Genomic DNA, 943647 nt, shown 5'->3' on the forward strand with positions numbered 1-943647 from the left:
AGTTCATGACGCCACCCGTGGTATGTGGTAATTAGGAGTACCACCGCTGCAGTTGGGAGTACCTGGGGCTGATGGAATGGGGCAGCCAGGTGTTAGGACCCTCCACGGGTAGGGGGAATACCCCGGGACTCAGTAAGGGGGGTGCCGTGGGATGCAGGGGGGTCACTTTGGTACTCACTCAGTTCATTAAGCAGACACAGACAACTGGTAAAACAAGTCTCTGGACACCGCTGTCCCTGAGAGGAGCTAGTTCAGGTCCCGTCCCCAATGGTGCTGCCTGGTGATCCGTGACCTGCCTCCTGGCACTAAGTTTACTTCTTTGGTGGTCCCGGTAGTGTGAAACTTGCCGGGTCCCGCTCCCCAGTATGGCTAAGTGTGGGAGCTTTCTCTCAGGGGTCACGCTTGGGATTTTCTGGACCGTTTTGGATTGGAAAGTCCTATCCCCCTCGTTGCGCTAGTAGCCAGATTTTGGAGCGGTTGGGAACGAATATTGAAAGCTCCGATCTCCACGGGTAAATAATCAGGTTGCCTGAAGCTACTCCCCGACCTAGGGTCCACGTACCACGTTGTGCCTTGGTCCAAGCCCGGTGATGGTGCAAGGCCGCCGGCTGTCCTCCTTGACAGATCCGTGCCCCTTGCCATGATCCCCTGCGACCGGGGGTCCAGCTCCTCTAGGCCCAGACCACAGTCTGCCACCTAGATCGCTTCCTAGGAGCCCGGCTTCTGACCTCCTCTCACTTTCACTTCCAGACTACTCTCCCACTCTTGACACCCCTCACCTTCCCTCTCCAACCCCCCAGGTGGGCGACTCTATTCCACTCAAGCCGTCCACTGGTGTGTTTGGTGGGTGTGGTGCAGGGTGTATCTAGGATTTGATTAGATGATGTAGGCAACACCATATGGTTAGGACCCAAAACCAAGAAGGAGGTGGATACTGCACGGGAGGGCAGATTGTGCAATACCCTGTGACGACCCGATAGTCCAGAGGCATCACACTTAGCACTTGTTGGCCCTTTTGCCTTCACTCTGCGGTCCAGCTCACCCCAAACAATCTCGATTGGGTTCAGGTCTGGTGACTGTGGAGGCCAGGTCATCTGGCGTAGCACCCATCACTCTCCTTCTTAGTCAGATAGCCCTTACACAGCCTGGAGGTGTGTTTGGGGTCATTGTCCTGTTGAAAAATAAATGATGGTCCAACTAAATGCAAACCAGATGGAATAGCACGCCGCTGCAAGATGCTGTGGTAGCCATGCTGGTTCTGTATGCCTTCAATTAAGAATAAATCCCCAACAGTGTCACCAGCAAAGCCTATCCACACCATCACACCTCCTCCTCCATGCTTCACGGTGGGAACCAGCCATGTAGAGTCCATCCGTTCACCTTTTCTGCGTCACATAAAGACACGGTGGTTGAATCCAAAGATCTCAAATTTGGACTCATCAGACCAAAGCACAGATTTCCACTGGTCTAATGTCCATTCCTTGTGTTCTTTAGCCCAAACAAGTCTCTTCTGCTTGTTGCCTGTCCTTAGCAGTGGTTTGCTATCAGCTATTTTACCATGAAGGCTGCTGCACAAAGTCTCCTCCTAACAGTTGTTCTAGAGATGTGTCTGCTGCTAGACCTCTGTGTGGCATTGACCTGGTCTCTAATCTGAGCTACTGTTAACCTGCGATTTCTGAGGCTGGTGACTCGGATAAACTTATCCTCCGCAGCAGAGGTGACTCTTGGTCTTCCTTTCCTGGGGCGGTCCTCATGTGAGCCAGTTTCTTTGTAGCGTTTGATGGTTTTTGCCACTGCACTTGGGGACACTTTCAAAGTTTTCCCAATTTTTCAGACTGACTGATCTTCATTTCTTACAGTAATGATGGCCACTCATTTTTCTTTACTTAGCTACTTTGTTCTTGCCATAATACAAATTCTAACAGTCTATTCAGTAGGACTATCAGCTGTGTATCCACCAGACTTCTTCTCAACACAACTGATGGCCCCAACTCCATTTATAAGGCAAGAAATCCCACTTATTAAACCTGACAGGGCGCACCTGTGAAGTGAGAACCATTTCCGGTGACTGCCTCTTGAAGCTCATCAAGAGAATGCCAAGAGTGTGCAAAGCAGTAATGAAAGCAAAAGGTGGCTACTCTGAAGAACCTAAAATCTAAGACATATTTTCAGTTGTGTCACACTTTTTTGTTAAGTATTTCATTCCACATGTGTTAATTCATAGTTTTGAGGCCTTCAATGTGAATCTACAATTTTCAGAGTCATGAAAATAAAGAAAAAACTCTTTGAATGAGAAAGTGTGTCCAAACTTTTGGTCTGTACTGTATAATATACAAAAGTACAAAAAAAACATCAAAGAGAGGCAAAAGGTGAAGAAAGAAAGGGGGGGGAAAGAGTTCTCCAGACCAAAAATTGTACCCTTTAGTAAAATATCATCATGCAGGATAAATATGGGCAGAGTAGCTGGAGATAATTACTTGCAGATCTTAACAATGTGAGCAATGGGGTCTTTTAAACGTCCAAGTACAAAATTCCATCAATAAGTTTGTTTATATGAATCGGCCAAAATGGCTCAGTTTCTGGTCTCCAGCGCCCACACAGTTATAAAAGCCGCAATCAATACTGTCCTAGGATCATAGTAGATTTAGAAAAATTACCCATGTTAACGTAATGTCAGAGAACCAGCCCGTCATCGCTGATGCACGTTTCATAATAGCTTTGTTGACGACGCTACTGCAAAACGTGCGTCAGGGATTCACGGGGCTGGTTCTCTGACATTACGTTATCATGGGTAATTTTTCTAAATCTACTATGATCCTAAGAAAGTATTGATTGCGGCTCTTATAACTGTGTGGGCGCTGGAGACCAGAAACGGAGCCATTTTGGCCGATCCATATAAATAAACTTATTGATGGAATTTTGTACATGGGAGCTTTCTAAGATTTTTGGTGAAAATAACTAAAGGGTAGAATTTTTGGTTTGGAGAACCCTCCCCCCTTTCTTTCCTCACCTTTTGCCTCTATTTGATGTTTTTTTTGTACTTTTGTATAGTATACATATTTATGTGCTTAATGTAATTTTATAATGATTGAATAAGGAACAATTTTATTACAAATTTTCTGTGGCAATTTTTGCCTCTCTTAGAATTTACGATTTGCAAAACTGTCGTGTGAACCTGTCCGCAGCCGTCCGTCATGTAACCGACCCTGTAATGACACGTGGTCTTGTTTTTCCAGCAACTGCACAGTATAATCTGAATGGTGTAAAGACGTCCTATATATTCAGAACAATACTAGTAAAAGGGGCATTGCAGAAGTACTCACACCCCACCCTGCACTACAGGTGCAGGTCATCTCTTTGGATGGGGCGTCTCACCTGATTGGGGTTGGGCTCCACCTCGTCCCAGTTGTGTGTCAGGTGCTTTTGCTCGTAGGGCTGGAAGGGTTTATGTCGGACGGAAGGAAGAACGCGGTAAAGCCAACTGAAAAATATGAGACACGCCGCCCGTCACCCCATGTAGCAGGTTTATATACAGTGCATTATAATCACTGTGGCTGGTTTACCATTCAGGACTGTAGGAAAGCTGGGTGTCATCCTCTGTGGGGTAACAGCCACCATACTGGTTGTACCCGGCTTTCCCTGGAGCAGATATATCTAGCACTGAGTATAACATAGAAATGATGCCATGTTCTTACCTTCTTTTATTGGAGCTTCTGGGACAGGTGAAGGCAGATCCGGAGAGCTGCTCGGCGTACAGACCGTACGGACACAGCTGCGGGTTATTCTGAAGAGCACAGATCAGTAATCACACTCTGACAACACCTCTGCTTGCTGTCAGTGAATAGGAACATTCAATGCTGTATACAGGGCTGGATCCTTCTGGTGAGGAGGACTGACAGAGACTATTTCCATTCACTGACAGCAAAGATCTTCCAAAATGCAAAGTGTCCAATTTCTCAGTCTATGGAAAGCTTTAATAATAAACAATACCTACTGCAGAATACTATATAAGCTGCTCACCTGTCCCTCCGGTAAAGAGCCTGGACATCGAGGGTCCTCCGAGGAGAATTCATTGCCAAATCCCGGCATATACTGGAAAGCAGAGGCAGAAACGTATACAGGTGGGACCGAAAACGCTCCAGATCCCCTGCAACCATTCACACTCTCAAAAAATTGCATAACAATAATGTCTGCCTGTAGCCACCACTAGGGGGAGCTCACTACATACAGATGTATACAGCCACCACTAGAGGGAGCTCACTACATACAGATGTATACAGCCACCACTAGAGGGAGCTCACTACATACAGATTTATACAGCCACCACTAGAGGGAGCTCACTACATACAGATTTATACAGCCACCACTAGAGGGAGCTCACTACATACAGATGTATACAGCCACCACTAGAGGGAGCTCACTACATACAGATGTATACAGCCACCACTAGAGGGAGCTCACTACATACAGATGTATACAGCCACCACTAGAGGGAGCTCACTACATACAGATTTATACAGCCACCACTAGAGGGAGCTCACTACATACAGATTTATACAGCCACCACTAGAGGAAGCTCACTACATACAGATTTATACAGCCACCACTAGAGGAAGCTCACTACATACAGATTTATACAGCCACCACTAGAGGGAGCTCACTACATACAGATGTATACAGCCATCACTAGAGGGAGCTTACTACATACAGATTTATACAGCCACCACTAGAGGGAGCTCACTACATACAGATTATACAGCCACCACTAGAGGGAGCTCACTACATACAGATTTATACAGTCACCACTAGAGGGAGGTCACTACATACAGATTTATACAGCCACCACTAGAGGGAGCTCACTACATACAGATTTATACAGGTACCACTAGAGGAAGCTCACTACATACAGATTTATACAGTCACCACTAGAGGGAGCTCACTACATACAGATTTATACAGCCACCACTAGAGGGAGCTCACTACATACAGATTTATACAGCCACCACTAGAGGGAGCTCACTACATACACATTTATACAGCCACCACTAGAGGGAGCTCACTACATACACATTTATACAGCCACCACGAGAGGGAGCTCACTACATACACATTTATACAGCCACCACTAGAGGGAGCTCACTACATACAGATTATACATCCACCACTAGAGGGAGGTCACTACATACAGATTTATACAGTCACCACTAGAGGGAGCTCACTACATACAGATTTATACAGCCACCACTAGGGGGAGCTCACTACATACAGATTTATACAGCCACCACTAGAGGGAGATCACTACATACAGATATATACAGTCACCACTAGAGGGAGCTCACTACATACAGATTTATACAGTCACCACTAGAGGGAGCTCACTACATACAGATTTATACAGCCACCACTAGAGGAAGCTCACTACATACAGATTTATACAGCCACCACTAGAGGAAGCTCACTACATACAGATTTATACAGCCACCACTAGAGGGAGCTCACTACATACAGATGTATACAGCCATCACTAGAGGGAGCTTACTACATACAGATTTATACAGCCACCACTAGAGGGAGCTCACTACATACAGATTATACAGCCACCACTAGAGGGAGCTCACTACATACAGATTTATACAGTCACCACTAGAGGGAGGTCACTACATACAGATTTATACAGCCACCACTAGAGGGAGCTCACTACATACAGATTTATACAGGTACCACTAGAGGAAGCTCACTACATACAGATTTATACAGTCACCACTAGAGGGAGCTCACTACATACAGATTTATACAGCCACCACTAGAGGGAGCTCACTACATACAGATTTATACAGCCACCACTAGAGGGAGCTCACTACATACACATTTATACAGCCACCACTAGAGGGAGCTCACTACATACACATTTATACAGCCACCACGAGAGGGAGCTCACTACATACACATTTATACAGCCACCACTAGAGGGAGCTCACTACATACACATTTATACAGCCACCACTAGAGGGAGCTCACTACATACAGATTTATACAGCCACCACTAGAGGGAGCTCACTACATACAGATTTATACAGCCACCACTAGAGGGAGCTCACTACATACAGATTTATACAGCCACCACTAGAGGGAGCTCACTACATACACATTTATACAGCCACCACTAGAGGGAGCTCACTACATACAGATTTATACAGTCACCACTAGAGGAGCTCACTACATACAGATTTATACAGCCACCACTAGAGGGAGCTCACTGCATACAGATTTATACAGCCACCACTAGAGGGAGCTCACTACATACAGATTTATACAGCCACCACTAGAGGGAGCTCACTACATACAGATTTATACAGTCACCACTAGAGGGAGCTCACTACATACAGATTTATACAGCCACCACTAGAGGGAGCTCACTACATACACATTTATACAGCCACCACTAGAGGGAGCTCACTACATACAGATTTATACAGTCACCACTAGAGGGAGCTCACTACATATAGATTTATACAGTCATCACTAGAGGGAGCTCACTAAATACACATTTATTCAGTCACCACTAGAGGGAGCTCACTACATACAGATATATACAGTTTCCACTAGGAAGCGGACTACACTTGGGTTTATAAACCCACCACACTGGTGACCTCGAGTGATGAGGACATTGCAGGAACAGTGGCGTTGTGGGAGCTGTAGCTGTTTTTACTTTAATTGTGATCCTGAATGGATTTAACAGGGAAGCTATTAGATTCGGCAGGTCACATTCCAGATTTTTTTTTTTTTTTAAAAAGGGGCGTTCAGAAATAAACGTCCCCCATTGTAACCAGTGCTGTGTGCAGCGTCTGCCAGACAAAGTTGCTGAGTCACAATGTGTCAGGATCCTGTACATGTGGGAGAAATTACTGAAACTGCAGAATCTGACAACAGGGGGTACAGGAAACCTAGAGGGAGATCAGGCGGGGAGGGGGGGGGGGGGGTCGGTGATATACACAGGTCTACTATGGGGTATACAATGCAGATTTTCATCTGCATAGTAATCTTCTCTACCCGGACCCAGCAGTGTTAATCACCCTGGTGTCCCTAAAACTGAAATACTAAATGCCGGAAAATTATATATTGACTGACAACAGGGAGGAATAGATTGCATGCACTTGTACCGAAAATGGAGAGTAGACATGAATAGTGATGGGCGGATCCCACGACAATTCCAGCTCTGCTACATTTGAAGGCACAGTGTGCAGCCATAGAACATGACCGCCAGGCGTGGATGTCAGGCAGAGACTGAGCAACAAGGACCGGTGATGTCACTGAGGTTAGTTGTGGGCACAGCTAGAGGTTCCCACTGTCCTCCACTTGTGACCGCAGGTAACCTGGCCTTAGGTGACCTCAGTAAAGTCAGTGACCACACCTCAGTGATGTCACCGCTCATCGCTGCTCAGTCTTTACCTGAAGCCCACAACAGGCGGTCATGTTTTAAGGCTGAGAGCTGTGCCTTTAGATATAACAGATCTGTTATCGTAGTGGGACCTTGTGTGAATTATGTTGAACTGTGTGTTTTGGGGGTTAATAAAGTGGTGAAAGAGGTTTTTTTTTTTTGTATTTTATTTGAAATAAAGGATTTTTTCGGTGTTTGTGTTTATCTTTTTTCACTTACAGATTAGTGATGGGGGATCTCAGATGCCTTCCATTACTAATCGAGGGCTTTAGAGGCAGCTGTGAGCTGTGATTAACCCCTTATTAGCCCAATTGCCACCGCACCAGGTCTATCGGGGAGAGCTGGGTAAAGTGCTGGGAATGTCACATCTAATGGATGCAACAATCCTGGGAGGCTACATGTTGCTATTTTTAGGCTGGAGGGGCCCAATAAGTATGGGTCTCCCCAGCCTGAGAATATCAGCCCCCAGCTATCGGGCATTATCATGGCTGGGTATTAAAATTGGAAGGGGGCGCCGCACGCCGTTTTAAAAAAATATTTAAATAATTAAAAAATTTTTTTTAAAAAAAAAAAGCTGCTTTTGGTTCCTCCTATTTTGATACACAGCTGAGTTAAGTGCACGGCTGGGGCTGCAGCTGTAGACTTTATCTGTGCTGGCTGGGTATCATAACATAGGGGGACCTTATGGCAAATTTTTTGTTTATTTTTATACCACGATAGAGACCTGCAGACAGGATTGGTGATTGGAAGCGTCACACAGGCTGTTATACAGGCTGGGGTCCAGTCTGACTGCAACCAATCACAGATGCTGGTGGGTGGGGGAAGCGGTGAATATGCAATGAAGTTAATGAGCGGGCTCAGAAGTGAATGAGCGGCCGCGGGAGCAGTTACTGAGGCTCCGGCGCGGCTGTAAGTACAGCGGACCTGCTCCTATCCCCCTATACATTCTAACACCATTTTTAGTTGCCGGATTACGGTCCCCATAGACTTATATTGGGACCGACGTTCGGCCACATATCCAGGATCCATTCCGGTCCGGAACCAGATTTTTAAAAAAAAAAAAAAGTTTGGTAGGTCCACTGGTGCCAGTTATCTGTGAGACCGCCCATGTCCTCCATACTCATCGGTTGTCCTTTTATGCAGTACATGATATAGTATTAGTTTTGTCTTAGTCGGTGGGACTCTTTAAGTTAACCCTTAATAAGGACCACCACTTGCTCTTTATGTGGTGATTGCCATTGCTTTGAGTTTCCGGCCCCTTTAATGCCCCCCGGACGGTGCACTTTTTCTGCCGTCCTTTGTGGCAGGCAGCGGTGACAGCTGCCTCTCACACAATGGGTGCTGTGAAATATTTAGCAGCGTTCTCCCTTCCCCCGCAGGCGCACACCAGTGTCCACCACCCATGACCTTTCCACGCCTCGCACCAATGAAGGTTCTGGAGCCGGTGCTGGAGAATCGGGCTCCGTGCAGACCCATCATTTATTTATAAAGGGCAGCTGCCGGCGGTGGTCGCGCTCCTGCCGCTTGCTGAAAATTCAGTAATTAATCTGCTCGTTAATCCTGTCTTTACGGAAGGAAGAGATGATGCACAGTTAGGCACGGTGCCAGCGGTGCCAATGACCGATAGATGGCAGAGAGTCCATGGCAAATCATCCAGGAATAGTGCCGTGCTGCAGAGATGTAGAGGAGCCGGGAATGTTGGGTGTATCCTCAGCCGGGCCGGGCCCACATTCTGAGCAGATGTCTGCTGCTGCTCTTCCTCCCCTCTCACAGCGTGCAGTCTCAGACACGCAGGAAGGGGGATGTCATCTTTTGCTGCTGCAGGAGAAAAGTTGCACATGTTGTGCATCGTAATCCACCAGGCTGCAGCGAGATGAGATACAATCCCCCCCCACCGCTATGGTCGCATAAATACAAAAAAGCTGCAGTTGCCGCCCCCCCCCCCCCCCCCAATAAATAACAAGTGGGGTGTAAGGATCTCTCTCTGTGGGGAGAACCAGGTTGGGGCAGGAAGTCTTATAGGAACGGCACCTCTAGCGCCACCTGCTGGAGGCAACAATCCCGAGAGTCAATAACAAAGCTTTAATGGACTTCTGCACAGGACTTGGGATACGACGCCGAACAAGAAAGGCCACGGACCGCGCCCCACCCGATCCATTGTAGATAGAAATAGACGACCCCCATCCTGCAGGGACAGCTGCACGGCTCACACAGCATGCTCCATAGAAGTCATAGGGGATAGACACGGCTCACAGAGCACGCTCCATAGATGTCAGAGGATAGACACGGCTCACAGAGCACGCTCCATAGACGTCATAGAGGATAGTCACGGCTCACACAGCACGGTCACAGCACCCTCCATAGAAGTCATAGAGGATAGACACGGCTCACAGAGCACGCTCACAGCAGTCTCCATAGAAGTCATAGAGGATAGACACGGCTCACAGAGCACGCTCACAGCACCCTCCATAGAAGTCATAGAGGATAGACCCGGCTCACAGCACGCTCACAGCACGCTCCATAGAAGTCATAGAGGATAGTCACGGCTCACAGAGCACGGTCACAGCACGCTCCATAGAAGTCATAGAGGATAGTCACGGCTCACAGAGCACACTCACAGCATTCTCCATAGAGGATAGACACGACTCAGAGCACGCTCACAGCACTCTCCATAGAGGATAGACACGACTCAGAGCACACTCACAGCACCCTCCATAGAAGTCATAGAGGATAGACAAGACTCACACAGCACGCTCACAGCACTCTCCATAGAAGTCATAGCGGATAGACACGGCTCACAGAGCACGGTCACAGCACCCTCCATAGAAGTCATAGAGGATAGACACGGCTCACAGAGCACGCTCACAGCACCCTCCATAGAGGATAGACACGACTCAGAGCACGCTCACAGCACTCTCCATAGAAGTCATAGCGGATAGACACGGCTCACAGAGCACGGTCACAGCACCCTCCATAGAAGTCATAGCGGATAGACACGGCTCACAGAGCACGGTCACAGCACCCTCCATAGAAGTCAGAGGATAGACACGACTCACAGAGCACGCTCACAGCACCCTCCATAGAAGTCATAGCGGATAGACACGGCTCACAGAGCACGCTCACAGCACCCTCCATAGAGGATAGACACGGCTCACAGAGCACACTCACAGCACCCTCCATAGAGGATAGACACGGCTCACAGAGCACGCTCACAGCACCCTCCATAGAGGATAGACACAGCTCACAGAGCACGCTCACAGCACCCTCCATAGAGGATAGACACGGCTCACAGAGCACGCTCACAGCACCCTCCATAGAGGATAGACACAGCTCACAGAGCACGCTCACAGCACCCTCCATAGAGGATAGACACGGCTCACAGAGCACGCTCACAGCACCCTCCATAGAGGATAGACACTGCTCACAGAGCACGCTCACAGCACCCTCCATAGAGGATAGACACGGCTCACAGAGCACGCTCACAACACTCCGTACAGAAATCATAGAGTATACACACGGCTCACAGAGCACGCTCACACCACCCTGCATAGAAGTCATAGAGGATAGACACGGCTCACAGAGCACGCTCACAGCACCCTGCATAGAAGTCATAGAGGATAGACACGGCTCACAGAGCACGGTCACAGCACCCTCCATAGAGGATAGACACGGCTCACAGAGCACGCTCACAACACTCCGTACAGAAATCATAGAGTATACACACGGCTCACAGAGCACGCTCACACCACCCTGCATAGAAGTCATAGAGGATAGACACGGCTCACAGAGCACGCTCACAGCACCCTCCATAGAGGATAGACACGGCTCACAGAGCACGCTCACAGCACCCTCCATAGAGGATAGACACGGCTCACAGAGCACGCTCACAGCACCCACCATAGAGGTAGACACAGCTCACAGAGCACACTCACAGCACCTGTGGCGCCCCTGAGGCTTCCGTCGCCACAGGTCATTGCACCCCACCTGCGGTGTGATGCCCATTCTGGGAGAGGAAGGGAGCGAACTCCGGTCCCCTGGTAAATCCACACTACACCCATTGCTAGGGACACACAGGACCAGGGAAAGTGGCAGGCAACCCTCCCATGCTGCGTGCTGGGAGGGGCCGTAAGACCCATCCCTGCTCCTATAGGTCACTGCTTAGCAACTGGGGAGGTGGGAGGAGCCAAGGAGAGCAGACAGAGATAGGAAGGTCAAGTTTAGTCAGATCGCTCAGGGAGTGAGAGAGTGAGGAGTGAGCATGTAGTTGGAGAAGGAGAACGGGAGCAAGGAGGGAGGAGGAGGCCTGCTGGAGGCAGGCAAGGAGGAGAAAGAAGAGAAGGAAAGAAAGGGTCGCAGGGCCGCGGGTAGTCCTGTAGGTACCACGAGCAGTCCTTGTTGGGTACCGAAGCCGAGGGCCCAGAGGCGCTACGAGTAGCTGCAGGCTGCGGTGGCCTGGTCCACATTGACATCGGTGGAGTGATTAGCTGCGACAGGGGACGGTCCCTAGAGACTGGAGGAGTGCAAAGACAATCTCCAAACAGTAAAAACCGAGGCCCAGGGACGTTGTAAGCTCCCAGGGCCAGAACCCATAGCAGACGTCCAGAAAAGGGGTAATCAGCCGACAGGTGACCCCCCAGCCTGGAGGCTGTAGTGGAGGCCAAGCCAGGGCCATCCAAACTCGGGCAAGGCTAGTGAAGACAGCAGAGAAGGAGACACTAAGAGAGAGGGTACCGGATTTCACACTCTGAATCACCCAGAAGACGGAGGTCCCTGACAGCGGTCCCAGCAGTCCAAGGGTCCTTCTGCCCTGACGAGAACTGTGAGTAAAGAACTGGAACTGCACCTCTGAAGTTGCCTCAGTTATTTCATCTGCATAGACATTCACAAGCACCAACTGTGCCCCGGGCATTGCTCCACCTGTGGGGAGCAGTACCACCATTGCTGCCATATCATCATCCCGGAGGCCACACACAGCAGCGGCGGCTTATTAGCGGCATACCACAGGTGGCGTCACGAACACAAACTTTATTCACTAAGCCACATATTCTACTGACACCCACCAGGGCCACGGAGCCGGGCCCAGCCACCACTGACTACCACCGGACTAGTCCGGCCCGGCACCGGGTGTCCCATAGCCCTGGGGTGGGCGAGTCAACTTTGGCGTCACGAACAGGATTCCGTGCCCGGTCTAACCGGGTACTGTGCGCCTGAAGAACCGTGTGACAGACTGTGTACTTTACTGAGAAACCGCCGCCATTAGCGCTGCTGAGAGCGGGAAGAAGGGGGGCGTGTAAGAAGAAAGGGCGCGAAGAGAAGCCCCGCCCCCTTGTCCAAGAAAAGCGCGCGAAGCGGTGCCCGCCATAGAAAGCGGAAGAAGAAGAAATGGCGACCAAATAAGCTGGCCGGCTGGCAGACAGAGTTTAAAAAAGCCAGACCAGCAGACAACGAAAATGTACCTTATCGCAAGCGGAGTGTTGCCGGCCATGATGGGCTGGGCGCCAGTCTGGCGCCAGCTACTCGTACAGCCCCCGGCCCCGCCTCCAAGAAGGGAAAGGGTGCAGCCGAGTGGCGTGGTCGAGCACCCGAGCAGTGTTCCAGGCAGCATTCCCCAGGTCGGAAGCATGGCGGAGGAGCTGCAGAGAAGTGCACCAGGGACCGGCAGAGAGGATTGCAAGCTGGACCTGCTCCAGGAGGAAGTGAGAGTTCTGGCCCGGAGGCTGAGCAGCATGGAGGTGGAGGCAGACAGGCGGAGAGAGACACCGAGGGTGCCGGAGGATCTGGAACGGTGGATGGATGCCGCGGAGCAAGCGCAGGGTGAGCAACCAGAAACCCCGTTCAGTCCGGACCCAGGGCCCCGCCATGAACCCCCGCTTAGCCCCTTCACTGATCCCCTGGCTTTCCCGGCCTACCCCGCGGACGCCCGGTGGGGCACCGGAGGCCTGCCCGAGACCCCCGCAGACGGAGCCTGGGGAGGGGTGGACCCTGAACCACTAGTGGGCCCCCTGCCGAGTCCCCCGGTGAGCCTCCTGGGAATGGCATCCCCGGGAGTGAATTGGGACGCGGCGCCCATAGAAACCAAGGGACTGCAGCGGCCGCTGCGCCCCAAGGAAACTCCCCTGGCCAACGAGCTGACGTGCCGGAGGCTGGTGGTCGAGTACCAGCGGGAGCGGGAACTCCGGGAAGAGAAAAGAAGGGCCCGAGAAGTCGCCAATCTGGCCTCCAAGGAAGAGGTCAGGAAGGCCCTGAAGGGAACCGAGTGCCCAGTAAGACGGGGCACCGTAGTTGATTTCCGGCAGAAAGGTGGCTGGGGCTTCATCCGGGAGCCCGGTCTGGGCAAGGATGTGTTTGTGGCCTGGAGAGACATTGAGGAGCACCTGCCCAGAGGCCACCCAGGGCGCGATGCCAAGCCGGGCGATGAGGTGGAATATACCCGGCTGATGGGGGACCGCGGGTGGTATGCGCTGCATGTGCACATTGTGCAGGAAGAAGCGGCCCCAGAAGAGCCAGAGTGGTGCCGCACAGCACAAGAGCGCAGCATCTCTCCAAGCAGCAGCGCCACCTCAAGACAGACCCAGGCCGCAGAACATTGCAGCCGGCCTGCAACAGTTACCCAGGAGACGCAGACCAGGATCTCCATGGCGCGTGTGATGCAGGGTGCCCGGCCAAAGCAAGGCCCTAGAGACCACAGCAATAGCCCCCTGCAGACGAGCAGCCCTCTGCAGCAGCGCCGTGCAACGCCTACAGGCAGCCCCACTCCAACCCAGGCTGCAGGACAGCGCAGAAGGTCAGGGACCAGTGTGCAAGGGACCCAGACGATGATCTCGTCAGCGTACCTGCTGCCAGGAGCTATGCCGGAGTGGGATCCTGAAATCTATCCTCGAGAGTAAGGAAGATGAAGAGCTGCCAAACTGTACATAGCCCCTCATTCTTTTTGAAGATGTCCCTTGTGTTTTGCCCCTTATTCTTTTCGAAGATGACACCTTTCCTACTGTACTGCCCCTGATTCTTTTTGAAGACGTCACCCCCATGTTATGTGTTACCGGGCCACTGAACTGGAATGTGGGCCCCGGTAGAAGTGTATGTGTTGTGTCCTACCAGGCCACTGGACTTAGTGGCTGGTATGTTGTTGATATGTCTTATGTAACCAGGCCATTGGACTTAATGGCTGGTTGATTATGTCATCTTGTTTGATTGAAAGAAACGAACTGCCGGGCTACTGGACTTGTAGTAGCCAAAAATGTAATTAGTTGCACCCGTTGTGCCCCCTACCAGAATTATGGGGGATTTGTTGAACCGTGCAATGGACTGGAAGTGCACACTTAGAGTTTTCTTTATAAGAAGTTCGCAACGTTCATGATATGTGCCTCCCATAAAGGGAAGAAATGTTTTACTGTTTTATGTTATTGCATACAAAAATGTTTTTGCAGTTTCTCCACATGTTTTTGTTGTTTTTCAGCCCGAGGACGTGCTGGGATTTGCTGTGGGGGAGTGTGGCGCCCCTGAGGCTTCCGTCGCCACAGGTCATTGCACCCCACCTGCGGTGTGATGCCCATTCTGGGAGAGGAAGGGAGCGAACTCCGGTCCCCTGGTAAATCCACACTACACCCATTGCTAGGGACACACAGGACCAGGGAAAGTGGCAGGCAACCCTCCCATGCTGCATGCTGGGAGGGGCCGTAAGACCCATCCCTGCTCCCATAGGTTACAGCTTAGCAACTGGGGAGGTGGGAGGAGCCAAGGAGAGCAGACAGAGATAGGAAGGTCAAGTTTAGTCAGTGAGCTCGGGGAGTGAGAGAGTGAGGAGTGAGCATGTAGTTGGAGAAGAAGAACGAGAGACAGGAGGGAGGAGGAGGCCTGCTGGAGGCAGGCAAGGAGGAGAAAGAAGAGAAGGAAAGAAAGGGTCGCAGGGCCGCGGGTAGTCCGTAGGTACCACGAGCAGTCCTTGTTGGGTACCGAAGCCGAGGGCCCAGAGGCGCTACGAGTAGCTGCAGGCTGCGGTGGCCTGGTCCACATTGACATCGGTGGAGTGATTAAGCTGCGACAGGGGACGGTCCCTAGAGACTGGAGGAGTGCAAAGACAATCTCCAAACAGTAAAAACCGAGGCCCAGGGAATTGCAAGCTCCCAGGGCCAGAACCCAGAGCAGATCTTCAGAAAAGGGGTAATCAGCCGACAGGTGACCCCCCAGCCTGGAGGCTGTAGTGGAGGCCAAGCCAGGGCCATCCAAACTCGGGCAAGGCTAGTGAAGACAGCAGAGAAGGAGACACTAAGAGAGAGGGTACCGGATTTCACACTCTGAATCACCCAGAAGGCGGAGGTCCCTGACAGCGGTCCCAGCAGTCCAAGGGTCCTGCCTGCCCTGACAAGAACTGTGAGTAAAGAACTTGAACTGCACCTCTGAAGTTGCCTCAGTTATTTCATCTGCATAGACATTTACAAGCACCAACTGTGCCCCGGGCATTGCTCCACCTGTGGGGAGCAGTACTACCATTGCTGCCATAATATCATCCCGGAGGCCTCACACAGCAGCGGCGGCTTATTAGCCGCATACCACAGGTGGCGTCACGAACACAACCATTAACAAGCAAGCCACATATTCTACTGACACCCACCAGGGCCACGGAGCCGGGCCCAGCCACCACTGACTACCACCGGACTAGTCCGGCCCGGCACCGGGTGTCCCATAGCCCTGGGGTGGGCGAGTCACACCCTCCATAGACGTCATAGAGGATAGACACGGCTCACACAGCACCCTCCATAGATGTCATAGAGGATAAACACGGTTCACAGAGCATGTTCACAGCACTCTCCATAGATGTCACAGAGGATAGACACGGCTCACACAGCACGGTCACAACACCCTCCATAGAAGTCATAGAGGATAGACACGGCTCACACAGCACGGTCACAACACCCTCCATAGAAGTCATAGAGGATAGACACGGCTCACACAGCACGGTCACAACACCCTCCATAGAAGTCATAGAGGATAGACACAGCTCACAGAGCACGCTCACAGCACCCACCATAGAAGTCATAGAGGATAGACACGGCTCACACAGCACGCTCACAGCACCCTCCATAGAAGTCATAGAGGATAGACACGGCTCACAGAGCACGCTCACAGCACCCACCATAGAGGATAGACACGGCTCACAGAGCACACTCACAGCACCCTCCATAGAAGTCATAGAGGATAGACACGGCTCATAGAGCACGCTCACAGCACCCACCATAGAGGATAGACACGGCTCACAGAGCACGCTCACAGCACCCACCATAGAGGATAGACACGGCTCACAGAGCACGCTCACAGCACCCTCCATAGAAGTCAGAGGATAGACACGGCTCACAGAGCACGGTCACAGCAATGAGAGGTCTTCTGACTTTTGTACGTGTCTTCTGTAGCACAAATCTCGGCCCGCTGTTACAGAGGCTCAGTATCAGCTTTAACCCTTTAAAGGATGAATAGACTTGAGAATTTTTGTTGTTGCAGTTTTTGAAAAAACAAAAACAATAAAAATAAGAAACACCAGAAACCGCCATCACCAAAACGTTATTAGTCAGTGACGCCCCCGTCCTGCAGTTACTGACATTTACTAACATCTACATCCCATGATGCATCTGCTCTAACAGACGCCCTGGGTGGAGCTTAGTTATCACATGACCTTCTGACAGCTGGTGATATCGCTCCTGGTTTGGAGATAGATATCAGCAGAATAGTCAGGAGCTGCGCGTCCCTACGTCAGACGCCATTACACCGGGGCGTCCCTACGTCACACGCAATTACACCGGGGCGTCCCTACGTCACACGCCATTACACCGGGGCGTCCCTACGTCACACGCCATTACACCGGGGCGTCCCTAGGTCACACGCCATTACACCGGGGCGTCCCTACGTCACACGCCATTACACCGGGGCGTCCCTACGTCACACGCCATTACACCGGGGCGTCCCTACGTCACACGCCATTACACCGGGGCGTCCCTACGTCACACGCCATTACACCGGGGCGTCCCTACGTCACACGCCATTACACCGGGGCGTCCCTAGGTCACACGCCATTACACCGGGGCGTCCCTACGTCAGACGCCATTACACCGGGGCGTCCCTACGTCACACGCCATTACACCGGGGCGTCCCTACATCACACGCCATTACACCGGGGCGTCCCTACGTCACACGCCATTACACCGGGGCGTCCCTACGTCACACGCCATTACACCGGGGCGTCGCTACGTCAGACGCCATTACACCGGGGCGTCGCTACGTCAGACGCCATTACACCGGGGCGTCCCTACGTCACATGCCATTACACCGGGGCGTCGCTACGTCAGAGGCCATTACACCGGGGCGTCCCTACGTCACACGCCATTACATCGGAGCGTCGCTACGTCACACGCCATTACACCGGGGCGTCCCTACGTCAGCCGCCATTACACCGGAGCGTCACTACGTCAGCCGCCATTACACCGGGGCATCGCTACGTCACACGCCATTACACCGGGGCGTCCCTACGTCACACGCCATTACACCGGGGCGTCACTACGTCACACGCCCTTACACCGGGGCGTCCCTACGTCACACGCCATTACACCGGGGCGTCCCTACGTCACACGCCATTACACCGGGGCGTCCCTACGTCACACGCCATTACACCGGGGCGACCCTACGTCACACGCCATTACACCGGGGCGTCCCTACGTCACACGCCATTACACCGGGGCGTCCCTACGTCACACGCCATTACACCGGGGCGTCGCTACGTCACACGGCATTACACCGGGGCGTCCCTACGTCACACGCCATTACACCGGGGCGTCGCTACGTCACACGCCATTACACCGGGGCGTCGCTACGTCACACGCCATTACACCGGGGCGTCCCTACGTCACACGCCATTACACCGGGGCGTCCCTACGTCACACGCCATTACACCGGGGCGTCGCTACGTCACACGCCATTACACCGGGGCGTCCCTACGTCACACGCCCTTACACCGGAGCGTCACTAAGGGAGATTAATTGGGGTGTTACTAGAGGAGATATATTGGGGTGTTACTAGGACAGATATTTGGTGTGTAACAAGGCGAGATATATCAGGGTGTAACTTTGTGAGATATAATATCAGGGTGTTACTACATCAGACACTATTATATCGGGGTGTAACTAGGTCAGATTATATTGGGGTGTTACTATGGGAGATATATCAAGATGCTACTAGGTGAGATATTACATCGAGGTGTTACTAGGGGAGATATATTGGGGTGCAACTTGGTGAGATATTATATCAGGGTGTTACTAGGTGAGATATTATATTGGGGTGCTCCGAGGATCTCTGCTCCGCAGATCGGCTCCCTCTGCTTTTCCGTCCTGTCAGGGCTGAGAAGGGTTAATGGTGACAGCGGCGGGGACGTGCCTGGAGTTTGGAGCATTGAACGCTTCCATGTGCACAAACATCTGGGCAGATGTCAGCACCGGCTGTGATTGGTTGAGCCAGGAACGCCCCAGCCCCGCCGCCCCCGCCCCTTCCAGAGACGCCCCATCAGGAGGCATCAAAGGTCACAGACCGCGAGAAGCCTGACCCGGGCACACTGGGGACTGCGGAGGAACTGCAACTCCCAGCATAGCCCGAGAACCACAGCTCCCAGCATAGCCCAAGAGTTCCCAGCATAGCCCGAGAACCGCAGCTCCCAGCATAGCCCGAGAACCGCAGCTCCCAGCATAGCCCGAGAACCGCAGCTCCCAGCATAGCCCGAGAACCGCAGCTCCCAGCATAGCCCCAGAACCGCAGCTCCCAGCATAGCCCCAGAACCGCAGCTCCCAACATAGCCCCAGAACAGCAGCTCCCAGCATAGCCCGAGAACCGCAGCTCCCAGCATATCCCGAGAGCTCCCAGCATAGCCCGAGAACCGCAGCTCCCAGCATAGCCCGAGAACTGCAGCTCCCAGCATAGCCCGAGAACCGCAGCTCCTAGCATAGCCCCGCAGCTCCCAGCATAGCCCAAGAACCACAGCTCCCAGCATAGCCCGAGAACCGCACCTCCCAGCATAGCCCCAAACCCGCAGCTCCCAGCATAGCCCCAGAACCGCAGCTCCCAGCATAGCCCCAGAACCGCAGCTCCCAGCATAGCCCCAGAACCGCAGCTCCCAGCATAGACCCAGAACAGCAGCTCCCAGCATAGCCCGAGAACCGCAGCTCCCAGCATAGCCCCAGAACCGCAGCTCCCAGCATTGCCCCAGAACAGCAGCTCCCAGCATTGCCCCAGAACAGCAGCTCCCAGCATAGCCCGAGAACCACAGCTCCCAGCATAGCCCGACAACCGCAGCTCCCAGCATAGCCCGAGAGCCGCAGCTCCCAGCATAGCCCGAGAGCCGCAGCTCCCAGCATAGCCCCAGAACCACAGCTCCCAGCATAGCTCCAGAACCGCAGGTACCAGCATAGCCCGAGAGCCGCAGCTCCCAGCATAGCTCCAGAACCGCAGCTCCTAGCATAGCCCGAGAACCGCAGCTCCCAGCATAGCCCGAGAGCTCCCAGCATAGCCCGAGAGCTCCCAGCATAGCCCGAGAACCGCAGCTCCCAGCATAGCCCGAGAACCGCAGCTCCCAGCATAGCCCGAGAACCGCAGCTCCCAGCATAGCCCGAGAACCGCAGCTCCCAGCATAGCCCCAGAACCGCAGCTCCCAGCATAGCCCCAGAACCGCAGCTCCCAACATAGCCCCAGAACAGCAGCTCCCAGCATAGCCCGAGAACCGCAGCTCCCAGCATATCCCGAGAGCTCCCAGCATAGCCCGAGAACCGCAGCTCCCAGCATAGCCCGAGAACTGCAGCTCCCAGCATAGCCCGAGAACCGCAGCTCCTAGCATAGCCCCGCAGCTCCCAGCATAGCCCAAGAACCACAGCTCCCAGCATAGCCCGAGAACCGCACCTCCCAGCATAGCCCCAAACCCGCAGCTCCCAGCATAGCCCCAGAACCGCAGCTCCCAGCATAGCCCCAGAACCGCAGCTCCCAGCATAGACCCAGAACAGCAGCTCCCAGCATAGCCCGAGAACCGCAGCTCCCAGCATAGCCCCAGAACCGCAGCTCCCAGCATTGCCCCAGAACAGCAGCTCCCAGCATTGCCCCAGAACAGCAGCTCCCAGCATAGCCCGAGAACCACAGCTCCCAGCATAGCCCGACAACCGCAGCTCCCAGCATAGCCCGAGAGCCGCAGCTCCCAGCATAGCCCGAGAGCCGCAGCTCCCAGCATAGCCCCAGAACCACAGCTCCCAGCATAGCTCCAGAACCGCAGGTACCAGCATAGCCCGAGAGCCGCAGCTCCCAGCATAGCTCCAGAACCGCAGCTCCTAGCATAGCCCGAGAACCGCAGCTCCCAGCATAGCCCGAGAGCTCCCAGCATAGCCCGAGAGCTCCCAGCATAGCCCGAGAACCGCAGCTCCCAGCATATCCCGAGAACCGCATCTCCCAGCATAGCCCGAGAACCGCAGCTCCCAGCATATCCCGAGAGCTCCCAGCATAGCCCGAGAACCGCAGCTCCCAGCATATCCCGAGAGCTCCCAGCATAGCCCGAGAACCGCAGCTCCCAGCATATCCCGAGAACCGCAGCTCCCAGCATAGCCCCGCAGCTCCCAGCATAGCCCAAGAACCACAGCTCCCAGCATAGCCCAAGAACCGCAGCTCCCAGCATAGCCCAAGAACCGCAGCTCCCAGCATAGCCCAAGAACCGCAGCTCCCAGCATAGCCCCAGAACAGCAGCTCCCAGCATAGCCCGAGAACCGCAGCTCCCAGCATAGCCCGAGAACCGCAGCTCCCAGCATAGCCCGAGAACCGCAGCTCCCAGCATAGCCCGAGAACCGCAGCTCCCAGCATAGCCCCAGAACAGCAGCTCCCAGCATAGCCCGAGAACCGCAGCTCCCAGCATAGCCCGAGAACCGCAGCTCCCAGCATAGCCCCAGAACAGCAGCTCCCAGCATGTTTATAAAAGTGTAATTATAATCTCTCACTATGAGGATATAGCACCACCTACAGATGTGGTCTGACCCAGTACGGATACATAAACTGACCGTTATCTGTGGTGTTACATGGGACTGCAGAATTTATAGAATGTTCTCAGTGAAAGGAACAAAATTATAATCTTGTGATACCTTTTAATGGCGACTAAAATACAATAAATAATGTTACAGAGAAGCTTCCAGACATCTCCGGTCCCTTCATCAGGCAGGGACTGCAGGTGACATCTACTACACGAGCTCTATTCAGCATCATCACTGTGATATACGAGATGTTACATGGGACTGCAGGTGACATCTACTACACGAGCTCTATTCAGCATCATCACTGTCATATCTGAGATGTTACATAGGACTGCAGGTGACCTCTACTACATTCACGGGTATTTTTGAGCCCATATCACACACACGCATCACCGGTACATCCGAGCCCATATCACACACGCATCACCGGTACATCCGAGCCCATATCACACGCATCACCGGTACAGCCGAGCCCATATCACACGCATCACCGGTACAGCCGAGCCCATATCACACGCATCACCGGTACATCCGAGCCCATATCACACACGCATCACCGGTACATCCGAGCCCATATCACACACGCATCACCGGTACATCCGAGCCCATATCACACACGCATCACCGGTACATCCGAGCCCATATCACACACGCATCACCGGTACATCCGAGCCCATATCACACACGCATCACCGGTACATCCGAGCCCATATCACACACGCATCACCGGTACATCCGAGCCCATATCACACACGCATCACCGGTACATCCGAGCCCATATCACACACGCATCACCGGTACATCCGAGCCCATATCACACACGCATCAGCGGTACATCCGAGCCCATATCACACACGCATCAGCGGTACATCCGAGCCCATATCACACACGCATCACCGGTACAGCCGAGCCCATATCACACACGCATCACCGGTACATCCGAGCCCATATCACACACGCATCAGCGGTACATCCGAGCCCATATCACACACGCATCAGCGGTACATCCGAGCCCATATCACACACGCATCAGCGGTACATCCGAGCCCATATCACACACGCATCACCGGTACATCCGAGCCCATATCACACACGCATCACCGGTACATCCGAGCCCATATCACACACGCATCACCGGTACATCCGAGCCCATATCACACACGCATCACCGGTACATCCGAGCCCATATCACACACGCATCACCGGTACATCCGAGACCATATCACACACGCATCACCGGTACATCCGAGCCCATATCACACACGCATCACAGGTACATCCGAGCCCATATCACACACGCATCACCGGTACAGCCGAGCCCATATCACACACGCATCACCGGTACATCCGAGCCCATATCACACACGCATCACCGGTACATCCGAGCCCATATCACACACGCATCACCGGTACATCCGAGCCCATATCACACACGCATCACCGGTACATCCGAGCCCATATCACACACGCATCACCGGTACATCCGAGCCCATATCACACACGCATCACCGGTACATCCGAGCCCATATCACACACGCATCACCGGTACATCCGAGCCCATATCACACACGCATCAGCGGTACATCCGAGCCCATATCACACACGCATCACCGGTACATCCGAGCCCATATCACACACGCATCACCGGTATATCCGAGCCCATATCACACACGCATCACCGGTATATCCGAGCCCATATCACACACGCATCACTGGTATATCCGAGCCCATATCACACACGCATCACCGGTATATCTGAGCCCATATCACACACGCATCACCGGTATATCCGAGCCCCTATCACACACGCATCACCGGTATATCCGAGCCCATATCACACACGCATCACCGGTATATCCGAGCCCCTATCACACACGCATCACCGGTATATCCGAGCCCATATCACACACGCATCACCGGTATATCTGAGCCCATATCACACACGCATCACCGGTATATCTGAGCCCATATCACACACGCATCACCAGTATATGAGCGCATATCACACACATCACTGATAGAACAGGCCATATCACACACATATCCGCAGTCTCTTACACAACTATCAGCTGCGTATCAGTCTATACCACACAAATGGTTGTGTCAGCAGTATATTAGAGCCCATATCATAGCAATGTCACACATACAAGCGCTCCTCACCTGGGTATCAGAGCTCATAATCGCTCACGTATCAGTCCATATCACACATATGGCTCATGCATCAGCTGTATATCAGAGCCCATATCACGGAGAGGTCACACACGGAGGCAAGCTCATATCACATGCATCATCCATATATCAGAGCTCATATGCTCATGTACCAGTCCATATCACACCTGTGTCACCCGTGTATATCGCTCATGTACCAGTCCATATCACACCTGTGTCACCCGTGTATATCGCTCATGTATCCGCACACATTGTCAAATGTATCACGAGTTTGCACTAATCTTTTCTCCACCTCAAATTACAAAGATGTTGCAGATTGTGTAAGTGTCGATGGCGGCGAGTTACGGATTCTCTTGTAGGCTATGCTTCTCCTCCCGTCCCCGCTGCTCTGCACAGCACTTACTTTCAGCTCTGCCATGTCTGCTCCCGGCTGCTCCGCCGCTGCGCTCTGCTCTGTGCTGCGGATCTGCGCTCTGCAGAGATTTAACCCATACCTCAATGTGGATTTGATTAACACAGAAAGGCCGATTGCATAATTCTACAGTGACTGGTGGAGGGCTGGGGGGGGATGGGCTGCACGGGTCACTGAAACCACAGCGCTGCATTACAGGTGTCTCCTCTTGCAGTGATGCCGACCTCCCCTCCGTCCACCACTGAGCACCAAATACACCAAACATCATGTTGGAAAAGTTTACAAAAACGTTACTTATTTTGTATTGTAGTATCCAACTCACAGCCGGAGCTTCAATCACAATGCTGTTGTCTCATGTCTCACACACCAGCTCCCTCCAGAGCTGCAATCAGAGTTCTGAATAACCTAAAATGCTGCAACCTGACATCTGCCAGCACTAAAGCCCCCTGAGCTGGAAGAAATAAATTATATATAGCATTACTGGACAAAGTATGGAAAAATATCTCCCATGATGCTCCCACCTAGGGATAAGGAATATCCATAGATTTATACAGTCACCACTAGAGGGAGCTCACTACATACAGATTTATACAGCCACCACTAGAGGGAGCTCACTACATACAGATTTATACAGCCATCACTAGAGAGAGCTCACTACATACAGATTTATACAGTCACCACTAGAGGGAGCTCACTACATACAGATTTATACAGCCACCACTAGAGGGAGCTCACTACATACAGATATATACAGCCACCACTAGAGGGAGCTCACCACATACAGATTTATACAGCCACCACTAGAGAGAGCTCACTACATACAGATTTATACAGCCATCACTAGAGAGAGCTCACTACATACAGATTTATACAGCCACCACTAGAGGAAGCTCACTACATACAGATTTATACAGCCATCACTAGAGAGAGCTCACTACATACAGATTTATACAGTCACCACTAGAGGAGCTCACTACATACAGATTTATACAGCCACCACTAGAGGGAGCTCACTACATACAGATTTATACAGCCACCGCTAGAGGGAGCTCACTACATACAGATTTATACAGCCACCACTAGAGGGAGCTCACTACATACAGATTTATACATCCACCACTAGAGGAAGCTCACTACATACAGATTTATACATCCACCACTAGAGGGAGCTCACTACATACAGATTTATACAGCCACCGCTAGAGGGAGCTCACTACATGCAGATTTATACAGCCACCGCTAGAGGGAGCTCACTACATACAGATTTATACAGCCACCGCTAGAGGGAGCTCACTACATACAGATTTATACAGTCACCACTAGAGGGGAGCTCACTACATACAGATTTATACAGTCACCACTAGAGGAGCTCACTACATACAGATTTATACAGCCACCACTAGAGGGAGCTCACTACATACAGATTTATACAGCCACCACTAGAGGGAGCTCACTACATACAGATTTATACAGCCACCGCTAGAGGGAGCTCACTACATACAGATTTATACAGCCACCGGTAGAGGGAGCTCACTACATGCAGATTTATACAGCCACCGGTAGAGGGAGCTCACTACATGCAGATTTATACAGCCACCGCTAGAGGGAGCTCACTACATGCAGATTTATACAGCCACCGCTAGAGGGAGCTCACTACATGCAGATTTATACAGCCACCGCTAGAGGGAGCTCACTACATGCAGATTTATACAGCCACCGCTAGAGGGAGCTCACTACATGCAGATTTATACAGCCACCGCTAGAGGGAGCTCACTACATGCAGATTTATACAGCCACCGCTAGAGGGAGCTCACTACATGCAGATTTATACAGCCACCGCTAGAGGGAGCTCACTACATGCAGATTTATACAGCCACCGCTAGAGGGAGCTCACTACATGCAGATTTATACAGCCACCGCTAGAGGGAGCTCACTACATGCAGATTTATACAGCCACCGCTAGAGGGAGCTCACTACATGCAGATTTATACAGCCACCGCTAGAGGGAGCTCACTACATGCAGATTTATACAGCCACCGCTAGAGGGAGCTCACTACATGCAGATTTATACAGCCACCGCTAGAGGGAGCTCACTACATGCAGATTTATACAGCCACCGCTAGAGGGAGCTCACTACATGCAGATTTATACAGCCACCGCTAGAGGGAGCTCACTACATGCAGATTTATACAGCCACCGCTAGAGGGAGCTCACTACATGCAGATTTATACAGCCACCACTAGAGGGAGCTCACTACATACAGATTTATACAGCCACCACTAGAGGGAGCTCACTACATACAGATTTATACAGCCACCACTAGAGGGAGCTCCCTACATACAGATTTATACAGCCACCACTAGGGGGAGCTCACTACATACAGATTTATACAGCCACCACTAGAGGGAGCTCACTACATACAGATTTATGTACAATGACACATGTAGAAGTGGCTGATGAGAGTTGGACTTCACACATGAGCATATTACATGGATTTCACACGAGACATTAATAATCTGGTACTTCGGCAGTGTCATATGCTGGATTAGAAGACGTTTACTGAATGAATATCAGCATTAACTCTCAAAATCATCATCATCATCATCATCCGGGGCTGAAATGTCCTGAACAGTCACAGATGTAGGACACACAGTAAACAGTGTGGGGTGTTAGGGTCAGGCGGCTGCTGGGAAAGCGCAGATGACACCTGTAAGAACCAGTGTACAGGAGTTACGGCCCATCTCCATGTGCGGACCTTTGGCCATAAATACGCACGGCTTTAGTATATACACGTCGATCACCCTTGTTTCTGGCTCCATACACACAAGACGTCAGAGTCCACTTCTGTAGCATTAAACTTTACTAATCCCGAGGTCCTAAGACCCAGTTATATTTAATTTCCTATTTAGAGATAAAAGTGAACTGTCCATTACAACGATGCAGCGAGGCGCGCGTGGTCCGGCCACGTGGACTTCCCTGACTTCTCACTGGCTGATCCATGCGAGGTGGTTATTGTTTAGGTCTGTATTGGTCCGTGCCGCAGACAGGCAGCGCCTCAGTCATAATGTAAAGTCTTCATGGAACCAAACCGCTTGCGGTCAGAGAATCCCGGCATCTGAGGAGGAGAAGAGAACAGATTAGAAAACTGGAGGGGACGGGGTTAATATGGACAGAAAACCACTCGAAAGGCATAATCTGCTGCCACCTGTGCGCCCCCAGGACTCTCCACCCGAGGTGCTGAGCGCTGCAGAGTGGATCCCGGATCACTCCCAGGAGTACATAGAGATGGCGGTGCAGTGTGCAGGAACGTGGCATAATCTGCTGCCACCTGTGCGCCCCCAGGACTCTCCACCCGAGGTGCTGAGCGCTGCAGAGTGGATCCCGGATCACTCCCAGGAGTACATAGAGATGGCGGTGCAGTGTGCAGGAACGTGGCATAATCTGCCGGATTACCCGAAATACAGATACAGAAGATAAATGTACATGTCATCCATATATACTGCATCTGGGAGCGAGCCGGGGCCCTGAGGGGCCACTTCACAGTCACTGTGCCGAGCTCTGCAGATTCCGGGAGCAGCAGATGGCAGCGGACTGTGTGCGCACACACGCACGGACGCACACAGTGCTGCAGCCGCTCATCCTAACTGCTACCTCAGGCAGACCTTCTTTTCCTGTAGTAAGCTGTTGATCATCCAGCAGTATACGATGATTTGGCTCCACATAAACAGCTGCCAGAAGAATCAGGTTTCCTAATAGCTGTGTGTCTCCATTTCATTGGAGCAGAAATGCCATCTGCGATTAAACCTCCTCTATGGGACAGGCAAAACAGCAAGTTCTTCCACTCCCTTATGAAAATGTCGAGAGTTAAATACTCAGCTTGTAAATGTTTAGTCACTGTAAATGGGCGATGAAGCAATTCCTTCAGCTCAAACGCCTGTGTCCATTCATCTTTCATTTAGTATTAACTGAGGGTCGGCCATGTCTACAAGAAAGTGTTTCAGCCAGTGGCGTAACTATATATTGATGGGCCCAGGTGCAACATTTGTCATCAATTTCCCGCTTGCACCACGTCCAGAGAGGTCAGCTACAGCCCCATACATCTTACACTTCTAGATAATATCTGCAGCTGTAACTAGTAACACGAACATCCGGCTGTGGAGACATCTTATCGCCTTTACCTGTAACACAATTGCCTATAATCTTCTTTCTAGTCTCCTGAGACAACTCTCTCCTGAGCTTTCTTTGCTCCATGTTTAGTGCAGTACACACACCATGATAAACAGCACAATGACTACTTTTCACCCTGTAATTAGGAGAACAATTTCAAATCTGTAGGTGCACATCTGCTTGAGGTCAGATTATTTTCAGTCATTACAGGGGAACCATTACTTATATGCCGGCCATTTTCATTGATTTGTTCTTTTATATTTTCCCGTTTAATTGTGATTCAGTAAATTTAAAACTGAAAATTACTTTGGTCAGTTCCAAGTTATTTCAGTCACAAATTTGGGTTTTCTTACTTTATTAGAAGGGAACAATATTGCTCCTACGTGTATATTCAGTGCTTTGAAAAAGTATTCATACCCCCATGAACTTTTCCAGATTTTTTTCATGTTCCACTCACAAACTTAAAATGTATATTATTGGGATTTTTTTTGTTATAGCAACACTGAGTTAAAGAAATTGTGAAATGCAAAGGATACCAGGTTTTCTAATTATTATAAAAATACAAATTTGAAAATAAATAGTGATGTGCATTTGTATTCAGCCCCTGGAGTCAGTACTTTGTAGGACCACCTTTCTCTGTCTTGCATTTGTATTCACCCCCCGGGGTCAGTACTTTGTAGGGCCACCTTTCTCTGTCTTGCATTAGTATTCAGCCCCCGGAGTCAGTACTTTGTAGGAGCACCTTTCTTTGTCTTGCATTAGTATTCAGCCCCCGGAGTCAGTACTTTACAGGACCACCTTCCGCTCTCTTTTGGGGTCTCTCCAGCTTTGCTCATCTAGAGGTGACATTTCCTCTTCTCTCGCTCGGTGAGGTTGGATGGAGACGTCTGTGGTCGGTAATTTTCTCGTCTTGTCACATATTCTGGGTGGATTTGGGTCTGGACTGTGACTCGGCCACTCACACACAGGAATATGCTCTCATCTGAACCCTCCATTGTGGCTCTGCAGGATGATGAGGGTGGTTGTGCTGCTGGAAGGTGAAGCTACGCCCCAGTATCAGGTCTTCTGCAGCCTCTAACAGGTTTTCCTCCAGGATTGTCCTGTATTTAGCTCCATCCATCTTCCATCACCTCTGACAGCTTCCCTGCCCCTGCTGAAGAAAAGCCTCCCCACAGCATTATGCAGCCACCACCATGAGTAACGGTGGGGATGGCGTTTTCAGAGTAATGTGCAGGGTTAGTTCTCTGCCACACACAGCGTTTCACATTTATCTCAGTTCCTCTTTGGTCCCCTCTGATCAGAGCCCCCTCCTCCACTGCTCGCTGTGGCCCCTATATGTCTGTCTTCTTATTGCTTGTCCAAAATGGGCAGATTTATACAGTCTATAACTAATCATCCTGTGGACAGATTCCCCCTGAGTATTGACTCCTCCAGGGACCTCTCCATTGCTCCTCTCATTATCACTCTCCTTCTTGGGGTGTCAGTCTCGGTGGATGAAAAGTCTCTGTAGTTTGCAGTTGTGCCGTACTCCAGGGTCAGGTTGTGGCGATTTTACACCACACCATCCGACGCTCGGCCCCCGCGCTCGGTGACGTACGGCTCTCGGCCCCGCGCTCGGTGACGTACGGCTCTCGGCCCCGCGCTCGGTGACGTACGGCTCTCGGCCCCGCGCTCGGTGACGTACGGCTCTCGGCCCCGCGCTCGGTGACGTACGGCTCTCGGCCCCGCGCTCGGTGACGTACGGCTCTCGGCCCCGCGCTCGGTGACGTACGGCTCTCGGCCCCGCGCTCGGTGACGTACGGCTCTCGGCCCCGCGCTCGGTGACGTACGGCTCTCGGCCCCGCGCTCGGTGACGTACGGCTCTCGGCCCCGCGCTCGGTGACGTACGGCTCTCGGCCCCGCGCTCGGTGACGTACGGCTCTCGGCCCCGCGCTCGGTGACGTACGGCTCTCGGCCCCGCGCTCGGTGACGTACGGCTCTCGGCCCCGCGCTCGGTGACGTACGGCTCTGCTATGAAGCTCCCAGTGGGCGCAGTGTTTGAGCTGATGTTACCAGAGGAGGTCTCTGCAGTTATGGGGTCAACAGGGACTTTTCTGCCCTCGGCCCCCCACTCTAACGTTACGGTGTCTCCACTTCAGAGCTGAGCTGCTGCAGTTCCTTCCACTTCCCGATAATATCACTCACAGGAAACGTTTAGGGGGAAGAAATGTCATGGACGGACTTGTTACCCCGGTGGTTCCTATTACAGGAGGCGCTGGCATCAGTGAGCTCTGCAAAACCGGCCCCTTTGTAGTAATGGCAGACGGCTTTGGCAAGGGTAAGGTCATACACTGGGGAGGTGGCGGATATTCAATGATTAAGCACATTGCCCCATACTTCTCTGTACACAGTGGGAGGACGCAGACACTCTGCGGTTTCATCCAAGCACAACAACGTGGAGATTTTCTGGTTTTCTTTCATCTCTTACATTTGGTTTTAACATAAGAAAACATTCAGTGTGAGAATCAATAGAATACTATGGGTGTGAATGTATCGGCTCCCTGTGGTCACTGCCATCCTTACACTGCACCCCCTCGATGTGCAGGAGCAGGAGACTGAGCTGTGCACTTACCGCACTCCCGTCCCGGGAGAAGTATCTCTTCTCTATCACCTGAAACACAAAAGAACTTCCTGTGAGAGGACAGGACAGAAACAAAGCGGTGTGATGGTGTGGATACACGCCAACTATTCAACTATTCCTGTGTCCTCCCTCACCATGGGTGACAATAGCTGCTTACAAACTATTCACCGCTCCCTGATGAAGTGAAGTACGAAACGTGCGTCGGAGCGAGAGGCACGCAGAAACACCGGCATACACAGGTATTAAGAAGTCATTAGTTATTATCTACCTAGTAGGTTTATTTGGACACTGGTCCACTTAGCCATATGTAGATACCTCTCTCTATAAATAATATATATATTATATTGTAAAAAGTGTAATATTGATTCCTGTGTCATTTATCCCCTAAATTATATGTGCATTCATATGAATTTGTTATATTGAACTTTTAAAAATATATTAAGTTATTGTATTTAGTACAGTCACACAATGGAAATTTATTCTTCTTAATCTGAGAATTTCAAAAGTGCAGTATATTGTGCTTAATTTGTTATCGATAATATAATCATTTTATATTCATTTAATTGAATTCTAGTAGCGTTTTATACATTGAATGAAGGGAATTTTGTTTACTTACCGTAAATTCCTTTTCTTCTAGCTCCATTGGGAGACCCAGACAATTGGGTGTATAGCTCATGCCTCCGGAGGCCACACAAAGTATTACACTAAAAGTGTAAAGCCCCTCCCCTTCTGCCTATACACCCCCCGTGCATCACGGGTTCCTCAGTTTTAGTGCAAAAGCAAGAAGGAGGAAAGCAAATAAATTGGTTTAAAGTAACTTCAATCCGAAGAATCTCGGAGAACTGAAACCATTCAACATGAACAACATGTGTACACGAAAAAACAGGGGCGGGCGCTGGGTCTCCCAATTGGAGCTAGAAGAAAAGGAATTTACGGTAAGTAAACAAAATTCCCTTCTTCTTTGTCGCTCCATTGGGAGACCCAGACAATTGGGACGTCCAAAAGCAGTCCCTGGGTGGGTAAAATAATACCTCATAATAGAGCCGTAACGGCTCCGTCCTACAGGTGGGCCACTGCCGCCTGAAGGACTCGCCTACCTAGACTGGCATCTGCCGAAGCATAGGTATGCACCTGATAGTGTTTGGTGAAAGTGTGCAGGCTCGACCAGGTAGCCGCCTGGCACACCTGCTGAGCCGTCGCCTGGTGCCGTAAAGCCCAGGACGCACCGACGGCTCTGGTAGAATGGGCCTTTAGCCCTGAGGGAACCGGAAGCCCAGAAGAACGGTAGGCTTCAAGAATTGGTTCCTTGATCCACCGAGCCAGGGTGGATTTGGAAGCCTGTAACCCCTTACGCTGACCCGCGACAAGGACAAAGAGTGCATCCGAGCGGCGCAGAGGCGCCGTACGGGAAATGTAGAGTCTGAGTGCTCTCACCAGATCTAACAAATGCAAATCCCTTTCACATTGATGAACTGGATGAGGACAAAAAGAAGGCAAGGAGATATCCTGATTGAGATGACAGGTGGATACCACCTTAGGAAGGAATTCCGGAACCGGGCGCAGAACCACCTTGTCCTGGTGAAACACCAGGAAAGGGGCTTTGCATGACAGCGCTGCTAGCTCAGACACTCTCCGAAGTGAGGTGACTGCTACTAGGAAGACCACTTGCTGCGAAAGGCGAGAAAGAGAAATATCTTTCAAAGGTTCAAAGGGTGCCTTCTGAAGGGCCAGCAGAACCCTGTTCAGATCCCAGGGTTCTAACGGCCACCTGTAAGGAGGAACAATGTGACAAACCCCCTGCAGGAACGTGCATACCTGAGAAAGCCTGGCAAGACGCTTCTGAAAGAACACAGAGAGCGCTGAGACTTGTCCCTTAAGGGAGCCGAGCGACAAACCTTTTTCCAATCCTGATTGAAGAAAGGAAAGAAAAGTGGGCAAGGTAAAAGGCCAGGGAGAAAAACCCTGAGCAGAGCACCAAGAAAGGAATATCTTCCACGTCCTGTGGTAGATCTTGGCAGACGTTGGTTTCCTAGCCTGTCTCATAGTGGCAATGACCTCTTGAGACAACCCTGAAGACGCTAGGATCCAGGACTCAATGGCCACACAGTCAGGTTGAGGGCCGCAGAATTCAGTGCTGTAAGCCACCGCTGTGGAGTTGTCCGACTGAATTCGGATCTGCCTGCCTTCCAGCCACTGCTGGAACGCTTTTAGGGCAAGATACACTGCCCTGATCTCCAGAACATTGATCTGAAGGGAGGACTCCTGCTGAGTCCCCGTACCCTGAGTCGTGTGGTGGAGAAAGACCGCTCCCCACCCTGACAGACTCGCGTCCGTCGTGACCACCTCCCAGGATGGGGGTAGGAAGGATTTCCCTTTCGACAATGAAGTGGGAAGAAGCCACCACCGAAGGGAAGCTTTGGCTGCTTGGGAGAGGGAGACGTTCCTGTCGAGGGACGTCGACTTCCTGTCCCATTTGCGGAGAATGTCCCATTGAAGTGGGCGCAGATGAAACTGCGCAAAAGGAACTGCCTCCATTGCTGCTACCATCTTCCCTAGGAAGTGCATGAGGCGTCTCAGGGGGTGTGACTGACCTTGAAGGAGAGATTGCACCCCTGTCTGCAGTGAACGCTGTTTGTCCAGCGGAAGCTTCACTATCGCTGAGAGGGTATGAAACTCCATGCCAAGATATGTCAGTGATTGGGCCGGAGTCAGATTTGACTTTGGAAAATTGATGATCCACCCGAAACTCTGGAGAGTCTCTAGAGTAACGTTCAGGCTGTGTTGGCATGCCTCTTGAGAGGGTGCCTTGACTAGGAGATCGTCTAAGTAAGGAATCACCGAGTGTCCCTGAGAGTGAAGGACCGCCACTACTGTAGCCATGACCTTGGTGAAAACCCGTGGAGCTGTCGCCAGGCCGAACGGCAGTGCCACGAACTGAAGGTGTTCGTCTGCTATGGCGAAGCGCAAGAAGCGCTGATGCTCTGGAGCAATCGGTACGTGAAGATACGCATCTTTGATATCGACCGATGCAAGGAAGTCTCCCTGGGACATTGAGGCGATGACGGAGCGGAGGGATTCCATCCGGAACCGCCTGGTCTTTACGTGTTTGTTGAGCAGTTTTAGGTCCAGGACAGGACGGAAGGACCCGTCTTTCTTTGGAACCACAAACAGGTTTGAGTAAAAACCGTGACCCTGTTGCTGAAGAGGAACCGGGATCACCACTCCTTCCGCCTTTAGAGTGTCCACCGCCTGCAGAAGAGCATCGGCTCGCTCGGGGGGCGGAGATGTTCTGAAGAACCGAGTCGGAGGACGAGAGCTGAGCTCTATCCTGTAACCGTGAGACAGAATGTCTCTCACCCAACGGTCTTTTACCTGTGGCAGCCAGGTGTCGCAAAAGCGGGAGAGCCTGCCACCGACCGAGGATGCGGTGTGAGGAGACTGAAAGTCATGAGGAGGCCGCTTTGGTAGCGGCACCTCCAGCGGTCTTTTTAGGACGTGACTTAGACCGCCATGAATCGGAGTGTGTCTGATCCTTCTGAGGCCTTTTGGACGAGGAGAATTGGGACCTGCCCGCGCCCCGAAAGGACCGAAACCTCGACTGTCCCCTCCTCTGTTGGGGTATGTTTGGTTTGGCCTTGGGTAAGGATGTATCCTTTCCCGTGGATTGCTTGATTATTTCATCCAATCGCTCACCAAACAAACGGTCACCAGAAAATGGCAAACCGGTTAAGCGCTTTTTGGAAGCCGAATCTGCCTTCCATTCCCGTAGCCACAATGCCCTGCGTATTGCCACCGAATTGTCGGCTGCAACCGCCGTACGGCTCGCAGAGTCCAGGATGGCATTAATAGCGTAGGACGCAAATGCCGTCGTCTGAGTGGTTATGGACGCCACTTGCGGCGCAGACGTACGTGTGATTGCGTCAATCTGCGCTTGACCCGCTGAGATAGCTTGGAGTGCCCATACTGCTGCAAATGCTGGGGCAAAAGATGCGCCGATGGCTTCAAAGATGGATTTCAACCAGAGCTCCATCTGTCTGTCAGTGGCATCCTTGAGTGAAGCCCCATCTTCAACTGTGACTATGGATCTAGCCGCCAGTCTGGAGATTGGGGGATCCACCTTGGGACACTGAGTCCAGCCCTTGACCACGTCAGGGGGAAATGGATAACGTGTATCCTTAAGGCGCTTGGAAAAAACGCTTATCAGGACAAGCTCGGTGTTTCTGGACTGCCTCTCTGAAGTCAGAGTGGTCCAGAACATACTCGTGGTACGCTTGGGAAACCTAAAACGGAATTTCTCCTGCTGAGAAACTGACTCCTCTGCTGGAGGAGCTGAGGGAGAAATATCCAACACCTGATTGATGGACGCGATAAGATCATTCACTATGGCGTCCCCATCAGGTGTATCTAGGTTGAGAGCGGCTTCAGGATCAGAATCCTGATCAGCTACCTCCGCTTCATCATACAGAGAGTCCTCTCGCTGAGACCGTGAACAATGTGATGATGTCGAGGGAATTTCATAGCGAGCTCGCTTAGGTGGTCTGGGGCTGCGGTCCATGTCAGAGACCTCACCCTGGGATCTATGAGACACCCCGGGAGAACATTGTTGTTCCAACTGAGGTGGACCATGGTGCAATGATTCCACAGTGCCCATGGTCTGAGATACCGGTCTGGACTGCAAGGCTTCTAATATCTTAGCCATAGTCTCAGAAAGTCTATCAGTAAAAACTGCAAACTCTGTCCCTGTCACATGGACAGTGTTAGCTGGTGGTTCTCCCTGGGCCCCCCTTCGCAGAGGCTCCGGCTGAGCAAGTGCCACAGGGGCCGAGCATTGCACACAATGAGGGTCAGTGGAACCTGCCGGCAGTATAGCCGTACATGCAGCGCAGGCAGCATAGTAAGTCTGTGCTTTGGCACCATTGCTTCTTGTGGACGACATGCTGTTGTGTCCTCTGAGCAATCCCGGAGGGTATATAGCCAAAAATCAATCGTGCACCATACAGTGTAAAGTATAGCATATAAGGATATAATCTATATGTACACTACTGCACTAGTGGGGCCAGCACCATAGGTGCTGCTTACCGACCGGTCAAGCGGTTGTGTGGGCACCAGAAACGCTGCCTGGGCCTCCCAGAGCTTGTCTCCCCTCTCCAGCGTCGGAAGAGCTGACAGGAATGGCTGCCGGCGTCCTGAGGAGAGGGGGAGGCCGTGGGCGTGCCCGAAAAAGTGCGGGAGTCTGGTGCCCCACTGTGCAGAGTGAGAGGGGTGGAGTATGCAAAGCACGCTCCAGCCCTCAGTGCTGCCGTCCTGTACAGCATCCCGCCCTTCCCCTGACTGACAGGCCTGGGGGCGGGAAGAAAAAGAGACTAGGCCGCAAAAGCCGGGGACTCAAGTTATAAGCGCGGCCGGCGTATAAGCTCGGTCTGCGCGGAAGTCCCCGGCGTACAAAGAATCCCAGGCGCGCTGCCGTGTTGCAATGGCAGCGCGCGGTCAGGCGGTAGTCTCTAGTAAACCAAGCACACCAGCACGCTGTAGTGTGTGATGACACAAACGCGGTCAGCGCCGCGGTCCCCGGTGCACTAACACACCCAGCAATGCTGGAGTGATTCTGTGCGCGGTCCCCACGGGGACACAGAGTACCGCAAAGCAGCAGTGTCCCTGACGATACTCGGCTCCTTGTCCAGCAGATATCCCAGGTGCTGTGGATGGAGCACGGTCTCCGTGTCTGGAGACCGAATTAGGATCCCACTTCCCCAGAACCCATCAAGGGATGGGGAAGGAAAGCAGCATGTGGGCTCCAGCCTCCGGACCCGCAATGGATACCTCAACCTTAACAACACCGCCGACAAGAGTGGGGTGAGAAGGGAGCATGCTGGGGGCCCTAGTATGGGCCCACTTTTCTTCCATCCGATATAGTCAGCAGCTGCTGCTAACTAAACAGTGGAGCTATGCGTGCATGTCTGACCTCCTTCGCACAAAGCATAAAAACTGATGAGCCCGTGGCAGCACGGGGGGTGTATAGGCTGAAGGGGAGGGGCTTTACACTTTTAGTGTAATACTTTGTGTGGCCTCCGGAGGCATGAGCTATACACCCAATTGTCTGGGTCTCCCAATGGAGCGACAAAGAAAGTAACTTTTGCATCTATTTCAGCCACTTGTCATTTACAGTTTTAGGGGTCACTTACTGATTCTTACTGGGGTTTTGCGCCCCTGTACGCACATGTAGGCACGGTGTCAAAAGGAATTAGTAAATGAGTATTTCGTATGTAGGATTTTTGTTATGTAAATAAAAATTTAGTTTTAATCAGTGAAGTTGTGGGGTATTAACTCCTTTGTTCAGCAGGTATTATTGTGATTGTATTGGTCAGTTTTAGTCACAACAAAAAAAAAAGTAAGATTTCTGATGATTATAAAAATCTATTCTCCCTGTTATCAGCCATTTCACACTATGAAGAGGATGACAATGGTGTTCATCAACAGGACTGGTGCCACTATATTCTGTCCAGCACTGATATCAGCCTCTCTTATAACGCTCCAGTGCTGATATGTAATGTCTGGAGGGTATATCAGCACTGGAGCATTATAAGAGGGGCTGATATCAGTCACATATGTAATGTCTGGGGTTATATCAGCACTGGAGCGTTATAAGAGGGGCTGATATCAGTCACATATGTAATGTCTGGGGGTTATATCAGCACTGGAGCATTATAAGAGAGGCTGATATCAGTCACATATGTAATGTCTGAGGTTATATCAGCACTGGAGCATTATAAGAGGAGCTGATATCAGTCACATATGTAATGTCTGGGGTTATATCAGCACTGGAGCATTATAAGAGGGGCTGATATCAGTCACATATGTAATGTCTGGGGTTATATCAGCACTGGAGCATTATAAGAGGGGGCTGATATCAGTCACATATGTAATGTCTGGGGTTATATCAGCACTGGAGCGTTATATGTGACTGATATCAGCCCCTGTTATTACGCTCCAGTGCTGATATAAGCTCTGGATTTTGGGAGATATATTTGTTACCTTATCGAAGAACCTGCTGAGTTTCACAGCGTTGGAGGAGCCGGCGGCGAGGTACCGTGTATTGGTGCAGTCCTGTGTGGAGGGAGGACATCACATTATTATACTGCCCCCTGCTGGGCAAATACTGAATTATTTGTGTTACACTATGGCCTTTGTATTCTGCAGAAGCAATAATTAGCCGGCTCCATCCTCGGGGGAGGAAGAAGAAGGGAGGATGGAGGAAGAAGAAGGGAGGATGAGGGAGGATGGAGGAAGAAGAAGGAAGGGAGGATGAGGGAGGATGGAGGAAGAAGAAAGAAGGGAGGATGAGGGAGGATGGAGGAAGAAGAAGGAAGGGAGGATGAGGGAGGATGGAGGAAGAAGAAGGAAGGGAGGATGAGGGAGGATGGAGGAAGAAGAAGGAAGGGAGGATGAGGGAGGATGGAGAAAGAAGAAGGAAGGGAGGATGAGGGAGGATGGAGAAAGAAGAAGGAAGGGAGGATGAGGGAGGATGGAGGAAGAAGAAGGAAGGGAGGATGAGGGAGGATGGAGGAAGAAGAAAGAAGGGAGGATGAGGGATGATGGAGGAAGAAGAAGGAAGGGAGGATGAGGGAGGATGGAGGAAGAAGAAGGAAGGGAGGATGAGGGAGGATGGAGGAAGAAGGAGGGAGGATGAGGGAGGATGGAGGAAGAAGAAGGGAGGGAGGATGGAGGAAGAAGAAAGAAGGGAGGATGAGGGAGGATGGAGGAAGAAGAAGGAAGGGAGGATGAGGGAGGATGGGAGGAAGAAGAAGGAAGGGAGGATGAGGGAGGATGGAGGAAGAAGAAAGAAGGGAGGATGAGGGATGATGGAGGAAGAAGAAGGAAGGGAGGATGAGGGAGGATGGAGGAAGAAGAAGGAAGGGAGGATGAGGGAGGATGAGAGAAGAAGGAGAAGGAAGGATGGAGAGGAGAGGAGGGAGGTGGAGGAAGAAGGAGGGAGGATGAGGGAGGATGGAGGAAGAAGAAGGGAGGGAGGATGGAGGAAGAAGAAAGAAGGGAGGATGAGAGGATGGAGGAAGAAGAAGGAAGGAGGATGAGGGAGGATGGAGGAAGGAAGGAGAAGGAAGGGAGGATGAGGGAGGATGGAGGAAGAAGAAGGAAGGGAGGATGAGGGAGGATGGAGAAGAAGAAGGAAGGGGAGGATGAGGGAGGATGGAGAAGAAGAAGGGAAGGGTGGATGAGGGAGGATGGAGGATGAGGGAGGATGGAGGAAGAAGAAGGGAGGGGAGGATGAGGGAGGATGGAGAAAGAAGAAGGAAGGGAGGATGAGGGAGGATGGGAGACGAAGGAAGGGATGAGGGAGGATGGAGGAGAAGAAGGAGGGAGGATGAGGAGGATGGAGGAAGAAGAAGGAAGGGAGGATGAGGGAGGATGGAGGAGAAGAAGAAGGAAGGGAGGGTTGAGGGAGGATGGAGGAAGAGAAGGAAGGGAGGATGAGGGAGGATGGAGAAGAAGAAGGAAGGGAGGATGAGGGAGGATGGAGGAAGAAGAAGGAAGGGAGGATGAGGGAGGATGGAGGAAGAAGAAGGAAGGGAGGATGAGGGAGGATGGAGGAAGAAGAAGGAAGGGAGGATGAGGGAAGATGGTGGATGAAGGAGGGAGGGGAGGTTGGGATGATGGAGGAAGAAGGAGGGAGGATGAGGGGATGGAGGAGAAGGAGGGAGGATGAGGGAGGATGGAGGAAGAAGGAAGAAGGTGGGGAGGATGGAGGAGAAGGAGGGAGGGGAGGGAGGATGGAGGAAGAAGGAGAAGGAGGGGAGGATGGAGGAAGATGGAGGAGGGAGGGAGGATGGAGGAAGAAGGAGAAGGAGGGGAGGATGGAGGAAGAAGGAGGGAGGGAGGGAGGGAGGATGAGGAAGAAGGAGAAGGAGGGGAGGATGGAGGAAGAAGGAGGGAGGGAGGGAGGGAGGATGGAGGAAGAAGGAAGAAGGAGGGGAGGATGGAGGAAGAAGGAGGGTGGGAGGGAGGATGAGGAGGAGGGAGGATGGAGGAGGGAGGGAGGGAGGAGGGAGGGAGGAGGGAGGAGGGAGGGAGGAGGGCAAGAAAAGACCGTGACGAGAGAGGGATCAACAGAAGAATACAGCGTTGCATTCAATTACATAGAGCCAGCAAAACTCACATGATAAAAAAAAAAAAAAAAAATATACACAACCCCCAACAACATGCAGACAGTATATAGCGCCCGATGTGCTGCTCACCACGGTACAGAAAGACACCAAAAAAAAATACAGAAAAAGAAAAATAAGGCTGCGAGTACCACCAAGAGTGGAAGATGGAGCAATATAACAATATCACCAGGATAATATAAAAAAAACATAATATATCCCTAATCTAGCAGCACACAAGAAGACGAAGGACGGTGCGAGAAACCAACACAGCCGAGACCATAAGACAGCAAAAGGGACAACGGTGACCATGTGCTAAGAAAGATGGAGAAACAGGCCCTATTATATATCACCACCGTATGCCGCAGCGCTGTACACACATCACTACTGTCCCCATCAGGGTCACAATCTACAGCCCCCATCAGTCTATAGAGTGGGGGGGACTGGAGACCCCGGTGCCAAGATGGGGAGAACAAACTCAAATAAAAAAACAAAAAAAGAGAATTTTGTTACTTACCGTAAATTCTTTTTCTTATAGTTCCGTATTGGGAGACCCAGACCATGGGTGTATAGCTTCTGCCTCCGGAGGACACACAAAGTACTACACTCAAACGTGTAGCTCCTCCCTCCTAGCATATACACCCCCTGCTAGCCAGTCCTAGCCAGTTTAGTGCAAAAGCTGAAGGAGGACATCCACCCACAAGTAGAGAGAGTAAAACCCGGAACAACCGGAACCTCTGTCTGCAACAACAACAGCCGGTGAAGACACACGGAACAAGAAACCTGCCAACAGGCAATAGGGAGGGAGCTGGGTCTCCCATGACGGAACTATAAGAAAAAGAATTTACGGTAAGTAACAAAATTCTCTTTTTCTTTATCGTTCCTATGGGAGACCCAGACCATGGGACGTTCTAAAGCAGTCCATGGGTGGGAATAAACAGACAAACTGAGAAGTAGGCGAAACCTAACTTCACAAATGGGCGACAGCCGCCTGAAAAAAGCGTCTGCCCAAGCCCGCGTCTGCCAAAGCATGAGCATGCATTGGGTAGTGCTTCGAAAAGGTATGCAGGCTAATCCAAGTGGCAGTCTGACAGACCTGGTGAGCCGTAGCCTGGTGCTTGAAAGCCCAAGAGGCACCGACAGCTCTGGTCAAGTGTGCCCTGATCCCAGGTGGGGAAGGCACTTGAGTACACTGGTAGGCATCAGAAATGGCCGACCTAAGACGAACCAGGGTCGGCGTAGATGCCGAGAGACCGCTACGCTGACTAGTGGTCAGCACCAGAGAGAGGTGCACCGCCTAATAACAGCGGTGCGAGACACAAAGATCCGGAGCGCCCGCACCAGATCCAGGATATGCAACGCTTTTTCAAAGCGATGAACAGGAGCCGGACAAAAGGAAGGCAGGGAAAATGCCCCGGTTAAGGTGGAAGCAGCAACCACCTTAGGGAGAAAGTCCGGAGTCGGACGGAGACCACCTTGTCTTGATGAAAAAACAAAAAAGGGGGTGACTCAGAAGAGAGTTTAGCCAAAACAGAGACTCTCTTGAGGGAAATTATGGCCACTAGAAAGACCACTTTCTGTGAAAAACGAAACAAAGAAACCTCCCTGAGAGGCTCAAAGGGGGGTTTCCGGAAACCGTGAGGACCGGATTAAGGTCCCAGGGCTCCATAGGCCGCCGGTAAGGCGGAATAATGTGAGATGCGCCCTTGAAGGAGCGCACCTGAGCCAGCCGGATAATACGCCGCTGGCACACACTGACAGAGCCAAGAGCTGTCCCTTAAAGAGGGATAGTCCTAAGCTGTAGACCGGACTGTAGAAGGGACAGGAGGGTCGGCAAGGCCAAAAGGCCAAGGACACTTCGGAGCTCGAGTCATAGTGGAGATGACTTCAGGAGGGATACCAGAAGTCGTCAAAATCCAGGACTCAAGAGCCACGCCGTCAATCTGAGAATCCAGAATTCTGGCGGAAAAAAACGGACCCTTTGAGAGAAGGTCTGGACGGTCCGGAAGATGCCATGGCAACACTACGGACAGATGGAGCAGGTCAGGGTACTAAGCTTGCCTAGGCCAGTCTGGAGTATGAGAATGACCCGACGGCCCTCCTTACTGATCTTGCGCAGGATTCTGGGCAAGAGCTAGAGGGTGAAACACGTAAGACAGACAAAGCTGGGACCAAACATGCACCAGTGCGTCTGCCGCAAAAACCTGAGGATCGTGGACCGCGGATGGACAGCTGAGATAATCTGCCTCGCAGTCTTCACGTCTGGGATATGGGCTGCGGATATGGTGGACTAGGAGTCCTTTGTCCACTGAAGAATGCGTTGAGCCTCCAACATTACCAGGCGGCTGAGTGTGCCGCCCTGGAGGTTGATGTAGGTAAACGCTGTCACGTCGTCTGACTGGACTCGAATGTGCCCAGCCGCCAACAGATGGTGAAAGGCTTAGAGAGCTAGAAACACAGCTCTGACTTCCAGCACATTGATCCAGAGGGCTGATTCGGACAGAGTCCAAGCGCCCTGCGCTCCGTGGTGGAGAAACACTGCTCCCCAGTCGGATGGACTAGTATCCTGGTGAGGATCACCCGGGACGGGGCCAGGAAGGAGCGTCCCTGAGACAGAGTGGCCGAAGCCACCACTGAAACGAGCCCCTGGTCTGTGGCGAAGCCACCACCCCGTGGAAGGAGGAAGTTCGCTTGTTCCAACAGCGGAAAATGTCCAGCCTCCGAGGAGGAGAAACTGGGCAAGGGAATCGCTTCCCTTGACGCCACCATATGATCCAGTACCTGTATTTGGTGCCTGATAGAACGACGTCGACCGCCAGCAGAGGGACTACTGTTTGACTAAGGGCAGCTTCACAAGTGCCGACAGTCTCGAATTGCGTCCCTGGGTACGTGAACTTCTGGTTCGAAGTCAGAGTGGTCTTGGACAGAATGACAAGCCACCCGAATTGGTTAGCGTGGCGAGAGTGAGCGAGGCACTCTGCTAAGAGTCTGCACTGGATGAAGCCCCGACAAGAAGGCCGTTCAGGGCAAAAGATCACTGCCAACCTCTAGGGGTGCAGGACCCTAATCACAGCTGCCCCAACCTTGAGAGTACTCGAGGGGCCGTGGCTAACTCCAAGGGAAGAGCCACGAATTGGACCACTCCGATTGCAAAACGTAGCCAACGCTGGTGAGAAGCTGCGATTGGCACATGCAGATAGACCTCTCTGATGTCGATGGATGCTAGGTAGTGTTGAGCGAGTATGCTTGTCACTACTCGGTACTCGCACGAGTATCACTGTACTCGGGCTACTCGGCGGGTACCGAGTAATTTCGCGATACTCGTGCTGTACTCGTGGTCTTCATGTTGGCGCTCTTTTGAGAGCCAGCCCTCATGCAGGGATTGGCTGGCAGACCGCAATGCCACAGCCTGTTGTGGAATTGCAGTGATTGGCCGGCCCTCACAGCATGACCGTGCCTTTAGCCCGACACTTCCCCGCTCGGCTACGGCCCCTCCCGCACTCCACTCCGCGTGTATATATATAGATGCACGCTTACACACACACGCACGTTTTTTTTTTTAATTTACAGTTTTATGGTTTCTCCATGCTGCCGGTGGTCATTTCACAAAAATACTCGGGTCTCCCATAGGATAACATTGGGCTCGGTGCTCGGGCCGAGTACACGAGTATCTTGGGATGCTCGGCCCGAGCCTCAAGCACCCGAGCTTTTTAGTACTCGCTCATCACTAATGCTAGGGAATGTCCTTGGGTTATCAATTGATCCGGTGAAAATACCCGGAACAAGACCGAGACTCCATGTGAAAACGCCGCACCTGAACATGCTTGAAAAGCTTGAGATCCAGGTCGGAAGTACCTGCCCTCTACGGGGACTAGGAATATATTTAAGCAGAATCTCAGAACCGTTCCCAATTGGGAACCGGTACAATTACTCCATTGGCCTGCAAGAATGCCACGGCCTGTGAGAAGGCGGCGGCCTTGGAACAGGGGGGAGTTGACAGAAAAAATCAGTTTGGCGGGTGGATAGAAATCTATCCCGTAGCCATGGAGAAGTAATCCCGCCCCCACTGATCGGAGACGTGTTAAAATCATACGTCGCCAAAGTGGAAGAGCCTGCCACCGACCAAGGACGTTGCTGGCGTGGCCAGATAGCCCGGAGGAAGCTGACTTAGTGGCAGCACCTCCTGCGGTTTCTGAAGACGCGGCTTCGAGCGCCATTTGGGTTTTACGATCCTTGGCCGAACTAGTGGACGAGGCCGAGGGCTTAGAAAACGCTCAGATGGAGGAACGCAAGAACGAAAACCTCCGCTGATTCCTGCCCTGGACAGGTTTCCTGATTTGGGATTGTGGCATGGAAGAACTTTTCCCGCCAAAAGCTTCCTTAACAATTTCATCCAGTTGTTTTCGAAAGACTGGTCCCAACAAAAGGGAGCCCAGCAAGGAACTTCTATAGAAGCATCTGCCTTCCACTTCCGAAGCCACAGGAGCCTGCGGATAGCGAGGAAAGTAGCCGAGGCCACCGCGGTGCGGTGAGAGTCTCCAGCCATGGCAGACATGGCATAGGATGAAAAGGCTGAATCTGGAAGTTCAGGCAACCATTTCGGGCATAGAGTCCCTGTGAGGGAACGCATCTCCTCTAGAGAAGCCGAGGAGGCTACGAAAGCCCGCACTGCTATAAAGCTGAGGAGAACGAAGCTCCTGCCGCCCCTAAACAGATTTGGCCAGAAGGACAACCTGGTGGACAGCAAAACTATAAATGAGGAGCCATCAGCCACTGATATAACGGCCCGGGCTGAGCCACCCTTGGTGAATGAGCCCACTCCTTAACCCCACTGGTGGAAAGGGAAACAGTCATCAGAACCACGCTTCATGGGAAGCGTCTGTCAGAGCAGACTCTGGGCTTGGTCACAGAGGCCTGAAAAAACTGGAGTGGTTACGGAACACACTCCTTGTTCTCTTAGGCAAGGTAACACCGGCGGATTAAGGTCCAGTACAAAAGTAATGTGCAGTGGGATCCCTATAGAGGTGCCGTCAGCCACTGAAACAACTATCCGGGCTGAAAGTCTAGACACCGGAGGGACCACCCTTGGCAAATTAGCTCACTCCTTGACCACCACTGGTGGGAGGGAGAAACAGTCATCAGAACTCCGCTTTGGGGTCTGACAGGACAGGCTGTGGGCCTGGACACAGTGGGCTGAAAACTAGAGTGGTAAGGAACACACTCCTTGTTCTGTTTAAGGTATACTGATGCCTTTCTGCCAGCGGGGAGTGCTCCCCTGATACAGGCGGATGGAGGTCCAGTACAAGTGTAATGGACGCAATCCCATCATTAGCATCTGCGTCACCTTCGGACAGATCAATGGTACATAAAGAAGCGTCCGAGCCCCTGGTAGGGACATCCTCCTCGTCCAGTGAGTCAGCTCGTGAATCAGAGCTGCGGAACGGGGAAGGACAGGGGACCCTGCGTCTCCATTTTAGGAGGACGGGGTCTGAGACCAGAAGGAGAGTCCACCGTGAGCTTTGCTGAGCGAGTAGCAGCAGAAACACCCTGAGAAGGGGGGCTAATGCATGCTCCGCAGAGTCCGGGACGGTCATCCCCTGGAAAGAGCGGATTCTGCCCAAACCGGGGGTTCAGCCACCGAAGCCGGAGCAGCTGGAGGGACCACTGATGAGCCTCCAGGCTGACTCTGCGTCTCATGTGTTTATGTGCTCGGTACCGGGCCGTACGAGTCCTCATACAGTGCAAATTAAAAACAGCCCTGCAGCCTTGCTCTGATGTGAGACATGCTGCAGAGGTGGGGGCTCTGACCAGAGCGGCCCCCAGCAGAGTATATAACAGATAAAATAAGCAGCTGCACAAACCGAAGGTTGTGGCTGCTAGGCCGTTTAATAGACATTTTCCTGCCCCCAGTCCCTCAGCCCAGGCCCCCACTTGTCACAATGTGGAATCTCTGTGCCTATGCAGGCACAGAGAACGCTGAGAAAATGGCGACCAGAGCGAGGAGAGGGGGCGGGGCCTACTCTGAGAGCGGCAAATGAGGTAGACAGGGGAGGGAATCCTTCCTCAGTGAGGAGTGTCCCTTCCCTGTGCTGCACAGCCGCTGGGCGGAGCCATCCTGTCTCTCTGCGTGACTGACAAGCAGAGGCAGTGGAAACCGAAACTAGGCCTCAGGCGAAGCCGGGGCCTAGATTTAAACATGCGGCCGGCGTGCAGGCACCATCGGCGCGGTTCTCCAGTGAAAACTGGAGAACCGGCCAGAAATGTTAACACAAACATAAAACACACTCTCCCCACAAAATAAAGTATAAAGGACCCCTGGAAAGACCACTTTCTGTGGTAATAACGTCTCATGTACTTAGCTTGTGAGACGCAGGTGCCAGGTCCCTGGGGGATGAGCGCTCCGTCCGACAGGATCCTGAACAGGGCTGTGGATGGAGACCGGTCTCCTGCAAAGCAGTGAGAACCGTGTTGGCTCCCACTTCAAACCAGAGCCTCTCAGAGGATGTGAAGGAGCGCGGCATGAGAAGGCTCCAGCCTTGTAAAGTCAACCTTAACAGCACCGCCGACACAGTGGGGTGAGAAGGGACATGCCGGGAGTCCAGACTGGACCCGCTTTTCTTCCAAATCTTTGATCCAAAGAAAAAAATCAAAAATCAAAAATCAGAGAATGCATGTGTGTGTGACCTCCTGCAACACAAAGCATTGAACTGGCTAGGACTGGCTAGCAGGGGGTGTATATGCTAGGAGGGAGGAGCTACACGTTTGAGTGTAGTACTTTGTGTGTCCTCCGGAGGCAGAAGCTATACACCCATGGTTTGGGTCTCCCATAGGAACGATAAAGAAACTTCATCAGATCCCACCACTTCCTCAGCACTTCTAACTTACAAGATCTCTGCTTGCTGCCAGGATGCTGCACGCTGCCTGACAGTAACACTCCATCTTCCACACAGGCCCAGACAATACGCCAGCAGGGGGCAGCAGAGTAAACAGAGCAGCAGAATAGTGATTGCAGCTCTGGGTGTGACTGGGGTATAATGCGGCCATCCTGCCTTACTCACCAGATTAATCTCCTCTGCATTGAAATCCTCGGCCAGGAACGCCGTGCGGGTGAGAACCTCGTTCCGCTTTGCCTCGGGGATCTGATCCAGTTTGGTGCCGATCACCAGAAGAGGGATCTGGTTATCTGCGAAGTTCTCCCGGTCGTAGTCCCTACAGGAGCAGGAAAGTCGGGTGACAGTGAGTGATACATCGCTGAGCAGACACCGCACGCAGAATAATCACACGCCGTGCGCAGAATCATTAGGTCATTTGCATTTATGATATTTTCTCGTTGATCTCCAGTGCTGTCATCCATCCAATGACCGCGCTAAACAGTGACCGAGGGGCGGGCGCACCAGCACAGAGGTGGAGGAGGGGGGGCAGCGCACCAGTACAGAGGCGGAGGAGGGGGGGGCAGCGCACCAGCACAGAGGGGGAGGAGGTGGCACACCAGCACAGAGGCGGAGGAGGGGGGGGCAGCGCACCAGCACAGAGGCGGAGGAGGCGGCACACCAGCACAGAGGCGGAGGAGGCGGCACACCAGCACAGAGGCGGAGGAGGGTGGGCAGCGCACCAGCACAGAGGCGGCGCACCAGCACAGAGGTGGAGGAGGGTGGGCAGCGCACCAGCACAGAGGTGGAGGAGGATGGGCAGCGCACCAGCACAGAGGCAGCGCACCAGCACAGAGGCGGAGGGCTGGCACAGCAGCACAGAGGCAGCGGCGCACCAGAACATCTTCACCATTAGAAGTATCTCTGGAATTAGGGACAGCTAGGGCCCCCTAACCTGAGGGCCAGTTCAGGAGCCCTGTCCCCATTTATCCCCTCACACCCTGTGACAACTTTCCCCGGCCGTGCCCCTGAGCATTGATCACCTTGTTTTTTCTGTATCTTGCTCAGTGGTGGTCAGGCTCAACCTCCTCACCTCGGCCGTGTCTCTGAGTACTGAACACCTTGTTTTTCGGTGTCTTGCTCAGTGGTGGTCGGGGGCTCAGCCTCCTCACCTCGGCCGTGTCTCTGAGCACTGAACACCTTGCACTTTTGTATCTTGCTCAGTGGTTTTCGGGCTCACTTTTATCACCTTTTGCTGGTTCTGTGAGGCCCCAATATCTGAGCAGTGTCAGGAGCGGTGTCCTCTGTATAAAATTCTGTGACTTCTCAGAGTCATGGAAATCTCTTTCCTGAAGTAAACAAGCTCGTAATAATGGGGCTTAGGGGCCACGCGGACTCACCCGTTGGTCACCAGCACACCGGTTGGCGGCAGATCTCGGTTCAGGGCCTCCAGGGACCAGCGGTACAGATTCTGAGACGACTTCTTGTTTGTGAGGTCGTGAATGAGGACGATACCTAAAAAATACAAAGAAAAGTGACAACAGCCGAAATAAGCGATCACATGATGTACAGGCCTCAGAGCGAGAGGAAACAGTGACACGTGCTCAGTCACATCCAGAGCTGAAATCACAATTCAGTATCTGTGAAAAACACAAAGAGCTGTAGAGCACTGCAGCACCGTCAGATGTGTGCTCACCAGACAATGCAGACAGACAGCAGGCACAAACTCAATGTAAGGCAGCAGAATAGTGAGTGCAGCTCTGGAGGAGAAGACACTATTAATGGCAGAAAAGTGACTGCAGCTCTGGAGGGGACCAGAAGATAATACACACTGTGACAACAGCTCTGGAGGAGAAGACCTAATGTAACAGCAGAATAATGAGTACAGCTCTGGAGGATTTATGATCAGCTGTTCATCACTTCTCACCATTCACACCGTTGTAGAATACAGCTCTGGTGCGCTTCACACTGCTGGCGCTGCCCACGGATCCGCCAACGTCCCACAGCTCGATGTAGAAAGTCTTCTCCTCCGGGGTGCCTTCCCGATACTCATGGAGCTGATGATAAAAAGAAAATAACTACGGTAATAGGACCCCGGGACGTGGCCCGCCCCCTCCCCCCCTCCCCAGACCCCGGGACGTGGCCCCCCCCCCTCCCCAGACCCCGGGACGTGGCCCCCACAGTACTACAGCCCCCAGCACTCACCCTGACGTCCACCGAGCAGCCCACGGTCCAGGACGGGTTCCCCAGCACTTGGTTCTGACACAGCAGATGGACCAGGGAGGACTTCCCGACACCTGCAGGCAGAGAGCAGTGAGGACGGACACCACACCTGACGCTCAGGACCGGGGAAAGCTGCCCGACAACCCCGCTCCGCCGCCACTCTGGTTGTCAGACAGCCTTCCCACGGCTGACACGAGAGGACGCCGCACTGAGAAGGTTTCGCACGGCAGCCGCCATACTGCTCCTCACCAGAGTCTCCCAGCACCAGCACCTTCACCCGGTCCAGCGCCGCCATGTCACCCGGACTCTCCCCTGCCCTTCTCACTATGACAACCAGCGACGGCCTGATTGGTCAAATCGCAGCCAACTCCACCAATCAGATAACAAAATATCAGGAAGTAAGGCGGAAGAGAGCGGAAGTACGTCATGATTCGTTCGGGAACCTTTTGAAGCAATGCAGCGGCCATTGTTATTACTGGCAAGAAATTGTAGAAGGAAAAGAAAGAGCATATCTTCTATCTCCAGGCCTGCGGTGCTGAGGAGTCACTCTCTGGGGGGTGGAGGCAGGACGCCGGGCTCAGCGCCTATTCCAACCAAGCTTAGCTCTTACTGCAGGGCTCCCTCACTAAACATGGCGGCTGGAGAGTAGGGCGTCAGGAAACGGCGCCTGGTGATGACGTAACCAGAGTGGCCGGCGAGGCGGCGTGAGGTGAGTGTGTCTGTGACGGGCTCGGTAACGTCCTGCCAGGCTGATGGTTTCTCACCCACGACCCCGCCCGCGGAACATAGTGACGTTTTCTCAGCTCTGCCTGCGCCCCCCCTCACTCTGCCTCCGCGCTCCCCCCCACCCCCCCCTCACTCTGCCTCCGCGCTCCCCCCCTCACTCTGCCTCCGCGCTCCCCCCTCCGCGCTCCCCCTCCGCGCTCTCCCCCCGCTCTCTGCCTCCGCGCTCCCCCCCCCGCTCTCTGCCTCCGCGCTCCCCCCCTCACTCTGCCTCCGCGCTCCCCCCCACCCCCCCCTCACTCTGCCTCCGCGCTCCCCCCCTCACTCTGCCTCCGCGCTCCCCCTCCGCGCTCTCCCCCCGCTCTCTGCCTCCGCGCTCCCCCTCCGCTCTCTGCCTCCGCGCTCCCCCCCTCACTCTGCCTCCGCGCTCCCCCTCCGCGCTCTCCCCCCGCTCTCTGCCTCCGCGCTCCCCCCCGCTCTCTGCCTCCGCGCTCCCCCCCGCTCTCTGCCTCCGCGCTCCCCCCCGCTCTCTGCCTCCGCGCTCCCCCCCGCTCTCTGCCTCCGCGCTCCCCCCTCCGCTCTCTGCCTCCGCGCTCCCCCCCCCTCACTCTGCCTCCGCGCTCTCCCCCCGCTCTCTGCCTCCGCGCTCTCCCCCCGCTCTCTGCTTCCGCGCTCTCCCCCCGCTCTCTGCCTCCGCGCTCTCCCCCCCGCTCTCTGCCTCCGCGCTCTCCCCCCGCTCTCTGCCTCCGCGCTCTCCCCCCGCTCTCTGCCTCCGCGCTCTCCCCCCGCTCTCTGCCTCCGCGCTCTCCCCACCGCTCTCTGCCTCCGCGCTCTCCCCCCGCTCTCTGCCTCCGCGCTCTCCCCCCGCTCTCTGCCTCCGCGCTCTCTCCCCCGCTCTCTGCCTCCGCGCTCTTCCCCCCGCTCTCTGCCTCCGCGCTCTCCCCCCGCTCTCTGCCTCCGCGCTCTCCCCCCGCTCTCTGCCTCCGCGCTCCCCCCCGCTCTCTGCCTCCGCGCTCCCCCCCCGCTCTCTGCCTCCGCGCTCTCCCCCGCTCTCTGCCTCCGCGCTCTCCCCCCGCTCTCTGCCTCCGCGCTCTCCCCCCCGCTCTCTGCCTCCGCGCTCTCCCCCCCGCTCTCTGCCTCCGCGCTCTCCCCCCGCTCTCTGCCTCCGCGCTCTCCCCCCCGCTCTCTGCCTCCGCGCTCTCCCCCCCGCTCTCTGCCTCCGCGCTCTCCCCCCGCTCTCTGCCTCCGCGCTCTCCCCCCCGCTCTCTGCCTCCGCGCTCTCCCCCCGCGCTCCCCCCCGCTCTCTGCCTCCGCGCTCCCCCCCGCTCTCTGCCTCCGCGCTCCCCCCCGCTCTCTGCCTCCGCGCTCCCCCCCCCGCTCTCTGCCTCCGCGCTCCCCCCCCGCTCTCTGCCTCCGCGCTCCCCCCCCCCGCTCTCTGCCTCCGCGCTCCCCCCCTGCTCTCTGCCTCCGCGCTCCCCCCTCCGCTCTCTGCCTCCGCGCTCCCCCCTCCGCTCTCTGCCTCCGCGCTCCCCCCTCCGCTCTCTGCCTCCGCGCTCCCCCCCGCTCTCTGCCTCCGCGCTCCCCCCCCCGCTCTCTGCTCCTGCGCTCTCTTCATTCTCTGTTCCTTATTTGCGCGCTCTCTCTGCCTGTGCGTGCTCTGCCCTGTGCACTTTGCTGCTTGTCTGCGCTCCTCCCCGCTCTCTGTCTGCGCTCCCCACGCTCTCTGCCTGCGCGCTCCCCCCTCCGCTCTTTGCCTGCGCTCTCTTCATTCTCTGTTCCTTATTTGCGCGCTCTCTCTGCCTGTGTGTGCTTTGCCCTGTGCACTTTGCTGCTTGTCTGCGCTCCTCCCCGCTCTCTGTCTGCGCTCCCCACGCTCTCTGCCTCCGCACTCCCCCCCCGCTCTCTGCCTGCGTTCTCTTTATTCTCTGTTCCTCACTTGCGTGCTCTCTCTGCATGTGCGTGCTCGGCCCTGTGCACTTTGCTGCTTGCCTGCGCTCCCTGCCTGCGCCGTTCTGCTGTCTCACAGCTGAGGGTCTGTTACAGTTGCATCACCCGGATACAGGGTGGAGGATGCCTGTGACGTCCCTCGGCTGCGGCAGCGGTTCAGGCTCTGTTCACACTCTCGGGTCTCTCTGCTCAGGTGGATGACGTCCCCGCTGCTCCTCCTGTGACCGGTAACATGACGTCCCCCGGTGTAATGAGCGAGGTCCCCGCCGTGCTGAAGCGACTGGCCAAGTACGTGGTGCGCGGCTTCTATGGCCTGGAGCACGCGCTGGCGCTGGACATCCTGATCCGCAACCCGTGCGTGAAGGAGGAGGACATGCTGGAGCTGCTGAAGTTCGACCGCAAGCAACTGCGCGCCGTGCTCAACACCCTGAAGGGGGACAAGTTCATCAAGTGCCGCATGCGGGTGGAGACCGCCTTCGACGGGAAGACCACCAGGCACAACTACTACTTCATCAACTACCGCCTGCTGGTAAATGTGGTGAAATACAAGCTGGACCACATGAGGCGGAGGATCGAGACCGACGAGAGGGACTCCACGAACCGCGCCTCGTTCAGGTGCCCCAACTGCTGCAGCACCTTCACCGACCTGGAGGCCAACCAGCTGTTTGATCCGATGACAGGTAAGAGAGCGGCCATCTCAGTCACCTCCGACCACCAGAGTACCCCAGAGCTGCACTCACTATTCTGCTGGTGCAGTCACTGTGTACATACATTACTGATCCTGAGTTACCTCCTGTATTATACTCCAGAGCTGCACTCACTATTCTGCTGGTGCAGTCACTGTGTACATACATTACATTACTGATCCTGAGTTACGTCCTGTATTATACTCCAGAGCTGCACTCACTATTCTGCTGGGGCAGTCACTGTGTACATACATTACTGATCCTGAGTTACCTCCTGTATTATACTCCAGAGCTGCACTCACTATTCTGCTGCTGCAGTCACTGTGTACATACATTACATTACTGATCCTGAGTTACCTCCTGTATTATACTCCAGAGCTGCACTCACTATTCTACTGGTGCAGTCACTGTGTACATACATTACATTACTGACCCTGAGTTACCTCCTGTATTATACCCCAGAGCTGCACTCCCAGGGGGCATTGCTCTAGAATCACTGCGTTGAGAAACACGTGATGGTGTCTCTGCAGTGGTGGATGTTGATCTCCCTAAGGTCAACCATCCTTGCTCACATAGTCTTTTACTAGGCAATGTCCCACTAGCCAGATTCCTACTCCACACTGATGAGGGGCAAATACCCCGAAACGGGTGTCTGTGGATGGATACCATGTTTGGCATAGGTGGTCTCCTTGACTGGAGACTGCTCTTCCCGTGGTTGTTCCTTCCCGGTGAAAGACCTGGCTAGTTTCTTGCCAGCGTTGAGAAACACGTGATGGTGTCTCCGCAGTGGTGGATGTTGATCTCCCTAAGGTCAACCATCCTTGCTCACATTACTGATCCTGAGTTACCTCCTGTATTATACTCCAGAGCTGCACTCACTATTCTGCTGCTGCACTCACTGTGTACATACATTACTGATCCTGAGTTACCTCCTGTATTATACTCCAGAGCTGCACTCACTATTCTGCTGCTGCAGTCACTGTGTACATACATTACATTACTGATCCTGAGTTACCTCCTGTATTATACTCCAGAGCTGCACTCACTATTCTACTGGTGCAGTCACTGTGTACATACATTACATTACTGATCCTGAGTTACCTCCTGTATTATACTCCAGAGCTGCACTCACTATTCTGCTGGAGCAGTCACTGTGTACATACATTACTGATCCTGAGTTACCTCCTCTATTATACTCCAGAGCTGCACTCACTATTCTGCTGCTGCACTCACTGTGTACATACATTACATTACTGATCCTGAGTTACCTCCTGTATTATACTCCAGAGCTGCACTCACTATTCTGCTGGTGCAGTCACTGTGTACATACATTACTGATCCTGAGTTACCTCCTGTATTATACTCCAGAGCTGCGCTCACTATTCTGCTGGTGCAGTCACTGTGTACATACATTACTGATCCTGAGTTACCTCCTGTATTATACTCCAGAGCTGCACTCACTATTCTGCTGCTGCACTCACTGTGTACATGCATTACATTACTGATCCTGAGTTACCTCCTGTATTATACTCCAGAGCTGCACTCACTATTCTGCTGGTGCAGTCACTGTGTACATACATTACATTACTGATCCTGAGTTACCTCCTGTATTATACTCCAGAGCTGCACTCACTATTCTGCTGGTGCAGTCCCTGTATACACGTTTTTATATATCCGCTCATCTCTCCATTCTGATAGGCTGTAGATTGTGAGCCCCTGTGACGATAGCAATGATAATAATACCTGTACAGCACTGCAGAATATGATGGTGGGGTGGGAGCTGCACTGTGAGGTGTTGGCCAGCAGGGGGAGATGTCGTCCTACTGTTCACAGCCAGCATCTGTCCTGTTATTCCATCTTTTCAGTTAAAGGGGTTATCCGGCTTCTTTGACATTTTTTTTTTATTTACCTATTGGGCTACATTGGGGCAGGTAAGTAGATAGAGACCACTTACCTGCCCCGCTGTCAGCCCCTCTCCCCCGGCTCAGAGCGGTCATGTGACCGCTCCTGCCGCGATTTTGCTGCTTCCGGTCATTGCACGTCTACATGGGCAGGGCCATGTTGACATGCAAATGTGGAACAGCATGTCGCCTCCCTGCTGGGTGTCTACAGTGCGAGGAGTCACCGCCCCCTTCCCTGCACCCACCCACACATTCCCCCCGCACCTCCAGTAACCTCCCCCTGCACTGCTGTGGGGTTCGTCACCTGGGGGCGGGGCCTGGCGGCAGCTGCCGTGGTGTTAGCGCCAGTACCGGGCCCCCTGCCCAGGATCGCACATTCAAATGTACTGGCATCACAGATCACCGATGCCGGTACATTTGAAAGTGCTGATGAGAAGCAGCGCAGCGCAGCTTCTCATCACTGTCCCTCCCGCTGTCTGTGCTCTCTGCAGCACAGCGGTGACGTCACTACTGTGCTGAAGAGAGCACAGACAGCGCACGAACGTGCAGGAGCGGCGGGGACCGAGGACAGGTGAGTATGTACTCCACATGTGTTCCCTATGGGGATGGGGGGGTTGCAGAGCCATATGTGTGCGTGTGCAGAGCCATGTGTGTGCGTGTACGGTGCAGAGCCATGTGTGTGCGTGTGCAGAGCCATATGTGTGTGTGTGCGTGTGCAGAGCCATATGTGTGCGTGTGCAGAGCCATATGTGTGCGTGTGCAGAGCCATATGTGTGCGTGTGCAGAGCCATATGTGTGCGTGTGCAGAGCCATATGTGTGCGTGTGCAGAGCCATATGTGTGCGTGTGCAGAGCCATATGTGTGCGTGTGCAGAGCCATGTGTGTGCGTGTGCAGAGCCATGTGTGTGCGTGTGCAGAGCCATGTGTGTGCGTGTGCAGAGCCATGTGTGTGCAGAGCCATGTGTGTGCGTGTGCAGAGCCATGTGTGTGCGTGTGCAGAGCCATGTGTGTGCGTGTACGGTGCAGAGCCATGTGTGTGCGTGTACGGTGCAGAGCCATGTGTGTGCGTGTACGGTGCAGAGCCATGTGTGTGCGTGTACGGTGCAGAGCCCGATGTGGGGCTGTTATTTGCAATGCTGTAGTGATACCAGGTCAGGTGCTGGGGAAGAATACTGACAGGCAATGTGTGTGCAGGGGGCGGGCAGGGGGCGAGGCTGGACACTGGGGCCGGGCGGTGCCAGCTCTGAATGAGGTTTTGCACAGGAAGTGGTCAGTTTGCTGGATCTGAATGTAAACAAGAAGCTGCAGAGAATAAAAGGATAATTCAAGAGGAACAAAAGTTAGAAAACAAAAAATAACAATGCAGGTGTGATTTATGACAATACAGCACAGATAAACTCAAACATTTTTGTTAAGCTAATGTCGGACAACTCCTTTAAAAGATAAAGGTTTTGGCACTGTGTGTTAGCCGGTTGTAAAATGATTGATCGCTCTCACTGAGAGAAACAAAATGAAAATGTTGTAGTTGTGACACCTTTTAATGGCGACTAAAATAAAATCTGAGGTTATAAAGCAGCTTCCGGACATCTCCGGTCTCTTCCTCAGGCATGGTGTGACACAATATCTGAAGAAGCCCTGAGGAGGAGACCGGAGGAGGAGACCGGAGGAAGGAGACCGGAGGAAGGAGACCGGAGGAAGGAGACCGGAGGAAGGAGACCGGAGGAAGGAGACCGGAGGAAGGAGACCGGAGGAAGGAGACCGGAGATGTCCGGAAGCTGCTTTATAACCTCAGATTTTATTTTTATTTTAGTCGCCATTAGAAGGTGTCACAACTACAACATTTTCATTTTGTTTCTCTCAGTGAGAGCAATCATCTTCCATCTTTTCAGACTCATTACATTCTTCTTCTGAGACCCCCCCCTCCCTCCGGTGGAGGACCCTTCCGTCCCCCCTCCCGCCGGTGGTGGCTGCGCTCTGTGCTGCTGGCCGGCGATAGACATCCATAGTGCGTGACATCTGCACTGCTTCACAGCTACAATTATACTTCTGCTTGTTCTGTCTGAAATATTTCAGCATTTCCATAATTTTCCACAAAGCTAAGGATCAGTAATGTAATGTATGTACACATTGACTGCACCAGCAGAATAGTGAGTGCAGCTCTGGGGTATAATACAGGAGGTAACTCAGGATCAGTTATGTAATGTATGTACACATTGACTGCACCAGCAGAATAGTGAGTGCAGCTCTGGGGTATAATACAGGAGGTAACTCAGGATCAGTAATGTAATGTATGTACACATTGACTGCACCAGCAGAATAGTGAGTGCAGCTCTGGAGTATAATACAGGATGTAACTCAGGATCAGTAATGTAATGTATGTACACATTGACTGCACCAGCAGAATAGTGAGTGCAGCTCTGGGGTATAATACAGGAGGTAACTCAGGATCAGTAATGTAATGTATGTACACATTGACTGCACCAGCAGAATAGTGAGTGCAGCTCTGGGGTATAATACAGGAGGTAACTCAGGATCAGTAATGTAATGTATGTACACATTGACTGCACCAGCAGAATAGTGAGTGCAGCTCTGGAGTATAATACAGGATGTAACTCAGGATCAGTAATGTAATGTATGTACACAGTGACTGCACCAGCAGAATAGTGAGTGCAGCTCTGGAGTATAATACAGGAGGTAACTCAGGATCAGTAATGTAATGTATGTACACAGTGACTGCACCAGCAGAATAGTGAGTGCAGCTCTGGAGTATAATACAGGAGGTAACTCAGGATCAGTAATGTAATGTATGTACACAGTGACTGCACCAGTAGAATAGTGAGTGCAGCTCTGGAGTATAATACAGGAGGTAACTCAGGATCAGTAATGTAATGTATGTACACAGTGACTGCACCAGCAGAATAGTGAGCACAGCTCTGGAGTATAATACAGGAGGTAACTCAGGATCAGTAATGTAATGTACACAGTGACTGCACCAGCAGAATAGTGAGTGCAGCTCTGGAGTATAATACAGGAGGTAACTCAGGATCAGTAATGTAATGTATGTACACAGTGACTGCACCAGCAGAATAGTGAGCACAGCTCTGGAGTATAATACAGGAGGTAACTCAGGATCAGTAATGTAATGTACACAGTGACTGCACCAGCAGAATAGTGAGTGCAGCTCTGGAGTATAATACAGGATGTAACTCAGGATCAGTAATGTAATGTATGTACACAGTGACTGCCCCAACAGAATAGTGAGTGCAGCTCTGGAGTATAATACAGGAGGTAACTCAGGATCAGTAATGTATGTACACAGTGACTGCCCCAGCAGAATAGTGAGTGCAGCTCTGGAGTATAATACAGGATGTAACTCAGGATCAGTAATGTAATGTATGTACACAGTGACTGCACCAGCAGAATAGTGAGTGCAGCTCTGGAGTATAATACTGGAGGTAACTCGGGATCAGTAATGTAATGTCTGCACACAGTGACTGCACCAGCAGAATAGTGAGTGCAGCTCTGGAGTATAATACAGGAGGTAACTCAGGGTCAGTAATGTAATGTATGTGCACAGTGACTGCACCAGCAGAATAGTGAGTGCAGCTCTGGAGTATAATACAGGAGGTAACTCAGGATCAGTAATGTATGTACACAGTGACTGCCCCAGCAGAATAGTGAGTGCAGCTCTGGAGTATAATACAGGATGTAACTCAGGATCAGTAATGTAATGTATGTACACAGTGACTGCACCAGCAGAATAGTGAGTGCAGCTCTGGAGTATAATACTGGAGGTAACTCGGGATCAGTAATGTAATGTCTGCACACAGTGACTGCACCAGCAGAATAGTGAGTGCAGCTCTGGAGTATAATACAGGAGGTAACTCAGGGTCAGTAATGTAATGTATGTGCACAGTGACTGCACCAGCAGAATAGTGAGTGCAGCTCTGGAGTATAATACAGGAGGTAACTCAGGATCAGTAATGTAATGTATGTGCACAGTGACTGCACCAGCAGAATAGTGAGTGCAGCTCTGGAGTATAGTGCAGGATAGGTGATGCATGGATTAGTGGTGGTCTTGCTGGTCCTCTTGTGGGCTCGGGCTGGAGGTGTAGACTTGGCTCCTGTGGGTTTATAGTCTTGTCTGGGATGTTACTGTCCCTTTAATAGTCTTGTGATGTCGCTTCTTCGTGGTGTCTGTATGAGATCTGCGCTCGGCGCGGTGACCTTGGAGCGGGCAGGTTAACCCTTCTCCTGCTGGACGTGCTGCTATTCTGGGAGTGGATTGTTCCCCTGCAGGGTCTGGGATCGGCCGTCCTCGCTGCACTCAGGAGGGCCCGATCCCGGCGGTCCCGGCCCTGTCCATTCCTCTGCCGGCTGGATGCGCTGTATTCCTGACCGCAGGCTGCGATAAAGCCCCACACTCCCCCGGGGCTTCACTGATGAGAATCCTGCTCCGGCTCCAACATCCATAATCCCCTCCCCCGCCAGCTCACAGATCGGAAAATGGCGCATATATCCACAGCGTCTGCACCGCAGTTATCAGCCACTTACACCGTGATCCTGCACCGTTATGTCATCACCACAGTCTGAACCGCAGCCACATCTGCCGGACGTCATATTCTGCATCTGGGAGTGAGATTTACCGTATTCTAGTGATAAATATAATACCGCAAATGTCGTGTCTGGAATTCACAATGCAGACTGAGTTATCTTCACTCACCTCCAGAGCTGCACTCACCATTCTGCTGTTACATTGTGTCTTATCCTCCAGTCACCTCCAGAGCTGCAGGCACTATTCTGCTGTTACATTGTGTCTTATCCTCCAGTCACCTCCAGAGCTGCAGTCATAATTCAGCTGTTACATCAGGTCTTATTCTTCAGTCTCCTCCAGAGCTGCAGTCACTATTCTGAACTTGCATCATGTTTTATCCTCCAGAGCTGTAATCGCTGTTTTTTTTCCTTTTCTGGAGCCACAGAGCAGTGCACCATGGGAGTGCAGAATGCTGGGACTTGTTGTTTTTGAGCTTTTCGGTAACTGACCGTCAGCAGAATAGAGATGCTCTGAGGTCTGGCAGTGGTGATTACAGCTTTGGATGTGAGTGGAGTATAGGGATCTAAATCAAATGTCAGACAATACGTTGATGAGGATGTGACGCTGCCGGTGAGGAGGAGCGCGGCGTGAAGTAACAATAGCAGGATGATAATGGGGTGACCGGACCCTGCACTGATCCCGGGGGCCACGACTACCATTAATAAAGCTGCACTTCTCTGTCCGGTCCTGTGAGAGCCCATAGGGCTGTACAGCGGGCGGAGCAGCCATTCAGGAGTCTGAGAAAGTTCCTGGGAGCCTCCATGCTGACGGTTTCCAGCCTTCCTACAGTTGCACACACTCTCTGTGGACATTGTGTTGCTCGTCTCCCTCCTTGCTGTCCTCGCTGGATGGAGTGACCCCGCTCCTCTCTCCGTGTGACGCCAACCTTGGTTTTCTGTCCCGCCGGGCGCTGCTCTGCGCCATTGCGCGATCTGATTGCAGAGGAGAAACAAAGAGCAGCCGGAGGCGGAGAACAGCGGCTCCAGACGAGAATGGGAGACCTTGAAATGCGCTTCTGTCTGTGCAGGCGCTGCTGCGGTCCGACACTTAACTGCTGCAGTGCTGGATCCGCACTGTGTACGTCATACACTGAGCAGAGAAAGCGGCCTGAAGAAGGAAGAACGAGGGCGGCAGCAGCCGACGTGACGCCTGGGCACTGTGTACATACAATACATCACTGATCCTGAGTTACCTCCTGTATTATACTCCAGAGCTGCACTCACTATTCTGCTGGTGCAGTCACTGTGTACATACAATACATCACTGATCCTCAGTTACCTCCTGTATTATACTCCAGAGCTGCACTCACTATTCTGCTGGTGCAGTCACTGTGTACATACATTACATTACTGATCCTGAGTTACCTCCTGTATTATACTCCAGAGCTGCACTCACTATTCTGCTGGTGCAGTCACTGTGTACATACAATACATCACTGATCCTGAGTTACCTCCTGTATTATACTCCAGAGCTGCACTCACTATTCTGCTGGTGCAGTCACTGTGTACATACATCACTGATCCTGAGTTACCTCCTGTATTATACTCCAGAGCTGCACTCACTATTCTGCTGGTGCAGTCACTGTGTACATACATTACATTACTGACCCTGAGTTACCTCCTGTATTATACTCCAGAGCTGCACTCACTATTCTGCTGGTGCAGTCACTGTGTACATACATTACATTACTGACCCTGAGTTACCTCCTGTATTATACTCCAGAGCTGCACTCACTATTCTGCTGGTGCAGTCACTGTGTACATACATTACATTACTGATCCTGAGTTACCTCCTGTATTATACTCCAGAGCTACACTCACTATTCTGCTGGTGCAGTCACTGTGTACATACATTACATTACTGACCCTGAGTTACCTCCTGTATTATACTCCAGAGCTGCACTCACTATTCTGCTGGTGCAGTCACTGTGTACATACAATACATCACTGATCCTGAGTTACCTCCTGTATTATACTCCAGAGCTGCACTCACTATTCTGCTGGTGCAGTCACTGTGTACATACATTACATTACTGATCCTGAGTTACCTCCTGTATTATACTCCAGAGCTGCACTCACTATTCTGCTGGTGCAGTCACTGTGTACATACAATACATCACTGATCCTGAGTTACCTCCTGTATTATACTCCAGAGCTGCACTCACTATTCTGCTGGTGCAGTCACTGTGTACATACATTACATTACTGATCCTGAGTTACCTCCTGTATTATATTCCAGAGCTGCACTCACTATTCTGCTGGTGCAGTCACTGTGTACATACATTAATTACTGATCCTGAGTTACCTCCTGTATTATACTCCAGAGCTACACTCACTATTCTGCTTGTGCAGTCACTGTGTACATACATTAATTACTGATCCTGAGTTACCTCCTGTATTATACTCCAGAGCTGCACTCACTATTCTGCTGCTGCAGTCACTGTGTACATACATTACATCACTGATCCTGAGTTACCTCCTGTATTATACTCCAGAGCTGCACTCACTATTCTGCTGGTGCAGTCACTGTGTACATACATTACATTACTGATCCTGAGTTACCTCCTGTATTATACTCCAGAGCTGCACTCACTATTCTGCTGGTGCAGTCACTGTGTACATACATTACATTACTGATCCTGAGTTACCTCCTGTATTACACTCCAGAGCTTCACTCAGTATTCTGCTGGTGCAGTCACTGTGCACATACATTACTGATCCTGAGTTACCTCCTGTATTATCCTCCAGAGCTGCACTCCTCATTGAGCACCTATATTTCCAGATGTTAGTTTCTCCTGTACAGCAGCTGAATTCTTCTCACCAGGACCAGCTTTGTGCAGACCCTTTTCAAGCTTTGAAGCGATCAGGCTGCAGAATGTGATTGCAGCTCTGGAGTGTGATACAGGCAGGCTCTGGTGTATAGATCTCATTATTCCGGGCAGATCTTTCCCCGGAGCCGCCTGTACCCTGCACTCTGTCCGCGGTGAGACTCCCTGACTGTGTCCTTGTATTTCAGGTACTTTCCGCTGCACGTTCTGCCAGACTGAGGTGGAGGAGGACGAGTCTGCGATGCCCAAGAAGGACGCCCGCACCCTGGTCGCCCGATTCAATGATCAGATAGAACCAATCTATGCCCTGCTCCGACAGACCGAAGATATCAACCTGGCCTACGAGATCCTGGAGCCAGAGCCCACCGAGATCCCATCCCTCCGACAAAGGTGCCGGAGCCTCAGACGCTGCACAGCAACACGTTATATCCCGTCATGTATGCTGTGTATTGTCTGTCTGTGACAGCTGATAACCGAGAGCGCAGCTCTGGAGTATAGTGCAGGAGGTAACTCAGGATCAGTAATGTAATGTATGTACATAGTGACTGCACCAGCAGAATAGTGAGTGCAGCTCTGGAGTATAATACAGGAGGTAACTCAGGATCAGTAATGTATGTACACAGTGACTGCACCAGCAGAATAGTGAGTGCAGCTCTGGAGTATAATACAGGAGGTAACTCAGGATCAGTAATGTATGTACACAGTGACTGCACCAGCAGAATAGTGAGTGCAGCTCTGGAGTATAATACAGGAGGTAACTCAGGATCAGTAATGTATGTACACAGTGACTGCACCAGCAGAATAGTGAGTGCAGCTCTGGAGTATAATCCAGGAGGTAACTCAGGATCAGTAATGTATGTACACAGTGACTGCACCAGCAGAATAGTGAGTGCAGCTCTGGAGTATAATACAGGAGGTAACTCAGGATCAGTAATGTATGTACACAGTGACTGCACCAGCAGAATAGTGAGTGCAGCTCTGGAGTATAATACAGGAGGTAACTCAGGATCAGCAATGTATGTACACAGTGACTGCACCAGCAGAATAGTGAGTGCAGCTCTGGAGTATAATACAGGAGGTAACTCAGGATCAGTGATGTATGTACACAGTGACTGCACCAGCAGAATAGTGAGTGCAGCTCTGGAGTATAATACAGGAGGTAACTCAGGATCAGTAATGTAATGTATGTACACAGTGACTGCACCAGCAGAATAGTGAGTGCAGCTCTGGAGTATAATACAGGAGGTAACTCAGGATCAGTAATGTATGTACACAGTGACTGCACTAGCAGAATAGTGAGTGCAGCTCTGGAGTATAATACAGGAGGTAACTCCGGATCAGTAATGTAATGTATGTGCACAGTGACTGCACCAGCAGAATAGTGAGCACAGCTCTGGAGTATAATACAGGAGGTAACTCAGGATCAGTAATGTAATGTATGTACACAGTGACTGCACCAGCAGAATAGTGAGTGCAGCTCTGGAGTATAATACAGGAGGTAACTCAGGATCAGTAATGTAATGTATGTGCACAGTGACTGCACCAGCAGAATAGTGAGCACAGCTCTGGAGTATAATACAGGAGGTAACTCAGGATCAGTAATGTAATGTATGTACACAGTGACTGCACCAGCAGAATAGTGAGTGCAGCTCTGGAGTATAATACAGGAGGTAACTCAGGATCAGTAATGTAATGTATGAACACAGTGACTGCACCAGCAGAATAGTGAGTGCAGCTCTGGAGTATAATACAGGAGGTAACTCAGGATCAGTAATGTAATGTATGAACACAGTGACTGCACCAGCAGAATAGTGAGTGCAGCTCTGGAGTATAATACAGGAGGTAACTCAGGATCAGTAATGTAATGTATGTACACAGTGACTGCACCAGCAGAATAGTGAGCACAGCTCTGGAGTATAATACAGGAGGTAATTCAGGATCAGTAATGTAATGTATGAACACAGTGACTGCACCAGCAGAATAGTGAGCACAGCTCTGGAGTATAATACAGGAGGTAATTCAGGATCAGTAATGTAATGTATGTACACAGTGACTGCACCAGCAGAATAGTGAGCACAGCTCTCGAGTATAATACAGGAGGTAATTCAGGATCAGTAATGTAATGTATGAACACAGTGACTGCACCAGCAGAATAGTGAGCACAGCTCTGGAGTATAATACAGGAGGTAATTCAGGATCAGTAATGTAATGTATGTACACAGTGACTGCACCAGCAGAATAGTGAGCACAGCTCTGGAGTATAATACAGGAGGTAACTCAGGATCAGTGATGTATTGTATGTACACAGTGACTGCACCAGCAGAATAGTGAGTGCAGCTCTGGAGTATAATACAGGAGGTAACTCAGGATCAGTAATGTATGTACACAGTGACTGCACCAGCAGAATAGTGAGCACAGCTCTGGAGTATAATACAGGAGGTAACTCAGGATCAGTAATGTATGTAAATGACCTGCCCGCCCCAGGGCCGGGGGACTCAGAACCGGGCCGGACTAGTCTGGGGAAGTCAGCGGTGGCGGGGCCTGGCTCTGTGACCCTGGCGGTGTCTTTTAATAAATAAAGGAGGATGATGATGGTAGTTGTATTTTTAGAGATTATTAAAGTTGGTGACGCCACCTGTGGTTTTGTGGCTGGGAGCCGCTGCTGAGGGCGCAGCTGAGGTGTTTTACTCCCCACATTGGAGTGAGGCCTGAGATCACCATTGATAATATGAAAAGTCTATGAGAGCAGGTTGTGACGCAGGAAAAATGGTGCTTTGCAATAAGTCATTTACTCACTGTACTGGTTCTCTGTTATCAGCCAGATTAGTCCACCAAGGTGTGCTGGGATCCCTGGTGATGGGCAACCACCGAGCCCGAGTAAGTCCGAGGCCAGCACCGGTTCTCCCTTGTGTTTGCCTTTCCTGGCCGTCTGTCTGCGCTGACTTTCACCCTCCGGTCCTGCGCCTCCACACACAGTGCCCTGAGCCAGGGACCGCAGACCTGTAATGGGGACTTGTGCCTGCCGGGCTCCCTCCGGGGACCTTCGTAGGGACTTCTGCCTGCCGGGCTCCCTCCGGGGACCTTCGTGGGGACTTGTGCCTGCCGGGCTCCCTCCGGGGACCTTCGTGGGGACTTGTGCCTGCCGGGCTCCCTCCGGGGACCTTCGTGGGGACTTGTGCCTGCCGGGCTCCCTCCGGGGACCTTCGTGGGGACTTGTGCCTGCCGGGCTCCCTCCGGGGACCTTCGTGGGGACTTGTGCCTGCTGGGCTCCCTCCGGGGACCTTCGTGGGGACTTGTGCCTGCCGGGCTCCCTCCGGGGACCTTCGTGGGGACTTGTGCCTGCCGGGCTCCCTCCGGGGACCTTCGTGGGGACTTCTCCCTGCCGGGCTCCCTGGTCCCCTGTGGCCCCCTTCCAGTGGATTCTTGTGCTGCTTGTGGCCCATGCTGTGTACAGCCCCCGGCCTCCGGTGTTACTAGGAAGTCCTGAAGTATCGTCCTAATCTAGGGACCGGGACCCCGTTTGCGACCAAATCCCTCCACTTTGAGCTCCTGTCTGTGGAAACGTGACTCTAGGGGGGTCTGACACTTCCGCTAAGTCCCTGGGATCCTTTCCTCCATCTCCTCAGAGCAGAGCAGGACCCCGGGGCCCTCACCCCTCGTCCGTCTCCTCCCTCTGACTGACTGCAAACCACCAATTTTCAAAACTTAGCTCCGCCCCTTTTACCTCAGACACCTCAGCCACTAAGCTCCACCCCCTGCATGGTTCTAGAGACAGAGCCATCACCAGGTTACTGGTCGCAGCATTAATGGCCCCGGCCCCGATCTAATGTGTGACCGAATAATTGGGGGTCTGCAGGTTTTTTGGTGCGTGAACCGATAGATGGCCTCTTTCCTACCCAGGATGGGGCACCACACCTCTGACTGACGTGCAGTACCTCTGTGGTGATCGCAAACTCAGGGGTGCCACATACACAGTGACTGCACCAGCAGAATAGTGAGTGCAGCTCTGGAGTATAATACAGGAGGTAACTCAGGATCAGTAATGTAATGTATGTACACAGTGACTGCACCAGCAGAATAGTGAGTGCAGCTCTGGAGTATAATATAGGAGGTAACTCAGGATCAGTAATGTATGTACACAGTGACTGCACCAGCAGAATAGTGAGTGCAGCTCTGGAGTATAATACAGGAGGTAACTCAGGATCAGTAATGTATGTACACAGTGACTGCACCAGCAGAATAGTGAGTGCAGCTCTGGAGTATAATATAGGAGGTAACTCAGGATCAGTAATGTAATGTATGTACACAGTGACTGCACCAGCAGAATAGTGAGTGCAGCTCTGGAGTATAATACAGGAGGTAACTCAGGATCAGTAATGTAATGTGTGTACACAGTGACTGCACTAGCAGAATAGTGAGTGCAGCTCTGGGGTATAATACAGGAGGTAACTCAGGATCAGTAATGTAATGTATGTACACAGTGACTGCACCAGCAGAATAGTGAGTGCAGCTCTGGAGTATAATATAGGAGGTAACTCAGGATCAGTAATGTAATGTATGTACACAGTGACTGCACCAGCAGAATAGTGAGTGCAGCTCTGGAGTATAATACAGGAGGTAACTCAGGATCAGTAATGTAATGTATGTACACAGTGACTGCACCAGCAGAATAGTGAGTGCAGCTCTGGAGTATAATATAGGAGGTAACTCAGGATCAGTAATGTAATGTATGTACACAGTGACTGCACCAGCAGAATAGTGAGTGCAGCTCTGGAGTATAATATAGGAGGTAACTCAGGATCAGTAATGTAATGTATGTACACAGTGACTGCACCAGCAGAATAGTGAGTGCAGCTCTGGAGTATAATACAGGAGGTAACTCAGGATCAGTAATGTAATGTATGTACACAGTGACTGCACCAGCAGAATAGTGAGTGCAGCTCTGGAGTATAATATAGGAGGTAACTCAGGATCAGTAATGTAATGTATGTACACAGTGACTGCACCAGCAGAATAGTGAGTGCAGCTCTGGAGTATAATACAGGGGGTAACTCAGGATCAGTAATGTATGTACACAGTGACTGCACCAGCAGAATAGTGAGTGCAGCTCTGGAGTATAATACAGGAGGTAACTCAGGATCAGTAATGTATGTACACAGTGACTGCACCAGCAGAATAGTGAGTGCAGCTCGGGAGTATAATACAGGAGGTAACTCAGGATCAGTAATGTAATGTATGTACACAGTGACTGCACCAGCAGAATAGTGAGTGCAGCTCTGGAGTATAATACAGGAGGTAACTCAGGATCAGTAATGTATGTACACAGTGACTGCACCAGCAGAATAGTGAGTGCAGCTCTGGAGTATAATATAGGAGGTAACTCAGGATCAGTAATGTAATGTATGTACACAGTGACTGCACCAGCAGAATAGTGAGTGCAGCTCTGGAGGATAATACAGGAGGTAACTCAGGATCAGTAATGTAATGTATGTACACAGTGACTGCACCAGCAGAATAGTGAGTGCAGCTCTGGAGGATAATACAGGAGGTAACTCAGGATCAGTAATGTAATGTATGTACACAGTGACTGCACCAGCAGAATAGTGAGTGCAGCTCTGGAGTATAATACAGGAGGTAACTCAGGATCAGTAATGTATGTACACAGTGACTGCACCAGCAGAATAGTGAGTGCAGCTCTGGAGTATAATATAGGAGGTAACTCAGGATCAGTAATGTAATGTATGTACACAGTGACTGCACCAGCAGAATAGTGAGTGCAGCTCTGGAGGATAATACAGGAGGTAACTCAGGATCAGTAATGTAATGTATGTACACAGTGACTGCACCAGCAGAATAGTGAGTGCAGCTCTGGAGTATAATACAGGAGGTAACTCAGGATCAGTAATGTATATACATAGTGACTGCACCAGCAGAATAGTGAGTGCAGCTGTGGAGTGTCATTTTTCCTGTGTCGGTGTGTTGTGTGTCTTGTGTTTCTTTATGTCTGTGCTTTGCTCGGTTTCTGTCTTCCTCCTCCTCTTCGCTGTTTTTTCTCTTCCTTCCTTTATTCTCTTCCTCTCTCATCTGTTGCTCCAAAAGCTGTCAGATCCTAAAAACTTTGCACTTAGCGGCACGCCTGTGATTGCTGTGCGTGGAGCGTCTGTGATTGCTGTGCGTGGAGCGTCTGTGATTGCTGTGCGTGGAGCGGCGGTGATTGCTGTGCGTGGAGCGGCGGTGATTGCTGTGCGTGGAGCGGCGGTGATTGCTGTGCGTGGAGCGGCGGTGATTGCTGTGCGTGGAGCGGCGGTGATTGCTGTGCGTGGAGCGCCTGTGATTGCTGTGCGTGGAGCGGCGGTGATTGCTGTGCGTGGAGCGGCGGTGATTGCTGTGCGTGGAGCGGCGGTGATTGCTGTGCGTGGAGCGTCTGTGATTGCTGTGCGTGGAGCGTCTGTGATTGCTGTGCGTGGAGCGGCGGTGATTGCTGTGCGTGGAGCGGCGGTGATTGCTGTGCGTGGAGCGCCTGTGATTGCTGTGCGTGGAGCGGCGGTGATTGCTGTGCGTGGAGCGGCGGTGATTGCTGTGCGTGGAGCGCCTGTGATTGCTGTGCGTGGAGCGCCTGTGATTGCTGTGCGTGGAGCGCCTGTGATTGCTGTGCGTGGAGCGCCTGTGATTGCTGTGCGTGGAGCGCCTGTGATTGCTGTGCGTGGAGCGCCTGTGATTGCTGTGCGTGGAGCGCCTGTGATTGCTGTGCGTGGAGCGTCTGTGATTGCTGTGCGTGGAGCGCCTGTGATTGCTGTGCGTGGAGCGGCGGTGATTGCTGTGCGTGGAGCGGCGGTGATTGCTGTGCGTGGAGCGCCTGTGATTGCTGTGCGTGGAGCGCCTGTGATTGCTGTGCGTGGAGCGCCTGTGATTGCTGTGCGTGGAGCGGCGGTGATTGCTGTGCGTGGAGCGCCTGTGATTGCTGTGCGTGGAGCGGCGGTGATTGCTGTGCGTGGAGCGGCGGTGATTCTGTGCGTGGAGCGGCGGTGATTGCTGTGCGTGGAGTGGCGGTGATTGCTGTGCGTGGAGCACCTGTGATTGCTGTGCATGGAGTGGTGTGGAGCGGCGGTGATTGCTGTGCGTGGAGCGCCTGTGATTGCTGTGCGTGGAGCGCCTGTGATTGCTGTGCGTGGAGCGCCTGTGATTGCTGTGCGTGGAGCGCCTGTGATTGCTGTGCGTGGAGCGGCGGTGATTGCTGTGCGTGGAGCGGCGGTGATTGCTGTGCGTGGAGCGGCGGTGATTGCTGTGCGTGGAGCGGCGGTGATTGCTGTGCGTGGAGCGCCTGTGATTGCTGTGCGTGGAGCGCCTGTGATTGCTGTGCGTGGAGCGGCGGTGATTGCTGTGCGTGGAGCGGCGGTGATTGCTGTGCGTGGAGCGGCGGTGATTGCTGGGCGTGGAGCGGCGGTGATTGCTGGGCGTGGAGCGGCGGTGATTGCTGGGCGTGGAGCGGCGGTGATTGCTGGGCGTGGAGCGGCGGTGATTGCTGCGCGTGGAGCGGCGGTGATTGCTGCGCGTGGAGCGGCGGTGATTGCTGCGCGTGGAGCGGCGGTGATTGCTGCGCGTGGAGCGGCGGTTCTCTGTATTGTGCAGGCGGAGGGCGCGGTAATTGTCTCATCCCCCGGAGACTCCATCTTTCCCGGAGTCTATGGTGGCCTCCGCTGACGGCTCCGGTCTATATCATCGTGTCTCTTTGTGTGTTGCAGCAAGGACAAGGCGGCGGCCTCGAGGGATGGAGCCTCCGGTCCTCATAAGGAGGCCTGGACCAAGGGTCCGTCGTATGAGGATCTGTACACGCAGGACGTGGTGATCAGCATGGAGGAGCAGGAGGACCTGCAGAGAGCCGCCACCGAGGGCAAACCCGCCAAGGAGAGGCCCATCTGGCTGCGGGAGAGCACCGTGCAGGGCGGCACCTACAGCGAATCCAGCGACGCCAAAGATGGTGAGCGGTGGGGGAGGGGAGCGCCGGGCACCCAACTGCGGCAAGGGTCCCTCATCTCAGGGTCTCCCTCAGTCTTAAAGGGGTATTCCACTCAGAAGCTGTTATCACGTATACGCTGCGGTACCCCGCTGATGGATCGGGGGGCTGAGATCACCCCAAATCAGCTCCTGTTGGGGGCACCTGCGGACTTAAATGGAGATTTCTTTGTCGCTCCTAATTGGGAGACCCAGACAATTGGGTGTATAGCTACTGCCTCCGGAGGCCACACAAAGCATTACACTTAAAAGTGTAAGGCCCCTCCCCTTCTGGCTATACACCCCCCGTTGGATCACAGGTGCCTCAGTTTTCAAGCTTTGTGCGAAGGAGGTCAGACATCCACGCATAGCTCCACTGTTTAGTTAGCAGCAGCTGCTGACTATGTCGGATGGAAGAAAAGAGGGCCCATAACAGGGCCCCCAGCATGCTCCCTTCTCACCCCACTCTTTGTCAGCGGTGTTTGTTAAGGTTGAGGTACCCATTGCGGGTACGGAGGCTGGAGCCCACATGCTGCATCCTTCCCCATCCCCCTTAGGGCTCTGGGTGAAGTGGGATTTTACCGGTCTCCAGGCACTGAGGCCGTGCTCCATCCACAGCCCCTGGGATCTGCTGGACATGGAGCTGAGTATTGTCAGGGACATGGCCCTGCTACATTAAGGTACTCTGTGTCCCCGTGCAAATCGCGCACACACACACCAGCATTGCTGGGTGTGTTAGTGCGCCCGGGACAATAGCGCTGTGCGCGTGTGCCACACTATCTTCAGCTAGCTGAAGGAGTTAATGGTTTGGAAACGGTCGCGCCGGCCGCTGCTGTCAGTTTTAACTGCGGCGCGGCTGGGACTTGTGGTTCGCCGGGGACTTCCGCGCTCGCCGTGCATATTTGACGGCCGCGCTTACTACTACAGTCCCCGGCTTTTTCCGGCCTAGTTCGCTTCGTTCCCGCCCCCAGGCCTGCCAGTCAGAGTGGGGGCGGGACGCTGTGCAGAACGTCAGCGCCGAGGGCTGGAGTTTACTTTACATACTCCAGCCCTCACACTGAACACAGTGAGACGCTGGTTTCCCGCTCTTCGTCTGAGGCACGCCCACGGTCCGCCCCTCTTCACTGAACGCCGGCAGCCATTCCTGACGTGCTGTTTGAGCTGGAAAGGGGAGACAAGTTATGGGAGACCCAGGCACGGGATTCTAGCGACCACACACCCGCTTTCAGCGGGCGGTAAGCGACACCTCTGGTGCCTACCCCACTTGTGCTGCAGTGTTCATTTGTATTTTTATGCTATACATTGCACTGTACTGGCGCTGGTAATTCTTCACTATATACCCTCTTAGATTGCTCTGAGACAACAGCATGTCGTCCGCAAAACCAAGGGTGCCAAGGCACAGGCTTTCTATGCTGCCTGTACCGCATGTGGGGCTACTCTACCGGCAGGTTCCACTGACCCCCATTGTGTGCAGTGCTCAGCCCCTGTGGCACTTGTTCGGCCGGGGCCTCTGCTAGAGGTGACCCAGGGAGAACCACCTGTGAATACTGGCCAGGTGACGGGGACAGAGTTTGCAGCTTTGCTGATAGATTATCCGTGACTATGACTAAAATCCTAGAAACTTTGCAGTCTAGACCAGTAACGCAGACCATGGGCACGGTTGAATCACTGTCCCCTGGTCCCCCTCATTTGGAACAGCTCCGGAGGTGTCCCATGCATTCCAGGGTGACGGCTCTGACACGGACGACAGTCCCAGACAGCCTAAGAGAGCTCGCTATGAGCGGCCCCCTACATCATATCACTGGTCAGGCTCTCAGCAGGAGGACTCTCTGTATGATGAGGCGGAGGTAGCTGATCAGGATTCTGATCCCGAGATACCCCGGATGGGGACGCCATAGTGAACAATCTTATCGCGTCCATCAATAAAATGTTGGATATTTCTCCCCCAGCTCCTCAAGTGGAGGAGTCAGCTTCACAGGAGAAATTCCATTTCAGATTTCCCAAGCGGAAATTAAGTATTTTTCTGGACCATTCTGTCTTTAGAGAGGCAGTCCAGAAACACCACGCTTATCCAGATAAGCGTTCTCCAATCGTATTAAGGATACACGTTATCCCTTTCCCCCTGACGTGGTCAAGAGCTGGACCCGGTGTCCCAAGGTGGATCCCCCAATCTCCAGGCTTGCGGCTAGATCCATAGTTGCAGTGGAAGATGGGGCTGCACTTAAAGATGCCACTGACAGACAGATGGAGCTCTGGTTGAAATCCATCTATGAAGCTATCGGCGCGTCGTTTGCTCCAGCATTCGCAGCCGTATGGGCACTCCAAGCTATTTCAGCTGGTCTTGCACAGATTGACACGGTCACACGTACATCTGTTCCGCAGGTGGCACCCTTAACCTCTCAAATGTCTGCATTTGCGTCTTACGCGATTAATGCTGTCCTGGACTCTACGGGCCGTACGGCAGTGGCATCTGCCTACTCCGTGGTTTTACGCAGAGCCTTGTGGTTAAGGGAATGGAAGGCAGATTCTGCTTCCAAAAAATGTTTAACCAGTTTGCCATTTTCTGGTGACCGGCTGTTTGGTGAGCGCTTGGATGAAATCATAAAACAGTCCAAGGGTAAGGATTCATCCTTACCTCAGCCCAGACAAGACAAACCCCAACAGAGGATGGGACAGTCGGGGTTTCGGTCCTTTCGAGGTTCGGGCAGGTCCCAATTATCCTCGTCCAAAAGGACTCAAAAGGATCAGAGGAGTTCAGATTCTTGGCGGGCTCAGTCACGCCCAAAAAAGACAGCCGGAAGACCCGCTACCAAGGCGGCTTCCTCATGACTTCCGGTCTCCTCCCTCCGCATCCTCGGTCGGTGGCAGGCTCTCCCGCTTTGGCGACATTTGGCTGCCACAGGTCCAAGACCGTTGGGTGCGAGACATTCTGTCTCACGGGTACAGGATAGAGTTCAGTTCTCGTCCTCCACCTCGATTCTTCAGAACGTCTCCGCCTCCCGACCGAGCCGATGCTCTGCTGCAGGCGGTGTGCACTCTAAGGGCGGAAGGAGTAGTGATCCCTGTTCCTCTTCAAGAGCAAGGTCACGGTTTTTACTCCAATTTGTTTGTGGTACCAAAAAAGGACGGGTCTTTCCGTCCCGTTCGGGACCTAATGCTTCTCAACAACCACGTGGGAACCAGACGGTTCCGGATGGAATCCATCCGATCCGTCATCGCCGCAATGTCTCAAGGAGATTTCCTAGCATCGATAGACAGCAAGGATGCTTATCTCCACGTACCGATTGCTCCAGAGCACCAGCGTTTTCTACGCTTCGTTATAGGAGACGAACACCTTCAGTTCGTAGCCCTGCCTTTTGGTCTGGCGACAGCCCCACGGGTCTTCACCAAGGTCATGGCAGCTGTAGTTGCAGTCCTACACTCTCAGGGACACTCCGTGATCCCTTACTTAGACGATCTGCTGGTCGAGGCGCCTTCTCAAGAGACATGCCAACACAGCCTGAACGTGGCGCTGGAGACCCTCCAGGGTTTCGGGGGGATCATCAACTTTTCCAAGTCGAATCTAACCCCGACCCAGTCGATAACATATCTTGGCATGGGGTTTCATACTCTCTCAGCGGTAGTGAAGCTTCCGCTTGTCAAATAGCGTTCATTGCAGACAGGGGTGCAATCTCTCCTTTACGGTCAGTCACACCCCTTGAGACGCCTCATGCACTTCCTAGGGAAGATGGTGGCAGCAATAGGGGCACTCCCTTTCGCGCAGTTTCATCTGCGTCCACTACAATGGGACATTCTCCGCCAATGGGACGGGAGGTCGAGGTCCCTCGACAGCAACGTCTCTCTCTCTCAGGCGGCCAAGGATTCTCTTCGATGGTGACTTCTTCCCACCTCATTGTCGAAAGGGAAAGTCGTTCCTACCCCCCTCCTGGGCGGTAGTGACGACAGATGCGAATCTGTCAGGGTGGGGAGCAGTCTTTCTCCACCACAGGGCTCAAGGTATGTGGACTCAGCAAGAGTCCACTCTTCAGATCAACGTTCTGGAGATCAGAGCACTGTATCTTGCTTCTACAAGCCTTCCAGCAGTGGCTGGAAGGCAAGCAGATCCGTATTCAGTCGGACAACTCCACAGCGGTGGCATACATCAACCACCAAGGAGGAATTCGCAGTCGGCAAGCCTTCCAGGAAGTCCGGCGGATTCTGACGTGGTGGAAGACACGGCTTCCACCATATCCGCAGTTCACATCCCAGGCGTGGATAACTGGGAAGCAGACTTCCTCAGTCGCCAGGGTATGGACGCAGGGGAATGGTCTCTTCACCCGGACGTGTTTCAAGAGATCTGTCGCCGCTGGGGGATGCCGGACGTCCACCTAATGGCGTCTCGGCACAACAACAAGGTCCCAGTTTTCATGGCATGGTCTCACGATCACCGAGCTCTGGCGGCAGACGCCTTAGTTCAAGATTGGTCGCAGTTCCGGCTTCCTTATGTGTTTCCACCTCTGGCTCTGTTGCCCAGAGTGCTGCGCAAGATCAGGTCCGACTGCCGCCGCGCCATCCTCGTCGCACCAGACTGGCCAAGGAGGTCGTGGTACCCGGATCTGTGGCACCTCGCGGTAGGCCAACCGTGGGCACTACCAGACCGACCAGACTTGCTGTCTCAAGGGCCATTTTTCCATCAGAATTCTGCGGCCCTGAACCTGACTGTGTGGCCATTGAGTCCTGGATCCTAGCGGGTTCAGGATTGTCTCAAGAGGTCATTGCCACCATGAGACAGGCCAGAAAACCTACCTCCACCAAGATATACCACAGGACGTGGAAAATATTCTTGTCTTGGTGCTCTGCTCAGGGAGTCTCTCCCTGGCCATTTAGTTTGCCTACTTTTCTTTCCTTCCTGCAATCCGGGTTGGAAAAAGGTTTGTCGCTCAGCTCCCTCAAGGGGCAAGTCTCAGCGCTATCTGTATTTTTTCAGAAGCGCCTAGCACGACTTCCTCAGGTACGCACGTTCCTGCAAGGGGTCTGTCATATCGTCCCTCCTTACAAGCGGCCGTTAGAGCCCTGGGATCTGAACAGGGTTCTAATTGCTCTCCAGAAGCCGCCTTTCGAGCCTATGAGGGATGTTTCCCTTTCTCGCCTTTCACAGAAAGTGGCCTTTCTAGTAGCGGTCACGTCTCTCCGGAGAGTGTCCGAGCTAGCAGCGCTGTCATGTAAATCTCCCTTCCTGGTGATTCACCAGGACAAGGTGGTCTTGCGACCTATTCCGGAGTTTCTCCCTAAGGTGGTATCCCCGTTTCATCTTAATCAGGATATCTCCTTACCTTCTTTGTGTCCTCATCCAGTTCATCAATGTGAAAAGGATTTGCATTGTTGGATCTCGTGAGAGCGCTCAGGATCTACATTTCCCGCACGGCGCCCCTGCGCCGCTCGGATGCACTCTTTGTCCTTGTCGCTGGTAAGCGCAAAGGGTCGCAGGCTTCCAAATCCACCCTAGCTCGGTGGATCAAGGAACCAATTCTTGAAGCCTACCGTTCTGCTCGGCTTCCGGTTCCCTCAGGGCTGAAGGCCCAGTCTACCAGAGCCGTGGGTGCGTCCTAGGCATTACGACACCAGGCTACGGCTCAGCAGGTGTGCCAGGCGACTACCTGGTCGAGTCTGCACACTTTTACCAAACACTATCAAGTGCATACCTACGCTTCGGCGGACGCCAGCCTAGGTAGACAAGTCCTTCAGGCGGCGACGGCCCACCTGTAGGGTAGGGCTGTTTTTACGGCCCTATCACGAGGGGTTATTATACCCACCCAGGGACTGCTTTTGGACGTCCCAATTGTCTGGGTCTCCCAATTAGGAGCGACAAAGAAGAAGGGAATTTTGTTTACTTACCGTAAATTCCTTTTCTTCTAGCTCCAATTGGGAGACCCAGCGCCCGCCCTGTTTGCTTAGGGATTTTTGTTGGTTCGGGTGCACATGTTGTTCATGTTGACTGGTTTCGGTTCTCCGATGTTCCTTCGGATTGAATTTGTTCTTAAACCGGTTATTGGCTTTCCTCCTTCTTGCTTTGGCACTAAAACTGAGGAACCCGTGATCCCACGGGGGGTGTATAGGCAGAAGGGGAGGGGCCTTACACTTTTAAGTGTAATGCTTTGTGTGGCCTCCGGAGGCAGTAGCTATACACCCAATTGTCTGGGTCTCCCAATAGGAGCTAGAAGAAAAGGAATTTACGGTAAGTAACAAAATTCCCTTCTTCCCTTTCCTCAAAATGTATAGGCTGGGAAATCTCTGCGGTGTTCTGCCCCCCTTATGTCCGGGGTGAGGTGGGGACCCCTTTTAGCGCCCCCCTGTATCTCATCACCTTGCGTCTTCCCGCAGGTCTGGACTCCGAGTCTTTCCATGAAGATAACCGCACCATGGCGGATGAGAATGAGGAGGTGATGCAAGCGCTGCTCATTCACGAGAAGAAGAGCGCGGCGGGCGGCGCGGCGGGAATCTCGTCCACGGCGGGCGCTAACGCGGGGGCCGGCAGCGATTCAGACAGCGACACCAGCGAATCCGACCAAGACAGTCCAGTGAGCCGGCACCCGGTGAGCGCACTGTCCCGCCTGATGGAGGATGACGAGGATGAGGAGGAGTTTGAGGAGGTGTCTGCGGACCCCACGCTGACCGTGGGGGGCCGGCCGTACCTGTACAGCGAGGTCAGCCAGCGCCCAGAACTGGTGGCGCAGATGACCCCCCAGGAGAAGGAGGCCTACATCGAGATGGGCCAGCGCATGTTCGAAGACATGTACGACTGAGCCGCCGCCGCCGTTACATGACCACACGGGGGCGCCACCAGTGCTTGTTACACGGACACTTCTTCTTTTTATTTCATCTTTTAATTAACGGGGCAATTAATTTATTGTGCAGCCGAGGCCGGCACATCGCGGTATGGGGGTGACACCAGGGGCCGTGCCCCCTCCTCCCAGCGCTGGTTACAGGGGTTCATCTGCTTTTATTTGATTTTTACTACTTATTACTATAGGACGACCCCCTCCAGCGAGGCTGATAAAGGAGAGAATAGCTGGCGGAGCGCCGTAACCCTGGTGGCAGTGTTACCTCCCATCCCGCTGCCATGATCAGTGCTCGAAGGGACATGACATTGAGACGACGTTCGCGGGGATTTCAGTTAAAGGGCCAGTGCCCCGTCTTCTGTAAATAAAGCTGCGTGCTGCCAGAGCAATGAAGCCTGCCGCTTTCTGGCAGACACGAGATCTCTGCTTGCTGTCACTGCCGCTTTCTGGCAGACACGAGATCTCAGCTTGCTGTCACTGCCGCTTTGTAGTAGACACGAGATCTCTGCTTGCTGTCACTGCCGCTTTCTGGCAGACACGAGACCTCTGCTTGCTGTCACTGCCGCTTTCTAGTAGACACGAGATCTCTGCTTGCTGTCACTGCCGCTTTCTAGTAGACACGAGATCTCTGCTTGCTGTCACTGCCGCTTTCTAGTAGACACGAGATCTCTGCTTGCTGTCACTGCCGCTTTCTAGTAGACACGAGATCTCTGCTTGCTGTCACTGCCGCTTTCTGGCAGACACGAGATCTCCGCTTGCTGTCACTGCCGCTTTCTAGTAGACACGAGATCTCCGCTTGCTGTCACTGCGGTCACTGCTGCTTTCTCCAGGATCAGACATATACTTGCACTGTTGCATTGTAGGTCTTGTTCTTTTCCGGCTCGCCTTCACTGACACATTGTAACAAGCGCCTCAGCTGTGCCCGGCTCAGACGGATTGTCGGCATTGTGTGACATCAAGCAGAGATCTTGAACAGCTGAACTGAACAGTGACAGAAAGCGTCAGAACTTTCATTTTCTGTTAATCTTTGCTGACGTAGAAGGGGATTAGTCCCTTTAACTCTTAAAGGGATATCCCTCCATTTTATGACGTCAGTGTCACATCTGATCTGTTATACTGTAGCAGAGCGTCGCGTTATACCGTAATGATGCTGCGCTGACAGAATCTGACGCAGCGTGTCATCCTAAAGGGGGCGGCCAATCAAATTGACGTGATTTCCCTTTAAGTGAACCTGTATCCTTCACTTATTGAGCCAGTGAACGCTGCCACCAATCAGTGTCCACGTTTCACTCTGGTGGATGCCGGTGAATGGACGTCTCTTTCCTCGGCGCTGCCCGTTGGCGCCAGCGTCTGACGTCATGTAGCGGTTTTATTCCCATCTGTGGATTTCACGAGATTTTTGTGAATTGTTTTTAGATTTTTTTTTTTTTTACTTTTTTTTTTTCTGGAATAAAATGTTTGCATTTGTTACATTTGTGAGGTTTATTTGTGCGGGAGAAACTCCCGGGTAATAGAAGCCCCCCACAGCTCCTGTCCTGGCGTCTGCCTTCCGGGGAAAGCTGGGTGACTTTCCACGTGGCGGCTTGTGGGTCAGGAATAAGTGCCGCCATATAATGCATATTACCGCCATATCACGGCAGCCGCGCGGCCTGTGACCCGCGAGCCCGGCGGTCACATCTCTGCTGATAGCCACAGATCTGCAAAATCTCCACGGAGCAAATATAAGGATAATGTATACAGAGCGGGAACTGCTGCAGAATTTAAAGGGGAAGTGCACCGGAAACTCAAAGCAAAGGGAAAAGTGCAGCAGGACCTTCAGTGACTTCATGGGACCAAAGGTCCTGTACTGGATGGAGCTGACGGGCCGCTGCGTCCTCTATAGTGGTATATACTCTGTCTGTATACAGCTTGCACATTATAAATCCCAGCAGCGCAGACGAGAGACCATAGATGGAAACGGGTCGTCAGTCACTGAATCCAGGAGGAAAATGCGGCTAATCAATGGGGATGGGATGTTTATGGCGGAACAGAAATCCTTGTTCTCGGCAGCACATTGCCCGGTGCAGACTGCAGAAGTGCTGCCGATAGCATGAGCCTGGAGCGGGCAGATTAATCTGTGGTGATCGCTCTGTGCCATCATTCCTCACCTTCCTGTGTACAGAGGCCGGAAACAAGGACGTGAATATCCTCAAGATTATTGGGAAGTGGAAGGAGCCGCAGCAACTCAGCCACGAAGTGGAGCCCCCGTACGTTACAGAGCGGGGGGCCGAGTGCTGAGGAGCGGAAAAGTCACCACCGCTCTGCTGACCCCCATAACTGCAGAGACCTCTGGTAACAGCACAAACACTGCACCCGCCGGGGGCTTCATTACTGAGCAGCAGCAGCCGTACATCACCGAGCACAATGCCGAGCCGTACATCACCAAGCACAATGCCGAGCCATACATCAATCACCAAGCACAATGCCGAGCCGTACATCACCAAGCACAATGCTGAGCCGTACATCACCAAGCGCAATGCCAAGCCGTACATCACCAAGCACAATGCCGAGCCGTACATCACCAAGCACAATACTGAGCCGTACATCACCAAGCACAATGCCGAGCCGTACATCACCAAGCACAATGCCGAGCCGTACATCACCAAGCGCAATGCCAAGCCGTACATCACCAAGCACAATGCCGAGCCGTACATCACCAAGCACAATGCTGAGCCGTACATCACCAAGCGCAATGCCGAGCCGTACATCACCAAGCGCAATGCCGAGCCGTACATCACCAAGCACAATGCCGAGCCGTACATCACCAAGCGCAATGCCGAGCCGTACATCACCAAGCGCAATGCCGAGCCGTACATCACCAAGCACAATGCCGAGCCGTACATCATCAAGCACAATGCCGAGCCGTACATCACCGAGCACAATGCGGAGTCGTACATCACCGAGCACAATGCGGAGCCGTACATCACCGAGCACAATGCGGAGCCGTACATCACCGAGCACAATGCGGAGCCGTACATCACCAAGCACAATGCCGAGCCGTACATCACCAAGCACAATGCCGAGCCGTACATCACCAAGCACAATGCCGAGCCGTACATCACCAAGCACAATGCCGAGCCGTACATCACCAAGCACAATGCCGAGCCGTACATCACCAAGCACAATGCCGAGCCGTACATCACCAAGCACAATGCCGAGCCGTACATCACCAAGCACAATGCCGAGCCGTACATCACCAAGCATAATGCCGAGCCGTACATCACCAAGCACAATGCCGAGCCGTACATCACCAAGCACAATGCCGAGTCGTACATCACCAAGCACAATGCTGAGCCATACATCACCAAGCACAATGCCGAGCCATACATCACCAAGCACAATGCCGAGCCATACATCACCAAGCACAATGCCGAGCCATATATCACCAAGCACAATACTGAGCCGTACATCACAATGCCGAGCCATACATCACCGAGCACAATGCGGAGCCGTACATCACCAAGCACAATGCTGAGCCGTACATCACCAATCACAATGCTGAGCCGTACATCACCGAGCACAATGCCGAGCCATACATCACCAAGCACAATGCTGAGCCGTACATCACCAATCACAATGCCGAGCCATACATCACCGAGCACAATGCCGAGCCATACATCACCAAGCACAATGCCGAGTCATATATCACCAAGCACAATACTGAGCCGTACATCACCAAGCACAATGCCGAGCCATACATCACCAAGCACAATGCCGAGCCATACATCACCAAGCACAATGCCGAGTCATATATCACCAAGCACAATACTGAGCCGTACATCACCAAGCACAATGCTGAGCCATACATCACCAAGCACAATGCCGAGCCATACATCACCAAGCACAATGCCGAGCCGTACATCACCAAGCACAATGCCGAGCCGTACATCACCAAGCACAATACCGAGCCGTACATCACCAAGCACAATACCGAGCCGTACATCACCAAGCACAATGCCGAGCCGTACATCACCAAGCACAATGCCGAGTCGTACATCACCAAGCACAATGCTGAGCCATACATCACCAAGCACAATGCCGAGCCATACATCACCAAGCACAATGCCGAGCCATACATCACCAAGCACAATGCCGAGCCATATATCACCAAGCACAATACTGAGCCGTACATCACAATGCCGAGCCATACATCACCGAGCACAATGCGGAGCCGTACATCACCAAGCACAATGCTGAGCCGTACATCACCAATCACAATGCTGAGCCGTACATCACCGAGCACAATGCCGAGCCATACATCACCAAGCACAATGCTGAGCCGTACATCACCAATCACAATGCCGAGCCATACATCACCGAGCACAATGCCGAGCCATACATCACCAAGCACAATGCCGAGTCATATATCACCAAGCACAATACTGAGCCGTACATCACCAAGCACAATGCCGAGCCATACATCACCAAGCACAATGCCGAGCCATACATCACCAAGCACAATGCCGAGTCATATATCACCAAGCACAATACTGAGCCGTACATCACCAAGCACAATGCTGAGCCATACATCACCAAGCACAATGCCGAGCCATACATCACCAAGCACAATGCCGAGCCATACATCACCAAGCACAATGCCGAGCCATATATCACCAAGCACAATACTGAGCCGTACATCACCAAGCACAATGCCGAGCCATATATCACCAAGCACAATACTGAGCCGTACATCACCAAGCACAATGCCAAGCCGTGCATCACCAAGCACAATGCCGAGCCATACATCACCAAGCACAATGCTGAGCCATATATCACCAAGCACAATACTGAGCCGTACATCACAATGCCGAGCCATACATCACCGAGCACAATGCGGAGCCGTACATCACCAAGCACAATGCCGAGCCATACATCACCGAGCACAATGCGGAGCCATACATCACCAAGCACAATGCTGAGCCGTACATCACCAATCACAATGCTGAGCCATACATCACCAAGCACAATGCCGAGCCATACATCACCGAGCACAATGCTGAGCCATATATCACCAAGCACAATACTGAGCCGTACATCACAATGCCGAGCCATACATCACCGAGCACAATGCGGAGCCGTACATCACCAAGCACAATGCCGAGCCATACATCACCGAGCACAATGCGGAGCCATACATCACCAAGCACAATGCTGAGCCGTACATCACCAATCACAATGCTGAGCCGTACATCACCGAGCACAATGCCGAGCCGTACATCACCAAGCACAATGCTGAGCCGCACATCACCAAGCACAATGCTGAGCCGTACATCACCAAGCACAATGCGGAGCCGCACATCACCAAGCACAATGCAGAGCCGTACATCACCAAGCACAATGCGGAGCCGTACATCACCAAGCACAATGCAGAGCCGTACATCACCAAGCACAATGCGGAGCCGTACATCACCGAGCACAATGCCGAGCCGTACATCACCAAGCACAATGCTGAGCCGCACATCACCAAGCACAATGCTGAGCCGTACATCACCAAGCACAATGCGGAGCCGCACATCACCAAGCACAATGCAGAGCCGTACATCACCAAGCACAATGCGGAGCCGTACATCACCAAGCACAATGCAGAGCCGTACATCACCAAGCACAATGCGGAGCCGTACATCACCAAGCACAATGCCGAGCCGTACATCACCAAGCACAATGCCGAGCCATACATCACCAAGCACAATGCAGAGCCGTACATCACCAAGCACAATGCCGAGCCGTACATCACCAAGCACAATGCCGAGCCATACATCACCAAGCACAATGCAGAGCCGTACATCACCAAGCACAATGCCGAGCCGTACATCACCAAGCACAATGCAGAGCCGTACATCACCAAGCACAATGCCGAGCCATACATCACCAAGCACAATGCCGAGCCATACATCACCAAGCACAATGCAGAGCCGTACATCACCAAGCACAATGCTGAGCCGTACATCACCAAGCACAATGCCGAGCCATACATCACCAAGCACAATGCCGAGCCATACATCACCAAGCACAATGCGGAGCCGCACATCACCAAGCACAATGCAGAGCCGTACATCACCAAGCACAATGCGGAGCCGTACATCACCAAGCACAATGCCGAGCCGTACATCACCAAGCACAATGCCGAGCCATACATCACCAAGCACAATGCCGAGCCATACATCACCAAGCACAATGCCGAGCCATACATCACCAAGCACAATGCCGAGCCGTACATCACCAAGCACAATGCCGAGCCGTACATCACCAAGCACAATGCCGAGCCATACATCACCAAGCACAATGCTGAGCCGTACATCACCAAGCACAATGCCGAGCCGTACATCACCAAGCACAATGCCGAGCCCGTACATCACCAAGCACAATGCTGAGCCGTACATCACCAAGAACAATGCTGAGCCGTACATCACCAAGCACAATGCTGAGCCGTACATCACCAAGCACAATGCTGAGCCGTACATCACCAAGCACAATGCTGAGCCGTACATCACCAAGCACAATGCAGAGCCGTACATCACCAAGCACAATGCCGAGCCGTACATCACCAAGCACAATGCCGAGCCATACATCACCAAGCACAATGCAGAGCCGTACATCACCAAGCACAATGCCAAGCCGTGCATCACCAAGCACAATGCCGAGCCATACATCACCAAGCACAATGCTGAGCCATACATCACCAAGCACAATGCCGAGCCATACATCACCAAGCACAATGCCGAGCCATATATCACCAAGCACAATACTGAGCCGTACATCACCAAGCACAATGCCGAGCCATATATCACCAAGCACAATACTGAGCCGTACATCACCAAGCACAATGCCAAGCCGTGCATCACCAAGCACAATGCTGAGCCATACATCACCAAGCACAATGCCGAGCCGTACATCACCAAGCACAATGCAGAGCCATACATCACCAAGCACAATGCCGAGCCATATATCACCAAGCACAATACTGAGCCGTACATCACCAAGCACAATGCCAAGCCGTGCATCACCAAGCACAATGCTGAGCCATACATCACCAAGCACAATGCCGAGCCGTACATCACCAAGCACAATGCAGAGCCATACATCACCAAGCACAATGCCGAGCCATACATCACCAAGCACAATGCTGAGCCATATATCACCAAGCACAATACTGAGCCGTACATCACAATGCCGAGCCATACATCACCGAGCACAATGCGGAGCCGTACATCACCAAGCACAATGCCGAGCCATACATCACCGAGCACAATGCGGAGCCATACATCACCAAGCACAATGCTGAGCCGTACATCACCAATCACAATGCTGAGCCATACATCACCAAGCACAATGCCGAGCCATACATCACCGAGCACAATGCTGAGCCATATATCACCAAGCACAATACTGAGCCGTACATCACAATGCCGAGCCATACATCACCGAGCACAATGCGGAGCCGTACATCACCAAGCACAATGCCGAGCCATACATCACCGAGCACAATGCGGAGCCATACATCACCAAGCACAATGCTGAGCCGTACATCACCAATCACAATGCTGAGCCGTACATCACCGAGCACAATGCCGAGCCGTACATCACCAAGCACAATGCTGAGCCGCACATCACCAAGCACAATGCTGAGCCGTACATCACCAAGCACAATGCGGAGCCGCACATCACCAAGCACAATGCAGAGCCGTACATCACCAAGCACAATGCGGAGCCGTACATCACCAAGCACAATGCAGAGCCGTACATCACCAAGCACAATGCGGAGCCGTACATCACCAAGCACAATGCCGAGCCATACATCACCAAGCACAATGCCGAGCCGTACATCACCAAGCACAATGCCGAGCCATACATCACCAAGCACAATGCAGAGCCGTACATCACCAAGCACAATGCCGAGCCGTACATCACCAAGCACAATGCAGAGCCGTACATCACCAAGCACAATGCCGAGCCATACATCACCAAGCACAATGCCGAGCCATACATCACCAAGCACAATGCAGAGCCGTACATCACCAAGCACAATGCTGAGCCGTACATCACCAAGCACAATGCCGAGCCATACATCACCAAGCACAATGCCGAGCCATACATCACCAAGCACAATGCGGAGCCGCACATCACCAAGCACAATGCAGAGCCGTACATCACCAAGCACAATGTGGAGCCGTACATCACCAAGCACAATGCCGAGCCGTACATCACCAAGCACAATGCCGAGCCATACATCACCAAGCACAATGCCGAGCCATACATCACCAAGCACAATGCCGAGCCATACATCACCAAGCACAATGCCGAGCCGTACATCACCAAGCACAATGCCGAGCCGTACATCACCAAGCACAATGCCGAGCCATACATCACCAAGCACAATGCTGAGCCGTACATCACCAAGCACAATGCCGAGCCGTACATCACCAAGCACAATGCAGAGCCGTACATCACCAAGCACAATGCAGAGCCGTACATCACCAAGCACAATGCCGAGCCATACATCACCAAGCACAATGCCGAGCCATACATCACCAAGCACAATGCAGAGCCGTACATCACCAAGCACAATGCCGAGCCATACATCACCAAGCACAATGCCGAGCCATACATCACCAAGCACAATGCAGAGCCGTACATCACCAAGCACAATGCCGAGCCATACATCACCAAGCACAATGCCGAGCCGTACATCACCAAGCACAATGCGGAGCCGCACATCACCAAGCACAATGCTGAGCCGTACATCACCAAGCACAATGCCGAGCCGTACATCACCAAGCACAATGCTGAGCTGTCCATCACCAAGCACAATGCTGAGCCGTACATCACCAGGCACAATGCTGAGCCATACATCACCAAGCACAACGCCGAGCCGTACATCACCAAGCACAATGCTCAGATTCTTATACTTTTGTCTACATAGCATATCTTAAAGGACCTCTGCAATGAGGATATAAATTCATCGGGTCTGTGCAGTATTTCCTTGCACTGGGTGTCGGCTCTACTTCCCTTCACACTGCCTACAAAAAAGCTCAACACAGTTAAAAAGTTAAGAAAAAAATGATGCATCATGGGAGGTGAATGTAAAGCTGGTATATTCTGACTGATATGGCCTTAGTGGAAATGGAGCCTATTCTCGGGAATGATTGCAGAGGAGGACCACTCGTGGTGGTGGGGTCTCGTGCAAATTCATTCAAGTTGTTAGAAGTATTACAATATGCCCATACAGTGGTTCAGATGGCCAGTCTTGGGGTCGGCACCTCCCAAACCTTATCTGGCCATGGTCATCTGTAAATGTGTCAGTGGCTGTGGAGGAAGTCCACTGGTGGCTCCTGTATGAGGTACATTGGCTTTATGCCTGTAGATGCCACAGTTATGGTTAATGATCGTGGAATGGTCATCTCTCAGGATGGGCGTTGGTGGTGTCCATCTAGGGTCAACCGTCTTTTCGACGTCTGGCCTGCGCTGATTGAGCTTTGACCCTCAGGGTCGGACAGTAATGAGCGGTGATTTCCTGGAAAGCAGCGACTCCAGAGAATTCATTACTCGGTGCCTGGAGCCGCTTCCTTCTTCTGTAATGAAAATGGTTTCCTTGTATCCGGAGATATCAGGATGAGATGTAGCCCCCTCCCCCGCCTCGTGCTGCTGTATTCTCCAAGCTGAGCACAATCACATTACACTCTCATTAGTGGCAGTGCTGTCCGATTATTAGGATGATGAATGGTCGGTGCAGGTGGAGGAGGAGATGTGGACAGTGCTGCGGACTCACAGACCGGTGACCTTACTCATGGGTCAGCTCTGTGCCATCGACAGAACTTCGGATAATAACCACGTGTCATTACTGAATGTAGACCCGAGGACTCGTGACAGCACGGATATGACTATTCCTCTACCGCCACCTGGTCTACTGGCTAGTACTCATCATAAGAAATGCTACAGGTTACCCAAAGCACAATAGGCCCCATCTAAGGATGATGACACCAGGCATGAAACCACCAGCTGGACTAAAGAGTCAAAGCATCTCCAAAGCATCTCCCCATCAGCTCTCGGCCATCAGCTCTCGGCCATCAGCCAACCGTCACATAACTGGCTCTGGCTTTTGGACGATCCTAGGTTTCTGGTGCTTTTCTCTTGTGCGCAGTCTCTGTTGTTTCTCCCTCGAGCATCTTTTCATGCTTCTTTCTTGCACGCTAGCTCTTGTGTTTCTCCCTTGGGCACCATCTCTAGTGCTTCTTCCTTGGGTCCTATCACTGGCACGTCTTCCTTCCTTAGGGTGCCATCTCTTGAGCTTCTCCCTTAGGTGCCATCACTGGCACTTCTTCCTTCCTTAGGTGCCATCACCGGCACTTCTTCCTTCCTTAGGTGCCATCACTGGCACTTCTTCCTTCCTTAGGTGCCATCACCGGCACTTTTTCCTTCCTTAGGTGCCATCACTGGCACTTCTTCCTTCCTTAGGGTGCATCTCTTGAGCTTCTCCCTTAGGTGCCATCACTGGCACTTCTTCCTTCCTTAGGGTACCAATTCAGGAGCTTCTCCCTCAGACATCATCTCTGGTGCTTTTACCTTGGATGCCATCTCTGCTGCCTCTCCCTTGGGCATCATCTCTGGTGCTTTATCCTTGGGCACCACCTCTTATGCTTCTCACTTGGGCACCACCTCTTGTGCTTCTTCCTTTGTCACCAACTCTTGTGCTTCTCCCTTGGGCACCATCTTTTCTGCTTCTTCCTTGGTTGCCATATCTTCTGCTTCTCAGTTGGACATCACTTCTTCTGCTTTTCTCTTGGTTGCCATCTCTTCTGCATCTCCCTTGGTTGCCATCTCTTCAGCTTCTCCCTTAAACATCACCTCTTGCTTCTCTCTTGGGCCCCACCTCGTCTGTTTCTCCCTTAGTCACTATGTCTTCTGTTTCTCACTTGAACATCACCTCTTGTGCTTTTCCCTGAGATGCCAACTGTGATTCTTCTCCTTTGGAGGCAACCACTTTTGCTTCTCCCTTTGGCACCATCTCTTCAGCTTCTCCCTTGAACATCAACTCTTGTGCTTCTCCCTTTGGCACTGTCTCTTCTGCTTCTTTCTTGGTTGCCATCTCTTCTGTTTCTCAATTAGACATCAGCTCTTGTGTTTTTCCATTGGTTGCCACCTCTCCTGCTTCTTACTTGGGCCCCAGCTCCTCTGCTTCTCTCTGTTTCTAACTCTGATGCTTCTCCTTTGGACACAACTGCTTTTGCTTCTCCTATGGGCGCCATCTCTTCTGCTTCTCCTTTGGACATTACCTTTTGTGCGTCTCCCTTGGGCACCACCTCTTCGGCTTCTCCCTTGGGTACCACCTCTTGTGCATCGTTCTTCTGCTTCTTCCATGGTTTCCATCTTTTCTACCTCTCAGTTCGACATCACCTCTTGTTCTTTTCCTTTGGTTGCCATCTCTTCTGCTTTCCCTTGGTTGCCATCTCTTCTGCTTCTGCCTTGGACATAACCTCTTTTGCTTCTCCCTTGGGTGCCATCTCTTCTGGTTTTCTCTTGGACATCGCCTCTGGTGCTTATCCTGTGGACGGACCGCATTTGCTCCTCCCTTGGGAGCCACCTCTTGTGCTTCTCCCTTGTGCGCCATTTCCTCTTCTTTTCTCTTGCACGTCACCTCTTGTGCTTCTCCCATTTTCTGTTCTTTTCTCTTGCGTGCCAGCTCTTGTGCTCTGCTGCGTCTCCCTTGGATGCTGTCTCTCCTGCGTCTATCAGCCAGTATGTTCAGAAGACCAGGCTCAGGTCGAACCAACAATTTAAAGTGTAGATATTACAGATTTAGTTTCCTAGAGCCTGATCTGGCTCAGAGCCAGATGATGGGTTATTATTCTAGTGCAACGCAACCATCTTATTTGGAAAAAAAAAAATCATCCTGTTTGTAGACTCATCCTCCAGAAGTGTAGTGCTACTTGTTATGTGGAAGATTTTGAGTAATGCAGCTTCTTGAGACGGTGTAAGCCCTCGTAGTCTGTGATCACATTCCTGGCACCACTTTTGCCCAACAGATCTCCAATACCCCTGCTTGTCTGGTGGGTCAGTCTGCAATCCTAGCTCTAAAGATGCAACTATCCCTGAAAGTCAGTGAACCCATCTGTTAGGAGCTGGTTGCGGCCTAAAGACTTGGACCATTAGACGTAAAGCACAGTCCACGGCCCTAAGGGATATGGCCTGTTTCCAGCGCGGAGTGCCGTCTATGTCAGTTGCTTGTCAGTTTAAGGCTAAGTTCACATTTCCGCTAAAATCTATCAGTCACAATCCGCTGCTCTTGTAAACAGCGGAATCCGTTTAGCGGATTCCGCTACTCCCATAGACTTGTATGAGCAGCGGATTGTGACTGATGATGCTGCGTTGCACCCTCCGCCCGACTGATCAGTCGTGGAACGACTGACCGCCGGGCGGGAGGAACGCAGCATGTAACGTTTTTTGAGCAGCGAGATCCGTCGGATTACGCTGCGCATGCTCTCTGGCTCCCTGCACACGTCACCAGCTTTGGTTGGTTACCCGATATTTACCCTGGTTACGGTGCAAGGAGCCAGCGCTAAGCGGTGTAGGCCCGTAACCAAGGTAAATATCGGGTAACCAAGGTAAACATCGGGTGCTTTGCTGTTACCCGATATTTAGGCTGGTTACGTGTGCAGGGAGGCCGACACTTCCCCGCTCGGCCCCGCCCCCTCCCGCACTCCGCACATGTATGTACACACACACACACACACCTGTCCCCAGCCATGCAGACAAGCACTGACACCCTCGTCTGGCCCCGCCCCCTGCTCGGCTCCGCCCCCTCCCACACTCCGCACATGTATGTACACACACACACACACACACACACACCTGTCCCCAGCCATGCAGACAAGCACTGACACCTTCGTCTGGCCCCGCCCCCTGCTCGGCTCCGCCCCCTCCCGCACTTTGCATGTGCACACACATACATACATACATACATACATACATACATACATGCACATACACACACTCACTCACACATACACTCACCTGTCCCCAGCCATGCAGACCGCAGCACTTCCACTGACATCCTCAGCGTCTGGCCCCGCCCCCCGCTCGGCTCCGCCCCCTCCCGCACTTTGCATGTGCACACACATACATACATACATACATACATACATGCACATACACACACTCACTCACTCACAGATACACTCACCTGTCCCCAGCCATGCAGACCGCAGCACTTCCACTGACATCCTCAGCACCTGGCCCCGCCCCCCGCTCGGCTCTGCCCCCGAACTCCGCCCCCCGCACACAACGGAATCCGACAAAGAATTCTGTTCTTTGTCATCCGTTGTACAGCGTTGAACAGCGCATCAGTCACATGCGTCAAGCGACGCATGTGACTGATACAAAACAACGGAAATGTGAACTTAGCCTAAGGCACATAGAAGGCCAGGCACAAGATTGGTAATTAGAGTAAAGCAATCACTCCATTACTCTCGTTAGTGTCACAGGAACCTCATCAATTTAGCCATTGTTCTCCCAGGTACTAGTCCCATTATGTGGATGGTGATAGTAGACCCAATGGAGCAGTCACCACAGGGCGTCTCACATACAGTCCCAGGTGAGGGGCTCGGCTTCAGGAACATACCTCCACCGATGCACAGTTATCATTGGGGGGAGGTTTTGGGGGGCTTGAAACAGGGAGGCAGCTTGGGGTACTTAGGACGCTTTAGAGGGGATGTGGGGTTGTTGTTGGAGTTGAACACACAGCCTACAGTCATGGTATTCGTCATGTGGAGGAGTATAGACTGTTACTGCAGACCATACTGGCGGCAGATACAAAAGCTGTGGGCAAACCAAAAGTTGGGAGACCGTGTGTATTGCCTGGTATGGGGGTAGTGGAACTACTGTTCCCAGTTTGGGATCTCGTACCTCAGATCTTCACATCATCTAAGGTCCGTTTCTCATGTTTGAGAAACACGGACCTTGCTTGGACCATAAGAACGGGCCCGCCTGCTGGGTCTCCAGGCCGGAGCTAAATGCCTCGTAGATACACAGTACATAATGCAGTATTTCAGGTCAGGAGACCCATGATCGGGCCGGCTATTGCAATCAGAGCATGGTCGGGACATGAGATCCTCACTCCAGGATCCTCCAGGTGGCCCTTCTAGTCAGGTCTTTTTCCCCAGCTGTAATCATACCAGGCCTCGGCCTATGGCTAAAACCCTAAATCTTATGTTTAGCCTGCCCACTTGTGCCTGAAGCTCCTGCTGGGTGACCATAGATGGCGGTCTACCAAACTCCACAGGGAGACACCAAAGCCCCATGAGCTGACCTCCAAGACCCTAACATGAGGGCCACAACCTGATCCCTGCTCTTTTGACCCGTCGCCCGCTCTGAGGCTTTGTTCCGGCTTTGATAAATTACCATCACTTTGGTACTCGCCTGCTGATCTAAGCCATGGTGCCACCATATTGCTAGGCCCAGACAAGGAACCTTCATCATGGCTAGAGGACATGGATGGAGGCCAAGAAGCATCACCAGTGATCACTGACGGGTCGGCAAATCTTCCATGTTCAGATCCAAAAAACATGCGGAGCCTGAACATCACGGATGTTAAATATATCCTAAAAGTCCATGCAGAACATTATGCTCTGGAGCTGCCCATCACAAGGGTTGCCATGGGCCTCACCCGGCTTATATTGCGCCTGTCTATCCGTTGCGATGTCTGACATGTCCCCATGCCGCGATTACATAGCGGGGATCTATGATCTATTGATGTGACCGACCCTTGAGCTCCATGTCTTTTATCCCCATGTGTGGAAATGTGCAGAGTTCTGGGAGAGAAGGGTATAAAATGGCCGCTCAGCCACATGCGGTTACTATGGCGATGACGTCCAAGTCTGATAAATCAATTGTGACACGGTGATAAGACTGAGGATGTCCGACATTTACAGATAATATCCACGAGTCCTGAGGCCCCAAGAACGAGCGACGGCTACTATATAATCATCCACAACTGCGACCAAAAGTATCTAAGTCTATTACATAATACTGTCTGCTGAGCTGTGTATCTAATCCTCTCCTGTGTGATACTGTCTGCTGAGATGTGTATCTAATCCTCTCCTGTGTGATACTGTCTGCTGAGATGTGTATCTAATCCTCTCCTGTGTGATACTGTCTGCTGAGATGTGTATCTAATCCTCTCCTGTGTGATACTGTCTGCTGAGCCGTGTATCTAATCCTCTCCTGTGTGATACTGTCTGCTGAGCCGTGTATCTAATCCTCTCCTGTGTGATACTGTCTGCTGAGATGTGTATCTAATCCTCTCCTGTGTGATACTGTCTGCTGAGATGTGTATCTAATCCTCTCCTGTGTGATACTGTCTGCTGAGCTGTGTATCTAATCCTCTCCTGTGTGATACTGTCTGCTGAGCTGTGTATCTAATCCTATCCTGTGTGATACTGTCTGCTGAGCTGTGTATCTAATCCTCTTCTGTGTGATACTGTCTGCTGAGCTGTGTGTCTAATCCTCTCCTGTGTGATACTGTCTGCTGAGCTGTGTATCTAATCCTATCCTGTGTGATACTGTCTGCTGAGCTGTGTATCTAATCCTCTTCTGTGTGATACTGTCTGCTGAGCTGTGTGTCTAATCCTCTCCTGTGTGATACTGTCTGCTGAGCCGTGTATCTAATCCTCTCCTGTGTGATACTGTCTGCTGAGCTGTGTATGTAATCCTCTCCTGTGTGATACTGTCTGCTGAGCTGCGTATCTAATCCTATCCTGTGTGATACTGTCTGCTGAGCTGTGTATCTAATCCTCTCCTGTGTGATACTGTCTGCTGAGCTGTGTATCTAATCCTCTCCTGTGTGATACTGTCTGCTGAGATGTGTATCTAATCCTATCCTGTGTGATACTGTCTGCTGAGCTGTGTATCTAATCCTATCCTGTGTGATACTGTCTGCTGAGCTGTGTATCTAATCCTCTCCTGTGTGATACTGTCTGCTGAGCTGTGTATCTAATCCTCTCCTGTGTGATACTGTCTGCTGAGATGTGTATCTAATCCTATCCTGTGTGATACTGTCTGCTGAGATGTGTATCTAATCCTATCCTGTGTGATACTGTCTGCTGAGATGTGTATCTAATCCTCTCCTGTGTGATACTGTCTGCTGAGATGTGTATCGAATCCTATCCTGTGTGATACTGTCTGCTGAGCTGTGTATCTAATCCTCTCCTGTGTGATACTGTCTGCTGAGCTGTGTATCTAATCCTGTGTGGTTGGGGTGGTGCAGGCTCCCGTGTGTCGCCGGCTGCAGTTTGACCTTCTCATTAGCGGGAAGCTGCGGCCGCTGCTCTCCGGGGAATCCGCCGTCTGCGCTGCGCGGCCCCGGGATCCGCACAATCACCTCATTAACATTTCACCTTCTCTATTAATTGCTGTAAATGCAGAAGTGAAATATCTGAGACAATGACTATATCACAGAGCGACGGGTTACCGGGGAAACGGGAGCCGCGGATACGGGATATTGTACATCACTGGATGATGTGATCATATAATAAGGAAGAGCACACGACCCGCTAACGACTGATTATATCACCTCATTAACCCCTTATATCACAGCCAATCCCCATTATATGGGTCACAGAATCAATCAACATAAACAGCGCAGTCACCGTGTACATACATTACATTACTGATCCTGAGTTACCTCCTGTATTATACTCCAGAGCTGCACTCACTATTCTGCTGGTGCAGTCACTGTGTACATACATTACATTACTGATCCTGAGTTACCTCCTGTATTATCCTCCAGAGCTGCACTCACTATTCTGCTGGTGCAGTCACTGTGTACATACATTACATTACTGATCCTGAGTTACCTCCTGTATTATCCTCCAGAGCTGCACTCACTATTCTGCTGGTGCAGTCACTGTGTACATACATTACATTACTGATCCTGAGTTACCTCCTGTATTATACTCCAGAGCTGCACTCACTATTCTGCTGCTGCAGTCACTGTGTACATACATTACACTCACTATTCTGCTGCTGCACTCACTGTACACAAGGAGCTCCCCCTAGTGGTGGCTGCAGACAGGATCTTATATATCTCTGTACACAGGGAGCTCCCCCTAGTGGTGGCTGCAGACAGGATCTTATATATCTCTACACAGGGAGCTCCCCCTAGTGGTGGCTGCAGACAGGATCTTATATATCTCTGTACACAGGGAGCTCCCCCTAGTGGTGGCTGCAGACAGGATATTATCATGTATCTCTGTATACAGGGAGCTCCCCCTAGTGGTGGCTGCAGACAGGATATTATCATGTATCTCTGTATACAGGGAGCTCCCCCTAGTGGTGGCTGCAGACAGGATATTATCATGTATCTCTGTATACAGAGAGCTCCCCCTAGTGGTGACTGCAGACAGGATCTTATCATGTATCTCTGTATACAGGGAGCTCCCCCTAGTGGTGGCTGCAGACAGAATCTTATCATGTATCTCTGTACACAGGGAGCTCCCCCTAGTGGTGGCTGCAGACAGGATCTTATCATGTATCTCTGTATACAGGGAGCTCCCCCTACTGGTGGCTGCAGACAGGAGCTTATCATGTATCTCTGTATACAGGGAGCTCCCTCTAGTGGTGGCTGCAGACAGGATCTTATCATGTATCTCTGTACACAGGGAGCTCCCCCTAGTGGTGGCTGCAGACAGGATCTTATCATGTATCTCTGTATACAGGGAGCTCCCCCTACTGGTGGCTGCAGACAGGAGCTTATCATGTATCTCTGTATACAGGGAGCTCCCTCTAGTGGTGGCTGCAGACAGGATCTTATCATGTATCTCTGTATACAGGGAGCTCCCCCTAGTGGTGACTGCAGACAGGATCTTATCATGTATCTCTGTATACAGGGAGCTCCCCCTAGTGGTGGCTGCAGACAGGAGCTTATCATGTATCTCTGTATACAGGGAGCTCCCTCTAGTGGTGGCTGCAGACAGGATCTTATCATGTATCTCTGTATACAGGGAGCTCCCTCTAGTGGTGGCTGCAGACAGGATCTTATCATGTATCTGTGTATACAGGGAGCTCCCCCTAGTGGTGGCTGCAGACAGGATCTTATCATGTATCTCTGTATACAGGGAGCTCCCCCTAGTGGTGGCTGCAGACAGGATCTTATCATGTATCTCTATATACAGGGAGCTCCCCCTAGTGGTGGCTGCAGACAGGATCTTATCATGTATCTGTATACAGGAAGCTCCCTCTAGTGGTGGCTGCAGGCAGGATCTTATCATGTATCTCTGTATACAGGGAGCTCCCCCTAGTGGTGACTGCAGACAGAATCTTATCATGTATCTCTGTATACAGGGAGCTCCCCCTAGTGGTGGCTGCAGACAGGATTTTATCATGTATCTCTGTATACAGGGAGCTCCCTCTAGTGGTGACTGCAGACAGGATCTTATCATGTATCTCTGTATACAGGGAGCTCCCCCTAGTGGTGGCTGCAGACAGGATCTTATCATGTATCTCTGTATACAGGGAGCTCCCCCTAGTGGTGGCTGCAGACAGGATCTTATCATGTATCTCTGTATACAGGGAGCTCCCCCTAGTGGCGGCTGCAGACAGGATGTTATCATGTATCTGTATACAGGGAGCTCCCCCTAGTGGTGACTGCAGACAGGATCTTATCTATCTCTGTATACAGGGAGCTCCCCCTAGTGGTGGCTGCAGACAGGTTCTTATCATGTATCTCTGTATACAGGGAGCTCCTACTAGTGGTGGCTGCAGACAGGATCTTATCATGTATCTCTGTATACAGGGAGCTCCCTCTAGTGGTGACTGCAGACAGGATCTTATCATGTATCTCTGTATACAGGGAGCTCCCCCTAGTGGTGGCTGCAGACAGGCTCTTATCATGTATCTCTGTATACAGGGAGCTCCCCCTAGTGGTGGCTGCAGACAGGATCTTATCATGTATCTCTGTATACAGGGAGCTCCCCCTAGTGGCGGCTGCAGACAGGATCTTATCATGTATCTCTGTATACAGGGAGCTCCCCCTAGTGGTGACTGCAGACAGGATCTTATCATGTATCTCTGTATACAGGGAGCTCCCCCTAGTGGTGACTGCAGACAGGATCTTATCATGTATCTCTGTATACAGGGGGCTCCCCCTAGTGGTGGCTGCAGACAGGATCTTATCATGTATCTCTGTATACAGGGAGCTCCCTCTAGTGGTGGCTGCAGACAGGATCTTATCATGTATCTCTGTATACAGGGAGCTCCCTCTAGTGGTGGCTGCAGACAGAATCTTATCATGTATCTCTGTATACAGGGAGCTCCCCCTAGTGGTGGCTGCAGACAGGGTCTTATCATGTATCTCTGTATACAGGGAGCTCCCCCTAGTGGTGGCTGCAGACAGGATCTTATCATGTATCTCTGTATACAGGGAGCTCCCCCTAGTGGTGGCTGCAGACAGGACCTTATCATGTATCTCTGTATACAGGCAGCTCCCCCTAGTGGTGGCTGCAGACAGGATCTTATCATGTATCTCTGTATACAGGGAGCTCCCCCTAGTGGTGGCTGCAGACAGGATCTTATCATGTATCTCTGTATACAGGGAGCTCCCCCTAGTGGTGGCTGCAGACAGGATCTTATCATGTATCTCTGTATACAGGGAGCTCCCCCTAGTGGTGGTTGCAGACAGGATCTTATCATGTATCTCTGTATACAGGGAGCTCCCCCTAGTGGTGGCTGCAGACAGGACCTTATCATGTATCTCTGTATACAGGCAGCTCCCCCTAGTGGTGGCTGCAGACAGGATCTTATCATGTATCTCTGTATACAGGCAGCTCCCCCTAGTGGTGACTGCAGACAGGATCTTATCATGCATCTCTGTATACAGGGAGCTCCCCCTAGTGGTGGCTGCAGACAGGATCTTATCATGTATCTCTGTATACAGGGAGCTCCCCCTAGTGGTGGCTGCAGACAGGATCTTATCATGTATCTCTGTATACAGGGAGCTCCCCCTAGTGGTGGCTGCAGACAGGATCTTATCATGTATCTCTGTATACAGGGAGCTCCCCCTAGTGGTGGTTGCAGACAGGATCTTATCATGTATCTCTGTATACAGGGAGCTCCCCCTAGTGGTGGCTGCAGACAGGACCTTATCATGTATCTCTGTATACAGGCAGCTCCCCCTAGTGGTGGCTGCAGACAGGATCTTATCATGTATCTCTGTATACAGGCAGCTCCCCCTAGTGGTGACTGCAGACAGGATCTTATCATGCATCTCTGTATACAGGGAGCTCCCTCTAGTGGTGGCTGCAGACAGGATCTTATCATATATCTCTGTATACAGGGAGCTCCCCCTAGTGGTGACTGCAGACAGGATCTTATCATGTATCTCTGTATACAGGGAGCTCCCTCTAGTGGTGGCTGCAGACAGGATCTTATCATGTATCTCTGTATATAGGGAGCTCCCCCTAGTGGTGACTGCAGACAGGATCTTATCATGTATCTCTGTATACAGGGAGCTCCCTCTAGTGGTGGCTGCAGACAGGATCTTATCATGTATCTCTGTATACAGGGAGCTCCCCCTAGTGGTGGCTGCAGACAGGATCTCATCATGTATCTCTGTATACAGGGAGCTCCCCCTAGTGGTGGCTATAGACAGGATCTTATCATGTATCTCTGTATACAGAGAGCTCCCCCTGGTGGTGGCTGGAGACAGGATCTTATCATGTATCTCTGTATACAGGGAGCTCCCCCTAGTGGAGGCTGCAGACAGGATCTTATCATGTATCTCTGTATACAGGGAGCTCTCCCCTAGTGGAGGCTGCAGACAGGATCTTATCATGTATCTCTGTATACAGGGAGCTCCCCCTAGTGGTGGCTGCAGACAGGATCTTATCTATCTCTGTATACAGGGAGCTCGACCTAGTGGTGGCTGCAGACAGGATCTTATCATGTATCTCTGTATACAGGGAGCTCCCCCTAGTGGTGGCTGCAGACAGGATCTTATCATGTATCTCTGTATACAGGGAGCTCCCCCTAGTGGTGGCTGCAGACAGGATCTTATCATGTATCTCTGTATACAGGGAGCTCCCCCTAGTGGTGGCTGCAGACAGGATCTTATCATGTATCTCTGTATACAGGAGCTCCCCCTAGTGGTGACTGCAGACAGGATCTTATCATGTATCTCTGTATACAGGGAGCTCCCCCTAGTGGTGACTGCAGACAGGATCTTATCTATCTCTGTATACAGGGAGCTCCCCCTGGTGGTGGCTGCAGACAGGATCTTATCATGTATCTCTGTATACAGGGAGCTCCCCCTAGTGGTGGCTGCAGACAGGATCTTATCATGTATCTCTGTATACAGGGAGCTCCCCCTAGTGGTGACTGCAGACAGGATCTTATCATGTATCTCTGTATACAGGGAGCTCCCCCTAGTGGTGACTGCAGACAGGATCTTATCTATCTCTGTATACAGGGAGCTCCCCCTGGTGGTGGCTGCAGGCAGGATGATCCCTGTGCTGTGGACAGTTATATATACGCTTCTTGCTTTGCGTCCTTCATGTATAGATGGATCTTGTACATGATATGATGGAGCTGGTGATGAAATCTTCGCAGTGCAGTTTGGAGGGATTGGCTCTATTAACCCCTGTCATTCCTGTAGCATGGGAGCGAGTCGCTGGCAGATTGCGGGCCATGTGCGGCGTCCCCGGTTTTCCGGTTTCTGGGCACGATGCGTTGGCTTCTCTGCTGGGAGGAAATCTGCCGCGGATCCTGTGCTGTGAGATCGGCTCCTGGCATTGCTCAGTAGTTAGTTCTCCTCCATGGCTGCGGTCCTGGGATCCAGCTCTGAGGAAATGGCGCTGGAGTGACAGATGGAGGACGGCTCCGTATCTCTGCTCTGCCCATGATGCCAACTTTAATTAACCCCCGCACTGCCAGCTCAGGACATGGCCTCCGCACATGATGGAGACCTCTCTCGTCACACGGGGCCGGCTGAGCGACCGCAACATGGAGCAGAGGCAGGAACAAAGCAACCAAGGTTCTGCTGGGCAAAGCCGATGATGAGCCCCTCTGGTGGGACTTATGTCACTGAGGGGGGACAGATGGATGTTGGGGTCTCCACAGCCTCTGGTGGGATCTATGGCTTTCTCGCTTCAGCAGAGCAGACACAGCTGACAGCTCCTGTTCTCTGCTCCGCACCTGTCAGCTTTGCTGTGTAGACTTGGTCAGAATTAGATGAGCAGAGTCATTTCATTATCACCAGTGTTTGTGGTAACCATCTATGACATACTCCCATTCCTTGCAGCTGCCATATAGTGCACAAGTGCTACACTGGCAGCCACTGGGCGAATCCAATATGGCTGCCGCCAGCAATGTATCAATGAGGTAGAAAATGGAGGGATGTACGAGATGCCTGAGCCCAAGAACCGCCGGCAGATCTTATGAGTCTGGTGGGACCGACTCAGGGCAAGATACTACAACGTCCATCATCCACACGACCCTGGGACAAGCATCGCTCCTTCCCCAGGAGGTGCCGCAGTCTGGATGTGTGGGGTCGGCGGGGGGGGATTGTCAGCATCTTTTCCATCGGTTGTATTCTTGGATGGCAGTGATGAGCGGAGTCTGTGTAATCGAGGGTCCGGTGCCCTACAATCCCCACTTCAAGCTGGTGACTTATGGAATTGTAATGTATATGTGTGTGTTTTATATCACTGCATTGCATAGTATCATTGTATTAATGTAAGGTGTTCTCCTGTAATACGGCCGGCTGCCACTGGGTGTCACTAGTTCCCAGGTCCCTTAGTGAGGCGGTGTGGATAGGGAGTGACAGGGCAGCAGCGGTTAAGTGGGGAGGGATGGTCCCCAATACTGGATGGCATATAGGGCAGAGCCTTGCAGGACCGAGATATGGAAGTAAGACCGAGTGAGCAAAACAAGAAAGAGAGGGTCTATAGAGTCAGACGAAGCGGATTGGAGAGAATAGTGCGGAGGTGACATGCGCAGGATTGGAGAGAATAGTGCGGAGGTGACATGCGCAGGATTGGAGAGAATAGTGCGGAGGTGACATGCGCAGGATTGGAGAGAATAGTGCGGAGGTGACATGGGCAGGATTGGAGAGAATAGTGCGGAGGTGACATGCGCAGGATTGGAGAGAATAGTGCGGAGGTGACATGGGCAGGATTGGAGAGAATAGTGCGGAGGTGACATGCGCAGGATTGGAGAGAATAGTGCGGAGGTGACATGGGCAGGATTGGAGAGAATAGTGCGGAGGTGACATACGCAGGATTGGAGAGAATAGTGCGGAGGTGACATGCGCAGGATTGGAGAGAATAGTGCGGAGGTGACATGCGCAGGATTGGAGAGAATAGTGCGGAGGTGACATGCGCAGGATTGGAGAGAATAGTGCGGAGGTGACATGCGCAGGATTGGAGAGAATAGTGCGGAGGTGACATGCGCAGGATTGGAGAGAATAGTGCGGAGGTGACATGCGCAGGATTGGAGAGAATAGTGCGGAGGTGACATGCGCAGGATTGGAGAGAATAGTGCGGAGGTGACATGCGCAGGATTGGAGAGAATAGTGCGGAGGTGACATGCGCAGGATTGGAGAGAATAGTGCGGAGGTGACATGCGCAGGATTGGAGAGAATAGTGCGGAGGTGACATGCGCAGGATTGGAAAAGAGAGAAGAACGCCAAAACAAGGGAGCAGAGTAAGTCCAGGGAGCAAAGAAAGGAGAGGTTTGCGCCCCTACCTTAGGCCTGCACATGTCTGTACCTGAGGGAACGCAGTCGCAGCGGGAGGGCAGCTTGGTCCATCCGTTTGTGCACCGAGCAGAACAATCCGCCATCAAGTTGAGGGATTGGGTCAGAAGCAGGAGGATAAGTTGCCCCATAGTGGCCGTCTATGGTGATGATGATGATGATGATAAAAAGTGCAAGCAGGCTGTTAAACTTTTTTTAGTAAAGTTATAGAAGTTTTACCTGGTGGACGTCTCCTTACTGATGCCCATGGAAGTGAACGGGACTCTGAAGGACAGCACCAGAAAGGTACCACCTCCACACTCACTCCTTGCACCACTCTGCCCCCCGTGTCTGTACTGTGCCGGGATGGGTTGGGGTCCACAGCCCTCGCCCATGTCTGCCCATCTCCGGCACTTTACATCAGTGTGCACAGACACTTATCACAGGCGGTCGATGATCTGATGCCGAAGCCTCATCCAGAGAAGCACCTAGGACCCAGCGCCTCCCTCCACCACCATGACATCTTCAGCCTGTAACTATTCACACTGATCAGTCAGTCGCCCTGGATTATTCACGATCTCACAGCCACACGTCGTATAGTCCAAGGGGACAGCGTCATCTTAGCAGAGGAGCCGTGACGGCATCAGTGGGTCACCCCCCCCCCCGATATAATAGCACCGAACATGTCTGGGACTGGTTTCATCAGCAGCAGCATTATGTGAGCAATGTACCGTACAGTGGTGAGATACAAGTGCTCTATACAACTGTCATTAATGGGCAGCGGTATTTATCAACCAGTGGTGCCACTATAGTGCTATGGGCCCCATGCAAAATGTGGACAGGGGCCCCCACCAGCATGGTGGTCAGATCTATAAGACCTTGCAGTAATGTTCTTCGTCCTGTAGTGCTGTCCCCCAACCTGTAATAAAGTCCCTCCCTGTTATAATGGTCCCAGTCCTATAATAATAATGGCTTTATTCTGGCCTCTATATTTAATAATGTCATCCTCCATCTTAGAAAAATGTTCCCCATCCTGTAATAATATTCCACCATCCTGTAACAATGTCCTCCATCCTGTAATAATGTTCCACCATCCTGTAATAATGTCCTCCATCTTGTAATAATGTTCCACCATCCTGTAATAATGTCCTCCATCTTGTAATAATGTTCCACCATCCTGTAATAATGTCCTCCATCCTGTAATAATGTTCCACCATCCTGTAATAATGTCCTCCATCTTGTAATAATGTTCCACCATCCTGTAATAATGTCCTCCATCTTGTAATAATGTTCCACCATCCTGTAATAATGTCCTCCATCTTGTAATAATGTTCCACCATCCTGTAATAATGTCCTCCATCTTGTAATAATGTTCCACCATCCTGTAACAATGTCCACCATCCTGGCCTCATCCTGTAATAATGTCCCCCATCTTGTAATAATGTTCCCCCATCCTGTAACAATGTCCACCATCCTGGCCTCATCCTGTAATAATGTCCTGCATCCTGTAATAATGTCTTCCATCTTGTAATAATGTTCCCCCATTCTGTAATAATGTCCTCCATCCTGGCCTCATCCTGTAATAATGTCTCCCATCCTATAATAATGTCTCCCATCCTAACTCATCCTGTAATAATGTCCCCCATCTTGTAAAAATGTTCCCCCATTCTGTAATAATGTCCTCCATCCAGGCCCCATCCTGTAACAATGTCCACCAAACTAACTCATCCTGTAATAATGTCCCTCATCGTGTAATATTGTCCCCCATCCTGGTCCCATCCTGTAATAAGGTCCCCATCCTGTAATAATGTCTCCATCCTGGTCCCATCCTGTAATAATGTCTCCTGTAATAATGTCCCCCATTCTGTAATAATGTCCCCCATCCTGGTCCCATCCTGTAATAATGTCCCCCATCCTGTAATGATGTCCCCCATCCTGTAATAATGTCCCCCATCCTGGTCCCATCCTGTAATAATGTCCCCCATCCTGTAATGATGTCCCCCATCCTGTAATGATGTCCCCCATCCTGGGTCCTTCATTTAAAAATGGCCCCTATCTATGTGTTCTCCTCAAACACAAAAAACCCTGATTCTTCCTAGCTGTCCACGCTCCCGCGGTGATCAGCGTCCTTTTCCTCCTCTGTAGCTGGGGCGGGCGGGGTATGGCAGTGACATCATGCAACACGCACGCTGAGATCAGCTGCCGACCTCTGATAGGCCGGAGGTTAGTATGGCTACTGCTGTGCATTTGCTGGTGGACCTCTGCAGTGCAATACATGACTTACACTCAGCTGAAAATGGAGCTGTCATTAGAGGCTCCATGTTGAACGGGCCAAGTTTTGATCACATCCGCAATTGTTACACCCCCACATTATTATAGTAGTTATATTCCGTATATAGAGGCAGTATTATAGTAGTTATATTCTTGTACATAGGGGCAGTATTATAGTAGTTATATTCCTGTATATAGGGAGCAGTATTATAGTAGTTATATTCTTGTATATAGGGGGCAGTATTATAGTAGTTATATTCTTGTACATAGGAGCAGTACTATAGTAGTTATATTCTTGTACGTAGGGGGCAGTATTATAGTAGTTATATTCTTGTACGTAGGGGGCAGTATTATAGTAGTTATATTCTTGTATATAGGGGCAGTATTATAGTAGTTATATTCTTGTACATAGGGGCAGTATTATAGTAGTTATATTCTTGTACATAGGGGGCAGTATTATAGTAGTTATATTCTTGTATATAGGGGGCAGTATTATAGTAGTTATATTCTTGTATATAGGGGGCAGTATTATAGTAGTTATATTCTTGTACATAGGGGCAGTATTATAGTAGTTATATTCTTGTATATAGGGGGCAGTATTATAGTAGTTATATTCTTGTACATAGGGGCAGTATTATAGTAGTTATATTCTTGTATATAGGGGGCAGTATTATAGTAGTTATATTCTTTTACATAGGGGCAGTATTATAGTAGTTATATTCTTGTACATAGGGGGCAGTATTATAGTAGTTATATTCTTGTATATAGGAGCAGTATTATAGTAGTTATATTCTTGTATATAGGGAGCAGTATTATAGTAGTTATATTCTTGTATATAGGGGGCAGTATTATAGTAGTTATATTCTTGTACATAGGGGGCAGTATTATAGTAGTTATATTCTTGTATATAGGGGCAGTATTATAGTAGTTATATTCTTGCACATAGGGGGCAGTATTATAGTAGTTATATTCTTGTACATAGGGGGCAGTATTATAGTAGTTATATTCTTGTACATAGGGGCAGTATTATAGTAGTTATATTCTTGTACATAGGGGCAGTATTATAGTAGTTATATTCTTGTATATAGGGGCAGTATTATAGTAGTTATATTCTTGTACATAGGGGGCAGTATTATAGTAGTTATATTCTTGTACATAGGGGGCAGTATTATAGTAGTTATATTCTTGTACATAGGGGCAGTATTATAGTAGTTATATTCTTGTACATAGAGACAGTATTATAGTAGTTATATTCTTGTACATAGAAGGCAGTATTATAGTAGTTATATTCTTGTACATAGAGGGCAGTATTATAGTAGTTATATTCTTGTATATAGTGGGCAGTATTATAGTAGTTTTATTTTTGTATATAGGGGCAGTATTATAGTAGTTTTATTTTTGTATATAGGGGCAGTATTATAGTAGTTATATTCTTGTACATAGGGGGCAGTATTATAGTAGTTATATTCTTGTACATAGAGACAGTATTATAGTAGTTATATTCTTGTACATAGAAGGCAGTATTATAGTAGTTATATTCTTGTACATAGGGGCAGTATTATAGTAGTTATATTCTTGTATATAGGGAGCAGTATTATAGTAGTTATATTCCTGTACATAGAGGCAGTATTATAGTAGTTATATTCTTGTACATAGGGAGCAGTATTATAGTAGTTATATTCCTGTACATAGGAGCAGTATTATAGTAGTTATATTCCTGTACATAGAGGCAGTATTATAGTAGTTATATTCTTGTACATAGAGGGCAGTATTATAGTAGTTATATTCTTGTATATAGTGGGCAGCATTATAGTAGTTTTATTTTTGTATATAGGGGCAGTATTATAGTAGTTTTATTTTTGTATATAGGGGGCAGTATTATAGTAGTTATATTCTTGTACATAGGGGGCAGTATTATAGTAGTTATATTCCTGTACATAGAGGCAGTATTATAGTAGTTATATTCTTGTACATAGGGGCAGTATTATAGTAGTTATATTCTTGTATATAGGGACAGTATTATAGTAGTTATATTCTTGTACATAGAGGGCAGTATTATAGTAGTTATATTCTTGTATATAGGGGGCAGTATTATAGTAGTAATATTCCTGTACATAGAGGCAGTATTATAGTAGTTATATTCTTGTACATAGAGGGCAGTATTATAGTAGTTATATTCTTGTATATAGGGGCAGTATTATAGTAGTTATATTCTTGTACATAGAGGGCAGTATTATAGTAGTTATATTCTTGTATATAGGGGCAGTATTATAGTAGTTTTATTTTTGTATATAGGGGCAGTATTATAGTAGTTATATTCTTGTATATAGGGGCAGTATGATAGTAGTTATATTCTTGTATATAGGGGCAGTATTATAGTAGTTATATTCTTGTACATTGGGGCAGTATTATAGTAGTTATATTCTTGTATATAGGGGGCAGTATTATAGTAGTTATATTCTTGTACATAGGAGCAGTATTATAGTAGTTATATTCTTGTACATAGGGTCAGTATTATAGTAGTTATATTCTTGTATATAGGGTCAGTATTATAGTAGTTATATTCTTGTATATAGGGGCAGTATTATAGTAGTTATATTCTTGTATATAGGGGCAGTATTATAGTAGTTTTATTTTTGTATATAGGGGCAGTATTATAGTAGTTTTATTTTTGTATATAGGGGCAGTATTATAGTAGTTTTATTTTTGTATATAGGGGCAGTATTATAGTAGTTATATTCTTGTATATAGGGGCAGTATTATAGTAGTTTTATTTTTGTATATAGGGGCAGTATTATAGCAGTTTTATTTTTGTACATAGGGGCAGTATTATAGTAGTTATATTTTTGTATATAGGGGCAGTATTATAGCAGTTTTATTTTTGTATATAGGGGCAGTATTATAGTAGTTTTATTTTTGTATATAGGGGGCAGTATTATAGCAGCTATTATCTTCTCTTTGGGGTGTTTTATCTTTACGTTTTCCCTCTATATGTCACGTGTCTTTCTTCCAGTGTTGTAGGATCTTGCTTCTCCTCCTTGTAATGGCCGTCTATATGTGTCCTCCGGATTTGTGACCTTGTGGTGCAGTTTTCGGGCTCCTTTACCCTGTAGTTTCTGTCCAGCAGAGCGATATGCGGAGCCGTCGCTGGAAGCTGCTGGGGGTGATTTGTTCTGAGGCGTCTGACACTTGGGATTTTTTACATAATAATTTTCTTCTACAAGGAATTGCTGAGAAATCATCAGTGGATGAGGTCAGAAAATGAATCCCGATCCATGAAGACGCTCAGGAAGGAATCGCTCATTACCTCAATGTATTTACTGTAACACCAGGAGGATTCGGGGGAGCGCAGACCCCTGAGCTCGGCGGATGGACAGTGACCGGGGGGTGGATCTGTCCTGTGGCACCGACCGTTAATTAGTGACCGCAAGGGAGAAACTCTCATACTGGAATATCTCCTCCCATAGAGATGTGAGGAATCGTCCGTGGCTGCGCTCGTGCTGCCGCTCCGCAGGGGGGGGGGGGTAATGTGATGCGTGCATGCACCGGCAGTGATAGTTCTCAGGTTTGCACCATTTATCAACCTCACACTGCTGCAAAAAAATGCAAAAATATGTTGGATTGTTCTCCGATTTCTACAGGTATCTTTACACATAACTGATAAATTCAGGATCATTTATGACAGAAACTGGCAAAAATTACAACATAAATCTATGTCACCGGGAGGAGAACAAAGGAGAATTTTGCCAAATGTAAAACACTATGTGTGGTGGAAACTAATCCTACACATCACCCTGAAAACACCCTCCCCACCATCACTCATGGTGGTGGCTGCATAATGCTGTGGGGAGGCTTTTCTTCAGCAGGGGCAGGGGCCGGTCAGAGGTGATGGAAGATGGATGGAGCTAAATACAGGACAATCCTGGAGGAAAACCTGTTAGAGGCTGCAGAAGACCTGATACTGGGGCGTAGCTTCACCTTCCAGCAGGACAATGACCCTCATCATCCTGCAGAGCCACAATGGAGGGTCAGATGAGAGCATATTCCTGTGTGTGAGCGGCCGAGTCACAGTCCAGACCCAAATCCCCCGAGAATCTGTGACAAGACGAGAAGATCACCGATCACAGACGTCTCCCTCCAACCTCACTGAGCGAGAAGAGGAAAATGTCACCTCTAGATGCGCAAAGCTGGAGAGACCCCAAAAGAGAGCGGAAGGTGGTCCTACAAAGTGCTGACTCCAGGGGCTGAATACTAATGCAAGATAGAGAAAGGTGGCCCTACAAAGTACTGACTCCGGGGGCTGAATACTAATGCAAGACAACAGGTGGTCCTATAAAGTGCTAACTTTGGGTCTGAATACAAATGCAACACACAGAAAGGTGGTCCTACAAAGTACTGACTCCGGGGGGGGGCTGAATACTAATGCAACACACAGGAAGGTGGTCCTAGATAGTACTGACTCCGGGGGCTGAATGCTAATGCAAGACAACAGGTGGTCCTATAAAGTGCTAACTTTGGGTCTGAATACAAATGCAACACACAGGAAGGTGGTCCTACAAAGTACTGACTCCGGGGGGCTGAATACTAATGCAAGCCAGAGAAAGGTGGTCCTAGAAAGTACTGACTCAGGGGACTGAATACCAATGCCATTCAGAAAAATGTAGTCCTACAAAGTGCTGATTCTGGGGTTGAATACTAATGCACAGCACAATTTTCAGATATATATGTATAAAATATTTATAAAACCTGGTTTTATTTCCTCTACACGTCACAGATACTTAGTGTTGGTGTCTCATAAAATCCATTTAAGTTTATGGGTGTAACATGAAAAAGTGTGGAAAAGTTCATAGGGTGTGAATACTTTTTGAAGGCCGTGTACAGTGTTGCTCAGTGTTATGTGTATGGCTTTATGTTTTCTCAGCGTCCAGATCTGGATGAGGAGACGGTGAGGCCGCTCCTATGATACAATATTAATTGATGGCGTGGACGTGTATCTTTCACGTAGGATACGTCGTAATCATCTCGCAGAGTTCACTCATTGGGGTCTGCAGAACAGAGACACGTGTGAGATATAATATATTCTGCAGTGTCCGGGGGCCGGATCCGCTCCCTCCCTGGTGGGATTCAATCACAGCCGGACAAACATCAAAGCCGGCAGATCCAGCGGAATATTAATGAAGACTGGAAACATCACAATGCGGCAGGAAAATCCCGAACTGGAAATCTCCGCTCAATAGGGAGCAACAAGAAAAGAAAGCGAAAACAAAGGTAAAACCTTCAGAATAGACATATCCGATGCGGCTACGGAATCAGGAAATGCAGATACCGCTTACACCATTCAGGCGCAACTGGCACAAAAAGAAGAGAAGAGCGCGACAAGCCAGAAACAAGTGAGAAAACGTAACTGATACAGGAACCTGCGAGATACAGGAACCTGCGAGATACAGGAGCCGGCGAGATACAGGAGCCGGCAAGATACAGGAGCCGACGAGGTACAGGAGCCGGCGAGATACAGGAGCCGGCGAGATACAGGAACCTGCGAGATACAGGAACCTGCGAGATACAGGAACCGGCGAGATACAGGAACCGGCGAGATACAGGAGCCGGCGAGATACAGGAGCCGACGAGGTACAGGAGCCGGCGAGATACAGGAGCCGGCGAGATACAGGAACCTGCGAGATACAGGAGCCGGCGAGATACAGGAGCCGACGAGGTACAGGAGCCGGCGAGATACAGGAGCCGGCGAGATACAGGAACCGGCGAGATACAGGAACCTGCGAGATACAGGAACCTGCGAGATACAGGAACCGGCGAGATACAGGAACCTGCGAGATACAGGAACCGGCGAGATACAGGAACCTGCGAGATACAGGAGCCGGCGAGATACAGGAGCCGACGAGGTACAGGAGCCGGCGAGATACAGGAGCCTGCGAGATACAGGAGCCGACGAGGTACAGGAGCCGGCGAGATACAGGAGCCGACGAGGTACAGGAGCCGACGAGGTACAGGAGCCGACGAGGTACAGGAGCCGGCGAGATACAGGAACCTGCGAGATACAGGAGCCGGCGAGATACAGGAGCCGACGAGGTACAGGAGCCGACGAGGTACAGGAGCCGACGAGGTACAGGAGCCGACGAGGTACAGGAGCCGGCGAGATACAGGAACCTGCGAGATACAGGAGCCGGCGAGATACAGGAGCCGGCGAGATACAGGAACCTGCGAGATACAGGAGCCGGCGAGATACAGGAGCCGGCGAGATACAGGAACCTGCGAGATACAGGAACCTGCGAGATACAGGAACCGGCGAGATACAGGAACCGGCGAGATACAGGAGCCGGCGAGATACAGGAGCCGACGAGGTACAGGAGCCGGCGAGATACAGGAGCCGGCGAGATACAGGAACCTGCGAGATACAGGAACCTGCGAGATACAGGAACCGGCGAGATACAGGAACCTGCGAGATACAGGAGCCGGCGAGATACAGGAGCCGACGAGGTACAGGAGCCGGCGAGATACAGGAGCCTGCGAGATACAGGAGCCGACGAGGTACAGGAGCCGGCGAGATACAGGAACCTGCGAGATACAGGAGCCGGCGAGATACAGGAGCCGACGAGGTGCAGGAGCCGACGAGGTACAGGAGCCGACGAGGTACAGGAGCCGGCGAGATACAGGAACCTGCGAGATACAGGAACCTGCGAGATACAGGAGCCGACGAGGTACAGGACCCGGCGAGATACAGGAGCCGACGAGGTACAGGAGCCGACGAGATACAGGAGCCGGCGAGATACAGGAACCTGCGAGATACAGGAGCCGGCGAGATACAGGAGCCGGCGAGATACAGGAGCCGGCGAGATACAGGGGCAGGCGAGATACAGGAACCTGCGAGATACAGGAGCCGACGAGGTACAGGAGCCGGCGAGATACAGGAGCCGACGAGGTACAGGAGCCGGCGAGATACAGGAGCCGGCGAGATACAGGAACCTGCGAGATACAGGGACCTGCGAGATACAGGAACCTGCAAGATACAGGAGCCTGTGAGATACAGGAGCCGGCGAGATACAGGAGCCGGCGAGATACAGGAGCCGGCGAGATACAGGGGCAGGCGAGATACAGGAACCTGCGAGATACAGGAGCCGGCGAGATACAGGAGCCGGCGAGATACAGGAGCCGGCGAGATACAGGGGCAGGCGAGATACAGGAACCTGCGAGATACAGGAGCCGGCGAGATACAGGAGCCGGCGAGATACAGGAGCCGGCGAGATACAGGGGCAGGCGAGATACAGGAACCTGCGAGATACAGGAGCCGGCGAGATACAGGAACCTGCAAGATACAGGAGCCTGTGAGATACAGGAGCCGGCGAGATACAGGAGCCGGCGAGATACAGGAGCCGGCGAGATACAGGAGCCGGCGAGATACAGGGGCAGGCGAGATACAGGAACCTGCGAGATACAGGAGCCGGCGAGATACAGGAGCCGGCGAGATACAGGAGCCGGCGAGATACAGGGGCAGGCGAGATACAGGAACCTGCGAGATACAGGAGCCGGCGAGATACAGGAGCCGGCGAGATACAGGAGCCGGCGAGATACAGGGGCAGGCGAGATACAGGAACCTGCGAGATACAGGAGCCGGCGAGATACAGGAGCCGGCGAGATACAGGAACCTGCGAGACACAGGAAACTGCGCGACACAGGAGCTGGCAAAATACAGGAACCTACGAGATAGAGTAGCTGGCAAGATACAGGTACCTGTAAGATACAGGAACCAGTGAGATATAAGAAAGCTCCAAAATCTGAACACCTGTGAGATACAGAAGCCAGCAAGACACAGAAACCTGAGAGATACAGTAACTGCAAGAGACAAGAATCTGAGCAATACAGGAGTCGATGAGATACAAGAACCTGCGAGATACAGGAGCTGGCAAGATACAGGAGCCGGCGAGATACAGGAGCCGGCGAGATACAGGAGCCGGCGAGATACAGGAGCCGGCGAGATACAGGAGCCGGCGAGATACAGGGGCAGGCGAGATACAGGAACCTGCGAGATACAGGAGCCGGCGAGATACAGGAGCCGGCGAGATACAGGAGCCGGCGAGATACAGGGGCAGGCGAGATACAGGAACCTGCGAGATACAGGAGCCGGCGAGATACAGGAGCCGGCGAGATACAGGAGCCGGCGAGATACAGGGGCAGGCGAGATACAGGAACCTGCGAGATACAGGAGCCGGCGAGATACAGGAGCCGGCGAGATACAGGAACCTGCGAGACACAGGAAACTGCGCGACACAGGAGCTGGCAAAATACAGGAACCTACGAGATAGAGTAGCTGGCAAGATACAGGTACCTGTAAGATACAGGAACCAGTGAGATATAAGAAAGCTCCAAAATCTGAACACCTGTGAGATACAGAAGCCAGCAAGACACAGAAACCTGAGAGATACAGTAACTGCAAGAGACAAGAATCTGAGCAATACAGGAGTCGATGAGATACAAGAACCTGCGAGATACAGGAGCTGGCAAGATACAGGAACAGGTGAGATACAGTAAAGCTTCAAAATATAGGAACCTGCGAGGTACAGGAGCCGGTGAGATACAGGAGCCAGCGGGATATATGAACCTCCGAGATACAGTACCTGCGAGACACAGGAACTTGCACGATACAGGAGCTGATGAGATACAGTACCTGCAAGATACAGGAACCTGCGAGATGCAAGAGCCAACAAGATACAGGAACCTGCAAAATGCAGGGGCAGGCGAGATACAGGAACCTGCAAGATACAGTACCTGCGAGATACAGGAGCCGGCGAGGTACAGGAACCTGGGAGATACAGGACCCAGAAAAATACAGGAACCTGCGAGATACAGGAACCTACGAGATAGAGGAGCCTGCAAGATACAGGAGCCTGTGAGATACAGGAACCTCCGAGATACAGGAGCCTGCAAGATACAGGAGCCTGTGAGATACAGGAACCTGCGAGACACAGTACCTGCGAGATACAGGAGAGGTGAGACACAGGAACCTGTGAGATGAAGGAGCAGGCGAGCTACAGGAACCTGCGAGATACAGGAGCTGCGAGACACAAGAAACTGCGAGATACAGGAGCAGGCAAGATACAGGAACTTTCGAGATACAGGAGCTTGCGAGATACAGGAGCTGGAGATACAGGAACCTGTGAAATGCAGGAGCAGGCAAGATACAGGAACGTGCGCGAAACAATACCTGCGAGACACAGGAAACTGTGAGAGATACAGGAGCCGGCGACATACAGGAACCTATGAGATAGAGTAGCTGGCAAGATTCAAGAACTGGCAAGATAGAGGTACCTGCGAGATACAGGAACCAGTGAGATACAAGAAAGCTCCAAAATCTGAACACCTGCGAGATACAGAAGCCAGCGAGACACAGAAACCTGAGAGATACAGTAACTGCAAGACACAGGAATCTGCGCAATACAGGAGTCGATGAGATACAAGAACCTGCGAGATACAGGAGCTGGCAAGATACAGGAACAGGTGAGATACAGGAAAGCTCCAAAATACGTGAACCTGTCAGTTACAGGAGACGGCGAGATACAGGAACCTACGAGATACAGTACCTGTGAGACACAAGAACTTGCACGATACAGGAGCTGATGAGATACAGTACCTGCGAGATACAGTACCTGTGAGTCACAGGAACTTGTGAGATACAATACCCAGCAGTGAGATACAGTACCTGTGAGACACAAGAACCTGCGTGATACAGTACAGGAGCTGGTGAGACACATGAACCTGCGAGATACAGGAGCTGGTGAGATACAGGAACCTGTGAGATACAGGAAAGATCCAAATATAGGAACCTGTAAGATACAGGACCCTGTGAGATAAAGGAGCAGGTGAGATACAGGATTCTTTGAGATACAGGAGCAGGTGAGATATCGGAACTGGTGAGATACAGGAAGCTCCAAAATAAAGGACTTCACTGCACTAGAATCTAATCTGAAATGTGTGTGCTGCACGCCTCTTTGCATAAGAAGATGTGAATTCTGGTCTATAACCTCAATATTCCAAGTATCCTGAGATGAAAAATCATAATATTGTCTTATAATTTCATCAAGTGAAATAAAACTTTCCCATCTCACATCAGATGAACTATGGTACATTGTAAGTACTACAAGTGGAAGAGTGATTTACACTCACATCATAAAAGGAAGCCTGGAAATATCGGTATTAACATACAGCAGCTAAGAAGTAAACATGGTTATTTTCACCCTCTGATATTTAGAGAGATTAGATTATACACAGTTTCAAATATTGAAATATTTCTGTAATTTTGAACAATGTAACTTAAAAAATGGAATAAATATTTCAGTTCATTTTTTCTGCCACAAAAATTGTAACATACTGACTGACCCATACACGAAACAACCACATGATATTGATCCCACATCACCTTTAATGCACAAAAAGCAAGAAAATAAATCACAATTGTGCATTTTGTAACATAAACCTGCAAGAAAACATCAATTTAAGGAGGCTTTCCTTTATGAAAAGTCCTTTCCATATAGAGGGCTAGGTCATGATAAGATATATATATATTTAATCAAATGAATCCCCTCAAAATGTAAAAATAGAGGCGCCTATAGGCTAGAACTGAGGACATGATACAAAAAGAGTCATGTAAAGCTTTGTGATATGTAGTAAGCAGCCATTTTCAACAGCTAAGATTAGGTGGAGGGTAAAGGCCCCTATACACTTCTAAGACACATGTTCAAAGAAAGAAAACATATTCTCATCTATACATACCACATACAGACTGCTATCAAGTATCTCTGTATACAGGGAGCTCCCCTTAAGCTGGGTTCACACATAGCGACAGCGACAACATCGCTGTTACGTCACCATTTTCTGTGACGTAGCAGCGACCTTGAAAGTCGCTGTTATGATCGCTGCTTAGCTGTCAGACACAGCGACGCAGCAGCGATCATAACGTCGCTACATGTGCAGAGAGCAGGGAGCCGCGCACACTGCTTAGCGCTGGCTCCTTGCTCTCCTAGCTACAGTACACATTGGGTTAATTACCCGATGCGTACTGCAGCTACATGTGCACAGAGCAGGAGCCGGCGCTGGCAGCGTGAGAGCGGCGGAGGCTGGTAACTAAGGTAAATATCGGGTAACCAGGGAAAGGTCTTTCCTTGGTTACCCGATGTTTACAGTGGTTACAGCTTTCCGCAGCTGCCAGACGCCGGCTCCTGCTCTCTGCTCGCTTCATTTCGTCGCTCTCTCGCTGTCACACACAGCGATCTGTGCGTCACAGCGGGAGAGCGACGACGAAAAAATGAAACAGGACATTCAGCAACGACCGGCGACCTCACAGCAGGGGCCAGCTCGTTGCTGGATGTCACACACAGCGACAGCGACAGGACGTCGCTGCAACGTCACAGAAAATGGTGACGTAACAGCGACGTCGTTGTCGTCGTCGCTGTGTGTGACACAACCTTTAGTGTTGGCTGCAGACAGGATCTTATCATGTATCTCTGTATACAGGGAGCTCCCCCTAGTGGTGACTGCAGACAAGATCTTATCATGTATCTCTGTATACAGGGAGCTCCCCCTAGTGGTGGCTGCAGACAGGATCTTATCATGTATCTCTGTATACAGGGAGCTCCCCCTAGTGGCGACTGCAGACAGGATCTTATCATGTATCTCTATATACAGGGAGCTCCCTCTAGTGGTGGCTGCAGACAGCATCTTATCATGTATCTCTGTATACAGGGAGCTCCCCCTAGTGGTGGCTGCAGACAGAATCTTATCATGTATCTCTGTATACAGGGAGCTCCCCCTAGTGGTGGCTGCAGACAGGATCTTATCATGTATCTCTGTATACAGGGAGCTCCCCCTAGTGGTGGCTGCAGACAGGATCTTATCATGTATCTCTGTATACAGGGAGCTCCCCTTAGTGGCGACTGCAGACAGGATCTTATCATGTATCTCTATATACAGGGAGCTCCCTCTAGTGGTGGCTGCAGACAGCATCTTATCATGTATCTCTGTATACAGGGAGCTCCCCCTAGTGGTGGCTGCAGACAGAATCTTATCATGTATCTCTGTATACAGGGAGCTCCCCCTAGTGGTGGCTGCAGACAGGATCTTATCATGTATCTCTGTATACAGGGAGCTCCCCCTAGTGGTGGCTGCAGACAGGATCTTATCATGTATCTCTGTATACAGGGAGCTCCCCCTAGTGGTGACTGCAGACAGGATCTTATCATGTATCTCTGTATACAGGGAGCTCCCCCTAGTGGTGGCTGCAGACAGGATCTTATCATGTATCTCTGTATACAGGGAGCTCCCTCTAGTGGTGGCTGCAGACAGGATCTTATCATGTATCTCTGTATACAGGGAGCTCCCCCTAGTGGTGGCTGCAGACAGGATCTTATCATGTATCTCTGTATACAGGGAGCTCCCCCTAGTGGTGGCTGCAGACAGGATCTTATCATGTATCTCTGTATACAGGGAGCTCCCCCTAGTGGTGGATGCAGACAGGATCTTATCATGTATCTCTGTATACAGGGATCTCCCCCTAGTGGTGGCTGCAGACAGGATCTTATCATGTATCTCTGTATACAGGGAGCTCCCCCTAGTGGAGGCTGCAGACAGGATCTTATCATGTATCTCTGTATACAGGGAGCTCCCCCTAGTGGTGGCTGCAGACAGGATCTTATCATGCATCTCTGTATACAGGGAGCTCCCCCTAGTGGTGGCTGCAGACAGGCTCTTATCATGTATCTCTGTATACAGGGAGCTCCCCCTAGTGGTGGCTGCAGACATGATCTTATCATGCATCTCTGTATACAGGGAGCTCCCCCTAGTGGTGGCTGCAGACAGGCTCTTATCATGTATCTCTGTATACAGGGAGCTCCCCCTAGTGATGGCTGCAGACAGGCTCTTATCATGTATCTCTGTATACAGGGAGCTCCCCCTAGTGGTGACTGAAGACAGGATCTTATCATGTATCTCTGTATACAGGGAGCTCCCCCTAGTGGTGGCTGCAGACAGGATCTTATCATGTATCTCTGTATACAGGGAGCTCCCCCTAGTGGTGACTGCAGACAGAATCTTATCATGTATCACTGTATACAGGGAGCTCCCCCTAGTGGTGGCTGCAGACAGGATCTTATCATGTATCTCTGTATACAGGGAGCTCCCCCTACTGGTGGCTGCAGACAGGATCTTATCATGTATCTCTGTATACAGGGAGCTCCCCCTAGTGATGGCTGCAGACAGGATCTTATCATGTATCTCTGTATACAGGGAGCTCCCTCTAGTGGTGGCTGCAGACAGGATCTTATCATGTATCTCTGTATACAGGGAGCTCCCCCTAGTGGTGACTGCAGACAGGATCTTATCATGTATCGCTGTATATAGAGAGCTCCCCCTAATGGTGACTGCAGACAGGATCTTATCATGTATCTCTGTATACAGGGAGCTCCCCCTAGTGGTGGCTGCAGACAGGATCTTATCATGTATCTCTGTATACAGGGAGCTCCCCCTAGTGGTGACTGCAGACAGGATCTTATCATGTATCTCTGTATACAGGGAGCTCCCCCTAGTGGTGGCTGCAGACAGAATCTTATCATGTGTCTCTGTATACAGGGAGCTCCCCCTAGTGGTGACTGCAGACAGGATCTTATCATGTATCTCTGTATACAGGGAGCTCCCCCTAGTGGTGACTGCAGACAGGATCTTATCATGTATCTCTGTATACAGGGAGCTCCCCCTAGTGGTGGCTGCAGACAGCATCTTATCATGTATCTGTGTATACAGGGAGCTCCCCCTAGTGGTGGCTGCAGACAGGATCTTATCATGTATCTCTGTATACAGGGAGCTCCCCCTAGTGGTGGCTGCAGACAGGATCTTATCATGTATCTCTGTATACAGGGAGCTCCCCCTAGTGGTGGCTGCAGACAGGATCTTATCATGTATCTCTGTATACAGGGAGCTCCCCCTAGTGGTGACTGCAGACAGGATCTTATCATGTATCTCTGTATACAGGGAGCTCCCCCTAGTGGTGGCTGCAGACAGGATCTTATCATGTATCTGTGTATACAGGGAGCTCCCCCTAGTGGTGGCTGCAGACAGGATCTTATCATGTATCTGTGTATACAGGGAGCTCCCCCTAGTGGTGGCTGCAGACAGGATCTTATCATGTATCTCTGTATACAGGGAGCTCCCCCTAGTGGTGGCTGCAGACAGGATCTTATCATGTATCTCTGTATACAGGGAGCTCCCCCTAGTGGTGACTGCAGACAGGATCTTATCATGTATCTCTGTATACAGGGAGCTCCCCCTAGTGGTGACTGCAGACAGGATCTTATCATGTATCTCTGTATACAGGGAGCTCCCCCTAGTGGTGGCTGCAGACAGGATCTTATCATGTATCTGTGTATACAGGGAGCTCCCCCTAGTGGTGGCTGCAGACAGGATCTTATCATGTATCTCTGTATACAGGGAGCTCCCCCTAGTGGTGGCTGCAGACAGGATCTTATCATGTATCTCTGTATACAGGGAGCTCCCCCTAGTGGTGGCTGCAGACAGGGTCTTATCATGTATCTCTGTATACAGGGAGCTCCCCCTAGTGGTGGCTGCAGACAGAATCTTATCATGTATCTCTGTATACAGGGAGCTCCACCTAGTGGTGACAGTCAGGATTTTATTTAGTAATTCTTTGTCAATGCTGGAGATTTTGTGCTGTGTATCAGAAGAATATTTAGTGCAGTAAACTCTGAGTTGTTGGCGGCAATTACAAATACTGAATAGTTTTATGTCCTCTTTATATTGGCGTTTAGATTAGATACATGCAGCGGTTTTTCGCCTTCATCCTCCGGGTGCACACAGGGCAGGGTACAGACGTTGCTGTTACATTTATTCCTTCCTGGCACATTGTATCAGGGAAGCTTCTTATTCTGTTGTTCCCCAGGGGAATGAAATCCTTGATTTGTCTCTTTGTTTGCAGAGATGTCTTCAGAGCAGAAGGACAAGCGCGGAGATAACACTTCACATCTCCCAGTAATTGCATTAACCTCTTCTTAACACAAAGTGCATCACGTTATTAAGATGATCTCTAAAACATGAGACTGTCCCCACAATGTCCCCTGTGTGATCCGCAGCAGTGACGGCGGGTGCCTCTATGGGACCGGCTCAGGGAGCGGAGGTGGAACGTCTTTACTTCTGGGTCTCCTTGGAACGTCTTTACTTCTGGGTCTCCTTTGCCTTTAGGAGCCTCAGGTGAAAGGTGGTGGGATTCGGCAGCTCCTCTGCATTTTCTTCCCACACTTGTTTCTTTGTGACATCATTGACCATGACACATGATCCAGGCCCCTTCAGTCACAGGATACAGGGGCCCCAAGGCTGTAATAGGGTTACAGCCATTTGGCCTTTTCACGTGCTGTAACTGAAGAGATAACCTTCCCTTTTCCGTTGACCTAGTGGATTTAATCTGCGCTTTCTGGCTCCTCCAGTCAGTCATGCTGGGAGCTGTAGCTCGAGGGCCGCAGGCGGGCGCCTTCTGATTCCAAACACAGAAAAATCTGTTATAGATATACAGATTTTTAAAAAAGCTCAAGGAAGTCAGAAGTAAAAATACTTTTTCTTTATTGAAATATTTTCTCTATTAAAAAATACATAGATACAAAACTCCACTGTATAATTCCCATGGACTGGTCAAAACAGGTCAAAAATTAAATCATAATCCCGCATTAACATATGGATTTAAGGATTCATGATGCCCTATAATTGAATTAAACATATATATAAGGCTCTAATGAAAATTCAAACTTCCTTTTTTCCGAATGCAGGGTTACTTAGTAAACAATAGACATAGCTACATCTCATGTGGTAAGTGATAATTAAGTGCAAAATACCATATAACAATTCCCTATGCCACTATGGGATTCTCAATCTATTTAATACATTCCCAATTTTGTGAATATGCAAACGGATTGTAATACTATTAGGGTTGCACCATAATGCGCCACCCAGCTTTCAATGAGAGTAGTGACCCCACTGAACCACCACAGAGACCACTAATGTCCGTTACCTATTAGGAGACCTGAATTCCACGTCCTGCGACCCCAACACGTGTTTCGCCTTTTCTTCTTCACGCCCCCTGAAGAAGAAAAGGCGAAACACGTGTTGGGGTCGCAGGACGTGGAATTCAGGTCTCCTAATAGGTAACGGACATTAGTGGTCTCTGTGGTGGTTCAGTGGGGTCACTACTCTCATTGAAAGCTGGGTGGCGCATTATGGTGCAACCCTAATAGTATTACAATCCGTTTGCATATTCACAAAATTGGGAATGTATTAAATAGATTGAGAATCCCATAGTGGCATAGGGAATTGTTATATGGTATTTTGCACTTAATTATCACTTACCACATGAGATGTAGCTATGTCTATTGTTTACTAAGTAACCCTGCATTCGGAAAAAAGGAAGTTTGAATTTTCATTAGAGCCTTATATATGTTTAATTCAATTATAGGGCATCATGAATCCTTAAATCCATATGTTAATGCGGGATTATGATTTAATTTTTGACCTGTTTTGACCAGTTCATGGGTATTATACAGTGGAGTTTTGTATCTATGTATTTTTTAATAGAGAAAATATTTCAATAAAGAAAAAGTATTTTTACTTCTGACTTCCTTGAGCTTTTTTAAAAATCTGTATATCTATAACAGATTTTTGTGTGTTTGAATTTGTAATAGAAGCTTTACCACAGTTGTGGTGGAAGTATGTTACAATAGGCAAAATTTGTGAGTTATTGCCTTCTGATTCCAGCAGGTCATCTTCAAGAAAGTGTCCTTCCAACTTCAAACCCAGGTTTATACTTTGCATTTGCAATTCCGAAGTTGCAGGAACGAAATCTCTAAGGCAAAGAAAACAACCCTGCCAATAATGCAATAAGAATCCCCAATATAATACAATAAAAAACCTTAATATAATAATATAAAGTCTCAAATATAATACTATAAAATCAAAATATAATACAATAAAAAATCTCCAATATAATACTATAAAAATCCCCAATATAATGCTATAAAATCCCAAATATAATACTTTAAAAATCCCAAATATAAATACTATAAAAATCCAAAATATAATACTATGTAAATCCCAAATATAATACTATAAAATACCCAATATAATACTATAAAATTCCAAATCTAATGCTATAAAATCCCAAATAAAATGCTATAAAAATCCAAAATATAATATTATGGAAATCCCAAATATAATACTATAAAAATCCCAAATATAATACTATAAAATACCCAATATAATACTATAAAAATCCTTAATATAATAATATAACATCCCAAATATAATGCTATAAAATAAAAATATAATACAATAAAAATCCCCAATATAATGCTATAAAATCCCCAATATAATGCTATAAAATCTCCAATATAATACTATAAAAATCCAAAATATAATACTATGGGAATCCCAAATATAATACTATAAAATCCCAAATCTAATGCTATAAAATCCCAAATAAAATGCTATAAAAATCCAAAATATAATACATGTATTATGGAAATCCCAAATATAATATTGTAAAATGCCAAATTTAATACTATAAAAATATAAAATATAATATTATAAAAATCTCAAATATAAATACTATAAAAATCTTAAATATAATGCTATAAAAGTCCTCAATATTACCGCCTCACCATATCCTCCGCCATTAATACTACATCATGTCTTTCCCTCCAGTCACCTCCAGAGCTGCAGTCACTATTCTGCTGGTACATCATGTCTTATCCTCCAGTCACCTCCAGAGCTACAGTCACTATTCTGCTGTTACATCGTGTCTTATATTGTTACATTGATGTAACAGCAGAATAGTGACTGCAGCTCTGGAAGTGACTGGAGGATAAGACATGATGTAACAGCAGAATAGTGACTGCAGCTCTGGAGGTGACTGTAGGGTAAGACATGATGTAACAGCAGAATAGTGAATGCAGCTCTGGCGGTGACTGGAGGATAAAACATAATGTAACAGCAATAGTGACTGCAGCTCTGGAGGTGACTGGAGGATAAGACACAATGTAACAGCAGAATAGTGACTGCAGCTCTGGAGGTGCTTGGAGGATAAGACACAATGTAACAGCAGAATAGTGACTGCAGCTCTGGAGGTGCCTGGAGGATAAGACACAATGTAACAGCAGAATAGTGAGTGCAGCTCTGGAGGTGCCTGGAGGATAAGACACAATGTAACAGGAGAATAGTAAGTGCAGCTCTGGAGGTGACTGGAGGATAAGACACAATGTAACAGCAGAATAGTGAGTGCAGCTCTGGAGGTGCCTGGAGGATAAGACACAATGTAACAGCAGAATAGTGAGTGCAGCTCTGGAGGTGCCTGGAGGATAAGACACAATGTAACAGGAGAATAGTAAGTGCAGCTCTGGAGGTGACAGGAGATGATATAGTCTGGACATCTGGTCAGTATGTGATTATTATGTTTCGTGTATATTATAGCAGCCGCCATCAAATGAACACATGAAAAGCTTTATAAATAAGAGATTAGTGAATGCGCTAATGAGACAGCGAGGGTTAATGAAGCCACCATGGCTGCTCTGGGCGCTCGCTGACAGATTATTCGCTGTCTGTCATCTCTTGTCTGACTCATCCCTTCCATCCTCCATGATTGACTCACTCCTGTCCTCCTCCCCCTCACTCCACGCTGGTTCACACATGCAATGTACGGCTGTGGGGTAATATAGAGGTGCAGCCCGTCCCCACATGTCCCCATGTGTCCCCCCGTTTCCCCCGTTCCCAAATGTCAGTTTCCATCCCAAATGTTCCCCCATTCCCAAATGTCCCCACGTGTCCCCCACATTCCCCCCTTCTCCAAGTTTCCCCCCATCCCCAGGTGGACACTCCCATCCACATGTGTCCCCCTGTACCCACGCATTCCTCCCATCCTCAAGTGTCCCCCGTTTCCAGATGTATCCCCATCTCCATAATACGGTGGTATCATTTGAGCACTGTACGGTGGAATTATTAGAGCACTGTATGGGGTTATTATTTGGGCACTGTATGGTGGTATTATTAGTGTTATGTACCCCCATATTATAGATTGTAGCCCCATATAGTATTATGCAGCCCTATATAGTATTATGCAGCCCTATATAGTATTATGCAGTCCCCATAGAGTATTATGCACCTCCTCGTGTACTCAATTAAATATATAAATACTCACCTCTCTTCAGTTCCCTCGCTGAGTCCTGTGCTCTGCACAACATCTCAGTACAGCACTAGTGATGTCATTGCGTACTGCTGTGCTAAGCTGTCAGAGCGCAGACACAACGAATGATGAGATAGGGTACACTACACTCCTCCTCTCATCGTTGCGTTCAATGTCATCAGCATCTGTAATGCCGATACAATTGAAAGTGCGATGCTGGGAGGGGGCCTGTTGGAGGGGGTCCTGGTGTCAGGGGGATGGCCTGATGCTTGCGCTGACACTGGGGCCCCATGACTCACGGGCCCCATAGTGGCTGCATGGTCTGCCACCATTGGTAGTACGCTACCCAGTCCTGTCTTCGGCTCATGGAGTACTTACCTTCCCCTCCACATCCTCGTCTCATCCACAGCTCTGCATTGTGTGCAGTAGTGTGATGATGTCACAGCTTGATGACCTCATCACGCTGCTGCACGCTGGACCGTGGGATGATTCGCCCTGCTGTGCCCCACTGACCCTGGCCTCACAACATGGCTAATTTGCATGCGAAGTGCATCACATGCAAATTAGCCATGTGGTAGTGTGGCTGTGGAGGGGGCCTGGCCCGAGGCTTAATAAAGCGAAGTAAGTACCCTGGGCCCCCCTCTACACTGGGCCCCATCAGTAAGGGCATTGGCGGCCCTGCCAGCAGGTGTCAGTGCCTGAGCCCATTGGAGGATTCTCCGGTGGGCCAGTCCGACCCTGGAGACCGTTTAAGGGGGTGAGAAATGCTTGACTTGCATTAAAAATTGGTTATTGCTCTGATATTGGGGAACTGGAGCTGCAGAGGGGACTGCTCACTGCTCATTGTCTCCTGGGACCAGTGCTGGCTTTTTTACAAAATGGGTCCATACAGAGTTCAATCCTCTTTCCCTGTAATGTGTGTGAATTCCCGGATAATGGCAGGAAGATGGATAAGTGCAGAGAAAATCCCTGGGATCTGCTCCTCCACGCTCATTATATCCATGCACAATAGGTGCGTGTTATCTGCTACCTGCTGCTATGAAACCACTTGTCATATCAAGCTGCCTCTCCGCCCGCAGGCATCATGGAAAGTGAGTCAGCTTCTCATGGGAAGAGAGTATAAAGCAGCTCCTCCTGAACCTTGTAATTAGTGATGAGGAGCACTACCATGCTCGGGTGCTCAGTACTGGTAACTAGCGATGAGCGGGCACTACCATGCTCGGGTGCTCAGTACTGGTAACTAGTGATGAGTGAGCACTACCATGCTCAGGTGCTCAGTACTGGTAACTAGTGATGAGCGGGCACTACCATGCTCGGGTGCTCAGTACTGGTAACTAGCGATGAGCGGGCACTACCATGCTCGGGTGCTCAGTACTGGTAACTAGTGATGAGTGAGCACTACCATGCTCAGGTGCTCAGTACTGGTAACTAGTGATGAGCGGGCACTACCATGCTCGGATGCTCAGTACTGGTAACTAGTGATGAGCGGGCACTACCATGCTCAGGTGCTCAGTACTGGTAACTAGTGATGAGCGAGCACTACCATGCTCAGGTGCTCAGTACTGGTAACTAGTGATGAGCGAGCACTACCATGCTCGGGTGCTCAGTACAGGTAACTAGTGATGAGCGGGCACTACCATGCTCGGGTGCTCAGTACAGGTAACTAGTGATGAGCGGGCACTACCATGCTCGGGTGCTCAGTACTCGTAACTAGTGATGAGCGAGCACTACCATGCTCAGGTACTCAGTACTGGTAACTAGTGATGAGTGAGCACTACCATGCTCGGGTGCTCAGTACTGGTAACTAGTGATGAGCGGGCACTACCATGCTCGGGTGCTCAGTACTGGTAACTAGTGATGAGCGGGCACTACCATGCTCAGGTGCTCAGTACTGGTAACTAGTGATGAGCGGGCACTACCATGCTCGGGTGCTCAGTACTGGTAACTAGTGATGAGTGAGCACTACCATGCTCGGGTGCTCAGTACTGGTAACTAGTGATGAGCGGGCACTACCATGCTCGGGTGCTCAGTACTGGTAACTAGTGATGAGTGAGCACTACCATGCTCGGGTGCTCAGTACTGGTAACTAGTGATGAGCGGGCACTACCATGCTCAGGTGCTCAGTACTGGTAACTAGTGATGAGCGGGCACTATCATACTCGGATGCTCAGTACTGGTAACTAGTGATGAGCGGACACTACCATGCTCGGGTGCTCAGTACTGGTAACTAGTGATGAGCGGGCACTATCATGCTCAGGTGCTCAGTACAGGTAACTAGTGATGAGCGGGCACTACCATGCTCGGGTGCTCAGTACTCGTAACTAGTGATGAGCGGGCACTACCATGCTCAGGTGCTCAGTACTGGTAACTAGTGATGAGCGAGCACTACCATGCTCGGGTGCTCAGTACTGGTAATCAGTACTCGTGACTAGTGATGAGCGGGCACTACCATGCTCGGGTGCTCGTAACTAGTGATGAGCGGGCACTACCATGCTCGGGTGCTCAGTACTCGTAACTAGTGATGAGCGGGCACTACCATGCTCGGGTGCTCAGTACTCGTAACTAGTGATGAGCGGGCACTACCATGCTCGGGTGCTCAGTACTCGTAACTAGTGATGAGCGGGCACTACCATGCTCGGGGGCTCAGTACTGGTAACTAGTGATGAGTGGGCACTACCATGCTCGGGTGCTCTGTACTCGTAACTAGTGATGAGTGGGCACTACCATGCTCGGGTGCTCGTAACTAGTGATGAGCGGGCACTACCATGCTCGGGTGCTCAGTACTGGTAACTAGTGATGAGCGTGCACTACCATGCTCGGGTGCTCAGTACTGGTAACTAGTGATGAGTGAGCACTACCATGCTCGGGTGCTCAGTACTGGTAACTAGTGATGAGTGAGCACTACCATGCTCGGGTGCTCAGTACTGGTAACTACTGATGAGCGGGCACTACCATGCTCGGGTGCTCAGTACTGGTAACTACTGATGAGCGGGCACTACCATGCTCGGGTGCTCAGTACTGGTAACTAGTGATGAGCGGGCACTACCATGCTCGGGTGCTCAGTACTGGTAACTAGTGATGAGCGGGCACTACCATGCTCGGGTGCTCAGTACTGGTAACTAGTGATGAGCGGGCACTACCATGCTCGGGTGCTCAGTACTCGTAACTAGTGATGAGCGGGCACTACCATGCTCGGGTGCTCAGTACTCGTAACTAGTGATGAGTGGGCACTACCATGCTCGGGTGCTCAGTACTCGTAACTAGTGATGAGCGGGCACTACCATGCTCGGGTGCTCTGTACTCGTAACTAGTGATGAGCGGGCACTACCATGCTCGGGTGCTCTGTACTCGTAACTAGTGATGAGCGGGCACTACCATGCTCGGGTGCTCGTAACTAGTGATGAGCGGGCACTACCAGTCTTGGGTGCTCGGTAGTCTTAAGTAGTGATGAGCGAGCACTTCCATGCTCAGGTGCTTGGTTCTTGTACTTAGTGATGAGCGGGCACTACCATGCTCAGGTGCTTGGTTCTTGTACTTAGTGATGAGCGGGCTCTACCAGCCTTGGGTGCTCAGTACTCGTAACTAGTGATGAGCGGGCACTACCATGCTCGGGGGTTCAGTACTGGTAACTAGTGATGAGCGGACACTACCATGCTCGGGTGCTCAGTACTGGTAACTAGTGATGAGCGGGCACTACCATGCTCGGGTGCTCTGTACTGGTAACTAGTGATGAGCGGGCACTACCATGCTCGGGTGCTCTGTACTGGTAACTAGTGATGAGCGGGCACTACCATGCTCGGGTGCTCAGTACTGGTAACTAGTGATGAGCGGGCACTACCATGCTCGGGTGCTCAGTACTGGTAACTAGTGATGAGTGGGCACTACCATGCTGGGGTGCTCAGTACTGGTAACTAGTGATGAGCGGGCACTACCATGCTCGGGTGCTCTGTACTGGTAACTAGTGATGAGCGGATACTACCATGCTCGGGTGCTCTGTACTGGTAACTAGTGATGAGCGGGCACTACCATGCTCGGGTGCTCAGTACTGGTAACTAGTGATGAGCGGGCACTACCATGCTCGGGTGCTCAGTACTGGTAACTACTGATGAGCGGGCACTACCATGCTCGGGTGCTCAGTACTGGTAACTAGTGATGAGCGGGCACTACCATGCTCGGGTGCTCAGTACTGGTAACTAGTGATGAGTGGGCACTACCATGCTCGGGTGCTCAGTACTCGTAACTAGTGATGAGTGGGCACTACCATGCTCGGGTGCTCTGTACTCGTAACTAGTGATGAGCGGGCACTACCATGCTCGGGTGCTCTGTACTCGTAACTAGTGATGAGCGGGCACTACCATGCTCGGGTGCTCGTAACTAGTGATGAGCGGGCACTCCCATGCTCGGGTGCTCGTAACTAGTGATGAGTGAGCACTACAATGCTCAGGTGCTTGGTACTTGTACTTAGTGATGAGCGGGCACTACCATGCTCAGGTGCTTGGTACTTGTACTTAGTGATGAGCGAGCACCACCATGCTCAGGTGCTCAGTACTGGTAACTAGTGATGAGCGGGCACTACCATGCTCAGGTGCTCAGTACTGGTAACTAGTGATGAGCGGGCACTACCATGCTCAGGTGCTCAGTACTGGTAACTAGTGATGAGCGGGCACTACCATGCTCGGGTGGTCAGTACTGGTAACTAGTGATGAGTGGGCACTACCATGCTCGGGTGCTCAGTACTGGTAACTAGTGATGAGCGGGCACTACCATGCTCGGGTGCTCGGTACTCTTAACTAGCGATCTTCGCCCACTCCTCCTTGCAGCAGCTTCACCTGTCGCATTACGGCGGTGTCTGGTGTGTATAGCGCCCTCTTCAGGTCACCACAGATATTCTCCTACACTCAGGTTCGGTCTCAGCCATTCCAGAACTTCCTTCTCTCATGAAACCATTGTTTTGCTGATTTGGCGGTCACTTCAGGTCGTTGTTGCGGTGGTAGGTGAAAGTCATCTTCTTAGCAGACACCTGAAGGTTTTGTTGTAAAATTTGACTGATATTTGTAATTGTTCATAAAAAAAGCCCTAAAGACAATGCTGTCCCCTGCATGCCTCACTGTGGGGAGGGGGATTTCCTGGTGATGAGCACTGGAGACTTTACACCTTTTACAATTATGGTCAAAAAGTTCCACCTTGGTCTCATCAGACAGAAGCCGTTCCCCACATGCTTTTGTCAGACGTGATGGAGATGCTGGCAGAACACAGCCGAGACTGGATAATCTTGTTTCTAAGAAAAGGCTCTGTCTTGCCTCCAAAAACCCACAGGCTGGAAATATGAAGAATACGGGAGATTGTTGTCACACGCAGGACACAACCAGGGCTGGACAGTGATTCCTGCAGCTCCTTTACTGTTGCTTTCGCCTCTTGCAGCCTCCCGGATCATTTTTCTTCTTGTCTTTTCAGCAACTCTTGAAGAACGTCCAGTTCTCGGTAATGTCACTGTTGTGCCGAATTCCAGCCCCTTCTTGATAACCTCTTCATGGGATCCATTGTAGATCTACTGCCGGGGAAGTGTTTTTGTATCTTCTCCTGACAGCAGTGAGATCCTTCGCTGTGTTCCAGGTTCCTCCATTTCTGGATGCTACAGTCGGGCCTCGTATTGTTTGTGACTTTCTCTTATATAATGTAATCCCACCAACACATGCTTTGTGCATTACTCACTTTTCAAGGCCAAACAATCCATAGAACGCGACGTGGCGGAGTGTTATGCAGCAAGAGAAGACCCCGCATTGTGCAGCCACTTCCGGCGGGGGTCATGGTCGCCGCTCATCACCATCGTGGGTGACGATTGTGTCTTTGCTTTACCCCTTTAATTCTCTCTTATTTTGCAGCTGGCTCTGTGTATGATTCTAGCAATGTAGAATATAGAAATGTGGCACTCCTTCTATAGTCGCTGGTGCTTGGATAGGGTCCCACCCCAGATCAAAAAATTGAAAAAAATCCAGCACTCAAAGCATTCAACTGGAATTGTTTTATATTTTATTCATTGTTCTGTGTAATTATTAAAAACGTTTCGGTCATCCGACCTTCATCAGTTTACACTACAATAAAAAGATACATGAAAAATTTTTAAGTATACAGAAATAATGGCATTATACAATCATGGTAACAAAAAAGGGCAGAAATATTCACCACATTATAATGCATGAACCATAAACTATGATATACAAAAAATGTCAACAAAAAGACAAAAATGAAGAATCTGTCAGTTGAGCCGCTTCACTAGCAGATATACTGTCCACCTAAAGATATAATTGAAATACAGAAAAAATGTAACATAATAGAACCATTATACAACAAAAGGGGAACCAAACAGGAAACCCAAAAATTTATCCAAAAAATGTATATCTTGCTAATATAGAAGGACAAAATTACGGTTCCAGGTGTTAGAGCAGGTCTTGCCAAATAGAAGAGGAGGTGATAGGGTTAAAAAATTGAAACAATTTTTTGATTCTAGCAATGGCCATAAATCTCCTGCGCAGGATGCGGCACTGATTGGCGGCTTCCAGGGGTGCGCAGCCGCGGGCCCTCCGCACATACCGCGCTCACTCACTGGCACTGACATAACCGCAATATAAAGTGATCATGATCGGGGGTCACGTAAATCATTAGCTAAATGGCGAGATGTTCCCGAATCTCCCCGGCCGCCACACATCACAGCTGCAGAGGGGAGACTAATATAAGGGTAACCTTACAGAGTGGATTCATCCTTATCTACAATCTGCTGATCTACAGCGCTGACCTATCAATGAAGGGCCATCACTGTTCATCCTGAGCCTCCTTATTCATGAATAGAGAATGCCAGAGCTACAGTGAAAACTGTCAGAAATCCTGATTCATCCATACTGCCAGTATTGCTGCACTGTGCAATGGGGTGAGATGCTCAAAGTTCATTAGGCGACATCTGCCTATCAATAAATTTGGTGTATCTTTCCGCTGCTGTATGACACCAGAAGAAATGGACGCTGTGAGGGAATGGAAACAACAGGACCTCTTGTTTCCATTCCTTGACAGTGTCGATTTGCGTCAGAGACACCCACATCATGCGGCTCTGCTCACTAGTCAGACCATAGGTCTGCTTCTGCTGCACGCTGGGCCCTATCTGATCACCTGACAGGGAACTGTCCCTGTCCCTTTACCTTAGCCCCTCCCACTTTGGACTAGTCCCAAACATTAACCCTATCTCTCCCTACTGTCAGGCAAAATACAATCTATCACTAATAACACAAGTCACAATACACATTACACATCATAACAATGCTTATGTCTTCAAGGGGGAATATGGGCAGTATGTCCATCTTGTTACAGGCACTCGCTCTGCCGAGGCTCACGGAGGGTTGTGACATCACGTAAACCCCACGTCCAATCACCGCCGCCTTCAGATGTATAAGTAATGAACAGGGGTGAGAGCTGCGGCTGCCGGCCACTTCCTGTCACTTAAACATCTGAAGGTGGTGAGAGAAGTCAGCAATGATAGGGCGCGGGGCTCGCGTGATGTCACAACATGAGCCCCGGGAAAGCGAGTGCCGACACTGCTGGAACCGCACCAGCAAGCGAGGCGAGTATAACCTATTTTAATGGGGCCAACTTGGGGCATGAGAAGGGGATGCCCGAGCAGTGGACACCCCTTTCAGTCTTTTTGGGTCAGGGTCTATCAGATCTAGAATTGGCGGTATTTGCCGGCTCCTCCTTGCAGTAGCCCCACCTCTGTCACATTGCGGCGGTGTCTCCTGTGCACAGCGCCCTCTTCAGGTCACCACAGATTTTCTCCCACACTCAGGTTTGGGCTCAGCCATTCCAGAACTTCCTTCTCTGGTGAAGCTGTTCTTTTGCTGATTTGGTGGTCGTTGTGGTTCTGGAAGGTGAAATTCATCTTCATCTTCTTAGAAGAGACCTGAAGGTTTTGTTGCAAAATTGACTGATATTTGTAATTGTTCATAATTCCCTCTACCTGAACTTAAGCCACAGTTCCAGCTGACGAAAAAAAAAGGCTGTAAAGCAAATTACTGCCTCCTGCATGCCTCACTGTGGGGAGGGGGGGATCTCCTGATGATGAGTAGTGCTGACTTTTCACCTTTTGCAATTATGGTCAAAAAGTTCCACCTTGGTCTCATCAAACTGAACATGTTTCCTCGCATCTTTTTGTCAGACGTTATGGAGATTCTGGCAGAACACAGCCTGGATTAGATGATTTTCTTTGTATGAAAGGGCTCCATCTTGTCCCCCAACCCCACAGGCTAGAAATATGAAGAATATGGGAGATTGTTGTTACATGCAGGACACAACCAGGACTGGACAGAAATTCCTGCAGCTCCTTTAATGTTGCTGTTGCCTCTTGCAGTTTCCTGGAACAATTTTCTTCTTGTCTTTTCAGCAATCCTCGAAGGACGTCCAGTTCTAGGGAATGTCAGTGTTGTGCCGCATTTTAGCCTCCTTTTGATGGCATCTTCACAGGGTCCATGATAGATCTAATACCTGGGAAATTGTTTTGCATCTGCTCCTGACTAATCACTTTCCACGATAATATCCTTTGCTGTGTTGTCAGCTGTTTATGGACTAGAAAATAGTAGAAATTTCCTAGACTCCTGGATTTCTCTGTAAATGACGGCGCCCGAGCACTGATAACGTGTAACAAGGGGGAAATGTGATTGGCTAATTCTGAGCAGAACCACATCCCCAATTATAAGCGGGTGTTCACACTTATGCAAACACATGATTGTAGTTTTGTTATTTTCCCCTCAAAATGATTTAAGCCTCTCAATGGATGTGTACAGATTATGGGCGACAGTACAGGGGGAGAAGCTCTATAAAGTTTCTTCTTGCTTGGATTATTTACATAACAAAGACTTGTTAATTTATTGGGGTGTGAAGACTTTTATATCCATTGTATATCACGTTCCTCCATTTCTGGATGCTACAGTCGGGCCTCACAATGTTTGTGACTTTCTCTTATATAACGTAATCCCATCAATACATGTTTTGTGCATTACTCACTTTTGAAGGCCAAACAATCCATAGAACGCGACGCAGCGGATTGTTATGCAGCCACTTCCGGCGGGGGTCATGGTCGCCGCTCATCACCATCGTCGGTGACGATTGTGTCTTTGCTTTACCCCTTTAATTCTCTCTTATTTTGCAGCTGGCTCTGTGTATGATTCTAGCAATGGCCATAAATCTCCTGCGCAGGATGTGGCATTGATTGGCGGCTTCCAGGGGTGCGCAGCCCCAGGCCCTCCGCACATACCGCGCTCACTCACTGGCACTGACATAACCGCAATATAAAGTCACGTAAATCATCAGCTAAATGGTGAGATGTTCCCGAATCCCCCCGGCCCCCACACATCACAGCTGCAGAGGGGAGACTGATGTAAGGGTAACCTTACAGAATGGATTCATCCTTATCTACAATCTGCTGATCTATAGCGCTGACCTATCAATGAAGGGCCCGTCACTGTTCATCCTGAGCCTCCTTATTCATGAATAGAGAATGCCAGAACTACAGTGAAAACTGACACAGAAATCCTGATTCATCCATACTGCCAGTATTGCTGCACTGTGCAATGGGGTGAGATGCTCAAAATTCATTAATAGACATCTGCCTCTCAATAAATTTAGCGTATCTTTCAGCTGCTGTATGACACCAGAAGAAATGGACGCTGTGAGGGAATGGAGACAAGGGGTCCTGGTGTCAATTCTCGTCAGTGACACCCACGTCATGCAGCTCTGCTCACTAGTCAGACCATAGGTCTGCTTCTGCTGCATGCTGGGCCCTATCTGTTCTCCTGACAGGGAACTGTCCCTGTCCATTTACCTTAGCCCCTCCCACTCTGGACTGGTCCCAAACAGCAATGGAGACATTTCCATCATAATTTGTCAGAAGGTGTCAAATCACTAAATAGGCAAAAATACAAAAATAGGGAAAGTGTCAAGGGTAGGGGGGTTTCAAGGGTTATATGGAAAGGGGCATTCAGTAATTACTGGTACTGGATGGCTGAATGGTAAGAAACTTTAACCCATGAGAGTTCATGTCATCACATTCCTCCCCCTTCTTAATATTAGCCAGACAGGATAGGCTTCCGATCACCCTTCTCCTCTTGACGGCATTGTCCTTTTTAATGGTGAGGTCAGCAACAGAGGCTCGCATCTATACACCTCCCCCTGATTACCTCCCCCAAGTTGAGCAGCCATATTGTGGACAAGCACTAAGGTGGGGTCCATGAGTTGGGCTTGCATACATTTCTTACTATCAATCCTCCCCCAGTCAATAGCCACAGTGTGGTTAGGCTTACTCACGGTTCTTGGCTCAGAAGTGGATGCTGGAGACTGGGAATGTGAATTATCCTTGGAAAAGATGTTAGAAAGATCCACATCAGGGTCCTGCTTGGCTTGGAAGTGGGTGATGACTGCTTCAAACTGACTGGATAGTCCTTGTCCTAGGTCATTCTCCAAAATGACTGGTGTGAGCAGGTAATCCACAAGCCCCACTTCCACTTCCCTCAGGGTGGTATCCGAAACAACAGGCTTGGTGGGGCCATCCATGAACCCGACTTCAATTTTCTCCTGGTTAGTCCCCGAAATAACAGAAGTGGGGAGACTATGCATGAGCATCAACTTCATCCTGGTTAGTCCCCGAAACAATAGGTGTGGGGAGGCTGTCCATAAACTCCATATGGACCTTTTCCTGGTCAGACCCCAAAATAACAGGTGTGGGGAGGCTGTTCATAAGCTCCACATCAGCCTTGCTCTGGTCAGTCTCCACAATGACAGGTATGGGGAGGCTGTTCACAAGCCCCACATCGATCACTTCCTGGTTGGTCCCCAAAATACCAGGTGTGGGGAGGCTGTCCACAAGCTCCACCACGACCTCTCCCTGGTCCTTTCCCGAAATAACTGGTGTGGGGACGGTGTCCATAAGCTCCACATCAGCCTTGCTCTGGTCAGTCTCCACAATGACAGGTATGGGGAGGCTGTCCACAAGCTCCACCTCGATCACTTCCTGGATGGTCCCCAAAATACCAGGTGTGGGGAGGCTGTCCACAAGCTCCACCACAACCTCTCCCTGGTCGGTCCTTAGGTCCAACTGCACACATGCCAGAGGGATGTCTGAGCGCTGGCCCTCAGCCAGGGAGATGGATAATTGGGAATCTGGTAAAGGGTCTTCTGGGGAAACAATAACTGGGCTTACCAGGGTAATGGAAGATCCAGTGTCTCGATGTCCCTGAGCCTGTATATCACCGTCCTTGACCGTCTGGATGTGGGGATGGAGGTTGGCTGGTGTACGGTGTCCGGCCTGCCGTAGGGTGTGGACTGGATAAACCACTTCCTCAGCTATTGGTGTTTCTCGGGAGTAGCATTCCTCAGGTCTCGTTGGTTCATCTCGGCATATGTTGACTGGTTGGAGTGGCAGATTGGCTCCAAGCATGCAGCCTCGGTTTTGGAGACAATCTTTATCAATATGTCCATGACGCCCACATGTATAACAGCGCCATAGATTGGGTGAATCACAGGCCCTGTTTGTAGTCCTTTGTTTTGGTGCAGCTTCTGCTGGGTAGCGGGACCATCCTTCTCGAGCAGCTGGTGTTAGCAGTACGGCAGCTGGAATCCCATAAACATATTCCAGAACATAAGCCCTCTCTTCTCTTGAGGATTTAGGCCCCAATGCAGCCAACAACGCTGTGGCTTGGGCCATTTTGGACCAAGTTGATTCCCGATAGTCACTAGATCCATGGTGTGGCACATAGTTTAAATCCTCTGGGTCAATATCGGCGGGATCCTCATCGTCCTCTGCATCATTCTGGGCATCCCAACGAACTAATTTCCAGATCAAGTCTGATCGAGTGTCATCGTTCCTGTAGTCAATCTTTCGCCTCTGGCACAGATCCTGTAGCATCCATTTACTGCAGCGGTCGTATCTCTTCTCTTGTCCTTGTCCCATGGCTGAGCTGGTGGGGTTGGACATGGCAGCGTCCGAAACCTGAATGCCTCCCTTATGGCCCGCTAGGTATGCTTATGTGCCTCCCTGGTTGTTGAGTCCTGGACGGTGTCCACGAACACCAGTCGTCTGCAGCTCCCCTGGGTAACCCAGGCTGAGTAGGATCCCACTGCTGCCACCAATTGTGGAGACACAGGGCTCAGTGGGTGCTCTCGTCCACTGGCCTGACCGCCTTTAGAAAGACAGCGTGGCCCAGGGCTCATCCCAACTGAATGCCCGACCTCCTTAACCGTGGGCGGAACACTACTCAGACAACACAGGGTGAGGGAATCACAGTATTAAGACTTTATTGGATCCCCAAAATATTAACGGCACATAACACATAACCAGCAAAACACACAAATGTAACAGGCAACAGAGTCTCACCCTTCCGCTGGCTCACCAGGGATTTAGAATGTCCATGCCTCAGAGGTTCCAGGGCTATTTACTCCAATCCAGCAGCACCCCGCTTTCGGCGGGCACCCACCGAGACTGCAATAACGCCAGATTTAGGAAGCTGGCTGAGGTCTGCAAAGTCTGTACCAGGTGACTGGATTGTCCCAACCTGGGTTTCCTCCTTAAGTAGTCTCTGGTATGATGATATAATCCTGGCAGCCGGAGTCGAAATCCCTAGACTGTGGATATGGTCTCCAATCGGAACCGGAGTCCATAGATTGAAGCCACAAGGTATCCTGATCCTCTAGTCAGCTCCTAAGAGCTTGGACTGGATCATGCACATCCATCAACAACCACCTGGTGACTTAAAGAAATCCCCTTTTATAGCCACAGCCTTCCCTTTAGATACACTGCATCCTCATCGGATTGGTTGGACAAGATTGCTTCTCCCATTGGATGAATTTCAAGCTGCATGGATAATGTTCATTTAAATGATGTGGGTAGGAAGACTGAGGATATCTACATGGAGTCTGCAAGTCACCGACTAGACAATGGCTACTAAGGTAATCACATTAGCAATACACAACTACAATACAATGATTACTGGAAGGGTCTGGAGAAACAATAGCTAAGCAAACATGAGGTAATACACAAAAGAACAATACATCTGGCTGAATGTTAAGAAACTTTAACCCATGAGAGTCCATGTCGTCACAATATGGAAAGGGGCATTCAGTAATTACTGGTACTGGAAGGTATAAAATAGAGGAATGGGACATAAAAATCTTGATCCATGATTCTCATTAAAAATAATTAAAAAGAGGCACATATTTTTGTCAAAAATCATTTTTGTATTTGGGCATCATTCCGAATTGTGCGCCGTCTGCCTTCTATTACCTGTGTGCTGCACTGTGTATTGCTGGCTGCAGTATGGGTAAACTGAGAAACCTTCAGTGAGCTCATTCTAAAGCTCCTCTTCCTCAGCTCTTGACCACTTGAAAGTGCAATGAGGATGGAAACAAACTGTAAAAGTAAAACGATGCAAAATTAATAATGAAATATGTTGTAATAATCATTTTCAACACTAGTAAATGCATTTAAGAGAAAAAAAAATCCCTAGATGTGGACGCCTTTGATAATGGCCCGTTCCGCTCCGTTCCGCTGCGCACATTCATTATTTTTGATTACAGGGTTAATCTACTGGATCCTCCGTCCATTTTGAGGCGCTTTATCCGCTGGGAGGACTGCACAGCAGGGATGCGGTGGCTGCGCTGCTCCTTCTCTCCGCAGTCACTGCCTTTCATGATTTCTTGTAAGAAATATCTTATCTGGCCTGGAACAATGTATCCAGACATGTAACAAGGGAGCGAGGCTCCTGCGAGGTGCGAGGCGCCTGTGTCTGCCATTGGCGATTATCTGGGAACCGTGTGCTGATACATTTACGAGGCCACAATCTGAAATGTTGCCTTCTGGGTGGAGATTTAGTCAAATTGAATGTAATCGGCCCCTCGGGTGACTGTCCTACCTCCTAACCAAGTGCTAAAAACATGGCGAGGAGGGGCAGAGCCGGCAGACATCCTCCCGTACCCAGGGGAGGGCGCGCTCGGCTCAGCTTCATCACTGCCAGAGACCATCATCCGTCCGCCCGGATTTAAAGGCACAATTCTATTTTTGTATAACACACTGAACAAAACTATTAACACGACACTTCTGCTTTTCTCACGTTTCATGAGCTGAACTGTAAGATCTCAGACGTTTTCTATTTTCCCTCAAATATTATTCACAAATTTGTCTTAATCTGTGTTAGTGATCACTTCTCCTCTGCGGAGATAATCCTCCACCTCACAGGTGCGGCATATAAAGATGCTGATTAGACGGCATGATTATTGCACAGGTGCGTCTTCAGCTGGCCACAATAAAAGGCCACTCTAAAATGTGCAGTTTTACAGTACTGGGAGGGTCCAGGGAGGTCATAAAAGCCAGTCAGTATCTGGCGTGAGCACCATTTGCCTCACGCAGTGCAGCACATCTCCATCGCACAGAGTTGATCAGGTTGGTGATTGTGGCCGGTGGATTGTTGCTCCACTCCTCTTCAATGGCTGTAGAGTTGCTGGATATTGTCAGGATCTTGTCCTCTTTGTCATATATACAGATTCACAGCGCCAAACATTCTGAATGGGTGACATGTCTGGTGAGGATGCTTCCATGCAAATGTACCGCCCCAGCAGGGGTCGAACCGCTCGGATCCGGGTGTCACTACTCGTGGCTCGAGGGTCTCCGGACCCGGGGGCTCAGGGTCACTCTAAAACGTGATGGGGGGTTATTTACAGGGGAATTAGATAGTTTGTGACGCCACCCGTGGTGTGTGGTAATAGGGAGTACCGCCGCTGCCATTGGGAGTACCCGGGGTGATGGAGTGCGGCAGCCAGATGACGTTACCCTCCACGGGTCGGGAAGGCCCCGGGACTCTGGATAGTGGGATGGATTGCAGGGGGAGCGCAGGCTCGCTGGTTGCAGGGGTTAATCAGGTACTGACTCAGAAGGAAACCATACACTGACAACGTGGTAAACCAAGTCTCTGGGTGCTGCTGCCCTCTTGGGGAGCTCGTCTGGGTCCCGTCCCCTGCAGCACTGCCTGGTGGTTCGTGACCTGCCCCTGTGCACAGAATTGTAATAGTGTCCAAGTGGCCCGTAAGCTTGAAGCTGTCCGGGCCCCGCTCCCTGCTATGGATAGTAGAGGAGCTTGCTCTCAGGAGCTCACGCTTGGGATTTCAGTGGGCTGCTTTGCTTGGAAAGCCCTATCCCCCTCATTGTGCTAGTGCCCCCGATCTCTGAGCTTCGGGGGACAGTGCATAAAGGCCCTATCCTCCGCAGGTTAATTGCCGGGTTGATTGAAGCCTCTCCCCGACCTAGGGTCCAGTACCCCGACATGCTTTCGGCCCCAGACCGGCTATTGGACTGCAGCTGCCGACCATCCTCTTAGACTAAGCTAGGCACCCAGTCCCAATACCCCGCGACCGGATCTCCGGCTCCTCCGGATCCAGACCACCGTCTGCAACCTAGTCCACTTCTCCCCTGGAAGCTCCAACTCCCAGCTTCCCCAAGCTCCTCACTGCTCGAGGACTACCACTGCTCTAACTTGTCCCCTCTCACCTCCCTGCCTGACCCCTAGGTGGGCGGCCCTATTCCAGCTTAGCAGCAAACTGGTGTGGCTGACAGGGTGTGGTGCGAGGTGTGATTGGCATTTTGGATGCTGATGGAGGCAGTGCTGCAAGTTGGGAACCCAGAACCATGGGGGGTGGGTTGAGTCCTGCACTAGAGATAAAGAGCGCGCAGTACCCTGTGACGACCTGACTAGTCCACTGGCGTCACACAAAAACTGGGATGTCTTCAGCCTACAGGTATTGTGCACAGATCCTTGCAACATGGGGCCGTGCATTATCAGCTGCAACATGAGGTGATGGTGGTGGCTGAATGGCACAACGATGAGTCTCAGGATCTGGTCATGGGATATCTGTGAATTCAGAATGGCAACAATATAATACACCTGTGTTCATTGTCCATAACATACGCCTGCCCATACCGTAACCCACCGCCACCATGGGCCACTCCAGTCACAACGCTGACATTAGCAAACCGCTCAACCACACAATGCCATACACGAGTCTGCTGTCTGCCCTGGATAGTGAATACCGGGATTCATCCGTGAAGAGAAGAGCTCCCCTCCGACGTGCCAGACCCCATCGAATGTGAGCATCAAGTCACTTACGACGACGAACTGCAGTCAGGTGGAGACCCCGATAAACAGCAGTCAGCTGGAGACCCCCGATGAGGACGATGAGCTGCAGTAGGTGGAGACCCCCGATGAGGACGATGAGCAGCACTCAGGTGGAGACCCCGATGAGGATGATGAGCAGCAGTCAGGTGGAGACCCAGATAAGGACAATGAGCTGCAGTCAGGTGGAGACCCTCGATAAGAACGCGAGCAGCAGTCAGGTGGAGACCCCCGATGAGGACAACGAGCAGCAGTCAGGTGGAGATCCCCGATGAAGATGACCAGCTGCAGTCAGGTGGAGACCCTGATGAGGATGATGAGCTGCAGTCAGGTGGAGACCCCCGATGAGGACGGCGAGCAGCAGTCAGGTGGAGACCCCGATTAGGATGGCGAGCAGCAGTCAGGTGGAAACCCCGATGAGGACGATGAGCAGCAGTCAGGTGGAGACCCCCAATGAGGACGGGAGCAGCAGTCAGGTGGAGACCCCCGATGAGGACGGTGAGCAGCAGTCAGGTGGAGACCCTGATGTGGATGACGAGGAGCAGTCAGGTGGAGACCCCTAATGAGGACAATGAGCTGCAGTCAGGTGGAGACCCCCGATGAGGACGGTGAGCAGCAGTCTGGTGGAGACCCTGAGGAAGACGATGAGTATTCCGATGAGTTTCCCAGAGACAGTTTCTGACAATTTGGGCAGAAAGTCTTTGGTTACGCTCTGATTGTTGCAGCCACTGTCCAGGGGGCTGGTCTCAGGCGACTTAGAGGTGAAGATGTGCTGCCAAATTTTCTGAAACACCTCTGGTTTACGGTAGAGAGATGAACATTCAATTCACGGACAACAGCTCTGGTGACATTCCTGACATCAACAGCCAACTGCATGCTCTCTCAAAACCTGCAACATCTGTGGCATTGAGCTGTGTGATAAAACTGCACATTTTAGATTGGCCTTTTATTGTGGCCAGCCTAAGGCGCACCTGGATGTAGATGAGGACAGAGAAGTCCCCGGAGGTGGAGGTGGATGTGTGTGTGTGTGTGTGTGTGTGTGTGTGTGTGTGTGTGTGTGTGTGTGTGTGTGTGTGTGTGTGTGTGTGTGCACATACTTTTCTCCATATTAATGTCTATAAATGTAGATGGAGGACATAGAAGCTCCTGGCGGTGGATGTGACTATGTGAGGGGCACATACTTTTCTCTCATGTAGTTTACATGCGTTGTATCGTTGTCTTGCACATTTGCAGAATTCTTGGTTCCCAGTCAGTTGTCCAGGTCCTGAGCCAACACTCCCCGCACCCCTCCAAACCCCCCTCCATCTACACCATCACAGCTGCACCATGATGTGTGACTCCCGTATGATGGTCTTACTGGGGATTACTGGTGCTACTCCCTACATGATAGGACCTGTGTCCATAAAGCCCCAATCTTCACCTCCTCGCTCAGGAACTCTAAATATTGCCTGGTGACGTCATTGCTGGGTCTTCTGGACACTGATTGCCCATTATCACGGGGTCCTTCTCTCATATCACACAGCAGAGCGAGAGCTGAGTGAAAAATCCAAAGTTCCTTTATTCCATGCAATCCAGAAGGTTCATAAAAATAATCCACCATACAGAGGGTAAAATAGTCCAGAAACACGAATATAGTCCAGTGATAATTGTCCATGTCTCTCTGAGAAGCCGCAGCTTCTCCCCAGAGGATCAATCTTACTCCTTCTCTCTTTAAGTTCTCAAACAGACTGACTAACCTCCAGGTAAAACACAGAGTTTAGGTAGATCCTTGGACCCCTCCCCCAGACTTAGTGACAAAAGCCCGGCAGGTGTGATTACCTGCAAACAAGACAATGTGCACACAAGGAATACAGAATGGACAGAGCACCACGCCCAAAATACCAACCCACACACAACCCACAATATCCCACTATCACAACCTCTCCCTCCTTCTTAATGAGTGTGACATGAGGTCTACACAGACCTCTGGCCACCTCACTTAAGTCTATGTTGGTCAGCTGTTGATAGTGTATGGTTCTTCTTACCGGGACAGTCCATCAGCGTTCTGGTTTTGGCTTCCGCGCTTGTATTGGATAGAGAAGCTGTAGGGTTGTAAGGACAAGCTCCCTTTGTGTCCTCCTTCACTCAAACTGTGTTTCCTGCACCGACAAATCGGCATTGTAGATCTCCCACATAATTTCATAGGAAAATATCTGCAGGCAGCCGCTCATCACCCCAACCACACATTGCTTTACCCCAAAGCAAAAGTCCAGATCTACAGTCGCCTTTGGGATCTTCCTCCATTGTCCTCCAGCCAATTCAATAACAATCCCCCTGGTCCATGATGTATCGCCTCTGGCCGGACCACTCGGGGATCAGCTATTGTGAGAAATGCCCCGGAGTCACAAAAGCCAATGACCCTCTGTCCATCCAGCACAACTTCCTGTAAGTGCTTACTTTGTTGGTGAGAGGAACTTGGGGCTGTGGCTCGTACCCCATAAACCCCTAGTGGTCGGCCATGAGTGTCTGAGCCATTAGGCAAGTCATCCTGAAGGGGTGAGAACTCTTACCCCATTGTAGAGAATGAACAGGTCGATTTGGTGCAAGGTCATTCCTCAATCGACCAGCAGGGCAAGTGTTTTGCAAATGCCCCGGCTGCCCACATCAATAACATCTCCTTCCAATGTGCATTCTGGAGAAGGGATTAGGAGAACCTGGTGACAAAGGTTGGAGGCCATACACTCCAACATCTACAGCGGTACACTCCAGTGGAGGTGGTTGTACCTCTTCCTCAGGCAGGTACAAAATGCACCGGACAAGGGGTAGGTGCTTGGGGGTCCCTCCGAGTCCTTGTGGGACAACTGGATTGCAGGTGCCCAGGTTACCTGCACCCATAACATCTCCTCTTTGTGATTTCTCCAGGGAATGGTCGGAACTGTTGGGTCGCTGCAATTAGCAAGGCAAGATATGGTCTCAAAAGTAACGTGGTAACAATTTAAAATGTAACTTTTAATAGTTTATAATAAAAGAAACTTTTGACCACACAACATAAAAGGTTGTAAAACCAACCTAAATGACTAGGGCCCGAAACAGGCTCCTACTATTACCAAATTAGGACACAGGCACGGTAGGAAAGTCACCCACCGTAACCGTAAGAATAAGGTGACCAGACAGAGTTGTCACCCTAATATGCACACCGAGATATACCACACTTCAATATACAGTGCTCAAAACAGTCACTAGGACCAATGGTTAGGTCCTGCTGTGGTAAATAGATAATGCAAAAGGTTGTCCAATAGAGGGGGGGCAGACCCTTCAGCCTCACAATACCCCTCAAATGGCAACACTCTGACCTTAGTTTGTGCTTAGACCTCCCAACGCGTTTCTTAATTCACTTAGTCATCAGGGGACTGTGGTCAAGAAACCAAGGGCTGCAAAAAACGAGCAGTATTGTCAGAATCAAATAGAACAAACATGAGTGCATTAAGAGTCACGGCATATATCCAGAGAGCATGTCCCTACCTTCAGTATGAAGCAGGCTTCCTGCATGGTGTGTCAGGGCATGGCATAAAGCACAGGGCTTTGAATTTGCCGCCCTTAAATATCCTGTGGGAGTGTTAGAAAATCGTCCATCGTCCCACGTCAGAGGTCCCGCCCAACCACATGTCTCTCAACAAACAAACAGTGCGGGGCGTTTAGCATTGGTGCCGCCCATAGGCAGGTTCCCTAATAACCCCCAAGAGTCTGGAGCAAGGGAGTGACACCCACCACCGCACCGCTCCAATAGTGAGCACATGCCCACACACAGGCGTCAGCCAGGGCGACGCTGCTTGTTAAGTGCCGAACGCTACCCACTAAAGGGTACCCACCTATGTAAACAGGCAGGGTAACAGCCAATAGTCAGGATGTTAATCCCTATAATAAAAAGGGAAGACCAGTATGAACGATTGGTACCCATATAATTCATGATAGTGATGCCTGGGTAAAAAATTATAGGGGGGGGGGAGAGAGAGGTGGGGGTGGGGTTGGAGGGGGGGGGGTTGTGTGTGGGTGGGTATGGGGGGGGGGAAACAATAGGAGATGTAATAAAAGAAGGTTGAATATATGCTAGACCCACAGGTCCCAAACAATATCCCCTCACCGAGAGGAGGAGGGGAAGGGGGGGGGACACGTAAATCGGATAAGCGACTACTCACAAACAGGTAAGGATGACAAGGGAAGAAGGCAATGAATAATTTCCACTAAGAAATTCCCAAAAAGCCCCTATGTGAAGAAATTTGAAAAAATATTTTGGAGAAAAAACTTCAAAAGAAATTCATTTTGGAAAAATTTCCCATATCTAGAGAGCGCAATAGGGTACAGACCCGGCGAGGCAGAGGGAAGGGGAAGAAGTATCCCTACACTGCCCTGCTCTATTTCCTACCTACCGAGGGAGTGTAACAAAACCATAAAGTACCGGGTGCCCCCGTTCCACGGCGGCTTTCCCTGGAAACCCTATGCAGCCCTACAATTTACAAGAAGCAACCAAATGTTAAGATCTCATTAAGGCCTAGTGGTGTTTGCGTTTTAAGTGTGTGCATCCATCTACATTCACGTTGAAGGATCTTTCGGTCCCAATCTCCACCACGGACCGGATAGTTGATGAGGTCGATGCCCATGAAGACAAGGCCCGAAACACCCCCATTGTGCATAGTTGCTACATGTTTCGCCAAGGGGGTGTCTCTTTTGTTGGCTATATCTCTGAGGTGTTCTCCAACCCGCCTCCTGAACTCCCTGCTCGTCTTTCCCACATACTCGAGGCCACAAATACATCTGACCTTGTAAATCACGCCTCTCGAGCGGCAGTTGATGAAAGCCCTGATGTGGAAGGAGTCCCCTGTTACTGAGCTGGAGAAGGTTTTGCCAGTCTGTATGTGTGGGCACGCAATACACCCACTACATCTGAAACAGCCTTTGAGATCTGAGTGTAGCCAACTAGTCTCACGTGGGCGAACAAAGTGGCTATGAACCACCCTGTCCCCAATAGAGCGGCCCCTTCTATAGGTGCATTTAGGATATGTTCCCACTGCATCGCCGATGTCAATATCCATTTGCAAAATGGGCCAATGCCTCTCAAGAATCTTCCGTATCTCCGCAGAGCAGTTATTAAACATGGAGATAAACCGGAATTTTCCTTCTGTCATTTCGTTCTTCTTGGGGGAAGGGACCAGTTGGCTTGCCCTCTCTCTTGATTGTGCTGTCTGAAAAGCCTGGGAGAGGATATAATCAGGGTATCCTCTCTCCTTGAAGCGGCTACGCAAATCAACCGCTTGTCTAGAAAAAGTTAGGGAATTAGAGCAGTTCCGCCGTGCTCTCAAGTACTGGCCTTTGGGGATCCCAGCCCTAAGAGATCTGGGATGGTTGCTTTCCCATCGCAAAAGTGAATTTGAAGAAGTTGGTTTGCGGAAAGTACTAGTTGTCAACGTTCCGTCTCCATTCTTAGTAACCAGGATGTCCAAAAAAGATATTTCCCTATCGTCACTTTGTGCTGTAAAGTGCAGACCCAGAGGGTTGTGATTAATGACAGAGGTGTAGGTGCTTGCGGGTCCCTCCGAGTCCTTGTGGGACAACTGGATTGCAGGTGCCCAGGTTACCTGCACCCATAACATCTCCTCTTTGTGATTTCTCCAGGGAATGGTCGGAACTGTTGGGTCCCAGAATTGTGAGACGTGGTTGTCATCGGCCTGCAGGGGTGGAGGGGCAAATATAACTGGAGAGGGCTGAGGCGCAGGAGGCTCAGACTGTGGCTTATTGTCCATAAGCCTCCTCCATTGCGGTTGGATAGTAAGGGCCTCATCAGCCAGGGCTGCAGCTTCATCCAAGGTGCACGGCGTGCGTTCTCTGACCCATTCCCGTATTTCTGAGGGACACTTGTAAAAAAATTGTTCTATAAGAAATACCTGTATAACCTTTTCCACAGTGAAGGCGTTTTCTGCTTCCAGCCATCTCCGACATTCCTGGGACATCTTATGGCATACATCCTAAACATTCCCCCCGTGGTGCATGGGAGGTCTCGGAATTGTGACTTATGTGAGTCTGGGGTGATGGCATGGTATTCCAGGATAGTCCGTTTTACAATGTTGTAATCCTGGTTCTGCTGTGAGTCAGTGGTGTGATAAGCCTCTGCCAGGCATCCGTTCAGGGGTCCCACTAACAAACGCACCCAGCCAGAGTGGGACACATCCATCACGGCACACCGCTGCTCAAAGTCCTTGAAGAACCCTTCCACATCTCCGGAAGCCTCATCAAATGGCTTGATGTCCGCCCAAGTGATCCATACAGGTTCTCTCATATTACTCCCTCTGCCGGACTCCATTGCTTCTTGTCTCCTCTGTGCTCGGCGAGCAGCCTGCTCCTTATACTCCTGAGATACACCTGGGCCCAGAACCGCCATCTCTTCTTTGAACCAGACCAAACACTGGCTTTTTGGGGCAGGGATCCTCATCCCCAGTGCTTGTCCGTCAGACATCTGGGAGGAGGTGGACTGGCTCGTACCCACCAGTACAAATTAAGGCCTCTTTACTCAGTCCATGGTAGCTCAGGCCCAGATCTCTGGCTCTCTCCTGTAGGCTGAATGCAGTCCAGTTTTTCTACTCACTCTGTGGGTGGATCTCCATTGGGCTGTGCTCTGTTGATCCCACCGCTGCCACCAGTTGTCATGGGGTCCTTCTCCGATATTACACAATCAACAGACCGAGAGATGAGTGAAAAATCCAAAGTTCCTTTATTCCATGCAATCCAGAAGGTTCATAAAAATAATCCACCATACAGAGGGTAAAATAGTCCAGAAACACGACTATAGTCCAGTAAGCGATAAATGTCCAGGTCTCTCTGAGAAGCCGCAGCTTCTGCCCCAGAGGATCAATCTTACTCCTTCTCTCTTGAAGTTCTCAAACAGACTGACTAATCTCAAGGTAAAACACAGAGTTTAGGTATATCTCAGGCCCCCTCCCCCAGAGTTAGTGACAAAAGCCCGGCAGGGGTGATTACCTGCAAACAAGACAATGTACACACAAGGAATACAGAATGGACAGAGCACCACGCCCAAAATACGAATCCACACAAAACCCACAATATCCCACCATCACAACCGTCCTTGGGACTGATGGTCATATCTCGTGTTAAAGTGAACCTGTACATGGTGTGTAATCCCTGGGTTGCAGGTATCAGCAGGTATCTGATTCTGTACGACCTCAGCCCGGTGTGTCTGACTTTTTCAGTGAAAAATATAGTTTATAGTCACTGAGGAAACTTGCCAAATGGGCGGGGAACTTGCCAAATGGTCGGGGAAATTGCCAAATGGTCGGGGAAATTGTCAAATGGTCGGGGAACTTGTCAAATGGTCGGGGAACTTGTCAAATGGTCGGGGAACTTGTCAAATGGGCTGGGAAATTGCCAAATGGGCAGTTCCTTTTTAACCCGAGTCTTCCATTTGGTGGGGTGGCCCCTGCGGCATCCTTCAGAGCTGTGTCACCAGGTCACACGTACCGCACAGTGAGCACCATGAAGAGGACCCAGAAATCAATGGCAGGACTGTGTTCTTTTCACCACATGTGGAGTTTTTTTTCTCCGTTTTTCGGTGCCGGAGTCGATGAAACTCGTCCTAACAACGAGCCGCAGGTGGCTGAGGGGACGGGAGGTACAAAGTTCTGTCTCCTGGGAGGAGGCGGTGAAGGACTGAGGTATCGGATTGGCGCCAGTCCATAGTGCCCACTATAGTTTGTGATCCTGCGCTGCCGCGTACGACTCTCATATACACCAAGTGGTTGGTATCCTGCCTCACACCAACAGTACCAGAACACAACGACACCGAGCATCGTCCTCCTCGCGCCCACAGTACCAGCACATGACTGACACCGCGCATCGTCCTCCTCACACCCACAGTACCAGCACATGACTGACACCGCACATCGTCCTCCTCACGCCCACAGTACCAGCACATGACTGACACCGCGCATCGTCCTCCTCACACCCACAGTACCAGCAGACGACGACACCGAGCATCATCCTCCTCACACCCACAGTACCAGCACACGACGACACCGAGTAACGTCCGCCTCACACCCACAGTACCAGCACACGACAACACCGAGCATCGTCCTCCTCACACCCACAGTACCAGCACACGACAACACCGAGCATCGTCCTCCTCACAGCCACAGTACCAGAACACAACGACACCGAGCATGGTCCTCCTCACACCCACAGAACCAGCACACGACGACATCGAGCATCGTCCGCCTCACACCCACAGTACCAGCACACGACAACACCGAGCATCGTCCGCCTCACTCCCACAGAACCAGCACACGACGACACCGAGCATCATCCTCCTCACTCCCACAGAACCAGCACACGACGACACCGAGCATCATCCTCCTCACACCCACAGTACCAGCACACGACGACACCAAGTAACGTCCGCCTCACACCCACAGTACCAGCACATGACGACATCGAGCATCGTCCGCCTCACACCCACAGTACCAGCACACGACAACACCGAGCATCGTCCGCCTCACACCCACAGTACCAGCACACAACACCGAGCATCGTCCGCCTCACACCCACAGAACCAGCACACAACACCGAGCATCGTCCACCTCACACCCACAGTACCAGCACAAGACACCGAGCATCGTCCACCTCACACCCACAGTACCAGCACACGACACCGAGCATCGTCCACCTCACACCCACAGTACCAGCACACGATACCGAGCATCATCCACCTCACACCCACAGTACCAGCACACGACACCGATCATCGTCCTCCTCACACCCACAGTACCATCACACAACACAGAGCATCGTCTTCCTCACACCCACAGTACCAGCACACGACTCCGAGCATCGTCTTCCTCACACCCACAGTACCAGCACACGACACCGAGCATCGTCCTCCTCACACCGACAGAACCAGCACACGACACCGAGCATCGTCCTCCTCACACCCACAGTACCAGCACACAACACCAGGCATCGTCCGCCTCACACCCACAGTACCAGCACACGACACCGAGCATCGTCCTCCTCACACCCACAGTACCAGCACACAACACCAGGCATCGTCTTCCTCACACCCACAGTACCAGCACACGACATCGAGCATCGTCCTCCTCACACCCACAGAACCAGCACACGACACCGAGCATTGTCCACCTCACACCCACAGTACCAGCACACGACACCAGGCATCGTCCGCCTCACACCCACAGTACCAGCACACGACACCGAGCATCGTCCTCCTCACACCCACAGAACCAGCACACGACACCGAGCATCGTCCTCCTCACACCCACAGAACCAGCACACGACACCAGGCATCGTCCACCTCACACCCACAGTACCAGCACACGACACCAGGCATCGTCCACCTCACACCCACAGTACCAGAACACGACACCGAGCATCGTCCACCTCACACCCACAGTACCAGCACACGACGACACTGAGCATCGTCCTCCTCACACCCACAGTACCAGCACACAACACCGAGCATCGTCCTCCTCACACCCACAGAACCAGCACATGACGACACTGAGCATCGTCCACCTCACACCCACAGTACCAGCACATGACGACACTGAGCATCGTCCTCCTCACACCCACAGAACCAGCACACGACGACACTGAGCATCGTCCTCCTCACACCCACAGTACCAGCAAACGACACCGAGCATCGTCCGCCTCACACCCACAGTACCAGCACACGACACCAGGCATCATCCTCCTCACACCCACAGTACCAGCACACGACACCGAGCATCGTCCGCCTCACACCCACAGTACCAGCACACGACACCGAGCATCGTCCGCCTCACACCCACAGTACCAGCACACGACACCAGGCATCGTCCTCCTCACACCCACAGTACCAGCACACGACACCGAGCATCATCCTCCTCACACCCACAGAACCAGCACACGACATCGAGCATCGTCCTCCTCACACCCACAGTACCAGCACACGACATCAGGCATCGTCCGCCTCACACCCACAGTACCAGCACACGACACCGAGCATCGTCCGCCTCACACCCACAGTACCAGCACACGACACCGAGCATCGTCCTCCTCACACCCACAGTACCAGCACACGACACCGAGCATCGTCCGCCTCACACCCACAGTACCAGCACACGACACCAGGCATCGTCCACCTCACACCCACAGTACCAGCACACGACACCAGGCATCGTCCTCCTCACACCCACAGTACCAGCACACAACACCGAGCATCGTCCTCCTCACACCCACAGTACCAGCACACAACACCGAGCATCGTCCACCTCACACCCACAGTACCAGCACACGACACCAGGCATCGTCCGCCTCACACCCACAGTACCAGCACACGACACCAGGCATCGTCCTCCTCACACCCACAGTACCAGCACACGACACCGAGCATCGTCCGCCTCACACCCACAGTACCAGCACACGACACCAGGCATCGTCCACCTCACACCCACAGTACCAGCACACGACACCAGGCATCGTGCTCCTCACACCCACAGTACCAGCACACAACACCAAGCATCGTCCTCCTCACACCCACAGTACCAGCACACAACACCGAGCATCGTCCTCCTCACACCCACAGTACCAGCACACAACACCGAGCATCGTCCACCTCACACCCACAGTACCAGCACACGACACCAGGCATCGTCCGCCTCACACCCACAGTACCAGCACACGACACCAGGCATCGTCCACCTCACACCCACAGTACCAGCACACAACACCGAGCATTGTCCACCTCACACCCACAGTACCAGCACACGACACCAGGCATCGTCCGCCTCACACCCACAACACCGAGCATCGTCCACCTCACACCCACAGTACCAGCACACGACACCAGGCATCGTCCACCTCACACCCACAGTACCAGCACACAACACCGAGCATCGTCCTCCTCACACCCACAGTACCAGCACACAACACCGAGCATCGTCCACCTCACATCCACAGTACCAGCACACGACACCAGGCATCGTCCTCCTCACACCCACAGTACCAGCACACGACACCAGGCATCGTCCTCCTCACACCCACAGTACCAGCACACGACACCAGGCATCGTCCTCCTCACATCCACAGTACCAGCACACGACACCAGGCATCGTCCGCCTCACACTCACAGTACCAGCACACGACACCAGGCATCGTCCTCCTCACACCCACAGTACCAGCACACGACACCGAGCATCATCCACCTCACACCCACAGTACCAGCACACGACACCGAGCATCGTCCGCCTCACACCCACAGTACCAGCACACAACACCGAGCATCGTCCTCCTCACACCCACAGTACCAGCACACGACAACACCGAGCATCGTCCTCCTCACAGCCACAGTACCAGAACACAACGACACCGAGCATGGTCCTCCTCACACCCACAGAACCAGCACACGACGACATCGAGCATCGTCCGCCTCACACCCACAGTACCAGCACACGACAACACCGAGCATCGTCCGCCTCACTCCCACAGAACCAGCACACGACGACACCGAGCATCATCCTCCTCACTCCCACAGAACCAGCACACGACGACACCGAGCATCATCCTCCTCACACCCACAGTACCAGCACACGACGACACCAAGTAACGTCCGCCTCACACCCACAGTACCAGCACATGACGACATCGAGCATCGTCCGCCTCACACCCACAGTACCAGCACACGACAACACCGAGCATCGTCCGCCTCACACCCACAGTACCAGCACACAACACCGAGCATCGTCCGCCTCACACCCACAGAACCAGCACACAACACCGAGCATCGTCCACCTCACACCCACAGTACCAGCACAAGACACCGAGCATCGTCCACCTCACACCCACAGTACCAGCACACGACACCGAGCATCGTCCACCTCACACCCACAGTACCAGCACACGATACCGAGCATCATCCACCTCACACCCACAGTACCAGCACACGACACCGATCATCGTCCTCCTCACACCCACAGTACCATCACACAACACAGAGCATCGTCTTCCTCACACCCACAGTACCAGCACACGACTCCGAGCATCGTCTTCCTCACACCCACAGTACCAGCACACGACACCGAGCATCGTCCTCCTCACACCGACAGAACCAGCACACGACACCGAGCATCGTCCTCCTCACACCCACAGTACCAGCACACGACACCAGGCATCGTCCGCCTCACACCCACAGTACCAGCACACGACACCGAGCATCGTCCTCCTCACACCCACAGTACCAGCACACAACACCAGGCATCGTCTTCCTCACACCCACAGTACCAGCACACGACATCGAGCATCGTCCTCCTCACACCCACAGAACCAGCACACGACACCGAGCATTGTCCACCTCACACCCACAGTACCAGCACACGACACCAGGCATCGTCCGCCTCACACCCACAGTACCAGCACACGACACCGAGCATCGTCCTCCTCACACCCACAGAACCAGCACACGACACCGAGCATCGTCCTCCTCACACCCACAGAACCAGCACACGACACCAGGCATCGTCCACCTCACACCCACAGTACCAGCACACGACACCAGGCATCGTCCACCTCACACCCACAGTACCAGAACACGACACCGAGCATCGTCCACCTCACACCCACAGTACCAGCACACGATGACACTGAGCATCGTCCTCCTCACACCCACAGTACCAGCACACAACACCGAGCATCGTCCTCCTCACACCCACAGAACCAGCACATGACGACACTGAGCATCGTCCACCTCACACCCACAGTACCAGCACATGACGACACTGAGCATCGTCCTCCTCACACCCACAGAACCAGCACACGACGACACTGAGCATCGTCCTCCTCACACCCACAGTACCAGCAAACGACACCGAGCATCGTCCGCCTCACACCCACAGTACCAGCACACGACACCAGGCATCATCCTCCTCACACCCACAGTACCAGCACACGACACCGAGCATCGTCCGCCTCACACCCACAGTACCAGCACACGACACCGAGCATCGTCCGCCTCACACCCACAGTACCAGCACACGACACCAGGCATCGTCCTCCTCACACCCACAGTACCAGCACACGACACCGAGCATCATCCTCCTCACACCCACAGAACCAGCACACGACATCGAGCATCGTCCTCCTCACACCCACAGTACCAGCACACGACATCAGGCATCGTCCGCCTCACACCCACAGTACCAGCACACGACACCGAGCATCGTCCGCCTCACACCCACAGTACCAGCACACGACACCGAGCATCGTCCTCCTCACACCCACAGTACCAGCACACGACACCGAGCATCGTCCGCCTCACACCCACAGTACCAGCACACGACACCAGGCATCGTCCACCTCACACCCACAGTACCAGCACACGACACCAGGCATCGTCCTCCTCACACCCACAGTACCAGCACACAACACCGAGCATCGTCCTCCTCACACCCACAGTACCAGCACACAACACCGAGCATCGTCCACCTCACACCCACAGTACCAGCACACGACACCAGGCATCGTCCGCCTCACACCCACAGTACCAGCACACGACACCAGGCATCGTCCTCCTCACACCCACAGTACCAGCACACGACACCGAGCATCGTCCGCCTCACACCCACAGTACCAGCACACGACACCAGGCATAGTCCACCTCACACCCACAGTACCAGCACACGACACCAGGCATCGTGCTCCTCACACCCACAGTACCAGCACACAACACCAAGCATCGTCCTCCTCACACCCACAGTACCAGCACACAACACCGAGCATCGTCCTCCTCACACCCACAGTACCAGCACACAACACCGAGCATCGTCCACCTCACACCCACAGTACCAGCACACGACACCAGGCATCGTCCGCCTCACACCCACAGTACCAGCACACGACACCAGGCATCGTCCACCTCACACCCACAGTACCAGCACACAACACCGAGCATCGTCCGCCTCACACCCACAGTACCAGCACACGACACCGAGCATCGTCCTCCTCACACCCACAGTACCAGCACACGACACCGAGCATCGTCCTCCTCACACCCACAGTACCAGCACACGACACCAGGCATCGTCCTCCTCACACCCACAGTACCAGCACACAACACCGAGCATCGTCCACCTCACACCCACAGTACCAGCACACGACACCAGGCATCGTCCGCCTCACACCCACAGTACCAGCACACGACACCGAGCATTGTCCACCTCACACCCACAGTACCAGCACACGACACCGAGCATTGTCCGCCTCACATCCACAGTACCAGCACACGACACCGAGCATTGTCCACCTCACACCCACAGTACCAGCACACGACACCGAGCATCGTCCTCCTCACACCCACAGTACCAGCACACGACACCGAGCATTGTCCACCTCACACCCACAGTACCAGCACACGACACCAGGCATCGTCCGCCTCACACCCACAACACCGAGCATCGTCCACCTCACACCCACAGTACCAGCACACGACACCAGGCATCGTCCACCTCACACCCACAGTACCAGCACACAACACCGAGCATCGTCCTCCTCACACCCACAGTACCAGCACACAACACCGAGCATCGTCCACCTCACATCCACAGTACCAGCACACGACACCAGGCATCGTCCTCCTCACACCCACAGTACCAGCACACGACACCAGGCATCGTCCTCCTCACACCCACAGTACCAGCACACGACACCAGGCATCGTCCTCCTCACATCCACAGTACCAGCACACGACACCAGGCATCGTCCGCCTCACACTCACAGTACCAGCACACGACACCAGGCATCGTCCTCCTCACACCCACAGTACCAGCACACGACACCGAGCATCATCCACCTCACACCCACAGTACCAGCACACGACACCGAGCATCGTCCGCCTCACACCCACAGTACCAGCACACAACACCGAGCATCGTCCACCTCACACCCACAGTACCAGCACACGACACCAGGCATCGTCCGCCTCACACCCACAGTACCAGCACACGACACCAGGCATCGTCCGCCTCACACCCACAGTACCAGCACACGACACCAGGCATCGTCCGCCTCACACCCACAGTACCAGCACACGACACCGAGCATCGTCCGCCTCACACCCACAGTACCAGCACACGACACCGAGCATCGTCCGCCTCACACCCACAGTACCAGCACACGACACCAGGCATCGTCCTCCTCACACCCACAGTACACGACACCAGGCATCGTCCACCTCACACCCACAGTACCAGCACACGACACCAGGCATCGTCCGCCTCACACCCACAGTACCAGCACACGACACCAGGCATCGTCCGCCTCACACCCACAGTACCAGCACACGACACCAGGCATCGTCCTCCTCACATCCACAGTACCAGCACACGACACCAGGCATCGTCCTCCTCACACCCACAGTACCAGCACACGACACCAGGCATCGTCCTCCTCACACCCACAGTACCAGCACACGACACCAGGCATCGTCCGCCTCACACCCACAGTACCAGCACACGACACCAGGCATCGTCCGCCTCACACCCACAGTACCAGCACACGACACCAGGCATCGTCCGCCTCACACCCACAGTACCAGCACACGACACCGAGCATCGTCCTCCTCACATCCACAGTACCAGCACACAACACCGAGCATCGTCCGCCTCACACCCACAGTACCAGCACACGACACCGAGCATCGTCCGCCTCACACCCACAGTACCAGCACACGACACCAGGCATCGTCCGCCTCACACCCACAGTACCAGCACACGACACCGAGCATCGTCCTCCTCACACCCACAGTACCAGCACACGACACCAGGCATCGTCCGCCTCACATCCACAGTACCAGCACACGACACCAGGCATCGTCCTCCTCACACCCACAGTACCAGCACACGACACCAGGCATCGTCCTCCTCACACCCACAGTACCAGCACACGACACCAGGGATCGTCCTCCTCACACCCACAGTACCAGCACACGACACCAGGCATCGTCCGCCTCACACCCACAGTACCAGCACACGACACCAGGCATCGTCCGCCTCACACCCACAGTACCAGCACACAACACCGAGCATCGTCCACCTCACACCCACAGTACCAGCACACGACACCAGGCATCGTCCGCCTCACACCCACAGTACCAGCACACGACACCAGGCATCGTCCTCCTCACATCCACAGTACCAGCACACGACACCAGGCATCGTCCTCCTCACATCCACAGTACCAGCACACGACAACACCGATCATCGTCCGCCTCACACCCACAGTACCAGCACACGACACCAGGCATCGTCCGCCTCACACCCACAGTACCAGCACACGACACCGAGCATCGTCCACCTCACATCCACAGTACCAGCACACGACACCAGGCATCGTCCCCCTCACACCCACAGTACCAGCACACACCAGGCATCGTCCCCCTCACATCCACAGTACCAGCACACGACACCAGGCATCGTCCGCCTCACATCCACAGTACCAGCACACGACACCAGGCATCGTCCCCCTCACACCCACAGTACCAGCACACGACACCAGGCATCGTCCGCCTCACACCCACAGTACCAGCACACGACACCAGGCATCGTCCGCCTCACACCCACAGTACCAGCACACGACACCAGGCATCGTCCGCCTCACACCCACAGTACCAGCACACGACACCAGGCATCGTCCGCCTCACACCCACAGTACCAGCACACAACACCAGGCATCGTCCTCCTCACACCCAGAGTACCAGCACACGACACCGAGCATCGTCCGCCTCACACCCACAGTACCAGCACACGACACCGAGCATCGTCCTCCTCACACCCACAGTACCAGCACACGACACCGAGCATCGTCCTCCTCACACCCACAGTACCAGCACACGACGACACTGAGCATCGTCCACCTCACACCCACAGTACCAGCACACGACACCAGGCATCGTCCACCTCACACCCACAGTACCAGCACACGACACCAGGCATCGTCCTCCTCACATCCACAGTACCAGCACACGACACCGAGCATCGTCCGCCTCACACCCACAGTACCAGCACACGACACCGAGCATCGTCCTCCTCACACCCACAGTACCAGCACACGACACCGAGCATCGTCCTCCTCACACCCACAGTACCAGCACACGACGACACTGAGCATCGTCCGCCTCACACCCACAGTACCAGCACACAACACCAGGCATCGTCCACCTCACACCCACAGTACCAGCACACGACACCAGGCATCGTCCTCCTCACATCCACAGTACCAGCACACGACACCAGGCATCGTCCACCTCACACCCACAGTACCAGCACACGACACCAGGCATCGTCCTCCTCACACCCACAGTACCAGCACACGACACCTAGCATCGTCCGCCTCACACCCACAGAACCAGCACACGACACCAGGCATCGTCCACCTCACACCCACAGTACCAGCACACGACACCTAGCATCGTCCGCCTCACACCCACAGTACCAGCACACGACACCGAGCATCGTCCGCCTCACACCCACAGTACCAGCACACGACACCAGGCATCGTCCCCCTCACACCCACAGTACCAGCACACGACACCTAGCATCGTCCGCCTCACACCCACAGTACCAGCACACGACACCGAGCATCGTCCGCCTCACACCCACAGTACCAGCACACGACACCAGGCATCGTCCCCCTCACACCCACAGTACCAGCACACAACACCAGGCATCGTCCGCCTCACACCCACAGTACCAGCACACGACACCTAGCATCGTCCGCCTCACACCCACAGTACCAGCACACGACACCTAGCATCGTCCGCCTCACACCCACAGTACCAGCACACGACACCAGGCATCGTCCGCCTCACACCCACAGTACCAGCACACGACACCAGGCATCGTCCTCCTCACACCCACAGTACCAGCACACGACACCGAGCATCGTCCTCCTCACATCCACAGTACCAGCACACAACACCGAGCATCGTCCGCCTCACACCCACAGTACCAGCACACAACACCGAGCATCGTCCGCCTCACACCCACAGTACCAGCACACGACACCAGGCATCGTCCGCCTCACACCCACAGTACCAGCACACGACACCGAGCATCGTCCTCCTCACACCCACAGTACCAGCACACGACACCAGGCATCGTCCGCCTCACATCCACAGTACCAGCACACGACACCAGGCATCGTCCTCCTCACACCCACAGTACCAGCACACGACACCAGGCATCGTCCTCCTCACACCCACAGTACCAGCACACGACACCAGGGATCGTCCTCCTCACACCCACAGTACCAGCACACGACACCAGGCATCATCCGCCTCACACCCACAGTACCAGCACACGACACCAGGCATCGTCCGCCTCACACCCACAGTACCAGCACACAACACCGAGCATCGTCCACCTCACACCCACAGTACCAGCACATGACACCAGGCATCGTCCGCCTCACACCCACAGTACCAGCACACGACACCAGGCATCGTCCTCCTCACATCCACAGTACCAGCACACGACACCAGGCATCGTCCTCCTCACATCCACAGTACCAGCACACGACAACACCGATCATCGTCCGCCTCACACCCACAGTACCAGCACACGACACCAGGCATCGTCCGCCTCACACCCACAGTACCAGCACACGACACCGAGCATCGTCCACCTCACATCCACAGTACCAGCACACGACACCAGGCATCGTCCCCCTCACACCCACAGTACCAGCACACACCAGGCATCGTCCCCCTCACATCCACAGTACCAGCACACGACACCAGGCATCGTCCGCCTCACATCCACAGTACCAGCACACGACACCAGGCATCGTCCCCCTCACACCCACAGTACCAGCACACGACACCAGGCATCGTCCGCCTCACACCCACAGTACCAGCACACGACACCAGGCATCGTCCGCCTCACACCCACAGTACCAGCACACGACACCAGGCATCGTCCGCCTCACACCCACAGTACCAGCACACGACACCAGGCATCGTCCGCCTCACACCCACAGTACCAGCACACAACACCAGGCATCGTCCTCCTCACACCCAGAGTACCAGCACACGACACCGAGCATCGTCCGCCTCACACCCACAGTACCAGCACACGACACCGAGCATCGTCCTCCTCACACCCACAGTACCAGCACACGACACCGAGCATCGTCCTCCTCACATCCACAGTACCAGCACACAACACCGAGCATCGTCCGCCTCACACCCACAGTACCAGCACACAACACCGAGCATCGTCCGCCTCACACCCACAGTACCAGCACACGACACCAGGCATCGTCCGCCTCACACCCACAGTACCAGCACACGACACCGAGCATCGTCCTCCTCACACCCACAGTACCAGCACACGACACCAGGCATCGTCCGCCTCACATCCACAGTACCAGCACACGACACCAGGCATCGTCCTCCTCACACCCACAGTACCAGCACACGACACCAGGCATCGTCCTCCTCACACCCACAGTACCAGCACACGACACCAGGGATCGTCCTCCTCACACCCACAGTACCAGCACACGACACCAGGCATCGTCCGCCTCACACCCACAGTACCAGCACACGACACCAGGCATCGTCCGCCTCACACCCACAGTACCAGCACACAACACCGAGCATCGTCCACCTCACACCCACAGTACCAGCACATGACACCAGGCATCGTCCGCCTCACACCCACAGTACCAGCACACGACACCAGGCATCGTCCTCCTCACATCCACAGTACCAGCACACGACACCAGGCATCGTCCTCCTCACATCCACAGTACCAGCACACGACAACACCGATCATCGTCCGCCTCACACCCACAGTACCAGCACACGACACCAGGCATCGTCCGCCTCACACCCACAGTACCAGCACACGACACCGAGCATCGTCCACCTCACATCCACAGTACCAGCACACGACACCAGGCATCGTCCCCCTCACACCCACAGTACCAGCACACACCAGGCATCGTCCCCCTCACATCCACAGTACCAGCACACGACACCAGGCATCGTCCGCCTCACATCCACAGTACCAGCACACGACACCAGGCATCGTCCCCCTCACACCCACAGTACCAGCACACGACACCAGGCATCGTCCGCCTCACACCCACAGTACCAGCACACGACACCAGGCATCGTCCGCCTCACACCCACAGTACCAGCACACGACACCAGGCATCGTCCGCCTCACACCCACAGTACCAGCACACGACACCAGGCATCGTCCGCCTCACACCCACAGTACCAGCACACAACACCAGGCATCGTCCTCCTCACACCCAGAGTACCAGCACACGACACCGAGCATCGTCCGCCTCACACCCACAGTACCAGCACACGACACCGAGCATCGTCCTCCTCACACCCACAGTACCAGCACACGACATCGAGCATCGTCCTCCTCACACCCACAGTACCAGCACACGACGACACTGAGCATCGTCCACCTCACACCCACAGTACCAGCACACGACACCAGGCATCGTCCACCTCACACCCACAGTACCAGCACACGACACCAGGCATCGTCCTCCTCACATCCACAGTACCAGCACACGACACCGAGCATCGTCCGCCTCACACCCACAGTACCAGCACACGACACCGAGCATCGTCCTCCTCACACCCACAGTACCAGCACACGACACCGAGCATCGTCCTCCTCACACCCACAGTACCAGCACACGACGACACTGAGCATCGTCCACCTCACACCCACAGTACCAGCACACGACACCTAGCATCGTCCGCCTCACACCCACAGTACCAGCACACGACACCGAGCATCGTCCGCCTCACACCCACAGTACCAGCACACGACACCAGGCATCGTCCCCCTCACACCCACAGTACCAGCACACAACACCAGGCATCGTCCACCTCACACCCACAGTACCAGCACACGACACCTAGCATCGTCCGCCTCACACCCACAGTACCAGCACACGACACCTAGCATCGTCCGCCTCACACCCACAGTACCAGCACACGACACCAGGCATCGTCCGCCTCACACCCACAGTACCAGCACACGACACCAGGCATCGTCCTCCTCACACCCACAGTACCAGCACACGACACCGAGCATCGTCCTCCTCACATCCACAGTACCAGCACACAACACCGAGCATCGTCCGCCTCACACCCACAGTACCAGCACACAACACCGAGCATCGTCCGCCTCACACCCACAGTACCAGCACACGACACCAGGCATCGTCCGCCTCACACCCACAGTACCAGCACACGACACCGAGCATCGTCCTCCTCACACCCACAGTACCAGCACACGACACCAGGCATCGTCCGCCTCACATCCACAGTACCAGCACACGACACCAGGCATCGTCCTCCTCACACCCACAGTACCAGCACACGACACCAGGCATCGTCCTCCTCACACCCACAGTACCAGCACACGACACCAGGGATCGTCCTCCTCACACCCACAGTACCAGCACACGACACCAGGCATCGTCCGCCTCACACCCACAGTACCAGCACACGACACCAGGCATCGTCCGCCTCACACCCACAGTACCAGCACACAACACCGAGCATCGTCCACCTCACACCCACAGTACCAGCACATGACACCAGGCATCGTCCGCCTCACACCCACAGTACCAGCACACGACACCAGGCATCGTCCTCCTCACATCCACAGTACCAGCACACGACACCAGGCATCGTCCTCCTCACATCCACAGTACCAGCACACGACAACACCGATCATCGTCCGCCTCACACCCACAGTACCAGCACACGACACCAGGCATCGTCCGCCTCACACCCACAGTACCAGCACACGACACCGAGCATCGTCCACCTCACATCCACAGTACCAGCACACGACACCAGGCATCGTCCCCCTCACACCCACAGTACCAGCACACACCAGGCATCGTCCCCCTCACATCCACAGTACCAGCACACGACACCAGGCATCGTCCGCCTCACATCCACAGTACCAGCACACGACACCAGGCATCGTCCCCCTCACACCCACAGTACCAGCACACGACACTAGGCATCGTCCGCCTCACACCCACAGTACCAGCACACGACACCAGGCATCGTCCGCCTCACACCCACAGTACCAGCACACGACACCAGGCATCGTCCGCCTCACACCCACAGTACCAGCACACGACACCAGGCATCGTCCGCCTCACACCCACAGTACCAGCACACAACACCAGGCATCGTCCTCCTCACACCCAGAGTACCAGCACACGACACCGAGCATCGTCCGCCTCACACCCACAGTACCAGCACACGACACCGAGCATCGTCCTCCTCACACCCACAGTACCAGCACACGACACCGAGCATCGTCCTCCTCACACCCACAGTACCAGCACACGACGACACTGAGCATCGTCCACCTCACACCCACAGTACCAGCACACGACACCAGGCATCGTCCACCTCACACCCACAGTACCAGCACACGACACCAGGCATCGTCCTCCTCACATCCACAGTACCAGCACACGACACCAGGCATCGTCCACCTCACACCCACAGTACCAGCACACGACACCAGGCATCGTCCTCCTCACACCCACAGTACCAGCACACGACACCAGGCATCGTCCGCCTCACACCCACAGAACCAGCACACGACACCAGGCATCGTCCCCCTCACACCCACAGTACCAGCACACGACACCAGGCATCGTCCACCTCACACCCACAGTACCAGCACACGACACCTAGCATCGTCCGCCTCACACCCACAGTACCAGCACACGACACCAGGCATCGTCCGCCTCACACCCACAGTACCAGCACACGACACCAGGCATCGTCCTCCTCACACCCACAGTACCAGCACACAACACCAGGCATCGTCCGCCTCACACCCACAGTACCAGCACACGACACCTAGCATCGTCCGCCTCACACCCACAGTACCAGCACACGACACCAGGCATCGTCCGCCTCACACCCACAGTACCAGCACACGACACCAGGCATCGTCCTCCTCACATCCACAGTACCAGCACACGACACCAGGCATCGTCCTCCTCACACCCACAGTACCAGCACACGACACCGAGCATCGTCCTCCTCACATCCACAGTACCAGCACACGACACCAGGCATCGTCCTCCTCACACCCACAGTACCAGCACACGACACCGAGCATCGTCCACCTCACACCCACAGTACCAGCACACAACACCGAGCATCGTCCTCCTCACATCCACAGTACCAGCACACAACACCGAGCATCGTCCGCCTCACACCCACAGTACCAGCACACGACACCGAGCATCGTCCTCCTCACACCCACAGTACCAGCACACGACACCGAGCATCGTCCGCCTCACACCCACAGTACCAGCACACAACACCGAGCATCGTCCGCCTCACACCCACAGTACCAGCACACGACACCGAGCATCGTCCTCCTCACACCCACAGTACCAGCACACGACACCAGGCATCGTCCTCCTCACATCCACAGTACCAGCACACGACACCGAGCATCGTCCTCCTCACACCCACAGTACCAGCACACGACACCAGGCATCGTCCGCCTCACACCCACAGAACCAGCACACGACACCAGGCATCGTCCGCCTCACACCCACAGTACCAGCACACGACGACACCGAGCATCGTCCTCCTCACACCCACAGTACCAGCACACAACACCGAGCATCGTCCGCCTCACACCCACAGTACCAGCACACGACACCGAGCATCGTCCGCCTCACACCCACAGTACCAGCACACAACACCGAGCATCGTCCGCCTCACACCCACAGTACCAGCACACGACACCGAGCATCGTCCTCCTCACACCCACAGTACCAGCACACGACACCAGGCACCGTCCGCCTCACACCCACAGTACCAGCACACGACACCGAGCATCGTCCACCTCACACCCACAGTACCAGCACACGACACCTAGCATCGTCCGCCTCACATCCACAGTACCAGCACACAACACCGAGCATCGTCCTCCTCACACCCACAGTACCAGCACACAACACCAGGCATCGTCCACCTCACACCCACAGTACCAGCACACGACACCGAGCATCGTCCACCTCACACCCACAGTACCAGCACACGACACCTAGCATCGTCCGCCTCACATCCACAGTACCAGCACACAACACCGAGCATCGTCCTCCTCACACCCACAGTACCAGCACACGACACCGAGCATCGTCCACCTCACACCCACAGTACCAGCACACGACACCTAGCATCGTCCGCCTCACATCCACAGTACCAGCACACAACACCGAGCATCGTCCTCCTCACACCCACAGTACCAGCACACGACACCTAGCATCGTCCGCCTCACATCCACAGTACCAGCACACGACACCAGGCATCGTCCTCCTCACACCCACAGTACCAGCACACGACACCGAGCATCGTCCGCCTCACACCCACAGAACCAGCACACGACACCGAGCATCGTCCTCCTCACACCCACAGTACCAGCACACGACACCAGGCATCGTCCGCCTCACACCCACAGTACCAGCACACGACACCAGGCATCGTCCACCTCACACCCACAGTACCAGCACACGACACCAAGCATCGTCCTCCTCACACCCACAGTACCAGCACACAACACCGAGCATCGTCCACCTCACACCCACAGTACCAACACACGACACCAGGCATCGTCCGCCTCACACCCACAGTACCAGCACACAACACCGAGCATCGTCCACCTCACACCCACAGTACCAGCACACGACACCAAGCATCGTCCTCCTCACACCCACAGTACCAGCACACGACAGCAGGCACCGTCCGCCTCACACCCACAGTACCAGCACACGACACCAGGCATCGTCCGCCTCACACCCACAGTACCAGCACACGACGACACCGAGCATCGTCCACCGGCCTCGCACTGCGTTACTATCCTCTGCTCCAGAAATATCGTTTATATACCTGCATCGAACCACTCCCTTTATGTAACACACGGACGCTCGTTCCTCATTCGCTCGCTCGGCTTTCAGTCATCGCACTGCCGACCAATCATTAATTGCTTCAAAACAGTGCCGCCTACTTTTGCTGCATCTGACGGAACGAAATGTGGGCGTGGCTCTCTTACGGAACCCGCCCTAGGTTTATTGTGATTGGTGAGTAACGAGTGGCCGTCTCCACCCCTCTAACAATTAAGCTACGTGACTGGTTAGTAGCGTGGAGAGGGCGTGGCAGTATGAGTCACGTGTGGAGGCGTGTTTCGGGGGCCGAGCTAACGTCGGAGGTTTTGAATTATTTATTGCCCTCACGCGGCCCGCCCTGGTCCCGCCCTCCCGTTCCCGCCCATTCTCCTCAGCACCACGGACAGCAGCGGTGGTGACAGCCGGACCGGGCTCCTCCAGCGGCGGCCGCACCTGCTGAGCTACAGCGCGGACACCGGAGCGCGGGGAGGAGGCTGCTGACCGGGAGCTGCTGACGAGGGACCGGGGCCGCCGACCGGGGACCGGGGCTCCTCACATCAGCAGCAGCCGGGTCCGGAGCGTAAATCACCGCAGTCGGCGGCTCGGAGGCGGCTGCGCCCTGACAGGAGCAGGTGCTGAACCTGTGGAGGACCGGAGCCGCCGTCCTGTCTGCAGGAGCCGGGGAGCAACGGCCGAGCGTCTGCTGGAGGTCGGGGATCTGCTGGAGGTCTGGGATCTGCTGGAAGACTGGGATCTGCTGGAGATCGTCGGGATCCACTGGAGATCTGGGATCCGGCTCCCAGTCCAGGAGCTCAGGAGACACCGAGCGTTCCGCGGTGCTGTAAAGAGGGGATCTAGTCTGGTGGGATCTCACACACGTTGTTAAATCTGGTCTGTTGTCAAGAAGGGATCTTATTTGAGGGGATCAAGTATAGATGGTGAGATCTGTTCTGTTATAGAGTAGATTATACATTGAGAAATCTAGTCTGTTGTAAAGAAGGGATTTTGCCTGATTGTTGGACTTAATGCAGACTGAGAGATCCACTCTGTTGTAAAGAAGAGACCTTGCCTGGGGAATCTAGTCTGGGGAATCTAGTGTACATTGGGAGATCTGGTCTATTGTAATATATAACAGACTGGGGATCTAATATAGACAGGAGATACTGTTACAGACTGAGATCCATTTTTTTTATAAAGTAGATTGGGGATCTGTTACAGAGAGATGTAATCTAGATTTGTATTATACAGGGGATCTGGTCTGTTACACATCATATTGGTGGATCTAGTATAGATTTGGAGATCCAATCTGTTATCTGTTAGAGATCTGGGCTTTTGTAGGGTTGACTGGAGATCTAATTAGCCTAAAATCAGGGATCTGGTCGGATCTAACGAAATGATTTGGACTGTTACACATCAGATTTAGCAATCCAGTAGAGACTGAGAGATCTGATGGTATCAGATCCGTTTAGGGGATCTGGTTTGTAAAAGCAGTTAAAGCAGGCTGGAGATGGGATCTAGTATCGAGTCGGCAGCCTGATGTAGACAGATCAAGGGATCTGGGGGTTGTGTAGATATCGTGGAATCTAGTTTGCTGTAGAGGAGCGATCACTTCTATTGTACAGGACAATGGAGGATTTGGCCTTGTGAAACTGATAATAGGATCCGCTGTGATTACAGAAAGTGAATGATCTGGTGATGTGGAGCGAAGGAGCCAGAGATCTGTCTTAACTGTTCATCCACAGTGGAGATTGGGGATCTAGTTTCTTGTAGAAGAGATTCTGGGAGTGGATTTTGGGGGATCTGGTGCTGGTGGAGTAGACTGTGTTGTCTCTCGTTCTTACAGCCCGGACTGGGGGCGGTGATCCCACCTCTTGTGATCCAGCGCAGGTGTGTGGACTGACGGGATCAGACGGGGCAGGATCGGACATGTGCTGCAGCTGGTGGCCGGGGCAGAGATCTGACCTGAGGATTGATCGATGGACCTTGTCCGGGATCTCTGCTAGAGAAGATCGGATCCAGTACTGAGCGGGGGCTCCTGGGATGTCGCCTCCATAGCTGCCCCTCTTGTTTAGACCTTTCTCCCAGGATTTGTTGTCGGGGGTCCGGCTGATCCGCCGTCACCTCTGGACGCAGTTTCTCGGGTCGCGGACTCTTCTCCATGATGTCTCCCTGTAATCACACCTAGTCATCGCTCCTCGTGCCTTCTCACATCGTCTGGACCTGATGCACATTGGGGCCCCCTGTGCCCCCCTGACCTCATAGAGGTGACCCAGGATGAAGACAATACGGAAGGTGCTGGATGGATTAACTGCTTCAACGCCGGTTGGAGCAGGAGTCGGTGCTGGAACAGGTGGCGGCTGTGCAGCTTATCCAGCCGGGCAGCCGGGGGCCGTGATGTCCCCCCGAGAACCGGAAATCCAGGAGAGCCTCACCTCTGAGCAGTTCCAAGTGTGCAAGGTAATGTGCAGGCTGGGGCCCCAGGGAGTGGAGGGCCGCAGGTGGAGCGGGCTGCAGTACAAGAGGGTGGCAGGAGGAGCAGGCTACAGTTCAGGAGGGCCGCAGGTGGAGCGGGCTGCAGTACAAGAAGGTGGAAGGAGGAGCAGGCTGCAGTTCAGGAAGGCCGCAGGTGGAGCGGGCTGCAATTCAGGAGGGCCGCAGGTGGAGTGGGCTGCAGTACAAGAGGGTGGCAGCAGGAGTGGGCTGCAGTACAGGAGGGCCGCAGATGGAGCGGGCTGCAGTACATGAGGGCCGCAGGTGGAGCAGGCTGCAGTACAAGAGGGTGGCAGGAGGAGCAGGCTGTAGTTCAGGAGAGCTGCAGGTGGAGCGGGCTGCAGTACAGGAAGGCCTCAGGAGGAGCGGGCTGCAGTACATGAGGGCTGCAGGTGGAGCAGGCTGCAGAACACGAAGGCCGCAAGTGGAGCGGGCTAAAGTATAAGATGGTGGCAGGAGGAGCAGACTGCAGTTCAGGAGGGCCGCAGGTGGAGCGGGCTGTAGTTCAGGAGGGCCGCAGGTGGAGCGGGCTGCAGTACAGGAGGGTGGCAGGCCCAGGAGGGCCGCAGGTGGAGCGGGCTGCAGTACAAGAGGGTGGCAGGAGAAGCAGGCTGCAGTTCAGGAGGGCCGCAGGTGGAGCGGGCTGCAGTACAGGAGGGTGGCAGGAGGAGCAAGCTGCAGTGCAGGAGGGCCGCAGGTGGAGCGGGCTGCAGTACAAGAGGGTTGCAGGAGGAGCAGGCTGCAGTTCAGGAGGGCCGCAGGTGTAGCGGACTGCAGTACAGGAGGGTGGCAGCAGGAGTGGGCTGCAGTTCAGGAGGGCCGCATGTGGAGCAGGCTGCAGTACAAGAGGGTGGCAGGAGGAGCAGGCTGCAGTACAGGAGGGCCGCAGGTGGAGCGGGCTGCAGTACAGGAGGGTAGCAGGAGGAGCAGGCTGCAGTTCAGGAGGGTAGCAGGTGGAGCGGGCTGCAGTACAGGAAGGCCTCAGGAGGAGCAGGCTGCAGTACAGGAGGGCTGCAGGTGGAGCGGGCTGCAGAACACGAAGGCTGCAAGTGGAGCGGGCTACCGTATAAGAGGGTGTCAGGAGGAGTGGGCTGCGGGACAGGAGGGCTGCAGGTGGAGCAGGCTGCAGTACAAGAGTGTTGCAGGAGGAGTGGGCTGCAGTACAGGAGGGCTGCAGGTGGAGCGGGCTGCAGTACAGGAAGACCGCAGCAGGAGCGGGCTGCAGTACAGGAGGGCTGCAGGTGGAGCAGGCTGAAGTACAGGAGGGCCGCAGGTGGAGCAGGCTGCAGTACAGGAGGGCTGCAGGTGGAGCGGGCTGCAGTACAGGAGGGCCGCAGGTAAAGCAGGCTGCAGGGTAGACCTCCAGTGTGAAGGCACCAGTACAGGAGGGCTGCAGGTGGAGCAGGTTCCAGGGTAGACCTCCAGTGTGAAGGCACCAGTACAGGAGGGTTGCAGGTGGAGCAGGTTCCAGGGTAGACCTCCAGTGTGAAGGCACCAGTACAGGAGGGCTGCAGGTGGAGCAGGTTCCAGGGTAGACCTCCAGTGTGAAGGCACCAGTACAGGAGGGCTGCAGGTGGAGCATGCTGCAGTACAGGAGGGCCACATTTGGAGCAGGCAGCAGTACAGGAGGGCCGCAGGGTAGACCTCCAGTGGGAAGGCACCAGTAAAGAAGGGCCGCAGGTGGAGCGGGCTGCAGTACAGGAAGGCCACAGGTGGAGCGTGCTGTAGGGTAGAGCTCTAGTGGAGCGAGCTGCAGGTGGAATGGGTTGCAGTACAGCATACCTCCCAACCATCCCGAATTCTGCGGGACTGTCCCAATTTCAGAGCTCCCTCCTGCAGACCTGTGCCTCACAGCTGTTGTCCCGGCTCCTCCCCTCAGTGCAGTGAATAAATTAAATTCTCATCTGTTCTGAGTAACCAGGACGGCCGGGACTTGAACTCGTGAACTCACTGGCCATAGGCAGCAGCTCCACCACTGAGCTCCTGACTCCAATGAAGACATAGCAAGATTTGGTAATCTTGACCTTTATAATGTAGCAGAGAAACCAGAAGCAGATAATTCAGATACATAATAGATAAAAAATAGAGAGAGGGATAGATTGAAAGAGAGATAGACGATAAATAATAGATATAGAGAGGGATAGATAGAAAGAGATAGATGATAGATAATAGATGATATAGAGAGGGATAGATAAATAGATAGAGTGAGGGATAGATAATAGCTAGAGAGATAGATAGATAGATAATAGATAGCTAGAAAGAGGGATAGATAGATACACCATGTTCCAAATTATTATGGAAATGACATTGTTCTCTGATTTTTCTCAATGCTCGGTGCAGATGACCGTCCGTCTAATAAGTCCTCCCCCGTTAGAGGATACATGGAATGTTATTGTAGAATCCTGCCAGTGATAACAGTATAATCCTCCTGTTCCACATTATTGGGCACAGGAGAGTTTCTAAACATTTTATATGTTGTAAAGAAGTGAAAATGCTGATTTGTGGAATTTGCAGCATTAGGAGGTGACATTCACCGAAATAAAAAGCTATTTAAATCTAAAACCTCCTAACAGGCCGAGTTACATGTAACACAGGAGCCCTTCTGTGATATTCACAATTCTTGCATCCATTGAACTTGTGAGTTTTTGGAGAGTTTCTGCTGAATTTCTTTGCATGATGTCAGAATCGCCTCCCAGAGCTGCTGTTGTGATGTGAGCTGCCTCCCATCCTCATAGATCTTTTGCTTGATGATACTCCAAAGGTTCTCTATAGGGTTGAGGTCAGGGGAAGATGGTGGCCACACCATGAGTTTACCTCTTTTTATGCCCATCACAGCCAATGACACAGAGATATTCTTTGCAGCATGAGATGGTGCATTGTCATGTATGAAGATGATTTTGCTCCTGAAGCCACGTTTCTGCTTTTTGTACCATGGAAGAAAGTTGTCAGAAACTCTATATACAGTCATATGAAAAAGTTTGGGCACCCCTATTAATGTTAACCTTTTTTCTTTATAACAATTTGGGGTTTTGCTATTTCAGTTTCATATATCTAATAACTGATGGACTGAGTAATATTTCTGGATTGAAATGAGGTTTATTGTACTAACAGAAAATGTGCAATCCGCATTTAAACAAAATTTGACCGGTGCAAAAGTATTGGCACCCTTATCAATTTCTTGATTTGAACACTCCTAACTACTTTTTACTGACTTACTAAAGCACTAAATTGGTTTTGTAACCTCATTGAGCTTTGACCTTCATAGGCAGGTGTATCCAATCATGAGAAAAGGTATTTAAGGTGGCCACTTGCAAGTTGTTCTCCTATTTGAATCTCCTATGAAGAGTGGCATCATGGGCTCCTCAAAACAACTCTCAAATGATCTGAAAACAAAGACTATTCAACATAGTTGTTCAGGGGAAGGTACAAAAAGTTGTCTCAGAGATTTAAACTGTCATTTTCCACTGTGAGGAACATAGTAAGGAAATGGAAGAACACAGGTACAGTTCTTGTTACGCCCAGAAGTGGCAGGACAAGAAAAATATCAGAAATGCAGAGAAAAAGAATTGTGAGAACAGTCAAGGACAATCCACAGACCACCTCCAAAGACCTGCAGCATCATCTTGCTGCAGATGGTGTCAATGTTCATTGGTCAACAATACAGCGCACTTTGCACAAGGAGAAGCTGTATGGGAGAGTGATGCGAAGAAGCCATTTCTGCAAGCACGCCACAAACAGAGTCGCCTGAGGTATGCAAAAGCACATTTGGACAAGCCAGTTACATTTTGGAAGAAGGTCCTGTGGACTGATAAAAAAAAAAACACGGCATTCCAAGAAAAGCACTTGCTACCTACAGTAAAATTTGGTGGAGGTTCCATCATGCTTTGGGGCTGTGTGGCCAATGCCGGCACCGGGAATCTTGTTAAAGTTGAGGGTCGCATGGATTCAACTCAGTATCAGCAGATTCTTGACAATAATGTGCAAGAATCAGTGACGAAGTTGAAGTTACGCAGGGGATGGATATTTCAGCAAGACAATGATCCAAAACACCGCTCCAAATCTACTCAGGCATTCATGCAGAGGAACAATTACAATGTTCTGGAATGGCCATCCCAGACCTGAATATCATTGAACATCTGTGGGATGATGTGAAGCGGCTGTCCATGCTCGGCGACCATCAAACCTAACTGAACTGGAATTGTTTTGTAAACAGGAATGGTTAAATCTACCTTCATCCAGGATCCAGGAACTCATTAAAAGCTACAGGAGGCGACTAGAGGCTGTTATTTTTGCAAAAGGAGGATCTACAAAATATTAATGTCACTTTTATGTTGAGGTGCCCATACTTTTGAACCGGTCAAATTTAGTTTAAATGCGGATTGCACATTTTCTGTTAGTGCAATAAACCTCATTTCAATACAGAAATATTACTCAGTCCATCAGTTATTAGATATATGAAACTGAAATAGCAAAAACCCAAATTGTTATAAAGAAAAAAGGTTAACATTAATAAGGGTGCACAAACTTTTTCATATGACTGTACTTTGCAGAGGTCATTTTCACACCTTCAGGAACCCTAAAGGGGCGTACCAGATGTCTCACCATGATTCTAGTCCAAAACATGACTCCTCCACCTCCTTGCTTTTGTCGCAGCCTTGTTGGGACATGGTGGCCATCCACCGGCCACCAACCACTCCATCCATCTGCACCATACAAGGTTGCTCCACACTCATCAGTAAACAAGACTGTTTGAACATTAGTCTTCATGTATGTCTGGGCCACTGCAGCCATTTCTGCTTGTGAGCACTGGTTAGGGGGGGGCCGAATAGTAGGTTTATGCACCACAGCAAGCCTTTGAAGGACCCTACATCTTGAGGTTGGAGGGACTCCAGAGGCAGCAGCAGCTTCACATATCTGTTTGCTGGTGTGTAATGGCTTTTTAGCAGCCGCTCTCTTAATCCGATGGACTCGCCTGGCAGAAACCTTCCTCATTCTGCCTTTATCTGCACGAACACGTCTGTGCTCAGAAACAGCCACAAACCTCTTCACAGTACAATGATCACGCTTACGTTTTCGGGAAATATAATAATGATAATAATAATAATTTTATTCATTTATATAGCGCTATTAATTCCACAGCGCTTTACATACATCTAATGTTTTCATCCCTTGTCCAGGGCATTGCAGTATTTGATGCTTTTCAGCAGCAGAGATATCCTTTTTCTTTCCCGTGTTACTTGTAAACTGGCTGCTCAATATTGTGGAGCATCCAGATTTCCTTTTATTGGTCCTCACCTGGAAACTAATTATCACAGGGATCTGAGATTGATTTCAGTGACCCAAAGACCCTGAGACAAAAACCATCAATGAGCTTCATTATTAGGACTTTTCTCCACTTGCGTGTAAAAAATCACAGCGACACTCGGCTACAAATGTGAGTCGAGTGTCCTGTGTATGTCCTGCGTGTGGTCTGCGTACGGTGTGTGTTTTTTTTCCTCACATAGCATCCGTATGACATGCGCGCGTCATGCGGGTGCTATGTGAGTGTTTATGCATACCGCGTCAGACTGGCTACCGGAGGAATCTTCAGTAAACCAGTCCTGGCCGCGGTTACATGCACTGAGCTCCGGAGCTGTCACCTGAGCTCCAGAGTGCAGCCTGGCCTGTCCGCAGCTGTGCTGAACTGAACAGCAATTGCTGGGGAATCCATCACTCGGCGCTCGCTGTTCAGGCTGCACTCTGGAGCTCAGGTGACAGCTCCGGAGTTCAGTGCATGTAACCGCGGCCAGGATTGGTATTACTGGAGATTCCTCTGGTAGCCAGTCTGACGCGGTATGCAAGTGTCAAGGATCCGTGTGACATGCGCATGCCACCCGGATTCTGATTTTTTTCTCGCTCCCATAGGCTTGCATGGGGGTGCGACAGCTGAGACTCGGTTGAAATCGCAGCATGCTACAATTTCACCGAGAGCACGAGTCGTGCCGTTAAAATTTAGCAAGAGGACACGGCCTCATTGCTTAAGACTGGTGCGAGTGAGATCCGATTTTTTATCGGATCGCACTCGCACAGGAAAATCGCAAGTGGAGAAAAGCCCTTAATCCAATATGCATAATAATTTGGATCACGCTGTAGATAATAGATAAATGGATAGCTAGATAATAGATAACAGATAGATAATAGATAGATAGATAGATAGATACATGGATAGAGGGATAGAGAGATAGATGATAGATAGATAGATAGATAACAGATAGATAATAGATAGATGATAGATAATAGATAGATACATGGATAGATGGATAATAGACAGATAGATGATAGATAGATAATAGATAGACAGATGGATAGATAGATAATAGATGATAGATAGATAATAGATAGATAGATGGATAGATAGATAATAGACAGATAATAGATGATAGATAGATAATAGATAGATACATGGATAGATAGATAATAGATAGATAATAGATGATAGATAGATAATAGGTAGATAAATAATGATAGGTATATAATAGATAGCAAATAGATAGATCAATTGATAATAGATAGATAATAGTGATAGATATAATAGATAGACAATAAATAGATAATAGATAGATGGATAGAGATAGATATAATGGATGGATAGATAGATACTGCATCTTTTTTTAGATGAAGGTAAGAATCAGATTCATTTGTTCCCATAAAACTACTATAAAGAATTGAGAAAAAAAATAAAAATACAAATTTTATATATATATATATATATATAAAATATTTATTTTCACCCCCTTGGATTTGAACCAGCAGCTTTCATACACGCGTCCAGGAGCCCTCCTAGCTTTTCTAGCTGTTGAGCCACTAGGAATGATGATGTCAGAGGGAGGATTTTATATAGATGAACCTACAATGCAGCCTCTCACACAGGCTGTTCTCATATTGTCGGTGTCAGGCTGTACACATGTTGTTGGTGTCTGGTGGAAGCGTCAGCGGGTGGTGGAGGGGCCACGATGTGAGGTGTAATTACCAGTATAATGGCGCGTAGTCCATAAACCATCAGCTGGAGATTTACTATTTCCCAGTAAAATCTTCTGTAAGATCTCTGAGCCGCTCAGTGCTCGAAAAATAATGTCAGAAAATACTCCAAAAATATCAAAGAAATGTCTCTGAACACCGAATCTGCATCCTGTATGGACAACCGTATACCTGACTGTATGGGCCGATACATCAGATGTACACGGCAAGACAGACCAGGTGCATACAACATCCTATACCTCACACGTGACTGACTAGATACATACAGCATCCTATACCTCACACATGACTGCCCAGGTACATACAGCACCCTATACCTCACACGTGACAGACCAGGTACATACAGCATCCTATACCTCACACATGACTGACCAGGTACATACAGCATCCTATACCTCACACGTGACAGACCACGTACATACAGCATCCTATACCTCACACGTGACAGACCACGTACATACAGCATCCTATACCTCACACGTGACAGACCAGGTACATACAGCATCCTATACCTCACACGTGACAGACCAGGTACATACAGCATCCTATACCTCACACGTGACAGACCAGGTACATACAGCACCCTATACCTCACACGTGACAGACCAGATACATACAGCACCCTATACCTCACACGTGACAGACCAGATACATACAGCACCCTATACCTCACACGTGACAGACCAGGTACATACAGCATCCTATACCTCACACGTGACAGACCAGGTACATACAGCATCCTATACCTCACACGTGACAGACCACGTACATACAGCATCCTATACCTCACACGTGACAGACCACGTACATACAGCATCCTATACCTCACACGTGACAGACCAGGTACATACAGCATCCTATACCTCACACGTGACAGAGAAGATACATACAGCATCCTATACCTCACACGTGACAGACCACGTACATACAGCATCCTATACCTCACACGTGACAGACCAGGTACATACAGCATCCTATACCTCACACGTGACAGAGAAGATACATACAGCATCCTATACCTCACACGTGACAGACCAGATACATACAGCATCCTATACCTCACACGTGACAGACCAGATACATACAGCATCCTATACCTCACACGTGACAGACCAGGTACATACAGCATCCTATACCTCACACGTGACAGACCAGGTACATACAGCATCCTATACCTCACACGTGACAGACCAGATACATACAGCATCCTATACCTCACACGTGACAGACCAGGTACATACATCATCCTATACCTCACACGTGACAGACCAGATACATACAGCATCCTATACCTCACACGTGACAGACCAGGTACATACAGCACCCTATACCTCACACGTGACAGACCAGGTACATACATCATCCTATACCTCACACGTGACAGACCAGGTACATACAGCATCCTATACCTCACACGTGACAGACCAGGTACATACAGCACCCTATACCTCACACGTGACAGACCAGATACATACAGCATCCTATACCTCACACGTGACAGACCAGATACATACAGCATCCTATACCTCACACGTGACAGACCAGATACATACAGCATCCTATACCTCACACGTGACAGACCAGATACATACAGCATCCTATACCTCACACGTGACAGACCAGGTACATACAGCATCCTATACCTCACACGTGACAGACCAGGTACATACATCATCCTATACCTCACACGTGACAGACCAGGTACATACAGCATCCTATACCTCACACGTGACAGACCAGGTACATACAGCATCCTATACCTCACACGTGACAGATCAGGTACATACAGCATCCTATACCTCACACGTGACAGACCACGTACATACAGCATCCTATACCTCACACGTGACAGACCAGGTACATACATCATCCTATACCTCACACGTGACAGACCAGGTACATACAGCATCCTATACCTCACACGTGACAGACCAGGTACATACAGCACCCTATACCTCACACGTGACAGAACAGGTACATACAGCACCCTATACCTCACACGTGACAGAACAGGTACATACAGCATCCTATACCTCACACGTGACAGACCAGATACATACAGCACCCTATACCTCACACGTGACAGAACAGGTACATACAGCACCCTATACCTCACACGTGACAGAACAGGTACATATAGCATCCTATACCTCACACATGACAGACCTGACTCATACATGTAACACCCCATATTCATTGCTTGTTTTGGGGATCAGAATAGAAAGCAGCAGTTACAGGGAATCTGTCATCAGGTTTTTGCTTCCCCCGTCTGAGAGCGGCATAATGTAGAGGAAGAGACCCTGATTCTAGCGATGCATTACTTACTGAGCAGATCCAGCGCTCAGGAATATGCTGGACTACCTGCTGCATGCCAAGTAGTCCTGTAATGATAATGTTCTGCTGATTAAACAGTGATTTTATCAAAATACTCTAAGCAGCCTAGTAAGCGACACATCGCAGGAGTCAGGCTCTCTGCCCCTCCGTTATGCTGCTCTCTGATTAGGTGGCAAGAACCTGGTGGCAGATTCCCTTTAATACATCTGGCAGCACATTTCTCTCCGTACATTCCAGATCCGTACACAGTCAGAGTTTGAGCTGCAGTAATTGAGTATAAATGGTAAATGGGGAGGAGGGGGATGCAGCTGCACTGCCTCTGGGACTGAGGGGGAATGAGCCAAAATTGTGCACCTACAAGTTACGCTTTTGTCTGTCATCTTTTTATGCTGCGACATCACTAGCGATCTCGTTAGCGATGTGAAATTCCAGATCGCAAGTGTGATCTTTCGAAATCGCACCTGCGTAAAATGACCTATATGCGATCCCGAAAGATCGCACTTGCGATCTAGAATTTCACATCGCTAACGAGATCACTAGCGATGTCGCAGCATGTAAAGTACCCTTTAGGCAACATTCTCGTTTAGGGAAGATAGGTTATCAAATATCTTCCAGGCAGTATGAGGAAGTAAATGGGTTACTGATGACATCTCTGATGGTCTAGGGAAGTAAGGGGTTAAAACTTACATCCCTGGTTGGCTAGTGTGACGACATGGACTGTGTCAGTGCCTAGCATGGGTTAAGTTTCTTAAAATTCAGCCAGACATGAAGATAATTTGTTTAGAAATGGGTAAAAGCCCCTCATTGTTTCTACAAGACTCTTAGGCGGGCTTTGCACGTTGCGACATTGGTAACAATGTGTTACCGATGCTGCAGAGATAGTCCCGCCCCCGTCGCAGCTGCGATATCTAGTGAAAGCTGCCGTAGCGATTATTATCGCTACAACAGCTTTACACGCACATACCTGCCGTGCGACGTCCCTCTGGCCGACGACCCGCCTCCTTCCTTAGGGGGCGGGTCGTGCGGCGTCACAGTGACGTCACATGGCAGGCGGCCAATTGAAACGGAGGGGCGGAGATGAGCAGGATGTAAACATCCCGCCCACCTCCGTCCTTCTCAGTGCAGCTGGCGGCAGGTAAGGTGAAGTTCCTCGCTCCTGCGGCTTCACACACAGCGATGTGTGCTGCCGCAGGAACGAGGAACAACATCGTACCTGTCGCACCATCGGCATTATGGAAATGTCGGAGGCTGCAGCGATGATACGATAACGACGCTTTTGCGCTCGTTCATCGTATCAAAAAGGTTTTACACGTTGCGATATCGACTGCGACGCCGGATGTGCGTCACTTTCGATTTGACCCCATCGACATCGCACGTGCAATGTCGCAACGTGCAAAGCCGCCCTTAGGGGTACTTGTCACATAACGAGATCGCTGCTGAGTCCCAGTTTTTTGTGACGTACCAGTGACCTCATCAGCGATATCGCCGTGTGTGACACTAAGCAGCGACCTGGCCCCTGCTGTGAAATCGCCGATCGTTACACACTGTTCTGGTTCATTTTTTGGTCGTTGGGCTCCCGCGAGGCAGCACGCATCGGTGTGTTTGACACCTTACCCAACGACCTCGTTCGCGACTCACGTAGGCGTGCATCTTCGTTGTTTTCCGTGCCCTCTCTGTTCCGATGAGTGATTGCTACTGCGTCCGGATTGGCCGCTTCTATCCTCTGTTCTGGCTTGTAGATCGCAGTACATTTCAGAGGGCTGAATTCACTTGTCCCGGCCGCGTGTAGCAGCAGATTGTAATACAGTCCATTCTGCATCGGGACTGTAGGATGGACAAGGATGGAGAAGGATGGAAGCGCTATTATGTTGCCTTCTCTAAAGACAAGGCCACCCAGTCACAACGCAGTTACAACCACCAATCGGAGCAGAGGGGGCGCGGAAAAGGCAATGTAGATGCACGCCTATGTTACCAATCAAGATTTGAATCGTGCTGTGTGACAGGGTCCCAGCGACCGCCGATATCGTTGTTATGGGTCGCCGTATCGTTGCCGCGTCGTTGGGAAGATCTGACTGTTTGACAGCTCACTAGCGACCCTGTAGCGACGCACCAGCGATCCTGACCAGGTCGTATCGTGGTCAGAATTGCTGGTACGCCGTTTAGTGTGACGGTACCCTTTAGGAGTCTAGGGTTACAGTTCTTGTTGACTCATGTAATTGCCTTGGCCAGTGAAGGTTAGACACCCAGACAAATCAATTATGCGAACCTCCCATTTTATTACTATGTGTATTGCTAGATGCGATGTAACGTAATTATTTCTCCCTCGTGTATGCCAGAGATCATCACTATTAAGGATATTTTGTATACGGCTTGAAATCTAGCCAATAAGAGCCCAGTCTTATCCACCAATCATGAAGACCCCAATGGTCTGAATGCAGAGCTCAGGGGTATAAGAAGGAGGACTGTCCATTGCCCGGGTAGACTCTTGCTACATGCTACCAATCTAGGACCTGCGGATCCGATTGGCAAGCCATAGCTGAACTTAGATTATAACACTACATAGACTTCATCGAATGCTAGGATTCGGCTGTCCAAATTGTCTCTCCAGTAAAGGAGACAAACTCTAGCACAGCGCCACCTATTGGAAGTAGCGATCCTAAAAGTCACAAGTGGATTTTTTTTTTTCCAATTTAAGATTTTATTAATTTCAGGAAATACAAAATTAGAACATACATCCATACTATTGCAAATGAAACAGATCAGAAGTTAATGCTAAACCAAGCCTTCGCCGGCTTCGCAACATTCTATGGATGGTATAAATGGAACATAGATAATCACTTAAAAAAAAAACAAAACAATAAAACGATAAATCAAGGAGAAGATATTCAAACAAGAGGAAGTCACAGAGTCTAGAGAAATAGGGGTAGTGCAGAGAAGGGAGAGAATAGAAAGCAGAGTGAGGCGACCGGGACTGATGCAATGTCCGTTGAGCTGAAAATTTGTCAAAAGTGCGGTGTGAACTATCTGGAAAAGAAAAGGCCAGAGTGCCCCCCGTCCGGAGGTTAAAGTAGTTCAAGAAGTGTTTTACTAGACAAGAAGGAGTCCCATTGGAACCACTTGGAGGCCGTTTCCACCGTCTGCCCTCGAGATTGGGCCATCACCATTTCCATGCGGTGAATAACATTTACCTCTGTTATCCACTCATCTACCGTCGGGGGGTTAGGATCTTTCCACCGCCGAGGAATCACGGTCTTGGCGGCCTGTAGAAGGTGGCCTAGGATCGATTTCCTAAAAACCTTTTCTGATACGTCAAAGATATACAGTAAAACTGCCTCCGGGCGACTGGGGACCACAATTCCTGTGGCCCCCCGTATGGCTGCCAGTACCTTGCTCCAAAAGACCGACAGGCTCGGGCAGTGCCACCAGATGTGGGACATGGTGCCTCCCGAGGCTCCACATCGCCAGCAAGAGTCAGGTATTTCGGGGCACCACGCGTGTAGAGACGCCGGAACCCTGTACCACCTGGAAAGTATTTTATAGCTAGTTTCCTGCATCCTAGTGGCAATCACGGACCTGTGGGTCAGGCGATAACAACGTTCCCATTGGCTCCCGGTAATCGGTTGGTTGAGCTCTAACTCCCAAGCTTTACAGAAGCGAGGAGGCGACGCCTCTACTGTACTCGTCAGAAGCTTGTACACCCTTGATATAGCATGGCGCGTATCAGAGGAACCAGTGCATAGATTTTCAAAAGGGGTTTGGGGTGAGGGGTGAGTCATGATAGTATCTTGGGAAGTCAAGAAGTGCTTGAGTTGGGCATATTCAAAATTAAAACGTAGTTTAAAATTACAACTCTCTACTATCTCCTGAAGTGGGATAATGGACCCCCTCGGAATCACTCGATTTAGCCTCAAGGGGTTCAATTTCGTGCTTCCTAGAAAATTGTTGGATGATGCCCCCGGCAGAAACTCCGGGTTGTCCGTCAGTGGCATAAGGGGCCCTCTAGGTTGGATCAGGAGATTACGTGACGGCCCAGAGTGCACCGTTTTCAGAGTCTGCTTGGTGCTATAAGACATCTCAATCTTATGTTTGGTGAGGAGTGGCCAGGTCCACGGCAGGGTCGGAATTGATAAGGGGCATATTTCTTATGCCAGGGTAACCCACAGTTTAGAGCTAGAATTATGTAGAAGATCCAAAACCCTGGCATGAGCTGCCGCCAAGTAGTATCGCCTACAATCGGGCAGCCCCGTTCCTCCTGCACCTTTGGTCCTAGTCAAGACGCCACTTCCAATACGAGGGCGTCTTCCAGACCAGACAAATCTACCGAACATGCGCTGCATCTTGGCCCAATAGGTTGCCGGTACATAGACCGGGGCCGTCTGCAGCAAATATAGCAATCTCGGGAGGGCCGTCATCCTGAGTGCACTGATCCTGCCAAACCATGAAAGAGTGCCCCCATGCCACCGAGTCAGATCCCCCTCGAGCCGTGACAGAAAACTCTGGTAGTTTAATTGAAAGAGTCTGGATAGGTCAGATGGAATCTTGATGCCTAAGTATCCGATGCTACCATGGGGTGGCCATCTAAAGGGGAAGTTTGGTTTTATAACATTTACAGTCGATTGGGGCAAGGAGATATTTAGGGCCTCTGATTTATCAAAATTAATTTTAAAATTGGACCACTTACTAAACCGGTTTAGTTCCAACATTAAGGACGGGAGGGATGTGGTGGGGCTACTTAAATATACCAGAAGATCGTCGGCGAAAGCAGCGCATTTATGCTCCCGATTGGCAATCCTAATTCCCCGTATGTCTGGGTTAGCCCGGATGGCTGACAACAAGTGTTCCATGACTAATACATATAGTAACGGTGACAAGGGGCAACCCTGTCGTGTCCCGTTTCAGATGGAGAAGGGTTTCGTCAGAGTGCCATTAATCCTAAGGAGAGCAGTCGGGGAGTGATATAACGCCATAATTTTAGACGAGAAAACTGGCCCCAGGCCTATATGGTCTAGGGTCTGTGATAACGACTGCCAGGAGACTCTGTCGAAAGCCTTCTCAGCATCCAAAGACAGTAACATCATGGGCAGCTTTTTATTGTGTGCATGTTGGATTAAATCCAGGGTTTTTATGGTATTGTCCCTTGCCTCTCTACCTGGGACAAATCCAACCTGATCAAGGTGGATCAAGTTAGGGAGCAAGGGGCTAAGTCTGTTTGCCAAAAGCTTGGCATAAATTTTTAAATCTACGTTAAGTAGTGATATTGGTCTATAACTGCTACATGTCATGGGATCTTTTCCGGGCTTTTGAATTAGGGAAATATGAGCTGTGGCGGAGTGGGGCGGAAAGGGGACTGAGTCCGAGATTGAATTGAAGGAAAGGAGCATTAGAGGCGCTAATTGTTCCGAGAAGGATTTATAAAATTTGGCGGGGAACCCGTCAGGGCCAGGACACTTATTGCCCGGGGTATCGCGAATCACTGCCAATAAATCTTCCAGTAAAAATGGACTTTCCAGGTTGTCTATTATAGAACTGTCGGGACATCTAAAAGGTGAGGGCATTGAGGGATTTACATCACTCGGTCTATGGGGCTCGACAGGTAGATTATACAACTTGGAATAATAGTCATGAAAGGTATTTGAGATGTCTGGGGTGGCGTAAAGTAATTCGTCGCGTGAGTTCTTGATGCAGGGAATGAGGGTGTGAGCTCTGCCCTCCCTCAACGCGTTTGCTAACAACCTGCCGGGTTTATCCCCAAACTCATAAAACTTCCCCTTCCCTACCTGTATCAAACGCTGATATGAGGAATCAAGCAGTTTCTTAACCTCGAATCTAGCCTGTAGGAGTGCCCGTAAGTTCGTGGCCGATAAAGCTTGCTTGTGGATGAGCTCCAGCTCAGATACCCTATGGAGAGCTTTTACTATGTCTTGGGCTTTCTCTTTCTTGATTCGAGACCCATGCTTAATAAAAATGCCACGTAGGACACATTTCAGTGCCTCCCACTTATACGTGGGGGCTGTGTCATCTACTGAGTGGTCCTCCATGAATCTTGCAATGGAGGTCTGGATATCCGAAACGCAAAGCTCATCCAGTAGCAATGACTCGTTCAGACGCCACGACCCCCTAGGAGCCGTAAGGGAGGGGATCTCAATCGTGCAATATACCGGCGCATGGTCTGACCATAATATATTATCCATTCTCGTGTGTTGGACCCAAGGGAGCGCGCTATGTTGTACCAGTATGTAATCAAGACGGCTATATGAATCCTGGGTGTGGGAATAGAAACTGTAGTCTCTGTCCGATGGGTGTTGTATTCTCCAGGTGTCGAACAGCTGCATGCGTAGTAAAGCTTTTTTAATTCGTTTGATAGTGGTGTATGCAATACTGGATTTCCCTTTTGAGTTGTCTAAAGTAGGGTCCAGGGTGATATTAAGGTCCCCACATAAAATCACCGTACCTTGTATCAGGGGGATCGCGGTACTGATCAGGCGGGAAAGAAAACTATCCTGTTTTTGATTTGGGGCGTACGCGTTAATTATCGTGAAGATGTGGGTCCCCACCCTCAGTGAGAGAATAATGTATCTGCCAAGACTATCTGTCGTGCACTTTATGATTTGATGTGGGAGGGATTTATGGATGGCTATTGCCACACCTTTTGAGCGGGAGTCAGGGTTATCAGAGGATACCCATGTCCGGTAATATTTATTTTTAAGAATAGGGGCATGTCCTTGTTTAAAGTGTGTCTCCTGTAAACACGCTATTCTCACCTTCTGTTTATGAAGATGATACAATATCTGTGTCCTTTTCTCCGGAACATTGAGGCCCCTGGCATTGAAAGAAGCGATGGTTAAGTCCGCCATCTATAAGAGAATAAGTCATTAGAGATATTTAAGAAAGAGAATCGGACAAGTTCAGCCCGGCCGCCGAAGATATGGAGAAGGGGAGACTTGAGGAAAGTAAGAGGTAGTGGGAAAAAAAGGAAGAAAGAGAAAAAAACAAGAAGAACAACAGGCAAAAAAAGCCTATCATAGTTAACTGAATCCGAACAAACGTTCCTAGGGAACATATCCGCCTCATCTAGGCAGGACAGAGGATCCCAACCTATTTGGGGAAAAAGGAAGTCCGACATATCCGAGCAGAGCTCCATATATACTAAGAAAGAAAAAACATTATGGATAACCATAGACACCGGTAAAGGAAATAAATTCTTATGGGATACGGGCTATGAATAGACTGGAGGGTATCATGTGGAAGCCACGTGAGCCTCATTACTGTAAGAGGTATAAGTCATACAGGTGTTGTCAGCCTTTGGTTTCCTCGGGATCAGCTAACGCGGGCGGCCCGCCCTGCGACCCCGTTCTCCTCTCGGAGGCAACCCCCTGCTGGACTCAGTAGGTGGAGGTGGTCTAGAGGAGGTAGGCCGTCCCCTGGGCACCCACGGCTGGAGTAGTGTAGTCGGCCAGGCTGCAATAGACATTGCAGGCAGATTCAGACTCTTGATAAAAGCCGGGAGGTCCTCTGGAGAACGCAGGGTCATCCATCGGGAGTCCTTCTGTACCGATAGGGAAAACGGAAATCCCCACCGGAATGGCAGACCTCTCTCTTTCAAGACATCAAGGAGGGGTTTAAGAGTCGCACGTTGGGCCAGAGTGTGTCGTGAGAGGTCAGGCATTATGCGAAAGGTAGAGCCATTGTATGATAAGTTCTGTTTTCTCCTAGCTGCCTGTAGAATGGCCTCTTTTACAGCAAAAAAGTGTACTCTGCATACGATATCTCTTGGGCGGGAGTCATCCGGATCCGGAGGGCGTAGAGCTCTATGGGCTCTATCAAGTTCAAGGGGAGCTCCTGGTGGCCTCTTTAACAAATTGTTGAAGATGGAACGAAGAGCAGCAGGGATATCAGGGGCGGCAATAGATTCCGGAAGACCTCTAATCCGCAGATTGTTTCGTCTGTTTCTGTTCTCTAGGTCATCCACATGCTGCTGAAGGGCAAATAGTTGCTTAGATTGGTTTTCAGCAGTTTCTTGGATAGATCGGATAGATACCTGAGAATCAGATTGTTGCTCTGTCAGGGTATCTACCCTGTGAGTAAGTGAAGAGAGATCTTGTCGCAGCTGAATAAATTCTTGTTTGCACTCCGCCACTACTTGATTAGCCAGAGCTGCAATGTCACTCTTGGTGGGGATTGCTTGTAACAGGGACCGTAGGTCTGCCAGAGATGCCGGGCGCTCGTCGCCCATTGAGGCGGCCGCGTGAAACATATTTGGGTATGCGTAAAAAGAGTCCTGAAGGGCCGGTCCATATGTCAGCGTCTGCGTGTTCTGGGGATTTTTGATGCCGTCCCATACTTGTGGTGCAGATGTGAGATGTATTGGGGGTGCCCCCAGTATTCTGGGTCCCCCATTCACAGGGATTAATGGGCCCCTATCTAGGTCCCTGACGGTGGCTGTCGGACTCCCAGCCCAAGAGGACCCAGTGGACCAGGTATCTGGTGAATGCGCCTCTCTCTGAGGTGTCCCCCAGGGCTCATTGGTAGCCATCTGAGATGTAGGTGGCCCTCCTCCATTGCCTGCTCCCCCTGAGGATTGTGTAGCTCTTGGTGAGTGACTGGGGGTGTTGTTCCCCCCACTAGAGTGCATTCCGCTCCCCAGGTCTAACTGTGGGCCCTGTACCTGATTCCTGTAGTACAGCCGGCCCGCAGGGTTTACTGCTGCTCCCTCCTCACCTCTGGTCCCTGCGCTTGCTTGTGTGGACACGAGCGGTGGTGTCAGAGCTGCAGCTTCTCCCTGTGTCGTCTGCTTCTTCAGTGCTCGGGCTCGCAGCGGTGAGTCATCTCCTGAGCCCGAGCACCCATGCGTCCCGCTCCCGCACGCCGCACTCCCAGCTTCACGATGTACGGCTGCAGGCATGTCGCCGGAGCCGCCCGGACGCAGCGGAGGCACAACGGAGGGTGATGCAGGTAGGGTCGCTGCCGCGGGAAACCTGTCCTCCAGCCCTAGGCTGCCTGCTAGCGTCCCAGGATCGCGGCCGCCATCTTGGAATGGCGCCGCTGGAGGTAATGCCGTCCCAGTTGCGGGGGGTACATCAGCTCCTGCCGCTGCCGTTGGACTATCGGAGGTTCCTCCCGGGCCACGGGGGATCTCCATCTCCTCACCCCTTCTCTGGGTCCCCTGGATTGCTGCCCTCATTGGCGCTGTGGCAGGGCTTCTTTCAGGCCCTGTAGGCCGCAGCTCTTTCTGTGGCAGTGAGCCGGTCTCAGGCTCCCGGGAGCGTGTTAAATAGGCCCCGATGGTGCCCTGGGGTGCAGGAGGCTTCCCCGAGGTGCTGGGCTTACCGGGCTTGTTCTTTTTTACTGCAGATTTGCCCATTGTGGCTAATAAACCGGTTCTATGGGGGATTATTTAGAGGAGCTCTAGCAAGTAGCGTCCTCACTCAGCCATGTCCGGCTCCGCCCCCACAAGTGGATTTTTAACAATCCTTTGCAATATGACTCAGGATATATAAGCCAGATCAGAATCCCAATTTACAGACACGGTGTTTCGGGGTGCTTGCCCCTCGTCATTGCAAAGTATGGGGGTGTCTGATCTGGCTCATGAGAAAGCTATGTGGGGACCACGGGGGAACACTATTCTCCTTAAGGAGACTTTTGCTGAGTTTTTAAGGACTACCTAAGGAAAGAATCCAGCTTGGGACAATCCCGACACCTGACCTCAGGCTTTGCAGACCTCAGCCAGCTTCCTAAATCCGGCGCTATTCCTTTCTCGGTGGGTGCCTGCCGAAAGCGGGGTGCTGCTGGATTAGAGTAAGTAGCCCTGGAAGATCTGAGGCCCAGACATTCTAATCCCTGGTGAGAAGCGGAAGGGTGAGACTCTGTTGCCTGTCACATTTGTGTGTTTTGCTGGTTATGTGGTATGTGCTGTTAATATTTTGAGGATCCAATAAAGTGTTCATATTGCAATTCCCTCTTCATGTGTTGTCTGAGTAGTGTTCCGGCCACGGCTAAGGAGGTCGGCGTTCAGTTGGGATGAGCCCTGGGCCATGCTGTCTTTCTAAAGGCGGCCGGGCCAGCGGACAAGAGCACCCACTGACCCCTGTGTCTCCACAATTGGTGGCAGCGGTGGGATACTACTCAGCTTGGTTTATCCAGGGGAGCTGCAGAGGACTGGTGCTCAACAACTAGGGAGGCACATAAGCATACCCAGCAGGCCATAGGGGAGGCATTCAGGTTTCGGACGCTGCCATGTCCAACCCCACCAGCTCAGCCATGGGACAAGGACCAGAGAGGATTTACGACCGCAGCAGTAAATGGATGCTACAGGATCTGTGCCAGAGGCGAAAGATTGAATACAAGAACACTGACACTCGGTCGGACTTGATCCGGAAATTTGGTATATTGGGAGACCCAGAATGATGCAGAGGATGATGAGGACACCGCCGATGTGGTATCAGTGGATGTAAACCGTGTGTCTCATCGTAGATCCAGTGACAATCTGGAAACAAACCAAGCCTGAGCAGACCGAGTCAAGGAATTGTTGACTGCATTGGGGCCTGAAGCTTCAAGGGAAGAGAGGGCTGGTGTTCTTCAATTAATGTTGGGAGTTCCAATTTCCTTACCATCAGCACCTACCTCCAGGATAGACCACCACCAAGGAAGTCATCTTCGCTACAGGGATGTGCCAGTGTTTAATAATTCCAGCACTGAGATAGATGAACACTTGCAAAACGTTGAGGTGCTAATGCGTATGCACCAGGTGCCCACAGCTGAGTGGTACAACTACCTGTGGACAAGCTTGCCTGTTCGGGCCCAGGAGGTTGTCCGACCACTTGGGCCTCAGGACTGCCTGGACTACGGAATTATTAAGAACACTTTGTTGGCCCTTTTTACCATAACCCCCGAGAGACAACGCACTAAGTTCCGGCCTATGGCCTATGTTGGCAGTCAACTCCGATGACACTGTAACTGCTGGCTCGATGGTTGGGCTACCCACTCCGCTGCTGCCCTCCGGGATGTGATGGTGCTCGAACAGCTGCTGGAGAAGATGGACCCGAAAATCTGAGAATGGGTAGCTGACAGGAAGCCCGATACCCCAGAGCAAGCAGCGCGATTGGCTGACGAATTTACAGTCAACTGACCCAGCTGGAGGCCCGATAGGCCCACCGATCCCAGGAGGTCCCTCAACCATGGATCCAAGTGATCCCCAGACTCCCGTGCTGGACTAACTCATTACACCACTGAAGCCCCAACAAGACAAAGGTTTACCAATAGGGTTGGTGACATATCTAACCCACGGCAGTGTTATACGTGTGGGCGCCTTGGACACATGGCAAAAGAGTGTCTTCAAAGTCGGGGCCCCATGCCTGGAGCCCGTCTACCCGTCCAACCAGTCAACATATGCTGAAACAACCTCCATCGCCACATCCAGACGGTCAAAGTCGGTGATATACAGGCTCAGGGACTTCGAGACACTGGATCTTCCATCACCCTGGTCAGCCCAGATATTGTTCCCACAGAACATCATTTACCTGGCCGCCAAGTGACCATTGCTCTTGCTGGGGGCCAGCGCTCGAACATCCCTCTGGCACGAGTGCAGTTGGACTGGGGAACTGACCAAGGAGAGGTTGAAGTGGGACTTATGGACGGCCTCCCCACCCCTGTTATTTTGGGAAATGAGCCACGACAAGGACTATCCAGCCAGTTTGTCACCGCCATCACCCGTAGCCAAGCCAATCACCATCCTGGTGCAGGTCTTTTTACCAACCCATCCGAGGAAAACCCTCCTCCTCAATCTTCAGCCTCCTCATTGGAGCCAATGAATGTGAGTACATCAGACCCAACTGTGGCCATTGACTAAGGGGAGATAGAGCGTAAGGAATTCAGGGAAGCCCAACTGACAGACCACACCCAAGAGCTTATCCGTAGTGCGGCCGCCTAACCTGGGGGAGGAAATTAGGGGGAGGTATATAGATGGGAAAAAGGCCTTTTATATCGGGAAAAGCCTGCATCCTTCCCAGAAAAACCCTGGACCCATGTACATCAGCTTGTGGTACCCCAGCAATACCGACCCCAACTATTGCATTTAGCTCATGATGTTCCTGCGGCTGGGCACATGAGGGCCAAAATGACCCGGGCCCGCCTGCTATGCAGTTTTTTCTGGCCAAAGGTCACTCAAGAAGTTCAAAAATACAGAGCCTCTTGCCCAGTGTGTCAGCGTATGGGGGGAGCCCATGCCGTGCCCCACTTCAACCCATGCCCTTGATAGGAGAACCGCTCCAGAGAGTTGCCATTGATGTAGTAGGCCCCTTAGCCATCCCCAGCCGCAGTGGAAAAAGATTCATCCTCACCCTGGTAGACTTTGCCACCCGTTACCCAGAAGCCGTTGCCTTAACCTCCATAGATGCAGAGCACGTGGCTCAAGCTCTACTGGATATCTTTAGCCGGGTAGGGTTTCCACAGGAAGTATTGACTGACTAGGGGGCATAGTTCCAAAGTGAACTGATTCAGACCCTGTGGGAGAAACATGGAGTCCGCCTCATGCGCACAACCCCCTACCATCCTGAAACAAATGGATTGTGTGAGCGCTTCAACAAAATGCTCAAACAGCTCATTAGCCGTAAATGGGAGTCCAAGGGGGGGGGGGGGGGAGACTGGGAGAAAAACCTGCAGCAGCTCCTTTTTGCTTACCGGGAGGTGCCGCAGGACTCCACTGGGTTCTCCCCCTTCGAATTTCTGTATGGCCGAAAAGTACGAGGGCCCCTAGAGCTGGTACGAGAGAGTTGGGAGGGCACCTTCCCCATAGAAGAGGTTCCCATACTCGACTATGTTCAAAAGTTTAGGGAAAGGATGAGGCACCTCATGGCGTTAGCCCACGGGAATTTAGAAGTGGCTCAGGAAAAGCAAAAACGATGTTACGACTGCACTGCCCGACCCCGAGAATTTGCCTGTGGACAGAAGGTCCTAGTAGTAGTACCAGTACAGAAAAACAAGCTGCAAGCCATGTGGGCGGGTCCATTCACCATTACCAAGAAATGTGGCAATACTGACTACACCGTGGCCCTGGATCGAGCAGGTGTTCGTGAGCGTACCTACCACATCAACAGGCTAAAAGCTTATGAGGAACGAGAAGTCACCAATTTAGCAGTTTGCTGTCCAGAGTTAGATGATCCAGAGTTGGACCAGATCCCAGACCTATTAGTGGACTCCAAAAGGGAAATGGGGGTAAAAGATGTATCACTAGGGGAGCAGCTTTGTCCATCACAGAAGCGACAGATATCAGAAATACTCGGAACATATGAAACCCTGTTCACAAGTCAGCCTGGTAGAACCCCCCTGGTCCAGCATCATGTCAATACAGGGGCAGCCACCCCACTAAGACAACCCGCCTACCGGGTGACCCCTCCTGTGTTGGCAATGATGAAGGCCGAGGTGGATGACATGTTAAATATGGGAGTCATAGTCCCCTCCCATAGCCCATGGGCTGCCAGTGTGCTGTTGGTGCCAAAAAAGGACAAGAGTACTCGTTTCTGTGTGGACTATAGACGGCTCAATGAGCTCACGATTACAGATGCTTACCCCATGCCCCGGGTGTATGAACTACTAGATAGGTTAGGGGGGTCTCGGTTTATATCTACCCTCGATTTGAGCAAGGGATACTGGCAGATCCCACTCACAAAAGACGCTCAAGAGAAATCGGCCTTCATAACCCCTTTTGGCCTCTTTGAGTTTACCAGCATGCCTTTTGGGGTGAAGAACGCCCCAGCCACCTTCCAGAGGATGGTAGACCATTTACTGGAGGGATGTCAGGGGTATGCCCAGGCCTATTTGGATGACATCGCTATCTTCAGCGACACTTGGGAAGAGCATCTTCAGCATGTGTCCCAGGTGCTGCAGAGGGTAGCCAAAGCCCAGCTCACCATCCGACCTGACAAATGCCAAATGGGGATGGCCGAAGTGCTATACCTGGGACATCGGGTGGGAAGTGGGTGCATTTGTCCCGAACCTGCAAAAGTAGAAGCCATTATCCAGTGGCCACGCCCGGTCAATCAAAAACAGGTCAGCGCGTTTCTAGGAACCACAAACTATTGTCGAAAGTTTATCCCCAATTACAGTACCATAGCAAAACCGCTCACTGACCTCACCACCAAAAGATTTGCCCGTAACCTTATCTGGACCCCAGAATGTGAAACTGCGTTCCTCCAATTGAAAGACCGGCTAGCCCAAAGCCCAGTCCTGACTGCTCCTGATTTCCGTTGCAGATTCATCGTCCAAACAGACGCATCGGACACAGGACTAGGAGCTGTACTTAGCCAAGTGGGGGACAACGGTGAGGAACATCCGATAGCGTACCTTTCCCGGAAGCTGTTGGACCGAGAGAAGGCTTACACCACCATAGAAAAAGAAGGCCTGGCCATAGCCTGGGCCCTGAAAAAATTGCAGCCCTACCTCTATGGCAATGAGTTCACAGTCCTAACTGACCGCAATCCATTGAGTTGGCTAAATCGCACTGCCGGGGACAACGGACGCTTGCTCAGGTGGAGTCTGGCATTACAATCTTACAATTTTTCCATCTCCCGTAAACAAGGCAAGAACCATGGAAATGCGGATGGGCTTTCCTGACAGGTGGAGAAGGATGATCGGAAGCCTATCATGTCTGGCTAATATTATGCCTAGCATGGGTTAACTCTCTTAAAATTCAGCCAGACATAATGATAATTTGTTTATAAATGGGGGATAAGCCCCTTATTGTTTTTACAAGACTCCTAGGAGTCTACTGTTTAAAGTTCTTGTTGATTCATGTAATTGCCTTGGCCAGTGAAGGTCAGACACCCAGACAAATCAATTATGTGAATCTCCCATTGTATTACTATGTGTATTGCTAGATGTGATGTAACTTAAGGCCCCGTCACACTAAGCAACATCGCTAGCAACATCGCTGCTAACGAACAACTTTTGTGACGTTGCTAGCGATGTTGCTGTGTGTGACATCCAGGAACAACCTGGCCCCTGCTGTGAGGTCGTTGGTTGTTGCTGAATGTCCTGGGCCATTTTTTAGTTTTTGCTGTCCCGCTGTGAAGCGCAGATCGCTGTGTGTGACAGCGAGACAGCAACAACTAAATGTGCAGGCAGCAGGAGCCGGCTTCTGCGGAGGCTGGTAACCAATGTAAACATCGGGTAACCAAGAAGCCCTGTCCTTGGTTACCCGATATTTACCTTTGTTACCAGCCTCCCCCGCTCTCACTGTCAGTGCCGGCTCCTGCTCTGTGCACATGTAGCTGCAGGACACATCGGGTTAATTAACCCGATGTGTGCTGTAGCTAGGAGAGCAGGGAGCCAGCGCTAAGCAGTGTGCGCGGCTCCCTGCTCTGTGCACATGTAGCTGCAGCACACATCGGGTAATTAACCCGATGTGTGCTGTAACTAGGAGAGCAGGGAGCCAGCGCTCCCTGCTCTCTGCACGTGTAGCTCCGTGCGCTGGTAACCAAGGTAAATATCGGGTTGGTTACCCGATATTTACCTTAGTTACCAAGTGCAGCATCTTCCACGCGGCGCTGGGGGCTGGGACACTGGTTGCTGGTGAGCTCAACAGCAACCCGTGTAGCGACGCTCCAGCGATCCCTGCCAGGTCAGGTTGCTGGTGGGATCGCTGGAGCGTCGCAGTGTGACATCTCACCAGCAACCTCCTAGCAACTTACCAGCGATCCCTATCGTTGTTGGGATCGCTGGTAAGTTGTTTAGTGTGACTGGACCTTTAGCTGTCTCTCCCTCGTGTCTGCCAGAGACTATTACTACTAGGGATATTTTGTATACGACTTGAAATCTAGCCAATAAGAGCCCAGTCTTATCCACCAATCGTGAAGACCCCAATGGTCGGAATGGAGAGCTCAGGAATATAAGAAGGAGGACTGTCCATTGCCCGGGTTGACTCTTGCTACATGATACCAATCTAGGACCTGAGGATCCGATTGGCAAGCCATAACCGAACCTGGATTATAACACTACATGGACTTCAGCATCGAATGCAAGGATTCCGCTGAGCTATCAAGGACTACCTAAGGAAGGAATCCAGCTTGGGACAATCCAGTCACTTGACTACAGGCTTTGCGGTCCTCAGCCAGCTTCCTAAATCTGGCATTATTCCATTCTCGGTGGGTGCCTGCCGAAAGCGGGGTGCTGCTGGATTGGAGTAAGCGGCCCTGGAAGCTCTGAGGCACGGACATTCTAATCCCTGGTGATCCAGCGGAAGGGTGAGACTGTTGCCTGTTACATTCTGTGGTTTTGCTGGTTATGTGACATATGCCGTTAATTGTTTGGGGATCCAATCAGTGCTGGGCAGTCTCCTTACAGTCTCCTCACTTCCTGGTCGCTGGGGGGCGGGAGCGCCTGCATGAGTTTGAGTGACCGTTCTGATGAATAGCAGAGCCTTAGTATTACAAGTTCTGCTGTAACACATTCAGCTCTCAGTGGTTTGCTCTGAGTCTGCCCTGCTATTCCTGCTTTTACACATAGATATAATGAGGCATATAAGCAAGCAAACAACTTAGTGAAAGCTGCCAGGCTGGTGACTTATACCTGCATCTCTTCAGAAGATGGTTGGGAGGTGAGCAATTTCTGTAACTGCTGTGTAGAAATCAAAGGGTTGGAGAGAGCTGACTGGGATGTTAAAAGTTAACTGAGAGTGGCCACTACACGCTGCTGTTCTGGCTGCAGTACTGGGAACGGCTACTACACGCTGCTGTTCTGGCTGCAGTACAGAGAGTGGCCACTACACGCTGCTGTTCTGGCTGCAGTACACAGAGTGGCCACTACACGCTGCTGTTTTGGCTGCAGAACTGAGAGTGGCCACTACATGCTGCTGTTCTGGCTGCAGTACTGAGAGTGGCCACTACACGCTGCTGTTCTGGCTGCAGTACAGAGAGTGGCCACTACACACTGCTGTTCTGGCTGCAGTACAGAGAGTGGCCACTACACGCTGCTGTTCTGGCTGCAGTACTGAGAGTGGCCACTACACGCTGCTGTTCAGGCTGCAGTACAGAGAGTGGCCACTACACGCTGCTGTTCTGGCTGCAGTACTGAGAGTGGCCACTACACGCTGCTGTTCTGGCTGCAGTACAGAGAGCGGCCACTACACGCTGCTGTTCTGGCTGCAGTACAGAGAGCGGCCACTACATGCTGCTGTTCTGGCTGCAGTACTGAGAGTGGCCACTACATGCTGCTGTTCTGGCTGCAGTACAGAGAGTGGCCACTACATGATGCTGTTCTGGCTGCAGTACAGAGAGCGGCCACTACACGCTGCTGTTCTGGCTGCAGTACTGAGAGTGGCCACTACATGCTGCTGTTCTGGCTGCAGTACAGAGAGTGGCCACTACATGCTGCTGTTCTGGCTGCAGTACTGAGAGCGGCCACTACACGCTGCTGTTCTGGCTGCAGTACTGAGAGCGGCCACTACACGCTGCTGGTCTGGCTGCAGTACAGACAGTGGCCACTACACGCTGCTGTTCTGGCTGCAGTACAGAGAGTGGCCACTACACGCTGCTGTTCTGGCTGCAGTACTGAGAGCGGCCACTACATGCTGCTGTTCTGGCTGCAGTACACAGAGTGGCCACTACACGCTGCTGTTCTGGCTGCAGTACAGAGAGTGGCCACTACACGCTGCTCTTTCTGGCTGCAGTACTGAGAGCGACCACTACACGCTGCTGTTCTGGCTGCAGTACAGAGAGTGGCCACTACACACTGCTGTTCTGGCTGCAGTACAGAGAGTGGCCACTACACGCTGCTGTTCTGGCTGCAGTACAGAGAGTGGCCACTACACGCTGCTGTTCTGGCTGCAGTACAGAGAGCGGCCACTACATGCAGCTGTTCTGGCTGCAGTACTGAGAGTGGCCACTACATGCTGCTGTTCTGGCTGCAGTACTGAGAGTGGCCACTACACGGTGCTGTTCTGGCTGCAGTACAGAGAGCGGCCACTACACGCTGCTGTTCTGGCTGCAGTACAGAGAGTGGCCACTACACGCTGCTGTTCTGGCTGCAGTACAGAGAGCGGCCACTACACGGTGCTGTTCTGGCTGCAGTACTGAGAGTGGCCACTACACGCTGCTGTTCTGGCTGCAGTACTGAGAGTGGCCACTACACGCTGCTGTTCTGGCTGCAGTACACAAAGTGGCCACTACACGCTGCTGTTCTGGCTGCAGTACTGAGAGCGGCCACTACACGCTGCTGTTCTGGCTGCAGTACAGAGAGCGGCCACTACACGGTGCTGTTCTGGCTGCAGTACAGAGAGCGGCCACTACACGGTGCTGTTCTGGCTGCAGTACTGAGAGCGGCCACTACACGCTGCTGTTCTGGCTGCAGTACAGAGAGCGGCCACTACACAGTGCTGTTCTGGCTGCAGTACAGAAAGTGGCCACTACACGCTGCTGTTCTGGCTGCAGTACAGAGAGTGGCCACTACATGCTGCTGTTCTGGCTGCAGTACAGAGAGCGGCCACTACACGCTGCTGTTCTGGCTGCAGTACAGAGAGTGGCCACTACATGCTGCTGTTCTGGCTGCAGTATAGAGAGTGGCCACTACACGGTGCTGTTCTGGCTGTAGTACAGAGAGCGGCCACTACACGCTGCTGTTCTGGCCGCAGTACAGAGAGTGGCCACTACACGGTGCTGTTCTGGCTGCAGTACTGAGAGCGGCCACTACACGCTGCTGTTCTGGCTGCAGTTCAGAGAGTGGCCACTACACACTGCTGTTCTGGCTGCAGTAGAGAGAGGCCACTACATGCTGCTGTTCTGGCTGCAGTACAGAGAGCGGCCACTACACGCTGCTGTTCTGGCTGCAGTGCAGAGAGTGGCCACTACACGCTGCTGTTCTGGCTGCAGTACAGAGAGTGGCCACTACACTCTGCTGTTCTGGCTGCAGTACTGAGAGTGGCCACTACACGCTGCTGTTCTGGCTGCAGTGCAGAGAGTGGCCACTACACGCTGCTGTTCTGGCTGCAGTACAGAGAGCGGCCACTACATGCTGCTGTTCTGGCTGCAGTACTGAGAGTGGCCACTACATGCTGCTGTTCTGGCTGCAGTACAGAGAGCGGCCACTACACGCTGCTGTTCTGGCTGCAGTACAGAGAGTGGCCACTACATGCTGCTGTTCTGGCTACAGTATAGAGAGTGGCCACTACACGGTGCTGTTCTGGCTGCAGTACAGAGAGCGGCCACTACACGCTGCTGTTCTGGCTGCAGTACAGAGAGTGGCTACTACACGCTGCTGTTCTGGCTGCAGTACTGAGAGCGGCCACTACACGCTGCTGTTCTGGCTGCAGTACTGAGAGCGGCCACTACACGCTGCTGTTCTGGCTGCAGTACTGAGAGCGGCCACTACACGCTGCTGTTCTGGCTGCAGTACAGAGAGCGGCCACTACATGCTGCTGTTCTGGCTGCAGTACTGAGAGCGGCCACTACATGCTGCTGTTCTGGCTGCAGTACAGAGAGCGGCCACTACACGCTGCTGTTCTGGCTGCAGTACTGAGAGTGGCCACTACACGCTGCTGTTCTGGCTGCAGTACAGAGAGCGGCCACTACACGCTGCTGTTCTGGCTGCAGTACTGAGAGCGGCCACTACACGCTGCTGTTCTGGCTGCAGTACAGAGAGCGGCCACTACACGGTGCTGTTCTGGCTGCAGTACTGAGAGTGGCCACTACACACTGCTGTTCTGGCTGCAGTACAGAGAGCGGCCACTACACGCTGCTGTTCTGGCTGCAGTACTGAGAGCGGCCATTACATGCTGCTGTTCTGGCTGCAGTACAGAGAGCGGCCACTACACGCTGCTGTTCTGGCTGCAGTACTGAGAGTGGCCACTACACGCTGCTGTTCTGGCTGCAGTACAGAGAGTGGCCACTACACGGTGCTGTTCTGGCTGCAGTACTGAGAGCGGCCACTACACGCTGCTGTTCTGGCTGCAGTACAGAGAGCGGCCACTACACGGTGCTGTTCTGGCTGCAGTACTGAGAGTGGCCACTACACACTGCTGCTCTGGCTGCAGTACAGAGAGCGGCCACTACATGCTGCTGTTCTGGCTGCAGTACAGAGAGTGGCCACTACATGCTGCTGTTCTGGCTGCAGTACAGAGAGTGGCCACTACATGCTGCTGTTCTGGCTGCAGTACAGAGAGTGGCCACTACATGCTGCTGTTCTGGCTGCAGTACAGAGAGTGGCCACTACATGCTGCTGTTCTGGCTGCAGTACAGAGAGTGGCCACTACACGCTGCTGTTCTGGCTGCAGTACAGAGAGCGGCCACTACACGCTGCTGTTCTGGCTGCAGTACAGAGAGTGGCCACTACATGCTGCTGTTCTGGCTGCAGTACTGAGAGCGGCCACTACATGCTGCTGTTCTGGCTGCAGTACAGAGAGTGGCCACTACACGGTGCTGTTCTGGCTGCAGTACAGAGAGTGGCCACTACACGGTGCTGTTCTGGCTGCAGTACAGAGAGTGGCCACTACATGCTGCTGTTCTGGCTGCAGTACAGAGAGCGGCCACTACATGCTGCTGTTCTGGCTGCAGTACAGAGAGTGGCCACTACACGCTGCTGTTCTGGCTGCAGTACAGAGAGTGGCCACTACATGCTGCTGTTCTGGCTGCAGTACAGAGAGTGGCCACTACATGCTGCTGTTCTGGCTGCAGTACAGAGAGCGGCCACTACACGCTGCTGTTCTGGCTGCAGTACAGAGAGCGGCCACTACACGCTGCTGTTCTGGCTGCAGTACAGAGAGTGGCCACTACACGGTGCTGTTCTGGCTGCAGTACAGAGAGTGGCCACTACATGCTGCTGTTCTGGCTGCAGTACTGAGAGCGGCCACTACATGCTGCTGTTCTGGCTGCAGTACAGAGAGTGGCCACTACACGGTGCTGTTCTGGCTGCAGTACAGAGAGTGGCCACTACACGGTGCTGTTCTGGCTGCAGTACAGAGAGCGGCCACTACACACTGCTGTTCTGGCTGCAGTACTGAGAGTGGCCACTACACGCTGCTCTCCTGGCTGCAGTACAGAGAGTGGCCACTACACGGTGCTGTTCTGGCTGCAGTACTGAGAGCGGCCACTACATGCTGCTGTTCTGGCTGCAGTACAGAGAGTGGCCACTACACGCTGCTGTTCTGGCTGCAGTACAGAGAGTGGCCACTACACGCTGCTGTTCTGGCTGCAGTACAGAGAGCGGCCACTACACGCTGCTGTTCTGGCTGCAGTACAGAGAGTGGCCACTACACGCTGCTGTTCTGGCTGCAGTACAGAGAGCGGCCACTACACGCTGCTGTTCTGGCTGCAGTACAGAGAGTGGCCACTACACGCTGCTGTTCTGGCTGCAGTACAGAGAGTGGCCACTACACGGTGCTGTTCTGGCTGCAGTACAGAGAGTGGCCACTACACGGTGCTGTTCTGGCTGCAGTACAGAGAGCGGCCACTACACGGTGCTGTTCTGGCTGCAGTACAGAGAGTGGCCACTACACGCTGCTGTTCTGGCTGCAGTACAGAGAGCGGCCACTACACGGTGCTGTTCTGGCTGAAGTACAGAGAGTGGCCACTACACGGTGCTGTTCTGGCTGCAGTACAGAGAGCGGCCACTACACGGTGCTGTTCTGGCTGCAGTACAGAGAGTGGCCACTACACGCTGCTGTTCTGGCTGCAGTACAGAGAGTGGCCACTACACGCTGCTGTTCTGGCTGCAGTACAGAGACCGGCCACTACACGGTGCTGTTCTGGCTGCATGACCGTGCACAGTCATCTGCCCCCAGAGCTGATCATTTGTGGGGGTGCCCGGGGTACAGATCAGTCTCATGTGTTGGGGCATAGTGTGACCATTAGATGGCGGGGAGTAGTGCTCCCATCCCCCCTGGCAGTGACCGCCGGATGCACAGTGCAGCCTTTTCCTTCATTCCTGTAGACCCCTAATTATGTGCCCCCAGAATCACTTTCTGAGCCTCGGTTCGCCCCGTCTGCCCATTTAGGAGCAGGTATGCAGCGACTTTATGCTCATGAATAAATGGAAGCAATTAGGCAGCAGCGCTTTTATCCCGTCCGCTCCCTCCATCAGATCTGCTGAAAGACGCTTTCCAGCGCCGGCTATTTTTAGTCCGATAATGCTCTAAATTTACGCTGGGGCTTTGACCGCCGCTCCCCGGCTCCTCTCCAGCCGGAATCTAACATGAATCTCGTTACTGTACAGGAGTCTGACTATACAGGACGGCGGCCCCGGGGTCATGCAATGCTTCATGTGGGCACACAGGGCCGCCGGGCTCCATGTATGGGGCAGCCGGGGGCTAACATGTTCTGCCACTACAGCTTCAGGGGTGCACAAGAACCCCAATGTCAGATCGCACGTCTAGAAGCAAAAGCAGTATCTTGTCATGGCCAAAGCTTTTTATTTTATATCAGATTCTCGTTGCCCCAAAGTTCAGGGTCTTTGACGGATTCTTGTGTCATAATCTTTTCTACTGGTGAAAAGTCCAGACTGCAGCCGGCCTGTTCATCCCACAGACTCTTCTACTGCCAAGCCGTCCTGCTGTGATAGAGGTACTATAGGGTTTAGCATTGTTTTGCTGAAATATACAAGGTCTTCCTTGAAATAGACATTGTCTGGATGGAATAGATGCTCTATCACCTCTGTATAACGCTCAGCACTGATGTCGCCTTTCATGTGTAAGCTGCCACTGCCATAGGCACTAATGCCTCCCTCTGACATCAGAGATACAGAACTGCACAGATAAAAAGCTGGACGGTCTCTGTCCTCTATAACAAGCCGGACGGTCTCTCTACTCAAGAACCAGCTGGATTGTCTCTCTCCTTGATAACAAGCTGAATGGTCCTTCTCCTCGATAACAAGGCAGATGGCCCCTCTCATCTATAACTATCAGGATGGTCCCTCTCCTCGAAAGTAACCTGGATGGTCCCTCTCTTTGATAACAAGCTAAATGTTCCCTTTCCTTAATAACAAGCTGAATAGCCCCTCTCTTTGATATCAAGCTGAAGGGTCCCTCTCCTTGATATCAAGCTGGATGGTCCCCTTCCTCAATAATAATAAGCTTTACAGTCCCTCTCCTCGATTAACAACCTGGATGGTCCTTCTGTTTCATAACAAGCTGGACGGTTCCTCTCCTCAGTAACAAGCTGGATGGTCTTTCTCTTTGACACCTAGCTGGACGGTCGCTCTCCTTGATAGGAAACTGGATGGTCCCTCTCTTTGACAACAAGCTAGATTTTCCCATTCCTCAATAACAAGCTGGACTGTTCCTTTCCTTGATATCAAGCTGGATGGTCCCTCTCCTCAGTAACAAGCTGGATTGTTAGAAGAGGGACGATCCAGCTTGTTATCGGGGAGGGGACCATCCAGCTTGTTATCGAGGAAAGGAACAGTCCAGCTTGTTATTGAGGACAGGGACCATCCAGATTGTTATCGAGGAGACGGACCATCCAGCTTGTTACTGAGGAGACGTCTCCTCAGTAACAAGCTGGATGGTCCGCCTCCTCGATAACAATCTGGATGGTCCCTGTCCTCAATAACAAGCTGGACTGTTCCTTTCCTCGATAACAAGCTGGATGGTCCCTGTCCTCAATAACAAGCTGGATGGTCGGTCTCCTTGATAACAAGCTGGATGGTCCCTGTCCTCAATAACAAGCTGGACTGTTCCTTTACTCGATAACAATCTGGATGGTCCCCCTCCCCAATAACAATCTGGATCGTCCCTCTTCTCCTGAGTCCACAAGACATGGCGTCAAGAGTTTCCAGAATGATTTTCATATCCTGATTCATCCGACCACAGAACAGTTTTCTGCTTTTCCTCCTTCAATTATAAATGAGCTTTATTCCAGAGGAGACGGCCTTGTTTTTGGATTGTGCTGATATTCGGCTTTTTCTCTCACTTATATTTCTGGATTACACAGTGCCCGGTGATCACAGACGGGGATTTCTGGATTATTCCTGAGCCCTTGCAGTGACTCATGCCTGTATATATAATGCGGTGCCGCTGAGGTCCCGAATATCATGGGCCTCTTCCCTTGTGCACATGGACTTCCCCAGAATCTCTCAATCCTCTGATGATATTATGGGCTGTAGATGAGGGATATTCAAGTCTTTGTACTTTTACATTGAGAAACTTTCCTATAACATTCTTCCACAATGTTTATTCGCAGTTGTTCCCAGATCGGTGACCTCTGACCATCTTTGCTTTGGAGAGACTCTGCCTCTCTCTTGTACTCAGTCATGTGACTTAATTGCTGATCTTCTGATGTGGTCTACACTCTGGGGGATATGGGATTCTCTATCCTACAATAAGGGGTGCCGCAGTGCCCCATACTTTAGGTAGGACCCCCCTCGCATCACTCCCAGTGGCTCCCAGCGGTCGGATACTGATTATGAGCCCTGGTGGTCTGTGGTGGGAATGGTCACTGCTTGCAATTACAGACCTGCACCCGGAGGAGACGCCCGCGAGGTGGGAATATTCCTGCACATTCACATTAACAGACTTGAAGACAATGACGAATGTCAAGTGTCTTCACCTTTTAACCATTTGTTCTCTGTATGACCACGGTGCGGCCATCATCGAGAAATATTCATCAAAATCAATGCAATAAATCAATAAGGAATTACTTCAGAGGCAAATAAATCAGCCGCAGCATTCTGCGCCCCCAACACTTGTCAGTGTTTTAGTTATTTAAATGCAAATCATTTTCTTTAAGTGGCATGAGATGGATTATTAATGTCTGCATGTATGTGTGGTCATGGCGGCAAGAACGGAGAAAATCACACATTGCTATAAATCTATCCACGTCCTATACTGATCCGGAGTCACCTCCTGTATTATGCTCCAGAGCTGCACTCACTATTCTGATGGTGCAGTCACTGTATACATACATTACTGATCCTGAGTTACCTCCTGTATTATGCTCCAGAGCTGCACTCACTATTCTGCTGGTGCAGTCACTGTGTACATACATTACATTACTGATCCTGGGTTATCTCCTGTATTATACTCCAGAGCTGCACTCACTATTCTGCTGGTGCAGTCACTGTGCACATACATTACATTACTGATCCTGAGTTACCTCCTGTATTATACTCCAGAGCTGCACTCACTATTCTGCTGGTGCAGTCACTGTGTACATACATTACTGATCCTGAGTTACCTCCTGTATTATACTCCAGAGCTGCACTCACTATTCTGCTGGTGCAGTCACTGTGTACATACATTACATTACTGATCTTGGGTTACCTCCTGAGCCTTGATGGGAGGGTCCTGAGTCCTGGTGGGAGGGTCCTGAACCCTTGTGTGAGGGTCCTGAGCAATGATGGGAGGGTCCTGAGCCCTGGTGGGAGGGTCCTGAGTCCTGGTGGGAGGGTCCTGAGCCCTTGTGTGAGGGTCCTGAGCAATGATGGGAGGGTCCTCAGCCCTGGTGGGAGGATCCTGAGTCCTGGTGGGAGGGTCCTGAGCCCTTGTGTGAGGGTCCTGAGCAATGATGGGAGGGTCCTGAGCCCTGGTGGGAGGGTCCTGAGCCCTTGTGTGAGGGTCCTGAGCAATGATGGGAGGGTCCTCAGCCCTGGTGGGAGGATCCTGAGTCCTGGTGGGAGGGTCCTGAGCCCTTGTGTGAGGGTCCTGAGCAATGATGGGAGGGTCCTGAGCCCTGGTGGGAGGGTCCTGAGTCCTGGTGGGAGGGTCCTGAGCCCTTGTGGGCGAGTTTTGAGCCCTGGTGTGAAATCCACAGAGCAGCTGACACTGCCGGAGCTGGTGTGTGAGGCCAAATAACATAGCATCATTCCAAGAGGGTCGGCAGTGATATCTGGTGGCCAGGAGTGGGAGCGGGAGGGCAGTGATATCCCCGAGGTGGTACTCGTGGTGGACCCTCCGTCCTGGGCGGTGTTGCCGGGCAGTGTATAGACTTTATAAAGTTGCTCTGTACCTGTATATGGCGTATTCTGGTGACTTCCGCTGATCCTTCTCATCTGACCCCTCCACACATTGGAGCTGTGCCGCAGTCATGTGTGATATGTGCTAGGATCTGTGGAGACTGACTTAGATACAGAGCTTAGATACAGTATATATAACGCCCGCTGCGGACACTGTGTGTCACCCACTACATGATGCCTCTCCTCTCTGTCTTGCAGACTGTCCGACATGGTTTTCCCTATCAACCCACGGCTTTAGCCTTTGACCCGGTGCAGAAGATTCTGGCGATCGGTACCCAGGCCGGAGGAGTGCGCATGTATCCTTTTACTTGGTGTGTCCTGTGTGCAGGTAATGAGTCATCTGGGCAGCACGGTGGCTCAGTGGTTAGCACTGCAGTCTTGTGGTGGCTCAGTGGTTAGCACTGCAGTCTTGTTGTGGCTCAGTGGTTAGCACTGCAGTCTTGCAGCGCTGGGGTCCTGGGTTCAATTCCCACGAAGGACACCATCTGCAAGGAGTTTGTGTGTTCTCCCCGTGTTTGTGTGGGTTTCCTCCGGGTTCTCCAGTTTCCTCCCACACTCCAAAGACATACAGTTGTTGCCAATGTATGTAAAGTGCTATGGAGTTAATAGCGCTATATAAATGAATAAATTATTATTATTATTATTATTATCATCTGTGGACCCTGGTAACGGCCACGAGGACATGGACTGGACACTGCGATCTGCACGTAGCTGCCGCACCAGAAATGCTCAGCTTTCTGACCCTTTCACCCTCTGCCCACGGACAGTGACAGCATGTAGATATATTCTCTTGCTGAGTCTCAGGCTCATTATAACCAGTATGTCACCAAAGTGATGCGTCCCTGTCGTCCTCTGCACCCAGTCATTGTCACCGGTCATTGTCACTATCTCGTCTCCCTGCTGTCCGCTGTCACCTCCTCTCCCTGCTGTCTGCTGTCACCTCCTCTCCCTGCTGTCTGCTGTGATCCCCTCTCCCTGCTGTCCCCTGTGATCCCCTCTCCCTGCTGTCCCCTGTGACCTGCTCTCCCTGCTGTCCGCTGTGACCTGCTCTCCCTGCTGTCCGCTGTGACCTCCTCTCCCTACTGTCCGCTGTCACCTCCTCCCCCTGCTGTCTGCTGTCACCTCCTCCCCCTGCTGTCCGCTGTCACCTCCTCTCCCTGCTGTCCGCTGTCACCTCCTCTCCCTGCTGTCCGCTGTCACCTCCTCTCCCTGCTGTCCGCTGTCACCTCCTCTCCCTGCTGTCCACTGTCACCTCCTCTCCCTGCTGTCCGCTGTGACCTCCTCTCCCTGCTGTCCGCTATCACCTCCTCCCCCTGCTGTCCGCTGTCACCTCCTCCCCCTGCTGTCCGCTGTCACCTCCTCTCCCTGCTGTCCGCTGTCACCTCCTCTCCCTGCTGTCCGCTGTCACCTCCTCTCCCTGCTGTCCGATGTCACCTCCTCTCCCTGCTGTCTGCTGTGATCCCCTCTCGCTGCTGTCCGCTGTCACCTCCTCTCCCTGCTGTCTGCTGTCTCCTCCTCTCCCTGCTGTCTGCTGTCTCCTCCTCTCCCTGCTGTCTGCTGTGACCTCCTCTCCCTGCTGTCCGCTGTCACCTCCTCTCCCTGCTGTCTGCTGTCTCCTCCTCTCCCTGCTGTCCGCTGTCACCTCCTCTCCCTGCTGTCTGCTGTCTCCTCCTCTCCCTGCTGTCCGCTGTCACCTCCTCTCCCTGCTGTCTGCTGTCTCCTCCTCTCCCTGCTGTCTGCTGTCACCTCCTCTCCCTGCTGTCCGCTGTCACCTCCTCTCCCTGCTGTCCGCTGTCACCTCCTCTCCCTGCTGTCTGCTGTGATCCCCTCTCCCTTCTGTCCGCTGTCACCTCCTCTCCCTGCTGTCTGCTGTGATCCCCTCTCCCTTCTGTCCGCTGTCACCTCCTCCCCCTGCTGTCCGCTGTCACCTCCTCCCCCTGCTGTCCGCTGTCACCTCCTCCCCCTGCTGTCCGCTGTCACCTCCTCTCCCTGCTGTCCGCTGTCACCTCCTCTCCCTGCTGTCCGATGTCACCTCCTCTCCCTGCTGTCTGCTGTGATCCCCTCTCGCTGCTGTCCGCTGTCACCTCCTCTCCCTGCTGTCTGCTGTCTCCTCCTCTCCCTGCTGTCTGCTGTCTCCTCCTCTCCCTGCTGTCTGCTGTGACCTCCTCTCCCTGCTGTCCGCTGTCACCTCCTCTCCCTGCTGTCTGCTGTCTCCTCCTCTCCCTGCTGTCCGCTGTCACCTCCTCTCCCTGCTGTCTGCTGTCTCCTCCTCTCCCTGCTGTCCGCTGTCACCTCCTCTCCCTGCTGTCTGCTGTCTCCTCCTCTCCCTGCTGTCTGCTGTCACCTCCTCTCCCTGCTGTCCGCTGTCACCTCCTCTCCCTGCTGTCCGCTGTCACCTCCTCTCCCTGCTGTCTGCTGTGATCCCCTCTCCCTTCTGTCCGCTGTCACCTCCTCTCCCTGCTGTCTGCTGTGATCCCCTCTCCCTTCTGTCCGCTGTCACCTCCTCTCCCTGCTGTCACCTCCTCTCCCTGCTGTCCGTTGTCACCTCCTCCCCCTGCTGTCTGCTGTCACCTCCTCCCCCTGCTGTCTGCTGTCACCTCCTCCCCCTGCTGTCCGCTGTCACCTCCTCTCCCTGCTGTCCGCTGTCACCTCCTCTCCCTGCTGTCCGCTGTCACCTCCTCTCCCTGCTGTCCGCTGTCACCTCCTCTCCCTGCTGTCCGCTGTCACCTCCTCTCCCTGCTGTCCGCTGTCACCTCCTCTCCCTGCTGTCTGCTGTGATCCCCTCTCGCTGCTGTCCGCTGTCACCTCCTCTCCCTGCTGTCTCCTCCTCTCCCTGCAGTCTGCTGTGATCCCCTCTCCCTGCTGTCTGCTGTGATCCCCTCTCCCTGCTGTCCCACTGTGACCTCCTCTCCCTGCTGTCCCACTGTGACCTCCTCTCCCTGCTGTCTGCTGTCACCTCCTCTCCCTGCTGTCTGCTGTGACCTCCTCTCCCTGCTGTCCGCTGTCACCTCCTCTCCCTGCTGTCCGCTGTCACCTCCTCTACCTGCTGTCCCACTGTGACCTCCTCTCCCTGCTGTCTGCTTTGATCCCCTCTCCCTGCTGTCCGCTGTCACCTCCTCTCCCTGCTGTCTGCTGTCACCTCCTCTCCCTGCTGTCCCACTGTGACCTCCTCTTCCTGCTGTCCCGCTGTGACCTCCTCTCCCTGCTGTCTGCTGTGACCCTGTGACCTCCTCTCCCTGCTGTCCTCTGTGACCCTGTCACCTCCTCTCCCTGCTGTCCTCTGTGACCCTGTCACCTCCTCTCCTTGCTGTCCGCTGTCAGCTCCTCTCCCTGCTGTCCGCTGTGACCTCCTCTCCCTGCTGTACCGCTGTGACCTCCTCTCCCTGCTGTCTGCTGTGACCTCCTCTCCCTGTTGTCCGCTGTGACCTCCTCTCCCTGCTGTCCGCTGTGACCGCTTCTCCCTGCTGTCTGCTGTGACCTCCTCTCCCTGCTGTCCGCTGTCACCTCCTCTCCCTGCTGTCTGCTGTGACCTCCTCTCCCTGTTGTCCGCTGTGACCTCCTCTCCCTGCTGTCCGCTGTGACCGCTTCTCCCTGCTGTCTGCTGTGACCTCCTCTCCCTGCTGTCCCGCTGTGACCTCCTCTCCCTGCTGTCTGCTGTGACCTCCTCTCCCTGCTGTCCGCTGTGACCTCCTCTCCCTGCTGTCCGCTGTGACCTCCTCTCCCTGCTGTCCGCTGTGACCTCCTCTCCTTGCTGTCACCTCCTCTCCCTGCTGTCCCACTGTCACCTCCTCTCCCTGCTGTCCGCTGTGACCTCCTCTCCCTGCTGTGACCTCCTCTCCCTGCTGTCCCGCTGTCACCTCCTCTCCCTGCTGTCCGCTGTCACCTCCTCTCCCTGCTGTCCGCTGTCACCTCCTCTCCCTGCTGTCCCGCTGGGACCTCCTCTCCCTGCTGTCCGCTGTGACCTCCTCTCCCTGCTGTCCCGCTGTGACCTCCTCTCCCTGCTGTCCGCTGTGACCTCACCTCCCTGCTGTCACCTCCTCTCCCTGCTGTCCCACTGTCACCTCCTCTCCTTGCTGTCCGCTGTCACCTCCTCTCCCTGCTGTCCGCTGTCACCTCCTCTCCCTGCTGTCCGCTGTGACCTCCTCTCCCTGCTGTCCGCTGTCACCTCCTCTCCCTGCTGTCCGCTGTCACCTCCTCTCCCTGCTATCCGCTGTCACCTCCTCTCCCTGCTGTCCGCTGTCACCTCCTCTCCCTGCTGTCCGCTGTCACCTCCTCTCCCTGCTGTCCGCTGTCACCTCCTCTCCCTGCTGTCCCGCTGTGACCTCCTCTCCCTGCTGTCCGCTGTGACCTCCTCTCCCTGCTGTCCGCTGTCACCTCCTCTCCCTGCTGTCCGCTGTCACCTCCTCTCCCTGCTGTCCGCTGTCACCTCCTCTCCCTGCTGTCCTCTGTGACCCTGTCACCTCCTCTCCCTGCTGTCCTCTGTGACCCTGTCACCTCCTCTCCTTGCTGTCCGCTGTCAGCTCCTCTCCCTGCTGTCCGCTGTGACCTCCTCTCCCTGCTGTACCACTGTGACCTCCTCTCCCTGCTGTCTGCTGTGACCTCCTCTCCCTGTTGTCCGCTGTCGCCTCCTCCCCTGCTGTCCGCTGTCACCTCCTCTCCCTGCTGTCCGCTGTCACCTCCTCTCCCTGCTGTCCGCTGTCACCTCCTCTCCCTGCTGTCTACTGTGACCTCCTCTCCCTGCTGTCCGCTGTCACCTCCTCTCTATGCTGTCCGCTGTGACCTCCTCTCCCTGCTGTCCGCTGTGACCTCCTCTCCCTGCTGTCCGCTGTGACCTCCTCTCCTTGCTGTCCGATGTCACCTCCTCTCCTTGCTGTCCGCTGTGACCTCCTCTCGCTGCTGTCCGCTGTGACCTCCTCTCCTTGCTGTCCGCTGTCACCTCCTCTCCTTGCTGTCCGCTGTGACCTCCTCTCGCTGCTGTCCGCTGTCACCTCCTCCCCCTGCTGTCTGATGTCACCTCCTCCCCCTGCTGTCTGCTGTCACCTCCTCCCCCTGCTGTCCGCTGTGACCTCCTCTCCCTGCTGTCCGCTGTCACCTCCTCCCCCTGCTGTCTGCTGTCACCTCCTCTCCCTGCTGTCCGCTGTCACCTCCTCCCCCTGCTGTCCGCTGTGACCTCCTCTCCCTGCTGTCCGCTGTCACCTCCTCTCCCTGTTGTCCGCTGTCACCTCCTCTCCCTGCTGTCCGCTGTCACCTCCTCTCCCTGCTGTTCGCTGTCACCTCCTCTCCCTGTTGTCCGCTGTCACCTCCTCTCCCTGCTGTCCGCTGTCACCTCCTCTCCCTGCTGTCCGCTGTCACCTCCTCTCCCTGCTGTCCGCTGTCACCTCTTCTCCCTGCTGTCCGCTGTGACCTCCTCTCCCTGCTGTCTGCTGTGATCCCCTCTCGCTGCTGTCCGCTGTCACCTCCTCTCCCTGCTGTCTGCTGTCACCTCCTCTCCCTGCTGTCTGCTGTGATCCCCTCTCCCTGCTGTCCGCTGTGACCTGCTCTCCCTGCTGTCCGCTGTGACCTGCTCTGCCTGCTGTCTGCTGTGATCCCCTCTCCCTGCTGTCCCCTGTGACCTGCTCTCCCTGCTGTCCGCTGTGACCTCCTCTCCCTGCTGTCCGCTGTCACCTCCTCCCCCTGCTGTCTGCTGTCACCTCCTCCCCCTGCTGTCCGCTGTCACCTCCTCTCCCTGCTGTCCGCTGTCACCTCCTCTCCCTGCTGTTCGCTATCACCTCCTCTCCCTGCTGTCCGCTGTGACCTCCTCTCCCTGCTGTCCGCTGTGACCTCCTCTCCCTGCTGTCCGCTGTCACCTCCTCTCCCTGCTGTCCGCTGTCACCTCCTCTCGCTGCTGTCCGCTGTGACCTCCTCTCCCTGCTGTCCGCTGTCACCTCCTCTCCCTGCTGTCCACTGTGACCTCCTCTCCCTGCTGTCCGCTGTCACCTCCTCTCCCTGCTGTCCGCTGTCACCTCCTCTCCCTGCTGTCCGCTGTCACCTCCTCTCCCTGCTGTCCGCTGTGACCTCCTCTCCCTGCTGTCTGCTGTCTCCTCCTCTCCCTGCTGTCTGCTGTGACCTCCTCTCCCTGCTGTCCGCTGTCACCTTCTCTCCCTGCTGTCTGCTGTCTCCTCCTCTCCCTGCTGTCTGCTGTCACCTCCTCTCCCTGCTGTCCGCTGTCACCTCCTCTCCCTGCTGTCCGCTGTCACCTCCTCTCCCTGCTGTCTGCTGTGATCCCCTCTCCCTGCTGTCCGCTGTCACCTCCTCTCCCTGCTGTCTGCTGTGATCCCCTCTCGCTGCTGTCCGCTGTCACCTCCTCTCCCTGCTGTCTGCTGTCACCTCCTCTCCCTGCTGTCCGCTGTCACCTTCTCCCCCTGCTGTCTGCTGTCACCTCCTCCCCCTGCTGTCCGCTGTCACCTCCTCTCCCTGCTGTCCGCTGTCACCTCCTCTCCCTGCTGTCTGCTGTGACCTCCTCCCCCTGCTGTCCGCTGTCACCTCCTCTCCCTGCTGTCCGCTGTCACCTCCTCTCCCTGCTGTCCGCTGTGACCTCCTCTCCCTGCTGTCCGCTATCACCTCCTCCCCCTGCTGTCTGCTGTGATCCCCTCTCGCTGCTGTCCGCTGTCACCTCCTCTCCCTGCTGTCTGCTGTCTCCTCCTCTCCCTGCTGTCTGCTGTCACCTCCTCTCCCTGCTGTCTGCTGTGATCCCCTCTCGCTGCTGTCCGCTGTCACCTCCTCTCCCTGCTGTCCGCTGTCACCTCCTCTCCCTGCTGTCCGCTGTCACCTTCTCCCCCTGCTGTCTGCTGTCACCTCCTCCCCCTGCTGTCCGCTGTCACCTCCTCTCCCTGCTGTCCGCTGTCACCTCCTCTCCCTGCTGTCCGCTGTCACCTCCTCTCCCTGCTGTCCACTGTCACCTCCTCTCCCTGCTGTCCGCTGTCACCTCCTCTCCCTGCTGTCCGCTGTCACCTCCTCTCCCTGCTGTCTGCTGTGATCCCCTCTCGCTGCTGTCCGCTGTCACCTCCTCTCCCTGCTGTCTGCTGTCTCCTCCTCTCCCTGCTGTCTGCTGTCACCTCCTCTCCCTCCTGTCCGCTGTCTCCTCCTCTCCCTGCTGTCCGCTGTCACCTCCTCTCCCTGCTGTCCGCTGTCACCTCCTCTCCCTGCTGTCTGCTGTGATCCCCTCTCCCTGCTGTCCGCTGTCACCTCCTCTCCCTGCTGTCTGCTGTGATCCCCTCTTGCTGCTGTCCGCTGTCACCTCCTCTCCCTGCTGTCTGCTGTCACCTCCTCCCCCTGCTGTCTGCTGTCACCTCCTCCCCCTGCTGTCCGCTGTCACCTCCTCTCCCTGCTGTCCGCTGTCACCTCCTCTCCCTGCTGTCTGCTGTGACCTCCTCCCCCTGCTGTCCGCTGTCACCTCCTCCCCCTGCTGTCCGCTGTCACCTCCTCTCCCTGCTGTCCGCTGTCACCTCCTCTCCCTGCTGTCTGCTGTCACCTCCTCCCCCTGCTGTCTGCTGTCACCTCCTCCCCCTGCTGTCCGCTGTCACCTCCTCCCCCTGCTGTCCGCTGTCACCTCCTCTCCCTGCTGTCTGCTGTGACCTCCTCCCCCTGCTGTCCGCTGTCACCTCCTCTCCCTTCTGTCCGCTGTCACCTCCTCTCCCTGCTGTCTGCTGTCACCTCCTCCCCCTGCTGTCCGCTGTCACCTCCTCTCCCTGCTGTCCGCTGTCACCTCCTCTCCCTGCTGTCCACTGTCACCTCCTCTCCCTGCTGTTCGCTGTCACCTCCTCTCCCTGCTGTCCACTGTCACCTCCTCTCCCTGCTGTCTGCTGTCACCTCCTCTCCCTGCTGTCCGCTGTCACCTCCTCTCCCTGCTGTCTGCTGTGATCCCCTCTCGCTGCTGTCCGCTGTCACCTCCTCTCCCTGCTGTCTGCTGTCTCCTCCTCTCCCTGCTGTCTGCTGTGACCTCCTCTCCCTGCAGTCTGCTGTGATCCCCTCTCCCTGCTGTCTGCTGTGATCCCCTCTCCCTGCAGTCTGCTGTGATCCCCTCTCCCTGCTGTCTGCTGTGATCCCCTCTCCCTGCTGTCCCACTGTGACCTCCTCTCCCTGCTGTCTGCTGTCACCTCCTCTCCCTGTTGTCCGCTGTCACCTCCTCTCCCTGCTGTCTGCTGTGACCTCCTCTCCCTGCTGTCCGCTGTCACCTCCTCTCCCTGCTGTCCGCTGTCACCTCCTCTCCCTGCTGTCCCACTGTGACCTCCTCTCCCTGCTGTCTGCTTTGATCCCCTCTCCCTGCTGTCCCGCTGTGACCTCCTCTCCCTGCTGTCTGCTGTGACCCTGTGACCTTCTCTCCCTGCTGTCCTCTGTGACCCTGTCACCTCCTCTCCCTGCTGTCCTCTGTGACCCTGTCACCTCCTCTCCTTGCTGTCCGCTGTCAGCTCCTCTCCCTGCTGTCCGCTGTGACCTCCTCTCCCTGCTGTACCGCTGTGACCTCCTCTCCCTGCTGTCCGCTGTGACCTCCTCTCCCTGCTGTCTGCTGTCACCTCCTCTCCCTGTTGTCCGCTGTCACCTCCTCTCCCTGCTGTCTGCTGTGACCTCCTCTCCCTGCTGTCCGCTGTCACCTCCTCTCCCTGCTGTCCGCTGTCACCTCCTCTCCCTGCTGTCCCACTGTGACCTCCTCTCCCTGCTGTCTGCTTTGATCCCCTCTCCCTGCTGTCCCGCTGTGACCTCCTCTCCCTGCTGTCTGCTGTGACCCTGTGACCTTCTCTCCCTGCTGTCCTCTGTGACCCTGTCACCTCCTCTCCCTGCTGTCCTCTGTGACCCTGTCACCTCCTCTCCTTGCTGTCCGCTGTCAGCTCCTCTCCCTGCTGTCCGCTGTGACCTCCTCTCCCTGCTGTACCGCTGTGACCTCCTCTCCCTGCTGTCCGCTGTGACCTCCTCTCCCTGCTGTCCGCTGTGACCGCTTCTCCCTGCTGTCCGCTGTGACCTCCTCTCCCTGCTGTCCGCTGTCACCTCCTCTCCCTGCTGTCCGCTGTCACCTCCTCTCCCTGCTGTCCGCTGTCACCTCCTCTCCCTGTTGTCCGCTGTCACCTCCTCTCCCTGCTGTCCGCTGTCATCTCCTCTCCCTGTTGTCCGCTGTCACCTCCTCTCCCTGCTGTCCGCTGTGATCCCCTCTCCCTGCTGTCCGCTGTGACCTCCTCTCCCTGCTGTCCCGCTGTGACCTCCTCTCCCTGCTGTCTGCTGTGACCTCCTCTCCCTGCTGTCTGCTGTGACCTCCTCTCCCTGCTGTCCGCTGTCACCTCCTCTCCCTGCTGTCCGCTGTCACCTCCTCTCCCTGCTGTCCGCTGTGACCTCCTCTCCCTGCTGTCCGCTGTGACCTCCTCTCCCTGCTGTCACCTCCTCTCCCTGCTGTCCCACTGTCACCTCCTCTCCCTGCTGTCCGCTGTGACCTCCTCTCCCTGCTGTCACCTCCTCTCCCTGCTGTCCCGCTGTCACCTCCTCTCCCTGCTGTCCCGCTGTCACCTCCTCTCCCTGCTGTCCGCTGTCACCTCCTCTCCCTGCTGTCCGCTGTCACCTCCTCTCCCTGCTGTCCCGCTGGGACCTCCTCTCCCTGCTGTCCGCTGTGACCTCCTCTCCCTGCTGTCCCGCTGTGACCTCCTCTCCCTGCTGTCCGCTGTGACCTCCTCTCCCTGCTGTCACCTCCTCCCCCTGCTGTCCGCTGTGACCTCCTCTCCCTGCTGTCCGCTGTCACCTCCTCTCCCTGTTGTCCGCTGTCACCTCCTCCCCCTGCTGTCTGCTGTCACCTCCTCCCCCTGCTGTCCGCTGTGACCTCCTCTCCCTGCTGTCCGCTGTGACCTCCTCTCCCTGCTGTCCGCTGTGACCTCCTCTCCCTGCTGTCCGCTGTGACCTCCTCTCCCTGCTGTCCGCTGTCACCTCCTCTCCCTGCTGTCCGCTGTCACCTCCTCTCCCTGCTGTCCACTGTCACCTCCTCTCCCTGCTGTCCACTGTCACCTCCTCTCCCTGCTGTTCACTGTCACCTCCTCTCCCTGCTGTCTGCTGTGATCCCCTCTCGCTGCTGTCCGCTGTCACCTCCTCTCCCTGCTGTCCGCTGTCACCTCCTCTCCCTGCTGTCTGCTGTGATCCCCTCTCGCTGCTGTCCGCTGTCACCTCCTCTCCCTGCTGTCTGCTGTCTCCTCCTCTCCCTGCTCTCTGCTGTGACCTCCTCTCCCTGCTGTCCGCTGTCACCTCCTCTCCCTGCTGTCTGCTGTCTCCTCCTCTCCCTGCTGTCCGCTGTCACCTCCTCTCCCTGCTGTCCGCTGTCACCTCCTCTCCCTGCTGTCTGCTGTGATCCCCTCTCGCTGCTGTCCGCTGTCACCTCCTCTCCCTGCTGTCTGCTGTCACCTCCTCCCCCTGCTGTCTGCTGTCACCTCCTCCCCCTGCTGTCCGCTGTCACCTCCTCTCCCTGCTGTCCGCTGTCACCTCCTCTCCCTGCTGTCCGCTGTCACCTCCTCTCCCTGCTGTCCGCTGTCACCTCCTCTCCCTGCTGTCCACTGTCACCTCCTCTCCCTGCTGTCCGCTGTCACCTCCTCTCCCTGCTGTCCGCTGTCACCTCCTCTCCCTGCTGTCTGCTGTGATCCACTCTCGCTGCTGTCCGCTGTCACCTCCTCTCCCTGCTGTCTGCTGTCTCCTCCTCTCCCTGCTGTCTGCTGTCTCCTCCTCTCCCTGCTGTCTGCTGTGACCTCCTCTCCCTGCAGTCTGCTGTGATCCCCTCTCCCTGCTGTCTGCTGTGATCCCCTCTCCCTGCTGTCTGCTGTGATCCCCTCTCCCTGCTCTCCGCTGTGACCTCCTCTCCCTGCTGTCCCACTGTGACCTCCTCTCCCTGCTGTCTGCTGTCACCTCCTCTCCCTGCTGTCTGCTGTGACCTCCTCTCCCTGCTGTCCGCTGTCACCTCCTCTCCCTGCTGTCCGCTGTCACCTCCTCTCCCTGCTGTCCGCTGTCACCTCCTCTCCCTGCTGTCCGCTGTCACCTCCTCTCCCTGCTGTCCCACTGTGACCTCCTCTCCCTGCTGTCTGCTTTGATCCCCTCTCCCTGCTGTCCCGCTGTGACCTCCTCTCCCTGCTGTCTGCTGTGACCCTGTCACCTCCTCTCCTTGCTGTCCGCTGTCAGCTCCTCTCCCTGCTGTCCGCTGTGACCTCCTCTCCCTGCTGTACCGCTGTGACCTCCTCTCCCTGCTGTCTGCTGTCACCTCCTCTCCCTGCTGTCTGCTGGGACCTCCTCTCCCTGCTGTCCGCTGTTACCTCCTCTCCCTGCTGTCCCACTGTGACCTCCTCTCCCTGCTGTCTGCTTTGATCCCTTCTCCCTGCTGTCCCGCTGTGACCTCCTCTCCCTGCTGTCCTCTGTGACCCTGTCACCTCCTCTCCCTGCTGTCCTCTGTGACCCTGTCACCTCCTCTCCTTGCTGTCCGCTGTCAGCTCCTCTCCCTGCTGTCCGCTGTGACCTCCTCTCCCTGCTGTACCGCTGTGACCTCCTCTCCCTGCTGTCCGCTGTGACCTCCTCTCCCTGCTGTCCCACTGTGACCTCCTCTCCCTGCTGTCTGCTGTCACCTCCTCTCCCTGCTGTCTGCTGTGACCTCCTCTCCCTGCTGTCCGCTGTCACCTCCTCTCCCTGCTCTCCGCTGTGACCTCCTCTCCCTGCTGTCCCACTGTGACCTCTGCTGTCTGCTGTCACCTCCTCTCCCTGCTGTCTGCTGTGACCTCCTCTCCCTGCTGTCCGCTGTCACCTCCTCTCCCTGCTGTCCGCTGTCACCTCCTCTCCCTGCTGTCCCACTGTGACCTCCTCTCCCTGCTGTCCGCTGTCACCTCCTCTCCCTGCTGTCCCACTGTGACCTCCTCTCCCTGCTGTCTGCTGTGACCCTGTGACCTCCTCTCCCTGCTGTCCTCTGTGACCTTGTCACCTCCTCTCCCTGCTGTCCTCTGTGACCCTGTAACCTCTTCTCCTTGCTGTCCACTGTCAGCTCCTCTCCCTCCTGTCCGCTGTGACCTCCTCTCCCTGCTATACCGCTGTGACCTCCTCTCCCTGCTGTCTGCTGTGACCTCCTCTCCCTGTTGTCCGCTGTGACCTCCTCTCCCTGCTGTCCGCTGTGACCGCTTCTCCCTGCTGTCTGCTGTGACCTCCTCTCCCTGCTGTCCGCTGTCACCTCCTCTCCCTGCTGTCCGCTGTCACCTCCTCTCCCTGCTGTCCGCTGTGACCTCCTCTCCCTGCTGTCCCGCTGTGACCTCCTCTCCCTGCTGTCTGCTGTGACCTCCTCTCCCTGTTGTCCGCTGTCACCTCCTCTCCCTGCTGTCCGCTGTCACCTCCTCTCCCTGTTGTCCGCTGTCACCTCCTCCCCCTGCTGTCCGCTGTCACCTCCTCTCCCTGCTGTCCGCAGTCACCTCCTCTCCCTGCTGTCCGCTGTCACCTCCTCTCCCTGCTGTCCGCTGTCGCCTCCTCTCTCTGCTGTCCACTGTCACCTCCTCTCCCTGCTGTCCGCTGTGACCTCCTCTCCCTGCTGTCCACTGTCACCTCCTCTCCCTGCTGTCCGCTGTCACCTCCTCTCCCTGCTGTCCCGCTGTGACCTCCTCTCCCTGCTGTCTGCTGTGACCTCCTCTCCCTGTTGTCCGCTGTCACCTCCTCTCCCTGCTGTCCGCTGTCACCTCCTCTCCCTGTTGTCCGCTGTCACCTCCTCCCCCTGCTGTCCGCTGTCACCTCCTCTCCCTGCTGTCCGCAGTCACCTCCTCTCCCTGCTGTCCGCTGTCACCTCCTCTCCCTGCTGTCCGCTGTCGCCTCCTCTCCCTGCTGTCCTCTGTGACCCTGTCACCTCCTCTCTCTGCTGTCCACTGTCACCTCCTCTCCCTGCTGTCCGCTGTGACCTCCTCTCCCTGCTGTCCACTGTCACCTCCTCTCCCTGTTGTCCGCTGTCACCTCCTCTCCCTGCTGTCCGCTGTGACCGCTTCTCCCTGCTGTCTGCTGTGACCTCCTCTCCCTGCTGTCCGCTGTCACCTCCTCTCCCTGCTGTCCGCTGTCACCTCCTCTCCCTGCTGTCCGCTGTCACCTCCTCTCCCTGCTGTCCCGCTGTGACCTCCTCTCCCTGCTGTCTGCTGTGACCTCCTCTCTCTGCTGTCCGCTGTCACCTCCTCTCCCTGCTGTCTGCTGTCACCTCTTCCCCCTGCTGTCTGCTGTCACCTCCTCTCCCTGCTGTCCGCTGTCACCTCCTCTCCCTGCTGTCCGCTGTCACCTCCTCTCCCTGCTGTCCGCTGTGACCTCCTCCCCCTGCTGTCCGCTGTCACCTCCTCTCGCTGTCATCCCACACTGACAGCGCTCAGTGCCTCCTGTGGTACCTACTTGTGTCCACAATGAGGCTGCACAGGATCCCTGGTTTCTCTCATGGTGGCCATATACATGTGGCGCCCTCTGCAGTGCGGACAGGACATTACAGCCGCGGCGCCCCTGTCATACAGGACAGTAATCTTCACTTTACTCCTTGTTGTCATGATTCGCTGAGCTGTAGACAAGTCCTATATTGAGCCATAGATCTGTAGAGATTGGATATTTTCTGCTGTGATAGGGATCCAGTGGATTCCTCCAGGCAGTGAGGGGGTGCTGTGATTTGATTGGTTCCCTGCATCTTGTTCGGTTCTTGTCTGATTTTCCCGGAATATATGTGGTGCCATCTAGTGTCTGTCAGTGGTGATGACGTTGCGGGTGTGGCATGAGATTGTGGGCTGCTGGGACTGGGATGATGGGAGTGAAAATGTGACCACATCTGTACATTGCTATGGAACATGATGGCGCCATCGAAGCAGCAGTGGATCCTGTACAGAAGAATGGGGCAGTGATACCATGCAGGGCCATACTGCTCTGCTGTGCCCGGCGCGCTCTATTGTACCTGGCGCGTTCTGCTGTGCCTGGCGCGCTCTGCTGTACCCGGTGTGCTCTTCTGTGCCTGGCGCGCTCTGCTGTACCCGGTGTGCTCTTCTGTGCCTGGCGCGCTCTGCTGTACCCGGTGTGCTCTTCTGTGCCTGGCGCGCTCTGCTGTAGCTTTCACGCTCTGCTGTACCTGGCGCACTCTGCTGTACCTTTCACGCTCTGCTGTAGCTTTCACGCTCTGCTGTGCCTTGCGCGCTCTGTTGTACCTGACGCGCTCTGCTGTAGCTTTCACGCTCTGCTGTACCTGGTGTGCTCTTCTGTGCCTGGCGCGCTCTGCTGTATCCGGCGCGCTCTATTGTATCCGGCGCGCTCTATTGTATCCGGCGCGCTCTATTGTATCCGGCGCGCTCTATTGTGTCCGGCGCGCTCTATTGTATCCGGCGCGCTCTGCTGTATCCGGCGCGCTCTATTGTATCCGGCGCGCTCTATTGTATCCGGCGCGCTCTATTGTATCCGGCGCGCTCTGCTGTATCCGGCACGCTCTATTGTATCCGGCGCGCTCTATTGTATCCGGCGCGCTCTATTGTATCCGGCGCGCTCTGCTGTATCCGGCGCGCTGTATTGTATCCGGTGCGCTCTGCTGTATCCGGTGCGCTCTATTGTATCTGGTGTGCTCTATTGTATCCGGCGCGCTGTATTGTATCCGGTGCGCTCTATTGTATCCGGTGCACTCTATTGTATCCGGCGCGCTCTATTGTATCCGGTGCGCTCTATTGTATCCGGTGCGCTCTATTGTATCCGGCGCGCTCTATTGTATCCGGCGCGCTCTATTGTATCCGGCGCGCTCTATTGTATCCGGCTCGCTCTATTGTATCCGACGCACTCTATTGTATCCGGCGCGCTCTATTGTATCCGGTGCGCTCTATTGTATCCGGTGCGCTCTATTGTATCCGGAGCGCTCTATTGTATCCGGCGCGCTCTGCTGTATCCGGCGCGCACTGCTGTATTCGGTGCGCTCTATTGTATCCGGCGCGCTCTATTGTATCCGGCGCGCTCTGCTGTATCCGGCGCGCACTGCTGTATTCGGTGCGCTCTATTGTATCCGGCGCACTCTATTGTATCCGGCGCGCTCTGCTGTATCCGGCGCGTACTGCTGTATTCGGTGCGCTCTATTGTATCCGGCGCGCTCTATTGTATCGGCTGAGGAGTGATACCAGACTATGGAGTGGATGGAGGAGACTCCAATATAGAGAGGTCACCACTGTTATTACATGATCCTAGGAATCTGTCCTGATCCCTCGGGGGCCGGATCCTAGGGACCTGTCCTGTGATTCTGCTTTTCTTCGGGCCTCTGCTCCGCACATCGGGGGTCCTCGGTATATTCTGTGCCCCTCGGGCTGCCGCTCATTCCCGGGTTTAGACTATATTTTATGTTTGGCGTTTATGGATGATCCGCCGGCTTCACGGGGTGTGGATATTATAGGGGTCGCTGAACTAAGGGGTACCCCTCTGTTAGACAAGCCCCCGATAAGGAGATCACAAGAGTGCACAGCTGAGCGGCCTGAGGACCCCGCTGTGACCCCCACTCCCCCCTGTACAGCTATAGGTGTATATTACTGTGTGTGACCCCCTGAGCGGACTGAGGACCCCGCTGTGACCCCCACTCCCCCCTGTACAGCTATAGGTGTATATTACTGTGTGTGACCCCCTGAGCGGCCTGAGGACCCCGCTGTGACCCCCACTTCCCCCTGTACAGCTATAGGTGTATATTACTGTGTGTGACCCCCTGAGCGGACTGAGGACCCCGCTGTGACCCCCACTCCCCCCTGTACAGCTATAGGTGTATATTACTGTGTGTGACCCCCTGAGCGGACTGAGGACCCCGCTGTGACCCCCACTCCCCCCTGTACAGCTATAGGTGTATATTACTGTGTGTGACCCCCTGAGCGGACTGAGGACCCCGCTGTGACCCCCACTCCCCCCTGTACAGCTATAGGTGTATATTACTGTGTGTGGCCCCCTGAGCGGACTGAGGACCCCGCTGTGACCCCCACTCCCCCCTGTACAGCTATAGGTGTATATTACTGTGTGTGACCCCCTGAGCGGACTGAGGACCCCGCTGTGACCCCCACTCCCCCCTGTACAGCTATAGGTGTATATTACTGTGTGTGACCCCCTGAGCGGACTGAGGACCCCGCTGTGACCCCCACTCCCCCCTGTACAGCTATAGGTGTATATTACTGTGTGTGATCCCCTGAGGGTTACTGAGGACCCCGCTGTGACCCCCACTCCCCCCTGTACAGCTATAGGTGTATATTACTGTGTGTGATCCCCTGAGGGTTACTGAGGACCCCGCTGTGACCCCCACTCCCCCCTGTACAGCTATAGGTGTATATTACTGTGTGTGATCCCCTGAGGGTTACTGAGGACCCCGCTGTGACCCCCACTCCCCCCTGTACAGCTATAGGTGTATATTACTGTGTGTGGCCCCCTGAGGGTTACTGAGGACCCCGCTGTGACCCCCACTCCCCCCTGTACAGCTATAGGTGTATATTACTGTGTGTGGCCCCCTGAGGGTTACTGAGGACCCCGCTGTGACCCCCACTCCCCCCTGTACAGCTACAGGTGTATATTACTGTGTGTGACCCCCTGAGCGGACTGAGGACCCCGCTGTGACCCCCCACTTCCCCCTGTACAGCTATAGGTGTATATTACTGTGTGTGACCCCCCTGAGCGGACTGAGGACCCCGCTGTGACCCCCCACTTCCCCCTGTACAGCTATAGGTGTATATTACTGTGTGTGACCCCCTGAGGGTTACTGAGGACCCCGCTGTGTCCCCCACTCCCCCCTGTACAGCTATAGGTGTATATTACTGTGTGTGACCCCCTGAGTGGACTGAGGACCCCGCTGTGACCCCCACTCCCCCTTGTACAGCTATAGGTGTATATTACTGTGTGTGGCCCCCTGAGGGTTACTGAGGACCCCGCTGTGACCCCCACTCCCCCCTGTACAGCTATAGGTGTATATTACTGTGTGTGACCCCCTGAGGGTTACTGAGGACCCCGCTGTGACCCCCACTCCCCCCTGTACAGCTATAGGTATATATTACTGTGTGTGACCCCCTGAGGGTTACTGAGGACCCCGCTGTGACCCCCACTCCCCCCTGTACAGCTATAGGTATATATTACTGTGTGTGACCCCCTGAGGGTTACTGAGGACCCCGCTGTGACCCCCACACTCTCCCCTGTACAGCTATAGGTGTATATTACTGTGTGTGACCCCCTGAGGGTTACTGAGGACCCCGCTGTGACCCCCACTCCCCCCTGTACAGATATAGGTGTATATTACTGTGTGTGACCCCCTGAGCGGACTGAGGACCCCGCTGTGACCCCCACTCCCCCCTGTACAGCTATAGGTGTATATTACTGTGTGTGACCCCCTGAGCGGACTGAGGACCCCGCTGTGACCCCCACTCCCCCCTGTACAGCTATCTGTGTGTGTGACTCCTCTGTGTGACAGTGCGGGGGTTCGGGGGTCCGCAGTGCTCAGGACGGAGCGGTGATTAGTATTCGGCTCACGCTGTGGGTGCAGTGCAGATCCCGCTCCCTCCTACCTAATCCCACAGTAATGATTTCTCTGTATCACCTCTGCGCACCTGACTTCAGAGACGTTCCGCCATATACAGTATATATATACCCCCCATATCTGTGTATACACCCTCCATATCTGTATACACCCCCCATACCTGTATACACCCCCCATACCTGTATACACCCCCCATATCTGTGTATACGGCGGCTGCAGTCACACAGATCATACATCACGACTCCCCTGACAGTCTGATTGCTGACGTCTGCCGGGACCTGAGGAGGCCGATGTCTGAGCCGCTCTTCTAGGTGAGATTCCTCGGGGACACCGTAGTGATGAAGATGAGGATGCTGAGAACAGAGCAAGGTGTCCAGCAGCACAGAGGATGTCAGGAGTGTGACAGACTGACATCAGGTATTGGAGGGAGCATCCTCCAGCAGCACAGAGGATTTCAGGGCGACAGTGGTCTTTACCAGATGGCGGCTGCGCAGAGTATTTCAGCAATATTAACTGATAATGTGCTCCCCGGACATCGGCCTGCCCATAGTCCTTTTATGGGGTCTTCTGATCTGACATCAGACCCAGGGGAGGTGAGGGGATCGGGGGCAATCACCGCACAGAGACAGCAGACCCAGGGAAGGTGAGGAGATCGCCCCACAGAGACAGCAGATCCAGGGAAGGTGAGGGGGATCGAGGGCAATCACCCCACAGAGACAGCAGATCCAGGGGGAGGTGAGGGGGATCGAGGGCAATCACCCCACAGAGACAGCAGATCCAGGGGGAGGTGAGGGGATCGGGGGCAATCACCCCACAGAGACAGCAGACCCAGGGGGAGGTGAGGGGGATCGGGGGCAATCACCCCACAGAGATAGCAGACCCAGGGGAGGTGAGGGGGATCGGCGGCAATCACCCCACAGACACAGCAGACCCAGGGGGAGGTGAGGGGGATCGGGGGCAATCACCCCACAGAGATAGCAGACCCAGGGGAGGTGAGGGGGATCGGCGGCAATCACCCCACAGACACAGCAGACCCAGGGGGAGGTGAGGGGGATCGGGGGCAATCACCCCACAGAGATAGCAGACCCAGGGGAGGTGAGGGGATCAGGGGCAATCACCCCACAGAGACAGCAGACCCAGGGGGAGGTGAGGGGATCGGGGGCAATCACCCCACAGAGACAGCAGACCCAGGGGGAGGTGAGGGGATCAGGGGCAATCACCCCACAGAGACAGCAGACCCAGAGGAGGTGAGGAGGATCGGGGGCAATCACCCCACAGAGATAGCAGACCCAGGGGAGGTGAGGGTATCAGGGGCAATCACCCCACAGAGACAGCAGACCCAGAGGAGGTGAGGGGGATCGGGGGCAATCACCCCACAGAGATAGCAGACCCAGGGGAGGTGAGGGGGATCGGCGGCAATCACCCCACAGAGACAGCAGACCCAGGGGGAGGTGAGGGGGATCGGGGGCAATCACCCCACAGAGACAGCAGACCCAGGGGGAGGTGAGGGGATCAGGGGCAATCACCCCACAGAGACAGCAGACCCAGGGGAGGTGAGGGGGATCGGCGGCAATCACCCCACAGAGACAGCAGACCCAGGGGAGGTGAGGGGATCGGGGGCAATCACCCCACAGAGACAGCAGACCCAGGGGAGGTGAGGGGATCAGGGGCAATCACCCCTCAGAGACAGCAGACCCAGGGGGAGGTGAGGGGATCAGGGGCAATCACCCCTCAGAGACAGCAGACCCAGGGGGAGGTGAGGGGGATCGGGGGCAATCACCCCACAGAGACAGCAGACCAGGGGAGATGAGGGGATCGCCCCTTCTGTTCTGGGTTTTATCGGCCATTCTGTTCTGGGGGTATTGCCCCTTCTGTTCTGGGGGTATTGCCCCTTCTGTTCTGGGGTATATCACCTCTTCTGTTCTGGGGGTATCGCCCCTTGTGTTCTGGGGGCTGTGGCCCCTTGTGTTCTGGGGACTTTGGCCCCTTGTGTTGTGGGGCTGTCGCCCCTTCTGTTCTGGGGCTGTCGCCCCTTGTATTCTGGGGGCTTTGGCCCCTTGTGTTGTGGGGCTGTTGCCCCTTCTGTTCTGGGGCTGTCGCCCCTTCTGTTCTGGGGCTGTCACCCCTTGTGTTTTGGGGGCTGTCGCCCCTTGTGTTCTGGGGGCTGAGGCCCCTTGTGTTCTGGGGGTATCGCCCCTTGTATTCTGGGGGCTGTGGCCCCTTGTGTTCTGGGGGTATCACCCCTTGTATTCTGGGGGCTTTGGCCCCTTGTGTTCTGGGGGTATCGCCCCTTGTATTCTGGGGGTATCGCCCCTTGTGTTGTGGGGCTGTCGCCCCTTCTGTTCTGGGGATGTCGCCCCTTCTGTTCTGGGGCTGTCACCCCTTGTGTTTTGGGGGCTGTCGTCCCTTGTGTTCTGGGGGCTGAGGCCCCTTGTGTTCTGGGGGTATCGCCCCTTGTATTCTGGGGGCTGTGGCCCCTTGTGTTCTGGGGGTATCACCCCTTGTATTCTGGGGGCTTTGGCCCCTTGTGTTCTGGGGGTATCGCCCCTTGTATTCTGGGGGTATCGCCCCTTGTGTTGTGGGGCTGTCGCCCCTTCTGTTCTGGGGATGTCGCCCCTTCTGTTCTGGGGCTGTCACCCCTTGTGTTGTGAGGGCTTTCGCCCTTTGTGTTCTGGGGCTGTCACCCCTTGTGTTCTGGTGCTGTCGCCCCTTCTGTTCTGGGGCTGTCACCCCTTGTGTTGTGGGGGCTGTCACCCCTTGTGTTGTGGGGGCTGTCGCCCCTTGTGTTCTGGGGCTGTCGCCCCTTGTGTTGTGGGGGTGTCGCCCCTTGTGTTCTGGGGCTGTCTCCCCTTGTGTTCTGGGGCTTTCACCCCTTGTGTTCTGGGGCTGTCGCCCCTTGTGTTCTGGGGCTGTCGCCCCTTGTGTTGTGGGGGTATCGCTCCTTGTGTTCTGGGGCTGTCACCCCTTGTGTTCTGGGGCTGTCACCCCTTGTGTTCTGGGGCTGTCACCCCTTGTGTTGTGGGGGTATCGCCCCTTGTGTTCTGGGGCTGTCGCCCCTTGTGTTCTGGGGCTGTCGCCCCTTGTGTTGTGGGGGCTGTCGCCCCTTGTGTTGTGGGGGCTGTCACCCCTTGTGTTGTGGGGGCTGTCACCCCTTGTGTTGTGGGGGTATCGCCCCTTGTGTTCTGGGGCTTTCACCCCTTGTGTTCTGGGGCTGTCACCCCTTGTGTTGTGCGGGTATTGCCCCTTGTGTTCTGGGGGTATCGCCCCTTGTGTTGTGGGGGCTCGGGGACCGGCAGCCGCACAGAAGGCTATGTATTACATAGGGGCAGGAGCCTGCAGCTGCTCATCCTGATCCTTCTGCTTCTCCGGTCAGATGTGGGTTTTCTCGTTTTCGGGAGGCTTTCTCGCTCAGACGTGGTGTGTGCGGTGTGACGTCTTCCTGCAGTTGGGTTGGCTGTGCCCGCGGAGGTGCCATCTGGCCGCTTGTTATCACATTAGAGGGTCTTCCGCAGCCTGAGGGGCTGTCGGCAGTGACTCTATCCAGAGGGGAGCATGAATCTTCTGCCATCTCCGTCCGGCCTCCGGCTGAGAATAATCTCCTGGACGTGTATCTTCACCATTACTGACACCTCTGAGCACAGTCCACCTCCAGATCTCCAGCAGAATGGGCGAGAACCGCCCACTTGTACATATACACAAGATCCGCTCATTCATTGGGGGAATCCTGCAAAAAACAGGTGTGTGATCCCACAGAGAGCGAAAAACATCATTCTGCCCTGTCCCTCCTGTGCTGCATGCAGTGTGATTTCAGGGGCGACGTCTACAGGGTCACGAAGCCGAGAAGTGACCCAGAAAGGGGCGGCGAAAAGCAGAGTGGCTCAGTGGTGAGCTCTGTACCATATATAGGGCATCACAGGGGCTCAGTGGTCAGCACTGTTCTATATATAGTGCAGCACGGTGGCTCAGTGGTCAGCACTGTACTATATATAGGGCAGCTTGGTGGCTCAGTGGTCAGCACTGTACTATATGTAAGGCAGCACGGTGGTTCAGTAGTCAGCACTGTACTATATATAGGGCAGCTCAGTGGCTCAGTGGTCAGCACTGTACTATATGTAGAGCAGCACTGTAGCTCAGTAGTCAGCACTGTACTATATATAGGGCAGTTCGGTGGCTCAGTAGTCAGTACTGTACTATATATAGGGTGGCTCAGTGGTCAGCACTGTACTATATATAGGGTGGCTCAGTGGTCAGCACTGTACTATATATAGGGCAGTTCGGTGGCTCAGTAGTCAGCACTGTACTATATATAGGGTGGCTCAGTGGTCAGCACTGTACTATATATAGGGCAGCTCAGTGGCTCAGTGGTCAGCACTGTACTATATATAGGGCAGTTCGGTTGCTCAGTAGTCAGCACTGTACTATATATAGGGCAGCTCAGTGGCTCAGTGGTCAGCACTGTACTATATATAGGGCAGTTCGGTGGCTCAGTAGTGAGCATTGTACTATATATTGGGCAGCTCAGTGGTCAGCACTGTACTATATATAGGGCAGCACAGGGGCTCAGTGGTCAGCACTGTTCTATATATAGGGCAACACGGTGGCTCAGTGGTTAGCATTGTAATATATATAGGGCAGCACGGTGGCTCAGTGGTCAGCACTGTACTATATGTAGAGCATCACTGTGGCTCAGTGGTTAGCATCGTACTATATATAGGGCAGCTTGGTGGCTCAGTGGTTAGCACATACTGTATATCCCACCAAGAGCGACATCTGCAGGAGTTTGCATGTTGTCCCCGTGTTTTCTCCGGCTTCTCCCCTTTCCTTCCGTCTTCCATAGACTGATGGGTGATGTAAACTATGAGCCCCAATGGGGACAGTGATGGCATGTGTGCCTCGCTGTGGAATATGATGGTGATATATCAGAGCATACAATAAATAAGTAGAATATGGATATATTTCTGTGGTGGTGGGGAGTGGAGAGTATATGAGCTGGAAGACTGCCACCATTGTGCTCAGTCCCTGCAATGTGTGAGGGTCCTCGTCTAGGGGCCGGGCCCCCTGCTGTGCTCGCTGCCATTCATCTCTGCAGAGGAGGACGCTGCTGCGGACACTGTATATTACAGGCCGTGATGAGGATTCTCTGCCTGCAGCCACATCAGCCCATGTGTCCTCCAACCTAATCATAAAGACCTTCAGAGCAGGCGCTCACACCTCTACTACAGCCATAGAGAGCGCGGGCTATGCACATACAGGCGAGGTACAGGGCAGGATCGGGTACAGTGCATGTACAAGACAGGATCAGGTACAGGACAGGATCAGGTACAGGACAGGCTCAGGTACAGATCAGGTACAGGGTAGGCTCGGGTACAGATCAGGTACAGGGCAGGCTCGGGTACAGATCAGGTACAGGGCAGGCTCGGGTACAGATCAGGTACAGGGCAGGCTCGGGTACAGATCAGGTACAGGGCAGGCTCGGGTACAGATCAGGTACAGGGCAGGCTCGGGTACAGATCAGGTACAGGGCAGGCTCGGGTACAGATCAGGTACAGGGGAGGCTCGGGTACAGATCAGGTACAGGGCAGGCTCGGGTACAGATCAGGTACAGGGCAGGCTCGGGTACAGATCAGGTACAGGGCAGGCTCGAGTACAGATCAGGTACAGGGCAGGCTCGGGTACAGATCAGGTACAGGGCAGGCTCGGGTACAGATCAGGTACAGGGCAGGTTCGGGTACAGATCAGGTACAATGCAGGCTCGGGTACAGATCAGGTACAGGGCAGGCTCGGGTACAGATCAGGTACAGGGGAGGCTCGGGTACAGATCAGGTACAGGACAGGATCAGGTACAGGACAGGCTCAGGTACAGATCAGGTACAGGGTAGGCTCGGGTACAGATCAGGTACAGGGCAGGCTCGGGTACAGATCAGGTACAGGGCAGGCTCGGGTACAGATCAGGTATAGGGCAGGCTCGGGTACAGATCAGGTACAGGGCAGGCTCGGGTACAGATCAGGTACAGGGCAGGCTCGGGTACAGATCAGGTACAGGGGAGGCTCGGGTACAGATCAGGTACAGGGCAGGCTCGGGTACAGATCAGGTACAGGGCAGGCTCAGGTACAGATCAGGTACAGGGCAGGCTCGAGTACAGATCAGGTACAGGGCAGGCTCGGGTACAGATCAGGTACAGGGCAGGCTCGGGTACAGATCAGGTACAGGGCAGGTTCGGGTACAGATCAGGTACAATGCAGGCTCGGGTACAGATCAGGTACAGGGCAGGCTCGGGTACAGATCAGGTACAGGGGAGGCTCGGGTACAGATCAGGTACAGGGCAGGGTCGGGTACAGATCAGGTACAGGGCAGGCTCGGGTACAGATCAGGTACAGGGCAGGCTCGGGTACAGATCAGGTACAGGACGGGCTCGGGTACAGATCAGGTACAGGGCAGGCTCGGGTACAGATCAGGTACAGGGCAGGCTCGGGTACAGATCAGGTACAGGGCAGGCTCGGGTACAGATCAGGTACAGGGCAGGCTCGGGTACAGATCAGGTACAATGCAGGCTCGGGTACAGATCAGGTACAGGGCAGGCTCGGGTGCAGATCAGGTACAGGGCAGGCTCGGGTACAGATCAGGTACAGGGCAGGCTCGGGTACAGATCAGGTACAGGGCAGGCTCGAGTACAGATCAGGTACAGGGCAGGCTCGGGTACAGATCAGGTACAGGGCAGGCTCGGGTACAGATCAGGTACAGGGCAAGCTCGGGTACAGATCAGGTACAGGGCAGGCTCGGGTACAGATCAGGTACAGGACGGGCTCGGGTACAGATCAGGTACAGGGCAGGCTCGGGTACAGATCAGGTACAGGACGGGCTCGGGTACAGATCAGGTACAGGGCAGGCTCGGGTACAGATCAGGTACAGGACGGGCTCGGGTACAGATCAGGTACAGGGCAGGCTCGGGTACAGATCAGGTACAGGACGGGCTCGGGTACAGATCAGGTACAGGGCAGGCTCGGGTACAGATCAGGTACAGGGCAGGTTCGGGTACAGATCAGGTACAGGACGGGCTCGGGTACAGATCAGGTACAGGGCAGGCTCGGGTACAGATCAGGTACAGGGCAGGCTCGGGTACAGATCAGGTACAGGGCAGGCTCGGGTACAGATCAGGTACAGGACGGGCTCGGGTACAGATCAGGTACAGGGCAGGCTCGGGTACAGATCAGGTACAGGGCAGGCTCGGGTACAGATCAGGTACAGGGCAGGCTTGGGTACAGATCAGGTACAGGGCAGGCTCGGGTACAGATCAGGTACAGGGCAGGCTCGGGTACAGATCAGGTACAGGGCAGGCTCGGGTACAGATCAGGTACAGGACGGGCTCGGGTACAGATCAGGTACAGGGCAGGCTCGGGTACACTGCACCCCCGGCTTATTCATTGCATTAAGATAAGATGTGTAACTTTCTGTCACAGTTTGTGTCATGTCTGCACCATTTTCTCTGCTTGATGTCAGTGAATAGAAACTCTCTTGACGTCCCTGCATTACTGACCTGGTGGTCACAGCTCCGGGGCTGGTGTCCGTGTGCAGATTGTAACGAGAGCCTCATTACCGGGGGTCTCTCCAGATCAGTAGTGGAGCATGCGGCTGTCAGCTCTGAGAGGGGCTGTGCCGAGTCTGATAGATTGGGGGCTTCAGTGGGGACCCCCGATAGTAGATCTGGGCTCTGGCTGCAGCCCCCGGGTGTGAGAGGACAGGCGTCACATACAGATGGAGGCAGGAGCGGCGTCCTCCTCTGCGGGAGACCAGTATGAAGAGTATATAGTTAGTACCCGGTTCTCCGCACCGCTATATACCGTATACCTGTCATCCCACTATATATCATCATCACCCGGAGCGACCGCCGGCTCCATCCACCTCAGGGCAGGGGTCTGGGACGGGACAGTTGATCATTGTGGGGGGGTGTATTATATATCGGTTAATATGCTGATAATGGACGGCCCAGACTTTCCACATACTTTCCATTGATGGGTTATTGGCGGGGCGCTCATAGTCCGGTCTGTGGGGGGCATTACACAGGGGGTCTCACTGCCCTCCTCCATCCTGGTTGATGGTGGTGTATTCACATCAGTGTGATATGTGTGATGGATGTATGTGCAGTGGATGAAGAGCGGACTTCTTGGCTGATACATTAGGAGTCCCATCAGTAGGTGCCCCCGGTCTGTGTCCTGGGGTGATTAATCATGGCCAGACGCCTCAGAGGTGACGATCATGGCCGGACGCCTCAGAGATGATCATGGCCGGACGCCTCAGAGGTGACGATCATGGCCGCATGCCTCAGAGGTGACGATCATGGCCGGACGCCTCAGAGGAGATGATCATGGCCGGACGCCTCAGAGGTGACGATCATGGCCGGACGCCTCAGAGGTGACGATCATGGCCGGATGCCTCAGAACTGACGATCATGGCCGGACGCCTCAGAGGTGACGATCATGGCCGGATGCCTCAGAGGTGACGATCATGGCCGGATGCCTCAGAAGTGACGATCATGGCCAGATGCCTCAGAAGTGACGATCATGGCCGGACGCCTCAGAGGTGACGATCATGGCTGGACGCCTCAGAGGTGACGATCATGGCCGGATGCCTCAGAAGTGACGATCATGGCCGGATGCCTCAGAGGTGACGATCATGGCCGGATGCCTCAGAAGTGACGATCATGGCCGGATGCCTCAGAAGTGACGATCATGGCCGGACGCCTCAGAGGTGAGGATCATGGCCGGACGCCTCAGAAGTGACGATCATGGCTGGATGCCTCAGAGGTGACGATCATGGCTGGATGCCTCAGAGGTGACGATCATGGCCGGACGCCTCAGAGGAGATGATCATGGCCGAACGCCTCAGAGGTGACGATCATGGCCGGACGCCTCAGAGGTGACGATCATGGCCGCTCGCCTCAGAGGTGACGATCATGGCCGGTCGCCTCAGAAGTGACGATCATGGCCGGATGCCTCAGAGGTGATGATCATGGCCGGACGCCTCAGAGGTGACGATCATGGCCGAACACCTCAGAGGTGACGATCATGGCCGAACACCTCAGAGGTGATGATGATGGCCGGACGCCTCAGATGTGACGATCATGGCCGGATGCCTCAGAGGTGATGATCATGGCCGGATGCCTCAGAGGTGATGATCATGCCCGGATGCCTCAGAGGTGACGATCATGGCCGGATGTCTCAGAGGTGACGATCATGGCGGAACACCTCAGAGGTGACGATCATGGCCGAATACCTCAGAGGTGATGATGATGGCCGGACGCCTCAGATGTGACGATCATGGCCGGATGCCTCAGAGGTGATGATAATGGCCGGACGCCTCAGAGGTGATGATCATGGCCGGACACCTCAGAGGTGATGATCATGGCCGGATGCCTCAGAGGTGACGATCATGGCCGGATGCCTCAGAGGTGACGATTATGGCCGGAAGCCTCAGAGGTGACGATCATGGCCGGACGCCTCAGAGGTGACGATCATGGCTGGACGCCTCAGAGGTGACGATCATGGCTGGACGCCTCAGAGGTGACGATTATGGCTGGATGCCTCAGAGGAGATGGTCATGGCCGGATGCCTCAGAGGTGATGATCATGGCCGGACGCCTTAGAGGTGATGATCATGGCCGGACGCCTCAGAGGTGATGATCATGGCTGGACATCTCAGAGGTGATGATCATGGCTGGACGCCTCAGAGGGGATGATCAAGGCTGGACGCCTTAGAGGTGATGATCATGGCCGGACGCCTCAGAGGTGATGATCATGGCTGGACGCCTCAGAGGTGATGATCATGGCCGGACGCCTCAGAGGTGATGATCATGGCTGGACGCCTCAGAGGTGATGATCATGGCCGGACGCCTCAGAGGTGATGATCATGGCCGGACGCCTCAGAGGTGATGATCATGGCCGGACGCCTCAGAGGTGATGATCATGGCCGGACGCATTAGAGGTGATGATCATGGCCGGACGCCTCAGAGGTGATGATCATGGCTGGATGCCTCAGAGGTGATGATCATGGCCGGACGCCTCAGAGGTGATGATAATGGCTGGGTGCCTCAGAGGTGATGATCATGGCTGGACGCCTCAGAGGTGATGATCATGGCCGGACGCCTCAGAGGTGATGATCATGGCCGGACACCTCAGAGGTGATGATCATGGCCGGACGCATTAGAGGTGATGATCATGGCCGGACGCCTCAGAGGTGATGATAATGGCTGGATGCCTCAGAGGTGATGATCATGGCTGGACGTCTCAGAGGTGATGATCATGGCTGGATGCCTCAGAGGTGATGATCATGGCTGGACGTCTCAGAGGTGATGATCATGGCTGGACATCTCAGAGGTGATGATCATGGCTGGACATCTCAGAGGTGATGATCATGGCCGGACGCCTCAGAGGTGATGATCATGGCTGGACGCCTCAGAGGTGATGATAATGGCTGGGTGCCTCAGAGGTGATGATCATGGCCGGACACCTCAGATCTTCTGTGCTGGGACGTTCTGCTCAGTTACATGCCGGCCGTTGTCTCCTGTGAGCCAGTCCCTGGCTTGTTGCCACCCTCAGGACGTCTCTTCCTCTGGTCAGAGCATCATTCCTGCCCTGTGCGGCCGCCGTGGTCCTGGTTCTGCAGGCCATGTTGGAGCGGGTGCCCACCCCGTGTTATATGGGCACAGGTGCCCTGCACTGACTGTGAGGCAGCGCGGTGAAGGCTGTGATGTGCGGCGTCTCTGCAGACGGCACCATTACAGGAGACGCCGCAGTAATTGTATCCCAGGAGCCGCTCTGCCACCAGCTGAAATGGATTGTGACCGGCGTACATGAAACGCGCGGTGACATCACGCTCTGAATATAGCGGCTGCTGCCAGCCTGATAGATGTCGCTCCCCGGTGACCGATGCTCCACTTTACACTTGTTTTCTGTAAGAAGAACGGTGAACATGGATCTATTAAAGGGACATTCAGTAACAGCGCCATCATTGCTGTGTGAGCGGCGATAGTGCTGCAATCATCCATCCACACCGAGCCCCCTCCTGTATATCTGTCCGGTGGCGGGAGACTATATACGTCACCCAGATTTAAAGGGAACCGTAATGTAAAGGAGAGAGCCCACTGTAGGATATAGCAGACGGACTTGGGACCCTGCTATATCCAGTGAGTGGAGGGATGCAGACAGGCGCCCCCTCCTACCTATTCATCCTCAGACGTGGGGTCCGCCATTGCCGGGGGAATAGAGGACATTCTGGAGATAGGATTATGGTAGAGAGGAGGTGTATATCCTGCCCCAATACTGGCCTGAAATGGGAACACTACTGTCAACAATCCGCGAATAAGGGAGCCACTTATGAGCCACTTCTCTCCTCTTACTCCTGACAACTGCAGCAGTGAGTTGTCAGATTGCTCAGTTACACAGCCGATTACATATATGTATACATACATTGTATGGGGAGAGGAGTGCAGCCTCACATCAAGCCGGAGTCGCATCCGCACCGCTCAGTGCTGCTGTGCATTGTCCTCCATGTGTCTATTCTGTCCATTCGTATTACGCATTTGTACCGCCCTGGGGCTCGGCTGCGGCCGCCGAGTCGCTCAGGTCCGGGCTCTGGTGTGTGTGTCGGTGGCTCGAGCGTCCCCGGACCCGGGGGTCACGTCGCTCTGAAAAGGGGTGGTTGTGGCTTTCGGTGATCGGGTGGGTGCGCGGCCGGGGCCACTATGGAGATTGTTTGTGACGCCACCCACGGGTCGTGGTGATTGTAGGTGTAACATTATATCCCCCAGCCTGTATGATATTGCAATCAGGCTTCAGCCGTAGCTATTGTCCTTGATTTGGGGGTGGTTGCATATATATTGTTCTCCTCTGCAGGGGGCTTGCCTAGTACACAATCTCTGGAGACTGTGTCTAGGAACCCTTTTCTAGCTAGTACCGGTAGCTACAAGTAGCAAATGTTAAGGGGGTGGATCTAAGGAGGGGTGGGAGATTCAGCCACGTTTTAGTTTTTAGTTATGCTTTGTTGAGTGAAGGGTGAGGACCTGTGCTAAGGCCAGCTCCTTTTCGCCCGTACATGGACGATTGGACTTTGAGGACTTTTGCATTCTCCTTGGCGCCCCCGGACCTATTTCCTTTGTGTGGACTCTAAAGAACCATTTTAATATTGGATGTTTTATGCTCCCTGCCTCATTAAATCTTCTTGGATTGTTCCTTGGCCTGGCGTCCCTTTCTGCTCTGTCGCATACCCCGTCACAAACTGGTGGCAGCGGCGGGATCAGAGCAGAAAGAATGGAGGACAACGGCCCATTAACATCTGGAATCAGAACCTCAGGATACAGGAACTGGACTGTGGTGAGCCTACAAACAATGGCCCGTGAATTAGGAGTCGGTTACCAAGGACTCTCTAAGGAGCAACTAATTGAGGCATTGGAAAACGCTTGCCTGCAAGATGGCACCGAGGAACAATTTCCACAGCAAAGGGAGGAAAGACGGGAGCTGGAGGTAAATACCCAAAAAAGTCAATGGGTTGTGTGGTATGAGGAGGAGATGGCACTGCTGGGAGATGAGGCCACCATAGAAGATAAGAGGGAGGCTATTCGCGGAGCTAAGGAGAGGGCATTGCTGGAGAGGAGATTTGCTGTGGAAGCAGCTAGAGGCTCCAGACAAACTGTACCCACAGCACCCACTATGAGGGAATTCTCCAGAGTGTCCCGCAAGGACTTTAAGCCATTTAATGAAGCTGCAGGTGACATTGAGGGCTTCTTCCAGGACTTTGAGCATCAGTGCCGATTAATGGAAGTCCCAGAAGGAGGGCGAGTCAGACACCTGGTGGGCCTCTTGGAGGGTGGAGCTGCCGACGCCTATAGAGCTATGGACCCTCAGTGGAATTGTGAGTATGGGGAGATAAAACAGACCATTCTGGAACATTATGCCGTGACCCCAGATACTTATAGGACTCAGTTCCGTACATTAGCCTGTGATGGGGAAGTGTCTTTCAAGATGTATGACCACAGACTGAAACAAGTATGCCATCGCTGGCTGGAGGGAGAGGGGGCCTTAACTTGGGAGACCTTCCTCCAGGTCATCCTGAAAGAGCAGTTCTATGCCAGGTGCCCTGCGGAAATCAGAGAATGGGTGCGTGAGAGAAAGCCGTCAACTGTGGAACAAGCTGCCGCTCTAGCTGATGAGGTGCTCACTATCAAGCCTCAATGGAAAAGGCTACTAGTCGGTGACAAATAAACTACCAGCTCCCCAACACCAGTGGTCCCTTGTCCTTTGGCCTCCAATGTTCACCGTCCCATTAGACTACCAACACATGGCGGACCCCGTGTGAATGTGCCTCCTACTACTCCTGCCTCCTCTTTGGGAGTACGACATGGAGAAAGACTCATAGAATGCAGATGTTATGGATGTGGGCAGCCGGGTCATCTGCAAGGTCACTGTCCAGGTGCTCAGAGGCAAAACAGTTACAGACCCCCTTTGCCTGTTCATTATCTATAGACACCCTCACCAGGAGAAGAGCTGGATTCAGGCCCTGATGATTTGCCAAGTGACTCTGATATGTTGACTTCCCTACCAGGAGTCTATGGGGTGCGAGCCACAGCCGCCCGTTCTTCTGATCTTCAGCATAAACATCTACAGGAGGTCGTGCTGGATGGCCAAAAAGTTGTTGGCTTTCGTGACACTGGGGCTTTTCTCACCATCGCAGATCCCCGAGTAATTCAACCAGAAGCAGTGCAAAAGGGACCAGGAATTGCCATTGAATTGGCTGGAGGTACTCAGAGATATATTCTATAATCTCCCGCCTCGACTACTGCAACATCCTCCTATGTGGTCTCCCTGCTAACACGCTCGCCCCTCTCCAGTCCATCCTTAATGCTGCTGCCCGACTGATCCACCTCTCGCCTCACTACCACCCCGCTTCTCCTCTCTGCATGTCCCTTCACTGGCTCCCAATCTTCCATCGTATCCAATTCAAACTACTAATACTGACCTACAAAGCCATCCACAAATTGTCTCCTCCGTATATCTCTGAACTAATCTCTCGCTACACTCCAAAACGTAATCTCCGGTCCTCCCAAGATCTCCTTCTATCCTCCTCTCTCATTCACTCCTCATGCAACCGCCTCCAAGACTTCTCCCGAGCATCCCCAGTCTTCTGGAACTCACTGCCTCAACACGTCAGATTATCTACTACACTTGCAAACTTCAAACGGAACCTAAAGACTCATCTGTTCAGAAATGCCTATAACCTTGAATGACCTCACTGCCCCACCACCGTGCGGAGCTGCCGCCCCACCACCCTGCGGAGCTGCCGCCCCACCACCCTGCGGAGCTGCCGCCCCACCACCCTGCGGAGCTGCCTCCCCACCACCCTGCGGAGCTGCCGCCCCACCACCCTGCGGAGCTGCCGCCCCACCACCCTGCGGAGCTGCCGCCCCATCTACACCCCACCTACTGTTTCCTCCCCATAATCCTATAGAATGTAAGCCCGCAAGGGTAGGGCCCTCTTCCCTCTGTACTAGTCTGTCTACTGTAACTTGTATATGTATTTTGTATGTAACCCCCTTCTCATGTACAGCACCATGGAACTTATGGTGCTCTATAAATAAATAATAATAACAATAATATATTCCAAGAGCGAGTGTGACCCTGGATTATGGCTCTGAGGCAAAACAATGCATGATTGGTGTGATGAGCGGCCTTCCTGCAGACATTCTTCTAGGGAATGATGTGGGGAATCTTCAATGCCACTTTATCGGTGCGATAACCAGAAGTCAAGCAAAGAGAGCATCAGACGTGGACGTGTTCAACCCATCAATGGAACTGAGGCCACCCGAACTACCGTCACAGCCGGTGAGTGATTCTTCTTGTGGGGATAATATGAATGTTACTTGGGATAAAGTTCAGTTTAGACAAGAAGTAGAGCCTGACCCCACCCTGGCTAGCTTTAGAGCCCGAGCTGAAATAGGGCAGCTAGGGGAGAACGGAGAAAGAATTATCAGAGAAAATGGACTCCTATATCGGGTTGCCAACGCCGACTCCCTAGATAAGCCCTGGACTTATAGCAAACAGCTGATTGTTCCTCAGAAATACAGAGTTTCCCTATTACACCTGGCTCATGACATTCCTACTGCCGGCCATCAAGGGAAAACCCGCACCGAGAGACGATTGACTCAAATTTTCTATTGGCCTGGAATTTCTCAAGTAGTGGTGCATTTCTGCCGAACCTGCGACATATGTCAGCGTAGAGGGCGACCCGGAGATCACCCAAAGGCACCCCTGCAACCACTCCCTATAATAGAAGAACCCTTTCAAAGAGTAGCTGTCGATCTCATTGGACCACTGGCTAAACCAAGTAAATCTGGAAAGCAGTACATTCTCACTGTTGTGGACTATGCCACCCGATATCCAGAAGCCGTGGCCTTGTCAAGTATTTCTGCAGCCAAGGTGGCCGAGGCCCTTGTTACCATTTTCACCCGAGTAGGATTCCCCAGTGAAATCTTATCGGACCAAGGCTCCCAGTTTATGTCAGAGTTGGTGCAGTGTCTGTGGCGCACCTGTGGAGTACGAGCAATTCGAACTACAGCATACCATCCTCAAACCAATGGACTTTGTGAACGGTTTAATCAAACACTGAAGAATATGCTGAGGGCCTTCACTGACAGTGATTCAGACTGGGAGAAGTACCTACCCCATCTCCTGTTCGCCTACCGGGAAGTTCCCCAGGAGTCCACTGGGTTTTCCCCCTTTGAACTACTCTATGGAAGAAAGGTCCGAGGACCCTTAACTCTGCTAAAGGAATATTGGGAGGGGCAAGTTGAAGATACAGGAACCCCTGTTGTTCCATATGTCCTCAAGCTTCGGGAAACCCTGGCTCAACTTGCTAGTTTGGCTCAGAATCATGTGCGGATGGCTCAAACCAGACAGAAGACATGGTATGACCGCAAAGCACGCTATCGAGAATTTGTAGAGGGACAACAAGTCTTAATGATTGTTCCCCATCGGCAAAATAAACTCCAGACAACATGGGAGGGTCCCTTCCGGGTTCTCAGAAAACTAAACGACACCAATTACCTTCTTGCTCTAGATGATCAGGGTCTAAGACAAAGGACTGTCCATGTGAATATGATTAAGGAGTACCATGACCGGACATTACCTATGATAGCAAGCTGTCGGCTGGCTTCAGAAGATGGTCAGGAGGATGAGGACCCATTACCTGATCTCGTGGAAGCAGCGAGAGCCCCATCCACTGTGGAACAGGTTCCTCTGAGAGATCACTTAGATTCCTTACAGAAAAAACAAATGCTGGGAGTGCTCCATCAGAGACGGGCTGCTTTCTCATCCCGACCAGGTCGAACCACAGTAACCCAACATCATGTGGACACTCAGGGCATCCGTCCCATACAACAAGCTCCCTACCGGGTACCAGAATCAGTTAGAAACACCATGCAGCATGAGCTGGAGGAGATGTTACAGCTTGGGGTGATTCAGGCCTCCCATAGTCCTTGGGCCTCTCCTGTTGTGTTAGTACCCAAGAAAGATGGGAGTACTCGATTTTGTGTGGAGTACAGATGACTAAATGACCATACCATCAGTGATGCTTACCCAATGCCCGGCATTGATGAACTTCTAGACCGGCTAGCTGGGGCACGATACGTCACCACCTTGGATCTCAGTAAGGGATACTGGCAAATTCCCCTGATGGAGGAAGGTAGAGAAAAGTCGGCTTTTATAACCCCCTTTGGTCTGTATGAATTTCTAAACATGCCTTTCGGAATGAAAAACGCCCCGGCCACCTTCCAGAGAATGGTGGACCAGATCCTCCGGGGATGTGGCGACTTCGCTTGTGCCTACCTGGATGATATTGCCATCTTCAGCCACACATGGGAGGAACATCTGAATCAAGTAGCTGTTGTTCTTGAACGGATTCTCGCAGCAGGCCTAACTATTCGACCCGATAAATGCCAATTGGGGATGGGTGAAGTCCAATATCTAGGGCATCGAGTAGGAGGGGGGAAGTTACGTCCTGAACCTGCCAAAATCCAGGCTATTAGAGACTGGCCTGTACCCCAAACCAAGAAACAAGTTATGGCTTTTTTGGGCACTGCCAGTTATTACCGAAAATTTGTTTCTCATTTCAGCACTGTGGCCAAGCCTCTTACCGACCTGACCAAGAAAACAATGCCCCGGCTGGTGATCTGGACTCCAGCCTGTGATGAGGCTTTTAACCGGCTGAAGGATGCTTTGATCTGCGATCCTGTCCTGGCTGCTCCAGACTACAAGAGGAGATTCATTGTGCAGACGGACGCCTCTGCTTATGGACTGGGAGCTGTCCTCAGCCAGGTGAATGCAGCCGGGGACGAACACCCCATTGCCTATCTCAGCCGGAAACTGCTGGACCGAGAAGTGGCCTATGCAACTGTTGAAAAAGAATGTCTGGCTGTAGTGTGGGCCCTTAAGAAACTACGGCCGTATCTGTATGGACGGGAATTCACTGTGGTTACTGATCACAATCCCCTCACCTGGCTGAACAGAGTCTCTGGGGACAATGGACGCTTACTACGATGGAGCCTGGCTCTGCAGCCCTATAACTTTACCATACAATATAGAAGGGGCAGCCAACACCAAAATGCAGACGGATTGTCCAGGCAAGAAGAGCCCTGAGTCAGGTCCACCATGTTTACGTGTACTTGACAAGCGACCTGTTGAGGTCACTAGTCCGTACAGCAGTTGAGGGGGGAAGGGGTTGTAACATTATATCCCCCCAGCCTGTATCATATTGCAATCAGGCTTCAGCCGTAGCTATTGTCCTTGATTTGGGGGTGGTTGCATATATATTGTTCTCCTCTGCAGGGGGCTTGCCTAGTACACAATCTCTGGAGACTGTGTCTAGGAACCCTTTTCTAGCTAGTAGCTACAAGTAGCAAATGTTAAGGGGGTGGATCTAAGGAGGGGTGGGAGATTCAGCCACGTTTTAGTTTTTAGTTATGCTTTGTTGAGTGAAGGGTGAGGACCTGTGCTAAGGCCAGCTCCTTTTCGCCCGTACATGGACGATTGGACTTTGAGGACTTTTGCATTCTCCTTGGCGCCCCCGGACCTATTTCCTTTGTGTGGACTCTAAAGAACCATTTTAATATTGGATGTTTTATGCTCCCTGCCTCATTAAATCTTCTTGGATTGTTCCTTGGCCTGGCGTCCCTTTCTGCTCTGTCGCATACCCCATCACAGTAGGCACCACCGCTGCTGATGATGGTGGGGGCTCCCGGGTGGCGGTGTTGTGGCGCAGCTAGGTGTTGACCCCTCCGTGGGTAGGGGGGTGTGAGTCCCAGGGGCCCGCTGTTGGCGAGGGTGATGAGGTTGCAGGGTAGGGCGGCATAGCGCGGCGCTGTGCCTGAGGGCACTGGTGTACTCACTCAGAGGAAACACACCGGAGTCACTGGTAAACCAAAAACGGGATGGTGGTCGGTGCCCGCAGCTGGCTGCGTGATTCCCCCCTACTCGGGTTGGTGGTGTCGTCTTTTCCCTGTACCTCTGTAGTCTGTATGACTACTTATGTCTGAACACCGGTAGTCCGCTCCCCGACTTGCAGATGCCGGAGGAGCCCTCTTGCCCGCAGGCGCTGGCCCGTGGGATCTTGGTGCCTGGGCAGTTGCTTCCTATCCCCCTCGGTGGGCTGTTGCCGTCTATCGGGACTTTGGGCGGCAGTGGACCTAAAGTCCAAGCCGCAATCAGTTGATTTGACTCGGTCCAGTTCCTTCTGGGCCTCGTACGGGGTCTGAGTACCAGTCTCTGGTGCTCCGGTTTCGGTTTGACTCCCCGATTTGGTACCGGCGGGCTACGACCCAGCCCCGGTGCCTTGACGGTTCCGCCGGTTCTACTCCCAGCCTCCTGCGGACGGCCACCACCGTCTGTCTCCTGGCCACAGGGTCCCTAGGCTCCCACCTAGGCCCTGACAGATTTTCTCCACAGATCACACTACTACCTCCTCTCCTTTCCTCTCCCTAACACGAACTCCATCTGTTTGTTTTTCCCCGCCCCTGCCCATCAATCCTCTTCGGTGGGCGTGGCCAGCCGCCTGACCCCGCCCCGGGTGTGGACATCTGGGACAGATGGGGATGACTCAGGGTTTTTGTTGACTGGTGGAACCTTTTTTTTTGGGGGGGGGGGGGGTGTTGTGTAGGGGCCTATCTGTGACCCCCTGGCTAGTCCAGGGCGTCACACATTACGTATAGGAGCAGCCGTCCATACGTGCCTGTGCTCAGACTGGGGGCAGCAGTGGAGTGATCTCGTGCGGAGACCCCCGATCTATCACGCGCCCCCTCCTCCGCCATACCGGGGCGGCTGTCACTGACACCACTAATGGCAGCGCTCAGACTATAAGTGGCGGCGTCAGTCGGATCCTCCGGGACCTGCGGGCCGTTGTTTTTATGAGACGCGGGAATCCATTATCCTTCATGATTCAGTCCATGAATTAATCACACAGATCTGTCACCGTGGCTGCGTCCCGGTAATTATCCGCGGCTCCGGCGTCCCCGGGACTTCACTATCCTCCCCGGAGGCCTCCTGAGCAGGCGCCATTGTCCCCTATAATGAGCTGTCACTCACTGCGTCCCTGCCGGGTCCCAGGGCGGATCCCATCTGGGATCTCCTCACTGCCTGTAGATCTCCCCGGAAAACGCAGCAGCACAGAGGATTTCAGGGATGAATGGCGCTGAGTAACCTTTTGTTTGTATTGAGCGATCTTGAGAAGAACGATGAATTAACACACAAAATGTATCAGCGTTTCCCATCATTTACTCATCCGGAGCTTCGGTCTCAGATTCTGTGAAAAACGTGAATAATATCGCGACTTCACGGACTCATCATTACAGTAACAGAAGGAGCGCCCTGACATTGTAATCAGCAGAGTGTGCCACCGCTGGTGTCCACCATGTGATGGATCGGTTACTTCTCCTGCTCCTGTGATGGAGCCTGTGTGGCGTAGGTGTGTGCGGTGTATATATATACGGTATATACTGTATGTATGCTGATGTGTACGGCGCGTCCCCCGCTCCTCACATCCCGCATTTTACTTCTTTTCTTGCTTCCATTATTTTTCAGCATTTGTATTAATTAATATAAGAAAATGTTTTGGAAAGGAAACACAGACAGATTGCGGAGCTGATCAGAGCGCGGTGTACCGGCCGTCCATCTGGAGCCGCAGCGGCAGCCGCTTCCGTGCACCGTGGGCTTGTTTGGCTGCCATGTCTGATCGAACCGGGGCCCAAAGTGAGAAGACACAGCCTGGTCCATGTATAGAGGAGCCGACGAGGCCCAAAGTTAGAATACACAGCCTGGTCCACGTATAGAGGAGCCGACGAGGCCCAAAGTTAGAAGACACAGCCTCGTCCACGTATAGAGGAGCCGACGAGGCCCAAAGTTAGAATACACAGCCTGGTCCACGTAAAGAGCAGCCGACGGGGCCCAAAGTGAGAAGTCACAGCCTGGTCCATGTATAGAGGAGCTGACGGGGCCCAAAGTAAGAAGACACAGCCTGGTCCATGTATAGAGGAGCCAACAGGGCCCAAAGTGAGAAGACACAGCCTGGTCCACGTATAGAGAAGCCGACGGGGCCCAAAGTGAGAAGACACAGCTTGGTCAACGTATAGAGGAGCCGACGGGGCCCAAAGTGAGAAGTCACAGCCTGGTCCATGTATAGAGGAGCCGACGGGGCCCAAAGTGAGAAGACACAGCCTGGTCCACGTAAAGAGGAGCCAACGGGGCCCAAAGTGAGAAGACACAGCCTGGTCCATGTATAGAGGAGACGACGGGGCCCAAAGTGAGAAGACACAGCCTGGTCCATGTATAGAGGAGCCGACGGGGCCCAAAGTGAGAAGACACAGCCTGGTCCATGTATAGAGGAGCCGACGGGGCCCAAAGTGAGAAGTCACAGCCTGGTCCATGTATAGAGGAGCCAACGGGGCCCAAAGTGAGAAGACACAGCCTGGTCCACGTAAAGAGCAGCCGACCGTGGCCCAAAGTGAGAAGACACAGCCTGGTCCACGTATAGAGGAGCCAACGGGGCCCAAAGTGAGAAGAGTCACAGCCTGGTCCACGTAAAGAGCAGCCGACCGTGGCCCAAAGTGAGAAAACAAAGCCTGGGCCATGTATAGAGGAGCCAACGGGGCCCAAAGTGAGAAGACACAGCCTGGTCCACGTATAGAGGAGCTAACGGGGCCCAAAGTGAGAAGACACAGCCTGGTCCACGTAAAGAGCAGCCGACGTGGCCCAATGTGAGAAGACACAGCCTGGTCCACGTATAGAAGAGCCGACAGGGCCCAAAGTGAGAAGACACAGCCTGGTCCACATATAGAGGAGCCAACGGGGCCCAAAGTGAGAAGACACAGCCTGGTCCATGTATAGAGGAGCCAAAGGGGCCCAAAGTGAGAAGACACAGCCTGGTCCATGTATAGAGGAGCTGACGAAGCCCAAAGTGAGAAGAGTCACAGCCTGGTCCATGTATAGAGGAGCCGACGGGACCCAAAGTGAGAAGAGTCACAGCCTGGTCCACATAAAGAGGAGCCGACGGGGCCCAAAGTGAGAAGAGTCACAGCCTGGTCCACGTATAGAGGAGCCGAAGGGGCCCAAAGTGAGAAGACACAGCCTGGTCCACGTATAGAGGAGCCGATGGAGCCCAAAGTGAGAAGAGTCACAGCCTGATCCACGTATACAGGAGCCAACGGGGCCCAAAGTGAGAAGAGTCACAGCCTGGTCCACGTATAGAGGAGCCGACGGGGCCCAAAGTGAGAAGAGTCACAGCCTGGTCCACGTATAGAGGAGTCAACGGAGCCCAAAGTGAGAAGAGTCACAGCCTGGTCCATGTATAGAGGAGCCGACGAAGCCCAAAGTGAGAAGAGTCACAGCCTGGTCCACGTATAGAGGAGCCGACGGGGCCCAAAGTGAGAAGAGTCACAGCCTGGTCCATGTATAGAGGAGCCAACGGAGCCCAAAGTGAGAAGAGTCACAGCCTGGTCCATGTATAGAGGAGCCGACGGGGCCCAAAGTGAGAAGACACAGCCTGGTCCATGTATAGAGGAGCCAACGGTGCCCAAAGTGAGAAGTCACAGCCTGGTCCACGTATAGAGGAGCCAACGGGGCCCAAAGTGAGAAGACACAGCCTGGTCCACGTATAGAGGAGCCGACGAAGCCCAAAGTGAGAAGAGTCACAGCCTGGTCCATGTATAGAGGAGCCGACGGGGCCCAAAGTGAGAAGTCACAGCCTGGTCCACGTATAGAGGAGCCAACGGGGCCCAAAGTGAGAAGACACAGCCTGGTCCACGTATAGAGGAGCCGACGGGGCCCAAAGTGAGAAGATTCACAGCCTGGTCCACGTATAGAGGAGCCGACGGGGCCCAAAGTCAGAAGAGTCACAGCCTGGTCCACGTATAGAGGAGCCGACGGGGCCCAAACTGAGAAGAGTCACAGGGTCCACGTATACAGAAGTCAACGAGGCCCAAAGTGAGAAAAGTCACAGCCTGGTCCACGTATATAGGAGCCGACGAGATCCAAAGTGAGAAGAGTCACAGCCTGGTCCACGTATAGGAGAGCCGACGAGGCCCAAAGTGAGAAGAGTCACAGCCTGGTCCACGTATATAGGAGCCGACGAGATCCAAAGTGAGAAGTCACAGCCTGGTCCATGTATAGAGGAGCCAATGGGGCCCAAAGTGAGAAGACACAGCCTGGTCCACATATAGAAGAGCCGACGGGGCCCAAAGTGAGAAGACACAGCCTGGTCCACGTATAGAGGAGCCGACGGGGCCCAAAGTGAGAAGACACAGCCTGGTCCATGTATAGAGGAGCCAACGGGGCCCAAAGTGAGAAGAGTCACAGCCTGGTCCACGTATAGAGGAGCCGACGGGGCCCAAAGTGAGAAGTCACTGCTTGGTCCACGTATAGGGGAGCCGACGAGGCCCAAAGTGAGAAGAGTCACAGCCTGGTCCACGTATAGAAGAGCCGACGGGGCCCAAAGTGAGAAGACACAGCCTGGTCCATGTATAGAGGAGCCAACGAGATCCAAAGTGAGAAGTCACAGCCTGGTCCACGTATATAGGAGCCGACGAGATCCAAAGTGAGAAGAGTCACAGCCTGGTCCACGTACAGAGGAGCCGACGAGGCCCAAAGTGAGAAGAGTCACAGCTTGGTCCACGTATAGAGGAGCCGACAGGGCCCAAAGTAAGAAGAGTCACAGCCTGGTCCATGTATAGAGGAGCCGACGGGGCCCAAAGTGAGAAGTCACAGCCTGGTCCACGTATAGAGGAGCCAACGGGGCCCAAAGTGAGAAGACACAGCCTGGTCCACGTATAGAGGAGCCGACGGGGCCCAAAGTGAGAAGATTCACAGCCTGGTCCACGTATAGAGGAGCCGACAGGGCCCAAAGTGAGAAGAGTTACAGCCTGGTCCACGTATAGAGGAGCCAACGGGGCCCAAAGTGAGAAGTCACAGCCTGGTCCACGTATAGAGGAGCCGACGGGGCCCAAACTGAGAAGAGTCACAGGGTCCACGTATACAGAAGTCAACGAGGCCCAAAGTGAGAAGAGTCACAGCCTGGTCCATGTATATAGGAGCCAACGAGATCCAAAGTGAGAAGAGTCACAGCCTGGTCCACGTATAGGGGAGCCGACGAGGCCCAAAGTGAGAAGACACAGCCTGGTCCGCTTATAGAGGAGCCAACGGGGCCCAAAGTGAGAAGACACAGCCTGGTCCATGTATAGAGGAGCCAACGGGGCCCAAAGTGAGAAGAGTCACAGCCTGGTCCACGTATAGAGGAGCCGACGGGGCCCAAAGTAAGAAGAGTCACAGCCTGGTCTACGTATAGAGGAGCTGACGGGGCCCAAAGTGAGAAGAGTCACAGCCTGGTCCACGTATAGAGGAGCCGACGGGGCCCAAAGTGAGAAGAGTCACAGCCTGGTCCACGTATAGAGGAGCCGACGGGGCCCAAAGTGAGAAGACACAGCCTGGTCCACGTATAGAGGAGCCGACGGGGCCCAAAGTGAGAAGAGTCACAGCCTGGTCCATGTATAGAGGAGCCGACGGGGCCCAAAGTGAGAAGACACAGCCTGGTCCATGTATAGAGGAGCCAACGGTGCCCAAAGTGAGAAGTCACAGCCTGGTCCACGTATAGAGGAGCCAACGGGGCCCAAAGTGAGAAGACACAGCCTGGTCCACTGTCACGAACAGCCGGGGAAGTCCCTCAGAAATCCGCAGCTGTTCACTGATTTGTTACACACGACTACTCTCTAGCGCCCCCCTTGTCTGCAGGCCAATTTTGGTACTGCAGGACAATGCATAAGATGAGGCTGCTGAGCTGATAATGCCAAATATTGGAGGTCTCACAGCAAGGGTAAATGTATATCTCTGATTCCTGCTAATGGAATATTTATATACCTCGGTACCCTTAATGATAGCACTCCAATAATTCTATGCAATAACAATTACGCTGCCACCACCCAGACTTTCTACAGGTAGCTGGGAACCCGTTTCAGATAGCATAAGGCCCTTCGGGGTTTTGGATTCGTATATAAAGCATAAGGAAAGAAACTCTTAAATTTTTATATATTTAATCCGAAAATAGGCAGTGTTTAAAGAATATACAGGAATTTACAAAAGGGAACAATACACATTACGGCATAACAGTTACATAAAATAAAAGGTATAAACGTGAAACTTACTAAGCTTGTGCCATAGAAGTGACGTCTGCTTAGGGAGTAGGAGGGAACTCCAAGAGATGTTAGAATCGGCCAGCATCACCCTTCATGATGCCCTCCTCGTGCTGACTGAGCCCCCAAGACAGGAACTGTCTCTTATGCTCTTGCTAGCCCCCCTTGCCTGTGACATCATTTTACAGTCACTTGTGGGCTGGGCTTGAGATGGTCACAAAGTTCCATAATTCTAGGGTTTTTCATATCTTTGCCCCTGGGTCACACAGGTGAAAGATATTAGCGTCATATTTAATATCTCGATTTTACAGTTACATTGATACCAAACACAACGCCTCTAGCACAATTTTACTGGCCAATACTAATTTGTCGTGATTCCGTCGATCTCCTCGTCAGGTGAGACGGTGCGCTGGGTTCCGCACGACGCAGGGATTCTGGCAATGTGTTTTTCATCTTTCTAGCATTAAAGTCGCACTTCAAAACCTGCTTTGGGAGTTTTCCCGCCAATATTACAAAGAATTGTCTTTCTCTGCAGCTTTTGGCTTTTCTTCTACCATCACCCAAAGTCATAAATACCTTAAGCTTCCAGGCCAATCAGATAATCGCCATGACGACCTGTGGCTGGTGAAGAAGAGGGGGATGAAGTCCCTTCAACAGCTCTACATGACACCTCCCCCTTTTTGAGGTAGCATGGGAGATTGATTTGCCAATCGTCTCCTAAGCCTACCTCGCTGGCATCCCCCTGCCGGGACAGCCCATCAGCGTTGCCATGCTCAACACCCTTCCTGTGTTGAATGGTAAAGTCATACTGCTGTAGTGCCAAGCTCCACCGCAGTAGCTTACCATTGTCGCCGGCCACCCGATGTAGCCAGCTGAGAGGGTTGTGGTCTGTCACTATGGTGAAGTTGCGTCCATATAGGTAGGGCTGCAGTTTCCGCAGGGCCCACACTATAGAGAGGCACTCCTTCTCCACAGTGGCGTAGGCCACTTCCCGGGATAAGAGCTTGCGGCTGAGAAACATCACCGGATGCTCTTCTCCCTTCCCATTTACCTGGCTGAGTACTGCACCAAGGCCAAACGCACTGGCATCTGTCTGAACTATGAACCGTCGGGTGAAGTCCGGAGCTTGTAGGATTGGGGAACTGGCGAGGGCAGCTTTTAGTGCCCTGAAGGACTGTTCACAGTCATCTGTCCAGGTGACTACTTGCGGTAGCTTCTTTTTGGTGAGGTCCGTCAACGGCTTAGCAAGAGCACTATAGTTAGGAACGAACTTCCTATAGTACCCTGCCGTACCCAAGAAGGACATCACCTGCTTCTTTGACTTGGGGGTAGGCCAGGAGGTGATGGCATCAACCTTCCCTGGCTCTGGTTTCAGGGTCCCGCCACCCACTCTGTGTCCAAGGTACTGTACCTCAGTCATGCCGATCTGACACTTCCCTGGCTTTATAGTCAGACCAGCGCTTTGGATCCGCCTGAGCACCTGTTCCAGGTGCCCCAGGTGTTCCTCCCAGGTGGGACTAAAGATGGCAATGTCATCCAGGTAAGCTACTGCAAACCCTCCTAGTCCCTCGAGCAGCTGGTCGACCAATCGCTGGAAAGTGGCAGGAGCATTTCTCATGCCAAAGGGCATGACAAGGGATTCATACAGCCCGAATGGGGTGATGAAGGCGGACCTTTCCTGTGCTTCCTTGGACATAGGAATCTGCCAGTACCCTCGACTCAGGTCCATGATGGTCAGGTACTGGGCCCCGGCTAAGCAATCCAGTAACTCGTCGATGCGTGGCATTGGGTACGCATCGGGTGCTGTGATTGCATTTAGCCTCCTGTAGTCCACACAAAACCGGGTTGTCCGGTCCTTTTTGGGAACCAAGACTACAGGCGAGGCCCATGCACTTTTGGACCTCTGGATCACTCCCAGGACTAGCATTTCATCGATCTCCCTTTTTATGTCCTTTTGTACCTCTAGGGAGACACGGTATGGGGGTTGACGAACTGGGGAATGACTCCCTGTGTCCACCTGGTGGGTGGCTAGGGATGTCTTCCCTGGGACATTCGTGAAGGTCATCAGGTAGGGTCGGAATACCTCCCGCAGCTGGGACTTTTGGTCCAAGGATAGCTGTGGGTTGAATGCCGCCTCCTCGATCGACCCTCCATCCCGGGCCGAGGCGAGCAAGTCCACCAAGACTTCACTTTCGCCTTCCTCGGGAAGACTACACACAGGAAGGGCAAAGGCTTCCCTGTCATGATGAGCTTTCATCATGTTGACATGGAAGACCTTTTGCCTCTTCCTGGCATGGTCGATGGTGACCACGTAGTTTACATCATTGAGGCGCTGATGCACCAGGTATGGACCCTCCCAGGCCGCCTGAAGCTTGTTCTGGGTCATTGGGACTAGGACCCACACCTTCTGACCCACTTCGTACACCCGCTCTCGAGCGTGTTGGTCGTACCATCGCTTCTGGCTGGCCTGGGCTTGCGCCATATTCTCATGCACCATCTGCGTCATTGACTGCATTTTGTCACGGAGCCGAATGACATACTCCACAACGGACACTTCTGGGGAGTTCAGTTCCTCTTCCCAGGATTCCCTTACCAGACCAAGAGGCCCCCGGACTCGTCTGCCATACAGGAGCTCGAACGGGGAAAACCCCGTTGAGGCCTGTGGTACCTCTCTGTAGGCAAACAGCAGGTGTGAGAGATACCGCTCCCAGTCGCGTCCATGTGACTCAACCAGCATCTTAAGCATCTGCTTAAGTGTACCATTAAATCGCTCACACAAACCATTGGTCTGTGGGTGATAAGCGCTTGATATCAGATGCCGCACCTGCATTTTCTTACAGAGAGCCTCCATTAGACGAGACATGAACTGAGTCCCCTGGTCGGTAAGCATCTCCCTGGGAAATCCTACTCGGGAGAATATGGTCAAGAGGGCATCTGCCACCTTATCGGCTCTAACTGAGGACAGAGCCACTGCCTCCGGATACCGGGTAGCATAGTCTACCACAGTAAGGACGAACCGTTTTCCAGAGCTGCTGGGGACGGCCAGAGGCCCGACAATGTCCACAGCGACCCTCTGGAAAGGCTCCTCTATCACCGGCAAAGAGATCAGGGGAGCTTTGGGAGCAGGCCCTGACTTTCCCACTCTTTGACATGTGATGCAGGAGTGGCAGTAGTTGGCAACATCTGTCCCCATTTTGGGCCAATAGAAGTGGTGAGACAGCCGGGCCTTGGTTTTGCTAACCCCCAAGTGTCCGGCGAGTGGGATCTCATGGGCAATCCGCAGCAACTCACTCCTAAAGCGGTGAGGCACCACCAGCTGTTTTTCCTTCAGCCACTCTTGTTGGGGGTTACAGGGAATTGTCTCCCGGTACAACTTTCCCTGGTCCCAGAATACCCTCTCCTTATCGGTCTCGGAAGAGGGCTTCTCTGCGAGGTCCCTTAACGTCTTTAGACTGGCATCAGTTCGTAGAGCCACCTGAAACTCTTGGCTAGAAGCAGCCAAAAGTGACGTTAAGGTTCCAACCTCACCAGGACCCTCTGGGACCTGCTCTGGGTCCGTAACCAGTTCCGTTATCCCTCTGGGTGAAGAGGTGTCAGCAGGCAAGGTTTCATTTGCGTTCTGGGCACTCTGACTGCGGGTGACAGCACCGATGAAGGCTGTCTCCCCGGGGAATAACCACTCTTCCCCATCAGCCTGACAGGTACTACTGGCTGTGTCACTGTCCGCTGTGACACTGCTCAGCTGCATTCGACCACTGTCCTCGTGGTTCTCATGTCTGCCTCCATCTCTGTCAGCACAGACACTTGCTACCTTGGGGTTGTCCTCAGCCACGTCACCCTGCCGCGTGGCATGGCTGAGTTCCCCTGTACAAACCTCCACTTTATTACCATGCACAACATTTGTAATCACGTTCTGGATATCCGCATTCGGGTCGCATGACTTATCAACAACATTTGCATCACATGATTTAACAACATTTGCATCACATGACTGATCAACAACATTTGTATCACATGACTTTTTGGATTCGGGAGGATCATCAGGGAGAAATTGTGCAACTAATCGCCCCAGATCAGTCCCCAATAAAACATTGGTTGGTAGATGTTCATCCACCCCCACTTCCCTCCACCCTCTCCCAGCACCCCAGTCGAGGGGAATCAGGGCCATTGGGAAGGAGTGGTGGACACCCCCCGCCAAGGCGACAGTCAGGAGTTTTCCCGGGATAAAGTTTTCAGGGGGTACCAGTTCAGGGCGGACCAGTGTTCTGTCGGCCCCAGTGTCCTTGAGCCCCACAGTGGGGGTTCCGCCTACGGTGACGGGGTGTAGGTTTTCGCAGGCCCTACCACCCGCCTTCCTTGCCAAAAGGACAGTTCCAGTGGGCCCTTGGGCCTTGGATGTGGGGTTCCTCTTCTGCCTCTCTGGGCAACCAGAGCTGAGGTGTCCAGGCAGGTTGCAGGAAAAACACCTGCGAGTGTCAGAGGTGGGCCGGGCACTGGTGGATGAAACAGGACCTACGGGAGGTCGGCTGGTAGGGGCAGGGGTGGTTGTAGTTGTCATCTTACCCCCTTTCCAGCTAGTGGTGGACGGCTTCCGCACCTCCGATGCACGGTTGGCCACATAGGCGTCGGCAATCTGGGCTGCTTTTGAGGCCTCCTTGGGCTCTCGGTCCATAACAAACTGTCGAACCTCCACAGGACAGACATGTAGGAGTTGGTCCTTCACCATGAGGTCCTTTAACTCCTCAAAGGTTGTAACGGACAGTCCTTGGATCCACTGGTCAAAGGTGCGCTGGAGCCCACCCTCCAAATCGCTGTAGCTGTCATGAGGTCCGAGCTGGAGGGTCCGGAATTTTTTTCGGTACACCTCCGGAGTCAGCTGATACTTCCGTACTAGGGCCTGCTTTATGGCCCCATAGTCTCCACTCTGCTCTTGAGGGAGACTGGCAAACGCGTCCAGGGCCTTGCCTCGCAGCCCTGGGGTTAAGTATTGTGCCCATTGTGTTGAGGGCAACTGGTACTGCAAGCAAGTCTTTTCAAATCCCCTCAGAAAGCTGTCCAAATTCCCGTCCTTTTCCATCACAGGAAAGTGCTCCGGTCGGGGCTTAAAGCTGCTGGCATTATTGGACTCACCGTTTAGTGAGGAAGATGTCTGCTGCCGGGCTTTGAGGATATTCAATTCATGGTCTCTCTGGGCTTGGCGCTCTCGCTCGGCTCTCTCAGCCTCTCGCTCGGCCTGAGCCTGGCGCTCGGCTCTCTCAGCCTCTCGCTCGGCTCTCTCAGCCTCTCGATATTGCTGAATGAGGCTTAGCCGTCCCTGCCGGTCATCTGCAGCGAATTGTTGTAGAGCCATCTTCAGGAAAGAGTCCATGTTGCCCCGGTCACTGCTCTGGCTTGCAGTTGATGGTGGGGACTCTGCAGAAGCACTATCCTGGGCTTGGCTTGCCTCCTCTTCTCCAGCACTGGGGGAATGAACGTGCTCTGCGTCCCATTGTAAAAGTTCTTTAATGAGGTCTTGCCTCGTTTTGCCATGGCCATCAATCAACTTGGATCTGCAGAGTGCAGCAAGAACTTCCTTCTTCTGCTGATTGTACCAGGCTTCTGACACAGCATCCATAATTGCCAAATAAAAGATAGGATAGAAAACAAGAGAGAAGGGGAGGGGGTAACTGCTACACGTACAGTATTGTTCCAGGTATATTTAAACACTGAGTTCAATCCTCAAAACTTTTGCAAGTTTTTAGTGAAAGGGATGATTGCTCAAACCAGATCACTAATGCTTTATATATCCCACCGCTTGCCACCAATTTGTCACGAACAGCCGGGGAAGTCCCTCAGAAATCCGCAGCTGTTCACTGATTTGTTACACACGACTACTCTCTAGCGCCCCCCTTGTCTGCAGGCCACTTTTGGTACTGCAGGACAATGCATAAGATGAGGCTGCTGAGCTGATAATGCCAAATATTGGAGGTCTCACAGCAAGGGTAAATGTATATCTCTGATTCCTGCTAATGGAATATTTATATACCTCGGTACCCTTAATGATAGCACTCCAATAATTCTATGCAATAACAATTACGCTGCCACCACCCAGACTTTCTACAGGTAGCTGGGAACCCGTTTCAGATAGCATAAGGCCCTTCGGGGTTTTGGATTCGTATATAAAGCATAAGGAAAGAAACTCTTAAATTTTTATATATTTAATCCGAAAATAGGCAGTGTTTAAAGAATATACAGGAATTTACAAAAGGGAACAATACACATTACGGCATAACAGTTACATAAAATAAAAGGTATAAACGTGAAACTTACTAAGCTTGTGCCATAGAAGTGACGTCTGCTTAGGGAGTAGAAGGGAACTCCAAGAGATGTTAGAATCGGCCAGCATCACCCTTCATGATGCCCTCCTCGTGCTGACTGAGCCCCCAAGACAGGAACTGTCTCTTATGCTCTTGCTAGCCCCCCTTGCCTGTGACATCATTTTACAGTCACTTGTGGGCTGGGCTTGAGATGGTCACAAAGTTCCATAATTCTAGGGTTTTTCATATCTTTGCCCCTGGGTCACACAGGTGAAAGATATTAGCGTCATATTTAATATCTCGATTTTACAGTTACATTGATACCAAACACAACGCCTCTAGCACAATTTTACTGGCCAATACTAATTTGTCGTGATTCCGTCGATCTCCTCGTCAGGTGAGACGGTGCGCTGGGTTCCGCACGACGCAGGGATTCTGGCAATGTGTTTTTCATCTTTCTAGCATTAAAGTCGCACTTCAAAACCTGCTTTGGGAGTTTTCCCGCCAATATTACAAAGAATTGTCTTTCTCTGCAGCTTTTGGCTTTTCTTCTACCATCACCCAAAGTCATAAATACCTTAAGCTTCCAGGCCAATCAGATAATCGCCATGACGACCTGTGGCTGGTGAAGAAGAGGGGGATGAAGTCCCTTCAACAGCTCTACATGACATCCACGTATAGAGGAGCCGACGAAGCCCAAAGTGAGAAGAGTCACAGCCTGGTCCATGTATAGAGGAGCCGACGGGGCCCAAAGTGAGAAGTCACAGCCTGGTCCACGTATAGAGGAGCCAACGGGGCCCAAAGTGAGAAGACACAGCCTGGTCCACGTATAGAGGAGCCGACGGGGCCCAAAGTGAGAAGATTCACAGCCTGGTCCACGTATAGAGGAGCCGACAGGGCCCAAAGTGAGAAGAGTCACAGCCTGGTCCACGTATAGAGGAGCCAACGGGGCCCAAAGTGAGAAGTCACAGCCTGGTCCACGTATAGAGGAGCCGACGGGGCCCAAACTGAGAAGAGTCACAGGGTCCACGTATACAGAAGTCAACGAGGCCCAAAGTGAGAAGAGTCACAGCCTGGTCCACGTATATAGGAGCCAACGAGATCCAAAGTGAGAAGAGTCACAGCCTGGTCCACGTATAGAGGAGCCAACGGGGCCCAAAGTGAGAAGAGTCACAGCTTGGTCCACGTATAGGGGACCCGACGAGGCCCAACGTGAGAAGACACAGCCTGGTCCACATATAGAGGAGCCGACGAGATCCAAAGTGAGAAGTCACAGCCTGGTCCATGTATAGAGGAGCCAACAAGATCCAAAGTGAGAAGACACAGCCTGGTCCACGTATAGAGGAGCCAACAGGGCCCAAAGTGAGAAAACACAGCCTGGTCCATGTATAGAGGAGCTAACGGGGCCCAAAGTGAGAAGACACAGCCTGGTCCACGTATACAGGAGCCGACATGGCCCAAAGTGAGAAGACACAGCCTGGTCCATGTATAGAGGAGCTAACGGGGCCCAAAGTGAGAAGACACAGCCTGGTCCACGTATACAGGAGCCGACAGGGCCCAAAGTGAGAAGACACAGCCTGGTCCATCTATAGAGGAACCGACGAGGCCCAAAGTGAGAAGACACAGCCTGGTCCATGTATAGAGGAGCCGACGGGGCCCAAAGTGAGAAGTCACAGCCTGGTCCATGTATAGAGGAGCCGACAGGGCCCAAAGTGAGAAGACACAGCCTGGTCCATGTATAGAGGAGCCGACGGGGCCCAAAGTGAGAAGTCACAGCCTAGTCCATGTATAGAGGAGCCGACGGGGCCCAAAGTGAGAAGTCACAGCCTGGTCCACGTATACAGGAGCCGACGGGGCCCAAAGTGAGAAGTCACAGCCTGGTCCATGTATAGAGGAGCCGACGTGGCCCAAAGTGAGAAGTCACAGCTTGGTCCACGTATAGAGGAGCCGACGGGGCCCAAAGTGAGAAGACACAGCCTGGTCCACGTATACAGGAGCCGACGCGGCCCAAAGTGAGAAGAGTCACAGCTTGGTCCACGTAAAGAGGAGCCGACGGGGCCCAAAGTGAGAAGTCACAGCCTGGTCCACGTATAGAGGAGCTGACGGGACCCAAAGAAGGATGACAAAGAACACTTACAGCTCATCACTGTATAAGACCACTGGAGCGTTATAAGTTACATATGTAATGTCTGGAGGTTATATCAGCACTGGAGCGTTATAAGAGGAGCTGATATCAGTCACATATGTAATGTCTGAGGTTATATCAGCACTGGAGCGTTATAAGAGGGGCTGATATCAGTCACATGTGTAATGTCTGGGGTTATATCAGCACTGGAGCGTTATAAGAGGGGCTGATATCAGTCACATGTGTAATGTCTGGGGTTATATCAGCACTGGAGCGTTATAAGAGGGGCTGATATCAGTCACATGTGTAATATCTGGGGTTATATCAGTACTGGAGCATTATAAGAGGAGCTGATATCAGTCACATATGTAATGGCTGGGGTTATATCAGCACTGGAGCGTTATAAGAGCAGCTGATATCAGTCACATGTGTAATGTCTGGGGTTATATCAGCACTGGAGCGTTATAAGAGGGGCTGATATCAGTCACATGTGTAATGTCTGGGGTTATATCAGCACTGGAGCGTTATAAGAGGGGCTGATATCAGTCACATATGTAATGTCTGGGGTTATATCAGCACTGGAGCATTATAAGAGGGGCTGATATCAGTCACATATGTAATGTCTGGGGTTATATCAGCACTGGAGCGTTATAAGAGGGGCTGATATCAGTCACATATATAATGTCTGGAGGTTATATCAGCACTGGAGCATTATAAGAGGAGCTGATATCAGTCACATATGTAATGTCTGCGGTTATATCAGCACTGGAGCGTTATAAGAGGGGCTGATATCAGTCACATATGTAATGTCTGGAGGTTATATCAGCACTGGAGCATTATAAGAGGAGCTGATATCAGTCACATATGTAATGTCTGGGGTTATATCAGCACTGGAGCATTATAAGAGGGGCTGATATCAGTCACATATGTAATGTCTGGGGTTATATCAGCACTGGAGCGTTATAAGAGGAGCTGATATCAGTCACATATGTAATATCTGGAGGTTATATCAGCACTGGAGCATTATAAGAGGAGCTGATTTCAGTCACATATGTAATGTCTGGGGTTATATCAGCACTGGAGCGTTATAAGAGGGGCTGATATCAGTCACATATGTAATGTCTGGGGTTATATCAGCACTGGAGCGTTATAAGAGGGGCTGATATCAGTCACATATGTAATGTCTGGGGTTATATCAGCACTGGAGCATTATAAGAGGGGCTGATATCAGTCACATGTGTAATGTCTGGGGTTATATCAGCACTGGAGTGTTATAAGAGGGGCTGATATCAGTCACATATGTAATGTCTGGTGTTATATCAGCACTGGAGTGTTATAAGAGGGGCTGATATCAGTCACATATGTAATGTCTGGAGGTTATATCAGCACTGGAGCGTTATAAGAGGAGCTGATATCAGTCACATATGTAATGTCTGGGGTTATATCAGCACTGGAGCATTATAAGAGGGGCTGATATCAGTCACATATGTAATGTCTGGGGTTATATCAGCACTGGAGCATTATAAGAGGGGCTGATATCAGTCACATATCTAATGTCTGGTGTTATATCAGCACTGGAGTGTTATAAGAGGAGCTGATATCAGTCACATATGTAATGTCTGGGGTTATATCAGCACTGAAGCGTTATAAGAGGGGCTGATATCAGTCACATATGTAATTTCTGGGGGTTATATCAGCACTGGAGCGTTATAAGAGGGGCTGATATCAGTCACATATGTAACGTCTGGAGGTTATATCAGCACTGGAGCATTATAAGAGGGGCTAATATCAGTCACATATGTAATATCTGGAGGTTATATCAGCACTGGAGCATTATAAGAGGAGCTGATTTCAGTCACATATGTAATGTCTGGGGTTATATCAGCACTGGAGCGTTATAAGAGGAGCTGATATCAGTCACATGTGTAATGTCTGGGGTTATATCAGCACTGGAGCGTTATAAGAGGGGCTGATATCAGTCACATGTGTAATGTCTGGGGTTATATCAGTACTGGAGCATTATAAGAGGGGCTGATATCAGTCACATATGTAATGTCTGGGGTTATATCAGCACTGGAGCGTTATAAGAGGAGCTGATATCAGTCACATATGTAATATCTGGAGGTTATATCAGCACTGGAGCATTATAAGAGGAGCTGATTTCAGTCACATATGTAATGTCTGGAGGTTATATCAGTACAGGAGCATTATAAGAGGGGCTGATATCAGTCACATATGTAATGGCTGGGGTTATATCAGCACTGGAGCGTTATAAGAGGAGCTGATATCAGTCACATGTGTAATGTCTGGGGTTATATGAGCACTGGAGTGTTATAAGAGGGGCTGATATCAGTCACATGTGTAATGTCTGGGGTTATATCAGTACTGGAGCATTATAAGAGGGGCTGATATCAGTCACATATGTAATGTCTGAGGTTATATCAGCACTGGAGCGTTATAAGAGGAGCTGATATCAGTCACATATGTAATATCTGGAGGTTATATCAGCACTGGAGCATTATAAGAGGAGCTGATTTCAGTCACATATGTAATGTCTGGGGTTATATCAGCACTGGAGCGTTATAAGAGGGGCTGATATCAGTCACATATGTAATGTCTGGGGGTTATATCAGTACTGGAGCGTTATAAGAGGGGCTGATATCAGTCACATATGTAATGTCTGGGGTTATATCAGCACTGGAGCGTTATAAGAGGGGCTGATATCAGTCACATATGTAATGTCTGAGGTTATATCAGCACTGGAGCGTTATAAGAGGGGAGGATATCAGTCACATATGTAATGTCTGGGGTTATATCAGCACTGGAGCATTATAAGAGGGGCTGATATCAGTCACATGTGTAATGTCTGGGGTTATATCAGCACTGGAGCATTATAAGAGGGGCTGATATCAGTCACATATGTAATGTCTGGTGTTATATCAGCACTGGAGTGTTATAAGAGGGGCTGATATCAGTCACATATGTAATGTCTGGGGTTATATCAGCACTGGAGCGTTATAAGAGGAGCTGATATCAGTCACATATGTAATATCTGGAGGTTATATCAGCACTGGAGCATTATAAGAGGAGCTGATTTCAGTCACATATGTAATGTCTAGGGTTATATCAGCACTGGAGCGTTATAAGAGGGGCTGATATCAGTCACATATGTAATGTCTGGGGGTTATATCAGTACTGGAGCGTTATAAGAGGGGCTGATATCAGTCACATATGTAATGTCTGGGGTTATATCAGCACTGGAGCGTTATAAGAGGGGCTGATATCAGTCACATGTGTAATGTCTGAGGTTATATCAGCACTGGAGCGTTATAAGAGGGGAGGATATCAGTCACATATGTAATGTCTGGGGTTATATCAGCACTGGAGCATTATAAGAGGGGCTGATATCAGTCACATGTGTAATGTCTGGGGTTATATCAGCACTGGAGCATTATAAGAGGGGCTGATATCAGTCACATATGTAATGTCTGGTGTTATATCAGCACTGGAGTGTTATAAGAGGGGCTGATATCAGTCACATATGTAATGTCTGGAGGTTATATCAGCACTGGAGCGTTATAAGAGGAGCTGATATCAGTCACATATGTAATGTCTGGGGTTATATCAGCACTGGAGCATTATAAAAGGAGCTGATATCAGTCACATATGTAATGTCTGGGGTTATATCAGCACTGGAGTGTTATAAGAGGGGCTGATATCAGTCACATATGTAATGTCTGGGGGTTATATCAGCACTGGAGCGTTATAAGAGGGGCTGATATCAGTCACATATGTAACGTCTGGAGGTTATATCAGCACTGGAGCATTATAAGAGGGGCTAATATCAGTCACATATGTAATGTCTGGAGGTTATAGCAGCACTGGAGCATTATAAGAGGGGCTGATATCAGTCACATATGTAATGTCTGGGGGTTATATCAGCACTGGAGCATTATAAGAGGGGCTGATATCAGTCACATATGTAATGTCTGGGGTTATATCAGCACCGGAGCGTTATAAGAGGGGCTGATATCAGTCACATCTGTAATGTCTGGGGGTTATATCAGCACCGGAGCGTTATAAGAGGGGCTGATATCAGTCACATATGTAATGTCTGGGGGTTATATCAGCACTGGAGCATTATAAGAGGGGCTGATATCAGTCACATGTGTAATGTCTGGAGGTTATATCAGTACTGGAGCGTTATAAGAGGGGCTGATATCAGTCACATGTGTAATGTCTGGAGGTTATATCAGCACTGGAGCGTTATAAGAGGGGCTGATATCAGTCACATATGTAATGTCTGGGGTTATATCAGCACTGGAGCGTTATAAGAGGGGCTGATATCAGTCACATATGTAATATCTGGGGTTATATCAGCACTGGAGCATTATAAGAGGGGCTGATATCAGTCACATATGTAATGTCTGGTGTTATATCAGCACTGGAGTGTTATAAGAGGAGCTGATATCAGTCACATATGTAATGTCTGGGGTTATATCAGCACTGGAGCGTTATAAGAGGGGCTGATATCAGTCACATATGTAATGTCTGGGGGTTATATCAGCACTGGAGCGTTATAAGAGGGGCTGATATCAGTCACATATGTAACGTCTGGAGGTTATATCAGCACTGGAGCATTATAAGAGGGGCTAATATCAGTCACATATGTAATGTCTGGAGTTTATATCAGTACAGGAGCATTATAAGAGGGGCTGATATCAGTCACATATGTAATGGCTGGGGTTATATCAGCACTGGAGCGTTATAAGAGGAGCTGATATCAGTCACATGTGTAATGTCTGGGGTTATATCAGCACTGGAGCGTTATAAGAGGGGCTGATATCAGTCACATGTGTAATGTCTGGGGTTATATCAGTACTGGAGCATTATAAGAGGGGCTGCTATCAGTCACATGTGTAATGTCTGAGGTTATATCAGCACTGGAGCGTTATAAGAGGGGAGGATATCAGTCACATATGTAATGTCTGGGGTTATATCAGCACTGGAGCATTATAAGAGGGGCTGATATGAGTCACATGTGTAATGTCTGGGGTTATATCAGCACTGGAGCATTATAAGAGGGGCTGATATCAGTCACATATGTAATGTCTGGTGTTATATCAGCACTGGAGTGTTATAAGAGGGGCTGATATCAGTCACATATGTAATGTCTGGAGGTTATATCAGCACTGGAGCGTTATAAGAGGAGCTGATATCAGTCACATATGTAATGTCTGGGGTTATATCAGCACTGGAGCATTATAAAAGGAGCTGATATCAGTCACATATGTAATGTCTGGGGTTATATCAGCACTGGAGTGTTATAAGAGGGGCTGATATCAGTCACATATGTAATGTCTGGGGGTTATATCAGCACTGGAGCGTTATAAGAGGGGCTGATATCAGTCACATATGTAACGTCTGGAGGTTATATCAGCACTGGAGCATTATAAGAGGGGCTAATATCAGTCACATATGTAATGTCTGGAGGTTATATCAGCACTGGAGCATTATAAGAGGGGCTGATATCAGTCACATATGTAATGTCTGGGGGTTATATCAGCACTGGAGCATTATAAGAGGGGCTGATATCAGTCACATATGTAATGTCTGGGGTTATATCAGCACCGGAGCGTTATAAGAGGGGCTGATATCAGTCACATCTGTAATGTCTGGGGGTTATATCAGCACCGGAGCGTTATAAGAGGGGCTGATATCAGTCACATATGTAATGTCTGGGGGTTATATCAGCACTGGAGCATTATAAGAGGGGCTGATATCAGTCACATGTGTAATGTCTGGAGGTTATATCAGTACTGGAGCGTTATAAGAGGGGCTGATATCAGTCACATGTGTAATGTCTGGAGGTTATATCAGCACTGGAGCGTTATAAGAGGGGCTGATATCAGTCACATATGTAATGTCTGGGGTTATATCAGCACTGGAGCGTTATAAGAGGGGCTGATATCAGTCACATATGTAATATCTGGGGTTATATCAGCACTGGAGCATTATAAGAGGGGCTGATATCAGTCACATATGTAATGTCTGGTGTTATATCAGCACTGGAGTGTTATAAGAGGAGCTGATATCAGTCACATATGTAATGTCTGGGGTTATATCAGCACTGGAGCGTTATAAGAGGGGCTGATATCAGTCACATATGTAATGTCTGGGGGTTATATCAGCACTGGAGCGTTATAAGAGGGGCTGATATCAGTCACATATGTAACGTCTGGAGGTTATATCAGCACTGGAGCATTATAAGAGGGGCTAATATCAGTCACATATGTAATGTCTGGAGTTTATATCAGTACAGGAGCATTATAAGAGGGGCTGATATCAGTCACATATGTAATGGCTGGGGTTATATCAGCACTGGAGCGTTATAAGAGGAGCTGATATCAGTCACATGTGTAATGTCTGGGGTTATATCAGCACTGGAGCGTTATAAGAGGGGCTGATATCAGTCACATGTGTAATGTCTGGGGTTATATCAGTACTGGAGCATTATAAGAGGGGCTGCTATCAGTCACATATGTAATGTCTGGGGTTATATCAGCACTGGAGCGTTATAAGAGGAGCTGATATCAGTCACATATGTAATATCTGGAGGTTATATCAGCACTGGAGCATTATAAGAGGAGCTGATTTCAGTCACATATGTAATGTCTGGGGTTATATCAGCACTGGAGCATTATAAGAGGGGCTGATATCAGTCACATATGTAATGTCTGGGGTTATATCAGCACTGGAGCATTATAAGAGGGGCTGATATCAGTCACATATGTAATATCTGGAGGTTATATCAGCACTGGAGCATTATAAGAGGAGCTGATTTCAGTCACATGTGTAATGTCTGGGGTTATATCAGCACTGGAGCGTTATAAGAGGGGCTGATATCAGTCACATATGTAATGTCTGGGGTTATATCAGCACTGGAGCATTATAAGAGGGGCTGATATCAGTCACATGTGTAATGTCTGGGGTTATATCAGCACTGGAGCATTATAAGAGGGGCTGATATCAGTCACATATGTAATGTCTGGGGTTATATCAGCACTGGAGCATTATAAGAGGAGCTGATTTCAGTCACATATGTAATGTCTGGGGTTATATCAGCACTGGAGCATTATAAGAGGGGCTGATATCAGTCACATATGTAATGTCTGGGGTTATATCAGCACTGGAGCATTATAAGAGGGGCTGATATCAGTCACATATGTAATATCTGGAGGTTATATCAGCACTGGAGCATTATAAGAGGAGCTGATTTCAGTCACATGTGTAATGTCTGGGGTTATATCAGCACTGGAGCGTTATAAGAGGGGCTGATATCAGTCACATATGTAATGTCTGGGGTTATATCAGCACTGGAGCATTATAAGAGGGGCTGATATCAGTCACATGTGTAATGTCTGGGGTTATATCAGCACTGGAGCATTATAAGAGGGGCTGATATCAGTCACATGTGTAATGTCTGGGGTTATATCAGTACTGGAGCATTATAAGAGGGGCTGATTTCAGTCACATATGTAATGTCTGGGGTTATATCAGCACTGGAGCGTTATAAGAGGGGCTGATATCAGTCACATATGTAATGTCTGGGGTTATATCAGCACTGGAGCATTATAAGAGGGGCTGATATCAGTCACATGTGTAATGTCTGGGGTTATATCAGCACTGGAGCATTATAAGAGGGGCTGATATCAGTCACATATGTAATGTCTGGTGTTATATCAGCACTGGAGTGTTATAAGAGGGGCTAATATCAGTCACATATGTAATGTCTGGAGGTTATATCAGCACTGGAGCGTTATAAGAGGAGCTGATATCAGTCACATATGTAATGTCTGGGGTTATATCAGCACTGGAGCGTTATAAGAGGGGCTGATATCAGTCACATGTGTAATGTCTGGGGTTATATCAGCACTGGAGCGTTATAAGACGGGCTGATGTCAGTCACATATGTAATGTCTGGAGGTTATATCAGCGCTGGAGCATTATAAAAGGAGCTGATATCAGTCACATATGTAATGTCTGGGGTTATATCAGCACTGGAGTGTTATAAGAGGGGCTGATATCAGTCACATATGTAATGTCTGGGGGTTATATCAGCACTGGAGCGTTATAAGAGGGGCTGATATCAGTCACATATGTAACGTCTGGAGGTTATATCAGCACTGGAGCATTATAAGAGGGGCTGATATCAGTCACATATGTAATGTCTGGAGGTTATATCAGTACAGGAGCATTATAAGAGGGGCTGATATCAGTCACATATGTAATGTCTGGGGGTTATATCAGCACTGGAGCATTATAAGAGGGGCTGATATCAGTCACATATGTAATGTCTGGGGTTATATCAGCACCGGAGCGTTATAAGAGGGGCTGATATCAGTCACATATGTAATGTCTGGAGGTTATATCAGCACCGGAGCGTTTTAAGAGGGGCTGATATCAGTCACATATGTAATGTCTGGGGTTATATCAGCACTGGAGCATTATAAGAGGGGCTGATATCAGTCACATATGTAATGTCTGGGGGTTATATCAGCACTGGAGCATTATAAGAGGGGCTGATATCAGTCACATGTGTAATGTCTGGAGGTTATATCAGTACTGGAGCGTTATAAGAGGGGCTGATATCAGTCACATGTGTAATGTCTGGAGGTTATATCAGCACTGGAGCGTTATAAGAGGGGCTGATATCAGTCACATATGTAATGTCTGGGGTTATATCAGCACGGGAGCATTATAAGAGGGGCTGATATCAGTCACATATGTAATGTCTGGGGTTATATCAGCACTGGAGTGTTATAAGAGGGGCTGATATCAGTCACATATCTAATGTCTGGGGTTATATCAGCACTGGAGCATTATAAGAGGGGCTGATATTAGTCACATATGTAATGTCTGGGGTTATATCAGCACTGGAGCGTTATAAGAGGGGCTGATATCAGTCACATATGTAATGTCTGGAGTTATATCAGCACTGGAGCGTTATAAGAGGGGCTGATATCAGTCACATATGTAATGTCTGGGATTATATCAGCACTGGAGCATTATAAGAGGGGCTGATATCAGTCACATATGTAATGTCTGGGGTTATATCAGCACTGGAGCATTATAAGAGGGGCTGATATCAGTCACATATGTAATGTCTGGGGTTATATCAGTACTGGAGCATTATAAGAGGGGCTGATATCAGTCACATGTGTAATGTCTGGGGTTATATCAGCACTGGAGCGTTATAAGAGGGGCTGATGTCAGTCACATATGTAATGTCTGGTGTTATATCAGCACTGGAGTGTTATAAGAGGGGCTGATATCAGTCACATATGTAATGTCTGGAGGTCATATCAGCACTGGAACATTATAAGAGGGGCTGATATCAGTCACATATGTAATGTCTGGGGTTATATCAGCACTGGAGCATTATAAGAGGAGCTGATATCAGTCACATATGTAATGTCTGGGGTTATATCAGCACTGGAGAGTTATAAGAGGGGCTGATATCAGTCACATATGTAATGTCTGGGGTTATATCAGCACTGGAGCATTATAAGAGGGGCTGATATCAGTCACATATGTAATGTCTGGGGTTATATCAGCACTGGAGCATTATAAGAGGGGCTGATATCAGTCACATATGTAATGTCTGGGGTTATATCAGCACTGGAGCATTATAAGAGGGGCTGATATCAGTCACATATGTAATGTCTGGGGTTATATCAGCACTGGAGCATTATAAGAGGGGCTGATATCAGTCACATATGTAATGTCTGGGGTTATATCAGCACTGGAGCATTATAAGAGGGGCTGATATCAGTCACATATAATCTGATGTATATAATATAATGTATTTATCTAAGAGATGATTTCTCCTATTAATAAATTCTGTAGTCGGTCTCTCTCCTGATGTAAGTGGCTGATAACAGGCAGCAGTAGCTGTTGTTGCTCGGCAGTATGGATGAGCAGTGCCTCTCCAGAGTCTTCTTACATTACCGCTGGCATGGCCCCGTCCAGTGGCGGCGTGGTGATAGATCTGGTGGTCGGGAGCCTGTGGCCCTGCAGGCGTGGTGATAGTTTTGGGTGGTCGAGAGCTTGCGTCCCTGCAGGCGTGGTGATAGATCTGGGTGGTCAGGAGCCTGTGGCCCGGCAGGCGTGGTGATAGATCCGGGTGGTCGAGAGCCTGTGGCCCGGCAGGCGTGGTGATAGATTTGGGTGGTTGGTAGCCTGTGGCCCTGCAGGCGTGGTGATAGAGCCGGGTGGTTGGGAGCCTGTGGCCCGGCAGGCGTGGTGATAGATCTGGGTGGTCGGGAGCTTGTGGCCCGGCAGGCGTGGTGATAGATCCGGGTGGTCGGGAGCCTGTGGCCCGGCAGGCGTGGTGATAGATCTGGGTGGTCGGGAGCCTGTGGCCCTGCAGGCGTGGTGATAGATATGGGTGGTCGGGAGCCTGTGGCCCGGCAGGCGTGGTGATAGATCCGGATGGTCGGGAGCCTGTGGCCTGGCAGGTGTGGTGATAGATGTGGGTGGTCGGGAGCCTGTGGCCCGGCAGGCGTGGTGATAGAGCTAGGTGGTCGGGAGCCTGTGGCCCGGCAGGCGTGGTGATAGATCTGGGTGGTCGGGAGCCTGTGGCCCTGCAGGCGTGGTGATAGATCTGGGTGGTCAGGAGCCTGTGGGCCTGCAGGCGTGGTGGTAGATCCGGGTGGTCGGGAGCCTGTGGCCCTGCAGGTGTGGTGATAGATCTGGGTGGTCGGGAGCCTGTGGCCCGGCAGGCGTGGTGATAGATCCGGGTGGTCGGGAGCCTGTGGCCCTGCAGGCGTGGTGATAGATCCTGGTGGTCGGGAGCCTGTGGCCCGGCAGGCGTGGTGATAGATATGGGTGGTCGGGAGCCTGTGGCCCGGCAGGCGTGGTGATAGATATGGGTGGTCGGGAGCCTGTGGCCCTGCAGGCGTGGTGATAGATCTGGGTGGTCGGGAGCCTGTGGCCCTGCAGGTGTGGTGATAGATCTGGGTGGTCGGGAGCCTGTGGCCCTGCAGGCGTGGTGATACATCCTGGTGGTCGGGAGCCTGTGGCCCTGCAGGCGTGGTGATACATCCTGGTGGTCGGGAGCCTGTGGCCCTGCAGGCGTGGTGATAGATCCGGGTGGTCGGGAGCCTGTGGCCCTGCAGGCGTGGTGATACATCCTGGTGGTCGGGAGCCTGTGGCCCTGCAGGTGTGGTGATAGATGTGGGTGGTCGGGAGCCTGTGGCCCTGCAGGCGTGGTGATAGATCCGGGTGGTCGGGAGCCTGTGGCCCTGCAGGTGTGGTGATAGATGTGGGTGGTCAGGAGCCTGTGGCCTGGCAGAAGTGGTGATAGATCTGGTGGTCGGGAGCCTGTGGCCCTGCAGGCGTGGTGATAGATCTGGGTGGTCGGGAGCCTGTGGCCCTGAAGGCGTGGTGATAGATCTGGGTGGTCGGGAGCCTGTGGCCCTGCAGGCGTGGTGATAGATCTGGGTGGTCGGGAGCCTGTGGCCCTGCAGGCGTGGTGATAGATCTGGGTGGTCGGGAGCCTGTGGCCCTGCAGGCGTGGTGATAGATCTGGGTGGTCGGGAGCCTGTGGCCCGGCAGGCGTGGTGATAGATCTGGGTGGTCGGGAGCCTGTGGCCCGGCAGGCGTGGTGATAGATCTGGGTGGTCGGGAGCCTGTGGCCCTGCAGGTGTGGTCATAGATCCGGGTGGTCGGGAGCCTGTGGCCCGGCAGGCGTGGTGATAGATCCGGGTGGTCGGGAGCCTGTGGCCCTGCAGGCGTGGTGATAGATCCGGGTGGTCGGGAGCCTGTGGCCCGGCAGGCGTGGTGATAGATCCGTGTGGTCGGGAGCCTGTGGCCCTGCAGGCATGGTGATAGACCCGGGTGGTCGGGAGCCTGTGGCCCTGCAGGTGTGGTGATAGATGTGGTTGGTCGGGAGCCTGTGGTCCGGCAGGCGTGGTGATAGATCCGGGTGGTCGGGAGCCTGTGGCCCGGCAGGCGTGGTGATAGATCCGGGTGGTCGGGAGCCTGTGGCCCTGCAGGTGTGGTGATAGATCCGGGTGGTCGGGAGCCTGTGGCCCGGCAGGCGTGGTGATAGATCCGGGTGGTCGGGAGCCTGTGGCCCTGCAGGTGTGGTGATAGATGTGGGTGGTCGGGAGCCTGTGGCCCTGCAGGCGTGGTGATAGATCCGGGTGGTCGGGAGCCTGTGGTCCGGCAGGCGTGGTGATAGATCCGGGTGGTCGGGAGCCTGTGGCCCGGCAGGCGTGGCAGGCAGGATATCTGCCAGTATTTGCTGGATACAGACAAGTGCGGCCCGAGCACCGAGCAAACACTATGAAATATGCATCCACTCTGCATTAACTCGTCTGCTGTATAAAGCGCGTCTAATCAATAATGCAGACATTTCATTCAGCGAACGCCAAGACTCCGGGACCGGCTGATGATTCGCCAACTCCGGGCGCTGGAGCTGCCGGGGCTCACATGGTAATGAGCCGGCTGCCATCTCCCTTCATTACACAGCGGCCTATATGTGGAAGATATCATGGAGCGATGAACACATCTCATGCCGCACTTCATATGGGACAGGCGGAGAACGCAGCGGGGACCATATACATAGTGTGTGACTATACTATACAGGAGGGCGCTGTATACAGCTGGGACCGTATCCATAGTGTGTGACTATACTATACAGGAGGACACTGTATACAACTGAGCAGCATTCATAGTCTGTTACTATACTATACAGGAGGACACTGTATACAGCTGGGACCGTATCCATAGTGTGTGACTATACTATACAGGAGGGCGCTGTATACAGCTGAGCAGAATCCATAGTCAGTGATTACTATACAGGAGGGCACTGTATACAGCTAATCAGAATCCATAGTGTGTGACTATACTATACAGGAGGACACTGTATACAGCTGAGCAGAATCCATAGTGTGTGACTATACTATACAGGAGGACACTGTATACAGCTGAGCAGAATCCATAGTGTGTGACTATACTATACAGGAGGACACTGTATACAGCTGAGCAGAATCCATAGTCTGTGACTATACTATACAGGAGGACACTGTATACAGCTGAGCAGAATCCATAGTGTGTGACTATACTATACAGGAGGACACTGTATACAGCTGAGCAGAATCCATAGTGTGTGACTATACTATACAGGAGGACACTGTATACAGCTGGGACCGTATCCATAGTGTGTGACTATACTATACAGGAGGACACTGTATACAGCTGAGTAGAATCCATAGTGTGTGACTATACTATACAGGAGGACACTGTATACAGCTGAGCAGAATCCATAGTGTGTGACTATACTATACAGGAGGACACTGTATACAGCTGAGCAGAATCCATAGTGTGTGACTATACTATACAGGAGGACACTGTATACAGCTGAGCAGAATCCATAGTGTGTGACTATACTATACAGGAGGACACTGTATACAGCTGAGCAGAATCCATAGTGTGTGACTATACTATACAGGAGGACACTGTATACAGCTGAGCAGAATCCATAGTCTGTGACTATACTATACAGGAGGACACTGTATACAGCTGAGCAGAATCCATAGTGTGTGACTATACTATACGGGTATGTGCGCACTAGGCGTTTTTTTCACGCTGCGTTTTTATGTGTTTTTGTCTAAAAAACGCACCCGCGGCTAAAAAAACGCGGCAAAAACGCATGCGTTTTTGCCGCTATTTGGTGCGTTTTTTGCTGCGTTTTTGCTCACTGCGTTTTTAATCAGTGCACAATGCCATTAAAGATTGTTGATGAAAAAAAAAAAAAAAAGGTCTGATGTCATTTCCTTCTTCAAAATGTTCATTGTATGCAGGAGAGCAGACAGCAGCTGCAGAACTACAAGTCTCAGCATCCTCCATTCACTAGTGTATGCAGGAGAGCAGACAGCAGCTGCAGAACTACAAGTCTCAGCATCCTCCATTCACTAGTGTATGCAGGAGAGCAGACAGCAGCTGCAGAACTACAAGTCTCAGCATCCTCCATTCACTAGTGTATGCAGGAGAGCAGACAGCAGCTGCAGAACTACAAGTCTCAGCATCCTCCATTCACTAGTGTATGCAGGAGAGCAGACAGCAGCTGCAGAACTACAAGTCTCAGCATCCTCCATTCACTAGTGTATGCAGGAGAGCAGACAGCAGCTGCAGAACTACAAGTCTCAGCATCCTCCATTCACTAGTGTATGCAGGAGAGCAGACAGCAGCTGCAGAACTACAAGTCTCAGCATCCTCCATTCACTAGTGTATGCAGGAGAGCAGACAGCAGCTGCAGAACTACAAGTCTCAGCTTCCTCCATTCACTAGTGTATGCAGGAGAGCAGACAGCAGCTGCAGAACTACAAGTCTCAGCATCCTCCATTCACTAGTGTATGCAGGAGAGCAGACAGCAGCTGCAGAACTACAAGTCTCAGCTTCCTCCATTCACTAGTGTATGCAGGAGAGCAGACAGCAGCTGCAGAACTACAAGTCTCAGCATCCTCCATTCACTAGTGTATGCAGGAGAGCAGACAGCAGCTGCAGAACTACAAGTCTCAGCATCCTCCATTCACTAGTGTATGCAGGAGAGCAGACAGCAGCTGCAGAACTACAAGGCTCAGCATCCTCCATCCAGGACTGTATGCAATTTTTTGCCCAAAAAGAAAAAAAAAATGACGTGGGCTTCGCCATATTTTTGTATGCTAGCCGGGTACAGCAGGCAGGTACGGGCTGCCCCCAACCCCCAGCTGCCTATTTGTACCCGGCTGGGAACCAAAAATATAGAGAAGCCCTTTTTTTTTAATTATTTCATGAAATAATTAAAAAAAAAAATGACGTGGGCTTCGCCTAATTTTTGAGTCCAGTTGGGTACAACTAGGCAGCTGGGGATTGGAATCCACAGTGCAGGGTGCCCATGCTTTCTGGGCACCCCCACTGTGAATTGCAGTCCGCAGCCACCCCAGAAAATGGCGCTTTCATAGAAGCGCCATCTTCTGGCGCTGTATCCAACTCTTCCAGCTGCCCTGAAGCCGGGTGGCTAGCTAGGTAATAATGGAGTTAGGGCTAGCTGTATAGCTGGCCCTAAGCCCGAAATTCATGGTGTCACGCCAGTATTAGACATGGCCACCATGAATTTCCAGTAATGATAAAAAAAAACACAACACAGAGAAAAATATTTTTATTAGAAATAAAACACAAACACAATTAGTGACTCCATCTTTATTGAAATAAACCCCCCTCCGCAGTAATCCTGGATCAAGCGTCCCGCGCCGTCCAATCCGGATCCAATATCATCTGATCGGTTTGCTGGAAGGCAGAGCGATCAGATGATGTGTCAGGATCAAGTGCCTGAATCACATCACACAGCAGCTGATTATATAAAAGCCGATTATACAATCAGCTGATGCATCAGTGCAAAAAAAAAAATAATACTCACTTATGTGCTGTGCTGATTACCGGCAGCTCCTGGAGCGATCGATTGGACAGGAGTCTGATCCTATACGATCGCTGCAAGAGCTGCCGGTAATCAGCTGATGAAGTCCCCTGACGGCAGGATCAGCTGATAGCCGGCCGGGCGCGAAAAAGCCGGCGACACCGCGATCAGCTGATGCGTCAGGTGACTGCATCAGGTGATCCACCGCCAGGTCCTGCAAGCAAGGTCCTGCCCCGGGGAGACTGCACACCGCCAGAGCGGCGGGACCGGGAGGAGCTGGGAGCGGGCATGGCACCGGGACCCTGCAGACAGGTGAGTATATGACATTTTTTTTTTCTACTGTTCACTTTGTTTTTCGCCGCTGCCTCCACCTCCTGCCTGTACATGGCGCCGCACAGAGCTGACATGCACAGGACGGGAGGTGGACGCAGCGGTGACGGTACCGGGAGGATTCCTGCTTCTGTGTTTACCAACAGAAGGAATCCTCTTCCTGTACACGTCACTATACTGCCCACCCCTTGCGTTTATAGCTGCGTTTTTAGTCATAGAAACGCGGCTATATGCGTTTATCATTGCGTTTTTAACATCTCATTGAATTCAATGAGTGAAAAACGCAGTGGAAAACGCAGAAATAATTGACATGCTGCGTTTTTGTGGTCACCACAAAAACGCAGCTAAAAAAAAACGCTGTGTGAGGACAGCACTTCTGAAAACCCATTGACATTGCTGGGGAAGCAATGTCACTGCGTTTTCAGCACAAAAACGCGGTAAAAAACGCCGCTAAAAACGCGGCAAAAACGCCTAGTGCGCACAAGGCCTACAGGAGGACACTGTATACAGCTGAGCAGCATCCATAGTCTGTGACTATACTATACAGGAGGGCACTGTATACAGCTGAGCAGAATCCATAGTGTGTGACTATACTATACAGGAGGACACTGTATACAGCTGGGACCGTATCCATAGTGTGTGACTATACTATACAGGAGGGCACTGTATACAGCTGAGCAGCATGCATAGTGTGTGACTATACTATACAGGAGGACACTGTATACAGCTGAGCAGAATCCATAGTGTGTGACTATACTATACAGGAGGACACTGTATACAGCTGGGACCGTATCCATAGTGTGTGACTATACTATACAGAAGGGCACTGTATACAGCTGAGCAGCATCCATAGTCTGTGACTATACTATACAGGAGGGCACTGTATACAGCTGAGCAGAATCCATAGTGTGTGACTATACTATACAGGAGGACACTGTATACAGCTGGGACCATATCCATAGTGTGTGACTATACTATACAGAAGGGCGCTGTATACAGCTGAGCAGAATCCATAGTGTGTGACTATACTATACAGGAGGGCACTGTATACAGCGGGGACCGTATCCATAGTGTGTGACTATACTATACAGGAGGGCACTGTATACAGCTGAGCAGAATCCATAGTGTGTGACTATACTATACAGGAGGACACTGTATACAGCTGAGCAGAATCCATAGTGTGTGACTATACTATACAGGAGGGCACTGTATACAGCGGGGACCGTATCCATAGTGTGTGACTATACTATACAGGAGGACACTGTATACAACTGAGCAGAATCCATAGTGTGTGACTATACTATACAGGAGGACACTGTATACAGCTGAGCAGAATCCATAGTGTGTGACTATACTATACAGGAGGACACTGTATACAGCTGAGCAGAATCCATAGTGTGTGACTATACTATACAGGCGGACACTGTATACAGCTGAGCAGAATCCATAGTGTGTGACTATACTATACAGGAGGGCACTGTATACAGCTGAGCAGCATCCATAGTCTGTGACTATACTATACAGGAGGACACTGTATACAGCTGAGCAGCATCCATAGTGTGTGACTATACTATACAGGAGGGCGCTGTATACAGCTGGACCATATCCATAGTCAGTGATTACTATACACAGGAGGACACTGTATACAGCTGAACCATATCCATAGTGATTACTATACAGGAGGACACTGTATACAGCTGAACAGAATCCATAGTCAGTGATTACTATACACAGGAGGACACTGTATACAACTGAACCATATCCATAGTCAGTGATTACTATACACAGGAGGACACTGTATACAGCTGAGCAGAATCCATAATCAGTGATTACTATACACAGGAGGACACTGTATACAGCTGGACCATATCCATAGTCAGTGATTACTGTACACGCAGTGTACGGGGATAGTATTAGTTTCCTGCACTGTGTATATACTCACTGTACACCGCGGTGTATGGTGATAGTATTAGTCTCCTGTACTGTGTATATACTCGCTGTACACCGCGGTGTATGGTGATAGTATTAGTCTCCTGTACTGTGTATATACTCGCTGTACGCGGCGGTGTATGGGGATAGTATTAGTCCCCTGTACTGTGTATATATTCACTGTACGCGGCGGTGTATGGGGATAGCATTAGTCTCCTGTACTGTGTATATACTCGCTGTACGCAGTGGTGTATGGGGATAGCATTAGTCTCCTGTACTGTGTATATACTCGCTGTACACGGCGGTGTATGGGGATAGTATTAGTCTCCTGCACTGTGTATATACTCGCTGTACACGGCGGTGTATGGGGATAGTATTAGTCTCCTGCACTGTGTATATACTCGCTGTACACGGCGGTGTATGAGGATAGTATTAGTCTCCTGTACTGTGTATATACTCGCTGTACACGGCGGTGTATGGGGATAGTATTAGTCTCCTGTACTGTGTATATACTCGCTGTACACGGTGGTGTATGCGGATAGTATTAGTCTCCTGTATTGTGTATATACTCGCTGTACACGGTGGTGTATGCGGATAGTATTAGTCTCCTGCACTGTGTATATACTCGCTGTACGCGGCGGTGTATGAGGATAGTATTAGTCTCCTGTACTGTGTATATATTCGCTGTACACGGCGGTGTATGGGGATAGTATTAGTCTCCTGTACTATGTATATACTCGCTGTACGTGGCGGTGTATGGGGATAGTATTAGTCTCCTGCACTGTGTATATACTCGCTGTACGCGGCGGTGTATGAGGATAGTATTAGTCTCCTGTACTATGTATATACTCGCTGTACGCGGCGGTGTATGGGGATAGTATTAGTCTCTTGTACTGTGTATATACTCGCTGTACGCGGCGGTGTATGAGGATTGTATTAGTCTCCTGTACTATGTATATACTCGCTGTACGCGGCGGTGTATGGGGAGAGTATTAGTCTCCTGCACTGTGTATATACTCGCTGTACGCGGCGGTGTATGAGGATAGTATTAGTCTCCTGTACTATGTATATACTCGCTGTACACGGCGGTGTATGAGGATAGTATTAGTCTCCTGTACTATGTATATACTCGCTGTACGTGGCGGTGTATGAGGATAGTATTAGTCTCCTGCACTGTGTATATACTCGCTGTACGTGGCGGTGTATGAGGATAGTATTAGTCTCCTGCACTGTGTATATACTCGCTGTACGCGGCGGTGTATGAGGATAGTATTAGTCTCCTGTACTATGTATATACTCGCTGTACACGGTGGTGTATGGGGATAGTATTAGTCTCCTGTACTGTGTATATACTCGCTGTACGCGGCAGTGTATGGGGATAGTATTAGTCTCCTGTACTGTGTATATACTCGCTGTACGTGGCGGTGTACGGGGGTGGTATTTTGGGGTTTCTGAGCCCGCGGCGGTCTGCACAGGAGCCGTGTGATCCTGTGTATACAGAGGAGCTGCCTCCGGGGTTTGGCGCTTGCCGTCAGGTTTTGAGCACAAGGTGTGAACGCCGCAGGCATCGGGAGGATACACATAAGAGAGTAAACAGCGCACAGACTTAACTCCTTACAGCTGGGGTTCACTGTGACGGGGTATGCGACAGAGCAGTGAGGGACGCCAGGCCAAGGAACAATCCAAAGGGCTTTATTGGAACCACAAAGATAAAGCACCAAACCTAAATATAGATCCTTAAAGTCTGCAAGGAGTCCACAACAAAACAAAAGATCCAGGGGCACCTCCCGGTATTCCGATGCCAGGGAAAATATGGCAATGGTCCTTATATGAGTTCCTTGAGTGAACAAGTGAACAACAAAACACAATCCCACATGGCCATTGATCTCCTGTCAGTAACAGTCCATACACAGGCTCTAGGATCCAGCCTCAGCTATAGATCCTAGTCCTTCTCCAGCCAAGATCCAACTAACTGACCTAACATGGGTTTCATTGTTCTTCTCTCCTGGGATCAGCCCCTTAGGTGGGCAGAAGAGTCCAACTCCGCCTGGACACTTGATACATGAATGGACTTTAGACTCCTGGCTCTGTTCTGTTTACCAAGTTGTGGATTGGAGAAGTCCCATGCTGAGAAGAACAAACAATCCCCCACCAGTAGTACATACAGGACAGTCAAGGAGAGACAGACTATTACACCATGAGCACAGGCGGGGGAGGGACACTCTGTTACAACCCCTTCCCCCCTCAATATGTGTACGGACTAGTGACCTCAACAGGTCGCTTGTCAAGTACACGCAAACATGGTGGACCTGACTCAGGGCTCCTCTTGTCTGGACAGTCCATCTGCATTTTGGTGTTGGCTGCCCCTTCTATATTGTATGGTAAAGTTATAGGGCTGCAGAGCCAGGCTCCATCGCAGTAAGCGTCCATTGTCCCCAGAGACTCTGTTCAGCCAGGTGAGGGGATTGTGATCAGTAACCACAGTGAATTCTCGTCCATACAGATACGGCCGTAGTTTCCTAAGGCCCACACTACAGCCAGACATTCCTTCTCAACAGTTGCATAGGCCACTTCTCGGTCCAGCAGTTTCCGGCTGAGATAGGCAATGGGGTGTTCGTCCCCGGCTGCATTCACCTGGCTGAGGACAGCTCCCAGTCCATAAGCAGAGGCGTCCGTCTGCACAATGAATCTCCTCTTGTAGTCTCGAGCAGCCAGGACAGGGTCGCAGACCAAGGCGTCCTTCAGCCGGTTAAAAGCCTCATCACAGGCTGGAGTCCAGATCACCAGCCGGGGCATTGTTTTCTTGGTCAGGTCGGTAAGAGGCTTGGCCACAGTACTGAAATGAGAAACAAATTTTCGGTAATAACTGGCAGTGCCCAGAAAAGCCATAACTTGTTTCTTGGTTTGGGGTACAGGCCAGTCTCTAATAGCCTGGATTTTGGCAGGTTCAGGGCGTAACTTCCCTCCTCCCACTCTATGCCCTAGGTACTGGACTTCACCCATCCCCAATTGGCATTTATCGGGTCGAATAGTTAGGCCTGCTGCGAGAATCCGGTCAAGAACAACAGCTACTTGATGCAGATGTTCCTCCCATGTGTGGCTGAAGATGGCGATATCATCCAGGTAGGCACAAGCGAAGTCGCCACATCCCCGGAGGATCTGGTCCACCATTCTCTGGAAGGTGGCCGGGGCGTTTTTCATTCCGAAAGGCATGTTTAGAAATTCATACAGACCAAAGGGGGTTATAGAAGCCGACTTTTCTCTACCTTCCTCCGTCAGGGGAATTTGCCAGTATCCCTTACTGAGATCCAAGGTGGTGACGTATCGTGCCCCAGCTAGCCGGTCTAGAAGTTCATCAATGCGGGGCATTGGGTAAGCATCACTGATGGTATGGTCATTTAGTCGTCTGTAGTCCACACAAAATCGAACACTCCCATCTTTCTTGGGTACTAACACAACAGGAGAGGCCCAAGGACTATGGGAGGCCTGAATCACCCCAAGCTGTAACATCTCCTCCAGCTCATGCTGCATGGTGTTTCTAACTGATTCTGGTACCCGTTAGGGAGCCTGCTGTATGGGACGGATGCCCTGAGTGTCCACATGATGTTGGGTTACTGTGGTTCGACCTGGTCGGGATGAGAAAGCAGCCTGTCTCTGATGGAGCACTCCCAGCATTTGTTTTTTCTGTAAGGAATCTAAGTGATCTCTCAGAGGAACCTGTTCCACAGTGGATGGGGCTCTGGCTGCTTCCACGAGATCAGGTAATGGGTCCTCATCCTCCTGACCATCTTCTGAAGCCAACCGACAGCTTGCTATCATAGGTAATGTCCGGTCATGGTACTCCTTAATCATATTCACATGGACAGTCCTTTGTCTTAGGCCTGTGCCACACATCCGTGCCTCCGGCACGTGTTTGTCATTTTTTACACGTACCGGCGGCACGGAGACACTTTAACCAATGCTACCCTATTGTAGCTGGCACACACACGTAAAACCACACGGAACGTGTGTCCGTGTGCGTTTGTACGTGTGTGCGATTTTCAAAGCGCTGACATGTCCGGTTTTTCGCCGGCAGCACGGGTGTTACACGGCCCGCACCCGCACCACACGGGTGTAGTGTGGATGCGGTCCCGTGTGACACGCGCCGGAGAAAACACACATGTCAGTGAAAAAAAAAAAAACATTAACTCACCTTCTCCAGCCCTCCTGTCTCTGCCGCTGCTGCCTCTTGCTGCCGACCGCCGCTCATTATTCTCATTGAATATTCACTTCACTGCCTGGCAGCAGCAGCAGCGGGGGAGACGGGAGGGCTGGAGACCGAGGATCAGCACCACGGACAGCAGCGCGGACATCAGGAAGGACCAGGTGAGTATAATAATTACCGATTCTACGTGTGCTATCGCGGATAGCACACGTAGAACACACGTGTCACGCACGTACCAGAGACACGTACTTACCTGCACACAACACGCAGGGAAAATACGTGTCTCTCGGCACGTGCGTGAAATTCACGTGAGTGTGGCAGAGGCCTTAAGCCTGCTTCACACGTTGCAATTAGTTGTACAATCGCATTTGTGATGTGACACGCCCAGGTTGCATACGGGATCTTATGAGATTGCACGTAGGTCGTTCATTTGCTGTCACACCAGCGTTAGTAGTCTATGTTAAATTGATCAATTTTATGTGCGATCCTTTAGATCATGTGTTCTGTGACGTATGCATTGGGCACCCTTTTTTTTTTTTTATTTATTGACTTGCCAAGCGTGTGTAATGTGTAGGGATGCGTTTTTACTATGTCATCTGCCATTCAGCTCTGCTACATGGCCACTGAAGCAGACACAGACAGCCATGTAGCAGAGCTGAATGGCCGATGACAGCAGACACAGAAAGAGCCGCACTGTCAGAATGAACTCGGGTGAACTTCACCCGACTTCATTGTCATGCTGCGGCTCTGTCTCTGTCGTGTCCTGATTAGCGGTCACCAGTGAAGGACTCACCGGTGACCGCTAAACTCCTGAGTAACTGAATTGAGCAGCCCTCTCTCATATACTCACCGATCCCCGATCCCCTGCGCGGCACTGCACGACATTCACACTGCTCCGGCGGCTTTTACTGTTTTGAAAAAGCCGGCCGCCCATTAAACAATCTCGTATTCCCTGCTTTCCCCGCCCACCGGCGCCTATGATTGGTTACAGTGAGACACGCCCCCACGCTGAGTGACAGGTGTCACACTGCACCCAATCACAGCAGCCGGTGGGCGTGTCTATACTGTGCAGTGAAATAAATAATTAAATAATTAAAAAAACCGGCGTGCGGTTCCCCCCAATTTTAAAACCAGCCAGATAAAGCCATACGGCTGAAGGCTGGTATTCTCAGGATGGGGAGCCCCACGTTATGGGGAGCCCCCCAGCCTAACAATATCAGTCAACAGCCGCCCAGAATGGCCGCATACATTAGATGCGACAGTTCTGGGACTGTACCCGGCTCTTCCCGATTTACCCTGGTGCGTTGGCAAATCGGGGTAATAAGGAGTTAATGGCAGCCCATAGCTGCCACTAAATCCTAGATTAATCATGTCAGGCGTCTCCCCGAGATACCTTCCATGAGTAATCTGTAAATTACAGTAAATAAACACACACACACCTGAAAAATCCTTTATTAGAAATAAAAAACACACACATATACCCTGGTTCACCACTTTAATCAGCCCAAAAAAGCCCTCCATGTCCGGCGTAATCCAGGATGGTCCAGCGTCGCTTCCAGCGCTGCTGCATGGAGGTGACCGGAGCTGCAGAAGACACCGCCGCACCTGTCACCTCCACACAGCAACTGAAGACAGCCGCGCGATCAGCTGAGCTGTCACTGAGGTTACCCCTTGTCACTGGATCCAGCGGTGGCCGTTACACACGTTACAATTGACTAGGTTCGTGCAACAAAACGCTCAATTCTAGAGAAAGATACGATGTGTTTGCGATCAACAGTTTTGCGTTCAATCCTGATCGCATGTAGCTGTCACACGCAGATACCTCACAAACGATGCCGGATGTGCGTCACTTACAACTTCACCCCAATGACGGATTGTGAGATATATTGAAGCGTGTGTTGGGGGCTTTAGACCCTGATCATCTAGAGCAGGGGTGGGGAACCTTTTTTCTGTCGGGGGCCATTTGGAAATTTCTACCAACCTTCGGGGGCCGCACAAAATTATCAATGTTTAAATGACCCTGCTATATTGGGTGAAGCAATTAATTAACTGGGGGCAGACACCACACGCGGGGCTGGGGGCACAGACACCACACGCGGGGCTGGGGGCACAGACACCACACGCGGGGCTGGGGGCACAGACACCACACGCGGGGCTGGGGGCACAGACACCACACGCGGGGCTGGGGGCACAGACACCACACGCGGGGCTGGGGGCACAGACACCACACGCGGGGCTGGGGGCACAGACACCACACGCGGGGCTGGGGGCACAGACACCACACGCGGGGCTGGGGGCACAGACACCACACGCGGGGCTGGGGGCACAGACACCACACGCGGGGCTGGGGGCACAGACACCACACGCGGGGCTGGGGGCACAGACACCACACGCGGGGCTGGGGGCACAGACACCACTGGAGGGGATGGGGGCACAGACACCACTGGAGGGGATGGGGGCACAGACACCACTGGAGGGGATGGGGGCACAGACACCACTGGAGGGGATGGGGGCACAGACACCACTGGAGGGGATGGGGGCACAGACACCACTGGAGGGGATGGGGGCACAGACACCACTGGAGGGGATGGGGGCACAGACACCACTGGAGGGGATGGGGGCACAGACACCACTGGAGGGGCTAGGGGCACAGACATCACTGGAGGGGCTAGGGGCACAGACATCACTGGAGGGGCTAGGGGCACAGACATCACTGTGGGGAGGCACAGACATCACTGTGGGGAGGCACAGACATCACTGTGGGGAGGCACAGACATCACTGTGGGGAGGCACAGACATCACTGTGGGGAGGCACAGACATCACTGTGGGGAGGCACAGACATCACTGTGGGGAGGCACAGACATCACTGTGGGGAGGCACAGACATCACTGTGGGGAGGCACAGACATCACTGTGGGGAGGCACAGACATCACTGTGGGGGGAGGCACAGACATCATTGTGGGGGGGAGGCACAGACATCACTGGGGGGGGGGAGGCACAGACATCACTGGGGGGGGGAGGCACAGACATCACTGGGGGGGGGAGGCACAGACATCACTGGGGGGGAGGCACAGACATCACTGGGGGGGAGGCACAGACATCACTGGGGGGGGGAGGCACAGACATCACTGGGGGGGGCTGTACACAGGACTGGGAGGGGGGCTGCACACAGGACTGGGGGAGGCTGCACACAGGGCTGGGGGGGCTGCACACAGGGCTGGGGGGGCTGCACACAGGATGGGGGGGCTGCACACAGGACTGGGGCAGGACTAGGGGGTGCACACAGGACTGGGGGGTGCACACAGGACTGGGGGGGGGTGCACACAGGACTGGGGGGTGCACACAGGACTGGGTGATGGGCTGCACATAGGATTGTGTGGGGGTGCACACAGGACATTGGGGGGCACAATGTCTGACTGAGAGTTTCATGCAACTCTGGGGGAGGAGGTTTACAGAACTGGTGTGGGGAGGCACAAAGCATTGGGCAGGGCACATAGCAGCAGAGGGTCGGCGCTGGACTCATAGCAGCATTGCATTCACATCACCGGAGTCCAGGAGCCGGACACACTGCATCAGAAGGAGAAGGCAGGCACTGATCTCCGGAGGGCAGGGGGCGGACACACAACGCTGGAATCTGTCAGGCTGCTGTGGACCCGCCCACAATTGGCACTGGCCGATGGGAGAACACATTGCAGCACAAACAGCAATGTGTGGATTTAAAGGGCCGGCGGCAGCAAGACCGCTGTGACAGCACCAGCACTGCCTCCCCCGGGAATCTGCCCGGGGGCTACATAAAAGGTCATGGCGGGCCGCATGCGGCCCGCGGGCCGGAGGTTCCCCACCCCTGATCTAGAGCAAGAAGGTAATTGGTGTCGTTTAGTTTTCTGAGAACCCGGAAGGGACCCTCCCATGTTGTCTGGAGTTTATTTTGCCGATGGGGAACAATCATTAAGACTTGTTGTCCCTCTAGAAACTCTCGATAGCGTGCTTTGCGGTCATACCATGTCTTCTGTCTGGTTTGAGCCATCCGCACATGATTCTGAGCCAAACTAGCAAGCTGAGCCAGGGTTTCCCGAAGCTTGAGGACATATGGAACAACAGGGGCTCCTGTATCTTCCACTTGCCCCTCCCAATATTCCTTTAGCAGAGTTAAGGGTCCTCTGACCTTTCTTCCATAGAGTAGTTCAAAGGGGGAAAACCCAGTGGACTCCTGGGGAACTTCCCGATAGGCAAACAGGAGATGGGGTAGGTACTTCTCCCAGTCTGAATCACTGTCAGTGAAGGCCCTCAGCATATTCTTCAGTGTTTGATTAAACCATTCACAGAGTCCATTGGTTTGAGGATGGTATGCTGTAGTTCGAATTGCTCGTACTCCACAGGTGCGCCACAGACACTGCACCAACTCTGACATGAACGGGGAGCCTTGGTCCGATAAGATCTCACTGGGGAATCCTACTCGGGTGAAAATGGTATCAAGGGCCTCGGCCACCTTGGCTGCAGAAATACGTGACAAGGCCACGGCTTCTGGATATCGGGTGGCATAGTCCACAACAGTGAGAATGTACTGCTTTCCAGATTTACTTGGTTTAGCCAGAGGTCCAATGATATCAACAGCTACTCTTTGAAAGGGTTCTTCTATTATAGGGAGCGGTTGCAGGGGTGCCTTTGGGTGATCTCCGGGTCGCCCTCTACGCTGACATATGTCGCAGGTTCGGCAGAAATGCACCACTGCTTGGGAAATTCCAGGCCAATAGAAAATTTGAGTCAATCGTCTCTCGGTGCGGGTTTTCCTTGATGGCCGGCAGTAGGAATGTCACGAGCCAGGTGTAATAGGGAAACTCTGTATTTCTGAGGAACAATCAGCTGTTTGCTATAAGTCCAGGGCTTATCTAGGGAGTCAGCGTTGGTAACTCGATATAGAAGTCCATTTTCTCTGATAATTTTTTCCACATTTTCTCCTAACTGCCCTACTTCAGCCCGAGCTCTAAAGCTAGCAAGGGTGGGGTCAGTCTCTACCTCTTGTCTAAACTGAACATTATCCCAAGTGACATTCATATGAGACCCACAAGAAGAATCACTCACCGGCTGTGACGGCAGTTCGGGTGGCCTCATTTCCATTGATGGGTTGAACACGTCCACCACATCTGCTGCTCTCTTGGCTTGACTTCTGGTTATCGCACCGACAAAGTGGCATTGAAGAATCCCCACATCATTCCCTAGAAGAACGTCTGCAGGAAGGCCGCTCATCACACCAATCGTGCATTGTTTTGCCCCAAAGCCATAATCCAGGGTCACACTCGCTCTTGGAATGTATCTTTGAGTACCTCCAGCCAATTCAATGGCAATTCCTGGTCCCTTTTGCATTGCTTCTGGTTGAATTACTCGGGGATCTGCGATGGTGAGAAAAGCCCCAGTGTCACGAAAGCCAGCAACTTTTTGGCCATCCAGCACGACCTACTGTAGATGTTTATGCTGAAGATCAGAAGAACGGGTGGCTTTGGCTCGCACCCCATAGACTCCTGGTAGGGAAGTCAACATATCAGTCATTTGGCAAATCATCAAGGAGTGAATCCAGCTCTGTAGATAATGGACAGTCAAAGGTGGTCAGCAGCTGTTCTGCCTCCGAACACCTGGACAGTGAGCTTGCAGATGACCAGGCTGCCCACATTGATAACATCTGCGCTGCATCTCACTCCTTCCAGTTTGCTTTCTGGAGAAGTAGGTAGGAGACCTTGGTGACTGATTGGGAGGTGCAGGTGCTGGAGGTGGTTGTCGATTTGGAGGATGACTCCACTGGATAGATGGGCATGTGGCCCGCAGATTCCCGGGATGCCCACAGCTATAACATCTTCACTCTTCTACTTTCTCTCCTCGTCGCATTCCAGAAAATGTGGTAGAAACAACTGGAGGCACGTACACACGGGTATCCACATGAGGTGGTGATCTAGGTCCAGGAACATTGGACACTGAAGGACAAGGAACCTCTGGTGTTGGGGAGCTGGTCATTTTTGCTCCCTCTGCTAGCAGCTTCCTCCACTGAGGTTTGATAGTAAGCACCTCATCAGCTAGAGCGGCAGCTTGTTCCGCTGTCTCTGGTCTCCTCTCGCGCACCCATTCCTGGATCTCAGCAGGGCACCTGGCATAGAACTGCTCTTTCAGGATGACCTGGAGGAAGGTCTCCCAAGCTAAGGCCCCCTCTCCCTCCAGCCAGCGATGACATACTTGTTTCAGTCTGTGGGCATACATCTTGAAAGACACTTCCCCATCACAGGCTAACGTACGGAACTGAGTCCTATAAGTATCTGGGGTCACGGCATAATGTTCTAGAATGGTCTGTTTGATCTCCCCATACTCACAATTCCACTGAGGGTCCATAGCTCTATAGGCGTCGGCAGCTCTACCCTCCAAGAGGCCCACCAGGTGTCTGACTCGCTCTCTTTCTGGGACTTCCATTAATCGGCACTGATGCTCAAAGTCCTGGAAGAAGCCCTCAATGTCACCTGCAGCCTCATTAAATGGCTTAAAGTCCTTGCGGGACACTGGAGAATTCCCTCATAGTGGGTGCTGTGGTTACAGTCTGTCTGGAGCCTCTAGCTGCTTCCACAGCGAGCTGCCTCTCCAGCAATGCTGCCCTCTCCTCAGCTCCACTAATGGCCTCCCTCTTATCTTCTATGGTGGCCTCATCTCCCAGCAGTGCCATCTCCTCCTCATACCACACAACCCATTGACTTTTTTGGGTATTTACCTCCAGCTCCCGTCTTTCCTCCCCTTGCTGTGGAAATTGTTCCTCGGTGCCATCTTGCAGGCAAGCGTTTTCCAATGCCTCAATTAGTTGCTCCTTAGACAGTCCTTTGTAGCCGACTCCTAATTCACGGGCCTTTGTGTGTAGGCTCACCACAGTCCAGTTCCTGTATCCTGAGGTTCTGATTCCAGATGTTAATGGGCCGTTGTCCTCCATTCTTTCTGCTCTGATCCCGCCACCAGTTTGTGACAGGGTATGCAACAGAGCAGTGAGGGACGCCAGGCCAAGGAACAATCCAAAGGGCTTTATTGGAACCACAAAGATAAAGCACCAAACATAAATATAAATCCTTAAAGTCTGCAAGGAGTCCACAACAAAACAAAAGATCCAGAGGCACCGCCCGGTATTCCGATACCAGGGAAAATAGAGCAATGGTCCTTATATGAGTTCCTTGAGTCCAACAGGGCAAACAACAAAACGCAATCCCACGTGGCCACTGATCTCCAGTCTGTAACAGTCCATACACAGGCTCTAGGATCCAGCCTCAGCTATAGATCCTAGTCCTTCTCCAGCCGAGATCCAACTAACTGACCTAACATGGGTCTCATTGTTCTTCTCTCCTGGGATCAGCCCCTTAGGTGGGCAGAAGAGTCCAACTCCGCCTGGACACTTGATACATGAATGGACTTTAGAGATGCTGGCTCTGTTCTGTTTACCAAGTTGTGGATTGGAGAAGTCTCATGCTGAGAAGAACAAACCATCCCCCACCAGTAGTACATACAGGACAGTCAAGGAGAGACAGACTATTACACCATGAGCACAGGCGGGGGAGGGTGATCCTGTGTATACAAAGGAGCTGCCTCCAGGGTTTGGCGCTTGCTGTCAGGGTTTGAGCACAAGGTGTGAACGCCGCCGGCACCGGGAGCAGGATACATATGAGAGTAAACAGCGCACAGACTTAACTCCTTACAGCTGGGGTTCACTATGTAATCTGAGAGCAGCATGCTGTAGGGGCAGAGAACCGGACTCCAGTAACTGTCACTTACTGGGCTGCTTGCTGTCATTTTTATACAATCCCTGTTTTGATCTAGCAGAGCTCTGAATGCTGAGTCCTGTATATCCCGCCCACTCCGCTCATTGTCCGCTTTCTGTGTACACTGTGCATAGGCAGAAAGCTGTCAGTCATTGGTGGGCGGGGTTACATTGATTAGCTGAACTTCGTGGCACAGAACACTTAAGGGTGCTTTACACGCTGTGACATCGCTAGCGATTGCTAACGGTGTCGCGAGCATTAGCACCCGCCCCCCATTGTTGGTGCGATATGTGGTGAACATTATCGCTACGGCAGCGTCACACACACATACCTGTTCTGCGATGTCGCTGTGACTGCCGAACAATCCCTCCTTCAAGGGGGGGGCGGGTCGTGCGGCGTCACACTGCAGCCGTCCAATAGAAGCGGAGGGGCGGAGATGAGCAGGACGAACATCCCGCCCACCTCCTTCCTTCCGCATTGCCGGCGGCCGTAGGTAAGGAGATGTTCGTCGTTCCTGCCGTGTCACATACAGCGATATGTGCTGCCGCAGGAGTGACGAACAAGCAGCGGCGTGCACCACCAACGATATTTGGTAAAGGAGCGACGTGTCAACGATCTTTGACGTTTTTGTGATCGTTGATGGTCGCTCCTTGGTGTCACACGCTGCGATGTCGGTAACGGCGCCGGATGTGCGGCACTACCGACGTGACCCCGACGATATATCGTTACCGATGTCGCAGCATGTAAAGTACCCTTAATCCTTCTGTAGGAGCATTTTCTTTGTAAGGTGGATATTGTCGCGTGTCTGGGGTAGTTGTGATTTGCTGGGGGGAGGGGTCCTCAGGGTCCTCAGACTCCGGCCATAGCATGGATTCCCTGTGTCCATGGGTCGGGGGCAGCACCGGACAGTGCGGGAGCCGGATCCTGAGATCTCCGTGGTGTCTGCAGACAAGTGTCTGCAAAGGAAATCTCTCCAAATAGCTCAGATTGGGAAAAACTGTTTTCTTGTATGTGAGGTTGGACGGGCGCAGATGAGTGTCCCGGTCTGCAGGGGGCGCCTCTGTAACTCCAGAAAAGCAGAGGTCGGGATGAGTAACTGCGGGGTGCAGAGGGCAAAGTGCGGGGTGCAGAGGGCAGAGCGTGGGGTGCAGAGGGCAGGGTGCAGAGCACAGGGTACAGAGGGCAGAGCGTGGGGTGCAGAGCACAGGGTACAGAGCGCAGGGTGCAGAGGGCAGGGTACAGAGGGCAGAGCGTGGGGTACAGAGCGCAGGGTACAGAGCGCAGGGTACAGAGGGCAGGGTACAGAGGGCAGGGTACAGAGGGCAGGGTACAGAGGGCAGGGTACAGAGGGCAGAGCGTGGGGTGCAGAGCACAGGGTACAGAGGGCAGAGCGTGGGGTGCAGAGCGCAGGGTGCAGAGCACGGGGTACAGAGCGCAGGGTGCAGAGCACAGGGTACAGAGGGCAGAGCGCAGGGTGCAGAGCACAGGGTACAGAGGGCAGAGCGTGGGGTGCAGGGTGCAGAGCACAGGGTACAGAGGGCAGAGCGCAGGGTGTAGAGTGCGGGTGCAGGGTGCAGAGCGCGGGTGCAGTGTGTAGAGCGCAGGTGCAGTGTGTAGAGCGCAGGATGCAGGGTGTAGAGCGCAGGGTGCAGGGTGTAGAGCGCAGGGTGCAGGGTGTAGAGCGCAGGGTGCAGGGTGTAGAGCGCAGGGTGCAGAGCGCAGGGTGTAGAGCGCAGGGTGCAGAGGGCAGAGCGCTGGTGCAGTGTGTAGAGTGCAGGTGCAGAGCGCAGGGGGCAGAGTGCGGGTGCAGTGTGTAGAGTGCAGGTGCAGAGGGCAGAGCGCAGGGTGCAGAGCGCTGGTGCAGTGTGTAGAGTGCAGGTGCAGAGGGCAGAGCGCAGGGGGCAGAGTGCGGGTGCAGTGTGTAGAGTGCAGGTGCAGAGGGCAGAGCGCAGGGTGCAGTGTGTAGAGTGCAGGTGCAGAGGGCAGAGCGCAGGGTGCAGAGCGCTGGTGCAGTGTGTAGAGTGCAGGTGCAGAGCGCAGGGCAGTGCGGGAGAAGCCTGAGGATGGAGAGGGGGGATGGGCAGTGGCACTGACCTGTAGCAGCGGTCATAGCGGGGTCTGTATGATGGCCGTTCACTCTTTGCCGCGCAGACGTCAATATACGCCACTGTTTATTCTACATTTATATGGAAATTGGAGGCTTACGGTACATGTTTACTGAGGAGGAGGAGGAGGTGTGCTGAGCCATGGATGTCCTCGGGTAGACAGCTGGCCTGAAAACAGACATCTCAGCTTGTGAGACTTTAACCCCTCTGTGACTGGCTGAGAGTCCCTACCCCGAGGAGGCCGCACTGTGCTTCCCTCTTTTGGCTGATGGCTGCTGTTCGGTTACATGTTTGCCAATCGGCCAACGTTCAATTGTATAGACAACCCGAGCGCTGCAGATCTGCACAGAACAATCGGTGAGAGATCGTCCTGTGCACGCAGGTTCCCAGCGCTCGGACCCCCAGACATCAATGTGTTATCACCTTCCCTGAGCTCCGCTGCTGCTTGTTTCTATCCTCGGCAGCACATTGTGCTGTATATTCAGTGTCATGTGCTGCCGAGGACATCCGGGGAGAGAGGTGAGGGAACGTGTAGCACTATCAGAGAGCACATGTGAGGCCAATGCTAAATTCAGGGGCTGCCCCCTAAAGAAGGATCGGAGCAGTGGTTGGGGTCCCACCTGCCACTCTGTTTAGTAATGGGGTAAAGTCAGGGTCCCAGCGGTGGGGAACAGCCGGTCAGTTGTCAGAGTCCTGTGGATCGGTGGGGACGGGTTTTCACTGGACAGCCCCTTTATGCCAGGAATCATTTTACTTTCATTTGAGTTATTGGGAAGAGGACCCGGAGCAGAGATCACCCCCAATCCAGGGGTCCGCAGAGCTGGAGAAACAAGGAACGTGTCAGCGAGCGGAGATACCTGGAGGAGCGTGTCAGGCCGCGGTGCGTTCCCTATAGTGATCAGTGGGGTCCGGCTGTGGTGGGTTCTCTATAGTGATCAGTGGGGTCTGGCTGTGGTGGGTTCTCTATAGTGATCAGTGGGGTCCGGCTGTGGTGAGTTCTCTATAGTGATCAGTGGGGTCTGGCTGTGGTGAGTTCTCTATAGTGATCAGTGGGGTCTGGCTGTGGTGAGTTCTCTATAGTGATCAGTGGGGTCCGGCTGTGGTGGGTTCTCTATAGTGATCAGTGGGGTGCGGCTGTGGTGTGTTCTCTATAGTGATCAGTGGGGTCCGGCTGTGGTGAGTTCTCTATAGTGATCAGTGGGGTCTGGCTGTGGTGAGTTCTCTATAGTGATCAGTGGGGTCTGGCTGTGGTGAGTTCTCTATAGTGATCAGTGGAGTCTGGCTGTGGTGTGTTCTCTATAGTGATCAGTGGAGTCTGGCTGTGGTGGGTTCGCTATAGTGATCAGTGGGGTCCGGCTGTGGTGTGTTCTCTATAGTGATCAGTGGGGTGCGGCTGTGGTGTGTTCTCTATAGTGATCAGTGGGGTGCGGCTGTGGTGCGTTCTCTATAGTGATCAGTGGGGTGCGGCTGTGGTGAGTTCTCTATAGTGATCAGTGGGGTCCGGCTGTGGTGCGTTCGCTATAGTGATCAGTGGGGTCCGGCTGTGGTGCGTTCTCTATAGTGATCAGTGGGGTGCGGCTGTGGTGAGTTCTCTATAGTGATCAGTGGGGTCTGGCTGTGGTGAGTTCTCTATAGTGATCAGTGGGGTGCGGCTGTGGTGGGTTCTCTATAGTGATCAGTGGGGTGCGGCTGTGGTGAGTTCTCTATAGTGATCAGTGGGGTCCGGCTGTGGTGCGTTCTCTATAGTGATCAGTGGGGTCCGGCTGTGGTGTGTTCTCTATAGTGATCAGTGGGGTCTGGCTGTGGTGCGTTCTCTATAGTGATCAGTGGGGTGCGGCTGTGGTGCGTTCTCTATAGTGATCAGTGGGGTGCGGCTGTGGTGCGTTCTCTATAGTGATCAGTGGGGTTCGGCTGTGGTGCGTTCTCTATAGTGATCAGTGGGGTCTGGCTGTGGTGTGTTCTCTATAGTGATCAGTGGGGTCTGGCTGTGGTGAGTTCTCTATAGTGATCAGTGGGGTCTGGCTGTGGTGCGTTCTCTATAGTGATCAGTGGGGTGCGGCTGTGGTGCGTTCTCTATAGTGATCAGTGGGGTCTGGCTGTGGTGGGTTCTCTATAGTGATCAGTGGGGTGCGGCTGTGGTGCGTTCTCTATAGTGATCAGTGGGGTCTGGCTGTGGTGAGTTCTCTATAGTGATCAGTGGGGTGCGGCTGTGGTGGGTTCTCTATAGTGATCAGTGGGGTGCGGCTGTGGTGTGTTCTCTATAGTGATCAGTGGGGTGCGGCTGTGGTGTGTTCTCTATAGTGATCAGTGGGGTGCGGCTGTGGTGGGTTCTCTATAGTGATCAGTGGGGTGCGGCTGTGGTGAGTTCTCTATAGTGATCAGTGGGGTCCGGCTGTGGTGCGTTCTCTATAGTGATCAGTGGGGTCCGGCTGTGGTGTGTTCTCTATAGTGATCAGTGGGGTCTGGCTGTGGTGCGTTCTCTATAGTGATCAGTGGGGTGCGGCTGTGGTGCGTTCTCTATAGTGATCAGTGGGGTGCGGCTGTGGTGTGTTCTCTATAGTGATCAGTGGGGTTCGGCTGTGGTGCGTTCTCTATAGTGATCAGTGGGGTGCGGCTGTGGTGCGTTCTCTATAGTGATCAGTGGGGTGCGGCTGTGGTGTGTTCTCTATAGTGATCAGTGGGGTTCGGCTGTGGTGTGTTCTCTATAGTGATCAGTGGGGTCTGGCTGTGGTGCGTTCTCTATAGTGATCAGTGGGGTGCGGCTGTGGTGGGTTCTCTATAGTGATCAGTGGGGTGCGGCTGTGGTGCGTTCTCTATAGTGATCAGTGGGGTCTGGCTGTGGTGTGTTCTCTATAGTGATCAGTGGGGTGCGGCTGTGGTGCGTTCTCTATAGTGATCAGTGGGGTCCGGCTGTGGTGCGTTCTCTATAGTGATCAGTGGGGTTCGGCTGTGGTGTGTTCTCTATAGTGATCAGTGGGGTTCGGCTGTGGTGCGTTCTCTATAGTGATCAGTGGGGTTCGGCTGTGGTGCGTTCTCTATAGTGATCAGTGGGGTGCGGCTGTGGTGCGTTCTCTATAGTGATCAGTGGGGTGCGGCTGTGGTGGGTTCTCTATAGTGATCAGTGGGGTGCGGCTGTGGTGCGTTCTCTATAGTGATCAGTGGGGTGCGGCTGTGGTGTGTTCTCTATAGTGATCAGTGGGGTGCGGCTGTGGTGTGTTCTCTATAGTGATCAGTGGGGTTCGGCTGTGGTGCGTTCTCTATAGTGATCAGTGGGGTGCGGCTGTGGTGCGTTCTCTATAGTGATCAGTGGGGTGCGGCTGTGGTGGGTTCTCTATAGTGATCAGTGGGGTGCGGCTGTGGTGCGTTCTCTATAGTGATCAGTGGGGTGCGGCTGTGGTGCGTTCTCTATAGTGATCAGTGGGGTGCGGCTGTGGTGGGTTCTCTATAGTGATCAGTGGGGTCCGGCTGTGGTGTGTTCTCTATAGTGATCAGTGGGGTCCGGCTGTGGTGTGTTCTCTATAGTGATCAGTGGGGTCCGGCTGTGGTGTGTTCTCTATAGTGATCAGTGGGGTCCGGCTGTGGTGGGTTCTCTATAGTGATCAGTGGGGTGCGGCTGTGGTGCGTTCTCTATAGTGATCAGTGGGGTCCGGCTGTGGTGCGTTCTCTATAGTGATCAGTGGGGTCCGGCTGTGGTGAGTTCTCTATAGTGATCAGTGGGGTCCGGCTGTGGTGCGTTCTCTATAGTGATCAGTGGGGTTCGGCTGTGGTGTGTTCTCTATAGTGATCAGTGGGGTGCGGCTGTGGTGCGTTCTCTATAGTGATCAGTGGGGTCCGGCTGTGGCTCCGCCCTTAGTAGTGCACTGGTCCTGGTCCCGGTGCTGTCGGACCCTCGGGCCGTGATCCCACCTGCCCTGTAGTAATGACGCTTATTTACAGCACAGACTCGCTCTCTGTGCGGCCCCCAATATGGAGGGCTGGACCCCAGCACTGTCCCCTGTGGCTCCTCGTGTCATTGCGGTCAGTCCTTAACCATTGATCCCAGCCTGGGCCGACCCGGCGTTGACTGCCATTGCCAGCACGAGAGCGGCGCGGCCGTCCTGCATCTCCAGTTCCTAATCAATGAGGTAAGCTCCCCTCCCCTGACGCCCCCCCCGACACCCCCTGCCCCCCCCTGTCCCTCCCCCGACGCCCCCCCCGCCTGTCCCCCGACGCCCCCCGACACCCCCTGCCCATCTCCCGACGCCCCCCGACACACCCATCCTGTCCCCTCCACCCCATGCACCGTCTATGTGCCATCTATAAATCCACCTCCTCTGGGAATGATGACTCAGTGGGGGGCAGTTGCGGTATGTGCCGCCATCATGAGGACATGCCGCCGCTGGGGCCACAGATGGGCAGTAATGCCCGGTGATGCCAGTGCGGGTCCAGAGCCGATGGCCGCCCCCTGGATACCTCTCACACACTGTGGCTCCTGAGGACACGCTGCCCGCAGGTGACACACCGGACCCGGCTGTCATGTCTCCCTCCATGTGCCGCGCTGGTCACCATCTTCCTTCTGTCCGCAGGGTGCCTTGGTCACTGCTTGTGCCGACGGGATGCTTCACTTGTGGAGCCTGAGGCAGAAGCGTCCGGCCGTGCTCCATTCCCTGAGGTTTAACAAGGAACGGTAAGAGGAATAGACACAATACTGCAAATGTGCATTACTGGAGGGGAGCGACCGGCGGAACCGCACACACCGCCTGCGAGATACACAGCGGAGGACAACCCGACCCAATATTACCATAGGAAAAGGCAACAGCCCCCGACAACTATCAGCACCGAGTCTGCAGCACGTACAGGTCACCAAGGCTGCGAAACCTCAAACTACCCAACATGCTGTGTACTGAGAACATGTGTCCCCCGATTACTGTGTACACCTTACATGTACCCCTACATAACCCACATACTCACTGTGTACGTACATTACTGATCCTGAGTTACCTCCTGTATTATACTCCAGAGCTGCACTCACTATTCTGCTGCTGCAGTCACTGTGTACATACATTACTGATCCTGAGTTACCTCCTGTATTATACTCCAGAGCTGCACTCACTATTCTACTGGTGCAGTCACTGTGTACATACATTACTGATCCTGAGTTACCTCCTGTAGTATACTCCAGAGCTGCACTCACTATTCTGCTGGTGCAGTCACTGTGTACATACATTACTGATCCTGTATTATACTCCAGAGCTGCACTCACTATTCTGCTGGTGCAGTCACTGTGTACATACATTACATTAATGATCCTGAGTTACCTCCTGTATTATACTCCAGAGCTGCACTCACTATTCTGCTGGTGCAGTCACTGTGTACATACATTACTGATCCTGTATTATACTCCAGAGCTGCGCTCACTATTCTGCTGGTGCAGTCCCTGTGTACATACATTACTGATCCTGAGTTACCTCCTGTATTATACTCCAGAGCTGCGCTCACTATTCTGCTGGTGCAGTCACTGTGTACATACATTACTGATCCTGAGTTACCTCCTGTATTATACTCCAGAGCTGCACTCACTATTCTGCTGGTGCAGTCACTGTGTACATACATTACTGATCCTGAGTTACCTCCTGTATTATACTCCAGAGCTGCACTCACTATTCTGCTGGTGCAGTCACTGTGTACATACATTACTGATCCTGAGTTACCTCCTGTATTATACTCCAGAGCTGCACTCACTATTCTGCTGGTTATGAAACAATTTCTCAAAGACTGAGCCATAAGGTAAATACTCCGCCAGTACACTTGCGCTGGCGGGGTATATGCACCACTCGTAATAGCATGCAAAAAGGAGAACAGTCGAGTGTATATGCAAATAGAAATTTATTTATTATCAAAAGAGACAAACGCAAAACAGCAATATAAAGGGAGTTAAAAACTACCACTGAATCAAGGGGGGCAAACACTGTGATGAAAATGTACAATACAGTTTGTCACAAACCACCGGGGGGGGTCACTCAGAAATCCCCCGCGCTGGCTACCAGTACGTCACAATCGGGGGGTAACAAGTGGGGGTCACCCCTCCTTTATACCTCCCGACCGACAGACAGAGCACGTGACGCGCTCTCTAGCGCCCCTCTTATAGTCAGGCCAATTATGGAATTGCCCGACAATAAGCAAGGAGGCCGCTATACTACTTATGCCGATTATTGAAGGGTCCCCGGTGAGAGTAAGGTATATATTCCCCCGACCTCCGCGGGCGGAATATATAAAATCTCCCCGAATCTCACTGGCCTCCCCACAATAATCCTTGGCACAACTCGCTGCCACCAACCGCTTCACGGTAACTATTAGCCGAACACACAGACGTGGGATTCAAGATCGAGATAACAGAACAGCCCAAGATTAATTATATAATTTAATCAGCCTAAAGCACACTAGAAACTACAATATATACAATAGGGAATCTACAGAATATACATATGTCAGAGTACAGTTACAGATAAAGCATGGTTTACAAACAGGTATGCAATTCAATCAGTTACCTTGTGCGTCTGGCCACAGGGGGGCGCTGTAGACCAGGTTTCTAGGAACTCCCACAGATGTTTCCTGCACGTGACCCCCAGCGAAAGAACACTGGAAAATGGCCGAAGTAGGGTTATCAACCTGGGCAAATCCAGGTCCCCTCCTACCTTAGTGACCTCAGAGGGAGCACTGCTCCACCCCTGGCTGGAGTTATGGACAATATCCACAACATGGAATATGGCCATAACTTGGCCTGGGAGCGTCGTAGGCGGACGCCAACGCTCTCATTGTGACAGCTATGAATTTAGCTACAGAATGAGAGGACTCGTGACTTGTCTACTAGTTCCACATTGGCTGATATCACGCCTGGGGTATTTCCCAAGCTCCCGCTCCCATAAAAAAGGGTGTGCCAGCATCGTCCGCATGCGGAGACACCATTTTTATGGTTGCCATATTTATCGGAAATATGGCTTGCGAGATATGAACCATTTTTTACTGGAGTCGTTCTGTCTGGATACTTCCAAGCTTGCTAATGAGATAGCAGCTCCTACCACAGGGTCACGGCAGGGAGTCATCCTGTGTCCATTGTTCCCACATCACCTAATCTCCATATCACAGGAGATGGCCATGGAGGTGTAACACCTTCACAGATGCTGGACATTGAGAACAAGAAGGGAGGGGGCACTGCCAGGGAGTGATGAGCGATTATGACTGGAAGTCATAATTCATCTTCATATCCCGGGATTTGCCTCACACCTCCCCCCTTTTGAGGGCGCTAGGGGGCAGCACACTCCGGTGTTCCCCCGTGCGCCCGTCCGCGACCTCTCCTTGTCGGGACAGCCCGTCTGCGTTACCGTGGTCACGGCCCCTTTTGTGGCGAATGGTGAAGTTGTATTGCTGGAGCGCAAGGCTCCATCGCAACAATCGCCCATTCGTCCCAGAGACGGTGTGCAACCAGCTGAGGGGATTGTGGTCCGTCTCCACGATGAAGTGGCGCCCGTATAGATAGGGTTGCAGACGCTGCAGGGCCCACACTATGGCCAGGCACTCCTTCTCCATCGTGGAATAGGCCACTTCCCTTGGTAACAGCTTCCTGCTCAGGTACAAGACTGGGTGCTCTTGGCTCGCAGAGTCCACCTGGCTGAGCACCGCACCGAGGCCGAAGTCACTGGCGTCGGTCTGTACTACAAACGGCCGCGTGAAGTCGGCTGCCTGTAGCACGGGCGGGCTGGACAGGGCGTCCTTTAGGGCCTGGAAGGCTGTCTCGCAGTCCATTGTCCAATCGACTGCAGAGGGCAGCTTCTTCTTGGTGAGGTCCGTCAAGGGCTTTGCCAGGCTACTATAGCGTGGAACAAACCTCCTATAGTACCCAGCGGTCCCCAAGAAGGACATCACCTGCTTCTTGGTCCTGGGGGTGGGCCAGGATGCGATGGCCTCCACTTTCTCAGGCTCGGGCTTCAGTGTTCTCCCGCCTACCCGGTGACCGAGGTACTGGACCTCGCTCATGGCCAGCTGACACTTTCCCGGCTTGATGGTCAAACCTGCCCGGTGGATCCGCCTGAGCACCTGTGCTAGATGCTCTAGGTGGTCCTCCCAGGTGGGACTGAAGACGGCAATGTCATCTAGGTACGCGGCCGCGTACCCTTCAAGTCCCTTGAGCAGGGTGTTGACCATCCGCTGGAAAGTGGCAGGGGCATTCCTCATCCCGAATGGCATCACCGTGGACTCGTATAGTCCAAATGGGGTAATAAAGGCAGAGCGTTCCCTGGCCTTGCGAGTCAGGGGGATCTGCCAATATCCCCGGCTCAGGTCCATGATGGTCAGGTACTGAGCCCCGGCCAACTGATCGAGCAGGTCATCGATGCGTGGCATTGGGTACGCATCGGCGACCGTGACAGCATTGAGCCCCCTGTAGTCCACGCAGAACCGAGTGGTTCGGTCCTTCTTAGGGACGAGGACTACAGGCGAGGCCCAAGCGCTGTTGGATGCCTGGATCACCCCCAGCTTCAGCATCTCGTCAATCTCCTGGCGCATGTGTTGCTGCACCTCCAGGGAGACCCGATATGCTGAACGCCGGATCGGGGGATGATCCCCAGTGTCCACGTGATGGACAGCCAAGTCAGTCCTTCCGGGCTGGTTGGTAAACAACCCCCGGAAGGGGAGGAGGGTGGCCCACAGCTGGGACCGTTGGTCCTCCAAGAGCTGGTGGCCAACCTCCACATCCTCAATGGATCCGCCGGCCCTAACCTGGGCTAGCATATCCAAGAGGGTTTCCGCTTCTCCCTCCTCGGGCAGGTTGCACACGGGGAGCGCACACGCCTCCCGCTCATGATGTGCCTTCATCATGTTCACATGGAAGGGCTTCCGCCTTCCACGGGCAGGGTCCAGGGTGACCAGGTACGTCACAGGGTTGAGCTGCTGGTACACGAGGTATGGGCCTTCCCAGGCTGCCTGAAGCTTGTCCTGTGGTACGGGGACCAGTACCCACACCTTTTGACCCACTTGGTAGGTCCTCTCACAAGCGTTCTGGTCGTACCAACGCTTCTGATCGGCCTGGGCTTGAGCCATATTGTCGTGTACCAGTTGCGTCAAGGCCTGCATTTTGTCCCGGAAGCGCATGACATACTCGATAACCGACACTCCAGGGGTGGCCAAATCCCCTTCCCAAGCCTCTTTCACCAGAGCCAGGGGGCCCCGCACACGTCGCCCGTACAGGAGCTCAAACGGTGAGAATCCTGTTGAGGCCTGTGGAACCTCCCGGTAAGCAAATAACAGGTGTGGGAGATACCGCTCCCAGTCACGCCCATGGGAGTCGACCAACATCTTAAGCATCTGCTTTAAGGTGCCATTGAACCGCTCGCACAGGCCATTAGTCTGTGGATGGTACGGGCTGGCCACCAGATGTCGCACCTGGACTTGCTTACAGAGGGCCTCCATCAGCTGGGACATGAATTGGGTCCCCCGGTCAGTGAGCATTTCCTGGGGAAAACCCACTCGGGAGAAAATCTCCAGCAATGCGGTGGCCACCTTGTCAGCCCGAATGGACGACAAGGCCACTGCTTCTGGGTACCGGGTGGCATAGTCCACTACCGTCAGTATGAAGCGTTTCCCGGAGCTGCTGGGGATGGCCAGCGGGCCGACCAGATCCACAGCCACCCTCCTGAAAGGCTCATCGATGATGGGCAGAGATACCAGTGGGGCTTTGGGGCGTGGCCCCGCCTTCCCCACTCTCTGACAGGTTTCACACGAACGGCAGTAGGCAGCCACATCGGCCCCCATTTTTGGCCAGTAGAAATGCTGGTTTAACCTGGCCTTGGTCTTAGCGATCCCTAGGTGTCCGGCCATCGGAATCTCATGTGCGATCCGCAACAACTCCGTCCGGAACGGATAGGGTACCACCAACTGTCGGTCCCTGGGCCACGCCTCCGGTGAACCCTGCTGGACCGTGGCCCGGTACAGCCGTCCTTGGTCCCAGACCACTCGCTCCGGGTCCGAGTCCGAGGGAGGCTGTGCCGCCTGCTCCTTTAGAGCTTTCAGGCTGTCGTCAGCTTCCAACGCTGCCTGAAACCCCTGACTAGATGTGGCCAGAATCGACGAGACTGTCACATCTTCGGTCAGTACCCCGGGACCTGTGTCCTGGCCTCCACCTGACTCGGCTGCCACTTGGTCAGAAGGGGAAGAGCTATCGGACCTCCGGGAGGCCCCTTGGCTTCCAGCACTCCCACTGCGGGTGACAGCGGCCACAGCCGCTGCGACCGTGGGTCGTGCCTGCTCCTCCTCCGTTCCTGACCAAGTCGCCGGTTCAGGCAGACCGACCTGGCTTCCTGACACCCCCGGTTGTGGGGGAACCATGCACCGAGATCTTACCTGGGAGCACTTCCGCTCCTGGACCGGCCCCAATCTCACCTGCCTGTTCCCCTCCTGCAGCAACAGAACCCCGCTGTGAAATCTCTGGGGACCCCACATTTGCTGTGGTAGCCCCCACCCCACACACTGGTCCTCCCCCTGCAGCACCCTGCTCTCTGCTTATCCCTGCAGAGGGCAGCAGATCCCAGCTCACAGGCTGATTACTTGTAGAGGCATTGTCACACCTTTCTCTGACCCCCTCCCCTGTCACAGCTGCAGCTGTGTGTGTGTCTATGGTGTCTGTGCAAGCAGAAATATCAGAGTTCACTCCCCCCTCTCTCACATCATTCATAGATAACACATTAACATTGTCAGGAGTCATGTCCGTACTGGCTGAAGGTTCAGCCCTTGGTGGGGGCCCAAACTGGGAGGTTATCTGCCCCAAATCTGTCCCAAGTAGCACGTTTGCGGGGATCCGATCAGTTACCCCCACCTCCCTCACCCCTCGCCCTGCGCCCCAGTCCACATAAATGTCAGCAACAGGCAGCGCCGGGTCAATGCCTCCAATCCCGGAGACAGCGAGGGTTTTTCCAGGGATCAAGTCTTGGGGGGACACCATCTCAGGCCGCACCAGAGTCACCTCCGAGGCGCTGTCTCGCAGTCCTATGGTCACAGACTGGCCGACGGTGACAGGTTGGAAGCTGTCCAGGGACCTACCACCACCCCCACCCACACAATACACCTTGGGCGGCCCTTGGGACGGGGACGGAGCCGGGGCCTTGGGACGCTGAGGGCACATGGCCTTGAAGTGTCCAGGTAGGTTGCACTGGTGGCACCGTCTTGGCTCTGCCACGGGCCTGGAGAGGGGAGTTGAGGGGGACACCCCCTGCAGTCTAGGGGCAGGTGGGGCAGTCGCAGAATTCATCTTACCCCCTCTCCAGGTGCTGCTGGTGGCTGCTCTCCTGGCCTCAGGAGCCCGATTGTTGGTGTAGTCATCGGCCAGGGCAGCTGTAGCCGTGGACCCCTTTGGCTTCTGGTCTCGGATGAACTGGCGGAGATCCTCAGGGCAGTTCCACAAGAGTTGCTCCGTGATGAACAAGTCCAGGATCTCCGGTCCGGTGGAAAGCTGCAGGCCTCGGGTCCAGTGGTCGGCAGCTCGGGCAAGTGCCCGCCTGTGGTCAGCCCAGGAGTCCTTTGGTCCCTTCTGTAGGCTCCGGAACTTCTTGCGGTAGGACTCTGGAGTGAGGTTGTACTGTTGGATCAGGGCCCGCTTGATGGTGTCGTAGCCCTGATCTGCCTCAGCAGGCAAGTCCCCAAGGATTTCCAGGGCCTTACCCCTTAAACGGGGGGGTCAGGTATTTGGCCCACTGGTCCTTGTCCAGATGGTGCTGCAAGCAAGTCCGTTCAAAAGCAGTCAAGAAAGAGTCCAAGTCTCCATCCTTCTCCAGCACTGGGAAGTCCTCAACACGGACCTTTGGAAGTTTGGTGTCTTGAAGGTCACGTGTGGCTGATGAGGGCCGGAGCTGAGCTAGCTGCAGCTGGTGGTCCCGGTCTGCCTGTTGCCGTCGCTCCGCAGCCTCACGCTCTGCCTGGCGCTCTTCACGCGCTGCCTGCCGCTCTGCCTGCCGCTCCGCAGCCTCACACGCTGCCCTGCGCTCTGCCATGAGTTCCCTGTAGCCCTCCCGGTCTCCAGCCTGGAGAAGGGCCATAGCCATTTGAAGAAGGCTATCCGAGCCTCCCAGGCTCGGTGGAATGGCACGTGGTGATCTGCGGCCCGCTGCGGAGCCTGGTGATTCACTGTCCATTGCAGAGCGGAGGGCTGGCATCTGGCTCGTTGAGGACCCTTGGGTGAGCTGCTCCTCATCTTGTCCAGCAGTGCCAGGTTGTGCAATGTCCTCTGCAGAGCTGTTTTCTGGCGTCGAGCTCCTGGAGGACTCGTGGGCAACCTCCTCATTACTGTCCACAGCACCGTCCTCCCTCTCTTCGGCTCCTGCTTTAGCATTGGCCAGTTGCCTAGCTCTGCTCCTGGTGCCATCAGCCATTCTTGCAGACTTTTGGTCACTGACACAGAACTGACACCTGATGCCTCCACACACCTTACAGTATCTGCACTCTGACACTCTAGTGTTGAGCTAGTCTGAAGACCCCAGCAGCCACAGCTGCTGCAGGCAGTCTTTAGTGTCTGGGAGTATGGGTCTCACACTCACACACACTATTATCTCGATCCCACCGCTATGCCACCAATATGTCACAAACCACCGGGGGGGTCACTCAGAAATCCCCCGCGCTGGCTACCAGTACGTCACAATCGGGGGGTAACAAGTGGGGGGTCACCCCTCCTTTATACCTCCCGACCGACAGACAGAGCACGTGACGCGCTCTCTAGCGCCCCTCTTATAGTCAGGCCAATTATGGAATTGCCCGACAATAAGCAAGGAGGCCGCTATACTACTTATGCCGATTATTGAAGGGTCCCCAGTGAGAGTAGGGTATATATTCCCCCGACCTCCGCGGGCGGAATATATAAAACCTCCCCGGATCTCACTGGCCTCCCCACAATAATCCTTGGCACAACTCGCTGCCACCAACCGCTTCACGGTAACTATTAGCCGAACACACAGACGTGGGATTCAAGATCGAGATAACAGAAAACAGCCCAAGATTAATTATATAATTTAATCAGCCTAAAGCACACTAGAAACTACAATATATACAATAGGAATCTACAGAATATACATATGTCAGAGTACAGTTACAGATAAAGCATGGTTTACAAACAGGTATGCAATTCAATCAGTTACCTTGTGCGTCTGGCCACAGGGGGGCGCTGTAGACCAGGTTTCTAGGAACTCCCACAGATGTTTCCTACACGTGACCCCCAGCGAAGAACACTGGAAAATGGCCGAAGTAGGGTTATCAACCTGGGCAAATCCAGGTCCCCTCCTACCTTAGTGACCTCAGAGGGAGCACTGCTCCACCCCTGGCTGGAGTTATGGACAATCCACAACATGGAATATGGCCATAACTTGGCCTGGGAGCGTCGTAGGCGGGATGCCAACGCTCTCATTGTGACAGCTATGAATTTAGCTACAGAATGAGAGGACTCGTGACTTGTCTACTAGTTCCCCATTGGCTGATATCACGCCTGGGGTATTTCCCAAGCTCCCGCTCCCATAAAAAAGGGTGTGCCAGCATCGTCCGCATGCGGAGACACCATTTTTATGGTTGCCATATTTATCGGAAATATGGCTTGCGAGATATGAACCATTTTTTACTGGAGTCGTTCTGTCTGGATACTTCCCAAACTTGCTAATGAGATAGCAGCTCCTACCACAGGGTCACGGCAGGGAGTCATCCTGTGTCCATTGTTCCCACATCACCTAATCTCCATATCACAGGAGATGGCCATGGAGGTGTAACACCTTCACAGATGCTGGACATTGAGAACAAGAAGGGAGGGGGCACTGCCAGGGAGTGATGAGCGATTATGACTGGAAGTCATAATTCATCTTCATATCCCGGGATTTGCCTCACACAGTTGTTATCAATAGCCGTGGGAGAGGTGAACATATATGGCTATTCTGTTACACCATCAAAAATAGATGTGATATAATAGTAATATCTATTGTTCACACTCTCTACTAGTCGTGGGAGAGGCATGCGGTTTAAAACAATGGGGGAAACAATTAGCCGTGGGAGGAGAGGTGCTGGATGTTTTAACAATCCTCTAGTCGTAGCATGAGGGAAGGTAAAGGTATACTAACAGATACTCAAACTCACTGGGGTAGGTGGAAAATATCAATACTCTATTTAACTGACAATTGCAGTGTATATACTGGTAGAGTCTAACCCCACCCAGGTATGTAAAAAACCCCTATCAACAGTTTCCAACCACAGGCCAATAGTTACCAATAGTTCTCTGGCAGACAAATTATCACACAGTCTAAAGTGCAAGTGCATATCAATAGAACATGTCCAATGTCAAAGAAAAAAGTCACAGTAAAAAACCACATGCCAACAAGAAACCAGCCATGGAAGTCACAGGTATAGAATCACATGATGCACATACCCAAAGAGGAGGACGGGATCGCCACCAACACACGTTTCGCGAGGTGTTGTTGCTTCTTCAAGGAGGAGACCCTACTGGCATTGTAAACCTGCTGGGTATAAATAGCCTACTGGAGAGTTTCTATTACCATCAGGTGTTAGCTCCCAAAACAGGAAGTAAGTGGGAGGGCTGGTGAGAAGACCCATCCATGATTCTGATAGGCTCATGGCCCACTGTGGACGCTTGTCAATCACATGGCACTAACACATGGCTTAAAGTGAGGAGACTCAACATTAATCGGCCCATTAAGAACACCTACAACAGACTTTATTACAAGGAGACTATCTCCATATCCGTTTAAATAATAAAGATCACTAAAGTACATAAGCAGTGCCGTGCACGGGAGTCCAGGAAGTCTAAACACACGAGATGCCCCTCCCCCTCGCCAGACCAGGGGCAAGCGCGTGACACCACGGACGCGTAACCATGGCGACCGCGCGCTCCGACCCGGCCATAGGCTGACAGGAGTACAGGACGCCACGTACGGAGACGCTCCCGGAGACCCCGCCCACAGCAGCGCGTCATGTGTGACACACACTGCATGAATCCAACCTATTGGTTATTGGAGGTGGGTCACTTATAGGGTTGTGTGCAAAAAACAGGCAAGCTCCATAGCTATGGCTGGGGCATATAGAGTATATAGTATTTAGATCTAATCTATATATATAATTGCCTTATTCTGTCTGTCTGTCTGTCTGTCTGTCTGTCATGCTCCAAAATTGTGTCCTTACGGTGACACAAAGCTGATTGGCCGCTGGGCTCGCCATGGCCCCGCCCCCCCACACGGATTGGCCGCTCACCCAGGCTGCGCCCCCACACGGATTGGCCAGCCGCTCGCCCAGGCTCCGCCCCCCCCCCCACAGATTGGCCTCTCGCCCCGGCACCCTGCAGGCATTGGCAATTCGGCCCCGCCACGCCCCGCCCCCCTCACGCAATGCACGCTAGCTCTGGCCCCGCCCCCTCCCTCCCCCCGCGCATTCCCCGAACTGACACGGCTGTCACGGAGGTGAGTACTGTACTCCCCCCCCTCCCCCCCCCCCCCCGCGCATTCCCCAAACTGACACGGCTGTCACGGAGGTGAGTACTGTACTCCCCCCCAACCCATCCCCCCCCCCCCCCCGGCCCCCGCTCGCACGGGAGTGGTGTGGATACGTTGGTAACTATGCTCGCATGGTTACAAGCGCATCAAGGTCCTGCTGCGGCGGAAGATCCACACGCACACAGATAACAGCACACACACAAACATACACACACATCAGATCACACTCACTCTCACACACACCTCACACACACCTCACACACACCTCACATCGCATCCACACACTCACAGCATCCGGCGATATCGCTTGCTTCTCGGCCTCGATACTGTGCTGTTGTGACCTTCCAGGACCTGACGGAGGATCACATGGCCAGAGGCATGTGGTATCTCCGGATGTTGTGAGTGTGAGCGCGTATGTGCGATATCGTCAGTGTCTGTGTGTGTGAGTGTATGCGATCGGGTGTGTGTGAGTGGATGCGATCGGGTGTGTGTGAGTGGATGCGATCGGGTGTGTGTGAGTGGATGCGATCGGGTGTGTGAGTGTCGGCAGAGGAGCACGGCGTGCTGGAGGAGGCTGGGAGCAGAGAGGCTGATCATGGGGAAGGCTGGGAGGGGGAGGCTGATGCTGGGGGAGACTGGGAGGGGAAGGCTGATGCTGAAGGAGGCTGGGAGGGGGAGGCTGGGAGGAAGGAGGCTGGGAGGAGAGAGGCTGATCCTGGGGAAGGCTGGGAAGGGGAGGCTGATGCTGAGGGAGGCTGGAAGGAGAGAGGCTGATGCTGGGGGAGGCTGAAAGGAGAGAGGCTGATGCTGGGGAAGGCTGATGCTGAGGGAGGCTGGGAGGGGAAAGCTGATGCTGGGGAAGGCTGGGAGGACAGAGGCTGGGAGGAGAGAGGCTGATCCTGGGGAAGGCTGGGAGAGGGAGGCTGATGCTGGGGGAGGCTGGAAGGAGAGAGGCTGATGCTGGGGGAGGCTGGAAGAAGAGAGGCTGATGCTGGGGGAGGCTGACGCTGGGGGAGGCTGGGAGGAGAGAGGCTGATGCTGGGGAAGGCTGGGAGGAGAGAGGCTGATGCTGGGGACAGAGAGGAGAGGCTGATGCTGGGAGGAGAGAGGCTGATGCTGGGATGAGAGAGGCTGATGCTGGGAGGAGAGAGGCTGATGCTGGGGGAGGCTGTGAGGAGGAGGCTGATGCTGGGGGAGGCTGGGACGAGGGAGGCTGATGCTGGTAGAGGCTGATGCTTGGGGAGGCTGATGCTGGGGGAGGCTGGAAGGAGAGAGGCTGATGCTGGTGGAGGCTGATGCTTGGGGAGGCTGATGCTGGGGGAGACTGGGAGGGGAAGGCTGATGCTGAGGGAGGCTGGGAGGGGGAGGCTGGGAGGAAGGAGGCTGGGAGGAGAGAGGCTGATCCTGGGGAAGGCTGGGAACGGGAGGCTAATGCTGAGGGAGGCTGGAAGGAGAGAGGCTGATGCTGGGGGAGGCTGGAAGGAGAGAGGCTGATGCTGGTGGAGGCTGATGCTTGGGGAGGCTGATGCTGGGGGAGACTGGGAGCGGAAGGCTGATGCTGAGGGAGGCTGGGAGGGGGAGGCTGGGAGGAAGGAGGCTGGGAGGAGAGAGGCTGATCCTGGGGAAGGCTGGGAAGGGGAGGCTGATGCTGAGGGAGGCTGGAAGGAGAGAGGCTGATGCTGGGGGAGGCTGGAAGGAGAGAGGCTGAGGCTGGGAGGAGAGAGGCTGATGCTGGGGAAGGCTGATGCTGAGGGAGGCTGGGAGGGGAAAGCTGATGCTGGGGAAGGCTGGGAGGACGGAGGCTGGGAGGAGAGAGGCTGATCCTGGGGAAGGCTGGGAGAGGGAGGCTGATGCTGGAGGAGGCTGGAAGGAGAGAGGCTGATGCTGGCGGAGGCTGATGCTTGGGGAGGCTGGAAGGAGAGAGGCTGATGCTGGTGGAGGCTGATGCTTGGGGAGGCTGGGAGAGGGAGGCTGATGCTGAGGGAGGCTGGGAGGAGGGAGGCTGGGAGAGGTAGGCTGAGAGAAGAGAGGCTGATGCTGGGGGAGGCTGATGCTGGGGGAGGCTGGGAGAGGGAGGCTGATGCTGGGGGAGGGTGGGAGAAGGGAGGCTGGGAGGAGAGAGGCTGATGCTGGGGAAGGCTGGGAGGAGAGAGGCTGATGCTGGGGACAGAGAGGAGAGGCTGATGCTGGGAGGAGAGAGGCTGATGCTAGGATGAGAGAGGCTGATGCTGGGAGGAGAGAGGCTGATGCTGGGAGGAGAGAGGCTGATGCTGGGGCAGAGAAGCTGATGCTGGGGGCAGAGAGGCTGATGCTGGTGCAGCATGGGGGATGGAGCACGATGGGGGGGTGCGCAGCATCGGGGATGGAGCATGATGGGGGGGTGCGCAGCATCGGGGATGGAGCACGATGGGGAGTGCGGAGTATGGCGGATGGAGCACGTTTCGGAGTGCGCAGCATGGCGGATGGAGCACGTTTGGGAGTGCGCAGCATGGCGGATGGAGCACGTTTGGGAGTGCGCAGCATGGGAGATGGAGCACGATGGGGGGTGCGCAGCATAGGGGATGGAGCACGATGGGGAGTGCGCTGCATGGGGGATGGAGCACGATGGGGAGTGCGCTGCATGGGGGATGGAGCACGTTTGGGAGTGCGCACCTCCCCCCAACACACACACACACACACACACGCGCGCACTGCACAACACACCACACACCACACACACACACACTGGGAACCACAAACAACTGCCCTACACAGACTCCCACACACACAGACAACGCTGCACACACACAACACCCAACACACAAACACCGCGGCACACACAAATATACGCACATACCGCACAACACACACATTGCACAAAACATACCTCCCCCCAAAACACCACACACACACAAACCGCGCAACACACACACACAACGCTACAGACACACAGCGCTCCACAAACAACGCAACACACGCAACACACGCAACACACATACAACACCGCTCTAACCCCCTGCCACACCCAGACAACACCCAGAACATGTACAGCCCCTACACAAACACTTGGTAACTACACACAACAACATCTATATATATATAACAAAAATCATACATGAACTACACAATACGTAAATTCTAGAATACCCGATGCGTAGAATCCGGCCACCCTCTAGTACATAATAAGTGGCCGAGCATAGAATGACAAATACCGGCATCATGGAGGTGTTACTAAATGTCTATAGAATATTCACAAGAGAGTCTATAAACTACAGGCCATGTATATAGAGGGGAGGAGCAAAGTGGGACAACATCCTGTATCAGTCGGCAAGTCCCACCTCCCGCCGCGACACACCATTGGACGCAAACACATCACCCCTGGTACGCGCAACCAGAGGGCAAAGTGAAGGCGCTCACAGTGAGTCAGAGAGGGACAAGGGACGCCACACCAACAGGACATGTTGAGAATTAAGACTATTCCCAAGTCAGGGAAAAGAAGGAGGGAATCCCTATGATGTACTCCAACACGGGCTAAAGAGATGGCACATTTAACCACTAATATCCCCACATAGAGTGTCAAGAATGCTCACTCAACACGATTATATACGGCCCCACACCCACAAGGTCATTTGAATAACAACACAATGTGACAAACATATAGCAATATCAAGAAAAAAACAAAAAAACAACAACTATTCTGCTGGTGCAGTCACCGTGTACATACATTACTGATCCTGAGTTACCTCCTGCACTATACTCCAGAGCTGCACTCACTATTCTGTTGGTGCAGTCACTGTGTACATACATTACATTACTGATCCTGAGTTACCTCCTGTATTATACTCCAGAGCTGCACTCACTATTCTGCTGATGCAGTCACTGTGTACATACATTACATTACTGATCCTGAGTTACCTCCTGTATTATACTCCAGAGCTGCACTCACTATTCTGCTGCTGCAGTCACCGTGTACATACATTACTGATCCTGAGTTACCTCCTGCACTATACTCCAGAGCTGCACTCACTATTCTGTTGGTGCAGTCACTGTGTACATACATTACATTACTGATCCTGAGTTACCTCCTGTATTATACTCCAGAGCTGCACTCACTATTCTGTTGGTGCAGTCACTATGTACATACATTACATTACTGATCCTGAGTTACCTCCTGTATTATACTCCAGAGCTGCACTCACTATTCTGCTGGTGCAGTCACTGTGTACATACATTACTGATCCTGAGTTACCTCCTGTATTATACTCCAGAGCTGCACTCACTATTCTGCTGGTGCAGTCACTGTATACATACATTACATTACTGATCCTGAGTTACCTCCTGTATTATACTCCAGAGCTGCACTCACTATTCTGCTGGTGCAGTCACTGTGTACATACATTACATTACTGATCCTGAGTTACCTCCTGTATTATACTCCAGAGCTGCACTCACTATTCTGCTGGTGCAGTCACTGTGTACATACATTACATTACTGATCCTGAGTTACCTCCTGTATTATACTCCAGAGCTGCACTCACTATTCTGCTGGTGCACTCACTGTGTACATACATTACTGATCCTCAGTTACCTCCTGTATTATACTCCAGAGCTGCACTCACTATTCTGCTAGTGCAGTCACTGTGTACACCCTCTGTCATGCACCCGGTGTATGTTGTCTGCCCTCGGCAGGGCACAGTGAGGTGCACATGCGCAGGCGCTCAGTTGGGGGACATTGGGGTCCACATGAAGCATGGCAGGAGGGCAGTGATTGTAGGACAGAGGAGGCCGGGCAGCGACGTCCATCGGGCGGACAGTATGGGGGGTATAATGTACTATATAGAGGGGATTAGGGCCTCACATGCAGCTGAGCAGACTCCTGTGGGAGAGGCCATATAGCTGCTGGCCGGACTTCATATATTAGACACCTGGGGACAGGTTCCCTTGCTGTAGTTCCTTGCTGTAGTTACTTGCTGTAGTTCCTTGCTGTAGTTACTTGCTGTAGTTACTTGCTGTAGTTACTTGCTGTAGTTACTTGCTGTCGGCTGAACAGTCCCTGGTCCTTCTCTAGATCGTCCTCCACCCATTTCACTTTGCTCCATGTTCTAATTCTGTAAATATCACTTCTTCTGTTCTTGATATCAGAACAGTCACTGATGCTTTGATGTTATTATGGAAGCATTAATTCCATGGCGCTTTACATGTGAAAAGAGGCACATATAATGGGGACAAGTACAACAATCATGAATAATACAAGGCACAGGCAGGTACAGGAGGAGAGCAGACCCTGCCTGCGAGGGCTCACAGTCTACAGGAGGAGAGAGGACCCTGCCCACGAGGGCTCACAGTCTACAGGAGGAGAGAGGACCCTGCCCACGAGGGCTCACAGTCTACAGGAGGAGAGAGGACCCTGCCCACGAGGCCTCACAGTCTACAGGAGGAGAGAGGACCCTGCCCACGAGGGCTCACAGTCTACAGGAGGAGAGAGGACCCTGTGCGCGAGGGCTCACAGTCTACAGGAGGAGAGAGGACCCTGCCCACGAGGGCTCACAGTCTACAGGAGGAGAGCAGACCCTGCCTGCGAGGGCTCACAGTGTACAGAAGCAGAGAGGACCCTGCCTGCGAGGGCTCACAGTCTACAGGAGGAGAGAGGACCCTGCCCGCGAGGGCTCACAGTCTACAGAAGCAGAGAGGACCCTGCCCGCGAGGGCTCACAATCTACAGGATGAGAGAGGACCCTGCCCGCGAGGGCTCACAATCTACAGGAGGAGAGAGGACACTGCCCGCGAGGGTTAACAGTCTACAGGAGGAGAGAGGACCCTGCCCGCGAGGGCTCACAGTCTACAGTAGGAGAGAGGACCCTGCCCCCGAGGGATCACAGTCTACAGGAGGAGAGAGGACCCTGCCCACGAGGGCTCACAGTCTACAGGAGGAGAGTGGACCCTGCCCCCGAGGGATCACAGTCTACAGGAGGAGAGAGGACCCTGCCCGCGAGGGCTCACAGTCTACAGTAGGAGAGAGGACCCTGCCCCCGAGGGATCACAGTCTACAGGAGGAGAGAGGACCCTGCCCACGAGGGCTCACAGTCTACAGGAGGAGAGTGGACCCTGCCCCCGAGGGCTCACAGTCTACAGGAGGAGAGTGGACCCTGCCCCCGAGGGCTCACAGTCTACAGGAGGAGAGAGGAACCTGCCCCCGAGGGCTCACAGTCTACAGGAGGAGAGAGGACCCTGCCCACGAGGGCTCACAGTCTACAGGAGGAGAGAGGACCCTGCCCGCGAGGGATCACAGTCTACAGGAGGAGAGAGGACCCTGCCCCCGATGGATCACAGTCTACAGGAGGAGAGAGGACCCTGCCCCCGAGGGATCACAGTCTACAGGAGGATAGAGGTCCCTGCCCGTGAGGGCTCACAGTCTACAGGAGGAGAGAGGACCCTGCCCCCGAGGGATCACAGTCTACAGGAGGAGAGAGGACCCTGCCCCCGAGGGATCACAGTCTACAGGAGGATAGAGGTCCCTGCCCGTGAGGGCTCACAGTCTACAGGAGGAGAGAGGTCTCTGCCCCCGAGGGATCACAGTCTACAGGAGGAGAGAGGTCTCTGCCCCCGAGGGATCACAGTCTACAGGAGGAGAGTGGACCCTGCCCCCGAGGGATCACAGTCTACAGGAGGAGAGAGGTCTCTGCCCCCGAGGGCTCACAGTCTACAGGAGGAGAGAGGTCTCTGCCCCCGAGGGATCACAGTCTACAGGAGGAGAGAGGTCCCTGCCCACGAGCAATATCTGATGTCAAAAATCACGAGGAACAGAAGGGGCTTAGAAGTGGAGACAGCAGCAGATTCCTCCTATTATGTTACAGACTTCCTTGTATTGGCTTGTACTTGTTATTGTTTTGCTGCTCTTAGAGATGTTTTTCTTCATCTCGGAGAATCTCTCCAATCCTCGCACAATCCTCAAGTATGAAGTGAAATGGAAAACAATCCTGAAGTCTGGTCCTTTCAGCAGTTTTTGCGCCTCTTATGGTGAGAGCTTCTCGTCTGCTCTGCACCGTGTCCTCCGCGCCTCCCTCGCGCCTCCCTCGCTCCTCGTCTTCTGACGTCAGCAGCGGTGCTCAGACTCTTCAGGAGGCCGAGGTATCGGAGGCAATATGCACTTCACCAATGTTCCTGCAATCATGTCACCACGGGAGGACGGTAGAGTGGCGGGAGCGATCCGTCCGGGCGGCGACTGCCACCTCCTCGAGGAGTCGCCGCCAACTGCAACTTACAAGACGTGCGCCAGATAAAGCCGAGGGGTCCGGACATGATGAGGACGTGACGTGAGAGCTGGAAATGGAAGCAGCCGGTCTCCGGGGCAGAGCGAGACGTTCCACCGCGCCCTCTGCCGTCTCCTCTGCCGTCTCCTCTGCCGTCTCCTCTGCTGTCTCCTCTGCCGTCTCTGTCATCTCCTCTGCCGTCTCCTCTGCCGTCTCCTCTGCCGTCTCTGTCATCTCCTCTGCCGTCTCCTCTGCTGTCTCCTCTGCCGTCTCTGTCATCTCCTCTGCCGTCTCCTCTGCCGTCTCTGTCATCTCCTCTGCCGTCTCTGTCATCTCCTCTGCCGTCTCTGTCATCTCCTCTGCTGTCTCCTCTGCCGTCTCCTCTGCCGTCTCCTCTGCTGTCTCCTCTGCCGTCTCTGTCATCTCCTCTGCCGTCTCCTCTGCCGTCTCCTCTGCCGTCTCCTCTGCTGTCTCCTCTGCCGTCTCTGTCATCTCCTCTGCCGTCTCTGTCATCTCCTCTGCCGTCTCCTCTGCCGTCTCTGTCATCTCCTCTGCCGTCTCCTCTGCCGTCTCTGTCATCTCCTCTGCCGTCTCTGTCATCTCCTCTGCCGTCTCCTCTGCCGTCTCTGTCATCTCCTCTGCCGTCTCTGTCATCTCCTCTGCCGTCTCTGTCATCTCCTCTGCTGTCTCCTCTGCCGTCTCTGTCATCTCCTCTGCCGTCTCCTCTGCCGTCTCTGTCATCTCCTCTGCCGTCTCTGTCATCTCCTCTGCCGTCTCCTCTGCCGTCTCTGTCATCTCCTCTGCCGTCTCCTCTGCCGTCTCTGTCATCTCCTCTACAGTCTCCTCTGCCGTCTCTGTCATCTCCTCTGCCGTCTCCTCTGCCGTCTCCTCTGCCGTCTCTGTCATCTCCTCTGCCGTCTCCTCTGCCGTCTCTGTCATCTCCTCTACAGTCTCCTCTGCCGTCTCTGTCATCTCCTCTGCCGTCTCCTCTGCCGTCTCTGTCATCTCCTCTGCCGTCTCTGTCATCTCCTCTGCCGTCTCCTCTGCCGTCTCCTCTGCCGTCTCTGTCATCTCCTCTGCCGTCTCCTCTGTCATCTCCTCTGCCGTCTCCTCTGCCGTCTCTGTCATCTCCTCTGCCGTCTCCTCTGCCGTCTCTGTCATCTCCTCTGCCGTCTCCTCTGCCGTCTCCTCTGCCGTCTCCTCTGCCGTCTCTGTCATCTCCTCTGCCGTCTCCTCTGCCGTCTCCTCTGCCGTCTCCTCTGCCGTCTCCTCTGCCGTCTCTGTCATCTCCTCTGCCGTCTCCTCTGCCGTCTCCTCTGCCGTCTCCTCTGCCGTCTCTGTCATCTCCTCTGCCGTCTCCTCTGCCGTCTCCTCTGCCGTCTCCTCTGCCGTCTCCTCTGCCGTCTCTGTCATCTCCTCTGCCGTCTCCTCTGCCGTCTCCTCTGCCGTCTCCTCTGCCGTCTCTGTCATCTCCTCTGCCGTCTCCTCTGCCGTCTCCTCTGCCGTCTCCTCTGCCGTCTCCTCTGCCGTCTCTGTCATCTCCTCTGCCGTCTCCTCTGCCGTCTCCTCTGCCGTCTCCTCTGCCATCCCCGACCCTGGCGGGAGAAGCCGAAATGTCACGTTCAGAGAACTCGTCATCACAGGAGATGTTGCCGCTCGCTGACACCGCTGCTGATCAGAGGACGGCTCCGGAACAGGTTTAGTTTTTAGAACCATTATTGGCAGCGGAGTTGGTAACCGTTTCGGTGAGGGGGTCTGTACCCCGTCTGAGGCTTCTGCCACACTCACGTGAATTTCACGCACATGCCGAGAGACACGTATTTCCCCTGCGTGTTGCGTGCAGGTAAGTACGTGTCTCTGGTACGTGCGTGACACGTGTGTTCTACGTGTGCTGTCCGCGATAGCACACGTAGAACCGGTAATTATCATACTCACCTGGTCCTTCCTGCTGTCCGCGCTGCTGTCCGTGGTGCTGATCCTCGGTCTCCAGCCCTCCCGTCTCCCCGCTGCTGCTGCTGCCAGGCAGTGAAGTGAATATTCAATGAGAATAATGAGCGGCGGTCGGCAGCAAGAGGCAGCAGCGGCAGAGACAGGAGGGCAGGAGAAGGTGAGTTAATGTTTTGTTTTTTTTTAACTGACACGTGTGTTTTCTCCGGCGCGTGTCACACGGGACCGCATCCACACTACACCCGTGTGGTACGGGTGCGGGCCGTGTGACACCCGTGCTGTCGGAGAAATCACTGACATGTCAGCGCTTTGAAAAACGCACACACGTACAAACGCACACAGACACACGTTCCGTGTGGTTTTACGTGTGTGTGCCTGCTACAATAGGGTAGCATTGGTTAACGTGTCTCCGTGCCGCCGGTACGTGTAAAAAATGCCAAACACGTACCGGAGGCACGGATGTGTGGCGCTAGCCTGACATTGAGAGCGGCCATCATCAGACCTTATGGAAACATAGCCCTGTACAAAGGACAATGCTAGCACCCAGCGTGTAATGCATCCATACATTTCCAGGGGGAATAACCAGAGGAACAATGTGGAGGTGTAAAGGCCCCGTTATACGCAACGACGCATCTAACGATATATCCCTGGGAGCGCAGTAATAAAATGTGAGTTTGATGGACAATTCAGCCCCGTCCTGAAGGGGTTAAATTCCGGGAGTGATTTTTGTATCGAAAACTTCTGTGACTTTATCACCTTTGCGGCCGAGGCCTCCTCTGCCCCGGGGGTAACAGCGCCGCCTGCTGGCCTGCCGGGTGCTGACACTCAGCCCCAGGGGCTCCCCTCACAGGAAGCCTTTCTTCTGCTTTATTGGTGAGGGTCTTCAGGCTGAGACCGCCAGCAGTGATGATGGGCGGTGTGGCTGCCCCGGCGCTGCTCGTGGTCACTGGGCAGACCGTCCTCCTGTGATCTCTGGGGGGCACAGGCTGCACATTGTGCTCCGGCTGAGGACTGCAGTCTCCCGGCTGTTGCTGGATCTAGAAGGTCTGGGCAGTCTCAGCTGTTGTCGGAGCCCGGTTTGACTCCTTCATGTTCTGTGCTGCACCGTTCCGCATAATGAGGTCATCGGCACGTTCCATCACCTCCCGGCTCCCTCCACTTTGATTTGTTGGCCACATGCCCAGACCGTAGTGTGACAGCAAGTAACGGAGCGAGCGGCTCCAGCCCCGGACAGACGGTGTGCGATGGCAAGCGGGGGCCTCTGTGCACCCCTATATATACAGGAGCCGGGAGGATAACAGCGTGCGAGGGCAGGCGGGGGCCTCTGTGCACCCCTATATATACAGGAGCCGGGAGGATAACAGCGTGTGAGGGCAGGCGGGGGCCTCTGTGCACCAGTGTATATATATACAGTATATATAGTATATATACAGGAGCCAGGCCGATAACAGCGTGTGATGGCAGGCGGGGACCTCTGTGCACCTCTCTCTCTCTCTCTCTCTCTCTATCTCTATATATATATATATATATATATATATATATATATATATATATATAATACATACTGTATATATAGAGGAGCCAGGCGAAATACAGCCTATTATGGCAGGCGGGGGCCTAATTTGATGGTACCCCTCGTTTAATGAAAGAAAACACACAATGATCATAGAAATAACCTGAATCTGACAAAGGTAATAATAAATAAAAAATCTATGAAAATGAAGGTCAGACATTGCTGCTTTTCTGCTTCCACTCATGACACCGGCCTGGACAGAAATGACGGCGCCCCTGAAAATAATGTGACAAAACTGACATGTTACATCAAGGTGTGTGCACTAATTAGCATCACAGGTGTGTATAATCCTGTAATCAGTCAGTGGCCTGTATATAGGGCTACAGATACTCGCTGTGCTGTTTGGTAACATGGTGTGTACCACACTCAACATGGACCAAAAGAAGGAAAGAGTTGTCTCAGGAGATTAGAAAGAAAATTATAGACAAGCATGTTAACGGTAAAGGTTATAAGACCATCTCCAGCAGATTGATGTTCCTGTGACTACAGTTGCACATATTATTCAGAAATGTAAGATCCATGGGGCTGTAGCCGACCTCCCCAGACGTGGCCACAGGAGGAAAACTGATGACAAATCAAAGAGCCGGATAATAAGAATGGTAACAAAAGAGCCCAGAAAAACTTCTGAAGAGATTAACGGTGAACTTCAAGCTCAAGGAACATCAGTGTCAGATCGCACCATCCATCATTGTTTGAGCCAAAGTGAACTTCAAGGGAGACAACCAAGGAGGACACCATAGTTGAAAAAAATCATAAAAAAGCCAGACTGGAATTTGCCAAACTACATGTTTACAAGCCACAAAACTTTTGGGAGAATGTGCTTTGGACAGATGAGACAAAAATGGAACCTTTTGGCAAAGCACATCAGCTCTATGTTCACAGACGGAAAAATGAAGCATATCAAGAAAAGAACACTGTCCCTACTGTGAAACATGGTGGAGGCTCTGCTATGTTCTGGGGCTGCTTTGCTGCATCTGGCACAGGGTGTCTTGAATCTGTGCAGGGTACAATGAAATCTCAAGATTATCAAGGGATTCTAGAGAGAGATGTGCTGCCCAGTGTCAGAAAGCTCTGGCTCAGTCACAGGTCATGGGTCTTGCAACAGGATAATGACCCAAAACACAAAGCTAAAAACACCCAAGAAGAAAACATTTCAATCTTCTGAAGTGGCTTCTATGAGGTCACACCTAAATTTTATTGAGCATCTTTGGAAGGAGCTGAAACGTCCGGAAAACGCGACCTTCACACACCAGACACAAGGAGCAGTTTGCTCTTGAGGAGCGGCCAAAATACCTGTCGAGAGGCGCAGAAGTCACAATGACAGTTACAGGAATCGTCTGATTGCCTCAAAAGATTGTGCAACCAAGTGCATCCCATCCCCCATCTTGACAGAAATAAAACAGAAATATTTGCAAATTTATTAAACAAGAAAAACTGAAATATTCCATGGTCATAAGTATTCAGCCCCTTTGCTCAGTATAACACATGGTCATAAGTATTCAGCCCCTTTGCTCAGTATAACACATGGTCGTAAGTATTCAGCCCCTTTGCTCAGACCCTCTTATGTAAGTCCCACGCTGTCCATTTCCTTGTGATCCTCCTTGAGATGGCTCTACTCCTTCATTGGAGTCCAGCTGTGTGTAATTACACTGATAGCATGTGATTTGGAAAGGCGCACACCTGTCTATATAAGACCTCACAGCTCACACTGCAGGTCACACCAAATGAGGATTGTGACGCCCTGGGCAAGCCAGGGGTCACAGGTCACAACACCACCACACCCTACACCCCAGTTAGGAACACCAAAGCTAACCAAAATCCTTGTTGCCTTCCTCCAGGAGCTGGTGTTCACACCAGGGGGTGGAGCCAGGCGGTTGGCTCCGCCCACCGAGGAGTTCACAGCCCTGGAGGCGGGAAGAACCAGGCAGATAGAGTTTGGAGGAGGAAGTGAGAGCAGTGCAAGCCAGGGGAGTGAAGTAGGAGGAAGTGGTAGAGGAGTGAAGCTGAAGTCAAGTAAAGTAAAAAAGAAGCAGTAGTAAAGCCTGCAGTTGGTCCGTGGCTGTGTGCCTGGACAGTGTCAGCAAGGTCAGCAGACGGCGGTGATAGTCTGGAGGGGGACTGCTCGGAGGTTGCTGGAAGGACCGCGGACGGGTAGTGGCCCGGCGGTCTGGAGCAGTATACAAAGAACAGTCAGCACCAGGGCAGGGGCCTCTCGGATCCCGGCAAGGCTAGGAGTCGCCATAATTTGCCAAATCCGTCAGTGAAGGGGACGTCTGTCTCCTAACAACCAAGTCCCGATTGAAGGCAACAGTCCGACCGTAACGGAGAGACACCGCCACCGCCAGGGCACCAGTTTCTCAGGGCCAGCGCCTGCGGGCAAAGAAGGGCTCCTCCGGCCCATATCCAAGCCGGGGAGCGGGTTACCGGTGGGAACCCATCGCAACCAATATCAACATAGGTGCAGGACAGAGGGACCGTCACCGTCACCTACTGGGGAAAGCAAGTGCAGCCGTCCGTGGGAACCGTCTTGCCAGCCGTGTGTTTTACCGAGAACTGTGTCATCGTCTCAGGCTGAGTGAGTACCACAGTGCCGTGCGGCACAGCGCTGCCCCCGCGTCCCTGCACCCCACCAAGCCCTGCACCACACACCTCATCACTGGGCCCCGAGATCACCAACCCCTACCCACGGAGGGGCAACACAACAACTGGCTGCTCCATACCATCCTTCCCGGGATCCCCATACAGAGCAGCGGTGGTGTCAACAAATCACCACAACCGTGGGTGGCGTCACGGACAATAATAAACAATCCCCACACCCAAAAACCACCCCTTTCACTCACGGGCGAGGAGCGCCGCTCGAGTCCCCGGGATCCGGCCCATCGCTCAAGCCACCAAGCAGCGGCAGGCCGCAGCAGCCACAGTGCCAGCCGGACCCGAACAGTAGGGAGAGCGCAGCGTCCCCTCCTCCGCCCGCGACAAGGATCATGAGGTCAAAAGAACTGTCCAAGAAGCTCAGAGACAGAATTGTGGCAAGGCACAGATCTGGCCAAGGTTACAAAAGAATTTCTGCAGTACTCAACGTTCCTAAGAGCACAGTGGCCTCCATACTCCTTAAATGGAAGAAGTTTGGGATCAGCAGAACTCTTCCTAGACCCGGCCGTCCAGCCAAACTGAGCAATCGTGAGAGAAGAGCCTTGGTGAGAGAGGTAAAGAAGAACCCCAAGATCACTGCGGCTGAGCTCCAGAGATGCAGTAGGGAGATGGGAGAAAGTTCCACAAAGTCACCTATCACTGCAGCCTCCACCAGTCGGGCCTTTATGGCAGAGTGACCCGACGGAAGCCTCTCCTCAGTGTAAGACATATTAAAGCCGCATAGAATTTGCAAAAAACACATGAAGGACTCCCAGACTATGAGAAATAAGATTCTCTGGTCTGATGAGACGAAGATAGAACTTTTTGGTGATAATTGTAAGCGGTATTTGTGGAGAAAACCAGCACTGCTCATCACCTGCCCAATACAATCCCCACAGTGAAACATGGTGGAGGCAGCATCATTGTCACGCTCCCAGTGCCCTTGTGTCATGGCCACTGCCTACAGCCCGTTCCTCGGCCGCTGTCACCTGAACCTGTTATGCCGCAGGAAGAGGAAGAGGTGACGACGCAGTCCAGTGCCGTACCACTACTCCTGTCACTTGTGCCTGTGATGCCACCGGAACCAGAAGAGACGACGCACTCCAGCGTCGTTCCACCATCCCTGACAATTGAGACTTTGATGCCACCGGCTACTGAGGATGAGACACTATCCTGTACCCGATCCGAGACGCCCGATCCGGTCGTCCAAGACTCCAGTCCTGCTTCTGACTGTCTTCCCCTTTCCGTTGCCTCCGTTGCCGCTGACTTGGGTTCTCCGATACGGGACATAGTGGCCATGAAAACAGTCCGGGGTAAGCAGTCCTTCCTGGTCGATTGGGTGGATTGTGGTCCTGAGGCCCGGTCCTGGTTGTCCCGGAAGTACGTTGCTGCCCCTCTTCGGCGCGCCTACATGTCCCGGCCGCGGGGAGGTGGGCTTCAAGGGGGGGGGGGTACTGTCACGCTCCCGGTGTCCCGACAGCCCTCCTTACCCACTGAGCCGGTCCCTGCATCACACCACCGCTCCGTACCCACTGATCCAGCATCGCCAGCACACCACCGCTCCTTACCCACTGAGCCGGTCTCACCATCCAGGCACCGCTCCTTACCCACTGATCCAGTATCGCCATCGCACCACTGCTCCTTGCTTACTGATCCAGTCCACTGGTCATGGCTGCCGCTCCCGCTCGTGCTCTCCTGTGTCCTGCTCCTGGTCTTATGAGTCTGACTCTGAGTCTTAGCCAAATGGTTCTGTATAGGACCGGGCCGCGCCCACTCTCCTGGTCTTATAGGCCCAGCACACCTGCAGCAGGAAATGACATGAGGCTGTGCTGGGTATATAAGACTGGCCTTTCCATGTGGGCGGGCCCTGATCAACGTGTCTTGTAGCATAGTCTATTGAGCTAGGTGTTCAGGTCCCCTGGTGCCGTGTCCTGTACTACTGCCTATCTTTACTACCCGGCACCTGTACCAGTGTCCTGCACTGTCTCAAGGAACTCTGTGACCCCAGTGACTTTGTTCTACCCGTCCCCGGAAGGACGCTGGCCCCCTAGTACTGTGTGACTTTGTTCTACCTGTTCCCGGAGGGACCCATCCCTGCTACGCCAGTGCTCCGGCTGCCGTGTACCTTGCCCTCCGGTAGGGTGCTCGGTCCAGTGGATCCACCTCCTGGGCCTACCAGTCCTCCCGGCCCTGACAGATTGATCAGGCCATGGATCCCGCTGGAGCGCAAACATCAGAGCTGGCTGAGCTGCGCCAGGAGCTGGCACAACAGCGTGAAACCCTGAACCGGATGCTGAAATTCCTGGCGTCCGTGGACCACCGGTTATATACGCTGCAGACCGCCACCTCGTCTGAGTCCACGCAGCAACCAGTCTCCAGGTCCGAACCAGTTTCCTCCACGGCCTCGCAACTTCGCCTCGCTGCTCCGCCTCGCTATGCAGGGGATCCCAAGTCCTGCCGCGGCTTCTTGAACCAGTGCTCCCTGCATTTCAAGTTGCTTCCCCATTTGTTTGTCTCAGACCAGGCTAAAGTGGCGTTCCTGATGTCACACTTGGAAGGCGAAGCTCTAGCCTGGATTAACCCCCTGTGGGAGAATGAGGATCCAATGACCACCGACATCTGGGAATTCCTGCAAGCTTTCCGAAGTACCTTCGATGAACCTGGACGCACTACCGCAGTGACCTCTTCGCTCCTCCGGCTATGCCAAGGGACCCTGACCGTCGGCCAATACGCCATCCAGTTCCGCACGCTCGCCTCTGAGCTGGGCTGGAACAATGAGGCCTTGACGGCGGCCTTTTGAGAAGGTCTCTCTGGCCGCGTCAAAGACGAACTAGCCGGCCGTGACGTTCCACGAACTTTGGACGCTTTGATATCCTTAGCCACCCGGATTAACCTCCGTTTCCAGGAGCGAACCAAAGAGGTATTCCGGGAGAAGCGACCACCCCGTCACGCCTTGTCCCCGCAGAGGCCTACCGCTCCTTTGCCCCTGCCTTCCTGTGATGTGTTTCCAGAACTCATGCAAGTTGACCAACTGAACCAAGCCAAGCAACGCCGTGCAGAACGACTCGCCCGGGGCCTGTGTTTCTATTGCGGAGATGGTTCACATATGCTCCGTTCTTGCCCGGAGAAACCAGGTAGACCCCGGGTCCAAGGGATGGTGGGAACCGCCACCCTTGGCACCGGAATCCCCTCCGTTCCAGTTACGCAGACTGTCCAGGTGACGACGGAGAAGATCAGGTTCACAGCAGAGGCCCACATTGATTCTGGGGCAGCGGGTAATTTCATACACCAGTCTGCAGTGAACCGATACCAGGTACCTGTGATCCCGCTTGCCAAGCCCCTCTGGTTCGCCTCCGTGGATGGTAAACCACTATACGAACCTGTCCGGTATACCACTGAACCCGTGAGACTCCAGGTTGGCACTTTGCATACTGAGACCATTGTCTTCTATGTCATCCCAAGAATGGCTCCTGAGCTCCTGCTGGGTCTGCCCTGGCTTCAACTCCATGACCCTGCCATTAGTTGGCGCTCTGGCGCTATTACTCGCTGGGGGCCCTTGTGTCATGGCCACTGCCTACAGCCCGTTCCTCGGCCCCTGTCACCTGAACCTGTTATGCCGCAGGAAGAGGAAGAGGTGACGACGCAGTCCAGTGCCGTACCACAACTCCTGTCACTTGTGCCTGTGATGCCACCGGAACCAGAAGAGACGACGCACTCCAGCGTCGTTCCACCGTCCCTGACAATTGAGACTTTGATGCCACCGGCTACTGAGGATGAGACACTATCCTGTACCCGATCCGAGACGCCCGATCCGGTCGTCCAAGACTCCAGTCCTGCTTCTGACTGTCTTCCCCTTTCCGTTGCCTCCGTTGCTGCTGACTTGGGTTCTCCGATACGGGACATAGTGGCCATGAAAACAGTCCGGGGTAAGCAGTCCTTCCTGGTCGATTGGGTGGATTGTGGTCCTGAGGCCCGGTCCTGGTTGTCCCGGAAGTACGTTGCTGCCCCTCTTCGGCGTGCCTACATGTCCAGGCCGCGGAGAGGGGGGCTTCAAGGGGGGGGGTACTGTCACGCTCCCGGTGTCCCGACAGCCCTCCTTACCCACTGAGCCGGTCCCTGCATCACACCACCGCTCCGTACCCACTGATCCAGCATCGCCAGCACACCACCGCTCCTTACCCACTGAGCCGGTCTCACCATCCAGGCACCGCTCCTTACCCACTGATCCAGTATCGCCATCACACCACCGCTCCTTGCTTACTGATCCAGTCCACTGGTCATGGCTGCCGCTCCCGCTCGTGCTCTCCTGTGTCCTGCTCCTGGTCTTATGAGTCTGACTCTGAGTCTTGGCCTCATGGTTCTGTATAGGACCGGGCCGCGCCCACTCTCCTGGTCTTATAGGCCCAGCACACCTGCAGCAGGAAATGACATGAGGCTGTGCTGGGTATATAAGACTGGCCTTTCCATGTGGGCGGGGCCTGATCAACGTGTCTTGAAGCTTTGTCTTGTGAGCTAGGTTCTCAGGTCCCCTTGTGCCGTGTCCTGTACTACTGCCTATCTTTACTACCCGGCACCTGTACCAGTATCCTGCACTGTCTCAAGGAACTCTGTGACCCCGGTGACTTTGTTCTACCCGTCCCCGCAAGGACGCTGGCCCCCTAGTACTGTGTGGCTTTGTTCTACCTGTTCCCGGAAGGACGCTGGCCCCCTAGTACTGTGTGACTTTGTTCTACCCGTCCCCGGAAGGACGCTGGCCCCCTAGTACTGTGTGACTTTGTTCTACCCGTCCCCGGAAGGACGCTGGCCCCCTAGTACTGTGTGACTTTGTTCTACCTGTTCCCGGAAGGACGCTGGCCCCCTAGTACTGTGTGACTTTGTTCTACCCGTCCCCGGAAGGACGCTGGCCCCCTAGTACTGTGTGACTTTGTTCTACCCGTCCCCGGAAGGACGCTGGCCCCCTAGTACTGTGTGACTTTGTTCTACCTGTTCCCGGAAGGACGCTGGCCCCCTAGTACTGTGTGACTTTGTTCTACCCGTCCCCGGAAGGACGCTGGCCCCCTAGTACTGTGTGACTTTGTTCTACCTGTTCCCGGAAGGACGCTGGCCCCCTAGTACTGTGTGACTTTGTTCTACCCGTCCCCGGAAGGACGCTGGCCCCCTAGTACTGTGTGACTTTGTTCTACCCGTCCCCGGAAGGACGCTGGCCCCCTAGTACTGTGTGACTTTGTTCTACCCGTCCCCGGAAGGACGCTGGCCCCCTAGTACTGTGTGACTTTGTTCTACCTGTTCCCGGAAGGACGCTGGCCCCCTAGTACTGTGTGACTTTGTTCTACCTGTTCCCGGAAGGACACTGGCCCCCTAGTACTGTGTGACTTTGTTCTACCTGTTCCCGGAAGGACGCTGGCCCCCTAGTACTGTGTGACTTTGTTCTACCTGTTCCCGGAAGGACGCTGGCCCCCTAGTACTGTGTGACTTTGTTCTACCTGTTCCCGGAAGGACGCTGGCCCCCTAGTACTGTGTGACTTTGTTCTACCCGTCCCCGGAAGGACGCTGGCCCCCTAGTACTGTGTGACTTTGTTCTACCCGTCCCCGGAAGGACGCTGGCCCCCTAGTACTGTGTGACTTTGTTCTACCCGTCCCCGGAAGGACGCTGGCCCCCTAGTACTGTGTGACTTTGCTCTACCTGTTCCCGGAGGGACCCATCCCTGCTACGCCAGTGCTCCGGCTGCCGTGTACCCTGCCCTCCGGTGGGGTGCTCGGTCCAGTGGATCCACCTCCTGGGCCTACCAGTCCTCTCGGCCCTGACAATCATGCTATGGGGCAGGAACAAGATGACTGGTGGCAATTGAAGGAAAGATAATGCGACCAAGTACAGATATATCCTAGAAGAAAACCTCCTCCAGATGCTCTGAACCTCAGACTTGGCTGAAGGTTCACCTTCCAACAAGACAATGACCCTAAGCACACAGCTAAAATAACAAAGGAGCGGCTTCAGAACATCTCTGTGACCATTATTGACCGGCCCAGCCAGAGCCCGGACATAAAAACCCAACTGAACATCTCTGGAGAGACCTGAAAATGGCGTCCACCAACGTTCACCCTCCAACCTGACGGAACTGGAGAGGATCTGCAAGAAGAATGGCCGAGGATCCCCAAATCCAGGACCCCAAGAAGACTCATGGCTGTACCAGCTCAAAAGGGAGGGTGCCTCTACTAAATACTGAGCAACGGGGCTGAATACTTATGACCATGTGAGATTTCAGGTTTTTATGTTTTAATACATTTTCAAAAATTTCTACACTTCTCTTTTCTTCTGTCAAGATGGGGGATGGGAAGATGGGGGGGATGGGAAGATGGGGGGGATGGGAAGATGGGGGGGATGGGAAGATGGGGGGGATGGGAAGATGGGGGGGATGGGAAGATGGGGGGGATGGGAAGATGGGGGATGGGGGGATGGGAAGATGGGCGCAGAGTGGACATTATTGAGAAAAAATATGAAATAGCTGGAATGAAACAGAGGGAAAAATGTAAGGGGGTGTGAATACTTTCCGTACCCACTATATATATATATTATACAACCATACATGAAGATGAGGCGCATAAGAAACAGGGAATACGTGAGTCAGCGCTAGGGGATGAAATCCAAAAACGAAAAATCCCATGTGGGAGTATCCTACTAAAAGTATATATCATTCACACAGCATTGTACAATTTATACAAAAACAAAAGTAACAGTTTCCATACATTACATTACCTATCCTGTATTATCCTCCAGAGCTGCACTCACTATTCTGCTGGTGCACTCACTGTGTACATAGAGTACATTACTGATCCTGAGTTACCTCCTGTATTATCCTCCAGAGCTGCACTCACTATTCTGCTGGTGCAGTCACTGTGTACATACATTACATTACTGATCCTGAGTTACCTCCTGTATTATCCTCCAGAGCTGCACTCACTATTCTGCTGGTGCAGTCACTGTGTACATACATTACATTACTGATCCTGTATTATCCTCCAGAGTTGCACTCACTATTCTGCTGGTGCAATCACTGTGTACATACATTACATTACTGATCCTGAGTTACCTCCTGTATTATACTCCAGAGCTGAACTCACTATTCTGCAGAATAGTGAGTGCAGCTCTGGAGTATAATACAGGAGGTAACTCAGGATCAGTAATGTACTCTATGTACACAGTGACTGCAGCAGCAGAATAGTGAGTGCAGCTCTGGAGTATAATGCAGGAGGTAACTCAGGATCAGTAATGTACTCTATGTACACAGTGAGTGCACCAGCAGAATAGTGAGTGCAGCTCTGGAGTATAATACAGGAGGTAACTCAGGATCAGTAATGTAATGTATGTACACAGTGACTGCACCAGCAGAATAGTGAGTGCAGCTCTGGAGTATAATACAGGATGTACAGTAACTCAGTATCAGTAATGTAATGTATGTACACAGTGACTACACCAGCAGAATAGTGAGTGCAGCTCTGGAGCATAATACAGGAGGTAACTCCAGATCAGTAATGTAATGTATGTACACAGTGACTACACCAGCAGAATAGTGAGTGCAGCTCTGGAGCATAATACAGGAGGTAACTCCAAATCAGTAATGTAATGTACACAGTGACTACACCAGCAGAATAGTGAGTGCAGCTCTGGAGTATAATACAGGAGGTAACTCAGGATCAGTAATGTATGTACACAGTGACTGCACCAGCAGAATAGTGAGTGCAGCTCTGGAGTATAATACAGGAGGTAACTCAGGATCAGTAATGTAATGTATGTACACAGTGACTGCACCAGCAGAATAGTGAGTGCAGCTCTGGAGCATAATACAGGAGGTAACTCAGGATCAGTAATGTATGTACACAGTGACTGCACCAGCAGAATAGTGAGTGCAGATCTAGAGTATAATACAGGAGGTAACTCAGGATCAGTAATGTAATGTACACAGTGACTGCACCAGCAGAATAGTGAGTGCAGCTCTGGAGTATAATACAGGAGGTAACTCAGGATCAGTAATGTAATGTATGTACACAGTGACTGCACCAGCAGAATAGTGAGTGCAGCTCTGGAGCATAATACAGGAGGTAACTCAGGATCAGTAATGTATGTACACAGTGACTGCACCAGCAGAATAGTGAGTGCAGCTCTGGAGTATAATACAGGAGGTAACTCAGGATCAGTAATGTAATGTATGTACACAGTGACTGCACCAGCAGAATAGTGAGTGCAGCTCTGGAGTATAATACAGGATGTACAGTAACTCAGGATCAGTAATGTATGTACACAGTGACTGCACCAGCAGAATAGTGAGTGCAGCTCTGCAGTATAATACAGGAGGTAACTCAGGATCAGTAATGTAATGTATGTACACAGTCACTGCACTATTAGTATTCAGTCCCCATAGTCCGGTCAGTACTTTGTAGGACCACCTTTCTGTGTTTTATATTAATATTCAGCCCCCGGAGTCAGCACTTTTTAGGACCATTGTTCTCTGCGTTTCATATTTGGATGATAGATTGTACAGCGCCCTGTGAGATGTTCAGAGCTTGGGCTATTTTCTATAACCTAACCCTGTTTTCCTCCTCTTTATCCCTGACCTGTCTGGTGGGTTCCTTGGTTTTCATGCTTCTGATTGATCCCTGACCTGTCCGGTGTGTTCCTTAGTTTTCATGCTGTTGGTTGATCCCTCATCTTCTCACACAAACCTCTGAGGTCTTCACAGAACAGCTGTAGTTATACTGAGGGGAAATCCCCCAGGAGGAGGCGATGTGCGGATTATGTGACTTCTGGGAATGATTAGTTAAGTCCACAGGGTATCAATACTGTTTCAAGGCACTGTGGTGTTGATGTTGCCAGGGCAGGTCACTGATATCAGCAGGCGGTCACTCTGACATCTGCACATATTTCCTCCTTGTGTCGGTATTGTTGGACCAGTGGTGCTGTGCGCTCTCTTTCAGGATTACATACAGTGCCTTGCGAAAGTATTCGCCCCCTTGAATTTTTCCACCTTTTCCCACATTTCAGGCTTCAAACATAAAGATAAAATGTGAATGTTCTGGTGAAGAATCTACAACAAGTGACATAGTTACATAGTTACATAGTTACATAGTTACATAGTTACATAGTTACATAGTTACTTAGGTTGAAAAAAGACCTAGGTCCATCTAGTTCCCTTCCTCCACCAGTTCTACATTTAGTCACTAAGTCATTTATAACCAACAATGTTGTGTGTACTGAGGAAATCATCCAGCCCTTTTTTGAAAGCTGTTCTAGTATCTGCCATTACTACCTCTTGTGGTCGCATTCCACAGTCTGACCGCTCTAACTGTAAAGAACCCTTTCCTATTTAGCTGTTGGAATCGCTTTTCTTCCACTCGCAGTGAGTGCCCCCTGGTCCTTAGTACTGTCTTTGGAAGAAATAAGTCATGTGCCAGTCCTTTATATTGACCACACATGTATTTATACATATAAATGAGATCTCCTCTGAGACGTCTTTTTTTCTAAGCTAAACATATCTAACTTTTTCAACCTGTCATCATACGGGCGGCCTCCATTCCTCATCATACGGGCGGCCTCCATTCCTCATCATACGGGCGGCCTCCATTCCTCATCATACGGGCGGCCTCCATTCCTTGTAATAGTCTAGTTGCCGCCTTTGAACTGACTCTAACTTCTGAATGTCCTTTTTAAAATGTGGAGCCCAAAACTGGATCCCGTATTCCAGATGTGGCCTTACAAGTGATTTATAGAGGGGTAACAATACGTTGGGATCCCGGGATCTAATCTCTCTTTTTATACACCCTAATATCTTGCTTGCTTTAGCAGCTGCTGCTTGACATTGAGCGCTGCTGCTCAGCTTATTTGTAATGAGAATACCCAAGTCCTTCTCCTGTTCTGTAGTCCCGAGTTTACTTCCATTTAATGTATACGCAGCTATAGGATTACTCCATCCTAGGTGCATTACTTTACATTTCTTCAGCGCTCTATTGGGAGACCCAGACGATTGGGTGTATAGCACTGCCTCCGGAGGCCACACAAAGCAATTACACTAAAAAGTGTAAGGCCCCTCCCCTTCTGGCTATACACCCCCAGTGGGATCACTGGCTCACCAGTTTTTCTGCTTTGTGCGAAGGAGGTCAGACATCCATGCATAGCTCCACTGTTTGTAGTCAGCAGTAGCTGCTGACTATATCGGATGGAAGAAAAGAGGGCCCATATGGGGCCCCCAGCATGCTCCCTTCTCACCCGCGGTGGTGCTTGTAAGGTTGAGGTACCTATTGCTGGTACAGAGGCTGGAGCCCACATGCTGTTTTCCTTCCACATCCCCTGGAGGGCTCTGTGGAAGTGGGATCTTACCGGCCTCCAAGCCCTGAGGCCGGGCTCCATCCACAGACCCAGAGAACCTGCTGGATTTGGAGCGGGAGTGCCGTTCAGGGACAAGGCCCTGCAACTTTCAGGTACTCTGTCTCCCCGGCAGGCACGGACACTCTCAAGGCTTGCTGAGCGTTATAGTGCGCCGGGGACAGTAGCGCTGTGCGCTGGGGTTAGGTCACTGCAGCTTGGCTGAGTGACGTTACATGTTGGGAACTACCGCGCCGACCGCTACTGGAGCGGCGGCGCAGCTGCGACTTGTGGTGCGCCGGGGACTTTGCGCCGACCGCGCTTTTACGGTGGCGGCGCTTCTAACTTTAGCCCCCGGCTTCTGCGGCCTAGCGCCGCTTCGTTCCCGCCCCCACCCTGTCAATCAGGGTAGGGGAGAGACGCTGCTCAATTGGCAGCGCCGAGGGCTGGAGCTTTATTTACATGCTCCAGCCCTCTCACTAGGCACAGTGGGAAGCAGGCTTCCCGCTCTTCGTCTGTATACGCCCAGGGCCCGCCCCCCCTCTCCACAAGGACGCCGGCAGCCATTACACATGCGGTCTGGCTGGGGAAAGGCAGCAGGCTCTGGGAGACCCAGACTAAAGGGATTTCGGCGACCACACACCGCTCCTAAGCGGGCGGTAAGCTGCACTTTAGTGCTGGCCCCACTAGTGCCTCAGTGTTATATTAGTGTACTTTTTTCTTAGTACCACATATATATATAGTTGCACTGTAAGGTCGCTTCTTGGCTGGACACCCTGTACTGCTCTGAGGAGGCAGCAACATGTCATCCGCAAAACGCAAGGGTGCCAAGGCACAGGCTGTGTACACTGTTTGTACTGCATGTGGGGCTGATCTACCGGCAGGCTCCAAAGACCCACATTGTGTGCAATGTTCAGTCCCAGTGGCACTTCGTCAGCCAGAGCCTATTGTGGTGGTAGCCCAGGCAGAGACGCCTGTGAACCCTGCCCCGGTGACGGGGACAGACTTTGCAGTGTTTGCTGATAAAATGTCTGTGACTATGACAAAAATCCTGGAGACCTTGCAGTCCAGGCCAGTTACTCAGACCATGGACACTGCTGTGGCTATGCTCTCTAGTCCCCCTCAGTTGGAACTAATCCGTACTTCAAGGGGGTCTCAAGCATCACAAGCTGAAGTCTCTGACTCAGATGACAGTCCCAGGCAGCCTAAGCGAGCTCGCTGGGAAAGACCCTCGACGTCATCACACTGCTCAGGGTCTCAGCGAGAAGAGTCTCTCTGTGATGAGACTGAGGACGGTGATCAGGATTCTAATCCTGAGGCCCCTCTCAATCTGGATGCCCCTGATGGTGACGCCATGGTTAATGACCTTATATCGGCAATTAATAGACTGTTGGATATTTCTCCCCCAGCCCCTTCTGCAGAGGAGGCAGCTGCACAGCAGGAGAAGTTCCATTTCCTGTATCCCAAGCGTAAATTAAGTGCTTTTTTGGACCACTCTGACTTCAGAGAATCAATCCAGAAACACGACGCTCATCCAGACAAGCGTTTCTCTAAACGTTCTAAGGATACCCGTTATCCTTTTCCCTCTGAGGTGGCCAAACGCTGGACCCAGTGTCCAAAGGTGGATCCCCCAATTTCCAAGCTTGCGGCTAGATCCATAGTCGCAGTAGAGGATGGCGCTTCACTTAAAGATGCCAACGACAGACAGATGGACCTTTGGTTGAAATCTGTCTATGAAGCTATCGGCGCGTCGTTTGCTCCAGCATTCGCGGCCGTGTGGGCACTCCAAGCTATTTCAGCTGGTTTAGCACAGGTGGATGCTATCATACATCCAGCAGTGCCGCAGGTGGCGTCCCTAACTTCGCAAATGTCTGCGTTTGCGACCTATGCTATCAATGCTGTCCTAGAATCTACGAGCCGTACCGCTATGGCGTCCGCCAATTCTGTGGTTTTGCGCAGAGCCTTGTGGTTAAAGGACTGGAAAGCAGATGCTGGTTCCAAAAAATGCTTAACCAGATTGCCATTATCTAGAGACAGACTGTTTGGTGAGCCATTGGCTGAAATCATAAAACAGTCCAAGGGTAAGGACTCTTCCTTACCACAGCCCAGAGCAAGTAAACCTCAACAGAGGAAGTGGCAGTCGAGGTTTCGGTCCTTTCGGGGCTCGGGCAAGGCCCAATTCTCCTCGTCCAAAAGGACTCAGAAAGAACAAGGGAGCTCAGATTCCTGGCGGGCTCACACACGCCCCAGGAAAGCAAATGGAGGAACCGCTTCCAAAGCGGCTACCTCATGACTTTCGGCCTCCTCCCTCCGCATCCTCGGTCGGTGGCAGGCTCTCCCGCTTTTGCGACATTTGGCTGTCACAGGTCAAGGACCGGTGGGTAACAGACATTTTGTCTCGCGGGTACAGAATCGAGTTCAGTTCTCGACCTCCACTTCGGTTCTTCAGAACCTCCCCACACCCCAACCGAGCAGATGCCCTGCTGCAGGCGGTGGACTCTCTAAGAGCAGAAGGAGTCGTGATCCCTGTCCCCCCTCAGGAACGGGGGCGAGGATTTTACTCCAATCTCTTTGTGGTTCCAAAAAAGGACGGCTCCTTCCGTCCTGTTCTGGACCTAAAACTGCTCAACAAGCATGTGAACGCCAGGCGGTTCCGGATGGAATCCCTCCGCTCAGTCATTGCCTCAATGTCTCAAGGAGATTTCATAGCATCAATAGACATCAAAGATGCTTATCTCCACGTGCCGATTGCTACAGAGCACCAACGCTTTCTACGCTTCGTGATAGGAGACGACCATCTTCAGTTCGTAGCTCTGCCATTTGGTCTGGCGACAGCCCCTCGGGTGTTCACCAAGATCATGGCGGCAGTGGTAGCAGTCTTGCACTCTCACGGACACTCTGTGATCCCTTACTTGGACGATCTACTGGTCAAGGCACCCTCTCAAGAGGCATGCCAACTCAGCCAGAATGTTGCACTGGAGACTCTCCAGACGTTCGGGTGGATCATCAACTTCCCAAAGTCAAATCTGTCACCGACCCAATCACTAACGTATCTTGGCATGGAGTTTCATACTCTCTCAGCGATAGTGAAGCTTCCGCTGGACAAGCAGCGGTCTCTACAGACTGGGGTGCAGGCTCTCCTTCAAAGTCAGTCGCACTCCTTAAGACGCCTCATGCACTTCCTCGGGAAGATGGTGGCGGCAATAGAGGCGGTTCCGTTTGCGCAGTTTCATCTGCGTCCACTTCAATGGGACATTCTCCGCCAATGGGACGGGAAGTCAACATCCCTGGACAGGAAAGTCTCCCTTTCCCAGACGGCCAAAGACTCTCTGCAGTGGTGGCTTCTTCCCACCTCATTATCACAGGGAAGATCCTTCCTACCACCGTCTTGGGCGGTGGTCACGACAGACGCGAGTCTGTCAGGGTGGGGAGCAGTTTTTCTCCACCACAGGGCTCAGGGTACGTGGACTCGGCAGGAGTCCACCCTTCAGATCAATGTTCTGGAAATCAGAGCAGTGTATCTTGCCCTCCTAGCCTTCCAGCAGTGGCTGGAAGGAAGACAGATCCGAATTCAGTCGGACAACTCCACAGCGGTGGCATACATCAACCACCAAGGGGGGACACGCAGTCGGCAAGCCTTCCAGGAAGTCCGGCGGATTCTGATATGGGTGGAAGCCACAGCCTCCACCATATCCGCAGTTCACATCCCCGGCGTAGAAAACTGGGAAGCAGACTTCCTCAGTCGCCAGGGCATGGACGCAGGGGAATGGTCCCTTCACCCAGACGTGTTTCAGGAAATCTGTCGCCGCTGGGGGGTGCCGGACGTCGACCTAATGGCGTCACGGCACAACAACAAGGTCCCAACCTTCATGGCACGGTCTCGCGATCAAAGAGCGCTGGCGGCAGACGCCCTAGTGCAAGATTGGTCGCAGTTCCGGCTCCCTTATGTGTTTCCACCTCTGGCACTCTTGCCCAGAGTGCTACGCAAGATCAGATCCGATTGCAGCCGCGTCATACTCGTCGCCCCAGACTGGCCGAGGAGGGCGTGGTATCCGGATCTGTGGCAGCTCACGGTCGTACAAATATTACCAAATATTCCCAATATAAACAGTTATTTATTCAATAAAAAATTCCACACCACAGTGTAAGTAAACAAGTGATCACAAGATCATGTACATATAAAATATATTCCAGATGACAATGAAATATAAACAGGCAGACAAGATTCACAAGAAACTTCGAGCATAGGACTTAACTTAGGCTGAAAAAATGGCAATATTCAACATCCAGACTTTGGAGTCTAACAGTCCATAAGGTCCAGGCACATATATGCTGTTGCTCTTTCAGAAGTCTTTTTAATAGAGGTGAATCGTCCACTTAGGTGTCATATAATTATCCCTTCTTAATTCCTCCGCCTCGACGCGTTTCCCCACACGGATAGTGCGGTTCATCAGGAGGCTATGAGTTTAAATACATTTAATCAGCATCAAAATATCCAAGGATACACAGTTTTAAAAAACATTATCACAGTAGTATCGAACAAATAGAAAGCCAACAATATAGTTAGGTACTTGCCCAAAATGAAGGTTAGGTGTACAGGTCCATGGCACCAGATAGACAGGATCAGCAATGGCACAGACAATGCTGTGTAGATGACCACCACTGTCCAAGTGATCGCCATGGAGCTGTACAACCTATAGGTATATATATACCCCTAACATTATTCAGAACACCTGCGGGCACAACAAGGCGGAAGCTATCGGATGTCCGGTGTACGCCCCCTGCATGACACGTGCTTAATGCACGTGCCATACGGGGGCCAAAGAGGATCAAAAACAATTGCCGTCCAGCGATATTAGGATCCGACCACGCATGCCCAGTATCGCTAGCTCATTGTGCCCGCGTCAGGACGGAGGCCTGCTCGGGTCAAATAGCATGGACGGGAGGAGCGGATACTTCTACGCATGCGCACGGCCTCCATAGATACGAAAAAGGCGTCCCAGGAGAGCCGTGTCACATGATCCAACATACAGAGGCCTCTACGCATGCGCACGACCTCCATAGAAACAATAGAAGCGTCCCAGGGGAGCCGCAGCCTCCATAGATACGAAGAAAGGCGTCCCAGGAGAGCCGCGTCACATGATCCAATGAGAAGATCCTCCGTACAAAGGCCTCTGCGCATGCGCACGGCCTCCAGAGAAACGGTAAAAGCGTCCCAGGAGAGCCGCGTCATGTGAACCAATAAGAAGATCCTCCGTGCACTTGCGCAGTATCGTAAAAATAAGACTTAGATATTCTTCACCACCACCATTGAGAATAAATCAAAGGGCGGTATTTAGATTATTTTGATGAACACCACATCAATCAGAGCTACCGCCCCAGGCCCTAAGGCGCAAAGAAAAACAATATAGGTATTAAATATGATTACATTAGACATAAATTACACTGGCCGATCATGATATACAGATAAACATACGGCCAAGTATGATTGCATATTACAATAATAACATGAATTACATCAATAATAACATGAATTCCATCAATATACGGCTAATACCATGTATATAGATATATTATTATATATTCCTAAGACAAGTACTTACAAAGATAATTATGATAATCACCAATAATATAGAAACCCCTTATATTAATAAGTGGGCAAACTTCCAGAGTAAAGTTTAGTAAGACCCTTAAACAGTATATTCCCTGTCCTTGCTATGTGGGGAGGAAGCAATTGAATATAAGCTGTTCGTTGAGCCCCCCTGGTGAGAGGGGGGCTCAACGAACAGCTTATATTCAATTGCTTCCTCCCCACATAGCAAGGACAGGGAATATACTGTTTAAGGGTCTTACTAAACTTTACTCTGGAAGTTTGCCCACTTATTAATATAAGGGGTTTCTATATTATTGGTGATTATCATAATTATCTTTGTAAGTACTTGTCTTAGGAATATATAATAATATATCTATATACATGGTATTAGCCGTATATTGATGGAATTCATGTTATTATTGATGTAATTCATGTTATTATTGTAATATGCAATCATACTTGGCCGTATGTTTATCTGTATATCATGATCGGCCAGTGTAATTTATGTCTAATGTAATCATATTTAATACCTATATTGTTTTTCTTTGCGCCTTAGGGCCTGGGGCGGTAGCTCTGATTGATGTGGTGTTCATCAAAATAATCTAAATACCGCCCTTTGATTTATTCTCAATGGTGGTGGTGAAGAATATCTAAGTCTTATTTTTACGATACTGCGCAAGTGCACGGAGGATCTTCTTATTGGTTCACATGACGCGGCTCTCCTGGGACGCTTTTACCGTTTCTCTGGAGGCCGTGCGCATGCGCAGAGGCCTTTGTACGGAGGATCTTCTCATTGGATCATGTGACGCGGCTCTCCTGGGACGCCTTTCTTCGTATCTATGGAGGCTGCGGCTCCCCTGGGACGCTTCTATTGTTTCTATGGAGGTCGTGCGCATGCGTAGAGGCCTCTGTATGTTGGATCATGTGACACGGCTCTCCTGGGACGCCTTTTTCGTATCTATGGAGGCCGTGCGCATGCGTAGAAGTATCCGCTCCTCCCGTCCATGCTATTTGACCCGAGCAGGCCTCCGTCCTGACGCGGGCACAATGAGCTAGCGATACTGGGCATGCGTGGTCGGATCCTAATATCGCTGGACGGCAATTGTTTTTGATCCTCTTTGGCCCCCGTATGGCACGTGCATTAAGCACGTGTCATGCAGGGGGCGTACACCGGACATCCGATAGCTTCCGCCTTGTTGTGCCCGCAGGTGTTCTGAATAATGTTAGGGGTATATATATACCTATAGGTTGTACAGCTCCATGGCGATCACTTGGACAGTGGTGGTCATCTACACAGCATTGTCTGTGCCATTGCTGATCCTGTCTATCTGGTGCCATGGACCTGTACACCTAACCTTCATTTTGGGCAAGTACCTAACTATATTGTTGGCTTTCTATTTGTTCGATACTACTGTGATAATGTTTTTTAAAACTGTGTATCCTTGGATATTTTGATGCTGATTAAATGTATTTAAACTCATAGCCTCCTGATGAACCGCACTATCCGTGTGGGGAAACGCGTCGAGGCGGAGGATTTAAGAAGGGATAATTATATGACACCTAAGTGGACGATTCACCTCTATTAAAAAGACTTCTGAAAGAGCAACAGCATATATGTGCCTGGACCTTATGGACTGTTAGACTCCAAAGTCTGGATGTTGAATATTGCCATTTTTTCAGCCTAAGTTAAGTCCTATGCTCGAAGTTTCTTGTGAATCTTGTCTGCCTGTTTATATTTCATTGTCATCTGGAATATATTTTATATGTACATGATCTTGTGATCACTTGTTTACTTACACTGTGGTGTGGAATTTTTTATTGAATAAATAACTGTTTATATTGGGAATATTTGGTAATATTTGTATAACTCTAATATTCCCGGGACGTTTGTTGATCCAAAAACTCTTTTTTGCAGCTCACGGTCGGCCAACCGTGGGCACTCCCAGACCGACCAGACTTACTGTCCCAAGGGCCGTTTTTCCATCGGAATTCTGCGGCCCTGAACCTGACTGTGTGGCCATTGAGTCCTGGATCCTAGCGTCTTCAGGATTGTCCCAAGGGGTCGTTGCCACCATGAGACAGGCTAGGAAGCCCACGTCCGCTAAGATCTACCACAGAACGTGGAGGATATTCTTATCCTGGTCCTCTGCTCAGGGAGTGTCTCCCTGGCCATTTGCATTGCCTACCTTTCTTTCTTTCCTGCAATCTGGGTTAGAAAAAGGTTTGTCGCTCAGCTCCCTTAAAGGTCAGGTCTCGGCGCTATCCGTCTTTTTTCAGAGGCGTTTGGCACGCCTTCCTAAGGTGCGCACGTTCCTACAGGGGGTTTGCCATATCGTACCCCCGTACAAGCGGCCGTTAGATCCATGGGATCTGAACAGGGTACTAGTTGCCCTCCAGAAGCCGCCATTCGAGCCTCTGAGGGAGGTTTCACTTTCTAGACTATCACAGAAAGTGGCTTTTCTGGTAGCGATCACATCTCTTCGGAGAGTGTCTGAGCTGGCAGCGCTGTCATCCAAGGCTCCCTTCCTGGTCTTCCACCAGGACGAGGTTGTGCTGCGCCCCATTCAGGAGTTTCTCCCGAAGGTGGTATCCTCTTTTCATCTTAATCAGGATATCTCTTTGCCTTCGTTTTGTCCTCATGCAGTTCATCGGTATGAGAAAGATTTACATTTGTTAGATCTGGTGAGAGCACTCAGAATCTACATTTCCCGCACGGCGCCCTTGCGCCGTTCGGATGCACTCTTTGTCCTTATCGCTGGTCAGCGCAAAGGGTCGCAGGCTTCTAAGGCCACCCTGGCTCGATGGATCAAAGAACCAATTCTTGAGGCCTACCGTTCTGCTGGGCTTCCGGTTCCATCAGGGCTGAAGGCCCATTCTACCAGAGCCGTGGGTGCGTCCTGGGCATTACGGCACCAGGCTACGGCTCAGCAGGTGTGCCAGGCAGCTACCTGGTCGAGTCTGCACACTTTCACCAAACATTATCAGGTGCATACCTATGCTTCGGCGGACGCCAGCCTAGGTAGAAGAGTCCTGCAGGCGGCAGTTGCCTCCCCGTAGGGGAGGGCTGTCTTTGCAGCTCTAACATGAGGTATTTCTTTACCCACCCAGGGACAGCTTTTGGACGTCCCAATCGTCTGGGTCTCCCAATAGAGCGCTGAAGAAGAAGGGAATTTTGTTACTTACCGTAAATTCCTTTTCTTCTAGCTCTTATTGGGAGACCCAGCACCCGCCCTGTTGTCCTTCGGGATTTTTGGTTTGTTTGCGGGTACACATGTTGTTCATGTTGAACGGTTTTCAGTTCTCCGATGTTACTCGGAGAGAATTTGTTTAAACCAGTTATTGGCTTTCCTCCTTCTTGCTTTTGCACTAAAACTGATGAGCCCGTGATCCCACGGGGGGTGTATAGCCAGAAGGGGAGGGGCCTTACACTTTTTAGTGTAATGCTTTGTGTGGCCTCCGGAGGCAGTGCTATACACCCCAATCGTCTGGGTCTCCCAATAGGAGCTAGAAGAAAAGGAATTTACGGTAAGTAACAAAATTCCCTTCTTATCAACATTAAATCTCATTTGCCAAGTATCTGCCCATTCTGACATCTTATCCAGATCTTTTTGTAATATTGTACTATCCAGGTCAGTTTTTAATATCCTACATAGTTTGGTGTCATCGGCAAAGACTGACACTGTACTATCAATCCTATCCACAAGGTCATTAATAAAGAGATTAAAAAGAATCGGTCCAAGCACAGATCCCTGCGGCACCCACTGCTGACTATAGCCCATTTAGAGAATGTACCATTTATGACTACTCTTTGTTTCCTATCTTTTAGCCAATTCCTTACCCAGTTGCATATAGTTTCCCCCAGTCCTTGCTTCTGGAGCTTTAGTATAAGGCTATTATGTGGTACAGTATCTAATGCCTTTGCAAAGTCCAAATAAATCACATCAGCTGCATTACCAATATCCAGGTTTGAACTTACCCCCTCATAGAACCCCAACAGGTTGGTTAGACACGACTTATCTTTCATGAATCCATGCTGTTTGTCAGTTATCATATTATTTTCTGCAATATATTTTTGCATGTCATCCCTTAAAACGCCCTCAAAAACTTTGCATACTACTGATGTCAGGCTTACTGGACGGTAGTTGCCTGGATCTACCCTCTTACCTTTCTTAAATATCGGTACCACATCAGCAATCCTCCAATCCTGAGGCACCAACCCTGTTACAAGTGAGTCTAAAAAGATGAGATACAGCGGTCTGTCGATTACGGAGCTCAATTCCCTCAATATTCGTGGATGAATGCCATCTGGCCCTGGGGATTTGTCAATGTTTAATTTACTCAGACCTAGGCGTACTTCATCTTGTGTTAAATTAATTATATCGGGTGGTGAACTTTGATTTTTCACTTGTTGAATGATCCCTGGTACAGTCAGTTCCTTGGTGAATACAGATGAGAAATGCCTATTTAATATCTCAGTCTTTTGTTTGTCCTCCACACAATTGTGAAGAGGAAGGAAATTTATTGCTTATTTTACACTTTATAAAACATAAATAACTGTAAATTGTGGCATGCAATATTATTCATCCCCTGTAAGTGAATCCTTTGTAGCGCCCCCTTTTTTTTTTAACTTCGTTTTGTTAACAGTTTCAAACATGGTATAGCTGACATTTACAATGTGAGAAATAGCTCAGTACATGGATAGTGCTATATGTTCACAACACTGAAGAATCATATAGAGTCCATAGTATCTGTTGTACTCAAGATAAAATAGTATTATCCATTCTTCTTATCATTTGCATATATATACAGTTTTATATTAAGCATAAGAACAGCTCTAACGATCAGCATGACCATATTTTAAGAAACAGGGTAGAAAAGGGAATAAAAAGGTGAAAAAGAAAGAACAGCAGCTACATTGCATCACCTTACCGCAGGATACCGTAGGATAGCCTCCATCTCCCAACATCTAGCGGGAACCACCTCTATTCGCATAGATTCCTCTAAGCCTCTGCAAGTGTGTCTGGAGAAGAATTCCACAAACCCCAGATTTTGTTACATTTTCCCGGGCACCCCCTGTTATAATATACCACCCGCTCATAGACTATGGTTGCATTGACTAGTGTAACCCAGGACCGCACAGTTGGACTCGAATCTCCCATCCACCTCAGAGCTATTACTTTTCTAGCCAGAAACAATGCCTCTCTGAGGAGTATTGTCCTGTAATGATCCCAGGACTCTTCCTCCACCCCCCCAAACAGGCATATCAAAGGGTCACACAAAACAGGAATCCACACAATCGATGTCAGCAGAGATGTCACTCCCCGCCAGTACGAAGATATATTGGGACCGCTCCAGATCATATGTATGAAATTTGCCCCTGAGAGATGACACCTCGGGCACTCCGATGTACGAGAACGGCCCATACTAAATAATGGAGTTGGAGTAAGGTATGCCTGGTGGACAATGTAGCATTGAATCAACTTATTATTAACCGAAGGGGATCCCGCAGCCGGAGATTCCAATATCTCGTCCCATTCCTCTCCCTGTAGAGAGGGAATTAGAGATCTCCATCTATCCTGGGCTGGTAAGGGGTCCGACTCCACCCCACCGACAACAGGTAAGTATATATAGCTGAGATGAGGCCTCGAGGTCCCTGTAGAGAGGGAATTAGAGATTTCCATCTATCCTGGGCTGGCAAGGGGTCCGACTCCACCCCACCGACAACAGGTAAGTATATATAGCTGAGATTAAACCCCGAGGTCCCTGTAGAGAGGGAATTAGAGATTTCCATCTATCCTGGGCTGGCAAGGGGTCCGACTCCACCCCACCGACAACAGGTAAGTATATATGGCTGAGATTAAACCCCGAGGTCCCTGTGATTTTAGGATACCTATCATCGGGAGTGTTGATATCAGTTTCCCCGTTCCAATTTTCTGCATATGGGACTGAATTGCTGTGCGAATCTGCAGGTATCTAAAAAATTGCGACCTTGGGATGTTACATTCAGTTTGGATCTGGTCAAAGGATTTGAAGGTTGTGGTTCCCGGGACATATAGATCACCCAGTGTAATGACCTTGTGAGTGACCCAAAATTGTGCTGAGGGGTGATCTCTCAGAGTATGGAAGTGGCTATTCCCCCATAGTGGGAGTTCCGCCACCACTCCCTCAAAATGTGCCACTCTCTTAGCTTGTCACCAGACCAATCTTGCCAGCTTGAGGAGGGGTAATTGCCGTGATATTCTCAGTCCATCTGATTCCAAAAAACCCACCAAACAGTCAGTCCCGGCCGCGTGTGCCAAGTGACTCTCGGAGTTCGGCAGCTGACATCCAGGCATCCAGGCCACTAGTGCTTTAAGCTGCCCCGCCAGATAGTACAGGAAGAACTCCGGCAGAGCCATCCCTCCCAGTCTCTTGGATCTCTGTAAAATGGATAACCGAAGTTTGGGTCTGGATCTCCCCCATATGAAAGAGGTAGTAAGCGAGTTCAGCGTAGAGAAGAAGGATTTGGGTACGGATACTGCACTATGTTGTAGTGTGTAACTGAGTTTTGGAAGTAATATCATTTTGATTAAGTTTATTCTACCAACCACTGACAGGGGTAGCTTGCTCCACAAGTTATATTTAAGTGTAACGTGTTCCAGGAGTGGTGTAATACACGTCTGATAGTCTAGTGTATGGTCCTTCTGTATGTGTATTCCCAGGTGTAGCACCCCCTTTTGCTGAGATTACAGCTGCAGTCTCTTGGGGGATGTGTCTATCAGTTTTGCACATGGAGAGGTGAAATTCTCGCCCGTTCTTCCTTTGTAAACAGCTGGAGCTGAGTGAGGTTGGATGGAGGCGTTTGTGAACAGCAGTTTTCAGCTCTTTCCACAGATTCTCGATTGGGTTCAGGTCTGGACTGTGACTTGGCCATTCTAACACCTGGATGCGGTTATTTGTGAACCATTCCATTGTAGATTTTGCTTTATGTTTGGGATCATTGTCCTGTTGGAAGACAAATCTCCGTCCCAGTCTCAGGTCTTTTGCAAACTTCAACAGGTTTTCTTCAAGAATGCTCCTGTATTTGGCTCCATCCATCTTCCCATCAATTTTACCATCTTTCCTGTCCCTGCTGAAGAAAAGCAGGCCCAAACCATGATGCTGCCTCCACCATGTCTGACAGTGGGGATGGTGTGTTCAGGGTGATGAGCTGTGTTGCTTTTATCGTTTGCATTGTGCCCATATAGTGTGATTTTGGTTTCCTCTGAGCAGAGCCCCTTCTTCCACATGTTTGGTGTCTCCAGGTGGCTTGTGGCAAACTTTACACAACACTTTTTATGGATATCTTTGAGAAATGGCTTTCTCCTTGCCCCTCTTCCATAAAGGCCAGATTTGTGCAGTGACTGATTGTTGTCCTATGGACAGACTCTCCCACCTCAGCTGTAGATCTCTGCAGGTCATCCAGAGGGATCATGGGCCTCTTGGCTGCGTCCCTGTCCAGTCTTCTCCTTGTGTGAGATGACAGTTTGGATGGACGGCCGGGTCTTGGTAGATTTGCAGTGGTATGATACTCCTATTTCAATATGATCGCTTGCACAGGGCTTCTTGGGATGTGTAAAGTTGTGGAAATCTTTTTGTAACCAAATCCGGCTTTAAACTTCTCCACAACAGTATCACGGACCTGCCTGTTGTGTTCCTTGGTCTTCATGATGCTCTCTGCGCTTTACACAGAACATGAGCCTATCACAGAGCAGGGGCATTATACGGAGACTTGATTACACACAGGGGCTTATATTTATCATCATCAGTCATTTAGGACAACATTGGACCATTCAGAGATCCTCAATCAACTTCTGGAGGGAGTTTGCTACACTGAAAGTAAAGGGGATGAATAATATTGCACGCCACAATTTACAGTTATTTATTTTTTATAAAAGTGTAAAATAAGCAATAAATTTCCTTCCTCTTCACAATTGTGTCACTTGTTGTAGATTCTTCACCAGAACATTAACATTTTATCTTTATGTTTGACGCCTGAAATGTGGGAAAAGGTTGAAAAATTCAAGGGGGATGAATACTTTCGCAAGGCACTGTATTTCCTCCTTGTGTCGTTATTGTTGGACTCGCGGTGCTGTCCGGTCTCTCACGTGCCTTGTGTCGTTATTGTTGTACCCGCGGTGCCGTCCGGTCTCTCACGTGCCTGGTGTTGTTGGACCCGCGGTGCCATCCGGTCTCTCACGTGCCTGGTGTTGTTGGACCCGCGGTGCCGTCCGGTCTCTCACGTGCCTGGTGTTGTTGGACTCGCGGTGCCGTCCGGTGTCTCACGTGCCTTGTGTCGTTATTGTTGGACCCTCGGTGCCGTTTGGTCTCTCACGTGCCCGTTCTCTCTTTCAGGATCACCTGCTGCCATCTGCCTTTCCAGAGTAAGTGGCTGTATGTGGGGACGGAGCGAGGGAACACGCACATTGTAAATATCCTGTCCTTCGTTCTGTCCGGATACGTGGTGATGTGGAACAAGGCGATAGAGCTGTGAGTACCGTGCTGCATCCTGCCGGCTTTATTACCCCTCCTTGTACCCCTGCAGATCGTATAGGGGAACCCTGCGTCTCATGATCGGGGGGATTGTATGTAGCGGTGGTCGAGTGCGATCCCGACTGCTCCATAGAGCGATGAGGATGACAGCGCGGCCATCACACCATACAGCATCTCCCCGGCATGGGAGGACCGGGGTGTGCCGGGCCAAATGGTGCAAGCCTGGCGATCTAACGGGGGATGGGCAGTGACGGCTCCTGATGGGCGCCCCCATAAATCACCGTATACCGCTCTGTGCAATGCTTCACCGTATACCGCTCTGTGCAATGCTTCACCGTATTCACTGTCGAGTGGAAAAAATCTTGTTTCTGTCCAAAGATTTAAAACCAATTGTAAGTTATTCCTGCTGAGGGTTTGTTGCAATGTATCAGTGCAATACTAACATTCTATGGAGATATCGGCCCGTACATCTGCTGGACGCCAGAGTCCACGTGTTACCATCACAGGCGGCAAGAAGGGACGATTTATTGTTACTAATTCTGAAATCAGCATTTTATATATAGCAGTCACTGTATGCACATATACAGCTGAAACCATTAGTTTCCCTCCGCTGTCTATACAGACACATCTGCAGGTTTTTCCCTCCGCTCTCTATACAGATACATCTGCAGGTTTTTCCCTCCGCTCTCTATACAGATACATCTGCAGGTTTTTCCCTCCGTTCTTTACACAGACACAACTGCAGGTTTTCCCTCTGCTCTCTATACAGATACATCTGCAGGTTTTTCCCTCCACTCTCTATATAGACACATCTGCAGGTTTTTCCCTCCACTCTCTATACAGACACATCTGCAGGTTTTTCCCTCCGCTCTCTATACAGACACATCTGCAGGTTTTTCCCTCCACTCTCTATATAGACACATCTGCAGGTTTTTTCCTCTGATCTCTATACAGATACAGCTGCAGGTTTTCCCTCCGCTCTCTATACAGACACATCTGCAGGTTTTTTCCTCTGCTCTCTATACAGACACATCTGCAGGTTTTTCCCTCCACTCTCTATATAGACATATCTGCAGGTTTTTTCCTCTGCTCTCTATGTAGACACATCTGCAGGTTTTTTCCTCTGATCTCTATACAGACACAGCTGCAGGTTTTCCCTCCGCTCTCTATACAGACACATCTGCAGTTTTTTCCCTCCACTCTCTATATAGACACATCTGCAGGTTTTTTCCTCTGATCTCTATACAGATACAGCTGCAGGTTTTCCCTCCGCTCTCTATACAGACACATCTGCAGGTTTTTTCCTCTGCTCTCTATACAGACACATCTGCAGGTTTTTCCCTCCACTCTCTATATAGACATATCTGCAGGTTTTTTCCTCTGCTCTCTATGTAGACACATCTGCAGGTTTTTTCCTCTGATCTCTATACAGACACAGCTGCAGGTTTTCCCTCCACTCTCTATACAGACACATCTGCAGGTTTTTCCCTCCAATCTCTATATAGACACATCTGCAGGTTTTCCCTCCGCTCTCTATACAGACACATCTGCAGGTTTTTCCCTCCACTCTCTATATAGACACATCTGCAGGTTTTTCCCTCCGCTCTCTATAAAGAAACATCTGCAGGTTTTTCCCTCCGCTCTCTATATAGACACATCTGCAGAATCCTCAGCAGTGATTGTTGTCACCGATCTTGTTTTCTGCATGTTGTTTACCTTCAGCTGTATATCCCTGCTTGCTGATTGGATGAGACAAATCATGTGATTTGTATTTTTGTGATGTGGGGGTGTGGTCTCAGGAGTCCCCACCCTTTATCAGGGTGTACAGAATTATTAGGCCCTGTGCGCACTTGCCATTTTTTTATTTCAAATCTGTTTTATTATTAAGTTTATAAATCAATCATACATCTTGAACATTTATAAAGATTATAAAACATAAACAGTGATCTCTCAGTTTCGGAATGACAAAAATAACATCACATTGTATATTTCATTGGAACTCTATAAGCTATCCTTATGCTAACACTCCATGACAATCCATACACTAGAGCACTTGCCATTTTTTGCCGTGGATTTCCTGCGGTTTTGCTGCATGTTAAGTACATAACATCTCTGCAGTGATTCACCAGCAAAACCTATGGGGAAAAAAAATGCTGTGCGCACGATGCGGATTTCAACAGCTGCATGTTTTGCTGTGGGATTCCCGCAGCAAAAACAATTGCACGTCAATTCTTTCCGCAGGTCCCTGCGGTTTCGAGGGCTGGCAGATCAATCACCCACTGACTCTGGGTCGGCGGAGGATTGATCCCCGGTATCTGGCCAGATGCTGCTCCCTATATAAAGTTTATGGGGAACAGAATCTGGCCCAAAGGGGTAGGAGCAAGTGCTTCATACTCACCGATGAGCGGGCGGCTGTCACACTGCTCCCGCGGCGGCTCTTTCATCTTCCAGAGCTGCCGCTCATTATTCCATCTCGTATTCACTCCTTCCCTGCTCACCGGTGGCTGTGATTGGTTGTAGTGAGACAGCTGTCACTCAGCATGGGGGTATGTCTGCCTGCAACCAATCACAGCCGCCAGTGGGCGGGTCTATAGCAAATAGTAAAATAAATAAAAAATTTAAAAAAACGGCGTGCGGTCCCCCCAATTTTGATAACCAGCCAGGATAAAGCCTCCTAGCTGGGGGCTGGTATTCTCAGGCTGGGGAGCCCCACGTTATGGGGAGCCCCCCAGCCTAAAAATATCAGCCAGCAGCCGCCCGTAATTGCCGCATCCATTAGATGCGACAGTCCCAGTACTTTTCCCGGCTCTTCCCATTTCCGTGATGCGGTGGCAATCGGGGTAATGAAGGAGTTAATGGCACCAGCCCATAGTGGCCACTAAGTCCTAGTTTAGTGATGGCAGGCATCTATGTGACACCCCCCTCATCACTAATCTGTAAGTAAAAGTAAATAAGCACAAACACCCCAAAAATCCTTTATTTGAAATAAAAGACAAAAAAGCCCCCTCTTTCACCACTTTATTAACCCCTAATAACAGCCCTCCAGGTCCGACGTAATCCACACGAGGTCCCACGACGCTTCCAGCTCTGCTATACCTGGCACTCACAGTTAGCGCCATAGACCATGACTGCTCACTGAGGGTCAGGACGCAAGTGAAGTGAGCCGCCGGGATCAGCGAGGACGTCACTTATGTGACAGGTGGAGGACTCCAGCGGTCACCGCACATCAGCTGACTGAAGTCACCGCTGATCTTATACTCACCTTCCCCTGCGCGGCTGCCTCCGGACACTGCTCTCCTGCTTCCAGGCCGGCTCATGCATATGCAGTTATGCAGTGCACAGCTGACCCGCAAACAGCAGAGCGCCGGAGGCAGCCGCGCGGGACAAAAGCACGGCCCGGAGACTTCAGCACCACGGACAGCAGCAGCGGGGAGAACTGTGAAATCCTGCAGGGAACAACCTGCGGCCATTCCACACCAAATCCGCAACAATACGCAACATACCGCATACGGATTTCGGTGCAGATTTTTTGTTTTTTCCCCGCGGGTGCGGAAATCTTTAAGAGCCTGCAGAATTTTCTTAAGAAAATTCCATTTTCTAGTGCGCACAGGGCCTTAGGAGTTTGCTCTTCTCAGGCAAAATGGGCCAAAAAAGAGATTTCCCTGAGTCTGAAGTCACAGACTGTTCCCCATCTACAGAGGACGCAGCCCCTGACACTAAACCAGCAAAAGCTGAGGAGACCGAGCCCGACCACCACTGAGCAAGACATGGAATAACAAGGTGTTCAGTGCTCAGAGACACGGCCGGGGTGAGGAGGCCGAGCCTGACCACCACTGAGCAAGACATGGAATAACAAGGTGTTCAGTGCTCAGAGACACAGCCGAGGTGAGGAGGCAGAGTCCGACCACCACTGAGCAAGACATGGAATAACAAGGTGTTCAGTGCTCAGTGACACAGCCGAGGTGAGGAGGCCGAGTCCGACCACCACTGAGGAAGACATGGAATAACAAGGTGCTCAGTGCTCAGAGACACGGCTGGGGTGAGGAGGCTGAGCCCCCGACCACCACTGAGCAAGACATGGAATAACAAGGTGTTCAGTGCTCAGAGACACGGCCGGGGTGAGGAGGCTGAGCCCGACCACTCCTGAGCAAGACATGGAATGACAAGGTGATCAGTGCTCAGAGACACGGCCGGGGTGAGGAGACCGAGCCCGACCACCACTGAGCAAGACATGGAATAACAAGGTGTTCAGTGCTCAGAGACACGGCCGGGGTGAGGAGACCGAGCCCGACCACCACTGAGCAAGACATGGAATAACAAGGTGTTCAGTGCTCAGAGAAACGGCCGAGGTGAGGAGGCCGAGCCCGACCACCACTGAGCAAGACATGGAATAACAAGGTGCTCAGTGCTCAGACACGTCCGGGGTGAGGAGGCCGAGCCCGACCACCACTGAGGAAGACATGGAATAACAAGGTGCTCAGTGCTCAGAGACACGTCCGGGGTGAGGAGGCCGAGCCCGACCACCACTGAGCAAGACATGGAATAACAAGGTGTTCAGTGCTCAGAGACACGGCCGGGGTGAGGAGGCCGAGCCCGACCACCACTGAGCAAGACATGGAATAACAAGGTGTTCTGTGCTCAGAGATACGGCCGAGGTGAGGAGGCCGAGCCCGACCACCACTGAGCAAGACATGGAATAACAAGGTGTTCAGTGCTCAGAGACACGGCCGAGGTGAGGAGGCCGAGCCCGACCACCACTGAGCAAGACATGGAATAACAAGGTGTTCAGTGCTCAGAGACAGGGCCGAGGTGAGGAGGCCGAGCCCGACCACCACTGAGGAAGACATGGAATAACAAGGTGCTCAGTGCTCAGAGACAGGACCGAGGTGAGGAGGCCGAGCCCGACCACCACTGAGCAAGACATGAAATAACAAGGTGTTCAGTGCTCAGACACGGCCGGGGTGAGGAGACCGAGCCCAACCACCACTGAGCAAGACATGGAATAACAAGGTGTTCAGTGCTCAGAGACACGGCCGAGGTGAGGAGGCCGAGCCCGACCACCACTGAGCAAGACATGGAATAACAAGGTGTTCAGTGCTCAGAGACACGGCCGAGGTGAAGAGGCCGAGCCTGACCACCACTGAGCAAGACATGGAATAACAAGGTGTTCAGTGCTCAGAGACACGGCCGGGGTGAGGAGGCCGAGCCCGACCACCACTGAGCAAGACATGGAATAACAAGGTGTTCAGTGCTCAGACAGGGCTGAGGTGAGGAGGCCGAGCCCCCGACCACCACTGAGCAAGACCTGGAATAACAAGGTGTTCAGTGCTCAGAGACACGGCCGAGGTGAAGAGGCCGAGCCTGACCACCACTGAGCAAGACATGGAATAACAAGGTGTTCAGTGCTCAGACAGGGCTGAGGTGAGGAGGCCGAGCCCGACCACCACTGAGCAAGACATGGAATAACAAGGTGTTCAGTGCTCAGAGTCACGGCCGGGGTGCGGAGGCCGAGCCTGACCACCACTGAGCAAGACATGGAATAAGTGTTCAGTGCTCAGACATGGGCTGAGGTGAGAAGGCCGAGCCCGACGACCACTGAGCAAGACACAGAAGTGGAAATGCAGGATTGGGCTATGAAATCTCTGCTGACGGATTGTTCACAGGTTTTATGGACTGATGACATGAGGGACTCCTGACGGAGCAGGTGGCTGGGTCGTGGCTGGATCAATACCGGGCACAGACCTCCACCCCCCTCAGATCAGTGACATGGAGCTGTGGGATCCTGCTGTGGGCCGGGATTATTACAGAGGATCTACTTGGATCTTTTCAGGTTGAATTCTGATTCTGATTCCCCCTCCACCCATACACATCACATTTCTGCTGACAGACCTGACCATTGTCTGTCTGGGAAACCTGCAGCTGCACACCCCTCCTCCCTCTCTTTACAGATTACATTCATCATCATGTATATTTGTCGGAGGATTGGAGTCCTTTGTCACCATCCGATGTGTAATGAGTATGAGAGTCGGCTCTTCAGCCCCCCGTCACTCTGCACCCCATTACCGTGAAATGCCGCAGTGTTCACCAGGGTATTTTATGTTGTGGCATTTAGGAAATGAGCACAAATCTGCTGCCTGTGCAATTACTGCGGCCATACATTACCTCTCCCACATTGGAGAAGACATAAATCACATGTGACCTTTCCATAAAGACCGGGGTCTGGGCCCCAGCACGCCTCCTCCTCCTTCCCGCATTGTATGTATGTATATACAGCAGTACAGCTCATGCACAGCTGCGCTCCTCAGCACTGCGATGTCTTGCACCTCCGGATGTCTCCGTCCTGGGATTTCCATCTTTCCGTCTCTTTTCCTTCTTGTTGCTGCAATTTCAGTGTTGACGATTGCGCAAAATCTTATAAAGAACCTTAGAAATCTAGAAATGCAAATAATCCATTACTATCAATAAACAGAGAGTGAAGAAAAGAGGAATGAAAATCCCGTCCTCTTCATCGTGGCCTTGTCACTATTTATAGTAGAGTTATATCCGGGTGTATGAGGAAGCAATTTTACCAGACAGGTAATAATGATCATTTTTATATATATGGTGGCGTGCAAAAGTTTTGGCACCCCTGGTCAAAATGACTGTTATTGTGAACAGTGAAGCAAGGTGAAGATGAAATGATCTCCAAAAGGCATACAGTGCCTACAAGTAGTATTCAACCCCCTGCAGATTTAGCAGGTTTGATTAGATGCAAATAAGTTAGAGCCTGCAAACTTCAAACAAGAGCAGGATTTATTAACAGATGCATAAATCTTACAAACCAACAAGTTTTGTTGCTCAGGTAAATTTTAATAAATTTTCCACATAAAAGTGTGGGTCAATTATTATTCAACCCCTAGGTTTAATATTTTGTGGAATAACCCTTGTTTGCAATTACAGCTAATAATCGTCTTTTATAAGACCTGATCAGGCCGGCACAGGTCTCTGGAGTTATCTTGGCCCACTCCTCCATGCAGATCTTCTCCAAGTTATCTAGGTTCTTTGGGTATCTCATGTGGACTTTAATCTTGAGCTCCTTCCACAAGTTTTCAATTGGGTTAAGGTCAGGAGACTGACTAGGCCACTGCAACACCTTGATTTTTTCCCTCTTGAACCAGGCCTTGGTTTTCTTGGCTGTGTGCTTTGGGTCGTTGTCTTGTTGGAAGATGAAATGATGACCCATCTTAAGATCCTTGATGGAGGAGCGGAGGTTCTTGGCCAAAATCTCCAGGTAGGCCGTGCTATCCATCTTCCCATGGATGCGGACCAGATGGCCAGGCCCCTTGGCTGAGAAACAGCCCCACAGCATGATGCTGCCACCACCATGCTTGACTGTAGGGATGGTATTCTTGGGGTTGTATGCAGTGCCATCCAGTCTCCAAACGTCACGTGTGTGGTTGGCACCAAAGATCTCGATCTTGGTCTCATCAGACCAGAGAACCTTGAACCAGTCTGTCTCAGAGTCCTCCAAGTGATCATGAGCAAACTGTAGACGAGCCTTGACATGACGCTTTGAAAGTAAAGGTACCTTACAGGCTCGTCTGGAACGGAGACCATTGCGGTGGAGTACGTTACTTATGGTATTGACTGAAACCAATGTCCCCACTGCCATGAGATCTTCCCAGAGCTCCTTCCTTGTTGTCCTTGGGTTAGCCTTGACTCTTCGGACAAGCCTGGCCTCGGCACGGGTGGAAACTTTCAAAGGCTGTCCAGGCCGTGGAAGGCTAACAGTAGTTCCATAAGCCTTTCACTTCCGGATGATGCTCCCAACAGTGGAGACAGGTAGGCCCAACTCCTTGGAAAGGGTTTTGTACCCCTTGCCAGCCTTGTGACCCTCCACGATCTTGTCTCTGATGGCCTTGGAATGCTCCTTTGTCTTTCCCATGTTGACCAAGTATGAGTGCTGTTCACAAGTTTGGGGAGGGTCTTAATTAGTCAGAAAAGGCTGGAAAAAGAGATCATTAATCCAAACTGTGAGGCAAATCCCGGGATATGAAGGTGAATTATGACTCCAGTCATAATCCCTCATCACTCCCTGGCAGTGCCCCCTCCCTTCTTGTCCTCAGTGTTCCACTTACACCTCCATGGCCATGTCCTGTGATATGGAGATGAGGTGGTGTGGGAACAAAGGACACAGGATGACTCCCTGCCGTCACCCTGTAACAAGAGTTGTATCTCATTACAAGGCTATGGAAATAGCCAGACAGAACGACTCCAGTAAAAAATGGTTCATATCTCGCAAGCCATATTTCCGATAAATATGGCAACCATAAAAATGGTGTCTCTGCATGCGGACGATGCCGGCACACCCTTTTTATGGGAGCAGGACATTGGGAAATGCCCCAGGCGTGATATCAGCCAATGGGGAACTGGCAGACAGGTCATGAGTCCCCTCGTTCTGTAGCTAAATTCATAACTGTCACAATGAGAGCATTGGCGTCCGCCTACGACGCTCCCAGGCAAAGTTATGGCCCATATTCCATGTTGGGATATTGTCCATAACTCAAGCCAGGGGTGGAGCAGTGCTCCCTGTGAGGTCACGAAGGTAGGAGGGGACCTGGACTGGCCCAGGTTGATAACCCTACTTCGGCCATTTTCCAGCGTTCTTCTCGCTGGGGGCACGTGTAGGAAACATCTGTGGGAAGGATCCTAGAAACCTGGGTACAGCGCCCCCCTGTGGCCAGACGCAACAAGGTAACTGCTGGAACTGTGTATGCCTGTTTGTAACCCATGCTTTGATTGTAACTGTACTCTGACATATGTATATTCTGTAGATTCCCTATTGTATATATTGTAGTTTCTAGTGTGCTTTAGGCTGATTAAATTATATAATTAATCTTGGGCTGTTCTGTTATCTCGATCTTGAATCCCACGTCTGTGTGTTCGGCTAATAGTTACCGTGAAGCGGTTGGTGGCAGCGAGTTTGTGCCAAGGATTATTGTGGGGAGGCCAGTGAGATTCGGGGAGATTTTATATATTCCGCCCGCGGAGGTCGGGGGAATATATACCCTACTCTCACCGGGGACCCTTCAATAATCGGCATAAGTAGTATAGCGGCCTCCTTGCTTATGGTCGGGCAATTCCATAATTGGCCTGACTATAAGAGGGGCGCTAGAGAGCGCGTCACGTGCTCTGTCTGTCGGTCGGGAGGTATAAAGGAGGGGTGACCCCCACTTGTTACCCCCCGATTGTGACGTACTGGTAGCCAGCGCGGGGGATTTCTGAGTGACCCCCCGGTGGTTTGTGACATATTGGTGGCATAGCGGTGGGATCGAGATAATAGTGTGTGTGAGTGTGAGACCCATACTCCCAGACACTAAAGACTGCCTGCAGCAGCTGTGGCTGCTGGGGTCTTCAGACTAGCTCAACACTAGAGTGTCAGAGTGCAGATACTGTAAGGTGTGTGGAGGCATCAGGTGTCAGTTCTGTGTCAGTGACCAAAAGTCTGCAAGAATGGCTGATGGCACCAGGAGCAGAGCTATGCAACTGGCCAATGCTAAGGCAGGAGCCGAAGAGAGGGAGGACGGTGCTGTGGACAGTAATGAGGAGGTTGCCCACGAGTCCTCCAGGAGCTCGACGCCAGAAAACCGTTCTGCCGAGGACATTGCGCAACCTGGCACTGCGGGACAAGATGAGGAGGAGCTCACCCAAGGTTCCTCAACGAGCCAGATGCCAGCCCTCCGCTCTGAAAGGGACAGTGAATCGCCTAGCTCTGCAGCGTGCCGCAGATCACCACGTGCCATTCCACCGAGCCTGGGAGGCTCGGATAGCCTTCTTCAAATGGCTATGGCCCTTCTCCAGGCTGGAGACCAGAAGGGCTACAAGGAACTCCTGGCAGAGCGCAGGGCAGAGCGGCACGCAGAGCGTGAGGCTGCGGAGCGAGAGCGGCAGGCAGCGCGTGAAGAGCGAGAGCGACAGGCAGACCGTGACTACCAGCTGCAGCTAGCTCAGCTCCGGCCCTCATCAGCCACATGTGACCTTCGAGACACCAAACTTCCAAAGGTCCGTGTTGAGGACTTCCCAGTGCTGGAGAAGGATGGAGACTTGGACTCTTTCTTGACTGCTTTTGAACGGACTTGCTTGCAGCACCATCTGGACAAGGACCAGTGGGCCAAATACCTGACCCCCCGTTTAAGGGGTAAGGCCCTGGATGTCCTTGGGGACTTGCCTGCTGAGGCAGATCAGGGCTACGACACCATCAAGCGGGCCCTGATCCAACAGTACAACCTCACTCCAGAGTCCTACCGCAAGAAGTTCCGGAGCCTACAGAAGGGACCAAAGGACTCCTGGGCTGACCACCGGCGGGCACTTGCCCGAGCTGCCGACCACTGGACCCAAGGCCTGCAGCTTTCCACCGGACCGGAGATCCTGGACTTGTTCATCACGGAGCAACTCTTGTGGAACTGCCCTGAGGATCTCCGCCAGTTCATCCGAGACCAGAAGCCAAAGGGGTCCACGGCTACAGCTGCCCTTGCCGATGACTACACCAACAACCGGGCCCCTGAGGCCAGGAGAGCGGCCACCAGCAGCACCTGGAGAGGGGGTAAGATGAATTCTGCGACTGCCCCACCTGCCCCTAGACTGCAGGGGGTGTCCCCCTCAACTCCCCTCTCCAGGCCCGTGGCAGAACCAAGACGGTGCCACCAGTGCAACCTACCTGGACACTTCAAGGCCATGTGCCCTCAGCGTCCCAAGGCCCCGGCTCCGTCCCCGTCCCAAGGGCCGCCCAAGGTGTATTGTGTGGGTGGGGGTGGTGGTAGGTCCCTGGACAGCTTCCAACCTGTCACCGTCGGCCGGTCTGTGACCATAGGACTGCGAGACAGCGCCTCGGAGGTGACTCTGGTGCGGCCTGAGATGGTGTCCCCCCAAGACTTGATCCCTGGAAAAACCCTCGCTGTCTCCGGGATTGGAGGCACTGACCCGGCGCTGCCTGTTGCTGACATTTATGTGGACTGGGGCGCAGGGCGAGGGGTGAGGGAGGTGGGGGTAACTGATCGGATCCCTGCAAACGTGCTACTTGGGACAGATTTGGGGCAGATAACCTCCCAGTTTGGGCCCCAACCAAGGGCTGAACCTTCAGCCAGTACTGACATGACTCCTGACAATGTTAATGTGTTATCTATGAATGATGTAAGGGAGGAGGGAGTGAACTCTGATATTTCTGCTTGCATAGACACCATAGACACACACTCAGCTGCAGCTGTGACAGGGGAGGGGGTCAGAGAAAGGTGTGACAATGCCTCTACAAGTAACCAGCCTGTGAGCTGGGATCTGTTGCCCTCTGCAGGGATAAGCAGAGAGCAGGGTGCTGCAGGGGGAGGACCAGTGTGTGGGGTGGGGGCTACCACAGCAAATGTGGGGTCCCCAGAGATTTCACAGCGGGGTTCTGTTGCTGCAGGAGGGGAACAGGCAGGTGAGATTGGGGCCGGTCCAGGAGCGGAAGTGCTCCCAGGTAAGATCTCGGTGCATGGTTCCCCCACAACCGGGGTGTCAGGAAGCCAGGTAGGTCTGCCTGAACCGGCGACTTGGTCAGGAACGGAGGAGGAGCAGGCACGACCCACGGTCGCAGCGGCTGTGGCCGCTGTCACCCGCCGTGGGAGTGCTGGAAGCCAAAGGGCCTCCCGGAGGTCCGATAGCTCTTCCCCTTCTGACCAAGTGGCAGCCGAGTCAGGTGGAGGCCAGGACACAGGTCCCGGGGTACTGACTGAAGATGTGACAGTCTCGTCGATTCTGGCCACATCTAGTCAGGGGTTTCAGGCAGCGTTAGAAGCTGACGACAGCCTGAAAGCTCTTAAGGAGCAGGCGGCACAGCCTCCCTCGGACTCGGACCCGGAACGAGTGGTCTGGGACCAAGGACGGCTGTACCGGGCCACGGTCCAGCAGGGTTCACCGGAGGCGTGGCCCAGGGACCGACAGTTGGTGGTACCCTATCCGTTCCGGACGGAGTTGTTGCGGATCGCACATGAGATTCCGATGGCCGGACACCTAGGGATCGCTAAGACCAAGGCCAGGTTAAACCAGCATTTCTACTGGCCAAAAATGGGGGCCGATGTGGCTGCCTACTGCCGTTCGTGTGAAACCTGTCAGAGAGTGGGGAAGGCGGGGCCACGCCCCAAAGCCCCACTGGTATCTCTGCCCATCATCGATGAGCCTTTCAGGAGGGTGGCTGTGGATCTGGTCGGCCCGCTGGCCATCCCCAGCAGCTCCGGGAAACGCTTCATACTGACGGTAGTGGACTATGCCACCCGGTACCCAGAAGCAGTGGCCTTGTCGTCCATTCGGGCTGACAAGGTGGCCACCGCATTGCTGGAGATTTTCTCCCGAGTGGGTTTTCCCCAGGAAATGCTCACTGACCGGGGGACCCAATTCATGTCCCAGCTGATGGAGGCCCTCTGTAAGCAAGTCCAGGTGCGACATCTGGTGGCCAGCCCGTACCATCCACAGACTAATGGCCTGTGCGAGCGGTTCAATGGCACCTTAAAGCAGATGCTTAAGATGTTGGTCGACTCCCATGGGCGTGACTGGGAGCGGTATCTCCCACACCTGTTATTTGCTTACCGGGAGGTTCCACAGGCCTCAACAGGATTCTCACCGTTTGAGCTCCTGTACGGGCGACGTGTGCGGGGCCCCCTGGCTCTGGTGAAAGAGGCTTGGGAAGGGGATTTGGCCACCCCTGGAGTGTCGGTTATCGAGTATGTCATGCGCTTCCGGGACAAAATGCAGGCCTTGACGCAACTGGTACACGACAATATGGCTCAAGCCCAGGCCGATCAGAAGCATTGGTACGACCAGAACGCTTGTGAGAGGACCTACCAAGTGGGTCAAAAGGTGTGGGTACTGGTCCCCGTACCACAGGACAAGCTTCAGGCAGCCTGGGAGGGCCCATACCTCGTGTACCAGCAGCTCAACCCTGTGACGTACCTGGTCACCCTGGACCCTGCCCGTGGAAGGCGGAAGCCCTTCCATGTGAACATGATGAAGGCACATCATGAGCGGGAGGCATGTGCGCTCCCCGTGTGCAACCTGCCCGAGGAGGGAGAAGCGGAAACCCTCTTGGATATGCTAGCCCAGGTTAGGGCAGGCGGATCCATTGAGGATGTGGAGGTTGGCCACCAGCTCTTGGAGGACCAACGGTCCCAGCTGTGGGCCACCCTACACCCCTTCCGGGGGTTGTTTACCAACCAGCCCGGAAGGACTGACTTGGCTGTCCATCACGTGGACACTGGGGATCATCCCCCGATCCGGCGTTCAGCATATCGGGTCTCCCTGGAGGTGCAGCAACACATGCGCCAGGAGATTGACGAGATGCTGAAGCTGGGGGTGATCCAGGCATCCAACAGCGCTTGGGCCTCGCCTGTAGTCCTCGTCCCTAAGAAGGACCGAACCACTCGGTTCTGCGTGGACTACAGGGGGCTCAATGCGGTCACGGTCGCCGATGCGTACCCAATGCCACGCATCGATGACCTGCTCGATCAGTTGGCCGGGGCTCAGTACCTGACCATCATGGATCTGAGCCGGGGATATTGGCAGATCCCCCTGACTCGCAAGGCCAGGGAACGCTCTGCCTTTATTACCCCATTTGGACTGTACGAGTCCACGGTGATGCCATTCGGGATGAGGAATGCCCCTGCCACTTTCCAGCGGATGGTCAACACCCTGCTCAAGGGACTTGAAGGGTACGCGGCCGCGTACCTGGATGACATTGCCGTCTTCAGTCCCACCTGGGAGGACCACCTAGAGCATCTAGCACAGGTGCTCAGGCGGATCCACCGGGCAGGTTTGACCATCAAGCCGGGAAAGTGTCAGCTGGCCATGAGCGAGGTCCAGTACCTCGGTCACCGGGTAGGTGGGAGAACACTGAAGCCCGAGCCTGAGAAAGTGGAAGCCATCGCATCCTGGCCCACCCCCAGGACCAAGAAGCAGGTGATGTCCTTCTTGGGGACCGCTGGGTACTATAGGAGGTTTGTTCCATGCTATAGTAGCCTGGCAAAGCCCTTGACGGACCTCACCAAGAAGAAGCTGCCCTCTGCAGTCGATTGGACAATGGACTGCGAGACAGCCTTCCGGGCCCTAAAGGACGCCCTGTCCAGCCCGCCCGTGCTACAGGCAGCCGACTTCACGCGGCCGTTTGTAGTACAGACCGACGCCAGTGACTTCGGCCTCGGTGCGGTGCTCAGCCAGGTGGACTCTGCGAGCCAAGAGCACCCAGTCTTGTACCTGAGCAGGAAGCTGTTACCAAGGGAAGTTGCCTATTCCACGATGGAGAAGGAGTGCCTGGCCATAGTGTGGGCCCTGCAGCGTCTGCAACCCTATCTATACGGGCGCCACTTCATCGTGGAGACGGACCACAATCCCCTCAGCTGGTTGCACACCGTCTCTGGGACGAATGGGCGATTGTTGCGATGGAGCCTTGCGCTCCAGCAATACAACTTCACCATTCGCCACAAAAGGGGCCGTGACCACGGTAACGCAGACGGGCTGTCCCGACAAGGAGAGGTCGCGGACGGGCGCACGGGGGAACACCGGAGTGTGCTGCCCCCTAGCGCCCTCAAAAGGGGGGAGGTGTGAGGCAAATCCCGGGATATGAAGGTGAATTATGACTCCAGTCATAATCCCTCATCACTCCCTGGCAGTGCCCCCTCCCTTCTTGTCCTCAGTGTTCCACTTACACCTCCATGGCCATGTCCTGTGATATGGAGATGAGGTGGTGTGGGAACAAAGGACACAGGATGACTCCCTGCCGTCACCCTGTAACAAGAGTTGTATCTCATTACAAGGCTATGGAAATAGCCAGACAGAACGACTCCAGTAAAAAATGGTTCATATCTCGCAAGCCATATTTCCGATAAATATGGCAACCATAAAAATGGTGTCTCTGCATGCGGACGATGCCGGCACACCCTTTTTATGGGAGCAGGACATTGGGAAATGCCCCAGGCGTGATATCAGCCAATGGGGAACTGGCAGACAGGTCATGAGTCCCCTCGTTCTGTAGCTAAATTCATAACTGTCACAATGAGAGCATTGGCGTCCGCCTACGACGCTCCCAGGCAAAGTTATGGCCCATATTCCATGTTGGGATATTGTCCATAACTCAAGCCAGGGGTGGAGCAGTGCTCCCTGTGAGGTCACGAAGGTAGGAGGGGACCTGGACTGGCCCAGGTTGATAACCCTACTTCGGCCATTTTCCAGCGTTCTTCTCGCTGGGGGCACGTGTAGGAAACATCTGTGGGAAGGATCCTAGAAACCTGGGTACAGCGCCCCCCTGTGGCCAGACGCAACAAGGTAACTGCTGGAACTGTGTATGCCTGTTTGTAACCCATGCTTTGATTGTAACTGTACTCTGACATATGTATATTCTGTAGATTCCCTATTGTATATATTGTAGTTTCTAGTGTGCTTTAGGCTGATTAAATTATATAATTAATCTTGGGCTGTTCTGTTATCTCGATCTTGAATCCCACGTCTGTGTGTTCGGCTAATAGTTACCGTGAAGCGGTTGGTGGCAGCGAGTTTGTGCCAAGGATTATTGTGGGGAGGCCAGTGAGATTCGGGGAGATTTTATATATTCCGCCCGCGGAGGTCGGGGGAATATATACCCTACTCTCACCGGGGACCCTTCAATAATCGGCATAAGTAGTATAGCGGCCTCCTTGCTTATGGTCGGGCAATTCCATAATTGGCCTGACTATAAGAGGGGCGCTAGAGAGCGCGTCACGTGCTCTGTCTGTCGGTCGGGAGGTATAAAGGAGGGGTGACCCCCACTTGTTACCCCCCGATTGTGACGTACTGGTAGCCAGCGCGGGGGATTTCTGAGTGACCCCCCGGTGGTTTGTGACACAAACATGTGAAGCTCATTGTTCTTTGTGCCTGAAATACTTCTTAATACTTTAGGGGAACCAAACAGAATTCTGGTGGTTTGAGGGGTTGAATAATAAATGACCCTCTGAATAAACTTTTCACAATTTAAAAAAAAAAAAAAAAAAAAAAAGAAATAACATTCTTTTTTGCTGCATTTCACACTTCCAGGCTGATCTACAGTCCAAATGTCACAATGCCAAGTTACTTCCGAGTGTGTAACCTGCTAAATCTGCAGGGGGTTGAATACTACTTGTAGGCACTGTATCACAGCTTGTAAACTCTTTTTGTAGCAGCCAAGAGTCTTTCAATTCTTGTTTGAAGGATTTTCATCCATTCTTCCTTGGAGATGTCTTCCAGTTCTGTGAGATTCCTGGCTCGTCTTGCATGCACTGCTCTTCCTTGGAGACTTCTTCCAGTTCTGAGACATTCCTTGCTCATCTTCAATGCACTGCTCTTCTTTGGAGACGTTTTCTCATTCTGTAAGATTCATGGTAATCCAGTTCTGTGAGATTTCTGGCTCGTCTTGAATGCATTGCTCTTCATTGGAGACATCTTCCAGTTCTGTGAGATTCCTAGCTCGTTTTGTATACACTGCTCTTACTTGAACACGTTTTCCCATTGTGTTAGATTCCTGGTCGTCTTTCAGTTCTGTGAGATTCCTGTCTCATCTTGTATGCACTTCTCTTTCTTGGAGACGTCTTCCAGTTCTGTGAGATTCCTGTCTCGTCTTGAATGCACTTCTCTTTCTTGGAGACATCCTCCAGTTCTATGAGATTCCTGGCTTGTCTTGCCTGCACTACTCTTCCTTGGAGATGTCTTCCAGTTCTGTGAGATTCCTAGCTCGTCTTGCATGCACTGCTCTTCCTTGGAGACATCTTCCAGTTCTGTGAGATTCCTGGCTCATCTTACATACACTGCTATTCTTTGGAGACGTCTTCCAGTTCTGTGAGATTCCTGGCTCGTCTTGCATGACCTGCTTTTCCTTGGAGACATCTTCCATTTCTGTGATATTCCTGGCTTGTCTTGCCTGCACTGCTCCTCCTTGGAGACATCTTCCAGTTCTGTGAGATTCCTGGCTCGTCTTGCATGCACTGATTTTCTTTGGCGATGTCTTCCAGTTCTGTGAGATTCCTGATGCGTCTTGCATGCACTGCTCTTCTTTGGAGACGTTTTCTCATTCTGTAAGATTCATGGTAATCCAATTCTGTGAGATTCCTGGCTCGTCTTGAATGCACTGCTCTTCATTGGAGACGTCTTCCAGTTCTGTGAGATTCCTGTATGGTCTTGTATGCACTTCTCTTTCTTGGAGACGTCTTCCAGTTCTGTGAGATTCCTGGCTTATCTTGCATACACTGCTCTTCTTTGGAGATGTCTTCCAGTTCTGTGAGAATCCTGGCTCGTCTTGCATGACTTGCTCTTCCTTGGAGACGTCTTCCAGTTGTGTGAGATTCCTGGCTCGTCTTGCATGCACTGCTCTTCCTTGGAGACGACTTCCAGTTCTGTGAGATTCCTGGCTCGTCTTGCATGCACTGCTCTTCCTTGGAGACGTCTTCCAGTTCTGTGTGATTCCTGGCTCGTCTTGCATGATCTGCTTTTCCTTGGAGACAAATCTCCAGTTCTGTGAGATTCCTGTCTCGTCTTGTATGCACTTCTTTCTTGGAGACGTCTTCCAATTCTATGAGATTCCTGGTTCGTCTTGCCTGCACTGCTCTTCCTTGGAGACATCCTCCAGTTCTATGAGATTCCTGGCTTGTCTTGCCTGCACTACTCTTCCTTGGAGATGTCTTCCAGTTCTGTGAGATTCCTGGCTCGTCTTGCATGCACTGCTCTTCCTTGGAGACATCTTCCAGTTCTGTGAGATTCCTGGCTCGTCTTACATACACTGCTCTTCTTTGGAGACGTCTTCCAGTTCTGTGAGATTCCTGGCTCGTCTTGCATGACCTGCTTTTCCTTGGAGACATCTTCCATTTCTGTGAGATTCCTGGCTCGTCTTGAATGCATTGCTCTTCATTGGAGACATCTTCCAGTTCTGTGAGATTCCTAGCTCGTTTTGTATACACTGCTCTTACTTGAACACGTTTTCCCATTGTGTTAGATTCCTGGTCGTCTTCCAGTTCTGTGAGATTCCTGTCTCGTCTTGTATGCACTTCTCTTTCTTGGAGACATCTTCCAGTTCCCTGGCTCGTCTTGCATACACTGCTCTTCTTTGGAGACGTCTTCCAGTTCTGTGAGATTCCTGTCTCGTCTTGTATGCACTTCTCTTTCTTGGAGACATCTTCCAGTTCCCTGGCTCGTCTTGCATACACTGCTCTTCCTTGGAGACATCTTCCAGTTCTGTGAGATTCCTATCTCGTCTTGTATGCACTTCTCTTTCTTGGAGACGTCTTCCAATTCTATGAGATTCCTGGTTCGTCTTGCCTGCACTGCTCTTCCTTGGAGACATCCTCCAGTTCTATGAGATTCCTGGCTTGTCTTGCCTGCACTACTCTTCCTTGGAGATGTCTTCCAGTTCTGTGAGATTCCCGGCTCGTCTTACATACACTGCTCTTCTTTGGAGACGTCTTCCAGTTCTGTGAGATTCCTGGCTCGTCTTGCATGACCTGCTTTTCCTTGGAGACATCTTCCATTTCTGTGATATTCCTGGCTTGTCTTGCATGCACTGCTCTTCCTCGGAGACATCTTCCAGTTCTGTGAGATTCCTGGCTCGTCTTGCATGCAGTAATCTTCTTTGGAGATGTCTTCAAGTTCTGTGAGATTCCTGATGCGTCTTGCATGCACTGCTCTTCCTTGGAGACATCTTCCAGTTCTGTGAGATTCCTGGCTTATCTTGCATACACTGCTCTTCCTTGGAGACGTCTTCCAGTTCTGTGAGATTCCTGGCTTATCTTGCATACACTGCTCTTCTTTGGAGATGTCTTCCAGTTCTGTGAGAATCCTGGCTCGTCTTGCATACACTGCTCTTCCTTGGAGACGTCTTCCAGTTCTGTGAGATTTCTGGCTCGTCTTGCGTGCACTGCTCTTCATTGGAGACATCTTCCAGTTCTGTGAGATTCCTAGCTCGTTTTGTATACACTGCTCTTACTTGAACACGTTTTCCCATTGTGTTAGATTCCTGGTCGTCTTCCAGTTCTGTGAGATTCCTGTCTCGTCTTGTATGCACTTCTCTTTCTTGGAGACATCTTCCAGTTCCCTGGCTCGTCTTGCATACACTGCTCTTCTTTGGAGACATCTTCCAGTTTTGTGAGATTCCTGGCTCGTCTTGTATGCACTGCTCTTCCTTGGAGACGTCTTCCATTTCTGTGAGATTCCTGGCTTGTCTTGCCTGCACTGCTCTTCCTTGGAGACGTCTTCCAGTTCTGTGCGATTCCTGGCTCGTTTTGCATGATCTGCTTTTCCTTGGAGACATCTTCCAGTCCTGTGAGATTCCTATCTCGTCTTGTATGCACTTCTCTTTCTTGGAGACGTCTTCCAATTCTATGAGATTCCTGGTTCGTCTTGCCTGCACTGCTCTTCCTTGGAGACATCCTCCAGTTCTATGAGATTCCTGGCTTGTCTTGCCTGCACTACTCTTCCTTGGAGATGTCTTCCAGTTCTGTGAGATTTCTGGCTCGTCTTACATACACTGCTCTTCTTTGGAGACGTCTTCCAGTTCCGTGAGATTCCTGGCTCGTTTATGTACTGCTCTTCCTTGGAGACATCTTCCAGTTCTGTGAGATTCCTGGCTCGTCTTGCATGACCTGCTTTTCCTTGGAGACATCTTCCATTTCTGTGATATTCCTGGCTTGTCTTGCCTGCACTGCTCTTCCTTGGAGACATCTTCCAGTTCTGTGAGATTCCTGGCTCGTCTTGCATGCACTAATCTTCTTTGGAGATGTCTTCAAGTTCTGTGAGATTCCTGATGCGTCTTGCATGCACTGCTCTTCCTTGGAGACGTCTTCCAGTTCTGTGAGATTCCTGGCTTATCTTGCATACATTGCTCTTCCTTGGAGACGTCTTCCAGTTCTGTGAGATTTCTGGCTCGTCTTGCATCCACTGCTCTTCCTTGGAGACGACTTCCAGTTCTGTGAGATTCCTGGCTCGTCTTGCATGCACTGCTCTTCCTTGGAGACGTCTTCCAGTTCTGTGAGATTCCTGGCTCGTCTTGCATACACTGCTCTTCCTTGGAGACGTCTTCCAGTTCTGTGAGATTTCTGGCTCGTCTTGCATGCACTGCTCTTCCTTGGAGACGACTTCCAGTTCTGTGAGATTCCTGGCTCGTCTTGCATGCACTGCTCTTCCTTGGAGACGTCTTCCAGTTCTGTGAGATTCCTGGCTCGTCTTGCATGACTTGCTCTTCCTTGGAGATGTCTTCCAGTTCTGTGAGATTCCTGGCTCGTCTTGCATGCACTGCTCTTCCTTGGAGACGACTTCCAGTTCTGTGAGATTCCTGGCTCGTCTTGCATGCACTGCTCTTCCTTGGAGACGTCTTCCAGTTCTGTGCGATTCCTGGCTCGTCTTGCATGATCTGCTTTTCCTTGGAGACAAATCTCCAGTTCTGTGAGATTCCTGTCTCGTCTTGTATGCACTTCTTTCTTGGAGACGTCTTCCAATTCTATGAGATTCCTGGTTCGTCTTGCCTGCACTGCTCTTCCTTGGAGACATCCTCCAGTTCTATGAGATTCCTGGCTTGTCTTGCCTGCACTACTCTTCCTTGGAGATGTCTTCCAGTTCTGTGAGATTCCTGGCTCGTCTTGCATGCACTGCTCTTCCTTGGAGACATCTTCCAGTTCTGTGAGATTCCTGGCTCGTCTTGCATGCACTGCTCTTCCTTGGAGACGTCTTCCAGTTCTGTGAGATTCCTGGCTCGTCTTGCATGACCTGCTTTTCCTTGGAGACATCTTCCATTTCTGTGAGATTCCTGGCTCGTCTTGAATGCATTGCTCTTCATTGGAGACATCTTCCAGTTCTGTGAGATTCCTAGCTCGTTTTGTATACACTGCTCTTACTTGAACACGTTTTCCCATTGTGTTAGATTCCTGGTCGTCTTCCAGTTCTGTGAGATTCCTGTCTCGTCTTGTATGCACTTCTCTTTCTTGGAGACATCTTCCAGTTCCCTGGCTCGTCTTGCATACACTGCTCTTCTTTGGAGACGTCTTCCAGTTCTGTGAGATTCCTGTCTCGTCTTGTATGCACTTCTCTTTCTTGGAGACATCTTCCAGTTCCCTGGCTCGTCTTGCATACACTGCTCTTCCTTGGAGACATCTTCCAGTTCTGTGAGATTCCTATCTCGTCTTGTATGCACTTCTCTTTCTTGGAGACGTCTTCCAATTCTATGAGATTCCTGGTTCGTCTTGCCTGCACTGCTCTTCCTTGGAGACATCCTCCAGTTCTATGAGATTCCTGGCTTGTCTTGCCTGCACTACTCTTCCTTGGAGATGTCTTCCAGTTCTGTGAGATTCCCGGCTCGTCTTACATACACTGCTCTTCTTTGGAGACGTCTTCCAGTTCTGTGAGATTCCTGGCTCGTCTTGCATGACCTGCTTTTCCTTGGAGACATCTTCCATTTCTGTGATATTCCTGGCTTGTCTTGCATGCACTGCTCTTCCTCGGAGACATCTTCCAGTTCTGTGAGATTCCTGGCTCGTCTTGCATGCAGTAATCTTCTTTGGAGATGTCTTCAAGTTCTGTGAGATTCCTGATGCGTCTTGCATGCACTGCTCTTCCTTGGAGACATCTTCCAGTTCTGTGAGATTCCTGGCTTATCTTGCATACACTGCTCTTCCTTGGAGACGTCTTCCAGTTCTGTGAGATTTCTGGCTCGTCTTGCGTGCACTGCTCTTCATTGGAGACATCTTCCAGTTCTGTGAGATTCCTAGCTCGTTTTGTATACACTGCTCTTACTTGAACACGTTTTCCCATTGTGTTAGATTCCTGGTCGTCTTCCAGTTCTGTGAGATTCCTGTCTCGTCTTGTATGCACTTCTCTTTCTTGGAGACATCTTCCAGTTCCCTGGCTCGTCTTGCATACACTGCTCTTCTTTGGAGACATCTTCCAGTTTTGTGAGATTCCTGGCTCGTCTTGTATGCACTGCTCTTCCTTGGAGACGTCTTCCATTTCTGTGAGATTCCTGGCTTGTCTTGCCTGCACTGCTCTTCCTTGGAGACGTCTTCCAGTTCTGTGCGATTCCTGGCTCGTTTTGCATGATCTGCTTTTCCTTGGAGACATCTTCCAGTTCTGTGAGATTCCTATCTCGTCTTGTATGCACTTCTCTTTCTTGGAGACGTCTTCCAATTCTATGAGATTCCTGGTTCGTCTTGCCTGCACTGCTCTTCCTTGGAGACATCCTCCAGTTCTATGAGATTCCTGGCTTGTCTTGCCTGCACTACTCTTCCTTGGAGATGTCTTCCAGTTCTGTGAGATTTCTGGCTCGTCTTACATACACTGCTCTTCTTTGGAGACGTCTTCCAGTTCTGTGAGATTCCTGGCTCGTTTATGTACTGCTCTTCCTTGGAGACATCTTCCAGTTCTGTGAGATTCCTGGCTCGTCTTGCATGCACTAATCTTCTTTGGAGATGTCTTCAAGTTCTGTGAGATTCCTGATGCGTCTTGCATGCACTGCTCTTCCTTGGAGACGTCTTCCAGTTCTGTGAGATTCCTGGCTCGTCTTGCATGACTTGCTCTTCCTTGGAGATGTCTTCCAGTTCTGTGATATTCCTGGCTTGTCTTGCCTGCACTGCTCTTCCTTGGAGACGACTTCCAGTTCTGTGAGATTCCTGGCTCGTCTTGCATGCACTGCTCTTCCTTGGAGACGTCTTCCAGTTCTGTGAGATTCCTGGCTCGTCTTGCATACACTGCTCTTCCTTGGAGACGTCTTCCAGTTCTGTGAGATTTCTGGCTCGTCTTGCATGCACTGCTCTTCCTTGGAGACATCTTCCATTTCTGTGATATTCCTGGCTTGTCTTGCCTGCACTGCTCTTCCTTGGAGACATCTTCCAGTTCTGTGAGATTCCTGGCTCGTCTTGCATGCACTAATCTTCTTTGGAGATGTCTTCAAGTTCTGTGAGATTCCTGATGCGTCTTGCATGCACTGCTCTTCCTTGGAGACGTCTTCCAGTTCTGTGAGATTCCTGGCTTATCTTGCATACATTGCTCTTCCTTGGAGACGTCTTCCAGTTCTGTGAGATTTCTGGCTCGTCTTGCATCCACTGCTCTTCCTTGGAGACGACTTCCAGTTCTGTGAGATTCCTGGCTCGTCTTGCATGCACTGCTCTTCCTTGGAGACGTCTTCCAGTTCTGTGAGATTCCTGGCTCGTCTTGCATACACTGCTCTTCCTTGGAGACGTCTTCCAGTTCTGTGAGATTTCTGGCTCGTCTTGCATGCACTGCTCTTCCTTGGAGACGACTTCCAGTTCTGTGAGATTCCTGGCTCGTCTTGCATGCACTGCTCTTCCTTGGAGACGTCTTCCAGTTCTGTGAGATTCCTGGCTCGTCTTGCATGACTTGCTCTTCCTTGGAGATGTCTTCCAGTTCTGTGAGATTCCTGTCTCGTCTTGCATGCACTTCTGTTTTGAGGTCTAGCCACAGATTTTAAATGATGTTCAGATCAGATGACTGTGAGGGCCATTGTAAAACCTTCACAATAACAGTAATTTTAATCAGGGGTGCTCAAACTTTTGCATACCACAATTGGGTGAGAAACAGCCAAATTCTGCTACAAATGTGAAGTAGTGAAAAACAAATGACGTCACACCATGGCAAGACTGAGCGCAGCAACAAGACACAAGGTAGTTATAGTGCATTAGCGAGGCCTTCCCCAGGACAAGATGTCACAGCAGATGGGTTCATGATGTGTTCTTCAATCTCTGATGAAGACGCACCAAGTAATGCCAAAGAATCTTAGTGCAGCGAATGAAAGACACATCATGGTACTTCCTTTTGTTATTGGGAGATTTCCAGCAGTGCCATCAACTCAGAACTGTCAGGCCAGCTACAACCACCTACCACTCCGAGAAGTCTGGTCCAAAGTCATCTTCATGCAAGAATCGTGGCCAAAAACCAGACTTTCTATGGAAAGAACGCAAATGACTCAACTATGCATGAAAACATAGCAACAGGGCCAGAAGATTGTCCATCCAGACAACTTCATTAAGAGTGAGGAGTCCTGGAGGTGATGACCGTGCCCCACAGAGCCCTGGTCTCACGTCATCCCGTCTGTCCGAGGTCGAGAAGCGTATCGTCTTCCATCTCAAGCCTTTCTCCAATGTAGCTTCTAGGACATTGGGTCTGCCAACCCATTACTCATACACCACAATAGCAGGAGTGCCCGCATGGATGTTTGGTGTGAAGTCTGTCAGGGATCAAGAGACCAAAGGATCCGCGCAAGCATCAAGGACGGGAGATCTGAGGTCAGGTCTCCAATATGTCTGGAACAACCTCTGCCGAGCTCCTCCATAACCAGGATTCAAATGATGAGAAGAAGTGATGGCGGAGACGGGCGGTCACTGAACATTGAGGACGGAGGCGATGTTCGATCACTGAATACTGGAGATGGAGGCGATGTGCGGTCACCGACTACTGAGGATGGAGGCAATGTGCGGTCACCGAATACTGAGGATGGAGGAAATGTGCGGTCACCGAATACTGAGGATGGAGGCAATGTGCGGTCACCGAATACTGAGGATGGAGGCAATGTGCGGTCACCGAATACTGAGGATGGAGGCAATGTGCGGTCACCGAATACTGAGGACGGAGGCAATGTACAGTCACCGAATACTGAGGACGGAGGAAATGTGCGGTCACCGAATACTGAGGACGGAGGCAATGTGCCGTCACTGAATACTGAGGACGGAGGCAATGTGCAGTCACCGAATACTGAGGACGGAGGCAATGTGCGGTCACCGAATACTGAGGATGGAGGAAACGGGCGGTCACCGAATACTGAGGACGGAGGCAATGTGCAGTCACCGAATACTGAGGACGGAGGCAATGTGCGGTCACCGAATATTGAGGATGGAGGCAATGTGCGGTCACCGAATACTGAGGATGGAGGCAATGTGCGGTCACCGAATACTGAGGACTGAGGCAATGTGCGGTCACTGAATACTGAAGACGGAGATGGGCGGTCACTGAATACTGAGGACGGAGGCGATGTGCGGTCACCGAATACTGGAGATGGAGGAGACGGGCGGTCACCGAATACTGAGGATGGAGGAAACGGGCGGTCACCGAATACTGAGCACGGAGGCAATGTGTAGTCACCGAATACTGAGGACGGAGGCAATGTGCCGTCACTGAATACTGAGGACGGAGGCAATGTGCAGTCACCGAATACTGAGGACGGAGGCAATGTGCGGTCACCGAATACTGAGGATGGAGGAAACGGGCGGTCACCGAATACTGAGGACGGAGGCAATGTGCAGTCACCGAATACTGAGGACGGAGGCAATGTGCAGTCACCGAATACTGAGGACGGAGGCAATGTGCAGTCACCGAATACTGGAGACGGATGGTCACTGAATACTGAGGACGGAGGCAATGTGCGGTCACCGAATACTGAAGACGGACGGTCACTGAATACTGAGGACGGAGGAGATGTGCGGTCACCGAATACTGGAGATGGAGGAGACGGGCGGTCACCGAATACTGAGGATGGAGGAAACGGGCGGTCACCGAATACTGAGGACGGAGGCAATGTGCAGTCACCGAATACTGAGGACGGAGGCAATGTGCAGTCACCGAATACTGAGGACGGAGGCAATGTGCAGTCACCGAATACTGAGGACGGAGGCAATGTGCAGTCACCGAATACTGAGGACGGAGGCAATGTGCAGTCACCGAATACTGAGGACGGAGGCAATGTGCGGTCACCGAATACTGAGGACGGAGGCAATGTGCGGTCACCGAATACTGAAGACGGACGGTCACTGAATACTGAGGACGGAGGCGATGTGCGGTCACCGAATACTGGAGACGGGCGGTCACTGAATACTGAGGACAGAGGCGATGTGCGGTCACCGAATACTGGAGATGGAGGAAACGGGCGGTCACCGAATACTGAGGATGGAGGAGACGGGCGGTCACCGAATACTGAAGAATGAGGCAACGAACGGTCACCAAATGCCGAGGAAGAAGGCGATGGGTGGACACCAGATACTAAGTATGAATGTTATGTGCGGTCACCAAATACTGTGGACGGAGGTGACGGGCGGTCACTGAATACTGAGGACGGAGGCGACGGGCGGTCACCGAATACTGAAGAATGAAGTATTGGGTGATCACTGAACACTAAGGATCGGGGCGACGGACGGTCATTGAATATTAATGACGGAGTAGACGGGCGGTCACTGAATACTGAGAACGGAGGTAACTGGCCGTCACCAGATACTGAAGATGGAATTGACGGCTGGTCACTGAATACTGAGGACGGAGGAGACGGGCGGTCACTGAATACTGAGGACGGAGGAGACGGGCGGTCACTGAATACTGAGGACGGAGGCGATGGGTGAATTTACATTTCTTCAATCACTCAAAATTAAACCAGTTAATGAATTTAATAGACGTTTCTTCATTAATCCTACAGATCCAAAATGCAGTAGACGTGACAGATCCAAATCCAGAGTGACTACCAATCTTGTAGTTATGAATATCTTAAAAGATTGGCAGCTAATCCTACATAAAATAAGATGCAATCCATCTTTGTTACGATAACAAGATTCTGATTATCCATTTTCGAGGAAAAAAAAAATCTTTGAATTTGAATATAACCCCTCTGCCTCCTCTCTATTGTGTCTGGTTGGTCTCTGTCCTCGGTGTGGTCACCGTTCCTTCTGCCTCCTCTCCACTGTGTCTGGTCGGTCTCGGTGCTCGGTGTGGTCACTGTTCCTTCTGCCTCCTCTCTATTGTGTCTGGTTGGTCTCTGTCCTCAGTGTGGTCACCGTTCCTTCTGCCTCCTCTCCATTGTGTCTGGTCGGTCTCGGTGCTCGGTGTGGTCACTGTTCCTTCTGCCTCCTTTCCATTGTGTCTGGTCGGTCTCGGTGCTCGGTGTGGTCACCGTTCCTTCTGCCTCCTCTCCATTGTGTCTGGTCGGTCTCGGTGTGGTCACTGTTCCTTCTGCCTCCTTTCCATTGTGTCTGGTCGGTCTCGGTGTGATCACCGTTCCTTCTGCCTCCTCTCCATTGTGTGTGGTCAGTCTTGGTGCTCGGTGTGGTCACCGTTCCTTCTGCCTTCTCTCCATTGTGTCTGGTCGGTCTCGGTGCTCGGTGTGGTCACGGTTCCTTCTGCCTCCTCTCCATTATGTCTGGTCGGTCTCGGTGGTTCATTGTGGTTACCGTTCCTTCTGCCTCTTTTGCATTGTGTCTGGTCGGTGCTCGGTGTGGTCACTGTTCCTTGTGCCTCCTCTCCATTATGTCTGGTTGGTCTCAGTGCTCGGTGTGGTCACAGTTCCTTATGCCTCCTCTCCATTATGTGTGGTTGGTCTCGGTGGTCGGTGTGGTCACTGTTCCTTCTGCCGCCTTTCTATTGTGTCTGATCGGTACTCGGTGTGGTCACCATTTATTTTGCCTCCTCTCCATTGTGTCTGGTTGGTCTCGGTGCTCGGTGTGGTCACTGTTCCTTTTGCCTCCTCTCCATTGTGTCTGGTCGGTCTCAGTCCTTTGTGCAGTCACTGTTCCTTCTGCCTCCTCTCCATTCTGTCTGGTCGGTCTCTGTCCTCTGTGCGGTCACCATTCCTTCTGCCTCCTCTCTATTGTGTCTGGTTGGTCTCTGTCCTCGGTGTGGTCACCGTTCCTTCTGCTTCCTCTCCATTGTGTTTGGTCAGTGCTCAGTGTGGTCACTGTTCCATCTGCCTCCTCTCCATTGTGTCTGGTCGGTCTCGGTGCTCGGTGTGGTCACTGTTCCTTCTGCCTCCTCTCCATTGTGTCTGGTTGGTCTCGGTGCTCGGTGTGGTCACTGTTCCTTTTGCCTCCTCTCCATTGTGTCTGGTCGGTCTCAGTCCTTTGTGCAGTCACTGTTCCTTCTGCCTCCTCTCCATTGTGTGTGGTCGGTCTCGGTACTCGGTGTGGTCACCGTTCCTTCTGCCTCCTCTCCATTCTGTCTGGTCGGTCTCTGTCCTCTGTGCGGTCACCATTCCTTCTGCCTTCTCTCCATTGTCTGGTCGGACTCATTGCTCGGTGTGGTCACCGTTCCTTCTGCCTCCTCTCCATTGCGTCTGTTCGGTCTCGGAGCTTGGTGTGGTCACTGTTTCTTCTGCCTCCTCTCCATTTTGTCTGGTCGGTCTCGGTGCTCGGTGTGGTCACTGTTCCTTCTGCCTCCTCTCTATTGTGTCTGGTTGGTCTCTGTCCTCGGTGTGGTCACCGTTCCTTCTGCCTCCTCTCCATTGTGTCTGGTCGGTCTCAGTGCTCGGTGTGGTCACTGTTCCTTCTGCCTCCTTTCCATTGTGTCTGGTTGGTCTCGGTCCTCGGTGTGGTCACCGTTCCTTCTGCCTTCTCTCCATTGTGTTTGGTCAGTGCTCAGTGTGGTCACTGTTCCATCTGCCTCCTCTCCATTGTGTCTGGTCGGTCTCGGTGCTCGGTGTGGTCACTGTTCCTTCTGCCTCCTCTCTATTGTGTCTGGTTGGTCTCTGTCCTCGGTGTGGTCACCGTTCCTTCTGCCTCCTCTCCATTGTGTTTGGTCAGTGCTCAGTGTGGTCACTGTTCCATCTGCCTCCTCTCCATTGTGTCTGGTCGGTCTCGGTGCTCGGTGTGGTCACTGTTCCTTCTGCCTCCTTTCCATTGTGTCTGGTTGGTCTCGGTCCTCGGTGTGGTCACCGTTCCTTCTGCCTTCTCTCCATTGTGTCTGGTCGGTCTCGGTGCTCGGTGTGGTCACGGTTCCTTCTGCCTCCTCTCCATTATGTCTGGTCGGTCTCGGTGCTTCGTGTGGTTACCGTTCCTTCTGCCTCCTTTGCATTGTGTCTGGTCGGTGCTCGGTGTGGTCACTGTTCCTTGTGCCTCCTCTCCATTATGTCTGGTTGGTCTCCGTGCTCGGTGTGGTCACAGTTCCTTATGCCTCCTCTCCATTATGTGTGGTTGGTCTCGGTGGTCGGTGTGGTCACTGTTCCTTCTGCCTCCTCTCAATTATGTCTGGTCGATCTCGGTGCTTGGTGTGGTCACTGTTCCTTCTGCCGCCTTTCTATTGTGTCTGATCGGTGCTCGGTGTGGTCACCATTTATTTTGCCTCCTCTCCATTGTGTCTGGTTGGTCTCGGTGCTCGGTGTGGTCACTGTTCCTTTTGCCTCCTCTCCATTGTGTCTGGTCGGTCTCAGTCCTTGGTACAGTCACTGTTCCTTCTGCCTCCTCTCCATTGTGTGTGGTCGGTCTCGGTACTCTGTGTGGTCACCGTTCCTTCTGCCTCCTCTCCATTCTGTCTGGTTGGTCTCTGTCCTCTGTGCGGTCACCATTCCTTCTGCTTTCTCTCCATTGTGTCTGGTCGGACTCATTGCTCGGTGTGGTCACCGTTCCTTCTGCCTCCTCTCCGTTGCGTCTGTTCGGTCTCGGAGCTTGGTGTGGTCACTGTTTCTTCTGCCTCCTCTCCATTGTGTTTGGTCAGTGCTCAGTGTGGTCACTGTTCCATCTGCCTCCTCTCCATTGTGTCTGGTTGGTCTCGGTGCTCAGTTTGGTCACTGTTCCTTCTGTCTCCTCTCCATTGTGTCTGGTGCTCAGTGTGGTCATCGTTCCTTCTGCCTCCTTTGCATTGTGTCTTATCAGTGCTCGGCTTGGTCACATTTCCTTCTGCCTTCTCTCCATTGTGTCTGGTTGGTCTCGGAGCTCGGTGTGGTCATCGTTCCTTCTGACTCCTCTCCATTGTGTGTGGTCGGTCTCGGTCCTCGGTGTGGTCACCGTTCCTTCTGCCTTCTCTCCATTGTATCTGGTTGGTCTCGGAGCTCGGTGTGGTCATCGTTCCTTCTGCCTCCTCTCCATTGTGTGTGGTCGGTCTCGGTGCTCGGTGTGGTCACTGTTCCTTCTGCCTCCTCTCCACTGTGTCTGGTCGGTGCTTGGTGTGGTCACCGTTCCTTCTGCCTCCTCTCCATTGTGTCTGGTCGGTCTTGGAGCTTGGTGTGGTCACTGTTCCTTCTGCCTCCTTTCCGTTGTGTCTGGTTGGTCTCGGAGCTCGGTGTGGTCACCGTTCTTTCTCCCTCCTCTCCATTGTGTCTGGTCGGTCTCGGTGTGGTCACTGTTCCTTCTGCCTCCTCTCCGTTGTGTCTGGTTGGTCTCGGAGCTCGGTGTGGTCACTGTTCCTTCTGCCTCCTCTCCATTGTGTCTGGTTGGTCTCGGAGCTCGGTGTGGTCATCGTTCCTTCTGCCTCCTCTCCATTGTGTGTGGTCGGTCTCGGTGCTCGGTGTGGTCACTGTTCCTTCTGCCTCCTCTCCACTGTGTATGGTCGGTGCTTGGTGTGGTCACCGTTCCTTCTGCCTCCTCTCCATTCTGTCTGGTCGGTCTTGGAGCTTGGTGTGGTCACTGTTCCTTATGCCTCCTTTCCATTGTGTCTGGTTGGTCTCGGTGCTTGGTGTGGTCACGGTTCCTTCTGCCTCCTCTCCATTGTGTCTGGTCGGTCTCGGTGTGGTCACTGTTCCTTCTGCCTCCTCTCCATTGTGTGTGGTCGGTCTCGGTGCTCGGTGTGGTCACTGTTCCTTCTGCCTCCTCTCCACTGTGTCTGGTTGGTGCTTGGTGTGGTCACGGTTCCTTCTGCCTCCTCTCCATTGTGTCTGGTCGGTCTTGGAGCTTGGTGTGGTCACTGTTCCTTCTGCCTCCTTTCCATTGTGTCTGGTTGGTCTCGGAGCTCGGTGTGGTCACCGTTCTTTCTCCCTCCTCTCCATTGTGTCTGGTCGGTCTCGGTGTGGTCACTGTTCCTTCTGCCTCCTCTCCATTGTGTCTGGTTGGTCTCGGAGCTCGGTGTGGTCACTGTTCCTTCTGCCTCCTCTCCATTGTGTCTGGTTGGTCTCGGAGCTCGGTGTGGTCATGGTTCCTTCTGCCTCCTCTCCATTGTGAGTGGTTAGTGCTTGGTGTGGTCACGGTTCCTTCTCCCTCCTCTCCATTGTGTTTGGTTGGTCTCGGTCCTCAGTGTGGTCACTGTTCCTTTTGCCTCCTCTCCATCGTGTCTGGTCGGTCTTGGTGCTCGATGTGGTCACCGATCCTTCTGCCTCCTCTCCATTGTGTCTGGTCGGTCTCGGTCCTCGGTGTGGTCACCGTTCCTTCTGCCTCCTCTCCATTGTGTCTGGTCAGTCTCGGAGCTCGGTGTGGTCACCATTCCTTCTGCCTCCTCTCCATTGTGTCTAGTTGGTCTCGGAGCTCGATGTGGTCACTGTTCCTTCTGCCTCCTCTCCATTGTGTCTGGTTGGTCTCGGAGCTCGGTGTGGTCATGGTTCCTTCTGCCTCCTCTCCATTGTGTGTGGTTAGTGCTTGGTGTGGTCACGGTTCCTTCTGCCTCCTCTCCATTGTGTTTGGTTAGTGCTTGGTGTGGTCACGGTTCCTTCTGCCTCCTCTCCATTGTGTTTGGTTGGTCTCGGTCCTCAGTGTGGTCACTGTTCCTTTTGCCTCCTCTCCATCATGTCTGGTCGGTCTTGGTGCTCGGTGTGGTCACCGATCCTTCTGCCTCCTCTCCATTGTGTCTGGTCAGTCTCGGAGCTCGGTGCAGTCACTGTTCCTTCTGCCTTCTCTCCATCGTGTCTGGTTGGTCTCGGTCCTCGGTGTGGTCACCGTTCCTTCTGCCTCCTCTCCATTGTGTCTGATGTTTTGCAGGACCCTGGCTTTGTAGTCTGTATCCCTGCGCCTCACTTGTTCTCCATTATCCGAGACCCATTCTAGAACTTTGTATCTCTTTCTTAATGGAAAAGCTAAATGTCGGCATTGATCCCGGCGGCTCTAAGTAGATTCTCCCCATAATCCGCTGAGTGACCATTGATTTTGCTGCTGGAGCAGATGGAGGCGTTTCTGGGCTGAGGGGTCCGGATTGGCTCCGTCCTGTCACTTTCAGGGGCTTCAGTCCTCCTAGGGTCATTTCTTTGACCACGTCTTGTACTTTTGATTACTTTCTTGATACTTTTCATGTGAACAATAAGAGGTTATGAAACGGCAGGAGATTTCTCAGTGAGACCCCCGAGCAGGAGATTTCTCGGTGAGACCCCCGAGCAGGAGATTTCTCGGTGAGACCCCGAGCAGGAGATTTCTCGGTGAGACCCCCCGAGCAGGAGATTTCTCAGTGAGACCCCCGAGCAGGAGATTTCTCGGTGAGACCCCCGAGCAGGAGATTTCTCGGTGAGACCCCCTGAGCAGGAGATTTCTCGGTGAGACCCCCTGAGCAGGAGATTTCTCGGTGAGACCCCCTGAGCAGGAGATTTCTCGGTGAGACCCCCGAGCAGGAAATTTCTCGGTGAGACCCCCGAGCAGGAGATTTCTCGGTGAGACCCACTGAGCAGGAGATTTCTCAGTGGGACCCCCGAGCAGGAGATTTCTCGGTGAGACCCCCGAGCAGGAGATTTCTCGGTGAGACCCCCGAGCAGGAGATTTCTCGGTGAGACCCCCTGAGCAAGAGATTTCTCGGTGAGACCCCCTGAGCAGGAGATTTCTCGGTGAGACCCCCGAGCAGGAGATTTCTCGGTGAGACCCCCGAGCAGGAGATTTCTCAGTGGGACCCCCGAGCAGGAGATTTCTCAGTGGGACCCCCGAGCAGGAGATTTCTCAGTGAGACCCCCGAGCAGGAGATTTCTCGGTCAGACCACGAGCAGGAGATTTCTCAGTGGGACCCCCGAGCAGGAGATTTCTCAGTGAGACCCCCGAGCAGGAGATTTCTCGGTCAGACCCCGAGCAGGAGATTTCTCAGTGGGACCCCGAGCAGGAGATTTCTCGGTCAGACCCCGAGCAGGAGATTTCTCAGTGAGACCCCTGAGCAGGAGATTTCTCAGTGGGACCCCCGAGCAGGAGATTTCTCGGTCAGACCCCGAGCAGGAGATTTCTCAGTGAGACCCCCGAGCAGGAGATTTCTCAGTGAGACCCCCGAGCAGGAGATTTCTCGGTGAGACCCCCGAGCAGGAGATTTCTCGGTGAGACCCCCAAGCAGGAGATTTCTCGGTGAGACCCCCGAGCAGGAGATTTCTCGGTGAGACCCCCGAGCAGGAGATTTCTCGGTGAGACCCCCGAGCAGGAGATTTCTCGGTGAGACCCCCGAGCAGGAGATTTCTCGGTGAGACCCCCGAGCAGGAGATTTCTCGGTGAGACCCCCGAGCAGGAGATTTCTCGGTGAGACCCCCGAGCAGGAGATTTCTCAGTGAGACCCCCGAGCAGGAGATTTCTCAGTGGGACCCCCGAGCAGGAGATTTCTCGGTGAGACCCCGAGCAGGAGATTTCTTGGTGAGACCCTCGAGCAGGAGATTTCTCGGTGAGACCCCGAGCAGGAGATTTCTTGGTGAGACCCTCGAGCAGGAGATTTCTCGGTCAGACCCCGAGCAGGAGATTTCTCGGTCAGACCCCCGAGCAGGAGATTTCTCCTTTTACCTATTCTGATACATTGCTACAAAGCTTCAGCAGTGGACAGGTGGGTGCCGTGCACGGACGCGGGTGTATTAGTGCGGTGATACGTGGTTGTGTGGGGGGCGGTGTTATTCTCCCCCCGAACATATCTGTGTCTTTGCTTTTCTTCCAGATCAACTAAAACTCACCCGGGGCCGGTTGTACATTTAAGTGACACCCCGCGAGATGAAGGCAAGGTAAGACACCGCACACAATCGGCCCGGCGCCACGCCGTCCGGTGACCGCCGAATCATTACCATCATCACCTCCAGAGCTGCATGCATAACTCTGATGATGAGTGAAGCTTATTGCTGTAACTTTCACAGCTTCAGTCCCAATTCTGCTTTGTGCCTCATTCACCTCCGGAGCTGCATTTATAATTCTGCTGTTACTCCATGAGGACAGGCACATCGGAGGCTGCAGACACCATCCAGCTACAAGTCACTGAGCTCTGAGGGGAAAGACATGTGTGCAGATGACGGACATTGTGCTGGATAATCTCTTGGAGTGCGGCCCCCCTGTGTCCGGTTCTCCTCGGACCACCCCTCGTACTCCTCTTTGTCTTGCAGTTGCTGATCGGGTATGAGAGCGGCACCATCGTCCTGTGGGACCTCCGGTGTAAGAGGGCCGACATCCGCTTCTACTATGACGAGGTCAGTGTCTGTGCGGCCCCCCGACCTGCGGCCCATGGGGTCCTGACATCTTCTCTCCAGCGAGGGAAGCTTTCGTTTTTCTGTGCACTTAGATCTTTTTACTGTTAGTCCGTACGGACCGGACCCCGGGCAGTGCACCTCTCACAGGATAGGGGGGCTTTTTTATAGTGGGGGGTGGGTGTTTTTTCTTCTTATGTATTTTTATATTTGTTCTAATTTTATTGTTTTGCACAGAGCTGTAGTGATTGTTTTTATAGCATTTTTCCCTGTATGTGAAGAGGTTTTCGGGGGCCGCGTTGCCCATGATAACAGTGATGTGATGGCGGCTCCTGTCACTGCCTGGATCCCTGCAATATGTCGTCAATGGCGTCACTGTGTTCCCTATCAGCAGCTGCAGTGCTGGCCGATCCCGCCAAGTGCAGTGACATCCGCTCCCCGCCTAGGCAGTAACGGCCGCTCCCCCCCTAGCGAAGTGACGGCCACTCTCCCCTAGCAAAATGACGGCCGATCCTTGCCTAGTGCAGTGACTGACGATCCTTGCCTAGTGCAGTGACGGCTGCTTCCCACCAAGTGCAGTGAGGTCCGCTCCCCGCCAAGTGCAGTGACGGCCGTTCCCCGCCTAGGCAGTAACGGCTGCTCCCCCCCTAGCGAAGTGATGGCCGCTCCCCCCCCCTAGCGAAATGACGGCCGATCCTTGCCTAGTGCAGTGACTGACGATCCTTGCCTAGTGCAGTGACGGCCACTCCCCGCCAAGTGCAGTGACAGCCGCTCCCCGCCAAGTGCAGTGACGGCCGCTCCCCGCCAAGTGCAGTGACGGCCGCTCCCCGCCAAGTGCAGTGACGGCCGCTCCCCGCCAAGTGCAGTGACGGCCGCTCCCCGCCAAGTGCAGTGACGGCCGCTCCCCGCCAAGTGCAGTGACGGCCGCTCCCCGCCAAGTGCAGTGACGGCCGCTCCCCGCCAAGTGCAGTGACGGCCGCTCCCCGCCAAGTGCAGTGACGGCCGCTCCCCGCCAAGTGCAGTGATGGCCGCTCCCCGCCAAGTGCAGTGATGGCCGCTCCCCGCCAAGTGCAGTGACGGCTGCTCCCCGCCAAGTGCAGTGACGGCTGCTCCCCGCCAAGTGCAGTGACGGCTGCTCCCCGCCAAGTGCAGTGACGGCTGCTCCCCGCCAAGTGCAGTGACATCTCCTCCCCGCCAAGTGCAGTGACATCTCCTCCCCGCCAAGTGCAGTGACATCTGCTCCCCGCCAAGTGCAGTGACATCTGCTCCCCGCCAAGTGCAGTGACATCTGCTCCCCGCCAAGTGCAGTGAGGTTCGCTCCCCGCCAAGTGCAGTGACGGCCGCTCCCCGCCAAGTGCAGTGACGGCCGCTCCCCGCCAAGTTCAGTGACGGCCGCTCCCCGCCAAGTTCAGTGACGGCCGCTCCCCGCCAAGTTCAGTGACGGCCGCTCCCCGCCAAGTTCAGTGACGGCCGCTCCCCGCCAAGTTCAGTGACGGCCGCTCCCCGCCAAGTTCAGTGACGGCCGCTCCCCGCCAAGTTCAGTGACGGCCGCTCCCCGCCAAGTTCAGTGACGGCCGCTCCCCGCCAAGTTCAGTGACGGCCGCTCCCCGCCAAGTGCAGTGACGGCCGCTCCCCGCCAAGTGCAGTGACGGCCACTCCACCGCCAAGTGCAGTGACGGCCACTCCACCGCCAAGTGCAGTGACATTTGCTCCCCGCCAAGTGCAGTGAGGTCCGCTCCCCGCCAAGTGCAGTGAGGTCCGCTCCCCGCCAAGTGCAGTGAGGTCCGCTCCCCGCCAAGTGCAGTGAGGTCCGCTCCCCGCCAAGTGCAGTGAGGTCCGCTCCCCGCCAAGTGCAGTGAGGTCCGCTCCCCGCCAAGTGCAGTGAGGTCCGCTCCCCGCCAAGTGCAGTGAGGTCCGCTCCCCGCCAAGTGCAGTGAGGTCCGCTCCCCGCCAAGTGCAGTGACAGCCACTCCCCGCCAAGTGCAGTGATGTCCGCTCCCCACCAAGTGCAGTGAGGTCCGCTCCCCGCCAACCCGCCAAGTGCAGTGAGGTCCGCTCCCCGCCAAGTGCAGTGAGGGCCGCTCCCCGCCAAGTGCAGTGAGGTCCGCTCCCCGCCAAGTGCAGTAAGATCCGCTCCCTGCCAAGTGCAGTGAGGGCCGCTCCCCGCCAAGTGCACAAGGGGCAATATCTTCAATGTGGGAATATGTGCTTCTCTCTCTGGAACCACACGCATTGTGATCCCGTCATCCCTTGCTCCGATCAGTGTCGTGGTCACTGGTCCTGGCACATGTGTAATGACCGGACGTGGCCACCAGTAATCAGCGTCTCCTCCCCCGCAGGCCATCCACTCCATCGGCTGGCACCACGAGGGGCGGCAGTTCATGTGCAGCCACTCGGACGGCAGCCTCACCATGTGGAACGTGAAGAACCCGGCCAAGCCCTTCCAAGTCACAGTTCCCCATGGTAAGATGTCTGTCGGTACCCAGACTCTCTCATCTGTGAACGCCCAGCTGCTTTAACAAGGCATGCTGGGAGTTGTAGTTCCCCAATAGCCGGCATGCCAGAGATGAAATGTTCTGTCCAGTGATCAACAGGATTGGTGATAACTTGCTGATCGTTGGGGTTCAACTGCTGTTAATCGCACCAATCGGCAGAGCAGGGAACTTTTGTCCCCTGTAGAGTAGAGCTGTGTGCTCGCTGTGCGCTCCATCCATTCCTCTGAGGCTGCGCTCGGCTGATCCTCCATTATAAGAGGACTAAATCTGCTTCCATTCTGCCGATCAGTGCAGGTCCCAGCGGACAGATATCACCTCTCCGCGGGGGACGGAGGCACAGCCGTACCCCTGACTGCAGACCGTTGGGGATGACATGGAGCTGCAAGTGGGGTAACGAATCCACGTCTGACAAACGTCTCTTGTCTCACAGGGAAAAGTCAGAGAGATGGAAAGAAACAGGAAACCTGTAAGCCCATATTAAAAGTGGATTACCGGACGTGTAAGACCAGGTGAGGAGCGCGTGCGCCTGTCTGACTGTGAGCACAAGGGTCGGTCTGACTGTGAGCGCGGGCGACGGTCTGACTGTGAGCGTGAGGGACGGTCTGACTGTGAGCACGGGCGCCGGTCTGACTGTGAGCGTGGGGGCCGGTCTGACTGATCACGCGGGCTGGTCTGACTGATCATGCGGGGGCCGGGCTGACTGTGATCACGGGGGCCGGTCTGACTGTGAGCATGGGGGCTGTGCTGACTGTGATTGCGAGGGCCGGTCTGACTGTGGGTGGGGGCTGTGGTGACTTTGATCGCGGAGGCCGTGCTGACTGTGAGCGCGGGCGCTGGTCTGACTGTGAGCGCGGGCGCTGGTCTGACTGTGAGCGCGGGCGCTGGTCTGACTGTGAGCGCGGGTGCCGGGCTGACTGTGAGCGCGGGTGCCGGCCTGACTGTGAGCGCGGGGGCCGGTCTGACTGTGAGCGCGGGGGCCGGTCTGACTGTGAGCGCGGGGGCCGGTCTGACTGTGAGCGCGGGGGCTGGTCTGACTGATCACGGGGGCGGTCTGACTGTGATTGCGGAGGCCGGTCTGTCTGAGCGCGGGCGCCAGCTGACTATGAGCGCGGGGGTCGGTCTGACTGAGCACGGAGGCCGGTTGACTGTGAGCGTGGGCGCCGGTCTGACTGTGAGCGCGGGCGCCGGTCTGACTGTGAGCGCGGGCGCCGGGCTGACTGTGAGCGCGGGTGCCGGGCTGACTGTGAGCGCGGGTGCCGGGCTGACTGTGAGCGCGGGTGCCGGGCTGACTGTGAGCGCGGGTGCCGGGCTGACTGTGAGCGCGGGGGCCGGGTTGACTGTGAGCGCGGGGGCCGGTCTGACTGTGAGCACGGGGGCCGGTCTGACTGTGAGCGCGGGGGCCGGTCTGACTGTGAGCGCGGGGGCCGGTCTGACTGTGAGCACAGGGGCCGGTCTGACTGTGATTGCGGAGGCCGGTGTGACTGTGAGCGCGGGGGCCGGGGTTGACTGTGAGCACGGGGGCCGGTCTGACTGTGAGTGGGGGAGGGGCGGTCTGACTGTGAGCGTGGGGGCCGGTCTGACTGATCACGCGGGCTGGTCTGACTGATCATGCGGGGGCCGGGCTGACTGTGATCACGGGGGCCGGTCTGACTGTGAGCATGGGGGCTGTGCTGACTGTGATTGCGAGGGCCGGTCTGACTGTGGGTGGGGGCTGTGGTGACTTTGATCGCGGGGGCTGTGCTGACTGTGAGGGTGGGGGCTGGTCTGACTGTGATTGCTCTGCAGCCGCTCACATTGGCCATGCGGGGTAATATTTGGCCGTGCGGGTTATATTTGTCCGTGCGGGGTGATATTTGTCCGTGCGGGGTAATATTTGGCCGTGCGGGGTGATATTTGGTCGTGCGGGGTGATATTTGGCTGTGTGGGGTGATATTTGGTCGTGCGGGGTAATATTTGGCCGTGCGGGGTAATATTTGGCCGTGCGGGGTGATATTTGGTCGTGCGGGGTAATATTTGGCCGTGCGGGGTAATATTTGGCCGTGCGGGGTGATATTTGTCCGTGCGGGGTGATATTTGGTCGTGCGGGGTAATATTTGGCCGTGCGGGGTAATATTTGGCCGTGCGGGGTGATATTTGGCTGTGCGGGGTGATATTTGGCCGTGCGGGGTGATATTTGGCCGTGCGGGGTGATATTTGGCCGTGCGGGGTGATATTTGGCCGTGCGGGTTATATTTGGCCGTGCGCGGTAATATTTGGCCGTGCGCGGTAATATTTGGCTGTGCGGGGTAATATTTGGCCGTGCGGGGGGATATTTGGCCGTGGGGGTGATATTTGGCCGTGGGGGTGATATTTGACCGTGCGGGGGGATATTTGGCCGTGCGGGGTGATATTTGGCCGTGCGGGGGGATATTTGGCCGTGGGGGTGATATTTGGCCGTGCGGGGGGATATTTGGCCGTGCGGGGTGATATTTGGCCGTGCGGGGGGATATTTGGCCGTGGGGGTGATATTTGGCCGTGGGGGTGATATTTGACCGTGCGGGGGGATATTTGGCCGTGCGGGGGGATATTTGGCCGTGCGGGGTGATATTTGGCCGTGCGGGGGCATATTTGGCCGTGGGGGTGATATTTGGCCGTGCGGGGGGATATTTGGCCATGCGGGGGGATATTTGGCCGTGGGGGTGATATTTGGCCGTGGGGGTGATATTTGACCGTGCGGGGTGATATTTGGCCGTGCGGGGTGATATTTGGCCGTGCGGGGGGATATTTGGCCGTGGGGGGGGATATTTGACCGTGCGGGGGGATATTTGGCCGTGGGGGTGATATTTGACCGTGCGGGGGGATATTTGGCCGTGGGGGGGATATTTGGCCGTGGGGGTGATATTTGGCCGTGCGGGGTGATATTTGGCCGTGCGGGGGGATATTTGGCCGTGGGGGGGGATATTTGACCGTGCGGGGGGATATTTGGCCGTGGGGGTGATATTTGACCGTGCGGGGGGATATTTGGCCGTGGGGGGGATATTTGGCCGTGGGGGTGATATTTGGCCGTGCGGGGGGATATTTGGCCATGCGGGGGGATATTTGGCCGTGGGGGTGATATTTGGCCGTGGGGGTGATATTTGACCGTGCGGGGTGATATTTGGCCGTGCGGGGTGATATTTGGCCGTGCGGGGGGATATTTGGCCGTGGGGGGGGATATTTGACCGTGCGGGGGGATATTTGGCCGTGGGGGTGATATTTGACCGTGCGGGGGGATATTTGGCCGTGGGGGGGATATTTGGCCGTGGGGGTGATATTTGGCCGTGCGGGGTGATATTTGGCCGTGCGGGGGGATATTTGGCCGTGGGGGGGGATATTTGACCGTGCGGGGGGATATTTGGCCGTGGGGGTGATATTTGACCGTGCGGGGGGATATTTGGCCGTGGGGGGGATATTTGGCCGTGGGGGTGATATTTGGCCATGTACTTCACTGGGGATAAAACGCGCCTCGTCTCCATTCATCCAGAGAAGCCTTTGTAGTGGAAAGCTCCTCAGAATACACTGGAAACCTGTGCCTGCCCGTCACCCCACGCCAACACGTGACCTGTGCCTGCCTGTCACCCCACGCCAACACGTGACCTGTGCCTGCCCGTCACCCCGCGCCAACACGTGACCTGTACCTGCCTGTCACCCCGCGCCAACACGTGACCTGTGCCTGCCCGTCACCCCGCGCCAACACGTGACCTGTGCCTGCCCGTCACCCCGCGCCAACACGTGACCTGTGCCTGCCCGTCACCCCGCACCAACACGTGACCTGTGTCTGCCCGTCATCCTGCGCCAACACGTGACCTGTGCCTCCCCGTCACCCCGCGCCAACACGTGACCTGTGCCTGCCCGTCACCCCGCGCCAACATACAACCTCCAGCCCCTCACCCCCATGTGACGATCTCTGTCCTCTCCTGTACGTCCCCATGTGACGGCCTCTGTCCTCTTCTGTACGCCCCCATGTGACGGCCTGTGTCCTGTCCTTCCAGTGAACCCTTCGTCATCTTCTCGGGTGGATTATCCAACGACAGCCGGAGACTCAGACTGAGCATCATGCACGGCAAGGCGATCACCGTGCTGGAGATGGAGCACCCCATCGTGGACTTCCTGACACTGTGTGAGACGCCGTATCCAAATGGTAAGAATGAGTCCAGCTGCTAATCCCGATATGACCCCATAATATGAGGGAGCCGTGTGATGGGACCCCATAGAATCATAGAATATTAGAGTTTGAAGGGACCTCTTGGGTCTTCTCGTCCAACCCCCGCTCAAAGCAGGATTCACTGAATCATCCCAGACAGATGTCCGTGCAACCTCTTTTTAAAGACATCCATTGAAGGAGACCTCCCCACCTCTCGTGGCCGCCTGTTCCACTCGTTGATCTCCTCACTGTCTTCCATCAGTTTCATCCCATTGCTTCTGGTCTTTCCTTGTGAAAATGAGAATAAAACTGATCCCTCTACAGTGTGACCACCTGTAAGATATTTGTAGACCGCTATTAAGTTTCCTCTCAGTCTTCTCTTTTGCAGCTGAACAATCCTAAATCCTGTAACCATTCCTCATAGGACATGGTTTGCAGACCAGTCACCATTCTGGTCACTCTTCTCTGAACTTGCTCCAGTTTGTTGATGTAAAATGTGGTGCCCAGAACTGGACCCAATATTCCAGATGAGGTCTGACCACAGAGGAGTAAAGGGGGATAATGACTTCACGTGATCTAGACTGTATGCCTCTGTTCATACATCCTAGAATGGTGTTTGCCTTTTTTGCTGCTGCGTCACACTGCTGACTCCTGTGTAGTCTGTGTCTATTAGTATACCTAAGTCTTTTTCACACATGCTGTTGGATAGCTCTATTCCTCCCATGCTGTAGATGTCACACATGCTGTTGGATAGCGCTATTCCTCCCATGCTGTAGATGTCACACATGCTGTTGGATAGCGCTATTCCTCCCATGCTGTATATGTCACACATGCTGTTGGATAGCGCTATTCCTTCCATGCTGTAGATGTCACACATGCTGTTGGATAGCTCTATTCCTCCCATGCTGTATATGTCACACATGCTGTTGGATAGCGCTATTCCTCCCATGCTGTAGATGTCACACATGCTGTTGGATAGCTCTATTCCTCCCATGCTGTATATGTCACACATGCTGTTGGATAGCGCTATTCCTCCCATGCTGTAGATGTCACACAGGCTGTTGGATAGCTCTATTCCTCCCATGCTGTATATGTCACACATGCTGTTGGATAGTGCTATTCCTCCCATGCTGTATATATCACACATGCTGTTGGATAGCGCTATTCCCCCCATGCTGTATATGTCACACATGCTGTTGGATAGCTCTATTCCTCCCATGCTGTAGATGTCACACATGCTGTTGGATTGTTCTATTCCTCCCATGCTGTAGATGTCACACATGCTGTTGGATAGCTCTATTCCTCCCATGCTGTATATGTCACACATGCTGTTGGATAGCGCTATTCCTCCCATGCTGTAGATGTCACACAGGCTGTTGGATAGCTCTATTCCTCCCATGCTGTATATGTCACACATGCTGTTGGATAGTGCTATTCCTCCCATGCTGTATATATCACACATGCTGTTGGATAGCGCTATTCCCCCCATGCTGTATATGTCACACATGCTGTTGGATAGCTCTATTCCTCCCATGCTGTAGATGTCACACATGCTGTTGGATTGTTCTATTCCTCCCATGCTGTAGATGTCACACATGCTGTTGGATAGCTCTATTCCCCCCATGCTGTATATGTCACACATGCTGTTGGATAGCGCTATTCCTCCCATGCTGTATATGTCACACATGCTGTTGGATAGCTCTATTCCTCCCATGCTGTATATGTCACACATGCTGTTGGATAGCTCTATTCCTCCCATGCTGTATATGTCACACATGCTGTTGGATAGCTCTATTCCTCCCATGCTGTATATGTCACACATGCTGTTGGATAGCTCTATTCCTCCCATGCTGTATATATCACACATGCTGTTGGATAGCTCTATTCCTCCCATGCTGTATATGTCACACATGCTGTTGGATAGCTCTATTCCTCCCATGCTGTAGATGTCACACATGCTGTTGGATAGCTCTATTCCTCCCATGCTGTAGATGTCACACATGCTGTTGGATAGCTCTATTCCTCCCATGCTGTATATGTCACACATGCTGTTGGATAGCTCTATTCCTCCCATGCTGTATATGTCACACATGCTGTTGGATAGCTCTATTCCTCCCATGCTGTATATATCGCACATGCTGTTGGATAGCTCTATTCCTCCCATGCTGTATATGTCACACATGCTGTTGGATAGCTCTATTCCTCCCATGCTGTAGATGTCACACATGCTGTTGGATAGCTCTATTCCTCCCATGCTGTATATGTCACACATGCTGTTGGATAGCTCTATTCCTCCCATGCTGTATATGCTCTTTTCATTATTCTTGGCAATATGTATGACTTTGCATTTCTCCCGGTTATAAACCATTCTATTAGTTGCTGCCCATTGTTCCAGCTTGTTTAGATCTTGTGGAATCCTCTCTCTCTTCTCTAGTATTAGCTATTCCTCCGAGCTTTGTATCATCAGCAAATTTAATCAGTTTACCCTTAATTCCTTCATTTAATCAGTTTACCCTTAATTTCTTCATCTAAATCATTGATAAAGATGTTGAGCAACACAGGGCCCAGGACAGAGCCCTGTGGTACCCCACTTGAGACAGTCTTCCAAGTAGATGTGCAGCCATTTATGACCACTCTTTGCCTCCAATCACTAAGCCAGTTACGAATCCATCTAACAGTTTCCTTGTCCATTCCACACTTGGTCATTTTTTCAATAAGGATTGTATGAGATACTTTGTCAAATGCTTTACTGAAGTCAAGATATAGTATATCCACTGCATTTCCCTGATCCTCCTCGTCAGTGATTCTGTCATAGAAGGAAATTAAGTTAGTCTGACATGACTTACTTGTTACAAACCCATGCTGGCTCTGGTCAATCACTTCATTCTCATCCAGGGACTTGCAGAAATGTTGTTTAATAATTTGTTCAAAGCTCTTTCCTGGTATGGAGGTCAGGCTCACAGGTCTGTAGTTCCCTGGGTCCACCTTCTGCCCCTTCTTGAAGATAGGGACAACATTTGCTCTTCTCCAGTCTTCTGGAACTTCTCCTGTTCTCCAAGAATTTTCACAAATTCTGAAGAGTGGTTGTAATATTTCCTCTGCTAACTCCTTCAGTGCTCTGGGGTGTAATTCATCTGGACCTGGGGACTTGAGTTCATTAATGTTAGCTGAGTATTCCCTCACTATCTCTTTGTTTATAGATGGCCTGGATTCTTCTAATCCTACAATAGAACGGTGAAGATCAGTTGATTTTACTTTTTCAGAGAAAACAGATGCAAAATACCAATTTAAAAGTTCTTCCTTCTCAACATCATTTTTTACAACTTCACTATTTTCTTCCTGTAAAATTCCTATAACATCTTTGACTTTTCTTTTATTTTTGACATAACTCAAAAATCCTTTTTTATTTCTTTTGACCTCTTGCTGCCTTATTTCATTATCAGCTTTGGCTAATCTGATGTGTGCTCTGCAGGTTTTGCAGACGGTGGTATATTCTTCTTTAGATTTGCCTCCCTCTTTCCATTTAATAAACATTTCTTTCTTCCTTTTTAGCATGTGTGTAAGTTCTGTGTTCATCCATCCTGATTTCCTTAAATGTTTCTTATTCTTCCCTCTTTCAGGGATTGTTAACGATTGCGCTTTGATAATCTCATTTTTCAAGATGTCCCATCCTTCCTAGACATTTCTGTCCTTAAGGACATACGGCCATTGAATCCCGGCTATCCTCTTTCTGAGTCCCTTAAAATCTGCCTTTCTGAAATCCAGCCTTGAAGTCTGAGTTTTCACCGGTCTTCCTCCTCTAGTTCTCCAAAACTCTATGATAGCATGGTCACTGCTTCCCAGAGTCCCAGCTACCCTTACCTCCTCTATGATAGCATGGTCACTGCTTCCCAGAGTCCCAGCTACCCTTACCTCCTCTATGATAGCATGGTCACTGCTTCCCAGGGTCCCAGCCACCCTTACCTCCTCTATGATAGCATGGTCACTGCTTCCCAGAGTCCCAGCTACCCTTACCTCCTCTATGATAGCATGGTCACTGCTTCCCAGAGTCCCAGCTACCCTTACCTCCTCTATGATAGCATGGTCACTGCATCCCAGGGTCCCAGCTACCCTTACCTCCTCTATGATAGCATGGTCACTGCTTCCCAGAGTCCCAGCTACCCTTACCTCCTCTATGATAGCATGGTCACTGCTTCCCAGGGTCCCAGCCACCCTTACCTCCTCTATGATAGCATGGTCACTGCTTCCCAGAGTCCCAGCTACCCTTACCTCCTCTATGATAGCATGGTCACTGCTTCGCGGGGTCCCAGACACCCTTACCTCCTCTATGATAGCATGGTCACTGCATCCCAGGGTCCCCAGCCACCCTTACCTCCTCTATGATAGCATGGTCACTGCTTCCCAGAGTCCCAGCTACCCTTACCTCCTCTATGATAGCATGGTCACTGCATCCCAGGGTCCCAGCTACCCTTATCTCCTCTATGATAGCATGGTCACTGCTTCCCAGGGTCCCAGTCACCCTTACCTCCTCTATGATAGCATGGTCACTGCCTCCCAGGGTCCCAGCCACCCTTACCTCCTCTATGATAGCATGGTCACCGCTTCCCAGGGTCCCAGCCACCCTTACGTCCTCTATGATAGCATGGTCACTGCTTCCCAGGGTCCAGCCACCCTTACCTCCTCTATGATAGCATGGTCACCGCTTCCCAGAGTCCCAGCTACCCTTACCTCCTCTATGATAGCACGGTCACTGCTTCTCAGGGTCCAGCCACCCTTACCTCCTCTATGATAGCATGGTCACTGCTTCCCGGGGTCCCAGACACCCTTACCTCCTCTATGATAGCATGGTCACTGCATCCCAGGGTCCCCAGCCACCCTTACCTCCTCTATGATAGCACGGTCACCGCTTCCCGGGGTCCCAGCCACCCTTACCTCCTCTATGATAGCATGGTCACCGCTTCCCAGGGTCCCAGCCACCCTTACCTCCTCTATGATAGCATGGTCACTGCTTCCTGGGGCCCCAGCCACCCTTACCTCCTCTATGATAGCATGGTCACTGCTTCCCAGGGTCCCAGCCACCCTTACCTCCTCTATGATAGCATGGTCACCGCTTCCCAGGGTCCCAGCCACCCTTACCTCCTCTATGATAGCATGGTCACCGCTTCCCAGGGTCCCAGCCACCCTTACCTCCTCTATGAAAGCATGGTCACTGCTTCCCAGAGTCCCAGCCACCCTTAGGCTATGTGCGCACTAGAAATGTGAAGTTTCTCAAGAAAATTTCTTGAGAAACTTCTGCCAGTGAAAGATTTCCGGACCTGCGGAAAAAATCCGCACCAAATCCGCATGCGTTTTTGCCGCGGATTTGCCGCGGATTTGCCGCGAATTTGCCGCGAATTTGCCGCGGATTTACCGCGGATTTACCGCAGGTTTGTCCCTGCAATAAATAATAAAGATAATCGATAGACAGATAATGGATAGAGGGAAAGATGGATAGATGAATAGATAGATAGATAGAGGGATAGATAGATGAATAGATAGATAGATAGAGGGATAGATAGATAGATGAATAGATAGATAGATAGAGGGATAGATAGATAGATAGATAGATAGAGGGATAGATAGATAGAGGGATAGATAGATAGATAGATAGAGGGATAGATAGATAGATAGATAGATAGAGGGATAGATAGATAGATAGATAGATAGAGGGATAGATAGATGAATAGATAGATAGATAGAGGGATAGATAGATAGATAGATGAATAGATAGATAGAGGGATAGATAGATAGATAGATAGATAGATAGAGGGATAGATGGATAGATGGATAGATAGATAGAGGGATAGATAGATAGATAGAGGGATAGATAGATAGATAGATAGATAGATAGATAGATAGATAGATAGAGGGATAGATAGATAGATAGATGAATAGATAGATAGATAGAGGGATAGATGGATAGATAGATAGAGGGATAGATAGATAGATAGAGGGATAGATAGATAGATAGATGAATAGATAGATAGATAGAGGGATAGATAGATAGATAGATAGATAGAGGGATAGATGGATAGATAGATAGAGGGATAGATAGATAGATAGAGGGATAGATAGATAGATAGATGAATAGATAGATAGATAGAGGGATAGATAGATAGATAGATAGATAGAGGGATAGATGGATAGATAGATAGAGGGATAGATAGATAGATAGAGGGATAGATAGATAGATAGATAGATAGATAGAGGGATAGATAGATGAATAGATAGATAGATAGAGGGATAGATAGATAGAGGGATAGATAGATAGATGAATAGATAGATAGATAGAGGGATAGATAGATGAATAGATAGATAGATAGAGGGATAGATAGATGAATAGATAGATAGATAGAGGGATAGATAGATAGATAGATAGATAGAGGGATAGATGGATAGATAGATAGATAGAGGGATAGATAGTATAGATAGATAGATAGATAGAGGGATAGATAGATAGATAGAGGGATAGATAGATAGATAGATAGATAGAGGGATAGATAGATAGATAGATAGATAGATAGAGGGATAGATAGATAGATAGATAGATAGATAGAGGGATAGATAGATAGAGGGATAGATAGATAGAGGGATAGATAGATAGAGGGATAGATAGATAGATAGAGGGATAGATAGAGGGATAGGTAGATAGAGGGATAGATAGATAGATAGATAGATAGATAGATAGAGGGATAGATAGATAGAGGGATAGATAGAGGGATAGATAGATAGATAGATAGAGGGATAGATAGATAGAGGGATAGATAGATAGATAGAGGGATAGATAGATAGATAGATAGATAGATAGAGGGATAGATAGATAGATAGATAGAGGGATAGATGGATAGATAGAGGGATAGATGGATAGATAGAGGGATAGATAGATAGATAGATAGATAGAGGGATAGATGGATAGATAGAGGGATAGATAGATAGATAGATAGATAGAGGGATAGATAGATAGAGGGATAGATAGATGGATAGATAGATAGATGGATGGATGGATGGATGGATGGATGGATGGATGGATAGATAGATAGATAGAGGGATAGATAGATAGATAGATAGATAGAGGGATAGATGGATAGATAGATAGAGGGATAGATAGATAGATAGATAGAGGGATAGATAGATAGATAGATGAATAGATAGATAGATAGAGGGATAGATAGATAGATAGATAGATAGAGGGATAGATGGATAGATAGATAGAGGGATAGATAGATAGATAGAGGGATAGATAGATAGATAGATAGATAGAGGGATAGATAGATGAATAGATAGATAGATAGAGGGATAGATAGATAGAGGGATAGATAGATAGATGAATAGATAGATAGATAGAGGGATAGATAGATGAATAGATAGATAGATAGAGGGATAGATAGATAGATGAATAGATAGATAGATAGAGGGATAGATAGATAGATGAGAAAAACCTATATAATGTTCCACCTCCCTGCATTTTCTAAGCTGGCACCCTTTAGTGACTTTCATGTGGCACTTAGGCTGCTTTCACACCTCCGCTTTCTGGAATGCGGCACAATCCGGCACTTTGCATGAAAATCGCAACCGTTTTTTTTTGCTGCCGGTTGCGATTTTCCTGCATAGACTTTAATTAGTGCCGCATTGTGCCGCATGGCCTTGCGTTCCGTCCGTTTTTTGCCGCATGCGGCAGATGTAGCCGATGCGGCGGCCGGATGGAACGTTGCCTGGCACGTTTTTTCGTGCGGCAAAAAAAACCGCATCGCGCCGCATTCGGCCGATGCGGCACATTTTTCAATACATGCCTATGGCAGCCGGATGCGGCGCAATGCGGCAATAACCGCATCCGGCCGCCGCATGCGGTTTTTGCCACTGCGCATGCTCAGTAGCATGCCACAAGCGGCAAAAACCGGACTGGCCGCAAAGGAAAAACCTATGCAAAGGATGCGGTGTTTTCACCGCATCCGTTGCATAGCTTGCACAGCCGGATTGAGCCGCAGAGCTCAAGCCGGATGTGTGAAAGTAGCCTAAAGGGTGCTTAGCCTTGTATTTAGCCATAAAATAAATAAATAATTAAAAAAAAATGACGTGAGGTCCCCCCATTTTTTGTAGCCAGCTAGGGTAAAGCAGACGGCTGCAGCCTGCAGACCACCGCTGGCAGCTTCACCTTGGCTGATAATCCAAAACAGTGGGCACCCCACGCTGTTATTTTAAATTATATAAATAATTTAAAACAAAAAACGTGGGGTCCCCCCCATATTGGATCACCAGCCAAGGTAAAGCGGACAGCTGGGGTCTGATATTCTCAGACTAGGGAGGTCCACTGTTATTGGACACTCCCCAGCCTAAAAATAGCAGGCCGCAGCCGCCCCAGAAGTGGCGCATCCATTAGACGTGCCAATCCTGGCGCTTTGCCCCAGCTCATCCCGCGCCCTGGTGCGTTGGCAAACGGGGTAATATATGGGGTTGATGCCAGATGTGTAATGTCACCTGGCATCAAGCCCTGGGGTTGGTGAGGTCAGGCGTCTATCAGATACCCGACATCACCAACCCAGTCAGTAATAATTAAAAAATAGACAACAAAAAAAGTTTTATTTGAAAAAACACTCCCCAAAACATTCCCTCTTTAACCAATTTATTGAAAAGAGCACAATCAATTCCACGTCCGGCGTAATCCAATAAGGGGGGGGGGGGCACGGCGATCCATACCATAGTCACTGTCCCAGTCAATGAAGAACAGAATGTTCCCCATTGGCTGGGAGAGCAATGCAGTGACCTGAGCTAACATCAATAGGTCAGCTCAGGTCACTGCAGGGGATGACGAGCGCTGCCATCAGGAGCATAGATGAGATCATTACCTTCTGTGATCATCTCCTGTACTGCTGACGTCAGCGCTGTCACTGACTTATCGCGAGAGCCCGTGACGTCACCGCTAGTGACAGTCTCGGGCCGCTCGCGAGACGGGCATAGACAGCAGTGACCGCGGTGACGTCAGGAGGCAGGAGATCGTCACAGCAGGTAATGATCTCACCTCCTGACAGCAGCGATCGTCATCCCCGTGGCTCCCAGCACTGCAGGATGTCAGTGTCTGCCTGCGCTGCCGCGTGACAAGCTGCTGACACTGCGGGCAGACACTGACACCCTGCAGTGCAGGCAGCCGCGAGGCCGGAGCAGGACACACACTGCACAGACACCTGGAGGTCGCACGGAAGTGCTTCTGTGCGGCGTCCAGGGAGTGCGACGTGTGTTTCCTCTGCTCCTCTTCCTGGCATAATGACATCGCTTCCTGCAAAACCGCAGGCAGCGATGGGCATTACCGCAGGTAAATCGCGGCTATTCCGGGGGTATACCGCACATCATTGCTACCTGCGGAATACCCCCGGTACCTGCGGAAATTAATGGACATGCACATTTTCTCAAGAAAGTTTCTCGAGAAAATTTTCTCAAGAAATTTTCTTGAGAAAAATCCGCACAGTGCGCACAGCTATTTTTTTTTCTCATTGAATTTCATGGGAAATGTCTGCACAAAGATTGCAGACATTTCTCAAGAAATTTCCGGGGCAAATCCGCGGGTAAATCCGCGGGAAAAACGGTCTAGTGCGCACATAGCCTTACCTCCTCTATGATAGCATGGTCACCGCTTCCCAGGGTCCCAGCTACCCTTACCTCCTCTATGATAGCATGGTCACCGCTTCCCAGGGTCCCAGCCACCCTTACCTCCTCTATGAAAGCATGGTCACTGCATCCCAGGGTCCCAGCTACCCTTACCTCCTCTATGATAGCATGGTCACCGCTTCCCAGGGTCCCAGCCACCCTTACCTCCTCTATGATAGCATGGTCACCGCTTCCCAGGGTCCCAGCTACCCTTACCTCCTCTATGATAGCATGGTCACCGCTTCCCAGGGTCCCAGCTACCCTTACCTCCTCTATGATAGCATGGTCACTGCTTCCTGGGGCCCCAGCCACCCTTACCTCCTCTATGATAGCATGGTCACTGCTTCCCAGGGTCCCAGCCACCCTCACCTCCTCCACCATGTCCTCCCTGTTTGTAAGGATTAGATCCTAGGTAGCAGATCCCCTTGTTTTCTCCTCCACCTTTTGGAAGATAAAGTTGTCAGTAACTGAGGATAAGGATTTGATGGAACTGTTACTTTTGCCTGAGAGAGATTCCCAACAAATGTCTGGAGAGTTGAGATCTCCCATGATCACAACATCATATTTTCTTGAGAAGTTGGTCATCTGATGTATAGAGTTTCTCCATATCCTCGGCTTGTTGATGCAGCCTGTAGCACACGCCTATAATGGGGTCTTTCCCTTATTTACTCCTTGTATTCTTACAACTTCCACAGAACTCCTGGTCTCTGAAGCTTCAATCTCTGTGGAGATATAGGATTGTCTCTGTGGAGATATAGGATTGTCTCTGTGGAGATATAGGATTGTCTGTGTGGAGATATAGGATTGTCTCTGTGGAGATATAGGATTGTCTCTGTGGAGATATATAGGATTGTCTCTGTGGAGATGTAGGATTTTCTCTGTGGAGATATATAGGATTGTCTCTGTGGAGATATAGGATTTTCTCTGTGGAGATATATAGGATTGTCTCTGTGGAGATATAGGATTGTCTCTGTGGAGATATAGGATTGTCTCTGTGGAGATATAGGATGCTCTCTGTGGAGATATATAGGATTGTCTCTGTGGAGATATAGGATTGTCTCTGTGGAGATATAGGATTGTCTCTGTGGAGATATAGGATTGTCTCTGTGGAGATATAGGATGTTCTCTGTGGAGATATATAGGATTGTCTCTGTGGAGATATACTATTTTCTCTGTGGAGATATAGGATTTTCTCTGTGGAGATAGAGGATTTTCTCTGTGGAGATATAGGATTTTCTCTGTGGAAATATAGGATGTTCTCTGTGGAGATATAGGATTTCTCTGTGGAGATATAGGATTTCTCTGTGGAAATATAGGATGTTCTCTGTGGAGATATACTATTTTCTTTGTGGAGATATAGGATGTTCTCTGTGGAGATATAGGATTTCTCTGTGGAGATATAGGATGTTCTCTGTGGAGATATACTATTTTCTTTGTGGAGATATAGGATGTTCTCTGTGGAGATATAGGATTTCTCTGTGGATATATAGGATTGTCTCTGTGGAGATATATAGGATTGTCTCTGTGGAGATATAGGATTGTCTCTGTGGAGATATAGGATTGTCTCTGTGGAGATATAGGATTGTCTCTGTGGAGATATATAGGATTGTCTCTGTGGAGATATATAGGATTGTCTCTGTGGAGATATAGGATTGTCTCTGTGGAGATGTAGGATTGTCTCTGTGGAGATATATAGGATTGTCTCTGTGGAGATGTAGGATTGTCTCTGTGGAGATATATAGGATTGTCTCTGTGGAGATATATAGGATTGTCTCTGTGGAGATGTAGGATTGTCTCTGTGGAGATATATAGGATTGTCTCTGTGGAGATATATAGGATTGTCTCTGTGGAGATATATAGGATTGTCTCTGTGGAGATATAGGATTTTCTCTGTGGAGATATATAGGATTGTCTCTGTGGAGATATATAGGATTGTCTCTGTGGAGATATAGGATTGTCTCTGTGGAGATATAGGATTGTCTCTGTGGAGATATATAGGATTGTCTCTGTGGAGATATAGGATTGTCTCTGTGGAGATATATAGGATTGTCTCTGTGGAGATGTAGGATTGTCTCTGTGGAGATATATAGGATTGTCTCTGTGGAGATATATAGGATTGTCTCTGTGGAGATATATAGGATTGTCTCTGTGGAGATATATAGGATTGTCTCTGTGGAGATATATAGGATTGTCTCTGTGGAGATATATAGGATTGTCTCTGTGGAGATATATAGGATTGTCTCTGTGGAGATATAGGATTGTCTCTGGAGATATATAGGATTGTCTCTGTGGAGATATATAGGATTGTCTCTGTGGAGATATATAGGATTGTCTCTGTGGAGATATATAGGATTGTCTCTGTGGAGATATATAGGATTGTCTCTGTGGAGATATAGGATTGTCTCTGGAGATATATAGGATTTTCTCTGTGGAGATATAGGATTGTTTCTGTGGAGATATAGGATTGTTTCTGTGGAGATATATAGGATTGTCTCTGTGGAGATATATAGGATTGTCTCTGTGGCGATATATAGGATTGTCTCTGTGGCGATATATAGGATTGTCTCTGTGGAGATATATAGGATTGTCTCTGTGGAGATATAGGATTGTCTCTGGAGATATATAGGATTGTCTCTGTGGAGATATATAGGATTGTCTCTGTGGAGATGTAGGATTTTCTCTGTGGAGATATATAGGATTGTCTCTGTGGAGATATAGGATTGTCTCTGTGGAGATATAGGATTGTCTCTGGAGATATATAGGATTGTCTCTGTGGAGATATATAGGATTGTCTCTGTGGAGATGTAGGATTGTCTCTGTGGAGATATATAGGATTGTCTCTGTGGAGATATATAGGATTGTCTCTGTGGAGATATATAGGATTGTCTCTGTGGAGATATATAGGATTGTCTCTGTGGAGATATAGGATTGTCTCTGTGGAGATATAGGATTGTCTCTGTGGAGATATAGGATTGTTTCTGTGGAGATATAGGATTTTCTCTGTGGAGATATAGGATGTTCTCTGTGGAGATATAGGATTTTCTCTGTGGAGATATAGGATTGTTTCTGTGGAGATATAGGATGTTCTCTGTGGAGATGTAGGATGTTCTCTGTGGAGATATAGGATTGTTTCTGTGGAGATATAGGATGTTCTCTGTGGAGATATAGGATGTTCTCTGTGGAGATATACTATTTTCTTTGTGGAGATATAGGATTTTCTCTGTGGAGATATAGGATTTTCTCTGTGGAGATGGAGGATTTTCTCTGTGGAAATATAGGATGTTCTCTGTGGAGATATAGGATTGTCTCTGTGGAGATATAGGATTGTCTCTGTGGAGATATAGGATTGTCTCTGGAGATATAGGATATTCTCTGTGGAGATGTAGGATGTTCTCTGTGGAGATATAGGATTTTCTCTGTGGAGATGTAGGATTTTCTCTGTGGAGATATAGGAATTTCTCTGTGGAGATGTAGGAGTGTCTCTGTGGAGATATAGGATTGTCTCTGTGGAGATGTAGGATTGTCTCTGTGGAGATATAGGATTGTCTCTGTGGAGATATAGGATTGTCTCTGTGGAGATATATAGGATTGTCTCTGTGGAGATATAGGATTGTCTCTGTGGAGATATAGGATTGTCTCTGTGGAGATATAGGATTGTCTCTGTGGAGATATAGGATTGTCTCTGTGGAGATATAGGATTGTCTCTGTGGAGATATATAGGATTGTCTCTGTGGAGATATATAGGATTGTCTCTGTGGAGATATAGGATTGTCTCTGTGGAGATATAGGATTGTCTCTTTGGAGATATATAGGATTGTCTCTGTGGAGATATATAGGATTGTCTCTGTGGAGATATAGGATTTTCTCTGTGGAGATATATAGGATTGTCTCTGTGGAGATATATAGGATTGTCTCTGTGGAGATATAGGATTGTCTCTGTGGAGATATAGGATTGTCTCTGTGGAGATATATAGGATTGTCTCTGTGGAGATATAGGATTGTCTCTGTGGAGATATATAGGATTGTCTCTGTGGAGATGTAGGATTGTCTCTGTGGAGATATATAGGATTGTCTCTGTGGAGATATATAGGATTGTCTCTGTGGAGATATATAGGATTGTCTCTGTGGAGATATATAGGATTGTCTCTGTGGAGATATATAGGATTGTCTCTGTGGAGATATATAGGATTGTCTCTGTGGAGATATATAGGATTGTCTCTGTGGAGATATAGGATTGTCTCTGGAGATATATAGGATTGTCTCTGTGGAGATATATAGGATTGTCTCTGTGGAGATATATAGGATTGTCTCTGTGGAGATATATAGGATTGTCTCTGTGGAGATATATAGGATTGTCTCTGTGGAGATATAGGATTGTCTCTGGAGATATATAGGATTTTCTCTGTGGAGATATAGGATTGTTTCTGTGGAGATATAGGATTGTTTCTGTGGAGATATATAGGATTGTCTCTGTGGAGATATATAGGATTGTCTCTGTGGCGATATATAGGATTGTCTCTGTGGCGATATATAGGATTGTCTCTGTGGAGATATATAGGATTGTCTCTGTGGAGATATAGGATTGTCTCTGGAGATATATAGGATTGTCTCTGTGGAGATATATAGGATTGTCTCTGTGGAGATGTAGGATTTTCTCTGTGGAGATATATAGGATTGTCTCTGTGGAGATATAGGATTGTCTCTGTGGAGATATAGGATTGTCTCTGGAGATATATAGGATTGTCTCTGTGGAGATATATAGGATTGTCTCTGTGGAGATGTAGGATTGTCTCTGTGGAGATATATAGGATTGTCTCTGTGGAGATATATAGGATTGTCTCTGTGGAGATATATAGGATTGTCTCTGTGGAGATATATAGGATTGTCTCTGTGGAGATATAGGATTGTCTCTGTGGAGATATAGGATTGTCTCTGTGGAGATATAGGATTGTTTCTGTGGAGATATAGGATTTTCTCTGTGGAGATATAGGATGTTCTCTGTGGAGATATAGGATTTTCTCTGTGGAGATATAGGATTGTTTCTGTGGAGATATAGGATGTTCTCTGTGGAGATGTAGGATGTTCTCTGTGGAGATATAGGATTGTTTCTGTGGAGATATAGGATGTTCTCTGTGGAGATATAGGATGTTCTCTGTGGAGATATACTATTTTCTTTGTGGAGATATAGGATTTTCTCTGTGGAGATATAGGATTTTCTCTGTGGAGATGGAGGATTTTCTCTGTGGAAATATAGGATGTTCTCTGTGGAGATATAGGATTGTCTCTGTGGAGATATAGGATTGTCTCTGTGGAGATATAGGATTGTCTCTGGAGATATAGGATATTCTCTGTGGAGATGTAGGATGTTCTCTGTGGAGATATAGGATTTTCTCTGTGGAGATGTAGGATTTTCTCTGTGGAGATATAGGAATTTCTCTGTGGAGATGTAGGAGTGTCTCTGTGGAGATATAGGATTGTCTCTGTGGAGATGTAGGATTGTCTCTGTGGAGATATAGGATTGTCTCTGTGGAGATATAGGATTGTCTCTGTGGAGATATATAGGATTGTCTCTGTGGAGATATAGGATTGTCTCTGTGGAGATATAGGATTGTCTCTGTGGAGATATAGGATTGTCTCTGTGGAGATATAGGATTGTCTCTGTGGAGATATAGGATTGTCTCTGTGGAGATATATAGGATTGTCTCTGTGGAGATATAGGATTGTCTCTGTGGAGATATAGGATTGTCTCTGTGGAGATATAGGATTGTCTCTTTGGAGATATATAGGATTGTCTCTGTGGAGATATATAGGATTGTCTCTGTGGAGATATAGGATTGTCTCTGTGGAGATATAGGATTGTCTCTGTGGAGATATATAGGATTGTCTCTGTGGAGATGTAGGATTGTCTCTGTGGAGATATATAGGATTGTCTCTGTGGAGATGTAGGATTGTCTCTGTGGAGATATATAGGATTGTCTCTGTGGAGATATATAGGATTGTCTCTGTGGAGATGTAGGATTGTCTCTGTGGAGATATATAGGATTGTCTCTGTGGAGATATATAGGATTGTCTCTGTGGAGATATATAGGATTGTCTCTGTGGAGATATAGGATTTTCTCTGTGGAGATATATAGGATTGTCTCTGTGGAGATATATAGGATTGTCTCTGTGGAGATATAGGATTGTCTCTGTGGAGATATATAGGATTGTCTCTGTGGAGATATAGGATTGTCTCTGTGGAGATATATAGGATTGTCTCTGTGGAGATGTAGGATTGTCTCTGTGGAGATATATAGGATTGTCTCTGTGGAGATATATAGGATTGTCTCTGTGGAGATATATAGGATTGTCTCTGTGGAAATATATAGGATTGTCTCTGTGGAGATATATAGGATTGTCTCTGTGGAGATGTAGGATTGTCTCTGTGGAGATATAGGATTCTCTCTGTGGAGATATATAGGATTCTCTCTGTGGAGATATATAGGATTGTCTCTGTGGAGATGTAGGATTCTCTCTGTGGAGATATATAGGATTCTCTCTGTGGAGATATATAGGATTGTCTCTGTGGAGATATATAGGATTGTCTCTGTGGAGATATATAGGATTGTCTCTGTGGAGATATATAGGATTGTCTCTGTGGAGATATATAGGATTGTCTCTGTGGAGATATATAGGATTGTCTCTGTGGAGATATAGGATTGTCTCTGGAGATATATAGGATTGTCTCTGTGGAGATATATAGGATTGTCTCTGTGGAGATATATAGGATTGTCTCTGTGGAGATATATAGGATTGTCTCTGTGGAGATATATAGGATTGTCTCTGTGGAGATATAGGATTGTCTCTGGAGATATATAGGATTTTCTCTGTGGAGATATAGGATTGTTTCTGTGGAGATATAGGATTGTCTCTGTGGAGATATATAGGATTGTCTCTGTGGAGATATATAGGATTGTCTCTGTGGCGATATATAGGATTGTCTCTGTGGAGATATATAGGATTGTCTCTGTGGAGATATAGGATTGTCTCTGTGGAGATATAGGATTGTCTCTGGAGATATATAGGATTGTCTCTGTGGAGATATAGGATTGTTTCTGTGGAGATATAGGATTGTCTCTGTGGAGATATAGGATTGTCTCTGGAGATATATAGGATTGTCTCTGTGGAGATATATAGGATTGTCTCTGTGGAGATGTAGGATTTTCTCTGTGGAGATGTAGGATTTTCTCTGTGGAGATATATAGGATTGTCTCTGTGGAGATATAGGATTGTCTCTGTGGAGATATAGGATTGTCTCTGGAGATATATAGGATTGTCTCTGTGGAGATATATAGGATTGTCTCTGTGGAGATGTAGGATTGTCTCTGTGGAGATATATAGGATTGTCTCTGTGGAGATGTAGGATTTTCTCTGTGGAGATATAGGATTGTTTCTGTGGAGATATAGGATTGTCTCTGTGGAGATATAGGATTGTCTCTGTGGAGATATAGGATTGTCTCTGGAGATATATAGGATTGTCTCTGTGGAGATATATAGGATTGTCTCTGTGGAGATGTAGGATTTTCTCTGTGGAGATGTAGGATTTTCTCTGTGGAGATATATAGGATTGTCTCTGTGGAGATATAGGATTGTCTCTGTGGAGATATAGGATTGTCTCTGGAGATATATAGGATTGTCTCTGTGGAGATATATAGGATTGTCTCTGTGGAGATGTAGGATTGTCTCTGTGGAGATATATAGGATTGTCTCTGTGGAGATGTAGGATTTTCTCTGTGGAGATATATAGGATTGTCTCTGTGGAGATATAGGATTGTCTCTGTGGAGATATAGGATTGTCTCTGTGGAGATATAGGATTGTCTCTGTGGAGATATAGGATTGTCTCTGGAGATATATAGGATTGTCTCTGTGGAGATATATAGGATTGTCTCTGTGGAGATGTAGGATTGTCTCTGTGGAGATATATAGGATTGTCTCTGTGGAGATGTAGGATTTTCTCTGTGGAGATATATAGGATTGTCTCTGGAGATATATAGGATTGTCTCTGTGGAGATATAGGATTGTCTCTGGAGATATATAGGATTGTCTCTGTGGAGATATAGGATTGTTTCTGTGGAGATATAGGATTGTCTCTGTGGAGATATAGGATTGTCTCTGGAGATATATAGGATTGTCTCTGTGGAGATATATAGGATTGTCTCTGTGGAGATGTAGGATTTTCTCTGTGGAGATATATAGGATTGTCTCTGTGGAGATATAGGATTGTCTCTGTGGAGATATAGGATTGTCTCTGTGGAGATATAGGATTGTCTCTGGAGATATATAGGATTGTCTCTGTGGAGATATATAGGATTGTCTCTGTGGAGATGTAGGATTGTCTCTGTGGAGATATATAGGATTGTCTCTGTGGAGATGTAGGATTTTCTCTGTGGAGATATATAGGATTGTCTCTGTGGAGATATAGGATTGTCTCTGTGGAGATATAGGATTGTCTCTGTGGAGATATAGGATTGTCTCTGGAGATATATAGGATTGTCTCTGTGGAGATATATAGGATTGTCTCTGTGGAGATGTAGGATTGTCTCTGTGGAGATATATAGGATTGTCTCTGTGGAGATGTAGGATTTTCTCTGTGGAGATATATAGGATTGTCTCTGTGGAGATGTAGGATTGTCTCTGTGGAGATATATAGGATTGTCTCTGTGGAGATATATAGGATTGTCTCTGTGGAGATATATAGGATTGTCTCTGTGGAGATATATAGGATTGTCTCTGTGGAGATATAGGATTGTCTCTGTGGAGATATAGGATTGTCTCTGTGGAGATATAGGATTGTTTCTGTGGAGATATAGGATTTTCTCTGTGGAGATATAGGATTTTCTCTGTGGAGATATAGGATGTTCTCTGTGGAGATATAGGATTTTCTCTGTGGAGATATAGGATTGTTTCTGTGGAGATATAGGATGTTCTCTGTGGAGATATAGGATGTTCTCTGTGGAGATATAGGATTGTTTCTGTGGAGATATAGGATGTTCTCTGTGGAGATATATAGGATTGTCTCTGTGGAGATAGAGGATTTTCATACAATGCGACGCCTCCTCCTGGTTTATTATGTCTGTGTCCTTGCAGATGAGTTGTATCCTTCTCGCCGTGTATTCCGGTCATGTGTGGATCCTTCCACCAGGTCTCAGTGATGCCAGGGACATCATATTTCCTTTCCTGAGTTAGTAACTCCATTCTCCTTGTTTGTTGCCCACGCTCCGCGCATTTGTAGAAAAACATTTTAGTTTGATTGTTTTTTCTTTCCCCCATATTTTCATTATTCTGATTTTTTGTCTTAGTTCTTCCTTTCCATTTCTAGCAGCAGAGTTTTCTGTAGTATCTGTCACGTGTATACTTTTCCCTGGACTAATTCTTCCCTTCCCACACTGTTCTAATTTAAAGCTCTCCTGATGAGCATAATATGAGGGAGCCGTGTCATGAGACCCCATAATATGATGGAGCCGTGTGATGTGACCCCATAATATGAGGGAGCCGTGTGATGTGACCCCATAATATGATGGAGCCGTGTGATGTGACCCCATAATATGAGGGAGCCGTGTGATGTGGCCCCATAATATGAGGGAGCCGTGTGATGTGACCCCATAATATGAAGGAGCCGTGTGATGTGACCCCATAATATGAGGGAGCCGTGTGATGTGACCCCATAATATGAGGGAGCCGTGTGATGTGACCCCAGAATATGAGGGAGCCGTGTGATGTGACCCCATAATATGATGGAGCCGTGTGATGTGACCCCATAATATGAGGGAGCCGTGTGATGTGACCCCATAATATGAAGGAGCCGTGTGATGTGACCCCATAATATGATGGAGCTGTGTCATCTGACCCCATAATATGAGGGAGCCGTATGATGTGGCCCCATAATATGAGGGAGCCGTGTGATGTGACCCCATAATATGAGGGAGCCGTGTGATGTGACCCCATAATATGAAGGAGCCGTGTGATGTGACCCCATAATATGAGGGAGCCGTGTGATGTGACCCCATAATATGAAGGAGCCGTGTGATGTGACCCCATAATATGATGGAGCCGTGTGATGTGACCCCATAATATGAAGGAGCCGTGTGATGTGACCACATAATATGAGGGAGCCGTGTGATGTGACCCCATAATATGATGGAGCTGTGTGATGTGACCCCATAATATGAGGGAGCCATGTGATGTGGCCCCATAATATGAGGGAGCCGTGTGATGTGGCCCCATAATATGATGGAGCTGTGTCATGTGACCCCATAATATGAGGGAGCCGTGTGATGTGGCCCCATAATATGAGGGAGCCGTGTGATGTGACCCCATAATATGATGGAGCTGTGTCATGTGACCCCATAATATGAGGGAGCCGTGTGATGTGACCCCATAATATGAGGGAGCCGTGTGATGTAACCCCATAATATGAGGGAGCCGTGTCATGTGACCCCATAATATGAGGGAGCCGTGTGATGTGACCCCATAATATGATGGAGCTGTGTCATGTGACCCCATAATATGAGGGAGCCGTGTGATGTGGCCCCATAATATGATGGAGCCGTGTGATGTGACCCCATAATATGAGGGAGCCGTGTGATGTGACCCCATAATATGAGGGAGCCGTGTGATGTGACCCCATAATATGATGGAGCTCTGTCATGTGACCCCATAATATGAGGGAGCCGTGTGATGTGACCCCATAATATGAGGGAGCTGTGTCATGTGACCCCATAATATGAGGGAGCCGTGTGATGTGACCCCTTAATATGATGGAGCTGTGTGATGTGACCCCATAATATGAGGGAGCTGTGTGATGTGACCCCATAATATGAGGGAGCCGTGTGATGTGACCCCATAATATGAGGGAGCCGTGTGATGTGGCCCCGCTATATGGCAGAGCCGTGTGATGTGACCCCATAATATGAGGGAGCCGTGTGATGTGGCCCCTTAATATGATGGAGCCGTGTGATGTGACCCCATAATATGAGGGAGCCGTGTGATGTGGCCCCGCTATATGGCAGAGCCGTGTGATGTGACCCCATAATATGAGGGAGCCGTGTGATGTGGCCCCGCTATATGGCAGAGCCGTGTGATGTGGCCCCATAATATGAGGGAGCCGTGTGATGTGGCCCCGCTATATGGCAGAGCCGTGTGATGTGGCCCCGCTATATGGCAGAGCCGTGTGATGTGGCCCCGCTATATGGCAGAGCCGTGTGACGTGGCCCCGCTATATGGCAGAGCCGTGTGATATGGCCCCGCTATATGGCAGAGCCGTGTGATATGGCCCCGCTATATGGCAGAGCCGTGTGACGTGGCCCCGCTATATGGCAGAGCCGTGTGACGTGGCCCCGCTATATGGCAGAGCCGTGTGATATGGCCCCGCTATATGGCAGAGCCGTGTGATGTGGCCCCGCTATATGGCAGAGCCGTGTGATGTGGCCCCGCTATATGGCAGAGCCGTGTGATGTGGCCCCGCTATATGGCAGAGCCGTGTGATGTGGCCCTGCTATATGGCAGAGCCGTGTGATGTGGCCCCGCTATATTGCAGAGCCGTGTGATGTGGCCCCGCTATATGGCAGAGCCGTGTGATGTGGCCCCGCTATATGGCAGAGCCGTGTGATGTGGCCCCGCTATATGGCTGAGCCGTGTTATGAGCCTGCAGGTAGCTCTCTCCGCGCCTGTGATCAGCAGGAGGAGGCCATAGTTAAAGGGATTGTCCTCACCCCATGCTCTCGCTGAGATAATAAAGATGAGCTGCTGAGTCTACACTGGTGTCCTGGTCTCTATCGTTTGGCTGCAGATGTTGTACCATCAACAGCGCTGCAGCCAATCACTGAGCTGAACAGCTCATGCCATCGACAGTACAACAGCCACTGAGCTCAGTGATTGGCTGCAGCGCAGTGCATCCAGAGACCAGGGAATGCGGTGCAATCTGTCAGGTTGTGGCCGGGCACGCTGGTGGGCTGACGAGACCCCTTGTGCTGCAGTATGCCCTGGAATAAGAGGCATTGTCATTCTTCTTCTCTTTGGTCTCCTGCGTTTCTGAATACGATGTCTTCTCACGCAGAATTCCAGGAGCCTTACGCAGTGGCCGTGCTGATGGAGAGGGACGTCATCGTGGTGGACCTGACCCAGAGCAAGTAAGTCCTGAACTCCTCTGCAAGCCACTGAGGCCTCTGAGTCAGCTACACGCTCAGTGGTGAGCTTTCCACGCTACTGTGCAAGTAACTGAGGTCTCTGAGTGAGCTACATGCTCAGTGGTGAGCTTTCTGCGCTACTGTGCAAGCCACTGAGGCCTCTCAGTGATCTACACACTCAGTGGTGAGCTTTCTGAAATACTGTGCAAGCGACTGAGTGATCTACATGCTCAGTGATGAGCACTCTGAATTACTGTGCAAGCAACTGAGGCCTCTGAGTGATCTACATGCTCAGTAGTGAGCATTCTGAACTACTGTGCAAGCGACTGAGGCCTCTAAGTGATCTACACGCTCAGTGGTGAGCGTTCTGAACTACTGTGCAAGCGACTGAGGCCTTACTGTTCTTGTCTTGCATTTGTTTTGTCTTGCCGCTCTCTTGCAGTGTTTCTGCCGCTCTCTTGCAGTGTTTTTTGCGCTCTCTTGCAGTATTTTTCCCGCTCTTGCAGTGTTTTTACTGCTCTCTTGCAGTGTTTGTCATTCTCTCGCAGTATTTTTCCCGCTCTCTTCCAGTGTTTTTCCCGCTCTCTTGCAGTGTTTTTTTTGTCGCTCTCTTGCAGTGTTTTTGCCGCTCTCTTACAGTGTTTTTGTTGCTCTCTTGCAGTGTTTTTGCCCCTCTGTTGCAGTGTTTTTGCCGCTCTCTTGCGGTGTTTTTGCCGCTCTCTTGCGGTGTTTTTGCCGCTCTCTTGCGGTGTTTTTGCCGCTCTCTTGCGGTGTTTTTGCCGCTCTCGTGCGGTGTTTTTGCCGCTCTCGTGCGGTGTTTTTGCCGCTCTCGTGCAGTGTTTTTGCCGCTCTCGTGCAGTGTTTTTGCCGCTCTCTTGCAGTGTTTTTGCCGCTCTCTTGCAGTGTTTTTGCCGCTCTCTTGCAGTGTCTTTGCCGCTCTTTTGCAGTGTTTTTGCCGCTCTTGCAGTGTTTTTGCAGCTCTCTTGCAGTGTTTTTTTCGTCGCTCTCTTGCAGTGTTTTTACCCCTTTGTTGCAGTGTTTTTGCCCCTCTGTTGCAGTGTTTTTGCCCCTCTGTTGCAGTGTTTTTGCCCCTCTGTTGCAGTGTTTTTGCCACGCTCTCGCAGTGTTTTTGCCGCTTTCTTGCAGTGTTTTTGCCGCTTTCTTGCAGTGTTTTTGCCGCTTTCTTGCAGTGTTTTTGCCCCTCTGTTGCAGTGTTTTTGCCACGCTCTCGCAGTGTTTTTGCCGCGCTCTCGCAGTGTTTTTGCCGCGCTCTCGCAGTGTTTTTGCCACGCTCTCGCAGTGTTTTTGCCGCGCTCTCGCAGTGTTTTTGCCGCGCTCTCGCAGTGTTTTTGCCGCGCTCTCGCAGTGTTTTTGCCGCGCTCTCGCAGTGTTTTTGCCCCTCTTTTGCAGTATTTTTGCCGTTCTTTCGCAGTGTTTTTGCCGCGCTCTTGCAGTATTTTTGCCGTTCTTTCGCAGTGTTTTTGCCGCGCTCTTGCAGTGTTTTTGCCGCTCTTGCAGTGTTTTTGCCGCTCTTGCAGTGTTTTTGCCGCTCTCTTGCAGTGTTTTTGCCGCTCTTTTGCAGTATTTTTGCCGTTCTTTCGCAGTGTTTTTGCCAGTCTCTTGCAGTGTTTTTGCCGCTCTCTCGCAGTGTTTTTGCCGCTCTCTCGCAGTGTTTTTGCCGCTCTCTCGCAGTGTTTTTGCCGCTCTCTCGCAGTGTTTTTGCCGCTCTCTCGCAGTGTTTTTGCCGTTATTTCGCAGTGTTTTTGCCGTTATTTCGCAGTGTTTTTGCCGCTCTTTGCAGTGTTTTTGCCGCTCTTTGCAGTGTTTTTGCCGCTCTCTCGCAGTGTTTTTGCCGTTATTTCGCAGTGTTTTTGCCGTTATTTCGCAGTGTTTTTGCCGCTCTTGCAGTGTTTTTGCCGCTCTTGCAGTGTTTTTGCCGCTCTCGCAGTGTTTTTGCCGCTCTTTGCAGTGTTTTTGCCGCTCTCTCGCAGTGTTTTTGTCGCTCTCCTACTCTAGGTTTCCAGGTTCTCGGTGACTCTGTAAATAGATTTCTGACCTAGAGATATAGGAATGAAGTGTTGCCGGCGCGGTGTAACGATGGTGCTAATTGTCAGTATCCGCGGAGCCCTGGAGCCGGGGGTCGCAGTCATTTACTCTCCTGTTTACATAATATCACTAATTGCCTGACACTGTTACTGGTGACAATAAGTCTGTATTGTGTCGTGTTACCATGACAACACCGAGGACGATCTGTACCGCCAGCAGGAGGGATGTGTAAAGCGGAGACGTCTCCTACCGTGTCCCCTCTGCTGCATATACAGGCGTCTCACCGCCCCCGGTATCGGGCTGTCCTGTGCTCCGTCCCAGCAGAGCAGCGCAGTCACTGGCCGGACTGCAGTGTACAGTGAGATGTGGCCATCACTGCTTACATGGACACTGCTGCCTCATACTGGGAGCACTGGTGACGTCTGTGGTACACCCCCGGCCATAACAAATCAGATAAAATTATGCAATGTGACCAATATCTCCTGAGTGTCCTCTTCTCACCACTTCCCTCCTGTCTGACAGCTTTCCAATCTTCGAGAACCCGTATACTATGGACATCCACGAGTCCCCGGTCACCTGCACCGAGTACTTTGCAGACTGTCCTCACGAGTTCATTCTAGTCCTCTATGCCCTCGGAGCGAAGCACAAAAAGCAAGGATACAGCAACAGGGTAACTGTCCTGCACCCCTGACGGCAGGGCGCAGTGAAGGAGGTGGAGATGTGCAGTGTGATGAGGGAGGTGGAGATGTGCAGAGTGATGAGGGAGATGGAGATGTGCAGAGTGATGAGGGAGGTGGAGATGTGCAGAGTGATGAGGGAGATGGAGATGTGCAGAGTGATGAGGGAGGTGGAGATGTGCAGAGTGATGAGGGAGGTGGAGATGTGCAGAGTGATGAGGGAGGTGGAGATGTGCAGAGTGATGAGGGAGGTGGAGATGTGCAGAGTGATGAGGGAGGTGGAGATGTGCAGAGTGATGAGGGAGGTGGAGATATTCAGTGTGATGAGGGAGGTGGAGATGTGCAGTGTGATGAGGGAGGTGGAGATGTGCAGTGTGATGAGGGAGGTGGAGATGGAGATGTGCAGATCGATGAGGGAGGCAGAGGTGGAGATGTGCAGAGTGATGAGCGAGGTGGAGATGTGCAGATCGATGAGGGAGGTGGAGATGTGCAGAGTGATGAGGGAGATGGAGATGGAGATGTGCAGATCGATGAGGGAGGCGGAGATGTGCAGAGTGATGAGGGAGGTGGAGATGTGCAGAGTGATGAGGGAGGTGGAGATGTGCAGAGTGATGAGGGAGGTGGAGATGTGCAGAGTGATGAGGGAGGTGGAGATGTGCAGAGTGATGAGGGAGGTGGAGATGTGCAGAGTGATGAGGGAGGTGGAGATGTGCAGAGTGATGAGGGAGGTGGAGATGTGCAGTGTGATGAGGGAGGTGGAGATGTGCAGAGTGATGAGGGAGATGGAGATGTGCAGAGTGATGAGGGAGGTGGAGATGGAGATGTGCAGATCGATGAGGGAGGCGGAGATGTGCAGAGTGATGAGGGAGGTGGAGATGTGCAGAGTGATGAGGGAGGTGGAGATGTGCAGAGTAATGAGGGAGGTGGAGATGTGCAGAGTGATGAGGGAGGTGGAGATGTGCAGAGTGATGAGGGAGGTGGAGATGTGCAGAGTGATGAGGGAGGTGGAGATGTGCAGTGTGATGAGGGAGGTGGAGATGTGCAGTGTGATGAGGGAGGAGGTGGAGATGTGCAGAGTGATGAGGGAGGTGGAGATGTGCAGAGTGATGAGGGAGGTGGAGATGTGCAGAGTGATGAGGGAGGTGGAGATATGCAGTGTGATGAGGGAGGAGGAGGAGATGTGCAGTGTGATGAGGGAGGAGGTGGAGATGTGCAGAGTGATGAGGGAGGTGGAGATGTGCAGAGTGATGAGGGAGGTGGAGATGTGCAGAGTGATGAGGGAGGTGGAGATGTGCAGTGTGATGAGGGAGGTGGAGATGTGCAGTGTGATGAGGGAGGAGGTGGAGATGTGCAGTGTGATGAGGGAGGAGGTGGAGATGTGCAGAGTGATGAGGGAGGTGGAGATGTGCAGTGTGATGAGGGAGGAGGAGGAGATGTGCAGTGTGATGAGGGAGGAGGTGGAGATGTGCAGTGTGATGAGGGTGGAGGAGGGGGAGATGTGCAGTGTGATGAGGGAGGAGAAGGTGATGTGCAGTGTGATGAGGGAGGAGAAGGTGATGTGCAGTGTGATGAGGGAGGAGGAGGTGGAGATGTGCAGTGTGATGAGGGAGGAGGAGGTGGAGATGTGCAGTGTGATGAGGGAGGAGGAGGTGGAGATGTGCAGTGTGATGAGGGAGGAGGAGGTGGAGATGTGCAGTGTGATGAGGGAGGAGGAGGTGGAGATGTGCAGTGTGATGAGGGAGGAGGAGGTGGAGATGTGCAGTGTGATGAGGGAGGAGGAGGTGGATGTGTGCAGTGTGATGAGGGTGGAGGAGGTGGGATGTGCAGTGTGAGGGAGAAGGGGGTGGAGATGTGCAGTGTGATGAGTGAGGAGGGGGTGGAGATGTGCAGTGTGATGAGGAGGTGGATGTGTGCAGTGTGATGAGGGAGGATGAGGTGGAGATGTGCAGTGTGATGAGGGAGGAGGAGGTGGAGATGTGCAGTGTGATGAGGGAGGAGGAGGTGGAGATGTGCAGTGTGATGAGGGAGGAGGAGGGGGTGATGTGCAGTGTGATGAGGGAGGAGGAGGTGGAGATGTGCAGTGTGATGAGGGAGGTGGAGGTGGAGATGTGCAGTGTGATGAGGGAGGAGGAGGTGGATGTGTGCAGTGTGATGAGGGTGGAGGAGGTGGGATGTGCAGTGTGAGGGAGAAGGGGGTGGAGATGTGCAGTGTGATGAGGGAGGAGGGGGTGGGGATGTGCAGTGTGATGAGGGAGGAGGAGGTGGATGTGTGCAGTGTGATGAGGGAGGAGGAGGAGGTGGAGATGTGCAGTGTGATGAGGGAGGAGGAGGGGGAGATGTGCAGTGTGATGAGGGAGGAGGAGGTGGATGTGTGCAGTGTGATGAGGGAGGAGGAGGTGGAGATGTGCAGTGTGATGAGGGAGGAGGAGGTGGAGATGTGCAGTGTGATGAGGGAGGAGGAGGGGGTGATGTGCAGTGTGATGAGGGAGGAGGAGGTGGAGATGTGCAGTGTGATGAGGGAGGAGGAGGTGGATGTGTGCAGTGTGATGAGGGTGGAGGAGGTGGGATGTGCAGTGTGAGGGAGAAGGGGGTGGAGATGTGCAGTGTGATGAGGGAGGAGGTGGTGGAGATTTGCAGTGTGATGAGGGAGGAGGAGGGGGAGATGTGCAGTGTGATGAGGGAGGAGGAGGTGGATGTGTGCAGTGTGATGAGGGAGGAGGAGGTGGAGATGTGCAGTGTGATGAGGGAGGAGGAGGTGGAGATGTGCAGTGTGATGAGGGAGGAGGAGGTGGATGTGTGCAGTGTGATGAGGGAGGAGGAGGTGGAGATGTGCAGTGTGATGAGGGAGGAGGAGGTGGAGATGTGCAGTGTGATGAGGGAGGAGGAGGTGGATGTGTGCAGTGTGATGAGGGAGGAGGAGGTGGATGTGTGCAGTGTGATGAGGGAGGAGGAGGTGGAGTTGTGCAGTGAGAGGAATGAGGAGGACATTTGAAGAAAACACAGGGTTGAGGCTCTGGGGTGCAGTGTCAGGTATTGATCTGATCAATGTCTGGTGTTTTTTGCAGGAATGGCCAATAACAGGCGGGATATGGAACCTCGGGACCACAGCGTACCCCGAAATCATTGTGACAGGGTAAGAACATGACCCACTGGGGTCAAGCGGAATAAGTGTGTGTAATGAATGATGGTGGGGATCGGCCGTGTGTGCAGGTCTCGGTTGACTGTGAAGCCCTCTCCCTGCATGGCCCTGCGTGGAGCAGTGTCTTCTCCTGTCTGTGCTGGAGATGGGGCCGGGTCTGTGCTGTAGATGGGGCCGGGTCTGTGCTGTAGATGTGGCCGGGTCTGTGCTGTAGATGGGGCGGGGTCTGTGCTGGAGATGGGGCCGGGTCTGTGCTGGAGATGGGGCCGGGTCTGTGCTGGAGATGGGGCCGGGTCTGTGCTGGAGATGGGGCCGGGTCTGTGCTGGAGATGGGGCCGGGTCTGTGCTGGAGATGTGTCCGGGTCTGTGCTGTAGATGTGTCCGGGTCTGTGCTGTAGATGTGTCCGGGTCTGTGCTGTAGATGTGTCCGGGTCTGTGCTGTAGATGTGTCCGGGTCTGTGCTGTAACTGTGGCCGGGTCTGTGCTGTAGCTGTGGCCGGGTCTGTGCTGTAGATGGGGTCGGGTCTGTGCTGTAGCTGTGGCCGGGTCTGTGCTGTAGATGGGGTCGGGTCTGTGCTGTAGATGGGGTCGGGTCTGTGCTGTAGATGGGGTCGGGTCTGTGCTGTAGATGGGGTCGGGTCTGTGCTGTAGATGTGTCCGGGTCTGTGCTGTAACTGTGGCCGGGTCTGTGCTGTAGCTGTGGCCGGGTCTGTGCTGTAGATGGGGTCGGGTCTGTACTGTAGATGTGGCCGGGTCTGTGCTGTAGCTTTGGCCGGGTCTGTACTGTAGATGTGGCCGGGTCTGTGCTGTAGCTGTAGTTAAACTAATCCCAAGCACACAATCAATTGCAACAGGGTAATGCAAAAAGTGATTTTTATTATAATTATGCAAGCAGAAAGAGAATGCCACTACCGAAAGAGCAAAGACAAGGTCAAGCCTTGACCTTGTCTTTGCTCTTTCGGTAGTGGCATTCTCTTTCTGCTTGCATAGTTATAATAAAAATCACTTTTTGCATTACCCTGTTGCAATTGATTGTGTGCTTGGGATTAGTTTAACTACCGTAACGTTTTTCCCTTTAAGCACCTCCCCCATACCCGCAGTTGAACCCAGCTCTACTCTGAACTGTGCTGTAGCTGTGGCCGGGTCTGTGCTGTAGATGTGGCCGGGTCTGTGCTGTAGATGTGGCCGGGTCTGTGCTGTAGATGTGGCCGGGTCTGTGCTGTAGATGTGGCCGGGTCTATGCTGTAGATGGGGTCGGGTCTGTGCTGTAGATGGGGCCGGGTCTGTGCTGTAGATGGGGCCGGGTCTGTGCTGTAGATGGGGCCGGGTCTGTGTTGTAGATGTGGCCGGGTCTGTGCTGTAGATGTGGCCGGGTCTGTGCTGTAGATGTGTCCGGGTCTGTGCTGTAGATGTGTCCGGGTCTGTGCTGTAACTGTGGCCGGGTCTGTGCTGTAGCTGTGGCCGGGTCTGTGCTGTAGCTGTGGCCGGGTCTGTGCTGTAGATGGGGTTGGGTCTGTACTGTAGATGTGGCCGGGTCTATGCTGTAGATGGGGTCGGGTCTGTGCTGTAGATGTGGCCGGGTCTGTGCTGTAGATGTGGCCGGGTCTGTGCTGTAGATGTGTCCGGGTCTGTGCTGTAGATGTGGCCGGGTCTGTGCTGTAGATGTGTCCGGGTCTGTGCTGTAACTGTGGCCGGGTCTGTGCTGTAGCTGTGGCCGGGTCTGTGCTGTAGCTGTGGCCGGGTCTGTGCTGTAGATGGGGTTGGGTCTGTACTGTAGATGTGGCCGGGTCTGTGCTGTAGCTGTGGCCGGGTCTATGCTGTAGATGGGGTCGGGTCTGTGCTGTAGATGGGGCCGGGTCTGTGCTGTAGATGTGGGCGGGTCTGTGCTGTAGATGTGGCCGGGTCTGTGCTGTAGATGTGGCCGGGTCTGTGCTGTAGATGTGGCCGGGTCTGTGCTGTAGATGTGGCCGGGTCTGTGCTGTAGATGTGGCCGGGTCTGTGCTGTAGATGTGGCCGGGTCTGTGCTGTAGATGTGGCCGGGTCTGTGCTGTAGATGTGGTCGGGTCTGTGCTGTAGATGTGTCCGGGTCTATGCTGTAGATGTGGCCGGGTCTGTGCTGTAGATGTGGCCGGGTCTGTGCTGTAGATGTGGCCGGGTCTGTGCTGTAGATGTGGCCGGGTCTGTGCTGTAGATGTGGCCGGGTCTGTGCTGTAGATGTGGCCGGGTCTGTGCTGTAGATGTGGCCGGGTCTGTGCTGTAGATGTGGCCGGGTCTGTGCTGTAGATGTGGCCGGGTCTGTGCTGTAGATGTGGCCGGGTCTGTGTTGTAGATGTGTCCGGGTCTGTGCTGTAGCTGTGGCCGGGTCTGTGCTGTAGATGTGGCCGGGTCTGTGTTGTAGCTTTGTCCGGGTCTGTGTTGTAGCTGTTGCTGGGTCTGTGCTGTAGATGTGGCCGGGTCTGTGCTGTAGATGTGGCCGGGTCTGTGCTGTAGCTGTGGCCGGGTCTGTGCTGTAGATGGGGTCGGGTCTGTGCTGTAGATGGGGCCGGGTCTGTGCTGTAGCTGTGGCCGGGTCTATGCTGTAGATGGGGCCGGGTCTGTGCTGTAGATGGGGCCGGGTCTGTGCTGTAGATGGGGCCGGGTCTGTGCTGGAGATGGGGCCGGGTCTGTGCTGGAGATGGGGCCGGGTCTGTGCTGTAGCTGTGGCCGGGTCTGTGCTGTAGATGTGTCCGGGTCTGTGCTGTAGATGTGTCCGGGTCTGTGCTGTAGATGTGGCCGGGTCTGTGCTGTAGATGTGGCCGGGTCTGTGCTGTAGATGTGGCCGGGTCTGTGCTGTAGATGTGGCCGGGTCTGTGCTGTAGATGTGGCCGGGTCTGTGCTGTAGATGTGGCCGGGTCTGTGTTGTAGCTTTGTCCGGGTCTGTGTTGTAGCTGTTGCTGGGTCTGTGCTGTAGATGTGGCCGGGTCTGTGCTGTAGATGTGGCCGGGTCTGTGCTGTAGATGTGGCCGGGTCTGTGAAGTAGATGTGGCCGGGTCTGTGCTGTAGATGTGGCCGGGTCTGTGCTGTAGATGTGGCCGGGTCTGTGCTGTAGATGTGGCCGGGTCTGTGCTGTAGATGTGGCCGGGTCTGTGCTGTAGCTGTGGCCGGGTCTGTGCTGTAGATGTGGCCGGGTCTGTGTTGTAGCTTTGTCCGGGTCTGTGCTGTAGATGTGGCCGTGTCTGTGCTGTAGATGTGGTCGGGTCTGTGCTGTAGCTGTGGCCGGGTCTGTGCTGTAGATGTGGCCGGGTCTGTGCTGTAGATGTGGCCGGGTCTGTGTTGTAGATGTGGCCGGGTCTGTGCTGTAGATGTGTCCGGGTCTGTGCTGTAGATGTGGCCGTGTCTGTGCTGTAGATGTGTCCGGTTCTGTGCTCGTGTATTCAGCCTGTAGTCTGCAGGGACATCACATGCGGGCAGGTTCTGCTTTGTTGGACTAGTTCTCGTGTTTCCTCCTGCTTGTGTTCTTCTATCTCTGATTACTGTCAGTGAATGGGAACCTGTTACTGTCACCTTTAGGCTTTGTTCACATTGTGTGTCACCCTCCGGTCAGTGGCTTGGCCGGGGCTGCCATCTGAAGCCCTGTATAATGTGGGATCCTGGTGTCTGCGGTGACCGGGCCATCCACAGTGATGGTGCAGACAGTGCGCTCTGTCAGACCGTGTACCCCTAGTGCAGGGGGCGCCAAGACTTAGTGAACTGCAAGGCCTCGGACATAAGCCCCGGAGGAGCCACTGAGTGTGGGGTAAGTGGTCTGCAGCTCCTGAGGACAGCCCATCTCCTGGCAGGAGCGGAGCTGAATACCAGAACCTGCAGAACCATTCCATGATGTCCGGACCCTTCATTGGGGGACGGGTCCTCGCTGCTGTTGTTGCTCCTGGTTGTTGTGGCCCCGGCTCTTCTTCTATTGTGTGATTGTGATTTCGTGTTATGGAGGGGCAGCGGCGCCTGCACCCCGGCTCTTACCTGTCTGCTTTCTGTTCACAGTCACGCGGATGGTTCTGTGAAGTTCTGGGATGCCTCTGCCAGTAAGTGTCAGCACCTCCTAAACCGCCAGGGGGCGGCTCGCCTCATGGTCATCCTTCATGTGGTAATGTTCCTGAAAGGAAGACCCCCCCTTTAATCAATCAGAATAAAGCAAGTGTGCACTCAGCTCCTGTAGCGGGATCATTCCACTGAGAATGCGCTGTCCTCTAGAGAACCGCAGAGAACTGTAGGAGAATGCGCTGTCCCCTAGAAAACCGCAGAGAACTGTAGGAGAATGCGCTGTCCCCTAGAGAACCGCAGAGAACTGTAGGAGAATGCGCTGTCCCATAGAGAACCATGGAGAACTGTAGGAGAATGCGCTGTCCCCTAGAGAACCGCGGAGAACTGTAGGAGAATGCGCTGTCCCCTAGAGAACCGCAGAGAACTGTAGAAGAATGTGCTGTCCTCTAGAGAACCACAGAGAACTGTAGAAGAATGTGCTGTCCCCTAGAGAACCGCGGAGAACTGTAGGAGAATGCGCTGTCCTCTAGAGAACCGCAGAGAACTTTAGGACAATGCGCTGTCCCCTAGAGAACCGCAGAGAACTGTAGGAGAATGCGCTGTCCCCTAGAGAACCGCAGAGAACTGTAGGAGAATGCGCTGTCCTGTAGAGAACCGCAGAGAACTGTAGGAGAATGCGCTGTCCTCTAGAGAACTGCAGAGAACTGTAGGAGAATGTGCTGTCCTCTAGAGAACCACAGAGAACTGTAGGAGAATGCGCTGTCCCCTAGAGAACCATGGAGAACTGTAGGAGAATGCGCTGTCCCATAGAGAACCGCAGAGAAGTGTAGAAGAATGTGCTGTCCCCTAGAGAACCGCAGAGAACTGTAGGAGAATGCGCTGTCCCCTAGAGAACCATGGAGAACTGTAGGACAATGCGCTGTCCCCTAGAGAACCGCGGAGAACTGTAGGAGAATGCGCTGTCCCCTAGAGAACCGCAGAGAACTGTAGGAGAATGCGCTGTCCCCTAGAGAACAGCAGAGAACTGTAGGAGAATGCGCTGTCCCCTAGAGAACCGCAGAGAACTGTAGGAGAATGCGCTGTCCCCTAGAGAACCGCGGAGAATTGTAGGAGAATGCGCTGTCCCCTAGAGAATCGCAGAGAACTGTAGGAGAATGCGCTGTCCCCTAGAGAACCGCAGAGAACTGTGGGAGAATGCGCTGTCCCCTAGAGAACCATGGAGAACTGTAGGAGAATGCGCTGTCCCCTAGAGAACCATGGAGAACTGTAGGAGAATGCGCTGTCCCCTAGAGAACCGCGGAGAACTGTAGGAGAATGCGCTGTCCCCTAGAGAGCCATGGAGAACTGTAGGAGAATGCGCCGTCCCTTAGAGAACCATGGAGAACTGTAGGAGAATGCGCTGTCCCCTAGAGAACCATGGAGAACTGTAGGAGAATGCGCTGTCCCCTAGAGAACCGCAGAGAAGTGTAGGAGAATGCGCTGTCCCCTAGAGAACCGCGGAGAACTGTAGGAGAATGCGCTGTCCCCTAGAGAACCGCGGAGAACTGTAGGAGAATGCGCTGTCCCCTAGAGAGCCATGGAGAACTGTAGGAGAATGCGCTGTCCCCTAGAGAACCATGGAGAACTGTAGGAGAATGCGCTGTCCCCTAGAGAACCGCAGAGAAGTGTAGGAGAATGCGCTGTCCCCTAGAGAACCGCGGCAAACTGTAGGAGAATGCGCTGTCCCCTAGAGAACCGCGGAGAACTGTAGGAGAATGCGCTGTCCCCTAGAGAACCATGGAGAACTGTAGGAGAATGCGCTGTCCCCTAGAGAACCATGGAGAACTGTAGGAGAATGCGCTGTCCCCTAGAGAACCGCAGAGAACTGTAGGAGAATGCGCTGTCCCCTAGAGAACCGCAGAGAACTGTAGGAGAATGCGCTGTCCCCTAGAGAACCGCGGAGAACTGTAGGAGAATGCGCTGTCCCCTAGAGTACCGCGGAGAACTGTAGGAGAATGCGCTGTCCCCTAGAGAACCATGGAGAACTGTAGGAGAATGAGCTGTCCCCTAGAGAACCATGGAGAACTGTAGGAGAATACGCTGTCCCCTAGAGAACCGCGGAGAACTGTAGGAGAATGCGCTGTCCCATAGAGAACCGCAGAGAACTGTAGGAGAATGCGCTGTCCCTAGAGAACCGCGGAGAACTGTAGGAGAATGCGCTGTCCCCTAGAGAACCATGGAGAACTGTAGGAGAATGCGCTGTCCCCTAGAGAACCGCAGAGAACTGTAGGAGAATGCGCTGTCCCCTAGAGAACCATGGAGAACTGTAGGAGAATACGCTGTCCCCTAGAGAACCGCAGAGAACTGTATGAGAATGCGGTGTCCCCTAGAGAACCGCAGAGAACTGTATGAGAATGCGTTGTCCCCTAGAGAACCACAGAGAACTGTAGGAGAATGCGGTGTCCCCTGTTATGATCCAGAACCATGGAAGACCATCATAACTCATTGGTAAAAGGTGGCAAGAGCATTGGCAACTAATCTGGCCGCCATCCCCTTACTAACCATCAACACTAGAAGTAGCCGAGTGGTGAACTAACATCCTGTGCACCGCGAACCCAGCCGGAGAACTAAGTATCTTAAAGGAAGGGAACATGAATAACTCTCTGCCTCAGAAAATGGACAAAGAATAGCAAGCCCCCCACATTCAAAGACTGCGGTGATATAGGAAAACACAATACAGATAGATGACAGGATTAGCAAAAGGTGAAGCCCCACTGACTAAAATAGGAAAGGACAGGAAAGGGGCTAATGGTGGCCAGAGAAAAACCCTGCAAAATTCCAAATTCCTGATAGTACAAAAAGGCCCTCAGATTACACGATCTGAACTCCGTCCTATACCAGGCGCTCTTGTCATACCAATGAACAGAAAACAAGAATCATTACAAATTCAAAAAGCCACAAACACATGGACTTATAGGAGCTATACTCCAAACAAAACTGCAGGGAGTTTCCCAGCTAAGCAACTGAGAGGGAAAATCCCTGCATGCAAATAAACTGAAAACAACCACAGCAAATGACAAACTCAGATAAGAGTAAAAGAACCAAACAACAAATAAAGAGCCAAGCACTTATCTGGGGTAGATGTGGTGTGGAGCAGGATGAAGCAGGCTGGTGGACAAAGAACAACTGACATCCGGCATAGCCTGCTATCAGACCAGGATTTAAATAAGCAGAGAGTTAGCAATGGAAATGCCCATTGCTCAACACACCTGGTCCAAGTCCAAACCATTCCTGGCCACAAGAAGGAGCCTCCCAGCAGCCAAAACATAATGACATTCACAACAGTCCCCTAGAGAACCATGGAGAACTGTAGGAGAATGCGCTGTCCCCTAGAGAACCGCGGAGAACTGTAGGAGAATGCGCTGTCCCCTAGAGAACCGCGGAGAACTGTAGGAGAATGCGCTGTCCCCTAGAGAACCATGGAGAACTGTAGGAGAATGCGCTGTCCCCTAGAGAATCGCGGAGAACTGTAGGAGAATGCGCTGTCCCCTAGAGAACCGCGGAGAACTGTAGGAGAATGTGCTGTCCCCTAGAGAACCGCGGAGAACTGTAGGAGAATGTGCTGTCCCCTAGAGAACCGCGGAGAACTGTAGGAGAATGCGCTATCCCCTAGAGAACCGCGGAGAACTGTAGGAGAATGCGCTGTCCCCTAGAGAACCGAGGAGAACTGTAGGAGAATGCACTGTCCCCTAGAGAACCGCAGAGAACTGTAGGAGAATGCGCTGTCCCCTAGAGAACCGCGGAGAACTGTAGGAGAATGCGCTATCCCCTAGAGAACCGCGGAGAACTGTAGGAGAATGCGCTGTCCCCTAGAGAACCATGGAGAACTGTAGGAGAATGCGCTGTCCCCTAGAGAACCGCGGAGAAGTGTAGGAGAATGCGCTGTCCCCTAGAGAACCATGGAGAACTGTAGGAGAATGCGCTGTCCCCTAGAGAACCGCAGAGAACTGTAGGAGAATGCGCTGTCCCATAGAGAACCGCGGAGAACTGTAGGAGAATGCGCTGTCCCATAGAGAACCGCGGAGAACTGTAGGAGAATGCGCTGTCCCATAGAGAACCGCGGAGAACTGTAGGAGAATGCGCTGTCCCCTAGAGAACCGCAGAGAACTGTAGGAGAATGCGCTGTCCCCTAGAGAACCGCAGAGAACTGTAGGAGAATGTGCTGTCCCCTATAGAACCGCAGAGAACTGTAGGAGAATGCGCTGTCCCCTAGAGAACCGCAGAGAACTGTAGGAGAATGCGCTGTCCCATAGAGAACCGCAGAGAACTGTAGGAGAATGCGCTGTCCCATAGAGAACCATGGAGAACTGTAGGAGAATGCGCTGTCCCCTAGAGAACCGCAGAGAACTGTAGGAGAATGCGCTGTCCCCTAGAGAACCGCAGAGAACTGTAGGAGAATGCGCTGTCCCATAGAGAACCATGGAGAACTGTAGGAGAATGCGCTGTCCCCTAGAGAACCGCAGAGAACTGTAGGAGAATGCGCTGTCCCATAGAGAACCACGGAGAACTGTAGGAGAATGCGCTGTCCCCTAGAGAACCGCAGAGAACTGTAGGAGAATGCGCTGTCCCATAGAGAACCGCGGAGGACTGTAGGAGAATGCGCTGTCCCATAGAGAACCAAAGAATCTCTCTGGCAGCACTGCTGCTGATCTCTCTGGCAGCACTGCTGCTGATCTCTGTGGTAGCACTGCTGCTGATATTTGAGGCAGCACTGCTGCTAATCTTTGTCGTAGCACTGCTGCTAATCTTTGTCGAAGCACTGCTGATAATCTTTGTCGTAGCACTGCTGCTGATCTCTGTGCTTGCACTGCCGCTGATCTCTGTGGGAGCACTGCTGCTGATCTCTGTGATACCACTGCTGCTGATCTTTGTGGTACCACTGCTGCTGATCTCTGTGGTTGCACTGCTGCTGATCTTTGTGGTTGCACTGCTGCTGATCTTTGTGGTTGCACTGCTGCTGATCTCTGTGGTTGCACTGCTGCTGTTCTCTGTGGTTGCACTGCTGCTGATCTTTGTGGTACCACTGCTGCTGATCTCTGTGGTACCACTGCTGCTGATCTCTGTGGTACCACTGCTGCTGATCTCTGTGGTTGCACTGCTGCTGATCTTTGTGGTTGCACTGCTGCTGATCTTTGTGGTTGCACTGCTGCTGATCTCTGTGGTAGCACTGCTGCTGATCTCTGTGGTAGCACTGCTGCTGATCTCTGTGGTAGCACTGCTGCTGATCTCTGTGGTTGCACTGCTGCTGATCTTTGTGGTAGCACTGCTGCTGATCTTTGTGGTTGAACTGCTGCTGATCTCTGTGGTACCACTGCTGCTGATCTCTGTGGTTGCACTGCTGCTGATCTTTGTGGTTGCACTGCTGCTGATCTTTGTGGTTGCACTGTTGCTGATCTTTGTGGTTGCACTGCTGCTGATCTCTGTGGTTGCACTGCTGCTGTTCTCTGTGGTTGCACTGCTGCTGATCTTTGTGGTACCACTGCTGCTGATCTCTGTGGTACCACTGCTGCTGATCTCTGTGGTACCACTGCTGCTGATCTCTGTGGTACCACTGCTGCTGATCTCTGTGGTTGCACTGCTGCTGATCTTTGTGGTAGCACTGCTGCTGATCTCTGTGGTACCACTGCCATGGATGGTGTCCTCATAGTTCTATCAATGGCATATTCCGCTCATTCATCAGATATGTAATTTCCCTTTACATTTGTTTCGGATGAGATTTCCCGTGATCTGTACCAATAAAATGAGCGCAGCACAGAGTGCGGAGATTATTCCATGTGAGCGGAGCGCACCACCGCCGCCACTTATCTCCCCCGGTTAGGTTCCAGCCTGGATATTCCATGTCAGCGGAGCGCAGCACCGCCGCCACTTATCTCCCCCCGGTTAGGTTCTAGCCTGGATATTCCATGTGAGCGCACCACCGCCACCACTTATCTCCCCCGGTTAGGTTCCAGCTTGTGCCTGCAGATGCAGCTGGAGCCGCTTCTCGTAGCAGAAATCACTTCCACACAATGAACCTTACTCTGATCTGCGGCTCCCAAAACAAACCCAGCCGAGGTGACAAGGATCACAGCCCCCCGCTCCATCCCTGTACAGGCGGCTCGCCCCGCTCCCGCTCCACTCCTGTACAGGCGGCTTGCCCTGCTCCATCCCTGTACAGGCGGCTCGCCCCGCTCCCGCTCCATCCCTGTACAGGCAGCTCGCCCTGCTCCCGCTCCATCCCTGTACAGGCGGCTCGCCCCGCTCCATCCCTGTACAGGCAGCTTGCCCTGCTCCCGCTCCATCCCTGTACAGGCGGCTCGCCCCGCTCGCGCTCCATCCCTGTACAGGCGGCTCGCCCTGCTCCCGCTCCATCCCTGTACAGGCGGCTCGCCCCGCTCCCGCTCCATCCCTGTACAGGCAGCTCGCCCTGCTCCCGCTCCATCCCTGTACAGGCGGCTCTCCCCGCTCGCGCTCCACTGCTGTACAGGCGGCTCGCCCCGCTCCCGCTCCATCCCTGTACAGGCAGCTCGCCCTGCTCCCGCTCCATCCCTGTACAGGCGGCTCGCCCCGCTCGCGCTCCACTGCTGTACAGGCGGCTCGCCCCGCTCCCACTCCATTCCTGTGCAGGCGGCTCGCCCCGCTCCACTCCTCTACAGGCGGCTTGCCCTGCTTCATCCCTGTACAGGCAGCTCGCCCCGCTCCATCCCTGTACAGGCAGCTCGCCCCGCTCCATCCCTGTACAGGTGGCTCGCCCCGTTCCCGCTCCATCCCTGTACAGGCGGCTTGCCCTGCTCCATCCCTGTACAGGCAGCTCGCCCCGCTCCATCCCTGTACAGGCAGCTCGCCCCGCTCCCGCTCCATCCCTGTACAGGCGGCTTGCCCTGCTCCATCCCTGTACAGGCAGCTCGCCCCACTCCATCCCTGTACAGGCAGCTCGCCCCGCACCCGCTCCATCCCTGTACAGGCAGCTCACCCCGCTCCTGCCCCATCCTTGTACAGGCGGCTCGCCCCGCTCCCGCTCCATCCCTGTATAGGCAGCTCGCCCCGCTCCCACTCCACTTCTGTACAGGCGGCTCGCCCCGCTCCCGCTCCATCCCTGTGCAGGCGGCTCGCCCCGCTCCATCCCTGTACAGGCGGCTCGCCCCACTCCTGCTCCATCCCTGTACAGGCAGCTCGCCCCGCTCCCGCTCCATCCCTGTACAGGCAGCTCGCCCCGCTCCACTCCTGTACACGCAGCTCGCCCCGCTCCTGCTCCATCCCTGTACAGGCAGCTCGCCCCACTCCCGCTTCATCCCTGTACAGGCAGCTCGCCCCACTCCCGCTCCATCCCTGTACAGGCAGCTCGCCCTGCTCCCGCTCCATCCCTGTACAGGCAGCTCGCCCTGCTCCCGCTCCATCCCTGTACAGGCAGCTCGCCCCACTCCCGCTCCATCCCTGTACAGGCAGCTCGCCCTGCTCCCGCTCCATCCCTGTACAGGCAGCTCGCCCTGCTCCCGCTCCATCCCTGTACAGGCAGCTCGCCCTGCTCCCGCTCCATCCCTGTACAGGCAGCTCGCCCTGCTCCCGCTCCATCCCTGTACAGGCAGCTCGCCCTGCTCCCGCTCCATCCCTGTACAGGCAGCTCGCCCCGCTCCCGCTCCATCCCTGTACAGGCAGCTCGCCCCGCTCCCGCTTCATCCCTGTACAGGCAGCTCGCCCCGCTCCCGCTCCATCCCTGTACAGGCAGCTCGCCCTGCTCCTGCTCCATCCCTGTACAGGCAGCTCGCCCTGCTCCCGCTCCATCCCTGTACAGGCAGCTCGCCCCGCTCCACTCCTGTACATGCAGCTCGCCCCGCTCCTGCTCCATCCCTGTACAGGCAGCTCGCCCCACTCCTGCTCCATCCCTGTACAGGCAGCTCGCCCTGCTCCCGCTCCATCCCTGTACAGGCAGCTCGCCCCACTCCCGCTTTATCCCTGTACAGGCAGCTCGCCCTGCTCCTGCTCCATCCCTGTACAGGCGGCTCGCCCCACTCCCGCTCCATCCCTGTACAGGCAGCTCGCCCCACTCCCGCTTTATCCCTGTACAGGCAGCTCGCCCTGCTCCTGCTCCATCCCTGTACAGGCAGCTCGCCCCACTCCTGCTTTATCCCTGTACAGGCAGCTCGCCCTGCTCCTGCTCCATCCCTGTACAGGCGGCTCGCCCTGCTCCTGCTCCATCCCTGTACAGGCAGCTCGCCCCGCTCCCGCTCCATACCTGTGCAGGCGGCTCGCCCCGCTCCCGCTCCATCCCTGTACAGGCAGCTCGCCCCACTCCCGCACCACTCCTCCATCCCTGTACAGGCAGCTCGCCCCGCTCCATCCATGTACAGGCAGCTCGCCCCGCTCGCCCACATCGCGCTCCACGCATCATTGGCCCCATTGCTTGTGGGGAGTTAAATCTTCTCTGTTCTCGGGATACGTTACATGTTTGTAGTCAGAGAAGAGAAGAGGGTAATGGAGAGCCCCCACGTCATAGTGCCAGCTCCTCATATCACCAGCCTTCGGATATCAGGCAAAGCCCCCCTCAGCCCCAGTGATACCCACTGCACCCTTCACCCTATAGGACGTTCAGCACAAACTCCACTCCATTCTGTCTTCAGGAGTCCGTCTGCGTCTCAATGTCAGGATATGGGTTCATGAGCAACCTCTGAAAGCGGAGATCTTGGCTTCTGTACCCCAGACAAATGGCTGATCTCAGCCTCCTTAAGGACAGGATTGTCACTAAGCTCCAATGCTTAAGACCCTTATACACATCAGGAACGGCGGACCTCCTAATGTGTAAGGGGGTTTCATGACTCCTCCAACACTTGATGTAAGGGGCGAGAAGGGTCGGACAGTTTACATTCAAGTTCCTGATACTTTTATTCTCCCTTTAGAAAAGTTCTAGGGGTGTAGGACGGAGGAGTCTGGAGGAGGGGGTGCCGGAGGAGTCTGGAGGAAGGGGACGGAGGAGTCTGGAGGAAGGGGACCGGAGAAGGAGGAGTCTGAAGGAGGGGGGCCAGAGGAGTCTGGAGGAGGGGGGCCAGAGGAGTATGGAGGAGGGGGACAGAGGAGTCTGGAGGAGGGGGGCCGGAGGAGTCTGGAGGAGGGGGGCTGGAGGAGTCTCGAGGAGGGGGCCCAGAGAAGTCTGGAGGAGGGGGACAGAAGAGTCTGCAGGAGGGGGGCCGGAGGAGGAGGAGTCTGGAGGAGGGGGCCCAGAGGAGTCTGGAGGAGAGGGGCCGGAGGAGTCTGGAGGATGGGGGCCCAAGGAGTCTGGAGGAGGGGGGAGGACGGAGGAGTCTGGAAGAGGGGGGACTGGAGGAGTCTGGAGGAGGGGGGCTGGAGGAGGAGTCTGGAGGAGGGGACCGGAGGAGTCTGGAGGAGGGGGGCCGGAGGAGTCTGGAGGAGGAGGATGGAGGAGTCTAGAGGAGAAGAACAGAGGAGTCTGGAGGGGGGGACCGGAGGAGTCTGGAGGGGGGGGCCAAGGAGTCTGGAGGAGGGGGGCAGGAGGAGTCTGGAGGAGGGGGGCCGGAACAGTCTGGAGGAGGGGGGCTGGAGGAGGGAGCTGGAGGAGTTTGGAGGAGGGGGAACAAAGAACTCTGAAGTAGGAGGACAGAGGAGTCTGGAGGAGGACAGAGGAGTCTGGAGGAGGACAGAGAAGTCTGGAGGAGGACAGAGAAGTCTGGAAGAGAGGGGCGGAAGAGTCTGGAGGAGGAGGACAGAAGAGTCTGGAGGAGGAGGACAGAAGAGTCTGGAGGAGGACAAGGACAGAGGAGTGTGGAAGAGAGGTACATAGAAGTCTGGAGGAGGGGGACGGAGGAGGAAGACAGAGAAGTCTGGAGGAGGAGAAGAACAAAGGAGTTTGGAGGAGGAGAAGAACAGAGGAGTCTGGAGGAGGAGGACAGAGGAGTGTGGAAGAGAAGAGAGGGACATAGAAGTCTGGAGGAGGGGGACAGAGAAGTCTGGAGGAGAAGGACATAGAAGTCTGGAGGAGGGGGACAGAGGAGTCTGGAGGAGGAGGAGAACAGGAGTCTGGAGGAGGAGGAGGACAGAGTGTTTTGAAGAGGACAAGGACAGAGGAGACTAGAGAACAGGGACAGAGGAGTCTGGAAGGGATCGAGGGTTCCTGTGTTTTGGCGCCTTTGGTCCTCTGACACTGGGTTCTTACCGCAGACACTGGTTTTTGGAAGACTTTCCCTCTAGTAGAATGATAACATGGGGTCGGTTCCTGACCCTCTGCCCACTCGTGCATGTGACCGGTTGGGCGATTTCCCTCCAGAGATGAGATTACTGGACTGTGGGTTTCATGGTGGCCATTGTCAGGTCTTCGTACTCCTGCTTTGGGCTGACCTTTTCGTCCCCTTTGTGACATCTTGGTTGTCGCTCAGGTCCCCGGTCATTATCACTAGTGCTGACCACTGCCCTGCTTGGTGCAGAATTAGTTCTATGAAGGCAGAGAGCAGCGGGGTCGGGCAAATATGATGTTCTCTGCTCTGTGGCCCCTCTGTGTCCCTGTATTATATGTCATGATCGGCCTTTTCTCCATTTACATGTCCACCGTGACTGCTGCTCATCTTTCTGTCCTCGCCCGGCCTCAGGCCCTGGTTTTATGTGATGTTTTCCAGCCAGTCTCCAGATGCTTTACAAGCTGAAGACATCCAAGGTGTTTGAGAAGCAGAAGACGGGGGAAGGGAAGCAGACGGCGGAAATAGTGGAAGACGACCCCTTTGCCATCCAGATGATGTCTTGGTGCCCGGAAAGTAGAATCTTGTGTGTTGCGGGAGTGTCGGCGTACGTCATCATCTACAGATTCAGCAAACACGAGGTGGTAACGGAGATAGCGGTAAGTGTTGAGAAGAGTCCCACAGATGCCGCCACCTTATGAGCCTTGTGCGTCATGTGAGCCCCGCCCATGAGGTGCAGTTTTTACCTAATATAGAATGTGCGGATCTGGCTCCATGTTATGAGCCCCGTGCTTAGTGGGAGCCTCACCCACGAGGAGCAGTTTTACCTAATATAAGATGTGCAAATCTGACTCCATGTTATGAGCCTAATGCTTAGTGTAAGCCCCACCTACAAGGAGCAGTTTTTACCTGTTATAAGATGTGCATATCTGGCTCCATATTATGAGCCTCATGTTTAATGTGAGCCCTGCCCATGAGGAATAGTTTTTTCCCTAATATAATATGTGCGGATCTAGCTCCACGTTTTGAGCCTCATTCTTAGGGAGAGCCCTGCTCCCCACACAAGGAGCAGTTTGGACCTTAGATAAGATGTGCGGATCTGGCTCTATGTTATGAGCCGTGTGCTTAGTGTGAGCCCCGCACCCCACAAGGAGCAGTTTTTGCCTTAGATATTATGTGTGAATCTGGCTCCATGTTATGAAACGTGTGCTTAGTGTGAGCTCCGCCCACGAAAAGCACTTTTTTTTTCTAACCTAATATAAGATGTGCCAATCTGACTCCTTGTTATGAGCCTCATGCTTAGTGTGAGCCCCGCCCATGAGGAGCAGGGTTTTTTTTTGTTTGTTTATTTTTTTGTTTTTTTTTAACCTAATATAAAATGTGCGGATCTGGCTCCACATTTCATGCCTTGTACTTAGTGTGAGCCCCATCCATGAGGAGCAGGGTTTGTTTTTTTTAAACCTAATATAAAATGTGCGTATCTGGCGCCACAGTTCATGCCTTGTACTTAGTGTGAGCCCCGCCCATGAGGAGCAAGTTTGTTTTATTTATAACCTAATATAAAATGTGCGCATCTGGCTCCACATTTCGTACCTTGTACTTAGTGTGAGCCCCGCCCACGAGGAGCAGTTTTTACCTAATATAAGATGTGCGTATTTAGCTCCACATTTTACTCTTATCTGATTCATCCTTTTGTTTCCTGTAAGTCCCTAGAAGTTCGGCTGCCGTACGAGGTGGAGGACATCATGACCCCCGACCCGGACAGCATCCCGCCGTTTCCTGAACCCACGAGTCAGCCCCTGTCGTCCAAGAGCAGGAACCTGGCAGGTAGCGCCAACACTGTGATAACTGAGGGGCCCCTGAAGGACAACATACCATGTCTGAGGTAAGGAGCCTTCACCGGATCCGTCTGCCTAACCTTAGGCTACAATCAGAAAGGCTTTTCATAAGAAGTCATCTTCACCTTCCTATAAAATGGGTTGTCCAGGATAAGACCAATATGGCAGCCTTACTAAGTCACACGTTGTATGGAGCAGAATCCTTACGAGGAAGGTGAAGGCTGTGCTATGGCTCTTTGTAATAGGGGAGGAACATACAAAAGTGCAAAAAAGTAACATGGCCTGGCCGTGAAATGGTTAAAAAAGACATTCTCCTAATCCTGGATAGCCACTTTAAGTTGTGCCTTTTGTTTTTGCTGCCTGGCTTTACTGCTGTAACTGTAAAGAACCCTTTTTTGTGTTACCTCATTTTTACACGTAAGGATTAACCCCAGGCCCTGTCGGCAGTGCTTTGTACCGGCCTGTAGCAGCTGCTGCCTGGCATTGAGCGCCGCTCCTTAGTTTTCTAGTCCTCGGTTGTACACGAGCTCAGATTGGCGCAGATTACCGAATGTTGATGCTTTGTGTCTTACTCTGAGATTACGCTGGCAGCGATTTCACATGGAGTGCGAGGATCTGATATCCGGAGATTACAGTCATTAGCCGAGCGTGCACGAGGAGGCGGCACAGAGTGGCCTAATCAGTGCTCGCACCGGCAGTGAGCGAGCCTCCAAAGCTGCAATTTAAGAGCAATTACAGCATTATCCAGCGCGCCGTGCGCACAAAAGACGCCGGCCGCCATAATTAGCCGCACTTAGCTTCCCTCACTTTGTTGAAACAACAACTCATTTCCTGTTATTTTAGGTTAGAATAAGATTTTCTATGTTTATTTACTGTAGAAAATCTGTTTGTTCACTGAATATTCCAGGGGGTGGAATTAATGTCCTGATTGCGAGCGACACAGGCCGGGCATGCACTGCATCCGCCGCGAGCGGATCAACCGGTTAGCAGACATCCTGCTTACACAGGGGCAGGTTTGTCACAGTGTGTCAGGAACAGGGTAGTATATTATCACGCATGGACTTGGGCAAGGTGCGGTGCATGGCGAGATGCACAACAAACAAGGGGTACACTGGGGACACTTAAGCAAAGGTGGGCCCTAGCTCTAGGGAGAGGGATGATAGGACACCTCCTACATTCACCTGCAGCTGCACTCTACTCTCCTAGCCAGTCCCTATACAGGTTTCTCACCTGTCGCCGAGCAGGATACCTGAAACAAAAGGAAGCCCTGTGATAACCCTGGCTAGTGAGCTGGCTGGTGAGCATCGCTAGTCCTCCGCTGTATTAATACAGCATGAAGGCAAGGTACAACAGACAGGGGAAACGAAGAAGGATAAGCCCAGCTTCACGGCTGCAGTCAGACACCAAGACTGCAGCCTACACTGCTTCAGACAGACAGGGCTACAGCAGCTCCTTCCACCTCCCGGCCTAGCTACAGAATGAATCAGATTAACCGGCGCCCTCTACTGGGAGATGTGATATATCGGAAGGGAGTGGTCACCACTGGAAGCAACAGAGGAGAGGAGTAATCAGAAGCTGCTGGTAAGGAAAACTGACATTAACCCTTGATTCACCAAAAGAAGGGAAAATACATTTAATCTGAGGAGTCTCAGATGTCAGTGTGAGACTTTGGCCCAGATCCTTTCACAAGTGTCTAAATGCAGAGAGACGGCCGTGACGGTACCCCCCCTCCTTTATTGAGGGGTCTCAAGATTCATCCAGAAAACACCTGGATAATATGATCCAACCCACCAGTGTTCACACCTAATGTGAACTGACCTTCATGGGTACCAGGAACGCACAATGATAACAATGGTAATGACGTAGACTCAGGACACACAACACATCTCCTGAGCAATGATTTGTGAACAACGTTGTGGGCATATAGCAGTGGGGGTAGCCATAGGGTTAACCATGTCCGCAACACGATACGGAACAAGGAACCTTGAGCCCAGAACCCCTGATGCACATCTCCACTTGATGTTTCTTGTGGACACCTACACGTAGTCATTCACACTCAGGTCCGGACCTGCACATTTATGTTGGAAATTGGTAACCTTCTAGAAGGGACAGAAAACAGAGGAATCACCACTAGGCTGTACAACCTTACGCTCAGAAATCCCAACTACCCCCCTCCGACCACCTCTCCAGGGGGGACACCAAGGCCTGGTGTTAACCTGAGGAGTGGATGGTTAACACCGCTTCTCTCCAAACTAGCTTTAGAGATCTCGGTAGGAAAAATGGGTGTTGCGGAGGAAATATTCACACCCAGACGGTCATCCTCCACATGGCTGGGGGGAACGGTTTTTCAGATGGCATAACCCGCTGGGCAATACGCGGCAAAACCGACTTCATAACCTTACACTCAGGAGTAGGACCGGTGGGAAAACTGGGTCTGCGGCGTCTCTCCTCCTTGCCGCAGAAAATCCTTAACCAGAGTAGAGGAGAAAAACCTGGGGGAGTTGGCTTTTTAGATGGAGTTACGGTTTGGGGTTTAGACGGACAAACCTCAATGTAATGACCCTTGTGATCACAATAAAAACAGGCTCCCATCCTATGGTGAGCTGCAGGTGACCTATAATGAGAGGAGGCACCCCGCACCAGCAGACATTGGCCATTCTGTACCAGTGGAACCTCCTCCCGTGGAAGTATTACAGAGAACCGGGTCATTGTTGGTCTTTCCCTGAGGCTTTGGTCTACCCTAATAGCGAGGCACATGGCGGCCTCCAGTGACTTTGGAGCAGCATACTGAACCAGAGAATCCCTCGGCCCATCAGACAAACCCTGAAACAAGTGACTCCTGAGAGCCGGATCCTTCCATTGGGTGTCTGTGGCCCATCTCCGCTACTCAGAGCAGCGCTCATCAACCGGCCGCGCCCCTTGCTGCTGAAGACTACGCAGGTTACATTCTGCAAGGGAGACGCCATGAGGATCACCATAGAGAAGGGTCAAAGCCGCAAAAAACTCGTCCATTGACCACATAGCCAGAGAATCGGTTGGTAGGGAGAAGGCCCAGGACTGGGGATCTCCCCGCGACAGGGAGACTACTATCCCCACTCGCTGTTCCTCACTCCCTAAGGAACAAGGGCGAAGACTGAAATATAATTTACAGGCCTCTCGAAGCACCACAAATGAGCCAAGACCTGCAGACCCACGATGTGCTGCAGTTATTGCACCACCTGAGATCGCATCTCCACCAACTCTTCTTACAGAGTCTGCATCAGGTGGGCCAACACGGCATCCTGAGCCATAAGGGCTCAGCAGAAATGCTGGTTATGGCACAATCACACACGGATTTGGGGCGTGAGGCGAGACCCACATCAAAAAGAGGTTCACCGGGGACACTTAAACAGTGGTGGGCCCTGGTGCTAGAGAGAGGGATGATGGGATGCCTCCTGCACTCAGCTGCACCCTGCACTCCTACCCAGTTCCTATACAGGTTCCTCGCCTGTCGCCGAACAGGATACCTGAAATCCTAGGAAGCCCTGCAATAACCCTGGCTAGTGAGCTGACAGGTGAGAATCCCTAGTCACACTACAACAATATGAAGGGAAGTTACAACAGACAGGGGAAACAATAAAAGGATAAAGCCCAACGTCACGGCTGCAGTCAGACACCAAGACTGCAGCCTACTTTGCTTCACTGCAACAAGGTCTTCAGCAGCTCCTTCCACCTCAAGGTCTAGCTACAGAATGAATCAGAATAACTCGAGCCCTCTACTGGGAGATGAGACCATATATAGGGGGAAGGGAGTGCTCACCAACCTGAAGGACCTGAGGCCGGGAGTCATAAGCTGCTGGAAAGCAAAACTGATATTAACCCTAGAAACACCAAAGGAAAGGAAAATATGTATAATCTGAGGAGTCTCACGTGGCAGAGAGAAACTCTAGCCCAGATCCTGTCACAAGTCTCTAAATGCAGAGCGACGTTCATGACATATATAGATAGCTATGGATACGGACAGACACATACAGTTAGGACCAAAAGTGTTGACACCTTTTGAAATTCTCCCAAAAATGTATTGCCCTTACACTTGTTTTCTCAAACACGGATTATTTCCTTTGTGTGTATTGGAACAACAGAAAACATACAGAGGGAAAGAAACTGGACATCATTTCACATAAAACCCCAGAAATGGACTGGAGCATGTGATGCTCGTTCATAGTCAACTGTGGCAAGTAACAGATGTGGGCAATATGAAAATCACATCTGAAACCTGATAAAATGGGAGAAGTTGCCTCCATCTTTGCACTGTGTCTGTGTGTGCCGCACTAATCTAGGAGAACAGAAAGAGGAGAGAAGTGTCTAAAAGCCGCTTTACGCTAGCGATCTCGTTAGCGATGTGACATGCCCAGATCGTTGCTACAATTTGCTGAGATCGCTCATAGGTCGTTTTGTAGCGGTCACACGTACCTATCTCACAAACGACGCTACATCGTTCAGCGATATATTATTTGACCAAGTCGTTTGTGTGGACACAGTCACACAGCAATCCTCCCAACGATTCCGGCAACGACAGAGGCGTATAATTGTCCATAGCATACACCCTGGCGTGACACCAATCAGAGCGGAGGAGGTGTGGAGCATTGCTCGTAACGACACGGCCGCGCCACTGATGACAGACGCACTAACGCATTATGCCTGCAATATGTCTGCTGCGTTCGAAACGACGAACAAACTTTTGAAAATGAACGACGTGTCAACAATCAACGATTTTCGCTATTTTTACGATCATTCAGAGTCGCTCGTAGGTGTCACACGCAACGCAGTCGCTAACGACGACAGAAGTGCGTCACGAAAACCGTGACCTCAACGACATCTCGTCAGAGAAATCGTAGCGTGTAACGGGGCCTTAAGGACTGGAGAACCAAACTTGTTGAAAATGTCAACAATCTCAAATGACAAGTGCATCTCCAGAGATCTTGATGTTCCTTTCTCCCCGGTGCATAACACAATGAAGAAATTTATAACTCATGGCGTTGTAGCTAATTTCCTTGGACGTGGACAGTAGAGAACAGTTGACGAAAGGTTGTAACACAGGATAGTCCAGGTGGTGGATAAGCCCCAATCAGGTCCAGAGAAATTCCAGCTTTCCTGCAGCTCAGCGACATCAGAGTCAGTGCGAACTAGCCGTCTACATCTGAATGACGTGAAATACTATGGAGGGGACCCAGGAGAACCCCACTGCTGATACAGAGACAAAAAAACACTATGGAGGAGACCCAAGAGGACCCCACTGCTGACACAGAGACAGTAAAACACTATGGAGGAGACCCAGGAGGACCCCACTGCTGACACAGAGACAGAAAAACACTATGGAGGAGATCCAGGAAGACCCCACTGCTGACACAGAGACAGAAAAACACTATGGAGGAGAGCCAGGAGGACTCCACTGCTGATACAGAGACAGAAAAAAGCCAAAATGTCAGTGAGGAACCAGAATCCTTCTGGAAAGCATCTTGTGGACGGATGAGACTAAGGGGTACTTTACACGCTGCAACATCGTTAGCATCGGCTAGCAATGTCGAGCGCGATAGCCCCCGCCCCCGTCGCACATGCGATATGTGTTGATTGCTGCCGTAGTGAACATTATCGCTATGGCAGCTCCACACGCACATACCTGCTCGGCGACGTCGCTGTGCCCGCCGAAAAAAATCCCTCCTTCAAGGGGGATGTGCGTTCGGTGTCACAGCGACGTCACTAATCGGCCGGCCAATAGAAGTGGAAGGGCGGAGATGAGCGGGACATAACATCCTGCCCACCTTCTCCCTTCCGCATTGCCGTCGAGACGCAGGTAAGGAGATGTTTGTCGCTCCTGCGGGTTTACACACAGCGATGTGTGCTGCTGCAGGAACGACAAACATCATCGTACCTGCGGTCGACCCGACATTATGGAAATGAACGACGTTACACAGATCAGCGAGATTGTACGCTTCTGTGCTCGTTCATTGGTCCATCTAGGATTTACACGTTGCGATGTCACTACCGGCGCCGGATGTGCGTCACTAATGACGATATAGCGGTAGCGATGTCGCAACGTGTAAAGTACCCCTTAGATAGAGTTTTTTTGGTAAAGCACATCATTCTACTATTTACCAAAATCAGAATGAGGCCTACAAAGAAAAGAACACAGCACCTACAGTCACACATGGGGGAGGGCAGAGATGTCTTGGGGTTGTTTTGCTGCCTCTGACACTGGGGACCTTGACTGTGTGCAAGACATCAGGAAATCTGAAGATACCAGAGAGTCATGGGTCAGAATGTAGAGCCCAGAGTCAGAAAGCCGGGTATAGTCCTACGTCAGGGGTGTCCAGCAGGACAATGACCCCAAACAGTTCAAGAAGCCCCAGACATGGATGGAAACAAAGCGCTGGAGAGATCTGAAGAGGCCGCAATGAGTCCGGATTTAAATCCTATTGACACCTGTGGAGAGATCTGAAGATTTTGAGAAGAGAAGAAAAGAGGAGAGGAGAAGAAGAGGAGAGGAGAAGATGCCTTCAGATATGAGAGACCTGGAGACGTTTATACAGAAGAGTCTGAGACTCCAGGTGAGAGGAGGAAGCAGCTGTGGACGGGGACAGGAGGTGACTGATGGAAGGGATTTATTCCAGAGGGTAAAGGGGGAGCAGCCGAATATAAAGAGGACGGGACAACAATTGTGTCTGGACAATTTTTGGAGTTTTGTGTGAAATTTTGTCCAATTAAATTTATGAAAAATTCAATAAAAATAATATGAAATGAAACAAAGGAAATAATCCTGCGTATAACAAAACGTGTGACTGTAACAATCTGCAGAAATGCTTCATTTTCCAGAACAAATTCTAGGGTGGCATCACTTTTGCACATGCTTAAATATAATGCTAAGCAGCCCCCCCCCCCCACCATGGAAGATAGGAGTGTAGAAGCACAAAGTTTTGTGGACATGTGTAACATTTATTCGGTGCTGAAGCTTTATTAACCCCTTCCAGACCGGGTGATTTTTTTATTTTTTTTTTCCTTTTTTATTTTTTCCTCCTTTTTTTCCCGAAGATGATAATTTTTTTGTATCTTTCCTCATCGCGGTTCAAGGACTTGTTCCTTTGAGGGATCCGGGTGGCGGATGGTTTTCTGGGTGTTGAGCTGACGATTTGCCCTCATCATTTTTAGATGCGGACGTCGTATATTATCGCTTTTTGTGGCACTTTTTGGCGCGGTGACTAAAAAACAGCAATTCTAGTATTTTTCATTTGTTTTCTCTTTACGGCGTTTACCATAAAGATTCATTCATTTTACATTTTGATGCTTTTTCGGATGCACCCACACAAAATGTGATTTTTTTTTAACTTTTTTTTTGTTTTTTTAACCTTATTTTCAGTCTCTATAGGGGTCTCAAATCTGCAATCATTCAATAGACCTCAAAGCTGCTTTAGCACCCTGGGGTGGGTGATGGGAACCAGTACGCCCCCAGTGCATGTCAGCATCAGCAATCAGTCTATTTAAATGAGATTGATGTCGACATTTAAATGGTTAAACAGCAGCGATCACAGCAAGATCCGGTCTCTGCTGTTACAGGAAGGTGCTGAGCTCCTGAGCCTGCTCCATACATGCGGACCCGATGTAGGACGTATAAGAGGACCCCTTTAATTTCTTATACTTACCATAATGACTACAGTGAAGGGTCGTAGCGGACTCTGATGAAGTGTTCTCCCCCCAGTGTGAAGACCCGGCCCGTGCGGATGCCGCCCGGATACCAGACAGAGCTCGTAGTCCAGCTTGTATGGACGGACGGAGAACCTCCGCAGCAGATCACCAGCCTGGCGGTCAGCTCTGCCTATGGCCTGTGAGTATAGACAGGTTGTTAATAAAGGTGGCACCAAATTATGGGTGGTCTCTATCTGAAGATCAGGGTGGGCACCATCTGAATTTGTCTGGAATTGCCTGATCCTTTTTTGCCCCTGGACAATTAGCAGTTATTATGGAGCTATACAGACATACGTATACACATATAAATATACACACATATGTACAGAAGCGGAAATAAGTAATGAATGTCACCAATTTTCTAACTAAATATATTTCCAAAGGGGCTATTGACTTGAATTTCTCACCAGACATCGATAACAACCCATCTAATCCACATAGGCAAAGAAATCAAACCATAGATGTCCATAAATTATGTGTAATAATGAGAAATGACATAGAAAAAAGTATTAAACACAAAAAAAAGAGATGCAAAAAGCCACAGAAAGTCCTCACACCCACTAAAATCTATCAGTAACTAGAAAGCAATCCTGACACTAAGTGAAAAATAATATCAGCTGATTCAACTGATGGCCAATAAAAAGGAGTCTCGTTATCAAGGTGCCAAACAAGAAACATCTCATAATGGGTAAAACCAGTGAGCTGTTTCATGACCATCATAATTTTATTGTCGAAAAACATACTGATGGCATTGTTTACAGAAGGATTTCTAAACTACTGACGATTCCAGTGAGCTCTGTTAATCCACAATCTGGAAGTAGAAACAACATCATTGCATCATAAACCGGTCACAATAAGGTGCTCCCTGCAAGATTTCAGACAGAAGAGTCAAAAACATTATCAGAAGAGTTGTCCAAGAGCCAAAAACAATCTGTGGAGAGCTACAGAAACACCTGGAATCAGCAGGTACAAATTTTTTCATAGAAAAGAATAAGTAATGCACTCCCCTTCCATGGCCGGTATGCACACTCCTGTATGCATACTCCTGTATGCACGATCCTGTATGCACGCTCACCATGCAGGACTCCATTGCTTAACAAAAATCAGGTTCAAGAGGTTTTAAAGTTTACTCAACGACATTTAGACAAACTTGTGAAATATTGGGAGAATTTAGTCTGGTGAGATAAGACCAAAACTAAACTCTTTAGAGGCCATAATACACCATGTTTGGAGGCCGAAAAGCAAATCACCCCAAAAACACCAACAACAGTGAAGTGTGGAGGTGGGGACATCATGGTGTGCGGCTGTTGTTCAGCAGATGGCACTGGAAAGCTTCAAATAAGTGAGGAAAGGTTGAATGGACAAATGTACGGAGACATTCCAGATAAAAATCTGCTGCAATCTACCAGGATGATGAAGATTAAACGAGGGAGGACATGTCAGCAGACAATGATCCCAAACACACAGCCAAGGAGACGCTCTACTGGATTCAGAGAGAGAAAATTAATCTGCTAGAATGGCGGAGTCGGTGAGGTGTGTGTGTGTGTGTGTGTGTGTGTGTGTGTGTGTGCATGTGTGTGGACGAATAGGCCAAAATTCACCTGAGCAATGCAGGCGACTAGTGTCTCCATACAGGATGTGAGGAGTGTGTGTGTGGACGAATAGGCCAAAATCCACCTGAGCAATGCAGGCGACTAGTGTCTCCATACAGGATGTGAGGAGTGTGTGCGGAAGAATGGGCCAAAATCCCCCTCAGCAATGCAGGCGACTAGTGTCTCCATACAGGAGGTGAGGAGTGTGTGCGGAAGAATGGGCCAAAATCCACCTGAGCAATGCAGGTGACTAGTGTCTCCATACAGGACGTGAGGAGTGTGTGCGGAAGAATGGGCCAAAATCCACCTGAGCAATGCAGGTGACTAGTGTCTCCATACAGGATGTGAGGAGTGTGTGTGTGAAGGAATGGGCCAAAATCCACCTGAGCATTGCAGGCGACTAGTGTCTCCATACAGGATGTGAGGAGTGTGTGAGCGCGGAAGAATGGACCACAATGCACCAGAGCAATGCAGGTGCTGAGTGTCTCCATACAGGACGTGAGGAGTGTGTGCGGAAGAATGGGCCAAAATCCACCTGAGCAACGCAGGTGACTAGTGTCTCCATACAGGATGTGAGGAGTGTGTGTACGGACGAATGGGCCAAAATCCACCTGAGCAATGCAGGTGACTAGTGTCTCCATACAGGATGTGAGGAGTGTGTGCGGAAGAATGGGCCAAAATCCACCTGAGCAATGCAGGTAACCAGTGTCTCCATACAGGATGTGAGGAGTGTGTGCGGAAGAATAGGCCAAAATCCACCTGAGCAATGCAGGTGACTAGTGTCTCCATACAGGATGTGAGGAGTGTGTGTGGAAGAATGGACCAAAATCCACCTGAGCAATGCAGGTGCTGAGTGTCTCCATACAGGACGTGAGGAGTGTGTGCGGAAGAATGGGCCAAAATCCACCTGAGCAACGCAGGTGACTAGTGTCTCCATACAGGATGTGAGGAGTGTATGCGGAAGAATGGGCCAAAATCCACCTGAGCAATGCAGGCGACTAGTGTCTCCATACAGGATGTGAGGAGTGTATGTGCGGAAGAATGGACCAAAATCCACCTGAGCAATGCAGGGGACTAGTGTCTCCATACAGGATGTGAGGAGTGTGTGCGGAAGAATGGGCCAAAATCCACCTGAGCAATGCAGGCGACTAGTGTCTCCATACAGGATGTGAGGAGTGTGTGTACGGAAGAATGGGCCAAAATCCTCCTGAGCAATGCAGGTGACTAGTGTCTCCATACAGGATGTGAGGAGTGTGTGCAGTTGAATGGGCCAAAATCCACCTGAGCAATGCAGGCGACTAGTGTCTCCATACAGGATGTGAGGAGTGTGTGCAGAAGAATGGGCCAAAATCCACCTGAGCAATGCAGGTGACTAATGTCTCCATACAGGATGTGAGGAGTGTGTGCGGAAGAATGGACCAAAATCCACCTGAGCAATGCAGGCGACTAGTGTCTCCATACAGGATGTGAGGAGTGTGTGCGGAAGAATGGGCCAAAATCCACCTGAGCAATGCAGATGACTAGTGTCTCCATACAGTATTTGAGGAGTGTGTGTGCGGAAGAATGGGCCAAAATCCACCTGAGCAATGCAGGTGACTAGTGTCTCCATACAGGATGTGAGGAGTGTGTGTGCGGAAGAATGGGACAAAATCCACCTGAGCAATGCAGGCGACTAGTGTCTCCATACAGGATGTGAGGAGTGTGTGCGGAAGAATGGACCATAATCCACCTGAGCAATGCAGGTGACTAGTGTCTCCATACAGGATGTGAGGAGTGTGCGGACGAATGGACCAAAATCCACCTGAGCAACGTAGGTGACTAGTGTCTCCATACGGGATGTGAGGAGTGTGTGCAGAAGAATGGGCCAAAATCCACCTGAGCAATGCAGGCGACTAGTGTCTCCATACTGGATGTGAGGAGTGTGTGCAGAAGAATGGGCCAAAATCCACCTGAGCAATGCAGGCGACTAGTGTCTCCATACAGGATGTGAGGAGTGTGTGCGGACGAATAGGCCAAAATCCACCTGAGCAATGCAGGCGACTAGTGTCTCCATACAGGATGTGAGGAGTGTGTGTGGAAGAATGGGCCAAAATCCCACTCAGCAATGCAGGCGACTAGTGTCTCCATACAGGACGTGAGGCGTGTGTGCGGAAGAATGGACCAAAATCCACCTGAGCAATGCAGGTGACTAGTGTCTCCATACAGGATGTGAGGAGTGTGTGTGTGGAGGAATGGACCAAAATCCACCTGAGCAATGCAGGCGACTAGTGTCTCCATACAGGATGTGAGGAGTGTGTGAGCGCGGAAGAATGGACCACAATGCACCAGAGCAATGCAGGTGCTGAGTGTCTCCATACAGGACGTGAGGAGTGTGTGCGGAAGAATGGGCCAAAATCCACCTGAGCAACGCAGGTGACTAGTGTCTCCATACAGGATGTGAGGAGTGTGTGTACGGAAGAATGGGCCAAAATCCACCTGAGCAATGCAGGTGACTAGTGTCTCCATACAGGATGTGAGGAGTGTGTGCGGAAGAATGGGCCAAAATCCACTTGAGCAATGCAGGTGACCAGTGTCTCCATACAGGATGTGAGGAGTGTGTGCGGAAGAATAGGCCAAAATCCACCTGAGCAATGCAGGTGACTAGTGTCTCCATACAGGATGTGAGGAGTGTGTGCGGAAGAATGGGCCAAAATCCACCTGAGCAATGCAGGTGACTAGTGTCTCTATACAGGATGTGAGGAGTGTGTGTGGAAGAAAGGACCAAAATCCACCTGAGCAATGCAGGTGACTAGTGTCTCTATACAGGATGTGAGGAGTGTGTGCGGAAGAATGGGCCAAAATACCACCTGAGCAATGCAGGCGACTAGTGTCTCCATACAGGACGTGAGGAATGTGTGCGGAAGAATGGCCAAAATCCACCTGAGCAATGCAGGTGCTGAGTGTCTCCATACAGGACGTGAGGAGTGTGTGCGGAAGAATGGGCCAAAATCCACCTGAGCAACGCAGGTGACTAGTGTCTCCATACAGGATGTGAGGAGTGTGTGCGGAAGAATGGCCCAAAATCCACCTGAGCAATGCAGGCGACTAGTGTCTCCATACAGGATGTGAGGAGTGTGTACGGAAGAATGGGCCAAAATCCACCTGAGCAATGCAGGTGACTAGTGTCTCCATACAGGATGTGAGGAGTGTGTGCGGAAGAATGGGCCAAAATCCACCTGAGCAATGCAGGTGACCAGTGTCTCCATACAGGATGTGAGGAGTGTGTGCGGAAGAATAGGCCAAAATCCACCTGAGCAATGCAGGTGACTAGTGTCTCCATACAGGATGTGAGGAGTGTGTGCAGAAGAATGGGCCAAAATCCACCTGAGCAATGCAGGCGACTAGTGTCTCCATACAGGATGTGAGGAGTGTGTGCAGAAGAATGGGCCAAAATCCACCTGAGCAATGCAGGTGACTAATGTCTCCATACAGGATGTGAGGAGTGTGTGCGGAATAATGGACCAAAATCCACCTGAGCAATGCAGGCGACTAGTGTCTCCATACAGTATGTGAGGAGTGTGTGTGCGGAAGAATGGGCCAAAATCCACCTGAGCAATGCAGGTGACTAGTGTCTCCATACAGGATGTGAGGAGTGTGCGGAAGAATGGACCAAAATCCACCTGAGCAACGTAGGTGACTAGTGTCTCCATACGGGATGTGAGGAGTGTGTGCAGAAGAATGGGCCAAAATCCACCTGAGCAATGCAGGCGACTAGTGTCTCCATACTGGATGTGAGGAGTGTGTGCAGAAGAATGGGCCAAAATCCACCTGAGCAATGCGGGCGACTAATGTCTCCATACAGGATGTGAGGAGTGTGTGCGGACGAATGGGCCAAAATCCACCTGAGCAATGCAGGAGACTAGTGTCTCCATACAGGATGTGAAGAGTGTGTGCGGAAGAATGGGCCAAAATCCACCTGAGCAATGCAGGCGACTAGTGTCTCCATACAGGATGGGAGGAGTGTGTGTGTGGACGAATAGGCCAAAATACACCTGAGCAATGCAGGTGACTAGTGTCTCCATACAGGATGTGAGGAGTGTGTGCGGAAGAATGGGGCAAAATCCACCTGAGCAATGCAGGCGACTAGTGTCTCCATACAGGATGTGAGGAGTGTGTGTGGAAGAATGGGGCAAAATACACCTGAGCATCGTAGGCGACTAGTGTCTCCATACAGGATGTGAGGAGTGTGTGCGGAAGAATGGACCAAAATCCACCTGAGCAATGCAGGCGACTAGTGTCTCCATACAGGATGTGAGGAGTGTGTGCGGAAGAATGGGCCAAAATCCACCTGAGCAATGCGGGCGACAAGTGTCTCCATACAGGATGTGAGGAGTGTGTGCGGAAGAATGGGCCAAAATCCCCCTGAACAATGCAGGCGACTAGTGTCTCCATACAGGATGTGAGGAGTGTGTGCAGAAGAATGGGCCAAAATCCACCTGAGCAATGCAGGCGACTAGTGTCTCCATACAGGATGTGAGGAGTGTGTGCAGAAGAATGGGCCAAAATCCACCTGAGCAATGCAGGCGACTAGTGTCTCCATACAGGATGTGAGGAGTGTGTGCGGACGAATGGGCCAAAATCCACCTGAGCAATGCAGGTGACTAGTGTCTCCATACAGGATGTGAGGAGTGTGTGTGTGGACGAATGGGCCAAAATCCACCTGAGCAATGCAGACGACTATTGTCTCCATACAGGATGTGAGGAGTGTGTGTGGAAGAATAAGCCAAAATCCCCCTGAGCAATGCAGGCGACTAGTGTCTCCATACAGGATTTAAGGAGTGTGTGTGCGGAAGAATGGGCCAAAATCCACGTGAGCAATGCAGATGACTAGTGTCTCCATAGAGGATGTGAGGAGTGTGTGCAGAAGAATGGGCCAAAATCCACCTGAACAATGCAGGCGACTAGTGTCTCCATACAGGATGTGAGGAGTGTGTGTGGAAGAATGGACCAAAATCCACCTGAGCAATGCAGGCGACTATTGTCTTCATACAAGATGTGAGGAGTGTGTGCGGAAGAATGGACCAAAATCCACCTGAGCAATGCGGGCGACTAGTGTCTCCATACAGGATGTGAGGAGTGTGTGCGGAAGAATGGGCCAAAATCCACCTGAGCAATGCAGGTGACTAATGTCTCCATACAGGATGTGAGGACTGTGTGCGGAAGAATGGGCCAAAATCCACCTGAGCAATGCAGGCGACTAGTGTCTCCATACAGGATGTGAGGACTGTGTGCGGAAGAATGGGCCAAAATCCACCTGAGCAATGCAGGCGACTAGTGTCTCCATACAGGATGTGAGGACTGTGTGCGGAAGAATGGGCCAAAATCCACCTGAGCAATGCAGGCGACTAGTGTCTCCATACAGGATGTGAGGAGTGTGTGCGGAAGAATGGGGCAAAATCCACCTGAGCAATGCAGGCGACTAGTGTCTCCATACAGGATGTGAGGAGTGTGTGTGGAAGAATGGGGCAAAATACACCTGAGCATCGTAGGCGACTAGTGTCTCCATACAGGATGTGAGGAGTGTGTGCGGAAGAATGGGCCAAAATCCACCTGAGCAATGCAGGCGACTAGTGTCTCCATACAGGATGTGAGGACTGTGTGCGGAAGAATGGGCCAAAATCCACCTGAGCAATGCAGGCGACTAGTGTCTCCATACAGGATGTGAGGACTGTGTGCGGAAGAATGGGCCAAAATCCACCTGAGCAATGCAGGCGACTAGTGTCTCCATACAGGATGTGAGGAGTGTGTGCGGAAGAATGGGGCAAAATCCACCTGAGCAATGCAGGCGACTAGTGTCTCCATACAGGATGTGAGGAGTGTGTGTGGAAGAATGGGGCAAAATACACCTGAGCGTCGTAGGCGACTAGTGTCTCCATACAGGATGTGAGGAGTGTGTGCGGAAGAATGGACCAAAATCCACCTGAGCAATGCAGGCGACTAGTGTCTCCATACAGGATGTGAGGAGTGTGTGCGGAAGAATGGGCCAAAATCCACCTGAGCAATGCAGGCGACAAGTGTCTCCATACAGGATGTGAGGAGTGTGTGCGGAAGAATGGGCCAAAATCCCCCTGAACAATGCAGGCGACTAGTGTCTCCATACAGGATGTGAGGAGTGTGTGCAGAAGAATGGGCCAAAATCCACCTGAGCAATGCAGGCGACTAGTGTCTCCATACAGGATGTGAGGAGTGTGTGCAGAAGAATGGGCCAAAATCCACCTGAGCAATGCAGGCGACTAGTGTCTCCATACAGGATGTGAGGAGTGTGTGCGGACGAATGGGCCAAAATCCACCTGAGCAATGCAGGTGACTAGTGTCTCCATACAGGATGTGAGGAGTGTGTGTGTGGACGAATGGGCCAAAATCCACCTGAGCAATGCAGACGACTATTGTCTCCATACAGGATGTGAGGAGTGTGTGTGGAAGAATGGGCCAAAATCCCCCTGAGCAATGCAGGCGACTAGTGTCTCCATACAGGATTTAAGGAGTGTGTGTGCGGAAGAATGGGCCAAAATCCACGTGAGCAATGCAGGTGACTAGTGTCTCCATAGAGGATGTGAGGAGTGTGTGCAGAAGAATGGGCCAAAATCCACCTGAACAATGCAGGCGACTAGTGTCTCCATACAGGATGTGAGGAGTGTGTGTGGAAGAATGGACCAAAATCCACCTGAGCAATGCAGGCGACTATTGTCTTCATACAAGATGTGAGGAGTGTGTGTGGAAGAATGGGCCAAAATCCACCTGAGCAATGCAGGTGACTAATGTCTCCATACAGGATGTGAGGAGTGTGTGTGGAAGAATGGGCCAAAATCCACCTGAGCAATGCAGGTGACTAGTGTCTCCATACAGGATGTGAGGACTGTGTGCGGAAGAATGGGCCAAAATCCACCTGAGCAATGCAGGCGACTAGTGTCTCCATACAGGATGTGAGGACTGTGTGCGGAAGAATGGGCCAAAATCCACCTGAGCAATGCAGGCGACTAGTGTCTCCATACAGGATGTGAGGACTGTGTGCGGAAGAATGGGCCAAAATCCACCTGAGCAATGCAGGCGACTAGTGTCTCCATACAGGATGTGAGGACTGTGTGCGGAAGAATGGGCCAAAATCCACCTGAGCAATGCAGGCGACTAGTGTCTCCATACAGGATGTGAGGAGTGTGTGCGGAAGAATGGACCAAAATCCACCTGAGCAATGCAGGAGACTAGTGTCTCCATACAGGATGTGAGGAGTGTGTGCGGAAGAATGGGCCAAAATCCACCTGAGCAATGCAGGCGACTATTGTCTTCATACAAGATGTGAGGAGTGTGTGCGGAAGAATGGACCAAAATCCACCTGAGCAATGCGGGCGACTAGTGTCTCCATACAGGATGTGAGGAGTGTGTGCGGAAGAATGGGCCAAAATCTACCTGAGCAATGCAGGTGACTAGTGTCTCCATACAGGATGTGAGGACTGTGTGCGGAAGAATGGGCCAAAATCCACCTGAGCAATGCAGGCGACTAGTGTCTCCATACAGGATGTGAGGAGTGTGTGCAGAAGAATGGGCCAAAATCCCCCTGAACAATGCAGGCGACTAGTGTCTCCATACAGGATGTGAGGAGTGTGTGCAGAAGAATGGGCCAAAATCCACCTGAGCAATGCAGGCGACTAGTGTCTCCATACAGGATGTGAGGAGTGTGTGCGGAAGAATGGGGCAAAATCCACCTGAGCAATGCAGGCGACTAGTGTCTCCATACAGGATGTGAGGAGTGTGTGTGGAAGAATGGGGCAAAATACACCTGAGCGTCGTAGGCGACTAGTGTCTCCATACAGGATGTGAGGAGTGTGTGCGGAAGAATGGACCAAAATCCACCTGAGCAATGCAGGCGACTAGTGTCTCCATACAGGATGTGAGGAGTGTGTGCGGAAGAATGGGCCAAAATCCACCTGAGCAATGCGGGCGACAAGTGTCTCCATACAGGATGTGAGGAGTGTGTGCAGAAGAATGGGCCAAAATCCCCCTGAACAATGCAGGCGACTAGTGTCTCCATACAGGATGTGAGGAGTGTGTGCAGAAGAATGGGCCAAAATCCACCTGAGGAATGCAGGCCACTAGTGTCTCCATACAGGATGTGAGGAGTGTGTGCAGAAGAATGGGCCAAAATCCACCTGAGCAATGCAGGCGACTAGTGTCTCCATACAGGATGTGAGGAGTGTGTGCGGACGAATGGGCCAAAATCCACCTGAGCAATGCAGGTGACTAGTGTCTCCATACAGGATGTGAGGAGTGTGTGTGTGGACGAATGGGCCAAAATCCACCTGAGCAATACAGGCGACTAGTGTCTCCATACAGGATGTGAGGACTGTGTGCGGAAGAATGGGCCAAAATCCACCTGAGCAATGCAGGCGACTAGTGTCTCCATACAGGATGTGAGGAGTGTGTGCGGAAGAATGGGCCAAAATCCACCTGAGCAATGCAGGCGACTATTGTCTTCATACAAGATGTGAGGAGTGTGTGCGGAAGAATGGACCAAAATCCACCTGAGCAATGCGGGCGACTAGTGTCTCCATACAGTATGTGAGGAGTGTGTGCGGAAGAATGGGCCAAAATCCACCTGAGCAATGCAGGTGACTAGTGTCTCCATACAGGATGTGAGGAGTGTGTGCGGAAGAATGGGCCAAAATCCACCTGAGCAATGCAGGTGACTAGTGTCTCCATACAGGATGTGAGGACTGTGTGCGGAAGAATGGGCCAAAATCCACCTGAGCAATGCAGGCGACTAGTGTCTCCATACAGGATGTGAGGAGTGTGTGCAGAAGAATGGGCCAAAATCCCCCTGAACAATGCAGGCGACTAGTGTCTCCATACAGGATGTGAGGAGTGTGTGCAGAAGAATGGGCCAAAATCCACCTGAGCAATGCAGGCGACTAGTGTCTCCATACAGGATGTGAGGAGTGTGTGCAGAAGAATGGGCCAAAATCCACCTGAGCAATGCAGGCGACTAGTGTCTCCATACAGGATGTGAGGAGTGTGTGCGGACGAATGGGCCAAAATCCACCTGAGCAATGCAGGTGACTAGTGTCTCCATACAGGATGTGAGGAGTGTGTGTGTGGACGAATGGGCCAAAATCCACCTCAGCAATGCAGACGACTATTGTCTCCATACAGGATGTGAGGAGTGTGTGTGGAAGAATGGGCCAAAATCCCCCTGAGCAATGCAGGCGACTAGTGTCTCCATACAGGATTTAAGGAGTGTGTGTGCGGAAGAATGGGCCAAAATCCACGTGAGCAATGCAGGTGACTAGTGTCTCCATAGAGGATGTGAGGAGTGTGTGTGTGGACGAATGGGCCAAAATCCACCTGAGCAATGCAGGCGACTAGTGTCTCCATACAGGATGTGAGGAGTGTATGCAGAAGAATGGGCCAAAATCCCCCTGAGCAATGCAGGCGACTAGTGTCTCCATACAGGATGTGAGGAGTTTGTGCAGAAGAATGGGCCAAAATCCACCTGAGCAATGCAGGCGACTAGTGTCTCCATACAGGATGTGAGGAGTGTGTGCGGACGAATGGGCCAAAATCCACCTGAGCAATGCAGGAGACTAGTGTCTCCATACAGGATGTGAAGAGTGTGCGGAAGAATGGGCCAAAATCCACCTGAGCAATGCAGGCGACTAGTGTCTCCATACAGGATGGGAGGAGTGTGTGTGTGGACGAATAGGCCAAAATACACCTGAGCAATGCAGGTGACTAGTGTCTCCATACAGGATGTGAGGAGTGTGTGCGGAAGAATGGGGCAAAATCCACCTGAGCAATGCAGGCGACTAGTGTCTCCATACAGGATGTGAGGAGTGTGTGTGGAAGAATGGGGCAAAATACACCTGAGCATCGTAGGCGACTAGTGTCTCCATACAGGATGTGAGGAGTGTGTGCGAAAGAATGGACCAAAATCCACCTGAGCAATGCGGGCGACTATTGTCTCCATACAGGATGTGAGGAGTGTGTGCGGAAGAATGGACCAAAATCCACCTGATCAATGCGGGCGACTAGTGTCTCCATACAGGATGTGAGGAGTGTGTGCGGAAGAATGGACCAAAATCCACCTGAGCAATGCAGGTGACTAGTGTCTCCATACAGGATGTGAGGAGTGTGTGCGGAAGAATGGGCCAAAATCCACCTGAGCAATGCAGGTGACTAGTGTCTCCATACAGGATGTGAGGACTGTGTGCGGAAGAATGGGCCAAAATCCACCTGAGCAATGCAGGCGACTAGTGTCTCCATACAGGATATGAGGAGTGTGTGCAGAAGAATGGGCCAAAATCCCCCTGAACAATGCAGGCGACTAGTGTCTCCATACAGGATGTGAGGAGTGTGTGCAGAAGAATGGGCCAAAATCCACCTGAGCAATGCAGGCGACTAGTGTCTCCATACAGGATGTGAGGAGTGTGTGCAGAAGAATGGGCCAAAATCCACCTGAGCAATGCAGGCGACTAGTGTCTCCATACAGGATGTGAGGAGTGTGTGCGGACGAATGGGCCAAAATCCACCTGAGCAATGCAGGTGACTAGTGTCTCCATACAGGATGTGAGGAGTGTGTGCGGAAGAATGGACCAAAATCCACCTGAGCAATGCAGACGACTATTGTCTCCATACAGGATGTGAGGAGTGTGTGTGTGGACGAATAGGCCAAAATCCACCTGAGCAATGCAGGCGACTAGTGTCTCCATACAGGATGTGAGGAGTGTGTGTGTGGACGAATAGGCCAAAATCCACCTGAGCAATGCAGACGACTATTGTCTCCATACAGGATGTGAGGAGTGTGTGTGGAAGAATGGGCCAAAATCCCCCTGATCAATGCAGGCGACTAGTGTCTCCATACAGGATTTAAGGAGTGTGTGTGCGGAAGAATGGGCCAAAATCCACGTGAGCAATGCAGGTGACTAGTGTCTCCATACAGGATGTGAGGAGTGTGTGCAGAAGAATGGGCCAAAATCCACCTGAGCAATGCAGGCGACTAGTGTCTCCATACAGGATGTGAGGAGTGTGTGCAGAAGAATGGGCCAAAATCCACCTTAGCATCGTAGGCGACTAGTGTCTCCATACAGGATGTGAGGAGTGTGTGCGGAAGAATGGACCAAAATCCACCTGAGCAATGCGGGCGACTATTGTCTCCATACAGGATGTGAGGAGTGTGTGCGGAAGAATGGACCAAAATCCACCTGAGCAATGCAGGCGACTAGTGTCTCCATACAGGATGTGAGGAGTGTGTGCAGAAGAATGGGCCAAAATCCACCTGAGCAATGCAGGAGACTAGTGTCTCCATACAGGATGTGAGGAGTGTGTGCGGACGAATGGGCCAAAATCCACCTGAGCAATGCAGGTGACTAGTGTCTCCATACAGGATGTGAGGAGTGTGTGCGGAAGAATGGGCCAAAATCCACCTGAGCAATGCAGGTGACTAGTGTCTCCATACAGGATGTGAGGAGTGTGTGCGGAAGAATGGGCCAAAATCCACCTGAACAATGCAGGCGACTAGTGTCTCCATACAGGATGTGAGGAGTGTGTGCAGATGAATGGGCCAAAATCCCCCTGAGCAATGCAGGCGACTAGTGTCTCCATACAGGATGTGAGGAGTGTGTGCAGAAGAATGGGCCAAAATCCCCCTGAACAATGCAGGCGACTAGTGTCTCCATACAGGATGTGAGGAGTGTGTGCGGAAGAATGGGCCAAAATCCACCTGAGCAATGCAGGCGACTAGTGTCTCCATACAGGATGTGAGGAGTGTGTGCGGAAGAATGGGCCAAAATCCACCTGAGCAATGCAGGTGACTAGTGTCTCCATACAGGATGTGAGGAGTGTGTGCGGACGAATGGGCCAAAATCCACCTGAGCAATGCAGGTGACTAGTGTCTCCATACAGGATGTGAGGAGTGTGTGTGTGGACGAATAGGCCAAAATCCACCTGAGCAATGCAGGCGACTAGTGTCTCCATACAGGATGTGAGGAGTGTGTGTGTGGACGAATAGGCCAAAATCCACCTGAGCAATGCAGATGACTATTGTCTCCATACAGGATGTGAGGAGTGTGTGTGGAAGAATGGGCCAAAATCCCCCTGAGCAATGCAGGCGACTAGTGTCTCCATACAGGATTTAAGGAGTGTGTGTGCGGAAGAATGGGCCAAAATCCACGTGAGCAATGCAGGTGACTAGTGTCTCCATACAGGATGTGAGGAGTGTGTGCAGAAGAATGGGCCAAAATCCACCTGAGAAATGCAGGCGACTAGTGTCTCCATACAGGATGTGAGGAGTGTGTGCAGAAGAATGGGCCAAAATCCACCTGAGCAATGCAGGCGACTAGTGTCTCCATACAGGATGTGAGGAGTGTGTGCGGAAGAATGGGCCAAAATCCACCTGAGCAATGCAGGCGACTAGTGTCTCCATACAGGATGTGAGGAGTGTGTGCAGAAGAATGGGCCAAAATCCACCTTAGCATCGTAGGCGACTAGTGTCTCCATACAGGGTGTGAGGACTGTGTGCGGAAGAATGGGCCAAAATCCACCTGAGCAATGCATGTAACTAGCGTCTCCATACAGGATGTGAGGAGTGTGTGCGGATGAATGGGCCAAAATCCCCCTGAGCAATGCAGGCGACTAGTGTCTCCATACAGGATGTGAGGAGTGTGTGCAGAAGAATGGGCCAAAATCCCCCTGAACAATGCAGGCGACTAGTGTCTCCATACAGGATGTGAGGAGTGTGTGCGGAAGAATGGGCCAAAATCCACCTGAGCAATGCAGGCGACTAGTGTCTCCATACAGGATGTGAGGAGTGTGTGCGGAAGAATGGGCCAAAATCCACCTGAGCAATGCAGGTGACAAGTGTCTCCATACAGGATGTGAGGAGTGTGTGCGGAAGAATGGGCCAAAATCCCCCTGAACAATGCAGATGACTAGTGTCTCCATACAGGATGTGGAGTGTGTGCAGAAGAATGGGCCAAAATCCACCTGAGCAATGCAGGCGACTAGTGTCTCCATACAGGATGTGAGGAGTGTGTGCGGAAGAATGGGCCAAAATCCACCTGAGCAATGCAGGTGACAAGTGTCTCCATACAGGATGTGAGGAGTGTGTGCAGAAGAATGGGCCAAAATCCACCTGAGCAATGCAGGCGACTAGTGTCTCCATACAGGGTGTGAGGAGTGTGTGCGGAAGAATGGTCCAAAATCCACCTGAGCAATGCATGTAACTAGCGTCTCCATACAGGATGTGAGGAGTGTGTGCGGATGAATGGGCCAAAATCCCCCTGAGCAATGCAGGCGACTAGTGTCTCCATACAGGATGTGAGGAGTGTGTGCAGAAGAATGGGCCAAAATCTCCCTGAACAATGCAGGCGACTAGTGTCTCCATACAGGATGTGAGGAGTGTGTGCGGAAGAATGGGCCAAAATCCACCTGAGCAGTGCAGGCGACTAGTGTCTCCATACAGGATGTGAGGAGTGTGTGCGGAAGAATGGGCCAAAATCCACCTGAGCAATGCAGGTGACAAGTGTCTCCATACAGGATGTGAGGAGTGTGTGCGGAAGAATGGGCCAAAATCCACCTGAGCAATGCAGGCGACTAGTGTCTCCATACAGGATGTGAGGAGTGTGTGCGGAAGATTTGGACAAAATCCACCTGAGCAATGCAGGCGACTAGTGTCTCCATACAGGATGTGAGGAGTGTGTGCGGAAGAATGGGCCAAAATCCACCTGAGCAATGCAGGTGACTAGTGTCTCCATACAGGATGTGAGGAGTGTGTGCGGAAGAATGGGCCAAAATCCACCTGAGCAATGCAGGTGACTAGTGTCTCCATACAGGATGTGAGGAGTGTGTGCGGACGAATGGGCCAAAATCCACCTGAGCAATGCAGGTGACTAGTGTCTCCATACAGGATGTGAGGAGTGTGTGTGTGGACGAATAGGCCAAAATCCACCTGAGCAATGCAGGCGACTAGTGTCTCCATACAGGATGTGAGGAGTGTGTGTGTGGACGAATAGGCCAAAATCCACCTGAGCAATGCAGATGACTATTGTCCCCATACAGGATGTGAGGAGTGTGTGTGGAAGAATGGGCCAAAATCCCCCTGAGCAATGCAGGCGACTAGTGTCTCCATACAGGATTTAAGGAGTGTGTGTGCGGAAGAATGGGCCAAAATCCACGTGAGCAATGCAGGTGACTAGTGTCTCCATACAGGATGTGAGGAGTGTGTGCAGAAGAATGGGCCAAAATCCACCTGAGCAATGCAGGCGACTAGTGTCTCCATACAGGATGTGAGGAGTGTGTGCGGAAGAATGGGCCAAAATCCACCTGAGCAATGCAGGCGACTAGTGTCTCCATACAGGATGTGAGGAGTGTGTGCAGAAGAATGGGCCAAAATCCACCTTAGCATCGTAGGCGACTAGTGTCTCCATACAGGGTGTGAGGAGAGTGTGCGGAAGAATGGGCCAAAATCCACCTGAGCAATGCATGTAACTAGCGTCTCCATACAGGATGTGAGGAGTGTGTGCGGATGAATGGGCCAAAATCCCCCTGAGCAATGCAGGCGACTAGTGTCTCCATACAGGATGTGAGGAGTGTGTGCAGAAGAATGGGCCAAAATCCCCCTGAACAATGCAGGCGACTAGTGTCTCCATACAGGATGTGAGGAGTGTGTGCGGAAGAATGGGCCAAAATCCACCTGAGCAATGCAGGCGACTAGTGTCTCCATACAGGATGTGAGGAGTGTGTGCGGAAGAATGGGCCAAAATCCACCTGAGCAATGCAGATGACTAGTGTCTCCATACAGGATGTGGAGTGTGTGCAGAAGAATGGGCCAAAATCCACCTGAGCAATGCAGGTGACAAGTGTCTCCATACAGGATGTGAGGAGTGTGTGCAGAAGAATGGGCCAAAATCCACCTGAGCAATGCAGGTGACTAGTGTCTCCATACAGGATGTGAGGAGTGTGTGCGGAAGAATGGGCCAAAATCCACCTGAGCAATGCAGGTGACTAGTGTCTCCATACAGGATGTGAGGAGTGTGTGCGGAAGAATGGACCAAAATCCACCTGAGCAATGCAGGTGACTAGTGTCTCCATACAAGATGTGAGGAGTGTGTGCAGAAGAATGGGCCAAAATCCACCTGAGCAATGCAGGCGACTAGTGTCTCCATACAGGATGTGAGGAGTGTGTGCGGAAGAATGGACCAAAATCCACCTGAGCAATGCAGGTGACTAGTGTCTCCATACAGGATGTGAGGAGTGTGTGCGGAAGAATGGGCCAAAATCCACCTGAGCAATGCAGGCGACTAGTGTCTCCATACAGGATGTGAGGAGTGTGTGCGGAAGAATGGACCAAAATCCACCTGAGCAATGCAGGTGACTAGTGTCTCCATACAGGATGTGAGGAGTGTGTGCGGAAGAATGGACCAAAATCCACCTGAGCAATGCGGGCAACTAGTGTCTCCATACAGGATGTGAGGAGTGTGTGCGGATGAATGGGCCAAAATCCACCTGAGCAATGCAGGCGACTAGTGTCTCCATACAGGATGTGAGGAGTGTGTGCGGAAGAATGGCCCAAAATCCACCTGAGCAATGCAGGCGACTAGTGTCTCCATACAGTATGTGAGGAGTGTGTGCGGAAGAATGGGCCAAAATCCACCTGAGCAATGCAGGTAACTAGTGTCTCCATACAGGATGTGAGGAGTGTGTGCGGAAGAATGGACCAAAATCCACCTGAGCAATGCAGGCGACTAGTGTCTCCATACAGGATGTGAGGAGTGTGTGCGGAAGAATGGACCAAAATCCACCTGAGCAATGCGGGCGACTAATGTCTCCATACAGGATGTGAGGAGTGTGTGCGGAAGAATGGACCAAAATCCACCTGAGCAATGCAGGCGACTAGTGTCTCCATACAGGATGTGAGGAGTGTGTGCGGAAGAATGGACCAAAATCCACCTGAGCAATGCAGGCGACTAGTGTCTCCATACAGGATGTGAGGAGTGTGTGCGGAAGAATGGACCAAAATCCACCTGAGCAATGCGGGCGACTAATGTCTCCATACAGGAGGCGTCTTGAAGCTTCATCATCAACAAAGGAGAATGTACTAATTATTACAATACACTACCGTTCAAAAGTTTAGGGTCACTTAGATATTTCCTTATTTTTGAAAGAAAAACACATTTTTTTTCAATGAAACTAACATTAACTTACACAGAAATCCCCTCTATACATTGTTATGTGGTAAATGACTATTGTCGCTGGTTTTTAATGCATCATCTACATAGGTGTATAGAGGCCCATTTCCAACAACCATCATTCCAGTGTCTAATGGATCATTGTGTTTGCGAACTGTTAGAAGGCTAATGGATGTTTAGAAAACCCTTGTGCAAGTATGTTAGCACAGCTGAAAACAGTTTTGCTGATTAGAGAAGCTATAAAACTGACCTTCCTTTCAGCTAGTTGAGAATCTGGAGCTTTACATTTGTTGATTCCATTAAACTCTCAAAATGGACAGAAAAAGAGAACTTTCATGTGAAACTCGACAGTCTATTCTTGTTCTTAGAAATGAAGGATATTCCATGCGAGAAATTGCCAAGAAACTGAAGATTTCCTACAACGGTGTGTACTACTCCCTTCAGAGGAGAGCACAAACAGGCTGTAACCAGAGTAGAGAGAAGTGGAGGCCGCGCTGCACAACTGAGCAACAAGACCAGTACATTACAGTCTCTAGTGTGAGAAATCCACGCCTCACAGGTCCTCAACTGGCAGCTTCATTACATAGTACCCACAAAACGCCAGTGTCACCGTCTACAGTGAAGAGGCGACTCCGGGATGCCGGCCTTCAGAGCAGAGGGGCAAAGAAAAAGCCATATCTGAGACTGGCTACTAAAAGAAAAAGATTAATATGGGCAAAAGGACACAGACACTGGACAGAGGAAGATTGGAAAAAAGTGTTATGGACAGACGAATCCAAGATTGAGGTGTTTGGATCCCACAGAAGAACATTTGTGAGACACAGAACAACTGAAAAGATGCTGGAAGACTGCCTGACGCCTTCTGTCAAGCATGGTGGAGGTCATGTGATGGTCTGGGTTTGCTTTGGTGCTGTAAAGGTTAAGCAAATTAACAGCTAGAATGCAAAACTCTGCAATGCTGGAATTGCTGCAAAGGAAACTTCATTTGACAAAAGTAAAGTGTGAAGAGAAAATTATTATTTCGAGTAACGATCCTTATTTCTGACCTCGTCACTGTCTGCACGAGATTCTCTATTCATTATGCAGCTCATTTGTAACTAAAAGTAGGATTCTTCATGGAAAAGATAAAATTGTCTGGTGACCGCAAACCTTTTAACGGGAGTGTATTTCCTTGTGTCATTTCTCATTATTACACATAGCCTACATATATATTTACATAGATGATTGTTGACGCGTTCATTACTTATCTCAGATATTCGGGGGGGTCAAAAGGAGGGTGCAAAATGATAACCTCATACCCATTACACACGTGTATGAGCATGAAAAGTCTCGCTATCACGTCTATCCTCGCTGACCTCTCTGTGCGGTAATATTAAGGAGCGGCCACCCAGCCACGGGATGGTGAGGAGCTGACACGTGGCCTCCATATCTGAGGATGTGCCGCAGCCTCGGCCGTGTCACCCGCGGGTGTGGAGGGAAATCAGCAGGGTCTATAATGTGAATACATTAGTGTTACATTCTTCTCTGAATCTGCTCATACACATAGACGCTGCCGCACCGATCCCATCCACAGATCGCTCCTCACAGATCCCGGGTGATCACCTGTGGCTGTTGTGGTGTAGATCATGCTGTGCTGATGCTGCACAGATCCCGGGTGATCACCTCTGGCTGTTGTGATTAAACAAAAAAGCTTACGGCACATTGCTTAACAAAATAGGGTCAACAACAGTACAATGAAAGGTGCTGAACCCATACCAATAGGCATGAAAACAAGGAGGACAAGGAGTTTTAAAGGTACAAAGTTAAAAGGTGATTTTTTATTAGAACAAATATATTAAAAGAATTTTTTTGCATTTTTCCATAAGACACAGTTATAATACCATATTGACAATAAATACGATTGGTACAAAAGAATGGTACAGTGGATATACAGGTGAGAGTGAACCTAATGAACGCCCTAAAACAGATGACCTAAAGAGTGAAAGCCGAAACAACGGCTAAAAATAAAGGTCAAAGAAGTAACAACCTGGGCGCCTGGTCCACAAACACCTGCAGATGGTGAGCGATGAAAAAGCAGGCAATGATGACCGGATGTAAGTCCAAAGAGCAGGGGCTGATCGCTGAATGTACAGCTGGCAAAAAGTCAGCGTTATTGCCTAGGACGCCGGTACAAAGTACAAAATGACCGGATGTACGTCCAAATGCTTAAGCCTAAAAAAATTGCCAAATAAGCAGCTAACAGAAAAAGCAGCAATGATACCTAGGACGCCAGTGCACAATGCCAACCGGATGTACGCCCAAAGCCTATGCTTGTGCTGATCGCCCAGTGTCAGTTAGCAAACAATCAGCAGTGATACCTGGGACGCCGGTAACCAGAGCCTGCAGGAAGGAGTGCTCCACGTGGAGGACCCGACGTACGTTTCGCAATGGATTATGGTCGCTTATTCATGGTGTAGATCATGCTGTGCTGATGCTGCACAGATCCCGGGTGATCACCTGTGGCTGTTGTGGTGTAGATCATGCTGTGCTGATGCTGCACAGATCCCGGGTGATCACCTGTGGCTGTTCTGGTGTAGATCATGCTGTGCTGATGCTGCACAGATCCCGGGTGATCACCTGTGGCTGTTCTGGTGTAGTTCATGCGGTGCTGATGCTGCACAGATCCCGGTTGATCACCTGTATCCTCCGCACTGTTTCAGAGTTGCCTTCGGGAACTGTAATGGCCTGGCTGTGGTGGATTACATTCAGAAGAGCATCCTGCTCAGCATGGGGACCGTGCATCTCTATGGAGCCAGCGACCCCTACCAGAGGCAGCCGCGCTCGCCCCGCAAGAGTAAGCAGTTCCCCGCAGGTAAGGGACGCAGCGGCTGTGCACGATCCTGCATGACGTACTACAAGTGCATGAGAACCGAGTCCACCCCTCCGCACCAACACTCACCCTTGTGCGTCTCATCCCTCGTCTTCTCCAAATGTCCCATACTATTCTGTCTCCTGAATATCCGGCCTGTGTGTGCTGCACCCCATGTGCACAGCGTGTGTGCTGCACCCCATGTGCACAGCGTGTGTGCTGCACCCCATGTGCACAGCGTGTGTGCTCATCATTATCATAGCACTATTTATTCCATGGCACTATTACATATGAAAAAGGGGCATTCATAGACAACAATCATAAAGAATGTAAGGCACAGACAGGTACAGGAGGAGAGTCGACCCTGACGCGAGGGCTCACCGTGTACAGGAGGAGAGTGGACCCTGCCCGCGAGGGCTCACAGTCTACAGGAGGAGAGAGGACCCTGCCTGCGAGGGCTCACAGTCTACAGGAGAAGAGTGGACCCTGACGCGAGGGCTCACAGTCTACAGGAGGAGAGAGGACCCTGCCCGCGAGGGCTCACAGTCTACAGGAGGAGAGTGGACCCTGCCCACGAAGGCTCACAGTCTATAGGAGGAGAGAGGACCCTGCCCGCGAGGGCTTACAGTCTACAGGAGGAGAGTGGACCCTGACGCGAGGGTTCACAGTCTGCAGGAGGAGAGTGGACCCTGACGCGAGGTTTCACAGTCTACAGGAGGAGAGTGGACCCTGACGCGAGGGCTCACAGTCTACAGGAGGAGAGCGGACTCTGCCCATGAGGGCTCACAGTGTACAGGAGTAGAGAGGGCTCTGCCCGCGAGGGTTCACAGTCTACAGGAGGAGAGAGGACTCTGCCCGTGAGTGCTCACAGTCTACATGGGATGGGTGAGGGTACAGGAGGAGAGAGGACACTGCTCGCGAGGGCTCACAGTCTACATGGGATGGGTGATGGTACAGGAGGAGAGAGGACTCTGCCTGTGAGTGCTCACAGTCTACATGGAAGGGGTAAGGATACAGGGGGAGAGAGGAACCTGCCCGTGAGGATTCACAGTCTACAGGGGATGGATGAGGATACAGAGGGGAGAGGACCCTGCCCGTGAGGATTCACAGTCTACAGGGGATGGGTGAGGGTACAGGAGGAGAGAAGACCCTGCCCACGAGGGCTCAGTCTACAGGGGATGGGTGAGGGTACAGGAGGAGAGAGGACTCTGCTCACGAGGAATCACAGTCTACAGGAGGAGAGAGGACCCTGCCCGTGACAGATCACAGTCTACAAGGAAGGGGTGAGGGCACAGGAGGAGAGAGGACCCTGCCCGCGAGAGATTACAGTCTTTATACAGTTTTTAGGGAAGGGGTGAGGGTACAGGAGGAGAGAGGACTCTGCCCGTGAGTGCTCACAGTCTACACGGGATGGGTGAGAGTACAGAAGGAGAGAGGACACTGCCCGCGAGGGCTCACAGTCTACACGGGATGGGTGAGGGTACAGGAGGAGAGAGGACTCTGCCTGTGAGTGCTCACAGTCTACATGGAAGGGGTAAGGATACAGGGGGAGAGAGGACCCTGCCCGTGAGGATTCACAGTCTACAGGGGATGGATGAGGATACAGAGGGGAGAGGACCCTGCCCGTGAGGATTCACAGTCTACAGGGGATGGGTGAGGGTACAGGAGGAGAGAAGACCCTGTCGACGAGGGCTCAGTCTACAGGGGATGGGTGAGGGTACAGGAGGAGAGAGGACCCTGCCCATGAGGGCTCACAGTCTACAGGGGATGGGTGAGGGTTCAGGAGGAGAGAGGACCCTGCCCACGAGGGCTTACAGTCTACAGGGGATGGGTGAGGGTACAGGAGGAGAGAGGACACTGCCCGCGAGGGCTCATAGACTACAGGGGATTGATGAGGGTACAGGAGGAGAGAGGACCCTGCCCGTGACAGATCACAGTCTACAAGGAAGGGGTGAGTGTACAGGAGAAGAGAGGACCCTGCCCGCGAGGGATCATAATCTTTAGGAAAGGGGTGAGAGTACAGGAGGAGAGAGGACTCTGCCCACGAGAGATCACAGTCTACAGGAAAGGGGTGAGGGTACAGGAGGAGAGAGGACCCAGCCCACGAGGCATCACAGTCTACAGGAGGAGAGAGGACCCTGCCCTCGAGGGCTCACAGTCTACAGGAGGAGAGTGAACCCTGACGCGAGGGCTCACAGTCTACAGGGGATGGGTGAGGGTACAGGAGGAGGGAGGACCCTGCCCGCGAGGGATCACAGTCTTTAGGGAAGGGGTGAGAGTACAGGAGGAGAGAGGACTCTGCTCACGAGGAATCAAAGTCTATAGGAGGAGAGAGGACCCTGCCCGTGACAGATCACAGTCTACAAGGAAGGGGTGAGGGCACAGGAGGAGAGAGGACCCTGCTCGCGAGAGATCACAGTCTTTAGGGAAGGGGTGAGAGTACAGGAGGAGAGAGGACTCTGCCCATGAGGGATCACAGTCTTTAGGGAAGGGGTGAGAGTACAGGAGGAGAGAGGACTCTGCTCACGAGGGTTCACAGTCTACAGGAAAGGGGTGAGGATACAGGAGGAGAGAGGACCCAGCCCGTGAGGGATCACAGTCTGCAGGAGGAGAGAGGACTCTGCCCGTGAGTGCTCACAGTCTACACAGGATGGGTGAGGGTACAGGAGGAGAGAGGACACTGCCCGCGAGGGCTCACAGTCTACAGGAGGAGAGAGGTCTCTGCCCGTGAGTTCTCACAGTCTACAGGGGATGGGTGAGGGTACAGGAGGAGAGAAGACCCTGCCCACGAGGGCTCAGTCTACAGAGGATGGGTGAGGGTACAGGAGGAGGGAGGACTCTGCTCACGAGGAATCACAGTCTACAGGAGGAGAGAGGACCCTGCCCGTGACAGATCACAGTCTACAAAGAAGGGGTGAGGGCACAGGAGGAGAGAGGACCCTGCCCGCAAGAGATTACAGTCTTTAGGGAAGGGGTGAGAGTACAGGAGGAGAGAGGACTCTGCCCACGAGGGATCACAGTCTTTAGGGAAGGGGTGAGAGTAGAGGAGGAGAGAGGACTCTGCTCACGAAGGTTCACAGTCTACAGGAAAGGGGTGAGGGTACAGGAGGAGAGAGGACCCAGCCCGTGAGGGATCACAGTTTGCAGGAGGAGAGAGGACTCTGCCCGTGAGTGCTCACAGTCTACATGGAAGGGGTAAGGATACAGGGGGAGAGAGGACCCAGCCCACGAGGCATCACAGTCTACAGGAGGAGAGAGGACCCTGCCCGCGAGGGCTCACAGTCTACAGGAGGAGAGTGGACCCTGACGCGAGGGCTCACAGTCTACAGGAGGAGAGTGGACCCTGCCCACGAGGGCTCACAGTCTACAGGAGTAGAGAGGACCCTGCCCGTGAGGGCTCACAGTCTACAGGAGGAGAGTGGACCCTGACGCGAGGGTTCACAGTCTGCAGGAGGAAAGTGGACCCTGACGCGAGGTTTCACAGTCTATAGGAGGAGAGTGGACCCTGACGCGAGAGCTCACAGCCTACAGGAGGAGAGCGGACCCTGCCCATGAGGGTTCACAGTCTACAGGAGTAGAGAGGACTCTGCCCGCGAGAGCTCACAGTCTACAGGAGGAGAGTGGACCCTGCCCACGAGGGCTCACAGTCTACAGGAGTAGAGAGGACCCTGCCCGCGAAGGCTCACAGTCTACAGGAGGAGAGTGGACCCTGCCCACGAGGGCTCACAGTCTACAGGAGGAGAGAGGACCCTGCCCGCGAGGGCTCACAGTCTACAGGAGTTGAGTGGACCCTGACGCGAGGGTTCACAGTCTGCAGGAGGAGAGTGGACCCTGACGCGAGGTTTCACAGTCTATAGATGGAGAGTGGACCCTGACGCGAGGGCTCACAGTCTACAGGAGGAGAGCGGACCCTGCCCATGAGGGTTCACAGTCTACAGGAGTAGAGAGGACTCTGCCCGCGAGGGCTCACAGTCTACAGGGGATGGGTGAGGGTACAGGAGTAGAGAGGACCCTTCCCGCGAGGGATCACAGTCTTTAGGGAAGGCGTGAGAGTACAGGAGGAGAGAGGACTCTGCTCACGAGGAATCACAGTCTACAGGAGGAGAGAGGACCCTGCCCGTGACAGATCACAGTCTACAAGGAAGGGGTGAGGGCACAGGAGGAGAGAGGACCCTGCCTGCGAGAGATCACAGTCTTTAGGGAAGGGGTGAGAGTACAGGAGGAGAGAGGACTCTGCCCACGAGGGATCACAGTCTTTAGGGAAGGGGTGAGAGTACAGGAGGAGAGAGGACTCTGCTCACGAGGGTTCACAGTCTACAGGAAAGGGGTGGGGGTACAAGAGGAGAGAGGACCCAGCCCGTGAGGGATCATAGTTTGCAGGAGGAGAGAGGACTCTGCCCGTGAGTGCTCACAGTCTACACGGGATGGGTGAGGGTACAGGAGGAGACAGGACACTGCCCGCGAGGGCTCACAGTCTACACGGGATGGGTGAGGGTACAGGAGGAGAGAGGACTCTGCCTGTGAGTGCTCACAGTCTACATGGAAGGGGTAAGGATACAGGGGGAGAGAGGACCCTGCCCGTGAGGATTCACAGTCTACAGGGGATGGATGAGGATACAGAGGGGAAAGGACCCTGCCCGTGAGCATTCACAGTCTACAGGGGATGGATGGGGGTACAGGAGGAGAGAGGACACTGCCCGCAAGGGCTCACAGTCTACAGGGGATGGGTGAGAATACAGGAGGAGAGAGGACCCTGCCCACGAGGGCTCACAGTCTACAGGGGATGGGTGAGGGTACAGGAGGAGAGAGGACACTGCCCACAAGGGCTCACAGACTACAGGGGATGGATGAGGGTAGAGGAGGAGAGAGGACCCTGCCCGTGACAGATCAGTCTACAAGGAAGGGGTGAAGGTACAGGAGAAGAGAGGACCCTGCCCGCGAGGGATCACAGTCTTTAGGGAAGGGGTGAGAGTACAGGAGGAGAGAGGACTCTGCCCACGAGGGATCACTGTCTACAGGAAAGGGGTGAGGGTACAGGAGGAGAGAGGACACTGCCCGCGAGGGCTCACAGTCTACAGTAGGAGAGAGGACTCTGCCCGTGAGTTCTCACAGTCTACAGGGGATGGGTGAGGGTACAGGAGGAGAGAAGACCCTGCCCACGAGGGCTTAGTGTACAGGGGATGGGTGAGGGTACAGGAGGAGAGAGGACTCTGCTCACGAGGAATCACAGTCTACAGGAGGAGAGAGGACCCTGCCCATGAGAGATCACAGTCTACAAGGAAGGGGTGAGGGCACAGGAGGAGAGAGGACCCTGCCCGCGAGAGATTACAGTCTTTAGGGAAGGGGTGAGAGTACAGGAGGAGAGAGGACTCTGCCCACGAGGGATCACAGTCTTTAGGGAAGGGGTGAGAGTACAGGAGGAGAGAGGACCCAGCCCGTGAGGGATCACAGTTTGCAGGAGGAGAGAGGACTCTGCCCGTGAGTGCTCACAGTCTAAACGGGATGGCTGAGAGTACAGGAGGAGAGAGGACACTGCCCGCGAGGGCTCACAGTCTACACGGGATGGGTGAGGGTACAGGAGGAGAGAGGACTCTGCCTGTGAGTGCTCACAGTCTACATGGAAGGGGTAAGGATACAGAGGGGAAAGGACCCTGCCCGTGAGGATTCACAGTCTACAGGGGATGGATGAGGGTACAGGAGGAGAGAGGACACTGCCCGCAAGGGCTCACAGTCTACAGGGGATGGGTGAGAATATAGGAGGAGAGAGGACCCTGCCCACGAGGGCTCACAGTCTACAGGGGATGGGTGAGGGTACAGGAGGAGAGAGGACACTGCCCACAAGGGCTCACAGACTACAGGGGATGGATGAGGGTACAGGAGGAGAGAGGACCCTGCCCGTGACAGATCACAGTCTACAAGGAAGGGGTGAGGGTACAGGAGAAGAGAGGACCCTGCCCGCGAGGGATCACAGTCTTTAGGGAAGGGGTGAGAGTACAGGAAGAGAGAGGACTCTGCCCACGAGAGATCACAGTCTACAGGAAAGGGGTGAGGGTACAGGAGGAGAGAGGACACTGCCCGCGAGGGCTCACAGTCTACAGGAGGAGAGAGGTCTCTGCCCGTGAGTTCTCACAGTCTACAGGGGATGGGTGAGGGTACAGGAGGAGAGAAGACCCTGCCCATGAGGGCTCAGTCTACAGTGGATGGGTGAGGGTACAGGAGGAGAGAGGACTCTGCTCACGAGGAATCACAGTCTACAGGAGGAGAGAGGACCCTGCCCGTGACAGATCACAGTCTACAAGGAAGGGGTGAGGGCACAGGAGGAGGGAGGACCCTGCCCGCGAGAGATCACAGTCTTTAGGGAAGGGGTGAGAGTACAGGAGGAGAGAGGACTCTGCTCACGAGGGATCACAGTCTTTAGGGAAGGGGTGAGAGTACAGGAGAAGAGAGGACTCTGCTCACGAGGGTTCACAGTCTACAGGAAAGGGGTGAGGGTACAGGAGGAGAGAGGACCCAGCCCGTGAGGGATCACAGTTTGCAGGAGGAGAGAGGACTCTGCCCGTGAGTGCTCACAGTCTACACGGGATGGGTGAGGGTACAGGAGGAGAAAGGACTCTGCCTGTGAGTGCTCACAGTCTACATGGAAGGGGTAAGGATACAGGGAGAGAGAGGACCCTGCCCGTGAGGATTCACAGTCTACAGGGGATGGATGAGGGTACAGGAGGAGAGAGGACACTGCCCGCAAGGGCTCACAGTCTACAGGGGATGGGTGAGAATACAGGAGGAGAGAGGACCCTGCCCACGAGGGCTCACAGTCTACAGGGGATGGGTGAGGGTACAGGAGGAGAGAGGACACTGCCCGCAAGGGCTCACAGACTACAGGGGATGGATGAGGGTACAGGAGGAGAGAGGACACTGCCCACAAGGGCTCACAGACTACAGGGGATTGATGAAGGTACAGGAGGAGAGAGGACCCTGCCCGTGACAGATCACAGTCTACAAGGAAGGGGTGAGGGTACAGGAGAAGAGAGGACCCTGCCCGCGAGGGATCACAGTCTTTAGGGAAGGGGTGAGAGTACAGGAGAGAGGACTCTGCCCACGAGGGATCACAGTCTACAGGAAAGGGGTGAGGGTACAGGAGGAGAGAGGACACTGCCCGCGAGGGCTTACAGTCTACAGGAGGAGAGAGGACTCTGCCCGTGAGTTCTCACAGTCTACAGGGGATGGGTGAGGGTACAGGAGGAGAGAAGACCCTGCCCACGAGGGCTCAGTCTATAGGGGATGGGTGAGGGTACAGGAGGAGAGAGGACCCTGCCCACGAGGGCTCACAGTCTACAGGGGATGGGTGAGGGTACAGAAGGAGAGCGGACCCTGCCCACGAGGGCTCACAGTCTACAAGAGGAGAGAGGATACTGCCCACGAGGGCTCACAGTCTTTAGGGAAGGGGTGAGAGTACAGGAGGAGAGAGGACTCTGCCCACGAGGGATCACAGTCTACAGGAGGAGAGAGGACTCTGCTCACGAGGGATCACAGTCTACAGGAGGAGAGAGGACTCTGCTCACGAGGGATCACAGTCTACAGGAGGAGAGAGGACTCTGCTCACGAGGGATCACAGTCTACAGGAGGAGAGAGGACCCTGCCCGCGAGGGCTCACAGTCTACAGGAGGAGAGAGGACCCTGCCCGCGAGGGCTCACAGTCTACAGGAGGAGAGAGGACCCTGCCCGCGAGGGCTCACAGTCTACACGGGATGGGTGAGAGTACAGGAGAAGAGAGGACACTGCCCGCGAGGGCTCACAGTCTACAGGGGATGGGTGAGGGTACAGAAGGAGAGCGGACCCTGCCCACGAGGGCTCACAGTCTACAAGAGGAGAGAGGATACTGCCCACGAGGGCTCACAGTCTTTAGGGAAGGGGTGAGAGTACAGGAGGAGAGAGGACTCTGCCCACGAGGGATCACAGTCTACAGGAGGAGAGAGGACTCTGCTCACGAGGGATCACAGTCTACAGGAGGAGAGAGGACTCTGCTCACGAGGGATCACAGTCTACAGGAGGAGAGAGGACTCTGCTCACGAGGGATCACAGTCTACAGGAGGAGAGAGGACCCTGCCCGCGAGGGCTCACAGTCTACAGGAGGAGAGAGGACCCTGCCCGCGAGGGCTCACAGTCTACAGGAGGAGAGAGGACCCTGCCCGCGAGGGCTCACAGTCTACACGGGATGGGTGAGAGTACAGGAGAAGAGAGGACACTGCCCGCGAGGGCTCACAGTCTACAGGGGATGGGTGAGATTGTTACCTAAGAAGAGAAGTTGTAGTAAGCTGATGACGGTACATGACACTTTACCCTGAAAACATCAAGGGTGCAACTGACCAATAATCACAGCCCTAAACCTCCACTTCTGCCAAGAAAAATACTGATAGCTGTGATCCTGAGTTACCTCCTGTATTATACTCCAGAGCTGCACTCACTATTCTGCTGGTGCAGTCACTGTGTACATACATTACATTACTGATCCTGAGTTACCTCCTGTATTATACTCCAGAGCTGCACTCACTATTCTGCTGGTGCAGTCACTGTGTACATACATTACTGATCCTGAGCTACCTCCTGTATATACTCCAGAGCTGCACTCACTATTTTGCTGGTGCAGTCACTGTGTACATACATTACATTACTGATCCTGAGTTACCTCCTGTATATACTCCAGAGCTGCACTCACTATTCTGCTGGTGCAGTCACTGTGTACATACATTACATTACTGATCCTGAGTTACCTCCTGTATTACACTCCAGAGCTGCGCTCACTATAATGGATTCCCTTTAACACTTGTATTTGTGAAAGCTTTTTAGTCTGCAACATTTTTCTATGTCTGCCTTCAGAGCTGTACTTCTACATGTATGACGCTCAGTGAATATTGTAGTGTCAGTATGTTTTGCCCCTATACTATACTGCTGCTCACACTCTGGGGTCCGCACCCTCTGCCCCCCTCCTGCAGGCTGCTGCACATGTTGCTCCTGATGATTGTGATGTGGCTTCTGGCGGTCCCGAGCTTCCTGCTCAGAGTCTCATTTGGGGCAACGTTTCCTGACAATGCGGAGTTAATGAGGCTGCTGTTATTAGGCCTGCGTCTGATGGTGGGGGGCCGGGGGGTGACTGACGGCTCCATTCTGCCTCTGCACAGCGCTGTCTGCTCTGCCGTCATTGTGCCTTTGGCTGGTAATATGTGTTGGGTTATTTTCATCTCGCGGCTGGAGACAGTCGCGGGGTGGTCTGCTGCAGGGATGAGACCCCCAGACACCAAGCGTCCTGTGCCGCCACATGTAGGGGAGACCACCTGAACCTCATCAGCGGAGATCCGGCATCTGCTCCATGCCGCGGCCTCCGCCTGGATCACCGCACAAGAATAATCAGGAAATGTAATGTAGTGTAATGTAATGTAATGTGCAGCTCTGGAGGATAATACAGGAGGTAACTCAGGATCAGTAATGTAATGTATGTACACAGTGACTGCACCAGCAGAATAGTGAGCGCAGCTCTGGAGTACAGGGTGTAATACTTCTATGTGATGGTATTGTTATGCCGTTTCCCCACTCCGTGTTTTATGTTGGGTGGAGTCGTGGCGGTGGCCCCGTGTGTGTTGTCTGTGCACCCCTCTTGTTACGTCCCTGCCTGGCTCTCCCTTTTTGTGCTTTCTGTGCTGGGAGTTCCATGGTGTAATATATGAGGGTGACTCAAAAATGTTCCACTTTTTGGTTATATTCATATATATCTTCTGTTGGCCGCTCTCTCAGCGTTTTCGGTCCCGGCGTCTCTGCAGTCTCCGCTGTGCGGTCATGAACCTATTTTATCTGTTCATCTGCGAGAAACCCCTTGTGATTCACAGGAATGAAGAGCAGCGGGAAGTTCCTCATTGTCTGCCGGGGTCTGGTGCCGATACTTCTGCTGGGTGTCTGGTGCCGATACTTCTGCCGGGTGTCTGGTGCCAATACTTCTGCCGGGGGTCTGGTGCCAATACTTCTTCCGGGGGGGGTCTGGTGCCGATACTTCTTCCGGGGGTCTTGTGCTGATACTTCTGCCGGGGGTCTGGTGCCTATACTTCTGCTGGGTCTGGTGCCTATACTTCTGCTGGGTCTGGTGCCGATACTTCTGCCGGGGTCTAGTGCCAATACTTGTGCCGTGGGTCTGGTGCCAATACTTCTTCCGGGGGGGCTGGTGCCGATACTTCTGCCGGGGGGTCTGGTGCCAATACTTCTTCCGGGGGGGTCTGGTGCCGATACCTCTGCCGGGGGTCTGGTGCCGATACTTCTGCTGGGGTCTGGTGCCGATACGTCTGCCGGGGGTCTGGTGCCGATACTTCTGCCGGGGGTCTGGTGCCAATGCTTCTGCCGGGGGTCTGGTGCCGATACCTCTTCCGGGGGAGTGGTGCCAATGCTTCTGCCGGGGGTCTGGTGCCAATGCTTCTGCCGGGGGTCTGGTGCTGATACTTCTGCCGTGGGTCTGGTGCGGATACTTCTGCCGGGGGTCTGGTGCGGATACTTCTTCCGGGGGTCTGGTGCAGATACTTCTTCCGGGGGTCTGGTGCAGATACTTCTTCCGGGGGTCTGGTGCCGATACTTCTGTCGGGTGTCTGGTGCCAATGCTTCTGCCGGGGGTCTGGTGCTGATACTTCTTCCGGGGGTCTGGTGCGGATACTTCTTCCGGGGGTCTGGTGCGGATACTTCTGCCGGGGGTCTTGTGCCGATACTTCTGCCGGGGGTCTGGTGCCAATACTTCTGCCGGGGGTCTGGTGCCAATACTTCTTCCGGGGGGGTCTGGTGCCAATACTTCTGCCGGGGGGTCTGGTGCCAATACTTCTTCCGGGGGGGTCTGGTGCCGATACCTCTGCCGGGGGTCTGGTGCCGATACGTCTGCCGGGGGTCTGGTGCCGATACGTCTGCCGGGGGTCTGGTGCCGATACTTCTGCCGGGGGACTGGTGCCAATGCTTCTGCCGGGGGTCTGGTGCCAATGCTTCTGCCGGGGGTCTGGTGCTGATACTTTTGCCGTGGGTCTGGTGCGGATACTTCTGCCGGTGGTCTGGTGCGGATACTTCTTCCGGGGGTCTGGTGCAGATACTTCTTCCGGGGGTCTGGTGCCAATACTTCTTCCGGGGGGGGTCTGGTGCCGATACTTCTTCCGGGGGGTCTAGTGCTGATACTTCTGCCAGGGGTCTGGTGCCTATACTTCTGCTGGGTCTGGTGCCTATACTTCTGCTGGGTCTGGTGCCGATACTTCTGCCGGGGTCTAGTGCCAATACTTGTGCCGTGGGTCTGGTGCCAATACTTCTTCCGGGGGGGTCTGGTGCCAATGCTTCTGCCGGGGGTCTGGTGCCAATGCTTCTGCCGGGGGTCTGGTGCCGATACCTCTGCCGGGGGTCTGGTGCGGATACTTCTTCCGGGGGTCTGGTGCGGATACTTCTGCCGGGGGTCTGGTGCGGATATTTCTGCCGGGAGTCTGGTGTGGATACTTCTGCCGGGGGTCTGGTGCAGTTACTTCTGCCGGGGGTCTGGTGCGGATACTTCTGCCGGGGTCTGGTGCGGATACTTCTTCCGGGGGTCTGGTGCGGATACTTCTGCCGGGGGTCTGGTGCCAATACTTCTGCCGGGGGTCTGGTGCCAATGCTTCTGCTAGGGATCTGGTGCGGATACTTCTGCCGGGGGTCTGGTGCGGATACTTCTTCCGGGGATCTGGTGCGGATACTTCTTCCGGGGGTCTGGTGCCGATACTTCTTCCGGGGGTCTGGTGCGGATACTTCTGCCGGGGGTCTGGTGCGGATACCTCTGCCGGGGGTCTGGTGCCGATACTTCTTCCGGGGGTCTGGTGCCGATACTTCTTCCGGGGGGTCTAGTGCTGATACTTCTGCCAGGGGTCTGGTGCCTATACTTCTGCTGGGTCTGGTGCCTATACTTCTGCTGGGTCTGGTGCCGATACTTCTGCCGGGGTCTAGTGCCAATACTTGTGCCGTGGGTCTGGTGCCAATACTTCTTCCGGGGGGGGCTGGTGCCGATACTTCTGCCGGGGGTCTGGTGCCAATGCTTCTGCCGGGGGTCTGGTGCCAATGCTTCTGCCGGGGGTCTGGTGCCGATACCTCTGCCGGGGGTCTGGTGCCGATACTTCTTCCGGGGGTCTGGTGCGGATACTTCTGCCGGGGGTCTGGTGCGGATATTTCTGCCGGGAGTCTGGTGTGGATACTTCTGCCGGGGGTCTGGTGCAGTTACTTCTGCCGGGGGTCTGGTGCGGATACTTCTGCCGGGGTCTGGTGCGGATACTTCTACCGGGGGTCTGGTGCGGATACTTCTGCCGGGGGTCTGGTGCCAATACTTCTGCCGGGGGTCTGGTGCCAATGCTTCTGCTAGGGATCTGGTGCGGATACTTCTGCCGGGGGTCTGGTGCGGATACTTCTTCCGGGGATCTGGTGCGGATACTTCTTCCGGGGGTCTGGTGCCGATACTTCTTCCGGGGGTCTGGTGCGGATACTTCTGCCGGGGGTCTGGTGCGGATACCTCTGCCGGGGGTCTGGTGCCGATACTTCTTCCGGGGGTCTGGTGCCGATACTTCTTCCGGGGGTCTAGTGCTGATACTTTTGCCGGGGGTCTGGTGCCTATACTTCTGCTGGGTCTGGTGCCTATACTTCTGCTGGGTCTGGTGCCGATACTTCTGCCGGGGTCTAGTGCCAGTACTTGTGACGTGGGTCTGGTGCCAATACTTCTTCCGGGGGGGTCTGGTGCCAATACTTCTGCCGGGGGGTCTGGTGCCAATACTTCTTCCGGGGGGGGTCTGGTGCCGATACCTCTGCCGGGGGTCTGGTGCCGATACTTCTGCCGGGGGGCTGGTGCCAATGCTTCTGCCGGGGTCTGGTGCCAATGCTTCTGCCGGGGGTCTGGTGCTGATACTTTTGCCGTGGGTCTGGTGCGGATACTTCTGCCGGTGGTCTGGTGCGGATACTTCTTCCGGGGGTCTGGTGCAGATACTTCTTCCGGGGGTCTGGTGCCAATACTTCTTCCGGGGGGGGTCTGGTGCCGATACTTCTTCCGGGGGGTCTAGTGCTGATACTTCTGCCAGGGGTCTGGTGCCTATACTTCTGCTGGGTCTGGTGCCTATACTTCTGCTGGGTCTGGTGCCGATACTTCTGCCGGGGTCTAGTGCCAATACTTGTGCCGTGGGTCTGGTGCCAATACTTCTTCCGGGGGGGGCTGGTGCCGATACTTCTGCCGGGGGTCTGGTGCCAATGCTTCTGCCGGGGGTCTGGTGCCAATGCTTCTGCCGGGGGTCTGGTGCCGATACCTCTGCCGGGGGTCTGGTGCCGATACTTCTTCCGGGGGTCTGGTGCGGATACTTCTGCCGGGGGTCTGGTGCGGATATTTCTGCCGGGAGTCTGGTGTGGATACTTCTGCCGGGGGTCTGGTGCAGTTACTTCTGCCGGGGGTCTGGTGCGGATACTTCTGCCGGGGTCTGGTGCGGATACTTCTTCCGGGGGTCTGGTGCGGATACTTCTGCCGGGGGTCTGGTGCCAATACTTCTGCCGGGGGTCTGGTGCCAATGCTTCTGCTAGGGATCTGGTGCGGATACTTCTGCCGGGGGTCTGGTGCGGATACTTCTTCCGGGGATCTGGTGCGGATACTTCTTCCGGGGGTCTGGTGCCGATACTTCTTCCGGGGGTCTGGTGCGGATACTTCTGCCGGGGGTCTGGTGCGGATACCTCTGCCGGGGGTCTGGTGCCAATACTTCTTCCGGGGGTCTGGTGCCGATACTTCTTCCGGGGGGTCTAGTGCTGATACTTCTGCCAGGGGTCTGGTGCCTATACTTCTGCTGGGTCTGGTGCCTATACTTCTGCTGGGTCTGGTGCCGATACTTCTGTCGGGGTCTAGTGCCAATACTTGTGCCGTGGGTCTGGTGCCAATACTTCTTCCGGGGGGGGCTGGTGCCGATACTTCTGCCGGGGGTCTGGTGCCAATGCTTCTGCCGGGGGTCTGGTGCCAATGCTTCTGCCGGGGGTCTGGTGCCGATACCTCTGCCGGGGGTCTGGTGCCGATACTTCTTCCGGGGGTCTGGTGCGGATATTTCTGCCGGGAGTCTGGTGTGGATACTTCTGCCGGGGGCCTGGTGCAGTTACTTCTGCCGGGGGTCTGGTGCGGATACTTCTGCCGGGGTCTGGTGCGGATACTTCTTCCGGGGGTCTGGTGCGGATACTTCTGCCGGGGGTCTGGTGCCAATACTTCTGCCGGGGGTCTGGTGCCAATGCTTCTGCTAGGGATCTGATGCGGATACTTCTGCCGGGGGTCTGGTGCGGATACTTCTTCCGGGGATCTGGTGCGGATACTTCTTCCGGGGGTCTGGTGCCGATACTTCTTCCGGGGGTCTGGTGCGGATACTTCTGCCGGGGGTCTGGTGCGGATACCTCTGCCGGGGGTCTGGTGCCGATACTTCTTCCGGGGGTCTGGTGCCGATACTTCTTCCGGGGGTCTAGTGCTGATACTTTTGCCGGGGGTCTGGTGCCTATACTTCTGCTGGGTCTGGTGCCTATACTTCTGCTGGGTCTGGTGCCGATACTTCTGCCGGGGTCTAGTGCCAGTACTTGTGCCGTGGGTCTGGTGCCAATACTTCTTCCGGGGGGGTCTGGTGCCAATACTTCTTCCGGGGGGTCTGGTGCCAATACTTCTTCCGGGGGGGTCTGGTGCCGATACCTCTGCCGGGGGTCTGGTGCCGATACTTCTGCCGGTGGACTGGTGCCAATGCTTCTGCCTGGGGTCTGGTGCCAATGCTTCTGCCGGGGGTCTGGTGCTGATACTTTTGCCGTGGGTCTGGTGCGGATACTTCTGCCGGTGGTCTGGTGCGGATACTTCTTCCGGGGGTCTGGTGCAGATACTTCTTCCGGGGGTCTGGTGCCAATACTTCTTCCGGGGGGGGTCTGGTGCCGATACTTCTTCCAGGGGGTCTAGTGCTGATACTTCTGCCAGGGGTCTGGTGCCTATACTTCTGCTGGGTCTGGTGCCTATACTTCTGCTGGGTCTGGTGCCGATACTTCTGCCGGGGTCTAGTGCCAATACTTGTGCCGTGGGTCTGGTGCCAATACTTCTTCCGGGGGGGTCTGGTGCCGATACTTCTGTCGGGGGGTCTGGTGCCAATACTTCTTCCGGGGGGGTCTGGTGCCGATACCTCTGACGGGGGTCTGGTGCTGATACTTCTGCCGGGGTCTGGTGCCGATACGTCTGCCGGGGGTCTGGTGCCGATACGTCTGCCGGGGGTCTGGTGCCAATGCTTCTGCCGGGGGTCTGGTGCCGATACCTCTTCCAGGGGTCTGGTGCCAATGCTTCTGCCGGGGGTCTGGTGCCAATGCTTCTGCCGGGGGTCTGGTGCTGATACTTCTGCCGTGGGTCTGGTGCGGATACTTCTGCCGGGGGTCTGGTGCGGATACTTCTTCCGGGGTCTGGTGCAGATACTTCTTCCGGGGGTCTGGTGCCGATACTTCTGCCGGGGGTCTGGTGTCAATGCTTCTGCCGGGGGTCTAGTGCCAATGCTTCTGCCGGGTGTCTGGTGCCGATACCTCTTCCTGGGGTCTGGTGCCAATGCTTCTGTCGGGTGTCTGGTGCCAATGTTTCTGCCGGGGGTCTGGTGCTGATACTTCTTCCGGGGGTCTGGTGCGGATACTTCTTCCGGGGGTCTGGTGCGGATACTTCTGCCGGGGGTCTTGTGCCGATACTTCTGCCGGGGGTCTGGTGCCCATGCTTCTGCCGGGGGTCTGGTGCCGATAACTCTGCCTGGTGTCTGATGCCGATACTTCTTCCGGGGATCTGGTGCGGATCCTTCTGCCGGTGGTCTGGTGCGGATACTTCTTCCGGGGGTCTGGTGCCGATACTTCTTCCGGGGGTCTGGTGCGGATACTTCTGCCGGGGGTCTGGTGCGGATACCTCTGCCGGGGGTCTGGTGCCGATACCTCTGCCGGGGGTCTGGTGCCGATACTTCTTCTGGGGGTCTGGTGCGGATACTTCTTCCGGGGGTCTGGTGCGGATACTTCTTCCGAGGGTCTGGTGCGGATACTTCTTCCGGGGGTCTGGTGCGGATACTTCTGCCGGTGGTCTGGTGCTGATACTTCTTCCGGGGGTCTGGTGCGGATACTTCTTCCGGGGGTCTGGTGCGGATACTTCTGCCGGGGGTCTTGTGCCGATACGTCTGCCGGGGGTCTGGTGCCAATACTTCTGCCGGGGGTCTGGTGCCAATGCTTCTACCGGGGGTCTGGTGCCGATACCTCTGCCGGGGGTCTGGTGCCGATACTTCTTCCGGGGGTCTGGTGCGGATACTTCTGCCGGGGGTCTGGTGCGGATACTTCTGCCGGGGGTCTGGTGCGGATACTTCTGCCGGGGGTCTGGTGCCGATACTTTTTCCGGGGGTCTGGTGCCGATACTTTTTCCGGGGGTCTGGTGCGGATACTTCTGCCGGGGGTCTGGTGTGGATACTTCTTCCGGGGGTCTGGTGCGGATACTTCTGCCGGGGGGGTCTGGTGCGGATACTTCTTCTGGGGCCTGGTGCGGATACTTCTGTCAGGTGTCTGTTGCCGATACCTCTGCCGGGGGTCTGGTGCCGATACTTCTTCCGGGGGTCTGGTGCGGATACTTCTGCCAGGGGTCTGGTGCGGATATTTCTGCCGGGAGTCTAGTGTGGATACTTCTGCCGGGGGTCTGGTGCAGTTACTTCTGCCGGGGGTCTGGTGCTGATACTTCTTCCGGGGGTCTGGTGCGGATACTTCTTCCGGGGGTCTGGTGCGGATACTTCTGCCGGGGGTCTTGTGCCGATACTTCTGCCGGGGGTCTGGTGCCAATGTTTCTGCCGGGGGTCTGGTGCCAATGCTTCTGCCGGGGGTCTGGTGCCGATACCTCTGCCGGGGGTCTGATGCCGATACTTCTTCCGGGGATCTGGTGCGGATCCTTCTGCCGGGGGTCTGGTGCGGATACTTCTTCCGGGGGTCTGGTGCCGATACTTCTTCCGGGGGTCTGGTGCGGATACTTCTGCCGGGGGTCTGGTGCGGATACCTCTGCCGGGGGTCTGGTGCCGATACCTCTGCCGGGGGTCTGGTGCCGATACTTCTTCTGGGGGTCTGGTGCGGATACTTCTTCCGGGGGTCTGGTGCGGATACTTCTTCCGAGGGTCTGGTGCGGATACTTCTTCCGGGGGTCTGGTGCGGATACTTCTGCCGGTGGTCTGGTGCTGATACTTCTTCCGGGGGTCTGGTGCGGATACTTCTTCCGGGGGTCTGGTGCGGATACTTCTGCCGGGGGTCTTGTGCCGATACTTCTGCCGGGGGTCTGGTGCCAATACTTCTGCCGGGGGTCTGGTGCCAATGCTTCTACCGGGAGTCTGGTGCCGATACCTCTGCCGGGGGTCTGGTGCCGATACTTCTTCCGGGGGTCTGGTGCGGATACTTCTGCCGGGGGTCTGGTGCGTATACTTCTTCCGGGGGTCTGGTGCGGATACTTCTGCCGAGGGGGTCTGGTGCGGTTACTTCTTCTGGGGCCTGGTGCCGATACTTCTGTCAGGTGTCTGGTGCGGATACTTCTGCCGGGGGTCTGGTGCGGATACTTCTGCCGGGGGTCTGGTGCCGATACTTTTTCCGGGGGTCTGGTGCCGATACTTTTTCCGAGGGTCTGGTGCCGATACTTTTTCCGGGGGTCTGGTGCGGATACTTCTGCCGGGGGGGTCTGGTGCGGATACTTCTTCTGGGGCCTGGTGCGGATACTTCTGTCAGGTGTCTGGTGCCGATACCTCTGCCGGGGGTCTGGTGTCGATACTTCTTCCGGGGGTCTGGTGCGGATACTTCTGCCAGGGGTCTGGTGCGGATATTTCTGCCGGGAGTCTAGTGTGGATACTTCTGCCGGGGGTCTGGTGCAGTTACTTCTGCCGGGGGTCTGGTGCGGATACTTCTTCCGGGAGTCTGGTGCGGATACTTCTGCCGGGGGTCTGGTGCGGATATTTCTGCCGGGGGTCTGGTGTGGATACTTCTGCCGGGGTCTGGTGCAGATACTTCTGCCGGGGGTCTGGTGTTGATACTTCTGCCGGGGTCTGGTGCTGATACTTCTGCCGGGGGTCTGGTGCGGATATTTCTGCCGGGGGTCTGGTGTGGATACTTCTGCCGGGGTCTGGTGCAGATACTTCTGCCGGGGTCTGATGCAGATACTTCTGCCGGGGGTCTGGTGTGGATACTTCTGCCGGGGTCTGTTGCAGATACTTCTGCCGGGGGTCTGGTGCGGATACTTCTGCCGGGGTCTGGTGCGGATTCTTCTGCCGGGGGTCTGGTGTGGATACTTCTGCCGGGGTCTGGTGCGGATACTTCTGCCGGGGGTCTGGTGTGGATACTTCTGCCGGGGTCTGGTGCTGATACTTCTGCCGGGATCTGGTGCAGATAGTTCTGCCGGGGGTCTGGTGCTGATACTTCTGCCGGGGTCTGGTGCTGATACTTCTGCCGGGGGTCTGGTGCGGATACTTCTGCCGGGGTCTGGTGCGGATACTTCTGCCGGGGGTCTGGTGTAGATACTTCTGCCGGGGTCTGGTGCTGATACTTCTGCCGGGATCTGGTGCAGATAGTTCTGCCGGGGGTCTGGTGCTGATACTTCTGCCGGGGTCTGTGGCTCCGCAGTCTGGGGACAGATGGACGCAGGGCACTGTGCAGCCGGGAGATTCTGGGGACAGGGATATGAATCCAGGGTGCAGGAATTTTTGACTCTCCCTCGTATAAAGCTTTGTGGCTTTTCTGCTGATTGATGACGCTCCCTCCTCACTGTGTGACCTGATGTGCAGCAGCATTCCATCCATCCCCTTGTGTTACCCCACTGACCTGGCGGGCTGGTGTGGGGGTGATGGGGGTCTCCCTCTCTGACCTGGTGGGCTGGTGTGGGGGTGATGGGGGTCTCCCTCTCTGACCTGGTGGGCTGGTGTGGGGGTGATGGCGGTCTCCCTCTCTGACCTGGTGGGCTGGTGTGGGGGTGATCAGGGGGTGATGGGGGGTCTCTCTCTCTCACCTGGCGGGCTGGTGTGGGGGTGATCGGGCGGTGATGGGGGTCTGCCTCTCTGACCTGGTGGGCTGGTGTGGGGGTGAACAGGAGGTGATGGGGGGTCTCCCTCTCTGACCCGGCGGGCTGGTGTGGGGGTGATCGGGCGGTGATGGGAGGTCTCCCTCTCTGACCTGGTGGGCTGGTGTGGGGGTGATCGAGGGGTGATGGGGGTCTGCCTCTTTGACCTGGTGGGCTGGTGTGGGGGTGAACAGGAGGTGATGGGGGGGTCTCCCTCTCTGACCTGGCGGGCTGGTGTGGGGGTGATCGGGCGTTGATAGGAGGTCTCCCTCTCTGACCTGGTGGGCTGGTGTGGGGGTGATCGGGCGGTGATAGGAGGTCTCCCTCTCTGACCTGGTGGGCTGGTGTGGGGGTGATCGGGGGGGTGATGGGGGTCTCCCTCTGTGACCTGGCGGGCTGGTGTGGGGGTGATCGGGGGGGATGGGGGTCTGCCTCTCTCACCTGGCGGGCTGGTGTGGGGGTGATCAGGGGGTGATGGGGGGTCTCCCTCTCTGACCTGGTGGGCTGGTGTGGGGGTGATGGGGGCTCTCCCTCTCTGACCTGGGGGGCTGGTGTGGGGGTGATGGGGGTCTCCCTCTCTGACCTGGTGGGCTGGTGTGGGGGTGATAGGGGTCTCCCTCTCTGACCTGGTGGGCTGCCAGGGGTCTGGTGCGGATATTTCTGCCGGGAGTCTAGTGTGGATACTTCTGCCGGGGGTCTGGTGCAGCTACTTCTGCCGGGGGTCTGGTGCTGATACTTCTTCCGGGGGTCTGGTGCGGATACTTCTTCCGGGGGTCTGGTGCGGATACTTCTGCCGGGGGTCTTGTGCCGATACTTCTGCCGGGGGTCTGGTGCCAATGCTTCTGCCGGGGGTCTGGTGCCAATGCTTCTGCCGGGGGTCTGGTGCCGATACCTCTGCCGGGGGTCTGATGCCGATACTTCTTCCGGGGATCTGGTGCGGATCCTTCTGCCGGGGGTCTGGTGCGGATACTTCTTCCGGGGGTCTGGTGCCGATACTTCTTCCGGGGGTCTGGTGCGGATACTTCTGCCGGGGGTCTGGTGCGGATACCTCTGCCGGGGGTCTGGTGCCGATACCTCTGCCGGGGGTCTTGTGCCGATACTTCTTCTGGGGGTCTGGTGCGGATACTTCTTCCGGGGGTCTGGTGCGGATACTTCTTCCGAGGGTCTGGTGCGGATACTTCTTCCGGGGGTCTGGTGCGGATACTTCTGCCGGTGGTCTGGTGCTGATACTTCTTCCGGGGGTCTGGTGCGGATACTTCTTCCGGGGGTCTGGTGCGGATACTTCTGCCGGGGGTCTTGTGCCGATACTTCTGCCGGGGGTCTGGTGCCAATACTTCTGCCGGGGGTCTGGTGCCAATGCTTCTACCGGGAGTCTGGTGCCGATACCTCTGCCGGGGGTCTGGTGCCGATACTTCTTCCGGGGGTCTGGTGCGGATACTTCTGCCGGGGGTCTGGTGCGGATACTTCTTCCGGGGGTCTGGTGCGGATACTTCTGCCGAGGGGGTCTGGTGCGGTTACTTCTTCTGGGGCCTGGTGCCGATACTTCTGTCAGGTGTCTGGTGCGGATACTTCTGCCGGGGGTCTGGTGCGGATACTTCTGCCGGGGGTCTGGTGCCGATACTTTTTCCGGGGGTCTGGTTCCGATACTTTTTCCGAGGGTCTGGTGCCGATACTTTTTCCGGGGGTCTGGTGCGGATACTTCTTCTGGGGCCTGGTGCGGATACTTCTGTCAGGTGTCTGGTGCCGATACCTCTGCCGGGGGTCTGGTGTCGATACTTCTTCCGGGGGTCTGGTGCGGATACTTCTGCCAGGGGTCTGGTGCGGATATTTCTGCCGGGAGTCTAGTGTGGATATTTCTGCCGGGGGTCTGGTGCAGTTACTTCTGCCGGGGGTCTGGTGCAGATACTTCTTCCGGGGGTCTGGTGCGGATACTTCTGCCGGGGGTCTGGTGCGGATATTTCTGCCGGGGGTCTGGTGTGGATACTTCTGCCGGGGTCTGGTGCAGATACTTCTGCCGGGGGTCTGGTGTTGATACTTCTGCCGGGGTCTGGTGCTGATACTTCTGCCGGGGGTCTGGTGTGGATACTTCTGCCGGGGTCTGTTGCAGATACTTCTGCCGGGGGTCTGGTGCGGATACTTCTGCCGGGGTCTGGTGCGGATTCTTCTGCCGGGGGTCTGGTGTGGATACTTCTGCCGGGGTCTGGTGCGGATACTTCTGCCGGGGGTCTGGTGTGGATACTTCTGCCGGGGTCTGGTGCTGATACTTCTGCCGGGATCTGGTGCAGATAGTTCTGCCGGGGGTCTGGTGCTGATACTTCTGCCGGGGTCTGGTGCTGATACTTCTGCCGGGGGTCTGGTGCGGATACTTCTGCCGGGGTCTGGTGCGGATACTTCTGCCGGGGGTCTGGTGCGGATACTTCTGCCGGGGTCTGGTGCGGATACTTCTGCCGGGGGTCTGGTGTAGATACTTCTGCCGGGGTCTGGTGCGGATACTTCTGCCGGGGGTCTGGTGCGGATACTTCTGCCGGGGTCTGGTGCGGATACTTCTGCCGGGGTCTGGTGCTGATACTTCTGCCGGGGGTCTGGTGCGGATACTTCTGCCGGGGTCTGGTGCGGATACTTCTGCCGGGGGTCTGGTGTAGATACTTCTGCCGGGGTCTGGTGCTGATACTTCTGCCGGGATCTGGTGCAGATAGTTCTGCCGGGGGTCTGGTGCTGATACTTCTGCCGGGGTCTGTGGCTCCGCAGTCTGGGGACAGATGGACGCAGGGCACTGTGCAGCCGGGAGATTCTGGGGACAGGGATATGAATCCAGGGTGCAGGAATTTTTGACTCTCCCTCGTATAAAGCTTTGTGGCTTTTCTGCTGATTGATGACGCTCCCTCCTCACTGTGTGACCTGATGTGCAGCAGCATTCCATCCATCCCCTTGTGTTACCCCACTGACCTGGCGGGCTGGTGTGGGGGTGATGGGGGTCTCCCTCTCTGACCTGGTGGGCTGGTGTGGGGGTGATGAGGGTCTCCCTCTCTGACCTGGTGGGCTGGTGTGGGGGTGATGGCGGTCTCCCTCTCTGACCTGGTGGGCTGGTGTGGGGGTGATCAGGGGGTGATGGGGGGTCTCTCTCTCTCACCTGGCGGGCTGGTGTGGGGGTGATCGGGCGGTGATGGGGGTCTGCCTCTCTGACCTGGTGGGCTGGTGTGGGGGTGAACAGGAGGTGATGGGGGGTCTCCCTCTCTGACCCGGCGGGCTGGTGTGGGGGTGATCGGGCGGTGATGGGAGGTCTCCCTCTCTGACCTGGTGGGCTGGTGTGGGGGTGATCGAGGGGTGATGGGGGTCTGCCTCTTTGACCTGGTGGGCTGGTGTGGGGGTGAACAGGAGGTGATGGGGGGGTCTCCCTCTCTGACCTGGCGGGCTGGTGTGGGGGTGATCGGGCGTTGATAGGAGGTCTCCCTCTCTGACCTGGTGGGCTGGTGTGGGGGTGATCGGGGGGGTGATGGGGGTCTCCCTCTGTGACCTGGCGGGCTGGTGTGGGGGTGATCGGGGGGGATGGGGATCTGCCTCTCTCACCTGGCGGGCTGGTGTGGGGGTGATCAGGGGGTGATGGGGGGTCTCCCTCTCTGACCTGGTGGGCTGGTGTGGGGGTGATGGGGGCTCTCCCTCTCTGACCTGGGGGGCTGGTGTGGGGGTGATGGGGGTCTCCCTCTCTGACCTGGTGGGCTGGTGTGGGGGTGATAGGGGTCTCCCTCTCTGACCTGGTGGGCTGGTGTGGGGGTGATGGGGGGTCTCCCTCTCTGACCTGGTGGGCTGGTGTGGGGGTGATGGGAGGTCTCCCTCTCTGACCTGGTGGGCTGGTGTGGGGGTGATGGGGGGGTCTCCCTCTCTGACCTGGGGGGCTGGTGTGGGGGTGATGGGAGTCTCCCTCTCTTACCTGGCGGGCTGGTGTGGGGGTGATCTGGGGTCTCCTTCTGTGACCTGGTGGGCTGGTGTGGGGGTGATCGGGGGATGATGAGGGTCTCCCGGCCACCATAGATTTCACTTTCTTTCACCGCACACTGTTTTTTTCCTTTCTTTCCTCTGCCTGCTGCTGCCGCTGATCTGCTGATGCGTGGCATGTTCCACAGACAACCTTTGCATGCGTGGCCTGTCTAATTTTTACCCAGATATTACGAAACGGATCCGCACTTCTTACCAGAGTAAGTTCCCCGAGGCCGGGGGTGGGCGCTCGGCTTTACGTCCTTTCTCCTTGGTTTTGCACAATGTGTGACACATTACACCCGCATGGCCCGTTATGTTATGTTATTTTTGATGCTGTAGATCAGATTCTGATTCTGAGACTTTTATTTTTAATTGTCGCCATTTTTATAACCTCTGCTTGCTTCCAGTGACTGACGACATTCCTGTATAAAGTAAGCCACAGGCTCCCGGCCTGACCTAAAGCCCCTCAAAGCTGAATATTAATTACTGTTGTGTCTAATGTAGACTCCACCATTTACCGGCCCTGACACATTACGTCAGGAGAGATTCTATACCAGACAGGAACGTTCTCATTCACTGACAGCAAGAAAACGCTTGCACCAGTCGTGTTCTCCTTACTGCTCCAGCATTAGCCACGTCTTAGCTTATGACTCTTTTGTATTGATCACTTCTTTTTATATCCTTTTGTACTCAATAATGGATTCCAATCTTCTGACATACATTTAGAGACTGCAGTGAACTTTAACCTGTAGGATATACTGATATACAGAATCCTTAAGAAAGTACTACCTGCACTTACATCACTTACAGGAAGAGACAGGGAAATAGCACTAACTGCTCCTACATCATACAGACTCCCCTGACAGACGTTCTGTCGCTTATCCATGTTATGTAAATAAAAGCTTATAACCTGACTTTAAATTCATCCATTGGTTTTATAAATTACTCTTTTGAAAGCTGAAACCCTCCCAAATTTGGTTTAGGTTATGAAAATAAAGTTGCTGCAAAGCTGAAATATTGATCATTTAATGAACACAGAGAGGTCAGATTTTGGCAAGACAAACGTTTTGTCGCCCACGGAAAGTGATGTGAAATTCAAACAAATAATTAACTTCTAATACAAAGATATGTGGCATAACATTGGTGAATGAAGTTGTGGTGCTATTAGAGCCATATGTAATATTTTGTGTGACTTCCATGAGCTTGAAGGACGGCATTCATGCGGATCAACAATGATTCATACAATTTATTGATGAGGTCATCAGGAATAGCAGAGAATGCATCTTACACGCCTCCCAGAGCTCATCTAGAGTCTTAGGTTTTGTCTTCCAAGCTTCCTCTTTCACCCTACCCCAAACATGCTCAATGATGGTCATGTCTGGTGACTGGTGGCCAGTCTTCTTTGCCAGGAGGACCTTTGTTGTAGAGATGGATGTATGAGATGGAGACCGTCCTGCTGCAGAATCTGACCCATTTTATGATTGGGAATGTAAGAGGTAGCTAATACTTCTTGATATTTTAGGCTATTGATATTGCCTTCCACTTTGCAAATGTTTCGCACCCCCCCATACTGAATGTAACCCCAGACCATGATCTTTCCACCACCAAACTTAACTGTTTTCTGGATCCATACGGGCTCCAGTAGGTCTCCTGCAGTTTTGGCGGCGGCTGTGGTGTAATTCAGCTGAAGATTCATCAGAGAAATCCACCTTCTGCCACTTTTCCAGCGTCCATCTGTTGACTTCCTGCCTTTTGTTTAGTGCTGGCTTCTGGGCACTGATTCGACCATGGAGGCCATTTTGAGACAGAATCCTACAATCTGCTCTAGTTGACACAGGGACTTGAGGTGACCAGGCCTGTTGGAGCTCTGCTGTAGTGGAAGAGAGGCTGGCTTTGGATTTTCTAACCAACAAACGTTCCTCCTGAGCAGTTGTCTTGCGGGGTCTGCAGGACCTGGGCTTGTCATAAACGTCTCCAGTCTCTTCAAATCTTTTTTTAATTCTTTGTACTTGACACTGAGACACATTAAAGGTGCAGCCACTTCTGCAGTGGATCTGGTCTTCAGCCTCCTGATAATCAAGGCTTTGGTCGCAGGGTGGATTTTTGGCATGTTGTCAGAGGTCAAGTTGCAGTTCTAGTGAAGGTCTGGAGTGCTGGGTTTCTTTTTATACACACCCACTAATTAACCGATCATTTAGTGAGCGCAGGTGAGGATGTAAACTAGGATTGGGTGCATTATATGACAAGGCGACAAAACTTTTGTCTTGCCAAAATCTGACCTTTCTATGTTCATTAAATGATCAATATTTCAGCTTTGCAGCAACTTTATTTTCATAACCTAAACCAAATTTGGGAGGGTTTCAGCTTTCAAAAGAGTAATTTATTAAACCAATGGATGAATTTAAAGTCAGGTTATAAGCTTTTATTTACATAACATGGATAAGCGAAAGAACTTCTGTCAGGGACTGTGCAAGTGGAGACAGGACAGGGAGGGAGTACTATCTTATATCATTTACAGGAAGAGACAGGTAGAGAGTACTATCTGCACCCTCATTTATAGGAAGAGTCATGGAACAGTATTATCTGCACCTATGTGCAGGAATAGATAGGGAGATGGTATTATCTGCACCTACATCATTTACAGGAAGAGTCATGGAGTTAATACTATCTGCACATTCATTTATGAGAAAAGACAGGGAGGTAGTACTATCGGCTTCTACATAATTTACGGGACAAGACAGGGAAACAGTACAATCTGCACCTACTTCAGAGAAAGAGATACAGTACTATCCGCACCTACATCATTTACAGGAAGAGACAGGGATACAGTACTATCTGCATCTGCAATATTTAGATGGAAAGACAGGGAGACGGTACTATCTGCCTCTGCATCATTTACAGGAAAAGACAGGTAGATAGAACTATCTGCATCTAAATCTTTTACAGGAAGTAAGGGAGATTTAACTATCTGCACCTTAACTGACTGGAAGAGACAAGTAGACAGTACTATCTGCACCTACCTCACTAACAGGAAGAGAGAAGGACACAGTACTATCTACATAATTTTCAGGAAAAAAACAGGGAGATTGTACTATCTGTACCTTCAATTACAGGAAGAGACAGACAGACAGTACTATCTGCATCTACATCATTTACAGGAAGAGACAGAGAGACTGTACTATCTGAAATATTCATCATTTACAGGAAGAGACAGGGAGACAATACTATCTGTAATTTCATTTACAGGAAAAGACAGGTAGACAGTACTATCTGCACCTAGAGTTGCATGAAAAAAGTATTCATACTTTTCACCCACAAATTTAAATGGATTTTATTGAAATTTTATGTGATATACCGACAGTAAGTGACATGTATTTGCGACCTGTAAAAAGAATGATATGTGGCGCCCTGGACAAGCCAGGGGCCACAGAGAGCAACACCAACACACCCCACACTCCCGGTCAGGCACACCGAAGTCAGACGAAAACCCTTGTTGCCTTCCTCCAGGGGCTGATGTTCACACCAGGGGGTGGGCCAGGCGGTTGGCCCCGCCCACCGAGGAGTTCACAGTCCTGGAGGCGTGAAAAGTAGACAGATCAGTTTGAGAGTGGAAGTGGAAGGAAGGAAAGTGGCAAGTGAGCAGGCTGAATTTGGTCCGGGTGTGTGGCCCGGACGGATCAGCAAGGTTGGCAGACGGTGGTGACCGTCTCCAGGAGTGGCCTATTGGAGCTAACCGTAAGGACCGTGGACGGGCGGTGGCCCGGCGGTACCGGACCGGTACACAAAGAGAAGCCAGCACCACCCGGCAGGGGCGTACGGACCCCGGCAAGGCTAGGAATCGCCGTGCGATTTGTCAAATCCGTTAGCGAAGGGAACCTCCTGGGTTTCCCAGCATCCAAGTCCCGTCAGAAGGCAACCGTCCAACCGAGAGAGGGAAACACAGTCACCGCCAAGGCTAAAGTTCCCAGGGCCAGAGCCTGCGGGCAAAAGGGGCTCCTCCAGCCCATATCCAAGCTGGGGAGCGGGTTACCGGTGGGAACCCATCGGAACCATCAACCATACACAGGTGCAGGGAAAGGCAGTCACCATACACCTGCCGGGAGGAGAAACAACACCGCAGCCGTCTGTGGGACCCGTCCATCCAGCCGTTTGTTTTACCGAGAACTGTGTCCTCATCATTGGCTGAGTGAGTACCACCGTGCCGTGCGGCACAGCGCTGCCCCCGCGACCCTGCACCTCGCCGGGCCCCGTAACCCGCCTGCCATCCATCCCTACCCCATCACCGGGCCCCGGGACAACCAACCCCCTACCCACGGAGGGGAGAACTAACATCAAGGCTGCTCCCTGTCATCGCTCCCGGGATCCCCGTCTAGAGCAGCGGTGGTGTCACCAATATCACCACAACCATGGGTGGCGTCACGGACAATAATCAAATCCCCCACAATCAATCCCACCCTTTTCACTCACGGGCGAGGAGCGCCGCTCGAGTCCCCGGGATCCGGCCCACCGCTCGAGCCACCACCGAGCAGCCGCAGCAGCAGCAGCGGCAGTCGGACCCGAGCAGTGGGAGAGCGCAGCGTCCCCTCCTCCGCCCGCGACAGATACATGGTTGCCATGTCGGGGACACAGCGAGCATGTAGAAGAAGGTCAGATGAGACCAAATACAAAGTGCTGTGTGTCCTGAACACTAACACTGCTCATCACCCGGAAAACACCTTTCCTTTTTATACACTTTTGTAATCAATAATGGATCCCAATCGTCTGACAAACTTTTAGAGAGTGCAGTGAACTTTAACCTGTAGGATATACTGTTGGTAGATATTTAATTTACAGAAAGAAACAGGGAGACAGTACTATCTGCACTTTCATTTACAGGAATAGATAGGGAGATGGTAATATGTGTACCCACATAATTTACAGGAAGTCATGGAAATAGTATCTGCACATTCATTTACAGGTAAAGACAGGGAGTCAGGACTATCGGCCTCTACATCATTTAAAGGAAGAGACGGGGAAACAGTACTATATGCAACTAATTCATTTCCAGGAAGAGACAGGGAAACCATACTCTATCTGCACCATCATTTACAGGAATAGACATGGAGACCGTACTATCTGCACATTTATTTATAGGAAAAGACAGTGAGACAGTTCTATCTGTACCTATATTATTTACAGAAAGAGACAAAGACAGTTTTATCTACACCTTCATTTACAGGATGAGTCGGGGAAAAAATACTATCTGCACCTTAGTCAGTGAGACAGTTTTATCTACACATTCACTTACAGGACGTCAAAGTGAGAAAGTACTATTTTCACCTTCATTTACAGTAAGAGACAGGTAGAGAGTTCTATCTGCACCTAGCTCATTTGCAGGAAGAGAGAGGGAGGCAGTACTATTTGCACCTACATCATTTCCAGGAAGATACACGAAGACAGTACTAGCTGCACCTACATCATTTACAGGAAGATACAGGAAGACAGTACTATCTGCAACTACATCATTTACAGGAAGATACAGGAAGACAGTACTATCTGCAACTACATTTACAGGAAGAGACAGGAAGACAGTACTATCTGCAGCTACATCATTTACACAAAAAGACAGGGAGACAGTACTTTCTGAAGCTGCATCATTTACAGGAAGAGACAGGGAGACAGTACTATCTGTAACTACATTATTTACAGGAAGAGACAGGGAGACACTACTATCTGCAGCTACATCATTTACAGGAAGAGACAGGAACACAGTACTATCTGCAACTACATCATTTACAGGAATAGACAGGGAGACAGTACTATCTGCAGCTACATCATTTACAGGAAGAGACAGGAACACAGTACTATCTGCAACTACATCATTTACAGGAATAGACAGGGAGACAGTACTATCCGTACCTACATCATTTACAGGAAGAGACAAGGAGACAGTACTATGTGCAGCTACATCATTTACAGAAATAGACAGGGAGACAATACTATCTGTAGCTACATCATTTACAGGAGACAGGACCACAGTACAATCTGCAACTACATCATTTACAGGAAGAGACAGGTAGACAGTACTATCTATAGCTACATCATTTACAGGAATAGACAGGGAGACAGTATTATGTGCAGCTACATCATTTACAGGAAGAGATAGGGAGACAGTACTATCTGCAACTGCATAATTTACAGGAAGAGTCAGACAGACAGCTCTATCTGTAGCTACATCATTTACAGGAATAGACAGGGAGACAGTACTATCCATACCTACATCATTTACAGGAAGAGACAAGGAGACAGTACTATGTGCAGCTACATCATTTACAGAAATAGACAGGGAGACAGTACTATCTGTAGCTACATCATTTACAGGAGACAGGACCACAGTACAATCTGCAACTACATCATTTACAGGAAGAGACAGGTAGACAGTACTATCTGTAGCTACATCATTTACAGGAATAGACAGGGAGACAGTATTATGTGCAGCTACATCATTTACAGGAAGAGATAGGGAGACAGTACTATCTGCAACTGCATAATTTACAGGAAGAGTCAGACAGACAGCTCTATCTGTAGCTACATCATTTACAGGAATAGACAGGGAGACAGTACTATGTGCATCTACATCATTTACATAAAGAGACAGGTAGACAGTAATATGTGCAGCTACATCATTTACATGAAGAGATAGGGAGACAGTACTATGTGCAGCTACATCATTTACATGAAGAGATAGGGAGACAGTACTATGTGCAGCTACATCATTTACATGAAGAGATAGGGAGACAGTACTATGTGCAGCTACATCATTTACATGAAGAGATAGGGAGACAGTAATATGTGCACCTACATCATCTATAGAGAGAGACCGGGAGACAGTACAATCACTTCACAAATACTTGTACTTAGTGCTGGTATCACATAGCATACCAATAAAATATATTTAGTTTGTGGGTGTATCGTGAAAAAATGTGGAAAAGGTCACGGGGTATGAATACTTTTTCAAGGCAGTGTAAATAACCTTGGCTAAAGTGAAGCACTTTGGCAGCTCCGGCTTGTCGCCCATTGTTTGGACCTCATTTGTGTTTTGCTGGCGCGGTTTCTGTAGCTGGCAGAGAATCCCCAGTGCTGCTGCCATCTTGTATCATGGATAGTCTAGGTGCAGCCGACAAGAAGTGCGCAGCTCCGGAATCGCTCTATAATCATGGGCTGATTCCGGATTCTTTTGGGGCTAGTGAGTGATACCATCATTATGTGCGGGGGGTCCTCGGGGGGCTCTTCACTGCCTTCTCTGTGTCATTGTATTAATGTGAGTGTTTTCCTTGTAGGTCTGACGGAGCTCACAGACAGCCCCGTGTCCCTGGAGCTGGATCGCTGCAAGTCTCCCACGTCAGGTACATGAGATACGCTCCGACTGACAGGTGTCCGATGTGAGCCGCCCTCTGTAACTAGCAGCCGCACTGCCCTCTGCAGCCGGGGTCCTCACAGCTGCCCCCTCATACATACCGAGACCTCCCATATGTGTGGATGTTATAGGGGATAAATGTAATGGTGTATATAGATACTAGGGACAGTATAGTATCGATGCGTCGGGATATTATAAAAGAGTGTGCAGTAGCTGCAGGCTTGTGCTGGGAGGGCCCAAGCAAAACCCAGCATGGTGATTGGGCCCATACAAGGTATCTTCCACAGTGACCCATCTCCTGTATGGCTGTATGTATGAAGGAGCATGGCTGCTGCTCAGAGGCTACAATCTGAATACTGACACCAGCTATGGAAGTCTAAAGGGGAGACCCAAGATTCATAATCCGGAAAGGAAGATCAGACAGACGAGCGTACTAGTGAAGGGTGACAAATTGTTCCACATAAGACGTATGCGATGCTCTGCAAGAGATCCAGTCTAAACAGCAAGAAATGTTTGATTAGGAAGGTTCAAAATGATAAAAAAGCAGATGGTGAAGCAAAGCATCGCTGGAGGTGATCACAGCCGAGAGCAGTGGGTGAGGATATGAACAACAGACATGGCGATGCATTTACACCTGTATGTAAGGCCTGAACATTGTGCTGGTAAAGACCAGGCCAAACAGCAGCTGCAGGCTTGTGCTGGAGCATACAGCAGCTGCAGGCTTGTGCTGGAGCATACAGCAGCTGCAGGCTTGTGTTGGAGTATACAGCAGCTGCAGGCTTGTGCTGGAGCATACAGCAGTTGCAGGCTTGTGCTGGGGCATACAGCAGCTGCAGGCTTGTGCCGGGGCATACAGCAGTTGCAGGCTTGTGCTGGAGCATACAGCAGCTGCAGGCTTGTGCTGGATAATACAGCAGCTGCAGGCTTGTGCCAGGGCATACAGCAGCTGCAGGCTTGTGCCAGGGCATACAGCAGCTGCAGGCTTGTGCCGGGGCATACAGCAGCTGCAGGCTTGTGCCGGGGCATACAGCAGCTGCAGGCTTGTGCTGGGGAATACAGCAGCTGCAGGCTTGTGCTGGGGCATACAGCAGCTGCAGGCTTGTGCCGGGGCATACAGCAGCTGCAGGCTTGTGCTGGAGCATACAGCAGCTGCAGGCTTGTACCGGGGCATAAAGCAGCTGCAGGCTTGTGTCCCGGGGCATACAGCAGCTGCAGGCTTGTGGCGGGGGCATACAGCAGCTGCAGACTTGTGCCGGGGCATACAGCAGCTGCAGACTTGTGCCGGAGAATAGAATACAGCAGCTGCAGGCTTGTGCCGGGGCATACAGCAGCTGCAGGCTTGTGCTGGGGCATACAGCAGCTGCAGGCTTGTGCCGGAGAATACAGCAGCTGCAGGCTTTTGTCGGGGCATACAGCAGCTGCAGGCTTGTACCGGAGAATAGAATACAGCAGCTGCAGGCTTGTGTCGGGGCATACAGCAGCTGTAGGCTTGTGTCGGGGCATACAGCAGCTGCAGGCTTTTGTCGGGGCATACAGCAGCTGCAGGCTCTTGTCGGGGCATACAGCAGCTGCAGGCTTTTGTCGGGGCATACAGCAGCTGCAGGCTTTTGTCGGGGCATACAGTAGCTGCAGGCTTTTGTCGGGGCATACAGCAGCTGCAGGCTTTTGTCGGGGCATACAGCAGCTGCAGGCTTGTACCGGGGCATAAAGCAGCTGCAGGCTTGTGCCGGGGCATACAGCAGCTGCAGACTTGTGCCGGAGAATACAGCAGCTGCAGGCTTGTGTTGGGGCATACTGCAGCTGCAGGCTTGTGTCGGGGCATACAGCAGCTGTAGGCTTGTGTCGGGGCATACAGCAGCTGCAGGCTTGTGTCGGGGCATACAGCAGCTGCAGGCTTTTGTTGGGGCATACAGCAGCTGCAGGTTTGTGTTGGGGCATACAGCAGCTGCAGGCTTGTGCCGGAGCATACTGCAGCTGCAGGCTTGTGCTGGGGAATACAGCAGCTGCAGGCTTGTGCCGGGGCATACAGCAGCTGCAGGCTTGTGCTGGAGCATACAGCAGCTGCAGGCTTGTGTCGGGGCATACAGCAGCTGCAGGCTTGTGTCGGGGCATACAGCAGCTGCAGGCTTGTGCCGGGGCATACAGCAGCTGCAGGCTTGTGCTGGGGAATACAGCAGCTGCAGGCTTGTGCTGGGGCATACAGCAGCTGCAGGCTTGTGCCGGGGCATACAGCAGCTGCAGGCTTGTGCTGGAGCAATCAGCAGCTGCAGGCTTGTACCGGGGCATAAAGCAGCTGCAGGATTGTGCCGGGGCATACAGCAGCTGCAGACTTGTGCCGGGGCATACAGCAGCTGCAGACTTGTGCCGGAGAATAGAATACAGCAGCTGCAGGCTTGTGCCGGGGCATACAGCAGCTGCAGGCTTGTGCTGGGGCATACAGCAGCTGCAGGCTTGTGCCGGAGAATACAGCAGCTGCAGGCTTTTGTCGGGGCATACAGCAGCTGCAGGCTTGTACCGGAGAATAGAATACAGCAGCTGCAGGCTTGTGTCGGGGCATACAGCAGCTGTAGGCTTGTGTCGGGGCATACAGCAGCTGCAGGCTTTTGTCGGGGCATACAGCAGCTGCAGGCTCTTGTCGGGGCATACAGCAGCTGCAGGCTTTTGTCGGGGCATACAGAAGCTGCAGGCTTGTACCGGGGCATACAGCAGCTGCAGGCTTGTGCCGGGGCATACAGCAGCTGCAGGCTTGTGCCGGAGAATACAGCAGCTGCAGGCTTGTGTTGGGGCATACTGCAGCTGCAGGCTTGTGTCGGGGCATACAGCAGCTGTAGGCTTGTGTCGGGGCATACAGCAGCTGCAGGCTTGTGTCGGGGCATACAGCAGCTGCAGGCTTTTGTTGGGGCATACAGCAGCTGCAGGTTTGTGTTGGGGCATACAGCAGCTGCAGGCTTGTGCCGGAGCATACTGCAGCTGCAGGCTTGTGCTGGGGAATACAGCAGCTGCAGGCTTGTGCCGGGGCATACAGCAGCTGCAGGCTTGTGCCGGGGCATACAGCAGCTGCAGGCTTGTGCTGGAGCATACAACAGCTGCAGGCTTGTGTCGGGGCATACAGCAGCTGCAGGCTTGTGTCGGGGCATACAGCAGCTGCAGGCTTGTGCCGGAGCATACAGCAGCTGCAGGCTTGTGTCGGGGTATACAGCAGCTGCAGGCTTGTGTTGGGGCATACAGCAGCTGCAGGCTTGTGTCGGGGCATACAGCAGCTGCAGGCTTGTGTTGGGGCATACAGCAGCTGCAGGCTTGTGTTGGGGCATACAGCAGCTGCAGGCAGCATTGCTGTAAATAACGGCGGCCGAGTGTTGATACCGTGTAACAGGAGGATGATTCTGAACACAACCACAGCCCTAATTATAAGCGGGCGCTGACACTTATGCAAACACATTATTGTAGTTTTATTATTTTTGTCTTCCTGCTGAGAATGATTTGTACAGATTATGGATGACAAGAAAGGTGGAGAAAGTTGTGAAATGTTTCTTTTGTGTAGGATTCTTTTAGATGAGCGCGGTGTGTAGACTTGTCCTATCCCCTGTACTTACCACCGCTCCCGGGGATGCTGCCGTCAGTCTGTGGATGGCTCTGGGAATAGTGGAAAGTGCTTGTCAGGGAGGATCTCCGAGAACATGAAGCGATGACATCAGGTGACATGAGTTACAGGTGGCGGCCTCTGTGTGGAGCAGCGCGGGGACCCTCGGGACCGCACAGTCCTGATAAGCTGCGATGTGACGTCTCCGGGGCCCGGACTCTTTACTCCTTGTTCACAGCATGGAGAGGGTCAGATGGTGGCAGATCAATAAGAGGCAGACGCGTGGGTTAGAGCAGTAATTACCGAGATTCCTGCACCGCGTATTCCTCCAAGATCGAGGACAGCCACAAATGTGAACGATGTCTAACAGCGGAGGCGGGTGCTGTGCAGAGCATTAAAGGTCCACACCATGTGTAATAAGAGAAGGGTTATACACAGGCTTGTGCCGGGGCATACAGCAGCTGCAGACTTGTGCCGGAGAATAGAATACAGCAGCTGCAGGCTTGTGCCGGGGCATACAGCAGCTGCAGGCTTTTGTCGGAGAATACAGCAGCTGCAGGCTTGTGTCGGGGCATACTGCAGCTGCAGGCTTTTGTCGGGGCATACAGCAGCTGCAGGCTTGTAGCGGGGCATAAAGCAGCTGCAGGCTTGTGCCGGGGCGTACAGCAGCCGCAGGCTTGTGCCGGGGCATACAGCAGCTGCAGGCTTGTGCCGGGGCATACAGCAGCTGCAGGCTTGTGTCGGAGCATACTGCAGCTGCAGGCTTGTGTCGGGGCATACAGCAGCTGTAGGCTTGTGTCGGGGCATACAGCAGCTGCTGGCTTGTGTCGGGGCATACTGCAGCTGCAGGCTTGTGTCGGGGCATACAGCAGCTGTAGGCTTGTGTCGGGGCATACAGCAGCTGCAGGCTTTTGTCGGGGCATACAGTAGCTGCAGGCTTTTGTCGGGGCATACAGCAGCTGCAGGCTTTTGTCGGGGCATACAGCAGCTGCAGGCTTGTACCGGGGCATAAAGCAGCTGCAGGCTTGTGCCGGGGTGTACAGCAGCTGCAGGCTTGTGCCGGGGCATACAGCAGCTGCAGGCTTGTGCCGGGGCATACAGCAGCTGCAGGCTTGTGCCGGAGAATACAGCAGCTGCAGGCTTGTGTCGGAGCATACTGCAGCTGCAGGCTTGTGTCGGGGCATACAGCAGCTGCAGGCTTTTGTCGGGGCATACAGCAGCTGCAGGCTTGTGTTGGGGCATACAGCAGCTGCAGGCTTGTGCCGGAGCATACTGCAGCTGCAGGCTTGTGCCGGGGAATACAGCAGCTGCAGGCTTGTGCCGGGGCATACAGCAGCTGCAGGCTTGTGCTGGAGCATACAGCAGCTGCAGGCTTGTGTCGGGGCATACAGCAGCTGCAGGCTTGTGCTGGAGCATACAGCAGCTGCAGGCTTGTGTCGGGGCATACAGCAGCTGCAGGCTTGTGTTGGGGCATAGAGCAGCTGCAGGCTTGTGTCGGGGCATACAGCAGCTGCAGGCTTGTGTCGGGGCATACAGCAGCTGCAGGCTTGTGTCGGGGCATACAGCAGCTGCAGGCTTGTGCCGGAGAATACAGCAGCTGCAGGCTTGTGTCGGGGCATACAGCAGCTGCAGGCTTGTGTCGGGGCATACAGCAGCTGCAGGCTTGTGCTGGAGCATACAGCAGCTGCAGGCTTGTGTCGGGGCATACAGCAGCTGCAGGCTTGTGTTGGGGCATACAGCAGCTGCAGGCTTGTGTCGGGGCATACAGCAGCTGCAGGCTTGTGTTGGGGCATAGAGCAGCTGCAGGCTTGTGTCGGGGCATACAGCAGCTGCAGGCTTGTGTCGGGGCATACAGCAGCTGCAGGCTTGTGTCGGGGCATACAGCAGCTGCAGGCTTGTGCCGGAGCATACAGCAGCTGCAGGCTTGTGTCGGGGCATACAGCAGCTGCAGGCTTGTGTTGGGGCATACAGCAGCTGCAGGCTTGTGTTGGGGCATACAGCAGCTGCAGGCAGCATTGCTGTAAATAACGGCGGCCGAGTGTTGATACCGTGTAACAGGAGGATGATTCTGAACACAACCATAGCCCTAATTATAAGCGGGCGCTGACACTTATGCAAACACATTATTGTAGTTTTATTATTTTTGTCTTCCTGCTGAGAATGATTTGTACAGATTATGGATGACAAGAAAGGTGGAGAAAGTTGTGAAATGTTTCTTTTGTGTAAGACTCTGTTAGATGAGCGCGGTGTGTAGACTTGTCCTATCCCCTGTACTTACCACCGCTCCCGGGGATGCTGCCGTCAGTCTGTGGATGGCTCTGGGAATAGTGGAAAGTGCTTGTCAGGGAGGATCTCCGAGAACATGAAGCGATGACATCAGGTGACATGAGTTACAGGTGGTGGCCTCTGTGCGGAGCAGCGCGGGGACCCTCGGGACCGCACAGTCCTGATAAGCTGCGATGTTTAAGTCTCCGGGACCCGGACTCTTTACTCCTTGTTCACAGCATGGAGAGGGTCAGATGGTGGCAGATCAATAAGAGGCAGACGCGTGGGTTAGAGCAGTAATTACCGAGATTCCTGCACCGCGTATTCCTCCGAGATCGAGGACAGCCACAAATGTGAACGATGTCTAACAGCGGAGGCGGGTGCTGTGCAGAGCATTAAAGGTCCACACCATGTGTAATAAGAGAAGGGTTATACACAGGCATGTACACTCGATGAGGTATATACTCGATGAGGCATGCACACTCGATGAGGCATATACTCGATGAGGCATGTACACTCGATGAGGCATACACACTCGAGGCATACACACTCGATGAGGCATAGGCACTCGAGGCATAGACACTCGATGAGGCATGTTCACTCGTTGAGGCATGCACACTCGATGAGGCATACACACTCGATGAGGCATGTACACTTGATGAGGCATGCACACTCAATGAGGCATGCACACTCGATGAGGCATGTACACCCAATGAGGCATGTACACTCGATGAGGCATGTACACTCAATGAGGCATGCACACTCGATGAGGCATGTACACTCGATGAGGCATGTTCACTTGATGGGGCATGTACACTCGATGAGGCATGTACACCCAATGAGGCATACACACTTGATGAGGCATGTTCACTTGATGAGGCATGTACACTCGATGAGGCATGTACACCCAATGAGGCATACACACTTGATGAGGCATGTTCACTTGATGAGGCATGTACACTCGATGAGGCATGTACACTCGATGAGGCATGCACACTCGATGAGGCATGTACACTCGATGAGGCATGTACACTCGATGAGGCATGTACACTCGATGAGGCATACACACTCGATGAGGCATGTACACTCGATGAGGCATGTACACTCGATGAGGCATGTTCACTTGATGGGGCATGTACACCCAATGAGGCATAAACACTTGATGAGGCATGTACACTCGATGAGGCATGTACACTCGATGAAGCATGCACACTCGATGAGGCATGTACACTCGATGAGGCATGTTCACTTGATGGGGCATGTACACCCAATGAGGCATAAACACTTGATGAGGCATGTACACTCGATGAGGCATGTACACTCGAGGAGGCATGCACACTCGATGAGGCATGTACACTCGATGAGGCATGCACACTCGATGAGGCATGTACACTCGATGAGGCATGTTCACTTGATGGGGCATGTACACCCAATGAGGCATAAACACTTGATGAGGCATGTACACTCGATGAGGCATGTACACTCGATGAGGCATGCACACTCGATGAGGCATGTACACTTGATGAGGCATGCACACTCGATGAGGCATGTACACTCGATAAGGCATGCACACTCGATGAGGCATGTACACTCGATGAGGCATGTTCACTTGATGGGGCATGTACACCCAATGAGGCATACACACTTGATGAGGCATGTACACTCGATGAGGCATGTACACTCGATGAGGCATACACACTCGATGAGGCATGTACACTCGATGAGGCATGTACACCCAATGAGGCATAAACACTTGATGAGGCATGTACACTCGATGAGGCATGTACACTCGATGAGGCATGTTCACTTGATGGGGCATGTACACCCAATGAGGCATAAACACTTGATGAGGCATGTACACTCGATGAGGCATGTACACTCGATGAGGCATGCACACTCGATGAGGCATACACACTCGATGAGGCATGTACACTCGATGAGGCATGTACACTCGATGAGGCATGTTCACTTGATGGGGCATGTACACCCAATGAGGCATACACACTTGATGAGGCATGTACACCCAATGAGGCATACACACTTGATGAGGCATGTACACCCAATGAGGCATAAACACTTGATGAGGCATGTACACCCAATGAGGCATACACACTTGATGAGGCATGTACACCCAATGAGGCATACACACTTGATGAGGCATGCACACTCGATGAGGCATGTACACCCAATGAGGCATGTACACCCAATGAGGCATGTACACTCGATGAGGCATGTTGTTAGGTCTGAATGTGTTTACACCTCTATGATTGCACCTTGTCTACATTTTAGCCTCCATATTGTGCTGCATCCAACAAAGGTTACACAGTAATCAGGGATTTAACAAGTTTTTTATGCAAATTGCCTCTTCAGAGGGGAAGAGGACGTGAACTCTAGCGCCACCTATTGTGTTTTTTTCAGTAATGTGTGACTTCACAACTCATTAACCCCTAATTGGAAAGCTATATAAAAGTGAATGTCAGCCAAAGGCTTTATATCAAGCATCTACAGTATACTCTCCCTACAGCGCACTTGTCCTTTCAGGTGGCTTTTCAGAATTAGCTCCTGTGTGCGTACATGAGAGATAGTATAGTTGGAGACATGTTCAGAAGCAACAGCAGTATGGAGGACATATTATAGCAGCACTGAGCAGTGTAGTTGTGAATCCACCTCTAGTGTGACATATAAAATATGAAGCAGCAGCATGGAGGACATTAGCAGCACTCAGCAGTGTAGTTGTGAATCCACCTCTAGTGTGACATATAAAATATGAAGCAGCAGCATGGAGGACATATTATAGCAGCACTGAGCAGTGTAGTTGTGACTCCACCTCTGGTATTAGATATAAAACATCAAGCAGCAGCATGGAGGACATTATATAGCAGTGCTGAGCTGTGTCACTGTGAATCCAGCATTGGGAGTAGATTTACACCTACAAGAAGCAGCAGCATGGAGAACATTATGTAGCAGTCCTGAGCCATGCAGCTGTGCTTGAAGCACTTGGGGTAGCACGTACAAAAAGCAGCAGCATGGAGGACATTTTATAGCAGTACTGAACCATGTAGCTGTGATTCCAGCACTGGGGAAAACACGTACAAAAGGCAGGAGCATGGAGGACATTATATAGCAGTACAGAACTGTGCAGCTGTGATTCCATCACTGAGGGTTACATGTACAAAAAGCAGCATCATGGAGGACACCTCTTGACCCAACCAGACCATCAACCCTGCACTTGACCAGACGAGACCATCAACTCTGCACTTGACCTGACGAGACCATCAATCCTGCACTTGACCAGACAAGACCATCAACCCTACACTTGACCAGATGAGACCATCAATCCTGCACTTGACCAGACGAGACCATCAAACCTGCATTTGACCAGACGAGACCATCAGACCTGCACTTGACCAGACGCGACCATCAACCCTGCACCTAACCAGACGAGACCATCAATCCTGCACCTAACCAGACGAGACCATCAACCCTGCACTTGACCAGATGAGACCATCAACCCTGCACTTGACCAGACGAGACCATCAACCATGCACTTGAGCAGATGAGACCATCAACCCTGCACTTGACCAGACGAGACCATCAACCCTGCACTTGACCAGACAAGACCATCAACCCTGCACTTGACCAGAAGAGATGATCATGATGGTCTCCCCCAGTGTGTTCTGCCATCACTTCCGTCCTCCATACACTCAGCATTAATACTGTGGAGCATCCATAAAACGTATCACGTGTTCACTGCCTGAACTTCGTTAATCTTCCTCCCTGATGAAGTGTTTGACCTTTCAACAGCACATTAATGGGAGTAGCAATTTTCAGTCATAATTAATATTAGTACTCTGACCATCTCACCGGGCGCGGTGTCTCAAGTGCTGACCATTAATTCCCATGCTCATGGTTTAGGCCACTTATAGGTCAGCTAATGAGCTCCCGGTGTCACTAATGTAAACAGGGTGCACTCCGAGTAATTAAGAGCGCTCCATACGTCCCGGAGTCGTCATTACCCGCGATATGACAGGAATTTATTAATGCAATTAAAGAGTATTTTCCCCAGATTGATTTACCTTCCAGGATGCTGCCGCGCGATCATGTTCCCATGATCATGTGCGTACATGAGAGATAACACTATTTCTCACCAGTATGTGACTTGTATAAGACATTTTTCACCTGTTTTTCCCTTTTCAGGCTCAGTCATAAATTTTAAGGTATAGTTGGAGACATGTTCAGAAGCAACAGCAGTATGGAGGACATATTATAGCAGCACTGAGCAGTGTAGTTGTGAATCCACCTCTAGTGTGACATATAAAATATGAAGCAGCAGCATGGAGGACATTAGCAGCACTCAGCAGTGTAGTTGTGAATCCACCTCTAGTGTGACATATAAAATATGAAGCAGCAGCATGGAGGACATATTATAGCAGCACTGAGCAGTGTAGTTGTGACTCCACCTCTGGTATTAGATATAAAACATCAAGCAGCAGCATGGAGGACATTATATAGCAGTGCTGAGCTGTGTCACTGTGAATCCAGCATTGGGAGTAGATTTACACCTACAAGAAGCAGCAGCATGGAGAACATTATGTAGCAGTCCTGAGCCATGCAGCTGTGCTTGAAGCACTTGGGGTAGCACGTACAAAAAGCAGCAGCATGGAGGACATTTTATAGCAGTACTGAACCATGTAGCTGTGATTCCAGCACTGGGGAAAACACGTACAAAAGGCAGGAGCATGGAGGACATTATATAGCAGTACAGAACTGTGCAGCTGTGATTCCATCACTGAGGGTTACATGTACAAAAAGCAGCATCATGGAGGACACCTCTTGACCCAACCAGACCATCAACCCTGCACTTGACCAGACAAGACCATCAACTCTGCACTTGACCTGACGAGACCATCAATCCTGCACTTGACCAGACAAGACCATCAACCCTACACTTGACCAGATGAGACCATCAATCCTGCACTTGACCAGATGAGACCATCAACTCTGCACTTGACCTGACGAGACCATCAATCCTGCACTTGACCAGAAGAGACCATCAAACTTGCACTTGACCAGACGAGACCATCAATCCTGCACTTGACCAGACAAGACCATCAATCCTGCACGTGACCAGATGAGACCATCAACCCTGCACTTGCCCAGACGAGACCATGAACCCTGCACTTGCCCAGACGAGACCATCAACCCTGCACTTGCCCAGACGAGACCATCAACCCTGCACTTGCCCAGACGAGACCATCAACCCTGAACTTGACCAGACGAGACCATCAACCCTGCACTTGACCAGACGAGACCATCAACCCTGCGCTTGACCAGACGAGACCATCAATCCTGTACTTGACCAGACGAGACCATCAATCCTGTACTTGACCAGACGAGACCATCAACCCTACACTTGACCCGACGAGACCATCAACACTGTATTTGACCCGAAGAGACCATCAATGCTGCACTTGACTCGAGGAGACCATCAAACCTGCACTTGACCAGACGAGACCATCAGACCTGCACTTGAGCAGACGAGACCATCAATCCTGCACTTGACCATACAAGACCATCAATCCTGCACGTGACCAGATGAGACCATCAACCCTGCACTTGCCCAGACGAGACCATGAACCCTGCACTTGCCCAGACGAGACCATCAACCCTGCACTTGCCCAGACGAGACCATCAACCCTGAACTTGACCAGACGAGACCATCAACCCTGCACTTGACCAGACGAGACCATCAACCCTGCGCTTGACCAGACGAGACCATCAATCCTGTACTTGACCAGACAAGACCATCAATCCTGTACTTGACCAGACGAGACCATCAACCCTACACTTGACCCGACGAGACCGTCAACACTGTATTTGACCCGAAGAGACCATCAATGCTGCACTTGACCCGAGGAGACCATCAAACCTGCACTTGACCAGACGAGACCATCAGACCTGCACTTGACCAGACGAGACCATCAATCCTGCACTTGACCAGACAAGACCATCAATCCTGCAGGTGACCAGATGAGACCATCAACCCTGCACTTGCCCAGACGAGACCATGAACCCTGCACTTGCCCAGACGAGAACATCAATCCTGCACTTGCCCAGACGAGACCATCAATCCTGCACTTGCCCAGACGAGACCATCAACCCTGCACTTGACCAGACAAGACCATCAACCCTGCACTTGACCAGACGAGACCATCAACCCTGCGCTTGACCAGACAAGACCATCAATCCTGTACTTGACCAGACGAGACCATCAATCCTGTACTTGACCAGACGAGACCATCAACCCTACACTTGACCCGACGAGACCGTCAACACTGTATTTGACCCGAAACGACCATCAATGCTGCACTTGACCCGAGGAGACCATCAAATCTGCACTTGACCAGACGAGACCATCAGACCTGCACTTGACCAGACGAGACCATCAAACCTGCATTTGACCAGACGAGACCATCAGACCTGCACTTGACCAGACGCGACCATCAACCCTGCACCTAACCAGACGAGACCATCAATCCTGCACCTAACCAGACGAGACCATCAACCCTGCACTTGACCAGATGAGACCATCAACCCTGCACTTGACCAGACGAGACCATCAACCATGCACTTGAGCAGATGAGACCATCAACCCTGCACTTGACCAGACGAGACCATCAACCCTGCACTTGACCAGACAAGACCATCAACCCTGCACTTGACCAGAAGAGATGATCATGATGGTCTCCCCCAGTGTGTTCTGCCATCACTTCCGTCCTCCATACACTCAGCATTAATACTGTGGAGCATCCATAAAACGTATCACGTGTTCACTGCCTGAACTTCGTTAATCATCCTCCCTGATGAAGTGTTTGACCTTTCAACAGCACATTAATGGGAGTAGCAATTTTCAGTCATAATTAATATTAGTACTCTGACCATCTCACCGGGCGCGGTGTCTCAAGTGCTGACCATTAATTCCCATGCTCATGGTTTAGGCCACTTATAGGTCAGCTAATGAGCTCCCGGTGTCACTAATGTAAACAGGGCGCACTCCGAGTAATTAAGAGCGCTCCATACGTCCCGGAGTCGTCATTACCCGCGATATGACAGGAATTTATTAATGCAATTAAAGAGTATTTTCCCCAGATTGATTTACCTTCCAGGATGCTGCCGCGCGATCATGTTCCCAGAAACGCATCTGGATAATTGAAGGCAGAATTATACCATATCTGTAAAGAAATAAAAAATGATCGGAGAGCGAGCGCACAGCGATGGCTGAAGCAGATACGTGGGAAGCCGCAAGGAACAGCTCAGGAAATGTAATGAGCGCAGAAGGTCGACGCGGTAAATGCTAAATGACAGATGAAAGGCAATGCCGGGAAACCGCTAAAGTAGATAATCTGAGAGAGGAGCAGAGCACGCAGGAGAGGAGAGGGTCCGTGTCACCAGCCGATAAGACCTGATGAAGATGTATTTATCTTCTCCTGGAGCCCCGTTATCTGCCCTGCAGGTGGAAAGTCTGAGAATGAACAGTCCACTCATTATACCCCCCGACTCATTATACCACCCGACTCAGTATACCACCCGACCCATTATACCACCCGACTCATTATACCCCCCGACTCATTATACCCCCCGACTCAGTATACCACCCGACTCATTATACCACCCGACTCATTATACCACCCGACTCATTATACCACCCGACTCATTATACCACCCGACTCATTATACCACCCGACTCATTATACCACCCGACTCAGTATACCACCCGACTCAGTATACCACCCGACTCAGTATACCACCCGACCCATTATACCACCCGACTCATTATACCCCCCGACTCATTATACCACCCGACTCATTATACCACCCGACTCATTATACCACCCGACTCAGTATACCACCCGACTCATTATACCACCCGACTCATTATACCACCCGACTCAGTATACCACCCGACTCATTATACCACCCGACTCATTATACCACCCGACTCATTATACCACCCGACTCATTATACCACCCGACTCATTATACCACCCGACTCATTATACCACCCGACTCAGTATACCACCCGACTCATTATACCACCCGACTCAGTATACCACCCGACTCATTATACCACCCGACTCAGTATACCACCCGACTCAGTATACCACCCGACTCATTATACCCCCCGACTCAGTATACCACCCGACTCATTATAACACCCGACTCATTATACCACCCGGCTCAGTATACCACCCGACTCATTATAACACCCGACTCATTATACCCCCCGACTCAGTATACCACCCGACTCATTATACCCCCCGAATCATTATACCCCCCGACTCATTATACCACCCGACTCATTATACCACCCGACTCATTATACCACCCGACTCATTATACCACCCGACTCATTATACCACCCGACTCAGTATACCACCCGACTCATTATAACACCCGACTCATTATAACACCCGACTCATTATACCACCCGACTCATTATACCACCCGACTCAGTATACCACCCGACTCATTATACCACCCGACTCATTATACCACCCGACTCAGTATACCACCCGACTCATTATACCACCCGACTCATTATACCACCCGACTCATTATACCACCCGACTCATTATACCACCCGACTCAGTATACCACCCGACTCATTATACCACCCGACTCATTATACCACCCGACTCAGTATACCACCCGACTCATTATACCACCCGACTCATTATACCACCCGACTCATTATACTACCCGACTCATTATACCACCCGACTCATTATACCACCCGACCCATTATACCACCCGACTCAGTATACCACCCGACTGATAAAGGAAAGTGATAAATCCCCACAAATCCCAGAGAGAAATATTCAACGTGAACCGTCACCATCCAACCCGAAATGCGTCGGACTGAGGAAGTAACGTGTGTCTATTGAGCGTGTTCTACATTCTAAATCGTGACTGATATGTGAGGAATAGGGGTCTTATATAGTCACTTCTCAGGACATTCCCACCATCCATTGCTTATCAAACCCTCCTACCTCTCTTGTCTTTAGAGTAAAGAGTGATAATCCTGCCCAAGATAATACCTAGAGTGATAATCCTGCCTAAAATACTACCAAGAGTGATAATCCTGCCCAAGATAATACCAAGAGTGATAATCCTGTCCAAGATAATACCAAGAGTGATAATCCTGTCCAAGATAATACCAAGAGTGATAATCCTGTCCAAGATAATACCAAGAGTGAAAATACTGCCCCAGATACTACCAAGAGTGATAATCCTGCCCAAGATAATACCAAGAGTGATAATCCTGTCTGATATAATACCAAGAGTGATAATCCTGCCCGATAAAATACCAAGAGTGATAATCCTGCCAATATAATACCAAGAGTGATAATCCTGCCCGCGATAATACCAAGAGTGATAATCCTACCCAAGATAATACCAAGAGTGATAATCCTGTCTGATATAATACCAAGAGTGTTAATCCTGCCAGATATAATACCAAGAGTGATAATCCTGCCGATATAATACCAAGAGTAATAATCCTGCCCGCGATAATACCAAGAGTGATAATCCTACCCAAGATAATACCAAGAGTGATAATCCTGTCTGATATAATACCAAGAGTGATAATCCTACCCAAGATAATACCAAGAGTGATAATCCTGTCTGATATAATACCAAGAGTGATAATCCTGCCCGATATAATACCAAGAGTGAGAATCCTGCCGATATAATACCAAGAGTGATAATCCTGCCCGAGATAATACCATGAGTGATAATCCTGTCTGATATAATACCAAGAGTGATAATCCTGCCCAAGATAATACCAAGAGTGATAATCCTGCCCAAGATAATACCAAGAGTGATAATCCTGTCTGATATAATACCAAGAGTGATAATCCTGCCGATATAATACCATGAGTGATAATCCTGCCCGATATAATACCAAGAGTGATAATCCTGCCGATATAATACCATGAGTGATAATCTTGCCCAAGATACTACCATGAGTGATAATCCTGCCCAAGATACTACCATGAGTGATAATCCTGCCCAAGATACTATCAAGACTGATAATCCTGCCTAATATAATAACAAGAGTGATAATCCTGCCCAAGATAATACCAAGAGTGATAATCCTGCCCAAGATAATACCAAGAGTGATAATCCTGCCCAAGATAATACCAAGAGTGATAATCCTGCCCAAGATAATACCAAGAGTGATAATTCTGCCCAAGATAATACCAAGAGTGATAATCCTGCCCGATATAATTCTAAGGGCGGCTTTGCATGTTGCAACATCGTAGTATGTAAAGCCTAGATGATACGATTAACGAGCGCAAAAGCGTCGTTATTGTATCATCGGTGCAGGCTCCGACTTTTTCATAATTACGCTGCCGCGACAGGTACGATGTTGTTCCTCGTTCCTGCGGCAGCACACATCGCTGTGTGTGAAGCCGCAGGAGCAAGGAACATCAGCTTACCTGCATCCCGCCTGCAATGAGAAGGAAGGAGGTGGGCGGGATGTTTACATCCTGCTCATCTCCGCCCCTCCGCTCCTATTGGCCGCCTGCCATGTGACATCGCTATGACGCCGCACGACCCGCCCCCTTAGGCAGGAGGCGGGTCGCCGGCCAGAGCGACGGTCGCAGGGTAGGTGAGTGCATGTGAAGCTGGCATAGCGATAATTTTCGCTACGCCAGCTATCACAAGATATCGTACCTGCGACGGGGGCGGGGATTATCGCGTGCAACATCGCAGCATCGGCTTGCGATGTCGCAATGTGCAAAGCCCGCCTAAGAGTGATAATTCTGCCCGATATAATACCAAGAGTGATAATCCTGCCCAAAATACTACCAAGAGTAATAATCCTACCCAACATCATACCATGAGTGATAATCCTGCCCAAGATAATACCAAGAGTGATAATCCTGCTCCAGATACTACCACAGAGGGAGAATGTGTCCTGGACTCACACTTGTCTGTAAATTACGATAGTCCTTATAATTTCTGTGCAAAGTATTTCCAGGTAATAAGCATAAAAAGTCTAAAAAAAAACCCATAAAAGTGCTGAGCAGCTGAGCAGACGGCTCTGACAAGGTGACCCTGAGACGCACTTATCCTCTGCTACAGAGCCGTGTGATGGTTCTTTCTCTAGAGAACATCTTCACTGCTTCTTCCTAAACCTCTGGGATCCATCATACGTCCACCAACTATTGAGCGGGCAGTGGTGGACACTCAACGCATTTGTGCCAAGAGACTTACACCGATCATCTCTCTGTGAATTTCTCCAGCTCTTTCAGTATAAGGAGCTTCATATAAAAGAATCTCATGCCAAAGAAACCACCGGGGATCCTTAACCATGGCCTTCAGGTCTCCTCAACGTCATCAATATAGAGGAACAACCGGGAGATCCTGTGTGCCCGGGAGCTTGTCTAACACTGCTTTGTGCAGCGGTGCCTTTCCACATCTTTCCTCTTGACTTGATAATCATACATTATCAGCTTTGGGAAAAAACATGATTTTGGGATACGTTGTCGGGTTGTATCTATACTACATGTGTCCTTGTGTGGCCAATCAGTGGTTGACGTGAGGATTGCAGTCAGTCCAGGGGTTTCTTAACCTGCAAAAGAGTGAGAAACGAGATTCGAGAAGGTAAGTGTCGTCATGTCTAAAAATTATATAAGTATACTATATACATTGCTTTGAAAAAGTATTCATACCCCTTGAACGTTTTCAAATTTTTCATGTTAGCCCAAAATTGTTTAAAAGAACCGAAGTCCTCAGTGGTTGATACCTTTTAATGGCTAACTGAAAAGATGGTAATAATTGCAGCTCCAGACTACTCCGGTCTCTTCATCAGGCATGGTATAACACAAAATCTGAAGAGTCACATATTTATACACAACAGGACATAGAATGGGGCAGTAAGAAAAAACAAAAAAACAAGTTATGTGAAGCAGAACTATCTCTATGGCGGGGGGGGGGGGGGGGGGAACTGTTGTGGCCATAAATACTGCTGCAGTTCAGTGTGAAAGTTTTATTGTCCTCTGATAAGGGTCTGGTCCAGGCTGTGACGCGCTCGGATGGGACTCGGTTGTTTTCTTCTTTAGTAAACCAAAGAAGAAACCAACCGGGTCCCTCTTGTAGTCACCTGCAATCCACATCTGGAGGTGTTTGGAGGAGCTGCACGGAAACTACAACCATTACTGCAAAAACATGCCCGGTTACAATCTATTTTTCCAGACCCCCCACTTCTGGGTTTTAGGAGCCCCCAAATCTAAGAAGCATCATTGTCAGAAGCTCCCTGTCCTCTCTAACAACAACAGGAACATTCCCTGAAACCAGAAAACATGTAAGACCTGTCCATTTATACCGACAACGGACAAGATAAAGATTCCCAGATCACATCAGGACTACAAGATCCCAGGTACCTTCAGCTGCACCACAACCAATGGGGTGTACTTAGTTATATGTACCAAATGTCCAACTGGGGTCTGTATGTAGGGGAGACCGGACAACAGCTCAGGACAAGGATGAATTCTCACCGCCACACAATTAGAGAAAAAAGGATGGATCTACCTGTGGCCAAACATTTCTGTAACCCCGACCTCAGCATCATGGATATGAAATTGCTGGTGTTAAAAGGAAATTTCAAGTCCCAGAGAGACAGGAGACTATGGGTGTACTAACTTATGGTGACCAGTGACACATTCAGGGCAGGGATGACGGTGTCTCATGGATTCATGTCTTTTTACATCAGTTAGGGTACTTTCACACATCCGGACTTTTGCTCTACGGCACAATACGGCGTTCTGCAGAAAAACCGCAACCGGCTTTTGTAACGCCGATTGCGGTTTTTTTTGCATTGACTTACATTAGTGCCGCATTGTGCCGTAGGGGCTTGCGTTCGGTCCGGTTTTTGCCGCATGCGGCAGATTTAGCCGATGCGGCGGCCGGATCGAACGTACCCTGCAACGTTTTTTGCTCCGGCAAAAAACACCGCATCGCGCCGCATCCGGCCGCTGCGGCGCATTTTTCAATGCATCCCTATGGAGGCCGGATGCGGCGCGATGCGGAAAAAAACGCATCCGGTCGCCGCATGCGGTATTTTCCACTGCGCATGCTCAGTAGCATGCCGCAACCGGAAAAAACCGGACCGGCCGCATGTAAAAACTGATGCAAAGGATGCGGTGTTTTCACCGCATCCGTTGCATAGTTTTCACAGCCGGATTGAGCCGCAGGGCTCAAACCGGATGTGTGAAAGTAGCCTTAAGAGATGTGCTCCTCTGACCATCCGAGCGCGTCACAGCCCGGACCAGACCCTGATCAGAGGACAATAAGCATCCGAGCGCGTCACAGCCCGGACCAGACCCTGATCAGAGGACAATAACACTTTCACACTGAACTGCAGCAATATTTATGGCCCCACAACAGTTTGCCCCCTGCCATAGAGAGAGTTCTGCTTCACATAACTTGTTTTTGTTTTTTTTTGTTGTTTTTTTTACTGCCCCATTCTAAGTCCTGTTGTGTATAAATATGTGACTCTTCAGATTTTGTGTTATACTGATCCTGATGAAGAGACCCGAGTAGTCTCGAAAGCTGCTATTATTACCATCTTTTCAGTTACCATTAAAAGGTATCAACCACTGAGGACTCTGTTCTTTTACACAATTTTTATCTCTACTGGCGAACACGGTACAAAGATATATTTTAGGCTACTTTCACACATCCGGATTTTTGCTCTGCGGCACAATACGGCGTTCTGCAGAAAAACCGCAACCGGCTTTTGTAACGCCGGTTGCGGTTTTTTTTGCATAGACTTACATTAGTGCCGTATTGTGCCGCAGGGGCTTGCGTTCGGTCCGGTTTTTGCCGCATGCGGCAGATTTAGCCGATGCCGCGGCCGGATCGAATGTTCCCTGCAACGTTTTTTGCTCCGGCAAAAAACACCGCATCCGCCCGCTGCGGCGCATTTTTCAATGCATACCTATGGAGGCTGGATGCGGCGCGATGCGGAAAAAAACGCATCCGCTCGCCGCATGCGGTTTTTTCCACTGCGCATGCTCAGTAGCATGCCGCAACCGTAAAAAAACGGACGGGCCGCATGTAAAAACTTATGCAAAGGATGCGGTGTTTTCGCCGCATCCGTTGCATAGTTTTCACAGCCGGATTGAGCCGCACTGCTCAAACCGGATGTGTGAAAATAGCCTAACCTGTATCATGTTACCCAAAAATTTAAGTGTGTTTTATTAGGATTTATGTGACACCGACACAAAGTACAAGTATTTATGATGTGTAAAGGACATGATACGCGGCGTCAGCACTTTGTTGGACAACCTTTCTCTGTCTTGCATTAGTATTCAGCCCCCGGAGTCAGTACTTTGTAAGACCACTTTTCTCTCTCCTGCATTAGTATTCAGCCCCTGGAGTCAGCAATTTGTAGGACCACCTTTCTCTGTCTTGCATTAGTATTCAGCCCCTGGAGTCAGTATTTTTTAGGATCACCTTTCACTGTCTTGCTTGTATTAGTATTCAGGCCCAGAGTCAGTATTTTGTGGGACCACCTTTCTTTGTCTTGCATTAGTATTCAGCCCCTGGAGTCAGTACTTTGCAGGACCACCTTGCTCTGTCTTTTGGGGTCTCTCCAGCTTTGCTCATCTAGAGGTGACATTTTCCTCTTCTCGCTCGGTGAGGTTGGATGGAGACATCTCTGATCGGTGATTTTCTCGTCTTGTCTCAGATTCTCGGTGGATTTGGGTCTGGACTGTGACTCGGCCACTCACACACAGGAATATGCTCTGATCTGACCCTCCATTGTAGCTCTGCAGGATGATGAGGGTCGTTGTCCTGCAAGAAGGTGAAGCTACGCCCCAGTATCAGGTCTTCTGCAGCCTCTAACAGGTTTTCCTCCAGGATTATCCTGTATTTAGCTCCATCAATCTTCCCATCAACTCTGACCGGCCCCTGCCCCTGCTGAAGAAAAGCCTCCCCACAGCATTATGCAGCCACCACCATGTTTGACAATGTGGATGGTGTTTTCAGGGTGATGTGCAGGGCTAGTTTTGTGCCCTACCGTTTTGCAGTTAGACAAAGCTCTGTTTTGGTCTCTTCTGACCAGAGCCCCTTCCTCCACTGCTTGCTATGTCTCCTACATGACTTCTTGCTTTCATAAATGTCTTTTTTTATTGCTGCTGTTCCATGAAGATCAGATTTGTGGAGTCTATGACTAATAGTTGTCCTGTGGACAGATTCTCCCTGAGCTGTGATCTTTGCGGCTTCTCCAGGGACCAGGGGCCTCTTGGTTGCTTGAATCAATAGTGTTCTCCTTCTTGGGGTGTCAGTCTCAGTGGACGGCCATGTCTTGTAGGTTTGCAGTTTTCCCTTTCTCCTTCCGTTTTTGGATGATGGATTGTACAGAGTTTTGTGAGATGTTCAGAGCTTGGGCTATTTTCTAAACTCTGCTTTCCTCCCCTTTATCCCTGACCTGTCTGGTGGGTTCCTTGGTTTTCATGCTGCTGGTTGTTCCCTGACCTGTCCGGTGGGTTCCTTGGTTTTCATGCTGCTGGTTGATCTCTGACCTGTCCGGTGGGTTCCTTGGTTTTCATGCTGCTGGTTGATCCCTGACCTGTCCGGTGGGTTTCTTGATTTTCATGCTGCTGGTTGATCCCTGACCTGTCTGGTGGGTTCCTTAGTTTTCATACTGCTGGTTGATCCCTGACCTGTCCGGTGGGTTCCTTGGTTTTCATGCTGCTGGTTGATCCCTGACCTGACTGGTGGGTTCCTTGGTTTTCATGCTGCTGGTTGATCCGTGACCTGTCCGGTGGGTTCCTTGGTTTTCATGCTGCTGGTTGATCCCTGACCTGTCCTGTGGGTTCCTTGGTTTTCATGCTGCTGGTTGATCCCTGACCTGGCCGGTGGGTTCCTTGGTTTTCATGCTGCTGGTTGATCCCTGATCTTCTCACACAAACCTCTGAGGTCTTCACAGAACAGCTGTGGTTATACTGAGAAGAAATCCCCCAGGAGGAGGCGATGTGCGGATTATGTGACTTCTGGGGGTGACTGGTCACTCAGGATTTTATTTAGGGGATCAGACAACAGGGGGCTGAATACTAATGCACTTCACAATGTTCATATTTATATGTAGAAAATATTTAGAAAGCTAGGAATGATTTCGTTTACACGTCACAGATACTTGTACATTTACGTTTGTGGGTGAAATGTGAAAACTTTTTCGAGGCACTGTAGCCTATAAGTATGTAGAGGAGACTCCTCCTGGGCCCGGTTCATAGCCACAAACCTCTCTTCTCCTGGTAAGTATGGGGCACTCATCTCCCCGAACCTCCCATCCCTTATAGATGACATGGCCATTGTTCACCTCGGATGAATCTGTGTTGCTTGCAGAGAGGGGAGCGCGGTGTCGGTCCATACCCTCTATCATGGAGCACTGGTTCCCCAAACCACTAAGCAGAAGGAGCGCCTCTTGTACCCCTACTGCAGTGTAAGACGCGGGGTGATGTCTTCTGCCCAGTGTGGTCCATGGTGGTGGTTCTGGTTGCCCTCTGTGTGTCATGCCGCCCCTGCCTGCACATGTTGTCATTTTTTATTTGTCCTTCTTCGCTTTGCTTTGGCATTTAATAACGACCTTTCTCCTTTTTCTGTTGTTTCAGTTAAAGGATCAAGAAAGTTAAGTCTGCCAACAGATCTTAAGACTGATCTTGGTACGGTAGGCCAAAGCCAACAATTTGTAAAGCTTCCTCACTCTCATTTGGCAATTCAACCAAACCCATGAGATGTCAAGACGTCCTTCCAATGCTTGGCTTGTGGAGGCTTTCCTGTCCATGCAGTCCTCCTGTTGGCAGCATCCGCAGCATTTCCGCTTGTGTATAACACCCATATTCCTGCATTGTGTAATTCATTTCTGAGCAGACACACATTGGAGAAACCAGTATGACGCCGCCGCCATGTCCATTACCATGTCTGTAACCGCGCCTCACCCACTAACCCAACATGATGCCACCTGCGCGAGCCCATAGTGGAGCTGTATTACTCAGTGTATATACGGTATATATACAGCAGGGGGGAAACAGTATTTAGTCAGCCACCAATTGTGCAAGTTCTCCCACTTTAAAATATGAGACCGGCCTGTAAGTGACATCAGAGGTGACCACAACTATGAGAGATAAAATGAGAAAACAAATCCAGAGAATCCCCGCCTCTGATTTGGAAGATTTTTTTTTGCAAATTATGGTGGAAAATAAATATTTAGTCTCCTAAAAACATGCAGGATTTCTGGCTCTCACAGACCTGTAACTTCGTCTGTAAGAGGCTCCTCTGTTCTCCACTCATTACCTGTAGTAATGGCTCCTGTTTGACCTTGTTATCCGTATAAAAGACTCCTGTCCACAACCTCAAAAAGTCACGCTCCAAACTCCACTATGGTGAAGACCAAAGACACTAGAAACAAAATTGTAGCCCTGCACCAGGCTGGGAAGACTGAATCTGCAATAGGCAAGCAGTTTGGTGTGATGAAATCAACTGTGGGAGCAATAATAAGAAAATGTAAAACATACAAGACCACTGATAATAATCTCTCTCGATCTGGGGCTCCACACAAGATCTCACCTTGTGGGGTCAAAATGATCACAAGAACGGTGAGCAAAAATCCCAGAACCACACGGGGGGACCTAGTGAATGACCTGCATAGAGCTGGGACCACCATAACAAAGGCTACCATCAGTAACACACTACGCTGCCACGGACTCAGATCCTGCAGTATCAGACGTGTCCCCTGCTTAAGCCAGTACATGTATGGGCCCGTCTGAAGTTTGCTAGAGTGTATTTGGATTATCCAGAAGAGTATTGGGAGAATGTGATATGGCCTGATGAAACCAAAGCAGAACTGTTTAGTGGAAACACAACTCGTCATGTTTGGAGGAGACAGAATGCTGAGTTGTATCCAAAGAACACCATACCTACTGTGAAGCATGGTGGTGGCAACATCATGCTTTGGGGCTGTTTCTCTACAAAGGGACCAGGGTGACTGATCCGTGCACATGAAAGAATGAATGGGGCCATGTATCGTGAGATTTTGAGTGCAAACCTCCTTCCATCAGCAAGGCCATTGAAGATGAAATGTGGCTGGGTCTTTCAGCATGATAATGATCCCAAGCACACCACCAGGACAATGAAGGAGTGGCTTCATAAGAAGCATATGAAGGTTCTGGAGTGGCCTATCCAGTCTCCAGATCTCAACCCCATAGAAAACCTTTGGAGGGAGTTGAAAGTCCGTGTTGCCCAGGGACAGGTCCAAAACATCACTGCTCTAGAGGAGATCTGCATGGAGGAATGGGCAAACATACGACCAACAGTGTGTACCAACTGGAGGAATGGGCCAATATACCCCCAACAGTGTGTGCCAACCGGAGGAATGGGCCAACGTACCACCAACAGTGTGTGCCAACTGGAGGAATGGGCCAACATACCGCCAACAGTGTGTGCCAACCGGAGGAATGGGCCAACATACCGCCAACAGTGTGTGCCAACCGGAGGAATGGGCCAACATACCACCAACAGTGTGTGCCAACCGGAGGAATGGGCCAACATACCACCAACAGTGTGTGCCAACCGGAGGAATGGGCCAACATACCGCCAACAGTGTGTGCCAACCGGAGGAATGGGCCAACATACCACCAACAGTGTGTGCCAACCGGAGGAATGGGCCAACATACCGCCAACAGTGTGCGCCAACCTTGTGAAAACTTAAAGAAAACGTCTGACCTGTGTCATTGCCAACAAAGGATATAGAACAAAATATTGAGAGGAACTTTTATTGACCAAATACTTATATCCCTCTCATAGCTGTGGTCACCTCTGATGTCAGTTACAGGCCGCTCTCATCTTTATAAGGGGGAGAACTTGCACAATTGGGGCCTGACAATACCTCCCTCTCCCCCGTATGTATATACACCCACTCTGCTGCACAATGAATGTCTGACTTTGATGTGTTTGATATGTGAGGATGATGGACACTTATGGCTACATGAATGCAGCTCCGGAGGACACCGCAGTGACCAGAGACTCTGATTATTACTGTCAGCATCATCAGCTTCACATTACAACTCATTCACTTCCCTCCAGGAGATGTAACATGCACAGACACATAACTCCTCTGTATGTGCACAGTGACTGCACCAGCAGAATAGTGAGCGCAGCTCTGGAGTATAATACAGGAGGTAACTCAGGATCAGTAATGTAATGTATGTACACAGTGACTGCACCAGCAGAATAGTGAGTGCAGCTCTGGAGTATAATATAGGAGGTGACTCAGGATCAGTAATGTATGTACACAGTGACTGCACCAGCAGAATAGTGAGTGCAGCTCTGGAGGATAATACAGGAGGTAACTCAGGATCAGTAATGTATGTATACAGTGACTGCACCAGCAGAATAGTGAGTGCAGCTCTGGAGTATAATACAGGAGGTGACTCAGGATCAGTAATGTAATGTATGTACACAGTGACTGCACCAGCAGAATAGTGAGCGCAGCTCTGGAGTATAATACAGGAGGTAACTCAGGATCAGTAATGTACAGTGGGTACAGAAAGTATTCAGAGCCCTTTAAAATGTTCCCTCTTTGTGTCATTGCAGCCATTTGGTAAATTCTCATTAATGTACACTTTGCTCCCCATCCCCCATCTTGACAGAAAAAAACAGAAATGTAGACATTTTTGCAAATTTATTAAGCAAGAAAAACTCAAATATCCTATGATCATAAGTATCAGCCCCTTTGCTCAGTATAACACATGGTGATAAGTATTCAGCCCCTTTGCTCAGTATAACACATGGTGATAAGTATTCAGCCCCTTTGCTCAGTATAACACATGGTGATAAGTATTCAGCCCCTTTGCTCAGTATAACACATGGTGATAAGTATTCAGCCCCTTTGCTCAGTATAACACATGGTGATAAGTATTCAGCCCCTTTGCTCAGTATAACACATGGTGATAAGTATTCAGCCCCTTTGCTCAGTATAACACATGGTGATAAGTATTCAGCCCCTTTGCTCAGACACTCATATGTAACCTACATGCTGCCATTTCCTTGTGATCCTCCTTGAGGCCTGCAACACACATCCGTGTTTCCGGTACGTGTTTGGTACATTTTTGCACGTACCGGAGACACGGAGACACGTTGACCAATATTACCCTATGGGTGATGGCACACACACGTAAAATCACACGGAACGTGTGTCCGTGTGGTTAGTACGTGTGTGCGTTTTCCCACACGGCCGACATGTCCGTTTTTGGCGGTCAGCACGCAGGCACGGACCCGCTAAAGTCAATGGGTCCGTGCCTGTTGGACGGCACACGGAGCATGTCCGTGTTCAGCACGTACCGTCCGTGTGCTTTTTTAAACGAACGATGTCGGGTTTTTTTTTTTTTCTTGTTAAATGTCAGTCTACTTACCTTTTTTTCTGCTGTTCTCAGTCATCATCCCTTTGGCGCTCGGTCTGTATCTTCCCCTGTCGCATACTCACCGATCCCCGATCATCAGCGCGGCGAGGAACAGCTGTGCCAAAGATACGCGGCTTCAATTAATTTGAAAATGCCGGCCGCTCATTAATCAATCTACTATTCCCTGCTTCCCCCACCCACAGGCGCCTATGATTGGTTGCAGTTAGACACACCCACACGCTGAGTGACAGCTGTCTCACTGCAACCAATCACAGCCGCCGGTGGGCGGGTCTATACTGTGCAGTAAATAAATAATTAATTTAAAAAAACGACGTCCCCCCAATTTTGATATCATCCAGGGTAAAGCCATACAGCTGAAGGCTGGTATTCTCAGGATGGGGAGCTCCACGTTATGGGGAACCCCCCCAGCCTAACAATATCAGCCAGCAGCTGCCCGGAATTGCCGCATACAATAGCTGCGACAGTTCTGGAACTCTACCCGGCTCTTCCCGAGTTGCTCTGGTGCGTTGGCAATCGGGGTAATAAGGAGTTAATGGCAGCAACCCATAGCTGTCACTAAGTCCTAGATTAATCATTGCAGGCGTCTATGAGACACCACCAATGATTAACCTGTAATTTAAAGTGAATAAACACACAACGAAAAATCCTTTATTTGCAATAAAAAACACTAACAAATACCCTCTTTCACCACTTTATTAAGCCCCAAAAACCCATCCATTTCCGGCGTAATCCACAGAGGTCCCGCGTCGCTTCCAGCTCTGCTACATGAAGGTGACAGGAGCAGCAGAAGAACACCGCCGCTCCTGTCAGCTCCATGCAGCAACTGAAGTGAGCCGCGCATACACGTACGCATACACAGCCATTCCACACGCACACACGGCTCGCATACACCATCACACGGATGTCATACGTACCGGAGAAACGCCCATGAAAAACAGAACACGGACCCGAAAAACGGACCGTGTCACACGTACGTTTTTTATGCGGAAGTGTGTTTTAGGCCTGAGATGGTTCTGCTCCTTCATTGGAGTCCAGCTGTGTGTAATTACACTGATAGGACGTGATTTGGAAAGGCGCACACCTGTCTATATAAGACCTCACATCTCACACTGCATGTCACACCAAATGACAATCATGAGGTCAAAGGAACTGCCCAAGAAGCTCAGAGCGTTTGAAAGGTTTAGAGAAATAATTAAAACTTAACTTTTAATACTACAGTTAAAATTGAGTACCCAATGACCTACAACACACAAAAAGAAAACCTGTGTGAACAGCTACCACGGTGCTTTGTGATGGATGTGTTCAAAACAGACATATATAACCGTCACAAGAGCCACCGATCACATCTCCAAGTATACAGCAGAGTGCAAAAACAACATAAAATGTGACACCGAGAAATAGAGGAACGGTCTCACCAACTGATGTCCTGAAACCAGTACCATTGCTGGGATAGTTCACGAGGGGGACAGGCAGCAGCTGCCACACATTACTGGTACCGGTCTCAGGACATCAATTGGTAACCATGAAAGCATCAATGCCGATGTGACCCAGAGAGACTGCCAAGGAGAGTGTGAGCAACCACCAAAGTGAATCACCAAGAGAAATGTGACTGAAGGTGACCATCAAAGTGATTGATTCCATGAATGACCAAAGTGATTGATCCCAAGAATGACCACCAAAGTGATTGATTCCATGAATGACCATCAAAGTGAGTGATTCCATGAATGACCACCAAAGTGATTGATCCCAAGAATGACCGCCAAAGTGATTTATCCCAAGAATGACCACCAAAGTGTTTGATCCCATGAAGAACCATCAAAGTGATTGATCCCATGAGTGACTATCAAAGTGATTGATCCCAAGAATGACCACCAAAGTGAGTGATTCCATGAATGACCATCAAAGTGAGTGATCCCATGAATGACCATCAAAGTGATTGATCCCATGAATGACCATCAAAGTGAGTGATCCCATGAATGACTATCAAAGTGATTGATCCCATAAATGACCACCAAAGTGATTGATCCCATGAATGCCCACCAAAGTGATTGATCCCATGAATGACCACCAAAGTGATTGATCCCATGAATGACCACCAAAGTGATTGATTCCATGAATGACCATCAAAGTGAGTGATTCCATGAATGACCACCAAAGTGATTGATCCCAAGAATGACCGCCAAAGTGATTTATCCCAAGAATGACCACCAAAGTGTTTGATCCCATGAAGAACCATCAAAGTGATTGATCCCATGAGTGACTATCAAAGTGATTGATCCCAAGAATGACCACCAAAGTGAGTGATTCCATGAATGACCATCAAAGTGAGTGATCCCATGAATGACCATCAAAGTGATTGATCCCATGAATGACTATCAAAGTGATTGATCCCATAAATGACCACCAAAGTGATTGATCCCATGAATGCCCACCAAAGTGATTGATCCCATGAATGACCACCAAAGTGATTGATCCCATGAATGACCACCAAAGTGATTGATCCCATGAATGGCCACCAAAGTATTTGATCCCATGAATGACCACCAAAGTGATTGATCCCATGAATGACCATCAAAGTGAGTGATCCCATGAATGACCATCAAAGTGATTGATCCCAAGAATGACCACCAAAGTGATTGATCCCATAAATGACCACCAAAGTGATTGATCCCATGAATGACCACCAAAGTGATTGATCCCATGAATGACCACCAAAGTGATTGATCCCATGAATGGCCATCAAAGTGTTTGATCCCATGAATGACCACCAAAGTGATTGATCCCATGAATGACCATCAAAGTGAGTGATCCCATGAATGACCATCAAAGTGATTGATCCCAAGAATGACCACCAAAGTGATTGATCCCATAAATGACCACCAAAGTGATTGATCCCATGAATGACCACCAAAGTGATTGATCCCATGAATGACCACCAAAGTGATTGATCCCATGAATGACCACCAAAGTGTTTGATCCCATGAATGACCATCAAAGTGATTGATCCCATGAATGACCATCAAAGTGATTGATTCCACGAATGACCATCAAAGTGAGTGATCCCACGAATGACCACCAAAGTGATTGATCCCATGAATGACCGCCAAAGTGATTGATCCCATGAATGACCGCCAAAGTGATTGATCCCACGAATGACCACCAAAGTGATTGATCCCATGAATGACCACCAAAGTGTTTGATCCCATGAATGACCATCAAAGTGATTGATCCCATGAATGACCATCAAAGTGATTGATTCCACGAATGACCATCAAAGTGAGTGATCCCACGAATGACCACCAAAGTGATTGATCCCATGAATGACCGCCAAAGTGATTGATCCCATGAATGACCGCCAAAGTGATTGATCCCACGAATGACCATCAAAGTGAGTGATCCCACGAATGACCACCAAAGTGAGTGATCCCACGAATGACCGCCAAAGTGATTGATCCCATGAATGACCACCAAAGTGATTGCTCCCATGAATGACCACCAAAGCGATTGATCCCAAGAATGACCACCAAAGTGATTGACCCCACGAATGACCATCAAAGTGAGTGATCCCACGAATGACCACCAAAGTGATTGATCCCATGAATGACCGCCAAAGTGATTGATCCCATGAATGACCATCAAAGTGAGTGATCCCACGAATGACCACCAAAGTGATTGATCCCACGAATGACCACTAAAGTGATTGATCCCATGAATGACCATCAAAGTGAGTGATCCCACGAATGACCATCAAAGTGAGTGATCCCATGAATGACCACCAAAGTGATTGCTCCCATGAATGACCACCAAAGTGATTGATCCCATGAATGACCACCAAAGTGATTGATCCCATGAATGACCGCCAAAGTGATTGATCCCATGAATGACCACCAAAGTGATTGATCCCATGAATGACCGCCAAAGTGATTGATCCCAAGAATGACCACCAAAGTGAGTGATCCCATGAATGACCGCCAAAGTGAGTGATCTCAAGAATGACCACCAAAGTGATGTGACCAGGACCAATGGCACCTGTCTGTGATACCTTATGGGTGCAGCGTCGAAATTTCTGATAAAACCAGATGAGACAGATGGAAACTTTATGTGACTGGCGCACTTGGGATGCTCAGTTGGCGCCCCTCTGTAGACTTGTCAGCCAGGTTCCCTCTTCTGCGGCTGCCGCACTTTACATCAATATTTTGTGCTCCTTTTGGTGCTTTACTTAAAGGCTAAAGATTTTCTACAGCTACCCCGGCTGGCCTTGATAATGTGAGAGAAATACACCCTCTATGCCACTGGAACTCCAAATTAATAAGATTTGATTAATGAGCGCTCGGGAAAGCAGTACAGCACTCGCTTACTATGGTGTACTCAAAGACTTCAGCTTTTATTAGTGCATGTGGCCAGGTTATATAAGGTCACAAAGGAAAAATTGGCTCAACTTATGAGCCAATACGAATAAAAGGGGCATGAGCAGAAATGTGACCCGTCCCCGTCCATTCAGTGTTATCCATCACTATGACATCAGAGGTAAGTACAAGATGGATTCAAGAGAACGAGATGAATTCTATTCTGTCACAATCCCCCCTTTTGTAACCAATTATGTGTATTTCAGGAGGTATATAGGAGTGCGCTCCCCGCATCCTCAGGACTTTCCTTCCTCAGTTTCCTACCTGGATACCCATAATTATATCACAACACTATTGGATCTCCTCTGGTCTTGGGTCCGTAATATACCACCAGGAGATCTTTGACAGGATTTCCCTTACACATGGATCTGATTACCTTCATATATAAGACCTACAAAAGAATACTGAAACTCATATTCAAAACAATAATTTGTATTATTGAAAATTGTTAAAAAATTACAGAAAGTAATATGAGGTAGGGGGGGAGGAGAAGGGGACGAGAAAACAGTAACACAGAGTAGCACTTTTACAGCTACCATAGTATCACACAACACAAATTCCGTTCCATACAGGTGTGTGTTATCCCTGAGAGTAACCCACTTCAAGCCTTGAACTAATTGGCTGGTTCAGGACAGAAAATGTTTCTCCCACCATGAGTCCTTGTTTTTGTCATGTTCCTATAACCATCACTTCCTTACTTTGGCTATTTCCCGTATATCAGCCCCAATCTGGAGATGTCCCATAGCATCCTATATGAGATAGTCCAGCACTATGTGTGTTGTGACCCTCATTCTGCTGGTGCTGTGACTCTTTACAGCGGCTGCTCTGGATCCAGATGGGTTTTCCCTCAAGCTTCATGTAAGTTGCTGTGGTCGGGAGAAGCTGGATCGGCCCATCTGATCTTGGCTGATGGCTCTTTCTCACTTGTCTTTTTCGGATCACCCCGTCTCCTCCTTTACCATCTGTATTTTTACCTTTAATGTGCCATTCAGCTTTTCCACCTTCCCACTGCTCTATGGATGGTAAGGAGTGTGGAAAGCCGCTAATTCCAACATACTGTAAGATCTTTATAATGACCCCCTCCTCCTATAAAATATGCACTTTTACCACTTCCAGAATCCAATTTTTACATACCACCTCCTTAAAGAGTTTTTCAGCAGGGCCTGAACTAGGGTCACTACAGCAGGATGTTGCTCCTAGCAACCAGGAAAACAACTGCTGTAGGAAGGAGGGAAATAGGAGTGCAGCAAAGCCCAGACAGATGTTGGTGGTAGGGGACTCTATAATTAGGCGGACAGACAGGGTCATCTGTCGCCGAGACCGTGAATGCCGAACAGTGTGTTGTCTGCTGGGTGCTCGGGTTCGGCATATTGCGGATCGGATAGACAGATTGCTGGGTGGGGCTGGGGAAAACCCAGCGGTCCTGGTGCACATTGGTACTAATGACAAAGTTAGAGGCAGGTGGAAGGTCCTTAAAAATGATTACAGGGAACTAGGAGAGAAGCTGAAGTCCAGGACCTCCAATGTGGTGTTTTCAGAAATACTACCGGTGCCACGAGTGTCAGTAGAAAGAATGCGGGAGCTTAGGGAGATAAATATGTGGCTTAGAAATTGGTGCAGGAAGGAAGGGTTCGGGTTCATGGAGAACTGGGCTGACTTCTCAGTCGGCTACAGGCTCTACGGTAGGGACGGGCTGCACCTCAATGGGGAAGGTGCAGCTGTGCTGGGGGAGAAAATGGTCAGACGGATGGAGGAGCTTTTAAACTAGGATCGGGGGGGAGGGAGGGTAGTGGAGCAAATAAGGGGATAGATAGAGCAGATAGAGACAGGGAGACGGTAGGGGTCAATGAAGGATTAGGGGGGGATGGGACATACAAGGAACGTAGGGAGGCTAGGAGTAATAAAGGTGTTAATAGGATTAAATGTCTACTGGCAAATGCAAGAAGTCTTGGAAACAAAATTAATGAATTGGAGACTCTTAAGGCCCCGTCACACTAAGCAACATCGCTAGCAACATCGCTGCTAACGAACAACTTTTGTGACGTTGCTAGCGATGTTGCTGTGTGTGACATCCAGCAACAACCTGGCCCCTGCTGTGAGGTCGTTGGTTGTTGCTGAATGTCCTGGGCCATTTTTTAGTTGTTGCTGTCCCGCTGTGAAGCATAGATCGCTGTGTGTGACAGCGAGACAGCAACAACTAAATGTGCAGGCAGCAGGAGCCGGCTTCTGCGGAGGCTGGTAACCAATGTAAACATCGGGTAACCAAGAAGCCCTGTCCTTGGTTACCCGATATTTACCTTTGATACCAGCCTCGGCCGCTCTCACTGCCTGTGCTGCCGGCTCCTGCTGTGTGCACATGTAGCTGCAGGACACATCGGGTTAATTAACCCGATGTGTGCTGTAACTAGGAGAGCAGGGAGCCAGCGCTAAGCAGTGTGCGCTGCTCCCTGCTCTGTGCACATTTAGCTGCAGCACACATCGGGAAATTAACCCCATGTGTGCTGTAACTAGGAGAGCAGGGAGCCAGCGCTCAGTGTGCGCTGCTCCCTGCTCTGTGCACATGTAGCTGCAGGACACATCGGGTTAATTAACCCGATGTGTGCTGTAACTAGGAGAGCAAGGAGCCAGCGCTAAGCATTGTGCGCTGCTCCCTGCTCTCTGCACATGTAGCTGCAGCACACATCGTGTAATTAACCTGATGTGTGCTGTAACTAGGAGAGCAAGGAGCCAGCGCTAAGCATTGTGCGCTGCTCCCTGCTCTGTGCACATTTAGCTGCAGCACACATCGTGTAATTAACCTGATGTGTGCTGTAACTAGGAGAGCAAGGAGCCAGCGCTCAGTGTGCGCTGCTCCCTGCTCTCTGCACGTGTAGCTCCATGCGGTGGTAACCAAGGTAAATATCGGGTTGGTTACCCGATATTTACCTTAGTTACCAAGCGCAGCAGCTTCCACGCGGCGCTGGGGGCTTGTCACTGGTTGCTGGTGAGCTCACCAGCAACTTGTGTAGCCACGCTCCAGCGATCCCTGCCAGGTCAGGTTGCTGGTGGGATCGCTGGAGCGTTGCAGTGTGACATCTCACCAGCAACCTCCTAGCAACTTACCAGCGATCCCTATCGTTGTTGGGATCGCTGGTAAGTTGCTTAGTGTGACTGGACCTTTATGTCAACCATGGATTATGATGTGGTGGGCATTACGGAAACCTGGCTGGATGAAAGCCATGACTGGGTGACAAACATACAGGGTTATAGTACATTTAGGAAGGACAGGAAAAACAAAAAAGGTGGTGGGGTGTGTATATTTATTAAATCTAACCTAAAACCTGTGTTGTATGATGACATTGGGGGGAACTGCAACAATGTAGAGTCAGTATGGGTAAATGTACATGGGGAGGGGAATAATGGAAAAATGCTAATTGGAGTTTGCTATAAGCCTCCTAACATACCTCAACAAATAGAGGGTGAAATGCTGGAACAAATTGAAAAGGCAGCTAATAATAATAATCGGGTCCTTATTATGGGGGATTTCAACTATCCAGACATACAGTGGGACATAGAATTTTCTGGTTGTGCTAAAAGCTGTAAGTTCTTATCTACTATTCAAGACCATTTCCTCTCTCAGATGGTAGATGAACCGACGAGGGGAGATAATTTGCTAGATCTGGTCCTGTCAAATAGACCGGATACAATTTCAGATCTACAGGTCCGGGAGCACTTGGGCACCAGCGATCATAATATGGTAAGCTTCAACATAATATTCAATAGAACATTTCAAAGGGGGAATGCTAAAACCTGGAATTTTAGGAAAGCTGATTTCAACAAATTAAGGGAAGAGCTTAAATGTGTAGATTGGGACAAAGTCATGGTAACTGGGGATACCGAACATAAATGGGGTAAGTTTAAGGATATACTACTAGAGTCCTGTAAAAAACGTATACCCTCTGGTAATAAAATGTCCAGGAATAAAAAGAAACCACTATGGATAAATAAGACAGTACAAAGTATAATAAAACAAAAACAAAGGGCATTTAAAATCTTAAAGGCTGAGAATACAGAAATAGCATTGCAGGAGTATAAAGATATCAATAGGAAATGTAAAAAAGAAATCAAACAAGCAAAATTAGCTACTGAAACAAAAATCGCCAATGACATTAAAATAAATCCCAAAATCTTTTATAAATACATTAATGCCAAAAGGAAAACAAAGGATAGTATCGGCCCCTTAAAATATAATAACAAGTTAGTTATAGAGGACAAACAAAAGACTGAGATATTAAATAGGCATTTCTCATCTGTATTCACCAAGGAACTGACTGTACCAGGGATCATTCAACAAATGAAAAATCAAAGTCCACCACCCGATATAATTAATTTAACACAAGATGAAGTACGCCTACGTCTGAGTAAATTAAACATTGACAAATCCCCAGGGCCAGATGGCATTCATCCACGAATATTGAGGGAATTGAGCTCCGTAATCGACAGACCGCTGTATCTCATCTTTTTAGACTCACTTGTAACAGGGTTGGTGCCTCAGGATTGGAGGATTGCTGATGTGGTACCGATATTTAAGAAAGGTAAGAGGGTAGATCCAGGCAACTACCGTCCAGTAAGCCTGACATCAGTAGTATGTAAAGTTTTTGAGGGCATTTTAAGGGATGACATGCAAAAATATATTGCAGAAAATAATATGATAACTGACAAACAGCATGGATTCATGAAAGATAAGTCGTGTCTAACCAACCTGTTGGGGTTCTATGAGGGGGTAAGTTCAAACCTGGATATTGGTAATGCAGCTGATGTGATTTATTTGGACTTTGCAAAGGCATTTGATACTGTACCACATAATAGCCTTATACTAAAGCTCCAGAAGCAAGGACTAGGGGACACAATATGCAACTGGGTAAGGAATTGGCTAAAAGATAGGAAACAAAGAGTAGTCATAAATGGTACATTCTCTAAATGGGCTATAGTCAGCAGTGGGGTGCCGCAGGGATCTGTGCTTGGACCGATTCTTTTTACTCTCTTTATTAATGACCTTGTGGATGGGATTGATAGTACAGTGTCAGTCTTTCCGATGACACCAAACTATGTAGGATATTAAAAACTGACCTGGATAGTACAATATTACAAAAAGATCTGGATAAGATGTCAGAATGGGCAGATACTTGGCAAATGAGATTTAATGTTGATAAATGTAAAGTAATGCACCTAGGATGGAGTAATCCTATAGCTGCGTATACATTAAATGGAAGTAAACTCGGGACTACAGAACAGGAGAAGGACTTGGGTATTCTCATTACAAATAAGCTGAGCAGCAGCACTCAATGTCAAGCAGCAGCTGCTAAAGCAAACAAGATTTTAGGGTGTATAAAAAGAGAGATTAGATCCCGTGATCCCAACGTATTGTTACCCCTCTATAAATCACTTGTAAGGCCACATCTGGAATACGGGATCCAGTTTTGGGCTCCACATTTTAAAAAGGACATTCAGAAGTTAGAGTCAGTTCAAAGGCGGGCAACTAGACTATTACAAGGAATGGAAGGCCTCCCATATGATGACAGGTTGAAAAAGTTAGATATGTTTAGCTTAGAAAAAAGACGTCTCAGAGGAGATCAAATTTATATGTATAAATACATGTGTGGTCAATATAAAGGACTGGCACATGACTTATTTCTTCCAAAGACAGTACTAAGGACCAGGGGGCACTCACTGCGAGTAGAAGAAAAGCAATTCCGAAACCTAAATAGGAAAGGGTTCTTTACAGTTAGAGCGGTCAGACTGTGGAATACACTACCACAAGAGGTAGTAATGGCAGACACTATAACAGCTTTTAAAAAAGGGCTGGATGATTTCCTCAGTACACAAAACATTGTTGGTTATAAATGACTTAGTGACTAAATGTAGAACTGGTGGAGGAAGGTTGAACTAGATGGACCTAGGTCTTTTTTCAACCTAAGTAACTATGTAACTATGTAACGTAGTTTTCTGGACTGAATATGCCTCAGATCAATCTTGGAAAGAAGTTTACACAACAAGCACAATCTCATATAAACCTACTATTGATATGTGTATCTGATCAATCTGCAATCTCTGGAATGGTAGAGCGGACGAGGGGTGCGTTTCTGCGAGGTCTTTACAGTTTTTCCTACATTGCATTAAGTATATGTCTTACAAGACTGGGTGTGTCTGGCCATCTGGGTACTGAACCCTGGTGCCACCCATACCTTGTCTACTAAAGCACAGACATATGTCTTTGTCAGATGTATCCATCCATGGGTTACCTGGGCCATCATTGAGTAGAGAGCTTGTATCAGACAAAGCTTACCGCCCTTTATCCACAGACCTTGCTTAGTTAGCTGGCTCCCTGCATCTCACTCTTCATTCCTTGTTAAACCGCTTATTCCTGCAGGGATTTCAGAATATCAGGAATGACAGATGCCACGGAAGTGACAGGTGCCACCGAGGTGCTGGTCTGCATAGATAAAAGATTCAACTCTAGATTTGTTTGCTGCTTCTTTATCGGTCACATATGTGCAAGCATTTCTTCTGGCTCCATCAGTGTCAGCTCAGGTGTGAGCTTTATCTTCACAATGCCATGCTGATTTGATAACAGGAGAGACGCCATTCGGGCTCATAAGAACTGTACAGTCTTTATAGGTTTTTTATGTGACATTAAGAAAGATCAGAGGCCTACATCCACATTTGACCATCTTACCCTTTGCCGCTCTACACGCTACAGTGATTGAAAATCTTCATCTCTGCCTCCTATAATGATATGAGAGGAGGGAGTGGTTCAGCTTATATTAACTCATGTTGTGTAACCTCAGCATATCCAGTGTAGAATTAACCAGCATCTTGGTATCTGGATCTATCTACAAAAAAAACTCAAAATCTGCATTAGCAATGGCCTCATCTGAGACATGTTCAAACCCTGCCGTTTCTTGTTATATCAGAGCAATCATGAGATATATGTCTGTCTGCTGTATCCTCCGTTAGAGATAAAAATATAAAGAAAACTAAAAAACAGGTGACTTTCCACATCTTTCCCCCCTTTTTGAATCCAGTATTCAAAGCGTAGGTGGATTCAAAACTATATGACATTTGAGTCCTACATTTAGGGTATAAGAAAGTCCCATTGTATCTGGATCGTAACTAACTGAGAACACCATAAATATCATGTTAATTGTAAGTTTGTAATCAGGAACAATTTCTGCGACCTTATTCAGCTGTGGTTTCAACCACAGAAATGGCTCTGATACAAGAGATGCAGCCCTGGTGACAGGTCCAGACTACCTGAATAATAAGGCACAGGCCTCTGCCATAAACAGTGGCTTCTGTATTGTATTTTTTACTTCCTCTGTGAGACTACCCTATACTGAGAGAACTGTAGTTTGTTTTCTGCAAGTAAATACAAAAGAAAAATAGATGATTCAAGACATTGGATGTCATAAAGACAGAATTCCATAAATTATCCACGTATGTTAAACTAAAGGAACACAACCTTCGGATATGGAGGAGCCAATTTTGCAAAATTGAGGACATTTTAGAAAGCAATATACATTCTCAGTGAATTGAGGACACCTTGTGATAACACTGTCCATGTGTACTATAGCCTCTTTATGAAGGGAGGAAAGCAAGCAAACAAATAATTACTGACAGTCTGGGAGCAAAGGCATGGAGTAAAAATGAATTTTCCAAATAAATCACCATAAAATGCTTTGATGATTTCCCAAAGAATACTATTCTTTGTATTTACAACAGAATTCCTTGCTCCAGTATCTATCAAGAAATCTAAACTTGTTCAAAGTGAGTTTATTTATTGGCGTAAGATCAGTAAAATAAAAAAAAATGATTTCTAATTACTTTTAGCAATATCCGAAGGTGAGGAAAAATAATTTAAAATGAATTGTTAAATGTAGGGAAAACTCTCGATTAAAGGGTGTTTTTTTTCTGTTGGCCTTTAGATTGTAACAGACAATAGAACCATGTGCTTTCAGCCATGTTAGTTGGTGAGGATTACTTTATCCTCCTGTAAGGTAAAAAGAACCTTACTGGATTTTGTTCTACAACTTTGAATCAACCTTAGCCAATTTCAATTTTTATTTTTAAATCTTCCTTTTTTAAGACACAAGTTTTTAAGCCCCTCCCTATTAGGGTTTTTTCTGTTTGTTTTTGTTCCACAAAGGCCATTCACAGCATGCGTCTCTCAAATCCATTAAATAAATAAAAAATAAATCTTTATTTTTATATAGCGCTAACATATTCCGCAGCGCTTCACATACATCAGGAACGCTGTCCCCATTAGGGCTCACAATCTAAATTCCCTATCTGTATGTCTTTGGACAGACGTATTCATCCACCAATGGCAAAGATAATATTTTTTATCATCACTTCTTTCTCTGAGGTATGTCATGTAAGATGTGTGGATTGTTCCCTCTATTCTGTCAGATTCAATGCTGCAGGGCTTTAAGATACTGATCCCTGGGTCTCAAATCTACAAATACCCAGTAGAATACCTACTTATTAGATATTCTTTATGACTGTCCCGACTCCTAATATTACTTTATTAATATGTGCAGTCACCTATTTCACTTTACATTTGCAAATTCCTCAGTTTTCAGTCTACAGTCCTATATGACCTGCCAATTGGACTTGTCTGAGTAAGGGAACATGCTTCGGATCTTTAGTAAACAGTTTCATTACAATTATTTTATCATTTAATATTCAGTCTTTTTAGTACTACAGACTTTTAGTAATACCTCAAGGTCTTTTTCAGTTGTTGCAGTTTCTCAGCCCTAACCTACTTTTTTATTCCCCTCCTAACCACACATCTACAGATGGTATATCGGCTTCTCCAGCCACCACATGGTTCTTTGTTAGAGGATGGTAGGAGCATGTGGGGAACTGACCTTAGATCTCATCAAACTATAAGTTGAATAATTATTTTCTGCTCCTATATTCTGTACTTTATACAGTATATACTGTACATGTTCACGGTCCTGGTCCACTACAGGTAGAAGGTCCTGTAAGTATCGGCATAAAGAAATCCTGCATATCAATAGTATAGATAATAATGTCAAAATATCATATAGTAAGCAGAAATAGGTCTACAATATAAGGACCAAATCGCAAAAAGTACTACAGAAAACACACAGAGAAAGGCGATCAGTAGGTCCAAATTACAATTTTATTGGTGCAGGGTAGTGGGGGGCGGGGGGGTCAAAAAACATTATACATCACTGCAGTTAGCAAAAAAAATTATTGGAAAAATTGACATACTGAACAATTACTCAGTCATAGAGATATGTATAAGTCTAGTACTTATATGTATAAGTACAGCTAGGAGACACCTAATATAGGTAGTTTAGATGTCATTGGTCCATAATGCAATACACAGTATTCAATATACAGTGTAAATGGGGGGGGGGTGTTCATCCATTCAGAATAAAGATAAGGGCCAGATATTTATAGTGCAGTAAAAGGTAGTGCAATATATACCTGTACTAAGAATGGTCATGAATAAACACAATTGTAAATCATTTAAACCAAACCGAGAAGAGTCCATTTAGCCCCCATGACCATTGTTAGTACAGGTATATATTGCACTACCTTTTACCCCATGACTGAGTAATTGTTCAGTATGTCAATTTTTGCAATCATTTTTTTTGCTAACTGCAGTGATGTATACCGGTTTTGCCCCCCCCCCACTACCCTGCACCAATAAAATTGTAATTTGGACCTACTGATCGCCTTTCTCTGTGTGTTTTAGGTAGAAGGTTCTGTCTAATGGTTCTGTCTGTCCAGTCCATTGTCCAAACATTCATGGTTTCTGGCTACTTCACACCTCCCCCTCACTTCATTACTCACAATCTTTCAGTGTCCTTTTGTTTTCACCATGCTTATTCTAATGGACTGCAGCCATTTTACTGAACACATACAAGCCAGTCTACCCCCATTTAGGGGAAATATTAGCATTTAACATTATTTTGCAATCCATTTCTTCACATTATCTGAACACTCTTGTTTTTACTGTCTTTCTTTTTGGGTTTCTGTATACATTTACTATAGCAAGTTTCCATACTTACCCACCCCCCACAAGCTACCTCAGAGCTTGTATTAGTGCTAGCACACATTTTCCTCATTTGCAGGCAGTCACGAAACACATTAAAATCCTGCATGTACTGTAGATCCTACAATACAACCAGTAAACAGACTACAAGATACCCCACAAGCCACAGCAAATCTAGCAATCCTCCAAGTATGAGTACTACTATGTGTCACACTTACACAATGATCACATTCCATGCACACAGTTCACAAAGGCATAGGTAACTTTTCCAAGTTCATGGACCAGACTAGTTAATGCAAAATAACTCACCTGCATTGGAGAGATACCAATTAGAAACAGTAAGGAAAGTGTAAGAATTAAGCTTCTTACCTTATGCTGCAGCTTTTAGCATTAGTTTAAATTTTTTTTAAAAAAACAACAATTCTTATTCACGATACAGATGGTATAATGCAGTCTGTCCAGGGTTTCGGCACCAAATTCTTTGGTGAGCGAAATACACTCCTCCTATGTCTCTGGAACACCAAATTAATAAGATTTGTTTTACGAGCGCTCAGGAATGGATTCCATTCTCTCACAATGAAGACCATTGTCATTTCTGGAGTTTAGTTTTTGGAGTCCTCATATCATAAACCCCCATTACATGAAGGACAGTCTCGTGGATTATTTCCTGTTTCTGATCCGTTTTCCCTTTGCTGCGCGCAGATTACGATAATTCCTTTACAATTTATGGTTTAATTCTTATTTATTCTCACACAAATGTATCCCCGTATTTTATGTAATTATTCTCTGACCTTTGTGCATTTAGTCTGGTTCATTGTACGGATCTGGCCATTATATGTCATTATCAGAGGCATTAGTCCTGGGTTCTTCCCTGTGGTGTGTCCGCGGTCCTCGCTGGTCACAGTAGTCCAGCACACTGGTGCGCGAGGGTGCTCGTTGCTAATTCCCACCTTTTGGCAGTGCAGCATTATGCGTTCCATAGCCTGGAAGCCATAAGCCCTTTGCATCGGGACTGGATGACAAAATTGCATGTGCCGCTAACACATTAAGACATACATGATTCCTTCATCAATCCTTATTGGGGTCCTTGGCTGTATAACACAACTTTTAAGTCTTCAAATTCAGCCATAAGTGTGAAAATGGGCAACAAATGTGGCCGCCATTAGGTGTGGTAGTGTGGTCCAGTAGTGCTGTGTATCTGAGGGGTTGGGGCTGTGCAGACTGTGGGGTATGGAGGCTGCGGCCACTGACGCCGCTCTTCTGTCTTCTAGATCACGTGAACGGTCACTGCACCAGTCCCACGTCACAGTCCTGTGGGTCAGGGAAGAGGCTGTCCAGCACTGATGGCACCAAAGCCAACAGGAGGGGCCCAGGCAGACCACCGTTTCGAAAAGCCCAGTCTGCAGCGTGTATGGAGATCACCCTGCCCGTCACCACTGAAGGTGAGTCCAGATGGCTGCGCTCATGACACCCTCCATACAGCGGTGGCCCGGGTCCAGACCGCAGGGTCACCGGCTCCATCTGTATCCGCTCCTCCAGTGTCAGGAGCCTCCATTCCCTCCGTGGCCTCCTCTGTGTAGAAGTGTCTAGAAATAGCTGGCATGTCCCAGTGTGGAGATAGAAGCCCACCCTATGTAGATGTATGTAGCCCCCATGTTAGCGTTACATAATTGTGTGGTCTGTAAATAGCATGCCCCCCATGTCTAGACATGGCTGGCATCACCCCCGTGTCTGTACATAGCTGGCATCACCCCCGTGTGTAGACATAGCTGGCATCACCCCCGTGTCTGTACATAGCTGGCATCACCCCCGTGTCTGTACATAGCTGGCATCACCCCCGTGTGTAGACATAGCTGGCATCACCCCCGTGTGTAGACATAGCTGGCATCACCCCCGTGTGTAGACATAGCTGGCATCACCCCCGTGTGTAGACATAGCTGGCATCACCCCCGTGTGTAGACATAGCCTGCATCACCCCCGTGTCTGTACATAGTTGGTATGACCCCCGTGTGTAGACATAGCTAGCATCACCCCCGTGTCTGTACATAGTTGGTATGACCCCCGTGTCTGTACATAGCTGTCATCACCCCCGTGTCTGTACATAGTTGGTATGACCTGTGTGGTAGCCTCTGTAGTGGCATGACCCCGAGTTATTCTGCACGTTACTATGTGCATACTTGTGTGTAGAGTATGGTAATGGCTTCGCCTCTGCTACATCCTGATTATGGAGCATAGACCGGGAATGGGCAGCAAAAAACATACAAGTTAAAGGGCTCTTCCCCGGCCTCATATCCTCCTTCCCTGCACTGAAATTGGGATGTAGCCTTGTCAGCGACCATTACCACCCGCTAAGCACAACTAGCAATGGACAGACAGATCCTGGACTTGCGTGCTATAGGGGCGGACAGTGCAGCCGGGGCACCGAGCGCAGGGACACATCACCACCATCTGCCGCTGCCGGGGAGGTCAACATTATGGGAACCGGCATGTAAAATACCACCCCCGGAAAGAGTTCAGCGCAGCCGCTAATACACACATATATATATATATATATATATATATATATATATATATATATATATCTGAAAGCTGTCACTCTGCACCTTGTCTGATTGAGGAGCAGGGAAGAAATCCAGCCTAACGGCCATGCCGGGTCCTGACGGATCCTAATGTGCTGACTACAGAGTCTCGGCCTCTCCTCGCACTGGGTCAGTGAGCCAAGCGGCAACCGAAAGTCACAAATCAAGTAAATCACAAAACTGCGGGCACCTGACGACCGCTGGAGCCGACATTACACACTGTCAGTAAGAAAAGAAGCTAGGAAGGGAGGAAAGAAGCAAGAAAGGATGGGGAAAGGAAGAAAAGAAGGGAGGGAGAGGAAAGAAACAAGAAAGGATGGGGGAAAGGAAGAAAAGAAGGGAGGGAGAGAGGAAAGAAACAAGAAAGGATGGGGAAAAGGAAGAAAAGAAGAGAGGGGGAGAGGAAAGAAACAAGGGATGGGAAAAGGAAGAAAAGAAGGGAGGGAGAGAGGAAAAAAGCAAGAAAGGATGGGGAAAGGAAGAAAAGAAGGGAGGGAGAGAGGAAAGAAACAAGAAAGGATGGGGAAAAGGAAGAAAAGAAGGGAGGGAGAGAGGAAAAAAGCAAGAAAGGATGGGGAAAGGAAGAAAAGAAGGGAGGGAGAGAGGAAGAGAGCAAATGCTGGAAAAAGGAAGAAAATCAGGGAGGGAGAGAGGAAAGAAACAAGAAAGGATGGGGAAAAGGAAGAAAAGAAGAGAGGGGGAGAGGAAAGAAACAAGAAAGGATGGGGGAAAGGAAGAAAAGAAGGGAGGGGGAGAGGAAAGAAGCAAGAAAGGATGGGGAAAAGGAAGAAAAGAAGGGAGGGAGAGAGGAAAGAAGCAAGAAAGGATGGAAAAAGGAAGAAAAGAAGGGAGGGAGAGAAGAAAAAAGCAAGAAATGCTGGGGAAAAGGGAAGAAAATCGGGGAGGGAGAGAGGAAAAAAAGCAAGAAAGGATGGGGGAAAGGAAGAAAAGAAGAGAGGGAGAGAGGAAAGAAGTAAGAAAGGATGGGGAAAAGGAAGAAAAGAAGGGAGAGAGAGAGAGAAAAAAGCAAGAAAGAATGGGAAAAGGAAGAAAAGAAGGGAGGGAGAGAGGAAAGAAGCAAGAAAGGATGGGGAGAAGGAAGAAAAGAAGGAAGGGAGAGAGGAAAGAAACAAGAAAGGATGGGGAAAAGGAAGAAAAGAAGGGAGGGGGGGAAGAAACAAGAAAGGATGGGAGAAAGGAAGAAAAGAAGGGGGGGGGAAGAAACAAGAAAGGATGGGGAAAGGAAGAAAAAAAGGGAGGGAGAGAGGAAAGAAACAAGAAAGGCTGGAAGAAAAGAAGGGAGGGGGAGAGGAAAGAAACAAGAAATGATGGGGAAAGGAAGAAAAGAAGGGAGGGAGAGAGGAAAGAAACAAGAAAGGATGGGGTAAAGGGAAGAAAAAAAGAGGGAGGGGGAGACGAAAAAAGCAAGAAAGGATGGAAAAAGGAAGAAAAGAAGGGAGGGAGAGAGGAAAGAAACAAGAAAGGATGGGGTAAAGGGAAGAAAAGAAGGGAGGGGGAGAGGAAAAAAGCAAGAAAGGATGGAAAAAGGAAGAAAAGAAGGGAGGGAGAGAGGAAAGAAACAAGAAAGGATGGGGTAAAGGGAAGAAAAGAAGGGAGGGGGGAGAGGAAAAAAGCAAGAAAGGATGGAAAAAGGAAGAAAAGAAGGGAGTCAGAGAGGAAAGAAACAAGAAAGGATGGGGTAAAGGGAAGAAAAGAAGGGAGGGGGAGAGGAAAAAAAGCAAGAAAGGATGGAAAAGGGAAGAAAAGAAGGGAGGGAGAGAGGAAAGAAACAAGAAAGGATGGGGTAAAGGGAAGAAAAGAAGGGAGGGGGAGAGGAAAAAAGCAAGAAAGGATGGAAAAAGGAAGAAAAGAAGGGAGGGAGAGAGGAAAGAAACAAGAAAGGATGGGGTAAAGGGAAGAAAAGAAGGGAGGGGGAGAGGAAAAAAGCAAGAAAGGATGGAAAAAGGAAGAAAAGAAGGGAGGGAGAGAGGAAAGAAACAAGAAAGGATGGGGTAAAGGGAAGAAAAGAAGGGAGGGGGAGAGGAAAAAAGCAAGAAAGGATGGAAAAAGGAAGAAAAGAAGGGAGGGAGAGAGGAAAGAAATAAGAAAGGATGAGGTAAAGGGAAGAAAAGAAGGGAGGGGGAGAGGAAAAAAGCAAGAAAGGATGGAAAAAGGAAGAAAAGAATGGAGGGAGAGAGGAAAGAAACAAGAAAGGATGGGGTAAAGGGAAGAAAAGAAGGGAGGGGGAGAGGAAAAAAGCAAGAAAGGATGGAAAAAGGAAGAAAAGAAGGGAGGGAGAGAGGAAAGAAACAAGAAAGGATGAGGTAAAGGGAAGAAAAGAAGGGAGGGGGAGAGGAAAAAAGCAAGAAAGGATGGAAAAAGGAAGAAAAGAAGGGAGGGAGAGAGGAAAGAAACAAGAAAGGATGGGGTAAAGGGAAGAAAAGAAGGGAGGGGGAGAGGAAAAAAGCAAGAAAGGATGGAAAAAGGAAGAAAAGAAGGGAGGGAGAGAGGAAAGAAACAAGAAAGGATGGGGTAAAGGGAAGAAAAGAAGGGAGGGGGAGAGGAAAAAAGCAAGAAAGGATGGAAAAAGGAAGAAAAGAAGGGAGGGAGAGAGGAAAGAAACAAGAAAGGATGGGGTAAAGGGAAGAAAAGAAGGGAGGGGGAGAGGAAAAAAGCAAGAAAGGATGGAAAAAGGAAGAAAAGAAGGGAGGGAGAGAGGAAAGAAACAAGAAAGGATGGGGTAAAGGGAAGAAAAGAAGGGAGGGGGAGAGGAAAAAAAGCAAGAAAGGATGGAAAAAGGAAGAAAAGAAGGGAGGGAGAGAGGAAAGAAACAAGAAAGGATGGGGTAAAGGGAAGAAAAGAAGGGAGGGGGAGAGGAAAAAAAGCAAGAAAGGATGGAAAAGGGAAGAAAAGAAGGGAGGGAGAGAGGAAAGAAACAAGAAAGGATGGGGTAAAGGGAAGAAAAGAAGGGAGGGGGAGAGTAAAAAAGCAAGAAAGGATGGAAAAAGGAAGAAAAGAAGGGAGGGAGAGAGGAAAGAAACAAGAAAGGATGGGGTAAAGGGAAGAAAAGAAGGGAGGGGGAGAGGAAAAAAGCAAGAAAGGATGGAAAAAGGAAGAAAAGAAGGGAGGGAGAGAGGAAAGAAACAAGAAAGGATGGGGTAAAGGGAAGAAAAGAAGGGAGGGGGAGAGGAAAAAAGCAAGAAAGGATGGAAAAAGGAAGAAAAGAAGGGAGGGAGAGAGGAAAGAAATAAGAAAGGATGAGGTAAAGGGAAGAAAAGAAGGGAGGGGGAGAGGAAAAAAGCAAGAAAGGATGGAAAAAGGAAGAAAAGAATGGAGGGAGAGAGGAAAGAAACAAGAAAGGATGGGGTAAAGGGAAGAAAAGAAGGGAGGGGGAGAGGAAAAAAGCAAGAAAGGATGGGGAAAGGAAGAAAAGAAGGGAGGGAGAGAGGAAAGAAACAAGAAAGGATGAGGTAAAGGGAAGAAAAGAAGGGAGGGGGAGAGGAAAAAAGCAAGAAAGGATGGAAAAAGGAAGAAAAGAAGGGAGGGAGAGAGGAAAGAAACAAGAAAGGATGGGGTAAAGGGAAGAAAAGAAGGGAGGGAGAGAGGAAAAAAGCAAGAAAGGATGGAAAAAGGAAGAAAAGAAGGGAAGGAGAGAGGAAAGAAACAAGAAAGGATGGGGTAAAGGGAAGAAAAGAAGGGAGGGGGAGACGAAAAAAGCAAGAAAGGATGGAAAAAGGAAGAAAAGAAGGGAGGGAGAGAGGAAAGAAACAAGAAAGGATGGGGTAAAGGGAAGAAAAGAAGGGAGGGGGAGAGGAAAAAAGCAAGAAAGGATGGAAAAAGGAAGAAAAGAAGGGAGGGAGAGAGGAAAGAAACAAGAAAGGATGGGGTAAAGGGAAGAAAAGAAGGGAGGGGGAGAGGAAAAAAGCAAGAAAGGATGGAAAAAGGAAGAAAAGAAGGGAGGGAGAGAGGAAAGAAACAAGAAAGGATGGGGTAAAGGGAAGAAAAGAAGGGAGGGGGAGAGGAAAAAAGCAAGAAGGGATGGAAAAAGGAAGAAAAGAAGGGAGGGAGAGGAAAGAAACAAGAAAGGATGGGGTAAAGGGAAGAAAAGAAGGGAGGGGGAGAGGAAAAAAGCAAGAAAGGATGGAAAAAGGAAGAAAAGAAGGGAGGGAGAGAGGAAAGAAACAAGAAAGGATGGGGTAAAGGGAAGAAAAGAAGGGAGGGGGAGAGGAAAAAAGCAAGAAAGGATGGAAAAAGGAAGAAAAGAAGGGAGGTAGAGAGGAAAGAAACAAGAAAGGATGGGGTAAAGGGAAGAAAAGAAGGGAGGGGGAGAGGAAAAAAGCAAGAAAGGATGGAAAAAGGAAGAAAAGAAGGGAGGGAGAAAGGAAAGAAACAAGAAAGGATGGGGTAAAGGGAAGAAAAGAAGGGAGAGGAAAAAAGCAAGAAAGGATGGAAAAAGGAAGAAAAGAAGGGAGGGAGAGAGGAAAGAAACAAGAAAGGATGGGGTAAAGGGAAGAAAAGAAGGGAGAGGGAGAGGAAAAAAGCAAGAAAGGATGGAAAAAGGAAGAAAAGAAGGGAGGGAGAGAGGAAAGAAACAAGAAAGGATGGGGTAAAGGGAAGAAAAGAAGGGAGGGTGTCACAAACCACCGGGGGGGGTCACTCAGAAATCCCCCGCGCTGGCTACCAGTACGTCACAATCGGGGGGTAACAAGTGGGGGTCACCCCTCCTTTATACCTCCCGACCGACAGACAGAGCACGTGACGCGCTCTCTAGCGCCCCTCTTATAGTCAGGCCAATTATGGAATTGCCCGACAATAAGCAAGGAGGCCGCTATACTACTTATGCCGATTATTGAAGGGTCCCCGGTGAGAGTAAGGTATATATTCCCCCGACCTCCGCGGGCGGAATATATAAAATCTCCCCGAATCTCACTGGCCTCCCCACAATAATCCTTGGCACAATTCGCTGCCACCAACCGATTTACGGTAACTATTAGCCGAACACACAGACGTGGGATTCAAGATCGAGATAACAGAACAGCCCAAGATTAATTATATAATTTAATCAGCCTAAAGCACACTAGAACTACAATATATACAATAGGGAATCTACAGAATATACATATGTCAGAGTACAGTTACAATCAAAGCATGGGTTACAAACAGGCATACACAGTTCCAGCAGTTACCTTGTTGCGTCTGGCCACAGGGGGGCGCTGTAGACCAGGTTTCCAGGAACTCCCACAGATGTTTCCTACACGTGCCCCCAGCGAGAAGAACCTTGGAAAATGGTCGAAGTAGGGTTATCAACCTGGGCCAAGTCCAGGTCCCCTCCTACCTTAGTGACCTCACAGGGAAGCACTGCCACTCCCCCTGCATGGATCAGAATTATCCAGCAAAGGGGATATTGGCCATAACTTTGCCTGGGAGCGTCGTAGGCGGACGCCAATGCTCTCATTGTGACAGTTATGAATTTAGCTACAGAACGAGGGGACTCATGACCTGTCTACGAGTTCCCATATGGCTGATATCACGCCTGGGGTATTTCCCAAGCTCCCCCTTCCATAAAAAAGGTGTGCCAGCATCGTCCGCCTGCGCAAACACCATTTTTATGGTTGCCATATTTATCGGAGATATGGCTTGCGAGATATGAACCATTTTTTACTGGAGTCGTTCTGTCTGGCTACTTCCAAGCCTTGCTAATGAGATACAACTCTTGTTACAGGGTGACGGCAGGGAGCCATCCTGTGTCCATTGTCCGCACATCATCTCATCTCCATATCAGAGGAGATGGCTGTTGGAGGTGTAAGTGGGATGTGACACCTTCACAGATGCTGGACATTTGAGCACAAGAAGGGAGGGGGGCACTGCCAGGGAGTGATGAGAGCAATTATGACTTCTAGTCATAATTCCTCTTCATATCCCAGGATTTACCTCACACCTCCCCCCTTTTGAGGGCGCTAGGGGGCAGCACACTCCGGTGGTCCCCCGTGCGCCCGTCCGCGACCTCTCCTTGTCGGGACAGCCCGTCTGCGTTACCGTGGTCACGGCCCCTTTTGTGGCGAATGGTGAAGTCGTATTGCTGGAGCGCAAGGCTCCATCGCAACAATCGCCCATTCGTCCCAGAGACGGTGTGCAACCAGCTGAGGGGATTGTGGTCCGTCTCCACGATGAAGTGGCGCCCGTATAGATAGGGTTGCAGACGCTGCAGGGCCCACACTATGGCCAGGCACTCCTTCTCCATTGTAGAATAGGCCACTTCCCTTGGTAACAGCTTCCTGCTCAGGTACAGGACTGGGTGCTCTTGGCTCGCAGAGTCCACCTGGCTGAGCACCGCACCGAGGCCGAAGTCACTGGCGTCGGTCTGTACTACAAACGGCCGCGTGAAGTCGGCTGCCTGTAGCACGGGCGGGCTGGACAGGGCGTCCTTTAGGGCCCGGAAGGCTGTCTCGCAGTCCACTGTCCAATCGACTGCAGAGGGCAGCTTCTTCTTGGTGAGGTCCATCAAGGGCTTTGCCAGGCTACTATAGCGTGGAACAAACCTCCTATAGTACCCAGCGGTCCCCAAGAAGGACATCACCTGCTTCTTGGTCCTGGGGGTGGGCCAGGATGCGATGGCCCCCACTTTCTCAGGCTCGGGCTTCAGCGTTCCCCCACCTACCCGGTGACCGAGGTACTGGACCTCGCTCATGGCCAGCTGACACTTTCCCGGCTTGATGGTCAAACCTGCCCGGTGGATCCGCCTGAGCACCTGTGCTAGATGCTCTAGGTGGTCCTCCCAGGTGGGACTGAAGACGGCAATGTCATCTAGGTACGCGGCCGCGTACCCTTCAAGTCCCTTGAGCAGGGTGTTGACCATCCGCTGGAAAGTGGCAGGGGCATTCCTCATCCCGAATGGCATCACCGTGGACTCGTACAGTCCAAATGGGGTAATAAAGGCAGAGCGTTCCCTGGCCTTGCGAGTCAGGGGGATCTGCCAATATCCCCGGCTCAGATCCATGATGGTCAGGTACTGAGCCCCGGCCAACTGATCGAGCAGGTCATCGATGCGTGGCATTGGGTACGCATCGGCGACCGTGACCGCATTGAGCCCCCTGTAGTCCACGCAGAACCGAGTGGTTCGGTCCTTCTTAGGGACGAGGACTACAGGCGAGGCCCAAGCGCTGTTGGATGCCTGGATCACCCCCAGCTCCAGCATCTCGTCAATCTCCTGGCGCATGTGTTGCTGCACCTCCAGGGAGACCCGATATGCTGAACGCCGGATCGGGGGATGATCCCCAGTGTCCACGTGATGGACAGCCAAGTCAGTCCTTCCGGGCTGGTTGGTAAACAACCCCCGGAAGGGGTGTAGGGTGGCCCACAGCTGGGACCGTTGGTCCTCCAAGAGCTGGTGGCCAACCTCCACATCCTCAATGGATCCGCCTGCCCTAACCTGGGCTAGCATATCCAAGAGGGTTTCCGCTTCTCCCTCCTCGGGCAGGTTGCACACGGGGAGCGCACATGCCTCCCGCTCATGATGTGCCTTCATCATGTTCACATGGAAGGGCTTCCGCCTTCCACGGGCAGGGTCCAGGGTGACCAGGTACGTCACAGGGTTGAGCTGCTGGTACACGAGGTATGGGCCTTCCCAGGCTGCCTGAAGCTTGTCCTGTGGTACGGGGACCAGTACCCACACCTTTTGACCCACTTGGTAGGTCCTCTCACAAGCGTTCTGGTCGTACCAACGCTTCTGATCGGCCTGGGCTTGAGCCATATTGTCGTGTACCAGTTGCGTCAAGGCCTGCATTTTGTCCCGGAAGCGCATGACATACTCGATAACCGACACTCCAGGGGTGGCCAAATCCCCTTCCCAAGCCTCTTTCACCAGAGCCAGGGGGCCCCGCACACGTCGCCCGTACAGGAGCTCAAACGGTGAGAATCCTGTTGAGGCCTGTGGAACCTCCCGGTAAGCAAATAACAGGTGTGGGAGATACCGCTCCCAGTCACGCCCATGGGAGTCGACCAACATCTTAAGCATCTGCTTTAAGGTGCCATTGAACCGCTCGCACAGGCCATTAGTCTGTGGATGGTACGGGCTGGCCACCAGATGTCGCACCTGGACTTGCTTACAGAGGGTCTCCATCAGCTGGGACATGAATTGGGTCCCCCGGTCGGTGAGCATTTCCTGGGGAAAACCCACTCGGGAGAAAATCTCCAGCAATGCGGTGGCCACCTTGTCAGCCCGAATGGACGACAAGGCCACTGCTTCTGGGTACCGGGTGGCATAGTCCACTACCGTCAGTATGAAGCGTTTCCCGGAGCTGCTGGGGATGGCCAGCGGGCCGACCAGATCCACAGCCACCCTCCTGAAAGGCTCATCGATGATTGGCAGAGATACCAGTGGGGCTTTGGGGCGTGGCCCCGCCTTCCCCACTCTCTGACAGGTTTCACACGAACGGCAGTAGGCAGCCACATCGGCCCCCATTTTTGGCCAGTAGAAATGCTGGTTTAACCTGGCCTTGGTCTTAGCGATCCCTAGGTGTCCGGCCATCGGAATCTCATGTGCGATCCGCAACAACTCCGTCCGGAACGGATAGGGTACCACTAACTGTCGGTCCCTGGGCCACGCCTCCGGTGAACCCTGCTGGACCGTGGCCCGGTACAGCCGTCCTTGGTCCCAGACCACTCGCTCCGGGTCCGAGTCCGAGGGAGGCTGGGCTGCCTGCTCCTTAAGAGCTTTCAGGCTGTCGTCAGCTTCTAACGCTGCCTGAAACCCCTGACTAGATGTGGCCAGAATCGACGAGACTGTCACATCTTCGGTCAGTACCCCGGGACCTGTGTCCTGGCCTCCACCTGACTCGGCTGCCACTTGGTCAGAAGGGGAAGAGCTATCGGACCTCCGGGAGGCCCCTTGGCTTCCAGCACTCCCACTGCGGGTGACAGTGGCCACAGCCGCTGCGACCGTGGGTCGTGCCTGCTCCTCCTCCGTTCCTGACCAAGTCGCCGGTTCAGGCAGACCTACCTGGCTTCCTGACACCCCGGTTGTGGGGGAACCCTGCACCGAGATCTTACCTGGGAGCACTTCCGCTCCTGGACCGGCCCCAATCTCACCTGCCTGTTCCCCCCCTGCAGCAACAGAACCCCGCTGTGAAATCTCTGGGGACCCCACATTTGCTGTGGTAGCCCCCACCCCACACACTGGTCCTCCCCCTGCAGCACCCTGCTCTCTGCTTATCCCTGCAGAGGGCAGCAGATCCCAGCTCACAGGCTGGTTACTTGTAGAGGCATTGTCCCACCTTTCTCTGACCCCCTCCCCTGTCACAGCTGCAGCTGCGTGTGTGTCTATGGTGTCTGTGCAAGCAGAAATATCAGAGTTCACTCCCTCCTCCCTTACATCATTCATAGATAACACATTAACATTGTTAGGAGTCATGTCAGTACGGGCTGAAGGTTCAGCCCTTGGTTGGGGCCCAAACTGGGAGGTTATCTGCCCCAAATCTGTCCCAAGTAGCACGTTTGCAGGGATCCGATCAGTTACCCCCACCTCCCTCACCCCTCGCCCTGCGCCCCAGTCCACATAAATGTCAGCAACAGGCAGCGCCGGGTCAATGCCTCCAATCCCGGAGACAGCGAGGGTTTTTCCAGGGATCAAGTCTTGGGGGGACACCATCTCAGGCCGCACCAGAGTCACCTCCGAGGCGCTGTCTCGCAGTCCTATGGTCACAGACCGGCCGACGGTGACAGGTTGGAAGCTGTCCAGGGACCTACCACCACCCCCACCCACACAATACACCTTGGGCGGCCCTTGGGACGGGGACGGAGCCGGGGCCTTGGGACGCTGAGGGCACATGGCCTTGAAGTGTCCAGGTAGGTTGCACTGGTGGCACCGTCTTGGTTCTGCCACGGGCCTGGAGAGGGGAGTGGAGGGGGACACCCCCTGCAGTCTAGGGGCAGGTGGGGCAGTCGCAGAGTTCATCTTACCCCCTCTCCAGGTGCTGCTGGTGGCTGCTCTCCTGGCTTCAGGAGCCCGATTGTTGGTGTAGTCATCTGCCAGGGCAGCTGTAGCCGTGGATCCCTTTGGCTTCTGGTCTCGGATGAACTGGCGGAGATCCTCAGGGCAGTTCCACAAGAGTTGCTCCGTGATGAACAAGTCCAGGATCTCCGGTCCGGTGGAAAGCTGCAGGCCTTGGGTCCAGTGGTCGGCAGCTCGGGCAAGTGCCCGCCGGTGGTCAGCCCAGGAGTCCTTTGGTCCCTTCTGCAGCGTCCGGAACTTCTTGCGGTAGGACTCCGGGGTGAGGTTGTACTGTTGGATCAGGGCCCGCTTGATGGTGTCGTAGCCCTGATCCGCCTCAGCAGGCAAGTCCCCAAGGATATCCAGGGCCTTACCCCTTAAACGGGGGGTCAGGTATTTGGCCCACTGGTCCTTGTTCAGATGATGCTGCAAGCAAGTCCGTTCAAAAGCAGTCAAGAAAGAGTCCAAGTCTCCATCCTTCTCCAGCACTGGGAAGTCCTCAACACGGACCTTTGGAAGTTTGGTGTCTGGAAGGTCACGGGTGGCTGATGAGGGCCGGAGCTGAGCTAGCTGCAGCTGGTAGTTACGCTCTGCCTGGCGCTCTTCACGCGCTGCTTGCCGCTCACGCTCGGCCATGAGTTCCTTGTAGCCCTCCCGGTCTCCAGCCTGGCGTAGGGCCATAGCCATTTGAAGAAGGCTATCCGAGCCTCCCAGGCTCGGTGGAATGGCACGTGGTGATCTGCGGCCCGCTGCGGAGCCTGGTGCTTCACTGTCCATTGCAGAGCGGAGGGCTGGCGTCTGGCTCGTTGAGGACCCTTGGGCGAGCTGCTCCTCATCTTGTCCAGCAGTGCCCGGTTGTGCAATGTCCTCTGCAGAGCTGTTTTCTGGCGTCGAGCTCCTGGAGGACTCGTGGACAACCTCCTCATCGTCTCTGGCCTGAGCATCGGCCATTCCTTTGGCTTTGCTCCTGGTGCTCTCAGCCATTCTTGCAGACTTTTGGTCACTGACACAGAACTGACACCTGATGCCTCCACACACCTTACAGTATCTGCACTCTGACACTCTAGTGTTGAGCTGGTCTGAAGACCCCAGCAGCCACAGCTGCTGCAGGCAGTCTTTAGTGTCTGGGAGTATGGGTCTCACACTCACACACACTATTATCTCGATCCCACCGCTATGCCACCAATATGTCACAAACCACCGGGGGGGTCACTCAGAAATCCCCCGCGCTGGCTACCAGTACGTCACAATCGGGGGGTAACAAGTGGGGGTCACCCCTCCTTTATACCTCCCGACCGACAGACAGAGCACGTGACGCGCTCTCTAGCGCCCCTCTTATAGTCAGGCCAATTATGGAATTGCCCGACAATAAGCAAGGAGGCCGCTATACTACTTATGCCGATTATTGAAGGGTCCCCGGTGAGAGTAAGGTATATATTCCCCCGACCTCCGCGGGCGGAATATATAAAATCTCCCCGAATCTCACTGGCCTCCCCACAATAATCCTTGGCACAATTCGCTGCCACCAACCGATTTACGGTAACTATTAGCCGAACACACAGACGTGGGATTCAAGATCGAGATAACAGAACAGCCCAAGATTAATTATATAATTTAATCAGCCTAAAGCACACTAGAACTACAATATATACAATAGGGAATCTACAGAATATACATATGTCAGAGTACAGTTACAATCAAAGCATGGGTTACAAACAGGCATACACAGTTCCAGCAGTTACCTTGTTGCGTCTGGCCACAGGGGGGCGCTGTAGACCAGGTTTCCAGGAACTCCCACAGATGTTTCCTACACGTGCCCCCAGCGAGAAGAACCTTGGAAAATGGTCGAAGTAGGGTTATCAACCTGGGCCAAGTCCAGGTCCCCTCCTACCTTAGTGACCTCACAGGGAAGCACTGCCACTCCCCCTGCATGGATCAGAATTATCCAGCAAAGGGGATATTGGCCATAACTTTGCCTGGGAGCGTCGTAGGCGGACGCCAATGCTCTCATTGTGACAGTTATGAATTTAGCTACAGAACGAGGGGACTCATGACCTGTCTACGAGTTCCCATATGGCTGATATCACGCCTGGGGTATTTCCCAAGCTCCCCCTTCCATAAAAAAGGTGTGCCAGCATCGTCCGCCTGCGCAAACACCATTTTTATGGTTGCCATATTTATCGGAGATATGGCTTGCGAGATATGAACCATTTTTTACTGGAGTCGTTCTGTCTGGCTACTTCCAAGCCTTGCTAATGAGATACAACTCTTGTTACAGGGTGACGGCAGGGAGCCATCCTGTGTCCATTGTCCGCACATCATCTCATCTCCATATCAGAGGAGATGGCTGTTGGAGGTGTAAGTGGGATGTGACACCTTCACAGATGCTGGACATTTGAGCACAAGAAGGGAGGGGGGCACTGCCAGGGAGTGATGAGAGCAATTATGACTTCTAGTCATAATTCCTCTTCATATCCCAGGATTTACCTCACAGAGGGGGAGAGGAAAAAAGCAAGAAAGGATGGAAAAAGGAAGAAAAGAAGGGAGGGAGAGAGGAAAGAAACAAGAAAGGATGAGGTAAAGGGAAGAAAAGAAGGGAGGGGGAGAGGAAAAAAGCAAGAAAGGATGGAAAAAGGAAGAAAAGAAGGGAGGGAGAGAGGAAAGAAACAAGAAAGGATGGGGTAAAGGGAAGAAAAGAAGGGAGGGGGAGAGGAAAAAAGCAAGAAAGGATGGAAAAAGGAAGAAAAGAAGGGAGGGAGAGAGGAAAGAAACAAGAAAGGATGGGGTAAAGGGAAGAAAAGAAGGGAGGGGGAGAGGAAAAAAGCAAGAAAGGATGGAAAAAGGAAGAAAAGAAGGGAGGGAGAGAGGAAAGAAACAAGAAAGGATGGGGTAAAGGGAAGAAAAGAAGGGAGGGGGAGAGGAAAAAAGCAAGAAAGGATGGAAAAAGGAAGAAAAGAAGGGAGGGAGAGAGGAAAGAAACAAGAAAGGATGGGGTAAAGGAAGAAAAGAAGGGAGGGGGAGAGGAAAAAAGCAAGAAAGGATGGAAAAAGGAAGAAAAGAAGGGAGGGAGAGAGGAAAAAAGCAAGAAAGGATGGGGTAAAGCGAAGAAAAGAAGGGAGGGAGAGAGGAAGAAAGCAAGAAATGATGAGAAAAGGAAGAAAAGAAGGGAGGGAGAGAGGAAAGAAACAAGAAAGGATGGGAAAAGGAAGAAAAGAAGGGAGGGAGAGAGGAAACAAGCAAGAAAAGATGGGAAAAGGAAGAAAAGAAGGGAGGGAGAGAGGAAACAAGCAAGAAAGGATGGGGAAAAGGGAAGAAAAAAAGGGAGGGATAGAGGAAAGAAATATGAAAGGATGGGGTAAAGGAAGAAAAGAAGGGAGGGAGAGAGGAAAAAAACAAGAAATGATGGGGAAAAGGGAAGAAAAGAAGGGAGGGAGAGAGGAAAAAAGCAAGAAATGATGGGGAAAGGAAGAAAAGAAGGGAGGGAGAGAGGAAAAAAAGCAAGAAATGATGGGAAAAGGAAGAAAAGAAGGGAGGGAGAGAGTAAAAAAACAAGAAAGGATGAGGTAAAGGAAGAAAAGAAGGGAGGGAGAGAGGAAAAAAAACAAGAAAGGATGGGGTAAAGGAAGAAAAGAAAGGAGGGGGAGAGGAAAAAAGCAAGAAAGAATGGGAAAAGGAAGAAAAGAAGGGAGGGAGAGAGAAAAAAGCAAGAAAGGATGGAAAAAGGGAAGAAAAGAAGGGAGGGAGAGAGGAAAAAAGCAAGAAAGGATGGGGAAAAGGAAGAAAATCAGGGAGGGAGAGAGGAAAGAAGCAAGAAAAGATGGTAAAAATAAAAAAAAAAAGAAATAGAGCGGAAAAGCAAGAAAGGACTGAAAAAGGGAAGAAAGAAATAAGGTTGAAAATAAGGGCGGGAGAGAGGAAAGAAGCAAGAAATGATGGGGAAAAGGGAAGAAAAGGGAGGGAGAGAGGAAAAGAGCAAGAAAGGATGGGAAAATGAAGAAAAGAACGGAGGGAGAGGAAAAGAGCAAGAAAGGATGGGGAAAAGGAAGAAAAGAAGGGAGGGAGAGGAAAAAAGCAAGAAAGGATGGGGAAAAGGAAGAAAAGAAGGGAGGGAGAGAGGAAAAAAAACAAGAAAGGATGGGGTAAAGGAAGAAAAGAAAGGAGGGGGAGAGGAAAAAAGCAAGAAAGAATGGGAAAAGGAAGAAAAGAAGGGAGGGAGAGAGAAAAAAGCAAGAAAGGATGGGAAAAGGAGGAAAAGAAGGGAAGGAGAGAGGGAAAAAAGCAAGAACGGATGGGAAAAGGAAGAAAAGAACGGAGGGAGAGAGGAAAGAAGCAAGAAATGATGGGGAAAAGGGAAGAAAATCAGGGAGGGAGAGAGGAAAAGAGCAAGAAAAAATGGGAAAAGGAAGAAAAGAACGGAGGGAGAGGAAAAAAGCAAGAAAGGATGGGGAAAAGGAAGAAAAGAAGAGAGGGGGAGAGGAAAGAAACAAGAAAGGATGGGAAAAAAGGAAGAAACAGAGAGAGGGAGAGAGGAAAGAAGGAAGAAATGATGGGAAGAAAAGAAGGGAGAATGAGAGAAAGAAAGCACGAAAGGATGGGAAAAATAGAAGAAAAAAGAGGAGAGAGGAAAGAAGCAAAAAATGATGGGAAAAAAGGAAGAAAAGAAGGGAGGGAGAGAGGAAAAAGCAAGAAAAGATGTGAAAAAGGAAGAAAAGAAGAGAGGGAGAGAAAGAAAAGGAGCAAGAAAGGATGGGGAAAAGGGAAGAAAAGAGGGAAGAAAGAAATAAGGTAGGAAGGAGGGCAGAAAAACAACAAGGAAGGAAGAAAATATGGGGAAGGAGAGAAGCAAGAAAGGTTGGGAAAAAGGAAGAAAAGAAGGGAAGGAGCAGCAATGGAGCAAGAAAGGATAGGAAAGAGAAAGGAAACAAGGGATGGAGAAAGGATGGGAAAAAGAAAGAAAAGAAGGGAGCAAGAGAGGAAAGAATCAAGAATGGATGGGAAAAAAGAAGAAAAGAAGGGAGGGAAAAAAGCAGGACAGGATGGGGGAAAAAAAAGAAGGAAAAGGAGGGAATAAGGAAGGAGGGAGGAAAAACAACAAGGAAGGAAGAAAAGGCAGGGAGGAAAGAATCAAGAAAGTATAGGAAAAGGAAGAAAAGGAGGGAGAGAGGAAAGGAGCAAGAAAGGATGCGAAAAAGGAAGAAAAAATAGAGGTAGAGAGGGAAGAAGTAAAAAATAAGGCACGAAGGAGGGAGGAAAAATAACAAGGAAGGAAGAAAATGAAGCAGGAAAGAAAAGGAGGAGGAAGGAGGTAAAGAAGAAAATGCTTCTTTACAGCTGAGGGTTGGTCACAACCTCTGGTAGATCTGTGCTGGGAGATCTGAGCTGGCAGCCAATCAGCTCTCAATGTGATTGGTAAGGGAAGGCTGTGAGCTGATTGGCTGCAGGACGCGGCTGCCCTTTCCCTTTTATCAGTGCAGGATAATTATATCAGAGATGACTGTCCAGACTGAGTGCAATTGTGACAGACCCTCAGCTGTGAGAAATGTTAGGTCAAAGCTTCCGTTTTCTGACTGCAAACAGTAAATGGTGAAGAATCTACCACAAAGGCTAAAAAAAAATAGCAAACCTGTGAGTGAGCTCCATTACTATAACCCTGCAGCAGCGCTGTACGTGTCTGGCATCAGTGGTGCACCTGGTACAGCACATGTGACCTCACTGCCGGGCGGGCTGATAGTGGTGCACCTGGTACAGCACATGTGACCTCACTGCCGGGCGGGCTGATAGTGGTGCACCTGGTACAGCACATGTGACCTCACTGCCGGGCGGGGGCTGATAGTGGTGCACCTGGTACAGCACATGTGACCTCACTGCCTGGCGGGGGCTGATAGTGGTGCACCTTGTACACCTTGTACAGCACATGTGACCTCACTGCCGGGCGGGGGCTGATAGTGGTGCACCTTGTACACCTTGTACAGCACATGTGACCTCACTGCCGGGCGGGGGCTGATAGTGGTGCACCTGGTACAGCACATGTGACCTCACTGCCGGGCGAGGGCTGATAGTGGTGCACCTTGTACAGCACATGTGACCTCACTGCCGGGTGGGGGCTGATAGTGGTGCACCTTGTACAGCACATGTGACCTCACTGCTGGGCGGGGGCTGATAGTGGTGCACCTGGTACAGCACATGTGACCTCACTGCCGGGCGAGGGCTGATAGTGGTGCACCTGGTACAGCACATGTGACCTCACTGCCGGGCGGGGGCTGATAGTGGTGCACCTTGTACAGCACATGTGACCTCACTGCCGGGCGGGGGCTGATAGTGGTGCACCTGGTACAGCACATGTGACCTCACTGCCGGGCGGGGGCTGATAGTGGTGCACCTTGTACAGCACATGTGACCTCACTGCCGGGCGGGGGCTGATAGTGGTGCACCTGGTACAGCACATGTGACCTCACTGCCGGGCGGGGGCTGATAGTGGTGCACCTGGTACAGCACATGTGACCTCACTGCCGGGCGGGGGCTGATAGTGGTGCACCTGGTACAGCACATGTGACCTCACTGCCGGGCGGGGGCTGATAGTGGTGCACCTGGTACAGCACATGTGACCTCACTGCCGGACGGGGGCTGATAGTGGTGCACCTGGTACAGCACATGTGACCTCACTGCCGGGCGGGGGCTGATAGTGGTGCACCTGGTACAGCACATGTGACCTCACTGCCGGGCGGGGGCTGATAGTGGTGCACCTTGTACAGCACATGTGACCTCACTGCCGGGCGGGGGCTGATAGTGGTGCACCTGGTACAGCACATGTGACCTCACTGCCGGGCGGGGGCTGATAGTGGTGCACCTGGTGCAGCACATGTGACCTCACTGCCGGGCGGGGGCTGATAGTGGTGCACCTGGTACAGCACATGTGACCTCACTGCCGGGCGGGGGCTGATAGTGGTGCACCTGGTACAGCACATGTGACCTCACTGCCGGGCGGGGGCTGATAGTGGTGCACCTGGTACAGCACATGTGACCTCACTGCTGGGCGGGGGCTGATAGTGGTGCACCTGGTACAGCACATGTGACCTCACTGCCGGGCGAGGGCTGATAGTGGTGCACCTTGTACAGCACATGTGACCTCACTGCCGGGCGGGGGCTGATAGTGGTGCACCTTGTACAGCACATGTGACCTCACTGCCGGGCGGGGGCTGATAGTGGTGCACCTGGTACAGCACATGTGACCTCACTGCCGGGCGGGGGCTGATAGTGGTGCACCTTGTACAGCACATGTGACCTCACTGCCGGGTGGGGGCTGATAGTGGTGCACCTTGTACAGCACATGTGACCTCACTGCCGGGCGAGGGCTGATAGTGGTGCACCTGGTACAGCACATGTGACCTCACTGACGGGCGGGGGCTGATAGTGGTGCACCTTGTACAGCACATGTGACCTCACTGCCGGGCGGGGGCTGATAGTGGTGCACCTGGTACAGCACATGTGACCTCACTGCCGGGCGGGGGCTGATAGTGGTGCACCTGGTACAGCACATGTGACCTCACTGCCGGGCGGGGGCTGATAGTGGTGCACCTGGTACAGCATATGTGACCTCACTGCCGGACGGGGGCTGATAGTGGTGCACCTGGTACAGCACATGTGACCTCACTGCCGGGCGGGGGCTGATAGTGGTGCACCTGGTACAGCACATGTGACCTCACTGCCGGGCGGGGGCTGATAGTGGTGCACCTTGTACAGCACATGTGACCTCACTGCTGGGCGGGGGCTGATAGTGGTGCACCTGGTACAGCACATGTGACCTCACTGCCGGGCGGGGGCTGATAGTGGTGCACCTGGTGCAGCACATGTGACCTCACTGCCGGGCGGGGGCTGATAGTGGTGCACCTGGTACAGCACATGTGACCTCACTGCCGGGCGGGGGCTGATAGTGGTGCACCTGGTACAGCACATGTGACCTCACTGCCGGGCGGGGGCTGATAGTGGTGCACCTGGTACAGCACATGTGACCTCACTGCTGGGCGGGGGCTGATAGTGGTGCACCTGGTACAGCACATGTGACCTCACTGCCGGGCGAGGGCTGATAGTGGTGCACCTTGTACAGCACATGTGACCTCACTGCCGGGCGGGGGCTGATAGTGGTGCACCTTGTACAGCACATGTGACCTCACTGCCGGGCGGGGGCTGATAGTGGTGCACCTGGTACAGCACATGTGACCTCACTGCCGGGCGGGGGCTGATAGTGGTGCACCTTGTACAGCACATGTGACCTCACTGCCGGGTGGGGGCTGATAGTGGTGCACCTTGTACAGCACATGTGACCTCACTGCCGGGCGAGGGCTGATAGTGGTGCACCTGGTACAGCACATGTGACCTCACTGACGGGCGGGGGCTGATAGTGGTGCACCTTGTACAGCACATGTGACCTCACTGCCGGGCGGGGGCTGATAGTGGTGCACCTGGTACAGCACATGTGACCTCACTGCCGGGCGGGGGCTGATAGTGGTGCACCTTGTACAGCACATGTGACCTCACTGCCGGGCGGGGGCTGATAGTGGTGCACCTTGTACAGCACATGTGACCTCACTGCCAGGCGGGGGCTGATAGTGGTGCACCTGGTACAGCACATGTGACCTCACTGCCGGGCGGGGGCTGATAGTGGTGCACCTTGTACAGCACATGTGACCTCACTGCCGGGCGGGGGCTGATAGTGGTGCACCTTGTACAGCACATGTGACCTCACTGCCGGGCGGGGGCTGATAGTAGTGGAGGAAGGTCATGACCCCTGGAGTCCTATGACCATTGCTCCCGGGGCACCTGTGCCAGGTTCTGAGCTGTCTGTCACCGATCTTCTCTGCTCTGTATTTTGCTCCTGTAGTATTAGTTCCCTCTCCCATTTTTTTAGATAGTGATCTCCTGCAGTGTGCAGTGCCCTCCTCCAATGCGTAGTGCCCCCTGTTCTAGTGCCCTCGTCCTGTATGCCTGTATCTAGTGCCTCTTCCTGTCTGTAGTACCCTCCTCCCGTGTGTTGTAACCTCCTATTTGTAGCGCCCCCTTCCTGTGTGCAGTGCCTCTCCTGTGTGCAGTGCCTCTCTCCTGTGTGCAGTGCCTCTCCTATGCACAGTGCCTCTCCCGTGTGCAGTGCCTCTCCTGCGTGCAGTACCTCTCTCTCGTGTGCAGTGCCTCTCTCCTGTGTGCAGTGCCTCTCTCCTGTGTGCAGTGCCTCTCCTATGCGCAGTGCCTCTCCTGTGTGCAGTGCCCCTCTCATGTGCAGTGCCTCTCCCGTGTGCAGTATCTCTCTCTCTCGTGTGCAGTGCCTCTCCTGTGTGCTGTGCTTCTCTCCTGTGTGCAGTGCCTCTCTCCTGTGTGCAGTGCCTCTCCTATGCGCAGTGCCTCTCCTATGTGCAGTGCATCTCTCCTGTGTACAGTGCCTCTCCTGTGTACAGTCCCTCTCTCTAGGGTGCAGTGCTTCTCCTGTATTAAGTCCCTCTCTCCTGTGTGCAGTGCCTCTCGCTTGTGTACAGTCCCTCTCTCTAGTGTGCAGTGCCTCTCCTGTATTCAGTCCCTCTATCCTGTGTGCAGTGCCTCTCTCCTGTGTGCAGTGCCTCTCCTATGTGCAGTGCCTCTCCTATCTACAGTACCTCTCTCTAGTGTGCAGTGCCTCCCCTGTATTCAGTCCCTCTCTCCTGTGTGCACTGCCTCTCCTGTATTCAGTCCCTCTCTCCTGTGTGCAGTCCCTCTCTCCTGTGTGCAGTGCCTCTCTCCTGTGTGCAGTGCCTCTCCTATGTGCAGTGCCTCTCCTATGTACAGTCCCTCTCTCTAGTGTGCAGTGCCTCTCCTGTATTCAGTCCCTCTCTCCTGTGTGCAGTGCCTCTCCTATGCGCAGTGCCTCTCCTGTGTGCAGTGCCCCTCTCATGTGCAGTGCCTCTCCCGTGTGCTGTATCTCTCTCTCGTGTGCAGTGCCTCTCCTGTGTGCGGTGCCTCTCCTGTGTGCGGTGCCTCTCCTGTGTGCAGTGCCTGTCTCCTGTGTGCAGTGCCTGTCTCCTGTGTGCAGTGCCTCTCTCCTTTGTGCAGTGCCTCTCCTGTGTACAGTGCCTCTCTCCTGTGTTCAGTGCCTCTCTCCTGTGTGCAGTGCCTCTCCTGTGTACAGTCCCTCTCTCTAGTGTGCAGTGCCTCTCCTGTATTCAGTCACTCTCTCCTGTGTGCAGTGTCTCTCCTATGTGCAGTGCCTCTCCTGTGTGCAGTGTCTCTCTCTTGTGTGGAGTGCCTCTCCTGTGTACAGTCCCTCTCTCTAGTGTGCAGTGCCTCTCCTGTATTCAGTCCCACTCTCCTGTGTGCAATGCCTTTCCTATGTGCAGTGCCTCTCCTGTGTGCAGTGTCTCTCTCCTGTGTGCAATGTCTCTCCCGTGTGCAGTGCCTCTCCTGTGTGCAGTGTCTCTCTCCTGTGTGCAGTGCCTCTCCCGTGTGCAGTGCCTCTCTCCTGTGTGCAGTGCCTCTCCTATGCGCAGTTCCTCTCCTGTGTGCAGTGCCTCTCCTGTATTCAGTCCCTCTCTCCTGTGTGCAGTCCCTCTCTCCTGTGTGCAGTGCCTCTCTCCTGTGTGCAGTGCCTCTCCTATGTGCAGTGCCTCTCCTATGTACAGTCCCTCTCTCTAGTGTGCAGTGCCTCTCCTGTATTCAGTCACTCTCTCCTGTGTGCAGTGTCTCTCCTATGTGCAGTGCCTCTCCTGTGTGCAGTGTCTCTCTCTTGTGTGGAGTGCCTCTCCTGTGTACAGTCCCTCTCTCTAGTGTGCAGTGCCTCTCCTGTATTCAGTCCCACTCTCCTGTGTGCAATGCCTTTCCTATGTGCAGTGCCTCTCCTGTGTGCAGTGTCTCTCTCCTGTGTGCAATGTCTCTCTCGTGTGCAGTGCCTCTCCTGTGTGCAGTGTCTCCCTCCTGTGTGCAGTGCCTCTCCCGTGTGCAGTGCCTCTCTCCTGTGTGCAGTGCCTCTCCTATGCGCAGTGCCTCTCCTGTGTGCAGTGCCTCTCCTGTATTCAGTCCCTCTCTCCTGTGTGCAGTGCCTCTCTCCTGTGTGCAGTGCCTCTCCTATGTGCAGTGCCTCTCCTATGTACAGTCCCTCTCTCTAGTGTGCAGTGCCTCTCCTGTATTCAGTCCCTCTCTCCTGTGTGCAGTGCCTCTCTCCTGTGTGCAGTGCCTCTCCTATGCGCAGTGCCTCTCCTGTGTGCAGTGCCTCTCCTGTGTACAGTCCCTCTCTCTAGTGTGCAGTGCCTCTCCTGTATTCAGTCACTCTCTCCTGTGTGCAGTGTCTCTCCTATGTGCAGTGTCTCTCTCCTGTGTGCAGTGCCTCTCCTGTGTACAGTCCCTCTCTCTAGTGTGCAGTGCCTCTCCTGTATTCAGTCCCACTCTCCTGTGTGCAATGCCTTTCCTATGTGCAGTGCCTCTCCTGTGTGCAGTGTCTCTCTCCTGTGTGCAATGTCTCTCCCGTGTGCAGTGCCTCTCCTGTGTGCAGTGTCTCTCTCCTATGTGCAGTGCCTCTCCCGTGTGCAGTGCCTCTCTCCTGTGTGCAGTGCCTCTCCTATGTGCAGTGCCTCTCCTGTGTGCAGTGCCTCTCCTGTATTCAGTCCCTCTCTCCTGTGTGCAGTCCCTCTCTCCTGTGTGCAGTGCCTCTCTCCTGTGTGCAGTGCCTCTCCTATGTGCAGTGCCTCTCCTATGTACAGTCCCTCTCTCTAGTGTGCAGTGCTTCTCCTGTATTCAGTCCCTCTCTCCTGTGTGCAGTGCCTCTCTCCTGTGTGCAGTGCCTCTCCTGTGCGCAGTGCCTCTCCTGTGTGCAGTGCCCCTCTCATGTGCAGTGCCTCTCCCGTGTGCTGTATCTCTCTCTCGTGTGCAGTGCCTTTCCTGTGTGCGGTGCCTCTCCTGTGTGCGGTGCCTCTCCTGTGTGCGGTGCCTGTCTCCTGTGTGCAGTGCCTGTCTCCTGTGTGCAGTGCCTTCCTCCTTTGTGCAGTGCCTCTCCTGTGTGCAGTGCCTCTCTCCTGTGTTCAGTGCCTCTCCTGTGTACAGTCCCTCTCTCTAGTGTGCAGTGCCTCTCCTGTATTCAGTCACTCTCTCCTGTGTGCAGTGTCTCTCCTATGTGCAGTGCCACTCCTGTGTGCAGTGTCTCTCTCCTGTGTGCAGTGCCTCTCCTGTGTACAGTCCCTCTCTCTAGTGTGCAGTGCCTCTCCTGTGTGCAGTGTCTCTCTCCTGTGTGCAGTGCCTCTCCTGTGTGCAGTGCCTCTCTCCTGTGTGCAGTGCCTCTCCTATGCGCAGTGCCTCTCCTGTGTGCAGTGCCTCTCCTGTATTCAGTCACTCTCTCCTGTGTGCAGTGCCTCTCCTGTGTGCAGTGCCTCTCCTGTGTGCAGTGCCTCTCCTGTATTCAGTCACTCTCTCCTGTGTGCAGTGCCTCTCCTGTGTGCAGTGCCTCTCTTTTGTGTCTATAGCTCCTATCTTCCGTGTGTAGCGCCCCCTCTCTCATGTAGTGCCCTCCCCCCATGATTAGTGCGGTCACATCTTCCTTGTCTGATGGTGACTGCAGGGTCTCGTGTTTCTTACTGGTTATTCCCCGCCGCCCGGCACATCTCCCCCAGATCACCGGCTCTTCCAGATCACCGGCTCCTCCAGATCACCGGCTCCTCCAGATCACCGGCGTCCAGGGCAATGTCCAGATGTCTGCACTGATCTGATAAGTGACGAGAAGCTTCATCCAACTCATGAGACAAATCCCATTAATCTATTCCATTCACTGACAGACGGCAGCCGTGTGCTCCGGCCCCCGTAATGCTGCTCCGATCATAGCGTGGTCAGTGTGCACCCACAATATGCTCCGATCATGGTCTGTGTGCACCCACAATATGCTCTGATCACGGTCAGTGTGCACCCACAATATGCTCCGATCATGGACTGTGTGCACCCACAATATGCTCTGATCACGGTCAGTGTGCACCTACAATAAGCTCTAATCATGGTCAGTGTGCACCCACAATATGCTCTGATCATGGTCTGTGTGCACCCACAATATGCTCTGATCACGGTCAGTGTGCACCTACAATATGCTCTAATCATGGTCAGTGTGCACCCACAATATGCTCTGATCACGGTCAGTGTGCACCCACAATATGCTCTAATCATGGTCAGTGTGCACCCACAATATGCTCTGATCATGGTCAGTGTGCACCCACAATATGCTCTGACCATGGTCAGTGTGCACCCACAATATGCTCTGACCATGGTCAGTGTGCACCCACAATATGCTCCGATCATGGTCAGTGTGCACCCACAATATGCTCCGATCATGGTCAGTGTGCACCCACAATATGCTCCGATCATGGTCAGTGTGCACCCACAATATGCTCTGACCATGGTCAGTGTGCACACACAATATGCTCCGATCATGGTCAGTGTGCACCCACAATATGCTCTGACCATGGTCAGTGTGCACCCACAATATGCTCCGATCATGGTCAGTGTGCACCCACAATATGCTCTGATCATGGTCAGTGTGCACCCACAATATGCTCTGACCATGGTCAGTGTGCACCCACAATATGCTCTGACCATGGTCAGTGTGCACCTACAATATGCTCTGATCATGGTCAGTGTGCACCCACAATATGCTCCGATCATGGTCAGTGTGCACCCACAATATGCTCCGATCATGGTCAGTGTGCACCCACAATATGCTCCGATCATGGTCAGTGTGCACCCACAATATGCTCTGACCATGGTCAGTGTGCACCCACAATATGCTCCGATCATGGTCAGTGTGCACCCACAATATGCTCTAATCATGGTCAGTGTGCACCCACAATATGCTCTGATCATGGTCAGTGTGCACCCACAATATGCTCTGATCATGGTCAGTGTGCACCCACAATATGCTCTGATCATGGTCAGTGTGCACCTACAATATGCTCTGATCATGGTCAGTGTGCACCCACAACATGCTCCGATCACGGTCAGTGTGCACCCACAATATGCTCCGATCATGGTCAGTGTGCACCACAATATGCTCTGATCACGGTCAGTGTGCACCCACAATATGCTCTGATCACGGTCAGTGTGCACCCACAATATGCTCTGATCACGGTCAGTGTGCACCCACAATAAGCTCTAATCATGGTCAGTGTGCACCCACAATATGCTCTGATCATGGTCAGTGTGCACCCACAATATGCTCTGATCACGGTCAGTGTGCACCCACAATATGCTCTGATCACGGTCAGTGTGCACCCACAATAAGCTCTAATCATGGTCAGTGTGCACCCACAATGTGCTCTGATCATGGTCAGTGTGCAGCCACAATATGCTCTGATCATGGTCAGTGTGCACCCACAATATGCTCTGATCACGGTCAGTGTGCACCCACAATATGCTCCGATCATGGTCAGTGTGCACCCACAATAAGCTCTAATCATGGTCAGTGTGCACCCACAATGTGCTCTGATCACGGTCAGTGTGCACCCACAATGTGCTCTGATCATGGTCAGTGTGCACCCACAATAAGCTCTAATCATGGTCAGTGTGCACCCACAATATGCTCTGATCATGGTCAGTGTGCACCCACAATATGCTCCGATCATGGTCAGTGTGCACCCACAATAAGCTCTAATCATGGTCAGTGTGCACCAACAATATGCTCTGATCATGGTCAGTGTGCACCCACAATATGCTCTGATCACGGTCAGTGTGCACCCACAATATGCTCTGATCATGGTCAGTGTGCACCCACAATATGCTCTGATCATGGTCAGTGTGCACCCACAATATGCTCCGATCATGGTCAGTGTGCACCCACAATATGCTCTGATCATGGTCAGTGTGCACCCACAATATGCTCTGATCATGGTCAGTGTGCACCCACAATATGCTCCGATCATGGTCAGTGTGCACCCACAATATGCTCTGATCACTGTCAGTGTGCACCCACAATGTGCTCTGATCATGGTCTGTGTGCACCCACAATATGCTCTGATCATGGTCAGTGTGCACCCACAATAAGCTCTAATCATGGTCAGTGTGCACCCACAATATGCTCTGATCATGGTCAGTGTGCACCCACAATATGCTCTGATCATGGTCAGTGTGCACCCACAATATGCTCTGATCATGGTCAGTGTGCACCCACAATATGCTCTGATCATGGTCAGTGTGCACCCACAATATGCTCTGATCATGGTCAGTGTGCACCCACAATATGCTGTGATCACGGTCAGTGTGCACCCATAATATGCTCTGATCATGGTCAGTGTGCACCCACAATATGCTCTGATCACAGTCAGTGTGCAGCCATAATATGCTCTGATCACGGTCAGTGTGCACCCACAATATGCTCTGATCACTGTCAGTGTGCACCCACAATGTGCTCTGATCATGGTCTGTGTGCACCCACAATATGCTCTGATCATGGTCAGTGTGCACCCACAATAAGCTCTAATCATGGTCAGTGTGCACCCACAATATGCTCTGATCATGGTCTGTGTGCACCCACAATATGCTCTGATCATGGTCAGTGTGCACCCACAATAAGCTCTAATCATGGTCAGTGTGCACCCACAATATGCTCTGATCATGGTCAGTGTGCACACACAATATGCTCTGATCATGGTCAGTGTGCACCCACAATATGCTCTGATCATGGTCAGTGTGCACCCACAATATGCTCTGATCATGGTCAGTGTGCACCCACAATATGCTCTGATCATGGTCAGTGTGCACCCACAATATGCTCTGATCACGGTCAGTGTGCACCCATAATATGCTCTGATCATGGTCAGTGTGCACCCACAATATGCTCTGATCACGGTCAGTGTGCACCCATAATATGCTCTGATCATGGTCAGTGTGCACCCACAATATGCTCTGATCACGGTCAGTGTGCACCCACAATATGCTCTGATCATGGTCAGTGTGCACCCACAATATGCTCTGATCACGGTCAGTGTGCACCCACAATATGCTCTGATCACAGTCACTGTGCACCCACAATATGCTCTGATCATGGTCTGTGTGCACCCACAATATGCTCTGATCATGGTCAGTGTGCAGCCACAATAAGCTCTGATCATGGTCAGTGTGCACCCACAATATGCTCTGATCACGGTCAGTGTGCACCCACAATATGCTCTGATCATGGTTAGTGTGCACCCACAATGTGCTCTGATCACGGTCAGTGTGCACCCACAATATGCTCTGATCATGGTCAGTGTGCACCCACAATATGCTCTGATCATGGTCAGTGTGCACCCACAATATGCTCTGATCACGGTCAGTGTGCACCCACAATATGCTCCGATCATGGTCAGTGTGCACCCACAATATGCTCCGATCATGGTCAGTGTGCACCCACAATATGCTCTGATCATGGTCAGTGTGCACCCACAATATGCTCTGATCACGGTCAGTGTGCACCCACAATATGCTCTGATCACGGTCAGTGTGCACCCACAATAAGCTCTAATCATGGTCAGTGTGCACCCACAATATGCTCTGATCACGGTCAGTGTGCACCCACAATATGCTCTGATCACGGTCAGTGTGCACCCACAAGATGCTCTGATCACGGTCAGTGTGCACCCACAAAATGCTCTGATCACGGTCAGTGTGCACCCACAATATGCTCTCATCATGGTCAGTGTGCACCCACAAGATGCTCTGATCACGGTCAGTGAGCACCCACAAGATGCTCTGATCACGGTCAGTGTGCACCCACAAAATGCTCTGATCACGGTCAGTGTGCACCCACAATATGCTCTCATCATGGTCAGTGTGCACCCACAATATGCTCTGATCACGGTCAGTGTGCACCCACAATATGCTCTGATCACGGTCAGTGTGCACCCACAATATGCTCTGATCACCGTCAGTGTGCACCCACAATATGCTCTGATCATGGTCAGTGTGCACCCACTATATACTCTGATCACGGTCAGTGTGCACCCCCAATAAGCTCTGATCATGGTCAGTGTGCACCCACAATAAGCTCTAATCATGGTCAGTGTGCACCCACAATATGCTCTGATCACGGTCAGTGTGCACCCACAATATGCTCTGATCACGGTCAGTGTACACCCACAATAAGCTCTAATCATGGTCAGTGTGCACCCACAATGTGCTCTGATCATGGTCAGTGTGCAGCCACAATATGCTCTGATCATGGTCAGTGTGCACCCACAATATGCTCTGATCATGGTCTGTGTGCACCCACAATATGCTCTGATCATGGTCTGTGTGCACCCACAATATGCTCTGATCATGGTCAGTGTGCACCCACTATATACTCTGATCACGGTCAGTGTGCACCCACAATAAGCTCTGATCATGGTCAGTGTGCACCCACAATAAGCTCTAATCATGGTCAGTGTGCACCCACAATATGCTCTGATCACGGTCAGTGTGCACCCACAATATGCTCTGATCACGGTCAGTGTGCACCCACAATAAGCTCTAATCATGGTCAGTGTGCACCCACAATGTGCTCTGATCATGGTCAGTGTGCACCCACAATATGCTCTGATCACGGTCAGTGTGCACCCACAATAAGCTCTAATCATGGTCAGTGTGCACCCACAATATGCTCTGATCACGGTCAGTGTGCACCCACAATGTGCTCTGATCATGGTCAGTGTGCACCCACAATATGCTCTGATCACGGTCAGTGTGCACCCACAATATGCTCTGATCACGGTCAGTGTGCACCCACAATAAGCTCTAATCATGGTCAGTGTGCACCCACAATGTGCTCTGATCATGGTCAGTGTGCAGCCACAATATGCTCTGATCATGGTCTGTGTGCACCCACAATATGCTCTGATCATGGTCAGTGTGCACCCACAATATGCTCCGATCATGGTCAGTGTGCACCCACAATATGCTCTAATCATGGTCAGTGTGCACCCACAATATGCTCCGATCATGGTCAGTGTGCACCCACAATATGCTCTGATCATGGTCAGTGTGCACCCACAATATGCTCTGATCATGGTCAGTGTGCACCTACAATATGCTCTGATCATGGTCAGTGTGCACCCACAATATGCTCTGATCATGGTCAGTGTGCACCCACAATATGCTCTGATCATCGTCAGTGTGCACCTACAATATGCTCTGATCATGGTCAGTGTGCACCCACAATATGCTCCGATCATGGTCAGTGTGCACCCACAATATGCTCCGATCATGGTCAGTGTGCACCCACAATATGCTCTGATCACGGTCAGTGTGCACCCACAATATGCTCTGATCACGGTCAGTGTGCACCCACAATATGCTCTGACCATGGTCAGTGTGCACCCACAATATGCTCCGATCATGGTCAGTGTGCACCCACAATATGCTCTGATCATGGTCAGTGTGCACCCACTATATACTCTGATCACGGTCAGTGTGCACCCACAATAAGCTCTAATCATGGTCAGTGTGCACCCACAATATGCTCTGATCATGGTCAGTGTGCACCCACAATATGCTCTGATCACGGTCAGTGTGCACCCACAATATGCTCTGATCACGGTTAGTGTGCACCCACAATAAGCTCTAATCACGGTCAGTGTGCACCCACAATAAGCTCTAATCATGGTCAGTGTGCACCCACAATGTGCTCTGATCATGGTCAGTGTGCAGCCACAATATGCTCTGATCATGGTCAGTGTGCACCCACAATATGCTCTGATCACGGTCAGTGTGCACCCGCAATGTGCTCTGATCACGGTCAGTGTGCACCCACAATGTGCTCTGATCATGGTCAGTGTGCAGCCACAATAAGCTCTAATCATGGTCAGTGTGCACCCACAATATGCTCTGATCATGGTCAGTGTGCACCCACAATATGCTCTGATCATGGTCAGTGTGCACCCACAATATGCTCTGATCATGGTCAGTGTGCACCCACAATATGCTCCGATCATGGTCAGTGTACAGCCACAATATGCTCTGATCATGGTCAGTGTGCACCCACAATATGCTCTGATCATGGTCAGTGTGCACCCACAATATTCTCTGATCATGGTCAGTGTGCACCCACAATATGCTCTGATCATGGTCAGTGTGCACCCACAATATGCTCCGATCATGGTCAGTGTGCACCCACAATATGCTCTGATCATGGTGAGTGTGCACCCACAATGTGTGCTCTGATCATGGTCTGTGTGCACCCACAATATGCTCTGATCATGGTCAGTGTGCACCCACAATATGCTCCGATCATGGTCAGTGTGCACCCACAATAAGCTCTAATCATGGTCAGTGTGCACCCACAATATGCTCTGATCATGGTCTGTGTGCACCCACAATATGCTCTGATCATGGTCAGTGTGCACCCACAATATGCTCTGATCACGGTCAGTGTGCACCCACAATATGCTCTGATCACGGTCAGTGTGCACCCACAATATGCTCTGATCATGGTGAGTGTGCACCCACAATAAGCTCTAATCATGGTCAGTGTGCACCCACAATATGCTCTGATCATGGTCAGTGTGCACCCACAATATGCTCTGATCACGGTCAGTGTGCACCCACAATATGCTCTGATCATGGTCAGTGTGCACCCACAATATGCTCTGATCATGGTCATTGTGCACCCACAATATGCTCCGATCATGGTCAGTGTGCACCCACAATATGCTCTGATCATGGTCAGTGTGCACCCACAATATGCTCTGATCATGGTCAGTGTGCACCCACAATATGCTCCGATCATGGTCAGTGTGCACCCACAATATGCTCTGATCACGGTCAGTGTGCACCCACAATGTGCTCTGATCATGGTCTGTGTGCACCCACAATATGCTCTGATCATGGTCAGTGTGCACCCACACTAAGCTCTAATCATGGTCAGTGTGCACCCACAATATGCTCTGATCATGGTCAGTGTGCACCCACAATATGCTCTGATCATGGTCAGTGTGCACCCACAATATGCTCTGATCATGGTCAGTGTTCACCCACAATATGCTCTGATCATGGTCAGTGTGCACCCACAATATGCTCTGATCATGGTCAGTGTGCACCCATAATATGCTCTGATCATGGTCAGTGTGCACCCACAATATGCTCTGATCACGGTCAGTGTGCACCCATAATATGCTCTGATCATGGTCAGTGTGCACCCACAATATGCTCTGATCACGGTCAGTGTGCACCCACAATATGCTCTGATCACAGTCAGTGTGCACCCACAATATGCTCTGATCATGGTCAGTGTGCAGCCACAATAAGCTCTGATCATGGTCAGTGTGCACCCACAATATGCTCTGATCACGGTCAGTGTGCACCCACAATATGCTCTGATCATGGTTAGTGTGCACCCACAATGTGCTCTGATCACGGTCAGTGTGCACCCACAATATGCTCTGATCATGGTCAGTGTGCACCCACAATATGCTCTGATCATGGTCAGTGTGCACCCACAATATGCTCTGATCACGGTCAGTGTGCACCCACAATATGCTCTGATCATGGTCAGTGTGCACCCACAATATGCTCCGATCATGGTCAGTGTGCACCCACAATATGCTCTGATCATGGTCAGTGTGCACCCACAATATGCTCTGATCACGGTCAGTGTGCACCCACAATATGCTCTGATCACGGTCAGTGTGCACCCACAATATGCTCTGATCATGGTCAGTGTGCACCCACAATAAGCTCTAATCATGGTCAGTGTGCACCCACAATATGCTCTGATCACGGTCAGTGTGCACCCACAATATGCTCTGATCACGGTCAGTGTGCACCCACAAAATGCTCTGATCACGGGCAGTGAGCACCCACAAGATGCTCTGATCACGGTCAGTGTGCACCCACAAAATGCTCTGATCACGGTCAGTGTGCACCCACAATATGCTCTCATCATGGTCAGTGTGCACCCACAATATGCTCTGATCATGGTCAGTGTGCACCCACAATATGCTCTGATCACGGTCAGTGTGCACCCACAATATGCTCTGATCACGGTCAGTGTGCACCCACAATATGCTCTGATCATGGTCAGTGTGCACCCACTATATACTCTGATCACGGTCAGTGTGCACCCACAATAAGCTCTGATCATGGTCAGTGTGCACCCACAATAAGCTCTAATCATGGTCAGTGTGCACCCACAATATGCTCTGATTATGGTCAGTGTGCACCCACAATATGCTCTGATCATGGTCAGTGTGCACCCACAATATGCTCTGATCACGGTCAGTGTGCACCCACAATATGCTCTGATCACGGTCAGTGTGCACCCACAATAAGCTCTAATCATGGTCAGTGTGCACCCACAATGTGCTCTGATCATGGTCAGTGTGCAGCCACAATATGCTCTGATCATGGTCAGTGTGCACCCACAATATGCTCTGATCACGGTCAGTGTGCACCCGCAATGTGCTCTGATCACGGTCAGTGTGCACCCACAATGTGCTCTGATCATGGTCAGTGTGCACCCACAATAAGCTCTAATCATGGTCAGTGTGCACCCACAATATGCTCTGATCATGGTCAGTGTGCACCCACAATATGCTCTGATCATGGTCAGTGTGCACCCACAATATGCTCTGATCATGGTCAGTGTGCACCCACAATATGCTCTGATCATGGTCAGTGTGCACCCACAATATGCTCCGATCATGGTCAGTGTGCACCCACAATATGCTCTGATCATGGTCAGTGTGCACCCACAATGTGGTCTGATCATGGTCAGTGTGCACCCACAATATGCTCTGATCATGGTCAGTGTGCACCCACAATATTCTCTGATCATGGTCAGTGTGCACCCACAATATGCTCTGATCATGGTCAGTGTGCACCCACAATATTCTCTGATCATGGTCAGTGTGCACCCACAATATGCTCTGATCATGGTGAGTGTGCACCCACAATGTGTGCTCTGATCATGGTCAGTGTGCAGCCACAATATGCTCTGATCATGGTCAGTGTGCACCCACAATATGCTCTGATCATGGTCAGTGTGCACCCACAATATGCTCTGATCATGGTCAGTGTGCACCCACAATATGCTCTGATCATGGTCAGTGTGCACCCACAATATGCTCTGATCATGGTCAGTGTGCACCCACAATATGCTCCGATCATGGTCAGTGTGCAGCCACAATATGCTCTGATCATGGTCAGTGTGCACCCACAATATGCTCTGATCATGGTCAGTGTGCACCCACAATATGCTCTGATCATGGTTAGTGTGCACCCACAATATTCTCTGATCATGGTCAGTGTGCACCCACAATATGCTCTGATCATGGTCAGTGTGCAGCCACAATATGCTCTGATCATGGTCAGTGTGCACCCACAATATGCTCTGATCATGGTGAGTGTGCACCCACAATGTGTGCTCTGATCATGGTCAGTGTGCAGCCACAATATGCTCTGATCATGGTCAGTGTGCACCCACAATATGCTCTGATCATGGTCAGTGTGCACCCACAATATGCTCTGATCATGGTCAGTGTGCACCCACAATATGCTCTGATCATGGTTAGTTTGCACCCACAATATTCTCTGATCATGGTCAGTGTGCACCCACAATATGCTCTGATCATGGTGAGTGTGCACCCACAATGTGTGCTCTGATCATGGTCAGTGTGCAGCCACAATATGCTCTGATCATGGTCAGTGTGCACCCACAATATGCTCTGATCATGGTCAGTGTGCACCCACAATATGCTCTGATCATGGTCAGTGTGCACCCACAATATGCTCTGATCATGGTCAGTGTGCACCCACAATATGCTCTGATCATGGTCAGTGTGCACCCACAATATGCTCCGATCATGGTCAGTGTGCACCCACAATATGCTCTGATCATGGTCAGTGTGCACCCATAATATGCTCTGATCACGGTCAGTGTGCACCCACAATATGCTCTGATCACGGTCAGTGTGCACCCACAATAAGCTCTAATCATGGTCAGTGTGCACCCACAATGTGCTCTGATCATGGTCAGTGTGCAGCCACAATATGCTCTGATCATGGTCAGTGTGCACCCACAATATGCTCTGATCACGGTCAGTGTGCACCCGCAATGTGCTCTGATCACGGTCAGTGTGCACCCACAATGTGCTCTGATCATGGTCAGTGTGCACCCACAATAAGCTCTAATCATGGTCAGTGTGCACCCACAATATGCTCTGATCATGGTCAGTGTGCACCCACAATATGCTCTGATCATGGTCAGTGTGCACCCACAATATGCTCTGATCATGGTCAGTGTGCACCCACAATATGCTCTGATCATGGTCAGTGTGCACCCACAATATGCTCCGATCATGGTCAGTGTGCACCCACAATATGCTCTGATCATGGTCAGTGTGCACCCACAATGTGGTCTGATCATGGTCAGTGTGCACCCACAATATGCTCTGATCATGGTCAGTGTGCACCCACAATATTCTCTGATCATGGTCAGTGTGCACCCACAATATGCTCTGATCATGGTCAGTGTGCACCCACAATATTCTCTGATCATGGTCAGTGTGCACCCACAATATGCTCTGATCATGGTGAGTGTGCACCCACAATGTGTGCTCTGATCATGGTCAGTGTGCAGCCACAATATGCTCTGATCATGGTCAGTGTGCACCCACAATATGCTCTGATCATGGTCAGTGTGCACCCACAATATGCTCTGATCATGGTCAGTGTGCACCCACAATATGCTCTGATCATGGTCAGTGTGCACCCACAATATGCTCTGATCATGGTCAGTGTGCACCCACAATATGCTCCGATCATGGTCAGTGTGCAGCCACAATATGCTCTGATCATGGTCAGTGTGCACCCACAATATGCTCTGATCATGGTCAGTGTGCACCCACAATATGCTCTGATCATGGTTAGTGTGCACCCACAATATTCTCTGATCATGGTCAGTGTGCACCCACAATATGCTCTGATCATGGTGAGTGTGCACCCACAATGTGTGCTCTGATCATGGTCAGTGTGCAGCCACAATATGCTCTGATCATGGTCAGTGTGCACCCACAATATGCTCTGATCATGGTCAGTGTGCACCCACAATATGCTCTGATCATGGTCAGTGTGCACCCACAATATGCTCTGATCATGGTTAGTTTGCACCCACAATATTCTCTGATCATGGTCAGTGTGCACCCACAATATGCTCTGATCATGGTGAGTGTGCACCCACAATGTGTGCTCTGATCATGGCCAGTGTGCAGCCACAATATGCTCTGATCATGGTCAGTGTGCACCCACAATATGCTCTGATCATGGTCAGTGTGCACCCACAATATGCTCTGATCATGGTCAGTGTGCACCCACAATATGCTCTGATCATGGTCAGTGTGCACCCACAATATGCTCTGATCATGGTCAGTGTGCACCCACAATATGTTCCGATCATGGTCAGTGTGCACCCACAATATGCTCTGATCATGGTCAGTGTGCACCCACAATGTGGTCTGATCATGGTCAGTGTGCACCCACAATATGCTCTGATCATGGTCAGTGTGCACCCACAATATTCTCTGATCATGGTCAGTGTGCACCCACAATATGCTCTGATCATGGTCAGTGTGCACCCACAATATTCTCTGATCATGGTCAGTGTGCACCCACAATATGCTCTGATCATGGTGAGTGTGCACCCACAATGTGTGCTCTGATCATGGTCAGTGTGCAGCCACAATATGCTCTGATCATGGTCAGTGTGCACCCACAATATGCTCCGATCATGGTCAGTGTGCACCCACAATATGCTCTGATCATGGTGAGTGTGCACCCATAATGTGTGCTCTGATCATGGTCTGTGTGCACCCACAATATGCTCTGATCATGGTCAGTGTGCACCCACAATAAGCTCTAATCATGGTCAGTGTGCACCCACAATATGCTCTGATCATGGTCAGTGTGCACCCACAATATGCTCTGATCATGGTCAGTGTGCACCCACAATATGCTCCGATCATGGTCAGTGTGCACCCACAATATGCTCTGATCATGGTCAGTGTGCACCCACAATATGCTCTGATCATGGTCAGTGTGCACCCACAATATGCTCCGATCATGGTGAGTGTGCACCCACAATGTGCTCTGATCATGGTCTGGGTGCACCCACAATATGCTCTGATCATGGTCTGGGTGCACCCACAATATGCTCTGATCATGGTCAGTGTGCACCCACAATATGCTCCGATCATGGTCAGTGTGCACCCACAATAAGCTCTAATCATGGTCAGTGTGCACCCACAATAAGCTCTAATCATGGTCAGTGTGCACCCACAATATGCTCTGATCATGGTCAGTGTGCACCCACAATATGCTCTGATCATGGTCAGTGTGCACCCACAATATGCTCTGATCATGGTCAGTGTGCACCCACAATATGCTCTGATCATGGTCAGTGTGCACCCACAATATGCTCTGATCATGGTCAGTGTGCACCCACAATATGCTCTGATCTCGGTCAGTGTGCACCCACAATATGCTCTGATCACAGTCAGTGTGCACCCACAATATGCTCTGATCATGGTCAGTGTGCACCCACAATATGCTCTGATCATGGTCAGTGTGCACCCACAATATGCTCTGATCATGGTCAGTGTGCACCCACAATAAGCTCTAATCATGGTCAGTGTGCACCCACAATATGCTCTGATCATGGTCAGTGTGCACCCACAATATGCTCTGATCATGGTCAGTGTGCACCCACAATATGCTCTGATCATGGTCAGTGTGCAGCCACAATAAGCTCTGATCACGGTCAGTGTGCACCCACAATATGCTCTGATCACGGTCAGTGTCCACCCACAATATGCTCTGATCACGGTTAGTGTGCACCCACAATGTGCTCTGATCACGGTCAGTGTGCACCCACAATATGCTCTGATCATGGTCAGTGTGCACCCACAATATGCTCTGATCATGGTCAGTGTGCACCCACAATATGCTCTGATCACGGTCAGTGTGCACCCACAATATGCTCTGATCATGGTCAGTGTGCACCCACAATATGCTCTGATCACGGTCAGTGTGCACCCACAATATCCTCTGATCATGGTCAGTGTGCACCCACAATATGCTCTGATCACGGTCAGTGTGCACCCACAATATGCTCTGATCACGGTCAGTGTGCACCCACAATATGCTCTGATCACGGTCAGTGTGCACCCACAATATGCTCTGATCACGGTCAGTGTGCACCCACAATATGCTCTGATCACGGTCAGTGTGCACCCACAAAATGCTCTGATCACGGTCAGTGAGCACCCACAAGATGCTCTGATCACGGTCAGTGTGCACCCACAATATGCTCTGATCACGGTGAGTGTGCACCCACAAAATGCTCTGATCACGGTCAGTGTGCACCCACAATATGCTCTGATCACGGTCAGTGTGCACCCACAATATGCTCTGATCACGGTCAGTGTGCACCCACAATATGCTCTCATCATGGTCAGTGTGCACCCACAATATGCTCTGATCATGGTCAGTGTGCACCCACAATATGCTCTGATCACGGTCAGTGTGCACCCACAATATGCTCTGATCATGGTCAGTGTGCACCCACAATATGCTCTGATCATGGTCAGTGTGCACCCACTATATACTCTGATCACGGTCAGTGTGCACCCACAATAAGCTCTGATCATGGTCAGTGTGCACCCACAATAAGCTCTAATCATGGTCAGTGTGCACCCACAATATGCTCTGATTATGGTCAGTGTGCACCCACAATATGCTCTGATCATGGTCAGTGTGCACCCACAATATGCTCTGATCACGGTCAGTGTGCACCCACAATATGCTCTGATCACGGTCAGTGTGCACCCACAATAAGCTCTAATCATGGTCAGTGTGCACCCACAATGTGCTCTGATCATGGTCAGTGTGCAGCCACAATATGCTCTGATCATGGTCAGTGTGCACCCACAATATGCTCTGATCACGGTCAGTGTGCACCCGCAATGTGCTCTGATCACGGTCAGTGTGCACCCACAATGTGCTCTGATCATGGTCAGTGTGCACCCACAATAAGCTCTAATCATGGTCAGTGTGCACCCACAATATGCTCTGATCATGGTCAGTGTGCACCCACAATATGCTCTGATCATGGTCAGTGTGCACCCACAATATGCTCTGATCATGGTCAGTGTGCACCCTCAATATGCTCTGATCATGGTCAGTGTGCACCCACAATATGCTCCGATCATGGTCAGTGTGCACCCACAATATGCTCTGATCATGGTCAGTGTGCACCCACAATGTGGTTTGATCATGGTCAGTGTGCACCCACAATATGCTCTGATCATGGTCAGTGTGCACCCACAATATGCTCTGATCATGGTCAGTGTGCACCCACAATATTCTCTGATCATGGTCAGTGTGCACCCACAATATGCTCTGATCATGGTGAGTGTGCACCCACAATGTGTGCTCTGATCATGGTCAGTGTGCAGCCACAATATGCTCTGATCATGGTCAGTGTGCACCCACAATATGCTCTGATCATGGTCAGTGTGCACCCACAATATGCTCTGATCATGGTCAGTGTGCACCCACAATATTCTCTGATCATGGTCAGTGTGCACCCACAATATGCTCTGATCATGGTGAGTGTGCACCCACAATGTGTGCTCTGATCATGGTCAGTGTGCAGCCACAATATGCTCTGATCATGGTCAGTGTGCACCCACAATATGCTCTGATCATGGTCAGTGTGCACCCACAATATGCTCTGATCATGGTCAGTGTGCACCCACAATATGCTCTGATCATGGTCAGTGTGCACCCACAATATGCTCTGATCATGGTCAGTGTGCACCCACAATATGCTCCGATCATGGTCAGTGTGCAGCCACAATATGCTCTGATCATGGTCAGTGTGCACCCACAATATGCTCTGATCATGGTCAGTGTGCACCCACAATATGCTCTGATCATGGTTAGTGTGCACCCACAATATTCTCTGATCATGGTCAGTGTGCACCCACAATATGCTCTGATCATGGTGAGTGTGCACCCACAATGTGTGCTCTGATCATGGTCAGTGTGCAGCCACAATATGCTCTGATCATGGTCAGTGTGCACCCACAATATGCTCTGATCATGGTCAGTGTGCACCCACAATATGCTCTGATCATGGTCAGTGTGCACCCACAATATGCTCTGATCATGGTTAGTGTGCACCCACAATATTCTCTGATCATGGTCAGTGTGCACCCACAATATGCTCTGATCATGGTGAGTGTGCACCCACAATGTGTGCTCTGATCATGGTCAGTGTGCAGCCACAATATGCTCTGATCATGGTCAGTGTGCACCCACAATATGCTCTGATCATGGTCAGTGTGCACCCACAATATGCTCTGATCATGGTCAGTGTGCACCCACAATATGCTCTGATCATGGTCAGTGTGCACCCACAATATGCTGTGATCATGGTCAGTGTGCACCCACAATATGCTCCGATCATGGTCAGTGTGCACCCACAATATGCTCTGATCATGGTCAGTGTGCACCCACAATGTGGTCTGATCATGGTCAGTGTGCACCCACAATATGCTCTGATCATGGTCAGTGTGCACCCACAATATTCTCTGATCATGGTCAGTGTGCACCCACAATATGCTCTGATCATGGTCAGTGTGCACCCACAATATTCTCTGATCATGGTCAGTGTGCACCCACAATATGCTCTGATCATGGTGAGTGTGCACCCACAATGTGTGCTCTGATCATGGTCAGTGTGCAGCCACAATATGCTCTGATCATGGTCAGTGTGCACCCACAATATGCTCCGATCATGGTCAGTGTGCACCCACAATATGCTCTGATCATGGTGAGTGTGCACCCACAATGTGTGCTCTGATCATGGTCTGTGTGCACCCACAATATGCTCTGATCATGGTCAGTGTGCACCCACAATAAGCTCTAATCATGGTCAGTGTGCACCCACAATATGCTCTGATCATGGTCAGTGTGCACCCACAATATGCTCTGATCATGGTCAGTGTGCACCCACAATATGCTCCGATCATGGTCAGTGTGCACCCACAATATGCTCTGATCATGGTCAGTGTGCACCCACAATATGCTCTGATCATGGTCAGTGTGCACCCACAATATGCTCCGATCATGGTGAGTGTGCACCCACAATGTGCTCTGATCATGGTCTGGGTGCACCCACAATATGCTCTGATCATGGTCTGGGTGCACCCACAATATGCTCTGATCATGGTCAGTGTGCACCCACAATATGCTCCGATCATGGTCAGTGTGCACCCACAATAAGCTCTAATCATGGTCAGTGTGCACCCACAATAAGCTCTAATCATGGTCAGTGTGCACCCACAATATGCTCTGATCATGGTCAGTGTGCACCCACAATATGCTCTGATCATGGTCAGTGTGCACCCACAATATGCTCTGATCATGGTCAGTGTGCACCCACAATATGCTCTGATCATGGTCAGTGTGCACCCACAATATGCTCTGATCATGGTCAGTGTGCACCCACAATATGCTCTGATCTCGGTCAGTGTGCACCCACAATATGCTCTGATCACAGTCAGTGTGCACCCACAATATGCTCTGATCATGGTCAGTGTGCACCCACAATATGCTCTGATCATGGTCAGTGTGCACCCACAATATGCTCTGATCATGGTCAGTGTGCACCCACAATAAGCTCTAATCATGGTCAGTGTGCACCCACAATATGCTCTGATCATGGTCAGTGTGCACCCACAATATGCTCTGATCATGGTCAGTGTGCACCCACAATATGCTCTGATCATGGTCAGTGTGCAGCCACAATAAGCTCTGATCATGGTCAGTGTGCACCCACAATATGCTCTGATCACGGTCAGTGTGCACCCACAATATGCTCTGATCACGGTTAGTGTGCACCCACAATGTGCTCTGATCACGGTCAGTGTGCACCCACAATATGCTCTGATCATGGTCAGTGTGCACCCACAATATGCTCTGATCACGGTCAGTGTGCACCCACAATATGCTCTGATCATGGTCAGTGTGCACCCACAATATGCTCTGATCACGGTCAGTGTGCACCCACAATATCCTCTGATCATGGTCAGTGTGCACCCACAATATGCTCTGATCACGGTCAGTGTGCACCCACAATATGCTCTGATCACGGTCAGTGTGCACCCACAATATGCTCTGATCACGGTCAGTGTGCACCCACAATATGCTCTGATCACGGTCAGTGTGCACCCACAATATGCTCTGATCACGGTCAGTGTGCACCCACAAAATGCTCTGATCACGGTCAGTGAGCACCCACAAGATGCTCTGATCACGGTCAGTGTGCACCCACAATATGCTCTGATCATGGTGAGTGTGCACCCACAAAATGCTCTGATCACGGTCAGTGTGCACCCACAATATGCTCCCATCATGGTCAGTGTGCACCCACAATATGCTCTGATCACGGTCAGTGTGCACCCACAATATGCTCTGATCACGGTCAGTGTGCACCCACAATATGCTCTGATCACGGTCAGTGTGCAGCCACAATGTGCTCTGAACTTTCTTGGAGACTGTACAAAGACGTATATGAATTCCTTGTCTAAATCTCTGCTTTCTGTCAGTAAATTGAAACATTCTTGGTTACGTCCGGGAGCTAAAAAAAATCATCGCCAACTTGTCGTGTTGTCACAGCTGAGGGTTTGTTACATTGTATCCAGTCTAGACAATCCTCTGTGATACACGTAGTCTAACACAGTGTTAAAAACCTGTCCATGTTATGCCGGTGACTGGGGATGACCACGACGACACGAGACCCATGAGCACCGCAACCGGACGACACCCGGAACCGGTGAATAGTGCTCCGCTGCCAAGAAGGAGAACCAGCAGAAGATTCATGTAATCTAATGTACTCCGGTCCTGGATAATTAAGGGTAAAAATGACCAGAATTCTATGCGCTCCTGCCCCTATGACAACACCTACTGCCTCTGTGTTCTGCCCCCATAGGGCACAGATAAAACTGATCTAATACCAGATTATTACTTTCCTTCAATGCCCAGAGCTTGTTTTATAATTCTGAGCTGCCAGGAAGTGTTATCATGGGGACACAGGTGCAGAAGCTCATTACAAAGACGGAATCTTACCTCACCGATGTTTCTCACATCCTAAAATACTAAAAGGGCAAAATCTTCCCTGCGTTCTCCCTCCGCAGTATAGTAATATGCATGGTAAATAGCATCTGTAAGACATAGTGGTGCGGTATTAATGGATGATGATGCAGGGGAAGGATGGATGGTTAAAGGGACTTGGTCGTCTGATGTAGCACGGTAGTTGTAGGATGGATGGTGAAGAATAATGGTTGTAGCACGGTAGTTGTAGGATGGTTGGTGAAGAATAATGGTTGTAGCACGGTAGTTGTAGGATGGTTGGTGAAGAATAATGGTTGTAGCTCGGTAGTTGTAGGATGGGTGGTGAAGAATAATGGTTGTAGCATGGTAGTTGTAGGACGGTTGGTGAAGAATAATGGTTGTAGCACGGTAGTTGTAGGATGGTTGGTGAAGAATAATGGTTGTAGCATGGTAGTTGTAGGACGGTTGGTGAAGAATAATGGTTGTAGCACGGTAGTTGTAGGATGGTTGGTGAAGAATAATGGTTGTAGCACGGTAGTTGTAGGATGGTTGGTGAAGAATAATGGTTGTAGCACGGTAGTTGTAGGACGGTTGGTGAAGAATAATGGTTGTAGCACGGTAGTTGTAGCATGGTTGGTGAAGAATAATGGTTGTAGCACGGTAGTTGTAGGACGGTTGGTGAAGAATAATGGTTGTAGCACGGTAGTTGTAGGACGGTTGGTGAAGAATAATGGTTGTAGCACGGTAGTTGTAGGACGGTTGGTGAAGAATAATGGTTGTAGCACGGTAGTTGTAGGATGGATGGTGACGAATAATTGTTGTAGCACGGTAGTTGTAGGATGGATGGTGAAGAATAATGGTTGTAGAACGGTAGTTGTAGGATGGTTGGTGAAGAATAATGGTTGTAGCACGGTAGTTGTAGGATGGATGGTGAAGAATAATGGTTGTAGCACGGTAGTTGTAGGATGGATGGTGAAGAATAATGGTTGTAGCACGGTAGTTGTAGGATGGATGGTGAAGAATAATGGTTGTAGCACGGTAGTTGTAGGATGGTTGGTGAAGCCTAATGGTTGTAGCACGGTAGTTGTAGGACGGTTGGTGAAGAATAATGGTTGTAGCATGGTAGTTGTAGGATGGATGGTGACGAATAATTGTTGTAGCACGGTAGTTGTAGGATGGATGGTGAAGAATAATGGTTGTAGCACGGTAGTTGTAGGATGGTTGGTGAAGAATAATGGTTGTAGCACGGTAGTTGTAGGATGGTTGGTGAAGAATAATGGTTGTAGCACGGTAGTTGTAGGATGGTTGGTGAAGAATAATGGTTGTAGCACGGTAGTTGTAGGATGGTTGGTGAAGAATAATGGTTGTAGCACGGTAGTTGTAGGATGGGTGGTGAAGAATAATGGTTGTAGCACGGTAGTTGTAGGATGGATGGTGAAGAATAATGGTTGTAGCACGGTATTTGTAGGATGGTTGGTGAAGCCTAATGGTTGTACCACGGTAGTTATAGGATGGCTGGTGAAGAATAATGGTTGTAGCACGGTAGTTGTAGGATGGGTGATGAAGTCTAATGGTTGTAGCACGGTAGTTGTAGGACGGTTGGTGAAGAATAATGGTTGTAGCACGGTAGTTGTAGGATGGTTGGTGAAGAATAATGGTTGTAGCACGGTAGTTGTAGGACGGTTGGTGAAGAATAATGGTTGTAGCACGGTAGTTGTAGGATGGTTGGTGAAGCCTAATGGTTGTAGCACGGTAGTTGTAGGATGGCTGGTGAAGAATAATGGTTGTAGCACGGTAGTTGTAGGATGGTTGGTGAAGAATAATGGTTGTAGCACGGTAGTTGTAGGATGGCTGGTGAAGAATAATGGTTGTAGCACGGTAGTTGTAGGATGGATGGTGAAGAATAATGGTTGTAGCACGGTAGTTGTAGGATGGCTGGTGAAGAATAATGGTTGTAGCACGGTAGTTGTAGGATGGATGGTGAAGAATAATGGTTGTAGCACGGTAGTTGTAGGATGGTTGGTGAAGCCTAATGGTTGTAGCACGGTAGTTGTAGGACGGTTGGTGAAGAATAATGGTTGTAGCATGGTAGTTGTAGGATGGATGGTGACGAATAATTGTTGTAGCACGGTAGTTGTAGGATGGATGGTGAAGAATAATGGTTGTAGCACGGTAGTTGTAGGATGGTTGGTGAAGAATAATGGTTGTAGCACGGTAGTTGTAGGATGGTTGGTGAAGAATAATGGTTGTAGCACGGTAGTTGTAGGATGGTTGGTGAAGAATAATGGTTGTAGCACGGTAGTTGTAGGATGGTTGGTGAAGAATAATGGTTGTAGCACGGTAGTTGTAGGATGGATGGTGAAGAATAATGGTTGTAGCACGGTATTTGTAGGATGGTTGGTGAAGCCTAATGGTTGTACCACGGTAGTTATAGGATGGCTGGTGAAGAATAATGGTTGTAGCACGGTAGTTGTAGGATGGGTGATGAAGTCTAATGGTTGTAGCACGGTAGTTGTAGGACGGTTGGTGAAGAATAATGGTTGTAGCACGGTAGTTGTAGGATGGTTGGTGAAGAATAATGGTTGTAGCACGGTAGTTGTAGGACGGTTGGTGAAGAATAATGGTTGTAGCACGGTAGTTGTAGGATGGTTGGTGAAGCCTAATGGTTGTAGCACGGTAGTTGTAGGATGGCTGGTGAAGAATAATGGTTGTAGCACGGTAGTTGTAGGATGGTTGGTGAAGAATAATGGTTGTAGCACGGTAGTTGTAGGATGGCTGGTGAAGAATAATGGTTGTAGCACGGTAGTTGTAGGATGGATGGTGAAGAATAATGGTTGTAGCACGGTAGTTGTAGGATGGCTGGTGAAGAATAATGGTTGTAGCACGGTAGTTGTAGGATGGTTGGTGAAGAATAATGGTTGTAGCACGGTAGTTGTAGGATGGCTGGTGAAGAATAATGGTTGTAGCACAGTAGTTGTAAGATGGATGGTGAAGAATAATGGCTGTAGCACGGTATTTGTAGGATGGTTGGTGAAGAATAATGGTTGTAGCACGGTAGTTGTAGGATGGCTGGTGAAGAATAATGGTTGTAGCACGGTAGTTGTAGGATGGATGGTGAAGAATAATGGCTGTAGCACGGTAGTTGTAGGATGGTTGGTGAAGAATAATGGTTGTAGCACGGTAGTTGTAGGATGGTTGGTGAAGAATAATGGTTGTAGCACGGTAGTTGTAGGACGGTTGGTGAAGAATAATGGTTGTAGCACGGTAGTTGTAGGATGGATGGTGAAGAATAATTGTTGTAGCTCGGTAGTTGTAGGATGGTTGGTGAAGAATAATGGTTGTAGCTCGGTAGTTGTAGGATGGATGGTGAAGAATAATGGTTGTAGCACGGTAGTTGTAGGATGGATGGTGAAGAATAATTGTTGTAGCTCGGTAGTTGTAGGATGGTTGGTGAAGAATAATGGTTGTAGCTCGGTAGTTGTAGGATGGATGGTGAAGAATAATGGTTGTAGCACGGTAGTTGTAGGATGGATGGTGAAGAATAATTGTTGTAGCACGGTAGTTGTAGGACGGTTGGTGAAGAATAATGGTTGTAGCACGGTAGTTGTAGGATGGTTGGTGAAGAATAATGGTTGTAGCACGGTAGTTGTAGGATGGATGGTGAAGAATAATGGTTGTAGCACGGTAGTTGTAGGATGGATGGTGAAGAATAATTGTTGTAGCTCGGTAGTTGTAGGATGGTTGGTGAAGAATAATGGTTGTAGCTCGGTAGTTGTAGGATGGATGGTGAAGAATAATGGTTGTAGCACGGTAGTTGTAGGATGGATGGTGAAGAATAATGGTTGTAGCACGGTAGTTGTAGGACGGTTGGTGAAGAATAATGGTTGTAGCACGGTAGTTGTAGGATGGTTGGTGAAGAATAATGGTTGTAGCACGGTAGTTGTAGGACGGTTGGTGAAGAATAATGGTTGTAGCACGGTAGTTGTAGGATGGTTGGTGAAGCCTAATGGTTGTAGCACGGTAGTTGTAGGACGGTTGGTGAAGCCTAATGGTTGTAGCACGGTAGTTGTAGGATGGTTAGTGAAGAATAATGGTTGTAGCACGGTAGTTGTAGGACGGTTGGTGAAGAATAATGGTTGTAGCACAGTAGTTGTAGGATGGTTGGTGAAGCCTAATGGTTGTAGCACGGTAGTTGTAGGATGGCTGGTGAAGAATAATGGTTGTAGCACGGTAGTTGTAGGATGGTTGGTGAAGAATAATGGTTGTCGCACGGTAGTTGTAGGACGGTTGGTGAAGAATAATGGTTGTAGCACGGTAGTTGTAGGATGGTTGGTGAAGCCTAATGGTTGTAGCACGGTAGTTGTAGGATGGTTGGTGAAGAATAATGGTTGTAGCACGGTAGTTGTAGGATGGTTGGTGAAGAATAATGGTTGTAGCACGGTAGTTGTAGGACGGTTGGTGAAGAATAATGGTTGTAGCACGGTAGTTGTAGGATGGTTGGTGAAGAATAATGGTTGTAGCACGGTAGTTGTAGGATGGTTGGTGAAGCTTAATGGTTGTAGCACGGTAGTTGTAGGATGGCTGGTGAAGAATAATGGTTGTAGCATGGTAGTTGTAGGATGGTTGGTGAAGAATAATGGTTGTAGCACGATAGTTGTAGGATGGTTGGTGAAGAATAATGGTTGTAGCACGGTAGTTGTAGGACGGTTGGTGAAGAATAATGGTTGTAGCACGGTAGTTGTAGGATGGTTGGTGAAGCCTAATGGTTGTAGCACGGTAGTTGTAGGATGGCTGGTGAAGAATAATGGTTGTAGCACGGTAGTTGTAGGATGGTTGGTGAAGAATAATGGTTGTAGCACGGTAGTTGTAGGATGGTTGGTGAAGAATAATGGTTGTAGCACGGTAGTTGTAGGATGGCTGGTGAAGAATAATGGTTGTAGCACGGTAGTTGTAGGATGGTTGGTGAAGAATAATGGTTGTAGCACGGTAGTTGTAGGATGGTTGGTGAAGAATAATGGTTGTAGCACGGTAGTTGTAGAACGGTTGGTGAAGAATAATGGTTGTAGCACGGTAGTTGTAGGATGGTTGGTGAAGCCTAATGGTTGTAACACGGTAGTTGTAGGATGGCTGGTGAAGAATAATGGTTGTAGCACGGTAGTTGTAGGATGGTTGGTGAAGCCTAATGGTTGTAGCACGGTAGTTGTAGGATGGCTGGTGAAGAATAATGGTTGTAGCACGGTAGTTATAGGATGGCTGGTGAAGAATAATGGTTGTAGCACGGTAGTTGTAGGATGGATGGTGAAGAATAATGGTTGTAGCACGGTAGTTGTAGGATGGATGGTGAAGAATATTGGTTGTAGCACGGTAGTTGTAGGACGGTTGGTGAAGAATAATGGTTGTAGCACGGTAGTTGTAGGATGGATGGTGAAGCCTAATGGTTGTAGCACGGTAGTTGTAGGATGGCTGGTGAAGAATAATGGTTGTAGCACGGTAGTTATAGGATGGCTGGTGAAGAATAATGGTTGTAGCACGGTAGTTGTAGGATGGCTGGTGAAGAATAATGGTTGTAGCACGGTAGTTGTAGTATGGATGGTGAAGAATAATGGTTGTAGCACGGTAGTTGTAGGATGGATGGTGAAGTCTAATGGTTGTAGCACGGTAGTTGTAGGATGGATGGTGAAGAATAATTGTTGTAGCTCGGTAGTTGTAGGATGGATGGTGAAGAACAATGGTTGTAGCACGGTAGTTGTAGGATGGATGGTGAAGAATAATTGTTGTAGCTCGGTAGTTATAGGATGGCTGGTGAAGAATAATGGTTGTAGCACGGTAGTTGTAGGATGGATGGTGAAGTCTAATGGCTGTAGCACGGTAGTTGTAGGATGGCTGGTGAAGAATAATGGTTGTAGCACGGTAGTTGTAGGATGGTTGGTAAAGAATAATGGTTGTAGCACGGTAGTTGTAGGATGGATGGTGAAGAATAATGGTTGTAGCACGGTAGTTGTAGGATGGGTGATGAAGTCTAATGGTTGTAGCACGGTAGTTGTAGGACGGTTGGTGAAGAATAATGGTTGTAGCACGGTAGTTGTAGGATGGTTGGTGAAGAATAATGGTTGTAGCACGGTAGTTGTAGGACGGTTGGTGAAGAATAATGGTTGTAGCACGGTAGTTGTAGGATGGTTGGTGAAGCCTAATGGTTGTAGCACGGTAGTTGTAGGATGGCTGGTGAAGAATAATGGTTGTAGCACGGTAGTTGTAGGATGGTTGGTGAAGAATAATGGTTGTAGCACGGTAGTTGTAGGACGGTTGGTGAAGAATAATGGTTGTAGCACGGTAGTTGTAGGATGGTTGGTGAAGAATAATGGTTGTAGCACGGTAGTTGTAGGATGGTTGGTGAAGAATAATGGTTGTAGCACGGTAGTTGTAGGACGGTTGGTGAAGAATAATGGTTGTAGCACGGTAGTTGTAGGATGGTTGGTGAAGCCTAATGGTTGTAGCACGGTAGTTGTAGGATGGCTGGTGAAGAATAATGGTTGTAGCACGGTAGTTGTAGGATGGTTGGTGAAGAATAATGGTTGTAGCACGGTAGTTGTCGGATGGTTGGTGAAGAATAATGGTTGTAGCACGGTAGTTGTAGGACGGTTGGTGAAGAATAATGGTTGTAGCACGGTAGTTGTAGGATGGTTGGTGAAGCCTAATGGTTGTAGCACGGTAGTTGTAGGATGGCTGGTGAAGAATAATGGTTGTAGCACGGTAGTTGTAGGATGGTTGGTGAAGAATAATGGTTGTAGCACGGTAGTTGTAGGATGGTTGGTGAAGAATAATGGTTGTAGCACGGTAGTTGTAGGATGGCTGGTGAAGAATAATGGTTGTAGCACGGTAGTTGTAGGATGGTTGGTGAAGAATAATGGTTGTAGCACGGTAGTTGTAGGATGGATGGTGAAGAATAATGGTTGTAGCACGGTAGTTGTAGGATGGATGGTGAAGAATAATGGTTGTAGCACGGTAGTTGTAGGATGGATGGTGAAGAATAATGGTTGTAGCACGGTAGTTGTAGGACGGTTGGTGAAGAATAATGGTTGTAGCACGGTAGTTGTAGGACGGTTGGTGAAGAATAATGGTTGTAGCACGGTAGTTGTAGGATGGTTGGTGAAGAATAATGGTTGTAGCACGGTAGTTGTAGGACGGTTGGTGAAGAATAATGGTTGTAGCACGGTAGTTGTAGGATGGTTGGTGAAGCCTAATGGTTGTAGCATGGTAGTTGTAGGATGGCTGGTGAAGAATAATGGTTGTAGCACGGTAGTTGTAGGATGGTTGGTGAAGCCTAATGGTTGTAGCATGGTAGTTGTAGGAAGGCTGGTGAAGAATAATGGTTGTAGCACGGTAGTTGTAGGATGGATGGTGAAGAATAATGGTTGTAGCACGGTAGTTGTAGGATGGTTGGTGAAGCCTAATGGTTGTAGCACGGTAGTTGTAGGATGGCTGGTGAAGAATAATGGTTGTAGCACGGTAGTTATAGGATGGCTGGTGAAGAATAATGGTTGTAGCACGGTAGTTGTAGGATGGATGGTGAAGAATAATGGTTGTAGCACGGTAGTTGTAGGATGGATGGTGAAGTCTAATGGCTGTAGCACGGTAGTTGTAGTATGGATGGTGAAGAATAATGGTTGTAGCACGGTAGTTGTAGGATGGATGGTGAAGAATAATTGTTGTTGCTCGGTAGTTGTAGGATGGATGGTGAAGAATAATTGTTGTAGCTCGGTAGTTGTAGGATGGCTGGTGATGAATAATTGTTGTAGCTCGGTAGTTGTAGGATGGCTGGTGAAGAATAATGGTTGTAGCACGGTAGTTGTAGGATGGATGGTGAAGTCTAATGGCTGTAGCACGGTAGTTATAGGATGGCTGGTGAAGAATAATGGTTGTAGCACGGTAGTTGTAGGATGGATGGTGAAGAATAATGGTTGTAGCACGGTAGTTGTAGGATGGATGGTGAAGTCTAATGGCTGTAGCACGGTAGTTGTAGTATGGATGGTGAAGAATAATGGTTGTAGCACGGTAGTTGTAGGATGGATGGTGAAGAATAATTGTTGTTGCTCGGTAGTTGTAGGATGGATGGTGAAGTCTAATGGCTGTAGCACGGTAGTTGTAGGATGGATGGTGAAGTCTAATGGCTGTAGCACGGTAGTTGTAGGATGGCTGGTGAAGAATAATGGTTGTAGCACGGTAGTTGTAGGATGGTTGGTGAAGAATAATGGTTGTAGCACGGTAGTTGTAGGATGGTTGGTGAAGAATAATGGTTGTAGCACGGTAGTTGTAGGATGGATGGTGAAGAATAATGGTTGTAGCACGGTAGTTGTAGGATGGATGGTGAAGAATAATGGTTGTAGCACGGTAGTTGTAGGATGGTTGGTGAAGAATAATGGTTGTAGCACGGTAGTTGTAGGATGGGTGATGAAGTCTAATGGTTGTAGCACGGTAGTTGTAGGACGGTTGGTGAAGAATAATGGTTGTAGCACGGTAGTTGTAGGATGGATGGTGAAGAATAATGGTTGTAGCACGGTAGTTGTAGGATGGATGGTGAAGAATAATGGTTGTAGCACGGTAGTTGTTGGATGTTTAGTGAAGAATAATGGTTGTAGCACGGTAGTTGTAGGATGGATGGTGAAGAATAATGGTTGTAGCACGGTAGTTGTTGGATGTTTAGTGAAGAATAATGGTTGTAGCTCGGTAGTTGTAGGATGGATGGTGAAGAATAATGGTTGTAGCACGGTAGTTGTAGGATGGATGGTGAAGAATAATGGCTGTAGCACGGTAGTTGTTGGATGTTTAGTGAAGAATAATGGTTGTAGCTCGGTAGTTGTAGGATGGCTGGTGAAGAATAATGGTTGTAGCACAGTAGTTGTAGGATGGTTGGTGAAGAATAATGGTTGTAGCTCGGTAGTTGTAGGATGGATGGTGAAGAATAATGGTTGTAGCACGGTAGTTGTTGGATGTTTAGTGAAGAATAATGGTTGTAGCTCGGTAGTTGTAGGATGGCTGGTGAAGTATAATGGTTGTAGCTCGGTAGTTGTAGGATGGATGGTGAAGAATAATGGTTGTAGCACGGTAGTTGTTGGATGTTTAGTGAAGAATAATGGTTGTAGCTCGGTAGTTGTAGGATGGCTGGTGAAGAATAATGGTTGTAGCACAGTAGTTGTAGGATGGTTGGTGAAGAATAATGGTTGTAGCTCGGTAGTTGTAGGATGGCTGGTGACGAATAATGGCTGTAGCACGGTAGTTGTAGGATGGCTGGTGAAGAATAATGGTTGTAGCACGGTAGTTGTAGGATGGCTGGTGAAGAATAATGGTTGTAGCTCGGTAGTTGTAGGATGGCTGGTGACGAATAATAGTTGTAGCACGGTAGTTGTAGGATGGCTGGTGAAGAATAATGGTTGTAGCACGGTAGTTGTAGGACGGTTGGTGAAGAATAATGGTTGTAGCTCGGTAGTTGTAGGATGGATGGTGAAGAATAATGGTTGTAGCTCGGTAGTTGTAGGATGGCTGGTGACGAATAATGGCTGTAGCACGGTAGTTGTTGGATGTTTAGTGAAGAATAATGGTTGTAGCACGGTAGTTGTAGGATTATGGTCAAAGGACACTATGTGAAGGAGGGAAGTAATGTATTTTATTTATAGGGCAATAGTCGCAGGACAGTTCTTTGGGTTGTACTTGCAGAGTAGTAGTTGAGAGCGGGTAGTGGTTGGGGAGGTTTTATGGCTGGGAGGATTTGTGGTTGGGGAGAGTTAGGCGGGCTTTGCACGTTGCGACATCGCAAGCCGATGCTACGATGTCGCACGCGATAGTCCCCGCCCCCGTCGCAGGTACGATATCTTGTGGTAGCTGGCGTAGCGAAAATAATCGCTACGCCAGCTTCACATGCACTCACGTGCCCTGCGACCGTTGCTCTGGCCGGCGACCCGCCTCCTTCCTAAGGGGGTGGGTCGTGCGGCGTCACACGGCAGGCGGCCAATAGCGGCGGAGGGGCGGAGATGAGCAGGATGTAAACATCCCGCCCACCTCCTTCCTTCCGTATAGCCGCCGGCGGCAGGTAAGGTGAAGTTCCTCGCTCCTGCGGCGTAACACACAGCGATGTGTGCTGCCGCAGGAGCGAGGAACAGCATCGTACCATCGCTGCAGCAAAATTATGGGAAAGTCGGAGCTTGCAACGATGATACGATAACGACGCTTTTGCGCTCGTTTATCGTATCATCTAGAATTTACACACTACGATCTCGAAAGTGACGCTGGATGTGCGTCATTTTCGATTTGATCCCACCGACATCGCACGTGCGATGTTGCAACGTGCAAAGCCGCCCTTAGTTGTTGAGGATTAGTGGTTGTGATTTGTGACTGGGGAGGATTAGTGGTTGGAGAGGGGTTTTGGTTGGGTAGGATTAGTGGTTAGTTAGGATTAGTGGTTGAGGAGGATTTTTTGGGTAGGATTAGTGGTTAGGAAAAATTTGTGGTTGGTTAGGACTAGTGGTTGGGTATTATTAGTGGATGGTTAGGATTAGTGGTTGGGTATTAGTAGTGGATGGTTAGGATTAGTGGTTGGGGATTATTAGTGGATGGTTAGGATTAGTGGTTGGGGATTATTAGTGGATGGTTAGGACTAGTGGTTGGTGATTATTAGTGGATGGTTAGGATTAGTGGTTGGGTATTAGTAGTGGATGGTTAGGATTAGTGGTTGGGGATTATTAGTGGATGGTTAGGACTAGTGGTTGGTGATTATTAGTGGATGGTTAGGATTAGTGGTTGGGTATTAGTAGTGGATGGTTAGGATTAGTGGTTGGGGATTATTAGTGGATGGTTAGGATTAGTGGTTGGGTATTAGTAGTGGATGGTTAGGATTAGTGCTTGGGGATTATTAGTGGATGGTTAAGATTAGTTTTTGGGTGGATTTCCTGGTGGATCTATCAGGGCTGTGATTGGGGGTCCCTGTCCTCTGCAGTGGTCTGGTGGGGCTGGAGCTGTGGTTTGGAGGCTTCTGTAGTGAGGACAGTTCGTGGTCAGAGGTGGATTTGTCCTGTGAGAACGTTCTGTGTAAGAGGTGAATGGAGTAGTTGTTGGTGAGAGGATGGGAGTTACTGGAGTGGTCTATGATCGTGGGCTGGTGTTGTGTGGGGGATGGGGATATAATTGTTGCTCTGTTTTTGTCTGTCCTCTGGCTGCTTCATGTGTCGCTGTCCTCTTGCACCGCGCGACTCTTGTAGCTGTAGGTTACATATCCCGACGGGCAATGCTGCAGCAGCTACACGGAGTCAGTACATACTCCAACGATGAATACCACTCTTCTGCAAACTCGTGGGCCGAGAAAGGTAAGACCTATGTGTAGCTCAGTGCGTCCTGTCTGTCCACCATGTGTAGCATCTTACGTGTCTTGTTCGTTCCGGGCTGATCACACTGTGGAGCTCACTGAGCACCTGGTACAATGCCGCCATGTGCTGAGCGCCTGGGACAATGCCACCATATACTGAGCGCCTGGGACAATGCCACCATATACTGAGCGCCTGGGACAATGCTGCCATATACTGAGTGCCTGGTAAATGCCGCCATGTGCTGAGCGCCTTGGACAATGCCGCCATGTGCTGAGTGCCTGGGACAATGCCACCATATACTGAGCGCCTGGGACAATGCCGCCATATACTGAGTGCCTGGTACAATGCCGCCATGTGCTGAGTGCCTGGTGGTACAGTGCCGCCATATACTGCCTGTAGGTTCCTATAGTGAGTAGTAACCCTAAATCCTGACCCCATGCCCGTATGACTCCTGGCGGTGCTGGAAGCTGAGATACTGGGAGCAGGCGGACAGCACCCTGCCGGCCAGCACCCTGTATCTCAGCTTCCATGTGTGGCTACGAGTCCAGCTTAGTTTCTGGAGATATCAGCTGGTGATTTCACGTGGCTTCCTGTCGTGGCATTGTATCTCCACGTAACCCCACTAATCTCTGGTTCTACCTTCTATAGAAAGTCGAGAAAGCTCGTTCAGCCGCTCGCGCAGCTCCAGCGTCTCCAGCATCGATAAAGAGGCCAAGGAAGCCATCACCGCTTTGTACTTCATGGAGACCTTCGCCCGGAAGAACGACCAGGCCCCCTCTCCGTGCCTGTGGGTGGGCACCAGCCTGGGCATGGTGCTGATCATATCACTGAACATACCGGTGTCTGAGGAGCAGCGGCAGAGCGAGCCGGTGCAGGTGTCCCCCAGCGGTAAGTGGGCAAACCATCAGCTCAGGATCTGTGCCATCTATCACGCTATAGAAACCCATCCTAATCCAAGTGCTGCTTTGTTACAATGTATCAGTGCAGGTAAAGATTTTTGTAACTCAGAGGATTGTAGACTGATACATTGTAACAAACCCATCTGTTTTGGGAACAGAACTACGGGATCCGGTGCTGCGAGCCATCCCTAGTGATGGGACTAGTCCGGCGTGGTGCTGTACTGGTCTCGAATGTTAGCTGTGCCCTCTGTGTGCAGGCACGGTGCTCACCATGAAGGGCGCGGTGCTGACGTTCTCCTGCCTGGATTGTATGGGCTCACTGATTCACCCGTCGTATGAAGTCTGGAGAGACCTGAACAGCGGCGAGGACAACGAGAAGACAAGGAAACGAAAGCTGGTGGCCTTCTCCCCCTCCTCCTCGCAGGACATCGGAGATCACCAGTTCGCCGTCGTCTGCTCCGAGAAGCAAGCGAAAGTGTTCTCCCTGCCGTCCCAGACGTGTCTGTATGTGCACAACATCACCGAGACGTCCTTCCTGCTGCGCGCAGACGTGGTGACCATGTGCAACACCGTCCTGCTGGCATGCTTCTGCGCCAACGGCCACATCATGACCATCAGGTAAGAGATCGCCCAGTCCTGACCAGACCGCGGCCGGCCAACTGCTGCAGAACGTCTTAGGGAAGGGACTGTTATGGCCGCTGCTGGGGTGTTTAATCCTCTGTGAATAAGGCGCAGATAATATCGCTCTGATTTTCTGCTTGCAGCCTCCCCAGCCTCCGTCCACTGCTCGACATCAACTACCTGCCACTGACAGACATGAGGATAGCGCGGACGTTCTGCTTCACCAACCACGGCCAGGCCTTGTACCTGTGCTCTCCGAGCGAGATCCAGAGGATCACGTACAGTCAGGAGATGTGTGAGAACCTACAGGTGAGGCCCTGCTCAAATCTGTCTGCACATCCACCTGTAATGGGTACAAGGCCATTATCTACAGGAGCGACACATGGTCTGATGTCATTTATTGTAATATTGTGCGACACACAGGCAGCTCTTCCCCAGTCAGTGCCACCCTCATCTGATACAGGTGAAAGCAGTCCCCTCTGACTGCAGGCTATGCTTTGGGAGATGGGCTATGCTTTGGGAGATGGGCTATACTTCAGAAGATGGGTTATGCTTGGGGAGATGGCATATGCTTCAGGAAAAGGGCTATGCTTGGGGAGATGGGCTATGCTTCAGAAGATGAGCTAGGCTGCAGGAGATGGGCTGTACTTTGGGGATGGGCTATGCTGTAGATGGGCTGTACTTCAGGAGATGGGCTATGTTTCAGGAGATAGGCTATACTTCAGGAGATGGGATATGCTTGGGGAGATGGGCTATGCTTGGGGAGATGGGCTATGCTTCAGGAGATGGGCTATGCTTCAGGAGATGGGCAATGCTTCAGGAGATGGGCAATGCTTCAGGAGATGGGCAATGCTTCAGAAAGTGAGCTAGGCTTCAGGAGCTGGGCTATACTTCGGGAGATGGGCTATGCTTCAGGACATGAGCTCCACTTCAGAAGATGGGCTATGTCTCAGGAGATGGGCTATGCTTGGGGAGATGGGTTATGCTTCAGAGGGTAAGCTAGGTTTCAGGAGATGGACTGTACTTTGGAAGATGGGTTATGCTTCAAATGGGTTGTACTTCAGGAGATGGGCTATATTTTAGGAGATGTACTATGTTGGGGAAATAGGCTATGCTTCAGGACATGCACTCTGCTTCAGGAGATGGGCTTTGTTTCAGGAGATGAGCAATGCTTCAGAAGGTGAGCTAGGCTTCAGGAGATGGGCTGTACTTCAGGAGATGGACTATGGTTCAGAAGGTGAGCTGTACTTCAGGAGATGGACTATGGTTCAGAAGGTGAGCTGTACTTCAGGAGATGGGCTATGCTTGGGGAAATGGCCTATGCTTCAGGACATGGGCTATACTTCAGGAGGTAAGCTTATGGTTCAGGAGGTGGTCTATGCTCTAGGGGAGCTTTACTGTGGGAGATGGGCTGTGCTGTAAATGGGTGGACTCCCTTCTGGGAGTGAGTTGTGTTCTGGGAACAAAGAAGTCTAGTTTGGGCTCCAATCCAGGGGTGGTCTACACTCTAGGGAAGGATAGACTATTGTGCAGTGTATTCCAGTATAGATGGATGTTTTGATATAATCTGAGCTTTCTCACTCTTCTCCTCTCATTCAGGAGACGCTCGGAGACCTGTTCTCTATGGTGGAGACCCCTGAAGCCCAAACCAGAGGCTTCCTGAAGGGACTGTTCGGTGGAAGTGGCCAAACATTGGACAGAGAGGAGCTGTGTATGTATCACTGCCACATCATCATGGTCCAGCACAGTGCCGGATGTAATCACTGTGCAAACTAGAGTCAGTGCCAGCCAAGAAGCCAGCTATAGTCAGTGCCGGCCAAGAAGCCAGCTATAGTCAGTGCCGGCCAAGAAGCCAGCTATAGTCAGTGCCAGCCAAGAAGCCAGCTATAGTCAGTGCCGGCCAAGAAGCCAGCTATAGTCAGTGCCGGCCAAGAAGCCAGCTATAGTCAGTGCCAGCCAAGAAGCCAGCTATAGTCAGTGCCGGCCAAGAAGCCAGCTATAGTCAGTGCCGGCCAAGAAGCCAGCTATAGTCAGTGCCGGCCAAGAAGCCAGCTATAGTCAGTGCCGGCCAAGAAGCCAGCTATAGTCAGTGCCGGCCAAGAAGCCAGCCATAGTCAGTGCCAGCCAAGAAGCCAACTAGTGCCAGCCAAGAAGCCAACTAGAGTCAGTGCCAGCCAAGAAGCCAACTAGTGCCAGCCAAGAAGCCAACTAGAGTCAGTGCCAGCCAAGAAGCCAGCTAGTGCCAGCCAAGAAGCCAGCTATAGTCAGTGCCAGCCAAGAAGCCAGCTAGTGCCAGCCAAGAAGCCAGCTATAGTCAGTGCCAACCAAGAAGCCAGTCAGTGCCAGCCAAGAAGCCAACTAGAGTCAGTGCCAGCCAAGAAGCCAGCTATAGTCAGTGCCAGCCAAGAAGCCAGTCAGTGCCAGCCAAGAAGCCAACTAAAGTCAGTGCCAGCCAAGAAGCCAGCTATAGTCAGTGCCAGCCAAGAAGCCAGCTATAGTCAGTGCCAGCCAAGAAGCCAACTAGTGCCAGCCAAGAAGCCAACTAGAGTCAGTGCCAGCCAAGAAGCCAGCTATAGTCAGTGCCGGCCAAGAAGCCAACTAGTCAGTGCCAGTCAAGGTGCCAACTAGAGTCAGTGCCAGCCAAGGCGACAACTATAGTCAGTGCCAGCCATAGTGCCAAATGTAATTGTGCCAGTCTAGAGGCCTGCAGGAATCATGGGGCAAACTGTAACCATGTTACCAAGGCTGGGTCCATGTCATGGTGCCAGGCCAGGGTAAACTGTATGCATGGGTGCCAGGCTGGAGGCTACGTACAGTCATGGAAGCTCTTTAGATCCAGTCCTGTTTTTGATCATAATCCGCCCCATTGACCTGTGCCCTCATGGATCCCTCGTGCTGGTTCAGTGCTCCCCTATATTCTTGACCACACTGAGCCTGTGAACCCCTGTGTGCCTGCACAGTGCTGAGAGGTTCTTATTAAGAGCAGAATTGTGAGTGGAGCTCTGGATGTGACCGGAGTAGGAGACCGTCACATCCAGAGCTGCACTCACGATCCCAGTGTCTGGAGCGCAGTGTATTGTGGGAATAAACAGTCCACGTCCGGGTTGTGGTAGACAAGTCATCCATCATCTGCACTGACAGAAGGTTCTTTGTCTCAGTTGGACAGGCGACCGCTGGCATCGGCTCCCGATATCTGGCAGAGCACATTCCTGGGCAACGAAGTGTGGAGGGTGTGAAAGGATCGGCAACCGGAGTGGTGGCAGATCTGAACAGAGTCCGCCAAGCTCTGGATGAGCGAGGGCAGCGTCTGGGCGAGCTGGAAGACAAGACCGAGCGCATGATGTCAAGTGCCGAAGTTTTCTCCAAACATGCACATGAGGTAAGAGACGTCCCACGCACGGCCATCAGCGGGGGTCCGTGTCTGAGATCCACCTCGTCTCATTAGAGGCTCCGGCCCTTCCCCATGCTATATACTGTATATACTCCAGTAGGGCACCATTGTGGTCATTCCCTTTATCTAACATTATCACTCAGAGCCTAAAGGCCCTGTCACACACAGAGATAAATCTGCGGCAGATCTGTGGTTGCAGTGAAATTTGTGGACAATCAGTGGCAGGTTTGTGGCTGTGTACAAACAATATGTCCATGATTTCACTGCAACCACAGATCTGCCAAAGATTTATCTCTGTGTGTGACGGGGCCTTAAGTCTTTGCTCCCACCAGCGAATCAATAATCGCTCCAATACTCCTCCCAAAAAGTGGGACGATTGTCCTGTGTATGCCCCTGCGAGTGATCATTGAGGGTGCAATATATTTCTTGCCAGACATCCATATGACAGACATTTATAACATCAGAGTATTTTATGTACATTAGATAGACATCCTGGTGCTATAATGTCCCATCCCCCTACATATTATCCACTTGCCCCCATTAGTGTCTTCATGTGGCACTAAAGGGTGTTTAGCCTGTCTTAACCTAATAAATAAATGATTTTAAAAACTGCGTGGGCGCCACCCTATTTTTGATAACAAACCGCAGTGAAACAGACAGCTGGGGCCTGGTATTATAAGGCTGGGGACACCCATGGTTATTGGACCCTTCCCAGCCTAAAAATATCGGTCCGCAGCCGCCCCAGAAGTGGCACATCCATTAGATGCTCTAATTCTGGCTCTTCGCCTCGGCTCATCCCGTTGCCCGGGTGCGGTGGATATTGAGGTAATACTTTTGGGGTTGATGTTAGCTGTGAAGTGTCAGCTGGCATCAAGCCCAGGGGTTACTAATGTATAGGCATCTATCAGACACCCCCACTACTAACCCGGTAATTAATAAGAGAAAGAAGACACACAAATATTCTATAAAAAAACACTTCCCCGACGCTCGTTTTTTCTAACAGATGAGCTCTGCCTCATCTTTGGTGCAATGTGATTTTATTGGATTGCACTTTCCAAGTTTAATCGCAAGTGGGAGCGAGGCCTAAGGATCCAAGAGGTGGATTTTAGAGGCTGAGGTCCTCCTTCATGATCTATGCAGGAAGGAGCCCTATAAAAGGGGAGTGGCCGGGGTTAAAGGGGTTGTTAAAAATGAGAAAAACAGATGCGCAAACTGATTCTGAGATCGCGGTCCCGCGTCCATCAGTATTCTGTGGCGATTAGATAAGAGCCATGAGAACCTCCTACCGTTCGGCATCCACGGCGCTTCTTTGGATTTGTAGACACTGTGCATCATGCCGCATGCATAACATTCATGGGATTAGTAGTCAGAAGCGGTGCCCGGCAGGTAGGAGGCTCCGATCCGATGGTCATAGAATACGGACAGGCCGCCGGACCGGGCTCGTGAGAATCAGCCGCTCAGCCCCATCCACTGGTTGAGGACACATATGCCGCTTCCAGAATGCAGCCTTGTTTTTTTCTAACCCTGGACATCCCCTTTAAGACCTGTGTCAGGGGCGGCTGTAATTTACACTTGTCCTGTGCGAGGCGCCGTCCCGCTCTGCTGCATCGTACGGGGGGATACCAGACACAATGGTGACGTGCTTCTGTCTCTTCACAGCTGATGCTGAAATGCAGGGATAAGAAGTGGTACCAGTTTTAGAGCCGGTGTCGTCAGCCGATCCGGGACCGCGCACCGACCCTTCAAATCGATGGCTAAACTCCAGCATTCTCCAACAGCGAGCAGCCCCCTCTGGTGGCGGGGGACCACTGGACTGACGCGGGACTGCACCCCTCCCTGGGGACCTCCACAGACTTCCCTTCCTAGATTCTCCAGAGGGCATGACAACTTTTCTTTTTTTAAAGTGTTTTCTGAAAACAAAAAACAAACAATGTGTCCTGTAAAATCTCGGCTGTAATTCCCTGCACTCGCGGCGGCGACTCTGCGCAGAACACGTCCATACGAATATGCATGACCAGAAGAGACGCATGCCGTGGATCCTACAGGGTTATATCAGCGAGCAGGGAGGAGGACGCTCCCCGGGTGGCAGCGGCGGAGTCTTTGTGTGCGCCTCGCTCTCGCTGTTTTATTTTCCAGCTTTGTCTTCGCTGCACTTAGAATCGCCATGTTCCCTGGACGAGGACGACACGAGCGGAGACCAGCGGCGGCACGCGGAGCTGTACAGATGTATAGAGAGAGATTATCTACGTGGCGCTGGGCTGCGCCGTCCGCACCCCACAACCTCTTGTACATGGATGGGGGCGCCGTTCTCGGGCTGCGGCGGCCGGCCGGTTCGTGTCACTCGCCCCCGGTTCTGTCCGTAGAGTAGTTCTACAACCGAAAAGCAAAATGTTCTGTGTTTGAAATAAAGTGTAATTTGACTTCCCGCTGCCGCTGCCTCCCTGTGCCTCATTAAACCCTACGAGTGCAGTCATTGTACGCGGGTTTCCCACCTACACACCATGAAGCCAATATTATACGACCGCTGCCGTCCGTGGGACTCGTGCCGCCACCATGACAGTCACATCCCAAGGATTCAGGAGCAGCGATGTGCACATTACCGGTCTGCACCGCCTCTGCTGTCATCTCCGGATTATAACCCCCAGCGTCCGCCCCTATTAGGGCCCCATTGCTCAGAAGACGGATCCCAGTAATGATAGTGACAGGAGGAAGCGTCCGGGGCTGCGGCTGCCATTATCACCAGTGCACCTAATGCAGAGTGACAGCAGACGAGCGCACAGCACCGCACCCCCGCGCCAAGCACACTATTTATAGGTAGATTATTAATATCACCGTCTCGGCGCTGTCATTACTTTATGTGACAGGACAAACTGTGCCGCAGCCAGGAGAAATAATGAGGATGGAAGCAGCGGGACGGGGGCCGGAGGAAAGCAGGGGGTAGCAAGCCCCCCAGAGGCAGCTGCTTGCTGCTGCCATTAATCCCCTTCACATCCCATCCGAAAAACCATCTCCACCATGGGAAAGAAGATCAGCACACGACTCTGAAATACTCTGTGCTGCTGGGAACCCAGCTCTTTTCTCCAATGATCTCACATAAGGTCAGACCATTCCTGCCTGGAAATACTCTGTGCTGCTGGGGAAGGGCATAACTGCAGGGACGAGCCAACGGGATAAACTGGATACCGAGCACAAGGTCTAAGGTCAGAGCCGGGCGGAGACTACAGGAATGACATCATCACTGCACTATTATATTATATATACTAGCTGTAGCACCCGGCGTTGCCCGGGATAGTACCTGTCTGTCTGTCTCTCTCCCAGTCTCTGTCTGTGTGTCGCTGGCTGTCTGTCTCTTTCCTTGCCTGTCTGATTATTTCTATCAGTCTATCTGTCTCCATCTCTGTCTGTCTCTCTCTATCTGTCTCTTTGTGTCTGTCTGTGTCTCTCTATCTCTGTCTCTATGTGTGTGCCCGTCTGACTCTTTGCCCGTCTGTCTCTTTCCAGGGCTGTCTCTTTCCAGAGCTGTCTCTTTCCAGAGCTGTCTCTTTGCCCGGTCTGTCTCTTTCCAGAGCTCTCTCTTTCCAGGGCTCTCTCTTTCCAGGGCTCTCTCTTTGCCCGGCTGTCTCTTTCCAGAGCTGTCTCTTTCCAGAGCTGTCTCTTTGCCCGGTCTGTCTCTTTCCAGAGCTGTCTCTTTCCAGAGCTCTCTCTCTCTTTCCTGGGCTCTCTCTTTCCAGGGCTGTCTCTTTCCAGGGCTGTCTCTTTGCCCGGTCTGTCTCTTTCCAGGGCTCTCTCTTTCCAGGGCTGTCTCTTTCCAGAGCTGTCTCTTTCCAGAGCTGTCTCTTTCCAGGGCTCTCTCTTTGCCCGGCTGTCTCTTTCCAGAGCTGTCTCTTTCCAGAGCTGTCTCTTTGCCCGGTCTGTCTCTTTCCAGAGCTCTCTCTTTCCAGAGCTGTCTCTTTCCAGAGCTGTCTCTTTCCAGGGCTCTCTCTTTGCCCGGCTGTCTCTTTCCAGAGCTCTCTCTTTCCAGAGCTGTCTCTTTCCAGAGCTCTCTCTTTCCAGGGCTGTCTCTTTGCCCGGTCTGTCTCTTTCCAGGGCTCTCTCTTTCCAGAGCTGTCTCTTTCCAGAGCTGTCTCTTTCCAGAGCTGTCTCTTTCTGTCTCTATCCATCTCTCCACCGACATCATATAACCTCACACATAAGCTTCTTATACTAACAGTTTATTTTGTTCCTATAGCAACCACTGACAGTTGCTATTAATAGCCTGTAGCTCCCACCTCCATTCAGTTTAATGGCAGCAGGATTTTAGAGACTAACTGTAAAGCACGGGGTTAAATTTTTCTCTCAAAACATAGTCTACGACGTTCCCTGGGTCACATGGGGCGTCTGTGCAAAATATCGTGATTGTAAATGCAACGGTGCGGATTCCTTTAGCGGACACACACACACATACACACATACATACACACACACATACACACAAATACACTCAGCTTTATATATTAGATTATTATTACAGACAATATTACAAGACACCAGATAAAAAGAGGAGCGGCAGGATAAGCTCCGCCTTATTTCATCGCCAGCCTCCTGGCTCCTCCCACTTGTGCAAAATCATTTAAAAAAATAAATATTATAAATCATGAGACGACTTCAAGTAATTTCCTTCCAGGATTTGGCTCCGGGCAGCGGGTTCTTGTTTGCAGGTAGCAGTTCTGCAGGCCGTGCCAGCGGGGTCTCGTTTACAGGTGGTGGTCCTGCAGGTCACCACACCGGGGTATTGTACACAGGTCACAGTCCTGCAGGTCGCCCCAGTAGGGTTTCGTTCACAGGTCACAGTCCTGCAGGTCGCCCCAGTGGGGTCTCGTTCACAGGTCACAGTCCTGCAGGTCGCCCCAGTGGGGTCTCGTTCACAGGTCACAGTCCTGCAGGTCGCCCCAGTGGGGTCTCGTTCACAGGTCACAGTCCTGCAGGTCGCCCCAGTGGGGTCTCGTTCACAGGTCACAGTCCTGCAGGTCGCTCCAGTGGGGTCTCGTTCACAGTCCTGCAGGTCGCCCCAGTGGGGTCTCGTTCAGAGGTCACAGTCCTGCAGGTCGCCCCAGTGGGGTCTCGTTCAGAGGTCACAGTCCTGCAGGTCGCCCCAGTGGGGTCTCGTTCACAGGTCACAGTCCTGCAGGTCGCCCCAGTGGGGTCTCGTTCAGAGGTCACAGTCCTGCAGGTCGCCCCAGTGGGGTCTCGTTCACAGGTCACAGTCCTGCAGGTCGCCCCAGTGGGGTCTCGTTCACAGGTCACAGTCCTGCAGGTCGCCCCAGTGGGGTCTCGTTCACAGGTCACAGTCCTGCAGGTCGCCCCAGTGGGGTCTCGTTCACAGGTCACAGTCCTGCAGGTCGCCCCAGTGGGGTCTCGTTCACAGGTCACAGTCCTGCAGGTCGCCCCAGTGGGGTCTCGTTCACAGGTCACAGTCCTGCAGATCGCCCCAGTGGGGTCTCGTTCACAGGTCACAGTCCTGCAGATCGCCCCAGTGGGGTCTCGTTCACAGGTCACAGTCCTGCAGATCGCCCCAGTGGGGTCTCGTTCACAGGTCACAGTCCTGCAGATCGCCCCAGCTGGGGTCTCGTTCACTGGTCACAGTCCTGCAGATCGCCCCAGTGGGGTCTCGTTCACAGGTCACAGTCCTGCAGATCGCCCCAGTGGGGTCTCGTTCACAGGTCACAGTCCTGCAGATCGCCCCAGCTGGGGTCTCGTTCACTGGTCACAGTCCTGCAGATCGCCCCAGTGGGGTCTCGTTCACAGGTCACAGTCCTGCAGGTCGCCCCAGCTGGGGCCAAACTTCACTTTCACCTTCAGACTCACCGACAACTGCACCGCGGTTTCCATCTCCTTTTTTATAATCTGCGCCACCTGCGGGGGAGGAAAAAAAAAATCAACAGGAGGTCAGCGGGAATCTGCACCATGTTGCAGAAGTAATGACTGATGGGGGGGGGGGGTGCTCATCTGTGGGGCCCTGTGATGTCAGGATTGATGGGGGGGGATGGTCATCTGTGGGGCCCTGTGATGTCAGGATAGATGGGGGGGTTGGTCAACTGTGGGACCCTGTGATGTCAGGATAGATGGGGGGCCGCTCTTCTGTGGTGCTCTGTGATGTCAGGATTGATGGGGGGGACACTCATCTGTGGGGCCCTGTGATGTCAGGATACATGGGGGGGACGCTCATCTGTGGGGATCTGTGATGTCGGGATTGATGGGGGGGGTTGGTCATCTGTGGAGCCCTGTGATGTCGGGATTGATGGGGGGGGGGGTTGGTCATCTGTGGAGCCCTGTGATGTCGGGATTGATGGGGGGGGGGTTGGTCATCTGTGGAGCCCTGTGATGTCGGGATTGATGGGGGGGGTTGGTCATGGAGCCCTGTGATGTCGGGATTGATGGGGGGGGGGGGGTTGGTCATCTGTGGAGCCCTGTGATGTCGGGATTGATGGGGGGGGTTGGTCATCTGTGGAGCCCTGTGTGAGTCGGGATTGATGGGGGGGTGGGGGTTGGTCATCTGTGGAGCCCTGTGATGTCGGGATTGATGGGGGGGGGTTGGTCATCTGTGGAGCCCTGTGATGTCGGGATTGATGGGGGGGGTTGGTCATCTGTGGAGCCCTGTGTGAGTCGGGATTGATGGGGGGGGTGGGGGTTGGTCATCTGTGGAGCCCTGTGATGTCGGGATTGATGGGGGGGGGGGGTTGGTCATCTGTGGAGCCCTGTGATGTCGGGATTGATGGGGGGGGGGGTTGGTCATCTGTGGAGCCCTGTGATGTCGGGATTGATGGGGGGGGGGTTGGTCATCTGTGGAGCCCTGTGATGTCGGGATTGATGGGGGGGGTTGGTCATCTGTGGAGCCCTGTGATGTCGGGATTGATGGGGGGGGGGTTGGTCATCTGTGGAGCCCTGTGATGTCGGGATTGATGGGGGGGGGGTTGGTCATCTGTGGAGCCCTGTGATGTCGGGATTGATGGGGGGGGTTGGTCATCTGTGGAGCCCTGTGATGTCGGGATTGATGGGGGGGGGGTTGGTCATCTGTGGAGCCCTGTGATGTCGGGATTGATGGGGGGGGGTTGGTCATCTGTGGAGCCCTGTGATGTCGGGATTGATGGGGGGGGTGTTGGTCATCTGTGGTGCCCTGTGATGTCGGGATTGATGGGGGGGGGGTTGGTCATCTGTGGAGCCCTGTGATGTCGGGATTGATGGGGGGGGGGGTTGGTCATCTGTGGAGCCCTGTGATGTCGGGATTGATGGGGGGGGGTTGGTCATCTGTGGAGCCCTGTGATGTCGGGATTGATGGGGGGGGGGGTTGGTCATCTGTGGAGCCCTGTGATGTCGGGATTGATGGGGGGGGGGTTGGTCATCTGTGGAGCCCTGTGATGTCGGGATTGATGGGGGGGGGTTGGTCATCTGTGGAGCCCTGTGATGTCGGGATTGATGGGGGGGGGTTGGTCATCTGTGGAGCCCTGTGATGTCGGGATTGATGGGGGGGGGGGTTGGTCATCTGTGGAGCCCTGTGATGTCGGGATTGATGGGGGGGGGGTTGGTCATCTGTGGAGCCCTGTGATGTCGGGATTGATGGGGGGGGGGGGTTGGTCATCTGTGGAGCCCTGTGATGTCGGGATTGATGGGGGGGGGTTGGTCATCTGTGGAGCCCTGTGATGTCGGGATTGATGGGGGGGGTTGGTCATCTGTGGAGCCCTGTGATGTCGGGATTGATGGGGGGGGGGGTTGGTCATCTGTGGAGCCCTGTGATGTCGGGATTGATGGGGGGGGGGTTGGTCATCTGTGGAGCCCTGTGTGAGTCGGAGTCTTGCGCTTACTAGTAAATTTTCTGGATTTTGTGGATTTGCTGAGAATCACTGAACAGTTCTTACATTCCAGAAACATTTTAGAGGAAGGGGGGGGGGAGGGGGAGGGGGGGGGCAATAGCTGAATATATCTGTGGTCGGGTATGGAAAACAGTGGCCAGTGCCCAAATCTTCATGATTTTGGAATTCCAGTCATTTTTCTAGAAATCCTCCTCATTTCAGGGGCTCAGAAGTAATTGGACAAATTAACTTTATCATAAATAAAATATCAATATTTAACCCTTTAAAATATCAATATTTAACCCTTTGTGGAGAATCCTTTGCAGCAATGACTGAACTCTTCCGGCTGTGGACGTCTCCATCACTGGTCTCCTCAAGTGTGAGGCTTCTGGACATGTACATCTCCATCACTGTCTCCTCCGGTGTGAGGCTTCCGGCTGTGGTCGTCTCCATCGCTGGTCTCCTCAAGTGTGAGGCTTCTGGACATGTACATCTCCATCACTGTCTCCTCTGGTGTGAGGCTTCCGGCTATGGTCGTCTCCATCGCTGGTCTCCTCCGGTGGGAGGCTTCTGGCTATGGACGTCTCCATCACTGGTCTCCACCGGTGTGAGGCTTCCGGCTATGGTCGTCTCCATCACTGGTCTCCTCCGGTGTGAGGCTTCCGGCTGTGGTTGTCTCCATCACTGGTCTCCTCCGGTGTGAGGCTTCTGGCTGTGGTCGTCTCCATCGCTGGTCTCCTCCGGTGTGAGGCTTCCGGCTGTGGTCGTCTCCATCACTAGTCTCCTCCGGTGTGAGGCTTCCGGCTGTGGTTGTCTCCATCACTGGTCTCTTCCGGTGTGAGGCTTTTGGCTGTGGACGTCTCCATCGCTGGTCTCCTCCGGTGTGAGGCTTCCGACTGTGGTCTCCATCACTGGTCTCCCCCGGTGTGAGGCTTTTTGGCTATAGATTTCTCCATCGCTGGTCTCCTCTGATGTGAGGCTTCCGGCCATGGACATCTCCATCGCTGGTCTCCTCCGGTGTGAGGCTTTTGGCTGTGGACGTCTCCATCGCTGGTCTCCTCCGGTGTGAGGCTTTCGTCCCTGTACATCGCCATTGCTGGTCTCCTCCAGAGTAAGGCTTTTGGCTGTGGACGTCTCCATCGCTGGTCTCCCCCCGTTGTGAGGCTTTCGGCTGTAGACGTCTCCATCTCTGGTCTCCTCTGGTGTGAGGCTTTGTTGCCTTTACTGCAGTGACTTCAGTTGTTTCCTGTTTGTCTTGTTCTCCTTAAATTCTTTCTTCATCCTCTGAGATGCAGCTCGATGGCCGAATCATTATCAGATCTGAGCCCCATTGCCTCTTCTTCTCTTTTGCAGGATGTTTTGGGTCATTGTCCATCTGTCTGTGAAGCTCCATCCCGTCATTTCTTTTGGTTGAATCTGAGTAGAAAGTCTCACCCTGTGACTTCAGAATTCATCCAGCTGCTTCTGTTTTCAGTCACATCATCAATTACAACTCGTGCCCCAGGGCCGTTTTACACCCTGCATGCGCGGCCAGCACACCGCCTGCGCGGCCAGCACACCGCCTGCGCTATATATTACAGAGGACGTGCTGGGCTCGGGATCAGGAGCCACTCCACGTTTTCTCCAGACTTCCTTCTTCGTCCATCTAGTACAGGTTGATCTTAGTCTCATCCGTCCTCTGCTGCTTCTCTAGAACTGGGCGGCTTCTTTAGATGTTTTTTGGTAAAGTCTAATCTGGCTTTTCTATTCTCAGGCTGATGAATGGTTTACACCAGGGGCCCTCAACCTTTGGCTCATGGACCTGTGATGTGTGGTTTGCAGCTGACTTCCATCTTGGTGCAACCACACCAGGGCTAGCAAACAGCTATGAAGGGAAGGTCTCCAGATGTTGACTTTTGTGAGTAGCCCCTCACATAACAGCACAACTGAATGGGCAGAAACCCCTGCCCTAAAGAGGGCTCTGGATGTCACTACTGTCAGAGCTGGATATGGCTCTCAAGGTCAGAAAGGTTTACAGCTTGCGGTGACCACTCTCTATTTGCCCCTTGCAGTGACCCCCCCCTGTATTTGCCCCTTGCGGTGACCCCTCTGCATTTCCCCCTTGTGGTGACCCCCTCCCCTGTATTTGCACTCATGAAGTCTTCTCTTTATGGTGGACTTAGATCCTGAAGCACCGACTTCCAGAAGAAGGGTCTTCACTTGGGGGGGATAGTGTGAAAGTTTTTCTTCAACATGGAAAGGATTATGCAATCATCCACCAATGGTGTCTTCTGGGGACGTCCAAGCCTTTTGAGTTCCCAGTGCACTGTTATTTTTTTTTTCTTTTTTGCAGAATGCACCAAACTGTTGATTTGGTTGCTCCTCACATTTCTTAAGATGGATTTCTTCTTAATTATTGTCAGTTTCTCTTCCTCTGACCTCATGTTGTGGGTTCACTGCAACAACTCCAATGAAAATGCCGCACCTGGAATCAGCTCCAGACCTTTTACCTGATTAGCCAACAAAATTAATATATACTGCAAAATGTGCCCTGCACTATAAATTCCCAACTGCACTTTTTTTAAAAATTTGAAAATTGCAATTTCTTGAGCTACCCCGCCACGTCACGGCAAATCTCTTCGGGGCAGTCCTACTCTAAAACATTTATATTAAAAGTGTTCCATACGGTCTCACATATGAAAAAGTAAAACTGTCGATAGAATAGGTGCGGCTATGGCTACTTTTTTTTTAAATATGAATGTTTTAGAGTAGGACTGCCCCAAAGAGATTGGCTGTGACGTGGCGGGGTAGCTGAAGAAATTGCAATTTTTTTTGGCAAAAATCTAAAATTTTTAAAAAAAAGTGCAGTTTGGAAGTTTTAGTGCAGGGCACATTTTGCAGTATATATTAATTTTGCGGAGTTGGCTTTTTTGTTGTTTTTCTTCATTGAATTGTGGTTGTGCTTTTACCTGATTAATTGATGCTGGATAATGAGGGAATCGTCCATGAGCCAGTAAATAACTTCGGAGATAATTGTCCAATTACTTTTGGTCCCTTGAAAAAGAGGCAGCGACAGATTAAAGAGCAGAAATTCCTAAACTTCCTCCAATCAGGATGTGAAGACCGCAATATACAGCTCAGAGCCGGTCCTAGAAGCCCAGAATGCAAATATTTCTGGACCACACTGTGCGTATGTATATATATGTATACACCGGTATATGTATATACAAGAACAATGCTCACATACAGGAATATACGGGGCAGTGATACCTGAATGACGTCGTCCTCGGCCACCTCATACAGCAGCTCATCGTGCAGCTGCAGAATAAAGAAGGCGCCTCGTCTTGGAGGTGAAGGGTTCACTTTTCTTACTGATTGTCCTAAATGTAAAAGACATAAACAGGTTAAATACCCGCAGAATCCTCAGAACAGCCCCCGTTCTCCTGTTTCCATCCCCGATAAGCTATTCAGCCGCATTGTGCAAACATTTCAGGCAGGTGAAGAAACAAATGTGCAGAAGAAGAAGCCTCATACAGAAGGGTTAAAAATAGATAACCAATGAACAAAATACAAAGTGAATGAACAAAAGAGAAATGTAAATTCACTCCGTATTCAGTGACCGCCCGTCTCCTCCGTCCTCAGTATTCAGTGACCGCCCGTCTCCTCCGTCCTCAGTATTCAGTGACCGCCCGTCTCCTCCCTCCTCAGTATTCAGTGACCGCCCGTCTCCTCCCTCCTCAGTATTCAGTCACCGCCCGTCTCCTCCCTCCTCAGTATTCAGTCACCGCCCGTCTCCTCCGTCCTCAGTATTCAGTGACCGCCCGTCTCCTCCGTCCTCAGTATTCAGTGATCGCCCGTCTCCTCCGTCCTCAGTATTCAGTGACCGCCCGTCTCCTCCCTCCTCAGTATTCAGTGACCGCCCGTCTCCTCCCTCCTCAGTATTCAGTCACCGCCTGTCTCCTCCCTCCTCAGTATTCAGTCACCGCCCGTCTCCTCCATCCTCAGTATTCAGTCACCGCCCGTCTCCTCCTTCCTCAGTATTCAGTGATCGCCCGTCTCCTCCGTCCTCAGTATTCAGTGACCGCCCGTCTCCTCCGTCCTCAGTATTCAGTGACCGCCCGTCTCCTCCGTCCTCAGTATTCAGTGATCGCCCGTCTCCTCCGTCCTCAGTATTCAGTGATCGCCCGTCTCCTCCGTCCTCAGTATTCAGTGATCGCCCGTCTCCTCCGTCCTCAGTATTCAGTGATCGCCCGTCTCCTCCGTCCTCAGTATTCAGTGATCGCCCGTCTCCTCCGTCCTCAGTATTCAGTGACCGCCCGTCTCCTCCGTCCTCAGTATTCAGTGACCGCCCGTCTCCTCCGTCCTCAGTATTCAGTGACCGCCCGTCTCCTCCGTCCTCAGTATTCAGTGATCGCCCGTCTCCTCCGTCCTCAGTATTCAGTGACCGCCCGTCTCCTCCGTCCTCAGTATTCAGTGACCGCCCGTCTCCTCCGTCCTCAGTATTCAGTGACCGCCCGTCTCCTCCGTCCTCAGTATTCAGTGACCGCCCGTCTCCTCCGTCCTCAGTATTCAGTGACCGCCCGTCTCCTCCGTCCTCAGTATTCAGTGACCGCTCGTCTCCTACGTCCTCAGTATTCAGTGACCGCTCGTCTCCTCCGTCCTCAGTATTCAGTGACCGCCCGTCTCCTACGTCCTCAGTATTCAGTGACCGCCCGTCTCCTACGTCCTCAGTATTCAGTGATCGACCGTCTCCTCCGTCCTCAGTATTCAATGACCGCCGTCTCCTCTGTCCTCAGTATTCAGTGACTCCGCCGTCTGACACCTCAGTAGACTGCAGCCGGGTGATGAGGAGAAGAAAGGCCGAGACCTCAGGAGACCGCTGCCAGGTGATGAGGAGGAGACCTGAGGAGACCATAGCCAGGTGATGAGGAGAAAGGCCGAGACCTCAGGAGAACACAGGCCGGGTGATGAGGAGGAGAAAGGCCGAGACCTGAGGAGACCACAGCCGGATGATGAGGAGGAGAAAGGCTTAGACCTGAGGAGACCGCAGCCAGGTGATGAGGAGAAAGGCCGAGACCTCAGGAGACTGCAGCCAGGTGATGAGGAGAAAGGCCGAGACCTGAGGAGACCGCAGCCAGGTGATGAGGAGAAAGGCCGAGACCTGAGGAGACCGCAGCCAGGTGATGAGGAGAAAGGCCGAGACCTGAGGAGACCGCAGCCAGGTGATGAGGAGAAAGGCTTAGACCTGAGGAGACCGCAGCCAGGTGATGAGGAGAAAGGCTTAGACCTGAGGAGACCGCAGCCAGGTGATGAGGAGAAAGGCTTAGACCTGAGGAGACCGCAGCGAGGTGATGAGGAGAAAGGCCGAGACCTGAGGAGACCGCAGCCAGGTGATGAGGAGAAAGGCCGAGACCTCAGGAGACCGCAGCCAGGTGATGAGGAGAAAGGCCGAGACCTCAGGAGACTGCAGCCGGGTGAAGAAGAGGAGAAAGGCCGAGACCTGAGGAGACCACAGCCGGATGATGAGGAGGAGAAAGGCTTAGACCTCAGGAGACCGCAGCCAGGTGATGAGGAGAAAGGCCGAGACCTGAGGAGACTGCAGCCAGGTGATGAGGAGAAAGGCTTAGACCTCAGGAGACCGCAGCCAGGTGATGAGGAGAAAGGCCGAGACCTGAGGAGACCGCAGCCAGGTGATGAGGAGAAGGCCGAGACCTCAGGAGACTGCAGCCGGGTGAAGAGATGTGACGCACATTCAGACCTGGACCTCATACCTGTAAGCCGTGGCAGCGGCCGATGCCCGTGGGACTTTGGCACGGAGGGGAAGGCGTCCTCCAGCCGGCGCTGGATGTTGACTGTGGCGGTTTTCACAATGTCGGCAGCCGATCCCTGCACGGTGGTGTTCACAGCCTGGCGCTCTGCCTGAAACACACGTTACAGCGCGTTACGTTACTGCCGTCTTTACGATGGCGCAGATTCCCACACTTCTGATAAATCCGCAGCGGAGGCCAGAGATTATATGTAACGAGCTCAGTCATGGCAGAATATAATGCAGCTGCGGAGGATGAAGGCCGACCCTGCGCCATCACTTCTCCCAAGGGACCACCAACCCTTCCCGGGGGGCCGATGAGGTCATAAGGAGTCTCGTTATGGATAATTAGCCCATGTGGACGGTCACTGCTCAGAAACGCTCAGTTGTCAGCGGAATGGATCGTCATCAGTTGTCGGCAGCAGATCTGCTCTTCTAGACGAATGTACCACCAATGGGCAAACTAGAAGGCCTGACCACTGGCCACACGGCCACATCTGAGCATCCGTGGACTTGTGTTATGGCCGCTGGTTGTGGCGTCTTTACACGTAAACTCCGATCTATCCGCCCCGAGTCCAGAGCCGGACCCAGCTTATTACTGACGATTAACGCGGACACACAGTAACAAAGCTGCACCTTCACCGCAGAGCACTCACATGAGCCTTTGCGTGGTGATTCATGTCCTTGATGGCTGGAAGGTACCGGCGCCGACCCAGGATGGTTTGCACGAAGCCTCGGACAGCGCAATTCTTCACCGTCTCCTTCAGAAACCGCTGAATACCTGGAAATATAAAGAACGATGGAAGCGAGGCCCCTAACAGAATCCGCGCCCCGCCCCACACAACCTGCGGCCCCCTTGCAGAACCAACGACCCCCACCTCAGAACCCGTGGGACCCACCACAGAACCTGTGACCGCCACACAGAACCCGCAGCCCCCCCTCACAGAACCCGCAGCCCCCCCCTCACAGAACCCGCAGCACCCCCCCTCACAGAACCCATGTCCAGATCGTGAGCAGCAGGACCTCCCGCCGGCACCGCTCGTCTCCGCTCTCACCTGTGTACCGGGTCTTGAAGGACTCGATGTAGCAGGCGGCGTCCTCCTCCCCGACACCCATCTGCTCGCTCAGGGACTTCGCTCCCATTCCATAAATTATCCCGTAACAAATCTGCGGGATGAAAAGAGAAATCAGCGACAACCGAACTGCAAAATACCCCGGAGGAAGGCGGCGGGAACCGCTGCTGACGATCGGTATCCTGTGTCCGATGCTCTGCGGTCACCTGTTTGGCCTGCTGCCTCATACTGTCCGTCACCGCGTCCGGCTCCATCATCTTCCACTCGGCTGCGATGCTCCTGAAGACGTCGGAGCCACTGTTCAGTACTTGGATGAGGCGACGATCCCGGATAAGTGAGCGAGAATCCGCAGCTCCAGCTGACAGTAATCCGCTGCCAGGATCATCCCCCCTGCAGGGAACACAAGACCCATTGTGACAGCCGGACCCCCCATCTGAGCCGGACCCCCGACGTCGCACTCATCCTCAAGTCTGGACATTTATAGTAACAATGCGGTAAAAATCACCTGCAAACGGGATGAAGGCGTGCCGCATACTGACGAGAAACGAGGGCCCCCGCTCCTGCGGGATCTGATCCGCCGACACCAGCGCCCCGGGGAGGGTTTTCTTACCCCTGAAAACAGCAGCGTTTAGTGAGGCCGCGATATAAATCCATCCCTCACAGCGATGCCCCCGATACAGAGCAGATATACAGAGCGTCACGGGGCAGAAATAATCAGCACCCTCATCATCCAGCTGCACGGATGAGAAGACTCTATAATGGGCCTTCCTCACCTGTAGGATCTCCGCTCGGTGTCAGTGAATAGAAACCTCTACTCTGGCCGAGTCCGGCTCATACAGCTGTGGCCGGTCACAAGGCATTAGTAAAGATCTACAATGATACATTGTACCAACCCTTCAGCTGTGAGCAGGACGGGGTCAAGGTGAGTATTCAGCCTCTATAACAGAATGCTCTATGGATGATGAGGGTTGTCATTTACCTCTTGGAGAAGACCACCGCACTCGCTGCTTGGGATGGGGGGCTCTCTCCAACCAGACGCGGCATTTCAATCTCAAAGTCTTTGGGAACATTCTGGATATTCGGCTCAGTGAAGCTGACGCGGCCTGGAAGCAAAGAAAAAGCGTCAGGATGATGAGACTCCACTCCCGCTGCCCCCGGCTTCATCGCCGCTGCTTCCCCAACTCGCCATCATAGCACCCATCTTCACCGCCCCTGGCCCCCTACTTCAGCTCCTCCGGCCCCCCCCTATTTCAGCGCCTCTGGCCCCCCCTTACTGCAGCGCCTCTGGCCCCCCCGTACTTCAGCGCCTCTGGCCCCCCTCGTACTTCAGCGCCTCTGGCCCCCCCCGTACTTCAGCGCCTCTGGCCCCCCCGTACTTCAGCGCCTCTGGCCCCCCCCGTACTTCAGCGCCTCTGGCCCCCCCCGTACTTCAGCGCCTCTGGCCCCCCCCTACTTCAGCGCCTCTGGCCCACCCCTACTTCAGCGCCTCTGGCCCCCCCCCCCCTACTTCAGCGCCTCTGACCCCCCCCCCTACTTCAGCGCCTCTGACCCCCCCCTACTTCAGCGCCTCTGGCCCCCCCCCTACTTCAGCGCCTCTGGCCCCCCCCCTACTTCAGCGCCTCTGGCCCCCCCCCTACTTCAGCGCCTCTGGGCCCCCCCCCTACTTCAGCGCCTCTGGGCCCCCCCCCTACTTCAGCGCCTCTGGCCCCCCCCCCCTACTTCAGCGCCTTTGCCCCCCCTACTTCAGCGCCTTTGGCCCCCCCCTACTTCAGCGCCTCTGGCCCCCCCCCTACTTCAGCGCCTCTGGCCCCCCCCCCTACTTCAGCGCCTCTGGCCCCCCCCCCCTACTTCAGCGCCTCTGGCCCCTGCCCCTACTTCAGCGCCTCTGGCCTTCCCCCCTACTTCAGCGCCTCTGGCCCCCCCCCCCCACTTCAGCGCCTCTGGCCCCTGCCCCTACTTCAGCGCCTCTGGCCCCCTCCCCTACTTCAGCGCCTCTGGCCCCCCCCCACTTCAGCGCCTCTGGCCCCCCCCTACTTCAGCGCCTCTGGCCCCTGCCCCTACTTCAGCGCCTCTGGCCCCCCCCCCTACTTCAGCGCCTCTGGCCCCCCCCCCCCCACTTCAGCGCCTCTGGCCCCTGCCCCTACTTCAGCGCCTCTGGCCCCCTCCCCTACTTCAGCGCCTCTGGCCCCCCCCCACTTCAGCGCCTCTGGCCCCCCCCTACTTCAGCGCCTCTGGCCCCCCCACTTCAGCGCCTCTGGCCCCTGCCCCTACTTCAGCGCCTCTGGCCCCCTCCCCTACTTCAGCGCCTCTGGCCCTCCCCCTACTTCAGCGCCTCTGGCCCTCCCCCTACTTCAGCGCCACTAGCACCAGCTTCGCCACCGTCGCTGACCCCTGCTTCGCCACCGTCGCTGACCCCTGCTTCGCCACCGTCGCTGACCCCTGCTTCGCCACCGTCGCTGACCCCTGCTTCGCCACCGTCGCTGACCCCTGCTTCGCCACCGTCGCTGACCCCTGCTTCGCCACCGTCGCTGACCCCTGCTTGACCACGGCTACCACCGGCTTTTCCACCAGCATCGCTGCCCACCGTCACCACCACTGCATCCATCATCTTGTTGCCCCATAAATCCACCATCGCTTTCCCCCGGTTTCGCCTCCACTCCTGCAGCTGGGGCAGCGCATGTTCCGGCATCTGTACCTGTGGCGGTGTGAGTCTGGGACACTGGGTAGATCCGCTCCATGTCCAGGCCCGGGCAGAAGCTCTTCTCCCGCTGCAGGGGGTACACCACCTTGGTCATGGCGTTGGTGATCCGCTTCCACTCCAAGATGAGTCCGGGCAGAGGATGCAGCGGCGTCAACTTCTCCAGAACATCCTGGGAGAGAAAATGGCTGCTGGTCTGAGACACTGGATACGGGGGGAGACGCGGACGGACAGAGGGGTCCCCCATAAATACAGGAGAGGATGAGGATACCTTTGTGGTACTGAACTGCTTGCTGAGCCTCACTCTGTTTCCATTCAGCGCCGGCCGCCTGTAGCCCAGCGTCTTCTTGTTCCCGGGACCCTTCAGGTCGCCATTGGGGGGCAGCTTAAGTTCAATGAACAAAACCTAAAGAAAGAGAAAACATGGAAACATCGACAACACGGCACCAGGTCATTATGTCCTGATGAGCCACCTCCAGAGCTGAAATCCAGAATTCTGATCACAGCCCAAATTCAGCAGAGAGGATAACAGGTCATTGCCGAATAGTGACTGCAGCTCTGGAGGTGACTGGAGGATAAGACACGATGTAAAAGCAGAATAGTGACTGCAGCTCTGGAGGTGACTGGAGGATAAGACACAATATAACAGCAGAATAATGACTGCAGCTCTGGAGGTGACTGGAGGATAAGACACGATGTAACAGCAGAAGAGTGCATGCACCTCTGGAAGTGACTGTTGGATAAGACAAGACGTAATAGAAGAATAGTGACTGCAGCTCTGGAGGTGACTGGAGGATAAGACATGATGTAACAGCAGAATAGTGACTGCAGCTCTGGAGGTGACTGGAGGATAAGACATGATGTAACAGCAGAATAGTGACTGCAACTCTGGAGGTGACTGGAGGATAAGACATGATGTAACAGCAGAATAGTGACTGCAGCTCTGGAGGTGACTGGAGGATAAGACGCAATGTATCAGTAGAATAGTGACTGCAGCTCTGGAGGTGACTGGAGGATAAGACACGATGTAAAAGCAGAATAGTGACTGCAGCTCTGGAGGTGACTGGAGGATAAGTCACGGTACATTAGCGGGATTGTAGAGATTTGTTGTACCTGGGCGACGTCGTCAGGGCTGGTGAGGGAGAAGCTGTGCCCGGCCAGTTGGTACGCCTGGGCCTCGATCTCGTTCAGCTTGGCTTGCATGATGTGTTTCTGGGTCTCGCACTCCTCCGTGCTGAAGCCAATGCCATTCAGCTCCAGCAACGCCAGGCAGTAGTGAGTGGGCATCTCCACTGTGCTGAAGACCCCTGCAGGACAGAGCAGGCGTCAGCCCTGGACCCCCCGCAGGACAGAGCACGCGTCAGCCCTGGACCCCCAGCAGGACAGAGTAGGCGTCAGCCCCGGACCCCCAGCAGGACAGAGCAGGCGTCAGCCCCGGACCCCCAGCAGGACAGAGCAGGCGTCAGCCCCGGACCCCCAGCAGGATAGAGCAGGCATCAGCCCCGGACCCCCAGCAGGACAAAGCAGGCCCCGGACCCCCAGCAGGACAGAGCAGGCGTCAGCCCCGGACCCCCAGCAGGACAGAGCAGGTGTCAGCCCCGGACCCCCAGCAGGACAGAGCAGGTGTCAGCCCCGGACCCCCAGCAGGACAGAGCAGGTGTCAGCCCCGGACCCCCAGCAGGACAGAGCAGGTGTCAGCCCCGGACCCCCAGCAAGACAGAGCAAGCGTCGGACCCCCTGTGTTCAGGATCTCGTACCTCGCAGATTCTCCTTCTCCAGTAATCCGTGTAATGCGCCCATGATGCTGTAGACGAGGACGCACTCTATGGCGGCACGGTACCGTCCGGACTGGTCACTGCTGGCGCTGAGGCCCAGGCTCTGCACTCCCTGACCGCTGCTTACCCCGTCCAGCAGGGGGAGCTCCTGTGGGAGGAAGTTGGCCGCCATGTTGTGAAGTGTTCGCTCCTTGGAGCTTGGATCTAGCAGCCAGCAAGCGACCTACAAGACACGAACCAAAAGTAAGTGACCCCCAGAAATCACACAGCGGCCATGTCTGACGATCGGTCCCCGAGTCCTGTGCATCCTGTCCCTGCAGCTCTGGATGTGACTGGAGCAGAAGTTGCACAGCGTAGGTCACTGATCTGATCATCGGGTTATGTCTGCTCATTACCGCTGCAGAGATGATATCATCACCTCCTGACGCAGGCACCATTAATCGTGCGGTGGTTAATTACCGGGATATTCGCCTCCTGCCTCTGATGATAATCCGAGCGCAGATAAGCGGCTCAGACCTAATCCTGTAATGAATCCGCAGAGCCGGCGCCGCTGGTCCGAGGAAATAAACCGCCCGAGGCGACAGCACGGGAAGACGCCCATCTCATAAAGGGGAACAGCAGAACTATCCACACACAACAATAGTGGCGCCATCCCTGTGCCTGGGCTGTGGGCGGTATTACTGCTCAGCCCCAGCCACTCAACAAGGCGGAAAACTAAGCACACAGCTCTGCATCAGGAGGAACGGCGGCACCTAAAATAATGAACAACCCCTCTAAGAGAAGCAGTAGCCAATCACGGTAGCGGTTTATGTACCTGAGCAGCATCTACAACATCCCATTACATGACGCGGCCCCTCCGTCGTCTCCTCCGCACGGCGCAGCCCCCCCCAGGCTCCGCTGCTCGGCGCAGCCCCCTAGGCTCCTCCGCACAGTGTGGCCCTTCCGTATCTTCCACACGGCATGGCCTCTCTATATACTCGCACATCTCCGTCTCTTCATACGCCACGCCCCCTCACACAGCGCGCCCCCCAATCCCATCTCCTCACACTGCCCACCCTCCTCCTCACACGGCGTACTCCCCCCCCATCCCGACTCCTCACAAGGCGCGCCCCCCCATCTCATACGGCGTACTTCCCCATCCCATCTCCTCACACAGTGCAGCCCCCCCCTCCCCCATCTCCTCACATGGCGTACTTCCCCATCCCATCTCCTCGGACGGCGTGCTCCCCCCATCCCGTCTCCTCACACAGTGCAGCCCCTCCATCTCCTCACACAGCGCGCCCCCCCCCCACCATCTCCTCACATGGTGTACTCCCCCCATCCCGTCTCCTCACACAGTGCAGCCCCTCCATCTTCTCACACAGCACCCCCCCTCCTCATCTCCTCACACGGCGTACTCCCCCCATCCCGTCTCCTCACACAGTGAAGCCCCTCCATCTTCTCACACATACGGGAAAGATCCTTTACCTTTGGGTCCTGGAAGTGTCCAGTGATGGAGGCCCCGCAGCTCAGGACCAGAGCCTTGTATTGCTCAATGAAGTTATACATGATGACCTCCAGGGGGCGCATCTGCTGTATCGTGGACTGCAGGGCCCGCAGCCGCTCACTGATGGACAGGTTGTGGTCCAGCGGAGGAGGGGCCAGGCTGGAGCTTATGTCTATAAGGAGAGGACCCTGAGATTTATACACACCTGCACCCAGTCACCAGGTTGCATACTCCGCACCGGTACCTGTGCTGTCCTGCTGCCTCTGTAGGGACAGGTAATAGGCGTCCTTCCCTCCCCAGCACACGGCCAGGCCCACCAGCAGAACATCGTTCCAGCCCGGGATGGGGAGGCCGTCATCTTTGGCTTGTTCTTGTCGTGGTGACGGCACTAAATCATGGTGAAAGAAGATACCGATTACATCACCGGCGCACACAGCGGTTGCCCACCATTATACAGAATGAGACCCCAGTGACGCTACAGCCACGGATTCACCTTGCTTAAACCTCCCACCGATGCATGACCTGGACAAGGCCGCCCTGGATCTCCGCTCACAGGCCAAGGACAGCGAGAATGTCTTCTGGTTCTTCCATTCCTGGAAAAATGTCTTGAACAAGGCGAGGTCGCTGGCCACATCGATGATACTGAACCCCTGAGAGATGCACGGAGGAGGAGAGGACGAGTCCTGGGACAACTGCAAGGTGAAGTCCTGGGCGATCATGGAGGCATCTCGGATATCGCCCACCGCCTCCACTTCACCTTGTGACCCAAACAAGTGGTCGGCGTCCTGGGAGAGGAAGCTCAGGCTGCTCAGTGACTCCAGTCTTGGCCTCTTGATGCCAGAGTTCATGGAGGACATGCCAATCACTCGTGATGTGCACGCGCTCGGAGGAGTGGGGGGAACCAGGTCCAATCGGCTCTCAGGCCGGGAGGTGGGTTGTGGGTCACTTTCTGAAGCTGCATTTGGGGTAGAATTACGGGTGCCGACATCTAAATAACGAGGGTTTGCAGTAGGGGTGAGCAGGGCATCATCAGATCCTGGCCTGCACTTAGTCCTCGTGTCTTGCTTTGGATCAGAACGGACATTCATGTTGACATTCGGCCACTGATCTAAAATATTCTCTAGTCCTGGAGTCAAATTAAACGAGCAGTCGCTCCACTCCAGCCTCATCTTCACCATGTCCTCGTTGCCCCCTTTCTCTACCGCTGGAGCTGGGACTTTTGAATTAGTCTCTAACATGGGAGGTTGTTCCACGTGATCTAGGACCTCAACCATCTGGAAGGAATCGAGCTGGGAGAACATGATGGACTCTTCGTCATATCTCACATCTTGCAGCTTCTCCTGAGGATCCTCAGTCGTGATCTTCTCGCCATCGGAAAGTGGAGGAGGGTGAGAAGGAGGAGGATTGGGGTCTTCAAGTTTAGAGCAAAAATCAAGGTCATCATTGAAGCTATCAAATAGGAAGCTGCCGCTCATGTTCAGGCTGGTGTCCGTCGCCTCGTCACGTCTTGGGCCTTGGTCTTCGGAGGAGTCTTGCTTTGACGGGGAAGTGACACGAGAGTCTGGACCCTTCTCTTCGCTCTTCACCTGTGTACGGTAGGACTGGAACAAGGACTGAAGTTGTGTATCGGTGAGGGAAAGCTCACCTCCCTCCACATGCTCTCTGATTGGATCCGGTGACTTTTTTGCTGATGTCTCCACCTTGTATTTTAGTCGTTCTTGATGTTGATCCTCCACATTCGTAGACGTCACCTCGGGGTCATGTCCGGCCTGGACCAGGCTCGGTCCACCTGTGGGTAGAGTCTCTGCCACCGTCCCCTCGGCAGCCTCCTCCTCCTCTCTCTTGGCTTCAGGTGGCAAATGCTGCAGAATTAACTTCTCAGTTTGGGTATCCAGCTGCAAACTGTCCTCGAAGGTCCGGGATGCCACGTACAAGTCAGGAGAGTGGCAGCTGGTGGGGGAGGCGGCGGGGCACGGTGACGGACATGCTGTGGATTTAGAAGCTTCGCTGTTTGGGGGATTTGTCACATGGTCAGGAATAATCTCAGGAACATCACTTGTCACTGTGGGGGGTTCCTCGTCGTTGGGTCGGGGGGAGACATCGGCCACCAGGGCAGCAGGACAGGGCTGTATAGCTGGCAATGTGAGTGTGAGTGCACCTGAGCGTCCTCCTGATTCACCATCGGTTCCCTCCTTTGCTCTTCGGGTCCGTGCTCCGGCTTTCTTGCCCTTTGATGGTGGATCCTCACCAAGCAGCGGGGCATGTGGCATACGTTCCATCTCTTGATCGTTACATATAGCCGCGGCACCAGAAGCAGCACAGTCAGGGGTCCCGTCATCTGGGCATTTAATGGACGCAGTCAGAGCCCCAGAGGCTATAGACACGGCCCCAGGTCTCTGACTACTAGTAACCAACTCTCGGGTACCACCCTTCCCCCTCTTCGGACCCTTTCCTGAATTTTCCGGGATGTTTTCTTTATCAGTCCCCCCAATACTTCCTGTGCTCGGCTCCTGAAGGCCGGCAGAGGTGGCACCTGAGGACTGGGCATTAGCAGCAGTATCCAGTCTCCCAAGCTCAGGAGCTGCGCTCTCTGCATTCAGTACAGGGTTATTCTCGGAGGTTGGAGGCTGATCAGAGGAAGAGGAGGATTCGGAGCTCGTGTCCAGAGATGACCCAGAGTCCAGGCTCATATCCGGACTCCAGTGGATCCCCATCAAAGCCAGGTCCTCCCTCAGCAGTCTCCGCGCCTCCTCCACGATGAGCTCTGCCGCCTCTCGCTCCGTCAGACCCTTTTTGCCGGGGATCCAGATGCAGCGAGCAGCTCGGCGTTCCTGGGCCGCGTCCTCGTCTTCATCTACAGCTCGGCGGGTGCTGAGGAACGAAAAAAGATGAGAAATAAAAAAAAAATCCACAGCCAGAGCTGCATTCATACTTCTGCTGCTCTCCTGGTAAGGCTCAATGTTGCCCGTTGCTGGGTCACATTTTACACCATGATCTGAGTAGTCGTCAGATACACAAGTCGTATGGAAATTCTCATCTGTGTGGCATCGAAGGGCAGGTAGTGAATGCAGAATTATGAATGCAGCTCTGGAGGTGACTGATGCATAAGGCAGCAAATAACTTCAGAACGAAGTAAAACATTTATAAACTTAGTAAGTGGATTTAATTAGTGAAATAATGTTAATTGGAGAAGTCAGACGCGCGCCGATCTCCGGAGAGCAATATGGCGGCTCTCGCGGCTCGTTAATCTCTCCAGCCAATAAGTGTTTTGTAAATCATGAAAATGAAATTCTGCAATTATCCTGGATTTGGAAATAATCCCCGGCAGATCGGGACGTGGGGAAACATTAATCGCGGCCCTCTGTTAATTACACGGCAAAAGAGCGACACGAGCGGCGGATGGAGGCCCTCATCACCGGGACACAGGCGACCATCTGCAGCATCGAGCCGGATCCCCCGACCCCACCGTAGAGCGTACGCAGCTCTCATCAAGGGGATATAGCCCCAATTATACCGCGGGACGTAGGAGCCAACGCCGCAACCACCGCCGCCGCACCCCATCCCCGGCCCCGTAATTAAAACTTCCAGTTACAACAGCTGGAGCTCTCCTGCGAGACATACTGCAGAAAGTAAGACCGTGCAAGCGGGGAGAGCGGAGATTACTGCCGACCCCCGAGACCCCGCAAAATAGAGTATAGGCACAAGAAGAGCGCAAATTAATAACGACGATAATAACCGACGAAGCAGCCGCTGTATCCACAACAGCTGCCTCTAGTATGATAGCAGTTATATTCCTATACATAGGGGGGCGGTATTATAGTACTGATATACAGTACAGACCAAAAGTTTGGACACACCTTCTCATTCAAAGTGTTTTCTTTATTTTCATGACTCTGAAAATTGTAGATTCACATTGAACACATCAAAACTATGAATTATCACATGTGGAATGAAATACTTAACAAAAAAGTGTGAAACAACTGAAAATAATGTCTTATATTCTAGGTTCTTCACAGTAGCCACCTTTTGCTTTGATTATTGCTTTGCACACTCTTGGCATTCTCTTGATGAGCTTTAAGAGGTAGTCACCGGAAATGGTTTTCCAACAGTCTTGAAGGAGTTCCCAGAGATGCTTAGCACTTGTTGGCCCTTTTGCCTTCACTCTGCAGTCCAGCTCACCCCAAACCATCTCGATTGGGTTCAGGTCTGGTGACTGTGGAGGCCAGGTCATCTGGGTTAGCACCCCATCACTCTCCTTCTTAGTCACATAGCCCTTACACAGCCTGGAGGTGTGTTTGGGACCATTGTCCTGTTGAAAAATAAATGATGGTCCAACTAAATGCAAACCGGATGGAATAGCACGCCGCTGCAAGATGCTGTGGTAGCCATGCTGGTTCTGTATGCCTTCACTTTTGAATAAATCTCCACCAGTGTCACCAGCAAAGCACCCCCACACCATCACACCTCCTCCTCCATGCTTCACGGTGGGAACCAGCCATGTAGAGTCCATCCATTCACCTTTTCTACAAAGACATGGTGGTTGGATCCAAAGATCTCAAATTTGGACTCATCAGACCAAAGCACAGATCTCCACTGGTCTAATGTCCATTCCTTGTGTTCTCTGCTGCTTGTTGCCTGTCCTTAGCAGGGGTTTCCTAGCAGCTATTTTACCATGAAGGCTGCTGCACAAAGTCTCCTCTTAACAGTTGTTCTAGAGATGTGTCTGCTGCTAGAACTGTGTGGCATTGACCTGGTCTCTAATCTGAGTGGCTGTTAACCTGCGATTTCTGAGGCTGGTGACTCGGATAAACTTATCCTCCGCAGCAGAGGTGACTCTTGGTCTTCCTTTCCTGGGGCGGTCCTCATGTGAGCCAGTTTCTTTGTAGCGTTTGATGGTTTTTTCCACTGCACTTGGGGACACTTTCAAAGTTTTCCTGATTTTTCGGACTGACTGATCTTCATTACTTAAAGTAATGATGGCCACTCGTTTTTCTTTACTTAGAAATTGTATTATGGCAAGAAAAAAAGCAGCTAACAGTCTATTCAGTAGGACTATCAGCCGTGTATCCACCAGACTCTGCACAACACAACTGATGGTCCCAACCCCATTTATAAGGCAAGAAATCCCACTTATTAACCCTGACAGGGCGCACCTGTGAAGTGAAGACCATTTCCGGTGACTGCCTCTTGAAGCTCATCAAGAGAATGCCAAGAGTGTGCAAAGCAGTAATCAAAGCAAAAGGCGGCGACTGTGAAGAACCTAGAATATAAGACATATTTTCAGTTGTTTCACACTTTTTTCTTATGTATTTCATTCCACATGTGTTAATTCATAGTTTTGATGCCTTCAATGTGAATCTGCAATTTTCAGTCATGAAAATAAAGAAAACTTTTTGAATGAGGTGTGTCCAAACTTTTGGTCTGTACTGTACATGTCTGATTATAACTCATAATGATTAGAATAACACAGATGTATCGGCACTATTTCTCGGCTCGGCAGAGCGGGTTTATCACCTCTTGAAGGGCACGGCGTTCTTCAGGGCGGTTTCGACTTGGCCGACGTTTCCTCTGGCCAGCGTGCTGACAGTGATGAATCCGGCGTTGTACAGCGCGCGCGCCCTCTGCGCGTTCAACAGATCCAGGCGCACCAGGTCGCACAGCTCTCGCTGGACACCGGACGTCAGCCGGCTCTGGAACTGGGAGAGGAGCAGCTCCATATTGTGCCATCCCAGGCGGTTACTGAACACCGTCACCATGCCTGAGGAATGGAGGAGGATACATGGTCACCTGCCGCGTTACATGGGACTGCAGCTACACCTCATGCTCTTTCAGCTCTGCTCCACCTGTCTATATCTGGGAACTGATTAACCCCTCACGGTCTCTTGTGGTAACTCACCAGCGTAGGTGGCGGACGATTGCTGCAGGGACTGGAGCTGGCCCCGGCTGCAGCCATATTTTTTGGTCAATTCTGACAAAGGAACTTCACTGATTAAATCCAGCAGCACGAGACTCGTATAGAACCTGGAGGGGGAAAAAAGCAAAAAACAATGGGCCGAGGAGCACAGCGCCGGACCTACCGCCCCCCATCAGCGCTCCCACCGCAGTGTGTGCCCCCTGAACGACTGGTGATATACATATACGTCACTACGGGGTGTATGGAGCGAGTCCAGGGGCATGTACCGGTGACAGCAGCAGCCAGAGCCTGGTCTGATCCCTGCTATCAACCATTTACATGCTGCTGTCCATCACTAACAGGGGCATCTACCTTTGATAGCAGCAGCCAGAGCCTGGTCTGATTCCTGCTATCAACCATTTACATGCTGCTGTCCATCACTAACAGCGGCATGTACCGGTGACAGCAGCAGCCAAACCCTGGTCTGATCCCTGCTATCAACCATTTACATGCTGCTGTCCATCACTAACAGGGGCATCTACCTGTGATAGCAGCAGCCAGAGCCTGGTCTGATTCCTGCTATCAACCATTTACATGCTGCTGTCCATCACTAACAGCGGCATGTACCGGTGACAGCAGCAGCCAAACCCTGGTCTGATCCCTGCTATCAACCATTTACATGCTGCTGTCCATCACTAACAGCGGCATGTACCGGTGACAGCAGCAGCCAAACCCTGGTCTGATCCCTGCTATCAACCATTTACATGCTGCTGTCCATCACTTACAGGGGCATCTACCTGTGACAGCAGCAGCCAGAGCTCGGTCTGATCCCTGCTATCAACCATTTACATGCAGCTGTCCATCACTAACAGAAGCATCTACCTGTGACAGCAGCAACCAGAGCCTGGTCTGATCTCTGCTATCAACCATTTACATGCTGCTGTCCATCACTAACAGGGGTATTGAATTGGGCAGTTTGTGATACACACAGAAAAACATTTAGTATCATCGTGTCTGTGAAAGTCCAATCGAAATATAACTTTAGACCGTATGCACGCCGCTGTATCGGGGGGGGGGGGGGCATTCATCAGCTCCGGTCAGGCAGCCGCGGCACAGAACACCCCATGGCCGGTCACCTCTTGTGGATGGCAATCTGCCGATGCTGCCGATCCGTTTTGGCGAGGATCTTTCCGTTTACAGAACGGGCCAGGAAGCCTTCCTCAATCCCCACCAGCTCGGCCACACGTTTCATGGACACGGAGAGCTTCTCCCACAGGCGGAAGAACTGGTACCAGTCAATGGTGGCCCACTCCTCGTACACAGGGGTGACCTGAGGAGGAGAGGGGCTCGGTGAGACGTGGTGGACGCGCAGGACGTGGTCCGCAGTCACGTGACCACTTACCAGGTACAGAATGTGCAGGTCGTTCTCCAGGACAAAGCCCTTCATCGCCCTCTGAAGATCTGCAAAAATCCCCAGCGCCTCGGAGGGCGACAGCGAGGAGGAGAGGGTGGCGGAGCCGAGCTTTGTGGGGCGATAAACCTCCGCTGCCGAGAGAAACGTCAGTCGGATAATTGCCCGCGGCTCAGTGTCCCGGGGCAATGTCAGGATTTGCCGGCGTCCCCTGTCAGAGGGTCATGGCGGTCGTTACCTTTCCTTCCGTGCCGCTCCTCCTCCACCGTCTGTATGAACTCATTCCCCAGCAGCCAGTCCACGCATGCCTCAATCGCCCCGTGGTCCCTCCGCTCCGGATCGCCGTCCTCCTCTCTCAGGCTCGCCGCTAACAGGGTGCAAGAGGCGTAAATCCTCACGTCCTCCGGCGTGTCCGCCACACCACCAACTATGATCTGGGGTACCAAGCAGAATGAGTGAGGGCTCGAGTGCCCGGACGCCACATCTGAGGCCCCATTACTGTGCACCCGCTCAGACTCAGTCACTACCGCTGCCCTGTCTGTGCGGGAACATGAACCAGGAGGCCCAGGATGAACATGTGTACAGGTCCCGTCCACACAGGGTGCTGTGGGTCCTCACCTCCAGGATAGCCCGGATCATGCTGCCCGAGACTCCGGCCCCTTCCCTCCGCTGGAGGCAGCTCTGGACCGGCTTCAGGGACCCCTGCAGTAAACTGATCCCCTTGGATCTCTCGGCGGGCTTACAGATCAGGATGCTCTCCCCTGCGGAGGACGGAGACTGGAGATCAGGCCACAGAAGAGCGGAGCCTTTCAAGTAGCGGAGGACGGTAGCATGCATTGTGCAGAATCTGTGACCACAAACCCCAGACCTCCCCTCCCCCGCACTCACCCTCAGTGTCCACCCCTTTGCGGCCGGCTCTCCCTGCCATCTGTTTGTACGTCAGGATGTCCAGAAGTCGCCCATTGAACAGCGGGGTCCTGATGATGACCCGCCGGGCGGGGAGGTTGACCCCAGATGACAGGGTGGAGGTCGCCGCCAGCACGCGGACAATGCCCTGCCGGAAGGCGCCTTCTATCACGTCACGTTCATCGAACGTCAGCCCTGCGGACACAATGGACACACGACCAAGGGGTTAATGCAGGTCAGAGCTATAATCAGCGGGGTGCGACCATGATATACAGGGGTCAGTACCGGCATGATGGAAAGCGACGCCCCACGGAACGGTGCGTCCAAGAACAGCGTCCAGTCCGGCCGGACATCGCCTCAGCTGCCCCACCACGTCCTGGATGCCGTCCTTGTCCAGAAGCACGGGAGAGACGCTCGGCTCCAACCTGCCACCTAAGATAAGACATAGGTACAAAGCAACGTGAGGATCAACGCAACGCGAGGATCAACGCAACGCGAGGATCAACGCAACGCGAGGATCAACGCAATGCGAGGATCAATATAAGGTGAGGATCAAGGCAACGCGAGGATCAAGGCAACGCGAGGATCAAGGCAACGCGAGGATCAACGCAACGCGAGGATCAACGCAACGCGAGGATCAACGCAACGCGAGGATCAACGCAACACGAGGATCAACGCAACACGAGGATCAACGCAACACGAGGATCAACGCAACACGAGGATCAACGCAACACGAGGATCAACGCAACACGAGGATCAACGCAACACGAGGATCAACGCAACACGAGGATCAACGCAACACGAGGATGAACGCAACACGAGGATCAACGCAACACGAGGATCAACGCAACACGAGGATCAACGCAACACGAGGATCAACGCAACACGAGGATCAACGCAACACGAGGATCAACGCAACACGAGGATCAACGCAACGCCAGGATCAACACAACGCCAGGATCAACACAACGCCAGGATCAACACAACGCCAGGATCAACACAACGCCAGGATCAACACAACGCCAGGATCAACACAACGCCAGGATCAACGCAACGCGAGGATCAACACGCCAGGATCAACGCAACGCGAGGATCAACACCATGCCAGGATTAACGCAACGCCAGGATTAACGCAACGCCAGGATTAACGCAACGCCAGGATTAACGCAACGCCAGGATTAACGCAACGCCAGGATTAACGCAACGCCAGGATTAACGCAACGCCAGGATTAACGCAACGCGAGGATTAACAATGCAAGGTTTAACAAAAAGGATCAACGCAACACGGGGATCAATGCAACGCGAGAATTAATGCAACGCGAGGATTAACAACGCAAGGATTAACGTGAGGATCAACGAGAGGATTAACACAAGGATAAAGGCTATGTTCGCACACTGCATCTTTTTCCTGTGGCCCAAAAAACGCATGACGTTTTGCTACGTTTTTGTTAATGCATTTTTTAAAAGAGGAACAAAATATGATCGGATAGGATAATTGATAGCGAGAATAGATAGAACGAACATACAGAAAGAAATAACAGAACAGCTCTATAGAGCGATAGCTAGCTTGGCCAGCTGCTGTTGAATTATTTCTTGGTAAAAAAAAAAAAAAAAAATGACGTGCGATCCCCTCTATTTTTCATATCCTGCAGGCTCCAACCCTCAGCTATCTGCTGTACCTTGGCTCCCACACTTTTTTTTTTTTTAACTATTTCACTTTTTTTTTTTATTTATTTATTTATTTATTAAATGACGTGGGGTCCCCTCATTTTTCTAAAACCAGTCGAGGTGCAGCAGACAACTGGGGGCTGATATTAGGGTGGGAAAGGCCATAGTTATTTGGCCCTTTCCAGCCTAACAATAGCAGCCTCCAGCCGCCTCAGAAGTGCGGCATCCATAAGATGTGCCAATTCTGGCACTGGACATGGCTCTTCCTGTTGTCCTTTTGCGGTGACAATCGGGGTAATAAGGAGTTAATAACAGCCCACAGCTGCTGCCAAGCCCTAGATTAGTGATGCCCCCCCCCTATCACTAATCTGTAAGTGAAAGTACATAAACACAAAACACCAAAAAAATCCTTTACTTGAAAAAGAAAAAAAAAAAACCACCCTATTTCACCACTTCCCCAAAGCACCCCTGCAGGTCCGATGTAATCCACATGAGGTCCCATGACGATTCCAGTTCTGCTACATCTCTGAAGCTCACAGCAAGTGCCATAAACATGACTGCTCGCTATGAGCTTCACACAGAGACTGAAGTGAGCCGCGCGATCAGCGGTGCCGTCACTCAGGTGATTTCCTATCACAAGTGGAGGACTCCAGCTGTGGCCGCGGCTAACCTGAGTGACATCACCGCTGATTGCGTGGCTCACTTCAGTCGCTGCATGGAGCTCACTACGTTCAGTCATGCACTATGGCCGCTCGCTGTGAGCTTCAGATATAGCAGTGCTGGAAGTGTCATGGGACATCGTGTGGATTACGTCGGACCTGCAGGGGTGCTTTGGGGATAATAAAGTGGTGACAGTGAGTGGCTTTTTTGTCTTTTATTCCAAATAAAGTATTATGTCAGTGTTTGTGCTTACTTCTTTTCACTTACAGATTAGTGATGGTGGGGGGGGGGGTCTCATACACTCTCCCCATCATAAATCTAGGATGTAGTGGCAGCTGTGGGCTGCCATTAACTCCTTATTGCCCCGATTGCCTCCACACCAGGGAAATCGAGAAAAGCCAGATAAAGTGCCAGGACTGTCGCATCTAATGGATGCGGCAATTCCGGGCGGGTGCTGGCTGATATTTTTAGGCTGGGGAGCTCCCAATAACCATGGATTTCCTCAGTCTGAGAATACTACAACTCCTGGCAAAAATTCTGGCCTCCCCTGGCTCTGAGGATGTTCATTCAGTTGTTACTTTTGTATAATAAAAGCAGATCACGGACGGCAAAAAACTAAAGTAATTTCAAATGGCAACTTTCTGGCTTTAAGAAAAAAAAAATCATGAACACATAATGTGCAGCCAGTAACGGTTAGTTTTCAAGACCAAACAGGATGAACAATTATGGAATCACTCAATTATGAGGAAAAATTATGGAATCACCCTGTAAATTCTCATTCCCAAAACTAACACCTGCATCAAATAACATCTGCTCATTAGTCTGCATCTAAAAAAGAGTGATCACACCTTGGAGAGCTCCTGCACCAAGTGGACTGACATGAATCATGGCTCCAACACGAGAGATGTCAAATTGAAACAAGGGAGAGGATTATCAAACTCTTAAAAGTGGGTAAATCATCACACAATGTTGTAAAAGATGTTGGTTGTTCACAGTCAGCGGTGTCTAAAATCTGGACCAAATACAAACAACATGGGAAGGTTGTTAAAGGCAAACATAGTGGTAGACCAAGGAAGACATCAAAGCGTCAAGACAGGAAACTTAAAGCAATTTGTCTCCAAAACAGGAAATGCACAACAAAACAAATGAGGAACGAATGGGAGGAAACTGGAGTCAATGTCTGTGACTGAACTGTAAGAAACCGCCTAAAGGAAATGGCATTTACATACAGAAAAGCTAAACAATAAAAAGATGACTGCCTGAAGAGAACATGTAAATTTCTACAGTCATTGATCATATGGGGCTGCATGTCAGGTAAAGGCACTGGGGAGATGGCTGTCATTACATCTTCAATAAATGCCCGTTTCCATTGAAATTTTGGACACTTTTCTTATTTCATCATCAATTGAAAGGATGTTTGGGGATGATAAAATCATTTATCAAGATGATAATGCATCCTGCCATAGAGCAAAAGCTGTGACAACATTCCTTGAAAGAAGACGCATAACGTCAATGTCATGGCCTGCAAATAGTCCGGATCTCAAACCAATTGAAAATCTTTCGTGGAAGTTGAAGAAAATGGTCCATGACAAGGCTCCAACCTGCAAAGCTGATCTGCAACAGCAATTCGAGAAAGTTGGAGCCAGATTGATGAAGAGACTGTCACTCATTAAGTCCATGCCTCAGAGACTGCGAGCTGTTATAAAAGCCAGAGGTGGTGCAACAACATACTAGTGATGTATTGAAGGGTTCTTTTGTTTGTTTTTCATGATTCCATAAAGGTTTCCCCCTGTTTGGTCTTGAAAAGTAACCGTTACTGGCTGCACATTGTGTTTTCAGGGGTTTTTTTTTAAGCCAGAAAGTTGACATTTGAAATGACTTTAGTTTTGTGCCGTCTGTGACTGCTCTTTATTAACAAAAGTAAAGAACTGAAGAGCCAGGTGAGGCCATCATTTTTGCCAGGGGTTGTAGCCCTCATCTGTCGGGCTTTATCTATGCTGGGTATCATAATATGGGGGAACTCTACGCAAATTTTTTTTAATTTATTTTACTGTACAATATAGACCCGCCCACTGGCGTCTGTGATTGGTTGTGTCAAGGGAGGAATTTGGGTGAAGACTGCTAATGGAGTCTTCGTTTGGGATATCCAGAGACGGTGCTGTATTAGCTGTATATCAGTGCCGATATATCAATGTATCAGACAATGAACACAGAGACCTGTTCTCCCTGAGCCAGCATCATCAACTGACCTCGTGTATTGGAAGACACCCAATTATACAGAAAAGCTACTTTTACCTTGAAGCTAAACAGGGAGTTCTCTACTCCTTAATTTCTCACAGCATCTTGAAAAAACACATCTTTGTTCCTTGCACATTCTTTCTATGTGAACATTACTGATAAGACATTTGCTCATTATTTTATTATTATTTTATTATTTTATAACTTTTATTATTTGTACATCTGTTCAGTTATCCTTGGTAACCCCTTCATGACTATACAACTTTGAACAGCGGGTATTATAGATCTGTGCAATTGCTACATAGACAGACAGATTATTATACAACTACATCTACATTTTGATTATTTACATACACAGATATTCTTATTACGTGTAAACAAACATACTACAGCTCAGACCACCTTCACAGTCCCCCCTTAATAAAATATTTGGGAATATTATTAACCTTAAATTTAAAACTTTTTCCCATTTAGATATATTTTATTATTTGGGACTTATTTGTGACTTACTGCCTTTGGAACTTTAATTATATTTATATATGTGGGTTTTTTATGAGATTGTTGTTTTTGTTTAATTTAACACTACAGACTTTAACTCTCCCCTTAAGTATTTATTTTATTTATTAAACATAACTTTTTGAGTTATAGGGGCTATTAGAATTGGCGTTATTACTCTTATTAGGGCACATTATCCTGATTAAGAAAGATTGAATTTAGACCTTATTTAAAAATTAGCACATAATTAAAAAACAAAAGAGAACAAACAAACCTAATTTGTATATTTTAAAAAAAATATACTTTTCCCTGCAAAATTAATTAATTTATTTAGGTGTTAGTAGGATACTAGTGATAATCTCCTGTGAAATTTTGAACTCTAAGGATTAAACAAAATCTACTCCACCAGCCGTAAAAAGCACTTGTTCGTATATAAAACACATGTAGTCCCGCAAATCTCTGCAGAAGCCATTCTTTTTTTTTTTCCTTTCTCTACTTCGTTAGTTTTTTTTTCCTTTTTATTCCTTGTGATAAGTACACCCTCCCACATATCTCTGCGGGCTTAGCAGGCTTATGGCCCCTACTTGTCCTTCAGGGTGTGCGATGTTAGAATGGCTGGTGGGAAAAACAGATGCAAGAAAAACCATAGGCAGAACTTTCATTGCAGAAATATATAAAATATATTTTTGTACCGTGTCAGCCAGTAGAGACAAAACTACTATAGAAACATATATTACAGAAGCCTTAAGATTGATGGAGTGGAATGGAGAGCATCATTAAAACGGGTGGCTTGGGACTGGAAATCACTGCAACAAAAAAAGCAAGCAGTCCGGGGCACCCCTCTGTATCACTAGGGAAGGTTGGGGCAGACTCGTGGGTCCAGCTCGGACTGTGGGCAGTATCTTGGAAAATTTCCTGGGACTGATTTAAAGGGATACTGTGATACTCTGGGAAAAGGCACACCCGGCTTCAGGTAGATCATTACTGAGTTTACAGGGAACACCTTTATTATAGATTTGTGTGCTGCAAGTTTTGGTTACGGTTTTGAGGGTACCTGGCCAAACACTGAGATTTGGGGGTGTGACACTTTCTTTGATAGTGACCGGGCTGACCACAATTCTGTTGCTGGCTTTGTTGATTGGGAGCTACGTATACGGGGTTTGGGCCCTGTCGGGGCATGGGTTGTGGTGGGGGCTGCACTGGCGCATTTGTATACACCAATTGATCTTGAGCCCATCTTTTTAAAGCGGCACAATACTGTTTTCCACTTTGGAAAGTGGTGTCATCAGTGCCTGGGGGCATTGTGAGATGGGGCTCCATTAAGGGCCAAAAACTGTCTCCTGCTTTTATCTTGGTGAGATTAACTAGGTCCTTCCAAGCAGCTGAATATAACTGGTGGACCTGTAGCATCTTCCTATAAAATCGCATAGGGTTAATGTCGGGATCTGGCAGGCAGGGGATTAATGCCGCTGACTGGATGGGGTTGAAAGGGACACATTTAAATGAGGGCTGTTCCTCGTCAGATTCGGGGTAAGGCTCACTATGTGTCCTAAGGGAAAAAGGGGGATCCAAGGGGAGGGGATTGGTAACTGGGGAGCGTGATGGCAGACTGGCCGGTGAGGGGAGAGACGGCATTGCAGGTATGGGAGGGACCAGGGGTATGGGTGTGGAAAGAGTTAAGGGATGCTGTCTAGTGACTGCAGCATCTGTGAATAATTCCGGAGCTTGTCCAGAATTAGGCTGCGAAGTAGCAGCAACAAAACAACCTTCCTGAGTGCCCCTAAAACCATCCTCAGACTTGGGTGACCTACAGGAAAACACAACATTCCTCGCTCATCCTCTTCTTTGACCTCAATATATCTTCTGATAGCAATATCTGCGTTATTCTGTTAAACAATTCAGCATCAAACAACAAATAATACTCTGGAAATCTCCGGGGCACGTTACACAGCTGAACTGTCTCCAGCACGTGCCTCTCCCTAAGGAATGTTTACTAAATCCATTCGGTGAATCCTCAGCTTTCTCAATCTTGTCTTCTCCTTTCTAAACATTTGTGCTATCTTGGTGGTGTCTGGATTACATTAATTTATGACTATGCGGTGAACATTACAGCCCGGCCGGAACTTAAGGCTACACCTCTATACTAGCTGGCAACTCCTCAGCTATATAGTAATAAGGGTATCCCGTGTCACGGAGGAGGGGTACAAAATGTATTCCCTCCAGACTTGATCAGCTGCACCAATATTTTTTATTGTCCTAACTCACTATCTCCGATCACGTGAAAATCTTCCGTGTCACAGAGGAGGTTGTACAAGAATGCATATGCACATACAAACAAGTCCCGGCCTCCGGACTTGGTCAGCTGTACCAATATTTAAACGTCCTAACTCGCTATCTTCGGTCTCGGGAACCCCCCCGCGTCTTTAATTACAGACCGGGTCAGTCTAACTAGCTATATCCAGCCACCACCATCTTTCCTACCCTAACAACCGTCCTCTGGATCCCGTGTGACACTCTCGATCATCGATCCACACCTCAGGGCTGGGATCGTGCTCTGAGCCCTAGCGCGCATCACCCCTGAGTCACAATCAGATACCTTTTTAACACCGATAAGGACACACAGACCGTCACTCCCTCCTCTCCAAACCAACCACAACGGCAGTGAATACACAGTATGTAACACTTACCGAGTTTGAGTTGGAGATGATCAGTCGAATTGGAGCGGAGGGAGATTTCAGTCCGCGACGTCCAAAGCATCAGTATTTCCAGGTCGGCAATGCGTCCGTGTGGCCCCACATTGGGCGCCAACTGTCAAGGGAGGAATTTGGGTGAAGACTGCTAATGGAGTCTTCGTTTGGGATATCCAGAGACGGTGCCGTATTAGCTGTATATCAGTGCCGATATATCAATGTATCAGACAATGAACACACAGACCTGTTCTCCTTGAGCCAGCATCATCAACTGACCTTGTGTATTGGAAGACACCCAATTATACAGAAAAGCTACTTTGGTCTTGAAGCTAAACAGTGAGTTCTCCACTCCTTAATTTCTCACAGCATCTTGTAAAACACATCTTAGTTCCTTGCACATTCTTTCTGTGTGAACATTACTGATAAGACTTTTGCTCATTATTTGTACATCTGTTCAGTTATCCTTGGTAACCCCTTCATGACTATACAACTTTGAACAGGGAGTATTATAGATCTGTGCAATAGCTACATAGACAGACAGATCATTATACAACTACATCTACATTTTGATTATTTACATACACAGATATTCTTATTACGTTTAAACAAACATACTACAGCTCAGACCACCTTCACAGTTGCAGTCAGACACGCTGTCACTCTGGTTGAAGTCAGACGAGCCCTCACCCTATCACAGATGCCGGTGGGTGGGGAAAGCAGTGCATATTCAATGAAGGTAATGAGCGGCCCGGGACGTGAATGAGCAGCTGCGGGAGCAGTGTAATAGCCACGCCAGTAATTCTAAGCACTTGCTCCTACCCCTTTGCGCAGGATTCTGGTCCCCATAGACTTTATACGAGATCGGCATCCGGCCAAATACCAGCGATCAATCCCCTGGCGACCCTGAGACAGTGGATTGATGTGCCAGTCCTCCGAAACGCAGGGACAAAACACAAAAAGAATTGACACCCTGCATCTTGGCTGTGTCTTCAAAAACGCAGCCAAATAGAGATGCCCTGTGCGGACAGTAAAATAGAAATCTCATAGACTTTGCTGGGGGAACAAATGCATGTATTAGGGTGCATCTTTGTGACCTTAAAAATGCACCAAAAATGCAGTAAAAGATGCAGTGTGTGAACATAGCCTACAGCGACACGAGGATTAACACGACACGAGGATTAAAGCGACGCGAGGAGTAACGCGACGCGAGGAGTAACGCGACGCGAGGAGTAACGCGACGCGAGGAGTAACGCGACGCGAGGAGTAACGCGACGCGAGGAGTAACTTAACACTTAATTCAGCACAAAACGCAGAGGGAAAATCAAAAACTTTCCAACAAGAAAACTTTGAAGAGAAGCGTGGACTTGTGCTGCCCCCTGGTGGAGCAAGAAGGGAATGTCTGAAGGACTGAGAATTCACAAGCGTGAAGACCATAGACTACCTCCCCGGTGCCACCTAGTGGAGGGAGCTGCTCCAGAAATCAGCACCCGACCCTTTCCACAGGACAATAGCCCAGCTGGGCACCCACCTATACAGCTGGTTTGGGACCCCCCGTGCCGTCTCACCTGCTGCCTCCTGCGCCGCCCGCTGGTAGAGGTTATAGAACTCGCGAGCGATGGTGTCGGACAATTTCTCACACCAGTTCTTGGACGGACAGAAGATGAGGATGGAATGGCCGCCCTGGACGGTCTCATAGCACAGACTGACAATGTGGTCGTCGTCCCCCTGTGACAGGAGCGGAGGCGTCAGCGGGAATCAGTGTCACCCCATACAGAGTGGTTGGGGGTCTCGTACGTATACAGGAGTCAGGAGACCCCCAGCCGCTCTGTGCTCGGGGGTCCATCATCTCTTACCATTATAGGTCAGTTCTTACCTTCACGTGGATTAGTGGCTCCATCTCCCGCACTGCGGCCATGGAGCAATCATAGAAGGTTTTGCTGATCTTGAGCCGCTCTCTGAGGGGCACGGGCCGGTAGTCAGTGTGGTAGAGCTCGGCCCGGAGCCAGGATGCCAGCAGGCCGAGGTTGGGCAGGGTGGCGCTCATCCCCACGATCTGCACCTCATTCCGGGGGTCGCGGGGGGATTTATTCCTGCAACGTGATAAGGAAAGAATATGAGGAAATACCTGACACCCCCGACCCCCAAATCCAACCCCCCCGACCGGGTGTAATTCTGGCATTCTGTGCATGTGCCAGGAGGAACGGCGCCACCACGGGGCGAGGACACGGTGACTGAGGGGCCATGGGGAACGGTGCCACCACGGGGGCAAGGACACTGTGATTGAGGGGTCAGACATGAGGTCCGGCCGTGTGGGATAATTATCACATCTGGGGGTCCGGGGGTCTACATTATATATGGAGATAAATCACTCACCTAGTGGCAGATTTCTGGGTCAAGTACTGGACCTTGGTGAGGAGAAGCTCCAGCAGATACCCCCGGTGCGAATCCCCCAACATGTGCAGCTCGTCCACCACCATCATCCCTGCAGAGCGAGACCCCCACACCCACCATTAACAGCGTCAGCCACCATCCTCATCACAGCAAGACACAACCGCCATCATCTGCACATCACTGACACACAACCCCCATCATCTGCACATCACTGACACACAACCGCCATCATCTGCACATCACTGACACACAACCGCCATCATCTGCACATCACTGACACACAACCCCCATCATCTGCACATCACTGACACACAACCCCCATCATCTGCACATCACTGACACACAACCCCCATCATCTGCACATCACGGACACACAACCCCCATCATCTGCACATCACTGACACACAACCGCCATCATCTGCACATCACTGACACACAACCGCCATCATCTGCACATCACTGACACACAACCCCCATCATCTGCACATCACTGACACACAACCCCCATCATCTGCACATCACTGACACACAACCCCCATCATCTGCACATCACTGACACACAACCCCCATCATCTGCACATCACTGACACACAACCCCCATCATCTGCACATCACTGACACACAACCCCCATCATCTGCACATCACTGACACACAACCCCCATCATCTCCACTCCTCCACAAAACTGACACACAACCCCCATCATCTTGAGCAGAGGAGTCCGCACCCAGCAGGTCCATTCTGTCCTCCTCGATCAGTCGGTTCACCAGGCCATTTGCTTTCTCGATGGTGCAGACGGCGACATCCAGAGAGGTGAAGCCCCCGGCGGGAGCAGATCCCCCCATGTACCCACCAACCCGGACCCCGACCTCCTGGAACAGGTTCTGAAAGACAAAATGTGACAGATCCTTACATGATTTGGCGACTCCCCATCTCTAAGGGGCCCGGCTGTGGAGACACGGGGGTCAGTGGGTGCTCTCCTGTGGAGACACGGGGGTCAGTGGGTGCTCTCGTCCGCTGGCCCGGCCGCCTTTAGAAAGACAGCGTGGCCCAGGGCTCATCCCAACTGAACGCACGACCTCCTTAACCGTGGGCGTTAACTACTCAGACAACACAGGCTGAGGGAACCACAATATTAAAACTTTTTATTGGATCCCCAAACAATTAAACGGCACATAACACATAACCAGCAAAACACACAAATGTAACAGGCAACAGAGTCTCACCCTTCCTCTGGCTCACCAGGGATTAGAATGTCTGGGCCTCAGAGCTTACTGGGCTATTTACTAAAATCCAGCAGCACCCCGCTTTTGGCGGGCACCCACCGAGAATGGAATAACGCCAGATTTAGGAAGCTGGCTGAGGTCTGCAAAGTCTGTACCAGGTGACCGATTTGTCCCAACCTGGGTTTCCTCCTTAAGTAGTCTCTGATATGATGATATAATCCTGGCAGCTGGAGTCGAAATCCCTAGACTGTGGATATGGTCTCCAATCGGAACCGGAGTCCCTAGATTGAAGCCCTGTAGCCAAGTGATCCTCTAGTCGGAGCCAAAGTCCCTAGACTGAGTCCACAAGGCCTCCTGGTTATGATCCCCTAGCCAGCTCCTAAGAGCTTAGACTGGATCATGCACATCCATCACCAACCAAGAAGTCACCTTTTATAGCCATAGCCTTCCCTTAGTATATACTGTGCCCTTATAGGATTGGTTGTACAAGGTTGCTTCTCTTATTGGATGAATTTCAAGCTGCAAGGATAATGTTCATTTAAATGATGTGGATAGAAAGACTGAGGATATCTACATGTAGTCTGGAATCCACAAACCCAGACAATGGCTACTGAGGTAATTTACATTAGATTAGCAATACACAACTACATTACAATGATTGCTCTGAAGGGTCTGGTCCCAAACAATAGTTTAGCAAACATGAGTTAACACACAGAAGAACAATACATCTGGCTGAATTTTAAGAAATTTAACTCTTGCTAAGCATTGACAGAGTCCAGGTCGTCACATTCCTCCCCCTTCTTAATATTAGCCAGACAGGATGGGCTTCCGATCACCCTTCTCATCTTGACGGCATTGTCCTTTTTAATGGTGAGGTCAGCAACAGAGGCTCGCATCTATACACCTCCCCCTGATTACCTCCCCCAGGTTGAGCAGCCATATTCCAGACAAGCACTAAGGTGGGATCCGTGAGTTGGGCTTCCCAGAATTCCTTAGGATGTATCTCCCACCAGTCAATGGCCACAGTTGGGTCTGAGGTACTCACATTCGTTGCATCTGAAGAGGAGGCTTAAGATTGAGGAGGGGGGGTTCCCCTCGGATGGGTTGGCAGAAACATCTGCACAAGGATGGTGTTTGGGTTGGCTGCGGGTGATGGCAGTAACAAACTGGCTGGATAGTCCTTGCCCTAGGTCATTCTCCAAAATGACTGGTGTGAGCAGGTAATCCACAAGCCCCACTTTCACTTCCCTCTGGGTGGTATCCGAAACAACAGGCTTGGTGGGGCCATCTATGAACCCCACTTCAACTTCCTCCTGGCTAGTCCCCGAAACAACAGAAGTGGGGAGACTGTCCATACGCTCCATATGGACCTCTTCCTAGTCATTTCCCAAAATAACTGGTGTGGGGACAGTGTCCATAAGCTCCACATCAGCCTTGTTCTGGTCAGTCTCCACAATGTCAGGTATGGGGAGGCTGTTCACAATCCCCACATCGATCGCTTCCTGGTTAGTCCCCAAAATACCAGGTGTGGGGAGGCTGTTTACAAGCTCCACCTCGATCTCTCCCTGGTCGGTCCTTAGGTCCAACTGCACACATGCCAGAGGGATGTCCGAGCGCTGGCCCCCAGCAAGGGTGATGGTCACTTGGCGGCCAGGTAAATGATATTCTGTGGGAACAATATCTGGGCTGACCAGAGTGATGGAAGATCCAGTGTCTCGAAGTCCCTGAGCCTGTATATCACCGACCTTGACCGTCTGGATGTGGGGATGGAGGTTGGCTGGTGTACGGTGTCCGGCCTGCCGTAGGGTGTGGACTGGATAAACCACTTCCTCAGCTATTGGGGTTTCTTGGGAGTAGCATTCCTCAGGTCTCGTTGGTTCATCTCGGCATATGTTAACTGGTTTGACTGGCAGACAGACTCCAAGTATGCAGCCTCTGTTTTGGAGACAATCTTTATCGATATGTCCATGGCGCCCACATGTATAACAGCGCCATAGATTGGGCGAGTCACAGGCCCTGTTTGTAGTCCTTTGTTTTGGCGCAGCTTCTGCTGGGTAGCGGGACCATCCTTCTTGAGCGGCTGGTGTTAGCAGTACTGCAGCTGGAATCCCATAAACATATTCCAGAACATAAGCCCTCTCTTCTCTTGAGGATTTAGGCCTCAATGCAGTCAACAACGCTGTGGCTTGGGCCATTTTGGACCAAGTTGATTCCCGATTGTCACTAGATCCATGATGTGGCACAAATATTAAATCCTCTGGGTCAATATCGGCGGGATCCTCATCGTCCTCTGCATCATTCTGGGCATCCCAACGGACTAATTTCCGGATCAAGTCCGACCGAGTGTCAGCGTTCCTGTATTCAATCTTTCGCCTCTGGCACAGATCCTGTAGCATCCATTTACTGCTGCGGTCGTAACTCCTCTCTGGTCCTTGTCCCATGGCTGAGCTGGTGGGGTTGGACATGGCAGCGTCTGAAACCTGAATGCCTCCCCTATGGCCTGCTGGGTATGCTTATGTGCCTCCCTGGTTGTTGAGCCCTGGACGGTGTCCGAAAACACCAGTCCACTGCAGCTCCCCTGGGTAAACCAGGCTGAGTAGTGTCCCACCGCTGCCATCAATTGTGAAGACACGGGGCTCAGTGGGTGCTCTCCTGTGGAGACACGGGGCTCAGTGGGCGCTCTCGTCCGCTGAACCGGCCGCCTTTAGAAAGACAGCGTGGCTCAGGGCTCATCCCAACTGAACGCCAGCCTCCTTAACCGTGGGCGTAACACTACTCAGACAACACAGGGTGAGGGAACCACAATAATAAGACTTTATTGGATCCCCAAAATATTAACGGCACATAACACATAACCAGCAAAACACACAAATGTAACAGGCAACAGAGTCTCACCCTTCCGCTGGCTCACCAGGGATTAGAATGTCCGTGCCTCAGAGCTTCCAGGGCTATTTACTCATCGTTTCATAGTTTTTAAGGTTGAAGGGAGACTCCAAGTCCATCTAGTTCAACCCATAGCCTAACATGTTGATCCAGAGGAAGGCAAAAAAACCCCAATGTGTCAAATAAGCTCCAATGGGGAAAAAACTTCCTTCCTTCGTCCACATCCGGCAATCAGACTAGTTCCCTGGATCAACACCCTGTCATAAAATCTAATATACACAACTGGTAATATTATATTTTTCAGGAAAGGCGTCCAGGCTCTGCTTAAATGTTAGTAGTGAATCACTCATTACAACATCATGCGGCAGAGAGTTCCATAGTCTCACTGCTCGTATAGTAAAGAATCCTCGTCTGTGATTATGATTAAACCTTCTTTCCTCAAGACGTAGCGGATGCCCCCGTGTTCCAGTCGCAGGCCTAGGTGTAAAGAGATCTTTGGAAAGGTCTCTGTACTGTCCCCTCATGTATTTATACATTGTGATTAGATCCCCCTAAGCCTTTGTTTTTCCAAACTAAATAACCCCAAGTTTAATAACCTGTCTTGGTATTGCAGCCCCCCCCATTCCTCTAATAATCTTGGTCGCTCTTCTATCTACCTGTAAGATTATGCTATTTATAACCTTCTATACTTTTGCTATCAAGAAAAGCCTCCATTCCTCTCTTACATTCATCACCACTTCCTCAGGAAGAGAGTTCCAGAGCCTCACTGCTCTTACCGCTAAGAACCCTCTTCTATGCTGATGTAGGAATTTTCTTTCCTCCAATCGAAGAGAATGCCCCCTTGTTCTTGTCACAGTCCTTGGTACAAACAGATCATGGGAGAGATCTCTATATGGCCCTCTGATATATTTGTACATGTTTATTAGGTCTCCCCTAAGTCTTCTCTTTTCTAGAGTAAATAGACCTAATTTTGATAACCTTTCCGTGTATTGTAATGTACCCACTCCATTTATTATTTTAGTAGCCCGCCTCTGAACCCTTTCAAGTTCAGTAATGTCTTTCTTGAGCACCGGCGCCCAAAATTGCACACAATACTCCAAGTGTGGTCTGACGAGTGATTTGTACAGAGGGAGAATGATGTTTTCATCTCGTGCCCCCAGACCTCTTCTAATGCATCCCATCACCCTATTTGCTTTGGTGGCTGCTGCCTGACACTGGGCACTCCAATTTAGATTCTTATTCACTAAGATGCCTAAGTCTTTTTCCATGTCTGATTTCCCCAGCAGTTTCCCATTTAGTAAGTAATCGTAGCATCTGTTTCTCCTTCCCATGTGCAGAACCTTACACTTATCTGTGTTTAACCTCATTTGCCATTTTTCAGCCCAATTCTCCAATTTACTCAAATCCATCTGTAGTTGCAAACTGTCCTCCTTTGTGTTAACTACCTTACATAGTTTTGTATCATCTGCAAATACTGATATTTTACTTTGTAAACCATCCACCAGATCATTAATAAATATATTAAATAGTAGGGGGCCCAATACCGACCCCTGTGGCACCCCACTAGTAACCCTGGCCCAATCTGAGTATGCGCCATTAATAACCACTCTTTGTTTTCTACCACTAAGCCAGCTACCCATCTACACACATTTTCCCCGAGCCCAAGCTTTCTCATTTTACTTAGCAGTCTTTTATGTGGGACAGTGTCAAATGCTTTACCGAAGTGGAGATAAATGACATCCAATGATTCTCCTCGGTCCATGTGAGAGCTTCCATCCTCATAGAGGCTGATCAGGTTAGTGTGACAGGAGCGATCCTTCATAAATCCATGTTGATATGGAGTTAAACAATTATTAACATTGAGACATTCCATAATAGCATCCCTTAAAAACCCTTCAAACATTTTACCCACAACAGATGTTAAGCTTACCGGCCTATAGTTTCCTGGTTCCCTTTTGCACCCTTTTTTGAATATTGGTACCACATTTGCCGCCAATCCAGAGGAACAGACCCAGTTTCTATAGAGTCTTTAAATATAAGGAATAGAGGCCTGTCTATCACATTACTTAACTCCCTTAATACCCGAGGGTGAATGCCATCAGGGCCTGGTGATTGGTCAGTGTTAATGTTACTAAGTCGGTTCTGCACTTCTTCCTGGGTTAGGCAGGTCATACTTAATGAAGCGTTTACATGATCCCTCTGCATTTCCCGTGGCATATGCTTTTCCTGTGTGAACACAGTTGAGAAAAAAGTATTTAAAACATTTGCTTTTCCCACATCGCTTTCTATGATTTTACCCTCATTGTTCTTTAAAGGGCCAACACCATCAATTTTAATCTTTTCTCTGTTTATATAATTAAAGAATAGTTTGGGATTTGTTTTGCTTTCCTTAGCAATGAGTCTCTCAGCTTCTACTTTTGCTAAATGCATTTTTTTTTTTTACACATTTTATTTTTTTCTCTATATCTTTTTAATGCTCCAATCCAGCAGCACCCCGCTTTTGGCGGGCACCCACTGAGACTGGAATAATGCCAGATTTAGGAAGCTGGCTGAGGTCTGCAAAGTCTGTACCAGGTGACCGATTTGTCCCAACCTGGGTTTCTTCCTTAAGTAGTCTCTGGTATGATGATATAATCCTGGCAGCCGGAGTCGAAATCCCTAGACTGTGGATATGGTCTCCAATCGGAACCGGAGTCCCTAGGTTGAAGCCATGTAGCCAAGTGATCCTGTAGTCGGAGCCAAAGTTCCTAGACCGAGTCCACAAGGTATCCTGGTTCTGATCCTCTAGCCAGCTCCTAAGAGCTTAGACTGGATCATGCAACATCCACTAACCCCTGGTGACTCCAAGAAGTCACCTTTTATAGCCATAACCTTCCCTTAGTATATACTGTGCCCTTATCGGATTGGTTGTACAAGGTTGCTTCTCTTATTGGATGAATTTCAAGCTGCATGGATAATGTTCAGTTAAATGATGTGGATAGAAAGACTGAGGATATCTACATGTGGTCTGCAAGTCACAGACTAGACAATGGCTACTAAGAAATTTAACCCTTGCTAAGCATTGACAGAGTCCAGGTCGTCACACCGGCCACTCCCCATCTCTAGGGGGGGGGCCCGGCCACTCCCCATCTCTAGGGGGGGGGCCCGGCCACTCCCCATCTCTAGGGGGGGGGCCCGGCCACTCCCCATCTCTAGGGGGGGGCCCGGCCACTCCCCATCTCTAGGGGGGGGGGCCCGGCCACTCCCCATCTCTAGGGGGGGGGCCCGGCCACTCCCCATCTCTAGGGGGGGGGCCCGGCCACTCCCCATCTCTAGGGGGGGGGCCCGGCCACTCCCCATCTCTAGGGGGGGGGGGGCCCGGCCACTCCCCATCTTTAGGGGGGGGGGGGCCCGGCCACTCCCCATCTCTAGGGGGGGGGGCCCGGCCACTCCCCATCTCTAGGGGGGGGGGCCCGGCCACTCCCCATCTCTAGGGGGGGGGGGCCCGGCCACTCCCCATCTCTAGGGGGGGGGGCCCGGCCACTCCCCATCTCTAGGGGGGGGGGCCCGGCCACTCCCCATCTCTAGGGGGGGGGGCCCGGCCACTCCCCATCTCTAGGGGGGGGGGGCCCGGCCACTCCCCATCTCTAGGGGGGGGGGCCCGGCCACTCCCCATCTCTAGGGGGGGGGGCCCGGCCACTCCCCATCTCTAGGGGGGGGGGCCCGGCCACTCCCCATCTCTAGGGGGGGGGGGCCCGGCCACTCCCCATCTCTAGGGGGGGGGGGCCCGGCCACTCCCCATCTCTAGGGGGGGGGGCCCGGCCACTCCCCATCTCTAGGGGGGGGGGCCCGGCCACTCCCCATCTCTAGGGGGGGGGGCCCGGCCACTCCCCATCTCTAGGGGGGGGGCCCGGCCACTCCCCATCTCTAGGGGGGGGGCCCCGGCCACTCCCCATCTCTAGGGGGGGGGCCCGGCCACTCCCCATCTCTAGGGGGGGGGGCCCGGCCACTCCCCATCTCTAGGGGGGGGGGCCCGGCCACTCCCCATCTCTAGGGGGGGGGGGCCCGGCCACTCCCCATCTCTAGGGGGGGGGGGGCCCGGCCATTCCCCATCTCTAGGGGGGGGGGCCCGGCCACTCCCCATCTCTAGGGGGGGGGCCCGGCCACTCCCCATCTCTAGGGGGGGGGGCCCGGCCACTCCCCATCTCTAGGGGGGGGGCCCGGCCACTCCCCATCTCTAGGGGGGGGGCCCGGCCACTCCCCATCTCTAGGGGGGGGGCCCGGCCACTCCCCATCTCTAGGGGGGGGGCCCGGCCACTCCCCATCTCTAGGGGGGGGGGCCCGGCCACTCCCCATCTCTAGGGGGGGGCCCGGCCACTCCCCATCTCTAGGGGGGGGCCCGGCCACTCCCCATCTCTAGGGGGGGGCCCGGCCACTCCCCATCTCTAGGGGGGGGCCCGGCCACTCCCCATCTCTAGGGGGGGGCCCGGCCACTCCCCATCTCTAGGGGGGGGCCCGGCCACTCCCCATCTCTAGGGGGGGGCCCGGCCACTCCCCATCTCTAGGGGGGGGCCCGGCCACTCCCCATCCCTAGGGGGGGGCCCGGCCACTCCCCATCCCTAGGGGGGGGCCCGGCCACTCCCCATCCCTAGGGGGGGCCCGGCCACTCCCCATCCCTAGTGGGGGCCCGGCCACTCCCCATCCCTAGGGGGGCCTGGCATACTCAGTCCCTCCTGATCTAGCAGTACAGCAGCTTACAACCTGTAGGGGGCAGCACGTTGTTACTGACGTTACCTGCAGGTAAAACGTCTTCTCTTTGGCCACGGACACAAAGGGCAGGATGAAGATGGCTTTCTTGTGCGTCTCTAGGACTCTCTTCAGGATGAGCAGTTCGGCCACCAGAGTCTTCCCGGCACTTGTAGGAGCTTAGAGGGAAGAAGAGGTGAATGTGACCCGACCGGATACGTGTATGTGACGTCAGCCCTCCCTGCACACACACAGATATATATTCCGGTTACATGAATATTCTGCAGTTATGGACCGGGGGAGGGGTGACGTGGCGGACTACACTCACCAGAATACACCAGGTTCTTCCCTGCCAGGACCTGCCCCTGCATCAGACACTCCGCCTGCCACTCGAATATCCGCTCCACCCCCAGGCCGGCGTACTTCTGCTGCACGGCTCGGGGCAGACCCCAGCTCTCCAGCAGGAGCTTGTCCGCCAGCTCAGCCGGCACCGCCACGTGGAGGCCACGACCTGCGGGAGACGCCAGAGAGGGGAACGTCAGACATCACCAGAATCCACCAGGGGGAGTGGAGGACACCAGGGCAGATTTAAGATGAATGGATTTCAATTTTTTCGCCTCCGTGTTTCCCTGGGAGTAAATCTAGTTTCGCTTGAATTGGGCTACGCCCAGTTGGCTAACAAGACTAGATTTAATTGCAAGGAGGAGGAGTCATGTCAGGAATCGAGCGAAGCAAGAAGAAATTAAAAACATTGCTGCATTTACACCTGGAAAATAAAGACATTTATGGATTAAGTATAAACAAGATCAAAGAATGTCCCTCAATGTTCCAGGATCCATCTAAACTGATGTGAAGCTCTTCCCTGTCCGGATGGAGCGTCCCTTCAAGTGACAGGAAACCCTGATTATAAAAGAGAGAAAGAATCCAAAGCCCGAGGTCCCCGGAGTGAGTCACCGGAGCGGCTCAGGGGGATGGGGGGATTATTAGCGACATTTATCACAGGGTAAATCCGGGCACGGGGGCCTCATATTGGGGTTTGCTTCACAGTCAGGGAAAATACAAAAAAAAAAAGTTCAGTCTCTCTCTGTCGTCCCGGCGGTGTCCCTCCCCCTCCACATCGTCCCAGCGGCTGTGTCCCTCCCCTTCATACTGTCTTGGCGGTGTCCTGCCCCTCCATACTGTCCCGGCGGCGGTGTGTTGCCCCTCCATACTGTCCCGGCGGCGGTGTGCTGCCCCTCCATACTGTCCCGGCGGCAGTGTCCCTCCCCTCCATACTGTCCCGGCGGCGGTGTCCCGCCCCTCCATACTGTCCCGGCGGCGGTGTCCCTCCCCCTTCCATACTGTCCCGGCGGCGGTGTCCTGCCCCTCCATACTGTCCCGGCGGCGGTGTGCTGCCCCTCCATACTGTCCCGGCGGCAGTGTCCCGCCCCTCCATACTGTCCCGGCGGCGGTGTCCTGCCCCTCCATACTGTCTTGGCTGTTTCCCTCCCCTCCATACTGTCCCGGTGGTGTCCCGCCCCTCCATACTGTCCCGGCGGCTGTGTCCCTCCCCTCCATACTGTCCCGGAGGTGTCCTGCCCCTCCATACTGTCCCGGCGGCTGTGTCCCTCCCCTCCATACTGTCCCGGCGGCTGTGTCCCTCCCCTCCATACTGTCCTGGCGGCTGTATCCCTCCCCTCCATACTGTCCCGGCGGCGGTGTCCTGCCCCTCCATACTGTCCCGGCGGCAGTGTCCCTCCCCTCCATACTGTCCCGGCGGCGGTGTCCCGCCCCTCCATACTGTCCCGGCGGCGGTGTCCCTCCCTTCCATACTGTCCCGGCGGCGGTGTCCTGCCCCTCCATACTGTCTTGGCTGTTTCCCTCCCCTCCATACTGTCCCGGCGGTGTCCCGCCCCTCCATACTGTCCCGGCGGCTGTGTCCCTCCCCTCCATACTGTCCTGGCGGCTGTGTCCCTCCCCTCCATACTGTCCTGGCAGCTGTATCCCTCCCCTCCATACTGTCCTGGCAGCTGTATCCCTCCCCTCCATACTGTCCCGGCGGTGTCCTGTCCCTCCATACTGTCCCGGCGGCTGTGTCCCTCCCCTCCATACTGTCCCGGCGGTGTCCTGCCCCTCCATACTGTCCCGGCGGCTGTGTCCCTCCCCTCCATACTGTCCTGGCGGCTGTATCCCTCCCCTCCATACTGTCCCGGCGGCGGTGTCCTGCCCCTCCATACTGTCCCGGCAGTGGTGTCCTGCCCCTCCATACTGTCTTGGCTGTTTCCCTCCCCTCCATACTGTCCCGGCGGTGTCACTCCCCTCCATACTGTCACGGCGGTGTCCCGCCCCTCCATACTGTCCCGGCGGCTGTGTCCCTCCCCTCCATACTGTCCTGGCGGCTGTGTCCCTCCCCTCCATACTGTCCTGGTGGCTGTATCCCTCCCCTCCATACTGTCCCGGCGGTGTCCTGCCCCTCCATACTGTCCCGGCGGCTGTGTCCCTCCCCTCCATACTGTCCCGGAGGTGTCCTGCCCCTCCATACTGTCCCGGTGGCTGTGTCCCTCCCCTCCATACTGTCCCGGCGGCTGTGTCCATCCCCTCCATACTGTCCTGGCGGCTGTATCCCTCCCCTCCATACTGTCCCGGCGGCGGTGTCCTGCCCCTCCATACTGTCCCGGCGGCGGTGTCCTGCCCCTCCATACTGTCCCGGCGGCGGTGTCCTGCCCCTCCATACTGTCCCGGCGGTGGTGTACTGCCCCTCCATACTGTCTTGGCTGTGTCCCTCCCCTCCATACTGTCCCGGCGGCTGTGTCCCTCCCCTCCATACTGTCCTGGCGGCTGTATCCCTCCCCTCCATACTGTCCTGGCGGCTGTATCCCTCCCCTCCATACTGTCCTGGCGGCTGTATCCCTCCCCTCCATACTGTCCCGGCGGTGTCCTGCCCCTCCATAATGTCCCGGCAGCTGTGTCCCTCCCCTCCATACTGTCCCGGCGGCTGTGTCCCTCCCCTCCATACTGTCCCGGCGGCTGTATCCCTCCCCTCCATACTGTCCTGGCGGCTGTATCCCTCCCCTCCATACTGTCCCGGCGGTGTCCTGCCCCTCCATAATGTCCCGGCAGCTGTGTCCCTCCCCTCCATACTGTCCCGGCGGCTGTGTCCCTCCCCTCCATACTGTCCCGGCGGCGGTGTCCTGTTCCCCTTATGTATACCATCCCACCATATTCACCACTGCTGCTCAGGCTGCCGTCCAGCAGGGAGCGCTCCAGACCAGACGGTGGTGCCAGCACTGAGGCGGAGAGGAAGGCGCCTGCGCTCTCCCGCCTGCTCCGCTTCTCCAGGATGGACGCCTGCTGCCCCGGGCTGAAGAGGATGTAGTCTCTGGTGTCAGCCGCTCCTCCGATGGCCCCAGGGCCCCTGCTCCGTTGTCCGGGGAACGCCCTGTTGCTCGACGGTATGGGCTTGCGGTGTGAGCGGAGCGCGGCCTTCTCAACCCGGGAGAGGTTCGGGGGGTCCTCGGAGCAGAGCAGGCTGTAGTCTCTGGTGTCAGCCGATCCTCCGCTGGCCCCGGGGTCTCGCAGTCCAGTGGACGTCCTGTTGCTCGGAGGTCGGGGCTTGCGGTGTGAGCGGAGCGCGGCCTTCTTACCCCGGGAGGGGCTCTGGGGGTCCTCAGACCCCGGACTGGACGGGGAGCGCGGACGCAAACGTTTGCGGCTATTGTGGGGGCCCAGGACCCCCTTAGCGCTGGATGCCACCATCTTGGGATCATTTTCCTTGGCCGCTAATCCTCCAAACAAGATGGTGGCCAGGCTGGCCTTCGTTGCCGGGGTTCTGTGCGGTTTCTGCATGGCGACGTCCGGTTATCTCCGCGCATGTCGGAGGGTCCTGCAGAGGCGGTCCACGGGCGGCCTGTGACGGGGACACATTATCAGGACGCCGGACCCCAGAGCAGCCGGACCTGCGGAAGGAAAAGAGGAGGGAGAAGGTGAAGACAGCCGCCATCTTGTCACCACACAAATCACCTGGAAACTACAACTCCCATCATCAGCAGCAAAACAGATCCCTGCTCTGAGCAGGAGTCACTGGAGACCAGGGGCACAGCCGGAGACGTGCGAGCAGCCCCTCATAATGAACCCCCCATACGCTATACACCGGTCACCATGACAACCAGGAGAGTGCAGACACAATCACCCCTCTTCTTCACAATGGTCTGTCCCATCCCCCCTCCTCACCTCATATGGGCTTTACCAGAACCGGGCTATTCGCAGCCCAGAGCCGCCCGTCAGGTTTAAACTGCGCGCGTGACCATCCTGCGCCGTCTTACGTCACCACCGGAGCGACCGCGGCGCCGCCATTTTGGTTGTGGGCAGCTGCATCACGTGACAAGGTAGATGCGTGGTCCCTACTGTGGGCAAATCTCAGCTGCAGGGTTACTGACGTGTTAACCCCTGGTGTGCTGTAATGTGAGATTAACCGCAAATGTGAAGGGAATCCAGAGGTCAGCAAGCAGGGGGTTAACGCGAAGCGAAGTCAGCTGATCCCTATGTTATAAGTAGACAGTAGGGAGCCAGAGGCGGCGCTGAGCGCAGGTGAGGGGTGTAAGGGCTGGGAGAACCCCCGAAGGGTAAGAGGCAAAGGCGGGGAGCAGGTGAGGGAGGGCTGGTGCAGCTACTGTGAGCTTACATTGCTGATACTCCAGAGCTGCACTCACTATTCTGCTGGTGCAGTCACTGTGTACATATATTACTGATCCTCAGTTACCTCCTGTATTATACTCCAGAGCTGCACTCACTATTCTGCTGGTGCAGGCACTGTGTACATACATTACTGATCCTCAGTTACCTCCTGTATTATACTCCAGAGCTGCACTCACTATTCTGCTGGTGCAGTCACTGTGTACATACATTACATTACTGATCCTGAGTTACCTCCTGTATTATACTCCAGAGCTGCACTCACTATTCTGCTGGAGCAGTCACTGTGTACATACATTACATTACTGATCCTGAGTTACCTCCTGTATTATACTCCAGAGCTGCACTCACTATTCTGCTGGTGCAGTCACTGTGTACATACATTACATTACTGATCCTGAGTTACCTCCTGTATTATATTCCAGAGCTGCACTCACTATTCTGCTGGTGCAGTCACTGTGTACATACATTACATTATTGATCCTGAGTTACCTCCTGTATTATACTCCAGAGCTGCACTCACTATTCTGCTGATGCAGTCACTGTGTACATTACATTATTGATCCTGAGTTACCTCCTGTATTATACTCCAGAGCTGCACTCACTATTCTGCTGGTGCAGTCACTATGTACATACATTACATTACTGATCCTGAGTTACCTCCTGTATTATACCCCAGAGCTGCACTCACTATTCTACTGGTGCAGTCACTGTGTACATACATTACTGATCCTGAGTTACCTCCTGTATTATACTCCGGAGCTGCACTCACTATTCTACTGGTGCAGTCACTGTGTACATACATTACTGATCCTGAGTTACCTCCTGTATTATACTCCAGAGCTGCACTCACTATTCTGCTGGTGCAGCCATTGTGTACATACATTACTGATCCTGAGTTACCTCCTGTATTATACTCCAGAGCTGCGCTCACTATTCTGCTGATGCAGTCACTGTGTACATTACATTACTGATCCTGAGTTACCTCCTGTATTATACTCCAGAGCTGCACTCACTATTCTGCTGGTGCAGTCACTGTGTACATACATTACATTACTGATCCTGAGTTACCTCCTGTATTATACTCCAGAGCTGCACTCACTATTCTGCTGGTGCAGTCACTGTGTACATACATTACATTATTGATCCTGTATTGTACTTCAGAGCTGCACTCCTTTTCTCTTTAGCATCAGTAATGGCGCACAGTTTCTATGAGAGATGTTCCTGGTTGTCGTGCGGTCTGCGGGAGAAGACGAGTTCTCGGTAATTATTGATATTTTGTTTCTGCTGTTGCCGCTTTCCCGCAGCTCAGGACCTCTGCTTGCTGTCATCTATAGGCGCTGTCCTTGTATTTTCCAGACACTTTCTGTGCTCTGCTGCTGCGTGGCTCGTTGCTCATCAGTCTGTGGTGGCGGGTGGTGCTGCTCTGCTGCTGCGTGGCTCGTTGCTCATCAGTCTGTGGTGGCGGGTGGTGCTGCTCTGCTGCTTCATGGCTATTTGCTCATCAGTCCTCGGTGGCGGGTGGTGCTGCTCTGCTGCTGCGTGGCTCGTTGCTCATCAGTCCGTGGTGGCGGGCAGTGCTGCTCTGCTGCTGCGTGGCTCGTTGCTCATCAGTCTGCAGTTGTGGTCGGTGCTGCTCTGCTGCTGCGTGGCTCGTTGCTCATCAGTCCGCGGTGGCGGGTGGTGCTGCTCTGCTGCTGCGTGGCTCGTTGCTCATCAGTCTGTGGTGGCGGGTGGTGCTGCTCTGCTGCTGCGTGGCTCGTTGCTCATCAGTCCGCGGTGGCGGGTGGTGCTGCTCTGCTGCTGCGTGGCTCGTTGCTCATCAGTCTGCAGTTGTGGTCGGTGCTGCTCTGCTGCTTCATGGCTATTTGCTCATCAGTCCTCGGTGGCGGGTGGTGCTGCTCTGCTGCTGCGTGGCTCGTTGCTCATCAGTCCGTGGTGGCGGGCAGTGCTGCTCTGCTGCTGCATGGCTCGTTGCTCATCAGTCTGTGGTGGCGGGTGGTGCTGCTCTGCTGCTTCATGGCTATTTGCTCATCAGTCTGTGGTGGCGGGTGGTGCTGCTCTGCTGCTGCGTGGCTAGTTGCTCATCAGTCCGCGGTGGCGGGTGGTGCTGCTCTGCTGCTGTGTGGCTCGTTGCTCATCAGTCTGTGGTGGCGGGTGGTGCTGCTCTGCTGCTGCGTGGCTCGTTGCTCATCAGTCCGCGGTGGCGGGCGGTGCTGCTCTGCTGCTGCGTGGCTTGTTGCTCATCAGTCGGCGGGCGGTGCTGCTCTGCTGCTGCGTGGCTTGTTGCTCATCAGTCGGCGGGCGGTGCTGCTCTGCTGCTGCGTGGCTTGTTGCTCATCAGTCGGCGGGCGGTGCTGCTCTAAGTTCGTCTGTTCCTGATGTCTTCCGGTTTCTCCCGTTCTCAGACGCGGCTGCTGCGATCTGTTGCGGTTCTGCAGGAGTCGGCCTCGGATCTTGGACTTTTCTCCGGACCCGGCGTGCGTGCATGGGGTGGTGAAGCTGCTGGACGAGGTAATGGGGCGGCCCAGTCCCTGCCCCTGGTCTCCCCCAGTATTAGGGTCTCACCGCCCGTGTCAGCTTCTTGCAGATGGCGGCTGCGCTCGGGCCGTGTCCTGCAGATGTGGGGACTCTCTCCAGGATTCCTTCTCTCTGGCCGCGGCACTGTCCTCCACCTTCGAAGACGAGTGTAGACCCCGAGGGGCCGTTAAGTGAGTGCTGCTCAATTAACCCCTACATGTCATGTGTCACCAGAGCACGCGACGCCCTGAATCTGAGGACACCCTGATCCCGGTCACCAGTGACTCTGTGCGGATGAAGGGAGGGGGCTTTACTCCTGGCCGGAGTGATGTCCAGAGTGATGTGCCCCCTTGGAGTATTTCTGCTCCATCTCTGTGTTCCTTGTTTTTTTCTGCTTCTCGGTCCCAGTCTTTCCCTGTGCGCTCCTCTCAGGTCCCCCGTCTTTCCCTGTGCCCTCCTCTCAGGTTCCCCGTCTTTCCCTGTGCCCTCCTCTCAGGTTCCCCGTCTTTCCCTGTGCGCTCCTCTCAGGTTCCCCGTCTTTCCCTGTGCCCTCCTCTCAGGTTCCCCGTCTTTCCCTGTGCCCTCCTCTCAGGTTCCCCGTCTTTCCCTGTGCCCTCCTCTCAGGTTCCCCGTCTTTCCCTGTGCCCTCCTCTCAGGTTCCCCGTCTTTCCCTGTGCCCTCCTCTCAGGTCCCCCGTCTTTCCCCGTGCCCTCCTCTCAGGTTCCCCGTCTTTCCCTGTGCCCTCCTCAGGTTCCCCGTCTTTCCCTGTGCCCTCCTCTCAGGTTCCCCGTCTTTCCCTGTGCCCTCCTCTCAGGTTCCCCGTCTTTCCCTGTGCCCTCCTCTCAGGTTCCCCATCTTTCCCTGTGCCCTCCTCTCAGGTTCCCCGTCTTTCCCTGTGCCCTCCTCTCAGGTCCCCAGTCTTTCTCTGTGCCCTCCTCTCAGGTTCCCAGTCTTTCCCTGTGCCCTCCTCTCAGGTTCCCCGTCTTTCCCCGTGCCCTCCTCTCAGGTTCCCCGTCTTTCCCTGTGCCCTCCTCTCAGGTTCCCCGTCTTTCCCTGTGCGCTCCTCTCAGGTCCCCCGTCTTTCCCTGTGCCCTCCTCTCAGGTTCCCCGTCTTTCCCTGTGCCCTCCTCTCAGGTTCCCCGTCTTTCCCTGTGCGCTCCTCTCAGGTTCCCCGTCTTTCCCTGTGCCCTCCTCTCAGGTTCCCCGTCTTTCCCTGTGCCCTCCTCTCAGGTTCCCCGTCTTTCCCTGTGCCCTCCTCTCAGGTTCCCCGTCTTTCCCTGTGCCCTCCTCTCAGGTTCCCCGTCTTTCCCTGTGCCCTCCTCTCAGGTTCCCCGTCTTTCCCTGTGCCCTCCTCTCAGGTCCCCCGTCTTTCCCCGTGCCCTCCTCTCAGGTTCCCCGTCTTTCCCTGTGCCCTCCTCAGGTTCCCCGTCTTTCCCTGTGCCCTCCTCTCAGGTTCCCCGTCTTTCCCTGTGCCCTCCTCTCAGGTTCCCCGTCTTTCCCTGTGCCCTCCTCTCAGGTTCCCCATCTTTCCCTGTGCCCTCCTCTCAGGTTCCCCGTCTTTCCCTGTGCCCTCCTCTCAGGTCCCCAGTCTTTCTCTGTGCCCTCCTCTCAGGTTCCCAGTCTTTCCCTGTGCCCTCCTCTCAGGTTCCCCGTCTTTCCCCGTGCCCTCCTCTCAGGTTCCCCGTCTTTCCCTGTGCCCTCCTCTCAGGTTCCCCGTCTTTCCCTGTGCCCTCCTCTCAGGTTCCCCGTCTTTCCCTGTGCCCTCCTCTCAGGTTCCCTGTGTTTCTCTGTGCCCTCCTCTCAGGTTCCCTGTGTTTCTCTGTGCCCTCCTCTCAGGTTCCCCGTCTTTCTCTGTGCCCTCCTCTCAGGTTCCCCGTCTTTCTCTGTGCCCTCCTCTCAGGTTCCCCGTCTTTCTCTGTGCCCTCCTCTCAGGTTCCCCGTGTTTCTCTGTGCCCTCCTCTCAGGTCCCCCGTCTTTCCCTGTGCCCTCCTCTCAGGTTCCCCGTCTTTCTCTGTGCCCTCCTCTCAGGTTCCCCGTCTTTCTCTGTGCCCTCCTCTCAGGTTCCCCGTCTTTCTCTGTGCCCTCCTCTCAGGTCCCCCGTCTTTCTCTGTGCCCTCCTCTCAGGTCCCCCGTCTTTCCCTGTGCCCTCCTCTCAGGTCCCCCGTCTTTCCCTGTGCCCTCCTCTCAGGTCCCCCGTCTTTCCCTGTGCCCTCCTCTCAGGTTCTCCGTCTTTCCCTGTGCCCTCCTCTCAGGTTCTCCGTCTTTCCCTGTGCCCTCCTCTCAGGTTCCCCGTCTTTCCCTGTGCCCTCCTCTCAGGTCCCCCGTCTTTCCCTGTGCCCTCCTCTCAGGTCCCCCGTCTTTCCCTGTGCCCTCCTCTCAGGTTCCCCGTCTTTCCCTGTGCCCTCCTCTCAGGTTCCCCGTCTTTCCCTGTGCCCTCCTCTCAGGTTCCCCGTCTTTCCCTGTGCCCTCCTCTCAGGTTCCCCGTCTTTCCCTGTGCCCTCCTCTCAGGTTCCCCGTCTTTCCCTGTGCCCTCCTCTCAGGTTCAGTCTTTCCCTGTGCCCTCCTCTCAGGTTCACAGTCTTTCCCTGTGCCCTCCTCTCAGGTTCACAGTCTTTCCCTGTGCCCTCCTCTCAGGTTCACAGTCTTTCCCTGTGCCCTCCTCTCAGGTTCAGTCTTTCCCTGTGCCCTCCTCTCAGGTTCACAGTCTTTCTCTGTGCGTTCCTCTCAGGTCCCCCGTCTTTCTCTGTGCGCTCCTCTCAGGTTCCCCGTCTTTCCCCGTGCCCTCCTCTCAGGTTCCCCCGTCTTTCCCCGTGCCCTCCTCTCAGGTTCCCCCGTCTTTCCCCGTGCCCTCCTCTCAGGTTCCCAGTCTTTCCCTGTGCCCTCCTCTCAGGTTCCCCGTCTTTCCCTGTGCCCTCCTCTCAGGTTCCCCGTCTTTCCCTGTGCCCTCCTCTCAGGTTCCCCGTCTTTCCCTGTGCCCTCCTCTCAGGTCCCCCATCTTTCCCTGTGCCCTCCTCTCAGGTTCCCAGTCTTTCCCTGTGCCCTCCTCTCAGGTTCCCCGTCTTTCCCTGTGCCCTCCTCTCAGGTTCCCCGTCTTTCCCTGTGCCCTCCTCTCAGGTTCCCCGTCTTTCCCTGTGCCCTCCTCTCAGGTTCCCCGTCTTTCCCTGTGCCCTCCTCTCAGGTCCCCCATCTTTCCCTGTGCCCTCCTCTCAGGTTCCCCGTGTTTCTCTGTGCCCTCCTCTCAGGTTCCCTGTGTTTCTCTGTGCCCTCCTCTCAGGTTCCCCGTCTTTCTCTGTGCCCTCCTCTCAGGTTCCCCGTCTTTCTCTGTGCCCTCCTCTCAGGTTCCCCGTCTTTCTCTGTGCCCTCCTCTCAGGTCCCCCGTCTTTCTCTGTGCCCTCCTCTCAGGTCCCCCGTCTTTCTCTGTGCCCTCCTCTCAGGTCCCCCGTCTTTCTCTGTGCCCTCCTCTCAGGTCCCCCGTCTTTCTCTGTGCCCTCCTCTCAGGTCCCCCGTCTTTCTCTGTGCCCTCCTCTCAGGTCCCCCGTCTTTCCCTGTGCCCTCCTCTCAGGTCCTCCGTCTTTCCCTGTGCCCTCCTCTCAGGTCCCCCGTCTTTCCCTGTGCCCTCCTCTCAGGTCCCCCGTCTTTCCCTGTGCCCTCCTCTCAGGTCCCCCGTCTTTCCCTGTGCCCTCCTCTCAGGTTCTCCGTCTTTCCCTGTGCCCTCCTCTCAGGTTCTCCGTCTTTCCCTGTGCCCTCCTCTCAGGTTCCCCGTCTTTCCCTGTGCCCTCCTCTCAGGTCCCCCGTCTTTCCCTGTGCCCTCCTCTCAGGTCCCCCGTCTTTCCCTGTGCCCTCCTCTCAGGTCCCCCGTCTTTCCCTGTGCCCTCCTCTCAGGTTCCCCGTCTTTCCCTGTGCCCTCCTCTCAGGTTCCCCGTCTTTCCCTGTGCCCTCCTCTCAGGTTCCCCGTCTTTCCCTGTGCCCTCCTCTCAGGTTCAGTCTTTCCCTGTGCCCTCCTCTCAGGTCCCCCGTCTTTCTCTGTGCGCTCCTCTCAGGTTCCCCGTCTTTCCCCGTGCCCTCCTCTCAGGTTCCCCCGTCTTTCCCCGTGCCCTCCTCTCAGGTTCCCCCGTCTTTCCCCGTGCCCTCCTCTCAGGTTCCCCCGTCTTTCCCCGTGCCCTCCTCTCAGGTTCCCCCGTCTTTCCCCGTGCCCTCCTCTCAGGTTCCCCCGTCTTTCCCCGTGCCCTCCTCTCAGGTTCCCCCGTCTTTCCCTGTGCCCTCCTCTCAGGTTCCCCGTCTTTCCCTGTGCCCTCCTCTCAGGTTCCCCGTCTTTCCCTGTGCCCTCCTCTCAGGTTCCCCGTCTTTCCCTGTGCCCTCCTCTCAGGTTCCCCGTCTTTCCCTGTGCCCTCCTCTCAGGTTCAGTCTTTCCCTGTGCCCTCCTCTCAGGTCCCCCGTCTTTCTCTGTGCCCTCCTCTCAGGTCCCCCGTCTTTCTCTGTGCGCTCCTCTCAGGTTCCCCGTCTTTCCCCGTGCCCTCCTCTCAGGTTCCCCCGTCTTTCCCCGTGCCCTCCTCTCAGGTTCCCCCGTCTTTCCCCGTGCCCTCCTCTCAGGTTCCCCCGTCTTTCCCCGTGCCCTCCTCTCAGGTTCCCCCGTCTTTCCCCGTGCCCTCCTCTCAGGTTCCCCCGTCTTTCTCTGTGCCCTCCTCTCAGGTTCCCCGTCTTTCTCTGTGCCCTCCTCTCAGGTTCCCCGTCTTTCTCTGTGCCCTCCTCTCAGGTCCCCCGTCTTTCTCTGTGCCCTCCTCTCAGGTCCCCCGTCTTTCTCTGTGCCCTCCTCTCAGGTCCCCCGTCTTTCTCTGTGCCCTCCTCTCAGGTCCCCCGTCTTTCTCTGTGCCCTCCTCTCAGGTCCCCCGTCTTTCTCTGTGCCCTCCTCTCAGGTCCCCCGTCTTTCCCTGTGCCCTCCTCTCAGGTCCTCCGTCTTTCCCTGTGCCCTCCTCTCAGGTCCCCCGTCTTTCCCTGTGCCCTCCTCTCAGGTCCCCCGTCTTTCCCTGTGCCCTCCTCTCAGGTCCCCCGTCTTTCCCTGTGCCCTCCTCTCAGGTTCTCCGTCTTTCCCTGTGCCCTCCTCTCAGGTTCTCCGTCTTTCCCTGTGCCCTCCTCTCAGGTTCCCCGTCTTTCCCTGTGCCCTCCTCTCAGGTCCCCCGTCTTTCCCTGTGCCCTCCTCTCAGGTCCCCCGTCTTTCCCTGTGCCCTCCTCTCAGGTCCCCCGTCTTTCCCTGTGCCCTCCTCTCAGGTTCCCCGTCTTTCCCTGTGCCCTCCTCTCAGGTTCCCCGTCTTTCCCTGTGCCCTCCTCTCAGGTTCCCCGTCTTTCCCTGTGCCCTCCTCTCAGGTTCAGTCTTTCCCTGTGCCCTCCTCTCAGGTCCCCCGTCTTTCTCTGTGCGCTCCTCTCAGGTTCCCCGTCTTTCCCCGTGCCCTCCTCTCAGGTTCCCCCGTCTTTCCCCGTGCCCTCCTCTCAGGTTCCCCCGTCTTTCCCCGTGCCCTCCTCTCAGGTTCCCCCGTCTTTCCCCGTGCCCTCCTCTCAGGTTCCCCCGTCTTTCCCCGTGCCCTCCTCTCAGGTTCCCCCGTCTTTCCCCGTGCCCTCCTCTCAGGTTCCCCCGTCTTTCCCCGTGCCCTCCTCTCAGGTTCCCCCGTCTTTCCCTGTGCCCTCCTCTCAGGTTCCCCGTCTTTCCCTGTGCCCTCCTCTCAGGTTCCCCGTCTTTCCCTGTGCCCTCCTCTCAGGTTCCCCGTCTTTCCCTGTGCCCTCCTCTCAGGTTCCCCGTCTTTCCCTGTGCCCTCCTCTCAGGTTCAGTCTTTCCCTGTGCCCTCCTCTCAGGTCCCCCGTCTTTCTCTGTGCCCTCCTCTCAGGTCCCCCGTCTTTCTCTGTGCGCTCCTCTCAGGTTCCCCGTCTTTCCCCGTGCCCTCCTCTCAGGTTCCCCCGTCTTTCCCCGTGCCCTCCTCTCAGGTTCCCCCGTCTTTCCCCGTGCCCTCCTCTCAGGTTCCCCCGTCTTTCCCCGTGCCCTCCTCTCAGGTTCCCCCGTCTTTCCCCGTGCCCTCCTCTCAGGTTCCCCCGTCTTTCCCCGTGCCCTCCTCTCAGGTTCCCCCGTCTTTCCCCGTGCCCTCCTCTCAGGTTCCCCCGTCTTTCCCCGTGCCCTCCTCTCAGGTTCCCCCGTCTTTCCCCGTGCCCTCCTCTCAGGTTCCCCCGTCTTTCCCCGTGCCCTCCTCTCAGGTTCCCCCGTCTTTCCCCGTGCCCTCCTCTCAGGTTCCCCCGTCTTTCCCCGTGCCCTCCTCTCAGGTTCCCCCGTCTTTCCCCGTGCCCTCCTCTCAGGTTCCCCCGTCTTTCCCCGTGCCCTCCTCTCAGGTTCCCCCGTCTTTCCCCGTGCCCTCCTCTCAGGTTCCCCCGTCTTTCCCCGTGCCCTCCTCTCAGGTTCCCCCGTCTTTCCCCGTGCCCTCCTCTCAGGTTCCCCCGTCTTTCCCCGTGCCCTCCTCTCAGGTTCCCCCGTCTTTCCCCGTGCCCTCCTCTCAGGTTCCCCCGTCTTTCCCCGTGCCCTCCTCTCAGGTTCCCCCGTCTTTCCCCGTGCCCTCCTCTCAGGTTCCCCCGTCTTTCCCCGTGCCCTCCTCTCAGGTTCCCCCGTCTTTCCCCGTGCCCTCCTCTCAGGTTCCCCCGTCTTTCCCCGTGCCCTCCTCTCAGGTTCCCCCGTCTTTCCCCGTGCCCTCCTCTCAGGTTCCCCCGTCTTTCCCCGTGCCCTCCTCTCAGGTTCCCCCGTCTTTCCCCGTGCCCTCCTCTCAGGTTCCCCCGTCTTTCCCCGTGCCCTCCTCTCAGGTTCCCCCGTCTTTCCCCGTGCCCTCCTCTCAGGTTCCCCCGTCTTTCCCCGTGCCCTCCTCTCAGGTTCCCCCGTCTTTCCCCGTGCCCTCCTCTCAGGTTCCCCCGTCTTTCCCCGTGCCCTCCTCTCAGGTTCCCCCGTCTTTCCCCGTGCCCTCCTCTCAGGTTCCCCCGTCTTTCCCCGTGCCCTCCTCTCAGGTTCCCCCGTCTTTCCCCGTGCCCTCCTCTCAGGTTCCCCCGTCTTTCCCCGTGCCCTCCTCTCAGGTTCCCCCGTCTTTCCCCGTGCCCTCCTCTCAGGTTCCCCCGTCTTTCCCCGTGCCCTCCTCTCAGGTTCCCCCGTCTTTCCCCGTGCCCTCCTCTCAGGTTCCCCCGTCTTTCCCCGTGCCCTCCTCTCAGGTTCCCCCGTCTTTCCCCGTGCCCTCCTCTCAGGTTCCCCCGTCTTTCCCCGTGCCCTCCTCTCAGGTTCCCCCGTCTTTCCCCGTGCCCTCCTCTCAGGTTCCCCCGTCTTTCCCCGTGCCCTCCTCTCAGGTTCCCCCGTCTTTCCCCGTGCCCTCCTCTCAGGTTCCCCCGTCTTTCCCCGTGCCCTCCTCTCAGGTTTCCCCGTCTTTCCCCGTGCCCTCCTCTCAGGTTTCCCCGTCTTTCCCCTGTGCCCTCCTCTCAGGTTCCCCCGTCTTTCCCCGTGCCCTCCTCTCAGGTTCCCCCGTCTTTCCCCGTGCCCTCCTCTCAGGTTTCCCCCGTCTTTCCCCGTGCCCTCCTCTCAGGTTCCCCCGTCTTTCCCCGTGCCCTCCTCTCAGGTCCCCCGTCTTTCCCTGTGCCCTCCTCTCAGGTTCCCCCGTCTTTCCCCGTGCCCTCCTCTCAGGTTCCCCCGTCTTTCCCCGTGCCCTCCTCTCAGGTTCCCCCGTCTTTCCCCGTGCCCTCCTCTCAGGTCGCTGTGTTCTCTGCTCTGCAGGTTTTTGCTCCAGATGGACCTGCTGCGTCACTGGCACAGAATGACGAACGCGGTCCCCCGGCTCCAAGAGCTCCTGGAGGTAAATGTGACCCCGGATTATGGCTGATTGGTGCAGGTAATTCTGCTGCTTCTGATGTGACCTCCTCTTACTGACGCTTTTACTTGCAGGTTTGCTGCCCTGCGTTGGTTCCCCAGGGGTGGAGCATGTGCCTGTCCTGCAGGGAGCGCCAGGAGGAGTTGTCAGAGGTCACTACTAGAACTTGTCATTTTGATGCCTGATTGCACATGTAGGGGGTCTGCTCGTCACATAAGCGCCCACCAATCCTCAGTGTGGTGGTGGTGCCGGGGTCTTATGAGTCCGTCTTCATCGGACCCTCTGCATTGTGATGCCCCATCTTCTTCTTCCTCACCAGGTGTCTTCAGGCAAATTTCACAAACCCAGCAATAGACAGGCGGCGGGCCGGAGGTCCGGGGAGCACAGAACTGCTGCAAGCTTTAGTGAGTCGTGGAGGGAGGGTAACAATTATGGGGGGCACTTGTCTGGAGTATAAGGGTCCCTGACCCCCTATTCTGACAGGCGGCTGATGCAATTGGTTAATAACCTGACAAATTTCTCAGTAAAGGTATAAAATATAAATCTCCCGATCCTCTTCTGTCTCCACCAGAATGTGTGTGCAGTCCGGAGGAGACGGGCGGTGACGACCTACCGGGGGCCGAGGAGCGATCCGGCCACAGACTGAAACCGGTGAGTGACGGCAAAAGTGAAAAACCGCAAACCTGATATCACGAGTGACTGCCGACGAGGAGAGCGAACGGATATAGATGCACTACAAATACCAATAGACCATGAATGGAGGCGCAGGCTCCTCTGTGCTGCTCCGGACGGGGCTCTACAGAGCAGTTTTCGGGATTCATGATGGGCCCAGCGGCTAATCCCCGTAGAAATCGCTTATATCCTCTGTCGTACAGAGAGGTGGTACTTTTTTAATTCTGGGGATAAACATTTTAAGGGTCTAAAGAAGTTAGTAACTTAATGATTCCAGTTCTGCTGAGGGCCCTCATCACTGGGTGTCTGCTCCTTCCTGGGTCCTGATTCCAGCTCTGCTGAGGGCCCCCATCACTGGGTGTCTGCTCCTTCCTGGGTCCTGATTCCAGCTCTGCTGAGGGCCCCCATCACTGGGTGTCTGCTCCTTCCTGGGTCCTGATTCCAGCTCTGCTGAGGTCCCTCATCACTGGGTGTCTGCTCCTTCCTGGGTCCTGATTCCAGCTCTGCTGAGGGCCCTCATCACTGGGTGTCTGCTCCTTCCTGGGTCCTGATTCCAGCTCTGCTGAGTGGCCCCCATCACTGGGTGTCTGCTCCTTCCTGGGTCCTGATTCCAGCTCTGCTGAGGGCCCTCATCACTGGGTGTCTGCTCCTTCCTGAGTCCTGATTCCAGCTCTGCTGAGGGCCCCCATCACTGGGTGTCTGCTCCTTCCTAGATCCTGATTCCAGTTCTGCTGAGGGCCCCCATCACTGGGTGTCTGCTCCTTCCTGGGTCCTGATTCCAGTTCTGCTTAGGGCCCCCATCACTGGGTGTCTGCTCCTTCCTGGGTCCTGATTCCAGCTCTGCTGAGGGCCCCCATCACTGGGTGTCTGCTCCTTTCTGGGTCCTGATTCCAGCTCTGCTGAGGGCCCTCATCACTGGGTGTCTGCTCCTTCCTGGATCCTGATTCCAGCTCTGCTGAGGACCCTAATCACTGGATGTCTGCTCCTTCCTGGGTCCTGATTCCAGTTCTGCTGAGGGCCCCCATCACTGGGTGTCTGCTCCTTCCTGGGTCCTGATTCCAGTTCTGCTGAGGGCCCCCATCACTGGGTGTCTGCTCCTTCCTGGGTCCTGATTCCAGCTCTGCTGAGGACCCTCATCACTGGATGTCTGCTCCTTCCTGGGTCCTGATTCTAGTTCTGCTGAGTGGCCCCCATCACTGGATGTCTGCTCCTTCCTGGGTCCTGATTCCAGCTCTGCTGAGGACCCTCATCACTGGATGTCTGCTCCTTCCTGGGTCCTGATTCCAGCTCTGCTGAGGGCCCCCATCACTGGGTGTCTGCTCCTTCCTGGGTCCTGATTCCAGTTCTGCTGAGGGCCCCCATCACTGGGTGTCTGCTCCTTCCTGGGTCCTGATTCCAGCTCTGCTGAGGACCCCCATCACTGGATGTCTGCTCCTTCCTGGGTCCTGATTCTAGTTCTGCTGAGTGGCCCCCATCACTGGGTGTCTGCTCCTTCCTGGGTCCTGATTCCAGTTCTGCTGAGTGGCCCTCATCACTGGGTGTCTGCTGCTACCTGGGTCCTGGCAGTTTGGCTTCCAAGGTCTGGCTGACTGCTCAGTTTAATCCCTCTGCTAGCCCCCTCCTCACAGATGGTGTATACTCTGGGGGGCTGGCTTGCCTCCTTCATTCACCGTCCCGGTCCCCGCCCGACGTAGGCACCGCCAGCACTGCATGGGCAGCGATGTTCTGTGTTTGCTGGCGCTCTCTGACCCCGGCGGGGTCTCCTCGCTCTCTGACCTCGGCGGGGTCTCCTCGCTCTCTGACCCCGGCGGGGTCTCCTCGCTCTCTGACCCCGGCGGGGTCTCCTCGCTCTCTGACCCCGGCGGGGTCTCCTCGCTCTCTGACCCCGGCGGGGTCTCCTCGCTCTCTGACCCCGGCGGGGTCTCCTCGCTCTCTGACCCCGGCGGGGTCTCCTCGCTCTCTGACCCCGGCGGGGTCTCCTCGCTCTCTGACCCCGGCGGGGTCTCCTCGCTCTCTGACCCCGGCGGGGTCTCCTCGCTCTCTGACCCCGGCGGGGTCTCCTCGCTCTCTGACCCCGGCGGGGTCTCCTCGCTCTCTGACCCCGGCGGGGTCTCCTCGCTCTCTGACCCCGGCGGGGTCTCCTCGCTCTCTGACCCCGGCGGGGTCTCCTCGCTCTCTGACCCCGGCGGGGTCTCCTCGCTCTCTGACCCCGGCGGGGTCTCCTCGCTCTCTGACCCCGGCGGGGTCTCCTCGCTCTCTGACCCCGGCGGGGTCTCCTCGCTCTCTGACCCCGGCGGGGTCTCCTCGCTCTCTGACCCCGGCGGGGTCTCCTCGCTCTCTGACCCCGGCGGGGTCTCCTCGCTCTCTGACCCCGGCGGGGTCTCCTCGCTCTCTGACCCCGGCGGGGTCTCCTCGCTCTCTGACCCCGGCGGGGTCTCCTCGCTCTCTGACCCCGGCGGGGTCTCCTCGCTCTCTGACCCCGGCGGGGTCTCCTCGCTCTCTGACCCCGGCGGGGTCTCCTCGCTCTCTGACCCCGGCGGGGTCTCCTCGCTCTCTGACCCCGGCGGGGTCTCCTCGCTCTCTGACCCCGGCGGGGTCTCCTCGCTCTCTGACCCCGGCGGGGTCTCCTCGCTCTCTGACCCCGGCGGGGTCTCCTCGCTCTCTGACCCCGGCGGGGTCTCCTCGCTCTCTGACCCCGGCGGGGTCTCCTCGCTCTCTGACCCCGGCGGGGTCTCCTCGCTCTCTGACCCCGGCGGGGTCTCATCCTCATAGCTGGTGTATACTCTAAGGGGGCTGGCTGGCCTTCTCCTTGAGCAATCTGCCTCCTGCTGTCGTGGGCACCACCAGCCCAGGCATTGATGTTCTGCGTCTGCTCCTCGCTCCCCCCAGCAGGCTCTCCTCCTCTCCTCGGCGCAGCAGCTGAAGAATTCTCTGAAGAAGGATTTGGAGACTCACCAGCTTTATCTTGGCGCCATAGAGACCCGTCTGAGCGGCCTGGAGCGCCGGGCACAGGACGTCACCAAACGCCTGGAGAGAGCCAGTAAGTGAGGATCGTCCTCCCCATCGTCCTCCCCATCGTCCTCCCCATCGTCCTCCCCATCGTCCTCCCCATCGTCCTCCCCATCGTCCTCCCCATCGTCCTCCCCATCGTCCTCCCCTGCAGATCTGGAGCTGGAAGCCATTAAACAAGGAAGTGTCACCCTGAAGACCCTCGTGGATGAGCCGATCCCTTCTCCAGTTACTGAAGATCCGGGGGACGATCTGTGGGAAGACCTGCGGGGGAGCAGAGTGACTGGGAAGAAAGAGATACGATGGGCCGGAGTGCAGCGGTCGTGTGAGAAAGTAAGTACACCCCAGGAGTCAGCAGCAGGGGGTGGTAGTGTCCTGTTAAGAATATGCAGCATTCACAGGGTGTACTTAGTTTCTCTCACGGTTGTATATTATATCTTATAATGGACTTTTCCTCCATCAGGGTTTGTACAGAAGGAAAGACCTCGAGCGGCGCTGTGCCAGGCGTCCTCCAGCAGGGGGCGTCCACGTGCAGCACAGGGGGGACGCACAGAGCGGACTGTCCAGCTGTCAGCGGCACGTGGATGTGAGTGAGGGGAGTGCGGCCCCGAATATAAAGGAGTTCAGTACATGAAAGGAGGCCAGAAAAGAGCCCAGAACAGTCCTGCCGCCATTAGATACTGATCACAGCTGAAGGTTTGGTACAATGTGTGTGGTCTGACATTTATTATGCTGCAGTCTGGAGCTTTAACCCTTCATTACAGGATGGCTTACACTGCGACCTGAGGGCCCATGAACCGCGTGGGGCGTTCTATGGATTCGATTATCATGGCTGTCCCAATCCTTTACCTCCTTTTCCAGATCGCCACATGACCGCACCACAGGAGTTGTCCTTTGACCTCTACAGGGACAGGAAAACAAGAGGTTAAAAGCTCCTCACCGCAACCTCCTCAGTGTACAGGATGGACACAAGAGGATTCTTGGCTACGGGATGGAAGGGGTCCAGACGGATCGGAGGGGGGGCCTCGCTGACTCCTTCTGGCCTGTCAAGCAGCCCTGGGTGGTGTCCTCTCGAAGAGGTCCCTCAGCCTCGCCGGTAGAGCTGGAGCTCCCGGCGCCAGGCACTTCCCTCACACCGAGGACTCTCTGCATCCTGCGTGAGAGCCGCGGTCTTGCGCACGGCATGCGTTCCACACTGGGATTCACTGCCACACTTGCGCACAGGGAATTCACCCGCACTTCTGCTTCCAGGTCAAAGCAGAATTCCAGAAAGCGGCAGGGGTTCAGGCGGGGAACTCGGAAGGCAGGACCAGGAGGCTACCCGGATCAGATGGTATAATCCTGTGGGGCAGGGGAAGGGATGCAATCAGTATCACTCGCTGTAGTCAGTGTGCAGTCCGACAGCCTAGTCATGGATGAGGTTGCCTGCTCAGATGTTTCCCCTAACGTGCCTCAGGTCCAAGTGAGTACCAGGCTATAGGTTTAGCCCGGAGGAGGGATTTGGCGTTTTAATAGTCTGAGCCCTTGAATGTTTTGGGGTGCGGGTTGCTCGGCAGGCTCTAGTACCATCGCTAAGGCGTCTGTAAAAAAAAAAAACAAAAAAAAAAACAGGGAAGTCTAAACTGTGTGCTGTATGCAGTGGGAAGCTGGCCAACAACTATGTAAAAAAAAAACTGAGGCCTGTGTCAGAGGAACAGAAGTCCTTTTTGACGGATCTGAGGGCAGTGACTTGGGAGGAGGTGCAGACCACGATGTCTAGCATGATGCCTCAACAGGAACCTAGAGTACTTGCCTGAAAGACTGTGCTGGGAAATAGGAGTCATCTGAGGAGAGGATTCCTCGGGTGATCCAGCATCTGAAGGAGTAGTTGTAGTTCTGGGTACACTGCCGGAAGAGGGGGAAAAAGATACCATTTCTCAGCAGATGATACGGATGAACACCAAAGGACTATGATGGTGGAGGAGACGGAAAAACCTCCATAAGTCCTGGACGAGATGTTTGTGACCCTTAGATCCCAAAGAAACTGTCTTCCCTGTTAACCAACACGTCTGAGCCATGATTATGGAGGAAAGGTAAGATGCTGAAAAGAAGCTGAAAAGATATCAAGGAGTGGGAAGATGTTCCTAGGATTGATGATCCCATAGCTAAAGTGGCGAAGAAGACATCCATACCCTTTGAGGACTCCTCTGGTCTTCAAGACCCAATGGACAGAAAGGCAGATGGCCTTCTAAAGAAGGCATGGGAAGCTTTGGCGGCCACAATTAACGCTAATATTGCAGCTACTTCGGTAGCTAGATCTGTCTAGGTGGTTGGATGATCTGGAATCTCTGATCAGGAGTAAGGCGGGCTTTGCACGCTGCGACATCGGTAACAATGTGTTACCGATGCTGCAGCAATAGTCCCCCTCCCCTGTCGCAGGTGCGATATTTTGTGATTGCTGCCGTAGCAAACATTATCGCTACGCCAGCTTCACATGCACTCACCTGCCCTGCAACGGCGCTCTGGCCGGCGACCCGCCTCCTTCCTAAGGGGGCGGGTCGTGCGGCGTCACAGCGACGTCACACGGCAGGTGGCCAATAGAAGCGGAGATGAGCGGGACGTAAACATCCCGCCCACCTCCTTCCTTCCGCAGAGCCGGCGTTAGACGCGGTGACGCAGGTAGATGTTCCTCGCTCCTGCAACTTCTCACACAGCGATGTGCGCTGCCGCAGGAACGAGGAACATCATACCTGTCGCTGCTGCCAAATAATGGAAATGTCGGATACTACACCGATGATACGATAACGACGCTTTTGCGCTCGTTAATCATATCAAAAAGGATTTACACACTACGATGTCGACTGCGACGCCGGATGTGCGTCACTTTCCATTTGACCCCACCGATATCGCACCTGCAATGTCGTAGTGTGCAAAGCCCGCCTAAGGCCCCTAGGGAAGTAGGTTTAAGACTCCATTCCCCTTCTGAAGCTGGCCATGGGGTTCATGGCGGATACCTCAGCAGAATCCGTAAGGTTTTCTGCAAGAGATGATCCATTAACAAACTCTGCCCGCCATGCTATATGGCTTAAGGCCTGGTCAGGAGATGGCACCTCAAAAAAACAAGCTTTGCTCCATCTCCTTTTCAGGGCTTCGGGTGTTTGGTCCCATGCTAGATGATATCCTGGAAAAAACTTCAGATAGAAAAGGAGGATTCCCAGAAGAGAGATCCCGGAGGCCAGTGCCCTCTCATAGGTTTTGGTTCTTCAAAGGACAAGACTACAAAGGGAAAGGGAAATCGGGGAGCTGGAGCCACCCAAGGTGGGGGGAGGGGGGGGAGGATAGAAACCTCCAGTTTGATTTCCAGAGAAGACCAGATAGGTCCGGATGCCAAGTACATAGGCAGGAGACTCGATGGTTTTCCAAGGGATTGGGAAATCATATCCTCCAATCCATGGGTTCTCCAGACCGTAGCTCAGTGACTCCGGATAGTTTTCTCGGCGCCCTCTTGAAAGATTTATTCTCACTCAGTCCCGATCTCAGTCAATCAGCAACAGTCTCAGGACGGACGTAAAAACCTTGTTGAGCATACAATCAGTAATTCCTCCTCCAGCCCCGGAACAATTTTGGGGTCTTTTTTTTTTTTTTTCTATCAAAAATTAGCTGGGCGAATTTCCGCACCATAATAAATCTAAAACCAGTGGGTCAGATACAAGAAATTTTGGATGGACTCAATCAAGTCTATATTCCTCCTTATCAATACAAATTCAGCCATGGCCACAATAGATCTAAGAGGCCTACTATCACATTCCCATACATCCAGACTCTCAAAAATTCCTAAGATTTGCCATACAAAAGAGGGAAAAGGTTTTCCACTTTCAGTTCCGATGCCCTTTGGCATGTCCTCTGCTCCCCAGATGTTCATGAAGGTGATGGCAGAAGTGGTCTCTCATCTCAGGAGGAACGATGTGACGATTGTACCTTACCTGGATGACCTTCTACTGATGGCAACTATCAGGAAGAGCTGTCCTGGAAGATATCCATTACTCCATGGCAACTGCGATTATCTAGGGTGGATAGTGAATACCCGCAAGTCAAGTCTCCAGGCAGACATCAGAAAGATCTTTCTGGGAATTTTACTGGATTCCGGTTTGAGAACCTCCTTTTTTGCCAGCACAAAAGGCAGAAGTACTTGGGAACAAAATCCAAGTCTTCAGACAGAAGCGACAAAGCTCTCAGGGAAGCCATGAATATTCTCGGCCTGATGACATCATGTATCCCAATCGTCACATGGAGCCAATTCCACCCCAGGGGTCTTCAATAGCTCATTTTTGACTGCTACAATCTGCTCATGTGGTTGCTGAGCAGCAGGATCAGTTTGCCTTACCATCTCAAGGAGACACTGGGATGGTGGATGGAACAGAAGAACCTTCAGGTCAGAGTTCCCTGGGATTACTCTTCTTGTGTCACGCTTACTATCGATGCCAGTCAGTCGGGTTGTGGGGCCCACGTAGGCTCCAGATGTTTCCAGAGAGCGTGGCTTGTAAGGTGAAGAACAGGTCTTCAAATTTCAGAGAACTAAATGCCGTCTGGCACGCCCTCAGGAGGAATCGGGAACTCTAACGGAATAAACATGTCAGAATTCTATCCGACAACACCACAGCGGTGTCTTTCCTCTGTCATGGAGGTTCCAGACATCCCGCTCTACAGTCTTTAGCGACAATTCTTTCGTTGGGCCGAAAAGTCGGCGCTTTCCATCTCAAAGGATCAGAAAACTGCCTTGTGGACTATCTCAGCAGGCGCTGGATAGATCCCTCGCAATGGGAATTGGACGAGACTGTATTCGAGTCTAGTCAACGCATGGGGTGTCCCGGAGGTGGATCTTTTCGCTTCCAAAAAGAATACAGAAGCACCACTCTTCTTCTCCCTGAATCCAAAAGACAACCCAACCGCGGTAGAGGCCATGTCCCAGACTTGGGACATGAGTCTAGCATATGCATTTCCTCCACTGCCACTGATTCCCAGAGTCCTCAGGAAGATCCAGCAGGACAGAGCCAAAGTGATCCTGAATTCACCTTATTGGCCGAAGAGGACCTGGTTCTCATTACTAAAGAACCTGTCCCTAGAAGACCCTATTTCTTTGTCGCTCCATTGGGAGACCCAGACAATTGGGTGTATAGCTACTGCCTCCGGAGGCCACACAAAGTATTACACTCAAAAGTGTAAGGCCCCTCCCCTTCTGGCTATACATCCCCAGTGGGATCACTGGCTCACCAGTTTTGTGCTTTGTGCGAAGGAGGTCAGACATCCACGCATAGCTCCACTGTTTAGTCAGCAGTAGCTGCTGACTATATCGGATGGAAGAAAAGAGGGCCCATACTAAAGGGCCCCCAGCATGCTCCCTTCTCACCCCACTCTTGTCGGGTGTTTAAGGTTGAGGTACCCATTGCGGGTACAGAGGCTGGAGCCCACATGCTGCTTTCCTTCCCCATCCCCTTAGGGCTCTGGGTGAAGTGGGATCTTATCGGTCTCCAGGCACTGAGGCCGTGCTCCATCCACAGCTCCTGGGAATCTGCTGGACATGGAGCGGAGTATCCTCAGGGACATGGCCCTGCTACGTTAAGGTACTCTGTGTCCCTGTGGGGACCGCGCAGACACACGGCAGCATTGCTGGGTGTGTTAGTGCGCCAGGGACGGCGGCGCTGCCCGCACTAGTGCCATCGCACACTACAGCTTGCTGGGTGTGTTAGTGTATTAGGGGACTACCGCGCTAACCGCCGTTGCCATTTTTATTTCGGGCGCGGCTGGGACTTGTGGTGCGCCGGGGACTTCCGCGCCGACCAAGGCTTATATGCCGGCCGCGCTTATCACTCGAGTCCCCGGCTTGCGCGGCCTAGTCTCACTTCGTTTCCGCCCACAGACCTGCCAGTCAGGGTAGGGGCGTAACGCTGCACGGCAGCGCTGAGAGCTGGAGTATGCTTTGCATACTCCAACCCTCTCACTGGATGCACGGTGAATCCGGCAGCGCTGAGAGCTGGAGTATGCTTTGCATACTCCACCCCTCTCACTGGATGCACGGTGAATCCGGCAGCGCTGAGAGCTGGAGTATGCTTTGCATACTCCACCCCTCTCACTGTGTACACTGTGAAACCGGCAGCGCTGAGAGCTGGAGTATGCTTTGCATACTCCACCCCTCTCACTGTGTGCACTGTGAATCCGGCAGCGCTGAGAGCTGGAGTATGCTTTGCATACTCCACCCCTCTCACTGTGTACACTGTGAATCCGGCAGCGCTGAGAGCTGGAGTGTGCTTTGCATACTCCACCCCTCTCACTGTGTGCACTGTGAAACCGGCAGCGCTGAGAGCTGGAGTATGCTTTGCATACTCCACCCCTCTCACTGTGTGCACTGTGAATCCGGCAGCGCTGAGAGCTGGAGTGTGCTTTGCATACTCCACCCCTCTCACTGTGTACACTGTGAATCCGGCAGCGCTGAGAGCTGGAGTGTGCTTTGCATACTCCACCCCTCTCACTGTGTGCACTGTGAAACCGGCAGCGCTGAGAGCTGGAGTGTGCTTTGCATACTCCACCCCTCTCACTGTGTGCACTGTGAAGCCGGCAGCGCTGAGAGCTGGAGTGTGCTTTGCATACTCCACCCCTCTCACTGGATGCACTGTGAATCCGGCAGCGCTGAGAGCTGGAGTATGCTTTGCATACTCCACCCCTCTCACTGTGTACACTGTGAATCCGGCAGCGCTGAGAGCTGGAGTGTGCTTTGCATACTCCACCCCTCTCACTGTGTACACTGTGAAACCGGCAGCGCTGAGAGCTGGAGTATGCTTTGCATACTCCACCCCTCTCACTGTGTGCACTGTGAAACCGGCAGCGCTGAGAGCTGGAGTGTGCTTTGCATACTCCACCCCTCTCACTGTGTGCACTGTGAAGCCGGCAGCGCTGAGAGCTGGAGTGTGCTTTGCATACTCCACCCCTCTCACTGTGTGCACTGTGAAGCCGGCAGCGCTGAGAGCTGGAGTATGCTTTGCATACTCCACCCCTCTCACTGTGTGCACTGTGAAGCCGGCAGCGCTGAGAGCTGGAGTATGCTTTGCATACTCCACCCCTCTCACTGTGTGCACTGTGAAGCCGGCAGCGCTGAGAGCTGGAGTGTGCTTTGCATACTCCACCCCTCTCACTGTGTACACTGTGAATCCGGCAGCGCTGAGAGCTGGAGTATGCTTTGCATACTCCACCCCTCTCACTGTGTGCACTGTGAAGCCGGCAGCGCTGAGAGCTGGAGTGTGCTTTGCATACTCCACCCCTCTCACTGTGTGCACTGTGAAGCCGGCAGCGCTGAGAGCTGGAGTGTGCTTTGCATACTCCACCCCTCTCACTGTGTACACTGTGAATCCGGCAGCGCTGAGAGCTGGAGTATGCTTTGCATACTCCACCCCTCTCACTGTGTGCACTGTGAATCCGGCAGCGCTGAGAGCTGGAGTATGCTTTGCATACTCCACCCCTCTCACTGTGTACACTGTGAAACCGGCAGCGCTGAGAGCTGGAGTATGCTTTGCATACTCCACCCCTCTCACTGTGTACGCTGTGAATCCGGCAGCGCTGAGAGCTGGAGTATGCTTTGCATACTCCACCCCTCTCACTGTGTACACTGTGAATCCGGCAGCGCTGAGAGCTGGAGTATGCTTTGCATACTCCACCCCTCTCACTGTGTGCACTGTGAATCCGGCAGCGCTGAGAGCTGGGGTATGCTTTGCATACTCCACCCCTCTCACTGTGTACGCTGTGAATCCGGCAGCGCTGAGAGCTGGAGTATGCTTTGCATACTCCACCCCTCTCACTGTGTACACTGTGAATCCGGCAGCGCTGAGAGCTGGAGTATGCTTTGCATACTCCACCCCTCTCACTGTGTACGCTGTGAAGCCGGATTCCCGCACTTTCTCAGGCACGCCCACGGCTTCCTCCTCTGCACAGGACGCCGGCAGCCATTCTTGTCAGTGTTTTCTGTAGCGACAGAAGAGACAAGTTTAGGAATCCCTGGCAGGGATTCGGATAGTCACACAACCGCTGTGACCAGGCGTTAAGCAGCACCTGTGGGGCTGACTCCACTAGTGCCGAAGTGCACATATACATATATGCTTATTCACTATGCATTGCACTGTTTAGCTGCATTTTTGTATATACCCTCCTTGATTGTGCGGAGGACATAACAGCATATTGTCTGTGTAAAACGGAGGTGCAGAAGCACATGTTTTCTATGCAGCCGGTACAGCATGTACGGCTATATAGCCGGCAGTGTACATAGACCCCCATTGTATACTACGGAGTCTCTGCTAACCGTCCAGGACATGGGGACGGAGCCTGCAGTATTTACTGACAGATTTTCTGAGACTATGGCTATGAGACTAGAAGCCTTGCAGTCCAGACAAGTCTCTCAAACCCATGGCCACTGTTCATTCATTATCCATGGTCCCCCTCAGTGGGAACAGCTTTGAGCTCCGAGGGGTCATGTGCTTCCCAGAGTGATCTGACATGGACGACAGTCCCAGACAGCCTGAGAGGCTCACTATGAGCGGCCATCGACTTCATCACACTAGTCAGGGTCCCAGCAAGCGGACTCTCTGTGTGATGTGGCGGAGGTAGCTGCTCAAGATCTAATCCTGAGACCGCTCTCAATCTGGATACACCTGATGGTGACGCCATAGTCAATAATCTCATAGCGTCCATCAATAGAATGTTAGTTATTTCTCCCCCAGCTCCTCCAGTGGAAGAGTCAGCTTCATAGCAGGAGAAATTCCATTCACGTATCCCAAGCGTAAATTAAATACTTTCCTTGACCACCCTGACTTTACACAGGCAGTCCAGGAACACCACGCTTATCCAGTTAAGCGCTTCTCCAAACGGCTGAGGATACACGTTATCCCTACCCCCTGACGTGGGCAATGGCTGGACCCAGTGTCCCAAGGGGCATCCTCCAATCTCCAGCTTGCAGCTAGATCCATAGTTGCAGTGGAAGATGGGGCTGCACTTAAAGATGCCACTGACAGACAGAGGGATCTCTGGTCGAAATCCATCTATGAGGCTATCGGCGCGCTGTTAGCTCCAGCAGCCGTAGAGGCACCCCAAGCTACTTCAGCTCGTCTTTCACAGATGGACACGGTCACACGTACATCTGTTCCGCAAGTGTCATCCTTAACCGCTCAAATGTCTGCATTTGCGTCTTAGGCGTTTATTGCTATCCTGGACTCTACGACCCGTACGGCAGTGGCGTCCGCTGACTCCGTGGTTTTACGCACGGCCTGGGTGTTAACTGAATGGAAGGCAGATTCTGCTTCCAAAAAAGGGCTTAACCAGTTTGCCTTGTTCTGCTGACCGACTGTTTAGTGTGCGTGAGATGTAATCATTAAACAGTTCAAGAGTAAGGATTCTTCCTTACCTCAGCCCAGACAAAACAAACCCCACATGCCAAGGGACAGTCGGGGTTTTCGGTTTTTTCAAGGCTCGGGCAGGTCCCATTTCTCCTCGTCCAAAGAGGACTCAAAAGGATCAGAGGAGCTCAGTTTCTTGGCGGGCTCAGTCACGCCCAAAAAAGACAGCCTGAAAACCTACTTCCAAGAGGCTTCCTCATGACTTGCGGCCTCCTCTCTCCGCATCCTCGGTCGGTAGCAGGCTCTCCCGCCTTGGCGATATTTAGCTGTCTCAGGTCAAAGACCGTTGGGTGAGAGACATTCTGTCTCACGGGTACAGGATAGAGTTCAGTTCTCGTCCTCCAACTCAATTCTTCAGAACTTCTCCGCCTTCCGACCGAGCCGACGCTCTTCTGCAGGCGGTGGGCACTCTAAAGGCACAACGAGTGGTGACCCCCGTTCCTCTTCAGGAACAAGGTCACGGTTTTTACTCCGAATTATTTGCGATGCCAAGAAAGGACGAGTATTTCCGTCCCGTTCTGGATCTAACACGGCTCAACCAGCTCGTGAACACCAGGCGGTTCCGGATGTAATCCCCCGCTCCGTCATCGCCTCAATGTTTCAAGGAAATTTCCTAACATCGATAGACGTCAAGGATGCTTATCCCCACGTGCCGATTGATCCAGAGCTCCAGCGTTTCTACGCTTTGTTATAAGACGCGAACACCTTCAGTTCGTAACCCTGCCTTCTGGCTGGCGATAGCCCCACGGGTCTTCGCTAAGGTCATGCCAGCAGTAGTACCAGTCCTGCAATCTCAAGGTCACTCTGTGATCCCGTGTTTGGGAGATCTACTTGTCAAGGCACCCTCTTAAGGAACATGCCAACACAGCCGAACGTTGCGCTGGAGACTCTCCAGAGTTTCGGGTGGATCATCAACTTTTCAAAGTCAGATCCGACCCCGGGCCAATCACTAACATATCTAGGCATGGAGTTTCATACTCTCTCAGCGATAGTGAAGCTTCCGCTAGACAAACAGCGTTCACTACAGACAAGGCTGCAATCTCTCCTTAGGATCAGTCGCACACATTGAAACGCCTCATGCACTTCTCACGTAAGATGGTAGCAATGGCGGCAGTCCCTTTCGCGCAGTTTCATCTGCGTCCACTACAATGGGACATTCCCCGCCGATGAGACGGGAAGTCGACGCCCATCGACAGACGTCTCCCCTTCTCAGGCGGCCAAAGAATCTCTACGGTGGTGGCTTCTTCCCACCTCATGGTCAGAAAAAAGGTCCTTCCTACCCCCATCCTGGGCGGTAGTTACGACAGGCACGAGTCTATCAGAGTGGGGAGCAGTTTTTTTCTCCGCCACAGGGCTCAAGGTACGTGGATTCAGCAAGAGTCCACCCTTCAGCTCAATGTTCTGGAAATCAGAGCAGTGTATCTTGTCCTACAAGCCTTCCAGCAGTGGCTGAAAAGCAAGCACATCCGATTTCAGTCGGATATCTCCACAGCGGTGGCATACATCAACCACCACGGAAGAACACGCAGCCGGCAAGCCTTCCAGGAAGTCCGGCGGATTCTAACGTGGGTAGAAGACACGGCATCCACCATATCCGCAGTTCACATCCCAGGCGTGGTAAACTAGGAAGCAGACTTCCTCAGTCGCCAGGGTATGGACGCAGGGGACTGGTTTCTTCACCCGGACGGGTTTCAGGAGATCTGTCGCCGCTGCGGGATGCCGGACGTCGACATAATGGCGTCACGGCACAACAACTTTGTTCCGGCTTCATAGCACAGTCTCACGATCATCGAGCTCTGGCGGCAGACGCCTCAGTTCAACATTGGTCGCAGATTGGCCGAGGAGGTCGGGGTTCCTGGATCTGTGGTACCTCACGGTAGGCCAACCGTGGCCACTACCAGACCGACCAGACTTGCTGTTTCAAGGGCCCTTTTTTCCATCTGAACTCTGCGGCCCTGAACATGACGGTGTAGCCATTGAGTCCTGGATCCTAGCGTCTTCAGGATTCTCAGGAGTGGTTGTCACCATGACGCAGGCCAAGAAGCCAACGTCCGCCAAGATCTACCACAGATCGTGGAAGATATTCTTATCTTGGTGCTCTGCTCAAGGAGTTTCTCCCTGGCCATTTGCATCGCCTATTTTTCCTTCCTTCCTACCATCTTGGTTGGAAAATAGTTGGTCGCTCAGCTCCCTTAAAGGACAAGTCTCAGCGCTATCTGTATTTTTTCAGAAACGCCTAGCCGACTTCCGCAGGTATGCACGTTCCTGCAGGGAGTTTGTCTTCTCATCACTCCGTACAAGCGGCCATTAGAGCTCTGGAGTCTGAACAAGGTTCTAATGACTCTCTTGAAGCCGCCTTTCGAGCTTTTGAAAGTTGTTTCCCTTTCCGTATTTCACAGAAAGTGGCCTTTCTAGTAGCGGTCACGTCTCTTCAGAGAGTGTCCGAGCTAGCAGCGCTGTCATGCAAATCTCCATTCCTGGTCTTCACCAGGACAAGGGGGTTCGGCGTCCGATTCCGGACTTTCTCCCTAAGGTGGTATCCCACTTTCATCTCAATCAAGATATCACCTTACCTTCTTTGTGTCCTCATCCAGTCCATCAATTTGAAAAGGATTTGCATCTGTTGGATCTGGTGAGAGCACTCAGGATCTACATTCCCGCACGGCGCTCCTGTGCCGCCCGGATGCACTCTTTGTCCTTGTCGCTGGTCAGCGTAAGGGGTCGCAAGCTTCCAGATCCACCCTGACTCTGTGGCTCAAGGAACCAATTCTTGAAACCTACCGTTCTGCTAGGCTCCCGGTTCCCTCAGGGCTGAATGCCCATTCTACCAGAGCCGTGGGTGAGTCCTGGGCATTACGGCACCAGGCTACGGCTCAGCAGGTGTGCCAGGCACCTACCTGGTCGAGTCTGCACACTTTTACCAAGCATTATCAGGTGCATACCTACGCTTCGGCAGACGCCAGCCTAGGTAGACAAGTCCTTCAGGCGGCGGTTGCCCACCTGTAGAAAGGGGCCGTTTTACGGCTCTATTACGAGGTATTATTTTACCCACCCAGGGATTGCTTTTGGACATCCCAATTGTCTGGGTCTCCCAATGGAGCGACAAAGAAGAAGGGAATTTTGTATACTTACCGTAAATTCCTTTTCTTCTAGCTCCAATTGGGAGACCCAGCACCCGCCCTGTTTTCTTAGGGTTTTTTTCGGTACACATGTTGTTCATGTGAATGGTTGCAGTTCTCCGATGTGTCTTCGGATTGAATTGGTCTTTAAACCAGTTATTGGCTTTCCTCCTTCTTGCTTTTGCACTAAACTGGTGAGCCAGTGATCCCACTGGGGGTGTATAGCAAGAAGGGGAGGGGCCTTACACTTTTGAGTGTAATACTTTGTGTGGCCTCCGGAGGCAGTAGCTATACACCCAATTGTCTGGGTCTCCCAATTGGAGCTAGAAGAAAAGGAATTTACGGTAAGTATACAAAATTCCCTTCTTTTCTTTCCCTGATTGAGAAGATTCTCTGGGACCAGTGCTTAATCAGGGAATATAACGGCTACACTTGTCGGCCTGGATCCTGAAGAGAGGTTCCTGAAGAATAAGGGACTATCAGAGGAAGTTTATTTCCACCCTCCAGGTGAGCAGGAAGCCAATATCTCAGACCATATACAGGAAGGTCTGGAAGAGGTTCTGCTCGTTCCTGGGCAGGGAACTGGTGGACAGTACATGTCCATCTATCCCAAAGATTTTGGAATTCCTTCAGATGGGCTCCAATATAGGTCTGAAACCTAGTATGTTGAAGGTTCCGTATTCAGCCCTTAGCATCTTCTTTGATGCCCTACTGGCTTCCCATCCATGGGTCTCAAGATTTGAGGGGTATCTAGAGGTTGAGACCAACTGAGCTCTTCAGTGCCTCCTTAGTACCTGGGTTTGGTTCTGAATGGACTATGTGAATCCCCATTTGAGCCGATTGATAACTTTTCGCTAGAGATTTGATCTGTCAAAACTGTTAGGGGTACTTTGCACGTTGCGACATTGCAAGCCGATGCTTGCGATACCGAGCGTGTGATGGTCCCTGCCCCATCACAGCTGCGATATCTTGTGATAGCTGCCGTAGCGAACATTGATCGCTACGGCAGCTTCACATGCACTCGCCTGCCCTGCAAAGTCGCTCTGGCCGGCGACCCGCCTCCTTACTATGGGGGCGGGTCATGCAGTGTCATAGCAACGTCACACGGCAGGCGGCCAATAGAAGCGGAGGGGCGGAGATGATCGGGACGTAAACATCCCGCCCACCTAATTCCTTCCGCATAGCTGGCGGGACGCAGGTAGATGTTGTTCGCTCCTGCGGCTTCACACACAGCGAGGAACAACCTCGTAACATTGGTCCTTCCCAAATCATGGAAATGACGACGCTACACCGATGATACGATTTCGACGCATTTGCGCTCATCGTATAAAAAACGTTTTACACACTACGATATTGACAGCGACGCTGGATGTGCATCACTTTCGATTTGACCCCACCGACATCGCACCTGCAATGTCGTAGTGTGCAAAGTGCCCCTTACTTTTGGCCATAGTCACTGCCACTATTATCGGGGAGATCCAGGCCTTATCCATCAGGGATGCTTATCTTCAAATCTTAGACGATCGAATAATACTGAAACTGGATCCAGCTTTTCGTCCCAAAGTTCTCATCCTCAACCCTGGAAAAAGAAATAATAATATTAAGGCCCCGTCACACACAGAGATGAATCTTTGGCAGATCTGTGGTTGCAGTGAAATCATGGACATATTGTTCCATTTGTACACAGCCACAAACCTGCCACTGATTGTCCACAATTTCACTGCAACCACAGATCTGACGCAGATTTATCTGTGTGACAGGGCCTTAACGCTCCTTTCGACAAGACAAAAAATCAGGAGCATCGACTGCATTCCCTGGATGTCAGGAGGACGGTGCTGTCTTATCTGGAGGCCACTCGGGACTGGAGGTTGTACGCTGACCGGTTTGTACAATTGAGGGGCAAAAATAGGGTTGATTTTGCGGCTTTCCTACCTCTATCTCGGTGGGGCAGATCTGCTATTAGTTCCACCTATACGTCAGTAGGTAAGCCCCACCACCACCACCGTGCTAAACCTTAGGGCCCATTCTGAGGACATTGTCCACCTCGTGGACAGAAAAAGCAGGTCCCTCAGCACGTACTCATCCTGTTGTGGTACTTGGAAGTCACTGAGGAGGTTGGGATGGGGGGGGAGATTTTAACCTCTTGTGTTTTCCTGTCCCTGTAGAGATCAAAGGACCACTCCGGTGGTGCTGTCATAATGGCCCTTGGAAACCTCATTACCGGTCAGTCGTAATTCCTATTTTATTGGGTGGTTTATGCTGGAAGCAAATGTAGCAAACCCTCAGCTGTGGCCTGTATTGGTCTGTACTGGTGTTCAGCCTCCGGTATACATGTAATTTAGTGTTGGTGTCTTGTGTTGCAGCCACCTGTGGGCCTGAGGGGCTGCTGTGACTTGTAGTTCTCCAGTTTCTAACCCTCTTCTTTTCCAGGTTCTCATACAGCAAATAACGCGGCAAATTAACCAGATGGAGAGCGACATAAGGGTGACGTCCGAGCTGCGGCAGAACGCCAGGTAGCGCGACCGCAGAGCACTCGTCTCACCGCCGACCGCAGGGAAGAAACTTCTCTGATTTGATCATTATATTTGATAAATTTATTTATTACCTGCAAGAACTCTGCTGCATCTGTCCCCGAAACCCAGAGATCAAATGACGGCCGAAAAACGAGTTATTTACTGCAGATAATCTGAACTGGGGGCAGGAATGGCCACGAGCGGAGAGTCTGCCACTAGGGGGCGATCTGTGTGTGGATATATAGAGGGCTGTATTCATCCCTGTGCAGAGCTCCCTCTAGTGGTGACCACTGATGCACCAAATCAGGTCTAACCCCCCCCCTTTATGGCCATATAACATGCAGGTGCTGGCCGTGTAAACTGCTGGTGTTTAACCATTTAGATGTCATCAATCACTGGCAGCACGATAGAAATGGAGCGATTGCTGCGGCTCCATCACTGGGCAGCCGGGGGCCACTGAAGGCTCTTGTTGCTGCTATGTTGGTCCTTCTCTGTAACCAGAGACAGAAAATAATCACTTGCACTGAATATTACTGTATATTGTCCACATGATCAAAGGCGGCAGCGCCAGAATTTATTTTTGCCTATCCTCAAGTTCAAAAATGTAATTTAATTCTTTTGTATCTGTTTGTAATTGTCTGAATGTAACAAATAAAATTATTTAAATTTTGCATTAAATGCTGAAAATCAGAAAAGCTGGAATAGTTTTCTTGATCTGGAATAAAAAAAATAATTAATGAAATCTAATAAAGTCAAATATTACAGTTTAAAATATTTTATATTTTTTTTTATTAGCTAGCAGGGTTAAAAAATATATATTGTATATTTTTCCAGCTAATTATAAAAAATATCTATTTTAGAACTAAATATATATATAATATTTATATTATGATAAAATTATTATTTTTTTTTTTTATGGGAAAATGGATGTTTAGCACCACACCTCATCCAGCAAATAAATGAGCCTCGTACAAGGGGGCCGCTGTCAGGAGGGGGTTAATGGAAGCAGCAGACGTGTAAGCGGAGATGGCACATGCTGACCAGAGGCGACTATTTATATAGAGCCACATGACCCATCCTGTGCCACACGGCGAGCGCCTGCACAGCCTCCACACGGAGGACAAGAGGCCGAAAAGTCACCAGAAACAGGTGAGGAGGCCGAGAGGAGACTGCGGGAAAGGGGACATCATAGGGGGCACCAACCGCAGAGAACACAGTGGGGAAGGGGCCGCAGCCCAGAAAGGAGGGCACAGGATGGACGATCAAGGGTACAGAGGGCACCATGGTCATAGCACATAATATATATACATGTATACCATGAAGATACAAAAGACTATTCAGCACTGGGCAAAAGTCTGAGCAGGTGTGGAATCAAATAAGATGCAGAGGGAATTAAAAAAATAAATTTTAAAGCTTCTTCTAAGGTTATGACCTGTCTCTTCAGCATCAGTCTCCTCCGTCCTCAGTATTCAGTGACTGCCCGTCTCCTCTGTCCTCAGTATTCAGTGACCGCCCGTCTCCTCCATCGTCAGTATTCAGTGACCGCCCGTCTCCTCCATCCTCAGTATTCAGTGACCGCCCGTCTCCTCCGTCCTCAGTATTCAGTGACTGCCAGTCTCCTCCGTCCTCAGTATTCAGTGACCGCCCGTCTCCTCCATCCTCAGTATTCAGTGACTGCCCGTCTCCTCCATCCTCAGTATTCAGTGACCGCCCGTCTCCTCCATCCTCAGTATTCAGTGACCGCCCGTCTCTTCCGTCCTCAGTATTCAGTGACCGCCCGTCTCTTCCGTCCTCAGTATTCAGTGACCGCCTGTCTCCTTCATCCTCAGTATTCGGTGATCACCTGTCTCCTCAGTATTCAGTGACCGCCCGTCTCCTCCATCCTTAGTATTCAGTGACCGCCCGTCCCCTCCATCCTCAGTATTCGGTGACCGCCCGTCTCCTCCGTCCTCAGTATTCGGTGACCGCCCGTCTCCTCCGTCCTCAGTATTCGGTGACCGCCCGTCTCCTCCGTCCTCAGTATTCGGTGACCGCCCGTCTCCTCTGTCCTCAGTATTCAGTGACCGCCCATCTCCTCTGTCCTCAGTATTCGGTGATCACCTGTTTCCTCCGTCCTCAGTATTCAGTGACCGCCTGTCTCCTTCATCCTCAGTATTCGGTGATCACCTGTCTCCTTCATCCTCAGTATTCCGTGATCACCTGTCTCCTCAGTATTCAGTGATCGCCCGTCTCCTCCGTCCTCAGTATTCAGTGACCGCCATCTCCTTCATCCTCAGTATTCAGTGATCGCCATCTCCTTCGTCCTCAGTATTCAGTGACCACCTGTCATCGTCTCCATCACTTCTTCTCGTCACTTGTACACAGGTTAGGGAGGAGCTCGGCAGGAGGTTTTTCCAAAAATTTTAGAGATCTGACCCCGATCTTCTGTGTATGACTCCTCTGCGGATTCTTCTGTCTCTTGACCCCAGACAGATGAATGATGTGAGATCAGGGCTTTGTGGGGCCGGATCATCACCTCCAGGACTTTTTCTTAATGGCATTGGCTGCTTGTTGGGGGCTGTATGTGGCTGTAGCTACTTATCTCCATGCTGCTGCTCCTAGTAAGTTGCCTCCTCAGCCGCACCGCTCAGTACTGCTGTGTAATGTCCTCCATGCTGCTCCTCCTAGTAAGTTTCCTCCTCAGCTGCACGGATCAGTACTGCTGTGTAATGTCCTCCATGCTGCTGCTCCTAGTAAGTTGCCTCCTCAGCTGCACGGCTCAGTACTACTGTGTAATGTCCTCCATGCTGCTGCTCCTAGTAAGTTGCATCCTCAGCTGCACGGCTCAGTACTGCTGTGTAATGTCCTCCATGCTGCTGCTTTCTTATAAGTTCATTACTGTGTCTCATCACAGAGCTGGATTCACAGCTACACTTCTCACTGCCGCCTTCTAGTAAATGTTTTATCACATCACAGTGCTGAATACACAGCTCAGTACTGCTGTGTAATGTCCTTCATGCAGCTGCTGCTTTTAGTAACTACTTTTTCACTCTACACTGGAGATGAAAATTAGAGACCAATCTATGATCAGTTGCTTTTTTCAGAAATAATGTAATCTCCTTTGATCATGTGAAGGTTTTGTGTAAGGGGTGCACCATGCCACTAGAGCAGGGTAAGGGGTGCACCATGCTACTAGAGCAGGGTAAGGCGTGCACCGTGCCACTAGAGCAGGGTAAGGGGTGCACCGTGCCACTAGAGCAGGGTAAGGCGTGCACCGTGCCACTAGAGCAGGGTAAGGGGCGCACCGTGCCACTAGAGCAGGGTAAGGGGTGCACCATGCTACTAGAGCAGGGTAAGGCGTGCACCGTGCCACTAGAGCAGGGTAAGGGGTGCACCATGCCACTAGAGCAAGGTAAGGGGTGCACCGTGCCTCTAGAGCAGGGTAAGGGGTGCACCGTGCCTCTAGAGCAGGGTAAGGGGTGCACCGTGCCTCTAGACCAGGGTAAGGGGTGCACCATGCCACTAGAGCAGGGTAAGGGACGCACCATGCCACTAGAGCAGGGTAAGGGGTGCACCATGCCACTAGATCAAGGTAAGGGGCGCTCCGTGCCACTAGAGCAAGGTAAGGGGCGCTCCGTGCCACTAGAGCAGGGTAAGGGGCGCTCCGTGCCACTAGAGCAGGATAAGGGAGCACCGTGCCTCTAGAGCAGGGTAAGGGGCGCACCGTGCCTCTAGAGCAGGGTAAGGGGCGCACCGTGCCACTAGAGCAGGGTAAGGGGCGCACCGTGCCACTAGATCAGGGTAAGGGGCGCACCGTGCCACTAGAACAGGGTTTTACGAAAGATCCAGAATTTATCACCATAAACCCTTTATTATGCTGAGAATGTGATTCTGATAGAGAGCAGCAATGACTGTAGAGAGGTGATCAGTAAATATTCTGCAGGTAAGAACAGTCACAGTCAGTAGGACATGCACCGGCCGTCGCTGGGAATGACTTCATCTGCGGCCACAGGACATCACTAGTCCCTCACACTGCTCTGGGGGGATTTTGGCCCACACTTCTTCCAGTCTCTTCCACAGGACATCACTAGTTCCTCACACTGCTCTGGGGGGATTTTGGTCCACTCTTCTTCCAGTCTCTTCCACAGGACATCACTAGTCTCTCACACTGCTCTGGGGGGATTTTGGTCCACTCTTCTTCCAGTCTCTTCCACAGGACATCACTAGTCTCTCACACTGCTCTGGGGGGATTTTGGTCCACTCTTCTTCCAGTCTCTTCCACAGGACATCACTAGTCTCTCACATTGCTCTGGGGGGATTTTGGTCCACTCTTCTTCCAGTCTCTTCCACAGGACATCACTAGTCTCTCACACTGCTCTGGGAGGATTTTGGTCCATTCTTCTTCCAGTCTCTTCCACAGGACATCACCAATCTCTCACACTGCTCTGGGGGGATTTTGGTCCACTCTTCTTCCAGTCTCTTCCGCAGGACATCACTGGTCTCTCACACTGCTCTGGGGGGATTTTGGCCCACTGTTCTTCCAGTCTCCTCCACAGGACATCACTAGTCCCTTACACTGCTCTGATGGAATTTTGGCCCACTCTTCTCCCAGTCTCTTCCACAGGACATCACTAGTCCCTCACACTCCTCTGGGGGGATTTTGGCCCACTCTTCTTCCAGTCTCTCCACAGGACATCACTAGTCTCTCACACTGCTCTGGGGGGATTTTGGCCCACTCTTCTTCCAGTCTCTTCCACAGAACATCACTAGTCCCTCACACTGCTCTGGGGGGATTTTGGCCCACTCTTCTTCCAGTCTCTTCCGCAGGACATCACTGGTCTCTCACACTGCTCTGGGGGGATTTTGGCCCACTCGTCTTCCAGTCTCTTCCACAGGACATCACTAGTCTCTCACACTGCTCTGGGGGGATTTTGGTCCATTCTTCTTCCAGTCTCTTCCACAGGACATCACTAGTCTCTCACACTGCTCTGGGGGGATTTTGGCCCACTCTTCTTCCAGTCTCTTCCGCAGGACATCACTGGTCTCTCACACTGCTCTGGGGGGATTTTGGCCCACTCTTCTTCCAGTCTCCTCCACAGGACATCACTAGTCCCTTACACTGCTCTGGGGGGATTTTGGCCCATTCTTCTTCCAGTCTCTTCCACAGAACATCACTAGTCTCTCACACTGCTCTGGGGGGATTTTGGCCCACTCTTCTTCCAGTCTCTTCCACAGGACATCACTAGTCTCTCACAATGCTCTGGGGGGATTTTGGCCCACTCTTCTTCCAGTCTCTTCCACAGAACATCACTAGTCCCTCACACTGCTCTGGGGGGATTTTGGCCCACTCTTCTTCCAGTCTCTTCCGCAGGACATCACTGGTCTCTCACACTGCTCTGGGGGGATTTTGGCCCACTCTTCTTCCAGTCTCCTCCACAGGACATCACTAGTCCCTTACACTGCTCTGATGGAATTTTGGCCCATTCTTCTTCCAGTCTTATCCACAGTTCTTTGACTGTTGTGGGTTTCTTGGCCATAACTTTGTCACCAAGGATTTTCCAGAGGTTTTCTATTGGGTTTAGATCAGGACTCTGGGCTGTGGCCATTTCATTGTTTCCAGAAGCTGCTTTACCTGTTTTGCTGTGTGACAGGGGACATTGCCCTGCATGGAAATTGCTGCTGATAGAGTGATAGACACAAGTATGGAGCCGCGTGTTGTGAAGAAGGTTCTGATCCGCACTTGCATTCACTCTGCCATGTAGCTGTATAAGAGGTCCAACTCCTGCTGCAGAAAACATCCCCCAAACCATGGCCCTTCCTCCACCGCTCACTGACTTCTTAACACACTTTGGCTTCAGCTTTCCCCAATTTGTTGATGAACATAATGTTTCCCATCAGACCCAAATAAATTAATCTTGCTTTCATCACTAAAATGGCGTGTGGCCACTTCTCCTCTGTCCACACATGTTCCTCACCAAAGGGGAGTCTAGCCTTGTGATTCTTTCTGCTAATGAGAGGTTTGGTCACTGCAGAGTGGGCTTTCAGTCCAAATGCTCTTACATGTCGTGACACTGTATGAGACAGGTCCTTACCCTGTTCAGTGCTGAACTGACGGCAATTCCAGCTGCAGTGTGGAAACAATTACTCATGGAGACGCATTATCCTGTCCTCTCCTGCATTTGTCTTTCGAGGGCGACCAGCCTTCTTGGGGGACTTGAAAGAGTTTGTGATATTGTAAACATGCAATATTCTTAAAATCACAGACTTGGAATGACCAACTTCTCTTGCTATGGCTGATAGGGTCACCCCTTTGGCCTTCATCTGGACAACCTGCTGCCGGAGGGTTTCTGTCACTTTGGAACGGCAAAGTCAGTGCAAACTGGAAAGTTCGGCGCCAGTTACACAGGGTTTGTCAGATAATAAGGAAGTAGCACCAGCTGCAGATTAACACCAATAACCTGCAGGAATCTGAAAGTGTTCTCTAATTGTGATCCGGGTTCTTTTTCATTTATCTCATTTACATTTTTATTATTTGCTTTACAATAAATTCTATTTATGAAATAAGTGGAAAATCCTGCAGTTTCCTCATGTGAGGAGATAATCACACAGGACGACACAACGACTGCAACATTTAGGCGATTGAGTGTTCTCATCTGCAGTGTAGTGTTTGATTTTTCATCTACACTGCACTATACTGCTGTATACTGTTCTCCATGCTGCTGCTACTTCTAGTAAGTGTTTTATCTCACCGCAGACCTTTATTTACCCTTACACTACTTAGTTCTGTTTTATAAATTAATGATGCTGCTTTCTAAAATGTCTTATCTCAGCCAGTTTGTCTCATCTCATAGCTGGATACACATCTACACCGCTCAGTTCTGCTGTATAATGTCCTCCCACCTGCTTTCTAGTAAGTGTTTGTCTCATCTCATAGCTGGATACACATCTACACTGCCCAGTGCTGCTGTATAATGTCTTCCATGCTGCTGTATAATGTCCTCCATGCTGCTGTATAATGTCCTCCATGCTGCTGTATAATGTCCTCCATGCTGCTGTATAATCTCCTCCATGCTGCTGTATAATGTGTTCCATGCTCCTGTATAATTTCCTCCATGCTGCTGTATAATGTCCTCCATGCTGCTGTATAATGTGTTCCATGCTCCTGTATAATCTCCTCCATGCTGCTGTATAATGTCCTCCATGCTGCTGTATGTCTTCCATGCTGCTGTATAATGTCCTCTATGCTGCTGTATAATGTCCTCCATGCTGCTGTATAATTTCCCCCATGCTGCTGTATAATGTCCTCCATGCTGCTGTATAATGTCTTCCATGCTGCTGTATAATGTCCTCCATGCTGCTGTATAATCTCCTCCATGCTGCTGTATAATGTCCTCCATGCTGCTGTATAATGTCTTCCATGCTGCTGTATAATGTCTTCCATGCTGCTGTATAATGTCCTATATTCTGCTGTATAATCTCCTCCATGCTGCTGTATAATGTCCTCCATGCTGCTGTATAATGTCTTCCATGCTGCTGTATAATGTCCTCCATGCTGCTGTATAATGTCCTCCATGCTGCTGCTCTGAACATGTGCTGCATACATGTACAAACAGGAGAGCAGGAATCCCCCATGTTTGTGTATGGGAGGTATCAGAGCAGTTCATCTCCACCCACCAGCTCAGAGATATTTGGGGTAACATTCAGGATTCTAGGACATGGTGTTATTCACCGGACGTGTTATCAGCTCCTGAGCCCATTTCATTATCTTATTGTATATTTCTCTGTTCACAGATGAGATCTGAATAACCCCTGATTGGAGGTGAAGACTGAGTGACCATGGTGAGCGCCACCCCCAGCATCAGCACCACAACACCCATCATCCAGCGATGTCCACAGGTTTATATAGTGAGGATCAGAAATATTTGGACAGTGACTGAATCGTTGTGATTTCAGCTCTGCAGGCCGCTATTTTTGGTTTAAAGTGAAACAATTGAGATGTAAAGAAGTGGAGACTTTCAGGTTTAATTAAAGGGGTTGAACGAAAACATTCCTGTGATATGGTCAGGGATCGCAGACATTTTTATAAAAAATTAAGAAGCAGTAGTTTTTCCGCTGCTACCTGAAGACAATTTAATGTACATTAAGCCGATGCTCAGTCTGCAGGAAATCGAGGCAAAGAGAAAAACAAGCAGCACTCACCCTCCAGGGATACAGTGTATGTGTCCAAGCTAAAACATCAAGGGAGGAGGCAGAGTGCGTACAGTGTGAGTGCAGAGTGAGTGCAGGGTGAGTGCAGGGTGAGTGCAGGGTGAGTGCAGGGTGAGTGCAGGGTGCGTGCAGGATAAGTGCAGAGGGAGTGCAGGGTGCATGCAGGATGAGTACAGGGTGACTGTAGGATGCATGCAGAGTGAGTGCAGGGTGCATGCAGGATGAGTGCAGAGTGAGTGCAGGGTGACTGTAGGATGCATGCAGAGTGAGGGCAGGGTGAGTATAGGGTGCATGCAGGGTGCCTGAAAAATGCATGCTGCTATGTGAGTGCAAGATGAGTGCAGGGTGAGTGTAGAGTGCCTGTAGGCTGAGTATAGGGTGAGTGTAGGGTGCCTGCAGGATAAGTGCAGATTGAGTGTAGGGTACCTGCAGGGTGAGTGTAGAGTGCCTGTAGGCCTATAGGGTGAGTGTAGGGTGCCTGCAGGGTAAGTGCAGATTGAGTGTAGGGTGCCTGCTGGGTGAGTGTAAGGTGAGTGCAAGGTGAGTGTTTTGGCTTTGACAAATACACTGTACCCTGGATGGTGAGTGCTACTTGTTTTTCTCTTTGTTCTTAGGCCATTTTTCTACAAAGTCTCCTCATTTCAGGGGCTCAAAAGTAATTAGATGAATAAACCATAGCTAAAATGTTGATTTTTTTTTTTAACCCCTTGCAGCAATGATTGTAGTCTTTTGGCAGTGGACGTCTCCGTTGCTGGTTTCGTCCAGTATGAGGGTTTCGGCCATGGACCTCTCCATCGCTGGTTTCCTCCTTTGTGAGACTTCCGGCTAAGAACGTCTCCATCACTGGTCCCTTCTGGTGTGAGGCTTTCGGTCTATACAAATTGAGAAGCAGAGAGAGCATTGTCAGCTCTGCTACATCGCTCTGTGCAGAGTGAGAAGCAGAGCTGACAGTGAGGGTATGATTGCACTTTCATCTTGCATTGCATCACCCCGCAAAGCCTGACGCTCTCAGGACAGGAGTGCCTCAGATGCATGGAAATACATGCAGCTGACCCGCGCCTGTCGGAAGATTGTGCGCCGTGATGCAATGCGACACTCGCACAGTGACAATCATTAACAGGACCTTTGATGACGTCATAGTCATGTGACCAGTCTGTAACCAACGAGGTAATACAACATTCGCACCTGACTGGTCACATGACCATGACATCACGGAAGGTCCTTTAACCCAGGGGCACAGCAATGATCGGCCTCGGAAGCAGACGCGGCCGGGAGACAGTCTGCAGAACGTGTCGCGGGACCTGTAAGTATGATCATAATGTTTTTTAATAATGTGCTTTTTTTTTACAGCCCCTGAACCCGAACTGTAACACGAGCTTCCCAGGAAAGCTCGGGATCGTGTACACGTTCACTACGTGATCGGTACGATCCCCGATCTTTACAGTTCGGGTTTTATCTGATATAGTGCTGGATTCACAGCTAGACTGCTTACTACTACTGTTTACTAGTCTCCATAGCTCAGCTTTCTAGTAAGTGTTTTATCACACTCCAGTGCTGGATTCACAGCTACCCTGGTTACTACTACTGTTTACTAGTCTCCATAGCTCAGCTTTCTAGTAAGTGTTTTATCTCACATAGCGCTGGATTTACAGCTACACTGCTCACTACTACTGTTTACTATTCTCCATAGCTCAGCTTTCTAGTAAGTGTTTTATCTTACATAGTGCTGGATTCACAGCTACACTGCTCACTACTACTGTTTACTAGTTTCCATGGTTCAGCTTTCTAGTAATCGTTTTATCTCACATAGTGCTGGATTCACAGCTACACTGCTTAGTCCTGCTGTATAATGTCATCCATGCTGGTGAATATTGTCTTCCATGATGCAGCTTTCTAGTGTTTTATCACACTCCAATGCTGGATTCACAGCTCCATTGTTCAGTACAACTGTATACAGTCTTCCATGCTGCTGCTTCTTTCTAGTATGTGTTATTTTATATAGTAATTGTTATATATTTGATTTTTGTTCTTATGTTTTAATGACCCTTAGGGAAGGACCCAGCGGCCTCCACCAGGACAGCATCGGCACTGCCAGAACTGCTTCAACAAGCGCTGCAATGCTCCCATAAATACTGGTGTCTCCTGTGTGGTAATCAGCTGCAAGCTGCACTGCGGTGCCGCCTTCCACATGTGCAAAGAGGAGGAACATCGTCTTCTGTGCCCAAACGAGTGGGTGCCCTGCCTGAACTCTGTATTTGGCTGCCCTTTTTCAATGTCCCGATGCAAGCAGGCCAAGCATTTGAAGGTCTGTCCGGCAAGCGTGGTCTGCTGCTCCATGGACTGGAACCGCTGGCCGACGATCAAAAAGCCCCAGGCACTTTACAAGAACCTCCTGCAGGACGAGGTTGGAGACGAATGTTTGGACGTGGCCCTGACATTAAGAGACCAGAAGATTCTCTTTAGCTCCCTAAAAATGGCCGAACTTTATCCAGAACTCTCTGAGGATCCAAAAGACACTATCATTTTAGGTCCATCTGAGCCGGAGCAGGAGAAGGGGGCAGTCGGGGGGACAGATCCTGAGAACGTGGACAATGGGCAGATGGTTGGCTTGACTCAGTATGAGCGAGAGGCCTTGGCCCGGGGACAGGATGGCTTGGATTTAGAGAAATTCAAAATGTGGGACACTATATTTAGCAAAGAGATGAATGCGGCCAAGCGTCTGCAGGCCGGTACTGGCTCGACTAGCAGCAACCTCCCTGATACCAGCAAAACACCCAGCAACAAACCCGAAGTAGAAACCGAGAAAAAACAAGAACCAAACAAAGGCAAAAAAGCAGAAGAAGCCCCAAAGCTGTCGATGGCCGATCTCGAGAAGACGGGGTTTGCTCCATGGCAAGAGGGCGTCCTGGAAAGATTGAAAACTGAGGTGGATTGTGGGAGTTTCAACATGTACCTGGTGCACCACGGTAGCATGCTGATCAGATTCGGACAGATTGCTGCCTGCACCCCCAAAGAGAAGGACTTTGTTTATGGCAAACTGGAAGCCCAAGAAGTGAAGACCGTCAACACCTTCAAGGTACCTATCAGCTACTGCGGAAGAAGGGCAAAACTTGGGGATGACCGCTGCAAGAAGGAGAAAGCTGAGAAACTGGTGGACACCTCCGACCTGGGAATCCCAGTAGATAAGTTGCCACTGACCGAAACTATTAACACTACTTTATTAGTGGCTCTCGAGAGGGAGGTGAGGGGTCACAATGTGTCTAAGATGAAGGCGCTCGATGGCTTGCTCATTGACTTAGGCACCCAGACCTACGACTTTGGATCTGATCCTTTCACCAACAAGACGGTTCTACTAGATCTTCTGGCCGAGAAGAACATGAGACGTTTGGGTCTGTACTTGGATGTGGAGAGCGAGTGTGTGAGCACGAGACACAACAAGTCCAACTCCTCCTTCACCTTCTCCTGTAACCTCTTCTTTCGCCGGGATGAGTTTGCGTCACATTTCCGGAATGTCCACTCGGACATACAGTCCTGCCTCGATGGCTGGTTCCAACAGCGTTGTCCGCTTTCCTACTTGGGTTGCACGTTCTTACGAAATAGGATTCAGGCGGCAGGACCAAGATCGCAGGTCATCTACAGTAAACACATGAAGACGTTTGCCATAAAACCTCTGGTGGATGAGGCTTTATATGAAGGTGTAAGACCCAATCTGTCCAGAAGCCACCGAGGGAAGAGCAAGGACTCTCTGAGTAACCTGCCGCTGGAGGTCCTGCAGCACATCGCCGGCTTCCTGGACAGCTTCAGCCTGTGTCAGCTCTCACAGGTGTCGTCCCTCATGAGAGATATCTGCGCCTCGTTGTTACAGGAGAGGGGGATGGTCCATCTGTGGTGGGAGAAGAAGACGTACTCACATGGAGGAACTTCATGGAGATGCCGGAAGAAGGTGGGTTACACAATATAAGTACTGTAGATGCAGACCATGCCCCTGGAGAGGATGCTAAGGTCTGATTGGTCCATTTTACTACTGGGTGGTCCACCCTGTACAGGCCACTCCCCAGAGGAACGGCAGTGTTAGCAGTTATGGTTATGGAAAGAGGCGGGAAACAAACATGGGGTCATTCTGCCTCATTCCGCAGTCCTGTGCTCTTCCATCTGTACCAGTTCTTCTCCCGGTGCAGATAGGCGAGAACCGAGGCAGAAATTTCTGCATCAGATCTGCAGCGTGTGAATTTACCAGATGGAAACAAGTCTGACTACGGAATCAGATTGTAGTCTGTAACCATGGAGACACAAACAAAATAATAATAATAAATCTTTATTTCTATAGCGCCAACATATTCCGCAGCGCTTATGGTAGGAGAAGACTAGTTGCCTCATTTTCTGCTTTAGATGACTCTGGCTTTCCCTCTTTTCTGTACTGATTTTTACCCTAACACAGCAGAGCTCGCTGCTTGTTTCCCCCTGCACTCCTTTTCCACAACCATTCTGCCAATTCCCCTCCCCATTGTAGTCTTGCGTAGATTTTCACCATATAATAGTGAAAGGTATGAGGTATGCCCTATAGCCCCCTAACAGCCATTTTTATTAACCCTTCATAGCTCTGTCCGCTCCGTGTGTTTCAGGTCTGGAATTTCAGCAGCCTCTTCTCTCCGGTGCAGGAGTGGACGCTCGCTGACGTCGCCTCCATGTCTGAACATCTGAAGGTTTGTCCCTATAACACCCCGGAGCAGAAGAAGGATCCGTTCCAGCTCCCCCCTCTGTACGGCCCCGAGACCGAGCGGAAGAAGGAAAGTCTGCTGAACCTGCGGAGCAAGCGGAAATCGTGACCTCCAAGACCCCACTCACTACAGGGGGCGGAGCATGGGAAAGTCAGCCGCTAAGGAGTGCAGCAGCTCCGCCCCTCACCCGCCATGGAGGTTTATAGTAGACTAGAACAACAGGATGACAACCTAGTGAGGAGGAAGCGGAAAAGTTCTGCAACTTCCTAATACACTTTGTGCCCAATTCATAGTTTGTATTGTTATTTTTTGTCACTTCTGTTTTGTCTTTTCTGCACCAAATGGCGCTCAGGGGTTCAACAACTCTGCACAAAATAAAAAAAACTCTGTTTGGCCCCAATTTGTTATTTGTGTCTTTTTTATGTCACTTCTCTTTTTCCAGTCTTTTGGATTTTCTCAGCCACATTCTTAAAAATCGAGGCTCACGAAGTTTGCAGAAAGTAAAACAATGGCCTTTGTCTTTGTCGTCACTGGTCGCACGTTTTGTAAAGTGGTGCGAAAATTCTGCCAAAAAAAAGGCTGCCCATAAAGTCTCTGCAGGAGGAAGGAGGCCGGAACGCGGCTGCAACAAATGTAGCAACTTTTTAAAAAGTCTCCAAAGATGATTCAACGGAAAACGCATAAACCCCGCCAAAAAAAAAAACTGCGCAAATTCAAAGATGGAAAAGGCGCAAATGAGAAACTGACGAAAACACCAAAAACTAAACAAAGGCGTAAATGCAATAATGAAACAGCTTTAATTTTTTTTTTTTTACACTTTTTAGAACAAAAATGACACATGATTCATTTAAAAAAACCGCGCCGACAACGGTGAGTGGAGAAAAAACAGGAGGTCAAGCGGAAAATAGAGGTCAAAACAGGCGCAAAGTAACACAAGACTGGTGCAAAAAACACAAAAAAGCCACAAAACGGGAAAAAGAAGAAACAAAAGACACAAAAGCAATAATAATAATAACAGGTGAATGGAAGCTTTATTGTTTACATCCTGGAACTGACTTCTCACAGCTGAGGGTTTGGTACAATGTATCCAGCAAAGAATCAGTATAGATTTCCTTCCTATAGTTTGTTACAATGTATCATTCAGCACAGATAAAATGCAGGAAGGCTGCAGTCCAGACTGGACGCCAACAAACCCTCAGCTGTCAGCAGAAATGGGTGGAAAGGGAAATGTTTTCATTCACTGACAGTGATCAGAGTAGGTTAGAAAGTCGCTATAGACTGAGATACCCCCTGATGTAGCTCAACTCGTACTTTATGGACCGGGCCACATATTGCGCTGTCACGTCCAGTTTTCCATTTTCAGTGGGATCTAATACAGACGTCTGGATGCTGATTTTGCTGTAAATTATTGCAGATCGTTGAAAAATGATGTTTACATTGCTGTGTCCCAATATCTCTGCACTATACAGGTTTGTGCAGATCTGTGTACACCCCACCCACTATCTATATACAGAGTGTAAACTTTTATTACCAGGAACCACAGCAGTCACATGACCAGCACTCCAGCATTACACTCATTACCCCCCTGTGTGCTCTGCAGAAAGTCTCCAGTACTCTGCTGCCACCTAGTGTCTGAAAGCAATCACTGCAGTGTTCATTAATCACCTGCTATAACCTATAGACGGAAGGTTTATCTGTATCTTATACTCCTAGAGGTGGTTATATTACAGTAGTTGTGATTTTTTTGGGCTGTAAATCTTAATAAAACTTTCCATCTGTAAGATGCAGGTCAGTCTTACAATTAGCGCCATACAGTAATTCTGGCCAACATCTTGTAGCAATGGTCCCATCCTAGTCCCAAATTTTGTAGTTATCTCTCCCATCCTGACCCTCATCTGGCAGTACTGTCTCCCATCCTAGTGTCTCGATAGATGGGGGGGAACGGGGAACGGTGCTCCTAGACTGACTCTCAGACTATGGGGGTTTTAGCTGTCCCTGATTTCAGAGTTACCTCTGAAGGTGAGGATGTCTGAGCCGCCTGCCCGACCCTGCAACTGACCAGCCCTGATCTTATACCCCCTCCCTCCATTGCTACCCCATCTTGTAGTAATTTCCCAAACCTGGTCCCCTCTTGTAGTAATGTCCCCATCCTGGTCCTTATCATGTAGTAATGTCCCCATCCTGATCACATCTTGTAGTAATGTCCCCATCCTGATCACATCTTGTAGTAATGTGCACCATCCTGGTCCCCTTTTTAGAGTAATATCCCCATTCTGGTCCCATCTTGTAGTATTGTCCCCATTCTGGTCCCCTTCTTATAGTAATATCCCCATCCTGGTCCCATCTTGTAATAATGTCCCTGTCCTGGTTCCATTCTTTTAGTAATGCCCCTATCCTGCTCCCATTCTTGTAGTAATGTGCCTATCCTGGTCCCATTCTTGCAGTACTGTCCCCCATCCTGGTCCCTTCTTGGAGTAATATCCCCATCCTGGTCCCATTCTTGTAGTAATGTCCCCCTTTTGGTCCCCTTCTTATAGTAATATACAATCCCGGTCCCATCTTGTAGTAATGTCCCCATCCTGGTCCTATCTTGTAGTAATATCCCCATCCTGGTCCGTTCTTATAGTAATCCCCCATCCTGGTCCCATTCTTGCAGTACTGTCCCCCATCCTGGTCCTATCTTGTAGTAATGTCCCCATCCCAATCCCATAATGTAGTAATGTCCCCATCCTGGTCTTATCTTGTAGTAATGTCCCAATCCTGGTCCCCATCTTGTAGTAATGTCCCCATCCTGGTCCCATTCTTGTAGTAATGTCCCCGTCCTGGTCCCTTCTTGTAGTAATGTCCCCATCCTGGTCCCTTCTTGTAGTAATGTCCCCATCCTGGTCCCATCTTGTAGAAATGTCCCCATCCTCTTTTTACAGTAGTGTGTCACATCCTGGTCCCATCTTGTAGTAATGTTGACAGCCATGCTGAACTCAATGTGTTGCCCTTGTCGGATCGCAGATGTTACACAGTTTACGGTCTGATAAGTACCAGTGTGGGAGTCTGGCTGGGAATCCTTGGTTCAGTCGACCCCAGCCAATGTCACCTCCCACAAATGCAGACTAGTGTCCCTTTTAGAAGAAAATGTGAAGGGGCTGCAAGAAAGAATAGCGACCCTGAAGCTCATTAAGGAAGGTGAGGATTTCTTGGTCGAAGCAGATGCAACCCTTCAGAACATGGAAAGGGAGAAAAGCTTCGGAGCTCCTCCAGAGGCCAAAAAATGGATACACGTGACCAAAGGGAGCCGGCGGTTCACAGACCATCACCACCTACACAGCCAAGGAACCGCTATCAAACCCTAATACAGAAGGTTGCATCCAAGATGTCACCGGGCGACCAGTCATGAAGCATCCCGACACGTTTCTCCCAAGTAATCCTCCCGGGTTCATCAGGGGACATACACCACAAGGGTCCCAGGTCCAGGGACTCTCAAGAGAAGGCTTAGGATGACATCTGACTGGTCGCCCCGTGACATCTTGGATGCGACCAATTAGCTAAGTACCTGTCACTACGTCTGGTGTTTGGTGTTTTGTTTGAGTAGGGCTCTAGGGCTTCCTGACGGTGAATGGGCGTGCCCAAAACAGCTATGGTGTCCTACCCTCCACTGATAGGTAGGGACCACTAGGGCCTATTAGGGTCAGGTTCTTGAGGATTCTTTTTTGACCACCTATCTTATGAGTGGTATCTCCAGATCTGAAAACTGTTCAGCTAAACTACTGTATTCAGTGGCACTACGGGGATGGACTCGTGTATTTGATTATTAGTATCCTTCCCCCGCTACCGCCTTATTGATAGCATTTACTATATCAAAGGTGACGGCCCCTTGACCTATTCAGGTAACTACTATCTATTTTTACATTTATGTGTCCTTGTTTGTGGGCTTTTTAAATTATATTTATTAAAAGTTAATTTTTAACAGGGGTTTTTTTTTGTTGCTTTTAAGGTTTTTTGGTCTATATTTACCCGGTTGCGAATTTGCTGCAGCTGTGGTTGTTGAGCAGAGGGGGAAACATCGCGGGGTGGCTCATCCTAAACTGCCTGCTTCATGAAGCAGGCAACTCAGGCTGAGCAGAGCAGGACACATTGCGGGCTGCATTTTAAACACACCCCTATCCAGGGCCGGCGTCAGCACCCGGCAAACCCGGGCAAATGCCGGGGCCCTGGAGAGCCGGGGGGGCCCACTCGGCCTCGTCAGTTCTCCTGTCCCTTGGCCGGGGCCCACTCGCCTTTACAGTTCTGCGGTCCCCAGCCGAGTTCCGGGGACCGCAGTCCTCGGCAGCAATCTGCGGCGCCGTCACTTTAAGGCGCGCAGACATCCTCGTTTGAATTTCATCTGTGGGCGGAGCTACCGCCTTCTCAGTCCCACAGATGAAGGAGGCGAGCTTCTGTCCGGCGCTGTGTGGGCCCCCTCTCCACCGTGACCTAATCGGGTAAGTGCCCTCCCCGCCTCCCCATTATAGGCCCCGGTGAGCTGCTTCTACCCCCTGGATGTATGCCCTGGCCCCTGCCAATGCCCCCACCCGCCGATTCCGCGGGTGTGGGCCCCGCCGAGCCGCGGGTGCTGCCAGTGCCGCGGGTGCTGTACCCGCCGAGCCGCGGGTGTGGGCCCTGCCGAGCCGCGGGTGCTGTACCCGCCGAGCCGCGGGTGCTGCCAGTGCCGCGGGTGCTGTACCCGCCGAGCCGCGGGTGTGGGCCCTGCCGAGCCGCGGGTGCTGTACCCGCCGAGCCGCGGGTGCTGCCAGTGCCGCGGGTGCTGTACCCGCCGAGCCGCGGGTGTGGGCCCTGCCGAGCCGCGGGTGCTGTACCCGCCGAGCCGCGGGTGCTGGCCCTGCCGAGCCGCGGGTGTGGGCCCTGCCGAGCCGCGGGTGCTGTACCCGCCGAGCCGCGGGTGCTGGCCCTGCCGAGCCGCGGGTGTGGGCCCTGCCGAGCCGCGGGTGTGGGCCCTGCCGAGCCGCGGGTGTGGGCCCTGCCGAGCCGCGGGTGTGGGCCCTGCCGAGCCGCGGGTGCTGTACCCGCCGAGCCGCGGGTGCTGGCCCTGCCGAGCCGCGGGTGTGGGCCCTGCCGAGCCGCGGGTGTGGGCCCTGCCGAGCCGCGGGTGTGGGCCCTGCCGAGCCGCGGGTGCTGTACCCGCCGAGCCGCGGGTGTGGGCCCTGCCGAGCCGCGGGTGTGGGCCCTGCCGAGCCGCGGGTGTGGGCCCTGCCGAGCCGCGGGTGTGGGCCCTGCCGAGCCGCGGGTGTGGGCCCTGCCGAGCCGCGGGTGCTGTACCCGCCGAGCCGCGGGTGCTGTACCCGCCGAGCCGCGGGTGCTGTACCCGCCGAGCCGCGGGTGCTGGCCCTGCCGAGCCGCGGGTGTGGGCCCTGCCGAGCCGCGGGTGCTGCCAGTGCCGCGGGTGCTGTACCCGCCGAGCCGCGGGTGTGGGCCCCACAGAGCAGCAGAGTTGTGTGCATTTGTCTGAATGTAGCAGAGTTGTATGTGTTTGTCTGAATGTAGCAGAGTTGTATGTGTTTGTCTGAATGTAGCAGAGTTGTATGTGTTTGTTTGTATGTAGCAGAGTTGTATGTGTTTGTCTGTATGTAGCAGAGTTGTATGTGTTTGTCTGTATGTAGCAGAGTTGTATGTGTTTGTTTGTATGTAGCAGAGTTGTATGTGTTTGTCTGTATGTAGCAGAGTTGTGTGTTTGTCTGTATGTAGCAGAGTTGTATGTGTTTGTCTGTATGTAGCAGAGTTGTATGTGTTTGTCTGTATGTAGCAGAGTTGTGTGTATTTGTCTGTATGTAGCAGAGTTGTATGTGTTTGTCTGTATGTAGCAGAGTTGTGTTTGTCTGAATGTAGCAGAGTTGTGTGCATTTGTCTGAATGTAGCAGAGTTGTATGTGTTTGTATGTAGCAGAGTTGTATGTGTTTGTCTGTATGTAGCAGAGTTGTATGTGTTTGTCTGTATGTAGCAGAGTTGTGTGTTTGTCTGTATGTAGCAGAGTTGTATGTGTTTGTCTGTATGTAGCAGAGTTGTATGTGTTTGTCTGTATGTAGCAGAGTTGTATGTGTTTGTCTGTATGTAGCAGAGTTGTATGTGTTTGTCTGTATGTAACAGAGTTGTATGTGTTTGTCTGTATGTAGCAGAGTTGTATGTGTTTGTATGTAGCAGAGTTGTATGTGTTTGTCTGTATGTAGCAGAGTTGTATGTGTTTGTATGTAGCAGAGTTGTATGTGTTTGTATGTAGCAGAGTTGTATGTGTTTGTCTGTATGTAGCAGAGTTGTGTGTTTGTCTGTATGTAGCAGAGTTGTGTGTTTGTCTGTATGTAGCAGAGTTGTGTGTTTGTCTGTATGTAGCAGAGTTGTATGTGTTTGTCTGTATGTAGCAGAGTTGTGTTTGTCTGTATGTAGCAGAGTTGTATGTGTTTGTCTGTATGTAGCAGAGTTGTGTTTGTCTGAATGTAGCAGAGTTGTGTGCATTTGTCTGAATGTAGCAGAGTTGTATGTGTTTGTCTGTATGTAGCAGAGTTTGTGTGTGTGTTTGTCTGTATGTAGCAGAGCTGTATGTGTTTGTATGTAGCAGAGTTGTATGTGTTTGTCTGTATGTAGCAGAGTTGTGTGTGTGTGTGTGTGTCTGTAAGTGTATATGACTGTATATATTTGTCTGTTTATATGTATTTTTGTGAGTTTGTCTTTAAATATGTATATGTTCGTATCGGTGTCTGTGTGTGGATGGGGCCCACTGGGACTCTTCCGCCCGGGGCCCACAAAAACCTGGAGCCGGCCCTGCCCCTATCCCATGACAAATTACATCATACCTGGAAAGAGCCCATACATTTTAGCATCTAGCACAATCTAAACCCACACAGCTCCGGAAATAAATGCATGACCCAGAAGCAACCTACCGCCATGACACGGCACACGGATGAGTACACCGCGCGCACTCCTGTCCCCCTACCCTTCCACCAACATTTTTAATCCCCGGATTCTGGTTCCCATAGACTTATATGGGTACCAGATTCCGGACCAGATCCGGATTATTTAAGAAAATGAGCAGGTACCCGCCAGTCCTGGCTTTTTGAGAGTCCGCTCAGCATTATTCTCCACCCATTTTATAATTCATTTGCAAAGCAATTATTAAAGCAACTGAATATATAGTTTGTTCTTTGCTCAAGTTTTACAATAACACAAACACTTGGAACAAGGTACTCAGCATATACAGTGCAAACCAGCAGTTTCCCTCCGCTCTCTATACAGACACATCTGCAGGTTTTTCCCTCCGCTCTCTATACAGACACATCTGCAGGTTTCTCCCTCTGCTCTCTATACAGACACATCTGCAGGTTTTCCCTCCACTCTCTATACAGACACATCTGCAGGTTTTCCCTCCACTCTCTATACAGACACATCTGCAGGTTTCTCCCTCCGCTCTCTATACAGACACATCTGCAGGTTTTCCCTCCACTCTCTATACAGACACATCTGTAGGTTTTCCCTCCGCTTTCTATACAGACACATCTGCAGGTTTTTCCCTCCGCTCTCTATACAGACACATCTGCAGGTTTTCCCTCCGCTCTCTATACAGACACATCTGTAGGTTTTCCCTCCGCTTTCTATACAGACACATCTGCAGGTTTTTCCCTCTGCTCTCTATAGACACGTCTGCAGGTTTTTCCCTCCGCTCTCTATACAGACACATCTGCAGGTTTTTCCCTCCGCTCTCTATACAGACACATCTGCAGGTTTCTCCCTCCGCTCTATAGACACATCTGCAGGTTTTTCCCTCCGCTCTCTATATAGACACATCTGCAGGTTTTGCCCTCCGCTCTCTATACAGACACATCTGCAGGTTTTCCCTCCGCTCTCTATACAAACACATCTGCAGGTTTTCCCTCCACTCTCTATACAGACACATCTGTAGGTTTTCCCTCCGCTTTCTATACAGACACATCTGCAGGTTTTTCCCTCTGCTCTCTATACAGACACATCTGCAGGTTTTCCCTCCGCTCTCTATACAGACACATCTGTAGGTTTTCCCTCCGCTTTCTATACAGACACATCTGCAGGTTTTTCCCTCCGCTCTCTATACAGACACATCTGCAGGTTTTTCCCTCCGCTCTATAGACACATCTGCAGGTTTTGCCCTCCGCTCTCTATACAGACACATCTGCAGGTTTTGCCCTCCGCTCTCTATACAGACACATCTGCAGGATTTTCCCTCTGCTCTCTATACAGACACATCTGCAGGTTTTCCCTCTGCTCTCTATACAGACAGATCTGCAGGTTTTCCCTCCCTCTCTATACAGACACATCTGCAGGTTTTTCCCTCCGCTCTCTATACAGACGCATCTGCAGGATTTTCCCTCTGCTCTCTATACAGACACATCTGCAGGTTTTTCTCACTATCTGACATGAAAATAGAATAAACCTTTGCTGTTTTTGGTCAATTAAGAACCAAAATTATTTCTATTTGCCAAATACCAGAATAATGAGAGAGAGAATGATTTCAGGCATTTTTATTACTATCTGTAAAGTCAGAAGTTTCCATACACTAGGAGTACTGTGCCTTTAAACAACATGGGACCGCCCATATGATGATGTCATGTCTTTGGAAGCTTCTGATAGGTTTATTGGCAACATCTGAGTTAATTAGAGACACACCTGTGGATGTATTTAATGCACACCTTAAACACACGGCTTCTTTTTGTGGCATCATGGGAAAGTCAAAAGAAATCAGCCAAGATCTCATCATTGGGTGCAATTTCCATATACCTAAAGGAGCCTCGTTCATCTGTACAAACAATTATACACAAGTACAAACAAGATGGGAATGTCCAGCCATTGAGTACAGAAACTGGACTGCTTCCAGTCTAAAGGAGAGAGCCAACGATCTGGGCCTGAGCAAAGAGGCCTTAATTGATCTACTTGTGGGCGAGAGTCAGTCCACCTCATCCCAGATGTCTGACTGACAAGCACTGGAGACTGGGATCCCTGCCCCAAAAAGCCAGTGGTTGGTGTGGTTCGAAGAAGAGATGGCAGCTCTTGGCCCCGGTGTATCTCAGGAGTATAAGGAGGAGGCGATCACCCGGGCGGATTTCAGGCCATTTGATGAGGCTTCCGGAGATGTGGAAGGGTTCTTCAAGGACAGCAGTGTGTCATGATGGAGGTTCCCCACTCTGGCTGGAGGCGTTTGTTAGTGGGACCCCTGAACGGAGCCTGGCAGAGGCTTATCACACCATTGCCTCACAGCAGAACCGGGATTACCACATTGTAAAGCGGACTATCCTGGATACCATCACCCCAGACTCACATAAGGCACAGCTCCGAGACCTCCCATGCACCCCGGGGGGATCGTTTAGGATGTATGCCCATAAGATGTCCCAGGCATGTCGGAGATGGCTGGAAGCGGAAGACGCCTTCACTGTGGAGGACATTGTGGAGACACGGGGCTCAGTGGGTGCTCTCGGCCGCTGATCCGGCCGCCTTTAGAAAGACAGTGTGGCCCAGGGCTCATCCCAACTGAACGCACGACCTCCTTAGCCGTGGGCGGAACACTACTCAGACAACACAGGGTGAGGGAGTCACAATATTAAGACTTTATTGGATCCCCAAACAATTAACGGCACATAACACACAACCAGCAACACACACAAATGCAACAGGCAACAGTCTCACCCTTCCGCTGCTCACCAGGGATTAGAATGTCCGTGTCTCAGAGCTTCCAGGGCTACTTACTCCAATCCAGCAGCACCCCGCTTTCAGCGGGCACCCACCGAGAATGGAATAACGCCAGATTTAGGAAGCTGTGTGAGGTCTGCAAAGGCTGTAGCCAGGTGACCAAATTGTCCCAACCTGGGTTTCTTCCTTAAGTAGTCTCTGGTATCACAGCCAAATCCTTGCACTTGATGCTGAAGTCCATGTAGTGTTATAATCCAGGTTCGGTTATGGCTTGCCAATCGGATCCGCAGGTCCTATATTGGTAGCATGTAGCAAGAGTCTCTCTGGGCAAAGGACAGACCTCCTTCTTATACCTCTGAGCTCTCCATTCAGACCATTGGGGTCTTCACGATTGGTGGATAAGACTGGGCTCTTATTGGCTAGATTTCAAGCCGTATACAGAATATCCCAGTAATAATGGTCAATGGCAGAGACGAGGGAGAGACAGCTAAGTTACATTGCATCCAGCAAACACATCGTAATTAGTGTTGAGCGAGTATGCTTGTCACTACTCGGTACTCGCACGAGTATCACTGTACTCGGGCTACTCGGCGGGTACCGAGTAATTTCGCGATACTCGTGGTCTTCATCCCTGCATGTTGGCACTCTTTTGAGAGCCAGCCCTCATGCAGGGATTGGCTGGCAGACCACTGCAATGCCACAGCCCTGTTAGTTGTGGAATTGCAGTGATTGGCCGGCCCTCACAGCATGACCGTGCCTTTAGCCCGACACTTCCCCGCTCGGCTAAGGCCCCTCCCGCACTCCACTCCGCATGTATATATATATACACGCATACACACACACGCACGGTTTTTTTTTTACTTTACAATTTTATGGTTTCAACATGCTGCCGGGGGTCATTTCAGAATAATATTCGGGTCTCCCATAGGATAACATTGGGCTCGGTGCTCGGGCCGAGTACACGAGTATCTTGGGATGCTCGGCCCGAGCCTCAAGCACCCGAGCTTTTTGGTACTCGCTCATCACTAATCGTAATACAATGGGTGTCTGGCCTTCAGTGGCCAAAACAATTACATGAGTCAACAAAAACTTCGATACTTAAGCTGGTTTCACACATAGCGACAGCGACGCCGCTGTTACGTCACCATTTTCTGTGACGCAACAGCGACCTTGTAAGTCGCTGTTATGATTGCTGCTTAGCTGTCAAACACAGCAGACGCAGCAGCGATCATAACGACGCTACATGTGCAGAGAGCAGGGAGCCGCGCACACCGCTTAGCGCTGGCTCCTTGCTCTCCTAGCTACAGTACACATGGGGTTAATTACCCGATGTGTACTGCAGCTACATGTGCAGAGAGCAGGAGCCGGCACTGGCAGTGTGAGAGCGGCGGAGGCTGGTAACGAAGGTAAATATCGGGTAACCAGGGAAAAGTCTTCCCTTAGTTACCCGATGTTTACCTTGGTTACAGCTTTCCGCAGCTGCCAGACGCCGGCTCCTGCTCGCTGCTCGCTTCATTTTGTCGCTCTTTCGCTGTCACACACAGAGATCTGTGCTTCACAGCGGGAGAGCGACGACGAAAAAAATGAAGCTGGACATTCAGCAACGAGCGGCGACCTCACAGCAGGGGCCAGGTCGTTGCTGGATGTCACACACAGCGACAGCGACAGGACGTTGCTGCTACGTCACAAAAAATGGTGACGTAGCAGTGACGTCGTTGTCGTCGTCGCTGTGTGTGACACCACCTTAAACTCCCAAGAGTCTTGTAGAACAATGAGGGATTATCCCCCATCTATAAACAAGCCAGGGTGGATAAAAATCAATGTTTTTAAAAAAAAAAAAAAAAAAATCGGATTTTTTTCAATAAACTGCTTTTTGAGGAAAATATTTTACCATCATGAGATAAAGCGGAGTTGTTTAACTCCGTAGAATAAAGGCTGTATATGTGTAACATTCACAATGCCATGCTCTTCCAGAGGTTTCTGTAGGATTAGTGGGCAGTTTCTCTCCTATATTATCACAGACGCTCGCTTTACTTACGCAGTTCTCAAAACTGAATTTGACTCCGCAGAGGTCCCAGCCTCTTCTTCACGGCAAAAATATTACAACATGAACAGAGTTGAGAAAAAGACCTTAATCCTATTGTTCTACAAACCTATGAATACAGAATCAACCCCTTCGTTGCCAAGTCCAAGAAGTTAGACAATATGTTTCTGATTGTTTGGAGTGGAATAGATCTGCACAACACAAGAAGAATGTGAATCTAAGTGTGAGGAGGAGGAAGGGCAAGCAGACAAGAAAATGAAAGTGAAACTTTGAGCACAATACTGCAGCATAGCCACAGACAGACAAGTCTGGATCTGTTTGTGTGTACGATCTGAGGTTTATTACATTCTTTCCTTATAATGGCAGCAGGCCGTAAAAGAGACCCAGTTTGGGAATATTTTAATGAAGCTCCTTCGCCTATCGGTAAGGCAGGCATGCGTGCAAAATGCAAAGGATGCAACAAAGCGATGCAAGGCCTGGTGCGCGAATGAGGCAACATCATGAGAAGGGCGGTGATGAAGATGACCAAAGAAACGCTTCTGAACAGGCAGGATCTTCAGGTTGGTAAACATTTTTATTGAATCCTATTTCTAAAGACTGAACTGTCATGTGTGAGAAAAATTATATTTCTTATTATTACTGCATGTTACTGTCATACGGTACAGTTATGAAGAAAAACACATATTCCTTTTGGGGCAGGGGCAGTGATGTGTTGTGTACAATAAGCAGAAATTGTATAATAATAAAATAACAGCATTGACTTTTTTTGTTTAGGGGAATTCATGGATTCTGGAAACTATCCACCTCCAAGATCCCCATCATCCTGTTCTACAGTTTCAGAGTTATCCATCCAGGATAGTGCTTCATTAGCAGCAGCATCATCATCAGACACCCACAGCCACATATCACCATCACCCAAAAGGAAGAAAAAACCTTCTGGAACCACCATAGATAGGTTTGTGATAAGAACTAGCAGATTAGAAAAAGAGTTGATTGATGAAAAAATTGTCCAGTTTATTTATGCAACGAACTCTTCTTTCCGTCTGACTGAGAACCCACATTTCATTAATATGGTTCAGTCACTGAGACCAGGATACAGTCCACCCAGCAGAGCTGATGTTGCAGGGAAACTGCTGGATCAAGTGTATGACAGAGAAATGGAGCAATGTGCAACAGCTCTGGAGGGTACAATTGTTACCCTAAGTATTGATGGGTGGAGTAATGTCCACAATGATCCTATTGTATGTGCTTGTATAACAACAGAAGAAGGTAAAGTCTTCCTTGCACAAACAACTGATACGTCAGGAAATGCACACACAGCAGAATACTTACAAGAAGTGGCAGTAAAAGCTATAACGACATGTGAACAAAAATTCAAATGTCTAGTACGCAGTTTGGTCACTGACAATGCTGCAAACGCATCCAAGATGAGAAGAGATTTAGAAGAGTAGGGAGGGAATACAAAGCTGCTAATAACATATGGTTGCAGTGCTCATTTGCTGCACCTCTTAGCCAAAGACTTAGGTGTTCCAGAAATAAAGGCTAATGTTGTTGAAATTGCTAAATACTTCCGTAATAATCATTTTGCTGCAGCATCTCTGAAAAGGATGGGTGGAACCAAGCTAACGCTCCCACAAGATGTTAGATGGAACTCTGTGGTGGACTGTTTTGAGCAGTATATCAAAAACTGGCCTATTCTGATGACACTTTGTGAAGAAAATCGAGATAAAATAGATGGCACTGTCACGGCCAAAATCCTCAACATTGGGCTTAAGAGAAATGTTGAACATATGCTGAGCTTCCTGAAACCCATCTCTCAAGCTTTAAATAAAATACAGAAAAATAGCTGTTTTATTGCGGATGCTGTTGAAATTTGGAAGGAACTGAGTGAACACTTAAAAACAGAACTACACATGGACAGAATTAAATTACAAGCAGTAAACAAACGAATGGGACAAGCACTGACTCCAGCTCATGTTTTGGCAAATATTGTCAATATCCAATATCAGGGTCAAAACCTAAGTGCTGAGGAAGAGGAGTTAGCTATGACATGGGTATCCAGCAATCATCCATCTTTAATGCCAACTATAATAAACTTCAGAGCTAAGGGGGAACCATTCAAGAAATATATGTTTGCTGAAGATATTTTAAGGAAGGTCACACCAGTAAACTGGTGGAAGTCACTTAAGCGCTTGGATTTAGAGACTGTTCAAGTAATGATTTCACTTTTAACAGCAGTAGCTTCTTCTGCAGGCGTTGAAAGAATATTCTCTTCCTTTGGACTCATTCATTCTAAATTGAGAAATCGGTTGGGACCCAATAAAGCAGGAAAGCTTGTTCTTCTTTTCCAAATTATGAATAGGAACAAAGAAGAAGATGATGATGATGATGAAGATGACGACAAGTGAGCTACAGAGGACAGCAGGGACAGTAGTATTTAAGTTTTTCATGTGTCGGCTGGGCTGACAGTCTAAGTTTCTTAAAATATATATATATTTTGTTTAGCCAAATTAGTTACAAACATGGATGTTTGTTTAAGCAAATAACTTATGCTGTAATGTTGTTATTGTTTCAGTTGAATAATTCTATTTAAATTGTTATTAAGGTCAGGATTATTTTTCTCCTTCCTAAGTACAACAGAACAGTGGTGTCCAAATATGAATGATTAACCCATTAAACTGGGGAGAAAAAAGTAATATAAAAAGTGATTCTAAAAGTCTTCATCTACTTGCATGTTAAAGTAGCAAGAACTAGTTTAGGTAGAAACTTTGATTTAAATCACTGATTTATCAAGCCTTACTGACTAGTGATTAAAATCGTGATTTAAATTGTGATTTATATCAGTTAGACTTAAATCAAATCCACCCTGAAACAAACTGTCTTCATGTCTGGCTGAATTTTAAGAAAGTTAACCCATGCTAGGCACTGAGAGTCCATGTCGTCACAGACATTATACAGGTATTTCTTATAGAACAATTTCATTACAAGTGTCCCTCAGAAATACGGGAATGGGTCAGAGAGCGCACACCATGCACCTTGTATAGAGCTGCTGCCCTGGATGATGAGGCCCTTACTATCCCACCTCAATGGAGGGGGCTTCTAGACAATAAGCCACAGCCTGCTCCTGCCCCCCGGCCCTCTCCAGTTATATCTGCCCCTTCAACCAGCCACAGGCAGAGGACAACCACGGCTGACAATCCTGGGCCCCAACAGTTCCGACCACGCCCTGGGGGGATCACAGAGAGGAGATGTTATGGGTGTGGACAACCTGGGCACCTGCAATCCAGTTGTCCCGCAAGGATTCGGAGGGAGCCCCATGCACCTCTATCTCATCCGGTGCATTTTCTACATTCCATCCCGCCTGATGAAGAGTTACCACCACCTCCACCGGAGTGTTCCGCTGACCCCTGCACCATAGATGCCCCTGTTGGAGTGTACCGCTGACCCCTGCACCATAGATGCCCCTGTTGGAGTGTACCGCTGACCCCTGCACCATAGATGCCCCTGTTGGAGTGTACCGCTGACCCTTACACCATAGATGCCCCTGTTGGAGTGTATGGCCTCCAGCCTTTGTCACCAGGTTCTCCTACTGCATTCTCCAGAATGCACATTGGAAAAAGCACGATGTAGAGGAGATGTTATCGATGTGGGCAGCCTGGGCATTTGCAAAAAACTTGCCCTGCTGGTCGATTGAGGAATGACCTTGCATCAAATCGTACTGCTGTAGAAGGGACTATCTACAGCTTCTTTATCCAATACAAGCATGGAAGCCAACACCGGAATGCTGATGGACTGTCCCGGCAAGAGAACCATAGACTATACACAGCTGTACAACATGGACTTAAGTGAGGTGGCCAGAGTGTAGACCTCATGGCATACTCACTTATTCAGAAGGAGGGAGAGGTTATGATGGTTGGATATGGGGGGAGGTGTAACATGTTGTGCAGATTCCTATTTTAAGCTTGGTTCACTGTCCATTATTTGTACTCCTTCTGTGTACATTGTATTGTTTGTAAGTAATCACCCCCTGTAGTACAAGGTTATAGCCTCTTGAGGCGCTTCCGTCCCTGGGCGTGGGAGGAGGTGGGCCACCTACTGTAAACTCTCTGCTTACCTGGGAGATTCAGTCAGTCTGTTTGAGAACTTCAGGAGTGAAGCAGGAAGATTGAACCTCTGGGAGAAACTGGCTTCTCAGAGAGACAGGGACATTTACGCCACTACTGGACAATTTTACCCTGTGTTTTGTGGATTATGTGATGGACCGTTTTGATTTGCTTGGAATAAATGCTCTTTGGATTGTACAGCCATCTCTCGCTCTGTTAATTGTGTGATATAGTTGTGACGGCGTCCTTCTCCCATATCACACAATCAACAGAGCGAGAAATGGCTGTAACCTTGCACTATAGGGGGTGATTACTTACAAACAATACAATGTACACAGAAGGAGTACAAATAATGGACAGTGAACCAAGCTTAAAATACGAATCTGTACAGCAAGCTACACCTTGTTCTTGTGCATTTTCTTTGGAGATTTTTCCCCACAGATTTGAATGGAAAATCCACAGAAAATAATAAATGCATGTAAGTTTAGTGCTTTTCAGCAGCGGAAACGCAATAAAAATCCACGTAAACCAAACAGAACGAAGTGGTTTTAATTTGGAAACTTCATGGAACTTTGATATAATTTAAAATATGATACAAAAAAAAGTGACAAAAAAAACCACAAGTAAAAAAAATAAATATATGCATTAAAACAATGAAAATAAGACAAGGAACCTAATTTACCTAATCCATGCATGAAATCTGCAGCATCACAACTCCCCAATCACGGGATCGGAGAAAAGTTTGAAAAGTAGAAAGTTTTGCCGGAATTTGCTCTTCTCGATTCAAATTGTCAGAAGCGCAGGGACTCGCAGCCATTAGGAGGCGGCTGCCATGTAAAGCAACACGTCAGCATGTGACAAATGGGTCTGCGGCCCTAAAGGCCAAAAGATGCCCCTTCATTAAGGGGTTAACGTGTGTGGCCACTTTATACAGATAATTCCTAAACTGTTGTTGAGGCAAATAAGTTGTGCAGCCCCCAATACTTTACCCCCCGCAGGGATCTAGTGCAGGGATCTAGTGCAGGGATCTAGTGCAGGCGAGAAAAGGAAAAGGAAATAATCAGATTTACTCCAGGACGAGGAACATTGTATTCTTTTACATCAAAACAATAAAAAAAAATAAAGAAAATCCCCCACGAGGATCTCAATATTCCATACATAATCACCGATTCGGCTCCTCATTCTCCCGGACATAGAAATGTTCCGTTTTTATATATATATCCCCACTATGAATAAAAAAATAGATTAAAAAGTTTACCAAAAACCTATTTGCCCCAAATACAAGTCTATGGGTGAGTGCGAATATCAGACTCCACATCTGATTGAAGTCAAATTTCTCAGGACTCAAAGATCGGAGAAGATGGAGAAATCTTGTTCTCTCTTCTCATCACGGCAAGACAATGATCGCACTTGTGCCGACACTCGGCTCACACTCTGATCGCACTTGTGCCGACACTCGGCTCACACTCTGATCGCACTTGTGCCGACACTCGGCTCACACTCTGATCGCACTTGTGCCGTCACGCGGCTCACACTCTGATCGCACTTGTGCCGACACTCGGCTCACACTCTGATCGCACTTGTGCCGACACGCGGCTCACACTCTGATCGCACTTGTGCCGTCACGCGGCTCACACTCTGATCGCACTTGTGCCGACACGCGGCTCACACTCTGATCGTACTTGTGCCGACACTCGGCTCACACTCTGATCGCACTGCGACGACCCTGGGCTCACACACTGATCGCACTGCGACAACCCTGGGCTCACACTCTGATCAGAGTTTGATCTGAGTGTCATTAGCATAATTGGCCTGAATGTCTCCCCTGTGAGAGTCTCCGCTTGTGTTATCCCGGCCTCTGTTACATCGGGGAAGTTCCCCATCTCTAATTCATCTCTCTGCGGAATTTCTTTATACTAGCGGTCCTTCCTAATTCTCCCCAATATTTGGCGGATCGTGATGAGGAGACTCCTCTTCTCTCTCGTCTTCTCTTCTTCTACTCCAGGACGATCTGTAAACAAATCATCAGTTACATGAGGTTTCTGTGTGATAAAGCTCCACAAGCAGGAAGGGCTGGCAAAGGGTTAATGTTCTTGGCCTATAGAGACTCCAGTAAGAATGGAATAGGACGGAAACAACCAGGAGAGAGGACAGAGATGGCAGAGGGTTGTGTTATGACAGGTTCAGGGACAGCACCTGACGGAGCCGCACCAACTACAGACATCACATCCAGCGGGAGGACAGTGTATGAGAATATAACACTAGGGGGCGCACCTGGTGCAATGTCTGTAGGGTCGCCCTCTGTTGGACTCATTCTCTTGCGATACATGGAGCGTGATGTAACAATTCACGTTACAGCACTGTCTGTGAGGAGCTAATCCATCCTCCCTACAGTCACTATACACAGATGTGATCAGTACAGTCTGTGAGGAGTTGATCCGTCCTCCCTACAGTCACTATACACAGATGTGATCAGTACAGTCTGTGAGGAGCTGATCCGTCCTCTCTACAATCACTATACACAGAAGTGATCAGTACTGTCTGTGAGGAGCTGATCCGTCCTCCCTACAATCACTATACACAGATGTGATCAGTACAGTCTGTGAGGAGTTGATCCGTCCTCCCTACAGTCACTATACACAGATGTGATCAGTACAGTCTGTGAGGAGCTGATCCGTCCTCTCTACAATCACTATACACAGAAGTGATCAGTACTGTCTGTGAGGAGCTGATCCGTCCTCCCTACAATCACTATACACAGATGTGATCAGTACAGTCTGTGAGGAGTTGATCCGTCCTCCCTACAGTCACTATACACAGAAGTGATCAGTACTGTCTGTGAGGAGCTAATCCATCCTCCCTACAGTCACTATACACAGATGTGATCAGTACAGTCTGTGAGGAGCTGATGTGTCCTCCCTACAATCACTATACACAGATGTGATCAGTACAGTCTGTGAGGAGCTGATCCGTCCTCCCTACAATCACTATACACAGATGTGATCAGTACAGTCTGTGAGGAGCTGATCCGTCCTCCCTACAGTCACTATACACAGATGTGATCAGTACAGTCTGTGAGGAGCTGATCCGTCCTCCCTACAGTCACTATACACAGATGTGATCAGTACAGTCTGTGAGGAGCTGATCCATCCTCCCTACAATCACTATACACAGATGAGATCAGTAGTCTGTGAGGAGATGATCCATCCTCCCTACAATCACTATACACAGATGTGATCAGTACAGTCTGTGAGGAGCTGATCCGTCCTCCCTACAATCACTATACACAGATGTGATCAGTACAGTCTGTGAGGAGCTGATCCGTCCTCCCTACAATCACTATACACAGATGTGATCAGTACAGTCTGTGAGGAGCTGATCTGTCCTCCCTACAATCACTATACACAGATGTGATCAGTACAGTCTGTGAGGAGCTGATCCGTCCTCCCTACAATCACTATACACAGATGTGATCAGTACCGTCTGTGAGGAGCTGATCCGTCCTCCCTACAATCACTATACACAGATGTGATCAGTACAGTCTGTGAGGAGCTGATCCGTCCTCCCTACAGTCACTATACACAGATGTGATCAGTACAGTCTGTGAGGAGCTGATCTGTCCTCCCTACAATCACTATACACAGATGTGATCAGTACAGTCTGTGAGGAGCTGATCTGTCCTCCCTACAATCACTATACACAGATGTGATCAGTACAGTCTGTGAGGAGCTGATCTGTCCTCCCTACAATCACTATACACAGATGTGATCAGTACAGTCTGTGAGGAGCTGATCCGTCCTCCCTACAATCACTATACACAGATGTGATCAGTACAGTCTGTGAGGAGCTAATCCATCCTCCCTACAGTCACTATACACAGATGTGATCAGTACAGTCTGTGAGGAGTTGATCCGTCCTCCCTACAGTCACTATACACAGATGTGATCAGTACAGTCTGTGAGGAGCTGATCTGTCCTCCCTACAATCACTATACACAGATGTGATCAGTACAGTCTGTGAGGAGCTGATCTGTCCTCCCCACAGTCACTATACACAGATGTGATCAGTACTGTCTGTGAGGAGCTGATCCGTCCTCCCTACAGTCACTATACACAGATGTGATCAGTACCTGTGTGAGGAGCTGATCTGTCCTCCCCACAGTCACTATACACAGATGTGATCAGTACAGTCTGTGAGGAGCTGATCCGTCCTCCCTACAATCACTATACACAGATGTGATCAGTACAGTCTGTGAGGAGCTAATCCATCCTCCCTACAGTCACTATACACAGATGTGATCAGTACAGTCTGTGAGGAGTTGATCCGTCCTCCCTACAGTCACTATACACAGATGTGATCAGTACAGTCTGTGAGGAGCTGATCCGTCCTCCCTACAGTCACTATACACAGATGTGATCAGTACAGTCTGTGAGGAGCTGATCCATCCTCCCTACAATCACTATACACAGATGTGATCAGTACAGTCTGTGAGGAGCTGATCTGTCCTCCCTACAATCACTATACACAGATGTGATCAGTACAGTCTGTGAGGAGTTGATCCGTCCTCCCTACAATCACTATACACAGATGTGATCAGTACAGTCTGTGAGGAGTTGATCCATCCTCCCTACAATCACTATACACAGATGTGATCAGTACAGTCTGTGAGGAGCCGATCCGTCCTCCCTACAATCACTATACACAGATGTGATCAGTACAGTCTGTGGAGCTGATCTGTCCTCCCTACAGTCACTATACACAGATGTGATCAGTACAGTCTGTGAGGAGCTGATCTGTCCTCCCTACAATCACTATACACAGATGTGATCAGTACAGTCTGTGAGGAGCTGATCCGTCCTCCCTACAATCACTATACACAGATGTGATCAGTACCGTCTGTGAGGAGCTGATCCGTCCTCCCTACAATCACTATACACAGATGTGATCAGTACAGTCTGTGAGGAGCTGATCCGTCCTCCCTACAGTCACTATACACAGATGTGATCAGTACAGTCTGTGAGGAGCTGATCTGTCCTCCCTACAATCACTATACACAGATGTGATCAGTACAGTCTGTCAGGAGCTGATCTGTCCTCCCTACAATCACTATACACAGATGTGATCAGTACAGTCTGTGAGGAGCTGATCTGTCCTCCCTACAATCACTATACACAGATGTGATCAGTACAGTCTGTGAGGAGCTGATCCGTCCTCCCTACAATCACTATACACAGATGTGATCAGTACAGTCTGTGAGGAGCTGATCCGTCCTCCCTACAATCACTATACACAGATGTGATCAGTACAGTCTGTGAGGAGCTGATCCGTCCTTCCTACAATCACTATACACAGATGTGATCAGTACAGTCTGTGAGGAGCTGATCCGTCCTCTCTACAGTCACTATACACAGATGTGATCAGTACAGTCTGTGAGGAGCTGATCCATCCTCTCTACAGTCACTATACACAGATGTGATCAGTACCATCTGTGAGGAGCTGATCCGTCCTCTCTACAATCACTATACGCAGAAGTGATCAGTACAGTCTGTGAGGAGCTGATCCGTCCTCCCTATAATCACTATACACAGATGTGATCAGTACAGTCTGTGAGAAGCTGATCCGTCCTCCCTATAATCACTATACACAGATGTGATCAGTACAGTCTGTGAGAAGCTGATCCATCCTTCCTACAATCACTATACACAGATGTGATCAGTACAGTCTGTGAGGAGCTGATCCGTCCTCTCTACAGTCACTATACACAGATGTGATCAGTACCATCTGTGAGGAGCTGATCCGTCCTCTCTACAATCACTATACACAGAAGTGATCAGTACAGTCTGTGAGGACCTGATCTGTCCTCCCTACAATCCCTATACACAGATGTTATCAGTACAGTCTGTGAGGAGCTGATCTGTCCTCCCTATAATCACTATACACAGATGTGATCAGTACAGTCTGTGAGGAGCTGATCCATCCTCCCTACAATCACTATACACAGATGTGATCAGTACAGTCTGTGAGGAGCTGATCCGTCCTCCCTACAATCCCTATACACAGATGTGATCAGTACCGTCTGTGAGGAGTTGATCCGTCCTCCCTACAATCACTATACACAGATGTGATCAGTACCGTCTGTGAGGAGCTGATCTGTCCTCCCTACAATCACTATTCACAGATGTGATCAGTACTGTCTGTGAGGAGTTGATCCGTCCTCCCTACAGTCACTATACACAGATGTGATCAGTACAGTCTGTGAGGAGTTGATCCGTCCTCCCTACAATCACTATTCACAGATGTGATCAGTACCGTCTATGAGGAGCTGATCCGTCCTCCCTACAATCACTATACACAGATGTGATCAGTACAGTCTGTGAGGAGTTGATCCGTCCTCCCTACAATCACTATTCACAGATGTGATCAGTACCGTCTATGAGGAGCTGATCCGTCCTCCCTACAATCACTATACACAGATGTGATCAGTACAGTCTGTGAGGAGCCGATCCGTCCTCCCTACAATCATTATTCACAGATGTGATTAGTACAGTCTGTGAGGAGCTGATCCATCCTCCCTACAATCACTATACACAGATGTGATCAGTACCATCTGTGAGGAGCTGATCTGTCCTCCCTACAATCTTTATACACAGATGTGATCAGTATAGTCTGTGAGGAGCTGATCCATCCTCCCTACAATCACTATACACAGATGTGATCAGTACAGTCTGTGAGGAGCTGATCTTTCCTCCCTACAATCACTATTCACAGATGTGATCAGTACTGTCTGTGAGGAGCTGATCCGTCCTCCCTACAGTCACTATACACAGATGTGATCAGTACCGTCTGTGAGGAGCTGATCCGTCCTCCCTACAGTCAGTATACACAGATGTGATCAATACAGTCTGTGAGAAGCTGATCCGTCCTCCCTACAATCACTATTCACAGATGTGATCAGTACCATGTGTGAGGAGCTGCTCTTTCCTCCCTACAATCACTATTCACAGATGTGATCAGTACCATGTGTGAGGAGCTTCTCTTTCCTCCCTACAATCACTATACACAGATGTGATCAGTACAGTCTGTGAGGAGCTGATGTGTCCTCCCTACAATCACTATACACAGATGTGACAATTACCCATCTGTGAGGAGCTGATCTGTCCTCCCTACAATCACTATACACAGATGTGATCAGTACCAGCCTGTGAGGAGCTGATCCGTCCTCCCTACAGTCACTATACACCACAGAAGTGATCAGTACCATCTGTGAGGAGCTGATCCGTCCTCTCTACAATCACTATACACAGAAGTGATCAGTACAGTCTGTGAGGAGCTGATCCGTCCTCCCTATAATCACTATACACAGATGTGATCAGTACAGTCTGTGAGAAGCTGATCCGTCCTCCCTACAATCACTACACACAGATGTGATCAGTACCATCTGTGAGGAGCTGATCTGTCCTCCCTACAATCACTATACACAGAAGTGATCAGTACAGTCTGTGAGAAGCTGATCCGTCCTCCCTACAATCACTATACACAGATGTGATCAGTACAGTCTGTGAGGAGCTGATCCGTCCTCCTTACAATCACTATACACAGATGTGATCAGTACAGTCTGTGAGAAGCTGATCCGTCCTCCCTATAATCACTATACACAGATGTGATCAGTACAGTCTGTGAGAAGCTGATCCGTCCTTCCTACAATCACTATACACAGATGTGATCAGTACAGTCTGTGAGGAGCTGATCCATCCTCCCTACAATCACTATACACAGATGTGATCAGTACAGTCTGTGGGGAGCTGATCCATCCTCCCTACAATCACTATACACAGAAGTGATCAGTACAGTCTGTGAGGAGCTGATCCATCCTCCCTACAGTCACTATACACAGATGTGATCAGTACCATCTGTGAGGAGCTGATCCGTCCTCTCTACAATCACTATACACAGAAGTGATCAGTACAGTCTGTGAGGACCTGATCTGTCCTCCCTACAATCCCTATACACAGATGTGATCCGTACAGTCTGTGAGGAGTTGATCCGTCCTCCCTACAATCACTATACACAGATGTGATCAGTACCGTCTGTGAGGAGTTGATCCGTCCTCCCTACAATCACTATACACAGATGTGATCAGTACCGTCTGTGAGGAGCTGATCTGTCCTCCCTACAATCACTATTCACAGATGTGATCAGTACCGTCTGTGAGGAGCTGATCCGTCCTCCCTACAGTCAGTATACACAGATGTGATCAGTACAGTCTGTGAGAAGCTGATCCGTCCTCCCTACAATCACTATTCACAGATGTGATCAGTACAGTCTGTGAGGAGCTGATCCGTCCTCCCTACAATCACTATGCACAGATGTGATCAGTACCATGTGTGAGGAGCTGCTCTTTCCTTCCTACAATCACTATTCACAGATGTGATCAGTACCATGTGTGAGGAGCTGCTCTTTCCTCCCTACAATCACTATTCACAGATGTGATCAGTACCATGTGTGAGGAGCTGCTCTTTCCTTCCTACAATCACTATTCACAGATGTGATCAGTACCATGTGTGAGGAGCTTCTCTTTCCTCCCTACAATCACTATACACAGATGTGATCAGTACAGTCTGTGAGGAGCTGATCCGTCCTTCCTAGAATCACTATACACAGATGTGATCAGTACAGTCTGTGAGGAGCTGATCCGTCCTCCCTACAGTCACTATACACAGATGTGATCAGTACAGTCTGTGAGGAGCTGATCCGTCCTCCCTACAATCACTATACACAGATATGATCAGTACAGTCTGTGAGGAGCTGATGTGTCCTCCCTACAATCACTATACACAGATGTGATCAGTACAGTCTGTGAGGAGCTGATCCGTCCTTCCTAGAATCACTATACACAGATGTGATCAGTACAGTCTGTGAGGAGCTGATCCGTCCTCCCTACAATCACTATACACAGATATGATCAGTACAGTCTGTGAGGAGCTGATGTGTCCTCCCTACAATCACTATACACAGATGTGATCAGTACAGTCTGTGAGGAGTTGATCCGTCCTCCCTACAATCACTATACACAGATGTGATCAGTACAGTCTGTGAGGAGCCGATCCGTCCTCCCTACAATCACTATACACAGATGTGATCAGTACAGTCTGTGAGGAGCTGATCTGTCCTCCCTACAATCACTATACACAGATGTGATCAGTACAGTCTGTGAGGAGCTGATCCGTCCTCTCTACAATCACTATACACAGATGTGATCAGTACAGTCTGTGAGGAGCTGATCCGTCCTCCCTACAATCACTATTCACAGATGTGATCAGTACCGTCTGTGAGGAGCTGATCTGTCCTCCCTACAATCACTATACACAGATGTGATCAGTACCGTCTGTGAGGAGCTGATCTGTCCTCCCTACAATCACTATTCACAGATGTGATCAGTACCGTATGTGAGGAGCTGATCCGTCCTCCCTACAATCACTATACACAGATGTGATCAGTACCATGTGTGAGGAGCTGCTCTTTCCTCCCTACAGTCACTATACACAGATGTGATCAGTACCATGTGTGAGGAGCTGCTCTTTCCTCCCTACAGTCACTATACACAGATGTGATCAGTACCATGTGTGAGGAGCTGCTCTTTCCTCCCTACAGTCACTATACACAGATGTGATCAGTACCATGTGTGAGGAGCTGCTCTTTCCTTCCTACAATCACTATACACAGATGTGATCAGTACCATGTGTGAGGAGCTGCTCTTTCCTTCCTACAATCACTATTCACAGATGTGATCAGTACCATGTGTGAGGAGCTGCTCTTTCCTTCCTACAATCACTATTCACAGATGTGATCAGTACCATGTGTGAGGAGCTTCTCTTTCCTCCCTACAATCACTATACACAGATGTGATCAGTACCGTCTGTGAGGAGCTGAATCATCCTCCCTACAATCACTATACACAGATGTGATCAGTACAGTCTGTGAGGAGCTGATGTGTCCTCCCTACAATCACTATACACAGATGTGATCAGTACCGTCTGTGAGGAGCTGAATCATCCTCCCTACAATCACTATACACAGATGTGATCAGTACCGTCTGTGAGGAGCTGAATCATCCTCCCTACAATCACTATACACAGATGTGATCAGTACAGTCTGTGAGGAGCTGATGTGTCCTCCCTACAATCACTATACACAGATGTGATCAGTACAGTCTGTGAGGAGCTGATCCGTCCTCCCTACAGTCACTATACACAGATGTGATCAGTACAGTCTGTGAGGAGCTGATCCGTCCTCCCTACAATCACTATACACAGATGTGATCAGTACAGTCTGTGAGGAGCTGATCCGTCCTCCCTACAATCACTATACACAGATGTGATCAGTACAGTCTGTGAGGAGCTGATCCGTCCTCCCTACAGTCAGTATACACAGATGTGATCAGTACAGTCTGTGAGGAGCTGATCCGTCCTTCCTAGAATCACTATACACAGATGTGATCAGTACAGTCTGTGAGGAGCTGATCCGTCCTCCCTACAGTCACTATACACAGATGTGATCAGTACAGTCTGTGAGGAGCTGATCCGTCCTCCCTACAATCACTATACACAGATATGATCAGTACAGTCTGTGAGGAGCTGATCCGTCCTCCCTACAATCACTATACACAGATGTGATCAGTACAGTCTGTGAGGAGCTGATCCGTCCTCCCTACAATCACTATACACAGATGTGACAATTACCCATCTGTGAGGAGCTGATCTGTCCTCCCTACAATCACTATACACAGATGTGACAATTACCCATCTGTGAGGAGCTGATCTGTCCTCTTGTTTCTTCTGTGCGTCTCTCCATATCCTCGGTCTCTGGCTTCTTACAACACAGGCACTATAAGACAAGACACAGGTCGCATCGGTCACCTCCTCGTCTCTTATCTCGTCATTATTGATCCCTCCCATTACCGGCCTCTACGTTTCCACAACGGCCCAATATACAGATCCAGATCTTCATGGAAATAATCAGCAGTCATTGCTGACCCTCTCCCAGTTTTTACTCCTTTTTTTAAACAACTTTGTTTACAAACTGAACAACCACAATGAAATGAATAGGTCAACGGACGGTGGGGTAGCACTGATCTCACGTTATATCTTTTTGAGGGGGATGTACAGAATTTGGGGTTTCCTTTACCATTTGTTAGTATTTTGGTGCAGAGCAAATAAAGCAAAATATAAATTTATTTCATTTAAAGTTCAATTTTTTTTATATATATACGTGGTATAGATGATACTTCACAGGATGGTTGTAGATGACATTTTGAGGAACATGGAGACTTTTCGTTTTCTATTAAGACATTTATAATAATCTGGTCTCCGTCTTGGGCTGAATGAGTATAATGGACCGAACGGGGCCGGAAATGCTTCATCTGTTCCCCAAAATACAAGAAACTAATCTGCGCTGTGCATCGTACAGATCCTGAGCCTTGCAGACTACAACCACCACTGCGGTCACTGGTCTGTACAGCACAAAATGCAGACTAACGAGAGGACAATGGATGATGTGTAGTGACCGACATCAGGGAGGTCAGGGCTGGATGATGGGTGATGTGTAATGACTGGCATCAGGGAGATCAGGGCTGGATGATGGGTGATGTGTAGAGACCGACATTAGGGAGGTCAGGGCTGGATGATGGGTGATGTGTAGTGACCAGCATCAGGGAGGTCAGGGCTGGATGATGGGTGATGTGTAGTGACCGGCATCAGGGAGGTCAGTTCTGGATGATGAGTGATGTGTAGTGAACAACATCAAGGATTTTAGTGGTGGATGATGAGTGATGTGTAGTGACCAGCATCAGGGAGGCCAGTGCTGGATAATGTGTAGTGATGACATCAGGGAGGTCAAGGCTGGATGATGGGTGATGTGTAGTGACTGGCGTCAGGGAGGTCAGGGCTGGATGATGGGTGATGTGTAGTGACTGGCATCAGGGAGATCAGGGCTGGATGATGGGTGATGTGTAGTGAACAACATCAAGGATTTTAGTGGTGGATGATGAGTGATGTGTAGTGACCAGCATCAGGGAGGCCAGTGCTGGATAATGTGTAGTGACGACATCAGGGAGATCAGTGGTGGATGATGGGTGATATGTAGTGACCGGCATCAGGGAGGTCAGGGCTGGATGATGGGTGATGTGTAGTGACCGGTGTCAGGGATATCAGGGCTGGATGATGGGTGATGTGTAGTTACCGGCATCATGGAGGTCAGTTCTGGATGATGGGTGATGTGTAGTGACCGGTGTCAGGGATAGCAGAGCTGGATGATGGGTGATGTGTAGTGACCAGCATCAGGGAGGTCAGGGCTGGATGATGGGTGATGTGTAGTGACCGGCATCAGGGAGGTCAGTTCTGGATGATGAGTGATGTGTAGTGAACAACATCAAGGATTTTAGTGGTGGATGATGAGTGATGTGTAGTGACCAGCATCAGGGAGGCCAGTGCTGGATAATGTGTAGTGACGACATCAGGGAGATCAGTGGTGGATGATGGGTGATGTGTAGTGACCAGCATCAGGGAGGTCAGGGCTGGATGATGGGTGATGTGTAGTGACCGGCATCAGGGAGGTCAGTTCTGGATGATGAGTGATGTGTAGTGAACAACATCAAGGATTTTAGTGGTGGATGATGAGTGATGTGTAGTGACCAGCATCAGGGAGGCCAGTGCTGGATAATGTGTAGTGACGACATCAGGGAGATCAGTGGTGGATGATGGGTGATATGTAGTGACCGGCATCAGGGAGGTCAGGGCTGGATGATGGGTGATGTGTAGTGACCGGTGTCAGGGATATCAGGGCTGGATGATGGGTGATGTGTAGTGACCGGCATCAGGGAGGTCAGTTCTGGATGATGAGTGATGTGTAGTGAACAACATCAAGGATTTTAGTGGTGGATGATGAGTGATGTGTAGTGACCAGCATCAGGGAGGCCAGTGCTGGATAATGTGTAGTGACGACATCAGGGAGATCAGTGGTGGATGATGGGTAATATGTAGTGACCGGCATCAGGGAGGTCAGGGCTGGATGATGGGTGATGTGTATTGACCGGTGTCAGGGATAGCAGGGCTGGATGATGGGTGATGTGTAGTGACCGGCATCAAAAAGGTCAGGGTTGGATGGTGTGTAGTGACAGCATCAGGGAAGTCAATGCTTCATGATGGGTGATATGTAGTGAAGGTCGTCAGGGCTGGATGATGGGTGATGTGTAGTGAGGAAAATAAGCAACAGATGTGAAAAATGACAAATCATATGGGTGTCACCACTAGGAGTTTTGTCTAAACAGCAAAGTTACTAAAATATAGCCTTTATTAGAATAAGATAAAATATTAGCATAAATGGGCCAGAGAAAGCATCCTCAACACAGTATGCCAAAGATTACATAAAGCAGCCCAATGATGTGTAGTGACCGGTGTCGGGGATGGCAGGGCTGGATGATGTGTAGTGACCGGTGTCGGGGATGGCAGGGCTGGATGATGTGTAGTGACTGGTGTCGGGGATAGCAGGGCTGGATGATGTGTAGTGACTGGTGTCGGGGATGGCAGGGCTGGATGATGTGTAGTGACCGGTGTCGGGGATGGCAGGGCTGGATGATGTGTAGTGACTGGTGTCGGGGATGGCAGGGCTGGATGATGTGTAGTGACTGGTGTCGGGGATGGCAGGGCTGGATGATGTGTAGTGACTGGTGTCGGGGATGGCAGGGCTGGATGATGTGTAGTGACCGGTGTCGGGGATGGCAGGGCTGGATGATGTGTAGTGACCGGTGTCGGGGATGGCAGGGCTGGATGATGTGTAGTAACTGGTGTCGGGGATAGCAGGGCTGGATGATGTGTAGTGACTGGTGTCGGGGATGGCAGGGCTGGATGATGTGTAGTGACCGGTGTCGGGGATGGCAGGGCTGGATGATGTAGTGACCGGTGTCGGGGATGGCAGGGCTGGATGATGTGTAGTGACTGGTGTTGCAGATGGCAGGGCTGGATGATGTGTAGTGACCGGTGTCGGGGATGGCAGGGCTGGATGATGTGTAGTGACCGGCGTCCGGTTATGGCAGGGCTGGATGATGTGTAGTGACTGGTGTTGCAGATGGCAGGGCTGGATGATGTGTAGTGACTGGTGTCGGGGATGGCAGGGCTGGATGATGTGTAGTGACTGGTGTCGGGGATGGCAGGGCTGGATGATGTGTAGTGACCGGTGTCGGGGATGGCAGGGCTGGATGATGTGTAGTGACTGGTGTTGCAGATGGCAGGGCTGGATGATGTGTAGTAACCGGTGTCGGGGATGGCAGGGCTGGATGATGTGTAGTGACTGGTGTCGGGGATGGCAGGGCTGGATGATGTGTAGTGACTGGTGTCGGGGATGGCAGGGCTGGATGATGTGTAGTGACCGGTGTCTGGGATGGCAGGGCTGGATGATGTGTAGTGACTGGTGTTGCAGATGGCAGGGCTGGATGATGTGTAGTGACTGGTGTTGCAGATGGCAGGGCTGGATGATGTGTAGTGACTGGTGTCGGGGATGGCAGGGCTGGATGATGTGTAGTGACCGGTGTCGGGGATGGCAGGGCTGGATGATGTGTAGTGACCGGTGTCGGGGATGGCAGGGCTGGATGATGTGTAGTGACCGGTGTCGGGGATGGCAGGGCTGGATGATGTGTAGTGACCGGTGTCGGGGATGGCAGGGCTGGATGATGTGTAGTGACCGGTGTCGGGGATGGCAGGGCTGGATGATGTGTAGTGACTGGTGTTGCAGATGGCAGGGCTGGATGATGTGTAGTGACCGGTGTTGGGGATGGCAGGGCTGGATGATGTGTAGTGACCGGTGTCGGGGATGGCAGGGCTGGATGATGTGTAGTGACTGGTGTTGCAGATGGCAGGGCTGGATGATGTGTAGTGACTGGTGTCAGAGATGGCAGGGCTGGATGATGTGTAGTGACCGGTGTCGGGGATGGCAGGGCTGGATGATGTGTAGTGACCGGTGTCGGGGATGGCAGGGCTGGATGATGTGTAGTGACCGGTGTCGGGGATGGCAGGGCTGGATGATGTGTAGTGACTGGTGTTGCAGATGGCAGGGCTGGATGATGTGTAGTGACCGGTGTTGGGGATGGCAGGGCTGGATGATGTAGTGACCGGTGTCGGGGATGGCAGGGCTGGATGATGTGTAGTGACTGGTGTCAGAGATGGCAGGGCTGGATGATGTGTAGTGACCGGTGTCGGGGATGGCAGGGCTGGATGATGTGTAGTGACCGGTGTTGGGGATGGCAGGGCTGGATGATGTAGTGACCGGTGTCGGGGATGGCAGGGCTGGATGATGTGTAGTGACTGGTGTTGCAGATGGCAGGGCTGGATGATGTGTAGTGACCGGTGTCGGGGATGGCAGGGCTGGATGATGTGTAGTGACCGGCGTCCGGTTATGGCAGGGCTGGATGATGTGTAGTGACTGGTGTTGCAGATGGCAGGGCTGGATGATGTGTAGTGACTGGTGTTGCAGATGGCAGGGCTGGATGATGTGTAGTGACCGGTGTCGGGGATGGCAGGGCTGGATGATGTGTAGTGACTGGTGTTGCAGATGGCAGGGCTGGATGATGTGTAGTGACCGGTGTTGCAGATGGCAGGGCTGGATGATGTAGTGACTGGTGTTGCAGATGGCAGGGCTGGATGATGTGTAGTGACTGGTGTCAGAGATGGCAGGGCTGGATGATGTAGTGACCGGTGTCGCCCCTTGCAGGGCTGGATGATGTAGTGACTGGTGTCGGGGATGGCAGGGCTGGATGATGTAGTGACTGGTGTCGGGGATGGCAGGGCTGGATGATGTGTAGTGACCGGTGTCGGGGATGGCAGGGCTGGATGATGTGTAGTGACTGGTGTTGCAGATGGCAGGGCTGGATGATGTGTAGTGACCGGTGTTGGGGATGGCGGGGCTGGATGATGTGTAGTGACCGGTGTCGGGGATGGCAGGGCTGGATGATGTGTAGTGACTGGTGTCAGAGATGGCAGGGCTGGATGATGTGTAGTGACTGGTGTCGGGGATGGCAGGGCTGGATGATGTGTAGTGACCGGTGTCGGGGATGGCAGGGCTGGATGATGTGTAGTGACTGGTGTCGGGGATGGCAGGGCTGGATGATGTGTAGTGACCGGTGTCGGGGATGGCAGGGCTGGATGATGTGTAGTGACTGGTGTTGCAGATGGCAGGGCTGGATGATGTGTAGTGACCGGTGTCGGGGATGGCAGGGCTGGATGATGTGTAGTGACTGGTGTCGGGGATGGCAGGGCTGGATGATGTGTAGTGACTGGTGTCGGGGATGGCAGGGCTGGATGATGTGTAGTGACCGGTGTCTGGGATGGCAGGGCTGGATGATGTGTAGTGACCGGTGTCGGGGATGGCAGGGCTGGATGATGTGTAGTGACTGGTGTCGGGGATGGCAGGGCTGGATGATATGTAGTGACTGGTGTTGCAGATGGCAGGGCTGGATGATGTGTAGTGACCGGTGTTGGGGATGGCAGGGCTGGATGATGTGTAGTGACCGGTGTCGGGGATGGCAGGGCTGGATGATATGTAGTGACTGGTGTTGCAGATGGCAGGGCTGGATGATGTGTAGTGACCGGTGTTGGGGATGGCAGGGCTGGATGATGTGTAGTGACCGGTGTCGGGGATGGCAGGGCTGGATGATGTGTAGTGACCGGTGTCGAGGATGGCAGGGCTGGATGATGTGTAGTGACTGGTGTTGCAGATGGCAGGGCTGGATGATGTGTAGTGACTGGTGTTGCAGATGGCAGGGCTGGATGATGTGTAGTGACTGGTGTCAGAGATGGCAGGGCTGGATGATGTGTAGTGACTGGTGTCGGGGATGGCAGGGCTGGATGATGTGTAGTGACTGGTGTTGCAGATGGCAGGGCTGGATGATGTGTAGTGACCGGTGTTGGGGATGGCAGGGCTGGATGATGTGTAGTGACTGGTGTCGGGGATGGCAGGGCTGGATGATGTGTAGTGACCGGTGTTGCAGATGGCAGGGCTGGATGATGTGTAGTGACCGGTGTCGGGGATGGCAGGGCTGGATGATGTGTAGTGACCGGTGTCGGGGATGGCAGGGCTGGATGATGTGTAGTGACCGCTGTTGCAGATGGCAGGGCTGGATGATGTGTAGTGACTGGTGTCGGGGATAGTAGGGCTGGATGATGTGTAGTGACTGGCGTCGGGGATAGTAGGGCTGGATGATGTGTAGTGACTGGTGTCGGGGATGGCAGGGCTGGATGATGTGTAGTGACTGGTGTCGGGGATGGTAGGGCTGGATGATGTGTAGTGACTGGCGTCGCAGATGGCAGGGCTGGATGATGTGCAGTCACCGCTGTTGCAGATGGCAGGGCTGGATGATGTGTAGTGACTGGTGTTGCAGATGGCAGGGCTGGATGATGTGTAGTGACTGGTGTTGCAGATGGCAGGGCTGGATGATGTAGTGACTGGTGTTGCAGATGGCAGGGCTGGATGATGTGTAGTGACTGGTGTTGCAGATGGCAGGGCTGGATGATGTGTAGTGACTGGTGTTGCAGATGGCAGGGCTGGATGATGTGTAGTGACTGGTGTTGCAGATGGCAGGGCTGGATGATGTAGTGACTGGTGTTGCAGATGGCAGGGCTGGATGATGTGTAGTGACTGGTGTTGCAGATGGCAGGGCTGGATGATGTGTAGTGACTGGTGTTGCAGATGGCAGGGCTGGATGATGTAGTGACTGGTGTTGCAGATGGCAGGGCTGGATGATGTAGTGACTGGTGTTGCAGATGGCAGGGCTGGATGATGTGTAGTGACTGGTGTTGCAGATGGCAGGGCTGGATGATGTGTAGTGACTGGTGTTGCAGATGGCAGGGCTGGATGATGTAGTGACTGGTGTTGCAGATGGCAGGGCTGGATGATGTAGTGACTGGTGTTGCAGATGGCAGGGCTGGATGATGTGAAGTGACCGGTGTCGGGGATGGCAGGGCTGGATGATGTGTAGTGACCGGTGTCGGGGATGGCAGGGCTGGATGATGTGTAGTGACTGGTGTCAGAGATGGCAGGGCTGGATGATGTGTAGTGACTGGTGTCGGGGATGGCAGGGCTGGATGATGTGTAGTGACCGGTGTTGGGGATGGCAGGGCTGGATGATGTGTAGTGACTGGTGTCGGGGATGGCAGGGCTGGATGATGTAGTGACCGGTGTCGGGGATGGCAGGGCTGGATGATGTGTAGTGACCGGTGTCTGGGATGGCAGGGCTGGATGATGTGTAGTGACTGGTGTCGGGGATGGCAGGGCTGGATGATGTGTAGTGACCGGTGTTGCAGATGGCAGGGCTGGATGATGTGTAGTGACCGGTGTCGGGGATGGCAGGGCTGGATGATGTGTAGTGACCGCTGTTGCAGATGGCAGGGCTGGATGATGTGTAGTGACTGCTTTTGCAGATGGCAGGACTGGATGATGTGTAGTCACCGCTGTTGCAGATGGCAGGGCTGGATGATGTGTAGTCACCGCTGTTGCAGATGGCAGGGCTGGATGATGTGTAGTCACCGCTGTTGCAGATGGCAGGGCTGGATGATGTAGTCACCGCTGTTGCAGATGGCAGGGCTGGATGATGTGTAGTCACCGCTGTTGCAGATGGCAGGGCTGGATGATGTGTAGTCACCGCTGTTGCAGATGGCAGGGCTGGATGATGTGTAGTCACCGCTGTTGCAGATGGCAGGGCTGGATGATGTGTAGTCACCGCTGTTGCAGATGGCAGGGCTGGATGATGTGTAGTAACTGGTGTCGGGGATGGCAGGGCTGGATGATGTGTAGTGACTGGTGTTGCAGATGGCAGGGCTGGATGAAGTGTAGTGACCGGTGTTGCAGATGGCAGGGCTGGATGATGTGTAGTGACTGGTGTTGCAGATGGCAGGGCTGGATGATGTGTAGTGACTGGTGTTGCAGATGGCAGGGCTGGATGATGTAGTGACTGGTGTTGCAGATGGCAGGGCTGGATGATGTAGTGACTGGTGTTGGGGATGGCAGGGCTGGATGATGTGTAGTGACCGGTGTCGGGGATGGCAGGGCTGGATGATGTGTAGTGACTGGTGTCGGGGATGGCAGGGCTGGATGATGTGTAGTGACTGCTGTTGCAGATGGCAGGGCTGGATGATGTGTACTGACCGGTGTTGCAGATGGCAGGGCTGGATGATGTAGTGACTGGTGTTGCAGATGGCAGGGCTGGATGATGTAGTGACTGGTGTTGGGGATGGCAGGGCTGGATGATGTGTAGTGACCGGTGTCGGGGATGGCAGGGCTGGATGATGTGTAGTGACTGGTGTCGGGGATGGCAGGCCTGGATGATGTAGTGACTGGTGTTGCAGATGGCAGGGCTGAATGATGTGTAGTGACCGGTGTCGGGGATGGCAGGGCTGGATGATGTGTAGTGACTGGTGTCGGGGATGGCAGGGCTGGATGATGTGTAGTGACTGGTGTCGGGGATGGCAGGGCTGGATGATGTGTAGTGACTGGTGTTGCAGATGGCAGGGCTGGATGAAGTGTAGTGACCGGTGTTGCAGATGGCAGGGCTGGATGATGTGTAGTGACTGGTGTTGCAGATGGCAGGGCTGGATGATGTAGTGACTGGTGTTGCAGATGGCAGGGCTGGATGATGTAGTGACTGGTGTTGGGGATGGCAGGGCTGGATGATGTGTAGTGACCGGTGTCGGGGATGGCAGGGCTGGATGATGTGTAGTGACTGGTGTCGGGGATGGCAGGGCTGGATGATGTGTAGTGACTGCTGTTGCAGATGGCAGGGCTGGATGATGTGTAGTGACTGGTGTCGGGGATGGCAGGGCTGGATGATGTGTAGTCACCGCTGTTGCAGATGGCAGGGCTGGATGATGTGTAGTCACCGCTGTTGCAGATGGCAGGGCTGGATGATGTGTAGTGACTGGTGTCGGGGATGGCAGGCCTGGATGATGTAGTGACTGGTGTTGCAGATGGCAGGGCTGGATGATGTGTAGTGACCGGTGTCGGGGATGGCAGGGCTGGATGATGTGTAGTGACTGGTGTCGGGGATGGCAGGGCTGGATGATGTGTAGTGACTGGTGTTGCAGATGGCAGGGCTGGATGAAGTGTAGTGACCGGTGTTGCAGATGGCAGGGCTGGATGATGTGTAGTGACTGGTGTTGCAGATGGCAGGGCTGGATGATGTAGTGACTGGTGTTGCAGATGGCAGGGCTGGATGATGTAGTGACTGGTGTTGGGGATGGCAGGGCTGGATGATGTGTAGTGACCGGTGTCGGGGATGGCAGGGCTGGATGATGTGTAGTGACTGGTGTCGGGGATGGCAGGGCTGGATGATGTGTAGTGACTGCTGTTGCAGATGGCAGGGCTGGATGATGTGTAGTGACTGGTGTCGGGGATGGCAGGGCTGGATGATGTGTAGTCACCGCTGTTGCAGATGGCAGGGCTGGATGATGTGTAGTCACCGCTGTTGCAGATGGCAGGGCTGGATGATGTGTAGTGACCGCTGTTGCAGATGGCAGGACTGGATGATGTGTAGTCACCGCTGTTGCAGATGGCAGGGCTGGATGATGTGTAGTGACCGCTGTTGCAGATGGCAGGACTGGATGATGTGTAGTCACCGCTGTTGCAGATGGCAGGGCTGGATGATGTGTAGTCACCGCTGTTGCAGATGGCAGGGCTGGATGATGTGTAGTCACCGCTGTTGCAGATGGCAGGGCTGGATGATGTAGTCACCGCTGTTGCAGATGGCAGGGCTGGATGATGTGTAGTCACCGCTGTTGCAGATGGCAGGGCTGGATGATGTGTAGTCACCGCTGTTGCAGATGGCAGGGCTGGATGATGTGTAGTCACCGCTGTTGCAGATGGCAGGGCTGGATGATGTGTAGTCACCGCTGTTGCAGATGGCAGGGCTGGATGATGTGTAGTCACCGCTGTTGCAGATGGCAGGGCTGGATGATGTGTAGTGACTGGTGTTGCAGATGGCAGGGCTGGATGATGTGTAGTGACCGCTGTTGAAGATGGCATGGCTGGATGATGTGTAGTGACCGGTGTCGGGGATGGCAGGGCTGGATGATGTGTAGTGACCGGTGTCGGGGATGGCAGTGCTGGATGATGTGTAGTGACTGGTGTCGGGGATAGTAGGGCTGGATGATGTGTAGTCACCGCTGTTGCAGATGGCAGGGCTGGATGATGTGTAGTGACCGCTGTTGCAGATGGCATGGCTGGATGATGTGTAGTGACCGGTGTCGGGGATGGCAGGGCTGGATGATGTGTAGTGACTGGTGTCGGGGATGGCAGTGCTGGATGATGTAGTGACTGGTGTCGGGGATGGCAGGGCTGGATGATGTGTAGTGACCGGTGTCGGGGATGGCAGTGCTGGATGATGTGTAGTGACTGCTGTTGCAGATGGCAGGGCTGGATGATGTGTAGTCACCGCTGTTGCAGATGGCAGGGCTGGATGATGTGTAGTCACCGCTGTTGCAGATGGCAGGGCTGGATGATGTGTAGTGACTGGTGTTGCAGATGGCAGGGCTGGATGATGTGTAGTCACGCTGTTGCAGATGGCAGTGCTGGATGATGTAGTGACTGGTGTCGGGGATGGCAGTGCTGGATGATGTGTAGTGACTGCTGTTGCAGATGGCAGGGCTGGATGATGTGTAGTCACCGCTGTTGCAGATGGCAGGGCTGGATGATGTGTAGTCACCGCTGTTGCAGATGGCAGGGCTGCATGATGTGTAGTGACTGGTGTTGCAGATGGCAGGGCTGGATGATGTGTAGTCACCGCTGTTGCAGATGGCAGGGCTGGATGATGTGTAGTGACCGCTGTTGCAGATGGCAGGGCTGGATGATGTGTAGTCACCGCTGTTGCAGATGGCAGGGCTGGATGATGTGTAGTCACGCTGTTGCAGATGGCAGGGCTGGATGATGTGTAGTCACGCTGTTGCAGATGGCAGGGCTGGATGATGTGTAGTCACCGCTGTTGCAGATGGCAGGGCTGGATGATGTGTAGTCACCGCTGTTGCAGATGGCAGGGCTGGATGATGTGTAGTGACTGGTGTTGCAGATGGCAGGGCTGGATGATGTGTAGTCACCGCTGTTGCAGATGGCAGGGCTGGATGATGTGTAGTCACCGCTGTTGCAGATGGCAGGGCTGGATGATGTGTAGTCACCGCTGTTGCAGATGGCAGGGCTGGATGATGTGTAGTGACTGGTGTTGCAGATGGCAGGGCTGGATGATGTGTAGTCACCGCTGTTGCAGATGGCAGGGCTGGATGATGTGTAGTGACTGGTGTCGGGGATGGCAGGGCTGGATGATGTGTAGTGACCGCTGTTGCAGATGGCAGGGCTGGATGATGTGTAGTCACCGCTGTTGCAGATGGCAGGGCTGGATGATGTGTAGTCACCGCTGTTGCAGATGGCAGGGCTGGATGATGTGTAGTGACCGCTGTTGCAGATGGCAGGGCTGGATGATGTGTAGTCACGCTGTTGCAGATGGCAGGGCTGGATGATGTGTAGTCACGCTGTTGCAGATGGCAGGGCTGGATGATGTGTAGTGACTGGTGTCGGGGATGGCAGGGCTGGATGATGTGTAGTGACTGGTGTCGGGGATGGCAGGGCTGGATGATGTGTAGTGACCGCTGTTGCAGATGGCAGGGCTGGATGATGTGTAGTCACCGCTGTTGCAGATGGCAGGGCTGGATGATGTGTAGTCACCGCTGTTGCAGATGGCAGGGCTGGATGATGTGTAGTGACCGCTGTTGCAGATGGCAGGGCTGGATGATGTGTAGTCACCGCTGTTGCAGATGGCAGGGCTGGATGATGTGTAGTCACCGCTGTTGCAGATGGCAGGGCTGGATGATGTGTAGTCACCGCTGTTGCAGATGGCAGGGCTGGATGATGTGTAGTGACCGCTGTTGCAGATGGCAGGGCTGGATGATGTGTAGTCACGCTGTTGCAGATGGCAGGGCTGGATGATGTGTAGTCACGCTGTTGCAGATGGCAGGGCTGGATGATGTGTAGTCACGCTGTTGCAGATGGCAGGGCTGGATGATGTGTAGTGACTGGTGTCGGGGATGGCAGGGCTGGATGATGGGACTGATAAGATACGTAGACGCTCACCATTACTAGCAGAGGGATGCAAGCCATCGCCACGAATGAAAGTGCTATCCAGAAGGGAACATATTCACCATATTCATCATGAAGTGATACAAGACCGGAGATTTCAGCATCTGAGGAGAGAAGTTCTATTAGTCAAGGCTGTAGTACGATATGAAGCCGTCCAGGGCCGCAGGGGCAGATTCCCTACTCCAGTCTCATAGACACCACTGCGTGACCTCAGAGAAGAGGCAGCGAGGTTTTCTTCAGCACGAATATATTCTTGTGTATTATTTCATACTAAGTATCTTCCTTTTAATATATTATTTTTTATAATAACGTATTTATTATGGCACTGTTTGTGTAATTGTCCCTGTGATCCATCTTCTTGGAGAATTTCATTCCTCCCTGTCTATAAGTTTATGGGTTGGTTGGCATGGTGACGTGTTTCGCCTCGCTCCCCTCCCTCCTCTTGAGCTGGGGGATGTGATGAGGACACTTTACCCTGCTGCAATCCTTGCGATGTGTACTTTGTCTTGCAGCCATTGTATTGGTTGTCATGACAATGCATCCTGTAACTCCCTCCACTTTGCCATTGAGAGCGGGGGGAAGTGACGTAGAACGCCGCACCATGAGCTTCCGGTCCGGATGGTACAGACACGAGCACCAACATTAACGCTGAGGTGAGTGGTATAAAATCCCCCTCTGCACATCCCATAATCACCCTCATGAAGAATCCCACAGCGAAACGCGCGTCAGGGTATCTTTTCCTCCATATCTTCAATCCCTACACAGTATACTCCATCAGCCTGACATTTTGTCTTTACTTTACTGTGTTGTTTATTCTACAGAACCCTCCAGATCTCCTGCATTCCTATATGTACTCTTAGGCTATGTGCGCACGTTGCGTAAATACATGCAGTTACGCTGCACTTTGTAGCGCAGCGTAACTGCATGCGTTCTGCGTCCCCTGCACAGTCTATGGAGATTCTGCAGGGGCCGTGCGCACGTGGCGTTTTAGAGCGCAGCGCTTCGGCTTCTGCCAAAGCGCTGCATAAAAAGAAGTGACATGTCACTTCTTTCCTGCGCTTTGCCGGCAGCTCCTGCTCTGTCTATGGGAGGAGCTGCAGGCAGAGCGCATGGAATCGGCTTTTTTTTTTTTTTTTCACTACGGAAATTTCTGCAGTGACTGTACGCAACGTGCGCACATAGCCTTAGGGTACTGTTCCACTTGCGATTGTTCTTTGATTTATCATATACGGGCTTGGTGCACTTCTATCTATTAGCATATTTGGAAAAGGGGAAATTATGCCTATCTGGGATTTTCTTGTATGGAGATTTTTTTTGCCTATTCTCTCTATCTGGCCAGAGATATAATTTTACCATTTTCTCCGTAGGTTTTACAGCAGTAATTTTTGGGCATTTTTTTTTAAACAATCCTCTGTAATATCCATTCTAGTATAGTTCCTATTGTTCCAGATTTTCTCCTTTTCTGTTACCTCGTTATAGCGTCTGTGCAATATATTTTTCTTTCTCCATATATACCTTTTTTTGGGGTCTGTGCAATACAATATATATTTTTTGGACGCTCGGGCTGTGCAATATATAAATTTAAAAATGTATTTATCCTTTATTTATTACTTTATTTGCATTAGCTCTAGCACTATTTATATATATTGTGAGGTATCAACCGGCTGTATTACAAAGGGCCGGTATGTTTTGCAGAAGCGTGGGTGCTCTGCAATGTGAAGTTGGCTGGGACCTGTGGCGTACCTCCCAACCGTCCCGGATTCTGTGGGACTTGCACGATTTATCAGGGATGTCCCGCACTCCCGTGGCTCACAGCTGATGTCCCGGCTCCTCCCCTCAGTGGAGTGAATAAATTAAATTATCATCGGCTGGATTTTCGGGGCGGCCGGGACTCGAACTCGTGGAGCTGTGAGTTCTTTGTTTCAAAAGCAGCAGCAGCTCTACCACTGAGCTACTGCCTGTATTGAAAGCAATAGGAAGATTTTGTTATCTTGACCTCTATACTGCAGGTGAGACAACAGAAGCAGATTATTCAGCTGCAAAGATGGATGGAGGGATGGATGAATGGAGGGATAGAGGGAGGGATGGATGCATGATAGAGGGATGAATGGAGGGATAGAGGGATGAAAGGAGGGATAGAGGGAGGGATGGATGGATGATAGAGGGATGAATGGAGGGATGAATGGAGGGATAGAGGGAGGGATGAATGGAGGGATAGAAGGAGGGATGAATGGAGGGATGAATGGAGGGATAGAGGGATGAATGGAGGGATGAATGGAGGGATAGAGGGAGGGATGGATGATAGAGGGATGAATGGAGGGATGAATGGAGGGATAGAGGGAGGGATGAATGGAGGGATAGAGGGATGAATGAGGGATAGAGGCAGGGATGGATGGATGGATAATAGAGGGATGAATGGAGGGATAGAGGGAGTGATGGATGGATGATAGAAGGAGGGATGAATGGAGGGATAGAGGGATGAATGGAGGGATAGAGGGAGGGATGGATGGATGATAGAGGGATGAATGGAGGGATGAATGGAGGGATAGAGGGAGGGATAGAGGGATGATAGAGGGATGAAAGGAGGGATGAATGGAGGGATAGAGGGATGAATGGAGGGATGAATGGAGGGATGAATGGAGGGATGAATGGAGAGATAGAGGGAGGGATGGATGGATGATAGAGGGATGAATGGAGGGATGAATGGAGGGATAGAGGGAGGGATAGAGGGATGGATGGATGATAGAGGGATGAAAGGAGGGATGAATGGAGGGATAGAGGGATGAATGGAGGGATGAATGGAGGGATGAATGGAGGGATTAATGGAGAGATAGAGGGAGGGATGGATGGATGATAGAGGGATGAATGGAGGGATGAATGGAGGGATAGATGGAAGGATGGATGATAGAGGGATGAATGGAGGGATGAATGGAGGGATAGAGGGAGGGATGGATGCATGGATGATAGAGGGATGAATGGAGGGATAGAGGGAGGGATGGATGGATGATAGAGGGATGAATGGAGGGATGAATGGAGGGATAGAGGGAGGGATGAATGGAGGGATAGAGGGAGGAATGGATGAATGATAGAGGGATGAATGGAGGGATGAATGGAGGGATAGAAGGAGGGATGAATGGAGGGATAGAGGGATGAAAGGAGGGATAGAGGGAGGGATGGATGGATGATAGAGGGATGGATGGAGGGATGGATGGAGGGATAGAGGGAGGGATGAATGGAGGGGTAGATGGATGAATGGAGGGATAGAGGGATGAATGGAGGGATAGAGGCAGGGATGGATGGATGATAGAGGGATGAATGGAGGGATAGAAGGAGGGATGAATGGATGATAGAGGGATGAATGGAGGGATGAATGGAAGGATAGAGGGAGGGATGGATGGAGGGATAGAGGGAGGGATAGAGGGAGGGATGGATGATAGAGGCATGAATGGAGGGATGAATGGAGGGATAGAGGGAGGGATAGAGGGAGGGATGGATGGATGATAGAGGGATGAATGGAGGGATAATTGGAGTGATAGAGGGATAAATGGAGGGATAGAGGGATGAATGGAGGGATAGAGGGATGAATGGAGGGATGAATGGAGGGATGAATGGAGAGATAGAGGGATGAATGGAGGGATGAATGGAGGGATGAATGGAGGGATAGAGGGAGGGATGGATGATAGAGGGATGAATGGAGGGATGGATAGAGGGAGGGATGGATGCATGGATGATAGAAGGATGAATGGATGAATGGAGGGATGAATGGAGGGATAGAGGGAGGGATAGAGGCAGGGATAGAGGGAGGGATAGAGGGAGGGATAAAGGGAGGGATGGATGGATGATAGTGGGATGGATGGATGATAGAGGGATGGATGATAGAGGGATATATAGATACACGACAGATAATAGATAGATAGAGATAGAATCATAGATAGATAGAGGGATAGAATCATAGATAGATAGAATCATATAAAGAATCAGATAGAATCATAGATAGATAGATGGATAGATAGATAGATGGATAGATAGAATCATAGATAGATAGATAGAGAGATAGAATCATAGATAGATAGCTAGATAGATAGAGGGATAGAGATAGATAGATAGATAGATAGATAAATACTGTATCTCAATGTTGGTGAAAGAGTCAGATTCATTTGTTCCCATAAAACTACTATAAAGAAATGAGGAAAAAAATACAAATACAATTTTTTTTTTTATCTTCACCACCTTGGATTCAAACCAGCAACATTCAAAACTTGTGTCCAGCAACCTCCTGGCTTTCCTAGCAGCTCTAGCTGTTGAACCACTAGGAGTGATGATGTCAGAGGGAGGATTTCACATAAATGAACCTACAATGCAGCCTCTTACACAGCAGATTACACAGGACACAGCTACATTGTACAGAGCAGCATCTCTATGTCCTGTATTCTAGAAGGAGAGGAAAAAAGGATTTTTTTTCTTCTAATAAAGTTACTAAAAATAATAAAAAAAAATAGAATAATGTAATTTTATTGCACTTTTTTTTATAAAATAATAAACATCACAAATCAGCAAATAACATGGACATATTTGGTGTCCCTGTAATCGTAATGACCTGAACAACACAGCGATCAGATTATTTATGGGGATCGGTAAATGGCGGGAAAAAAGGCGCAATTTATTATTTTTCTTTATTAAAACCCATAAAAAATGTAATAAAAATGGATCACTGAGGCCGTGTTCACACATAGCGTAAATGCGGCATTTTTTCTGCAGGTGTCCGCGCCACGAGTGCAATAACAATGTTCTATGATTATTGCGTGTTTGCGGTATTTTTTATACATTGTCCCCCTTATTTGATACATGTTTGTTGCTGATGTGAATCCTGAAGCTTATAAAGAAAAAAACACCAAATCTGCACCGTTCAGCGGCGTCTTTCCACGCACCAGGAGCGGAGATTTCAGGACGTCTCATCCACTTTGCTTGGACAATTAGTCCATATTCACATGTGGTGTACATGCTGCATTTTTTTCTGCTGTTTCTTTGCACATTTATTCTGCTGTGTTTAATTGTCCAAGTAAAGTGGATTCCAGGAGACGACGTCACTGAATTCTGTGGTTTTTGGGGGGGGGGGTTCTCTGGAGGTTTCTATGTGGAGCTTAAAAAAATGCAGGAAAAAGCTTCTCAGTACAATAAAACCACTTAAAAACGCAGATTCACATCTGAACCAAAAACGCATTAAATAATGGAGAAAAGGCAGAAAAAATGCAGCAAAAATGGAAAAAACAGAAAAGATTGTTATTGTGTAGTTTGGTGCAGACAGAAACAAAAAGAAACAGAATTTATGCAACGTGTGAACACGGATTGATGGGCACAAATAAGCAACATGTCATATAGTGACACAGAAATATAAAAAAAATTCTGACTGCTATAAATATGAATGAACAGTCCACGGCATCTGCTGAATGACCCTTACTGCCAAATGGGTGTGGCTAGGGGGTGTGGCTAGGGGCGTGGTCAAATCGCGCGCCGCACGCTTTCCTTTCTTGAAAAGTTGGGAGGTATGACAAAGGCCTTACTGCTGCTGTATTCTCCTAAGGAGAGTCTTTATTACAGCCTGGATATTAGGACAGGGGGCACCAAATATCCAGGCTGTAATAAACACTCTCCTTAGGAGAATACAGCAGCAGTAAGGCCTTTGTATCTGAGTGTTTGGTGCCCCCTGTCCTAATATCCAGGCTGTAATAAACACTCTCCTTAGGAGAATACAGCAGCAGTAAGGCCTTTGTATCTGAGTGTTTGGTGCCCCCTGCCCTAATATCCAGGCTGTAATAAAGACTCTACTAAGGCTGCGTGCCCATGATCAGTGTTAGCAGTGTTTTGGATGTTTAAAGCTTCAGCTGCGTCCAAAGCGCTGCAATGTACAGTAAAGCACAGTGGATGGGATTTGTAGAAATCCTGTGCCCACTGTGCGTGCACGGCCCGCAGCAATAACTGACCTGCGGTGCGGCTTTCCGAGGCCACAGAATGTAAATTGTTTGCTGTGGAGTCGCATAGGGAGAACACAAGCAGGAGACCGCAGCGCACCAAACCCTGATCGTGGGCACGAGCAGCTGCGTTCTCCTGCGGAGGAGACTTGTGCCCCACAGGTCAGGATGCCCATCCGTTACAGATGGAAGATAAATAGATATATGTTAACGGATCTCGCCTCCATAGACTCCCATGTTAAAGAAAATGGATCCTGCAGAAATCATTTTTCCCAGCAGATGATTACAGGACATGTGGACCTCATTCTGCCTTATGTGGCATTTCTTGTTCACAGCCCTCCTCGACTCTCCTAAAGAACCATCAGTTTAAATCTCAGCTTAAAACGCCGTGCATGGCCGGGCACCGATCTCCTGCATGCATCCTCATATGCTCTGAGGCTGCTGAGGTCAGGAGACCCATGGCCAGTCCATGCACTGCGGCCCAAGTGCAGACCGGATTTCACCAACTGCTAAATGAGCCTTAAAGTGAATCTGTCAGTAGGTTTTTTCTCCCCCATCTGAGAGCAGCATAAAGTAGAGACACATACCTTGATTCCAGCGATGTGTCACTTACTGGGCTGTTTGCTTTCATTGTGATAAAATCCATGTTTTCTCTGCTGCAGATCTAGCAGCTATACAGAACTCATGAATATGCTGGACTACCTGCAGCATGAAAAGTAGTCCTGTAATGATAATCTCCTGCTGATTAACCAGTGAGGTTATGAAAACCACACTTAGCAGCCCAATAAGTGACAATCCCTGGAATCAGGATCTCTTCCCCTACATTATGCTGCGCTCAGATTAGGTGTTAAAAACCTGGTGACAGATTCCCTTTGAAGGGGTTGTCAGGTCTAAATCCACAAGTCTGCATTATCACAATTTAGTTTCAATTAGTTTAAAAACTGTGACACATTCCCTTAAAGAAAAAAAAATAGATATATCAAAAATAAATATACACCAAAAAAGTTAGATTTAAAAAGAAAAAAAAAAAAAGTTAGAGTAGGGCCCGGCCAAAAGAGTCCACCTTGTGGTGGAGGCAGGCATACAAAAATCTGATGGCCAAAACAAAATGTGATGGCTGCGTGTGTGATACGGTGTTCAATGTGAAGGGTTAATGTGTGATTGGTGAGGCTGTAGTGCAGAAGGGAAGTTTTTCAAAGAGTGGCGGTGAGACTCTGGAAGAATCGTGGGGCGGAGGAGGAGCTGGGGCGGAGGCGGAGCTGGGGCGGAGCCTCAAGGGGGCTCTGAAATTTTGCCAGTATGGGGCCCTGAAATTCCTAGTGGCAGCCCTGTCTATGTGCGGCCATGTCTGTTAGTGACGGCCACCAATCAGCATTGCTCAGACACATGCTCAGGAGGAGCTGGATGGAGACAAGCGGGGAGGTGAACGAGGCTGCTGGCGGCTTCCCAATATTAGAAATATTTCTAACTAGCTGTACTCCCCGGCTTCGCCCGGGTTAATAATTGCTGTTAACAAAATAGAATGTATTAACAAAAATGTATTCTGTACACAAACACCACAAAACAGATAGATAGAAATGTAATTATTAAAAGGCAAAAACTAAGCTAATAGAAGCATTTCACAACATATATTTCAACACCACAGATATTCCACACAGATTTAACTAAATTGGCCAAGTAATGTGCTCCGTCTGTCTCTTTCCCCGTCTGCCTCTTTCCAGGTCTGTCTCTTTCCCCATCTGTCTCTTTCCCTGTCTGCCTGTCTCTGTCTGTCTCTTTTTTTGTCTGTCTCTATCTCTCTGTCTCTTTCCCCGTCTGTCTCTTTCCCCATCTGTCTCTTTCTAGGTCTGTCTCTTTCTAGGTCTGTCTCTTTCCTCGTCTGTCTCCCCATCTCTTTGTCTGTGTCTTTTCCTGTCTGTCTCTTTCCCTGTCTGCCTGTCTCTTTCCTTGTCTGTCTCTATTTCTCTCTCTTTCCCTTTCTGTCTCCATCAAGGTCTGTGTCTTTCCCCATCTATCGTTGTCTGTCTCTCTTGTTGTCTCCTCCTTCCCTGTCTGCCTGTCTCTGTCCCTGTCTGTCTGTCTCTTTCCCTGTCTGTCTCTTTCCCTGTCTGTCTCTTTCCCTGTCTGTCTCTTTCCCTGTCTGTCTCTTTCCCTGTCTGTCTCTTTCCCTGTCTGTCTCTTTCCCTGTCTGTCTCTTTCCCTGTCTGTCTCTTTCCCTGTCTGTCTCTTTCCCTGTCTGTCTCTTTCCCTGTCTGTCTCTCTCTATCCGTCTCCCCACCGACATCTTATTACCTCACATATAAGCTTCTTATACTATGAATGTCTTTTGTTCCTATAGCAACCACTCACAGCTCCTACTAATAACCTGTAGTTCCAGGCTCCATTTACTTTAATGGAGGCATGTTTTTTGGAGAGTAACTGTAAAGCGTGGTTACATTTTCCTGTCAAAACATAGGTTTACAACGCTCCCTGGGTCACATGAGGTGTCTGTGCAAAATTTCGTGATTGTAAATGCGACGGTGCAGATACACTTTTCGTTTCATTTTTTCCCCATTATGTAGATAGGGGCTAAATAGTTTCGTAAATTGGAACCCGTGGGGTTAAAATTTCGCCTTACAACATAGCCTATGACGCTCTCGGGGTCCAGACGTGTGAGTGTGCAAAATTTTGTGGCTGTAGCTGCGTCGGTGCAGATGCCAATCCCGGACACACACATACACACACACATATACACACACACGTACACACACATTAGATGCCAATCCCGGACACACACATACACACACACATATACACACACACGTACACACACATTAGCCCGGGTTAATAACTGTTGTTAACAAAATAGAATGTATTAACAAAAATGTATTGTGCACACAATATCAACTGCCCGGGATAGTAACTCTCTGTTTCTCTCCCATTCTCTGTCTGTCTCCCCCTCTGTATATATCTCTGTGTCTCTCTCTCTCTTTGTCTGTCTGTTTCTTTCCCTGTCTGTCTCTGACTGCCTCTTTCCCTGTCTGCCTCTTTCCCTGTCTGCCTCTTTCCCTGTCTGCCTCTTTCCCTGTCTGCCTCTTTCCCTGTCTGTCTCTTTCCCTCTCTTTCCCTGTCTGTCTCTTTCATTCTCTTTCCCTGTCAGTCTCTTTGTGTCTGTCTCTTACCCTGTCTATGTCTGTCTCTTACTCTGTCTGTGTCTGCCTCTTTCCCTGTCTGTGTCTGCCTCTTTCCCTGTCTGTGTCTGCCTCTTTACCTGTCTGTGTCTGCCTCTTTACCTGTCTGTGTCTGTCTCTTTCCCTGTCTGTGTCTGTCTCTTTCCCTGTCTGTGTCTGTCTCTTTCCCTGGCTGCATTGTGACACGCCAACATTCCATATAAGGGCGTGGCTGCGCATTCTTCTGAAGTTCTGGCTGCACTGTGGCTCCCAGCTCCATTCGCTTTAATGGAGGCAGGTTTTTTGGTGAATAACTGTAAAGCGCGGGGTTAAAATTTCCCCTCGAAACATAGCCTATGATGCTCTTGGGGTCCAGAAGTGTGAGTTTGCAAAATTTTTTGGCTGTAGCTGCGACGGTGCAGATGCCAATCCTGGACATACACACACACACACATTCAGCTTTATATATTAGATGTGTCAGTGTGTGCATGTATGATGTGTATCTATGTATGTCAGTGTATATGACTGTCTAGATTTATGTCTATTTATATGTGTTTTTGTGAATTTCTGTTTAAATATATATGTGTACGTATGCCTGTATGTGTATGTATCTGTGCATGTCTATGTGTGGATGGGGCCCACTGAGACTTTCACCTGGGGCCCACAAAACCTGGAGCCGGCCCTGCACACAGGTATGTTTAATCAGCCACCCTACTTTCCCTATTTATCTGACCTGTTCTCCCTGTGCTTCAACATCTCCCCAGTATGCTCCAGCTTCTCCCTGTGACCCCCCCCCGTCCTTCACCATCTTCCTATGACCTTTGTTTACTCTGACCAGGTTATGCTGCATCTAGTTATTTTGATGAAGTGACCAAGATATTCTTGCTGCCCCCCTCCCCTTCACAGGTGATTGCACTTGTTTTTGGATATAGTGTGGCCCCTAAAGTCTGCATAAAACTTTGGTCTGCATTATCAAAAGTGTGCAGCAATGAATTAGACCAGAAGGTAACTGGAAACATAGTCACTGTAAACAATATTTGTGTTTCTCTTCACTTTCACTCCTTTAATTCTTCACTTTTTTCTTACCCCCCTGATCCCTACACCCAGTAAGGCTATGTGCGCACGCTGCATTCTGCCGTGACAAATATTCTGCAGCGTTTTGTCACTGCATGTGCGTTTCAAAACGCAGCCAAAACGCTACGTTTTGGATGCATTGTGAATGCAGAATGGATTCAGAATTCATGTGTTCTGGATGCTTGCTCTAGCATAGACAAAGTGGGAAAAGCATCCAAAACGCACAAAAGTAGTGACATGTTGCTCTTTAGAACGCAACGATTTTGTCCTGGCTCACCCCCTCACTACACTGCCTCTCCTGGCTCACCCCCTCACTACACTGCCTCTCCTGGCTCACCCCCCCACTACACTGCCTCTCCTGGCTCACCCCCCCTCACTACACTGCCTCTCCTGGCTCACCCCCTCACTACACTGCCTCTCCTGGCTCACCCCCTCACTACACTGCCTCTCCTGGCTCACCCCCCCTCACTACACTGCCTCTCCTGGCTCACCCCCTCACTACACTGCCTCTCCTGGCTCACCCCCTCACTACACTGCCTCTCCTGGCTCACCCCCTCACTACACTGCCTCTCCTGGCTCACCCCCCCTCACTACACTGCCTCTCCTGGCTCACCCCCTCACTACACTGCCTCTCCTGGCTCACCCCCTCTGACACTGCCTCTCCTGGCTCACCCCCTCACTACACTGCCTCTCCTGGCTCACCCCCCCTCACTACACTGCCTCTCCTGGCTCACCCCCTCACTACACTGCCTCTCCTGGCTCACCCCCTCATGACACTGCCTCTCCTGGCTCACCCCCTCACTACACTGCCTCTCCTGGCTCACCCCCTCACTACACTGCCTCTCCTGGCTCACCCCCCCTCACTACACTGCCTCTCCTGGCTCACCCCCTCACTACACTGCCTCTCCTGGCTCACCCCCCCTCACTACACTGCCTCTCCTGGCTCACCCCCTCACTACACTGCCTCTCCTGGCTCACCCCCCCCTCACTACACTGCCTCTCCTGGCTCACTCCCCCCTCACTACACTGCCTCTCCTGGCTCACCCCTTCTGACACTGCCTCTCATGGCTCACCCCCTCACTACACTGCCTCTCATGGCTCACCCCCTCACTACACTGCCTCTCCTGGCACTACACTGCCGCTCATGGCTCACCCCCTCACTACACTGCCTCTCATGGCTCACCCCCTCACTACACTGCCTCTCCTGGCTCACCCCCTCACTACACTGCCTCTCATGGCTCACCCCCTCACTACACTGCCTCTCCTGGCTCACCCCCTCACTACACTGCCTCTCATGGCTCACCACCTCACTACACTGCCTCTCCTGGCTCACCCCCTCACTACACTGCCTCTCCTGGCTCACCCCCTCTGACACTGCCTCTCCTGGCTCACCCCCTCACTACACTGCCTCTCCTGGCTCACCCCCTCACTACACTGCCTCTCCTGGCTCACCCCCCCCCTCACTACACTGCCTCTCCTGGCTCACCCCCTCTGACACTGCCTCTCATGGCTCACCCCCTCACTACACTGCCTCTCATGGCTCACCCCCTCACTACACTGCCTCTCCTGGCTCACCCCCTCACTACACTGCCTCTCCTGGCTCACCCCCCCCCCTCACTACACTGCCTCTCCTGGCTCACCCCCTCTGACACTGCCTCTCCTGGCTCACCCCCTCACTACACTGCCTCTCCTGGCTCACCCCCTCACTACACTGCCTCTCCTGGCTCACCCCCCCCTTACTACACTGCCTCTCCTGGCTCACCCCCTCACTACACTGCCTCTCCTGGCTCACCCCCTCACTACACTGCCTCTCCTGGCTCACCCCCCCTCACTACACTGCCTCTCCTGGCTCACCCCCCCCTCACTACACTGCCTCTCCTGGCTCACCCCCTCACTACACTGCCTCTCCTGGTTCACCCCCCCTCACTACACTGCCTCTCCTGGCTCACCCCCTCACTACACTGCCTCTCCTGGCTCACCCCCTCACTACACTGCCTCTCCTGGCTCACCCCCTCACTACACTGCCTCTCCTGGCTCACCCCCCCTCACTACACTGCCTCTCCTGGCTCACCCCCCCCTCACTACACTGCCTCTCCTGGCTCACCCCCTCACTACACTGCCTCTCCTGGCTCACCCCCCTCACTACACTGCCTCTCCTGGCTCACCCCCCCTCACTACACTGCCTCTCCTGGCTCACCCCCTCACTACACTGCCTCTCCTGGCTCACCCCCCCTCACTACACTGCCTCTCCTGGCTCATCCCCTCACTACACTGCCTCTCCTGGCTCACCCCCTCACTACACTGCCTCTCCTGGCTCACCCCCCCTCACTACACTGCCTCTCCTGGCTCACCCCCCTCACTACACTGCCTCTCCTGGCTCACCCCCTCACTACACTGCCTCTCCTGGCTCACCCCCTCCTCACTACACTGCCTCTCCTGGCTCACCCCCTCACTACACTGCCTCTCCTGGCTCACCCCCCCTCACTACACTGCCTCTCCTGGCTCACCCCCTCACTACACTGCCTCTCCTGGCTCACCCCCTCACTACACTGCCTCTCCTGGCTCACCCCCCCTCACTACACTGCCTCTCCTGGCTCACCCCCCTCACTACACTGCCTCTCCTGGCTCACCCCCTCACTACACGACCTCTCCTGGCTCACCCCCCTCACGACACTGCCTCTCCTGGCTCACCCCCTCACTACACTGCCTCTCCTGGCTCACCCCCCCCTCACTACACTGCCTCTCCTGGCTCACTCCCCCCTCACTACACTGCCTCTCCTGGCTCACCCCCTCTGACACTGCCTCTCATGGCTCACCCCCTCACTACACTGCCTCTCATGGCTCACCCCCTCACTACACTGCCTCTCCTGGCTCACCCCCTCACTACACTGCCTCTCATGGCTCACCCCCTCACTACACTGCCTCTCCTGGCTCACCCCCTCACTACACTGCCTCTCATGGCTCACCCCCTCACTACACTGCCTCTCCTGGCTCACCCCCCATCACTACACTGCCTCTCCTGGCTCACCCCCTCACTACACTGCCTCTCCTGGCTCACCCCCTCACTACACTGCCTCTCCTGGCTCACCCCCTCACTACACTGCCTCTCCTGGCTCACCCCCTCACTACACTGCCTCTCCTGGCTCACCCCCTCACTACACTGCCTCTCCTGGCTCACCCCCTCACTACACTGCCTCTCCTGGCTCACCCCCCCTCACTACACTGCCTCTCCTGGCTCACCCCCTCACTACACTGCCTCTCCTGGCTCACCCCCTCACTACACTGCCTCTCCTGGCTCACCCCCCCTCACTACACTGCCTCTCCTGGCTCACCCTCCCCTCACTACACTACCTCTCCTGGCTCACCCCCTCACTACACTGCCTCTCCTGGCTCACCCCCTCACTACACTGCCTCTCCTGGCTCACCCCCCATCACTACACTGCCTCTCCTGGCTCACCCCCTCACTACAATGCCTCTCCTGGCTCACCCCCCTCACTACACTGCCTCTCCTGGCTCACCCCCTCACTACACTGCCTCTCCTGCTCACCCCCCCTCACTACACTGCCTCTCCTGGCTCACCCCCTCACTACACTGCCTCTCCTGGCTCACCCCCCCTCACTACACTGCCTCTCCTGGCTCACCCCCTCACTACACTGCCTCTCCTGGCTCACCCCCTCACTACACTGCCTCTCCTGGCTCACCCCCCCTCACTTCACTGCCTCTCCTGGCTCACCCCCCCCCCCCCACTACACTGCCTCTCCTGGCTCACCCCCCCTCACTACACTGCCTCTCCTGGCTCACCCCCTCACTACACGACCTCTCCTGGCTCACCGCCTCACGACACTGCCTCTCCTGGCTCACCCCCTCACTACACTGCCTCTCCTGGCTCACCCCCTCACTACACTGCCTCTCCTGGCTCACCCCCCCTCACTACACTGCCTCTCCTGGCTCACCCCCTCACTACACTGCCTCTCCTGGCTCACCCCCTCACTACACTGCCTCTCCTGGCTCACCCCCCCTCACTACACTGCCTCTCCTGGCTCACCCCCTCACTACACTGCCTCTCCTGGCTCACCCCCTCACGACACTGCCTCTCCTGGCTCACCCCCTCACTACACTGCCTCTCCTGGCTCACCCCCTCACTACACTGCCTCTCCTGGCTCACCCCCTCACGAGCACTGCCTCTCCTGGCTCACCCCCTCACTACACTGCCTCTCCTGGCTCACCCCCCCTCACTACACTGCCTCTCCTGGCTCACCCCCTCACTACACTGCCTCTCCTGGCTCACCCCCTCACGACACTGCCTCTCCTGGCTCACCCCCCCCTCACTTCACTGCCTCTCCTGGCTCACCCCCTCACTACACTGCCTCTCCTGGCTCACCCCCTCACTACACTGCCTCTCCTGGCTCACCCCCTCACTACACTGCCTCTCCTGGCTCACCCCCTCTGACACTGCCTCTCCTGGCTCACCCCCTCACTACACTGCCTCTCCTGGCTCACCCCCTCACTACACTGCCTCTCCTGGCTCACCCCCCCCCCTCACTACACTGCCTCTCCTGGCTCACCCCCCCTCACTACACTGCCTCTCCTGGCTCACCCCCTCTGAAACTGCCTCTCATGGCTCACCCCCTCACTACACTGCCTCTCATGGCTCACCCCCTCACTACACTGCCTCTCCTGGCTCACCCCCTCACTACACTGCCTCTCATGGCTCACCCCCTCACTACACTGCCTCTCCTGGCTCACCCCCTCTGACACTGCCTCTCCTGGCTCACCCCCTCACTACACTGCCTCTCCTGGCTCACCCCCTCACTACACTGCCTTTCCTGGCTCACCCCCTCTGACACTGCCTCTCCTGGCTCACCCCCTCACTACACTGCCTCTCCTGGCTCACCCCCTCACTACACTGCCTCTCCTGGCTCACCCCCCCCCCTCACTACACTGCCTCTCCTGGCTCACCCCCTCTGACACTGCCTCTCATGGCTCACCCCCTCACTACACTGCCTCTCCTGGCTCACCCCCTCACTACACTGCCTCTCCTGGCTCACCCCCCCCTCACTACACTGCCTCTCCTGGCTCACCCCCTCTGACACTGCCTCTCATGGCTCACCCCCTCACTACACTGCCTCTCATGGCTCACCCCCTCACTACACTGCCTCTCCTGGCTCACCCCCTCACTACACTGCCTCTCATGGCTCACCCCCTCACTACACTGCCTCTCCTGGCTCACCCCCTCACTACACTGCCTCTCCTGGCTCACCCCCTCACTACACTGCCTCTCCTGACTCACCCCCTCTGACACTGCCTCTCCTGGCTCACCCCCTCACTACACTGCCTCTCCTGGCTCACCCCCTCACTACACTGCCTCTCCTGGCTCACCCCCCCCCTCACTACACTGCCTCTCCTGGCTCACCCCCTCTGAAACTGCCTCTCATGGCTCACCCCCTCACTACACTGCCTCTCATGGCTCACCCCCTCACTACACTGCCTCTCCTGGCTCACCCCCTCACTACACTGCCTCTCCTGGCTCACCCCCTCTGACACTGCCTCTCCTGGCTCACCCCCTCACTACACTGCCTCTCCTGGCTCACCCCCTAACTACACTGCCTCTCCTGGCTCACCCTCTCTGACACTGCCTCTCCTGGCTCACCCCCTCACTACACTGCCTCTCCTGGCTCACCCCCTCACTACACTGCCTCTCCTGGCTCACCCCCCCCCCTCACTACACTGCCTCTCCTGGCTCATCCCCTCTGACACTGCCTCTCATGGCTCACCCCCTCACTACACTGCCTCTCATGGCTCACCCCCTCACTACACTGCCTCTCCTGGCTCACCCCCCCCTCACTACACTGCCTCTCCTGGCTCACCCCCTCTGACACTGCCTCTCATGGCTCACCCCCTCACTACACTGCCTCTCATGGCTCACCCCCTCACTACACTGCCTCTCCTGGCTCACCCCCTCACTACACTGCCTCTCATGGCTCACCCCCTCACTACACTGCCTCTCCTGGCTCACCCCCTCACTACACTGCCTCTCATGGCTCACCCCCTCACTACACTGCCTCTCCTGACTCACCCCCTCTGACACTGCCTCTCCTGGCTCACCCCCTCACTACACTGCCTCTCCTGGCTCACCCCCTCACTACACTGCCTCTCCTAGCTCACCCCCTCACTACACTGCCTCTCCTGGCTCACCCCCTCACTACACTGCGTCTCATGGCTCACCCCCTCACTACACTGCCTCTCCTGGCTCACCCCCTCACTACACTGCCTCTCATGGCTCACCCCCTCACTACACTGCCTCTCCTGGCTCACCCCCTCACTACACTGCCTCTCCTGGCTCACCCCCTCACTACACTGCCTCTCCTGGCTCACCCCCTCTGACACTGCCTCTCCTGGCTCACCCCCTCTGACACTGCCTCTCCTGGCTCACCCCCTCTGACACTGCCTCTCCTGGCTCACCCCCTCTGACACTGCCTCTCCTGGCTCACCCCCTCTGACACTGCCTCTCCCGGCTCACCCCCTCTGACACTGCCTCTCCCAGCTCACCCCCTCACTACACTGCCTCTCCTGGCTCACCCCCTCTGACACTGCCTCTCCCGGCTCACCCCCTCACTACACTGCCTCTCCTGGCTCACCCCCTCTGACACTGCCTCTCCTGGCTCACTCCCTCTGACACTGCCTCTCCTGGCTCACCCCCTCTGACACTGCCTCTCCCGGCTCACCCCCTCACTACACTGCCTCTCCTGGCTCACCCCCTCTGACACTGCCTCTCCTGGCTCACCCCCTCTGACACTGCCTCTCCTGGCTCACCCCCTCTGACACTGCCTCTCCTGGCTCACCCCCTCTGACACCGCATCTCCTGGCTCACCCCCTCTGACACTGCCTCTCCTGGCTCACCCCCTCACTACACTGCCTCTCCTGGCTCACCCCCTCTGACACTGCCTCTCCTGGCTCACCCCCTCTGACACTGCCTCTCCTGGCTCACCCCCTCTGACACTGCCTCTCCCGGCTCACCCCCTCACTACACTGCCTCTCCTGGCTCACCCCCTCTGACACTGCCTCTCCCGGCTCACCCCCTCTGACACTGCCTCTCCTGGCTCACCCCCTCACTACACTGCCTCTCCCGGCTCACCCCCTCACTACACTGCCTCTCCTGGCTCACCCCCTCACGACACTGCCTCTCCTGGCTCACCCTCTCACTACACTGCCTCTCCTGGCTCACCCCCTCACGACACTGCCTCTCATGGCTCACCCCCTCACGACACTGCCTCTCATGGCTCACCCCCTCACGACACTGCCTCTCCTGGCTCACCCCCTCACGACACTGCCTCTCCTGGCTCACCCCCTCACTACACTGCCTCTCCTGGCTCACCCCCTCTGACACTGCCTCTCCTGGCTCACCCCCTCACGACACTGCCTCTCCTGGCTCACCCCCTCTGACACTGCCTCTCCTGGCTCACCCCCTCTGACACTGCCTCTCCTGGCTCACCCCCTCACGACACTGCCTCTCCTGGCTCACCCCCTCACTACACTGCCTCTCCTGGCTCACCCCCTCTGACACTGCCTCTCCTGGCTCACCCCCTCTGACACTGCCTCTCCTGGCTCACCCCCTCACCACACTGCCTCTCCTGGCTCACCCCCTCTGACACTGCCTCTCATTGCTCACCCCCTCACTACACTGCCTCTCCTGGCTCACCCCCTCTGACACTGCCTCTCATGGCTCACCCCCTCACGACACTGCCTCTCCTGGCTCACCCCCTCACGACACTGCCTCTCCTGGCTCACCCCCTCACTACACTGCCTCTCCTGGCTCACCCCCTCACTACACTGCCTCTCCTGGCTCACCCCCTCTGACACTGCCTCTCCTGGCTCACCCCCTCACTACACTGCCTCTCCTGGCTCACCCCCCCTCACTACACTGCCTCTCCTGGCTCACCCTCCCCTCACTACACTGCCTCTCCTGGCTCACCCCCTCACTACACTGCCTCTCCTGGCTCACCCCCTCACTACACTGCCTCTCCTGGCTCACCCCCCATCACTACACTGCCTCTCCTGGCTCACCCCCTCACTACAATGCCTCTCCTGGCTCACCCCCCCTCACTACACTGCCTCTCCTGGCTCACCCCCTCACTACACTGCCTCTCCTGGCTCACCCCCCCTCACTACACTGCCTCTCCTGGCTCACCCCCTCACTACACTGCCTCTCCTGGCTCACCCCCCCTCACTACACTGCCTCTCCTGGCTCACCCCCTCACTACACTGCCTCTCCTGGCTCACCCCCTCACTACACTGCCTCTCCTGGCTCACCCCCCCTCACTACACTGCCTCTCCTGGCTCACCCCCCCCCCCCCCACTACACTGCCTCTCCTGGCTCACCCCCCCCCCACTACACTGCCTCTCCTGGCTCACCCCCTCACTACACGACCTCTCCTGGCTCACCCCCTCACGACACTGCCTCTCCTGGCTCACCCCCTCACTACACTGCCTCTCCTGGCTCACCCCCTCACTACACTGCCTCTCCTGGCTCACCCCCCCTCACTACACTGCCTCTCCTGGCTCACCCCCTCACTACACTGCCTCTCCTGGCTCACCCCCTCACTACACTGCCTCTCCTGGCTCACCCCCTCACTACACTGCCTCTCCTGGCTCACCCCCTCACTACACTGCCGCTCCTGGCTCATCCCCCCTCACTACACTGCCTCTCCTGGCTCACCCCCTCACTACACTGCCTCTCCTGGCTCACCCCCTCACGACACTGCCTCTCCTGGCTCACCCCCTCACTACACTGCCTCTCCTGGCTCACCCCCTCACTACACTGCCTCTCCTGGCTCACCCCCTCACGACACTGCCTCTCCTGGCTCACCCCCCCCTCGCTACACTGCCTCTCCTGGCTCACCCCCTCACTACACTGCCTCTCCTGGCTCACCCCCCCTCACTACACTGCCTCTCCTGGCTCACCCCCCCCCCCACTACACTGCCTCTCCTGGCTCACCCCCCCTCACTACACTGCCTCTCCTGGCTCACCCCCTCACTACACGACCTCTCCTGGCTCACCCCCTCACGACACTGCCTCTCCTGGCTCACCCCCTCACTACACTGCCTCTCCTGGCTCACCCCCTCACTACACTGCCTCTCCTGGCTCACCCCCCCTCACTACACTGCCTCTCCTGGCTCACCCCCTCACTACACTGCCTCTCCTGGCTCACCCCCTCACTACACTGCCGCTCCTGGCTCACCCCCCCTCACTACACTGCCTCTCCTGGCTCACCCCCTCACTACACTGCCTCTCCTGGCTCACCCCCTCACGACACTGCCTCTCCTGGCTCACCCCCTCACTACACTGCCTCTCCTGGCTCACCCCCCCTCACTACACTGCCTCTCCTGGCTCACCCCCTCACTACACTGCCTCTCCTGGCTCACCCCCTCACGACACTGCCTCTCCTGGCTCACCCCCTCACTACACTGCCTCTCCTGGCTCACCCCCTCACTACACTGCCTCTCCTGGCTCACCCCCTCTGACACTGCCTCTCCTGGCTCACCCCCTCACTACACTGCCTCTCCTGGCTCACCCCCTCACTACACTGCCTCTCCTGGCTCACCCCCCCCCTCACTACACTGCCTCTCCTGGCTCACCCCCCCCCTCACTACACTGCCTCTCCTGGCTCACCCCCTCTGAAACTGCCTCTCATGGCTCACCCCCTCACTACACTGCCTCTCATGGCTCACCCCCTCACTACACTGCCTCTCCTGGCTCACCCCCTCACTACACTGCCTCTCATGGCTCACCCCCTCACTACACTGCCTCTCCTGGCTCACCCCCTCTGACACTGCCTCTCCTGGCTCACCCCCTCACTACACTGCCTCTCCTGGCTCACCCCCTCACTACACTGCCTCTCCTGGCTCACCCCCTCTGACACTGCCTCTCCTGGCTCACCCCCTCACTACACTGCCTCTCCTGGCTCACCCCCTCACTACACTGCCTCTCCTGGCTCACCCCCCCCTCACTACACTGCCTCTCCTGGCTCACCCCCTCTGACACTGCCTCTCATGGCTCACCCCCTCACTACACTGCCTCTCATGGCTCACCCCCTCACTACACTGCCTCTCCTGGCTCACCCCCCCCTCACTACACTGCCTCTCCTGGCTCACCCCCTCTGACACTGCCTCTCCTGGCTCACCCCCCCCTCACTACACTGCCTCTCCTGGCTCACCCCCTCTGACACTGCCTCTCATGGCTCACCCCCTCACTACACTGCCTCTCATGGCTCACCCCCTCACTACACTGCCTCTCCTGGCTCACCCCCTCACTACACTGCCTCTCATGGCTCACCCCCTCACTACACTGCCTCTCCTGGCTCACCCCCTCACTACACTGCCTCTCATGGCTCACCCCCTCACTACACTGCCTCTCCTGACTCACCCCCTCTGACACTGCCTCTCCTGGCTCACCCCCTCACTACACTGCCTCTCCTGGCTCACCCCCTCACTACACTGCCTCTCCTGGCTCACCCCCTCACTACACTGCCTCTCCTGGCTCACCCCCTCACTACACTGCGTCTCATGGCTCACCCCCTCACTACACTGCCTCTCCTGGCTCACCCCCTCACTACACTGCCTCTCATGGCTCACCCCCTCACTACACTGCCTCTCCTGGCTCACCCCCTCACTACACTGCCTCTCCTGGCTCACCCCCTCACTACACTGCCTCTCATGGCTCACCCCCTCACTACACTGCCTCTCCTGGCTCACCCCCTCTGACACTGCCTCTCCTGGCTCACCCCCTCTGACACTGCCTCTCCTGGCTCACCCCCTCTGACACTGCCTCTCCTGGCTCACCCCCTCTGACACTGCCTCTCCCGGCTCACCCCCTCTGACACTGCCTCTCCCGGCTCACCCCCTCACTACACTGCCTCTCCTGGCTCACCCCCTCTGACACTGCCTCTCCCGGCTCACCCCCTCTGACACTGCCTCTCCTGGCTCACCCCCTCACTACACTGCCTCTCCCGGCTCACCCCCTCACTACACTGCCTCTCCTGGCTCACCCCCTCACGACACTGCCTCTCCTGGCTCACCCTCTCACTACACTGCCTCTCCTGGCTCACCCCCTCACGACACTGCCTCTCATGGCTCACCCCCTCACGACACTGCCTCTCATGGCTCACCCCCTCACGACACTGCCTCTCCTGGCTCACCCCCTCACGACACTGTCTCTCCTGGCTCACCCCCTCACTACACTGCCTCTCCTGGCTCACCCCCTCTGACACTGCCTCTCCTGGCTCACCCCCTCACGACACTGCCTCTCCTGGCTCACCCCCTCTGACACTGCCTCTCCTGGCTCACCCCCTCTGACACTGCCTCTCCTGGCTCACCCCCTCACGACACTGCCTCTCCTGGCTCACCCCCTCACTACACTGCCTCTCCTGGCTCACCCCCTCTGACACTGCCTCTCCTGGCTCACCCCCTCACTACACTGCCTCTCCTGGCTCACCCCCTCTGACACTGCCTCTCATTGCTCACCCCCTCACTACACTGCCTCTCCTGGCTCACCCCCTCTGACACTGCCTCTCATGGCTCACCCCCTCACTACACTGCCTCTCCTGGCTCACCCCCTCACTACACTGCCTCTCCTGGCTCACCCCCTCACTACACTGCCTCTCCTGGCTCACCCCCTCACTACACTGCCTCTCCTGGCTCACCCCCTCACTACACTGCCTCTCCTGGCTCACCCCCTCACTACACTGCCTCTCCTGGCTCACCCCCTCACTACACTGTCTCTCCTGGCTCACCCCCTCACTACACTGTCTCTCCTGGCTCACCCCCTCACGACACCGCCTCTCCTGGCTCACCCCCTCACGACACTGCCTCTCCTGGCTCACCCCCTCTGACACTGCCTCTCCTGGCTCACCCCATCACTACACTGTCTCTCCTGGCTCACCCCCTCACTACACTGCCTCTCATGGCTCACCCCCTCACTACACTGCCTCTCCTGGCTCACCCCCTCTGACACTGCCTCTCATTGCTCACCCCCTCACTACACTGCCTCTCCTGGCTCACCCCCTCTGACACTGCCTCTCATGGCTCACCCCCTCACGACACTGTCTCTCCTGGCTCACCCCCTCACGACACTGCCTCTCCTGGCTCACCCCCTCACTACACTGCCTCTCCTGGCTCACCCCCTCACTACACTGCCTCTCCTGGCTCACCCCCCCTCACGACACTGCCTCTCCTGGCTCACCCCCTCACTACACTGTCTCTCCTGGCTCACCCCCTCACTACACTGCCTCTCCTGGCTCACCCCCTCACTACACTGCCTCTCCTGGCTCACCCCCTCTGACACTGCCTCTCCTGGCTCACCCCCTCACTACACTGTCTCTCCTGGCTCACCCCCTCACTACACTGTCTCTCCTGGCTCACCCCCTCACGACACCGCCTCTCCTGGCTCACCCCCTCACAACACTGCCTCTCCTGGCTCATCCCCTCACGATACTGCCACTCCTGGCTCACCCCCTCCGACCCAGACTCTCCTGCTGCACTTTCTTATGGTGGGTTTCATCTCTCATACCCCCACCTCAGTAACATGCATGGTGGAGGAGTTGGTTTGCTCCTGTCTGACAAATGTTCCTTTACTCAAATTCCATTGCCACCCTCCGTTACTCTCCCCTCTTTTGAGCTGCACTCCGTCCGCATCTATTCCCCCTCAAACCTCCAACTGGCTATCATTTACCTCTCTCCACTCTACTCTCAAGATCACATCTAACCACCTGTGCACTGGATCCGCTCCCATCGCATCACATCACATCACCGCAGTCCTCATCCCAGCCCTAACCCATCTCTTCACCCTATCACTAACAAGTGGTGTATTCCCTTCATGCTTTAAACATGCCTCCATTACACCCATCCTCAAAAAGCCCTCCCTTGACCCATCCTCTGTGTCTAGCTATCACCCCATATCCCTTCTCCCCTACGCCTCAAAACTACTGGAACAGCATGTCCATCTTGAACTGCCCTCACACCTCTCCTCCTGCTCCCTCTTTGACCGGCTACAATCTGGCTTCCGGCTGCATCACTCTACTGAAACTGCCCTAACTAAAGTCACCAATGATCTACTAACCGCCAAAGCCAAGCGACACTGCTCTGTCCTCCTCCTCCTGGACCTGTCCTCTGCCCTCTACACTACTCTGTCCTCCTTCTCCTAGACCTGTCCTCTGCCCTCTACACTACTCTATCCTCCTCCTCCTGGACCTGTCCTCTGTCTTCGACACAGTGGACCATTCCCTCCTACTACAGATTCTCTCATCTCTGGGCATCACAGACTTGGCCCTATCCTGGATCTCTTCACACCTAACCGACCTTTCAGCGTCTCCCACTCTCACACCACTTCCTCATCTCGCCCCCTATCTGTCGGGGTCCCCCAAGGCTCAGTTCTTGGACCCCTGCTGTTCTCCATCTACACCTTCGGCCTGGGACAGCTCATAGAGTCCCACGGCTTCCAGTATCATCTCTATGCCGATGACACACAGATCTACCTCTCTGGACCTGACATTACCTCTCTACTAACCAGAATCCCACAATGTCTGTCTGCTATTTCATCCTTCTTCTCTGCACGATTCCTAAAGCTTAACATGGACAAAACAGAGTTCATTGTCTTTCCTCCTCCTCCTCCTCCTCACTCATCTCCTCCAACAAGCCTTTCCATCAAACTCGATGGTTGCTCGCTCTCCCCAGTCTCACAAGCTCCGTTGCCTTGGAGTAACCCTTGACTCTGCTCTATCCTTCAAGCCACACATCCAAGCCCTCTTCAACTCATGCCGATTACAACTCAAAAATATCTCCCGGATCCGGGCTTTCCTTAACCAAGAATCAGCAAAAACATTAGTGCATGCCCTCATCATCTCCCGCCTCGACAATAAGTCCAATTTGGGACCATTACCCAATAGGGCTGGAGTGGAGATATGACTGGACCTGTGGATGTATATATATATATATGCGTATAAATAGTTATAGGTGAGCAAGGGATAGAAATGTAATAAACAAGATCTATAATGATCCACAAACCTTTATATGTTGAGCATGAGCAGGAGATAAGATTAGTAGAAAAATGGTAGGAAATAGGAGAAATCGGTCACATTCCTGTAGGGAAAATATTGAGTGTTTTTCTCCTCTCTTGAGAATAACATTTCTTTATATACAAATATTGAACGTATTGTTTTTCTTGTTTCCATTTATACCATGCATCAGTATTTATGTCTTGTTAATATTGATTGATTCTCAACCTTTACTTACATTGTGCTGATATGACATTACTATGTATCATGTATGAGATTGCTAACACATGTTTTTCCTTTCTGTATATTCTATCCTAGAGTATCTCTGGCGACGGCCCGAATGATAGGGCCGAAACGTTAGAATTGTTTGTTTGACCTTTGCACCAATAAAAACAAGCAAACTGAATTTCAAGCATCATCTTGACTATAATTTTCATTTTTCTTTGTGCCAGAGTTCATTTTTTTCTATACTATGAAGAAAAAGACAGGAGGAAACTACTCAGTTATATAGGCCCAATCCGAATGGCCTAATTGCCAATCCTCCTCAGCTGGCTGGTTCCCATTCAGCAGGTCAACTGTACTACCAGCACTGACCACAAGAGGGAGCCCCAAACTGGAATCTAATTCAAATGTATTCACATCAGACCTGGGTCTTGGTGCAGGGTGTAGATCGCTAGCTCTGTCGTCAATGTCATGAGCTCTTACCTAGTACAGTGATGGGTAAAGTGGTCCGGGATATGTTTCCTTTGTGATCATACACCACAGTGTACACACAGGAGTCGTTCTTCCCTGCGTCTCTCAGGGTCCAGCACCCGGTGCCCGTGTTATACCGGAGTCTGGGCTCAGTGGAATTACTGAGCCACATGTCCTCACACCACAGCTCCAGGAGACGCGTCTCGTGTCCTCCGCATGTTCTGTACAGCTGCAGGACGCCGTCTGGACCGGGACATTTCATGCTGCAGTCGGTGATGTCTGATCCTCTCCGCACATAGATGATAGATGATGAGAGTTGTAGTACGGCCAGGATAGTGAGGACACCTGTGGACACACAAGAGAGTGGGAATTTTATTTGTAGAGACATTGGTAGCAGATTTCCTTACATCTAGCACAGATCAGTGATTTGTCTCCACTTTCTACAATTCTTTCATCTTTGTTCACTTTTTGCAGACAGGAGTTTTTTTTTTTTTTTAACTATATTTTATTCAAATTTTTCAATAACATAACATTGGCATAAGCGAATTCAGCATTGTAAATTCAACATTACATTGTCATGTTTGATCATCCCAAATTCCATACCAATTTTTAAAATCAATAACCATAACATGGCAAGATAAAGCAAAGGAAAGCAGCGACCCCTTAACCCATCATTCTTATCATTCCCCCCAATGAACCCTTGTGAACATGGTAATGACATATAATAAAGAAGTCCCACTCACATCGGTTATTTCCCCCTCTCCTTTTAGTCAGCTTTCGGCCTTTCCTCCCCCACCTCCAAGCCATCCAATGTATCCTTCAATTTTTCAGTATGATACCAGACTGTGTCTTTGAAAGGTGACATAATCCTGACTATCTCCTCCCGAGTACAATAGGCCAGTATGAATTTCTTCCATTTGTTAAAGTGCTGTCGTATTCTATCCGCCCTCCTTTCTGCATCCAATCCTTCTATTTCAAGAAGATGCATGAGCTGACCCAAGATCTCTTCAATCGCGGGGACCCTAGACTCCAACCAATTTTTTAGTATCGCTCTCTTGGCTGCCAGAAGTATCACATGTATAAGTCTGGGTGGGTTAGTCATCTTCCCTTTGGTATCGTTCCCCTCCTCCCAATGGTGAAAAATAGCGAACCCAGGTGAGAGCCGAACTTCAAGACCCCACACCTTTTGTATACAACTTTTGATCTGTGACCATAATGGACTCAAATGGGGGCAGGACCACAACCCGTGAAGGAGATCAGTTCCACTACTCTTACACTTAGGGCAATACGTAAGCCTGTCTGGCTTTGTTGCTGATGGAGGGAGATTAAAACCATAAATTGCCTTGTGCATAATTCTAAATTGGGTTTCTCGCCAATTCTCATTTAAAATTGATTTACGAAGAGCATTCCACCCTCCCCTAATTTTTACCCCCATAGACGGGTCCTCAAATTGTTTTTCCCAAGATTTAAATAAACCTTCTGGGTGCTGTCCTATTAATAGATCACGCATGGCTCCATAAAGAAAAGAGATAGATGATGAAGTTATTGAGTTCTTTACCAGACAATCAAAAGAGTTAAATACTACCTCCTGGGTCACATCATGCAACTGAGTCATAATACTATATCTCACTTGGTCATATTGGATTACTTGGTTAGGCCCCAGGCCATACTGCGCTATAATTTCATCTCTACTCAACCATCTAGGTTCTGAGGTGTGCAAGAGATGAGCAACAGTCCTTATACCCCTCACCTTCCACTCTTCAAACAGCTTATTGCTTGTCCCCTGCACAAACTCTGGATTCCCCCATATAGGCAAGTATTTGGATATTTTATGGGGAAGTTTGTAGTGTTTCCTCAACGCCTTCCACACTGCAATCGTGTCTTTAAATAAGGAAGAGTGCTTGATTTTCACAGGGAGATTAGCCTGCCTAGTATGAAGCAATGCCACCAGATCCCAAGGTTGTGCATAGTCTCTCTCAAGCTCCAACGCTGAATAATGCCTAGAGCCTTTAATCCAATCCAATATATATCTAGTCAAACAGGCTATATTGTAACCCCGAATGTTCGGCAAACTCAGACCTCCATGAACCTTAGATGCCATCAGCTTCTTAAGCCCTATACGAGGGCGTTTCCCCCTCCAAATGAAGTGTGAAAAAGCTCTATTTAGCTGGACAATATCTTTATGCTTGAGAAGCAGGGGAAGTGTTTGAAGATGATACATTAATTTTGATATCGACATCATCTTAATTAGGTGGACTCTACCAATTATGTTCAATGGAAGGTCGTGCCATCTTTTAAGATCTTGCTCTATTTGGCTCAGAAGGGGTGGATAGTTTAGACTATAAAGGGTTGCCGGAACCTTACCTATTTTAACTCCCAGGTATGTGATATATGACTTAGCCACTGTAATTCCTTCAAAAGGGTTCTGCTCCCGTGTTTGAACATTTGTCCCTCCCAGGTATAGGAGCTCGCACTTTGACGCATTAATCTTGAAGCCTGAGTACGCTCCAAACTCTCGCAAAATTTGTAAAATCTCGGGGACCTGCTGAGCTGGATTCGAAAGGAAAAGCAAAATGTCATCCGCAAAAAAAGCTGACTGAATTTGTCTATTATTTACAGAAATACCCTGGAAGGTGCTATGTGTAGATAACAATCGTACCAATGGTTCCAGAGCCAGATTAAAAAGTAATGGGGAAAGGGGGCAACCCTGTCTGGTTCCTTTCAGTAACGGAAAAGGGGCTGACAGATATCCTGGAATGTAAACTTGAGCCTTCGGATTTGTGTAAATTTCTCTAATGTAGGTATAAAATGACCCCGAAAAACGCATTTCATCTAGAACTCTATAAAGCCATGACCACTCAATATTGTCAAAGGCTTTCTCGGCATCTATTGTAAGCAAAGCGGGAGATTCTCCTTTCAGAGGCCGAAGGTTAACCCTATCCAGGACAAGAAGAACTTTTCTAATATTTAGTGTCCCTGATCTTTTCTGAATGAAACCGGCCTGTGCTGGGGAAATCAGTTGGGGAAGAATTATAGCTAGACGATTTGCCATAATCTTTGACATTATCTTCATATCTAGGTTGATAAGTGATATGGGCCTATACGAACCCGGCTCCTTCGGGTCCTTCCCCTGTTTAGGGATCAATTTTATATATGCCCGGTTATTATTTTGGAAAGACGCATTACCGTCTAGTATGCTATTATACAGCTCTAGTAATGTAGGTAAGATCTCTTCCTTTACTGTTTTATAGAATTCTCCCGTAAATCCGTCAGGGCCAGGGGCTTTATAATTATGCATGGAGTTGATTGTCCCCAATACTTCTTCCCCCGTAATTTTGGCATTCAGAAAAGTGCGATGCTCTTCTGTGAGTCGAGGTAGTGTCACTTTAGATAAAAGATTATTATCAGGAAATTTGTCTCGCTTTTCCGACGAATAAAGGTTTCTATAATACGTGCCTAAAGTCTCAATTATTGTCTTAGGGTTTTTGTGTATCTCCCCCTTTTGATTTTTTATTTCCATGGGTCCCTGAGTTATAATCCTATTTTTCGCTAAGTTGGCCAGTATTTTCCCTGCTTTATTTCCAAAGCGATGTAATGTAGCTTCTTGCATTGACCTAGCCATTTGTTCCCGTTTTTCCGCCCACTCATTAAAAGCTCTTTGGGCTATTACCCATCTATCTCTATGGTCCCTATCAGGATGCTTTTGAAAAGAAGTATATGCTTCCCTCAATTTATGGGAGGTTTCAGTAAATTTAAGATGAGCCTTTTTCTTCAAATAGGAAACATGTGCTATCGTTCTGCCCCGTAATACTGCCTTCGCCGTGTCCCATAATAACATAGGTGTGTCTTTGACAGGAGTTTTTTGTGATCAACAGTTAGGCTAAAGGGGTGAAAATGGCAGAAAACAGAACGAGCAGCGTTACCGATCAACGCCTCCGCTCCTGCACCGCCGCCGGTGTGGTCTCCGGTCATTCCCCCATATGACAGCTCAGCAGGAGTGCAAGAAAGGATACGGGGGCAGCGCAGGAGAGAGGATTCATTTGGTAATTTTATCTTTTCGCCATATACTCCGTCACACCTTTCTCAGTATGTGACGTGGGAGCAACTGCAAAGGATTAATCTATCTCCGTTCTCTCAATATTCCACTCAGGATGAAAACTCTCAACCGCCCCCCAACACAGAGCCCACACCCCGGATACACAACACGCTGCCACCGCTCACACAGGGCGAGAAGTCCCCGAATCACACTGCTGTCCGACAGTCAACAGGCCAAACACTACGAAAGGCCGTGGATTCTGCTTTCTAAGACTAAACTTAACATTTTAGGCTTTCAACTTGGTTCAGCAATTTATAAAGAAAAATAATTAAAAACGGTAACAAAACTTATGCAAAATAATCATTACATATAAAAAGGAAAAAGACAACACCTGAAGGTTTTAATGTATAGATGCTGTCCTGTTAACCTTTGGGTATGAGAACAGTGCACCACATGTGAACCCTTTGAAGCCCTCCCCCCCGGGCGACACTCGGATCTGACCGAGCCCCCCCTCTCCCGGGCACCGCTCGGATCTGGCTGAGCCCCCGGCACGCGGACGACACTTTTTTTGGTGCAGTTTTGTTGTCAGAAAATTCTGACTTTTGACTTCCCAGCAAAGTCTATGAGAAATCAGATCTGCTGTACACACGTTGCGTTTTTGTCTGCAGTTTATTCTCACAAACTTCTGACAAAAAAAAAAATGCAGTGTGTTCATTTTTTTTTTTACGTTTTGTCCCTGGATTTCTCACTACGTCATACACACAAGTCAACACTGGGGTCCTGCACAGGGGAGATGAAAGTATTGTAGTGCGCATGATGTAGGACGCGTCATACACCGCAGCTTCAGAAGAAGAAGGACAAAGATGGCCGAAAGAGGAGGCGCTGGCACCGGAGAATGGAGATACCCATCTGACCAGTCTGCACCGCACCACCCCCTAGGGGTACTTCACACACAGCGAGATCGCTACTGAGATCGCTGCTGAGTCACGGTTTTTGTGACCTCATTAGCGACCTCGCTGTGTGTGACACTGAGCAGCGATCTGGCCCCTGCTGTGAGATCGCTGCTCGTTACACACAGTGCTGGTTTGTTTTTTTATTGTTGCTCTCCCGCTGATAAGCACACATCGCTGTGTGTTACAGCGAGAGAGCAACAATCCTGAATGTGCAGGGAGCAGGAGCCGGCGTCTGACAGCCTGCGGTAAGCTGTAACCAGGGTAAACATCGGGTAACCAAGGTGGTTACCCGATATTTACCTTCGTTACCAGCCTCCGCAGCTCTCACGCTGCCAGTGCCGGCTCCTGCTCCCTGCACACGCTAAGTTAAGCGGTGTGAGCTGGTAACTAAGGTAAACATCGGGTAACCATACCCGATGTTTACCTTAGTTACCAGTGTCCGCAGCTTCCAGACGCCGGCTCCGTGCAAGCGCAGCGTCGCTTGCACGTCGCTGCTGGCTGGGGGTTGGTCACTGGTCGCTGGTGAGATCTGCCTGTTTGACAGCTCACCAGCGACCATGTAGCGATGCAGCAGCGATCCTGACTAGGTCAGACCGCTGGTCGTATCGCTGCTGCATCGCTAAAGTGTGAAGGTACCCTTAGATGAGTGTGATGGTGGGATATGGGGGGAGGTGTATCATGCTGTGCAGATTCGTATTTTAAGCTTGGTTCACTGTCCATTATTTGTACTGCTTGTGTTTACATTGTATTGTTTGTAGGTAATTACCCCCTGTAGTGTTTGTCCCTAGGTGTGGGGGGAGGTGGGCCTGGGATCCACCTAACTTCTTTGCTTACCTGAGGGGATGAGACAGTCTGCTTGAGAACTTGAAGAGAGAAGGATTGATCCTCTGGGAGAAGCTGCGACTTCTCAGAGAGACCTGGACATTTATTGCTGGACCAATTTTACCCTCTGTTTTGTGGATTATGTTATGGACCATTTAATTTGCTTGGATTAAATGCTGTTTGGAATGTTCACCCATCTCTCGCTCTGTTGATTCTGTGATATGGGAGAAGGACCCCGTCACAGTGAGTATTACTGTATAAAGTGATTTTTATGTTGTACACAGCGGCCTGGGCTCTTATATACAGCATGTTAGAATACTATATATAAGAGCCCACTGGTGGTGGCCGCAGCTTATAGGCCCAAATCTGGTGACAGGTTCCTTTTAAGGATATCAAACAAAATTGACAAAGACAGAGGACTCCCATACTAGGGATAAAGAAAGGAGGTGGGGACAAAGGGTGAATCAAACCTAGCTGTTGAATTGGGCCCAAAAATAATCCCAGGGAGCCCAGGTATTTTCAAAACCATCAACTGCAGCATTCAGCAGTGCGGTTAAACATTCCATTCTGCGAATGTCAGAAATTCTGGTTCTTCAGATGGAACTTGAAAACCCATCTCTTCCAGAAAACTTATGTACCGTCCCGCGGTCGGCTGCAGCCGAGCCGCTCGGATCCGGGCTCGTTTGTCGGTGGCTCGAGCGCCTCCGGACCGGAGGTCACTTCGCTCTGCAAGGGGCTGGCACTTTGAAGGGGGTTTAGGGTTACGACCGAGGCCGTGGTTGTTGTTGTTAAAGTTCGTGACGCCACCCACGGGTTGTAGTGAATGTAGGCACCACCGCTGCTGTTTACTAGGCACCCCGGGGGAGATGTTGTGCAGCTTTGGTGTTAACCCCTCCATGGGGAGGGGTGATGGCCCCGGGACCCGTTTGGTGTGATGTGTCGGTGCTTGGCGGTGCAGGGCGATGCGTGGCCCGAGGGCACAATTGTACTCACTATTACAAATCTACAGAGTCTCTGGTAAACCAAAAAGATGGTGGTCGGTGCCACAGCCGGCTGCGTCTGGTCCCCCAGTCAGGTTGGTGGTCTCCGCCTTTCTCCTGCACCTTCTTTGTAGCTGTGGACAGCCCGTGCTTCAGCAACGGGAGTCCCGCTCCCCGGCGTTGTGTGTCGGGAGAGCCCGTTTGCCCGCAGACGCTGGCCCTTTGGATCTCTTAGCCTGAGAGGTGGCTTTTATCGCTTTTTGGTGGGCTGTTGTCTTCAGTCAGGACTTGGGTGGGAAAGGAACTAAAGTCCAGACCTCAATCAGTTAATTAACGGGGTCCGGTAGTTTCGGGACCGTGTTCGGTTCCGGCGGGCCACTACCCTGTCCCGGTCCTTTACGGTTCTACCGAGCCGTCTCCCCGGCTCCTGCAGGCTGAGGCCACCGTTTGCCTCCTAGCCAGAGGTGACTGTTCTCCGACCCAGACACCTGGAGTTAGACGGCGGCAGACCTGGGCACAGCTGCCTCTGCACTTGACCTTCACTCCTCTCAACTTCACCTCCTGAACTTATCTACAGACTAACTGGCTTTTTCCTGCCTCAGGGCCTGTGAACTCATCGGTGGGCGTGGCCAACCACCTGGCTCCGCCCCCTGCTGTGGAAATCAAACCCTGAGGGAGGTGACTAGGGTTTTAAGGGTTGGCTGATATTACCCTTTTTAGGGGACGGGTGTTTGTGCAAGGGCCTACCTGTAACTACCTGGCTAGTGCAGGGCGTCACATTCCCCCTTGGTTTAATACAGACCGTCCACGGGCTGTCCGACCACCACCGGTTTATTTTGTAACTGCAAAAGATAAAAGGGGAAAAACAGATACAAGTATAATAACATTATTTACATTTGAAGAAATTGTAGAAATCATCCCTTACGGGAGGCATGTTACTTAAACGTTGCACAAAACTTAGAACATTTTTATTAACGGGAACGGGTCTTTTCATTTGCCCACCCAAGCAAACCTAGCCTTGATGCTGCCTCTAAAACCAGGTCAGCACCCCTTTTCCCCAGTCCAGGAATCGGGTTCAAGTCCAGGTATTAGATACATATAGTCCAACAGTATATTTGATCCACAATGCATTGGTCCCTTAGTTGGGACGCTGCATTGTGTGACTGAGCTACTCAGAATACAAATCAAAAGACAGGAGGAGATGAGTAGAAATGCTTCAAACAATATGTATTTTCCATGCGTATTTATTAATATATCTTCTATACCAGAAAAGTGATGAAAAAATACATATACAAGTACATACAAAAATGTAGACAAATTAAGGCCAAGAGGAAAGATCGTAAAAGGTACATGCATAACCTGCAAGAACTCATGCAGAGAGTCCTAATAATCTACTAGGGAGTGGTGTCTAAATATCATATCACATAGTTCCAAATATGCACATAAATGTACAATATGTGTCTGCTGCTAACATGGATGTTTAACACTTGCACAGTGGACAATAGTACCCAAGGTCTACTTAAACCTGCTACAAAAAGCCAAATATTTATCTTAATAAATTAGTTTTTATATCAAAAATTTTTTTGCATCAGCAGGACTCCAGAGAGACACCAGGGCACAACAGTTTGTTTGGTTTGTGTCAAAACACCAAACAAACGCAGAAGTGTATATCTAAACAGGATCCACGGCCGCAAGGCTTACATTAATCGTTATGCATCCCTAGCAGGCACATATCACATGGGAGAATTTGAGTGCCATATAGCAGTTGCAAGGGGGCCCTGTCCCTGCAGTGCCAAGCACTGCCGAGTGCTATTAAATTACACTCAAACTCAACCTTACAAAGGATATTATGTCAAAGCAGTGAAGGCCTATGCACCGCAGGAGCCCCGTACACACAACACTCAACAAGAGAGTCCTGCTGGCAGATGAGAGTATCAAAAAGCCGCAGATATATATATCTGAGCAGTGTCTGCGAGCAAACAGCCCATGTGAATCAATGTGTGTACCTAACAGGCACCAATCGCATAAAGAGGAACCATATGAGACCTAGTATCAATAATGGCTGCAAGGGGGTCCTGTCCCCATATTGCCAAATACCGCTGAACACCTATATATTGCACTTTGCATCTGTTACATAAAAGTTATATCACAGCAGTAAAGGCATATGCGCCACAGGAACCCCGTACATACCATCCTCTGCAAGGAAAATACTAGCAGGTCAGTTAGATGAGAAGGGGTTAATCCCCAAGAGAACCTCCAACGTACGTTTCACAAAACCACTTGTGTATTGTTGCTTCGTCAGGGGAACGGGTGTTTGTGCAAGGGCCTACCTGTAACTACCTGGCTAGTCCAGGGCGTCACATTCCCCCTTGGTTTAATACAGACCGTCCAGGGGCTGTCCGACCACCACCGGTTTATTTTGTAACTGCAAAAGATAAAAGGGGAAAAACAGATACAAGTATAATAACATTATTTACATTTGAAGAAATTGTAGAAATCATCCCTTACGGGAGGCATGTTACTTAAACGTTGCACAAAACTTAGAACATTTTTATTAACGGGAACGGGTCTTTTCATTTGCCCACCCAAGCAAACCTAGCCTTGATGCTGCCTCTAAAACCAGGTCAGCACCCCTTTTCCCCAGTCCAGGAATCGGGTTCAAGTCCAGGTATTGCCCACAACGGGCCGGGTACAAAGTTCCATACAGTCTCTCAGAGGTCCCACGTCCAGGGGACCCCTGGCCCCGGAGGTTTGCCACCGGTTGCCATGGTGACGGGACCTCAGCCGACTCTACGGCAGGACCTTCCTCCAACTAGCCTCTCCGGAGACTGCAGACAGGAAAGGGTGTTCCCAGGGGCTATTTACAAAGCCCAAAAGTTATTGGGTGGCCTGCCAGTTCTCAGCCTTGTCTTTGTTTAAAATTGGGTAAACTGCAAAGTCCCAACGGGGACGGGAACATGGTAGCCGGAACCGCTAACTTTTTAAGATTCTTATACACGCGGGCATGCACATCCGCTCTCCTACTCAGGAGCCAGGCCCACTTGGGTGCCGCCGGCGCCGACTATGACCGGCCTCTCATACTGCCGTGGGCCCCACCGATCAGTGCCCTGCTCCGCCTCTCTGCAGGTGTACTCCGGCTGCTCCACAGCCGGGATGGGGTACTCGGGAGCGGCCAGCACCGTGGCCGGGGTAGACTTCCGGTCGGGTGCTGCCTTCGTTGCGGCCGGGCTGCTGGAGCCGACGTCATCTCTGTTGCGGCCAGGCGGACTGCCGGGGCCGGGGATGACGTCATCGGGGCTGGAGCGATGGTGACGGCAAGGCCTGAGGGCCCAGTAGCTGGGTCCTCCCCCATAGATGGTACGGGCTCCGCTGCCACGGACTGAGGCAGTGGGTCGGTCGGGGCGGTGGCTGCAGACACAGGCAACGAGGGGGACTGTGTGGTGGACGGGAGCAGGCCGGGTCTCTCAGCCGAGACGGCCGGTTCCTGGGGAACATAGGGGCGTGGGTCACTGCTTACCCGCTCCTCCGAGATCATCTCCACTTCGCACGCCCGGACAGCTGCAGCCAGGCCCTTCATCCTCGACATTCACTTCGCCAGCATGAAGTGGGCTTGGGCCTGGATCTTCCGACACATCCTGCCTCGTTGGTGTCCAGGAACAGGTTTCTGCAGAGTCCTGGCGTCCCTGCACTTCACAGCGTTAGTTACATGCCGCTGATCTTCACCCGCTCCCCCTTGGTCTTTTCGCGGCACTCCCTCTCTCTGCTGGGCAGTTTCACTTTTCGGCACCGCCGAGTTCCCAGGGGGCAGAGCTTCAACTCTCGCGCTCTTTTCGCGGGGAAGACGGCTTTGGCAGGAATCTTTGCGCCAAAAGATGGCGGCAAGATGACGGATTCTGAAATTTTTCAACGGGTTACCGCTGACTTCTACTTCAAGGCACACTTCACCAGATAGGTGATTTGGTAAGTATCCTGTTCGTGACGCCAGAAGAGTCGATGTGTACCGCCCCGCGCTCGGCTGCAGCCGAGCCGCTCGGATCCGGGGTAGTTTGTCGGTGGCTCGAGCGCCTCCGGACCGGAGGTCACGTCGCTCTGCAAGGGGCTGGCACTTTGAAGGGGGTTTAGGGTTACGACCGAGGCCGTGGTTGTTGTTGTTAAAGTTCGTGACGCCACCCACGGGTTGTGGTGAATGTAGGCACCACCGCTGCTGTTTACTAGGCACCCCGGGGGAGATGTTGTGCAGCTTTGGTGTTAACCCCTCCGTAGGGAGGGGTGATGACCCCGGGACCCGTTTGGTGTGATGTGTCGGTGCTTGGCGGTGCAGGGCGATGCGTGGCCCGAGGGCACAGTTGTACTCACTATTACAGATGCACAGAGTCTCTGGTAAACCAAAAAGATGGTGGTTGGTGCCCGCACCCGGCTGCGTCTGGTCCCCCAGTCAGGTTGGTGGTCTCCGCCTTTCTCCTGCACCTTCCTTGTAGCTGTGGACAGCCCGTGCTTCAGCAACGGGAGTCCCGCTCCCTGGCGTTGTGTGTCGGGAGAGCCCGTTTGCCCGCAGACGCTGGCCCTTTGGATCTCTTAGCCTGAGCGGTGGCTTTTATCCCTTTTTGGTGGGCTGTTTTCTTCAGTCGGGACTTGGGTGGGAAAGGACCTAAAGTCCAGACCTCAATCAGTTAATTAATGGGGTCCGGTAGTTTCAGGACCGCGTTTCAGAGTCTGAGTACCCCATCTGTGGTCCGGCTTCCAGTCGGTTCCCCGGTTCGGTTCTGGCGGGCCACTATCCTGTCCTGATCCCTTACGGTTCCACCGAGCCGTCTCCCCGGCTCCTGCAGGCTGAGGCCACCGTTTGCCTCCTAGCCAGAGGTGACTGTTCTCCGACCCAGACACCTGGAGTTAGACTGGGGCAGACCTGGGCACAGACCTGCCTCTGCACTTGACCTTCACTCCTCTCAACTTCACCTCCTGAACTGATCTACAGACTAACTGGCTTTTTCCTGCCTCAGGACCTGTGAACTCCTAGGTGGGCGTGGCCAACCTGGCTCCACCCCCTGGTGTGGACATCAAACCCTGAGGGAGTTGACTAGGGTTTTAAGGGTTGGCTGATGTTACCCTTTTTAGGGGACGGGTGTTTGTGCAAGGGCCTACCTGTGACTACCTGGCTAGTCCAGGGCGTCACACTTACAGCCTGCAATAGCACGCTGCCGCCGCCTCACCACCACCACAGTTGCTGCCGCCTCACCGCCACTGGAGCTGCTGCTGCCACCTCACCGCTACCGGAGCTGGTGCAATGCCCTGACTTACTGACTCTTCCCCATCATCCTGTAGAATGTAAGCCCTAAGGGCAGGGCCCTCTCCCCTATGGCCCAGTCTGTGATTGTTAATTTGTTTACTGTAATTTCTGTCTGTATTTTGAAGGTAGGTGCTATATAAATTATCATGATATATAGATATTGCTTGTTACAATTTTTATGCGGTTATTCATTTGCTCTTGGGTGTGTTGTTCATGTTTGACCAATGAGGCTTTATTGTGCTGTCAGGTGAGCATATGCTATGGCCTGATGAAGGCCGCAGACCGCCCTTGAAACACGTAGCCCATAATAAATTCCATTTTTTAGCTATTCCTCTCCTTGGATTGTGTTACACTTTATCCCGTTTTGTGCAGCGTCCATATGAGACAGATTTCTTTCCACCTGGAAACCTCACGTCACATTAGTCGAGTTGAGCCCGTCCAACCTGCTCAATTCAAGTAACAGCACTTGCACGTCTTAGTGCTCACTCATCATGAGTGTATATCCAATAACTGTGGAAGATTTATGGGGATTGGTTTGAATTGCTAGTCCTGAAATAATTATTCCCAAGTATCATTAAAGGGGCTTTCTCCACTTACAGAAAACTGGTTCACAGTCATTGGCTGTCTTGTAAATAAAGCCAGAGAGCACTCCCCCTCCTCAGGTCCAGGTCTGGCTTCACCTTCTGCTGCTTCTCGACTCTCTGTTCTGTTATTGACATCATGACTACAGCGCACTTACCCAGCTGCAGCCAATCGCTGAGTTTTGCCGCTTGTGCTCTCGAGAGCACAATGTTTCCGTTGCAGCAGGGTGTGGAGCCAGCACCGGACTGGGGGACGGGTGAGAACTAGCTGCCTTTCTACCGGTCAGCAGATTTTGTCATTTTAAACCAAAACTAGGCGCCTTAATCATCGCCTATACTGCATTCTATAAAAGGTGCACGTTACCCCCTGACTCCCCCTGTAGACCCCACAAATACCTTTAGGCTAAGGCCACATGAGAATTTAGTATCTGATGTGAAATTTTAATGACCCCCAGCTCCAGCTCTGCTGCGAGCGTAAGCGGAGTGTCATTATACTGTGATCCGATCCTGCGATCAGATCACAGCGGCAGAGGAGAGGGAGGAACTAATCTTCCTATCTCCTCCATTACCATCTGATGTGTTATTTGCATTGCACTCCAGTATCATCAGAGTGCAGTGTGAGGTTTCTCTCACACCCATAGACTTGCATGGGTGCGAGTAAAACCGAATCCGATTCAACCCGCAGCATGCTGCCATTGTTTTCTCAGTCCAATTAAGGCTGGAAAAAAAAAAAAAATAGTAACATTGGTCTTGGTGGAATGTGATTTTTTTTATCACATTACACTTGCTCCATCTTATTTTCCGTGTGTCCTAGCCCTGATAATATCTCCAGCCATGTATGTAAATACGTTTGTCGGGTGCGATGGGCGTCCATGGCTCCTGTCCCTCCTCTCTGCGCTGAATACCATCCTCCTTTGATGATTGATGTGGATGATACCTGTTCCACAGGCACAGTTCGAACTGCGCCTGCGCAACTGACAGTGCCGCGGTGCATGCCGGAATAGGGTTACAGAAACTGGTGATTATGTATGTAGATTTTGTAAACATTCCCCACCATCGCTGCTTGCGGTCAGTGAATAGAAACATTCCCCAACATCTCTGCTTGTTTTCAATGAATAGAAACATTCCCATCTCTGATTTCTGTCAGTGAGCGGAAACATTCCCCACATCTCTGCTTTCTGTCAGTGAATAGAAACATTCCCCAACATCTCTCCTTGCTGTCATTGAATAGAAACATTCCCCAACATCTCAGATTGTTTTCAATGAATAGAAAAATTCCCCACCATCTGTATTCTGTCAGTGAGCGGAAACATTCCCCACCATCTCCGCTTGCTGTCAGTGAATAGAACCATTCGCCACCATATCTGCTTGCTGTCAGTGAATAGAACCATTCCCCATTATCACTGCTTGCTATCAGTGAGCAGAAATATTCCCCAGCTCTGCTTGTTGTCAGTGAATAGAAACATTCCCAACATCTCTGCTTGCTGTCAGTGAATAAAAACATTTCCCAACACACATCAGAACGCACACTCACGAAATCGCACATACCGGTACAATCGCGCGCACACACACACCACATCCAGTGATAACACGTGCTTCCGGCCATGTGATCATCCCACAGGTCCTAGAAGGTCAACGCACAGTGCACAGCGTCGCAGGTCCTTATGCCGCCAAGAAGCAATCGATATCGCTGGATGTGGTCAGTGTGTGGATGCCCTCTATAGTGTGTGGGTATGTATGTATGTATGTATGTATGTGTGTATGTATGTGTGTGTGTTTGAGAAGCTTCGGTGACGTGTATGTCACTTGTTCGAACTGCGCCACTGACATTGCCGCAATGCAAACCGGAATAGGGTTACAGAAACTGGGGATTATGTATGTAGATACAATAAATAAAAGCAAAAACGAATACAACCCTGCTTGTAAAAGCTGACAATCTACAATGGGTTGAGGTGAAGGTGACAAAAGGTACAGGTGCTTATTTATGGTCCAGTCATCTCCAAAAAAATAGGGGGGGGGGGGAGGGGGGGGACATAAAAGCTGCATGAACTGGTCACTAGCCAATCTTAACGCTTTGTGTACAGTGGAGTGTGAGGGAAAATTACTGTTCTAAGATTAGGGAGAGTGCTAGGCCTTCCTAAAAAGATGTGTTTTTAGGGAGTGTCTGAAGCTGAGTAAGTTGTGGTTTGTCCTAGGTTTTTGGGGTAGAGCATTCCAGAGGGTTGGTGCAGTTCGGGAGAAGTCTTGCATCCGGGAGTGGGAGGTTTGGATTAGTGTGGACGTTAGTCTAAAGTCGTTTAGTCGAGAGGAGGGTGGATATGTAGGGGGTGCCGCACTGTGGAGAGCTTTGTGGTGATAGAGAGGAGGGTGGAGATGTAGGGGGTGCTGCACTGTGGAGAGCTTTGTGGCGATAGAGATGAGGAGGAGATGTAGGGGGTGCCGCACTGTGGAGAGCTTTGTGGTGACAGAGAGGAGGGTGGAGATGTAGGGGGGTGCTGCACTGTGGAGAGCTTTGTGGTGATAGAGATGAGGAGGAGATGTAGGGGGTGCTGCACTGTGGAGAGCTTTGTGGTGATAGACAGAGAGGAGGGTGGAGATGTAGGGGGTGCTGCACTGTGGAGAGCTTTGTGGTGATAGAGAGGAGGGTGGAGATGTAGGGGGTGCCGCACTGTGGAGAGCTTTGTGGTGATAGACAGAGAGGAGGGTGGAGATGTAGGGGGTGCTGCACTGTGGAGAGCTTTGTGGTGATAGACAGAGGAGGGTGGAGATGTAGGGGGTGCCGCACTGTGGAGAGCTTTGTGGTGATAGAGAGGAGGGTGGAGATGTAGGGGGTGCCGCACTGTGGAGAGCTTTGTGGTGATAGACAGAGAGGAGGGTGGAGATGTAGGGGGTGCTGCACTGTGGAGAGCTTTGTGGTGATAGACAGAGGAGGGTGGAGATGTAGGGGGTGCCGCACTGTGGAGAGCTTTGTGGTGATAGAGAGGAGGGTGGAGATGTAGGGGGTGCCGCACTGTGGAGAGCTTTGTGGTGATAGAGGAGGGTGGAGATGTATGGGGTGCCGCACTGTGGAGAGCTTTGAGGTGATAGAGAGGAGGGTGGAGATGTAGGGGGTGCTGCACTGTGGAGAGCTCTGTGGTGATATACAGAGAGGAGGGTGGAGATGTAGGGGGTGCTGCACTGTGGAGAGCTTTGTGGTGATAGACAGAGGAGGGTGGAGATGTAGGGGGTGCCGCACTGTGGAGAGCTTTGTGGTGATAGAGAGGAGGGTGGAGATGTAGGGGGTGCCGCACTGTGGAGAGCTTTGTGGTGATAGAGGAGGGTGGAGATGTAGGGGGGTGCTGCACTGTGGAGAGCTTTGTGGTGATAGAGAGGAGGGTGGAGATGTAGGGGGTGCTGCACTGTGGAGAGCTTTGTGGTGATAGAGAGGAGGGTGGAGATGTAGGGGGGTGCTGCACTGTGGAGAGCTCTGTGGTGATATACAGAGAGGAGGGTGGAGATGTACGGGGTGCTGCACTGTGGAGAGCTTTGTGGTGATATACAGAGAGGATTGTGGAGTTGTAGGGGGTGCCGCACTGTGGAGAGCTTTGTGGTGATAGAGAGGAGGGTGGAGATGTAGGGAGTGCTGCACTGTGGAGAGCTTTGTGGTAATAGACAGAGAGGAGGGTGGAGATGTAGGGAGTGCTGCACTGTGGAGAGCTTTGTGGTAATAGACAGAGAGGAGGGTGGAGATGTAGGGGGTGCCGCACTGTGGAGAGCTTTATGGTGATAGAGAGGAGGGTGGAGATGTAGGGGGTGCTGCACTGTGGAGAGCTTTGTGGTGATAGACAGAGATGAGGGGGAGATGTAGGGGGTGCCGCACTGTGGAGAGCTTTGTGGTGATAGACAGAGAGGAGGGTGGAGATGTAGGGGGGGACCGCACTGTGGAGAGCTTTGTGGTGATAGAGATGAGGGTGGAGATGTAGGGGGTGCCGCACTGTGGAGAGCTTTGTGGTGATAGACAGAGAGGAGAGTGGAGATGTAGGGGGGTGCCGCACTGTGGAGAGCTTTGTGGTGATAGAGAGGAGAGTGGAGATGTAGGGGGTGCCGCACTGTGGAGAGCTTTGTGGTGATAGAGATGAGGGTGGAGATGTAGGGGGTGCCGCACTGTGGAGAGCTTTGTGGTGATAGAGATGAGGGTGGAGATGTAGGGGGTGCCGCACTGTGGAGAGCTTTGTGGTGATAGACACAGAGGAGAGTGGAGATGTAGGGGGGGGCCGCACTGTGGAGAGCTTTGTGGTGATAGAGAGGAGGGTGGAGATGTAGGGGGTGCAGCACTGTGGAGAGCTTTGTGGTGATAGACAGAGAGGAGGGTGGAGATGTAGGGGGTGCTGCACTGTGGAGGGCTTTGTGGTGATAGACAGAGAGGAGGGTGGATATGTAGGGGGTGCCGCACTGTGGAGAGCTTTGTGGTGATAGAGATGAGGGTGGAGATGTAGGGGGTGCAGCACTGTGGAGAGCTTTGTGGTGATAGACAGAGAGGAGGGTGGAGATGTAGGGGGTGCTGCACTGTGGAGAGCTTTGTGGTGATAGAGAGGAGGGCAGAGATGTAGGGGGTGCCGCACTGTGGAGAGCTTTGTGGTGATAGAGATGAGGGTGGAGATGTAGGGGGTGCAGCACTGTGGAGAGCTTTGTGGTGATAGACAGAGAGGAGGGTGGAGATGTAGGGGGTGCCGCACTGTGGAGAGCTTTGTGGTGATAGAGAGGAGGGTGGAGATGTAGGGGGTGCTGCACTGTGGAGAGCTTTGTGGTGATAGAGAGGAGGGTGGAGATGTAGGGGGTGCTGCACTGTGGAGAGCTTTGTGGTGATAGACAGAGAGGAGGGTGGAGATGTAGGGGGTGCCGCACTGTGGAGAGCTTTGTGGTGATAGAGAGGAGGGTGGAGATGTAGGGGGTGCCGCACTGTGGAGAGCTTTGTGGTGATAGACAGAGAGGAGGGTGGAGATGTAGGGGGTGCTGCACTGTGGAGAGCTTTGTGGTGATAGACAGAGAAGAGGGTGGAGATGTAAGGGGTGCTGCACTGTGGAGGGCTTTGTGGTGATAGAGAGGAGGGTGGAGATGTAGGGGGTGCTGCACTGTGGAGAGCTTTGTGGTGATAGAGAGGAGGGTGGAGATGTAGGGGGTGCTGCACTGTGGAGAGATTTGTGGTGATAGAGAGGAGGGTGGAGATGTAGGGGGTGCTGCACTGTGGAGAGCTTTGTGGGTGATGGACAGAGAGGAGGGTGGAGATGTAGGGGGTGCCGCACTGTGGAGAGCTTTGTGGTGATAGACAGAGAGGAGGGTGGAGATGTAGGGGGTGCCGCACTGTGGAGAGCTTTGTGGTGATAGAGAGGAGGGTGGAGATGTAGGGGGTGCTGCACTGTGGAGAGCTTTGTGGTGATGGACAGAGAGGAGGGTGAAGATGTAGGGGGTGCAGCACTGTGTAGAGCTTTGTGGTGATAGACAGAGAGGAGGGTGGAGATGTAGGGGGTGCTGCACTGTGGAGAGCTTTGTGGTGATAGAGGAGGGTGGAGATGTAGGGGGGTGCCGCACTGTGGAGAGCTTTGTGGTGATGGACAGAGAGGAGGGTGGAGATGTAGGGGGTGCTGCACTGTGGAGGGCTTTGTGGTGATAGAGAGGAGGGTGGAGATGTAGGGGGTGCTGCACTGTGGAGAGCTTTGTGGTGATAGAGAGGAGGGTGGAGATATAGGGGGTGCCGCACTGTGGAGAGCTTTGTGGTGATAGACAGAGAGGAGGGTGGAGATGTAGGGGGTGCCGCACTGTGGAGAGCTTTGTGGTGATAGACAGAGAGGAGGGTGGAGATGTAGGGGGTGCTGCACTGTGGAGGGCTTTGTGGTGATAGACAGAGAGGAGGGTGGATATGTAGGGGGTGCCGCACTGTGGAGAGCTTTGTGGTGATAGAGATGAGGGTGGAGATGTAGGGGGGTGCCGCACTGTGGAGAGCTTTGTGGTGATAGACAGAGAGGAGGGTGGAGATGTAGGGGGTGCTGCACTGTGGAGAGCTTTGTGGTGATAGACAGAGAAGAGGGTGGAGATGTAGGGGGTGCTGCACTGTGGAGGGCTTTGTGGTGATAGAGAGGAGGGTGGAGATGTAGGGGGGTGCCGCACTGTGGAGAGCTTTGTGGTGATAGACAGAGAGGAGGGTGGAGATGTAGGGGGTGCTGCACTGTGGAGGGCTTTGTGGTGATAGAGAGGAGGGTGGAGATGTAGGGGGTGCTGCACTGTGGAGAGCTTTGTGGTGATGGACAGAGAGGAGGGTGAAGATGTAGGGGGTGCAGCACTGTGTAGAGCTTTGTGGTGATAGACAGAGAGGAGGGTGGAGATGTAGGGGGTGCTGCACTGTGGAGAGCTTTGTGGTGATAGACAGAGAGGAGGGTGGAGATGTAGGGGGTCCTGCACTGTGGAGAGCTTTGTGGTGATAGACAGAGAAGAGGGTGGAGATGTAAGGGGTGCTGCACTGTGGAGGGCTTTGTGGTGATAGAGAGGAGGGTGGAGATGTAGGGGGGGTGCTGCACTGTGGAGAGCTTTGTGGTGATAGAGAGGAGGGTGGAGATGTAGGGGGCGCTGCACTGTGGAGAGCTTTGTGGGTGATGGACAGAGAGGAGGGTGGAGATGTAGGGGGTACCGCACTGTGGAGACCTTTGTGGTGATATACGGAGAGGAGGGTGGAGATGTAGGGGGGTGCCGCACTGTGGAGAGCTTTGTGGTGATAGAGAGGAGGGCAGAGATGTAGGGGGTGCCGCACTGTGGAGAGCTTTGTGGTGATAGAGATGAGGGTGGAGATGTAGGGGGTGCAGCACTGTGGAGAGCTTTGTGGTGATAGACAGAGAGGAGGGTGGAGATGTAGGGGGTGCCGCACTGTGGAGGGCTTTGTGGTGATAGAGAGGAGGGCAGAGATGTAGGGGGTGCCGCACTGTGGAGAGCTTTGTGGTGATAGAGATGAGGGTGGAGATGTAGGGGGTGCTGCACTGTGGAGAGCTTTGTGGTGATAGACAGAGAGGAGAGTGGAGATGTAGGGGGGGACCGCACTGTGGAGAGCTTTGTGGTGATAGAGATGAGGGTGGAGATGTAGGGGGTGCCGCACTGTGGAGAGCTTTGTGGTGATAGACAGAGAGGAGAGTGGAGATGTAGGGGGGTGCCGCACTGTGGAGAGCTTTGTGGTGATAGAGAGGAGAGTGGAGATGTAGGGGGTGCCGCACTGTGGAGAGCTTTGTGGTGATAGAGATGAGGGTGGAGATGTAGGGGGGGCCGCACTGTGGAGAGCTTTGTGGTGATAGAGAGGAGGGTGGAGATGTAGGGGGTGCAGCACTGTGGAGAGCTTTGTGGTGATAGACAGAGAGGAGGGTGGAGATGTAGGGGGTGCTGCACTGTGGAGGGCTTTGTGGTGATAGACAGAGAGGAGGGTGGATATGTAGGGGGTGCCGCACTGTGGAGAGCTTTGTGGTGATAGAGATGAGGGTGGAGATGTAGGGGGTGCAGCACTGTGGAGAGCTTTGTGGTGATAGACAGAGAGGAGGGTGGAGATGTAGGGGGTGCTGCACTGTGGAGAGCTTTGTGGTGATAGAGAGGAGGGCAGAGATGTAGGGGGTGCCGCACTGTGGAGAGCTTTGTGGTGATAGAGATGAGGGTGGAGATGTAGGGGGTGCAGCACTGTGGAGAGCTTTGTGGTGATAGACAGAGAGGAGGGTGGAGATGTAGGGGGTGCCGCACTGTGGAGAGCTTTGTGGTGATAGAGAGGAGGGTGGAGATGTAGGGGGTGCTGCACTGTGGAGAGCTTTGTGGTGATAGAGAGGAGGGTGGAGATGTAGGGGGTGCTGCACTGTGGAGAGCTTTGTGGTGATAGACAGAGAGGAGGGTGGAGATGTAGGGGGTGCCGCACTGTGGAGAGCTTTGTGGTGATAGAGAGGAGGGTGGAGATGTAGGGGGTGCCGCACTGTGGAGAGCTTTGTGGTGATAGACAGAGAGGAGGGTGGAGATGTAGGGGGTGCTGCACTGTGGAGAGCTTTGTGGTGATAGACAGAGAAGAGGGTGGAGATGTAAGGGGTGCTGCACTGTGGAGGGCTTTGTGGTGATAGAGAGGAGGGTGGAGATGTAGGGGGGGTGCTGCACTGTGGAGAGATTTGTGGTGATAGAGAGGAGGGTGGAGATGTAGGGGGTGCTGCACTGTGGAGAGCTTTGTGGGTGATGGACAGAGAGGAGGGTGGAGATGTAGGGGGTGCCGCACTGTGGAGAGCTTTGTGGTGATAGACAGAGAGGAGGGTGGAGATGTAGGGGGTGCCGCACTGTGGAGAGCTTTGTGGTGATAGAGAGGAGGGTGGAGATGTAGGGGGTGCTGCACTGTGGAGAGCTTTGTGGTGATGGACAGAGAGGAGGGTGAAGATGTAGGGGGTGCAGCACTGTGTAGAGCTTTGTGGTGATAGACAGAGAGGAGGGTGGAGATGTAGGGGGTGCTGCACTGTGGAGAGCTTTGTGGTGATAGAGGAGGGTGGAGATGTAGGGGGGTGCCGCACTGTGGAGAGCTTTGTGGTGATAGACAGAGAGGAGGGTGGAGATGTAGGGGGTGCTGCACTGTGGAGGGCTTTGTGGTGATAGAGAGGAGGGTGGAGATGTAGGGGGTGCTGCACTGTGGAGAGCTTTGTGGTGATAGAGAGGAGGGTGGAGATATAGGGGGTGCCGCACTGTGGAGAGCTTTGTGGTGATAGACAGAGAGGAGGGTGGAGATGTAGGGGGGTGCTGCACTGTGGAGAGCTTTGTGGTGATAGAGAGGAGGGTGGAGATGTAGGGGGTGCTGCACTGTGGAGAGCTTTGTGGTGATAGAGAGGAGGGTGGAGATGTAGAGGGTGCTGCACTGTGGAGGGCTTTGTGGTGATAGAGAGGAGGGTGGAGATGTAGGGGGTGCTGCATTGTGGAGAGCTTTGTGGTGATAGACAGAGAGGAGGGTGGAGATGTAGGGGGTGCCGCACTGTGGAGAGCTTTGTGGTGATAGACAGAGAGGAGGGTGGAGATGTAGGGGGTGCTGCACTGTGGAGGGCTTTGTGGTGATAGACAGAGAGGAGGGTGGATATGTAGGGGGTGCCGCACTGTGGAGAGCTTTGTGGTGATAGAGATGAGGGTGGAGATGTAGGGGGGTGCCGCACTGTGGAGAGCTTTGTGGTGATAGACAGAGAGGAGGGTGGAGATGTAGGGGGTGCTGCACTGTGGAGAGCTTTGTGGTGATAGACAGAGAAGAGGGTGGAGATGTAGGGGGTGCTGCACTGTGGAGGGCTTTGTGGTGATAGAGAGGAGGGTGGAGATGTAGGGGGGTGCCGCACTGTGGAGAGCTTTGTGGTGATAGACAGAGAGGAGGGTGGAGATGTAGGGGGTGCTGCACTGTGGAGGGCTTTGTGGTGATAGAGAGGAGGGTGGAGATGTAGGGGGTGCTGCACTGTGGAGAGCTTTGTGGTGATGGACAGAGAGGAGGGTGAAGATGTAGGGGGTGCAGCACTGTGTAGAGCTTTGTGGTGATAGACAGAGAGGAGGGTGGAGATGTAGGGGGTGCTGCACTGTGGAGAGCTTTGTGGTGATAGACAGAGAGGAGGGTGGAGATGTAGGGGGTCCTGCACTGTGGAGAGCTTTGTGGTGATAGACAGAGAAGAGGGTGGAGATGTAAGGGGTGCTGCACTGTGGAGGGCTTTGTGGTGATAGAGAGGAGGGTGGAGATGTAGGGGGGGTGCTGCACTGTGGAGAGCTTTGTGGTGATAGAGAGGAGGGTGGAGATGTAGGGGGCGCTGCACTGTGGAGAGCTTTGTGGGTGATGGACAGAGAGGAGGGTGGAGATGTAGGGGGTGCCGCACTGTGGAGAGCTTTGTGGTGATAGACAGAGAGGAGGGTGGAGATGTAGGGGGTGCCGCACTGTGGAGAGCTTTGTGGTGATAGAGAGGAGGGTGGAGATGTAGGGGGTGCTGCACTGTGGAGAGCTTTGTGGTGATGGACAGAGAGGAGGGTGAAGATGTAGGGGGTGCAGCACTGTGTAGAGCTTTGTGGTGATAGACAGAGAGGAGGGTGGAGATGTAGGGGGTGCTGCACTGTGGAGAGCTTTGTGGTGATAGAGAGGAGGGTGGAGATGTAGGGGGTGCCGCACTGTGGAGAGCTTTGTGGTGATAGAGAGGAGGGTGGAGATGTAGGGGGTGCCGCACTGTGGAGAGCTTTGTGGTGATAGAGGAGGGTGGAGATGTAGGGGGGTGCCGCACTGTGGAGAGCTTTGTGGTGATAGATAGAGAGGAGGGTGGAGATGTAGGGGGTGCTGCACTGTGGAGAGCTTTGTGGTGATAGACAGAGAAGAGGGTGGAGATGTAGGGGGTGCTGCACTGTGGAGGGCTTTGTGGTGATAGAGAGGAGGGTGGAGATGTAGGGGGTGCTGCACTGTGGAGAGCTTTGTGGTGATAGACAGAGAGGAGGGTGGAGATGTAGGGGGTGCTGCACTGTGGAGAGCTTTGTGGTGATAGACAGAGAGGAGGGTGGAGATGTAGGGGGTGCTGCACTGTGGAGAGCTTTGTGGGTGATGGACAGAGAGGAGGGTGGAGATGTAGGGGGTGCCGCACTGTGGAGAGCTTTGTGGTGATAGAGAGGAGGGTGGAGATGTAGGGGGGGTGCCGCACTGTGGAGAGCTTTGTGGGTGATGGACAGAGAGGAGGGTGGAGATGTAGGGGGTGCTGCACTGTGGAGAGCTTTGTGGTGATAGAGAGGAGGGTGGAGATGTAGGGGGGGTGCCGCACTGTGGAGAGCTTTGTGGTGATAGAGAGGAGGGTGGAGATGTAGGGGGTGCTGCACTGTGGAGAGCTTTGTGGTGATAGACAGAGAGGAGGGTGGAGATGTAGGGGGTGCTGCACTGTGGAGAGCTTTGTGGTGATAGACAGAGAGGAGGGTGGAGATGTAGGGGGTGCTGCACTGTGGAGAGCTTTGTGGGTGATGGACAGAGAGGAGGGTGGAGATGTAGGGGGTGCCGCACTGTGGAGAGCTTTGTGGTGATAGACAGAGAGGAGGGTGGAGATGTAGGGGGGTGCTGCACTGTGGAGGGCTTTGTGGTGATAGAGAGGAGGGTGGAGATGTAGGGGGTGCTGCACTGTGGAGAGCTTTGTGGGTGATGGACAGAGAGGAGGGTGGAGATGTAGGGGGTGCCGCACTGTGGAGAGCTTTGTGGTGATAGAGAGGAGGGTGGAGATGTAGGGGGTGCTGCACTGTGGAGAGCTTTGTGGGTGATGGACAGAGAGGAGGGTGGAGATGTAGGGGGTGCCGCACTGTGGAGAGCTTTGTGGTGATAGACAGAGAGGAGGGTGGAGATGTAGGGGGTGCTGCACTGTGGAGGGCTTTGTGGTGATAGAGAGGAGGGTGGAGATGTAGGGGGTGCAGCACTGTGGAGAGCTTTGTGGTGATAGAGAGGAGGGTGGAGATGTAGGGGGTGCCGCACTGTGGAGAGCTTTGTGGTGATAGACAGAGAGGAGGGTGGAGATGTAGGGGGTGCCGCACTGTGGAGAGCTTTGTGGTGATAGAGAGGAGGGTGGAGATGTAGGGGGTGCCGCACTGTGGAGAGCTTTGTGGTGATAGAGGAGGGTGGAGATGTAGGGGGTGCTGCACTGTGGAGAGCTTTGTGGTGATAGAGAGGAGGGTGGAGATGTAGGGGGTGCCGCACTGTGGAGAGCTTTGTGGTGATAGAGAGGAGGGTGGAGATGTAGGGGGTGCCGCACTGTGGAGAGCTTTGTGGTGATAGACAGAGAGGAGGGTGGAGATGTAGGGGGTGCTGCACTGTGGAGAGCTTTGTGGTGATAGAGAGGAGGGTGGAGATGTAGGGGGGTGCCGCACTGTGGAGAGCTTTGTGGTGATATACAGAGAGGAGGGTGGAGATGTAGGGGGTGCCGCACTGTGGAGAGCTTTGTGGTGATAGACAGAGAGGAGGGTGGAGATGTAGGGGGTGCTGCACTGTGGAGGGCTTTGTGGTGATAGACAGAGAGGAGGGTGGAGATGTAGGGGGTGCCGCACTGTGGAGAGCTTTGTGGTGATAGACAGAGAGGAGGGTGGAGATGTAAGGGGTGCTGCACTGTGGAGGGCTTTGTGGTGATAGAGAGGAGGGTGGAGATGTAGGGGGTGCCGCACTGTGGAGAGCTTTGTGGTGATAGAGAGGAGGGTGGAGATGTAGGGGGGGTGCTGCACTGTGGAGAGCTTTGTGGTGATAGAGAGGAGGGTGGAGATGTAGGGGGTGCCGCACTGTGGAGAGCTTTGTGGGTGATGGACAGAGAGGAGGGTGGAGATGTAGGGGGTGCCGCACTGTGGAGAGCTTTGTGGTGATAGACAGAGAGGAGGGTGGAGATGTAGGGGGTGCTGCACTGTGGAGAGTTTTGTGGTGATAGAGAGGAGGGTGGAGATGTAGGGGGTGCTGCACTGTGGAGAGCTTTGTGGTGATAGAGAGGAGGGTGGAGATGTAGGGGGTGCCGCACTGTGGAGAGCTTTGTGGTGATAGAGAGGAGGGTGGAGATGTAGGGGGTGCTGCACTGTGGAGAGCTTTGTGGTGATAGAGAGGAGGGTGGAGATGTAGGGGGTGCCGCACTGTGGAGAGCTATGTAGTGATAGACAGAGAGGAGGGTGGAGATGTACGGGGTGCTGCACTGTGGAGGGCTTTGTGGTGATAGAGAGGAGGGTGGAGATGTAGGGGGTGCTGCACTGTGGAGGGCTTTGTGGTGATAGACAGAGAGGAGGGTGGAGATGTAGGGGGTGCCGCACTGTGGAGAGCTTTGTGGGGATAGAGAGGAGGGTGGAGATGTAGGGGGTGCTGCACTGTGGAGGGCTTTGTGGTGATAGACAGAGAGGAGGGTGGAGATGTAGGGGGTGCTGCACTGTGGAGAGCTTTGTGGTGATAGAGACGAGGGTGGAGATGTAGGGGGATGCTGCACTGTGGAGAGCTTTGTGGTGATAGAGACGAGGGTGGAGATGTAGGGGGTGCTGCACTGTGGAGGGCTTTGTGGTGATAGAGAGGAGGGTGGAGATGTAGGGGGTGCCGCACTGTGGAGAGCTTTGTGGTGATAGAGAGGAGGGTAGAGATGTAGGGAGTGCCGCACTGTGGAGAGCTTTGTGGTGATAGAGAGGAGGGTGGAGATGTAGGGGGTGCCACACTGTGGAGAGCTTTGTGGTGATAGAGAGGAGGGTGGAGATGTAGGGGGTGCTGCACTGTGGAGAGCTTTGTGGTGATAGAGAGGAGGGTGGAGATGTAGGGGGTGCCGCACTGTGGAGAGCTTTGTGGTGATAGACAGAGAGGAGGGTGGAGATGTAGGGGGTGCTGCACTGTGGAGGGCTTTGTGGTGATAGAGAGGAGGGTGGAGATGTAGGGGGGGTGCCGCACTGTGGAGAGCTTTGTGGTGATAGATAGAGAGGAGGGTGGAGATGTAGGGGGTGCCGCACTGTGGAGAGCTTTGTGGTGATAGAGAGGAGGGTGGAGATGTAGGGGGGTGCCGCACTGTGGAGAGCTTTGTGGTGATAGAGAGGAGGGTGGAGATGTAGGGGGTGCCGCACTGTGGAGAGCTTTGTGGTGATAGAGAGGAGGGTGGAGATGTAGGGGGTGCCGCACTGTGGAGAGCTTTGTGGTGATAGACAGAGAGGAGGGTGGAGATGTAGGGGGGGTGCCGCACTGTGGAGAGCTTTGTGGTGATAGAGAGGAGGGTGGAGATGTAGGGGGGGTGCCGCACTGTGGAGAGCTTTGTGGTGATAGAGAGGAGGGTGGAGATGTAGGGGGTGCCGCACTGTGGAGAGCTTTGTGGTGATAGAGAGGAGGGTGGAGATGTAGGGGGTGCCGCACTGTGGAGAGCTTTGTGGTGATAGACAGAGAGGAGGGTGGAGATGTAGGGGGGGTGCCGCACTGTGGAGAGCTTTGTGGTGATAGAGAGGAGGGTGGAGATGTAGGGGGGGTGCCGCACTGTGGAGAGCTTTGTGGTGATAGAGAGGAGGGTGGAGATGTAGGGGGTGCCGCACTGTGGAGAGCTTTGTGGTGATAGACAGAGAGGAGGGTGGAGATGTAGGGGGTGCCGCACTGTGGAGAGCTTTGTGGTGATAGAGAGGAGGGTGGAGATGTAGGGGGTGCTGCACTGTGGAGAGCTTTGTGGTGATAGAGGAGGGTGGAGATGTAGGGGGTGCCGCACTGTGGAGAGCTTTGTGGTGATAGAGGAGGGTGGAGATGTAGGGGGTGCCGCACTGTGGAGAGCTTTGTGGTGATAGACAGAGAGGAGGGTGGAGATGTAGGGGGTGCTGCACTGTGGAGAGCTTTGTGGTGATAGAGAGCAGGGTGGAGATGTAGGGGGTGCTGCACTGTGGAGAGCTTTGTGGTGATAGAGGAGGGTGGAGATGTAGGGGGGTGCCGCACTGTGGAGAGCTTTGTGGTGATAGAGAGGAGGGTGGAGATGTAGGGGGTGCTGCACTGTGGAGAGCTTTGTGGTGATAGAGGAGGGTGGAGATGTAGGGGGGTGCCGCACTGTGGAGAGCTTTGTGGTGATAGAGAGGAGGGTGGAGATGTAGGGGGGTGCCGCACTGTGGAGAGCTTTGTGGTGATAGAGAGGAGGGTGGAGATGTAGGGGGTGCTGCACTGTGGAGAGCTTTGTGGTGATAGAGAGGAGGGTGGAGATGTAGGGGGCGCCGCACTGTGGAGAGCTTTGTGGTGATGGAGAGGAGGGTGGAGATGTAGGGGGTGCTGCACTGTGGAGAGCTTTGTGGTGATAGAGAGGAGGGTGGAGATGTAGGGGGTGCTGCACTGTGGAGAGCTTTGTGGTGATAGAGAGGATGGTGGAGATGTAGGGGGTGCTGCACTGTGGAGAGCTTTGTGGTGATAGAGAGGAGGGTGGAGATGTAGGGGGTGCTGCACTGTGGAGAGCTTTGTGGTGATAGACAGAGAGGAGGGCAGTGATGTTAAAATAATTTTTATCAAGTTTCTATCCACATATCCTTGATATAAGCTGACACATATCCCTTAGAGCGCTTTGTTTAGGACCTAACTTAATCTGTGTCAATTGTGTATATGTAGGGTTAATGTGACACTCAGTAGTTATGCTTCTTAGAACATCCACTAGTTATATTTAGCCAGTTCAGTTCAGGCTGCTGCTCTGCCCCTGCATCTTGTGCTTATTATGTTCAGTTATTTCCATGAAAATGGTGTGTTTAATGTTATTCAATAGTTAATGAAACAATAAACATTTTCGGCCTTATACTTTATTTTTTGTTTCTTTGGTGGTAATAAATTACATAAGTTTATGTCCGCACGCCGCATCTTGAGGGGATCCCACACTTATAACTATTTCATTATTTAGAAGAAAAAAAAAATGACGTGGGGTCCTCCCTATTTTTGTAAAACCAGCCAAGGTACAGCAGACAACTGGGGGCTGATATTATTAGGGTGGACCATGGTTATTTGGCCCTTTCCAGCCTAACATTAGCAGCCTGCAGCCGCCTCGGAAGTGGCACATCCATTAGATGTGCCAATTCTGGCGGTGCACCCGCCTCTTCCCATTGCCCTGGAGAGGTGGCAATTGGGACAATAAGGCGTGACTTGCAGCCCACAGCTGCCACTAAGCCCTAGATTAGTACTGGAAGGCATCTATGAGACCCCTCCCATTATTAATCTGTAAGTGAAAGTAAATAAACACAAACAGCCAAAAAAATCCTTTATTTGAAATAAAAAAGACAAAAAACCCTCTTTCACCCCTTTATTAACCCAAAAATACCCCTGCAGGGCCAGCGTAATCCACATAAGGTCCCATAACGATTCAGCTCTGCTGAAGCTCACAGCAAGCGTCATAGAACAAGACCGCCCACTGTAGGGTTCAGGCAGAGACTGCACCGCGATCAGCGGTGATGTCACTCAGGTTAGCTGCGGCCACAGCTAAAGATTCCCACAGTCACCGTCACCGCTGACCACATGGCTCACTTCAGTCGCTGCTGCCTGAAACTCACAGCAGGCGGTCATGTTCTATGGCCGCTCGGTGTGAATTCAGATGTAGCAGTGCTGGAAATATCGTGGGACCTTGTCTGGATTACGTTGAAGGGTGTTTTGGGGGGTTAATAGAGGAATGAAAAAAATCTTTTTTTTTTTTAATAAATAAAATACAAAAAAACAAGATTTTTTTGGGTGTTTGTGTTTACTTACTTTCACTCACAGATTAGTGATGGGGGGAGCTCAGACACCTGCCATCACTAATCTAGGGCTTGTGGGGTTGCAATTGGAGGGGAGTGTGAACCCTCTCCCAATCCCTTAAGTGTAGTGATCGATATTGATTGCGGCATTTAGTGGGTTTAACAGCCAGGGACGACATAGGCACCAACCCTGGCTGTGAGGGTCAGGGCTCAACTGTCGAGAAAGCTAACACCTGGTGGCGATTGCCAGGACGTACCGATACGTTACTGGTCGGGAACAAGCTCCCTTCCATGATGTATAGGTACGTCACCGGTCGTTTTTACAATGTGTTGTATCACTGGGAGAACTTCTCAGTCCCAAAATAGAGAACAGCACAGTCTGCAGAGCTCGGGAGGAGCGCCCAGCCTGCCCCCAGAGTGGAGCCCCCAGCCTGCCCCCAGAGTGGAACGCCCAGCCTGCCCCCAGAGTGGAGCGCCCAGCCTGCCCCCAGAGTGGAGCCCCCAGCCTGCCCCCAGAGTGGAGCCCCCAGCCTGCCCCCAGAGTGGAGCGCCCAGCCTGCCCCCAGAGTGGAGCGCCCAGCCTGCCCCCAGAGTGGAGCGCCCAGCCTGCCCCCAGAGTGGAGCGCCCAGCCTGCCTCCAGCCTGCCCCCAGAGTGGAGCGCCCAGCCTGCCTCCAGCCTGCCCCCAGAGTGGAGCGCCCAGCCTGCCCCCAGAGTGGAGCGCCCAGCCTGCCTCCAGCCTGCCCCCAGAGTGGAGCGCCCAGCCTGCCCCCAGAGTGGAGCGCCCAGCCTGCCCCCAGCCTGCCCTCAGAGTGGAGCGCCCAGCCTGCCCCCAGAGTGGAGCGCCCAGCCTGCCTCCAGCCTGCCCCCAGAGTGGAGGAGAGCCCAGCCTGCCCCCAGAGTGGAGGAGAGCCCAGCCTGCCCCCAGAGTGGAGGAGCGCCCAGCCTGCCCCCAGAGTGGAGGAGCGCCCAGCCTGCCCCCAGAGTGGAGGAGAGCCCAGCCTGCCCCCAGAGTGGAGGAGAGCCCAGCCTCTCCCCAGAGTGGAGGAGAGCCCAGCCTGCCCCCAGAGTGGAGGAGAGCCCAGCCTGCCCCCAGAGTGGAGGAGCGCCCAGCCTGCCCCCATAGTGGAGGAGAGCCCAGCCTGCCACCAGAGTGGAGGAGAGCCCAGCCTGCCACCAGAGTGGAGGAGAGCCCAGCCTGTCCCCAGAGTGGAGGAGAGCCCAGCCTGTCCCCAGAGTGGAGGAGAGCCCAGCCTGCCCCCAGAGTGGAGGAGAGCCCAGCCTGCCCCCAGAGTGGAGGAGAGCCCAGCCTGCCCCCAGAGTGGAGCGGCCAGCCTGCCTCCAGCCTGCCCCCAGAGTGGAGCGCCCAGCCTGCCTCCAGTGGAGCGCCCAGCCTGCCTCCAGAGTGGAGCGCCCAGCCTGCCTCCAGTGGAGCGCCCAGCCTGCCTCCAGCCTGCCCCCAGAGTGGAGCGCCCAGCCTGCCTCCAGCCTGCCCCCAGAGTGGAGGAGCGCCCAGCCTGCCCCCAGAGTGGAGGAGAGCCCAGCCTGCCCCCAGAGTGGAGGAGAGCCCAGCCTGCCCCCAGAGTGGAGGAGAGCCCAGCCTGCCCCCAGAGTGGAGGAGAGCCCAGCCTGCCCCCAGAGTGGAGGAGAGCCCAGCCTGCCCCCAGAGTGGAGGAGAGCCCAGCCTGCCCCCAGAGTGGAGGAGAGCCAAGCCTGCCCCCAGAGTGGAGGAGAGCCCAGCCTGCCCCCAGAGTGGAGGAGAGCCCAGCCTGCCCGCAGAGTGGAGCGGCCAGCCTGCCTCCAGCCTGCCCCCAGAGTGGAGCGCCCAGCCTGCCTCCAGTGGAGCGCCCAGCCTGCCTCCAGAGTGGAGCGCCCAGCCTGCCTCCAGTGGAGCGCCCAGCCTGCCTCCAGCCTGCCCCCAGAGTGGAGCGCCCAGCCTGCCTCCAGTGGAGCGCCCAGCCTGCCTCCAGCCTGCCCCCAGAGTGGAGCGCCCAGCCTGCCCCCAGAGTGGAGCGCCCAGCCTGCCTCCAGTGGAGTGCCCAGCCTGCCTCCAGCCTGTCCCCAGAGTGGAGCGCCCAGCCTGCCCCCAGTGGAGTGCCCAGCCTGCCTCCAGCCTGCCCCCAGAGTGGAGCGCCCAGCCTGCCTCCAGAGTGGAGCGCCCAGCCTGCCTCCAGCCTGCCCCCAGAGTGGAGCGCCCAGCCTGCCCCCAGAGTGGAGCGCCCAGCCTGCCTCCAGCCTGCCCCCAGAGTGGAGCGCCCAGCCTGCCCCCAGAGTGGAGCGCCCAGCCTGCCCCCAGAGTGGAGCGCCCAGCCTGCCCCCAGAGTGGAGCGCCCAGCCTGCCCCCAGAGTGGAGCGCCCAGCCTGCCCCCAGAGTGGAGCGCCCAGCCTGCCCCCAGAGTGGAGCGCCCAGCCTGCCCCCAGAGTGGAGCGCCCAGCCTGCCCCCAGAGTGGAGCGCCCAGCCTGCCCCCAGAGTGGAGCGCCCAGCCTGCCCCCAGAGTGGAGCGCCCAGCCTGCCCCCAGAGTGGAGCGCCCAGCCTGCCCCCAGAGTGGAGTGCCCAGCCTGCCTCCAGCCTGCCCCCAGAGTGGAGTGCCCAGCCTGCCTCCAGCCTGCCCCCAGAGTGGAGCGCCCAGCCTGCCCCCAGAGTGGAGCGCCCAGCCTGCCCCCAGAGTGGAGTGCCCAGCCTGCCTCCAGCCTGCCCCCAGAGTGGAGTGCCCAGCCTGCCTCCAGCCTGCCCCCAGAGTGGAGTGCCCAGCCTGCCTCCAGCCTGCCCCCAGAGTGGAGGAGCGCCCAGCCTGTACCAGGAGTGCCGCTCGGGAGGGAATCGCCCAGCCTGCCCCGGTGCCCCGAGGCTTCCACATTGGGCAGCTGTGCGCAGCGGGGAGGGCGGAGATGAGTGTCTGATCAGAGCCTCTAATGAGTGCGGGGAGAGCAATGAACAGTGCGGAGCAGAGAGCGGGGGCCACACACACTGTATCGGGGGCCACACACACTGTATCGGGGGCCACACACACTGTATCGGGGGCCACACACACTGTATCGGGGGCCACACACACTGTACCGGGGGCCACACACACTGTATCGGGGGCCACACACACTGTATCGGGGGCCACACACACTGTATCGGGGGCCACACACACTGTATCGGGGGCCACACACACTGTATCAGGGGCCACACACACTGTATCGGGGGCCACACACACTGTATCGGGGGCCACACACACTGTACCGGGGGCCACACACACTGTATCGGGGGCCACACACACTGTATCGGGGGCCACACACACTGTATCGGGGGCCACACACACCGTACCTGGGGCCACACACACCGTACCTGGGGCCACACACTGTATCGGGGGCCACACACACACTGGGGCCACACACACTGTATCGGGGGCCACACACACACCGGGGCCACACACCGTACCTGGGGCCAGGAGACTGCGGAGCGCGGCGGCCATCCTTCTCGGTCAGCCGCACAGTTGTGTCCTCCAGAGGGAAAGTGAAAGCAGCCCCGTCCTGAGGCGCAGCCCCGTCCTGAGGCGCAGCCCCGTCCTGAGGCGCAGCCCCGTCCTGAGGCGCAGCCCCGTCCTGAGGCGAGCTCCCCATACCGGCCGCTGAACTGCCACAGCATGGATCTCACATTTCCCTCACCTACTTTACAGCAGTAAAAGGGACCTGCTCAAAAGAATGAAGAAAGGGAATAAATCACCAGAATGAACATGACACAGGTTTCTGAGACATCACACACCTGCAATAACCTTGGAATATGTGTAGATTACAGGGAATGAGCACAATCCCATATACACAGGGGAATATTAGATACCCTGAGCTTAGATGGAGAATGAACATGGAATATATATAGTTAATAAAGAAATGTTCACATATCCCATATAAACAGCTGTATATTATATTCCCTGAGCTTCCTAGCTGTGCTGTGAACATGCAATAAATGTAGGTGACAGGAATAAACACATATCCCATATAAACAGATGGATATTAGATACGCTGAGCTGCTTAAAGGGAACCAAACCTGAGGATTTTGGTGTATAAGGTGCAGCCAGTGCAGCACTGGCACTATCAGGCACATTGTGTACATACCATTACTGGACAGCCAGTGCAGCACTGGCACTATCAGGCACATTGTGTACATGCCATCAGGGGGCAGCCAGTGCAGCACTGGCACTATCAGGCACAGTGTGTACATACCATTACTGGGCAGCCGGTGCAGCACTGGCACTACCAGGCACAGTGTGTACATGCCATCAGGGGGCAGCCGGTGCAGCACTGGCACTATCAGGCACAGGCTGTACATGCCATCAGGGGGCAGCCGGTGCAGCACTGGCACTATCAGGCACAGTGTGTACATGCCATCAGGGGGCAGCCGGTGCAGCACTGGCACTATCAGGCACAGTGTGTACATACCATTACTGGGCAGCCAGTGCAGCACTGGCACTATCAGGCACATTGTGTACATACCATCAGGGGGCAGCCGGTGCAGCACTGGCACTATCAGGCACAGTGTGTACATACCATCAGGGGGCAGCCGGTGCAGCACTGGCACTATCAGGCACAGGCTGTACATACCATCAGGGGGCAGCCGGTGCAGCACTGGCACTATCAGGCACAGGCTGTACATGCCATCAGGGGGCAGCCGGTGCAGTACTGGCACTATCAGGCACAGGCTGTACATGCCATCAGGGGGCAGCCGGTGCAGCACTGGCACTATCAGGCACAGTGTGTACATACCATCAGGGGGCAGCCGGTGCAGCACTGGCACTATCAGGCACAGTGTGTACATACCATTACTGGGCAGCCGGTGCAGCACTGGCACTATCAGGCACAGTGTGTACATACCATTACTGGGCAGCCGGTGCAGCACTGGCACTATCAGGCACAGTGTGTACATACCATTACTGGGCAGCCAGTGCAGCACTGGCACTATCAGGCACATTGTGTACATACCATCAGGGGGCAGCCGGTGCAGCACTGGCACTATCAGGCACATTGTGTACATACCATTACTGGGCAGCCAGTGCAGCACTGGCACTATCAGGCACAGTGTGTACATACCATTACTGGGCAGCCAGTGCAGCACTGGCACTATCAGGCACATTGTGTACATACCATCAGGGGGCAGCCGGTGCAGCACTGGCACTATCAGGCACAGTGTGTACATACCATCAGGGGGCAGCCGGTGCAGCACTGGCACTATCAGGCACAGGCTGTACATACCATCAGGGGGCAGCCGGTGCAGCACTGGCACTATCAGGCACAGGCTGTACATGCCATCAGGGGGCAGCCGGTGCAGCACTGGCACTATCAGGCACAGTGTGTACATACCATTACTGGGCAGCCGGTGCAGCACTGGCACTATCAGGCACAGTGTGTACATACCATTACTGGGCAGCCGGTGCAGCACTGGCACTATCAGGCACATTGTGTACATACCATTACTGGGCAGCCGGTGCAGCACTGGCACTATCAGGCACAGTGTGTACATACCATTACTGGGCAGCCGGTGCAGCACTGGCACTATCAGGCACAGTGTGTACATACCATTACTGGGCAGCCAGTGCAGCACTGGCACTATCAGGCACATTGTGTACATACCATCAGGGGGCAGCCGGTGCAGCACTGGCACTATCAGGCACATTGTGTACATACCATTACTGGGCAGCCAGTGCAGCACTGGCACTATCAGGCACAGTGTGTACATACCATTACTGGACAGCCAGTGCAGCACTGGCACTATCAGGCACATTGTGTACATACCATCAGGGGGCAGCCGGTGCAGCACTGGCACTATCAGGCACAGTGTGTACATACCATCAGGGGGCAGCCGGTGCAGCACTGGCACTATCAGGCACAGGCTGTACATACCATCAGGGGGCAGCCGGTGCAGCACTGGCACTATCAGGCACATTGTGTACATACCATTACTGGGCAGCCGGTGCAGCACTGGCACTATCAGGCACATTGTGTACATACCATTACTGGGCAGCCGGTGCAGCACTGGCACTATCAGGCACATTGTGTACATACCATTACTGGGCAGCCGGTGCAGCACTGGCACTATCAGGCACATTGTGTACATACCATCAGGGGCAGCCGGTGCAGCACTGGCACTATCAGGCACATTGTGTACATACCATTACTGGGCAGCCGGTGCAGCACTGGCACTATCAGGCACATTGTGTACATACCATTACTGGGCAGCCGGTGCAGCACTGGCACTATCAGGCACATTGTGTACATACCATTACTGGGCAGCCGGTGCAGCACTGGCACTATCAGGCACAGTGTGTACATACCATTACTGGGCAGCCGGTGCAGCACTGGCACTATCAGGCACATTGTGTACATACCATTACTGGGCAGCCGGTGCAGCACTGGCACTATCAGGCACATTGTGTACATACCATCAGGGGGCAGCCGGTGCAGCACTGGCACTATCAGGCACATTGTGTACATACCATTATTGGGCAGCCGGTGCAGCACTGGCACTATCAGGCACAGTGTGCACATACCATTACTGGGCAGCCGGTGCAGCACTGGCACTATCAGGCACAGTGTGCACATACCATTACTGGGCAGCCGGTGCAGCACTGGCACTATCAGGCACAGTGTGTACATACCATTACTGGGCAGCCGGTGCAGCACTGGCACTATCAGGCACAGTGTGTACATACCATTACTGGGCAGCCGGTGCAGCACTGGCACTATCAGGCACAGTGTGTACATACCATTACTGGGCAGCCGGTGCAGCACTGGCACTATCAGGCACAGTGTGTACATACAATTACTGGGCAGCCGGTGCAGCACTGGCACTATCAGGCACATTGTGTACATACCATTACTGGGCAGCCGGTGCAGCACTGGCACTATCAGGCACATTGTGTACATACCATTACTGGGCAGCCGGTGCAGCACTGGCACTATCAGGCACAGTGTGTACATACCATTACTGGGCAGCCGATGCAGCACTGGCACTATCAGGCACATTGTGTACATACCATTACTGGGCAGCCGGTGCAGCACTGGCACTATCAGGCACATTGTGTACATACCATTACTGGGCAGCCGGTGCAGCACTGGCACTATCAGGCACATTGTGTACATACCATTACTGGGCAGCCGGTGCAGCACTGGCACTATCAGGCACAGTGTGCACATACCATTACTGGGCAGCCGGTGCAGCACTGGCACTATCAGACACATTGTGTACATACCATTACTGGGCAGCCGATGCAGCACTGGCACTATCAGGCACAGTGTGTACATACCATTACTGGGCAGCCGATGCAGCACTGGCACTATCAGGCACATTGTGTACATACCATTACTGGGCAGCCGATGCAGCACTGGCACTATCAGGCACAGTGTGTACATACCATTACTGGGCAGCCGGTGCAGCACTGGCACTATCAGGCACAGTGTGTACATACCATTACTGGGCAGCCGATGCAGCACTGGCACTATCAGGCACAGTGTGTACATACCATTACTGGGCAGCCGATGCAGCACTGGCACTATCAGGCACATTGTGTACATACCATTACTGGGCAGCCGGTGCAGCACTGGCACTATCAGGCACAGTGTGTACATACCATTACTGGGCAGCCGATGCAGCACTGGCACTATCAGGCACAGTGTGTACATACCATTACTGGGCAGCCGATGCAGCACTGGCACTATCAGGCACAGTGTGCACATACCATTACTGGGCAGCCGGTGCAGCACTGGCACTATCAGGCACAGTGTGCACATACCATTACTGGGCAGCCGGTGCAGCACTGGCACTATCAGGCACATTGTGTACATACCATTACTGGGCAGCCGGTGCAGCACTGGCACTATCAGGCACAGTGTGTACATACCATTACTGGGCAGCCGGTGCAGCACTGGCACTATCAGGCACATTGTGTACATACCATTACTGGGCAGCCGGTGCAGCACTGGCACTATCAGGCACATTGTGTACATACCATTACTGGGCAGCCGGTGCAGCACTGGCACTATCAGGCACATTGTGTACATACCATTACTGGGCAGCCGGTGCAGCACTGGCACTATCAGGCACAGTGTGTACATACCATTACTGGGCAGCCGGTGCAGCACTGGCACTATCAGGCACATTGTGTACATACCATTACTGGGCAGCCGATGCAGCACTGGCACTATCAGGCACATTGTGTACATACCATTACTGGGCAGCCGATGCAGCACTGGCACTATCAGGCACATTGTGTACATACCATTACTGGGCAGCCGGTGCAGCACTGGCACTATCAGGCACATTGTGTACATACCATTACTGGGCAGCCGGTGCAGCACTGGCACTATCAGGCACATTGTGTACATACCATTACTGGGCAGCCGGTGCAGCACTGGCACTATCAGGCACAGTGTGTACATACCATTACTGGGCAGCCGGTGCAGCACTGGCACTATCAGGCACATTGTGTACATACCATTACTGGGCAGCCGGTGCAGCACTGGCACTATCAGGCACATGGTGTACATACCATTACTGGGCAGCCGGTGCAGCACTGGCACTATCAGGCACAGTGTGTACATACCATTACTGGGCAGCCGGTGCAGCACTGGCACTATCAGGCACAGTGTGTACATACCATTACTGGGCAGCCGGTGCAGCACTGGCACTATCAGGCACAGTGTGTACATACAATTACTGGGCAGCCGGTGCAGCACTGGCACTATCAGGCACATTGTGTACATACCATTACTGGGCAGCCGGTGCAGCACTGGCACTATCAGGCACATTGTGTACATACCATTACTGGGCAGCCGGTGCAGCACTGGCACTATCAGGCACAGTGTGTACATACCATTACTGGGCAGCCGATGCAGCACTGGCACTATCAGGCACATTGTGTACATACCATTACTGGGCAGCCGGTGCAGCACTGGCACTATCAGGCACATTGTGTACATACCATTACTGGGCAGCCGGTGCAGCACTGGCACTATCAGGCACATTGTGTACATACCATTACTGGGCAGCCGGTGCAGCACTGGCACTATCAGGCACAGTGTGCACATACCATTACTGGGCAGCCGGTGCAGCACTGGCACTATCAGACACATTGTGTACATACCATTACTGGGCAGCCGATGCAGCACTGGCACTATCAGGCACAGTGTGTACATACCATTACTGGGCAGCCGATGCAGCACTGGCACTATCAGGCACATTGTGTACATACCATTACTGGGCAGCCGATGCAGCACTGGCACTATCAGGCACAGTGTGTACATACCATTACTGGGCAGCCGGTGCAGCACTGGCACTATCAGGCACAGTGTGTACATACCATTACTGGGCAGCCGATGCAGCACTGGCACTATCAGGCACAGTGTGTACATACCATTACTGGGCAGCCGATGCAGCACTGGCACTATCAGGCACATTGTGTACATACCATTACTGGGCAGCCGGTGCAGCACTGGCACTATCAGGCACAGTGTGTACATACCATTACTGGGCAGCCAATGCAGCACTGGCACTATCAGGCACAGTGTGCACATACCATTACTGGGCAGCCGATGCAGCACTGGCACTATCAGGCACAGTGTGCACATACCATTACTGGGCAGCCGGTGCAGCACTGGCACTATCAGGCACAGTGTGCACATACCATTACTGGGCAGCCGGTGCAGCACTGGCACTATCAGGCACATTGTGTACATACCATTACTGGGCAGCCGGTGCAGCACTGGCACTATCAGGCACAGTGTGTACATACCATTACTGGGCAGCCGGTGCAGCACTGGCACTATCAGGCACATTGTGTACATACCATTACTGGGCAGCCGGTGCAGCACTGGCACTATCAGGCACATTGTGTACATACCATTACTGGGCAGCCGGTGCAGCACTGGCACTATCAGGCACATTGTGTACATACCATTACTGGGCAGCCGGTGCAGCACTGGCACTATCAGGCACAGTGTGTACATACCATTACTGGGCAGCCGGTGCAGCACTGGCACTATCAGGCACATTGTGTACATACCATTACTGGGCAGCCGATGCAGCACTGGCACTATCAGGCACATTGTGTACATACCATTACTGGGCAGCCGATGCAGCACTGGCACTATCAGGCACATTGTGTACATACCATTACTGGGCAGCCGGTGCAGCACTGGCACTATCAGGCACATTGTGTACATACCATTACTGGGCAGCCGGTGCAGCACTGGCACTATCAGGCACATTGTGTACATACCATTACTGGGCAGCCGGTGCAGCACTGGCACTATCAGGCACAGTGTGTACATACCATTACTGGGCAGCCGGTGCAGCACTGGCACTATCAGGCACATTGTGTACATACCATTACTGGGCAGCCGGTGCAGCACTGGCACTATCAGGCACATTGTGTACATACCATTACTGGGCAGCCGGTGCAGCACTGGCACTATCAGGCACAGTGTGTACATACCATTACTGGGCAGCCGGTGCAGCACTGGCACTATCAGGCACAGTGTGTACATACCATTACTGGGCAGCCGGTGCAGCACTGGCACTATCAGGCACAGTGTGTACATACCATTACTGGGCAGCCGGTGCAGCACTGGCACTATCAGGCACAGTGTGTACATACCATTACTGGGCAGCCGGTGCAGCACTGGCACTATCAGGCACAGTGTGTACATACCATTACTGGGCAGCCGGTGCAGCACTGGCACTATCAGGCACATTGTGTACATACCATTACTGGGCAGCCGGTGCAGCACTGGCACTATCAGGCACAGTGTGTACATACCATTACTGGGCAGCCGGTGCAGCACTGGCACTATCAGGCACATTGTCTACATACCATTACTGGGCAGCCGGTGCAGCACTGGCACTATCAGGCACATTGTCTACATACCATTACTGGGCAGCCGGTGCAGCACTGGCACTATCAGGCACAGTGTGTACATACCATTACTGGGCAGCCGGTGCAGCACTGGCACTATCAGGCACAGTGTGTACATACCATTACTGGGCAGCCGGTGCAGCACTGGCACTATCAGGCACATTGTGTACATACCATTACTGGGCAGCCGGTGCAGCACTGGCACTATCAGGCACAGTGTGTACATACCATTACTGGGCAGCCGGTGCAGCACTGGCACTATCAGGCACAGTGTGTACATACCATTACTGGGCAGCCAGTGCAGCACTGGCACTATCAGGCACAGTGTGTACATACCATTACTGGGCAGCCGGTGCAGCACTGGCACTATCAGGCACATTGTGTACATACCATTACTGGGCAGCCGGTGCAGCACTGGCACTATCAGGCACATTGTGTACATACCATTACTGGGCAGCCGGTGCAGCACTGGCACTATCAGGCACAGTGTGTACATACCATTACTGGGCAGCCGGTGCAGCACTGGCACTATCAGGCACATTGTGTACATACCATTACTGGGCAGCCGGTGCAGCACTGGCACTATCAGGCACAGTGTGTACATACCATCAGGGGGCAGCCGGTGCAGCACTGGCACTATCAGGCACAGTGTGTACATACCATTACTGGGCAGCCGGTGCAGCACTGGCACTATCAGGCACATTGTCTACATACCATTACTGGGCAGCCGGTGCAGCACTGGCACTATCAGGCACAGTGTGTACATATCATTACTGGGCAGCCGGTGCAGCACTGGCACTATCAGGCACAGTGTGTACATACCATTACTGGGCAGCCGGTGCAGCACTGGCACTATCAGGCACAGTGTGTACATACCATTACTGGGCAGCCGGTGCAGCACTGGCACTATCAGGCACAGTGTGTACATACCATTACTGGGCAGCCGGTGCAGCACTGGCACTATCAGGCACATTGTGTACATACCATTACTGGGCAGCCGGTGCAGCACTGGCACTATCAGGCACATTGTGTACATACCATTACTGGGCAGCCGGTGCAGCACTGGCACTATCAGGCACATTGTGTACATACCATTACTGGGCAGCCGGTGCAGCACTGGCACTATCAGGCACAGTGTGTACATACCATTACTGGGCAGCCGGTGCAGCACTGGCACTATCAGGCACATTGTGTACATACCATTACTGGGCAGCCGATGCAGCACTGGCACTATCAGGCACATTGTGTACATACCATTACTGGGCAGCCGGTGCAGCACTGGCACTATCAGGCACATTGTGTACATACCATTACTGGGCAGCCGGTGCAGCACTGGCACTATCAGGCACAGTGTGTACATACCATTACTGGGCAGCCAGTGCAGCACTGGCACTATCAGGCACATTGTGTACATACCATTACTGGGCAGCCGGTGCAGCACTGGCACTATCAGGCACATTGTGTACATACCATTACTGGGCAGCCGGTGCAGCACTGGCACTATCAGGCACATTGTGTACATACCATTACTGGGCAGCCGGTGCAGCACTGGCACTATCAGGCACAGTGTGTACATACCATTACTGGGCAGCCGGTGCAGCACTGGCACTATCAGGCACAGTGTGTACATACCATTACTGGGCAGCCGGTGCAGCACTGGCACTATCAGGCACATTGTGTACATACCATTACTGGGCAGCCGGTGCAGCACTGGCACTATCAGGCACAGTGTGCACATACCATTACTGGGCAGCCGGTGCAGCACTGGCACTATCAGGCACAGTGTGTACATACCATTACTGGGCAGCCGGTGCAGCACTGGCACTATCAGGCACATTGTGTACATACCATTACTGGGCAGCCGGTGCAGCACTGGCACTATCAGGCACATTGTGTACATACCATTACTGGGCAGCCGGTGCAGCACTGGCACTATCAGGCACAGTGTGTACATACCATTACTGGGCAGCCGGTGCAGCACTGGCACTATCAGGCACAGTGTGTACATACCATTACTGGGCAGCCGGTGCAGCACTGGCACTATCAGGCACAGTGTGTACATACCATTACTGGGCAGCCGGTGCAGCACTGGCACTATCAGGCACAGTGTGTACATACCATTACTGGGCAGCCGGTGCAGCACTGGCACTATCAGGCACAGTGTGTACATACCATTACTGGGCAGCCGGTGCAGCACTGGCACTATCAGGCACATTGTGTACATACCATTACTGGGCAGCCGGTGCAGCACTGGCACTATCAGGCACAGTGTGTACATACCATTACTGGGCAGCCGGTGCAGCACTGGCACTATCAGGCACATTGTCTACATACCATTACTGGGCAGCCGGTGCAGCACTGGCACTATCAGGCACAGTGTGTACATACCATTACTGGGCAGCCGGTGCAGCACTGGCACTATCAGGCACAGTGTGTACATACCATTACTGGGCAGCCGGTGCAGCACTGGCACTATCAGGCACATTGTGTACATACCATTACTGGGCAGCCGGTGCAGCACTGGCACTATCAGGCACAGTGTGTACATACCATTACTGGGCAGCCGGTGCAGCACTGGCACTATCAGGCACAGTGTGTACATACCATTACTGGGCAGCCAGTGCAGCACTGGCACTATCAGGCACAGTGTGTACATACCATTACTGGGCAGCCGGTGCAGCACTGGCACTATCAGGCACATTGTGTACATACCATTACTGGGCAGCCGGTGCAGCACTGGCACTATCAGGCACATTGTGTACATACCATTACTGGGCAGCCGGTGCAGCACTGGCACTATCAGGCACAGTGTGTACATACCATTACTGGGCAGCCGGTGCAGCACTGGCACTATCAGGCACATTGTGTACATACCATTACTGGGCAGCCGGTGCAGCACTGGCACTATCAGGCACAGTGTGTACATACCATCAGGGGGCAGCCGGTGCAGCACTGGCACTATCAGGCACATTGTCTACATACCATTACTGGGCAGCCGGTGCAGCACTGGCACTATCAGGCACAGTGTGTACATATCATTACTGGGCAGCCGGTGCAGCACTGGCACTATCAGGCACAGTGTGTACATACCATTACTGGGCAGCCGGTGCAGCACTGGCACTATCAGGCACATTGTGTACATACCATTACTGGGCAGCCGGTGCAGCACTGGCACTATCAGGCACAGTGTGTACATACCATTACTGGGCAGCCGGTGCAGCACTGGCACTATCAGGCACAGTGTGTACATACCATTACTGGGCAGCCGATGCAGCACTGGCACTATCAGGCACAGGCTGTACATACCATTACTGGGCAGCCGGTGCAGCACTGGCACTATCAGGCACAGTGTGTACATACCATTACTGGGCAGCCGATGCAGCACTGGCACTATCAGGCACAGTGTGTACATACCATTACTGGGCAGCCGGTGCAGCACTGGCACTATCAGGCACAGTGTGTACATACCATTACTGGGCAGCCGGTGCAGCACTGGCACTATCAGGCACAGTGTGTACATACCATTACTGGGCAGCCGGTGCAGCACTGGCACTATCAGGCACAGTGTGTACATACCATTACTGGGCAGCCGGTGCAGCACTGGCACTATCAGGCACAGTGTGTACATACCATTACTGGGCAGCCGGTGCAGCACTGGCACTATCAGGCACAGTGTGTACATACCATTACTGGGCAGCCGATGCAGCACTGGCACTATCAGGCACAGGCTGTACATACCATTACTGGGCAGCCGGTGCAGCACTGGCACTATCAGGCACAGTGTGTACATACCATTACTGGGCAGCCGATGCAGCACTGGCACTATCAGGCACAGGCTGTACATAACATTACTGGGCAGCCGGTGCAGCACTGGCACTATCAGGCACAGGCTGTACATACCATTACTGGGCAGCCGGTGCAGCACTGGCACTATCAGGCACAGGCTGTACATACCATTACTGGGCAGCCGGTGCAGCACTGGCACTATCAGGCACAGTGTGTACATACCATTACTGGGCAGCCGATGCAGCACTGGCACTATCAGGCACAGTGTGTACATACCATTACTGGGCAGCCGGGGCAGCACTGGCACTATCAGGCACAGTGTGTACATACCATTACTGGGCAGCCGGTGCAGCACTGGCACTATCAGGCACAGTGTGTACATACCATTACTGGGCAGCCGGTGCAGCACTGGCACTATCAGGCACAGTGTGTACATACCATTACTGGGCAGCCGATGCAGCACTGGCACTATCAGGCACAGGCTGTACATGCCATCAGGGGGCAGCTCGGATGCTTAGGTTGTGAAATCCATGTTTGTGAAGTTTAAAAATTCATCAGTTTTTTGACTGACAGGTGCACCTCTGCTGATAATATCCGGTTGGGTTATGCACATGATTCCCATGATTCAGTAACATGGCGTCGGAGTTGGCGCCTGCGCATAGCGCTCATCTCCAGCGCCATGTTTCTGAAGCCCGCATTACCTAGTCATTATACTCTTGTGCCTCAGAGGGCGGCGCATGCGCATAACCCGCCCAGATATTATCTGCAGAGGTGCACACGTCAGTCAAAAAGATGATGAATTTTTAAACTTCACAAACTTGGATTTCACAGCCTAAACACCCAAGCTGCCCACTAATGGTATGTACACAATGTGCCTGATAGTGCCAGTGCTGCACCGGCTGCCCACTAATGGTATGTACACAATGTGCCTGATAGTGCCAGCACTGCACCGGCTTTAAATAAAAATAAAAAATAAATAAATCTTTATTTTTATATAGCGCTAACATATTCCGCAGCGCTTTACACACATCAGGAACACTGTCCCCATTGGGGCTCACAATCTAAATTCCCTATCTGTATGTCTTTGGAGTGTGGGAGGAAACCCACGCAAACACAGGGAGAACATACAAACTCCTTGCAGATGGTGTCCTTGGTGGGATACGAACCCAGGACCCCAGCGCTGCAAGGCTGCAGTGCTAACCACTGAGCCACTACAAGACTGCAGTGCTAACCACTGAGCCACCACAAGACTGCAGTGCTAACCACTGAGCCACCACAAGACTGCAGTGCTAACCACTGAGCCACCGTGCCAGCTTTACCTTATATACCAAAAGCCTGAGGTTTGGTTCCCTTTAAGTGGGCAGTGAACAAAGTATATATGTAGATAAGGAAATGAATACATATCCCATATAAATTGGTGTATATTAGATTCCCTGCACTTCCTAGGTGGGGAATGAAGATGCAATAAACGTACATTACATGGGAATGAACAAACATCCCATATAAACAGTTGTTTAGTATATTCCATGTCTTAGATAGGTGGGAAATGACCATGGAATATATGTAGATAATAGGCAAATGAGCAAATATTCCATATAAACCGGTGTATATTTTAGTCGAAGTGTTATGTGGGGAATGAACATGGAACATATGAAGACTACATGGGAATGAACTCATATCTCACACAAACAGATGTATATTTTAGTCCCTGTGTTATATACAGTCAGGGCCAGAAATATTTGGACAGTGACACAAGTTTTGTTATTTTAGCTGTTTACAAAAACATGCTCAGAAATACAATTCTATATATATAATATGGGCTGAAAGTGCACACTCCCAGCTGCAATATGAGAGTTTTCACATCCAAATCAGAGAAAGGGTTTAGGAATCATAGCTCTGTAATGCATAGCCTCCTCTTTTTCAAGGGACCAAAAGTAATTGGACAAGGGACTCTAAGGGCTGCAATTAACTCTGAAGGCGTCTCCCTCGTTAACCTGTAATCAATGAAGTAGTTAAAAGGTCTGGGGTTGATTACAGGTGTGTGGTTTTGCATTTGGAAGCTGTTTACTGTGACCAGACAACATGCGGTCTAAGGAACTCTCAATTGAGGTGAAGCAGAACATCCTGAGGCTGAAAAAAAAGAAAAAATCCATCAGAGAGATAGCAGACATGCTTGGAGTAGCAAAATCAACAGTCGGGTACATTCTGAGAAAAAAGGAATTGACTGGTGAGCTTGGGAACTCAAAAAGGCCTGGGCGTCCACGGATGACAACAGTGGTGGATGATCGCCGCATACTTTCTTTGGTGAAGAAGAACCCGTTCACAACATCAACTGAAGTCCAGAACACTCTCAGTGAAGTAGGTGTATCGGTCTCTAAGTCACCAGTAAAGAGAAGACTCCATGAAAGTAAATACAAAGGGTTCACATCTAGATGCAAACCATTCATCAATTCCAAAAATAGACAGGCCAGAGTTACATTTGCTGAAAAACACCTCATGAAGCCGGCTCAGTTCTGGAAAAGTATTCTATGGACAGATGAGACAAAGATCAACCTGTACCAGAATGATGGGAAGAAAAAAGACTGGAGAAGAAAGGGAACGGCACATGATCTAAGGCACACCACATCCTCTGTAAAACATGGTGGAGGCAACGTGATGGCATGGGCATGCATGGCTTTCAATGGCACTGGGTCACTTGTGTTTATTGATGACATAACAGCAGACAAGAGTAGCCGGATGAATTCTGAAGTGTACCGGGATATACTTTCAGCCCAGATTCAGCCAAATGCCGCAAAGTTGATTGGACGGCGCTTCATAGTACAGATGGACAATGACCCCAAGCATACAGCCAAAGCTACCCAGGAGTTCATGAGTGCAAAAAAGTGGAACATTCTGCAATGGCCAAGTCAATCACCAGATCTTAACCCAATCGAGCATGCATTTCACTTGCTCAAATCCAGACTTAAGATGGAAAGACCCACAAACAAGCAAGACCTGAAGGCTGCGGCTGTAAAGGCCGGGCAAAGCATTAAGAAGGAGGAAACCCAGCGTTTGGTGATGTCCATGGGTTCCAGACTTAAGGCAGTGATTGCCTCCAAAGGATTCGCAACAAAATATTGAAAATAAAAATATTTTGTTTGGGTTTGGTTTATTTGTCCAATTACTTTTGACCTCCTAAAATGTGGAGTGTTTGTAAAGAAATGTGACAATTCCTACAATTTCTATCAGATATTTTTGTTCAAACCTTCAAATTAAACGTTACAATCTGCACTTGAATTCTGTTGTAGAGGTTTCATTTCACATCCAATGTGGTGGCATGCAGAGCCCAACTCACCAAAATTGTGTCACTGTCCAAAGATTTCTGGACCTAACTGTAGGTAGGGAATGAACTTGGAATACAGCTCTGGCAAAAATTCAGAGCCCGCTGCACAATTGTCAGTTTTTCTGATCTTTATATTTGTGAGTAAAATGTGAATTGTTCTTTTATTCTATAATCTACTGACGACGTCTCCGAATTTCCAGCAATAAATTCTGTATTTATTTTCTGAAAATAAGAAATGGTGAAAATAACAGAACAATGCACAGGATGCGCAGAATGCACAGAATGCACAGAATGCACAGAATGCACAGGATGCACAGAATGCACAGAATGCACAGGATGCACAGGATGCACAGACTGCACAGGATGCACAGAATGCACAGGATGCACAGACTGCACAGAACGCACAGGATGCACAGACTGCACAGACTGCACAGGATGCACAGAATGCACAGACTGCACAGAATGCACAGACTGCACAGGATGCACAGAATGCACAGGATGCACAGACTGCACAGGATGCACAGAATGCACAGGATGCACAGACTGCACAGAACGCACAGGATGCACAGACTGCACAGACTGCACAGGATGCACAGAATGCACAGAATGCACAGACTGCACAGGATGCACAGAATGCACAGACTGCACAGACTGCACAGGATGCACAGACTGCACAGGATGCACAGAATGCACAGGATGCACAGGATGCACAGAATGCACAGAATGCACAGGATGCACAGGATGCACAGGATGCACAGGATGCACAGAATGCACAGGATGCACAGAATGCACAGGATGCACAGACTGCACAGAACGCACAGACTGCACAGACTGCACAGGATGCACAGAATGCACAGACTGCACAGACTGCACAGACTGCACAGACTGCACAGACTGCACAGACTGCACAGACTGCACAGGATGCACAGACTGCACAGACTGCACAGACTGCACAGACTGCACAGGATGCACAGAATGCACAGACTGCACAGGATGCACAGGACGCACAGGATGCACAGACTGCACAGGATGCACAGAACGCACAGAACGCACAGAATGCACAGACTGCACAGACTGCACAGACTGCACAGGATGCACAGAATGCACAGACTGCACAGGACGCACAGAATGCAGAGGATGCACAGAATGCACAGACTGCACAGGACGCACAGAATGCACAGGACGCACAGAATGCACAGGATGCACAGACTGCACAGGATGCACAGAACGCACAGGATGCACAGAACGCACAGGATGCACAGGATGCACAGGACGCACAGGACGCACAGACTGCACAGGATGCACAGGATGCACAGGATGCACAGACTGCACAGGATGCACAGGATGCACAGGATGCACAGAATGCACAGGATGCACAGGATGCACAGGATGCATAGGACGCACAGGACGCATAGACTGCACAGGATGCACAGGACGCACAGGACGCACAGGACGCACAGAACGCACAGAACGCACAGGACGCACAGGACGCACAGAATGCACAGGACGCACAGGACGCACAGAACGCACAGAACGCACAGGACGCACAGGATGCACAGAATGCACAGGACGCACAGGACGCACAGAACGCACAGAACGCACAGGACGCACAGGATGCACAGAATGCACAGGACGCACAGGACGCACAGAACGCACAGAACGCACAGGACGCACAGGATGCACAGAATGCACAGGACGCACAGGACGCACAGAACGCACAGAACGCACAGGACGCACAGGACGCACAGGATGCACAGAATGCACAGAATGCACAGGATGCACAGGATGCACAGGATGCACAGAATGCACAGAATGCACAGGATGCGCAGCGCTTTCACCTCAAATAATGCAAAGAAAACAAGTTCATCATCATTTACACAAAACAATATAATAATAAAAAAACAGAGACAAAGTAAAGCGGACCTCATATTTGTTGTAATATACATAGACCCCATAGAATACATACAAAAACTTGTGAACAAGAAGGGGTATTTATCATGTTTTTTTAAGTAAAACTACTGTACCACAGTTGTGAAAAAGTATACTGTATGACTTTTTTTTTTTCTCTGAGATTATTCTGGTGGTGTTACATACTGGTGTACTCAGGCCCTGATTTGGACCTTATCCTGTTTAATGTATGGACATTCCATCACTCCACTAGCCCAGGGGGTATACTATTGATATCTTTTGGTTACTTATATGCCCCCCCCACCGGGATATACTAATACTACTTTCTTACCAGTTTTAGTTAAGGGGTAGTCTGTCTCCCTCCCTGGGACCTTTTTCTCTCTCTGTCTCATCTAATTGGATTTTAACAATGTATGTCTAACTACTAACTGTCATCACATGGGATTTTTGATATTTGCACTTTTTGTAATAATAAAAACTGTATACTTTTTCACAACTGTGGTACAGTAGTTTTACTTAAAAAAAACATGATAAATACCCCTTCTTGTTCACAAGTTTTTGTAACAATATAATAATGTGTTACCTCAGGAAGATTCAGAAATCAATATTCTGTGGAATAACCATGATGTTTAATCCCGGCTTTCATGCGTCTTGGCCGCTTTCCTCCAGTCTTCACACAGCTTCTGAGTGACCTTATGTCTCTCCTGGAGCAGGAATGTAAGCAGTTCTTCTGTGTTTGATGGCTTGTGACTATCCATCTTCCTCTTGATTACATTCCAGAGGTTTTCAATGGGGTTCAGGTCTGTAGATTGAGCTGGTCATAACAGGGTTTTGATGTGATGGTCCTTCATCCACACATTGATTGACCTAGCTGTGTGGCATGGTGCATTGTCCTGGTGGAAAAAAACAGTCCTCAGAGTTGGGGAACATTGCCTGAGCAGAAGGAAGCAACTGTTTTTCCAGGATAACCTTGTATGCGGCTTGAGTCATACGTCCTTCGCAAAGTTTTTTATACTTTCCTTCGGTAAATAAGATTTGGTTCAGGTGATCATCTAATCAGAAGAACATTAAGTAGAATGAGGTGACTCTGGATGGAAATCACCTGACACTGGAATGGCCGTCAGACATGTACAGAAGATGATTGTTATACAACGGTGCAGTGCTCTCTTCATTTTTGCCAGAGCTGTATATGTAGATTACATTGGAATGAACACGTAACATATAAACAGGTGAATATTAAATTCTGTCTGCTTCTTAGGTGGGGAATGAACAAGGTATATATGTAAATAATTAAATGAACGCATATCCCATATAAACAGGTGACTATTACATTCCCTGCACTTCTTAGGTTAGGAATGATCATGGAATACATGTAGATAATAGGGAAATGAGCAAATATCCCATATATACAGGTGTATCTTTTAGTCCCTGTGTTAGATAAGTGGGTAATGAATATGGAATATATGTAGATTACATTGTCATGCCCCGACCCGCGGGTCCAATCCCTACTGGGCGGTGGGGGGGGGGGATGGGTCGGCGCCCAGCACACGGCTCCGTACAGTCTGCCCATCCCACTGTCCTTCCTTCTATACAAGGTACTCACTCGGATCGCAATCCTGGAACCTCCTCCAGAAACATGCGTGCACTGAACAGGTCTTCCAGTGCCGCATGTGATTTAAAGGGCCAGTACTCCTTAACCTGGAAGTGCTTCTTAGCCTATTGCAGAGAGGCAATGGATATATAAGGCATCCTCCCTTTCTGGGAGGTATACAAACAGGAGATTATATGTGGTTAAACATTTGTTTATTTTCAATGAAAAAAAAGTGATGGCACACACATGAAAACAGCAAATGTGAAGTAAAACATTAAGGGACGCCGATGTCTAAAAAAAGGTTAATGGTATATAATAGTATAGCACAGAAACAAACATTCAATTGGTAGAAATAGTAAAAATCACAATATATATACCTCAGGCTTTAAATATAATATGCAAAAATACTTATTTCTCAAAGAGTGAGCGCATATTTGGGGAATAGTTATATAAGGCTAAGTTCACACTTCAGTTGTTTTGCATCAGTCACAATCCGTAGCCTTGAGGAATTACGGAATCCTGCAAAATATTTTGCAGGAATCCAGTATTTCCCCATAGACTTCTATTAGTGACGGATTGCGACTGATGACCCTGCGTTGCATCTGCTGCGTTGCGGTCCGCCGAGCGGGTAGCAACGCAGAATGTAACGTTTTTCGGGCCGTCAAAATTAACGCACCGCGCAGGAATCCGTCGCCATCCGCCACACTTGCAATGTATGTCTATGGTGCTGGATTCCGCCATGCTCTACTGAGCATGCCCAGCATGTTTAGCACGCCCACTGGGCTGTCCCAAACACAAACGGATCATGACTGATCCGTCAAAAAACGGATGCACAGCGGATGTAACGGACGCAACTGATCAGTTTTTTCACAGGATTCCTGTGAAAGGAATCCTGTGAAAAACACATCCGTTGCATCAGTTGACATCTAAAAAACAACTGATCCGTTGCTGACGGACCTGACGGATTGAAAACAACTGAAGTGTGAACTTAGCCTAAGAGGTTAGTGTCCCAGGATGATTTCCCCCATATATGTTCCATTGTAACGTGCCTGGTGCAGAAAGGCAGCTAGTCACAGCAAAGGGAATATGTCTCTGCATAGTTTCCCATACATACCAATCAAAAAGTGCCTAGTGCATATGAAGAGTAGCAGGCATCAGTGTCCCGGAGCAGGAACGTTCCCCCAAAGCCCACCGACACGTGTTTCACCAGGGAAATGATAAATCCCACATGTGGCGTCTTCAGGGAGGGTGAGGAGTGTCTCCTCTCTCTGATACCGTTATTTTAAATGCCCGCTATTGCTTACTTCCGCATACGTAATCGCCCTGAATGACGCATACGCTGTCCGCAAACTACAACGCTGCAGGCGGGCCAGCCGTCAGGCCACACAGCGCACGCACGGGAGCGGGGACGCGTCATCATTTGACTAGCTGCCTTTCTGCACCAGGCACTTTATAATAGAACCTATATGGGGGAATCATCCTGGGATACTAACTGGAGCTGGGCGGACTCGCAAAAAAACGGGACCTGCTCTCTTTTTAAAAACAATACGGATCCGGTCCAGAATCCGCCCCCATATAAGTCTATGGGGAGCAAAATCCAGAGATTACAAATGGTGGTAGAATGGATAGAGGAATGGAAGTGTGCGTGGTGGACTTACCAAGGCTCCGGCATGGCTGTACGCTGGTCCCAGGCCTCGCCTTCACTGCCTGGGCCGCTAATTACAGTCAGACACCCCCCAACCCTGAGTGTCAGCTGACTGCATCCAATCACAGGTGCCAGGACGGCCGAGGGACGGGGAAAGCAGTGCAACTGAAGGAGCCCATACACTCCAGCATCTAACGTGAGCCTAGAATGTAGGGGCTCATTCCAGGTTAGTGGGTGTGTGACAATGTTTCCTCTCATCGACCATAACCATTCGCCCCCTCCCGCTGCACTCCCCCTATCTGGGGGTCTCACCCCTAGACCACCGCTTCCATTATAAACAACTCCATGACCACGTGGACTTAGAAAAATAATGTTTATTCTGGCTGGAAACATTGGACGGCATTTTGAATATGCCCCTATCATGTGATATATCATGTGATAAGGATCGTATTGAAATTACGTCTTCCTGGAAGGAGCCCATACATTCTAGCATCTACCATCAGTATCGTGGTATAAAAGAAAGAAATAAAACAACTGGTGCAGAGTCCCCCCATATTATGATACCCAGCACAGATCAAACCCACGGCTACAGCCCCAGCCCTGCGCTTATTTTGGCTGTGTATCAAAAGAAGAGGAACCACATGTGGCTTTTTCAAATTTTTTTTATTTAAATAAATAATTTTGAAAAGCAACGTACCCAATTTTGATACCCAGCCAAGATAAAGCCACCTGGGGGCTGGTATTGTTAGGCTGGAGAGACCCAGCCTAAATATATCAGCCTCCAGCCACCCGGAATTGCTGCATCCATTAGATGTGACAATCCCGGCGCTTTACCAGCTCTTCCCGTTACCCTGATGCGATGGCAGTTAGGGTAATAAGGGGTTAATAACAGTGCACAGTTGCTGATAAACCCTAGATTAATGATAGCAGCGTCTATGACACCCCATCACTGATATGTAAGTGGAAGTAAACAAGCACAAACACCGAAAAAATCTTTTATTTGGAAAAAAAATACAAAAAAACACCCTCTTTCACCAATTTATTAACTCCAATACAGCTGCAGATCCAGCGTAATCCACATGAGGTCCCATGGCGATTTTTAGCTCTGCTACATCTGAATATCACAGTGAGCGTCATAGAACAAGACCACTCGCTGAGAGCTCCAGAGAATGAATGAGCTGTGACATCATTCAGGTCTTTTGTGGTCACAGCTGGAGGTTCCTATGGTCCTTCTGTACCTCCATTGCAGCAGTCGGACTGCTCGGATCCGGGGTTGCCGTAGCTCGAGGGTCTCCGGACCCGGGGGCTCGGGGTCACCCGAAAATGAAAGGGGGCTATTTACAGTTGATTAATGTTCGTGACGCCACCCATGGTTCGCGCTAAGGGGAGTACCGCCGCTGCCGATGGGAGTACCCGGGGGAGATGGAGCGGGGCAGCCAGATGACGTTCCCTCCACGGGTGGGGTAGGCCCCGTGACTCTGGACGGTGGAGGCATAGGGGAGAGTGGTGCAGGCCAGGCAGGGAGGTTCAGGGGAGAACAGCGTACTCACTCAGGCCGTATAAATGTTGGTGTAACCATTAAGCAGACTCTGACACAGGAGTAAACCAAGTCTCTGGGTGCCACTGCCGCTTTAGGGTGAGCTCGTCCGGGAATCCGACCCCGTGGGTATTGCTGATGATTCTGGACCTGCCTCCATGCACTAATTTAGAGTGTTCTGAGTGACCCCTCAGCCTGAAGCTGTCGGGGTCCCGCCCCCTATATTTATATAGAGGAGCTGTGCTCTCGATGGCTGACACTTGGGATTTCAGTGGGCCGCATAAGCTGGAAAGCCCTATCCCCCTCGTTGTGTTGGTGCCTTCGATCTCTGAGCTCTTGGGAAAAGTTCATAATGAGACTATCCTCCACTGGTTAATTATCAGGTTGCGTGAAGCTTCTCCCTGATCTAGGGTCCAGTACCCTGCCGTGCTCGGTACTAGTTCGGTTAGTAGATTTTCCGGTGCCGACCGTTCTCCCAAACTAAGTCTGGCACCCCTCTCTAATACCCTGCGACCGAGTTTCCGATTCCTCCGGTCCAAGACCATCGTCTGCGACCTAGCCAACCTCTGCCAGGGAGCTCCAACTCCCTCCAGCTCCTCACTCTCTGAGGGCTACCACTCAACTCACTCAGCCCCTCCCACCAGTCTGCCTGACCCCTAGGTGGGTGGCCCTGTTCCAGCTAGACCACCCACTGGTGTGCCTGACAGGGTGGGGTGCGAGGTGTGGTTAGGATTTGCATGCTGATGGAGCAATACCAAAGGTTAGGATCCCAGAACCATGGGGGGTTGAGCTCTGCACCAAAAGGGAAAGGAGTGCAGTAACCTGTGACACCCTGAGTAGTTCAGGGGCGTCACACTTCACCTGAGATCGCAGGTAACCTGACCTCAGGTGGAGGTCACTGAGTTCACAGACCTACATCTCCTGGCAGAAAACCGCAGGTTTTTTGCCAAGAGATGCATATCTGGTGATGAAATTTTTATACCATATTCCTACACTCAATCTACACCTCCTGGCAAAAAAACCCACATTTTTTTACTCATTTTTTGCCGCAGGTATCTGCTAGGAGGTGTACATTTGGTGCTGAAATCGTCTGCACCAGATTTCAGCACCAAATTTGCACCATCTGGCAGAAAAAAAGAACAAACAATTTTTTTTGCATTTTTGGGCCAATGGATGCAAATTTGGTGATGAAATTTTTACACCATATTCCTGCACCCAATCTACACCTCCTGGCAAAAAAAAGTGTTCTTTTACAGTCCTTTTGCAGCGTTTTTTTTGCTGCAGCTTTTGCTGCAATTTTTGCCATGGTTTTCTTCCAGGATGTGCACATTTGGTGCAGAAATCGTCTGCACCACATTTGCACCTCCTAGCAGAAAAAACAACATTTTTTTGCTTTTTGGGCCAAGGCATGCAAATTTGGTGATGAAATCTGGTGCAGACTATTTCAGCACCAAATGTGCACCACCTGGCACACTAACTGCAGCAAAAATCGCTGCAAAAAAATAAATAATAAAAAAAAAATGGCATGCGGTCTCCCCAATTTTGATACCCAGCCAAGATAAAGCCCCAGAACTGGGGCTGGTATTCTCAGGTCAGGGAGATCCAACCTAAAAATATCAGCCTCCAGCCGCTGGAATTGCCACATCCATAAGATGTGACAAGCCCAGCTGTTATGGTCAAGAAACCGCCGACATTCCCATACATATCCCATTCAAGGGAAAACACCATCCCTTATCCAGAGATAGTAGCAACCAAGGAACTATGATCTACTACCCCAAAAAGTCCAGGAGGAAAAACCTGGAAAACGCAGAAAAAAGAGCAGAAGAGTGTTTGGTAACTAACAAGCAGCACTCCCCTGATTATATATACACAACTAGAAATAGCGGTGGAGCGTGCCTACTCTACCTAGATGCCTCGTCACCGCCTAAGAAACTAGCTAGCCTCAAAGATGAAGAAAGGAATCATAACTTGCCTCGGAGCAGCCCCAAACAGATAGTGAAAGCCCCCAACATATATTGACGATGATATAAGAAGCAAACAATACACAGTTGATTAGGGATAGACTCAGGCAAAGAGAGGCCCTGCTAACTAAGACACAAAAGGATAGGATAGATCACTGGGTGCTGCCAGCCAAACCCTAATATATGCCTACTCCTGATGATCAACATTCCCTGAGGACCACACAATCCTCCACCCTCTACATCAGGGAACTCTTGTGCAAGATACCAGGCAGGATTAGCATCCAAGAGAAAGGTCTTCACTGGATTCTCAGCAATGTCCCTTTGTTAAAGTTCATCAGTGGGAACAGAATGGAGCACAAAAGCATATATGACCAAAAAGCACAGGACCATGTTCAGACAGAGAGAAAAACTCCACTATGTATTTTTTTCACTGTTAATGAACAGTCTTCATAGCACTTGAAAACAAATTGAAACAGAATCAAATAAATATTTCACACAAGAGAGAAATGCATGGAAACTGTTCTGTCACAGGAAAAAGTACTTATCCTAGGCTCAAAAGGCGAGATCAGGACGACTAGAAAAAAGGGCAAAAATTGAATCCAAAGAAGCAGAAAAACTGCAACAGACAGCACTGGAGATCTCCAAGAGAAAAAGACAAGCTGGAGCACTGGAGAAGCGTCCAGCGGGTCACAGGCACATGGCCGACATAACAGGAGGACCAGGTGTTCAAGACATGTTCACTGGAGCAAAACTGACACAGGAAATTATATCACCAGCGTCAGCTTGAGGCAGAATCTCTTCCTTTATACACCAAGGACTGGACCTAATTGGCCCACTGGAATTAGAGCCAGGCCTCGCACCTGTGTCACTGACAAGCACAGAACCTGACTCACTTCCAGCACTAGCCACTAGAGGGAGCCCAGAAACATCCTCAGGAAGAATCTTAACCTCTTCACATCTGGCAATGGCCAAACGAAAAGAAACACCATCCATAACACCAGGCGCTTTACCCAGCTCTTCCTGAAAGCCCTGGTTCGGTGACAATAGGGGCAATGAGGGCCTAATAACAGCACACAGCTGCTACTAAGCCCTAGATTAATGATGGCAGCATCTATGAGATCCCCCATTATTAATCTGTAAGTGAAATGTAAACAAACACAGAAAAAATCCTTTATTTGGAATAAAATACAAAAAGCCCTTTCTTTCACCACTTTATTAACCCCAACACCCCTGCAGGTGCAACAGAATCCACACGAGGTCCCACGGCGATTCAGCTTTGCTACATCTGAATCTTAAGGCGCTTTCACACACAGAGATAAATCTGCGGCAGATCTGTGGTTGCAGTGAAATTGTGGACAATCAGTGGCAGGTTTGTGGCTGTGTACAAATGGAACAATATGTCCATGATTTCACTGCAACCACAGATCTGCCAAAGATTTATCTCTGTGTGTGACAGGGCCTTTACAGCGAGCGCCATAGAGCATGACTGCCCGCTGTGAGCTCTAAAGAATGAATGACCCGAAATGAGTGATGACTGCTGGCAGACGCCATCACACATGCTAGGGGCGGCCGGTGGGTGGGTAAAATCATGCATATGAAATGAGCTGCCCAGGGAGGCCACAGGAGCAACGTACAGCAGCGCATGAGCAGCGTACAGGCGGGCCAGAGCCTCAGTCAGTATGAAGCACTTGCGTCATTCTTATTTTCTTTATTTTTCCTTTAGTTTTTATTTTCTTGAGTGCTGGATCAAACACCCGGAATCTCGGGCCCGGGTCCGGCGCCCAGGCAACTTTGAGGCTGCGCGGATCCGGACTTTTACAGTCCAGGCCTGCCCAGGCCTAATACTAACCTCATATATAATTATTTCCCAAATATGCGCTCACTCTTTGAGAAATAAGTATTTTTGCATACTATATTTAAAGCCTGAGGTATATATATTGTGATTTTTACTATTTCTACCAATTGAATGTTTGTTTCTGTGCTATACTATTATATACCATTAACTTGTTTCAGACATCGGTGTCCCTTTATAAGCTTTAGTTCACACTTGCTGTTTTCATGTGCGTGCCATCACGTTTTTCATTGAAAATTTAGAAATGTTTAACCATAATCTCCTGCCCTCCTGCTTGTATATTGACTGTATGGAGTGTGTGTATGCGGTAGAGTGACCATATTCTGGCACTCATACGCAAATATGGTGTTTATGGTTAAAAGGATATTTGTATATTAAAGTGCACTTCTGGGAGCCACGTCTTCCTGCCCCTTGGTGTGCCGTTGCTTCTCTCTAGGTCCCTGTTCCCTTCATTGTTTAACCTTACTCATGTTCCTAATTTCTATACTTTGTCTCCGCTCAGCCAGCCGTGCCTGTCTGCTGCTCCAGTCCTTATCTGGGTCCTTGCGCTCCACAGAGTCTGTGCCCATATTGTTTGATGGCAAAAATAAATCTGTGAGATGCCTATTACTATGTATCCATATACGAAGGGCTGCTGATAAGTATTTGGCTTTACCCAGAAAGAAGCAAGCTAGGATGATGAAATTTTCCATTTCTTCCCCATATTCTCCACTGATGACAACTCACTTCTTACATCGTATTCCAAGTTCTGTAAGAAAAGCAAAAAAAAGGATTTCGGTTGTGCCTTAAACCAGGCATCCATAGCAGTCGTGGCATCAGAAATGGTGTGACATTTGATACCTTGAGATGTTTCTTCAGGTTTGGAAACAGATGATGGTCGGAGGGAGCTAGATCTGGTGAATAAGGTGGGTGGTCACCAGCTGGAAGCCCGACTCTGCCAGTTTTGCGATGGTCACTTGTGCAGTGTGAGTGGAGGCCTTGTCTTGCAGGAACAAGACTCCTTTGGACAGGTTGCCGCGCCTTTTGGTCTTCAGAGCTGCCTTCAATTGGTCCAAAAGCTTAATGTAATACCTTGCATTGATGGTGGAACCCTCATTAGTGAATGGATCCATCGCGGATTTCACCTCAATCACGTATTTTGGAGTTGTAAACGGAAACCCCGATGTAAGCGCTCGGCATGGAGCACAGGATAAATGTGAACTGATCCAAAATGTTCTGTACCGAAATTACTAAATATCATTCAATTCAACCAACAAAAACACAAGTCCCCACTCAGGTTAGTCATCTGTTAACGGAAATGTAGAGGGCTTCCATGTTACTGTTAGCACATGGGCTCCGGTTAAACGCTATGAGACCTTCCCCCCCCCCGAAAAAAAGAAAAATCCTTAAAAATCTGCACTCCCGAATCCAAATGCCTCCCTGCCTAGTGGCCACTTAAATATACGGGGTGCAGGTTTCCAGAAGCACAAGCTGTGTATAATGTATGGGCACTACAATGTACTGAGAATGACAAGGACTTATTTGCAATGTTTAACTTTGGAATATTCCCTGCGTTTGACCCCATGGGTATTTTCCAGAGACTAAATCATATCTTTAGTTTTCGTTTTGGGGCAATGGATATGTGGATTAGAAAAGTTTGGAATAAAAACTGGCATGTTCTGTGTAATGACCCTGACCTTAAAGATGTTACTACCAATAAACCCTTGATCACCTACCGTGGAGGAAAACACTTAAAAGACATCTTGGTCCACAACATAATCTCTCATCCGATCACTTGGTTGGACTGTGCTTGCCCTAGTGGCAATGTCCGGTGTGGCAATTGCCATTTTTCATAATGTCGAGAAGCCTTACATATTGGTTCTTCCCTGCAGTCTGTGACACAGTTCATCAGAGTAAGTATATTGTCTATATCAGTGATGGCGAACCTATGGCACGCGTGCCACCAGGGGTATGCAGAGCCCATTCTGCTGCCACGCGCGCTGTGTCCTCATCCTGCCGCTTTGATCTGCTGGTGCAGTCGCGCCGGCAGATCAAAGCTGTGTTGGAGCAGAGGAGACATTTCTCCTCGCTCTTACACTCCTCCTCCCCCGGCTGCAGGTGTGTTGTCTAGGAGACGGAGGAGCGGGGAAACATGCATGCCAAGATAGAGGAAACATGCATGCCAGGATGGGGAAAACATGCATGCCAAGATAGAGGAAACATGCATGCCAGGATGGGGGAAACATGCATGTCAGGATGGGGAAAACATGCATGCCAGGATGGGGAAAACATGCATGTCAGGATGGGAAAAACATGCATGCCAGGATGGAGGAAACATGCATGCCAGGATGGGGAAACATGCATGCCAGGATGGAGGAAACATGCCACAATAGGGTACATTTACCAGGAAGGGGAACATTTACCAGGAAGGGGAACATTTACCAGGAAGGAGTAAATGCTAGGAAGGGGGACATTTACCTGGATGGGGGTACATTTACCTGGATTGGGAACATTTACCAGGATGGAGGACATTTACCAGGAATGGGGTACATGCCGGGATGGGGGAACATTTACAAGGATGGGCAATATGTCAGGATGGGGTACATTTACCAGCATGGGGAAACATGCTAGAATGGGGTACATTTACCAGAATGGGGTACATTTACCAGGATGAGGTATATTTACCAGGATGGGGTAACATTTACCAGGATGAGGCCATGATGGGGACAAATATACCAGAATGTAGGAAATATATATCAGGATGGGGGACATGTTTACCAGGAAGTGGCCGAGGAAGGGGACAGAACTACACAATGAAGGGGGAGGGGAGCCACTCGCACTTCTTTATGGGATTTCAGGATGTTCAGACTTTGAAATGTAGATGTGGATTACAGGGTGACATCTGATTGCATTCCAGGCTAAAATCTCGGTCTAATATGCTGCAATTTTTTCCAGAAAGATCAATCCAACTGCTGTGTCTGGAAAGGGCAGGGGCTCAGCTTCAGTGTGTGGTAAGCAGGCATGAGCATGATGCCCCCTGCTGAGGAGAAGACGGCAAAGGTAAGATTAAAATCAATTCTTTATATAATAGGATTGGTTGGCACGTCGGAAAAAAAATTGGGTTAGGGCTACAGTTTGGGCACTCGGCCTGTAAAAGGTTCGCCATGACTGGTCTATATAGTCTTCTGCCCCTTTGGCAAATTCTACATAGGAAAACTATAAGGCCGCTTTACGTCCCATCTCCTCCACTGCCTTTTTTATGCACACTTTTTTGTACCAATAAATCCTTTTTATGGACCTTGGAGTGGAGCCACTTTTACTTCTTTTGTGGATTACTTGCTGGATATCTGCCTCTTTTGAAGTGTGCCCCTCTGAGTGTCGCGGGCGGGGGCCAGTCCTCCATCACGGGGGCTGCTCAGGGAGATCACACTCAGGTCCGGTACCTTCTCCTTAGTGGCTCGAGTGGGCAGGACCTGGGGCTCGAGCAGCGCTCCTCACCCACGAGTGAAAATGGGGATTGGATTGGTGATCGGATGGGTGCGCGGCCGGGGCCGCTATGGGGATTGTTCGTGACGCCACCCACGGGTTGTGGTGATGGTGGGCACCACCGCTGCTGTGAAGGTGGGGGACTCCCGGGAGCGGTGTTGTGGCGCAGCTTGGTGTTAACCCCTCCGTGGGTAGGGGTGGTTGGTCCCGGGGCCCGTTTAGGGTGATGCGGGGCGCAGTGCTGCGGTGCGGTGCGGTGCCCGAGGGCACGGATGTACTCACAATTAATCCACACAGAGTCACTGGTAAACTAGAAACTGCCGGTGTCTGCAGCCTTCGGTGTGGAGGTTGTTTGGGGTCCCACACACAGTGCAGCAGGATCCTGTGCTTGCCCTTCAGCCAGACGCTTCTTTCTCCTTCCTCAGTCGGGAACGGGGAGCCCACTCCCCTGCCGTGATTCGGGTCTTCCCTTGGTACCGGCGGGCCACCACCCTGCCCCGGCTACCTCGGGCCCCTTCCTCACACTTCCCTTGCTTACAGCAGCCAGGAGCTATCCTCCCCTGGTCTGCTCTCCTCACTCTCCTCACTCACTCTGCTCAGCCCCTCCCCGGCTGCTCAGTTTAGCTCTTACACTGGGGGAGGGGTGTGTTTTGTCCTGCTGCACTGGTGTGGGATCAAGTTACCAAGGAGGAGAATGGCCTGCACTTTGCTGGGTTTCTGCAGGCTCTGTGATACCCTGGTTTTGCCAGGGCGTCACACACCCCCTTGGTAAAACACAGCCCGTCCTCGGGCTGTCCGGGCACCGGCATTTATTGAACGGGAACTGAAAAAAGATAAAACAAGGTTACAAGCATACTAACAATAAGACAATGGTATTAACCGGGAACGGGTCCTTCCGCTTGCCCACCCAAGCAACCTGAACCTTGATGCTGCCCCTAAGAAATGGGCAGCACCCCTCTTCCCCAGTCCAGGAACGGGCCCAGGTGGGCCGGGTACGGTGTTCCACACCCAGCAGTCTCTCAGGGGCCCCAGATCCAGGGGACCCCTGGCCCTGGATGATCGCCACCGGTTACAGTAGTGGTGGGCCTCGGCCATCATCTTCCCGCAGGCCCATCCTCCAATCCGCCTCTCCGGAGACTGCGGAATGGAAGGTTGTTCCTTTAAAACTTTTTAACTTTAACTTTGGGGGTTAACTTACAGGGCATTGCTACCGTTGTGGCCGGGCGGACTGCCGGAGCCGACGTCATCTAAGTGGGGTGCCGCTGGGATTGCTGGTATCCCCGGGACCTCCGCTCCTGCGACCGGAACGGGAGCCGCCTGCTGGCTAGCTAATTACCTTCAGGCCCCGCCACTCCGGTGACGGGTGCCGCTCCGCTCGCCTCCCTGGACGCTGACATTCTCCTTTTCTCTTCCCGCGGACATCAGCAGCAGCTAGTTCACCCGCCCCCCCTTGGTTTTTCTACAGCACTTCACCTTCTTGGGGGCGGGGCTTCACTTTTCGCACCCTCACTGCTCAGGAAGACGACTCGAGCGGGAAATCTTCGCGCCCAAAAATGGCGGATCTTGAGATTTTTCAGCGGGACGCCGCTGACGGGGATCACCAGGCGCACGTCTACCGGTAAGTAGACTGGTTCAATCCTGTTCACAGCGCCAAGTTGTCGTGTTCGGGGGCCAGTCCTCCGTCGCGGGGGCTGCTCAGGGAGATCACGCTCGGGTCCGGTACCTTCTCCTTAGTGGCTTGAGTGGGCCGGACCCGGGGCTCGAGCAGCGCTCCTCGCCCACGAGTGAAAATGGGCATTGGATTGGTGATCGGGTGGGTGCGCGGCCGGGGCCGCTATGGGGATTGTTCGTGACGCCACCCACGGGTTGTGGTGATGGTGGGCAGCACCGCTGCTGTGAAGGTGGGGAACTCCCGTGAGCGGTGTTGTGGTGCAGCTTGGTGTTAACCCCTCCATGGGTAGGGGCGGTTGGTCCCGGGGCCCGTTTGGGGTGATGCGGGGCGCAGTGCGGCAGTGCAGTGCCCGAGGGCACGGATGTACTCACAATTAATACACACAGAGTCACTGGTAAACTAGAAACTGCCGGAGTTCACAGCCTTCGGTGCGGAGGGTGTTTGGGGTCCCACACACAGTACAGCAGGATCCTGTTCTTGCCCTGCAGCCAGACGCTTCTTTCTCCTTCCTCAGTCGGGAACGGGGAGCCCATTCCCCTGCCGTGATTCGGGTCTTCCCTTGGTACCGGCGGGCCACCACCCTGCCCCGGCTACATCAGGCCCCTTCCTCACACTTCCCTTCCTTACAGCAGCCAGGAGCCATCCTCCCCTGGTCTGCTCTCCTCACTCTCCTCACTCACTCTGCTCAGCCCCTCTCCGGCTGCTCTGTTTAGCTCTTACACTGGGGGTGTGTCTGTCCTGCTGCACTGGTGTGGGATCAAGTTACCAAGGAGGAGAATGGCCTGCACTTTGCTGGATTTCTGCAGGATTTCTGCAGGCTCTGTGACACCCTGGTTTTGCCAGGGCGTCACATGAGCATGTTTGATTTTCGGATCTGGAGCAGCTTTCCTCTGGCCACCCAACTATGAAAGGTAAACCCTGATAGTGCAGGATCAATTCTATGTTTCACTGTACAGATAGGCTATGTGCGCACGTGTGCGCTCTGCACTGCACACAAAAGGTCTTCTTCAGAGCGCAGCTGAAAAGCTCCGTTCTGAAGCGCCGGGTGCCTGCAGAATTCGTGCGCTCTACATGCTGCCTCTCCCTATAGACAGCATGCAAAGTGCACGGAAGAAGTGACATGTCACTTCTTAGAACGCAGTGATTCGGGCAGCAGCCGAAGCGCTGCGCTCTAATATGCCATCTACACACGTCTCCTGCAGAATCTCCATAGATTGTGTAGGGGACGCGGGACGCATGCAGTTACGCTGCGGTGCAGATCGCAGCGTAACTGTGTAACGAGGCGAGCAGCTCTGACTGTTTTATGACTGAAAAAGACATGGAGACTGACATTACACAGGATGGTGCTGCCACCTTGTGGACAAGTGCTGAAATTGCTCGAGGGGCGGACGCTGTAAAATCTGATCCCCTCCCACAGGCACTGGTTGTACAAGAAAAAAGTGCGGGAAAAAAAAACACTGAGCTACTGGAGCTGTACCTGAGCAGACCTGCCTCGGACTGCCCTCATCGCTGAAGTGTGAGGGGTTGCCAGAACTGCTGCAGACGGGATACTGGACTCAAGGGACCTCCAGACCGTCTCCTTCCTCCATACCAAGAGACTGTAAGCTAGTTCTCTGTTGAGAGGGCTGAAGATTTCCCCATCTCTCCCTTGGAGTCGCCGCCGTTTACCCGGAGTCCAGGCCTGCTACGTGGGAGCCCTCCCTCCCTGTGTTTTGGACTGGTAATATAACCTATAGGGCAAGTCAGGGACAGAATTCTTGTTTATCATTGCTGTTTTTTTTGTGTTCTGCGCCGTGTGTCCGAAGTTAGAGACCCGTATAGCAAACTCTGAATATGTGTGCTGCTAAGCCAGCTGCGTGTGTTATTGAGATGTTTACCAGTAAAGAAATGTACCCTGTCATAAAATATGAGCGTGGGGATTTTGTTGGCGCAGATTATGGGAGCTCAGCCGCGGTCTTACCCGCGGCCACTTCATCTGGCGTAGTCGGCAGGATCTGTGACCAGCAAAATCCCCTCCCGGTGGTAGCTTATAGTCAGACAGCTCCTCCGGCGTCTATTGTAAATCAAGTGAGAAAGTTTAATGGACGGAATTACCCTGTACCTGAATGGGCGGAACAACTTAGGATAGTGGGGGAAATGTATAATGCTGACCCTAAGACCTTAGCGGAAATGGCTATGCTGACGTTAGAGGGGGAGGCATGGACGACAGTCAGACTGGAGACGGTTAGGGGCCAGCGTACATTAGATGACTTGGTGCGGGTGCTAGAGAACACGTATGGGCCGACCAGATACCTGGGAACACTGCGCTACATGTTCTTCCAGCGTACACAGCTCAAGTGGGAGGACATTCCTCGATATGCGAACGCCCCCCAAGTACTGCTGGAACAAGCCTGCAAAAATGGAGAAAATCTAGCTGGTACATTCTCCCGCGACCTTGTGCTGAGGGACCAATTTGTAATAAGACTGAGAGATCCGTATCTCAACCGCTCATTGCAGGACTTACTCCGGATGAATCCAGCCCTTACGTTTGCTGAGGTTAAACAAGAAGCCATAGAACGTTCTAGGGGACCTGTTACGGGAACAGAGACTTATACCGCTACTTGCAGATCCATGTACAGTACAAATACTCCGAACAGCGACATGGAGGAACTGAAGCAGATGGTGGCGGACTTACAGAAGCAGGTGCTGCAGCTCCATTAGACCAACAGGCGGATAGGTAAGTGAGACGGCAACCTAGCCGGCCTATGGGAAAGTGCTGGACATGTGGTGATCCCCATCACAGAGCAAACCGTTGCCCCCAGAACTCCTTCCAACCCGACCCGCAGCCGTTTTATCGAATGGACTCTCAAACACCCCAGCAAGCGGAGTTTCACTCGAAACAGCGGGTGGAACCCCAGGCCTATCCACTAGAACCGCCAAGCCATGCCTCTCAACAGCGGGCACCTTTAAACTAGACACCCCGGCTGAGGAGGCTCACTCAACCGGGAAGGCCAAAGAAAAAAGGAGCCAACAAAGGAGCAAGCTTGCATCAAACAGCCCTACACTGAAAGTAATGCTAGAGGGAGTTGCCGTCCAAGGACTAATGGATACTGGATCCCAGGTGTCCACCATCTCAGAGCAGTTTTACGAGAAATATCTACAACCACGGGCTGCCTATGACACGAATACCATCATCAAGATCAAAGCGGCCAATAATCTACCCATTCCAGTAACGGGAGTAGCTTGGATGAACACCGAAATGTGTGGACAGGACCTCGGGAAGAGGGGGATAATCGTGGTTATGGGATGAACATCCTGAAAGACCTGGACCTGGTATTGTTTACCAAGCGGGGACCCAAGTACTGGCAGTAAGTTACCACACACGGGGCCACTCGCCGAGCATTCCGAAGAGTGGTTCGGGCCTGCAGCCTACAGCAAATGGCAGAGGAACAACGGCCCATAGCCACTATCACCGTGCCTCGCCACACTAGGCTCACCTTACCGGCTGAAAAGGAGACAATTATCTCGCTACCCCTTAGCACCACAAGGCCGCTTGAAGGCGTGGAGGTACTGATTGAGCCGCGAACCCCGAGGGAGGGAAAACTGAACCCATTAGTCGCTCGCACTCTGGCTGTCGTGAGGAGGGGAAGAATCCCTGTCCGTCTGAGCAATACGGCTAGTGTATGCGTCGACCTAGAAGCGGGGACACAGCTCGCCAGAGTCTACGCCCTACCTACAGAGGTGAATCCCAGGGGCCCCCTCCAGTTTGCCCCATCGACAGAGGGAGACTGGACAGTGACTGTCTCCGCCATGGCCACCGCCACAGATGACACTGAAGCTGGAAAGGAGCTGCTAGAGAAGTGTCAGCTGGATACATCCCAATACTCTAAACAGGAAGTGTCACAGGTGGAAAAACTACTACAGGAACACCAGGCGTCCTTTGCCCGGCATGACACCGACTTTGGATGCACCACCAGTATCCAACACGAGATCCCTACGGGTAACGCTTCTCCTATCCGTGAGAGATACCGGCAGATACCACCCCAGCAATACCAAGAAGTGAAAAGCCTCCTGAATTTCATGCTCCATGCCGGAGTGGTACGAGAGAGCCAGAGCCCCTGGGCTGCACCGGTGGTAATAGTTAAAAAGAAAGACGGATCCTTGAGGTTCTGTGTGGACTACCGCCGCCTGAATGCTTGCACCACCCAGGACTCATACCCTTTGCCGAGGATCGAAGAATCCCTGACGGCTCTGAAGAAAGCCAAGTACTTTTCCTCCCTGGATCTGGCCAGCGGTTATTGGCAGGTACCCATGAGCGAAAAGGACAGAGAAAAGATCGCTTTCATCCTACCCATGGGCCTGTACGAGTTTGACAGGATGCCCTTCGGCCTGAAAAACGCGCCGGGAACTTTCCAGAGGCTGATGGAGCGCTGCTTGGGAGACTTCAATTTCGACTTCACCCTCATCTACCTTGATGACATTGTGGTCTATTCAGCCACGTTCGAAGAACATCTACAGAAGCTGGGCCGCGTGTTCCAGAGGTTAAGGGAACATAGCTTGAAGGTGAAACCCAGCAAGTGCCGTCTTCTACAGCAGGAGATCGATTACCTGGGCCACAGGATCTCGGCCGAAGGTGTTCAACCATCGCCGGAGAAAATAGCCGCCGTACGGGACTGGCCCCAGCCAAAAACTGTCAAGGAGGTCAGGGCTTTCCTGGGACTGGCAGGCTACTACCGCCGGTTTGTCAAGAACTTCGCCCGGCTTGCCGCACCACTGCACGACCTGCTTCGAGGGACCACCAACAGTCCCAGAGGACGCCGCATCAATTGGGGGCCTACCAAAGAAGAGTCCTTCCAAGCTCTAAAGGGTGCCTTGACGTCGTCCCCCATCCTGGCATATGCAGATTACACCCTGCCCTTTCAATTACATACTGACGGCGGCCTACAGGGTCTGGGGGCAGTACTCTCACAGGTACAAGAAGGCAAGGAACGTGTTGTAGCCTATGCCAGTAGGTCCCTACATGAAGGTGAAAAGAATCCCACCAATTAAAGTTCATTCCGGCTGGAGCTGTTGGCCTTGATGTGGGCAATGACTGAGAAATTTGCCGGATATCTGACGGGGACAGAAGTACTAGTCCTGATGGACAACAACCCTTTGGCCCACTTAGAAAATGCGAAACTTGGGGCTATGGAGCAGCGATGGATGGCTCGGCTCTCCAAGTTTAACTACAAGATTAAATATAGAGCTGGGGCTGAAAATCAGAATGCGGACAGCCTGTCCCCCTCGCCCACTAAGGACCGGGATGAAGAGCTGGAAGGAGACGAGATGCCTGACTTCGCAAGATTAGCCCGGCAGATGATGGATTGCCGCCAGTATGCTGTGGATGAGGCTGGCACTCCAGTAGGGTCCCCACTGTCCCCACAGGAATGGTGCAGAATCCAGGACCGGAATGCTGAATGTGCCCTACTCAAACAATGGGTGAAGCAGCAGCAGAAGCCGTCCTCTGACACGCGGTCACGACTGTCCACCAGTACCCTGACCCTGCTCAGCCAATGGGATCATCTGATTCTGAGAGAAGGAGTGCTATACCGGAGGATCTTCCTATCCCACATGCTGGAGGAGTGCCTACAGGTTGTAGTGCCGGCCCAAATGGCCCGTGAGATGGTGGGAGAAGCACACAAGAGGAACGGCCACTTTGGAATAGACAAGACCTTCCGGTGGGTCCAACAGTCCATCTACTGTCCGGGACTCCGCAAGCTGGTTGAAGATGTCTGCCAAGCCTGTCGCACCTGTGAGCTTTACAAGTCCGCTGAACAGCGTGCACCTGTCCAAACAGTTGAGACATCCCGGCCCCTTGAGCTGTTGATGGTGGACTACCTGTCGATTGGGATGGCGAGTGGTGGCTACCAATACTGTCTGGTTATGGTAGACCATTTCACAAAATTCGCAGTTGCTGTTGCTACCAAAGATCAGACTGCTGAGTCAGCTGCGCGGGCCATCTGTCGACAGTTCATCCAGGTCTATGGGTGTCTGGAGAGGTTGCACTCTGATCAGGGGGCTTGTTTTGAAGGTCAAATTATCGAGGAGCTGCATTGGATGTATGGGATCCAGAAGTCCAGAACCACCCCTTACCACCCACAGGGGAATGGTGCGTGTGAGCGCTTTAACCGGACTATACTCCAGTTGAACCGCACCTTAGCTGATGACAAGAAAGACCAATGGCCCCAATTCCTCCCGGATCTAGTGTGGGCCTACAACAATCAAGTCCACTCCGTTACGGGTTTTACCCCACACACCCTTCTCTTTGGCCGCCCAGGAAAAGGGGTCCATGACCTAAACCTGACCAGTCCTGAAAAAGATACCAGCGGTACCTATCCATCCTGGCTACACACTCATCGTCAGAAGATGGAAACTGTATACCGACTGGTAGGCCAACAAATCCGGGGCCAGAGACATGCTGACCCGCTCCCCATACAGGAAGAACCCTTAGCTAGTCCTGGTTCGTATTAAGAAGCCTCAAGGAAAACTCCGAGCTAAGTGGGAAGCTGAAGTCTATCGGGTAGTTGAGCGCCCTTACCCTGATGGTCATGTGTACAGAGTCCGGGGCGAAGATAGTGGCAACTCTCGCACCTTGCACCGGAATATGTTGCGCCCCTGCCGATCCCAGCCTGACTCCCTGACCACAGTACCCGGTGAGGACGACACTGCTGACATGACTGGCACCATTGACATTACTCAGCATAGTGACCTTGTTGACTCCGGGACTGGTTACCTGCCTGCGCAGACTGGCCCTCCCTTTAGGGAACTGACGGAGGTAGAGAGTGTAACTGGTGATAGAGTGGAGGGAAATCAACCTCTGCGGCGTACTACCCGCACCACTGCCGGGGTTCCTCCTGGGCAGTCTTATAGGGACCAGTATGTATGGCCCGCTTCTCAGCCTCCCCCTGCCACAGCCTTAGTCCTCGCTGCCCTGGAACCTGTGAATGTTGACAGGGATTGCCAACCTTTCAGTGGGGGGATATGTAACGAGGCGAGCAGCTCTAACTGTTTTATGAATAAGATCAAGGACAAAGGGAAAAATTGCAATATCATAGTAGTAATTTCATCTACTTCCCTTATGTATGGAAAAATAAGTGGAATAACTCCATCAACAGACTGCAAATAATGTATGAGTCCCAAAAGAACCACATACACATAGGAGTGTAAATTTCCAAAAATACATCAATTTTTATTAAAGATTTACATATACAAAAATCTAAAAACACATGATTCATTAATCAGAAGGTATAAGGAGGACCTCTACCAAACATCCACCCCCCCACAAAAGTGGAGCAGTGTGTCTAGCTAGCATAGAAATATAGGACAAATAGTAGATTAAGCCCCATATCTTAGTTACAGCTCCCAAAGGTGTAAGCTGTCACTAGACATAATGTAGCTCCCAGCTACTGCAGGGAAAATGCCGTCTAACAGGATCAAACAATTAGTATAAGATAAGATTCACGGCTTACCCATAGAGTAAACAATAGTAGGAGCTCCTGACACACAGCAGAGGGGGGAAGGAATGCAGCTCTCAACCCGGACGCGTGTCGCTTAATGCTTCTTCAGCAGGATGAAGGCAGGGGCGGAAGTGTCTAACTGTTTTATGACTGAAAAAGACATGGAGACTGACATTACACAGGATGGTGCTGCCACCTTGTGGACAAGTGCTGAAATTGCTCGAGGGGCGGACGCTGTAAAATCTGATCCCCTCCCACAGGCACTGGTTGTACAGGAAAAAAGTGCGGGAAAAAAAGACACTGAGCTACTGGAGCTGTACCTGAACAGACCTTCCTCGGACTGCCCTCATCGCTGAAGTGTGAGGGGTTGCCAGAACTGCTGCAGATGTGATACTGGACTCAAGGGACCTCCGGACCGTCTCCTTCCTCCATTCCAAGAGACTGTAAGCTAGTCCTCTGGTGAGAGGGCTGAAGATTTCCCCATCTCTACTCCTTGGAGTCGCCGCCATTTACCCGGAGTCCAGGCCTGCTACGTGGGAGCCCTCCCTCCTTGTGTTTTCGACTGGTAATGTAACCCATAGGGCAAGTCAGGGACAGAATTCTTGTTTATCATTGCTGTTTTTTTTGTGTTCTGCGCCGTGTGTCTGAAGTTAAAGACCCGGATAGCAAACCCTGGTTATGTGTGCTGCTAAGCCAGCGGCGTGTGTTATTGAGATGTTTACCAGTAAAGAAATGTACCCTTGCATAAAATCTGAGCGTGGGGATTTTGTTGGCGCAGATTATGGGAACTCAGCCGCGGTCAGACGTGCGGCCACTTCAACTGCATGCAATACGCACACGCGCACATAGCCTTAGGGCATTATCCTTTAATACCGCACTATTAGTATCCCTCACATTGGTTAGGAGGGTAGAGGAGTTACAAGCTCTTTTGGTGAATCAGCCCACCAAGATACTGAGATACTCAGATAGTCATAGTTAGACCTGATTCAGTTTTTCTGCCGAAGGTGGTCTCCATGTTCCACAGGTCCCAAGAGATAGTAATTCCTTCTGTGATAACCCCAAGAATGAAAGAGGGAATATCACACACTGGACGTAAGGTGGTGCCTAAAATCCACTACAAATTTTGGAAAATCTACCTCCCTCTTTGTTCTCTTTCAGAGGCCAGGCAGCATTAAGGGGGTCTCTAGCCAGATGGGTCAGAACTGGGGTCTCTCTGGCATACAAGTCGGGGGGAGGGGGGGCAAGATTCTCCTTTGGGCTAGAAGGCGCGCTCCACCAGGGCCATATCTATCTCTTGGGCAGAGATAGTTAATGCCATCCTTGAACAAATCTGTAGCGGAGCCACATGGTTTCCACCTTCCACCTTCTTCAGACACTATACCTGTTTTCAGGATTTCCTTAGTATTGCACATGTGATAATTTAATCACCTGCACAGTTGATGATTCCAACACCCATGGAATGCTAAGGAAATCCTGAAAACATGCACTGTTGGCAGCCCTCGAGGACTGGAGTTGGGGAACCCTGCACTATAGGCTAGATGTGGAGGATAATGACCTTTCCTTTGGTAGAAACGTTTTGCTAGTGGTGGTCCCTCCATGGTGATTTTTCTGAAATCCCTCCTGGGTACTGTCCTAGGGAAGGGAAAAATGATAATTACTTACTGGTAATTGGATTTTCCAGACCTATGCCCGCACCCTTTTATTTTCTCTCCCTCCTTTTCAGTTTTCTTCTGACCCTTGGTGATAGTGTATTGCACTATTTGGTCTTTCACGAGGTGATGCAAAAAAATAAAAAAGGGGGACTGGTGACATATATGGTGGATGTGCATATGAAAGGAGTAATGTCTATAGTAATAAAATGTGTATAATAATGTGTATCACACTAATCGGAGTACCTCTCATATTCTGTAAACCACTGAACCGTACAGAGAGGGTCCACCTTTCTAAAACTGTAGGTTTCCTGCCCTTTGGGGAAGATCCTCTCTTTCTCCTAGGTGCTGTCATGGGTCTGGAAAACCAATTACCAGTAAGTAATTATCATTTCTCCTTTATTTTATATTTTATTCCAGGTATTATGAATTTCCTCCATCCACAGCAGTGTACCTCCCTGCGGATGCCATTTCATCACTGGTCATCTCTCCATCGAGTGGAGCACTGATGTCCCCACAATCCATGTGAGGCCACTGAAGGGGTGACACTGTGGGCGTCTGATAGTGTCAGATTGATGAGTATAATCCCTCCAAACCCCTCTCCCACTTTCCATTTCAATTAGCGTCTAATGATTTGTTCTCAGGGGGTCTCCCACACTTATTTTCTTCGCACGTCTCTGTCGCGGGCGGAGGAGGGGACGCTGCGCTCTCCCACTGCTCGGGTCCGGCTGCCGCTGCTGCTGCTCGGTGGCTCGAGCGATGGGCCGGATCCCGGGGACTCGAGCGGCGCTCCTCGCCCGTGAGTGAAAAGGGGTGGTTTGGTTTTAGGGATATTGTCCGTGACGCCACCCACGGTTGTGGTGATTTTGTGGACACCACCGCTGCTCTGGACGGACATCCCGGGAGCGGTGACAGGGAGCAGCTTTGTTGTTAATTCTCCCCTCCGTGGGTAGGGGGTTGGTTGTCCCGGGGCCCGGTGATGGGGTAGGGATGGATGACAGGCGGGTTGCGGGGCCTGATGAGGTGCAGGGTCGCGAGGGCAGCGCTGTGCCGCACGGCACGGTGGTACTCACTCAGCCCAATGATGAGGACACAGTTCACGGTAAAACAAGCGGCTGGATGGACAGGTCCCTCGGACGGCTGCGGTGTTGTTTCTCCCGGCAGGTTGATGGTGACTGTCTCTTCCCTGCACCTAAGATGTTTGTACGGTTCCAATGGGTTCCCACCGGTAACCCGCTTCCCGGCTTGGATATGGGCCGGAGGAGCCCCTTTTGCCCGCAGGCGCTGGCCCTGAGAAACGGTTGCCTTGGCGGTGGCGGTGTCTCCCTCACTAGGTTGGACTGTTGCCTTCTGTCGGGACTTGACTGTTTGGACACCCAGGAGGTCCCCTTCACTATCGGATTCGGCAAATTTACGGCGACTCCTAGCCTTGCCGGGGTCCGAAAAGCCCCTGCCACTGGTGCTGGCTTCTTTTTGCGTACCGGTTCGGTACCGCCGGGCCACCACCCGTCCACGGTCCTTACGGTAGACTCCAATCGGCCACTCCTGCAGACGGTCACCACCGTCTGCCAACCTTGCTGATCTGTCCGGGCCACACACCCGGACCAACTTCAGGCTCTTTTGCTGTCACTTTTCTTCTTCCACTCTCACTTCTCAACTGTCCTGACTAGTCTCCAACACTGATCTGCCTGGTTTTTCCGCCTCCAGGACTGTGAACTCCTCGGTGGGTGGGACCAACCGCCTGGCCCACCCCCCTGGTGTGATCATCAGCCCCTGGAGGAAGGCAACAAGGGTTTTGTGTCTGACTTCGATGTGCCTGCTGGGAGCGTGGGGTGTTGTGGTGTTGTTCTCTGTGGCCCCTGGCTTGTCCAGGGCGCCACATTCCCCCTTAGTTAAATGCAGACCGTCCTCGGGTTGCCCGTCCAACACCGGTTTTATTTTCACCAACTGGAAAATAGAAAAATGTAAAACGGTAACAGACATACAATCATAATAACATCTTCCTACAGCGGGAGGTACTCTTACTTAAAACGTTGCAGACGGTACTAAACGGTTACGGCTTCCGCTCTCACCCACCCAAGCAACCTGGCCCTGATGCTGCCCCTAAGTAAATGGGCAGCACCCCTTGACCCCAGTCCTGCACAAGTTGCCCGAGCGGGTTCTGTCCTTTCCAGGGGACCCACGTCCATGGGGAACCCCTGAAACCCCCAGAGGATTGCCACCGGTTCCGGTGGTGGCTGGGCCCCAGCCTGCTCCACTGTGGGCCCTTCCTCCAATCTGCCTCTCCGGAGCGGTAACGGTGGAAGCTGTAACAAAACATTATTTACAGGCCCCAAGTTTGTGGTTGCCTTGCAAGTTCTCAGGCATGTTCATAGTAGTTCCTATGCAAAGTGGTGAAGGGGGTCCCAACGGGGACCAGTTGCCGGCTACGACCGGTTCCAAATCAGGTTGACAATCAGGTAATTCTTTCACGGTTTCATTCACTTATCATTTGCAAAAACTTTCAAAACTTTTAAACACAGGTGGTCCCAACGGGGACGGTGACAACGGCATCCCACTGCCCTTACTCTGACTCTTCGGTGTCTGCTGGGGGAGAGGGTGCGGCGGACACCCGGGCTTCATTACTGCCCCTCAGCTTGGCGTCCAACGCAAACCACCCCCTCTCCCCGCAGTGCCGGGTGTACTGCACCAGATCTCCCGGCATCAGGTTACGGCCTGGGTGCTCTTCTGGCAGATGAGCATTAACATCCCGCCGGGCTATAAAGACTTCGGCCTCCAGGCCCGGTTCATAAATGAAACCATAGCCCCGGCGGACATCAAACCGCCTCACCTGCCCCTCATACAGCGGGCCCCGGACACGGAAGGTTGCCTGACGGAGGTTCTCTTTCTCCCGAATTGGACGGGCCACCAACTCCACCTTCTTCCTTTCCCTCTCCTCGATTTCTGGGCCCAACGGTACCGGCTCCCTATCCCAATATGGCGCTGCTGCGAGCTCTGGCGCACGGGTCGAGCCCCGCGAGACCTTTTGGACACTGCCCACTGCTGGTAACCTGGACGGAAGGTCCCGCGGTGACTTGGCCTTGGACGCCGCCTTGCAGCGGCAACCCGGCGCAACCTCAGCCGAGGTGTGGTGGATGGGCACAGGGGCTTTCCTCTGCTGGGCCTTCGGTACGGAGCGGGCTGTCGGCTACGGCTCGAGGAATCTCTCGGGGGGTGCCTCTGGTTCCGGCTTCGGGGCTTTCCATGGGAGCACCTCCGGTCGGCTACGGGCTCCGGCTACAGGTCGGTCCGCCTGGGCGGACATGCTGGGTATCGCTACCGGTTGCGGGGGTAGCAGGCCTAGTGCCGGGGTCACGGCAGCCGGGACGGGTGGCGAGGGAGGCAGTAGGGCGAGGGGGTTCAGACCGGGTCCCGCAGCTGCGATGACCGACCCACTAGGGGTACCGGGGCGTGGGTCACTCACCCTCCCTTCCGCAACTTCCTCCTCGCGTCTCCGCACGGTCGCTATGACCTCTGCCATGTCGGTCTCCCACTCCTCCAGGAGGAGCTGCATCTTGACCTGCAGCCGTTGTTGGAGCTGCGCGGTCCAGATCTCCACCCACGCCGCGGTTCCAGGCGCGGGGGCTACGGTGCTTCAGGACGGCATGTACATCTTGCTGGCGGCCTCTCCCAGGAACAAGATGGCCGCAGAGTCCTGGCGTCCCTGCTTTTATAGCCACGCTCACATGCGGCCAGCCGCCATTTCGTCCCCCCTTAGCCTCTTTCCGGCTCCTCCTCTATCGGGGCGGGGTTTTGGCCTTCGCGCCTCCACTACTCGAGGAGACGCTCGAGCAGGATCTCTTCGCGCCCAAGATGGCGGCTTTTCAAATTTTCCGGCCGGACACCTCCGGCGGTCACACAAGGCACACTTCCACCAGTCAGTAGAACGGTAGGATCCTGTTCGTGACGCCAAGTTGTCGCGGGCGGAGGAGGGGACGCTGCGCTCTCCCACTGCTCGGGTCCGGCTGCCGCTGCTGCTGCTCGGTGGCTCGAGCGATGGGCCGGATCCCGGGGACTCGAGTGGCACTCCTCGCCCGTGAGTGAAAAGGGGTGGTTTGGTTTTAGGGATATTGTCCGTGACGCCACCCACGGTTGTGGTGATTTTGTGGACACCACCGCTGCTCTGGACGGACATCCCGGAAGCGGTGACAGGGAGCAGCTTTGTTGTTAATTCTCCCCTCCGTGGGTAGGGGGTTGGTTGTCCCGGGGCCCGGTGATGGGGTAGGGATGGATGACAGGCGGATTGCGGGGCCTGATGAGGTGCATGGTCGCGAGGACAGCGCTGTGCCGCACGGCACGGTGGTACTCACTCAGCCCAATGATGAGGACACAGTTCACGGTAAAACAAGCGGCTGGATGGACGGGTCCCTCGGACGGCTGCGGTGTTGTTGCTCCCGGCAGGTTAGCGGTGACTGTCTCTTCCCTGCACCTAAGATGTTTGTACGGTTCCAATGGGTTCCCACCGGTAACCCGCTCCCCGGCTTGGATATGGGCCGGAGGAGCCCCTTTTGCCCGCAGGCGCTGGCCCTGAGAAACGGTTGCCTTGGCGGTGGCGGTGTCTCCCTCACTAGGTTGGACTGTTGCCTTCTGTCGGGACTTGACTGTTTGGAAACCCAGGAGGTCCCCTTCACTATCGGATTCGGCAAATTCACGGCGACTCCTAGCCTTGCCGGGGTCTGAAAAGCCCCTGCCACTGGTGCTGGCTTCTTTTTGCGTACCGGTTCGGTACTGCCGGGCCACCACCCGTCCACGGTCCTTACGGTAGACTCCAATCGGCCACTCCTGCAGACGGTCACCATCGTCTGCCAACCTTGCTGATCTGTCCGGGCCACACACCCGGACCAACTTCAGGCTCTTTTGCTGTCACTTTTCTCCTTCCACTCTCACTTCTCAACTGTCCTGACTCCTCTCCAACACTGATCTGCCTGGTTTTCCCGCCTCCAGGACTGTGAACTCCTCGGTGGGTGGGACCAACCGCCTGGCCCACCCCCCTGGTGTGATCATCAGCCCCTGGAGGAAGGCAACAAGGTTTTGTGTCTGACTTCGATGTGCCTGCTGGGAGTGTGGGGTGTTGTGGTGTTGTTCTCTGTGGCCCCTGGCTTGTCCAGGGCGCCACATCTCTTTCGCCCCTTTCCCGTCTTGTGCTTTACAGCCCCTTACTGTACTTTCTTATTGCTTCTCAATGGTTGGATAATCTTCACTGGCTTCTGCTCCAAGGGTGCCGAGATGATGGGTAGTCTTCCTAAATAAGGCTTTTTTCTCAACAAGGTCGCAAATTCTGTCATGCCTATATGGTGGCATGATACCACTCTGACCTCCCCCACCCAGTTTGGGTGCTGTAGGGGTGGAGGAGTCGGAGAGTGAGATTTTTCTCTCCTTAAAGGGAACCAAACATCAGAATTTTGGTATGTAGGGTGCAGCCAGTGCAGCACTGGCACTATCAGGCAGATTATCTACATACCATTAGTGGTCAGCTCGGATGTTTAGCCATTCAAATCCAAGAAAGTGAAGTTTAAAAATTCGTCATCTTTTTGATTGACAGTTGCACTAAGCAGATAATATCCGGGCGGGTTATGCACGATACCCGCCCCCTGCCTGTTGTTCCTCCCTCTCTTTGGCTCTATGCTAATTTTTCTTTTCAGTAAGATGGCATCGGAGTTGTCGCCTGCGCATAGCGCTTATCTCCAGCGCCATCTTTCTGAAGCCCGACTTACCCCCTGCTGTTCCAATCTTCCGACTGAGAGGGTGGCGCATGCACCCTCGCATCCTCTGCTCTCTTGTGACCGTGGGAGCGCGCGCGGTCACAACAGAAGAGGAGAACAGCTGATTGGAGGAAACCGTGCAGCCCCAAGAAACCGTGGCAGCGCCAGGTTGAAAGACCAGAAGACCAGGATCGTGGAGGGGTGAGGGGGAGTAATAATCATAGAGTATCTAAGTGTGTCTGTGTATTTATTTCTAATAAAGTATTTTTTTCTCTGTGTCTGGTGTTTTGTTTTGTTTTTTAACCCTTTATTGGAAATTTTTAATGGCCGGGTAAAACTTGACCTGACATTAAGAATCTCTGGCTTTATATCAGCTGGTAAAACAAAGCTGGTATTAACCCCTTATTACCCAGCGTGCCACCTGGCACCAGGGCCGCTGGAAGAGTTGGCAACAGCGTCAGAAGATGGCGCTTCTATGAAAGCGCCATTTTTTGGGGCAACTGTGGACTGCAATTCGCAGTGGGGGGCCCAGAAAGCTTGGGATACCCTGCGCTGTGGATTCCAGTCTCCAGCTGCCTAGTTGTACCTGGCTGGATACAAAAATCCAGGATCGGTTTCCTCACTTTTCCCTCCTCTCTATACAGACACATCTGCAGGTTTTTCCCTCTTCTCTATACAGACACATCTGCAGGTTTCTCCCTCCCTCTCTATACAGACACATCTGCAGGTTTTTCCTGCATGCTCTATACAGACACATCTGCAGGTTTCTCCCTCCACTCTCTATACAGACACATCTGCAGGTTTTTCCCGCCTCCCTATACAGACACATCTGCAGGTTTTTCCCTCTTCTCTATACAGACACATCTGCAGGTTTTTCCCTCCCTCTCTATACAGACACATCTGCAGGTTTCTCCCTCCCTCTCTATACAGACACATCTGCAGGTTTTTCCTGCGTGCTCTATACAGACACATCTTCAGGTTTTTCCCTCCACTCTCTATACAGACACATCTGCAGGTTTTTCCCTCCACTCTCTATACAGACACATCTGCAGGTTTTTCCGCCACTCTCTATACAGACACATCTGCAGGTTTTCCCTCCGCTCTCTATACAGACACATCTGCAGGTTTTCCCTCCTCTCTCTATACAGACACATCTGCAGGTTTATCCTCCGATCTCGATACAGACACATCTCCAGGTTTTTCCCTCCACTCTCTATACAGACACATCTGCAGGTTTTTCCCTCCACTCTCTATACAGACACATCTGCAGGTTTTTCCCTCCGCTCTCTAAACAGACACATCTGCAGGTTTTTCCCTCCGCTCTCTAAACAGACACATCTGCTGGTTTTTCCCTCCGCTCTCTACACAGACACATCTGCAGGTTTTTCCCTCTGCTTTCTATACAGACACATCTGCAGGTTTTTCCTCCACTCTCTATACAGACACATCTGCAGGTTTTTCCCTGCGCTCTCTATACAGACACATCTGCAAGTTTTTCCCTGCGCTCTCTATACAGACACATCTGCAGGTTTTTCCCTCCGCCCTCTATACAGACACATCTGCAGGTTTTTCCCTCCGCTCTCTATACAGACACATCTGCAGGTTTTTCCTCCACTCTCTATATAGACACATCAGCAGGTTTTCCCCTCCGCTCTCTTTAAAGACACATCTGCAGGTTTTTCCCTCCGCTCTCTATACAGACACATCTGCAGGTTTTTCCTCCACTCTCTATATAGACACATCAGCAGGTTTTCCCCTCCGCTCTCTTTAAAGACACATCTGCAGGTTTTTCCCTCCGCTCTCTATACAGACACATCTGCAGGTTTTTCCTCCACTCTCTATAAAGACACATCTGCAGGTTTTTCCCTCCACTCTGTATACAGACACATCTGCAGGTTTCCATCCGCACTCTATAAAGACACATCTGCAGGTTTTTCCCTTCGCTCTCTATACAGACACATCTGCAGGTTTTTCCCTCCACTCTCTATACAGACACATCTGCAGGTTTTTCCTCTGCTCTCTATACAGACACATCTGCAGGTTTTTCCCTCCTTTCTATAGACACATCTGCAGGTTTTTCCCTCCACTCTGTATACAGACACATCTGCAGGTTTTCCCTCTGCTCTCTATACAGACACATCTGCAGGTTTTTCCCTCCACTCTGTATACAGACACATCTGCAGGTTTCCATCCGCTCTCTATAAAGACACATCTGCAGGTTTCCATCCGCTCTCTATACAGACACATCTGCAGGTTTTTCCCTGCGCTCTCTATACAGACACATCTGCAAGTTTTTCCCTGCGCTCTCTATACAGACACATCTGCAGGTTTTTCCCTCCGCTCTCTATACAGACACATCTGCAGGTTTTTCCCTCCGCTCTCTATACAGACACATCTGCAGGTTTTTCCTCCACTCTCTATATAGACACATCAGCAGGTTTTCCCCTCCGCTCTCTTTAAAGACACATCTGCAGGTTTTTCCCTCCGCTCTCTATACAGACACATCTGCAGGTTTTTCCTCCACTCTCTATAAAGACACATCTGCAGGTTTTTCCCTCCACTCTGTATACAGACACATCTGCAGGTTTCCATCCGCACTCTATAAAGACACATCTGCAGGTTTTTCCCTTCGCTCTCTATACAGACACATCTGCAGGTTTTTCCCTCCACTCTCTATACAGACACATCTGCAGGTTTTTCCTCTGCTCTCTATACAGACACATCTGCAGGTTTTTCCCTCCTTTCTATACAGACACATCTGCAGGTTTTTCCCTCCACTCTGTATACAGACACATCTGCAGGTTTTCCCTCCGCTCTCTATACAGACACATCTGCAGGTTTTTCCGTCCACTCTGTATACAGACACATCTGCAGGTTTCCATCCGCTCTCTATAAAGACACATCTGCAGGTTTCCATCCGCTCTCTATAAAGACACATCTGCAGGGTTTTCCCTTCGCTCTCTATACAGACACATCTGCAGGTTTTTCCCTCCACTCTCTATACAGACACATCTGCAGGTTTTTCCTCTGCTCTCTATACAGACACATCTGCAGGTTTTTCCCTCCTCTCTATACAGACACATCTGCAGGTTTTTCCCTCCACTCTGTATACAGACACATCTGCAGGTTTCCATCCGCTCTCTATAAAGACACATCTGCAGGTTTCCATCCGCTCTCTATAAAGACACATCTGCAGGGTTTTCCCTTCGCTCTCTATACAGACACATCTGCAGGTTTTTCCCTCCACTCTCTATACAGACACATCTGCAGGTTTTTCCTCTGCTCTCTATACAGACACATCTGCAGGTTTTTCCCTCCTCTCTATACAGGCACATCTGCAGGTTTTTCCCTCCACTCTGTATACAGACACATCTGCAGGTTTTCCCTCCGCTCTCTATACAGACACATCTGCAGGTTTTTCCTTCCGCTCTCTATACAGACACATCTGCAGGTTTTTCCCTCTGATCTCTATACAGACACATCTGCAGGTTTTTCCCTCTGCTCTCTAAACAGACACATCTGCAGGTTATTCCCTCCACTCTCTATACAAGCACATCTGCAGATTTTTCCTCCACTCTCTATAAAGACACATCTGCAGGTTTTTCCCTCCACTCTGTATACAGACACATCTGCAGGTTTCCATCCGCACTCTATAAAGACACATCTGCAGGTTTTTCCCTTCGCTCTCTATACAGACACATCTGCAGGTTTTTCCCTCCACTCTCTATACAGACACATCTGCAGGTTTTTCCTCTGCTCTCTACACAGACACATCTGCAGGTTTTTCCCTCCTTTCTATAGACACATCTGCAGGTTTTTCCCTCCACTCTGTATACAGACACATCTGCAGGTTTTCCCTCTGCTCTCTATACAGACACATCTGCAGGTTTTTCCCTCCACTCTGTATACAGACACATCTGCAGGTTTCCATCCGCTCTCTATAAAGACACATCTGCAGGTTTCCATCCGCTCTCTATACAGACACATCTGCAGGTTTTTCCCTGCGCTCTCTATACAGACACATCTGCAAGTTTTTCCCTGCGCTCTCTATACAGACACATCTGCAGGTTTTTCCCTCCGCTCTCTATACAGACACATCTGCAGGTTTTTCCCTCCGCTCTCTATACAGACACATCTGCAGGTTTTTCCTCCACTCTCTATATAGACACATCAGCAGGTTTTCCCCTCCGCTCTCTTTAAAGACACATCTGCAGGTTTTTCCCTCCGCTCTCTATACAGACACATCTGCAGGTTTTTCCTCCACTCTCTATAAAGACACTTCTGCAGGTTTTTCCCTCCACTCTGTATACAGACACATCTGCAGGTTTCCATCCGCACTCAATAAAGACACATCTGCAGGTTTTTCCCTTCGCTCTCTATACAGACACATCTGCAGGTTTTTCCCTCCACTCTCTATACAGACACATCTGCAGGTTTTTCCTCTGCTCTCTATACAGACACATCTGCAGGTTTTTCCCTCCACTCTGTATACAGACACATCTGCAGGTTTTCCCTCCGCTCTCTATACAGACACATCTGCAGGTTTTTCCCTCCACTCTGTATACAGACATATCTGCAGGTTTCCATCCGCTCTCTATAAAGACACATCTGCAGGTTTCCATCCGCTCTCTATAAAGACACATCTGCAGGGTTTTCCCTTCGCTCTCTATACAGACACATCTGCAGATTTTTCCCTCCACTCTCTATACAGACACATCTGCAGGTTTTTCCTCTGCTCTCTATACAGACACATCTGCAGGTTTTTCCCTCCTCTCTATACAGACACATCTGCAGGTTTTTCCCTCCACTCTGTATACAGACACATCTGCAGGTTTCCATCCGCTCTCTATAAAGACACATCTGCAGGTTTCCATCCGCTCTCTATAAAGACACATCTGCAGGGTTTTCCCTTCGCTCTCTATACAGACACATCTGCAGGTTTTTCCTCTGCTCTCTATACAGACACATCTGCAGGTTTTTCCCTCCACTCTGTATACAGACACATCTGCAGGTTTTCCCTCCGCTCTCTATACAGACACATCTGCAGGTTTTTCCTTTTGCTCTCTATACAGACACATCTGCAGGTTTTTCCCTCTGATCTCTATACAGACACATCTGCAGGTTTTTCCCTCTGCTCTCTAAACAGACACATCTGCAGGTTATTCCCTCCACTCTCTATACAAGCACATCTGCAGGTTTTTCCTCCACTCTCTATAAAGACACATCTGCAGGTTTTTCTTTCCACTCTGTTTACAGACACATCTGCAGGTTTCCATCCGCTCTCTATAAAGACACATCTGCAGGCTTTTCCCTTCGCTCTCTATACAGACACATCTGCAGGTTTTTCCCTCCGCTCTTTTTAAAGACACATCTGCAGGTTTTTCCCTCCACTCTGTATACAGACACATCTGCAGGTTTTTCCCTCCACTCTGTATACAGACACATCTGCAGGTTTCCCTCCGCTCTCTATACAGACACATCTGCAGGTTTTTCCCTCCACTCTCTATACAGACACATCTGCAGGTTTTCCCTCTGCTCTCTATACAGACACATCTGCAGGTTTTTCCTCTGCTCTCTATACAGACACATCTGCAGGTTTTTCTCACTATCTGACATGAAATCAGAATCAACTTTTCCTGTTTTCGGTCAATTAGGAACCAAAATTGTTTCTAGATGTTAAATGCCAGAATAATGAGAGAGAGAATGATTTAAGGCATTTTTATTACTTTGTGCAGAGGCAGAGGTTTCCTCCATTTCATTAGTATTTGGTGGAATTGTAGCGCCCCTGAAGCCATCAGGGAGCTACAAGGTTCTGCATCCCCACCCAGGATGCAGGGCCTACCCCAGGGACCCAGAAGACCAGTGCCGGTAACAACCAAACACTCCAGATAATCCCTGTTTTTCCCCAATTCCCCCACAGAATGGTACCAGGCTAGGGCCAGACCAATGGATGGCCAGCCTAGAGGTGGGCCAGTCCAGTCCACTAGACAATCAGGTGGGAGGGGCGGACTGTGGACAGAGAGACAGTAGTCGGGAGGTAACAATGAAAGAGAGCAGACGGACTGACAGGAGTGTGACGGTGACCTGAGGGCCCAGATGGTTAGCTGCTGGTGGAGTACGGTGGAGTGCTCCCGGAACCACACACCAACAGGGCACAGAATCCTAGATCAGGCAAACGCTCTAGGCAGACCTGATAAAATCTGCACATTGAGGGGACCATCAAGGCCCTCACTGACCTTGAAGTTCGGGACTCAGTAGCAAGGGGAGAACTGGGGGACAGGACCAGAGACTCCGACCCCACAGGCTTCACGCTACCGTCCTATGGACTGCTGTAGAAGACAACCAGGAGGGGACCCCCAGCCGCTCTACGCCACGAGGACCCAGCAGCCAAAGAGAGGTGCAGGGGAAGAAGCCTCCAAGTCACTAAACCGGCACTGGGAATACGGGGACCTGCGGGTAAGACCAGCCGGCCTCGGGTGACCAGTTTCCAGCTCACTGTGAGTAAAAGAACCAGTTACACTGCAACCTCTTGTGTGGGCTACCTTCTTTAAACACCCATCTGCATCACCTATCCTCTCACCTGGTCCTACTTGTGGAGGGCCTAACATCCAGGCTGCCACCAACACCAGCCCCAGTAGTGAGAACTGTGCAGCGGCGGCTCCATCTACATATAGCCGCAACCCGCAAGTGGCGTCGTGTGAACTTTATTCAACAATCCCTTGTAAATATTCCCCTTTTCAAAAAGCCCCCCGGGCCCGGAACCAGGCAACGGCCACCAAGAGACATTCCCCAGTTACACACCGCCTGGGACCGAGTATCCCATAACCCTGGGCGACACAGCCTCAGTGGTGGACATACCGCCGGCGGGGCCTGGAGGTTCAGGGGACCCATGCTGGCCACTTAGTAATGAGTGCAACCTCGTCCCTTGTCCGAAGCTCAATGCTCCAGGGGTCCCTTGGCCAGATTGCCCTCATGACAACTGAACCAATCAGAGTCTATATGTAATTATAGGGAGTTCAAAACCAGACTATCAAACCTATAGAAAAAAACTCCACTAAATAATTAATAAAAAAAAATTCCATCTTTATTCAACAAACCAAGCATAAAAACACATTAAAAGACAAAAGGAGAAATCCTACAGAATTAAACCCAACGGTAATAGATGTTGGAATTACACTGAATATAGAAAGAAATCAAACCCTGTAGTGTTCAGAAGACGTTTCCTGTCCGAGGTCAAAGTCCAGCAATTAACTATGTAAACAATTAAACACTAGCTGGATATAATTGGAAAACAATGGAATACAAGGAAGTATCCACCGTCGACCTCATGCTGCCAAACAGAGATAAAGAGGATAATATAATTACTGTGGGATCCCCCCTTGACGTACGTTTCGCATCGTCTCGCTTCCTCAGAAGGGGCGTGGTCAAATACGCCCCTTCTGAGGAAGCGAGACGACGCGAAAACGTATTCCTTTACTCATATACTATTTGACGTGAAAATTAGTTCCAGTGGGGTCCGGCTCTTCTAGTATTTATTTTAGCAATAAATTAGCTGCTGTGATGCAAATGTGAAACCGTTGCTGACATCTTGTGGTTAGGATTGGTATTACTTTGATTTCCATCTATTATTGTTATATGGCTATGGAGTCTTCTGAACACTACAGGGTTTGATTTCTTTCTATATTCAGTGTAATTCCAACAACTATTACCTTTGGGTGTAATTCTGTAGGATTTCTCCTTTTGTCTTTTAATGTGTTTTTATGCTTGATTTATTGAATAAAGAAGGAAACATTTTATATTAATTATTTAGTGGAGTTTTTTTCTATAGGTTTGATGCCCTCATGACAAGTGGCATGCTGGGCAGGAAGTGGAACACACGAATCTGTCCTCTGCTCCCTGCCCGGCACTTTCTCTGTGACTTAGGCGCATGCACCTTGATGATGTCACCCTGCTGCGCGTGCCTGTGTCATTTGAAAAGTACCCAGCAGGACAAGCGGTGCAGCTTGGCCCATACAGAGAGGCGAGTGGTGACTTTTTATTTTTAATAGGCTGAGGAGGGGGAGGATCAGAAGAGGGTGAAAGAGGGGCTTTAGGGCCCTATGGTGCACAGGGGCGGGGATTGGACATTATAATGTTACGTTAAAAGCAACCTGTCAGGCCCCCTATGCCCTCCAACAGCATTCACATCTGTTAAAAATAAAAGAACTAATAACCTGAGCTGTTTCTATGCTAATTAGGCCCTTGACTAGTTGCAGGGGCGTTAGTTCCCCAGACTAGTCGGTCCTCTTTCCACCCCTGAGGGCATGATAACATGATTTCCGAGAGCCGGCATCACAGCAGCCCCTGGAAATTTTGTCATGTGCGCGGCTGTGTTCACTCACATTGAATCTCATCTGAAGTCGGGTGTACATGTCCCGGCTACAGAGAGGCACATTGCGCATGATTGGGAGTGCAGACGCTGTTCTTCTGAGCATGTGCAGTGCGCCTCTAGGAAGCTGGGACATGTTCACCCGACTTCAGATGAAATTCAATGTGAGTGAACACACCCGGGGGCATGCACAAAATTTACAGGGTCTGCGGTGACGCCGGCTCAAGGAAATCATGATATTATGCCCACTGGGGTGTGATAGCATGCAAAGAGAATCGACGAGCTGGAGAAAACAAGGCCCCATTAACTAGTCAAGGCCCTAATTAGCCTAGAAACAGCGCACTTTATAAATCTTTTTTTTTTAAACATTCATTTTTTAGTCTAATATTACACAGGGCTGGTTAGACAATGAATTTTGACATACAGATGTGAACACTGCTGGGTTGAAGGGTATAGGGGGACCTAACAGGATGCCTTTAAAATGATTTGGATGGTGGGGGAGGTTGCTAAGTTCATCATAACTTCCCCCTCACAATTCATTATATGGCTCTCATAGCCTTCTCTCCACCCCATCATTACATTGGCCCCTCATAATGTCCTTCCCCACCCCACAATTCATTACATGGCCCTCAGTGTCCTCCCAAACTCCACAATTCATTATATGGCCCTCATAGTGTCCTCCCAAACTCCACAATTCATTATATGGCCCTCATAGTGTCCTCCCAAACCCCACAATTTATTACATGGCTCTCACAGTGTCCTCCCAAACCCCACAATGCATTATGTTGACCTCAGTTTTTTCCCCATCCCACAATTCATGATATGGCCCTGGTTGTGTCTTGTCCCTTCAACCCACAATTCATTATGCAGCTATCAGGAACTTATTATAAATTGTAGGAGGGAGGACACATGACAGGGACTAAGGCTTTGTGCACATGTTCAGGATTTGCTGCATAAAATTGTGCTGCGAATCCTGATGTGTCAGCAGCAAGAAATCTGCATAAAGTATGCGGGGTTTTTTACATGCGTTTTTGTTGCATATTTTTCAACTCTCATTAGTGTGGGTGAAATATACTGCAAAAACGCTGCAAGAATTAACATGCTGCAGATCTCAATATGCTGCAAATCTGCAAGGAAAAAATAAGCAACGTGTGCATGAGATTTCAGGAATCTCACTTCGTTTTTTCACTCCAAAATCGCAACGTGTGCACATAGCCTTAAGATGAATTGGGGGGGGAAGAGTCATAGAAACGGATTAATTTATATTTATTGGGCGTCAGAGATTATAGTTAATGGGGACACAGTGAAAAGGGAGTCAGGACGATCTGAAATTGGCATGCATGATATAAAAAGTGCAAATTCATAGATTTATTTCAACTGTACTATAATACAAAATGAGATTTTTAGCAAATAATCGATCAGTTCTTTGAGCCACCCCTGCCACTTCTCGGCAAATCTCAATAGCGGGGGGTCCTACTCTATATTATGTATTTCATATCAATGGTTGGTGTCTGGCACTGGGAGGGTCAGTTCTGATATAGTCCTGGTATGTGTAGAGCTTGCTCCACATGCTGGGACCTGGGCTGCTCCTTATCCACAATTGCCTCTTTTGCAACATAGAAGCGGTTATATATACAGGTTACAGGTATGTGTGCTCCATTATGGTTCTTCTTTTAACTTTATCTAGGAGGCCGCATGGCACATGAAATACAGAATATAGAGTAGGACCCCTGTATAGAGATTTGCCGAGACGTTGGCCGGGGTGGCTCAAAGAATTGATCAATTATATGCTAAAAATCTCATTTTGTATTATAGTACAGTTGAAATAAATCTGTGAATCTGCACTTTTTATATGATGCATGCCAATTTCAGATCAGGCTGGCTCCCCTCTCTCAATGGGGGCACAGTGCAGTTTATCACTTTATATTTTGAATGGTGTGTGGCTCATTGTATGTTAATGTTGGGGTACATATTTGTAGTCAGCGCAGTATGGGGGATTTATAATTCAGGAGGCAAAAGTATGTATACAATATATGTGACCTTGTTATTTTCAGGGCTTCGGTGATCAGTGTGACAAGACGAGTCACAGCTGGACGATGTCGACATGAAGGTCTGATCAGATGGAGAAGAAACAACAGAAAACTAATGCTCCTGTCAGCTCCGATGTAGCAGAGCTGAAAGCGTTGTGGGACCTAATGTGGATTACGCCAGACCTGGAGGGGTATTTGGGGATTAATAAAGTGGTGAAAGAGGGTAGTTTTTTGTCTTTTATTTCAAATAAAGGATTTTTCGGTGTTTATGTTTATTATCACTACAGTTTAGTGATGGGGGGGAGGGGGTGTCTCATAGACCCCTGCCATCACTAAGCTAGGACTTAATGGCAACTATGGGCTGCTATTAACTCCTTATTACCCCGATTGCCACCTCATCAGGGCAATTCAGGATGAACCGGGTAGCGTCCCGGTACTGTCGCATCTAATGGATGCGGCATTTCCGGGCGACTGTTGTCTGATATTTTTAGGCTGGGGGCTCACCATAATGTGGGGCTCCCCATAACGTGGGGCTCCCCATCCTGAGAATACCAGCCCTCAGCCATACTCCGTTTTTTTTTTCAATTTTTTGAATAGTTTATTTTACTGCAAGATATAGAGCTGCCCACTGGCGGCTGTGATTGGTTGCAATGAGACAGCTGTCACTCAGCGTGGGGGCTCATCTGACTGCAACCAATCAGAGGTGCCGGTGGACGGGGGAAGCAGGGAATACGAGATGGAATAATGAGCGGCCGGCATTTTCAAAAGCAGGAGAAGCCGCCAGAGCAGTGTGAGAGCTGTGCAGCGCCGCGCCGGTGATCGGTGAGAGAGAGAGGGTGAATCAAGCCAACAGAGCGAGAGAGAGAGATATTTTCTAACTAGAAAGGAATTTACACATCTGAGCATGCTCTGTTGCTAAAAGACGGAACCATCACCGGAATACATCATTTGATGGATTGGACGGATTCAGGCGCCCATAGGCTTCCAATATAACCAACGATGGATGCTGATGGAATCCTGTGTGGTGTGTTTTTTCGACGCTACAAAAAACGTTACATTCTGCGTTGCTTCTGCCTCACGGTCAGTGATTCCATGAATGATCAGTTGCATAGCGGAGGCAACGCAGCCATCAGTCGCAATCCGTCGTTAATACAAGTCTATGGAAAAAAAATGAATTCTGCTAATTATTTTGCAGGATTCAGTTATTTCTCTAAAGCCTGCTTTACACACTTCAATAGATCTTTCAATCCGTCGTCGGGGTCAAGTTGTAAGTGACGCACATCCGGCATCGTTCGTGACATGTTTGCGTGTGAAACCTACATGCGATCGATATTGAACGAAAATACGGTGATCGCATACACGTCGTTTATTCCTCATACATTGGACGTTTGGTAGTACGAAACTAGTCAATTGTAATGTGTGACATCCCTCATACGATTTTGGTGTCTGAGGCTATGTGCGCAGGTGTGCGCTCTGCACCGCAGCTTAAAAAAGGTCTGCTTCAGAGCGCAGCTGAAAAGCTGCGTTCTGAAGCGCCTCACAATGTCTGTCATGCACTAATCTCTGTCAGTCGGTCACTATCTCTGTCCCTCTCTCTCTGTCCATGTCAGTCTATCCCTCTTACCCCCTCTCTCATACTCACCGATCCCCGATCTCCAGCGCAGCGCTGCACGGCATTCACACTGCTCCGGCGGCTTTTACTGTTTTGAAAAAGCCGGCCGCCCATTAAACAATCTCGTATTCCCTGCTTACCCCGCCCACCGGCGCCTATGATTGGTTACAGTGAGACACGCCCCCACGCTGAGTGACAGGTGTCACACTGCACCCAATCACAGCAGCCGGTGGGCGTGTCTATACTGTGTATTGAAATAAATAATTAAATAATTAAAAAAAACGGCGTGCGGTCCCCCCCAATTTTAAAACCAGCCAGATAAAGCCATACGGCTGAAGGCTGGTATTCTCAGGATGGGGAGCCCCACGTTATGGGGAGCCCCCCACCCTAACAATATCAGCCAACAGCCGCCCAGAATTGCCGCATACATTAGATGCGACAGTTCTGGGACTGTACCCGGCTCTTCCCGATTTGCCCTGGTGCGTTGGCAAATCGGGGTAATAAGGAGTTATTGGCAGCCCATAGCTGCCAATAAGTTTTAGATTAATCATGTCAGGTGTCTATGAGACACCCTCCATGATTAATCTGTAAATTACAGTAAATAAACACACACACCCGAAAAAATAATTTATTAGAAATAAAAAACACAAACACATTCCCTCATTACCAATTTATTAACCCCCGACAAACCCTCCATGTCCGGCGTACTCCACAGTCCTCCAGCGTCGCGTCCAGCTCTGCTGCATGGAGGTGACAGGAGCAGCAGAAGACACCGCCGCTCCGGTCACCTCCACGCAGGTAATGAAGACAGCCGCGCGATCAGCTGATCTGTCACTGAGGTTACCCGCTGTCACTGGATCCAGCGGTGGCCGCGGGTAACCTCAGTGACAGCTCAGCTGATCGCGCTACTCACCTCCGCTCCGGTCAGCTCCAGTCAGCAACTGAGGTGAGTAGCGCGATCAGCTGAGCTGTTGTGGCGCCCCAGGACCTGGTCGCCACAACAGCATTGCCCTTCCAAAGGGTTAATGCTGAGCCTGGAGGTAATTGGGAGATCCATTGGCCAGCAAGTTTAACACCCAACGCAATTCTCCCTCCAGCCAGCAGGGGGAGCTCTGAACCTGGGATTCCAGGGAGGATCCCCTTAAGCCTGGTCTGATAGAGGAAGTAGTGTTCAGTCTGGAGGGAGCAGTAGAAGTGAACAGACGCAGAGTGAGCTGTCTTGTGGATCTGGGGCCTAGAGCTGGAGCAGCGTGGCCCAGAGAAGCAGGAGTAGCTGAGAGGCAGCAGAGAGAGACTCGGACATCGGAGTCTGTGGCCACCAGGGTATAAAATCCGCCCCTGGTAGCCGAATCCGAAGGGCAGGAGAGCTGCAAGCCCCTGGCCCATAAACATCCCAAAGGTACAGCTGCAGCAGCAGGGCCCGGTGTGGGCTCCAGCAGAGAAGCACCAGAGAGAGGGCCTGCGCAGCCACCTACAGAGGGAAGGGACGTACCATCGGTCCCAGCAGCAAAGAGGGCCATTGCTGGATCCAGAGAAGCAGGGTCCTATCAGAACAAAGCAAAGCACAGGAGTAGGCCTCATACTCAGCTGGCCAGAAAGATCACCCCAAGTACTTCCAGGCCGACCGGATCCCCATCACCACCTGTAACGGTCTCCCAGGACTGGACTGTTCCCAGAGTAAAAGAGGAAAAGGTAAAGAGACTGTTGTTTGTGCCTGGTTCTTTACCCGCCTGTCGGCCTTGCACCGTGTTAGCCACACAACACCATAGACTTTCACGAGCACCAACAGTGTCCCCGGGGCTCCGCTCCACCTGTGGGGAGCAGTACCAACATTGCTGCCATAACATCACCCCGGAGGCCTTGCACAGCAGCGGCGGCCTAATAGCCGCATACCACAGGTGGCGTCACGAACACAAAGACTTTAATATCAGCCACATATTCAACTGACACCCACCAGGGCCACGGAGCCGGGCCCAGCCACCACTGACTACCACCGGACTAGTCCGGCCCGGCACCGGGTGTCCCATAGCCCTGGGGTGGGCGAGTCAACTTTTGGCGTCACGAACAGGATTTCGTGCCCGGTCCCACCGGGTACTGTGCGCCTGCAGGAATTGTGCTTAAAAGACTGTGTACTGGTTGTAAATTGCCGCCGCCATTAGCCGCGCCGAGCGCAGGAAGAAGGGGGGCGTGCCTGACAAAGAGCGCGAAGGGAGCGCGCCATCAGAGCAGAGCGCTGTTAACCCCGCGCGACCCAGAAGAAAATTTGAAAAGTGAACGGAGCCTGGTAAGGTTCACTAAGGGGGAGGAAGATGTCCGACTCAGAGGGAGAGCAGGTGGTTGCCATCGCCCAAGGCGCCGCAGCACCGGCCGAAGCAGTCCCAGTCGCCGTCGCCCCAGCCCCCGCTGTAGCGCCGGTAATGCCGATCACAATGCTGTACATCCCGGGAGCAGAATGGCTGCCGCAGTACTCCGGGGAGTCCCATACCTTGAGTGACTTCAGAGAAAGCCTGCACAGCTTATTCCGGGTGTATCCGCTGACTGAGAGCCAGAAGGTGGGCATAGTAATGGGACAGCTAGCCGGCGCAGCCCAGCGTGATGTGAAGTCCTGGCCTGATACAGATAAAGGGACAGCAGCCCAGATACTGGCCAAGCTAAAGAGTACTTTTGACACCCGCACCGCAGCAGAAATAAAGATGAGATTCTTTGGGTGCAAGCAGCGGGCCACAGACAGCATAAGGGACTATGCCTTAAACCTGCAAGAGGCCCTGAAAGCAGTTAAACAGGTGGACCCAGAGAGTGTACGTGAAGAAGACAAACTCCTAACTGAGCAGTTCATAGAGGGGCTCCTGTCAGACGCCCACAGGACCCAGCTGCGTATCCTGGTCCTCCAGAACCCTGCTCTGGACTTTGCAAAGTTTAAGGACCAGGCCATCAGGGTACTGAGAGAATCTACACCGAATGACCCAGTACCCCTCCGGCCTCTTGCTATCACGTACCCCGGGGTGGTGCCTGCAACACGAGCCACTGCAGGGGCTGAAGCGCAGTCCCTGGATAAAGATCCCACTGCAGAGCTCAGACAGCAGGTCCAGGAGCTGACCAAGACTGTAGCTGCCCTTGCCAAGACCGTGCAGTCTCTACAAATGACCCCCTCGCCTGCAAAAATCGAGTTGGCCTCCAGCCCAGATGACGTCCCATGGATGCGACAGAGGAGGATTCCGCCGACCCGAGGCAGAGACACAGACCGGTATGATTCAACAGGACAACCGATCTGCCGCCGCTGCAGCCAGGCGGGCCACATTGCACGACGCTGTCCTTTAAATGGGCTGAGCCTGGGGCCAGGAGCCAACCCCCAGGTGTAAGGAAGCCCGGCTCAAACCCCAGCCGTAGCAAGTATGTGGGAGGACGACCGGTCCTTCCCATTGTGCTGGATGGGATCCCTTTGAATGCCCTCCTGGATACGGGGTCCCAGGTAACAACCATCCCCCACAAACTGTACAAAAGATATTGGGCTGATTCAGACATTGACCATGGCCCAGATGATGATTTAACAATTGTGGCCAGTAATGGTCAGCCCTTACCTCAAATTGGGTACAAAGAAGTAACCATTAAAGTGGGGCGGGTGGAATTGCCATGTCAGGGGATGATAATTGTAGATATTGATCGCAAAGAATCTGACCCACTGCTAACCATTGGTACAAATGTGATAGAAAATTGTATTGCCGAAGTGATAATTTTGTTGCAACAGGCGTCTGAAACTGCCAGCTCCGGGCAGCAGCGTGCCCTACAGAAGGAGATCAGAGCCCTGATGAGGAGGCAGCAGGTAGAGCTAGCCGGAGGAGAAATTGGCAGTGTGAGGGTAAGTGACCCCCTCCCCATTGTAATACCCCCAAGAAGTGAAATGTTGATATGGTGTCGGGCAGCAATAGGCCTCAAGGGTCAGGATTACCATGCCTTGGTAGAACCGGTGTATTCAGACAGTAGGCCCGGAGTCCTGATAGCCAGAGGGGTAGCGGATGTCCGCAAGGGGAGAGTGCCCATCCGTGTCCTGAATTGTGGGGAGGAGGAGGCCAAATTGCCCCGGTACGCCACTGTAGCAAAACTGTACACTGTCAGCAACAATACCATTAAAGCAGTGGAACCCTTGATCCCGTCCGACCAGGCGGAAGACAATGGCTCCAAGGGGCAGCTGGAAGACTGGTGCCAAAAATTACATGTAGGCACCGACTCCACCCCCTCGCACCAGAAGCATGGGGTTTACCGGGTGGTACAGGAGTATGAGCGGGTCTTCAGCAAACACCCCCTAGATTTTGGGCAGGTGAAAGGGGTTAAACATCAAATCCCCACGGGTGATCATCATCCCATTAAAGAGAGATACCGCCCTGTACCCCCCGCACAGTATCAGTGTGCCAAGGAAATGTTACGAGAAATGAAGGAGGCTGGGGTTATCAGAGATAGTTGTAGCCCCTGGGCAGCTCCACTAGTGCTCGTAAAGAAAAAAGATGGTACAATGAGAATGTGTGTAGATTACAGGCAAATTAACCGCATTACACATAAAGATGCTTATCCACTGCCCAGAATAGAGGAGTCACTAACAGCCTTAAAGTCAGCTAACTATTTCTCCACCTTGGATCTCACCAGTGGGTATTGGCAGGTTCCCGTGGCAGAGGCGGACAAAGAGAAGACTGCATTCACGACACCAATGGGCCTCTGTGAGTTCAATTGTATGCCATTCGGGCTCTGCAACGCCCCAGGGACATTCCAAAGGTTGATGGAGTGCTGCTTGGGCCACCACAACTTTGAAACCGTGCTGTTGTACCTGGATGACGTCATAGTCTACTCCAAGACTTATGAGGACCACCTGAAGCACTTAGCAGAAGTGTTTGAGTCCTTGTCGGAATATGGCCTGAAGATCAAGCCGTCCAAATGTCACCTCTTGAAGCCAAAGGTACAGTACCTGGGTCATGTGGTCAGCGCAGAAGGTGTGGCACCTGATCCGGAGAAAGTCACTGTAATCAAGGACTGGCCAAGACCCACCACAGTGAAGGAGGTGCGGCAGTTCCTTGGACTGGTGGGCTACTACCGAAGGTTCATTGATGGTTTCACCAAGATAGCAGCGCCCCTTCAAGATCTCCTGGTGGGCCAGCCAAAGCAGGCTAAGAAGCAGAGCCCTCCATTTGAATGGAGCAGCCAACTAGAAACATCCTTTGTCCGGCTGAAAGGGGCTCTCACGGGAGAAGAAATTCTGGCCTACCCTGACTACAGCCAACCGTTTGTTCTGTATACAGACGCCAGCAACGTGGGACTGGGAGCAGTTCTGTCCCAGGTACAGGGAGGCAGAGAGAGGGTGATAGCGTACGCCAGTAGGAAGCTTCGGCCCACAGAAAGGAATCCAGAAAACTACAGTTCCTTCAAGCTGGAGTTCCTCGCTATTGTTTGGGCAGTGACTGAACGCTTCAAGCACTATCTGGCATCGGCCAAGTTCACCATCTTCACGGACAACAATCCGTTGACACACCTGGCAACAGCCAAGTTAGGTGCGATGGAACAGCGATGGATGGCCCGGCTGTCTAACTTTGACTTTACCATCAAGTATCGGGCTGGCAAGAAGAATAACAATGCTGATGCGCTGTCCAGAATGCCTCACTTACCCGAGTCTGGAGAAGACCTGGATGAACTCGAAGAGATAGAGTTACCGGCTTTCCATCACCAAGGTGTTTCCCAGTGTGAGCATGCTGTGGGAGTGAAGCGCTCAAGCCAGCACGAGGTCTCGGTCAACCCATTACTCCACCATAATTGGGAAGAGACACAGAACGGTGACCCGGCCGTGCGATTGGTCAAAGAGAAGCTAGCGCAAGCTGAGACCCATCTTGGCCCAGACGCTCCAGAGGAAGCCCAGCAGCTGTGGAAGGAGAGGGGACGACTGTTCACCTACCAAGGCAAGCTCTGCAAGAGATATGTCAACTGGCGAACAAATGAACTTGTCTGGCAGATAGTGGTTCCGCAGAGGGATGCTCCAATGGTCCTAGCAGCGTATCATGATAACGCAGGACACTTCGGGTGGAAGAAGTTGGAGGCCCTACTCCGTGATCGGTTCTATTGGGTGCACATGAGAAAGATGATCGAGAAGTGGTGCCGAGACTGTGGCCCGTGTAACCTGAGGCGGAAGGATGATGCCAGCCAAAGGTCTCCCCTACAGCCAATTGTCACGAAGCAGCCCCTGGAGTTGGTGGCCCTGGACCACGTGAAGTTAACACCAAGCCGGTCAGGCTATGTGTACGCCCTCACCATTGTGGACCATTACTCTCGTTTCCTGGTAGTAGTGCCTGTGAAGGACCAGACAGCCAGAACAGCAGCTAGAGCGTTCCAGGCATCCTTTTGTCGACCTCACGGCTATCCGGAAAGGGTACTGACTGATCAAGGTCCTGCATTCGAGGCCGAAGTGTTCCAAGAGTTCTGTAACATGTACGGCTGTAAGAAAATCCGAACCACACCGTACCACCCCCAAACCAATGGACTGTGCGAGAAAATGAACCATGTGGTTATTGATATGCTGAAGACCCTACCGCTGGAAGAAAGGAACCAATGGCCAGAGAAGTTGCCAGATCTGGTAGACCTGTACAACCATATCCCAGTAAATTCGACCAACTGCAGCCCCGCTTACCTGATGCGAGCCAGACCTGGCAAGCTGCCTGTAGACTTTGAGATGGGGACTGTGTCGCCTGAGGCGGTTCAAGAAATAGAGGATTGGGATACAGAACGGCAGCAGCGGTACCGTAAGGTCCAGGAGTGCGTAGAGAGGAGCCTGTCTCAAGCAAGAACGAGACAAGAGCAGCATTACAATCAAACAGCCCCAGCAACTCCCTTAGCACCTGGAGAACAAGTCCTCAAGAAGAAGCGGAGGACGCATAAATTGGATGATCAGTGGGAAAACGAGCCCTACACCATTATCCCCTCCAACTTTGACAATAGTAAGGTATGCCTCATAAGCAAGGATGAAGGCAAGACCTATCAAGCAATTTCTCGAGACCGCCTGAAAGCGTGCCCTGAACGGTGCAGAATCCAAAGAGAAATGGAAGAAGTACAAGGAAGTCCCCAAAGTCAAGAGAAAGAAGGGGAGATGATTCAAACCATCCTTGGAAAATTCCCCAAAACTTGGACCCAAATAAACAATGCCATAGTGGTACCAGTTTTGACGTTTCCGCAGTTGGTCGAGCCAGAAACAGAAAAGGTTCCGGATCCACCTAAAGAACCGTCCGCTCCAACACGAGATGACACGCCAGCAGTGGAACAGGAGGATCAACCCCCTGTCAGTGGTGAACCTGTCATACCCTTGGCGACTCTTAGACCACATAGGCAACCATCACGCTTACCTACCGGGGTTAGGCCCACCTGTAGTGCTGAGGTAGAAGACGCACCACGTAGTCAGGGGCAAACACCAGAGCTACGCAGGTCCCAACGCAGCACTCGGGGACAACCCCCTCCAAGGTATAGAGAGTCAACTGTATAAGGGAAAAAGAAGGAGTATTTATTAGAATGTACATAGTTATGCAAAATGTCTGTAAGGTTGTGTACAAAATGTTTTTCTTTTTCTTTGATTGCGAAAATGGACAATTGGGCCACTGGACTATGGGTGGCCAACACCTAAATTGTTCATAGTTAGCACCCGTGTGCTCAACACCCCTGAAGAAAAACCCGTCCGGCGTGCATAGAGTGGGGTCATCAATGCTCTGACGCACGCCCAGAGCCTACGTTGGGGGTTTGATCGCGGCGGGTCCCCCATGGAGCAGTGTAATGGACACCCGGCAGGGAGCCACACTGGACTCTTATAGTAATGTTTAAGTTTGTAACGTTAAAGTATTTGCGCCTCCCATAATGGGATGAAATGTTGTAACATGTTATGTTTGTTTCCACAGTCCGGGAGTACTGAATTTAACTAAGGGGGAGTGTGGCGCCCCAGGACCTGGTCGCCACAACAGCATTGCCCTTCCAAAGGGTTAATGCTGAGCCTGGAGGTAATTGGGAGATCCATTGGCCAGCAAGTTTAACACCCAACGCAATTCTCCCTCCGGCCAGCAGGGGGAGCTCTGAACCTGGGATTCCAGGGAGGATCCCCTTAAGCCTGGTCTGAGAGAGGAAGTAGTGTTCAGTCTGGAGGGAGCAGTAGAAGTGAACAGACGCAGAGTGAGCTGTCTTGTGGATCTGGGGCCTAGAGCTGGAGCAGCGTGGCCCAGAGAAGCAGGAGTAGCTGAGAGGCAGCAGAGAGAGACTCGGACATCGGAGTCTGTGGCCACCAGGGTATAAAATCCGCCCCTGGTAGCCAAATCCGAAGGGCAGGAGAGCTGCAAGCCCCTGGCCCATAAACATCCCAAAGGTACAGCTGCAGCAGCAGGGCCCGGTGTGGGCTCCAGCAGAGAAGCACCAGAGAGAGGGCCTGCGCAGCCACCTACAGAGGGAAGGGACGTACCATCGGTCCCAGCAGCAAAGAGGGCCCTTGCTGGATTTAGAGAAGCAGGGTCCTATCAGAACAAAGCAAAGCACAGGAGTAGGCCTCATACTCAGCTGGCCAGAAAGATCACCCCAAGTACTTCCAGGCCGACCGGATTCCCATCACCACCTGTAACGGTCTCCCAGGACTGGACTGTTCCCAGAGTAAAAGAGGAAAAGGTAAAGAGACTGTTGTTTGTGCCTGGTTCTTTACCCGCCTGTCGGCCTTGCACCGTGTTAGCCACACAACACCATAGACTTTCACGAGCACCAACAGTGTCCCCGGGGCTCCGCTCCACCTGTGGGGAGCAGTACCAACATTGCTGCCATAACATCACCCCGGAGGCCTTGCACAGCAGCGGCGGCCTAATAGCCGCATACCACAGGTGGCGTCACGAACACAAAGACTTTAATATCAGCCACATATTCAACTGACACCCACCAGGGCCACGGAGCCGGGCCCAGCCACCACTGACTACCACCGGACTAGTCCGGCCTGGTACCGGGTGTCCCATAGCCCTGGGGTGGGCGAGTCACTGTCACTGAGGTTACCCGCGGCCACCGCTGGATCCAGTGACAGCGGGTAACCTCAGTGACAGCTCAGCTGATCGTGCGGCTGTCTTCATTACCTGCGTGGAGGTGACCGGAGCGGCGGTGTATTCTGCTGCTCCTGTCACCTCCATGCAGCAGAGCTGGACGCGACGCTGGAGGACTGTGGAGTACGCCGGACATGGAGGGTTTGTCGGGGGTTAATAAATTGGTAATGAGGGAATGTGTTTGTGTTTTTTATTTCTAATAAAGGATTTTTTCATGTGTGTGTGTTTTTTTACTGTCACTTACAGATTAATCATGGAAGGTGTCTCATAGACGCCTGACATGATTAATCTAGGACTTATTGGCAGCTATGGGCTGCCAATAACTCCTTATTACCCCGATTTGCCAACGCACCAGGGCAAATCGGGAAGAGCCGGGTACAGTCCCAGAACTGTCGCATCTAATGTATGCGGCAATTCTGGGCGGCTGTTGGCTGATATTGTTAGGCTGGGGGGCTCCCCATAACGTGGAGCTCCCCATCCTGAGAATACCAGCCTTCAGCCGTATGGCTTTATCTGTCTGGTTTTAAAATTGGGGGGACCGCACGCCGTTTTTTTTAATTATTTAATTATTTATTTCAATACACAGTATAGACACGCCCACCGGCTGCTGTGATTGGGTGCAGTGTGACACCTGTCACTCAGCGTGGGGGCGTGTCTCACTGTAACCAATCACAGGCGCCGGTGGGCGGGGTAAGCAGGGAATACGAGATTGTTTAATGGGCGGCCGGCTTTTTCAAAACAGTAAAAGCCGCCGGAGCAGTGTGAATGCCGTGCAGCGCCGGGGATCGGGGATCGGTGAGTATATGAGAGAGGGCTGCTAACTTCAGTCACTTAGGAGATTAGCGGTCACCGGTGAGCCCTTCACTGGTGACCGCTAATCAGGACGCGACACAGACAGAGCCGCAGCATGACCGTGAAGTCGGGTGAGGTTCACCCGAGTTCATTCTGACAGTGCGGCTCTGTCTGTGTCTGCTGTCATCTGCCATTCAGCTCTGCTACATGGCTGTCTGTGTCTGCTGTCATCTGCCATTCAGCTCTGCTACATGGCTGTCTGTGTCTGCTGTTAGCGGCCATGTAGCAGAGCTGAATGGCAGATGACATAGTAAAAACGCATCCCTACACATTACACACGCTTGTCAAGTCAATAAATAAAAAAAAAAAGGGTGCCCAATGCATACGTCACGGAACACATGATCTAAAGGATCGCACACAAAATTGATCAATTTAACATAGACTACTAACGCTCGTGTGACAGCAAATGAACGACCTACGTGCAATCTCATTCAATCGCATATGCGACCTGGGCGTGTCACATCGCATACGAGATCGCATCCCTAATTGTAAGGTGTAAAGCTGGCTTAAGCGACGGATTGTGACTGACGGAAAAAGAGGGAAGTGTGAAAGCAGCCTTAGAAGCAGTCACCGGTGTTGGAAAGAAGAAAGTCCTTTGTCAGAGTTTCCATTCCAGCCTCGGAGAACTCGGCTGACCGCTCCGCTCCAAGCCGCAGGCCCTATGAAGAGAAGAGAGGTGATGATGTCGTGTCCCAGGACTAGTGTCCCGGGTAGACTGACTGAAGATTGTGTGTGTTGCTCCTACTTCTACCCTAAGTGGAACCTGCCCCCCAGCTGGCTGGCTTCAGTGACCGGGAAGTCCCATGACTCATGATGGCCACCCCCTGCCTACTCTGAGCCATCCCCCCTGTTGGCAGGCTCCTAAGCTATATGTAAAGTGTGAATATGGAACACCGGTGATTAACCCCCTCCTTACCCGAGGCGAATATCACACCTTTTATAAGGTGCAATACTCTGTGGCGACTGGAGCCTCAGGGGCGCCACAAATGTCATAAACCTGGGTCAGCAGCTAGAATCGGCTTCTAACAGCTGCTATTGGAGGTGATAACTCCATAATTGCTACTGTCCACCTCTGGGGGGGCGCTCTATACCCCAAACCCATCGGCACACCGGTGAGATGGTAGGTGCTGACTGGGCATCATGGCATACCTGTCCAGCTCCTGTAAAGCCAAACCAATGACTCAGCTACACAGGAGGCCATGATTGTTACAGTTATGGTGTAGAATATAGTGCAAGTGTACAGATAATTCCAATTTGAATCCTCCGAAGGGAATAAAAAAAAAAAACCAAAACTAAAACTTGAAAATAAAAAGTATTACAAAGTTTAACAAAACCCCTTAAAATTTTAATTCCTCATCTGTCTTCTCATTAACATTAAAGGTATTTAAAAAATAACATATATTTGGTATTGGCGTATCTGAAAAAATTTAATCTACAAAAATATTAAATTATTTATCCCATATGGTAAACACCATGAAGCAAAAAAAAGATAAAAATGTAATTGTTTTTTTTAGTCACCGCACATCAGCAAAAACTGCAATAAAACTAGATAAATTTAATGTATGAACCCCAAAATTGTGTCAATAAATACATCAGATCAACAAGAAAAAACAAGCTCCGACACGGCCAAAAAGTAAAAAACAAACCAAAATGAATCACTGCAAACAGTGAAATAAACCATAAACCAGTTTAAAAATAAAAATTATAGTACCGGTATATTTTTTACACACACATTTGGTATCTCCGTACTTGCACGACTCTGGAGAATCACTTTACCAAGTATAATTTACTACACAATTGAACTCGTAAAAACGAAAATGCAAAAAACAATAAAAGCAGAATAATTTCTTCACGGTTTCAAACTTGGACTTTTCATTTTATGGTGAAGTGAATGAGTTCATTCAAAGCTTCATCTCGTCTCGCAAGAAATACGTTTCATACGTCGATGTCAACGGAAAAATAACAAAGTTATGGCTCTTGGAAGAAGGGGAGGAAATAAACAAAAAAAATAAAAATTGGCGGCGGGAAGGGATTACGGAATAACTTGCTTTGAGCTGGAGATCGTGGTTTTTCACTTCTCTAGATATTTCTGAAGCAGAAAGTCTCTTGAGAGGCGCATCCGGAGAGCAGAGCCTACAGAGAAGAGAAGAGTCGTCAGCAGAGACAGAGTCTGACAGCACAGAGAATGGCTGACGCCAGTGCTTCACTCCTCCACATCTTATAAGAGGAGGACGGGCTGAGACTACCGGCTGCTGCCATGTTGTACTGGAGAGGCACTCGGAATCAGGCAGGTCAGGTCGTCACCATTCCCAAGTAATAGTTATGGGAGCGCCAGTAATGAGGTTTATGATTAGGGGGCATGATCTGGGGTCTGAATTCACTTTGGGGCCTGGTCTGGGATCTGAATTGTGAAGGTGATCAAAATGAATTTAGTGTTTAATGCAATCAGGGAGGATTGCAGTTTCCAGGCATCTGGGCTGTTCCCACTCAGGGGGTCCCCAGTCACCTGACGTCACATGGTGGGGTCATGGGATGGGTCACCTCAGGATACAGCACATCAGTAAGTAGAGAAGAGCCTGGAACAGGCTGAAGCCGGCACAGACGCTGCGTTATGTTATCTGAGCCCTCAGAGCAGTGATCATTACACCTGACGAGCTTTATCTATAGTCATATAATAGATCAGACTCATCCACAGGGAAGAATTTGTGCAAAAGCCTCCTGTGAGACGTCACAATGCCGCCTCCAGGTCCGGACGGGGCAGAAATGGCAGCTCGTGAGCCACATTAGTCTAGGCCCAAAAAACGGGATTCAGACTGCGCCCCTCACAGACCCATTATATAATGATGAAAACAGGGTCCAAACTCTGTAACCCCCTACAATGAATGTCTGGGGTTTCAGTGATTTTACTATGTAAGAAGCTGAGGGTCCAATCAATGTGACCCCTGGACTGAGGAGAAAGCTACAGACAGTGATGAGGGTCTTGTGTCGGCTGCCGGGTCCTATAATATCTATAATGTTCCAGGCTCACGACCTCCAGAATTACCCGAGAGATATCGCATATTATTATTAACATTTAATAATATCCAAGAATCCCACATCAGGGTCTTTAGTGGGAAACGTCAGGGTCTTATTATTATTATTATATAACACGACCAGAGAAAAATAGACAAAATATAAAGAGAGAAAAGAAGATTAATACTCACCAGAGACAGAATGAAGACCAGGAGCTTCACCGCGAAAACCGAACCCACCGTAACCAGGAGAAGCCGAGGAGACGACCCCGAGACTGAAAAAGAGAGAAAAAGTGTAGAAGAGACCGGAGAATGAAAGATACCCAAGATATTTGCCTCCCCCACGTCAGCGGCCAAGCCTCTCGGATCCGGAACCCCGGTGGCTCGAGGGGTCTCTGGACCCGGGATGGGGGTCGCACGGACACTCGAAGTGAAGAGGGGAATATGTACAGGGGATTTGGAAGTTTGTGACGCCACCCACGGTGCGTGGTAAGATGGAGTACCACCGCTGCTGTTGGGGAGCCCGGTGGCTGTGGTATGGCAGCAAGGTGTCTAACCCCTCCGTGGGTAGAGGGTTGTGCCCCAGGGCCCGGTGATGGTAGCGAAGGGGTGCCGTTGGGAAAGGAAAGGGTTTCTGCGTACTCAGTCCAAAAATATTGACACCGACAGCTTGTAAACTAGAATTCTGAGCACCGCTGCAGCAAGGAGGCAGCATGCTTGGAGCCGTGCCCTTGGTGTTGCTTGTTAGCCTGTGACCTTTTCTGTGGCACCTTCTTCACTGTTTGTGTGATGCCCTGGGCAAGCCAGGGGTCACAGGTCATAACACCACCACACCCTACATCCCAGTTAGGAACACCAAAACTACTAAAATCCTTGTTGCCTTCCTCCAGGGGCTGATGTTCACACCAGGGGGTGGGCCAGGCGGTTGGCTCCGCCCACCGAGGAGGACACAGCTCTGGAGGCAGGAAGAACCAGGCAGATTAGCTCAGGGGGAGCTGGAGTGAGGAGCTAAGTAAACAGAGTCAGCTCAGGGAAGAGCTAGAGTGAGGAAGGAGTAAACAGCTAAGTGAAAGTGAAGTGGTAGTGGAGCAAAGAAGAAAAGGAACAAAAGTGCACGTAGAAAGACCTGAAGTTAGTCCAGCTAAGTGCAGGACAGGTCAGCAAGGTCAGCAACAGCGGTGATCGTCTGGAGGGGGACTGCTCGGAGGTTGCTGGAAGGACCGCGGACGGGTAGTGGCCCGGCGGTCTGGAGCAGTATACGAAGGACAGTCAGCACCAGGGCAGGGGCCTCTCGGACCCCGGCAAGGCTAGTGTGTCGCCCTGGGCAAGCCAGGGGACACAGGTCACACACCACCACACCCTACATCCCAGTTAGGAACACCAAAGCTAACTAAAAATCCTTGTTGCCTTCCTCCAGAGGCTGATGATTCACACCAGGGGGTGGGCCAGGTGGTTGGCTCCGCCCACCGAGGAGATCACAGCTCTGGAGGCGGGAAAAACCAGGAGTTGAAGTCTAGCTGAGGGCTAGAAAGGAGTAAACAGCTAAGATGAGCTAAGGAAGTGAAAGTAGAAGCGGAGTAAAGGGGTAAAGGAGGAAAGCAAGAGTGGTGACAGAACAGAAAGAGTGTGCAGAAGCCTGAAGTAGTCCAGCTGTGTGCAGGACAGGTCAGCAAGGTCAGCAACGGCGGTGACTGTCTGGAGGGGGACCGTTTGGAAGTTCCTGGAAGGACCCCGGAGGCTGTGTGCCCGGCGGTCTGGAGCAGTGTTCCGAAGGACAGTCAGCACCAGGGCAGGGGCCTCTCGGACCCCGGCAAGGCTTGGAGTCGCCAGAATTTGCCAAATCCATCAGTGAAGGGGACGTAGATCCCCCAACAACCAAGTCCCGATTGAAGGCAACAGCCCAGCCAGTGTAGGAGAGACACCGCCACCGCCAAGGCACCAGTTTCTCAGGGCCAGCGCCTGCGGGCAAAGAGTAGAGCTCCTCCGGTCCAGCTTGAAGCCGGGGAGCGGGTTACCGGTGGGGACCCATCGCAACCAACAAGTACACAAAGGTGCTAGGAAGAGGGACATCACCGTCACCTACTGGGAGAGCAAGTGCAGCCGTCCGTGGGACCGTCTTACCAGCCGTTTGGTTTACCGTAAAAACTGTGTCAACGTCTCAGGCTGAGTGAGTACCACAGTGCCGCAAGGCACAGCGCTGCCCCCGCGTCCCTGCACCCACCAGGCCCTGCACCTCCCAAGCCATCACCGGGCCCCGGGATCACCAACCCCTACCCACGGAGGGGCAACACAACACCTGGCTGCTCCGCATCACCATCCCCGGGATCCCCGTATTGAGCAGCGGTGGTGAAATCACCACAACCGTGGGTGGCGTCACGGACAATAAACAATCCCCACACCCAACCAATCCCTTTCACTCACGGGCGAGGAGTGCCGCTCGAGAAACCCCCGGGATCCGGCCCACAGCTCGAGCCCCACTGAGCAGCAGCCGCCGGACCCGAGCAGAAGGGGTGAGCGTAGTGTGCTGACACCCTCCTCCCCGCTCGCGACAATTTGGCGTCACGAACAGGATCTTACCGCTCTGCCGTCTGGTAGAGGTGCGCCTTGTTACCGCCGGAGGTATCCGGCAGAAAAATTTCAGAAGCCGCCATCTTTGGCGCGAAAAGTTCCCGCTCGAGCGTCTTCTCGAGTAGTAGAGGCGCGAAGGCCAAAACCCCGCCCCGAGAAAGGAGGGGCCGAAAAGAGCTAAGGGGGACGCGATGGCGGCTGGACGCATGTAAGTGTGGCGGTGCAACAAACACACTGGGACCCCCCCGGTCCATCGACCTTGGCGGGAAATGTCCACCCCACCTAGTTCTGCAGAGACTACCGAGCTGGTGTCTGGAACAGCGGCATGGCTGAGGGCTCGAGCGGCGGAGATCAGCCGTCACTATCGGAGTCAGATCGGCGGGCTGATGGAGCAATGGGCCGCGGAGGTGGAGGCGCTAGTTGCTGTGGCACGAGTGTATGGAGTGGAGGCCGTGATGGAGGAGCTGGAGAGTGACCCACGCCCCTGTGTCCCCGAGGGACCGGCCGCTGCGGCTGAGGGACCCGGTCTGCCCCTGGCTTCTGTATTACCTCCGTCTTACTCACTCGCGTGCTGCACCGCGCCTGGCCCGTCGGGTGTGCCTCCCTCTGTGACTGCGGCGGGGGCAGAAGATAGCGACTCCGGTCCTGACACTGAGCCTGTGTCAGAAGAAGAGGAGGGGGTCGTCGCCCTGCCTGGCATGGAGGCCACCTATGTTCCCCGAACCGGGGGCAACGGGTATCGGGCGGCCCTTCCACGCCGTGCTTGCTATGCACTGGAGGGGCTGGTGCCCGTGTCCTTCCACCCCGAGCCGGGTGAGGAGGACGAAAATACCCAGTAGGGCAGTGGAGCACCGTTGTCCAGTCCCCGTTGGGACCACCACTTTGTTTGTTTAAAAGTTTGAAAAAGTTTGAAAGGATGATGAAGATGATTACCGAAGTTTAACCTGATTTGCTTTGTGATTTGCAACCGGCTGGAGCCGGCACCGTTGTCCCAGTGGGGACCGTTTAAAAGTTGGCATGGGAACTATCCATGGACAAGCCCGTGAACTTGCAGGGCACCCACAAACGTTAAGTGGCTTGTAAATATGTTGTTTACCGTTACCGTTTCTGCAATGCCGCCTCCGGAGAGGCAGGTTGGAGGGAGGGCCCTCAGCAGAGCAGGCTGGGGCCCAGCCACCAAAGGAACCGGTGGCTACCCTCTGGAGGGAAGGACAGATCCCGCTCGGGTACCGTGTGCTGGACTGTGGGTCAAGGGGTGCTGCCTGGGCTTTAGGGGCAGCATCAGGGCCAGGTTGCTTGGGTGGGAGAGAGCGGAAACCGTAACCGTAAACCGTTTGAAACGTTTAAGAAATGTGCCTCCCGTTAAGGGAAGAGTTATTAAAAAATGTACATATGTTATTATTTTACCATGTTATCTTTTGCAGAAAAATAAAACCGGTGTTGGACGGCAGCCCGCGGACGGTCTGCATTTTGCTAAGGGGGAATGTGTCGCCCTGGGCAAGCCAGGGGACACAGGTCACACACCACCACACCCTACATCCCAGTTAGGAACACCAAAGCTAACCAAAAATCCTTGTTGCCTTCCTCCAGAGGCTGATGATTCACACCAGGGGGTGGGCCAGGCGGTTGGCTCCGCCCACCGAGGAGATCACAGCTCTGGAGGTGGGAAAAACCAGGAGTTGAAGTCTAGCTGAGGGCTAGAAAGGAGTAAACAGCTAAGATGAGCTAAGGAAGTGAAAGTAGAAGCGGAGTAAAGGGGTAAAGGAGGAAAGCAAGAGTGGTGACAGAACAGAAAGAGTGTGCAGAAGCCTGAAGTAGTCCAGCTGTGTGCAGGACAGGTCAGCAAGGTCAGCAACGGCGGTGACTGTCTAGAGGGGGACCGTTTGGAAGTTCCTGGAAGGACCCCGGAGGCTGTGTGCCCGGCGGTCTGGAGCAGTGTTCCAAAGGACAGTCAGCACCAGGGCAGGGGCCTCTCGGACCCCGGCAAGGCTTGGAGTCGCCAGAATTTGCCAAATCCGTCAGTGAAGGGGACGTAGATCCCCCAACAACCAAGTCCCGATTGAAGGCAACAGCCCAGCCAGTGTAGGAGAGACACCGCCACCGCCAAGGCACCAGTTTCTCAGGGCCAGCGCCTGCGGGCAAAGAGTAGAGCTCCTCCGGTCCAGCTTGAAGCCGGGGAGCGGGTTACCGGTGGGGACCCATCGCAGCCAACAAGTACACAAAGGTGCTAGGAAGAGGGACATCACCGTCACCTACTGGGAGAGCAAGTGCAGCCGTCCGTAGGACCGTCTTACCAGCCGTTTGGTTTACCGTAAAAACTGTGTCAACGTCTCAGGCTGAGTGAGTACCACAGTGCCGCAAGGCACAGCGCTGCCCCCGTGTCCCTGCGCCCACCAGGCCCTGCACATCCCAAGCCATCACCGGGCCCCGGGATCACCCACCCCTACCCACGGAGGGGCAACACAACACCTGGCTGCTCCGCATCACCATCCCCGGGATCCCCGTATTGAGCAGCGGTGGTGAAATCACCACAACCGTGGGTGGCGTCACGGACAATAAACAATCCCCACACCCAACCAATCCCTTTCACTCACGGGCGAGGAGTGCCGCTCGAGAAACCCCCGGGATCCGGCCCACAGCTCGAGCCACCACTGAGCAGCAGCCGCCGGACCCGAGCAGAAGGGGTGAGCGTAGTGTGCTGACACCTTCCTCCCCGCCCGCGACACTAGGAGTCGCCATAATTTGCCGAATCCGTCAGTGAAGGGGACGTCGATCCCCCAACGACCAAGTCCCGACTGAAGGCAAAAGTCCAACCATTAAGGAGGAACACCGCCACCGCCAGGGCACCAGTTCCTCAGGGCCAGCGTCTGCGGGCAAGAGAAGTGGGGCTCCTCCGGCTGATATCCAGGCCGAGGAGTGGGGTAACCGGTGGGAATCCATCGCTACCAACAACCGTATCTAGGTGCAGGTCAAAGGGACATCACCGTTACCTACTGGGAGAGCAAGTGCAGCCGTCCGTGGGAACCGTCTTTCCAGCCGTGTGGTTTACCATAAAACTGTGTCAACGTCTCAGGCTGAGTGAGTACCACAGTGCCGCAAGGCACAGCGCTGCTCCCGCGTCCCTGCGCCCACCAGGCCCTGCACCTTCCACACCATCACTGGGCCCCGGGATCACCCACCCCTACCCACGGAGGGGCAACACAACACCTGGCTGCTCCGCATCACCACTCCCAGGATCCCCATATTGAGCAGCGGTGGTGCTACAAATCACCACAACCGTGGGTGGCGTCACGGACAATAAACCATCCCCACACCCAACAACCCCCTTTCACTCACGGGCGAGGAGCGCCGCTAGAGTCCCCGGGATCCGGCCCACTGCTCGAGCCACCGAGCAGCAGCAGGCCGCTGCAGCCGCGGCGGCCGGACCCGAGCAGCGGTGGGAGAGCGTGGCGTCCCCTCCTCCGCCCGCGACAACTTGGCGTCACGAACAGGATCTTACCGCTCTGCCATTGGGTAGAGGTGCGCCTTGTGACCGCCGGAGGTATCCGGCTGAAAATTTCCAGAAGTCGCCATCTTTGGCGCGAAAAGTTCCCGCTCGAGCGTCTTCTCGAGTAGCAGAGGCGCGAAGGGAAAAACTCCGCCCCAATAGAGGAGTGGCCGGAAAGAAGCTAAGGGGGACGCGATGGCGGCTGGCGGCATGTAACCGCAGCTATAAAAGCAGGGACGCCAGGACTCTGCAGTCACCCCGTTCCTGGAAGAAGTCGCTATGTGGATGCCGTCCCGAAACACCGTGGCCCCCGCGCCGGGAACCGCAGCGTGGGTGGAAATCCGGACCGCACAGCTCCACCTAAGGCTGCAGGTCAAGATGCAGCTCCTCTTGGAGGAGTGGGAGACCGACATGGCGGACGTTATAGCCACCGTGCGGAGACGCGAGGAGGAAGCGAAGGAAGGGAGGGTGAGTGACCCACGCCCCTATGTCCCCGAGGGACCGGTCGCTGCGGCTGAGGGACCCGGTCCAAGCCCTCTCCCTCCGCTGCCTTCTTCGCCACCCGTCTCGGAGGCCGTAACCCCGCCACTAGGCCCGCTGCCACCGCAACCGGTAGCGATACCCAGCATGCCCGCCCCGGCGGGCCGACCTGTAGCCGGAGCCCGTAGCAAGCCGGAGGTGTTGCTGTGGAAGGCCCCGAAGTCTGCACCGGAGGCAGCCCCTGAAAAGTTCCCCGAGCCAGAGCCGATGACCCATTCCGAGCCGAAGGCCAAGCCGCGGAAAGCCCCTGTGCCCATCCCCCACACCTCGGCTGAGGTAGCGCCGGGTTGTTGCTGTAAGGCAGCGCCCAAGGCCAAGACACCGCGGGACACGCCGCCCAGATTCCTGACAGTGGGCAACGTCCAGGATGTCCCGCGGGGCCCGACCCGTGCGCCGGAGCTCGCAGCAGCGCCGTATTGGGACAGGGAACCGGTACCGCTGGGCCTGGAGATCGGAGAGAGAGAGAGGAAGAAGGCCGAGCTGGTGGCCCGAGCTATCAGGGAAAAGGAGAATCTCCGCCAGGCCACGTTCCGTGTCCGGGGTCCGCTGTACGAGGGGCAGGTGAGGCGGTTTGATGTCCGCCGGGGCTACGGGTTTATCTATGAACCAGGCCTGGAGGCCGAGGTGTTTGTAGCCCGGCGGGATGTGAATGCCCACCTGCCTGAAGAGCATCCCGGCCGCAACCTAATGCCGGGAGACATTGTTCAGTATACACGGCACTGTGGAGAGAGGGGGTGGTTTGCCCTGGATGTGAAACTGCGGGGCAGCCAGGAGAGCAGAGTGAGTCCTGCACCCCCTCCCTCGGATGAAGCTGAGGGTTCGGAGTGGGGCAGCGGAGCACCGTTGTCCAGTCCCCGTTGGGACCACCTTTGTGTTTGTTGAAAAAGTTGAAAATGAAAAATGATAAGAAAAATGATGATTACCGAGTACTTCACCTGATTCTTTGTGATTGAACCGGCCGGAGCCGGCACCGTTGTCCCCATGGGGACCGTTTAAAAAGTTGGCATGGGAACTATCCATGGACAAGCCCGTGAACTTGCAGGGCAACCACAAACGTTAAGTGGCTTGTAAATATGTTGTTTTACCGTACCGTTTTCCGCAGTTGCCGCCTCCGGAGAGGCAGGTTGGAGGGAGGGCCCTCAGCAGAGCAGGCTGGGGCCCAGCCACCACAGGAACCGGTGGCTACCCTCTGGAGGGGAAGGACAGATCCCGCTCGGGTAACTTGTGCTGGACTGTGGGTCAAGGGGTGCTGCCTGGGCTTTAGGGGCAGCATCAGGGCCAGGTTGCTTGGGTGGGAGAGAGCGGAAACCGTACTAGTAAAACCGTTTAGTAACGTTTAAGAAATGTGCCTCCCGTTGTGGGATGATGTTATGCTTTACATGTTATCTTTTTACATTTACAGAAAATAAAACCGGTGTTGGACGGGCAGCCCGCGGACGGTCTGCATTTTGCTAAGGGGGAATGTGACACCCTGGGCAAGCCAGGGGTCACAGGTCATAACACCACCACACCCTACATCCCAGTTAGGAACACCAAAGCTACTCAAATCCTTGTTGCCTTCCTCCAGGGGCTGATGTTCACACCAGGGGGTGGGCCAGGCGGTTGGCTCCGCCCACCGAGGAGGACACAGCTCTGGAGGCAGGAAGAACCAGGCAGATTAGCTCAGGGGGAGCTTGAGTGAGGAGCTAAGTAAACAGAGTCAGCTCAGGGAAGAGCTAGAGTGAGGAAGGAGTAAACAGCTAAGTGAAAGTGAAGTGGTAGTGGAGCAAGGAAGAAAAGGAACAAAAGTGCACGTAGAAAGACCTGAAGTTAGTCCAGCTAAGTGCAGGACAGGTCAGCAAGGTCAGCAACAGCGGTGATCGTCTGGAGGGGGACTGCTCGGAGGTTGCTGGAAGGACCGCGGATGGGTAGTGGCCCGGCGGTCTGGAGCAGTATACGAAGGACAGTCAGCACCAGGGCAGGGGCCTCTCGGACCCCGGCAAGGCTAGGAGTCGCCATAATTTGCCGAATCCGTCAGTGAAGGGGACGTCGATCCCCCAACGACCAAGTCCCGACTGAAGGCAAAAGTCCAACCATTAAGGAGGAACACCGCCACCGCCAGGGCACCAGTTCCTCAGGGCCAGCGTCTGCGCGCAAGAGAAGTGGGGCTCCTCCGGCTGATATCCAGGCCGAGGAGTGGGGTAACCGGTGGGAATCCATCGCTACCAATAACCGTATCTAGGTGCAGGTCAAAGGGACATCACCGTTACCTACTGGGAGAGCAAGTGCAGCCGTCCGTGGGAACCGTCTTTCCAGCCGTGTGGTTTACCGTAAAACTGTGTCAACGTCTCAGGCTGAGTGAGTACCACAGTGCCGCAAGGCACAGCGCTGCCCCCGCGTCCCTGCGCCCACCAGGCCCTGCACCTTCCACACCATCACTGGGCCCCGGGATCACCCACCCCTACCCACGGAGGGGCAACACAACACCTGGCTGCTCCACATCACCACTCCCGGGATCCCCATATTGAGCAGCGGTGGTGCTACAAATCACCACAACCGTGGGTGGCGTCACGGACAATAAACCATCCCCACACCCAACAACCCCCTTTCACTCACGGGCGAGGAGCGCCGCTAGAGTCCCCGGGATCCGGCCCACCGCTCGAGCCACCGAGCAGCAGCAGGCCGCAGCAGCCGCGGCGGCCGGACCCGAGCAGCGGTGGGAGAGCGCGGCGTCCCCTCCTCCGCCCGCGACATTTGGACCCTATAGTGTGGAACTAATCGGGTCCCGCTCACCTGTATGGCTAACGGAGTTAGCTTGCTCTCAGGGTTCAACGCTTGGGATTTGATGGACTGTGTTTTGGGAAATGTTCTATCCGCTCGTTGCGTTAGTACCCCAATTTTGGAGCGGGTGAGGGATGAATCTTGAAGACTTCACCCCTGTCGGGTAAATTACCAGGACGCTTGAAGCTACCTCCCGGCCTAGGGTCCACCGTACCCTGTCGTGCCCTGGCACCTGCCCGGAGATGGCTCAAGGCCGTCGGCTGCCCTCCTCGGCAAATCTGGGCCCCTTGACACGATTCCCTGCGACCGGGGCTCCAGCTCCTACCAGGCCCAGACCAACGTCTGCCACCTAGTAGTCTAGAGGAGCCCTGCTCCAACACGGTGACCTCTCCCTCTGAGAGTCACCACTCCACACTCCTACTCCTTCCACTCCTTTCTCACTTCTCCTGTCACTTTTCACTTTCCCCTACCAGCCCCCCAAGTGGGCGGCCCTATTCCCTTCAGGCCCCCAATGGTGTGTCTGGTGGGTGTGGTGCAGAGTGTTCCTAGGGTTTTGAATGGCTCTGATCTTAGCAACAGCAAAGAACAGGGATCCGTAACCAAGGAGGATGCGGATACTGTGCAGAAGGGCAGATTGCACAATACCCTGTGATGACCTTATAGGCCAGGGCGTCACAGATATATGTCACATCGACTCCCCCTGAACTCCCCAGTAATACCTTCTTACCTGTAATCTCCAGTACACTGGGTATAGAAGGTGCGGGGTACATATAATCCCCCAGTAATACCCTCTTACCTGTAATCTCCAGTACACGGGGTATGGAAGGTGCGGGGTACATATAATCCCCCAGTAATACCCTCTTACCTGTAATCTCCAATACACAGGGTATAGAAGGTGCGGGGTACATATAATCCCCCAGTAATCCCCTCTTACCTGTAATCTCCAATACACGGGGTATAGAAGGTGCGGGGTACATATAATCCCCCAGTAATACCCTCTTACCTGTAATCTCCAGTACACGGGGTATAGAAGGTGCGGGGTACATATAATCCCCCAGTAATACCCTCTTACCTGTAATCTCCAGTACACGGGGTATAGAAGGTGCGGGGTACATATAATCCCCCAGTAATCCCCTCTTACCTGTAATCTCCAATACACGGGGTATAGAAGGTGCGGGGTACATATAATCCCCCAGTAATACCCTCTTACCTGTAATCTCCAGTACACAGGGTATAGAAGGTGCGGGGTACATATAATCCCCCAGTAATCCCCTCTTACCTGTAATCTCCAATACACGGGGTATAGAAGGTGCGGGGTACATATAATCCCCCAGTAATACCCTCTTACCTGTAATCTCCAGTACACGGGGTATAGAAGGTGCGGGGTACATATAATCCCCCAGTAATACCCTCTTACCTGTAATCTCCAGTACACGGGGTATAGAAGGTGCGGGGTACATATAATCCCCCAGTAATACCCTCTTACCTGTAATCTCCAGTACATAGGGTAAAGAAGGTGTGGGGTACATATAATCCCCCAGTAATACCCTCTTACCTGTAATCTCCAGTACACGGGGTATAGAAGGTGCGGGGTACATATAATCCCCCAGTAATACCCTCTTACCTGTAATCTCCAGTACATAGGGTAAAGAAGGTGTGGGGTACATATAATCCCCCAGTAATACCCTCTTACCTGTAATCTCCAATACACGGGGTATAGAAGGTGTGGGGTACATATAATCCCCCAGTAATCCCCTCTTACCTGTAATCTCCAATACACGGGGTATAGAAGGTGCGGGGTACATATAATCCCCCAGTAATACCCTCTTACCTGTAATCTCCAGTACACGGGGTATAGAAGGTGCGGGCTACATATAATCCCCCAGTAATACCCTCTTACCTGTAATCTCCAGTACACGGGGTATAGAAGGTGCGGGGTACATATAATCCCCCAGTAATACCCTCTTACCTGTAATCTCCAGTACATAGGGTAAAGAAGGTGTGGGGTACATATAATCCCCCAGTAATACCCTCTTACCTGTAATCTCCAGTACACGGGGTATAGAAGGTGCAGGGTACATATAATCCCCCAGTAATCCCCTCTTACCTGTAATCTCCAGTACACGGGGTATAGAAGGTGCGGGGTACATATAATCCCCCAGTAATACCCTCTTACCTGTAATCTCCAGTACACGGGGTATAGAAGGTGCGGGGTACATATAATCCCCCAGTAATACCCTTTTACCTGTAATATCCAGTACACGGGGTATAGAAGGTGTGGGGTACATATAATCCCCCAGTAATACCCTTTTACCTGTAATATGCAGTACACGGGGTATAGAAGGTGCGGGGTACATATAATCCCCCAGTAATACCCTTTTACCTGTAATATCCAGTACACGGGGTATAGAAGGTGCAGGGTACATATAATCCCCAGTAATACCCTCTTACCTGTAATCTCCAGTACACAGGGTATAGAAGGTGCGGGCTACATATAATCCCCCAGTAATACCCTCTTACCTGTAATCTCCAGTACACGGGGTATAGAAGGTGCAGGGTACATATAATCCCCCAGTAATCCCCTCTTACCTGTAATCTCCAGTACACGGGGTATAGAAGGTGCAGGGTACATATAATCCCCCAGTAATCCCCTCTTACCTGTAATCTCCAGTACACGGGGTATAGAAGGTGCGGGGTACATATAATCCCCCAGTAATACCCTCTTACCTGTAATCTCCAGTACACGGGGTATAGAAGGTGCGGGGTACATATAATCCCCCAGTAATACCCTTTTACCTGTAATATCCAGTACACGGGGTATAGAAGGTGTGGGGTACATATAATCCCCCAGTAATACCCTTTTACCTGTAATATGCAGTACACGGGGTATAGAAGGTGCGGGGTACATATAATCCCCCAGTAATACCCTTTTACCTGTAATATCCAGTACACGGGGTATAGAAGGTGCAGGGTACATATAATCCCCAGTAATACCCTCTTACCTGTAATCTCCAGTACACGGGGTATAGAAGGTGCGGGCTACATATAATCCCCCAGTAATACCCTCTTACCTGTAATCTCCAGTACAGGGGGTATAGAAGGTGCGGGGTACATATAATCCCCAGTAATACCCTCTTACCTGTAATCTCCAGTACACGGGGTATAGAAGGTGCAGGGTACATATAATCCCCCAGTAATACCCTCTTACCTGTAATCTCCAGTACACGGGGTATAGAAGGTGCGGGGTACATATAATCCCCCAGTAATCCCCTTTTACCTGTAATCTCCAGTACAGGGGGTATAGAAGGTGCGGGGTTCATATAATCCCCAGTAATACCCTCTTACCTGTAATCTCCAGTACACGGGGTATAGAAGGTGCGGGGTACATATAATCCCCCAGTAATCCCCCCTTACCTGTATTCTCCAGCTGGTAATCCCGGGTCTCCTCACTGACTGGGTTTGTGATCCGCACACGGAGTCTCCTCCTGACGTCGTCTCTCTGGGGTCTCGGGATAATCACCGTCCTATTATCATCCATCAGCTGGTATCGGTCAGGGAGAAGCCCCCCGTCCACCTCCCAGGTCACAGCCGTCTCCTCTCCAGAGAAGTGGACGCTCACAGCGATGTCCTGACCCGGCCGGCTGCCATTACTGGTGATGTTGTAGATGAGCACTGGATCTGGAAGGATCAGGAGAAGGTCGGTCACCACCAGTCATGGACCTGGTCTCGGTGTAGAGCGTTAGCTCCGCGGCCAGTATTGGCTCTTACCTAGTACAGTTATGTGTGTGGAGAGCAGAAATGTCTCCTGACTCCTATACAGTGTGACATTGTACACACAGGAGTCGTCCTTCCCGGCGTCTCTCAGGGTCCAGCACCCGGTGCTCGTGTCCAGGTGGATTCGGGTCTCATTTTCCTTCTGGATTATGAGTCGATGACACCACAGAGTTACCAGGATCAGGTTTTTTCCTCCACATTCTCTGTACAACCTCAGGTTACCATCGGTACGAGGACACTTCATGCCGCAGCCGGTGAGGTCTGATCCTCTCCGCACATAGACTCCTCCTGATGATAGTGGTATTACGGCCAGGATAATGAAACCTGTGTAGACACCAGAGGAGAACAGTCCATGTCTCAGTCCATTATTAAGGCAGCCATGATGTGTTTACTATTACATGAGCGCTTTATGGTGGATGCTTTCTTTGGGAGTGTGCAGCATTATTACATGTGCACCATATGGCGTGATATAATCAAGTCTAAAAACTCCAACGCCCCGAAGATCGTCCTTCACAAAAAGACTTTACTGAACCCATTGTGCACATAAAAGACAAATCATGCAGAAAATAAAATGTTACTGTGACGCCCTGGGCAAGCCAGGGGGTCACAGGTCACAACACCACACGCACCCCACATTCCCTGCAGGTACACCAAAGTCAAAACTTAAATCCTTGTTGCCTTCCTCCAGGGGCTGATGTCCACACCAGGGGGTGGGCCAGGCGGTTGGCTCCACCCACCGAGGAGTTCACAGCCCTGGAGGCGGGAAAACTAGGCAGATTAGAGTGAGAGCTTGAAGTAGAAGGAGTAAACAGTTAGCTCAGGGAAGAGCTTGAGTAAAGAGTGAAGTGGTAGAGGAGCAAGAGAAAAGAGAAAAGTGACAGAAAGAAGCCTGAAGTTGGTCCGGGTGTGTGCCCCGGACTGGAACAGCAAGGTTGGCAGACGGCGGTGACCGTCTGCAGGAGAGATTGCTCGGAGGTTGCCGAAAGGACCGTGGACGGGTGGTGACCCGGCGGTACCGGAGCGGTATACAAAGAACAGTCTGCACCAGGGCAGGGGCCTTTCGGATCCCGGCAAGGCTAGGAGTCGCCATAATTTGCCAAATCCGTCAGTGAAGGGGACCACCAAGTCTCCCAACAACCAAGTCCCGATTGAAGGCAACCGTCCAACCGTAAAGGGGAGACATCGCCACCGCCAAGGCACCAGTTTCCCAGGGCCAGCGCCTGCGGGCAAGAGCGGGGCTCCTCCGGCTCATATCCAGGTCGGGGAGCGGGTTACCGGTGGGAATCCATCGCTACCAAAAGACAACACATAGGTGCAGGGAAGAGACTATCACCGCTAACTGCAGGGAACATCAGCACCGTGGCCGTCCGAGGACCCGTCCAACCAGCCGTTTGTTTACCGAGAACTGTGTCGTGTTTACTGGCTGAGTGAGTACCTCCGTGCCGTGCGGCACAGCGCTGCCCCTGCACCTCCACAGGCCCCATAACCCGCCTGTCCACCATCCCAATCCCATCACTGGGCCCCGGGACCACCAATCCCCTACCCACGGAGGGGCAAATCAACAACTGGCTGCTCCATATCACCACTCCCGGGATCCCCAGCCAGAGCTGCGGTGGTGTCCACACAATCACCACAACCGTGGGTGGCGTCACGGACAATAAACTATCCCCACAACCAAACCCCTTTCACTCACGGGCGAGGAGCGCCGCTCGAGTCCCCGGGATCCGGCCCATCGCTCGAGCCACCGAGCAGCAGCAGGCCGCAGCAGCAGCGGCGGCCGGACCCGAGCAGTGGGAGAGCGCAGCGTCCCCTCCTCCGCCCGCGACAACTTGGCGTCACGAACAGGATCTTACCGCTCTGCCGTCTGGTAGAGGTGCGCCTTGTTACCGCCGGAGGTGTCCGGCCAGAAAATTTCAGAAGCCGCCATCTTTGGCGCGAAGAGTTCCCACTCGAGCGTCTTCTTGAGCAGCAGAGGCGACGGAATGGCGGCTGGCTGCATGTGAACGCAGCTATAAAAGCAGGGACGCCAGGACCCTGCAACCATCTTGTTCCTGGGAGAGACCGCCAGCAACATGTGGATGCCGTCTAGAAGCACCATACCCCCCGCGCCGGGAACCGCGGCGTGGGTGGAGATCCGGACCGCGCAGCTCTACCAAAGGCTGCAGGTCAAAATGCAGCTTCTCATGGAGGAGTGGGAGGCCGACATGGCGGACGTGATAGCAACCGTGCGGAGACGCGAGGAGGAAGCTGAGGAAGGGAGGGTGAGTGACCCATGCCCCGATGCCCTTGAAGGGCCGGTCATCGCGGCTGCGGGACCCGGTCCAGACCCTCTCCCCCTGCTGCCTCCCTCGCCACCCGTCCCGGAAGCCGTGACCCCGCCACTAGGCCCGCTGCCACCGCCACCGGTAGCGATACCCAGCATGCCCGCCCCAGCGGACCGACCTGTAGCCGGAGCAAACCGGAGGTCCTGCCCTGGAAGGTTCCGAAGCCCGAGCCGGAGGCGTCCTCCGAGAAGTCCCCCGAGCCAGAGCCGACAGCCCGCTCTGTGCCGAAGGCCCAGCAGTGGAAAGCCCCTGTGCCCATCTCCTACACCTCGGCTGAGGTAGCGCCGGGTTGCCGCTGCAAGGCGGCGCCCAAGGCCAAGACGCCGCGGGACCTGCCACCCAGATTCCTGACAGTGGGCAGCGTCCAAAATGTCCCGCGGGGCCCGACCCGTGCGCCGGAGCTCGCAGCAGCGCCGTATTGGGACAGGGAGCCGGTACCGCTGGGCCTGGAGATCGGCGAGAGGGAAAGGAAGAAGGCGGAGTTGGTGGCCCATGCAATCTGGGAAAAGGAGAACCTCCGTCAGGCGACCTTTCGTGTCCGGGGCCCGCTGTATGAAGGACAGGTGAGGCGGTTTGATGTCCGCCGGGGCTATGGATTTATTTATGAACCGGGCCTGGAGGCCGAAGTGTTTATAGCCCGGCGGGATGTGAATGCTCACCTGCCCGAGGAGCACACCGGTCGTAACCTGATGCCGGGCGACATAGTCCAGTACACCCGGCACTGTGGAGAGAGGGGGTGGTTTGCCTTAGATGCGAAATTGAGGGGCAGCCAGGAGGCCCGTGTGAGTTCTGCACCCCCTCCCTCAAATGAAGCCGAAGACACTGAGTGATGGCAGCGGAGCACCGTTGCACTGTCCCCGTTGGGACCGAAATCTGAGTTTGTGTTTGAATTACTGTGTGAAAGTTTGCAAATGAAAATGATGAAAAAGATTAACCGAAGTTAACCTGATTGTCTACTGTGATTGGGAAAACCGGCCGTTGCCGGCAACGTTGTCCCCGTGGGGACTGATTGAAGTTGTTTGCATAGGGAACTCTCTATGGACAAGCCCGTGAACTTGCAGGGCAACCACAGACGTTAGTGGCTTGTAAATAAGTTGAGTTACCGTTACCGTTTCCGTAATTGCCGCCTCCGGAGAGGCAGGTTGGAGGGAGGGCCCGCAGTAGAGCCGGCTGGGGCCCAGCCACCACAGGGACCGGTGGCTACCCTCTGGAGGGGAAGGACAGATCCCGCTCGGGTGACTTGGTGCAGGACTGGGGTCAAGGGGTGCTGCCTGTTTTCTTAGGGGCAGCATCAGGGCCAGGTTGCTTGGGTAGGAGAGAGCGGAGACCGTAACAGTTAACCGTTAAAACCGTAACGTTAAAGAAATGTGCCTCCCGATGTGGGATGATGTATTTCTACTTGTATATATGTTACCGTTTCTTATCTTTTACAGAAAAACAAAAGGAAAATAAAACCGGTGTTGGACGGGCAGCCCGAGGACGGTCTGCGTTTTGCTAAGGGGGAATGTGACGCCCTGGGCAAGCCAGGAGTCACAGGTCACAACACCACACATGCACCCCACATTCCCTGCAGGTACACCAAAGTCAAAACTTAAATCCTTGTTGCCTTCCTCCAGGGGCTGATGTCCACATCAGGGGGTGGGCCAGGCGGTTGGCTCCGCCCACCGAGGAGTTCACAGCCCTGGAGGCGGGAAAACTAGGCAGATTAGAGTGAGAGCTTGAAGTAGAAGGAGTAAACAGTTAGCTCAGGGAAGAGCTTGAGTAAAGAGTGAAGTGGTAGAGGAGCATGAGAAAAGTGACAGAAAGAAGCCTGAAGTTGGTCCGGGTGTGTGCCCCGGACTGGACTAGCAAGGTTGGCAGACGGCGGTGACCGTCTGCAGGAGAGATTGCTCGGAGGTTGCCGAAAGGACCGTGGACGGGTGGTGACCCGGCGGTACCGGAGCGGTATACAAAGAACAGTCTGCACCAGGGCAGGGGCCTTTCGGATTCCGGCAAGGCTAGAAGTCGCCATAATTTGCCAAATCCGTCAGTGAAGGGGACCACCAGGTCTCCCAACAACCAAGTCCCGATTGAAGGCAACCGTCCAACCGTAAAGGGGAGACATCGCCACCGCCAAGGCACCAGTTTCCCAGGGCCAGCGCCTGCGGGCAAGAGCGGGGCTCCTCCGGCTCATATCCAGGTCGGGGAGCGGGTTACCGGTGGGAATCCATCGGTACCAAAAGACAACACATAGGTGCAGGGAAGAGACTATCACCGCTAACTGCAGGGAACATCAGCACCGTGGCCGTCCGAGGACCCGTCCAACCAGCCGTTTGTTTACCGAGAACTGTGTCGTGTTTACTGGCTGAGTGAGTACCTCCGTGCCGTGCGGCACAGCGCTGCCCCTGCACCTCCACAGGCCCCATAACCCGCCTGTCCACCATCCCAATCCCATCACTGGGCCCCGGGACCACCAATCCCCTACCCACGGAGGGGCAAATCAACAACTGGCTGCTCCATACCACCACTCCCGGGATCCCCAGCCAGAGCAGCGGTGGTGTCCACACAATCACCACAACCGTGGGTGGCGTCACGGACAATAAACTATCCCCACAACCAAACCCCTTTCACTCACGGGCGAGGATCCGGCCCATCGCTCGAGCCACCGAGCAGCAACAGGCCGCAGCAGCAGCGGCGGCCGGACCCGAGCAGTGGGAGAGCGCAGCGTCCCCTCCTCCGCCCACAACATTACGTTTCGACCATACAGGGCCTTTATCAAGCCATTAAAAAAGTGTTGCTGTATGAGGAGGCGGCCAAATCCATACCCCTGATGCCACAAGTATCAGGGGCCGTGCTCATGATCAGGGTTATCAGCGTTTTAGGCGCTGCATATTTTAGTTGAGTCTTGACCACTGAGGAAGCATTCTCCGGTCGTGATGGTTACTATACCCCCCCAAACTTAACCTAAAAATAACACACTGACTGCATGCGACTTGGTTAAACAAATTGGCCACAGCAGCCTTTATTACCTATTATTAACATACTAACACAAGGGGGCGCCGTCCAACGGGCGACCCCAAACACACAATAATAGGTAACACATAATAATAATAAACGGTACATGAAACCCTATGTAGGCCCGGTCCAGAAACCCTTTCCTACACCAATATCCCTGGCCGCAACACTCCGACCCAGAGATGAGGTATTAATCACCCCACGGATTAATACCCCCCAAACTTTGCAGAACCCCGTGCCTGCAATTTCCCGGAACCCAGAGACACCATACCAAGACAGTGCCTCTCGGTCCAGCTACCAATCCCTTCCAACCGCTTCTGGACCAGACCTACCCCCGCCACAGGACAGGACACGTGACACCTTACGTGGCCTGGACCCGCCACACACCCAAGGCTTGCTCCACACCATCCCGCAAACCCAGGGCCCATAAATCAGAACCAATGTCATTAAGATGAACCCCATCACCCCTCCGAAACTGCCACTTCGGCGATTCCAGGTCCACATGCCTCACCACCACACCGCCGTTTCTCCGCACGAAACGCGCAACCACCCTGTTCACTTGTGCCCGGGCGCGATTAATCTTCTCAACCGACCGAGCCCACCTCCACCATAATCTGGCTACGATATCCGACCACACCACTATCAAGCCCGGATACCTTGCCCATAAACGCAGTAGGTCGATCTTAATGTCCCTAATCAGATCGCGGGATGCCCGCGAACCCAGGTCATTCCCCCCCACGTGCAAAACCAACACGTTCGGAGGTCTGTCCATCCTGCAATAATATTCAAATTCCGGCACGACCCTGCTCCATTCCATGCCACGCACTCCAATCCACTTGACCGATGCCAGCGATCTGTCCACACCCAACTGCCGACCATTCGGGCGAGCGTCGGCCCGACGGGCCCCCCAGAAAACGAACGAGTGCCCCAGGATCCAGATGAGACACACTCCTACAATAAAGGAAACAATTTTAACAAACAACACCAGCATTCCAGATTCCAACCAAGAACAACAAAAACCCAACGGCAGAACAAACAAAACTCCAACCAGAGCCCTCAACGAGATAATAACTGTGGGCGCACATAACCACGAAAACGAGAGGACTCCCACCGACCAATCCGTCTCACCATGTCATCTCCAAGGCCCCAACGAGAAGCCTCGGTAGCCGCCCCAATCCTGAACGAATGGGACCCGTAATCCTCTGGGCGCTCACCCGCCCAGTGCAGGCAACTCCTCAGCACTGCCACAAACTGGTAACGAGACAACCAAGCCCCGTCCTCGTGACGTAGCAGCGGGCCCGGAAGACCGCCCCGCAGACCACAAAACTTGCTCACCACCTGCACCGGGCACAAGCCATCCCCTTGCACCGCATACAACACTACTAACCTGCCTCGACCCATCTGGTCCGTCTTGGACCGCCGAAGCCGACACTCCACTCTCTGTCCCACTACCGACACATCCTCGAATAGCAAACCACCCCCACTAACCCTTGACGGGCTCACCAATTCACCTATCCTAAAAGCCCCGAAAATAGCTAACACAAAAGCAGTTTCAAACAACACCGTCTCATACGTTGAGACACAAATTCCCTGCAAACCATCCACCAAACGCCGTAACAAGTCCAACGAAATGGGCCGCCTAGTGTCCCGCACCTTCACCCCTTTCCGAAAACCTTTCAATGCCTGCCTTACCCGGAAGTCCCGTGAAACGTCCTGCTCACCCCTAACCTTTAACCAAAAGGCCACGGCCGCCACCCTAAGTGCCACAGCCGACGCTGACCTCCCAGCCCTAAAATCCTCACTCACCAAAGCCAAGAGCGCCAATAAATAATCCACTCGCCCGTTACCAAACATCTCACCCAGCACTGCCTGCCACTCAACCCACAGTTTAGCATAACGGCACCAAGTCACCTCGGTCACCGAATTCCTAATCAAACCCGCAATCACTGCCTCACCAGGCTCCACAATTCCTCTGGGCACACCGCTCCGACCTCGTCTGCCCCCGGCAGTAACTCCCGAAACCTGTGGAACTGAAAACGAGATAAAGCGTCAGCCACCCAGTTATCAACCCCCGGCACATGTTTTGCAACCACATGAATATTCCACAGCAAACACTTGAGCACCAAATGCCGCAAATATGCCACTACCGGTCCAGATTTCGCTGACAAGCTGTTTATTGCATGTACACCTGCCTGATTATCGCAATGAAAGCACACTTTACGTCCCGAACATTGCGACCCCCACAACTCCACCGCCACCACGATTGGAAACAACTCGAGCAGGGCCAGATTTTTTACCAGGCCACTCTGTCGCCACTCCTCGGGCCACCTTCCCACACACCACTGACCCTGAAAAATGGCGCCGAAACCCGCCGACCCGGCCGCATCCGTATACAGTTCTAGAGCATCATTGGGCACCACCTTCTGCAACCACAAAGTGCGGCCGTTAAAATGCCGCAAGAAGACATCCCAAACCAACAAATCCTCCTTGATCTCCCGCGTGACCCGCACAAAATGCGCCGAGGACCGTACGCCTGCCGTAGCTGTCGCCAACCTCCTGGCGAAAACACGCCCCATCTGCATAATCTTGCATGCAAAATTCAGCTTTCCAAGCAAAGACTGTACCACCTTAAGCCGCACTTTTTTTGCTGCCAGCATTGCTGCAACCGCACTCCGCAAATCCACAATCTTGTCCTCTGGCAACCTACAGTCCATGGCCAGCGAGTCGATTTCAATCCCCAGGAACCGCATAACCGGCGCCGGCCCCTCCGTTTTTTCCTGCGCCAAAGGGATCCCGAAACGATCCGCCACTCTCTGCAAGGCGAACAACAAACCAGCGCAAACCATGGAACCCGCCGGACCAACACACAGAAAATCATCCAAATAATGAATAATGGACGACATGCCGGACACGTCCCGCACCACCCACTCAACAAAGGAGCTAAAAGCCTCAAAATATGAACAAGAAATCGAACAGCCCATGGGCAAACAACGATCAACATAAAACTTCCCGTTCCACCAACAACCCAGAAGGTGCTGACTCTCCGGATGCACCGGCAACAAACGAAACGCCGATTCTACATCCGCCTTTGCCATCAATGCACCGCGTCCTGCCGCCCGTACCAAGTCCAGCGCTTTGTCGAACGAGACGTAGTACACCGCCGACAATTCCGGCGCAATGCCGTCATTCACAGACGACCCCTCCGGAAATGAAAGATGATGAATGAGCCGAAATTTATTCGGCTCCTTCTTTGGCACCACCCCCAGCGGGGACACCACCAAATTACTGCACGGAGGGCTCTCAAATGGGCCCCCCATCCTGCCCAGCTCAACCTCTTTACCCAACTTCTCACCCACAACCATAGGGTGGTCCCTTGCCGACCGTAAGTTACGACAAACCGGAGGCAATGCCTCAACCGCCGACGGAATCCGAAAACCGTACAAAAAACCAAACCGCAAAAGCGAAGCCGCTGCCCCGTCCGGATACCTACTTAAAAACGGCGCCATCGCCTCTATTTTCACCGGCGTCCTCCCTTTTACCAGACCCGTCCCCAGCCTTGCCTCTCCCTTTCTTAAAGCATTTGGACAAACTATGTCCCCCCCCGCAGCCGGAGCACTCATGCTTGAACCTACATGCTGCACCAAATTTGCACTGGCCTTCGTTAAATTGCCAGCACAATCCCTTTTTCTGGATCCCCGAGGGCCCGGCTCCCGTTCCCCCGGCACCGCCACGAAAGGGCTGGCTCGGGGCCGCCATTAAGCGCATCCATAAGGAAATGTCCTTATGATCCCACCGCATGCCGGGCCGCAACGCCTTCCGCTGCCTAAACTGCTCATCATACCGCAGCCATGCCAAGCCCCCGTACGTGCGATACGCCTCCCCGATTGCATCCATATAGCCGAATAGAGCCGAGCAGTGCTCCGGCTCCTTTTCCCCTACCACGCTAGCCAAAATTGCGAACGCCTGCAACCAATTGGAAAAGGAACGAGGAATGAGCCTATAACGGCGTTTTTCTTCCTCCTCTTTTTCCTTCTTGGAATCGCTCGGCTTCACCTTGTCTAGGTTAAATTTTTCCAGGGGTAGTAAGGAAAATATCTCCACATACTCCCCTTTCCAAATTTTTTCCCTCACCTCTTTTTTGAGGTGCGCCCCTAGCGGTCCCTCAAAGCACACATACACCTCGCTCTTAGCCCTATCATCCAGCCGCACCACCTCATCCTCCTTTTCCTTCTCCTTATCTCCCGCTTTATCGCCTGCAGGCTCCACTACTCCGCTGCCTACACCCGCCCCCACCGGCGCCTTCTCGCCGCTAGCCGCCGCTGCGCCATCCACCGCCGACCCCGTCCAGGCCGCCGCCGCCGGCGCTCGCGCTAAACCCTGCAAAAGCCCCAGCAACTGGCTAAGCAAAGCTGACCCCTCTGGCGCTGCCGTGCCCGCAGCCACCTCCCCAGAACCCCGCGCCGCAAGCAATGCCGAATCCACGGCTAGCTCACCCGACCGTCACGCGGAGACGGAGTTCAATACTGCGATGTCATCCGCCATCGGCTCCTCTAATTCATCCCCCGACCTGAGGGCTCCTTCTTACTCATCACTATAGCCGTCCTCCACCATCCCAGCTCCAGAGGACGCAGCCGATGCGTCCCCTCCACCACAGCCACCCTCCTGGGCAGCCGCGTGGGCACTGGCGGTGGGCGTCCTCTGCTTTCTGTGCGGCGACAGCCCACAAGACCGTCCTGTCCCCTGGGCCGCCGCCGACCGAGTCCTCTTCCTGGAGGAGCCTCTCCCCGAGCTCAGGGGGCTCCCCACCGCCGGTTCCTGCCCTCCAGGGCCTCCGACCGAGACCTCCCGCTGGGTCCTCCCCCGCCCGAGGGAGACCGCGGCCGCCGGGCGCATCGCTGATGACCTGAGGGACCTGGCGGTCCCTGCGGGGCTCCCGCCGTCCCTCCTGCCCTCCGCAGCCGTACAGGTATCCGGGTGGCGCCTACCCACACCGGTCCCCCTGCTGGCTGCCTGCGCCCGGCCCCCCCATCGTCCTCGGGGGGTACTGCTGGCCTCCATCACAAGCCGGGCATGCTCCTGTCCAGAAGCAGCCGCCGGGACGTGCCCCACCGCCGGGGGCCCGGCGTCCAGAGCAGGCCCCAGGCTGGACACGCCCCCTCTCCGTGCCTCCGGTTCACGCTGGGCACGGCCCGGTTCCCGGGCTGCCGCCGGCCTGTTAAATCTAGCCCGAGGCCTGGGACCGGAAGTAGGCCCCAGGCCGGGCCCGCCTCCATCCAGGCCACCGCTGGCCTCATTCCATCGCCGGGCTCGCTCCCGGCCGGGAGACGCCGCTGGGCTCTGCACTCCAGCCCGAGGCCTGACATCGGAAGAAGGCCCCGGGCTGGCCACGCCCCTTTCTCGGCCGCCGCAGCCTCGCCGGAGATTCCTCCCGGCGGCCAGGGCAGACGCTGGGAGCTGCTGCCGCCCGCCCCCCCGCGGAGGGTCCCGAGGGGGGCTCTCGCTGGGCCTCCTCACACCCCCTGCGCCCGGAGAGTACCTGAGCGGGGGCCTCGAACGCCGCCCGCGGCTAGAGGTGGAGCGAGGGGCAGGTGCCGACGGGGAAACCCAGGCAGCCCTGACGTGGGACTGCACTGCCTGGGCCCCGTGCACCGCCATCGCCGCTCTTATCATCCTATTCAGCTCCTGGAGGTCCGCCATGCTGGTTCCTGTGGTCCTGGGTCTCCAATCTGTCGCCGTCCAGAGTCCAAAAGGGGAGGTAAGACCCTCCCTCATCACTTTTATACTCCCCCCCCCTCCCCTACAGGGATCCTTTCTCCACCAATCCCCTATATTTTCCCATAATCCCTTCATTATAACTTTATTAACCCCTCACTCCCTCCCTTCCCTCTGGTCATGTCGCCCCTCCCCCCTATGGGGTCCATGGCTTTCTAAACCACTGGGTTGTGCCGTACAAGCACAATGGATGGATTTATAGAAATTTTTGGCGCGCTGAGCTTCTTTTCTCCACATTTTAAACTGATATGTGGTGCGGCTTCTCGTCCTGTCAATTTCTGCTGCGGAGACGCGAGTGTTCTCAGCGAGGAGAACACAGCGAATGTCTGCAGCGGCCAGATCCTGATCATGGGCACGAACGCTGCGGTGTCCTGCGGAGAAGTCTCGCGGTCCCAGGAGAAGACGCTCTGTGTGCAGAACGCAGCGTCTGCGGATTGTGGGCGCGGACCCTAACTGTGTATATTGATGTGTGGAAGATGTTCACACTATTAGTGTTTGTGGAAATGTTGGAAACCAGGCAGCGGATTAATAGGTGGAGCAGCCCACAGGGGCGAGGTTAGTTCCTGTGTGGTGAAGAGAGACTCCATAGAGTTAGTTAGAGCTAGGGCCGGAGAGAGCCGAGTGTGGCCACATGTGACAGAATCCCAAGTTCACAGGTGTGAGGACTTCTGCACATCTGGAGCCCAAGACTCAGGGTGCATAGTAAGGAGATACCTGAAAGTCCCCTTCCGTAAAGTGGTCAGGGACAAGGAATCGCCGGGAGAGTCAGGGAGCCCAAGGCGGAGAGAGTGAAGGTTGGTAGCGCTAGTGAAGGCTCTACGTTCTGCGCAGTACAGTGTCGGCCCAGTTCTCTAGCGCAGATATTCCTGTAGTGTCAGGAACTGAGGCATAAATAGTGCTGGTGAGGTACCTGAACCGACTCCTAGTGGAGGAGTACAAGACGTGGAGCTGCGGGTGTGTGAGTAGAGACTCTGAAGGTGGTGCGAACCCAGCGAGGGAAACGGAACAGCCATAATGTATATTGTACTGTGAAATGGAACCATTGCAGAGTAGGATATTGTGAAATGGATCCATTGACGTGTATGGTAATGTGAAACAGAACCATGGAAGTGAATATGTCACCGGAGTGACTGGAATGGTCAGGGCGAGGGGGTGACTGAAAGGGAGACCCTACGCTGATCCTCAGACTAAGGGTACCCTAGGCTTTCCCTCAACCCAGGGGTACACTTAAAGGTAGCGAGGACAGGGCCCCCAACGTCTCCATATCTCCTGTCCCTGATGGTAAAACCTCCCTCCACAACCCACCACTCAGGGGGAAGGGCAAGGATAGAGGTAGAAAACCCCACCAACAAAACTGACAGACAGGGGTACAAAGAAAACTCACTCACACCTAATACCAACAATAGGGAACCACAAAAGGTTTTTAGGGAAAGAAAACACAGAATGGAGAAAGATACAAAACAAGCTACCTCCACACACCAATGCAATAAGCAATAGAAAGCTCCTCCTTACAGCTCCAGACTGGACAGAATAACCAGCGCCCCCTGCAGGTAAGGGTGGGTTTTTATCCAGGCCAGAAGAGGTCATCAGAGAAATCACCTGGACAGAGCTAATGAGCTTGCTGCTTGCATGGAAAACTCATATGAAGCTGCTTTCACACTTGCGTTGTTTTGCATCCGTTGAAATCCGCCGCCTTGAGGAATTACGGTAACTGTTGCAGAAATCCTTTTAGTCCTCATAGGCTTCTACTAAGGGCGGATTGCAACGGATGGTCTTGCGTTGCATCCGCCCCGCGGCGCATCAGTCGTTTAGTGACTGACCGTCGGGCGGGAGGAAAGCGCAATGTAGCGTTTTTTGAGTGGCGGCATCCTTTTTTTTTCCACTGCGCATGCTCAGCTCTTTATGTTTAATCAATGAAATCAATGTTTCTCTCATTGAACGATCAGCTGATTGGCTGGCTTTTGTGAACGTTCAGCTGATCGCCCGGCGGCCGGCTTTTGAGAGCGATGAGCTGATCAGCTGGATTTTGTGAACGATCAGATGATCAGCTGGATTTTGTGAACGATCAGCTGATCGCCCGGTGGCCGGCTTTTGAGAGCGATCAGCTGATCGGCTGCATTTTGTGAACGATCAGCTGATCGCCCGGCGGCCGGCTTTTGAGAGCGATCAGCTGATTGGCCGGCGGCTGGTTGATCAGCTGATCGTTCACGATTGCCTGCCGCCGGTAAAACAGTAAAAGAAAAAACAAAAAACGGATCGTTGTTTTGCAGCATCAGTCACATCAGTTGTGCCACTATCTGCAACACTATGGGGAGATAAGGTATGCACACCAGTGACTATGTAAGGGAAATACATGAAATAGCAGAAACTGCTGTGTGAATACTGACTTGAAAAATCCAATAGCTATATGTAAGAGTGAAAATGTGAAAAATGGAATCTGCACATTTCTGCAAATCTGCAAATCTGGAATCTGCAAAAATGGAATCTGTACATTTCATTTCATGAAATGTGAAAAATGGAATTTTCACTCTTGCATATAGCTATTGGATTTTTCATGTCAGTATTCACACAGCAGTTTCTGCTATTTCATGTATTCCCCTTAGGCTGGAAACACATCTATGCGAGTAAAATCGGTCCGACTGGGCTGAAAAAAACTCGGCTGATTTTAGTTCACATTAGGTGCGAGTGCAACGCAAGTGCGATGCTATTTCTGAATAAATTAATGATTTTACTAGCGTGTGTAATGCGTGTGTAATGCGTATTTTTTACTATGTCATCTGCCATTCAGCTCTGCTACATGGCCGCTGACAGCAGACACAGACAGCCATGTAGCAGAGCTTAATGGCAGATGACAGCAGACACAGACAGAGCCGCACAATCAGAATGAACTCGGGTGAACTTCACCCGACTTCATTGTCATGCTGCGGCTCTGTCTGTGCCGCGTCCTGATTAGCGGTCACCAGTGAAGGGTTCACCGGTGACCACTAATCCCCCGAGTAACTGAAGTTAGCAGCCCTCTCTCATACTCACCGATCCCCGGCGCCGCGCTGCACGGCGTTCACACTGCTCCGGCGGCTTTTACTATTTTGAAAAAGCCGGCCGCTCATTAAACAATCTCGTATTCCCTGCTTTCCCCGCCCACAGGCGCCTATGATTGGTTGCAGTGAGACACGCCCCCACGCTGAGTGACAGGTGTCACACTGCACCCAATCACAGCAGCCGGTGGGCGGGTCTATACTGTGCAGTGAAATAAATAATTAAATAATTAAAAAAAATGGCGTGCGGTCCCCCCCAATTTTAATACCAGCCAGATAAAGCCATACGGCTGAAGGCTGGTATTCTCAGGATGGGGAGCTCCACGTTATGGGGAGCCCCCCAGCCTAACAATATCAGCCAACAGTCGCCCAGAATTGCCGCATACATTATATGCGACAGTTCTGGGACTGTACCCGGCTCTTCCCGATTTGCCCTGGTGCGTTGGCAAATCGGGGTAATAAGGAGTTAATGGCAGCCCATAGCTGCCACTAAATCCTAGATTAATCATGTCAGGCGTCTATGAGACACCCTCCATGATTAATCTGTAAATTACAGTAAATAAACACACACACCCGAAAAATCCTTTATTAGAAAGAAAAAAACACAAACACATTCCCTCATTACCAATTTAATAAGCCCCAAAAAGCCCTCCATATCCGGCGTACTCCACGGAACTCCAGCGTCGCTTCCAGCATGAAGGTGACAGGAGCTGCAGAAGACACCGCCGCTCCGGTCATCTCCAAGCAGCAACTGAGGTGAGTAGCGCGATCAGCTGAGCTGTCACTGTTGGAGGATCCAGCGGTGGCCGCGATTAACCTCAGTACGCCGGATATGGAGGGCTTTTTGGGGCTTATTAAATTGGTAATGAGGGAATGTGTTTGTGTTTTTTATTTCTAATAAAGGATTTTTCGGGTGTGTGTGTTTATTTACTGTAATTTACAGATTAATCATGGAGGGTGTCTCATAGATGCCTGACATGATTAATCTAGGATTTAGTGGCAGCTATGGGCTGCCATTAACTCCTTATTACCCCGATTTGCCAACGCACCAGGGCAAATCGGGAAGAGCCGGGTACAGTCCCAGAACTGTCGCATATAATGTATGCGGCAATTCTGGGCGGCTGTTGGCTGATATTGTTAGGCTGGGGAGCTCCCCATAACGTGGAGCTCCCCATCCTGAGAATACCAGCCTTCAGCCGTATGGCTTTATCTGGCTGGTATTAAAATTGGGGGGGACCGCACGCCATTTTTTTAAATTATTTATTTATTTATTTCACTGCACAGTATAGACCCGCCCACCGGCTGCTGTGATTGGGTGCAGTAAGACACCTGTCACTCAGCGTGGGGGCGTGTCTCACTGCAACCAATCATAGGCGCCTGTGGGCGGGGGAAGCAGGGAATACGAGATTGTTTAATGAGCGGCCGGCTTTTTCAAAATAGTAAAAGCCGCCGGAGCAGTGTGAACGCCGTGCAGCGCCGGGGATCGGGGAACAGTGAGTATGAGAGAGGAGGGGAAAATGACCGACAGACTGTGAGAGAGGGACAGAGATACTGACGGACCGACAGAGAGAGAATAGAGACCGAGAGGGAGAGACCGACTGACAGAGAATAGTGATTGACAGACATTGTGAGACATCACTCGTTTCCAGTGTTTTAGGAAACATTTAGAAAATCGGATGTCACTAGGATGGTGAGTGCCGTCCAGTGACATCCGATTTTTTACACGCTCCCATAGACTTGCATTGGAGAGACTCGCAGGAGAAACTCGCAAAAAAGCAGCATGCTGCGGTTACATTCTCAGTCCGATTTGGACTCGCAGATGAGAGCTGAATCATTCACTAACATGTGTCCGATTCCAATACGAGTTTTTCTCACATTGCTCTACTGCGAGAAACTCGCAAGTGAGAAGCAGCCCTTCCATAGTCACTGGTGTGCATACCTTATCTCCCCATAGTGATGTTTTTTTAGGTTTTTGCACCCAGTTCAGACTTAGAATGGTGTTCCAAACGTTATTCCTATTTGTTAGTATTTTTTCGTTTGTGAACCCTCCCCAACCACACCTATTGCCAATCCATATCATACGCATAAATAGCCTGGGTCTCAGCGTCCCATACACGGTAGGTTTTTTAACTGCATGAGAGGACACACACAAGCTAGGGACCCCAACGTAGAGAAATACTTTGGCGTAGTGTTGGGGCTCTATTGCATTGATCAATTCAGTAGCTACATTTCTCTTTATTCATATATTCATGGCAGTAATGCAGGTTCCATTTTTCACATATTCACTCTTGCATATAGCTATTGGATTTTTCAAGTCAGTATTCACACAGCAGTTTCTGCTATTCCATGTATTCCCCTTCCATAGTCACTGGTGTGCATACCTTATCTCCCCATAGTGATGTTTTTTAGGTTTTTGCACCCAGTTCAGACTTAGAATGGAGTTCCAAACGTTATTCCTTATTTTTTACTATCTGCAACACGTCATGTGCATCAGTCACACAACTGATTGTGATGGATGCAAAACACCGCAAGCGTGAAAGTAGTAGTAGTATATAGTATACTACTACTATAGTACAGAGTAGTAGGACTCTGCGACTGCCAAAAGAAAAACATACGATTAATGTGTAAGGCCTTGGATGATGAAAGAGACCCTGATTTCGTGTAGCTCAGTACGCACCTGTTCACATTAGAAAGTTAGTAAATGCTATCAGTCATTTTCTTAGGGCGCTTTCACACTTGCGTTGTGCGGCATCCATTGCAATCCGCCACCTTGAGGAATTACGGTAACCATTGCAGGAAGCCGTTTATTCCTCATAGACTTCTATTAAGGGCAGATTGCAGCAGATGGTCTTCCGTTGGAACCGCCCCGCGACGCATCAGTTGTTTTGTCGGTATGAATGTAGCGTTTTTTGTTGCTGTAAAAAAACGCACTCCGCGGGATTCCGTCGGGGTCCGTTAAGAGGCATAATGAATGTCTGTGGTGCTGGATTCCGACGCCATGCATTTGGCGATGGATTCCAGTGCAGGATCCCGTCAAGTTCTATTGAGCATGCCCAGCATGTCCAGCAGAACGTTCTAAATCGTTTAAAATCACTCCTGGTTAGTGTTGAGCGAGTATGCTTGTCACTACTCGGTACTCGTACGAGTATCACTGTACTCGGGCTACTCGGCGGGGACCGAGTAATCTCGCGATACTCGTGCTGTACTCGTGGTCTTCATCCCTGCATGTTGGCGCTCTTTTGAGAGCCAGCCCTCATGCAGGGATTGGCTGGCAGACCACTGCAATGCCACAGCCCTGTTAATTGTGGAATTGCAGTGATTGGCCGGCCTGCACAGCGTGACCGAGCCTTTATACCGGCGGGCGCGCTGTGCTCTGCACACAGCCATCCAGACAGTCAGTGCAGGGAGAGTGTCGCTGCTTCAGGGAAAGGTTTGCGGCCCTTTATAGTTATTTCCGGAGCAGGGCTGCAAACAGTGTGACCAGAAGTCCTTCTCAGGACTATTGTAGTTGTATACAGGCAGGCAGGGTATAGCCAGGTCGGAGTACAGTAGCAGAGTCCTTCTCAGGACTATTATAGTTGTATACAGGCAGGCAGGGTATAGCCAGGTCGGAGTACAGGAGCAGAGTCCTTCTCAGGACTATTGTTGCTGTATACAGGCAGGCAGGGTATAGCCAGGTCGGAGTACAGGAGCAGAGTCCTTCTCAGGACTATTATAGTTGTATACGGGCAGGCAGGGTATAGCCAGGTCGGAGTACAGTAGCAGAGTCCTTCTCAGGACTATTGTTGCTGTATACAGGCAGGGTATAGCCAGGTCGGAATACAGGCTAGTGACCAGAAGAGTCCTTCTCAGGACTATTGTAGCTGTATACAGGCAGGCAGGCAGGCAGGGTATATAGCCATTCCTAGTGGTGACCGTATACCAGCCTTCATCATATCTGGGGCTGGTGTACACAGTCTAAACCAGTCCTGATAGTGTCAGACTTCTCAGTAATTGTCGCTCCTAAAAATCTGTTAGGTTCTTAGTGCGTCCGTGCTTGCATTTAAAAACCGCACGTGTGTGCCTGTCGGTGGCAGCGTACAGGTGCACTTGTGTGCGTTTTGCACAAACTTGGATATAACGCACAAGTCTAGTGAATACACATCAGCACAGCATTGCAATATGCGCAAGGGCGTTGGCAAGGAACAAGGAAGTGGACGTGATGGTGGTGCAGGCAGAGGCCGAGGTCGTGGGCAAGCTCTAATTTCACCACAACAAAGGGCCACATCTACTCGCTCGCACGTCCTGTCCCAAATTCTTGGGGACCGCAGCAGTACACCGCTCTTGAACCAAGACCAGTGTCAACAGGTTGTTAGTTGGATAGCGGATAATGCTTCCAGTCAGATTGGCACCACCACAAACACTCTGTCTTCCACACGGTCAAGTGTCAGTAGCCGTGATACTGCACCGCACAATTCAGAACCTGATCCTCCTTCCTACCACCAGGCCGAGTACACGTCCACGGACATTACTGATCCCACACTTGGACACTCGGAAGAGCTGTTCACGTTTCCATTCGCACATTCTGGCCTCTCGCCAGCTCATGTTGAAGTGGGTCATGAGGAGATCGTATGTACAGATGCCCAAATATTTGAGCAGCCACGTTCTCACGAAGTTGGCAACGTGTCTCAACAAGGGGTGGACGATGATGAGACACAATTGTCAGGAAGTCAGGAGGAGGAGCAGGGTGCGGAAGAGGAAGACGACGTGGTGGATGATCCAGTAACTGACCCAACCTGGCAGGAGGATATGCAGAGCGAGGACAGCAGTGCACAGGGAGAGGGAGGCATAGCATCCCAACAGGCAGTAAGAAGCAGGGTGGTGGCTCCAGGCAGAAGTCAGGCAACCGTTCCCCGGAACAACACGACGACACAAGGTGCCTGTACAAATATTAGGTCTTCCCGAGTCTGGCAGTTTTTTAAGTTGGCTCCAGATGATTTTAAAAAGGCCATTTGCAACACCTGCCGTGCCAGCATCAGCAGGGGTACCAAAACTAGCAGCCTGACCACCACCAGCATGATCAGGCACATGTCAGCCAAGCACCCGACTTTGTGGGAGGTACAACAGAGTCGAGGAGCATTGCTTGCTGATGTCACTGCTACGTCTTTGCTTGTTGTGCATGCGAGCCAATCCCCTGTCCATGCTGCCTGCGAACAAGCCTCCTCCGGTCCTGCATCTGCAGTTGCCTACGCAGAAATAACACCATCATCAAGCACGTCCTTGTCCCAGCGCAGCGTTCAGTTATCCATTCAGCAAACCTTTGAACGCAGGCGCAAATACACTGCCAACGCCCCACATGCCACAGTTCTAAATGCTAACATTTCGCGACTGCTTGCGCTGGATATGTTGCCTTTTAGGCTGGTGGAGACAGAAGCATTCCGCGACCTGATGGCGGCAGCTGTCCCACGTTACTCGGTCCCCAGCCGCCACTATTTCTCCCGGTGTGCCGTCCCTGCATTGCATAACCACGTGTCACAAAACATCACACGTGCCCTGAACAACGCTGTTTCAGCCAAAGTCCACCTAACCACAGACACGTGGACAAGTGCTTGTGGGCAAGGCCGCATCATCTTGACGGCACACTGGGTTAATATTGTGGAAGCTGGGTCTGAGTGAGGGACGGAACACGTCCTTCCCACACCAAGGTTTGCAGGCCCTACCTCAGTCAGGGTTTCACCCACACTCTACAGCTCCGGAATGTCATGCTCCTCAGCCTCCTCCTCCTCCTGCGCATCCTCATCCACTGTACCCTCCACACCAGTCCCAAGCTGGAAGCACTGCAGCACTGCCTCGGCGAAGCGGCAACAGGCTGTGCTGAAGCTAATCTGCATAGGTGACAAACCCCACAATGCAGAAGAGGTGTGGACAGCTCTGAAACAGCAGGCAGATCACTGGCTCACACCTCTGAACCTAAAGCCAGGAAAGGTCGTGTGTGACAATGGCCGGAACCTGGTGGCGGCTTTGAGGCGAGGAGAGCTGACACATGTTCCATGCGTGGCCCATGTGCTCAACCTCGTGGTTCAGCGGTTTCTAAAGTCATACCCAGAGCTGTCTGATCTGCTGGTAAAAGTTCGCCGCCTGTCTGCACATTTTCGAAAGTCACCTACTGCTTCAGCCGGCCTTGCCGGCTTTCAGCGCCGTTTGCATCTTCCGGCTCACAGACTGGTGTGTGATGTCCCCACGCGTTGGAATTCAACTCTGCACATGTTGGTCAGGATATGTGAGCAGAAGAGGGCAGTTGTTGAGTACCTGCATCACCTAAGCCGTCGGGAAATGGGTCAAACTCCACACATAACACCTGAGGTGTGGAGATGGATGTCCGACCTATGTACCATCCTCCAAAACTTTGAGGACTCCACCAAGATGGTGAGTGGTGATGACGCCATTATTAGCGTCACCATACCGCTTCTCTGCCTTCTAAAACGGTCTCTGCTCAAAAACAAACATGATGCATTGCAGGCGGAGCGCGATGAGTTGGAGCAAGAAACAGTAGTGGGTGTGGGTGATAACACACAGCCCAGCCTCGTCTCATCACAACGTGCAGTGGAGGACTATGACGAGGAGGAGTGTTCTGCCTTCGTCCACGTGTGAGCTGTGTGGACTCCGGCATACAGCTAACCTTCATCCACTGTTTCAATAAACAGACTGTGTTGCCTTTAAGTCTTTATTTATTAAATGATGATGGATAGGTGGATGATCATAAGAAATGGATGATTGATTGGTAAAAACTATAACAAAAGATACAAATCCAAATCAGTACAGGCATATCACAAATAACAGAATGACATACATAGTAGTACTGGTATTTACAGAATCTGCATAACATAGAGAGCAATGCATATGACTGAATACAACATTTACACTGCTGATGCTGCCCTACACCTGCTCTGCATGTATCACGGCCTATGTAATCTGAGTAGAGCCACTGTTACTTCACAGTGCCTACATAACAACTGTACACATATGCTAACATAAATATGTAGTTTAGTACAATGATTCCTACCGGGATCCACTTGTCAGGAGGAACGATTGAAGAAAAGGAACTGGAGCCGGCTATAGCACCTCTGAATCCTATGGAGGCACCAAGACATCTGCCTCTCCAACTCAGGAAGGGAAGTGAAAGGGGCAGTCCAAGGAAGTATCTCTTCCTTAAAGCAACAGGCTCCAACCCACAGAAATACTATGGAGATGTATGAGGAAAACATAAGAAAGCCAACAGTGACCTCTTGTGGGCAACAAACGATATTACCCTTATCCTATTTATTGAATAGAAGACAGAACACTCCCCGCTTGGCGTTAACCAATGCCACTATTGGACTCCTGAGGGGATAACAACAACACAAGTTCAGTGACTGGTCTGGTGAACAGTCTGTTCTCTCCGAGCTTGCTCACTCTGACCTCTACCTTGCGTACTCTCCCATCCTTGCTGGGAAAGGGTTTGGTGACTAGGCCGAGTGGCCACTCATTTCGGTGTGATTGACTGTCCTTTACAAGTACCACATCGCCAAGTCTGATGTTTGGATGGTCTTTCTGCCATTTTGTTCTGGTTTGCAGAGTGGAGAGATATTGTTTCCTCCATCTGTCCCAAAAGGCATTGGACACGTTTTGTACTTGCCTCCATTGTCTTCTGTAGAGGTCTTTCTCGGTGAATTCTCCAGGTGGAGCTCCTGGGACACAGGTTTTCTGTGTAAGTAACATGGCAGGAGTAAGAACTGTTGAGTCTCCAGAATCTCCAGAAAGAGCTGTCAATGGCCTAGCATTCATGATAGCTGTAACTTCGGCCAAGAACGTAGTCAAGCTTTTGTGGGTAAGTCTGGTGTTTGCTTGCAAGAGGATAGAATCTAGAATCTTGCGTGCAATTCCTATCATTCTTTCCCAGGTGCCTCCCATGTGCGAAGCGTGTGGCGGGTTGAAGGTCCAGGTGCATCCTTGCGCACCTAGGTACCTCTCTACATTTGTAATGTCTAGATTGGAAGGGATTTGGAGTTCTCTTGCTGCTCCAATAAAGTTCGTGCCTCTATCAGAACGAATGTGCTTCACAGGGCCTCTGATAGCGATGAAGCGTCGAAGTGCATTTATGAAACTTGAAGTGTCCATAGATTCTATTACTTCGATATGAACAGCTCTGACAGACAAACAGGTGAATAGAACTGCCCAACACTTTGCTTCGGCATGGACCTTCCTAGTGCGTCTTGTAGCTACGGACCAGGGCCGAACACATCCAGTCCAACGTTGGTGAAGGGGGGTTCAGTACTGAGCCTGTCAGGTGGAAGATTGGCCATCTTCTGGTTTTGAAACATGCCACGAAGTTTGCGACACGTAACGCAGTTGAAGATGAGTTTGCTCACGCTTCTCTTCGCTCCGACTATCCATAGTCCAGCCGCTCGTAGACTCCCTTCGGTAAAAAACGACCTTGAAGTCTCACCAAGATGTGATGATGTTGAATGAGCAAGGTTGTGACGTGATGACGTCCGGGAATTATTACCGGGTGTTTCTCTGAGACTTCTACCTTAGCTTCTTGAATGCGGCCACCTATTCTCAGCAGCCCATCTTTGTCAATGAACGGGTCGAGTTTCCTCAACGCACTGTCTCTAGGAATGGGTAGTCCTTTGTCGAGATTGTCTATTTCCTTGTTGTAGGCTTCATTTTGTACAACATGGAGTATTGTAATCTTGGCTTTCTCTAGGTTGGGAGCAGTAAACGCATGCTTGCAGTGATGCCAACCTTTACTGCATCTCTGATTTGTTGGTAGTTCGGACTTGTAAAATTGAGTAACGTGTAGTAAAAAAGCGATGGCTCTAACAAGTGAGTTCCAGGTTGAGAATCTACTGAACCGATGAGATCCGAGGTGACATCCTGAAACCACTGTATGAAGAGCTGACACTTGAGGACGAAGGTCTTCATCGACATCTGGATCCACCAGTTCGAATGTATCGGGCCTGCTGATGTAGGATGTTGTTCGGTACAGGAAGGCAGGGCCTGTGAACCATATAGTGTCCTTAAGGTGACTTGGTGCAACGGATCTAGTCGCATGGTCGGCGGGATTGTGATGAGTAGATACGTAATGCCACTGATCAGGGCAAGTTGATCTTCTTATTCTCAATACCCGGTTGCTGACGTAGACATAGAAGCGTCGTGTTTCGTTGCAGATGTATCCTAGTACCACCTTGCTGTCAGTGTATAACTCTGCATCTTTGATCTCCTGATTCATTCCACCTGAGATAAGTTCAGCCAGCTCTACTGCAAGGATGGCAGCACAGAGTTCCAGTCTAGGTATCGTGTGTTCACGGAGTGGCGCCAGTTTCGTCCGACTCATGACGAACCCAATATGGATCTGTTCATTCACATCGGTGGTTTTAAGGTATACTACTGCTGCGATTGCTTTGACTGATGCATCGCAGAAGATACAAAGTCTTTGAGATTTGACTTCTGTGTATGGCACAGGAGCGTATGGTCGGTTCACATGAAGATCGGTCTAGGCCTCGAGAGACTTCCTCCACTCTGCCCACAGGTCTGCTTTTTCTGCTGGAAGTGTATCATCCCAATCAGATGTCTCTTGGGTGAAGTCTCTTAGCATCATTTTACCTTGGACGGTAACTGGAGCTACGAATCCCAGAGGATCGTACAAACTATTCAAAGGAAAGGACACCTCTACGTGTGAAGGACTTTTCTTCTTTGTTGATCTGAAAGGTGAAGGCATCTGTCTTCAAGTCCCAAAGTAGTCCTAGGCTCCGTTGCATGGGAAGAGAGTCGATGCTCAGGTCTATGCCCTTCAGATCACTGGAATAGTCTTGAGAGGGAAAGGCTTCCATCAGTTCTCGGCTATTGGATGCAATCTTATGCAACCTTAAGTTGGACTGAGCGAGCATTTCTTGAGCTCTTTTAGAAGACTGATTGCTGCCTCGTTTGTGGGTGTGGATTTTAAGCAGTCGTCTACGTAGAAATCCTTTTCCACAAAGGATCTGACATCCGACCCGTACTTCTCTTCACCTTCTTTGGCGGAATTCCTGAGACCGTAGATAGCCACTGCGGGGGAAGGACTATTCCCGAAGATGTGTACCCTCATCCGGTACTCTATGATGTCTTTATCTGGGTCGTTGTCACGGTACCAGAAGAACCTCAGGTAGTTTCTGTGTTCCTTTTTGACGAGAAAGCAGTGAAACATCTGTTGGATGTCAGCCATAAATGCCACCGTATCTCTGCGGAAACAGAGTAGAACTTCTAGGAGACTGTTGTTGAGGTCTGGGCCAGATAGTAGGACATCATTCAACGAGACGTCTTCGCACTTGGCACTTGAGTCGAACACCACTCTTATTTGGCCTGGCTTTTTAGGATGGTACACTCCGAAGATGGGTAAGTACCAGCGTTCCTCAGAGTCCCGTAGTGTAGGTGCGATCTCTGCATGGTTATTTCGGAATATCTTCTCCATGAAGGTAAAGAAATGTTCTCTCATCTCGGGAGACTTCTTGAGCTTGTGTCTGAGGGAGACAAATCGACTGTAGACCTGTTCCCTGTTGTTGGGTAGGCGTTGTCTTCATGGTCGGAATGGTAAGGGTGCCACCCAGCTGTTCGACTTGTCTTTGGTTATTTCTTGGTCCATGATATCCAAGAACATCCTGTCTTCTATGGACATTGCTGTTTTGTTGTCCTCTTTGGTCCTGTGGAAGACTGTATAGCCTATGTGGTCTTGTTCGCCCTCACAAGCGTGGTCTTCGTTGGAAGGAACTGCGAAAGGACATGGCAGAGGAGTACTGCTTGGTAATTCCTTTACCAACAGACTGTTGTGACATGGTCGGAAGAAAGACGGACGTCCATTTTCTAGTGTGTTGGTGAGCATACTGTTGACTGAGGCTGGCTTGTGTGCTCCTCCTAGACAGACATCTCCTATTACGACCCATCCTAGGTCAAGTCTCTGCGCATATGGAGCGTTCTGGGAGCCGTTAATGGACTCTCTAGCCTTATGCACACGTAGCATGTCTCTTCCAAGGAGTAAGGCTATTGGAGCTTCTGAGTCCAGTTCTGGAATCAGGTGAGCTATACGCTTCAGATGGGGGTGATGAGCTGCTACCTCTGATGAAGGTATCTCGGACCTGTTGTCAGGAATCTGGTTGCACTCCAGTATGGTGGGTAATGATAGGCAGGTCTGGCCATCTATGGATTCCACCTTGTATCCAGTTGCCTTCCTCCCCGCCGTCTCAACGGTGCCTGAACATGTCTTCAAGGAGTAGGGAGAACCGGGGCCCGCAATGTTGAAACTGCTGAAGAAGCTGGACTTGGCAAGAGATCTGTTGCTCTGGTCGTCCAAGATCGCATAGACCTTAATTGCTTTGTCCCTACGGCCTGCTGGGTAGACTCTGACAAGGCAGATTTTCGAACAGGACCTTCCTCCTGTGAGTCCTTTACAGATCTCCGTACATTGAGAGGTAACCACCGTGGTGTCTTCATCAGTGTTCTTCTGTTTTCCATCGTGTTCTTCTGCTTGCGGCAACACTCATGTAGGTGGTCCAGGGTGTAAGGCTGTATTGTGATCCGTGCTGTCACATTCTGCACACTTCACACTAGCTTCGCAGTTCCTGGCCATGTGCGATGTTGCAGCACAGCATTTGAAGCAGATGTTGTGTTCCTTGAGGAAGCCTTTGCGACCCTCTAGAGACTTCTCCCTGAAGGCTCTGCATTTTAGTAGAGGATGTGGTTTCCGGTGTAGAGGACACTGTTTACTGATATCCTGGGGTTTGTTCTCTTCTGGAGGATGCTTACTCTCTTTGTGAGCAGGACCTGAGGAGACAATGTTAGTTTTGTGGACCGCCACGGGTGTCCTACTGGGTTTGACACCGGGGGCGGTGGTACATGACAGAGTAAAATCAAAACTAGGGTCATTTCCGATTTTAGCTTGCTGAGCTACAAAATCTACAAATACGGCAAAAGGAGGGAATGAGGCGTTATGTGTTTGCTTATACCGTGAACCGTGTGAGACCCACTTTTCTTGTAGATTGTAAGGAAGTTTTTGCACTATCGGATTGACACCCCTAGCGGTATCCAAGAATGCCAATCCGGGCAAATCTCCTTCCTCTTGGGCAACCTGTAACTCTACTAACAGATCACTTAGCTCTCTTAGCCTTTGAAAGCCTTTGGGTCCTATCTTAGGGAAGTCATCAATTCTTTTAAACAAAGCATTTTCAATAACTTCTATGGACCCATAGCATTCATCAAGTCTCTTCCACACCAAGTGTAGACCTTTGGGTGGGTTTTTAATGTTAATGTCTCTTAGTCTTTTGGCGTGTTCTACCGATTCACTACCAAGCCATTTTACCAGGAGGTCTAACTCCTCACTACAAGAAAGGTCCAAACCTCTTATGGTGTTCTGGAACGAGGCTTGCCACGACCTATAATTCTCGGCACGATCATTGAACTTTACAAGTCCTTTTGTGACCAGATCTCGACAAGCAAAGAACTTTGCAAAGTCCATGGTGGCTTGGTCAGTGCTGGTGCGAGCCGGTGTATGGTCGTGTCTATTGTGTGGTGTATCCCCATACCTGTAGGGTGTTTCCGCCTTCGGAAAGTCAGCATAGTACCTCCCCGGAGAGGAAGGCGTCTCTTTGTGGTAAAATGGTGGTTGTACCTTCCGCTCTGTGGAATAGTAGTTTTGGTGAACCTCCTCGTGCTGTACACTCTCTTGCTTGAAGCGGTGTAATTCGAGGTTGGATGGCTGGCCATCTGCGTAGTCTGCTCGGTGAAGCACATCTGAGCTGTCATCTATCCTGGAGATTGGTAGACGTATTCTGCGACGCGCTGTGCTGGATCCTGCTGGTTTAGGTCCGGCCCAAGAACATTGCTACGTCTTCCTTCGGGTTGCTCTGCCGCTTCCAGGAACTCTGCCTTGGCTATTGCGGCCGCTGTCTCCTTTTCTACGGCAAGTCTTTCTAAAGTCAGTTGCAGACGTCCACTCTCTGCTTCTTGTTCTGATTGCAGACGTGCATTCTCTGCTTCTTGTTCTGATTGCAGACGTGCACTCTCTGCTTCTTGTTCTGATTGCAGACGTGCACTCTCTGCTTCTTGTTCTGATTGCAGACGTGCACTCTCTGCTTCTTGTTCTGATTGCAGACGTGCATTCTCTGCTTCTTGTTCTGATTGCAGACGTGCACTCTCTGCTTCTTGTTCTGATTGCAGACGTGCACTCTCTGCTTCTTGTTCTGATTGCAGACGTGCACTCTCTGCTTCTTGTTCTGATTGCAGACGTGCACTCTCTGCTTCTTGTTCTGATTGCAGACGTGCACTCTCTGCTTCTTGTTCTGATTGCAGACGTGCACTCTCTGCTTCTTGTTCTGATTGCAGACGTGCATTCTCTGCTTCTTGTTCTGATTGCAGACGTGCACTCTCTGCTTCTTGTTCTGATTCCAGACGTGCACTCTCTGTCTGTTTTAGTTTGAGTTGCATTTCCCGTTCAGCGAAGGAGGACCTCACTTTAGCTGCTTCGGCCTCAGTGCGGGCGACGGCAGCAAGCTCCCTAATTGAGGACTTAGTAGAGCTTGCCCGTGACCTTGTCTTCAGGGAAGACGCTCGGCTGACAGACATTGTGCACTTGGCTGCAGACTATTTTAGCGGGAAACAGAGTCTATTTGCGGACGGCCTTCCGCGTGGTGGAGAGTGGAATGGTGGTTTCTGGCGTACTGCGGTCTAGTCACTGCGGCTGTATGGTGGCTGCTGCGACATCCATATGCGGTACAGCGTGGATGTTAGCGGTCCCGTACTACAGCCTGCGACCGGCTATCTTTACTGGAGCTGGACTGCGCTCTTGTTCTATGTAGCTGTACGGCGGCTGCTGTAATACCCGTGTGCCGTGTAGCGTGGGTGTTAGCTGTCCCGTACACTTCGTACAATCGCTGCCTGCAACCAGCAGCCCGTTTTTACTGTTCTGCCTTCATCCACGTGTGAGCTGTGTGGACTCCGGCATACAGCTAACCTTCATCCACTGTTTCAATAAACAGACTGTGTTGCCTTTAAGTCTTTATTTATTAAATGATGATGGATAGGTGGATGATCATAAGAAATGGATGATTGATTGGTAAAAACTATAACAAAAGATACAACTGGAGCCGGCTATAGCACCTCTGAATCCTATGGAGGCACCAAGACATCTGCCTCTCCAACTCAGGAAGGGAAGTGAAAAGGGGCAGTCCAAGGAAGTATCTCTTCCTTAAAGCAACAGGCTCCAACCCACAGAAATACTATGGAGATGTATGAGGAAAACATAAGAAAGCCAACAGTGACCTCTTGTGGGCAACAAACGATATTACCCTTATCCTATTTATTGAATAGAAGACAGAACAAGGAGGATGAAGATATGGAGCAACTCTCCGGCCAAATTGAGGATATGACATGCACACCAGTCATATCCTCGGTTCAGCGTGGCTGGCCAGAGGACAGGGTAGATGAGGAGGAGGAGGAGGACAGCATGTTCAGTCATCGTGTTGGTCAGGATACTGAAGTACTGGCTGTTAAGAGTCTGGCGCACATGGCTGACTTTATGGTAAGCTGCCTGTCTCGTGACCCTTGCGTTAAGAACATCTTGGCCGACAATCATTACTGGTTGGTAACACTGTTAGACCCACGCTACATTGCGGTGGCAATCAGGGTAATAAGGAGTTAATGGCAGCAGCCCATAGCTGCCACAAAGTCCTAGGTTAATCATGGCAGGCATCTATGCGACACCCCCAATGATTAACCTGTGAGTGAAAGTAAATAAACACATACACCCGAAAAATACTTTATTTGGAATAAAAGAGAGAAAAACACCCTCTTTCACAACTTTATTAAAATCCCCAAATACCACTCCAGGTCCGGAGTAATCCTCACGAGGTCCCACGACGCTTTCAGCTCTGCTACATGAAACTGACAGGAGCAGCCATGGAACACCGCCGCTCCTGTTAGCTCCACGCAGCAACTGAAGTGAATCGCGTTGTCAGCGGGGACATCACTGAGATAGTGCCAGTGTGTGCGGTGATGATGGGGGCGGTAGTGCCTGGGTGTGTGCGGTGATAATGGGTGAGGTAGTGCCGGTGTGTGCGGTGGGGATGGATGCAGTAGTGCCGGTGTGTGCGGTGATGAAGGGGGCGGTAGTGTCAGTGTGTGCGGCGATGATGCGGGTGGTAGTGCCGATGTGTGCGGTGAAGATGGGGGGTCTCTCGGCTAAAGAATACTTTTAACGCAACGTGTTATTTCACAGGAATCCATTGCCTTTATTATCACACTATTTACAATGCATCTGTCACATGCATCACATAACGCACTGTGACGGATGCCGCACAACGCAAGTGTGAAAGCGCCCTTAGAATTTGGGCTGCATGAGACGGTGAACACTGAAGGCCGTGGTGAACCGGTATGTTCTGTAGCGTGCCAGGGCGAGATACTGTAGGAGGTGGTCAGGAAACCCCACTCCTAATAAGTGTTGTGTTGAAGTGAATTGCATAATGTGTGTTTTGGGACTACTTTAAAGTGTGAGCTCTGCGTGTCATACATGTATTCTGGATATACTGTATGTATAGGAATAGATGGAAGGTTTGTTGGTGCAGGAAGAGTGATATGCAGGTGCTGGAAGCACAGAAATAGATACTTTTGGTATCTAAGGCAAAAATGGCCCCTGTTCCAGGTGTAAGTTGGATTGGCTGACGCCTCCCCTCCTTGAGACTGAGGATGGTTTAACCCGGACAGAAAAGTGCGGGAAAGTGTCTGAGGAGAGAAACGTCTGAGGGAGATTCAGGAGTGGTTGTGCCACAGGTGCGGAGAGAAAAGCAGGACGTTGCCTGAGGGGAAAACCCAGTGTATTGCTCAGTCAGTATCCGACCCAGGAGGAGACGTCGCCCGGATGAGCCCAGCTGCCCCGTGACCCAAGAGAAGAAAAGCTGTTTCCATTCATCTCCAGAGAAGTGCGCACCAACAGATTCATACTCCAAGAGAGGACCGATTCCCCGGATGGTGCCGTGAGTTTGTACTTGTGCCACTGGTTAAGGCTTAGTATAGGCCTCCATAGTTAGAGTGCGGTGTCCGCTCAATCCCATTAATGGAGGCCAGTTATGTGAGAACACAGAGTAGTAGAGTATAAGGATATATTATCTGCAGATGTTTGTACTGTTATTCATTAGTTCAGGCGACACTTGTAGCTCGCTCCAGCTAAATAGCTCAAATTGTGCATTATCTCCTGTTCCAAAATACTCCTTTCCCTGTCGCCCAGCCGCCCTTGTCATCCCACTACAATAAAATCCCCGGTTTTGTCTGTAAACTCGTGTGGTACCGTAGCTCACTCTGCACCGCGGTGCTACCTCGGTCATCGCTTCAATACGGCTGTGAAAGCTCTCCCAAGACTACCGCCCCCTGACACCCTACACATTTACACTGTATACGGTATTATTAGGGCACTGGGCGGTGGTGCTCAGCTCCTCGGGGACCTATAGTCACGCTCAGGACTGACATTGTCACTACATCTTATTCATAATTAGAACTAACAGGAAATATAGAAAATCTTCTCTTCCTCCTTCGTGTGAGTCCACAAAACCACAAGCCCCGCAGCTTTCTCGCTCATCGTCCTTCACATCCCTCTACCACTAGACGAGACCCTAGACCCAAACTAGACCCAACTATCGGCATGTAATCCTGGTGTCCAGCCCCTTCTATCACACGAGGATCCTGAGCGTCTTCTCCATTTCCTCCCTTATTGGGATCTTATAGAAGACGCCTCATTATATCAGTCCCTGGCCCCCGAGCGCTGCGCCGCAGTGGTCAGGATGTGCCGCCGTCCACAGCCTCCATATCCTGTCTCTTCTCATATTCGTGAGCTCCGCCGGCCCCGCGTCCCTCATCTACAAGCAGCACAATATGAGACGTGAGAAAGTCAGCGATAAAGAAACAGATCCATCGGACAGATCTCACTAATAGTTGTAGGAACGGGGCGAGAAGAAGAAGTGACCGATCTATGGATGTGACGGACGTGGAGATCATCTGATGGGAGTGCGCTCATTTCTATCATATTCACACTAACATAGAACAAAGATTCCAGCTCGTTTCTGCTGCAAAGTGAAAATCATAAAAACAAAACCATAAAACAATAACAACATTGCTGCTTTATTGCGATTTCCTTGGATATCGAAGGTTTTCTTACTTTTCAGGGTTTTTTTTCTTCAATTAAAATTACATCTCACAATAAACGAGAAATGTCTCTGAACGTGGCCCCTGCACAGAGCGGTGCCCCCTATATCTGCTGTATACCAGGACTGTGCACCCCGATATTACCCCCTGCACAGAGCGGTGACCCCTATATCTGCCGTATACCAGGACTGTGCACCCCGATATTACCCCCTGCACAGAGCGATGCCCCCTATATCTGCCATAGACCAGGACAGTGCACCCCGATATTACCCCCTGCACAGAGTGGTGCCCCCTATACCTGCCACATACCAGGACAGTGCACCCAGATATTACCCTGCAAAGAGAGGTGCCCCATATATCTGCTGTATACCAGGACTGTGCACCCCGATATTACCCCCTGCTGCACCTGCTCCATGTCTTACCTGTGTGCAGGACCCCGGGAGACATCAGGCTGAGGGGCTGATCTTCTCCTCTCACTGCTGCTCTCGCTCTGTCCTCTAATAACAGGAGGTGGAGCTGCGGTTACAGAAAGTCCCTCCGTCACCTCTGCTGTCACTATATGAATGTGCAACCCCTGGTACAATGACGGCACCAAGAAGCCTGCAGTGGAACTACAAGTCCAAGTGTGGCGCCCCTGAGGCTTCCGTCGCCACAGAGATGTTGCACCTCAGCCAGAGGTGTGATGTCCCATCCTGGGTAAGAATGAGGTCATATGCCGGTCCACAGACTAAATTTACACACACCAATCGGTAGGCATACACTGGATCAGGGATAGTGGCAGCAACCCCCATAGATGTATTCATGGGGCCATAAGTCCCATTTCTGTTCCCAATAGTGTGGGTGGGGCCTAGTCAGTGGGTGTGTGGGAGGAGACAGAAAGGGAGAGCAGCTATAGGAACCAGTCAGTTCCAGTTTACCTCAGACAGGCAGACAGAGGGAGAAGGAGAGGGAGGTAGTTACCTCAGGAGAAAGTGGCAGAAGTTCCTGGTGGAGATCCTGGGGTCTAGTTAGGCCCAGGTGACACCTAAAGACAGAGAGAAAGGATTCCAGGGCCACGGAAGGGCATATTGGCTCGTGGCCTGTTCCACAGGAAGATCGGGTGGAGGGATCTGGCTGCATTCGGGGACGGTCCCCAGACAGAAATATCAAAAAACTGACCCGCACATCCAACAAATGTGAACAGGTGCTAACTGAAAAAACATAGTAACTATAAATGCAAACAGTTGCACACTGAAAAAAGCCAAAAATTTACCAGGGAAAATATGGCACTGCATTACTGTGACGCCCTGGGCAAGCCAGGGGTCACAGGTCATGCACCATCACACCCTACATCCCAGTTAGGAACACCAAAGCTAAACAAAATCCTTGTTGCCTTCCTCCAGAGGCTGGGGTTCACACCAGGGGGTGGGCCAGGCGGTTGGCTCCACCCACCGAGAAGGACACAGCTCTGGAGGGGGGAAAAACCAGCAGTCAAGCTAGGGAGGGAGAGGAGTAAACAGCTAAGATGAGCTAAGGAAGTGAAAGTAGTGAAGCGAAGTGGAAGTGGTAAAGGAGGAGTAAGAGGAGCTGAAGGAAAGTGAGAACAGTTACAGAAGGAAAGCTTAAAGTGAGTCCAGCTGTGTGCAGGACGGAGTCAGCAAGGTCAGCAACAGTGGTGATTGTCTGAAGGAATGACCGTTTGGAAGTTCCTGGAAGGGCCGCGGACGGGTAGTGACCCGGCGGTCTGGAGCAGCGTACCAAAAGACAGTCAGCACCAGGGCAGGGGCCTCTCGGACCCCGGCAAGGCTAGGAGTCGCCAAACTTGCCAAATCCGTCAGTGAAGGGGACGTAGATCCCCCAACAACCAAGTCCCGATTGAAGGCAACAGCCCAACCTGTACAACAGAGACACCGCCACCGCCAGGGCACCAGTTTCTGAGGGCCAGCGCCTGCGGGCAAAGAGTAGAGCTCCTCCGGCCCAGCTTGAAGCCGGGGAGCGGGTTACCGGTTGGAACCCATCGCGACCAACAGACAACATTAGGTGCAAGGAAAAGGGACATCACCACTACCGACTGGGTGAGCAAGTGCAGCCGTCCGTGGGACCGACCAACCAGCCGTTTGTTTACCAAGAACTGTGTCACTGTCTCAGGCTGAGTGAGTACCACAGTGCCGCAAGGCACAGCGCTGCCCCCGCGTCCCTGCGCCCATCAGGCCCTGCACCCCGCGCCCCATCACCGGGCCCCGGGAACACCAACCCCTACCCACGGAGGGGCAACACAACACCTGGCTGCTCCGCATCACCATCCCCGGGAGCCCCATATTGAGCAGCGGTGGTGCTACAAATCACCACAACCGTGGGTAGCGTCACGGACATTATCCCAACACCCCAAATTCCCCCCTTTCACTCACGGGCGAGGAGCGCCGCTCGAGAAACCCCCGGGATCCGGCCCACAGCTCGAGCCACCACTGAGCAGCGGCAGCCGTCGGACCCGAGCAGAAGGGGTGAGCGCGGTGTGCTGACACCCTCCTCCCCGCCCGCGACAACTTGGCGTCACGAACAGGATCCTACCGCTCTGCCGTTTGGTAGAGGTGCGCCTTGTTACCGCCGGAGGTATCCGGCCGAAAAATTTCAAAAGCCGCCATCTTTGGCGCGAAAAGTTCCCGCTCGAGCGTCTTCTCGAGTAGCAGAGGCGCGAAGGCCAAAACCCCGCCCCGAGAGAGGAGGGGCCGGAAAGAGCTAAGGGGGACGGAAACAAGATGTCTGCGCCCGACGGAGCCGCTGGAGGAGCGGCGGTCGCAGCCGCAGCGGCACCCGCGGATGGGAATGGGCCTGCCCAGGCCCCGGTTGCGCTCGCAGGAGGTGCCGTGGCCCCCGCACTCGCTCAGGTGATGCCGTTCTCCTTGCCCTATGCGCCCGGAGCTACCTGGCTACCGCAATATGACGGGAAACCTGACGCTTTACAGGTCTTCCGGAAAAAGCTCAACCCGTTGCTAGAATTGTACCCCCTGACCGATAAGCAACGTGCGGCGGTAGTGCTAGGCCAGTTAACCGGCGCGGCGGAGCAGGAGGCGGAGACCTGGGCCGAGGGGGACCGACTCTCTGTAGCCGCCATCTTTGAGAAGCTACAGACTGCCTTTGAGACCCGGACTGAAGCTGAGCTGAGGATGCAGTTTTATCAGTGCCGGCAACGGACTGTGGATAGCATTCGGGACTATGCTTTACGTCTGCAAACCGCCCTCCGCACGCTAAAGCGGGTGAACCCCATCAAGGAGGCGGATAGCAATAAGATGTTAGTGGAGCAATTTGTGCAGGGAATGAAGTCCCCTGAGGATCGCAAACAACTCCGGCTGTGGGCCCTAGAACACCCCGATGTGGACTTTGCTGTGTTAAAGGAACGGGCTATTAAGGCATTACAGCCCCCAGCTTCTGAAGTCCTGGAGCCAGCCCCGTGGCCCATCGAGACGGCCCCCGTTGTGGTGGCTCCCGCTCCACCGACCCCTTCAATACCTGCAGCCCCAAGCAACACCGTGGAGGAGCTGGCAGCTCGAGTCCGTCGCATGGACGGGGACCTCGCTAAGATCCTTGCTGCGCTTCAACCTCTGACCCGACCCCAGTCTCCCGCACAAATTCAGCTTGCTGACAGCCCCGAAGACGTCCCATGGATGCAACGGAGAAGCCCTAATATCCCGCGGAGCAGACCCCCAATCTGCTACAAGTGCCGTAAGCCTGGTCACTACTACCGACAGTGCCCGTTAAACGAGCAACCCCTGGGGCCCCGGGCCAATCCTCAGGAGTAGAACATCGTGGCCCCCCAGACTGGCGAGACCGATATATCGGGGCCCGACCCATCATCCCCGTGGCTGTGGACGGCATACCGGTGATGGCTCTCCTGGACACTGGATCACAGGTAACCACCATACCCTACACGTTGTACCAGCGGTATTGGGGAGCGGACGAACTGGCACCCCCAGATAATAGTATAACACTAATTGCTGCCAATGGACTCCCACTGACCCAAGTGGGGTATAAACAAGTGGCCATGACAGTGGGGCAAGCTGAACTACAACATCAGGGTATGATTGTGATCATGAATAAGCCCAGTAATCATAACCCAAAGCTAGTGCTAGGAACCAATGTGATGGAGCACTGTATGACTGATGTGTTGGCCCTATTGCAACAGCTGGCCGCCACTGCGGCAGGGAGCCGGCAGAGGGCTGTGCAGCGTGAGATCCGAGCCTTGATGTACCGCCAGCATGTAAGCTCAACAGGAGGGGAGATTGGTGGAGTGAGAGTAATGGATGTAGCTCCTTTGACTGTGCCCCCTAGGAGTGAGATGATGATTTGGTGTAGGGCAGCTGTAGGGCCTCAGGGACGGGATTACCCGGCCATGATGGAGCCCATACCCTCTGAGCACTGGCCCACTGTAATGGCTGCCCGAGGGGTGGTGGATGTGAAGAAAGGGAGAGTGCCTGTGAGGGTGTTGAACTGTGGAGAGGAAGAAGTCAGGCTTCCCCGGTATGCCACCATTGCCAAGCTGCTCACCCTAGACCCTCACACTATCCATGAGGCCAGTCCCTCAGTACTCCCACCTACCACTAGCACTCCCCCGCCCAAAGGGGAGGCCAAGGAGTGGCACCAACAGCTACATGTAGGCACTGATGACACCCCTACGCATCACCGGGCAGGGGTACACAGGGTGGTGCAGGAGTATGAACAGGTTTTCAGTAAGCATCCACTAGACTTTGGGCAGATCAAAGGGGTCCAACACCACATCCCCACCGGTGAACACCCCCCTATCAAAGAGAGGTACAGACCTATTCCCCCTGCACACTACCAGTGTGCCAAAGATATGTTGAGGAATATGAAGGAGGCAAGGGTTATTCGGGACAGCTGTAGTCCCTGGGCCGCTCCGTTGGTACTGGTTAAGAAGAAGGATGGTACCATGCGGATGTGTGTGGACTACCGGAAGATCAATCAAATAACCCATAAAGATGCCTACCCACTGCCTCGTATCGAAGAGTCTTTGGCCGCACTAAGAACTGCAAACTACTTCTCTACCCTTGATCTCACCAGCGGGTACTGGCAGGTGGCCGTGGCCCCAGAAGATCGGGAGAAAACCGCCTTTACCACCCCGATGGGGCTCTGCGAATTCAATAGTATGCCGTTTGGGCTGTGCAATGCCCCAGGAACCTTCCAACGGCTGATGGAGTGCTGTCTGGGACATCTAAACTTCGAGACCGTCCTGTTGTACTTGGATGATGTGATTGTTTATTCCCAGACGTACGAAGCCCATCTGGAACACCTGGCCGAGGTGTTCGCGTCCCTTGCCAAGTATGGGATGAAATTGAAGCCCTCTAAGTGTCACCTGCTGAAACCCAGAGTGCAGTACCTGGGGCACGTGGTGAGTGCAGATGGTGTTGCCCCTGACCCTGAGAAGGTTACTGCCATCCGGAGCTGGCCGAGGCCAACCACGGTGAGGGAAGTAAGGCAGTTCCTGGGCCTGGTGGGGTACTACCGGCGCTTTATCAAGGGATACACGAAGATGGCTGCCCCCATGCAAGACCTCCTCGTGGGACAGACCAAAGGTGGCAGACCCATTGGAGCTCCACTGGTGTGGGAGGAAAAGCATGAAGAATCCTTCTGCCAGCTGAAGGCGGCTTTGACCGGAGAAGAGGTCCTGGCGTACCCTGATTATGGCCGCCCGTTCATCCTCTACACCGACGCCAGTAACGTGGGATTAGGAGCAGTCCTGTCCCAGGTCCAGGATGGAAAGGAGAAGGTGATTGCCTACGCTAGCCGAAAGCTCCGGCCGACAGAAAGGAACCCGGAGAACTATAGCTCCTTCAAGCTCGAGCTCCTGGCGTTGGTATGGGCTATCACGGAGCGGTTCCGCCACTACTTGGCTGCAGCAAAATTCACCGCGTTCACGGACAACAATCCGTTGACTCACCTGGACACGGCCAAGTTGGGCGCGTTGGAGCAGCGGTGGGTAGCCCGGCTAGCCAACTATGATTTCACCATAAAGTACCGAGCCGGTCGTGTCAACATAAATGCTGATGCACTCTCCCGAATGCCCCATTTGTCAGAAGAAGGGTACGAGGATGACGACCTCGAGGAGATCGAGTTGCCTGCATTTCACCAGCCACCTACTGAGAAGGTACAAGTACATCAGCAACGGGTGGATCTGGACCCACGGCCCAGTCAAGAGTGGCAGGAAGCTCAGGACCGGGCGCCGGCTGTTCGCCTCGTCAAGACTCTGGTGGAACAGGGTGCTATGGGAATAGACCCTGCCGCTCCAGCCGAAGCCCAGCGCTTGTGGAAGGAACGGAAACGGCTTTACCTACACCAAGGGAGGCTGTACCGTGAGCTGATCAACCCGAAGACCCATGAGAAGATTTGCCAGTTGATTGTTCCTCAAGCTGATGTGGCTACTGTCCTGCGGGCATACCATGACGGTGCTGGGCACTTCGGGTGGAAAAAGCTGGAGATGCTGTTGAGGGAGCGGTTCTACTGGAGTGGGATGCGTGAATCGGTGGAAGCCTGGTGCCGAGAGTGTGGTCCCTGTACACTGAGGAGAAAAGACGAGACCAGCCAGAGGGCGCCCCTGCACCCAATAGTCACCCATCAACCGCTGGAGCTGGTCGCCCTAGACCATGTCAACCTCAGCCCCAGCAGAAGTGGGTACACCTACGCATTGACCATTGTAGACCACTACTCAAGATTTATGGTGGTAGTCCCCGTTAAGGACCTAACTGGTCGAACTGCTGCTCGAGCGTTCCAGGCTTATTTCTGCCGACCCCATGGATACCCAGAAAAGGTGCTAACTGACCAAGGCCCGGCCTTTGAAGCAGAGGTGTTCCACGAGTTCTGCCAGTTGTACGGCTGCAAGAAGATCCGGACCACTCCTTACCACGCCCAGACCAACGGCATGTGTGAGAAAATTAACCATTTGGTCCTGGGACTCCTCAAGACGCTACCGCTGGAGGAACGGAACCTGTGGCCGGAAAAGTTACCCGACTTGGTCGACATGTACAATAATATTCCGTCTAGCTCGACGAAGTGCACCCCAGCGTATCTGATGAGGGCTCGGCCCGGCCGTCTGCCGGTGGACCTGGAGATGGGGTTGGAAGCCCCTGAAGCGCTCCCCTCGACGGCTGAGTGGGAAAGTCGGAGGAGAGCACAATACCGGCAAATTCAGGAGTACGTGGAGAAAAACCTCAGTCGAAGCCGTGAACAGCAGGAGCACCGGTTCAACCAGAAGGCATCTGCGGGTCTTTTCCAGCCAGGAGATGTGGTGTTAAAGCGGAAGAGGAAGACCCACAAGCTGGATGATCAGTGGGAACAAACCCCATACGTCATACAACCCACAGAATGGGAAGATGGAAAAGCCTACCAGATCAGTCGTGACCAAGGAGGCACTCTGGCTACAGTTTCCCGGGACCATCTAAAAAAGTGCCCACCAGCATTGAGGGCCATGGCTGAAGTACCGGTTCCTCCACCAGCGGAGAAGGCAGCAGAGGTAATCCACACTGTAATGGGTGACTTCCCAGCAGACTGGCCTACACAGAACGGCGCGGTGATTCTTCCAGTGATACTGTTCCCACAACCCGTGGATGAAGAAGTGGTGGAAGCGGTCAACCGTGAGCCAGAACCAGTGCCAGTGCCCAGGGATGAACCTGTACCCAGCTCCCCTATACCTCCGCCTGCTCCACACTCTAGCAGGGAGGAGGAACCGATTGTTCCCTCTACCCCATTGTCTAGCCCCACTGACACCGGGCCCCGGAGGTCCACCCGTCCCAACCTAGGTAGACCCCCACTTAGGTACAGGGAGACCGTCCTGTGAGTAAGAGGGGTCAGTAAGACTGAGTCTAAGTTTGTGTTTGAAAGTTGAAAAATGATAAGAAGAAAATAATTACCGAAGTTTCACCTGATTGTCTGTGTGATTTGCAACCGGCCGGAGCCGGCACCGTTGTCCCCGTGGGGACCGTTTACAAATTGTTTTTGCATGGGAACTATCCATGGACAAGCCCGTGAACTTGCAGGGCAACCACAGACGTTAGTGGCTTGTAAATAGTTGTTTACCGTTACCGTTTTCCGCAATGCCGCCTCCGGAGAGGCAGGTTGGAGGGAGGGCCCGCAGCAGAGCAGGCTGGGGCCCAGCCACCAAAGGGACCGGTGGTTACCCTCTGGAGGGGAAGGACAGATCCCGCTCGGGTACCGTGTGCTGGACTGTGGGTCAAGGGGTGCTGCCTGGGCTTTAGGGGCAGCATCAGGGCCAGGTTACTTGGGTGGGAGAGAGCGGAAACCGTAACCGTAAACCGTTGCAACGTTTAAGAAATGTGCCTCCCGTAAGGGAAGAGTTATTAAAAATGTATTTATGTTTTATTAACCTTGCTACCCCCTTTTTACAGAAAAATAAAACCGGTGTTGGAACGGCAGCCCGCGGACGGTCTGCATTTTGCTAAGGGGGAATGTGACGCCCTGGGCAAGCCAGGGGTCACAGGTCATGCACCATCACACCCTACATCCCAGTTAGGAACACCAAAGCTAAACAAAATCCTTGTTGCTTTCCTCCAGAGGCTGGGGTTCACACCAGGGGGGTGGGCCAGGCGGTTGGCTCCGCCCACCGAGGTGGACACAGCTCTGGAGGGGGGAAAAACCAGCAGTCAAGCTAGGGAGGGAGAGGAGTAAACAGCTAAGATGAGCTAAGGAAGTGAAAGTAGTGAAGCGAAGTGGAAGTGGTAAAGGAGGAGTAAGAGGAGCTGAAGGAAAGTGAGAACAGTTACAGAAGGAAAGCTTGAAGTGTGTCCAGCTGTGTGCAGGACGGAGTCAGCAAGGTCAGCAACAGTGGTGATTGTCTGAAGGGGTGACCGTTTGGAAGTTCCTGGAAGGGCCGCGGACGGGTAGTGACCCGGTGGTCTGGAGCAGCATACCAAAAGACAGTCAGCACCAGGGCAGGGGCCTCTCGGACCCCGGCAAGGCTAGGAGTCGCCAAACTTGCCAAATCCGTCAGTGAAGGGGACGTAGATCCCCCAACAACCAAGTCCCGATTGAAGGCAACAGCCCAACCTGTACAACAGAGACACCGCCACCGCCAGGGCACCAGTTTCTGAGGGCCAGCGCCTGCGGGCAAAGAGTAGAGCTCCTCCGGCCCAGCTTGAAGCCGGGGAGCGGGTTACCGGTGGGAACCCATCGCGACCAACAGACATTAGGTGCAAGGAAAAGGGACATCACCACTACCGACTGGGTGAGCAAGTGCAGCCGTCCGTGGGACCGACCAACCAGCCGTTTGTTTACCAAGAACTGTGTCACTGTCTCAGGCTGAGTGAGTACCACAGTGCCGCAAGGCACAGCGCTGCCCCCGCGTCCCTGCGCCCATCAGGCCCTGCACCCCGCGCCCCATCACCGGGCCCCGGGAACACCAACCCCTACCCACGGAGGGGCAACACAACACCTGGCTGCTCCGCATCACCATCCCCGAGAGCCCCATATTGAGCAGCGGTGGTGCTACAAATCACCACAACCGTGGGTGGCGTCACGGACATTATCCCAACACCCCAAATTCCCCCCTTTCACTCACGGGCGAGGAGCGCCGCTCGAGAAACCCCCGGGATCCGGCCCACAGCTCGAGCCACCACTGAGCAGCGGCAGCCGTCGAACCCGAGCAGAAGGGGTGAGCGTAGTGTGCTGACACCCTCCTCCCCGCCCGCGACATTACTGCAAAAGAGAGATATTTAGTTTATGTATTGGCCAATGCATGTAAGCCCGGAGACCAATGGCAAGGTATATCTCTGTATTCCGGGAACCTAACTTAAATGCCACTATCTAGGTTAAAAACATCCTTATCTGGGCAAAATGCCACTATTTGGACTATAAACCTCCATGTATGGGCTGCTAGGCTCCTGTTACAATGGTTATGAACAGCCAGGTCTTAGGGCGGAGTGCTCAGTCAGAAAAAGACTCACTAGAAGTGCTTCCCTCTTCCCCAGACAGAGGGAAGAAAGACATTTCCTCATAAAGTAACACCGAAGGCCTGGGGTGGTTGCAAGCACCCAGGGCCACAACCTGCCACAGATCCCCTGGGAAGAGGGCAAGAAACCAGTGAGGCCAGCCCCTTGTTCAGGCCGTGTGGTAGAGGCCAAGACCAGTTCATCTAATAGAGTCAAGGCTGAGAAGACAGTCAGGGAAAGAGACACAAGAGGGGTGCACCGGTATCGACCTCTGAACTACCCGGGATCGGCGGAGGCACCTGACGGGGGATCCTAGCACGCCGTGGGCAACCGGTCCGCGGCCGAATTGAACTGAACAGTGAGTAAAACATCTGAACTGCAACCCTGTGTCGTCTGTTTTATCCTGCACTGCATCTATCAACACCATAGACTTTAACAAGCACCAACAGTTGCCCCAGGGTACCGCTCCACCTGTGGGGAGCAGAACCACCATAGCTGCCATTACATCAACCCCGGAGGCCCCATCCAGCAGCGGCGGCTCCATAGCCGCAATCCACAGGTGGCGTCACAAATATATATTTCCACAAACTTTATCATTGATCATCACCCCCAATACTGCCACTTTAATTGACTCCACCAGGGTCACGGAGTCGGGCCCCGCCACCGTTGACTACCCGGGACTAGTCCGGCCTGACACCGGGTCACCCAAAGCCCTGGGGTGGGTGAGTCAACTTTGGCGTCACGAACAGGATTTCGTGCCCGGTCCCACCGGGTACTGTGTGCCTTTAAAGAACTGTGCTTAATAGACTGTAATTAACTTGTGTGAAAACCGCCGCCAATAAAACGGCTAAGCACAGGAAGAAGAGGGGCGTGCCTGAGAAAAGAGCGCGAAGGTAAGCCCCGCCTCCGCTATGCAAAGAGGAGGATTGAAAAATGGCGCATAAAGAAACTGAAAGTCTGGCAAAATGATCCTAGATGCCAGACCAGAATACTGCTAGAATGTACTGGATCATAGGCGGAGGGATGCCTGCCGTGGTGGGCTGGCTGCCAGCCTGGCGCCTAGCGCTGGTACAGCCACCAGCTCCGCATCCAGAGTGGAGAAGGGTGCAGCCGAGTAGTGTGGTCGAGTACTCGAGTGGAGTGGACGCCAACGAAGACCAGGCAGGAAGAATGGCGGAGTACTGGCGACCAGGCACCCCAGGGAAGAGAAACGCTGACCCGGACCTGAATATCATGCGGAGGTGGAAGTGGAGCTGCTGACCCGGCGGTTAAAGGGGTTATCCGGCTTCTTTTGACTTTTTTTTTTATTCCCCTATTGGGCTACATTGGGGCAGGTAAGTAGATGGTGAGCACTTACCTGCCCTGCTGTCAGCCCCTCTCCCCCGGCTCAGAGCGGTCATGTGACCGCTCCTGCCGCGATTTTGCTGCTTCCGGTCATTTCATGTCAACATGGGCAGGGCCATGTTGACATGCAAATCTGGAACAGCATGTCGCCTCCCTGCTGGGCAGGTACAGTACGTGGAGTCCCCGCCCCCTTCCCTGCACCCTCCCACACATTCCCCCGCACCCGTACTCTGCCCACAACCTCCCCCTGCACTGCTGTGGGGTCCGTCACCTGGGGGCGGGGCCTGGCGGCGGCTGCCGTGGTGTCACCGCCAGCATCGGGCCCCCTGCTCAGGATCGCACATTCAAATGTACCGGCATCACAGATCACAGATGCCGGTACATTTGAAAGTGCTGATGAGAAGGAGCGTTGCGCTTCTCATCACTGTCCCGCTGTCTGTGCTCTCTTCAGCACAGCGGTGACGTCACTACTGTGCTGATATGTCCAGAGCACAGACAGCGCACGAACGTGCAGGAGCGGCGGGGACCGAGGACGGGTGAGTATGCACTCCGTACATGTGTTCCCTATGGGGATGGGGGGTCGGTGCAGAGCCCTGTCTGTGCGCGTGCAGTGCAGAGCCATATGTGTGCGCGTGCGGTGCAGAGCCATATGTGCGCGCGTGCGGTGCAGAGCCATATGTGCGCGCGTGCGGTGCAGAGCCATATGTGTGTGCGTGCGGTGCAGAGCCATATGTGTGCACGTGCGGTGCAGAGCCATATGTGTGCGGTGCAGAGCCATATGTGTGCGCGTGCGGTGCAGAGCCATATGTGTGCGCGTGCAGTGCAGAGCCATATGTGTGCGCGTGCGGTGCAGAGCCATATGTGTGCAGTGCAGAGCCATATGTGTGCGCGTGCGGTGCAGAGCCATATGTGTGCGGTGCAGAGCCATATGTGCGCGTGCAGTGCAGAGCCATATGTGCGTGTGCGGTGCAGAGCCATATGTGTGCAGTGCAGAGCCATATGTGTGCGGTGCAGAGCCATATGTGTGCGCGTGCGGTGCAGAGCCATATGTGTGCACGTGCGGTGCAGAGCCCGATGTGGGGCTGTTATTTGCAATGCTGTAGTGATAACAGGTCAGTGCTGAGGCTGAATACTGACAGGGAATGTGTGTGCAAGGGGCGGGGCTGGACATTGAGGGCAGGCACTGGGCGAGGCTGGACACTGAGGCTGGGCGGTGCCAGCTCTGACTGAGGTTTTGCACAGGAAGTGGTCAGTTTGCTGGAGCTGAATGTAAACAAGAAGCTGCAGAGAATAAAGGGTGAATTCAAGAGGAACAAAAGTTAGAAAACAAAAAATAACAATGTAGGGGTGTTTTATGACAATACAGCACAGATTAGCTTACCAAAAATGTTTGAGTTTATGTCGGACAACCCCTTTAAGCAAACTCCAGGCGGAGATCAAGCGGCGAGAGGGCGGAGAGGCCGAACCAGGATGCGCCGACGAGCACCGAGCAGCGTCCGGAGTGGAGAGCCGACGGGTCCAGGAGGCTGCGATCGACCCGGGTAAGGGAGACGTCACCCCTACCCGGCCGAGCCCAGGGCACAGCAAACCACTGATGCCCGGTCCACCTGCAGGCCTGCAGGAGGCCACCGCTGTCCCCGCCGAAGCTCGGCCCGCCGCCGCAGGTCCCCGTGCCGAAGACAGCGTCCTCGACATCCCGGACCCCGACCAACTAGTGGGTCCCTTACCTAGCCCTCCCACCGGCGTACCTGGCGCGTCCTCGCCCGGGATAGATTGGGACGCTGCACCGGTCCGCGATTGGGGACTGGTTCGTCCTATGCTGCCTGTCTCAACCCCGCTCGCCACGAAAATAGCATGCGAGCGGCAGCTCGAGCAGTACCGGCTCGAGAGAGAACGCCGGGAGGAGAAAAGGAGAGCGACGGAGGCTGCAAACCTGGCCTCAAAAGCTAAAATTAGGAGGTCCCGCAAAGACTCTAACAAGCACCAACGGTTGCCCCGGGGTACCGCTCCACCTGTGGGGAGCAGAACCACCATAGCCGTCATTACATCAACCCCGGAGACCCCATCCAGCGGCGGCGGCTCCATAGCCGCAATCCACAGGTGGCGTCACAAATATATATTTCCACAAACTTTATTATTGATCATCACCCCCACAGCCGCCATATTAATTGACCCCGCCAGGGTCACGGAGTCGGGCCCCGCCACCGCTGACTACCCGGGACTAGTCCGGCCTGACACCGGGTCACTCAAAGCCCTGGGGTGGGCGAGTCACAAGCACAGAACCATTACACGTTACTGCTGAATTCGCTTTCTCATCAAGTTCACCCCTTCTACTATAAATCCAGCCCAATGGTTAGATGATCACCTGCAGCCTGATTCCTCATAGTAAATTATAGTATCATATAGAGACTGACAGGGAGCTCCCCCTAGTGGTGACTGCAGACAGGATCTTATCATGTATCTCTGTATACAGGAGCTCCCCCTAGTAGTGACTGCAGACAGGATCTTCTCATGTATCTCTGTACAGGGAGCTCCCCCTAGTGGTGGCTGCAGACAGGATCTTATCATGTATTGCTGTATACAGGGAGCGCTCCCTAGTGGTGGCTGCAGACAGGATCTTATCATGTATCTCTGTATACAGGGAGCTCCCCGTAGTGGTGGCTGCAGACAGAATCTTATCATGTATCTCTGTATACAGGGAGCTCCCCCTAGTGGTGGCTGCAGACAGGATCTTATCTTGTATCTCTGTATACAGGGAGCTTCCCCTAGTGATGGCTGCAGACAGGATCTTATCATGTATCTCTGTATACAGGGAGCTCCCCCTAGTGGTGGCTGCAGACAGGATCTTATCATGTATCTCTGTATACAGGGAGCTCCCCCTAGTGGTGGCTGCAGACAGGATCTTATCATGTATCTCTATATACAGGGAGCTCCCCCTAGTGGTGGCTGCAGACAGGATCTTATCATGTATCTCTGTATACAGGGAGCTCCCCCTAGTGATGGCTGCAGACAGGATCTTATCATGTATCTCTGTATACAGGGAGCTCCCCCTAGTGGTGGCTACAGACAGAATCTTATGTATCTCTGTATACAGGGAGCTCCCCCCAGTGGTGGCTGCAGACAGAATCTTATCATGTATCATGTATCTCTGTATACAGGGAGCTTTCCCTAGTGGAGGTGTGGAGGTGGCACTGAGCTATAGCTTGTTTGTTTAAACGTAATAAGAATATCTGTGTATATAACTAAATCAAAATCTAGATGTAGATGCAAAATTATCTGTCTGTCTATGTAGCCATTGCACAGACCTATAGTATAATTTAAAGTTGTATAGTCATGAAGGGGTTAACCAAAGATAATGAAGCCAAAATGTGAAGCTACAAACTCTTATCAGTAGTGTCCACACAGAAAGAATGTTTTAATGAACATCTGCTGGGAGAAATAGGGGAGTGACACTCCCATAAACTCTGTGTATTATTTTCAAGGCCGAAGGTGCCTTCTGTAATAATTAAGTTTCTTTCAATATAATAATGAGCTCAGTGGGTATTGCTGACTCAAGGAGAGAGCATGTTGTCTGTGTGTTCTTTGTCTTATATACATTGATATATATCGGCACTAGTATACAGCATGAATGGGGCACCGTCTCTGGATCCTAAACGAAGACTCCATTAGCAGTCTTGACCCAAAATTCCTCCCTTGACAGTTTGGCGCCCAACGTGGGGCTCCTTCAAGGACGCAATACCGACCTGCAAATACCGATCGTTTGGATGTCACCGACTGAGACCTCCCTCCGCTCCAACCAGGCTGATCACCTCCGACCCCATGGGTAAGTGTTACATACTGTGTATTCACTACCGTTGTGGTTGGTTTTGGAGAGGAGGGAGTGACGGGCTGTGTGTCCATATCGGTGTTAAAAGGTACCTGATTGTGACTCAGGGGTGTTGCCTGCTGGAGCTCAGAGCACGATCCCAGCCCTGAGGTGTGGATCGAGTGTCACAAGGGATCCAGAGGACGGTTGTTAGGGCAGTAAAGACGGTGGTGGCTGGATATAGCTAGTTAGACTGACCCGGTCTGTAATTAAAGACGCGGGGGGGTTCCCGAGACCGAAGATAGTGAGTTAGGACGTTTAAATATTGGTACAGCTGACCAAGTCCGGAGGCCGGGACTTGTTTGTATGTGCATATGCATTCTTGTACGACCTCCTCCGTGACACGGAAGATTTTCACGTGACCGAAGATAGTGAGTTAGGACAATAAAAAATATTGGTGCAGCTGATCAAGTCCGGAGGGAATACATTTTGTACCCCTCCTCCGTGACGCGGGATACCCTTATTACTATATAGCTGAGGAGTTGCCAGCTAGTATAGAGGTGTAGCCTTAGGTGCCGGCCGGACTCTAACGTTCACCGCATAGTCATATTAGTGTAATCCAGACACCACCAACATAGCAAAAATGTTCAGACGGAGGAAACAGAAAGCTGAGAGGCCTGAGGGTTCACAGAATGTGTTAGAGCTAGTTGCAGAGAGAGAAGGGAAGAAAGCTGTACGCCATGCCTTGGAGATTTTTAAAATGTTAGAATTACCAAATGGAGGTCGGTTACAACCGTCACTATGGGCAACAGCATTGAAAGCAAAAAAGGGCAAGTTAAAAGACAGGAGATTGTTGAATGATGCAGAATGGTTTGGCAGAATATCGCAGGCATTGCTGTGAGAAAGATATATTGAGGTTGAAGATGAAGATGAGCGAGGAGATGTTGTGTTTTTCTATATGTTACCCGAGTCTGAGGACAGATCTGAGGGTCCTCCGATAGGTTGTTTTGTTGCTGCCCCACAACCTGATCCCCATTCTATTCACCTGTCCCGGAGATATTCACAGATGCTGCAGTCACTAGACAGCATCCCTTAACCCTTTCCACACCCATACCCCTGGTCCCTCCCATACCTGCAATGCCGTCTCTCCCCTCACCGGCCAGTCTGCCGTCACGCTCCCCAGTTACCAATCCCCTCCCCTTGGATCCCCCTTTTTCCCTTAGGACACATAGTGAGCCTTACCCCGAACCTGACGAGGAACAGCCCTCATTTAAATATGTCCCTTTCAACCCCATCCAGTCAGCGGCATTAATCCCCTGCCTGCCAGATCCCGACATTAACCCTATGCGATTTTATAGGAAGATGCTACAGGTCCATCAGTTATACTCAGCTGCCCAGAAGGACCTTGTTAATCTCAAAGTAAAAGCAGGAGACAGTTTTTGGCCCTTAATGGAGCCCCATCTCACAATGACCCCAGGCACTGATGACACCATTTTCCAAAGTGGACAACAGTATTGTGCCGCTTTAAAAAGATGGGCTCAAGATCAATTCGTATATACAAATGTGCCGGTGCAGCCCCCACCACAGCCCATGCCCCAACAAAGTCCAAACCCTGTATACGTAGCTCCCAATCAACAAAGCCAGCAACAGAATTGTTGGCGTTGTGGTCAGCCCGGTCGCTATCAAAGAAAGTGTCACGCCCCCAAATCTCAGTGTTTGGCCAGGTACCCTCAAAACCGTAACCAAAACTTGCAACACATAAATTTACAATAAAGGTGTTCCCTGTAGATTCAGTAATGATCTACCTGAAGCCAGGTGTGCCTTTTCCCTGAGTATCACAGTATCCCTTTAAATCAGTCCCAGGAGATTTCCCAAGATACTGCCCACAGTCCGGCTGCACCCACGAGTCTGCCCCAACCTTCCCTAGTGACACAGGGGGGAGCCCCGGACTGCTTGCTTTTGTTGCAGTGATTTCCAGTCCCAAGCTATCAATTTTAATGATGCTCTCGCACTCTTGCAGGGATGTGTGGGAGGGTATACAGTACGCTGCTGGTTATCACAAGTTGTAAAAGAAAAAAAAGGTAGTTTCAGCAGATTTACAAAGCTGTTTCTGTCTTATGTACTAACAAGTGCTTTTTCCAGCTGGTGGAGTGGATTTTGTTTAATCCTTAGAGTTCAAAATTTCATAGGAGATTATCAATAGTATTCTGCTGCTATTTAAATAATTAAATTAATTTTGCAGGGAAAAAAGAGAATTTTGTTTACTTACCGTAAATTCTTTTTCTTATAGTTCCGACATGGGAGACCCAGACCATGGGTGTTTAGCTTCTGCCTCCGGAGGACACACAAAGTACTACACTAAAAAGTGTAGCTCCTCCCTCCTAGCATATACACCCCTTGGATAACCAAATATAGCCAGTTTAGTGCAAAAGCTGAAGGAGGACATCCACCCACAAGTAGAGATAGAGCAAAACCCGGAACAACCGGAACCTCTGTCTACAACAACAGCCGGTGAAAACACACTGAACAAGAAAACTGCTAACAGGCAACAGGGAGGGTGCTGGGTCTCCCATGTCGGAACTATAAGAAAAAGAATTTACGGTAAGTAAACAAAATTCTCTTTTTCTTCATCGTTCCTTATGGGAGACCCAGACCATGGGACGTCTCAAAGCAGTCCATGGGTGGGAATAAACAGAAAACTGAGAAGTAGGCGGAGCCTAACTTCACAAATGGGCGACAGCCGCCTGAAGGATGCGTCTGACCAAGCTCGCATCTGCCGAAGCATGAGCATGCACTTGGTAGTGCTTAGAAAAGGTATGCAGACTGGACCAAGTGGCAGCCTGACAGACCTGCTGAGCCGTAGCCTGGTGCCTGAAAGCCCAAGAGGCACCGACAGCTCTGGTCGAGTGTGCCTTGATCCCCGGTGGGGGAGGCACTTGAGTACACTGGTAGGCATCGGAAATGGCCGACCTAATCCAACGAGCTAGGGTCGGCTTAGAAGCCGAGAGGCCCTTACGCCGACCAGTGGTCAGCACAAAAAGAGAGGTGCACCGCCTAAGAGCAGCGGTGCGAGACACATAGATCCGGAGCGCCCGCACCAGATCCAGAGTATGCAACACTTTTTCAAAGCGATGAACAGGAGCCGGACAAAAGGAAGGCAGGGAAATATCCTGGTTAAGGTGGAAAGGAGATACCACCTTAGGAAGAAAGTCCGGAGTCGGACGGAGAACCACCTTGTCTTGATGAAAAACCAAAAAAGGTGACTCCGAAGAGAGCGCAGCCAAATCAGAGACTCTCCTGAGGGAAGTTATGGCCACTAGAAAGACCACTTTCTGTGAAAGACGAGACAAAGAAACCTCCCTAAGTGGCTCAAAAGGGGGTTTCTGCAAGGCCGTGAGGACCAGATTAAGGTCCCAGGGATCCAGAGGCCGCCGGTAAGGCGGAATGATATGAGATGCGCCCTGCATGAAGGTGCGCACCTGAGCCAGTCGGGCGATACGCCGCTGGAACAACACTGACAGAGCCGAGACCTGTCCCTTGAGGGAATTGAGGGATAGTCCTAGCTGCAGACCAGACTGCAGGAAGGACAGAAGGGTCGGCAGGGGAAAAGGCCAAGGGGCATGGCCGGAAGAACGACACCAGGACAGGAAAATTCTCCAAGTCCTGTGGTAAATTTTGGCCGAGGAAGACTTCCGAGCCTGAGTCATAGTGGAGATGACTTCTGGAGGAATGCCGGAAGCCGTCAGGATCCAGGACTCAAGAGCCACGCCGTCAATCTGAGAGCTGCAGAATTCTGGCGGAAAAACGGACCTTGTGAGAGAAGGTCTGGACGGTCCGGAAGAGGCCACGGCACCTCTACGGACAGACGGAGCAGGTCTGGGTACCAAGCTCGCCTGGGCCAGTCTGGAGCAATGAGTATGACCCGACGGCCCTCCATTCTGATCTTGCGCAGGACTCTGGGCAAGAGAGCTAGAGGGGGAAACACGTAAGACAGACGGAACTGGGACCAATCCTGAACCAGCGCGTCCGCTGCAAAGGCCTGAGGATCGTGGGAGCGAGCCACGTAAACTGGGACCTTGTTGTTGTGCCGTTATGCCATTAGATCCACTTCCGGAGTGCCCCACTTGCGGCAGATCGACCGGAACACTGCCGGATGCAGAGGCCACTCGCCGTTGTCCACGGCTTGACGGCTGAGATAATCTGCCTCCCAGTTTTCTACGCCTGGGATGTAGACTGCGGATATGGTGGACTTGGAGTCCTCCGTCCACTGAAGGATGCGTTGAACCTCCAACATTGCCAGGCGGCTGCGAGTCCCGCCCTGGTGATTGATGTAGGCAACTGCTGTCACGTTGTCTGACTGGACTCGAATGTGCTTGCCCGCCAACAGGTGGTGAAAGGCTACGAGAGCTAAGAGCACAGCTCTGATTTCCAGCACATTGATCGAGAGGGCTGATTCGGACGGAGTCCAAGTGCCCTGAGCTCGGTGGTGGAGAAAAACTGCTCCCCAGCCGGATAGACTGGCATCCGTGGTGAGGATCACCCAGGACGGGGTCAGGAAGGAGCGTCCCTGAGACAGAGAGAGGGGCCGAAGCCACCACTGAAGAGAGCTCCTGGTCTGTGGCGACAGAGCCACTAACCTGTGCAAGGAAGCAGTCCGCTTGTCCCAACAGCGGAGAATGTCCAGCTGCAGAGGACGCAGATGGAACTGGGCAAAGGGAACCGCTTCCATTGACGCCACCATCTGACCCAGCACCTGCATTAAGTGCCTGATGGAATGACGGCGGGGCCTCAACAGAGAGCGCACCGCCAGATGTAGGGACTGCTGTTTGACGAAGGGCAGCTTGACAAGTGCCAGCAGAGTCTCGAATTGCATCCCTAGGTACGTGAGCTTTTGGGTAGGGGTCAGAGTGGACTTGGGCAGATTGACAAGCCACCCGAATTGAACAAGAGTGGCGAGAGTGAGCGAGACACTCCGCTGACAGTCTGCGCTGGATGAAGCCTTGACAAGAAGGTCGTCCAGGTAAGGAATCACTGCCAACCCCTGGAGGTGCAGAACCGCAACCACTGCTGCCATGACCTTGGTAAATACTCGAGGGGCCGTGGCTAACCCGAAGGGGAGAGCCACGAATTGGAAATGTTCCTCTCCGATTGCAAAACGTAGCCAACGGTGGTGTGAAACTGCAATTGGCACATGCAGATAGGCATCTCTGATGTCGATGGATGCCAGGAAATCTCCTTGGGTCATTGAGGCAATGACTGATCGCAGAGACTCCATGCGAAAGTGCCGCACCTGAACATGCTTGTTGAGAAGCTTGAGATCCAGGATGGGCCGGAAGGAACCGTCCTTTTTGGGGACTAGGAAGAGATTTGAGTAAAAACCTCTGAACCGTTCCCTGGGGGAACCGGTACAATTACTCCGTTGGCCTGCAAGGATGCCACGGCCTGAGAGAAGGCGGCGGCCTTGGAGCAGGGGGGAGTTGACAGAAAAAATCTGTTTGGCGGGCTGGAAGAGAACTCTATCCTGTAGCCGTGGGAGATGATATCCCGCACCCACTGATCGGAGACGTGTTGAAACCACACGTCGCCAAAGTGGGAGAGCCTGCCACCGACCAAGGACGTTGCTGGCTCGGCCAGATAGTCAAGAGGAGGCTGCCTTGGTGGCAGCAGCTCCTGCTGACTTTTGTGGACGCGGTTTCTTGCGCCAGGTGGGCTTCTGGTCCTTGGCTGAGTTAGTGGACGAGGCCGAGGCCTTGGAGGACGACCAGTTAGAGGAACGAAAGGAACGAAACCTCGACTGGTTCCTGCCCTGGACAGGTTTCCTGGTTTTAGTCTGTGGCAAGGAAGTACTCTTCCCGCCAGTAGCCTCCTTAATTATTTCATCCAGTTGTTCACCGAACAGCTGGGACCCTGCAAATGGGAACCCAGCAAGGTACTTCTTTGAGGAAGCATCTGCCCTCCACTGTCGAAGCCACAAGATCCTGCGGATAGCGAGGGAATTAGCGGAGGCCACCGCAGTGCGGTGAGAGGCCTCTAGCATGGCAGACATGGCATAGGCTGAAAAGGCTGAAGCCTGGGAAGTTAAGGTAACCAATTCAGGCATAGAGTCTCTAGTGAGGGAATGCATCTCCTCTAGGGAAGCAGAGATGGCTTTGAGAGCCCACACTGCTGCAAAGGATGGGGAGAACGAGGCCCCTGCCGCCTCATAGACAGACTTGGCCAGGAGGTCAACCTGGCGGTCAGTGGGATCCTTAAGTGAGGTGCCATCAGCCACAGATACAACTGTCCGGGCTGAGAGTCTAGACACCGGAGGGTCTACCTTTGGTAAGTGAGCCCACTCCTTGACCACCTCTGGTGGAAAAGGAAAACGGTCATCAGAACCACGCTTTGGGCAGCGTCTGTCAGGACAGGCCCTAGGCTTGGACACAGTGGCTTGAAAACTGGAGTGGTTAAAGAACACACTCCTTGTTCTCTTACGCAAGGTAAACTGGTGCTTTTCTGCCAGAGAGAGTTGCTCCTCTGATACTGGCGGATTGAGATCCAGTACAGAATTAATGGACGCAATCAAATCACTCACATCTGCATCGCCCTCGGTCAGATCAATGGGGCACATGGAGGTAGCGTCCGAGCCCCCAGTAAAGACATCCTCCTCGTCCTGCGAGTCGGCTCGTGAATCGGAGCCGCGGGACGAGGAAGGAGAGGGGACCCTGCGTCTCCTTTTAGGAGGACGGGGTCTGGGAGCAGATGAAGAATCCTCTGTGAGCTCTGCAGAGCGAGCCAAAGCAGCAGGGGCGCCCTGAGAAGGGGGCTGATGCATGGTCAGCAAAGTCCGGGACAGCTGTCCCATGGAGTCGGCGAAGGACTGGGAGATAGACTTAGAAAACAATTCTACCCAAGCCGGGGGTTCAGCCTCCGGAGCCGGAGCAGCCGGAGGGACCACTGGGGAGACTCCAGGCTGAGGCACCACCATGTTAGAGCAGGCATCACAATGAGGATATGTGCTCGGTTCAGGCAGTACGAGCTTACATGCAGTGCATATTGAGTACAGCCTTGCAGCCTTGCAACTAGTGTGAGACATGCTGCTGAGGTGGGGGCTCTGCAGTAAAGAACACACTCCTTCAGAATGACCCCCAGAGAGAGTATAAGAAAGTCCACAACCAGAGATTGTGGCTTACCAGACCGTTTTGTGTGCCCTCCGGATTCCACAGCTCGGACCCCCAGACAGGTTGCAGAGATGCAGCAGCCAGCGCCGATCAGTGTGAGAACGCTGATAAAATGGCGCCGGAGTGAGGAGGGGGGGCAGGGCCTAGTCCAAGAGCGGGAACCGGAGGGCCAAGGAGATATACAGGGGAGGGAAACATCTCCTCAGAGAGGAGTGTCCTCCCCTGTGCTGAACGGCCGGTGGGCGGCGCCGCACTGTCCCTCTGCATGACTGACATGCAGGGGCAGTGAAAACGAAAGTAGGCCGCAGCCGAAGCCGGGGCCTAAATTTTACAATGCGGCCGGCGCGCAGGCACCCTCGGCGCGGTTCTCTGGTGAAAACCGAAGAACCGGCCGGAAATGTCACAAATGCTACATAACACACTCTCCCCAACATTAAAGTGCAAGGGACCCCCCTGACAATAACGTCTCAATACTTAGCTTGTGAGACGCAGGGCCAGGTCCCTGAGGGATGAGTGCTCCGTCCGGCAGGGTCCTGAAAGGGCTGCGGATGGAGACCGGTCTCCTGCAAAGCAGTGAGAACCGTGCTGGCTCCCACTTCAAACCAGAGCCCGAGGGATGGTGAAGGAGCGCGGCATGTAAGGCTCCAGCCTTGCAATCAACCTTAACAACACCGCCGACACAGTGGGGTGAGAAGGGACATGCCGGGGCTCCAGTGGACCCGCTTTTCTTCCGATTCTTTAAAATCAAAAATCAGATGAGATGCATGTGTGGATGTGTGACCTCCTGAACACAAAGCATTGAACTGGCTATATTTGGTTATCCAAGGGGTGTATATGCTAGGAGGGAGGAGCTACACTTTTTAGTGTAGTACTTTGTGTGTCCTCCGGAGGCAGAAGCTATACACCCATGGTCTGGGTCTCCCATAAGGAACGATGAAGAAAGTATATTTTTTAAAATATACAAATTAGTTTTTTTTTTGTTTTTATGGTTATGTTTTTGTTTTCTATTATTTTTGCATACAAACTGCCAATATTGATTATTTTCCTTTTTCTTTTGTAGATACAGAATATCTATGAACCCTGTTGTAAGGTTCCAAAATTTCCCAGTAGAGTATGTTACATATATTTGTTGGTTAATCATATTGTTTACTGTTATAGATCTATATATTTTGTTAAAGTAGTATATATAAAAAGGGAGGAAGTAGATATCTATTATATTTTTCTAGCAGCAGACATATTGGATAGGCTTTAAAGCAGGCTTTAAAGCTGGCCTTTCTTTTGCAACAGTTATGTCATGTTTATTGCATTATTATGAATGTAGGAATATATGTCTGTTATAGGAATGATCTAATCTATATTTCTTTTAGTTTTTGTTTTTATAGATGAAACCAGATGGTGGTCGATTCTGCACTGGATATGCCACAATTTGCACAACATGAGGTAGTCTAAATTTAGGCCACTCACTCCCCTCCTATCGGTACGAAAGGAAGTGACATAAGTGCCTCTCTAGATGGGTGGAGCAGAGGTAGGTAAGATAGTCAAAATGTATGTAGGATGTAGATCTTTCCTGTTGTCAAATAAGCTAGGTACGCCGAAAAGAAAGTCTAGATCTGAGCTGATGGAATCGGATGGAGATCCCTGCACAGGTGCAGCTGACCAAGAAGCAGTGAACGGGCCCAGAGTTGAGGAGTCCTTTACCATGCATAGAGACCATGCCTCGGTGACATTTGTCACATCAGTGACTTCTGTCACTCCTTGTGTTCTTAAATCCCTACAGGAACAAGTGAATCAACAAGGAGTGGAGTGCGAGACGCAGGGAGCCGGCTGACTGAGGAAGGTCTGTGGATGAAGGGCGGTAAGCTTTCTCTGCCATGAGATCTCTTCTTAATGATGGCCCAAGTAACATGGACTAACATCTGTGAAAGTTGGATATCAGTGTGCGCTTTGGTGACGCCAGGGTTCAGTACCCAGGTAGGCAAACTCACCTGGTCTTGTGAAGCACGTTCTTAAAACAATGAGGAAAAACTGTAAAGAGTCAGTAGGAACACCCTGCACCTGCTCTACCCATTCTTAGAGACTGCAAACTGATTATAGATGTATATCATGAGCACGTTGTATACAAGTCTGTGCGTGTTGTGTAGAAAACGACGTCATTGCTGAAAATCCACATAATGCAAGTGGTATGTAAAAAAACCCAAACTGATAAGTTGTAAATCAATGCGTGTTGTATTTCTCTTTAGTGTGTGTTGTGTTTCTCTTTAGTAATAAACAGGTTCCAATGTAAAATGTTTTTCTTTGGTCTAGCACAAACCATGTATAATTTTCATATGATTGACTAATTAGAGAAATAAACAAGTCTATTTTCTAATTCCAGATCCTAAATCAGAGTTAGTAGTATATGGTTTTCGGTCAGGAGACTGATTAATCCTAAAAGGACACAGAAGTTTCGATAAAGCTCAACGGCAGGACAACATAGATTCACGCCCCGCATTGCAGAAGGGTCGATCCACCGGAGCTGCACTGAGCGTCCTGCTTATATTTATCCTTTACAAAAAACCTGTACAGTCCCAAACCATCATTGCCGAAACAGTTAGAAGAGAGGACTTAGAGAACCTTGAGACATGGGAAAGTCCAACTACAAAGGGTGAGGACTCGCCTAGGGGTCCTTGGTCTCAAACCGGTGAAGAAATCCCATTCCCCTCTCCACCCATGCCTCAACGTTCAGTCAGGCAGGATTTCCCAACAGATCTTTCTTCCTCTTTTCCTAAGGGAACACAGTACCCTTAGTATTTGGAAATGGCAGAAGTAAGTCAAGGGGGACTGTTGAGGGTACGAATTGAGTAACCTAAAATACTTAATTCAGCCATTTCATAGACCCAAAAATGTGGTTTGGTTAATGTAATCTAACCATTTACAAATGCTTTTGTCTCCTACTAACTCATATGAATATATTCAGTGATTTTCCTTAATATAAAATGCTAGCTATGGATTCTCTCATCTCAGGAAAAGTTTTAGAAGAGCCTATCCCATCAGGCTGATGTCTCTCCGGCCTAGTCTGCTGAGCACTGGTAATGACACGCGAGTTGACGTCATGTCTCAGAAACCAATGGACCCGACACAACCGAAGCAGAAAGCGGACGCTATTCAACCCATTATCCCAGAAGATTTTTCCAAGTCTGCACCACGAACTGTTCACATGAAGCCTCATCATGTTTTATTGTTTTTTTATCAAGAGCAGATTATCCAGGTTCACAAAGTGGCCCTAAGTGGACTAACACTGACCAACCATCCTCCTTTTTGTTTCATATCCGGAAAGAACCATGGACAATTTCCAAATGTCCTTTTGTTTTTTTTTTTGTTTTTTAATTATGTGCTAGTTTTTAAATAAGGTTTAGATTAAATTTTTCTTAATCAGGATAATGTGTCCTAATGAGAGTTATAACGCCAATTCTAATAGCCCCTATAAATCATAGAGTTATGTTTAATAAATAAAAATAAGTACTTAAGGGGGGAGCTAAAGCCTATAGTGTTAAATTAAACAACAATCCCATAGAAAGCCAACATATATAGATATGGATATAATTAAAGTCCTAAAGGCAATAGGTCACAAATAAGTCCCAAATAAAATATATCTAAATGGGGAAAATTTTTAAATTTAAGGTTAATAATATTCACAGATATTTTATTAAGGGGGGACTATGGAGGTCACCTGAGCTGTAGTATGTTTGTTTAAACGTAATAAGAATATCTGTGTATGTAAATAATCGAAATCTAGATTTAGATGCAAAATTATCTGTCTGTCTATGTAGCCATCGCATGGACCCATAGTATAATTCAAAGTTGTATATTGGAAAAAGTTAGCCAAAGTATAAATGAACAAAGGAGATATTCATTAAGTTAATTGGTAGCCTTATCAGTAAAATTCACAGGAGAAGGAATGTAGTATTTGTGGGATGAGGCGGGTGATCCCATACTCCCATGTACTATTTCTACAGAAACTCATCGTAGCTTACTGCCTTCAAAGTGTATTATTTGGGATGATGTATGATCTCATGCATTCTCCCAATGCTGCCCATATGCACTGCCCCCTAATTATTCTTTATCAGTATGTGTGAGCAAATGGAAAAGTTTTTGTAAATATCTTTCAGGCTGAAATGATGTGTTTAATGCTGGAACAATAGAATACATGAGTCAGTTGATGATGCTGGCTGAAAAGAGAGCATGTCTGTGTTCTTTGTCTTATATACATGGATATATATATATTGGCACTGATATACAGCTAATATGGCATCGTCTATGGATATCCCAAATGAGAACTCCATTTGCAGTCTTCAACGCAAATTCCTCCCTTGACAAGATCACTGCAGGTCCTGCCGCTCAGTGTCGGGTGAGTGTGATTGCCGGGTGCCGCTGTGTATAATGAAGTGTCCTGCAGTATCTATCTTTTTTAGCTGCACGGACACTTCATTATTGATCCGCGACTAGGGCTTATTTTCGGGGGAGGGCTTATACTTAAGCCCTAGCAGGGATTTTAAGCATTTTCGGAGCAAGGCTTATTTTTGAGGGAGGACTTATTTTAGGAAAAACACGGTATATAGAAACAGCAATTAATGATCACCAGTAAATATCCAAACTTAAGATCTCACATGTAAATCCAATTCATCAAAGCACCATGTGTTATTAAAACATGACCTTTAATATAGTTTTAAAGAAGGGAATTTTGTTACTTACCGTAAATTCCTTTTCTTCTAGCTCTTATTGGGAGACCCAGACGATTGGGGTATAGCTACTGCCCTCTGGAGGCCACACAAAGCACTACACTAAAAAGTGCAAGGCCCCTCCCCTTCTGGCTATACCCCCCCGTGGTATCACGGGTTCTCCAGTTTTAGTGCCAAAGCAAGAAGGAGGAAAGCCAATAACTGGTTTAAACAAATTAACTCCGAGTAACATCGGAGAACTGAAAAACCGTTCAACATGAACAACATGTGTACCCGCAAACAACAAAAAAATCCCGAAGGACAACAGGGCGGGTGCTGGGTCTCCCAATAAGAGCTAGAAGAAAAGGAATTTACGGTAAGTAACAAAATTCCCTTCTTCTTCAGCGCTCTATTGGGAGACCCAGACGATTGGGACGTCCAAAAGCTGTCCCTGGGTGGGTAAAGAAATACCTCATGTTAGAGCTGCAAGACAGCCCTCCCCTATAGGGAGGCAACTGCCACCTGCAGGACTCTTCTACCTAGGCTGGCGTCCGCCGAAGCATAGGTATGCACCTGATAATGTTTGGTGAAAGTGTGCAGACTCGACCAGGTAGCTGCCTGGCACACCTGTTGAGCCGTAGCCTGGTGTCGTAATGCCCAGGACGCACCTACGGCTCTGGTAGAATGGGCCTTCAGCCCTGAAGGAACCGGAAGCCCCGCAGAACGGTAGTCTTCAAGAATTGGTTCTTTGATCCATCGAGCCATGGTGGCTTTAGAAGCCTGCAACTCCTTGCGCGTACCAGCGACAAGGACAAAAAAATGCATCAGAGCGGCGCATGGGCGCCGTGCGGGAAATGTAGATTCTGAGTGCTCTCACCAGATCTAACAACTGTAAATCCTTTTCATACCGGAGAACCGGATGAGAACAAAAGGAAGGTAAGGAGATATCCTGATTAAGAAGAAACGCGGATACAACCTTAGGGAGAAACTCCTGAATAGGGCGCAGCACTACCTTGTCCTGGTGGAACACTAGGAAGTGAGCCTTGAATGACAGAGCTGCCAGCTCAGACACTCGCCGAAGCGACGTGATCGCAACCAGAAAGGCCACTTTCTGTGACAGGCGCGAAAGGGAAACTTCCCTCAGAGGCTCGAAGGGCGGCTTCTGGAGAGCAACTAGTACCCTGTTCAGATCTCATGGATCTAACGGCCGCTTGTACGGGGGCACAATATGACAAACCCCCTGTAGTCACGTGCGCACCTTAGGAAGACGTGCTAGATGCTTCTGAAAAGAACACGGATAGCGCCGAGACTTGCCCTTAAAGGGAGCCGAGCGACCAACCTCTTTCCCAACCAGATTGCAGGAGGGAAGGCAAAGTAGGCAATGCCGATGGCCAGGGAGACACTCCCTGAGCAGAACACTAAGATAAGAATATCTTCCACGAGTCGTGGTAGATCTTGGCAGACCGCGGCTGGCTAGCCCGTCTCATGGTGGCAATGACGTAGTGCTCACGGTCGACCGACGGTGAGATGCCACAGATCTCGGTACCACGACCTCCCCGGCCAGTCTGGGGCGACGAGGATGGTGTGGCAGCAATCGGTAGCTGGAACTGCGACCAATCCAGAGCCAAGGCGCCTGTCGCCAGAGCTCTTTGATCGTAAGACCGCGTCATGAAAATCGGACCCTTGTTGTTGCTGAGAAGCCATGACGTCGACATCCGTTACAGATTTCTTGAAAACCAACGGGTGCAGAGCCCATTCCCCTGCGTCCACGCCCTGGCGACTGAGGAAGTCTGCTTCCTAGTGTTGCACGCCCGGGATGTGAACAGCTGATATGGTGTATGCTCTGTCTTCTACCCATAGCAGAATCCGCCGGACTTCTTGGGAGGCTTGCCGACTGCGTAGTCCGCCTTGGTGGTTGGTGTATGCCACCGCTGTGGATAGTTCGACTGAATTCGGATCTATTTGCATTCCAGCCACTGCAGGAAGGCTTGCAGTGCAAGATACACTGCCCAGAGCTCTAGACCACTGAGTTGAAGAGTGGACTCATCCGAAGACGGTCTTTGACCGTCTGGAAAAAAAAAAAAGGGGGACGTTCCTGTCTAGGGACATCGACTTCCCTCCCCTAAGTGAAGAATGTGGTATTGAGGCGGACGCAGATGAAAAAGGCTCGCCTCTGGATGAGGCGCCTCCTTGATGTGAAAACTCTCCAGGAGATGCCAGCGATTGGGTTCAACCTTGAAAAGTTGAAGACCCCCCCGAAACTCTGGGAAGGGTCCAGCGCTATGTCCAGGTTGTGTTGGCATGCTTCTAAAGGAGAGTGCCTTGACCAGTAGATCGCTCAAGTAAGGGATCACAGAGTGACCGTGAGAGCGCGGGACTGCTCCTTCCGCTGCCATGAACTTGGTGAAAACCCGTGGGGCTGTCGCCAGCCGAAGGGTAGGGCTACGAAACGAAATATTCTCGTCTTTAATAACGAATCGTAGCCAACGCCGGTGCCTCGGAGTAATCGGCACGTGGAGATAAACATCTTGATGTCTATTGATGCTAGGAAAACTCCTTAAGACAGAGATGCAATGACGGAGCGGAGTGATGCCATCCGGAACCGCCTGGTTTTCACGTGCTTGTTAAGCAGTTTAAATTCCAGAACGGGACGGAAGGAGCCGTCCCATTTTGGCACCACGACCAGGTCGGAGAAAAAAACGTATCTGGTTCCTGAAGAGGAACAGGGATTACCGCTCTTTCTGCCTGCAGAAGAGCCTCGGCTCGGTCGGTGAGGTAGTTTGAAACAAACTGACTCTCACTCACAGGCCCTTGACCTGCGGTAGGTAAATGTCGCTAAAGCGGGGGAGTCTGCCCCCCCGCGGTTGCGGAGTGAGAGGGCTGAAAATTATGAGGAAAACGCTTTGGTAGCGGTTCGTCCGGCTGCCTTCCCCGGGCGTGATTGAGCCCGCTAGGAATCTATGCCCTTCTGGGCCTTTTGAGTCGTCTTGGACAGTTGAATGATTGCATTCAACCCTTACCAACAGACTATCACTAGATAAAGGCAACTTGTTAAGCACTTCGTTGGAAGCAGCCTCTGTTCCAATCTCTCAACTACTAGGCTCTGCGTAAAAACACGGAGTTGGCGGATGCCACTAACGTCCGGCTCGTAGAGTCTCGGAAGCAATAACAGCATGATTCGCCATGCCGACATTGCGAGTTAAAGACGCTGCTGGGACCGAGAGTACCTGTGACAGCGACCCCCTGCGCAATACTAGCTGAAATAGCTTGGAGTGCCTTCACGGCTGCGACTGCCGAAGCAACCGACCTGCCGATAGCTTCATAGACAGATTGCAACCAGAGGCCTATCTGCTTGTCAATGGCATTTTGAAGTGAAGTCCCATCCACCACTACAACTATAGATCTAGCTGCAAGCATGGAGATTGGGGGATCCACATTTGGATACTGGGTCTAGCCTTGACCACGTCAGGGGGGAGAGACACGTGTCTCATTAATACGGTCGGAGAACGCTGATCGTGATAAGCGTGTCGTTTCTGGACTGCGTCTCTGGCGTCAGAGTGCTAAACAAGTACTCAATATACGCTTGAGACACTGAAATAGAGATTTCTCTTGCTGTGAAGCTGACCCCTCCACTGGAGGAGCTGAGGGAGAAATACCCAACCTTCTATTGATGGACGCAATAAGATTATTCACTATAGCGTCACCATCCGGTGTATCCGGATTGAGAGCGGTCTCAGGATCAGAGTCCTGAACAGCTACGTCTGCCTCATCGTACAGAGAGTACTCCAGCTGGGACCTTGACCAGTGATGGAGTCGAGGGCTAATCCCAGCGAGCCCGCTTAGGCCATCTGGGACTGTCGACCGTGTCGGATGCCTGCTCTCTGGGATGCCTGGAATCACTGTGGCGCCTTGAGATGCTCCAAATCAGGGCGGCCAGGGTCATTGCAACCATATTGCCCACGGTCTGCGTGGGGTGCAAAGTCTGTAAGATGTCAGTCATAGTCACAGACAATATATCAGCGGGAAAACTGCAACTTCGTCCCTGTCTCTGGACAGGGATCACAGGTGGTTTTTTTGGCCACATATAGCATAGACCCCGGTTGAGCAATTGCACGCACTGGGGGTCCTGGAACCGTATGACATGCAGTACAAGCAGCATAGAAAGCCCGTGCATTGGCAACTTTTCTTTTTCTGCTGTTATTGTCTAGCTATCTAAGAGCCTAGCCGAGGATAGCTACCGTACAGTGAATAGTCATACAAGCATGAAGTACAAATAAACACTTCAGTACATGTAGTACACGCAGCATTGAAAACTTGTGGCTTGGCACATTTGCTCTTCTGCTGCTGCTGTCTATTTATCTAGGAGCATGAGACAAGGATAGCGACATACAGTGAATGTATAGCATACAAGCATGACAGTAAACACTGCAGCCCATGCAATCCAGGCAGCATTGAAAGCTTGCGCGTTAGCACCCTAGCCTTTCTGCTGCCGTTGTCTATTTATCCAGGAACATTAGCCAAGGATAGCGACATACAGTGAATGTATAGCATACAAGCATGACAGTAAACACTGCAGCCCCATGCCAGTCAAGCAGCATTGAAAACTTGTGCCGTAGCACCATTGCTCTACTGCTGCTTTTGTCTGTTTATCTGGGCACATTAGCCAAGAATAGCGACATACAGTGAATGTATAGCCTAACAATAAACACTGCAGCCATGCCAGCGAAGCAGCATTAAAAGCTTGTGCCGTAGCACCATTGCTCTACTGCTGCTTTTGTCTGTTTATCTGGGCGCATTAGCCAAGAATAGCGACATACAGTGAATGTATAGCATAACAATAAACCCTGCAGCACATGCCAGCGAAGCAGCATTGAAAGCTTGTGCCTTAGCACAAATTGCTCTACTGCTACTGTTGCCCAATCTGACAGTAAACACTGCAGCACATGCCAACGAAGAAGCATTGAAAGCTTGTGCCTCAGCGGCATTGCTTATTTGCTGCTGTTGCCCAGAATAGCGACAGTACAGTACAGTGCATAGCATATCAGCACACAGTCCAAAAGCCCACTTCAGCATTAGTGGTGTCAGTACTGCTTACCGCCCGCACAAGAGCGGGTGCGAGGTCGCCTAAAAACCTGTGACTGGTTCCGTTCTCCCAGAGTGGAAACCATAATGGCTGCCGGCTTCTCTTCCCCGTCCTGTGCAGAGGGGCGGGCCGTGGGCGAGCCCCAGCCAAGAGCGGGAACCCGGCGTCTCACTGTGTGTGAGAGGGGGCTGGAGAATGCAAAGCAGACTCCAGCTCCCTGTGCTGAGCTTCTGTACAGCGTCCCGCCCCTCCTCTGACTGGCAGGGCTGGGGCGGGAACAAAACGAAAACCTAGGCCGGAAAGCCGGGGACTCGAGTAATAAGCGCGGCCGTCCTATGTGCACTGCCGACGCCGAAGTCCCCCGGCGCACCACAAGTCCCAGCTGCGCCACAATGTAAAAAACAACCAGCAGCGGCCGGCGCGGCCGTTTTCAATACATAAATTCACTCAGCAAAGCTGCAGTGAATAATAGCACCAGCGCTCTGCGCTGTTGTCCCCGGCGCACTAACACTCCCAGCAATGCTGGTGTGTGTGTGCGCGATGTGTACGGGGACACAGAGTACCTTGATGTAGCAGGGCCATGTCCCTGACGATACTCAGCTCCATATCCAGCAGGTTCTTTTGGGTCTGTGGATGGAGCTCGGTCTCTGTGCCTGGAGACCGGTAAGATCCCACTTCACCCAGAGCCCCTTATGGGGATGGGGAAGGAAAACAGCATGTGGGCTCCGGCCTCTGTACTAGCAATAAGTACCTCAACCTTACAACACCATCCACGGGTGAGAAGGGAGCATGCTGGGGGCCCTATATGGGCTCTCTTTTCTTCCATCCGAAATAGTCAGCAGCTACTGCTGACTACACACTGTGGAGCTATGCATGGATGTCTGACCTCCTTCGCACACAAAGCTAAAACTGGAGAACCCGTGATACCACGGGGGGGTATAGCCAGAAGGGGAGGGGCCTTGCACTTTTTAGTGTAGTGCTTTGTGTGGCCTCCAGAGGGCAGTAGCTATACCCCAATCGTCTGGGTCTCCCAATAGAGCGCTGAAGAAATAGACTATTCCAATCTGTGTCTGCACCCATAGGTAACTCGTGTGCGCAGCGTTTGTATCAATACACACACATTTTTAGGATATAAATTCTGCCCTACTGTCTACAGATATGCTTTGACTAATATAATACGGCAGGAGAATTTATATTTAAAAATGTGTGTGTATTGATGCAAACGCTGCGCACACGAGTTACCTATGGGTGCAGAGACAGATTGGAACGATTGTGCACAGATATGCTTTGACTAATATAATACGGCATTGCACATACGGGTTACCATAGGTGCATGCATATACTGGAAATACTGTGTGCAGATACACAGTGGCTGATATAATAGTGCATAATCCTGAACCCTTTATCTTCTGAATTGTGTGTCCCTTGATCCATCCTCTGCGCACACGGGTGGGATATGCTGCATATACTGGTTGGATTGTGACTAATTATTGAGTAGATATCTGTATATTATATCTATGGGTGCATACACACATTGGAACTATTGTGTATAGATGTGCCATGACAGATATTAATTTGCATATTTCGGGAACAATTTCCTAATCCACTGGCTATTTGCATGTCTGGTGGATCTTGATACTTTTTGTGGTATACACCTCTGTGCTACATAAATATATATCTCCGGTACAGGTCACAAAAAGTGGAATTAAACAAGCTCCCCCTGCACGGAGGTTGTCCCAGGCCTGATATGTTTCTATAACAATCCCGGTTTTAATAGGTGAAGGATCACTTTATGTCCATTGTCTGTTTTAAAACTATATTAAAGGTTATGTTTTAATACCACATGGTGCTTTGATGAAACACGTTATACATGGACCTTCTCCCTGGCAGCCATATTGGCTCCTTTGTCGCTCTGATTTGTCACCCGACCATGCACATAACCAAGAAGCCTGAAACCAGGTAACGCCCCGCACCCCGCCGCCTCCAGAAATAGGAAGTGTGTATTACGCCGTGAGCTACAACTACAAGTCCCAGAAAATCATGCAAGCTGCAGACTCCAGGTATGAAGGGGCCCATGTGACTGGAGTGATGACATCACAGGGGGAGGAGTTACCGCCAACCGGGTATGCAGGAAAAATACCGCGAGGAAGAATACAATCCTTTATTCTTTACTACATCGCATTGGTAAGGGAACAAAGCGGAACGCTTATCCATTAAAAAACTGTACAGCGGGGGGAGCGGTATAAATAGGAAGGCAATATAGGGGGAGGTGCCGGGGGATGGGGCACAAATATAATGGACACGACACTCATACTAAAAGTACACAAAGTAAAACCGCCGGTGGGTACTATACAGGGCGGAGAGGTGGAGTCATGGGGGAAGGTGGAGTCACGGAAAGGTGGAGCCACACACAGGGAGGCGGGGCCTATTTTGCAGGCCGTGTCTTTAAGACTTGTGCTTCTTCCTTGTATTTTGCCAGCAGCTCCCGGAGGTCGAGCAGCAGATCCTCCCGGCTGAACTCCTCGTAATCCCGCTCCGTCTTTCGCAGCTTCTCCTCAAGGTGTTTCTGGAACAAGTGCACATAAATTAAAGGGGTTCTCCATATCCATGCCCTAACCCTCAATTTATACAAAAACATAGTTTAATGACCTGGAGTGTCACAAGGGATCGTTCAATGCGGAAAACATAGCTCAGCTACTACAATGCAGAGCGAGGCAGGGGCTGTGCTGCGCGGTTTGGAGGGGGTCTCATTAGGATAACACTTACGCTTTACAGCACGTCCTATATCTGTGCAGCTATACGCATTAAAAAAATGGCATCTCACCTCCTCCTCAAACACTAACGGGGAACAAGCTGCAAGTTAACGATTTGATATTTCCCAAGACCCACCTGGATCCTGAGCGTGGGGTCCTAAAGTCACAGGATTGGGTGGAGCAGTACTGAGCATGTGCAACCAACTCTCCTGTACAGTGATTGGAGCAGTGGTCGCACATGCTCAGTACGGCTTTAGTCACATAGTGGCGTTTGTGACCAATATTCTCGGGATCTGTAGAGTTCCCAGCAGTCGGACCCTCGATGATGACACATTTACCATTCATCCAGTGGACAACCTTTAATGTCAGTGGGATTGGTATAATCTTTGCAAGTTAAAGGGGTTGTCCATTAAAAACAAATTATCCAGAGGATAGGTGAAATATTGTTGATTTGTGGGGGTCCGACCACTAGGATCTCTGTTAAAATAGTGCTCGTTCATTCCCCATCAGGCTGTGGAGTCGGGCAGCCCCATAGGGGATGAATGGAGCAGCGCTCGGACATCCGACCTGAAGCTGTGGAGGTCGCCTGAGCTGTAGTATGTTTGTTTAAACGTAATAAGAATATCTGTGTATGTAAATAATCAAAATGTAGATGTAGATGCATAATTATCTGTCTATGTAGCAATTGCACAGACCTATAGTATAATTTAAAGTTGTATAGTCATGAAGGAGTTAACCAAAGATAATGAAGCCAAAATGTGAAGGTACAAACTCTTATCAGTAGTGTCCACACAGAAAGAATGTTTTAATGAACAGATGTATCGTACAAATGCTGGGAGAAATCGGGGAGTGAAAGCACTCCTTGTTAGCGTCAAGGTTATTCATGCTTACGGTATAATTGGATCTATCTTATTAAACTAGTTCAGTTGGTGACGCTGGCTGAAAAGAGAGCATGTCTGTGTTCTTTGTCTTATATACATTGATATATATATATTGGCACTGATATACAGCTAATACGGCATCGTCTCTGGATATCCCAAATGAGGACTCCATTAGCAGTCTTCAACGCAAATTCCTCCCTTGACAAAGCTTCTATATTGTAACTGATCTAAAACTTTCCCCGTCAGGGATGAAAATCCCCCGCTCTGACGATCGGGTCAGGTCTCAGAGGTCAGACACTTACCGATCAATAAGATCACTGAGCCATACTGCCGAGGTGATCACTGTTTTTTACTGGACAAACTCTTTAAACCCCCCCTCCGCTGGACAGTGGATCAGTCCTGTGCTGGAGGAGCGGCCGGGGTACAGCGCCCCCTCCTGTAGGACAGTGGGTCCGTCCTGTGCTGGAGGAGCGGCGCACCCTCATGTAGGACAATGGGTCCGTCCTGTGCTGGAGGAGCGGCCGGGATACAGCGCCCCCTCCTGTAGGGCAGTGGGTCTGTCCTGTGCTGGAGGAACGGCCGGGGTACAGCGCCCCCTCCTGTAGGACAGTGGGTCAGTCCTGTGCTGGAGGAGCGGCCGGGGTACAGCACCCCCTCCTGTAGGACAGTGGTCCCTCCTGTGATGGAGGCGCACAGTTTCCTCACCTCGATGGCCTCCATGTGAGAGGCGACGGCGCTCACCACCCGCATCAGCTTGTTCTCCACATGCCTCATCTGCTCTTCTGTCTGATGCTCCACCAGCTGCAGCCTGCGGACGGGGACATGGCATCAGTCGTTACACGGACGCCGGTGACCACCACTCATCACCCGCCTCCTGCGGTCACTACTCACTCCTGCTGAGCCTTCTGCAGATCCTTCATGGCCTCGTCCAGACTCTTGTTCACCCCGGACTCCAGCAGGTGGCGATGTTTCTCCAGCGACTGGATCTCTGTCGTCCATCTCTTCTCCTCCTCGTCCGCTTCCTGAGAAGAGTGCAGGTATTACATGTATGACAGAAGGGTGCCGGCGCCTCCTCCATGCGCCAGCCGGCGTGACGTCGGCCCCTCACCCCGCCGTGACACCAGCCCCTACCCTACCGCCATGACGCTGGCCCCTACCCTACCGCCAGCCGGCTTGACACCTCCTCCCCTACCGCCAGCTGGCATGACGCCAGCCACTCCCCCGCCATCTCCTCCCCTACCGCCAGCCGGCATGACGCCGGCCCCTACCCTACTGCCAGCCGGCATGACACCACCTCCTCCCCTACCGCCAGCTGGCATGACGCCAGCCACTCCCCCCGCCATCTCCTCCCCTACCGCCAGCCAGCATGACACCAGCCCCTCCCCCCGCCGTGACACCGGCCTCTACCCTACCGCCAGCCGGCATGACGCCAGCCCCTATCCTACCGCCAGCCGGCATGACGCCAGCCCCTATCCTACCGCCAGCCGGCATGACGCCAGCCACTCCCCCTGCCAGCCGGCATGACGCCAGCCACTCCCCCTGCCAGCCGGTATGACGCCAGCCACTCCCCCTTGACCCCTCACCTCCACTTTCTTCGCTGACAGCTCCTCCAGCTTCTGCGCTTCTTCTTTGAGGTTCTTCACATCATTTCTTCTCTCTCCAATCAATGAATTCAACTAAAGAGAAACAAAACATAAAATCCTCCTTCACTGCGAAGACGCGAGAAGCGCAACCTGTAATGTACAGAGGAGGTGACCGCGCGCCGCTACACGCGTCCTCCGCACGGCCGCTAACACCAATAATAGCGGTGGAGACAATAGTCCAGTGTGACGGACGAATGACAGACAATGTCACTCGCTGATCTCCAGTGATTGTGTCGTCGATGATGACACCTTATGGCGGCACAATCAGTATAGGGCACGAAATTGCCCGAAAAATACGAGGACATTTAGAAGTAGAAGTGGGGCGTCGGACGGGAGGGCCAGGCAGGCGCAAGGGGCGTCGGACGGGAGGGCCAGGCAGGCGCGAGGGGCTTCGGACGGAAGGGCCAGACAGGCGAGAGGGGCTTCGGACGGAAGGGCCAGACAGGCGAGAGGGGCTTCGGACGGAAGGGCCAGACAGGCGAGAGGGGCTTCGGACGGAAGGGCACAGGCGCGGGGTTTTTGCTCCCACCTGCTCCAGCAGGTCCTCGGCTTCCATCCTCTTGTTGGTGGCGTTGGTGATCTGCCCTTCTGCCTTGGTCAGGATCTCCAGCAGGGGGAGCTGTGAGAGGAGGAGACACAGTAATGTGAAATACAAAAGCTTTAACCTCCTGGACAAAACCCAAAACACACAAGAACAACCCCCGCCCTCATCGTCCCCCATAGACAGGACGGTGTCACCCGGACACACGGCCTCCGATGTCACACGGCCTCCGACGTCACACGGCCTCCGACGTCACACGGCCTCAGACGTCACACGGCCTCAGACGTCACACGGCCTCAGACGTCACACGGCCTCAGACGTCACACGGCCTCAGACGTCACACGGCCTCAGACGTCACACGGCCTCAGACGTCACACGGCCTCAGACGTCACACGGCCTCAGACGTCACACGGCCTCAGACGTCACACGGCCTCAGACGTCACACGGCCTCAGACGTCACACGCTGCGGATGCAGGTACTCACGTTGATCTTGTTGCGGCACACGTTCAGGCCGCCCTGCTCTCCGTCCATGTTGCACTCGATCTGGAAGTCGTGGCCGTTGGCGTTTTCTGCTGTGGATGGAATCAGCCGCACTTTCCGCGCCACTTTGTGGAACTCTGCTACCTGCGTCTCCACCTATAAGATATAAGACAGATGAAGGGCTGTATGTGGTAGACTGAAGCCTCCTCTTCATCAGTAATGTCTGTGATAAGTTACATTACTACTGTGTTGTTCCAGTATTTCTCCTGACAGAGCAGCAGTTTGAGCTCCAGAGCAGCGCTCCCTCCTATAGCTGATGACTGGATGCAGTATTACAAGGAATACAGAGAAGTGTCTCCTCTAGGAATGGCTCTGAATTCAGATGCCGTGCACCCGCCACAAAGCAGCCCGCGATGTGCAACCTTCTGTCCACATTCAGACTAGACTGTCTCCGGCATCCCTGTGCACAGTCTAGTTGGCATGTGACCGCACGCATATCACAGCTCACTCTGCAGGCGCGTCACTTCAGGTATGTGACATGCGTGCGGTCACACGTCAACTAGACTAAGGCAGGTGCGAGGTAAGGAAACTTATCCATAGTATTGCAGTACGAAGCTAAAAATCATTGTTGCCTGAGGCGAGGCCTGGAGCCATAGGTGTACCAAGATGGCGGAGGCCCCCGGATGCCCTGGCACCACACGATCACGGGGGGAACAGACTGACAGCTCCGCCCTCATCTACCGCTGTGGGGGGCAGTGTCACATATCGCCATGTTGTGAGGGTGCGTCACCGTCATTACCGTCTCCTTCATCTTGGCGTACTTCAGCTCCTCACTCCACAGATGCTGCTTGTCCTGGTCCAGCTCTTTGCTCAGCTTGCTGATGGTCTCCTGTAGTTCGTTTTCTTCGTACTTGATCCTCTCGATGTCGGCGACTGAGTACTTCTGATGGTCCAGGACGTTCTTCAGCCGCATGTTCTCCTGTTTTATCGCCTCAAATTCCAACTCTACCGAAATAAAGAAATGAAGAACACAGGGTCTACAGGGGCGGCCTCATCTCGGGGTCTACAGGGGCGGCCTCATCTCGGGGTCTACAGGGGCGGCCTCCTCCCAGGGCGGCGGAGCTCTACAGGGGCGGCCTCCTCCCAGGGCAGCGGAGCTATACAGGGGCGGCGGAGGTCTACAGGGGCGGCCTCCTCCCAGGGCAGCAGAGGTCTACAGGGGCGGCGGCGGTCTACAGGGGCGGCCTCCTCCCAGGGCGGCGGCGGTCTACAAGGGCGGCCTCCTCCCAGGGCAGCAGAGGTCTACAGGGGCGGCCTCCTCCCAGGGCGGCAGAGGTCTACAGGGGCGGCCTCCTCCCAGGGCGGCAGAGGTCTACAGGGGCGGCTTCCTCCCAGGGCGGCAGAGGTCTACAGGGGCGGCCTCCTCCCAGGGCGGCAGAGGTCTACAGGGGCGGCCTCCTCCCAGGGCGGCAGAGGTCTACAGGGGCGGCCTCCTCCCAGGGCAGTGGAGGTCTACAGGGGCGGCCTCCTCCCAGGGCAGCGGAGGTCTACAGGGGCGGCCTCCTCCCGGAGCGGCGAGGTCTACAGGGGCGGGACCCCATCATACAGCTCCCTCACCTGCGGCCTCCAGCTCCTCGCTCAGGCTGCTGTTCCGCTGGTCCAGTAGGGTGGAGTGAGACTCCATCTCCATCAGGTAGTTCTGGTATTTCTGGATGTCGGCTTGGAGGGAAATCTTCTGCTTTCTCTTGGAGGCCAAGCGGTCCTGGAGGCCCAAAAAACACAGAATCAGGTCCCCAACATCTCGGAAGAGAGACTGCACCATCCTCCGAGAACAGCGCCACCTCTATAGGCAGGCTGTGTCTGGTATTGTAGGGTCACTGAAAAGAATGGGGCTTAGCTGCAATACCAGACAACCTGAAGACAGGGGTGGTGCTGTTCTGGAAAAAGGCAGCCACGTTTACCTAACCCTGACACCCCGTTTAAGTGACCCATCACCAATAAAGCTGGAGCACAGCAGCGGTATCTGGCACTCACCGGCTCCCGCTCCTTGTCCTTCTCCAGCCGCCCCACCTCCTCCATTAGTCTCCGGGTCTCGGCCTGCAGAGAATCCACCTGAGACTCCTCCACCCCGTACATGTCCTCTGCCGGGAAAAGACACCGGTGAGAGGGAGCTCTGCAAAGCCCAGACCTCTGCTGCCTGTCAGTGAGCGACCAGCGGCACAAACCTGGCTTTTGTTACAGTGTATCAGTGCAGGTAAAATTGATCACACTGATTGTCTAGACTAGATACAACTGAAGGAAAGGGAAAAGAAAGAAAAAGAAAGAAAGCGAAAAGAAAGAAAAAGAAAGAAAGCGAAAAGAAAGAAAGAAAGAAAGAAAGAAAGAAAGCGAAAAGAAAGAAAGAAAGCGAAAAGAAAGAAAGAAAGCGAAAAGAAAGAAAGAAAGCGAAAAGAAAGAAAGAAAGAAAGCGAAAAGAAAGAAAGAAAGAAAGAAAGAAAGAAAGCGAAAAGAAAGAAAGAAAGAAAGAAAGAAAGAAAGAAAGCGAAAAGAAAGAAAGAAAGAAAGCGAAAAGAAAGAAAGAAAGAAAGCGAAAAGAAAGAAAGAAAGAAAGAAAGAAAGCGAAAAGAAAGAAAGAAAGAAAGAAAGAAAGAAAGAAAGAAAGCGAAAAGAAAGAAAGAAAGAAAGCGAAAAGAAAGAAAGAAAGAAAGCGAAAAGAAAGAAAGAAAGAAAGAAAGAAAGCGAAAAGAAAGAAAGAAAGAAAGAAAGAAAGAAAGCAAAAAGAAAGAAAGCGAAAAGAAAGAAAGAAAGCGAAAAGAAAGAAAGAAAAAAGGAATGAAAGGGAAGGGAAAGAAGGAAAATCCGTGAGACGACAACAATAACAGAGCAATGGCACTTACTGAGCCGAGAGTACAGCTCAGAGTCGTTCTCCTCAAACGTGTCCTGACCCTCCATGAACTGCTCGTAACACTTCACCGTGTAATCCAGGAAGAGCTGCAACCGGGAGCGACAGGTCAGTGCAGGAGGCATGTACACAGCGACAGAACAGCGAGCGCAGCTCCGGAGTATAATACAGGAGGTAACTCAGGATCAGTAATGTATGTACACAGTGACTGCACCAGCAGAATAGTGAGTGCAGCTCTGGAGTATAATACAGGAGATAATCAGGATCAGTAATGTAATGTGTGTACACAGTGACTGCACCAGCAGAATAGTGAGTGCAGCTCTGGGGTATAATACAGGAGATAATCAGGATCAGTAATGTAATGTATGTACACAGTGACTGCACCAGCAGAATAGTGAGTGCAGCTCTGGAGTATAATACAGGAGATAATCAGGATCAGTAATGTAATGTATGTACACAGTGACTGCACCAGCAGAATAGTGAGTGCAGCTCTGGAGTATAATACAGGAGGTAACTCAGGATCAGTAATGTAATGTATGTACACAGTGACTGCACCAGCAGAATAGTGAGTGCAGCTCTGGAGTATAATACAGGAGGTCAGCTGTGTATAGTATCTAGCTTGTATATAGTGGTGATATTTCTGTACCTGGTTGAAGTCTATGCCCTCATCACTTGGTTCGGATGTCTGTGGCTCCTGGAACACGTGGTTGTCTGTCTGCAGCACACAGGACAGCTGGAAGATGAAGGGGAGATGTCAGTAATCACCGGCAGAGCTGGTTATTGTCTCCTCCTAGGATCGCTCTCCGGCTGCTCCTCTATGCTGTGCCTTATCCAGCAGTTTTGCTTTATACAGAATATATATATATATATATATATATATATATATATATATATATATATATATATATATATATATATATATATATATATATATATATATATAGCATTATGAAGGGATTATTACAGAAAAGGCTGCACCTTAATACTGTCTATGAGCCAGACCAGAGCTGCCACGATCTGCGGCCACGTGTGGGGGGCACCAACGGTGTACATGGAGCTTTTAGACAAACCAAAGGGATATCTGCAAGTGAAACAGAGGATTCTGTATTAAAGTTTCATTAAAACACTTGTAAAAAAAAAAGGAGTCAAATGATAGTGACAATTGCTATAGCTCACTGAACGGTGCTATAAAACTCCCGGGATTAAGCCCAAACCCCGAGCCAGAGAAACGTGCAAAATAAGTAAAGACATAAAGTAACCAAACAAAGGAGGAGAGTCATTATATGTGACTGATATCAGCCCCTCTTATAACGCTCCAGTGCTGATATAACCCCAGACATTACAGTGCCTTGCAAAAGTATTCATTCCCTTGAATTTGTCAACCTTTTCCCACATTTCAAGCTTCAAACATAAAGATAAAATGTTAATGTTCTGGTGAAGAATCTACAAGTGACACAATTGTGAAGAGGAAGGAAATTTATTGCTTATTTTACACTTTTATAAAAAATAACTAAATTGTGGCGTGCAATATTATTCACCCCTGTAAGTGAATCCTTTGTAGCGCCCCCTTTTGCTGCGATTACAGCTGCAGTCTCTTGGGGTCTGTGTCTATCAGTTTTGCACATGGAGAGGTGAAATTCTCGCCCATTCTTCCTTTGTAAACAGCTGGAGCTGAGTGAGGTTGGATGGAGGCGTTTGTGAACAGCAGTTTTCAGCTCTTTCCACAGATTCTCGATTGGGTTCAGGTCTGGACTGTGACTTGGCCATTCTATCACCTGGATACGGTTATTTGTGATCCATTCCATTGTAGATTTTGCTTTATGTTTGGGATCATTGTCTTGTTGGAAGACAAATCTCCGTCCCAGTCTCAGGTCTTTTGCAGACTCCAACAGGTTTTCTTCAAGAATGGTCCTGTATTTGGCTCCATCCATCTTCCCATCAATTTTACCATCTTCCCTGTCCCTGCTGAAGAAAAGCAGGCCCAAACCATGATGCTGCCTCCACCATGTTTGACAGTGGGGATGGTGTGTTCAGGGTGATGAGCTGTGTTGCTTTGTGCCCACATAGTGTGATTTTGGTGTCATCTGAGCAGAGCCCCTTCCTCCACATGTTTGGTGTCTCCCGGTGGCTCGTGGAAAACTTTATACAACACTTTTTATGGATATCTTTGAGAAATGGCTTTCTTCTTGCCACTCTTCCATAAAGGCCAGATTTGTGCAGTGTAGACTGATTGTTGTGCTATGGACAGACTCTCCCACCTCAGCTGTAGATCTCTGCAGATCATCCAGAGGGATCCTGGGCCTCTTGGCTGCATCTCTGATCAGTCTTCTCCTTGTGTGAGATGACAGTTTGGATGGATGGCCGGGTCTTGGTAGATTTGCAGTGTATGATGCTCCTTCCATTTCAATATGATCGCTTGCACAGGGCTCCTTGGGATGTTTAAAGTTGTGGAAATCTTTTTGTAACCAAATCCGGCTTTAAACTTCTCCACAACAGTATCACGGACCTGCCTGTTGTGTTCCTTGGTCTTCATGATGCTCTCTGTGCTTTACACAGAACCCTGAGACTATCACAAAGCAGGGGCATTATACGGAGACTTGATTACACACAGGGGCTTATATTTATCATCATCAGTCATTTAGGACAACATTGGATCATTCAGAGATCCTCAATCAACTTCTGGAGTGAGTTTGCTTCACTGAAAGTAAAGGGGGTGAATAATATTTCACGCCCCAATTTTCAGTTATTTTTTACAAAAGTGTAAAATAAGCAATAAATTTCCTTCATCTTCACAATTGTGTCACTTGTTGTTGATTCTTCACCAGAACATTAACATTTTTATCTTTATGTTTGAAGCCTGAAATGTGATAAAGGTGGAAAAATTCAAGGGGCCTAAATATTTTCGCAAGGCACTGTATATATGTGACTGATATCAGCCCCTCTTATACTGCTCCAGTGCTGATACTGTCAAAGGAGGAATTTGGGTGAAGACTGCTAATGGAGTCTTCCTTTGGGATATTCAGAGACGGTGCCGTATTAGCTGTATACCAGTGCCGATATATCAATGTATCAGACAATGAATACATAAGACATGTTCTCCTTGAGCCAGCATCACCAACTGACCAGTGTATTAGATAGATCCCATTATACAGTTTGCATCTCTAACCTTGAAGGTAGACAGGGAGTACTTTTACTCCTTAATTTCTCACAGCGCAGTTTGTTTCTGTACATTCTTTCTGTGTGAACATTACTGATAACACTTTTGCAGCTTCACATTCTGACTTAATTATTTTTGGTTAACTCCATCATGACTTATACAGCTTAGAATTATATTATGGGTCTATACGATGGCTACATAGACAGATAATTATGCAACTACATCTACATTTTGATTATTTATATACACAGATATTCTTATTACGTTTGAACAAACAAGCTATAGCTCAGGCGACCTCCACAATATAACCCCAGACATTACATAAGTGTAGGCTTGTTTATTTAGGGTCTCTGGCCCTTTAATAGGGTGTGATTCGGGGCCGCACTCACCCCAGCTCTTTGAACAGTTTAGGAATTTCCTCCTCGAATTTGGAGTCGGGGATCTCGTAGTTTGGGCAGATGAAGCTGTAGATGAAGGCGAAGATCTTCAGGAAATCCTTGGTGGAGGGGCCTTGTAAGGACTTCACCGTCAGGGTCTGCGAGTAGCTGTTCTCATTGAGAAACTGCCAAAAAAAGACATGTGAGAGTCGGGGAGGGGGGGGGATAGGAGACCCTAGTGCCTGGAGATAGACCCCCCCCCCCGACATCTGCGCCACACCTCTCTCCTATCAAGAGGATCAGATGACAAAGGAAGAAAGCAGCCAAGGCTTCAGGGAAGGAAGACGAAGGGTGTAGAGATGAGCACCGGCAGAGTGTGCGGGAGAGAGGGGAGGAGGGAGCACCGGCAGAGTGTGCGGGAGAGAGGGGAGGAGGGAGCACCGGCAGAGTGTGCGGGAGAGAGGGGAGGAGGGAGCACCGGCAGAGTGTGCGGGAGAGAGGGGAGGAGGGAGCACCGGCAGAGTGTGCGGGAGAGAGGGGAGGAGGGAGCACCGGCAGAGTGTGCGGGAGAGAGGGGAGGAGGGAGCACAGGCAGAGTGTGCGGGAGAGAGGGGAGGAGGGAGCACAGGCAGAGTGTGCGGGAGAGAGGGGAGGAGGGAGCACAGGCAGAGTGTGCGGGAGAGAGGGGAGGAGGGAGCACAGGCAGAGTGTGCGGGAGAGAGGGGAGGAGGGAGCACAGGCAGAGTGTGCGGGAGAGAGGGGAGGAGGGAGCACAGGCAGAGTGTGCGGGAGAGAGGGGAGGAGGGAGCACAGGCAGAGTGTGCGGGAGAGAGGGGAGGAGGGAGCACAGGCAGAGTGTGCGGGAGAGAGGGGAGGAGGGAGCACAGGCAGAGTGTGCGGGAGAGAGGGGAGGAGGGAGCACAGGCAGAGTGTGCGGGAGAGAGGGGAGGAGGGAGCACAGGCAGAGTGTGCGGGAGAGAGGGGAGGAGGGAGCACAGGCAGAGTGTGCGGGAGAGAGGGGAGGAGGGAGCACCGGCAGAGTGTGCGGGAGAGAGGGGAGGAGGGAGCACAGGCAGAGTGTGCGGGAGAGAGGGGAGGAGGGAGCACAGGCAGAGTGTGCGGGAGAGAGGGGAGGAGGGAGCACAGGCAGAGTGTGCGGGAGAGAGGGGAGGAGGGAGCACAGGCAGAGTGTGCGGGAGAGAGGGGAGGAGGGAGCACAGGCAGAGTGTGCGGGAGAGAGGGGAGGAGGGAGCACAGGCAGAGTGTGCGGGAGAGAGGGGAGGAGGGAGCACAGGCAGAGTGTGCGGGAGAGAGGGGAGGAGGGAGCACAGGCAGAGTGTGCGGGAGAGAGGGGAGGAGGGAGCACAGGCAGAGTGTGCGGGAGAGAGGGGAGGAGGGAGCACAGGCAGAGTGTGCGGGAGAGAGGGGAGGAGGGAGCACAGGCAGAGTGTGCGGGAGAGAGGGGAGGAGGGAGCACAGGCAGAGTGTGCGGGAGAGAGGGGAGGAGGGAGCACAGGCAGAGTGTGCGGGAGAGAGGGGAGGAGGGAGCACAGGCAGAGTGTGCGGGAGAGAGGGGAGGAGGGAGCACAGGCAGAGTGTGCGGGAGAGGGGGGAGGAGGGAGCACAGGCAGAGTGTGCGGGAGAGGGGGGAGGAGGGAGCACAGGCAGAGTGTGCGGGAGAGGGGGGAGGAGGGAGCACAGGCAGAGTGTGCGGGAGAGAGGGGAGGAGGGAGCACAGGCAGAGTGTGCGGGAGAGAGGGGAGGAGGGAGCACAGGCAGAGTGTGCGGGAGAGAGGGGAGGAGGGAGCACAGGCAGAGTGCGGGAGAGAGGGGAGGAGGGAGCACAGGCAGAGTGTGCGGGAGAGGGGGGAGGAGGGAGCACAGGCAGAGTGTGCGGGAGAGGGGGAAGGAGGGAGCACAGGCAGAGTGTGCAGGAGGGAGGGGAGGAGGGAGCACAGGCAGAGTGTGCGGGAGAGGGGGGAGGAGGGAGCACAGGCAGAGTGTGCGGGAGAGAGGGGAGGAGGGAGCACAGGCAGAGTGTGCGGGAGAGGGGGGAGGAGGGAGCACAGGCAGAGTGTGCGGGAGAGAGGGGAGGAGGGAGCACAGGCAGAGTGTGCGGGAGAGGGGGGGAGGAGGGAGCACAGGCAGAGTGTGCGGGAGAGGGGGGAGGAGGGAGCACAGGCAGAGTGTGCAGGAGGGAGCACAGGCAGAGTGTGCAGGAGGGAGCACAGGCAGAGTGTGCAGGAGGGAGGGGAGGAGGGAACACAGGCAGAGTGTGCGGGAGAGGGGGGAGGAGGGAGCACAGGCAGAGTGTGCGGGAGAGGGGGGAGGAGGGAGCACAGGCAGAGTGTGCGGGAGAGAGGGGAGGAGGGAGCACAGGCAGAGTGTGCGGGAGAGGGGGGAGGAGGGAGCACAGGCAGAGTGTGCGGGAGAGGGGGGAGGAGGGAGCACAGGCAGAGTGTGCGGGAGAGAGGGGAGGAGGGAGCACAGGCAGAGTGTGCGGGAGAGGGGGGGAGGAGGGAGCACAGGCAGAGTGTGCGGGAGAGGGGGGAGGAGGGAGCACAGGCAGAGTGTGCAGGAGGGAGCACAGGCAGAGTGTGCAGGAGGGAGCACAGGCAGAGTGTGCGGGAGAGGGGGGAGGAGGGAGCACAGGCAGAGTGTGCGGGAGAGGGGGGAGGAGGGAGCACAGGCAGAGTGTGCAGGAGGGAGGGGAGGAGGGAGCACAGGCAGAGTGTGCGGGAGAGGGGGGAGGAGGGAGCACAGGCAGAGTATGCAGGAGAGAGGGGAGGAGGGAGCACAGGCAGAGTGTGCAGGAGAGAGGGGAGGAGGGAGCACAGGCAGAGTGTGCAGGAGAGAGGGGAGGAGGGAGCACAGGCAGAGTGTGCGGGAGAGGGGGGAGGAGGGAGCACAGGCAGAGTGTGCGGGAGAGGGGAGGGGGAATCCTATGCTCCTTAGTATTAGTGTCTGTACCGGGATGAAGGTGTACCGGGGTAACATGGCGGTGATAATATGTCAGAGAAGTGTCTGTGGCGATCGCACCTCAACTATAAATTGACATGGAATCTGGTGGGAATCCGGTGACAGACGATCCGAGACTACGGGGGATTACATACAGACTGCATAATGTAAGAAATACAAACTGTCAACAAGTTGGGTCCCCTATACAAAGGCTGCACAGGAGGTCAAGAAAAAAGCCGAACCTTCCCCTTATGGGCCAATAATCAGACGCGAGGGGTCCCTTAACTGGGGGAGATGTAGAGCGGGGGGGGGGGGGGGGGCGCGCAAGTTTTACATTGCATTGGATAAAATGCCTTTTCCTTTGCCCCTCCTGACATGGGGGGGGGATCTGATATGTGGTCAACACTAGCAATCGCACCTACCGCGGCCAGAGACCCTCACCTCGAACAGCTGCCGGATGCATTGCTGGATGAAGGATTTATCATGCAGAGGACGGGGGTCCTTAATCTTCTCAGAGGCACCGAAAGCCCCGTACTGACTGTTCCTGTTATTACTGGTCCTAGAGGAAAGAAGCAGGGAACAAAAATCAGTGCCTCCAATCCATCACCCGAGATCAGCGGTGACATCATTCAACACGCCGCCTATCCATCACCAGAGATCAGCAGTGACATCACTGAGAACACCGCCTATCCATCACCAGAGATCAGCGGTGACATCACGGAGAACACCGCATATCCATCACCAGAGATCAGCAGTGACATCACTGAGAACACCTCCTATCCATCACCAGAGATCAGCAGTGACATCACTGAGAACACCGCCTATCCATCACCAGAGATCAGCAGTGACATCACTGAGAACACCGCCTATCCATCACCAGAGATCAGCGGTGACATCACTGAGAACACCTCCTATCCATCACCAGAGATCAGCGGTGACATCACTGAGAACACCTCCTGTCCATCACCAGAGATCAGCGGTGACATCACTGAGAACACCTACTATCCATCACCAGAGATCAGCAGTGACATCACTGAGAACAACACCTATCCATCACCAGAGATCAGCGGTGACATCACTGAGAACACCGCCTATCCATCACCAGAGATCAGCGGTGACATCACTGAGAACACCACCTATCCATCACCAAAGATCAGCAGTGACATCACTGAGAACACCTCCTATCCATCACCAGAGATCAGCGGTGACATCACTGAGAACACCTCCAATCCATCACCAGAGATCAGCGGTGACATCACTGAGAACACCGCCTATCCATCACCAGAGATCAGCGGTGACATCACTGAGAACACCGCCTATCCATCACCAGAGATCAGCGGTGACATCACTGAGAACACCACCTATCCATCACCAGAGATCAGCAGTGACATCACTGAGAACATCTCCTATCTGTCACCAGAGATCAGCAGTGACATCACTGAGAACGCCGCCTATCCACCAGAGATCAGCAGTGACATCACTGAGAACACCTCCTATCCATCACCAGAGATCAGCAGTGACATCACTGAGAACACCGCCTATCCATCACCAGAGATCAGCGGTGACATCACTGAGAACACCTCCTATCCATCACCAGAGATCAGCGGTGACATCACTGAGAACACCGCCTATCCATCACCAGAGATCAGCGGTGACATCACTGAGAACACCGCCTATCCATCACCAGAGATCAGCAGTGACATCACTGAGAACACCTCCTATCCATCACCAGAGATCAGCGGTGACATCACTGAGAACACCTCCTGTCCATCACCAGAGAGCAGCGGTGACATCACTGAGAACACCGCCTATCCATCACCAGAGATCAGCAGTGACATCACTGAGAACACCTCCTATCCATCACCAGAGATCAGCGGTGACATCACTGAGAACACCTCCTATCCATCACCAGAGATCAGCGGTGACATCACTGAGAACACCTCCTATCCATCACCAGAGATCAGCGGTGACATCACTGAGAACACCTCCTATCCATCACCAGAGATCAGCGGTGACATCACTGAGAACACCGCCTATCCATCACCAGAGATCAGCGGTGACATCACTGAGAACACCTCCTATCCATCACCAGAGATCAGCAGTGACATCACTGAGAACACCTCCTATCCATCACCAGAGATCAGCGGTGACATCACTGAGAACACCTCCTATCCATCACCAGAGATCAGCGGTGACATCACTGAGAACACCCCCTATCCATCACCAGAGATCAGCGGTGACATCCGTGAGAACACCTCCTATCCATCACCAGAGATCAGCAGTGACATCACTGAGAACACCTCCTATCCATCACCAGAGATCAGCTGTGACATCACTGAGAACACCGCCTATCCATCACCAGAGATCAGCAGTGACATCACTGAGAACACCTCCTATCCATCACTGAGAACACCGCCTATCCATCACCAGAGATCAGCAGTGACATCACTGAGAACACCTCCTATCCATCACCAGAGATCAGCGGTGACATCACTGAGAACACCTCCTATCCATCACCAGAGATCAGCAGTGACATCACTGAGAACACCGCCTATCCATCACCAGAGATCAGCGGTGACATCACTGAGAACACCGCCTATCCATCACCAGAGATCAGCAGTGACATCACTGAGAACACCACCTATCCATTACCAGAGATCAGCGGTGACATCACTGAGAACACCGCCTATCCATCACCAGAGATCAGCAGTGACATCACTGAGAACACCTCCTATCCATCACTGAGAACACCGCCTATCCATCACCAGAGATCAGCAGTGACATCACTGAACACCTCCTATCCATCACCAGAGATCAGCGGTGACATCACTGAGAACACCTCCTATCCATCACCAGAGATCAGCAGTGACATCACTGAGAACACCTCCTATCCATCACTGAGAACACCGCCTATCCATCACCAGAGATCAGCAGTGACATCACTGAGAACACCTCCTATCCATCACCAGAGATCAGCGGTGACATCACTGAGAACACCTCCTATCCATCACCAGAGATCAGCGGTGACATCACTGAGAACACCGCCTATCCATCACCAGAGATCAGCAGTGACATCACTGAGAACACCTCCTATCCATCACTGAGAACACCGCCTATCCATCACCAGAGATCAGCAGTGACATCACTGAGAACACCTCCTATCCATCACCAGAGATCAGCGGTGACATCACTGAACACCTCCTATCCATCACCAGAGATCAGCGGTGACATCACTGAGAACACCGCCTATCCATCACCAGAGATCAGCGGTGACATCACTGAGAACACCTCCTATCCATCACTGAGAACACCGCCTATCCATCACCAGAGATCAGCAGTGACATCACTGAGAACACCTCCTATCCATCACCAGAGATCAGCAGTGACATCACTGAGAACACCTCCTATCCATCACCAGAGATCAGCAGTGACATCACTGAGAACACCTCCTATCCATCACCAGAGATCAGCGGTGACATCACTGAGAACACCTCCTATCCATCACCAGAGATCAGCGGTGACATCACTGAGAACACCTCCTATCCATCACCAGAGATCAGCAGTGACATCACTGAGAACACCTCCTATCCATCACCAGAGATCAGCGGTGACATCACTGAGAACACCCCCTATCCATCACTGAGAACACCTCCTATCCATCACCAGAGATCAGCAGTGACATCACTGAGAACACCTCCTATCCATCACCAGAGATCAGCAGTGACATCACTGAGAACACCTCCTATCCATCACCAGAGATCAGCGGTGACATCACTGAGAACACCCCCTATCCATCACTGAGAACACCGCCTATCCATCACCAGAGATCAGCAGTGACATCACTGAGAACACCTCCTATCCATCACCAGAGATCAGCGGTGACATCACTGAGAACACCTCCTATCCATCACCAGAGATCAGCGGTGACATCACTGAGAACACCTCCTATCCATCACCAGAGATCAGCGGTGACATCACTGAGAACACCCCCTATCCATCACCAGAGATCAGCGGTGACATCCGTGAGAACACCTCCTATCCATCACCAGAGATCAGCAGTGACATCATTGAGAACACCTCCTATCCATCACTGAGAACACCGCCTATCCATCACCAGAGATCAGCAGTGACATCACTGAGAACACCTCCTATCCATCACCAGAGATCAGCGGTGACATCACTGAACACCTCCTATCCATCACCAGAGATCAGCGGTGACATCACTGAGAACACCTCCTATCCATCCCCAGAGATCAGCGGTGACATCACTGAGAACACCTCCTATCCATCCCCAGAGATCAGCGGTGACATCACTGAGAACACCTCCTATCCATCACCAGAGATCAGCAGTGACATCACTGAGAACACCTCCTATCCATCACCAGAGATCAGCGGTGACATCACTGAGAACACCTCCTATCCATCACCAGAGATCAGCAGTGACATCACTGAGAACACCTCCTATCCATCCCCAGAGATCAGCAGTGACATCACTGAGAACACCGCCTATCGATCACCAGAGATCAGCGGTGACATCACTGAGAACACCTCCTATCCATCCCCAGAGATCAGCGGTGACATCACTGAGAACACCGCCTATCCATCACCAGAGATCAGCGGTGACATCACTGAGAACACCGCTGTGAGGCAAATCCCGGGATATGAAGATGAATTATGACTTCCAGTCATAATCGCTCATCACTCCCTGGCAGTGCCCCCCTCCCTTCTTGTTCTCAATGTCCAGCATCTGTGAAGGTGTTACACCTCCATGGCCATCTCCTGTGATATGGAGATGAGATGATGTGGGAACAATGGACACAGGAGGACTCCCTGCCGTGACCCTGTGGTAGGAGCTGCTATCTAATTAGCAAGCTTGGAAGTATCCAGACAGAACGACTCCAGTAAAAAATGGTTCATATCTCGCAAGCCATATTTCCGATAAATATGGCAACCATAAAAATGGTGTCTCCGCATGCGGACGATGCTGGCACACCCTTTTTATGGGAGCGGGAGCTTGGGAAATACCCCAGGCGTGATATCAGCCAATGGGGAACTAGTAGACAAGTCATGAGTCCTCTCATTCTGTAGCTAAATTCATAACTGTCACAATGAGAGCATTGGCGTCCGCCTACGACGCTCCCAGGCCAAGTTATGGCCATATTCCATGTTGTGGATTTTGTCCATAACTCCAGCCAGGGGTGGAGCAGTGCTCCCTCTGAGGTCACGAAGGTAGGAGGGGACCTGGATTTGCCCAGGTTGATAACCCTACTTCGGCCATTTTCCAGTGTTCTTTCGCTGGGGGTCACATGTAGGAAACATCTGTGGGAGTTCCTGGAAACCTGGTCTACAGCGCCCCCCTGTGGCCAGACGCACAAGGTAACTGATTGAATTGCATACCTGTTTGTAAACCATGCTTTATCTGTAACTGTACTCTGACATATGTATATTCTGTAGATTCCCTATTGTATATATTGTAGTTTCTAGTGTGCTTTAGGCTGATTAAATTATATAATTAATCTTGGGCTGTTCTGTTATCTCGATCTTGAATCCCACGTCTGTGTGTTCGGCTAATAGTTACCGTGAAGCGGTTGGTGGCAGCGAGTTGTGCCAAGGATTATTGTGGGGAGGCCAGTGAGATTCGGGGAGGTTTTATATATTCCACCCGCGGAGGTCGGGGGAATATATACCCTACTCTCACCGGGGACCCTTCAATAATCGGCATAAGTAGTATAGCGGCCTCCTTGCTTATTGCCGGGCAATTCCATAATTGGCCTGACTATAAGAGGGGCGCTAGAGAGCGCGTCACGTGCTCTGTCTGTCGGTCGGGAGGTATAAAGGAGGGGCGACCCCCACTTGTTACCCCCCGATTGTGACGTACTGGTAGCCAGCGCGGGGGATTTCTGAGTGACCCCCCCGGTGGTTCGTGACAACCGCCTATCCATCACCAGAGATCAGCGGTGACATCACTGAGAACACCTCCTATCCATCACCAGAGATCAGCGGTGACATCACTGAGAATACCTCCTATCCATCACCAGAGATCAGCGGTGACATCACTGAGAACACCGCCTATCCATCACCAGAGATCAGCAGTGACATCACTGAGAACACCTCCTATCCATCACCAGAGATCAGCAGTGACATCACTGAGAACACCTCCTATCCATCCCCAGAGATCAGCGGTGACATCACTGAGAACACCTCCTATCCATCCCCAGAGATCAGCGGTGACATCACTGAGAACACCTCCTATCCATCACCAGAGATCAGCGGTGACATCACTGAGAACACCTCCTATCCATCACCAGAGATCAGCGGTGACATCACTGAGAACACCGCCTATCCATCACCAGAGATCAGCAGTGACATCACTGAGAACACCTCCTATCCATCACCAGAGATCAGCAGTGACATCACTGAGAACACCTCCTATCCATCCCCAGAGATCAGCGGTGACATCACTGAGAACACCTCCTATCCATCCCCAGAGATCAGCAGTGACATCACTGAGAATACCTCCTATCCATCACCAGAGATCAGCGGTGACATCACTGAGAACACCGCCTATCCATCACCAGAGATCAGCAGTGACATCACTGAGAACACCTCCTATCCATCACCAGAGATCAGCAGTGACATCACTGAGAACACCTCCTATCCATCACCAGAGATCAGCGGTGACATCACTGAGAACACCTCCTATCCATCACCAGAGATCAGCGGTGACATCACTGAGAACACCTCCTATCCATCACCAGAGATCAGCGGTGACATCACTGAGAACACCTCCTATCCATCCCCAGAGATCAGCAGTGACATCACTGAGAATACCTCCTATCCATCTCCAGAGATCAGCGGTGACATCACTGAGAACACCGCCTATCCATCACCAGAGATCAGCAGTGACATCACTGAGAACACCGCCTATCCATCCCCAGAGATCAGCGGTGACATCACTGAGAACACCTCCTATCCATCACCAGAGATCAGCAGTGACATCACTGAGAACACCTCCTATCCATCCCCAGAGATCAGCGGTGACATCACTGAGAACACCGCCTATCCATCACCAGAGATCAGCGGTGACATCACTGAGAACACCTCCTATCCATCACCAGAGATCAGTGGTGACATCACTGAGAACACCACCTATCCATCACCAGAGATCAGCGGTGACATCACTGAGAACACCTCCTATCCATCACCAGAGATCAGCGGTGACATCACTGAGAACACCTCCTATCCATTACCAGAGATCAGCAGTGACATCACTGAGAACACCGCCTATCCATCACCAGAGATCAGCAGTGACATCACTGAGAACACCTCCTATCCATCCCCAGAGATCAGCGGTGACATCACTGAGAACACCGCCTATCCATCACCAGAGATCAGCGGTGACATCACTGAGAACACCTCCTATCCATCACCAGAGATCAGCAGTGACATCACTGAGAACACCTCCTATCCATCACCAGAGATCAGCGGTGACATCACTGAGAACACCGCCTATCCATCACCAGAGATCAGCGGTGACATCACTGAGAACACCTCCTATCCATCACCAGAGATCAGCGGTCACTGGTCACGTTTTACCTCCTCCCGAAGAAGCTGGTCTTGCGCTCGGAGGCTCCGGAGTGCGGTTTGCTTGTACTCAGTTTTCCCAGTCGTTCTTTCCTAGAAGTGAAAGATAAAATTAGCAGAGAAAAGATGATAAACGTCCCCTGTACACACAGGTCCCACTGAGCAAAGCTGTTCTGCAGCAGCACTTACGTCTGGGGCGTGGTCAGACCCATGCGGTTGGTGTCCTGGACCCGCAGCGGCTGCAGGGACTGCCTGTTACTAGTGACCGAGCTCCTCCGCATGATTCCTGCAGGAAGAAAGAAGGTAAGTAGCCGAGTACAGGAGACACTGCGGAATAGTGCAGCGTCACCTCCTGATCCCCCTCTTTGACCTGCTCCCCCACCCCTTCGACCCGCTCCCACTCCTCCCCCTGGTTCCCCTCTTGGTCCCGCTCCCTTGCTTGGTTTCCCTCTCCCTCTTCTCAGTCCCGCTCCTCCTCCCCATCCCGCTCACCCGGTCCCCCTCTTGGTCCAGCTCCCCCTCCCCCCTCTTGGTCCTGCTCCCTCTACTCCCAGTCTTCTTTGCGATCTCCCTCCTCAGTCCTGATCACTTTTCTCCCGGTTTCTCTCTTCCTCCTCTCAGTCCTGGTCCCCCTTCTTCTCCTCCCGGTCCCCCTCCCTCTTCCCCTTCTCCTCCCGGTCTCTGTCTCCCCCCTCCTGCGCCCGGTCTCCCTCCTGGTCTGTCACCCCCTCGTCCCCTTCCTGGTCTCTGTCTCCCCCCTCCTGCACCCAGTCACCCTCTTGGTCCCGCCCCCTTGCTTGGTTTCCCTCCCCCTCTTAGTCCCGCTCCTCCTCCCCATCCTGCTCCCCCTCTCCCCCTCTTGGTGCTGCTCCCTCTACTCTTAGTTTTCTTTGCGATCTCCCTCCTCAGTCCTGATCGCTCTTCTCCCAGTTTCTCTCTTCTTCCTCTCAGTCCTGGTCTGTCTCTTTCCTCCCTGTCACCCTCCTTCTCCTCCTGGTCTCCCCCTCTTTCTCCTCTTGGTCTCTGTCTCCCCCCTCCTGCGCCCGGTTCTCCTCTTGGTCTCTGTCTCCCCCCTCCTGCGCCCGGTCCCCCTCCTGGTCTCTGTCTCCCCCTCCCTCTTGACCCCCCTCCTTGTCTGTCTCACCCCTCCCTCTCCTCCAGGTCCCCCTCCCGGTCTCTGTCTCCCCCCTCCCTCTCCTCCAGGTCCCCCTCCCAGTCTCTGTCTCCCCCCTCCCTCTTGACCCCCCTCCTTGTCTGTCTCACCCCTCCCTCTCCTCCAGGTCCCCCTCCCGGTCTCTGTCTCCCCCCTCCCTCTCCTCCAGGTCCCCCTCCCGGTCTCTGTCTCCCCCCTCCCTCTCATCCCCCTCCTTCTCCTCCCGGTCTCTGTCTCCCCCCTCCTGGTCCCCCGTCTCCCCCTCCCTCTTCTCCTCCTGGTCTCTGTCTCCCCCTCCCTCTTCTCCTCCTGGTCTCTGTCTCCCCCTCCCTCTTCTCCTCCCGGTCTCTGTCTCCCCCCTCCTGTTCTCTGTCTCCCCCCTCCTCTTCTCCTCCCGGTCTCTGTCTCCCCCCTCCTGGTCTCTGTCTCCCCCCTCCCTCTTCTCCTCCTGGTCTCTGTCTCCCCCCTCCTCTTCTCCTCCCGGTCTCTGTCTCCCCCCTCCTGGTCTCTGTCTCCCCCCTCCCTCTCTCTTCTCCTCCTGGTCTCTGTCTCCTCCCTCCCTCTCTCTTCTCCTCCTGGTCTCTGTCTCCCCCCCCTCCCTCTTTCTTCTCCTCCTGGTCTCTGTCTCCCCCCTCCCTCTTTCTTCTCCTCCTGGTCTCTGTCTCCCCCCTCCCTCTTTCTTCTCCTCCTGGTCTCTGTCTCCCCCCTCCCTCTTTCTTCTCCTCCTGGTCTCTGTCTCCCCCCTCCCTCTGTCTCCCCCCCTCCCTCTTCTCCTCCCGGTCTCTGTCTCCCCCCTCCCTCTTCTCCTCCCGGTCTCTGTCTCCCCCCTCCCTCTTCTCCTCCCGGTCTCTGTCTCCCCCCCCTCCCTCTTCTCCTCCCGGTCTCTGTCTCCCCCCTCCCTCTTCTCCTCCTGGTCTCTGTCTCCTCCCCTCCCTCTCTCTTCTCTCCTCCTGGTCTCTGTCTCCTCCCTCCCTCTCTCTTCTCCTCCTGGTCTCTGTCTCCTCCCTCCCTCTCTCTTCTCCTCCTGGTCTCTGTCTCCCCCCTCCCTCTTCTTCTCCTCCCGGTCTCTGTCTCCCCCCTCCCTCTTCTCCTCCCGGTCTCTGTCTCCCCCCTCCCTCTCTCTTCTCCTCCTGGTCTCTGTCTCCTCCCTCCCTCTCTCTTCTCCTCCCGGTCTCTGTCTCCCCCCTCCTGGTCTCTGTCTCCCCCCCTCCCTCTCTCTTCTCCTCCCGGTCTCTGTCTCCCCCCTCCCTCTTCTCCTCCCGGTCTCTGTCTCCCCCCTCCTCCCTCTTCTCCTCCCGGTCTCTGTCTCCCCCCTCCCTCTTCTCCTCCCGGTCTCTGTCTCCCCCCTCCCTCTTCTCCTCC

The 943647-nt window shown here is 52.0% G+C and overlaps 10 protein-coding genes across 24 annotated transcripts in view; 4 read left to right on the forward strand and 6 right to left on the reverse strand.

Moving 5' to 3' along the window:
- Window positions 1–24185, reverse strand: part of HGD (homogentisate 1,2-dioxygenase) — a 38176-nt gene extending 13991 nt beyond the window's left edge. The window contains exons 1-4 of the mRNA XM_075332784.1: window positions 24044–24185; window positions 4021–4092; window positions 3696–3784; window positions 3376–3481 (exon numbers count right to left, since the gene is read on the reverse strand). Of these exons, the coding sequence (XP_075188899.1) occupies window positions 3376–3481; window positions 3696–3784; window positions 4021–4092; window positions 24044–24058 (282 nt within the window). The 5' untranslated portion in view covers window positions 24059–24185. The remainder of the gene's footprint in view (window positions 1–3375; window positions 3482–3695; window positions 3785–4020; window positions 4093–24043) is intronic.
- Window positions 24186–26462: 2277 nt separating this feature from the next.
- RABL3 (RAB, member of RAS oncogene family like 3) lies at window positions 26463–49444 on the reverse strand. The gene is made up of 8 exons (XM_075334849.1): window positions 49339–49444; window positions 49072–49163; window positions 48794–48923; window positions 48267–48381; window positions 47056–47206; window positions 37872–37943; window positions 30831–30869; window positions 26463–27167 (listed from the first exon to the last, which is right to left on the reverse strand). Exons 1-8 carry the CDS (start codon window positions 49382–49384, stop codon window positions 27108–27110), a joined length of 705 nt encoding a protein of 234 aa, XP_075190964.1. The 5' UTR covers window positions 49385–49444; the 3' UTR covers window positions 26463–27107.
- A 159-nt stretch (window positions 49445–49603) lies between these two features.
- Window positions 49604–78033, forward strand: GTF2E1 (general transcription factor IIE subunit 1). 2 transcript variants are annotated; one of them, XM_075334848.1, is made up of 5 exons: window positions 49604–49798; window positions 51953–52439; window positions 61956–62157; window positions 69510–69745; window positions 76120–78033. In XM_075334848.1, exons 2-5 carry the CDS (start codon window positions 51992–51994, stop codon window positions 76539–76541), a joined length of 1308 nt encoding a protein of 435 aa, XP_075190963.1. In that variant the 5' UTR covers window positions 49604–49798; window positions 51953–51991; the 3' UTR covers window positions 76542–78033. The 2 variants fall into 2 exon arrangements, with proteins under 2 accessions (XP_075190963.1, XP_075190962.1); XM_075334847.1 differs by lacking the exon at window positions 49604–49798 and adding an exon at window positions 49846–49877.
- Window positions 78034–163423: 85390 nt separating this feature from the next.
- STXBP5L (syntaxin binding protein 5L) lies at window positions 163424–583091 on the forward strand. 9 transcript variants are annotated; one of them, XM_075334851.1, is made up of 30 exons: window positions 163424–163976; window positions 164882–165495; window positions 201007–201104; window positions 287291–287372; window positions 287814–287914; window positions 336448–336582; window positions 370135–370198; window positions 370571–370654; window positions 372991–373114; window positions 373577–373655; window positions 377157–377305; window positions 399082–399154; window positions 401720–401867; window positions 404940–405007; window positions 409031–409071; window positions 419671–419888; window positions 420936–421114; window positions 428800–428925; window positions 449292–449443; window positions 472655–472726; window positions 479828–479893; window positions 502438–502488; window positions 521991–522161; window positions 575646–575750; window positions 576399–576638; window positions 576907–577267; window positions 577414–577579; window positions 578870–578981; window positions 580429–580649; window positions 582321–583091. In XM_075334851.1, exons 2-30 carry the CDS (start codon window positions 165313–165315, stop codon window positions 582360–582362), a joined length of 3711 nt encoding a protein of 1236 aa, XP_075190966.1. In that variant the 5' UTR covers window positions 163424–163976; window positions 164882–165312; the 3' UTR covers window positions 582363–583091. The 9 variants fall into 9 exon arrangements, with proteins under 9 accessions (XP_075190966.1, XP_075190965.1, XP_075190969.1 ...); XM_075334850.1 differs by having other exon boundaries at window positions 163424–165495; XM_075334854.1 differs by lacking the exon at window positions 575646–575750 and having other exon boundaries at window positions 163424–165495.
- A 1980-nt stretch (window positions 583092–585071) lies between these two features.
- POLQ (DNA polymerase theta) lies at window positions 585072–632778 on the reverse strand. The gene is given in 32 exon segments (XM_075334859.1): window positions 585072–586553; window positions 591737–591846; window positions 594238–594385; window positions 594929–595053; window positions 595328–595439; window positions 595552–595676; window positions 595679–595735; window positions 595851–595957; window positions 596325–596448; window positions 598041–598215; window positions 598315–598449; window positions 599157–599350; window positions 599801–600041; window positions 601286–601476; window positions 601549–601692; window positions 601798–604175; window positions 606819–607062; window positions 607201–607325; window positions 608334–608527; window positions 608600–608742; window positions 608847–609042; window positions 609227–609369; window positions 609497–609709; window positions 609800–609946; window positions 618831–618990; window positions 619139–619355; window positions 619639–619747; window positions 620383–620539; window positions 628538–628668; window positions 628818–629000; window positions 631696–632424; window positions 632699–632778. Coding segments are annotated over 31 exon segments (7461 nt in total). The 5' UTR covers window positions 632315–632424; window positions 632699–632778; the 3' UTR covers window positions 585072–586439.
- A 316-nt stretch (window positions 632779–633094) lies between these two features.
- On the forward strand, window positions 633095–662915 carry LOC142290834 (uncharacterized). The gene is made up of 12 exons (XM_075334864.1): window positions 633095–633114; window positions 634348–634423; window positions 635569–635674; window positions 635741–635871; window positions 643461–643539; window positions 643629–643706; window positions 643874–643958; window positions 644126–644205; window positions 647116–647266; window positions 647390–647568; window positions 647699–647821; window positions 662198–662915. Exons 2-12 carry the CDS (start codon window positions 634356–634358, stop codon window positions 662282–662284), a joined length of 1167 nt encoding a protein of 388 aa, XP_075190979.1. The 5' UTR covers window positions 633095–633114; window positions 634348–634355; the 3' UTR covers window positions 662285–662915.
- A 397-nt stretch (window positions 662916–663312) lies between these two features.
- Window positions 663313–675585, forward strand: FBXO40 (F-box protein 40). Of its 4 annotated transcripts, none has more exons than XM_075334860.1 (4): window positions 663313–663429; window positions 670051–670164; window positions 672518–674410; window positions 675090–675585. In XM_075334860.1, exons 2-4 carry the CDS (start codon window positions 670096–670098, stop codon window positions 675291–675293), a joined length of 2166 nt encoding a protein of 721 aa, XP_075190975.1. In that variant the 5' UTR covers window positions 663313–663429; window positions 670051–670095; the 3' UTR covers window positions 675294–675585. The 4 variants fall into 4 exon arrangements, with proteins under 4 accessions (XP_075190975.1, XP_075190976.1, XP_075190977.1 ...); XM_075334861.1 differs by having other exon boundaries at window positions 670051–670155; XM_075334862.1 differs by having other exon boundaries at window positions 663316–663429; window positions 670051–670098.
- A 15843-nt stretch (window positions 675586–691428) lies between these two features.
- On the reverse strand, window positions 691429–771601 carry LOC142280852 (uncharacterized). 3 transcript variants are annotated; one of them, XM_075332785.1, is made up of 6 exons: window positions 771385–771601; window positions 746660–746754; window positions 739134–739466; window positions 714183–714292; window positions 701828–701912; window positions 691429–693039 (listed from the first exon to the last, which is right to left on the reverse strand). In XM_075332785.1, exons 1-6 carry the CDS (start codon window positions 771564–771566, stop codon window positions 692945–692947), a joined length of 900 nt encoding a protein of 299 aa, XP_075188900.1. In that variant the 5' UTR covers window positions 771567–771601; the 3' UTR covers window positions 691429–692944. The 3 variants fall into 3 exon arrangements, with proteins under 3 accessions (XP_075188900.1, XP_075188902.1, XP_075188901.1); XM_075332787.1 differs by lacking the exon at window positions 746660–746754 and having other exon boundaries at window positions 771385–771460; XM_075332786.1 differs by lacking the exon at window positions 701828–701912 and having other exon boundaries at window positions 692953–693039.
- Window positions 771602–840016: 68415 nt separating this feature from the next.
- Window positions 840017–854854, reverse strand: LOC142280888 (uncharacterized). The gene is made up of 4 exons (XM_075332788.1): window positions 854530–854854; window positions 854176–854439; window positions 841599–841681; window positions 840017–840528 (listed from the first exon to the last, which is right to left on the reverse strand). The coding sequence occupies exons 1-4, from the start codon at window positions 854777–854779 to the stop codon at window positions 840475–840477; spliced, it is 651 nt and encodes a 216-aa protein (XP_075188903.1). The 5' UTR covers window positions 854780–854854; the 3' UTR covers window positions 840017–840474.
- Window positions 854855–920003: 65149 nt separating this feature from the next.
- Window positions 920004–941413, reverse strand: NDC80 (NDC80 kinetochore complex component). Its single transcript, XM_075332790.1, has 16 exons — window positions 941322–941413; window positions 941145–941225; window positions 933990–934107; window positions 930603–930775; window positions 928035–928137; window positions 927703–927789; window positions 927052–927145; window positions 926189–926295; window positions 925772–925916; window positions 924954–925159; window positions 924158–924310; window positions 923663–923752; window positions 923074–923166; window positions 922382–922512; window positions 922196–922298; window positions 920004–920422 (listed from the first exon to the last, which is right to left on the reverse strand). Exons 1-16 carry the CDS (start codon window positions 941411–941413, stop codon window positions 920282–920284), a joined length of 1917 nt encoding a protein of 638 aa, XP_075188905.1. The 3' UTR covers window positions 920004–920281.
- Window positions 941414–943647: the final 2234 nt, after the last annotated feature.

Source organism: Anomaloglossus baeobatrachus, chromosome 2 (assembly GCF_048569485.1).
Source record: "Anomaloglossus baeobatrachus isolate aAnoBae1 chromosome 2, aAnoBae1.hap1, whole genome shotgun sequence".
NCBI lineage: Eukaryota > Metazoa > Chordata > Amphibia > Anura > Aromobatidae > Anomaloglossus > Anomaloglossus baeobatrachus.

Bases quoted from the DNA above. Each gene is read 5' to 3' on its own strand.
- LOC142290834 (XM_075334864.1), top strand. From the start codon at position 634,356: ATGGCGCACAGTTTCTATGAGAGATGTTCCTGGTTGTCGTGCGGTCTG. The intron at 635,675-635,740 runs GTAATGGGGCGG...CGCCCGTGTCAG, and splicing joins TGGTGAAGCTGCTGGACGAG to CTTCTTGCAGATGGCGGCTG. The intron at 647,267-647,389 runs GTAAGTGAGGAT...CCTCCCCTGCAG, and splicing joins CAAACGCCTGGAGAGAGCCA to ATCTGGAGCTGGAAGCCATT.
- GTF2E1 (XM_075334848.1), top strand. From the start codon at position 51,992: ATGACGTCCCCCGGTGTAATGAGCGAGGTCCCCGCCGTGCTGAAGCGA. The intron at 52,440-61,955 runs GTAAGAGAGCGG...CTTGTATTTCAG, and splicing joins GCTGTTTGATCCGATGACAG to GTACTTTCCGCTGCACGTTC. The intron at 69,746-76,119 runs GTGAGCGGTGGG...GTCTTCCCGCAG, and splicing joins ATCCAGCGACGCCAAAGATG to GTCTGGACTCCGAGTCTTTC.
- FBXO40 (XM_075334860.1), top strand. From the start codon at position 670,096: ATGGTGAGCGCCACCCCCAGCATCAGCACCACAACACCCATCATCCAG. The intron at 670,165-672,517 runs GTGAGGATCAGA...AATGACCCTTAG, and splicing joins GATGTCCACAGGTTTATATA to GGAAGGACCCAGCGGCCTCC. The intron at 674,411-675,089 runs GTGGGTTACACA...CGTGTGTTTCAG, and splicing joins CATGGAGATGCCGGAAGAAG to GTCTGGAATTTCAGCAGCCT.
- LOC142280852 (XM_075332785.1), bottom strand. From the start codon at position 771,566: ATGGGGAGCTCGCCTCAGGACGGGGCTGCGCCTCAGGACGGGGCTGCG. The intron at 746,755-771,384 runs GTACGGTGTGTG...TATCTTTTGCAG, and splicing joins CCGCAGTCTCCTGGCCCCAG to TTACAAAATAAACCGGTGGT. The intron at 693,040-701,827 runs GTAATTGTCACA...ATTTGTTTACAG, and splicing joins GATCAGCTCCTCACAGATGG to ATCGTCCTGGAGTAGAAGAA.
- NDC80 (XM_075332790.1), bottom strand. From the start codon at position 941,413: ATGCGGAGGAGCTCGGTCACTAGTAACAGGCAGTCCCTGCAGCCGCTG. The intron at 941,226-941,321 runs GTAAGTGCTGCT...TTTCACTTCTAG, and splicing joins GGTCTGACCACGCCCCAGAC to GAAAGAACGACTGGGAAAAC. The intron at 925,160-925,771 runs GTGAGGGAGCTG...TTATTTCGGTAG, and splicing joins CGAGGAGCTGGAGGCCGCAG to AGTTGGAATTTGAGGCGATA.
- STXBP5L (XM_075334850.1), top strand. From the start codon at position 165,313: ATGAAGACAATACGGAAGGTGCTGGATGGATTAACTGCTTCAACGCCG. The intron at 373,656-377,156 runs GTGAGGAGCGCG...CTGTCCTTCCAG, and splicing joins TACCGGACGTGTAAGACCAG to TGAACCCTTCGTCATCTTCT. The intron at 428,926-449,291 runs GTGAGTATAGAC...GCACTGTTTCAG, and splicing joins GTCAGCTCTGCCTATGGCCT to AGTTGCCTTCGGGAACTGTA.
- RABL3 (XM_075334849.1), bottom strand. From the start codon at position 49,384: ATGGCGGCGCTGGACCGGGTGAAGGTGCTGGTGCTGGGAGACTCTG. The intron at 49,164-49,338 runs GTGAGGAGCAGT...CTCTGCCTGCAG, and splicing joins GCTGGTGCTGGGAGACTCTG to GTGTCGGGAAGTCCTCCCTG. The intron at 47,207-48,266 runs GTGAGTCCGCGT...CTGCTCCTGTAG, and splicing joins GGTGTGCTGGTGACCAACGG to GGACTACGACCGGGAGAACT.
- LOC142280888 (XM_075332788.1), bottom strand. From the start codon at position 854,779: ATGAAGTGTCCTCGTACCGATGGTAACCTGAGGTTGTACAGAGAATGT. The intron at 841,682-854,175 runs GTAAGGGGGGAT...TCTCTTTTTCAG, and splicing joins TTACCAGCTGGAGAATACAG to TCTCGGGGTCGTCTCCTCGG. The intron at 840,529-841,598 runs GTGAGTATTAAT...TCTTCTCTGTAG, and splicing joins TGGTCTTCATTCTGTCTCTG to GCTCTGCTCTCCGGATGCGC.